Below are 1,113,476 nucleotides of genomic sequence, written 5' to 3'. Positions count from 1 at the left end.
CAATTTTATTTTGACTATATTTTTATTTATATGTGGAAATTTTTTATACATATATTTTTTTGCCATCTATTTAGTAAGTATAAAGAATATATTCTATATATTTATTATATGTAATATAAAAAATTTTTTTACAATTACTTAAATCAATTAAAATCATTTTTTTCAAAAATTTTATTTATAAATACGGAAATTTTATAATTTCAAACCAGTTGAAATAAAATATATGATTATAGAAAAATCTTCACAAATTGATCATGACAAATTATAAAGAAATAACTTAGAAAAGAGAGACACTTTATTAAAGATTACATGTAACGAAGTCGACGAGCTAACGAACTAGTTTGATGTCGCTATTTGCTAAGTCAAAGTTTTCGAATTAAGATAAGAGCGCGAAGAGCTTTGCGGTGTCGTATGTTTCAAGTCAAAAACGAGAGATGAGTCCTTGTATTTTCTGATGCGTCTGGAAATGTTTCGGTTTGTTTGTTTGCTTGTTTACATCATAAAGTGTAACAACGATTTGATGCGAAGCGATATTTATCTGTATTAAAATGGAGCAGATATGCGGTAGAAAAACACATATTACAAAACAAATATTTAGACAATTATTTTAACTTTCTATCCTTCTTGAGAGAATTTCACACATAAGAAAGAATGTGCGTAGTTACAAAGTACTCTGTTCAGTATAAAATATATTCTGACAAAAGCACTTTACATAGCAATATATATAAATAGCATGTCAAATATTGTAAATATTTAAATTCGATTAGTAATTAAAATATTTGCAAAATTTACGTTTTCTTTAAAAAGCTTTAGTTTCAAAGATTTCATTATTTCTCAGAAATTATGTTAATTTATATTAATGATTTTTTTATTTTTACAAGCTTATATAATTTTTTGACATGTTATATTGGAATAACACTGCAATAATTGCGCGGTAAATTAATTTTTCTGCCTTTAAATTAAGATTACGTTTCCTTTCTCAAACGTATTTTCCAAGTCCTGATGTATCTTTAATCGCACAGGAAGCTCTACATTATTTCTTCTCAATCTCGCTACCAATCTAGCATCCCTATTGCGAAAAGACGCATTTGGAGCCGCTGATCGGAATTCTCCCGTGATTGGAAGTAAACTCGATCCCATCGCAACCTTGACACCCTCTTTGGCTCCCCGCGCGAAACAGATAGCCTCGGTAAATTATTCAAAACGTACCCTCTATGATCTATAGAGGCGTCCCTAAGCCTGGCACCGGCAATCTATCCTCTTTACTGCCCTCCTCTTCCTCTTTCTCTTTCCCTTCCTCTCATCTCATCGACTGGCCTGTCCGTTAGTACCGCAAAATTCACTTCCTCGCCCTTGTCTACCGTATCTTCTGCTTGCTTCTTCTGGCTCTTGCCAGTTGTTTGTCCCCTCATCACCCTGCTTCCTCTCCACCCGCCTCTTTCTCGATTTGCCCGCAGCTTCTTCTCATCCAACACAGCATCCCCGGGGGAATTCCGACTTTTCTGACAGCCGCCACCGCATTTATCCCATCTAACATCTACGGACGACGAGCTTACAAAGGTGACTCGGAATCCAATAAGTCCGATAACGTGCTCGACTTCCGGCGAGTATACAAGCCGGCTAGTTACACCGATAATCGCCAACGTATTGATTTTACCGACAAACACATTTCGTCATTACGATCGATTGATTGACAGTTACGTGATGCCTTCAAATCTGGAACAAGACTCTAAATATAGATAAAAAAAGGATTTACAAAACAAGAATTAAGAAATTGATATTTTCATATTAGTCAAGTCAATAACAAGTATCATTAATATAATAATACACATTGATGTTTTTAATAAAATTAAGATAGTAGAATTATTTATGTATACCATTCCGTTTTAATTAATTTAAAAAAAATGTTATATTCTAATAAAGAAGGTCTTGATGTTAATGATTTACAGTGAAGACTTATTGTAATAATAAAAAAAGAATCTGTTTTCCAAATTTTTATTCTGATTTCTAATTTTGTAAATATCTCGACAACAATTGACTTTTCGAAAAGATACTCTGATACAAAAGTTATGAAGCTCATTGAACGTTATCGATAGAATCTCTCGAAAGTATCTCTTTCTATTTAAAAGAAGGAAATTTTTCCTATTTAAAAGAAGGAAATTGATAATGCAAAAACTAAAAACAGTCTAAGTTATTCAAGATTAATATGTCTTTTTGCTTGTCCTACAATTTTGATAGTAGATATCTTTCGCAATCTCTATTTTCGAGAAAAATGTGATGAACTTATCAGATTCGGCCTTGTAGTTTTTTGTAATTGTTTTTAACCAACTAAATCAAGTAAATATAGGAACATATGTGTGAGGGAGGACCTGTCTATATGCTCATTTGGTCAACAAGCGGCAGAATTTATCCGTTGACAACGGCATCGACGCATATCCTGGGTGAAGAGAGCATTCACACCCTTCTTAGCTCAACGAATTGCTAGAAAACAATATTTGTGGACTAGAAAAATATGTGAGGTGCAAATGGCTGGATCGGGAATCGAACTTCAGTCTTTCGCTTTCCGGACAACTGCTCTAAACCACTGAGCTATCCACACCTCACATCTAATGCCGCTATTTAGCACAGTCATATGTGACTTCAAAGCGTTGTTGGAATCTCGTTCGATGAATACAATGCTGATTGCCACGGAAAACCCATAAATGGCCGCTTGCTGATCAAATAAGTGCAGAGGTATTCGCGTGTACTGCATGTTGGCTTCCGACTGGCCTTCCGTAAGAAAAAACAGAATATGTATACATCTCTCTCTCTCTCTCTCTCTCTCTCTCTCTCTCTCTCGCTTTTATATATGGTCGCAATCTCATTAAAACGATAATAAAATTTTTTAATTATATTATTTTTGTTTATTTCGCGATATATGGCCCAGAGCAGCCGCTATTATCAAATAAAACAGCGCGCAAGACCTGCTTACTTTCCAAAAACTTTCATAAATCTTCCCGACGATTCATCGAGAATAAGAGCAAGATGATAACAAGAAAGTGAAAGAGAAGAAAACAATTGTCGGCATTGAAGCTAGAGCGCTTCCAGATGTCGACCAGGTAAAGCTCGAAACTCGTTCGTTCGAGGAATGTTGAGGATAACTAACTATCGTATAATAAAACGAAATATCTCCTCATAAAACGAGAAAGTGCTGTATCATGTGTTATTAATTTCAAACTTTAAGTAATTTTATAATAATAATAAAAATAAATTTTATAATAATAATAATAAATGCATCACATATTATGATCTCGACATAAATAGCGTTAATATAATTATTAGATATCACTTCGTTCACGAGAGATTGGTAATGAACCGACGGCTTCCTCTCATAACTTGGAAAAAGCCGCAAAAAGCTTTCGCAAAACGGCTATGCCAGCATGCATGTAGTGTGGAGAAAATTGGCGAGGAAACGACGGAGTTCGATAACATTGTGTCATGTGTATTCGCATCACGGATGATTCTGGAGCATCTCCCGCGCTTTCTCTCGTAGAAGGAACATGTATGTTAACCCCTTTTTCGCAAACTGCCGCACCGGCTGCCACTCGCTTTCGCAATCGTCCCGCACATTCAAGCGTTTACGCGGATAATATTCTATCGCGCAGCGCATATCGCGATACATGTCAGATGCTGAAAAGTATCGAGGGATCTCTGGCTTTTCCTCGCATGTGTCTCAACGACTTCGTCGATTTGCTCGAGTATATTTGAGTGTCGTGCTCTTATCGGAATGCAAAAGTAAATAAATGTTAGAGAATATATTTCCAGATTATTTTAATTCCTAATTATAGATGACAGATAAGAGATAAACGATCAAAAATACAGTGTTTGCAGGTAATTATTTAAAATACAAGGAGGAAGAATTTCGAGGAAAAATTCGAAACGCGAAACATAAGTAAATTAAGTCGGTTCCTACGTATTTTTAAAAGAGAGAAAAATAAAATGTGCAAAAAAAGTGTTCATTAGAATTTATAATCTAAAAATTGTATAAAGTTAAATATTTGTCAGAAGGAATTCCCAGGTAAAATAAATCTAGAATTTGCGATTGAAAATTTTATCTTGGCGATTTGACTGGCCATTACGACATCGTCGATCCGTCTGCGCAGCATCCACTTATCCGCGAATATGACGGAACGCAACGTTGCGTTTACGCGAGGGACGCATCGATCCGCGTTGTCGCCAAATACGATTCCATCGGAAAACGATAAAGAGGTACCCCTGGCCTGCGCCCCTGCCATCGTCCCCGCCCGGGAAGCTGCGAATCGATGGGGTGCGTATTTTATTTAAATTCCCGGAAAAGAGCGAGAGAGAAGAAGAGACGGGTTGCGACGCAAATTTGCAATTTCAAAATATTCCAGCGAGTCTACGAGCGCAAAAGGGAGCACTGGGGGTAGACCGGGGAGGACGGAAGGGATTTAAATCCCCTCGCGTACTCTCGTCCCGACGCAATTGTTATTTTAATTCGACTTTTTGTCATTAGCTCGCCGCTAATTCGGCCGAACTCGCCGCGCTTCCATAATGCTTCCTTATTGCTGTCTCTTTTTTTCTGACTGGAGTCTCCTCTCTGTCCCTCTCTTTCTCCCTTTTAGTCGCAGTCTCATTAAAACGATGTCAGATCGACGGCCGAGTGCTCAGACGTCTGAAGTACATACAGCTTCTGCCAGTTCGAGAGCGGAAAAATTACTTCGTGCCTCACCAGATGAAGGAGTTTTCTTCTTATTTTTCGCTCGCTTCGCTGGAAAATGTGCATTTCTCCGATTTGGCAAATTAATTCGCGGTCCAAAGCGGCTTTTCAGAATCACTATTGAGCGTCTTGCAAACAAGAATCGTTTGTTTCTACGACGTGCAATGTATTTCTCTATATCGTTAGTATTACTCTTAATTATAAAAAGCGGAAAATACATTGAAGAGATGAGAGTGATGCTTAATTGAGAGAGACGCGCAATTTGTAATAGCTTCCTATATAATTATAAAATAATTAAAAAGTGAAGAGAGTTTAATGCGTAGCTGATGACGTTAATAATTTTCAGCCATAAGAATCAAAATTATATTCTAAATTATATTAATGATATTATCTCCAATATAGAATACTTTCATTCTGCTTTAATTATGATATCATGAATAATTATAAAATCGTATCAATTATTTATGCGAACTCAAATGTTAATTCAATTCTCAAATGATTAAAATCATATAATTCCTCACTGTATAATAATACTTTCTTTTGTTTCTAAAATTTTTGTTATAATAATAATTAATAATTCCGAACTTTCATAGATTTATATTTCAATTAAATTGCATCTCAATAAAAAGATATAAATAAGAAGTATGACTGTGACATTTTCGACGCTTCATTCATGTTCTAACTTTAACTTTTCAATATATGTAATTATTGGATTGAAAAGTGTTCTCTTTCGATAAGTTTCGGAACGCAAGAAAAATCACGGATTTTTGTGCGTTCCGAAACTCATCAAAGGTATCCCGACACTTTTCGGTCCACTTAAACTTTTGCACCTGTGGCGTACCTGTTCGGGAACTCGAATAAAGCTCGCAAAGGAGTGAATATCTAGATCTAAATCTAGATCTAGCGAATTGGAGATCTAGATATTTACGCAGATACTTACAATAGCATCTCGAGATAAATAAGTGTAGAAGAGAACAGAAGGAGAGGACCTGGTCTCCGCGAGGAGAAATGAAGAGAAATAATGCATTCGGTCGACGGACAGACACCGACGCCGACGCCGACGCGTCGAGGCGACGGGACGGCGGCGGTTACGTTCCTACAAAAGCAATGACGGCGTGCCCCGCGGGCGTGTTGAATATTTCATAGAGTAGCCACCATGAGAACCGCGGTATTGGACTCGTTTCTCTATAAGCACTCGTCGCCACCCTTCACCCTTAAGTCTGTGATGCACGGTGCAAAAATATCTGTGCTCTCATCATGTCCGAAGATTGTCTGTGTTCATCAAATAATTAAATACGAAATAAAATAATTAAATAATTAAATATTATATATATTTATAAATTTTGAGAAAAGTTCTCAAAGACGAAATATTTTGTAATTCGTAAATATAACGTGCAAGGAATATATCGGGCTAATAAAATGTTTTATTTTTAACTACGGACATTAATTATCATACTGTTGTTTGATAAAGAATTTATGTTATTGAGTTAGACGAAGTGATAGCACTGGATATATAAAGTGGATTTATAAATATGTAATGTATGTGCGTTTTTGTGTCATGATCATTAGCAGCTAAGCAGTGATTTTTTGAGAAGTTACTAGGAAATGCAGGTAGTGTAGAGGTGCTATATTTCACGACGGACACGTGGTCCCAATAGGTATAAGCCTTACAGCTTAAAGCTATGTGGACTAGCTATTGTGGATCCAGCCTAATACTTCGAGTACTTTTCCCTGTGCTGAACTTATAGTGCTGAACTTGTCAATGGTCGAAATAACAAAATAGTGCTCTGAAATAGTGACTCTTGTTTTATATTGTAAAATTTTTGGTACTTGTATTTGAATACTAAAGAATATTTTCAATCAATTGTTTAGATAATATTAGATTAAATTTTAGATACTTGATATTAAATGATATTAACTATTTAATTTTAAATCCTATTGAAAATAAACGATCATAAATAAGATTCACGTGGTTCTTCTTATGGAACCGTTCCATAATTGCGCATCTTCACGTGAGTAATCGAATAGACTTCTGTAATAAATTGTTGATTGGAATAGGATATATTTCATATATCTGCTCCTTTTTTTAAAAAATATATTAATGCTGATTTTTTTCCAAAGAAAAAAAATTATTTTCTCTAATACATCATATACGTATCTTATACCACAGAGCATTTCAAGCTGAGAACATTCTTTTACTTTTCTTTGTAACAAATATCCAAAAAATTTCCAAAACGTGATTGTTTTATAAATTATTGTTATTGTTAATTATTATTATTATCGTTTTTTAGTAAAGCATTTGAAATTACATGATAATCTGAAATCCTTGTTCTCGCGCTCGTTTTTATGCAAACTGTTTAAACATTTGATACACGGTTTAACTTCTTTGATAAAAAATTTTTCTTAATAATAATTTAAAATTTATAATAAAAAAATTATATATACAATTTATAATTCAAATTTCAAGTAGATTAAATTTATTCAAGAAATTATCACTTGTAGCACCATATTACTCTACTTCTCACCCTCAAATATACATCATATATATACACCAATAAAGCATGAATACACACATATGAGGGTAACGTGCAGAGAACGTAGGCGAACGGAAACCCGCTCGTAACGGTACTAAAGTAGTTGTCGGGGAATTTGCAATTCCCATCGGATATTCGGCCGTTCTCGAATTTTGGAAAATTCCATCGCGAAATCCCCGACGGACTGGTTAAATCGCGCCACTTGCAATCGATCGCAACGTAACAAAGTAGATAACTTTCATCATTTAAGATTGTTGCAATATGGACTTAAACGATTCGCGAAATCGATACAGCATTAATATTAATAGTGTAGTATAAGATAAAAAAATGGAAGATTAAAATGTTTGCGAATAAATATATATAAAATGTATAATAAAAATTAAAATAAATAAAAAGTTATTAAAATTATCGATAAAATAAAATTAAATAGTAGATAAAGGAAAGAAATATATAAAATTAAGATATAATATTAAAAATTGATTTTTCTTTTTAATTTTCAATCTTATTATTATAATTAAGCTTCGAAAATTGCAATTTGTTGTTAAAAATATTCTTTTAAAATGTATAAAAAATATGGCTAAAAATTATTTTATAATTTATTTTTTTCCTTTAAAATCTTCAATTATATATTCGCGAAAATTATACGTTATTGTTAACTCTTATAAAAAAAAATAAAATTATCTCGATAATAACATAATTTAAGTAAGAATTAGAAAAAATAAAATTCAAAAATAAAGCAGTTGCAATTAGTTTTATATCATTAAATAAATATTTTTGTCATTTGAATATTTTTTCAATTCTCGTCAATTTATTTTTCTCTCTCTAGTTATATCACTTAGCTATGTTTTGCTGAAGCGACAGTTGTAGTTAATTTTGACCCGAAATGCAATCTATTTTGTACAAAAACGTTGTACTTTTGAATTTTTGTGTGATTTTCGAAAGTAAAATATAACTCCTGTGACGCACACATAAAATAAGAGAAGAGAGAGAGAACAGGAAAGGGGGGGAGAGAATGAGAGATAGAAAGAGAGAAGAAAATTCCTGTAGCGTTTGTGTTCGCCGGAACAAAAGCAGTGGCGATTGGCAGTTGATTTCGAAATTGTAATCATATTTCAAGAAATAACTCGTACAATGCTAGTTTTGCATTCTTTTTCTTTCAGTAGAATTTTTTAAACTTCGTTATCGGTAATCTCTTCTTCCATGATATCAATATTTTCTTTTTTCTTCTCTTCACGGGACAATATCAACGCTAATAAAGAATCGAATAGCGAAACGAAATAATTAATGTATATCCGGACTCGTGCGATTGTTCGTATTTCTCATTTGATCAAATCGTGATTATTAGTATACCTTTAGTTAAATTTTCTCTCACGGTTTTTCTGATTGATCGACGAAAGGGTTGAAAAAAATAGTCGTTATAAGTGATCCGAGGCTAAGAATTATAAGAACAAATGTTTTCCTTTCTGCGTATATAATAAAAAAGTCATATGTTACAATAAATAAACAGGTAATTAAGGAATCGTTTAATTAGTATTTTGAACCGTGAAAAGTTGTATTTACATTTTTAACTTGAAGCTGATTTCCTTCTAAAAACTCATTTTAAAAAATTGATAAGACTTTGAATAATTTGTGGCATAAAAATTACTTAAATATTGCATATATGTATATGTATATATATATATATATATATATATATATATATATATATATATGTATCACATGAAATTTTTTTTAAATTTATGATCATATACATATGTGGAGGATATAATAAATAAATATTAATAATTTATTATAATATAGATTACAATAAATAATAAATATGAATAAAAATAAGTAAATAAAAAATTAAAATTGTCGATTTAAAATTAGTAGTTTCAATATGTAAGAAATCAATACAGCATCATAATATTTTTATCATTTATTTGTGAAATAAATTATCAAAAATATATTATGAAATATATTATCAAAATAATTAAAGAGATTTGTGTTGCTTTCATATAAATAATATAACAGGTGAAAGATAAATTTTGTTTAAAAATCTATATATCATACTTTGTTTAATAATGTTTAACCATAAACGAAAATATCTATATCATCATATTTAAATGTGTCATTATACCTTCATTTATAACTTGTATTCGATTAAGACGACAAATATTCATATAAATGTTTCTCTCTTTAATGATTTATATTGCTTCAGCATGACGCAATCGAAAATTCATTTTCCGAGCACAATACATTAATCCCATAAACATGTTCAAAGCTTAAGACGTATCGACATTTTGGACATATCGCTGGTGGAAAAACGAGAAAAAGTTCGATCATCGCGAGCTGTGTTCCCGACTATAGAATATCAGATGCGTAACATAATTCATCCTGCATTTCGATGCATGATTTGTTATCCGTTCACGGTACACAATTCGCGCGGGTGTATATATGCGAAACAAATCATCGCTGCCGAAATAAATTTTCCTCAATCGAACGCCAATCGGTTCTGTTAAGATGGTACGATCATCCAGAGATTGCTGTGTATTAATATAATATTTATAATATTCATGTTAAAAGCGAGATAAAATTTTTCTTCCGATATATGTTCAAAAAACAGATACGATTGAGACGAGCACGTATCAAATCATCGAATGTAAGCAAGAATATTCAAATTAAATGCAAAAATATAAAATTTGATAACGTAGGAATGGATTAAAAGATAGGTGAAAGGTGCTAGTTAAATTTGCTACAGCTCTGCATTTTCGCTTTGTCGTGTCTGAGCAAAATATTTTCAATTCGTGACCCTGCTAAGATCATTACACAAACATCATAATTATAAAAACAAGTATTGTACCAGTAGAATTTAAAACTTAGTCACATGCTGTATTCTCATTGTGATACGTAACGCCATTATTTTTATAACGTTTTTAACGCTATTATCCTTTATCTTTATAACTTTCAATGTTATCTCAATCTTTTTTATAACTTTCCATATACATATTATTGCAATAATATAGGTAAAGAAATGTCTCGATATCGGCAAATAGAAAAGGTAAAAGATATGTAATAAAATTCATTTCATAAGATTTACAAATAAAATAAAAATAGGAGCATTCATACTAATTAATGATTATTTTTAGGATGCAAAGGAAAACCAAGTTCCATTCAAGATAATAAACAATATGCTAATTGGCGAACGTTATTCGAGGAAGTATCTGAATATCGGAGATTGGATTTTGAGCGCATTTAAAACCAAGCCAAAATTCATTGGTCAGGTAACGTATTCTAATAATAAGACTTATTTAACACGGTGGTTAATAATAATAGTTTAATAATAGTAATAATAATAATTTAATACGGGTGCGAAGAGAAAGCATTCATTAATTAAGAAAATAAAATTATGATATCCTACCAGATGAGATGTATATTTAATATATCATTTAATACAAATGCAGTTAACATATTTTTCACAGATAGACGCGGAGACAGGAGAAAAAGTTACATACGAGGAGATGAGAGACAAAAGCGTGAAGCTAGCAATATGGTTAAAGAAACAAGGCATTAAAGAAAACGATGTAATAACGATATGCACACGCAATCGAATGCGAGCCTACATGCCGCTTCTGGCAGGCATATATCTCAATCTTATTGTGAATCCGTGGGATTATGAATATATAGAGGGTACGTATAGTCTGTGTGTGTGTGATCTTTTTTCGGAACAAAATTCGGGGAATAATTTTTTTATCACATGTTCTTATCTAAGTGTCTCTTCCATATATTTATCAATAACAAATATTTTTTTAGACGGTATAAGAACTCTTTATTTTTTGCTGGAACATAATCCAGATGTAATATTTATCGACAGTGCAAATTTTATGAAGCTCCAAACGGCTTTTATGGTTATTACGCGATTTTGTGACGAATCAATTTTATCGAAAATAATAGTTATGGATGAGCCACAAGAAGAACTGATGAGTGACAAGAAGGACTGTGACTCTCTCGACTTAATTATAAATAGTAAGTTTAATCCATTGGAAGTTGAGGCGTTTAAATGTGCACGACATACTGAAAGAACTTCAGCAGTGGTGATGTTTTCTTCCAACACGGCAAGTTATCCTGGCGAGGTGCACATTCCTTACGGAATGTTCTTGTCTCACCCGAACGGCGAGACGCCGGTTATGAGAATCGATGACGTTGGTCTTTGGTACGAACCTATAAGTTGGACTTACAGTCTACTATTGACTATTCGTGCTATAATGTGTTTTGTGACAGCGATCAAGATATCGACATTCAATGAGGAAAATTTATGCCAAATAATAGAAAAGTATAAGGTAACTTAAAAACATACAAGGTCGAGAAGAAATGAAATATAACACCTTCTCTTCTTTTTACCTAACGTATGTATATAAATTTTCTTAATTTACTTAATAAAATAGTATTAAGAAATGTTCTCAAACGTTATCTTCAGGTGTCGTGGGTGTTTCTTAAAAGCAGTATGTGTAATAAATTTGATAATACCAACGTCTTTAAGAAATATGATGTCTCTTCCTTAAAACAAATGTTATTCGGTGATACAGCAATTATAAGCCAAATTCAAGAAGGTCTTATCAAATCGTTACCGAACGTGTTTATCACTCAAGTATACGGTACATACGCTTATTACAATTGTTGTAATCAATATTTAACAATATAATATCTGAAATCAATAATCGTAGAATTATTTCAGGTCTTTCGGAAACAGGCGTGATCGCTTATCAACGAAAAACTGGTAAGATTGGATCTAGCGGTTACGTGAACAAAAATGTTCGATTAGTGTTTATTGACTATGAAACGAGACAACCAGTGAGTGCAAATACATATGGCGAGATCTGGTGTCAAACTCCGAATATAATGGTAGTCAATGCTCTGTCAAAATCGCTAGAGAGTAAATATGATGTACAACGTACAAATGAAGGTCTGTTACATCTCTCTTTAATTGATTTTATAATTATTATTTCTAAAATAGCTTACAAAATTCAACAGTTATGCAAATCAATAATAAAAAGATGACATATATCTTTTAGGATGGTATTATACCGGAGATGTAGGCTTCTTTGATGAAGACGGTGACATTTTTGTTACCGATAAAGTCAGAGATTTGATTAAATATAGAAACCTTTATATTTCCCCGAGAAAAATCGAACAAGTATTACTACGTCATCCGGATGTACACGAAGTTGCCGTGGTAGGTGTGAGGCATGAGGTCGACGGTCAGCGTGCAAAGGCATTTGTTATAAGAGAGGAAGGAGCAAAGGTTTAAAAAATGTTTGCTTCTAATAAAGTTATAAAGTTGAGCGAATTGTTTACAGAAAGTTTCACGTTATTATGTCTTATAGGTGACGGGAAAAGAGCTAATAGAATTTGTGAAAAATAATGTAGATAACGCGACTTCTTCCCTTCATGGTGGAGTGTCCTTTCTTAGAAAAATGCCATATCTTCCCAATGGAAGAATCGATCGAATGAGGATTAAACATATGCCATGTGAAAATGAGTAAGCATTATATTTTATGATTATCAAAAATATATATTAATGTATATATATGTTAATATATGTTAATATATATCAATAAAAAAACCTTCAAAACTAAGACATACAAAATGTTCCAAGATTATAGATTCTTTTGACAAAAATAATTTGACAAACCTATTAATTGATTTGGGATATCTTTTTTTTAATAAAAATAAAAGTAATTATTATAAAAATTTACATGTTATTGCATTATATATTTTATATTATAAAACTAAATACAAAATTCTATTAAAGCCTATTCAATTAATTATGATAAATTTAAAAAATGTATATTGTTGTTTATTTACTTGCTCTTCAATTCATAAAGAACAGTATCTCTTTTCTCTTCAAATAAAAAAACACACTTTTAAAACATCACATATATAATATTAGAAATACATAATATCAAAATAATAAATATTTTATCAAAATAATAAATATTATCTTGCATTTTAATACGTAATTTTATGTGTAAATAACAACTATATATAAAAAATTTAAGTTATATTTGTTATTGAGTTTTATATATTTTATATATTTAGTAATAAATCATGCTTTATACTGTGAATATATTTGACAATAAAAAATTTTTTCGTTATATAAATAAAATTATTAAAAAAATATATTGTATACAAATATGTAAATCAATAAAAAAATATTATATTCAGTATATATGGATAAAAATATTGTCATATATGAATAATAGATGTATCATTGACGAATGTAAATAAAAGATAAGCTTTGAATATAAAGAAAATGAAGAAAGCAATATAAAATAATTGTTTTGCAATTTATTTTCATGAATTTTCGTTCCTACATTTCTGATTTTATAGAATCCTGAAATGGCTTAAAATTTTTATATAAAATATTAGAAATTCTTTTGCTGCCAACAATTAATTTCACACATCTATCATTAAAAAAGCGCGAAATATATTGTTGTTGTTGTAACAGTGACAAAAATTTCTGTTTATGAAAAAAAGACTAAATAAAAAAATCGAACTTCAAAAATATTATTGTGCGATAGAAATGAAAAAGATAGAAAAACTTTAAAATGAAAAAAATGGACTCGATAACGCAGAATTATGCGCTGTTTACGGTAACTCATTCGTTTACATAAAACTCATTCTATATTATTTGACCCATAAAATTTCCTAATAAACTTCATAAATTATTTTTATTATTAATCAAACAAATTGTTTTACAATTTTAATGAAATAGAAACGGAGCGTTTCTTTTCAGAATTTTCGTGTTTTTTCAGAATTTATTACATTGGAAATAATAAAAAAATATTTTGATAGATGAAAAAGATCCATTTGATAAAACCTGTAAATGTTAGAACTTTACATTCGCTATTTGTTCATCCATATCATAATAAATCGACGTCACTATCCTCGTGTCTATTCGATCGAATGTAAACTTTCTCTATAATACGACTTGTAAAATGCAGAAGCGATACCGTTTAAAGTTTAACTTGTCGCAAGTTTTCGCGAGCGGATTCAGCGAGCAAGCATGCTATTATCTGCCAAGTTTCAGCTCGGTCGGATGTCTTTCTGCGGATTTACATCCCATGTGCAATTCGCTCGCGTGTATCTAAAAACAACAGTCGGCTTTGCATAGGTTGCCAGGGTTGATCGTAGAGAAAGGGAGAAGGAGGAAATGATAACGATAGTCACAAAGCCGGACGAGAGCTTTGTTGTAAACGCGTGAGTTTCGCACGAAACGAAACGAACTTTCGCGACCGGCCGACCGGCCGGACCAGTCATAAATATTCCCGGACAAGATTAAGGCGATAAATTCGCAAACTTTCTCGATCGCCAGCGTTTTAACGGCCGCGACGAGTCTTGAACGGTGTCGAGTCGCCGCGAATTGCATGCGGCGACTGTTGATCGAAGGCTGCGGCAAAGGTGTAGCGATTCTATATAAAAGCAGCGTAGTCACACAATTCTGTATCTGAATTTCTATGAAATTGCTCGACATAAATTTAGAGATTTTTGATTAAGAAAAATTTCAAGCAAGGTTATTTATTGTAATTTTTTAATATTCGATTTTATAAATATTATGGTAATTAAATTTTTCAGAAAAAAATTAGAATAAGATTAAATAAGATTTTTAAATAAGATTTGTGATCGCTTTTGAATTTTACTAATCTCGATTTAAATATAATTTTAAATTCGACACTAAATAACAAAAATTTATTAATCGCAATTCAGGAATATTATTATTCATCCCAATATTTTAATTAAAAAATAATTTATTTTAGATTTGTCGAAACCGTTAAATTGAAAACAGTTATTAGATCTTGCGTATGGTGCATCCAAGAATCATTTTCTGCTAACACATAGAACATACTAGATATAATCGTATTTAGATAACTTTTCTCTTCTTTTCCTTTTCAAGAGCATATCATCGTTACTACTAAAAGAAGAATCCGTTCCGAAGGTATCCTTCGTGGATAACAGGTTTTGACAATGTTAAAACATGAAAAAGCTTTTCCGAGAACAAGAGAATAAAATTTCGAGGACATGTGGCGAGGAATAGTTGGATATTTTTCTGAAAGTAAATGCGATTTCGATCGATTTGTACCTTTGAAAAGGGAGTCTTGACTAAATCGTCGAAAAAGCGCGATTTCCGTGCTTATCGATAGCGAGGCGCAATTCCGGCGCAATTCCGATACATGCTCCAATCGCGAGCACTTTGATACGGAGTATTGCAAGCGAATCGATAGGTCACGAGCCGCTGATAGCCGGTGTTGCTCACAAGGGATTCAACGGGTAGGAGTCTTCTTCCGGTCGGCAGCTTGTGCTCTCACGCTACCTTTACGAAAGGATAAATTGAACGACTTTTATAGATAAAAACAGACGAGAACTAGTTTCTTTTCGAGTTAAAAGTATTTTGAGAATTCTTAGATGCTTTGAGATACACTTATAGAACAACAGATAGAGTGTTATATATTGTATCGATCAGTTATTTGATTAACTCGTATAATTTTTATAAAAATATAATTAATAATAAAATAGAAAAATATAATGTAAAGTTGAAAATAAAACTAATATATAAAGTTTACGAATAAAAATTAACAAATACTTAGAAATATGTTGTGTAATAAAAATAATGTATATTTTTTTAAAGATTGCATATTAATATAAATAATTAAATTTATTTCAATCTTTTTTTTAATATGTAAAATATGCAAGAAATTTTTTATTTTCAATTATTAATAATTAAAAAATTTTTTTGATGTTTTGATACCATAATAAAAAAAATGTTTTTTTCAATAAATCTGCTTCTAAAATAATAAGCTCCTAGTCTTCGATAATTTCAGGATATATTCTATTCTGTTCTATTTGTGAAAGCTGGCAGAAATTTATTACTATTTCGTAATGATAAGATAAAAGATTTCTTGGAAATATCGAACATTAGTGACATCGATTTCGATTTGATTAATAATAAATAGCATAAAAGCCGGAGTAAAAGAAATTTCAACCTTGTAATAGCGATAAGAATATATGGTGAATAGAAGGTATAATGTGGTACGCGAGCTAGTTTTATCTGGCTGGCTCGTCCGATATACCGATCCAATTAAGCAACATATCGTGTTCATTTATCGCCAATTTCCGCAAGTTAAACTACAGATCACTATACAATAGTTTCGCGATTATTCTGACATAACTCTCTCTTGATACGGTAAATCAACACTTCTCATAAAGAGTACATGTATCCGTAATATTTATATATATGTATGTATATTAAAAACACAAGTCGGTTTATTCAAAACAAATGTATAAAAATATAAAATGGTAAATTAAAATAGAAATAGATAGGTATAATATAGTTGTAAATTATGTATAAATAAAACAAGAATAATTAAAATAATTAAGGTTCTTTCTATCTCGAGCAAACTTTGTCTTATTTAAAATCATTTTTGTAATATTATATTATTGTTAGCAGAATTTTAAACTAATTCTTCATAAAAATATTTAATATCAACAATAAAAATTTGTTAAATGATATCTCTCCATTAAATTTTCATCAATAGAAAATTTGTTTCACAATTCTTCGCAGACTGCAAGATTTTTTAGTCAGATAAACAGCAACTTGCAAATACCCGATATAACGCAACGCTACCGCACTTCGCGAGCGCGTTCCGCATTAATAATTCTCATCTTTTCATCCGATACCGCCAGAGAGAGAAACTCTGCAAGGACGACGACGCTCAAGAATATTTCGCGATTCTTCCTGTCAAGAATTCCACTCTCCTTTCTCGGAATACATTCAAGAGTGCAGCGTGACTTCCGGCGCGTGCGAACGGAAGTTAGAGAGAAAACAGAGTGGAATATTTAAGACAGTGCGGAACGTGAAGAGATGCGCGGGTGAAATTTCTCAGAGCTGTAAGGATGAGGATGAGAAGGAAGGCGTGAGAGGGATATATTAGGAGGGAAGAAAGGTCATCGGTAGGTCGATAGCGAAGACACAGATAGCCAGCAAAGAAAAAGGATCTTTCTTTCTATTCCCTCCCTCCTCTCCTCACACAAGATGGCCTCTTTTTCTTTTGGCGAAATAAGACTGACTCGCACCTCGTTAGAGAATCATTACGCTTACATTACCATTTTCGACCAATAAAACTCTCCACTTTCTTTGCGGCTCTTTCTTCATTTTCCGTCATTTCCGCTGTAATTGACGTAAACTTTCAGATCTCTATTTTTACAGAGAAAACAGAGTGAAATACTTAGGATGAAGAATACTATAATAAGAATCTTACATAACTTTAATAATTTTATTGACTGTCAAAATGAAAAAATAGAGAGATACCATTATTCTATCCAATAGCTTAAACTTAGATTAACTTTGACATAATTAAATCTTAAGTGAACGTGTATATAATTTTTGAAAAAAATAAGAAATTCCTTTGATATACATTTTAAAATTTTTTGAATTTATTTGCTCGAAATAAAAAAATAATAGAGCAATATATCTTGACATGCATATCTGATTCTTTCCAGAGGATTCTCTTTAAAATTGTCTATTCTTCTATTCATATCATCTTTATATGTTCGACAAGAAAGAAATTTCCTCACATTTTTCTCATCATCATATCTTTTCTCTAAGGTTTGCAATTTTCTCTTCTTTTACTTCTTCATTGAACAATTTTATGCTTCTTTCGAAATTTTCTCACGTTTCCATTATATTTCAGTGCACAATGCGACCTGAAGACAAATATTATTCCCTGCATGGTTCTATACGCTGATTTGTCCGTTTAATCGCTGACACAATATATGACGTTGATATGTTTGCACTCGCAACGCCGACGAATCTCGTCTAATTACGATCTAGGCGAATTTCTCGTTGTATTCAGTACCCCCTCCCCCCCTCTCTCTCTCTTTCTCTCTCTCAGTATATCTCCAGATGTAACTTGTTCGTGACGATGGCGAAGAGATATGTACACGCCGCATCACGTAATTCCTATGCGAAAGCAGCCGACAAGCTTATTGCTCCAAAGCGCTAAGCTTGAACGAAATATCACCGCGAAGTGAAGCATATTCAGATTGACTCTGACTTTCAACCATGTTATACACACATACAGACGCACACACAGGATACATACACAGGATACATACATACATTTTTTAATCTATCAATAAATACGGTAAGATGATTATGTGCATCAATATGTCAACGATACAATAAAAATGCATAGTTAATAGTGATATTTTTTAAAATAAGAATGTATTTAATAAAAAATACATAATATGATAAACGATCAACCGTTTTGTATAATAATTATTTCACGATCAAAACTTAGAAAGCATATTCCATCTATCGAAAGTGTGCTAAAGAACACTTAAAAAAATAATTATAAATATTATATTTTTCCATAAGTTTCTAATAAAAGATTTCTCTTTGTGAAATAAGACTTTTTCTATAAAATAGTTGAAAAGAAATAAAAAATAAAAATATTTAAGATTAATATAAACTCTCTCTTAGCAAGTGTTGGCAAGGCGTTAAATTGATATTTTTCACACAACTTCAAACGCCGGCTAGTATCTTCCGATAAAGGTTTCTTTTCACCTCGCACGCCGGGATTTGTGTTTCGGGCTCGTTATCGGACGTCCTTCGCAGATTTAACGGCACCGCTCTTGTTCAATGTCTTGTGGCGCTGAGTACTTTCTTGGATCTCTCTTGCGGGGCCGAGAAAATTTAGCGGGAGGGTAAGTGAATAAGTCTTATCAGCTGCGCCGGACAGCGTCACAATGATGCCGTTGAATCGCCGCCTCTCTCGCTTCGGCGTCGAAAGATTTACCCGAGTATCAGCCCCGCCGCATTGTGACGGAGTCCTCTCGCTCTCTCTTTCTCAAGGGTTGAGAATTACTCGGTTCCTTCTACTTCTCTAGGTAGTTTTACTTCTGCAGTTTGCTCGTCCAGACCTTCCGCTTTTATTCTTGCAACAAGAGAAAGAGACTCTTTGACAAAATACGAACTTGATGATGATATCGAGGTATAGACAATTCTTATCACTTCTACTATTGCCACGGTTGAATCGAAAACTGTCGACAATTTTAGGAAAATATGATTTCTTTTACGCAGCGATTACATCTTCTTCATAAATAATTGTATGTTTTTTAAGAAAAACGATTATACAGGGTGTATCTGAAATGATGCACTAAACTTTAGGAGCGTATTCTAGAGGTCAAAATAAGACTTTTTTTTCCTATGAACATGGGTCCGCAAATAAACCCCCCTCGGAGCTAGAGGCCCCTAAAGTTTGGAGAAAAAATTGAAAATTGGCTGTATTTTAGAAAAAATGGGTTGCCTTATTATTTGACCTTGGTTTTGACGTTACCTATCACCCTCTCTTGAGAGATAAATAAATTTGCGTTGCGGGTGTTTGATCAATTTCACACATTTTCGAATTTTAGCTCGGAGGGGGGTTCATTTGCGGACCTATGTTCGTAAGAAAAAAAAGTCTTATTTTGACCTCTAGAATACGCTCCTAAAGTTTAGTGCATCATTTCAGATACACCCTGTATATGTTAAAAATATTATACTACTTATATAATTCTACTAATATTATACTACTTATATATTTTTTCTATTTATCTATCTTTATAAATTCATTTAAATATATAAATGGCACAATTTAATATGCATAAATGTCAAATATACATTTAATTTTAATTTGAAGCATTTTTCTTCCTAGTCGTCTCGACAAAAACGTCTTATAAATGTTTTTTCGCAAATATTGTACGATGCTCAAACGATAACTGTTATTTTAGGTTGACGTACTAATATGATTCATCTCACGTTAGAACTCGCGAACTAGTTTGCGAAACTTGGCGAAGTAGATACGCGACGAAAGAGAAAGAGAAAGAGAAAGAGAGAGAGAGAGAAAGAGAAAGAGAAAGAGAGAGAGAGAGAGAAAAGAGAAATCCTTCGGAACTTGCTAATAAAACTTTATACGTCGCTGCCACGTAAGTAGCGCCATTTCCGACGTTGATGTTCGCATGAAATATTCCAACGAATTTACTTCTGCTTTTTCCCTCTCTTCTGTCATCTGTTGTGCGCTACCGAAATTTGAGCGATACACAAATCGCGTTTTTCTATCTTCTCAGAAAATTTTCCAAGTAAAAGATCTCAAGCTTCATTTATAATTTTTAACTTTTTTATTTCGGCTTCTTTTCGTAAATGCATTTTTTCTTCTTACTGTTTCTCTATATTTTTTTCTATGTATTATTAATATTGGTTACAATTTAGATTCATTTTCTTTTGTATTCGATTCTCCTACATCTTTTGAAAGATCATATATTTCAAATTCCATGCAATGACACATTCAATTCCCCTCGTCATACTGTTAACTCTGATACTACTTAATGTCTTCTCAATAAAGACACATAAGCTCTCGCAAATAGTTTCTGGTTTCCGCTCGCCGAAAGTACAGCCGATTATTTCGCCGCAGTTAGGCGAATATCGATCGTTGGAAGTCATTTACAAGGGGCCGAGTATCGAATCGCGTAAGGTACATGAGCAAATAGAATTTACGAAGCTACGGCATTAGGGTGAAACGAGCGAGCGACTTCGACTTGGCATAATGCGATGCCCGCCCTTCTCAAGAGCGGCGGGTCTCGCGAGGAACTTCGAGAGGATCGAGCGAAATTTGAATAAAAATACCGTCTCGCGACCGGCCGTCCGAGATCCCTCCCGGGAGGCAAAATAAAACTTGACGTTAGGAAGGAAGAGCCGTGTGGAGAAAGGGGGAGCACGGGACACCGAGCGACGGGAATACGCGTCGAGTAATAGCTAGATTTTCCGATACACGATACTAGATTCCGGATCACGTATTTTCTACCTACTTGACTATTCCCTCCCCGAACACCGGCCCGATACTCTTCGACCCTCTTCGAGCGAGACCGTGCGAATTTCTCGCCGTTGCCCCGTCGCGTGTTTAGATCGCTAAATGCGACTGGCGGATCTCACTGGGAGGCAAGATCGTAAATTTTACAACAGCAGTAGACCTCGTAAATGTAAAACGCATAATTGGATGACATTAGATTTTATTGCATTTTATGGCCGCAATGCGTTCTATTTGTAAGCATTGATTTTACAGAGAGATTTGGAGAATAGAGGATTTAATTCTTTTAATTTCTGCTTAATAAATATTATCATATAATAAAATTTTAATTCGAAATTCAATTATTCAGTGAGAGTAATAAAATTTTAATAAAATAAACTTGATTTCAAATTAATCGAAAGATAAAAATATTTTATAATAAACTTATTATTTAACAATAATAAGATATAGAAAATATATTGATAAGTATTCTTGTTTCTTTTTCAATTTCTTTCCCAGAGAACAACAAATTCGTATAAAATTCACATATAAATATACAAAATTTTGTACATAAAATACTTGACATTCAGCATTCTTTTATAAAACTATCTCTGAAATTAATTATTAATTGTTAAAATAAAAATTATGTAGAGTCCCAAATTAATTCTCATTAAATGCTATTCTGAATGAATCGCATTTACTTCTCAAAGTAGCACTGAAGTGACATCGGTAGAACTGACGCTACAATACAGAATTGTAGGAATTCCAGAATACCTAGTCGACATTCTCTGCTAGCATGAGTACTCGCTACGAATACCTCGTCGATAACGGTGTCGAGTACGAATATCGAGAGCTTTATTAGATGTCGAGACTCGCGCAAATATCCAATTTCGTCGACGAATGCCATCGCGATGTCGCTCTATTTTAGCCCAGCGCCGTATTACAGCTTTAACGATACGGCGCGGCGTTCCGTTGCGGTGCCGCGTTTCTCGCATCCTGATGTTACGTGTCGTAAATAACGGGCAACCGTCTTCCGTCCGTCCGTCCGCGACACGACTAAACGCCTGTTAACTCGCCAATCCCACTCTCGTCCTTCGTCACCGCATGTTTGTCAGGTAAACAGAGAGAGAGAGAGAGAGAGAGCGAGAGAGAGGAAGACAATGTCTTTATACTAAATTACAACTATTTAACGGTTGCACTTGTTTAGCTATTCTGTAACTCGCTATGCAACAAGATTAAGATAATGATTATTAATGTTATATAAACTTGATTTTTGTGCTATCTTTTTTCGATGGAAATAATAAATAAATTTTGAATAATTTTAAACAAAATTTTTTCCTAGATAACATTTGCTGAAATTAAGTCGTATAAATACCAATAAAATTTAATATTAAAAATTATGGAAATAATACAATGATTAATTAAGTTTAAAAAGTGCAAAAAGAGATTTAATAGATGTTTATTTTATAATCCTTTAATTTTAAGTAAACTGATTTTTAAAAATTTAGTCTAAATTATAATTATTTCGATATACACAGAATTAAAAAACTTCTAAGTTAATTTCTATTTAATAGATACATTCTTCCAAAACAATAAATAATAAAAGCGTAATTGACTCTCTATTTCAAGTAAACTAATCGCTTATAAAACTTAAATCTGCATTTGAACTGCCAAGAGATACATAAAGTTAAAAAATTGCAGCACTGTAATTAAATTCTTATTAAGAAAAATTCAAATTGTTTCAAATTAAAAAAAAATCATGCACTAATCCCTGTTTACTTTGCTTATCCTATCTAAAAAGGACATCACCGTAATATTCGAAACATCTTTCTCGCGCGTTACTCCAACTTCCAACGAGATTGCGAGGGGCTCATAAGATAACTTAAGGACACCCTCTCGAGCTGGGAATCGTTGTCGGTGATCGTTGTCTTTCAGAATTTCCCGGTCGTTCACGAGGACGCGAACACGAGGATGAGCGACCGAACGACGCTTTATCGCGAGGCTGGCCGTCGGAGTTTATATCCCGATCGCGTCGGGAGCGAGATCCACGTAGCGGACATAACGGTATTACGACGAGACCGGGAGAGAGTATCACACACCTGCGGGAGAAACGCTTCCTCTCCTCCTTTCGCATGCTGCGCGAGAAACGAAACGACCCAGCGAGAGGAGAAACGGCCGTTCGCGCAGCCTTATCACGTGCGAAATCCCTCTACTGGACTCATCTCACGTGTCTGACCGTACAGCTGCCTGCTCTACTTGCGCGTCCCCTCGGCGCACCGATGGTTTATCTCCGGACTGGCGTAAATCCGAATTTCACAAATGTTCATGTAACACGGTAATGTGAGACGGTCTATCTTGGGAAAAAGACCCTAAATAAAGTTTTCATCAATATTTCTTAATTTCATTTTGAGAGAAAAAAATTACATTGGGGTTATTAGAATTTAATGATCGATAAGTAACTGATACAGATAAATTATGAAACAGTAATGAGAGATTATTAATATTATAATTAAGATATTATATTCATTAAGATAAAATGTATATCATTATCCTAATATGTTAATTTGCATTCATATTGTTGCACTTATATTTATCGAATCACGTCGATATTATGTGCATGAGAAGCGAAAATTGCACGAGGCACTTTATATCGCATCGCGACAATTAGCACGATTGCGACGAATTTGTGCTAATTACGAGGTTGTGATATCAATTTAACGACAAGATATCGAATGGGCTGTTTGATATATGTGTATTATCGACATGTACGGAAGAAATGTACGAGCGTGGGCGGTAAAATTGTGCGGGTAAACAACGCGAGGCGCGTTTTTACACGACCTAATTTCACGACTAAATTTCGCCGACGTAGTCGCTTGCGAACGCAATCGCAATGCGATTCGCGTGTCGATAAACAGAATTAATGACGCAATAAATCGAAGCCGTTTATCGGCCGACTTATCTCTCTTTCTCCATCCTCTCTCTCTCTCTCCCTTTCCTCGCTCTTTCCCTCTCGATAAAACCAAGTTGTGGTAATAAAAAAAATCACTGATCGCCCGTATAAAAAATGGAACGAAAAAATAGTAGTCGCACACATTCCCGATAAAAAACGACACACCCTGTATGTTTTCCTCTCTCCCATCGATGCATCATAGACGTCGAGAAATACTACAAATATCAATATTGAAATAATTAAAGAAATTATTTGAAACTTACATTTTTCAGATATTTTCACGAAATGATATTTCACAGAGATATAATTTGTCTCAATTTACATTTATATATACTTTTAAGAAATAAAAAATTCTCTGAAAATTAAAAGAAAAAATTAAAAGAAAGGAAATACATTTCAAATATATAAAAAAAAGTATCGAAAAGATCAACATTTTATCGAATTTTAATCGCGTCTAATTTGCCTTTTATTATTTTTTAAAACACGAAGCCGCAGCCTGCATTGTGATGAAAATCTATTGTCGAGAGTTAATGCTTGCAGCCGCAATCTCTTATCAGGAACCATGCAATCGATTAATATTCCGTGATTGCATCGTCTCTATCGTCCCACTCGAGCTAGCTTCACGAGGCGTTTCTTTTGTCCTGCTTTTTTATAAAAGAAAAAAAATTTTCGCAGCGTTTACGCGAGAGACACACGACGCGATTCGAGATGAGAGCGACGGGAAAAGGGGGGAAACGCGCGCGCGGAAATGAGAAGAGGATGATGATGAAGGGGAAATTGGTTTTGCATTACAAAGCCGGTGGTCCGTGACAATGAGGCGCTTCGTAAGCGCGAGTACGCAAGCGCTCATTCGCTCTATGAATTATCCAATTACATTATTATCCGAGACCGTCCTCGATCGGGATGCGAGATGCGAGATATATATAACGGGCGGCTCGTTAAATTTGATATCTCGCCAATTTTCGCGCGAAACAAAATTTCTTTCACTTCGATCTCGTTCCGCGATAAAATGCGCCGGAATATTGCGAATTTGGAAATATGATCTTATAAAAGGATAATATCGCGTACTTATGCTTCTCTCGCAGGCGAACATGCATGTATGGGCGCATAAAATAAAAGCTCTCGCAAGGTATGAAACACTCGTCAATGAAGAATTGGGTTATTCAGCCGGCAATTTGCGGATGCATGATTGAGGTGGTAATAATTTCGCGAATGAGAATTACTTACATACGAAATATTTTATAGGAATAAGAGAGAGAAAAAGAGAGAGAGAGTTCTATTTATTATTAGATTATAATATTATGGATACGTATTTCTCTTAAGTATTATTTTTACTAGCAATTATTTATTGATTTTACCTACAGCTTTCATATGTATTATTGCGAATTTTTATTATACGTTTTATTAATAACATATGTATTTAATAAAAAAAATGATAGAAATATCTGAAATCAGAAATTTCTTCGGGATACTTATTTTTATCGAATATGCATGTGCAATTTACGAGCGCTATTCCAAGTACATATCTTTATATTTTCTTGCAAATTCGACCTATCATACAAAAGAGTCTTCGCCGCGGGCCACGAGATTTCCCTTTGCTCGCATAATCCATTTCGTTCTTCCCCCGCACAATCGGAAAATGCAACACGCTACGGCCTTAGGATTTCGATATGTATGTCCTATAAAACGTAGAGCGCCTTAGGAAGATCCTGGAAGGTGAAACGAACGACGGAAGCGGAGCGGAGACGGAAAGTGGAAAGAACCGATCCAGACTTTTCAATATCGGGCCAAGACGCGTACTTGCTGGACCGTGACAAGCATCAGCGACATAATAAAGTCTGGATAAACGAGCAGGCCATCTCGTCGCGACGATAGAGTTCGAAAGTTTTGCCTTGTGTGCTCAAATTTCTTTTCGCCTATATCTGCCAATAAATACTTTTGAATATAATTTCAGATTTTACTGACATTAAACGCGTTATTGAGGCACGAATAGTTAAAAGTATTAATAAGATCGCGTATCCTGCGGATAATTTTTATAAATAAATTTTTTTCTCTGATAAATCTCGATTGAAAATGGATATTTCCGATTTGAATCTTTGAAAATGCCAATCATATAAAAATATATATATATATAATATTATTAAATTTCAGCACACATCGAGAAAAGTGAAAAGAAAAATGATAAAAAGGAGAGATGCCCGATCAATTCCATTGGCCATCCTTTGAAAAATCATACTCTATATACCTATACATATATATGCATGCCGTCGTCCTTTCCGCGGAATATTTGCCGCTTCGTTGGTTCCGTTTGATGAACGAATTCTCCGGTGAATGTCGGTGGAGGATATACGGAGAGGAAAAATAATAAAAATAGCAGCCTTGGGCTTTCGAGGTGAACTCGTCTGGAATCTCGTCCGAACTGCCGATATTCTCCACGTCGACGCTCGAACGCGGAAACGACAAACGAATGAGCTGCCCGAGTGTGCATCCTATCGTTATCATATGCCTGTCATTACGCGGTGTCACGCGAAATCTGAAAAATATTCTCAGGATTCCAAAATACCAAGAAAAATCGTTATTAATAGCTTAATATTTTTTTGAAACATTACGATTAACTGAAGCTACAATTAATTAGCAATAATACTAATTTCATGTCAATACATACATCCTTTCTCAATTATAATTCAGCTAATTATTTTATGAATAATTGAAAATAATTGCAAAATCATAGAGTAATTGAATAGTAATTGTAATATTAACAAATTAATTCATATGTATTTTAGTTACGGCTGTTTCAGTTAGTTTCTGAATTATGTTTCGTATATCTCGTGTTTCTCCGTCGGATATTATACGACTCTCTATGTGCAGCTGCTGTCCCGACGTTTGTTATACAATGGCTCTTTACGATGTAACGTTATTCCGGTGGCGGCAGCCGGTTATGCATAAGGCAGGTCAGGAGATACGACTAACGTGCGATTCGAAGCGGCGCAACATGCATCAAATGCATGTTACACACGAGTCGCGCATCGATTTTGATTCATGTTTGATACGTGTTGCGTCTCAAACCGCGCCACGGATTTCCGCGCTTGCTTTGGCATTTGTGAATCTCTCATGCATCGCGTAAACTGCGTTTCAATTAGCGTAAAAACATCGCTTTGACAAGATATATTTGAATTTTTTTATCAAAAAATACCATCGTTTTACCTCGAACGAATAATTAGTTGGAAGATAATTGCACCAATGGAACAGAATTTTTATCTCATTGTCAGTTTAAAAATTCAAATTTGAAGAGAAAAATTATTTTTAGATTACTATCAATCATCTAATTAATAATTTCGCGCATTCTTTGAATTATTCAGATAATTATTTATGAGAGATTTTTCTTTTTATTTTATCAAAATGCAAGCTTAAGGAAACAACTAAATTATCCCTATTAAGGGTGGTAAACACGCTTACGGTGCTCGCTTTCATGGATAACCATTTTTAATCGGCTGTTAAAAGCGAATGGCTATTTACGAGGCGTGAGAACTGAAGTGCGTGTAACCGAGGTAAACATATTATTTCACAATGGGGCACGACAAGTTGGACGATCCCCCAGAGTGTCGAGCCGTGTTCTCACGATAAGATCTATTCTCATCATACTAATACCGTCGCCAACGGTCTTAGCATAATAAATATTATCATCGTCCCAGGGCTTTCAATGAGTGGAAAAGTGATTCGGCCTTCGAGTAGCCGAACAACATCTCGTTTTTTCATTTGAATGTCAATCTTCCAGTATTGATAAAGCTATTATTTTAAATCCATGTTATTTTTTGAAAGGAAAGATGTTGGGAGGAACTTATTCAAACAGAATAAATAAATATGACGAGAGAGATACTCTCTCTTATTTTTTATTCTCAGAGTTTTTCAGAGATTTAAAGCTTACATCACAAAACTTTTCTTGAATAGTTTCTAGAAATAAGATATACTGTTTTTCTCTGAATATATAATTTAGTTTGCGTTTTGTGATTTTTTTAAAAATTAGTTTTCAAAAATTCTAAATTTATTTAAATATATGTATCGCATAAATTTATTTAAATATATGTATCGCATATATGAGGAATATGTTTATTTCAAAAAGCGCGCATACAAGGAATGTATTGTTGTTTCCTCGATGTAATAAATTAATTAAAAATTAATTAATAACTCGTAAGGAAGCATGTACGATGCTGTTATTACAATGCTATATCTAAATTATTAAGAAAGAGGCCGTTTGCGAATACGTAAGTCAAGGCGGAAAGAATCGTTGCTCCGCGAATGCACGGCGATAAATAAATTAGCGCGACGCTAATTGACAAATTGCTAATCCTCTGGGCCATTACGGACGCGCCCGCAATGGTAACAAATGCGAGCAATAACGTCGGCCGACTGACATTGTGCACGAAATACGGAGATCCCGCGCCGCATTATTATCCTACGAAAATCGGCAAGAAAATATGTCACAAAGTACAATATTAATTAAAGTAATTTGATAATAAAAAGGATAATGAAGATGATGTAAGAATTTATCATTTCATGCTCAACAACTTTATACTTTTCTTATAAGATTTTTTCTATAAGCTTTTGTTTTTTTTATCTTTCAGTTACATAATATAAAATATCATTATTTACTGCATTTTTACATTCTTTTCAATTAAAAGATTTTTTTCTACTCTTCACGCACTAATAAATAACACATATAGTTATCAATTCGATTGCAAATGCGTATCACGATGGAAAGGTCTAATAAAGGAAAGCAAATTATTCTTTCCCGTGAACTTTGTTATAACTGAATAAGCAGAATACTCGCGAAACTTTGCCGACTATGTTTCCCTCCTTTTCTCCTATCGCGGGCGAAATTGTCCAATAAGTCGACTGTTTTCTTACTCGGAACTTCGTTTTTCCAACTGCGAGTCGGCGGTTTATTGGCCCTTTCTCGACGAAAAGGCTAATGTAGCACCGCTGACAAATCAGCCTGCCAAGGACCCTAAGCAAGAACAATACTCCTTCGTCTCGGGATTTTTCTGTCTCGTTCTTTCCATCTATCGAAAGTATGTTTACAGACATCCCTCTTTGATGGCGCCATTCTTCCTGAAGAGAGGCGAAATTTTCATTGATTTCCAACATCAATGTAAAACTGAATGCGCACTGAATAAATAATAATTATTTCCATAGATATTATGTGCACAATATTTGTAATTAAAGAGATCTATTATTTTCATCGATAATAGACTTTTTATTAAACTTATTAGAATCCATTCTCTTTATCAAAAATTAACGAACGAAATTCTGCTAACTATTGAATTTAAATCTTTTTTTACAAAGAATTACAATATATAAAAAATATTGCAAATTAAAATAAGACGTGATTATTATATGATGCATAATTTTAATACACTTTATATTATATATTCTCTCTACTGCGTTTTGCCTATTTCTACATTGCATATGACTGCCCTGTTTGACCCATATTTCACTGGCTTACAGTGATCCCGAGTGTATATCGTAGAAATGCACAATGCAAGCAATTCATCGACATGGTCGTGTCTTGAGAGACGCAAAGAAAGCAGAAAGGAATCGCGATTCGCGCGGAGAATCGTAAAACGCGCATCTTGCACGCTTTCAACATCGATACCTTTCCTCGCCGTTTCGAGGAAATGAGGATGAGTCTGACATCGAAATTCGATTGGCAAAAGACTTTCGTGCGAAATTGAACTTCGTAGGCAAAAACGAATCTCGAGAAGGTAACCCATCCTTCTGAGGATTTCATTATTTTTAAAAGTATTCGAGCTCTCAGCACTTAATCACAAGTTCACGAATATTTTATTTAAATGTACAAGTACAGAAAAGTAGTGATTTAGGTCATTATATAAATATTAAATATATACATATTAAAAATTATGAATAATATAAATAATATACATCTCTCTCAATATTAAAAATTATGAATTATACATCTATGATATTCAAAGATAGATTAGAAATATTATGAGACAATGAGAATATTTAACTTTATAATGCAGCGAAAAAAGAGGATATATTTTCATTTGTTAATATGAAATTAATGACGTCATTATTAATGAAGCTTCTTTTTCATTAATCTCAAGAGTCGTAGAATAATATGTTCATTTGACATGTTGATTAGAATCTGGGAGAGAGAAGATTAATTCTGAAAATCGTTTTCCCCAGAGATGTTTCGCGTCCGTCCCTGTACTCGAAAAGCTGGTAAACTTTCTGCTCGCGATACTCATGGGAGGAGTGCTGGACAGCTGATAACGATAAGGAAACCGCGAACCGCGTTTACAATCGTATTCATGAGAGACACGTGGGTCTGGCATAAAAACGCGACTGGATCCACAAGATTGCCCATGGCATTGTAGTATTTAATCTACTCAACTAAAACTCGTAATATCTCTGACGTGAAATAAATTTAAAGAGAGTTAGTAGTATTAATTTAATATTTTTAATTACGCCGTAATTCTAAAGAACTCCATCAAGATCTAATTTTTTAATTGTCTAATAACATTAAAGAAGAAATAAGTATGTGTGATAAGAAATTGTATTATATGTATATATTTTTTATTACATATAATTATATTATATTTAAAATATGTAAAATGTGAATTGTAAACAATTTATATGTAAATCTATTCGGCTTGTATTACAACTACCTTATTTTGTATTTTCAGTGAATATAGATTTTTATATATATTTGTTATATATCTGTTTTTTTCTAAAATTTATTTTATTCATTTAAAATTAATTTCCCTTTATATCGATTAATTATATTTTTATGTTATATTTTTATGTTTATATTGAAACAGATTTGTGTATGTGTGTGCAAATTTATTATATATTATATATTATTTATTATATATTATACACATAATATATATTTTTCTGTAACAGGATTACTTTTAAGATTCTGATAAAGAATTCAATGGTGCATAGCGCGAAATAAAAAGGTCGGTTTTTACTGTGCACTGTGTATTTGGTTACACACTGATGCAAGATTTTATCGCCATATTTTCCGCGATATTTTCATTGGATTCATCGATGAAATTGTCGCCATACAACATGATTGCTATTTTGTTGCACTTTTCCCTCTTGGAAAAAGGAGAGCTTTTACAGGAATGTGTTTTTTTTATTCTACCTTCATAATTTTCTTCCTGTCGTTTTTACCTTACCTTTCATTATCTTTTTATCTATTTTTTAATTATCACATTTTTCAAATTGCGAAATGTTATAAAAGTTTAGATTCATGCATTTTAAAATATTTCTGTAAAAAAGAGTTAAATTTTGCTGAATCATTTTTTTTAATTTTGTGAATACAATTAAATTCATTGAAACAATGCCGAGGAACATTATGTTAATCAGAAGACAAATTCGTGTCCTCTTTTTGTCCTTCTATATTTTAATCACCGAAAAATGAGAGACCATCTTTACGCGATTAGCAACCAAGTCCCGTACGTTATACGTTTTCGTGAATGTAACTTTAATCGGTAACTCTATCTCATGAGTCGTACGATGGAGAGGAAACTTTTCGATCCTACGGAATATACAGGAACGTCAACGGGGCGCGATCCTGTGATCCTTCGGGATCTGCCGAGGTATACTGAGTTTCGGAGGATTACTAAAGCTGCAAAGGATTACCCGAGCATCTGGAGAAATGGCTGATGTGACTTAACGCGACACCGAGACCTTCCACCTTGCTTTCAGATGTTGAGACAGATTTCAATATTTGATTATTGAGCTCTTCTTCCTGAGCAGTTTTTTCCTTCCATTTCTCACCCGATATATATTCCTTTTTTTTAGATAAAAAAATTATGTGAACAGAAATTCACCAAAAATATATATTAAGTTCCTTTAATGTGACTTTATATAAAAAGATCATTAAAATTTTAAATTCTAATATTTTACGTTAAATATATGTGATAAATAAATGCCTAAAGAAAGGATCTCGTTATCATTATAAATAGCAAACGTTAATATGATTTATAATATAAAGAAGTTTTTGATTAATTTCCTCTTAATATTCAAATAGCGTAATATTTAAAAAGTATATGTATTAAATAGAATATTTATAACATAAAATCGAATTATACGATACTCTCGCGTATTCTCCACGCACAGACTGCAACTTGTGACCGTTTTTCCCCAATACGCGTCACGTAATCTAACAACTTGACAGGGCAGCGTGTTCGACCGCTTTTCGAAATCGGAAAAAGGGACGATGAGAATCGAAATCGACAAATATTGTCGTCACGTACCGCGCCGGTGATAAGTCGCGCTCGTTCGGGCCGTCCCTTCCTCGCTCTCAGAAAAAACGCCTACGAAAATGCAGGGTTCGCGAGAACGATGGGATTTGCCGAGATACGTCAATGAGCTCCGCGTGTTCTCGCAGTCATCCGTCGGAAACGTGAGTAAATATTGATGTGTGTGATCCGATCGCGCGTCCAGGATGAACCAGTGTGGATACCAATTGCGTCCACCGTATATATTATAGCTTACAGTATACTTTTATGACTGTATACAGCGTGGATATCTCGCATTTTCTTCTATACACGATTTGGAAGCGATTTAAAGTGCATTGAAAATATCGGTCTTCTAAGTGAAATTGACAATCTAAAAATTTATCATTAAATTATTGATTTTACACGGAATTGAGTTTAATTAGATATCTATTTAAAGTTTATTGTAAAATTGAATTTCATAGAACCATCAATAAATAATAAAAAATCTTATTTGTATTTTAAATCCAAATAGATTTTATTCCTGAAAACTTTAGTTCAATAATTAAAATAGTGACCAATATTTAATAATAAATGTTATATAACAGCAACTGTGAAAAATTTTCTCCGAAAAGAGAAAAATTAAATCAAAATGTGTCAAATATTTCTATTATTAAAATTAAAAATTTAGTTTTGCAGAATTATACTTAATATATATAATTAATATATATATATATACTTAATATATATAATTAATAAATAATAAATATGTTCTCTATTATTTTATATGATATACGGGAATGTGTAAGTGTAAGCGGAGCAAATTTTGATTTGAATTTAAGAAACATTTATAATTATAATAAATATTAAGTGTTTCTCGCGTCTATTGAAATATTTTTTGCATTCTTAAAAAATATGAAAATACTGGAAAATTTAGTACAGAATATTTAAATTATTTAACTTTTCTCCCCTAAGGATGGATATTTTCCATAACGCTCGAGGCGAAAACCGATGGCAATGACGGCTGACTGATGGAACGCAAAAGCTGACTCTTTTCCTTTCTCTCTCTCCCACACCCTCTCTCTTGTTCAACCTGAATATTGGATATCAATAACAACAGCCGAGGCTGACATCGAGGGCTTTTGTTTATTCACTTCATTCGCGAATGGGTATGGCCACAGTGGTGCTGTTCCTTGCTGGAGGACAATACGGGGTGTGTCACATCAAGCAGCACATACTTTTTCTATATCGCAAATATTAAACTAAGAGGAGTGTATTTGCATGTGATGCATCAATAATTCTTGATTTACCAATTATTGAAAATGTCTCGGATGTTAAGTACATATATATAAATAGAAAAAAAGTTTAAATTATCTTTGTGTAATTTTACTGATATAATTTTAGCATAAAGCTTAGTTATTTTAAAATTAAAGAGCCACGAAAAATTATTATTTAAAAGAAATTAATTTAATAAAATTACTAGTAAGGAAAAATTTATTTCAAATTGATAAAAATTTGTAGATCAGAAATGCAGCCAATTTTTATGACACTCTATGTATATAAAAAATATATTTTTCAATTGTATACTCCTTCATTAATTTATTGCAATACTAATTGTTCCGTTAATTTTTTTATTGCACGACAAACATTGGCGAAAAACTAACGACGAAAAGCGTAATAACTAAAATACCCTGCATGTTCGAATAGTAACTTGCTTACGGAAATAGAAGACAAATAGTTGCCGGAAGAGAGCAATCGGAGGAAACGGGCAATTCCGAACAGTTGAGAGTCTATGGTATAAGACCCGAGTAAGTTTGTAATAACCATGTCAAATAATTGAACGGCCGAGCAGAGATGAAGACGGTATGCAGCATTTATGTTTCGAAGTTATCGCCCTCGAAGTAGAATTGCTGCTCGCAGAGAACGCGACTCAATTTATTTAATATTGCACCCCGTAACACAAGTAAACTCGATTAAATACTATCATCTAACTCGTTTGAGGGTACGCGAGATTTCCAAGGGAGGGATCTATCTTTGAGAATATATAATTCGTGCGATTTTAAGTGGATAATAAATGAATAATAAATCCAATTACCAAATTGGCGATCTTGATAAAACAGCCAGTATCAAGAAATTTCAAAAGTTAAATAAGAAAGAACAAATGTATCTTATTAATTATTATTATTGATTCGTGCTAATTCTATTAGCATTAAAAAATATTTAAAAAATTATAAAATATTGTGACAGTATAATAATCATCATTTTTCATTTAATTTGAATAATTTGTATGACTTTTATAATTACTTATATAAAAATATATTAAACGGGACAAATTTTTACGTAACTTATTTTTTTGAAAATTTCTTGGATATTGCAGTTTCAAAATCTGGATTTTTTTTGGTATTTAATAATACGCGATAAATAATAATTGATCCATGAATAATTAACTTTCACAAAAATGCGACACGTCTCTCTTTCACAGTCATCCAGCTAGATCTCGCACAACATGGCAAAAGGTGAGCCTGGCGATAAACTCCCATGACAAACAAGTACCGGCATTCGGGTGATACATCATCGCGGCCGCGAGTCATAAACGCGAAACTTTCGCAAAAACGACGAACATTCGCAAAATGTCTCGGAGCAGCTAACAACGGCTGGGTTGCGGCGGGTCACTGTGCTATATATTATATGTAATATCGTCGGAGTTGGTAATGAATAATACGGGGTGAATAGGTGGGCTGACTAGTGCGGCCAACATTAGCTCGCGCTCGCCCGAGTTAACGAAGTTAACCGGTAACTTTGATCTACGATTCTGAATGACTGTCTAATCAATCCGCGCAGCGCATCCAGCGATCTGCGAGGCCAGACTCTCGAAGATTCCATTACAAACGATAGCGGGATCAATATTTAAATTTCTAATGGCCATGGCCCCCGATGGACGGACGCGATCGCGAAACGCAGGCCGCCTGATAAAATGTGTCGAGTTGCGGGATCCATTTCCAGAGTGCAAGCTTTTGACGGAGAGAGGATGAAGTAGATGATGCACTTATCTGATACATATGCTGTCACGAACGGTGAAACCACAGAACCCAATCGAGAATATGTGATCCGCCTGAAAAAAAAAAACACAATTATAAAAGAAATTATAAAGGTACAAAAACAATAAATTAAAAAGTAAGAGACACATAATATAAAAAAGTAAATAAACAAAAAATTACAAAAACAAAAGAAAATTAATTTTAAAAATAATAAAACACATATTATAATATTTCTCTTTAGATTTATCTTAAAAGTTCGTCACAATTTTTCGTCACAATTAATTTTTTCGGCACATTTCTCGTCGTCAAAGTCGAGAAAGTCACCCTCTTCCGAAACAATGAACAAAAATTTTAGATTAGAGGCGGAAATATGCTGGTGAATCGGGGATGATGTTGCAACGACAAAGGCCGTTGCGTCGGCTCGGTAATAAAGACGGCGAATTAAGGATCCCGGCATGTAAATTGTCGTTGATATGATTTACCGGCAATTTGAATGAAGAGCGCGCACGGGCCATGATGTCGGTTAGCATAGATTTGAATAAATTGTGAGTTACTACGATGTCATTAAACTCGGCGAATCTTTTTGTAAGCTACTTGTTCGAGCGAATACCCCGTAGTTATTATCGAGCTGTCTTTTCCCCCCTTCCTTTTCGCCAAAACTTACCAGTCTCATCGATTTGGTATTTTTAACAACAAGCTTTTAAAATGTCAAGCCTTTAAAATGTCAAGTTGTTAGAAGACAGAATTGCTAATTTAGAGAAACAAGTATATGGGCTTGGTAAAACAATTAGTATTGATGATCCTGCACCACCAAACGCTATCATCGAATGTCTCCTTGATATCAACTCGCTACCCTCTTTAGCATTGTTGGGTAGAGAAAAGCCAAATGCACTTATCAAGCATCTGCCAGAATTAAATGGCTATCTTAGAACCTATTTCTGAGGGTTTCAATATACCTGCAAGTGCTAAAGCACAATTTCTGCTAACAATGGAGCCAAAAATTATAGAAAATGATAAACTCTTAACCAAAGTGCAGAAGCTAATGCCTATATTAGAGTCAGAACGTATAAAAAATGTTCCTGAATTAAATAGTACATTTAATAAGATTTCATTGTCGTATCTCAAAGCTTACGAGGATTCTAAAGAATTAAGCGCTCACATACATGATCTTTTATTTAAATAATATAGTGCAGCCATAAATAGTATATCAGAATCATTAATTACTTTAAACGCTGCGGTTACAGCTGCTGAAATAGCAGCTAAACCAAAGAAACAGATAAATGATTGAAAAAAAATTGTTTTGTCTAATTAATTGTATTATTGTTAATTTATATTGTGCAAGTCACGTTTAATTTCTATGTTATAGTGCAAATTCAGTTTTATCATTAATGTTTTAAATTATTTAGTAACATTTTAGCCTAAAGAGAGCATTCACACAGTTTTCAGCCTAATGAATAATTGCTAGAAAACAATAAGTGGATTAGAAAAATGTGTGAGGTGTTCATTGTTTGGTTAGAAACAAAATAAAGATTACATTTCAAATAAACGTGCAATATTTTATTATTATTATCAATACAGGCTTTGATGTTTTATCTCGATGAATCCATGAGAAGAACCGATAGACTCGATAAAATCTGTTATCGCATGAATTATGTGTAACGTGTGTTCTATTTATATCACATACGTACATGTACATGTATATGTTTATATTGCACGTAATCCGGAAAATAATAATAATCGACATATTATTCCAGATATGAAAAAAATTTTATTTGTGATAAAATTATATCAGGAGCTTTTATTATTTTAATCATCTTTTCTTGGAACATATATTAATAAATTCTAAAATTTTTAATTTTTGTATTGTTTAATTTTTCATACGTAGTATATAATTCTATATATAAAATTATAATTATATATACTTCTCCCTTTATATATATTCTACATATAATTCTTAATATACTCAAGTTTTTAATTTTACACAGCAACACTTTTTTTTTAAATGTCTCGGTTAGCAAGATAAATGTGGAGTAATCCGAGTTTCGCGGTCTAAAAAAGTATGATAAAATCACACATTCGCGAGCTTTTGGAAATCTAGTGCTGTTAATATCGCTAGAGAGTTAAATGCCATCACGGTTACATAGCGCGCGTTACTTCCGACGTAGGATTGGACTGGACAGACGGATGAAGGCTGGGGAGTTAGCCGTCGTTTCGAGGTAGAATTGTGCGTGGATCAATAAATCGCGCGGACGGGAACGTTCGAATGATGAATAAAGAGAGTCCTCGCGGTGGTCATTTCGATGGTTTCGACGGCCAAGACGATACCGGCGATGATTGGCGATTTGCGCAATGGCCTGTTTAAACTCGAAGCCTAGTTTAATCCTTCTTGCGACTCGTTCCGTAAATCGATTAACTCGCGAGCGCCATTACGAGACTTGGGATTGGAATTCTTCCGTAATACCAATTATCGTTCGATAAGCTTTCTCTCTCTCTTCCGCGCGTGCGCGCGTAACAATCGGATTAAATTAAGGGTCTATCGTATCGATCGACGGAATATCGAAGCGAGAAATAAGGATTTTATTCGCGTCGGGATCTATCCATATAAATGTGTAGATAAATTAAAAAGAGACGATAAAAAGATTAGAGATAAAAAAGAAATTATTTTCATTCTATATAAAAGCTCGATATAATAATTAATAAAAATATGAGACACGATTGCAGAAAATTACTTTGGTCCAGCAGCAGTAACAAAGGAGCTTGTTGTTGGGCAGAAATTAAATTGTATAAATAAGAGCGCTGTGCAGGTCAAATATTTATATGGAGATAAAATTGCCTTCAAATTTTGATAACTGAGATTCACATTTCTCTGTAACGGTCATGTTTTGTTAATTTTATGCAAATGGCTTCTCGAATATCTGCGAGATGGCAATTTTCCCATAGTAATGGAACGCTTTGAGGAGAAATACCGCTGTAATTTTCATACCCCTGTACGTTATACGATGGTTATGAAATACGCTGCAAACAATTTCACCTGCGATTGTCCTGCAAAAATCGCAACAAGAGTGCTCGTAATTATTTTACGGAGCTTAGGAATCAATTAACTGAGATCTCGGTATTTTTGAAACAATTCAGCGCCGCATAAAAAGTCCGCCTTAAGTGTACATATTCGCGTTCTTAGAGATCTTTAGAAATAAGAACTTTGTGCGGTGTTTTTTAAACATCATATATCGCTGCATCACCCGAAGTGAAAAAAATTTCTCCGAAAAAATGCGAATTTTGGTGGCATTTTTTGGAATAGGATACAATGCGCGAAATCTTAAATTATCTCTTGTATTCTCTTCCTCTTTCTTCCTTTTTTTTTTATTAAAGGTATATATGAAAATATTGAGAGAAAGAAGGAAAGATTGGAATGTACGAGATAATTATTTACAGTTGATGAATAAATAAAATGTACATGTCACGAATATACATAACTCTGCGACAAATATGTGAAAGTTGTGTGTGTTATATTTATCCTACATCATCTTTCACGTGAACTCCCTTCTATTGCGGTTTCCGCTTGTATCCTCGACGGATTCCCGCGGAACAGTGTGTGCGAAATTGCACCGCGTTGCATTATTACGCGGATTCGCTTTTGCAGTCAACAGTCCCCCTTCTCTACTCGGCTTCGTTAGATTCAACTTCGCCGACGTACGGCGTGTCCCGACCCTCATCAGAAACGTTATGTACTCGTGTCTGTATTCGTTGTATTCCGATGGGAAGCTGTAACTCTTGCTTCGACGAATTTATAGTGACACACGACAATATACACAGCAACGTATAAACTATATACCTATATTTAACTCTTGATGGTATACGAGAATCCTGCGAAAACGTTGCTGTTTTAACAATAAAATTGATATACGAGCGATAATGAAATGTCACAGTTAAGTGGACACAGTGATGTAATATTTCTTATTCGGCAATTCTCCAATCGAGATGTATGAATAAAATTACTTTTACGAACAAAAACTAGAATCTCTTTCCATCTCCTTCACAGTAATATGTAGATTATCAAATTAAATTTTGAATTTTAATTTGAATTTGAATTTCTGATATTCGTATCGCATTTAAATTTAATTTTGTGTTTATAGAAGATAAACGAGTAAGTATACGAGACGGATAGATCGGGATTAATCCTAAGAGACGAGGAGCAACGAGAATAGGCCGTGGATCGGCAAGATGTTACAATCGATGCGAATAATAATAAGATGAGAAAGCGAGCGTATATAGTAGATGACGAGACGGGATGAGAAGATGGAGGAACAGGAGCTTCATCCGCGTCTCCACTTCATTTGCATGGGAAAGGGGTAGGATTCGGCAAGGTATCTCTCCCTCGCCTGACCCAATAATACGCAACTAGCCAACCAAATGGTCGGAATTCAATTACGCGAATGTAGTCGAACGCAACCGCTAACTCAAGCCCGGAGACAAGCGAAACGTAATAACCAAACAATAGAGCTCCTATTGCATGCGAATCCTCAAGATTCTCTGGGATATTGATAAATATATCTCTATTAGGCTCACACGTAATGTAAAAGATATTTTATAATTTTAATTAATAATATGGTTATTAATAATAGTTATTAATAATATACTTATTATAAGATCATAGATCGCATGTGTATTATTTTAATCTTATATATTTAAAAATTAAGATTTTTATAATATCCTACTCTCTAGGAATATATAATTATCCTTCATATTCTCTTCCTCATAAGGATCTTTTCATAGTGCTAAAAAATAAGAATCGATTTTTTGAACCGTATTGTTTTTCGCGCAAGATTAACAAAACACAGAGCAAAAAAACTTCGCGGATGAAGCTCAAATCCGGATTCTGGAGCTATTTCAATCGCAGCTATAGACGAGCCACGAACGAATGGAAGTACTCAATTAATCCGACGTAGGCATTGCAAACTGGCCTAGGCTATTATGGAGAAAGGGAGGGAGGAAGGGAGTTAAATTGCTTTCGTACGCGACGCGCTTATGTGGGAAATTGAAACAAAGTTCGAAATTGTGCGGCCCGTTATTATGGTGTCCGCTTAACTATTAACGCGCTCTGATGGACTAAGCGCTCGCGAAAAATCCGGATGTGAAGGGAAGAAAAATGGCAGAACAAAGATAGAGAGAGAGAGAGAGAGAAAGGAAAAAAAGAGAAGAGAAAAATAGCAATGAGAGAGTACGCTTCAATTATCGCGCGAGAAAAAATCTATTTTTATCCTCTACAAAATCGAATATGGACCATCGCGTTACACCGTTGACTTCATATACAGACAGCGGGGCCTGCGGGGATTTTTGGAAAATCTGGAACACAGCCAACGGCACAGCTTAACGTTGTCGTTGTGCCTACAACGGGGGAAGAACGGAATAATATTCCGCCAGGCACCCCGCTATTGCGAGTTTTTCTATCTCACTTTTCTCGGCGAAAAATTAACTACGATGACTGTTTGTTCAGGATTACCTCGTTACCTGCGAATGTAATCCGTCCGCCAGAAAATTACAATATTACAGTTTCGATATTTCGTTACATGTATGTATACAATATCATATTTTACATTTTTAACGATTAATTTAGGAAATATTAATTTTTTTGAAACGATTTATTGTTCTAAAAAATATCAAAAACTTTATGAAATATTAATGAATAAAATATTTTATATTAATCTCAAAATTATTAAAAAAACAGATTTTTTTCTACCAAAAATTTTACTGCTCGAAATATTTGAAGAATGAAAAATCTCCACATTTATTCTTAAACAAATTCTTATTATTTTATTATATTTTATAAATCACCATGTATATTAGAGACGATGTGAGTATCATATTGAGTATTTGTCACGTATTTGCCATCGACGAATATTTTTCATGGTGGTTCAATCGTATTTTGCTATCATAAGTCGTGAGTGGTGTTTTCCTTGCGATATGAATGTTATTTCGTCAGCGAGAGCGCGGCAGTCGCGGAAAATTGAAAATATCTGGGAAACGCGAGTTATATTATTCGGAAAAAATATCACAGAAAGAGTGGACCATGGTGATATTGGTGCAAGCACTATATCGAGTCGCCCTACTTTCGGACGAATCGCGGCAACGAATCCGATACGCGAATTTCGGTCCGAGTGACGTTTACATTACAGCGGTGTTATCGGATTTCTCGCCGCCGATGTAATCGTCGCTGTAATCTCTGTCTCATACTCTCTGCGCATCTGCATATGGTTTAAGACATGTACATATACATGTGTATATTTATTTTATATCGCTATGCATCTTTTTCTATTTAATAAAATTTTTATCATGAATCTGTAAAGATATTTATGACTGAGAATAAAATCTTATATATTCGTTAATTCACTTAATTGTTAATATACATCGATAATATTATAAAACAAAAGAATAGCAAAACGGGTAACAATATAAAGCAAAAATTTGAAATACTAAAATATGATTTTAATTTTTAAATTTTAGAATAAATTTAAATTCTGAAATATTAAAATATGATTTTAATTTTTAAAATAAAAATTATTGAAACATTATTTTCAAAATATATCATTTTTTGAAAGTAACGTAAAACATGATCTAAATTTCAAGTATCTATACTATCAATTTATTATCAGACATCGAGAATGTAATAAGAATTTAATATTCCTATTTCTTTTATATATCTTTTTTACGATTTCCGAGGATTTTTATTTCAAATCTTTATCTTTGATTACCGAGATATTTTATTTCTCTGGGATTAATTTATTAATTTATTTTTATAGAGATAATGCCTTTTAAAAATAAGCTTCCAAATAATTTGCATTTAGTTTTGTGATGTGAAAGAGAGCCGGTCGTGAATCATCCGCTGTAAAACAATGACGAGCCGTCGGCATTAAAGTTGTATTATTAATCAGAGGGGTGGATAGAAGTAAAGCCTTTTGGTGCGAATATGCACGCTCGCTCAGTCGGTCGTTCGTTTCATTATTGAATGCAAATAGGTTCGTTAGGACCGACCGTTTTTAAGTGCTCGTCGAGTCTCGACCCTCTGTCTAGTCGAGCCTCCAGAAACAATACTCTATTCCTACTCTCGAGAGAACGAAGAAAATTACTCTGCGGAAAGTTTAGCGTGTCGTATCGTGACAGCCAACTGTCGGAATCGGCCAAAACCCCTTAAATATATACAGGATGTCCTAGATCTAGCGAGTTACTTTCCACATCTGTGAAATCTCTTATATAACTTATTATATATCTCAGAAACCGTGCACGGATTTGAACAACGTTGAATAATGAATTATTAAAAATACGAATCGATAAATAACATTATAAATTTAAATTGAAAAATACAAAAGGTTTGAAAAAGATATTACAAAACGTTATTTTAAATTTAAATATTTAATATATAAATATATTTTTATCAAGTAAAAATTTGAGAACAAGATATAACTTTTTTTAGAAAGATTTATTAAAGTTTGATAATTTGGCTTTCGAATGTGGAAATTGCGGGAGTAAAATCGACGCGCATTATATTCTAGTGGTGTTAGAATTTAGAGATGTCGAATGCATCGTCCGCGTTATCCGAATTACGATTAGAAACGTGCTAGTCGCGTCCGAAACAATTGTCCCGTAACACCTCGATCGCACAAATGGGATCTCCATTGGCGTTTCTCGTCCTTTGCTATCTATACACGACACCGAAATGCTGCTGGTTGACCAATTGAACGTGGAAACACAAACGTGATCGGCGCAAACAGAAATCAAATATGCAAAATGCACACAACAAGAAATGATAAGGGAAAACTGAATATAAAAGTATTCAGTTTTCCCTAATCATATTTTGTTGTATGCATTTGTTATGTGTAAAGAATAAAATCTAGGAAACATCTTTTATATATACATATAATAGTTATTAATTGAATAAAAAATACGGGAAAATATTCTTTCAAAAAAATTTAAGAGACAAAATTATTGAACTTAAAAACAAAAATTAAGAATTAAAAAATATAAAAAATATAAAAATATCTAATAAAGTCACAACAAATTATATATAATTAGTATTGTTTGCAAGTTTACCACCTAGAATACGGAAAAAGCAAATTCGATATTGATAGTATAATAATCGGCGCTCATCACTATGTCAGACGTTATATTGCTAACAATTATCGTAAAATCAAGAATAACTGGAATAACGAGCCAAAAATTGCTGATGTCGCGACGAATTTTATGGCCTAACGCCATTCACTGTCGTCGTGCAACTTGTCGCTCGTATGTATTGTAATTGATCGAGCGCGGCAACAGGTGATTTACGATGATAATTTGGTAAATATGACGACCATTCGTTGCGTCATTTGCCGATATCGTGATAAATACGTTGTATTACCGACGCTAATAAATTTAGTTATAAATTCCACTATTCAGGCCAAAAATCTTCATTTGAGATTAAAAATGTAGTACCATATAAATAGAGTAAAAATATATTTAAAAAATATATCAATATTTTAAGTAGTTAGAGTTACATATATGCTGATATTGTAATCAAATTTATTTTAAAATTAAACGTAACGCGCATTTTGAATAGCAATATACGAAATAATGTTTTATTTAAAAATATATATATATATATATATATATATATATATATTTATTTCATTTATTAGTATTTGAAACGCGCGTTACGTTTACTGCCAAATATGAGAATGCAAGGAAGGATCGAAGATATTCTTTTTGAAAAGAATTTTCTTGACATTTGTCCCATTCATTAGCTTCATTCTCGAAGAACGCGACGTAAACGCAAGATAAACGGTAGTTGAAACAGGCGACAATGGCGCGACGAGTTAGTAGGTTCATTTCAATTAGGAGCAAGAGCGACAATGGATAGACGGATAGTGACAGCTTTGGCGATAGAACAATGGGGAGGCCGACTATTTGTCATTGACAACGGATCGGATTGTTGCGGGGTGAAATTCAATCGAGCATGGTGAATGTACAACGCTTACAATAGCGTATTTAGGGAGTTTGAGGTTTCTACTATTCAATCATTAAGCTATGCTAAACTGTCTTTATAATTGTACTAAAATTATTATACAAACAAAATATATAGTAAATCAGGAATAAAAAAATAACATGAAGAATCCATTGAAACGTAGTTTAATCTCTTCGACAAAACATAAAGATAGAAAATTATTATTTCCCCCATACATGTGTTCAATTTCAAATTAATAAATTTAATAAATCAATTTTTTAAATAGCAAAAATAGAATTTGACATTTACCTCACAGCTAAGAGGGAAAACCACAGAAATCTCCCATCTACCGTGCCAAGATACGTTACAGACCATTCAACGATCCCGTCGAACGTTGCACGGTATGCCGTTTCAAATAATCAAGGGAGAGCATATATCCGAGGCACCCTCCTTCCTGTACGTACTGCCGGACGATCGAGATGATAGCAATTTGCACTGTTCGACCGTGCAAGGACCCGGATCGCGTCGGAAGGCCTACATGAATGGGAGTGGGCGATGGACGTGCCCGAGCTTGTTGTATGCGTGCCGAAGGGAGAATGGATCCCCCTCTCTCTCCCTCCTTTCTAATGTCCCTTACACCGGCGGCATAGTATCCGCTGTTAATGGCTACGAAAGCATGATTCGTAGTGTGGTTCCGTGTTTACGAGGTTCGTTGGTTACAAGAGGCTCGAAAGTTCGCTGGGATGGGGAGGGGATATGCATGTATGTCCGTCAAAAACGAAAAATCACCCGGAATAAAGAAAAACCTGGCAGAAATGCATAGTTTCAACTATGATGATTTATACAGATTTAATGTATACGTGTATTATTATTAATAACTGCTAGTGTGTGAAAAAAATAATTTTTTTACTTGAGAAAAATCAACGAGATGAAGTTGAATTTATATTATATTATATATTATAGATATATATAAATCATGGAGAATAAAAAAAATACCTAAAAAGTATTAGTGTTAATTATAAATATATATCAATTAAATATATGATTCATATATATAATATATTTTACTCGAGAGAGAGAAACAGTATATATATATAAATCTAATTAGCTAAAAAATATTCTCGCTATAATGCAAGTATAAATTTCAATGCGCTATAAATCAAGAAGTCTTAAGAAAGTTCAGGTCCCTTAATGTAATCCGTAAAATAACGTAATTACGCCAAGATTAATGATGGTTTCAGTCAAGACATAGTTTGTAGAAGTTAATGCCATCGGTGATTAGATAGATACATTATTATGAGACGGAATATTTAGTATCATCCGCGTGTTTGTTTATTCGAAATCGGAGCGAATTCTCCGCATAAGTACGTAAAAGCACTTTTGTCGTGAAATGTGTGTTTTACAGGACATATTTTTCCTTCCCCAGTAAAATCCGAGCGACGGCGATGCAGGAACGAAAACGTCGAGATAAACAAGCTTTTGCGTCGACATCGGTCTTGACGTATTGTACGAAAGCCATCTGGTTTCCCGGTTTCGACGGGTGATCTTTCAATGAAAGGAGGGTAAGAGCAACCCCTTAAAGGAACTAACCCAAGCAAGCCTACGAGAGAAAATAATAGCTCGGTTGAGACGCAGACGTTTGCGATCATAAATAACGTATACTGTACACACAGTCAATGTGTAAATGGCTTATTTACAACTACGTATATGTATATATATATACACGTAAATATAAACAGACGTCAGGAGAGAAAAGAAACTGCAGACGGAATAAGAGAAAAACGCGAGAGATTTTGCTGCTTTCGATAATCTGAACTCTTCTCATCCCGTTTCCTATCCTTCCTTCTTTTCTTTTGTCCTCTTTTCCACAATAACTTCACTTCTGATGCACTTTCAATCATCTTCGATGCTGGAACTGACTATTTCTCGCATTGCCACGAAATTCTCATAAAGTTACTTTCAATTTCACTAATCTCCTCTAATTTAAATTCTGCTCAGTCACGAAAATCAAGATAATGAAATGAGATAAAAAATTAATTATATAACTGTCATTTGAAAAGAACCAAAGAAGCTCTTTACAAATTATTTTGTCTATAATATAGTTATACATTTTTAACCTTCTGTAGTTTTTCAATGTTTCACAAACACGATAAGCCATTTAAATTGAACAAAGAACTATTCATAAAATACTGCTGTATTTTTTTTTACATAAACACATACACGACACTATATTGTTCTAAAAATAATTATTACTATTATTTAAATTCAATTCTAATAGACTATTGTCTTGATGATAATGTAATTAATTCTGATATTATGGGGATTAATTAAATTCTATTATTGTAGAATTAAATCAATTTATTCATTATAAACAGCTGGCAATTTTCTTTTTGTTCTCGAAAAAATAGTTTCCGAATTATTGCGATAACAATCTTGATATTGTCACGTCCATCATCGTTCTCCGCATCATAGTTTTCCGCAGGAGACTGCAAATGGACGAATCATGTCGATAGCGATGCGTTAGCGATTTTGACATTGGTGTATCGAGAAAAATGTCAGATGTCTAGGGATGCGGATAATCGGACGCGCGGAAATCGGGAGTGCGCGAGAAACGTACTTTTATAAAGATATTTTGCGCGAAAACTGAAGGAGCGTCGCACACACGACTACGAGAAGACCGATGACGACTGTGGCCTCTAGACAAGGAGAACGCTAAACTCTACGTACCGTGGGAAATATCGTGAGAGTTACATGTTCCTAGCATTGAGTTCGCATCGATCAAACGCGACAACTTTCGCTCTGTGGTCGTCGAAGATTGGGGTGGTTAAGATGACAGAGCCTCCTCTCTTCCCTCCTTTCCCCCGACTTTAATCCATAAAGCGTACGCTCTAATGGAAGTTCCAATTAAACTGATCAATGCGCCGAGCACACGTAGATAGAATGTCGGGTCAATTTAAACTCATTATACGAGAATTCGATTTTCTTCTCAAAGGATACAGATGTTTTTCAATTTTTCAATCACTAGTTATTTAATTTTCTTAAAATTAAGATATATGTTAAATAATAAAAAGTTAGAAATCGATAAAAATATAGAAAGATATATAATATTTAAGAAATATCCAAAAATGTTATTTTTCCTTTCTTTTATAAGGGTGTATATTTTCTTTTCAAAACAAAATGTATAGATGACTTGTATAATAAAGTAATTTTCTTTCGTTTCGAAACTAATCTCGAAGTTCTAATCTTTACTACGAAATTGCTCGAAGCTAGAAATTAAATAGTTCTTTGTTAACAGACTTCAATTGAACATGATCATCTAGTAAGATTCGTAAATTGATTGCACAAAATCGCAAAAAGAGAGAAAAGGCTCAATGAAACTTAAAATACTTGCAGATGGTTTCAAATTGTGCGCATTGATAAAAAGTCCGATGCTTTCGTCGTGTATTTGTGTAACAAACCATCGAAACTTTGCAACAGTACATTTTTTTAATCAGTATCCAAGTTAAAAGAAACGGAAGATTGAGAACTTGTTCACCGGTTTCGTTGGAAAATAATTAAGGGGAGAAAGAGGGAAAGAAAGAAAGAGAGAGAGAGAGAGAGAGAAAGAGAGCAGTAACGACGAATTCGAGTGAGTTGGCTAAAGTGCACGAAATCACTTTCATAAATCAAAGGGAGCAATGTTGATCTCTCCATCGAGAGAGGCTTCACGAGTGTTGCAAACCATCTTGCTTTGAGAGCGTGATGCTCGTCGCAATTAACCTTCCTCAGCGGTTGCACCATTTCGCGCGAATGTTTTGGCACACAAAGCTCATCGAAATATGTCTTTTGAAAAAATATAATTATCTCCCCTCTTAATTCTCATATAATTAAAATTCTCTCGCTTTTCCAAATAGTACTTTTTAAATTTCCTAAGTGAAAATATACCTTACGGTTGAATAGAATTTTTAAAAATAAAGAAAAATGTTCGTAAATGAAAATTGTAAATCGATGAATTTCTTCGTTAAAATCCGCATATATATGTATGCGATTATTGGAACATTACTTTTATTCTTTTCCAATATCGTATATCTTCAAGCGAACGACTGACGTTTTAACTGGCATGTGAGAAATTTTTGCGCGACGTTGATCGTTTTTCTTTCCTAATGAAGGCACCTACATACATTGCAACTACGCATCCACTTAACGCAAGTGGCATCGCACATTATACATTCAGGGCATGATGCAACGTGTGTTGCACGAATCACTTTGATTCTTGTTTTCGCGCAGTCACGCGTGCCTGTTTTCACATCGGGAATAACCGCGTTTATGTATCCCGTCTTTGTCTTTTTATCGCGATTATATTTTTATCAGTAGTTTCTCTGTATATTTTTTTTTACAAAAAAAATTAGTTTAAATATATAAGCTCATTTACTAACAAAAAAAATTCAATAGCAGGACAAACAGTATTTTTCTTATAAATTTTACTTTACAATCTCATTTAATTTAATTTTTTTAAAGAGCATCACATCTAGTATAAAGAGTATCATCGAAATCTTGTACCTGTTAATTAACTACAGTTAATTAACTACAGTTACCTAAGTTTTTCATCACAACGAAAATGTTAAATAAAGATATAATCTGTATCAAAGAAAATATTCTTATTTTATTAAGTTGCGACTACAGACTCTCTCGCTTTGAAGGCTTCTTTTGAGAGCTTTGCTTTTAGAAGACAGTTCGTTCCCGAATGTACCGGGACATAAACGAATCTTCTCATTCGCGAGCGGGATTGAGACCCAAGTATGCGACGTCGTTAATCGCGAGTATGCGACACATTCGTATGCAAACGTGGCTGTGCACGCGCGAGTCCGATGTCCCCCAGGATTCTAAAGTTAGAAACACATGCGACGAGAATACACTCGCTCGCAGGGCCGTCTAAACCCTTAGATCGCGAATGGTGTAATTCCGCTTACTTTATGCTAATTTCAACATGCATCCACGTTGTATAAGTATCACTTTAATAGGGATATACTTTCATTGAGCAAACTTCGTTCAGTAGAATAAGCAATGAGAAAGATTATGACAGTTTCAAAACTATCTAGCAGATATAAGTCTTCGGCAGAGTACAAAGATTATCATGTATTGTATAAAAAAAGGAGACAAAAAATTATTAATTAAAATTAAAAAATAAATATAGATATGAATTTTTTTGATAGTTAATAATTACACGTAAAACACGTTTTATGAAAAATAGGATTATTTGAATAAAACAAATCTTCTTTTACCGAGAAGAATTTTTTGCGTGAAAAAAGTCGATTTGAAAACTCTTTTGAAAAAGTCGATGTCGAATGGCTCTAGGCCATTTAGTTTGAAATGGTTGAAGCCAACCCTGTGTATTCGCCCGGCCATTGTACCTCGCATACTTGAAACGCGCTAATAACGTTAACGGAAAAAAATCTTGCGACAGCGGAACTTTGCTCGCAGGCATCGCAAAAAGTTGGACGATCTCTGTGTCTGGCGAATACAGATATAAGTAGAAGGAATTACCAGAAGCAGATGTACTAAAAATGACATACGATGCATGCGGTGTGCATAAACGCGCGAATTGAGTCGAGTGCATAAAAACGACAAACATCGGAAATCTATTGCTCTCTGCCGCTATTTATTTCGTCAAATAATATTTACTTCGTCAAATAAATTATAAGTTTTTCATAATATTGATACTCATGTAGCAGTTTTGAGACAAGAATTAAAGCAAGTATTAATTAATCGTTTGGTTCTAATTATTGATTAAGCTGATTGAACTCATTAAAATGATTGATTAAATATATATGAGCATGTAGCGACGATTGTCTCCTACTCTGCCTCTGTTATACATATACATACACACACACACACACACACACACACACACGTACATATTTATTCACGTATATTATATTATATTATATAAATTCTAATTCCTGCATGCATGCATCCGACATCCGATTTCACTTCTGTAGAATTTACAACCCTTGCATGTTACGCAGCCTTCCATCGATCCCTTAGATCGCCAATTAACATATGGCAAACACATGGCTTTTCCTTACGCAACGGTCACTCGTCCCTTCGAGAATTTTTCCGATCATAAAACTTTCTCCCGGATCATGCATGCTGAATCCTGGTTTTCCAGAATTCATTCGGTATCCTGCTTTCGTAGAGTTAATATCGAGTCTTCGGAGAGTCTATCTCGCGCCTATATAAATAAATTCTGAGTTATTCAATTAATACGAGCGTCGATTATTTATCTCCTGAGATCACCCACAAGTATATATTTGTATGTATGAGTCCGTTTCTATAAAGATAAAGCATATATTTATTCCATTGACTTTACACAAATTCTTATATAAGTTATTATTCTTTCTTTCTATGATAATTGTTTTTATAATAATAGCAACACTTATGATTGCGAATAATCAGAGTAATTACTTATCAGAACTGAAAATCTAGATAATATATATATATATATATACGTCCAATATTGATTAACCCTGCATCATTCATTAAAATTATGAGGTGTTAGTAATTCCGATATAGCGTGTTACTCTTTTGTATTATAGATGTAATAATAGAAGCCATTGTAAATAATGTTTACACCAATAACTAACGATCAATATTACATTCTGCTCTATTTGCTTCTGCGCACTGGCTGTATTTCTACCTGATTATTACACGTATATGAAATCATATCAATATTAACTGATAAACAAATATCGCGTTGGTGGAATTATAATAAGCGTTTATTAACTCGTATCAGAGTTATTTACGTTTCTCTCCCTCAAAAAGAAAAGTAACTATAAATATATGAAAAGATTAAGTAGAGAATGATACATTTCTCTTCACTCTTAAAGAATAAGAACTGTATCGGAAATAACGCGCGTTAAAATTCAATTTATTGTAAAAAAACAAAGAAATCAGGTTCGATGGTAAAAAGCTAAATTTCTGTAAAACCAATTCTTGTCGAAAAATAATCGGAGTTCGATTCAACCGCTGCTGACTGAACGGGACAACAGATTGTGTGATGCCGAGAGATGTCATCTTTTCTCTAACACGATATATTCTTCGGTTTACTTTCTCAATAGAACGACGTGCGCACAAATCGACGATGGTAACTTTTGAGCAGCGATCTCGCGATATTGCTGGAAATACAATTCGAGCACTTGATCTGGACACTCTAATCTCCTCTTTGTACCACGGGAGAGGAAAGGAGAATAAAAGCCGGCAAAGAGGACGAAAGGCACGAGGTCGCTTGCGTGTGTACATAATGTATGTGTATGTGTATATATGTTCAAGGATTTGCTACGAAACTCTATATCCGGTCTAGCTTCCTCTCTATCGACTCCCGACGTTATCTTTTCCAAGTTCACCCTAATCCGGTTCACGAACTCTCATAACTTCGTAGAGGGATGCGCACACGTGTCGGAATCGCGCGCGCGATTTTCTCACCGTAACTCGAAAATGCAATGCTTACCTCAGAGAGATAAACGTATAAATTTTTTGCATTTGGCGCATCAAGCCGCGGGAGAATCTATCCTATTCCGCCGCAGCGTCCACTTGTCGCGGGAATCCTCGAGAATGTCGATAGCCGCTGCGCGGGACGATCAATTCTTAAAACAAATAGCTCCGATCGCCCTAGTTCGTGTCTCGCGGCCGCGCGAAAAAATGAGATACTCGCGCTTCAAGACTCGTCTCCTGAAATATTCATTCTTCCGGTTACCCCGGAACCCGCCTCGTGGCATCTCCACGCGGTTCACGTATCGCGTTTACGTGCATAAAAAATGTGCGTGTCCAGCGGTCGAAACGATCGATCAAGCTGAAACGTACCTATGTTGTGGACAATAATTGTCGTCGGCCAAGATTTCTCGCGATTAATCGTATCGGTTATATTTCGTAAACAATCGTTATTAAAAAAAAAATGATAAGATGCAAATTTTTGTTCCATCATATATTTTATATTTGATTTGACACTTTTCTTTATTTTCATCTATCAGGATTTATAATTGGCAAGCGGAAAGAAAGAGAACACTTTTCCGATTTTTTTTATTTTTTATCTTTATGCTTTTTGTATAAAATTTTCGCAGGTTATAAAAAGTTATAAAGCGATGACATCTTCCAACATGTTTGACTATTTTAAATGGGCGTGGACGGGTTACGAGATCGCGACCGGGCGTAAAAATGGTCGAACGTGTTTTCCGACGTTCGCGGTGACTCGAAGTTAGATATCCGTTTTAGCGTCGAGCATTCAGTAGCAAAATATAGGAGAAAACGCGACTACTATAGAATGGCGGTGATGAGCGAAAAAGATGAAATAAAGACGTACAAACGACAGATAGATATCAAAGAAGAAGACTCGTAGAGAGACGATACTCGCAGACACGGAATGTCCAATTCTCGTGTACGTTTTCCTTTCCAGAAAATAAGAGGAGTCGGAGAGAGAATTGTGGAAGCGAGAGAGGAATGGTGATATTCTGGATGCCGGAGATGTGCCACTGAGAAGATGTACACACACATATACACATGCATAGAAATGCGTACTGTGTATACTAAAGAATGGAAGAAAAAGCGATAGCGAGACAGGACTACAAAGGGAAAAGGAAAGCGAGAAAGTCTGCTTCCTGTTCTATGTATACCGTTTATTAATACGCCTTCGAGTCGCGCGAATTATGGCTAAAAAACTTTGGCAATTATCGTGATCCCCTGTAAAATTTCACCAATTGTCATTCGTACTGCAAATTATAATATAGCATTTATATGCATGTATATATATGTGTGTACATCTTGACGTGACGTTATAACGCGGTGAAATTTTAAATCTCTTTTTATTTATCGACTTTTTGCATTACTAGTAATTTTTCTGATTATTCAATTAATTCATATTTGCGATCATACATGAAAAATATGTTAAACCAAATATGGGAATTTTAAAAAAGATTTAATCATTAAAAAAGTTCGAAAAATTCTTCTAGTATATATTTACATTTCCTCAAAAATTTACATTTCTCTTAAAATGCATCAAACGATTGAGTTAGAGAACATAAAATTAACATTAAAAGAAATACAATATACTAAATTAATTAAATTAAAGCTGATATCAGAAATTACCAACTGAAATGAACAATCTCTTTACAATTTATACTTATATAATAATTAATTAAAACCTCATATAATAAAATTAATTAAAAGTAGAATGATATTATAAAGCTCGGGTTCGAGATCTCTATAAAGCAAAATGTACAATTATAATACTTTGTACGTAAAATAAATAAATATAATTATTTAATTAAAATTCTTATTTCCTCCATTTATCAGTTTATTATATAATTTTCCTCGCTTGTAATATTCCAGAACCTATGACAGCTCTTTCGCGGACAATCGCGAATCAATCGACACGACTCTTTTCCCAAGTACGCGATTCCTTTAACGGGCAAAAATGTTCCGACGAAGAGTTTCGGATGCGAAATCGGCGCAACTCGGGCACACACGGGATGAACGCAGGCTCGAAGGGTCGCTCGGCGCCGGTGGCGCGTCGCGACGCTCGGCGTCGCTGCCTCCCTCAGTCAGCCCTGCGCTGTACGGGCGAGGACCACGAGGGAAGAGGAAGCGCCGCCGCCGCCGCCGCTTCTCGCCGTCGCGCGAGTCGAGGCGACGCGACGCGACGACGAGCGACCGTCCGTCCGTCGAGAGCTTTAGTCCGCGTCCGCACGTCGACCGAAACACGCGATCCCCGACACGTTACTCCCACCCGGTGCAGTGGTGCGCGGCTCCCTTTTCTTACGGCTCCTGTCACTCAATCTCGTCCGCACGAAGGGACGACCTAGTCCTACCGCGTCGAATAATAGAGAGTCTCTCTTCGCTCTTCCCCCGCCGTCGTCCTCTTTTCACCCTAGTCTCGTTCCACTCGCGCCAGTTATCCGATAACCTCTTTGTTCATCCTCCCTCGTGAGATGCTTCGCGATCCTTTCTGAGATAGCTGGAGGAGAGGACGTCCCGAGCGCGCGGGAGGAGGATTAAGAACGCCGGAAATTCGGGATGTAATATCCGGCGACCCTAGTTACACGTACGGTGTGTGCGCGCTGGTCGGCTCTCCTGCCTTCCAAGTCGGAGCAGCTTCGGTATAAGTCAAAGTGAAGAAGGAGATCTCACTCGCAGGATTTTCGATCGATCGGGAATCTACTCAACGGAGGTGTGTTTTCGAAATTCTATATTTCATTTTATTATTTAAAAAGTCAAGTAGACTAAGTACTATATTTATGTACTTTGATTTAAAAATGTTTTAATTTTTCACAAACTAGAATGTATATTAATAATAAAAAGTTTCACTTAATCTGTTAGAAATATTTTTATTATTATTTTTGAGAATAATTTCAAGAATGTCTTATTCTTTTTCTCATATTTTAAAATTTGTTCATGTCTTTGATTTTTTTTCATTTATTCAGAGATTAAAATTATTCTCGTTGCAATTAGATATGAAATGTTATTTTAAAGAAGCGGATATAAATAATGTCTTCCACAGATTTTTACATATATATGTCTCTCTTTTCTTATTTGTATCTTTATATCTTTTACAAAATACTCCTCATATCTGTATTTTTATTATATTTCTATCTTCCGATGCATACATATGAGAAGAAAAGAAGGTCATGGTATTATTTAGGATCACGAGTTCATACATCTCGCATTACGATGAATTATTTGAGGGAGATACTTTTGAATGAATTATTATCAATTCAAGAATTTTAAATTCAATAGAAAGACAGGGGTCTCTTCTTCTCATTCATGTTATAACTCAGTGCCGCAACAAGTTTAAATTCACCTCAGTCCTGTTGAAGATATCGCGGGAAGTTATCTCCGACAATGGCTACAAGACTATTCTCTCATTCTCTCCTTCTGTATTCGCAATTTCCACGCGCTGTAGACTCCCGTACGTCGGAGGATGAATCTCCATCCACCCGCGTCGCGGCGCGGAGCCTTCTCTCAAACTTTTCCGTAATGAGATTTCTCGGGGAACGAAGAGGGATTACGGCGGAGAGAGACTTTTTGCTCGTGTTGTGCCCGCGCGCGTCGCCGCGGTCTCATACATCAAACTGTCGGTCGCGGATGTTGCAGGTGCATATGATACGTTCGGCTTGGTTAAGCGCCTTTATTTTTCGCGGCAAGACCGCGCATTGTCGCCTCGACTGCGCGAATAATTCCCATCGAATCTCGCGTTTGCTCGAGAAAATCATACTAATAGATTCATATTATCATAATCCGATCGAAATTACTTCGATTTAATAATAAGTTAATTTATTAACAATCACAATCTAACGTCATTGATATTGATCGGTTTTTTTAAAGTCTCGTAATTTTTAAAAATATATGCTCGCTTCCGCTTGTTGAACTTCTCGGAGCACGTGCTCGACGCTTCACGCGTGTGTCATACGTCATGTGTGCAATCGTCTCTCGTAAGTTTACATTAGCCTCCCGCGCGTCACGAGGCACGCCGACTCGCGTTGTTTATTTGTCGTGATAACTATTGCGGACGCTTTATAAAGTCCGGAAACGAGCGTATGGCGCGTACGGTCGCAGTCGCGATGGCGGCTTGTTACAAAACTACACGTTCGCGAACTTACAAAAGGGAACGCGCGTATAAGCAACGGCGACAGATTTAACGAGCGCGTTCTCTATACCGTGTAAAATGCATGAAAAGGACCCGTAACAACGAGCTATGTACCTGCAAATATTCTGATAAACTTTTTCGCGAATACTCGTAGAATGCGCGAACGTCATACTTCGTTTAAACTATTTTCGCATTTTTGTTTCTCGCGCGACAGCATGCCATCGTCGCTTTAATCCCAAATTAAATACAGAAGAATTTGTTCTGTTAGTTCAGTGCGATTTATTGACCTGTCGAGGAATTAAAAATCCCGATGTTTTGTCATTTTCAAGGTTTACACGCTTTTAATTTAATTAAAATATGATTTTTCAAGCAATACACTTCTAATTGTCAATTATTTAGAGCAGTTGCCCGGAAAGCAGTCTTTCGCTTTCCGGGCAACTACTCTAAACCACTGAACTATCCAGATCTCACACCTAATACCGCTATTTAGCACAGTTATATGCGATTCCAGAGCGATGTTGGAATCTCGCTCGATAGATGCATGCCGATTGCCACGAACTCCTGAATAGGAACTTGCTGATCAAATAAGACTTAATAAGACTTATTAATAAGACTATTATAAGACTATTTAAATGTCGACGGAGCTATTCATATGCACTGCATGCTGGCTTCCGACTGACCCATTCCATGTAGTTTGTCATCTAAATAGAAAGCTATTATATTTTTCTTAAACTTTTACATATATTTTTGAAAGCAGTAGATTTTATAGAGTCATACAACCCTCCTGTTACTCGATATAATATTTTAGTAAGAGTGCAAAAGATCACGTATGCGTTCCCTGGTCACATCTGACAATAGCATTATTTATACGACACTACCACATGTGACAAATTGTCTCCGTAAATACTCGAAACATTCGTTACACGGTAATAATAATTCTACGGACTTTTTTGCGAGAACCGCATCGATTTGTGTGTTACATTCGTGAGTCGGTACCGAAGGGGTTAATCTACGTTTTTATGGGTTTTACGTCTCTCCGGTGCGGTCGCTCCTCGTCCGCAAGTTCCGCGTCGCGATTTAATTAAACTTCGACCTGCCGTCGAAAAATCGATGCCGTCGCCGTTGATTTTACTAGCGGTTCCGCGAGTCTCGGAACGAAGCAATTCCGGCGAGACCGGTCGAGTCGATTTAGCTCGTTCGTGCAGAAATCCGCGCCCGAAACTAGTCAGCCAGTCCCGAAAAGTTGCGGACCGTAGGGAAAATTCGCAGAGTGACGGCAACGACAGTGGCAAGGAATTGCCTCGAACTTATTCAATCGAACTAGTTTACGATCGAGCACAGCGTTCCACCTAGCAGCGATCGATCACTTATAATATAAGCATTCGAATAAATATCAAACCGTTGAAAAAATGTCACTTATAAGGATTAAAAAATTAACAATTTAAAAGGGGCAGCTAAAGAAGACTATACGTACTATGCAAACACAATATTATATAATAAATATATATATATATATATATATATATATATATATATATATATATATATTTTCTTTCTTTTGTTGTATTCGTCATAAAGTATATTTTTTAACACATGTTCTCTTTAATTAATAATAATTACTATTAATAATTGGATATAATTTTTATACTCATAAAAAGATATATCATGTTTTATAAAAATATTATATATATACGTATATATAGTATTCCAAATGTGTGATTTGCACTGCTAATTTCCTATGTTATATGATTCTCATGTTTACCGTGTTATGTTGGCTTAACAAAGACTTGGGATTACGCTCTGCTTTAGTAAGTAATCTATGACCACTCGGCCAGGAACGAAACGAGAGCAGGTTGAATTCTCGAGGGACAGCTCTAAGCCGGGAATGTCACAGTGAAAAATTGCTACATCAACGGACGAATGGGTCCTGAGAGAGAGAGAAACCAGTTAAAAAGTTACAAAGAAACGCACTCGCGTAGCACATTCGTCGAATTTCATTCTTCATAAACCTACTTTTCAAGCAAATTCTACGAAAATGGTCTTCCCTCTCATAAAAGTGTACATTATATATTTACGCGATAAAAACATTTGTTTAATAGATTTAAATTTTATACGACGCGAGATGCAGATTACTATGAATATAAAATTTCGTTTTCATACACTCGGGAATCGTAAAGTGTTCATCACCTGGAGTTTCCCGCACTCCAACTGATACTGGTTAACAATTCAACGCTCCCTCGGATTCGAGAAATCCAGCGATGTACATCGGAGATCTTTTGTTAACTTCGTCGATATTAATAACAATTTTTTCGAAGATATATCGATTCATAGAACACGTTAATTGTTTTAGTTTTGCAATAATTATCATCTTTCCTAACATATAATATAAATATAAAAAAAATAATAATTAAATTAATCCTGAAATGTCAAACCGGATATTTCTTTTTAAGCTCGAGCTCGTTTGTTATTATGCGAGTTTGACACATCGAGGTATTGTATACTTCATTTAGGACGAGTGTATCGAGTGACCGGAAGACAAATCTCGTTTCTACTCTCGCACGGTTTCTGCTTTATTAAATGGCACGGACATCATCTGGCGCAAACGTAAAGCAAACTTATCGCGCGTCCTCTCAGCACCTCGGCGACCCGTATTACGAGGTCGTACAAGAATCTGATCCGAAACGAGAGAACTCCGGAAACACCCTGGGCGTCTCTGCAAAGAGCAATTGGCTTTGTCTTGGAGAACGCGAAAGGGGCGTCTTCGCTCCTTCGCAGAAAATATATATGTGTAAATCATGCTCTAATTAATCTTTGCGCAGCTAAGCGTATGCGTATTTTACAAGATAACTCGAAAATCGCTGTATTTTTCTTCACTAGATTTCTTTTGTCGATGTCTATCCGTTTATAATTTTAATATAAGTCTTTCTTCCTTATCTATTTCTAAGCCAATCTTACGTGCTTAAAAATATCTTAGAAATATAAATGTAACAATTTCTAAATAATATGAAATAAAACAGTAAATAAAATTTCATCGAAATTTTATATTAAAATAATACAAAAATATGATTTTAATGAAATTTCTGTCGATCTTTTACTGCAGAAACGGAAGGTAGAATTTCCTCTCTATTTTCTGTAAGTCGAATGATGTTTGTGCGGTATGCGACGCGTTTATTACCCAAGAGTAGGGGAGACACGGCGCAAATTTTCCATTCTTAAATTAGGTCGCGCATTCTGTGACTAACGCACAGCCGACGACGGCTCTCATGAATTGCAAATTTCTGTGTTGTTTTTCTCATTTTTATGGCTTCACCGTCCCATCCCCCTCTGCCATTTCTTCGTTGAGTCAGTTTGCGTTACGTCTTGTCAAGAAATAAAACATACGTCTTTACAAATAATCCCATTTTTATTGATAATAGCTTCGTGATATAATTGAATTTATATAGTATTGTATATGCAACATACTATCACATTAAAATTTGTTTTAATTAGATTTTTATTAACATTATATTAATTTCTTATAGTCTAAAATGCGATTGATCAAAATTCTTGACAATTCATAACATCTATCTATCCATCTAATATATATATATATATATATATATATATATATATATATACACATATATATATATATACACACATATATATACACATATATTTGAAATAAATTATTAAGTGCAGTTAAAGTATACTATCTAATTAGTGTTAATAATATTAATATTATTATTTTTATTATAATTATTCCTCGCAAAAATATTACTATTTCCTTTAACTTTACAAATGTTTAAAAAATATATATATATATATATATATATATATATATATATATTCTTTTTTTATTTAATTAATGTGTTACGTTCGATCATTAATCTTAAATATCGTCTTTTTCCAGTATCTATGTATCTCTTTTTATTTCTCTCTCTCTACGATCTCTCTCTTTCTCTAAATAAATTATATCTATTTATCTCTCAGGGCGTCCTTAGGGAATCTATAGCGGGAGAGAATTCATCCATCCATTTGCGGCGTCTATCCATCTATCTACCAATTTATCAACCTGCCGCTTTTTGCAACAGCCGTTAATTTAAGTCGCGAGATCGAACGGCAAATCTAACGGCCCTTGATTTACGAAGAGCAGCTTTTTTAGAACAGTAATGGATCCGATCGAAATTCGATGCGACATGCATACGGATTTAATCAAACAGGCTTCTTAGAAAATCTTGAAAGCACAAACTATATTCGCAATAAAAGGAATGGTAGTTGCGCGTGAATATCCTGGAGAGATTCTCTTTTTTTTTCTCTCTCTTTCTGTTTGACGTACACGCTACATTTCTTAATGTTCACGGAAGGAAAACTCGGATTAAATTGATCCGTCTTAGAATTAATCCTCGCCATGAATGCACTCTCTTCTATTATAATAAAAATAAGAGAAATCGACAAGTAGAGACTTATTAAGATTATTAGTTTCAACTTTAAAGAAAAATCTTTTAATAAAAAATAAAGTACAATATATAATACAACACAAACACAAAGATGTAAGATTCTCTTCAATCTTCAAAATTCACAATCGATAATCAATATCTCTCTACTGTTTATTCGCATTTTATTACAGTTTACGTGTTCAAGATAAAACAAATGCGCATGCCAGTACTTTGGAGACGAAAACAAACAAGTGTAGCTAAGAAACAAATCCGCTCGCACATACTTAACACAGCCATCTTTATAATCGCTTGTTTCTTCTTTCAGATTTTCAGAGTGGTTGCCGCCAAAAGCACAAGAATCGTTGCCAAATTCGCGCCACGTGACAAGCATCACCACCACCATCACTTCGCGAAATTGTCTCGCTTGTAAAACGCTTTAAACATGCATTAACAAAACTGCCGGATAATCTCGCCGGAAGTTACCCGATTTTTAACGGGCTCTCCGAGCAAGGATCTCGCGAGTCTAGAGACGAAGTTTCGGCGGCGACAAGTTGGCGACAAAGAGACATCATGAAGAGACTTGCCTTCACTCGCGGGAGGAAGTGATCTTCGAGAAAACGAGAAAGCGAAGAGATATTCTCGACGCGTTGGGCCAGACGAGTCGGGCCGGCGTCAGGCCCGATCGGTGTGATGGTCTCAGGGTGGTGCCCGTGCGTGCCATTAGGGCGTCGGCAATCGTCGACCCAGCAGCAGCAGCAACAGCAGCAGCAACAACAGCAGCAACCGCCGTCGTCATCCAGGGCGCCGTTCACCGTCAGCGGCGCGACCGACCGCGCGGATATGGTGCAGATGTTCTACTACGAGAACCACGGCAAATGTTGCAAGAAACTGCTGAGATACAACGGATACCCGAATAAGGTCAGACAACTTGCCATCGCAACCTCATTCCGCAATATGCTTAATTGAGTTTATCCGCTCTCTAAAGATCCAAGGTAGATCTTTTGAGCAAGAAATTATTATTTTCCATAAATCTTAATATAATATTCTTGAAAATATATAGTTACAGAAAATAATCGTTTTAAAATATGTTTCTTTTTTTAATTATTTTTTATTTAAATTTTTAATGATTTTTAATAATAATTCGCAATTTGTACCATTCATGTCACATTTTAATGTAACATTTAATCATGTAACATTTTAAATTCAACGTTCAGATTTGATATCTTAGAAATTCTTTTGAGAATATTGGCGAGTAGTCGCAAGGAAGATTTACTTTTTGCAAAAAGGATGCGTTAAAGTATGAATAATAAAGCATGACCTTTTCAGCAAGAGCATTAATTTGATATTAAGTTGATGAGTGCCTTTTGACGAGCTTCTAGAAGGACACTTAAATTATTCTCTCGAGTAAGTTCCTCGCGGAGACTTAAGCGTGTCCTAGTATCGTTCATGTTGCCGAGACTATATAGGCGAGTTTAGATAAGTAAGGTTATCAAATTTCGCTTTCAATCGAATCTTATTATTAGTCATATTTCGAAAGGATACGAGTGAGCCATAAGAAGCCAGACAAACACGTTCACCAGGTAGAATATCATACCTTAAAAATGCTGTTTTTTATATTGTGTCATCTACACAATATTCTAGCAATTTTTTGTAGTTCCCTGAACAAAACTGTTTAACAATAAAATAAATAACTAACAATAAAATAAATGTTGATCTATGCAAAATATGTATGATACGCTAGAATCTTACGATCGATTCTTTATATTGTCTATCGTGAAAAGATAATTCATCTATATAAATCTAACGCATATTTCATGAAAATATAATATCTTTCATTGAACTGCTTGGTCTTTCCATTAACGGTTATCGACTTTTCCGTCAGCCTTTCTTAATTGGATGTGATTTTAATCACATTTGTAGAGAAGCAATCGTCCTCATCGTATTATATCAGAATCTCCTCGATAATGGACCTAACTAGATATAAATCTACCCACATATCCATTTATCTATCTAATGAAACTCTCCATCCATCTATTCGCTTATCCGTGTAATTAAATCGACTATCCGCAGTACCCATCGTTCGATTACATCGAATTTTCCCACTGAGAAATGCCTCTTAAACGCTTGATCGTTCTGTTCAAACTGACTTTTCCAACTTGATACGACGTTATAATCGTTAACAGTAACTTATGTTATGTTACTGACAATAACAATTAACATTAACATAATTATCTATAAGATACCTCAAGTCATATGATTCACGTAAAAAAGATAAAATTTATACAATACAAAGAACACGTATTAAATTTTTTTACGGAAAGAAATATATGCAATCGGCGAGTGCGTAATCGTATAAATAAAATTGAATTCGTCGACTGTGGGCATAAATTGCAACTTATCTCGTTTCCCTTAACGGTCGATTTAAAAGCGTGCGACAAAACGCGGCGCGACGATAAAAGTTTCGCGAAACGAATGTGACCCAATGAACATTTCACGCTCTACGGTAAGTCCGGGGTCTCGGTGATTCAAAATGCATCGCGAGAGTGAGACAGGTAAGGGAAAGAGAGAGGGAAGATAGCCATTCCAAGTTCACCGCAGGGATGGGCGAAGTTTCCGAAAGCCCCTCGGGAAATAAATCGATTCGATATCTGAATAGCCATTATGCGGACGTGGTTTCGTGGAATAAAGAGAGCACATCGAGGCGGATAGTGCGCGGGAGGGAGAGGGAGACGGAGAAAGAAGGCAGCGAACCTCGGCGGAGAGGCGGAGGAGGGCCTTATCCGAGAACTAGGCTAATGCTCCGAGTTGGAAAACTCTCGGCTCTCTCGCGTATCGGCCAGAATTTTCTTTCAATAACCGAGTTATTATTCATCGCGGTCATTTATTACTCGAAGTCGCCTCGCTTGTGTCATCTTTCCGCTCTCGCCCTCGTATCTCGGTGTCATTTCTCCGCGAACTCCTCGGGGCTGCGCGTCTCTCTCTTTGTGTACAGCGCAGATAAATTTCCGCGAGTTCCTTCCTGTCTAGGAGCGGAAAAAAATGGCGAGCGATTTAAAGGGAATTTTAATGTATGCGACTCTCTATATCGATTGTGATCTGATCGATTACGGAAAGCAGGTCGCGCGACGCTTATCTCTCGTTGGAATTTTCAATTGTCTGATAGCGGAAAGAGCCGTAGGGCGCCAGCTTCTCCCGCTTGGACAGATTTCCTATTTTCCTGCTCGCTCGCTTCTTGCGAAATATGTTTCCGCCTCTGGTATATCTTGCGCATCAATCTTAGACATTACGCGGATGCTCGAGTCCGGAGAATCTATGAGTTATTCCGGAGTAGAAATATGAGCGCGGTAAGTTCCCATTTCGCGAAGATATTCTTCCCAAATTCCGAATGCCATACTTGAAAGACGAAGTATAAAAATGAATTCTGGAGATATCAATTTGCAGTTGCGCTTTATAACGTTGTGCATTGCGATCATTTTCGATATCGGTAATCGAACAACATGATTTATTGTTAGCATCAATCATTATTATACTGTTTTTTAGCTTCAATATTTCCTAAAGATTTAAAAGATTGAAAGCTTTTGATAACGTGTGATTTATATCGTCCATGAAGTATCTGATTAAATAAGAACTATCTCTTGTAAGAATAACAGACTAAACGTTATATATACTTTTTAAACCCACGCAAATATTATTTTATATCTCGATGATTGATTCGCCAACTTCCACGTCGCTACTCTCGGTCGTCACGATATCTTAACATAAAAGCGATGTAATTCTAACAATAATCGTTAGAGCTAATAATAATTCCAGACTATATGATATAGGCATTAATGACCGACATCGTGTACTTTTCTTCATCAATATGTCATTGACGATAATGCCGCAGTTATTTTTATTCGCCCTTCGATGCTTTGCGAGCTAAATGCTGGACATAGGAAGCGCTTATGATCACGAGAAGAAAAATGTGTTAGGGATTCTCGTTTGAAAATTCATGAAAAGATAAAAGAAAAATTTTTTAAACAATTAATAAGTTTTTATAAATATCCTTTTCGTCTGAAATAGTGAATAACAAGTTTGATAAAAGTTAAGAAAAATATTACATACTCGCGATATATAAAACGTTAAATAGATATATATTAAAATTTAAATATATACTTTCAATCGATGTTTGGCGTAAAATTTAAGTCTTACTTATTCTTATATAAAATTTTCAACATTCCACTAGATATCACTTTTGACAAATCTGACACTAACAATTTTTTCTAATTTTCAACAGCAAGATCTATATTACTTTGGGAAAATATTTTTAATATCCTCTTATATAAAGAAGACGAGTTTAAAAATTTCTATCCGGCTATAATGACTTTCATATAACTTATCGGCGCAAGAACTTGAAGTATTAGAAAAACGACCTTTCGAAGAAGGGGAAATGATTCGCAAAGAAAGAAAGTGGCTTGTATGGATGCGCTCGTTGATTTTAATCCATCACGCTCACGATGTGCCGGTGATTAACGAGCGTGTCGCGTCGGTCTCCCTGGAATCTACGATTTAACGCGCGCTGACACGTGTTTCGTTAGCGGCCATGGCTAGCGGCTTCGCCGAGAAGGTTTCCTCGCGACGTCTATCGCACGTTGATTAATCGCTTTTTCACGAATGATCAATGTACATTTCGCGGACAATAGGACGAAAGTCAAAACCTTTTCCGTCGCATTGTCTAACATTCGAAAAACGGTAATTAACGACCCTTTGCCGCTGTCATGCTCTCCGTAATCATACTTTCTCCGGAAAAGGGTCGAATATCTTTAAGAATGTGTAGCTTTTTTTTAGTTTAATTAATGTATTGTGTTCATATATTCTATGAAAGAAAGAAGTAAATAACAAAAATCAAACATTAAGCATTGAAAATACGAGTTTTTCTATCTAATGGTATTAATTTACATTTAAAACAGTAATCGAACTTTGTGAAAAAATTTCCTTTAAAAAATTAATAAATTTATGAGGTTAATCATTCGTGTAAATTCGTAGGAGGAGTTGAGTAATAAATTTGTATATTCTTCGTGTGACGTTTCTGTATAATAGAAAAATAATGCATTTTCCAGGGAGAGAGAAGATGCAAGAAACGAGTTCGTTCAGTTTATAACCCGACTGCGTCATCTATTTGTTCCCCTGTTAAAAGTTAATTAGCAAGACTGGCGAAACTGCCCCGGGGGATCCGGTGAGAAAAACAGCGGGGATCTAGGAACATGCATCTTTGCGCGAGAAATTTCCACGAAATTGAATGCATCACTATTAAAAGCGCGCTTGCACTTATAAAATTATCCAAAAATACGAGCGCGATACCAAGGCGAATAAGAATATGTATGGCGCTGATATTTAACGCGGCGAATCTCTCTCTCTCTCTTTCTCTCTCTCTCTCTTTCTCTCTCTCTTTAAATATTCGCACGTTTTTTCGCATACGCGTGCGCACATGCGACCGGAAGAGGTACTTTGTCACGTATTCACATTTGCAGTTATAATCATGTACTAGGAAGAAACGACGCGGTTACAATTTACTCTCGATGTCGTCGTCGTCGTATATCTTTTCGCAACATCGTTCTCTCTTTCTCTCTCTATCTTTTCCTCCTTCTTCTTCTTTTTCCTCCTTCTCTCATCCCCGGATAATTCTCACGTTGCGGGAATAAACGCGAATCGCGCGCGACAAACGAGTTTTCCGCAGCCTTTGAGAGCCGACCGAGCGGTGACGAGTAATTCAAATTAGCGAGAACGCAAAACCAGCGATTTTCAAGCAAAGTAGTCTCTTCGCGAGCGGTTCTTCGCACGAATGGAGTAATTGCTTTTTAACAAGCCGTCCGGGCACGCTCATTATGATCAGTACGTCTTTTATCTTCCTGCGGCGCGTGTATACACGATTACGTGGATATAACGACGAGAATATCGATACTCGATGACACCTCATTGACGGAAAAGAGAATTCTTTAACCGATAACAAAAAAATTATTGAGGAATTTTGTATTAAATTTTAGAGACATTTTGAACAATATAAATAAATATAAATTAAAACACAACCTCGTATAGCAAAATTTTTATTGTACACTTTTTACTTATTTTCACATGAAATATTTTCTTCTCTGTTATATTATGCTTCAATTTATTTTGTATTGTAATTTATTAAATACATTTTTTTTAATTATATTATGAATATTTAATTATATTATGAATATAACATATGAAAATTTAATTTATTAAATATATTATAATCTTAAATATTCTTTAATCGAATTATTAATCACTTTATTACTTGCATCGCTATTAAAAAAATTTTTATATATCTTTTAATAAGAACATAGCTTCAGATGTTGAAACTTCTTGAGACTGTCGATATCGATAACGAGCTACATAATGATGATTTTCTTGAAAAACTTTTAAATTCTTTAGAATCGCGATTGCATTGTACAATCGCGAGAAAAGCGTCTGTATTAACGAGACTGCTTGTTTAAACTTGCGGCTCGCGATTAGCGCGATCCGTGATAGACACGTCGGGCCTCCGCGAAATTTCGTTGGCGCGATGGTCACGTTTCCGCGAGCCGTTATTACGCGCTATCGATCGTTATCGCGTAACAATACCGCGAGGGAGAAGCGCTGTATAACGCAGCGCAGAGAGAGCGCCGGAATTAAACTCGCCGTGACGAAATAAAATCGCGGGATGGACGATGCGCGATTAGATGTCGGGGAAGAAGAGAGAGAGAAAAGGAGAGAGAGGCCAGGCAGCCACCACCGTTGCCTCCATTGGGGAGTCAGCCTGGGAACAAAAGAGGCGAAAGGACCGGCAAGGATGGAGAAAAAGGGACGAGACGCAGGGTGGTATGGGGAGGACGGCCGAGTGAATACGTATATATATGGGGGAGAAAAACGCGAAGGGCGGCAGTGGCGAGAAAGAGAGAGAGAAGCGTAGAGAAAGGGGGAGAGAGAGAAAGAGAGAAGTGGCGGAGAGGCAGGAAGAAGGGAGAGGAGGGAATCGCGGAAAAGAGGCAAGAGGGTGGATATTCCAGGCTGCACTCCCGTGGTAGCGGTGCCAGCTCGTATCGCCATGGCAACCGACCCTGAAACACCCTCCGGTCGTCGCGGTACCATCGCATATCGGAGAGAGCTTCGCTTTCCGATGGCAGTAATAATGTATCCTCGCTCTCGCTGTACTCGCGCCCGTTGTTGATGTAGGTCGCAAAATGCGGTACGCGACTGCACGCGGCTAGAAAGATGCTGCGAGGCGGGGGGTGCGGAGCTTTTCGCTCTGTTTCTGGACCGTTTCGATATCTAACGCGCGCCCGCCGCTAGATAAAAACATGCGCGCGTTGTATCTTCGTATCTTTGCACGGCGAGACATGTTTTCTCGGCGCAGGATATCTATCGGGTATCCAAGTTCAAGTTACTTTTTTCGTTTGAATAGCTTTATCGATTTGCAATGTGTGAATTCTCTTGTTTTATGTATAAATATAATTTTAAAAATTTAATTAAATATCGAAAAACAAGTAACGAGCAATCCTCCTAGCTATTCCTTATTTCATCTGCAATGACTTGTCACGATTTTGATATAATTTTAATTATAATTTTAATTTAGGACTTAATTACACTGTATGTAAGATATTTAATATAAATAATGGCTGAAATATTGAAAATCGATATGAAAGCCACGCGTTAATCTTTTTTATTAAGGAGGAAACAGTTTTGAATAATCCATTTTTAGAATTTAATTTCCGGAATCGTCAGCTGATTTTGTCAGCTGGTTTTGTAACATCCCGGTGGATGCTTTTTCGTTTGATAAATTAAAAATTGACGCGATCGTTTCAATTCATTAAAATAATCAATTAAGGTAATTCTTGTAAACTTTGAAGTTTTAATCAGCTAATTTGATAAAAATCGTTGCTCCCTCAAGCTCCACTCGAAGCACATGTAGAAACACGTTACGTGATATTCGTCTAATGTAATTTTTGTGTTTGCGGCCGCCGGCAATCTTTACGCGTTCCACCATATGGGACATAGAATTCCGAAGAGGGAAGAGATACGACCGTTGCGCTACCATTAAGGTAATATGGACAAACTCACGCCAAGCGCGACGTTGTAATAATAACATAATGGCTCGTGACGATACGATCTCGTGTGAATTTACCGCGTGTTGCCTAAGTCCCGTAATCGCAGGATCCACCATTGTATTCGCGGGAGAATGACAATAAGCTTTCATACTGATTGCTTGCGCTTCGGAACGCGCGGTCTCCGTCGTATCGAATTATTGAAATTCTTCGTTTGTACTCCTTTCGCTATCTCTCTTCTCCACTTACTCCGGAAAGTTTTGCATTATTTGGTATATGATTGTGAGGGAAGAGAACGCATTTCCATTAAATTCAAAGTTTACAAGAATCACCCTAATTTATTACTTTAATTATTAGGTATTAAATTGAACGTATCAATTTTTTAATTTACTCAATTAAAACAGCCACAAAATGTCACAAAACATCGATTGACGATTCTGGAAATTGAATTCAATATTTCAATCATTATTCACACATATTAAATATCTTAGTAATTAACTTCCAAATTAAAATTATATCAAAATCATGCTGAAAAGTAATTATAGATGAAATAAAGAATACGATTGCCCGCCATTTAATTATCGAGACGTATGAAAATTTAATTAAATTAATATTTGTCTCTTTTTTTTAAATAAAATTTCATAAAAATTGACCGACAATACATTTATATAATATGTTTTATTTTTCTTGTCAAAGAAATAATAAAATAGTGCACGCACCTTTCGCGTTTTCAACAGTAACGTCGCGCTCCGTCGTTCTATAACTCTTTCGGTATGCAACAATAACGTTTTATTGCGATTGATCGATCCCCCGAGGATGAATTTATCGCCGATAGCTATAGGTCGGAATTTACGCCCAATAACTGCGAATGGAGTCGTTGGCCTCGGAAGATTTGCAGCTTCCTGGTTACTTCGAGCGATCGAAAGAAAAATCTAAACTATAATGATATAATCAACTTATAAGAATTGCCTCGCAATTTCTTTAAAACTATTTAATGTAGATCTGTTTAATCGCGCGCGCGAGTTTCTCTTAATTTAAAATACAGAACGGTTATTCGTTGGATTTCAACCTGAAGAATTTGCATTAGTTGTAATTTTAGAAGAACATCTGCATAAAAAATTTCTGAAAATATTGTTCGAAAAGTATATCGTGAAAAAATTAGTGTAACAAAATGAGATTAATGTAGTTGCTGGATTTACATTATATCGTTAATCTAGAGGTTTACGAGTCGCTCATTGTATGGGGGTGGATTCACTGCACCTCATGTTGTTTTCCAATGCGCCATGTAATCTCGCGTAATTTACTCGTTCTCACTTTGATATTATTACATATTACGTTATTATGCGCTGCGACTGGCGGACGTTAGCCTTAATCAGAACGCTCTATATGCCGCGATGCTTTTCTGGCACGCTGCGGATTCCATTTCTCCACTCGAATTATGCAAAACGCACCGGGGGAAAGTAGACGAGCGCGCGCGTGTACTCCATTTCGTCGCACGCGCGAGTAATCGTGCGATATTACCAGATATTACTATGCAACGAGGAAAGCCGGTGAGCAATTCGGAATAAGTTGGCACGTAGTAAGACATCGTAAAAACATCATCTTTATAGCTTCAGGGGTCGCGGAATCAAAATTATTTGGAGCGAGGGAAGGATGTATACATTCTCTGTTTTGTATAAATTAATCTAAATATATGTGTACGATAGAGATATGAATAAATACGAATAAAATTTATTTCTTTTGTCCAGATATGAAAAGATGTAATATTTCTCCCTTTACATTCTTTAAAGTTAAATTTCAATAATAAAAATATTTTATATTTTCCTTTGTCTGCACAAACACTTTGAATTAAAAGTTCAAATTTTATTATCTTTTCTGCCATTATTTTTTCAGACTTTTTTAACTAATTATTTCATGAAATTAAAAAAATAAATCAAAAGAATCTTTTATGGTGTCCATAAAGTCTAAGTGTTTTGCTCGGCATTGTACGGATAAGAAAAAAGCGAGGAAAAAGGATTTAAGAAACAAGAAGGAGGAAAGGAGAGGAAAACGCTTGGAAAAAAGTACCATCGTGCGTTCACCAATGTATCATAGTGAAAGTAGAGTCAGTGTTTTTAATCGGCGCCGCTTGTTTCTAACGAGCCTCCCTTGTTTAAGCTTCTTAACTGCGCTCAAACCCCCGTTCTTCCCTCGCTAGCGATGCAACGTAGATTCAAATAAGCTAAGCGGCTTCCTTTTAAACGTCAACATTGTGCATGCTATTGAACCGTTTAATACATTAACAATTATTAAAAAATAAATTATTCCTTTTAGAGAGAGCTAAATTATAAATTTATACAGCAAGTTTTATTTTTTATACTTTACTTAGTATTATTTCTTTCTATTTTACGTACTTTCATATTCTTATATTTTATATTATTATTATTTATATTATTATGCAATAAAGTAGATATAAAATTAAAAATCAAAAGTTAACATTATGTAACACGTATTTTCTCGTAGAAGTTGTTGTGCAAATGTCGATTTATCTTCCTTTGTTTTCCATCACCTTTCGCCCGATCATCCTTTCGATCATCCTCACGTTTTATCCTCAGGTTTCTAGTTTGAAGAGGGGTCGCGACGTTTCCACGTCGACCATTGTGCCCTTTAATTTACGAGGCGCCATCGAGTTTGCCTCGTATGCAGAAAGCTAACACGTGAAGGCGTCGCATGACAGCCTGCGCGAATTAGGCTGACAATTTATGTCTGTTATTTTACGAAGGCTCGTTTGAAAAGTGCGGAGTAAATCCTCCCAGAAAATCTAACTATCATGCAAATGTCGATCTTTTCACAAACGTTTATCGTTGAAACTCCAAGTCTATAGTTATGTAGAAGTCAGATTTTAGCAAATTTATGCGACTCAATCGATTTTCGACTTTTGCCTTCTTTTATGCCAATTCTAAGGTAATAACAAGCAATAATTATTCTTATTTTCTCCGATTCTAGGAGCGCAAAGACCGCCATCCGACATGGTCAATTCGGTTCGAGACGAAGATCCGGTAAAACTCGACTGCTATGGTTTTAATAGGTCATTAAACTCGACCAAGCCAAAGTGCGAATTTCACGTATAATGACTGGATGTAGCGCACTACGTCCCGCGCTTAATTGCTCCGCGACGTGCTTTTTCGCCGATTAACGGACGTGCTCTGCCGCTTTCGCGAAAAAATTGCATCGCGTCGACAACGAAAAAAAAAGAGGGAGAGAAAGAGAGAGAAACTCAAGAGAGCATCATTTTCATTTTGGGAAATTTCTCCCTGATTACACAATCCCCCAAATTCTTTTCAGATTTAGCAAAAAAATAGTACATTAAATCTCATTTATAATTACATACGAAAGTAACATGAATACGAATGAATACTACAAACGGTCTAATCTCTGAGAATAATAAAAGACCGCATTAATATCGTGGCGGTCCAATTAACGGAGATTCCTACAAAGCATTTCATTAATGGAACGCTATTGTCGATTCCATATAGCGCGCGCGTTAGCCATATCTCCGTATCCGTGATAAGCAACCAGCGAGAGAGTAAATTCGCCCAGTGCAACGGCCGGAAGGCGGTAATTTCTCAAGACGTAAATGAGAAACTTTGCGAGGAGGTCGGTGGAAGAGGAAAAGAGAGACGAGGCGGGATGGCGACAACGGGATTGATTGAAATCGACGCCGTAGAAATCTTCGGATTTCTGTCAGGAAGCTACTCTCGATTGAATGAGAAAGAGAGAGGGAGAATTGCTCGGCAAAGTAGCTTGCTGGGGTGTCTATAGTCCGGAGAGTACATTAAATCGAGGGAGACCGATTTGGAGAGCCGATAAAACGTATTCTGGCGAGATGCAGGAGACGTTTCACTTGTCATTTGGATAAGTTAACGACTGGAAGTTAATTTAGTATCAACAATTTCATCGGAAAAGTGCATTCGATATTTATATTTTTTAAATTCCTTGTTCAAAAAGATTTACATACATAGACATGTCGTTACGTTATCAGAGCGTAATTTGTCAACATTATCAAAATTGCGAATTTCATTAAAATCAAGGCTTTATTTTCTGTAGGACGAATTAATGATATTTTTCTCAAACACTTGTACCTGTCGGATAATCTAATTAGATGTCCGCTAAGACGGGTGTAAGATACGAGGTCGGGATCGACGTAGCACGATTTCTGGGATTTCCGCGGAAAGCCGGATTTAATCTTGATATATATTTATCGGCCGGAACCGCGCGCCGTTTGCCCGAACCGTGTCGTTCCGTTGGCCTTTTTCCCGAACCGGGGCTAACCTGGAAAATTCCCTTGGCACTTTGTCTTCGAGGCGCGAGTCACCTGCCCGCACAAGGAACAAAACGAAGCGGCCGATAAAACCCGGAAAAGCGCGTCGGATAACGCCGAAGCAACGTAATCCGCACTAAGACCGTCATAAGAAACACGGAAACTGTAAAAAGCTCCTTTTTATATATGTGGATCCATTTATAATTCTTTATTTTGAACTATTTTATTGCCAATTAATTAGCAATTGATAACTTAATGTCATTTTCCATAATATTATTAATTATTTCATTAATATAGGATTTTTAAAATTGAAGACCTTCATGAAAACATTTGAAAACTTCTTAGATAAAAGAGGTAAATATTTGTACAAAGAAGATATTATACTTTCCTTCTTGTATATTAAAATTTTTCTATAAAATTTAATAATTGTATTTTATATTATATAAGACCAACAGAAGAAAATTCTCTCTCCAATATATATCTTTTAATAACTTTTCGTCCCTAACATGATTTTAATATCGCTCACAAGAATTCCCAAGATCCATCGACAATGGATACATGAACTTGCACGTAATGTACTAGAGTTTCTATTGTTGCTTCGCACTTTGGCTAATTCCTTGTCCAAACTCGAATCACCGAATACTAACCGAATACGTGCATGTTCCGAGGGCATCTCGCTACAGCTCGATACAGGTGGTGGAGCTTAGGTGGCACGGGTGGCGTAATATCATATTCTCCTTTGTTGGGGGAGCGCATCGACGTTATTTGCATGCATTCGACGGCGCCGTCGGTTGGCCCGGCACGTCCTCGTCGAAACTTGCCGGAGTCGTCGTCGCGTGATCTCGCTAAATGACGCGACGATCCTCGCATGTCTCTACCGCGACACGATCGCAGAGACACCGGTAATTCGGACCGCCGAGCGCACACATCTTCAACTGCAAACTCGACTTGACATTGGTAATCATGGCAGAGTAACGTCTCCCTCTATCTCCCTGTCTCGGTTATCTTGCGGATTATTTCGCTCTCCGGAGACTGTGTTCCTTCGACAAATGGACCTCTGAGCCGTTCGCAGCGCGTTGGTCCTGCATATGATATCGACGTGCGCGACTGAGCGAGGCCGATGGAAGGTGTCAAAGGACTCGACGGCGTGACGTTATTCTCTTCGGGATTGAAGCTAATATTGGCAATAATGGCGTTTGGAGAGCTTTGTGTTTATTACAATTAGAGAGTAATAGAGCTTCTAAAAGATATAATATAGTAACCTCTTATCTAATTTTTTATAATTTTGTAATTATTTGGATCTGTTGTTCCAAATTATTTAAAAAGTAAATTGATATTATATAATATATGAATATCATTTATTATATTATATATTTTTTTTATATTTTACGTTACAAAAAATCTGATGATGCAATTTTTAATTCACGCATTAAAGTGTGCTTTTAATCGACGCTTTCAACTTGCATGCTTGCATCGCATGCTTCATTCGATCTCGGTCGTTTGTAACGTCCAGAAGGGAAACGTGCGCCTCGAATTGCGAAGCGGGCGAATCACAGCAAGTGCGATATCGAGTGTCGTACGGATGCTTGGATATTGTACGAGCAATATATCGATGCGGGGTTTCACCGGATCCTGGCATCCGCAGTCGTGATTCGAGATCGTCGACCGCATTCACGTGAAGGTTTCATGAGCGCCAAGAGTTTCTCACGGTTCGCTTCGCCGTCGCACGATTCGTTAATCCCTTTTCTAGTTTAATCCTAGTTTAAATACAGATATTTTATCCTTTTAATATTATTACGTAAAATTCTAACGTTATTTTTAGAAATTGTTCGATTATCTTTATCTTTTTCTATAAAGTACTCAATTATTTTTTTTAAACGTATAGCTTTTGGAATTTTAACACGAAAATACCCACTAATTCCACTAATTTCGTTAAAATGGATCGACATTTATTTATTTAATTAATAATAGTAGATAAAAATGCATTAAGCCACAAGATAAATTTTAATCTAATCTAAATTCACAATCCTTTGCAAACCCATTTTTACTTTTATCGCAGTAATGGTTCTTTGAATATTTAGCAAGGGATACAAAAATGCAAATTAAATAGCAACTCTCACTATCCTCTGAACATTGTCGATAATGACTCTGAGTGGTCCTATAATAATTGAAATGAATAAATAATATCGTGCGTACGGCATACGTAATAACTTGCTAATACACGTCGCTGAATTTCGACGAGATCGCGGAAATAGGATGAACAAATTTGACGACGAGCACGTCGATGCGTATATGGCGATGTAACGAACCGAGTAATTGCGTTAATACGTTAATCGTGCCCCCTAATTAATGGGACTCGATGCAAAAGCGACATGTCGTTCGCAAAATATACACTATTCTCCACCACGGATTAAAACAATTCGCTTGAATCACTGTGAAATTATAAGGTTTCAGCAACGAAACGATTTTCTCTGATAATACGAGAAAATAAATAACACATCGTTAAAGAGACATGATTGAAAGATAATATATCTAAGCTATTTTTCTGCAACTGTTGTAAACAGAGATTTTTAATAACGATTTATTTCAATATTATATTTAACCATTTTTGCATATAAAGAGAGAAGGAGAAAGAGACAAAAATGTTCAATACGCTCACGATACAATTCAGAAAATCGCTTGAATGAAAAATAATAAATATACAATTTTGCATGACTGATTTCTCCTGATGGATTTAGCAAATCTCATCATTAAGCGCCGGTCATTTAGACGATTTGATGCGGATGTACGAGAGTAGTAGCGCGTCCCACGATCGCAATTCGCAATCAACTAATCCCGAGCAGAATTTAGGTGCCTGCGCAATTCGCTCGAATTTAGGTTACGGAGAAAGCTGTCCGATACTTCATTCTGACAAGCAGATGGACCGAATCGACGCGACGCGGCGCACTGCGTCACACTATATATCGAGCAACGATGCCATCCCGTCGAATCGCTCCTCGAAGGACAATAACGTTTATCATCAGCCTATCGATTTTACGTCCGCAGTCCATTACCTCGGTATTGGACACGATCTACGCGTTCACTCTCTCGATAACTACAATCAATGAAAACTTCTTGCGTATTATTCGCATTATGTTCTTGTAGCTATTTAACAATTAAATCAGATAACTTAAAGGACCGCGTTATTAATTGAACAATATATTAGATAATTTCTCTCTTTTTCCTGCCAATTTAAAAATATAATATATTTTTTTCTAATAAAAATATCTCTCTTTCTCTCTCTCTCTTTCCCTCTGCTTCTGTTTCGAATTATTTATCCCGATTTGAGAGACACTGATGTAAAGAAATGCCCGCCATGGAGCTATTGTCGCGAGCGAAGGGATGGCACGGAGCGAAGCACGGCAGGGACAGGATTATGGAGGAGCAATGGACCGAACTACCCGATTATCGGGTGAACCGGCATCCCCTATTCGCGCAACCAATACGGTGTCACGAATAGTGAAACGCGGCTATCGTTCACCGGCGATACCCTCGCCTCACTTGCGAAACTGCTGCCACGCTCCAACGATCGTGCCGCCGAACCGGATTTTCCGAAATTAAGGCGAGCGTGACACGATGGCAGCGAACCGTGCACGATAAAGCTGCAGTAGTTGCGCGATATCTTTGACACTTGACAGCTCTCGCCCCTCCCCAGTACAAATTGATATGAGATCAATAATATCTAGGAATATCAGGTCGATACTATCTATCATCGGAAACAAAACTATTTAACCTTTATATTAAGTACTTGAGAAATATCATGTTGATATCGATAATAAATATATTAATATTATATTAATAAATATTTATATATATATTAATAATTATAGCGCATATAATTGGTATACTTTAATCTAAAATCATTTCTAATTATAATTAATTTGTTATTTATTATCGTATTGTATCTGAAAATTTTATAATACTTTAGCATTATTTTCTCTCATTTTTTTATAATGCATATATACCAAAAGTTCAAAGCTTTATATTTTTGTAATGTTTCAATTTAACAGTAAAATTGAAAAATTCTCCATCGTCTTTCAATGAATTCTTGCATAAAATACTAAATAGAATAAAATTCTGAATAGAATACTGTACTTTATTACAATTACCGATTATTAATTTATTGCTTTCTTTTTACCCACTTAATTTAGTCGCTAATAAAACGTCGATAATGGCATTCTAGGTATGACCTAATTACGTAAAATATTTCTTCAATTAGCCGTGCATTCACATTCTTTCAAATTTCTTCAGAGTCGTTTTACAAATCACGTAGAAAATCGATCGCGCAAAATCTTAATGAGCGTTCATACAATTTTATCGATGTAATTAAACCTGTCTTGTGACACGCGCAAGTGGAGAACAGGAAAATAGATGACGAATACGATTAATCGCAGTTAGAAAGAAACCATTCTGAAGACAAAATTCTGTTGCTTTCAGCGGTTCGAGAGAAAGTAAATTACTGAGGAGAGAACACTCGAGATAAAAAGAGAGAGAAATAGAGGAAGAGGAAGCCGTGGTGATGATCGCAGCCGCGCGTGAGATCTACTTATCCAATCTGACTTATTCAACGTCATTCAGGCTGATATAAACGCGAATCGCGCGCATAATAAATCGACGCATTTGTCGACAGCTCCGGTTCCGTTTACCGACAAGAACGACAACGAGAATCACTAGAACAAGATTAATGAAACGATTCGCGAACGCAACAATGGTCTAACTCATTTTTTCGGTAGCTCGACAAAATTAATCCTAGAGAGAATTGAGAAAATTAAATTTGTAAATCTTAATTTTCTTTGAATTTTAATTATGTGGTAACATCAAAGGACTGTGCGCAAAATAATTTTGATAATATCTGGATGTAGGTGCGGATAAGTAAATGTAATATCAGGCAAGGATCGATCCGTTTTATTTTTATACCCAGCGATTAATAATTAATTCCCTCTTGATGATTCTGCCAAATTTATTCCTTGCATAATTTCATGTGTTAAATTTAATTATCACGCTACAGTTGGCTTTTCAATAAAAAACGATGCGACGCGATGCGCAAACGACTGGGAAAAAAATTTCTATTTTCGCGACGAAACTATAACCACGATGGGCAATTTAAATCGTTAATGGACACCTCCGGGCAGTTCGGTGTTTAAACGCCGATAAATTTGCATGTTTAACGAAAGGAAAGGGCAGCCATTATACAAGTTCGTGATCGTTTTCTGATTATTTCCGAACCGCAAAAATTGATTAAATTTATTTAACGGTTCTTCTTTATGGAGGAAAAAATAAAAATTATACGATCGTAACATGTATCCCCATGTGATATCCTACGCGCAGAGCATAATTATTCTTTTCTAAATCCAAATTAATGAACTTTGCTTATGTTTAATGTATCTTCATTATCAAGTTGAAGCTCTTATTTATTTCTGTTTATCGTTTTATTTACTAACTCGTGCGAAAAAGATAAATCTTCTGAACAGCCTTGGCAGTTTTAAGAGCCAAATATGTTGCTGGAATTACGAAAAATACGGGCGAGAATTGCACAGGCACAGGACGCGCGGGAAAAAAGGGAGTCCGAAAGAAAAATAGACGGGAGAAAAGAGCGCGGAAACTTCCGCCGAAATTCTGCCCTGCGTCCCTTCGGCTGTTTATATTTCGTCCTTACACTCTCGCAACCCTTAGCAGCCGCGGCCGCTTCTCTTTGCTCCACTTCGTACGGTCTCGTTCGCTTTTATTTTATTTTACCCGGACTTCGTTCTTACGACCCGACCGCGCTCGAGCGAATTGAAAGCGGAAATTGCGAGACCCGTGCACGATCCCTGCTTATTAAAAGCGACGAAATGGCGGATATTGGCGCGTCAGACTCGCTTCAATATTCTTCATGGCAATACGCATAATTGCCGGCTTCAGATATTCTCAAAGTCAAAGTCGGAACCGAGCTGGGCTTTAATTAGTTTTCACTCGATATCTCGGTATATAACTCGACAGCAATTCGAAATCTATATTGATTTAACGTTTTTTTCATAGTTTAAAAACTTTGGATTATACTATTTAACTACTTTAAAAAGTTCTTCTCGAGAAATGAATTATGAGTTGTTTATTTCGAAAGCAGATTAAAAGTCAATTTTGAAGCGCTTTGTTAGCCATCCTTATTTGCATTTTAATAATGACTATCGACGGAAAGAATTATAATTAAAATAATGAGATAATTATATTCAGCATAAATAGAATTAAATAATTATATATAAACTAGTAGAATTACACAACTGGCCATGTAACTCGTTGCAAAACAAAAAACTGCGTTTTAATTAGATCAGAGAGAGATATAACCATCATAGTGTACCGCCAGCCGTACGCTATAATATACTGCGGCATAAAATACTAAATAACGGCGATTTCAGCGATCGGACTGCAAAAGCGGATCTCGCTATTCCGTAATGCAACTCGATGATTCGTGAAACATTATTAAAGGCCAGTAAACTCGGCCATGGTGCACGTTCGATTGGTCGTCGCGGTAACGAGTCGACAGACAGAAAGAGAGAAACAACAGCGAAGCCGACACCGCTAAAACACGAACGTAATCATGCGAGTCCGATCGGAGAGCGAGCGAATAATCGCGCTAGTCGCGAAGGTCCATATCGCGAATTGTATTTCCAGCTTTATACATACTTTATAACCGCGGGGATACATTTTCCGCGTTGAAAAGCTGTGTTCGATTTTGGCGTGCGGTTGTTAATACACGTGCAATCCTATGCGAAAATTAATTAACGCAGAAAACTTCGAAAAAAAATGGTTGGCTCGGTAACATGAAATATTCTGTATTTTTTAAAACGCGTATTACTTTTTATTTAAGTCGAGGTAACAGTGAAAATACGTACTTTCGAGCTGGCAATTACACTGGAGAAAACAAAGTTTCGCGAGTTAATCTAGAAAATGTGAAGAACGAGTTACATGTACTCGAATAACACGTACTCTGGATCGACAAAACAGGAAACTTGGCATTTTAATCTGTTAAAAGCTATTCTATAATGTATCGTAAGAATTACATAGACATCCGTTTAAATTACTGTTTAAATTCAATTAACTTAAACATAAGCTCTGTGCATACTACTTTCGAAATTAAACTGAAAGAAACTAATTTAATAAATTAAAATATAATTTAATAAATTAAATTACTTTTTCTCTCTTCAAAGACTGCTGCTCGAAAGGTAAACATTCATTCTTGCATAACATCGTTTATAGATCGGCGGATTCGAAAATGTAATATAGTTCGAAAAACTGGATTATATCGCGCATTGACTTGGCTCTATTATTGGAAACGAGGGTGGAAATAAAAAGGACAAAAATAAACGAACACACATTAATCGCGAATTTGTTGCGTCATTCCTTATTCGTACCAGAACGAAGAATGGAAGAACGAGGTGGAGGTTCATCTGAATCTCGATATTCCCGTTTACGTGGCTGGAATGCAATTCCGTGGAATCTGATAAAATCGTACTTCTCTATCTCTCTCTAACTCTCTCTCTCTCTCTTCTCTCCTTCGAAGGGTAAATTGTTCCTGCCGACTGTTCCGTTGTTCCGGAACGACGAATCAAGAAGTTTTGGCAACGAGCTATCTCGCGGTAACGGAAAAGGAGAGAGAAAAAGAGAGAGAGAGAGAAGAGGGGGAGGGAGGAATGAAGGAGTTGATTGTAGAGAGAAGTTCTTCCAACTCCTTTCGATTTCGCTGTATGTTCTTCTCACATCTTACTACTCCCTCCCTTAAAAGGGGGAAGAAAACGCATTCTTGCTGACAGATAGCAATTTGCGACATATCGTAATTTTGATGGAAATGTACGGTTAATGCGGAATATCTGAGATGCCAGCGAAACCGTTGCCAAGGGAACTTCGCAGACACCGGCAAATAATAATGAAGAAGCGAAACGGTTTGTGTTGATAAAGCGAAATATTTGCCTCGGTACGTGATTCTGTTGGATTTATGGCGAGATAGCGAAATTCGCGTGGCTTTCCACGATATATATTTGTTATTTCAGAAGAATTTCCTAGCTCTTATTAAACTTAAGATAGCAAACGATGAGAAAATAATGTATAATATATATAGTTTTTATCTTCGAATAAAGAAAAAAAGTAAAAGAGAGAATGTAAAGGAAAAATAATAAAATGTATTGAAGAAATTAAAAAAATTGATTTCTATTATCGAAAATGATAATTTACAAATAGACCCACACAAACACATTTATATGTCAGAAATACTTTTTTAAGCTCTTAATTTTCTAGACTGTCAAATATTTGTCGTACAATTAACAAAATTGAAAGATATATAATATTAACAATATATCAAATCGATATAAATCTGGACAAGAAAACTTCCTCGCAACTTACTCGTTGCATTTTTGACAAACTGCCGAGAGAAGAAGAACAACAAGCTTACACGTTTCCCGTGAGATATGTGTACCGATTAAAGAGCGATTTATCCACGTTGGCGGTATAGAAAATCCCCAGAATGACGGATGCTTACATCACGTACAAGAGATCCGTAGGAATAAGAGAAAAAGAAAGACATACTTGCTTCTTCGTCGCGCTCGCGTGAGGAGAAACAGCGCTTTCTCAGTGCCGTTTCAATATTTCGGTCACATAGCTGAGGAGGAGAGGTTTGGGAAAGCCGCGCGAAGGACGGAAACCAGATCACGGGGGTGAGACGCGAGCGGTGGAAAAAGATAGTTCTTTTTTTCGCGAAGGATACGTTCGATAAGAAGACGTCCTCCTTCCTCCACCAAGAATCTCACTCCAACAAATCTTTCCGAGAAACCTCGAACTCGTCGAAGGCGCTGCGAAAAAGTCTCGACGAAGCCTTTTCCCGATCCCGTCTACTTTACTTGAGAGCGAGCTCACTCTATCGACATTCCGCGTTTTATTATCTTACATTGAGAGAAAAATATGCTCGGAAAAAACAAAAAATTATATTCGATCGGAAATCAACAAATCACGATAATTATTATTTTTAAAATAATTTAAACATTATAATAATCATAGTAATTATGTCAAAATTCTAAAAAAAATATGTAGCTTGTTTAATTATATTTAACTTGTGGTATTGTTTATGTAATTCAACTTGTTATTTTAGAGAATTATTTTATAGAAAATTCTTTTTTTTACAAAAATAAAATTTTTTGTGCAATATTTACAGTACGCAAATATTTACACATATATTCAAAATGAATTTTTGAAAAATAAGAAAATGAAATATTCAAAGATCGACTTACCCTTTATGTCGCAGGTCCTTCTGTTCCCTGAAGAAGGTTGGGCGAGAAGCGCGAGTAGTTCCTACTGGACCCTGACGCCATTCTGGTGGAGTCGGAGTCGATGCAAGGTCGTTGAAGTCGCTGGAACAAGAAGGTAAATGAGCTGTTAAAAAACTTATGTTTCATATTGTAAAATTAAATATTAATCGCGCTCCAAAAAAGAGACACAGAGATAACAATATAATATCTTCCTTAAATATTTTCTGATTTATTTGATAATTTCCCACAATATTGTCGCAATCTAGTCACTATTTCTTATCGGTTCATTTTATATCCGGTAATTATCATGCGATATCCGCGTTTACGGCATCCTGAATTCTGACGGGTTAGAATGCGCATCGCGTTATCCTTCCGAGATAACGAGCTCGAGAACAGAGCGTATACGTAAAGTGGATAAAGGCGAATAGCGAACGGAGACGGAATACCATATAACGAGGTAGGATAGGATCTCCTCCTCTTCCCCCGCTTCATACCACTTTGGGAAACTGGGGCTCGTCTAACTTTCCAGCGTCCATAGATTTCGGCGCCGTTAAGGTCGCTGGTCGCAGCGGTCGAAGCCGATAAGAAGCTCACGATTTATAGCGATCCGTTCGATCGCGCGTACAAGAGAAAAGACGCCCCCATTGTCTTCCCGCGAATACTGAGAGCCATGATAAATTTCGAGACGAGTCGACAAGCAGGCTTCGGACTGCGCGATAAAATCATGCGCTTTACGATGCTCGAGAATTGTATCTTCGATACAATTGCCCTACATTTTCTCCTCGCGAAAAAATCGCGTAAATATCTCTCTGCTCTAATGTTTATTTTAATAGTAATTAAACTTCTCAAGAAAAGAGGATATTTAAATATCTCGATTTTAGATTATTAATTATGAAATATATAATGTACTACCATTATTAATACAAAAAAGGTAATTTTTACTTCAATCTCTTCAAAAAAAATTCACATTTTATATATTAAATTTTTTCTTAATTTTATTTATTAAATTTTTATTATTTCAAGGAATAATAAAGATAATGCGAAAAATATTGTTTTGAAAAGTTAAATAAAAATTACATGTAGATATTAAAAAAGGAATTTCATATAATTTTCTTGATGTTTTTGATCATCCTTTTTTAAGGATGTATATAATATCTAGAATATCTAGAGAATTCGTATCGAAAGCTCTACTATAACCGTAGTACAAATCATTAATGCATGGTCAGAGTTGGCTTCGGGACATCCTTAGCACAGCGCATCGAGCATATACGTCTTCGTAAGATCGAACGGAGTTTGCGAAGGCCAAACTTGCCTAAATATCCCTCGGCTACTGCGGAGTATCTGTATTTCCGTCTTCTCACCGAAGTGAAGTCGAGTTACTAGAGAGACTGCGATCTCAGCAAACACGCGATGTACAAAGGCAGTATCAAATCAATTTCCACGCCCAGATTTGTAGATTTGTATATTCTGCGTCATTCTCTCTTTCTCTCTCTTTTTTGTGTATATGTGTATATATGATGAAAATGTTCAGTTTATTCGCGAAGAACAATGTTCTATTTCGGTCTCCAAAAAGTTACTTAGTCATCATTATAAATTTTTTCTTAGAACTCCAAGATAGTTTATATCGAAGTCGATCAATATTGCAAAGGTTATTCGGATTTTCAATTGCTTGGTCAACAAAAATCTTTATGGTTAAAGCATCAAGATATCTATGTCTAAGTCGATTCGAATTCCGAAGATCGCTACTTTATTCCAAACTCCAATCGCTACTTGGTCAACAAAAGTTTGCCAAACTCAATGTTGGAACAGCGGGCTTAGTTACACTGGGGATCGATCCGACCCCTGAAGATCGCTATTTTATACGGATCCTCGTCGTTGCTTGGTCAACAAAAGCTTTTACGACAGGTTGAAATGCGACGATAGTACGTACCAGCCCATTGGTCGAGAAAATCTCGCCCATTTATCTTCATCGGGGACTTCGACCTACGATGCAATCGATTGTAACCAAATCCAAACCGATCGAGAAATACTCGACAGATATGTCGCGATGAGCGTTATCAATTTGTCGATAATGAGCCAATACATGCTCCAGAAATAAACAATATCTCGAGAGTATAGAGCTACAATGCAGACTAATTATCTACGCAATTAGTGTCACTAATTGGTATTCGCGATATTATTAATTGACATTTAATCTCACTTTTATTTAATAAACTAATAAATATTTATACATATTAAAGTGTTTTTATATATTACAATATATCTAATTTCTCTTTTAATTAGTGGGCATTCATCAATGTGGTTCTTAGTTTAGTATTTTAGTTGTTATGTATACATCTCAAAAGTATTTCATATTGAAGATTATCAATATCGTCGCGCATTGCAATAGCTGAGAGATCAAAGATCGAGAAATGTGGTCGCAAGGGTACGTAATCGATTAACTAGTATATATAAACCCGCATAGTCACATAAAGCACGCGACGTTTACGTGCCTTCCTTCGGTAGTTCGCATTTTCCTTTGCCCTTTCCTTTCCCTTCGAGCAGAAGGAAGTCAAAGCAATTCGGCGTGGATTTTGAGCCGAGTGTCGGATTCGCAGCCGTTCACTTCAATAGGGACCGTTTAAACTTTTAATGATCGTCGCCGGTCCTCGAGCGGCATCTTTGTCGGAATAAGCCCCTTGAGTCGACCGTGCGGATGTTGGTGAGCTACCTTTCTCCTTTCCTCACCCTCCCTACCTTTTACTTTTCTTTTTCTTTCTTTGTAGAAAGAAGACCGTCTCTCTCTTCTCGGACACTTATAAAGTCTTTACCAACAGCTTTCGAGGCTTATTATTTTTATTTTTGTAACTTGATTCGCGAATGCGTATAATGTTTAATTTATATATTATGTGGAAAAAATATTTTTTTAATAAAAAAAGTAGGACATACTTTCGCATATATAAGTAGATTCTTCGAAAATGAGAAAAAAGCAAAACTTTCGAATATACATTATGTCGAGTGAAAGTTATAGAATATTATTTTTGACAAAGATTTTTGAAAAAATATAATTTATTTTGTATAAAAAACATAATATATGCTCACTTTATTAACATTATTAATTTATAAAAATATTATTAAAAATTGTTTTTTAATGAGATGATTAAAATGATAAAAACTTATGCGTCTTTCAGTAAAATTTGGCGGAAATTTATTGTAAAATAAATGATATATAATATGAATACTTTATCGTATATACTATCTCTTTTTCTCTCTATCATTAAAGAGGCACCCCAACATCTTTCGTCACCAGTCGAGCAGAATTCCCCCTAGTTTTCCCTATTCTCTTCCTCCGCAATTTCCCCCTCGTTCATCGCTTCGATAAAGATCGTAGTCTAAAGACACGTAGCTAACGACGATCGTCAATTAACTTAACAATGCGCATTCGAGATGGCCCCTTAAAAGTCTCAAATCGGCATTTAAGGTTCAATTACATCAAAAGTCTCCGCCATCCGAAAATAATTGTAATCCCGCACGCACTTTGACAGAAAAGCAATATTTTTTTCAATCATTAGTAGTATAAAATTATAAAGATTTTCCCAAAAAGAGAGATGAAAAAATGAGGATAGGATAGAAAAATATCAAATAGCTTTTCTTTCTCTTTATAAAAAGCGAGATAATATAAACAGCTTTCGCAAACTTTTACAAGAGGATAGCAACCGGTAAGATCGCTTCCTTACGAGCGCTTTTTGTACGCATACACAATGCCTCGCCACCCTTACTCGAGATGGAGAGTAAGAATATCGAGGGTGTATGCTCGAGGGTCGATTTTCTCCTCGAGGGTTACATCGAAAAATGGTAAAACGAAAAGCGGACGAGCTAAGATGACGAATTGATAGCTCTTCGCTTATATTCGGCGATATCAAAATCGATTTCTTCGACATTTTCCTTCATTCCATACATAGGTATATAGAATGTCCTGGATTCCTCCTATCTGGATTCTTCCAGCAATTTAAATTCGAAACTTTCATCGCACTATTATAATATTTTAATCCGCAATGTAATTATGTTTCAGGTATAGTACTCAAGCAAAGATGGTAGACACGGGCACGGGTACGCTTTACATTATCGGCTCGTTCAAGAGGATGACAACTGATCCCGATTTTAAGGTACAAAATGATATACTTATATATGTATAATTAAATGTATAAAATTAATTCTTTAACTATAAGTTTATTCTCTTTGTTCATTTTCGATTTTTTATCTTTGATCTGCTTAACAAAAGATAATCCGTAAATGAAAAAAAGATGTGCCAAAATTTCTAAATAAATGAAACTTCAAGAATGCTATATCTTATAATGCTATTAATGTGAAGAATTAATAAATGAAGAAGAGATTCTTTTGGAAATTTGAGCATAATTTGTTCATTAGGTCCCATTAATTATTCATGAGGGTGGGCTTGTTGTAAGCAGAGAAATAATCTTCAAATTACACACTATGCTATTTTCCTACACTTTACTTTAATCTTATTTTGGTTTAAAATTGAGAAACTACGCGTAGTAATATATCCATAAATATATTATAAAAGGATAAATAAATGATATATATAAAAGTTTCCATCTAAGAATTCAATCTGTCAGTTCTATCAGTTCGATTTTATTCTTTAATTCAAAATTCTATCCTTTTAATATATCTTTATTTTTACATTTATATATGACTTAGAGATACATAATTCTTAATACAAAAAATAAATTTTAATTATCTTTCATAAATTTTTCGTGTATTTTATTTCACAATACTTATTAAGTCTCGGAAGAACAATACTCGCATGATCCTTTTAAGAGAAGCAACGGACATTTTATCGGAAGCTCGCAGTCTCCGCCCCGGTTAATCTGCAGATTGTTGGATTACGAGGAATTTTGTCTCCGTAATATTTTTGCTTGTACATGCGACACATTCACAATATCAAATTTGCGATCAACGTATCCGCATAAATTTCGCAGTGAATGCATGCATGCATTTTTTTTCGATGCTTCTATCACCAGCATGGAAACGAAGCGCGAGAATAATTAAATAAATATATAACAATGCCGAGAGAGAGGAAACTTTATATCGTAATGCGTGCGCGTTTGCGTTTCCGCAGTTACGAAAACAGGTCGCGCGTTTTCTGCAAGCAAATTAAACAAATTAAAGAATTGCTCCCCTTTTGCGGCGGATGTCCATCTCGGTGGCGTGCGAATTAACAAGATCGCTTGACGTTTACAAAAAAAAAATATATATACCTCGATGGTTGTCAGAGCGCGCGCAACCGCGTGATACTGCGGTATTTTTTGACAATAAATTTCATATTCGTCAAAAACATACAAAATAACGGTTATCGAATTTATCACCGGGAATTATTATGTCACGTTAACATCCACTGTCATAATCTCATCTGTCGGTAACATACGTTAAAAAATATGATTCTACGGCACTGCCATCGTTAATCTTTTTATTGGAAAATACGTCGCGTCTACTTCATCGTTACAATTACTACGCAAATTGACTCTCTACGTGTTGAAAAAAAAAATTAATTTATAGCTTTTAACTTTTTCAATTTCCGTTTTCTGAAGAGTCAGATACGGGAATCTGGGATAGAGCCTCGGAGGATAACTGTCGGCCGACAAAAGGCGTCGAGGTGTCTCACACATGTGTTCGTGGCACGCCTCGGGGACGCGTTTTCGCGACGTTTATTGAGCCGGCGGAAGAAAAGTCACGTCGCGAACAGACTTTTTCTGCGAGAGGGAGATCCGGATCCGCCGTATGTACATACGTACCAAATGTTAAAGTGGATGCCACTGTGCGCGCCAACAACGGGGGAGTCGTATAGAGTTACCGCGGGATTTTACGACCGTACTAAAACCCGAAAGCTGTAGCAAGTCCTGTACATGTTGTCGAATGCACCAGCATACCGGAAATGTGTATCAGTAGGTTGCTTGCCCGAGCCGCCGATCAGACAATAACGCGTATCCGCGGCCATAGCTGTCGCGCGTGCAATTTTGATGAAGAGATTCAGAGCCTGCATAAAAAAAAGAAAAAAAAACAACATCGACTGATGCCGTGTTAGAAATCGTGTTTTTGTCTCTGTATTTTATCGGAGTTTGTCGGATTGTGTCATAAATATTATTTCTAGGAACAGCACAAGAGCACAAGCTACAGAATATTTTTGAATGTAAATTACCAAAGGAGTTCCGGGACGTTTTAATTAACACGGATATGTTTTATGGCAATTTTTTTTCCACCACTCGTTAACTTTTAATTACAAATAGTCCGGCTAAGAGATCTAGGTGAATGTTTTTAGCCGCGCTTTTCTGAGCGCAAAAGAAAATAAGTATAAATTCGTGTTTCAGAGAGTCAGAGAAATAAAATAACACAAATAAATACAAAAAATAAAATATATAAAAATATATATAACGAAAAATATTCCCCTTTTTATTAATATTTTCGTGTTATGTTACTATTAATAGAATATTTCTATTATAATTAAATTTTTATATATATGCATTATATTATCACATTTTTATATAATTTTTAAATGTTGAACCATGCGGGATGTAATATCAAAATTTGTAACACAAAATTCTCTCTCTCCCTTTTCTCGAATTTTGTGCGCGAGAGCAACTCAATGATATCATATCGATCTGCTCGCCGCCCTGTTACAGCTGTACCTGACGTCGAACGTCTCGTCGAGCGACTTCAACATGGGTTACAGTATGACAGGCACGCTGGAGCGCGGCTGCAAGAAGACTAACTCTTTCCAGATGACCCACTTCGCGGTGATACGGCGACGGGACTACGAGAAAGCGTACGAGGACCCGAATCCCACCTAGTGTCCGTCCACACCCACGCTCTCCGAGTGTGGGGATTGCGAGCATTACACATAGTTGGGAAGCAAGGGGCCGTCGGGAAGAGAAAGGGACAGATGCACTTCCGCAGGGAAGCGCTACATCCGCCGCTCCATGGATGCTGACAAGAAGTCGCTCTTCGGCGCGAGATCGATCGCGAATTCCCAGAAATCCCGAAACTCCTGGCAGGTCGGTAAACGGCCTCCACGATATGACGGATCGCGATCAAAGATCGCGAGTCATTTGTGATCGAGAACTTTCAGCAGAAATATTTGTGTGAACATTAGATCGCTAAATTGCCTGCGTTAAATATTTCCTTTATTATTTGCTTCTAAAGGAAACATAATAGAAAATAAGACGCAAGCAAAAACTGCAGATAGAAAGGTAAAAAAATAAGAAGAAGAAGAAGAGAATAAAAAGAGCATGAAGAGAAAAGCAAACACTGCAATTGGAGCGTCATCTATATTTCTCTTGTAAGACATCATAAGGATAGAAGATAATCAAAATCGGGTGTGAAGGGGAAAGCTTTAATTCGCGCAAAATCAACATTAGCTCGTGGTAATACGAGATTACAGAGATGAAAGGTGGAAGAGAAATATCAAGATAAAGTAAATTATGAGAAAAGAAGGATATCAAGAACTTTAATTCTCACAAAATAAATATATTTCTCTTATACAAGATTTCGTCTACAATATATACATTGCTATCTTTAAAGAATTAGTCTACTGGGAGTTTTATTAAAGAGAATTCTATTAACCCTTTAAGTGTTTCATTTTGAGAACGTGTACTTGTATGCTTAATTATTTTTAAGCTGCGACGAGTATACTCGACAAAAACAGAGTAAGTGCATTTGCTGTAAAATTGAAATAAATTATAATAAAACAGCAAATTTTTTGTGTTTTTTAAAAATCATATTTTTATTATAAATATTTATTTTAAAATTGTATTATTTCATTGTGTTATTTCATAAAAAATTACTTTTTTTCAAGTGAATTTTTTCTTTTTTGTCCAAAGTATTCTAAAATGTGTTAAAATTACGAATATGTTTTTTGTTTTATCTAAATTTTACTTTAATAGCAAATACAAATTTTGTTTGTTTGATGACGAGTATACTCAAAAGGGTTAAAGGTTTACTTTTTGTAGAAAAAATCATGCATAAGAGGAATATATATTCTGCTTGCACGTACGACTTAATTTTTATTTGTTTAGTAAAGCCTATACGTCAAGATTTAATTAGCGGTCTAATGGATTACACTAATATCTCTGTTATCTCAAATTCTCAAAGGCACGTCATTTTCGCACGTCAACGAGTTCGAGATTAAACGAGACCTGACAGCGACTTGGAACCGAAACAACGGCACACTTTGAAAAGGTAAGAAGAAAAATGAAGATTGGATCGTTATTGTCGGAGAAACGAAATACCAAAGCTGAGCATGTGACGGCCCTGCGCGACAGAGCCAAACGTCCAAAAATAGTCCTTAATTTAGATCGAATTAATTAGCTCTTAATGAAAATCGGCGAACGTATGAGTATACCTATAAGCGAAGAAGAGAATACAAAGGGCGACGTTGATCGGGAAGATACGGGAACCGTTTTACCAAAGTACTAGCATGTAAGTCACTTGCAACTTTCTGCCACGCGATAACTCGAGATCGCGGAAATGCAATCTCTTTCAATCCAACAAGGTACACTGCTTCTCATCGATCGACGCATCGATGGCCGCCGCCGCCGCCGCTTCGTCAAGATTAATAAGTGATTAGCGATTAAGGCTTTTTCTCGGTGAATTCATGACGACTCAGCTGCCTAGTGTAGAATTATATGTGCCAACACAAAGCCATCGTTGACGAGCACTGTACCTGACAATTGCTACGAGTCAGAGCGCAAGAATGCGCGATATCGAAAGCCCCCAGCCGGACGCGAAACGGTATTTCCTGCCCCATTTCATGGTTACATGTATATAGAATCGAAAAGATGTTTAAAATCTACAGAATCGAGAAAGTAAGACATGAAAAGAGAAGAGATTCAAACGTCAATTTTTTTGTGCAACATATGACATTACTAATTTACAGCTTTCTGACAAATTATTCAATTTTTATAATTTAATTTCATTACAATATGAATTCTCGCATAAATAAAAAATAGACGAATAATCAAAGCATATTATTAACAATACATTGCTTCCTCCTTCTCTTTGATATTTAATATATATAAAAATGATATCTAAAATATATAAAATATAATAATATAAAAATTTACTTTGTTTTTTTTAATTGAAGATATACGGATTAATTACTTCGAAAAAAGATTAAGATTTCACTTGAGTTATGTCCTTAATTATCAATCTTTATTCTCGATCGCATCTCTGCCCATGGACAGTTATTGCATTTCGAGTTTGATGGTTTGCCGGGGTGGAAAATTTCATATACCGGAGCCCGTGTCAGAACGCCGGTTATAAATATCGTTTCCCGGTCCAGGCTTTATAAGCAGTATATAGCTATATAGCGTGTAGCCGGCTTACAAGGTATTTCAAAGCTTGTTACGCGCACCTTTCTTTGAGCCATCGTCGACGGACGTCGCTCAAGGAAGGAAGAAAGCCCCGCGAAAGAATGAGAGCTTCGCTGCACTGATGCCGGACACAAAGCGAGAGATCTCTCTTATCTTACGTTACCTTACATACGGGATCATCGTGAGTCGGTGCTGTAACGCATAACACGATACTTATTTTTGCTAAAGAGTAGAAAGTCGCTCACACCGGTCGCACGATGCATCCCGATGAAATCTAAGTCGGTGCTCGCCGATCGTTCGTTCGGGACAAAAAGTGACTATCTGCGAGTCAAAAGAAGAATAGCCATCATTGAAAATGTGAAAAATTCAAAATTTTCGCAACGAGAGTCTTTCTATATTATATTTATAACGAATTTATACGAGATTAATTTGTGTTAGCGAATAAAGTTACGATTTTATGTCGCGTTTAAATAATGTGTTTGAATGATGAGATTATTGTTGCTTAGCTTTTTTCGTGAATATTCGGCAATATTGTCAATGTTATCGATGTTATACATCACACGATTCGAATTCCTTTTACAATACATAAAAGTTATAACGGCAGAAATATTTCAAATAACGGTGGGCACATTTCAAAGGTATATTATTGAATATAAACATTTATTCAGGTAGCATTTATTCATGTAGGAATAAAAATTAATTTTACTTTAAACGAAAAATATATATTTAAAATATTTATATCTTCATTTGTAAAATTATTTAAATGTTTAATATATAATTTTAATTCACATATAAGTGATTATTTTATATATTAGTTATTTATAATTTACAGAACAGCTCACGAAAATATATATATATATTTTTTTTATTTTTTACTTTAAATATTCCCTTTTTTGTTCATTTCTGCGTACGTTATTGGAAGCAATGAACGACGAACGAGCGGTTAAAAATTCTATTATAATGAACTGTATAACTTCCTTTATAGTCCTCGAAAAAACCTATCTAATACCTTCCGCTTTTGCTCAAAAAATTATCTAATGCTAAATAAATACTACATGCAATAGAGCGCAAAAAAGTTAAGTCGTTTGCTGCATTTTAATATTAGAATATATATTGTGTTTTCTCGTTTAAGATCGTATCAAAATAAAGTAAAATGCATTTTCGAGCGTTAAACAAAATGATAGAGAACGCTATTCTAGATTATTTACCTCCAAAGAATGCAATTTATATATATAAATAATTTTTAATATGAGAAATTCGCCCAACTAATCTCTTTTCAGTATCAAATTTAATATAATGAAAATTTCTTTTTATTTCTATCTTTTTAATTTTCTTAAAATTTTTTAATAAATTTTAAAAGGAAAATTCTGATATTACATTCTCAACATCAAGATAAAAATACGAATAATTTAATAATATTATCGAAATACACAAAGAAAAATAATATTTAAGAAATGATTTTTTAGGATTTAATAAGTTGCTATTAATCTTTAAAAATGTTTGAGTTGCATAGTTTTAGAGACGCTTAATTTTTTCAATATATGACGAATAATGGAAAGTTAAGTGCAATATGGTGCAAGTATACTGAAAGATTTGTTGTGACTCGTTTTAATTTTTTTGTTTTAATATTGCCGATATATCGATGCTTTTCTCGTATTAATATAATTAAAGGCAATCGAATCCAATGGGGTTTCTCGGGCCTCTCATTCGAGTGGAATTACTCGTAACAGGGTTTAATGTTATTTCGCAATTCAAAATGTTGGGAAGAAGTTTGCACTGTTTCTGTCAATTTTTACACGCGATACTAAAATTAACGATCTGAAAAATTGTAATTGCTGCAAGAAAGAATAATTTTATAAGTTGGCGTTGCTTATGATATAGTAAACTCTCGTTAACCTGGATTCTCCTTTACTTTATATCCTTTTCTACCACAAACTACTACTAGTTTCGAGTTCCTCCGAATTCGCTCTAACGAGAGTTTATTATCCTTGTGCTTATACTACTGTATATGTATGGAGAGATTATGTTCGTTATTACATTACCCTCATTACTTAGATTGCGAAAGTCAAACAGAAAATCGATAAAATAAATGTACCGCTGCATGTACATATGGTATATGATGTGTATAAAAAAACCCGTATATATATATATATATATATATACACTCATATACACGTACACACATACAATAACAAGCTTTATAAGTAGGTGAAATTTTGCAAGATCCTCATTGATGTTGTAGAACGTTAGATTAGCACTCGTCAGATGCTTTTTTAGCTGATCTAGTCTTTAGATAGCACGGACCGCCCGTTATAGCTAGATTGTTTTCGATAGCGGCAGATTATACCAAAGGAATTATCGAGAACACTCGCAAGTCTGTAAAGTAAAATATAGATTTTACGAGCTCTTGTAAACATCGTCGATGAGCCGTTTTACTTTCATCCTTGCTCCGAAAGACATTTCTCTAGGAAAATACAGCGTTTCGTTCGATCCATCTTTCATCTTACTTGGCGAGAAACCTCGCTTCCATTCTGCGGCGCCGCATCTTCTAAATTCAACAAAGGAATTTCCGGCGTCGAACGAGCAAGTAAACTCAGACGAGACGACGACATCTCCATAGCTTCCTGGCTCTTAAGATTCATGACCGTCAGTTTATGACCGTTCTTAGTCGACTTCGACAAGTAACTGATCTATGAACGAAAAACTTGTTAAGATCCCCAGACAAATGTCGCAGATATTTAATATTCTTCTATATTATCTGTGTCGTTTACGATCACAACTTTCATTGGTTTTTAAAATACTCGTAAAATAGGACGAATATTTCTGACTGTTGCAGCGAAGCGCAACAAGATGTTATCGATATTATAATATCAAGAAATGTATCAGATGATTATAGACTCCATATTCATTATGTAATAAAATTTGGAATCAATTTATTTTCAATAAAAATGTCGAAATATGAATAATATATATTTAAAATATATTTAATATAGATAATATGCAATTTATATTTTTCCAATCACAAAATATTAAATCTTATTTTATTGAATGATAAGTCACACTTGAATGATTATCAAATGATTATCAAGTAATTCAATTTTTTAATACTATTATTATTTAGAAATTATAGAAAAATTTCCAATTAAATTTTCTCGTTATTCATAGCACATAATAAGACAGTCTGTATAATTATTATTTTGGCATCGTCGATATGGCACGATGTGTATTATTCAGTTCGTGTTCCTTGCGAGAGTTCTCGATTTCTCCTTCGGCGAAATAATATTATTGTCTCGCCTAAAACATTAGTGGTCGTGTTTTCACTTTTCGGGGTAGTTTTCTATAGCCTTCTAGGATGATTTAAGTAAACACATACGTCCGATATCACGGTCCCTCCTAACTACTTAGCCGTAGCTAGACCCACTGATGCACGCTTCCTTCGAGTCTAAAGAGGAATCACCTATCTTCGTCTTCGAGCTGCACAACGGGTCTCTAGTCTTATCATGTCACGTTATCTATAATTGCATTCGAATCGTCTAAATATATTTAAATGCATTAATTTAATTAACTGTTAAACACATAGACATATTTTTAAATAGATATATTTGAGAGATGATATCTAAACATATATATAAATATTTTCTCAAGAATATTTAAGATATTAAGATATAGAATACAAGCCAAAGTATAAGATATTCTTTAGAGAGATTTGTTTTTATTAAGGAATTTAATATAATTTTATAGATATCAAATTACACACATTACATTTTAAATATTAAATAAAGTATTCAAAAGATTTTTATTGATATAAGATATTGATATATTTTGATTTTTGACGCTTATATAAATTTATTAAAACTCTTGTATGCTTTGGAAAAATCTATAAAATCTATATTTTCATTTTAATATATATTATAAATATATATTATCATATAATAAATCATAGTCAAAATTATAATCAAAGATATAGCGTATTCTCTTCTTCAAATTTTATTTTGTCAAGAAAGTGGAACCTCTTAAAATCAATCTCGGCGATTCGAATGCAGAATAGGAAACGTGCCGTGCCCTATCTTTGAGATGTAGCGAAAGTATAAACGTAGAGATCGCCAAGTATCGTAGTGAAAAGTCAATGGTTGCCGTCTTTGTCGTGTCTCATCGCCGCGCGTCGCGATGCCGTCGACGCTCCGCTTCTCGTTCCTCTTCGAGAATCGATCTCGATATGTGTTTCTCGTCCACCTCTTTCTCTGTATCCCTCCCCCGCTCTTCCCCGTTAGAACGTCAGTCGAATCTTTACCGCTCACGTAAACGTCGATCGGCAAATTTTATTTTTTCTAGGCGGCAAAGATCCTCGACTCGCGATCTCGCGGCCTCTGAAAGCGCACCGTGGAAGCGTCGCGACGGATCGATGATGATTTTCGTTGGGATGCGACAGTCGGATACGTTAATATCAATAGATGATGAGATTCAAATTAGTGGTCGATCAAAAAAAAATTGAAATGTTTCAAGCAAAAATATATTTAATTCAAGACTTGATATTACTAATATATCTAAAAAGTAATCCCTAAAAGTTTAGACTTTGAGAGTTTTCTACTATAAACATTTCAATTTGCGGTTTTTAATGTCGTGAATGTTATGTTTTAAATACAGTAAACTCACAGTAACGATAATTAAGCCAAGATAATTTTAACTCAAAATGAAAACTGCCATAATTCGTTGACTTAGGAAGCGCGTGCATGAAAATGGCTTCATCATTTATTGTGTATCTAAATATCATACTAAAGTCACTTTAAAATAATGATCCATATGTATATAATATCCCAATATTATTTATAATTTTTTAATTTTTATCGTGTGCTCTTATCGAGAATACGATCTTTATACTAAATTAATAATATGCAAAATTAAGCAGTTACATCAATAAACATGAATAAATGTGCGCATTTATTCACTTAACAAATATTTACTTAGTCAGGATATCATGTAAATGATATATGGTAATAAATCACAAAGAGATGCATATCTTAAATTTGATTTCGTTAAGTTTACACTCCTGTGAATGATCGAGCGACTGTTGCATCCGTATTTTGTCGTGTAATCAATATGTAGTCACATAGTAAATAGAGAGAATTAAAAAGAATGTATCCTTGTAACTATTAAATGGATTATGATACTATATCTTAAGAGAAAATGAAAAATGGAGGAAAAATACGAACGAAAACATTCGTATTTCAAAGCAATGGCTGTGATTCTCATTAATTAATCAATAAAAATCGGTTCATATTATATTCGACATTATATATATAAAATATATATATAGATATTATATATTATATATACATATATAGGTTACGGCGATATATTTAGTGATAAAAGACATGATATTTTGCACTGTTGCGTTTCGCGTCTTTTTTCTTGTCCTTTTTTTTGGCTAATCGAAATTTATGGTCGCGCGCCTCTTCGCGACGGCGGTGGCGGCTTTATTTTTTTATCTGGTGCTAAATCCTAGAGAGTACCAGCGCATGCGATTTCGTTGATCGAGACATCGATCGATCTCTAAGCGTCGGATATTGAAGCCGGTAGAATTTCAACGGCGTAGACACGCAAAAATGATCTATAAAACGCTAGTTTGAAATACGAGGTGATATTTTACGCGTGATTCATGAAAGAGCGGAGTAAAAACCCGATACAAATGGTGGACAAACTTCTGAAACATAGTTTTTTTCCGCGAATATAATAGTTCGTCTGCACAATTGTATAAAAATTATAATTATCATTTATAGAATTACTAGTGGCATAATTTTATAGAATTAATTTTTATAATGTATTATATTTTGTTTTTAGAATTAGAAAATTAAAATCATCGTAACATAAAAGCTAAAGTTTTCACTTCCTTACATGAAAAATTTTATTTTTATTTTAAATATGTATATATCACGTTGTTAAAATATCATCGTCTATTTCAAACTTTGTTCTGGATATTTTTTTTGCGAACTACAAAAAATACGAAACGTTTTCTCGTGTTTACAGCGCGCGAAATTGAACCTGGCAAAATTATATTGGTTTTAATCCTGGTATCGGGGATTCTCTGTGGTTACTAGTATAACCGACGTTCGCGTGTCGGCGAACGATTGCTCACTGCTTTCGCGTTTGATTGAGAATCAAATCTCGGAATCAAAGCCGTTAGCGCAATAGCTCCTAAGGTCTCTCTCTCTGCGAAGCCCACCGTCAATGCGTAACGCACACACGATTCGTTTAACAACGTACGTCTAATTAATCGATTAGACCGTAGGCTTAACGAGCGCGATAACGTCGCGCGAGATTTTAGGTACGCAAGATGAAAGGGCGTTCAACAGTGGCTCTTTTGGCTAACGAATGTACACATTGATTGAGCTACAAATAGTACCAGCCGAATAAAGGGGCTTTATAACAGATGGTACTGAAGTAAAATGCGATAAAAGTGTAAATTAAAAAAAAAAAGAATTTTTCTTCAATACATAATCATATAATTATCATCTATCGCTTTAATTTAAATAATTTTTAATATGAAGTTTATTATCTGCAAAAACTAATTAAAAGTTACATTATATAATATAAAAATTGCTATCAATTTGCAAATCTGTATTATCTGTGTAATTCTTATTCATATGCGATAGATATTTAATATAATATTTAGAATATTTTTCCGAATAAATGTTTCAATGTTATATGAATATTTTTCTGCATAATATTAAATTTAAATTTAATGTAATGTAATTTAATGTAATTGAATGTGAATATTTAATATATATTATTTCGAATCTCTCCAAGTAATTTGGATTTCATATAATGTGCTAATATTCAATAATATTAATTGCATTATTTCAGCACTCTTGCATTTAAGGTACATGCAATACCGGTTGTAAAGTCTTTTCATTCGCATAAATATATTATATGTAATCGATATCAAAATAAGCTAATGGCAGAAAATGTTCAAAAAATTAAGGCTGTACATTTTCTACGAATTGCGTGAAAAAATATATAATTGCACATTGTATTTGATTCTAGCCACTGTTGTCAACGCCATTAATCGCATGATACCACGCGTTTGAGAAGATGATCGAAATTCCTTCGACTCTTCTCTGCGCACCTGCATTTGTAAAACGAGCGACAGAGATAATCAGTTAACTACGATTTCTTCGTTCCTCTGCTTGAAAGCGACGAATAAAATGCAGCAAAATCAAGCAAGATTGTGTTTTCATCATTTCTCTTTACATGGAAGAAATAATGCCAACGAAATTTGTGATAATATTCTCTTTTTAAATTCTTGATTAGAGGTCTAGTTTGCTGTGTGACCACGTAAATTTTCGTTATTACCATTTAGTAATAACGATAATAATAAAGTCTCAATGCAAGCGAAATTATACAATTAGAATAATTTATTTCGCAAACATATAGAATAACGGAACGAAGAAAACGCGAGTGTTGAATGTATTTTCACTACAGTCCTGTCTACAGTCAATTCATTTTGTATCTATACCTAATCTATGTATCTATCGTCATAATTTATGCCGAATAAATGTTACATTTACGCATATTGGGACGACTTTTCATTTCCTCTTCATGTCCTTTTCAAGAAGCGAAAATATATGATATGAAAAAACGGAAGTGTAACTCAAACGATATGGAGATAATTAGGACAGCGTGGCGAATTATGTAGACAGTGAGAAATGGAAATTACGAGCTGAGAAGTTCGATGAAATTCGTTTAAGTTTAATTGACTACTGTTTCAAAACACTCACGAATAATGAAGGATAACTTCCCAGTTCCGATGGCAAGTTTGCCGGCACGATAAGTAACTCTCCGTTGGAGAACTTTGCAAATGTAACCAACTTTATCTGTCAGAATTCACGAATCCTCCAGATCTCAGCGAATTAACACTTTGACCTATCTTTTCCTTCGATAAAATAAATCTACTGGTTTTATAAATTATGTTTCATTATTCTAAATAATATAAGTTATAATTAAAAAGTATATTAAAAATATATATAATGTAATTTTATTCCATCAGTGAGCATATTAAATACAAACAACGTTGAAAATAATCATTTTGAATGTAAAATATAAATTTATTATTTATTTCAAAATTCATTTTCTCATAAAATTTCGATTTCGGCGAATTAATTTTTAAATTTCAATCACGAGTAAAATGTACGAAACAAGAAATTAATTTTCAAATTTCAAATTTTAAAGAGATTCTGTGTTATTGTATAGAAATCTTTTTTTTATCTTAAATATTATATTTAACAAATATAAGTTAATATAAGTATGGATTAAATATTTAATTATAAATCTAAGGATTAAATATTTCAAAAATGTATTAATATTTGAAAAAGCACATTAAATAATTTCGGAAGAATTAGAAAAAAATAATATAGCAAAAAAATTAGAAGTTAATCAATTATGAATTAACTTACATGGGGGTTATAAAATGATATAGGTATCCATCATTTATGAACGGATGAGCTGTCGTAGCGATGATGCGAAACTGCTTCCAGTGCTGAAAAGTTTCGTAAGTATTTCTCAAGCGTTTCGTTAACGGGTAACACATTTTCGATAGTAACGTCTCGCATCGGAGTTACTAAACTCGCCGAACTTCTCGATCGGTCTCGCGGTGCAGTTGGCGCCCGACAACGACGTAAAATTCTGCAGAAGTTACCAAGAGTGTGAGAAAATTTGCCGAGAAGAGAGAAACTTATGATAGGGGACAGAGAACTAGCTTTATCCGGCAAAAGTCCAATATTAACTTAACGAAAAGAGACACGTGACGTTGCTGTTAGAGCCCTCATTTTAACATCGCTTTCTCTTTCTTTTTAAAGCAGATTGAAATTAATTCAGGTGTCAGAAGATTTGTCTCGTGATTGACAAATATATAAAAAATTATTTTTAAATATAAAAACGTGAGGATGCATAAAAAATAAAAAATCAATCAATCGCGTTACATTAGAACGCATGCATCAAACTACGTCATTTATTCCTGACAATGATACAATATTAATAAATATGTGATTTAATAAATATTTTTAATAAATATATAATTTTATAATGACTAGTTGGAAAAATATCGATTTTATCTTATAAATCAATTTGGCGTGCGTTAATCATAGCGATCTACTATACATACGACGTTGCCTCGAAATGACAAAATTGATGAATGAGTGGCGTTTAAAAAACGCGTATAAAATATATGGGGAAAGAACGTATTCCGGTCACGCGCGTTGCGCGCTTCTAATCGTTCGGACGTTTCCGTAGCGGTGACGAAAAGCAAATTGGATTATAGATTAAATGTACGTACGGCGCCGTATACGTCGTAAATCAGCAATTCAGCACGCAATACCAAAAACATAAATCCGTCCGGGAACTATCAAGGTGGGGGTGGCAAGAGTGGATGCGAAATCTACATAACGGCCCCTGAATTTCATCCGGGAGGAACTTTGCATACGAGATCGTTGCGCGCTTTTCGTGAATCCATCGCGATAATGGGAAACGTTCTGCGTTCGTTTCGAAAAAAAGTCGAGCGCGTCTAATGTCACAGCCGCGACCATTCTTTCGGATTTACGTAGACGAATAGCAGTGGTTACGGCTCACGGCGGCGATAATGGATTACGATTCCGGGCACAATGTTGGCGAGAAAATCGGAAAAGACGTAGAAGGATGTCTGTTTCGAAAAGTATAATGTTATATCGGCTTCACGTCGCGTTCATCCGAATGAGAGATATTAATGCAAGCAACTTTTCTTATCTTATTGTTAGCCACGCTTTCAAAGGCTCTGGCAAAATATTAAAAGTAATATACACATATGATTCTGTTTACAGTTGCCGAAGGATTTAACTAAGGAGTGTATTAAATAATCAACTTTATATTTATCAATTAATGACATATACAGATAAAATTGGGAAACTTTCTTCATACATTTTATATAAACAGCTGAAAAGTTATTAAATCATATTTTTTAATATATATTTAGACCTTTGTGCCTAATGATATCGTGATTCCAGGGATGTCGGAAACGAAAATCGTGGTCGATTCGGCGAGGCAGATTTGCGGCGGAATTTCCTACCGCGTCGCCTGGTATACGACACCGATAAGATCGTCGTTAAATCCGTAATGGGATCTTAACGTGGGTCCTATCGGCGTGAATTATAATTATTACGATGCAATCGTCCCGAGATAAGCCACAATTTAAGACACGAGAAACAGTATACATTTTGTGCTGAACTAAATGTCATATAAATTATATCCGCGGCGAGAAAAAAATCTAAAATCGACAGAATCTTAAGTCATGTCGTAATTAATTATTCTTTGGACGTCTCTCTTAAATGAATCTATAATTATGTCTAATATAACATTTATATATTTAAGTATCGCAAAATATGTTTGATTCGAATTTTGTTTGAGAGAAAGTCGACTATAAATTGCAAGAATCCATAGACGATAAGCTGCAGGAATAAGCCGAGAGGAGAGAGAAGTACGGTATATTTACTACTGATATCTGCACATCTTGCGCCACAGGACGAACGGAAGGGGCGATTACTTCGCGCAAATCTCTTCAGTATAGGCAGTAGTAGCAGGAGGAAAATGTTCTCCGGACGGGGTGGAAAAGAGCGAGGGACGGGTTGTATAGCATCCAACTCGGTAATTGAACTGTCCAAGTACGAGATGGAAGCGCCTGGCAACACGGTTGCACGATAGGCATCAGTTAGTGAGATATTACGAAATTGCCCGCAGTATTGCAATACTTATCGGCACGAACGAGCGGCGGCATGTCGCTCTCTCGCGTAAAGTCGCCCCGTGCCCGATAAATCACGTTCAATCTCTTTTGTGCTGGGGCTCATACGCGAATGGAGAGACTCTTTCGATCAGGAGGGTGGAATCTCCGTTTTGCAATTTAGATCGGCGACACGGTGCGCGAACCTTATTTCGCCTGTACACGGGTCGTCAGACAAGAGCGAGCGGGTGGGCGTGGGACGCGGGGTAGTATTCAATATCGACGTGTTTTTAGGCCGTTTTTTCAGAAGAGTTCATATACCGGATGACTTCGAGCAATATTCATCGATTTAGAAAAAAAGTACCGAATCGACAGAAATGTATCATACATACACGTTCTTTATTCTCGCTCCGGTTGACAGTAGTAATGTAAAATAATTAAGTATATCGGGAATAAATAGTTTACAAATATATGATATAATGTTGAGAGTTCAAATTTTTAAATATTTTTAATCAATTATACACATATGTAAATTATATAATTTAAAGTTTTCATTACTTTCATTTAAAGCGTTAAATTTTTATTACATTGTTAAAACTTACTTCAGTCTCTGAAGTAAAAATTTAAATGTAGCGATTGGGTTTCGTAAATTTAATTTAGTTTCCCCCCGATTTTATCTTTGTAGTACGATGTCAATTCCCTGCATCTTTTCGAATAATTGTTTTTTTAATAATCTGATAAAGGCAAAGCGCTTTATGCCAACATAATTTTCTACGAATATTATCCCTCGTGCGCGAAACACGAAGCAAAAGGGCGTTTAAACGACTCCAATCTCATTAAATGAGCATCACATAATTATCGATCGTCGTAGCGCTGGTTATCTAATTAACACGAACGTCGTCGCCATCTCCGAAATCTCGCCACTTTGTATGCGGTCGGCCGAGCCGCAAGCACCACGGTTCTACATCGTCAGCTCGAAATAATTCAATTTCAATGACTAATTTAATTGTCTCTCTCGGATGATATCACGCCGCGCCACGCGTCGAATTCTAAACGTGCGCGAGTTCGCGCGACGAGGGAACGGCGACGCATAATCTAACGCCATTAAACGTCATCTCGCGCCATCACGTTCGCACGTCAAGTTCTTAGAGCCTCAGCGGTCATTCGATTTTCGAATCTTTCGAAAAAATTCTCTCTAACCTTCGTAAGATATCGCTTGCCACCGGGAGATCAAACGTTCAATCTTTCATCAATATTCAATAATATCAATATATTCAAAAATATTTATCATTTTAGATATTTTTTTATTTTCGATGAAAATATTAGTATCTGAAAATGTAAGCATTCGATTCTCTTTTTATTCCTATCCATATTATCGAAAATAAAGCATAAACTAAATACGATTATGTATATGTGCAAAAAATATCGTCAAAGTAATCTTTACAATCGTCGGTGATATTGCGTAATCCGTCTAGCTGTTTCGTTTCTTTTCTAAGCATCTTTTCTTTTAGTTCAAAACGACGTGAAACGAAAATCCGTCTCCTACTGTAAATCGGGGAAATAGCATCAAATGCGTCTATACATATGAAAGAGTAGCGCGTGGTCACGAAAAGAGCAAAGAGAAATGGAATAGCGACGGTGCAAAGCATAATGAAGTTCACTGTATATCCTGGAAAAATCTCGCAAAAGGAATCCAGTACTATTTCCATCCTGCTGAATGTATATCATGTCGCAAATGCGAAAGGCAAATGCAGGTAAATGTAAAGAAAAAAAAAACAGATTTTTTTTCAAGAAAAATCGTCCGTTTGTATACTTTATCATATTGCGTTATCTTCACTTATCATTTATTAATATTTTTTAACGATATTTCACAATTTTTATAAAAAAATAGTAAAAAATATTCTTAAATAAATGAAGTTGCTTTAATCGGATGTTGAGAGGGCAAAAGTTATCTCACAGTCGATTTCCATTGAACACTCGCTATTATGCGTGTGCCGATTGTAACGAGCGTTTAATTTAACGACATTCTTGCCGCGGAACTTTCACATCGAAAGTTACGACCGGAAATAAACGGTACGATGGTGTAACCGGTGGCTGGGCGAATCCCTTCGCCTAGCGATTCCGCAAATTTCCGCGAACTTGCATTTACTTTCGCATTTACTGTCGAAGTTGCAGAAATTCAACCAAAATGCTTATCGATATAAAATAAATTGACAATAAACATATCCTTTTATGGGTGAAAAGAACACAATATGATTCATTAAATCTATTTGGAAAATCTTGAATACATTTTCATTGATAAAAAAACGCGAAAAACGAAATTCTTTTCCCTCAAGAAAAAATGTACAAAAATTAATTTCTTGACGATCGTATTCTTTTCATCAATATAATAATCGATAGAATCAATATAAATTTCTATTTAAATAATAATGTTTCTTCTTTCTTTGAATATTATTATAATCATATATTCTCACTTTCAGTTTTGCTATATATTTTCAATGAAAAAAAATCTCTTCTTAAAAACTTTCTATAGAAGTTTAACATAATATTCTTGACCGTTGATTACAAACGATGCCAAAAAAAATTGCCAATTTCCAATCTCAAATACATATCAAACTTGAACTCAATTTTCTTTAGAATGTTGCGATTCCATCGAATGACAATAATACATGTTTGAGAACAATAAAAATTTAATAACCGAGCGTTTTGTGTTTTTCGATATGACACATTGTTCAAAAGTTTCCGGTTAAAAACAATGGGTCCAGCGCATGCGTTACTTCAGGGCACGATAAAGTGCTCAAAGATCATTAACTAAGGAGTGCGAATTGGATATCCCGGACGGGTCGAGGAGTTAGCAAACTCTTCGTGCGTTGCTGCCTCCTTTCGCTGAGATTAAACGATTCCTGGCCTGGTGAAATAGAGAGTGGGCGGATAGGTTGAAGGGGGTTCACGTGACGCTTTAACTGGTTTCAGCTTATCTCCGAGTTTCGTCGTATTTAGGGAAAACACGGACGTGGGCCCGCAGGATCGTTAAGGAAAGTTAGACTGTTGTGAGTAGAAGGCACAATGCCGAGCGCGTCTTTGAAGTAACAATGGTAAATGCAGTTTGCTGACAGTTCACCGTCTGCCTTCTCGCGGGGTCTCTTCCCCGTCCATCTGTCCCCCTGCTTTTCCTCACTTTGTCCATTTCGCCTCTCGGTTTTTCCTTCCTTCGCGAATACTCTCATTATTCGTTAACAATTTCACGACTTATTGCCATCTTTAGTAGCGAATTTAAAAGATCCTCGAATAAAAGAAGCAAACAGAATGGATTAGAAGAGCAGCGTGATCAATTTTTGTTCACGTACATATGTTCTTGCTCCATAAAATTATAATTCGTGCTCTTGTTCTTGTTCTTTATAATTCGAGTATAATTTAAATTTTAACTACTTAATTCGAGTATTTTGTTGCTCAATTTACGGCTTTTCGGAGGCTGTGAAGATATCTCGGTCCGCCATTGTTATCGCGCTGTTCGTATTCTACGCACCGTGCCGCTGTATTATCGGCCTGACTTAGTTGCGGCCTGAGTGGAAGAACTTCTCCGTGAAGTTTCCTCACCGGTACACCAATTTCGCCCACGACGCAATTTTGCCTGTGTGTTGCGTCTAGAAACGCACGGTTCTGGAGGACGCCGTTAATTATGAAGTCGATAACTCGTATATCTGGAGCAACCGTGTTAGAAATTTCGGGTGAAACGCGCACAGAATCGATTATGCTGGATAATCGACGCTAAATGCGCCAACATTGTTGCCATTCTCTCGCACAAGAATGCTATTTTCTCGTTTAATGCAATTTTATACGAAGAAACAATGCGGTAGTTTAACTTACAAATTCAAAAATTGATTAATGATTACCAACACTTACCCATATTTTGCGATAAAAAAAGCTCGCACGAACGTTTATCGGTCGATTAATTGTTTTCCGGTAATTCTATGTACAGTTAAGCTAATGTTGGATACTCAATGGGAGTCGTAACTCTTACGAAAAATTTCTCGCGGCTGGTGAATTCCATTATAAGCATGTGGTGTAACGTTAATTTTTATGGCTCGTGAAATTTCCCCTTTCCTCTTTCTCGATCATTTTTTCGTTTTTTCCCTGCCTGATTTATTATTTTTTCCTAAGCACTCGATATTGCATGCTACCTAATTCTCTTTAATGATTATTTAAATATCTTAAGATTTCAGAAAATCCCATAAAAAATTGCGTATTAATTCTAATAATAATAATTAATAGAAAAAGAGAATATGTAAAAAATAATAATTTTAATAATTCAAGAATGTTGTTTTAAGTAAAAAGAATTTTTATGTTTTAGAAACTGCATCTAATATCATAAAATTTTTCCAACAAAATAGGAAAAAATGCTGGGACGATTTGACGATTAAATTTCTAAAATGTTCATAATCTTCCTATTATTTTTTTTCATTCATGTTTACAAGTCTCAGAAATATAACATACACTTTGTATGTACAGCGATATAACGTTTCATATAATTTCTCTTAAATCTACAAAAATGTCGCGGCGCGATGCGAAATGAAAAGAATGGAATGAAATTTGAGGGAATATTAAGTACGGTGGCCGGGCTATCGCATGCCGGGTGAAGCGAGAGTCGGATGTCGCAACTGCCTTAAATCTCACGTTTCTGGCTCTCGCATCACGTGCATTGCCTCGTTGTTTTAATTTGTTGTTTCGGACAACGCCAGGAGCCGCCTGGTAATACTTTCGACTTATTTGCATTATCCAGCGTTCGAGCGATGTAATGAAACGCACAGGCGCGTCCTTCTACGGAGATAGAAGTAAGAATGTCTAGGAGACTTAAGCGGATCCGCCCGAATGGCGCCGAACTCATCTTATACTAAAAACAAAATCCCAATCAGCTTAATTGCTTACGTCTATATATTTATGTGTACGATGTCTTGGAAAAAATGGAGCACTGATGTATACTATACAATTTGGATAATTTTTTATCAATAAAAAAGAATTTTGTAAATTTCAATGTTTAAAAATGCTATTTTATATACTATTCTCTTAATAATTAATTTATAATATAACTGTAATTCTGAAAACTAATAAAAAATCTTTATTTACAAATTAAATACTTTCTCTCGAGTTTTCCATTGATTAAAAATGTGCGCGAATAAAATATTCTTTTATAGATCGTTGAATGATAAATTTCTAATATTGATTCCCACTTTTTTCGGATCTCCTTATGTCGAGCGATTGATTGTCAAGTACGATAAAAGGTAAAATGTCCAAGAAAATCTCGTCGCGCGTTCGCTTTCCGGTCCACGTCCTTTGTTCCGCAGGTTGTCTTCCGCAATTTGCCTTTCACAGCCATTTCTCCGCACTTCTCTCCCGATGCCTCCCCTGACAGCTCCTTCTCTAGCATTCCCATCCTCCCAAATATCGACGTCTAATGGAGATGTCTCGGCGCCGTATACTGTTTATTCAAATTGCTCCAGTATCCAGTCGTACCCCTCTCAAACGGAACACTTAGAGACGCTAAGTTCTGGATCGATATTTCAAATCTTAACACTGAATCTTCTATCTTCGCATTTTCTTGAGAGATACAAATAAGTGCATAAATCGCTACAAAAAAGCTGATTAAATTTAGAGATAGTTAATTTTGTGAGAAATTTGTGATATTGATTTAATCTTTTTTTCAATTAATAAATTATAAACGAAGGGAATTATGTAAGCAAATTTACAAAAAAGTTCGATATAGCTTCACATTATTTGTTTCTTTAAAAACGAATAGGTAAGAGTTAAATATCAGGGATATGTATAAATTAAGAATAATGTAGAAATATTAGATAAAATTGTGAACTCTATGTTGAATATTTCCAATAACGTTTTGATAAGAAAAATAGGCTATTCTGATTCTTGCATCTAAGTTTTTCTTCAATATCCTCTTTCGATTTAGCAATAAAATTCCCAATATCCATCAACCATAACTTCAACTCTCTCACCATCATAACGCGCACATAATTTTTTATCGTTCAGAAAACATTTATTCTTTTCCCTTCCAGAAAATTTGAAATTGAACGAACTATCTTTCCATTTTAAGAAATAAAAGCGTTTGTAAAAAAATTGAACATAAAATTCAGCTTGCGCGATCATAAAAAGAAAGCAATCAAATTTTCTTTTATGCTAATATAAGTGAATAATAAGTGAATATTAATCATACTTAAATTAAGTATTTTGAACTTTCTAAAAATATTTAATAAAAAAAGTTATGTGAAGAATTGTTATTGCAGTAATCGGTTTGCGGGATTCACGGCGAATGTTCAGTAATCTCCGATCGTATTCACGCTTTATCGATAAGCCCGCGGGAACAGTTGGCCCTCTCTCGCGGGGAATGAGGCGAGGAACTGTTTACTCAGCTTCCATGGATCAGAACCATGGATATCACGTGAGAGCGATCGAATGTGTCTCGCTACGCTCGAGAGTCCACGGTGTGTACACTGAGACGATGCACACATTTATACAGAGATGTAGATCGGGTGGTATCTCCATCAAACGGCTCCGAATATATTGTAAAAGCTTGTCGGCAGATCTGTCAAAGGACTATCGATACTAATGTGTTCCTTAAACTAGAATTCTTTATTTACCGCGAGATATTAAAGACGCAAGTGAATATCGGTTGTGACAATATTGGCACAAAGTTTGGTGATATGATAATGTATTCAGCAATGAGTACATGTTAAACGCAGATTATTAAAAATAATATTTTTAAGTACTTATGTATGTAATGCATATATACAATTTAATATATAAATATATATTATTTATTTTAGAAGTATCTAGTTTATTTTTAATAATAATGTACAAAAATAATGGTTTAATATAATAAAAACAAAACCGCAAACCTTAAACTTAAAAAAAATAAAAAAAAAATTAACTACAAATTTTTGTGAAATTAGTACTCAAATATTTCATTTGTCTTCAATCAAAAAACAATTATTTAAATTGATTATTTAAAATATGTGTGTATATGGTTAATAAAAGATATATATTAAAAATATTTTGTAATTTTTGTATAAACGACTAAATATTAATTAAAATTTAATTAACATATATATGCTGAATAAATATTATTACATTTCATATTAATTATTTATCTCATATTATTGCAATTGAAATATGTAAGCCAGATAAGTAAAAACCACGTGCAAAATAATAGGTGCAAATAACACTATTACGAGCAAAGAGTCTTTACTTTAGTCATACTATATATTTTATATTAGATTAATAAAAACAGCTTACAAATTTTTATTTCATATTTTAAATACTATTCTTTAACTTTAACATAAAAAACTCTCAATAAAGGAATCAGCTCATATAAAAAAATACGTGCTAGTATGTTTTTTTTTCAAGTAAAATATATTATTCAAAAGATATTTTAATATTGTTAATAATTTAAGCATTCTTTCAAAATACGTGAATTTACCTAAAACTGTACAAAAACTATTTTAAATTAAACGAAATTCTTAAAAATTAAGCGTTTTATCTGAATACATATGCGCGTCTGCTCGTGTCTATTTTATTTTAATCGATGTTTCTTTAAAAAAATAGAACATTCTCTAAAACTATAAATCTTTGAAATCTGATGAAAAATAATAAAGAAAATCTTGCAGAACAGAGGCTTGCGTAAATTTGACATTCCGTGTTTATCCTTAAGCATTTTTTGCTTTAACAGCCAAAACTAAACTTTTTAAACTTAAAGCTTAAAATAATCAATAACTATAAACCTATTAAAAATAAAGCTAGAAAGCTCTTAATTATTTATGAATTTCTATGAAATAATACGCCATCTTCACACACATATTAAATTCCGTCACATTCACATTTACAGAGATTATAATGTTGTAATAATTATTTTTGTACAAGTATAAACGTACATTTTTCATTACTTTCTTATAAGTTAATTGATATATACTACAATCTATTATCAATATTTTAAAACATTCCCAGTTTTAATCGTAGAAGAGCAGCTGAATGTAATACGAACACGTAAGAGATTTTCGCGTGAGCGAGAATAAGAAATTTAGCATTTCTTTTACTTTCGCCGCAGGGCACGCGAGAAATGGAATTCGCGTAGAAAGAGAGAGGGGGCGCGACTGCTCAGGTAGAAGAAGTAATGGAAAATCTGCACGATATTACGATAGTACTCTTATATCTTCTCCTGAAAAAGGAAGGCAAACGTGCAATCGAGAAGAGAAGAACGGATCTTCATTCTATCGTTCGGCATTCCCTGAATCATACGCACCGAATACTGATACTTTAATGCTCCAGAAGTATCGATGCTTCGGATATAAAGCGTCTCGTGGAATGAGTTTTCTCTTACGTTTCGTGAGATTTGCAAAAAGCTTTGGTCATGATTTCTTATTTGCTCGGAACATTAAATTATCGAGAAAATTATATATTTTTTTTCATCATTTCATTTATGTATTTTAAATAATCATTCCTATATTGTTGTTCATTTGTGGAAAATAAATTTGCTAGAAAGTTTATAAAGGTACTTGTTTTAAATTCTATTCTTAGGGCAAAATTTTATAAAAATATTTTGTAAAGAATTTTTTTTTTTTTTTCATTTTTTGTACTTTATACATATATATATATATATATATATATATATATATATATATATATATGCCTTGCAATGTAATATTTAAACAAAGTTGTTAAGTAAAGAGAAACGTAGCATTAAGTAGAGCGGGGAGTCTGACTAAATTCCGCTATATCCGAGAAAATCCGCCAAAATGCATGTGCTCAGAAAAATTTAAATTCTATGAGAGTGCACATCGCATATTGTTCTTTTCATATCTTAATTTGCAGCATATTTAGATAATGGAAATTTCAAAATATTCAAAATAATTGAAAGTAGCATAGATTTAATGCAAATTTTGTGACAACAGAAAATAGAAAAATAAAATTATTACTGCAGTCTCTCTCTCTCTCTCTCTCTCTCTCTCTCCCTCTCATTTCTCTTTTTTCTTAAATTAAAATTATTTAAATAAAATAAATAAAATTATATATATATGATATATGTTAGATCTTTGTATATGTCGATTCTCGAATGAACGAATCTAAGGCGAATGAACGACGAAGCTTTTCAAAAGCAATTGGCACTCAAGCGAAATAGATACTTAAAACGTCTGAAGGATCTTTCCTCGTTTCGCGACACAGAGCAGAAAACATTCTAGATATCACCTTCTCTAAGCACAGAGACTTGAGAAATCGTAGAAATGTTGCCAAATTTAATCCACAATCACTCGTCGGCCGAGAACCAACCAGTAATTGTGAAGTTGTTGTTACGGTAATTTGAAAGGAGAATAATAATTTGCTGAAACGAGGTGCGAATGAGCCGTCGTTTAACCAGATATATGTATGTTGCAATTACTGCAGTGGTTTAGCTCGAATTATTTCGAGTTGGTTGAATAATAATTGTAACAATTTACGATATAATTTTAATTTGTCGATGTGTGTATCATTATATTATAAAAATTGTATCTCATTATAGGTATTATAATATAGATTATATTATTAATAAAGTTTTTAAATTAAATTATAATAAAGTTATATTTTTTAAATACACATTTTTTTTAAATACACATTTGAAATTTCGAATATGCATTTATAAGATTACGGTCCCCATGCTTGCCGAATATGTTGAAAAAGCGCATCGAGGGGCAGTCGTGGTAGTCACATACAGAATAACAGCTTCCCTGAAGTGTAATACCGCGTCGTCGTTTTCGTCTGTGCATACCGCCCCATTTCACACGAGTTTTATGCAACCGTATGTAAAATGTTCGTTTGTCACGAGCAGAAACGGTCCAATGACCTGCTAAATTCCGCCAGTTTAAACACGTTGTCGTATAACTTTGAATATGTTGCTCGCAAGCGAGTTATAAAGAGCTCGCAAGTCTCTGCTTTTGCATACCAAAGTAAATAATTCAATTTTTGAAGTATGACATTAAATCATCACTAATTAAGCACGTTATTGACTTTTTTAATCACATTAGATTTTTATATAATATTTTTAATTTTAGATATTCTAAATTTTAGAAAATACGTTTGAGGAACTATGTAGGAAATTTTATAGATCAGGAAAATTAAAAGTGATAAAACGAAGGAAAGACAAAAAAAAAGAGAGAGAGAGAAAGAAAGAGCCAGTTAAAATAAATTTTGAAAATTATGAATGCAAAGTTAGATTATTTATATCAATATAATGTGAAAAATGTGTAAAAGAAATTTTTAATTAAATAATTCCTTATCATTGCTCTGCTTTTATTATGAATGCGTAACAAAACAAACACTACTAACTTTCAAGAATTGTGACGAATGCGAATACAATGGCATGCAATATTCGCATCAGTGTACTCAAAGCAAGACACACTTTGAGGGTCTGGGAGCCTATCTCGCGGAATATTCAGGAATTGCGTGATTCCACGAGAATTTCCATTCTCTTAGAGAGTTTCCGTTCAGTGAGACGAGGTCTCTCTCGTCGAAAGGTGCCTGGAATTCATTACCGCGTGCGCTCGCTCATCTGTTTCGTCCTCGAACTAGCTAGCGCGACCCTTTCAATTTCACGCTACTGCCTTCTTAAGTTAAAGCCCGTCTCGTTCGCATTCCATCGTGACTTACAGCTGCGATCGGCCAAAAAAGCCGACGTGGCGATATCTCGGAAAAAAAAAATGAAAGAAGTCCGAGACTTCGTTTGGCTTGTACACATGCTTCGTTTCACGAGACTCTCCGGAAAAGAAATCGACGTCCAATAGATTTTCTGAAAACTCGCCCGTGCCAATTCAGTTTCTCAAACAAAATATTTCGCCGAGATAAGCGAAAAATATTCTGATAACTTTATGCTATATATTTATGAACAGAATGTAAGATATAATTTTTGTGCAAACATATATCGTTTTATATGGCTTGAACAAAATACTGTATCGACTAAAATGATGAAAATCTCTATTTGATTAATAACCGGTCAAATATGTCAAAATAAACTAACAAATTAATTTTGGAATTCCGGATTTTAATAAATATTTTGATAAATCTATATTTGAGTGTACCACGTATTTTACAATAAAATAAAGAGAAACTTGATATCAAAATGAAGATTAAAAATTCTAAAATAGTTTGTACACTTTTACTGAAACGTCCCAATACATTAATTTCAAAGATCTCTCCTTTTTTATAACTAGATAACATGATTCGTGCTTCTATACTTTGTTTCTAAATACACAATCATTAATTTCTAAAATTAAAATCCTCAGCGTCATATATCGACCACAAACGAGGCATAAGCTGAAGAGGTATAAAGTGATTCGAAAGTGCAGTTTTACCAACGAGCTGAAACAGAACGAGAAACGCAGAGGCATAACGCATCTCGCGAAACGCGTCTTGCGTGCACGCGTATTAATTCCGAGCCGTTGAGCGCACGCGTTTGCCAACCTGACAACAAATTAAAGAGAAACACAAGTACGAGTCATCGAAGCGAATCGAGTGTACCCGCAGAGTCGCGACGGTGACGAGTGTCTAATCGAATTAGTGATTGTTAACAAGGCATAACTCCGTCAACCAGAATTTCAAGAAAAACGTATAAGAAATACCCTCTCTCTATAATACTCAATAGCACGTTAAATATTCTTCGTACACGTGAAAGAGCAGTAAAAGTAATCTGATTTGTTTTTTTTACTATAGCATTTTCTACAGAATTTATTATAGAATTTTAATATAGAATTTTCTGATCCAGTCAAAATAAATCCTGTGTATAAGAAAATATATGTATACATATTTTTATAATATGTAATTTATTATATTATGTAATTTAATATATTTAACATATGCTATTAAGTAAATGATAATGCGGTGACCACAAATATTGTATTATCATTTTCATTATTATATTTCTCATTATAAATTAATTTCCGTATATGAAATTTATGTTCATTGCACATTTGTTATTGTTACATCGTTTTACTATTATATTCAAAGAAATTTGACTGACATTTCAATTACTGATTAAATTATATTTTATTTTGTCAAGACGTTAGCGCTAAACGAGAAACGGACCCCAGCAAAGTTTGCGAACATAGATAAAGTAAATTTTCGCACAGGTTCATCTACGACGAAGCGAACAACGATTCCTTCCCTTTAAGGGGAACATTAGCCTCGCGTACCCCGAGGGCAATAGCAAACGGCGTGAACGTTGTTCTCGAGGGAGCGGTGCACCGCCATCGAATACTAGAGGGAACTGCTCTAGATTCTATAGCACGGTCTGGGGAAAAAAGGGCTCCTCCTAGTCTTAGATCGAGGGAGAATAGACGGAGAGTCGCCGGTAGATAAAGAGAGTTACGGTAATTGCCGGGTAAAGACATAAAGGACTATGGAAAAAGAAGGAATTCCGACGGGAAACGGGTTTGCCGAAGTATAGTGAGCAAGATGTTTCACGAAAGTCGTCCGCTTTTGCTGAAGCACTGGAGATATACTCTAGAAGTTGAACTAAAAACAACGATAGTTCTTTTAATGTTGGAGTATCGGTAGCTTTTAATATATTATAAGAAATAAAGATTGAGTAGGATTTATAAATTCCACGTATAAATTTAAATTGATAAAAATTAAATTAATCCAGGAAATATTAAACTTCACCAATGTAGACAGATAGCAAAACCATTAACTTATGAAATTTTACCGGGAGAGAAAATTGGGGATTACATTAAACTCTCTAGGATTTTATTAAATCCAGTTAGAGAATAAAATACACTAAAAATAAATAAAACTTTATTTTATCAAATTTAATTAAATACGAATATTCTATTATACTATTTTATTATACTATTCCACTATATTATTATAATATTCTATTACACCACTTAATCTATTTATCAAAATATAAAAACCGTAAAGAAAAACTATCTACAGATTATAAAAATGAAAATGCGAAAAAATATATATCCCAAATTCTTTAAAGAATAAATTTATGGCCTGAAAAATTCTGCGACGTTTGCTATGTGTATATCCCGATAATATTTTCGCAAGACTTTGTGCGAACATCTACTAGGTACGCGACTCGTTTTCGATGTACTTGGCGCGCAGTCATAAATTATGAACCAAAAATAACGACGCAACGTAAGAAGATAGGATGGAGAGGAACAGTCAGACAAGCATAGGTTGCTCACCTATATAAAGTATGAAAGTATTTTCCCGTCACGTTCGAAAACGGCGATACACCCGGGAAGACGCTACGTGCTCATCGATGATATCGTACAAACCTCCGATCGTAAGCGCAAGAAATTCTCTTTAGCAATACTTGCATCTCGTCGCCGGGTCCGAAACGTCTCGGGCTCTAAATATTGAAGGGCGTCGGGAAAATTTCAACTTCTTAATTTAGGCCCCATCTCCTGCCCTCCCGGGGGAATTGATCCGACATCAAACGCGGACGAGTTCCTTTAGTTTTTCGCGAAGCGACGACCGGCCGGCGAGTTTTAAAGAGAACCTTTCTCCTCTCACCCTTTCGCTCTTCCTACGAGGACGTAATTTAATTAACGCTTACGGCGCGTTTGCGGAAAACAAAGTGAGGAAAAGACTTTTCTCTCTTCTTACGTTTTTCCCATTTTCCTCCTCGTCCCATTGCACAGCATCGACTCACAGACTCAGCTACCATCTTTCTCATACAGTTCATCATGAAAGAGCGAAAAGGGATGGAAAGCGAAAAGATAAAAGACCATAGAAGAGACCAAAGAACTGCTCTTGCGGAAACGTAAATAGGAATTCTTTCGAAGATTTGCGCACTCGAAATATATTTGGTCCTAAAAATATTTATGATTCTTAGATATCATTGAGATAATTTTTTTTATATTTTGTTTTAAGGATACTCTATTCAATATTAAAATTTTATGAAATAATAAAATTATTAAGAAATAATGAAAATTAATTTTTTGACTGGAAATCATCAGAATATCGCACATTTATTCAATTAATTTGCGAATAACAATAATTGTGATTAATTTATATTTAGGACTCGATATATTGCTTCTGATAAGTAGAATATTATCATATATTCCATCAAAAGACATTTGCTTCGTAAAAGCAATTTTTCGTATGGCTCAACTTGCGAGACAACTCGGTTAACTATTTTTCAAGTTTTTATTTCGCTGTGAATATACTAGTACTTGACAAAGGGCGGTCGACATCGTTGAAATAACTCTTACACGACTCGAACGCAACGGAGCGCAAAGTAGGGCCCGTATGTAAATTCGCGAGCAAAAGTCGACGACTGAAACTCGGAGAAGAAAAGAAAGATCGCACCTCTGCAAGAGCTTCTTAGATCTCACACAGTTAATACTCCTCCAGTTTCGTAGCCGCTCCATCTCTCGCATAATGTGCTATTGAAGTTTTAGTTTTCATCAGAATAATGATATTACCACGATGATAGACTGTAAATTGCTATGTCCTTTCAGAATTATGCTACATAGTATAAACGGTGTAAGAAACTTATCGCTTGAACTTTAACAGTAGGAGAATTTCATCACTTCTAATTTTATATTTAATGTTCATCATTTTTTATTTGAATCTAATATTCCAGTTAAAATACTTTGAAGACTAAGAAATTTATTTCTCTAGAATATTTCGTTCTGTATTATTTTTTATTTATTTTTATAACTGAGATATCTAAGTTGTTACAATATTGTGCTAGAAGATAGCAATGGAAGCATCAAAATATTTCCAAATATCTCGCAATCTTTTTCTGTTTTTCAATGAGAATCCTAAATTCTTAAACCATCAAGTACCATATTGTCTTTATCGAAAATGATCTCGATAGAAAAATTCTATCCTTTTTTTTATCAAAGGAAAAGTACTACTATACGAGAGATGCCCTTAAGGCAGGGCGATCCATAAGACGTCAGGACGACGACATACCAGCCGAAGAAAGTTCTTTGAAGAATCAGCCGGGAAAATAAATTGGCTACCTCGAATATCTCTCGCTCCAATGAGTGCCCGTGTAACGTCGTAAACGTAAAGCGCGTGTTTCCTGCTTATATCTCGTACACGTCGTGTACACGTCGGTGCAAACAAACGGAAGAATTTGAAGAACGAGGGGAAGTGAAGGAGGTAGCTACCAGTAGTACTGAGGCGACTGGTAAAGTGGGTTACTGCGGCGGCATCGCTTTCGAGAGGGATCTTCGGGAATTTCTTCCGTCGAGCCCTTCGCCACTCGCTCGCTTTTCTTCCTGCCTTTTTCCGCGGATAATCGTTCGCTCGTCGTACTCGTCAAAGCTGTCGGTCGCAACGATTTATGAGATTTTGTTGAGACGAAGGCGATAGTAGTCATCAATCTGTTAATTCAATCAGAAAATCCGATTGAAATTTATTTGTCCTCAAAATTGCTTTCTTCAGAAAAGTTCGGATGCTTTTCTGATGGGTTTCGATACCGAAAAGACATTGAAGTATTTCCCAATGATACTTTACGTCGAGTACGCGTTTTAAAGGACTGTTCTTTTAAAAGGTAACTTTAACAAGAAATTCAAGAAGTTAATTTGAAGAAAGACGTATGTAAAGTTATCTAAAAGATAATGAAGTAGAGTAATGAAAAAAAAACGGAAATGTTAAATGGGCGTATAATAGAAAGTGAAAATAAGATTTCCGAAAGACCTGTTTCTGAGAGTAAAGCATCTTCAATAAAGTAGACAATAACAAATTCCATTAAAAGAGATCCGCGAACAAACAAGCGAAATATTGCATTGTAAGAACTTTCTCTTTAGACGTGAATAGTAAAGATTGAAGATGAAAGCACAGAGCAAAACGAAAGAGAAGATTGAAAAAGACTTAGAAAAGACGCAGTCGTAAAAGGAACATACGCGTCGCTTTTCCTCTGTTTCTATAAAAGATAAATAAAATTTACTAAATTATTTCTATGTAAGAAAATAATAATATCCAACGTAGTATATTTATATAGCATTGCACAACTATTTTTTATAATAATGTTTATTGTAATATATGCGATCGTTATTTCGCAAATGTATCCAAGATTACGTTACAGTCAAAGGGAGGATCGAAACGAGGATAGCATCCTGTGAAGATCCTTATGGTTTGTGCGAATTACCGAGATCTGGTTTAGGGATCGCGAAGGGAAGCAGAAGCGCGGATTAGCGTGCAACACTAGTTTGTCTTTGTATCATTAGCTTTTGATGTTAGTACCAAAGCTGACGTGTTTCCAATATTTGCTTACATCAATGGAGTCTGTAGGTTTGCCGACACAATGCTACACCTGACGTAATTCGAATTATTCGTCAGACTTTATAAATGAGGATAATGATAAATTTGCATTTTCTTTGAAAGTCCTGTAATTCTAATATAAATACGTGAAAGATTCTTTTTCACAATTTTTATGAAATTTAAAAAACATTCATTTCATATAAAATATATTGACTAATTAAATTACGAGCAATTAAGTCGCGTCAAGACAATAGCTATGAAAATATTTATTTCGTATTATTGATTGTTATATCTCTATGATTGTAATTTTTTCTCATTGTTTGAATTATTTTAAAATATTGTTTTATACAGCCGCTGGATTAATTATAACTTTTATAAAAACAATATAAAAACGTGGTATAAAAATAGGTATTTATATCTAAATAAAATTAAAAAAAAATCAACAGAATACATGAAACGGATGTCTGAAATAAACAATACTCCAGCTGTATACAGGATTTAAGGATACTTCACTGTCGCAATTAGCGCGGGGAATTTATTATTTCGCACGCAACCGATTTGAACACGCGAAGTGGTTACGAGGCGGGATGCGTTGTATACCGAACAATTATCTCGGGAGAATCTCGTGGGAGTCACGGCCAGGCCGGGATCCCGAAAAGCGAAAATTCCGCTCGCGAAATTCCCGCTGATTGGTTTTTCCCCTCTCCCCTCGCTTTTCTTCTCGTCCCATGTTCCGATACGAACATTCGTCCGTCGGTAACGTCGGACAATTAAGGCGCTTCACCACTGATTCGGACAGCTCGACAGGGAGAATAAGCAAAATTGACACGCGACATTGTCCGCTGTTTGTATTATACCAGGTGTTCGCGCAATTACTGATACATAAATGCTCGACCTAGACGCGATATTGTTTGAGTGAAAATTTAATGGAAATCTTTATAAAGTCTTTTCAATTTTCGAAACTAAATATCCTTGGAGAGTGAATTCTAAATTAAGATTTTAGAGTTTGCTTCATTGAAAATTTAATAAGAATCTTTCTTTGCCTTTTTTTATTTTTGAGATTAAATATTTTTTTTCTCTTTCTCTTTTGTTGTATTAAGATCTAAAGTTAAATTTTTATTAACGATTTATTTAATTTGTCACAGATTTTTTATTTTGACACAAAATGGCAACGAGATTTTAAACTTATCAAAGTCAAGTTTGGCAAAAAGAGAGTTCAATTTTATAATATAATTTTTTAAATATGTTTTATAATATAAATTTTATCAAAGAAACAAAATAAAATCCTAACGAAAAAATAAATATAAAAGATATCGAATTTAAAGAAACATATATATATATATATATATATATATATATATATATATATATATATATATATATATATATATATAAAACGACCTACAAAAATATTACAAAAGTATCTACAAAAATAAACATTATTGGCTACTATACGTCTCCATAAAACAGTCAAAGATGTTCTATAACTACATTTATCGTTGAATATAGTCACGCTCAGTAACAGTTCTGGGTGGCGATGAAACACATTTACCACTGGCGTAAACCAATTTCGTCCGTAGATCCTGCCGAAGATCTTTTCTATGTTTTTTCTTTTCCTCCTTGCCATAATTCGATGTCTGCCGGTTCGTTAGCCTCATGAACCCGCCCGCGAGCGGAATCGAATTTTCCGTGGCTCAACTTGAGATAACAGTCAACGACAGAGCGCGAGTAATCGGATATACCGCTCCTTTATACCTTAATCCTTCTCTTCATGCCTTTATATCTTAATCCCCTTAACCATTATTCTCAGTAAATTCCTGCGCGTCATGCGTGACACATTGTTTCCAAATAATTTTTAGCGGAATTTTCAATCTCATTTATTTCGGATACTGAAAGATGTGCAATTTATAGAAATAATTTTCGAATTTTTATCTCAAGTCAATTTAACAACTAGTAGGTGCTAAATAAAAAAATATAGTAAGTGAAAATATAGTAAGAGATTAAGTACTACTTTTTTAAATATTATAAAAGTTATAACGCGAAATTAAGAAAATTTTTCTCCATTTAATTTTAGCAAGTACGTGCCACTTTTTGTTTCCGATTTAAAGAAGAATGATAAAATTATTCACGATCGTATTCTGGTACCAAGTAAATATTGCACGTAATACATCGCGACAGATATAAGATCGCCATCGCGCGCAGTGATAAACTTTCGCGATGGAAACCGTAATAGAGGACTTCGTATTTTCGCACTGTCACCCCGGTGTACTCTCCAAGAGTGACTGAAACATACGCGAGCTCCTAAGAATTTCGTGGACGATTACGAGAAGGTAGAGGAGGTACATCGTCGTTTTTTCAAGAGCACGTACGTGGCCTCTTTCGAACGTTTCAACGTTTTACGAGCGAGCGCAGTCAGAAGCCCACGGGCCTCTGACTTTTTCATCATCGCGTTATACCTTTTTCACGCGCTTGTGGCTTATATTTTAGCTTTGCGGCAAACCGATATCTCTCGTCGCGAAATGTTGACGAAGAAATTATGAAGCAATAACTAACACCGATCTTGTCTGTCTTTTACGCGTGTCCATTTGATTTTTAAATATCTCGACAATTTGATATTGAAGTTACATGATATTGAAGTAAAGTCTCTATTTGAAATATCTTCTTTTTTAATCTTTTGGCTCATTAATAAATAAAATCATTTTTTTCTTGTTTGTACTCTTCCTTTGTATACACATTAGCTAATCGCTAATCATCCTACGATTATAAACGTTGGTTGTGCCGCGTGTTACACAATAATGCAACGTCGATGCGGGCACATAGAAATTGCAGACAGCACATGGCGACGCCGTATGGTCCAGGCTCCATTAAGTCGTCGGTTAGCGCACATGCCGCAAGGATCGAGAGGGACCTCACGCAGCGCACGCGGATATTGGACGGCGTCCGTTGTGCCCTTTCGTGTACCAAAGACCGTCATTTAGCGGAATTGATGGATTAAGCGGAAGACCGCGTCCAGCGACCGTGAGGGTGCATATTATTATACGAGGCGAATCAAGTGTTTCGTGACGAAAAATGACGGCGTAAGTAAAATACGATGTAAGGTATTAATTTAACATGATAAAACAATGAATGCTTTTATTTTGTAATAAATCTCTTTCAAAGAAAAGCTGTCAAATATTGTGATACTTTTGCGAAAATCAGATATGTTATCGAGAAATGTAATAATAGTGTATAAGCTAATATATCTTGTGACATTAATTTGTTTTTTTGTCAAATTCTCTTTTAATATTATATTTTAATATATTTTAATATATTATAATTATTATTTATTAATCAGAATTATCCATCTTGCATAATTTGAAAACTCATTGCCTAAACGTATATGTAGCCTACATCATTATCAGAAAAACATAAAATCTTATCTATCAAGAGATTATGTAGACATTAATTTTCTCTCTCTCTTTCTCTCACGTGCATCACATGATATGTGAGCCGTAAATCTCTCGGGAAATCGTGGAAAAATTCTGCGATCTCGTTCAATATGATTCTAGTAATCGTATTATTTCATCGTACTAGAAGAAAAAAAATAAATCGCTCCGATGTTATATAGATTCTATTCGCGCGCGTGCAATGCCATCAAAGGACACTGTGTTCGCGTATAATCCATTCGGAAATAAGTTTCCGGCGCGACGGATTTCCCGAGTTCCATTCCATTCGCCAGATCTCGAGCGCGCGAGCAAACTTTCCGTTTCCTCTTCTTTCCTTTCCTCCCGTCTTCAACGCGAATGCAGAGGAGGATCGGCGCAAATTCGCTCGCAAACAGGGGATCACAGGATCCAAGAGTTCGGTCCACCAACTAGACGATCTAAGAAGAGACAGTTCATTGTGCTCCAGAATGAAAATAAAGGTCACCTTTCGATTTTCGAAATCAAATAAAAATCTTTTTAATTTTAACCATTAAACCTCTTTCGTTATCTAAAAATTTTCCTCAGCATTAAACAGGTTTTGCGTTAAGAATTTTTCGTAATTTACTTAAATCGGATAATAATTATCAATGTTATTTGCTTTGAAATTTACATAATTCCCTGTGCATTAAAACGTTCAAAAATTTCGCATGCATCAAATGGAAATTAAGTGAATCCCATATGAGTCACGAAGTCAAAAAGAGCTAAGTAGATGTTAAAGAAATGAGATATCGTTACCGGATCTCTCGAGTGCAGTGTCGCGTCATTGCAAGAAATCCGAGAGCGGGGTGCTACGAAAGCCAAACAAGTTTGAATAGAGCCCGCATTCCGCATCGAATACCCCGAGAAACTCATTAAGTGAGTTGCCCCATCAAGCCGAGCGAGCGTACAGAGGGTGACTGAATTGAGAGAGAAGGGGGAGGGCAAGTTGGGAGAGGTTGACGTGTGGGTGGTGTGGCGACGGCTGTTTGCTCGGCTTTAGACGGTTTACAGGAAAAGTATCCGACTAGTTACAAGTCCGTTCTGTTTACGTCGCTCGCCTAGAGATGAAAACAATAAGTGTGATACGTTTGTCTGCTAAACTGCACTTGACTTCAAAATTACTCGAATTAGCATCAAAGTTCAATGCCGAGATAATTTACATTACTTCTCGTGTCGTATTGTCTTTCTTTGCCTCGAAATTATTCTATTGTTTCTCTAGTTTTAATTATTCACGATGAGACTGTTATGTATTTGATAGAAATAATATGTGAAATTATTTTTTTATCGACGAAATAAATTAATAATAAATATATTTGAGAGACACGAATATATATATATATGAAAGAGAAAAGAAAGAATATAAGAAAAATATATGAAAAATCAGAATCAAATCATAGAGATATCAAGTGATTAATTGAAACATATCTGGTTTCCAATATCAATAACAGAGCATCTACATTTAACTCGCTTTATAACGTAATTTATTGGATAAAAATTAGAAACTAATTCAAATGCTTCAGGCGATCAATGTAAATGAAATCATAATACAATAGCTAACAATACTATGCTTTGTGTTCATTGTCGACATCAGTAGCAATTATTATTTATCTACAATATTATAGGACTTGTTATATCATTTTATGGTTTCTCTCGTGCGATTAAATAAATGCTCTAATATATCGAGAGATGTTCCGAGAGAATATATATCTAACTAAGATTATTCCAGCTAGAATACCTTTTAGGATAATAGCTTTCTTCTCACCGCGTGTTAAGGTTAAAAGTGAGAAAATATAATATTCTTTCTTGATAATCTCCACGAACAAGAAAAAATAACTATTGCTTGCCACCCACTATCGTTATTAATACGTTGCGATGCGAGTAGTGTCTGGTTTCCCATCATCATGCATACGCGGTAATTTGCAGAACTGAATGTATGATATTGAATGCACATGAGCGAATACCCAAAGCCCTGCTGATGCAGTTTTTGCGACATATTTTTTTCCGCGTCATCGAAAGACCATAATATTTTATTAGCTATCAAAACTCAGCGACGTTTGTTATCGAAATTATTTTTGTTTCTATTTTTTTTGCGCATTTGTCAATTACCAATATCTTTTTTACAATAAAAATGCTCACTAAGAACATTTAAAATTATACATATATACTAATGTCTCTCTGTATAAAATCAATTATCTAATTAATTATTTATCTTAATAATTCCAATAATAAAAATAAAAGATAAAGGCGTAAAAAAATTTTTTTAAGAATATTACATAAGATATATTGATTTTATATATATATATATTTTTTGAGGTTATTAAATATTTTTTTATTAATTAAATTTCTAAATATTTTTCATAAATGATTCTAATGATATACGAAGTGTTCCATATAAGAGTTTGAGAAACAAATTAAATTCAAATTTAATTTAATAAATTAAAAATAAAATAATTAATCGCGATTTATGTATATTTTTATAGAAACAAAGCAGAATCTAATGTGTAAAACTTGATAACATTGAGAAATTGAAATCGCCTTATAAAAGGGCTTTTCTCACGTGTCGGCGCAATTTGTATGTATAGTTCTCTTGCCAGTAAACGAAAATCACCGGTCGAGAATCAGAGAGAGGATTACACACTGAATGCAGTGCAGTTTGAACCCGGTGCAGCACTCTCGTGTTCCTGTCAACTGAATCGGACATAACTGAGAGAACTAGCTAGTGACCAAAGGCCAACGCAACATCGCCGGATCAAATATCCATTTCCGTTTCTGCCGACATGAAGCGTACGTCTCTGCATGGCTCGCTGCCGGAAATGACGCGACGGTTTTTGCGATGGAAAAAAGGAGAATGGAGGGAAAAAAATTTAGATTTTTCACTGACCTACTATTTTTGAAATTAATAATATCGAGTCGTCCTCTTATCGTATCTCATAAAGCAATATACGCTATTTTAAAGGCCATTCTACGCGATCAATTTGTCTTAACTTGAGACATCCTGGTGTGTAGTAAAGCATATATAAATAAAAATTTCTAATTTTATATTGAATTAATACTTTTCTATATTAATTATTATATTATAATATATTTTATTCTTTCTTTTACTATTTTTTACCGAAAGAAATTTAAATGCGTTAAGAAATGCATTGATACATATTAATGTGATTTAAAAAGATTATTTAAAATAATAATAAGATTAGTTTCACATATGCACACACATATACATATACAAATATGATATTTATCAATTTCTTTGCCGTCTCATCTATGATATTCGTCGAATTTCACGGATAAATGAATACGAATAATGATCGAGGCTATTTTCTTCATACTCATGCTACTCGTGTCTCGATATATTAAAAACAATTAAAAAATAATTGAACATAAATGACAATATGAGAACGTCACGTGCACGCGAGTCAATTTACAGCAGCGTATTTGCACAATGACTATAACAGTAGCAAATGTATTTGCACAATGACTATATGACATGTGACATGTTCACCGCGATAAGAAATGCACTGTTTGATGAGAAATCAAAAGTAAAAATCAAAAGTAAGAGTCACATGTGATGCCCAGATGTCATCGACCGATTACTTTTTTCGCGATGGATTCTATTAAATAAGCTGTGCTATCATTTTTATTTCATTGATTGTTCTTGTACTCTTTTGAATAGTTTTATTTATTTTACTAAAAATCTGTTTCATTCATAATAATATAGGAACAAAAGTATTTAAAAGTTTATTTGCATACTCGCTAATTATATGATAGAAATTTTCTGTCTTTTTTTTTCTATCTAAAATAAAAGTTAACATCAACTTCAAGAATTATTCGAATTGAATAAATATATATATATAAATATATATAAATATAAATATATATATAAATATATATATATATTTATAATATAAATATAAATATAAATATATATATATATCTAAACATAAAGAAGACATTTTTATAAAAATTTAAAGAATATGTGTGCATCATATGTGTTAAAGAATCATATATGTTTTAATAGTACTTTAATATTTTATTTTTTCATAATAGAGAATATTATTAAAGCATATCATACATATAATTCTTTGGTGAAACTTCTTCAATTGTTTGCTTTTTCAATGCATTATATGAAATAAAAATTTATTATAAAACTATTTTATCATGTATTAATTTTTTTGTGAAATCCAAAAAGAGTTATATGTTCAATAATAATTTTAAGTAAATGTGCATAATTGTTTTTATCCCTTCCAATTACATTTAATCATTTATTGCTCCAAAATTAATACAAATTATTAGAAAACAGATAAATAAAAAATGATTGTATCTTCTTTTTTTGTAATACGTATAAAACATTTTTAGTATGCATGTGATTTTTCTTCTAGAAATTACTGATAACGGCCTTAACAGGTGTAACAAAACAAATATCTATAATATATGCGTAAAGATAATGTAACTCCGAAGAAACTCAACTCTACTAATGAGAAACAGCTGAGAAACGTTTGCAACAATTGGATCGTTTGACCTGTTTTTATTGGCAGATTGCGCAAGCGAGAAGCTCGTCAATGTACTATCGTGTTTTACAGTTCGACCGCACGCGTAAAGTCGTTTCCCGACACCGCTGGTACCACTGATAAAAAAATCTGCATATCTGATCACGCTCTCGCGAAGTACAGCCACTTTTGTCCAAAGCAAATAACGTACGGCAGACACGGCGTAGTTGATTTTATTCCGAGACAAATACCTGGCGGTGGAACGAGATAGCTGCCTAAATTGACCGACTTGGGCTTCTATTTTTGTCTTAAGAAGCAGGACCGACTCAACCACGTCGAGCGCAGTCGTCTCTTCAGTTCGTCGCGTCGGATATGCTCGGAAATGACCGTGAAAATGACAAGATCGCTACGATAACCGGTGAGAGAAACCCTGCTTGCGTAACGTCTGATGGTGTTGATCTTTCTTTAAATTGCAGTGCAGTGAATGTAATTTAGTGGTGCATATACAAATAGAAACTTTCGATTCTTAAAGTTAACAGTTTTTAGATTTTTAGCCAGATTACCGAACAGTGTATTAAGAGAAAGTATATAAAAATTTTAAGTGAATAATATGTTTATAAACTGTTACTTTGCGATATATGTTTATAAATCATTACTTACTTAGTTTTGATAGAAATGTTTTCAAATAAATCTTATTCCTATTCATGAATGAGAATTGTTTGTGTTTGCGTATAGCTTTTGGCTTCGTCTGTATTTATTATATTATGTCATAAAAACAATATTATAATATTTAAATATATTATTAAAACAATAGTATATTTAGTTATCGTAATTTATATTGTGTATAAATTTTAGATAAAATTCATATATATTTAAAAATCGAATTGATTAGGTATATAATCAAAGATTTTATTTAGATATTTAATCTTTATCTTTTAATATATAACGTAGATAATGATACATATATCATTTAGAAAAAACTGTCTAATTATTCTTCTTCTAACGTAGATAATTTTAGAACATGGATCATTTAAAAAAAAAACTGTCTAATTATTATTCTTTTCTTGTTTTTTTTTTTTTTTACTTTATCTGTAAAAATATCTCTTTCTGCAAGTAGATTCCTCGACCTGAGAAAATTCTATCTAATTCTATTCTATCTTTCACACATATATTTTTAATTGTTTTTTATATAATCCATAATGTAAATATGAGGCTTTGCTTTGTAAAATTACTGGTTTTTCATTTTTCAGAGAACGTTAACGAACCGGCTGATTTCAATAAAGCCATCTCGACAACCGGTAAAATTTTTTAATCTCATTCAAAATAATAATTTTTATTATTTTTTTACTTGGTCTATTTCTTTTCCTATCTATTTATATTTTAGGCTATGGAGTATTTAATGTATTACTGCTATTGGCAACACTACCAATCGCTTGGACCGCCATTTTCGATACTACTTCCGGCGCATTTATCTTGGCATCAGCTGAATGCGACTTGGAGCTTACATTCTTTCGGAAAGGGATGCTCGTCGCATTTCCTTACATAGGTACAAAACTTTAAATAGAATCGATTAATACTCATATAAATCTGATGTAGCATATAACTAATAATTATTATGAAATTACAGCAATTTGAGATTGTAATAATTTGACATTAAGAAATTAAATAAATCTAGTATTAATATCAATATTATCGAATATCATATCGGAATTAGTTTATTATAAATTCAATTAATTTGATATATCTACGTCAACATCTTTTTCTTTCTATTTCTTTGCATATAATTTATATTAAATTACACAGTGATCTTGATACTACTGATTTGTATCTTGATGTTTTATAGCTATGATAACGACTGCTTTCATATGGGACTACATAACACCCTATATAAGCATGAAAATACTGTTCATGCTTGCATTATTAACTGATTCGATTTTGAACATCGTAAGCAGTGGCGTACAATCTTATTATATATTTATACTAGTCAAGTTTCTCAGTGGTATTCTGTGAGTATTCATAATTCTTTTAAAGGAATTATTAAAAGATTTTTAAGATCTAATTGTGCTTTGCTTGTTAAAAAATATTTTAAATGTATTAATATTTGACATTTATAAAGAATAATTAACATTCTCAAGTTTTACTATTTAATCATTCTAAGTAATAAAATATTCTCAATATTAATTTTCTTTGATTAATAGCACAATATTTTTTATAACCGAATTTTCTTGTTATAAAACTCTCGAGGGGTTTAAATGTATGTTTTTTCGATCTCTCAAGGTTTATCGCAACCTTCTACCCTCGTAATCTTACGCCCGATAAGATGTAACGCGCGCGCATCTATGATTTACAGTGTAGGCGGCCCGTTAGCGATGGTGATGACGTACCTGACGGAATTCCATTCGGCGAGGTACCAGCCGCGTTTCACTACATGGGCGGGATTTCTCTTCGCTCTAGCGAACATCGTGCCAGCAGGTAAACACGCGATCGCGCGATAAATCGTTTAATGCATCGCACTTATCAACAACAATACATTATTCGCGGAAGCAAATAAATAATGCGCATAAAAATATATTAAAAGCTAAATTCGAGTAGAGAAACTGCGGGGAGAAATATATTATAAAATATAGAACATTTTTATTTATACGATAAATACACGCACATGTAGCTTTATATAATTAGATGATAAAATGCTTATGGTTGTGTTATCTCTTTATAGTATTTTTATTTTTAATTCATATTCTAATACATAGCCATAATATTCTAAGAAAAGTATCTAAAATCGACCTCATGCTCTTCAGCTTTTAATATATTTTGACGCGCCAAGAGATTGGTGATACTGAAGTTCGAAATTAGATTACATGTCACTATCAGTGTCCTATGTGTAATGATCAGTGAACTTTATCCGAGAGCGTAAGATGAATCACACTGACACTGAACAGTTGAACGTGCGAGATATCGAGAAATTGCGAAGTTTCAAGAAGCGAATCAGCTAATTTGGACTGAGAGAATAATTTTACCTATAATTAAGACTTCTCTTTATCGCAAAGAAAGTAGCATCAAAAATCGAAAAGTCAGTTTTGCTCGATATTCTTCGCGGAAAAGAAATTTAATAAAAACAAAGCTATAATATATATGCTCTTATAAATCTATCCCAACAATTAAATGTATTTGACTTCTCAGCTCTAGGCATGATAGTACTGCCGTTAGATTTGCACATCGATATCTTCGGTCAAGACTACAATTCCTGGCGTATATACCTGTTAATCTGCTCAATACCACCCGTCGTCGGCTTCGTGACGGCGACTATGTTGCCGGAAAGCCCTAAATATCTCATGGCAATTGGCAGATCGGATACTGCCTTGAAATTACTCAGGAGAATGTACTGTATGAACACGAGACAACCTTCGGAAACGTTCCCGGTGAGTCAACATTTTTATTTTACGTCTCTCTTTCGGATTGCTATTTATTATTTTTTTAATAGAATATATATACGAATATTTAAACAGAAATACCTAAAAATTTCTGAAGCTTTCCGACGTAATATAATCTTAAAATAATATGTATGATAAAAATAATTTCACTAGTTAATTTAAACCTAATTTAAATGATTTATAATTCCAAATAGAATTTATAATTTTATGTGTAGTTTGCTTTTGTTGTTTATTTGTAATTTTATCAATATAAGAAATATCTAAAGAAAAAGAATACATACATATAAAGATACATCTCGCATGATACGAATATATATTAAAATATGCAGTACATGAAATTATAAATAGATATCTGAAATTTTACCACGAATTATAGATAAATTTTAATCTACAAAGATAAAAAAGTTTATTAAAAAATTTTGAAGATCTATTTCTAATGCGGTTGATAATTTATTAAGGTTGAGTTTCAAAAATAACGTCTCGATTTAAGAAATTATATCAAACAAACAGTATAAGAAACTTGTCATTTTAGATGTTGTTTGATAGATCACTCAACTAAGATTCATTTTCATTTCTGACTTGAGCAACGACGATATTGCATTATTCGGACGTTATTATCTTTTTACCGGCTTATCGAGCAAAACTCGTTGTTTCGGGCTCTAATAAATGGCTGTGAGATATCCTCCGCGACTTCGTAGCGCTTTTGCTAGATACAAATGACACGTTTTATTTACGACATGTCTGCAACGAAGAGAAAAAGAATGAGAGAGCAAAGTAAAACGGAAGTACAGAATGACGCAAATCGCATTTTCTAGGCAGACAAAGACAGAGTCGGCAGAGTATCGCATATAATATATTGCATTCCTAAATTTAAACTTTGCATTTCTTTCCGTGATAAAAATCTTTAGATAGTAAATCCACTATTCTACAATTACTTCTTAATTTTTAATAACATTCTAATGAAAACGCTGATAAATTTAGATCGATCCTGCGTGCTCTTTATGTATTATGTATTACATATTTCTCCCCCTTATCTCTCTTATACATTATATAGTGTCTACTTTCGAATTTTATACTGCTACCGGCACTCTAAATTTAGATAGCAGTGCACAAATCGGACGCATAATTCACTCGGTGAGCCGAGAAAAGGGCGTCTTTCATCGTTGCCTTTTCCTCGTTGCAGATAAAAGCGCTGCTCGTTCGGCAAAAGACGCAATTGACGCGTCCTGTGCTCGAGGCGAGTCTCGAGAGGATGCGCGTTTCCTTGTACAACACGAAGCTACTGGCGACGACGGCTTACCTGCCCGCCTTCTGCTTCGTAAGTTTCCTCCAATTTGGAAGTATGCTCGGGTAAGTTTGGGGTAAGTCGCGGCGATTTTCGACGCGACGATAATCAGCGCGACAGTAATCGACGCGATTTGCTGTTCGATCGCACAGATTTAATACGATGAGACTGTGGGTGCCGCATCTCTTTATTATTCTCAACAACTTCGACTCGGCAAATTGGACATCAAAAGATAGGCAACCGACCATATGCGAGATGTTGGACCGACACGCGGCTCTACCCGGCAGACAGTACTTGAACTGCACGAACTTTGACGACGCGTGCTTCAAGGTCGGTGAAATTGGCGCAAAGCCAAGAGACACTTCATCGATGATCAAATTAACCTGCTAGAATATCGATCGATCTCAGAGTACAAAGTACAATTTAAATCGTGAGATATGTCTCTTTTTAATAATCAGTAATTGCGATTTTTAATAATCGATAATTTTGATAAAATTTTTGTGTGCTATTAAATCTTACCAACATTTTTAATTAACGTAAATTGAGACATTTAAAGATTAATCGCTTCATTAACGAGATTCTCTTATATAAATATTTCCTGTTGTATCTAACAGTAATTATAATGTCTTAATGTTGTGTTCCAGTGGACTATTAATGCTGTGATTTATCAAAATTCCACCGTTATCGCGACGTCGGCCGTCGTATTCTCATTTCTCACCGGATTCATAACAATCACCAAGCTTCGAAAACAGATTGTAATGCGTAAGATATTATATATATTTTTATTCAAAAAAAAAAAAAATTATTCTGCCGTCTTTCTTTATTAGACAATACATTTTTCAAGAAATTATTTAACTATCTTATATACATATTAACAGCACGAATAAACAAAAACGTATTGTATATTAACGCATGTAATATTGTAATGAAAAAGATACGTCCCTTTTTCTCTTTCTTAAATGCAAACGTTTTCCGCATAATTTTTCACGTGTTCCTATTATGCGGCGTACAAGTGGTTAAGCATTGTCTACGGGACATAATTATTCGTACCACGCGCGGAAATAATCCGTAAATTAACGGATACAATACTATTGTTGCAGTCACGGGCTTCCTGATATCGGTGGCAAGCAGTTTCGGAATAAATTGGGCGCAGTCTCCGCCGTACATGCTGACGCTGGCGTCGGCGGTTATCGTGACGACAAGAATAGCGGGTAATATCGTTACCGCGGTGAATGTCGACGTTATTCCCGTCCCATTAAGGTAATGCCGCGCGAATATAAGCGCGTCTCTTTGACGCGCGCGATCGTACCCTCTCCGCTCTTCTCGCTCGCGCATCCCTCGTGTAACCCTGGAGATTAATTGCGACCGCGTGGCAGACGCGAATGAGTGAACGAAAGGGAATGGGGGATGGAGGGAGGGAGGGGAGAGGAGTGAGAGAGGGATGTGAGGTTGTGTCTCGAGATTTTATCGAGTGCAATTTTCTCTATTCGTCGCTTTATCATCGTCGTTTGTTAACGCGAGAAAAAAAGAGGTTACGCTGTTGCGCGAGATAAATATAATTTTCGGCGGAAATGAATCTTTCGTTGCAGAGCCACAAGCACCAGCGTTCTCACCGTCATTGGAAATATCGCTGCCATTGTGGGAAATTTGATTTTCTCCGCGCTTCTGGGCACCAAGTGCATTGTCGCTTTCATGGGATTGGGCTGCCTCTTTTCCGGTACGATTAACGCAACGATTTAATCCTTTCGGATGATATTACATTGCGGATAAAAGAATTTGCAAAATCACTATTTTTGCGATGATAAATTCAATCAAATTTCTGCGAAATATTTTACAATGAAATGTTAAATCGAGTGTTAAAAAAAAATTAACCAGATTAATCAAATAATATGAATTATAAAGATTCAACAAATCTCATAAGACTAATATATCAAGTTATCACAAATTATTTTTATCTATAATGCATCATTAAAATTTTAAATTTACTGATTAAATTAGATGATTAATATCGTAATTTTTTGATAGAGATAAACAATTTTTAAATATATTAATATATTTTACAAAAAAAAAATTTTTTAATATATATTTTTTTTTACAGTCTGTTTCTGCCTATCCTTATTCTTTCCGCAACCCGTGAGAGAATCATCGAAGAAACTTGCTGAAGCTAACACGTCGAAAGTGTGAAGAAGAAAAACTTAGAAATCATTCATGTACCATGTACTTAGGATTATAAATTTTAGATTAAATGTATAGCTGCTTAAAAAGAGGCTCTAAATTGAGTTGTGATAATTTTCTAAAACAATTTATCGAAAAGAAAATTTAGGAAAATGTAACAAGAAATTTAATTAAATAAATAAATATGCCTCCTATTCTCTCTTTCCTAGAAGAAGTGGATGTAATATAATTTTTTATAGAATTTTTTATCTTTCTTTTCCTTTCTCGATATTTTTCATAATAATAACGTGATAATAAATTACGATAAAAAAAGTATTTCCAACTTTATTTTTTATTGAAACGTCTTCTGTTTACAGAAATCTTCCCCGATTACGACACACAATGGCAATTTTCCTTCGTAAAAGTTTATGGTGTCAGAAATGCAGGTGAGAATGTTACTTCCTATGATTCAGAATATCGTTTCATCGAATAGCGTTTTTAATCATCTTGAGTAACTATCTTTTACGTTACATGTAATAATGTCGCTATATCTCTCGATTATAGAAGCCTTTATCAGTCTGTTAAAAAAAGAGCATTGCAAACGACTAAGTAAAATTTTTTTCCAGATCTTTATATCTCTTCAGATCTGTTCATTAAGCTATAATTACATTAAAAGTCCTAGAACCTAAACCAAGAATAATTCTTACGCTTTACTTTATCTACATTTTACATCTTTCTATGCAGATTTTACATTCTTTTGATTAAATTGCTTTCAGTTTCGTCCGCGAGGTTGAGGAAGCCGCATTTGAATTGGAAACATTTTACGCCTTCAATTCGTATGGAATTATTCAAAATTCCTCGTCGCCTAGTAATGAGGGACTTACGTCAACCTGCGCGAGCATCGCGTTGCAGACAAGCGGCGATAAGATGATTACGCGTAGCACGTGAGAGATGCAACGAGTCGCGCGCAATCGTGGGTTATCGAAAGTTATCCGACGTGATAGTTAATTAGCTAGTTGCGCGCGCGAAACTAGCCAACGGGCAAATTTGCCACAAACTTTACCTATGCCGAACATGCATGAGGGAACCATATAAACACATGCTTATTGCCTTGGCAAGGCGGCGAGGCAGGAGTTACTCCGTTAGAGGCTGCACACCTCCTGGTTTTGCCCGAAGCATAAACATCCAAACTTGTGCGCGGTTTTCCCTGCTTCGGCGCAATTGTGCGATATATAGGGCAGACCCGCCGCCACACCGCGGAATTAACGTAAGCCGTACAGTTATTCGTCACTTAACCCTTTCGGGCTCCAGGGATAACGCGGGCCCGAAGAATGTTTTAATGCTATCTCAGGATTAAAGGCTTTCCGTAGGTTTCCGGCTTACATGAATGCCGGGTACTGCCTCAAGGAGCAAAATTCAGACAATTCTAATATCTCGAAAGAGCAACGTGTGTATTAACTATAAAAGCCTTTCTGTAAAGCCCGCTTTAGATGATTTATAATTCGTGATAAAATTCAAGATGAAATTCATAATTTTATGCGCTGTTTATACTAATGTATATATGTTTTCTGTGACATGTATTTTATGTCTTCAAGTATTTCCTGTAAATAACATTATAAATAAAATTCTGTTTCGAATTTTGCGACAAAATACATCATCTAAAACACATTTAAAATTTTAATTGTAAAGTAATATTTTTAATAATTATATATTATATAAAATGTAAAATATGTAAAAATTTTAGTGATAATTTTATATAATATTTTTGAAAATTTTTTCATTTGCAAGCAATCCGTAATTTTGTTTCGAAAGCAAATAAATAAAAGTAAATTTTTATGAAAATAATATAAACGCAAGAATTTCATGTTATTTAGAAATTTGTATGCCGAATAACTATATGGTAGGCAATAATTATACGGTTTATTTTGTAGAATTATATACCGTGCGGCGTGACTCGACAGCAATATCTTTATTTAAACAAAACCACGCATCGTCAATCACTTCGGCAATTTTACCTCCGATTTAATCTGTGTTGCGTTTAATATGTTATTCATTTTGATATCATGGTCATAATATCTCATTAATATTTTATCGTAATAAATATCACGATCGCTTTATTAAATGCGTTAATTAAAAGCAAACACATCATATGAAGATGTTCGCATGTCGACTATGATACAAATTAGTTAACATATAATATTATTGTTTCGCTTGTTCATAAAATACACAGCCCCATATAACGTAATATATATCACGTAAATCGTTCCACATATTCAGTTTAATTATTATGTATTTAACAAATTGGTTTCATAAATTTTAAATTGAAATAATTTTTATTAATTTTACACACAATTTATTATATGAACAAGATAGATGAAAATACATCTTGATGCCCTCTCTGATATGAACCGGATAGAGATACTGGAATTTCGATTTTCCGACTCAATCCTTATACCCTCTATGGATAATTTAATAAAGACCATCTCAGAGAGAAGAATGAGAGATGTCATGGCCCGCTTTTAGGTGATCCCTGAAAGCGATATACCCTCTGTGGACATTAAAAACGTGGACATGAACTACGAAACCAAGGTCCACGAATGTTCTCAGAGGGTAACATATAATATACACAAAATACCGATAGCACCAGTACTGTATAGCAAGAGACGGTTATAGTAAACTTTTAATATAAATGAATTTTGTGGTTCTCTCTCTCTCTCTCTCTCTCTCTCTCTCTCTCTCTCTCTCTATATATATATATATATATATATATATATATATATATATATATATATATATATATATGCTCTTCCTATCTCGTTCGCTCTTATTACATACTTTAAAATTAAATAAAAGTTTTTCACTCACCGACACTGATGTGCAACAGCGGAGTTGTCAATACTGAAGCTACGTTGTCTATAACATACAAATATAAAATTCAAATTATAACAGCTCTTAAAATAATTAATATTTCATTATTCAATTATATATTTCATATTCAATTATTTTTGTACGCTCTGAATTTTACATCCAATGCGTGCAATAATAAACAAATATATAAATAAAAAATAAAAAAATATATAAAGATGCAATAATTTTTTAAATCCTGAAAAAACTTTTTTTTGAATAGAAACTTTTAGGATTTACATAAAATCTTTTTTCTTTGAATTTTTCTCGTTTAAAATCATTCAAATAAATGAATCAAATTAATCAAACGTGTGATATAATAATTAATATAAATAATAATACTCACCATCAGGTTGTTCCGCCGGTGCAGGATGCCTTTCCTAGGCCTGCTCCTCCTCTCAGATCATCAGGGTTGTTCCGATCTATAACATACAAATAGAGGATTCAAATTGTAGCAGCGTCCAAAATAATTAGTATTTAAAAAAATTATTATTGTACGCATTGAATTTTATATTCGATGTAAATAACAAGTAGATTAATAAAATAATTATAAATTTTGAAAAAAGAATATTATTAATAATTCTCTAACGCAACTTTATAAAAGCTTATACTTTTACTTTTACTTGTTGTTGTGTCGATCTATAACATACGAATAAAAGATCCAAATTATAAAGCGTTCACAATAATTAATATTTCAAAAAATTATTATTGTACGCATTGAATTTTATATCCCATGCACATAATAATGAGCAGATTAATAAAATATTTCTATACATCTTATGAAAAAAGAACATTATTAATAATTTTCTAATAACTTATATAAAAGCTTTACAAAATTATAGTTTTCAAAAATCTCCAATCCTTTTCTCCAATTCTCTCTTATTTAAATCATGTAAGTAAAAAATTAAATTACGCGATTAATTGTTCAATTTAAATTGCGCGTATGCAATTAATAAATATTTAATATACAATTAAAAATAAATAAATTACTTACCAGAAGGTTGCTCTGCCGGCGCCCGATGCCTCTCCTAGGCCTCCTCCTCCTCTCAGTCTTATTGTTAGACGCGCGATACTTTTATCGGCACTCCCGCACTCACGAGCGATATTTTTATCGCTATTTTCGCACTTTTACGCGCGATACTGAACGGTTCCCGCACTATTTCGGTACGATAAAAAATTTTTTATTTGGTCGCGCGATGTATATACTTAATATATATATACTTTAAACGGCACTCCCGGTTTCGGTACGAGCGAAAATCCCATTTCACTTACGAGAATCATCTTCGAGCCAACAGGTCGGGAATTCAACGGTACCTCCGAACAAGAGTTAAATCCGAAACGGAAGAAAACTGTCGATTGATGGAATCGACGCGAATGAAGTTCACGGTGTTAGACGGCACAAGAGAAGGGACCCATTAACGACGATTCCAAGCAATCGATTGAATTCTAACCGATCCGTACCGAACTAGAGTCCGAAGCAGAGCGTGACCCCAATCAGCCGAACTTGAGCAAAAGCTCAAAACCGCGCGCCCATGTACATATAGATACTGGACATACGTCCTACGCGACCGGCATCAAGTGCCGCGACGCACGAGGCGTGAGAACGTTGCATTGACAACGACTCAATGAGACATCCCAGTTAATTGGCGTCGGAAGATGACAACTCGATAACAAATAAATGAAATTGGGATTGCGAGAAAGTCCCACGCGAAAACGCGATAACGCGAAAATGCTAAACGCGAAAACGCGGTAACGAAACGCCGCCGTCCGCGACACGTTGACGGCACCGACGACGGAAAGTCGACGACGCAATGTCTAATGCGTCCAACGCATTAGATGCGCGTGCCACATATGAGCCATTGTGCGACTCGTGGCAATGCTGGGTACTTAGCTTCCCCTTCAGGTTCCTTGAGATTTATCCTAAATAAAAAAATTTAAAATAAATCTCAAGGCACCATCCAAGTACTGAGCCACCCCACCGCGTCAAGGTGTACCCATAGAGGGGTGGATTATATACATTTATAATATGTATAATGTATAATTTGTGTAAAATTTATTTTATAATTAAAAAATTATCTATATAGTATCTCTCTTTTTTTCGATTAAAAGAAGAGAAAGATGCAGATATGTTTCTAAAAAACAAGCTTCAAGTCCCGATTAATTCGCCTTTTAATTAAAAAATAAATTATAAAATATATATAGAATATATATAATAATTATAAAATATATATTATAAAATCATATAGTATACATATCACACAATTCAAATTCATTTAAAATATTGTATCGGAAATTAATTATTAGTTCATTTGATCTATTATTATTCGTGATGCGAGATTATATTTGAATATAAGAAATGTACATGAGAATCATAATAAAAATAATTATTGCTTGTAAATATATTACAATGAGGTATTAGTTAATAATTATCTATTTTCGTCGCTTTGATTTCTACTTTGAGAATAAATAAATTGTGTGCGAAATATTTAATTCAGTAAATAATATCACACACTTTGACACATTTAATAAATCTTTAACCATGAAGTTAATTAATTATTCTAACTGTTTGCTACCGCTAATTGTTTGTGAATAATGACTACAAGGAACATCACACAGAGCATCTCGATCAAAGAGATGCGTATTTTATTCGATGTTTTATCATTCAACTTTTTAACAATCTAAATACAATTCAAATTATTATTAATTTTAATTCTTGTCACACACTTCTATTTTTAAATCAATACGTCAAAACTTAAATTCAAATATAATCAATTAATATTCTTATAGATTTATTCTTTATAAAACTCAAAATAATTTATTTTGTAAAACTAATTATTATGCGCAATCAATTTTTTTATCTATTAAGAGAGATTTATCTCTGATATTAATATTTTAAATGTAAAACTAGTAAAAAAATAGGTAATTATATACATTAGCGATTCCTCACCGATTTCAATGACCTTGAAATATGTTGTCAGGAGCATGATTCTGAACAACTTTTCCTTATACATGTTACCGTCGCTCGGCCTTAGTTTCCGAGATATTTATAAAAATATTTTATGGTTTTGCAATATTGTCACCATTATGAAATAACTTTTTTGCACCATGTATTCAGTTTTTGACAAAGTAATAATGTTTATCAAAAAGAGTTGTAAAGCGAGATCCTACCGGCGGGGTGGTTGCGGGAGGGGGGGCCAAAGGCCACCCTTGCACTCCCCGGCGCGCGCGTGCGTGCGTGCGTGTGTGTGTGTGTACACATACATTTCTGATATTTTTTAATTGTATTAAATTGTATTAAATTCTATACAAATTAAAAAATATCTGTGAAATGTATGTGTACACACACACACACACGCACGCACGCGCGCGCGCGGGGGGGGGTGCAAGGGGGGCCTTCGGCCCCCCTCCCGCAACCACTCCGCCGGTAGGATCTCGCTTTACAACTCTTTTTGGTAAACATTATTACTTTGTCAAAAACTGAATACATGGTGCAAAAAAGTTATTTCATAATGGTGACAATATTGCAAAACCATAAAATATTTTTATAAATATCTCGGAAACTAAAGCCGAGCGGCGGTAACATGTATAAGGGAAAGCTGTTCAGAATCATGCTCCCGACAACATATTTCAAGGTCATTGAAATCGGTGAGGAATCGTTAATGTATATAATTATCAAAAAATGTTTTTTTATTATAAATTTTTGAAAAATATAATTATAAAGAGAGTAACAATAAGGAGAGTATCTTAATTTTCATATATGAAATATTTAAATAATTATATTATTTTAAAAATATTTTATAAACTATTAAAATATTTCTATATAAAAGTATTAATTAAAGTATAAATTAATAACAAAAATATTATAAATGCTTTATTATAGATACTTTAAATGTGTTAAAATAAAACCTGGAATATTATACATGCATTATATTATGTGATTTTTAGAGCGAATTATATATACTATTGAGAAAATGAAAAAATAATAAGCAATATATCTATTTTGAAAATAATATATATAAATAATAAGTAATTTTTATAAATTACTCACCGCGCATATCTCTCTGACTGCTTCAGGCTCTCTCACTGCTCTCTGACTGTCCGATACTTTTCCAGATGTCCTTCTCTTTTCTTCTTCCTTTGCTGTTTCCTCATAGCACTCATATTCACTCGCGAACAAATTAATTATATTTAGTCATATATAGAAACGATCGCGAGACATTTTGCACGACACTCCCGATCGCGGAATAATTACAAGAAACGCACTTTAATATGTATATCGTATAAGGGATAGAGAAGTATGATTCGCTCGACGTTTTTATGAGATCAAATTAAATACTAATTCGTTATAAATGTTGTTTTCATTATTGAAATATATATGCAGTACATGTATATTAATACGAATTATAGGATCGAAAGTTTAATATAATTGAAAGTCATGATACAATAATCGTTTAATTAATAATTAATTTAAGAATATACGACGTATTTCGCACTACTATCTTTACTGCTCGAGTGTCGCCGTGTGAATGATACCAAGACCGTATGACTAACGCGCTAGTGTTTACATCGGCAAGGCCGAACACCGTGTTATTGTTCGTTCGTCATATCGAAGTATATTGTATTATATTATATTATATTATATTATATTATATTATATTATATTATATTATATTATATTATATTATATTATATTATATTATATTATATTATATTATATTATATTATATTATATTTTATAATATAATATAATATAATATAAATATGTTAAAGTACGTAAAATATTTCGATGACGAACAGACAATAATACCGACCTTGGCGTAAACAATGCATATTTATATTATATTATATTATATTATATTTTACGTATTTTAATACAGCAAATAATTTTTCGATATTGATCGCGATCGCGTCTAGAAAAGGATTTAACGGAATGTCTTGTACCACTACTTTACTCTTTGAATGTCGTCGCCCGAATAATAATAGAGCCGGAAAAATTAGTCCGATCGTGTTATTATTACTTTTATCGAAACAATTTTCAAGACTATGGAATATAAACATCAGCGCGCTATTGTTTACACCGCCAAGGTCGGTGTTATTGCCTGTTCGTCATCGAAATATTTTACGTACTTTAACATATACATATATATACATGGAATATATTAAAGTATATAGAAGTATTTTAGATTATATAGATTTTTTAATTATATGATTATTTATTGAAAGATTGATGTATCATGGAGTCTTTCATTTAATGTTTAGATCCACGATTCAATTGTTTTATTGCGTTCTCACAATTCGAATTATATTTCAATGATTGAAAAATAAAGCGATAAAACGTCGCAGACATATATTTGACTCTATAAATATCTATAAATATTAAAGAAATAATTTCTGCTTGTAAAAATCGATTTCATATCGAAATAATAATTTATTATTTTAGATTTCTGTTACTATATATATATATATATATATATATATATATATATATATATATATATATATATATATATGATTCTTAATTGATTAAATAAATAAATTACGAAATATGCGATTCGAGAATTTTTCGTCGCGATATATATAGATATTAATTATGTGTTATTTATAAAAGTGTTATTTTTAATTATAATCATATTGTTATAATAAATAATTTTTCAATGTTGATCGCAATCGTATCTAGAAAAGAAATTTAACGGTGTATCATTATATTACACATTAGAAAATATTAGACAATAACATATGAAATTATATAAATCGTTTCACAATCGACATGCAGATATTACAATGCTATCTGCATCTGATTTATATAATTGTATATGTTATTGTCTAATATTTTCTAACGTGTAATATTAATGTCACGGTGAAGGTGAATTAGAAGATGACTTGAAACGTTCATGTTTATTGCATGTATTGTGACGAGTAATTTGAAATATATTAATTAATATATTAATATATTAATATATTAATTAAAAGAAAGAAGAAGGTTTTTTCTTATGCTCCAATTGCTATGCCTTTTACTGGCTCTTAGTTGCCACACACACACACACAATTGTTTAATTAATTTTTAATTATTATTATTTAAGACAATTTTTTTATTTTAATTTTAATATTTATAGTATTTAATAGTTAGAAATAAACTAGAATATTTTTTGTGTTATAATTTATTTTCAATGATGAATCGTTGTGATAAAAACTATACTAAATTACGTAGTAATGGCGATGGTAGTGATGGTGATTGTGATGATGTGTGATTAATATATAATAATATCGGGTAATATATTTTAATAACTAATTATATTTAATAGATAGAGAGAGACCACAAAACTTATTTATATTAGAAATTTATTTAATATATACAAACGTTTTGCGTTACAACACTTGTGTTATTGACATTTCGTGCATGTAGCATGGAACACAACCCGAAATTGTGTGTTAACTGAAAACATTCGTAGAGATTGGCTTCGTGGTTCATGTTCACGTTTTTTGTTTATAGGTGATGCATCGCTTTTAGGGATTACCTAAAACCATTATCTGTGACCATCTTTTGAATACCCCTTACTTTCGAACATTTTCATAGTAACTCGATCTTTATATCATCAGTAGAATCGAGTAGAAGTATCGTATACTGGTATTTTACCCACGCCTAGCTATTTTATCGGCTGCCTTGTATACTCACGTTTACTGACTGCGAGTGTACATTTTCTTTGATGCATTTTCTTGTAAATCAGTTTCCCTCAGATGTATATGCAGAATTAATTTTATCTCACTGATCAATATTATGTCAACACAGAATCAGAATTAATAATTTCAAGAACAATATTAATACTCGACTAAAATTTGTCAATTTCCATCATTTTATGATAGTTCCATAAAAATAATAAATACAGTTAATATGTTGTTATTATATTTTCTAAATAAATATTCTGTTTCGATAACGTAAAAAATACATTTTAATATATGCAAAAAATTCAATTAATATAATTTATTAGAATATAATAATAGTCATAGAAAATAATACTGCTACGTGGATGTAAAAAGTACAGTTGTTGAGGTAAAAGCGGAATGATGGAAATTCCTCGGTGATGAAACGAGGGTGAAATACATACAGAAATTGCAGAGCTATAAAGGAGCGCATGCGCAAACTACGTTTTAATTTTCGCTGAAACATTCTTGAGAATAAGAACGTACAGCTATTTCATTCTGATGTTCTTTCATTTCATCTTGGCATTTTCCTCCGCGGGCAAAAAAGAGAAACAAAAAAGTTACAATATAATTTTCAGAGACAAAATGTGTGTGTGTGCGCGCGCGCTATTTACCACTTGCAAGTGCCAAGTCAAGTGGAAGTCAACCCTTTCATTATGGGCCGACTATCGTATAGCAAACCGCGTGTACCAGATGAAAAATAACACGTCGGTGACGCGACGATTTATCTCGACAGAAATTTTCCGTGAAGAAAAAAGTTATTATAGAAAGGACAACTTTATCCTCGCGATCGAGCTTTCCGTACTTGTCCTAAAAATGTTGGAGAATGAGAAAACTCCAAAACTAGTTACATATTTTTATTCAATGTATCATTTCGCCGATCTTCTGGAAACCAACTTAGGCAGTTTGTGAAAATCGCGTGTCTAATAAATAGCATTTTTAAAGCAATAAGTTTTTGGAAATTTTAGTTTAATAAAAATTTTTATGTATTTTTACCTATTTTTCTTACTATTTTTTTACGTTTTTCTTATCTTTAACTGAATAACAGAATTTTCCAATCAGGTTTTCAGAAACTTTGTTTTTAAAACGATGACATCTATATCAGACATATTATATAAAATATTCAGCTGTGTGATTTCAAAGATTTAATTACATTTTTAATTTTATTTATTTGCTTCTATATTTTGTGTTTTTATTTATTATTTATTTGTTATATATAGTATTTTATCATCAAATTGAAATAAACAAACTAACTAAAACGGCGAAAAATCAACAATTTCTCTTCTATTTTACAAATTGATTTTGCAAAATTATTTTACGACATGTCGGTCACATTTTAAAGACGTCAAAGAAATTCGCGTAAGTTCTTAAAGTTCTTAAAGTGATTACAATCCTCTCAGCCGTGAAATGAAGTATGCTCTTATCCGCGATAGAATCAAACGGCATTAAGTTTAGCGCCCTTGCGCTATTTCGCCATGAATAATTCATCAAGCGCGCAACGCGCTTATCTGAAACAATGCACGCGAATGCCATCGGTAAACCTGATCGTTCGAGACAAATTAGCATTTTTCTATTTTGCGACTCGCACCGATCCTATGTTCATCTATTCGTGAACCGATCGGTCTGTCGTCTCTCTAATCGCAAATATATGATAAACTTGTCTCATGACGAGGGATCCATCAGGAATCATTTCCTGACGACGTGACGTTTTGACACGCTCGCTGACATTTCGCGTTGGTTATCGCCGATCAATTCTATACGTGCCGACGATTCGAGCCCGTACCGTAGCGGGTTCCCTTAAACCCGAATTACATTCGATCCCACTGTGGACAGTGATTACGTTCGCTCGAGTGACATGCGTCACGTTATTATCCAAAGGATATAGCGGACAAACTCGTGATGTTTCAATCAACAAATTCGTGGTCCACAAGATGTGGCGATTTAAATAATATATAGAAAGTATGATAAAGACAAAATAATTAATATTCGAATAATACATGTGCATTCAGCCGATATCCCAAGAAATGTAATATCAACTTAATTATTTCTTGTTTTTATTTCACAAAAAGTAGCAAATTAATTAATGAGATCATCTTGATTGATTTTATAGAGAACTCTCCTATAAAAGACATATTGGCATAAAGTGGAATGTAATAAAGACTCGATAATAATTGGAATTATCTCGCCACAACCATCAACGTATTCGAGCATTTTCCAGTCGCACATTTGCAAAATTCCAGGAATGTCGAATGGAATGAAAAATTAAAATACCGTGGTTTGCAACCCACACGCATTTCCGATTATTTCAGCCCTGTTGACATCTAATTTCGCGAATTACATCTGCCAACGAATCGAACGATATTTCTTTGCGGATTTTGTCGACTAACGAATTTCTTTTGGCGCTAGAACAACAATCGCGAAACTGGATCAAAAGTTCAATCCATGCTATTAGTATCACAAGTATGATGCTATCGTAAAAGTGTCCGACATTATAAATCATAAATTAAATTCATGATATTACCACGATCGTTAAAGGTGCAATATCTTTAACTCGTACACGCCGATAATGGGAACGGAACAGCTGGAAATTGATCCTGCTCGCGATAAAATAAATAATTCGATGTATAAAAGATATTTTGAAAGGATCTCGACGAAAAGTGGATCAATTAATTGAGAGCATCACGTTTGGAAACACAACAGCATTACAAGATATGCATTATTTTTCAAAATGCTAAAGAAAGTACATAAAGTCTCCAAAAATCGCGAAAAGAATGGAACATGAAATATATTATCCGGAAATTTTTCATCATATTCCGAATTATACACCCTCTTAGGTTTAGTCATAAACTTTCGGGATATAATGCTATTTCTCTGAACGCGATTTTCATTTTTCAGCATTTTGTATGTCTCGGAGAAGTGATTTTTACATGACGATAAATGTATGAATTCTCGGTGTATTTTATCCTATATTTCATAATTCCCCAATTACATTTCTTTTCATGCTTTTATATCAAACTAATTTTACAGGCTAATCTCTTGATGCTCGGTAAAAGAAGCTTAAGCCTCTTTAATTCAATTTTAATTCAATTCATTTTAAGATGATTAAATTGCGATTAGTGTTTGAGATAATTAGATGTGACAATTAATTAAGTTTAATGATATATAATAATTTTTTAAAAATATGTATTAGAAATATGTATTTAAGAACATTTTTTATACATTCGCTTAAAATAAATTAATTTAATGATTAATAATGAAGTTAATAAAAATAAAATAAAATTATATAGAATATAATGAAAGAATTAAGCAAAATAATTTTTATTCTTTTTAAATAGCAACATATTATTCTCTTTACATCAAGCATCAAAGGATTAATTCTCCTGCTGTGATTGTTGGGAAAAGAATGTGGCAAACTACTCTTCTCAAGGGATGATTCCACCACTCTGATTCATCGGGATTTCCCGGTCCAAACAACAAGAGCGCACATCTTCCGCTGGGACGTTACGTCGTACACAGCGGGAAGCTATATGTGGTATCAACATCCTTACAGTCACATCGATAAATCACTTGATTGTCAGTCACAGTCGCAATGCACAAGCGTCGTTAGTCATCTCATTTGTGTAATGACGTTCGAATCAAATTTCGGCCAATAAACATGATTATTCATGTACACAATATCCGTAAATGAAACATTTTACAAAATAAATATCCTAAAATCTTGTGAAAATATGCGAAAAGAAAAATTTTCCGAGCACCATAAAATTACTATAGAATATTTAAAACTTTAATGCAAACCATATAAATTATATAAATTATATATAAATTAAATGAAATAAAATAGAAAACAAAAATTGATTTCCCGTATTTGTCCATCATGAAATAAATAACACTAATTTTTATCAAAAGCCCAGTTGGACAAAGTTCGTAGAAGAATTAAAGCTTAATATATCGAAGAGTGTTCTGTTTATCAAGCTCTTAACAAAGAATCGCGTAAAACAGAGTAATTAGTTCTACCGTCGTAATTAACGTTCCTTGACAATAATTTACATTCAACCTGTATATCCGCAGCAACCGAGATTAGCGAGACTAATGACCTCCTGGGTGCTTTTAACGATGCGTAAAAAAATTTACCTGCCTGCAATATATATTTTTTTTTCTACCGTATCGATTTAATAATCACGGTATCTTTCGCGTTCATTAAACAAGACAGAAGTTCGGAAATATAAAAGTGAAAAACTAAAACAATATTCTGTTCATCAAAAATATTGTGTTCAATGTTACGAAGAGCGTTGATATCATTGAAGAAGGATTAAAGTACAGAGAAAGAAGGGAGAATCATTTCCTAGATATCGATTTTTCTACGGACAATCGAGCAGTCGAATGCATTTGCCGAATGAATCGCGAAAATAAACGAGCAACCCTTCAGAAATTTCGGATTCGATCATTAAATGCAAGAAACTTTTACTTTTCGAGACAAAAGTCTGATGCGATGGGGTATATATATTCCATCAGATGATTTAATGTACGTACATAAAAGTTGTTCTCCGCAAAAGTGTGTGTATTGTGTGTCACGCATTTTCTTCGAAGCATTGCTTGAAACTAAACTAAATAAATGACCATAATTTGGCAAGAAACTAAAGCCATTTAATGCTGTTAATGTACTATTGTTTTTTTTCACTTACTAATTTCAAATAAAATTTAATTAATTATAATTTTAATTTCTAAATAATTCTAAATTTAGGAGAAAAAATAATTATATTATTTTTGATCGATTAAGATTTGAATCATAAGATTTAATCGAAAGAAACATTAATTTTTTTATTTATCGCGCCCATTAATTATAATCAAATATACCCACACAGTAGAAAACAAATAGCGTCGGTGACCTTAATGGGGAAGCGATTGCTCTTCAAGGACACCCGAAGCGAGCGCGCATCGAGACTTTGCGTGCGTCTCGTTATATACGATAATGTTGGTCAACGAACCCTCCTCGCGATAGCGTTGGATCAATTGAAATGCACCCCTCGCGCGCGCCATCCCAGACCGGCCATTACCACGATGCAAGGGGCACTCTATTTCCTTGCTCGAAACGTCCTTTACGATTACAGGACTTCTTCGAGTTAAAGTATTCGCAAATATATTCACTTCAACGCGCAATCTGAGATGACGCAAACGGAAAGATTTCATATCTCGGACATTACGAAGATAGCCGAGGAACTTTCCATAAATCTTTTACATTTTTCCTAACAAAAATGATTTTAATTCCTCAAAAGATAAAAAAGAACTAAAGATAAAAAGAATTATTCAGATTTATTAGAAATAAAAATATTAACGAAAATTGCTTTGTGGTTGAAAAATTATCGATTTTAAAATTGTTCATCAACTTTCTAATAGATGAATTTATCGATAGATTCTATAGGAGTTAAATTGGAAGCCTGCAAGCGATATAACGGCAATAACAAGAGTCATTGTTTGTGACTTGACCAGCCGTAATACCAAACGGGCAAACAGTGTTACTACGCTACAATCTATACGTCTGTTTTACAGGGTGAGTGTTATCGACAGTGCAACGCGCATATAGATAAAAATTTCACGATAGGATCGCGTTCCACTCGTCGGAAGATAGAGATACGATATAGTGTATCTGTTATATCGTTCGCACTTCCATCGATGTTCCAACAAATAAAGTATTACGGCTATATCGATTAATACAACAAGCTTGTGTCGAACAACAGCTTGTGTGTTTAGGATATCGCATAGATACAGAATGCTAATCCTAAAATAATAAATACCATGCTCACACAGGAAGGAACAATCAAGAAGAAAGCAGATTTCTATAAGGCTCGACTTAAGTATTGAACATATTGAAATTCTCTAAGTACGGTATAATAAAAAAAAGAGAAAGATTGTAATCATCTTTTCCAAAGAACGAAAGAAGATTTAATTGAAATCTCCAGTTCTTAATTATAAAGTTTATACATGATATTATTAAAAAATAATAATCTCTTTCTCATATAATGTAAACAAAAAAATATAAATGTTATAATAAACCATAAATCTAAAAGTTTTTAACTTGAGCTTTTATATGAGAAAAATAAGTCGACGAGAGATATATAAAAAATGATATAATGATCTCATCAAATCAAATTTTTATTAATAATTTGTCATAAGTCAACATCTTTTTACTGAGGAGCAAAATAATCTTCGTCCTAATTGTACATCTTATTTTGCGATATATATATTATGCTTCAATGTAGTCGAATGAAACAGATGCATGTAGCAAAAATCACAAACACGTGGATTAGGATTGTAATGTGTCGGCTAATTCATACTCAGGATTGTATACAATATATTGCCGGATATATGAAACCAATCAACCATCCACCTGGTCATTACGTCATTTTCCCTATAGGGAGCCACGCGTTTTATATAGGGGATGATATCATTGAAAGTCGCAATTTTCTTTGCATTGTTAATTATATAAATGAATCAAGTTAAGAAAATATTGTTATTTCGATGTAGAGATGCATCGATAGTGTGTTATAGAATAAAAAAATTTGTATTAATAAAAAAATAAAACTTATTAAAGAATTTTTTTAATTTAAAAAAATAATTTCTGAAAACCTAGTGATACTTACACAACTAATTTTCATGAATTTAGTGTACCTATTCATTGGATTAAAGTCTTATGTGATATTCAGTTTTATGTAATAATAAAAAATTGAATAATTCAATAAATTAATAAAAATTACAAAGATTTTTAAATTAATTGTCCAAAAGTTCGCTAGTATTGCAGACCATTCATTAGCATTTTCATAAAATAAACATCAATTTCTCTCTGATTTCAAAATTAAATACGTCTAAATTGTAAATTAAATTCTTTATAAATATGTTTTTTGTTCAATTCAGAATTCATTATTAAGATACGTATCGTATACACATAACAAATGAATTATTCAAACGTCACTATTAACGACTTTGTTGTGTAAACCATAAATCATACAATTCAACATTAGTTCCTTACGTCGCGATCGATTTAACTTTTTTCGCAAACTTCGCAAAAGCAAGTAAAGTGACGACACGCAATCTTTGCTAAAACATGCGTCTCGCAGAGAAGACTGCAGTGACGTAAGCATGAGAACACAATGGATAAATTCCCTGAGCCACGAATGATATAAAAAAAAGCTTTTATAATCAATATTCAAGAAAAAAAATATTTCATAGATTTTAATTTTAATATCTTCGAAAAATTTAATGTATGTTTATTACGCAAGATGTTATCCGAAATTATATATTTATTATTTTCTAAATGTTTTCAAAATAAATTAGTAACAATTATGCTTAACATGTATAAAAACCCTTATATAACATATAAGAAAGCAATATTATATGATAATTTATATAAAAAGGATTGCAAATTGCTTGAATACAAGCAGGTTCTTAAAAGTATAAAGACGATACTGAAAAGAAAGAGCATTTAGTTAAGTGTATCCGTCGACACGAAAGAGATACTAAATCATAAAGACACCTTCCGTCGCGAATGAAATGTCCGCGAGGCTGAAAAAGTGCGTCTAAATGTCGTGCTCTAAATCAAACTTATGTCACGCGGCTAAGCTTAGAAAAATAAAGGAAAAATACGATATTCCCGTAACTGCAGATTCAGCATTAAGAACTTTCCTCCGCGATTTCACGAATCCTTTAATTTAGGAGAGCGAGTAAGAAACGAAGTGAACCAACCACCGAATCGATGTTCTAATTAAATTAGGAGAAACGGCGAATAATGTAACCCATCACAGATGAGACAAAACGCGATCGATGCGAAACCGAATTGGTTTCGCCAGTTGTGCTTTAAAAATCTCGAGAATAGAATAAAAGCAATATTAATATAAAGAATGACTCAAATGTAGCAAATTCAATAGAGTATTGTGGTAATTTATAAATTGATAAAGCAATTTATTTGAAGAATAACGAGACATTCTTTTACAAAATATTTAAATACTCCAGATATTTTTTCAATGAACGCATAAATTTATGATAAATTATAATTTACATTTTAATTTTTCTTTAAAAAATTGATTATATGAACTGTATAATTTATCTGTATAACTTTTAAAATAAACGAAAAACAATATAATATCAATTTTTTAATTATGAATAAAAAGGAATTAAATGATCAAATAAAAGTCACATTAAATAATAATTTAAATACAAATTAAAACATATAAATTAATTAAATAAAAATTAAATTTCAATTAAAAGACATTTTTAAGAAATAATAATTTAAGAAATATAAATTTTATAAAATTAATAATTTTATACAGACTAATAAAAAGTAATAATATACAAAAATAAATTATATTACAATTCTTATTTTAAGAGATTTTTATATAAATTTTGTTTTTTCTGTGCCTCTCTTATATCATTATTCAATTCATATTCCGTTACAAACTTTAATAAAGAAGAATTGCATTTTCCATATGTGTATTAATGTAAAATTTAAATATTTTAAGTATATAAGTATATATATTTTTAAGTATATTTTTATATTCTTATTATGTTATCTATGAAATTGTTCATTTCATAAAAAATATTTTTTTTAAACTACTTAAAAAAGTTTTATTTTTAATTTATTATTTGACTAATTTTTGTCTTAATTATAATTTAGTTTAATCTATACTTAATTATCTAATTTGACTTTCTTTTCTTAAAGAAGAAATATAATTTTTTATATTGCTGCGATCATGTTTCTACTTTAAATCGAAATGGTCCAAACTCTCGAGTACCCTCGCACTTCGTAAGATCGTAGAAGTCGTTATCACATATCGAGATGGTAATAATCGGAATAAGTCCTGCACCTACGAACGACGTGCAAAAGAGAAGTCGCGCCTATTCCCAGTGCGGCCATAGGGGATTCCCTTGGCATTGTCGCCCCGCGTCGTCCCACGTCACTTCAGCTGCCCTCCTGGCTATCTCGAGGGCGTACGCGCACGCGTAGAAAATTGTGTGATAACGGCGGACGTCTCGACGTCGTTTTAGTATCGGCCGTAACGCCGTAACGTCGCGACGTCTGGATACAGTCTCTTTTCTCGAAGATATTTATGTGTCTCTGAAGGAAATTGTTAAAAAACGCGAAATCAGAAAATGAGATACCGATTCGCCGTAGTAAAGAATCATCCTAGACGTCCGAGACGGCGTCACTTTATGTCGTTCCAATTATCGTTCAACCACGATTAAAAGTAGCGGATTTCGCGAGAAAAAAAGGTACGATCGTGTCGATTTGACAATAATTAGAATTGTTTTCCTTATTTTTTTGTTTCATAATTTTTACGTTAAAAAATAATAATTTTTGTTCTTATAACCGAGCGAAAATCATGCTTGCAGAATATAAGGAAATGCTAATATTCCAAAATGGGATAATACCGATACTTCGAAAAAAATATAAACATCTTGAAAATATGTATGAATAAAAGAGAAAGTCTACTTTATAATTCGTATTAATTGTGAATAAAAATAACTGTGACAGTGTATTCCAAAAGTAGAATCGATTGAGTTTTTACGTAACAAACCAATAACACTTTATTTTCTTTTAATTTATCAACTATAATAAATAAAGATAAAAGTTGTATACAAATTAAATTTTTTGTCTAATACAATCGCAATTGTTCTTAAAATATAAACAATATTCAAATATCTAGTATACTATTGCATCAAAATAAAAAAAAGGCTTCATTCAATTTTTAAAAATCAATCGCGGTCGCTTTTTAGTGAGCTTCGAAATGTCACATTCTATTACACAAAAGAAGCAATAATTATTAAACACGATTTGTATATCTCATTATATTATCGTTCAATTATAATTTTGACATTATTTTGCTTGACAAAAAGACGTATGTAAGGAACGTGGCGGTGCGTTTTCGTGGAACGAAATCTTCGTCGAATCAATGCAGTATCGAGTCATAGTGACTATAATGTTGGAGTGATTTTTGCTATTAATCGAACAACGAACGTACGTTACCCCATCATGCGGATTCCTGGATTGCAATTCATGACTTTGCTATTGTGCTCATTGATGACGATAAACATATTAGTGGTCTCAGGTATGTACAAAAAATTTTAGCAATATAATTAACATTTTACTCTTCGATGCATTCTGCAGCGTAAATATTATTTTTAATCACGATAATAAATTGAAGTTTATATACGCGGAAGTATATAACTGCACATCATAACACAAGAAGATTTTAAAATTATTTAATATTTATAAAATAAAAAGAAGCCAATAATTCTCTTTTTTTCTTGCTATAAATATTTTCATTATTTTTTGACTTTAGAAAATGTATTTCTTATTGTGCCTATAATTTACCAAATGGAAAATAAAATCGTATATATTCAGTGTGCAATATATGAGGATATCAGAAACGCGCTCTCTTGCAATTTATGGTTTAATATCGAAACCAATAATTTCAAACAAAACAGAAATGTTTTAACTGTTGAGCGCCGCGTAGATATCATTGAAATATTTCTTATAATATGATACGCAGCGAATAATATATAACAACTTTTAAAATGCTATATAATTAACAATGTTAAATTATATTAAAAACAATAATAAATGATAAATACGAGCGATCTATGATATTGTCCGAACCATTCAAGACGCACCAGATCCATGATTAATTAATTAACTCCCGCTATTGTATGCTAAATTGTCATGTCAAAAGTCTCATTTGAAATTCTATGATGAAACACCGTGATGCAATTTCTTGACTTGGCGCAAGCGATTGATATATCAAAAATAATAAGTAGACCCACCGTTATTGAATCTCGTTAGATATAGCGTAGTCATTAAATGTTAATTATGGACATACTAAAACTCCGCGATAAACTTTTTACGAAAACTATCCGATCGATATCTCATCGATATAATGCGAATACAATTTTGCCTAACAAAAATGTATTTTAGAGTAAATATAACAATTTATTCAATATATCGATCTCTTGAAGTACTGACAAAAATCAAAATTTTATAAAGTTAATGGCAATTATATATATTACACGAATGGATAGACTCTAGACGACAGCCAAGTTGACTTAAGATCACCCTACATGAGACCAATCCCTAATTGGTAGAGTGCGGGAATTGAGAGAGGGTGGCTATGGAATTAACCTCTGCACTAGGAACGTAATTCTTCGTGTGGCAGATGCGCCGCGTTTTCCTAATGCATCGGTTATGCTCATCCAATTATTTCCGGCTCGCGCGAGCCAGTAAATGTCGATAGTGCAAGCAAAAGGATCCATTTTGCAATTAACTTTGTGAATGTAATCTTATAGGTTCAAGCATATCTTTTAACTTCGTAATAATTTTGTAACACGTTATGGTTATATAACACTATTATGTGGTCGAGCTATAATTATGCCAACACTACAATGTTATAATAATAATTTTATACGCGTACAATGTGATAATAATAATCTTAGAATTACAACGCAAGAGTAGGTGCAAGACTATAATATTGCACTGACGTTTTCAACGATGGCTCGCATTTAGTTTGCGCACTTAACAAGTCGCCGTTAAATTGTCTTTTCGCACAACACCGAGAGAATATCTCTCGGTCTAATTCAATTCTTATCCCGTATGCTTTACGGAATATATGTGTTTCCCGGGAAGCATATACATACGTCACACAAGACAATGAGAGTTTTGTTAATGCGGTAGATGGTAGGTGCTACAAACGCCGCAAGTTACAGACAGGCCCCGTCCGTCAGTCAGTCTTTGCTCGATTTCTCACACACGCCTGCAGGACTATCGATTTCGTGCATGGCGAACATAATCGCACGAGCGCGAAAAAGGGTCTCGGGCAAGGGTGCATTGATAGGGAACGGCGATAACGCGTTCGCAGAACGTAGCTCCAGGTACACTGCAGGGTCGTTTCGCCCTTCGGATACTACAAATCGCGTTAGATTACAATATCCAGAGGCTATGATAAGATCTTACAAAAACTACTGAGGTCGATAAAAGATAGTAAAATCAAACTTACGAATAAAGTTAATAAACTACTCTTAATAATTAATTAAACAGTTGTTTTGAATTGTTTAAAATTTGTTAAATAGCTCAAAAATGTTTATAAATATGTATCAATTTCAAAAAAACACAACAAAATTAATAATTTCTCCTACGACTCTGTGTTATTAACATAGTGATATATCTCCTTTAAAATTTCAATATTATTAACAAACTTAATTATACTCAACTATTTAATAAAAAAAATAAATTTCAATATTATTGATAAAATTAATTAGATTCAATTATTTACCACAATAATTTCGAAAGCAAAATTACAAAAGTTTTCTCAATTTTTTTGGTAATAATAAGCGTAGTTTGATTTTTTATATGAAATACATAATACATGTTTTATTTAGAAGGATCGGTGATTGCTGAGATCTTAAGTTCAGCCTGAGAGAATATCAAAATAGATGGCTTATGATTTGCATAGTGTATCCGAGCGATTTCGTAATAATGCCATGCGTAGGCTAACAACTTGTGCTTGACCATGTAACGACGATCGCAATGTCGCGTGCCGACCGGCCCATGCACCCTTTCACATGCACGACTTCGATGAACCGCGAGAATCGATACCGGCCTTTCGCATACGACCGTATTTTCTGCCAACCATTCGTCCCGATACGTCACGCGTGACGAGATTGAACCGTATGACAGTTCTCAGTATAGCCTATCGCGATATAATCCCTGAAGGACAATCATTTTTCAGGGTCAGTCTTGACGTAATCCTGAAAATAGCCATTACGAAAACCGAAAGCAAGATTTTCAAATTAAATATGATCGAATATTCTAATCCCATAAAGTTTATATCTCGAATTTCAAAAAATTACCAGGAAACAATTTAGGAAAAAATATTTTCTAAAAATCTAGATCTTTAAAAAATACATAATTTTTATTCAAATAATCTTTATTATTTATTACTAGTTCCTAATTATATTTCAAAATTATAATTGTATATGAAATAATAGAATATTTGAAAATTATTGCTTAGAGTAAAGAAAATTGTAGGAAGGGCCAAAGGACTTAAATTCACTACAAAAAAAAAGATCTCGACTGCATGAGACGCAGGATGAAAGGGGACAATTTTTTTTTTTGATCAAATTCAATTTCAAAGAGATAGCTAATGCTATTCGATGCTATTACAGTATCAATATCTTTCCATGTTTGGTATCGACGGTTCCCGGAGATACGGCTTTTTACTTCTTTTCTTGCCGCGATCCCGACGCATTAACGCAGAGGGAGGATGACGGAGCGAGGGTGAACGCGGCAGGGGTAGATCCCACCAATTCGCCCACGCAATTCGAGACGCTGTGCAGAACTCCAGCAAAGCTGCGCCGATTTTATTGCTCGAGTCACGCTACGACGTTCGTCAACCGGCCAGCCAACGAAATTCGGCATCGATTTCGCCGTAGAAAGCCGCGTCCACGTTCGTCGTTGACATTGAATGCACCATTCAAACGCGACCTTGGCTGCGCTTCTGCTGCCACATTGAGGTCACGAAACTATAATTCAACCCTTCTGAGTTGCACGACCGTTTGTTGACGTTTTCCTCAACTCGAATATACCTAACGGATGCTCGAAAATAATGGAAGTCTCTTACGCGTCAAAATTCTCGACGAATTAACGAGGCACCGCGTCATTTCAAGAAATTAATTATGAGATTGCCAAGGGTCATGCAAACATGTAATTTAGCAGCGGGAGCACACGCGATTGAAGTGCGCCGGACGACAGGAAGTTAAATGTGCAAGAGCTAATAAAGTTTCGCGAGATAGGGAGACAAATGTGCATTTATTAACGACAGATATGCGAAGTGATGTATGGAGAACTACTGTGCAATTTGTAGAGGTGAACTTACGACGGCGTACACAATAGGAAAAAGATAAAATTTGTAGCACTCGATCCGCAAAATAATAAGAAATATGAAACTATCTAGCACGATACGATACAGAATCACGAAATATGAAAAATTATAGATAATCGGACAAGTATAAAGTTCAGGTGTAGAAAAAAGATGGGCGCAGATTTGTTAAATCGCGATGAGTTATCGCTGCGAGCGAGATAACGAGGGCGACGAGGGAAATGTTAGCATTTCGCAAAGTCTTTCGTGCAAAATAGAAAACGGTATAATTTCGCGTGACATTCTTCGGCGATCTCGATTTCCGCGAATTCTTAGGTAAAACGACACGCGATATTCCAAGCGAAACTAGGACGTTAGATCGCAACGACGGTCCATCGCACAATAGCGTCCACTGTCGGCAGAGACCCTGAAAGAGACCCTTCATGATATTATCGATAAAACCCCGCGGGAAAGGACGATAAGTACAAGTCGTCGCGCGGAGCCTTTTGAAGCGCGCGAGCGTCACTTGCGACATTTATTGCCTCGTCGCAATGATACACTTTTATTTGCAAACCGGTATAGAATGCCATACTACCGTTGAGTTGCTGCACCGATAATCGAAACTCTGTTACGTCAATGATAAAGTATCGCGAATAAATGTTAATCCGACACTCACCCACGCATATGTATTTATGCGAGTAATTAATGAACGTTGCACACAACGATCTTGTAATAAAAAGGATACCATGTGTCGAAAGCAATAATAGCGTGAATTGCGAAATATAGTGAAATACATTCACAATTTTTTTTCAAACGAAAAATCGGTAAAAATGTCAAACGAAAAATCGGTAAAAATGTCAACTATAAAATGAGATTTGCGCATATAAATCATAATCTTCCACGAGAATATAATTTGTTTTTATTACTGAATAATTGATTTATTATTCAGTTATTATTGGTACTTCTAATATATATAATATATATATAATTTATAATAATATATCTGAGCTAATAGAGATGAGATAGCCTACTTTTAGTTTTTCGCATAATAATGCTAAATTGCTAGAATATATCAGCAACAAGTTTTTATGATTTCAAGATATTAATAATCCAAGATATTAACGGTTGAACGAGTTAGAAGAGCGGTAAAAAAATTTTATCGCGTTCCCCACGAGGTACGGCATTTCGCATTCGTACGTCAAGTCATCGTATGAATAATAATGAGAATGACAAGACTCCTTATTAATGACGCGGTAGAGCACGCAAAACGTCTGGCGCGAGTCTTCTCACCGCAAAGTTACGGACTACGTTGCCGGCAATACATTTTACGGCGGCATTACGGTTGCCAGGTGCCAGATACAAAAGAAAAAACTGTTGTTATTTTTCTGGGTAAAGTAACTTTCTAAAATGTATGATCTCGTTAAGGCTAATATTACTTTTATGCTATTTTTATTTATATTATAAATATTATAATTTTTATATTATTTTTAATATATTTAATATTTTAGTATTATTTAATTATTTGATTAAATTCAATATTCGTACGCGTAGAATAGTTTTGTACATATCCATATATTTTATATAAAATATATTGATTTATATAAAAATCGCATACTCTTTTCATATCCATTTTACTTTATTGCGTACTATTATTGATTTTACTATGAATATAATATATGTTTCAAAAGGGAAATTATCAGTAATCCTTTCTATCGCGTTCAAACTTTGAAATGTAAATTTCTCGTGTGGTTTGCCAGCAAATGCAATCGACAATTAATGTACGTCACAAACTACAGGTCGAAATAGAAAATCAAACATCGCGTGCCACACTGAAATCGTTAATCAAAGACGGGTTCTAAAAGCAGCCCTCACCCTCATTGCAACCTAATCTAAAAGCACGTATGCATTATGCACGCGAATGGATCAATTTCCAATATAAGAAAATATATTATTACAATTAAGTTTGATTAATGGAAACTGATGTGCGTGTATACGTGCGTGCGTGCGTGCATGTAACTCACAGTTAAAGAAATTTCGAAATTAAATCCAAAAGGAATATATACAAAATAAAAATTTTAATGTGTATTTCCCCTGATAATAATTATAATAATGTGCACATCGATAATAACTGATTCAACATTGAATTTCATCAAGTAGAATTAATTGTTAATAATTTAGTAGAATTATTAGTATAGCAGAATTATTAGTAAAATTAATTAGTAATATAGTAGAATTAATTGATCAAGTAGAATTAATTGATAATATATTTTGTATATCAATCTTTTAGAGTTTTTTTATAAACATGAACACTTCTACACATTTTCAAACATTTTTAAAATGCAAACATATAACTTATTTAAAATGAAAACATTTCAAATTTAAACTATTTTAAATTTTTTATTTAATTTTTCAATAATTTTCTTTCTCGATTGGTTGTTTCGCAAATTTTAGAATATATCCCATATCTAACAGTTTATAAGAATAAAACTTAAATGTGATATAAAACTTAATTGCGACCTCATATTCAATATCGTTTTCAATTCAAATTTTTACGTATTGATATGTGTTATATAATATTATATCGAGATTCATTATTTAGAAATTAAGACAAAAAATACTTATTGTATAATAACGCTCACGGTACGATGCACAATGGCAGAATTGTGGAATACATCGCAAGGCACTACATAATTCCGACATTAATCGCACACGATACGTACTTTATTTTGTATTGCGATAAACGCAAAAATCTCGTTTATTACATGCGATCTGCCATTAGAAAATCGCACGATCGAAGTTACACAACACTCTGTTCGTAATGAATAGTATATAATATGCATATTTTTTACGATAATTTAACTATATTATAAAACACAAAAGAATACGTTCCAAGAAATAATACATCATGGAACGTTATCTTCTCGAGTGTTGCCGCAAGACTAACAAAAAGTCCACTGTACGAAAACATTACATAGCACGATAAACATTTCCGAACATTTATGACGTATAACTCCTAATTTTATACGACTCATTTTATACTACCTAATTTTATACATGATTAACTGAGACGCAATAATCACGCGAAAAGTATATTCATTAATTTATGTAGATTAATGATCGTATATAATTACCTTTAAAAAATAATCAGTATATTGAAACAGTTTCACCAGTTACTGATACAAAAACAAGTCATTGATCAGTTTTTGTATCAGTAACTGGTAAAACTATTTCAATATATACTGATTATTTTTTTAAGAGTGTAATAATCGAGAAATGATCGCTTAATATTTATTGCGATTGTATTTCGCGAATAATAATACAGCTTTCACAGCGAAAATGACGAAATTGTAACAATAACGCAAATCATAAACAATAACGCATTATCCATTTGCCGCAAAAATTATTTATTAAATTCAACGATGATTAAATTTCCGATTATATATTATCGCGTTTCAATGAGCCATTCAATCGTGCATACGTCGTAATACATATATTTGCGTCGCGTACCCAGAGTTTAACATGCTTTGTTTACGTACGACGCGGGGTTGACTTTATTGTCATTCTCGCGGCGAGACCGAAACATACACAAAAGTGATACATTCCGTATCGTATTATTTCACGAAACGCACGCGTTGAGAATTACTTGTATTTTATAAAAGATATTAAGTTGCCATGAAGTGCGTGTATTGCATATTATTCATTACGAATAGAGACAATATACAGAGAGAATACATTAGAGATTTGTGTAAATTCGATCGCGTGATTTTCTAATGGCAGATCATAGTAAACGAGATATTTGCGGTCTTCGATCGGAATACAAAATAAAATACGCATCGTGTGCGATTAATGTTGAGAGTACGTAAAATGTCATATGTGATCAATGCGTACGCGATAATTATGTTTTCGCGAGTGTTGTGTGAAATGTGCCATAAAAAAGTAGCAGAAAAAGGAGAAGAAAGTTCAGGAGGCGACGATGGAACAATCATGAGGTGAGTAATTTATAATTTTGTTAATATATTATTTGTTAAAAACAAAATTAATTATTCGTTTATATTTGAAATAACGATTCACTTTACATTACGTTGCGTAATATATGATACGTATAAAATATTCCGAATCTTAATTTTATTTCGAAATATAAAATATGGAATATTTGATATTAATTACAAAAAAATATTTATTTTTAATAATTTTATAGAAAATACTTTTATAGAAAAACTATAGAAAACAATTACTGTTCAAGATTTACAAAAAAATTCTTTAAATTATTTATATAAGAATTAAATTTCTCTATGAATACATATACACACACATATTTCATACGCAAGTTTACATCTGAAACAAATGTTTTCGTTAATTGTGTAATTTTCAAATTAAATATTTGTTTTAAAAAATGCGAAAAATTTAATGTGCAATAAATAATTTTTAAAATATAATTACTTTGATCATTGCTTTATAGGATTTGGATATATTGATATTTTATAGGTCAACGTCATACATATTCTACAACCATTGTGCATCGTACCGGTAAATTTTAAATTAATTCTTGTTTTAATTTCTAGACCATAAATCTAGATGTAATATTATTTCAGATACTAGGTTAACAGAAGTAAATAAAATAAATAAATAACATTTCTGCAAGAACGAATTTTTTCGAAATTATACGCTATTTTTCCATCTCGACTGTTGCTTATGAATTATTGCATCAATGCTATTCCCTCTCAGTGAGTTAATGCCAGAAAGACTAAAAAGATTCGAATCTTATTGTTAGAAGGAAGTGCAAAGTATCAAGTATACATAATATTCTTAATTCTTAATTGTTCCTTTTCTGTTCGTAACATTTATTGTATCTCATTGTGTTCTATTTGGGCGAATAAATTGACACAAAAATATTTAATTGCTGTTAACAAATGCAATCATTTGGCCGTTATTTTTACACATTGTATTTTGCAAAGCACGCGAAATAATATTACGCGTATTATATGTAAGAGAATTACATGGTTTAATTTAATTATCTGCTAAGTAAAAACTATAGTACAATTCCGTTGGGCGACATATGCATGTATGTGAAACATTTAATCAAATTAATAACTCCATCATGAAATGTTGAAACATTAGAGAAATATCTAACAAATTAACTTTCGAGCAAAATTATGCCTGACTTATTCGTCTTGAAAGTATTATATAGTTTCCAGAAATATTCTTTGTAAAATAATTTTTTACTATTATTCCAAAATGATTTAAATATGCAGTCATATTTTCTCTTTTCTGAAGAAATAAGGTCGACAAAGATTTAATCGAATATATGCACTAAAATCAGACAGGTTGCTGTTTGACTAAGAATAAAGAGATTCAGCGATTCATCATATTAAAAGTAATGTAACGAGGACAATAAAAGTTATAAAGGATGAGCTTAAAGTGGATAGTATCATTTTAGATACGATGAGATGAACAAATTGTCGCGTTTTTTAATCTCTACATTTTTTAATTTCAACCTTTTGAATTGACATTTGAATTGACATTTGAATTCTGTACATGTATCTGCAAATTATAAATTATTTTACTACTACATGTTTAAACGATAAGTTACAATTTAATAAATCAGTATTAATAATGTTGGAAAATAAACTAAATTAAAATAGAAAAGAAATTTACGATTTAAGTAAATAATTATTTTATGATATTATTTTTATAATATTATTATTTTTCCATTATATATAATGCGAATGTACATATCGACCGATATATTCGCTATGCATGTACATGTACATACTTTATACCACGAAGTATAGTAGAAAATAAAACTCGAGCTATTGTTTCGAAGCATGCAAGTGCCTGGCCTTAACCTCGACCAACTTGTCCTTTACTTTTCCGCGTATTTCTCTAATCTCTCTTCATCAAATTCTCATCAAAAGGTTTGGCAGAAATTATTATTATAATTTAGCAGTACTCCGAATCGAACAACAACACAGCCACTTGAATCGTGCACACAATCACGGGATATAGCATCAAGTACTTGTATAGATTAATCGCGGTATAAAATAAACAGTTCGAAGAAGATTCCGTCGTGTACCTTGGCCTTCTCGTGACATTTCGCGAAACATAAAACTATATCACCCAACGACCACGTATGTTCATTAAACGTAATCGCGAGTGCTTATCGCTCGTGTGTGACGTACGTCAGTGGATGTGCTTATGAAATTGAAATATCCCTCGTTTTACGAGTATGACGAGGGATATTGTAATGTTGATTGCTATCTCTTCTACAAAGGCTTCGTCTCTCGAAGCTTACATCCGAAGAATATTAATGCATGTCATGAAATACCGACGATACAAAGACAACGCGTTCATTAATTTGATAAAGCTCCACAAGTAACGAGCGAAGATGGGATGTGTTCAATAATAGCATCAGCATCAGTAATGAAAAGACCTGTGCATAATCGATACGTGCATCTTGCAAATTTTGCATGCGGTTACGCATCCAGACACAATCCTGTATGTATCTTAATTATCAAATAATTTTCTAATTGTAATGTTGTATCATTTAATGCATATTTAATAATATATATGCGTAATTATATATAATATAAACAACAGAAAGTGTAATTCACATTCCATACACGATGCGAAAATTTATAATTAATCTATTATAAAATTAATCATTATTAAAAATAGCAAACATACATTTAATATTTAAAAAGTCTCCAGTAATCAAAATAATAATAATAATAAACATCTTTAAAATTGTAAATATAATCATTACTTTTTGCCCGCTCAGCCCTAATTTATAACGCATGAATTCATTGTATTCGTGTCAGTATATCTGATAATACGGAACAACATGAAACCATCAGTAATTTGATATATCTAGAATTGTATCAACGCGCACGATAACAAAGTTACATGCGACATAAATTTTTACATAGATCTCTTTGATCTCTAAAATGCAGCAAAAGGAGTTAACACTCGATATCCTCAGCAAGGATATTAATTATTATACATGACCATCTCATTCTTTCATATCAACATCGACATCGCGAGCGATTTTGGGACATGTAAAGTGTCGATATCGTTATCGTTAGCATCATAACAAAACGAAGGGCGTGCGATCGCCTCGCCATAAAATTGTACATTTTACGAGATTATTATCACGATCATCATTCTGTCAGAGATGCGCGTCTGAATAGAACGTTTTGCGGAAAATTGCATCGACTTTATCGAAACGCTGCTGGCAGGCGATTACGTGACTCCAAGTGAGCATTGTTTGCACCGCGACGCTCATAATGAATACGGTATTATTAACATGATGTAATGGGACCGCGCGATAATGTAATCGAGGGACTCGCCTCCTCGACACGAACACCATGCCCGTTACAACGCGCGTCGTTGTAATTTAATCTGACTATCTTCCTCCCCCCGCGAAAGAGTCAAAGACACGTATGTAGGTAAAAATCCATCCTGTGTGTCGGTCCCACAAGAGGGGTGGCTGACGCCACACCCCGTAACCCACATACCGAAAACGCATGTGTGACATACACGGTATGTCACCGGCCACCGTTGACATTTGTTATTAATTAACTACGTACAGTATAGTAAATGATGATTTAGCATTAAATTCCCTCTTCCCCCATCTTCGTGTAATAGAGAAAAATATTAATGTCATTGTTATTTTTATACAGATCAGAAATGCTGCAGTTTAAAAAATGTATGTTTCCCATTTATTTCTTTTATGAAAAATTATATCATAAATGAAAGTTATTTTTTTATTGTAAATATTTGGCAAAAAATTATTATATAAATGTTTACAATACGAAAGAATTTTATAAGTGATGGTAAGAGAATATTTTTTACACAGACTGAAGCATTATATAATATTATATATAATATTATATAATGCTTCAGTCTGTGTAAAAAATATTCTCTTACCATCACTTATAAAATTCTTTCGTATTGTAAACATTTATATAATAATTTTTTGCCAAATATTTACAATAAAAAAATAACTTTCATTTATGATATTACGTATAATGTATAAAAAATATATGTTATATATATTACATATATATATATTTTTTTATTTCCAATAGTTTATAATTTTGACAAATATAATTGCTCGCCTAATAAGTTGTTTTATATAACATAATAATCTACATTAAATTTTTTTACTTAAAAAATAAAACTTAAAATTATTCAATTAATTTAGAAATTTTTGTACAACGTAAACTTTATATTTTCTGGTATATTAAAATTTGTAAACACGTGATATTTTTATATACTTACGTATACACGATTACGTGATCCACGATTACGATAAACGATATATCTGTTGAGATAAAATTCGGGTGTGGGCCCGATAACTATATCACGAAGCAGATAAATATCCTACGGTAAAGTCTCCTTTTGCGAAAAAATAATCGAGTCACGTACAACTAGGAATATCTATTTAAATTTTTTCCCACTTGGAATTTCTAAGTCAAGAAGGTAGATATTGTTAATGGGTACAACTATCGCACGCGATATATCTGAACTAAAACATCGGTAGAAAATATGGTAACCTTTATTGTCTCGTAACATCTGACCTTTAACCAGACTTTTCTACTTTAAATGGAACGTCGCAGAAATAAATAGGCAACTTAAAACGCGACGAGACTATGAAATGAGCAATTGAATTCTTGCAAACAATCGTATATGAACAGTATTTAAACCATATATGAATAATATTTAAATCAACAGTTAATAAACAATAGAAGTCAAACAACACGAAATATTTATCATGTGCATATTTATTTAAAAAATATATCAGAGAATATAAATATAATTAATCAAAATGTAATTAAATTATTAGTTAAATGATTAAATTAAACCGTAATATTTAATGATGACGATGAATGTAATATTCTTATGATAATATAACATTGAACTGTTCAAACATGAACGAGATGATTGATATAACAGTGTATCATGATTTAAAAAATCTTACTCTAAAAATTTGATACGTCGAGTCTACAATAACGGAATAAGAAAGTATGGAAATGTATTCGTGGAAATTTCGCGGTTATATTTTTCACGCGTTGGCATCATGCAAATGCTGAGTCGACCTAAACGGTAAACAGAATTTTCTTGCCGAATAATGTTCCACCTGGCTTTTCTATACCGAGTGTCCAAAAAAAAATTCGCATTTAAATAGAGGCATTCCATTAATATTGACTATTTAACATTTTTCAATTATATTGCAATTAAAATATATGTATTGAAAATTTCAAAATTTTTAATGTACACATATCGTTTTATATATTATTTAAATAGATAAAAATTCATAAAAATTGAATTTATTTTTTGCCACCCTATATTTTATCTGTCGCTAATTTTATCTTCCACGTTAAATCCGCTTAAGTCTCATGATTGTCAAGGGCTTCATAATAGACTATTAATTTCTTCGTTAGGCTTCTTCAGCGTTTTGCTTTTATGTAACAAGCTTATTGCATGGTTTTCCCAACGGAAATCATCCATTTTCGCGAGATACGCGACACGGTGCAAGTCGTGTATCTCGGCCACACATACACGTAAAATGATTAGAAAAGACACGGTAACACTTCAGTGACCTGATGGAGCTGAACAAAGTTTCGCCCAATCTGGGTTACCGCCAACTACAAAAATTACATACTGCTGTAAAATGGCAGCAGTATAATGATAAAATAATAGTATGTAATAATGTTAATATTGAAGTCTCAGTGAAAAAATTAATTTTGAAATTAATTTCGAACATGATCCGAGATCAAATACATATAAAAATTGATCTTTATCAATTCAATAATATTACTGATAATTGTTTAATTAATTAGCAAAAAAAATATAAAAAATATTTTGTAATTTAATGTAAAATCTGTAGATTTTTTTCTTTTTCGCTTGCATTAAATTTATTTTTCCAATTCATACAATCACAATAGAAATACAATAATACTCATAATAGAAACTATTAAATCTTTCTTGTAAAAGAAAGATTTAGCGTGCTGACAGAGTATTCTCAATGGCAACCGTTTCAGAAGAAAGAATCATCCCCGAAGTGTTAAATCTCATTCTTTTCAATAGGAGGATTTAGTGTGCTGGAAGAATCCACGATAAGCCGCATAGTCGATGCTATATATATGGCGCAAACAATTCGCATCTTTCTAATATTTACGCAGGCGATATCGGAGGCAAGAGCGGTAACGCACGTCCGATCGAAGATCCACTCGTACCACTGCAAAGGGATATAAATCTCGCAATGCGCGAACGAGAGGAGCCGCCGAGAATTAATCTCATTTGTAAACACGGATATTCATTCTCGCGGGAAGACGAGCAGAAATGAATCATGAAACGTCGGCATTTTCGAGCACTGTGAAATATATGTATATATGCTTCGAAAAGAACCGCACCTTCATCGCGTTTGCATTTTAATAAAATAAAGGGAATATATTAAATAGAATAAATATAAAGTCCACCGTGATTTTTTAAACGTTCCGTACGGAATATTTAATTTCTGAATGTTGCAGTTTAAATAATGCATGTGGCAAATTTAGTATGATATAGCAATGATAAAGTTTCAATATATATATATAAAATTTTTTATTTAAAAAAATTTCATGTATCTCCTACGCATATTTTTTTTCTTTTCGTTCACTTCTAAAATTTTTTTGTTACAGTTTTCGTACATATCATGATCAATAATTTTAATTAGCAAATGAAATATAATAATAATATAATAATATAAAAAAATAATAATAAATATATTATGTTGTGTAGTATTTTAAATTATGAAAATATCTCACAATTAAAAAATATCGCTGATTTCTACGTTGATATATAATGGTAGTTACATTGTCAGCTATACAATCGCTCTTAATTGTCGCGGAAACACTGTTACATTATCATTAATATCGACAAGTTGTTATTTATGATTTGATCGTAAACGGGATTAAAATGAAAGGTGAAACGAATCGTATATTTTTATGGAAAATATAAAAAGCTTCATAAAAACGTCGTGCGACAAACCAATTTATTAAAAAATTGCAAGATTAAGTTATAAAATTTTATTACAAATATGATTTCCAACTGTATTATTTACGACCAGTCTGATAAATGAGAGAATATCTCTCACTTACGAAAAACATATTTCGCGCTAGTTAAAATCTCAAAATAAAATAAAAAAAGAAGTAAAATTTTAATGGATAGCTCGTCACGCTAAATATCCCGACAATCATTCGCAAACGTTAGAGAAACTTAACTTCTTTCGATCCAAGTTCGATCGGCGCGTTTACACAAGACGAACATAATGCTGACGAAATTAACATTGTTGTACGTCGTTGTTGACCGTATCATTTTCGCGCATCCGCAACATTATCGTGCGAAACATATATATTCGAGCAAACACAGAAAACTGTCGCGCGCATACGTTACCTCTCCCCCCCATCTGTCAACATCACTCTGCGACCGTATCCGTCCGTCTCGATATAACCACGAAGAGGACAAACGCGTGCGCGTCCGGAAACTAAATTCCCCGAACTGACACCGAGCCACACGCTAGTCCACGTTAAAGAATATCCCAGAACGTAAAGTCACAACTCGAAGTGGCTTTTCCCCGCAGATTAATGCGTTTCAGTGTCGCAATCATTCTAATTGCGAGCGAAATTTCGAACTTCTCGACAAGTTTCTCGATAAAAAGAAAATGTTGGAAATATTCCTCTTTTTTTATTTTTTCTAAACTTAATTAAACCAGTCTAATTAAATCGTTAATTGAGAAAAGGAGAAAGTTGCTTGCAGGAATTCTCAGAAAATAAAAAATTCTTTTATGATGTTTTGCAATACTTATGCAAATAATTATAAAGTTTTTTTTACATAAATATTTATATTAATCATATTTTTATTTGAGATTGATGATTCAGTTAGTGATTGTAAGACATAAAAATAAAACATAATAAATAGAACAAATAAATAGAATAAAATTTTATTAATTTATCTCTCTTCAGTCTCTCTCGAATTTGTGATATAATTTATCATTTCATAAATACAGGAAGAAATTAACTCTTAATGATATGACATTTGTGCAACGTCTCTAATGAGTGTCGGAAAATTCAAACGACGTCGATTGTCTCCACCTGTTATTCTAAGAACGAACAACGTTTTGTTTCTCAACGCCTACACGATGTCTCGAACAAATACGTCGACATGAAAATGGCAAAATATTATATTACGATACTAATTAGTCGAAGAATATAAAGATATCTGTTCCTATTTTCTTCTTTTTTTTACAGTTTTAGAAAAACATATTTTAAAAATAAAAACAAACATTTCTCATAAATGTAATTTTTTCTCATAATAACTTTTTGAATGTTATTTTGTAATTTTATATTTGTTTTAGATATCTTGCAAAAATGTGCAGGCAACCGTTCAAAAATCTCTATCTTAAAAAATGTAAATGTAAATATTTTTAAAAACTTAATTCGAATTATAAAATAAATATTTTTTAATTTAAATATTCTTATAGCAATAAAAAGTCGTATATTTTATATTTCAAATATTATTCAACTTTGTGAAATTTGCATCAGCGAACTATTTTAGAAAACTCAATAGGAGAGGTATGATGTATGGTACAAAGAGACGCGCGGAACATATGATTTAATAACCACATCAAGTGCACCGGTAGCATAAATATCGTTAGATACACGAGCCAAATCTAAAATACTTGTTTCCATTCGCTCTTTAAATAAATACAATATAGTTGCATATAAATATATTATATAAATTCGAGAAAGATGTGAAGAAGAGTAAATTAATCGAATTTTAAATGGAATAGATAATTGGAATTATATATAAAAGTAAACTTGATTGTTCGGAAAATAATAAACAAAATTAATTTGTCTGTGTTTAATCTGACTGTTCTTGTTATCATTTATTACAAGAATAAACGTTAAATCTGAAAATTGATATATATTGATTAATATAAAGTGTCACATATATTATACATATATTTCCAATATTTGTCATATATTTGCTTTGTTCATAAATTTCCCTTTTTCATATATTAATTTTATTTTTTTATATTCATTTAAAATTACTTTATTTACTTTCAATTCTCATTATTGATAAAATAATTTTAATCTTAGCATTTTAACTACATAATTTAATTTTATTTTCTTAATTTTATTTTTATTTTAAGTTTTATTTTCTTAATATCTGAAATTTTTTATATCTCTATACACACGTATACAAATGCAATATAATTTTTTATTATTTTCCTAAAAATAACAGTTATTATTTTCCGAATAATTTGTATAGTGATAAAGAAACTCACAGTACGGAATCGATGCACCGCCACTGCGTTTGCTTCCTAACCTCTACTTCATTCATCAGGTTGCTGCTCTGCTTTATCCGATATACTCGTGATGATTGTTTATCGCACTATTCCACATGTTTTTTTTGCACTTATCACATTCAATCACACTCGGTCACGGTCGGTTACTTTTAATTAACATACCAGGACGTCCATAGATTAATTCATTCACTTCTAACCTATTAAAAGCATCGCATTTTTCCGGTGACATCGGAATTTCAAAAATGTCATGGCGGAACGACGCCTGCGCACTGACCATGAATTTCTGCACTGACCCCACGCGAATATTTCAATGGCCCTCTCTCCCTTTCCAATTCAAATCTCCGATGAATCTGTGATTTTTTATATTTTCCTCAATATTCGCGAGTACCCGTCGACACTTCAGTATTCCTGGAAATGCTGGGGAACACTCGTCGGTCGAGCAAAAGTACCGAATGTCAATGAAATCTCGAGCACGTATATCGCTTTTCCCTCCTTTCCTCCTCAAACGAGTCTCCGCGATCCTTGAATGCTTCCATTGATATTCACAGTATCCCTTTGATACTCGAATAGTCCTCGAAATGTCACGGGTCTCGCGATGCTCGTGATGAGAACAAATTGCGCTGAAATAAACAACCGCGACGCAACTCGACCGCCGCGGGCACTGGACGCGAAGTGGTCGCCGGTCAAAGGAATTTGTGACGTCAGCGTGACGTCACAAATTCCTAATTTCACGTCGTGGCGCGGCGGAAAATTTTCTGCGTCTTCGCGACCCTTGAATACTTCCATTCATATTCGCAGTATCCCTTTGACACTCGGCTACTTCTCGAAATGCCACGGGTCTCGCGATGCTCGTGATGAGAGCAATTTGCGCCGAAATACGCGAGAATAATGATGTATCGGGAAGACGTAATATTTCAAGGAGCGTCGTCCCCCCCCCCGCGTCCCCCCCTTCGCTCTTCCCTTCCTTCTTTCCGAATTCGCGATCTTTTTTAACACTTTCTCCGATACTCGCGAATAACTATTGATACTCGGATACTTTTCGAAATACTGGAAGACACTCGATCGAGCAAATGACGCCGAAATGCGCGCGAAAAAAATACACGTATCGGAAAATATACTTATGGCGACGAGGTCACAGGATCGAGCGATCTCGAGGATCGTGAAACGCTATTTATCGCGACGATTCCGAGACTACGGCCTTAAACTGAGTCCACTCCCTGATGTATACTTTTATTTCGATTTATACATTCGCCTGAAATGGATAAAAAACGACGCGGAGCAACTGCGACGCAATTCGACCGCCGCGGGCACTAAACGCGAAGTGATCGCCGGTCAAAGGAATTTGTGACGTCACGCGACATCGCCTAATTTCACGCCGCGACGCGGCGGAAAATTTTCTACGCGTGAATATATTTTTGCTAACTCTTCAAGATTTCTTAGCAACGTCACGCTTTGTCCTGTGCTAAAGGAGGATTAAGAATTACAGGAATTATAAATTAATCATATTTATGAGCTACTCGTTCACTTTTTTATCTCAAGAAATCACAATATATTGTTACACAACGTATAAAATTAGAAACAAGTGTATTACGTGAAAAGAGATTCTTTAATATTATAATTATATAAATTATATAAATTAATGAGATAATATCTTATGATAAATTAATATTATAAATAATAAATTAATGAGAATATTAATGAGAATAACTGTTTGAATTGGAATTATAATATTATTGCTCGATATTTGCAAATTATGACACGGAAAATACAAACAAATAAGCGCACGAAATTAAAAAAATAATGCAGATATGTATATATTATGATAATACGATCAAGTTCAGATCGTACACATGCATAGATAGATACATAGTGAAGAGATAATTCGATAAATTCAGGAATATGCGTGTTCAACGAAGTGTTTTGACGAAAAAACGAGAGAAAAACCGTCCTTTCATCCAAGAGTAATCAATTTCACAATTTCAACACAATTGTTGGGATTCAATCACACGCACGTGGCTGGGCGCAGCCTGCGATCTCCGATTTCCAAGAAAAGCCGCACACATAGGACGTGTTATAACAATAAGCTCTCCGCGATGATTGTTTCGGAGTTTCAAATGTCAAAATTTGACGTCCCATTTTATCATATGCAATGCAGGTATGTGCATGCTTTTATTCTTAATGAAAATCTCAATATTCTCTCTCCGTATTTTTCTACGAATATATTTTTATATTGTTAACGTGCATTAAATCATATCCGATAATATATTTGCGATGCTTTTTATAGTTTATCTTTTATTTTAATTTTACAGTTTATTATCATATTAACTTATATTTTATTCTTTATTCTTAATTATTTGTTTTCTAATTTGTAAGCGATTCTATGGATATAGAATCTATAGATATATCGAAACATATATTTTATTAAAATTTATTGAATAGATGTTTACATTTTTTTTAATTTATAATTTTTTGGAGACGTTTATAATTTCTTGGAGAGTCCAACTACAATTCTCTTTCTCGATAAAAATTTTGTTTTCCAAGATATTTTAGCTTTCCTATATATTATTCATATCATATGATTTCAGCTAAAATCTTTTGCATTATTGCATAGATATAAAAACAACACAAAATCTATTATTTACGAAAATTTGTTTCTTTATGAAAGAAATTTAAAACTGAATTGAAATAAATTTTATATAGAAGTATTTTTCTTTCACAGGAAAAATATATATATCTTATTTAAGTTTGTTACATTTTATTCTTAATTTGTGTATGCACATAATATTAAAAATAAGATAAATATTAAAATCAAAATATATAGGATTTATAAAAAATATATATCTCTCAAAAGATGGTTGTGTGAATAAAATAATAATAAATAATTCTAAGTAAAATTAGTTATATAAAAATATAATGCAATATGAAAGACTTATAAATTATTAGCAAGAGTATAAAAGCGTTTATCCAGATTTTGTATTTCATTTTACTTTATATTTTCAAAATTAACATAACTAATGACATATCAACATTAATTAACTCATCCAATGAGCTCGTCGGGTGGTGGTAAAATTAAGGAAGCAGTCAGTCGTGGGGCGATCGCGATATGAAACTGGGCCATGTTTACTAAGACTTTGATTAAGTCCTCGGCACCTTATTGCCGGTAAAAGCACGTCAATATGCGGTCTCTGTAAATTTTGTGACTTGGTTGCGAGACCAAGAATGGAACATAAAAGTCGAGTTAAAAGCAATTATATCCCGACCATTAGATGGAGGGACGGGCACGAAAAAAAATCGATGTTGTCCGAACCATTTAGGAGTTGCTCATGAATTCTCGTTATGAAAATTAACGCGCTGTGCCGCAATCTGATCGATCCGATTTGAATTAACGCATTCCGTGAGAACAATTGCCGTTGTTCATAATTTATTCGGCTAATTTATTTGACCCGGCACGAGAAAGGAACGCCGCGCAAATTAGTTCCACTACCGGGCGTGCAGAAATTACGTTCGCCTCGTCGGTTTGCGTATTTAACGAAGACCGAGACTCGGTTGGCATACAAGTTTAATCACAAGATCCTAAAGCTGGCGTAATCATCTTTATGACTATTACAAAATAGGACAATCTAGATCTGAACGCCAAGAATCCTGCTGGCTTAAATAATTCAACAATTTTTTATTTTCCTTAAATTTTCAATTAATTTTATATTTTCAAAATGGCGTAAAATTCGAAATAATTATTTTCGCTTTGACTAGAGTCGAATCACACAACAAAGTTATATTATTTCGATCTATCTATAAATTATTTTATTTTGTTTTATCGATTTTCTTTTTCATTTTATTATGACATTGAAAATATTATGATATTGAAAATATTTTTAGCGCAAACATTTAGTTTTCTTTTTGCTCATTGCCAATAGTGCAAAAGTAGATAGATATAATGGTTAACAATGTATCACGAAATATACATATTTTTTAATCTAGCTAAAATTGCGCCATACGATTTTATCTCGTCGGGTAAAAATAAATGTCGCGAGAAATGAGAGTCTCTGCAAAGGGTGACATGATGAATGATATTGCATGGGTGAGATGAAAAGGGAAAAATTCTTCTTTAATAAGTAACCAACTCGTGATGCGAGTATGAAATTGCGAGATGCGCTGAGAGAAAAAAACGAAATTATATAACCACCATATGTTCATGCTCTGCCAGGAGAGTGCTTCTCGAAGTTCTTGTTTATTTCCATGTAATGATTTTATTATATTCCGCAGTATATATATCTACGGAAATTTGGTTCTTGGAGAAGTTTGTTACCGCGAAATGCAACCGAGCGTGTTGTCGCACTATTATATACAACAATTTCCCGTGTACCGTAAAACTTAATGCGTATCACGTACGGTAAGCGAATTACTTGAGCTCAGCATTACGATTCCGCTCGTAATATTATTCATTGCGGATGAGAAGCTCGATTATCCGAGCAATGTGAATTAATTAATAACATCCTCCTGATTGCACCCGGGAGAATGTTATATATATATATGATATTGATATATATATACATATATATATATATATATATATATATATATATATATATATATATATATATATATATATATGTATATATATATCAATAATTGAAATGTCTAATCAATGAAAAATTAATGTAAATATGATACATGATTTAAAATATGTTTTTATTTTACAATTTTTTAAATCAAATAATAATATTTTATATATTGTATAAATAATAGGCTTATATTAAGTTTAAAATTTAAGATAGAATGTAAAATTCTACGCTTCTGCGATTATTAGTTATTTTTCAATTATTTACAAAGAATGTTTTATACAGTGTGTAATTTAATGTTGTTAGAAAGTTGACGTTAATTATAATAATTAAAGTTTAGTTGTCAACATTTTAAAGCAATTATAATCAAATTACTAGTTAGAATCACAGAGTAATTTGTTGCAAATTTTAAGGAATCTCTCTGTTTTTATAATATTATTGAAATTTAATATTGAAATTAATATTATTATTAAATTTATAAAAAAGATTTGAAAGAGCTCCATATTTGCAGATTATAGATAACAACAACATCGTTTCAATATCCTTCTTTTAGACATAAATTTACGTTCACGACCAAATCGCCATAATGTAATAATCGCGCGAGTGTTTATGGCTTTATTTTTTGCCACATATGTTACGAACGCATTAACACGCTACGCCGAGTATTAACGCGTCGATGTTAACGAGGTCGTAAGTTCGTCTCCTAAAAGGTGTGGGTGCTCGACTAGCGTGGAGTTTTCCGTACAACCGTGTCGAAGTGTCCTAAATATAGTTAGGCTATTTCAGAGTTCAGGATGGAAAGGTCGACCATCGGGATAAAAGCGGGAAAATGAGGGAAATGCGGGGGAGGAAAAAGGCGGGATAACAGGCGGCTCTTGTTATTTATTGACGTCGTCTCCACGCAGGTGTCTCCGTTTGAAAATCTATAGTATTCATATCCGTCCATAGTGTACTCTACATAGTCACGTGCATCGCGTCAGGACATCTCTTTACCAAGTGTCACGATAATAGTAGTTCACTTTTTTCCTCGAAACTTGTTGACACACGTGTGCACATGAATGTCTCATCGATATGTTGACTTTAAGATCGCCAGCGCTACATATCAAGATATTTTCTATCATTTTCGTGATATTTTTCTCGCTTTATAATGCAAAAAATTGCGTAAAAATACTTAAAAATCTCCAATATAAATATTTAAAATTAAAGAAAAATATATATTTCTTATTTAATTGCAAGGAATAATTTTATAGAAGACATTGTTGATAACGGAAATAAGAATATTAATAATTCTGGAATTGTAATGCATCAGAATGCCAATTAGCATGATAATACGAGGATTCAAGAGGCGATATGTTATTCGGGATCCAAGGGGCGAAAAGGGTCTTTTGAAAAGCGAAGGCCACGCGACGCGTTGTATGGCTGCTCATATCGTGTTCGGTCTCTGTTTTCGGGAATTGTAACTCGATGTGCAAATACAGGGTTTCCACGTGTAACGATCCCGCGTGCGTACGTGCGTATTGCCCGCATGGAATACACGTTACATCGATCGACTGGGACAGATTCTCGTGCCCGTTTCTCTATATCTCTCGTACATTATGCGCAAGGTTTAAACCGGCTATACCGATTCGATATCCAACTTCGACATGCCTTAATTACTTGCAGCAATCAAACTTCGCGAAGTCGGCTTGTACCAGTCATTAGCCGGAAATTAACTGATAATGTGCTGCTAAAATTCATGTACAGAAACTTAATACTGCTTGACTTGTTAGTTATAAGTTAAATTATAACATCAATTAACGCCTTGATTAACGTTGAGGAATTTAATTTTCTTTGATTATATAATTGATTGTAAAATTAATATTCCTTGAATAATTTAACGTGACTTTATTTAAGTATTTATCTCCGAGAAGTACTTTTTTATTTAAATCTCAAATATTTATTCAAATAATAAGGTTTATTTCTTTATTATTATATATTAACATTATAATTAATAAAATTAATTATGTAAAAAATGAATAATGTATATTTAATCGTGAAAAATGCAACTTAATTTTTTCTCTCAGAGTAAAATTAGAATCCCTTTATTTATGAAGCTTACAACACACATCGTCTTTAAATATTTGTATTTCCCATTAAAATTAAGACGATGATAATGCATCTTTATAGGTGCTCTTACTTCATTGTTGTGGTATTTATTGTGGCATCTTTATAACGATACTAGGCGAAACCTGATAAGAGCAGTAAGACAGTAAAGAAGATGAAGTGCGCGAACATTAAGATGTCTCTCACGGGATATACACAATAGAGCGAGATGCTTGAATGAGGTACAAGAGAAGGTATTTGTATCCCGCTGTGTTCCATACGAGAGCAAAAAGATTTATTTCTTATTGTTAGGAGTATTATTTATTATACAATTTCTTAGAATACAATTCCTAAATAATATATATTAATATTAAATATAAAAATACATTTATATTAAATTTATATTAATATAAAATATTATATTAATTTATATTAACATTAATATAATAATTCATTTATATATACACATTATATTCTAATTTTATAATAAACGTTATAAACATTAGAAGAAGTCAAGCCCAATTTACAAATCTCTCTTTATAAATTCAATATTTTAAGATAAATAAAAAAAATTTTTCTTTTCAAGTGTCTCCCTTTTTCTCAATTAGATAATTTATTTTTAAACTTTCGTTTTTTTTTAATTTCTAAAAATACAAATTATATATCAAAGTTATAGCACGCAAATTTTATAGATTTTCATATATTAATGATATGAATTTATAATATGGTTTTTCGAATTTAATTCTGCCTTGATTATATCTGTCGAAGGAGAAACGAAAAAATCTTTTGTCAAATCAATCAATCATCGGAATAAATGTTTGTACTGCAAACATCAACGCGTAATATATGTTTCCTGAATCTATCAAAAGTCAGTTTAAAAATCGTACGAACAAATTAACATTTGACATACATCTTTTCAATGCTATGACGATAAAATATCGTAGTAAAAAAAATCCCATAAGCAGTATAAGCCAAGCTCATCCGTTGCTTTCGACGCTCGATGTCGAAAGCCTTAAACACCTCCGCCTCATGAGTCATATTGACAGCCTAGCACTTAAGAATATGAGCGCTCTTCTTTTCTGAGTGAAAACTCTTTTAAGAGTCTTTCGCGGATATGATCAGTTTTTCTTACGCTACGATGACATATTATCGTAGACGTTTAAAGCCAGTAGTTTAAGGCACAGGTATCATCAGACGTTATTAACGCGCAAAGTTTCATAATATAACTTTGATATTGCAAAAGTTTGACAATATATTTGCTCTCGAATCTCGATATAGTAACACTTGAAGCTTAGTACTGTAATCAGATCTCATTGTCATATCTAAGAATACAAAGATATATAAAATAGGAAAATATATTTAAAAAATTCATTAATGTTTGAAAAATGGATAATATAATATAAATCATATTGTATTATGTATTTTTATCTTTAAAGTGCTACATTTTTTGCAAGTCTTTAAACTTTTAACTGCTCCAATTCATGAGCTATAAATATTATAGATATTTCGCCGTCTCTCTTAAGCTTCTTGCTCTACTATCTGTACAATAGAATGAAATTGCGATCATACCAGTAGGACAGCTTGCGTAGCAATATACGTAATTCATTTCTAATCCCCGACAAAAGTCAGGTGGATCTCGGTTTTCCGGAACGGGGACGAACATGAGGCGAGAGACAGACGGCGCCATGGACACGTCGGATAAAATGGGTTAATAAACGACCCATAGCATCGTTTGTGTCGGGACGGGCTTGAAAACGCGGAATAAACAATTCCAGGCATTTTCGTGGAGAATCCCCAAGATTAACGTTCCGACGCCGCACTAATAAAGCGGGGTTACAGAAGGTCGTTAGACAGGCGGCAGAAATACCGCATACCTACTTCACCTACTAGACACGAGCCCTTTTATTTTCATTGCTACTTCGAAAAATTACGCCGCCGTCGATGCTATTTTTACGACCCCTCGAAACTAGTTCGCTTTATCTAAAAAGCGCGGGGCCATTAAATGTGTCCTAACTATATTTAAACATTCCCGATTCTTGTATTTTATTTCGAGTAACAATACTAAATAAAGTTATCATTCAAGTTAATTTTAAAAAGCAAATAAAAAGTATGATAAAAAGATTCATAAAATTTAAAGAGCAATCATGTTTATATAATGCTGTTTACTGTGAGACGTTAAAATAAAATGGCATTCGTGATGAAAGCCCCTTTTTTAAGCAATATCTGGGTGAATAGATCTTAACGATCGCATTGAAATGTAAATTATCGTCCTTAGCTCGTCTAATATTACCAGAAAATGTTAAATCGATCGATTGGACAAAGAGAAATGTGGCATCCGAAATTCATTAAACTCCGTTTCACAATTATAGGTGAAATTTGTCATGCGAAATGATCAGCGCGATTAAGACTGAATGTGATGCACCAAACGCGACATTACATTTATGCGATAACATCTAGTTATTAATAACCATTCATCAAAAGCTTATTTCACAGAACTGATTCCTCAAGACCCGAGTTGATTTACGATTCACATAAGCGCAAATCGAATCCATCCATCGCGTAAATGTACGTGAAATTCCATCAGGAATCGCTTTAGTCAAACTATGTATATGTAAGACCCGCATTTTTAACGGACTTGCAAGTAGCAAAAAGCGAAATCAATATGTAATGAATAAATCTGGTATCTGTTTTATTTTAATGAAATGAAAAATTTATTACTTTTGTTATATTTTATAACTTATGTATATTATTTCTTATTAATTTATCTCTCTATATATGTGCACAGGTAACAATGTTAATTTTATTTATTTTAAATTACTATTTTATTCTAATACAAGTATCCCCTCGAATATATAAGTACATTGTCCAAGTATTTCAATGAAACGACCTGACATTCGGCGCCATGAGTATAATTATACGAAAAGACACAGAGGGAAGGAGACGTCTGCGAGACGTATGCCTGGGTGGCGTTATCTGTTTCTGAATATGCAAACGCTACTTCGTGCGCCGCTTAACACGTGAAGAACTCCCCTACAGTTGATCGCATTTTGGATACCGTACCTGCACCGGGTGTATCAAAATGCATGTGCAACGTTAGAACGTGTTTCATGGTACAGTGGGATTTATTGGGTGATAAAGTACTGTAATACAGTATCCAAGATGCACGAATATCTTGAAATTAAAATTTTTATTTACAATATTTTTCTTTTTTAATCCTTTTTTTAATCCTTTCTTTAAATTTTATCATTTTTTGTATTACAATATATTTTATTGCTCTAGACTTTAATAATTTGATTATGACAACAATATTTTTTTATCTAATTAGCGAATTTAAAAAAATTCAGGTTATTATTATATATAATAAATTTCCTCACACATGTGTAAAATTACATTTTCTTATGTTATTGATTAAAATCATTAATTATTTATTTAAAATCTTTATCTATATCTTGGAAAGAGAACAGCTAATTTCATTTTTCAGATCGAGAACATAACGAAGAAAATGTTCTACATAGGAATAGAACATTTATTCTTTTATCCTCGAGTCGCAAAATTAATTGTTCTTATTTTAATATATAGAAATAAGATATTATTATTCAAATTAAGGACCAATGCTGAATATATCTTATGGGTGATGTAGTAGGAAGAGAAGAGAACATTCAAACATATGGTAATCTAAACATGTTGCTTACACGAAAAATTTACATGTGAAGACACATTAAACATGAGCACGTGTAAAGAAATCGACTATTGTTTAAAAAAAACTTTTCGAACATGCTTATATACTTGTTTGCTCTTTGACATTTAATATTGAATATTTTGAAAATAAAAGTGTAATATGTGTTATAACTAAAAAATGAGAGAAAAAACTGAATCCATAGAATCTTAAAAAATCTCAGATTTAAAAAAAAAATATCTATTTGAATTTAAAAGTATGAAATTTTTTGCTATTTAATTATTTTACGAGGAAATCTTTATTCTTAATGAATTTTGGCTTGATTGTTATTAGTACCTCAACATTCTAATTGCAAAAAACTCTTTGTCAAAATATTAAAAAATTTGTTAAAATTAAACTATCGTTTTAATATACCATGTACTGTCGGTATGAATCGGAAAGCCGCTTTTCGAATGCAGTATATGTCGAGGAACTTGCGTGGGAGGAAGGGTGGGTTGTAAAAGTGCTCGTAATCGTTTCGTCTGTATCAGGCCGTACACGCGATCCGCGGATTAAAATTAACAGCCCCGCGGCATATATATATGTATTGATTGCACGCTCACCTTGACACCGAACGGGTAGTTTGTTCCTCCGCCGACGACGTTGGCCGCACGCGAAGGTTCTGAGGGAGTAAACCTCGGTAACACCCTCCTTTTCTCGACATTGAATCTCTCCGTAAATACTGAAATTAAATCCCGTCTTCCATTGAAGAATTGAATCGTTGTCTCAGCATTTAACACGACCTCGCAGCGAGCACTTTGCGAGAATTAAACCGAAAGTCGAAACCGACCATGACTTATAGTTTCGAATTGCGATAGTTTTTTAATCATTCTTTAATTAAACTCTTAACTTGTGAGCAAAAAACTAAGTGTGTTTAACATTATATTATATCAAGAAATATAAAAAAGACAATTTATATACATAGATTTAATTAAAAAATTAATTAAAATTAATGATAGAACTTTTGCAAAAGATTTTAAATAAAAAATATATGAGGTAAAAAAATATTTCTTTTATATTATGCAATACATTTTGCATCTTTTACATTCTTGTTTTATAGAATGCTGTTAATATAAAATGTAAAAAATATAGGAGCTATCTTATTTCTAACCTAAATTCCTTGAGTTTAGTCGACAGTTGTACTTAAGGGAGTAATATCATTATTTCGGAAAGACGACAGCATATTTCAGACCACTCCTAGCACGATCAAATCGATACAGACTCTATCATCGAATATATGGACTATCGACGAATATCTATCCCACTAAAAATTGGAAACGTTCATTGAATAAGAAAGAGTTCAACAAAAAATGAAATTAGAACAATTTCTGTAATTTCTCGCACGGACACTCTTTTCTATGATTATTACCATTATTTTAATATTATTATCTGTTTTTAGCACTTATTTTGTACGGATAAACATTTCTTGTAAAATAAAAATATATTTTTTTATATTTATTTCTGTTTCATTCTCTTAAATCTATTTTCTAAATACTATAGATTCGGTTTCAATTTTTCACCAGAACAAACTGCATCAATTTTTACACCCATATTTCTCTGAAATTTATAAGCTTTAAGATTGGACTTTCGGATTGCTTTCGAAACAAATGGATCGTATTTTCCTGTATCTCGATGTCCGAAATTGTGCGTAAAAAGAATTTGTCTTGTCTCGCGACTCTTATCGCTGTATATAATTTATATCATATGATAGAAAAAAAGTATGAGAGGAAGAGTCCCATGACAGAATTTATTCGTCGGACGTGGCGATCTCGAGAGCTTGTTCCAAGGAAGCTCAAACGTTGAAGCCATCAGACGATCGGCTTCGATGTATACATCGTATGCTTCGCTCCAGACGGCCTTTAGATCGTCTCGCGGCATATTTTATTCAGTGAAACACATTTTTGCGGCTGAACACGTCCTAGCCTTTCGAAAACGCAGTACTTGCATGCGCATACCGGAGTCCTTAATACCAGGAAAGCTTGCAAAAAGAATCCTTGCAGCATCATGAATGAACGAAGATATGCGATCGGTCGTCTTTCTTCCAGGAAATTGGTTTCGTAATATTTTAGTTGAGGAGAAAAGGGAAGGGGAAATGTGAAAAACTTGTTGTTTGAATATTTACCTTTCGGCAAAAATGCAATTTTTCTTGCACTTATAAAATATGTATTAGGGAGATAGAGACTTTTCTACGATATAATTTATATTTTTCTCCATATAAAACGACAAAATTGAAATCAGGTTTTGATAGACGGTGGCTTTTTATTTAAATATTAAGCAAAATTTCACAACACTATTGAATTTCCATTTGGCTACAGATTTTATTCTCAGGTTTGTTTGCACTTATTTCATACAACATTAAGCGAAATTTGATCGCGCGCGAGAAGAAATTCGTAATTCGCAAATAACGGAGTTATAAAAGAAAATATCTTTTCCATAATATTTCATATAACAATTCGTGCTTCTGATAACAAAAAAATACTGTAGACGTTATTTTTGAGGAAACTGCCAGATTTAATAAAATTAGCTGTCACACGCGCGTGCAATACAAATATTTTATCATTTTTATTTTTAATTTTTTAACAGCTGTCGCGCTATCTTGATATTTTTACATTATACCTGTTAACTTTTAACGTGGTAACGACGTAAACAGCCGCGAATTGTACGTGACATTCCCTTCTATCAATTTCTATCTTCTACTAACTACGACACGTGCTATCGAAATCGTCAGCAAAATCAGCGAAACTAGAGTTATTAGATCGCTATATATATGTGCCATTACTACCACTCGCAGTTTCCCGAAATTCAGTCTCCCACGTTTCCAGCGAGCCATTGAGTTCGTTTCGCGGAGAATTTATGAGCATAGAGCCATTGTTCTTGAGGGCGACAACTCTCGAGAAGCGATATCCGATTGTCAGCCTAAGGCGCAATCCGAAAATCCTGTCCGGAAAAATTGTAGAAGAAAAGATAGGCGATAAGAGAAACGGATAAACGTATTCTTCCTTTTGCATTTCAGGACTCTATTTCCCGCAATCGAATCTCACTCTAAGGTTTCCATATTTGGTTCAACACGACACGAAAGTTTTACCGGTCAAATTAATCAGCCTTAGAACCCTTCGGAACGATTCTATTGTACCGCAAAATGTGAAGTATCAGATCATTGATCAGATGTTGCAAGAGAAGTTTGCAGTCTACCAGAAAAATAGGAACACGATTGAGCTGCAGAATCTTCCGCAAAGTGGTAAGTATATTTCGACTTTTCTCTTTTCATTATTTAAAGAAGCTTTATTTAAATATTGCAGGATATATTTGAACTTTACTAAAATATAGTATCTTTTTAATTAATAAGGAACCCTTGGTACTATCATCGTCAGAGCGAGCGAGAAAAGTTCCAGCGAAGCGCTACTCCAGATAAAAGTGCAACCAGTACCAGTAATGGGAAAAACTATCAATTGTACAAACTACATGCAGGTAAATTGCCATAAATCTTTATTTTTTTTGGAATATTCACGAGTGCGACCCATTTAACTCGTTAACCATTGTAATCATTATTTGAAATTTATATTGTGCACATAAATAATTGAAACCGATCTACATAATGAAAACATTGCACAATCTATTTTGCGATAATCGATGAATGTAAAAATATTTTAAATAATTGTGAAAATTTGCTCAATTTATTCATGTTACGTGAAACCTTAATATAATTGATCATTGATGTGTTAACGCATCGAAGTATATTTCATCGAAGCATCTTGATCCACAAGGTTTCGAATGTTACAGGATATGTGCTTCTGGAATACATCGAACTACAAGATTTATGAGAATCAACCAGTCACAATGATTGGCACGTTTGGTCCGTTGGAGGCGTACAGTCATATATGTCCCGAGTTTAGCGTCACCAGATATGAATTATCAAATAGTAAGTCTCTTCCGTGATATCTCAATCCTTTCAAATTTAGTTTCAGAGCCACACAGTTATTTTATTTACTACCACGACAATCAAAATTTCTTTTTAAGAAGCAATTTATTTATAAATTCTAAACAAATTTTCAAAGTTAGCGCAATCTAAAATCAATTCGTGAAAAATTGAGGTACTCAATTTTTCTTATGCTTAAGATCTTCATTTTTGTTAGTTAAAATAATACCAATGAATCGCTTTAATGTCATTTGTTGAATCGGATTCCTATTTGCAAGAGATAAATCTCTTGTCAAGAATCGAACATTTTTCACTGACAAAACCGGGAAAAGAGCGAAACGGTGATTAATTAGGATCATTCGACGTAAAATACAGATAAATCTGGTCGCAGCCACGCATGTTGCTAAAGCTGTCGTTAGATCCATACAAATTGTCATCATTAAAATTCGCTGAAGACGTCAGTGACATAATACGCGGATCTGTAGTCCTCTTTATATGCGACGAATCATATATCAAAGCCCCAAATGTCTCTTCAGCGACGATTTAAATTTTATTTTTCCGCCGTTGAATAGAGGCTGCCGAAAAAATAGCAAGCGCCATATTTCAAATGTGGCGTTTTCGCAAAAAAGAGCTTAATCTATTACGTTTAAATGAAACATAGACTGAGACTTTTATGGAACAATGACTTTAGTCCACATTTCAGTTGAATGTACCTAATAGCAGTAATAGCAGAAAAAAAGAGAAAGAAATATTATTATAAAATGCTTATAAAAAAATAGAGAACTTACATTAAAATATTAATTAAAAACTTTTTATTAATAATATAATTATGCATAACATATAGAAGTTTTTTGTATTACTATCATGTAAAGTCAATAATATTAATATTAATATTTAGATAATATTATAAAAATAATTCTTCTTATATACTAGAGATATATAATTTTTTATATTGAAATATAATTTTAATATTAAAATAATATATGTATATAAAAGCTGTAGGTTATGAATAGCGTTATTATACTATGACACTGTTTACCGTTACATCAAATATGATAATATGATTAATTTTGTGCCTTTATTCCCTCTTTATCCTAGAATTTCTTCGATTATGTTAATTTATGCTAATTATATACATATATTATGCTAATTATGTACATTTGGCTATTGTAATCTGCTTTTGAAAAATGTAACTGCTACATAACATTTAATACTGAAATGCAGAAATAATGAGGTGAGATTTATTTTCATCTTTTAGGGAGCGATTATTTTCACATAGTTGATAATAAGTTATTTGCGAATGCATCGCTGGATCGAGATATTATCGGTCCTCCAGGAGGACCTGGACCTCGCGTTCAGCTCCAAGTAAGTTGCGTCGTTTGGGAGAAAAAGACCGGGGAGCAGCACATACAGACAAACGATATTACTATCGATATCTTGGATCAAGACGATAATCCTCCTATAGTGCAAAACAACACTTCCATCGCTATAACGCTTTCGGATTTTACCGAGGTAAGTTTGCAGTATCAAAGAGTAACATCGAGTTAATGTTGTAAATTAATGCTCGCTACAATTTCGAGTAACTTGGAACCAATTAACTTCCTGATACTAAAGAACTTGCTTATCGTTATCTAAGCATAAGGGCACCATTAATCTGTATTGAAATCTAACCAGATTTATATCTATGAGTTATAGCTCCATTTTCTGAACCCGATGAAACTTTTTTATTTTCTCTTAAAAATAATTAAATTATGATTGAAATAAACTCTGAATAATTTTCATAAAAAATAAATAAAAATTAAGAAGTTAGAAAGATATCCTATCTAAATGTAACGGTTTTATTAAAATATTATAAGTAAAATAAATATCAGTAAAAAATCATTGAATAAAAAAATCTCTACTTACAAAAATATTTTGTTTTTCTCGTTTTATTAATATTTTATTATATTTTATTAATATTTTTCATTAATATTTTAGTGTAAAAATAAAAATTAATTATTAATAAAAGTAAAGATTATCATCTGTTCCAAGACATTTCGTACAGATAATTCCAAGTATCTTTATTTTGTTGCTTAGCATATTCAACGTTTTGCAGTATTTTGTTTTGTTGACAAATTTCAGTGTTTCTTCATAAATGAATCTTCATGAATCTCATTTTTTAACCGCGGTGTCGCCGCGTCGGAAACGAGACTTAATCAAGCGCTCATTGTTCGCGTAATTACCGCGTTGCTTTGCGAGCAACGTGCATAATAAAAAGGAAACGCCAAGTGCAGTGGGCCACAAAAGACATGTGAGAATGATGAGATATAGAAGAGAGTTCCTCTGGAACTGATCCTGATTAAACCCCCGGGGTGTCCCATGCTCCAATGCTCGTCAAACTGCTTTTCTCTGCTTTCCCACTTTTGTTGTTCTTTATCAAACATTTCTTTTTAGTCCTTTTTTAACTGTTACTTTTCGTTCAGTTCTTCACTTCTATGAAGAAAAGGTTGTTTGGATGCTGAAACACCTGAAGAGTTTCTACAAACGTAATTGAAGACTTTAATGGGCGAAGTTCAATCAGTTAATCGAAATCCAACGTTGCTTCGCTAAGTATAGTGAAAATAATTAAAACTGTTAATGAAAGAATCTGGTGCTGTGTTAAAAGCTACAAAAAAATAATTATTTGAAAAATATTTTTTTCACGTATTTTTCACACAAAATCTTGTAAGAATAAAATTATAATAAAACTGGAGTTGTAAATTATTCTATGATAGCACAGTGAATTAATAATTAAAATGAAAAATAATTAAATTAAAAATAAAAAAGTTAAAAAAGAAAATCACTGGAAAAAAATATAAAAAAAGAATAAGGCAATAATAATGTGGATATTAAAAATATGTAAAAACAATATATCAACATCAATTATAATGTTTTTGCGTTTTAACGAGGAATAAACATTTTTCTGTGACAGGGCTACAAATTGACAGACGATAATCACATGATCTTGACGGACGCGGACACGGTGACTAGCAATAAGTTCAGCATTCGCCTGATTGGTGATAGTTCCCATGCGTTAAACATCACTTACAACATTATGCCGATCGAGCATCCTCGTTTCCCGAATCTGGCGCCTTATACTGCCATTTTTCCTAGTGAGTACCAAGCATTCGTCCAGCATTGCCTCCATTCGCATTTCAATTCATTTTTGATGGATGTCCGCACGTATATCTTTCACACACGTAATTGCAAATTTATCTCGCATTTTCCAGCAATCCATGCCAGGAAGACACTGCTACCGGAATCGCCGTATCACGTAGTCCTTCAGGTTACGGATGAATCGCTTCTCAAAGGATATGGGGCGAATTCGGTGAGTCAGTATCGATTCTACGTCGTCGACACTCATTGGCAAACTGCTTGACTACATTCGCTCCATTTGCAAAAGTGTCAAAGGACAATGGCCAAGTATCTTAAATGTCTGAGCAAAATAGCACACGGTAAAGTACCGGCAAAGTTTCTTAACTGTCCTTTCCACTTTAGAGTTCAGAGAATTTTAAAATATTTCTATTTACTTCGTAATTTATTTCGTAATTGCGAACAGTTTGGATTGACTTTCTATTTCGCTCCTTTGTGCTAAATTAATTAAAAGATCAAGGAGTTGGATTTTTATTAATAAATGAAAATAAATCAAAGACTCTAATAAAGTTTAGCCCAAGGAAAAAAAATAATTATTGTCTGGTAAAATAAAATAATAGGGAATAAAAAAATATCTGGTAAAATAAAATAATAAGGAATAAAAATATTTATTGTCTGGTAAAATATTATGATTTGTTGGAAAAAAATTAATTAGTGTACATCAGAGAAAAATTAAATCAGTGCTCTTCGTAATGCACTGGCGATTCATCGAAATGAACAAACAGCGTACGAGCAGTATGCTGTGCTGGGAATCTGTTGTCCGATGAAAAAAGTTCACCCCAGTCGCGATAAATTTCGCAATATCGGCAGAGTCCGCCGATATCTCATCGCCGTATGTCATTTACGAACTGCACGGATAAAACTCGGGGCGAAAGTGCGCCATACTGATCCCATAACTTGCGAAGAGTACTTGGTCAAATGTATGAAAAGAATAAGACACCAATTATATTAAAGGGTTAAATTTTTCTGAAATAAAATTTTCATTTTTATCAAAAATAATCTCCACTCATATTCAATAAATATAAATATTTTTAATAATCATGATTATTGGATTAATTATCATTGCAAAATAAAATCTATCCATGAAGAGAAATACATATGATAATATTAATTAAATAATTATTAATTCTTCTCAAAGATTTTTTATTCAGTTAAAAATCGTTATCAATATAATTCCTCGCTTCTCATTAATTAATTAAATACAGCCCGCTCTCATAGCTACGTTTCCATATTTCGATTAAATGCAAGCGTTCTCTTAAATGCAAATTTCCTCTCATTTACGTCCGGCTCACCTCCTATCGACACGAAACGAAATCGACCCGGACTTGTATCGAGGAAGTAGAAAGATAAGCGACTCATTAGTCGCCATTAGTCGTGTGCCTTGCATCCGTAATCGCGCGCTTCGCGGTATAATCGGAGGTCATTAAACAATTAGGTGGTGAAATCTCGCCTTCCTTGTTAAAGGTTCCTTGGGCGCGGCATTGATTTCGTGGAGGCGGTTAATCGCAGATTAAATACCGCATCCACCATCTGAAAGTGGCGCGTGGGTGAAGTCACTTATATTATCGAGCTTTGTTTCGAATAATGCAATCGTCATTAAAACGGGCTTTCAATGTTTTTCGTAATTATCAAAACAACAATTTCTCCGGATACTGGATATTTTCCATCCGGGAAAAATCATTTAATTATTCGCATGAAATAATTTGATCGACCGTTCAATATGTGATAAGAGAAACTATGAAAATTGCCATACAAAACGTATAACACGCACGAATAAACGCACATATATCGCAGTATGCAATTTCCAAATACTTTGTTCGTGTTTACGTGACAGAAATGTGTCCAGTAAAATTTGCAGTATACGGGGTGTATGATGATATATATTTCTCTCAAGAGAAAACAGTTTTTTATATTCTTGATAAAATTTAAACTCGCAAAATATGTCAAATTTTTTTCTTATTTTACTAATTGATTTAATTGTAAAATTATTTATTTAATGATAAAAAATATTAACATAAAGACCTGCTTGTAAAATAAAATTCTATTCTTCAACTTTATATCAAAAGTGAACTTTGATTGCAATAATTTGCCATGAAAATATTTAACGTAAAATATTAAAGAGAATTATATTTAATTTTTGTTAATAATAAACCAATATATTTATCAGAAAATCTTCGATTCAGCAATAATTATCAAGCACTCTGTAGATGCGCATGTTATTACTGTTTGGCGATATTAAATGCCGCGAGTTTTGCGCATAACGGTGTCATGTGTGGAGCGTACATCACCCTGATATAATTGGAAAGAGGATAATGATTGTAGAGCGCAATTCGTAAACGCGATAATAATCGAGTGGAATTCGTTCTAATTCAAGCCGCGCATGTCGTGCACCTTTAATGGATACCCTACATCATCCGCGTAGCACAAGACTAGGTGTTTAAATTGAAACCACACGAGAAAATAAATCTCGACGTCGATATATATCTAGCGACCCCGGGCGACCTGCTCCTGATATATATCCTGTAAATCAGGCCGCGTGTCTTAGGTATCGCTGATCCTCATCTTGTCTTTCCTCGCGAAACGCGATACCCCTTCGCAGTTAAATACTGATCTTCAGCCATGAAAACATACTCTTGCCTTCGTTAAATTGTCATGTTGAGATCTATCGAATATTCTGTGGCCTTGAATTATATCCTTCCTTTATTGAGAAGAATATACTGGTTTTAGAGATTCTAAAATAATTTAATATAAAAAATGAATATAATAAAAAGAGAATTATAAAACAAAACAACAAAATTATAAACCGAGACATGGATGCATTTACAGTTCCTACACGCTGTTCAAGAAAAGATTGGTTTAAGTGCCTTTTCCCGCTATAGTCATTCCATGGGTGTACCAAGAATGGACGATAAATTCTAATAAAAACCGTCACGTAGCAATCGCATCTGGTCGTGGTCTTTAATATCGATCTAGTGTGATAAAATATTGCTTGAGTCTACTTTGAGATCCTTTCTAGTCGTGGCAAATCTTCTAAGTTTCTTTCCATGTAACAATGTACTTCTCCTTTAGATAGCAAAAATTCTTTTAACAATATTTACAAAATAATTATTCTTTAAGTATAATTTAATCAGAATATAATATTGTGAAAAAACAAAAAATAATATATGTAAAATGGATATCTTTCATATATATATCTAATTATAAAGTTACATCTATTACATATAACAAAATTATATAAATACAAATGGAATGGCAACCTGATTTTTGAGAAAGCATATTTTCCCCTCATTCCTCTTAAGCTTCTTGCTTTATTAATCATTATACGTGTATGTATAAATTTTTACAGAAAAAGATTTCAGCTACACGATTTTATTTATTTTTTTTCACTTTTTTTTTATTTTATTTGTTTAGGCAAACATCAGCGTAACTTTCTCGGGGCCAGTACACCGAGTTTCCACTATTGCAACACCATCATCCGTCATGGCACGAGAATCATTCTCGTATCCGGCGAATGTGAAAATAGCCCGGATTTCGCCGAGATATATGCGCGTGGCGAAACCAACAGCAAAACCCCATCCCTCGATAACTTTCATCCTGAACGGTTCCAGTGCATTCAACGTCACTCGACGGGACGGTATCGTTTATGTGTCCAACGAAACTAAGCTACAATCCGAGCCCGACATCGTTGAGTAAGTTCACCCGTTTTATCCTAAATAGCACAATATCATGCGACAGCGAAACATTTTCGATAATCTCTGTATGAGGACAATGAAGCGCGCTATTTACATTCAGAGATTTATTTTCTGAGATGTTTAAAGGTCATAAAATTAAAATACTTTGCTTTAATCGATTTTATATGTAGAAAAGCTATAACATGATAATTATGCATTCAAATGTATTTAAATAAAAGAGTTATATTTAGATTTATTTCGGTCAATATATGGAATTAAAAATAAATTAGATATTCGAGTATCTGGCACGAATATAGCCCGAACGCGATTACTTTCCGTGTAAAGTACATGAATATTTATATTATATTTATACTTTTGTGGAACATTTAGAATGTCTAAATTATGTATGTTTATATGTATTTCAAATATATATATACATGTATAACATTTTTATTTGATTAATAAATTTTTATTTTTATTTGATACTTTTTTATTTAACCCTTTCGCTGCTATAGGCGCCTTTGAAATTTTCGTCATGATATACTGTAGGCGCCTTAAAGCGTCCAATTGTTATCATCAAGATGATGATGTTGGCGCCTTTAGGCGTTCAATATTTTTATTATTATTATTCAAATATCTTCATACTAGTAACTGATATGCTTTACGCGACAGCGAAAAGTTTATAAAATTTTATAAACTTTGTCGTGTATCGGTCACGGCTAAATATGTGTCGTCTGTCACACACGCTCCGCATTAGACTTCCCCGCAGCGAAAGGGTTAAATTAAAGTCAATAATATTTGAATATTTTACAATTTCTTTACACAATTTTTTTTAATTTTAATAAGACTGAATGCTCATTCTCAGAATTTCTATGTTGATTTTACTATATTAATTGAACGAAATTACGAAAATAAAATGAGCGAGAAAGATTATAAAACCATGATATGAGAAAATTCCTATCTTCATTAAAATCGATGCCATCTCAATTAATAACTACATTTACTGTTACATTTCGCCCAGCAATTTTTCTTATCATTTGATCATGATGCGATCAACTTGTTTGTCAGATTGCAATTAAACTGGAGCGGAAAGGATGGCATCGGGAAAATTAACACATTACAAGTGAATCTAGTCAATGTTCTGCCGTCGAATAATACGTGCGTACAATCGGCTCAGAAAGAGATGCATTCGTGCGCAAATGCGGAATCGCGCGAGAATTGCGAAAAATCCTGCGGAATCGGCAGCGGAGTTTTCAGGTATGTCTAACAATAAGTTATTTGTTCGCAATATTAATACAGAATGTTTTTAAGTATATAATTGCAATCTTTATTAACAATAAGTATTAAAAATAGGAATGTTTTATCTTGATTCAAAATTTAATAAAAATTTTAATAGAAATTTTTTATCTAAAAAATATATTTTTATAAATAATATAACACATTTATATAATATAACATATAATATATATATTATTAATAAAATAATATCAAAATAATCGAAGTAACTAAATTACGATTCGAATCACGGAGCAACAATTGGCATAAATATATTTAACTAATAATATTTAACGTTTAATTTAAAAAATTATATAATTATATAATTATATTTTTAATTGTTTGTCACATCCAAAAATGATTATATTTGCAAAATTTTCTTCAAAACTCTTTCTTATTTTAAGTAAAAGAAACATTCCATTTAATTTTTACATAGCGGTATAAATTCAATATTAGTAAATTTTAACAGCAAAAACGCATTCTGCAATGCTTTCTAGCGAACAAATGTTGCATATCTTATTTTATAATCACACCACTGGGAGTGGCGTAGTGTGCCACTTCATTTCCATATATGAAGAATTTTTAGAAAGTTTTTACACAAGCCTCTCTCTAAAAAATATAAAGGAAATCTTACTTAAAACAAAAGTGAAATAATATATTTAGACTATTTATAAACTAATGAGTAAATGTGTGTGTTTAAATAATGTATAAAATTTATACATCAACATATATATAATAATTAACGCGTTAAATAGTAAGATCTTACCTGAAGGTCGACAGTAAGAAAACTCCTAAAGGAAACTTTTTTTTTATATCACTGTGCGTAATCGTGCGCAAGTTCATTTTGAAAGTGGCGATTATTTTCCATAATAGACTAAAGGGAGAGGCTGTGTCATTACTTTCATTCTTTTTCTCGGAGAAGCGTCACATCGCCAAGAGACTCAATTTCATCGTAACGACTATTTCGGACGGTAATACGTCCAGGTTTATAGCTCTTCCATTTCACTTGACTCGTTTTCGCTGTTCTTTCCGATAACTATTGCTTTTTGATATGATAACGTAAAAGGCAGTAATTGACAGTTCATTTTTTATCCTTCCTCTTTTTGTGTTATAAAAAAATAAATAATGGTTATTATTTTTCTTCGCTCTATTTTCTATTTCTTGAACATGCCAGTGTAATTTAGTATATCAATTTTGTACGAAGCATCGCTTATCATTGAAATTGTTCTTTACAAGAGATTCATAAAAACTATCTATCGTCATTTAATTTACGATGACAATTTTTCTTTATTTATTGTTTGTCTAGTTCTGTTTTTTTTTCTCAATTAAATTTTATTATTTTAAATCAAGTATTTATTTCGGTTTTTTAATAATGGCTTTTAAAAAGCATTAATTAAATTTAACGTAGTCAGTCAGATCAATTTAAAGCTAAATTTATAATGAAATAATTTAGAACTTTAAGAAATTTGCTAGAATCATTTTCTCATCGTACGAAAAAGATTCAAAGTTTATCCCTAATAATTTTAAAGGAAACAGCTTTACATAGATCACTCTATGTCATGCCAATCATAAGAAGATTTTAATAATGAATTTATGCGCAGCAATAATAGTTTCGTCGGTCGATGCGTTTGGAGAGGCAACAAGGGAAACAATCAAACCAACAGCACTCAAATGTCGAAGAATTATTCCACCTGTTCACCAGATCTCACGTATTGTCCGGACAACGAATGTGACGAGCTAGAGAGAAGCAATCCGCATATATGTCCGCAAGATTGTGTCGAATGTGAGTAGCATGCGTATATTCGATCACGTTATAACGCAGTAAAGCCAGGCATGTCAAAACGTCACGATACCATTGTTACGTTACATAGTATTGTAAAAAATGCATACAGTACTAGATTCACGGCGATAATTGAAATGCTTTTAAACATAAACAAATCTTTTTCTACAATACTTTCAAAAAGAGATTTTGTACTCTTTAAATTTTAAAATTTTTTATATTTTTAATAAATATTATTAAAAGATTCGAAATATATATATTATATAAGAAGATTTTCGCAAGCATAGAATCATGTTTCCTCAGTTTTAAGGACTCTAGGACTAGAGCTTTCGATTTAAAGGGATTTCACATTACCGTCGTCACAGTTGCGTCTCATCGAAAGGGATTTAAGGGCTATTGGAGAGAGATTACTGTGCTTGTCTCTGAGAGGTACTCGATCGATGTGTGAGAATGATCGCGTTCGCGTTTTTCAGCCGAACCATTTTTCGGCCACATGAACGAAAACGGCCGCGGCATAAAGAGCGGTGTAGGGATTTGTGCCTGTAATGACGAACTCCAGTGTCAATGCAGACCCTTTCGACGAAAAGGGAACGACTCCAACGTGCCAGGCGACAAGGAAGAACGACCCAGAAAATCACGGGACCAGAAAAATCCCGATCTTGTCTCGGGCGCGCGTAAAGGTCAGTCGCATCGCGGTGCATAATTTTTTCCACATGAAAATCACGTGTGTTAATTATTGAATAATAAGAAAGAAAAACAGGCGCTTTAATTATGTATAATAATTTTAGATATCGAAATTTAAAAGTTTAAATAATTTAAAACATTTTAGTCCATTTCGGAATCTTTCTATGACTGGAAGAGAAGCTTGAAATATAATGCCTTTACCATTGTGATTTTACATCAAAGAGCTTGTTTTTTCACTCTATTAAGCATTATTAACCTTTGTCCTTTGGCTTTGCAGCGTCCAGCGAACCATGCGGTCCCACATGCATGATAGGCGTCATTGGAGCTAGTCTGTTTGTTCTGATCGTGATTGTAGGCTCGTTTATTACATGGAGGTACAGGTAAGAAATAAAAAAAATCAATTATATAGGATAACAAAAAATTTTCGTTTTATTTTACGATTTCAAAACTATACGCAACATTAATCAAACAATTATTAGATGAGCATATCAAAATCATATCTAGTCATATCTAGAAAATTAAAAAAAAAAATATATATATATATATATATATACACAGGGTGATTCATATAAAGTGACCGATGTGAATATTAGCTAAAGTTGAAGAGCTATGAAAAAATTTTTATACCAAAAGATGTTTGACACAGAGGGGGACATCGTATGGTACAAACGATATTTTTGTAGATGAAGGCATTAAGGAGATTTCAAGATCAACTTAATTTTTTTAAATGGAACCTCCTATTTTTTATTACGTATTCTTGTAGCTCATCTCGAGAGCTTTCTAAAACACTATAATTAAGTTAGTTTTTATTAAGTACTTTCCGAGTTATGAGGCTTGAAATCATTTCTTAATTTTACATAAACCGTAAAATATCTTGTAAAATATTCATTTTTCGATTATCTTACCTTAATACTTTTACGTACAAAATAATGAGAGGAATCAATTGGTGTAAAGAAAACATATAGTTGTTTCGAAGAAAAATATGTAATTTGCAATTAACAATTACATATTTTTTCTTAAAAATAACTATGTGTTTTCTTTATACCAATTGATTCCTCTCATTATTTTGTACGTAAAAGTATTAAGGTAAGATAATCGAAAAATGAATATTTTACAAGATATTTTACGGTTTATAAAATTAAGAAATGATTTCAAGCCTCATAACTCGGAAAGTACTTAATGAAAACTAATTTAATTATAGTGTTTTAGAAAGCTCTCGAGATGAGCTACAAGAATATATAATAAAAAATAGGGGGTTCTATTTAAAAAAATTAAGTTGATCTTGAAATCACCTTAATGCCTTCATCTATAAAAATATCGTTTGTACCATACGATGTCCCCCTCTGTGTCAAACATCTTTTGGTATAAAAATTTTTTCATAGCTCTTCAACTTTAGCTAATATTCACATCGGTCACTTTATATGAATCATCCTGTATATATAAATCTATTTTTTACATATTCTATTCTTTATTATAAAAATAAATAATACAAATTACTTCTTTATTTAGAAATTTACTATTAAATATTAAAATACATCTAGTAAAAAAATTATCCCTCTCTCTTTCTTTCTCTATTCTGTAATAATTTTAAATTATTATGAAAAGTAATAAAAAATATTAAAATTTGTTTGGAGAAAATTAATAATATCTCGATACGTCACAATAATGAATTTATAACAATATTTTGTTAGAAATCTTTTGGTCCGTATGGATCTTAGAAGGATTTAGTGAACTATCGCTTCTGAACCAGTGGCTTAAGAGCAGAGCTTATCGGCTCGAGTCTCATGTTTACGAGGAATTAAGGACATTACAAAGCTCACAGCTAACTAGGATTTCAAACATGATTTATTTGACCTTCGATTTTCCGGAATATAGAAAATAAAATTTTAGACAATAGAAACATAAACAAATTGATATGTACTTATTAATTCTATTATAAAAAGAGTTAAAGCATCATCTAAATATTTGATAACATTTATTGGTAGTCTATAAAATTTCAATTGTTGCCTGCGAGACAAACTTATCATCTTTTGCATCTTGTTGCAAATTCTGTTTGAAAACGTGCATCGTTTTCGCGAAATATTTGATATATTTTCTAACTTCATATCTTTCAGATAGATCAAATAATTCATTGTAGAAATATAGATCAAAAGAATTACTGGAAGAAAGAATGTTTGCTTGATTTATCCGGAAATAAAGCCGAACTTGTCGGCAAGAATTCTTGCAGAGAATAAAATTGTAGAAGTTTCGGCATATATGCATATTCCATCTGCACGTATCTTTACATTTTTTTCATAGTTCACAATCAGCTATCTTTTCTTTTATTTTTTAAAATTTTAAATATATGTATTCTATGTAATTATTTTTGTACGTTATAACGTTACATTTATCATTTAATTTTTGATATAAAACCAATTTGAACACGAGAAAATTGATGCATATTTGTTAATATCAGAATAAAAGACATTAAAACGCCACCCAAGCACCGAGAGAAAATAACAGAAGGCAATTTAAAATAAAAGATGACTGGTGAAGGTACATTGTACGCCCATATATCCATATATCTAAAAAATTAACACATTCCATTGTGTCAAATAAATTTCTATCGAATTAATGTGAGGAATTACAAATGCTCCGGTTTTGTATAGGCGATTCAAACCCACTAGCCCGCAAGCCATTCAAAACTTTCGAATTTGGGTTAATGTCTATTAGAATTACTCTCCTAAAGTAACTAGTGGCCACAAAAGTCCGACGTCTGCTGAACTTCATTAATACTAAAATAATTCAATCGAAACGCGAAAGGACAAGAAAACAAAATATATTTTGTATATCTTGCGATAAAATGTAATTCGTTGTAATAATTTTTTTTTATTCTCTTATTAAAATAATTTATTAATCTAGTTTAATAAAAAATATTCTCCGATAAATAATAACTATTGTTTGTAGAGAGCTCTGAATTGATTTTCGCTGTTATAATAGATAATAGTACAATTAGCTTAACTCCAAGTTATCTCATTTCACACTACACCGCCAAACCAAAATGGTAAGCCAACATACTTCGTCTTCCGCATTGCGATGTTCTGCGTTCCAGGATGGCGGCGAAGGGCGCTCGACGGGAATGCAAACACAGGGTGGATGATGCGGCAAATGGTATTGGTATTTTGCCGTCTGACTACATTGATCGTGGCGATGGTCTCTTGATCGGTTTGGACACCTTTACAGCGAATCGTCATCTATTGCTGCCCAAGACATGTCCGGTAAGATACTTATCAATTATTTGCAATTATATCAATAAAAAATTCATAAAGAATTCAATACAAGAAAAAGATAAAAGAATATAAATTATAAACTTAGTTTTATTTTGGTATTAGATCAATTTTTGATTAAAATTGATATATTTTTCTGATATAATTTATTTTGAGAGGAATTTCTATAAAATCTTGCTATAAAATCATTTACATGCGTAAATGCAAAAAATAATACGTATGAGGAGAATATTTATTCTTGATAATAGAAGCACAATAATCGGCATAAGATGCGTACTTTCGTGTTTAGAAGCGACAATTGAACGTGATGAAATTATTGTAGTTCTGAGCGCAGACACATTTTTTAAATCGATGTTATCTAATAAGTCCTGCGGAAACTTTCTTATTACTTTAACGTCGATGTTAATTTAGCCGCAGCAGAATTGAAACTTCAGTAAATGACGTGAGATAAAAAAGACGAAGTTTCTAATAACTCTTTAATATAATAATAAAATTATTCGGAGGTCAATTATTCTTATATGTGTTATCTTTTGAACAAGCAGATTATTTTTAATTTATTAAATACTTAAGCGTTAATTTATTAAATACAGCTGAATTATTATTTTAATATTAGATATGAAAGTATTTTCTACAAGAAAGATTATTTATTTCTATTTTAAAAACACACATATTTGTTACATATATTTACTGCACTTGAAATATAAAACGAAATATGAAACGAACAAAGAAATATAAAACAAGCAATGAGAAGACTCTTATTCTGTAAGATTCTTTTTACATGTTAATTCAAGAATCAAATTTCTTCGTTGTAGTTTTTTAATAAAACCACTCCAAATTATATATCAAGATCCTAATTCTTTTACAAACTTTTTATGAAAGACAAGTTTACTGAAAGAATAAAAAGAAAAAGTTTCTTACTTCATCTCACTTATTTCTTTAATATAAATTCTCTTCCCATATTATAAAGAAAACTCGTAAACATTTGCCTCTTTTCTACACCTGTCTCTTTAATTGCGCAACACGATTCACGGTTGCTTCCCACATGTGATATACCATACGTGCGTGCAACCGCATAATCTCGCATAAGCAGCGGTATGCTAAAGCGCGTAAGCTCCCTCAGCTTTCCACACGAAGAAGCACGAAACTACAAAGAGGTCACTTCTCGGAATCTAAACGCGAACTCGGAAACTCAGTCGAGTTACATAGTCTTCAGGTCCGGAATATTTGTCTGTTAATCCTATTGCTCGCGCATATCGTTCGATCGCTTCTCTTAGAAACATCGAGGAAGACGAGCGTTTCGCAAAGCTGCATGTCGCACCTTCTCAAGAGGATCACTCGTGGATATCGCATCGTGAAAATATAGCGTTTCAACTGGTGATCGATGAAGGAACAGGAAATTTAAGATTGCTTCAATCTAAAGCGTAATCTAAAATTCTTTGGAGACCTTGAAAATCTTGAAAATTTCGGGAATCTTATGAATCTGGGGAATCTGGAAAATCGTAGATATTATTTTGAAGAGAATGTAACTCTACGGATTCTGCAAACTATGTCAGGAATGATACGAAAGAAATCGTCGTTTACTACCGCTTAAAAAGCTAGAAAAGCGGTTTCCCATTTCTCGCATTGCTGATGATTTTCTTTATTTCGGATAATTCACATTTTACTGTGCATTTTACTGCGTGCTTCTCGCGTTATAGCGACGAATAACGATCTTAGTACTTAGAGACTGGTAATTTACATTTAACGAAATATGCAAAGAAACCGCATCCGACAGCTGCGCTCATCGTCAGTGACAAAAACTCACTGTTCGTATTTGCTCCGAAAGTTACTCCAAAATTAAAGTACAGTTCGATGTATTCTCCCGCATCTCGGGATAATTCTCGAAATTTTTTATCATAATTAACAACGTTTGAAATTATGAGGGTAGCCGCGAATTTTGTCCAAAGAACTAAATAAATTCTTCTTAAAATTTTCTAAAAATCTTATTACGATGATTTTGCTTATTCGTGAAAAAGACTTAGTTAATAAAGATTTCAGTTGGAAAGAGAATTTTTCTTTTTTTCTCTCTTCAAAGGAAAGGAAATACGCAGGTACATTTCATTGCATTTTTTTCAAAGATCGCAAAAATTGGATATCAAGTAAAAAGAATTACGAAATATAAACATATTATAATAAAATTACACTAAATTTATTGAATATATATTTTATGTATACATCCTATTTATAATTTAATTTATATCTTATTATTTTTAGAATTTTGAACATTTATAAAATGATGTTTTTTAGAAAGAAAGAAAGAGAGAGAAAAAGAAAAAAAAGACAAAAAACTTTTTCTCATCTCTTGAATCAATAGAAAGGTGCGCATTTCTTTGCTTGGTGGTATTCACAATCAAATAAAAGAACGGTAAAAATATCGATGAAAAAGAAGGAAACCTGTGAAATGTCGGCAGAGAGAATTCGTGATATTTCTATTCTTTGCGAAATGTGCGTTCCTCTTGAAGCAACAGCGACGAGATAAAGTCGTCGCTTTTATTCGATGAAGTCGGAACGAAGGCGACTAACATGACGTGAGCGGTTCAGTGAGTTTGTAAGGCACGTAAAGTTTTTCGTGACGTATATCTAAATCTATCGAGCATTTCTGCATCGTAATTTTGTTATCATATCTTACGGAAGAATGATTTTATTACGAGAATCTGATGAGAACGAAATTAATCTGCTCTAATTAATAATTAATTCCTTCCTGCCACGAAATTGAAATCTACGCAACTTGATCTTAGTTGCTTACTGTCAGCATAACTCAATTATATTATTTTCTTGTTTACGTTAATCGTGATACATTAATGATTCTGCTCGAAATTGCAAAATTGAAAAATCCCAAGTTAAAGTTATAACATTTTGCTGTGATCTGTACTCATGTATTATATATATGGAGAGAAAAAGCAGATACTAATCTTCGAAAAATTTTATCGAGAGAGGAAATACGAAAGTGTCAAAAATAATATTATTTTCGTAAGTGGATATCACGGTGTTAGATACTGAAAATTTATGTATCGAAAGTCTTTTGCGAAAGATGTCCCTTGTGAAGAAGTTTGATCATATTAGCGTGAGAGAAAGTCTTCTGATATCGATCCCTTTGCGAGATGTGAGGCAGAGTACGAGAAATATCCATCTCCCGTCGTATTTTCCCAAATATGATTTACGCATCATTTATTGATATTATCAAATCTCCATAAAATAATGAATAGATTAGGAATGTTTAATTACAGGATGTAGAGTGAGATTCTCAGTAGATCTTATAATGCATTAACATTAATTCGCGGCAGCTGCTAATTCGGGACAGCATCTTTCATTAACCACGTGATCCTATTATCATTCCTGAAACGTCGTTTAATTGAATATCCGCCCGCGTCCTTTGCGAAGCAGTTCATGCGAAGTAAATACGAGTAGATATCGTCTGACACGAACCTGGAAACATGTTCCAGCGAGGCGTAACGCTGGATTAGAGAGAGCAGAGCTTTTACCGGCACGAAAGGATTTATTAATCGGTGCTCACACTCGCTCTATCTTTGTTCGAATTTCAAATTATTCTCTATATTGTAAAAATGTATGTAAAAGTTAGAATAGGAAAATAATATAATCAATTAATGTTATTAAATATAAATAAAATTAAAGTTGCGCGCGCGCGCGCGCGCGGATAAGTGTATAAATGTGTTAGATAATATTGATATCTTAATTGTAACATTATTTAATACTATACTTTACTTACAATTTATAACTTTTTTGTAATATTTCTTTAAAGTTATATACATATAAATAATATTTAAAAAAATATAATATTAAATAATGTTAGAGTTAAGATATCAATGTTTGAATGTTTAATAAGAAAAAAAATTAAATGAAATCAAAATTATTATTTAAATTTTTAATTTTATTTTATTTAAAATGACCCTTTACGTGAAAATTTATGTCAAAAATTTTTAATTAATTATAGAAATATTCAATTTTTGTATGGAATTTCAACCGGATTCGAAATCAAAATTATTATTTTGGTTTATTATTATCTAAAATGAGCTTTTACGTGTCAAAAATTTTAAATTAATTGTAGAAATATTCTAATTTTGTGTGGAATTTCAGCCGGATCCGAAATGGGAATTTTCACGTTCGCTGCTGAAGATCGAGCAAGTGCTGGGCGAGGGTGAGTTCGGACGCGTTCTACGCGCTAAAGCCATAAATATCGCCGGGATGCCTGGCTCCACGACCGTCGCGGTGAAAACGCTGAAGGAGAACGCGTGTGCTTCCGAGTTGGCGGATTTGCTGTCCGAATACCAGCTGCTGAAAGAAGCACAGCATCCGAACGTGATCCGACTACTGGGTGCCTGCACGATACCAGCAGGCGCGCCGGTCTACCTCATCATCGAATTCGCCGAATTCGGATCTTTACGGTAAGTATGCACCGTGATATATTCGACGTTTGTCCTGACGTTATGTATGGCCCTTCCGTTTCACGAGGTTCTGGTCTTATCGATAAAAGTCTTAATCGATTAGAAGCGAATCGATGCGGTTCGTGTAATATACGTATTCGAAATTGGTTTTATCTTGCTTTACATCTTTCGTTGTAATAATATTTATCTTTGAATAATATTTATCTTCTCAAGAAATTTTGTATTTCTTGAGGGAATTTTATATTTGCTTTTCTTCTTATTTTAATAATTACAAATATATATATTTTATATAAAATAATTCATAACATGAAATTGATATTGTTTCAAAAATTTCAAGAAATTATATAATAATAATAATAATAAATGCTCAATAAATTTTAAAGAATTTAGCAAAGAGAGAAAAATCAGACAAATACATATTAAAATATAGAAAATTGAAGGAAGAAAAATTCTCTTTAGTGATTTAAGGAAAATATTTTCTTTTAAATTATGGAGAATAATGCAAATTAAGAATAACTAAATAATATACGGATATTAAATCTTACTATTCGTTCAATATTTTGCATATATTTCCCGGTATTCTCTATATAGTTCAGCAATGATATAAAAATGATTTACGTAATTTTATTCTACTTATGCCACGATTTCTACGATTGCTCACATATACATTTCAAATGAATGACATTACGCGTCGGCCGACTTATAAACGCGGAAATAATTCTGGAAATTTGCCGTGTTGCGAAATTCCATTGCACGTGGAATTCCACCACTGCCGGGACAATAACCTTTGCGAAACCAGTTGCTCTCGGTAATTAAATTTTTCCGCGGATGCAACACATGCCAAGGTACACCACTATTGCAATCCAATCCCTCAGGAATGGACAAATTATTGACCAACAGTTCTCCGGACATTGCTTGCGGTTTATAGGATAAATTTATATGAAATTTCAGCAACTATCTGAGACGCAGCCGGCATTTGGAGTCGGAAGGCAGAATTCCCGGTTCGACGTCTCTGCTTTCCACCTCGCCGATCAACGCTAGCGAAGAATCGCAATGTGATAATAATGCATCGAACTGTATTATAACGCCACGCGATATCCTTTCATTCGCTTGGCAAATAAGCAAAGGAATGGCATATCTCGCCGATATTAAGGTGCGATGCAATCTTCTTATATAAAATATTTAAAATATTTATTTCAAATTTATTTCAATATTTGCTTCATATTTTTATTTCAAATTATTTTAGAAAATATTTAAATATATATATCGAATATATATCAGATTCAATATGTATTGAATGATTGATTATATATAAAAGTCAATAATTAAAAATTACTGCAACATTCACATCAACTTTAATTGTAACTTTGCTATTCTGGAAGGGAATGCGAAAGTTGCGAAATGTCTCAACTTCGTAGAGTTATTAATCAAAGTTTCCTCCGCACTGCAGTTGGTGCATCGAGATCTTGCGGCGAGAAATGTTTTGCTCGCAACTGGCAAGGTTTGCAAGATCTCGGACTTTGGTTTAACTCGTGATGTGTACGAGGACGATGCGTATTTGAAACGAAGTAAAGGACGAGGTAAGATCATTCACTAATTAATATTCTCGAACATTTTTTGACATTTTATCACTAAAATATCATTTTAAAGCAATAGCTAGCAATGTCTGAATCAACTAATTATCTTAAAGTATTCATGCTCTAGAAGATAACAAATATGTGAAATTTATCAATATAATATATCACAATAAATACTATGACGTTTCGTAAGTCATTAGATAAATGTAGACAAATTGAAAAACGTGTTATAATTTAGAATTGGAAAGAATCAGTGCAACAGTGCAAGCCGCAGATAATACCATTTTAACCTGATATTAACGACTTTAATTCAACCGCGACCTCCGAGTAATCCGCTCGTAATTCACTCGACGAATTCGCGAGAAAAACACTTTTAATGACTCGCCCGACTCGTACTTCGCATTATCCAAGGGTTTTACGATTGGTGCTCGCAGTACCCGTGAAATGGATGGCGCCGGAATCCCTGGCCGACCACGTGTACACCAGCAAATCGGACGTATGGAGCTTTGGCGTGCTCCTATGGGAATTGGTCACATTAGGAGCCTCGCCGTATCCCGGAGTGGACGTACATAATCTCTACAATCTGTTGAAGGCTGGCTACCGTATGGAAAAGCCTCTCAACTGCTCCCAACAATTGTAAGTTAACAACAATCGCGTCATCTTTTATAAGTTATCTAACATTCTTGTAAGAGAGAGAGACAAAAAGAAAATGAAAAAATTATTTTAAACTATTTTAAAAGTCTAATATTTAAAATTTGTTTTTTAAATGAAAACTAGTTTCGACATTTGTCTGTTGTACAACAATTTTCTTCTCAACGTATAAATTTACGTTTATCTCTGTAAACTTAGCATTTTCCGAGTAAATTCTATATAATTAACTTAGCTAATTCATGTTGATAAAATGAACTTAGGACTACATGCGACTGTCACTCATATGATATTTATAACTGAAGGGAATTCATCTGTAATTATTATCAAAGAATTCATGATTATGGTGGCGTGACTTCATATCACAAATGAAATATTCATCATCTTCATGAAAATTAGATCAAGGTACTGCGAAGAGTCATCCTCAATACATACCGTGTTATGATTAAATTAGTATGATATATATATACTATTATAAAAAGTAATAATTTGTACAGAGGTGATTCGCCCCTCGAGTGTCATGTTTTCAATTGTCGTTGCTAAAGCTATGTTCTTGGAAAAATGCCCCAACATAATATAAAGTAGACTAACTTTCTCACAGTTTATCATGAAAATCTATTCTCTTTCACCTCAGGCGGGACATTACTTATTTTCTATCTTTATAACTTCTAAGGAAACACATTTCTTCCATTCGATTGCGTATGAGAGATATTTTTTCAGATATAAACTGATGGTATCCTGTTGGCATCAAGAGCCTGGTATGCGACCGTCGTTTAAAGAATTGACCAGCCATTGGGAGCGCATGTTAGAGGATGGCGTTGAGTATCTTGATCTTAATCCAAGAACCGTCCATAATCAGGCCTACTTTACATCTCTGCATGCGTTGGATAGCGCAAGTGGTAAGTGAAATCAACAAGCCGATTCAAAATTTACAATTCGCTATTATAAAGATTAATAAATTATATTTAACAAATTAAATTGTTAAATACATATGGAATATAATTCCATAATTAACAAATTATATTTAATAATTTAATTGTTAGAAATTGTTATTTATAAATTAGAATATATTCTAATAATTCCAAATTAATCCCAAAATCTTATCATTTAATATTAACCTTTATAATTCAATCGTCGCTAATAATTATTAATAATATTAACTGATTTAAGATAATACGATTAGGAGGATTATGTAATTTTTATTTTATTTTTTTAGGTTCTGAAAAGGATCAAGTGGACAACGGGACTGCCAGTACTTTTAAAACGAATACCGTCAACTATCTTGGTCGAATGTCTTCTGAACCAGTTACTAAATGCGACAAGATAGATAAATTACAGGCGCTTTGGCCGTCCGTAGCGTCATTTCCCGAGGAAGCCGTTAAGTCGCCGTACGTAAACGATCAACCAGCGAACCTGAACGCCAATCACTATGAAAGCCCGATAAAGCTACGCAACATCAGTATGACCAGCAACAGCGAAAATGACTTGACAACACCTTCGAACGAACGTCCTCAATCTTACATCGATATGCAGGGAAAGAAATCGGTGGAGACAGAAGACCTTCTGGTATTTAGCAGTATAGATGATGACAAGAACGATAATAACGTGACGAACTGATTGATATAATCTCGTATTGGATAACATATTGTGTCGAATTTGAAACAAATGTGACATAAATGAGAAAATTTCAAAATGGGAAACACAGTTCCCTGAGTTCAGTTTCCTGAGTCTCGATATTTTCTTTATCTTGAGACTAATACATGGTGAATGAAAAAAGTTAAGACAGCTGAATAATGAAATAATTAACGATTCCGAGTCATGCGAAAAAGGAGAATATTTATTTAACGTAGGGACAGAGAGAGAAAAATATGTACAAACAAAGAGGACATTGGAAGCCAATGTGATTTGCGTGAAATGCCATTTTTAAAGACAACGCATTGCAGAGAATGATAATGATACAATAAATATAAAAATGTGCTGAGTGAAAATAAATAAATGAAAATTTGCTAACATTGCAGCTATAGCAACGAGTATTAATTTCGCAAAAATGAAGAAATTGTGAGTTAAGAAATATCGCAGAAGAAATTTTTGAAACGACTGAATGTGAGGTGCTCTATCAAAAATTAAGAGCAAACTACTGCGCCAAGAGCGTTTATTATAAATATAAATATAAATTAAATTAGTAATTTGTCCTACTTTCATGTACTTAAAGTCATATGACTGTCCATCAATCATCACTGATGAGGCTACTTTTATTATTATCAATGATAATAGTTATGTATTATATTTATTCGTGCGATTTCTCGAAAAGATCAGGTTTTACAATTTTCAGCATTTAAAATCTGCATATCGCACTATGCAAGTGTGATAAGAGATTTGAAAATAGTTGCTCATTATAAGAACATTAAGCTTTTTTTGCGCTCTAAGAATACAGGGTGTCTTAAATTATAAATTGTTTTCTATTGTTAACAATTTTAATTTTTAATTATTATTTCAATTTTATTCCATTTTAAGTGGATTAAAATTGAAATAACAGAATTTTAATCGAGACACAACAGAAATTTTATTCGAGGTATAATTGCGAGAGATATTAATATTGCAAGAAGTTAAAGATGGTCTTCCATCATTTTTCTTGATAAATACCTATGGTTGTGAAGTTGTACGACGGGACACCCTATTCATGGCTCTAATTTAATTGTCTGACTTGAAACTTAATCATCACGCTTCCTTTAAAATGAAATATTTTCTATTATCGCACTAGCTTTTGTGGCTTTCGTGTGTCTAACACAAAGCAGCAAATCGCACGACGAAGTGATACGAAAGGATAGAATTTTTACGAGACATATGTGCGAGTTTCGATTGGCACAAACCGTATCCGTAATGTGCTTTGACGTACCTCAATGTACTGAATATAATGGACGAGAAATCGTCCTTTTTGTATTTATGTATAAAACGCAACATTCCACATGATTAGCCTAGTTATTTATCGATTTACGGATTCCACGACGACCGCGCATGATTTCGATTTGTATCATTTTTTTTCTTCGTTACTGACCGATGTATTAAACTACAACGATATCGAATATGCGCCTTATGAACCGATTAACATTGTGCCATATTATTTTCTTGTGATTAATATATTACGAAATGTATAAAAGAGGCTTTCAGACGGAGTGCATTTTTATATTACCTTTACCTCTCTAATATTCAGCAGTACTTATTTTTCCAATAATAATCTTACTGAAAATAAGAAAAATCAAAATTAAAGAAAGATAAGAAAAATTAATAAAGAAAAAAAGGAGATTTTTTAGAAAAATTAGGTGATTTTTTGCAAAAATTTACTTCTAAAAATGTTTATGTGATTTTAATATAAAAGATATGATATATAATATATGTAATAAAATTTTTTTACTGATTTGCACAGTACAATTATATATAAAAAGATAACATTTAAATTTTAGAATACAGAAGCAGGACGGAAGTTTTATTTAATACAAGTTATAATAGGATTTTTTAATAGAAAATTATTTTTTATTTGAATTAATAACTATTGTCACATAAAAAATCAATCATGGTATAGAAAATGAATATCTTATGAGCTATATATATATTCGAATTCAATTTGTATATATATACATATATATACAAATTGAACTTGTGATTTATATAAATATATATATATATATATATATATATATATATATATATATATATTTATATAAATATATTTATATATATAAATCACAAATTCAATTTGTCGATGTGAAATTCGCAGTCATTCCTCGTAAAATTAAAGTCGAGGTTCTTTTCTTCACTAACCTCACCAAGTAAATTTAATTCATCAATATTTGTCGTGAAAGATTGAGGTATGACATCACCATCCGGCGTGTCAAGCTTATGAACCTCATTGGACCGATCGATTTTAATGTCTTGTACTTTTTCATTCTTAATGATTGATGATAACAAACCATCTAAAAAATTCAAATTGACTGATTACTAAAAGTGTTGACATAATGTCAGTGATAACAACGATGACAACTTTATCGAGTGAAACGAATAAAAAAAATATACAAAAATTATTTTAGTAATGTATATATATATATATATATATATATATACTTCAATATAAAAATAAAAAAATGTACAAGATGACAGCAAGAACATTGTTAAACTAGTAAAAAAAAGAATCTACTTTTGATTGCGACTTACCAGTTTCATCGGTGTTTTTCATCGGTGTACTGCTAGCTTCGTTTTCAAAAATCTTTATCATGGCGCATCTAATACTTTCTAATAATTCTGTATCCGATGCCGTCAGAAATCGCAAGCAACCGATACCATGGATCGTCTTCACAAGCTTCGTCAGATTCTCAGGTAAACGGAACTTCTTAAAGAGTTGCGCTTCTTCTGGTATATGATCTGACTTGCAGTATGGCAGGTATATCGCATAATATCTCTTGTTTCTCTGCGGATAGTTCTCTTTCAGCAGACGTAACAAATGATTATCCACGTTTCGATAAATGATCGTTGTATCGGATTTCGCAGAAGACATCGGCGGAGATGTCACGATTAGCACAACATCCGCAGCCTGAAACGCGATATTGCACCAGAGTCCCGGATCCTGCAACAACGTTATAAGATATTATATTCTCCTGTATTAATTAATTAATTTTATTATTATATTTGTGTCATCACAAGCTCTTATTACAAATTTATTATCACATTATAAATTTATTTTGTAATAATTAAAATTGTAGACATACCGATTTATTATTTCATTACTCACTTTGCTGGTAGTTTCTGGGATGTCGAACATATCTATCATGACGTTGATATTACAACATTTCAAATATTTTGTCAATTCCGCCATTACATTCACGTGTGCCGGGTGTGTCGGGGAGTAGACCAGCAAACAATTTGGCCTTATTGCTATTCTCTTTAAAACTAATTAATAGATCCGTATAAAAAGATAAGAATAATTTATTGAAAAAATATCAAGAAAAAATTAAATTCTTACCTTTCTTCCTGTAAAGTTTAAACGCATGATACAGCGCGTACAATAAGACAGGTGGTATCCATATTAGACTGATTATCATAATCAGCAATCGATCGGACGCGTGTTCTAAGAAATGCGATTTAAAACGATATTAAGCAAGTCGTTAAAGTTGCAAGATAAAAAATTGCTTCGCTAAATTATCTTTACTTATGCATATATACGGCGATGTACTATTCGCGCATCCATGTTTACCACACTTTGGATGTAACGCCGCGATTTTGATGTAATACACGCCATCCGGTGCCGAGAAATTATACCGTATGAGTCCACTATTTTTGTTCGTGGATATAATTGCGGTGCTGACCGATTTCGTACCGTTATTAATTAACCATACTTTATATTCCGTCACATTGTACGTCGATGGAAGTGATTGTACGTACACTGCTAGATTCGATAAATCCGATAAATCTATGTACATAAAAGGCGTGAAGTTTTCGACTCGGACGCCATCCTCTGAAAAATTTGTACAGATAGAATTTATGAAACAACAAGATGAAGAATCGTGGAAGAAAGGACTTACCGATAAATTTGTGTTGCGGCACATAGAAAATATATTTTTTACTGTACACGAAATTTTCGCCGATTATAAGATACTCCAAGCGATACGGGGATCCTTCATACGTAGCATCGGAAAACGGACACGACACGTATAGTTCTTTTGGCGCGGGATGAGTAGCATTTCCATACAATTCAACGTATCTACACGCATTCTCATTCTCGTTAGCGATATTTTGATACCGCATAGTTAACCCTATTTTAAAAATAAATTTTTAGTGTAAAAGTGGGAATGCTGCAGTGGAAGATATTTAATTAAATATTTGTCTTTAATTTAAATATTAAATATTTTGATAGTAATATCTCCTTACTATGAAAATTAATATCTGAGATCGATATATTAAATGCGGTCGCTTTTTTTTGTTGAACTTCAAAGTTTTTCATGTACGCATATAATGCGAAGATTGCGTTATCTTGTTTAGATGATTTCTTATCGGCTTCGTCAAACTTTAGCTTTGCACAATCTAAAAAATCATGCAATAATGCGTAAATTTCATTCATATGAAAGAGAGAATCTTCGTTAATTTATTATATTCTCTACCTTTCCCATGGTCTACCCGCGTTAGTACACATCGGAAACCTGGTATTGGTACCAGGTGAGTCTAAAAAAATAAAAAAAAATTATTATAGGTATAAAATATTTCAAAAATTACAAAAAACTTAGAAACTCGACGTAGGATTAAGTACGTAAATTGAAATTATTTAATCAAATTATTCTTAGCTCCAGAAAATAAAATAAAAGAATATTACAAAAAGACAAACACAACGTTTCGGTCTCTAGACCCTCTTCAATGTCATACAAATCAAAATGATAATAGAATCGAATATAAGACGAAAATAACATTGAAAATGACATTGCTCCAACTATATTTATTTCGTCATTTTGATTTGTATGACATTGAAAAGGATCTGGATAAGACCGAAACGTTAAGACCGACATGAAACGTTGCGTTTGTCTTTTTTGTAATATTCTCTTATTTTATTTTTTTATATGTAAGAATAATTTGATTAAATAATTTCAATTCACGTACTTAATCTTACGTCGGGTTTTTAAATCTTTTGTAATTTTTTATTTATATCATACGACCCTTTACTTCTCGTAATATATGTCTGTGTATGTATAATACTGATAAGTAATCAATTCAAGGTAAAAGATTGTTATACTGATTGAATAAAAATCAAAGATAAATTTTTATTTTATAAATCCTATATTAGTTATTTATATAATGCAAAAATAATATTTGCTCATTATCTCTGTACTTATAATCTCTGTAATTATATATATAAATAAGCAATTTAGATCTATATTAAGCATATTTATAGGAGTAGTCATCGTGCGTAAGCCAATCACATCACATTTGCATAATTTGCATGTTGTTTCGAGAATAACACTTTGAAAACAGAAGTTACATAACAAGATTAATTTAAGTTATAAAATGATAAAAAAAGATTGTATTCACGATCTAACTTTCATTTTAAGATTAATATTTCATTAACAAATCAATATGTAAAGAAAAGTGTGCAATTTTTTGAGACACCCTATGTATATATGCCATGTGATGTTACTGATAATTTGAAATCGATGTACATATTATATCTGTATGTGTATGGATGTGATTTATTGTGCTATACGTGTGACGAATAGAATATAATATTTACCAGATTTTGACAGTAGTTTGGATAACAATATGAAGCTAAGGCGCGTTCAGTCAAAAAACACAGAACTATCACGAAGAAGAAGCTGAGGATTGTTACACGCATTTTTAGGTTACCCGTTATTTGGCAATACACAGCACTTGATAGACAACACGTGTCATCGACCTCAACATGTCAAACGCTTTGAAGTTTGACAACGACTCCGATTTTCACGATGTCATCTCGTACTCCGATTTACATGCTTCGTCGTAGATCTAAACAACGTAAAATATGCGTGCACAATGCGAAACAGCGTCGACGAATATTTCTATCAGACGAGGCTAACTGCGTATCGGCACGATGAAGACTCTGCTGGAAATGATAGGTACTGCTCACATCGCTTGGAGTCGACAAAAACGATCTCTACAAAGTAAATCGATGATTCAAATCTTTGAATCAATCACTGAACAAAAAATTACTACACGAACTATTATATAAATGAGAAAAAAAACCAAGAGAGAAAAATATGGTATTATATCGTCTTTTCTTCGATGCTAAATTATAACATAAATATAATACGTGCTTTGCAAAGTACAAATCTGAAAATATGATCGATAAAAGGAAGAAGATAAATTTTCTTAGATTTTGATAAGATAAAAAGCAAGCATTAAAACAATATTGATAACTTTCAAACTATTAGAAAAATTAAACGTAAGATATAAGTAGAATAAGAGGAACTAACAGCATTATTTTTATAACTTTTATTTTCTAAATTCTACAGAAAACGAGATACATATTAAAAAGGAGGATAAAATTTGATACGTGTTGAAAAAAAGGATTATTTAAATCACAAAATTATCATGCGCGTTGGAACATAAAAAATAGTATAATTCATATTTATCTTTATAGTTGGTTGATTTCATAAACGTCAGATTATAGATAAGATGATTTATTACAAACTGCTTTACTAGAAACAAGAATTGCTTATAATTATAATATATATTGCAATGTTAAAAATGAGTACATTGCTATTTTTATACTATTACACAAACATTTCAGTTTTTCGACGAATTCGTTGGTTAATCATAATTAAAAATTGGCTTATTAACCTTATTTTATTTGCAATATTAAAATGTCCAGAATAATTAAATTAAGATTATATGTGTTTTTCTTTTTTCTTCAAAAAAAGGCTCTTTTACTTTTTAATTAAAGCACTTTCCATTTAAAATTTAATTACGCTGGTTCTTTTAATTGAAAATATATTTATTATTCTGAATAAGTTTACGTTTATTGTTTTGTTATTATGAAAGTTTCGAGACACCATATATACACCGCCTCCTTATCTAACATACTTTCGTCAAATCGCATTGCGTCGTGTCTTGGTAGACGGTAAATGCGATTAAAAGTTCTTTGCACTCAGTAACACATTCTTCATGCGGACACGATATTGTCGATGTAGCGAATTTATAATCAATTTGCAACTGCACGCACCAGATAATTTTATATTTTTGCACGATATGTTTCGGACGCGACACGCTATGAAAAGATTTCTTGGAGGAGAAAAAGATGGTAACAGGACGCACAACAATATATATACAACTGTATAAAAGATATTTAAAAAACTCTTTATATCATGCAGTCATTAGTGAAAGGGAAAATATGCTCTGTTTGAAAGAGAAAAGCTTTCTATCTCATCAAAACAAATCAACAAAGAAAGTAAACATACGATCATCTAAAAACACATGCTCTTAAAAAATCTAACAATAAAACAAATAAAATGAAAAATATCAAAGATTTATCTTGTTGATAATGACCGATCGTGAACGCGTTAAGATGCAAATGCATTAATCATTGTTTAAATCCGTTAAACTATCGACGGCGATAGGCTCGAAGTTCTTCCGTAGATCTTGCCAGCATTCGTAGTAGGCATCGTCCAGCTTGTTGCAGAATTTACTGGCCCATTCCGTCACGGCCATGCTGTACGAGGTCTCGAACATAAATGCTTGCGTACCGTCGCCGATCCGCTCCGGTTTCAGTTCGTTTTTGGTCGCGGCCTCGAAGCATTGCTTATCAGGACCGTGTGGAGTCATGACAGAGTGTAATGATGCACCACCAGCAGAGAAACCGTTCTCTTTCGCCTCATAACGACCCTTTATAAGTCCCATAAATTCGCTCATGCAATTTCCTAAAAATTAAACAACAAAGTTTTCAAAGTATATTTTTCTTAATAATTTATATAAGCTGTGAGAGAGAGATAATAAATTTATAATATATTATTAACTTTCACTACTGTTTGATAATATAAATAGCAAATGTAATATATCAATATAAATTACTGTATCTAAAATAAGACAAAGAAACAAAGTATAATAAAAAAACAAACATGTTATTTCTTATAAACATAAATTTTGTTAAGCATAAATTATTACAACTGACATAATGACATTTCAAAAGAAGCTATTATTGAATCAATCGCCTAATTATGTAAATTAATCCGCAAAATATGTCTGAAATCTATGTATGGAATCTTTGAATCCAAACATTAATTAAATTTTTTAAATAACTCTTAAATAATGATTTAATTTCCTTAATGGATATTATAATGGATATTTTCGAGATCCGACATGCCTGTTGATAGCTGTCAAATAAATTAAAAATCATTTAAATAATGAGTCGCCGTTGAGTTTCGTCATTGATTCGTATCATTGAAAAACCAGCATGCGAAACGAGCGCATATTGCGCGTCATGACGATTCGCGATCACACAACGAGACGCACCGAGATCTGTAATGGAAATTCCGCGCATTTTGCATATTATCGTTCTCCACGCGCTGCCAACTTATTCATTAATGTGGAGAATGGCCCGCATTGAAAACACGCTGCTATACTGGTTATCAAATCTCGGAGAAAGCAGCGAGTAGCTACTCTTACTGACACTTGCTAGTATTTTGAGATACGTATCATGTGTTTCATATTGCAGTTTCATATTAATAAAGTAAAAAATTGTATGTCTTTCAATATATGTGATATATACATTTCATAAAAAACTATTTCATAAATTTTACTATTTTAAGATAAGAAAGATGTAGAATTATTTAAAAAAAACAAGCAAATAATTGTATTACTAGTTTAAAATGTCATTGAAATATTTCACGAATTAATTTTATTCTATAAAATCTATTTATTTTAATTTATAAAACGATTTTTCCGCAATTATATGAGAGATTTTAATGTTATACAAATGAAAAACTCTAACACTAATTTTTTCTTGTTATTATTCTTATTTTTTACTTGCTTTCTTAAAATAATTGCTCTCTTCCTGTTTTTTCTTTTCCCTAGAATAATTAAATTTATAAAATCTTTTTCTATAAAAATATACATTGTATTAAATTATTTATACTGACAAATAATTATTTGACAAAATATTAATATTTCATAAAAAGATATAATTTGCAGTCATCTTTTCATAATAATTTTCTACTGATACGATTATTTATTGATTAAATATGCATAAATTTGCAAAATTGTTTTAATAATGAAATATATTTGCACATTCGATATTCAATGATAAAATTAATTACTTTCTCCTCTCGTAACAAGCAAAGAATTTGTTGTCGGATTTTAATAAGATTTTCGATATAATCAGTTAATCTTATGATCGGAAAATACCATCACGCGTTTAGTTCATCACAATTATCCCAATCGAATCTTATAATTTCGCGTGTAATTTCTATACAATGGAACGGACGCTCTCGGGGTTCTGATAATGATCGCTTCTTGTAGTTTTCAATTACTTAACCCGTAAGGATGCCTTCTCGTCGATAAGCATTATACCTATGCCTCTTTCTCTTTGCACGCAACTTTCTCAACAAGAGCGCAATAATAAGTACAGTGAAACACAACAGCAATGATGACGACAAGGACGACTGCGACATTAAACGAAAGTGGCCCATTCCGTCTTGTAATCGATCGGATCATGATAGAAAATCGGTGAAACGACCTATCGAAGAAAGAGACATTGTGCGATCGGAAAAAATTTCGAGTTTTCTCTGTGCCAACTCAATTGCACAATTTTCAGAAGCGCTCTTCCGGAACAAAGACGCTACCGAGTCGAGTTCAGCGGAATACTTGCTCGAACTCCTGTCGCATATACTCGACCCCTGATATTAGAGCAGATCTTGTAATTTTAATATATCATATTCATAGTAAACATGTTATATAGATCAATGAGAATCCGTAATTCAAACATCATGTAATTACAAATGATTATCAAGTAATAAAAATTCAAAAAAGATAAATCAAAGAAGGATTTAAAACAGACGTTTTAAACATCTAAAGTCGTCTTTTGATGTCTTATATTCATTCAGAACCATTATTTGTCAAACTTGTATTTTTCATTAAATGAAAGTTTAAATGGATATAGAAACTATGACATTTATGGCTCACGAATAATGTTTCAGTAATCTTATCAGATTTCACTGGCGTATCCTGTAATTTCTTTTATATATTAATTTGCATAAAAAGAAATTAATAACGCGTGCCAAGCCTTGTCCTTATTTTTTTTTAGCTAAAATCATGTATACGCAAAATCATGTACGAACGCAAAAAGAATATATTACTTTCTACTTACGATGATAATAAGGGGGTCGGAAAGTATGCTCCTGCACGGACCATCGGGGTGGAAAGATCACAAAGTCGGCCGCTGCGGTTCCAGGCTTGTTAGTGGGACACGTCAGCACAGTAAAAATAGACGGATCCTGTGAAATTAAATAAATTATTCATTTTGAGACAGAAATTTTTACTATATATATATATATATATATATATATATATATATATATATATTATATTATATTATATTAAATACATGCAAAAATTTGAAATTTGATCTATATATTAAAAAGAATTAAGGAAGAGAAAGAGAGAGAAGAAATTTAGCGCATCAGTGAAGATAATATTCAATTATTAATCCTCTTCCTGTACTATTACATAGAAACTTTAGCTGACACATATAAGAAATTTTACACGTGTAGAAATTTCCTTTCAGATCTCAGAACTTTCTTGGATCTATGATCTTGGAGATCTACTCACGCAGTGGTCAAAGGAAACTGAATTGATGACCATAAATTTATCGAGATCATATTTATAAGGTACGTAATTGCCATGCCATGCGACCACATCGAAGGGACTGTGATCTTGATCAGCCACAAACAGCTTTCCCTGATATTTGCATACGATCTCGTAATCAGTCTCGAGATCCTCGTACCAAGCTACCGGTGTCTGAAAGTCTCTCGGATTCGCCAGACCGTTCGCTCCTACAAATTAGCTTATTAAATTGGTCGTTTAAGAAATATTAATTTATCAAGTTAATTCATCCATTTCCAATCGAAAAGATTTAATTCTTCAACAATGCGATGTAGAATTATACTTTTCACAAAGTTCGGTCTTGAAAATGTAATATAAAGAGTTTAAAATCTAACATTAAAAATCATAAATTTGGATCCGTTTCCTAAAGTTTCTAAAAATATAGATAATATAGATAATATAAATAAAGATAGATAATATAGATAAAATATAGGTTCCATTTTCTAAAGATTCTAAAAATATAGATAATATAAATAATATAGATAAAGATAGATAATATAGATAAAATATAGATAACTCTGAAATTTCTATGCGTGATCGTTCGAATCTATGATTACCTATCGGTCCCAAGTCCGGCAGCTGAAAGTGATTGTCAAAGACCTCGAGAATGTAACCTCTGGATGGACCGAAAACAGTGACAGAAAATCGCATTCCCTGCTGAATGACGCATATCTCGTTCGGTTCGCATCGCATCTTTCCGAACTCGGTGGTGATCTGCAGAGCGCCCAGTTGCGGCACTGCAATCAGGATTTCGTTTTAACATATGTATGTTTTTTTTAAGTATAATGTCGCCTTCCTATTACTACCTACCGATGAGAAAATCACCATCGGCATTATAGAAAGCTCTATCTTTCATAGAAGCATTGCACAAATACATATGTATCGCGACGCCCTGACGCAATCTGGGATCGCCGGCACCACACAGAGTATGAAGACCCTTGATAAAATCGACTTCAGGATCTCGTCGACTCGGGACGTCAAAAGTCTTCCATCTTAGCTGAAACGCGAATGATTAATTTCGGAGAAATAATTTTTTAATTTTCAATACTTCAATTAAAGATTTCAGTGCAACAAATAGATTTATTTCATCTATTTTAATTTGAAAAATTTAATCTCAAACTTGAGAGAGAAAACTGAATTTAGATTAAATATTTAATTAAATCATTATATTATTCTTAGATTCGATACCGCAATTTACCTGATTGGGATTGGGGTATGTCTTGTTCCAGTCATAAGATTCGTTATCGTAGGCTCGATTAAAGACCTTGAACGGTTTATGAACGACAGATGGTTTTATCCGATAGAGCCACGACCTTTTATTTTGATTTCGTGGAACTAAGAAGTAAAAATAATAGCGCTTTCGAAAATGATATTACGTAATAAAATATTAAATTATTATAGATGAAAATATATGAAAAATTATTTAATAAAAATTTATGTGAAAAATTATTAAACAACTAATTCAAAATTGTAATATCTTAAAATAGTGACTTGTAATGTTTTGATGCTTCACTTATCAAAGTCTGATAAGAGTATTACGTAAGTTAAAGACTCGTGAAAGGAATCTTCCTCAAATTACGATTCAAACATTTTTCATTTATTTCACTACTTCAATTTTATAAAACTACACTTTTTTTTTAAATCTCAGTTAATGATTTTCTAACTTAATTCTAAAACACATTAATTTTCTAAATTTTGATTTCAGACTTTATGTTTATATTATAAATATATGATAAGTCTCAAATCTGTATATACTTACACAAAATATAAAATATTCTTTAAGACACATTGCTCCAAAAATATCAGAAGGATTCCGAACGAAACGCGTGATTTTACTCACCGGTGAATGCTGTTCCCGATAATTGTTCGGCGTAAAGATTATATGGACATTTCTGCGGATTATTTTGCCCAACAGGCAGTGCCCCAGGACAACGCGTATCCTCGCTGAAGAATTCGCATCCGAAACCCGTAAGATACTGAAAAAATACATATCACTTTTCGATGTACTTCGAAAACACTATACTATTTTTTCTTATTAGATTAACTAGATACATTAGCTCTCATTATATCAAGTTTTCTTTAATTTTTACAGGTTCCAAATCAAAATTATATTGCAAATAATTGTATATTTTTATATACTTATTTAAAATAGAATAATACTATTTAAAATTTTAAAAATATATCATACGAAAAAGTTTCAACTCTCGAATTTACGAAATATATATACATTTATAAAGACGATTTCCTAACTATCTTCACCATAAAAAACGATACAACATATATAAAACATATTTTAGCATGACAAGAATAAAAATTACAAATTGAATTTAAAATAAAAACTTAGGATCGATATCGAAATAATAGCCTGATCACCTTAAACTCATCCTTCATGATGCAGCGAAAATCTTTCCTCTAGAGGCACGTCGCTTTCGTTGACGAAATAAGATTTCCACGGCACTCCTCCGTTTTATATAAATGCGGTCGTCCTTAGACGATGCAATGACGACGAAATGTTATACAGAAAACATGTTTATCTGCTCGTGAACCAATCAGACGCAACTATCCGCATAGGCACGACTAACTACACGTTAATAGGTATAGCTGCCAGGCTCTGATAATTAATTAAAGAATCAGAAATTCCATATCTCTCTACGATTTATCATCGAGCCTCTCGTAGCCTAGACGAGCCCCTTGCAACAGCAGCGTGGTTCATCGATTTACTAATCGTTGTATAATCTTATCGACTCGTATTCAAATTAGCTTCTAATATAGTCAGATATTTTCCACAGCATCATGTCAAATAAATCTTTTTTTTGTTTTAATATTCAAAATTAAATCTCAAGAATTTATTTAGACGAAATTCAATCATTCACAATGTTGAGGTAATACAGACAACATAGAAATATTCTATATATATATATATATCTTTATGTATTTTTCTAAATTATATACGTATCTAATTTTATACGATTGAGCAATAATTTCCCCAATTATAAAATTAAATTTGCATGAAGTATAAGACTCATCGTAAACAAGATATAGTTCGAAAATCTTTAAAAAATTCATTTCTAATATTTCTCAACATTTCTTTTCTAAATAAAAAAAATTATATTATTATTCTTATTTATATTCTCCCTTGAGTATCTTTAATATATCTAAATGTAATGTACGTATATTAAATATGTAACGTAGTACTTTTTTTAAGACAAAAATAATATATGAATGCTTTGCATAGATTTTCCTTTAAATAATTATGTTTATTGCATACTGATCAAATGTGTGATTTCTATCGTGGTTTATTAAAAATACTCTTATATCTCTAAGAAAGATTTATGAGCAAAATAGGTGTGTACGACTTGGAAAGTATCAAACTTCCATGTTAATTATTTTACGTCATTTTATAATTTACAAACTCGTCTTGTTTGCTATATTTAATATCGTATCAAGGTACGCACGCTTGTTTTTCAGTATTTTATATTATGCAGTACGTTCTACTTATATTTATAAAGTTATTATATTCTTTTATTAATAATTTTATATTATTATATTTTATTAATAATTTGATAAAAATATAACAAATGAGTTACATTATATTTTATAATATTTTAATTATATTATAGTAAGCTTTACCTCACAAATTCGTATAGATTACAATACAAAGATTAATAGAAATCTTCAAAATTCTTATATATTTATTATGATAAGATAATGTTATATTTGTATTGTTTCTCGTCAAACTTAATCGATTATTTTGCAATTACAGAAATATTTAAATTCGCAGCATCGCATACTTTCATAGAAATGTGCCCATCAGAAAATTTTATAAATTTATCTAATCACTTTATAAATTTATTTAATCGTCTGCATCTTGACGATTACTTATCGGTTTTCGCGAAAAGTTTGTTGACCGCGAGAAAGTTTCGCGTCACGCCAAACGAGTACGCCTCCTCGCATCTTTGGTGTAATTACACGCGAGTTTCTATCAATCATGATTGCAAAGACGTTTATCTTGCTATGATAAAGCCGAAGACGCAAAAGAGATCGTTTTAATTCAAAAATTCGCTACTAATATTGAAAGAAAAAGGATAATGTACATGTATGTTGCATTATATTAAAATATACTTGATACGTGTCGCATATAAAATAGATTTTATTTATACGCAAATGTCAATTTTCTATTATTTTACACAGAATTACATTTGCATCAGTTAATAATTGACAATACACATTCAATTATAGTAATAAAGTTTCAAACTTTTAAACTCATTCAAATAGCAGCGACTGCAATGCAGAAAATAACGTTCGCCATAAACAAGACATTTGCTATAATTGTGCTCTATATTCTCGAACTTTCACCGCGAGAAAGATTAGTTATTTACTGATGACACATAATGACAAGCCAATCACGTTCACTTGCAAAAATTTTTAGTTTTTTTACAATACGAACAGGGCCAACGAAACGTTTTCAAGTATCGATCATGATATGAGTGAGTGATTGGAACGAGTTTTATGACGGAAATTACGACGAGTTTAATTATGATGCGTAGTGAATTTGCATATGATCACGCGTTGTTTTTATGAGCGACCATCGCGCAGAAAAAGAATTTATAATAATTATAGCACTTGATATAGCTGCAGACAGTTTTATGAGTCGCGGTTACATCGAGAATAAATCGATAGAGACGACAGAGCACGACAATCTCACGATAATCATGACAAAGCAATTAAAACAATTCGCAACATTGTGGCAATAAGATAGTTTCTACGTCAAAAATCGCCTGTTTATGATAAAAAATAAGCGTTAATTAATATATATTCTAAACAACAAACTTTTACATTTCTTGCAAAAATAAAATTCATTGCGTAGCTTATTATTTATTTGTTCAACTAATCAAAGTTTACTTGCAAAATTAGTTTAGTTTTTTAATGTGCACGCATATAATGCTTCTATTGCAAAGTTGGTCGCTTATGATGGAATAAATATCTCTATTTATTTCCATATATATTTATACGAATCAATTTTACTGCCAAGATTTACTCAATTTTGCAAAAATAAATTTTAATTATACTAGAAAAGCTCTAACATACTTTATACATTGCACAACATCGCTCTAACTGGTTTTCAAAGTAAAACTAAAATGATAGTGCAAAAATTTTTGATAAGAGACTGGTTATATCGAGAAGTACTGAATTTTTGAAACGTTGGCTCGGAAACCGCTTGAACTAGTTTCATTCTGGTCGCGGAAAATGCCAAATTCCTTAAAAGCCAATATATACCAAAATCCAACTTTATAGATAATTTAACAAACGCCAAATTTAGCCATCTTTGATTTAGTTTCATTCATAAATTCCATTAATCATTACATTTTGTCATGTTATTTCAATTAAAATAATGAAATTTATGTTGAAAAAATTTTGAATTATTTGTATATATTATTTTATATTAATTATTTTTATATTCTTTTACATAAATTTATATTTTATATTAATTATAAAGTAATTAATCAAGTTTCTTTTTTTATGCCCAGACTATTAGCCTTGTTCGATTAATTAGTCACGAGAAGAGAACAATACTAAAGTAACCATTATCGCAACTATAAAATGAACGGAAAAAAGGAACGATCCATACTGAAAAGATCGGCTTTCTTCATGTGAAATTGAGAATTGCTCAATCCTATAAATTACTAGTATTCGCAGGAAATTGTATGATAATCCTACGAATTATGAGTTTCTATTCATAAACATTTATTGTTGCAAAAACTGACAAGATTCGCACTGAGACTCGTAGCGGCACCTGCGACAAGAGATGCAACGCAATAGCACAAAGATCATTCTTTACAGTTATAGTGAGATCAGGCGAGAGGAGGTGAGAAAACCGAGCATGGTGGGAGAGACATAAGATGCCGCTAAGAGAAGAAAGAGCGGTGCCACCTCGTGGCGACGACGACTTCTCTCTTGTCCATCTTGCTCGAGAAGAGACTTCCTTTTGCATATCTCGAGAGAAAGAACTAACGGCGAATGCAGATGCATGTTTAAAGAAAAAGAACTCAATCTCCTGTGCACGCTTTCTAAGTCGCGTTTACTTTTCAAGAGGATACGCGTTGCCTTCTCGTTAAACTAAAATATAAAATAAAAATATTGATACTAATTTGTGTTGATAATTGCTATGTTTTGATAAAAACTTTCGTAATCAAAAAATAGTAAAAGTGAAAAAATGATGAATCGAATTTTTCTGTTAATTTTCATTTAAATTAATGTAAAAATTATGTTAAAAAATTAATCTAATGCATTATGTAGCACATTATATCCTCTTAAATGCCCAAGAATTTCCAAATACAATTTCTGTCACATAATAACGCAGCATTAATATACGGAGAAAGAGTAAAATTCCCCCATAAATAGCGTCTATAGATATATAAAGAACAATAAACGTCTATAAAGTGTCTATAAAAGCGTCTATAAAGCGTTTATAAATATATAAAGAACAATTCCCAAAAATTTCTTAAATATTTATTATATAAAATCAATTGAAAACTTTGAAGATTTCTGCCAATAAAAACTTTCCGAGGATTAGCCGGACATCCTATCAAAAATCACTGGTAAACTGGAGCGTAGCGGAATAACGTCGCAGGATCTGACGACGTCGGGAGTAGGGCAGCGCGAGGAAAGGCAAAAGGACGAGAGATCCGAGAAAAGTCTCTCCGATGGACAGAGCGCCGAAGAGTCGCATCCCTACCTCGGCATCTATCGTACGAGAACAGGTGGGCTCTCGGCGATCTGCTCGAGAGCGATGAGAGAGTCCCGGTCCGCCGCTTCCTGCGCTCGCACCGGTCTCCTCCGAGAGAGAGAATCGTGCTCGTGTGAGTTCGTTGGCCGACCGTCACCCGCGCACGCCCGTTTTCCCGATCGCTCTCCTGCGCTGATCACTGGACTCTGAAAGCTGAGCGTGAATTCTGGAAACCGGATCGGAAAAGGGCACCTGGACCCGATAAACGTCGACGCTGATCCGATCGCGCTTCGTCGTTCGAAAAGGAGAAAACCTGGTGCACTCGCAGTTCGAGAAATCGACCCGCGTCACCCGGCAAACCAGCCGGCAGGTGCTAACTCGCGCGTAACTCCGGTGTTAGCTTTGAGTCACAGTCGCACGACTGCTCGCGTTGGCCGGACGTGCTCACCGAATAGACAAGAGTCAATGAAAAATTGTGTGTGGAAAGTTTCCAGAATTTTGGACGATTCTTCTGCAGAGAAATTTAAAAATCTGGATACCGGAGATATCCTGAGAATTTTTTTCAAAATGGAAGATTTTGGATGGAACAGAAGATAATCAGCTGTGCAAGATCAAAAAGATTCTAAGAATATTTTCAAGTATGATTAGTGATCAGGATTGACCGTAAGAATTTAACAGAGATTTTTAAAAAGATTTTTAAAAATTTAAATATTCCTCGAAAGATAAAAAATCAGCATAAATTCAATTTTTGGAATCTGTGAATCTGTTAATAAATTTGAAAATTTGAGATTTAAGAAGATCAAGAGAAGCTGTAACAGCTTAAAAATTTCCGAGGGTTATTTTTGAAAGAATCTGGATCCAGAGGATTCATCTGCGAGGAGGATCAGCAATTTGAAAGATCGACACGAAGCGGAAGTACCGTTGTCTCTCCGATCGTTCTGGGGATTCGCGGATGAACGGCCTTGACGGCACGAGCCTTGACGAGTCTCGGTCTGGTCCAAACTAGGACAACGGAGCGAGCGTTCCGATAAATGTACGGAAATCTTCTTCTTCTTCTTCTTCTTCTGGAGTAAATTTCCTCGAGCAACGAACGGATGCTCTGAGACTTTTGGTTTCCAGCATTATATACAGCAGCGGTGAAATCCGGTTTTGCATGGGTGTATACGTAAGTGAACCGTAATCCATAAGTACCGTAATGTCATGAGCATTTTCCCCTTCCCCCATGTGCATGAGAAGCAACGTTTAACATTAATAAATTCTCTTCGCGGTCCAATATAACTCTGTGGCTTCGAAATAATATGTTATTACACTTTACATTAAAAAAAAATTGACAAAATACATTGAAATATTTACATAAAGCGTCTGTATTTTTCGGGACATATATTTTTTTAGAGAATATATATCATATTTTAGACTAGATACATATACATTTATGAGAATTCGAAATAAAAGAATTCGATTTATTCGCATAATTGTTCAATTATAATAAAATTTAATAAATAATAATACTTTTTTTAAATTTAGAATTTATCATAATTTTTTAAAATTTAATTCGAAGAATTAATTTAAAGATCAATTTTAACGTCGAATTTCTCGACGACGACTTGAAAGTTCGTTGTAAAATCGGCTCGCTGTAACGGAGAACTGCGGTTTCTATCGTACGATCCGGTTTTGCGTGCAAATCTAATAGCTGCTACTTTTCACTCATAACGAGCGGCACGCACGTTCATGCGTATTACAAAAAATACACACTTAAGTGCAACAAATGGTGCAATGAAATAAAAAATTGCAAAAAATCGCACACACAATATTCAAAATAATTACAAGTACCAAGATAATTACAAGACCAGATTATTTTCAATCGTTATAATTTATTCCAACAGTTAGCGATATTTATTTTTTGGCACAAATTAAGCGACATTTTTAACATATGTTTCATTTTAAATTTTGTTAAGATAGCATGCAACGTATAATTATATACGTACGTATTTAATTTAACTTAAAGTATCAAGTGTGGACAAGTCATATATTTAATATAAAATGTGTTACCATAAAGATGTATAAAATATAAAATATATAATATATGTATAGGATACAAAAGATATATAGCATATAGTATACATAAAATATATCAGGAGTGAACTTTCTCCAAATAAATCATTTGTTAAATTTGAAATCAATTTTTGGTGAAAGTTTAGTCAGTCGCGAAATTTTTCGATCAAGAATATCTTCGTAGATACGTTCGTAGATACTTCATTTACGATTTTGCAGTTATGCTCCACCGTTTGATAGCGTATCATTCGTTTGCCGTGAGAAAAAAGGAATCACAATTATATCGCGTATCTTATTTCGGAGTGTGACGAATCGTGAGACCGTGGGTCAGTACGATACCGAGATATTTCTTCGTGTGTGAACGTCAAATGCTGAAGATAAGAGAGACATTAGAGATGCTAAGCATGCAATTCTCAGGCGATAATGAAATTAACGCGCTCTTAAAGCTTTATCTTTGATAATAAAAGTATCGTAATACAAGAAGCAAAAGAGAGTATCGCATTCAAAAGATATAATAAACGAAGAAATATATTATTAATTAAATAGATAATTTCAAAAATGTATTAATTTAATTCGCATTTTTATATCAATCATCATTTGTTTCATTTTTATCATATTTGTTATTCATCTTATATAGAAATAAAGTGTAATAGAATCTTTTAAGATCGATAATCGATTAATTCTATTTAATTTTATTACACTTTATTTCTACAATATATTCAAGAATTATTTTTGAATACTTAAGCATTTGTGGGCATTTTTTATTTTCAACAGTTCATCTCTATTAATATTAATATTAAACATGATAAAAATTAAAACTTTAATAATAGATTATTTTCAAACGAGATTACAAGAAGATAGTTTTTATCTACTTTCTCAATCCGATACATTTGATTTGATGCGTGTCTGAAATCACCGATCCGATAATAAAAATATAATGATAGTTTCATCTACGGCTTTCTAATATTCATCATCGCCCACATACAAACTCATCGATCAATCACTTACAATAAATGTATAAAAGAGAGGGATTTACCACTTATAATTAGTCGGAAGCAAGAAAGGCGTGTCAAACGTTATTCTTAATTACGTAAGCAATGAACCGACGATTAAAGCTATACGTTAACGGCAGTTTAATCAAGACTAGATCTTCGCTTGAATATATATCTGAACGTGAAGAATTCATAATTATCGTAATTGGCAAATACCTAAGTAATGGTAAACCAAAAGATTTTGGAACTTCGAATTTTGAATCTCGAGAAAGTTGCAAATTTATTTCATTCATATTCTGAATTCCATTCGTTTTAATTCCGTATCACGTAGGAATGAATTTATTTATTTTTTCTTTTTTTCGCTTTATCGTCCTTCACCCGGTTGGGCGAAAAGCGTATCGTTGGCGCGTAACGCAACGGGATACACGTCACGGGGGAAAGGATTTGCGTGGACGGACATTTTTTCCGGGGTAGTGCCCATCACGGATCGGTGACATCGCGCTGTCATGACTATTTGTCACAATCTGCATCACGATACATTTTCATATCTATCTTCGTAAAAAGCCAAATGCTATCTTGTCTCACGCGATGTTCTGATCAAGGAGCCACAAGAATGCAGCAGACTGTAAAATCATGCTTGCATTTTATCACTGCCGTTAACGTATAGCTTTAATTAAAAAAAAGGCAAAATTAATATTTTCTTCGAGTCAGAAAAAAACATTCAGATTTAAAAATAGATTTTGATGAACTTATGCTACGAGGTACTTGGTAAAATAATAATTATGAGACGTTGGTTGACCTGCATTTAGAAAGATATTTATAAGCTGAAAGATCTCATAATGCGAATTTCTCTTCTTGGTCGGGTCGGAAATTAGAATATATACTTATATATACGCGCGATCGTCAAGAAGTACACTTTTGACTGAAGATTTGTCACTTTTATCGCAACTCTATAGAGACAAATTTCCTCTTACGCGATCGCGCGCTCTTCTTTGCTTTCCTTCTTTCGTCACGCGCCCCAATTACGGTTAAACATACAAATTTACATAACAACATAAGTGTGACGTACACGTCCGCGATGTTGAGGTGCTCGGATATAAATTTAATGATGTCCTGTAATCATTCATTCATCTTTTCTGCTTAATATTTTCAAACGACATATTAATGTCGTAAGTTTTCTAAACATTGCAGACTGATAATACAACGGATATATAATAAATGTTAATTAAACATGGATAATGTAACAGTTGTACTAAAAAGATAAATATTTAATAATGCCTATTACTTTTAATCAATGTCATCCTTAATTTTTAATTCCTCGACCAATAATAAGTTAGTTTTATTCGCCTTCCACAAAAAAACGTCCCGAATATTATGGAAAGATTACCCTTCGGATATACTTTGTCGGCTTAATCGACCGCGTGAGTGCGGAATCTCGCGCTATATCGACACGCAGTTTCACTTCGATGAAACGAGAGCGACTGGGAAGCGGTGCGCGATTTCCATGTACACGGAATTACGCGAAAAAGGAGTTACGAGCTCGGTGGCTTACCGTATAATCTAATTAACGCGCCAACGGTCTAACGCGAAACACTATAAATCCGGCTTTACTCTGGCAACATGCGAGAGTAAAATTTTCCCGCTATGGTTCTATAAAAGCGTGCGACATGTCGTGTTCTGGATCGTACATATCTAACTTGTTCCCGTTTTCTGCCAATCGGAACGATCGATAAGAAAACGTCGACATTCGCTACTCCTTCGCGCAAATCATTTAATTCGATCTACCTTGCTTATTTTCTGTCGTGTTAAAGCCGGTGCGGAACAAAGTATTTTCGATATTACGCGAAACTATCAATTATATATGTGTGATTATCGTTTTCCTTTTATAATTTCACAAATCACCGTATCGCTTTAAAATTATATCGTTACGCATTTATGTTTATTTGAGTTTATTTAGTGAAATCAAGAATCGTTAGTAGAGTTTTGTATTTTTTGTTAACTAGAAATTAACATGCAAAAGAAATATATTAAAAAATTTGATTATTTTTTTTTATTATGTTTATTTGAGTTTATTTCGTGAAATCAAAAATTGTTAGTAGAGTTTTGTATTTTTTGATAACTAGAAATTAACGTGCAAAAGAAATATTAAAAAATTAATTATTTTTTAAGTCACTTTCTACAAAAACAAAACTAAGAAAAGAGAAAATCAAAATTAATAATAAATATATAGATATATAAAACATAATAAAAAATGATAAAAACTCTGAATTAAGTAAAACAGCAATTTCTCTCTATCTTTTTCAGACTATTTAGCTATTCCATAATTGCTCGAAATAGGATATAAATTCCTGACCTAGCATAAAAATTGCATAGGAATATTAATCACTATCTGCACACTTCTACTTTCGCCTTATTACAAGCTGCTTACATATGCGAGGTCTCCAAATAATTGCATCTTCTCGTAACAATAACAATGTTCTCGCGACGTTCGCCGAATCATCGGAGTTTTTCTTCTTCTCTCATGGAGTAAACTCTTCTGACAAACGCGAACGAGGTCAGTCACAGACTTTTGCGCAACCGTAGGTAATCGCTATTAAGCAATGAGTATTATCGCGAATTCGATAAATGCAATCTTTCTCTCTGAGTTGAAATATGTTGGGTTATATTGAAGATATAATAAAAATAAAAATAAAATAGAAACTACAGATATTTCTATTAGTCGCGTAATAAGAAAGATTGTTTTCGCGATAAATTCCACGAGTTGGGATCGAAATTTTTATTTCTAATAAATCTACCGCGATTAAACGCCAATCACGAATAGTTCTAATCGGTTTTTGCTTGTCCCGATATACAGCAGGAGACCGGCAAGCCTCCTCCTCCTAATGTCACCCCGAAGATGGCCAGGGATCGCGCCGGGTCGGACCACTCAGGTCACATGAGCGATACTACCACGTGCAGCTGCGTCACAAGTTCCATCGAAAAGGCAAGAATATTGATTTTATGTTCAAATACTTTTATTATAATTGGCGATTATCGAGCAAGAAGGTATAAAAAATATACAATTTTCAAATTTATCTCATTTGATATAAAGTATAGATATTTGTCGTATATATTTTTGCTAGGAAATAAGAAATTTCTCCACATGCTAAGGCAGAATTTGATTTATGATTGTATCCATGATATATAATTGAACTTTAGAATTCTCATTTTATTTTTATTTTCTTTATTTCATGGGATTTATTATAAAGTATATATACTCAACCATAATTATTCCGCCAGAAATTATTCCACCATAAAAGCAAAATTTCAAAGTTTATAAAAAACATGTTGCAGTGTTCGCTGCGAGGCTGTAGGATGTTCCAAGAACCGTTCTTCCTGCATCCACCAGGTTCTCGACCACGGGACGGCATCTACATAAATCCCATGAGTGCATATATCGGTGAGCCGCCCAAGCCCAAGGACACGGGCGAGTCCTTCTACCTTCACAGCCCGCACGATCTCGTCTATACCAGGATCACGCGACTGTTTGGCGACGCCGAGAAGCAGCGGAACGGCGTCGCGGCGGATCAGCGTCATGTGGCAGAGAGGAAAGACGATACTCTGACTGGTAAGTAGCACGTCCCAGATATTTCATTGCTACGTTGTAATGCGATGCACACGGTGTTCAGGAAGTATGCCTAGTATTATCGAAAGTGAAAAAGTATCGTATGATTATTTGAATTTATTATTAATTCTTTGGTTACATTTATTATTAATTCTTAGATATAAAGTGACTGGCAAGAAGTCCTTAAAGTTTAGCTATTATAGTTATCAAAAATGTGAAAATTCAAAGATACTTTTTGATCAAATATATTATGCGATTCGAGTGCAAAGAAAGATGAATTCGATCGAATTATTTATAGATGAGACGAACTGAGACGATGTGTAATTCTGGCGCACTCTGTGTGCTCTGTTGATTCTCGACAACTGCTATGGCTCCAGGGCGACCTCAATTCGCATCCAATGTTCGGCATTGATTTCTCTATCTCTCTTTGTTTCGTTTTTCCTCCGATGATATTTACAAAGTCTCGCATTCGACTAAGCAATGTTGAAATCATTTGCCTTCGTTGCTCCCACTTCATATATAAGAATAACATATTGATTGATCGAACTTCTAAGAAGCTAGGACGTTTTTCTCGTTAGAAAACATTATTTAATAATTAAATATAAAAATTATACATAAATCGATTATTTGCAATAGTCTCATGTATCTGAGAACTTGACTCAAAAAATATCTTTTCCATCCATTTTATTTTACAAATTTAGCGAGTTTTACGAGCGACGTATGATTAATCTACGCAAAATTTCGCGGGATTTGTCTCGGGAAAAGAGAGAAGGAGAGATACTTGGATAATTGTCGGGGGAGCGAAAAAAGCTACACGCGTCGCAAACTACACGCGCGCTCCGCGAAACCGGGTTAAAGACTCGCGCGCGATTTACCGCGGATACCGTTAAGCCGTTACAGTGCAGTAGCTTTTAATGAGTAAGAGTAATAAGAAGCGCGATCGGCGGACTGATCGAGGTGGGTCTCGTCGCGAAATACAAAATAGTCATCGATTAGAAAAACTAAAGTCAACTTTTATGAAAAATTTCGTCAAAATTACATTTTTTTATAAAATAATCGATCGATTGGCGATTTTTATCGATAGCTTCGCTAAAAATGGAATTTTTGCAAAACTTTTGGAATATGATGTTTCGCATGAGAGGCAACAGCACGCCTCGTCCGTTTTGCGTTTTCTCGTGTGCGATGCGTATATTCCGAGCGAGGCTTTGGCTTTCAGTGAAAGTGGACGTGCACATCAACAACAACGGATTCGTCGGCAGGCCGCATCCCAGTAACGGACACGCAGCCCGCTCTTCCGCAGACCTCGCAAGAGAGCCCTCGGAACACGCTTATGAGCAGATCTGCGTAAGGCAGGAGGAAACGAGTAGCGTGAGCTCGTCGTCGCGCAAAAAGCCGACAGACAATGCCTCCGACAGCAGGTAACACAGTTTAAGCAAGTTTAGTTCGCAAATGAAGTCAAATCAGAAGATTCGATTCAATATTTGTAATCGTTCTTTTAAAATTAAAATTAATCTAAATTTAAAAAATTTTCTCGATTATGAAATTAATTTTCTGGGAAAGAGATAGCTGATTGACAGAGAAAAGATATACGTTAATGATACAGTTAATATAAAAGAGAGAAATTATAAATAAAAAGATTTATAGATAAAAATAAGGTATAAGATATAAATATAATATTCAATATTTTACAAGAATGATTGCATAAAGACTTGCTTGATACAGCAAGCATGTTTTATTAACATGAATACAATGTTATAAACATCGTTCTCAATATCATGAATCGCGTGCTTGCAAGGAGAGAATTAATGAGCGTAGCATAACAAAATTATATCGGGGATTACAAAGCTACAAAAGTAAACATTTTGATAATATCATCAATATGTAAAACGACGTGTGACGAAATTAAAATTGTGTGTATGTGTATATGGCTTTTTAGTCAGAAAGAGAGATCATTAATTTGTAAATATCGTAAAGAGAGAGCGATGATATCGTCATTTTTCATGCTTATCGCATATCTCGAAGATAAACGGTCGAATGCGATTAGATGTGGATAGATATTAAATTTAATCTCCGGAAATCTCTTATAATCGAGAGCACGCGCATCGACAGATTGTTTCTGATTGTTTCATTTCAGTCGTTCCCGAAAAGCCGACAGGCGATATAGTCGATCCAGCAGCGCCAGCGAATCCTCGAACATGAGCAGCGAGATCCATGGTTTGTCTTCGACGACATCCACCCCGTCTTTGTCACGACACAGCAGCAACGAGCGAATTGGCAAGCCAGGGAGCAAAACGAATGCGGAATCGTCTCATGGTACGTCAAAAATCGAAAGTAGCTGCAGTTAATCCAATGACAAAGATGTGTGATGTGATTTTAAGAAAGTGAAACTTTCTTTAATTTTTAAAAGCGATCTACCAAAGAATACAAAGTGAAAGACATTGTGTATCCTCTTTGGAGAAAGTATATTGAGAAATCGATATCGATATTAATTTATAAATTAAGAGATAAAAAGAGAGAAAAAAATAGTAATTAGAGCTAACATTGTAACTACCTTGTAGAATATTAAATCGGTCAAAGAAATGGGCGCTCGCGATTAATCATCTCTGTTCTCGGTTTGCAGAAAGGAAGGACTTGCCCAGTGTGCAGGTGGAAAGTGAAAAGGAGATACGTGTGAGTGGCAACGGCGGACCTAGGTAAGTAGGGCGGATCGATACCGGATTGAGATTTAGCTTTGGCCGCGTCGTTAAGAGAAGGATGAAAGATCGATCGAAAGTCGATCGAGTTGCTCGCCATCATTTGACGCGATTCAACTCACCTTTTTTTCGTTCCTTAACTTTGTTGCTGCCTGTCTTGAGACATCGCATGAATAATGAAAGGATGACCGCTTTCTTACCATGCAGCAGTTTGCGATCGTTAATGCACCGGTAAAACGAAACGAATGTGAATAATCGCGATAATGATTAAAATCCGGCGATCGAGCGGATATCAAATCGATTAGTATCAACCTCAGAAAATTAGAATAAATATCTTCTCTCGAAGAAAAAAAATTAAAGCTATTAAAGCCAAAAGGAAAATGCTCCTGTCATTTTTCCTGTCTTTATTGGTTTAATCATTTTCAATGTTTTCTACTTCTTTGTTTATTATCTGTTATTAAGCGCATGTATTTTTCATTTATTATTCTATTAATTATTCTTCTCTTTATTTATTTTTTTTAGAGATAATAAAATATAATTTAATTCTCTGATTTTTTGTTCTATCATATTTTCGTCATTTCTACTTCTTATTAGAGCCTATCGACTAATAATAATAATATTAATATTGTTCTATGTAATTTTCACAAATACTATATTAAAATCAAGAAATTTCTGTTTTCTAGTCTCTCAAAACCACCGCCACCGCCGCCACCACCACCGCCAGACGATGACATGATAGTCGTCCTGGTAAATGCCAAACCGAATATAGATACAAACGCTGATAAAAAAGACGCGCGAGGAAGCAGCCAGGACGGAAGGAGCGAGTCCTCTGGTAAGGAATCGTGTTTTGATCTCTCTCCGAGTCCTTTCGCTCCCTTGCACGAATGCTGCGTGAAAGTTGCTTTAAAGCTTGACTTTAAACACGTATACTTATTAATAGCCTGACATTTCCGCGCGTGTTTATTGCGCATTTAATTCGAGTTTTGTCTAATGAGAGATTTGCAATCGAAAGAGGATGCACGTTACTTCCGGAATATTTTTATAAACGTACTTATATCGATAATTAAAAAACTAATGATTATAAAGGTTTTTTTAAATAACTCCAATTAAAAGGACGCAACTGTAGTTTCACTTTATTCGCAATAATCGTGAACGGATCCTTTCATTAAGCGAAAAAAAGATTGTTCCTGCCGAAAGCTTGTCTCGAGAGATCACGTCGCGCACGAACGATTTTATTGCCAATTATCGATGTTTAATGACTACCGGTCATCGCAAAGGCTACCTAAAGACTTCCTCGACAGATTTTGTTTAATGAATGGATTCGTTTTAATGACGCTATTTGCAGAATACATTGTCAGGTTTAGAGTTTGTCATCGATACTTAACATCTCCGGAAATTTAATAATCCTCGCTAATTAATTAATTTTTGTCGGAAAGAAGATCGAGTTTCTGAAGTTGATGCATCTATCGGTCTACCAGGAAGTCGTACGCGTGAGATTAAAAATTTATAATCTGCACTGCATTACCGTGTTTTTATCACGCTGTTAATCGCCCGATGATCGGCCGGCCGTGTTGACTCGCGCGAATTGCGCTTATATTTTCGGCGCATTCCTCCCGACACGCTTCGATGCATTCACGTGACGTCGTCGAGCGAGCAATTAACGAGAATCGACTAAGCAGCGATTACAGTTAGCGAAAATTAATTCACCCGATGTTTATCTGCGGGTCTAATTAGACCGGCTCGTGATTTGGCGCGAGGGGCGATGGCGGGGCTTCGTCCCGTCGATCTCGATTTGGGATCGCTGCGGCCCGTACTTCGGCGGTTAATTAAACTGTTAGCGGATCACGCTTAACGCTGAGATAGTCGGCTCACTTACTAGACCATGGCGCTCATCGGGCATATAATATACTTACCTAGATTTCACTTGCCCGCGTCGGTAACGACCATCTCACCCAATGCAAGAGAATATAACGAGGACCCACTCTCCCCCTCTCTTTTCGCCTACCTACCTACCTCCTTTACCTCTTGCACCCTATCGCTCTTTCTCTATCTCTCTTCCGTCCTATCTCTCTTTCTCTAATACCGCCGGTCTCGGAACAGCGACCAACAAGTCCGACGTATCATCCTCCGGCGAGCATCAGCAGCAGCCGGAAGTGCCACCTCCAGCCAGTGCGCCGGTGGATGCGGACGAAATTAAAGCGAGTCAGGCGTCCCACCTGGTAAACAGGCACATGGTGCTGCCGTTCATACCGCCCAAGTTCGCCAACGCGGACTCCAACACTCTACTGAAACCATCCGAATACCTCAAGAGTATCTGCAAAGGGACGTCCAAGAACAGTTTGTCGAAGGCGAGGTCAGTGATCTTTTCTGTCATATACAACGGTGTTTACTTCCGTTTGTTTCTCTGTAATCTTTTGCGTGCAAGTTGCTTCAAGAAACAGCAAAGATCATATCTCGTTGTTTGAATAATCAAATTGATTTCAAAATTGCGATTTAAATATTCCACACGTGGTATACATTTAAAGAATATTTATAGAGCATCGTTTTTTTATGTATGACTCAAGTAAACGAAAAATAACGATGTTATCAATTTCATCTATTTCTTAAAAACAGCATGGTGATTTAAATCTTTGATTCAAGCGGAGTTTAAGCAGAGTTTCATCCACAGAATTCGTATAATTACTTAATCCATTATTTTACAGCGTATTATATGCAGTTTATAAGCAGAAAAAAAATATATTGATAAAAATATAATATTGTTACTTATCATTAACATTTGTAATTATGATTTATCAATTCAAAATATCTTCGTGTATTTAAAAATCAAATTTTATTTTACGATTGAGAAATACCAACAATTAAAGTTTTTTCAGTTACGATGTAGAAACTCGCGTGCGTGTTTGATCTTCTGATGATACATATAGAAACATAAAAAGTTATAATTAAAATAATTATAAGTCATAATTAATGTTCTTCAGAGGAACTAATTTTTACTTATTAAAACAAAATAATATTTTCTTAAAAATTTATAAAATTAATATATAAATATATATATATATATAAAGTCTATATATTAATATGTATATAATGATGTCATTAAACAAAATAAATTCAAATTTTACAGCTCTTCTCTTGAATCTATCTTATACAAATGAAAACGGATTTATATCTTCGAGCAGCGCTATTTTCAAATTTTCTACTCGCGTGACGATGCGAAAATCGCGTTCGCAGGTCAGTGGACAACTTGGACATTCAGAGTCGGAATACGGAGCCGCGAGAAGAGGAGGAGGCGGACGAGGGGGAAGAAACGCGAAGGAGCAGCGAGGAGGTCAAGGGGTCTCCTACGGGTCCCCCGCCACCACCGTTGTCTCCTTTGCAGCAGAGAGCACGAGGTGTGAATCAAGGCTCGAATTCCACCAGTACTGGCAACGAGACCGAAAGCTCCAAAACCCCGCAACCCTTAGCCACGATCAGCATCCAGGACCTCACGAGTATCCAGCTACGACGAACAGGCACGAAAATGAACGCTACCAAGACATTCTCCGCTCCGCCACCGCGCAGCGTGTCTATGACTAACGGTAAGTTAGTCCGCGCACGACACACATGTACATATAATTTAATGCCTTAACGACATGCGAGATTTTAAGCTCGCGCTCAAAGACTTGTGTTTTATATCATATCAAAAAGACATTTATCTCATTGTCAGAGCAATTTTGAAATTATCCTACTTATAATATGTATTTCCTATTTAAAGATAAACAAATATATTTTCACAATGACTGTGTGTAACAAATCCTTAAAATTCGCGAAATTTATAAAATAAAATTGCTATGCTTTCTTGTAAAATTCGAAAATGAAATGAAATTACAGATAAATTAACAAATAAATTTAAATGAATTATTCATGTCATAACGAATAAATTTAAATGAATTATTCAGTTTCGGAGCCATTCTTCGTGCAAAAAACGGACTTGATTGCCGAATTGAAGCGCACCAAGGACATACCAGGTATCAAAAAACTAAAAGTGGAAAGGGCTCAAGTCGAGAAAACTCAGGAGCAGAATCTCATGTCGGAAATCAACAAAGCGTTTAACGTTACAAACTTCGTTGATCAAGTAAGTATTTTACTTTACATTCCTTTCAGAAAACACATATATATATATATATATATATATATATATATATATATATGTTGTGTGAAAGAAATATCTATTTCTCTAGACGTTTGTTTAATTTTTTGCTAAAGGATCTTTTTATAATTCGCTGTAAAGTCCCAAATCACTGATCTTTTATACAATATTTTTGTAGATTCCAGAAAAAGATAGTTCGGGAAATATAATACCAATTTGGAAGCGACAAATGCTTGCTCGAAAAGCCGCCGAACGAGCGAAGAAGGAACTCGAGGAGCAAATAGCGCGAGAGAACGAAGAGAGGCGGCAGAAAGCGATTCCACCGTGGAAGCGACAGCTTCTCGCCAAGAAAGATAACGAGGAAAAGAGGTACAGAGATTAATTAGATTTAGATAAAGTCGAAATTAATTGAAATAGTTCACAGCAATGCAAAACATCTTTACTGCTCCCGACAAAATCTCATTCGATGCTTTTCAGAGGACATTTATTTTATGTTAGTTTATGTGGGATTTAGTCCTACCTGTTTTCAAGGTATATAGGGAGACTAAGTGCCTAAATTATCGCAAGTATTACAATTGCCCCTTGTTGCAATTGACCTTAAGTTCCTCTGCCTCGTGTTACATGCAAAATTATACAATGTACGCTGTGATATTATATGCGTAAATTAAAAGATTGACCAGTCAGAGCTATTGAGCAACAGCTTTGTCCATGAAAAAATACGTCATTATTCGATGACACGTCATTATTCAAAATATTTTGAAGCTTTTCAAATTTTGAACGAAAAAGTAGCAATATCAAGACTCTCTATATTGCATATTTTTTTATATTTTATTTTTTCTTTGTTATTTATTGCATGATTTTGTTTTAACAATTTTATTTTGCCATTTTAATAATTTTTAACATATTAATGTAAGAAATTTTCAAGTATCATGTTATTGGTTACAGACTGAACCAGACACAAGCGCCCGCGTCGACGTCGAAGCTGGAGGTAACGACGACGAACCCGAAGAGGGATCTCTCGCCGGTGGCGGTATCGTGCGTTACTAAAAAGGAAGAAAAATCTGAGGCCGATGAGAAACGTGATGATCCTGCCAAGGACGATTCCGACGACGGTCAAATTATACCTTGGCGGGCGCAATTAAGGAAGACCAACAGCAAGCTTAATATTCTTGATTAATCATCGAGCGTTAAAAATGCTTCTTTCGTTTTTTTTTCAAAAAAGTGCGCGTTATGTAAGTATCCTGCTAAAAATATTTGTTGTTAAACGTATGTTAACGAAACTTATACAAAAAATAAATGTGAGAGAAAGAGAGAGAGAGAGAGAGAGAGAGAGAGAGAGAGAGAGAGAGAGAGAGATATTTTTTGCTAGTTGAGATATAAACGAACATATAACACGGTTCACGGAATTATATAAAATAGGAAGTGTGTTTGGTATTCTCTACAAGACTAGCACGTACTGATATAAATATTTTAAAAAGGAATTGAATGGATATTTTCATATACTTATTGTGTTTAATATCGTTGCAAAGACACTATGCAAATATTCTCATTTATAATTAATATTATAAATTTGAATTTATCTTTTTTTTACGGAAACTGCCAAAGCATAGCGGAGTTTAATGTACATTTCAAAATTGTAAAGAGAAATGTTCAGAGAAATTATCTCCCGCAAAATAATTCCCCTCCAAATTTTTCCTCAAATCCATGAAAAAAGAGACAATCTTTGAAAATACATTTATTGAAATATTGCTTCCAAAAAATATTATGCAAATATTTGATAAAATACATCAAGAAAAGACGAAAATTATGTAAAGAATTGATTATTGTGTCTTCAGTTATGTAATACGAATTAAATGCGATATATGTACATACGAATAAGTCTTATAATTTCGTTTGCATAAATAAAGCTTAAGGCAAAATCTAAGTAATTAATTTTAATCCCACTCTTAAAAGCTGAAAAAAATATTAAAATTCCCTATTTAGTTTAGCTACTACAATTTCACTTTTTTGATTAAGTGTTAGTTTAATCTAATGAAAATTCTTTCCTTACTTTAATTTTATTTTCCTGAGTTTTATATATGTATATATATTTTAATTCGACAATCATTTCAATATTTAATCGCCAAAAAAATTTATGAAATTTCATAAAAAAGTAGGTATGTCTAATTCAAAAGACAGTTGATGAATCTAGATTTGATTAATCGTATGAGAGAGAGAGAAATATTAGCAGTAGCGATAAATACGGCTGATAATAATTAGTTACAGTCATTAAAACGCAGAAGCTAGATCAGCGAATTAATATTGACATTGATTAATCACTACAACGTAATGATAACGTCGGAAAAGTTACAACATGTAGTTCCAGACAACAATTATCTTCCGACATTCTGTAAAGATTTATCTTTTTACGAAATATATATAACGGAGCGAAGAACGATTACGAGATATTTTAAGCATGGAATTATACTAACCTCTTAACTTTGAAATATCGTTGTTGCGAAACCGCGATTATAAGAGAGAAATTAATTAGTAAATAAAATATACTTTGATACATATATAACATCTGTCTAATTAATTAATAACTTATTGAAATTATATTGTGTGTTTATGTACACACATATATGGACTGTTCGATAAATAAACTAAACGAAAAAAAAGAAAAATAACAATTATTTAAGTTGAATAATATTTATTTTTCAGTAGTAAACACCATTTAATCTAAATAATTTATTTTTTTGTTTATTTTATTTTACTTACCAAATAGCGTACGTATATATATATATATCTATATGTATGTATATGTGTGTACGTATATATTTTATTACTATCTTTTATGCGTTATTTTTAATTAAATAAAAGATTTATAAATATTAAAGTAGTAAATGAATATTTTCATAAGTTTCAAATGAATTTCAAATAAGACTCAAATGATAAAGAAAAATTACTTAGAAAAAGAATACATGGATTTGGGAGACAAAAAAATATTACAGAGTTTCAGACAATGTTTACAAATATTCAAGGATTAATCTCCCAGTCTCAATCTTTGCAAACTGTCTTCTTTTTTCTTGAAGATTTTTATTCGCACAATGGGATGCATCTTCCCCTAATGTAATGGAAAGCATTTCGTGTTAGAGAAAATCCACGTGCCTGAAAACATCCCTTTTCCAGATATGAGATAGACTGTAATAGGGGTAGGTAAGAAAAGCCGTTGATAGGGCACGTTTTTTCAGCGGCATAACGAACAAAGCACGTCATTATATACAGACGCGTGTGCTCTTGTGACGTGCGTGGTCGTGCCTCTCTTTCTCTCTCTATCTCTTTCTCTCTTCTGTTCTGCCTCCATCGTGCGTAGTCTTCGTTACGACACCGAGTAACGTTAGAACGATAGAACGACGCGGCCCGCAGAAGACGTCGGTGTCGCAACGCTGACGCTCTTGACGGGCCTCCTCTTTGCCATCCTTGTCTTCGGAACAACAAGTAGCGACTCGCAGCTGAGATTTTGGCAACATTAGCGAAGCAGAGCGCAAACAGTTAAAGAACAGCGAGCGAACGAGCGAGTTATCGTGGCCAGAGCGCTCTCTTGTACGAAATTCTCAATCTTTTTGGAAAGTTTTATGGGGTTGGAGGCTTGTGTCACAAAAATATCATTCAGATGATATGATTATTTACGCATGAAGAGCTACGGCCGTAGAGGATATATTGTGTATAAGTAATAAAGAAGCAAGATAATAGCAGATTTTCGAAATAGTGCACTGAAGTCATAAGAAAGAAGAAAACTGGTCGAACTGGTGCACCTCTTTTAGTGAACGTGCTTAATTTGTAAAACAAAGATTGACATACTAGTAAAATGGCATCCAATCGCAGAATGTTAAAGGGTAAGTCAATGATTGAGGAGCGAAAAGTTAAATAGATAAAAGATTGAATTATTATCATTATATATTTAAAAACATAGAGGAAAGATGTATTATTTTCTTTAAACTTTTTAATGTTAGTCAAAAGTGTTCAAATTAAAAATTTATATCCACTAATATTTATTAGAGACTGTGCTTCGCTTTATGTTGTTTCAAAATTTATTTTTAATAAATGTTTTTTTTTCAAAGGTAAACCAAATTTGAGGTTTAAAAAATTAAGTTTCGAAAATATTTATTGAAAATTACAGAAACATAAATATCTTGATAAAAAAGATATAAACAAAAATAAAATAACTTATAAACACGAACGAATAACGTTATATATGATATTGAAATGAATTATGATATTGAAAATGCGATATTTTGTTATTTAAATTATATAATTCGTCGAAAAATTTAAAGAAAAATCTTTTAAATTTCAAAAATGCGATCTAATTTAACATATAAATAAATAACGAAATATAGTTTCTAATAAGTAAACTAATTAAAAGGATCAAATTCAATTGAGTTCTAATAAAATGTAGCATTTAATTGCTGAGACATAGGAATACATTGATTTAAAAAATTTTGATATTTCTTTCCTCTATAATTATGTATTTTCAACAAGATAAGATATATGAATGGAAATAAAAGAAATGTATATGTATATGAGCTTCATTAACATAATCGTTTAAAGTAATTGTTATATAATAAAGACAGAATTGTTGCAAATATGTGGATACGATTATTTAAAATAATTGTTACATTAACGCAAAAAAGAAGGAAGCATAAACAATTAGCAAAGAAAAGTAGTCTTGAGTAGAATTGATATTTGTCTTTGTGTTTCATGTCATTTTGTCTTGTCTGTGTATTAATATATAAAATATTTACATCTCATCGTGTGTGTTTATATATCACAATACATAAAGAGATCACATATTGTATGCTTTTAATTACAAGATATATATTGAAATTTCCTAAGATCTTCTAATGATAATGCTATTATCACAAAGACATATGTATAAGTATAAACAAATAGTATATCGCACGATTGATTTAATCATATTTAAAATTCACATTACTCTCACATTACTCTTAATTTACAAATATTATTCTACTTTAATATTTGACATAACATATTTGTTAGATCTCAATCCATAAATGTAAGAAAAGATTTCGTAATTAATTTCATTAAATTATCCCTATCATTAGTACAGAAGATTATAATTGATTTAGGTGATTGTGTTTGTTTTATGTATTTTGTTTGCATGTATGACGTTTTAATTCAAATGAATAACACTGCCAAACTGTAGATGTAATAATTTTTTTAAAGATCTTATCGTCCATAAATATTAATAAGAATTATTTGATAAATGATGGAATTGCTGCGTTTTTTTCCAAATATGGAAAGAAAAAATTATTTAAGATTTAATCAATCATAATTAAAGATAATAAGAGATTTTATTTTATTATTACATTTTTGTTAAAGCTCAATAACGATAAATGAGACAAATCTAGTATGTATATAATTCTTCAAAATATTGGTTTATTTACGTTTGTATTTTCATCTATTTTTATTTATGTAAGATAAAGTTCAAATGGCTCCGTTTAGCTCTTCTTAGAAACATATCTTAAACATTAATCGGAATTTTATTGTAACATTTACAAAAATGATCTCCTTTTATAATAGTTGAAAATGAAGATATTAGAATTAAAACTAAATTATTTAGGCGCAAAAAAAGAGCAGAAACGTATGAATATGTGAGATGTTATTGTAATCTTATAAATATATAATACATATTAAATTTATTTGTATATAAAATATATTTTTTTAACATTATTATATTTTTCTAAGAATATTATTTTTATTTTAAAATTTTTTTCTGCAAAAGTGAAATTTTTCTGAAAAAAAGAACAGGTTTTAAGTGTAGATAGGACTTTAGTCGCGCGCATATCCCACGACAGACGGCAATGAACGCGATTTCCGCTTAGGCGTTAATGTATTCTTACATTACAAAAAGACATAGTAATTTGTCAAGAAACCACATAATTCAACAAACTAGCGAATTAAAGTTATCAAAATAATAAAAAACATTAATTCTTGGAAATCGTTTTCTTTCATAATTGATGAATATTAACTCTAAAAATAGATATTATCTTTTAATGATATGTTAAAATATATTAATGCAAAAATATATATCTCTCTTATCAAAAAATATGAAATATAACTATTATATTATTCTTATTTATTTATGTTATTATTTGCGCGAATTATAAAAGAACTTAAATGAAATAATAATGCATATAAAAATAAATGAAAAGACCATAATATTAAATACTATATAATACATATATTTGAAGAAATAATGATAATTTTCTGATTGTTTTGATTTTCTAATTTGTTCTTAAGATATAAAATATATATGTAAGTAAAATAAAATTTAGAACAAGAAAATTTGGAAAAATGTTAACAATTTATTAGTAATTTTTTTATCTAGCATATATAATATGTATAGAGGAAATGATCATGCGTATATATAATCTATGATCTCTGAATGAAATTTTCATGAAATATAAATGCATCTATTGTGAATATAAAAATTGCGAGCATTCTTTGCCCCGAACCTTCGACTGGATGCTTCTGGGGTTAATATATGTCATCGATAACGTTCACGTATCATCGACAGACGGCAATCGTACGAATTAACAGTCGTTTATAGTCCACGACGATGTACCAGCTTTTAATCTCCATCCAATGAGACGCGAATTCGTGTAATGACATCCAAAGATAATACCGTCTGCATTATTAAACTCGAGTCTTGACCCAAATTCATGTTTCCGATCGTTTAAAGTTACGAGTCATCAAACTCGGCTTTGAAGAGCATGCAGGTAGGTTATTTCAGACCTACACGAAACGACGAGATACACCGGATATAAATAGCTTGCCGGAGAACGTGTATCGAGTTCTGGGTGAAGGTCATGATAGCGCCTGTAGGATGACGAACGAAAAACTATCAATGTAAAGATGAGTTTCCCAAGAGGTTGTGACATAAAACAAAAAAATCATATTGAATAATAATCTATTAGCAATAATTTTCTAAGCTTTTGTAACTTATTGTACATATATATAATTTGTACCAGTTAAATTGTTTTGCGCCAATTTTTTCGATACCACCACTAATTTTTCCGATCGTTAAAACTGGCGTCATACTATCCACTGTAGTAATACTAGTCTACGCCATCAAGTTAAGTCGGCTTGATGATCAAGTATAAAGGTGGTCGTAAAACTTGCAATTAACGACACCGCGACATTTGAGTTGAACGATAACGCGTGAATCAAGATACTACTAATGTTAGCATGGTTCTATATATATTTATGAAACATAATATAAATTCATGAAATATTTATTATGAAACGAATGATAATGATAAAACAGATACTGCAGATTTGTTTGTTATAAAAAAACGATGCTATTGTTCCTAATAAATAATATTGAGATAATATTATTTATTCTAAATATTAATTATATATATATATATATATATATAAGTAATATAATGATGGAAATAAATTTTCTTATTATATTAATTTTGATATCATTTTGATTAATTTGATAATGCGATGTACAGTATCCTCTCTCTCTCTCTCTCTCTCTCTCTCATTAAAATTATATATTAATGATCAAAATTAATAAATTCATAGATTGGAAGTGAATTATCGGATTATAATTAATTTCAAATGACTGACTTCACGGATTTATCTCTGTCACGTATATCACAAATATCTTTTATTAACAATTACAATTTTTCATTATGACTTGAATTAAATTCAACAAGCATATTGCATTATCATCGTAGCTATTTTACATTTATTATCAACGGATGTTTAAAATCGACAAACTTGAAATACTAGAAAAACGCCACATATCTCTTGCATTATAACTATTGTAACTCCCAATTGCCACATGAGGGAGTGTAATAGTCGTAATGGTGGTCAAGTGGATAGCACGACATGCGAAACAGGCAGACTCTTGATTCGCAAGCATTATTATCTTTACTAGATTTTTAAATAAACATTCCTCTTCAATCGTCCGAATCATATCTATTTTCTCGTCTATTTTATGCAATTCTACGTACACAAATATATAGTCAAAATAAATAGAAACATACGACTAATATGATAGAAAATATGAAATAGCATGCAACTAATAACGTGTTGCCAAAACAGTGAATTAACTACTCAGATCAAAAGAGGAATTCATGGAAATGGAATTTTTTACAGATATACATATGTCAATCGATATATAAAGATATAGGTTGGTTAAAATGAAAACGCAAATATACATAATAAATAGACGATCATTTCTAATCAGTTTTGTCATCGTTGTCATGGACTAGCATTAGTAATAGCATAGTAATAGCATTTTCTCATGCAATACGAACGAATAAAATAATATAATTCATCCGCCAACGGAAACAGTTTTTTTTTTAACAAGTTAAATTTTAACAACATAATTTCCCACTAAAATTAGGAATATAAATAAAACTCACAGGAATGTTTTGCGTTATATTAATATAATAAATATTAATATAATAAGTAAAAATCAAATAAATTATTTTTTTTAACATAAAATATCAAAATTTAAAAAGTGACATGTAAATATTTATCTATTTTACATGCACGTAAAATAGATAAACATAATTGTTGTAAGACATGAATCTAGAATGTAATCCCAATTATCTGAGCGTGCTTTTCTTCACTTGCACATCTTTTATCAGTCGTCAGTCGAACCAGTAATAGTAACAAAAAATAGCTACTGTTTAACTCGGTAGTTAAGTCTCACGTAAAAATGCGAAAGACGAGATGACTTTGACGAGCACGAAATCGCTAAAATCGATTGAATCACGTACTAGGTGATAAAAATGCATTTGCATGCGATTTTGTTCGACCTTCCTTGGTTGCGTCAGATACGATGGTTATAACATGACATTACATTGACAATGTTGGCGTATGTCTGCGGCGATGAATGTAAATTTAATTCGCAAATTATTCGTGCCGACTCTTTGTAAATGTTGCGTTTACGTACTTTTACGGCTTGAGAAGTTCTAATCGTTCGTAGATTGATGACCATTTGCTTTCATCATTTGAGACAAACATGTGTTTTATAATTATGCAACGTTGAAATCAACTTATTTGTCGCTTGATTCACGCTTCGCTGTAATAATTAAATGCATCAAGACAAGTAAATTGACGTAAGAAATGCTGACTTTAATCCCGTTATAAATTTTTAATAATCCGTCCATCCATTGTTAAATCTTACAGATAAAAACTAATAATTTCCGAGATGAGAGGTAGGAAAATCCACGATTCGTGGAATCACAATTCATGCAATTACGATTCCATCATCGATTTCTTTAAGTTGCGGAATGAGCTTTATTGTCAATCTATGATATTACACGAAAATCATAAACCGATCATCATTTTCACAATGAGAAAAATATCAGCTTTCAACTAGGCTAGTTAAAGTAGGCCAAAGAAATCGTCATTGAAATTTCATTCATATGCGCTGGAATTTGTTATACAAAGTACATGATGATTCATTGTTCGTGTACTGAGGTATTGTATATTTGTACGATAACCTCCGACTGAAATTCGCGATAAGCAAAGCCAACTTGTCACGAGAATTGCATAGGTATTGCAAAACGAACGATGCAAGATCTAATGCTGAACAGACTATTAATATCGAGGACGAGGTGCGTCTGTTTGTGCGTTGAAACTAAAGTGCGGACTTGTCCGCTACTTTTCGCGAGCTTCTTCCAACTTGTTCGATCCATTGACGTTGAACATTTCGCAAAACTTGGAACTTCCGCACCCCACATGCACGTGGAGAAAATTGGCTTGCTCGCATCATTCTTGAAATAATTTCAGCGACCTGCCAATGAACGTGAAAGTTGTCGAGCGGCAGTCATGGCCGAGGTCCGACATCATCTATATGACAATTCATTAAAGCAAAACAGACACGAGCTGATGACTTGTGTGAGTTGGCATAATTGCGATGCACTTCAAATTAATGTATTCCGTTCGCGATTCGCGAAAGACGCTAAGATAATAATTCGAAATTTGAATTGTGATAAAACTTTCGTGATAAGAAGTGATATGATCTTTCACGTGCGTCAACATCCGGAATTTCCAATAATGACCTCGAGATGAGTCATGATATGCGATGGTGCAACAAGATTGATAGACCGAAAATATATATTGTCGCGTGCATCACGCGCATTTGCATTACGTAAAAATTGTTTATGCTTAAGACATGTGACGCAGATTACGTCAACTGTATATATATATATATATATATATATATATATATATATACGTTAACATCTTATTTTCGATCAAATACATCGATTTTAAAAATCCTGGAATCAAAGACGAAACAATGATAATGTAAATAACTTAAATCAGCATCATTCAAAATGGAAATAAATGGAAATAAAGAAAAATCTAATATTTTTCTTCGATTTATAGTAATTTATGTATTAATTAATCTATAAATCTATAAATTATTATAGATATTAATTAATACATAAATTACTATAATTTTTAAAATATTTAAATACTTCTAGATGAAATGGCTTAGAAAACTAATTATATATTTGGAAAATAAATAAAAAAATACAGGCAAAAAAATCGTAATATAATTAATTAAAGAGATTATTACATGGATATAAAAGGATATTACAGAGAGAGAAAGAGGGAGAGAGAGAAAGTTATAATAATTTTATAATACAAAAATGTTATGCAAGCAGATTAGTTTAAAAAAAAATTAAAAATTTTAATGAGAATTATAAAAAATAGGTCCAAAATAATCAATTCTATGAAATGTTCGTTCTTATATAGATAATTATAAAGTAAATATGTATTTTATCTTTTATATCATCAAAAAGCATAAATATTTTATTTTAAAATTACCCCATAAAGAAAGAAATCAGAAAGAACTCAAATCCAGCATTATTCTTGCATTAACTCATCTCATCGAATGTTCGCAATCAATTTAGAGTTACAATAATGACCGGAAATGCGTTTGTGCAGATTGTCTATCATGCAGGCAGGTGCTCAACATCATGGTGATCCTCGGCTTCATGTTAAACTATATGCTACGCGTGAATTTGACGATAGCGATCGTCTCGATGGTGATGCCGAGCAATAGTAACGGTCAACATTCGCATTCCAACGAATCGTTGTTGATACCGGATGAGTGCGTTGCCCGGACGGCGATGATGAACGACCTTACCCCGATTGACAACACCAGAACCCCAGCGATCCACGTCGATGTTAATAGAGTCAACGAGACGAACAACGCTACTACGCTGCTATCATCGTTCCCACAGCGGCACCCGGTTCGTTAAGACTCACGTAAAGTCGAACTTGCACGGTTAACGACCTCGTCGATTGTTGACGAACGAATTCGTACATTTAAACACCCATTCTATCTTTACTCTAATATATCGTTCGAAATCGGCGTAAACTTAATCCATGCTAATCTAATCACCATTAACTACAAAATTCTTTTTCCGAATTTTCAAAAACTGATTTTACTTTAATCAGGAGGAACGAGCTCAGACGAAATATCCGTGGAACGAGTACGAGGTGAATATGATTCTCGGCAGTTTCTTCTGGGGCTACATATGTACAGAGATACCGGGTGGTCGACTCGCAGAAATAATTGGCACGAGAAAGGTCTTCGGCTACAGTATGCTGGTATCGAGTTTCATTACTCTGCTGACGCCGTTAGCAGCTACATTCGGCTACGCAGTCGTCGCCGCGTTGAGAATTGTACTGGGATTTATGCTGGTACGTCGCTCTTTCTACGAATTATTATAATCATGATAAATGTATATACGCGTCCGCTTCGTGGGAATGATCTAACGGGCGACTCGTATGGATTTCTGAATCTATCGAGCGTCTCTCTCTCTCTCTCTCTTTGTACACATATTTAAGATTCTATATTATATCTAAATGAAATTTCACATTAGCGCGCACGATTATGCATGATTGCAAACGATTGCACAATCACACTCTAACAATTCCTTAAAATTCATTAATTAATATTTCGCAAATCAGGGTGTCACCTGGCCTGCCATTCAACCAATGACTGCTCGATGGATTCCACCAACGGAACGTAGCAAGTTCGTCTCTAACATGATGGGTAAATGGATTATGATCTAATTTGCCTCGCACGATCGCGTACTCAGTTCCGCGTGAGATCGTCGTTATGTATAATCGTCTTTTTCCACTTTGCGAAAAACTTGAAAAACTCGAAACGTACACAGGAAAATGGCAGACGCTTTATGGTCGCGGATGTGCGGCTGTATTAAACCGCCGCGTCATAAATTGCATCGTTATTTACAGCCTCGTCGCTCGGCGCCGCGATAACTATGCCGATGTGCGGTTTCCTCATCGATTCACTCGGCTGGGAGTCAGTCTTCTATGTGACCGGCGTGATCGGGATTATATGGAGCGTGGCGTGGTTCTTGCTGGTATTCGATTCACCGTCGCAGCATCCGCGAATCAGCATGGAGGAGCGACGTTATATCGAGAATTCAATTGGGACGACCACCACCAACAAGGTTGTAATAGCAGCTGTATATATAAAATGCGTCTATTTTAATTCTAGTCTATTTTGACATTCCAGTGATTCCATATCTATTATTTTAATTTATTTTAATTTACTTGAAAAATAAATAAGCTGATAAAAATGTAAATTAAGATACATTTAAATTGACATTTTTTTAGTTCTTAAATAATGCAGTTTGTTTACAATTATCTGTCTCTTGAGAATGGAAAAATTGCTTTATTATTTTGTTTTTCTTCGAAAATTTGATTAATGTCCTTATTATTTAATTCAACATTTTAACTACAGCATCTGCCAGTACCATGGCGCTCAATTGTCACTTCGGGACCTGTTTGGGCTATTGTGATAACGCACGCATGTAGCGTTTTCGGGTACTTCACCATCGTAAATCAGCTGCCGACTTATATGAAATATATCTTACATTTCAATATTAAGGAGGTACGTTATTAATCGTAATAATAAATAAAATTTACATTTATATTGCTGTTGCTTTTTTTCTATTTTTATACTTTTATTCGAAAATGGAAATAATATTTGTAGAACGGCCTCTTATCCTCATTACCCTATCTTGGCAAGTACATTTTCGCGTTATCAATGTCCGCCCTGGCCGATTACCTGCTTCGTATCAACAAACTATCCGTAACTGCAATACGCAAGATTTTCACGACATTTGGTGAGTAAAACTTTACAAATAGCTTCGCATTTTTTTATTTTTCTTCATCTAAGTATGACAATAAAATAAGGGTTTTTTCAGATAATCAAATAATTCATTATTAAATTTTTCTAATATGTAAATTAATCAAATATTAAATAATCAATTAAATTATCCCTTGTAATTCGGTCGAAAGATTTTATTTTCAATTAATGAAAATTCTAATTTTTAGCCACTCTAATTCCTAGCATCCTCATGGTGATTCAAGTATATCACGGTTGCAATCGCGCGGCATCAGTTGCCATATTCACCGTCGGTCTGACAATAAATGGTGCTGTAACGGCCGGTTATCTGGGAAATGGTCTCGACATCGCGCCCAATTTTTCCGGGACCATATTCGGCATTGCCAACACCTTTAGCTCGATGGGCGGTTTTATTAGCAGCTTCCTGGTAGGCACCGTCACGTACAAAAATCAGACCTACGCGCAATGGACCATTGTCTTTTGGACCTTGGCGGTCACTTATTTTATCGGTGCTATGACATTCGCCATCTTCGGCACCGGCGAATTGCAAAAATGGAACAATCCGTCCAAAAGCCAGACGAAGAGGAATAGCGTGGAGGATGGTGTCGAATCTGTCCGTCTCAAGTAAAATAGTTACTCGTCAAGAGTAAAGTAATCTCGTAACGTCTTAAACGATAATGTTTCTTGTCAGACTGCTAAGACGTTACGGAGATGGAAGTGTCTATTTATCGCAATGCGATATATTCCAAATAGGACAGTATTCGTTTTTATTAGCTTGCAATTTTTAATCGATCGATTGACTCTACGGCTTGGCAGTAGCTTATGAAACATTGTTTTCCATTGTTTATTTAACTTTTCGCTTAAAGTTAAAATACAATGTCTTTTAAGTTGCAGGAAAAAATCAATATAATTATTATTGTCTATCTTATAATAATTATATATTTTACCTAATAGTAGAATGCAAAAAAAGAATAATTCAAAAATTCTAGGAATCTTGATTTTTTAAAATGAATTTTATTATAATTGTATCGAGTTTTCTTTTTTAATCTTTGCTTTCTAGATATGCCAAGTTCAGAGTTGATTGATATAGAATGTACGAGTGTATTATTACACTCACTTTTTACTGATATGATACTAATACATATTACACAATAAGCTTACATAGTTACCAAAAGAAAGAAAGATAAACAGCTGAAAGCGATTAGTTGAAATTAAAAAACATTTATTTAATATAATTTGTTAATATGCAAATTTATAAATAAATTTTTAGCAAGGACTACACATTGACTCCAAAAAATCATAAAAAATATTGTAGAGAATGTCATCGTAACTATATATATAGAAAAATTAATGATATCGCAAAGAATATATTTATACATATGATAAAAAATAAAAATATATTTATACATAAAAAATAATTCTTCAAATAATGAAAGATGAATACATTTGAAGAATTATCAATTTTTCAAATTCAATCAATTCAGATGAAAAAATGTGTGATTTTTTACAACATTTATTTATTTATCATTGATAAAAATCTCAGCGACACTAATAATAAAGACAAAATTCCAAATAATTTCGCTAACGATACCATTGCAATACGTAATTGACTAACAAGCTAAAAACTTTAGAACACACGTTGGTAAAGAGGATCAACTTTTTACAGTATTGCCATCTATAAAGAGGCATCTTATTGACTGTTAATGCTAGCAGATGCAAAGTTGAGTAAGTTGTAACCATATAAGTTGTAATGACTATTACTTCTTCGTATATTTTCTGACCAGGAGATGGAGTTGAACACTGCATAATCGCGCAATCGAATTAATAGCTTTTAAATTCTAATATTGTATACAAAAAAAAAGCACAAGAAGAATCCCTTCTTTAAATATAGATTAAATTAACAAATTAAAATTTCTAGATAAAAAATTCTTAGAGTTCAATACTTCTTTTCAATTTCAGTCAAACTAAGCTTAAATTAAAATTCCGCTTAAAGAGAATCTAAACGTCATTAGATTAAGTTCTCAAAGACAACACATTCTTCTCAATTTAGATAAATCCAATTAATCCTTAAAATAAATAAAACAGGCTCGCTTTCGCGGCTTTTGTGTTTTTCCCTTCGGCAAACTTTTAGCCCAACTTGGTTCAGGGTGCCCGAATATCTCGGCACATTATTGACCGGCTCAGCGTCCTCGCGTGTCCGACGCTGTCGGATGCCGACGATTCCAAGAGGGCATCTCAGCGCCGCGCAGCATCGCGACGATGACGGCGGACAGGAGCCAAAGCGCCACGGCGTAGCCGCGTCGCGATGGTGCTCGCCGTGACGCGTGGCGCTGCGGCGCTGCGCCGATATGCCAGGGGAACAGCTGTTCGAGGAGGTTTCATCCACGTGCCTCTCTCTCCATCACGCGCCCACCGTATTCGCTCACTCTCCGTCGCACCATCGCTTCTCGATCGCGTTTCTCCGCGTCCTCGCGCTGGGACGCGCAGGAACCCGAGAGGAATCGCCCTCGTTCCTCACCCTATGCATCGCTATCGTATTCCAGCAATTTGATTCGACACGAGTGCTCCGCGTGAAAGCGAGCTTAATTTGAAAACGAGGCGATCGTTAGTCGCCCTTACTCCTTAACAGAATCATAGAAATTTCGCGAGACGAAGAGATAAATATATCAGGTGATAAATTACTTCCGTCCATTCATCCATCAATTTGTCCAATCTCGAGGACTAACGAAGCTTCGCGGAGGCGCGCCTCGTCGCTCTCCGATGCCGAGGAGCAGCTCGAAGAAAGAGAAACTCCCGCTCATCCGAGACGGAGATGAATCGATGGCGAAGAGGCCGAGGGGCCAGTCGCACCGGAAGAATTCCGGCGCGCGTGGCCGTTAGGTACGTAGCAGAAAATCTCCGGAATTCGCGGACTGCAGCACCGAATTCAGTTGCTATGTCGCGCGCAGCGGGCGAACATGAGCGGCGCGGAGCGCGTGTCGCGCGCGCCAGTTTGCCGCGCGGGACCGCCCGCTCGCACGAGCCGTCACTGGGATAACACGTGCTCGAGAAGTTTAATCCGAGCGCGTAGGAGGAACATGCGCGCGCAATGGGAGGGGGTCCCCTCGCGGTGAGGGGGCAGGGGACTGACACGAGCGCGGGAGAGCGGCGCCGGGACGATCGCCACCTCCGTCCTCGTCATGCCAGCCTGCTCGGTTGTGATTAACTAAGGTTTAATCAGCTTTACAAGCTAAACTTCCTTTGTCGACATGCACGCGCATGATAATCCGCTGGACTATCTCGCCGGGTCTGGGCCGACCAATACGGCCGAAAAACATCTTTGGCGCGTCGCCGAATCGAACTAATCTGAGTATGATAGTGTGTATCGCGCAACAGGAAGGCCGTTGTTCCTGTCGCCGACTATGGGAACTCGCGCCGTCGTCGTCGTCCGGGAGACCTCGGTTTCTCTCTCCCGTAGAGCACTCGACCCGGCTTCATACGGTCCTAATACCGAAATTCGCGGAATGTTAGATGCAGAGTCTTTCGTGACGCGAGACGAGAGCACGTCCAGAGTGGCCGAGCGGCAACATGCCGACCGTGGGAGTTGATAAAGTGTAAACATTGATTGCAAACGTTACTACGCGAAAGCTAGGAATCATAGTAATTCATGTATCTTTAGATTATATAACGATCTTCTCATCTATGTGACAATACGATTTTTTCAATTATGATAAACTTGGCAAATGGATCTATACGTCAAATTTGACAGTTACATGCCACTTTACCGTGTGCTTCCAATTATTAAAAAAAACATAAAATTCATGTACCTTTATATTATATATATAATGATCTTCTCATCTATGTCACAATACGATTTTTTCAATTATGATAAACTTGGCAAATGGATCTATACGTCAAATTTGACAGTTACATGTCACTTTACCATGTGCTTCCAATTATTAAAAAAAACATAAAATTCATGTACCTTTATATTATATATATAATGATCTTCTCATCTATGTCACAATACGATTTTTTCAATTATGATAAATTTGGCAAATGGATCTATACGTCAAATTTGACAGTTACATGCCACTTTACTATGTGCTTCCAATTACTAAAAAAAAACATAAGAGACTGCTAGCTATTCGCTGACGTATTTAATTATTAACGTGTCGATTTCGAAATATAATGCAGGAATAATTTATCATTTGGAGAATAAAAGCTTCATCTCGCGGAAATGTGGCGAGTGACGTGACAACCGCATGGAATACCTTCTGTCGACATTGATTCAACGATGTGACGAGATCGAGAACTTCTTGCGCCGCATCGCTTCCTGGTTCATCCTTTCGCGACTTCGTCGCTCAATATTCGCCGAGGCGCAAACGCGACAGAGGCGCATCTCAATAGAGATTATTTGCATTCCTTAATTTCTTCCTTAGTTTCGATTACGAGGAACATTCTAAAGTTTCAGTCGAGAGACAATGCTTCTCGAGACGAGAAAATAATATCACACATTTCCTAAACGAATACATTTCACATACATCGTTAAAATCAATTTTATAGAAAAATAATAAATTAACAAACTTGACAATCTACGATTATAAATTTAAAATCTTACGCTTAAAGACAATTTTTTTCTTAACTTGTCATATTGCTATATCTGTCAAATTATTTAAAATAATATATATAAAAAATTGCCAAGATTTTTAATGGAAGAGGTTCTCAATCTTTTATATAATTTTTCCTTACTGTTAACTTTTACAGTAACAGAAATATTGAAATGCAACAGATACAATTAAATAAACTACCCATCTAATGCGAATTGAGCTTCGTGCTGATGAGCGTGAAGCCACAAAGAATGTCAGAGCTGTGTCGAGGCAATTGGCTACCGTGTACATCGTTGAAGGAATAGCTAATTCGTCGAGGCGAGGGAGAAAAACAAGTGGGAGTCTTTTCGGGCTGAGGAAAGAGAAAGAGAAAGAAAGGCAGAGGTTAACTCTGGGTGGGTTATTAAGGGTTCGCGTAATAACGTGTTTGCGAGAGCGCGCGGTTGCACGCACCGTTCACGAGGAACATGGCATCGCCCCCGGGTGCTCTCCGGACCCAGCATCTTCCAGGGTCTACGAAAACGTCGGTGTGGCCGCCCCCGACTCATGGGAACGTCCTCGGGGCAACACGGTCGACGGAATCGCGCGCAACCATAGAATCGCCATCGGCATCGCTGGAATTTTTCTTAGGAAATTATTAAGATCTAAGGCTCTTTCGCGCGCATTAAATTTTCGTAGATCTCCATAGTTTCTTTGAAGTCGTTATAAGTTGATGACAGTGGTAATCATAGAAATGGCAACTGTCATTAAAAAATTGCGATCATTTATGAAAGTTTGCTATAAGATTAAAAAGTTTCAAAATGATGCAGATGATTGATATTGACATATCACCTACTCTAGTTCTTATCGTGAAAGATAAATTATAAAATTTACATTCGTTGTATCATAAAAAAAATTGCATTTGTTATGTTAATATAATAACAAAATATTATCTTCTTTAATCAAAAAATTTCTCTGTCCGTTGAAACTCTCGCAACCTCCACGCGATTTCTCGATACCTTCGTTTCGCGTGAGACTAGTTGTACTTCTCTCCTTCCTGTCATCGCGCTTCTCTACGAATTCCAATTTCGAGACACCGTCGCGGACACCCGGCATCAGCAACGGAAGGTCCGAGAGACCGGTAGGCAATAATTTCGCAGGAATGTCGGCGGCGATTCCGCGGCTTTCGTGTCTGCGGAAAAGAATCTCAGGCCGCTCGATAACGGATCTCACGCCGGATTCCGCGCCGTGAACAAATTGGACTCTTCCGAACTCCGTTATTCTCGAATAGAACAGTCGCTGGGAAGATTAACCCCTTATTAACGCGGTTTGCACTCGTGCTGGAATGCGCATAAAATATACAAGACACGAACATGAAAGACGAATTCATATAATTAAACATCTAATCTTATATCAAACTCATAATAATATTTCATACTTTTATGATATTACAATATTTTATTTCCATTTTCCTGCTCGCTCTTTTTCCTCATATATATTCTCAAAAATTATCTTATCTTATCCTGAGATACTCAAATACAATTTAAAAAAAACTTACTATGAAAAATACTTATCACAAGCACAAATGTACTAAGTAATTCTAAGAAAACAAAAAAGAAAATAACATTCTAAAAAAAAGATAAAGATATAGTGGGCGAGAAGCTCAAAAACCAAATGATAATGAGGAGAACGAGAAGAGGTAGAAGGAGACGAAGCAAGAGAAGAAATTAAGGGTGAGGGATGAGAAGGTGGCTGGCACGTATGTCAGATATGCGGGTGAGAAACACCCCGGGGGCGCCTCTGCTGTTCCGCCCACGTTTAAGGTACGCGTTGCGAGCGGGTCCCGGGTGCCTCCGGGGGCCTCGTGATAAACTCCCGAGAGACTCGGGTTCCTTACTCTCTCTTTCTCTTTCTCTTCTCACCAGCTGCAAGCTCGCACGCGATCTACGACTCTCGAGAATCGAACGCCCCCGCGGGCACACGCCGTCATCACGCGAACCTGCAGGTAGAAGGAAAGAGGGGGACGACGGACCCTCTCCTTGTGCCCCTTTTTTGCGTTTCAGACATCGTGGATAATCTCGTATCTCGCCGCGGTTCTTTCTGTAATTTCTACAAGTTTGGTTCTTTTTTCGGAACCTTACGAGTCTCGCATATTTCTCGATGCGTTTTCTAGAAAACGCAATAAAAATGCATTTCAAATTACATTATAAATCATATTATCATATAATATATATAATCATTATTACAAGGAATATAATAATTATCTTTTAAAAAATATGAAATAGTTGAAAGTTTTTAGAGAGTTTCACGAATTTTTAAGACGTTTAATTAACATTATATTAATTGATTGCAACTAGAAATTGAATTCGCGACGTAATCCATTTTTTAAAAACAAAGTTTTATCTAGTCTATCTCTAAATATTTTTGTCTTTCATAAAGTGTGCATATGTATGCTAAAATCTAAACTATATTACTACAAAAAAAGAGAAAAACAACGCCAACAACAGTGTAACTAGCAATTCTACCAGCGATCGAGTATTAATTTTTTCCCATTCACTTCCTTATCTAGAATAATTCAAACGTTTCATATAATTATATATGATGAATTACATAATCATGTATAAAGATCTTTCACTATAAATAGTAATAAAAGTAGTTTAAAATATTTTAAGGTATAATTGAAGACAAAAGAATTAGCGCGAACAGATGTTGCATTCTGTTATGCTGTTGTTATATGTTCTCGTTGAGGCACAAAGCTCTTATAAGTTCCTCGCACCAGGCGCAAAGAGTTCTCGTGTCGGACCTAAGAGGCAGTCTAACCACGCGGTAGCTCCGCGCGATCTCATCCGCGAGGAAGACCGCACTTTTCCCGCATAGCGGTCCCACGCTCTCGAGCGCATTACAGGTTCATCTCCGCCTACCAACCGCTCGCGGGGGTACGATGCATGTCGGCGATCGATATGCATGATCAATTCGATCGAATCGATCGTGTAACTCGTACTACCAAACGAAAACGCGTCTCGCGAAAATAAAAAAAAATCGTCGCCTATAAATATTATTTGCGGACACTGATGGGATAGCAAACTAAACAAGCGAAAATTACAGCAGCATGGAAACTGAAAAGTCATATAAAAAATCAAAAATTCGTCATTCGTATACGGTATTTTTTAAATAAATAAATCAAAATTTTAAATAAATAAAATTAATTAAATAACGTTTTAAATTGATTTTTTTGTCAAAATAAATAACCATATGAAATATATCGGCAATTAAAACCTAAATCATATTCCTATCAAAGTTAAGTACTAATTTTCTTAATTTATTTAATTCTGATTTAAATTACATATTGTGATTTAAATATATAAATCTAATTTAAATATATACATTTAAACATATATACATTTTTTTATTTTCATTTTTTAAACCGAATATGAGAAATAAAAAATAAAAGAAATTGAAAAGAGACATCGAGAACACGTGTGTCATTCGAAAACATTATTTTATCAAATAAATTAAAAAATAAATTTTTCTGAGATATAAAAATTAAAAACTAGTCAAAAACAGGAGACGAATTGAAAATATGCATTAAACGATTCAATATTTTTTAACATATATCAAACATTTATATTTTTTATTTACACATGAATTTAATATTTGCACGAAAATATACTCTTTGATGAACTCTCTTTGATGTTTACAATTTTTTAATTTAGTTTAACCCAAAAATCGTTTCAAACCACTCGGTGTTGATTTGCGTGTGAAAAAACGAGACGCTCGTGCAATTCTCAAATTCGTGCTATATAATCCTTACGCGTCCCCACGCGTCTTTCTCTTTCTAGAACCGGCTAATTTGCCAATATCTCGAGACATCTTAAGCCGATCGATAAGCCGAAACTGGGCATTACTATGTGCACAGGTAGCCAAATTGTACGCGTATGTACGAATAGAGGCGACGATCTTCGTCGCACGCGGCGCGCCCTCGTGCGATTGTCATTAATTAGACAGTTGGCACGCGCCAGGTGAAGCTCGCTCGTGTTCACCTGCGACGAGTAACACGCGCACCCGTGTATACGGCACAAGCAACGCGGTTTTTCGGCTCACCATACCATCGCATTTGTGGCTTTTATGTGTGACGATCGGCGCCGTTTATAGGGGTCGCCCACATGACATCTGACCCACATCCGGCCGATGTTCACCGGCATCGATATCGTGCCCGGGCCGAACCATTAAAACGTCGAATAATTTCGAGTCCGCGGCGTGTACTCGAGGGGATTTATGACGGATCGATACACGCGATATCGTAGTATCATTCCGAGTGTGGGTCGTGCAATCTGCTCCTATGATCGACGAGATATTCCCTCTTCATTTTAAACATATATACGACATTATGATCACATTTAAACGTAATAGGGGCAGATGATAAATGTCATTTCAGTCAGATTGTATATGTCAAATGAGCGATGAACTTTATAATCGTTTATTAAAATTGTTAAACGCTTATAATCATAAGATATCCATTAAAAGATTTTTAAACTTTTCTTAAAATCAAATACTAATTTGCTTAATTTAATTTTCAATATATAATTTTTAATGTACAACTTTAAACTATTTTATTTCAATTTTTATTTCTATTTTATTTTAAATTTTGATTTATTTTTATCAAATATATTATATGTTAATTAATATATGTTATATATAAATAATTATTATGTGAAAACAATAATTAATCATTATGGTAGATATAATTCATGAATGCTCTCTCTCTTTCCAGATTTTTTTCATATTTTTCTGTTAATAATTTTATATATTCATGTTTTTATATTTTTTATCTTTGTATAAGATTTTTTATAAAAAAGAAAATACATGTTCTCGATGCGAAAACAACTGCCGCGTAAACGATACTTGCTTCTGTACACCTTCTGAAAATTAAAAGGCAACACCTGTACGTGCACTCTTAAGCGATGTAACGTAATGGCGAAACAAGGAAAGAGAGTGTGCGAAATTAGGCGCAACGAAAGCGTCCGACATTCGATAATCGGGCAGAAATGCCCGATTATTAAGCATACAGGTGTTTACACCGGGAACCAATTCGAGATCTACCTGAGACGCTATCGAGAAAACGCCACGTGTAAATGATCTGTAAGAAATATGCGCATCAATGATCTGAGTACGTTAATTTTTATAAGAAAAAGTTTATTATGAATGGCAGCTGGTGTTTCTTGCGCCATTTCCAGTTTGATACTTATTCAATATTGACTTTTACGATGAAGCTACAGTTACATTGAATTAAATATATTGCGTTTATATCCTCCATAAAGTTAATTAACTGCGAACATGTGTAGTTATATCAATTCCATTCAGAGCTAAAATATTGAGTATTAATAAAATTTAACGCAAATTAAAGCTTTTTAATTAATTATCAGTTATTCAGTGAAAATAATCATTCAGATAAATTAATAGAATTTCAGAAATAATGGAATTTCGATTTTAACTGAACTTCACATAGGCTTCATATAACAATCGTTATATATTCTGTATTTTCATGCTGAAAACATCCATTCAAAAATATATAACTCATCGCAATGACACTTTATCGAGCTATAATTAAACGCACCTGGATACACGTGAGAGCCGCGACTTTCGAGATCGCAGATCAATTCGCTGTTGCGAAGTAACGCGCGTTTGCCCTGGCAGGCTTGTTAATGCAAATTTCGCTGTCGTGTCCGTGTGCTTTATCCCCCCTTCGCTCCCCCTTTTCTCTCCCTCTATCGCGAAACGTTTCACCCTAATTTCCTGCGCCGTGGCACCTGACGGTGCACGAAGTGCAGCGCTGCTCGCGTGCTCACCCAGCAGCTTCCGGTTCCGGCGCGTGCTTAAGCATTCCGGCTGTTTGCACTCGCGAACGTGAACGTATACACGGATACATACACATATCCACCTGTCTGTCTATGCGTACGAGCGTCCGTTCGCGCGATGTGCCTCTCCTACCCTGGTGCCTTCTTCTGCCGCTCTCTCCGCTCCCTTACCCGCATTGTGCACCTGATGCATCGTGGAGTCGCGCTCGTAGATCGGCAGATAGAGATGTTAATGATCGCGAATTGAGACAAGGAATGGGCGCGTGCGGCTCGACAAATGGTCCGCCGAAAATAATTACCATTCGGCTGTCTGAAAACGCCCTCGCCACAAATCGATTCGAAATCGACACGATCGACAAGCTATGCTTCAAGATATCTTGAGAAAGATCGATGCTAAAATTCGCCCAAGAAATCACTAAAATCAATTATCACAGAAATAAAATAAAATTACATTTTATTTACTGAATACATAAACAAATAGATAAATAGATGTTCAGTTAGATATATATATTCTTATTATTTTGTAGGGGTAATGTAAAAGCACATATAATAATAATATAATATAATATATAAGACAGATGAAGCAAGTTGGAAAAAAATGATAAGAGAATAGACGAGAGACGTATCTTCTCATCCACTGAAAATTCTCCTTAAAATATGCTTTAACACTTGAAAATGAATAGATAGATCCTTTAATGGGCACGTTGCAGGTGCGAGATCGGATCGGTCGGTCGTTCGATATTCACTCCACGTTTCACGGACGAGCGGTGACGCCAATTAACATCCCTGCGGGACGAGAAACGCGTTACACGATATTTGATGCGTGTCAACCGGCGCTTTTCTAAAACATTTTTAAATGTAACATAATGCGTTGTTTCTAAACAAGCGCTTTTCACTAAACAAAGTAATGCTATTACTACAAATAATTGCTTACAAAATATCAATAATTTTGTAAGAATTTATACAAGATTATATTTTAAATAAAATCTTCATATGTTTTATTATCGAGTTTTACACGATATTTTTGGTGTATAAATTATTGTTATTTTTATAATTTTTTCACAAGAAATTTTGTCGTGAGTGACGGTATTGTAAATTATCCAAGTTTATTAAAAAATTAAAAAATTTTAATTTCATGCTCTCTCTTTAACATATAAAATTTCGTGAAGATGGATTAAAATTTAACATTGTATGCTTAATAGCGAGGGGATTACAGGTGAGGATCCAGTGAGCTATCGGCGCGGGAAGCTGGTGTCGGACAAATATTATCGTCGAAACGCATCGGACACTCGGGGCGGTCCAAATGCTGGCAATTAGCGGTGGCAGGTGGTGATTACCAGAGGCCAAAATGATCCTCCTAAACACCGGAAACGTCCTTCTGCGCCGCTCGGGTGTGATTCCACGACCACGTCGTATTAAGACGACTACGACGCGAGACTCAACTCTATGAAGGCGCAATAATTCACGAGCGATCGCGAAAGAAATTACCGGTCTCTCGACTCTTGTACAAGCGCTAACGATCTCCCCGACCAATTACACGTCCCGCGGGTCGATAATCAAAGCCCTCTTCGCGTGTACAGTGATTAGCGCGATGTAGTTCACTCTGCAAGAAATAGATAAATTAAGAAGAGACTGACAGGAATATATTTCGTGGGATTGAAGTTTCTAGTCTGCGAAATAGCCAATTGAATTCTTGTCTTCCCTTCTCTTTTCACCGATATACACGTTATACCATTTGATATCTTTTATAAGAGATTAAATAAATCCTTTTAGTAGTGACTAAATTTAGGAAAACTATTACAAAAATAAAATATAAAAAAATTCTTATTCTTAAATAATTTTTTATTAAATAATTAAATAATTTTTATTAAATAATTAAATAATATTCTTAAATATTTTTTTATAATTCTTATTCTTAAATAATTAGATTATTTTGAATTAGATTTGATAAATAAATCTGCTAATTTCTTGTAGAATTTCTTCTAAATGTTAATATAATTATTAATATCGATGCTTTAGGCACTTTGTATTTATGTGCTAAACAACCATGTAGCAACCATACAATAATTAGAAGCGAAGCGTGATTATTCCCGAAAGTTCGTTCGAGTTTCTTACCCTCTCTTCGACGCGCAAAAACAGCAGGAGAGAGGAAGAATGGAAAAAAGAAATCCTACATAAAAAGGGATCTCGTTTGCGGCCGACGCAGCACGAGGTTGTGATTCGCTGCCTGGCTGTTACCATATGGTATGCAAACCAAAAGGCTACTAGTCAACCGTTTCGCATTACGCAAACGAACGAGCGGCTTGTCTCACATGGCGGTCGCTCTGAACATAAGTCCCATAAATCCATATAAACAGAAAGGACAGCCGGAACGATCACGAGTAGCAATCCAGTTAATCAGCTCGTTTCTGCGATTACAGTGTATATGCACACATAAAGGGACTAGAAATAGAAATAAAATGTTTTTAATCTCGGACAGAAAATTCTCGTCTATATTTTTACTCCCGACTGCTGCCCCAACCTACGGTTGTGGGAAAAAGACGGAGAGAGTATGCGTTTCACCGAGCTCGGATTGTTTGCAAGAAGCATTCTCGATAACTATAACGTAGTTCGATACTATCTTTTACATATTAGTTTCTTTTTAACCAAGGAAGGTTTTATATATTATCAATGTACAAAAAAATTAATTCTGCAAATCGAATCTCTTTCCCTTTCTATTTTAATTCATATTTATTAATATCACATTTATTATTTTTATTTCCTTATTAATTTGAACTTTGCCAGAGACGAATCACATTTTATTCGTCATTTATATGTTGATGTATTTATGGACGGCCATACATACATCTCTAAATTTTAACAACTATCTCAAATTGTAAAAAAAAAGTAATTTCTTTACAGATGAAACGATTTTCAAGATATTAGAAACTGGACGACGAGGGGAAAAAGAGACGAAGAAGGAAAGCTTTTTTTCCATGATTTACTTTTGGAGAAACGAAAGAAGAGAAAAGGAAAAAGAGAGAGGCCGAGCCTCATTCAATGGCCATAAAAGCCCAATCATAATCGCGGCATCATTAACGACGTCGTGCGAAAGAAGTAATTAAAGCGCGCGGCTCGTGAACTCGAACCTGGCCGACTCTTTCTCGGCTCGAATTAACGGCTCCTTCCCTCTCGTAGGGTTTTGCTACCCGTCTGCATCATTCCGCACGGCGTCATGACATCGGGTGCATCGAGCCCAGGAGAGACATGCCGTAGAAACGCCTCTACCTGCCCGCCGCAAAAAGTGAACCTGCCGGGCCGGTGGAAAGGCTCGTCGGCGCCTCTCCGTTTCTTTCTCTCTCCTCACTCTCCCCCTTTTTTGTATCATTACTGCTTACTTGTTAATCAAATCGCGATGAGAATTTCAAGATTATTATCTCTAGGCGCTCAAAAAGTTAGATTAATGTCTAGTCGTCAATTCTTGGCAGTAAAAGATAGTTTCCGTTTCTCACAAGCGAAAAATACATTTCGAAAAACCCATGCTTAATTATTCTGGAATTTCTAACAATTTTAATTATTACTATGCATATTTTTTCGATTATTAATAATTATCAAAATCTGACGCGTCGATAAATTTCCTTCTTCTTCTCTGATGCCATGGATTTTAAAATCTGCCATCACATAAATGCTAATACTTTTTTCAATTTGTAAAATGAATTCTTATTTTGATAACAAAGCAGTATTACCAAAAGTAAGTAGTAAGCACTAATTAGTACTTATTTACAAGAATGATGCTGCAGCTGACGAGATAAAACACTTAGTAGTAACTTTTCTTTATTTTTATAATTAAATACATTTTACCTAGAAGCATCTTGTCTCGATCTACCTACAGTACCCAGGTACTGAAAGTAAAGCGTATCTCAGCTTCATCAGTTTGATGGCTGGAAGGTGGATCGTATCTTCCCGACGCGGCGCGCTTCGACGTCTCGTTTCGCATCCGCGATGATAAAGGGCCCCGGCTCTCGGCGGGACCCGTTCCCTCCATCCAGCTCTTTCTCTCCCCCGCGGCTTCCTCCTCTCCTCTTCTTTCTTTCATTCTTGTTTCTACGCACAGTAGCCGAGAGAGGAGACTGCCTCTGAGTTTGGCTCGAAACTGCATTCCGCAGCCGGCTCAGCTCGAGTCCCGGTCGCGTTGCATTCACCGCCATTGGCGCCACACGCGCATTTCGCATCTCGTCGCCCTTTCGCACAGATGCACGCCTTTATACGCATATACATGTATATACGTACATGCGTACGCATCTGTGCGTCACGCGCGGGCGAGCTGATCCGACTTATGTTCCGTGCATCGCGTTAAGTGACGTTACGCCGCAAGAAATGTATGCCGCGAACTATAAAATTACATCCACGTGATTCCATCGTGAATCGTTTGTACATGTGTCCTAAAAATGGACATAAAATAGAGAATATAGAAAACAAAAAATATATATACTTGTGTGTGTACAAAAACTATTTCTTATATTTTAAATGATTACGAAATAAAATAATTAAATTGTATTAATTCTAATCTGCATCTATTATTTTTGCGAAAAAATCAAACTTTAAAATATTTTACCTAATATAACTATTTAAAGTATTATTTTCGATGATCTACATTCACTATTGATTCACAGCAAATGCATTTCATAACTTTGCACTATTAAATTTAATTTCGAAATCTAATATTTCTCGTAATAATTTTAGCAAAATAAACATCGTATTCTTCAATATGTAAATTTAAAGTCACATGTTAACTTTGACAAAGAATCATGTTTCTCTGGGAAATTTCGACAGTACATGGCTAGCACGTGTATTCCGGGTTTCGCTACTAGTTCATGAATAATGAAGTCAATCATTTACTCGTATGACTCATTCAATACAACAAGGAAGAAGAAGATAAAAGAAGATGCGTTCACGCAACATTTTCTTACTTTCGCTCTCGAAAAAAAGAATTGCTTCGTGACTGTCCGTGCGAATATAGATACGTCAAATAAAGATACGACCAAGTGTTTCGTGTGACAGGTGTCGTCTGACCTCTTTCGAGGAATCGGGTCATCGCATGTGGTTTCTTATGTGTTTACGGCGACAGTAGAACATCAATGATGACGAGAATATGTGGTCGAGCGGGCAAAAAGAGAGGAGAGACTAAACCGCGTTATGTCTGGGTTATTCCATACCAACATCGGGACGAGGAGACGCTACTTCCTTCCTTCTAGTCGAGTCTCTGTTTCTAGGATTCGTCCTGTTCCTCGATCCAGACGTGCGAGACCGCACTGCATTCGCTTGCGCGATGCATAATAATGCAACACGAGCGCAGAGGTTACATCGAGACTATCCACCTACCTACCTACTCAGTCATCTAACTATCTCTACTTAGCTATCTACCAACCCACATTCCCGAGGCAGAGTACGCAACCGTGTTTGCGGGGAATGCCTTGCGCTGTTCGGACTTCTTAATAGCGAGACGCTCTGTTCCGTCTGCAAACAAGATCTCCGGAGGCAGACGCAGTCAGTGAATAATTCAACCCCAAAATAATGTCGCAATTAATATTAATCATAAAAGGCGTTATTTTTACGTAAGGTTTTAATGTAAGGTTTTTCGTGAGGCAACGTTACGTAGATAAAATAAAAAGAAGAGTTTCGATTCTCTCCCTCCAGTTTCACGCAATCTTAAATTTATTCTCTCAACCTAGAAAATATCTCGAGGGATGAGACATAAACTCCATGCAATATATCTCCGTTACATCTGCTATAAAACTCTATCTGTACGTGACGCAAGATAGATCGCAGCTAATGGAGTCCATTTGGTCCACGGTTAAAATTAATCGACGTCGCGAGCATCGATTATATTTTATCCAAAGTATTGTTGTTTTCGCGTAGATGTGGTCCCGCGCGAAGAAATATTTACAGCGTCGAATTCGTGTCACCGGACGGCGAATGCCGCGAATGTTCGGCCAGTATGGCGCCAGCCACACGCCGGTAACTTTATATCACTGTCGTACGGCTAAGTACGGCACTGGCAGGGACCGACATACCCGGTCACGATTCAACGACTAGCCCACCGATGTATTTATACGACGAGAGACGGGCGGCTTGCGCGCGCGAGCGCGGAGGAGGAGCGGGTACATCTGTTTCCATCCGGGCACGTGTCTACGGAATTAGAACGTTTCGAGGGAGACGACGCGACGCACACGAGAGAAAAGACTCCGCGGGACGACAAGACGGTCTGAGAATACCGCGAACCGACGGATTCTAGGATACCTCGTGGTCAGCTGGCGCGAAATAACAACGCGGCGATGAAAACGGATTGACTTACCCTGAAAATAGTACTCGCGGAAGAAACACTCTCTCCTAATTTTAAATATTTAATGTTCTTAATCCTAATAAAGTGCAACTCCAATGTCACTACAAGAGGGAAATTTTAGCAACAGGAATTTTTGAAAATTACTAAAGCATATTCATTTTAATTAAAAAGATTAAGAAAGATGTTTGGCAAAAAATTAGGATGGTTATAAACATAAAGTATAAAATAAATAAATTATGAATGCATATAAAAGATTGCTCAATATCTGGAACAATTACCATTCTCTTGATGACAAATTCTTTTACTAATTTGGAATTAATATTTTCTCAACAAAATAATTTAAAGGTTAAAATTTATTATAATTTCCTCAAATTAATAAACATCTTTACTAACACACTTTCTCTCCCCATTTCTTTCTCTCTCGAGAAAGGTGTTAACGCGTAACTCGATACAAAATTGCAGTATTCGTTTTCATCGCGCCAAAATCAACGGTGGAAAACGACGTCGCGGCGAGCGACGATGCAGAAATGCAGTCGACGCAATCGAGATAGCACGGAATTCGCGGAGATGCGACTCCGGTACGTGTCAACGGATGACAGGGATGCCAGCTGAATGTCGGCGCCGCGGCGTCGTCTCGTGCCGCGTCCTTGTTTTGTGAATCGCGGTGGCGCGTCACGACGTCGTTGTCGTCGTCGTCGTCGTCGTCTTGGTCTTCGTCGTCGTCGTCGTCGTCGTTGTGTGGCACTCTTCGCGCATGACCACGCGACCAGACAAATGCGTGCAGGTGTTCCGCGGGTGGAATAGAAATGGTCCGGGTTTCTCTGGCGTTGTGTGAATATATAATTAGAGCATTTCGAAGCGCTCAACGCTGCCGCCGCGAGAGCTAGCTTTGAGTTTCTGACAAATGTCCCGCAAGTGACGCGACAATCTCGACAACTAACAGCAATATAGATCCTACTGCTAAAAAAGAAAGCAAAAAAAGAACAAATTTACATCGTCAACCACTCAGTCAGATAAAAATGCAATGATGATATATTATTTACCATAATCGATAGTCACAGTATCTGACATATTTTTACAGTCTCGTACAGATTCTATTTCGGGATTTATGTAAATTATAAAAATCTTTCCAAACAGATAATAGAATGGATGCAGCAATAAAAAACCATTGATCGATGTAGCAAACCGTAAATAATCATTGATGTATAATAGATAGTGAATTGTCTATTAATTAATCTATTTTATATATAATATATACATATATATAAAATAGATAATTATTATTATAATTATCTATTTTGTCAATGTTATTTTTTAAATAATAATTTATTAATTAATACATTCTAGAATCTGTATATATATATATATATATATATATATATATATATATATATATATAAATATTCTCAAATCTATATCTTCCATAAAATACATCCATAATAATTATTCCATAATAATATCCATAATAATTTAATTTAATAATTTCTCAATTCCTACTGCTGTTCTATCCTTTCATTGCTTACGCACGGAACGAAATCATGTTAGATTTGTTTCAAGAAACGTGCACATAATTATTTACGCTTATACGGCAAACCATAAAGCACTCGCGCGAGTACCGTTCCAAAGAGCGAATCTACTCGGCGTGGCTCGCCTTCTCTCGGCTACCGGGTTGTAAACGTGGGCGAGATCTCTGCGAGCTCTCGGCATATAAACCACATGGCACGTACGTGTGCACGCATATGTGCGTGTGGCGCCAGATGTCGTGCCTCGTAATCTTTTACGCTGGCCGGTCGCAGGCCCCGACCCATTCTCGCAACATCGCCCTCTCAGCAACTTCTCTTTTTTTCTGTCTTTCTCTCTTCTCTCTTTTTCTCTCTCTCCCTCTTTTCCATATCTCTCCTATCGCTCTTGCAGCTTCTCGCACAGTCCGTTTTTCGCGCGAAGAGACATTGGAACCGAGTATCGCGTTTCCATAGCCACAATAATAGAGCACAAGTTCATACGCGACCAGCAATTGATGCTGATGTCAAAGTAAATATGATTTAAAATTCTCTTGATCCTAAAGATCCATGCTGAGCTTTATGTGATCTTAATAGCCTTTTGTCAGAGAAATAATATTTGTACGATGCGAAATATCATACGCCCTTTATTCTCTGATATTTGATTGTTTTAGAGAAACGATAAAAAGAATTGGACTCATTACGAAATATGGATACCGTCATATATTTAATTAAATATTAATTATTGCAGCGATATTCAGATTGCGCCAAAAAAATTTATGAATAAAAAGAGCGGCCACAGTTCTGGGACACCCAGTATAACGACTTAAACGATACCGATTGCCAGAAAGCATGAAATTGCATTAGTCACCGCGTTTAGCGTTCACATCTGGACGTGGCGCAATGAAAATAACAGCTCGGATCTGGCGACGCGCGAAACGTATGAATTATTATTTTGATACCGATACACACGAGACTTGACATAATTTTACGATTTTCACAATTGCACCTGACATTTGCACTTAGTAATAGCCAATCAGTTTCTCGTAAAGCGTCCTATTTTATGGCTATGGTTGCGACGTACGTGCATTGGCCACGTACGATTTCATTAATTTATTTTCTTCAAAAAAAAAAAAAGAAAATATTTAAAAAATTTTTATAAAAGTTGATATTCTTTTTAGTCGATTTTTCCACTATTTCAATGTTCAACGTAACAAATTTGTTAATAATTAAATATTTTTATGAATTTTATCTTTTAATCACGCAAAAAAATCCAACGAAATTAAAACGAATTCGAATCATTACTATTCTCAGCTGTTCTAGATTTTGTCAATTGGAGTCAAATTACGCAAACAATCAACGTGACAGAGTTTGAAGCGGAAGAAATGAGACATCACGTAGATGTAAAACATTCGACCTTTAACTCAGCATCTCACGAACTGACGTCAGTTTCCTTCCAAGGAAAATCCGCATCGCTTATTCGCATCAATTCATATATCGGCGGATGACCTCGCAAAGCTCGAACAGATGATCGCCGGCTCGGATGAAGAAATTATGAGATCACGTATTTCGCAGGAGGCGGATCTGTCACGCATGTTTCCGCATTTGTGGCAAACGCTCTCGGGATCTGAGTCAGCGAGAAACTTGAATATCGACGAAGGACTAGCGAATGAACACGCGATGTCCTAAAGATCTCGTTTCTCAAATGATGCGTAAATCACACTCGCAACAACGTTCGCGCGTTGAATTGAAGGGACATCGGAAAGATGCACACACATACACACACACACACATACATATATATATCGCATCCATAAATGTGAGCCCTGTTACCTCGCGCCGGGACATCGGACCGTAAATTAACATTTACGAGATATCCTTCCCGGAATCGATCGGGCCGCTGGCTGCGGGCCTGTTTCGAACGCAAAGATCGAGATCTCGCCATCGTCGCGACGAGGTAACCACCGTCCGCTTGCTAACGAGAAAACAGGACCATTAGGGCAATGAGCCATGGGAGATAACTCGATTATCGATTATCGCGACGGCCGAGGCGGAGGAGTTCCGATCCTCGATGGATTAAAAAGAAATCTTCGTCCGTACTTTGGTCGTTCAGACAACAAAATCTCATAATAAATTACTCATAAGAAGAAAGAAAGACTTAATAACTGACTTTATAAATTTAGAAATTGGAAAAATTACAGATACACACTAAAAATAAGATGGAAACTTCTAAAATTTCAGGGATTAAGATTTAATTTATTTTTAAGCGATTAAAATTCGAAATAATTGATGTCATAAGACAACTTTTTTTGTTTTAATTGTGATTTTAGGCCCAATTGAATCTTGCATTTCCATTTTCTCTACAACATTATCGAATCACCTTCTTCTCAAGGATATAAAATATTAATCTGAGAGGCACAACGATCGTTTAAATGGCTCCAGGCATCCGGTAGCATTGATCGGCGAACGTGTTCACATGACGGCGATAAACGCCTTCGCAAAGTCTCCATTTTTTTGCTTCCTACGTGCGTTACCTGGCGGCTCTTGCCTCTCACTGATGCCTCTCGTCCTCGTCCAGGCTCGTTTCCAGGAACAATTCAATGGGAGCACCGCTGAGATTATCTTGTTTGCGCAAAGTTTCCTCGTTACGGGTCCTTTCCGTCTTGTGGAAGGATCGCAATTATTTTTTAGAAGATCTACGAATGATATTTTCATGGTACATGTAACGAGATAATCTAAAGGACGACGTTGCGATTGGATTGGATGAACAAAAGGAGCCAGTCATCAATCCTACACACTATGATTCAAAGCCGATAATAATGATGATAACGACTCTCTCTCTCTTCCTCTCTCTAATGACTTGAATGATGCATATTTCATTAGAGATAATAACGCACGACAAAAAACAGACGATCGAACAGTGCCTATTATTACGTTCCCAGGTATTTCTCGGCGCGCATAAACAGTCGCGAAAGATAAGCTCATCTCCCTGCGGCGTGCACTCAGCGAGATATATGCGTGTTATGATTTGCGAAACGAGGCGGCACTTTGCGCGACGTAGGAGAACGATCTTCGCAGCTGGTGCGTGCTCGCTCTCTTTATGCGGAACGAGACACGTGCCATCGCGTAGAAGAGTATCAGGTTGCGTCCCCTTTCGTTCCTTCTCTACAGACTCTTCGTTTCCTGAGATCAGTCGAGTCTCGCAAAATGAATTTTGCATATTCCATGGTAAAATCGTCCGAAAGATCGTTTATAATTTTTACGAGATGAACGATGAAGTTAGAGAAAATACGCCCAACTAATCTCTTTGTGTGTACGCGTTCTTTGTGTATCCAGGAGAGACGGACGAGTACATAAGTTGCGTGTAGCATCGCTAATTAAGCAGCTGAGAGGAACGCGCAGGTAAAAGACCAAGGCCCACCCTCTCACTCGGTGGGATCGGAGACTATATAGCTTACAACTTATGACAATGAGGCGGAAAAGTATATTTGGAATATCGGTGACATCGGTATACACACAATGGCCACGCCACCTGGGTCATCGGAACGAGCTGCGGACTGGTTTTCCCTCTAGAGTTCCTTTAACACCTGTGTTTACTAGCTCGCATCATCTTTGGTGCCCATTTCTCTTTCTTTCCTTCTCTGAAAGAGAATGAGAGAAAATGAACGGCCGAGATCCTGACCGAGGACACTCTCGTGCGGGCTTTTATCCATGATACCTGAAGAGCCCTTATTCGATTCTATTCAGACTTGGCTTTGTCTTGTCTATTTTGAAAAATGAGCCGTGAGATAGCGACGTAATTTTGATTTTATTCAGGTATAACTTTAGAAGAAACACACAGGTTTTGCTTATTAAAGATTTAATCAGTTCGAATTTTTTCAAATCTATTCTTCTTTAAATCATTACGATAGCATTGAAAATAAAAAGAACTTTTTAAAATGACTATTTTTGAGAGATTTTATCATAAATTTATAATATAGAAAAAAATATGAATGAAAAGGAAAGATAATTTTTTTTTACAAATAAACTGGAATGAGAAAATATTAATTCTCGAAAGTATTTCTCCAAAAATTTACCAAATAGCTTTGATAATTATTATTCATGCCAGATTAATCCAATGTAACTAAATGCATTAATTATTCCGCTTCCCAACATCTTCGAAAATCTCATTAGCATCGAAAATATCCATTTCTCTCTAATCACGAATAAGATCGTATACGTTTCTAAAAGAATTCAAAGAGCACCTGTCTTTTTAGGGCCACTTTTTCTTTATATAAATCTCACATGAATCAGGTAAGTGAAAAATTTCTTGCGCAATAAATATCCGTCTATTCAGTCGGCTAGAAATCTTTAAGACTCTTTACAACATCTCGCCATAGCAATAAGAAATTCTTTTCGATATACAAGGCGTCGGTTGACATCCAGGAACAATCAGAAATTTTGTTGCATATTTTGTAACTCATACCTGCCTAAGAATAGACAATCGCACCTGATTGGCTTACGGTAGACTACTCGGGGCACAACTAATCTGACTGCAGTTAAAAGCTCTTTCAAGAAAATGCTTTTTCCTATATAAAAGCAAAGCATTTATATTTGTATAAGTGCGTATCTTATAATTCTTTCTTAAAAGTAACAAATCTTTTTATCAAAGAAAAAATACTAGTTATCTTGTCGTAAAAATACTAGTTATCTTGTTCTAAAAATTCTATCTAAACTAGTTTTATCTTGTAAAAGTTCTATCTAAACTAGTTTTATCTCGAAAAAATTTCGAAATATTTGTTTACTAAGTATATAAAAGACAACAGAGGTAAAATAAATCTTAAAGTATCTTAAGGTGTAAAATCTTGAGTGCTCCAACTTTACCTGAAAAAATTTCAGGTAAAGGTAGGCTTTCAAATATTTCTCGAAACTAGCAGAATCAGTCAATCTTTGATGAATTATTTTCGAGAAAAGACAATATCGGAGAAAATTGCGATTATCTTTCATTTAGAGTAAAATAGAGATTTTCACTGTAAAAGATGAACTAGATCCATTTTGTCGCGATTGAATATTGTTGATAGTTTAGAAATTGTTACTCAATCACAGCTGTAAAGCTTTTTGCTACATCTGTTATGCTCGTAACAAAAGGACGCGTGCATAAGAATGTGAAAAACATTAAACGTTAATTTGCGAAACTCATATATGGTAAACAATGCGTTCCGCTTTGTTTGAAAAAATTGTCACGAGATTTGAACATAAATTTTTCAAACATGCAGGAAGGCGCTGTCTTTTCCGAACAATGTCAAATATACTTTTACAAAATTTTAATTAAAAGTTTCTGATTTATAAGACGTTCGATCAAAAATTGTAAAGTCGCGACACGCGGCCATTTTTGGTCAGACTTTCTCCAAGGAAAAACCAAACGACTTAAAATCATCATTATTAAAATATACATCGATATTAATGTACGTATATATCGTATAGATAAATATCTATTTTTCAATTCTAAAGAAATTTCTTCTTCTATGTACATGTACATATATATATATACAGATATATACACATACAAACATAAATATATATAGCGCAACAAAAAGCAATGTGGAGGGTGCGCAGAGGGTTAATCCCGCGCAAAGGTGAGAGAAAGTCTATACACCGTTGAATTTCTATAGTGGGTAATAAAAGAGAGCAAGAGAGAGAAGATGGACGAGAGGGGCGACGGTACCTTTGGAACGCATCGCCGAAGGTTCTCCGCAAGCGAAAAGCGAGACGAGGGATGATGGCAGAAGGAGAGAAAACGAGATCGAGACTCGGTCGAAGAGGGATGAGAGAAGAAGAGCAGCGAGAAGAAGGGGGCAAAGGGAAATAAAGGCAATGAATGATGCCACGGCAGGTGCACCGTGGCGTGTTTAACGAGTGATCCGGTCCCAGGCTCCGACGCACCTGTAACACTCGCGTCGAACCGGGTCGAAAGAGGTCCCACCATCACCAAAGAGACGTTTTCCGCTCTCTCCTCTCTATTTTTCTCTTTCTCTCTTTCTCTTCGTCCGATAGCAGCCTTCTTAAAAGATAAATTACGTGGCTGCGAGTGCGTAATCGCGGCGTCACTGATTTACGACTTCGCGAAAACGCGTATCGAGGTAGCCGATGCGTGGTAGATTCCTTCCAAGTGCTTACGTCCCTCTTTCTCTTCAGGTAATCGTTTTGCTGAACGGGACGCGCGGTATGATATACTTCTCGTAATCGCGAGATCTCTCGCGAAGAGCTGTTCAAACTATCCGTGAGACATTTATCAATCGCGACGACGTTGTCGAGAATGAATGCGGTAATACGATTAAAAAAAAGTGCTTAACAGAAAATTAAATAAATTATCTTTTGATGATGTCAATAAATTGCATATTTAACTTATACAGAAAGTACTCTTATTAACAAATTAAAAGATTCATATTTTTTATAATTAACTAAAAATTACTACTCGATGTAAATTCTTTCCAAGACTTAATTGTAAGTTAAATAAATTTTATTAAAGGAAAGGAATATAAATGCCTCTATTGTAACAAATTAACGCAAAATGATACTACATAATTAAAATACGCACATTTTTTCCAAAGAACCAAAAAAAAAGAGAGAGAAAAGAATTCTAAAAAATGGTTCTAAAATTGAATTCCAATACTTCGGGGTACTTGTATTGCCGATTGTGAGATTAGTATGAGTAAAGATGTCGACGTTGCACCGCTATTCGCGGCGCGCCGAGGTCCGTAAGTCAGGAAGCCGTGTAGCCGGGCTTTAAGAACGTGAGAAATAAGCGGTGCCGCGTATGTACGAGAGATGAAATACGATCGCTCCGGCCGCGCACGCACGGAGAAAAGCCATTTCGAACACCGTTGTGTAAGTGCGTGTGCGTGCATCTCACCTCGCCTCACCTTGCTTCGATTCGACTCTCATTCCGCCACCCGATACCCACCTGTTGATGCGCCAACGGTTGCTCGACCTTTTTCAACGATACCATCTACCTCCTCGAAAACCTTTCTCTTTTTTGGTCTCTCCTATTCCAGATTTAGGCGCAACCGCTATATTTCGACATCTTCGAGAATAACTGTCTATTATCTACCCTACTTATTTCGGAGAAAGGGAATATTAATAGAATAAGATATGGTAAACGAGAAAAATAGAATCTTTGGAAATAGGAAAGTCTCTTCTTTTGAATAATTCGGAAATACACATATGAAAAAATACAAATGTGCTATTGTAAGATTTTATATTCTGTTGTAAAATGAAAAACAAGAAGACACTGATCCTCTCTCGACAGATGACGATAATCTTTTCGTCGGCGAATTCGAATGTGAAGACGACATGGACGAAGAGGAGAGGAGCGATCGTAAAGCCGACACGACCCGGACCCCGTCACGTAGGAGTGCTAAATTGGTACTCTCTCGCGACCAGGTGGCAAATACCTGGACGAAACCGTTAATACGGGATGCGACGATTTCAGAGGAACGACCATCATAATGTTTCAAATCTGAAAAGAAAACATGAAGCCCATTAGATGATTAAAGCCTGCTACAGACGAAGAAATGGCTTTTGCGCCGCACGTAAGCATCAGCCCACCGTTGAAGTAGATCGAAAAGATATAAGTTGAAGATCTCCGCTCAGTCTACTGGAAAGATATAGAAGTAGAGATGGGATTATATACAAGGTGCTGAAAAATCACGCGCATTATCGTTTAGATTCTTCGACTAATCAAAATCAAAAATACGAAATCAAAAATTTAATCATAAAGATCAGATCTAACGCTATGTTTTTTATAGGTATTCATTCTTAATATCAATTACTTTAATGATTATGTTTTTTTTTAATTTTGTTTAAGTAACATCTCTTTGAGATTACATGAAGAACAAGAATTTGTCTCTTATTTATTATAAAAGACAGCTGAACGTCTTTAATTTTTTATAAGTCAAAAACGAAAGCTCTCTTTCTCATTCTTTTTTTTCTCAGAGATTCATGAATTTTTTTTTACTTGACGAAATTCGTATACGTAATTCTTTAACACCGTATAGAAGAAACTCGATATAACGCGGCGCAGAGACAGAGAATAGAGAAGACATGGTAGACCGCCGCGCCTGAGGCGGAGATGAGAAAAAGGGAAATAATAGGAGCGAGAGGGAGAGACGGACAGGCACAGGTGTGCCAGGCACCGTGTAGGCGCCAGGTTCCTCATCGGACAACCTCACTACCTTTTGCTTATTTTTTTCTCATCGCCTCCGCCCGAGAAGGATGGGACGTGGAATCTTGATGCTCCATGGATCGCTATAGAATCCGCCACGAGAGAAAGACAGCCGTTCGAGAGATGCCATTTTATTCACCGTCCCAAATTCGATATCGAAATGCCGTAAACTCTTTAACGGGCGCAGGTTATTTCTTCATGAGAAGAATAACATATATATAATATATTCATAATAATATTTAACAAAGAAGACAGAAAATTTTTAAATTTTTTGATTTGCTTTATAAGTAAGTGTCCTTGTTAAGGTAAAAGCGCATAGGTGATACAGGCGATCATGGAAGTAATACTTGTATGGTTCCCGGGGTCCTCCTCCAATACTAGGGAAGAAAGAGGATTTAATAGCTAAAAATTCCACACTACCGGGAAGTACGTCTACTCCCCGGTGTTTTTTAAAGATTTCCCCCTCTATAAAAATAAGGTGGTACAGAGCGAAAGGAAGGTTGCTGCTATATATATGTGTAGTCGATAAAAAGGAGAGCATATACACCGTTCGTCCTTTACTGTCCATTACTTATTGAAAAGATCGGATCTTTATATACACCAACAACACCTATATATTCCACGAATATATGTACCGATAAAATACTTTAGCTACTTCTCGCGCGCGCGGAACTCATTACGAGCATGCGTAAATAAAGTCATAAAGTGCAGATGATATCACCGGAGAAAAATAAAAAATAACTTGTTCTTTGCCATTAATTACAAATCAATATATTTCGCATATATATGAGCATGCATGAACGACTATTGATGTATAAAAACAATATAATGATATTTTTTATAACATATGATTAATGAATAATTATTAATTAATATATGTACGTGTAATAATATAATGAGTAACTTTAGAATTAGAAAATTTATTACAGAATATAATTATGTTTTTATATAATAATTTATAAGAATTTAACGGAATTTTTCTATTTCTTGTGTCAGACACAAGGATGCTAGAGTTGTCTACTTAAGGGCCATCTTGGTCCATCTCTATGTAGGTAAACGTAGGCAAACACATCGCGACATAATGCTAGTTAAAATACTTTTACAACATACGTTGGTAGCATGTGTATTTTTCCCACGAGTGAAACTTGGGTCTATTAAAATTTTCAGAAACCGAGGTCTTGGAATTGAAAATTTTCACCAGTCAATGTTCCCATCAATGTCTCCTCGATTTAGTTCTCTCTAGATTATTGAAAGAATGCGCGAAGAAGACTAATATACTCTTTCAGAATAATTTTTACATTATTATCTATACATCATATAATATATGACTACCATATATTATTTTAAATAGTAATAGTTAAAATTTCTTGACAAAATGTAATTAATCTAAATAAAATAAAAGATTATAGTTAATTTACCTGATAAACTTGAAATTATTAAAACTTAATTTGCTTTGTATATGTTATCAGGATGTTCTCAAGATTTAACTATATGTCGATTAATGATGTATTCTTTTGTAAGTTTGAAATAGCGAAAAAATTATCTTAAAAAATTAACTGGCGTAACTACAGAGTATCAGGATCCGTCCGTGATCCTGGACTTTAATCTCGAGATAGTCTCGCGGGCAGCACCTTGACACTGCACGAAAAGGACCACTCCTCAAGCCGGGCGATCCGGTTCTCCTTGACGTGAGTGTGTTAGGTGCAAATGCCACTGCCACTGTGTGTGCATTCGTATGACTCGACGACCGCTGGCTGGAACGGCCCCGAATTTTCGACAGGAGCTGGACCATCGTCCCTTTCTCTTCCCTCCCTCATCTTTTCCTTTTTATATTGATTAAATGCGCAACGATTACGGGAATTAAAGCCGCGGAATGTATCGTCGGATTTGCATAAAATTTCAGGGGCGTGCGCTCCAATAAACTCGAAGATGATTTTTCGATCGGACAGTTCTCTTAAATTCTCTCTCAATGACGAATATTTTAGCAATCAAATTGGAAAAATAAACTTTTTATTAAAATTAAGTATATTTAAAATTAATCACTAATTTTTCTATATAAAAAATATTTGAATAGAAATAAATATTTCTAATAAACAATCAGCATAATAAATTTCTAGCTAATATTAATAATGCTAGCTAATTATTAATAAAAATTCGCATTAAAAAATATCAAATATCCATATCTAAAGAATCCTCATAAATGAAGAATTTATTTGGGAATATTCTCAATATTTTTCTGATAACACGGTCCCAAATGCACCAAATCGCGTCTATGGGAAGGAGCATAGCAGGGAGATTCTACTGGTCCATTATCACGTAACTGCAGCCAGCATGAGAGACTTCGGCGATCCCTCCTCTGACGAAGAGAGTCAGCCTCCGAAGGTATACAAATTACTACTATAAACTTTTAATGCCAGCTCGCGCCGCGGGCCAAACCGATCTCGCACCGATCTCCCATGCGCGAGATGCGTGTTGCGCGTCTTCGGATTCCGATAGGGCGAACGGAAACGTTCCCGCTACTGGAATGCATTCTCGCCGCGGGAGCCAAGTGAGATGTCGACGGATCGAAACATGTCCGAGGGGCATTTGGAAAAATGAGATTCCATGAGAAATAGCGTGGGTAAATTTTAATTTCAATATCACTTTTTCGTCTTCCATATAAGACAAAATCATAATTTTCTCAAAAAAAATAATAATAATAAATAAAAGAGGAATTTTCTAACACGTGCATACATTCGGTTGGTGCAAAATGTAATCGACGAAATAAAGGTGAGCTGTAGGGATAAGAAAGTCCAATCGTTCACGCGTTCGTACGCTTGTCTTACATTTACCTCGCCCTCTAAAATTTCGCCCGTTTCCATTCAAAGGAATGCGCAAGCGAGAGAATAGAACAGAGAGCGATCGCACAGGTGCGCTTGTCCCGACTACGATTTCGAAAATCCTAAAAGAGGATGCGGGAAGGACTGCTCTCTACGCGGCTAAATGCGGTCTGGCGAGCGCGGTTTCCAGCAATCGCGTCGACAATTTACAAGCGGCATTAGAACCACACGATTGGGAAGAGGAAGATGGGGTGCACATCGAATATATGTACACGCATACGTACGCTCGCGGTCACATACATGCAGCGACGCGCGGTTTCAGCTGTTGCTACTTTCTGGCGAGCAAATAAAAGCCCGAGCACCTGCGACCGCAACGAACGGCAGCGGCAGGCGGCGCTAATTAGATGGGAAAATACGATTCGTGTAGCGTGTCTCATCCTCGTGGTCCTCGGCCACCGATGTCGCGACGCGATCTGTGGAAACCTGCACCGGAGACGCGAGTGCTTTGGCATCGATGCGTTTCGAATTTATTTTTTTTTTAAGTAGAAAAATTTCCTTAATACATTTTCTTTTCGTAACTCTACATACATTGCCAGACGAGATAAAAATATAAAAGTTAAGTACGGTTGCATACATTGAAAAGAGAAACAAAGAGAAAGTAAAAAATAAAAAAATATACATTAATTAAACAAATATTGATTAATTAAAATTGAATTTACATATGCCAAGCTGTATTAAAAATAATAAATGGGAAAAGTTTATTAAAATTTATTTGCAAATATGTATAATGTATTTGTAAAGTTCAATGTTCCACGTAAAATACGACATAGTCTCGTAACAAAAATTTGACTTCTCTTAAAAATCTTAGCCTGAAATTTAAATTGCTACAAAATTTAGTATTTTGCTTATATTGCAATATATTTTCTCTTGTGAATTAAAAAACGCGACTTTTAAAAGAATTAATTTACATATAATCAAAATTATGATAATGATAAATTATTAAAGTTAAATATGAATAATAACTTAATATAAAAATTGAAAAGTACATAAAAAAAAATGATAAATTGAAACAGCTGATTGTTCGAGAAAGCTTTGTCAGGCAAAATTCGAATGGCGCGAATTTATTATATATTCATTTGAAACCGCTAATCTCATCGATTATTTGTCAGTCTTCGATCGGAAACAACACACCTGACATCTCCGACACGTTTGGTAGAGGGACAGATGGGACGAGCCACGCTATCTTCGACGGATAATTCGAACGCCTCGATGACACGCACACGTGCACGCATCCATACGCACACACACATTCCGATCTCTTATTCACGTCACTTTCGCGAGCAAGCAACAAACTCGGTTCCGAGTTAAATTGCACCACCTGCCTCCGAATGGAAGAAGCCATCGACCGGAACGATTGGATTGGCCGAAACTTACTGCTTTAATTCGCCGGCACTTCTTGATTAACCCTTGTACGGCGCGCCGCATCAAAGCCCAGGACACCGATTAATTACGTGTAATTGGCGTTTGAGCTTTTGTTTGTTTCTTGAATCACTTTTTGATTAAAACAGCATACGTTCCCAAATCTTATTTAAAGTTAAATTTTCAAGTAGCCTAATCGAATCGATAGTATTGCGTCATAGATACATATAAATATATATTTATTATTTCCTTTTATCATTTCTTTATGTGTGTATGTATTGCATACAGAAAGAGTAATCCAGCTTTATCTAAGCATGATTTTAATTTAAAAAATATAGATTTTTAAGATACAAGTTTCTCTTATATTAAACAAAAGATTTTAAACATAAAATTTTAATGCTAAAATCAAGAAAATTGTTTATATATTATAGACAATATGATTCAGAATTGTAATCTATTTTTTGATTTTTCGATATGAGTGTGATTATTTATATGTATTCTTTATTTATACGTATTATACAAAATATTCCGTGTATCTTTCCTATAATTCCTCAATTATAAATCAAAAATAGCCAAATGTACTGGTAAAACGTATCCTTTTCACAGAAATATCTCACATCTGGTGACCAATCCTACGCTTGACACAGCTACGTCTGGCAACAAATGAATCGATCGACGATTTCCTACAGATCGGAACAATACTGACCAACCATCTTTTCCACAAGGACATCATCTGTTTTGAACGTGATGAGTGCAATCATCGGTAAAACACGAGGATCTAACTGTGTGGAAAGTCTAAATTCTTAAGAGTCCATCCGTAATTGCCATATGTCGAGTGTTCGACGACACGTGTTTCAAACTCATTGGCAATACATGAATCAAGACGTTTCGCTCGTTCATATGGACCAACGAGTTACCTAAATTTAAATATTAAAAACAAATAACAGAGACAAATCCACGGTAAGATTTTAGTTGCAATAAAAAAAGAAATTGATTATTTATGCACATGCAAGACTTATAATATTTATTAATTTATGAGAGAATCTGTTTTATATATTAAGAATAATTTAGAACAAAAATAATTAATCAAAATCCTATTAAAATATATTAGAAAATTATCAATAATTTTTGATTCCTACTTTTTCATATAAATATCTGATGTGTTGATATTTTTGAAAACTTAATAAATAAATAAATAAATAAATATATATATATATATATATATATATATATATATATATACTATTCCACAGTTTAGACATTGCTATATGATATACAGTGACCTCACTCATATTTTATTATCTTTGCAACTCATTTGGCACATAGAAGCCCACACAGTTTTTATGCAATGCATTATTCTTGGACATGTCGAACACATGTTGGCAAGCAAGGAAGGTCGGAAATAACCTGGTCCTTTACATCCCAGAATTTATTACGCACTCCACGGCAAATATGTGCGCGCATGCATTTGTATTCGACAAAATATGGTAACTTAGTTCGCGTCGTCGAGCATGCATTGCGTACATATGGCAAAGATGTTTTTTCGTTAAAAAAATTTAAACAAATGTTACTTTTCTCTATCTTAAAATCCTCAATGTTACATATTTCAAAAATTGAAATAATTGCAATTTAGTTAAAAATGTAATTCTGTCATCTATTTTGCAATCTTCAAAGAATTTAATTGTGCCTAAGTATTCCTTTTGTATCTCAAAAATTAAATAGCTTAATTTAAATAATCCTCAAATTAAGATCCTATTATAGCGCAAATCGTAATTAAACGAAGAGGTTTCATTAATTATGATATTTTGCAAGTCTGAGATTTAATCATACGTTTAATATTATATAGAGAGTCAGTTATTGTTAGCTTAAAACGGCCAACATATTCTTATACTCTGTCATCTAATATTCAGCGCGGAGAATATTCGCGATATTTTACGGACACCGCGTGTGTCCCGGCGCGAATCCGGCCGAAGCGAAGCGCGATCGCGTTAGTATTCACGGTGATTTGTCGTTCGTGCGACGGATAGCGCAAACAAAGGGGATGTCATCGCGTCGCGCGTTGACAATGACGACCATCGTCAATGGGCGCCCCGACGTTTGTACGTGATTGCAAACAAGCGCCGCTATGCCGGCTGGAGAGGTAAATTTGATGTCTCTCGCATGCGTGTGCACCACCGACCGCATACGGATGCGGCTTCTTTCGATTAATCATCACCCGACGACGAATCCTTTCGTTATCGAGCCTTTTTTCAAGAATCAGATCTCAGATGATTAATAGATTAATAGAAATATAGAATAGATAACTTATCAATCTATTGATATGTATATTAATAAATTATTATAAATGCATTATATTTAATTATAATTTTTTTAGAATTGGTATTTGATTATCTGCTTTGTCAATAAAAAGTTAATTAATTAAGATAAGTTTTTCAGAGATTAGGATATTATTTAAAGATTTATATCAATTATATACTGATGTCGAATTATTATAGCATCCATTGTTGTCAATCAAATAGGATAACGATATACTTTTCGAAAGTTTCAATTTAAGAAAATTTACAATCAATCACACCGACACGCGCGCGCACATTATGACATTAGATCTCGTTGTATAAGAATAAATTTAGCCGTTGATCCTTCAGGATTCAAGTAGCGCAAACAAGTTTGAGTCAGCCCTCTTCTTGGGTTATTTTAACAAGGCAAGGTCATCACGTGTCGTTGTACTCAGCTGAAAAAGGGTGGTTAAAGCTCACCCTCTGGTATTCCCTACAAATCCCGCCCTTACGGGACTGTAATTGAAATAGCACGTGTCTCCTGCGACATGCGGCGAGCTAATGGCAGCATCGTGAACTATCAAGAGCAAAGGAAACAAGAGAGAAAGGGAGGAAAAATCGGAGCACGGAGAGAGAACGTAAGGGTTCTCCCGGTTGCACATTTCTGTTGTGCGCTTTTCTGCGGGTCGAGTCGATAATAATGGCTTCTCATTTCGACATCGTAATAAAGGAAGACCTCGATTCCGCTAATCTTACAAATGATTTCCTAATTTGAGGAAGAGAGTTAAATCTCTGCTGAAATAAAATACTATTCTTTAAAAATTATAAAAGAAGCAAATATATCTTTTTTAAATATGTATAATAAATAAATTTAATTATTAGTAGAACTAGGATATATTAGGAAAATTGTAACGATTTTATGATGTGTAAAGATTGATATATATATATAATTAGGGAATTATTTAGATTGAATTAGATATACTAATTAAAAGATTTAAGCGAATTTAACTTTAGGAACGTAAACAGAAAGCCTGTCACGTGTTTTAACAGAAATTCAATCTGAAACCTAAAATAATGATACTTTTTAACAAAAATTCGAAGTTCAAATATTTAAACAAATTTGAAAAAATATATATGCAAATTGTTATCGAACGTATGTGCATCAGAATCCGGCAAATCAGCTGATTGTATTTTTATTTTCCACTCATAATAATCTCTCATCTCAAGACAAGCGGTGAATTAAATAACAACACTAAATATAACCGCGCAATATCTGCTCGTTGTAATATCTTCAATCGATATACATATATATATATATATATATATATATATATATCGATATATATATGATATCTACATCTACATCGCAAATAATGGCGTGGTCTCATGATTCCCGTCTCTTCGTCATGTAATCGTGCGATCTTATCGCGCGCGAATATCGCGTTACCCGAATTAAACGGCGACCGCGCATAGCCGGGCAGTCAGATAGATACGTGAACGCCATCCGATCTGACCATCCGTTCATCTATCCATCAAATCCGATCATAATTACACGCATAGCGATACAGTCCGTGTCTGACCGACCGAAGCGTATCCATCGTCAGGCAGGCTGTCCCTCGCCATTCTGATTTACGAAATTTCACTCACGCACACCGTGAATTTACAACTGGTTGGTACGCACGTATTGCGCCAATCGCGTTACACCCTCGATCAAACGAGCGTGATAAAGAGAACTCGACCTACTGTATAATTTCCCTTCATCATTTCAGACGAAGATGTGTCCAGATGAATTGAACTAAATTAAATAAAAACAATTTATCAGGAAAAATTAATACTAGTTTTAATTTTAATTAATGAGATTGTTATTAAATAAAAAATAATACTTAAATTTTTGCGACGGTATAATTTTAGTTAGATTCGCTGATCACATGATAAAGTAGCGAAAAATAATTATTAAAAATACATTAATATATTTAATATATTTTTTATCCGATAAATAAATTTCATATTTATATAAATAAGTTACTTTAATAATAATATAAATTATATAAAAACGATATTTGTGAGTCTCTTTCTGTAGAAGAACACATGAGATTACATTGTGTATTTTACAAGTGCCGGTGCTTCTTCGATTATCGCGCACCAGCGCGAGTTCTCGCGAGAATCATGAAGAAAAGGGTCAACGCGGTGTGGCAGGAGGGGTTGGGTAGGACGGATTAGATAGCCGAGAGGGGACATATGGCGAAGCTTTAATAATTGAAGCCGACACTGGCGCAGATGCGGCCACCATTCGCCGACGCTATCGCGCGCAGTCCGCCATCAAATATTTAGAGATTATAAACTACATACGCGCGCACGACGCGTGCACATATACACGCTGTGTGCACTCTGTCTATGCGTCGTCCTTTCGTGTTTTCCTGCGCACATATGTGCATGTCTCTTTTGTCTTATAGTCTTTGCGTTGAAAAAATACCGCGTGCGACAATAATACCAATACGATTCGTTTCGGTGACAGTCAAATTAATCAAACAATTTTAGAATATAAAAAATAGAATAAACTGCAAGTTAACTGCTCAAATAGATCTTTTTTTGAAAACTAGAACAATATTCGCATAGAGAATTATATATGCAGCTTGTCCTATTTCGATTATATTGAATTTTAATATCGAATTAAGTTAAAAAATATTTTTTAATTTAAAATTTTATTTTTATTAGAAGCAAATTGAGGTAAATCTATTAAAATTAGAATTGTAAATTGCAAGACGTCTTATATATTATAAATAAATTTATATAAATGCAAAGAAAAATTTGACAAGGATAATTCTAATATAAAAATAACTTGTGATCAAAATACAATTTTTTGCGTATTACAGAAGAATATAATAATACTTTCAAAGAATACGTGCTGATGTTACGAGAGCCTAAAAGATTACGGTCATTTCATGAGACCTGCGGGTAAGCGACAAAATTTATTAAGGTAACGTGCGGGCAGATGAAAGCAGCGAGCAGGTGTATCTTGGACATAGCAACCAACCAGACGCAAATCGCGACACATTGAAGACGTGAAACAGTGGAATGATACCACGAGATAAATTTATCATCGCGCAATATAGATAATCCGATTATATGAGTAAGCTATATTAATCATCAACCATGCCTTTTATATTAAGGCAAATTGTGATATACAATTTTATCTTACTTAAAAATTATGTACGACATAATTTAAAATGATAACTACACCTATTTTTCGATGGCATACATATTAAGATAATCATCTAAAAAGAAACACTTATTAAAAAATATAATAAGGTACTTTGAGTTTAGAAATAATTTTCTCTCGAACACACGCGCACATCACTTTACGGAAAATAATAAATCTGGTCGCGCAGTCACTCGAGAGGGCCCATAATGAATGTATCCTTGAAGTCCCTTTCTTTCCTTATTCGACTCGTCGAGGGATCGCGAGCGAAGAAGCAAGAGGGAACGAGCCTAACTCTGCTTGTCAGGTGGCGCAGGATTAGTCGATTGGCGTCGAGGAGTTGCCATCTGGTTACCCTCGAAGTCCCGCTGGATTAGCATGCCGTATCCTTCACGTGCCATTCGCAGGAGGGTCCTGCCTGTCGGTCGATGGCAGGACGATAGTAGGACCGCGGCGCGAATGGTGCGGAGGGCGGTGGACAGGACGACGGGATAATAGAATTCGAGTGCCCCAGCAGGCGGTCGCTCGATTCAGATAGCCATGGAATGTCAACGCAATCGGACTTATTGTGGCACCATATATACAACCAAAGATATCATTGTGGTATTAGTAGGAGTATTACAAGGATATTAGACGAAAATTCTCTTATTCTTCGGGAAATATCTTTTCACAAAGCGATATTTATTTACAAATAATCCTTAAATCGTAAAAATCTTTGTTGTAATTTTCACATACGATAAAACTATTGTGATACTAGCAGGTTATCACGTATGCTGCGCGCACGCAATTAAATTTTATACTCGAGTTCTCTATAAAAGCTAATCGATATTAAAAAAATTGATATATGAATTGATATCAATTAATGTGAATAAAATTATAACAAATATTGTATATACACATCTCTCCATTATCAGTTCGTTTTTGATATTTTCTAGATTATTAACTGTGTGTAATTTAATTTCGAATGTTTGTAATTAATGATAATTATAATTATTATCTTTGTAATATAAAATGTCTAATTTTCTTCTTTTTTAATTATTCATTTTTTATTAATCTAAATATATTTATTAAGGAAATATATACATATGGGAAGAAAAAAAATTTCGAATTTTTTTTATTAATGTTAAGCACTCAGGACCCTTGAAGAAGCTGACCAGTGAAAGAGGATAGAATTTTGCGTGATATACCTCTGAGCGCAAATGGCCCACAAGGCAAAGACGGTATTCGGGACGGGAACCCTTGGGAATTTTCTTGGCCCTTTTTAGGGAACATCTGGCCGACACGCATCGGGACTGCATGTGCGATGGTTTCGACGCACCCCTATCGGTGCATATGTTTCGCAGATACCGCGCGTGACGTGCCTCGTGTGTAACCTACGCGTCGCGGGGATTCCCCCGCGGGCTCCACGGCCACAAATGCACGCATTATTGCACCAACTGTCATTCGCAGCCCGCCGAGAAAAGGCAGCCGTTTCGTCTAATCGCGCCTACGAAATTGGATCTTATTAAGCTGGCTTAATTTTATTGGCAGCCGGTACGCAATTTCGCTGTTCTGACTCGAATGCGACTATGATTGCACTTGGGAATTCTCGATTCGTATTTGCGAAACGAGAACTTTGCAAACTTAGTGATTATCTCCGTTTTAAATTCAGAAGAATTAAGAAAATAAATTTATTTAATCTTTTATAATATTATAATATTATAAATACGTAAGAATACAAAATGTTAAAGTAAATAAAAGTAAGCAATTTTTGCGGAAATTATATTTCTGATATAAAGACAATAAAACACGATTCAGTTATTATTTATTATGACAATTTTATTTTATTAATAATTAGATTTTTAATTGCAAAATAGTGTAACGTAATGAATAAAAAAAAATGTAATCACTGCAGAAAGTAATATTATAGCTCGACCCGGAAGTAAGGGTGCGACGGGCATTACGTAAATAAGCGATATAGAGTTATTCCGAAAGACAGCAATGGATAGGCGAGATAGGTAGGTTAAAAGCAAAAAGCCGCGTGTCGCGCTCGCGCTTGTTCGCGCCACGATTACTTTCGTGGGGTGAACGCACGCACGCACGCACGCACGCACGCATCGTTACGTTACCGTCACCGTAAATATAGAACGACACCCCGCTGCGGCTGCCGGCTTACGCCATAAGGCACCGCGACGTGACTCTATATGGGGCCGGCCGCTTCCGCGGCGCGTGATGACGCGCTAACGACTCTCTGTCATGCCGAGTCGATCGGTTGATTGGCTCGTAGATAGGTCATGTCATGTATAACCCCCTATTATCGAAAAACTAACACGGTCAATTAGTATTAGATCATCATTTAATTAATGGATCATTTAATTAATGGACTCTTACTTCGGGCCTACTATTTATGTAAAGGTAGAAGTGAGGAGGAAAGATGAAAATGTAAATATTACATAGAATATAAATTTCTATTATATATTTTTCGTGCTATAATGAATTTTTTTCTGCTATAATTATACACATATTACTATATAGTTAATAATAATATAAAATATAGTAATCTTTTTCAAATTATCGAGAATATAACGTAATATAATCGAATTATAATAGGGGTTGCAATAATAATATAATCAATTAATAAAATTTATTTAGCATAATGTAAAAAAAATTTTGATAAGATAAATAATATAAACTTTTTAAAAAATCATATTATCATATCATAATAAATAAATTATATCTTGTATAAGATTATATTATATTTTTATATTTTTTTTTATCTATATTACTTTCAACAAAATAATATCGGCGAAAGAAAGAGCCGTTTTTGCAGAGAGAATCAATGAACTGACGAGATAACACTACCACGTAAGAGATAAAGATTAAATATTGGTGGATATGTCACACATGTGCCATCTTAGTTTATTAAATTTAAAAAATCAATAAACCAAAGCGGTATCTATGATAAGGTTTTTCACGCTCCAGTTTCCTGTATATTATCTTTGAACATTCCTCAAGAATCAATTATCACGTATCTATTTGTTCTAGCATTGGAAATTTTCTTAGGCATGTCAAAACCGAATAGTTCTCGCCTCTAATTATAAGTAAAACTGATCTACAATAACATTTTATATCATACATAATTCGTAACATCCAAATGTTCTCTAATAATCTTGTGTGTTTTTTAAGTTAACATTATATACATATATCTCGCACATTTTATTATATTCTATATATCTCTTCGTTTTTTCTAAAACATATGTTTAAAATATTCTGAAAAGTATTTAATTTTATAATTAATTTCAAATATTTTTACTTAAAATAAAAATATTCTCTTATAAAATAAAAAAATCTCTTAAAGAAAAGAGATATTATTTTAACTATTTTGTGATGTTTATCTTGAAAAATACATATTATTTCGCAGGGAATAAACTATTTCCTTCTGAATATCATCATTAGAAACATGAAAAAAGCGAACTCTAATGAATACCGAATACACAATCGCGTTCTAAGTCTCGAAATTCCCAGATCCTTGCTCGAGACTTTCTCGAGAAATAATCAGCGTGTTCGGCAAGGCTTGAGAAGGAGAGTTTAGAACAGGGATAATGGGACGGGGGTCAAGGCGTGAGGTATTGAAGGCAAACACACAACTCTAAAAACATGACGCGGGAGGCGCAACGCATGCCTTGTGTGTATCCGTTAACAGTGATTCCTTTCATTTCGTCGTGCCACTCGTCGCGTCTGGGAAAAGGAAAACTCCTTAAAACGAACCCCGTGTTCTCGAACTCAATCTTCTTTCCTTACAGAAAAAGGCTCGACCGAGAGAAGGCATTCGCGAAGTCGACACTTTTAGCTTATGTAGTCCATAAGTAGTTGAAATATAGATTAACGTTAATAAATTAAGCTAAGAATCTTCAAGAACGTCTCGTGTGAGATGTTTCCGCATAATTCTTTTATTTTTTTTTACAAATGGAAAGCAGTCCAAGAGAAAAAACTCTCCTAATTATAATCTTTCGTTAATTGTAAGTAATATTTACAGTATCTCAAAATTCCTGCAGTAGAGTGATGAAGAAAAGATCTGTATACAAAGTATTATAGTCAAATATTTGCCGCAGAAGACCAAAATATTCTCTTCAAGCGACTTGCAATAGTGATAATAGCGAAGCAGTGAGCGCAAATAATCACAAGGTAATAACGTCTTTCATAAAAACCAGGACGAATCATTCTCAATCTAAGGATGGATTAAGCGATATCGCGAGAACGATGACGAGGAGATTGTTATCTCGCATGTAAACACCCATGGCCAAGTACGCGAGCACTCGCTTGAACGAATGTCTTTCGATCTGATACGCAATCAGTTGTACAATATCTGTTATCGCATAATACTTATCGGATGCGTTTAATGCGTCTCGCGTTTTGCGAGAAGCGAACACGATGCAAAGCTTTATGGCGCGATATAAAAGAAATTTGCGCGATAAGAGCAAGATTGGTGTGGTTCGACGGAAGTCGATTTTGTAACGATTCGCGAATCTATACGAAAATCTAACGAAATAAAAAAATCAGCGACTTTTGTGACTTTTTGACAGAAATCTGAATATCTGAATATTATGAAAATTCACATGTCATTCAATATGATATTTTTTTAGAATCAACATTTTCCCTCTTCACTCGAACATTATTGATCATTAATATGGAAATATTTTACATGGCGAAGATTGATTCTGCGAGAATAAATTCAAAATTGTCATATAAATATTCATCACACGCACACATACACACTTCATGTCCAAATATTATTTTTATTATTATATTTTATCAAATATTTTAGTAAAATTTTCGCTATGAAATACATGCGCATATATTAAATAAGGTATTTATTTTTTAAAACAAATCGAACTAACTTTTGCGTAATGGAACACGAGCTAAAAGAGGATATAGGCAGATAAAAATGTCACGGATTTTCCAGAATTTATGGGATTAATATCATATTTTATTTGACACACGCAACACATATATTCAAGTGAAGAATAAAGGGAATTTTTTTTCGTTCTAGCCTTGCATGTTCGCGTGCTTACTGTTAACATAAATTACGTGACACTCCCCAAGTTAGTACACCGCGCGCCTTTAACGCGCGCGACCATCTTCGCCGTCCTCTCTCTTGTCTCCGCATCCCACAGCCAAACAGCTGTCGACCGACTTCCGTCCCCGGAGCATTCTTCGTTACTATTATTACAAAGATGCTCGTGTTGCTGAGATTGACAAAGCGAAAAGCTCTTACTGTTATTTTCCACGCAGAAGTACGATCCTTAAACACGATAACTTGAACCGTAATTAAATACGATAATTTAAACCTTTAATGTAAATCTCACACACATTCAGAATCAATAATGTAAATTACTTCTCAACAGTATTATTAAAATAATTAAGAAAACAAGTAGTTAATTAGTAGTCAGTAAAAGATCATATAAAGATTGCCAATCGAATGTGTAGCCCCTCTGCTGTATATTGAAAGGATTATTCAGCATAAAGCACTTAATTAACCATTCTCGTTTGATTATAATAAGTTGCAAATACATTTTAATTTTTTTGTTTGATTATAAGTTTCAAATATATTTTAATTTTAATACTTAACTTTTATTTTTAATACTTGTCAGTTATAAATTGTTTTTTCTCTCTCTCTCTCTGTATTATCGATTTTTTCTATCTACGTCTTATATTCTTTATACAAGTTACAAGCGAAAGGAAATGAGAGGTTTGGCATGTCCGAGGTTGCTTTTCGAATCCGATGTGAATTAAAAGGCGACCAAGTGCCGCACGGGCGTGTCTGTTTCGCGGGTTGACTCGTGCAATTGCACACAAAATTGCTGGCAGTCGAAATAACAGTCATTAATGCTTTCTTTTTCTCGCGCGCGCGACCGATATTCGCCGTGGTCGAAAGGAGTTCATTTTTCACAACACGCTGTAAATATGTTGAAAAAATGAAATTACTTGACAAAATCAATTTATAGAGAAAAAGAGAGAGAGAGAGAGAGAGAGAGAGAGAGAGAGAGAGAGAAATCGCAGTATTACCAGTGAATTTGCAAAAAATCGTTTGATTGGCAAATTATCGATTCTTCTATATTGCGATTCCAATTATACAATCAATGAGTCAATGCATGAAGAAAAATTGTTATGTATGGAGTCATCATCATTTTGTATGCACTTTTGCTTAAGACTGTGTTATTAATGAGGCTGTGTTTATATTGAAATGTATGAATCAAATATACATATTTATAGCTTTATTTCATAAAAAGCATTAATTGGATTTAATTAATTAAAATTCTGCGAGTTGAATAATGCGTTTGGCGATATAATAATTTGTAATTAACAAAGAGTGTAGAGAGATGGAGGGAAATAATTAAGTGTTTCGTTGTTATCAAAGTATCTTTTCTTGTTTTATATGCGATATCTCTCATCGATGAATCAAGGATAAGTCGATAATGATAGGATTCCTGATAAAATCCTTAGTCGACAGGTGACGCGAGGAATTTTATCTCGATTAACATATCTTATCAAAAAATTCTCTATTGAAATAATCAAATCTCAAGAATATCTTCGCACTTTAGATTGCGTACTTTTTATAAAAGCCACGCGAAAACAACTGTTTTCCTTGAAACCTCTTGATACGATTTAATCGCAAGTAACGCCAAAGGAAGAAAATAATAATATTTCTTAATTTTAAAAACACTTAATTTACATTTATAATATTTTATTATTATTATGAATTATATATTATTATGAATTATCGCCAAGGGATACTCAGAATCGTTTAGAAAATGCAGTTGCTGAATATACTTTCGTTTCTTTTTATTTTTACTAACGAAATCGAGCATATATATCATATTTAATTATTTTATATTTCATATCAATTAACTTAAGAAAAAGTTACAAGCAAAAAATAATTACATGATTAAATAAAAATCCTTAACGACCTTGATCGGTTACGCTTCTTAATGCGCGGACCATTTCTGGTTTGACAAGTCCGACTGAGACTGCTGGGACGAAACTCAAGCAGCCTCGAAAATGCGATCCAACGGAAAGATGCAGGGCACTTTCGATGCCCTGCTTCTATAATAGAATTGCGAAGAAAATAGAATTTTTTGTTTAATCTTTAACAATTTTTTATTTTATTGATAAATCTTCTTGTCTAATGTGTACAGAATATAATTCTGTGATTATAATTACATTTCAAAAGAAATTAAAAATTAAATATATTGAGAGAAAAATAGAAATATTAAAACTGATTTTTCTACAAAGTTTTCTGATTTTTATCAATATCTTTAAAAATTTTCTAGTTTCCTCTGAATTTACAATAAATACAAAAATATTTTAAACAATAAATGTCAAGATGATACAAATTAATGATCAAATTAAAGTTAGATTTTGTTTATTGGACGCTTCTTATATAATGCGAAGTACGCTAATACAAGTAAATTGACCATATGGATTTGCCGATTTTCGAATGGAAAATATATAGCTGCAGATGGTGACCACACAATCTGTGACCACGTGTCGAACATAGAAGCAAACCGAAAGACTGAATTATCTGTGAAATCATAAAATGAACGAATAGCAAAAAAATGGCACTATTCTTTTATATCGATAACTTCTTGATCCTCATATGGCGTTTCTTTTTAAATACATATGACGAACATCGATGGTTCAGTCGTTGGAAAATAATATTGCAGTGTAATAAAAATCACGTTTCGAAAAAATAAAGAGGAGATGTATACATATGTTGACAGTATGCAATTTGAATGCTGAACAAAGCGATTATTGTAATGCTCATGTGATCGTCATCATATTTGTTCTGAGCATTTATTTTAATAGTCGTCAAAGATATTTTACAATCATAAACGAGAAATCATTGATAAAAAACATTAAAAGATTTAAATAATTAAATAATTAAAATTCTATGTACAAAATATATATATTATTTAAAATTAATGATGCAAGCCAAATGTAAAATAGTAATCTTTAATTTCAGCAAATATTATTTTAATTGATAAGAATCTAATAACTAAAAAATAAGAACATTAAAAAATTAAAAAATTAAAAAGAAAATGGCATAAGAATCAATAAAAAATTAGATACCTCACAAAGAATGAAACAATATTTTGAAAAAGTTATTCGAAATGTATTATACATATATACATATATTTGCATTCTCATGAAAATAAAATACAAACTATAAAAATTTGTCTTTACATGTATATGTATTTATATTATGTTTCTTTTTTACTTATTATATTAATAACTTTTATATTATTAATTTATTTAATAACTTTTATACTATTTCTAAAACACATTTATAATACCGCACAATTATTTTCTAATATATCTTGATAATATACATTTAATGATTATTCATTAATAATCATTCATGTCTTAATGCATTCAACTTTCGCCTTTAACATCGAATTTATTTATAATTATTTTATTGCGACTATTTGCACGAATCCGCGAATATTTACGATTTAATTGTTTTGCTTCTGCTCCCGAAAAGAAGTGCCTCTAATTTTCGCCCGCTGTGATCCTCATGATTTTGGCGAAAACGGTCTTCTAAAAGAACAAAAGTATTGCACTGGATCTGTTTGCATCCGGCAAACAGGAGGGATGCCGTGGATAGAAGGTTGCGATGAAGGGAAGGGCGAGAGCGGTCAGAAACAAGAGGGCGGTAAAAGGAATAAAAATTCGGAGGTCGAATCTCCCGGTGATCACAACGTCGGTAAACGGCCTCCGCCACGAGACCAAGGGGGGCAAGCGGAGGGAAGACTCCCGCGGTGGTCAGTGAGTCCCATAAGCTCGCGATTCCTGGCCGTCCCTCGGCATCTTTATACGCGTATACGCACACACTTGCATGTCGAGTACGCTACCAATGGTGGGTGGGCAAAGCGGCTATAAGGCACGACGAAAGAGAGAGAGAGAGAGAAGAGCATAGGGTCAGCGGAGAGGAGATTGGAAGAGCAAAAGAGAGAAGAAGCGAAGCAAGGTAGAAGAAGAAGGAGAGAACGAGCAAGCGAATGGTACAGAGAAACTGTGAGCTAAACTCTCGGCTTGCTGGCGCCGCTCTGTCGGCCCCCGCTGACTCCCGCCGCCAACAATGCGTGCACTTCTCTCCTTCCTCCCCGCGACCATCGCCACCGCCGACGCCAACGCGCTGCGTCGCCTAACATCTCGGTGGTTATACCAATACCAATAGACGGCGACATCGCTACGATCAGCGGCGCCAACTTCGGAGGACACCAACGTCGCATCGCGAGAATCATTGAGAAATTAAGAATCAATAGGATCGTTAAGAATCGTTAAACCATTAAGTCTCAACCTCGTTATGAATCATTACCGACATCAACGAACCTATCAACTGATACTACTACTATCATGCTACTATCTTGCATCACCTAACATCGTCCATTAGAATTAGAGTGTTGTGCAGGCAAATACTATGAGTACTATGGCTACCACCACTATTATCAGCTGCGACGCGTTTAGCGTAAGTGTGTAGGGGATGACGACGCACACCACTACTATCACCGGCGCCAACGCCAACGCCGAACGCCAACGTTGTCACGGGATCTTTTCCGGCGTGATGGATCCCCACCATCGCGGCATGCTCTCTCGTATACCGCATTTTCGAGTCGACAAAGCTTGTTGGTGAACGAGAGAGAGACTGTGTCCGCGGCGACATCGGGTCGCTAACGCTAGTTGGTAGTATTAGTGCAAGCGGTAGTAGTTCAGTAGTACTACTAGTGTTGCTGGTGTTGGTGGTAGTGGTGGTGGTGGTGGTAGCGCGACGATATTACTGGCGGCGATGGTCGTTGGTGGTGGTAGTGGAGTGGTGTACAGACCAGTCGGGCCTCCCTCGCACACGTAAGAGCGTGAAACGGAGTCGAGAATATACGAAGTGAGTCAGTCCGCTGTCGACTGCGATCGGAATAGGACGTGTGTCGTTTTTTATCGAGTTTATCATCTAGACAGACTCGCGAGATTAGTTCGCATTGAACGTCAATTCGCCCGACGAACGAAATTCTGGGATTACGGACCAGCACCTTGTTACACGTGCCGAGATTTGTGGATCTATATCAGAGGGAAAAAAGAAAAGTGTATTTGTGCGTGGGAGTGCGTGAATCAAGGGAGGAGTGAATCGAGGAAGGAGTGAACCGGTGAAGTGCCGGTGGTCCATGAGAGGAAAATGAGCGAGCACGTGGTGGAAAGTACGTTCGAGCTTTCAGCTTTCATGAAAGGTGAATTTTAATTCATAGTCTGTGCTGCGCTCACGGACTTTAATCGATCGATGACACGAGAACCAAAGCTAAGAGATGATCATTTTAAATTATTGATCACTTCAATTTTGAAACTCGCTTGACATAAAATTCTATTTTTCGTTTCTTTAAAATTAAGAATGACATAGATCATGAAGATTGAAAAATTTGATAATTTAAATAAATAACATGCATTAATTTGTCTATAATTATTCTGGGGAAAAGCATTACATTGCATTAATTCAAAATTATTTTAAATTCAACTTAAGTTTTCATTATCAATTACTTTAAAGAGAATTAGATTTTCGAAAAAAATAAAAAATCTTGACTGAAAATTTAATTGAAATTATTAATTCAAATTCAAAAAGTTTCAATAGAAAAGAAATTTTTTTTATTTATATTTATATTGAATGTAATCGTAACGAGATTACAATCGAAAAATGTCTTTTTATACAAAAATAAATCGAAATTGCAAAATGATTTTTTTTCGTACGAAACTTTATTTTAAGAAAATTTACTTTAAAATTCTATCGACTATAGCCTTAGTAGTTTTATTTGAAAATGTGATAACAGACTGATAAACTTGCAAAATAATACAAGTGATAGGAAACAAAATACCAATGTTTGAAAATATTTACTTGAGTATATATCAGAACGTTAGTCTATAAAGAGACACAAAATTTTAATCTTAATCAAGCATACATAAATTATTCAACGGATTTTTAATATTTTCATAATAATAAAACATGTACGTAAAAAAATTTTACAATCGATTTATTTTTATATGAAGAATAATTGCTATTGTTTTATTATTGCTTCATCCTGTCATAATCAGAGAAATTAATCTACTACTCTAGCTTAATTATATTTTACACCATATCAATTTGATTGTAAGATGAGTACAATTTTTTTATTACAATTTATTCATTTTAGACTTGATGCTTCAAAAGCTTTTGCTTTCATTTTTTCTCTTGTCATCGATCTAAGCTTTTAATTAGAATGTAAGAAAACTCCAATTTGTGACAAGATTATAGTCACAATTTAAGCCCACTAATATCTCTAACATGCTCTAGACTTATTTTGTCAATTTAAATCGCCGATATATATGATTGATATTTCGATAAGACATGATACACAAAAGTATGTTAAAATATTAAAATGCTATAGAATAATATTCTGACACAATTCTTAACACATAAGTCATCCGGCTGATCATTTAAATGCGGATCAATCGATATACATGTATACGCTTCTTTTGATGCGGATTGATAATTATCATTATAAGCGGCGCCAATGCCGATGCGGAATCAGAGATCGCATCTGCTGAAACGAGACAAGAAACGAAGAGGGAATAGGCTGCAGGCGATGATCGAAATGGATATGTATATCAATATAAAGATTAGGCGAGCAAACACGCGAATGCGTAAATAAACAAATACGTGAAACGGAAAGAGTGCAAATATACAAAAACCAACTTTATTATCAGATGCTAATTTAGTTTAAAAATAAACTACCTTTATTTATTTTAAACTGCCTTTATTAACTAATTTAATAATTTAATTTAATAATAATTTAATTCTAATGATACGTCATAAACTTCGATATCAGACGCGCAGGCAATTATCATATAAAACGCAAGCATGTTCTTGCAAAATAATAATTATGAGACAATTTATATCAAAGATTATTATAGTCCACAGTCATAATAACAATGGTCATTCAAAGCAATCTTTTATCTAAAAATATATCTTATTCACAAACGAGTCTAGACTATCGTTGTTTACGCGTAAATGCCAGATGATGGTCTAGGCATTTTTGCTAGACACCGAGAAGGTATACAGCGACTCAAGAAGAAAAGAGGAGAGAGAGAATAGAAAAGCGAGAAAGCGAGACAGGAAGAGACGGCAGTAGTGGAGGTGACAGTAGTCGAGGCAACTGTGGCTGCGACGGCGCCAACGTGGGTCGTCACACACATGTATAGCTATAGAGAAATACGCCCGAAGTACAGGCGACCCTCTTTGACCGAGCTTGAAATCGGTGCGCGGCATCTACGCGTAAACAACAATGCCTGTGAAACAGCAAAATCAACGTGATGCGCCGATTTAACTTAACGTCAGGGAGGGACCGAAATCTAGCGATCTATTTAGTATGTCGATTTTATGATAAGGTCACAACATAAAAGCACAATGATGTATTATATTTTATCTCTTCAATTTATTAATGAAACGCAGACAATTATACATCCATTATCAAGTTTCGATTAATGATACAATTTATCTGTGATAATAGATATTAAACTTTCTCTTCTCTCTCTCTCTCTCTTCACTATAGATATCTCGAGAAATGATAGGGCAAAAATCAAAATATCAAACATCCGGTTAGTATTAATCAGAAGTAAAAACAGATTCTATATATTCATAAAAAAATATATCTCTTTAATCAATGATTATTCTATTGGGATATATTGGGATGTATTTGAAGTACGTCGTTCTTTTAAGAATTTAATTAATTATATTTTTGCTGTTTTATTAATTTTTGAATTTAATGATATTTTTTTGCTTTCGTTATTAAAATATCGTATCAAATTTATTGTCAATATTATAAGAGCCTTACGAATTAGAATTGGATATTGTGTTATTGTTTGCAATATATAAGAATATTTACTATACGAAATTTACTTTATAAATATTATTAGAAATTTTCAATAAAGATAGAGAGGAAGGAAGTGCATCAGATATTAGCATTATTTTTTATTTTACTATTTATCGTAATGGAAATCTGCGCTGTATAAAAGGGGAGACGTATAACCGCGCTCACTTTCCTTTATTCAAACTAAAAATCGGTCAAGAAATCATATATATTGATAAATTATTATATCGCTGATCTCTCAACATTACTAATCATACATACGTTGACCGCGCGATACATTTAATCTCTCAATCTCATATGACGTATTAGAATCTAATATTTATCAATACATACGCAATGATAGGTATGCATTTTATGGAAAGTTGCATGGATCGTAGAAAAAATAAAAGATTAAATGAATGTAACATTTAATATTCTTATCTTTCATAAATTTTGCCATTATCAACTAGATGTAGAATAATTGAGATTATTATAAATGAATAACGTCACAATGTTATTTAAGAATAAAAAATTGATAGTCGGTAATTTTTTATGATTCTCATATACACAGATTGAATATATGTGTATTGAATTTAATCACTAATAAATGGTACAAATAATTATAACGGTGAATAATACATATTTAATACATATTTATACAATATTTAAATCAACATATTTAAAATATTTACGTAAATGTCTTTTTACTAAAATTATTTTTATTTTTTTAAATTCATTTAAATTAACTTTTTTATTATTTTATTACATAACTTTTTTATTATTTTATTCTCTTATGTTGATATCTTTAATATACCTTTAATACTATAAATAAAAATTTATTATATTAGTAGCTCATATTGACAACAATAGTCATGACCGTTTATAACCAACATTGATCATTTGTTACAGATAACGCGGTTGATATTTTTATTGACTTCAAAACTGTAATTAAAACTTATCATCAAAAAGCATCACAACTTCATTCTATCATAATTGGTCTGATACGCGAAAACATATAACAACGAATGCATAACACAGACACGATGTGCGTTTTAATTAGATTGCACCTGTCCTTCTCGCGATAAGTATATAATCGAGATAGTGCCTATCGGCTACTGCGTTACACCTAAGTCTACGCATTCATTTACATATCTCATCTCTCTCCTTGCCCGACCACTTTTACTCTCAAACCAGCCGTCTGTGCAGCACGTCATTTGATCTCGACTATAACGAATTGCAACAAAGAAATGATTTCTTGCCAGTTTTACAATATAAATCAGGAAGACACTCTCTTTAGTTATCGTTATACGTATTGTTGAATAAGTATATTTTTGCACACATGTTATTCTGATCTTTTGCGACATCGTCGCAATTCGTATTTCTCTTTCGCGTAGCATTTGTAACATACGTTTTTACAAAATTTACTTATGTATACAATAAATATATAAATATTATTAATATAGACATTATCTACTATTATATCTAGGCATTAGATAAACATACAAACAAGCAAATATTACCAGTACAGAAATCTCAATATTACCAGTACGAAAACTTCATCTCTGATTTTATAAGAAATTTTTTAATGCAAAATATATATAAAATATTTAGATTTTATAAGAAATTTAAATGCTTCTTTTGTGATAAAAATTTAAACTTTATCTTTTCTCATCATTTTAAATATTTAAAAAATATTAAATTACAATTCTATTAAACTAAGATTTATAAGAAAATTTTAATTAAAATTAGATATTTGAAATAAAAAAAAAATAAGATTCTATTATCTCGTCAAAGCTTGTTGTTAGTTTGCAAAAATGCGGCTTGCTTTTAGTGTATATATAATTCAATAATTAGTTATATATTTGAACGTTTCTATAAAGAAAAATTTATTTTAAATTTCACAAAGAGAACAAGAGAGAGGGTGGAAAAGTTCGTAAACACATCGTATACCAGTATTACTACAATTAAATAACGTTACATGATTGTTTCTTAAATTGATGAGTACGGTTTTAATACTTTTCCCTTTCCCTTCAGAGGCGCCTCTGGCACAATACACGATACAAATTTCGTCTGGAATTTATTGCGCCAGCTTTGACCCCGCCATCGAGAGTGTAATCAATATCTTATTGAGTCCCGTTATGGATACAAAGAATATACAGGAAAGAACGAAACAACGCTCTTCTCCTTATTTTGTTGCCTTATAATTCTACACCTGCTCTACCTGGATTGATAACTTCAATGGTAGCTATTTTTCGTGAAAGAATTTCACTCCTGTCCTTTATTATTTCCGAAAACAGTATTTCATTCCGCTGTTAAAAACCCCTCGGTTTTTCCCACAAAATTGCATAATGTGCAATCAGTAAAATTTCAATATTTTAAATAAATCAATGTTTTAGTTTTTAACGTTAAATATTACATAACAATTAAAATATGATTATAAATTAAAATTTAGTAAAAATTTATTATATATCCATTTATGTTTGTAAAGATTATATTACTAACTAATCGCAATAAAAAATAGTTTTTTATTGAATTTTTTAAATAGAAATTTGCCTTGAAAATGTCTAAATTTAAAAGTTTGATCAATTTCGAGACACCTAGCGTATCTATAATCGATAATGTACGATGAGAGATGTATTGCGATGAATGCGACAGCAAGCCACTTGTTCTCTATCATCGAGCGCACAGTTGATGTGATTAAAATAAACGCGCGGTCCTTGATTCCCTGAGAGAATCTCATCCGTGTTCGAAATAATCATCAATGAGAAAAATATTCACCGTGAGTGAAGAAAATAATAATGCTGGCAGAAAACATTATAATTTAAAAAATAGATGTTTTTGAAGCACGCGAGCTTTTTCGTACGAAGTTTATGAGAACGTGAATTGTCGAAACTTACACAATATTACGACACATCTGTCCACTCGCGCGTGTATATATATGTGTCATCATTTGCGATTTTATATTGATTTAAGCGCACATGGATAAATATACGAATAATATTCCCGCAAGCTTGCGGCACGTGGTCCGCTTACACGTGTTTATTACGCGGATTGATACGCTTCGTAGCATACGCATAAAATGAGAAAGACAAATATTGGACAGTTAAATTCGTCGCAAATCTAAAAGCTGTATAAAACTTTTTCGCCCCTAAAAAAATGAAATTGACACGCATATATGTTAACAGCAACCACTAGCGATTTACAAAAAAAATATAGCGGTTTGTTTTAAAATAATAATATATATTTTTTTAGTTGCAAGCGTTTATATAAAAAATTGAGTTTACTAAAATTAAATTTTATTTTCGAAAACTACAACTGCTTTAATTAAGTTTATAAAATTCTTTTAGCGATGTAATCTTTACAGATATATAAATGGATATATATATTCATTTATATATCTGTAAAGATAAAATTTACTATAAAGCTTTATTATATGTATATATATATATATATATATATATATATATATATATATATATATATATATAATAAAGCTTTATAGTAAATTTTAATTTATAATCATTTCTTGTTATGTGATATTTAACATTAGAAATAAAAACATTGATTATTAAACAAATATGGATTTCAAATAATTTGAAAAAATTTGAATTTAAAAACACGTGCGTGTATTTCGAGGAATAATTCATTTAAATTTTTAATGAGAAAAGAAGATTAATATATTAAACAAGAATTTAAATCGGAGTAAATATTCGATACGAATTAGAAACATAATTGGTGAAACTTAAAAGCTGTTTTGAATGCCATACGAAATATGTAAAACGATACAGAATAATAGGAAAATTCAGAATACAGAATAACTAACTTAAGATAAAATTCGATTTATGTGTATGATTTATTTGTCCTTTTTTCCTTGTAAAAAAAATATTAATTAAACTTGATAAATCTTAAAAGTTAAATATAGTTATCTTATACAACTGGTCATTCTCTTATCGTGAATTTCACAATTACTTCATTATCGAAACATTAAGAGTCAAAACTTGTGCGTATTTCGAGAATACGATACTTTGAAGATTTGATATCGGTGCTGCGAGTTAAGCATGCAGACAAAGGTCAAGACACAAGGTCAATCACGGAGAGAAAGAGAGAACGAAAGGGAATTCTTTTATCGTACGCCGCTGATCGATATGCTATTAGTTCTCGTGCACTCGTCCATTAACGTCTTAAGAGACATTTGTATGATCAATATAATAAAAAAGAATAAAAAAGGATGTACAGCTGTCATAATCATTCTCGCAAATAATGTGTCATCAAAATAAATTTTATAAATCATACTAATTGTAAGAAGAATTGCAAATTGAAGGAATGCATATAGAGATTAAATGTAAGTATTAATAGTGGTAAATAACAAAATTCGCATTAGATTTATATTAAAATTGAAAAGACATACAGCGGCATTTAATTCTTAATTGTATCGAAAAGTAACTATTTAACTTATTTTTTATAAAGAGAGAGAGAGAGAGAAAAGAAAAATTAAAATATAATTCGTGAAATGAATAAAATTGGAGAATTCTTTTTCTATAACGACTGTTTTTTTTCTAAATTCTTCTCATTCAAAACGCCAAATATAATTTAAAATGCTTCGATGAGTCATGCAATCGAGCTGATGCGTCTGAATAAATCTTTCAAAAAAAAGGAGGAGGAAAGAGGAAGGATGTAAAGCGGGAAAATGATTTTACAGCTAGATCATGCGCAAAAGGATGTTACAAGCAAATAAATTACGCATTCAGCACGTATAGGCATTGTGTTTATGCGAAACCGCTCAACACTGACTGGCCAGACTCCGATAGAGCAAACGGCCATGTGCGATGCGCAACATGAAGAAGCAGTGACAAAAAAAGAAGTAGGAGCGGAGCGAGAGGGACAGACATACACAAAGATTGTCGCAATCGGATCTACTGGCTGTGCAAATGATCAACTTGGTACACCGAGTCATGTTCGCTCTCACGAGCATCTGGCTAGCGCCATCGCCTCCTCTCCTCTCTTTTGCTCTCTTCTGGACAATCTCTTTTGATTCCTCTCCTGAAGCGATGCCGAGTGCACGCATTCAAATATGCTTTCTCCTATTATTCATGAGAAAACGTTCGGATATCGTGAAAGACTAAATTAGGAATAGATTTTACATCAAGTTGCGATTATGTTATTTTAGCAGCAAATTTGCAAACATTATATATTTAAACTTTTATTTTAATAATTTTTAATATCGAACATATGATTATGATCGCGACTTGACATTAAAAGAACAGAAGCGGCGACAGCAAAGCTTTTTCCTTCAAGAACTTTCTGAAGATCGAAATTGCGAAAGTATTAATGCCGTCTCATTATCTGGATCGAACCGGTCAACTGCAACGACGAATCGAACGAGTCGATTTATTTATGTCGGACGAAAAGAAACTAGCGGCCGGCTTCCCTCGTCGGAAGCGCGATGGTATATTGGCAGCGCGATAAATGCTGCGCGCGCTCTCCAGAGAGGATCGGGACAGGAAACGGCGCATCCACGGCGGCGTCGCGTCGGCGAGATTTATCGGCGAGTCTTGTTTTTTTTTATTTCCTCCTCTCCTTTCTCCTTCTCTCTCCCGCGCGCGTCCGCCGCTCGCTTCGCGGAAAGCAAAGCTCCGGCGGAAATGCGACGCGCCGCTACACGAGAGTGGAATATAATAGCGCGGGATAGCTCTGTCGTCGTCGTTGTTGCACAGCTTTTGCACGAGGTTCTCTCTAAGAAGAAGATTACCGAAATTTTCTCTTTCTCTCTCTCTCTCTTTCCACTTCTATCTGGCTCATTTTCGAAACAACGTACTACGCTTGGGAAAAAAAATATTCCGAATGATTATATTTATTTAAAAGTTGACGATTCAACTTTTCACATCTGTATTGCAATTATATAAAAATTTGTTTGTTAAAATTGCTGTGACATTCTGCTTCAAACGGGCTCAAGAAATTTAAAAGAAAGGAAACGATCATGTGAAAGGATACCTCGATTCGCGATATTTGATTTTCGATAATATCGAATTAAAAAGGAAAGAAATGCTTTTGATTAATTATCGATTATAGTCGCGATCATTTAATAATCTTAACAATATACATTTATTCTAATATTTACTCATCATTAAAACATTGCGTATATTAAATTTTACGTAATATATATTAAATTACGTTTCATTTGAACAGAATAATTATATTCAATATATCTTTCTTAAGTATTTATTTCTTATCGCAAAATATGTATATATATATTATATCTTATTATAATTTAAACCCCTATGAAGCAGACGAGGAGACCGCGTCTTATTACAGCCGCGATTGCACCGCAGCGACGACGCCAGCTATTTTCGCGGTGCGAACGCAATGAATAGCGTGAAGCGAAACTCAGCAAGTCTCCTCTCGGCCCCCACAAGGAGAAGCAGAAGGGAATAATCAGACGGTTAATTCGGCCGGCGCACACTTTTCGCGCCCACGCTCGCCGCGGTCTTAAATCAACGCGCTCGGGCTCTCGCATAATTCTCCCAATAACGTACGGTAAAGGCGCCCACGAGCGCGTGACTGCGAAACGCGTTGACACGCGTTGAAACGGTAATCACGAGAACGGCGAAGACTGCTCGTTAGGCAATCGTTAAGTACGTGGTATCGAGAGTCATTAAAGCATTCGCGTATCGGCCGCGGCGATCTAAGTCATCGCGATCGCCGATCCTACGAACACGAACACTCGTATTACGTCGTTATTACGGCGCGTAACAGGTGATTATTAGCGGCCCACGGCGTCGTCGCGTTCGGCGCCGGATGCAATTGGCGTCGCGTAATTACGCGAACCAGTCGACACCAGTCAACGCCAGTGCTTTATAATTCCGCAAAAGGCGGCCCCGACGATGACAGACAGTCGTCCGTTGACGCAGACAGAAAGACACCTAGCGAATGATCTACGATCGAGAGTAACCTTATTTTCCTTATTTAGATCGATCCATTTCCTCCAACTACTTATAGATCGAAAAAAGAATAGTGCCTCAATTCAGTTCGGATATTTTCAGTTAATTATTCCTGTCCATTAATGTATGATACATTATTTATAACAAATATTATATATAATATTTTACTATATTATTATATATAATAAAAATATAACAGTCATTATAATAATATTCCTCGAATGATTTGAGGATAAAATTTCAAAACTGACACGCACGATATAAAAATTAATTTTAATTAAATTAATTAAATTTAAATTAACTTTTTTAATTATATTTTCTGTATTCGAATGAAGATAAGCTAAATGTCGACGTTAATATTGTTGTATTGCTCATCAATATTATGAAATGCGCATAGTGAACATTTTAAATACATTGATCATCCTGCGCTCACATGCTCTTCTTTCTGTTTTCCTTGAATCTTTCGTAATTCAGGCCATAGATCACGCGCTCGAATCTCGCTTATCGAATTCTTCGATTTTTTTACATGCTATGCTACTACGCAAAAGAAGAGATACGCTTCCTAAATGATATTACGCGAATCATCATTATCGTACCTTCGAAATCATCGCGTGGCCGATTAATTTTCGGCCGTGTGCACGAGAATTGTTTGCGTATTTTATATTTAGCTACTTTAATTCTATACAAAGCTCTCAAAAGCTCCGTTGGAAGTTGTCCGACATGTCCTACGTGTTCTCTTCGCCCTTTCAATCTTTCATATCGGGGAGAGAAGCGCCCTCAATAATCTTCTTTTAATTAGAGGAGCGAAAACGAATTTTTTTCTCATTTTATTTTTATTTTATTTTCGTTTTATTGGTATGAATAAAATGAAGACTATTTCTTGGATTAATTTTTTTTCAATATGTTTAAAATATTTAAATTTGTCATAGATTTTTTAAATATGTAAAGTTTATTGAATTATTGACAAGTATATATAAACTCTCAATAATTTGTTAAATAATTATCTTTGTAATATTCACATATTCCTTCCTGATAACAATGTATATAAAAAATTTATATATGCATACATCTTAGATTATGTAATTTATATTCTTTAAATATTTTCATAAAATTAATATTATCTTTCATAAAAAAAATAAAAAATAATTAAAAACTAATTTGATTGACTGGAACAATGACTGTATGTAACGATAATTTCGATAGATAAACACAACTGTGCAGAAGATGCAATATCAAATAAAAGTTATTTTTCCTTGATGAATGCTTCCACAAAGAAACGTCACGTGAAAACCGCGACATCCGCCACGACGGAAGGATGGCGGAAGGTCGACGTACAAGCCGTTACGTTCCCTCGCGAGAGTTTGCACAGATGTGGCCGATGTGTTTGAACAAATGCGAACGAGACGACGAAGATGCCACGAGATTCGCGAGTCAGTCGCAAAATATGGCATTCAAGCGCAATTTCACGTTGAAAAGAAAAAAACTGTGACGACAGATTTCTATCTTCTTCTAAATCGAAATGATTTTCAGCAGGACATTGTTGTTCAATTAGATGTCTAGAATTCAAACTTTCGCGTTCATCAAAATTGCTTCACGTGGCTTAATTGCGTGAATCTCGAGGGGTTTGATTCACATTTCGCGCAAATGTTACGCGCACCTTTTATTTGCATTCATTCAATTACTTTGCTCCGAATGCTTTAATGTAAATTTAATAAAAAGTGATGCACATTCCGATACGAAACGTAGATATCGATTGCAGCGAATGCGCAATCTCATCGACTTTGTTTTTTTCGTTCCATCACATGAATCGACCGATGATGGAGCATATGTCTCGGCGGCGCCTGCTGATAACCCTTAATGATCTAACCTTTCCCTGACACCGTCGCGATAATTTCCTTTCAACGCGTTCGTAACCTTTGGTTTTTACGCGTGTTCACACGCATGATAAGAAAATTACGACGCGATCTAACTATAAACCCTTTCTATATAGAAATGCATAAATTTAGAGTATCGATATATTTTAATCGATGATGAATGTAAAAGTTTATACTTTTTTGCTCTAAATATTATTCAAAGTAATTACAAAAAAGATTTCAATAGTGAATTGCAAAGATCAATATTTAGTTGATATCGAAAAGTAGACTGCTCTTTATATCAGCGCATCAGTGGCAAGCAGGAGCTGTAGGATTAGAAGACAGAGGTTCCGCTTTTTTATTTGCTAAACAATATTGACGATCACCGCCAACAATGGTGGCAGATGGTTGCTATCGAGAATGCGGCCTTGTTATCGGTATGATAAGGCTTCTAAACTAACACGCGACGAGCACAGATGATGCCAGGTGGCTGGGAACGTTATCTTACTTGTTCACGAACAATTCCGCTTCACTTGTGTTTACACTTTTTCGTTCTAGTATAATTTAAATCTTGTTCGAACTCAATTCATTTTGAGGCTGAAAAAAATTTTGAGAAGCTGTTCTACACACGAAATGTTATTTCGTAATAATATTTAACGCATGGACGAGAATTTTGCTTTCAATTATTCGACGTCACGAAAACTCATGTCATTAATCAAGCGAATCGAAATGACATGGAAACTATATTTGGCTCCGATCAGCCGGCACTTATCGTGGTAGAAGGAATTTCGAGCCTTTCCGGAGGAAAGCCTTTTTCGACTGGACGGCTTCCAAGTCACACGGAATCCGCAAAAAGTTTTCGGGAAAGCGTCGCGTCGAGGTCAGTGCGATCGCCAACCAGAAAGAAAAGACGATCTGATCTGCCGTGATCGCGATGACTTCTCTCTCGGAAAGGCAATAAAAGGAGAACAACGAACAAACGAGATTGGCGCCAACGCCATGTGGCGGCCATGCTTTCGTTGCCGTTTTGCTTCTCGAGAGGACACGAGAAAAAGAAAAAGAAGGAAGAGGGAGAGAAGGAAGAAATGCGCTTATTAATACTGCAGGATCAAATCTTAGATTTCCAACTGTAAAATACTTGAAGAAATTCACTAGCATCTTTAAAAGTTTCTCCCTTTCCTCGTTTTTTTTTTAGTTTTAAAAAAACAATTTTTTCTGCGTTACTTTGTGTGTGTGATATTTTGTATATTATAAATTATCCTGAGTTATTTCTAACTTGCAATGAAATAATTAAAAATAACTATGCTTGTCGATTTCGACTTTGAATAAATATGACGCCGGTTTTTTAAAAATATTAACCGATTCTGCTCTAGTAATCTCATTCGGGAGGGAAGGTTAATAGTGAGACGGAGAATGGGAATGCGAGAAGAAGGTAGAGCGAGAAGCAAGGCTGAGAGGCTAAGAGATGGGGGAGAGTTGGCGCCGGCGATCCGCGATCGAGAAATCCGATGCATCTGCAACGCGCGTAGGTCGCGCTTGTCGCTACGTCAGAGACCGTAGACTCGGATAAATTATTGTATGACTGGTCGATGAAACCGCGCGATCGATCGCTCGCTTTCGTTAGCAACTGCGCGCGAATTCGTCGAACAATTTACGTAATCGCAAAGAAAATATTTAAAGAACTTAAGATCGCAGGTCGTACGGCTCGTGAAATTGTTTACGGACTTAACATCTCGGGAGAAATGTGAGAAATGTTGCGAAATCGCGATTTCTGCTCTAACGCCGGATAAAATTACGCATTGTGTTTGTACACGTATTCATTACACAAATATAAAGTGTCAGCTTGTTCGATAATTCGTAAAATTGTAATGCAATTTTGCATTGTGTTTGATCTAACTTCTTCAAGATCGTTTAGAAAAAACGCTCAATTGTATTATCATTTAAAAAGTTATGATTTATCATCTTATCGTATAATTTTCACTAAAAGTTTCGTTAAATCAATAATCTTAAAATTATATGCATGATAAAAAAATCATAGGAATATACAGGTGTCGTTCTAACTCTCGTAGCGCGTCAGATGGTTAAAAGGAACGAGGGGGAGCAATAAGTCGTACGATGACAAGCGTCTTTGCCGGCGATACTAAAATCAGCGAAATTAGTCTCCGCCTTGGAATTCGAGTCGACTTGACTCGTAGAAGCAGAGAAGAACGAGACGCGCACGTATATTATAATCTTCTCTCTCTCTCGGTCGGTCCCTGTGTGCGCGCCAGATGGTACCAGCTGGATGACGCATCAAAGCAGAAAATCTCCCGCGTGTCCGAAGCGCGGTTCCGCCCACGGAATCGCGAGGGAAACACGTGCGTCGCCACGCCGTCCGTCACGAATGCGATCTCGGAATGCGAGAATTCGATAAAATTTCATATAACGCGCTTTTTCTTGACGTTTCCGAAACAGATTTTTTGCTTAAATGTCGTCCACGTGCACACACTAATACCGTATTAAATTACAAATTCCTCGAGGATCTTACATCGATTATACTTGTATTGATTAATTAATCAATACACGGATATAAGATTGTGTACAACTTCTTTAATATTTTATGTATATTTTTCGCATAAGAAATATAAATTTAATATTATAATCAGATTTTTATCAAATATATTTATATTGTTATGTCATATCTATATATTTTGGAGATATCAAGACAAAAAGTTTAAATTGTATACGATTATAGTTTAATTGTATATGATTAAATACTTAATTAATATTTAATTATTCATAATCTAGTATTTTTTATCTATAATCTGTCATTTAGTCTTTTTATATCATTTATAGCGCTTACATAAAATAAACTATAATTAATGCGTATTTTTTTATTTTGCTTACAGCCGGTGTCATGGCGGATTCTGAGAGAGACAGCAGCTCCTGCATTCTCGATGCCGACGAGGACAGCAGATCGGATCTACACTCGCCTACTGCATCTGAAGACAGCGTCGAAGTACAGGTGACGCCAATTTCTTTGCGAAACAAGCGGAAGCTAGCAGAGCCGCGCAAAATTCAGGAACCGGCTGTCATCACGGCTCCATTGAAGAAGAGACGTTTCGATCCGATCTCTGAGGAAACCACCGTGGATCAAGAAGAGAGCAGATCGATAAGCACGGCGAGTCCCTTCAGACCATGGGTCCCTGTCTCCTGCAAGAGCGAATCCAAGACAACTGCATCCTCAACGACAATGACGACAATGACCACGATGACGTCTAGCACGACGACAACGACGACGACATCGATGACATCATCGACGAAGACGTCATCCAGCGAGAAAGAAGGAGAGAAGGGAAAAATGGAGCAGGACGAGACGATGCAGAGGCTGCACGAATCATTTAGAAGACTGCAACATCCTGTCAGTCCAAATAAATCGATTGTTTCCTCTCGACGAGAACTTCGTCAAAGATTATTCGAACCAATGGTGCCGACAGCAACGACAACATCTACATCTAGCATTATCTCCCTACCACATTCTAGACTGCAGGAGGAGCCCTTGTCCTTGGTGGTGAGAAACGAAACGCCTCGAGTGCCATCACATCCCGCCGTTAGCGGTACCTACGAGAAGACACCGTCGTACATGATGGAACACTTATTAGCGACCTCACCCACTCGTAATCATCAGAATCATCGAAATCACCAGAATCATCAAGCGGCCTCAGCATCGTCGAAACATCATCATCAGGGAGGCCAGCAGAGAAACTATAAAAATATGACGAGGGAGAGACGAATAGAAGCGAACGCTCGAGAAAGAACCAGGGTGCACACCATCAGCGCGGCCTTTGACACCTTGAGACGCGCCATACCTGCCTATTCACACAACCAGAAATTGTCAAAGTTATCGGTGCTAAGGATCGCCTGCAGTTACATCATGACGCTTAGCAAGATTCTTCAAGAAAATAATAACAACGAAGTTATGGCTACGAGGAACAATAGCCCGGCAGATCTGGATGGTTGCGTAGAATTAGTCTCCAGAACCATCCAAACGGAGGGCAAGCTCAGAAAGCGAAAAGACGATTGAACAAATCCCGTTTTGAACAACATGAGAGCAACAAAGAATTTATACAGACGAGAATCTGTTATAAATACAGAAATAAGGAAGATTTCGCTTCACATACGCTTGTCAAACGCTTCGTCTTCTATTCTCGATGCCATTCGATTTGCAGGGGAGAGGAGAGCGATTTAGACTTAATCTAAAATAAGCTATGTTAGCTTAAGTGATCATTGATTTTTTTAAAAGTATGCGAGGTTGTCTTGATTAGTTGGTAGGGTATCGATCAGAAAAGCGTTAATTGAGATTACAAATTATGGGCGTCATGAAAATTTCTTATTAAGAAGAAGACACGAAAGTGTGTGTTCAAAAATGATAATGAGTTTTGCTTGCATAAAACATTATGGAAGAACAACTCACTATTGTTAGAGAATTTATGTAATATATTTTTCAAAATAGCAAAAAACGAATTTTAGATTTTAATGAATATTCTCTCTCGACAGAGAAAATTTCTGGCGCCCATGATTATGAGGCCATCTACGTACCGATAGCAGCTGTGCAACCAGACAATAAATCTTTAGAAATATCTTCATACTTAGACGGCGCTTGGTTTATGGCAAACACTGCTGCAATCGTTGCACCGCATCATGGAAATTATGATGAAAAGAGAACAATTTTTCAAATCAACTTTTTTACTAGTAAATAAAAATTTCTTATATGAAATGAATATATATATATATATATATATATATATATATATATATATATACTGCATATATTATATATATAAATTATATATTATCTTTTATAAAATATAATTTTCTAAATTTCCATTTGGCGATAATAGATCCATAGAAAGCATTATAATGTATAATCTATTACTTTGACGGAGCATTAAGTATTTTTCAAGACATATTGCCTTTCGAAAGACTTAATTGCGAAGCATGCGAACGCGCCTTGATTCGGTCGAGCAAATTTGCGTCTCGCTTAAAATAGCAATTTATAAACTGCGATTCATTGAGATGCATACTTATCAAGGACAATGGGATCGGTCGATCATTTGTAAATCTGTTGCACCAGCTTAGAAAACCGATCTAGAACGTGTGGGAGAATGAGAAAAGATGAAACAAAAGCGAAGACAATAATAATGCTGTTAGCGGTATATTTGATGAAGCAGAGTCAACATTATGTAATATGACGATTAAAAATAATCCATCGCCATTGAAATTACAAACGGTATCGTCTTCCTGTGAAAATATAATAGCCGAATAAAACACGCTACTAAAGAAAGTATTATCATTATAACGGAGTTAGATCTACTGTAAAAGTCTCTCACATTTTTGAAAAGATTTCTCGATCTGCGAAGTTTACAGTTAAATCCTTAATTAAAAACAATATAATTAATTTCTTAGTTAAAAACAATATAATGTTTATAAAGAATAATAATCTGTTTTTTAAATACTTAATTCCAATATTAATATTAAATATTAAAAAAATTAGTAACAAAATTAATTTTAATATTAATATTAATGTTGAAAATATCTATATATAGAGAGAATGTGCGGCATTATATAATGTTAACTTCGAAACACATATAGATTTTACCCTGATCAATAAACATTACATTGAATTGTTGATAAAAAGATTATGCGATTTGTTCACAATTACGGTCGTCGTTGTTGCGAGGATGTTACCTGATCCTAAAGAAGCTAAATGTAAAAGTGATCGGAGAAAAGTCAGCATACGTTCATATAGTCTTTTGGCGCGGTCCCGTTGACTGCGTATCGAACTCTTGTAAATAGTAGAAATAACTATGTTATGATTAACGATTTATGCCGAAGCGAGATATAGTAATCGAACATGTGTTATGCGACGCAAGAAGAAAGCGCATTTGTATGTATGTTATCGCCTTACGCGATTCGATGCGATATTCGATATGTACCTTTTTACGTTATAAGGCAACTTCAAGCAAAGTTCAAATGAAAGTGAAATTCAACAACGAAAATTCTGTATTCTGTCTTTTTGTATGCAATCACATCTCCTTTCTCCCCCATTTTCTGCCAATCCTTCCCATAGTGATATATACATTTCGTATAATCATTTCGTTAAAATTAATATTTTATGAATCTCTCTATTTATAAATTCTATCCAGACAAAGAATAGAGAAATTTATCTTTTTAGAAAAGTTTTTAATTTGCACTGTCTGATTGTGAGCGTTGATTCATATCGCGATATTTGCTGAATTTTAATCGAATGAGACTGAATGATCGTTTAATGCTAAATATGCAGTGAGAATATGGGTTACAGTCGTATCGTGTGTCTCATGAAAACGCAACATTGAGCAAAAATATAAATTCAAGCTCGGCTAACATTGCTCAGTCGGGCGTAAGTATGTAACCAGTCGCAGCCAGATTTCACGAGTTTACCTAAGCGTCCGATGGAATCGCGACTGTTATCGCGGCGACAAGGTAAAAGTGGATCCAATAGAGCATTTCATAAAAATACACACACACACACACATACACACAATGTGCGCGGCATGTATTCAGGTGTAACGACACCGAACGCATCGTTGACGCGAGACCAGAATGTTTCCCGAGCGAGCGCACATCTGGCCGACAGATAACGATATCGACCAACAATCCAATTGTGTTAGCTGTCGTACACGAACGCTCGTTGGTGTCGTAAAACTGCATTCATGATTAATTACAGTATTTTTGAAATCGGCACTTTTAATATTTATTATTCTCAAATATTCTTAATTTTCTAAATTTGCGTGTATGTTTCTTTCATACAGAATTTTTAGAACGTTAAAATTGCGATAGAAATTCAAAATATAAACATCAAAGATTTTCAAATTATAGATTTTCTAATCATTACAATTAGACATTGAAATATGAGAAAAAAATATATGTATATAATTTTCATACTTTATAATTATAATATTTTAATTCTATTTAATGGTCTTCGCGATACCACTGTAACTGGATTATTAGCGACGAATCGATGCACAGCACGTTCAAGCCGTATCCGGTTCGGCAGCTGTTTAGTATAAGGGCAAATTGCTTAAGAAAATAATGATTTTCCTTGCCGTGTCTTACGATTCGCGCCTCCTTCTTCCATTATCCCGAGATACAGCAGGTGGCGATGACGTTCTCGCGTTCGGCTGGCTACCTGCTCGAAAACGAGCACGCGGTTTTACTCACCATGCCAGCATCACATACCAGCTCTCATACGTGTATTCGCGTACTCGAGATCGTATCTCGGGATCGTCATGAATGCACATGTAACACGGCCGTTAGGGGAATAACTCGGGGAAAAGTTGAAGTGGAGGCTGCGCGAAGAACGGCAAGGGCAAAAAAAAATCTGACAAGTGCAACGAAATATGCTTACAGCGATACAGTGATTGGAATAATAAATAAACAGGAATTTAAACAATTATATTATTCGATTGGAAATTCAAGGAAAATTTCTACGAAATTTTTTCAAATATCAGATATTCAAAGTATTTGTATTCTGTACTTCATTTACTCTTTGATATTCTTTAATGAATCGGAAATTTAATACTACTTTCAAATCTCTCTCATAAAACTTTGAGTCGCGTTTTATTCCAGTATCTCGAGTTTGTTATATCGCGCCAGTTGTATATACGCGCGAGCTGCTACACGGCAGCCCGATTCTCCAAATTTAGGAGAAGTAATTTAGGAGAAGTGAGAGCTGCATGAGAAACTATACCGTGTGCTTTTCCGCGAGCAGGTGCACTGCCACGAATGTGACGAACGACTCTGACGGACTTCATAATCTGACCGATGCGGATCGTAAAAACGTGAAGCATAATATGCATGAAATCGATTATAAGTACGAGGTGGCGTTCTTTCTAAAAGAAGAAGCAACAATAAGAATAAAAAATTTTTAAAGGCGCAATTCTTACATATTTGTGCAAACAATAAACCACAGTAATCTCGGTTAACGAATAAATTAATGAATAAATTAATAATGCATTCCATTCTAGATTAGAATAAGTAAATAAAATAAAAATTTTGTAAAAATTTTTCTAATACAAGTCATATTAAATATACCTAATGTCTGGTACAAACAACAGAAGAAAGCTGATTTAAACGTTAATCGATTTTAATGCTGTCGGAACCGCCGGAGATATTATTTACGACTACCACTTAGCTTCCATTTGCAATTAGAGCACCTCTATGCGCGATTCACGGATGGCAGTTTCGTTCGCCTGCAGATGAAGCGAAAGAATGCCGACCGGGCAGTGAGCGAGCAGGTGCTCGGAACATAACATCGCGATATACGGGCTCTCCTCACTTCTTTTTCAGTTTTCTCCTCATGCAGCGAACATCCCTCTCTCCTTACATTCTTCTCTCGAATATATCATTCTAAAGTATATCTACTTTGCGTATCTTAAACGGTAATCATGAACAAACAAGGAAAGTAGAAGCTCATTTGAATAATTCAAGTATAATGCATTTTAATATATTGGTAAAAAAATTATCACTCTCTCGATAAATACAAAGAACGTCGGAAAACTATGTATGATGCATGATCATATTAAATTAATTTTAAGAAAATTAATTTCTCTAGATTTAAATTTAGTCTATATTTAAATGTATATCCTTCCCTCTCATTCATTGTTAAATATCTTACAGTAAAAAGATATGTATTGCTAAAAAAAATCTTCTGAATTTATAATTGTCAGAATAAAAAAATTAACAAGTTAAAAAAATGAAATTAGAAAATTAAATGAAAACCATACGCAAGAAGATAAAGAAAAGGTGTGGAATTTTGCGGAAGTGCAGCAACAATGGGAATGCATCTGCGAATTGCATGCGTGCACGCTTTGCGAGACTGATTATGCGTTTGCGGCGCAAGGACACGCGAGTCGATCAGTCCCGCGATCCGGCCTCACGCCTCTTATTTTTCGTGCGGACTCGAGAAGCGAACCGACCGTGGGTACGCACCTGCTAAGAGGCAGGCGCAGGTGCATTTACCCACCTTCATAAGCATTACTTAATTTTCGACGGTTACATAGCGCGAGTATAGTAATTGGCTCGGTGCGTATCCAAAAAAAAGATAAAAGAACACCCGCCTTGAGCGGTCATGCTCGCTTTCATGTCACAAGCTCGTATTCCATTTCCTCATCTGACTCTTTCATCGTTCATATATTTCATTTAATTTGGGAACATTTAATATCGAAAGTCGTAAAGTTGTAAAAAATGTGATATCCGATTAAATTCTCTGCATCAGATCGCAAGAAGAAAAGCAAATAAAAACACACATTCTAGATGATGATGCTCATCTTGGACAATTCATTGCTGTTTTCTTCTCTCTTTTTATTTTATATTAATTTAATTATTTTAAAGAAAGAGAAAGAAAAACTTAGATGATTAAAATAATTATTTAATTAACTTTTAATTTTCATATTAATTTAAGTATAAAGTTATTAATATACTTTTAGCGTAAAATCATTGTTATTTAATTAAGAAATAATAAAACTAAAGAATAATTTTCTACGCAAACATATTAAAAAATAATGTTTGCATTCCGGATATAATTCAATTTGAAATAGTCTCCACGTTTTAATGTTCGTTCGATGCACTCGTGGCATATCGGCCAAATCAATTTCACGAGCATTTCGTTACGGAGATTGCCCCATTTAGTTCCGAAACGGAACGCATTGCAGAGTTCGAGTACTTGTTTATCGTACACACTAACATACTCAATTGCACACATTTTTAACTTTATTTTGCTCCAAATGCAACAGCGTTGTTGAAACAAACATTTTTTAAACAAGCATTTTTTAATCGTACGGAATTATGTCAGAGAATGCGAATGAGAATAAATTTGAATGAAAATGGGATATCTTGAAACAAATTCAATAATGTAACACTTTATAAATTTTCAATCTAATTCTAAAGTCTAAAGAATTTTATAATTAATCTACATAATATGTATTTATATTTGTACATCATAATAAATAAATATAAGTGCATTTTCATTTTATATAAACAATATACCCCTATATTTTAAGTTTTGTAAGGTTTTTATAATTATTTTATATATTAAATTTTTATATATCATATAATTACATCTCTCTCTCTCTCTCTCTCTCTCTCTCTCTCTCTCTCTCTTTCAAGATAAAATCTGCAGGGTTCTCTACTATTACCGATTATTTACTCAAACAGCATTTTAATTTGTTATTTTCGCTATAAGATTCGATTTAGGAAATAACTTAGAACTATTGTTTTAGACAGCAAATTGACCGGCGCGTATCGTCCATCGTGTAGAGAGAAATCGCAAGGAGGAGCGCCGAGGGAATCGAGAGAGCAGAGGGACTTAGGTGCAACGGCGGCCATAAAGCAAGATTAATGAGGCGAAGTGCGTTCTGGTAGGAAGCTGTCAGGGTCCTGGCGCCAGCTGACCAGACGACTCGCACAGCGATATCGACCATATATACACCCGTTACACCCACACGTGTCCGCGAACTCCAAATCCTCCTCTCTCTCTCTCTCTCCTCGTCGTAGTGACAAAATCGTTCTCGAGAGGACAGACATCTCGTAATTTAACAATTAATGATCTAATGTACTAACAGGAATGTAGGAAAAATTAAAAGGTACGATGAAAGAATGCAGAAAGAAATACAATAACGATGCAAGTGATTAATGTATATTCCTGATGCGTGATTAAATAAAAATGAAAAACTTGAATATAACGATTTTATAGCGTATAATTTTACACTTCTTTTTTGAAGTTGAAGAATGTTAATAACATATAGAATACTATTTTTATCTATTAAAATATCATATTTGTCATCTATATCTATTGTCTATCATAATCTGAAAATTATTATCTATAATTATTTTGATGATTACAATAGGTGATTATTATCGGTTGATAATAATATAATTTCCCTTCAAAAGATAATAATTATAATAATATAATAATTAAATTCAAGAGATAATATCATTATCATTAGTTAAACCACCAATTAAAAGTAATTTCCCATCTCTTGTAACGCAAATAAGAAAATTTATATAATCTGTTTTACGCTATTGATAATTCGTGTTCCGCTCGAGAATTTTCTCAGGGGAAAGGACTGATTGATCTCTTTATCGGCGACAATCATGACATTCAAGAACGTGGGCTCACTACGCAGGTTGCGGGCAAAGAAAATGCGGTTGTGGCTACGTGTATATATGATGCTGTCTGGGCAATCTTCCGCATCTTCTTCCCAGGCTGCTATCGTTGATCGGACTATCTCTCGATGGTTCGTATCGAGAGAGGAGTTCGGGACACCTGTCTCCAACGGTTATCCCATGTTAAGTACATAACCAGTTTCGCAATGCGAGCTCCAAACCCCGACTAAAATCGCCGTGCACACATGTAACATACATTACGTACGCATTGTGCATAGTAATATACATATATACGCGCGAGAGAATTGCATAGAATCACTCGCTCGCTCGCATGTGTGCTTGTATAAGATCGCATGCATGCAGGTACGCAAGGGCAACCAAATTAGGCGAACGACGACGAGTACGAGAAATCAAATCGTGATAACACACAGGGTGTCCTGAAATTATAGCGTCATCTATTGACTAGTAATTTCCATTGTGAAAGTAATTTTTAGATATATATCAATTTGAAGTCAAATTTTTATTTTATACGATTAATTATCGGAAAAAAGCAGGAACAGTATGAAAAAAATGTTTTGAATGAAATTTTTGCCCATCCCATATATATGTGTGTGCGTGTGTGTGATGAGATACAATAAAGATTAAATATATTACAACAAATGTATATATATATATATATATATATATATATATATTTCAAAAATTAACAATATTTTAATGATATTTTAAATATATATATATATAATATATTAATAAATATTTTACTCTAAAAAATACTTTTAATGTATATAAAGTACCTAGGAATTTTCGCAAATTACTACGCTTTCTCCCAGCTGCGAACTCCTTAATCAATTTGGCGTCGATTTCTCTTTAGCGAAAGTTTAATTGGACGTCATCTTTTTTCACGCTTTTTTTATTTTCAATCTTAAACGACAATTAAACGGTACTTCTCAACGTTTAAACTTAAACTCCGTTAAATTAAAGCTCATGAGAAATTGCAAGAGATGACTTACTTTATCATTTATTTGCAACTTCGAAACTTAAATCGCGAAAACTTTGAAAGAATCACTTATGGATTAAAGAAACTGTGAATATCTTGATATTTTTAAAGGTCACAGAAATAACAATTTTGAATTGTTTGAAAAATTTATTAATTTATCAAAATTATTATAATGAAATATTATTAATTTATAGTTTATTTAGCGTTCTTTATTGAATCGCGAAAATCTATCCTTTCTGCTGTGACGAATATTTGCAAAAACGTAATCATGTTGATGTAAAACAAAGAAAGAAAGAGAAATAAGTACATTAACGTACATAACGTACATTTCTAATATATTTAATTTTCAAATTTAATATTTTTAATTATTAGATATTAGATGTAATATTTAATATTAAAAATTGTGCATATAGAGAGAGACAGAGAATGTGTTTATTATTATTTATATATTCACTCATATCAAGTATCATTCGACAAAATTTTTCGCAGCATGATAAGATACGATTTCCGGGACACCGTTTACAAGCGGATATATTAGGTTCCGGCCGCTGCGGTCGGACGAATACAAACGCGAACGCGAATGGCAAATGGCGGGTGACAAGGCATCGGCATCTGCGCTTAATTAATGCAACACCGGCCGCAACGATACAGCAAGGAGGAGCAGCCCATGAGAATGCTGCGGGGGACGATCACTATGCCCGGCACCGGTGACGGCGACGGAGATTGTGCTACTCGGAACGATAGTGCCCAAACCAGTCCAGGATGTTCAATTATGCGCATCATCGACCCGTACTCCTCCGTCTCGGAATTGACTCGTACGATTAAAAAAGAAATACATCCGGGAAACTGATTCTCTTTTTCCGCGTAAGCATCGATCGCGTCGATAGCGATGAATCTGTGATTGATCCTCGTGAAAGAATAAGAGTGGTGAATCAGCCATCATTTCGGAGTAATCGATACTGTAAGAATTTTTGTTGAATGTAAGAAGCTCTACATTTTTTATGTTAATTGTAAATTAATTTAATATATGTAAAAAATTTAATATATGTAATATATAATTTAATGTAATTTAATATATGTAAAAAATTTAATATATGTAATATATTAATAATATATTACATATGTAATTTTATGTAAAAAATTTTTTTTATAAATTATTTAAATTAATTTACTTGATTCAAAGATTTTTAATTTCAAGAACAAACCTACAGGAAAAAATTGCAATTCTTTTATAGTTAATTATCTTTTTCGAGAAATCCGATATTTAAGCGGAGATTACCGTGGGGCGCCATTTGGCACCATGGGGATACTCTCATATGTTGCACTAATTAGCGTACTAATTAGAAAACAGTACTAATGTGATTTTATTTAAATAATTTTTACTGTTCGTAATTGAAAATCAACCATCCAAAAATTTTGGTCGGCATTTTAGCATAACTGTCATACAAGAATTTATATAATTATATAATTTATATAATTAATATTTAAAAAATATTAGAATAGAATTTAAAATTATTGACTGTTTTATATTAGTATTACTAGAAGAAAATCTCATTATAAACTATTTAAATTTAATACTTTGATTACTTTTTAATTTAATCTTACATAATTAATTTATTCTTTAAAACGACTAAAAAGAGAAACAAACTGAAATAATGGTTGTTCCCTGTTGTGATAATAATAAAACGTTCGATTTGAACTCGTCTAATTACAATCAACGATACCGCAAATATTTCTAGCAGAAAGAATGGTTCCAATTTCGCCGAATAATAACATACTGACGCACGCGCGCGTTATTGAGCTTTGGTATTTCGAGATATAGCTGTAATTTCGATTTGTTCCCCGTTTATCTTTCTCCTCGGTGCGGACACCCACGAGGGCACCCCGTCTGTGTCTCTGTGCGGAAGCAATCCTCTGTATAGGATGCGACAACGCGGCGCCAGCTAGTTCCACGCGCGCACAGAACCCGGGTCCTCGTCGCTCGATTCCTGCTGCGACGACGCTTCGAGGAACGAGTGCAACCACGCTCGGTCCTCGACTTACGTAAGTCTCGACCGTACGTATGATATCACCTCGGGACTGTCGCCACGAGGACGGCGCAAAGGGATACACTTCCAACCCCCCCGGTGGATTTCTAAGAGAGCGGAAAGAAGCTCGGCGAAAAAGTACTATTATTTTGGAAAATTAATTAATGTCTCGAGTGTCAAACGTTTTTCCTGCGCTTTTCTTTTAAAATAAATATAACTAGATAATTAGAATTAGAAAATCTAAATTTTGATTTAAGGCAATACATGTAAACTTGATGTAAAAAGAATAGCTATATATTACATTCTCGTATGATATGTAATTTTAAAAAATTAGTATAAATATGAAAAAGTATCAGCTGTACAAATATTGCAAAGTACAATGAATTTATTTATTCTCTTAGAAGCTTTCTCTTCTTCAAAATAATAAAATATTTCATTTTTAATTACGAGATTAATAATAATTATAAAATAAATTTTCAAAATATGAAACAGTAAAAATTTCTCTAAATGCTAATAAATAAGAAAGAAATTTTTCTGAATAGTCTAACAAAATATAGTATATCGTATAAGTAGACATCTAATTGGATTTTTTACATATATATTTGGAAAATTAATATAAATATATATTTATATGTAATTGATATAAACACATAGATAAAGATGTGTCTCTATATAAAAGTTACCTTTAGAAAAGTTAAGTTTTTGTATAAAAATAAAGGAAAAAAAGAGACAGAGCAGAATGCACATACACCTACGCGTATAAAGTTATTCACTTTCCGGAAACATTTTCCTTCTTCGATTAAAGTTTCCATTAAAGTTTTCTAAAACTCTCTTATCCCTCCCTTGTAAGTTATACGAATGTAAGCGTACGCGGAAGTTTAGCGGAGTTTTCACGTTACTAAAGGACTATCTGTATGTAATATCTATATGTACCACTTAGAACGCGTAGATGCGAGCACAAGATCAGCGGACAGATGCTCGTCTGGTTCCCTTTCCTGTCCAAGGTCCAAATAGGGTAGAGAATCAAGTAAAACTCGGCGCCTACCGACAACGGCAGTAAACCTACTCGTCTCTATTACAACTTGATATACCCAGCGCGTACACGCGATACGTATTCGCAGTAGCAGATAGCGAATATCATGAAGCGGCATCTCGACGAAACTCGCCGTCGTGGCTTGTGAGACAAAATGACGACGCTTGCAGTCGTCGAAACGTTTTCGCGTCACAAGGAACGAAAAATAACAGACATAAAAAGTGATTTGAAGAGAAAATCTTGTATGCAAATTGAATCTAGGGTAGTGAAATATAGCCATAAATATCTTGCGATAAATTCGATGTAGAAATTAAATAATTTTCTCTGTCTTTAATAAAATAAAATAAAGTAAAACTTAATTTTATAATTATTTCTATCATTTATTTATTAATTTAATGATTTTCTATTAAAAACAAATTAATTAGATAATAGTTGTACGAAATTTTTACATAATTATTGCAGAACATATGTATATTTAAAAGATTTTTTTTTACAAAAAATTATATATTGAAGATAGAAAAATAATAAATATAATTAAATATCTCATTGCTTTAAAAATTTATTTGAAAAGAACATTTAATATTTTTTCATAATAAAGTAAAAAATCGGTATATACTTTGTTGATTATCAGACAATTAAAAAAATACGAGAAAAATGCGCTCTGCATGCTATGTATTTTATTATGATCTTAGATATGTATATTACTCATAAAGTTTTTATATATCAATTTTCATACAAGATTTCTTCTAAACACGTCTCAATTTTTTTTCTTTTCTGTGATCGCATGACAGTTAATCTTGTACAAGTGCATAGTATTGCCATCTAAACTATGCCAATCGTACACGTTGCACAAAGTACCGACTGCAAGTGCATCGTAAAAGAAAACTTACCGACAGTGAAAGATGCTGAAGGAAACGCGATTTTCTCTCTCTCTCTCTTTCTGTCTGTCCCTCTCTTTCTTACGGCTTCTCTCTTTTCCCATTTTGCGCCGAAATCCGCTTATTTCTTGCTCTATCTTGCTATATTGTGTCTTTTGCGTCATCTGTACATAAAAAAGAATGAGAATATTAGTTGACTGGATGTAAAATGCCGAGTTTTTCGAGAGATTCAGCATCAATAGAATATTTACCATTGCAGGTTGGCATCGTCAAAGATGCTTGAACGAATTCTCGTATCCGCCAAATGAACTCGTCGGGTTTTAACGCGTTACGGCAAACGTCCGACACACTTCGCAAAACACTCGCGACACGTTTTTGCGCCCGAAGTTCATTTTTAGACGGAAACACTCACGAGAAATGCACGCAGCGATTCGAACGCGACTCCACGATCCGCGAACCGTTGCGCGATCGACCGCCATTTGAAATCTATCGAGAAGTGAATTGCGATTCTCGAAATATCGAAGCAACGTGAAATGCGGCGCAAGTCGCGGTATTATTTATTAACCTAGACACATTTTTTAGAGATATCTAAAATGATAAAAGAAAAATATCGTGATGCAAGAAACTGTAATTTCTACATAGAAAAGTAGATCAATAATAGTTTCAGAAAGTAAGTCATAAGATTCGAGCATAAATCTCGTTTATTTTAATGCATACAATTCTGGCAATGTTAATGACAGATATACAATGCACGACGATTCCTACAGCATTATATCATACAGTGCGTTCTCAAAATTTATATTCACTTACGTGTCTTACAGAGGTAGCGTTTACAAAACAAGAATGAAATTCAAAGCTTATCGGAGATCGAATTCGACGCGGGCGCCAACTTTCGCGACCACGTACGCCGGAAGTGACGTGCTCGGAGCCAGCCAGCCGATCTCCACATCACACACTTGGGTGCAATGGAGTACGTATCTCCTTGGATTGAGAGGTTGGGATTCTCACCACACATACATGTGACGTAACGCCCCCCCCCCGCGCATTCCTTTCAACGCCACGCAGCGCAGCGAGGCGCGCGCCGCGCCACTTGTGTGCGCGCACGTGTATACGTCAGTGTGCGTATGGGAGATTTTTCGGTTTTTGAATAAGACACACAATGGTGGTCTCGCAGGAGGTGCTCTCGAGGGCGGAGGAGATCGCCGACCAGGTGAGTTTTCCAGGGGTGATCACATTATCGCGCGGATCGCGATCCCGTCCTCGAATCCTCGAAGGGGGAGAGAAAAACGACGAGTTAATCGCTGGTTCCCTGGTAGAAGAGCGAGCCATGCTCCTGTCAACGTCATCGTCGCCCGGTGTATTCCCATATTTTCGCGCGTATCCGCGACTTCGCGAGAATTATCTGTCACAGCCGCGAAATGCGCGACGCGATTGAGCGATCGTGATTCGACTTCTATCGTTGTTCAAAATTGCAGGTTATAAATTCCACAGGTGTATTCGAAGACCCCCTCCTCGAGCAATGATCGCGGGTGTTGAGACGAAAATGAGCTATATTTTTGCTTTTTCCTTTTCTTACCGATCGCTTCTTACCGATAAATATCATTATTATTAAAGAGATGTTCAACAAGATTCGATATTTTCACCCTTGCATATGTCGACAACAATGACTGCGTGACTTTTCTTCTGATATCCCTCTTATCATCTATTAGCTTTTATTTTATCTAGAAAGATGAGCAAATCTTATTTGCCGTTAAGAATATTATATTTTAACTGCATTTCTTTTTGACATACATAAAGTGAGACATATGGATCATTGTACACTTTCACAGACCTACTTTTCACATGTTCATATATGATAATGTAACACATTAGTCATATTAAAAATTTTCAAAAATGTATAGTAGAGAATTTATATTAAATAAAGGAAAGTTTTTAATAAAAGAAAATATAAAGAAGCAATTAAAACAAAAATATTCTAGACACTGGTGTTTAAAGAATTTCTAATTAAATCTATCTTATTATGTTCCTTAATATTTATTAGATACAATTTTAGACATAGTAGTATTACTTTTAAAAAACCTATTATTAAGAATACTTATTATTGTGACAGGTAATCCGCAATGGTAAACACGTGCTTCCAACATTAGCACGATTGTGTCTCATTGCTACCTTCCTAGAGGATGGCTTGCGGATGTGGTTTCAATGGAGTGAGCAACGAGAATATATGGATGCATCATGGGGTTGTGGAAAATTTCTAGCCACTGTCTTCGTTCTCGTGAATCTTATTGGGCAACTCGGTGGATGTGTCATGGTGATTAGTAGATGGCGAGTCAGCATAGCCTGCGGCGTTTTGTTCTTCATTGTGATTCTGCAGACTATTGCATACAGCATACTATGGGACATGCAATTCCTATTCAGGAATCTAGCGTTAATAGGAGCGCTTCTACTGGTGCTGGCAGAGTCGCGAGTCGAAGGTAGATCACTCTTTGCTGGTGTGCCCAGTCTTGGTGATAACAAACCTAAGAATTTACTGCAATTGGCTGGCCGAATTTTGTTGGCGTTCATGTTCATCACGCTAATTCGCTTCGAGATATCTTTTCTACAAATCCTCCAAGACATCGTTGGCAGCATCCTGATGGTATTAGTGACAATTGGTTACAAAACTAAGCTGAGCGCATTACTACTTGTCGTTTTATTAACTGCATTAAACTTCTACCATAATGCATGGTGGACCATTCCTGACTATAAACCACTCAGGGATTTTCTCAAATACGACTTCTTCCAGGTAAGTTTATCTGAATATTAAATACTTCTATAATATTAATTATACATATACTTGTTTTATTAGAGAGATATTAACTTTTTTTATTACTACACAGAGTGCACATTTTATTTTTGCTAAAAATAATTTTATTTCTACCAAAAATAATTTTACAATATATACAAAGTGATGTAAAAAAAGAAAAATTATTTTTTATATGAATATTGAATGTGTAAAAATTGTGAAAGTTAAATTTATCTATTCTGAATCTATAGATATTACTTGTATGACAATCTTGATTTAATATTAATATTAATATAATATTAGTATAATATATTAATACAGTAATATCAATATTAATATGATTGTAATTTTTTTGTATAGTTTAATGTCTTAGATCTATATAGTTTAATCTGTTAAATCTTTTATGCTTTATTAATTTTCTATTATCTAATCTATAATCATTACACACATATATACATGTCTATAATATATCTATAATGTGTTTATAATGTTCTATTATTATTATTATTATTACATTTATTATTTACATTTTTATATATAATTTATTAATTCTTTACATATTTGTATTTTATTGTAGACACTTTCAGTCATCGGAGGTCTCCTGATGATAGTCTCCCTAGGTCCAGGTGGAGTATCGATGGACGAACATAAAAAAGAATGGTAGAAGCGATCCTACTTATGAATGTGGATACGTTATCAGGTTGTTGTCAGGAAAGTTAAAACGAATTACTGTCTCCTATCCCTTTGTATGCTCAAAGAAATCCTAAACAAATCATTGTATGTTAAACGACAAAAAACCCGGTTACGTCGATATTTCGGCCCAATGCAGTCATTCTGTGTGTAATCAGTTAACTGAAATTCATATTTTAACACTATGACGAAAATAATCGAAAAGAGAAGGAAAAAGATAAGCACATGCAGATAAAGACTATATTACAGATAATGGCATTGTACATATGACACTGCATCTAATACGGATATTGTATTTTTTTCTATGTATGTTTTCAATTATTTTTAATTGTGAGTTGATTACTTTGAGATTCGAGTTTTAGTATTGAATACATGCTTCCATTATTCCGAATCCAAGATTTATAAATTTCCGGGGGGGAGAAATCCATCGACTCTAGCTTGTAATTTTTTTAACTTAACTCTTTCTCTCTGACTGTAAATAAGCGTTCCAGATTTGTGTTAATTATGCAAGAGGAAGAGGGGGGAGGGTGTTAGTGAGAAATCAGCAGGTTAAGGGTTTATTAGTTAGCTCCAATAATACGTTATGCGAAAATAAACGGATCTTAAAATAGCGCGCGTCCGAGTCTCTCTACACGTCAGCAAAACGGGAAAGGAAGAGAGAGAGCGAAGACAGGTGCGATCATATAAAGTCAGTAAGCAAGATGCAACTCTTCTATATAAAATAGCAAGTGAAAAGGGTGAAATTTGAAAAAGTCTGAAAAGATGAGAGTCAAAAATCATGGGTGTAAACGCGTGCCTGTGAGCAAAGGCACCACTATTTTGTATGGAAAACCGTTTGCCTATATACTAAGATCGGCGATGCGTGACGAAAGATGCGACCATTGCCTATTACGAAGGTAAAATTGTTTTATCATATATATGTATAAAAGAGAAATAATCTTGATAGAAAGTCATCTCGTCCTTGTTACTCCTTCAGTCCCGATATAAGCCTTATTCTACATCTATTTGTGTTGTTAATTTTTTATTCGTAACGTCTTTAATTTATTGGCATTATTCTCCTAACAAAATTATTATGTATGTAATAATATATGAGTAATATATATATTTTTTTCTATTAGGATGACAATTGGCATGTCAATTTATCAAATAAATATATTGTAAATGTAATTTATATAGGTTTTATACAGAGTTATAATGTATATCTTGATTAAAAAATTATATCATATTTAAATTTTATATTGTATCAGTCTGTTCATAAACCTCTCTGAGGCTATCGAAAGTTTAGTGCAAAATGTTGAATATGAAAATCAGCTCGGGTAAATGTCATGTTTTGTCAACCTAAAATTCTTATTGCTATAAATAGAGATATTAAGATAGTACTTATAACCGTGCTATAATTAGATATATTAACTGCTTTAATTTAATTTTTTACACTTTGCTGCTTATTTTATTCCTTCTTTTACAATAGTTGAATATATTTTTATTTTGTTTCGAATAAAAATATGAAGATATAATTAAAAGGGAAATTAAATCTAAGATTTTTCTATTTTAATTATACTTTTCTATACTTTTTATGTATATAAATAAATGTAAATACATAAAAGTTTGAAAGGCTAACAAGAAAGAAAAAGAAAATAAAATTATAGAAAAAATTCATCTAAAGATATATAAATTATCGTGAATTATCGTCTTTAAAGTTTCAAATTACGCGCGCACATAAGTTAAAACATATATATATATATATAGACATATATATATATATATTTTTTATTCTGTATGTATATATATATATATATATATATATATATATATATATATATATATATATATATAATACAAATAGCTATGTAAATATATTTATATAAATATATATATATATATATATATATATTTATCTGAAAATTATGTGAAGAATTATACACAGAAATGACTTAGAAAAATTTAAAATAACTGAAAGACGTAGTAAGAAAAATACAACATTATAGAAATTTCAAGTTATGAACATATGCCGGTATTCATATGCGGTTTCGCTATAGTTCCCTCGAAAGCAATTTTTTAGATTAGGTTAAGTTTGTTAGATTAAGGTTAGATCAAGTTGTTATTGGGAACAGAGAGCTTGAATATTTTGTCAGTGTGTTTTATGTTTCTGCATTTAAAATGAATGACGATATATTAAAAAGAGGAACAATAATTTTTACTAGCAAACCATTTGCCTTCGCTCTTAACTCAAAACACAGAACTAGTCGATGTGACAATTGTTTGAAAAGGTATGGAAGAATGAGAGTGACATTGCGAGATATTTGTAATTTTTAATCATTTAATATTAATTAGTTATTTAAGAATAAATCGTTTTTATTTTATATATGATAAAAATAAAGTTGTATAAATAATATGATAAAATGTTAAATATAAATACATAATTATATATATATTTCATGCCATCCTGTCATCACGAAATGTTATTTATTACAGCGGCAAATTATTAAAGTGCTCGGCTTGTCAATATGTATATTATTGCAACCGCAGTTGTCAAAGAGAATCATGGTCGATACATAAGCTAGAATGTGCGCATTTGAAGAAAATATCGCCAAAGATTATGCCAGATGCAGCGCGGCTTATGGCACGTATAATTCTCAAACTCAATCGAGGTGGGGCTGACCAAGTAGGCTATTATACTGAAAAGAATTTCAGAAAATTCAAAGACCTAATGTCACGTTAGTATTTTTCTAATAAAACAATTTCAGAGAATATGCGAATGTATGAAACAATTTTAGAGAATATGTGTTATATATCAACTTGTGGATTGTAGATTATTCGGATCTAAAGAAAGATGCAAAGCGACTGGAGCATTTCACCACATTATGTGCAGTTTTATTTGAATTTCTTGAGGGAGAAACAATACCTAACATCGCAGAGTTGATGGGTATTTATGGCAGAATATGTACTAATTGCTTTAACATATTAGATCTTAATATGAACACCATTGGAGCTGGTATTTATCTGGGAGCATCTGTGATAGATCACAGTTGCAAACCCAATGCAGTTGCTGTTTTCGAAGGGACTACTATCATTATCAGGACAATAGTGGATCTTCCCTCTTTAGATTGGTCACAGGCAGGTATTGATAAAATATATATTAATAGTGCTGAAATAAATAAAAAACATCAGTAATGCTGGATTTAACTTTTTTATCAATTTTATGTAGTGACTTAAATATTCAATATTGGTTCTATTCATAATAATTGGTTGTATTTATAATAAAAAATTAGTAATTAAAAGTAACTTAGTATAAATACCTTTTATTTCAAAATTTGACATAATCTTATCTTCCATACAGATAAAAATATCATATATTGATTTACTCAATTCTAACAAGGACAGACGCGAAGAATTGTACAATTCATATTATTTTTGGTGTGATTGTGAAAGATGTAAGCAAGTGGAACCTATGGCTGAAGCAGCCGCATGTTCAAACTTATCATGTGACTCTCCATGTTTGATTGAGGCTGACAATTGTAAAACATGTGGTACAAAAATATCAGAGGAATTTAAAAACACGTTTCGGGAAGTCACTGACTTTACTATTCACCATTTACAAGAAATGAAGGCTATGGCTTGTATCCTCTTAATATTTATACATAAAGGAAGCTAACTAATAATCTACCCTTGATATTTATAATTTATCCTTATTAATGTAATAGATCTTGATGTTAGTAAGATATGTTTGAAAAAACAGAAGAATATATTACACAGATTTAATATACAGCATATTCGTACTTTGGAAGCAGCTCATATTGCAGCTATGAATCTAGAATATTGGGAAGATGCAGAATTATATGGCAAAGAACTTATTCCAGGATATTTGTAAGTGTTTGATTATTTGTATAAAAATAATTTTCCATGGTGGTTAAAAATAAACATAATATTAATATTTATATATAATTGAAGACATTATGCTCAATTTTTAGATTGTATTATGGAGAAATACATCCCTTGATAGGATTACTATATCTTATGACTGGAAAGATACAATTGCATTTGAACAAACCAAAAGAAGCGCTTAAAGTATTAGAAAAGGCAAGTGAGGTGTTAATGATAACACATGGTGATAAGCATTCCTTAATGAGAGAAGAATTGAAACCTCTTCTTTACCAAGCTATTATGGAATCGAATGGAAATATTAACGGGGTGCAGTAATTTTAAAATTTTGTTATTTTTTTTAGTAATAAATTATTTTTCTAAACTTATATGATGCAAAATTATATGATCCATTCTACATTTTTATTGTTTGATTTTGATGAATAGCATCTATTGTGATAATAGATATATATTAACGTGTCTATTAAAATATATGTTTGTACATTTCTTTATACTTTTGTATCATTTCTATATTTGTATATAGGAATATACAAAAGAAGTACACATTTCTATATTTCTATATATTTGTAGTATTTTATATAATAAGATAAATTAGACGAAAATAACATTACAAGGATAGAACAACAATTAAGAGAAAGAAGCTTAAGTTTTTCTGTAATTTTCATCGAAAATTTTGAACTTGACAAAATGATAATAAAGCCTATACACACTTTCTTCCTACGATTTTTACATTTAAAATAAGTGTAAAATAATACAAACGTCTTAGCGATATAAAGAAAAAACATCCAAGCATAAAAAAATGCTATCGCGCTAGACGAGAATCAAACGATTTCAAAAATCGATGAGCCGTCTGAAGTTTTATTATAATTAAAAAAACTACATCAATAATCAATTTTTTATGAATTTTTTATGAATGGCCAACACAGAGATGAAATGGCCATATTCACATAAAAATAAATGTAACTTAGAAAAATAAGTTTCGCAAAAAAAGTGCAACTTGAAAGTTTAAAGGTATAAGTCTCTTTGATTGTTATATTTTGCAATATTTATTGTTTATATAAATTCTAAGGTAGTACGCAACAAATATCTTGCCAATATGTCAATTTGTTAATGCAAAAATCTTATATATATGTATGTGAAAACTTCATATTTATTAATATATCATTTTATTATAATTAGATAATTCACACATAATTCGAGAGATCATTTTCGTGACTTTTTCTTTTCACAAAAAAATTTACGAAAAAATAAATATAAAGGAAAATCAGAGCCATCATTTTGAATTGTGTCTAAAATTACGCGCGAGACTCGCGTCCAGCATTGCCAACCTTGCATCAATGAAGGAGAAACAGCTGCTGCTGCATATGACACTTATGACAGCTGTCTCACATTCAGAGCCGCATTTAACAGAGGCTTGCTTCATTCATGAAACTTGAAGTATAACATGTGGTAAGTATAATTGCGATTTCCACGATACAAATCTCTCGTGAATTTGATGAATCTTTAAAAGGATCTTGCTCGTTTATGCATCGAGAGATATATTAAACGATTTTCCGATGATAATATCGTGAAACAAATACACTTAGAATCCTGTCTCCTTCGCGAACTTTGATGGGCATTAATATTTTTGCTCTAATATTTCAGGATATTATAATTTAAGAATATGATATATTTTTCTATAATTTATATATGATGTATAGAATTTATGTAACATTTATATAACATAATTCTGATAAAATAATTGATTTATTGTTATTGCTTACGATATGTGTATTTTAATTTGTCATAATTTGAGAAAATATTCTTAATATAATGTTATATTTTAATTAAAATTATATAGCTTTCACTCACAATCATTAAAATAGAATAAAAATATTTATATATTATTATTATGTCAATATTTAAAATTTGTATCTATAATTTTATTATAACATTAAAAATTACATTTATATATATATATATATATATATATATATATATATATATATATATATATATACATATATATATATACATATATAATATTGTGTTAATTTTCCAGGTATCTTTTCAGGTCTTAGAATTAATTCTTTCAACAATTGCTTCTTTGAAGATTACATAATGTTTTCTGCCATTAAGAGATTAACTGGCAAATCAGATGGTATCGGCAATGTGTCTCCTAGACCAGCCCATCAATCTATGCCGACAAATCTTCAGAGAAAATTTGCCAAAGGTGTACAATATAATAGTAAGTGTGCATATACTCATAAACTTTTAATGTAAAATAGGATATCAATTATAATACAAACTTTACACATTATTTTTAGTGAAAATAATAATAAAGGGAGACAGGAATGTAGGAAAGACATGTTTATTCTATAGACTGCAGGGGCAAAAATTTATCGAAGAGTATATACCCACAGAAGAGATACAGGTGGCTAGTATACAATGGAATTATAAAGCCACTGATGATGTGGTAAAAGTGGAGGTATGGGATGTCGTTGATCGTGGCAGACGTCGCCGGAAATTGGAAGGTTTAAAGATGGACAATGCTCCAAGTAATGCGGAGAATGTTATCGAGGAACCAGCTTTAGATGCTGAGTTTCTCGATGTTTACAAAGGCACCAACGGCGTTATTATCGTGATGGACATCACGAAAAGTTGGACGTTTGATTATGTTCAACGAGAACTGCCAAAAATACCTAGCCATATTCCCGTTATCGTTCTCGGTAATCATTGCGATATGTCGCATCACAGAACTGTCACCGCGGATCACGTGACATACTTTATAGACTCGCTACACGAAAGAACAGCACAAGTAATCAACCTCATTATGTTACTGTTATGACTATTACATCTCACACTATTAATTAATGGATATCTTACCATGAATGAATAAATTTTACCGTGTGTTTAGCTAAAATTTAATCAAATTATATATATATATATATATATTAAAATTTTTTAAATTTACTTTATTCTAAATTTATAAATTAATTTTTGTAGGTAAGATATGCGGAATCGTCAATGCGAAACGGCTTCGGGTTAAAACTACTGCACAAATTTTTTAATCTACCGTTTCTGCAGTTGCAACGTGAAACGTTGCTAAAACAGCTCGAAACTAATGAAGAGGAAACACGCCTGACAATTCAGGAACTCGATCTCTTCCAAGACAGTGATGATGCCGATTACAACAAATTCCTAGATAATCTTGTAAATCGTAGAAGAGCTCTTGCCGATTCAGTATCTGCTAGCAATCTAGTTTCAAATGTTCCATCATCTATGAGTAGCTATCATCTTGCATCTCCTAATACGAATGCCGCCGGAGAAGTCAAAAGATCAATCTCAATGCCTGGTCCAATTGGTGGCGGAACTCCAATCCCAGTGAAAAGTTTAGAGATGAAATCATTATCGAAAAAGGAGAGCTCCGCGACAAGCACATTGAATAATTTATCAAATTCTATGAAAGCTTCGCAAATTGTGACATCATCCATTTCACAAAATTCTGCTGTTAAAATAGAAGTAGCTAAACTGGCTGAATCCGCTAACGACAATGGCGAGAGAAGAGATTCGCTCAATCGCCCGCCATCACTCATGTCCAAAATCTTTGGCCACAAGAAAGAAGATGAGATGGATGGAAAGCTGCCAAATGTTAAAAATCTTAGCTTAAATGCACCATTGACTAGTGTTGAAGATTTTGTACCAGATGATGGGATGTTAGACAGGTCGTTTTTGGAAGATAGTAATCAGGTCTCGCCACAGAAGATGCAGCAAGAAGTAGATTCTGAGAGGTAAATAAAGAACTTGTCAATATATATTATCATCAATAATATATATAATTATAATCAATACTAATACTCTACTAATAATATAACTTTATTTTAAAGTGATACAGAAACTGCAAATCCTTTAGTAGCTGGTTATGAAGACGATTTGTCATCCATTGAAGAAGTAGCTTCTCCTATACAGCCAAAATTAGCAGAAAATCCGCTATCTAAACAAAAACATAAACTAGAACCACTGTCAGGTCTAGAAATGAATACCGAGAAGCCAAATCAAATTATGAAACGCGACTCTGTTTCTTCCATAGAACAAGAATTACGTATTTCGAATAATTATGAGCCGAATGAGCAGCCAGACATAAATTCGGATACTATTGATAGCTGGTTGCGGCGGGATTCCAAATGGCGGCAGAGTCCTGAAGGAGGTGAAGACGTGAGCAGTACCAGTACGAGGAAAGACAGATTAGAATTGAGCGATAAGAGTCTGGATGTTAGCATGACAAGCTCCAACGTTCACCTAGAATTGCTCGATGACACTAGCATGCGTCATATAAACTCTAATACCAGTAGTCCGGTGATGAAAGAAAGAAAGAAACATAAAGAGAAGGTAATTATCATATATAGCTTATAAAAGATTTTTATAAAGGATCTCTGGATATATTGAAGTATATTTTTCCTATTTTTCCTATTACTTTGATTAATTTAGATTTGTTTTCTATATATTCTGGTTCTTCCTTTTTATTTTTTTTTATTTTATTGATTCTAGGGAGATGAGAAAGAGAAGAAGAAAAAGAAGAAAGCAAAAGATAAGGACAAGGATAAGGAAAAAACAGAAAAAACTGAAAAGAAAAAGAAACGCTCATCTCACCGATCGAGGGATGAAAATAGAGAGCGAGATGAACTCGAGGAGTTTTTAAATGGTTCAGCTACAAGAACTGGTGTTGACGTTGCCTATGAGGCGATTTAGCATTCTAACAAAATTATCGGTAATGTTTTTTGGAAGCGCACATTGCAAAAAAAGGAAAAAAGGACTCTTTGCTCCATATAAAAGACTCCTTGATGTTAATGTATGTTATGTCTTCGAAAACAAAAGAACAAGATTATTATTAATGCAAAGAAAATAATGTTTCGGATCACAATTAATCTATAAAAATATATTTTCCACAAACATAATCGTATGTGCGCTTTTGAACTGCGTTAATTGGCTCGCATTTTAACCAAGCGGTTTGTTAAAGATCGTGATTTTATGGAAGATATGTTTCAGCGATCAAATCGCTCATTTCTATTGCATTTTGATTTTAGATTTTTAACAATTTTTAACGAATATTTAAAAAATTGTAAATCGTGAAAAGTTTCTTATGTAAATGGATATAATATGTGAACATTTCTCTTACAATCTGATAAAGTGATATAACAATTATGTGGCATTGCAATATGATATACTTATAAAATTATTTAATTATATTTTTAATTTTCTATATTTGTTTTTTTTGTACTAAGATTTATATATATATTTATCGTTAATATCACATACATTTATAACTCCATCTTTAGACCTAGCATACACTGTTCTTGTTAAACATACAATTTTTTTAAAAAGTTATCCTATATAAGAAAATGTTACGTTAATGTTATATTATTTCATAACAGTGTATAGCATTGTGCAGTCATTGCAGCTTCATGTTAATAAATGTATATAAACAAATTAAATCTCAATCTTATTACTATAAATGTGTCATAACACATTGGCAGTTTATAAATTATTTTATTATAATAAAATTATTATTAGCTTCGAGATCCCTGCAAAATACATAGAAAAAGAGAAAAAATAAGAATAAAATTTTGGTTTCTTTTTAATGAATGAAAAAGAAAACCAAAACTCAGAACAGCTGATAATAAGGAGTAAGAGAGAAGACGAGTAATAATCATGTGAACCGATGGTCTTGTAAAAGTCACTGCGCAGAAGCGAATAAGAGAGAGAAAAAGATTCTGCTTCTATTTTCTCTCTTTTTCTAACTATACTTCGCCACTAAAATATTGATGAGCATGAGAGCCGCTCTACTTATTCTATGTCTATGGACGTCAAGAATGATGGTTAATGTTTGGGCAAAATGGCGCTCGCCGAGGTTTGCGGTATCAACTCCTTCGCTGATTTTGGATATTCGCGAGAAAAAGATAAGATTGCCGGCGAGATCGAGGCATATACGAAAAACTTTAGCAACAATCTTCATCTGGCAGTGCCCCCGTTTATAAATGTAAGTGTAATTTAATAATATAAACGACGATTGTATGACATAAATTTGCAACATCATGCAATGGTTCATTTTGTGGTATATAAATTACATCGTTATGGTCTATTAATTTAACAAAAGCGATTATCTTACGTCGCAGTAATTATTAATAACGATAACATTAATATCTAAGCTGATATAAATTTTATTGATGTTTGTAATAATTATTTTTCTAAATACACAAGTCATTCTGCATTGTCAAGTATGGTTTTCTTATATTAAACTATGATAAATTAATGTCATAAGTTGAAAATAGCAAATCAAGTTTTCTTTTTATATGTCTTATTTGTATTCTTATATTGAAGAAGTTTAAATGTTTGATATAGAAAAGTGTTATATTCTAATTCTATAATCTTTATATATATTTATAGCCAGCTGAAACTCTTGGACGTATAGCTGCAGGCACTGATGAAACTGGAAAGCATCTGAAGATCAAATTTGATCATGGAACCACAACTTTGGGCTTTCGGTATCAGGGCGGTATCGTTCTGGCAGTGGATTCACGTGCAACTGGAGGACAGTTCATTGGTAAAGCATGTTTCATATATATCTATTCAATTAATGAATTATATCTTTATGAGATAAAACAATTTAAAAATTTCTAGTTGTCAATGTTGAAGATTATAATTTTCATTTTGTTTTTCAGGTTCATCCACCATGAAGAAGATAGTTGAAATCAATGATTATCTTCTTGGCACTTTAGCTGGTGGTGCTGCCGATTGCGTCTATTGGGACCGTGTTTTAGCAAGGCAATGCCGCATGTATGAACTTAGGAACAGAGAACGCATTTCTATTGCGGCAGCGAGTAAACTCTTGTCAAATATGATTTATAACTTTAAAGGAATGGGATTGAGTATTGGTAAGATATCATTTGTGACTCATATTAAAGATCTAAGCGCCATAAGTTATGTGAAAATTTATAAATATAATCGCATATAGGTATGATGCTAGCTGGCTGGGACAAACGTGGCCCTGGACTTTATTATGTCGATTCCGAGGGCACTCGGACGCCGGGAAAAGTTTTTAGCGTAGGTTCTGGATCTGTATTCGCGTTCGGCGTGTTGGATTCTGGTTATAGATGGGATTTAACCGACGAGCAGGCTTATGAACTTGGAAGAAGATCGATCTATCATGCTACACATAGAGATGCCTATTCTGGCGGTATTATAAGAGGTCGGTTGTAAGATAATAAATATATTTCTTGTAGCAAATAACTGCAATGTCTTAATATATATTTCACTTTACAGTATACCACATGAAATCAACTGGTTGGGTACATATCTCGGATCAAGATTCCAAGGATTTGCACTATGCGTACCAAGCTGAAAAAGCATTGGAACAGCCAAGCACTTCCTCCTAAACTTAATATATACATTGTACACGTTACTGTACCTTGTACACTAATCGTTTATGAAATAAAATAGATTAATTTCTATCTCTATATAATTTACACTAAATCTTCTATCAATTTAACACTACCTTCAATATAGTACTTCTATGAAACAATTTATACATAATTTTTGTTCTATAACTTAATTGCATCTGAGAGTATATTAAAATTGAGGAGCACTTTCAGTATATTATTTTTACATTCTATACTTTCAGTATATTATTTTTACATTCTTTATATATTTCATATCGCGTTATAAAATGATATTGAGTATATGTTATCTGGTTCTGATATCAATGAATATACAGTTTGAATATATACAACTACAAATTTGTTAATTGATTTCTGTGGTTACATTTCTCTCTAATTATCGCGTGTGTATGCGTGTTTCATGTAAATCATATCGGAGGCATATACATACAAACGCCATTGCATGTGTACTCAAGACGAGATACATCGTGAAAGGAGTATAAACGACGCGTAGTAGTAATCCCCTCTCTCGCGTTCGAAAACACGACGCATACGAAGCAAGTCGGCTCGGCTACCGCTATCACTCAATCATCACTGGATCGGCGACAAAGCAGTGCGATTGCGAGCCACGAGCGACAAGACAACGGTAACATATTGCGAGAGGAATTCGATCCAAACTAAGACTTTTCCATCGATCTAAAGACGACGGAATGTCGAGCGGAACGGACGAATGCAAATTAAAGGGCGGTCATCCTCCGGCAGGTTAGCGATTTTCTAACATTTCTATCGCTGCGAAATGCTGCCGATCCATCGAAATTCACCTGTCTTGCTTGCGATCTGTTTCAAGGTCGACCATTCGCTCGTGCAATTTTTAACGCGCATTTCACGCCGCGTGTTTGCCTCTTTCAGTGAAGGCGGGCGGCATGAGAATAACCCAGCATAAGACGCCGAAGGACGAGCGCGAGACAAAGCCTAGCAAGGATGTCGAGGACAGCAGACCTTCTAGCAGGTAAAATAGAGCGATCGACATCGTTTACTGCGACGTATCATATCATATGCTATATACGAATCTGGTAATCAGCCGCTTGCGGCGTCAAAAACGAGGAAGCACCTGGGCTGCAGACGGCGGCTCACAAACGGCCGGTTTAAAAGGGAAAGACTAGGAGAGCAAAGGGGAGACACGAGGGGAAGATTCAAATCGTTCATACAAAAGAACCGCTTAGGCTCGATTGCACCAATGTTATTTTAGCTTTAAGCGAGATTTAAATATGTTTGTCTTTATTTATTTAGAAGGAAAGATAAAAATAGACACATATTTAAATCCAAAATAATGTTGATGCAACTTGGTTTTAGAAATCTGATATATCGACTCCAGTTATAACAGTTATAACTCCACTTGTTTGCATGCAATTCGCGATTTATTTATTTCAAGTATATGTGTGTTTTTATTTTCTATATCTTCACAAGGTGCAAGATATAAAAAATTTATGCGACTTTATAATTAACTCATTTATGTTCATCCTGTTTTGACGATAAGTGAAATTATCGATATTTTACGTTTATATAACGCAATATTACGCAATCGAAAACAAACGTGAGTTTCTGAATAAACATTTACATTGAAAAAGCGAATCTGTATTTACGGACGAAACGAAAACCAAATCGGACTCAAATGATTTAATGATTAATCAGGCGCCTTGCAGCGCAAATTTCATAAAAAAATTTCTTTAATTTTGTGATAAAAATACTTTTTATTAATTCGTAATCATAAAAATAATTTACTTTTTATTAATTTAATAATATAAAAATCAATAATAAATATAAAAAGAGAATATATAAAATCAGTATTCATATACATATGAAATCTGTTTTTGAAGTGAATCTTGATTTCAACGATGATTAATCAGCTAATAACGATAACATATCGCACGTAAAAATGTTTAACAGAGTGTCAATATCTTATTCGATAAGATGATAAAAATTATTAATATGTATCGCTATACTATGTATATCGCTTGCAATAATCAAAAAGACAAAACAATGTGTCCAACAATAACTCTTTAGACATAAATAGGAGGAAATAAATATAAAAATATATATTTATGTCGTATATATATACCATTTATACCATTATTATTTTTAATTGATTAACTGTTCCGAATGTGTCAATGTTTTTTATGTCATTTTAAAATATTGAAAAAGTAACACAAATTAGAAGTATCTCAGTACTATTTCTGCCTATTTTTAATCATATGTGGCAAACAGAAAACGGAATTTTTTCATGTTTTTGCAGTCCGCCGAAGACGATAATGATTAGCGGTGCCCCAGCCAAAGGGAACGCTGATTTTCCGCCGGAAGCTGTTCAACACTTCCATGAGAAGCCTACACCGACTCATGATGCACGACCGGCGCACTGTTCGCGTCCCATTATCATCCAACAACCCAGAAAATGAACTGCATTTTGCAAATCATATATTGAACTGATGGACCTTGGTCCGCAGAGTCATCCGTTGAATTTACGCGAGAAGAAATTTTAATTATATAAATATATATGAAAGATATAAGTATGTGTGTATATGTGTACACATATGCATATACACACACACATGTGCACATAAGCGTACTTAAAAGTCTTTAAAAAAGCTTAAAATCGAGAATTTTGGACTTCATGCAGCAGCTTCGCTGCTTGAATCTTGATCCTTTAACTGATAAATGATTACTATCTTTTTTCTAATTAACTATATATATATATATATATATATATATATATATATATATATATATGTATATAGTTAATCAGATTGTCTCATAATTATCTGTTAAAGAATTAAGAGAACTCGATTTTGTATGGTTAGATGTTAACCATCTTATGAAAGATTACTATATTGTTAACAATGAAAAAAGAAAGTTTATTTTTTTGGACGCCACAAGATTCCTGCATCGGCATTTAACAGGCTTTTACAAGTATATTTTTTTTAATTCGTTCACGTTTTCATTTTGTTTCTTTTTATATTAGATACGACACGTTTGCTATGATTATATTAAATATTGTAACACAATTATACAATATGATCACTATTTTTGGGACCAGTATATACTGCGATTCATGGTAGAACTTTCATATTTAGTTATATTTTCAACCTGCATTTTTTTTCCTTTTTATTTTAATCTTTTATCTGTCTGACCATAGAACAGAAATTTAACATATTAGTAACACTTTGAATTTCAAGAAATTGAAATGCTTCGTTAATGTATGAAAAATGTCGAGTGAGATTTGTAATGGCGACAGTTTGTATAACATTTCAGAGAATAAATATGTGTACGAAATCGGATTGTGTTCTAATTCTTTTTACACATACATGTTGGAATTATTGAAGATGCACAAATTATGATTTATTTTTATTCTATAATAAAATATTCTATATATAATAAATTAATAAGAAAAACTCAAGAAGAGACAAGAGTATATAGATATATAAATTAACACCATAGAGAAGTAAGACAACAACTTCATGGTACTCACTGATGATACTATTACAATATTTCCCTAAAATTCACAGAATAGAAATAAAAATCATTGACTTTTCTCAGATACACTTTGTTGTTTTATATAATCTTGCACAGTTTCAAAAATATTTTGCACACCATTGGTCACATAGGTTGGAGTATTGGACAGGAATTTTGTACTTGTTATGATTCCCTTATTCCATGATGACTTGATAAAGTTGGAAAGATCACTGGTACTTGGTAATGGTGGTAGCTATAGAACAATTTAATTTTTTTTTTCTTAAATAAATCTAATAAAATGTTGGAAAAAAGTAATATAAAATATAAAACAAAGAGCTCGTAATGCCATTGTGCATATAAATCTAAAATTGATTGAATCAATAGTAAAACTTGTCACTTTAGATGTTATTTGATTGCTATTAAATGTTAATATTTAACTAGGATTAAATTATTATATTTTAAATTTTAAATTATTATAATAATTATTATTATATTATCTAAATATGCTGAAAAAATGTTAAATATTGCTAAAATTGTTAATTAAAACACACCTCGTTGACGACTTCCTTGGGAATGTTGTTCTTAATGTAAGGCGCGACATTATTGTAGATCTTACCATACAATTGCACGCTGTCTTCGGACTTGGACCACAGGCCCTGATGAACACTATAATAAACAATACCTCCTACGAGAGTGGCCTTGACAGCAAACCTGCAGACATAACCTCTCGTCATGATTCGATTTCGATTCGTGGAACGATGTAGTGTGAGAATACCGTGACAGCGTGTTTTCTCTACTCCTCAGTGAATGTACTAACCGCACGATACCCATTATTCAGTCAAAAATCACTTTGACAAGTGAATTCGATTCAAAACCCGCTCCAGAACCCTCCGCCTGTCATATAAGAAAGCGAGACTTACGTAAAGTCTGCCATGATTCAAATATAACTTAAATGCGAGCCACTTGACATTATAGTCGCTTCGCTTTTATTGGTCCATCAAACGCTTTGAAGTGAAAATAACATCAAATGGAATGCATTCCAAGAAGAAAGAAGCAAAGATTTTTCTTTATTCCGATTGGTTAATTAAACATTTTCTATGAGTGGATCTAGTGTCCACGTTGTCAATTGGCTAATTTAAAATAGAATTCACTGATTGGTCGATAATTGACGGTTGGTTGAAACGGAATATAGAGTGCAACCAGAGAGAAGACTGGGGCTCGTTCCCACTGAGCGCGTCACGCGTCGCGTCACCAGCGTGAGCCAATCAAAACATCCCATTGTAGGGTACTTTCCATTTAGCGACACAAGTCGACACAAGCATCATTCTATCTTTTTTCAGTGAATAATACAAACAAAGATAGAATGACACTTGTGTCGATTTGTGTCGCTAAATGGAAAGCACCCGTAATAACATGTTTTCCGTGTTATTACCATAGACCTTACAGATATGGACTGGCAATACGTATCAGACTGTGTCCGGAGGAGGTTAGAGAGAGAAACATACTTTTTGGTACTTCTCTTTCTACAAGTGTCCGGACAGTGTCCGGACAGTGTCCGGACACTTGTAGAGAGAGAAGTACTAAAAAGTATGTTTCTCTCTCTAACCTCCTTCAGACACTGCTTCTCTACAGAAACTATAGGCAATTGCCAGTCCATACTTATAAGGTCTATGGAATAGATCTATTCATGATAATTGTACCAGAGAGAAGACTGAGAGGTGTCATGGCCTGCTTTTAGGTGAACCCTGAAAGCGATACTCCCTCTATGGACATTGAAAACGTGGACATGAACTATAAAACCAAATCCATAAATATTCTCAGAGGGTAATATATAATGTGTACAATTTCTGGTTTTGTTCCGTGCTATGTGCACGAAATGCCGGTAGCACCAGTGCTGTAAACAAGATACTTATGTATGTAAATTGATAGTAAATAAATTATTTGCGAAAGATACTGTAATATTCAAAGATGAATTAAATATTTTTCTAATTCATTGTCATATTTATATCTTTTTATTTACAAAACACAAAATGCCTGCTATGGAATAAAAACATATTTAACCGTATTTCTATAAATCTTCTTAATTAGCAGTAAATTGATCTTTGATATTTATCAATCATTTTTTTAATTATTTAAAAATTTAATTATTAATACATGTATAGAATTTGACAAATTAATCACTGATTCTTCTGAAGTTTTTATAATTAAGACTCGAAAAATATAGATGTTGCAAAATATTTTAAGTCTCTTCCTTTATATAAAATATAAAGAATTCATATGTTCCATTTTAATATAGCTAACATTATTTTTATATATTTTTATTATAATTTTTATTATAATTTTCATACCAACATAATATTTTTATGCTTAATATAATATTTTTATGCATAATATTTTTATGCTAAATACATATTACAAAATATATGACAAAATATAATACAAATTTAATATAAAATATAATTCGAAATTTAATACAAAATAATTTATTACATGGAATAATTTATTACACGAAAATGTTCAAAATATACGTATAATATAAAATTTACTAAAAATTTTTACATAGTCCAGACGAGACTGATTAGCGAAGATTAATTACGCAACATTTATTATTAATAATAGATATGTAATAATAGAATTTAATAAGTTTTATATAACGTAAATAATCGTGATCAAAAGAGTCATTAATAAAATTATTGATCGTTTCTTCGATTGTAGAAGAAAGTATTTGCATTACTGGCGCTTTTTTTATAGATTATCAAAGGAAATATTCAAAATGAAAAGATAGAATAAACTTCGAAATCAACAATTAAATTACTAAATAAATCGCGATTTAACATTCGCGAGAAAACGCGACGAAAAAATAAATCGACAATAATCGAAATATTCGATTGCGAGATCAGCATAATTTTTATAATATGATAATCGAAACCATCAATAAACACGCGTGCGATATAATTATTATCACACAAATGATGACAGACGAAGATATTTTGGCAAACATTTGTGATCCGTATTGTTTATGAACATAAAATTCACTGTCCGATTTATTTGCGATTAATACACGACTTTATACGAATTTCACGATTGAGAATAAAATACATATCCTATTTCGCGCATGATTAGCTGAATAAGATGAAATGAGCTCTATAAGCTTTAAAATATAATTAAAAATCGTGTTGTGGCCACGTTTAATAGAAAATAACGGAAGGAATGATTTTCAAAGTCCTTCTAATAATCGATGTAATTGTAGAGTTTAATAAGATTTAAATAATGTAAAGAATCACGTTTAAAACAGTCATTAATAAAGTTATCGATCGTCTTTTAAATTATAAAAGAAAATATTTGCACTACCAGCATTTTGCACGAACTATTAAAAACAATATTCAAAGACGTGGAAAGATAAACAAAGCTTCAATGTATAAGTCAACGATTAAATTATAAGATAAATCGCGATTTAAAATTCCCGAGAAAACGCGACGAATAAATAAATCGATAATATTCGGAATATCCGATTGTGATATGTATATCTTTTATAATATAATAATCAAAGCGCCTCAATAGACATTATAATCGCGCGATATAATTATCACATAAATGTGAAGATATTTTGACAGACAATTTGATGACTGTAATATTTACGAATACAGTACTCACTGTCCGAGTCAATTGCGAATCTTTATAACATAAATCGCGACTCGAATTCACGAGAAAATGCGACGAATAAATAAGTTGATAATATGCGGAATATTTGATCGCGATACGTATAATTTTTATACTATATTTTATAATATAATAATCGAAGCTCTCAATAGACACGTGCGCGATATAATTATTATCACGTAATATAGAAAATCGAAAATATTTCGACAAACATTTAAGGTCTGTAATGTTTGTGAATATGCAATTCTGACCGATTTACTTGCGAATTTTTATAACATAAATCGCGATTTAAAATTCGCGATAAAACGCGACGAATAAATAAATCGATAATATTCAGAATATTCAATTGCAGATACGCGAGTGACATACCGGTAATCCGATAAAAAGAGGAGCGATCTTAAAAATGGAGAACGATTAACATCTTGTTTCTACATCAGATTTCGCAAGATCAATCTGCGAAGAAAAGTTAAGTGATCCATTGAACGTCGGGAACTTCACTGTAGGAGGGAACGAATCCTGGATCTTCCGGACTATTCCCGATAGCAATGATTTCAGTAATACATCAACGACAATTATCCCTCGTTATTATCTTCAATTCACGAAATTGATATATGCACATCAGAAAACATGTTCTTCCATTATTAAGAAATATATTTCTTTATTGAAAATTAAATGGATATAACGACCTTTTTTATTAAAATGTGATTACGAACGATTATATTTATAAATACTTAATAAAATACATGCATTATTGGAGTTTGTGTTAAATGTGCGAACACATATAATTTGGGGTACCGTTCGCGCGCGCGAGACGAATCGAACCCGATATCAGCAAGATTTAAAAAATTTCAATTCGAACAGTATGCAAAATAAAATAAATCAAATAATTTTAAACAATTAATTCTGGATTAATTCTCTAGAAATTCTCTTCTCTTTCTTATTCTTATAACGTTTAAATTAATAATTTTCTTTTAATCAATATCTTACTGATATAGGGATACCCATTCGATTTGTCTCGAAATTTTTAAGTATTCGCACATTTTATGTAACATTCATGTATAATTTCGCTTATATATAATATATAACATTATTAAAAATTATAAAAATATTTTGGATACGTGAATTTGTGCATGTATTTTATTATACATATATATAAAATAGTATATACCTAAAAACTAATATTTCAAAATGGCGATGGATGTCCAATACCTGCAAATAGTTTCTTAAAAGAAACTAAAAATTAATGTTAATATCCCCAGCACCTAGAAATAATTTTTCAAAAGAGACAAATTATATTAATTAAAAATATATTCGTCCGTAATCATTTTTATCAAAAAATTTATACAAATTAATTACAATATAAAATTACATGAAAAATTAAAATTTATACACAACGCTATATCCATATTTAATCTACTATTAAATCTTTCTAGCATTACATATATAGACAATAATAATACCAGTCCTAATAATGATAGAACATTTTTAACGAAGAAAAGAAAAGATACATTTCTCTCATCTAAATATATATTATTTAAATTAATTCGACGTTAAAGAAGCGTATCGTCGTTGAATTACTACCGAAATCATTGCTTTCGGAAATTGCCAGGAAAACCTGGGATTAGTTCCTTCAATCTTACAATAAAAATTCCCAATTTTCAACAGGGCACCAAACTAGACGTCGCGAATGGATCACAAGAACCGGTGAGAAATAATTCTCCATGATGAAAATCGTTTCGACTCCTCGGCGGTACGAGCCACACAACTTTCATTAACGTTTATTTAACGGAAGGAACAATGATAACTCTTTTATTAAAACGACAATCTCGTCTAAGAACGCGAAAAGAACGTGGGAAAAGCACGGTGATTTCGCAACCATAATTTATTAATTTATGTATGAATATTTTCCGATACAAAATTCGTAAATACAAATATAACTGAAAAAACAAATTACTAAATTCATAATAATTAACTCGCGATTCTATAATATCGAAGGTGATCGTTAAATTTTGTAAAGTTAATATTTAATCGTTGATTTATCACATCGAATCTTCACTCTCTTATTCGACATTTCTTTATATTTAATTAGCAATATTTAGGAATATTATCTGACGAGAGAGACAGCGATAAAATTCTTTTGTTAAAATGATAATCTTGTATAAGGACGCGAAAAGAACGCGGAAAGAACACGGTATTTTCGCAATCATAATTTAATAATTTATTTTAAAAATATTCAGTTCCGCGCGATATGGAATTCATCAAATAAATAAAGCTAATCGAAGCATATCATTAAATTTATAATAATTGACTCGCGATTCTGTAACGAAGGCGTCCGTCCAATTTTATAATGCTTATATTTAATCATTAATTTAGCATCGAATTTTTACATTTTATATAAAAATTTTCCGAATTTATTAATGACTCTTTGACATGAAAATACAAACAGTTACTCTTTTATGAATATTCCAAAAATATATACTTCAGAAACAAATACTTTAATTTAATGAATTACTATTATGTTAATTACTATTATGTAATCATTATACGTATACTTTCGATAATTTTTCGTGTAATTTACATAAGAATTTACAATCGTAAATACAATTTCATATAATATAATTATAGTCATAATTGTATTGTATTTTACAATTAAAATATCAATGTTAGATTATAATTAAAATACAATTATGACTATTTATAATTTACAATTTACAAATTTATGATGCTATCAATATCAAATAATAATATTCGATTTATTCAAATATTTAATAACATCGATATAATAATTTGATATTGATAGCATTAAACATTTGGATTTAATATTATATTTGATTTAATACACATATATTTTTAAGTTTTAAAATAAAATATGACATGTTAAGATTTCTTAAACGTTAATAATTATGCAATTTCTTTAATATTTCTGAAGATAATTTTGATGATTTAAATTTCACTTTTAAAACATTGTTATTTTTAAAACATGTTATATTTATTTTTACAACGTTTTTAAAAATAAATTCAATTTAATGAAAATAATTTTAATTTACCCCTAGGATTATTGGAATATTAAAAGAAAGAATGAATCTTACTTAATAGCCCTAACAACCCTATTATTAAAGGATTCTAATAATTTTAATAGCTCTAACAATCCTACTATTACAGAATTCTAATGATCCTAAGAGCCCTAACAACCCTAATATTAATAGAAGAATTTTAATGATTTTACTTAATAGCCTTAACAACCCTACTTCCTGATTAATTAAAATTATTCGAGATTTGAGGAACCTATCTCTAATCATCACCTCACCTAATCATGTATATATTTTTAGTCACGTGCCCTAACCGCGTGCCCTAACTGCGTGCCCTAACCGCGCACCCTAATCATAATCTTCAGGCCAGTTGAACCTACCTTTCGTTGATCCTGGCCACTTTCTTTTTTGATCTCTAATCAGAGATCGAAGAAGGAGATAATTACTCCTTCTTTTGCCGGATAATTACCGGCAAAAGAGCGTGAAATATTTACGCTCATTTAGTAACGATCGTTCGATTTCACGATCGTTCGTTAAATATTGAATATAACTTTATTTTAACTGAAATAAAGCCAAATTACTACAAATTTCTATAAATTATATTTTATAATAAAATATAAAATTAATGTGTATTTATCATGTTACAAATTATTTAATTAATTAATCATTTATAGGCTTTATATTAAGTTAAAGTAAAGTTTAAAAACAATATCTACAAACAAATTCTACGATGGATGAGCTATGAGCAATTAGAAGATAAGTGCGTATTATAAGAATAAATTAGCATTAAAAATTGATAAAATTGATAATTGTTAATGCGTGTTCTTTATTTAATAAATTAGACAAAATCTTTACAAAAAAATCTTTTATTGATCTCTTCTTTTTTTAATTAATATTTCAATATATTTTCGCAATGGATGCAAAGCATAAGTTCGAAAGAACTTATTAAAATTATTTAATTTAATTTAATTAATTTAATTTAATTATTTAATTTAATCCATCCTAGCTCATCCATTTTAAGGCAACGGATTTATCTACAATCTACAATCTACATCTACATCTACATCTGCAATCTCTACGAATCCATTACCTTAAAGTTAAATAAAAGTTTTTGTCACTCACCGGCACTGATGCGCAACAGCGGAGTTGTTGTTATCGAAGCTAGTTGTCTGTAACATACAAATATAAAATTCATTTATAATAATGCTCACAAAATGCAATTAATATTTAAAAAAATTTTTATCGCGCGGAATTTTATATCCGATGTGTAAAATAATAAGCAGATAAATACGTATGGAAAAATTTTATAAATTTTTGAAACTGCTTTAAATAGAAAATTTTATATGACTTTTATAGAAATCTTTCTCTTTAATACATTTAAATAATAAGATCGAATTATTGTTCGTTTATAACAAGTTAACGATTTATAACAATTAATATATAAATAATAATATTCACCATCAGGTTGTTCCGCCGGTGCAGGATGCCTCTCCTAGGTCTGCTCCTCCTCTCAGATCATCAGGGTTGTTGCATCGATCTATAACATACAAAAGAAGATTCCAATGTAGCAATGTTCAAAATAATTAATATTTCAAAAATTATTGTATACATTGAATTTTATATTCGATGCATATAATAATAGCAGATTAATAAAATAATTCTATAAATTTTAAAAAACATTACTAATAATTCTATTATAAGTTTATAAAAGCTTACACCTTTACAAGATTATAGCTTTAATTTAAAAATCTGTTTCTTTAATTCTCTCTTATTTAAATATAAATAAAAAAATATAAATAAAAACATCAAATTAATTGTTACGATTAATTGTTTAATTTAAATTATAATAAATATATTTAATATTTAATATATAATTACAAATAAATAAATTGCTTACCAGAAGGTTGCTCTGCCGGAGCCTGATGCCTCTCCTAGGCCTCCTCCTCCTCTCAGTCTTAGACGCGCGATATTTAACGGCACTCCCGCACTCACGAGCGATATTTTTATATCGCTATTTCCGCTATTTTACGCGCGATACTTAACGGTTTCCGCACTTTCGATGCGATTAAAAATTTTTTATTTGATCGCGCGATGTATATACTTAATATGTACATACTTTGAACGGCACTCCCGGTTTCGGTACGAGCGAAAATCCCATTTCACTTACGAGAATCAGCTTCGAGCCAACAGGTCAGGAATGCAACGATACAACGAGCAAGGATTAGGTCCAAACCGGAAAGAAGACGAAACGATTGACGGAAATAAAGGAAAATGAAGTTCACCAACTCTTTTTCGCGCAATTATCCTATCTCGTATCGAACCTAGACCCGCTAAGCACGATTTCAGGTGCTCCGCCCGGACATATTATGCCTCTCGCGGTTGCTATATGCTACACCAGGCTAGTAGACGGCAAAAGAAGAGGATACCCACATTTTTTAAATGCTAACATTCAGCAATTTAGAAAATGGGGAGGCAACCCCTTTTACCGAGCGAAAATCGTGCCTAGGGGAATCCACTCGACTCCTCGACAGGGTTAACACACGCAATGCGTGTGGCTGTAGACGAGCAAAGAGAAGGGACCCATTGACGATCATTCCGAGCAATCGATCGAGTTCTAACTAATTCGGGCCGAATCATTTGACGAAGCACGAAGCACGAAGCGCGAGTGTACGTTGCATAGCAACGTGTGCAAACTCGAAACATCCCAGTTAGTTGGCATCGGAAGTAGAGACTCGTGACAATAAATGAAATTGGGATTTTATATGAAAAAGTCCAAAAGTTCCGCGAAAACGCGACGACGCGAGAATACTACAACGCGAAAACGCGGTAACGAAGCGCTTGCCGTCCGCGGCACGTTGACGGCACCGACGACGCGAAAGGGTACTTAGCTTCCCATTCAGGCATCTTAAGATTTATCATAAATAGAAAAATTTAAGATAAACCTCAAGGCACCATCCAAGTACTAAGCCCTCCCACCGCGGCAAGGTGTACCCTATGGGAGGGTTATATTATATATAATTTTATATATAATATAATACATAATTTGAAATTTATTTTGTAATATAGTACATAAATTTAAATTCGCAAATATAAAGAATAAGAGAACATGTATTATACAAAGCAATGTTCAAAATAATTTATTTTAAACCTAATTATTGCGCGCAATTAATTTTTACATTTTTACTTTTAAATAGATATATTTTAATATTATAAACTGCGTAATTACAAAATAATTTATATTTCTTAGATATAAACTTTTAAAAATATGATAAATAAAAAAATTTCTATATTTTTATATATGAAATATTTAAATAAATATATTAATTTGAAATGTTTTATAAAACATAAAAGTATCTGAAAATATTAATTAATAAAAAATTTTATAAATGTTTTAATTATTTTAAAATAAAATGGAATATTTTTTATAAGTATATGTATTATATATGTTACAATTTAAAATCACTATTAAATCACAATCAAAGAAATAAAACGAAACGAGAAATATGTATATTTTGAATATATATATTATTGATAAATAATTCATATATTGTTGCGTCCGCGGAACGCGGTATATATCGAACGCGATATATATCGAATGCGCGCGACACAATCGGCAAAATACATAGCATTCGCCGACGCTCGTGCACTCGTAAATAATAACGCGATTTAAGGTGCACAAGAATTTTAATAAATCGCGAGTAACATACAAGAATTCAGAATAATCGTAAAACGGATCACAAATAGACGCGCGTCCGCACAACTTGACAGCTGGGCTTAGACTCTCTGACAGTCGTTGTTTATAACAATATTTTGACAACGCGCGCAAAAACGATCTTCTTCGAAAGAATTCAACGGGTGACGAATACATTCAGCGGGACGGGACGCGGGGACGCAACAATATAATAAATAATGAATGTGATAAATAATTTATATTAATGACTTACATCATATCTTATTGATCCATCCACTTCCAAAACCTCTTTTTTTCTTTTGCTTCCTTCGCTCTTTTCTCGTGGCACTTTAATCCTCGTTGCACTCACACTTATTCACGAAAAGTTCCTCGTTGCACTTGCAATTGTGTTTAGAGAAAGAATTTGATAATATATGAAACGTCTCACATCACTACTTCACTGCTCAAGAGCCACTGAGCGAATGATCGTAAGTCAAGAACATTACCGCGGTACTGTTTATATCGCCAGGGTCGACTATGGAAAGGAAGAATTTGATAATATATGAAACGTCACTACTTTATTGCTCAAGGTACTGTGCGAATGATAATAAAGCCGTGTAACGTATTAACAATAGCGCGATACTGTTTATCAAGGTCGAACACGGTGTTATTGATAATTCTCTCGTTGCCGAAATATTTTCTGTAATATAAAATATTCGCGCGCGGAATATTAAATTATAGAAGTATTTTAATTTATTGATTTAAATTGATTATTTTTTAACAATTTATCACGGAGCCTTTCGTTATGCTATTTATTTGCATCATAATTCGATTGTTTTATACTTTGTATTCTCTCATAATCCAAATTATTTTTAGATTTTCAAGTAGAACGTAATCGTAATCGTGTTTAGTAAAAAAATTACAATACAATACGAAACGTTTCTCACCACTACCTTATTACTCGAGAGTCAAAGACAAAGCCGAAACATAGCGCGCTACTGTTTATATTTTATATTGCCAAAGTCGAACACCGTGTTATCAATAATTCGTTGCCAAAATATTTTATATATTATAAAATGTACATTAACGCGGAATATTAAATTAATGAAGTATTTTAATTTATTGATTAAAATTGATTATTTATTAAACAATTTATCACGGAGCCTTTCCTTATGCTAATTATTTGCATCTATAATTCGATTGTTTTACTTCGTGTTTTCTCATAATCCAAATTATATTTAGATTGTCAAGTAGAACGATAAAGTAACACGGATGAAATATGTTTGATTCTAAGTATTAAAATAATAATTATTGTCCATAAAGATCGCAACGATCGAAATGATTATTTAATTTGAATTCGTATCGTTTAATCGATTCTCGATTAAATTGTATATTGTTTAATTAACAAGGATTGAGAATATTTAAAGCATTGGTCGAAATATATTTAATTCTAATTGTTAAGGAAATATCATTATAATAAGCATCAATATGATTGAAAGGTCATAACATAATTAATTCTCTTATGCCCTTTTATGTATCCCCTGTTTCAATTTTTATTCGCAGTAATGAATGAATGCGATTCGATAAAGATTTATCGTTGCGATACAGTTTTATGTCGTTAATTAATTTTTAATTAATTAATACTTATTAATATTTATAGCAAATTATGTTTCGATACTAATCGTAATCGTGTTTAGTACAAAAATTACAATATACGAAGCGTTTCTCATCACTACTTCATTACTCTAGAGTCACCGTGCGAATGATGACAATGCCATATGTATAACGCGCTTGCTATACATCGCCAAGGCCAAACATGATATTATTGTTAATTCTCTGCATAAATATTTTACGTACTACATATACACGCGGAATTTTAAATTATAGAGGTATATTTTATTTTAAATTAATTATTAAACGATTGATGTATCACGGAACCTTTTGTTATGCTAATGATTTGAATTTATTCGATTGTTTTACCGCGCTTTTCCGAAGTCAAATTTTATAATATTTAGTTTTGCATTTTAAAAGACTGACTTAGAGCGAACTAAATAAATAAATAAATAAATAAATAAATAAATGATGTTGAGAAAAAGAAAAAAAAGACACATAAATAAATAAATAAATAATAGCGTGAAAAGAGAGAACATACTAATATTTTTATATAATAAATTATTATTAATTAAATTATTTATATTTTTATTTATATTATTTATATTATCAGAAGGACATATGTGTTACCCTCTGAGAACATTCATGGATATTGGTTTTGTAGTTCATGTCCACGTTTTTAATGTCCACAGAGGGAGTATCGCTTCCAGGGATCACCTAAAAGCGGGCCATGATATCTCTCAGGGCTCGTTCTCACTGAGCGCGTCACGCGTCGCGTCAACCAGCGTGAGCCAATCAAAACATCCCATTGTAATAACCATAGACCTTATAAGTATGGACTGGCAATTGGCTATAGTTTCTGTAGAGAAGCAGTGTCCGGAGGAGGTTAGAGAGAGAAACATACTTTTTAGTACTTCTCTCTCTACAAGTGTCCGGACACTAGAAAGAGAAGTACCAAAAAGTATGTTTCTCTCTCTAACCTCCTCCGGACACAGTCTGATACGTATTGCCAGTCCACATCTGTAAGGTCTATGGAACAGACCTATCATCAACTGTTTGATTTTGTTTGACTCATTGATGTATTATGAATCATCATTATATGCTTTTTTCTATTTTTCTTTTTTATATATTTATCCTTTAATCCATTAGAATTGCACTATCGATAATATATAACCGTGATTTAAATTAATGATTTAAAAGTAATGATATTATCTCGGTTTATTCATTAAGCATTTACTTTAATTTCAAAGCTTGTGCTCTATAATGTCGCCAACAGAATATGTGGAATTAAAGGTATTAAAAATATGATGATTTTATATAAAACAATCTTATTTAATAGCAAAATAACGAAATGAACTAAACAGTATATTTATTTATCATTGCAGCATATTGATAAATTATTACAATGTGGAATATGTTACGAGTATATGAACACTAGTGTGATAACTTCGTGTTCTCATAGTTGTGAGTAATTGTTTAAAACCTTTTATTATTATTCATATTATATAAGTTTTATATTTTATAATTTTAGATTGTTCCCTGTGCATTAGAAAGTACTTACATTATAAAACTCAATGTCCAACTTGCTTTGAAGAAACATTTGAGAAAGATTTACGAAAAAACAATCTTTTGGATGAGATTATTATTCATTATTTGAATTTTAAAAACAAAATTGAAAAGGAATTTTATCAAAAAGAGATATTGACTGTGGAAAATAGAAATTTTGAAAATGTACACTCTCCAAATAATTTTAAATGTAAGAAAAAACAAAATGTTCCTGACACAAATGAAATATTGGATAAAAGTCTTGAGAGTTCAATGTCTGTGGCTAGTAACACTACACCTCGTAGACAAAAGAATGATCAGCAAAATATATCTACTCCTAGCACTAGTACAGAACTTAGGATACCTTCAATGTTTACACCAAAGAGAAAAGGTTTCCAAAATGAGGAAAATGATCAGCCAGTTGAATGTCCAGTTTGCAAAGTAGATGTACCTCAAAATAATATAAATAAACACTTAGATGATTGTTTAAAAAGGGAAAATTCAACAAAGATTCAACCTAAAAAGTAAGCATATATGTATAATATTACTTTGTATTATTATATTTTATTCCTAAAATTTTAAAGGAAATCAATACAATTAATATCTTGAATATTCCATTGTGTACTTTTTGCAATTTTTCTTTTTTAAATATTTGTGCTTATTTGCAGAAGCGAGCCAAAACGTAAACCACTGCCAAAATTAGTATTAAGTTTAATGAAAGATAATGTTATACGAAAAAAATTAAAAGAATTTGGTTTATTATCTCAAGGAGACAGAAAGACATTAGAAAGCAGACTACAAAGATATATTATTCTTCATAATGCGGAATGTGATAAAATAAATCCAAGATCCATATCGGAATTAATTAAGCAGTGTGAAGAAGAAGAAAATTTGGAGAGGAAAATACAGAAACCATCAAATGTGAATATATTATAATATTATGTAGTGTAGAATATTTTATACATATACATTTGCTTAAAATTTTTTTATATATTAATGTAATGAATTTTACAGAGATTAAATATCAATAGAAATACGGAACAAAATATTATAGAACAGCAGAGAAAGAAATATTGTAAGCATTCTTGAATTATTTGCATATATAAATAATTAGAATATAAATATTTTAATATTTGTTCTTTTTTTATTTTTAGTAGCTACAAATAAGGACAGTTATGATGAACTAATTTTGAAAATGAAATGTCCTAATAGTTCACGGAAATTGCCTGTTAGGCGCAATATATTAAGCAAAGAAAATTCTGATATGCTATATAAAGATTGTGTTGCAGAAAGCACTTCAACTATTAGAGATGACGAGGAAAGCAATTTTTTAGCACTGAATTCTAATATTGAAGATTCAAACATGTCTTGTTCTAACATGAATCCTATAAATTTTTTAGCAATTGAATTATCTTCCTCGTCTAATGATTCCAATGACCAATATGCTTCCAATCATATCTCACATAATTCATGCAAAATTGAACGAGTTTTATCTAATTCTAATGTAAAAACAGAAAATATCCAGAATGAATTATTATTTCCCGAAAATACTGTAATACATGAAGAGACAGTTTCTAGTAACCAATCAAGAGAATATAATGCTACAGAAAATGGAATGAATATTGATAGCAAAGAATCAGTTTCTGAACTTATCAAAATTGAGCCAAAGAATAAAAGAAAAACTAAATTGTCTGTGAAAAGAAATAGGAGTAACTTAAAGTGTAGCCCAATGAAACGTGTAGCATATCCCGAGCTTAAAGATGAGTGGCAGAAGGAATCACACAATGAAGCAATAAATTCAATTGTAGAAGATATCGAATATTTTATAGGAGACAGTGACAATAGTGACATTCAAGATTATGGTAAATAATCTTTAATATTTTAAAATGAGAGTAAACGTTATTTTTCATTTTAGTTATCATGAAACTATTTTTGTTAGGATGAGCGGAATCTTCGTCATTTGAGATTTGACTTTTACAGAGAAATTAAAGAACGAACAAGTATATAATGCGAAAGAAAAATATACATCCGATCGCACAAAATTTGAGAAAGAAAATTTGGAGTCGTCAGATGAAAGTATAAAATCTTACGCTCTTCGAAAATGGGAGCGCGAAATGACATTCACGTTAAGTGACAAAGAAAAAATTGCGGATAGATCGACGAATGTGAGGAAATCATCCAGGGTTGGTCTTAGTGAAACTAGAGGATTTAATAATGAAAATTTTAAAGATAAGACAGATACAAGATGAAGAACAATTGCAAAATGAGAAGGAATCATTACATGTAACTCACGATTATGTACAAAGACATCTTAAATTAAAAAGTAAAATTAGTAATGATTTGGAAATATAGAATTAAAATAATTGAATAATCATGGAAATAAATAAACTTTTATATATCTTGTTGAGGATTATAAAACACAAAAATAAGTAATTGATTTATAATTATAGATATTTTGCTTTGATAATTATATGTATATAATATATTTTTCGATATACAATAATTTTGATATAAAAAGAAAATAAAAACACGTATATCAAAATACATAATAAAAGTGTATTATATTCATGTTTTGTATCTACTTCTGCTGTCTTATTCACACATATATATTTTTTAATTGCAGCATATTTTTAAATATTGTGTAAATAATATATATTCTTATTTATGCATCGTTTCAAGTAGATATCACAAAATTACCTAATATATCAATCAATGGATTTAGGTTAAACAAAGTATTTTTGATTATTTATATATTTATATATATGTTACGTTACTTAATATGCATTCATTACATAATCTAACATGATTGAATCAAAGAAAATGATAAAATATCTTATAATATTACTTTGATAAGCGCGTTTGATAAGTGATACATAAATTATTGAAATCTTTTTATCAAAGACATTAAATTTTATTGAATATATTATTTTACATTATTTTGAACAGAAAAAAGGAGACTAACAGCGATGAAACGATCGGCGCAAATCTCAATAAACTTGCATATTTCTATTCCTAGACATTAACAATAATTTAATAAGCTTAACATAATGTCTCCAAATATAGCTGCCCGTTTACCGATCGCTTACACAATAAAATTTACATTTTTAATATTATATAACTTTGATATTCATACACTTTGGTATTGATTTATACAATTATACAGTTTACTTTATTTACATAGTGTAATTTACGATAAACTCTGATACTCATCTAAGTTTGTAGATTTATAAGTGCTAACGTTCTAAACGGAACGGCTATCACACTCATTATATATCGTTCTCGCTTAATTCTTACTTAACGTTATTGCACTGTTACAGTCTATTAAACTTTGTATCGTTATCGACATTTTCCTGTTTCATATACGAGGCGCATCGTTACTACAGGAACGAAAATTTTTCTATAGTTTGGGAAGCATTTCTACTAATATAGTAAACATTTCTGCACTTTAACAAACTTTTATCTAAAATTCTTATATTTGATGCTTTAAAAAGTATTAACTACTTAGCAGAATTATTATTCATTTTGTGATCATCTTGTATTTCATTATTTTTTTTTATAATTAGAGGAAATATTTATTCGCATAAAACATCTTTTTGTTTGCATAAAACATCTTTTACTTAAATACAGATTCGAGCATAATAATCTGTTTTGCTGTGGTATGGCATCACGCGAGGTAGTTACTCGAATGTTAGTACATTTTCTCCAAGTATGCTACAAGTGACTTTAACTTCTATCCCGTATGTAATTGTTTGTCAATTTCGCTCGAAGACAGCAAGAAGATCAAAATATCAGGGACATTGTCTTATAATTAATAATCCAATTTATTTATCATTATCATTAGATTCATCAACGACTCATTCGTGATATTTACATTCATAGTACTTATAAGTAGATTGTCTTTTGATTTGCTAAGAGACCAGAGATAGTAGCTTTGAAGTAAGACGGCGGAAAGATTATCTTTGCCGTAAAAGGCCAATTGTCTCCTATTATTCATTTAGTTAAAGAGAAACTCCTGAAAAATAGATTACCTCTCTCACGCGAGTAAAGAAACTATCGAAGAAACTATTCTTATCACACATTTTAAGTACGTATGTTAATATTTGCAGATTCCTTTTTAATTACGGATGGATCAAGTTAAAATCGAAATGTAAATTAATTATCGTATGAAATAAATTTCATATGTTGTATAGAATTAATTAATTTACATTTCGTTCATTAAATACACGATAAAATATTAATATGTTAAGCTTTTTTAATAAAATTATACTTTGTGGGATAAAAATATGTATATACGATGATAGATGTTATGCATAGTACAGCGCTTTATTCTTGAAAGAGAATCGGAAAAACTCTTTTTTCCGAAAAAACTATTTTTTGAAAAATTTGTATATATATATTCTTTTTATTTAATTTTTTAGTTCTATAAGTTGAATTATTTCAAAGATATATCAAGGGAAAATAAAATTATATTTTATAGGCGCTAAATTTTCCTTTAAAAATAATTTCGCTATTTAAACTCATTTTTTATATTTATTCTTTTTATTAGATAAGTTTGATAGGATACGTTATTTACAAAGATATGTAGGAATACTATAAGCTCATAGACGCGAGAATTTCTCTTTTCACGCTCAATATTTAAAAGAATATCTTTACAACCTTGTACACACATATATATCGCAGTTTCATAAAAACTCGAGATCATTTTGTCAGCAGATAATCAATAATCCGTCTTTCGATTGAGTGGACCACATCTCATTTTGCAATAATATATTGTTTTCTTTTCAATCATATTTTGATTAAACCTTTGATTCTCGAATTCATTGAAACAATGCATACTTCATAAAAAGACATTGTTTTTTGAAAATATTACCGCAAATTATTAAGAATATTGTTAATAAGCGTCGATAATTAATCAAGAAGATTTAAGCTTTCAAGATGAGAGCACTTCGATCCTACCATTAATGCGCAATCTGTCATAGTCGACATGTCGAACGCCCTTTTGTGATGACAGTTGATGAATCATGTTAGAATACTACAATTTCTGCGGAATTTGCGGATCATATAAATAATATTGATTCGGGAATTACATTGAGATAGATTTTATTTTTATTTACATGCAAGAGAGTGATTGAAAATTCAGTATGATATTCTTGAATGACATATAATTTCAGATCGTTTAATCTCCTCCGGAAAATTCCCACAAGATTGAATGACTTTTTATCTCCCGAGACATCTAATAGAAAATTATCAGAATAGCATCTGCGAATTTTTTTTCTTTCATTTTCCTCGACGGTAGTCTTTTGTAATCGATCAAGACACCAAAGACGATCTCTCTTCGTTGTCGATTGCTATCTTTTTTAGGTGCAGTAAAATTATCTTGCTTTTTCATGAGTGATTTTTGTCACTGATAGTGGCGCGGATTGTGATTCATTCTTCTGGCATTGAAAATCTACTTATAATAGTTCTTTTATTGTACTAACAACAACATTTATAATCTCATCTAATAATTTCTTAATAACTACTGCTTTTCTTCTTATTTCTATCTTCTCTCATTAGTTAAATTTTAATGCAAATTTTATTGAAAAAAATCAGTATTTTTGCTCGACTTTTTGGTAAACACCTTTTGTCAAGCTCAAAATCCTCAAATCTTCTAAAGAATATACTGATCAAATTGTTTTATGGTTGTTTTATTTTGATATCGCACTGAACTATTGTCACGTTATATTGTCTCGTTTCGATTTCCTCATCACCGTGATACCTATCGAGCCACGTATCTTGCGTAACAGATCTATTATATCAGCTGTCGACATGTGTTCCACGCTCTCTTCATTAACCTGAAAAGAAGAAATAATTTTTTTTTAGAAATAAACGTATGAACAAATTCGAACTTTCTATTAATCTTTAATCTTTGTAATTCTCTTTAAATTTACATGATCAATAAATATTATTTATAAAGAGAATCTATATACAGGGTGTTGAAAAAAAAGGGTCACATATTTTGATAACAGGTAGTATTGATCAAAACAAGAAGAAAAGGTCTAATTAACATGGGTCCTAAGACTAATATCTTCAAAGATACAAGCTATTTTGTTATTTGAGCTCTTTGTCATTTTCTTATTAGTCGTGTCATCTTTAGAATGTAATGAACAAAAGAGTAGGGGAGAGTGGGGTACAATGGGGATATCTTTTTTCTAGGTGCCTTAAAAAATAAAAAATAAACAAAGAGAGATAAAGAAACAATTTTTATTTTAATATGAAATGTAATTATTTATCTTCTTCCATTTTGTTATCATACATTCAGTTTCTTTACTTCAGTTTTTTTATGGAAGATAAATGATTACATTTTATATTAAAATAAAAATTGTTTCTTTATCTCTCTTTGTTTATTTTTTATTTTTTAAGGCACCTAGAAAAAAGATATCCCCATTGTACCCCACTCTTCCCTACTCCTTTGTTCATTACATTCTAAAGATGACACGACTAATAAGAAAATGACAAAGAGCTCAAATAACAAAATAGCTTGTATCTTTGAAGATATTAGTCTTAGGACCCATGTTAATTAGACCTTTTCTTCTTGTTTTGATCAATGCTACCTGCTATCAAAATATGTGACCCTTTTTTTTCAACACACCCTGTATATATATATATATATATTTATTTATTACAATATATTAAATAATATTTTAAATTAATAATGTATAAATATTATTAATTTTATTTTGTACATTTAATGTAATAATAATGTAACCATAATAATAATCATTATTATAGTCATATAATAGTATAATGGTTCTAAAATATATCCTGTGGAAAAAAACTTGAGAGAAAGTAAAAAGGGCTTACCATTAGTAATACGTCGCCCTGCTTAAGTCTACCATCCTTGGCCGCGACGCTGTCGGGATGCACGACCGATATCACTGTACAATTTCCTTCCGGTTGCAAGCTAAAGCCCAGCCGGCTATTCCACCCACGCGTTAATTCCACCATGAACACCTGTAACAGAGAGATTGCATAATATTGCGATGTTGCGTGTCTTTGATTATCACGCGATTCCAAGATTAAAATTAATTGAATAATAATGCGTATATCAACCAACAAAACAAATTCTTCATTTTAATTAAATAAATCACTTATCACAAATTTGAACTTTGCTTATTTATTCCAGTTGAAATAAAATCAATTAAAAAAAAATACAATTTTTAAAGATACCAACCTCGCTGCCTTGTTCGAGATCTTCAGCAAGAGCAGCTGAATCCGTGATGTCTTTCCCAGTTTCTTCCGGATCGTGTTCGGTATCTACTTCATCGTTTGGAGCAAACATCACACCCTTCCACTTCAATAATCCTTTACTACCGCCTGGATCGTCCGTCCCCAAGATCTTTCCTACGCGACGAGACAAAAAGTCGAGATTATTGAATTGGCAATAACGCTGATTGTATAAAGTGATAGCCACGCAAAGTTGCTAAGTTTTTCAATGTGACTGTTATCTTATCTCTGTCTCCCTCTACTGCATTGATTTACTTTCAATGATAGAAACACAAAGAGACATAGGTCAGTATGTATTATACTTTTAGAATCAATTTTAATAGCAATCATCAATGACACACAAACTTATTTCATATTAATATTATTTTAAATCTACATATTTTTAATAATCGAGCCTTCATATGTACTTAAGAGATTACAAGCTAATTATCATAAAAGTTTTCTATAGCTTTAACACATTTTCCATAATTCATTATTTACGTGTAAAGTATAATAATGATATAAATTAAAAAAAAAAGAAAAAAAAAAGTGTATGTGTGTGTATAAATTAAACTTTCTTATACATTATGTATAATTTACGCTTATATAAATTTATAAATTATAAATTCATTAATAAAAAGAAATACTTGCTTCAATTATATTGCAAAATTGATAGAAATTTGATCAAAAATTATATAAAACAGTGAGAATTTAATGAGTACTGAAATAATATAAATATCGAATACGTGCAAAAAGTCATCAAAACTCATATTATTTTATATTAATCGATCAAATTTTGATTCTATTAAATATATTGTCGGAAAATAAAACGAATAATAAGAAAATGTATAATCTTAAATAATTACCTGGTATGTCCTGATCGCTGGAGTGCGTGGTTTTGTTCTTGGATCCAGCTGGATCACTGACGGCACTGCCGCAGGCCGGATTGGCACTCTGATAGGCCGGATTCTTGTAGCTGAAGGCAGCGGTGCTGGTACTGCTGGTGGATGAGAGCATCGGCGGCATAGAGGCCGGCTCGGACGGCAAATCATTATCATGCTCATCGCTCGACATCACCGTCACGCTCCTATCGTTATCGTAGTTTGGTTCGGCTAGCCGACCTCGTTCTGCTTCTGCGAGGATTACATCACCGTCGCCAGGATATTCGCCGTCCGAATCAACGCTGCAGAATTGAAAGTGCGGCTTACCTTGCGGCGCCGACAAGTCAAGGAAACTCGGCCTGGCCGCCGCATTGTTAGGTGTCGGTTTCGACGACTCATTATCATCATCGTCATAAATGTCGTAGAGCGGTGGCGGATCGATTATGTCGGTCGCAGGTGTATTTGCTTGGGAATTGGTGATCTGTGTCTTGACGGAGCATTGGTCCGAGTCCGACGCGGTCTCCGCTTGGCTGGCTGTCGACGACGTCGTTTGCACGTCATGCAACTTACCCTCGGGAGTTTCTGTGTAGAGAAACAGTTGTCGTGAGGAGACTTATTGTAAAGTCCTATCATCGAGGATTGCCCTGATTCTGTGCGATTCAAGATAACTCCGAGAAACAGTTGATGTTGAATATATCATTGTTACTTTAACGTTACTGGAAGTTTCAAAGCAATAACTGTTCCCCAGTCATTTCGATTGTACAGTTTCAAGAAATATACTTCATAAATTACAATCATATTTTTAAATATATTTGGAAAATTTGTATAGAGATTGATTAATGCGTAAGGAGATAATTATCAAGATTATTTATCCATCTTAGATGCTCTTATTCTTTTTAATCAATAGGTAATCTGCATGCTCGTTTAGACTATTGTCTATTTATATCGCTAATTAATTACTTGACAATACCTTGATTCGTTTCGGCAGTGGAAGTACGCGTGGCAAGTCGACGTAGCCTTCGGGGCGAGTTACATGAAGCACCGGGTGACTGTTGTTTACAACTACTAGAACCGCTCGATGTACCTGGTGACAGCTTTCGGACTGCTAAGTCACACAGCATGTCTACGGCTTCTTGTCTGTCGTAAATATAACATAGAATCAATTAGCTATAAATTATAAAACATTAAGTATAAAACATTAAGAGTGTTCGAACTCTAATTCGATATGACGATGTCGACAAATAATCTTAAATATTAACAAACATCCATTTTTTACCAATAATATTTTTTTGCTGATCTCTCTCTCTCTCTTTCTTGGAAAGAAAGAATAAATTAATTCTGTATGTGATTCTCAGTTATATTAGTGAAGAAACTAATTACACGGATTTTCTAGATTTTCACATAAAGAAATATCTACATAAGATAGAATTGAAATCAGATTTGCTATATAACAAATATTCTTTTTTAGATCAATGAGGATTAAAACCAAAGAAGAATTAATAATAAATAAGATCTCTTTTAAATATATATTTTTTTAAATATAATAAAAATTATCGTAATTTTTTATAAATAATTTGATTTTGTCAATTCTTTCTTTATTGGATCTTACTTCATATGTAATATCTATGCTAAAAAATATTCTAATAATATCTTTTATATTATATTTCCAATATCGAATATTTTAATTCTTATATTTCAAAATTAAAATAAAACAATTCGGAAACAAAATAATGAGTCATTAATAAAAGACGTTGTTATCCTCTGATTTGTAAAATTAATTTGTTCTGACAGCACTACACATAAGAAAAAAATTTATTTTACTTTTTCGCTTAATCTTTTCTTTTATCCAGAATTATCTTTTCAGTTACGATATAATTATCCATTACAAGAAATCCTGTATAAAAATATTAAGCTAATTATGAGATTTAGAGACCTCAAACTCGTTCGTGGCGGACGGAGGGGATGATCGGGCTCAGTAGGCGAGAGCGCCGAAACTGGAGTCTGCGCCAAATCGCGGTACAGCCGCAGTTTCACTGTTGGTCCGCATTGTCGCAGCAACTGAACTGCTTCCTCGTGACTCATTGGAGACAGTGGAGCATTGTCTACGGCGACGATCTTGTCGCCCGGTCGGATTCTGCCGTCACTCAATGCCGGTTCCCGTACCAGTGCCCGCACGTAATGACCCAAGGCGCTGCTGTCCGCTTTCCTCAGGGTAAAGCCAAGACTGCCGCCGACTTTCGTCATTTCGATATCGAATTCCTGCAAAGAGTTGCTATTCATTCCCGTTCTCTTTCTTTCTTAACTCTTAAATTGTCGCAAAAATTTTCAATTCCTTAAATTAATTTTAAGTATATTAAAATTGGAAAATTTATACTTATTATTTTTATATTAATTAAGAAAGATTACGTTTGTGCGGGAAGATTTGGATATATGATATTTTGTAATCCAGCGAGAATTTTATTTTTTGCTGATTTGCGTCAAGCAATAGAAAAACTTTAAAATTTTCTATTTTGATATTGTAATATGATCCAAGATTAAAAAGATATATTTTTTGAGCTGTATTGAAAATATTCATTGATTCGAGATGCATGTATGCATTTCACGTGCGGAATTTTTGGTTTGACAATTTAGATTTCTCGCTGGGGAAACCCATGGTACGCAAGCAGTCGTATGTATGCATTGACTATTGTTTATGAATATTACCTCCGGTGGACCGTTCCCTTTCAAGCTTCCCTCGGGAATATTCAAATCAATAAATAATGTGTATATTCCGATCTCATCACCTTATTTAATTACGAATATTAACAGCCCGAATAAAAAATTATGCTTCGCAAATAAAATAAGTTTCAAACATTTCTAGAAATATAGAACTTTATTTCCAACAGTTCTATTTAAATTTAATTAACTGACAGATAAACTATTTCGTTATTATTTAGAATTGATTTATGAACCAAATCAATCAATCCTTTATTTATTTATTTGTGGATGCAACTATTCTTGAGAATAATTATTTATTCGTATATATTGCTGAGGAAATTAAATGCTTCAATTGTTACTTCTAATATTAAATACAAATTGTGCTCCTATATAATATTTACCGATAATATTAATAATTTAACTTTTTTGCAATTAATATTTATTCTTTACGTCATACGTTATTAATAAAGTTAATTCATCAATAAACGGCAATATTATATGTAAAAATTTATATATATATTACTTTATTATATATATATAATAACGATAAAACTATTATTTTTTAAAATAATGTATGATACTCTTGTCTTTCAATTATCTAATGTATTAAATGCTTTTACGCAAATTTTATTAAATCAGCTGATGTGTTATTCGTTATTTATCAGCCTATCAAGCAGCTATCTAACAGACAACCATATATATCTATGAACCTATTTAAAAGGAGCACTTACACCGCAGGGTTCGATTTGCAGAGGTGGCAGCGGGTTGAGTATACGTAACGACGACGGTTCCCGTCTTGCTGGAGGTGGCGGTGGTGCACCCGGTGGAGTAACATTACTATCTCCTGGAAGCCGACATACCACCAATTCGACTGTGCTAGGGGTCGTACGCAGAACTTCGAGAGCCTCCTGCAATAAGTAGTAGTCGAAATAAGATTATGCGAGCTTTCCATTCCTCCTCTATATACACGTATAGATAACATCTTCGAAGACGCCGCCGCAATCATCTTCTTTAAAGATCTGATTTCCGGTGGCTTAAAAAACTAAGAGAAGGAGAGAGAAAGCAACAAATTAGAACCGACAATTTAAAGAGACGAAATTGGCTTTCGAGAGTGAGATTCGATGATATGCAGGAAAGAATAAATAATATTTAAAATAAATATTTGGGAAGAAAGAAGATTAAGAAAAAGATTACATTCACAGAAATATAAAAATTTTATCTATATAAAATTATAATTCTACAATTTTATTTAAAAAAAGTTTTACTTCTTATTTATATCAGTTTTTTATTTTTTATTATAAAATAAATTTTAATTTATACTCTCTTGGCTTTTTACCAAATTTATGTTTAATTAGTAGCAAACTTTATTTACAAAATGTAGCAACGATTACAATTAAACGCAATCGCGATAAAACTGTTGTTCCCAGCTGGTGACCCGATAGTAAAGCGGTGCAATGGAATTAAGATGAAGTCAAGGTTTTAACATCCCTGCAGTAGATTCAACGCGTTTCTCACGGAAATTAAGAGTGGCGGAAGGGCACGACTATACGTAGTTGCGTGCTGGGAGCAGGAGGCAGTATTGCTTTTACCCTCGTGGGACAACCTGCCAAGTACAAGCGAGATAACGTCTATCATCTCGCCGGGGCCCACGGGCGTAGCTGCATTATGTTAATCTAATGCAAATCTTCGCGAAAGTCGCAAGAGGATAAGCAAGGCTGAAGCCACCAGTTGAGAAGAAGCAGTCGTTACTAGTACATACATACTATACGGATGTGTCCATATTCAACTTCGTTTAACTGATATCGATAAAACTTTGTTTCAATATTACTTCTACCTTTAAAATAGACATTAATAAAACAAATAAACATTTTTTTAAATAAAAATTAATTTAATTAGATTTTTTATATTAATAAAAAAATTAGAAGAATTATTTTAACTATTAATTCAATTAGGAGAATTTAATTTGTTATTCTATATATTTTTTGTATATTTATTTTGTATATTTATATAAAAATATAGTTTAGAATATTATTTATATAAATTCTGCTACGTATTTAGATTGAAAATATTTGAAAGTTGATGCAATCTCCTTTCCTTTTAAATTTTTACATTAAACTTTCATTTATCTACATATCCCGAAACTATGAATTGCATGAGAAAGAATCGATTTACATCAAGTAGCAAGTATTGTCGAGTCAAAACTAGCAAAATTTATGTTGTTATAATTTATTCGAGTTTTTATTCATCAACTGCAATTCACTCGTAGTTAGATCGCTACAGCGAATTTTGTTTTCGATTTTAATCAATTAATTACTTACGTAATTAGTGAGGCCAGTCAGCGGGATTCCGTTGGCAGCTAGTAATATGTCGCCGATTTGAAGTTTGTTGGACAGGGCGGCGGGTTGTTGAGGAAAGAGTCTTTTCACTCTAACAGGACCTGCGGTACCGCCACCAGAAACGCTCAGACCGAGACCGCGACTGCTCTTTTGCAGCGTCACCCGGAATGTGGTCTCTGAAAGTTATTTAAACATTTTTATTATGCTTGTGCGAGTATGTTTCTTTTGAATAGCGTTACATCCTGCTGAGAATATTTCGCTTATCCATTTTACGTAGCTCGCGTATTTAATTCTTCGCGCTCGGAGTTGTTGTCGCGATGTCAGGTCATTCAAGAATTAAAATTACCTTGCAAATTAAATGAAACTCCATGGAAATTAGGAATTTCGGGACTTTATTTTTTATTCGCTATTTTATCATAATTATATTTATCGAAAAAATTTATTTTCAAAAACGAATTGATGAGAGATAAATGCAAATTGAGTTAAAGTTTACATACGACGCAAGTATATTGATTATAATTGTACGAATAGAAAATAGGCTTTACTTAATCGAAATTTTGATTTCTCAAAATATTGTGATTGGGCTATTGTGCAATTTATCGTTTCTACTAGAGTGAGGTATGGTTTAATATCTGCTAGCAGAACTACAATAGAAACAATTACTTTCTGTCGCGGTATTCTATACAATACTGCGGTGCACTGCGTGCATATTTCAACCACTGCAGTAGCTTTCACGGAATGCGTTCTGTCGGTCATAATTTTCGTGGCACTCGCTCAGAGGACATGTTTCCAAAATATACGTGATCTTGTGCGTGCGCGCACGTGTGTGCGTGTATATGTCATTTTTCGATGATGGTTAACATTGCATTTTGTCGAACCTGGCTCATTTAATATATACGTTGAGGTCATCCACGTGCACAAAGTTAAAATAAATTGTACAGAATTTCATAAGTATACTGAGTAAAAACTTCACTGATCAATTTAAAAATCTTATAATATGTTGATTTGAAAGATACTTTCATTACTTATGCTCTGTGTAGAATATCTTTAATTACAATCTTGTACTCTCTAAATTTCTTAGAGTGAAGCTTGCACTCGAAAAATTGAGTGACTCGTCAAATCACTCTAGTTAGAGTGATTTTTCACTCATAGGAGTGAAAAATCACTCTAACTAGAGTGATTTGACGAGTCACTCAATTTTTCGAGTGCAAGCTTCACTCTAAGAAATTTAGAGAGTAGAATATCTACAATTATAATCTTTAATTATATGTATAATTAAAGATATCCTACAAGAGAGCATAGGTAATGAAAAAGTATTATATGTATAAATTAATTTTTAATTGCAAATGATTTATTTGTAGCTATAAATGAATAATTCTCGAAAAATGTCTGCTCAATTCTTTAATATCCCTTATTCTTAAAAAAGAATTGTCATTTTTACTAAAATCATTTTTATATTAAGAATATTATCAAACTAGATTTTATTCTTTTATAAGTAATGTAAAAGTATGTTAATAAAACATGATACTATAATTACAATATAAGGAAGTAATAAAAGAATCAATTAAATAAGTTATTTAAAATAATTCGGATCATTCAATTAAAAAAGTTATTTAAAATAAATCAGATTCAATTAAATAATATTATTACACTTAAAAATGTATTTTTCAATTATAATATATAGTTTATAATATATTTTATAGTTAATATTTATTAATATTTTATAGTTATATATAGTTTATAGTTTATGCTTGATTCCTCATAATTTGTCAACACTTGCACGATCACATAAACGATTATTTGATTTTGGAACTTTGATTTTATGTAACTGTGTCACGCGTGCTGTTTGCGTAGCGTCGAAGTTTAAAGCTGAAGTATCTATATCGCACAAGCAAAATGTTGTGCCATTTACAATTAGTACTAATCAAAATGATACAAACAATTATAACAAATGTAACAAATGCAATAGGACTTAATTTATTATAAGTTTGCAACATCTTAATAAACTAAAATAATAAACTTATAAATGAAATTAATAATGTTTTTGATTAAAAAAAATGTTCGCTTCACAACTTGTATCTGTGATGAATAAATATATACATATACACATACATAAATGCATTCATACATATATATATATGTGTATTTATATATGCATTAATTGAAAATAATTTTAATTATTATTTAATATGTTTTACATGATAACAATGAACTTGTCACATACACACATATGCACACGCATATATATATTCACAAGAATTTTATTTTTATCATATATAAAGCATATTAAATAATAATTAAAATTATTTTTAATTAATAATATATATATATATATATATATATATATATGTATATAATTTATTATATATCTTTTTATTATATTTTATTATAATCGAAATTCATTTTATTGACAATCATTAACGATAAATAAAATCATCATTAATAAAAAATGATTAATCGTTAATAATAAGTAAAATGATCGTAACAAACAAAAATATTCATTGCAAATGCAGTAAATTGAATAAAATAATCCAAGATTAACTCTTTTTCATAAGTATAGATTTGCTATGCATTCCATTTTTTTTAATGTAAAAATCAATGTGTGTGAAATGACTTTCAATTCAGAATAGCTTACGTCCACCGGATATTGACTCGATTCAGCAGACATATCGCACATATTGTTCACTTTGTTCACTTTACTGGCTATTCAAACCTGGGCCTCTCCCGCGTTCGCCACCTTGCAAAAGGGTAATTTACGTTTGTCGCGTTATTGTCTGAAGTCGCACAGTGTCACTCTTTCCGAAAGAGAAACCGGTCATTGTTAGAATCGCTTCGAATTACAGGGCGGTCCATGTTCAATGAATTCTCTGATCGTTTGCTAAACGCTTCGTGAAATTGGACGGTCGATTTCACGGGAATGACGATTTTCCTGCATCATTCTATACATTGTTCCAACGTACTATTACAATTAAGATCATGACTGCTGACAAGGCTACTGCTTTAGAACTGTTAGCCAAAGAACAACGATTTCGTATCTGTATAATTTTCATACTTTATTTTAGTTTGAAAGATGGTTTATATAAAATTGCGTAAAGTTTTCTTTTAAAATATAATAATAAATTTTTCTTTTGAATAATACTTTGCATTAAAACGTATGTTTTATAAACTTAAGAAATATTATTCTTTAGAATTGATATTATAAATTGATAGCATTTAATCGACTTGGTCAGTTGCTTTGATTTATTAATAATAGATTTATTCAAATCAATTGCTTTTAATAAGCTGCGTATTAAAATAATCCGCTAGAATATATAAAAAAAACAAAGGCAAATATTATTAATTACAAAATTAATAGCAATAATTAATTTATTACCGTTCTGAAATATATTTAATACTTTATTATAATACTCTTTATAAATTTACGCTCAATATATTCTGTATTTTGTATTTTAAATAAATTTCGATGAATGGGCTATCATATAAAATCTAGAAATGTAGAGATTTTAATTACTTGTTTACAATATACTCATCATTATTTATTAATCTTGATGAAAATTTAATTAGTTGATTAAACATTTTATTTAAATAGAATTAATAAATTTGGAAAATAAAAGTTATCTTTGTTGTGTAATGTATAAATATAATTTATTAATTTTAATTTGAAATTTTAATTTTATAAAATAAAATATATTTCATTGTTATAATAAAGCTTAAATTTTATTTTCGGCAATATCTTATACATATATCAAATTTAATTTGAAATACAAGATACACAGAAGATTCAATATATGAATTAATGTTATAAAATGTTAATTATTTTAAGGCAGCAATACACTAGTTATTATACAAAGATAATAATAAGATAGATATAAGATAGATAAAGACAACAAACTTGTTGAAGGACACGAAGGACACGATGTGTTATTGATAATACATTCAACTTATTGTCATTTGTAATGATGTCAAAATTTACACTAGTTATACAAAGATAGGTAATGACAACAAACTTGTTGAAGGAAGACGCAAAGGACACAGCGCGTACAGTGTGTTATTACATTCGCTCAACTTGTCATTTGTACGGTGACACTCGAAGTGCTATCATCGCATTATTCTTCCAGAAATCTTATTTCCTAATTTTATTATAATTAGCGATACGCAACGTATCATAATTAACAGTATTTTCGTGAATGTCAAAATTTACCTTGCTCAAAGTTATATTGATATCCTGAGTCGTTGATTCAAAATACAATCGTCGCGCAAAAGAGAATATTAGTTCGCCATCGCGAAATTTGCGAGAATGTCATGCAAAATGTCGTACGTCCATTTTCATTGTACCGCGAATATTTCGTTGCATCGTAATTAGTTTGAAAGTGCTATGCAGAGTGTCGCGTTTTAATTAGTTTGATAACGACATGTATGAAATGTCGCGCATCTGATTGTGAATCTGCGAGTGCCGTGTAAAGTGTCGTGCGTCTGTTCTTATCGTGCCGCATAATGAACAGTAACGAACTGTAATGAACTATATTTTCGCGAGTGAGTGCGACGAACTCTGTAGATGTAATGAATCCTGACAACTTAAGACGAGGAGAAAGTTTAGGAAGTCTCGAGCAACGGCGGAATAATCTTTGCAGTGAGTAATTTATTTGTATATTATTTATTTATTTCTTTCTTTTTTTACACATTTATTTCCGTTTATCTGGATTTAAATAATTAAAAAAAAAAAAAGAAAAAGATTTTTTATGCATGGTATATTTTATTAAAGCTTGAAACTTAGAAACATAATTTTCTTCGAAAATTATAAAATTATTTCATTAAATTTTTGTTTATTATTTTGTCATATATTTTCTCGCATTTTTTATCACTTACGTGTAATAACACGTAATTGGAAATGATATGGCACAAGTGCACGATATCGTTCGTACAACTCGCGTGAGTATCTCTCGAATTGCAATTTGCTCGATTGTGTTTATATACTTGATGTCACTCTAAATCTGAGACAGCGCACAGTAAAAACGATTCGATTAAGAAAACAATCAATTATCCGCGGGATGGACGGGCGTTTAATTAACGTTTGCGTTTGGTCAGCGAATTATAACGGAAGTACTCATAAAAAGAGAGGATGTTGCCGCTCCGAGGTTTACGTACGAACGATACGGCTGGCCCAGCACGTGTGTAACGTCCGTTATGGAATCCATTACGAGATAGTGGGATGCCGCCTGCGGTTTGCAACGAAGATATCGATATTTATGGATCTAACAGGCTCACCACTAAAGTATATTCGCCATTACATTTGCGAGGATTATCGGCCAACGGAAGCCGCCGCTCTTTGAAGCCATAATCCCGCGTTCCTTCGAGTCGATAATGGAATCGCTTTTAATGCCGCATGGATGATTCTCTCCGAATCACGTAATGGTAAATTATCCCACTTCGGAAAGAGCGCTTCTAATAATTTGCCATCTGTCAAGAAGGCTTTAGATGTGTGGGAGGATACCGCTCCATATTGATCAGGTTTTAAGTGGGATGAATTGAGAATATCCGAATATTCTTTTTAAACGAACGAACAGACATTCACAATTTTTAACAATTTATACTGTGCGAAAGATGAGTCCAATGATTGAAATATTTATCTAACAGAGAGTACGAAATAAGTTCTATATTTCTCGGGGCTCTTTCATTCGATACTCGGAGTTCGCTGACGATCTCTTAATATTTGTACCAAAGTGTAATTAAAATCGTGAAAAGCAGCGGCCAATGTCGGCCGTGATATGAAGCCTTCAAAGAGCGCGATAAAGCGTGCAAACGAGACGAACACTGATAAAAGTACGAGAGCTTTCGTTCGGTTATACCGGTCTTTAATGCCGGCTTCGTTAGTTGCAGATTGCCGGTGACACATTTTCTCTCTTTCTTTCTTTCCGTTTTTCCTTTTTCTCGCTCTTATTTTTTTTCCATTACGAACGTCGTCGTGGATAGTCCGAGGTTGCAGCTTTTCATCGGCGAAAAACGCACCGTCTAATGGAGAACACGGGCAAGAACTCTAATGTCATTAGGGAGCCGAACAAATACGCACTTAACGAGCGACGTTTTAAACAGATTCGTTATGTCAATTTTAACGTTCTTAACTCTCGAAACGATCGTTGCGCGATTTCGAAAACGCGCTCTCGCTAATCATTCGCGATTATGTAATATTATAATTTCGTAGAATTCAACATCTCCTTTTTTTGAGAAAATTTTGTCATTTTTATGGCTGATTTATCTGTACCGTACATTTTATTTATAAGAGAAATTTACATGTAAATTCTACTAGATTTTAAGCATGAATTTTTTTGCTTGATGAGACAAAAAGGATATAAATTTTTATTTTAATGATTATATATATATATATATATATATATATATATATATATATATATATTACATAATCAATCTGCTTGTATGGACGTGATGCATAAAGCGCGGTAGAAACTTGAAGTTACAAAGATTAAGTAATCCTGCGAGAAAACGGAGGATAACCGGCAAAGGGAGCGGCGGAATGCAATTTCAGTTCCAGAATTTCTGACAGACCGATATCTCAACTATTTGGAAGGGGAGTATCTGGGCCATTACTTTTCCGTGTACTACCGACCGCAGCTGTAAGATACCTCCGATAAAGACGAGACCATTATCTCCGACTCCTACATTCAATTTACCGTCGCGGTTACTGTTATCGTTGACTACATGCTGCGAATTCAGTATTATCACTAATTGACTTACATGCTGCTTTTCTTGTATTAATTTTGTGAGTACTTTAAACAATTTAATAATTACTGCACTCTCTCTTTAAAAAGAGAGATATCCAATTTAATTATAATTATAAAATACGAATTAATCATGTAAAATAAACACTTCTTCATGTCTTAAACGGATATTTATATAAAGATGAAACATTGTGCTTTCCATCAAAATTTACTTCTAAATTCTCTTTAAAAGACAAATTTAATTAACGAACATATATGTAGCAGAGTAATTTACGTTGAGAGATTATTTGATTTACCAAGAATTCCAATAATTACATATATATGTATATATATAACCTTGCCTGAAAACAGTCGGAGTTCAGTGACTAAAAATACAAATCTCTATAAAATTTACGATTCGAGAACAAATACGTGGTTGACGCAATTAGTTTTCCTGAACAAATTCCAAAGTATACGTGCACTTATAAATCAAAATGAATCATGGCTAGTTCATTTTTATTGGATTATGTTTCGACGATCTTCCGGTCAAGTTTCTCGCGCGTTATAATATTGAGAAAATTAATTTGAATTACGATATCGTACGCGTAATCTATCCTTGGAAGTTTTGAAATGTATCATTAATAAAGCGTCTTATTACAATGCCGAATGCTTTGAATGTTTATGCTAATTAAATTAAGCAATGATAACCATGTATCCATCGTACATATCTTCGAAGAAGGAGGCGCCGATTATTAGCTGTTTATCAAGATATGATATCAACGTGATTACCACACAGCGGCGGATATCACGAAGAAATTAGATCTTAAATCAAATATGCGTCGATCGTATGACACTGAATTGGATTACTCATGGTCGGCTTATGCGGATAATTAGCAGCTAATAATGTTAGTTTATTGATAATTACAAGAAAAAAGAGAGATAAATTTACCAGAGAGATGTGACATTTCAGCCAAGAAAATTTTAAATATACACATAATAAAATTAATATAGATATTTGCATAAAAATATATAATTACATGTTAGACTTATATTAAATAATCAAAATTTATTTAAATTTACATTAAAAAATAGTGATTCATATATTTAATGAGTATTTTTTATTGAAGATAATATATAGTATATTAAATAATATATTCAATGCAATAATAAAAATGTTATGAAATATTTTATCAGATTGTGATTTTATATTTTCGGTTCGGAGGTGAAGCTCGGAATATTTCCGGTGACTCATATTAGCTGTACAATCGTCACGATGGCTAGCTTCAATTACGCCAATTGTTCTGTCTCTCGATATCGTGAACGATTTCACTTTTTTACTATCCGTCCGCGTCGGCGATAATTGTCAAGGATCACTTTATTTCAAATTGAAGTAGAATGGACGCAATGAAGCTTATCGAGGTCTAGGTCATTAGAATTGAATTATATTTCCTCCATGATAAATTTAAAATTTTTTAACAGTAATTATTCTTTACCGAGTAATTAACGAATTAAATAATTTCAATCTGTGGCTAAAGCAAATAAAAAAATTCTGCCCTCAAATATCGCGATCGATCAATTTTAAGTTTCTGTATGAGTTGTGAAATAATACTTATATACATATACATATATAGAATAAATAAATAACTAAATAAATAACTAAATAAATAAATAAATATATATATATATATATATATATATATAATTTTTTTCACTGAGACAAGAGTTATCATCATTGCATTTATCGGCAATAGCGCTTATTTTTATTGACTTTTATTTTTTGAAAAATATATCGAAGTCATATCAATAAAAGTAAACTTCAGTTTAAAAAAACTTGTAATAAACATTTTAAAAATAATCGATAATATATAAGGTTTTATAGTTTGATATATACAATAAATAAAAAATATATTAGTAATATAAAATTCAATTATTTTGATATATTTTTTAGTTTCGCAAAAAGCAAATTGAAGCTATATATGTGTACGTTATGTAAGACTTTTATGAAGGACTTTGATGTATGTGAGTTATATATTTCTTAAATTATTGACGTATGTTTGCCTCGTCAAAAAAAATTTCCAGATGTACGATATCTTGCTATCATTTCTCTGTAATTGCATGTCAGTAGCATCTGCATCTGCGATCGATGCGCGACTCGAATTTTACGATCGCATAGGACAAAATTTATACGCGTCCAAGAGATACTTTGTCCTTCGTAACGAGACGAAGAAAGAAGCGAGTCTTCAGTTTACGTCACGCATGGTCGCAAGATACATCATGCATCATTTGTTACACGATTTCCTGTCGCACTTCTGCATCGTCGTAGAGACTTTGCCGTTTATCAAACGACAATCGTAAATATTACATGAATCGCGAAATATCTTCAGCATATTAAGAGGAAAAGAATTATACTTTAACAAGAATAATATCGAGAACTTTAAATAGATATTTTTGAAACAAGTTTCTGAATTAATGTTAAAATATAACGTACTCGAAATTTAATGAAAAACATAATCTTGCTATCTGGTTACACTAATTGTTTAGCGTAATAATCTCTTGCGTGTGCAATAATTGCATTGTAATATCGCAAATGATAAAGCATAGAAATTAGATGTACATGTCGGCGATGTAATAGATGTTCTCTGAATAATTCGCGTCATTTGTCCCAAATTGCCGCTAGCATATGATTTATCGCATAGCATTAATATTACAAGTGATGCGTGACGTTACGTATATGTTACCGTGATATAAATCTGGGCAGTGAATGATTACGCTATCGCGCCGCATGAATCGAGAAGTCCGTCTTCTATGTTGCGGAAAATCAAGGAGAATTACCAATCTTTCGAAGATAATACCGAGATACCATTTTCTTTTGCTGGATAAACCATTAAACACTCGTTATTATTGTTCGTTATTATCCCTGCTGCCAAGAACATTCTTTTTGGAAAAAAAGAAACGAAGATGTAATAAAAAACGAGGATCGTCCTGCAGAACGGCCGGATATCGCCGACGTAATTTCGTCCGATCAATATGTCGCTGAATAGAACAAGAGACTGTTATTAAAGCTCCGGCGCTATTCTGTATAAGCGAGACGAATTGTATAGAAGAGAATACGTACGTATATACTGAGCGTTAAGCGTAAGTCTGAATAAGCGCAATGTGCCATGAATTGGATATATTAAACAGAATATCCCCGATTTATGTATGCAAGTTAAACTTCGCAAACGCTATGGACGCAAAAATTCAATTCTTGCGTAACGACAGTCTATTATTATTTGATGACAGCAACATGACTGGCTGGGGAGTAAAGTTTGCCACTCACGATTAATGCTACCTGCTAACGCGCTTCAATTTATTCGTGCTCTGATGCGACGCAGCACGTCACGTAAATTTTTAAGGGCGGATATCGCGTGAAGTGCGCCATTATAAAATATCGGATCGACCTGATTATGAACCATCGTAGCTTGTCTAAAAAAAGAAATCATTATTATCTTTTACAGGGAATATAAAAATGCGATAACGACAGTACAGTGAAATATACATATATAACGAGGAGAGTGGGGCATTAAACCGCGATAACGCGATCGCCATCAGTCCGACTATAAATTATCCAAGAGGGTTGAGAACGCGCGGTTAAATCTGGAAACTCGTCCGCCGATCGGAAATCCGGTTGAGTGTTCCGTTGACCTGCTCTCGGTAGCAGTGCGCCGTTAACACACGCTTTTCGTTATCGCGCTTCATGATTAATGACGCGTTTTATTAAACCGCATCAAAAGGCGACGAGAAAGAGGTAAAAGTTCGTGACAACAATAAACTTTCGTGCGAGCTTGTACACTCGCCGGCCCTTAAACTATAAGATAGATCGATAATAGAGAAAGGTGTATAGATTTATAAGGATAATTCGGGGCAGATTCTACTCCAATAATTTTTATAAAGTCAGATTTTATTGCGATTAATTCGAATAAAGATTTATTTCGAGGCATTAGCTTCTCAATAATTACAGATCCGTATTATGAAAAATCGACTATAAATTTGTCAATATTAGATAAATTGATTGTACTTTATCAAAATTTTTTTTGTCTGGTCGGTCGTCATTTGTCAGGATTTGCGGATAAAGGAACATCCAGCGCTGTAATATTCTTTGAAAAAGAAATTGGAACTCTTTGTTTCCGACAGTTTTCAGTTATAAGTTTTCATTTCAAAGAGTTCTGCTTCGTTTAGCGGAAGCGTACTGGTAATGCGGAGGAAATCGGGAAATGATCAAGGATGAAGGATTAAGAAGAAAAGCCGGTTAAACGGCTCGTGGAGAACGCTCTCCTTCTTTCTCCTCTCGATTGAATTAACTAGCTGTATTAACTATCACAGTAATAAATCGGAATGCACTCGACAAAGTACGTATGTATTTATCGCACAGCGTTCATTATCGATTCTTAGAATGAGAAAATCCACGACACGCGATCGCGTAGGATCACGATCACAACGACAACCTAAAGAGGTGAAGTACTTTGCGCGCATAAGCAACTCGACACTAATGCGATACGAGAGGGCATTAAACTGCGATAACGCGATTGCCATCAGTCCAACTATGAATTACTCGATAGAAGGCAGGGGGCAGGAAGGCGGTCGTACCTGGAAACCCGGATATCCATAGCTATTTCGTCGGCATATTGCTCAGGGTTGGCTTCGCGTCGATTGTTGTGTTTGGAAAAGGAACTAAAAAGAACCTATTTCTCATTTCGTACATAAATGAGAAGAGATATGCAAGTATGATTTGCACGAATTTTAAGATTCTCAAGATACATTTTAATTCTAATGAAAAGCCTGGCAAGTTTAGGCAGTGAAAAATGAAAGGTACCTGAAAAGCAAAAATCGCCAAGTTTAAGCAGCAAAAAATTTCAAACAGAGAGAATGTTATTTTTACAGCAAAATTTTTAAATCTGTTTCAAGCAATTTTTATATCTTTTTCTAGTAACTTATATGAATCAAGTGTATGACAAAGAGATTGTGGAATGTCTCTTACACATACAAACGAAGGTATGTTTTATCCCTAAGCAACCCGCCATTTACTTTACGTAAAATATATGCAATCGCTGTTACACGTCGATTTAAAGGCAGTCGTTGCACCTCGCGTTGACCGGCTGTTTAATCTTCGTACCCGGCCCTGGTACTGCCCTCGCATAACAACAACCTGTCGGGAATTATTCGGCGGCCGATTCGCGCACGCCAACCCTGTCGAAGAGAACCGAAATTTCTCTGGCGTGCAGCGCATCCGGCGATACGATGCGGTGATACGACCGGAGGGCATTAGCTAGGCAATCGGTTGGCGAAATTATTCATGCTGCGGCATGTTACGGGGCCGACAACGTACCACGCCACGCGACGTACCCCCGAGTCGACGGCGAATTTCCTGACGAATTATACGATCTACGCCACGCGCAGGAACGAAGCAGGGGTCGTTGATCGGAAATTACCTTCGTGCCGAGGGATGGAGTCGGCTCGAGAATTAAGTTCCGGCCTTTTCCAGTTGTTCATTTCGTAAACCGCGTGTAAGACCGAAGAAAAGTTGGATCCCCTTGACCCCTCTCGCCTTCCTAGTTCTAATTCTTTTATTCTAATAGATATACATCGTTCTCTTTGCACGTGATATGCAAATGTAGAATATTAGAGCGCGACGTGACGCTCGTTGCTTTAGGTACTTTATTTAGCGGAAAATTTTAAATCATGTTGAAAAATAATTGGCTTTTTTTGCATGTACATATTAATGTCTGTGGATTATTACGTAAACGCGAGTTTCATTCAGAGTTGTTTTTAAGAATTTTAACGAGTATGGTTGGAAATAAAAAAAATTATTTTTTCGCCACATACATAGGTCTCTGTGAATAAAGAAGCCGAGAAAAAACTGTGAGATGAACATCGTTTATCCATTCCTTGGAAAGCGCAAATCGTTTTTCTTCCTACACTTAGTATTCAACGCATTACGGCTTTTTTCGGTTTTTACCGGAGGAATTATTAGACCAATTAGAAACATACAGGCACAATGTGCAAAAATTGCAAGAACGCAAAGCTCTACTTTCTCTTTTAAACGTATTGCGATCGAACGAGTCGAGAGCTTTCATCACGAATTTTTACGCGAAAATGCTCTCTTACGATTTTAATTTTTAGGGCCATTACGTCCGTAATGCATAGGAATTATAACTTTTGTGTATAAAAGCTAATTGTTTACGGTAATATTTTATATAATTTATTCCTAGTATTTTCCTTGATGTCAAGTTTATCATGCAAAAAATTGGCTTTATCCGAAAGAAATCGTATGCAGAATAACGATTTAAATTTTATTGGAATCGATGTTCTTGTATCTCTCAAAGCTGGCTTTATTTTGCGTTTAAAAAACATGCATGTACAATATGTACATAATAATACATAGACATGTAAAAATACTTAAAATAAAAGTAAAAAATATAGATTAACATAAAAAATAAATTTTACGAAAAAAAATATTGAACGTATAGCTATCCGGAAAATAATTATTTTCAAACTATTTTGATGCACTATCTTGATATAACGAGATATGTGTTACGACATATCACATACCGCTCACTTTACTTTCCCTTTTGTTTGCCACCTCGTTTCACAACGTCATCAAAAAAATCGATAGCAACTGTAGTCTCATGTGTCTCGGCGTCATAATATTTTGGCGAATTTAAACGAACTGTAAAATAAATTTTACTACGTACAATCGTTCGATTCTATTTTCTCTTTGGAAATTTTCAATATTCCGCAAATAGTCCGCGATCATAAAATATTATTTGAGCCTCTTTTGTGTTATAATACAAAGGAAGATATAGAGAGAGATTAATTTTTCGAAATACGGAAATAATCTCTGCATATAAACAATAAAATTATTCATATTATATAAAAATATCCTATAAATTACAATGGAATAATTATGATTTGTTCTTTTACATTAACAGTAAATAAAAGATAAATAAATAAAAAATAAATAAAAATTAACTTTTTTCTAATCATGAATGATTAATCTCTCTAATTATGTTTTATATAACATATATAAAATAACTTAGTTATATTTTATGTATATATAATGTATACATAAACGGAATAATTTTGTACTGTTCTTTATATAACTTAAAAATATAATTATACAAAATACAATTGTATCTTCATCGTTTGGAAGTAATTTTAGAACGAATATATATTTTCCGAGATAGTTTTCGAGGATACTTTTTCTCTCTCTTAACGAATAATCACACCGGACATACACGTCGTTTCAAAGTAAGAGAGATATCCTTCAGCCTGCGCATTGCGGTCAGTTGGCCATCGGTCGCATTGTATCCGGAGTATCGGAATTAACCCGCGATACCAGCGGCGCCAATCTAGCGTTCTCCACGCGCGAGGACACACGCCGAAACTGCCAAACAACATAGCTGCCTCACCAAACCACCTCCCTCTGTCCTTCGACGACGACGTCCCGCGCCCGGACAAATGGGTCAATAGGTGAGACGCATGGAACGTACGTCGAAGTGACCTAGTTCGTTGTAAGGCGAGAGCGGTCGTGCAACGGCCGCACGATCAATAGCGCATTCTTGACTTAGAAAACTTACAATGTCAGCGAAAGAAGGCGGTACCAAAGTGGGCGAGCGAGATCGTCTGCGGATTGAATGGGTTCGGCATTCATTCGCGACGACAGCCGAGAAAGATGAATCTCTTCTTTTTCTTCACGAATCTGAAGCAGGCTCGAAAGCCATTTACTCAACGACGTCGGAGATTTCGACAAATTCCGCGATAGAAATCGCAATTTCTGATTATGCAGCTCCTGCCGTATAAGGGATGTTCCGATCTTAATTTTATTGGCAGATCCTTGGATTAATCTAGAATCAATTCTTTTGTAAGATATTGAATAGCTTTTATATTATGAGCGGATCTCGGAATAATATCTAGTAATTGAGGAATTAGATATGCATGCAGATGGTTCATAACATTCATCGTCTATCCACGTCGAGATTTATCGCCAATCTTGCCAACAATGGCTTTATCTTTATGACAGCCTTCATTCGTTTCGATTATATTTGTTACAATGAAACCGAAGCTTTCTCATTAACTTCAATAATACACAAAGGGAAGTGAAACGCTTCGCTGATTCCTTTTGATAAACTACAGCGATATGCTTACAGTCGAAATATATACAAGAGAAATAAAAGTAAAATAAGAATTTTGATTAAGTTCTAAAATCATATTGAAAAAAATGATAATGATTAAAGCCTTGCTAAAGCTGGAAAAAAAACAATGAGAATCTAATATTAAGAAAATAATAGAGCTAATAATAATAATAATGCATAGATGTGATTGGAATTGATTTAGATATCTATGGAGAGATACCAGATGTGCGGATAGCTTGTGAAGATTCAAATCGCTGTCATCCATCTTGAGTTTAACTAACGCTCTGTCACAGGCACCCATATTCATATCAGGACGAGAATCCTGAATCAAGTCTCCGACCACTACGTGAACGGAATATTTCCCGCTCGAGTGCACAGTTCTGTAGCGACACAATAATGAGGATAAACAATCTACACCACGAAACATGGAAACTGCATAACAAGGTTCGTAATGCTTGATGTGACTGTTTATTGATTCGGCAAGTTCGCTTTACTCGTCATGATAATGTTAACTTGGCGAAGAGTAAATGGATCGAATGGTCCTTTATAACGAGGATTGTAATGGTAGATGGTTGTTTGTTATTTTTACAAGTTTACTCTATTCATCCAAGTAAAATTATTTCGGTGAAATTTGCGTTATATGGTTAAATATCTTTGAAATGTATGAAATGAAAGATTAATGGTTGTCTTATAAAACACTGTTTTCTTCTTAATGTATATAGTATGGTAATGTCTATTTTGACTAATTAATAGACCAGGAATTAATAGAGCGGTTCGAAAACTTTGCGGTTTAAAACGGCGTGCTTTTAATTATCGCGTATCGACTTTTAATATTCTCGCGACATGCTATACACGAACGATATATTACAGCATTACCTCGTAATTTCGAAGCTAGGCTGGATCCCGCCGCAAATACCAATCCGCACAAAGCAAACGCGGCTGTAGTTGTTCACAAAGGATCGCGTATATTCTAGGTCAGGGTCTCTCAATCTAGGTTGTATCACCGCCATTTGCCGCTACCGTATATATCCGGAACGTGCGAAAACGCCCGACGATTCCGAAAAAGTCTCTTCATCAACTTGCGACCCGCGATCCCTCGGTTGATCTCGGATTCTCGGGCTTGTAAAGTCACAGTAAATGGCCCATTAAGTCTTCGCCAGCAGTCACGTAAATGTTAATCATTCATTTGTGATCGCGAAATTATTCACGACGAAAGAACCGCATCGAGGGATGACCGAGGGATGACCTTGCTTTTTTATGCAATTCAGAAAAATTGATCGCAAAATGAGATGGAAAATCTTTCGCGCGATATCGTCGTAACCATATATCTACTGGTAAGCTTGCAAGACTGTGAACGAGGTATTCGCGGCTTACGATTATGAAATGCGCCGAGTGGAAAATACTTTTTTACGAGCTAAAGTACTACTTCATATTCTTCGCTTCGATCCCTGAGAGAACCGCTGTTCAGGCAGAATACACACGCAAGAGTGGTGCGTGGGAGTAAGGGTAGTGGTGGAAGAGTAATAACAACTATGCTGCGAAACTTGCCCGTCAAGCGCAATGAACAACGATGTGTTGTTAAATCGTGCTATTAATGTACTAAAGACGCGTGTTAGCGTATCATCCAGGCACATTTAACGGGATAAAATTGAATTTTTTCGTTAAAAGCTGGGATTTTTCGTCGCTTGCACAAATTTGTACGATATTTTCTAGTGTCTCGATTTAATCTCTGTAGAGAAAAAAAGAGAGGGAGAGAATTTCTCCCGAATTCTCTCCGAATTTTTTGTCATGAAATAAAAATAGTTTTTATCGCCTCTTTGGCAACGTACAATATTGACGCGTAAATAAGCTAACTGAAAAAATAGAAAATTAAAAAAACTGTACGAGTGACAAATGTAAAATGTCATATTATATTTACATGTTCACTTTCTCAACAAAAACATGTCAATTGATATAGAAAATATAATATTGCTCATATTATTGATGTGTTAAAGCAAATACAAAGTAAAATCACTTTCTGAAAATTATTAAAAAAATTAATTACAAGTTAAAAAGTGTTATTAAGTTATTTGTATTAATAAGAATTTACATTTTTAACAGCAACTCGGATTTTTTTCTTGAATTAGTGTGACAACGAAGAGGAGAGAAGTAACACGCGGAAATAATTCCATGGATTCGTCAACAGCGTCGCTTCTACAGTGAATAGCTCCTTCCAAATGCATGAGATTGAAATTGAAAATATGTAGATTTCACGTGCACCACGATAGACACATTTGTGTAAAGTCTGCGACGCACTCGCGCAACTGGCTATCGATCAAATCGTCTGGAAATCGACCAGCGCCGAAAGTAAATGAAGCATTATTCATTTTAAAGTTTTCTATGTTCACAGAAAGCGATTTTTCAAACACGGACGATCTATCCAGATGCCATTTTCAACATATGTTATATGTAAAATTATGTAGATTTATCTGAATTTGGCAGAAATTTCTTTGAGAGTCCGGTGCAATTTTACAAGAATTTTAATTAATGGCGTGCAAAAATTTCACCTAAATTATGGCCGAGCTAAAATGACACAATTTTTTATCTCTTTGCCAGTCAAAATATGAAAGATTACAGTCAACCGCAGTTCTGTTACAAACGTTAATAAAAATTATTACTTCCCCAAAAGTCCGCGCGATAAATGAAATTTATCGAGGAAAGCGATTGATTGATCTAGTCATGTATTACGAGGTATTTCAAAACAAACTGGTTTGTTAGAGCGTTTTAAATTACGAAACATTTTTTTCTCTATCGTGTCATTAAGTATTATAAAAACATATCAAAAATACTGTCACGCCTTGTAATCAATAACACTTTTTCTACATCGTACAATTTGTTATGCAAAATTTTGAAAAAAATTTAATATTTCTTAATGCGAGATGAAAAGATTAAGACACATTTATGTATACAAGTATTCTTTTTATGCAAATTTGAGAGTAAATAATCATATAAACTAAGAGATTTCCAATGTTATAATATATTCATGTTATCTGATAATCATGATCGAGGTATAAATGTATAGGAATAAATTAATGAGAAACCTGAATAAGAAAATTGAGAGATATAAAAATGCTTTGCCCACTAGTCGATCATTTGCATGGCGAGCACAATTTGCATTCACCCATCATCGTCGAGCCATTCATCTTTATCAGCCGCTCGTTATAGCGCGTATCAAGGCCAGTCAGCCATGTATTCGTCTTGGAGGAAAAAAGGAGTTTCGACCTTCGGAAAGTTTTTGCAATAGCTCTCACGAACGTAGGAATACAGATATATCTATCGCCAGTAAAATAATATTTACGAAAGCGTTATTAGTGAAACGGAAAAATTTTACGTGTGCATAATTCATATGCTGATGTCTTACAAAATCCTAATACGTCAACCTTGTATAAGCGCGTTCACATTCTCGCATGTGTTCCTTTCCTCGATTTCTTATATAAAATATTCATATTACAGTAAATATCGCTAGCTAACAATAAATTAATTAAAAGCGAATAAATATTAATTATTCAAATACATACTCAATAACGCTAATTTTTTCACGAGACGAACACCCACGTTTTAATTTATATAGTATGGAACATAAAAGAAATTTAATGAGAAGTTATCTAGTGAAGCTCACATTTTTGTAGTCTATATACGTAAATATATATAAGAAAAGTGACGAATCAAGCAATGCATGTTATTACTTACCAGGTGTCACACTTGGAAACGGTTGTCCCGGTAACGATGGCGGATGCTCGTCCTCGGGTGATCGTTCGGACGCGTATCCCTGATCCTGTGGCTCACCACTTGTCAGTTTGCTCAGCTTCAGATCAACGCACTTGCCAAGCTGTTGGCGATGCTTGAGTAACTCGCAGTCAGGTTTGTGCACTATCTTCATCAGCAAGTCGTCATCGGTGGCGTTTACTATACAAGGCTGTGAGGACGACGAGTTCGATTCGAGGCTCCTACCGCTGCTGTTTCGAACGTCTTGCTTACGTTTCGGCAGCGTGCCGACCAAGTCGAGGTCTGAATTATTACGATGACATCTATCCTCCAAGGCTACGCCACGACCGTACTTCCTGCCGGATTCGACGAGCACCGTGTCGACGCTGCGATTTCTCTTGACCGAATCAAAGTTTCCGTGACGACACCGCACCAGATCGAGATCGCTCTGCTGATATCTGGAACCAATCGTAGATCACTCGCGGTTGATTTTTCATCGGGGAAAGATTTACGAGTTCGTATTCGCCGAAAACCGAATCTATTTTGAGGCGAGAATCGACTTGAGAATTATTTTTCCGAACTTTAAAACGCGAGAAGAGAGTGCGCGCTACGTGAGCGAAAGATACGACAGGTTCGAAGTGAAAACTTTTCAAGGATTCTCGCTTGACGCTAGAGTATGCGCGATCGATCGATCGATTCGCATAGATTGAAATTTGATGGGACGTTCTCGGAATTCTCCAAATTGCTATGCCTCTGCCCGTGTCGCTCCTTGACAGTTTCGCGATGAAATCTCGAAATCGCGTGTAAGTGAAGGACTTTCCAGAATTTATTAAGCATAATTAATTTTAACAAGAAGAAGCTACATGTTTGATGTCTAAACCATACTGCATTTCATCTTCTTTATACCGTTGTAATATGAGTCGATCGGTTTTTATGGTACTCTTATTATTACGTACCTCCAGGGATCGTTCTCATCAAAAGAGTCCTGCGATCGATGTTTAACGAGATCCAAAGTACCGGTCGGTCCGCTGTCCGAGAAATGTACTCCTAACGAGCGTTTCTTGTGCGGCAACGTACCGCCAAAGTTTCCACCGATAGTATCGGACATGATATTATTGTTATCTCGCTGATCATCATCTAATACATCCTTGTCGTCCAGATGATTTGGCAGCGAGCCGCAGAATTTATATCTGTAAGAGAAAATAGGTAATTAAATTTAAAATAATTTATTTATAGGTCAAAAATAAGTTGCGAAAGAATCGTTGACAATGATTTATTTATATGTATGTATTGGCATAGATTCAAAGATTAAATTGTACAAGATTCATTCTGTGGAAAGAACTTTTTCGGAAATATTATTTGACGCGATGTGCATTACACTTTTTGTTTGCGTAACTCGAGCCTGTTTATCCCTCCGTTAAAATTATAAACGAAGTTGGAAAGATGAAAGCGTCGAGGAGAAAACAAGTTTGCAACGTAGGCGACGACATTTCGAGTAATAAGCTACCGTCAGAAAGCGTCAAACTTTGTAGAAAAAATACATTACGGTAATTTACATAATCCGCGCTTTTTACATTATTTGACATTACTTCGTGTCACATCCTCGGTGGATTCGGGGTGCGAATGATCACTTCGTGTAATTTTGCTAATTCTCGCGTATGCAACCAACTGCATGAAATGCAATGCGCGTGTAAATGCGATGGATTATGTCTGTTTAACCGGCGCGAATAGTAATGTTCGTAACGTCGACGCGAACAAAGGTGAACGCACAAATAAAGTAGGAAAACTGTGTAAACGATATATGAGATGTATTTGATGCAAAGGGGAAAATTCCGTCGCGACGGCACGTTTGCGTGCTATGTGATTGACATGACATTCGAACAAGGTGAAATCGAGCGTGTTGGAATTGAAATAATGCCACGCGGATGATGTTCGCAAGACATTCGTGTTGTTTTCTATACGCATGAATTGCAAAAATAGGTTCATATTTTCACTATAAGTACCGTAAATATTCTTTGGCTTCATTCGTAGAAGAGACAATAACAGATTTAAAATTATTTCTATCTTAATATGATATATGTATAATGATAGCAAATTTTTCAAATGATAAATAATAATTTTTTAGACACAAAATTTAAATAAAAAAATTATTTTCTTATATATATTATATATATATTTTTTACAGAACGCGAAACTTCTTATAATATGAGATCTTAAATTTTGGGTTGTTTAGCTTATATACATAAATCCAAAGCTGTTTTTTTTTCCTCATAATATTAAAATATTATATTAAACATTATCTCAATAGCAAATTAATATTATAAAATGAAAAAATTATATCAAAAAATCAATATTACAATTTCGGATATAAGTTTTGTTTTCTTTCAGTTTTTGTACAAAAATAAAAATTAATGAAATATTTTTTTTCTTAATTATTCTTCGTTGTTACGTCTCTGTTGTTACGTCATTTTAAGATTGGTGAAAAATGAGATGGAAAGCATGACATAATCGTCGTAATGTTACGGCACGTGGAAACTTTTTGTATTTACTCGACAATCGTGCTTGCGTGTGTCTCATAAAACATCCTATGTGACAACGCACGTACCAGAAACGGTATAAGAAACTTTACTAATAATTCGTACGTGACATCATCCGCCGTCGAGTCCGCTTTCACGCCAGTGGATAGGCGAATGCCTGCCTGCTTGCCTGCCTGCGCAAATCTTCGTGGCATGCATAAGCGCACAAGCGCGCAAAGCATCTGACCTTTCACCGATCTCTCTACTTACTTTGACCCTTGCGTCGTGGATACCTCTCGGTATAAAGTCTAAAAATTTTATCCGGTTCCCGATCATGTAATCATATGACAATCTCACAATAGTTTTTGACAACTATAGACGCATATAATATGCGATATTAATGTAACGTATAATATTAAACAACGTGATCAGAAAAAAACACCTCACATATGTAAATAATATGAATTATATGTAAATTCACGACACTGTGATCTTTTCTTATTTTTTGTTACAATTTTTAATGAATGATAATGAATTAAAATTCTGAGTTTATTTATTAATATCATTATTTTAAGAACGAATAAATAATATAAAGGATTTTATAATAATTTTAAGTTGTAATTGATTGAAATCGATTTTGATTACAACATAGTAGTAAAAAAGTATAAGATTTTTTATAAAGGAATAAATAGCTAACTTGTTACTAATAATGTAAAAGCGTTCTAATATTCCTAAGTTTATAAGTAAATGAACAGCAAACGGGACAATGATTTCATTTCTGCATATTTCTGGCGTTGTCATTGCCAGGTTTAGACAACAGCACTTACGCAAATGAGATCAAGAAGCGCGCGGGACTCCTTTTAATATATATCTCCGTTGCTCTTTTAACCCACGTGTGTCCTTATCCCTTCCGGCTTCCCGTGTAAACGAGGGTTTAATGGAACCCGCCCTAGTTCAACGACTGGCCGACCTTAGAGGTACTTTAAATTATCTCGCGGCCGGCAACTTGTTACTACCGAAACCGTTGTTGCCCCATTGTATAAGATTGCTCTTGCTGCGAAAGAGAACTATGCGCCCAGAAGATGCTAACGCGAGAAAACTCCTTGTTTTGTACGTCGCTGCAAGATGCAGAACTGCTTTCGCACCAGTAAAGTTGCCAGACACTTTTATTTTAATTTAAACGTGTTATTATTACTTTAAAAATACCATCCCCTATATTTAATTCAATTGTTGTCAGAAACGAAATTAAGTTTTAACACGATAATGTTTGGATAAAAAATGTTTTAATATAATTAACAGATTTTAATTATTCATAATTAAATATACGCTTATTCATCTCAGCATATAATATTATATGATTTATTTTATATGCGAAATATAAATTATATGTATAATAAATTTTATGTATAACAGTAATTTCGTATACTATTTTAAGCGTTAAGTCGAACGTAGTGTAAAAGATTAATTAAGATGCAGATAAGTGCAGCTATTAAATTAAATATCACGAGACTGAACAGAAAATAGTCGGAAATTTGGGAGAACTCATTAAAATTAAATCAACGAAGCATCTGTCCTTGACGGATTCACTAATAGTTTTTAAATGGTATATTGCGCGACCAAGCGATTATAATAAGATGATCGTTTGGTCTTGGTTTCTCCTCACCCAGCCGGTTACTTATGACGGACATAATTACGAGATGCAAATAATTATTAAATTTAATAACAGAACGACGTGCGCGCGGATCAACTCATTTTCTGTCGATTTATCACCGTCATTTATCACCGTTATCACAGCGCCGGACATAATTCACTTTTGGATTAACGATCTCGGTCATTGTGTGGCTTACCTCCAGTTAGCTGGTTAGGTAAACAGGAATAAAGAGATATTACCGGCATAGCATCATATTTTCGCGACAATCTTGTTACTGGTTAATCGTCTTATGCGAGTTAGCCCACCGGTACATAACATATTCGATTTCGTGTCGATACATGAAGGATTCCGGAGCCGGATTTCGCGCTTATCCCACCTCTCGAAAGCTGTCATACCGACGTCTCGTCTTCTCCCTAGATTTAATTAGCACGTGCTTCCAAAGAGCTTTATCACTTTGCAAGTAATTCCATATTCCATTCGCGATTAAATATACCTCGCGGTTTACACGGTAATATCGTTTCTTAATCCTCGACGGAATAATCAGGAAGACAGAAATTCATCGATCGATTCGCAATCAATTTTAATCGATCTTGCGCGAAAACTTCCCGCTATTTCAATTTTTTTTAATATAAATTTTTTATTCGCTTTACTTTGTTCAAGTTAGTGACCGTAATTAGATCGCGAGCGGTCTCTTAACGACTCTCTTGTGGGTATAAAAAAAACTATCTCGTGAATTTATGTATATAGTACTGTTATATAATCGATTTAACTACGTACAATGATATTTATAATCGCTAACAAAGCTAATTCGTAGAACAGTATCTTATTATCGCGTCTTTTGCAATGTTCAAAGATATTTTTCGAGTTATTTCTTAAAAATGTTTCATTTAATCAAATCTAAAAGAGATTCATTTACAACTTATTCTTGCAATAAGAAATTATGGAAAAACTTGAAAATAATAAATTTTTTTATTAAAAAATAAAGTAAGTTGTATGTGCACATATGTGTGCGTGATTGAAGGGGAACAAGGAAAAGAGCACATTTATTATTGAATAACTTCTTCATAGAAAGATGTGCGTGTAAAGTCGACCTTTTTCGACAGATATAAAGAGACTACGAGCAAAAAAAGGTTTAAGATGAAGAGACTTTTATCATCACGCGACGATCGTGGGTAAAAATCAGTTCACACCGATAGCGGCTGAAAATGAATTCTCCACTTTATACATTTGACGAGCATTATAAGAATGTGCACATAAATTAATCTAATACTCCGTGAAATAAAAAGAAAATTTACTTCTGCATTTTGTTGCCTTTCTTTAATAATGTAATTGATTGTGCAATGCTATTACTAATAATGGCGGAAAGATTTTTTGTTAAAGATTAACATTATTTTTGCAAAAATTCTTGAACTAAATATATTAATATGATTTTTTAAATTATTTTTTAGAATATCTTTTTTATTACACATTATTAAAAAATTTATATTTATTATTATTTAATTAAAAAGATTAATATAATATATTTAGATAAGATGCATATGTATTAGTAATCATAATAATCATATTAACAATAGTACAATAGCAAGTAGCATAGTGAAAGTGGAATTATATAATAGTGTATACATATCTATAAATTTTTGATTTGCATAAAGATGTTTATAATCCACAATAAATTTATATCAAGCAGATTATCGGCATGATACTAACGATGCTTTTTCTAAGGATTATATACTAAACGAGGAATCGATCGCGAATTGACCTTTCTCTCCGAATTGCAACATGATACTCTCGCCTGCAGCGTTTCGCTCGCTTTTCGTGTTGTTAAAAAATTAACAATATCTGTAAGACTACGTTACAAAGATCATTTAATCTTTTGGCATGAGAGAAGCCGCGATTGAAACATCTCCTTTTTTGTCTGTAATATTTTAATCCCATACTTTTGTAATCAATTATACCATATTGTGTTATACTAACTTTATATATATCTTCAATGTACTTTTAATTGAATTTTGTATGCATACATAACTTTAAAATCTACAGTTCAATATCTCCTTTAAAGAAATTTACCGTAATAAGAAAAAATATATTTATCTTTTTCCTTCGTAGATAAAAATTGTATAATTAAATGTTAATATCGAATGCCACATAAATATCGTAAAAATCATTTGGCGAAAATAAACAAGTAGTCAAAATATCATAAATATAAATACACGTACGAATATCAATTTCTTCATCTAATTAAAAATTTACTTTATATATATGTGAATATAGATCAAAGGAAATATAAATCAGATAAAATTATTTTTAATAAAATAGGATATGTGTATGTATATGCATGTGCATACACACATACATGTATAATGTATATAAAAGTAACAATTTTTAATAACTAACCTTTCTCTTTGGGCGCTGGAACAGGGCACCAGTATTTTTCCCATGCTGTTCAGCTTTCCTTTAGGCTCGCACAAGTTTCCGGAAGACTGAGTGCGTCGGCCAGTGAGGCCCTTTCCGTTATGCCTGCTCAGATTCGAACCCATTGTCGACTCTTCGGTCTCTTGCACTTGGTTCGCCTGTCGTTGATCGTCTTCGCGGCGGTTTACGGCATTTCCGGGTGTGTTTTCCTTATTCCGCCAGTCGAAATATTTGTCGAGCTGTTCCTTAGCATTGATTCTGTAGGATATAGGCTGCGTCGGTGGGGATGGTGCTGGCCGATTCCTCTTGCCACCGGAAATGACCGGTTGCAATTGCGATCGACTGTAGCCGCGGCGACGATTGCTCGATTGCGGCAATTCACCGTTTACGGATATCCTCTGCACTTTCCAGCCCTCCTGATCGTTGCTGGTGGACGGTACAGTCACCACTTCCTCACCTGCAATCGAGAAGTGATATTGTTAGAGAGATACCAATGATTCGTTCCGAGAAATCGCATATCTTTTTTTTTGTACGCTCGCAGCTTCTAGCAAATGATCAGATCTACAAATTGCGATTTTAATTAACTGGCTGTTTTATTTTATTTTTATCTGTCGTGTATGTATCTTCATGCGGGTTTATTTGAGTTTCAAACGAACGTCGTTCTTCAAAGATAATATCGTGCATCCTAACACGATTACAGCTCACACGTAACTTTTGCGGAATGTGTCATCAGAACACGTTTGATCCGCAAAGTCCCTATATAACTATGTTTCATTTTACATCTGCCTCATGGAACTTTCGTAATAAGTCAAAGTTAAAGAGCGGTATATATAAAATATGAAATAGAAACGCAAAAGCTTTTAATGCAGATTTGTGAAATCTTGATACAAACTTACTTCAAAGATTAATAAGCAAAATATACCAATACCCGGTAATACAAATTTACTTAAAAGATCAATAAGCAAGACATCAGTATGCTTGCCTTTACAAGATGGTATATATTATACTTTAACGCTAACTAAATTAAAGCTTTCTTTCTTGTTGGTTCTAATTTTATGAAACGATAAAGGATAGATTAAACAAAACTGATCGAACTAAGTTTCTAACGTAACGTAAAATGAAATATTTTATAGCGCATATAAAAATAAAATTTTAATTTTTGTGCTTAAGTTTTGAGGATGATATTTCGCATCGCCATCGCGCATCTACATGATTTTGCAATTCACATAGCTGTCTGCAAAGTGGCGAGTATGCTGTATATTTAGTAATAGTTGACTTACGCAATATTAACTTTCTGCATAATTTTATAGAATGGTAATAATAGAAGTACTGTAATTAGTATGTAAAGTATAGAATTTTATTTAATTATGAAAAAGAAAAAGAAAGAGAGATATACTTTTCCCTAAAAATTTTCAAATTTGTTTGAAATTCTTGTTCAAAACAATATTTGTTTAAAATTCTGTCATTAATATTTAACCTGGCGAAAGTAAAAAGTTTGTATAAATTTTTAATACGTGTGGATTATCACTCTCAATACGCACTGATTATAAATAATTAACATAGTTTAATAATTAGTATAATTTCATCTTCTGGCTTTCGCAGCGGTTGCAAAAAGCACGAGACGCATTCGCTTTCACAATGAGCTTATTGTTAATATTATGTCTAAACGGAATCCGATTCCTAGTTGCCTATCCGAGGTCCGGTCCTAATAATAATCGTCGTACGCGAGGCTCGTTGCATAACTGTATTATTAATGCGGCCGGTATGCGTGCATCGCGCTCCTCCATGCATCCAACGAATGGAGCTGGATCGAAACGCGAAGCTTGAATCGCGGTCGCTTGTTGTGTCTACGAGTGGAAAGTTTTAATTCGACGAGGGAGAGAGGATCGACGGCGGCAGCCGACGCGTTCGTCGTGAAAGAACGAGAGCACCGATACTCGGCTGTACGCGAGTCCGATTAATCCACCGGTGAATTGTAAATTACGGCGACTCATTTAGGCAAAAACAAAGTTGCTATTCAGTTCGATGTGCATTGTAAATGTAATTTTTTAAATATGCAGATTGATTTTTTTTATTCTGAAAGAATGATTCGAAAGAAAAATATTGAAAGAATTAAAATTGAATATTTCTATTACAATCGAAGATTCAAATAAAAAAGATTGTTTTTCTCTTTTATATTTTGATATATTTAGGCAAAAGCAAAGTTGCTCTTCAGTTCGATGTGCATTGTAAATGTAATTTTTTAAATATGCAGATTGATTTCTTTTATTCTGAAAGAATGATTCGAAAGAAAAATATTGAAAGAATTAAAATTGAATATTTCTATTACAATCGAAGATTCAAATAAAAAAGATTGTTTTTCTCTTTTATATTTTGATATATTTAGACAAAAGCAAAGTTATTCTTCAGTTCGATGTACATTGTAAATGTAATTTTTTAAATATGCAGAGTGATTTTTTCACTCTAAAGGAACTAGAATCTAAGAGGGAGAAATATTGGAAAAATAAAATTCAAGAATTCAATTATAGAAGACTTAAATGAAAAAAAAAATGTGTTATTTTTCTCTTTCTTTTACATATATCTTGATGTGTATTTGATATATTAATATATTCAATAAATTATCTTTGATTTTAATACGATATATAGAATGTTCTTACAAGAGGAAGGTTATAATGATTCAAGGAAAGAGCCGGTCATTAACACATATAAGAAGGAAATGCCTGGGAGTCATACTTCGCATGCTTGTACTTGATTTCTTGCGGGAAAGTATTACGTTAGCAATTCTGCGATAATCGGGACAATCAACTGTTAACGGTAATCTACTAGCTTACAGAGATTTGTAATTTCCGGTGAACATATTTACTAAAAAGAATTTATAAATCTCATTCAAGATGAGAGACTCATTTCTCGATTTATGAAAGAAATAATGTATTAAAATATATTTTGTTCAATTAATAATTATAAATATCCAACAAAAATATCTAAATTTCAAGAATATTGATAACAAGATACTTTTTAAGATTTTTTCGAAAGATATTTATATTCAAAGTCAAAATTCCATTATAAAAAAATATCACTTCAGAAAACAATTTCTTTTATGAGAATAATCAGCTTGGGAAATATTTTTCTACGAGAGAAAAAATTTCTAATCTGGTTTTACCTTTGTAAAATCCGCGTCCTTTATCTTATCATCTTGTTCGCGCGCACCAAGTGTATTTTCTTTGGATTATTCGTAACAGTTCCGTGTATATATATATATAACCCATTTTAGATAATGTTGCCACTGCTATTGGGTTAACCGAAATCGTCGTTTTACGGTGCAACCGAGAAAAATGGAAAGAAGTCGAAAATTAGTTGTAATAAAGATGTTAGCTTCTACAAAAAGTTTTGTAAGAACTTAAGAGAAGGTGTAAAATTTACGTCTCTTGGAATACAAGAGAGTTGTCCTTTCGGGGACTTTTATAGGATAAAAAAAGTTTTAAGTGAAAGGCGACGAAAAAAACATACGATTAATTTAGCCTCATATGTGGTCCTCGGTTGCACATCGTTTATCTCGCATGCAAGCCGGTGTGTAAAAAAATTTGTTCTCTACCATGCACGCGAAATCACCGTTGCACTGGTAATTGCATTTTACCAGTGCGTGACGCCTTTATAACGCGTGCGTTTATAATAACGTTCAAGAAAAAAAAAGACACGTAAAGACATGTAAAGCAAAAAGAATTGTTTTGTTTTGATGAAAATATAGATGCAAACTGGCACGATGGTATCCGAGATAAAAAAAAATTCCTTAACACATTTCCATACAAAAAAAATAACATTTCGTAGAAAAGATATGAGGAAAAGAACCATGTTACTTCTTTCAGAATAGGTAGGTTTTAACAAAGAGAAGCTTTTAGTGAAAACTGCATCCATTCTACGATACACGTCACACGATTTCTATCTATCGAACTATTGTGTATTAGTTGTAAAATGATAATATTGTTAATTATTTATTGTAACATTCAAAGATATACAAAGCGACTGTCTAGTCGTATCGACTGCTATTTGGATCTGCTAAAGAAACAAATTTATGATAGATTTTAAATTTTAATTAAATTTAATTCCTTTAAAAAATTTATATAAATAATTTTAAACTTCTATCAATATTAAAAGATAATTTTATATGAAAATATTTTTTTACATATGCACACATATACATACACAAAAATTTTAATAATTATTTGTTGCAACATACATAAAATGTACATGAATAAAATGTAGCTCTTAAAAACTTTAGAGTTGTTTTCCAATCTCTAGATCTGCAATAACAAACACAAGATGTTTCTTTATTGTTTGCTACTTTCCATCTATAATCGATATTCATCGAAATTAAAGAGAGATAATTACAAATGCTTTAAAAGCAGACGTTTTTGTTTATTTCCAGATAGAAACATTTTGCCATTTATTTATAATCAACTGATTACTGTAACGGTACATTCGATTTAATCGATAGATTTATTCTAAAATCAGCTATTAGTTGATCGGTTTTAGATAGCTTGTGCCATCGACACACTAGCAATTATTCCGGTCTCTTCCGTTTACGCGGCTTCCGGTTGCGAATAAATCCAAGAGGGTAAGTAAACGCAGGAAATTGATAGAAACCGTATAGTCGTCCTTGGAAAGATTATCGGCGTCAAGAGTCGATCGCTGATTCGAAATTTATTGCATCGAGATTTTTTTGTCGATAAAATGTGTTGATGCGTGCTCGACTTGCGTGTTCAACAGCACGTAATTTCGCATGCTATATATAATGTAAGAAAAAAATAATTGATATAGCATCCGATATTGGCAAAAATATTAAAACTTATATCTAATGCATTTAAACAAGGAAATCGTTTAATGTAAAAAGAATTCTCTCGATAAACATAGTTGTAAAAGTAAAAGTGTAGATGTTGTTAAATTTTTAATAAAATCTTTTTTAAATTAAGTTGACCAATAAAGTTTGTTTGTTACTTTGCTGTAGAGAAAATTTAATTCAAGACTTAATTACCAGGATATTTAATGAAAGTTGGAAAGTTGCTACAAATGACTTTCTATCGAATCTTCACTTCAGAAAAGTTTATTCTTTAAATTTATCTAGGAATTAGTAATGTATACAAAAAAGAAAATGTTTTGCAACTTTCCTAAACATCTCTCTTTAGTCACATGTCGATAAATTTCTAAAATGAAATTTGCAGTGGTCCTAATCTAAAATACATTTTCCCTAAGGTCAAGGATAATTTACATCGAGGATATTATCGTATTTTCGTAACGGCGTTTATTCGCAAATAAATCGAGCGTTGTTTCGCTTGTAGAATATTTAGTACTGCTATTACAATGTAAAGAAAGAGAGAGAGAGAGAGAGGGAGAAATATCCGCGCTACGACGTATACATATACAGAGCGCGAGTCTGGCATTATAATTACTCCGTAATTAGTTCCGAGAGAAGGTTTCGCACTAGCGGAACTGAAATGCTCGATCCACCACGTCGTATAATTACCGTTATTTTCGTATCGATTGAAACCGCCGGTGAAAAACGATTCGAGACCGTTCGGGACGGAAGGAGATCGCGTATGTAAATAGTCGGAATAGTCACGCCCGGAATCGTGCACTAATTCGCATTACGCCGAGCACGTGCTTACCAATCGCAAACGTAAAAGCAACTGCTGCAGCAACGATTGTGTACTCGTGCGAAGCAAATCGGGGCTACATTAAAAAAATTTATTTATATGCCAATTAACTCGCGTCTACCGCCGGATTTATTATCGTAAGGTCAAGGTGGCCGCTTCGTGCGCGATGTTCTGAGTAATGAAACATCATTCGCAGGTCTTGGGAAATGTCAAGCCATTGTATTTATGCATGAAATATGTAAGCGTTCAACAATTGCATAGTGTTGGACTGACGGGTTAGCAGGTCGACAAAGATCTACCCAGCAAATGCAAATAGAATCGCGTAGAATCGCATCTTGTAATGAGATTTAAAAAATGTGTGAGAAGTAATAATAAAATATAAATTAAAATGGATCCAAAAGAAATATATTTTCTAATAAGAAAATAGAAATACATAATTGCTGTAATTTCTAGAAGAATTCTCAAAAATTTTGAATATTAAAGACGATAAATTTAATATAAATTTTACCATTATTTTATGATTTATTATTTCCGGAGATTCCTTATTTTTTCGATATTTTTTCAAATATATTATTATACGTTAACAAAATTGTACTTATTCGCTGTAGATTATCAAGTAAAGGTTTCACGAGCAATAACAATTATGTATATTCAATGTTATGTAAAAAAAAGATAAGCGAAATGTTTTAAGGATGGAATACATTGAAACAAGTTTAATTAGTATTCATAATAATCTTCACAAGCGTTTATCTATTTAGTAGACTAAAATTATGATAGTGATAGAAGTTTCATAAATGCAAAGAATTAAAGTCAAGTTTCAAGCCGAAATTTGAACATTTACTGAATCTGTATTTATATACATAGAGGATTTTACTATTGAAATATTCATTTAGTCTAGAAAGTTTTCGACTAAAGCATTTGACTTCAAAAATCCTAACATCTATTTTCATCAGCATTCGCGATGAGAAGAGATTGGATCTTTTAAATTTCGACGTTTTTCTACGAGAAAATATATATAAAATTAGTTACTTTTTTAGTCATATATTCTACGCGATTTTTCCTACGATACAATTGCAAATTGATGTTATTCTAGTTAATTAAAATACTATTTGCAAGCCTTGGGGAATATCAGCTATACGTAATTACGATTGAAGGAAAAGGGGATTATGCAAATATCGAACGACATAATGACGCGGTGATAGCGCTTTCGCATTAATTTCGTAGTTTAATCAGCACTGATGTGATTACCCTAAGTTAATTCTCGCGATAAAATTATCATACAACGTTTCTTATCATCTATTATCTATGAAAATAATTTCGCAAAAATACATGAGATGAAAAAATCAAAAATTGCTTGATCAAGTGAATAATATTGTACATGGAATATTAATGTTACACTCTCATTATTAGTTGATGCAAGGCAAGTGCGATAGATAGATGATGAACGTAAATATATAAAATTTTCTCGTACCTGACGTAAAAATATTTGACAGGTATAACAAAAGATGCGACACGTTGTTTAAATCACCAATATCGAACTCACGATAGTTGGTCGACGTACTCATCAACTTGGTATGATAACGCACGAGCTCCGTAGCGTTGATAACGAAAGAATGTGCGTTAGTGACATGACTGATAAGACAAAGCCACTTCAATTCGTATTGGTCCCACACCTGCATTAGTACAGGTGAAAGATAAAGAGATTCGGTAGATGCGAAAAATGAAATTACACTTGTTTCGATGCTTTCACCTATTTAAAAAAAATCTATTAATTCATTAAGATAAGATTAAAATAATTTATAAGCTCTTGAATATGATAAACAAAGTAAATTACCATAAAATCTTTAAATCCAGTCTAATGATGAAGTACTATTATATTTTTTTATAATTTTGCATACTTTTATAATAATTTTTTAATATAATATATTTATTATTATAATATTTATAGTGCATGTTTACATTATTATAGACTATTTATCTAAACTTGCAAAATTGAGATATCAGAAATCTTTTCTAGAAATCCAAACATAATTCGCTTTTACGGACGTGATTCTCCTTATTATTACGAGCAATATTATTTCGTTTAATACAATTTTATTTATAGCGACCACGTTTTATCCATCGTATGATTTTTTATTACGTTGAGGGATCTATTATTTTTACGAGTTATTGTTGGTGAATTTCTCGCGAAAATGTTTTGCGAAGCGCTGCTTTTCTTTCTGCAGGAATATAACTCGAATTTTTTCAATGTTTTATTCAGTTTTGAAATCGATGAAGGAATACATTCAGTTGTACATCCGATGTATTATTGCTTCGAGGTATTAATCGCGACCTGCATTCGCGCGTGACGAACAGAATCTGGAATAGTACTACAGCTTTAGAAGTTCGATTCGGCTGAATAACGATGTTTAAAGTTTTTCGAGATCAGAAGTTTAGCAGTTCGAGGTACCCTGTGCTTTATCTCATCGACAGAAATAGGGAATTTATCGAATCCGTATGTCCACTTGCATTCGAACACTTTTTACTACTCGAACTGAAAGAGATGAATTCGTGTCTCCGTTTATTTGTTGCACGATTTACTACTTCGGCACGAAAAAATAAAAAAACACGCATTGCGGAAATTAAGAAAACCCTTAATTAATTTTATCATTAATTTTATCTTTCATTTGTTATAATAATAAATATTTCTGAGTTATTAAAAACCTACTGAGCCAAACTTATTTGTTTATTAATTAAGTCTAAATAAGCTGACAATCAAAATAATAATTTTAATGTACATGTAAACATTATCTTCTTAGAAGAAAAATAATTTAATTTATAAAATTAAGATATAGAATTATTAATATATATAAATTTTTAATATATGATATTATGTGTACATTATTATTGTGTTACTTTGAAAAATTTCAAATTTTTGTAATTGAATTTTTTCGGCTGTATTGAACCTTTAATATTGCTACCAACAAATACAAATTCCACGTAGTTTCATTGGAACTGAAATCGTATATAGTTCAATTCAAATTTGCGGGAATGCTTCGTTTATATCGAAATTCAAGCCTGTAAATTCAGTTCATAGAGTAAGGATTTCCCTCTTAATAGCCTTAGTTGTCATGAAAATCATATGTAACGCACCTAATAGCGGCGTGCAATTGTGCATGCAATCTCATTATACTGCCGCGAACTAATAACATTTCAGTGGCTCTCAAGTAATTCGCCACAAACTAATTTAAAGTAGTTAATACCGCCCAAGCCCTTTTGCAGTTTCGCGAATGCTAGCAACTTTGCGAGTGAACTATGCCTATCATTTCTATGCTTTATAAAACGATTTATAAAAGATTTTACAAAAGACTTATTAAAACATTTTAATAATAAGCATTTTAATATCTTTTTTATAATTAACTTATTTTTTTTAATAATTATAATATTTTTTATATTAACACATATATGTACATTATATTTCATAAATGTTTGATGTAAGTTATATCACAAAATTGACTTCTATATTTGACACATTTTGAAATGTAAAAATTAAATCTGCTAAAAAAATTATCACTTAGCTTATTTTTTTGTGTAATTGTATTTAAATATATAATTATGCAATTTTTATACATTATTACCATGTCTAACACATTATTTTTTTATTTATAAAGGATATCTAGTATTTATAAGTTGTACAATATGACAATTTTTATGTACTTCAATATTTAGAAAGCAAAATTTTTAAAATTTTTATTCTTCTACTAATCTCAGGAAAAAATCCCTATATAATAAATTTTATATATATATATATATATATATATAAAATTTATTATATAGGGATTTTTTCCTGAGATTAGTAGAAGAATAAAAATTTTAAAAATTTTGCTGATTTTATATATATATATATATATATATATATATATATATATATACATACACATATATAATTATGTATCAAAAACATCTATATATATTTTCTTTTCTTATATAATCTCTCTCTATATATACAAGAAAAATAATAAAAATAATTGAAAAATAATTAGAAGAAAAATTTTTGTATATCTTTCCAGAAAAAATAAAACTTGAAGAAATAAAAAAAATTTATCACACATATTTATATAAAAAGAAAAAATTTACCTATCTCTAGATATATATGGGATTTTTTCTCATTTCTTCAAAGTGTACTTAAAAAAAAAGTAAAACAATTATTTTTTAATTATTTTTTTTATTTTCCCTATAGATAGAAATTATATAACAGAAAGAATATATGGACATTTTATATATAATTATATATTATCTTATATTTTTGAATATATATATATATAAACTTTGTCCTGGAAATTGTAATAAAGTATAATGCATAATATTTTAATACGTTAATATATTGTATATTTTATTAATATTTAGAAAGAGAGAGAATAATTAGTTAAATGTTTAATATATTTATAGAGTATTGATAAAGCACCAATATTATATATCTGTCTAAGCGATTTATATATATATAAATCATAATCCAGCAATTTATATATAGATTATATATAAAGATAAATCATAATTATGAAAATTATATAGTAACTGCAATATAATCTGTCACTATTGCATTGTACAATAATAATATTTCAGGAGACATAAAGATTCATTGTAAAACATAAATTTTATATATATATAATTTATGTTTTACAAAACAATAAATCTTTGTCTTCCAAAATATTATTATAATGCATATATGTATATATTATGTATATATTGTATTAAAAATAATAGCAATATTGCATGTATATAATTATATAATACAGAGACATGCATTATACAGATTATATTATACAGAGATATATGTGCTCTTATTTATATTTTTGTATAAATTGTAATAACCTAAAATTGTAAATTGAATATGATCCTTACGATCGTAACATCATACGATAATATAATTATACGTACCATAATTAAGGCTGTAACGATTACAATATATTAATTAGCGGTGGATCAATCTTGTCCCTTCCTCACGATACTAAATTGAGCTTAAATCTGCATCGTAAACCCATCGTCCCGCCACAAATAATTGCGCGCGAACACCAAGCTTTTGTCTAAACCAAAGTGACGTAAGGCACGCTTCACTTAACCCTTCTGGAATTATTATCTCCTTGTTCATTAAAAGTTAATTGCCTAGTTTACACAAATCGTTTGATACGTATATATCAAATAGTAAATTGGTTTAATCATTGGCTGATCAGTTCAAATGTACTATTTGATACGAATATCAAACGATCGGTCTAAACTAGGCCAAACACAAGTAAATGATACATTCGTGAGAGTTTGCGAACGATAACGTAATATTCTACTACAGATTGAACGAAAAAGTAACGCATATTGAAAGAAAAAAATAATACTCACTCGGCATTCTTACTCAGAATTCTGAACGTTCCAATAAAACAATTTATACCGATATTTTAGAAGAAGCGCTTTGTCTCTATTGAAATCATCGGTAATATAATCGATATAGAAATGCATTTAAAAAATGTATTTGCTTCACCCTATAAATGCTGAAAGCATTCGACCAATCATAGTGAAGAAATTTCTTTATCCTGATTGGTCAATCAAACGCTTTCAACACTTCAGCGTCAAACTAATGTAGCGTCACTGCGACAGCCAATCAACTTCTCTCTTTCGTCAAAAGTTGATTGATTGTTCATGGTTGCGGTCAAGGAGACGCTGAGGATGCTTTGAAGCGTATGATCGACCAATCAGAATAAAAAAAGTAAAGATTCTTTAACCTGATTGGTCCAGCAGCCCAATGTCGCATCTTGCCGCGTGTTTTCGTGTTCTGCATGCGGCATTACATGTCTGTATTAGAACTACAATGTAAATAATTTAATAGAGATAAAATATTAAAATGTCTAAGATGTACTTGTTTTGTTACAATACTGAGTTTAGTAAAGATCGTATCAGACGATGCATTGAAGATAAAAAATTGAAATTTGACTAATCAAAATAAAAGGAACAAAAATTTCTTTTTTCTGATTGACTCAATATTCAATCTCGATTTTTCATCCATAAACCGACAGCGAATTTGATTGGATGCACTGCATATTCGTGCATATTACATAGACTGTCGTATACAAATTTACAAGCGTAAGTAATTAAAACAGCAAGATAATTAATACTATGAGTTATTATTATATCGTTATATTTAGTACGAATAATGATTATCTTATTGTTTTAGGTCCATATTCTGAACCCTCTTTTATCGATAAAAGTGCCTCTAAAAGTGGCTTATAAGCCTTCTGATTGGCTGTAAGCCAATTTTAAAGGCACTTTTATCGATAAAAGAGGGTTCAGAATATGGACCTTAGTTACTATAAATTTGAATATGACAGTTCTTAATATGCATCAGTGCAACCAACCAAATTCGCTACGATACGGGCTTAAGTAGTTACTGAGCCATTGTTTGTCTTTTGTTTCAGCGTCACTTTTTTGATCCGCGCGATTGGTACGCCCTACTTTCGAGGAGCTATCGTGGTGTTCGCGCGCGCTTTTCTTCGGGAACGAGTTGCGTGTGTAAAAAGATATAGATCGAAAAAGTAAAGTGTGATTAACGTTCCCTATGTATTAACGTTCGCGATCGCGTTCAAATATGCTTCGATATTCGTGATCGGAGTCAGTCGTTTCGATCGTGTCATGTCGTGTGCTGTCGTGACAAGTACATGGTCCTTCCATAAATCTCGCTCGAAGCATGTAATGGAGAAGGAAGAGCATCGTCAGGTTACGCAAAGGTATGTAATAAGTAAATATCTTAATAAATCCCGGATTCGCGTATATTTCTTTTGCAAGGTAGCTGTGAGGGGGTGGAGGAGGGGGAAGTTCCGCGAGGCATCAGCGCGAAGCTGTCAGCGTCATATTTTTTTTTCGTAGTCGCAAAATTTTTATAAAAATATCGGGAGTGCCTTTAATACGAATAATTACAGATTATTACGATTATTTTACAGTTCTAATGATTATAAATTTGAATATGACAGTCTTTAATATGCATCAGTGCGCGCAGTGTTACCAACCGAATTCGCTACCACAAGTGCTCACTCAGCCATTGTTTGTCTTTTGTTTCAGTCACTTTTTTGGTCCGCGCGATTGGTACGCCCTACTTTCTGGAAGCTTCCATGGTGTTCGCGCGCAATTTTCTTCGGGAGCAAGTTGCATACGTAAAAAGATATAGTTTGAAAGAGCGAAGTGTGTAAACGTTCGGGATATATTAACGTTCGCGGTCGCGCTCAAATATATTTTAACATTCATGTTGTGCTTTGATATTCATAATCGGCGTCAGTCGTTTCGATCGTGTATCCTGTCGTGTCCTGTCGTGACAAGTACATGGTCCTTCCGTAAATCTCGCTCGAAGCATGTAATGGAGAAGGAAGAGCATCGTCAGATTACGCAAAGGTATGTAATAAATAAATATCTTAATAAATCCCGGATTCGCGTATGTCTCTTTTGCTTTGCGAGGTAGTCTTCGAGAGAGGAGGGGAGGAGGGCGAGAGGGAGGTTCCGCGAGGCATCAGCGTGAAGCCGTCGAGCGCCATCTTTTTTTTTCGTAGTCGCGAAATTTTCATAAATATCGGGAGTGCCTTTAATACGAATAATTACAGATTATTACGATTATTTTACAGTTCTAATTATTATAAATTTGAATATGACAGTTTTATATGCGTCAGTGCTACCAACCGAATTCGCTACCACAAGTGCTCACTCAGCCATTGTTTGTCTTTTGTTTCAGTCAATTTTTTGGTCCGCGCGATTGGTACGCCCTACTTTCTGGAAGCTTCCATGGTGTTCGCGCGCACTTTTCTTCGGGAGCGAGTTGCGTACGTAAAAAGATATAGTTTGAAAAAGCGAAGTGTGTAGTTAACGTTCGGGATGTATTAACATTCGCGATGTATTAACATTCGCGGTCGCGCTCAAATATATTTCAATATTTATCTTGTGCTTTGATATTCATAATCGGCGTCAGTCGTTTCGATCGTGTCGTATCCTGTCGTGTCCTGTCGTGACAAGTACATGGTCCTTCCGTAAATCTCGCTCGAAGCATGGAATCGAGAAGGAAGAGCATCGTCAGATTACGCAGAGGTATGTAATAGGTAAATATCTTAATAAATCCCAGATTCGTGTATATTTTGCTTTGCAAGGTAGTCTGCGAGGGAGGAGGGGGAGGGGGAGATTCCGCGAGGCATCAGCGTGAAGCCGTCGAGCGCCATATTTTTTTTTCGTAGTCGCGAGATTTTCGTAAATATCGGGAATACCTTTAATACGAATAACGATTGTCTTACAGTTTTAGTTATTATAAATTTGAATACGACGGTTCTTAATATGCATCAGTGCGCGCAATGCTATCAACCGAATTTGCTACGACAAGTGCTCACTTAGCCATTGTTTGTCTTTTGTTTCAGCGTCACTTTCTTGATCCGCGCCATTGGTACGCCTACTATCGAGAAGCTTCTGTGGTGTTCACGCGCACTTTTTTTCGGGAGCAAATTGCGTAAAAAGATATACATCGAAGCATGCAAGAGAGACATCGTCAGATTATACAGAGGTATGTAATAAATAAATATCTTAATAAATCTCGGATTCGCGTATATTTCTTTTGCTTCCCAAGGTAGTCCGGGAGGGGGAAGGGGAGGGGAAAGCTCCGCGAGGTGTCGGCGTGAAATTTCCGTCGATTACCATAATCTTTTTTTCGTAGTCGCGAAATTTTTATAAATATCGGAAGTATCTTTAATACGAATAACGATTGTCTTACAGTTTTAGTTATTATAAATTTGAATATGACTTTTTAATATACATCAGTGCGCGCAATGCTATCAACCGATTCGCTAGGATAAGTGCTCATTCAGCATTGTTTGTCTTGTTTCAGCGTCACTTTTTTGATCCGTGCGATTGGTACGTCCTACTTTCGAGAAGCTTCTGTGTTTGCGCACTTTTCTTTGGGAGTGAATTGTGTAAAAAGGTATAGATCAAAACATGTAATGGAGAAGGAAAAGCATCGTCAGATTATACAGAGGTATGTAATATATAAATATCTTGATAAATCTCGGATTCGCATATGTTTCTCTTGCTTCGCAAAGTAGCTGCGAGGGAGGAGAAGGGAAGTGAGAGGTTCCACGAGGAGTCGAGGAGTCGGTATGAAGTTGCTATCTTTCTTTACACATGCAAACTTGAAATTAATTCTTCACAATAGAAACTTTTTAATTTTTAATATTGAAATTATTAATGTTGAATTATATGATATTGAATTTTTAATATTGAATATAAAACATTAAATCTTCGATTAAAATTCTATTAATCCTGTTCATATAACAACGAAAAGCTATTAAAAGGATTTTGATTGTAATAAATAAAACTATAGTACCATATATATTCATGTATATATTTATATATATAAATTACTCAACATGGAAATTTATTGATCAGATAAACATAATAATAAAATATGCAGCTAATATCAATTACTTATGGCTCATAAAATGCAGTAAAAGAAAATGAGCAATATCTGTTTACATTCTTCTCTTCGCATATATATTTCTTTTTTATTAGAAAATTTTGGGATATGTGCAATAAAAATTATTAAAAATAATGAATTCATTTATTTGCCAGATAAGTTTTGACTCTAATGTAGTTTAAATAAAAATTCAAAACGATTTATTGTATAAAATATATTAATCAATTTATATCAATTATGAAAATTTAAAATTTTTTATTAAATCCTATATTTCGTATCTTTCAATTCAAATACATATATATGTATACATAAACGTATACAATATGTCAACAATTTTCATATGTTAATTAAAAGATGCTATAATAAGTTCGTATTAATTATATAATCGTGATAAATATAAATGTTTAATTTCAGATTTTTAATTTATAAATTTTATTGTACATTGATAAGAAAAACAAGAAAGTTTTTTAAATATTCATGTAACGTTGCCCATATATATTAAATGTATGCTATCTTTCCAAGAGTAGAAAATTGGTTACAGCATCAGCATTTTAGCAAGATGCATTTTTGTAATCTGTGGATGAGAATCCAATAGCATTCAATGCAACTTGTATTGTATATGAAAAAAACTTACCTGTCCATTTCTGAATTGTTGCTAATATGATGTCTTAGTTAAGTTTAAACAAACTGAATAATTAAAGATTATCATTACATTTTCCTTTACGTATATTTCCACTTTTCTTTTTTTTAATGTGTGTGTAATGCTATTATTAAAAAAGAAAATTTCCCGTAATTAAAATTTATCTTAATTTATTTGTATACGGAGTAAAGCTTAATTATTAAGATGAAATAGAGATAAATTTTATTTACGGGAAATTTTCTTAGATGGTAGAATAAAAGAATCAATTTTATTTAAATACTTATTTGCTGATAAACATAAACGAATAATAGATCTATATCTATCACAGAATTTGATAAAACTTCTCATAAGAAAGCAAAATTCTATTAATCCTGTTCATATAACAACGAAAAGCTATTAAAAGAATTTTGATTATAATAAATAAAACTATAGTACCACATATTCATGTATATATTTATATACATAAATTACTCAACATGGAAATTTATTGATCAGATAAGCATAATAATAAAATATGCAGCTAATATCAATTACTTATGGCTCATAAAATGCAGTAAAAGAAAATGAGCAATATCTGTTTACATTCTTCTCTTCGCATATATATTTCTTTTTTATTAGAAAATTTTGGGATATGCAATAAAAATTATTAAAAATAATGAAGAATTCATTTACTATTTGCCAAACAAGTTTTGACTCTAATGTAGTTTAAATAAAAATTCAAAACGATTTATTGTATAAAATATATTAATCAATTTATATCAATTATGAAAATATAAATTTTTCCTATTAAATCCTATATTTCCTATCTTTCGATTCAAATATATATGTATACATAAACGTACACAATATGTCAACAATTTTCATATGTTAATTAAAAGATGCTATAATAAGTTCATATTAATTATATAATCGTCAAAAATATGAATGTTTAATTTCAGATTTTTAATTTATAAATTTTATTGTACATTGATAAGAGAAACAAGAAAGTTTTTTAAATATTCATGTAACATTGCCCATGTATATTAAATGTATGTTATTTTTCCAAGAGTAGAAAATTGATTATAGCATCAGCATTTTAGCAAGATGCATTTTTGTAATCTGTGCATGCGAACTCAATAGCATTCGATGCAATTTGTATCATATATGAAAAAAACTTACTTGTCCATTTTTGAATTGTTGCTAATATGATATCTTAGTTAAGTTTAAACAAACTGAATAATTAAAGATAATAATTATCATTACACTTTATCATTACACTGTACGTATATTTCCACTTTTCTTTTTTTTAATGTGTGCGTAATGCTATTACTAAAAAAGAAAATTTCCCCTAATTAAAATTTATCTTAATTTATTTGTATACGGAGTAAAGCTTAATTATTAAGATGAAATAGAGATAAATTTATTTACGGGAAATTTCCTTAGATGGTAGAATAAAAGAATCAATTTTATTTAAATACTTATTTGCTGATAAACATAAACGAATAATAGATCTATATCTATCATACAGAATTTGATAAAATTTCTCATGAGAAAGCAAGCTTCTGTTAAACTATTAAGATATAAATACAATTTAATTTTTATTTTAATAGGCATGTTTCTGCGAAATGATCTCACGATGAAGCACATATATTTATGAATAAATGAATTACATAAAATAATATAAAATAATAAATAATATAAATGAATAATATGAAAATATATATATATAAATTTTGTATGTTTCACGTTAGAAACTCATATATAAACACATAACATTTATGTCATTCAAAGTTGTTGTACAGGTTCGAAGCATTATAGTTATATACAATATTAGCTTCTCATTGGTTTAAAGTTGATATTTCTCTAAAGGATTAATATTTTCTAAAAGTCTCAAATATCATTTAACATCGCATGTGATGAGTCGAAAGTGTCGAATCTAGAGATGAATGGTCGTTTCGTTCCACTCATTGGATTACGTGATCGGATATCTCAGTTATTCCCAACCGACATCCATCGTTTCGCGCTCCAGTATCTGTCGCGAGACATCGTCCCTCGAACACATGTTTCGCATAATTCGTTCATTTGTGATACATGTTCCATTCATATCTGAAGTATCGAATGGAGCATCGAGGGATCGCTGCGATAAATTAAGATAAAAGTGATCTCGCTTTACAATTCTCGCATAGAGCTTGCGTTTCGCATCCGCTGTATTGACAATCGCGTTCCTGACATTTAAACAACGCGTCATGCGTGACTGGTGTAGTGAGGGCTGCGTTCGAGAAGTTGCTTTACGTGTTGAAAGCATCGTTCTATTTTTGTTATTTATTAAATTGAACAAGGACAGAATGAAAAGTTTATTGACGAATTCAATATTCATCAATGAAACTTCATTTTTCACGCTAGGAAAAAAGATTCATGATCGATTTCCAGGAATATGTCGAAGAATCGTCGAGGGAACATCGAGGGACCTATCTAGAAATCTGTCGAAGAATCGTCGAGGGAACATCAAGAGATCTATCCAGAAATCTGTCGAAGAATCGTCGAGGGAACATCGAGGGACCTATCCTGGAATATGTCGTATAATCGTCGAGGGAATATCAAGAGATCTATCCAGAAATCTATTGAAGAATCGTCGAGGGAACATCGAGGGTCCTATCCTGGAATCTGTCGTATAATCGTCGAGGGAACATCAAGAGATCTATCCAGAAATCTGTCGAAGAATCGTCGAGGGAACATCGAGGGACCTATTCAGAAATCTGTCAAAGAAACGTCGAGGGACTTACCCAGGAATCTGTCGAGAGAACATCGAGGGAATGTTGAGGGACTTATCCAGGGAATCGGTCATGAATCTTTTTCACTAGCGTGAACTCGTGAAAAATGAAAAGTTTATTGACGAATTCAATATTCGTCACTGAAACTTCATTTTTCACGAGTTCACGCTAGGGAAAAAGATTCATGATCGATTTCCAGGAATATGTCGAAGAATCGTCGAGGGAACATCGAGGGAACATCGAGGGACCTATCCAGAAATCTGTCGAAGAATCGTCGAGGGACCTATTCAGAAATCTGCCAAAGGAACGTCGAGGGACTTACCCAGGAATCTGTCGAGAGAACACCGAGGGAATGTTGAGGGACTTATCCAGGGAATCGGTCATGAATCTTTTTCACTAGCGTGAACTCGTGAAAAATGAAAAGTTTATTGACGAATTCAATATTCGTCACTGAAACTTCATTTTTCACGAGTTCACGCTACGGAAAAAGATTCATGATCGATTTCCAGGAATATGTCGAAGAATCGTCGAGGGAACATCGAGGGACCTATCCTGGAATCTGTCGTATAATCGTCGAGGGAACATCAAGAGATCTATCAAGAAATCTGTTGAAGAATCATCGAGGGACCTATCCAGAAATCTGTCAAAGGAACGTCGAGGGACTTACCCAGGAATCTGTCGAGAGAACATCGAGGGAATGTTGAGGGACTTATCCAGGGAATCGGTCATGAATCTTTTTCCCTAGCGTGAACTCGTGAAAAATGAAAAGTTTATTGACGAATTCAATATTCATCAATGAAACTTCATTTTTCACAAGTTCACGCTAGGGAAAAAGATTCATGATCGATTTTCAGGAATATGTCGAAGAATCGTCGAGGGAACATCGAGGGACCTATCCTGGAATCTGTCGTATAATCGTCGAGGGAACATCAAGAGATCTATCCAGAAATCTGTTGAAGAATCATCGAGGGACCTATCCAGAAATCTGTCAAAGGAACGTCGAGGGACTTACCCAGGAATCTGTCGAAAGAACATCGAGGGAATGTTGAGGGACTTATCCAAGGAATCGGTCATGAATCTTTTTCCCTAGCGTGAACTCGTGAAAAATGAAAAGTTTATTGACGAATTCAATATTCATCAATGAAACTTCATTTTTCACAAGTTCACGCTAGGGAAAAAGATTCATGATCGATTTTCAGGAATATGTCGAAGAATCGTCAAGGGAACATCGAGGGACCTATCCTGGAATATGTCGTATAATCGTCGAGGGAATATCAAGAGATCTATCCAGAAATCTGTCGAAGAATCGTCGAGGGAACATCGAGGGACCTATCCTGGAATCTGTTGTATAATCGACGAGGGAACATCAAGAGATCTATCCAGAAATCTGTCGAAGAATCGTCGAGGGAACATCGAGGGACCTATTCAGAAATCTGTCAAAGGAACGTCGAGGGACTTACCCAGGAATCTGTCGAGAGAACATCGAGGGAATGTTGAGGGACTTATCCAGGGAATCGGTCATGAATCTTTTTCCCTAGCGTGAACTCGTGAAAAATGAAAAGTTTATTGACGAATTCAATATTCATCAATGAAACTTCATTTTTCACAAGTTCACGCTAGGGAAAAAGATTCATGATCGATTTTCAGGAATATGTCGAAGAATCGTCAAGGGAACATCGAGGGACCTATCCTGGAATATGTCGTATAATCGTCGAGGGAATATCAAGAGATCTATCCAGAAATCTGTCGAAGAATCATCGAGGGAACATCGAGGGACCTATCCTGGAATCTGTTGTATAATCGTCGAAGGAACATCAAGAGATCTATCCAGAAATCTGTCGAAGAATCGTCGAGGGAACATTGAGGGACCTATTCAGAAATCTGTCAAAGGAACGTCGAGGGACTTACCCAGGAATCTGTCGAGAGAACATCGGGGGAATGTTGAGGGACTTATCCAGGGAATCGATCATGAATCTTTTTCACTAGCGTGAACTCGTGAAAAATGAAAAGTTTATTGACGAATTCAATATTCGTCACTGAAACTTCATTTTTCACGAGTTCACGCTAAGGAAAAAGATTCATGATCGATTTCCAGAAATATGTCGAAGAATCGTCGAGGGAACATCGAGGGACCTATCCTGGAATCTGTCGTATAATCGTCGAGGGAACATCAAGAGATATATCCAGAAATCTGTCGAAGAATCGTCGAGGGAACATCGAGGGACCTATCCAGAAATCTGTCAAAGGAACGTCGAGGGACTTACCCAGGAATCTGTTGAGAGAATATCGAGGGAATGTTGAGGGACTAATCCAGGGAATCGGTCATGAATCTTTTTCCCTAGGGTGAACTCGTGAAAAATGAAAAGTTTATTGACGAATTCAATATTCATCAATGAAACTTCATTTTTCACAAGTTCACGCTAGGGAAAAAGATTCATGATCGATTTTCAGGAATACGTCGAAGAATCGTCGACGGAACATCGAGGGACCTATCCAGAAATCTGTCGAAGAATCATCGAGGGAACATCAAGAGATCTATCCAGAAATCTGTCGAAGAATCGTCGAGGGAACATCGAGGGACCCATCCTGGAATATATCGTATAATCGTCGAGGGAACATCAAGAGATCTATCCAGAAATCTGTCGAAGAATCGTCGTGGGAATATCGAGGGACCTCTCCAGAAATCTATCGAAGGAACGTCGAGGGACTTACCCAGGAATCTGTCGAGAGAACATCGAGGGAATGTTGAGGGACTTATCCAGGGAATCGGTCATGAATCTTTTTTCCTAGCGTGAACTTGTAAAAAATGAAAAGTTTATTGATAAATTCTTTATTCGTATAATTGTTGAGGGAACATCAAGAGATCTATCCAGAAATCTGTCGAAGAATCGTCGAGGGAACATCGAGGGACCTATTCAGAAATCTGTCAAAGGAACGTCGAGGAACTTACCCAGCAATTTGTCGAGAGAACATCGAGGGAATGTTGAGGGACTTATCCAAGAAATCGGTTATGAATCTTTTTCTTTAGCGTGAACTCGTGAAAAATGAAAAGTTTATTGACGAATTCAATATTCGTCAATGAAACTTCATTTTTCATGAGTTCACGTTAGGGAAAAAGATTCATGATCGATTTCCAGCAATCTGTTGAAGAATCGTCGAGGGAACATCGAGGGACCTATTCAAGAATCTGTCGAAGAATCGTCGAGGGAACATCAAGGTACCTATCCTGGAATCTGCCGAAGAATCGTCGAGGGAACGTCAAGGGACCTGTATGAGAGGAATCTACCGAAGAATTGTCGAGGGAACTATCCAGGGAATCGGTCATGAATCTTTTTCCCTAGGGTGAACTTGTGAAAAATGAAAAGTTTATTGACGAATTCAGTATTCGTCAATGAAACTTCATTTTTCTCATGAGTTCACGGTAAGGAAAAAGATTCATGATCGATTTTCAGGAATATGTCGAAGAATCGTTGAGGGAACATCGAGGGACTTATCCAGGAATCTGTTAAAAAATCGTCGAGGGAACATCAAGGTACCTATCCTGGAATCTGCCGAAAAATCGTCGAGGGAATGTTGAGGGACCTATCCAAGAATCTGTCGAAGAATCGTCGAGGGAACATCAAGGTATCTATCCTAGAATCTGCCGAAGAATCGTCGAGGGAACGTCGAGGGACCTGTATGAGAGGAATCTGTCGAAGAATCATCGAGGGAACATCAAGGTATCTATCCTGGAATCTGCCGAAGAATCGTCGAGGGAACGTCGAGGGACCTGTATGAGAGGAATCTGTCGAAGAATCGTCGAGGGAACATCAAGGTATCTATCCTGGAATCTGCCGAAGAATCGTCGAGGGAACGTCGAGGGACCTGTATGAGAGGAATCTGTCGAAGAATCGTCGAGGGAACATCAAGGTATCTATCCTGGAATCTGCCGAAGAATCGTCGAGGGAACGTCGAGGGACCTGTATGAGAGGAATCTGTCGAAGAATCGTAGAGGGAACATCGAGGGACCTTTTCTGGAATCTGTCGTATAATCATCGAGGGAACATCAAGAGATCTATACAGAAATCTGTCGAAGAATCGTCGAGGGAACATCGAGGGACCTATCTAGAAATCTGTCGAAGGAACATCGAGGGAACATCAAGGTATCTATCCTGGAATCTGTCGAAGAATCGTCGAGGGAACGTCGAGGGACCTGTATGAGAGGAATCTGTCGAAGAATCGTCGAGGGAACATCAAGGTATCTATCCTGGAATCTGCCGAAGAATCGTCGAGGGAACGTCGAGGGACCTGTATGAGAGGAATCTGTCGAAGAATCGTAGAGGGAACATCGAGGGACCTTTTCTGGAATCTGTCGTATAATCATCGAGGGAACATCAAGAGATCTATACAGAAATCTGTCGAAGAATCGTCGAGGGAACATCGAGGGACCTATCTAGAAATCTGTCGAAGGAACATCGAGGGAACATCAAGGTATCTATCCTGGAATCTGCCGAAGAATCGTCGAGGGAACGTCGAGGGACCTGTATGAGAGGAATCTACTGAAGAATTGTCGCGGAAACGTCGAGGGAACTATCCAGGGAATCGGTCATGAATCTTTTTCCCTAGAGTGAACTCGTGAAAAATGAAAAGTTTATTGACGAATGCAGTATTCGTCAATGAAACATCATTTTTCATGAGTTCACGGTAAGGAATAAGATTCACGATCGATTTCCAGGAATCTGTCGAAGAATCGTCGAGGGAACATCGAGGGACTTATCCTGGAATCTGCCGAAAAATCGTCGAGGGAATGTTGAGGGACCTATCCAAGAATTTGTCGAAGAATCGTCGAGGGAACGTCAAGGTATCTATCCTGGAATCTGCCGAAGAATCGTCGAGGGAACATCAAGAGATCTATATAGAAATCTGTCGAAGAATCGTCGAGGGAACATCGAGGGACCTTTCCTGGAATCTGTCGTATAATCGTCGAGGGAACATCAAGAGATCTATACAGAAATCTGTCGAAGAATCGTCGAGGGAACATCGAGGGACTTATCCAGAAATCTGTCGAAGGAACATCGAGGGAATGTTGAGGGACCTATCCAAGAATCTATCGAAGAATCGTCGAGGGAACATCGAGGGAGGACTTATCCAGGAATCTGTCGAAGAGTCGTCGAGGGAACGTCAAAGGATCTAATCATGAATCTATCGAAGAATCGTCGAGAGAACATCGAGGGAACATCGAGGGAGCATCGAGGGAACGTCGAGGGAGCGTCGAAAAAACGTTGAGGGACTATTATAAATGTCGCGAATCGCGAATGCGGAATTTTGTGACGCGCGATCGTTTCGATCTATCCCCTGCATTACGCGGACGCGTCTACCGCGGTTACATTCGTTGTTCGTCATTTCTCGTATTCGTGTTCAGACATCAATCTCCAAACATATTTCGCGCAGCGTATAAAGCCGGCTTTACAATGGACGTAAGACGCAAACCACAACGCAAATCATAACATTTTCGATCGTAAATCGCAAAATGCAGACTCGCAGAAAGATGATCAATTCTATTTTTTGGTGTAGCGTTAGCATAGCGTCGTTCACAACAGCTAATCAGACTGAAAGAATTTTTTAGATTCAGCGATCTGCGCGTCTTGCGGTTGCATCTTGTGCGTTGCGTTCATCGTAGAATCAGTTTAAGGGGCTATTCTACTGTGACGGCTCAAAAAATAAGCTATTTTTAATAATTTTTTTTTTGAAAACTGTTGCATGTATCGGCACAAACTTTTTTTTCGCTTAAAGATACACTCTTAGAGAATAGAAAACAATTTTTTTTGCATATAAATGTATATTTATTTAACAATTTATAATCTTGTAAAGGCATGAAAAAAAAAGTATGTTGCTGGCGTTGATGATTTGCGCTCTCCAGGTGATCTAAAACAAAAAATTCAAGAAGGTTCTTAATCTGTATGAGTGTCGCTATCGCCCGAACTAGAATTATTATTTTATATTGCAAAATAACAAAATGGCGTCGTTTTTTGAACAAGTGTTCGAAAAACACGTTTTTTTTCGTCATAATTTGGGCAAAAGTATAAGTTAAAATTAATATTTTTTAATAATTCTAGTTCGGGCGATAGCGACACTCATACAGATTAAGAACCTTTTTGAATTTTTTGTTTCAGATCACCTGGAGAGCGCAAATCATCAACGCCAGCAACATACTTTTTTTTTCATGCCTTTACACGATTATAAATTGTTTAATAAATATACCTTTAAGCGAAAAAAAAGTTTGTACCGATACATGCAACAGTTTTCAAAAAAAAATTATTAAAAATAGCTTATTTTTTGAGCCGTCACAGTAGAATAGCCCCTTAAGAAGTGTCGCGATCGCGGTCGTGAGTGCCGAATTTAACGATGGACGATCGTTCCGCTCTCTACCCATTGGATTACGCGTCCGCGTCTACCGCGATTATTTTAAATCGGAGTCCGTCGTTTCGCGCGTCCGAGTATTTTTCGTAAAGTGTCTATGTCCAAGTATGTTCTTCGCATGATATATCACGAATTGCGAGTGCCGAATTTTGTGACGGACGATCGCCTCGATCTATTCCCTGGATTACGCGGACGCGTCTACCGCGGTTATAATCGCCGTCCGTCACTTCGTGCGAGTGTTTGTCGTGAGACGTGAATCTCCAAACACGCATTTCGCGAAGTGTGTGGTGTGTGGTGTGTCGGGAATCGCGAGTGCCCCGAATCTAGCGATGGGCGATCGCCTCTAGATCTATCCCCTGGATTACGCGTCTACCGCGGTTATAATCGCCGTCCGTCACTTCGCGCGTGTGTTGTGAAACGTTAATCTCCAAACACGCATTTTAAGTCGGTTCAAAATAAACGCGGTTGAGTCTTTTCCGAGGGGTAAACCGCTGAGGGCATTGCGGTGTACAGATTTGAGGCATTACTGGGCATTGCTTGGGCATTACTTGGGCATTATTAGGTTTTATTGAAGTATTAATGCGTATTATGGACGTTATTAAAGTATTATTGAGTCTTTTTTTCCAAATAATAATTTTAAATTTATTAAAATTTAAATTATTAAATTTTAAAATTTAGCAGTAATGCCCAGGAATTGGGCATTAGTAGGCATTAGTGTACATAATTTTGATCAGCGGTTTACCCCTCGGTCTTTTCGTTGCGTCCAGTGTAGAATCGGCTTAAGAAATGTCGCGAGTCGCGATCGGGAGTGCCTAATTTAACGATAGACGAACGTTCCGCTCTACCCCATTGGATTACGCGTGCGCGTCTACCGCGATTATTTTAAATCGGAGTCTGTCGTTTCGTGCGTTCGAGTATTTTTCGTAAAATGTCTATGTCCAAGTATGTATTTGTTGTGAGATGTCAATTTCTAAACACGCATTTCAAGCCGATTCTAAAATAAATACGGTTGCGTTAATTGAATCCGTTTAGGAAGTGCCGCGAGTCGCGATCGGGAGTGCCTAATTTAACGATAGACGAACGTTCCGCTCTACCCCATTGGATTACGCGTACGCGTCTACCGCGATTATTTTAAATCGGAGTCTGTCGTTTCGCGCGTTCGAGTATTTTTCGTAAAATGTCCAAGTATGTGTTTGTTGTGAGACGTCAATCTCTAAACGCGCATTTTAAGCCGATTTGACAATAAATACGGTTGCGTTAATTGAATCCGTTTAGGAAGTGCCGCGAGTCGCGATCGGGAGTGCCGAATTTAACGATGGATGATCGTTCCGCTCTTACCCATTGGATTACGCGTACGCGTCTACCGCGATTATTTTAAATCGGAATCCGTCGTTTCGCGCGTTCGAGTATTTTTCGTAAAGTATCTATGTCCAAGTATGTGCTTTGCATGATATATCGCGAGTCATGAGTACCGAATCTTGTGACGGACGATCGACCTATTCCCTAGATTACGCGGATGCGTCTACCGCGGTTATATTCGCCGCCCATCGCTTCGCGAGTGTCGGTGGTGTTTGTCGCGAGATACCGTTCTCCAAACACGTGTTTTGTGCAGGCGTAAGCCAATATCTCTAATGTCTCTTTTATCATTTTGTATTCCCGGTCGCGGTGCCGAATCTTGTGATGGACGATCGCCTCGATCTATTCCCCTGGATTACGCGAACGCGTCTACCGCGGTTATAATCGCCGTCCATCACTTCGTGCGAGTGTTTGTCGTGAGACGTGAATCTCCAAACACGCATTTCGTGTGTGTCGGAAATCGCGCAGTGTGTGATGTGTGGCGAATCTAGCGATGGACGATCGTCTCGATCTCACTCCTTGGATTACGCGGACGCGTCTACCGCGATTATATATTCGCCGTCCATCGCTTCGCGAGTGGTGTTTGTCGCGAGATACCGTTCTCCAAACACGTGTTTTGTGCAGGCATAAGCCAATATCATATATTCCCGGTTGTGAATGCCGAATCTTGTGACGGACGATCGCCTCGATCTATCCCTTGGATTACGCGGACGCGTCTACCGCGATTATAATCGCCGTCCGTCACTTCGTGCGAGTGCATTTTAAGGTGGTTCGCAACGCACAAGCTATGCTAAAAAAATAAAAAAAAATTGATCATCTTTCTGCGAGTCTGTATTTTGCGATTTACGATTGGAAATATATCATGTTATGGTTTGCGTTGCAGCTTACGTTTTTTCACGTAGTGTTGATAAGTTTCGAACATCTTAAATTATGAATAACTGTAACTGGATAATTTAACATATTCATTTAACGTATTCTTAATTTAAAATAACCTAGCATTTATCGCTAGGTTTGACGTTCTCATTTCACGTGTCACGTGTGACACATTTAAATGTTAGGGATGTAATTGTCAACAACCGGCGGACGTTAACGTGATCTCTGTGCGAGACTTGTAGGGCGAGATTACTTGCATCTTAATTTGTTGCAGTTTCCCTCGACGTTCCTCGTGCTTTAGATGTTGAGTGGAACATTATCACAGATGAGCGAGTTACGCGATGCACGTGTTCGGGGAACTATGTTTCGCGACGAACACTGGAACGTGAGACGATTGACGTCGGTTGAGAATGACCGAAATACGCGATCGCGATCCAATGAGTGGATCTAACGATCGTCCATCTCTAGATTCGGCATTTTCGACTCATCACATGTGATATTAAAATATATTTGAGATTTTTAGAAAATATTAATGTTATTAAGATTAGGTAATTAAAAAATATATTTAAAAAATTTTTTAAAAAGAAATGAGCTATAGATACAGGTGAAAGTGTGTAAAAAATTAAATTCTATATTGTATTAGAAATAGACAGTTATATACAAATTTTCACATATTATAAAAACGCCACTTAAAAATAAATTATCGCGAAAACTCTTTGTTTTTATTCCCGACTGCTGCCAACCTACGGTTGGTAAAAGACGGATGGAGTATGCGTTTCACCGAGCTCGCATCGGTTCTTATCGCTATTCTCGATAACAAAGCTCGGTGTCATTTTTTGCACATCAGTTTTTAATATTATCGAATGGAATCGAATCTTAACTCTTACACAAAAGAAACTTTTTTAAAAGATAAAAATGTTAAAAATATCTTAAAGAATATATACGTCTTCTTTGATTCTCCTAAATAAAAACTAGAATAATAAATTTGCAAAATAATTTGTTTTAATATATTTTTAATGCAAAATATATGAAACGAAATGCTCAATATCGCTATGAAAGTATTATTCGAGTAAAAAATGATTATATATGGAGTAAAGTTTAATTATTAAGATGAAATAGTAATAAATTTTATTTACGAGAAATTTTCTTTTTTAATAATAGTAAAATTACACACACACATTAAAAAAAGAAAAGTAGAAATATACGTAAAGGAAAGTGTATAATGATAGCCTTTAATTATTCAGTTTGTTTAAACTTAATTAAGATATTGTATTAACGCATTCTTAAAGGAAATAGATGGTTGAATAAAAGAATCAATCTTATTTAAATACTTATTTGCTGATAAACATAAACAAATAATAGATTTATATCTATCATACAGAGTTCGACATTGTTTTAAAACTTCTCATGAAAAAGTAAGCTTATCTTAAATTATTAAGATATAAATAAATTTTTGGGAAGTTTTTTAGAAATTTAAAGGAGTTGTTACGTTAATTACTAAGATGCATTAGAGTTTGATTTATTTTTCTATTTGCATCTAACGATTGCGACGTCTCTTTTTTTAATCTCTTTTATGTTTGATTAATATACATTTCAGGTTTTTCAATATTTTTATTATGTATAATTTATTATGTATAATTACTCACGCATGTTTCTGTCGTTTACGATGCAGTAGCCGGACAACTGTATCGGCGATTGTGCATGTAATCCAGATTAAATTCTTCAATCTTTACACAAAAACTTCTTATCTGTCACATTCGATAATATTTTATATATAGATGTCTCCTTTTGTATTCTATGAATATTTTGTATTTTATGACGTACATATTTATTAATTGTATTTACTTATTAATTGTAATGACACGAATCTTCATTTCCTATTTGCCACAATTTCAAGCAGATCTAAATTCATGTTGAATTTTGAAGTTGTATAGCGAATCAAAGATGTGGAAAAAAATAATTATGTTATTGAAATAACTGAAATACGTCAGAATACAATTTAATTTTTTTTTAATAGGCTTGTTTCTCCGAAACGATCTCACGATGAAGTTCTTTACATTCACGTGCAAGGAATCAGCGATCCGTTCAATCAAGATATTGCTACGTCCGCCTTTTCAAACGATACAGCGTATGCTTTCTATTTCGTAAGAAGCACCGCGAAATTTTTGCTTGACCGAATTGAGCTTCTCCGGTACGTGTTTCGCGAGTATCTTTTAATAAAGCGCAAAATTGATGGAACATTTGATGCTCTCGCGATAAGAGAATGCCTGCGGTATTACAGTCGATAGCACAAATGTAGCGTTTATTCGAAACGAATGTACTGAAGCTCGCCCATCAGCTTTCAGTCCAGCCAAGCGCTAATCTATCCGCAGAATTGGCGTAGTTTAATCCAAACGATAAAGTGCACGATTTAGTGAATGATATATGTTTAAACGATTAATCCTTTCGTAACATGGAGCATTCACTAATACGAACATATTTCTTTTACAGGGAATCTAATTGATATAATTTCAAGTTGATCCACATTTTAGTAATACACGCGTAAAATTATTAAAACGGATGATCTTTATTACTTAAATATTTTTTAATAGTTTCTAGTTTCTAGTCTCACCTTATGCGGATGGCATGATCTCGAAGCTTGAAAATGCTCAAAATCAGCAAGTAAATTTTTAATAGATTTGCCTGACGTATCCTTCGCGCACATTTTGTAGCGCATGAAACTACGAGTGAAATGCATTTGCATAGTAGTAATATCCTGTCATCAGTATTAATAATTAAAGTGTTCCACATTACATGTTATATTTTTTTACACTATGCAATAATAATCTTTTTTTATGATATATGAAGAAATATGTTTTAATAAAGACATCCTCTTATAAAATTATAATATTATAATATTCTTCTCTTATAATATTAAGTGAAATGCTTAAGTTGATCGGTAATCGCGATTGCAATCAAACACAATCAATATATATAGCAGCAAAGCGTGCCATACATAAATTTCACGTTTATACATTCTATCTAATTGAAACGATCAATTATTTATTAAACTTATTAAAAAGAACTTATTAAATACTTATTATTAAAAGTATTTATTTAAGAAAATTTGTTTTTCATTGAAAACATTGAATAAACAAATTAAGTTTCTGCATTTTCTTTTACATTTCTTTTATATTTACATATTCTTAAAAAAGATATAATTTATATATTTATAGAGAAACGCAATATACTCAAGAAAATAAAAATTTTTACATTGAATTAGTTGAACAGTTTACAATAATATATAAATATTTAAGATAATTGCAAAAACATATAATTTTGTTTCAATATTTTATAATATTACTTTTTCCATTTATTTTTTTCTATTTATTTGTGTAACAGTGTATCTTGTGATGAACAATGCCTTTTGGAAATGAATTATTTCATATGCATAGCTCTGAAGATACACAAGATCTATAATAATGTCATTCATCATACGAAATGAAAAAGTTTATTTTGTATCATATATATATAATTATTTATTATATCATATTAACTGTTCATTTTAGTATCATAATAAGTCGAAATATTAAAATTGTTTCTAAATTTTAAACGATAAATTGCAATTCAATATTTTATATGGAAATTATAATAGTAATAAAAAAACTTTGCGTAACATATATCTTTCTTAAGAAAATATCACGCAAATATGAAGTTTGAATTAATACTTTCTCAGGAAAATCAATTTTAATTATTTTAATTTTGGAAATATTAATAGGACTTTTATAAATGATTAATTAGGCGATATTCTTTTGAATTATTAAATCTAATTTTGAAACATCTTTGTTATTTTTAAACACATAGTTAATGAATTAACATCAAATATGAATATGAATAATAAACAAGTTATATAACTGTGTGACACAAAAAGTAAAGTAAATACTTTGAAATTGAATCAAATAATTTAAAATATATCAAAAAATTATCTAACTAATCATTTATCACAAAAGATTTTGTTACAAAATTTTGTTTATAAAATTAATAAGAACTTGGTTTTGATTGGAGCATTAAATTGTCTAGAATTTAATATAATAGTAGTAACAGATGTGAATTATAATATTGATAACATTTATTTATGTAATGTTAATTATATTCATTAATATATGATATATTAGTTTTCACAATTGTACAATTGTACAAATTGTACAATTATATAAAAATTATATGCAGTACAAAATATAATAATGAGTAAGAAAATAATATAAAGTGGAGCGTGCACGATCTAGTACTTTTTTTAAAAAATGTGTAATAATACAAGTGTGAAGTTATTATCAAAACATAATGACGTACAAATATGTACATCATAAAATATATTCATAGAATACAAAAGGACATCGAAATCGAAGTGAAATATTATCGCATTAGCTTACTAATCGACACGATAAAATATCCGAAGTTTCTAGAGTGGCACACGCGTTTTCTGAATTACGATGACATTACCAACGCGCAATCATAGTACAACGTTTGATTTTCGTTCAACAGACAATAAAAATACATATATGCTTTGAAATATGTATTTCTGGAACAGTTCCAGGCCGATTTAGATTATAACGGTTAATCGACGTACGGGAACCGTTTTGTAACACACAATCAGTAACATGTTCGACATTTTTTCGTAGAGAACAATGAAACAAATACAACACTAGTTTGAAACGGATCGTATTGGATCTCTTCCAGATTGATCCAGATTGAGTATCGATTTCACTGTCGACATTTTGAACATGTACCGTTTAGCGAATGCACTAAAATATCGAGATTTTTCGAATAACGCACATTTTCTGAGTTCACTGCGATTCTCGTAAGAGACTGATTACAATGATTGCAGAAACGGCTTGTATTGGACCGATTCCAGGTCGATCCAGATCAGTAGTGCTAACAGCAATGTTTCAGGCTCGCAGCGCATTTAAAACGATGGGATTCCACGAATTTCACATGCTTTGGAGCAACAGCGGTACGAGACGAGCGAGAGACGCGAATGGTCACGAGCAGGTATATATTTCGGAGCCCGGTTCGAAAGAGAGGGTGGTCCCCCTGGATAACTCAACGACAGCCTGTCGGAATGTGTCGGAGAAGTTGAACCGACTGGCTGGTTCTTTGGTCACGACGTGCCTGAGCGACCGAGAGCCGAGCTGGAGCTCCGCGCGATTCTGAGGCCCGACTACTCGCTCGGCATGAAACTGCTCTTTTCCCTCTCCGCTGGTGTCCGTTCGCCGCATGCCACCTTGGTGTCTACATATACACGTACGTATGTGCATGAGAGCATGAACTTGCATAAGTTATACACACACACACACACGTATATAATGCTAAGTCCCGCCTGTACCACGCACATATGTTGCTCGTTCGTTCGCTATATCTCAGCTCGGTTATAAAGTAGGTATATATCGCGTATACCGGTCGTTAGTTCTCGGCCACTTGGCGACCGTACCGGACTCCGTAAGGTGTAGGCGTGCACCGGCACCTTACCTTTCTTACATAGATATAATTGCGAATTTTTCTCAGATTTCTTGATAATTCGCAATTAAAATTGCAATAAAATAATTAATACTTAAGTATAGAGAACATCGATTTGTTCTCCTCCGTTATATAATTACGTGCACCGCTTGTCGAGCAAAGTTACAGTTATAAACACTAATAATAATCCGTAAGTATAATAATTGAATGTCAACGACTACACAAATGTGTGCGTGGAATTTGCGCGGAATTTCCTCGCGAGATCTAATGAAGTTCATAGAAAGATATAAAAGAAATGCATTATGACGTATATAATTGCAGTTAATTCTGTCATCAACTTTTTTACAATCATAAATTGCGTTAACATACACATGACTTACTTCTTTTTCGTGAGATTTTTTTCTTCCTCGCTAAGTGCATTCGATGTCGCGTTATCCGTCGCTAATTTTGTCCGCGGCGCAATGAAGCATTCTTTCGACTTTGCGTGTTTACTTTCGTTCTCGCTCTGTTAAATCCTTAGCACTCGCCTATCATTACTTTCGATTGCTTTTCCGCAACGATGTACTTTTTTTCTCTCTCTATGGCATTGCACTGTTATACTTTCCTTAAGATATATTTGTAGAGCGAGCACTCAAAAATAGCGCATAGCTTTGCTGATTAAAAAATTAACTTTTTTATTTCCCCAGTATTGTTCTCTCAAATGATCCCCGATTTCGTAGAAATGTTATAAATAGTTAGTTAGTTACTTTATTCTTCAGCTTTTGTGCCAAGAAGGGACTTGGTAACAAAAATTCTACACATTCATCCGTCCATACCTTTTACATCTAAAACCTAAGTCGCTAATTCTTCTTATACATTTCTATATTTCTATCTTTATATCTTTTACATTAGAAATGTTATAAATATAAACGTGGAACAGCCGACAAAGTTCTTAATGAAACATTTCGCTAATACCGCTTCACCCCGTTATATATAGATCTGCTGATTTTTTTTGGTTACGATAATTTCTGCGCTAATTCGGTCAAAGTCCTTGATACGATCGAACACCCTTTCGATGAGACTCAATACTTTGCGATTACTAAATCGTTCTTCGAGCTTGATATCAAGTTCATTAGAAACCGTAATCAGTTCACGAATAGAGCCTTAATATACCATTTAAATTAATTTTCAGAATATCAAAAGTTTTTTATTAATTATGATTATTATATATTTTTATATCATAGCTTAATCGAATCTACTTTATAGTTGGATCGCGCTTAAATAAACTGCTTTATCTCTGATAGTCGTTTATCTCGAACCGTCGTTTCTTCGAGGTCACGTAGGACCAGACATGATCGTCGCGAGATAAATGATTCAAACGACGCGACGTAATTCCGCCAGGCTCCGCCAAGACGCCCGTTGATCGTTGCTTTTTCTTTTGCTTTTTGGACTCGCACTTTGTGCGTCGGGATGCGTTAGTAGCCAGGAAGGAGAGTCTTATTTTATTTATCCGCGCAGCTGGATTCACACAAAGAGGAAAAAGAGGGACGGCGTAGGTCACCGCAAGCAGAAGGGAGAAAAAGATGAAGCTTGAGAGTGTGAGAAAGAGAGAACAAGACGGCGACCCGGAATGGATGGAATGGCACGCTAGGCAAAACGCATACGTGCGCAAATATTCCACGCACACATTCGTGTAGTCGTTGACATTCAATTATTACACTTACGGATTATTATTAGTGTTTATAACTGTAACTTTGCTCGACAAGCGGTGCACGTAATTATATAACGGAGGAGAACAAATCGATGTTCTCTATACTTAAGTATTAATTATTTTATTGCAATTTTAATCGTGAATTTAATCGTGAAGTATTATAATATAACTCACTTTCTCCATTTACGAGTCGAATAACTAATTATCTGGAGCGTTAATTATAAAAGAGAGACACGATTAGAAACGAAGTGCATTCATTCTCAGCTCGACAAGTTTGCAGCTGTAAAAGTTCTTGATTTCATGAAATTTTATATAAAATATTTGTTTAATAATTATTATCTTGTATAATTAATGTCTATATGTAACAAAGACATATAACAATTCTATAATATAACAAACACTATATATCATATATAGTGTTTGTTATATTATACATTTTGCGAAATGACTCAAATTTATTTTAAAAAAATATATAATAATCTTTATACGTTATATTACATATACAGACAAATACAAGACAATAATTATTAAACAATTATATTGACATCCAGCGATCACGTGTGTTCTTTGATACCAAAAAACCGTCGATGCGATGGAGAATGCGCTCCTTAGGACCGCAAGTTATTTTAAGAGAACTGGTTTGGTAGCTGTGCTATATTTACTTTTCTCCGGCACGCCAAAGTCATTGACAGCGTCCTCTGCTCGGACCTTACTTCGGTTATCGGTTATTATACTTCAATCAGATATTCACATATTTTATTTATGTTTCTCTTCGTATTTGTTTCGCTCTTCATCGTAACAAAAATGATATAGGCCTTGGCAAATCACAGTTGTTGAACTCGTTGCCTCCATGCTTCTCTATTTTCTGCTGTTTAAATGCAATCATATACTGAGGTTCTTGTCATTTTTGCAATTTGGTTTACATATCGAGGTGAACATTCTCATGGTCTTTTTCCTCCTATTTTTCCTTGAATCACTGGTTTTCTCAAAGAGTTGTCGGTTTTTCTCATGACGTGACTGAAATAGTTTAAAAAATTTCCGAATATTCTTAGTCTTTTCTGTGATATATTGAGTTCTCTCAATCGGTTTATTTGTTCATCATTTGGTCTATAGAATTCTCAGCATACATATCCAGGTGAGCATTTCAAATGTATCTTCGTTTTTTGACTATTTTTATTATTCAGGTCCATCGATATATGTTATGATATAGGAATATGAATGTGTTCTCATCAGCATATATACATCTTGCTAATTATTCTATGATCTTTTCAAATATGTGATAGTTTTGCAATTGTTTCCTCATTATTATCCTTTTTGTTATTTTTCTCTGACATTCACCAATAGATGAGATTTCGAATAGATCGACTTAGATGTATGAACTCCTAGATTACTTCAATTTCACCTATATTACTGGGTAAAAAATTTTTCGAAGAAAAATCAATGTTCGATTAATAACCTTTGTTTTCGTAATGTTAATTTTTAAATATACTTCTTTGTTAATCATTTCTAGATAGCAACTCAACTATTTCTTTTTTAATGTTAGCAAGTAGCATTGTTTCATACTATAGGTTAATTTTTAAAAATAAATAATTTTCTATGTTTCGAAATCGAATCTGTCAGGTATATAAAAAATATTTTTACCAATATATTTCTCATATTTTTAAAATTTTAATAAGAATCTGTATCGAAAATACATTTATATTTGTAAAAATAGTTATGTCAAAAAGATATACTTTGAAATTCTTTGAAAGAGATCCAATAAGAAAAAAATGTATTATATGTTCTATCTCTTTCTCTATAAATTCTTCTAATTTATATTTTTATAAAAATTTTGATATAAGAGCGATAATTTTTTATAATAATTACAATTAAATATGCAATTTATATGTCCCTTAATATCGATAACTATTAATAATTTTATCTGTTTGGAGGTTAAATTATTTAACCTGAGATGCTTAAACCGCTTGAATAATAATAGAAATACTATTCCTACAGTGTGCATATTCATAGCGTATTATAGTTTGATCGTATTGAAGCGAATAATAGATACTGTAATAGCACATGTAGCTATCCGATACAGAATTATTCAACGCTTGTTACACGTTGAAGCTAACGTGATCGCATGCATGATTGCCATCATGGAATGATGTATTTAACAAAATATCGGAAATTATTCAATACTACTTCATCTATTTTGGTTATAAAAACCGAAGAATCTCTATTATATCTTAATATTAACATACGCGTGAATTACATAATTAAATGTGCGCTTTAAATGTAAAATAAATTTAATGTTTTTATAAATATATATGAAACAATGTTTAAATAATTCGTGGCTTAACTAAGTTTGATAATTATTAATATAATTATTAACGTGGCTTTTTGTATATTATATTACAATGCAGCGGTATACATATTAAAATAGAGAGAGTTTGCATATACATAAATATCAAATATCGATATCATATATTATATACAATATATTGAGAACAATAATCAAAGATATTTCGTTTAATAATCACATTTTCAAGTGATTGGAAAAGTTTAAAAATTGGATTTATTTGTATTCAGCAATTATTCTTCTCTCTTATAATATTTCCTAAATTAAGTCGCAAGTTTAAAGTTTCATTAGAGTTAGATTAAGATTTCGCTCTCATGGATTCCCGTAATCATAATTATATTACTTTTTTCCGCTTTTTAATTACGATAATTTCACATTTCAAATTAAAATGCAAAGGGTGAAACATACAGATTCCTGCCAACACTGGCATCGAAGCCAGCAGCTTTTCAATATTATTTTCACAGAAATTATTCATCTTTGTCATCGCGATGAATTTTGATTCGCGTTGACTCAAACGTCCGGAAGCTGGATTTGCCCGGAGATAAATGATATCAAATAAGTCTTGTAATACATATTCATTTCGAGCGAAACTCCTCGACTTGGTGGCGCCGCCACTTGCCTCAACTTTTATTCGCTTTTCCCGTACCCTATTATGCCGAGAATTTATCTCTGAGATGCATATTTTGCAGCTCGTAAAATGGCTCGAAGATGGTCACCGGTCTTTCATCTTCTAAACAACTATGTCGTCGATTTTAATTTATGTTCACGTGTACAATTATTTGTATATTTATAACCCAGGAAGCGTGATAACAGCTATGAAAGACAAAATGAATTTCATAAGGTATATTTTATATTGCATATTCATATATCGACATATCATGTTCAAATATTGCAAATATAGCAATATTTTAACATTTGTATTTTTATATGTATTAAAAGATATTATATTGCGTGTGAGATACATAGAGAAAATATGAGAAAGATATTATATAATGAGAAAGATATATTTACTGCTATTATTAATATATAAGAAAAATATTTTACATAGAAATTTTTTATAATTGAAGCTTAATCCTATGATAGATACCTATCGCGAGTATCTCTCTGCGAAAAAGCGGATCGTGCAACTTCCGAATGATTTATATTTGTTATCGATGCAACGTTTTCTCATCCTCGAGCTAGATCTAGATAATTCTTGCACACAATCGCACGCGATTGCCAATGCCGGTGGTCGGCCATAATTTTAGGAAAGTTTTGATCATACCGCGAGAGAAAAAGAGAAAAGGAGAAAAAGATATCAGCCGACTTCTCCCGATTAAATTACATCATTGTGCGGACTGGCAAAAGAGCGCTCGTATATTTTATCGGCAACTTAGATACCATTATCATCGCACTAAAGTTTTGCACTTAGCTGATCGCGCATTGAAATTCACCAAGAATTTTTCTTAAGCTTAATTGCCATTTCTCTTATCTATCCAGATATTTTTTGAAATTCATTCCTTATGATTATGTTGGTTTAAGGCCCAGATGTTCTTCGACTGTTAACAATATGGTTTTGCTAATGTAAGAGCAAAAGTTGTTTTCGATATTATGTAGGTGTAAAAGTTAATTGCATAAATTTTGCATCCAGATGTTTGCGAAATATTTTCTTGATGTCAGCTTCTAATCTGTCTAAATTGAACTTTTCCCCCTTCGCGACAGCTGTATTAAGCTTGACAACTGATTTCTCCAACTAAAAGTTGATGATTAATACGTTGCACTTGCGAACGTTTAATAGATCTTTATTTGAAAATTGCTACATAATTTATCTGATTTGGAGTAACGTGATTGGGTGATATCCATATAACATTGCGACTGTTTTTTGTGTGGAAAAAGAGTATTATTGACAAGATTGTTTTCTTGGTAAAATTCAATCAAAAATTTCCCATTTTTATTTTTATTTCAAACCATGTGTTGTCATGATAAAATTAAGCTTCTCGTTATTACTATCAACCTTAACTTAAATGCTAAGGTCTATCAGAAATTCGAAATATAGCCGTTCTTTATGCAATTAATTTACGCTTATGAAAATGTTATTTTGCATTTAGATATATTTAAACGTTTATCATATAACACATTAAAAGTGAAAAGTTATAATTTTTGCAGTAAAGATATAATTAATCATTCTCTATAAAGATAAAATTTATTTTAAAGTTAATTTTATTAAGATTAATGAGTTAACATTTCTAAATAATATCCGTACTTTTTTACGAAAAAATCTCTTCTAAATAAAAAAATACAAACATAGAAAAAAACAAAAAAATACTTCCATAGAAAAATTAACGCCATAGTGTGAAACTGATATCGAAAACATTAATAACATTATTCTTAATTAAAACTCGTAAAACAGCACACATATTTGAAGTGCGTAAATAGTTGTAATGACTAAGATTTGTTACACTTTATCGTTAATGCGATGGTTATTTTTCCTTCATTACGCCGACCAAACTCGTTGTAAAACTCGTAATAAAAGCAAATAGAAGAATTTCTACAGAGAGAATTAATAGCAAGTAACGCTATCATTAATTTTGTCATGGATCATGCATCGTCATACTTAATGCAGCGTACGATCTCACGAGATGTCGAGATTAAAATTAAAACGAAATAGGGTGCGCCATCCTGATTCACAGTGAGAGATAGGTCGCAAATTGCTATACATTCTTAGCAGGTGTACGGCCGTGAACTTCGTCATGGTAAAACGCCTTTTCAGAAGTTCTATCAGGATATTTAATTATAAATCGATAAAAATCGATCAGTCTAATCAATACATGATAAATAATTATCTTGTTAAAACCAATTAATGCATCGTCTTCGTCATTAAATGTCGATCCAATTCATTATGGCATGTAATTTATGGGAATAATGAACGAATTTAAACGGACGTTGGAACGTTTCAGTCATAGAGAAAATTATCAGTCCTTTTTTCATTAATGTTTATTACGATTATAATCTAAATAATCGAAGCACGTATTCTAAATATTTAGATATACATATATAACGTATCTACATTTTTATGAACTGTAGGGTTGGAAAGAGAAGGAAAAATACAATGAGAAATTTCCGTATTTAATAGCGTTAAAAATCGAATAAACGATGTCTTCAGATTTCAATAAAATGAAGCTTTACTTTATTATATTACGCGGTTTATTACAAGATCTCGATGAATTATGTCATATATTCTTTGTAACACGTGGAACGCAAGACCTGATAAAGTGTCAGATTTATGGCTAAAATAAATCGTTTCGCTTGCTGTTTTAGTCTTCTTTGAAAAGATTTACTGCGCTTGAATTTTCGTATGACCATGGTGCAATATTCCTTTTGATATTGCGCAAATTCGATCGTGCAATGAATTTTAAAAGTTTCTTCAAGAGCATGACATGTTTCTTAGGAAATATGTATAATGATTGATGAATAGATTGATGAAAGAATTATAATCAAGTTATTCGAACGATAATTTTTTACAATTTTAATTTCTTATTTTAAAAATTTTATAACTGTAAAGTGTAAGTATAAAGAAAAGAGAGCAGTAATTACATACAGAAATTTCACTTATCGCATTATCAGTGACACAGTTCATTACAGTGACACAGAATTATTTTGCTTAGATATTTTTTTCATTAACTCTTTACTATTATATTTACATATGTCGCAAAAAAATATATAAAATTATTTAGTTAATTATAAATATAGTTTAGTAAAACATATATTTCACGAATATATTTATATATATATATTGCAAAATTTAAATAAATAATTATTGTTTGTCTTTTACGTAAAAATGTATATACGTATATCGAGATTATTATATATTATTATATATGTTGGCTTTATATCAATTTATTTTTTAATTATCTGAAGTGATTAATAATATTCGAGAGAATTTCATAGTAATCAAGCTAATGTGGCAATTGGTCACGTATTATGCGGTCAAACACGATGGATGATAGACGCGATAGATTGAAGTTCTGTTGCAGAGCTCGAGATCCTTTAGCGTATCTAGAACACGCGCAATAACCATGTCCATGTCCTTGTATAACGCGTCAGCAAGGTCGATTACTACTTGCTTCGGTGCTACTTACTTGATGCTCTTTTTGAATTAAATTACATATAAAATATATATTGTACAAATTACATATATAAATTACATTGTCACAAATTTCTTAATCGCAAAAGATTCTCCGATGAAAAACTAGGGCATCATAAATCAATGAAATAATCCAAATATATTTTACATTAATTGTATGTACTTTATAACCAGATAACAAATTTTCCAATACAAAAGAAAAAAAATTACGAATAGAAATTCGTAACGCAAAAAATGTTGCGGTTTAATTTCCATATTATATATGTATGTAATCGGTTTAGAATATCTCACGACTTGCAACTTATATCCGATATCTATATAATTTCCATTCTTTTTTATTATCCACTGATGTTATCTCAAGTTCCTTGAACTCTCATTGCCTTCCTTTTATTATTTCCTTCCAACTCTTCTTTGTAATTGCGATCTTTTTTTTTCAATTAGCTATTTTAGACAGAATACATTGCACATAATGGATCTTTCAGTTCTGAATTCATTTTAATTTTCTTCTTCATGCTGATAATATTATCTTTTTCAATTAAATCGTATAATATCCTTTCATATAATCTATTCAACGTACCAATCACTGATATTCTTCCGTAATTGTTACAATTACAATTAGTATTATATTTACAATTAGCATTGCCTTTTTTGTGAATTGCGATATAAGCTATTTCCCATTGCTAGAAAACTTGATCATTAAAATATGAATTAATTATTTTGATCAACACGCCAAATAATTCTTCTGAATTAATCTTTAGCATTTCAACATAGATCTCTTTAGATCCACTGGCTCAGCGATTGTTTGATCAATTTTTTAGAAGTGAAAGGAATAATTTTTTTCTCAATCTAATTTTCAAATTTATGATTTGAAAAATTTATATTTATTTATAAAAATGATCTAAGAAACTACGATTATTTCAGTGTAGATTTAATATATTTTGATTGGAAGCGATTGGATTGTATAAAATTAAAATTCTGAGTGATATTTGTAAATACTGTAGATATAACAAAGTCTAATTTATTATTTATATAAGAATATTTTAGGAGAAAATGTGATCTCTATACATAAATAAATTTTCATCTAACACACGCTTTCTCCATATCAGAAAGAAACAATGTAGTGTTTTAATCTAGGTTGATTTTATGAATGCAGCTTTGTATTTAAATGATTATAAGTCGGTCGATTCTTCTCTCAGTGTCGGTGATCACACGCGACTTAAACATATGATCAATGATGCGCTCTCTACCATCTCATTGCAACCACGACTGTTTCCACCTGGAAGGCATTGGCTATGCAATGAAGGCCATATTCGAGAGTTTGGTTCCGCTCTCATTTATGACTTTTCCAGTCCTACTTATAACTCTTCTCACGGTCCATAGGAGAGAGGAAGAGACGTGTCGCGCACATTTATAACTTTGTGCACCTATCTATATCATTGAATAACACGATGAGATGTGTTTGAGTCTCGAGCATAAACGAAACTTGAAAAAAGTATTTTAGATAATTTACGTTACAAATCTAATGTTTGTTAATGTTAATGCCCAAGCTTCTCTAAAAATTAATTAAAATTCTAATAGAGAAAAACAATGCATTTAATCATTTTACATATGATATAAATCTCGATTGAACTTTATATCATATAATAAGAAAAAATAGGAAGAACGCGTGCATTTATCGACGATCGCTTCCGCCAAATCATGAAATCTTTCAAATGTCTGCTTCAATCGATATAAAGTCATTCACAGACGCAGTTTAAGCTTTCACATGTCCCTTCTGATTCGAAAAGAGAAGTACCTGCAAGTTGGGTGCGTCAATTCCCAAGACGATTCTACCTTTGATTTAAATCTCGCTCGACTCGTGGAAAATTGAGTTGGGCGCGATATCATGTCTCTCGGTGCTAAGGATACATTTTAAAATATATCGGAAAATACAACCGTTATCAGGATTTTTGTATTATTTCATAGAATGCGTTATACATATATCAAACTTTAGGTTTTTTTCAAAAATAAAAATATAATAATCATAAAAATAGCACATTTTTAACATTCTGACGCAGACGTTAATAATTTAAACATCATGCATTTGTTCGTTAAATAAAATAATTTGTTTTCAATAATTTTATTTGGTATTCTATTTTAAGTAAATTTTTGACGTAGCAAAACATCCGTTAAAATCGTGTATAAAATATTGGTTCGACGTACAGTTTATCATGTTCATATATTTATTTTTTTGTGGTAGTAGATATTTATCGAAATATGCTCTCGCACAATTGGCTGCATTCGGAAAGTGTAGTTGTATTTTCACTAACTATATAAGCAACAGTCATCCGGTGCTGGTTTCTTCTTTCTAAGTTTCAAGTTAAACTTTAATCTTTTAACTGACTATCATCAATAAACGACGAAACGTAAATTTTGCGAAACACTGCTGTCAATAATTTTGTGCTGTGATGCGGAGATCGCTTATTGATAATTTCATTCTATTTATGTTGTGTTATCTCGGGTCTATCTACAGTCATTTATTTTATTAATTCACCAATTCACTTCATTTATTTATTTATCTTACGAATGCATATCCGTAAAAGGGTTAAATAGAGTTATTCTGAAAAGTGATTGATCCGTGTACGAGTCTCTTTCCATAATCTGCACTTACATTCTCTTAAAAATTATTTTTTGATAATATATTCTTTGATCATATCAGCATAATGTTATTAAATTAAATTAAATTAAATTAATTAAAAAATATACAAAATTTAAAAAGTACTAATTTCAATATTACTCGTGTTTTTGCATTGAAAACTTTTCATATTAATTTATATTTAAATATAAAATAATTAAAAAATAAAACTCGTTATGACATAAATCATAATTAATACCACATTATTGCTTTTCTACACGGTGAAAAAATATCTTCAATAGTTTGAAGTTTAATAGATTAAAAAAATTTATTAATTAGATGTAGATGAGAATCATAATGCAATGTGCGAAATAATTATCACTCGCAGGTATAGCAATTTTAATTATCTCGCGTAACTTTAATTATGTGTATTCGAGATTTATTTTGATTTTTTATTTGCATCTTTTTTTAAATACAATGTTTTTACGTTTTTATGTTTTAAGTACAATTTAATTTAATATTAATAAATCTTTTTTTTTTTTAATAATATTACGTGTTCTACAATTTTTATGTAGATGTAGATGAGTGACGAGAAAAAGAATTTTTCTCATTAGGAGCATATCGTAGGAAGTCGTTTTCTTTTCTTTTGTGCGATTAGAGTTAATCAGGGAAGAGCAAATGCAAGTTGTTGCGTATAAGAACATTTTCTGCGTTGAATAGCAAGCTTCTTGATTTGCTAGTGTTACCTCGAAGTTTCTCGGCTAATGATAAAATGAAATTGCGGCGAGATGGCGACGGAGGTAATCGCGTACATGCATATATGCCAAGAAGTTATACGACGTTCAATCTCTTTGTAAAAAAATTTGAACAATATGACTAATTTTGTTCATTATAAGTCTTCTTGCTGTCGATTAAGTTCATGTGAATAGAATTTTATAATTTCTTCAATTTTATTTGTTGTGTCTTGTAAAAAAACTCCACAAAGAAAATTGGATTAAATGTTATGCCTAATTTTTTTTTTTTTTTTTTTTTAATATAACGATTTAGCAGAATTTTATTCTTATTACGAATTTTTTTAAAAAAAAAGTATTTTTTGTTCTGTACTTTATTTTATGAATAAATATGATATAAAACTGAAAAGAATCAATGTCGAAACTAAAATGAATAACACGTTTTCTCGTTAGCAGATTTTACAAATCCTCTCTTGCTCTTATCTTCTTACAGCGATACCAGATTGCAATGGATCACTGTTATGTACATCGACTTTTTACTGTGCGTATATGCCTTTGATATCAAAAAGCTTAAGCTAGCGTTTCGTGGTAGATTGTTTGATAAGGAATACACTTTACCAACAGAAAGCAGCAGTCGATTTTCTTGATCCTTTGTTTTATTTTTTATAGAGCTAAGCTCTTTGATAGTAAGAGCTTTGAGATAACAACAGCGCCTTTATCCAAATTTTCTGTCGGACTTTTAAGATTAGTTTCTGTATGATACATATTTCAATAATTCTGTATCAAATCATGGAACTGTATCTCGATCGAAATATCAGCGAGACAACTTAAATCTGCTTTTGATGAACGTGATGTGGAAAAATACATGGTAGCACAATCATAAGCATGATAGATTATTTATAAAATACGATGGAATTGAAAAATATTTAATTTCGTGAGATAGATTGAAGGATATTTTATATTTTTCTTTTATATATATAATAATAATAATAAATATGTTTCTATAAAATATAAAAAGAATTAACTAACTGGTGGCATTGTTTAAGACTGAAGGAATATTTTTATTCAATTTTAAAAAAAATTGCGCTTTTAAATTTAAAAGTCAGCCGCGTTATCACAGTAAAACCGCGTTGAAACAGTAAAAAAGATTTGGAAATTTTTTTTTCAGATTTATAAAAAATATCTCATACAATTTAAAAATTCAAAAGATTAAAACTTTAATAATATAATTTAATAGGTTTTCATTTAAGTTTTTATAAAAATTAATCTATGTATAATTTGAATAAAGAGTTGGCCGTAGGAAGTTATATTATTAAATAAATAGTTGTAATTTGCTAATATCTCTTTATTTTATCTTCTTAAAAATTTTATCTAAAATCTTTTTAAAAATTCTCATTTTTCATATTAAAAAATTCTTAATAAATAATAGTTTTTAATAAGTAATCCATTTTTAAGAAAGATCACTAAACTAACTCACTTAACATATAACAAAGTGACTAATTAATATATATTATATATTTATAAATGTATTTTTTTTCAAGAGGACATAACGATATATATATATTTATGAAAACTATATTTTACTCTAAAATTGTATTTATAGTAAATTGCATTTTCAAAGTTTAAATCAATGTAGTATGTATAATCTGAATGTTCCTTTTTTGAACATGTAGTATGCAAACATATTGACGTTGTGTCGCAGAATGAGTTTAATCACATGCGAGACGTTGGCGCTGGAGAGGATTGACCTTAATAGCCAGACGCTTATGCGTTTTACACGCTTATACCCGCTGAGGTCGTGCCCGTGAGTAACCCAGTATCGACACGCGAATGGTTATCGATCAAAAGTTAATGTTCGAGATTTTCCGAGAAGTATCAACTTCGCCTATCGTATCTATTTATACTACTAGATGCAACATTGATCGGCGATAGTTTAATCATGGTAGTTTGATCGCGGAATAACTTGAAACCATCGCACCGCATTAAAATTTTGAGAATTTAAAATTTAAAAATATATTTAAAAAATGTATTTGCGGAGCGTGCTTTAAATTTTTTATAGAGTCTGTTACACAATTATTTTATTTAAAAAAAGATTTTAAAACATTTTTTTAGTTTAAATAAAATAGAAAAATATATAACATATACTGATTATTTTGTTATTATATTATTACAACATTATCATTATTTTACTTTTCCATTCTGCGTGCATCTCAAAACTATATTTATTCTAAATTTTTTGAATTTTTTTTTATTGATTTTATTTTAGTTATAGTTAATTTTAATATAATTTAAACACATATTTACTAGTTGATTTTTATTTGTATGCGGTCCTACTTTAAAAGTTTTACGATATTTTAACGAATAAAAACGAGGTGTTAACGACAAATGTTTTCTGTTATATACTATGATACCCCAAGAACATAAAACATTTGTTATTCACTAGTTTTGGACAAAATATTGTACTTTTAGAACAGAAGTGCATGCAAATAAAAAACAGAATCAATCTTTTATCTAATAAATATTTTTTAAGTTATATTAAAATTAATTGTAGTGAAATCAATGAAGAAAAAGGCAGGAAATTTATACTAAATATAATGTAGATATAACATTTGTCATTTACACGTTATTTTTATTCGACAAAAAATATTGTGGAACTTTTATTATATATTCTTTATTTTTTTCTTTAATTCGGCCTCGAAGTAATTTGAGTCGTAGCGTTACGACATTCATTTTCTCCCTGTACGGATTTATACGTGAAAAAGTGCGAAATACGATGATAATTTGTGCTTCTCAGGGAATATATTGGGTCCTTTTGCTAGAGGTATGCTAGCGTACGGGAAATAAAGTGAGGACGTGTATATAATGAAAGACAACTTCATGCATTTAAATGCGCTCCGAGGCTTTAGAGTAACCTGACAATTAGTAGTTAAATTGAAGGTCGTTAGACTCGACTTTTTTATTCTAGCAAAAGCGCAAATATTAAATAGAAATGCATTATGCGTTTTTGCATTTTCAACTCATATTGTCAGTTGCACAAAAAAACAATCTTATTTAATAAATAACATTTTAAAAATTATATAAATGAAAAATTCACAAAATAATTTGTAAAATTATTTTCTATATTTTTATTATATTAAAAAACAAATTCTCTCATTTTCTCTCATTCATTTCTTTATATTAAATAAAGAAAAAAATATAGCCATACATTTCTGAATTCTTTGCAGATGTTTTTATAAATTTATTTTTTAATATAACAAATCTAATTTTTTTAAAGAAATGGCTTAATCTTATGACAGAAAAAGAGACAGAAGAAATATTTATGTAAATGTATGAAATACGTGAAAGAGAAATATTTATTTGAAATCTTCCTTTTTTTCTTACGTTAGGTGAACCTTGTAATTCTCTAATTTCATGCCTAATCTGCTTTTTGAGAAATTGATTTCCAAATATTCGTTTAGCGTTTAGGTGATTTACTGGCGATCTTCTGTTTCGTGGATTTTGTCTTCTACAATTTTCAGTAAATGCTCCTCGCTCATTCTATCTACATTCCATTCGTGTTTTCTTCCTTTTACCGAGTACATCACATACTTTACATTTCTGTTTAATTTCATCATTTATCACTCTGTTGTCCAGAGTGACATTTGTAATCCATCTTAAAAATTCTTATTTCTGTTCTTAATATTTATTTTTGGATGTTTTCATTCTTGTTTCTGCTGTGTAAATTATAATTAAGCGGTTCATATATACGAATATTGCTTTCTGTTGATATAAACTTGTTCCTTCACATGGTATTTCACACATGTAACTAAATAACCTCATACTAAAACATCTTTATTGGCCTCAGTGCGAGCTTCTCTGATTGTCAGCTGTTTGCCTATTAACGTCAAGGTAATTGAAAAAAGATATTTGTTCTATTGTGATCGCCTTGACTGCTGGCTTGCATCGGATAGGCTTTTTCGATTGTCATTGACTTTTAATATTTATGTGTTTAATTCACTAACTCTTTGATTGAATCTATAAAGAAGTCGCTAGATCATTTCATTCTCAGCTATCAGAATGTCATCCGCATGTGTCCGCACAATATTTTCACCTCTTCATCTTGGAGTCTATAATTTCTTCTTATTGCTTTCACGCTATTTGAAAATCATTTCACAAAATTTGTGATTACTTTATTTTCTCGTTTAAAGAAACTAACTTATACGATTAAGATTGAAGAGCTTTTGGGACATCGAACGTTATAAAATTTCAACAGGCGGACAGAAATCATATTGAGCGGACTGCGGGAACTCAATAAACGTGACAGTAGATTATCGCACGACTGATCCGTCTCTAACCAAAATTTCATTTTGATGGAAGCATGTATACATGTATATCAGGCTACGCGCAACGGTTCGCGCTTATAATTAAATTTTGCACGTGTGCCATCTTCTGTCGTTGCTGCGACCGCACGGTCGCGCTTCTCTCTCATCCAGAAAGCTAAATGAACTTGTTAGAGAGCGGGTGTGTATGTGTACATATGATATATCGTGCGTGTGCACTGATAAATTGCATCCGCGTCCGGGAGGCGTTGTCGAAATTTCACATGCGGCAAAAACTGCCGTCGTATCGGAAACCGGAACCGGCGTCGCATTAAGGCCGCCACGATGTACATAACGGAATGCAATTAGTGGACAAGTACGGTGCGAGCTGTCGCTTTTATCGCATGCCAACACACATATATACGGCACACGTTTGTTAAAATGTTCGTTTGAATTTTCGGTCGCTTAAGGCAGGATAAATTTTAGTAATAATTTTGTTTGTTTGCCGTTTGTTGAATTATCGTAAACAGTGGGGCAATTAAGAGAAACGATTCTCAATCAACTGCACAAAATCGATGTGCAATCTCGTATTTACGTGAAGAATTAGATACGTATATAAAATATTATATACGAGATAATAATATAAACGATATCTCTTTTTTTTTAATTTATAATTTAATATTTTATATTATAGAGATGAATTTTTATACTTATTATTTTTATATCTTGTTATTTGGATACAAAACCCAGATGAAAAAATTGCGTCCGAAAAAATACAATTAATTCGCCTCTCGCAAACGATTCATTGATCCTGACAATCTATTGATGATTTGCGGTGCTATGAACTAATAAAACCTTTTTCAAAACAACGAAGAGAATTAGCTGCGTTGTCGCATAATACAGATAATGCGATGTCATTGTTCATCATTAGCACGCTAACGAGTTCGATGGGAAGCTCTTCCTTCCGTGGGCGGATGGGAGAGCCGCGTTTCTGCTGCAGGAAGTCGTCGCTGCTATATCCGTTCGGCTATACAGTCTTCGTATTTGTATTCGAATTTGTATTCATAACGTTCACCTATCAATCTGGTTATGCCCGCTGCCAGAATTTTTCCTCAGTTTGGTTCTAAAAAATTTTTTTCTTCGAATACTTTTTACACATCAGGAATTTTTCCGATACGCATGTAATATAAAATTCACCTAATCAACCTGCGAGAAAAGAGAGAGAGACAGAATTTTATTTAAATTTATAAGAATATTTTTTCAGATTAATTACTGCCTTTCTCATACAATTCATATCAACTTCAGCTGTTTCTTTTGCATTTCTAATATACATATACTTGAGTTATTATAATCTTTGATATTATACTATTTTCAATAGAGTTTTAAAATGGATGATCTCCGTATTTCCATACAGCCATGCCGAACAATCGCATTCCGAAGCGATCTATGTAGTTACATTCCACGATCGTCAATGCATTGTCGATGATGCCGAATCGTGTGCCATTCATGCATATATGCATCTTGTCAGATGTAATCTATTGAGCTATGTATTGTGTAGTAGCATAATTTTTATCGCCACAATTTTCTAATCTTCACCAGTCAAGTTTAAATTTTGTTAATTATTGTCGCAGAATTACTGGGAACTTCTATACCAAAAATGAGAAATTGTACAACAATTTTTCGAATGAAACCCAAAACAATGTTTACATAGTTTTGCAAACACGCTCAATTGTTTACCATCAAAATAAATTATAGACTTCAATCTTCCTTTCTAAATAAACATTTTAAAGTGGATTGAATAAACAGACTATGTTTGTTCATTTGGTACACATGATTATATCTACAAAGATTTATTTCACAGCGCAATTAATATTGTCAAAAAAATTTTGACGCGTTATATAATATTTAAAAATTTATCTTTTAGCAGTAAATAGTTTTTAATTTCTTTCTTTTTTAATTTAGACACAATTTTATTACAGTCTATAGATTATCTATAGATCAAAAATGAATATTAACAATATAAATTGACTTTCTTTTGAATTTACTTACATTGAGGTAAATTCGTAATTCTGATATGGATTTCTTAAAATTTAATAATCGTAAATATCTTGCGATCAAAAAAATATACCTATACCGCAAAAAGTAATTATAACATCAATTCCACAGTGATCTGAAAAATTCAGTAATCGTCATTTACGATTTATAACGATTGCTTTTATGTGTGTTGAATCCTCAAGTACTTGAAAGTTTTATCGCGAACACATGGCGATGACATTAACATCGATATTACGCGACTAGAGTTTAAACACGTACAACTTTTTACCTTACGCAAATTAAAACTCCGTGAGGATTCCTTCCTAGTCTGATACACATAAATTCGCTAGAAAATTTTTGCAACGAAAGGTATTCGCTTTGAAAAATCCATAAAACTATTACGAAATATAAAAGAATCGCAAATGTATCAAATACACTATATTTCGAAAGGAAAATGCAATTTAATATTTTGTTTAATATTTTAATGTGTTAAAGAAATGAAGATAAAAATTCTTCATTACAGATTTATTTACATCTATATAAAAATATTATTTTTTTCAGAGTAAAAAACAAATCTTTTTTGCCGTTCAAATATTTGGTTTTGAATCATATTATCCATTTTTTCCAATGTTATTTTTTCATCCAACGCGTAATATGCGTTTAAAAATCGCAAGAAAATTTACATTTTTAGAAAGTAAGTTCTGGAGCTTGTAGTTACATAATCGTATCATTTGGCCACATTTCTATTCTCTTTCGTTTTTTCTTTTTTTTCCTTCAGACACGAATAATAAAAAAAAAGAAAATTCTTGATAATGTAATGTAGCGCTAAAATGCACTCGACCAATTCTATATGAAAACATGGAAAATGTTTTCCAAATGGTAAACATTTTCAAAACTTTACATATACATACAAACACAGCATTTATTTCCGCTATATTTTAGTTGCATTCTTAAACAAGCATAATCTTATGTGTCATGTGTCTGCGTGCGAAGACGCAGGTGCACTTTTTATTCCATGCTACGGATGACAATGCGATATTTTTCGTGAAAATTTACGAGATATGAATATATGCCGAGAATGATAAATAGTTTTGTAAAAATATTATATCTTCTAAATATATTTTTAATACATGTTTCTACAAATATTTTATAATTGCTCGTGTAATAATAAAAACTATTTTGTAATTATAAAATCGTGAGATGACGGCAATTCAATAAGAGAATACATAGTCGGAAGTTCACCATTAAGATTTTCTTTCTCATAAGCGATTTTTTAATATTTTCTTTTTACTGTAGGACGTTTTGTATTTCAATACTTTTTCTGCTTTGCTATCGATCGTTTTCTTTTCCTAAGAGATGGAAAAGTATAACTCTCTTCCCAAAGCTTAAGTGGTCTCTCTGGTTATCTTCTTGTATTTTGACCCATTTGGCGGCTTTCGCTTCGTTTATTCTATCTGTATGATTCCTTGTCACCTTCTTTTTCCTGATATCTATCTTAATGTCTTGGACCCCATATTATTCCTTAATTAATATGTGGTATTTGATCTTGGTTGTGTAAGAAGGAAATTAGTACTAGGCTTCCACTGAAATTTTTGTCGAATCTTCAACTATTGAGCTAAATTAATTATATACTGAGATATTTTACATTGAAAATTAAAATGCTGAGGAAAAATTTAAAATGTTTAATTAAATTTTCGTAGAAAAAGGATCGACTCCGAATTTTATGCAGAACATATTTCCTCCATAAATTCTACTCGTAAATATATGTATATTCGCGCATTAGCCTTTGTAATATATCTAGTAGAATAAATTTGTCTACCTACGCAGATGTGCAATTTATACAGGTAATCGCTTAGGCGATCGTCGATTTCGCACGGTAGTAGTCTAGTGTCGCCGGCAAATTCGTGCTTTCGATCTCCGTCGTTGTCGTCGTTGTCGTTCGCGACGATGATGGATGCGCGATTCGCTCGCTTACCTCACGCTGAAATGCTGACGACGCGTCTCTCGTCGTAGTGATTTATCGCGAGGCTGCTGGGAAACGACGACGTTAAAAATGCGCGCGAGTCCCGCTCTCTTCGCGCGCGAAGCGCGGATAATTCGCGAATGAATTCTCGAATGCGTGTATTTCCGCGTTCGAGACGCATCGGACCTCGACGCCGCAGCCGCGTCATCGGTAATTTACAGTTTAACGTTTGCCTGCAGCCGACAGTGCGACTCGGCTTCTCTCATACAAGGAATCCTTTTTTTATCGCTCCTTCGACTCCCGTGACATTAGCCAGGTCAGCGCGGCGACACGCCAGATACTTCGCAGGAATTCGTCTCACCGTGCGTCTCGACGGCGTTACGTTTCTCGAGTGCAACGAGAGAATAATGCAGAGGGCAAAAGAGGGATCGGAGAGACAAGGCTTGCACTGTGTGTACGTACTCGACTTTCAATTGGTCCGTTAAATGATATGTGAAATGCATACTCATGGTAAAATACCGAATTGAGATAGCGTCTCAACGCTATTGGCCTTTGCGACGTGTTCTTCAATTTTTGTAAATGTATAGCAAAAGTTCCGTATGAAATAATTATTAGCTGTACGTATAAAAGTTATAAAATCTCAGTAGATTTTTCAGCTATAATTTTACAGGTCTGTGTACTGTATTAAAAAATATTGGAGTATCTATTCGTTTTTAAAATCGCTTTGATAATTTGCGAACTACTTTATATATTTCAAAAGGAAAGAAATTTTTGATAGATTTTTTGAATTTAATTTTACAGAAACCTTTTTGCCGTATAATTTATTTAATTGCTTTTCAATAATTTACGCAAAAACATCTGTTTTATATATATAAAACAGATGTTTTTGTGTTAATTACTCTACTCGGTTTCATGTATTTTCTTGACGTCCATACTATTTTTTTTTGTTTATTAATTTAACGAAAATGCACTGAGATTTAATTATTATTGCATTCAATTCCTAACATAAAATTGAGATGCGCGTCTTTATCTTAGGAAACATTTTAAGTCCAATGACTTTAAGAATCGGATATCGTCCGTGTTTCTACGTTGCTATGTTACAGAAACGTCAAAACAAACGTTATCGATCACGAGAAACGTTTAGTTTCGCTACGCAAGTTAAGCGTGCAATGCCCCTTCATTGATCAAACAATATACAACGTGATTCAACGGTTTTTCGGGTTAACGAGATAAAGTTTCACACATTTTGAAAGTGAATTGGATCTTTCCGTTAGCACGCGCTCATGTAAGATTAAAATCAATGATGAAATAACAACGAACTTGAATATTAATGTCTAGACTTAAATTCGCGCACGCGAACTCTTATACCGTAACATTACATCGCAATTTACGATCAAACTTTATGAGAAGAATATTAATATTATTAAATATCGTATAATGAAGCTTTTTTTTCTGTTATTTAATATTTTTCAACGTAGATTACCTCCTAAATTATTAATAATTAACTTATAAATTGCTTCCTTAAATTATAAATAATTTATAAATTACTTAAAGTAATCTAAATAAAATGAAATTAAAATGTTATCGAAATTTAAGATTAATTAAAATTCTTGATTGATTAAAATTATTTTTCTTTCTAATTATATTACATAGAAACATCTACTTTATCGTTATAATAATTATAATAAAATCTATATAAAGTTGTTGGTCTATCGAGAGAATGCAGTAAAATATTATCAAGTGCATAGAGTTTTTCTTTCACTTGAAATGCTTGAAATGCGATTCACAGATGCAACAGACAAAGAGGGTGACGAAAAAAAAAAAACGGAAACAAAGCTCTGCTGTGGGACATACGGGATTTTTAACACGCTACAATTATTTAGCGAACTTTCTCCATCAGACTGCGCGTGTCAGTTGACTTTTACTGTGAAATTTTGTTATTTTTCGTGATAAATTCTGGATGTAATAGAACGCGATGTAAAGAACGAACAAAAATTTTGGAGAAAATGCGTCAGTATTTTCTTTTCCAATCGCACCGTTAAGAATTCTCAACATGTCTAAACAGATTTTGTAATCCATCCAACACGCATAGAAAGAAAGACGCGCACTGCAAGATCCCACAACGATCTCTGCCTGTTTGTCTGTGTCGCCTAAGAGTGACGTTTTTCGTTTCCATGCCATTCTGTTGAGTCACGGGCTATCGTAAAAGGTAAAAATTCTAAGTGCGTAAGATTTCCGGTACTGGAATTTTTATTTCCATTCGAAAACCTAGCTTACACGACATTACTATCTATTAATACTATCTATTAATAGGTATTTATTTGAATTCTCAACAAATATATAATCGCGTACGAAAACTGTAGACAAAGACTTTAACTTGTTAATCCATCGTTAAGATTTTCCTAGTTTAACATTATTAAACTATTATTAATCTCATTTGACTTTACGTTATGTCACTTTATTTATATTCAGTATTAAAGTTTTTAAAATTGAGCTAAAGATGTCCAAAGAAAGAATCGAATATATATGATTAAAAAAGCTTGAATTTTAATAAAATATGCGCTTTACCTACCGTGCTAGCACTTCTTGTCTTTTCTCTAATTTATTTTTATGAAAAGACCATGTGCATTACGCATCAAAAATTTCAATTTTTATACGACACGTCGTATGCTTTTTCGAGGAGCAGAGATTCAAGCATATTCTCCGTTAAATTAAATCAAAATTCAGTCTGTATCATTTTATATCTCTTCGTGGTATATACGTATTATATATCAAATTTTGTATGTTCTTTAATTTTAGTTTTTAAAATTTATGTTGATGTATGTCACGATATGTTCTTTTTTTATCACTGAATACGATAGGATAATTAATGACGACTCGCTTTAAAAATATAAATGCAAACGTGAAAGGTACGCTTTTCAATCGGAAAGTACCACGATGCATCGCGCACGAGTATGTTCCATTTGTCGGTGCAATTACATCATTCCTGAGCAACGATCCATGTATCCGTACATTGTATCAAGCTAACATCGAGATCCATCTGTTTCTGGATCGACGATTTGAACAATTGGCTATATTTATTACGCGCTATTTTATATCGGTAGCTACCAACACCGAATCGACTATCTCTAAAATTGACATTCTATTGATGTATACATAAGTGCATGTTTTTTGTCTACGCTAATTGCCGTGAAGCAATAAGATAATTCATGCACGAGCGCGCGAAACATGATAAAATCTGTGTGAAAAATGAAAATCCTATTACCGGCCGTCATTATTATACATAATTGTGTTAAATATATATTTTTTTATTTAATAATTTATAAATTAAAATAAACTCGATATCCCTTTTACTTGTTTAAAAAGGGATCAAACATTTAATATGATGATTTTGTTCTTCATAAATATTATTGATATGCAAAACACTAAACTATTATTCAATTTCTAATTTTTTAAATAGAATATTCTTTTTCTCTCGAGAATTGGAACGAAATTTTTATTTACCCCGAGTTTTCAATTGTGCTAAGGATGTACTACTCGCTGTCAAATTAAATAGAAGAATCCTAGCATAAATCTAAAGACAATTTTGGCTCCAACTACAAATGCTGATTAAATTTTTTCTCGATGCAAAATAACATTGCAAATAAAAGATGTCAGACAAACACTATAACGTGCTTGAATGAGTCAACCGGATTTGTTTATAATATTAAACAAATATTCTTGAAATCTAAGAACACACATCCATAAAATATAGATAAAAATAAAAAATATATACATATAAAACTCTCTAAATCAGAAAATTTCGTTTCCTCGTCATTGACTTGCGATATTCGTTCACTTTATCTCTGCTCTATTATATGGAAAGTTTACTGCTAGAAAGAATATGTTTTCCGATCCATAAGCTACATAAAATATATACTCATATTCCGATATACAGGGTGACCCATTTTAACTTAGGCAGCCAAATAACTCGAAAAATAAGCACACTACGAAAAAATGTTTAGAATCAAAATTTTGTCATTTCGAGGGGGACGTACAATGACGTTAAAATGAGCCCCCCCACCCCTCCCCCTGGGCGGTGAGGGGGGGCAAGTTTGAAATCTTAAATGGGAACCCCTATTTTTTATTGCATATTCGGAAACTTTGGCTAAAAACACATACAATTTGTCTGAAACATTTTTCTCGATTCATGATAGATGGCGCTGTAATCGACGAAATTCAATTTCTTCGATTTCTCTTACTGAGAACCCATGCTTACGATTCTGCAATAAATTAACAATAAAAATACCACGTTTTCATTGTTAATACTCGAAATTAGTCTTAAAACAAACTTCTCATTATTTTTTATTACTCATTAATTACTTCTCAAGAAACTGCTTTTAGCGTAATCCAGGAACAACGTCGTGGACGTAGCAGTTTTCTGTTCCCTTCGGGGTGCTTGATTAACGTGAGTCCCCTCGCCTCTCACAATTCGGGGTGCTTGAACGTGTGGTAACCCAGCCAGTGAAGGCAAGGTCGTGTGGTGATCCAGCCAGTGAAGGCAAGGTCGTGTGGTGACCCAACCAGTTAAGGCAAGGTCAAGTAGTGACCCAGCCAGTGAAGGCAAGGTCGTGTGGTGACCCAACCAGTTAAGGCAAGATTGCATTGTTATCAGCTCTCTCCGCATGGAGGAGATGCTCAAAGTGTGCACCATTATTTTCTAAGGATAACAGTAATCGACAGCGAAAGTTACGTTGTACATTTTCTAGCATTAAAGGAGTTATAGCTTCACAAGCTCTTCTTATTCTTTCCATCATATTCAATCTTGTCGTTGGAGCTTTACTATACACTGCATCTTTAACGTATCCCCATAAAAAGAAATCAAGGGGGTTCAAATCCGGTGATCTCGGAGGCCACAGAACTGGTCCACCCCGCCCTATCCACCGATTTGGGAACGTTTGATTCAAAAACATCCGTACAATACGAGCATAATGAGCAGGAGCACCATCTTGTTGATACCATAAATTTAGTCTAACTGCAAGGGGAACATTCTCTAGGTATGCTGGCAAATCATTTTCGAGGAATTCTAAATACATTGGACTATTAATTGGACGTTCAAAAAAATGAGGTCTAATGACTTGGCCATTGCAAATGCCTACCCATACATATAAACTCCAACGATGTTGATTAAGCACCTCACGATACCAATGTGGATTTTCTGGTGACCAATAGTGGCAATTATGCCTATTGAGACTACCATTGCTGATGAATGTTGCTTCATCACTGAAACAAACATTACTAAAAAAATCTGGATTCTGATCTAACATCTCAAGAGCCCATCTACAAAATTGTACTCTGAGTACGTAGTCGGCCTCACTTAATTCCTGTACCAGAGTAATATGATACGGATGGTAATTGACTGATCGTAACAATCTATGTGCCGTAGTTTGAGGGATTCCCAGTTCTCGTTCTATTTGACGGGTACTAATATGGGGATTTTGATGAACCATAGCCAAAACTGCGAGCAATCTAGGGTCATTATTATTATGAAGTCTATTCCTTCGCCTTTCGCGATGAAGTGGATTATTACGAGATCTCCTTTCAATGTTTATAATTTGTTGATCAGTAGGATGGCGGCGATTTGGGAATCGCTCCGCATAAGTACGGGCAGTAAGTCTGTAATTTCTACCACATTCGCCAAAGGTTATAAGAATATCGACTACTTCTGTAGGCGTATAATTTGCCATTTTACCAGAATTTTATCAGAGTACAAATGTTAAAAAAATACATAAACACTTGTGACTTTGGCACTAAATGGACAAAATTTTGGAGGGATACTTAGAGGAACTCCATCAGATGGAAAGTCCAAAATGTCTCGGTACTTTGGACCATTCAAGTTGCCTAAAGGGCAGGTTACGCTAAAAGCAGTTTCTTGAGAAGTAATTAATGAGTAATAAAAAATAATGAGAAGTTTGTTTTAAGACTAATTTCGAGTATTAACAATGAAAACGTGGTATTTTTATTGTTAATTTATTGCAGAATCGTAAGCATGGGTTCTCAGTAAGAGAAATCGAAGAAATTGAATTTCGTCGATTACAGCGCCATCTATCATGAATCGAGAAAAATGTTTCAGACAAATTGTATGTGTTTTTAGCCAAAGATTCCGAATATGCAATAAAAAATAGGGGTTCCCATTTAAGATTTCAAACTTGCCCCCCCTTACCGCCCAGGGGGAGGGGTGGGGGGGCTCATTTTAACGTCATTGTACGTCCCCCTCGAAATGACAAAATTTTGATTCTAAACATTTTTTCGTAGTGTGCTTATTTTTCGAGTTATTTGGCTGCCTAAGTTAAAATGGGTCACCCTGTATAATACGTAATATATGCACCATAAAATATATTTATAGTTATTCGATATTATATACTTAAAATACGTAAAATATTAGAAATCTCTCAAACTTCAACGTATAAGCATGGAACGACTGATTTCGATTGAACAATAGGATAATAGTCAAAGGAGAGAAGCGAGTGCAGAATAATAATTCATTCTTATTCATAACGAATAATAATTCATAATTAATATTGCTTCTTTAATACTTTTCATAATTAATATTACTTCTTTAATACTTAATAATATATTATATGCTTCCGACTTGAAAGTTGTCAAGAGAGAAAGAGAGAGCTCCTATCCATCTTCACTCCTTATCTGAAATGTTAATTCGAAATCCATGCTCCCTGTGTCAATTACGTGGAACTCGTGCAAGAAATCTTCAAATTCGGGCATGCGATCTAAATTTTACAAATGAGTATAGTACATATATTAAAAGATATGACGCAATTGTGTATAAAAAAAATAAATTATTTGCAGTAATTTAAAGGCCATTAAAATAGAGAAGATAATAATTTTGATACGCATTGCACTTTTCTTCACCTAGAATATTTTTAAGCACCGCAAAAATTCTCGATTGCACAGCATCGCGTAACATTATATGTATATATCTATGTATATGTATAGCTCATTTATATTAGCACAGACCGCACAGGTCCTTCAATCACATCGAGTGTTGCCTTGACACCGGCAGTTACGTCAGCGCGATGAATAACATTTCATGGCTATATCGGCCCGATTATCGTCTCGATGTTATTCTCAGCCGCGACGAGTTGATGCGCATGCAGTGACTCGATCTTGCATTGACTTAAAGATAAAAAAATTGATCTTTGAAGACAAAAAAATGTTTATTCCATCTTACATTTTAATACAAGTTTGAGATAAATTTCTGATTTATAGAATCTATTTTAAATATACTTGATAGTTTTTTGCCTTTTTTAACTAAATCTTTTATTTTCTATTATTTATAGGTCAAAAATTTCGATATTCCAATTAATAATTATATTTTTTGCATATTAACATGATAGAACCGTAAATGAAATTTTAAATGTAATCTGACATCAATTATACATTGTGTGAATAGAAAAAAGGTGTTCATATGCATTGATGCGATTAAACAGCATCTAAATTAACCCATATAAATATATGAGAAAGAGATTATGGGCGATTACAACAACAAAAGCAAACCAATCAAGAATTTAACTTACTAAAGTAGTTCGATAGGTGAACTCTATTTTCCGTAAATACGGTACGTTCAACACCGTTAAGTGTGGTTCACACGATGCTTCTTTACTAGCTACTAACATGCTAATTTGCTAGTATAAAAAGCATCGTGTAGTTTACAACGCTAGTAAATTAACATGTTTTTTTTTTTCACTAGTATGTAAGTCAAGTTAAAATATTTCAACTTTACTACCTGCTAGCGCATTAGCATGCTAGCAAAAAAGCATCGTGTAAACCACGCTTTACGCGTGTAAGACGATGTTGAGAAGGGCTGCGGTAAATCTACCGTGCGCGGTATCAGACACTTCTCTTATCTGCTCTAAATAAATTGCCGTTTCTCTCGGCGGTCCGTCCTATCCCCGATGCCCGACGTCGGATTCGAGGGTGGAAATTCGCGAAATGCGATTACAATGGATAATACATGTCTGCTTTACGTTCTGGGAGCGAGAATAGGGAAGCGATTACGTGCAAGATCGCGTGCAGCAACGAACATAGCTAATCTCATCCGTCGTCTCCTTTAACTTCTACTCTTTGATCGAACGAGTACAGAGTACGAGAGTGTCTTCAAAGTGGGTTTTGTATCTACGCGAGAGAGAGCAAACTTCTCGGTTCTCCACTTTAGACTATATTCGCGATACGACTTCCGGATATTTTTCTTTCCGCACGATCATCCGCTGTTTATTATCAGAATTATATTCGAGGAAAATACAGAATATTATTTCAGAAATGATAATTGATTAAGTGAACGTGAACAGTCGAAATTTCAATACATCTCCTTTAAAGCGTAAATAAAAAAAGGATTAGAAAATTTAATAATAATAAATTTTTGTAATATATAAATAATAATTTATAATAAAAATTAAAAAGTTTTAGTGACTTTAAAATATCTTGACATGAAAACAAAAGCATTTGAATGCTATTACTATTTCGAATAGATTGATATAATTAAACGTAATGTCTTTTTATATATATTTGTAGTTTATAATATTCTGTTCGATATATGAGTACAGACTAGATATGCTTGCAATAATATATGTGATGAGAGATATTCCATGATGAGATGTTCCACATCTCACAAATTTCATTCTTTGTTCACGAGAAAGATATATACATGCCATTTCTACTTAACGCTAAAAGCACAGGTATTGTTGCAGTAATATATTCTTGGTCTAACTTGGTCGTTGTGTACTATAATAATTCAGCTGTAAATATCTAAGAGATAGTTCTCACACTGACTATCAAGCTTTTAACTGCAACACGCCACAAAACAGCGACCATTATACAGGGTGACCCATTTTAACTTAGGCAGCCAAATAACTCGAAAAATAAGCACACTACGAAAAAATGTTTAGAATCAAAATTTTGTCATTTCGAGGGGGACGTACAATGACGTTAAAATGAGCCCCCCCACCCCTCCCCCTGGGCGGTGAGGGGGGGCAAGTTTGAAATCTTAAATGGGAACCCCTATTTTTTATTGCATATTCGGAATCTTTGGCTAAAAACACATACAATTTGTCTGAAACATTTTTCTCGATTCATGATAGATGGCGCTGTAATCGACGAAATTCAATTTCTTCGATTTCTCTTACTGAGAACCCATGCTTACGATTCTGCAATAAATTAACAATAAAAATACCACGTTTTCATTGTTAATACTCGAAATTAGTCTTAAAACAAACTTCTCATTATTTTTTATTACTCATTAATTACTTCTCAAGAAACTGCTTTTAGCGTAACCTGCCCTTTAGGCAACTTGAATGGCCCAAAGTACCGAGACATTTTGGACTTTCCATCTGATGGAGTTCCTCTAAGTATCCCTCCAAAATTTTGTCCATTTAGTGCCAAAGTCACAAGTGTTTATGTATTTTTTTAACATTTGTACTCTGATAAAATTCTGGTAAAATGGCAAATTATACGCCTACAGAAGTAGTCGATATTCTTATAACCTTTGGCGAATGTGGTAGAAATTACAGACTTACTGCCCGTACTTATGCGGAGCGATTCCCAAATCGCCGCCATCCTACTGATCAACAAATTATAAACATTGAAAGGAGATCTCGTAATAATCCACTTCATCGCGAAAGGCGAAGGAATAGACTTCATAATAATAATGACCCTAGATTGCTCGCAGTTTTGGCTATGGTTCATCAAAATCCCCATATTAGTACCCGTCAAATAGAACGAGAACTGGGAATCCCTCAAACTACGGCACATAGATTGTTACGATCAGTCAATTACCATCCGTATCATATTACTCTGGTACAGGAATTAAGTGAGGCCGACTACGTACTCAGAGTACAATTTTGTAGATGGGCTCTTGAGATGTTAGATCAGAATCCAGATTTTTTTAGTAATGTTTGTTTCAGTGATGAAGCAACATTCATCAGCAATGGTAGTCTCAATAGGCATAATTGCCACTATTGGTCACCAGAAAATCCACATTGGTATCGTGAGGTGCTTAATCAACATCGTTGGAGTTTATATGTATGGGTAGGCATTTGCAATGGCCAAGTCATTGGACCTCATTTTTTTGAACGTCCAATTAATAGTCCAATGTATTTAGAATTCCTCGAAAATGATTTGCCAGCATACCTAGAGAATGTTCCCCTTGCAGTTAGACTAAATTTATGGTATCAACAAGATGGTGCTCCTGCTCATTATGCTCGTATTGTACGGATGTTTTTGAATCAAAGGTTCCCAAATCGGTGGATAGGGCGGGGTGGACCAGTTCTGTGGCCTCCGAGATCACCGGATTTGAACCCCCTTGATTTCTTTTTATGGGGATACGTTAAAGATGCAGTGTATAGTAAAGCTCCAACGACAAGATTGAATATGATGGAAAGAATAAGAAGAGCTTGTGAAGCTATAACTCCTTTAATGCTAGAAAATGTACAACGTAACTTTCGCTGTCGATTACTGTTATCCTTAGAAAATAATGGTGCACACTTTGAGCATCTCCTCCATGCGGAGAGAGCTGATAACAATGCAATCTTGCCTTAACTGGTTGGGTCACCACACGACCTTGCCTTCACTGGCTGGGTCACTACTTGACCTTGCCTTAACTGGTTGGGTCACCACACGACCTTGCCTTCACTGGCTGGATCACCACACGACCTTGCCTTCACTGGCTGGGTTACCACACGTTCAAGCACCCCGAATTGTGAGAGGCGAGGGGACTCACGTTAATCAAGCACCCCGAAGGGAACAGAAAACTGCTACGTCCACGACGTTGTTCCTGGATTACGCTAAAAGCAGTTTCTTGAGAAGTAATTAATGAGTAATAAAAAATAATGAGAAGTTTGTTTTAAGACTAATTTCGAGTATTAACAATGAAAACGTGGTATTTTTATTGTTAATTTATTGCAGAATCGTAAGCATGGGTTCTCAGTAAGAGAAATCGAAGAAATTGAATTTCGTCGATTACAGCGCCATCTATCATGAATCGAGAAAAATGTTTCAGACAAATTGTATGTGTTTTTAGCCAAAGATTCCGAATATGCAATAAAAAATAGGGGTTCCCATTTAAGATTTCAAACTTGCCCCCCCTCACCGCCCAGGGGGAGGGGTGGGGGGGCTCATTTTAACGTCATTGTACGTCCCCCTCGAAATGACAAAATTTTGATTCTAAACATTTTTTCGTAGTGTGCTTATTTTTCGAGTTATTTGGCTGCCTAAGTTAAAATGGGTCACCCTGTATATAACGTGATAGTCGCATATTCGCCGCTAAGGCAAGAAGTGTGAGTGAAAAGTAAAAGTAGGACTACGAGTAAATTAAATTAATTAAATAAATAATAAATAACTGTTAATTAGTAACTTCTTATCTCGACTATAAATGTATATATACGGGCTTCGTAACTCCTGGTCCATATTCTCAATGCTGTATATATGACATTCGCAGTTAAAGATTAATTGGATAAGAGCAGTTTGCAACAAAGAAATTACAGAGTAGAATAACTAGAGTAGAATATTAATTTATATTTTTGTTATACACTTATACGACTTTATTCTAAAAAAGTTCAACGTCAAATTTTCATCAAATTACATATATATTTTTTTCTTTTTCTTTTTTTCTTTTTTTTATACAAATCCTTTCGTATAAATTAAGTGCTATTAAGCAATTATCTGTTTAAATGTTTTGTTCAAAAATTGATATTGGATTTTGTGAGATCAAAGTATAGAGATTTGTTCTCTTAACAACAGGTTTAATCTTGTTAAGCCACGATTTATCAAATCGTGCCGAAATATATTACGGTGTCATTTCGATAAAATCTGTCATAAATCTCGTTAAGCTCATCATCCTTTGTCATGTGAATGCGCATTTGCGCCATAAATGAATGGTTGTCGAGATGCTCACTCGAGTTTTAATCGCGGCAAATCGATGGAGTTTTTGCCGCGATGCAAAGCGTACGATAATTTCAACCTGTCGAGCTAATTTTCGTTATAACGTTTAATGTAGCTTTGGCACGAACAGGCATGCGTGGCATTCCAATTTTGTCACTGCTTCATTAGTCTTTCGTTAAAATGCATTATCTATATATTTGAACATCATTAATTCTATTGCTCTCGTTATTATTTGATTTCATTTAGTAATTGTCAATATGTTTCATATATCGCAATCCGTTTAACGCATAAAAATAAACGACAAAATATAACTGTTAGTTTAACAAAGAATAATTTTCAAGAAAGAATAAAATATATTTTTTCTTTTAGCCGTTACTTTCTATCACATGAAGCGAAAATATTAAAACCGAGCGATTTATTATGTACAATTTGTTAACTTTATTTGTCGTTCGTCCGCACGACAAACCCTCATATTCGGAGTTATGTTCAATCCGAGTCTTGATTACGTCAATTTGCGCGTCACCATGCCCGAGTTTCTCACGCAACTCCGGCCGGACTTCTCGCCGAAATCCTCGTGAGGATCGCAAGGTCGGTCGAGAGGACGAGATTAGGGGAGGAACACGAGATCTAGGTCAGCGTTCCCTTTATTCGACTCTCCTTTCTTGGCTCCTCTCTCGCGGTCGAGTCTTCCACCTCCCTCCGTCCCCCTTCCTCATTCTTCCCATTCTCGACTATGCGCGATAGCTTTTCCGGATTCTTCCGAAAACCGTTACAATGCATAACGAGGTATCGCCAGCTACCGAAGAATGCTGGCGACGCTTTATTGAATGTATCCCCCAGGGTGCTTTCACGGGAAAAAAACTCGGACTAGATACTACAGCTCGGCCCGCTGGGATAAACCAGACATGGGCAGTCTAAATAGAAAGAACGAACGAAGAGCTAAACGACGTCAAGGTTGTGCTATACTCTAATCGTGCGATTTTAAAATCGATTCTCGCGTGGAAGTCTCATAGGAGCTTTCGTGTGCTAAATGTTTCGAAACATCGTTTAGAAGCATTTATGGATTATGTTCGAAGACGAACGAATAGTGTCAAGGATATATTTTCAAGTTAAAAATTGTATGGCAAAATATTTCCAATCCAATACGGAAAGAAATCGATAATAGTTTTATTTCAGGATTATATATGCAATGATTTATGCTTATTATATGGCTTTATATTCGTGTACTGCTCGAAACGTAATTGTACAGATTAATGCAAACAGAGTCTTTTAATTTCGATCTTCTATATACTTTGTTAATTAATTCTAAAGTAAATTTTGTCGTCTTTTTTTTTCAAACTTTTACAGTTCCCTTAAGTTCATATAATTCTATCTATTCGGGAGATAGAAAAAAAAGAACTAAAGAAAATGCATCAAATATTTAAGCCACGTAGAATAATCACGCGCGCAAACAAGAAACACAATTTTCTGCTAGCTTATATGTATACCCTATAATAAATGTGTACACTTGCTATCAGTCGTTGCGTCTGTCATACACGACGTCTATAATACTTGTAATCGTATGTGCATGTGAGCAACTTTTCATGCGCTTCACGTTTCGTTTGGTCACGCGTCTTAATTTTAAATGATTGGGACATCGAACATGTGTAGAATTCGTAAAGCTTCTAAAGAAACTGCACAGCGAGTGGCTGTTACCATTGTATCGATCAGTATTATTTTTGAGTCGTAGAACAGAACGATTTAATACTTTGATTTGAAACATGTGTATTTCTAATTATTTTTCTAAATCATGTTTTTATAATGATTAGTTATATTGATAATAAAGTCATTCATATATTTATTGATAATATAAAGTTATCTAGTTTCATATATTTATTTATTGACAATATATAGTTTTAATTGTTATATTTCTGTTATTTCCTGATTATATAAAGATATAAAAATTTAAAAGATTAGCAATACAATTTACAGCATTGAACAATGTATATGATATATCACATCTTGTACAGTTTTGAAATGTAAAATATAACATTTATACATGATCGGAAAAGATTTAAGCTCGATGTGAGTCACAGATGTTTGAATGGAAAATTTTCACTTTTAGATCGGTCAGCCTAAAAAACACACGTTAAATATGTTTCATTAATCGTTATTTAGAGCAAATAACCGCAAAATTTCAATATACTTTATGCTAACGAAGCGATTAAAGTGCATAAAGTGTAACGTAACTGTGTTTCATATAGCCAAGTAAGATCGGAACTATGTTAAATGTTATGTTAACTTGCAGTTTTTACATTGAAATTGATAATTTAAAAAATAATTTTCGAGGATTAAAAAATCCGACTTTTGCTTCAGAATCTTTTAAGCACAAGAGAATATAAAATATGTTTAAAATATGTATATTATAAATGTGTAATACTTAAATCAGCTGACTGCGCTACATGTGTTGTTGCGATGGACGTATCGAAAATAGATTCAACGCGAATTTGATCACACTTGGATTTTAGACAAATCTTTTCAATCCCGCTTTTAATAAAAATATTCTAATGTTTCTTTGTAAGACTACGACATCGCTAAAAATAAATTAAACTTTGCGATTTAACCGCTGGTATGTTATTTCACTTTGAGGGAATGTTTTAGAATCGTTTCTCTACTAATGTTTTAGAATCATTCTCTACTAATTGCTATTTAGATGTCAGGATTTTTTCCTTCTTAATGTTAGAGTTTACGGCAATATTAAACCTTATGTACCTGACATCTATTAATTTTCATCAACGCGATCTCTTTTATTCGCCCGTCGATGGCGTTGTTTTTATGCTAACCTTTCGAAGTGACGAGGTATTCTTCTTTGGGTGTGTGAAGTTGGCACCTTTATTATGATATTATAGTTCTGAGTCATTCAGAACAGAAAGAAGAGTTTTTGATAATTTTTAAAAATAGTCTTATCCCCATTAAAACATTGAAAATAGACTTTGAGAAATGGGTCACCAACTTCACGATTTTTGATACATTAAGATGAAATAGTTTTGAGTACTGAGAGTTTTGATGTTTTTTTGAATACTTACATAGTTTTTGATATTTTTTACAAGCATTTTGCGGTTTTTAATTTAAAAAATTTACTTTGAGAGAATATCAAACATACATTGAAATTTTGAATTACACTCGATAATTATAATCGCGAAAATCACATGACTTCATTACTTATATGATTATTATAATTTCTGAATGTCGAAATTTTTAAGATTAATTTCATTAAATTTTGAAAATGTCTCGTGAAATATTTCTGAAAGTGGATATAAATTGTGTGTGAGCGAACGAACAACAAGAGAACGAACAGCGAATGTTAACTATTAAGCGGATTCATGTATGCGTTGTAATGATTGTGTGTTCATGTAACCAATTGATTCGCGTTTGGGCCGACTCGCTCTTGAAGCAATACATCAAGGAAAATTCGCAAATGCCCAATATGGATGAGAGTACAATCCAACGCGAATGTTTGAACACTCATTTTGGCTTTCCGTTCATTATTATATTCACTATTCGCTCACTATGTATCCAATTCAAGATAAATTGCTATTTTGCATTAATTTAGATTGCAAATTTATATATTTTTAAGATAAATAAATTTATATCGATATGGACTTGACGCCTGATTATATAAAAATTAAAAAATAATATAATTCGTTCATATTTTGTATCGCACTGTATTTCATTTATATCTCAAAAAATTACAAAATACAAAATAGTCAAAAAAATAATCAACTTCTTTGACTTTAACACATTGCAAATCGTATAAGCTGAATTTTGAGCAAAGTCCTGTTCTCGTGCGTATCAAACTGTACATGCATTAATTAAAATAATTGCAAGTTTGTTCAATATGTCACACGAGAATGAAGAGGTCAATTGACATTAACGGACGTTTCAAAAACCGAAAATATCGATTCACATTTCCGATATGCATTGTATTAAGATATTTTAATTTTGTTAACGTCATTTAATACAGAATTATTTGTACCCGTTTGTATTACTTTTTATTTCGTTTATACTTCAAAGGATTCGAAACTACAGCATTTTTCAATTTTTGATGAATGCTAAAATGTTAAATTGTCTATTTTTATAAAATATCATTCTTTGAAGTACAAACGAAATTGAAAGTGATACATACGGATACAAATAATATCTTTATCAAACAATCATATCAAATCACTTTTGATAAAGGATATTTAAAAATTTTAAAAATACTGGACTTCTGTACCCTTTGAAATACAGCAAAATAAAGAAACATATAAATGGGTACAATTTTCCGTTGGCCATTTTAAAATATCTGTAAAAACAGCTAAATTACTTCTTATAAAGGATGCTTAAAAATTAAAAAATCTAACAGATCTGTACTTTCTACAATACAAATAAAATAAAAAATAATGTGGGATACAAACGATTCTTTGTTGAATCCTCATTGGCCGTTAAGTGTTATCTTTAGAAAGGCAATTGCCCTTTATAAGAAATACTTAAAAATTTAAAAAAAATGTATTTCTGTATTTACCTTTCGAGGTATAAATGAAATAAAAAGTACAAAGAAGTACAAAGGATTCGTTATCAAATACTGGTGGTCGTTAAAGGATATTTTTAGATATGGTCAAATAACCCGTTATAAAAAATTGAGAAATATTGCACTTCAGTACAAACATTGTATCTCTGTACAAATATTGTACTTCAGGTACAAACAAAAAGAAAATAAAGAATACAACTGCGTGTATGCGACTTGATCGAATCCCGTTGGCTGTTCGACGATATCTATAAAAACGGCTAAAGTATCCCTTATAAAAAATACTTAAAAATAAAAAAAAAATACTTTGTGAAACGAAAAAAGAACGTGGTAAAAAATGCTACGGACAGTAACAAACGATCCTCTGCTGAATTCTAGGATTCAACAGAGGATAAATAGTTAACAGCTGTTTAGTAGTTTACAGCTGTTAATTACTCTTTTTTAATAATAAAAAAAATTACTCAATTATCCTTTATAAGAAATAGTTAAAAATCAAAAAGTTATAATTCTATAACTTTTTAACACAAAAACAAAACCGAAAGTGATACAGATGATTGGAAATGATTTTCTATTCAATTTCATTGGCTGTTTATCGATATCTTAAAAAATGGCCAAGTAATTTATATTACAAGGAATAATTAAAAATAAAAAAAAATTTTTTTAATTAAAAAATATTCTGTGTTTTTTATGACACAAATGAAATAAAAAGTACAAACAAATACAAGCAATTTTATGTCGAATCCCATCGACCGATATCATAACAAAATTGCCAAGTTATCCTTTATAAAAGTATTTAAAAATTAAAAAAAAATATTGTATTTCCGTATCATTTAAGATATAAATAAAATAAAAAATGTATAAAGACGGGAATAAAGAACACACATTCTCTGTCGAATATAATATTAACGAAATTAAAATTCTTAAAGTCGAGTGTTGGTCATTTTTTAACTCTTTGAGGTACAAACGAAATAAAGTGCAATACAAACAGATAGAAATGAGCTACAAAGAAAGAGAGAGGAATTTTATATATATATATATATATATATATATATATATTATTAATATTTTATTTTTATTAAATCAAGCACCAGGCTCACATTGGTTCATAGCATTTAAAATGAAACTGATATATATATATATATATATATATATATATATATATATATATATATATTCTTATTATGTATTATTCATTAAAAGAGTATATTAATTTTAAAAATTCGATATTTTTCAGAAATTATAACTAGAGCAATGTGTTTCTCGCGATTAAACATACTTGTCTCATAGAGTGTAATTCAGAATTCCAATATTAAGTCGTGATTTTTTAAATATATTTGAAATATTAGAAGTAAGTTTTTTAAGTTTTAAACTAGATTCGCAAAATTCTTGTAAAAAAGTCTTTATGAAGAAACCTAATTATTCAAACGAACAGCAGAACTGTGCTCAGAATTATTTATCTTTAATAATAATAAATTTATTTTATTTAATCTTGTATCAAAAATCGTAAAATTAACACAATTTTTAAAGTTTGCTTTTATTGTTATATTGCAGACGGAATTTTTTTTTGTAAAAGTTATTAATAATTCTTCCATTTGTTCTGAACAACTCCTAACAGAACACTACATGGTATCCTAATATAGGAGCGTCAATATTTCACCATTCTTTTTCTTTTCTGTCAAGGTTATCCCATAAATAAGAGACAATTCCATTGTGTTTTTATAAGTTGTTTCTTTATGCATCGTCACGAAACGAAAATTTCTTTGTAAAACTGTTAGAAATCCGTTATTTTTATAAAATTGAAAATTCTTTAGTGTCGTATTTTATAATAGTATAAGTTAATATAGTTGCAATATACATATTTATAAAGAGATTTACGAGTAAATTAAATTTGACATTAAAATAACTAAAATAATTATTTAATCATATTGAAGGAATATATCGAATAATATTATCGTGAGATATCTTCAATCTCACGATTTACTTAAATATTACAACAAAAAATAAATAAATGATAAATTCAATATTTTTATTACTTACGATTTTTTCACGCGACGGTTCACAACAATTCGAATGATTTAACAGCCGGCTGATGCACTTTGGCTATACCCTAGCAGCCGACACGTTGCACTTCCGCTGTGTTTGCAGCCTATTGTCTCGTTCCTTTCGAATTTAGCAGCAGTTAGAACTCGGAATTCAATTTCGGTTCACTTTCACAAACGAAGTTCGTAGCGAGTCAGCAATTTTCCGAAAGTGAATCATATATTGTAGAGAGTGGAATGCACAAAGATTGTTAGAAGAAGGCCATTGGTCGAAAGGTAGCTTTTGTTCTCGAAAAAATTTTCAAATTCTTTGGTTAACGACGTTAATACAAGTTTATATGAGTTAATACGAGTATATTTGAGATTGATCGATCTAAAAGTACATCTGTGAAATGCATTGATTCTTCGTAAATTTTATTCTGTGCACTCATTTCCGTTCACTTATATTGGTTAAAGCAAAAGTATTTTTATTTTAAGATTACTAAGGAAAGAAAGAATAAGAAGAAAAGAAAGAAAGAAAAAGAGAAAACATTAATAGTTGTTAATGAGTTCTTATCAAATGACTAATAGAATATATTTCAACATTTCCTTTAGAAAATTTTGTTTTAATTATTCTTTGTGAAAGGTACTTTAAAATAACCAATGAAAATCATCATCATTGTCATTGGTATTTTTTCAATAACTTGATGAGTATATCAAAGAAAAAGACACGTGCACGTGCACGAGTTATTGAGAATTAATTATTCTGATTTCATGAAGAATATCGACACTATTTTTTATAAATTCATCTTAATTTTTACACTTTTTTAATTCTCCAACGAAGAACTAAACTACTTTCAAAGCATCACAAGTGATATCCGCAGAGATCGTCGCGATTGATTTTTTAAGCAGTCGGACCAATGCGTCAAAGAGAAAACACAGGCGCGTATGCACTTCTACGAGACTTTCGCGATCATCTTGGCAAGATACTCGCTTTAATTATTACACACTGTTGTGTTATCTCGCGCGCTACCACTTTCGAACAATCATGAATGAAAATCGTCGGCATCCACCTTATTTTCAACATCGATCAAGTGAATGCATCAGGAGCAACATTCTCGCGATTCGTATGTATTTTTTTTTTTCGGAGCAACACAAGGTTAACGTTAATTCACGATGCGAAGGGACGCGCGTACACGAGAAGCCGCAGTCTTTTTGGCCAGAACACCTGAGTCAAGTCAGGTGTGATAGACGCGAGAAATGCAAGGGGATAGACGATCGAGAGACGAATGAACGAGCTGGGCGCATTCGCACCTGACGCGGTGCGACACGGCTCGTGGCTCGCGAAGAACTGGCGAGCCGCGCGCCAACGCAAACTCACCCGACCGCCCCTTTTCAACCGACGAGACCGACCGAACCGCCGCTTCAAGAGCAGGTACCGACACTATCCTTGTCCCTGTTTCACCCGCGCCGTCGCAGCCACCATCCCCCTACCCTCGACCGACCTTTCGGAGCGTGCATCGCTATTTACCCCCGGATTTATTCCAGGTCCGGATCGACGCTGTCGGGGTCTCGTCCAACATGCTCGGCACCTGTCGAACGTTTTATTTACATGCGCCTTTCTCCGGGTTTTGTTCTTGCGAGCAATTTCATTACGCGTCGACGAATCGATACGAAGAATAAAATGATGCGATAGTTTACTGCAAATTTCCAAGTTTGGTAGTTTTATTTAAATTTATTTCTGTAAAGAACTATTCAAAACTTATATTTATTTGTTTTCCTTATCATGAATTTCTTGTTTCTCTCTCACGCGCTCGTTATATTACAATTTACTGGATTTTACATTATAATTTTTATATTTTAAATTACATAGGGGGAAGGAACAAGCTCCATAATAGAAATAAAATTTTTAAATATTTTCCTTGATTTTAAAGATGATATGTATACATAAGATGATATATATGCATAAGATGATATATATACATAACGTAATTTATAAGTACAATAATATCAAAGAACAGACATACAATCAACATAATAAGAGATATTAATTACGATTTTTTAAAATAAAAACGTTATTAATCATGTTACTCTTTGCATAAATTTACATTTATTGCATTTTTATGGTCTTTAAAATTACATTAAGTTTAGCATAGCAACAACAAGTAAAATGAACGTTCGCTATAAAATATATTAATACATGCTATGAGAGAGATAAATAATTGCATTTGATTTGCGTTTAATTTATTTTTGTGAGACAATACATTAAATAAAATTTGAGTTAATTTAACTTCATCAAATAAGTAACAATCCTGAATATGTATAACACAAATAAATAAAGTTATCTCAATCATAGAACATATACGGGTAGAACAAAATATGCAACGTACGATTTTAAAAACGCGTATAAAAAATATATTGAACCAAAAAAATGTCTGCATGCAAGAATTTTTTATATATTGCAAATTTTACACAAACTATGTAGTTCTGGCAGTAACGTAAAATTATTTGCTTTAGCACAGATGAGATGACGTCATACGTTATATAGGTTTATAGAACGAGACCAAAGCGCTAATGCTACGAGCATGCGTCGATCTTACAATACATAGTAGAATGGAAACATGTAGAATGAAATATCAGTCGATCGTTACGTAATAATCATTAGCATATGATATTAATTAGTTGCTTTTTTTCGATATATTCATGTGTATTAAATAACTACGGCTAATACAGCCAAACAAGTATCAAGAGTAAAATAAAGCAGACTGTATGGTACATCGATTGATACATAGAACCATTTGTCATTTTCTATAGTCATTTATTTCAATTGCATGATAAATCATTTATTTATTTGCGATGATAAACTCATGACTATGTCGAGATAACTATCGATTGTAATCATATATTACTTCATCCCAGGCATTCCGTTTTTTTTTTTAATACTTTCCCATACAGCACAGAAACTTGCATCAACATTGCTGCAATGTTACAACATTGCACATAGTGTAATGCTGCAGAAATATTGCAGAGACATTATTTTGTAATATTATTTTGGCAATGCTGCAGCAACATTTTAACATAGCGAAAATGTTGTATAACATGTGTTTCTTTACTTGCCGCTATGTGACGACACCAAACTTAACTAACTTGTATTCGAATTTTCATCTAAAGTGGATAAGGCCTACAAAGGACTAATGTAGTAATTATATTTCTTGTCTTGTGTCAGTTAAATTTCTGATAAACTAACTTGATTTATTTAATATTCTGAATCCTAATAAGGGTTAACCCTCGTTGGGATTCAGAATATTAAATAGATTTTTCTCCATTCAATGGGTAAATGGGAAATAATTTATTGCACGTATTAAAATATTCTGGTATCGAGTGTATGTAAAATAATTGTATATATATTATTGAGATAAATATTTAATAAGATACATTTTGATAAAAAACTAATAGATGTTTTTTTCCAAAGGCGGTAAATGTTTTTTTCCTATCTTTCTTAAACATTTCTTTATATTTTCAAAGTTTATTAAATTTAAAACGGTCTGCATTTGTAGCAAAACGCGTTTTAATATTGTAAATACGTTGCACCGTAACATTACTACAATCTTACATTGTAATATTTCTGAGGGCGGACATTTCAACGTTGCTGCAAGCTTGCAGAAACATTTCGCAACTTCTATGCAATATTACAATGTTTCAATGTTAGGTCTATGCAACGTTTTTGCAATCTTTCGGTGCTGTATGGATTATGATGGCTACAACGCGTGCCTCAATATTTATCGTCGTAATAAATTAGGACAACGCACTTGTCAATTATCATTTCAACGCACTTGTCAATGAACTCATTTTTATATGAGTTAGATTGAGTAATTCAATTGAGTGAATCAATCTTGAATAAATCTCAAATCAAACTAGACAGAAATAAAGAGAGGTGCGGAGTTACTGTTACTTGCGTCGAAATTTTCGAGGAATAACGAGCGTTAAACGTGGTTATTAAGGAACGGAGAAATAATTGCCCGCACCAGGGGAAGGTTACCGGCATTTGAAACAGTCAGTTCGTCCCAAAGCGACCTGCAGAAGTAGTTAACGCGGTTAATGGCAGGGCGTGTACCGCAAAGTAGACGAATCTCGGGACGATTAATATGCAGTTGATGCGCGCGAGAGCAACGGGAATGTGTCTTTTGTGTTCGTCAGACTATTATAATTATTTGTCTAGCAAGAAGAGAGCGGGAAGATGTATAATACACCGGTACCTCATCTTTCGCGCTCGAATCGTGGCTTCTTTCCTCGACTTGTTCCCGCGTGCTCATTTCTAACATCTACCCGTCTAGCTCGATTTGCGAACAAAAGGTAAGCCACAATTGCGAACAATAAGGGAATCTTAACGCGTTCCAGTGCTAAGATTTGACTTCATGCCTCGTGAAGTTTAATCTGTGCCGACAGATCTCTCTCCTCTTCGGCGAAACCATCACCGATCTCAAATCAGGGGAAAATTTATGATAACTCTAGCGAATATCAATTTTTTTAACATTTATTTATTTGTATGTGACAAATGTACTAATGTTTTTTTCTATTTCTATTTCTGCATTCCAAGATGAGAAATTTTGGAAAGATATTTTACACAATTTTCTATTAATCTTTAGAAAAGCTGCTCTTATTCAATAAGATTCGCGTATAAATTTTAAGATTACGTGCAATCTGTTTCTCGATAATATCGGATACATGTCTGATGCCGACCACGAATACCGTTAATATGATAAAATATGGAAAAACCGAGCGCAAAATGATTTATCTGTTGGATGATAAATAATAATTTTTGTTTTTATTTTTGCAAAATGCAAGATCGAGCTATCTGTTGGTTATAGAACATGTGAATTTTTGGAGAAAAACGGCTAAGATGACGCTTACAAATATATGGCAATTGACAAGCAGACAACCGCATTCGCGAGAAAATAGAGGGATGATAAAAGAAAGAAAAACTTTTCCCAGTAGTAAATAGGATCGATTCTTCGACAAACAGTAGTCTTTATTTATAGTCTGTATTTCGCACATTTGAAAAGAAAATTTTAAGAGAAAACTAAAATGTACTTAAATCAGCGAAGTATATGTAACATGATATATTTTACATGCTATCACATTATTATAACATATTTAATGTACGAAGACGTTATTTTAACTTTTAATGTTACAGTGAAATTAAATCTAAAAGATCGCATCACACATATTTTATAAAATATCACTTTGAAAGGATCGATTCCACGGGGGGTTACAAATTATATTATATTATATTATATTACTTGTGTGCTATTATTTGAATTTATTAACTAAATCCAAGATTTTAGATATTTTCGATGAACTGAATTGACAGTAAATACTCTGCAGGATAGATATAATTATACAATTGATTTAAGAGAAAATCAATTTATCGTAATATTTCAAGAAATTGTCAAAATAGGATTATCGTGGTATCTTAATGCAAATAAAGTTTGCCTTTGAAAATAGAGTCCATTAAATTCCCGAGCATGGCGATGGCTCATCCGTAAATTATGTATTCATGATCATCACACATTGTATATTAAAATGTTCAGATATTGCGTTATGCAAACAATAATATTAGCAACGAAATAAAATGCGCGACGGATGCCATCAACGTCCTCGTAAATATCAGTTCGTCGCGGTCGGATCGGTATCTGAAATTCACTTCGATGCATAAAGTTTCGCGCTCGAATCTCCAACGACGGATACATTTTACTTCTACTTTATTCTTCGTCGGAACTTTCTCACTCGCAGAAAAGCGTGTTCACATTTCTCTTCCCGTTTTTCTCCTTGTTCCCTCCCTCTCTCTTTCTCTCTTTTTCTCTCTTCGCATACGAAAAGAGGAAAACGCGATTTGAATCTTTACGCTGTTCGACAGGTCGCTCGGATTATTTCCTGTAATTATTCGGGAAAACGAACATTTTCTCTCGGTCGCGACGTAAATTCGTTTTTCTAATCATGCAGAAGTTGCGAGTTTAATTCAAATTAACCGAGCGAAATGGAAGCAGGCATGTCAAAGAACTTTTACGACTTGCGCATATTCCAGTTTTGCACAGCTTGAAGGGGATAACTATGGTTTCAGAGACGTGACTCGTAGCAGCAAGGAATAATTCCTTGATTCTCGAATTTCCTGATTCCTTGATCCTCAAATTTCCTGATTCCTTGATCCTCGAATTTCTCCCATTGCCTCTCGCGAGCCTTGTTTCGATTCTATAACTTGCAGTGTTGCATCACATATGTTACATATGATACATTGACATGCAAATCGCTCAATAACTTCTATTTGCAGATCAATAGATTGCCACTAACTAACACAGATACGATGCTCATGAATATTAGTAACAAATTACAATTTTGATAAAAATGAATAATTAATGAAGTACTTAATAGATAAAGAATAAATATTAATTCAGACACATATAACATAATAAATATTAATAATGTTATACAAATTATGTAATATCCTTATTTAAAATTTATGATATATTAGTCATACTATTGTATTTTTTCTTAAAACATATTTTTCTCTTTTGGACTTACATGTAACATCAGTACGCCATAGAATATTAATACATATAATTCATTGAAAGCGCTATGTATTTCATGCTGCAAAATTTTCACGCAGATATTATATTCGTTAATATAAATGATATTACTATTAATATTATATTTCGTAAGCATTGAATAAAATATCCGATGGATATTTGCGTGTGTAAATCATCAATAATATGTGCTGTTTTGGTATATTGCTAATAAAAGCTTTATAACCATGTCATGGTATAACACGTACGCGTTTATGGTCAATGTCTCTTTTCGAAGGAGTAGACCAGTAGACTGTGCGCTGCAGTTTCCGAAGTTCCATTATCCTCCGGCCTCGTACTACCTTCGAATTTAGCAGCAGTTTCGCGCACACGTGGAACTACATTTATAGCCCACTGAATTCTGCAGATGCGACGTCGGTCAGAAAGCATTTCGGATATTCAGAATTTCAACAATTTGAAAGATAAAGCTTTCAAGAATAATATGAAAATAATTTGATAATGAAAAGAATAAGGATAATAAAAATTATATAAAGATTGAAGAAGAAATATATACAATTATTTTGATTCATCTTGACATGTAGATTTGTACTTGAAGGATACATATATTTTTATTCCCGTTTTGGAAAATAAGTTATACATGTATAAAATATAAATACATGTGTCAGTGTGTTTTAATTGATCTACTAATATTATTCATATGAAAGCATATTTTATATATACATATATTCGTTTCTAGAAATATGCCAAACAAGGCTTTTGCGATTTTCCGATGAGATTTACAACATGGTTATGCGCAGGATTGTATAATATTTTACTCGTTTGTGGTGTATATGCAATATGGTAAAGTCAGCGACATATGCAAGCACTTAAGTTACAGCTTGTGTTTCAACATCTACGCAGTGCTTGCGGTTAGATTTATGTATCTCCAATTCATCTAAAGAGATGGATGTCGCATTACGTAATCGGGATAATGCACCACATCAAGATTGCATAATATAATGTTTCTCGATTCTCCATTATCAATTTGAATTTTCCTTAGAATTTCGACTTTAACTTTAGCAAATATCTGTTGTGCTAACATTGTGCTGAATAGAAATGATCGCATTTGCATACCTGTGCAATGAAAATTATCACAGAGTAAAAAAATGATAATTGTTTAATTTAAAAAACGTTTTTAACGAAATATCATTTTGCTTTATATACTTTTTGTTTAAAGTGATATTATATTTTACATTTCATGAAAATATTTTTTATATATATTAAAAACGACAAGTTTACAATTTCACTTACGTTATTTTCCACCTGGCGCTTCCACGTACTTAACACCCTCACTTGTAGCTTTGCTGCTATTACTGGCCACTCTTCAGAGTATCTAATATTTCCACGAATTGTTATCTCGATGACTAAGAGTACAATATCCACGGTGCTTTAATTACACTTGCAACGGTGTAAATTAAGATGAAGAAGAGTGGATGGTTTATTTCTTTCACCGCACAACTCGATTGAATAAAGCGCGACGAACATCTAGTTTCAGAACGTCAAATGCGAATATGTCGCGTTATTTATTATCTCTGAATAATTACTATATATTTGAGTAGCGTAATCGCAAGCGTAAATAAAACGTTGTGTACTAATCGTGATTTTTTTATTCAAGAGCATCATTCATTGTCGAGTTACACCGATGCAATTTATTATGACAATGCATGTGCATGCGATATGCAGCCGTCTCTGACGAATAAATCTGCAAAGGAAGAACGCGACGTAAAAGCATAATTCTTTCCCGGCGTTTTTAAACGGAGCCACACAGACAACAATGCCGCGTATGACGGCAGCAAGAAAACGAATCGATAATTCCATCGTTATGCGACGCGTCCTCGATTTCAAAACTGAACTTGTATACGTATTAAAACGCATTGCGGCTCATGCAAGCGTGATCTTGAATTATTATTCTGTAAAAAAGCAAGAGTGACTGAAAGAGAGTTTTTAGTTAATTTCTTACGCTTTCGCGCGTATAAACTATCGAATATTCATGTATTTCAACATATTTTTACAAGATGTAGAATATTTTTATTAAAATTTGAAGAATTTAATTTACTAATAGTAATTTATGCAATTTAGTAGATATATTTTATAATAATAGAAAGTTAACATTTATTGTGTTCTTATGATTTGACAGAACACTCAAACTTCTCTCTCAGATTCATGGCAATTAATTTCCTTTCTTTTCATCAAGTAGTTCCAGGCAATGGAAAACTCTGTTTTCGCTTTCAATACATTTTCTTATGATTTTCAACCGTTCGCTTCTAGTTTTCCAATATCCGCGTTCTGTCGGTGCTTTAAACTTTGAAGAGATTTTCACTTCTACCGCGCATAGGTTCTCGCAAAAATAATTAAATTTATCTGCCAGCAAAGTATTGACATTGCAATAAATTATGAGAAATATCTTCATTAAAGCAATGAAATTTTCTGCGCTATAATTATATTATTTTTGCAATTAGAAGGCAAAAATAATTGTATAAATAATTATTAGTTAAATTATTGTAGCGCATAAAAACTATAATTTCAAGATAACTTATATGGTTCGATCATTAATTCGTGAAAAAAATAGTTTTGAAAAATAAAATTTACACAAAAAAATATTCTGTATAATTTAAATGTCACAGCTTATGCATGTTACACATTCGAGATATATCAACCGTTAACTTTTAACTTTGATGAATTATAAAGTATAACGTATCTTTTTCCGGATAAAAATCCATCTTCGAAAGAAAAATACTGGCCAGACTTGTGAGAGCCCCTGAAAACTCCTCTCGGGCATTGTCAATTCTCAAAAGCCTTACGTAAACTTCGAGACTTTCAGCTTAAAGCTTGGCAAGCTCTTCCTTCCAGGATTTATAAAAATCACGGAGAAAGCTACATTCGTCTCTTTACCTGTTTTGCGAGATTATTACAAGGAAGAAATGAGACGTAAGTGTTAACTTATAGGCCATTTTCAATTTCAATCTCAAAGCAGTCACTCTGCCAGTCGCATTTTCCCACGAAATAAATATTTCAATTTGAGTTTACCTGTAGAAGAGACTGAGTTGTTTATCATCTTTTAGAAGATAAATCGTTAATGGAGTGTTTTTAATATTATTTTTTTACCGAGAATTCTCGCTCTTTTAAATTCTTTTATAATCCTCGGTGCAGTTATATATATAATCCTCACAGTTATATAATTGCGATAACTGTAGAAATTTCAAAATATATCCGATGGAAGAATTTTGCTGATAAAAATATATGAAATTTATAAAACTTGCGTATTGTATTACTTTCCATTAATATCGTGTTTCATTTCACTCATTAATAAAAAAATATGTAATTATTATCGAACATTCTGATACACAATGTATATGTAATTTCATTATTATAATTAACATGTTTATAAGAAATAATGGAACACTACTATGTAGAATGAATTTTTCGTAACAATTTTAGAAATTTATACATTACTAACGGAATTCACAAAAACAGTCCGATGTGTTGTAAATAAATTAATAAAATTAATAATATTTTAGAATGTACAGAATAAAGAAATAAATAACGCGACTAATCAAATAATTCTTTTCTTCCTCGAAAAAATAAAACTAGATTTTTCGATATTTTGATTAAAATGTATCTCGCAGCATTGTCTTCATATATTTACATATATTAATAAAAAACAGAAACGTGGAACGTCCGGTGATCACTAATGCAAGATAGAATCCTGTTCTCTCTTCCGGTCGCATGACGTCATAAGGCGGTCCGCACACAAACGCGTAGAACGGAAGTTAACACATATGTGGCACTTCCCATAGGTACCCCTCGCAAGAAACGCTTTAAGAAGCGAGAATTCTCGAGAATTTTACGGATGGTGGAACAAACGGGCGGTTACGCGGGATCACGCACACTCGTTTCCGGAAATGTTTCTGAAGATCCGAGACACGAGGCGATCGAACACAGCACTTGTGCTAATCGTGTACACGCGATTCCAATTTACGCTAGTAATTCATCAATTTAAATATGTTCTGCATTAATGATAGTGACATAAATTGTTTCTTTATAATATTTAATTATTTTTATTATTTTATCATTGGTGAAACAATCCCTTATGGGCTATGACACAATTATATAATTAATATAGCTCATTGTTATATTTTCGGTAATGTTGATTGTTCGGCAATGTTGACTGCTCGAAAATATTTAGAAAAGCATCTTTTTTTTAGAAATGCATAAGAACGTTTACTCAGCATCCATATCTCATAGGTGTATATTAAAATTGAGATTTTATTAATGTTGTTTTTTTTATGTTTAGTTTATATTTATTTAGATCATTTTTTAAAAAATTGACATTAAAATATTTTCAATCTCGTAAGTTTCATGTTTAATTTTAGTACTTATTTCTTTCTTTGTTCATATTAGTTACATTATTTATTTAACTTATTTTACTTTTTGTTCTTTGTTTTTACGTAGGCATCGTCAAGATAATGAGATACCGAGACTTTTATTATCGCTTTAGACAGCCTTTGTAACAGACTCCGATATAAAACACTTTTGTTATTTTTTATCATATTATCACATTTGCGCTGAAGATGACCCAAAAATAGGGTCGAAACGTTCGCTATCCTCTCTTTGTATTTGTTCAATATCTATTTGATTGTATTATAAATAAATGTGTTATAACATCGACACTCGACTCGTATTATAACTGTTTTGTTTAATTTTATATTTCGAGTCTTATACTTTTTATTATTTGTATTTTTTAGTTTTTGTTTTCCTGAGGAAATGATTTCTCTTATTGTTACGATGTTTGTTAAGTCCATACGTGCATTTACAGGTTGCCATGATTTTCTGCTTTATTTCTATACTAATATAATTTTCATTATTAATATTTATTCCGAGGTATTTAGAGCTATTAATTACTTCGAAATTATAGTCTTTTGTTGGTTTTGATCGGGTTTTGACCAAAAAATCTGATCAAATGATTGCTATGCGCTTTTACTCTTAATATTATTTATTAGAGAATCTTCATTTTTTATTGTCTTCTCTTCAGTTTTATTTCTTAATATTGCTAGAATTCTTTTTTAAAGCAGCAATTGATTTTGCAATAATATTCATATAGTCTGGCAGTTTGATTTAAAGAGGATTGTACTTTTATTATTAATCTTCGATTATCTCACAACCTTCTTTAGGATTAGATTAAACAGGAGTAGGGCAGGTCATCCTCCTGCCTTACCCCTTTAATTATTTTAAAGGGTTCTGGTAGCTCATCTTGAATTCTCACTTTGCAAACTATCTTGGTCATGGTTGCTTTTCCCATCCTAATGATTTTAGATAGAATTTGAAGCTCATCATTTGCTGTAATTTGGACCTTATTATGCTATATGCAAATTAGAAGTCAATTAATTGGTATCTATGTGTGTATATATATATATATATATATGTAAATGAAAAATATTCAAATTATCGACATACCTATTACAAGCTGCTGTCAAATTCACTTAACTCCGGAATCCTCTCCGTTCTCTTATCTCCTCGAGCTCCGATTATCCCTCGAGCTCCGATTTTAATACAGCTCCGAGCTCCGAGTTTAATACACACTCACCACAATAATATCCATAAAGTTGTACAATATATGTATAAACAAAGTGATAAGTTTTTGCAATATAGAGACAATTTAAGTATCTGACTACCGACGATTACCGTGAGACCGAATACCGAATTCGTACGTGAGAGAGTTCGGTCATTTTACGAGATCGATCATTTGCGAACGGGTCTTCCAAGTTCCTGGACATCTCGGAGAATTTTATTCGCAAATTCGCAACTTTGGTCACGAGGCACAACCATAATCATTAAAAAACTCAATATAAATATAATTATTTTTTTAATAAAAAATATTTTTTGTATTGTTCAAACATGTAATAAATTGTCCTTAAAGTTTTGGAAAGATCGATTTTATTGTTGGTTCTTAAAAAATTCTCAAAGTTTACCTTATTTTCAGCGTTCTAAACCAGGTTCCCCCCTTAATGTTATATAACTATATATAACTGTTTATATAATATTTTAATTTTATATTATAATTATATTATATTTTATAATTATATATGAAATTTTATTAGAATTTTTAATCATCATATTAGTCGCGGTACTTTCATCGATATTACTTCGTTAACTGCATATCAAAAATCGCTCTGATGGTCCTCGAAAGTTCATGAACATCGAAATATTTATAATGACTTGCCTAAAGCGAAAATGGACGATGCTTTTGGCAACTTACTAAGTTGGACGATTCGAAAATAATTATAGCCAAAGTCAGCGAAGAGTTAATTGCGTGAGAGAGAGAGAGAGAGAGAGAGAGAAAGAGTAAAAAAGAAAAAGACCAACCGTATAATTTTCGGCGATGGGACTGACACGTGCCTGTACCGGAAGGTACCGGTTTTCTCTGTGACGGGTTTTTAGCTAACAAAATTAGCATCACGCTGTTGCCCCATTGCGAAAATGCATCCGGTGCAGTTGCCGACGTTGCAATCTCTTTACCTTCATCAAATATACCCGCAAAAATCTTTATCATCTTTTGCCTAGATTTTCGCGCATATTGGATTACGTTTTCGCGATCTCCGACCGTCGCCATCTCGAGTCAAAAAATGTTCGTTTCATGACTCTAAGCAGCTAATCCAAATGTACTTGACAGGTATGCAGTTAATAAGGAGGAAGGTTGAATAAGGATGGTATAACTTGGGAGGGAGTAAGAAGGGAGGGTGAGGGAGAATCTATAAGAGAAGAATTTTTAGTTGATAAACCCAGCCTTGCACCACAGCTAGGGAGTCTAACACTATCTTGTCAGATCGATCAACGGGGATGTACATGAAGCATTTTCCCTTCTCGCAAAAAAAATGTGCAATTTAATATACACTGTATCAAAAAATATGTATTATGAATCAAGAATTTAATTAGTATTAATCTAAATAAATAATAATAAAAAAATTAATTAATTAAAAAATATATTTTCACGAATTAAAATAATAAAATTTTCGCAAAAAGAAAATTATTGTTAAAGATTATTGTTCAGACACAAAATCAATATATCATAAAGTTATTCAAACAACTAAAGATGAAAGAAAAATATGAGAGAGTGTAGAATAATCGAATAATAATAAGTTTAATGGCGAATTAAACATTATCATTCGCAAATTTCTCCTCTCAGTTAACTTATCGGACACTTAATTTCAATCATAGAAATGTTATATTGTGAGCGTTTTAATATTTTCGTCAAGTTTGCCGATAGTAATTATTTTCTCGTTATTGGACGATCAGATTTGAAAAAAAATTCCATTCAACGCGAGCGAGAAAATAATCATTTTATATCGAGTGACACAAAAGATATATCCTTTGCGTCGTTGGCCTTGGTTCAAAATGTTCGAAACTACGCATGGCAAAGCAAATGTCTGAATATCGACGGACTTGTTGCTAGATGCGAAACAGCGTCATGTTTGACGTTGGCAAAAGAACAATTGGCTAGTGGCGTCGTAAGCAATAAATCGCGCTCTCTTTATATTGTCGAACACACACGCACATACAATAAAATATTTTCGCACATGTCAATGGGTTCTGCGCCAAACTCGAGATTAATTTTAATTGCCTCCGTTACATCGACAATATATCATTTGGCAATTATCGAAGATAATATTAGTAAAAACGGAAGCAAGGAAGAATTCATCCCTTCCTTTCGTATGCTTGTACGATCACGTCAAAGAGCCTTTCGTACGATAAGGAGAGCCTAACGAGCATCTCTACCGTTCGCTGGCGCCCTTTGATCAGTTAAACTGCAAAAGCATCCTTGTCCATTGCCGCGTATACACGATGTTTGTCATACATATACAAGAACGCTATGTATTTGTTGTGTTATTTACTGAATTTGCAATATATAATGAAGAAAGTCAAGGGAAGAATCGAATGATGACTCAAAAGAGGGAATTATAAAAGAATGGCTCTTTATATATAATTAAAGATAACGATATTTTCTCGCGTGCTTTTCAGAAAATAATTTTATAAGAATAAATTCACTGGGTTGTCATTTTTCAAAACAACTTTTCATTATATTTGCAGTTCTATTAGAGCATAAACAGCATCAAGATAAAGACTACATATTTCTCTTCCTGAATGAACTCTTGCTTCTCTATTGAATATTAAGTTAATAAATCGTCGTGCAAGACCAAATTGCGAGATTAGCGAAAAAGGTGAATATAATTATGAGAAGATGTTGAGCATCTTGTACGATAGCTCGCTCAACCCAAGTCTTTAGTATCATTGGACCTGCAGAATTATCTATCCTTGTTATGAAATTCTTTTGCTCTTCGTCTATCTTCTGATGTCCTTTTTTCAAATGTGATAATCCGAGAGCTTTCTCTGACGGTCCGAAATTTCGGAAATTTATATATTCTTCTCTATAATCGCGTTCTTCCATGAAACAAAGTAATTACTGTGACAAATTTTTAGAATTTAATTCCTTTTAATTCGCTGATGTCTCGCTGGTAAGGTACACGTTTGAATTATGCCATATGCAATTAAAATTTCGGAACGTTTATTGTCCCTCTTCACGCACCAAGACGAGTTCTCGTTATCGAAGTATATAAATATAATCAATATGTGTTGGCGCCTTTTTTTAAAATGAAGCGTCAAGTAAAAATAATTTTAAGTAACATAAAATAATCGCACGCGTCTATAATAACATGTAAAATTTTTATATGATTCAAAGATCAGAACTTCGATTGGAATATTATTCTATCTCGAATATTACGAAGTAATTTTTACTCCCTTTACATTTTAAATATTTTACATTTTTTTTATTTTTAGTATAAGAATTTATTATAATTTCTTCGTATTAGTGATGAGATACTACATTAAAGACTTGTTCGCGCGACGAGAACAACGTAACGAGTTTCAGAGTCCTTAGTTGTAGTTGACCCTTTAATAAGGGAAACGACAAAGTTCGATGAAATTCGTAGACGATACAAGACTAAGCTCTGTTGCATCAAAGTTCAATTACGCTTGATGCACAAAAGTTATCTTAAAGATCATGGAATTGTATTATCATTGCCGAGCTTTCTCGTTCGATTGCTTTGAATTACATTTTGACGAAAGAAATATAAAATATGGTATACTTTTTAAAATAACTTTTATAAATATAAGTTCACCGAGTTGTCGTCTTTCAAAACATCTTTCCATTATTTCCAACTCTACTGGAGCATAAACATTACTTTGTCATGCTAAAATGCATAATATATAATAAAACTTTCTCATCGAGATATACTTTAGATAAACAAATAAGGCAATATTTATTTAAGAAAGGAAAAAATCTCTTCCACACTTTAAAATTTAAATATTTTTCGCTTCTTATGTATGCGATTTTTTTTCTTAATTCTCTATTATCATTATCAATCAGCTCATTGAGTACATTGTTGGACATAGACTTCTCGTGAAATCTCCACTATATTTTATGTTACCTGCATTCAGTTTGTTTGCTTTAAATCATCTGTCTACCTTGTTAAAGGTCGTCTTTTATTCGTGATAAATTCATGTTATCGGGGAAATCTCCATTCTAGTATTTTCTTGGTCTATCTTCCATCAATCATTCTGACAACGTGACCTGCTCAATTCCATTTCAAGGTAGCAATCTTTTTTATTACATCCTGGACGCCCTTTCTTTATCTCGCCATTTTCTTTAATACTCTATCTCTAAGAGTACTCTATCTCTAACTCGAACATTGGCCTTTTCATTGCCAGCTGACTTGTATCTTGGTGACTGATTTTTTATCAATATTTCTTACACCATAGATTAAAACGGCACAGTTGATTATATACGCTCGAGACACATTTGGACATATCTGATTTAAAAATATTTCTCTCCAAAAAGTTAATTCTCCATGGTTTCATTTAATTTAACATTGTACGCTCGCTGCATTTAATTCAAAAACGCAAATTTCAAAAACTACTTTTAAAAATGTAAAAGAGTGAAAAATAAAATAAAAATCAGAAAAATAAAAATTGATCTCCATTTCATTACTTTTATTGAAGAAAGTAATTTTTTTAAGATTATTCTATTTCCATAGAGAATTAAGAAGAAAAAATCGTCCGCTGTGGAAACTGAAAAAAAAAATATTTTTTTTATCCAACCTCAATATAGATATATTTCATTGTACAGGTGCACTGTGAAAAATTGAAATACCCCGCGTGGAACTGTTACGCGATATTGGTTTCTCGTACCGAAATTTAATGCGTGCTCGACCTGAATGGACGGTTCTGTGGCGAAATAAGACAGATTGGGAACGACAACTGTTTCCAGACAATTACACTTGTCCTCGCGGAATATTAAACTATACTCGAATAAAGTGGCATTTCGAACGAAACATCTGCTGTTCGAATAATAGAGCCTACAGCGGGAGAAAATAATGGCGGGAAGAATAACGCGGAAAACATTCGCGTACATCCGTCTGCCAGGCTATCAAATGTATAGATCGCGCCGCAAACTATGTCAAATGAGTGGTCCTATAGCACTGTGTGCATCCGCACGTGACAATTAACGCCAACGATCGCTTGTATCGCTACTTTCCGCTCCACTACGTTTGCCATTTCATAAATACCGCATGAATCTTGTATAATGTCTATTAAATTCTTATTTATTACACTACAATAGTGTGTGTATGTATATGTGTATATAAACATTAAAAAGTTCTAAGAAAAAATTGAATAGGGGTTGCATCTCCTTATAACAATACGAGAGGCTGGAAACAATATTAATAAATAATAACCTTTTTATTAATAGAAAACATTCACCTAATTTCATTTCTTTAACTTGTTCCAAATTTGAGAAAAAAATAAAAATCTAATTTTTATCCCCATTTTTGGAGGAGTGTAACTCCACAGGGAGGGATGTAGGAGTATATGTTTATATGAAAAACTCCTCTTAATTTTAACAAAGAATCATCTCCTAAAATTTTTCGAACTTATTAAGAAACGCCCTGTATATTTCATATACTTAATTTTATTGCACAAGAGAATATATATATTATAATTGTTCAAATAATGTGCCATCTAACTTGATAAAATAACTTCTGTTATGCTTAGATATAAAATATTTTTAAAACACGGCGAAATACGAATCGCATCGTTTAAATACGAGTAGATGCAATGGAAGCGAGCTTCCACCATGGAACTTTTCACATTAACAAGAGGCACAGGGGCGATATCAGGTACGAATACTACCGTGTGGAGAAAGAGTTACGTACATCGCAGACAATGTAAATTAAAGTTCTCAGGCATCTCTTGCAATTACTGTTTTGTCAGAGTTTTAGTATTTGCCAAGTGGTATTTCCCTCTAAAGCTTTCCTCGCGAGTTCTACTTCTAGCCTCTACTTTTTTTTTAATTTTAACTCTGAAAAAAGATTTTTTTATCAAATTTTTCGCTTAAATATATTATCGAGTTCTTAAGAACAAAAACTAATAGTATTATAAAATATTAACTTATAATTTATACACATAATATGTGTTTGCGTAAATTATTAATTATATGAATATTATTCGCATCAACTATATTCGAAGGGATTGTGTTATCATGTGTTACATTTATTACATTTGCATTAATAATAATATTATTATTCAAATAAAATTAATTGTTAGTTATAAAAATTGACAGTAAATTAATAGTTATAAATGATGAAATTATAATAATTTATATATATTTAAAAGATATAAATTATTTTTTGATGACTAATTATGCATATATAATTAATGCGCGATTAATAAAGGAAAAATCGTTAAAATTTTATACATATTATCTTACCTTGCGAATTTTTGTCCTTTTTCTTACGCCGATGCCTCTTTCTTTGTATTTCTTCGATATAGTTCGAAGATGAAGAATCCTCGTGGCCTGGAAACTCGCTGGTTTCAGTCACCGATTTCCTCATCTCCTCCTGTCGTTTCTTCAACAGTTCGTAAACTCTCTTAAAGTAGTCCTTGGTGATATCCTCGTTCGATTTGTTCGCTAGCGAACCTTCGCCGTTCAGATAGCCGAAATCACTGTCGGAGTCGTTGCCGTCATTTATTTTCATGTCAGAGCCATTCGCGTGTTCCTTCAGCTCCTCGCTTCCGTCGACGATCTTGAAGGTGTCGCTTTTCTTCACATTCGAGTGTGCGTATAACTCTTGATAATTCTTGAAGGCATTTTTCGAAAGATTTGTGTCGTACGCAAAGTTTGGAGAATTGACGTTCAATGCAGACACGCTGTCGATATTATTATCGCGATTGTTTACTTGAATCTCTGGGATGATCGGCGATCGACAACTGTTCTTATTCTTCTTTTCGGGGAGCAAGTAATTCTCCTGCAGACTGGTACCAGGTCTGCTGTTGTTTGTCGAAGTCTCGTCTTCGGGAAATTTCGCCGTTTTTTTATCCATCGACAATTCTTCGCTCTCTTGATGAGATTTCTCGTGAAGTGGATTCACGCAGTTTCTCAAGTTTTGGCAAATCTTGCAGTTGCGCGAGGAGCAGAGATCGCGTTGCAGATCCTTCCATCTCGGTTTACTCATGAAGTCCTCCTCGGGCAATTCTCTCTCCGATTCTCGGCGATATTTCTCGCTTTTTTTCCGCTCTTTATATTCCCGCCAAGATCTCTCCACATTTTCTTGGCTTTTTATACGTCTGGGAGAATTTGCGAGGTTCTCAGCGCTGACCATCGGCATCACCTCCGCCTCCTCTTGCCCCAAGAGAATGTCGCTCTTGATTTTACAGTAGAATTTCCTTCGTTCCAAACTCGACGATTCCCTCTTGACCCGCGACTTCGGTCGATTGACCAGTTCCAGAGCTTCGACCAAGACTTCGCTTCTCGATCGTCGATAATTACGCGGTTGTTTTTGAAGTTGGGAATCTCCCGACAATCCCCTGCAATTTGTCGATTTCTCCCTTTCCAGTTGCTTCTCGAACTTCAGCTTCTCTTTTTCGAGCATTTCGGGATCGAATCGCAGGATGCTCGTCTCACTACGCACCTTTCGCGTTCTGTAGTTTTTCCGATCGTTCTCGTAATTATAGTCCGAGTATCTTTTTTTTATTCTAACGTTCTCGATGCTTTCCGGAATGTCGGCATTAACGGCCGATCTCGAACGCGCCTGTTCCATATTCATTCGCCGCTGTATCTTTTCGCGTAAGAATGTTCTGATCTTTGTCAGCTCCTCCTCGTTCATGTCGTCTTTTATCTTGCGAACGGTTCTATCCCCCTCGTTCAGTTTGAAATTATGCTTCGCCGAATCCTGCATTGGAATTACGGCACTTCGAGTTCGCAGATACGGTTTCACCTTTTTGTTTTCTCTATTCGAATTCCTCTCTTCAGGGTCGAGTATGTTGCCTTTGCTCGAGCTACGACTTCCGGGACTCTTCTCGCTGAATTCGATTCTAGTATCTTTCGTTTCCTCCCCGTCGTATTCTTCCTCGCGAACCAAGCTCAATAGAGTCTCGCTCTGGCTTCTTAGATACGCTTTAACTTTTTTACACCTGTCCTTGGCTATTTCCTCCGGAGTTCTCCCGATCGTATTACGCATACGTAGATCGTTCATGATCTGCTGTCGAAGGTAATCTCCGGCGGAGTATTTCTTATTTCCTGTCACTGCTCCTTCTATGTTTCCTTCGACCTTCGTCTTCATCGTCGAGTCTTCTGAGGTGGACAAGTGCCTCTTCTTGCTTCGTCTTTCTTTAATATTGACGTCACTTCGGGACTTTCTCGGGGCGAAGCCGCACGTGCCAAATTTGCTGCTGAAACCGTCGATATTTCGATTAACCTGACGCGGCGTCGTGATAGTGGAAGATATCGACAAGGAGGAGGACGTTTGCTCTTTGCTCGTCGAGTTGGCACACGACTCGTCGATTGGAAATTGTTCGTGAGTTTTTAGGCCTTTCTTGAAGGAACCTCTGGCCCGCTGTGCCGTTCGGCCGGTGGTTTCCACCAGCAGCCGGCCATCCTTATCCAATAGCTGGATGACAGGCAGCGCGTCGGCGGACGTCGTGAGCTCCCACTCCCAGTGGAGCGGTTTCTGCAGCTTCAGTCGGATGATCGGCTCCGCCGATTCGCTGCCGAGGCCCGTGGAATCCTGACCAACCGGACTGGAAGTCGTCGCCCTGACGATGGGATGGGCGTTCTTCATGGTCCCGGTTCTTTCTCTCTCGTTTATTCGTTCGTTCTCGCTCGAGTAATCTGCCGGAAAAACTTACCCACTCGCTCGCCCGCTTGATCGTCTCGATTAATTCCTCGTTCCAAACGAGTTTGTCGTCTGGAGTTCTTAACGGGTCCTGCCTTCTCTCGATGAATTTTATGAATTTCGTGGAAGATCCACGGTTGTGTTTCCAAGCGAAGCTTATTCACATCACTATATTCGTCGCGATGAATTTTTATTCCCTCGACGAAGCGAAATAAAAAATTCTACATTCTAAACAAGAAATACGTATAATTAATGCACACTATGATTGACAAAAATAAAATTTGCGTGCTCTGCGATCACAGAAGAATATCGAAGACACATCTTACGATCGTCGTTCGAAATGCAAGATACTGATCCGCGAATGAAGCGACCAGTCGCATGATTTAAAGTCGTCGTTCACTTGGCTATAACCTCCGAGTTAAAACTGCAGTCCCGTTTTCCAAGCTCCCGCGAATAGTGGCTGCGTACTTAGAGTATGCGCTCGCGCGTCGTGGCATTCGACTCGTTGAATTTGTCGCGCTATCATATGTATGGTCGACGACGACGAGCGCAGGCACGATTGCGAGACGACGGGTTGTCGATTTGTTCGTGTTGGCGAACGCGCAGTCCAAGTTCGCGCGCGTTACATCGCTTATGTAACGCGACTTCCCGTGGACTTGGCAGTCTATCAAATTCGCAGCGATGAAGACTCGACTTTCTTTCTTCGCAGGAAGGGGAGGCACATATACACATACACACGGTTTCGCGTCACGTCTCATGTTGCGAGCAGATTCCTGGAAGATTCATCTTCCTCGCGTTCCATCACATCGCGTAATTTGCAAAAACAGACCGCTACACTCGCGAAATGATGTCACACGCGTGCATATGTGATGGTGTGTGTACATGCTCTGTATCTGTGTGTTGCTAATTACGTGGTAATTTGGCGGCAGTAATTATGTATGTCTTGATGTACGCAACCGATGTATATTTACATAACGAAGTACTCGCGATCAAATTTTAGCGAAATATTCATTTTGTATTTATATTATACATAAGCAAATAAATTTAATTCACTTTCATTATTTTCAATAATAGAGCGCGTTGTGTATTTTATCGCGATCAAATATTTATTAAATTAATAAATCGCGAATGTCAATGAAAATCGCAGACTCAATTTTTCAATATTCTAATATTAAAACACTTGCGTGCACATTTTCGAAAAATTTCAAATATAAATCACTCAAAAGAGAGAGAAGAAGTAATTCTTTAATTTAATCGTAGATGAATAATTTTTCATAACTTGCTTCGTAACTGAATTCATTCGTTCGTTCGTCTGGAACTCGCGTGATCGATAGACTCGCGGTCGTTGCTTCTTGCGTGCGTTCGACACGTTCGATTTCGATCGTTCGATCGATGGGTGTGTATTAATCGCCGCGTGACTCGTGCGAAAGGCAGCCGTGAACCTCACTGAGAAATCGACACAGTGAGAGAAGCGGATCTGGGGCTGTGCGGCGCGGCACTGCTATAAACGCGCGCGGTGGCGTCATACCAATCCGAAAATAAATCCCGCGGGATCTATAGGGTAGGGTACAGGAATTCCGCCACGTGGGACGTGTCACGAATACCCGCTTATGTTGTTTTCGTTATTCGTGCACAGGTGCGTGTACAAACGCGTGGATGATGCGTGGGCGTTTTTAAACGAAATTGTATTCATATTTACTTTGTATTGAGATTATTACCCGAGATTAGCGAGAAAGATTGAAATTCAGCGTATAAAGAGAAAGTTAAATTAAACTTCGAGAAGAAAATGTCATTTTGCGAAATGTCATAACTTTGTAATTAATCTTTAGAGTGACATTTTACTTATTAAAGGTTGAAAAGGCTTTAAAATTCTTTCTGGAATTTAAGCATTTTTTAAAAATAACTTTATGCTAAAAATAGCTTTAATACTCATGTAATAATATTTGGATTCTATTTTGTAAAGATAAGACTAATTATTATATTCATTATACCATAAGTAAAATACAAATTACAAAACATATTATAATATATCATAAAACAATATTTATATCATAATAGAAATTTTATTCTTATTATTTGAAGATAAATTAAATAATTTGAAAAAAATATATGTTTGATTTCATGAACCAGTGTGATTTAATTAAATAAGTTATAAACACGTACTGTTATAAAGTAATAAGCACAAGACTAATTTTAAAATCACTGTTAGAAATTAGATATTTACTCGGTTTAAATTCTATTTTTAATACTATGACACTTCAATGAGTAATACATATCTCAGGTATTTTATTTATTATTCTTTTACATAAATTTTTAAATTTTAATAAGATTGTGTTTTGCATAAAAATGTTAAAAATTTGTTAATATAATTAATATGAAAAAATAAATAACAAATAAAATATAAATTATGTATTTTCGTGATCAGAATAAGCGAAACTATATTTTTTATACATGACTCTAAATAAATATTAATTATCTTTAAATTTGTCAAAATTCTTAGATAAACATTCTCATAATTTTCATTCTTCCTACGAGTTTGTTTGCTAAACGCGGTCGATGAAGACTGACCAGTGGCTGCATTTGATGCATTTCAAGGATGGATCAATGCCCCGCAAGAAATTTGTTTACGATCGAGTGCGAGCAGACTCGACGGACACACATATATATAGATATACAGATGCATGCAACGTGTGCAACGTGAAGCGTCATACATAGTCATTTGCGTCATATATAGCGTCATTTTGATCATTTTTTTAATATTCTTTTCACTCATCAAAAGCCATCGATCACGTTTATTATAAAATCGAATACTTGGCATTAAATCAGCTGTAAGAGTTTCAAAGTTTATATGTGTATGTGTATATTAATATTAGAAACGGTAATATTTTTAAATCTACGTCCCATATACTGTGAATACTCAAGTAGGCAAGTAGTTGCTAGCAAGAGTTTCGGATTAGCATAATATTTCCGGACTCGCATCTCCTTCAGGAACGTATATTTTCCGCGATTCGCGAGCTGCATTTCATTTCATATTTACGACGACCCAGAATGTTTAGCTCGACATGCATCTCCAGATGTGTGTAACCGAATGCCTTCGTGAAGCGAATCGCTTGTGAGTTGAGAAATAATTCAACGATGGAAAAATACGTCGCGGGCGACGCAGTGTCAGGTGTCATGAATAAAAAATTAGCCGTTACCCTTTTACGATCGAGCGAGTCTGACGCCGATTCACGATGTGGCAGCCGCGTCAAACTGGTCCGAGCTCGTCGGTTGCTCGTATCAGGCTCTTTATTTTTACCCCCACATGTCCCCGATATCGTAGAGAGTCCTCGTAATCATCGCATCGCACTAAATTCGAATAAGGAAGCGTACCATATACGTTCTTTCGAAATCTATGCGTCCGTCGCGTTCGACGATCGTGACACGATGATATCCAAATCGGGCTCGTAATTACGGCTCGCATGACATGAGTGTCCTTATTTTGGCTCGAGTATGGAGAAGAAATCGATGATTGATATTATTAGAAGTGGAGTAGAAATCGCGACGTGCTGACTTTCTATATTTGCACCGCGATGAGATTCATCATGTGTCGTTAACCGATTAACCGCGAATCGCCATACGCGCTTACGTAAGTCGCGAGAGATGAGTCAGGAGGTGTATAATTGCCAGAAATCATCTTTAGCGATCATGTCGCACTGAAGCACATTTCCAAGCAGGATATATTTAGCGTGCGAGATATAGCTGGATAATATTTCCAATTATAAGACTTGAAATTTACATACATTTCATCAAAGTAGATTTATTTCAAATATATGTAATTTAATAAAACGTAACATGAAGAAAATATTGCAACCTGTTTGAGAAACAGCTAAGAAATTGTGAGATAAGTCTTATATTATAGACATTTCAATGATTTTGTGAAAAGGCCGGCAAATGAAAGAAAAGAATTGTTATACATCATAAAAAATAATAATTTATTTAGCGTTCAGCGCAGAAATATAAACGTACACTGCTAGTAGTTATATCTGTTTGAATAAATGTAAATGAAAATTGCATAGCTCAACAAATTTTGCATCACCGGGTATAGCCAAGCGCAGAACTTGGCACATACGCATGACTCTTTCATTTACATATATAAATCTTCTAAATATTATAAAATACCTATTAATATATCTTTTTCTAGTCTGAAAACGCATCGAGGGAAAAGAACAATGAAAGTATTTTAGATTACTCTGTTGCACGATACCGTTTTTTTTATTCTTGTCTATATCCTATTTCTAACAAGTCTTCTAACTCCTTTTGCCAGATACATTCGAATATACAGTATATTCTTTGCAGTATATTCCTTGTTCTCTTAATTGTTACGATTCGTCGCTAGGAAAAATTTTATCGCTAATCGATATTGAATTCAATTGTCAAAACTAATTCAAAGCGCAGTTTCTTTTTGTTTAAAAACTGAATACTGTCGGTATAAATTAATTGTAAAATAATTCAGTAATTATATTAAAATTAATTAATGTTATCAACGTTTAACAAGATCTGACATACATGTACGAAAGAGACGAGAAAGATAACCCGTCGCGCCATATTTTAAAATTTATTGCTCTTTTCAGATAGAAGCTGCATCTCTTGCGGGATGCGAAATCTGTATTTCGGTAAATCTATCTATGTGTGTCAAATAATGTTATATAAATATGCGTATGCACAATCAATATATGGGGTACTGCTCATATAGCATTTCACAGACTCGGTTACCGCGCATAATAATACTTACATTTACTGTGTACATATACTTGTATATGATAATAATACGCGTAGCAATTGTGTATATGTATATATGCGCATATAATAAGACTAAAATCTTAATAAGCATTTCCAGTATACATATATCTAACTGCGACGCGTCACTTTTGGCATCGCACAATTCAGATGCGGTCGCTTGTGTATGATAAATCATATAATACTTACAATAGTCAACAGAATCTACTGTTATGTAATTACAGGCGCGTTACGTCTCGTTTATCGCGGAATTGCACGTTTTTTTCCCAAGAGAATTGCTATATCACGTATCATACTGTATCCTACTTCCGTCGTGTCACTGAATCCTTATTGCGTAAAATAGTCAGATAGGAACTTAATAAAGAAGGATTACATGCAACCGCGATATCTATTTTATACTACGATATTATTTTACATAAATTAAAAAAAGAGACGATTAATTTTATGTATCGTAAATAAATGAAATAACAATATCTGTTATTGTAAACAATATTTGTTTCTCTATATTTCTCTGTATTTTGCATTTCGGTTACGAAATTGCACGTTACTTCTTAAAGTATATTTTCTAGAAATTATAATAATTAGATGATTTAAAAAGAAATAATTAATTATATAATTTGCCACATATAAATCAGTATAATAGAAGAAATTTTTGTAGCATGTATTTGTAATATGTATTAAACCTAATCAGAGGTACTGAGGAGGAAGCTGAACATAGTTTTGAATACTTCCTGAGCCAGTCCTAAACGAACATATACGTGCAACATAAACGGTGCAACAAGTGTATTTCGCCGCTATTCTATCTATGTAAATTAGAGCGGTGGGACACGCGCGATTTTCCCGATACGCCGTGTCGTCGAAAACTCACAAGGAAGATCTCGACAATAACAGAGCTACAAGCTGTCCTCTCAGAAATATGCATCTAAAGTATTCACAGAGCACAAATTAATGACAAAACACGGAGCTCCCAAAAGAAGAATAGATCTACGCGAGACGAATTTTTACAACTTGCGTATGTCCTTCCAGCATATAGTAGTGGCCTTATTTTTTAATGTAAAGTAGTATGCTCACAATTTTACCTTGAATACATTCATATTGCTTATGTGAAACGAAATCTCTTTTTTTACATTTTGTGAAAAAATGCCATTAATATTTAAGGCGAATATATTCATGTGTAATTTATACATTTCAAATAAGATATTTAAAGATTTTGTTAAATTTATTATATCTTTTTAACATTTAGCTAATTTTTCAAAGACGATCTTAAAATAATTAAAATCTGATGTTTTTGCCAAATATTTAGTATCTGTACTAGAAGAATAATTTTATCATAGTCTGTATACAAAGTTAAATCGAAAAGAGAAATTTGTATAATATTGAGAAGTCAGGAAATTAGAGTATTTTACGGTTCACAAACCGAACAATTGTCTGGCGGAAAAAAAAACTTCTCTTCTTCCACAAATCGACGGAATTCGTCCATGGAATAACTAGACCGCGCTATGCAGTTTAAATCACTTGGGATCGAGAAGCGAGGGGTCTGTTTGCTGGGCGATTCACCGCGAATCCTTTCGGAACACATGGAAAATTTGGTCATTGCAAATCCACCGTCGCTTTTATCAGGATGCGCGTGATCGGCTTATTGGAAGTGAATTTTGCGCGTGACGTATCTCGTTTATCAAGACACGTAGCGTATAGAGCCGAATGAATAATTCCAACGGATAAATCGAGTCTGTAATTTTACTTTAAAGTAAATCTGTTTATCATACTTGAAAATCATTTCCATCAAAATTTTATGTTAACCAAAAATATCTTTAAAGCAGAATATCATACAAATAAAATTGTTGTGTGTGTGAAATATTTAATTTATTCTGAAAAGTATAATTTACATTTTTATTTTATTTGTTGCATGCGACTCATTCTACAAAAATGTAAGAATAAAAAGAAAATGAAAATAAGAGAAATATGAAACAATATTAAAGTAATTTAATTTTATGGCGAGAAAGTTGCACACAAAGAATATGAAGGAAGATAACATGGTTAACATAAAAAATTTCGTCTTCGAAATAACATCCGAATTCAAACATACGCAAGACATATGATACGCATTAACAAGCGTAAATTACTCCTTAGCAGGCATTGCATAGCATCGTAAAAATCTATTCTTCGATTGGTGGCAGAAACCAAATCGCAGGGATTCGTATCGACACGCGATATAATTTTTTGGAGACTCGGAGCAACGGCTCATAAAAGAGACTACGTATTACCTATACAGTACAGTAAAATATGAGCTGCGGGGTTTTTGGTTTTGAAACGAAGCAATTAATACCTGAATTTTCCTCGTGACTGGTTACTGCATGTATCTGAAAAAATATAAATTTATTATTATATTATTCAAATATATGATATGAGCTGATTTTTCGTTTAATTAGATCAGATTTCAAAATTTTAATTCGACATTTAATAAAAATTGTGAGATATTATAATGTTCAAGATTTCATATAAAGGATTCGTGGAATATATTTGTTAAAATTATATAAACAATGAAAATTACAAATATTATTATTTATATGAATTTGATTAAACAATAAAATATTTTACCGACCTGAGCAACGGCCTCCCGTCGCTGAAAGGAACTTTTTTCCGATTTCTTGACTTCGCGAGTAAGTTCCTGGCAACCATCGGAATCCCGCGACGGCGGTATTCCGGGGGCTCGCCTCTTTTTCAATGCGTTTGCGTCGTAGTCTGTAACGATCCCTGCGGATTCATTCTCGTCGAAAGTTCCCGGGTGGATCACAGTGAAGCCGCCCTGGAACTGAACCGACTTTTTCGCGCCAATTTTAGCGAGTGGCGCACGTCGATCTCCTATCTCTTCGTCGATTACGTGCGAGCCGCTCTTTTCATATCCTTTCGTCACCTTTGATTCCGCTTTCGCCGTTTTACAGATTGAATCGTCGGCAAAATCTTTCGGGACGTTCGTGGCGAACGTCGAAGATTGAATTTTATTAGATGACGTTTTGAGTGTATTGTTTGATTTATATATAACGCTCCTGCCTTTTGTTTCCTTTCCTTCCGTTATTACTTCCGGCTGTGAGTTCCTCGCGGCAACGGGTGGCGCTTGGCTCTTCGTAGACTTACGTTTACTTACTTTCTCTCTATCTTTAATTTTAGAATGTCTCTCGACGGTCGTCGCGTCGCCCCGAATCTCGTAATACTTAACGAAGCTCCTAACTTTACCCGGGGTTATCGTTACAACGTCGCGGGACGATTGGTCGTTACTTACGTTAACTACGGGTGTTACGGCCCTGTTATTGTCATTATTACAAGGGATTACGGAAGTAGTTTTCCTAGCTATGGCACATTTATCGTCGCTACCCATTGTATCGTCTAATAATGCTAATGTCGACCGGTTCGCGACTCTCCTTCGATCATCATCGGCCTCGCTGACCGCAATTACTTCATCAGTCTTTTCTTTGCCGCGACTGTGAGTCTGTTTCGAAGTTACCTCCCTTTTATTTTCCAGGCTGCGCGACGCAATTGCTTCTCTGCTGTCGAAAATCCTATTCATGGTTGCGGGCGCTCCGATGGGAATTCGTTTTTGAAATGTATTCATCTGCTGTTGCTCGCACTTGGCGGTTTTTTTCTTAAGTATCGCCTTGGGGACGCGAATGTCTCGCAATTTTTTAGAATCTCGTTTAACTTCATCAGCATCTTTTATGCCTTCGAATGTTTCCTCGATTCTCGTTTTCATGCAGATCTCTTCTGATCTAATATTCGAAGTATTTTCGACGACTGTCCTTTTTATAGAATTATCTTTCACAGTTTTATTTTTAATGTTACTGGATTTGTTCAACGTTACGTCATTATTTTTGTTCTCTATGATTTTCTCATCAATCGCTGAATCACAAGCGCTATTTTGAACATCCCTTTCCTCGTGGTTTATTTTCGTAAATTCTTCCTTTGCAATTTTCTTAACGATTTCATTATTTATACCGCTAATCTTGGAGCTTATAGAAATATCGCGAAGGTCGCTTTCAAATATTTCAAGCGATTTGGAGGGAGATGCTCTCTCCACTTTAGAAATTCCATTATCTGTCACGATTGAGCGGGCAATATTTTTATCACCGTCTGTCTTTATCTCTGGTTTCTTATTTTCGGGACTCACTATTTTTAACTTTATATTATTAAAGTTGCAGAGCAACTCGTTCAAAACGTTATTCTTTACGTCACAGGCGTTTTTATTCTCCGATTGCATTGATTTTACGTCAGCGCTTGAAACTTTGACAATTTTTTCTTTCATATTTTTCGAGTCTTTTTCCATGTTTACTTTTATCGTTTTGTTATAAAAATCACACAAGTGTACACTTTTTTTTGTGATATCCGACTCTCGAACCTCATTTATTGACTCATTCGGTATATTTAATTCTTTTTCCATGCTTATAGGAGATATTACGTGTTTAGTAGAAATTGGGCAATTTATGGAGATATCTGTCGAATCATCAGACAACATAGTCTCCAAAAAAGAATTTCGTCTAATTTTCACGGGAACGCCTTTCGCGAAAATCTCTTCCGATGGGGAAGCTTCTTCGCGATTATATTTGCAATCCGCAAAATCGCTTTCTTCTTTCTCTTCTTTTGACAGTCCTCGAATTTTTTCGATTTCGAACGATTCGTTTGTGAAATCATTAGTGACATTACTCGATTTATCATCATCGTGATTGTTTAAAAAATTTGGGAGTGACTCATTAAAAGAAATCTTTTCGTTTTTAATATCGCATTCTTCTTTGATATCATCATCATTTCTTTTCAGAGATATATCTTCTTCCTGGTGTATATTCTCGGTTATTTTCGCCGCGTTTGTTTCTTCCTTTTTGCAAATTGTTTCTAAGCTTTTATTGGAAAAGCGACGAACGCTCTCTACAATTTCCGAAGAAGCATCTAACATTTCACTTTGATCTGTTTGTATTGCCGCGTATTCATCGTTCATGATAACTTCTTTCGTTATTGCAGTCGTCATATTTTTATTTCCGATTCTGAAATTTTCATTGCTGACGTGCTCGTTTCGCGATATGAAATTAGAATTCTCTTTATGAATCTTCTCGTCATTAATATCGTCATAATAGGTTTGTGGAATTGTCTTTAATCTCGTGTCAACTTTGTTTGTGTCGGTTAGCATAAAGGAATCGTTTTCTCTCGTCGCGGTATTTCCTTTCTCGGTACTCGAAGCGCATAATTTATCTCGCAAATTGTCGCCGCAATCTTTTACGTCCGCAGATTCCTCTCGGATTTCAGTCAAATTTACGAAAGAAGCGACGCTTTGCTCGCTAGTTTTTCCATCGTCGAAAATAGGTTCACAGCTTTGCAAATTATCACACGACATATCGATTTTTATATCATCGCTGTGTTTGGAAGGAGACGTATCGATCACGAATCGTACTTTTGTGCCTATGTGATAATTATCAGAATTCTCATAATTAGATAAATTTTTAACATTTGTCTGATCGTTTTCATTCTTGTTATTATCAAGTCGGTAATCATCGAATTTCTCTGTGAACTCGTCATTATCGAAAGAGCCTCTCCATCTATCCAAGCACTTTTCGAATGGAAGATTTGTCGTCGTCACGCGAAAACAGATATCTTTGTCCAATATTTGCGCTACCGATTCTTCCTCGAGGGTCGCCGAGGATGTATTCTTATCTCTGTCCCACGTGGCGGACATTACATTTTCGAAATCATGTAGCGTGAAAAAGAATGGCGGGTATTTGTCGAGTGTTCTTCGCTTAGGCGATGCGATGTCAGGGAAAGGTAGAAATCGCGGTTTCAAAGCGGCCGACTTTGCCGGATCCAGGTCGTCGTTTGCTTTGTCGATTCTCGGCGGGATTTCTCTCGTGGATATCGTATCGTCGTCGCGCGATCGCGGGGATTTCGTTTCGATTATGTCCGTAACGATGTCGGCGTTGCAATTTTGGCGATGGAATCGCTCGTTGACACTTTCGGTTTTCGAACAGCTCGCCGCGATATCGCGTTGTCGATCGCGATTTTCGACGGCAAATCGAGATTTGTCCCATTGACATTTTTCCGGCAGGGGTTCTTGCTGAGATCCCGCATCGTCTGTCGCTTCCATTGCATCGCTTTTCGCCATCGACGGCGCGATCGGTGCAGATTTGTTCTTGCGTTTTGTTCGTCGCGGTGGCACAGGTGGATCAGTCGAATTTCCGTCATCTATCATGGGAAAAGATTTGGAATTTTAGAAATAGATCGTTTGATTTCGATAAAAGAAACGAAAGATTCTTATTGAGTTTTAAGAAAGTATAAATTAAAATATTTAAAATTGATATATATATATTATTATAACGTTTGTTATGATTCTTACAATCATGCATAACGCAAACGAAGATATGAATATATGCTTCACGGACGAATTATTAAATCAAAACGCGAGCGCGAGAGAGTAACCACGACGTCAGGTCGTTCGAGACATACTGAGGATGATTCCTTAGCAATGACATGGTAGGCGCCCTCTTCTTTCCACGCAGTCAATAACAATATATATAAAGCTTTAATTTTGTAATTGCATTAAACATATAGAAATGAAGAAATATCGCATGATATTATTAAGAAAATTATTTATTGTATAAAATATTATAAATAGATCGGTGAAAAAACGTGCTACATCAATTTAAACATTAGGTTTTCTTCTATTCAGCCACTAATTTAAGGCATAAGAGAGAGCAATTTACTTTATGAAATTATTGTAATATTTGGAAAATATGTAAAATAAAATTTTTTTTCTTAAAGTATTCGCTCAATATTTTTTATTCAAGAAATGAATAGGAAGTGTTCTACGAACGAAGTACTTTATCAACTCTATGCAGGGCTTCATCCGCTAAACGAATAATGGCAATTCGATTATCTGTGACGTCAACTGTTCGATACGGTCGCGTAAAGTGTAACATAGAGATAATAGTCTTTTCCGAGCAAATAAAATTTGTTATAAGTTCATTCCATCAGTAATAATGCGAAATGTAATGAGTTATCGCGAAGATTACATGCAAACACAAGATATGTATAACTTATATTGCTTACCTAAATAAAAACTTGACGGCTTGTTCTACTGACGTCGAAATCTTCTATAGATAGCAACATACTGGCAGATTTTAGCGTATTATTGTCAAAATCAGTCATGTATAAGCTATTAGCATTATTATGATTTCCCATTGCGCTAGATGCAGCACTGCTATAAGCACTCGAGGTGTTCTGCACCGATGCTACATCCGTGGTTTTCTGATTGATCCATTTGTTCATCATACTGGACGTTTCCGCCTCTGACGACACGTCGAATTTGATGTCTCTGAGAACAATCGGAAGGGTAATTTTATGATTAAAAAAAAAATCTTATTTTTAGAAGGTAGTGCAAGAATTATTTAATCCAACAAAATTAATCGCAATCGGATTGACAATACATAACAGTGCATTCTAAACTCTGAAATTAATAATTAATAAACTAATTAATAAACTAAATTCGTTTTTGAAAACAACCTTCATCGTCTTAGTAAATTTTTAAATCTATTAGCTTTAAAGAATACTCACTGTAAGTAACGTTTCTCCACAACAGCCTGATCCTGATCATCTTTCGATTCCATATTCTTTCGGGTAGCGGGTTGCGAAAGGACCAACTCAACCGTTTCAGACGAGCTCTGTAGCATCTTCAGAGCGTCCTCATAGCAAAGATTGAGCAGATTCTGTCCATTTATTGCTACAATCCGGTCACCTATCATGAAAAGTTTGATCAAAAGCTTTACTTTTATATATTTCTAATATTTTATTTTCTTCAAGTTTAATTTATATATTTATTAATTCTTATATATGTGCTTCTTTCATTTTTACTTTCTAATATTTTCTTTATTATTTGAATTACAATCTTGTATGAATCTCTGCTTTAAAGCAGAATAAACATTTTAACTCTCTTGCGAACCTTTGTTAACATTTCCGGCCATATCAGCTGATCCGCCAACAGAGACCGCCTGAACATAAACCGCGCCGTTACCTTCCATCACTTGCAAACCTATGCTGCCACCGTGACCGCGTTCCAACTTGATCGTGCGCAAAACTCGTTCCTCGGCAAACGACAGCTCTTCGAAACGAGCCATTAAGGATGCCGACATCGATTCGTCTTCCGGAACTTGAAAAGTTTCGTCGTCGGTTCGTATATCGGCATCTGTCAAGTAAAAGTAAACGGAGTTAAATAAAACATTTTATTTCTTATGATTCTTATATATATAAAATTTTTTATATATACGTATATAAAAAATATAGAAGTATATATTTTATATATTATATTTATGTTAGCTTTAATTGCGTTTTATATATTATAAAATTTTATATACATTATCTAATTATATTATTTAAAGTTGTATTTTAATTATTTATACATGTATAAAATATATTTTAATTATTTATTACATGGATAAAATATAATTTAATATAATTAATATAATTAAATAATTATTGTTTAATAATATAATTAGATTATTATTTACTCAGCACGTATGCTTCTGGCATGGGTGATTCGGTGGATCGCGCCGATATCGATTGAATGGACGATTCGGTGTCGGATTTTAAAGATAGCGATTCCGTGTCGTCGGTAAGCGCGATATCTTTCTGCGCCAAGCTACTGTAGATCGCTCGTGTTCCCATTTTCACGCCCAATCGACGCGGTAAGCTGGGTGTACGAAAACCACCCGACTGTTTTGGCACTCCATAATTCGGTAAACTAGATGTCTTCATCTAGAACATAAAATATCGTATTGGAGAGGTACGATCAACGTTTCGAAAATAATTTAGAATCGAAGATTTTAAAACAATAAGTTCAGATATTCGAAATAGTTATGAAAGAATAATTGATGATTTGTTTATATAATTAAGACACTACCTTTTGCAATGTCTTTCTCACGTCTGATACATTCCAAACTTCGTCCGGAACAGGAAACTCATTTTTGCCCGACAGACGAACTTTATTAATAGCGGCATATAATTCTTCAGGATTGTTAGGTTTATCCAGCTGATTGATGCTGTTCGACATGGTTTTCGGAAGCGAATACGTGCATTCGGTTTCAGTTTCGCTGTCTATACGAGAGGAACTGTAGAGTTTATCGTCCTTCGATTTCGTGTCTAAGCTCGATTTAGGTTCTAACAAAATTTCGTTCGGAGTCGTTATGCCTCTCTCTGATTCCTCTTCTGTGTCTCGCGATTGACCTTCTGGCTCCAGCCGCACGTTTACTTGTGCATAAAGAGCATCATCTTCGGACGAGTAAAAGGGTTCGCGACCAACGTCTTTCGTTGCCACCACATTAGTGTCCTTCTGAGGATTTTCGTTCTCCTTATTCTGATATTCCTCTAGTTGCATCGGATAATTCATTTTCTTTTGCACCTTGACGGTATTCGCAATCGCTATTTTAGTTTTGCCATCATTGACTTTGACTTTCAATGGCGATGGTTTAGTTTCCGTTGTCAGAGGTACTCCAAAATCTGGAAAACAATGAAGATTGATTTTATGTTCGATTTTATGTTTAAAAAAAATAAGATTTTATAAAAAATGTATAGAAGGTTTAAGTATTATTTACATTAATTATTTTATTTTATAGAAAATGGCAAATTTGATAAAAATAAATAATTTGAGAAATATTAGTACATATATAAACTTTATTCACTTCAACTTTTACAATTAGTCAAGAAGCGGGACTCGATTTACAATATTTCTTTAACTTCAGTCATACATACATACTTCGCTTCCTCATTCACTCTCTATCTCGTATACTTATACAACACCTATCCTACAGTCTAATTATCTTATCTAATCACAGCCTATATTCCAGACTTTTTCAACAAAAAACTTTAAACTTTAACTTTTCACTCCTCCAAAATATACCTAATTCGCTTCTCCTTTTTTCTTTCTCTCCATCATTTTCTTTGACTTTTCTTTCCAGAATTTCCACAATATTTCCCTTTTTTACATCATCTAAAACTTCATTCCTTATTCTCTTTATCCTACTCTCCTCCGTAATTCCTAATGAGAAATATTAGTAGTATGAACTAAAATATTAAAATTATATTTTACTTTAATTTTTTTGCAGATTTGTCAACATGATTATTGAGACATTATGATTATTTAATTTTCTCGAATATTTATTTTTCGAAAAGATTTTCATAAGAGAGGAAAATTAAAATTTCCTTTGCTCATGCGATAAAGTGTCATAATTTAGCTAGTTGAAACTCTTACGTAACTTTCGCGAAAGTTTAAATTCTAAGCATTTCATCAAATTTAACCGTTATGAAGGAGCGTGTATGCATATATACCTTTAGCGAGGCCTTGAAGCGACGTAAGCTCCGAACGAAGCCTTAGGAAGAACTGATGATGCAGGGAAGTGAGCTTGAAAGCGAAGTAACTTCTGGAAAGTAGAAAGATAACATACATTTATATGAAACCTATAGGTTGTCACTGCAAGTGGCAGTAGGTGAAAATGCATGATGCATATTCGATAGACATTTTCTCGTTCGCTGGCACTTGGTATTAATGGTATTAAATGGATGAATCGTTTAAATCGCGATGGGCCAACTTACTTTCGATGATCCATCCGTAGTTTAAACTTGCATCGTTTTCCATTCAACTTGCTGTAAACTACCAGGCAACTCTTGCTGTAACTCAATGTTTGCACGTCCCTCCACTGAAAGTGAGCCAATTCCGTTCTCTCTCTCGGTTCTCCCCCTCGTTCCAGCAGCTTCAAACCTTGAGCGTGTATCGCCAACCACACGTTGCTCTCCGCTTTCTTCTTGCCGGTCTTGTTCTTATTATTGCCGTTAATCCCATTGATAATATTATTATTATTGTTCTTATTATTGCACATTTCATCGTACAATCTCGCGCCTTTTGTCTGCTCATCTGTGTAAGGAATCATCGGCGCTTTCTCGCGAGAACTTAATCGCGGGATCCCGATGTTGCCGTAAGCAGGACAAGTTTCCTGCTCTCCAGATTTCTTCTGGTGATAAGCGTTTTCCGCGCCGTCGAGCGACGACACGACGTCGCGGTTTTCGGGCACGGTCCTCTTCCCTTTTCTCTGCTGTGCCATTAGTTTCTCGAGCTCCTTCGAGTCCACCGTGGCGATGTAGTAGTGAGAGCCGTAATCCGGCAGGGACTGTGCGTGAGTTATGAACATCTCCTCGGCTTTGTTCGAGTCTAAGCCACGGCGGTCGCGGTGAGCGCGGTGTAGCTGCGCCCGAAGTGTATCGGCGTCGACGCAGGGCTGCGATTGATGCCGGTCTGCGCTCAATATCAAGGACTCGGGCACGTAATGCTCGAGGAGGAAATAATGTCCACAGCCATGCTCCTGTGGAAAATAATTCCGATAAAGCAGAGATATTGTTTGCAAATTTTATCAAAATTGTCGTCTATCGCCCACGAGTCGACACAACGCTTCTGATATTATTTCCTCAGATAAAGCATCTGAGATACTTTAAAATCTATTAATAGTTGAGTTTTTTCTCTCTTTTTTTTCTATACAATAGCAGAATTTATATCAAAAATTAGAAAATCCTTTTTTATTTAGCAATCTTAAATTTAGGAATTCCTCGATGTTGAAATCATTATAAGATTTTTAAGAATTTACATGCACAGATTTTTCTTGATGAAACATCCGAGATCTTATAAAGTAGAAATTGCCTTAATTTATAAGAAATTTCGCCAAGTCATAAATATGCTCAATAGGATAATGCAGCTTCTCTAATTTCATTTAATCCCTATTATTTAAAGCTAAACTATCGTTCACGAACATATCACGCTGTTCCGTATCGTTGACGGTAATTTCATCTCAAGAATAGCGTGTATCGTATAATCCTTGTTAACTCACGTTGACGTTGTAGTTTCCGAATTCGGCTTGAAGTGCAAGGCCTGTCAGATTGATTAATTCGGAATAGGGGCAGACCAGCTGCTGCTCCAGTATACATCGTCTTATTTGTAGATATAGTAGATGCTTCGATATCCAGCTTCTGTGAAAGCGATACGATCAGTTATTCGTAATCGAGATGGAGTAATGTTGTTATTAAATCTTATTTGAGAACGAACCTGATGCCGCGAAGAGATGGTAGGAAGAATCGAAGCCGCAGGTACAGCATGAAACTGGTCGGTAGACCCAGGAGACTTTTACTCTTGCCGCTACTTAACCATCCCGGTGGTGCGACTTTATTTAATTTCGTGTCGGGTGGTAACATCGCGAAATCCCCGGCCAATAATACGGCCAGACCCAGAGTGAAATTCTCATCTAGACTCTCCGCTTGGACAATAGCCTGAAAGGATGTGCATATAACGTGTAAAGTAATATTAATATACACATGAGATTAACTGATGGCAGATTTACGTTATGCAGATAAAATATGTTACAGCCACATTTTGTAGTTTAATTTCTTAACATAAATATGACATATTTATTTACGTAAATACGCGACATAATAATTTCTATTAAAATGGATATGCAAATTTATATGGACATTATACTATTTGACATTTTTTAATTTTTATTAGTATTTATGTTTTACTTGATATTTATCATACATTTAATTTATGCAATAAAAGCACAAAATATGCGAAATGAAAAGCTGAGATAATGTTCATAAACTCTGGGATCTCTTATGGAATTATGATGTGAGACAGGCAATTAAATGCAGAGAGCGGTTGCATTTAATTGTTCTAAAAGTTTATTGTAGCTGTCTACTTTAGCTAAAGTCAAACGGAAGAACGTGATATAATGTATACACATAATATATAATGAAAATCAGACTTGGATTTGAATAAGATTAATTAGAATAAGATTTGAATAGAATTAATTAAATTTAGAATAGAATTTAAATAGGATTAATTCAATATAAATAAAATAGAATTTGAATAAGAATAAATTAGAATAGAATTATATTGAGATCTTGAAGTCAGTGTGGGTCAAAAAAAAATCGAAGAAGAAGGATCATATACTTGTGGCAAAATAAATATTGCAAAACTTCATTAAATGCACATAAAAGAAGTTACAATTGGTTAGCGATTTTCCAACGCGCGATACCAATTTTCATCGCAGAGATAATTTTCTATTGACGCGAATTTGCAAGAGTAACCTAATTTGAAAGTTCGCATTGAGTTCTCACTCTCGAGCGTCCCATAAATCGACCACTAAAAACTGCACGCCAAAATACTCCAGTCACGTTCGAAAGCTTGAATTAAGTGGTAGGTATACAAAAAGAAAGAAAAGAGCGAATTTAAGACAGACGCTTGCCTTTCTGAAGTATCGAACCTCTAAATGGTATTAAATTCATTCGCTTCACTCTATCGTGCTTTCTACTTTAATATCTTTGCTAACAAAGGTTTCTACAAGCATTTTATACCTTCCTTTAAAATTTTAAAGATCGTTACTGTTAGTATTCTAATCATACATGAGTGAATAAATTTTTATTTTTAATTATAACGATTTTATTTTAATTCATATATAATTTAATTATTATATTGATACAAAAATAATCTTTGGTAATTCCTGCGATTCTTTCATTGTATTACATTAGTATTATTAGTATTATAAGTAAACGTTTATATTGTTGGACTTAAATATTGAAGCGAATAGATTTTTATGAAACGAGAAGGAATCGCGATATATAATCATTGTTGAGATCACATAACTCGTGGTTTATGGATGTATTGTATATAATGATTAGGCTTGGCGGCTCGCCAGAACTTCTCGCAAGTTCACGCCGGAATTTGTGGTCTCGTAAACAATCGGCCATGTCTTGGCTTTCGCGGCCCAAGCGTGGTTTTGAGAGGCCACTACTACGCGAGTATTACGATCGAATCAGTTCCTTTCGAGAACGGATGAAACATTTTTAAAGGATTTCTGTCACGCAGAGGTAGAGTATATTTTTTCATACGCGCAGTAAATAAAAGCATATAATTTCTTCGCGAAGAAGTCTCCAGACGTCATATATCTCACTTACAGATGATATAATTTATTAGCGTCCCGAAAGGAATAGTTTCAGTGAAAATTTTTACGAAGTGGAAAAGTTTCACGTGGATAGAATAATGCATTTAAAGAGAAAATCGAAGAGAATGATGATTACTTGTAATACTTTAATTAATTTTGTTACTTTATTGAAAATGTTTATTACATTGATAAATTGATTGGAATGTATATTAAAATATTTCTTTATTATCTTCAAAATAACATGTTATGTATAAATTTGCAACGCGAAAATAATAATTATTAGTGACATGATATATAATACATGTGCATATACTGATTTGCAAATAAACGAATGCATTGCGAATGCTTATCAATGGAATATTAATCTTATTACAAATGAAAAATAATAATTAAATATGTGTTTGATTTTATTCTTAGTGATAATCTTTTTCTTATCATTTATTATTGACATTTCTATTAATTATCTTACGATATTATCAAATTCAATATTAATACTGATCATATGACAAAATGCTTCTTTTGATAGAATGACTTCAATTCATTAAGACGTAATTGGTCGATGAATTGAAGCTCTTATCGGTGACGGACACTCTCTGCAGCGAATCTTCGATAGCTTGCAATTTTGATTGAATTTTAATCAATTTTCTTAAGAATGTGATACGCGACACGGTCGAACTTTAAATTTAAGGGAATATTTTCTGCTTAGAGAAATTCTTAATAAAAAATCTTTATGGAAACATATCATCTCATCAATTTCGATGTATGAAAAAAATATTTTTTATTTAATTTTTTTCTTTAATTTTAAATGCATATTATTTCTGTCAAGGATTCATCTGTCAGGAATCATTTCCGTTTTAATAATTATCGAAAAAAGAATTAAATATTTGCAAATAATTGGATTTATTCTGGAAGCTTACCTGGAATAAATCTCCGGCGGTGACTTTTTGAGGATCGCAGGTTACCTCCACGCGTTGTCCTGTCAGCATTATTACGACTATCCGGCCAGAACTGCCCGCCTACATCAAACACATTATTAATTTATTATTATTGTATTATTTTGATTTTTTGTTTATCTTTCTTCAGTGCAGTTTTATATGTTGATATATAGTTATATTTATTTTTATTTCCTATAGTTATATTTATTATATTTTCTTATAGTTTATTATATTTTCCTATAGTTTATTATATTTTCCTATAGTTATATATTTATTTCCTTAATTATTTATAATAGTAATATCAAAATTCATGGCATAAAATTATTAACTTTGAAGATTACTTTGGATGACAGATTTTTATCTAGTTATTCATCTTAATATTAATGTTTGTTCACTTTATATAAATTTATTTTATTATATAAATTTTATTTTTGGAATAAAAAATGCAACAATTTTAAATATATATTTTGAAATGTATGTATTAATCAACGTTATCATGTATAAAGTTACTTATACAGGAAGGACCAAACATGATCCGGTATGGTCTAGTGGCTAGGATACCTGGCTTTCACCCAGGAGGCTCGGGTTCGATTCCCGGTACCGGAATCCTTTTTAGACCCAGCTTTACCGGCATATAACTTTAAGTATACGCTTAGAAGCACAAGTTATCGTAATCCGGTATGGTCTAGTGGCTAGGATACCTGGCTTTCACCCAGGAGGCTCGGGTTCGATTCCCGGTACCGGAAATTTTTTTTTTCTGTTTTAAATTTAATAAAAATGAAGAAGCTTATTATTAGATATATTGCAAAAATATCATAATAAAACTGGAAAAGAAATAAATTTAAAAAAATTTTTATAAATTTTGTTATTTTTTTCCATGTATAATATAGTAAAAATTAGTTACAATAATAAGATAAAATACATATAATTTGCTAAATTTTTTAAAATATATATTTCAAGAATTTGAATATTGTTGTTGTATGTTGTAAATGAAAATATTACTTTTATTTATGAAAATGATATTTCTCTCTTGATATTTTATTTCATAATTTAATATTTTTAATATTTATTTATTTTAATATTTTGTTGAAAATTAATATATATTGTTACTATATATAGAGATATAAACAATATATTATTATTAAGTTAAAGTTGATCTCTACCAGCAATATGTTCATATTGGAACTTTAGCCTTCTCATACTCGATCCGGTATGGTCTAGTGGCTAGGATACCTGGCTTTCACCCAGGAGGCTCGGGTTCGATTCCCGGTACCGGAATTTTTATTTTGTCCGCCATAAATATTTTTATATATGTACATTATATATTAATAATTTATATATTAATATTTATAATTTTTCTATAATGTATTAGTTAATTTTTTTATCAATATGATAAATATATTTATGAATTATCACATTAATGTTTTTGTATGCACTCTAAAATTTAATATATAAAAAAATATATATATATAAATCAAATAATGATTTGTCATTTATAAATTTTTTATATGTTTATATTCATCGAAATTTAATTTTTTTATGGAAATTTAGTTTTTTATTATATATAAATCTTTGTTTCTCTGAATAATTTAAATATTATAAATCATTGTATATATTAATTATTAAAGAGATATTTATTTCAGAAATATATAATGTATTTATAATATTTTTTTAAAGAACAAGTACTATTATTTTTTATTTTTACATGTTATCATCGTTTGTATCAGAGCTACTATCATCATCCGGTATGGTCTAGTGGCTAGGATACCTGGCTCTCACCCAGGAGGCTCGGGTTCGATTCCCGGTACCGGAAAATCTTTTGCAAAATTATATTTTTGTGAATATTTGTGAATATGTTTTGTTTTTTAATTCTCTTTTTTCATTAGATATTGATATAAATTTATATAATATTTATATATTTAATTAAATGAATGCACAAAATCAGATAAAGGTGATGAGATGTGACATGGACATGGATACAACATCCGGTATGGTCTAGTGGCTAGGATACCTGGCTCTCACCCAGGAGGCTCGGGTTCGATTCCCGGTACCGGAAATTATTTTTGTTTGCAGTTTTCATGTAAATTTTTTTTTTACAAAATACTATTTATAAGAAAATTGCTCGATTAATTAATTCTCTTTTATAAACAATTTCTTTTGAAAATAACAGTATGATTATATGAGCAGTCATGCGTGAAATTTTGAACATTTTTACTAAAAATGTTTTATATAATCGTTTATATAATTTTGATAATTTTAAATATAAATAAAAAATTAAAAATAAAAGCTAAAAATGTGTATATCAGCAAGTGAAAGTTCCAAATCATCTAACATCCTATTTCTAATTATTTGCTTTTATTTTCATACCTTAACATGACCCACGCTGAGTGTTTTCGGAGGCTGATTGGCACGAACGACAAATTCAGGACCTACACATTGTGCTTTATTGAAACATCTCATGGGTCCACCAACCGTTCTATATAGGCGCGATGGAGCCCTTTGCACTGCTCTTCCTCGCCGAGCTCTTGGCCCATTTTTCACCATAATTCTGAAACAATATTTTCACACAATTTTCTCAAATTATTAACAGATAAACTGTTTTTATTATAAAAACGTAGAAGTTTGGAAAAACGTAGTAAGTATAACGTAGTGTGTATAAAGCTGGTTAAAGAGATTGAACTAGCGGTTTGTTTTTTCGATTAGATCAGATTATTAATATGGATTGAGTCCAGTAGAATTTTTCATTCGGCATAACAGATGTCCGTGATATACTTAATTATACAGCGGACCGAAACGCTTATAGCAAAATTTCGCAGAGACGTGGAACGCGATATGCTATATGCAGCGATGTTAACTCTCGTGCCGAGTTTAATTAAAGTTTAACTAGGGTAGACTCCGGATGCTTTTTTAGAGCAGTCATCGCTAAGTGCTTTCTTGTTTCGTCTCTCTTTCTTTACCTGTTCTCTCTTCTCTCCATCTTTTACCGTTCGTATTAATTTGGCATGAGAAGAATGAGACGTGATAAAGAGAGTCACGGATTCTCCCGAGGTCGAATCAATTTTTACGATGCATTAAGGATATAATACCCATGAGAGAAAGTAATAAAGATCCATGGAAGACATAAAAAGAGTGCAAAAGAATACATTTGCATTCGTTTGTATTTTTAAAAGATGAGCAGATTGGATTAAAACTAAAATTTTTTACAAGGCAATATAAGTTATTACTAATGGATATTACTAATGGAAATTTTTAAAATTAAATGTAATTTGAAAACAGTTTATTATTTGGGGTAAAAGATATATTTATTATTAAATCAATTTTCAAAAGTTGAATAGTTTTTATAGAAAGAATTTTTTAAAGCTGTTTAAATTTCACTTTGAAGTATTTCGAGCAGTAGGAAGTAACATTTATATTTTACTGATATTTCCGGGATTGAATTCCAATGAAAATGATTATTTTATGTCAGATTTACCGCTTTTGAGTCACAAAGGCAATTTTAATTTAACTATTGATTACAATTTAATTTCTAGATATAACAACAATTGGTATCAATTTACCGGCTAACTATATGCACTTTTTCCTTCTATTTTTGCTCGACTAAATGTCATCGTAAAATCTAGTGCTTCGCAATTTTCGCGAAGGTCAAAGGTTCGCCGTCACGCGCCACGTTTCGACCTTTCCACGGTTAACGTGGAGGCGGAATAAGCGACCAGCACGCATTAGCTTGCAACTGGCTGCATCATCCAGTTGATTTCACGTAGTCCGGACATATTCTGTGCGCTTCGAAACCACCGATGGTTGCGTTAGAGGAGGGCCGATGCTTCTCTGGGAGAGCGAACCCGGTTCGCTCGAAAGCATTTATTAACACGAACATATGACTGAGAGGCAAAACTTAATAATGCGGGTCGTACGCGAACATCTCAGAACTGTTTAACGTTCCCCTTGTGCTCTAATTTAATACCTACTCTCGTCGCAAGATTGATGAAATTCCAGCAGGGAAAGTATGAAAATTTTGGGAGAAATAAATATAAATTTTCAGATTCTTCGTCTAGTAACTTGACGTTACACAATGTTGCGAATTCGCTCGCCTTCGTATGACACTGCCATGCATACGAGTGTTGCTTTAAGAGAGCTTTGAAATTTCGAGAGCTGACTTCTCTACTTTTTTATTTAGAGAAATACTGTTTGACTAAATAAAAGGAAATTTAATTAAGAGAATGAAAGTAATACTAAGAAACGCTTTTTTACTTTTTTTCTTTTCTCCTCGCTTCGAACGAAATTGATTATTGATTGAAATTGTATTCGAATAGAAAATTAACGACTCAGGAAGTAGTACAAATTACTGCGGAAATGCACATTTTCTTATAAAGCAATAACGATGCAATTCGTTATTTCAGTCTCTGAAAGATAATTCATTTTCTTTCTTCTTTTTATCCTAATTTAATAGTAATTATCCTGATTTAGAGTAATTTAATAGACTATAATAGATTTACGCGCAGATAATTGATTACGTAAATATAAGATAATTGATTACCTAAATAAACAAATAGGAAAAATTACCTAGGAGGTTTTGCCGGCGGTTCCGTCTGGCTGTTACACTCTGAGTCGGAGAGAGCGGCTCTTCTTAGGGTGGTGATAATTCGAGGTGGTTTCGGGGGTCCTTGAATTCTCCTGAGCCTCGTGGAAGACACATTTTGTTGTCGAATCATTTGTTCTTCCTTTTGCGCAACGCATCGAGATTCGGTGATCGCGACGCTTGGTTGCGACAATCGCTTGAAATCATCGTCAACTTGCGTTCTATTAGGAAGCTGCGGATTCGAATGTTGCCTTTGTAGGGCCATTTTTCTGGTAGATGTGTAATCATAAATATCCTCGTGAAGGCGTTCGTTCGGTTGCGAGATTATGTCGGGCTGAGAGCGACCGTTGTTTGAAGGATGCCTGTTAATTTTTAACATTTTGGAATGAAAAAAAATCATTGTATAGAATAAATTAAATATAAATAATTCATTTGATTTCTTTTCATTTACAGAAATTATATTTTAGAAAAATAAAAATTTTATCAAGATGTAATTATATAATATATTATAGTTATTTATTACTTAAACTAAAATAAAATAAAAATTTACTTATTTTATTTACTTAATATATGAAATGAAATTAATTAGGATATTTGAATTTGATTTTAAAATTGTAGATATTTTTTTAGATATTAAGTATTTCTGTACGAATATATTTTTTAATATATCTTTGATTTAAAAATTTACAATGAACATGAAGAGAAAACTATAAATTATATAACAAATCAAATTATATATATATATATATGTATGATCAATTTGCTTGTTTAAAAATGGACAAGCAGGGGTGATGTCTGTACCTGTTTATCGATGATCCATCGTGAATATCGTCGCCACGACGGATCGCTTTCGCCATTAATCCGTTGACCCGCACATCCTGGGAGCTCAGGAAGGGCTTAACCGGCAGGGCATATATTGGGTCGTTGTAAATATTTTTGTCAGGATTACTGTCGGCTGTCGCGTTGGTTGTCGTCGGTAGATTGCCGCTGCTTCTGGTGTGCTGAGGCAGTGTGTAAACCGGCTGTGAATACGTTCTCGAGTGATGATGAATCCGACGTTGATGATGAGTCGTCGCCGGTCCTATCGATCGACTACCGCTTTGAATATCCACTTGTGATTGAAACTGCGTTCTGCAGACGTTCATAGTGGTAACTTCTCCATACTGTTGCTGCGAGCCGCATAAGCTTGATAGATTAGGATGCGACAAGGAATTGCGCGATTGCGCCCTGAAATGCGCTCCCTTCGTATAATGGTGATGATGATTGTGACGATGATCCTGCGAGTACTGAGTGTAATTTTGCTGCTGTTGAAGCGAGCGAAATTGATTGACCGGAAATTGAACGTGATCTTGCTGTTGTTGTTGTTGTTGCTGCTGCCGCTGTTGAACAGTCAGCTGATCCGATAAATGTCCGACACGAAGCTGATGTTGAAAAGATGACAGTTGGACGTGGTCCTGCTGCCGTTGCGGATGATGATGGCCGTAGATCTTCTCATGAGTCGATGGATCTATGATGTTTCGTGAAGGACACAAAACATTCATCTGATAGTAGGCTGCTCGCTTTCGCGCGGCATATTGCGGCGATCTTACAACTTCTCGATACATCTCCATCACTATATGCGTAAAGGGTCTTGCTTGTAGACGCGTCCGGCAATATTCGGATATTACCTGCAAAATAGAAAACATGATATGTTGTTCAATCACACATGAATATTTTGATGAATTTTATTATATTTTATTATATTTAATATCTGACATATTTAATATGGACACAAAGTTTTTTCTCGTCATAACATATACAATAATTAATATAATAAACTATAACTGTTTTATAATATTATGTAATTAGAGGAATGCATATCAAAAACACAAAGGTATGATATTTTTATACCAATAATAAAACGAGAAATATTAGTACTATTTTGCAACTTTTTACATATCTATATGCTTATCTGACATAGATATATATAATATGTCAGTTAAATGTTCAAGTTCATAGTAATCATCGCGGACATAATACGACGGCGCCGATGCGTTTATCGTGCTACCTAGCGAACCGATTATCTAGTTTTGAAACTCGCATTGTGCAGTAGACGAATTATTAGTTTGAAGGAACAACAATAGCTTTAATCGGAATTCTATAGATCCAGCGAGCTGAGATCCACAGGAGGAAATCTATTAATTACTTTTATTAACGCTTTATTGTATTCCCAGTGATAATAATCAACACTTTTATACGCTTTAAGATTAAGATTCTTGAGAAACAATAATACAAAAAATATTCTTTTGCGCGCGGAAATTTTATAATTGTTGAGAAATATGAAGAATAATATATATGAAGGATTAATCAAAATATCACTTTTTTATTTATCATGATATTATTGCTCGTAGCTTAAATAATTAACTTTAATAAATGGTTGAATATACATGTAGTTTCGTAATTCGCTATTGTCTTTAAAATGTTGGACAATTTCACGAATCTTCTTTTCAGTTTTTATATCATCATTTTTATAATGGATAAAAATTAAGATTCTCTTTTAAATTAGTAAAAAAGATAAGTTCTGCAAATTATTTAATTAATAAGAAATCAATTCCAGTCACGTCGCGACGTTGAATAATGTATATGAAGAATTAATCAAAATGTCACTTTTATTTATCGTGATATTATTGCTCATAACTTAAGTAATTAACTTTAATTGGTCAATATACATGTAGTTCGTAATGTAATTCGCTATTGTCTCCAAAATGTTAAACAATTTCACGAATCTTCTTTTCAGTTTTTTTATCATCATTTTCATAATAGATAAAAATAAAGATTCTCTTTTAAATTACTAAAAAAATAAGTTCTGCAAATTATTTAATTAATAAAAAATCAATTCCAGTCACGTCGCGGCGTTGAATAATATAATGATGAAGTTTCAAGTAAAACATATAATTCAAGCGAGTATTGTGCGAGACAACGTTAATCAATCAGAGAACTTGATACAAAAGTACTCCGAGTACAATAAGATCGAAATGCAGCGTTTTATTCTTCTCTGATGGAAATTTCTCGACATGTCAAGGTAACGAACAAAGACACGGCGCGACATTGATTCGCCGTTCCATTACATTCCCGATTCAGAAGTAAGCGAGATGTAAGGCAAGAGCAATACTGTCGCGTAAACTATTATTCTTAACAAATAACACGGCAGATGGTGCACCGGTGGCTATCAGTTTGTGCCCGGGAGCTGCATAAACCGACTGCGAAGTCTGTGCAAAGTCTCCATCGGGGGACTGCTTTATCCGTGCGGATATAGATACGGCCAAGGCAAAGTAGGTACTCGGAGCGGGGGATAATTTATTGGTCGCCGAGGAATCCTCGATAGAAATTGCGGTTCCGTATTACGCCGCATGCCGCGTGCCCTCGCTTTTCCCCTCCCGCTCACCAGCGAGATTTCATCAATTTCGGGAGTTATCGGGGTTAAGGATGCAGAATTATCGCTGCCCCAGACGCGACACGACTTATAGCCCGCTTCGTTCGTCGCGATAACGCCATCGCGTTTTTGAGATTGCCCGCCGTTAATCATCAGGCTCGGCGAAATTATCATAGCTATATGGATGCGCATGCCGTTCCTATGCAATTTCATCGCCGTCCGGGACCGGCGCTTGTCGTGCCTCGTCGGGCCGCGCTAAATCCCCTGAAAAGCCCCGGAATCGCGCGCGAACCGGTCCGCGAATTTATTCCTCGTAATGTCGCGGCACTTTCGCGCCTAATGACGTCCTGCGGCTGCATAAAGTAATCTCTCGAGAGCGAGATTTGGACCCGCGACTTAGCTCGCGCAGATTTATCGCTTCGTCGCGCTTAAATTGCAAAGGCGTTTTAATCTTTATTCTTGGCTCTCGTATAATCACCATGCTATTATTTATTCAGGCTATTGTAAGATTTGAATGCGTTTATAGAGATTTTTCGATCAATATTTTCAAGTCGAAAATCAAACATTATCACATTTTTTTTCATGATTTTTCTCCTTTGCACATTATCTCGTTCGCAAATCGAAAATGTAAGTCATCCGGGAGGAGAGAGAAAAATCGGTTTTCCGTTTCATCCTAAATCTTCGCACGTCCTAAGACTAAGATTGGCTGATAAATTTCGGAAGCGTCGCATTATTCGCGTGCTCCGCATCCGTGTGGAAACGCGCGACGTGCTACCAAGCATCGTAACGCACGACCGCATTCTCTATCACGCAATCTGTTTGTCCTAATATTTACACGCGAGAGAAGTCTGTATTATACGCGTATTTCTCATATATCCAATCTGTTTGCTGTTTTGATGAAAATCATTTAATCGTACGCGGAGGCGTTGCAAATCGATTAAATTTCATCTTGCCACTTGTATCCCTTGCAAATGCCACGATATCCGATAAACAGATAGAAAATCGCTCGTGTATGTTACATATTAAACTCTTGTGATGTGCGTAACGAAATTGTGATATTGCAAATTGTCACGTTGATATCGCACCTGGAAAATAACGTAACGATTTAATTTTAGTACGTAAATAAGATAGAGAGAGAGAGGAGCCAGAGCTTTAATTAATATTAATCTCATGTTGTTTATTGCACGAGTAGGTGTGGATAATCAAAAATTAATTAAATGCGATTTAATATCGATCGAATTTTAAACATTTTATACAATTTAAATATTTTATTTACTTATAAGTTATACATTTCTAACATAATTATACATTTATAACATTTATTTACTTATAAATTATAAGCAATTATATAAAATATATATACAATTCTAAAAACTATTGAGATTAAATTAATATCGTAAAATCAAATATTTAATATTTTGTTATATAAATATGTCACGCATCGAATATGCGATTAATCTCTAATTTTACAATCAAATATTACATTTGTACAACAATGTAAAGTATTTTTCATCATTTATGTTATTTTTATTATTTTTTATGTAGCACCCTTCAAATATCCTTTACCGCAACTCATCGAGCAATTATTTGTGGTTACCGGTTGTCGAAGGCAGTCCGAATATTGACTCAATTGATTTTCAATTCGTATTCAAATCGTATATGTGTATGCGTACATATTAAAGAGAGAAAAATATAATAATATATAGAATGTCTCGTGCACATTCCATTCTTTATTTTCTCACGGCAATTTATTCACTTTTTAATGAAAATTACTTTTTCTTAGAAAGAAAAGGAAGAAATGCAATTTCATTAGACGCAATTACACAACTTTTTAATCATCGACATTAAATGTCTTGATAAATAAAAAGTTAATATTTCGTTAAAGCAAAGTTTCTCAAATCATTTAAAAATCTTAAACTTCTAACAATGGTTGGACTATCTTTACATATTAGATTCATGTTTATTTTGATTTTTTATTTTAATGTTATCTCGGAAGAATATAATTAAGCTGCAGTGATTTTATTAAACGCTTCGTATAGTTAATTAAATTTCATTATGTGTGCTTGAATCAAATGTTAAATATTGTCTCTCTCATTCATACTCAATCTTCGAATTTCACTTGAAGATACGTACATCGCGTTGTATGTTTCTGTATCTCTTGTTATGCAAATCATCGACACCTGCCTCGAGTGTCGTCTCGTCGCACAAATGTCGCGCAGCATGCTCGCCTTCTCCGTGATGGGTAATTCAATTAAAGCAAGCTTCTATGCAGACCGATGGCGGATACCCAAGGGTTATATGGTGTGGCTATGATTAAGTCTACGTGGTTTATCGATTAATCTCCTATGGAGATATTATTGAAGTCGGACGTAATCCACGCGCGCGCACAGTGTTTGAATGAAATTATTTTGAAAAAGAGAATTCATAACATCGATTATATTCAATTGTATACGTGCATATATATATATATATATATATATATATATATATATATATCATACATCATATATGTAATTTATATAATTTTTTATTTTTTAATTAAATTTAAGATTTCAATATTTTTAAACATACTATATCTAACATGTTTTTTAAAAATTTTAATAAATCTTAATTATTGCATGTATTACAAAATGCAACAATCATGAACAATGCATTATCATGATACAATTTATACGATTTATATAAAGTAGCAACAGTCCTTATGCATGTAATCACGAAGGTACGCAAACATATTAAAACATCGAGACTAACTGCATTTACCGCAATGTCTAGTTACAGTTACAAGTTAAGAGTCGAATCGTAGCTCTGATACACTGCGTGAGGTAATTCGAAATTTCAGAGCTACATACTATTAACAATTAATTGCTTTATTATTCTGGCTCGATCTCTGGAGATGCGCGCCATGCGCTTCCCGTCATGCACCTCCCGAGTATATGCGCTCGATGCAGCTGCTTGCACAAGCACGTTCGCGACGTTGAATTACTCACCGTTCGTAACCGTGATGTGAAAATTAATTTTCCTACGTGCTACTATACTTGGGATTAGGTATTGTTGGCCGTGAGTTGTCAAGATTGGAACCGCAACGATACATAAGGTGCGATGTATTTTAATACGATTCGTCATGCTTACGTAATTATTTGTTAAATATATCATAGTCAGTATTTAGATATTTAATTTAATAATATAAGAAGGCAAAATTTTAAATTTTCATTTTCGGCACGTCTTCGTTAATATATTCATTACTACTTGTTAATATTCTTCATAATTATTGTATAAATATGAAATAATTTTTTTACATCCTGGAATAAAATATATTTCCATAAATAAAAGCGCAATTGCATATTGAAATAAATTATGGAATGATACAAAAAATATACGATTATGGAATAATACAAAAAATACAAGATTTTGCTTTATTAACAAAAGTTAAATCTGTTTATATTAAATATATAATCTGCATTAAAAAATATAGATTGCTTTGCAGTATCGATAGATGTACATATCTAATTACAGACATAGCAAGTAGCTAGAAATAGAATGATAAAATCGAAAGATTGAAACAGAATTGAAAAAAAATATTTCGCGAAAATACGTACGGAAAATGATTTTACGCATAATTACAGCACGAATGAAATATCGAACGTTGAAATCGCAATAGGCGATTCTCGTTGATTTATTTCGAACAGTCGATATAGTGCTCGCACAACACGTGGAATAAACTTCGAAATTTCGAGTTATCCACCCTCACGGCAAAATTGGTCGACCTTTTATTATTGTAGATTGTACATTGCTCCGCACAACGCTCTCCAGTTATGTAACGCGAATGTTGTGTGCGTGCGCGTGAGTATTCGCATTGATGATAAATGAATCGAGTACGACAGCTTTTTGAAAAGTGCAAACAAAATGCATTCAACGCACTTATAAATAAATATTACATCGAGAGAACTGGTAAAAGTGCAACAATATCGTGTCGGGACAAGAAACTTATGTTGGATAGAGAGAAAAAGAGAACGCGTTAAAATTTAAAAACTTACGTCGAGTAGATTCATCAAAGAGGCACGTCTGCGAGGATCAGGCTCCGTCATAGCGGCCAACACTGATTGCAAAGCGGAAGAAGGCGAAACAGAAACGGTCCCCGTTAATGCCGCTATTCTAGGGGTCGTGTCAAGTAACGCCCTTCCTAAAGAATACATCCACATCTGTAATCAAAATAAGACTAATTAGTATAGATTAAGAGAGACATTAAATAGTTAATAAAGATATTAAATATGAATATTAATTAAAAGATATGCAGTATAAACAATTAATTAATTATCAATTTTTTTCGAGCAACAAATTTGAAATACTTTATTTATATAAGACAGCGTTAAATAGAAATACATCTTTGCTAGATTTATAAATTTGTGATATGTGTATATTTTAAAATATACATTTGCGGATGGAGATTTTTATATTAGGTGGATAAATAAAACGAATGATTACCTTGAGAAAAGTGTTAAATGATGAAAAATATTTTTCCTGAATTTTGTTAAGCGTTTAATAAATCTCAAAACTTGTAGTTTGCAATTTCTAAGCAAAGATCTATAGACTGATAAATAAAATACCATGTCGGAGAGACGCATGGTAATCTTTCTTATATCGACTAAGCTGCCTGTCGAAGAATAATACATCAATCTCGAGTCAAGTTTTTCTATCGAAAGAGGATTTTTAATAATCAGATTTATTTTTATAAGAGAAAACACACGTATATGTAAACATACATCCACTCACATACGCATCGAGATACATCAAGGATTATATAGATTCGAGGATATCAGTTATCGATATTTTTTTGCTGAGAAAACAATGTTGTTTAATAATACCCTCACGTAGATGGTATTACAAAATATCGATTATCGATTATGTGAATTTTATTGCCTCGACACTTGGAAAATAAGCATCGATGAAATTTCATATTTTCACCTTGCAGAATAAATAGAATAAATATTTATACACGATATTAAAAAATTCTCAAGATGAGAAAAGTTGCATTGATGCAAAACTTTTTATCAGGTAAGATTCTAAACACTATATTATAGTGCTTAGTTTTAATTACTTTAGCTAATATGTACTTAATATTTTAATATAAATATTCGCCAGTATTTTAAACGTCAAAAACATGAGATCTTCGTGAATTTAAGCTACATTGACTTCAAGTTGTGGCCGTAGCTTTCTCGTTTATTTACGAGAACAGGAAGCAACGGTAACCACGTTGCATATATAGGTTACAGCACCTGTGCGACTCTCACCGTGTACTACAGTGTCACAGAGATCATTCTAACAACTCGCTTGTGTATCGTGTCATGCAGTGAAAAATGTAAGAGCGACAACCATCGGGAAAAGCAACGCTTTTTCGCGTTCGCTTAGTGTTGGTACAGGTAATCGTTGTTGTGTATTGCCGTGCTGTAGCCATTGCTGACAAGTATTTCGTATTCTCCGGGAAAGTGGAAACGCAATGTGAATATAGAAATGAAAGGACTCTCCTATCAATGATAGATATAAAATATTTTGGCAAAAGCCAAATAAGTTAACATTAATATTAATGGAAAAATATTTGTATGAAAGATTTATTCCTTGAGAAATTTTGAAAAATATTTTTGCAAATATTTTTGAATAGATTTACGACATCCTGTAGCTTACATAGAAAATAAGTACACAAATAATAAAAATGTATAATTTAATTCTATATAATATAATTATCCAATCAAATTTATTTGGAATTTCTTTTCTAATCATAAACTCTTATTCATATCTTATATTGTCATAAACAACGAGAAAATATGAAATGTCTGAGTCATAAATTCGTGTCTTGTTTCGTGTCTTTTGCCTGAGTCAAAGTCCGCTATCATTCCTCATAATATCGTCTAAAATCGGAACAGGTACAAGAAAGTTATACGAATCACTATGTCGCCCTTTTCTTTTTATTTTGTTTTATTATAAAAGTTTGTAGGAAAAAAGAGGCATTTCTTTCCGCGCTTTTTAACTGCGAGCTCAAATTAGTCGTCTCTCGCATAAATCTTGTAGAAATCTTCTCTTACAGTCTTTACATTGAAGAAGTATTGTTAAATGTCCAACGAACTGTTAATTATTTCCAACTCAGTAGTGCAATAAAATTAATTATATTTTTTTCCGCGTGTAATGAAATCCTTCTTTCTTCGCTAAAATCTTGTCGCGATGAAGCAGAATTCTCGATCATTTCTCGATATCATGTTTTAAAACATTGTTAATCGAGATGCATCAATTTATTCGATTGAAATTGAATATCGCATTTTGATATTGGCTTGGATAGCGAACAGAGGGAAAACAGATTGGAATTATTATATATTAAATTCTAATGAGTTTTATTGAAGGAACTTCCGTATTTTTGCATTTAATCAGTATCGCATTTTCAAGATAATATTCTTTTGCATTACAATTATATAAAAGCGGGCTAGGATATAAGTATCTTTTATTCACATTTTTTTTCTTCATATTTTTTTGAATATTTTCTATGGCTATACCGTGAATTTTAGTTTACGAATAATAAAATATGAAATGCGGAAATTAATAATATTTAGATTTTTCATTATGTAGATATTAAATGCAGATATTACATAATAAAACAGGAATCATCTAAACTTTTCACAATTTCTTGTAAAAGACTTTATAGCTAGAACACTGAATCGTTAAAATAGCCTCTAAACAGCCTCTATATTATCATTGAATCTTTATAAATGTCAAAGATTTTATTTCAATGTTACAGCGATATAGTTGCAGATTGGGAAATGTCGCGTAAACGTAAATTACCATCGCTTTTGTTGGCGTGATTAACGAGCGATACGGATATAACAGGCTGCATCAGGGTTGCGTGCTTCCCGCAAGGGCTTATCTTTTCGTTACGGGGGCGAGACAGAGGAGGGAGAGGGAAGGAAGAGAAGCTTCGAAATCGATGATATAAAAGAACGATGCGCCGAAGTTTATTTATCGTGCGCGCCGTTTGTTCTCCCTTTAATCTGCAGGAGATAAATACCGGTCTGTGTTGAAACAACGAAGCTCTAGCCGGCCATCAACAGGAAGAAAGAATGGCGCTGAGGGGGAAGGGGGGATGAAAGGGATCGCGGCGAGAAATGGAGAAAGTGGAGAGAGCGAAAAAATTCAAGGGACGCGCCGACAAAAATACGAGAGGAGATATAGAAACGACGCTAGGATTTTGATAAAAGTACTAAAAAAACTGGCTTCGGTCTCTGCGTCCCTCTTCGTTCCTCGAATCTTTCAAACAGTCGGTCTCGTACAACGATGAGGTTCCGTTAAAAATTCAACTCGCGCTGAAATGCGAGTGTCGAGCAAATAAAAAATCCTCGGACCGTCAAAGGACGAGCATGGCAGCTTAATCCTCTTCGCGCTGAAAGGATTTTAATAGAACGCGTTCTTAATTTTCTACGTTTCGCTCTTTTAATTATACCATCAACCTTACGGTAAATACCAAGACTATTTATATGTGCGTGTATAATTCACCGACTGGAAAAACAGAGCTGTTTCTGATAAATGTGTTTTGCCCGGTCTTTCTTCATATATTTATCTCACAATACGTAATTATTCGATTCATTGATTATTTATTTTTATCCGTGTAATTTTATAAGCGTTAGAAATCACATCACATAATTATTTGGAAACTACAAGTATTTTGCAAATTCGAATAGCAATATGCATTATAGAAGATCGGGAAATGCGAAAAACTTAGGAGAAAAATGAAGAAATAAATTTTGAAATTTATGTCATATAATCATTTGCAACATGCTGTTTAATAATTTAGTAGGATTAGTAAACATTGGCATTATTTATTGGAACGGCAGATGTAAAGTAAATATCAAAATACCGCGCTAAAATTCACCAAGTGATGGACATTGATTGGGACGCAATTTATTATTGAAAAATTCGTTATTAATGACGCGTCATTAAGCGCTGCGTTGCGAATAACGTACTTTTTCCGAATCGGTGTCCGAATAAATCCGACCGGGTCGATATTCTGGTGGTAGATACGCGCGAGCAGTCTCTGGCGGTGCAAGCTGCAGTAAAACCCTACCACGTGGTGTCAATTCCAGTGTATGCGGAGTCACAACTGGTCCTGCTCTCGAACCACCTACCACGCCTCCATCTGGAACAAATATTAATGAGAAATATGGGATTGTGTCGTCAAATATATAAATTACTACCACTTGAAACTCTTTCACATGTACAATGACATGAGCAATGTTTAAAGATAACAATAAAGAGTATATTTTTATATTTTTAAGAGGAGAGATCCATATTCGAGAATATGATTTTTTATAAACTTTTTATATTTAAACGGAAAAAAAAGAAATAAAATTTGTTAAAGATTTATAAGACAACGAGCAAAAGATTAAAGAAGAAAGTCACGTAATTCTCATTCAAAAATTTTCTTCTATTACATGACAATTTGGCATGCTTGTCAGTCGTTTTAATATGTTGTATAATGATGATTTGTCGCTCGAAACCACAATCGGTTATACTCATGCCAAACTACTTATGGAGAATTAAAGTTATAATTAATTCTTCGATAGTTAGCTTATACGAAGCGACCGACAGGCTTAAAGGAAATTGGTCGCAGGTGCGTGAGGATCTTCTACTCGACAAGAGGGTTTTCTGGAAATTGCTCGGTTTATTTATCGCGATCGCGCACACTCTTGTCGTCCAGAATCATTTATTATCGTTTATAATGCGCTACGTACTTTTTAACGTCCACGAACTCTCAAGGTCTTATGGAATTATGTGAATGCTTGGGATATAATTGGGGGGAAATCGCGTTGCATCGAAAAAGATTGAGGAAACCTCCACGATTTCTTCTTCTATAAATCTCGTCTTCTTCTGCAAACTTCTAATCGTATTTTCTTCAATCGCGCGCGTCTAGTTGCTCCAGTATCGGCCAAGACGGCGAGTCGTCAATCTTTTTAACATTTTCCGATCGTGGTAATAACCGTGATTGAGTTTTATCGCAATTTCTGTATTACATTACGGACGTATACAGAAGAGAGAGCATCGACTTTAAAATATTACTCCGTAATCATTTTATGAAAACATCAGATTTTACTTGAGCGTTACTTTCTTTTTGTGTCTTAATAAACTAAGTTAAGTCACCACATTTCCCATGCGGACATTCCTTCGTTTTTGCTTAATAGCAAACAGACTAGGCACAAATGCTGGGTCACCTATTATACCGTTCTCATTATAAATCCCGTATAATTTGCCATTGGGGTGCTAATTCTGCGCGTGTCACGAACATTAACAGCCTAATGGTGGGCTAAAGCGCCTTGACACGGAGAATATTGTCCCCCGAGTACGCCCCGGTAATTTAGGCAAGCGCTTCTACCGACAAATTCTTCCCCTCCTGCCTTTGCTAAAAGCGCTAAGGAAATTAGCGAGAACTAGCGTGTGAGATTCGACACGCTCAATAATTAAGACTGAGCGCATCTATGCGGAAATTTAAATCAATTGTCATGTTCTATTTTAACTACAAAAATCTATGTGAAATATTTATGTAAATTATGAGTTGCAATTCATTTTTGTTCGTATTTGTTGCAATCAGTGATACGAGTCGCGATTTCTAATTCTAGTAGTCAATCTCTACGGACGATCGGACAGATCTCCGTGTAAATTAGAAAGCAGAAATGTCGAACCGAACGCTCTCGAGCGATAAACTATTTCCGTTCTTCGAAGATTTAAGCCCTAAGGAAATTAGGTGGATCCGAACGGATCGACATGTTTACTGATAAATCTCGACTAATCCCTAAATGAAGAGAGACGACTCACGGAATTACATCGTCCGATCATTATATTTCAAAGTTAGACGAGAATCCATTTATGTGTACAAATATATATAAATCATTAAAATCAATTATATTAAAATCAATACAATCAAAATATATTTAAATTCATTAAAATAAAATTATGTGGGAAAAAATATTACTAATATATTGCAATACATTATAAATTAAATAATTTCTATATTTGCTTTTTAAAATTAATTATAAATGGACTAGTGCCAACTACGTTGTTGCAAATTTAGTATGGTCATTTTTGAAAATATGCATTACCATTTGCATACTGAACACGTTAATTATCGATGCCATTTGCATTTCGTCGGTAGGAAGAAATTTACCGGATAAACCGTACAACGTTACCGAGCATTTGCGTCATCTATCACTGTCTCTTTTTCACCGGCGATATTTTCACCGGCGTTATTTCATTTGATGTTGAACCAGTAGTCGATCTCTGTAAACGATCGGACACGGTCAGACGGCGCAGTCCGATCGCTGACGATAAAACAAAGACGCGACTTACTGTTCTGTAGAATACGAGAGTCGCCGAAACTAATGGCACGACGATTTATTTGCTGTAAACAATGTATGTAACAACGAAACGTTACTTTGCCGCTTGCAGAATATTCCGTCCGGAAAGTTGACGGACAAAATTCGCTCGACACAAAAATGGCAATTGCGAAATTTAATATCAAGGTGGAAAATTGCGAAATAATTTTTCAAGAGACAAAATGCAAAATAATTTTACTTATATATATATATATATATATATATTAGATTTTCTTAAATATATTTTTTATACTTACTATTTGAATATATTTTTTATACTTGCTATTTAATTATAAGAATTAATATTTTTCTTTTATATAAACATATTTTATTATATGTTTGACATTAAAATATATTTATTGTGAATAATAAAATTTTACTGTTTCCTTTGATTAGTAACTTGTTTCAAAGATGCAAATAAATATTTTAGGTAGCATTAACATTAATTACTTTCGGCTAATTATTGTAACTGCTTCGTTAATATGAAGTGAATATACGTTAATGCATATAACCGTGACCATGTTTACGAAATCTTCATACGTGATTGATGACCGTACCTATACTCCAAACATTAGGTTGCTCTTTCTACATCCCATTATATCTTTCGCGTTCTCTCCACGCCGCAAAAGGTCGAAGCAGATCTCGAGTTACATCGCATTGTATCTGTCTTCCATCGATCTTCGTTCAGGCAATAATGGGAAATGGCGCGGGCATTCCAAAGCTTTTAGTTTAAAAATGGAAATGCCCCTTTAAACATTTGTATTTTTTTCAGAATCGCCAAAGTAGTTAATCTAGCTGTCTACGTGAATAAGTTTAGTATTTCTAATAATTTATGGAATGAATAGGAATAAATAGAATGAATAGAAGTAAAAAGGAAAATATAATAAGTAATCCTATAATAAGTTGACATGTTTTGATTTTATTTTGTGAAAGTCAAACTTAAGTTTAATTTTCGAAAATAAGATGAATTATTCTATCAAAATAATTTTTTCTGATTTCTCTGAAATTTTATTATGTTCATGCTTTTCGATATTCCTAAACTATTAGCAGCATCGAGCTACGTGTAATAAAAAGCTAGAGAGAGTATATGTGCACATATGAGAGTTTGCTTTTTTTTCTTCGGCTCTGTTAATAATTATATATATATGAATATATTTAGAAACTAGGAAAAGAGTTTCTTTTATTTTTCCCATCAATATAACTAATGTTTCAAATATTTATTTAATTTTAAATAATTCTAAATAATTGTATAATATTTGATGTTAATATTTAAATTAAATAAACGAACATGTCCATTTAATCATGAAATAGATCTTGGCTGCTTCAGTCAAATTGAATATTAAGAGCTGACTTTGTAATTTCTTGTACGTGCCAAGACAAAGAGGCACATAAAGAGAATGCGAATATTTAAGGAAATCAGAGAGAAATCTAATACATATATGTTCGATTCAATATAATTCCAGTTGGATTGACATGTAGATCACTTTCTTTTTAACAGTTGAATAAATTTTGAGATTTTCTTTATTATTATAATGTACAAGATAGCTTGCTAACATACTTTAGTGACAGATTTTTCTTAATTAATTTAGAACAAACTCCTTAATTACCAATAGTTTTTAAGTATTATAAATGACAGAAAACAAATGATCTTTACTAAGTTTTGAAAGAAATAAAGATAAAATAAAAGTAATAAAGTAAATAAAGATAAAGATAAGAGAAAGAGAGAGAAGAAACATCTCCATCGAATTTTAAATTAACTTTGGATTTTCTCACAGATTGATATAATTTCAGAATTTTACATATAAAAATATTTAATGTTGGAAGTAATAAAATAGCTTTTATTTTTTATTATAACACAAATCTACTTAAAATTCAGCAAAAATGTTATTAAAATTTAATCATCGTTTATATCTAAAGCATCACTTTACCTATGAATATTATTTCTCAAAGCAAACATAATATTTCTCTTGGAGTTACTGTCGCGGTATTTCCGCTTTTAATCTGCGAAGGAACGTTTAAAGGGTTTTCCAAGCAGACGAGCGTAAGCGGCAAGAGTTAGACGGTTGTCTCTTTGTGGATAGATAATGAGAGACAAAGATAGATGAGATAGAACGGAGGAAACTTCATATGTCGGGATTATCGGAATACTCGTCCTTCATCTCTCGTTTATTCGTGGTGGATCTCGATACTGCTTGATATCGTCGTTTTGAATGACTGATTCAACTTGTCACAGTGATTCAAATGTCGATTTCCACTGTCGATTTTCATTCGCTGGACTGTCTTCGTTTCAAGCAAAGATAGGAAATCAATACTCCAGTTTCTTTCAGGCTTATTATATTTACTGCTAAAGATAAACGATTACATACATTAAAAAAATTAATAAAAAATGGACATACGTTATTTTTAACAATTTATTAGTTTTTTAGTTTTGCACATATATAAAACATTATTAAACATATTGAAATATTATTTTCGGTATATATTTTTAAATAATCTTCTGTAATTAAACATTGATTATATTTTTTTAGTTTTTAAATATAATTTATTATTTTATCTATTTGCCTCTTTTTCAAACCACGAACGACTATTATTTATTTTACGATTTAATAATATTATTGAGCGATGCAATAACTTCTGCTGAAAAAATAACGTATCAGTGATGTAGCGTTTGCAGTTGACTAATTAAAAATCGATTACTTGCAATGGACATTTCGATTCGCGATAAATAACCACGATGGATAGAACCAAAATAATTTTCAAGATAAATGAGATTTAATTGTATATTTTACACAGATATGGTTAAATAACCTAGATCAATAATGACTGTTTTTTGCCGCGTTTATAGAATTTAAAATATATCCTTTTTCTATAACATATCATTTGTACAATATTATTTTATATATAAAAGGGCGATTTTTTTTAAATTTAATTATTTTCCGAGAATATATTTTACTCGAGTTATTTTTCACTCGGAGTTATTTTGACGATTGTGGCCATCGGAAAACTTCGAGTTCGCAGTGGATTTCACAAGCGCGATTTTTCCTTGCCAGGAGGGTCGCGCTCCTCTCATTCGTCGTATTACTCAACAGATACACGCGCTAAATAGAAAGGGGAAGGGGGCGCGGATAGCAGAGGGTGAATTTCGAACGGTCAGTGTTTATGGGACAGACAGAACGGAGAGCTCTAGGAGACTATCCATCAACGTCAAAGCTCATACATATACATGTTTAGCCACACATATAGAATATATTCTCAGTCTTCTCCGCGCTGTGCGTACACGTACGCACGCCTACGTCACACCCACGCGAACGGGACACCGTCCTGGAATCCGCCAACGCGGTTAGAAATAGGTGAATATTGCGGCGTTTCATGAATCTCTAAAACAATCTTCGTGCGCTTCCGATGCAAGGTGTTGGCGGGAGCCCACAGGATAATACATGCCATCGATTCTTGGGAAATCTATTTCGTGAAATTATAACACAAGATATTTGTCATCGCGACTTGGTTTTCCTTGCGAGGAATATTTATTGTTATAAATTCTTTCAAATTATGTTTTTCATTTTGCCTTTTTTCAACACATCTTCACGAAAACATAATGTTATACTTATATCGATGATATACATTTTTACATTGACGTATGGTTTATTGATTTAAACTTAATTTCTTATTTAAGTAACAATATTTAATGCTATATAGATTATTAATATGTCATTTCTTTTATTTGTACATATTTTATAATTTTGGGGAAGCATTTAATTTCTTACTTCAATTTTTTTTAATCCATTTTGTTTTAATTCATACACGACCATTTTAATTTTAAAGCCTTATTTTTTTCGAGGTTCGTTTCCAGCATTTATAGATATCTTCGAAGTTATACGATATGCTAATGAACGGTATGAAGTACGTGAGCTGAAGTTAAAATAAAAGAGAAATTGTATTCGAGGAATATCAATTGTAAGTCAAACGAGTATTTCAGCCAGCTATTCATAGACTTTTATTTCTGATCGTTTGAACTTGGTCGGTCGAACTTGATTTTATTCGATAATGGTATCGACTTTCTGCGAAAATATTTGAAAATCTTCTTCCTAATAACTCTACTTATCATTGTAATAATTTTATAACAGGTCGTAAATGAGTTTGACGTTTATTGTTACGACACGAAATATTTTTCGTCGTAAAAATCACCGTCGTGAATTTTTTTTGCTACGAATAAGGAAGATTCTCGCGGCAAGGTTTTTCTGCCAAAGCATCGAGAGCGCAAAAAAGAAATCACGTTACATGCATTTTTATTATTGTTTGTAATCAATTCGTGTTTCATCGATGGCAATCTCTTAAAGATGCCATTAATGTGTTCATCGGTGCATTTTCCACCACTGCAACATACAATTTGGGATAATGACTTTATGAGGAGAGGTGGTACGTTACATCACGTTAACAGCATCATCGGTTTGCTACGTTCATAATTCGATCATCCGCGCGAGCGCGAGATTCCGTGATTCCCTCCCCCAGACTCCGTCCCACACATGGGAAATGCCTGCTCATCTTCCACGTTCTCTCCTCATTGCCGCCCTTCGATGGTTAGCGGCTTCTATCTCGATCATTAATTACGTCTCGCCGACTGCGACGATGCACTTTGAACGTCTTTCGCATTAACGACCTTTCTAATTTCTCTCTTTCACAGTTCACGATTATATAACGAATATTCAGACTAGAATAATATTCCGCAATTTGATGAACCAATTCAAGATAGATTAAGTTACATCCCGGATAAAGCGGAATTTGTGGAATATAATTTGACACAAGAAGCTTCAATTTCGGATTATCATCACAAATGTGCTTTGTGCTTTGTCAATTATGCGTCAATGCCATCTGTTCGAATTATCATGATTATAAATTGTAAGAAAAATAATAAGAATTATTATTTTGTTATTGTTATGTTATTATTTTTTAAATTTAATATTATTGAGGATGAGACAAATAAGAGAGGAGAAATATCGTAACTAAATTTTTTCCCTTCGGCTTTAAAAGGACTGTCCGACCCGGAAAAACTACCGTGGTGCCGTGGAATCTCATCATTAAAATGGAGTTACTGCAGTCCCGTTCGTTTCAATTCATTCATAAGGTATTGCGTGTGCTCGCGCCGCCGAATAGAACGCAAAAAGGCGTCGTGAAAAATGCGAGATGTATGTAAAATACGCGGCGTATATTTTATAGTGATACATTCCGAGTGTCGAATGCCCCGCTCTTCCCGATTCCTCTCAAAAATCGTCGAGGGAATTGCGAGGACGAACGATTCCTCGCAGGCTCTTGAAACGAGATGTAGCATAATATATAGTTTTTCATGTTTTTGCGGCATAATTTACAGCGAACTGGGGCTTCGCGGCTAAATATTTACCTCTGCGGATTCCATGCCGCATCCACTCCTTCGGTGCCAGAAGCGATGACATATTTCAATCCTTTTTTTTTCGTGCCTTTTTCCTCAAAAACTGTCATATCACCGACCGAATCGATCATTGCAGCAACGATCTCGATTTGGGTCGATTGCTAATAGATTAATATAATTCCCTTTCACTAACTCCCGACACAAAGTCTGTGTCTTTTGGATATCTTTTGTTTTTTGACGCAATGTCAGTACATAACAAAAAGTTCCATGTTTTCGCAGATGTTCTTGAGTAAACAGCATCTCATCTCATTAAAAGTTTTTAATTCCCGTCTAATGATATTACGCGATCGTAATAAACCGCAACCAAAATAACAATTTGTTTCTGCACTTCAATCATGCTAGATTGTTTACTAACGTTACTACTAAAACTTAATTTAAATATAAATTTATTTTAGGCAAGAAAAAAAATTATCTTATTAGATATTTTTATAATGCTTTTCGTTAAATTATATTAATCTTATCCGCTTTAGGCAATTTATAATTCATGACATAATTCCATTTATAATTTTATATATTATGTAACATATGAAAATTCAGAAGATGATTCTTTGTCGAAAATTAAGGGGGGTTTATCATATAAATATTAAAAAGTTCTAATAAAAAATTGAGTAGGAGTTGCTAGTTTCATCCCCTTATACAATACGGGAGACTGAAAAAAATATTAATAAATAACCTTTTTACTAATAGAAAATATGGACCTAATTTCATTTCTTTAACTTGTTCCAAATTTGAGAAAAAAATAAAAATCTAATTTTTATTCCCATTTTTGTAACTCCACAGAGAGGGATGTAGGAGTATATGTTTATATGAAAAACCCCCCTTTTCGACAAAGAATCATCTAAAATTTTTCGCACTTATTAAGAAACACCCTGTGTAATAGAATTCACAAAATCGAGATACAAAAACGAATCGACATTATGTTAATCGCTGCAAACTTTCTGTTGTCGAAAAGTACAAGTCCCCGTAGCGAAAAATATATTTCATCCACTTCATTTTACTATACCTCTTATTTTTTCTTTTTTTTTATTCGAGACTTTACGTTCAACTTTATCCGCTCAACACAGAATTGCCATTAAAGGTACAGACACCCGCCAATCGGGATGCATTTGTTTCAACGTAGGACTGGGGTAGCTAATGCAGCCGAAGTTAAGTCCTGCAAAACTTTGTTTAGCAGACCGATATACAACGAGTCGTAAAAAACATTCGTAAGACAACTCTGATCAAAAGTTGAACGCAACGATTTTGCGCTTTTTTCGTTTGAGAACCGACAAGTAAAAGGCATCGATTCCTGCGACAGCATCACTCGTCGTCACATGTGTGTCTTGCAAATCGATGCTCATGTAGACTGCAATCGCAGCTATTCCAATGAAATATGCAACTTCGTGTAAATCGTCGCGCTTATTGTAGCGGAAAGTTATGCGGGTGGTAGGAGCTCGCGGAATTTCAGTTATTTTCATATTCTTCCTTATAAAATGAAATTCCAACTATGTGAAAACCGACACCTGTATTATCATCGCGACTTGCATGTTGAGTCTTGCGCGGGACGCATACGTTTTGTACGTGATTTCTCGATATCCCCCGCGCGCGGTTGACCTAGATTTTAATAACGTTAAAGCTATGGTCCAGCGACTGCAATCGTGAAACTATGCAGATCGTAAAAATTTATGTTTTATCTTGGAAACAATTAATTTTATATAAAAGAAGTGTTTTTAGGACGTAAAACTAAAAATATATTCGCCATTTTTTATAAAAAATATTGAACTTTCTGCACAATTTTAGATAGTGCATTCTAACAAAAGCCTAAACATTGATAGATCGAAAATAAAATGCAGCTTTACGACAATGCGAATTTTTCGTACAAATTTCCAAAGATTATGCTAATATTTAGCTCTTATGGGATCGCGGTAACCCATGCTGCAAGTAAGAGCCAGGAACATATTTTTCTTCCGCACTCTTAAGTGGAAAGAGACACGTCAGTATCAGACTCCTTTTTAAAATGCTCGCGCCAATATCGCTGGCTCTGATCCACAGGGAACCCATATCATAAATTGTAGACCGCAAAGGCGTATCGAGTCGATATTTTCCGCGGTTTTTATATTTTTCACGAGAAATATAGTTAAAGCTTCAAGTCCTTCCTCTTCTTGCTCATCGAAATGTTTTTCTATTTGAGTTATTAGATGAACAGTATTAACGTGAATGGAGGTATTTCAAAGACATGCGATGAACGCACGAATTCACTGGTGACCCTGTTTAGGTGTCGTTGAATAACGTCTCCCTCGCCAACGGCATTGTGTGTCGCCGACATTATTAAAGCCCCTGTACACTTTCCGCAACGCACAGCCAAAGGAGTCACTGCCGTAATTCCGGTATTTCTCTTCCCGTACACAAGGTGTACCGCGAGAGCTGCTGCTTTGAAAAGACCTGCGATAGAATGGACGGTTCTTGCTGTCTGCCAGTTGAAGACACAGCAGATGTCACGATGGCGATTATGCGGTGAGAACGATTCTCGGTAATATAGAGTCGTATTTCGCACTCGAAACGATTACGGTTGTGCGAATTTACATGATAAATTCGCGCTTTCTCGACAGCTCTGGCACGATGAAAAAAATGCAGTCTCATTTCGAGGATCCGGTTGAATTATCGCGCGCAGATGAATTTGGACCGCGTCTGGAAAAATTGCATTTTTTCACGTAAAACAGGACGTAATAATATTAGTTTCTTCTTTCGAGAGATTTTAGCCATATTTATAACATCAATAATATTCGTGAGATTAATAATTTTGAAATAATATTGCGCTAATATTGATATTAAGTAATATATAGGATAATAAATATTAATAATATATAGTATAATAATAATGATATATAGGATAATAAATATTAAGTAATGTATAGGATATTTATATGCGAATAAATTTCTTGCGTCTCTCGCGCGATCGAAGAACCTCGATCGCGTCCAAAAGATGTTTCGGATGAAGTTTCAGTCGTCGGTCATTATCAACTAACGCAAGGATGAATCCTTGGCATTTGGGGTCCAAGGTTCTGCGATGCCGACGAGGCACCGCTTATTATACGGCGCTCGTGAGTCATGCTATGCAGCATTGCAATCGCAGGATACCTCACCGAGGCGATCTCAGGGGGAAGTGAAGGGCCCGAATTGCCGACATTGTAAACACGCCTGTTAAGCCGCGCGTATGCGAGTCAAGAATGAAGCACGAGCCTGGCGCCTCTTGACGCGCTTAATCTCACGCGAGAAGGCAATGCATATCTCGATACTGAAATATCGTTGCTCCGATTTGGAGTATCCGTTGCCCTTAGTATCCCTACGACTTGGATATCGATGCTTTGCATTCATTGCATGAACTCGACATATCGATTTATATAATTCGTCGTTTTGAAAATCTTCATCCCTTCGATTATGTGTACTGGCGATATTAATATGATGTTTCGATGAAGCATAGAAGATATCAAGTAACTGTTAGGTTGAAGCAGCCTCTTGTCAAGAGGAGATGCATACCAGGCCATGACTTATTTTCGAGATTTTTAAGAAGATTTTCTTTTTGCGATTTGCCATTAAATAGCACAGGCTTTGACATGTATGCCATCCACGAATCTTCAGAATCTGCTGAGAGAGATAATTCTTTTGAGATTGATCGTCGAAAAAGACGCTAGATCTCTTCTTAAGATTCTGAGTCTTGAAGATATTTTACGAATTATTATGTTTAAACGTAGAGAGAGATTAAAATTTGATATATTTTTATACATCTCATATTAAAGATAATATTATAAAATATATAATATCTAATAAAATATATAATATCTAATATCTGTATATAATAAAAAAGGTCATTTAATCCAGGGGATAATTACACGCATAAGTGAACTACTGTGACAAGCTTTGCTCGGTGATGCGAGTAATGTTACGATAGCGTCGTCAATTAATCGATTAGCGTTGCTTTGACGCCTCTCGATGACTTGTGATTATTGAGTACTTCACGTTCGACATTTGACTTGCTCAGGGCGAAGGGCAGCGTAGTCGCCACGATACATGCAATTTAATAACGCTCGGCCTCTCGGCCTTTGTCCTCTTCAGATTTAATGCTTTATCGATTCTCTTTGGAATGCATCATCCGTAATGTTCCACTTCGAATTCCGTTTGCTGTTCCCCATACCGCATACCTGTCATACCGCATTTATATAGAGACAAACAAATCGCAGATTGTCCCTAGAATTGTATTTTTGTGTCATGTTTTTACCGCGCTCGCTTAAAATATAAAAAAAATATTTATTTCATATCGTATAAAATATAATATTTAGATCAATATTTGGAATGATCTTTATTTCGCTCGCAGCAGCGCAATTTTCGCGATGATGTATACTTCGAAAGTTAAACTCCCGCGATGATAAATTTACTTATCGCCACGGGGAACGTATCAATTGACAGAGATGTGTGATATCGGCGCCGAATACATCGTGAATTTTTCCAGTACGTAAAAACGTGGGCGCACGATGAGCTTAGTTAACAAGCATATTATTATTATAATAATAACACGCTTGTAAAAATATTTCACTGCATTGAATAAAAATCGCGAATAAAAATTGCGTGATAAAAAAAACTAGAAATTCATATATCGCACGAGATATATTTACATGCGAACGTATGAATACACGCAACACAAAACGCAGTCAATTATTACATTTTTTGACCGTTTATATTTAATAAAGTCACATTATTAATTGTGCACGCGTGCATGATAAAATATAATTATATGTATGAAATCAAACAATATATTATATTTATATATATTATATTTAATTAAATATATGAGTTTATAAGTGGAAAAAATCATACTCCAACTTTATAATTACTGAATATTGACTTTATATTATATTTTTTGCAATAAACAATAATAATAATTATTATTATTATTAGCAATCATTAGTATTATTACTATTATAATTGTTATAGTTATATGTATAATTTCCAAAAAAATTTATAAGCTCACATTCCATTTTTCTAATATTTAATTTCTAATATATAATTCCATTTTTCAATACTGCAACCATACTTTGAATTCTCTTCTCTATTATATGCGAGAATCTGTGTATAATAATAAATATTATCCTGATATATACATTTATATGTTTTACATTTTTCATATTTTTTAAAGGAAGTCTTCCTAATTTAAAACAAAAATAATTTGTTTATTTAAATGTCCAATATTTAACACACAAAATGCAATCATCACACACATACATTGCATACTATTCATTTATACACATTGCATGCTATTTATTTTCTTTTCATATCAAAAGATATCCATTACGTGGGATTTTTTCTGTGGTTTCTTCTGCTCTCGAAAGCATAAAGTCCAAGAATGATCCATCCGCAATCCCTAGCTTTGCAGGAAATATTGGTCGAACTTCCATATATGGCATGGTTTAAAATATTTCAGATATGACTACTGCTATCCCCTTCTCCCCCAAGTTTATTGTAGCCAATGTGTGTGTGTGCATATCGTCTTGTAATCGAAAAAATCGCCAATAAAATCTGTGCAAAAAGATACTAAAAACAAAATAAAATAAAATAAAACAATATTAAAATTTTACATACACAACAGTATCATTAAACTAGTTAATAAATTACTAATAACTTTCCAATTAAACTATTATTAATTTTTTAATTAAATCTATTATAAATAAAAAATATAGCAATATACTACAAATATGTACATATTACGGAATTATGATACTTTTATCATTTAAAGAGATTAAGTACAAATTTAATATTAAGATATAACTGTTATTGGAATTATTATATAAATTGTAGAATTTATATATAAATTCCAAACTTCACAAGAATAAATTTTCAAGTTGTTTTACTAATGTAATAGAAAGTATATTACACTCTAAAAAGATAATATAATAATTTCGTAATATTACTTGCAATATTATTTCGATAAAAATATGCTACATTTTTCACTTTTATGATAGCGATAAAGGGAAAATGTTTTTCACGCGTAAATTAAAAATTATACGAATTATTATACGCGACAATGTTTCTGATAAATACATTAATATCCTCTTAAACATTTTGTCAACGTCGTCAAATATATTACAGATAATGCTCGATTACATCAACCTCTTCCTGCATCATTACTTCTTCCCGTTTAGGGTGTTCTGAAGGCCGTAAGGTAAAACAATGTTATGCTCTGACGAAGCAGTCTTCTTATGATATTTTCTTTTATATCTGTTTTATTTCACGCATCGATGACCGTTGGTGGTGCCAAAAAAAATGCCTTTCGTGTGACAGTGTGCGCTATAAAAATCATATCTGTCCATCTCATCTACCCTCTGGCGCCAAAAATCCTCCCCGAGTTACGTGATTGATGATGCATCGAGAAAGTTAGGCAGGGATCTTTTTTTCTCCGAAAGAGAAAACTTAGAAGATTCATCCAATTAAATTTTTTTTTATCATCATTATTCGCTCTCTGTGTAATTTATTTTAATCATCATTTATTAAAAATGATAAAAGATAGACATTGATAATATTATTACAATAACATAAGTGATAAATATTAGTCTGATATAATTATTATTATTATTATCATTTATATATTTAATTTTATATGGTTTTATATTTCTATAAGATTTGTATTTTGGTGTCATGTTTTTATCGTACTCGCTCAAAAATATTTACTTCATATCCTAAAATGTTATATTTGGATCAATATCTGAAGCGATCTTTTTTAATATTTTTATGTGAGTTTATATTTCTTAAGCATTTAAAAATTTAAAACAATCCAAGATATAATTAAATATCTTAATAATGAGCACTGATTTTGCTCATTTATAGTTATTTTTGCTCATTATACATTCAATTGATGTATGTAATTATATATTTTCATGCATGTGCGTGTGAATTAATAATGTAACTTTACTAAATTAATACGAACGGTTGAGAAAAGCAATAATTGATTGCGTTTTGTGTCGCATGCGTTCATACGTTTGCACGTGAGTATATCTCTCTCGTGCAATATGTGAATTTAAAATTTCATTTCTAATTTTTTTATCATGTAACTGCGATTTTTATTCGATTAAGTGAAGCATTACAGACATAATAATACAAATTATAATGTGCTCGTTAACTAAAGTAACTAGTGATAAACAGTGAAAAAGTATTTCTCTTTTTTGAATTATACATATATATAAAAGCACGCAATTTTGGACTTACTTGAAAGAAAGAGATCCTGGAGGGCCTGGGCAGCCTGGCAAAGGAGAGCCCATGTTTCTGCAGCAGCGAGTCCTGTGCCTCGCAGGGTAAGAACATCCCCTGCCACCACTGCGAGTCCTGGGACTTCGATCACGTCCGTTGGCATTCTGTGAATGAAATAATGTGTGTTTTAACATAATACTTCATAATTAATGATTAAAATTTATATGGAAATTAATTAATCACATGAATATTTCTTGGGCAGTCTTATAATAAATTTTGTAACAATACGAATTGAAAATATCAAGCGAGATTGTTTGGCAAAAATTTCGATACTGGGTCTTGTGTTACTTTGCCTTACAGGATGAACATAGCAGGAGTGACGAAACGGCGGTAATGTATTTCGCAGCCTGTGTCTCGAATAAACAAATAAGCAAACAAGCCAGGGCGTACATATTGAAGGTATCAGGCTTGTTGCTTGCTCAGTCTCGTTTATATTAGCACCTTTGTTAGCCGATATATATCACCATGGTTCGATTATTTTGTAAATGTTACATTCTTTCATTTTCCAACAGCATTATACATCATATAAAATAGTATGAAAGAAAATCTTGATTGCAATAAAAGATTTATTAGTATACATGATATAGTTATAGTTTTATTAAAAAGAAAATAATATTTATATTTAATATTTCTTTTCCATCGAAAATTGACGCAAATATGATTTTGGCAAGATTAGTTTGTTGAATTAAATAAAAATATATTCTTCTAATTTATTAATATATTATTTTACATTATATTTTTATTTAAAAATGACACTCCTTTCTAAAAAATTATTTAGAAAAATTATTATCAAAATGTTGTGTATAAAAAAATTTGATATAGCCTCGTGAAAGTAGGATATATAAAATATTTAAATTGTTTCATAAATAATGCTTTCAAAATGGACTAAATATTTACAGAATATTTTTTTACAGGATAAGAAGAAAAATTAAGATATGCGCAAGTTTATCTATCGAAGGTGAAAATTCCGCAATTTTCCGCGAATTTATTTGTAATCGAAAGTCGCGATGATGCGACCGTGTGATTCTTCTTTGTGTCTGTCTGCATACAAACCTAGCAGCCGCGAATCTCGACGTCATATGCACATCCCGAGGAACTAATCAACAGATATACCGTCGTCAGAGAAAACAATAGCCGTCAACTCCATTTTCAGCGATGTTCTCCTTCGCGACTGCTCTTTCAAGCAAAGTAATGCGGGCTATCGTTATCTGCCCTTCGTTCCCCGCTAATTTTCTGTTCGTGTTATGAGAAAAAAGCTCTAGTAGCTTGTACATGTTTGTGCAACGCGTGGGTCGTGTTTGGATTGCAAAATTTAATTATTAAAATTATAAGAATTGAATTATTATTTGAGTTATTTCACGTGAAAGATAAGCGCGATCATTATTATTCAAATTTAACATTAAAACATTATTATTTAAATTTTATGTGAAAATGATATAAAAAACTCTGAAACTTTGGAATATATCTATTTTTTTCATAAGGGATTTATTACTATTACGATTATAATTATTATCGTTAAATTGATAAAAATATCTACTTCAAAATTTCTCATTGGAAGATTACTTTTCCTAATACGAAACGTTTACTTAGTATATCGAGAAGTTCGATAGACGGTCAGCACGTGCATGCAAGTTTCAGATTATTGAGTTTCCCGCAAGAATAGACTTCAGAGATAGCTCAGTGTTTTGATATATACATATATATATGTATAGTCTCGTGGGCGTTTCGCTCTTCTGCACTTTCTCGCACTTCTAACTTAGCCAGCTGCGATTGTCCTTTCTATTATGCGGTGATCATGGTCGCGAAATTTCCGCTTGAATGAAAACGCGCTTCTTCGTTTTCTCGCGCAGAGAAGGCAATACTATTCTGCAGTAACTTCGTTCGATGTCGTACTCGATATTGAACTTTGCGAATAAACTAGTTAATAAGGAAAATAATTGAAACTGCAAACTCTGTCAATAAGATACTCTATATAACGTGGAGAAAATATTGGATGTATAAGTAAATTTTCCACTATTTTTTATGAAAAATTTAATGTTTATTAATAAATTATACATGTATAATTCAATCAGTAATTCCCACCATTTTTCATCACTTTCTTCCATCTATCAAGTAAATTATAGATTCCGGATTAATAGAAAGTCTGAATTGAATTTTATAAAAAATAGTAGAAAACTTATTTATATACTTAATAACTTTTTAATAACTTATACACTTAATAACTTTTTGAAATAACAAATTGCACGCTCGTTTTATCATTTTTTCGCAAATTCTATTTTTATTGGATAGATTGTGTGACATTTTTTGTAATTTGTTCAATAGATATATGACTATTGCTATGACTATAATTGTGATTAGTTCCATAACAGGACGGCTGTCAATTTACAGCCCGTCTGACTTTATTCGATCAGGTGCGATCGTTCGCTTCACCGACATGTATTACGAAGTTATCGCAGAAATTTCTCATTTAGCGTTCACGCATTCGCACTATTTACAAGCGGTTCCGTTAACAAAGTTATAAATTAAACGCAATCTCCCAGGTGTAACTTCCCTGCAGTAATTAAACAGTAATTAAGACAACGCATGGTGCAATTATAATCCCAATTATTTACAACATGTAATAAACTTGATTCAGATCCATTTCGATTGTGATCTGTTTCATCTGATGACACTTACACGCATCTATCGTATATTATTTTCAAATTGTTTCGAATCAATGAACCGTCGTAAAATATATTGATTTGTTCGATGATGGATATTCCAGTTCGTACATCCTGGAGTTTAAAACAGCAGATTGTGACAGTAAAATTTATTGCGAATATTGTCGTTTTTGTCTGGGGTGATATTAATTAATATTTTTCTTTTATTTGTTAGTCATTTTTTACTCAATATTATATTATTATCAACATTTAATATTAATATCATTAATATCATATTAATATCATTCTTATATGTATGATATCTTTAATTCTTTCTAATTCTTTAATCAATTCTTTTTTATTTTCTAATTTTTTTAGAGTACGAATTTATATCAGCCTAAAAAATCATTTTATAATGAAATCTTACTATTTTTTATTTTACTATATAATATATATAGTATTCTGACATAATTCAATTTCCAATATTAAAAGACAAATAGCTAATATAATAAGAAAAAAAGAAAATTCAAATATATTTTTTTTATTATAGGGAACTACATTATGCGCTTCTTTTTACTTTTATTTTATCCTTATCGACACTCGCTAAAAACTTAGAGCATTATCCAATTTGAAACTTTTGGCCTTCTTTAATATTATTGTTTGTTCTCTCTTGTACACTGTGTATTAAGTTTGATTTTTCCCGGCAAGTACTGAAAAGAAACTTCGTTGAAATATTAATTTTCCGCGACAAATATTCTGTTTTGCGAAGCTGGGCGCCGGTTTTCCGCGAAATCAACTAGCGATAAAGGAGAACTTCGAGGAAAATTAACGAGCCAATTCGGATAATGGCGTTAAACTCTTCATTGTTACGTAACAAACAAACAAACAAACACGCAAGATCGAAAAGATTAGCTAATTCTAAACTAGATAATTTATTCTATAAAAAGGCATGTCTGTTTTTCATATATTTTATTAATATTTGTATTTTGATTGTCACATATACTTATTACATTTATCACTGATGTAATTCTAGATTTTCTTAATTCTATAAAGTTTAAGATTTTTTAAAAGTAATTTTTCTTATTTTTTTATTTTTATAATATACGATTTGTAATTATTAGCGTTATAAGAATAATTTTAGGTATACACTGTATTTTTCAACCAAGCCTCGAATATGACTTATACCAGATTCGATCGCGTTCTATGCATATATTAGTATTCTCAAAATATAATGGGTAAACATGCAACCATTCGTGCAACTCGATCTCCTTTTATGCAATGCCCAAAGCAGAACATGAGCGTAAAATTATGCAATATCCGAATTCGGTCAGTTTAAAGAGGCAACCTTGGGTGCTTTTGACAGATTCGATATTTTATCCGAGTTCCGATAATCGCTTTTAGCTAATCAGATGTGCATTGAATATTCCATTTGTCGTAACGTTTCACTGAACAGCATTATTAATTTTCGTTACTATTGCGTTATTTCTAAATCGTTAAATCTGATATTTCTCCGGTACAAAAACATGCTTATAGGGGACAGGGAAAATACGCGTATAATGAATACACTCGTTACGAGTAATCGCGAAAGCAGGGCGTTTAATTAGCGGACAATCGGTTAACATTGACAACAGGGAGCCGCTGCGATTCCGCGTGATTTAATCAGGATGCCAATTAAACTGTACGATGGCCAACGCGCGGAAAGTTCCATTCGCGCTCGTAATCGGATAAGCATTGTGCGCGCATGTGACTTTTGCGTTTTCAAATCGAAAACGTCAATGAGACAATTCGGTCGAGATGTATGATACTTTTGTGTAACGCAGTTTTGTGCAATTCAGTTTGGAAATCGATTTTCGGATATGGAACGGTTCATCGATTATTCATGAATCACGTCGAGAGGCCCAGCCAGTCGATATCGCAACTGACAGGATACCTCGCGGATAATCAGCTGGCATGCGGTCGCGCGTTTCGCAGCCTTCCATACTCACCTTACACATTGTCGATCGGCGTATCATAGCGCGGCGGCGTCCGCGCCGTGATGATCTCATGTGGCGCGAAAGCATGCGCTCGAGTACCCGGCAGATAGTATACGAGACAGGAGACCCCGACGAGAAACAGGAAAAACAGGAACACGAGATCGAACATCAGCAGGGAGTTCAAGGTCATCAGCTGCATCGTGTGCGTGCAACTCGCTCCACCATTACACGCGTGCACCCACGCACCGATCAACTCGCCTGCTATCACTACCCTTCCTCTCTCTTTCTCTCTGCTTATTCCATCACGTGCCTCCGGACTTCTTAATTTGCTCGAGACTTCTCGCGAGTCTTCGACGCTCGATGTTTAACGTGGATTAAAACGGTTCCACTTAACTGCGAACGTAGCAATCGCCAATTTTCCGTAAACATTTATACAAATTGTTATATTAATTGTTATATATGTTATATAATTGTTATATATTTCTTTAGAAATTGTTTTACGACTTTGTAGGATACAGAAAAATTTATTAAAATTTAAAAAAAAATTAACCCTGGAAAAAAATTCATCGTGGAAACATTAATGTAACATGAGGAAGTATTCTTCATTTCATTAGATTACATCGGTGTTAATATTCGTGCTAGTAAATTCGGAGCGAAACGCTTCGAATGCAATAAAGTTTTTATTAATACACGGTAGAAAGCAATTAGTGAGCAATCAAAAGTATACATTGGTGGAACGCTGTAAACGAGAATGAAAGTAATAGGACAGTTTTTGTTTTTTTTACAATAGAACTCGATCCTTTTCCAAACTAACTCGCCTTGCAATTTTGCGACTATTGACGACGAGAGTGCGCCGACGGCAACGAGGTAATTGGATTTCCCACGAATTATTATCGAAAGTTATCAAAGCCAGTCGCGCCGGAATCGGCGAGTCGCACGTATTATTATCGCCATATCGTAGGAATGCACGTAACTATATTAATTATGGATACTTTCGCGCCGACATAAACGAGGAAATAATTAGTCTCATTATCGATTTCATTTATCTAAGCGCATTTCGTTGTTCGAATAGCGACTCGCATCATTTCAATGTATAATTATCATTAATCCCTTTAACTTACGTATAATCCGCGTACGATTAGCTTTATTCTACAAAACTCGTGCGATATTTTATGCGATTCATCCGATAATGGAAATATTCGCGCAATTGTAATATTCATCTAATTCGTTATAAACTGCTCTCGGAAACTTTCCTTTATGAATAAGTAATCTCGAATATTCGATATCGTGATAATGTGTCTTTAATTTAAAATTGCTGATTTATATTTTTTAAATTGTTTTCTTCTCCACAAGAGTCTTACTTCGACGATTCTATCAATTGAATTTTTTTCCAATGAACGAGAATTAATGATCTTTATAATCTGATAAATATACGGCATTGGTGACATTTCGATTTTATTGATTATATACTCCTCCGTACGCTCTATTTCGAGATAATTGCCACTAGGATTTTGTGAAAAAGACGATAAGTTAAAAACAGCTCAAGGGTTTATTCAGCTTGTTCAGTTGATATAAGTCTGATGAAGTGAGAAGCTCTCTACTCGATCTTTTTTTGGCACAATAGCCACGAGTAATTGGTTGAAAACGCTAACAATACGGCGGAAAGAGAGGCGCTTTAAGAATAGAAGACAATGAACAGATCGATTGACAATTAGCTGCAGTTTTGAGCTAAAGTATGTTCACATTGTATTGAGAATTATTTGATTTGGAAAATATAGATCGTGTATAATGCTCCACAAGATTTAAATTACGACATAAAATGAGCGAAATTGTGTTATTTGCATTCACGAAGAGAAATTACATAATTTATAAAGCCAGAGAGATTCGTATTTAATAATAAAATATATTTTTCAATCCATCTTCCCTATGCTAGATTTCCACGTGGTTCACGACAGAATTACGATATCGAAAAAATTCGGAGTTTTGAGTTTAATCTCTCGTTTTTTGCCCCCAATCGACTCCGTCGAGTGACCAATCGTGAACAAAGGATTGCCTGCATCGACATGTCTACATGCGGTCGAGTGATTTTCCAGTTACGCAAATTTTCCAGTATCCGCCAGCACATTCAATGGGTCTCGCCGATGCGCCGACTACCGGCGGAAATTTACGGGATGACATAATTTCCGTGCAGCCCGATGCGCCTAAAAGGCGGCTCTCATCCTTGCATCAATCGCCCATCCGTTCTTCGGAATATCCAGGAAAATTCGTGAATCATTGACTACGGAAACGCGAGAGTCGTAAAATATCTCGATCTTGTGCTTTCGGCAATTTTTTTATGTCATATTTGTTATCTCTCCCTAACGAGAAATTATCATGGATTAGAAATACTTTGCTAAAATGAATGTGTATTTTTTGAAATGTTTTGAGAAACAGATTTGTAAAGTTTGTGCTTATAATTCCTAATTATATTCGTAAATGGATGTAGTGAATAAAGATAGAATTAAGATAATGAAATGACTCGAATTTCTTGCGTCGAGTCTAATTTTTTCGACTGTCGCGGATTTTCACATACGTCACAAGTATTTGTACAAACTTATTATACTTTAAAATGTATAAAAATGGATTTATTAGAAAGCTTATATATTTAAAAAGATTTTTTTATTAGTATAAATTTGTCTGATTCATGTCTTGATTTTTTAAACAATGTAAAATCTTTTATAGAAAATAGGAAAGTAATAACTTAGTAACGTTTCAAATTAATTTCGAGATACCATTAATAAAATGCGAAAGATCTTCATTAGTCGCCATACCTCATTACTATCAAAAATCGCTCGCGTTTAATAAAACTTCAATAAATACATTATCTTCGCTTCTCTTTTATTACATTGCATTCATGATTATATTCAATCTGATGCAAAGATTTCATTTGATTTTAATAAAAATCAAAAATTTAACTATTACTTAAAGCCTAAGACTATTATCTTTATTTGACTAATGTACATATCTTCACACTTTAAGAGAAAATTACATTTCTTCGTTTTACATTATTTTTCTATATTCTTTTAGCATGGCTACAATTTATTATTGAAATTATTAAATTAAGAGAAATGTGAAAATATAAAAACAATTTTTTTTTAAATGTAACGTTTCCTAAAAAAATCTACGAATGGTTAAGCGTTACAAAAAGTTATCATTTTTGTTTATCTTTATTTTAGAAATAAAATAATAATGATATTTTTTTCAAATTAATTTTAATTAACTTTTATAAAATAAATTTATCGTGATAAAATATCGTAATAAAATATGATCGTATATACAAAAATCAAAAGATAAAATCGTAGCCGTAAAATAAACATTCTTTCTTTCATTCTATATAAATCCTTTTTATTCTCTTCTTATCTTATTTGCGAAGTTACTCTCTCTAAAAGAAGAAAATTCTCACAGAGAGATTGATAGAAGCAATGCGGCTACGATATTTACTTTTCAACGATATATCTTCTTCAAGAGCATAATAATTTTTCACTTTCGTACACAGTGATAATTTTTTTTCGTGTAAATCTGCCTTTGTTAAAAATTATTAAAAGTTTGCTAATAAAATTTAATCTTTTTCGAAATAATACGATTATTCTATTTCAAAAATATATCAAAACTCATTTAATAATATTTGCGTCCTGAAAATATGATTCTAATTAAAATCTTTTGGAATCTTTCTAAAATTATATTCAGATCTTTTTCTAAAATTATACTCAGATCTTTTTAATTATTGATACAACAAATGAAAATTGAAACGATAACGATTTTGTCATCTTCATTAGTTCTGATCAAAAAAATTACGCAAACATTTTTTCGCATAATTTAATTCCACTATGATGCAGTACATTACCTGCAAATTAACGGAAGCTAAATAAATAGAAATATTAATTTTGTTTAAAAATTATTTTTCCGGAAGTGAAATTCCGTGATAATATTCTCATAAGGGATTCTTCTATAAATCACATTATTTCCGCAGAGGCTGATCGATCGGCTCGAAGAATCGATTCGTTCAAATTCCCCTAAACTCTCGTCCGCTTTGTACGATCATTCCCGAAAAACACGACACTTCCTTTCATCTTCTCCGATAAAGATTTATATAGTTGAGCAAAAATGCCGACAGGTTTTTTATCTCCTATCAACAATGGTAATATCTATCTTTCTCTCCCCTTCCCTCCGTATTAAATATGAATGAGATATCAAATATAGATGAGAATGAGATAAGAACAAAAATTTCTAATAATATTTTGCAGACGATCATGAAAATGAAAACAAACAAATAGACATTGTTTACAAAGTGAAACTTTCACCTGCACAATCGATTAATTTCTATTCGGAAAGCTCATCTCTCTTTCTTTCTCGCAAAATGCTCCAGTTATGCATGCTGTTGCGCTTCTTCGCACAATTTGCACAACGATCTTTATTCTTTCTTTTTTTAGCTTTTAATTCCGCGTGAAATGCGAGACTTTATTCTCCCAGTCCCTCTCTAACGAATTGCAACTATACATAATACATAGAAATGTCATCTGAAAAATATTGTTTCCGACAGACTCTTATTTTTAATTTTTTTGAGTAGATAGGTTTTTTGATAATTGAAATTGAATATTCTAAAAAATGATGTATTTCGAAAGCATAAATGGGGTATTTTTATTATAAAAGAAAGTTTATAGATGGATCGAGGAAATGAGTTTCATTTCTCCTTCTCCCTTTCTTACTAAGTGTAACTTACATTTTTAGTAATTAACTATTGCTATTCTTGTTGATTGCCAATTCTCTCTCCGATATCTGGGCGGTCTTTCTGGTGGTTTTTCCTGTGAGTTTGTTGTATCTTATTAATCTCGCTAATCTTTTTTCAGTCATTCTCTTTATGTTCTTATTCTATTGTCTTCTGTGCGTTATCTTATCAATTTTACACAATCTCGTTCATTTTGCAAATATTGCTAATATTTTTACTTCTTTAAAGATAAGTATGTTGTAGCTTCTTAATATTTGATGAAATGTTTATAACGATCTTTGTACAATCATTTTCTGATTCCGTAATAAGCATAGCATAATATGTTCATATGATTGTCCAGACGATATCTGATGCTTTTAGATTTTATATGATAAGATATTTTTTATGATTTTATCTATGATAAGAATAATTGAATAGAATTGAATTTAGCCTATCGAATACCTGTGGTAGTTTGGATTTCCTTTGTTAATTGATCACCCGTGAATGAATTCCATGCCAGCAAAAAATCCAATTTGCGGTTATGTCGGAAGCTGCGAGAAACCGATGACATTGATAAAAGATTTTAAGAGTAATATAGAGAAAAGAGATTATTATTGCGCGACACGATGGAAAGCATACGTCAGAAGGAAAATATAATTTATTACAGAATTTATTATCGCGGAATTAATTATCCGAATAAAATAAAGTGAGAACATTATTGAGAGTCGTGTGATGCAAAATAAAGAGAAATAATCTCACGTAAACGAGATTTGTCGCCAGTTCAATGCTCGGGTGAAAAACAAAAATAATTTTAAATATATTGCGCTTAGATAGGAGATCCATTTGGTGCCATTACTCTAACAAATGAAATAAAAGATCGAATCGTACAGATTTATATCCTGCGAAAAGCATAAAAAAATTCGAAATAGTTCAATTTAGTACAAGAGAGAAAGAAAGAGAGAGATGATATTCAATTACCTTTGATTTAATCTAAAATTTGAATTTTAATATGGACAATATACATGTATAAAAGAATATTTTAATAAAAAAAGTCTGCTCTTTCACACGTATCAAAAACATATATTGTTCAAATATATATTGGCTCGTATATTTGTATCATGATATATCGCTGTACCTGTATATTTCGTGTTCACACATATTATCAATGCTGTTAATAATTTCTGCCATTCCAATTCTATCCGTTAATATGAGTCACATTCCCGTTGTGCGAATTGTAATTTTCCATGAAGAATAATGTACTGGAAATTCGATAAGGAATTTCGAGCTGCTTGGTTTGGCGATTTACGGAACGGCCGTTCCGTTCAGCATCCGGCGCAAATGCATACGACATAATTTCTCGCGCGAGGTCGATCTACTTTGTAGATTTTGCGCTATCTTTAATTCTCATGAAATAAAATTATCGCGATCCACCACTGGAAATTATGACGTTGCGGTTCGTTTAATCGCGCTCGCGTATCGCGCGCGTCAGCCACTTTTTCTGCTTTCGTTTCTGCAACTCGACCGCTCACCTTCGCTCAAGATCATCGTCCATATACGTTCTATTTAATCGCGCCGCGAAGATTCATTCGTTTCATGCGAAAACTTCTCATGCCACTTGACATCCGTCTGTCGGTTCATTCCGAAAATGCTGTCAAGCATAATTCCTTCTCGCGAAGAGTTAAACTGAAAATCGCCCGCAACATCGAAATAAATTTGAATTACGCTTCTCCTAAAATCCTTTACAAATTCAAATGTGTTAAAGTTTCAAAAGGAAGAAAAGACAATTGAATTATATTGAAATCAAATCGTTTATTTAACGATTCAATCGAAATCAAAATTGATTGCGTATCATCGCACGAATGTACACCTTTTCACACGTGACGCGCATCATTATCTAATTAGGCCAATGGAGATTCTCACGCCTACAAAATCTATAATATCGAACTCGATATTTGCTGTAATAATTATACAAAGTACTATAAAATTCAATATATTTAACAGATCGCTATAGTAAATAGCAAAAGCTTGTCTACATCTGTAATCTAAGAGCAAAAACATTTACGTTTATACATTCAATATATCATTGCAATTAATGAGACATTGGCTTCGAAAATGTTTCAAACAATTTGATTGACAATAAAAGTTAATATCATTTTTATATTTCAATTCATGTAACATGATAAAAGATTTATATTTTATTATATATGAATGTGTATGTGAATTTATATCTTATATTATATATATTATTTTAATAAAAAGAAAGATTTTTAAATCTTTTTCTCATTAAAATATGTACTCAAATTATTATTAAATTTATTACATATAATTGTTACATTTAATTGCAATTCTTGGAAAATTTACTAACAAAATTTCGCACTGTTCAACAGGCTCTCTTCTTTATATTTCTTTCCAAAATATTTTCCTCTTTTAAAATGTTTATATCTCTATATTATTCTCTCGCTATATTTCGCGTGCAAGCATTGACGCATAACTCATGTTATGCACGTGCTCCATAGATTCGTTGAATTGGATCAAGAAAAGAGGCTATGGGAAAGATACGAGTGCAATGGTACATCACACTGACAGGCATAGCTGTCGCCGCACGTCGAGGATGTTACTTTATACTGGTAATACATCGTTTATCTCGCGGTCTATATCTGTCGCAGCTACTCGGTAGTAGCGGCATAAACCATCTCGAACTTCCCCTGCGTCCCTTCTCCTGTTCGATACATTCCCTTACCGGCGAATTCCCTCAAAAATAGTAGGAAAAATACCGGGAGAGGCACCGAGCAAGATCCTTTCGTCGAGTATTATCGGTCACCGCTATTCGTCCTATTTTCGTCTTATTTTTGCGTTGATCGCAAAACCTAAATGTCGTATATTACCACGTTTTCTATCTACTCTCTTTACACATCATTTACCGTGCAATCTATGTCCTACCTGGTCTTTAAATTAGCGTAAATTCTATCGGTTCTTTGAATTCGAAATATATTTCTATCGCGAAAGTAACGACTGCTTGGATATCGCGTCGAATTTGCGTGAAGTCATTTGTGCAGCTGCAAGAGACGCATTCGAGGTCGTTATTACCGTGAAAATTAATCCATTTTCTCGGTTCATTAATCAAATTACGGTAGAAGTGAAACGCTATTTTCTCGATTCTTTAAATGAGCGCATCACTGTACTTATATTTTTGCAAATAACTTTCTTCTTTCATTAAAATTCATTTACGTTGGACATGTTCGACTTTCGAATAGACGTTTTCAATGTAAAATATTAACATGAAAAGAAGGTCTTATTATTTTTGCACTCGAATAAACATAACTGTCGACGTATTCTACACGTCATTGCAATGTAATTAATAATCTAATAAATATGTTATTCCTAACGGAATAATATTTTTTTCTTATAAATTATTGCAACAAGAAATCGATAAAATTCAACAAACTATTTATACATATCTTTATATGTATATACGCTGCATACTTTGATATAATTTTCTACAATAATACAATCAATCTTTGTAAAAAATATGTTTCCTATTAAAATCAAGATGCGAGCAAATTAATATTTTAGATTTATTTTTAATTTAATTTTTATTTTATTTGAGCCGAATCCTAACTATCAATTTTAACATTTTACCAAATTAGAGGATAATAACAAAAATTTCGGAGAAATTTTTTTCTTGAAACAATGAGAATATTTTAAATTCGACAATAAGAAATTTTTTAATAGTGTATGTTTTTTCGTCACAAATATTTTCAATTTTATTTACATCATTCCTCTCTCGTATATTACATAAATAAGAAAATTTACTGGACTAACGCAGCGGATGAGGACGATTCCCGAGTATTATGACGTAATCTATTATATGGTATAGCGATGCTCCGTTATTGAAATACCGTGCAACGAAGCACATGTCGCGCTCCAGACCCGTAAAACACGCGCATCATGTTTTTGAGTTTGAAAACACGCAACAGCTGGCGAACGCATATGATGTTTCCCATCTTTCTTGTTTATCATCAAGGTGCAATAGCGATATCATAGAGGCTCCTCTTCGCGAGGATCTTCTTAAAATTTTTTGCACGACAAGTAGAGGGATGAGAGCTACTCCTCTCGGAACAAAGTTCAAATTAAGAACGCTTCGTCTGATTCACGTGGATCTAGCACCAGAGAAAAGTTAAATCCACTGATGAAATAATTTTATTACTTTTTTTATTTCCTCGCCAGCCATCGGACTGGCGCGAGGAGAGGCAGATTTATTTTCCTTTTTTGCGCGTGACTCTCGTCCGCATTTAATAGATATCTGTCTCTCCCATGCTAGTTTACGAATTATGCAATAGTGATAATATCCTGTTTTCTCGACGACTAAAGAGGAGCATTTCGCATTTTTAAAATTTAATATAATCTGTTTATATATGTATTCTAAGAAAAATGTCATATATAATTATGTACACGCAAAAACCGTTTTTTATGCGAATCTCATATATAGGTTCACAAAACACAGTTTGTTTGCTATATCAAAACTTTTAATTCAATTTTTCCCAATCCCGTGCGCACAAGAGTGCAATTGCTTGTTTTAATTAATTAATTAGACCCTCTTTCATTTCGTAAAATAGCTCATATTCAGCAACATTTAAATAAAACTATGTCGTTTCACAAAATACGAATATTTGCAGCCAATGAATTGTCAAAATTAAATTTTGCATACTGAAGTGGTGTGTGTGCGCTATTCCAAAAATTTATTATTCTTTGAATATATATTTTTGACTGTACATAATTGTACTGAGATGTTAATAAGTTTAGTTAATGATTGCAATACAGGTTTTATTAGGTTGCTACTGTTATAATCGATATGAATATTGTCTCAATATATAATGTAATATATATAAAAATTATATAATATTATTAATTGATCAATATATGATTCTCATGTACTTATTAAGTTCAAAATAAATCGCAACTCGAAATATTGACAGTGATTTTGATTGACACTTATAAGAAACTTAAGGAAGCTGTGAGATGAAATATTGACAATATTTGTATGGCAGCAATATTGCTCTCATGTTGAAACTCTTTAAAAGATAATATATATATGCGTTCACACGTGAAAATAATTAAAGTACATATATTGAGAAACAATGGAGAAAGTCGATTTGTGAAACAAACATCAGTATGTACTGTCACGTGCTTCCTTATCGCATAATCTGCTATGCTCCCAATTCTTTTCATTATTCTATTATAAATTTATAGTTCATTATTCTACTATGATTTATTGTCTTTTTTATTAATATCAATTTATCGCAAATTTTTTATTTATTAGATTCTAATTTATATTAAAGATTTTTATAATTTTTTCAAAGAAAATCGTTATTCTTCTGAAGAATAAAGATTTGTAAGTTTCGATATTCTTTTTTCGACATGATAGCTTTACCTCAACACCAATTTAGATTCTTTGTCAGTGTCGTGGAATTTTGCAGTTTTTCCCGCAGATGTTACCTATGCACTTCGTGTCCCGCGCGCAGATATCCGCGATTTCCGCAATCTACATTCTATTGCATGAACGTTGCGTAGGAGTACCGTCAGCTGTGTGATTCTACAGAAATATTGTGTGGATCTGTACGATATTTCCCCGGTTTTTATCATTCCTGCGTATCGTTTCACTCTTTCCGATGAAGAGTACCATTTACTCGCGCAACGACTGACTTTGAACTCTGAACTTTGAGCATGAAAATATGCGCGATTTGTAGTCAGATGAGCTAAGAACGATATAGTTTGACACAAAAGATCGAGGTTAATATTTAATATTGATCTATAGCACGAATAGAAAAACTGTCCAAGCTCGAAAATCAAGATTTTTTTTTAGATAATGTCATATGTTAAGATAAATACAGGGATGAATATATGAAGGAATGCTTCACATATAACATCTTTGTAAATCTCAAGCAAATTTGATTGTTTTACTGCTCCTGCTCTTTAAAGATAAAAAATAAACTATGTGGATTTTATGAGAGATATGATTACATAAATTACATCAATTACGTAATCGTATATTATTATTATGAAAAAGAAATATTTAAATATCTAATATCTTTTAACAAGTTAGTGGAAAGCTTACAATTGATGAACGCGCAATGAAATCAAAAGTTCTCTGTCATAACATACAATTTAATCCTATTGAAGAATCAAGTAGCGTATCTAACGAATAAAGATCGCGGACAAAACTCCACGTGGTATCGCGCAATATTCTTATACGAAATTGCAATCGCTACGTTCGCGCAACATGAAAGTATCTCGACGCACTGATTCAGAGATGGCTCTCTGCATTTTCGTTATTGTCACCGATCACCATTGATTGCACTTTGACGAGTGTTATTTTTTTTAATGCGAACAAATTAAAATAACGCAATGAAAAAAATCTCGCAAAAATCGAGATTTAAGCAAAGATCTTAAAAACGCGGCAGCCGATCGCGATCGCGCGTTACTCGATTTTCACGCGTGAGATTTCTCTCGATAAACGCGATTACGTTCGCGCAGTTTCGCGTCTAATAGGGCTGCTTGCGACGTGAATGCTAGATGAATACTGAGGCACGTCACATCGGGCGCCGGGTTCCAATCCCCTTCTACGTGTGCCTTTCATCCCTCTTCCGGTCCCCGCTACCATCCCCCTCCCCCCCGCTTCACTCCTTCATCAGACGCGCATCCACCCACGCAACTGTTGCGCCCCCGCCCGTTTCTGATCATCCCTCAGCGTTTCGCAAGTCGTTCGGCGAGCGCATGGTGGCGAGAATCGAACCACGTGGACGATCGATCGCGATCACGATTCTTCTCGCGCGGTGAAACGCTCGCGCAGATGTGAATCGGGTTGAACGCGATTAATTATCGATCGTTACGGCCGCTAGAGTCATCACTAACAAAGTTAAACGGCGATATTGCTACTTAAAAGAATTAATTAAATATATCGACCTTTCGACATTTCAAGCTCGGTAGTAATGCTGCTATAAATTTGATTAAATCATCACTTTTAAAATGACAAACGACCTTAGAGAGGCTCGGTATGATTCCAATTTACTTAATCAACCTTTAGCTATGAAAGCTGGACTAAATGATTGGTAATTAGAAAATACATGAGATTTATAATATTGAATAACTTTTTAACTTTGTTTACAAGTTAGCAAGTAAAATTTGCGGGAAATTAATTTATAAAAGTATGTATATGTATCTCTCTTTTTCTAGGTATTATTTATAATTTAAGTATTATGGTAAAACATTTTAAAATTCCTATCTTCAACATGCGTGTGAGATGCATGTTGAAACAAACAGAACGATGCTGATGGCGTTTTAAAGCCGCGACATTTGTGGATGGTTACTGGAATTTGCAGGAAAATTGCAGAATACACACACGCATTTTTCGCATAAATTATATCTTGTTAGCATCAGTTTAAATACTTTTAAAAACCAGATTTATTTTTATTTTCGATAAGATCATAATTTTACGTATGTGTATGTGCATTCTTCGCTCAATTATTGCAACGCAATGTACATGTGTATTTTTTTATAATACCTCGTCACTAACGAACTAAATCTTGATCTAGTTCCGCATTAAGTTTGTCTTAATTGCTTAGATGAGGAGGACTTCTAGTACGATTCACGATATCATGATTAAGAAGGAAAAGACACGTTAGGCGAACAAGAATTATACGCGTTATCTCGAGATGCACGCTAATTTGCTCGTAATTTTTGATCGAGAATCAAACGAACAATTTGTTTGCATATGCAGCTTTTTTGATGATATGAAATAATGACTAAATTATTAAATGTGTATTTTTTCATAGTTTGTTTTTTTCTATTTTCTTATTACTTGTTTTTAATAAACTTTATTTATTGCATTTACTAAAAAGATATAAAATTATATATATTTTTAATTAACTAAATATTTAATTAATTAATTAATGCAATTTTTTTTAAATAATAAAGGAATTTTTTACAGAAACTTTGTGTTGCAATTATGCCAAAATATTTAAATCATCAATATTAATGTCATTGCTTGAAATTATGCTTTTCTATTTTTAATTTAATTTTTTATTTATGATTATTTTCATAACTGCTTTTTGTTTCAAAGAGATGTACACAGGCGCACGGGAGCGGTTATGAAAAAACAGAAATATAGATTGCGAATAATGTGTTAATCGATTGCTAGCAGGTGCTAGACCGAGAGTGTGTCGACATTTTTGCTGCAAGGTCGAAGCCATACTTTGTAAACTTGGCTCGAACGATGCATAAAACACGTTGGTGCACGTAACTCGCCTTCAGATCTTCTTTAACTAATTAGCCTAGATTTATTAACGGTAGTTTCGCAACAGTCGTAGGATTCTTATGGCCGGTCGTCTGTCGAGGGCATTTAATTAATTACTCTCCTGTAGAGCGGCGATGGTAATAATGCGTTTGTAATTAGTCGCGTTTGCGAGCGCGTGAAATACTTATGAGCTTGTAACCAATGTAAGCGAGATCGACGGGCAGAACGTGCGAAAAAAATAGTTTCTGTCAATAATTACTTATAATATTGAATTATTTCACGTCGTGAAAGAACTATGCATTAACTCGTGTAAAAAGTGTTTGCAAAAAACATCAAATTTTATGTTAATTAATTAACAATAAAATCAGCATTATTCTCCTTTAAGTTTTAAATATACAGTCACCAATATGTGTATGTTTAATTATTAATTAAAATTAAATATTGTTTGGATGAATGAATTTTTCTCAATATGAATTCTTATTAGATTATGCAGAAAGTTTCGTATAATCGCTAAAGAATTGAGATTGAAATGTAATTTGCATTTACGAAAAAAGTTCCTTATTAAAATCACTTCAATAGTTTTCGGACATCTCAATTGATTCTCAGTCAAATTCAAGTGCGATTTTCAAATGGAATATGATCTCGGAACGTACAAGACGTGACGTCCGCTGACAATTTCATGAATAATTGATCGTGTGCTTTAAGCGGACCGTGATGTATTGGCGGGGTATCGGTTTGCCTGCAAACAGAATATGCTAGCCAACCGTCTGAACTACTTGATTGATTAACAGTTTGCGTTGAATCTTGAATCGCGTATTACAGTGTAATTTGTTTGCAATAGATTGATGAGTAATATTCAATACGTTATGATTCAATTGAATGAATTATAAACATTATTTATTTTATATAATATTTTATATAAAAAGATATATCATGAGGAATTTACAGGAGAGACACGCTCATTTTGCAGCATTTTAAAATAGACTATCGTATCTCGCAATCCTATTAAATTTTACTGAAATATCTCGTTCGACCTCTGGTTCGCAATTTTCGCACTCTTCGTTATCAATGTACCTAAAATCAAGAGTATTTAGATTAATTTGACCGGGCATGTCGGAAACTAGATTGATGTGTGTGTGTGTGTGTGTGTGTGTGTGTATGTGTGTAAATCGAGGTAAAATATCTTATAAAATATCTAACGCATTTTGAAATAATAATCAATTTAAATTTATTTTTCAAATTGTTCAAAGTACTGCCGTAGTGCAAGTACATATTACATTATTTATTCAAATATTTTATTTGTTCTATTTTGCTATGCATATTTAATCTGCTGCATGCAACATTTTTTTAAGCGTATTTTTGCTGAGTGTGATAAAATGAAAAACTGACTGCTATCAATTTATTCGCACTATATAAACATAAATCATTTATAAATCTGCACAAGAAGCAATTAAAAAGTATTCGTTTTATATAAATCACCGGAATGTATTAAATTATATTAAAATTAATTAAAATTACATATATTTTTTATACTGAAGGATGTCGCAATTTTCATAGATTAATATGTATATAAAAATAATCCATAAAGGAGCAAGGTGACTAATATTACGTAATGAATATTTAAATGATTTATCACGCGAATCACGTCCGTGCGTATCACCAGGCGTGGTAAATGCAAATTTTGCATATACTATTTTTATAGCCTTAGATTGTGATATAGACACTTCCGCGCTTACAAATGATCCAGGTAACAAAATTATATAAATTATAGAAATAACAAATATTATCACCACTAGTGTACTAACGTATAAGATATTTAAGCTGCAATTAAAGCTGCATGATATTAAAAATATTTGAAATAAATAAGACAACACAACATATTATACAGAAATTTTTTCCATTATATTTTTATCTATAGAACTTGTGTGGGATTAATATTTCTTTAGTATCGATATATGTAGTTATATTATATTTATAGACACATTTTCATCATAAATGCTGGGAAAATGAAAATTCATGTTCTATTTTCGTAAAATCCATATTCTATTTTTGCAGACGAGTTTGTGAGTAAACAAATTAAGAACTAGGTAAAATCATATATGGAAAGATATCTTTAGCGTTCCGCCGGACCAGCTCATTAATACGTCATCATGATTTTCTCCTCGAGTGGCTTTCTTATTTGTTCCGTCGACATGAAAAGACTAGAAAGACGAAATCTAATTTTTTTTGTTACAATTAGGAGTAATTTAAGAATCATTTTCATCTGATAATTCTAAAAATAGAGCACAGTATTATTCTTTTGAAAAGATTAAGAGTGACGATTTTCTTATAAATCTGTGGCATTTATTTATATATATGAAATTTTAATTGATATAAAAAATTAAAGAATTTGTAGATAATTATCATCACAATCTTTTACAAATCAATTTTATTTTACACTCGTAGAATAGTGATACAGAAATTAATGTTTTCAAATTAAATTCTTAAAGATTATGTGTTTATGTCGATATTATTAATATTTTCATAAAACTTTATGATATAAACTGTCAAATAAATTATACACCAGTATCTTCTCTTCTTTCATAGAGATCAACTTTCGCTCGATCGATTAATTGCGTTAGTCGACGAAGATAAAGCGCGGCTCTTCTACAAGATGAATTTCCGTAAATGTATCGTCACGGTGGAAATTTTTGATTGGGAAACTTAAAATAGATTTTAACTTCACATAATAAACTTTTAATGAAATCAAATCATACATATCTTAATTATCTCACAAATTGTTACAAGTATATCTTAATTTTATTGATTAACAGAAAACATGTGTTGAGTTGCAATTTAACTTTTTTTAAGTAGTTTATAATTATTAATCTTAGATCTAATTTGGTAGATTGATAAGTGTTTTGATAGCTACATGTTATTGGTATTATTTATATTATTTGTACGTCGTACTTTTATAAAGCAAATTATAATAATTAATGAGGACGTTACTAGATAGTGTAATATCTGACAACTTTATTACTGGTTTTTTTTATTATAACTGTGTACGAGGAAGGAGGATTTCGTTTTATTTCATAATTTGCCAAGTCTTATTGCTCTACTCTCTTTAATATCGATCAAGTCTCGCGACTGTCATGAAAGTGTTTAGCACTTATATTGACGCAAGGATCTTTCAAGAAGAAGCAGCGATGAAGTTTGCGTCGATGATGAAATGTAATTACGAGGAATTCTAACGAAGCTGCCGGCTATGCTCTGGGTGAATAGGAAGGGAAACAACGCTTTTAAGATTATAATGAAAACTGCCATAAACTCGTCGTAGACCCTTTCTTGCCGTCACTCGATTTCGATTTCATCTTAATTGCGCTTTCAGATTCTTCTTTATCTTTATTATTCTGGATTTAATTCAATATTGTATTAATAGTCGTATATTAAAACGAGCATGTATTTTGCATATATTTGCATAAGATATCTGGAGGTTTTCTTCTATAAAAGCAGTAGGAAGAGGAAAATAAGTAGTCAAGCTACTTACATATATTTTACATATCAATATGTGTTTAAGCAGAGGAGATTTCTGGTATTAGATATACGAGTACGATAAGAGCGATCGTTATCCTCGAGGCAAGTAACATACGCATCACGTCTAAGTCACGCGATTAATAAAACCCGACCTTCCTCGAACGCTCGCTAGCAATCCCCGGAAGTAGACGGAGATATTTGCGAGTTGCGCTATCGTCCGGCATTATTATTGCTGTGAGAAAAACAGATAAAAAGGCATAGCGCCAAATCGGAGCGCCGGAAGTCATTACGGAAATCGGTGGCTACCGTAACGAGGCCATTGCCGGTGTACCTTCTCAATTACGTAGGAAATTACCTGTATTCGCGAGCGTTCTTATCAATGTTATTCCCCCCTCCCTTCCCCCCGTGTTTACGGTGTACGCGAGGAAATGTTGCGTCGTTATGCTACGCAGAAAGACACTTTTTTGCGGCGTTCCCCGTAGAAGGATATCCGGCGAACGATTAAAAATAAACAGTCACGGCTGTCCTTGCAGACCGCGGTCATTTTCGCGATTTTCACGACCTCGAGATTGATGTTTTTCCGTCATGAAATACGCCTTCGTAGCGAAAGTTGCAACGCGGTATGCGATCGTCTAATCGCTCGGGTGCTGAAATCGCGAAACGCGATTGCATTATTACGCGCATTACTCCTCACGTTCTCCTGTCCGCGACACACGCTCGAATAAAAAATCTGTCGAGAGTGCGGCAAGCACATCGCGCCACATACCGTGCACGGTGCACCGACTTCGATCATCGACCTGTGTGCATACATTGCGGATCGGAATGCATCTCTCGTCACGTAAATGCAGTTAGAATCTAATCTAAACGTTCGAAGATTACGCGATAAATGAAGAAATTTGCATTTTTTAAATTTTGGAGAAATTTGATTTATCTTCATTGATTTATATTATTTAATTAATCGCTATTTTAATCATGCAAATCTTATGTTCAGAATTCTCTCTCTCTGTATCATATTACTTCTGTCACATGTTTAATGTGAAATTCGAGATGGAATGATACAGATAAATGTTGTTTTTATTACACCGCATAGTTCAGTGACGGAATGCAGTCGTAATCGTACATTCTCAGATGAAATTCGAAGTGTATTATTATTATTAGAATAGTGCTTAGAATGTTGTGGATAATCTTAAGTAAATATTCAGAAGCATTTTTCTCCTTCTGCAAAGTAAGGCATTCTTATTTCACAATATCTGTGCTTCATCAGTTATGTAATCATAAGTGGTTTGTAAAAAACTAATTTTATTATTACACTTTGTGAATTTAATCTAAATTATCACTAGTCAAAAAATTAATTGTTTTATATAATTATGATTTAAAAATATTTCGTTACTTTGAGAGACAAATGAAATTGACATAAATCGTTCTGTATAATCGTTATTTATAATTCAATAGCGCTATTAGTATTCTTCGCGCACGTTCACAAACGTCACTGCTTTAAAATGCAATCGATATCATATGTGCTTGGCGAATGTAAATTGTTTCGATTTACACAGTCAATTGACAAGACTCTTTGAGGTAACAAAAAACGTTGGCGTCAAGTGTGCGTGCGAATGTAAACCGATACGCGACATTATTATATTCATTATATTGCATCAAGAAAACAAAAATCTCGACCTACCAAAATATTACAATTCATCTTTTGATCATTATAATTGAATTTTCAACATAGTTTGCGTTTAATTCTATATTTTGCCGCTAAAACAAAATTACATTTTAAATAATATATGAACTTTTATATAAGCGTCAAAGTTTGCAAATTATAAAATTGTCATTAATATTATATCATTCCATTCTATAAAAATAACATATTAAATTGCATATTAAATGCAATGTAAATGCAATGTAATTGCATATTAAATGCAATTACATATAAAAATAACATATACAATTTTTTAATAAAGAGAATTAAAACGTTTAAAAAGTTTTTCTTTTATATAATACACATAAACTTGTGTATAAAATTTTTTGAAATAATATTGAAAGAACCAAAAAGCATGTTTAAGAATAATGTAAATATACACGTGTAAAAGATGAAAAATATTTAGAACAATCTTGAGAAATTATTCTTGCGGTTCAATAATAATGAATGAATTTTCTTAATGTGTGTACATTTGCGTCTAACTGCACTAACGGAACAGCTGATTTGCATGAACCGTTGGTATATCCGTTGATAAATCATTAACTTCAATGATAGCAATCAAAATCGTTTCAGTCGAGTACGAGAAGAGACATAATGCAAAGAAAATATTCTTTTTTAAATATATTGCGAGAAAAATAAATGTATCTCATTTATTTGAGACAATGCGATTTCCTCTGTCTCTCGGAAAATCTATGCAAAATTATAGATATTTTCTTGAAATTATTCTTATTGGCGCAATCAGTAAGAGCATAGAATATAATTATTTTACTATTAACATCTTGTAGGTTTTATTATTTAATAAGCGAAATACGATATAACGATAGGAAAAATATGTACAAACTACCTCGGTCTTATATTTTTCTTAAGATTATATTCCCACGTGTGAATTAATAATTAACATGATGCTTGACGTGTTTATCATCTTTATGTAATGTGATAATAATGTTCATTACGCTTACATATCAATTATTTTTATTTCATCCTTCACTGCTCACATCATGAAATATCTGCAGACGAATCACATGATTTTACAATTTTCTCGTTGAAAGCCAATACGACACCGTACATTGCGATTTCTCTGACTTCTCACGGTCATTCGATAGTTTCTCCTCTTAAAGTAGAATCTCTTCTCTCAAGGTCAAAGGACAGCGATGTCTGTTTAGTGACCCTATTCGATTCTCGTAATTACTTATGTCTGTCCTGGATTCGAAATATCTTTAGGCAGCGAAAACATACTCTCAATTAGCGCGATAATTTCCTTCTTAACTACTATGTTTACAGACAAGAAATGCAGAAAGAAGATTTATTGTATATATTTGTATATAATTGCGGTAGCAAAAACAATGAATTAAATGTGTGTTTTATATATGATTTAAAAAGATAAAATATATTAACAAAATTTTATATTGTGTGTATCTAATTGAAATCTAATTAATTTATTAAATAGAAAATAGCGAAATTGCTATAGTTTATTGAAAATATATGATTTTACGTATCTTGTATCATTGTTTCATTTTAATTAAACTGAAAAGAGTTGCAATACATCAATAAAAACGTAAAGATGTAAAATATTTTCATATTGCATCTGTCTCATTAGCGTCTTTAATAGAACTGCAAAACTGATTGAACAGATTTATTATAATAATACTCGCAGTTTTCTCTTTCTTTCTCTTCTCAGCATGTCCCTAAGCCTTTCGAGATCCCGCTGTTAATGCATAACTTTTCTCGTGCAGTCTCCAACACTTTCAATCCCACGATGCAATGATGTGCATCAAGCGTAGTCATGGCCACGTGGTGGTTTCTCCGCAGGAAGCCTCGTCCTCCAAGGTCAGAGGACAAAACTCTTCTGCAGTAACCCTGTCCAAGTTGCCAATGTCCGCTTTAGGCTTGAACGGCAAATCTGATACGAGGATTCCTTCCTCGCGGATTCTCTGACTTTCCTCTTCTTCAAACTCTGAAAAATCGTCGTCTGCGTCGCTCCTAATCTTCGCGCCGGCGAAATCAGCATCCGTTAGAACGATTGTATTTATTCTTCGTTTCTTCGACTTTCCCTGCGATGTTTCTCTCAAGATTTCCTCCGAGGCTTTCGATAATTTCTTCTTGTTGAGACGACGTGAGGACGACTCCTTGATCGCTTCATTCTCACGATTGCCGTTTCGATTGACGGCGCTCTTCGGTTGACGCTCTTCGTCATTCGCGTCGTTGCCGCTCAATGATTTCCTACTTTCCAGTTCTGATCGACCTGGAAAAGTCTTCTCCGGGAATACCTTTTTACCGGTGTCGACCGCGTTTTCGCCGGTATCACCTGCCACCGATTCTTCCGACTTTCCACTCGAAGCTCCGATTGCTTGCTGACAAATGTCGGCTGGACAAGTCATAGACAAGTCAGGACCGTAGGTCTTCGCGATGTCATGTTTCAGACTCGACTCGATGGGCAATTCGCTCGGAACGGGCCCCATATCGACGATCCTGATGCTTTCGACTTCGACTTTCATTTGAGGATGCTTGCGATATTCGTTCTGTAAATAATCGCGAAACTGGTCCTTGAAATAACCATCGATCATCTTCCACACAGTGGCGCTATACCAGCTTAATACGCCGAGTAGGACTACACCGCGAACAGCAAATGCTAACATGATAAGGTTCTGTTTGTAATTAATTAACGAGATATAATATACAATATATATAATTAAAATAATAATGTATCTCAAATATATAGATGCATCATAATTTTACCATCTACCTCAGCAAGATCGATACGCGACACGTTGTTAAGACTGATATTTTTTCTAAAATTTAAGTCGTTGGATTCGACATTAACTTAAAATTAAAATTAAGATTTAATAACTGTGTTTTTTTATTCGCTTATTTTGCTAAAAGTTCTACGTCATTTTTATCCCTTCAAGTTCTAGAACTTACAACAAGAAAACTACCGAGAGACGAGCTTTATCTTACACAAATATCACGATCTGTGCATCTGACTTTCAAATGCCACCTGAAAAAAGTTCTGACAGGCGTCTGTATTTATAAGAATATTAAATCTTTCGAAAGCTGACTATTATTTCTCGCTTACTATCCTAGTATGGCTCTCTCGCTAATCTTAAAATACTACTATGAGATAGAAATATAGGATAAATTATTTACATCTTATTTATACATAATCAGCAATAAATAATATAATTTCTACAAAGTTGCAATCAATTAATTTTAATAATTATTTGCTCTCTATTTTTTATCAGTTTTGGTATTTATCTGTTTTAATATCAATGCCAAATTTAAAATATGATAATGCTACAGATTTATCAATGACATAAAAAATAAAAATGAAGTCAACAAGATTACATAAAGATATGTTTATGTAATAATCATAATAATAATTGTTAAAGAATAATGTTGTCTTATACAAATGCACTTGTTTTTAAAACTGATTTTTATATAACTATTTTCAAAGTATCTTTCGTTGATTAATTTAATCTTCTTCTCCTACGAAATAATCTTTGATGATGTTGAAGGATTCTTTCATATTTGGCCAAGCCATGGTCACAAAGACCAAAATCGAATTTGCGATTACGAAGAGTCGCATCATTTCGACACCGGTGCTGGACCGAAGCCAGTTCCCGAAGCTTTGATTGTCATCATCACTCACATCTCCTGAATCTGACTTCTCCGTTGTATTATTTGCATTCTGATGACTCTTACTACCCTTGTTCTCGTTGTTTCCGCGTTTCTTCATAATGACCATGCAGCGATCATCTGCAAGTATCGATTTCAATGTTGAACATCGTAGAAGTATAAAGATGCTCCGCACACTAAGTTGCTGATATGTAATGAAAATAATGTTTTTATTAAATAGATATGTAATGTTCCTATCGAATATAATCAAGTGAAATCGAAAGGCAGAATTATTTTTAGAAATGCTGAGAAATTAAAGAGAGGCTGAAATATATATATATAATGAATTTTCATTAAAACCGCTTTTATACGTTCAGAATTTTGATTTTGTCCATCCAAATCGAGAAATTGATTATTATGCCTCATTAATTATTATTACCACCACGTAACATTGATTATCAATTAATAATTTAGGTCGCAAATTTGAGGGAAGTTGTCTCATTACGTAATAATTTACGATAATCGGCTTCAGAATGAAGCCGATGTATGTGGGATGTAGTGGGATCAAGAACATCTACACACACACACACACACACTCTTGACTCGAAATATGCGTGTGCGTGAACACGGCCGTACGCGGCATTCCTGCACACAAGAGAAACACGCATACTTGAGAGTGGGTACGATGACCATCAACGGATCAAATTTCGAGCTTACGTTTCGAGCTTCACATTTCTTTTCGGTCTTTTCGACTATAATATGTGTGAAATTGAAAGTATTAATTGAAAGAATTCGTGAATCTGATCGAGATAAAATATCGTAATAATGGCTTCAATTTATAAAATGTTAGGTGAAATTATTTAAAGTAATAATTTCATGTTAGAATCGTGACAAAATAAATGAAAAGTTTCATTTCACAAAACGCTATTATTGAATACTATTTATTACAAGGTGGTCAAGAGTTACAGAAATTTGCAATTCGTATAATGTTTGCTCACATTAAGTGCATGCGATTGAAAGCTCGCTAATGTTTGCTCGATCCGTGGCAGTTTAAGCAGCTTTAACAACTTTTCTATTCCTATCTCGCTCTCTGCACCTTCGATCGAGAATGTAGAAAAGAAAGCAAAGCTACAAAAATGATATGGCTTCATCCTGACAGATCAAAGTTACATCATCGAATAAATTGCAAAAATCGTAGAATCATTAATCTAAAATCAACAAAGAACAGCCTTTAGAGCACAATCTCTAAATAACATTCTATTTTCCGCTTCTTTCCGCCATCCTAATCTCTCGTTTTGTCTTTTCAATGACTGACTGGCTGGTTACCAAAATTTGACTCTATTGTTCACAGTCCAACGACGAATAATAGGGACACAATGACTCGCAAGCTCGCTCGACGAAAATGGGCGAGTGGCAAATTTCAAGTTAGAGCATATTAAGGCCAACGATTGATTGTAATTGTATTAGAGAACGTGCCACGTCTTATCGACGCTTTCATGATTCGTAAAGGGTGGGCCGCGCCGGTAGAAGCAGAGCGAATCGATAGACGACTGATTTGTTTCAGTTCATACAAACACTCCGACATCATGTGCTTCGTCACGAAGAGTAAAAGGCCGATAAAAGTTGTTTGTTCACTGTGAGTGGCGAAATCGTATGAAATCATGACTAAAAACATTACGTTATAGACAGCATCAGAGTCGTAAAAAAGTTTATTGCCTCTGATATATATTAATCAGAATAATAATTATTAATTATTTTAATAAACTAATTCTGATAAAATCATATTTATGACAGGAGATATATTGAGAACGTAATGAAAAGGAAAATCGATCTAGGTCCATTGCCGACTGTTACCAATAGTTGCATAATTGCTCACTTCATAATTAAATGAGTACACGAAGGAGGTATGTTACGTCACGAACGGTAAGTTGGTCACTATGAGGTAACAGTACAATGTCGTTCAATGCTCCACTTCCAAAGTCGTCCGTCGCGAACATCCAGTTTGAAAAGTTGGCTCGATCATTATTCCTATTCCTATAGGCATCGGTACACGCTTCTTCTGTTATCGAAAAACGATCGATGCGCGTGTAAATGAAAACTACACGTTATAAATTATATGTATATAATATATATATGTGTATATAATATATATATATGAGAGAAGCGAAATAAAATTCTCGTAAAGTCGGTTTAAATTTCTGTGCACGGGGGACCACTTATTGTGCAATCTGTACGCAATAAAGTGACACGAAACGCTGCAACGCAGTTGCGAGGGAGACGGAGCTTGCGGTCAATGAACGTGGAAATTGCAACTGGCGGGACAGTTATCGGCAAAGGACAGCCCGGAGCTGCTCGCGATCATTTCTATGGAAAGTGATACGTCCGGCGAGCCCTCATTCTCGGTGCATCCCTCTGCCGTAAGTGGGGAATCACTCTGTTGTGTGCGTAGTTACGAAAGTTTAATCTCTCTATCGTTGCTTTCATGCATCACACATAAAGCGTAGTTCGCGAGCTCAGGCTGTATCATCGCATCAATATTATATATCGCCTCATCAAATATTTGGCTAGTTATAATTGAAGATGAGTCTGTGAAGATGAGAGAATACTACTTGACTTTGACTTTATCAACTTTAACGTTAACGCACTTATCTGTGAAGCAATTGGGCTAAAGATTATCCCACGACTAAAGGTTACTAAAATATAAAGAATATTTCATAATATCCGATCTTAACTTAATGATAGATATTTTATCTAGATATAATAGATATGTATTTTATTTAGATCTAATGTATACAATAAATATTTATCAATAATAGATGCTTTTATCAATTTTAATTTGTTTTTTAAATGAAACAGGATATTTAAAAAAAATATAATGAAATATTAAATATATGATTATATATTTCTAAGTAGGATAAAAATTAAAGTTTGCGAAAAAAAACATTCTTTACTACCACTTTAATTGTAATCGACAAACTTACCGTGTTATATTGATCTCTGCCGACAATCTATCGGATATGTGTGAATTTGTTACGAATCAGTTCCAAGCAGCTCAGTTTTTTTACATCTTTTTATGGAGTATGAAATCTCGACAACGTGATCTACGCAACAACTGCCAACAACGGTTTGCCACTTTTCGCGTCTACTTTGCCACGAGACGTGCCAATATAAGACTTCTCAGCTTGATAAGCTCATTATAAGATTTCGCAGCAGAGCCGAAGGCTCTCGAAAGCTCGCAAGACACGTGATGACATTTTAAAATATCTCCAGTGAATTTAATACTATACAATTCCTCCATAAATGACCCATCATATTATAGTCTTTACGTATAACGCCGTATAATCTCCTGAATGAATTTTGAATATATTTACATTACATTTCGTCACATATATACGATTATTTGAAAATCTTATTAAATATTAATACTTAAGTATTGTGACTCTTCTGCTAAAATGGCCAAAAATCTAAATAAATCTCCTATTTATTTCTCCATTTATTTAAATATAAAAAAAGCAATATCTTGAATAAGGGTAGAGACGTGACAAAGCTTAATTTAAAAGATAGATTATTCGCTATTAGGTTCGCACGAAAAATCAGTTATATGATGAATCAGAAAAGGAGGTAAAATTGCAAGCAATGCAAATGCAAAGCTATTTTTAATCGGATTTTTCTCTCAGATTTTTACTGTAAGTTCAATAGTCAAGTTTATCTTGAGTCTCATCATTATATTTTTCTTTCGTATGTAAAATAATAGCGCAATCTCTTAAACAGTTATTTTATGATCACATACACAATCTGTGATAATTATCACTCGCGAGCGGCTTAATAAATCACCGATGAATGGGTTGAAATTCGACGTTGTCATCTTCCGAACGATTAGATCGCACGCAACATTTTCCATATGGTGCTTTGCGAAGAAGCTCGATTAATCATGCGAGCTATCTAAAATTGTGAGCGGAAGAGATACACGCGGTTCCTACTCCTATTCAGAGGACATGTATAAATAGCGTGGAGTGCCGACCACAATGCGAGCAAACGAACATTCGCATCACCGAACACCTTCCGATGACAGAGAGTTATTTAGATATTGGCGCAAATATAATTTCCTGTCGAAGGGATATCGGAAAAAGATTTGTCTCGAGATGCGTTGGAAATAAACACCCACGCTTATGTAAAAAATAAGGGAGCTTGCAAGCGCGCATCGAAAATGAGAGAATTTATCGCAATACTTATGCGGAAAAATATTTTCCAAATATTTCAATTGGAATGGCAGTAAAAATTTTTAAGTGAATTCATAAATACGAAAAATGTCGTACATATTAGAAGAAATAAATTGCAATTATTAATTCGTGAGATTATTATAGATCATTCGCGATTTATAGGCAGAGATCATTTGAAATAAAGCTAAAATGCGAATGCGAAATGGATTCATCTAGAATGTTACACGACCGGAATAAGAACTATTCCCGTCGTCTCCATCAAAGCCCTCCGGGGACTTGCTTATTCTTGGCGGAGAGATTGACTCGTAACACGGTTATCCAGTACTTCGTTTCGCCGATAATGCCAAAGGATCATAGATGTATTTCCCACTGACAGCGGCGGGTGACCTGGTATGTTCGATGCAATTTTCTCCGAAAGTATTATCCGCACCGTCATAGAACACATCGATATTCGATATACAAAATTTCAAAGTGATTTTTATCGAGAGCGTCTTGCTCATTATTAAAAAATTAAAAATCTTGTATCAAGCTCGTGTCAACTGCAAATTCTTGTAGGATATAAAGTTTTTAATGAATCTCCGAACATTCGTAAAATAATAATTATTAGTATTAGTATTATAATTATTAGTATTATATTTATATTATATATATTATATATATTATATTTTATATATTATATTTTTATTATATATATATATATATATATATATATATATATATATATATGAATTTTTTAATTTAATATATTTTATTTTGCTATATCGTTTTCTCAGGGAGAAAATAAAATAAATAGCACTATTAGAGCGGGACGCTATGATCTCCAAAAATTCTAACAGGTAAAAACATTCCACAGCTGTTGATTTATTTTCTCATTTATTCATTTCATCAGCTTATTCATAGTTATTCACGCATAGCGTTTCGTGACATAAAAAAAGAATGAATTCCAAAAAATTCGAAAAATTTTGTCAAAGTAAATGCAGCGTGACTATTGATGTTATGGCCCTATGCGAAGACTCAACTGAATTCCAGAATGTCAAACCATTTAGGCGTTTTCTCCGATTGTCATGACATGCGCTTCCACCGCATATGGCAAAGAAAATTGTCAATTGAACAGTGAGAAGCTTCCCTAATAGTCAATGAGCGCTCTGTATCTCGCTCAAGAATTTTTAGATCGTTCTTCATAAATATTCTTGTATCGTGTGGTACAAAATATCTTGAGAATGATTCTATATTGCACTATATTTTTTATACGTACAATAATATAACTAAAATTTTGTATCCAAAATATTTTGTTTAAACACGCTTTCTATGTCTAATGATTTTCTGTTTCGAATAGTCATTGGATGTATCAGTATCATAACATATGACTAACGCGCTATTGACAAAATATATTACTAAGTATTTATGATTAATATAATATTATGATCAATATTTATGACCAATATATATATATGAATAGAAACAAGGCAATCATAAAATGTTGTAAAAAAATTATTCCAACCAAACAAATTTCTAAAATGATGTTGCCTTCTATGGATGACTCCATTTTAATTAAAAGCATTAATTACTGCATCGACGCATTACGTCATTATCTCATTACCTTCTTTGCGATGCTGAAATCATGGTGAGAAATATTGTCGACTTCAATGATGCGATCAATGATGAAAGTGCATTAGATATTAGATCGTATGCGGAAGTAATTATAATTATGAATTATAGAACATACTCTCATGGGAGCTATTATTTAAATCGCATTCTCGGCTATGTAAAAATAGCGCGCTGTAGCGCTGCCCGTTTTAAGCAAATTGCTCTTCGGCAAACGACTTTGGCGCGCGAATAGGCCTCTAAAATTTGCAACTTTGCCGTTAGACGCGATATGCAAACTTCCTTTCTCAAAGTTCTCGAAACGCTCGACGAGAATTCTTAATACCTGCGCTTAGTATCAAGTTTATATCGCTCGACATATTTAAGACTTTAAATGTTTCGAGAAGTATACATCAACTCGAATTATGCAATACAGGATCGATTTTCCACAGAATCCGATAATTTGTTTCAAGCGTTTCTCCTCTCTCGCATTTTCATGAAACATTTATTCAATTTTTACTACGTTGCATGACTTTTTTATGCTTGTATACCTTGCTTTATTGCATCTCAGCAAAGCTATTTATCTACAGCACGTCTCAGAAACTTCCTTAGAAATTTTAGTTTCCGCGTGACTGTTTCTAAAAGATTAATTTCTTAGAGGATTTCCCGCTCGCGTTGGTGATTGAATTTTTAATTTTATGTTGCAAAAAACGATAATTTTTTTTATTGAAATGTCGATGAGAGAAAATGCATCTGTCATAAAAAATAATGCATGTATAGAAGATATTCCTTACGTGTTTTACAAGATTTTTTCGAAACAATCGCGTATAATAGATTCTCGCTCGCATCAAAGAGTTCAGCTCTACTTTCTCAACTTGATAGTCTCAGAATCAGCAAAAAGAAAGTAGTCCAGAATTCTTAATTTTTTCTTCCGTTTTCAAGCTTGACGAGAACGAGTGGACTTTCGGAGTAATTAGGGGAGACACGCAAATGGACCGTAAAGCAATTCGCACGCTGCGAATTGAATCGGCACTAGAGAAAATCTAGTTTCACTTTTGTATCGTCGTATCCTTTTTCGCATATATCTCGCGAATTTTACTTTATAATGAATTTTCTAGCGGGGAAATTATCAGATGCATTGGTTTACAATCGTCGGCGTAATTAATTGGGTTTCGTGAGGATATCACGTATTTGGGGTGTGACGCGATTTATACCCGCGAATAACGCTACAGCTCGAAAGTGCGCGTTTCACTTCGTTTGATACTTTGAGGATTAAAAATATGCGGAATTGATGTACAAGTTACTCGCACGAGATTCCGTTTCCTGGTATTTTCATATATTTCAACCGGCAAACATGTTTAAGGAATGATACCTGCATTGCATTCGTTCTTAAAGCTACTCGATCACGGAATTATGTAATTTATTGTGTAACATGTAATTCCAATGAACAGGATGGCGATCTTTTCATCAAATTTCCGCGACATTATGTACAATATAATTCCATTATTATGTAACTTTAAATTATGTGCGATAGTATTTTATACGCATGATACAAGCTTCAAAACACATGCATTCGATATTATTTAAATGATTTTATCAATGTTATAATCGTACTTATAATATTGCTTTATATTCCGTAGAATTTCACATAAATTTATAACAGAATAATGTTCCTTTTCTTTGCTCCACGTACATTATCATCTCAGTAAAATCAAACATTGCCAGAGGAGCATTTTTTCACATGTTTGTAGTAAGATATGTTTTTATAAAGAGATCGTCCCAACAACATGTTTACGTCTAAATTAAATTATGATGCAACGATATTTTCTCGAAGCACGTACGCGTTCAAACGTGAGCATCAACAATGGGATCGAGGTGTCACGTAAAGATTGTTACAGGATCTTGCCAGGTTTCTAGCAGATCTCTCAGACTTTCGCTTCAAAGTCGTCGTACGTGAGTTTTGGCCGAAATGGCAACTTGCGAAAAAAAAGGGAGCGTTGTAAAGTTGTAAGTGACCCGCGTTGAAAAGAGAGACACGCGTCTCTCAAACGTATTCATTTTCTTCCGCGATTCGTCGCGCACAAACACCAGCAGCTCTTCCTGTGCCGCACCGCAGCCGGTAGGCAGCTAGGTAGGTATATAAGTGAACGACCTTAATGCAACGGTATTCGTGTGTGCGTGATTTTCAAAGCACGTACGACAACGGTGCGTTACGACGCACGTAAGGTCGCCGCACGTCGAAACTGCTCCGGTTACGTCGCCCGGATCCGCTCGCCGTGACAGTTTCGCGCAGATTTATGTATTTGTGCTGATATAAATAGTATAATCGTTATATTATGCGGGAAAACATTGAAAGAATTTAATAAAGATTTATTTCTATTCGTTACATTCAACTAAAATTGACGCAAGAGAATGAGATATTTACCTTTACAATAACACAATTTAGATCTCTATTATGATAAATAAAGATAGATCAATTTAGATGATTTATACGATAGATTTAAATATTAAAAACGACGATATCTTGATTAGAAAATGGATTAATAATAAATCTGAAGTGGTTCTCAGCGATGCTTTATTAAAATGTTTAATATAAGACTTGATTATTAAAATATATGATTTAGCAATATTATTGCATATAAGAACACTTCTCATTTCGTTAATTTTAAAAATATCCTATTTTTCTTTTAATGTTATTTGAAAGTGGAAAGATACACCTATTATGATTAACTTAATTTTGATGAATGGCAACTTTCAAGGATTATCATTTGAGTACATCTACGTGAGCGAGAGATAACAGTATTTATAGTTGCCAAGTAAACCGGTACAAGTACGAGGATGAAAGTTCATAAATTTCCTATGATTATATATTATTAATTAGCTCGGCGCGTTTACTCAAACTTGTGCACTCCCGCGGATTTTTATTGTCGTTTAGATTGCTGCTTTTTAAAAGTGACAATCGGCGTGCCGCATTCTTATGAAACCGCTCGTATTTCTAGCAAACATAAACGGGAGATCGAAATTCTAGCTGGGAACCTGTTACGGATGATCCTATGACCAGAAATATGTCGGGATTCTCGAGAGGCGCATTCCAAAAGAATGGGGGGAGAGGAGAAAGGGAGAAGGGACAGTAAAATCGCGCGATATGAAAAAGAGGGAATTTCATAAAACTCTCGATATGTATATATAAATTCTTTAAAAAAATTAATAATCAAATATTATTGACTTGTAATATAATAATGTGCTATTAATGTTGCAATAATCTTCTGCGTGATTAATTACAAAGTGTAAATATGGTGCGAGAATAAAATAGAGGAACTCGTTAGCATCTTCTGCGAAATTATCGAAGCAATTGCAAGGACGGGAACTGTAGCGATAGCGAGAATGTTAATGACGAGTATAAGAATTATAATTACAATTGGCAGAGAAAGAGAGAGAGAGAGAGGAAAACTGTTTTCACATTAAAGTAGGATAGGGAAATCGTCGAGGAAAAAGTTAGAGATTAACGCGAGTCTTTAAACTGGTATTAAAACTAGCTTGAAAATAAATCAAGCAAGACAAAAATTCTCAAGAGAGTCACGGAGCGAAGGCGAGAGTGAAATGAGAGTGGATGAGAACACGAGATGGAGAAGGGATCCGGATGAGTGGAAGAAGGAGCGGAGATGAAGGAGATACGCCGGCACGCATTCCGATCGTTCAAAGGAGTCCTTTCGATTGGAATGGACCCGAATGCCCTTTGCTGATCTCTCGGAGGGCCGTATTGTTCGCATCGGAACGCTCGCGAGGGGCCGGAGAGGAGGCTGCGTGGAGGCGGAGGAGGACGGGGGGGTGTCGAGGGAGATGCGTTGTCGGGACCCCAGCGGGATACCTAACTTAACCGTAGAGCAAACGGTCAAAACGCAATCAAAACGGAGTCCACTCACCTCGTCGCTGGTTCGTGCCGCGACACCTCTCTCGATATTCACCGTCGCGACGATCGTCTGTGTGAAAGACCCCCAGAGAGCACACCACAGATATAATAACACTGTACGAAAATATATACCGCACGTTGCACACGTCAAATTACCCGGGTGCGCTGACACGCCGCATTTTGTCCTGCGCTCGTTTGAAAAGTAATCCTCGGCGCTGGCGTAACTCGGATTCTACAGTCCCCCTTGAGCGCGTCGTTTCGCGCTCTCCCGCACTTTGTCTGGGATTACCGTTCAGGATTATATGTCGTAGACACGTCGTGTCACACGTGTCGTTTGCCGCAAGCAAGACGCGAAAAATGCGGGACCGCGAGAATTGCGCGCTTTATTCCGAAGCGGCAGGTAAGTGTGACAAACACCGACCGATGTGACGTGTTTGCCGTTTGACCTGCCTGCAAACTGACCAATCGCTACGCAGGTGGTATCCTGCTGGTCCCCGCTGGTGGCAGGTTTAGGGACAGGGAAGGGGACCTGACTCTCTGCTGCGCGACCTGCTGGGACTTGGTGCAAGGCGGCTCGTAGATCAGGCCCCCCCAGGTTTTGCTTTTGAGTCTATAGTCGACTGGTGTTGATTGGTCGTTGGTAACGCAAGCCATGAACAACGGATGGTTGACTGTTCAACGTCTTAAAGTATCATCATGGTATGTCTGTAGGTTCATACAGACAGAATATCGCAGCAGAGACTCTTAACCAGGTTTCCTTCGTTACCAGCTATCGATAGTTTGCTCGATTTGAGTAATTTATTGCATTAATTACATCATAGTGATGTATACATAAACTAGCTCTTAGACTTGCATTAAAGACGAGAGAAAATGATTTTTTATTTTTCTAATCGAGAATTTTATAAACAATATATACATTCATTTAATTATCTTTTAATAAAATAAAATTTTGATGCGTCATCAATATTGAAATATTATTTTGACAAATAGGAAGAGAATATAGGATCTAAATATATTATTACATTTTTAATGATGAATTTTTAAAAATATTTCTCGTTGTACAAGCGTAATAGTATTTACACATATTAATGCATTAATTACATTTAATAATATTTAATATTAAATTACACATTGTGATAGGATTTTAAAAAAATACAACGTTTATAGAGATCTTTGTTGAGGTTTGACATCGCTTAGCACGATCGATGTGGGGAAAATATTATGAGGCGGACCTCGTGCACACGGTACTTCAAGGCTGACCGACATAGGTACTTATTGTATCAAGTCTCGTTAACGGAGATGTTCATTCACTCTCATCTGCCAGATGACCAGTATGGCTCGCATAACTCACTGTTCCGTTAGTATCGCTCGGTGTAAAAGCGACCGGAAAGAAGCCGCGAATTTTCCGACATGTGCCTAAAGTATCGATCTTACATCATGGAAACGCAATCAGTGTGCCAGCTCGTTTGATGACGATGGCGGCGTTGGTTCGTCTCAAACGCGGTAGCGTCCAGCTGAGACACGCGGCACTCGAAGTCAGAGGTACGTGTGCTCTCAATCGACTTCCTTCGGCAATATTTTCCGGAATTCTCGTGTATTATTTGCGATTTGAAAATAATTCATCAATATATCGTAACATATAGTTAAACAGAATGATTTATTAATTATTCAAAGTATGTACTGTGTAAAATTATGATATGATATATTTTAGCCCTAAAATTGATTAATTATAATCAATCTATCTGTACTAAATGAAATAAATTTGTATCAGTGTTGAGATAATTATTTTTCTGCTTTACACTATTCAAAGAATTAATAAATGTTGTGCGATCACTGTGTTGTCGAAAAATATTAGCTATTTGCGTTATACCGTCGAGCCAAAGTCGAGGTCACCTGAAATATATTGGAGTAGTGGAGAGATAGTGCGCGAAGAATCAAACAATGGGAGTGATAAGAGCGAGATGTCGTGGTTGATCTCATTATTTTTGAGTTCTGTGAGATGGCAGACTTCGTCAAAAGAGGTAGCGTGCAGTTCGTTAAACATGGCAGTTGTCAATTAAAACTCGCTGCGCAAGAAGTTCGAGGTTCGTTAATTTTAATTAATTTTATTTCTCATCACGTGAGATTTAATTTTATTTCATGCGGTCAAACTTTAAATAATCTCGCGATACAAATAGACCTATAGAGATTCAATATAAAGATTTAATTTATTTTAATCTAAAAAGTGTAATTATATATATATACATGTATATGTTATATATATAATATACAATATATAATATACACATGTCATTCGCATCATTAATGCACACAATTTTAATATCAATATTATCATTCATTGACATTAAAAATCAGTCGAGAAGTGCTTTTTCAATTTAGAACTGATACATAGATATCATTGTATCAGCCGTTTGAATAAGTTATCAAAATCAAACAGTGCTCGGATATTTAGAGACTACGATAATGGATGTACATATATATGCATATGAACATTTCTTCTGCCACTATCTCACGAATTTGTCGAGAATACGATTCTATAAAAATTATCAATTTCAATTCGATATAATTCGTAAGCTATCGTTATTCAATATTATTTTATTTGATAAATTTTGTCAACACAAAATTCAGCAGTAAAAGGATTATTCGAATTTTTTAATCACATTCAAAATTTTAATAATTTTTATTAATTTGAGGTGATAAAATATTTCTGTCTTACGGTGTTTATCAACACAATGCGATCATAATTAATTAAGTAAAATGTTTTAATAATGCATTTTAATAGCAATCTGACGTGTTGAAGAGTTACTTGTTACTGGCGATTTTATCAAATTAATTGCGATTATTATATAATTATATTATTATTCGTTAGCGGCTGTACGAGCGCGACACATCGTCGCCGCGTTGGTCGCAGTTGGATTTGCACTTTGCGGCGCGGTCGAAGTCAGTTCCTCCGTCGCATTACTAGCGAATCAAAAAGACAATCATGCCATCATTGATACGTCTTGGCACTGTGACATGCTGGTCAATATCACCAGCCGCAATCGCACCGAGGACTTTGAGATTATATTTATGGAGGTATATTTTCTCAAACTTCATACTTGAAGATGCATTCGTTTAATAGTAAATTTAACATAAATTTTCTCAATTTTTTTATTTCTCTAATAAATTTTTATTTATCAACATAAATTAAGCGAGATTAATTCTAAATGTGATTCTGCTTCGTTTCACATTTGTTTAATTGTTAAATCTTTAAGCAATTTCAAGGGGGAAATGTGTGAAAAATAGAAGCGCGCTTAATAAAATGACAGAGAGATGATTTTTAATTCATTTTATGAATGACAGCTGCCGCAGGAGGAGCGAGCGGAATCGAACATGCGCGAGGCGTTCTTATGGGGACAGGTCGCCGGTCCAATTCTCGGAGGGTGCTTGGTATGGGGTCGATCCGGGCCCTCTATGGTGTTCTCACGAGCTGTTCTCAGTGCCTGTGTAGCGTCTCTGTTAGTACCCGCCGCCTGGCGCGGACCATCGCACGTTGCACTTCGTTTATTTCAAGGATTATGCACCGTAAGTCGGCGCGGAGATTCTTTTGACGTCATCTTTTTAGATGCTTTTAGATGCAACGCGAGTTACGTGAGATTTCGCGTGCCATCGTAAAACACAGCGCACACGCGAACGTGAGACGCGGGAAAATTATTGCGAAATTATTATGATCATCTTTTGCAGGGCGCGACTATGCCCGCTGCTCATATGCTGGCTATGACGTGGTTCAAGAGTAATCACAGAAGTTGGTACTTCAGTTGTTACGCAGGTATGCTTGTGGTTGCGAATAACGCGGCGGTTTTTTAAATGAGAAATAAAGAGTGGGATGAGTGTAATAAGCTCTCCGATTTTTTATTCAAGTATTGTTTTGTAAGAAGGACATATTTGGGAAGACACCACGACCTTTTCAGGATATTTTTTAAAACGTTCCACCGAACGCTATACGTGGTTAATTGACTAATCTTGATTCCCGTCCTCCTTAAGCTGTTAGCGTAGGTTATTGCCTCACCGGATGGCTGGGCACCGCGGTGGTGCGAATGTTTGGCCGCGATTCTTTGTGTTACGGTCTAGTTCTTCTGGCACTGTGCTGGTATTTCGCCTTTGGTCGATTCGTCAAGGATACACCAAAGTCTTATCAACACGATACAAACGTAAGCATCATTTCCGGACCGTTTAGCGAGCTCGTCACAAATATGAATATTTATATAATATTTATGTAATATTTATATAATATTTATATTTGTATAATAAATTATAACATGTCCGGCATAAATGAATTATATATAAAAGATTGCTGAGATAGAGAATGTATAAACCTTATACGGATTCTAAATTTTCTATCTGTTAATTAGCATTTGCGACACATTTATTTTACGTATGTACTAATAATCACACACTCAGGCGGCTGTGATACCATGGGGGAAGCTATTGAGATCTGTACCCGTCTGGGCATCCGCAGTAGCGACTATGGGCAATCAATGGGGCGACGCGACGCTCGCTCTTGGCATGACGAAGTACTTGAAGCTCATATATGGCTTCTCTACAGCTAACGTAAGTTGGCTAGAATTGTATGATCATTATTATCTTAACTCTTTTTGATCGATAAAGAAACGAAACTATATAAATATGAAAGAATAAAAGGCGGAAAAAGAGGAGATATAAATTTTGTTATTATTACGTAATTATATATCGGATACAAGTCGGAGGTTGAATTTCATAACCGATCGATATTGCGGAACAGCTGCAAGCGCAATAACGAGTCTCACCTGGTTACTAACAATAAATTGTGATCCAATTCAGGACTCGGTGCTGACCACGTTACCTCACATCGGTCACTTCATGGCTGCGCTGACCTGCGGTCTTCTGGTGGATCACGTTCGCGAGTCTAAAATAGTATCCACAACCACGGCGAGAAAGTTGGTCGTCTACACAGGTGCATTACATACGTGAATCTTTGTAAACGGCATTATGTCTGAGAAAAGCGCGTATAAGAAATTTCAAGTTATCTTAATCAAGTTAATTTATATTCGGTAAACTTATTTCCTTCTTCGTTCTTAACTCGATTTTTGAATGAAAGCATTTATATCTAAATTTAATACCAAATTATAATGAAAAGAGATCTCTTTTTATTGAGAATATTAAATGCGACCAGCGCACTTCATCCCCGCGGCACTCCTGTTCGTCGCCGGTTACGCCGGATGTCAGGCCCTGGGCGCCGCCTGGCTGGGGATAGCAGCCCTTCTCGTTTCCGGCACCGCACCGGCCGGTGCACTCGCGGCTATAGCCGATCTCGCACCTGCGGAATCGCCGGCGTGTGCCGCGGCCGCGTGCGCTCTCTGCTCCACGTTGGGCGCCGCGGGACTGCTGGCTGCCAATTACTTTGTCACCCAGGCTCTTCATGGCTCCGTAAGTCGTATTATTACACCGGACATGACACTGCTCGCATAAATGTAACGCGCTAAATTTCGTGAACGTTATAGTAGGAAGTCGATTGCGTAAGAAAAATTGAGCGGTTCTTGTATTTTTAAAATCTTGATCGTCTTATTTCTTTTTTCTTTAAATATTTAATAATTTATTGTTTTCAAATTTAAAAAATGGTTAATATAATCTTGAAATGGAAAGGAGGATTTATCTAAATCTTAAAGATTTCTTTCAATTCTATTGCGTAAATTTTTGTAAATGCATAATGTACATTTCTATATCCTTCAAGTGACAATTGCAAGCTGAAACCGCGTTGCAATATTGAGGAAATTCAGATTTTTAATGTTGTCAGTCGCGATCATTTCAATTTGCTTTTGCAATCTGTCGCCTTATTTAGGTTTGACGCAAATGACGCTAATTGCGAAGAGAACGGCGTCGCCTGTTTCAGATCGCTGGCTCTTGGCGATTGGTGTTCGGTGTCGCATCCGTCGTTCTGTTAACGACCGCTGCGGTTTTTCTCGCGCTCGGCAAAGGCGTTCCGCAACCGTGGATCCAATCGGTGGCGAGACCGCGGAGTCACGACGTAATTTACGAGCAGGACGCCCTCGAGCTCGATCACGAAGACGTGGGCGTGCAGACCGAGCCTTTCGGGCCCTACGCGTTGGACGATGACGTCGAGAGCCTGAAGAACGTGCCTCGCTCCGCGTCTATTCATTCCAAGATCTCGGTGACCTCTAATTGAATGGCCACCGCCAGCGTACAAATTCTCCGTGCCATTTTTACATGCCCCTTACGTCAAGGATATCGCCCTATCGCTTCGTATTTTTTTATCACGATAGAGAAAACTATACAATAATTGTATGCGCGTGATTAACGCGATGAATGTATATAATACTTTAAAAGTAAGAATTATATATTTATATGATATAAAAGAAATTGTCCTCGAAGAATATTATAAAAAAAGAGATCTACAAAATCTGAATTTTATCAATTTCAAGTCTATAAGTGCATCTATACTTCTGACAGATAATAATCTTTTTATTACACGTATCGCTGATTTAACGAAACATCGTTTTGAGAGCATTGACTGTTCTAGAGATAGAATTATTACGAAACGATATCATGAATAATAATGAATAGATTCGCCGATTCGAATAGAAAGTTATTATTAGAGCACCACGGTGGGTTAGAAATTCGACGAGAGCGCAAGTAAGTGTTGTTTTTGTCTGAGATTACTCGCTTTCGACTATTGTTGTAGCAGCCTCGCTTCATCAGAATGCATTGCCGCGATTTTCTCCAGTTATTTCCTAACTCTCGTTGCATACAAATGTATGCATTACGCGTTCTGTTCTGCGAGACAATGTGTGCCCTCCACGACGACGGCTTTCTATCTCTGGAGAAAGAGCGAGAGAAAAACCGACGGACGCTCTAATTAGATAGTTTTGCTGCCTTGGCTTGTCCTTATCGCCATCTGATTGTATCGCGAAACTGCGCCTACGCCACTGTATCTAGCATGCACGGAATACCGGAAGACGTGTACAAGATCGCTGTCCGTTTCAACGACCGTCTGCGCGATCTAACGACAATGTCGGCCTTTCACATGCACGCGTATCCGGTGCGCGCGGAAAAATCGGTACGCTATTTAAGTAATCGCGGAAAATGACCTGCCATTCACCGTGAATTCAGATACATATAATACATACTTTGTCATTTTTCTACTTGTACGCGAAACCCGTTCTCAAGCGCAGAATGTAAATACGTATAATATTGGCTTCATGATTATTTACATGTTTGATTTTATTTATTAATATCTAGAAGGCGCATACATATTTTTACGTTTTTAAGCGAAAGAAGCTTTAGAATAAACTTGATGATTACCGAATAATTACTTTGATTCATTTTTCCGATAAATCAATAAATCGCGCGCTATTAATAAAATTCATCCGTTTAATATTTTCTCTCACCATTCTTAATTCGATGTCTTCTTCCGTATCGCACTTGGACAAATCGAACATAAGCTGAGTTGATGATTGTTTCGCTCCGCGGCTTTCGCGATATTCCTGTCATGTATGTACGTCATACACGTAACGCTTTTGCGGGCGAAGAATTTGCCCGCGGATAATACTCCGAATGCGTGGAAACCGCGCGCGAGATCTCATGATCCCCGCCCACACTGCGTATATTCGCGCGCGACTGTGCAACTTTGTTGTTGTGCAGATCCGACCAGGGCAAGAGTAATGTCGCAATCCGCGACGCTAATTACCGCCAGTAGACGCGTTACTATTCTTTCCCGGTTAACGCCGACTCTCAGGGACTTATGAAATGAGTTCTCACACAACTCCTCGTCTACCGTCTCTCTGACTCTTTCTTTATTTCGCGATGCGTATATATCACACTAGTCTCTCTTACGTAACGTCGTATTTACAGTAAGTAGTGAGTACTACAGGTGTCTTAGGAGCTAGAGCTTTCGCAGATGCTGTTCTGCGTTTTAGCCGTGAGATTTTTTTTTTAATTAATTAGCTTAGGTATGAGACGCATCAGCGATTTACCGATCGATATATGTTTTGTAATTAATCAATGTAAACATATAATGTCAACAAACTCATTTTGCAATGTTTACAATATCTTTATATTGTTGTTAAATTACAGCCGGATGTAATAATATCCATTCACCAATTTCATCATTCCATTGTTCCTTCTCTTTTATTAAATAATATAAATTTGATGCAAATTAGCAGCGTGCGAAATTTTGCAATAAAATTATGCGATAAGCTAAAAGAAAGATAAATATACGAGGGAATGATATATATATATATATATGAGAAAAAAAATTTAATCATCTAACAATATTTCTTAATCGAATATATGCTGATGCGTCTATTTCAGTAGATATAAATGCGACGATAAACATGCGATATCGTGCAGAAAATCGGATCGCGCGGCGACGATTTCCCTTTCGTGAAATCGATCCGATTCATTAACGACACAAATGTGCCTGTTGCATGTGCGATATTGGTCCTTACATGCGGATGGATATATCCGTTCGTTTCCTACAATCAAGAAAAACTCTACCGTTAAACTGCTTCGTCATGCTTAAATATGCTACCGTGAGAATTCACGATACCTTTCCAGGATATTTAGTAATATCTCTAGCAAGAACAAGTAGAATTTAAAGATTGCTGAAAGAGGACATATTTGCTCGTTGACCTTGATTAAGTGTGTCTCGTTTTACAAAAAAAAGTTGTAATGAAGTTGGTTAAAATTCTACAATAATTTACCTCGTATTTTATTTCTACTTGCAACGATAATCTTTGTGGACGGAATTTCTAACTATTTCTACATTACTCGTCATCGTTACATCTTCTTTCTCGTGTCCTTCGCCTCCTCCTCGTCATCCGTGATGATCTGTACGCTTCTGACCGGGCCCGTCTTTCTATAAGATGGTGTTGTAGTGGTCATGACTGTTGTCGGCATCATTGTCGATCGTTCGGCGTTGATCGCCAGATTCACCATTCTTAGCAGCAAGGCCTCTCTGATGGCTGCCGGGAGAACCTCATCGCCGTCTTCGGTTATGTCCTGCGCGTAGAATTTCTGCCTGTATACTCTCTTAGAGTATCTGCCGTCGTGATAATCGTCAAATTGCTGATGATAGGTCGGATTCAGAGCACGAGGGTAGAGCGGACGTCTGAGAGGTATGCGTTCACCATATTGCGCTTGCTGATCGTACGCCAGTTCGGGTCTCGGAAGTGGCGCCTGGTAGCCTGCCGGATATGATGGATACGGTTGCTGATCGTACAGGGCATCTTCCAGGTAACTCTTTGGATAGGACAGAGCTTGCACGCCGTATTGGCTCACTAGCAGTCTCCTCAGCAACGTCTGGAAGTCTCGTCGACTCAGAGGTGGCGTGATCGGATTCGGCGGTTCCGGTGGCAGTGCCAGTGCGCCAGGTCTATAAGGATATTCGGGTGTGGTTGCTTGATAATCTCTATCGTCGGGATGAACCATTGGACCTGGAATCGGTCGCAGAAGCGCGGGTTGTCTCCGCTCAGCTTCTGAATAGATCAGCGGTCTCATCACGGGACGCGCGCGTGCATAATTCGCGTTCATCGCGATTCGCGCCTGATCCTCATGATCGGGCAGGGGGTTCTCCGTCAGATAGTGAATGTTGGCGTCCGTCGTGGTCGAGTAGACCGGCTGTTGATTGGGAGGCGGTCGGAACAAGATTCTGCCGATCGGTATCGCTCTGTAGACACCGTCGTCCTCGAGATTGCCTTGTTGAGACTGTACGAGTAATCTAGGCGGCAACTCCCGCAGATATTGCTCGGGCTGTTGTCTCATAAAGAGAGGTTCCGCGTTCTGTCTGACATATTCCCGGTTCTCCACGGGTACTCGAGCGGTGGAACTTCGAAGCAAGATCTGCGGCGTCGACGTGCGCTCCGCCTGATTGGGTTTCGTCTCCGTTTCGTAGATTTGAGGATCTTCGTATTTCGGGCTGTCGAATCGACCACCCGACCTCAGATTCTCCCGGTTGACGTAGATCTTTGGCCGCTCTGTGCGCGAGGTATTGGGAACTCTCTGGATGATCCGCGGTGGGGCGGAGGTGGTGAACAGAGGTCGCGTTGTAGACAAAGAACCGCCGTAAACGTCGGAATGATCGTCACTATTATCTGCAGTATCAGAATTCGACTTGGTGGTCTCGTCGTTTAGTTGCCTCCTCAGGCTATTCCCCGTTGTAATCTTGGCTTCGTCTTCCTTCTCTATAAAGTCCTCGGATATCGGCGGTAAGCTGTGTTCAATCGGTCGCTTAGTCAAAAAGATTCTTCTGTAGACGCCGTTTTTATCATCTGTACTAGGTCTATTGATCTGCGAGTCTTCGTCATCGGTGCTCTCCTCTAACACGATCGGTCTCTGCTGGCCATTGATGATAAAACGCGGCCTGTTCTTCGATGTACCTTTCAAGTAATGTCCGAGTATCGTTTTTGGTGCTTCTGTAGTGGTGCTGGTCGTGGTAGTTGTGGTGGAACTGGTAGTTGTTTTCCTCGTTCGAGGAATCGACTGTACAACCGATGACTTGGTCGACCCTTCCGTCGTCGTCGTGGCGTACACGATGCTCGGCTTCTTCGTAGTTAATGTACGATTGACGCGCGGTATGCTCTGCACGACTGACACGTGTTCCTGCAATGGCGACATGGTGGTTGCTTTAAAGCCCGTTCCGTTCGACGAGGAATACGAGACTCTCTTTATCTCGCCGTCGGCGTCGATGAAGCCGAACGTGCCTTTAACGTTGCCCAAAACGTCGCGACTCTCAACCTGACAAAGTAAGTATTTGCCGTTCAGATTTTCGCGAAAGTAGCGTAATTTTAAGTTCTGCACCTTGGACGAAAATTAAATTTTTCGTTATCGAGATAATCAAGATGAATTGTTTATATATTTAATAAATTAACTGTCTTTTTATCTTGTATTATTACATAGATAATATAATTAAAAATTAAATCATTATCGAAGTTAAGCTACAATATAATTTACGAAGAATACCACATATATATTTCTACATCTATTTTTTAATATTATTGAAATTTATTAGGTAAAAATATCTCTAGATAGATATTATATAATAATATAACAAGATCTCTCTCTATAAATAGATTATATAAATTTATAATGTAGGAAGCAATGAGAAATGTCTATGAGCATTTGCTATTGACATTGATCACGGCAGTATCATTGTCTTCGACATTGTTTGCGCAGCATAACATTGTCATTAGATGTAATTGGAAATAAAAAAAATCTCCGTGAATAATTAATATTCAATACTGTGGGAACTTTATGCGAGTTCTTAAGAAAAATCGATAGGCGCGGTCGACATTACGACGTGTTTAAGTAATCACGCACATAATTACCTTGAATGATCCATCGCCGGCTTCGTAACCGTACGTATAAGAACCGTCTTCATTCACCTTTCTGATCTGCTTCAAGATCGCCACTTGATGATCGTGCTGCGTTTCCGATGTTTGCTGGTCCGTGACGTTTGAACAGCCGGCTGTCGCCAGGCAGAAGAATGCCATTAGCCATGGCGTCATCTTAAAAGCAAAATGTGATTTTTCACCGTGAGAAAAGGCGCAAATATAAATACGACGCGTCATGATTCATTATTACGAGGACGCGGAGGATACTGAAAATTTTAAAACATCGAGTACGGATTTTGAAACGATAAACTCAGATTTTCGCGCGATAGGAATTATATTTTAATTAATATTTAATATTTAATTTAATATATTTAATTTATTCGTATTCACGCAAAATACTTTCTCAATACGCGTTTATATCCACATAAAGATGCACTTGTCACTCCGCAGTATTTTTCGCTAATATTCTAACGCATCGCCTAAGGCTCGGAATAAATCTTGACCGTGTACAGGCGAAACCATTCGCCAAAGCGCGCACTTTCCCACGAGCACTTTCCCAATATCGATATCGTGAAAAATTCAGCAGAACATTCGGATCGAGCGTTTAAATTGATAGCGATTGAAATCAATCTCTCGCGCGCGAATCGCATACACCATAAACGCGTTCTCGCGCACTCGCGCTCGCTCGGTATAGTACTCGGTGATATACCTTGGAACTGGAAACCATGTTACCGCGGATGCGGTGAATGTTCTTAATACCGCGTGGGGTGTCGAGTACCGTTATATATAGGGTGACACAATAGGCAACCACCGCCGCGCCCCTTCCATGGCGCGTTGCGCCGCCACGCTCAACCTTGATGACCCCTAAACGTTCATTATGACGCTGGAATACGAAATGACAGTTCTTTCTTGGACGACGGCAGTAAAAACGCGAAACGTCGCGCGCTTCGGCAGTAAATGCACAACAATAAAGGTACCGCGGTTGTGTTTACTCATCTCGATTATGCGTTCTCTCTCGTCACGCGGATTGCTCAAGACGGGATTACTTTAACGAGGGGAAACTTTGATGTGATCGACTGCCACGCGAGTCGCACGTCGAAAAGCGACTGTTTTTCTACTTCGTTAAGCAATCAGTTATTAATCAATTATTGATTAACATTGAAATTTTATATTTCACGCATATTTTTTACGCTGTTGTAATTCTATTAGCATAAACGTTTCCTTTCTCCCCTATCAAAATACACGAGTTGTCAGTCTCACACTGACATAAACTGACGATGTTACGAAGTTCTTTGCTTGACAAGTAAATTACATTTTTCTTCCTTGTGCGATTAAGGCTCGAGTTTGTCATAAATTCTGTCAGAGGTCTGAAAAGTCGCACGCCTCGTAAGAGCGTCGAAGAAAGTGCACCGATAATGACGGCGCGAAGGAGCGGAAGCGCGTCGCCCGTGGAGGAAACGAGCGCGATGCCGCTATAACGGAATGGGACACATGCGAAGAAGTTCGGTTTCGCGGGGACACGAGTGAAAGCCACGTGGGAGTTGACGACCGGGCAAGAACTACCACAGTAGTAGACTGTAAAATCTGTAACAATAGTTCCCATAGAGAGTGTGCAACACCGGTATTGTCGTATTCGCTCCACTCTAGGCACTCCCACAGGACAATTATTACATCATGCAATTTCCTCTGCGTTTCGTATTCACTTTTTTGATGCCAACTTGATATGCCTCGTATTCGTGGACGTATCGGTTGTCTATCTTGCCTCGCGTCGCGTCGTTTCCTCCGCGGAGAATTGTTATTCCCCCTGGGGCCTGCGCGAGCGCGAGCGCAGTCGGTGGGTCCATTGAAATCTAATAAAATATGCAGGATATCCGGGAAAAGAGTACGAGATGTGTCGGAAGATATTCATACTTTCTCTACTAATTGCGTGACAAATCCGCAGGTGATCTCATCTTAACAAATTTATCTACTCAGCGTTATAATTAATAAAATAAGAATCTAATTAATAAAATATTATTTGAGATTTTTTTGTATAATTGTTAGAAGCGTTTTCATCATTGATAATCGACAATAGTTGTTTTAGCTTAATAGTCGAGTTTCAAATTCAATTTCTTTAGGAGAAAAATACGCTTAAAATTAATTGAAAAATCAGATCTTATTATTTACGCTTTTGAAGCTTAATTCACCAAAACACTTCAATTTTCTTATAATATTATATAACGTTATTTGGGTTTCCGGCAAGTTTTTGTTAAGAAAAACCAACTTTTTTTAGTATGTTAGAAACTATTCTTAATATAATTCTATTTTTTAAAATTAAAAATTAATTAAATTAGTTTAATTTAAGACTTACAAATTCAAAGAGCATTTTAATTCTCAAGAATTGAGATATGTAATTAAAATCTTATTCATTATAATTTTTAATTTCTATTTTTTATAAGCGCGCTTTAAAATAACTGAATAAGCGCATAATTAATTTCTTTGGAAGTAAGCAGTGGGTACAAAGTTAATTGTATCGCAATTACCAGTTAGACATATCTCGGTTATATTTCGACTGACACACCTATTTCGTTACATACGAAAGGTCTTACATTATGACCGTGGAAACTACAAATTTGTTTTCGGCTACTAACAATGCTGAAAATTCACTGAAATCATGTCATGTTTCTTATTATGTAACGCGTAATTATAATTTGAACATGCCAAAACGTACTGCGAATAGATATTGCGAAACACATTTTAATTCGTAATCGGACAATTTGCTATCGATATTAAGATGATGCAAATACAATATTATATATAATATTATATACAATATTATATTACAATATAAGTTTATAAAATGCAAATGATAAATTTAATTTTAAATTATTGAAGATCCTATGGAATAAGAATTAAGAATTTTTGATAATTATTAATTAAAATAAATCTATGATATCTCATACATTGTTTATATCCAATTTATCAAATATTTTAGTCTCAAATTTCGTTCTATATTTACATTTCTATAATAGAAAAGTACTAATTACAGCAACGGTGAGATGGTATAAAGATATATTTCTAAGAATTAATCTTACTGTCTTATTTTATCACGCATGCGAATCACATCCTTTTATAATTTTAGACTCATTACTTCTATCTAGCCGAAGAAGTACTAAGTCATTGCAAACTGTTTTCTCGTCCCAAATACATATTTTATCATGTGTAATGAACTAGTTCTTACGTGTTGGTACTGACTCATTGATGTCGTGATGTGCAACGCCTCGTATATACTGCCTTCCATACGGCATTGTACGGCATGATGAAATGCATCAGGAACTACGCTGTAATTTACAAGTTAGAAGCATTTTTTACATAATTGATTACCGTTAAAGAATCATAAAATAGAATTTTTGTTAAAAGTATATGTATACATATATATAATAATTGCTAGAAAATAAAAATGAAACTTATTGTTAGAAACTAAAAATAAAAAAATATATAAGTACTTTTTATATCAAATTTCTAAAATTAATGCTTTGATTAATAGTGATGTAATTTATAAGCAATTTAAAAAGTGCAATATATGTATATCTGGAGAAAACTTGGATCGCAAATTTAATTAGAAATTATTTTCGTTAGATCTAAATGGCGTGATTATATTGATGTTGGGTTACACATGCTAAGTAATGGAAGATATCATATAACATAATTACGACAGATTCTTCAGAGATATGAGGTATATTAATATTATCGTCGTTAACGATCGTATTGTTCATCTTTCCGCGAACGCAAGTACGAGGAACTGACTTCGCGTATAATGAAAGCGAAACGAAATTATTGTAATTGGATTACTTCAGAGGAGATTGCATCGCAATTGTCATCTTCGCGTAACGTTTCTCTCGCGAGCTAGCTCGCTAAGCGTCACGTCAGGCACATAGCGCATCTAACAATAAATGACATAAACGTCGCTATTAAATTATGTCAATCTACGTATTTATATCCGCCGTGAGAGTGGCAAAACGGAATGGTTGTCACATCCTCCTGACATTTATCATGTAGGATAGAGGATGTTGCGCATAAGTGCTATCCTGTATTCTTGTCACTTCGTATGATTAAAGCGCGTTGACACCTGTTAATGACGTTTCGATCTACCTTTCCGTTTATTATACGTTTGAAATGATTATATAGTCTATAAATATTAAGAGAATTCCTTTAAAGAGATATTTATTTTATCAATGAATTTTTATATAAAATGATATATTTATTTTTAAAATGTATATAAAATATAAATATCTTTATTAATATAATTTTACAGTAAGATTATCGTGAAAAAATTCCAAATAATATTTTTATTAATATTAATAAATAAATTTGAAAAAAAAATTATTTTTATTTTAATTATAATCCTCTTAATATTCTCTTGATACATAAAAGCGATGAAATGATTTAATCTTGAAGAATAAAAAAATAAGATTTTAAATCTATATTTGTTTTATCGAGTAATTCCATTGCAAGAATAATTACACATTTTTTTACTAATTTATCATTCATTTTCGGTAGAGTTCTATTTATAGCAATTACATAGTTAAAGTAATATTTATGAATTCATAAAGCACAGAAGTTGCATATGATTGCAGAGATAACGCGGTTGTTTGTTAAACGATAGTAGCAATTGTCTCGCTCATCTTCTACCGGTAAAATGGAGAACAGCTGTTTAGAAAGCAGCAGTGAAACTTTCACTAACAATCCGCGGCTTGTGTTAACCACAAAACGATAAATAAACCGTAATCTGTAGCATTACGGTTCATTGGAACTGAGTCCAAGGTTACACATTTTATTATTACAGTTTAAAGTGATCTCAGCACGAATAAAAATAGCAATATGAATTTATTCATTTTTATTCAATTGCATATCGATGCATCTATATAAAAGTAGAAAATGTATATCGCGAGGTAGGAAAAGATATTTTAATTTTTCGATATACATTGATTTGTGCAATGATAAGTTTTAGCTATTATACGAGCCATGTAATAAAATATGATACATCTTCGATACAATATTGAAAATAAATCGATCCAATTTATTCTCATGATTATATCCATACTCTTTCATGTTTCAAAAATTAGATAATATACTTAGCTACAGCCAATCATGTCTAAGTTGTCTGGTTTGATTTAACACTTTGCTCGACCCTTTCATTTTCGATGACTTTCACCTAAGCGTTTATAATTCTCTTTTACTCGTAAAATCGAGCCGGATAATACATATCTTTGTTTATTAAAATATCAATTTCGTTGTGCTTATTTAACATTTATTATATATTCAGCTGCCATAAAAGTTTTACATTTATTATTAACGACATTATGAAAGCGTGCAAATCCTGCGAAATGCTTTGCAGTGAAATTGACATTTCATTAAGATTAACTTTCAAGCGAAACTGACGTTTCATACATGGTCATTATGCATATCGATACTAATTATATATGTAAGGTGACGCGAATATAATAACATATATATAAGAGATACAACCTAATCTATATGAAATTTATTTTTTTCGAAAACAATCCTTTTCAATAGACAGACAAATTAGATAGAATGACGTAAAATAATGAAAGCATCCTCGAAACGTGGAAAATTGTGATTAAGATCACTAACTCATCAAGCATCCTTTCAATAGAGAATCACTCGTGGGATATTGACACGCGTTAACGGAACAATTTCGCCCATATTTATGAGCGCTGATTGCGATTTCACGACGGCACGTGGTTTATAACCAGAGCGGAGAAAACGCCGCAGGTGGATAACATGTAGCCGTTCGTTTGTGATGTAACGACGTTTATGTACATCGTGTACAACGACTCTGCCTTTTCCACTTTTCTAATTTCTTCTCGCGGAAGCGCCTGCCGCGCGTGATTCAGTCGCGGCACGAAATGAAAAACGGCACATTGCCGGGTGTCGGCTCGTTAGAATGTACTCTATTTACCTTGTAAGAATCGCATGTATAACTATACCTCTAAGCCACAAGATGCCCATTTCGGAATAAAGCGTGCGAGATAATATCTCATTTATGCAAATATAACAATTATTCAAAATCTCTTGGACTCTTGTACTCCAAAGAAATCTTTATAAAATCAAGGAAAAGTTGGGAAATTCGCTACATCTTTATATTTTTAATTCATACAATTATGATTATAGATGAATTTATTTGTAATTTTCTTAATGTACCTAATAAGCGAACTTTTTGAAAATAATGATTTATTTGCGACATAAATTAAATTAAAATAATAATATTTTTAATTATCGCTTTAATTATCAAATATTAATTTGGTCTATTTTCATCATTTTTTACGTTTAATATTAAAATATTAAACTCAAAAAAGGTGAAAATAGACTAATTAGTATACTAATGTGCCACGATTACGACATATAATGGAATTCTATGGTTATTATATACTTATTGTTATTTCTTTCTAATAAATGTAAATTTATGAAGAAACGCGGAAATACAAAGTAAATAAAACCATTTATTGCGAATGTTTGCCACGGTTGTGATTTTATTAAACATATATTCGATACCTCTATTTCAATCTTTTTTCGTGCGTGTTGATATCTCAGTCTCGCAGTGCATATTCCAACGAGCGAAAGTAAATGATACTGGGAATCGGGAAAATAAAGTAACAGCGCAGCAAACTTTCGCAGTGATATTTTTCTTTCACAAATGATACAAAAAGAAAACAACTGTAACGTAAAACTCCTCTTTACGAAGATTATGCGCAATAGTATGCATATAAATTGCTAAATAGCCACTATGCCTTAAAATTAACAAGTATTATTTACAATATGAGAGTAGACAACCGCCGCTTTGAGCCCATTACAACAACGACGTGATTGCGATTAAATTACGAAATTATTGATTAAGCCATCTTTTTGTCCGAAAACTTTCTCAAAAATATGAGACCGAATTATATTTTATAGAGAAGTACGAATTGTACGATATCATTAATTACAAAGTTTTATCTGTAACTTGATATTTTTCTATCACAAATATCAGATATCAAAACAAAACATTACTTCAAATAGAATTAATAACTTTTGATAATTAAAAATTTTTTAAATTATTAATTTCAAATGAGTCTGACTTGAACTTTTTTCGCGATAAGGAAAAACTAGTTTTATTTGCATTAAAAAAATCTTTAAAATATAATTAAAAGAGATGATATATAGATATCTGATATATAATTATGGATGTCTGTAATATTACGATGAAAATCACGTATATAATCGTTTTTTTCTCGGATTTGCTAAACATGTCCGCGGATTGAACAGTCAAATCATAGAACGCATTAAACTCAAATCGATTCTCACACTTGTGACAGAGAATGCAAATAGAAAGTCCGGCGCGAATAGAATGTTGTCCTTACGAACGAGACCACGCCAATAAGAGCGTATTGCGGTTTCCTTGACGGTCGGCTCATGGTGAACCCTACTCGCGGCAAGCTTGCAAAATTCCACGTTGCAAAAGGCCGTATACTTCCTACTGACATTAACGTATCGGACATCGGAATTATTACCAAGTTAAAACAAGATACACATTTACGTCACGGAATTTAAAGATTTAATAAAATAGCATTTTTCAACTTTTAATATTAAGTTTAACTTTAATTTTAATCTATTCGAAAAAAATTATTAAAATTAAATTAAATTAAAAAAAAATGTGAAATAAAAATTTTTTTTAATTAAAATTTTTGTCACGTCGCATCATGAGTTGTTTCAGAATAAAAATTCATACGCGATGATTACAAATCGAGAATTAAACAGATTATTTTTAATTTTGAGTTAATCTTTTCAATTATAAAGAATATACATATCAAATAATGCATCTTGATGCGTTATACGATACAATAACAACATTTAATTGAAAATGCCTCGAAACATTGCATGGATGGATTTGATTGACTTATAATCCCCATTGATTGCGTTTCATTCGCTTTTCATGCGAGTCGAGCCTGCGTTAGATTGACATTTTGTAATCGAGGCGATTCGATTATTATTACACTGGGCTTACGGGGTTATGCTTAAAAAAATCCGCGGCTGCGCGACGAAATGTTTCATTTGTCTCGCGAAACCACCGTGGATACCCTTACGAAGTACGGTGTTAGGGACCTGCGAGAAATTGCCACGGTAATACATCGTACATGCGTGCGTGAGTATTGCGTCAGGTCGTTGGCTTTCACTCTCTCTCTAACGTGCCTCATAAACATTACACGATACCACAGACTGACGAGAAGTGCAAATCGGTCTGAAAAACGGAAAAAATCTCGGTCCGCCTTAATTCTCGAAATGCGAATAAATAAAATTTCACTATTTTTTAATGAAACCAAATTATTGCAAGTTGTCACCGAAACGACATTGCAGTTCGTTTAAATATATCTATATTGTGTTAAAAAAACAAGATCTGCAACGGTTGGATCCTTCAATTAAAATCCTGAAAGATATAAATACAATAAAAAAAAATCAAATTTTGTCACCGATCCATGTAATCGTACGCGCCCAGTTTCTCCTTCCAGTATCACGTACGTGAATCTCCTTAATTTTCGTTCTCCGATTGCATATCGTCGACGAATAAAAATATTATCTATCGTTCGCGCGTTGGCCGAGACGAGTGGATGTCAAGCATAAATGCTTCGAGACACGCGTTGGACGGGAAAAAGCGAAATATGCTATTATATATACATTATACGTTGCTATCGAAGCATGAAGGAGCTATCGAGAACAAGGACAATTTCGGAAAATCCCACGTTCCTTGCGAAAGTTACGGAAAGATCGTTTGTAGTAATAAAGTTGGAATAAGCTTCACCGAAACGCGGTTTCCTGCAATCGACGTGATGATGACGTTAAATCCGTGGTGTTTACGCATCGCAATTACTTTTCACCGCAACTATTTTCACGCGCCTTTCTCGCGGGGCGCTGATTATATCAAATATATTGCACACGCATTCCCCGCGTACAACGCATGCATTAAAGCGCTCGTTTGTGCCATTCACTCGGCAATATACTTCATATATTTCAGCTTGAGCGCCATCGCACGTGATATATATACTATGTATAATATATATTTTGCATATACTTATAGATAATATCCCTTATACGCTTGGGCCAACATTACGATCTATCAACTCGAGATCCTCGGTTTAATTCGCGAGAGACTCGAGATAATATCGAATGATAAGTATCGACGATTCGAGAATCCGAGAATAAATTCTTAACGCTGTAATTCAGATCGTATCAATAATTATTAGCAGGGCTACCTCGGAGAAACTGATCGATCTGACCTACTGAAAGGGACGCGGTGCTGGCGGAGGCCTTCAAAGGCGCCACGTAATAGAATGCCTGGGGATCCCTCTGCGATTCCAATAATTGCAGTCTGTGTGATTGCTGCTGTTGCTGTTGCTGTTGCTGCTGCTGCTGCTGCTGCTGCTGCTGCTGCTGCTGCTGGCGGCGTTGTTGCTGCGCGTAGAGCTGCTGGGACTGCTGCAACAGCTGTGCCTGCTGCTGTCTGTAGAGCACTTCCTGGGGTTGCGTCACCGCCGGGCTGGGCGCTGACTGGGCCTGTTTGTAAACCGGACTCTGCCGCTGAGCCTGCTGGTACTGTTGAAGTTGCTGCAGACCGACTAGGGACTGGGGCTGATGGGCTACGAACGGTTGGAGTTTGTGACTGAGGCTAAAGTCACCTACAGTTTGAGGCAATGTCTGATAAAGCTGGGTATTGTACTGACCGGTCGAGGGATCATACACGAGTTCCGACTGGTAGATGGGCTCGGCGGCGGTTGCGGTTGCAGCGGTGACCGTTGTCTGACCGGTCAGCTTAACTCTCGAGGAAGTTTGAGGCGAGGCTTGAGAGGCAGCCTGAGGCCTCGCGCTGGGGTTGGCGGAAACGTGCGAGCCGATCGTGTTCACGTAACGCTCGAGTTCGGCGGCAAAGTCGAGGTGGGGCGTGCTAGCGGTCGTGGTGCGCAGAGGCGATACCGTGGGGTGAGTCTGGGCGTAGAGCAGATTGTCGGGGCGCTCGGTGCTGCTGGGGGAAACGTATTGCGCGGCCACTTGGGCGACGTGAGGCCGCGGGGTTATCGCGACCGACTGGGGCCTCTGACGGGTCACCGGCCGGCGAGTGGTCGCCTCGAGCGACTGATAGACGTTCGAGGCGACGGTGGACTGACCACGGAGAACGGGGGACGGTGTGGTCTGGTACTGCGCCGTCGGGGTGGAAGCTAGTCTATAGAAAGCCGGGTTGGGAGACGGCGAGGACTCGTAAATGGCGGTGGAAGGTGTAATTTGCACCAGAGTGCTCGGTCTCCTGAAGGCCGAGGGTCGCAGTTGCGGCTTCAGATCCTCCTCGGTCAGCTCCTGGCTCGCGTCGTCGTCGAGCTGATATTCCGACTGGAATATCGTGGTTGGTGCGCGAGTGGTTGATGGCTGATACGTTGGTCTCACCGGTATGGGTCGTTGCACGGGTCTGATAACGGGATAATTCGCTGGTCCAGAGAGTTCTTCCTCCTCCTTCTCTGGCACCTCTTCCTCCTCGTCTTTGGGCGCGTTCGGGTCGCAGGGGTTGCCCGAAACGTAACTAAACTCTCTCTTGTTGCCGTCTGGGTCGATGTAGCCGTACTTTCCGCGCACGACGCAGTCAACGCCGCGGGTCTCTTCCTTGAAAGAACCGTCGGCTGCTTCGTAGCCGAAGGTGAAAGACCCGTCATCGTTGACCTTGTTGTAGTTCCTGATGGTCTGCACTGGCGGCGGCTTCGACGCGTGCAACGCGTCTTTAGAACGAGGCGAAGGAAGCGCGCGGGTGCGCGGTTGATAGATCGCCACGCCATCGAAATCGTCCTCGGCGGCCTGATTGTCCTGTTCCTGGTAATATGTTTCAGATTCCGCTCGAGGCCGGATCTGCACTCGCCGCGCTTCCGTTAGGGCGAGCAAACACGCCGGAATTACCTGGTAATAGAGAAGGATTTATTATAGTAGAAACAGGTTGAGATCGCGGGGATGTGGTCATTAACATGTTGATATGACGTTACGCGTGTTGCGCACGAAAGAAAGTAGTCGGCGCTCTTGCTGGATTAAAGTTTTTAAAGAAACTTCGCAAAGTGAAAACGGAAAGTGAGATGTGAACTTTCGGTGAAAATCACGATTTGTACCTTTTTGTATATTCTGCTTAAAATAGAGAGAACATTAGTCTCTCGGGTCAATATATAAAGAGTATCTGCTTTCCAAAACTTTCCAATTTCTCTTACAAAAATTTTACTGATATTGTATCTATCATTTTAATTATCAAAAGAAGACAATTAGATTTACATTTTAATCTTTTATGATATGATACGTAATTAACATAATATATTCATGTAACGAGAGAAAATAAATTTGCAGAGTATTGTGTGCGATAATCAAAGAATTCTGGCATTTAATACCGGCACTCGTGTGCATCGAGAAACAATGGAAGCAGGCGTTAAGTAGAAGTGGACGATACATGTCAGACGCTCGCGTACCCTCGCATGTCGACGTGATTCTTTACCCGCGGCTAAAGGGGAAGTAGTTTTATCGCGTCACGCGATAGACGTAATCGGAGAATTGCTGGAACCACCAGAGGCGGAATATGGTTGTGTCGGCCAGCCCCGGTTAGTCTGGTTTCCAGGCACGAAGCCGGATCTACATCACGGAGATACGTTTATAGGAAGCGAGAAGAGATGGGGAGAGCGAGTTTCGCGGATCGGTGAACGCGCGGCTCGTGTACGCGCGGCGAAATGTCTTATCGTTCGCTCGAACGCGACCGAACGCTCGGCTTCGCGGCTGTTAAACGCGAGCACGAATGGTTTACGGCCGGCGACAAGGTGGAGCCCGCTAGATTACATCTAAATTTCGCGCCGGCCCCATAAATTTGTTGCGAGAAATTTCGTCTCGAGCCCTCCTGAGAATCTTGCAAACATAAATAATTTAGATTCCTCTCGAATTTAATGGTTAATAAATTTTTCTAGGTTGCAATCTCCGACTCGTATGTAAATATACTCCTGGACAAAATTAACGCATAATTTTTTTTTCACTTTTTCTTTACAATTTTTCGTTAAAATTTAAATAGTGAACAAAAAATTATGCATTAATTTTGTCCAGGAGTATATTTTATAAAATGAAAAAACGAGCAATTCCTAAAATTGGCCAAAAGAGAGATGTATACTGCGCTAGATATATTTCCTTTTGCAAGGAAGGATTCTTTTCCCTGTTGCTCTATGCGCAAACTCGTTGCCTGGCTGATTAATTATTTAAGCGTTGACATTCTCTCGACATTTATGCTAGCTTGGCACTCTTCACTTGTCGTATCCTACGTACGCTCACGCGTTTTTCCTCGCGGGGCTGACCGCTCAGCGTCCTTACGGCTGACAAAACGTGGTCTCGACTTCCGGTAAGGCGGCTCTCGGTGGGAACCGCCTTGGCGCACATGTGTTACGTAATTTCTACTTCTCGGCTGACCCGAATACGGGGCGAGGCAGGCAGGCAGGAGCGCGGCCGACGTGCCTACCGTGAGAGAGAAAGAGATTCAGATTCAGAGCGTCGTAACTCGGCGCGCATGTCTCACCAGCCGCTTCTGGATCTCCTTGAACCAAGCCGAGAGCAAAACGCGCACAAAAGACAGGCGGGAACCACACCTAACGATGACCTACAGGAAACGCCATGGAGCTCTCTTAAGCTTCTCCGAGTACATAATAAAAGATAGCGAAGAAAAAACTTTATTATATTCTTTAATAGAGGTAGATCCTGAATCAATTGAAAGAGCCAGGGACACGAATTTAAAGTACGTACGCTTTTATGATGCGTGGAAAATTAATGAGCCTCTCTTAGGTTCTCAGGCATTTACATCTCGTTTTAATTGACGTTGTTAATAACGAGTACGTAATTAGTATCTTGCCGTTGAATTTTTATCAGGGTCGTAAACAATCTCTTTTTATTGTCGGCGAGCATTTTTATGAAGAAATTTTATTAATGAAGAAAATAATTGTGAATATATTAAATAATTTTTAGGTAATATTCGCATAAAATAATTCCGTGCCGGTACTCGATAAGATTGATTCGTTCGATCTTCGCGATGACCGCATCAGGAATATTCGATCGAGAGCGTTGGTCCGTCCTTGAGGCGCGAAGCCATGTCGTCCTGAGACTTTCGAACGATACCGTATGCCGTTGCATGCTCTCTTCGGGCGTGCGCCGATTAATTTCCAGCCGAAACGACCCCGTGATAAAATGCCGACGCCTTTCCTTGCGACGACGCAGCTCGCGGTGCTCGCTGACGAAACATCACCGGACCGAATTCGACGCGGACGTGATAAATAGGCCGACGATGATGTCGCAAGCATCGTCGGGGAATATGCGAAAGTTGTCTCTCATAACTGATTATTCGGCCAGAACCCGATGCAATCGACGCGAATTCAATCGCGAACGTAGGAATTATAGCGAGATGATTAGCTATTCAGAGATGCAATTCTATCCGGTCTCTCGTCACATTCTCACTTTCGTTATCTTCTAATCAGCGTTGCGAGAACACGCAAGAATCGATATGTATAATTTCTACAAATAGTGTAAGAAACTGTCGTAACTCGCTGTCATTATGATCACCGAGGCAAACGCTGTCGCTTTCAAATTTTTAGCCGACTTGAAAGTTTTTCCGTCTAGACTTTTACGTGATTTTTCCCGGTCATTAGAGCATCGGGATAAACTGCTCCATTGCTTTGTCTACCTAGTGATTAGAATCGAACGAAATTGGTTACGCTTTTCTAAGCGCTCCCTGAAAATTGGAAAGGTCTTCGGTCGGCAGGGTAAACTGATTCGCGATTATCGGCGCACGCAGCGTTCGGGTTCCGACGAAATCGACGAGGAGACGTTGCAACGTCGTCATTATCTACGAAACGCGCGCACAACCGTCCGGACCACTGAAAGCGTGTACAGGCTAATGACTCTTCCATCTGGTCCGGGTTAGAGGAAAATCGTGACGCCGTGTTAGGGCTCTGTAATCAACGTTGTGGCATGCCAGTCATACACAGTGAGAGGCACAGACACATTCGGTCCGATCCAGTTGGGAGCAATCGACTATGGCGCACCACGCCTTGTCTAAGTGAGCCCCGAAGCCGTCCGGAGAAAGGAAGAATCGTTGCGCCGCGCAAGATCCCCGCGTTTACCGCTTAATAAACATACGTCTTGCTCTTTGCGCGAGTCCCTTATCTTCGATTTCGATCACTTCCGTGATGTTTTTCGCGAAACATTTTCGAAAGCCCGAACGAGGAGCAACGTGGAAATGCAAGTTACCGAACAATGTTACGAGATATTTTTTCTCCTTGCACTGTGAGATATAAATTATAATAAAATTCTAATTCTAATTATACAATAATTAATTAATCATAATTACATTATAATAAAATTATAATTCTAATTCTAATTAATTAATTATAATTAAATTATAATAAAATTATAATTTAATTAAAAGCAAAATATTTTATTATTTAAAAAAAATTAATTACTAAACGCGCTACTGTTAATAAGTGCTTGGAAGCAAGTGCTTGACATTTTAAAGAGATAAAATATTTGATATAGAATCTAATTAAAAGAAATAATATCTTTGATATGTTACGTCATGGAAAAATAATTATACACTATACAGCTGATATAGAAATCATTGCAATCAAGGCCCGTAATCACTCAATTTTACGCCGAGTACAATTTGATGGCGGGAAGCGATTAATAATAAGCTGTACTCATTTTACTCAACTAGAATCGTGGGCTTTTGGAGAATAAAAGAACCTCATACCGCGCCGCGCGTGGGATCAATCATGCAAGCAAGAGAGCCAATTACCGATCTATGATTAGCGGCGGTTCTAACGCGCGCGTTCGTATGCGCGTTTTGCGGAAAAAAGCGGAGGAAGTCGTTATACAGCCGAGTTTGTACGTCTAACATTTTATATATATATATATATATATATATATATATATATATATATATATATATATATATATAATATTATAAAAGCGATCACGATTAAGCTAATGAATAAATATAATAGCGGTAAAAGCGTCAAGAAATAGGATAGCAAATGGTCCCTTTCATGGTGAAGGTGACACGTCAATTTCGAGAGAAACAAAAAGGACTGTCGTCTTAACAAATGCGTTCTTCATATTTTCCTATTACACACACATGTACGTATATACATGTACAAAAACTCATGTTGCATATATTCGCATATGCATAATAGACGCCGATTCCCAAAGAATGTTCCGCTCGATCATGTATTTCATACTAGGAAGTAATTAGAATAATTTGCCCGCAACTTTCCTCGCTTAAATGTCCGGAAGCGACGGAAGCTGCGATCGTGAATTTATTTCTGATTAACTCCGAGTTACGATTAGTAATTAGCGGGCGACTAACGAGAGAATTAGGTCTGCTATAATATAACATGCTCGACGTGATTAATCGCATTACGCGCAACAGGAAGAATGTATCCTGAGCACAGATATCAATATGGATTCTTTTAACGAATGAAAATAATGAACGATGTAACCGTGAGATGCCATGAACTTTAATGAAGTTTATGAGAATGTGTATGAATTTTCTATTCTTCTTTTTCTATCATATTTTTACGTATCCGCGTGGAAAGTAATAGTATATTCGTGGAGAGTAGGATGCTGTTTCCGGCAAGTAAATTATGAAAAATGGGAGTGTAAATCTGGCTGATGTAGGTGAGATAATTGAAAGGGAAACGCGATATCCGTGTCGAGCCTTCGGATTTAACTTTAATGCGGCAATTAAAGTTTATATCGATGCAATTTCAGACTAGGATTATTGCTTACAGAACCAACTCAAGGTGGAACGGTGATGACGATGATGAGAAATTAATTCTCAGTGTATATTAATAACCGCGAGAGTGTGGAGATGACGTTCGACCTTGCGGATTGAATTTCTTCTCACATATCTAGGAACCACTGAAGCGTTAATCGCCAGATTGATCGTAGTAATATTAGTAGATAACTATTATATACATGTAACAAAGGCAAATCAAATAAGCTTGAAAAATCTGCCGTGTCACGAGAATGTTAACGAATAATAGCGATATGATAGACAGATGACGAAAGCAATCCAAATAATCCATCGTTTCTATAATTGTATTGTGTGGCGTAATTTCTCTCCAATCGACGCAATTCACAACTGACAGATTGCCTCGAAGAAACATTTCGATGGCTGCATCTCAAGGATTTACGACAGTTTCGTTGAGGAATCGGACACATGGAATTACAAGAGATTACACGCATCTAACAATAAATAGAAAAAAATGCAAAGTAATATAATAAAAATGTATAAGATTGTTATCGTGAATCTAACAAAGAATAATAAAAGATATATATTGCTATCATTAAAATACTAGCATTTAAAAAAAAACCTTTTTATTACTTCAACACTTGTTCGCATCTTCTTTTACGACGTGTGATATCACGATAACGGGCGTAGAACAATGAAGTATACAAACGCATTTATCACGCGAGCGAAAGTGATATATAAAACATTCTGATTACATCAATACCCCGAGGACGCCTTAAGGATGTGGATCGCGTCATAAAGAATCAACCTGACAGGTTTCATTATCTAGGCGCCTGTTATTTTCCTCAACCGGTCTAACATAAGCCTCGATGGGAGTGACTTTCTCAAGTGGAGGAGGAGGAGGCGAGGACGTCTCGCGCGTGCGATCGACGCGCGAGAGAAGACACCGGACGCGTCGCGGGCTCTCCTGTCATCCCCTTCCTGGGCGAGGGGTATCCGGCGGAAGTGAGAATGAGGCGAGGGAACGCCGTTCTTCGCGCCTAGGTCATAAACGGTCGGTGCGATTGTTCTCACGTAACAAACGCCGGGACAAATATTTGAAAGTGCAGCCGGCGCGCGCCGCGCGCGCTCTCGGCGCAACAAAGACGGCGTTCTCGGGAAAAATCCGGGAGGCTCGAGGGGATACACGTCCACCTAACGTGTGGCGAGCGATTTCGCGAGAGACATGCGAGAGCGAACGCGTGACTCATTTCGTATGGGCGTCGTATGCGCGCATTGGTATGCCGTTCGATGGTCCGTGCCCTTGTCTTTTGAGCGCTCGGTCTGACCGCTTGCTAGATCTACTTGCGTTCCGCATCGAGTTCTATTCGCTCTCACTTTCTTCCATCTCGCCAGGGAAACCGCGCCAACGATTCGCATTTACGGGACTAATCAGCCTTGCGCGCTCGTACCTTAAACTTTCGTTTTTCTTTGTCATTAGAATGTCGTACGATTAGCTTTCGTGCATTTCTTTTTAGGCTATCGCAGGAAAATTGAAAGTGAATAAATAAATATCCCAATTAGGAAGATTAAAAGTATCGGATATTTGAATTTGTGTATATTCTAATTTTCTCATTTATTTTATGATACTTTTCCATAAATTTACGTTTGATTTTTTATTCCTGGACAAAAATGTTGAAGCAAATAGATCTTAATTTGTAAGTAATAGAAAGTTGAAAATTTTTGGCGAATTAAGTTTTTTATACACATATAATTAGTAAACAAATTAATTTAATCTATAATTATAAAATTCTAACTAGAGACTTTAATTATCTAGAATCTTGAGACTAAAATTAAAGAGCTTAACAAGTTAACAAGTAATATTAAATATGAAAGATTATAAATGTATATATATAATATCCAATCAAATTTCCACGTGAAAGACCTACTTGGAATGAATCGAGCAACCTCATCAATGTAATTGAGGGTTTCATCTTTATCGTTAGACGCGATCTCAGTAATATGTGCAAGAATCTCCGATATTTCTAAACTACCCCACATAATATTTTGTTGCCTTATGCAGCAAACTTAATGCGTTTGCGTGCATCCACAACACCGGGTATAATTATAATACCAACGGCATCGTATGCGTTTCGAAAGGAACGACTGCTCGAAAGATCGGCATGCCCTTAATTTATGGATTTGCCAGCCTCATGTTGCGATATATTCTCGCTCTCACATTTTCTTTTGAACTGGCTGCCTAATGAGACTACAAGAATATCGTCATGGCCACGCACAAAAACGGGAAAGCTCTCTTTAGAATGCTAATTAGCTGGATAGTTACGGTAATATTTTGCGCTGAAACCTTACATCGTTTTTCGAAAAAAAAAGACACTGTTAGTTATCCCGTATCTGCAGCGACAAAAACTGAATTCATCGAAATTGTATACTTGTTTCACGTGCATTTCCCGTTTATATCTGTCAATTGACAGAACGGATTGACAGGACAGGCGAATAAGCTGAGATAATTAAGAAGCATGCGACAATCTGACTTTCTATTATATAATGACGCTAAAAAAATGGTTACAAAGAGACTTTACAATTCGCAATGGTTCGGGTGTTGCCTTTAAGACTCGCACCAAAGGATTTGCGGCGAATAGAAGAACAAAGTCTTCGAGAATCATTTATCGCCAAAAAATTCTCGTTGAAAGCCGGTGAGAGATTTGCTTCTATTATATATATTAGCCTCGCTTTCGCAATTTGGCGCTACCGAAGTTTCTCCGTTTGTTGATTCTCGTCGTCGTCGGGTTTCTAACGGCGTCGGAAAACCGGGTTTCTCGACGAGGACCGTCGACAACGATTGCGATAGGTCGTCTTTCTATCGCAAATCGCATTGCATATCATCGCGCTCGAACGACTTTGATCGAAAAGCGGGGAAAAAGCGCCACGATCTTTGTGACAGACGAGCTGCGTCATTGGAAACTGACATCTTCATCACGGTTTCTCGCGATCGCCCATATCGGACCCGCTCTTGATTCATCTCGCAAGAAACACGCATTTTTTGAACTCTTTCCGCTTTCGATATCAACGATTGATCGAGAATTTCGATTGGCTGGATCGGTGATGGGATATCGCGCGGCATATCGCCTCCAAGAGTTTCACGAAAACACAAACGTTCCATATTTGTGATCGGTGAAAGTACCAATAATCGTACCAGACACTTATGTCGATCGATCGAACGATCGTGCCGATTTTTTGGTTCGATCAATTTAAAATGTTTCGATGAAACGCGCACGCATCTGGAGAGTAATCTTGTTTCCATCATGGCGATGTAAATTCGAAACGCGAGATATTGTTTGCGTTTCCTCTATCGCAACGCATCTCTCTGAGAGATCAGCTCAGGAAACATCGCTGTAGGGAAACGAACGTCGCATAGAAAATGAATATGAATGATTAACAAGCGTTTAATTATCGCGTTACACGTCGCGAGAAGAGAATCGGAGAAATCGCCGTTGATATTCGCCAACGGGAGTCTTATGCATTTCTTCGCACGATTCGCGAATTATGCCCACGGTGCATGAGTGAAATCGGCGATTATTAAACATTCTCATAAGAACTTGAGAGACACCAGGTCGCTTAACGTGTCTGATAGTTGATGATTATGCGCTTTTGATTTAGATGCGCCAACGTAATCTATGAAATCTGGATTAGTCTCGGAATATGTCGTTTGATTTACTGGTCGTCACAAAATCTGTGGATAAAGAAAGTAATGTCGTGTCTGCGAACCAACCTGGGTTGAAAATAACAAACCTAGCGTGCTTGGTAACAATGTACCGGAATATAATAGACAGGACTTTCACTATCAATCAAGAGAATCGTGTAATGAGTGTAAAACATTCGAGAAAAGCATCGCCGTGATTTGAAAAATGAGTCTGTAACAATCGGGGCAGAATACCTGATTACTACTATTGCTTGCAGGGCTCGGGTGTTTCGCGAGGCGCGAATCTGTTTCCCATTCAACAAAAGATTACGTCGCTCGTTCATTAAGGTAACTGACGATGTCAACAACTGCCTGGCGTATACAATTAATTCGCGACTATTCGCGGGAAAACAGTTGCAATTTCGGATTCAACACTTTCCTCGCGCGCCTTTCGCACGAGTTCACGACAAAAGGGAGGTTTCCAGTGAAAATTCTCGTGGCTATATTTAGAACACCGTGTGGGCGGACACAATTCACTTTCCGTTGTTGTTAATCATGCGCCGTCTATGAATTATAAGTGCCTTCACACGCGCGCGCACGAATTGCAATAATGAACCACGTAGATCTTATCGAGGTCCTGACTTTTCTGCGTTAACGATGCTTAATTTCATGTAGGTCACAAGATAACGAGCCATGTTTTTAAAAAAAATCGCTGAGTCACAAATCACAATTAACGGTTCAACGTAAAAGGTATGTACGTTTTTTATAAATCTGATGTCTTACAATGATAGAACATAATGAATATATCATAGTGTAATGTTAATATGAATTCGATCACTTATTAATACAAACATATTTAATTAATTAATCTATCAAAATTTATATATATTAGAGTTTGAATATATTGTATCTGAATAATTTTTTTAAATATTAAAAGATAAATATTAGCATATTTAATAACACCACACAAAATATATTATCATAAATATTAAATTATTGCAAATCTTAAATAAATTATTTAGAATTTTTTTTATATGCTTAAAGATTTTGAAAAAATTGCAATATTCAATATATTATAACATGTATATATTTGAAATATTATCAATGAGAATTCTCTATCTATCTCAATCTCTCACAAATTTAATATTTTACTCATATTACATGAAATAAATGGTAAATAATAGAAAAAAATGAAACAATTATGAATATAACACTAAATAAAATGTTCAAAGTTAAAGATGAAGAGCTAATCGAGAAAAGAGGACACACTCAGCTTTTTGATAAAATAATTTAGTACATACCAGCAATATAATCCTCATGGTGCACGCGTTGATGAAACGAGGAGGGGGAGGTATATATATATTTACTACTTGTCGGGGAACGGTCCTCCGTGAGTTTCACTGAGAGAGTGCAGCGGTATAGTACGGTGCTCGGTCCTTTATAACCTATACGAAGGCTTTTGCTTATAGTGGGGGCCTCCTCGTCCCGCGGATATAGCGGCTACGTCCTCTTCGACGCCGCGACACCCGCGAATTAGATTCCGGACACAGGGGGGCCATGGCCAAATCGGCACGCGCCCCGCTGCCATTGCCAAATCTCTTTCCGATTGCGCGACACGCATTTACTCGCGAACGTGTATAGATGTAGATATGACACGGGGAGAGGTGACACATCGAACACCCGAAAGGGATACGGAGTTAGGATCGAGCCAGGGTCGTGAGAACCCGCTTCTATGCGCGCGCCTACAGACGCAACGTTCCGTTGTGCCCCGTGTCAAATTAGATTGTCAGCGTATATCGAGGTACGATATGTGGAAAGACGGTTGGTATCCGAGTAATAAGTATCCTCCGGCTATTTGGCAGAAATATAATCAGCACGCTAGCGTATTAATTATTCATCTAACGCGGTCTGGTATGTTATAACATGTAGCAAGTTACTTCCGTATGACATATTACTTTAGTATCGGTCTATCTAGTAGACCGAAATGTCGTGTATTTATAATACACTTTAATACACTTTATAATACACTTAAAATTAGCCGTACGAAATTTAAGATTGCAAGCTATTAAAAGTTATATTATCAATCATATTGTTATGTAACAAAGTGGCACATTTGTTCTTTCTATCGGAGTTTTGTTAAAAATAATATTCAATCTTTTAATGCTCATAGAACGGAATCATTATCAATTCAAAGCCCACAATCCTACATTGCCTAATTATAAGTGCGTGCAAATAACATGTATTGTATGAGTGCGCATAACGGATTGGTACGAAAGTTTAGATCGAGCGATAGACTAGATCGAGCAGGGTCGTGAGAAAAATTTGTACACGTAAGCGGATATATTCCAGATACATTCGTGACTTCGTACTTATATAGGTGTTCCATGAAAGCCATTTAATACTTTCTTTACAATACTTTGTAAAATTTTTAAGCTCTAACGAATACTTGACACAATTACAATATATATTTTAATACTCTAATTATGATGTTCACTCAGAGCTAAAAAATCACAATGTCATACGTGTCTCTTCCTCGATGCAACTAATTACAAATATTGCGCAAATAATGAAGACTTTAATAATAATTAAATTTAATGAATAAATGATATAAATTAAAACATTTAGTAATTAAAGATATAATGATATTTTTGCTTATAAAATTTGTTAATTTATAATAAGTCGAGTCGAGAAAATTTTATTTTTCCATCTCTGAAAAATCATCATTAGATATCTTTGTGAGATTGAATAAAATAGAAGCGATGCAGTTTTCTAATAATGATATCGCTTATTTTAGCATAGCGAATGTTGCCAGAATAGCAGAAACGATCTTTTGAAGTGCTAATCTACTGGATCATAAATACGATATGACTGGCGAGAAGAAGAAAGTGACGGCGAGACCGTATGGAATGGCTAACATTGTGGCTAGCGTCTCTCGGGTACCGCGAGAACGATGTATATTAATTTGGGAGAATCACAGGGTAATTGATGTTGCTATTTTCTTACGGTAGTTGCGAAGCATTCGCACCGTTCTCTAAAGCGTAGAAGACGGTGCGCGCTTTCGCTCGTGTATTATGGACGAAAGAGCACTTAGAACGGTAACTAATCGATATAGTCATTGATTCCACATATCTGTCAAAGGAAAAGAAAATGGCAAATAGTGTTTATTGCCCGTCAAAATCTTAAAGTCAACTTCAAATAAAAAAATTTCTGTAAATATTAATAATTAAATGCAACTACGCCGCAGGTTTAATTACAGTCTCTCGTGCAAGTACGAAATAAAAGTAAATAATCACGCGAGAATTAGACTTTCATATCGCAATTAGCTTTCAAAATTTTGCGAAATTATCATAAAATTTTATAGACATGATAAATAACGAGATATGCAACATATATACAAAAGAATCTTATTTCATCGCGAGATTTATGCCATATCGCGAAGCCGGTTTCTCGGAAGAAATCGCATTCAGTCGCTTTCATTAAATCGGACGGAGGCGTATTCGAGTTTGCTATCATCAATGGAAATACGAGGCGAATGGATGAGTTTGCGGCGCCGCCGGCACACGATGTTATTACTTCTTAGGGCATTGATTCATCTTCTCGCGAGGATCGGAGCGCGCGAAGCAGTGGCACGTGCCTAGACACTCGGTTCATTATCAATGCTGCGGTATTTTCTACCGCACGCTCAGCTGATCGTCTTTAACTTTGGCTCGATCTATCTGTATACAACGTGACGGGAATGAAAGTTGCTCTAGTAAAGTAATGAAAAGCTCGTATAATCGCTCGATTTATAATAATTAAGGTATGTCTCTCTTTTCATATTAAATAATCATTAAATAATCATTAATAATTATTAATAATTAATAATGGTGTGCATGTGTTACCATATTTTTTAACACTTAACATACACTTAACATACAAATAAAATTTTTCCAGTTTTTTATAATCTTTTACAATTTCGATATAATTCAGAAAACATTACATATTTCAGGACAAGCTGTGTGTAATATATGAAAGTATGAAATTTTCGAATATGTGTAAGAAAAAATCTCTCGTAAAAGAAAAAAGAAAATAATTTATAATAATTTGTAATTATTGATAGAATGCTATATGTATATGTATATATCGCGTGATAGGTGTATCTTGATTAGGTGTCCATATATATATATATATAATTCACATTATCAATACTGTGGCATTTCCTGACGTGATCGCGAGCGGATTTCGCGGCGCTCAGCTGACCGTCTTAAAACTTTCGAAGGGGAAAGTTATTTTCACGTTGCTATTTTCACACTTGCACTACAGATCCGGTCTTTATGGTAGCATTACATATCTTGGTTACCCTCTCGTAACTTGCGTGCAAACTCGTAATTTAATCAGTTTTATTTCTGGTATTACGCAAAAATTTATTCGGGTGAATACCATCACTTTTTACGTTACATTTGCGTGGAACTCATCGTTATTAATTATCATCATAAGTTATGAAATCTTCCTTCGCAATCAACTAGCTGAATTATTTAAACAATACACATTTTTTAATAATAGCACTGTAGATAATATATATAAATGGTAAATTTAAAAATGCAAATTGAACAGAAAATTGAAAATTAAAACAATAGAAATATAATTAATAAATTTAGAAAATTCCTAAAATTAACAAATTGTAAAAGAAATTCAGGTAAATATAGGTAAACTGTATTTTGTGAATTGTAAATAACGATAGGAAGGTTTTAATTACTTCTTCCCCAAATTTTCACCGAGTCTCGATCGAGAGTCACGATTGCTTGCATCAACGCTTGCATTATCGTAAATTTCGTGCAACTTCTACGGGGAACATAAATTCAATCGAGCTAGGTGAAGCCTGCCAGTCTGTCGTCTAATGTTGAAATCCGATGGAACGTTTTGCGTGACTCGCCTAGCTGTCAACGGCCCGTTACGAGTAGCGCATATAATCTCGTAAACCACGCGTGATCCTGCTATATTAAAAAAAGTCTTATAGCACGACAATCGTAATTACTTCACCATTCAATCATTATTGCTAGTCGAGACTTTGCGGTTCAATAAGAATAATAATAATTTTAATAAGATAGTTAAAATCGCATTATAAGTTATTTCGATAAATATTTCAGCTTCCTAAGAAATAAATGTCAACAGGTTTTATTACTGGCGATGTATCAATATGTATAAATACTATTATGCAAGCGTCACATCTTTGAGGTTATTGCGTGAACAATTATTTGGCGCGACGCCAGGATAGTTATTGCAATTTGTCCTGTAATCGCGAAAACGATCTTACATTTACTATTGCATTTCGTATGAGTATACGAAAGATGCCCTTCGTTGACGAGGCGAATGCACGAGTATGCAAGTATTCACCTTGCAAATCGCAGTACGTGATAGGAGAGAGAAAGAAGGTATTTATTATGCACTTTGGAACGTGACCCTTGAAATGCGTAATACAACGGCATAAATAATGCAAACAAGAATAAAATTATTGTACCTTTAAATGAAAAGGAGAAAAACTACAAAAAGATATGCTGCAGAAATTATATAAAATTGCAAGAGCATAAATTTTAAAATAAATTAATTATATATTATAAATCGATAAATAATTAGATAGACACATATAATTATAATGAATAGATAAGGAAAATGTCTATCATGTCTTTGCGTAAGCTTATTTCTGGTTACTCGTTACGAAAGGTATCGGAAGTTAAAAACTTGTAGAAATTGCGGAATCAGGAAGATCGCTTTTTATATCGAGAATTTAGAATATAATTCACATAGCACACGCGTGTTGAATTTTTGCGCTAAATCGGTCGTTGAAAAAGATAGAAAAGTATAACGTGGCCTTGCTTACCTTGAGACTTTCTCAGAATGAAAGTAGAACTCCCCTTTGTTAAGTGCAACACAAGGCGCGATAGTGTGATAGATATTTCTAGAAATAACGGATGTTTCTAGAAATATTTGGCGAATCGTCATTATGGCGAAATTACGAGAAACCCCATTCGTATGCGGTAAACAGAACGTGAGAACATGTAATTTTGGTAATCCAAAAGCAGAAGAAGAGATAAAGGCCAGATTCTGCCCGACACGAGAATTTATCCTGTGAGAAATCCGACTGGTCTCTGCTCGCGATATTTCGCAATCTTTATGGAAGTCAAAGAAAGGAAAGATAAAATCGCAACCGCATGCAGTCGTTTCTGCAACAATGTGGCTTTGGTTGTCATTGTATCAGGCGTCTCTAATTATACTCGGGTACAAGAACATCGAGAAATGAAAAATAATATTGCGATAGAATTTTAAAAATATCTACGACAAGAATTCTTTCCGAGAATATCTTCAAAAATAAAATATCTACACAAAATATTTGATAATTGATGCCTTTTTTTAAGCAGAATAAAATTGTGGTTGTGTAAAACAAATAATTGTTTTATATAAAAATATGTTTCTTTGGTAAAATAACGATGCAATTGTATTTTATACCATGATTATTGTGGTTTAAAATCAATTTCAATCAAATTTCTTTAGCGTGTTCTTATAATATGCGAAGGACGATAATTTAGAATCGAGTATAGATTATATTACATACGGAAGTGTGTTTTTTATGCGCTCAATAAATATGAACATTGAAAGTCTTTATGCTTAACAAGAAGCATAATTGGAAAGGTGAAATCAGGAAATTTTATTACACCGGCATTATACGAGACTTTTACGCGTTCCATAGTAGGTGACGGAATTTAGTATTGGTCTTCTTTTATTCCACTCGAATTACCTTACAATAATCTAATTACAGTAATAAGCGCGTCCAATTAAGATACATTCTTACGGGACTCCGCCGTGAATACACAGCTCTAACACAATATTTCATTGGTGAGTTCTTAAGGCGAGCCACGTTTTCTAGAATAAAAAACGAACGTGAACGCCTATTCAGAAAAGGGGAAAACGAGAAATTTTTTATTTACACTTTACAGAGAATGTAAAGTTCTTACAATTTCTCTCGTTGTTACCGCTAATCTAAATAATTTTTGATGAATCGTGGAATGTATAACAATAATTTAAATAATTGATAAAAAGATGACACCAAACTTCCTAACATTATATTTGATAGATTCATAAAAGCGAGTAATCATGATTATTAAAGTAAAAAGTCAAAGACTTAGACCTTTGTGTTTACTCTCAAAAAGTCAATATTTCAGATCTTATAATATTTTGAGACACTCATTTATATCATTTTATTCGACTTCTGAATTTTAAAAAATGTGATAAAGCTAAAAATTTATTTGATCAGCGAATTAATCTTTAATATAATTTATTAGATCTTTATATTATGAAATGAGATGTATGATTTCTATTTTATCTTAATTGTCGATTAAATGGAATAGGAAATATTATATAATTATTATGAAGAAATTATGCAATGAAAGAAATGGAATCTTAGCTTTCGACTCGTGATTTCAAACATCAATACAGTTCTCGACTTTCAAGTGGACGGTCTATTCGACAATCATTAATCATATTGTCGCTGACTTTGAGAAAAGCGAATTACACCGTAATTACTGATAGGTCAATTAGTCATCGGGGCGTCCCATTCATGAATACCACACAAGACCAACACACAGTCGGGACACAGACGAGGCCGAAATCAGTCGCAACAATTCTAGCCCATAATTGCTATAAAGAAATTAACATTAAAATATAATAGATCTCTTTTTTAAATAATTTTAAAAACAATTTTTTTTAAAAAGCTTTTGAACGAAACGGAATTTTTTTGTAATGCGATCAATCTCAGACTCTTCTTGACAGACAAAAGGAGTAGGACTAGTAATAGCCGAAGCTGATGTCGTGCAGCGGTGGTGCCACTCCCTGAGGCAAAGCGTAATCTCTGGCGAGCTGGTCCAGGATGCCGCCGCCGCTGCGGGCCTGCGGTTGGGAACGTGGTTCCTGGTTCGGCGCCGGACTGAATTGAGCTGGTCCCTGATTGTAGAGCTGCGAGGGCGGCGCAGGTTCGCTGTAAGTCGGTTCCTGTTGCACCAGCGGAGACTGTCGCGGCGCCTGGGGCGCAGCCGGCGTGAAGATGGGTGGCTTAGGTAGAGCTGGTCTACTGGGAGCTACCTGTGCGGGAGCGTACACGGCCTGAGTGTGCGATTGAGACGGTGGTGGTTGGTAAGCCGGACGTGCGGCCGCCTGTTGCTGTTGCTGTTGCTGTTGCTGTTGCCGCTGCTGATACTCTTCGTAAACCTGCGCGTCAAGAGCCTCCTTGCTGGTGGTCTCGTCGAACAGAGTTGGCGGGGCGACGGTGATACCATCACCGGCCGGCTGGAAGCCGTACTGATTCGCGCCGTATTCGACTATGCGGACCTTGCCGGTGTCGTCGACGAAACCGTACTTGCCCTTGACGTCACCGGTCGGTAACTTGGTCTCGATCTTGAAGGAGCCGTCAGCGCCTTCGAAGCCGTACGTGTACGAGCCGTCCTCGTTGTGGCGATTGATCTGCTTCAGGATCGCCACCGGGGTCGGCTTCGGATTCGCCGGTGCGGCCGATTGACGGGCTGGTACGTCGTTGCTCGCGTAGCTACGCGGGGTCGGCTGGCTCGGTTGTTGCGAGTCATATTGGGCGTAATCGTCGACGTAATTACCGCCGGGTTGTTGGTACTGCTGCGCCGACACCGCCAGTAGAGCGGTGAGCACTATTGCTACCTGAAAATAGAAATGCTGTCAATGTGGTGGCTCTTCAATATGTTATATTTAAGGCGTATCGAGTGTTAGATGTCAAAACGTCAAGAAAGTAACAGTTTTTCTTTATACCTTTCTAGTTACATATTTAACCAGCTTTTTATTCTCTTAGCTTTATTTTTTTTTATTCTGCTATTAATCATATTGCAAAAAATATGTTTTAATTTGATTTAATTAGATTAATTTCTTTTTTAATAGAGAGAAAGAGTTTATAAAAATTATATACAAATATTGCAGCAAGTAGTTTAGGACAATTGAACATTTTAATGTCGCTAAGTTTATCGACTTTTATGTGTCATTCGATTGCAACGATTGTCACCTGCACACATAAAAAAAAGCGTCAAGGTTTGACGCGAAATAAAACGGGAATTTCTTGACGCGTAACGCAAGATGCTTAAGTAATGTCACGAAGTTGTGAACCGTTAATCTCGTAGAAATGTGTCACCATCTGCTGATGTGTGAATTTAAGGTCAGATATATATCTGGGGAACCTTAACCGCCACACGCGTTGCGACACAGTTGAGAATGGACCGCGCAGCTCGAAACAATCCATACCGGATTTCGCGAACGCCTCCGTGGTTGCGACAACAAACGAGTCTTGAGTCGCGGAATATGAACGTACGCGGATGTCGAGAGAAATGTCAATAAATCAAGTTATTAATTGTGATCTTTCACGCGTGACCTTATCCGTGCACGATCACTTAGACGCGTGCCGATTCTAAAATTAACAAGAATAATTAATCAATTCAGTCGATCTACATATTATGCTTCCTGCAATTCTCTAAATGGTGAGTGTGAAATACCGCGATAACATTGGAATTCAATTAAGCAACTCCGATTAATTAAATTAACTATTAATTATAATTTTCCGCCATTCGAAAGCTATTCGCTTAAGTTTACGCTATTATTTATATTTATTATGTTGTTAGAGTTCATTATAGCGTAAAAATTTCTATCTCCTAAGATAATAATTATTAAATATGTACACGCAAATATTTTTGCACTGCTAATTTGATATTGATTCGCTATCTTTATTTTTATTTTACGTATCCTCTATGCTCTATTTCTATTTTTTGCATGCTCTTAGGAAGTTTAAACTTTACATGAAAACTATAAACTTAATTTTTCTTCCTTTTCTCAGAAAAATGATTCTCAGAAAAATGATTTAAAAAATGCATAGTATTTTTTACCGCAGGAAAAACAGAAAGGAGAATGAAAAAGATTAGTTCGTGCCATGTATGGCGCACCATGCGGTTAATTCGCCATGATTAACCAATGCTGGTGCAACTGGTCTCGACAATTGCTCGTATTCTCCGGCCATCGCACGCGACTACGCTCGAACATAATAACGAATTATATAATTCTTTTTCCGCGAACGATACAAAAATGAATGCACCTCGGCGCTGGCGCGTCATAATCGGTGAAACCTTAATAAAGTTTTCCTCGACGTAGAAGAAAGTAGGAAACGAGATCACAACAAAGTTGTGCAACGACCAAGTCTACGCGTTAACGTCGCTAACGTTGCGATCATTTAGTTTCTCACCACGAATTTAATGTCGAGCTTAATGATTAGATATGATAGAAGGAAAAACGAAATCAAATATTAATGAATTAGCGCAAAAACTCGAAAGGAATTGCAGTCGGTTATCAACAACGTTCTCCGGGTTTCTGTTTTAAATTGTTTTTAATTTTAATAAAAATTTGCATAATTTTTTGCAATAACCTGCGATATGAATAGTTTCATTCATTTTTATAAAATCTATTTTATAAAATGATTTTCACTTCTGACAACATAAAATTACAAAGAAATGGAAAATCGAGAAATAAAAGAATTTAAATAATAAGACAAAATATCATTTTGAAAATCAGAGTGAATTCCTCTCTCGAAATTTCTCGCGTGTAAATTTTCCAAGCGGGCGCTTTCCTCGAGTTCACAATATGGTTATACACTGATCACAGTCACAATCACATCACACGCGATTTTCGCATTTTGAAAACAACTATGAAAACTACATTCGAAGGAGTGTAATGACGACGTCATGATGTTGATGAGATGCACTTAGATACGTACCGTCGCGAGGGTGTGCATCATGTTTCCCCGCGGTCGGTGGTAGTGTTAGTGTGTATGAATGTAAGTAGGCAGCGAGGCTAGAGTACCGGCGATTGCTCGGACTGAGGCCCTCATATACCTTACTGGGTCCCCCCCCGTTCCCTCCCTCTGTTCTCCTGTTAGCTCCGGGGGACTTTCACTATCTATTCGTACTCTTGTACGTATGTACGATCGCCTTATGTCGTTACAGCACCTTATATCCCCTAAATATTCCCCACCAGCTTGTACTGGTTTTCTCGGAAATCTGGAAAATCGTCGCTCGGTTGATTGATTCGCAGATTCGTCAACAATACGCATAGAATTTCGTCATTAATTTTTGTAAGCTTTCATCGATCAAACTACTATAAAGAAATATTAATATTGTTTTCTATCATTTTTTGTACTATTAAAAATAAGACGGTTTCGAGAATCGATAATAATAGATTTGGAAAAATTTCTTTTGCTCGATGATATTTTTTTGCGATGGACGTAAATAAATAAATTTTATATAGAAATTAGCAGCCCCGACGATCATGTAACTGGCTCGATTGAAAAATTGGATCGGTTTTATGAAACTGGTGTGCCGAGTTTCTAAGGTGAGATATTATATAAAACTGGCGACACAGATTGGGACCGACGAAAGAGAAACGACAAGAGCACTGTTTCAAATAATTTGACAAGTGCACTCGTTCTTACTACTGTCTCGCCGTTCAGTCGTGGTATAAAAAAATGAGCGATTTTACCAACTCTGTATCATTCGATCTTTCGGAGCAATTTTAAGTTTCCAGTTTTGAACCGCTAACCGGACGGGTTCTACAACTCCTGTGTCACGCACGCTAATTACAGTTTTGAGAGCATACATGTTTTCATTTATACAAATTCATTTGAAATTAACCTGCAATTTATATTTTCAGTATTTTATTCGCGTCCGTTTTAATTACTTTAATATTCAAAATTATAATGATAAGAAATTATTAGCTTTAAAATAAATATAGAAATTATTAACTGTGTAAAATAAATATAGCTTGATATGCAAAAACCGTCATATTTTATTTAAAATCTATATTATCTCTTAATTTGAGAGCGAATATTTAATCACTATACTTCTCATATACCTCTTTAGCTTATTTATTAAGAAATTTATTTATTTATTAAGCTTATTTATTAAAAAATTTACATTTATAAGGAAGTTATAATCAAATGTAAATTTCTTAATATAATTAAGCTTGACAAGACTTCTCAAGAGGTAAAAGCATTATTTCAAAAAAAGTGTTATATCAAGGTAATCAATATCTCGTATATATGAGTTTCATGACGCATGCTTGACCATCAGTTATAAAACTTAATGAGGAGACGTAAGTTTCTTTACGGATTATGCTACTGAAAGTACTTTCCACCGAAATCTTTCTGCAAACGTGTAAAATTATACAAGCCCGTTCACTGAAAAATCAAGTATAATCGACCACAATTCGAAGCATCGAGTTTACATAATATCAATTTTAACAATACATTCTGTCCCGTGATACGCACTTTCATTCTTGTTCAAGTAGTATCTCGAAAAAGAGAAAGTGTTATTACGTCGCTCCGCCCTGATTTGATTACACGCGTGTTTGCGAGCGAAAATTAAAAATTCGATTATCTGGGTTTGCATTAAATTCCGCGCAGTAGCTCTAAGAACAGATATTACGACATTGAATCTCAAAATATAATGACTATCGCGACATTGGATCTCAAAATATAATGAGCGTGACTCCCATTCGTCTCCTTGAAACTGACCGAATGCAAGGTTGAACAGCGATTCGGTAAAATGGAGTACGGCCTTTGCAGACCGTCTGGACACCCGTGTTTGTGTGTGTTTTCACCCGAGTTTGCGAAATACATTGCGGATCGCCTGAGTTCCGCCTATGAAATTATCTGATGGATCGATATTTTGTAACTTTCTATCGGCACATTAGACGGCGACTGACTAATATTGCCGCCTTATTTTATTAGCTAATATTTCTCGTAACATCTCCCGTTAATTAATATTTATAAAGTGTAAATAAGTCAACACATATTAAATAATATTTTTGATATAATTTTTAATTTTTAATTTTGATTAATTTTTTCATGGTTTTAATATATTTTATAAAATTAAATTACTTATAGTATATATAATACAGAGGACAGATATGTGAAACATGAATTTAGTCAAGTGTAAATATCCATTTGAATAAAAAGAATAAAGAAAGAACAGCATGGAAGCTTTTTATTTCCCAGGTTTCTAACGCAATTATGTCTTCAAGGCTCTAAAGATGATTACGTCGATGCAGTTTAATGAAGACTTCCACGGGGCGTATTTCGCGATTAAGACCGACGATTATTGCTTGCGAACGACCCAGATTATGCCTGCATTCACAATTTCGTTCCACCAAAGATCTATTTTGCCCCAATGCCACTTGGTGAAAGGGAGCTCAAGATCGGTCAATTTTGTGTGACCATCGGAAAAAAGCATTGAGCCTGTAATGAATCAATTAATTTAATCACTAGTCTTAGTTAGGCAAAATGGTCTAACCTTCCCAATTGTGTTAATAATACAATGTTTTAGCTTTTAAAGTCTCGTCGAATTAATCGTTGATTAAAATGATATCAATTAATGCCGGTCATTTTAAGAAAGCAGTAGCGTATTGCTAAATATTAACATCAGAAATATTGATAAAATATCTCAGGTGATTTTTGAATTAGGTACTTTTCACAGGAATTCAACAAATAATTACATTTAAATATTTTTATAATATTTTTTCAAAATATATTAAAACGTAAAAATGTATTAAATTCATAATTATACAAGTATTTTAAGAAAGATCAGCTGAATCTCGTTATAAATTTTTTTTTAATTTAGAAAATGGTACTCATTTACAAACATAAAATACTATAATTTGCTACAAAATATGAAAGATTTATTGAAATGCTTAATAACTGAGGATCTCGCTTTTTAGGAATTAATTTTTTTGAAAACAGTCGCGATGCTATCAGTCCTGATACTAATGTAGATCCTATTTGGTCGAATTAATTCTTTGATATGTGATCGTAGAGGTTCCCAATTTTTCATATCACTCTATTTTTAATCAAGTGATCGGTAATAATTTTTTCTCCAATTTCAAAACGCAATTTTCTATTTTTCTATTCTTTGCAGCTTCCTCCGAGATTAATGTTACGACGCTTTCCATTTTTATGCAACAGTCAGAAGTGATTGTCCGTGCCTAACGACAACTCGATCACATCGCTTGCATGGCAACTGGAATTCTGACCTGCAAAAACTCGATAATGTGGTTGGCGTTTACTATAAGAAAAGGTGACGTGATTAGCGCCTAGAGTAAAAGAAGTAAAAGAGTCATTCTTTATCCTCGAGGCACGTGCGCGTATTTAGATAAAAACGATTATGGGATTGTTGCGTATAAGTCTGTATTCATCTTATTTACGTTTTACATGTAATTTCAAAGTATTACATCTATTTTATATTAATGTGATGTAAGTTTGATGTTGAAAAACCAACAGTAAAATTATTTTTTAAATAATACCAACAGTTATTTTTTTTTGTATTGAGATATGCGATAGAAAAATAATTAAATCTCAAAAATAAAACTAATTGTAAGTCGCGAAAGTTTATTACGTCATCAATATGTAGTCTTATTTAGCTATTAAGCTATTCAATATTAAAAAAATAATATAATAGATACTAATGATAATTGAATGGGAATAAATCTCATAAAGAACATCATTATCTATATCAATTAAGTGCATTACGAGTTTTATATTTTTAAAACTCTTTTAATAAATAAAAAACTTTTTATTTGTGAGAACGGACGTGAATAAAGATGCTGTTGTTACTAGTAATTGATCGTAATTTATTAAAGGTCGCGTGTATAAATTACATGAAGAATTAGGATGACGCGAAGCGGATGTTTATATATATATTCTCTTCTATTTGTTTTCTCACGTATCGCGATTCACGGACGCATGACATAAAACTTAAGCAAATTAATACGCATAAAGGCTAAAAATAATGTCAATTAAAGAAATAGAATGTGAAAATTTGAAACGCTAAAAAAGCATAGTTATTTTAATGTAATGTCGCATTATGTTTTAATGAGAGATACGGATGACTTTTTCGCGACGGGCCAGCGAATCGAGTCGCTTTATAATTATATGGTTACGACAAAAAGAGGAAAGTTATACGACGTGTTCATTGCGCCGGTAAAGGAAAGCAAGTCCTGCCGACATCTGGCGCACCACGCCTTGCATCAGAATGTGTCTCGAGAGTGAACGCGGATACTACGTGCACGCGTATCGCATCGCGATAAAATGCATATAAAGACAAGGAAATGAAAAATCGGTTATCAAAATCAACAAACTATTAAGTATGTGCTTACGTGTATGCTATCGTGTTTGCGTTTTTTTCCTAAAGACAATTGTTTTAAAGTATCATTATGGAATATTATGAACTCTATTAATTAATGATGTATTTGTATTATGTTATCTATTTTACGCAATATTAACGTAATAATATATATAATAATATGTGCACTATAAAAAAATAATAATAATATAAAAAATAATATAAAAATAATATATAAATTTTTTTAACGATGAACAAATTGATTTTATTTTTTCAAAATGTTATTAATATGCATGTATTTTTATTTTAATTACGTTTTTATCAATTTCATAATTTTTTTTAATAATCGATTTGATCGATCTATGAGTCGTGATTTGAAGCCTGAAAGCAAAAGGAGCTATATCAAACTTTTCTCTCGATACATATGTGTTCGATTGGACAGCAAGCACTTGATCGCGCAACAAGATCGCGTAGATCGCGGATTATATTGTGAAAGGTGGACTTGGGCGGTGGTCCATGGCACTCTCCACGTATCAGGTATGCGCAACGCGTAATCCTCGTACGTGCAGTTTTAGGACCCTAGATCACAAAAGCTGAAACATGACAGTGGCACGAGCCAATTCCCGTTATATCCACACAAGAATTGACGAAAGACAAAGAGTTACTCTCTCTCATCGAATGATATATCAAAATAAAGCTTGAGAAAATATATTTTAATGCATTGTATGCATTTTATTAAATATATCCTATCTCGTTCGTATATCACAAAGTTTTCTTTTTTTTATTTTATCTTTTGGTTAATATTATATTATTATATGATTAATATTATATTATTTGATTAATATTAATATTTGATTAATATTATCTTGATGCATTTTTGTGATATCACTCGTCAACAACTAACAATATTGTAGTCAAAAGTTCCAAGTTCTATAATTTCATGTACACAAAAATGTGAAACATACCTTCCTGTAATGACGAAATGCTATATTATGAATTAGAATCCATTAACTTTTTAAAAATTAACATAAAAATGAGTTCTAAAAAAATGCAGATAGTAAAGTTTCTCAAATATTGAAGATTCGACTTGTCATGCAGATTTTTATTAAGCATACTATCGAAAAGACTGACTGCGAAGGTAGTATATACGGGTGCCTTTAAGCGTTACACAACGATAAAATTCTTGGGTGTGTCAAGTATAGCCCAACAACGTTCCTTGTACGCGGGAGAAAAATACTGACTGCGTTTTCAATTATTAAATAGAAGAATTTAGGAAGCTCCGTTAACGCTGCGCATACACCTGACGCATGCAACTGGAATTTATTATCAAGTACTTACGTTGTAATTAGAGATGATTCAATTATACACATATATTGCTCAATATATCTCATTACAAAGCCGATCAAAATCGTTCATGATACCTTTTTCGCGAATCGTCAAGTCTGCGCGATATTGATCTTGTAGATTGTATCCTACTTACTGGTTTGCCTCGCTTAATATTACATGATATGTTCACATGTTATATATGATACGTATATTTAAATATATATAAATAAGATTGCAAGGTTGATCTGTTGATGAATTTCAAGTTACTTATCGAAATGGGTGAGCATAATGCCAGAAAGCCTTTCGTATATGGTCACATAAATTAACTTCATACCGATGTGTGTCATTGCAAATGAAAAAAGGAAAAAGTAAACACGTGCAAGTTGAAATTAAAAACAAATAAATCATAGAAGAGCTGTAATTTTGCTTTAATTAATTATAGGAGAGAGATAGAAACTCTTAAAGCAAAAGAGGTAGAGGAAACGTCGGAAAATAGAGGTAGAAAGTATCGTCTCATTCGAAACTCGCGAGGATGAAAAAGTTAAGTATAATCCAAAATACACACACAATTAAACTAGTCACAAATATCTACTAATATAACTGTGTGTCATTATCTATCGCTAAATTAACACATGAAAAATTAATCTGTTACCGAGAAATATTCAAATAATAATATTAATAATTAAACAAACGTTTAGACAATAACAATCTTAAAATATCGATGAACAATGACATATATGTACATACACATGACACAAAAAATTCTCTCTTTCTCTTACTTTTCTTTTTCCTTTCTTATTCCTTTCACTTCCCTTATCGTTTGTAATTAACTGTGTAAGATGCTAAACCGGCGTTGACGTCGATACTGGTCGTGGAGTGTCCTTGGGGACGGGCCGGAATCGCAGGTGAAGGATACGTGGATTGCAACTGTTGACCTTGATACTGCGGTTGATACTGCGATCGATACTGTGGTCGATATTCCGACTGGATCCGCTGGTTTACCGTCGCCGGTTGATAATTGACAGGCGCATTATATCTGAAAAGTTAAGAAATTAGGTTAATCGACTCGATTCCATTCCCGTTGAAGCCGCGAAGGTGCGACCGATTCCCCCCCATCAAGTTGAACGAGTCACGATCTTGGTACTTTCGAGTAATTCACTTGACATTTAGTTCTCTGATTATCTCTCTTTGCGCTCTTCACGCGGTCAGTTGACCCTCCCACATGCATTTTAATCTGAGCTGTATGAATATTGATAAATGTGATGAATTAATCTCTTTCGAGATAGAAATTGAAGCAATTTATTACCGCTAAATTTTCGACGGGAAAAAATTCTGATTCTCTTAAATTAAAAGTAAAAGCTACAATTTCTTGCGAGTATATTTTAATGTCAATATTAATAATAAAAATATGATTTAAAGAATTCAAAGCGATGATTGAAATTTTCGAATGAGCTAAGAATTACTGCGATTACCCACCTCGGTTGTTGATTGTAAGCTACTGGAGCCGGTGCCGGCGCGATCTGATTGTAGATGATCGGTTGTTGTCTATGTTTAGGCGCCAGTTCGTAACGTTCTCCGTTGGTGAAACGCGGATCGGTGTGATAGATCGACGGGTCTTCGCGGTACTGTCCGTCATCCTCGGGCTCGTTCCCGGCGCCGGCGATGCTGTTGCCGGTCAAGGTTGGCGGGGGCACGTTTATCCCAGGACCGATCGGCTCGAAGCCACGTCTGGACGCGCCGTACTCGATCTCGCGTAAATTCCCTGAGTCGTCCACGAAGCCATACTTGCCGTAAACCTCGCCGGTCGGATACTTGGATTCGATCTTGTACGAGCCATCCGCCGCCTCAAAACCATAACTGTAGCTACCGTCTTCGTTGTGTCTGCCAGAAAACACAAATATTATTATATCGAATATTTTCAGACAGTAAAAAAAATATAATTATAAATTAGTGAAAAGTAAAATTATGAAGATAATTTATTATCAATGTATGAGATATAAAATAATTATTGCAATAAATTAATTTATTATTAATGTATGTGATATAAAATAAATTATTGCAACGAGAGAATTCGAAGATGCTCGTTGCATCACTTTTATGCAATTGTATAATCTATAGCACTCACTTGTTTATTTGTTTTAAGATAGGCACCGGTGTGGTCGTTTGATACGGTTGATTGTGCTGGGCGACCGCAAGGCCGAGGCAAAACAAGAGAAACAGCACCTGGTAACACGAATTTGCATAAAAATTTTGGCAGCCGGAACACTTTCTAATGGCCTCGTATACGCATTCTTGAGGAAAGTCGAAACGACGTGATGATGACACACATTTCTGTTATTGTCGAACAATAATTTTTTACATATATTTGTTTTTCTAATGAGTTACATAAAATTTGGACGTTCACTATTGCATCAATCTGTTTCTTTACAGAAAAATGTAAGCATTGCTTTTTTCATTTAGAAGATTTTTAATCACTAATCACTACCATTCTAGAATTCATGATTTTAAACGTAGTTATTACGAGATTGTTCCTTTATCAAGAAGATGCATTTATAAATTATATAATTTTTTATAATATATAATATGTATTTACAATACAATAAATTTCACACATAAACATCGTGTTTAAATATCATCTTTTATAATAAAATTATGACGACATAATTATGCTAAATAATCTTAAAGATTATACATATATTGTTTTGTCACAGGATGAAGGATTTTTAATTTTATAAAAATTGCACACACGCACAGTCAAATTTCTAATATATTATACTAATTATGCATGTCGTAGCACTCGGTGACATTAATATGCGAAACAGATGAGAGAGAAAAGAAAAAAAATGACGATACTCACGGGAGGACGCATGTCTGGTTGATGAGGCAGAAGTGATTGTGTTGGATCGCGTTATAAGCCAAGCGAGTCTACTTATATAGGCCCCCTTCGGGAGCGCCGGGGCCCGCCCATGGGCCCGACCTCCGCTTCAACCTCAGCACCGATCTCAATACGCGGCTTTGCCATACAAAGAGATTGAAAATTTCTACTGCATCTTTTAATTTCCAATTTTCACTCGTATTATGACGTAATCTCATTCGCCAAGTCAGTGTATCACAAATATAACGGTAGCAATGATGAATTGATGATTACTTAATTAATGTACATTGCAATAGGCACAGTGTATTTTTATGATAATCGCAGATTTAAATTATTATACGAAATAGTAGTCAGAATTACTGCTCGTTCTTTCTAACTTTCGAATATGTTAATATTCAAATGTTAATTTTCAAATGTTAATAGTTAATATTCAAATACATATACACACAAACTAAACAGGTTTCTTTGCGCTGTCTTTTGATACTAGTATATATTATCATTAATTGTTTCTTACGTCAATCACATGTTTGTACTTTTTTGAAACTTTTCTATTTTTAGTAATAAATCTTAGATATCTTGATATATTTTTTATTATGCAAGTAAATAATATTTTGATATTATTAAACGATGAAACTTTACTTAGGCTGTTATTGATATTTAATAATTGTTACAATTAGGCAATGGAGAAAAATAATATATTATTATAATAATTTTACACCATTTTATATTCCATTATCTTGAAGGACACATATTGCGAGGTTGACGATAAGTAATTCCATCTCGATGTTACTTAAATAATTGACAAATATGCAAGTATAACACCGTCAAAGAAAGCCCTTGACACAAAATGCCCTTGATTTTCAGAAATGTAGTTTCGTAATATAAGACTCTCTCACATATTTTCATTTCAAGGATATCTGCATTCGCAAGATATATTTTTCGCTGGAAACTTCAATAGCGGAGACTTTAATGTCGGGGATTTTAACGCTACATACTCAAGCAACATTGGGAGATAGCAATGCTTTAATTATTAATTATTTAATTTGCTTCTTAATTATTATTTATTGATTTAAATGAAATATTAACTATCTGTTGACAAAATATTCAGATATATATTTTGAGAAAGTAAAATTTTATTATTGGAAAATGTATTCTTCGAGATACGTTGCATATCCTGTTTGCGTGAATTGATTTTATTAATTTTTTATTTTTACAATAATAAATTCTTCCTAATATATAAGTTATTTTTTTTATATATTTATACTTTATTTTTACATTTTTATATTTATTAAAAAGTGGGTTGTAGGTGAACTGAATATCTCTTCAACAATGTTGCGAAAATGAGATTATCGTAACGATAATCTAAAAATCATGTCTCATTATCATAGTAATAATCTCAAAATTGGAAAATTAGATTATTGTAGCGATTTCACATTTTGCGATGCACAATCGTATAAGCGATAAGATTGAATTATGTAATTATACGAATTGTTAGCTTAAACCAGAACTTTCTCGATCATATAAGAGAACTTCTTGACATTTAGCGTGGCAGTAATAAGGGTGATGCGGAATATCGCTGTGAAATATAGTGAAGTGTATTGCTTTTTTCTATCTTGCAGCGAACACCTCGCTTGTGAGAATCATACGATGTGAAAATAATAACATCGATCGCACTCTGATAATTATGACGCTAATTATCCCTCACTTAATAACGCTATAAATTTAGATGGATGAAATCCCTATGTTGAATTGAATTTCGAGCAAAATTTTATAAATATCTCTCTTATTTTTTAGAAACATTATTTAATATTATTTTATTTATTTTAGAAAATGTTATTTTCTCAATTAATATCTTTCATTATTTTTTTTAATATACTAGTTTCTTAAATTATGAAATTTAAAAATAAGACAAACATCACGAAACAAAGTGAAAGATTATTTCCATAAAAAAATTATCTTTCTACGAAAACAACTTATTGTAAAGAAATATTATGATTGCATTGTTCTTGCGGAATATAACGGTGAAAGTGTACGAGGACAAGGTATGCTACGGAATTTACATTCGAGCAATGACAAACAAAGCAGACGGAATTCCATCGCAATTGAGTGACAGCCGTAACTAGAGAGTTTATTGCCCGTCTCATTGATCGCACTTGTTATCTTTATGCAATGTGGTTGCGTATGTCGCAAGATATAATTCTTACGCGACAGCTCTCGCCACGTGAGTGACCACGTTGATGAAGACAATGAACATCCGCTTTTCGCGAAATCTTGCCAATTGATGCAATTCTGAGACCGAAAGCAATTTTAATTCTGTCGAGCTTTCCGTTCGCAACATCGATCGATTGCGTACAATTATTTCTTAATAGAGATTGCACAAGTGTGATTTAGGTTTACATTGTTCCCACGCAATATTAATGTCGTTAAAAAATTATTTATGTATTATTTATAATGCGCGTATTTCATGAAAAGGGGAATTCTATTTAAATAATGATATTCAAATATTCAATATATATAATATATAATTAAAATATATATGTCTGATTATATAATGCCAGGCAATTTTTAATGAGTGTGATAGTTATGAAAGATAAATGATCATCGAATAAATCCGTAAACGCGATGGTCGCGTTGATAACATCGCTGATAGTATCGCTACTGTATATTCGACCACGAATATTTTTCTCGTGTCTTGGCCAATGAAAAGGAACGAAGTTCACCATTAGTCCGTGAGGTACCGGCACTGCCATACAAAATGAACACCCAACCTCAGGCTTTCATCTCGACTTTGCTGCAAAAGGCGATCAATCGATAGGCTCAATTCATACTTTTCAAGCGAAAAATAAGAATATTGATGTTCTAAAATTTATAAATTATTTTAATAAAATATTAATTATTAATTAAATGATTAATATATCCCGAGGCCTTTCGTTAATTACTTTAATCATTTGACGATTCGTGTATTACTGCGTGATCTAAAATCTCAATCCGAATAGCAAATTAAATTTAGATCGGCGAAAAATTTAAAGTAAAATATATTCGAGTCCAAGCATTACTAGAGAAATAATTATCGTTTTTAAAAATTACAGCGAAAGAATAATTTATAATTTTTATCCCTGTCCCCGTTAAATTTTTACTTGAAATAATAAATGATCGCTTGAAATACTTTGATAAAAAACTATTATTGCGATACAATTTCGTTTATGAAAATTTAATTAATCGTTTAATTAATTGTAATAATTGTAGTAATTATAATAATTTTAATAATTGTAATAATTGTCGAATTATAATTCCATATCTGTCAAGACACGTGTTTCGAAAAGAATGTGCATTCGCTCTGCATTTTGCTCTTGCCGATATTATCTATAGACGTTGATGAAAATGGCATTTTATATGCTCGTATATTAACATTTACTCGTTTCTTCGTTTTTAATTCGCAAACCTTGATTACCTAGTCTTTCTGGGATATTTTTCATGCACCCGCTGCGCGCCCTCGCTTCGCCGGGTATGATATACGAAATTGAAGCGTCACATAAAACAGATTAAGCTGACGCATAATGAAAGAGCAATTATCATCCGTGCATGCATTCCGTTTATTTTATCATCGCGTATCCTGTCATATATATCTTGTATACTTCTTATTCCGGATACTATCGCAATAAGCGTCAGCATGTCATCGTGTTAAAAATTTAAACGGCGCAGATATGCAACTGTCGGTGCACTCTGGCACGCATTCCATTTTGAATGAAAAAAAGGAAGTGTCGGACCAAGTGGCTGAAGAAAAAGAATGATTCGGCAATAAATATATTTTCGTCGAAGACTTTCTTGTTTCTGCTTGCGAATTAAATTTCCGCGAATGGAAAACCAGCTTAAATCATTATCTTTTTTTGTTTTTAATTTGTCATAATTACTGTTCTCTGGCTCCCGTTTGTCGCATTTCATTACCGATAATTCAAACTTGTCTAATGTATAATTGAAATAATAGATATATAATTGAATAAAAAACAAATGCAATAATAAGTGGCCATCAAAAATTTTTTTTAAGATATTATTGTGATGTAAATATAATGAGAGAGAGAAAGACATTATTGAATAATTGTATGTTATCTTCTTTATTCAATTCAAGCTATTATTAATAGATGCATGCGAAACATTATTCGTGCCGCTATAATAATGGAATTAATATAATTAAATGTCACAGAGATTTTCAGTTCTTTTCTAAATGATTACAAATTCGCATAATTTCTCACGTACAGTCAATCAAAAAAGAGATGGTAGTCTAGACTTGACTATTACGGGAATAATATACGCCGTTGTAATTAACTACAGAGCCGATACTGTATAATACAGCAATTTGATTAACATTGTAGCCGTATGTCAGTTGCATGATTTCCGTAACGAGAGAGTCAGGTGCTTCTCTTTTCTCTCTTTTTCTCTCTCTTTCTTCTCTATATTTATTTCTGTATCATCGACAACCATCTGCATCGGAGTTCTTCTCGCAGCGATGTAATTTACAGCGGCGCGAGCGTAAATAATGAAAATTTCCGACCATCAAAGAGGGCTATCTTCAAGGTTTTCCTGCCACAGATAATCGGAGCCTATAATTGTCATCGGTTCGAGGTCTTAAATCAAGAATGAATCACGACGATCGCTTTGACTTTATTCAAATTATTTCGTCCCGATACCATCATCGTGGAGAGCCAATTATCGGTCGGTCCCGCGCGATATTCCATTTGTAATTAAGTCGCATCTACAATTGAATGTGTTCTGCCGCGAATGAATGATTCTTCGCGATGTTAATAATACATTAGTGTCAATTCCGCGCGAGTCTGAAGCTGCCAATTAGTAATTGTTAGTAAAAATATGTCACGATCGATCGTATGAAGAATTGAATCAATATATCAAAACATCTATCTTGGAAAGAGAAAAGAAGACGAGAACACAGTAGCTCTTAACAATCCATTCGCATTGCAGTCATTTCGGACTCACGTACAGGTGTGTCGGAAATAAATCTTCACGAACTTCCCGCTGTTAATAAATCAGGCCGCTTATGATTCCGGCTGGTCGTCCGGGGGCCAATTAGCGATTATTAAGCGGATGAAAAAACGGCACGATGCTGGGAGAGGAACCCGGCGATGAAGGACAACATAATTCTTATGGAAGAAATATACGGTTCACTTTGTAAGTGTGATTACTTAGAGTAAAATTATCATGAGTTGCAAGGAACAAGACTATCCTCAAGGACGGCAGTGATATTTTGAGAATTTTCTATTGCGCGCAATTAGAGTATTTTTTCGCCAGTATAATAGAAGCGATATTAAAGCGCAGCACTATAATATCATCGCGTCGTAATTTCACATATCTATTTAAGCCCGCGTCGAGAGTTTGGTTACGGTATAGGAGATTAAGAGACCATGAAGCGCTAAAATTATGATTATGGTGTACGTACGATATCCGTCCTCGGTGGCGCAAACAACAGGGGCAACAAAAATCCCGGATTACCATACGAAAGTCTTAGAGACGAGCTTAAGAAATTTAAACACGATCATCCTGAGATTTTTTTAGGCTTACCCACCATGCGATATCCAAGAGAAGCATTATTAATAATGTATCTCTCTTTCTCGTTGGACTACTTGTAAAAATATTTTCTTGTGCATTCTGTGAAATTTCATTCAAGTGTAATGTGTCGAGGTAATTTCAAGTGCACAAGTGTATATGCATTTAAATATGTCAGGCGATTTCAAGTGGATCAAGTTCATTGACGACTCGAATAAATGTCTCGTTTTTGCAAGGTGTCTTCTGGTCAGAATATATTTGAACTTAAATTACAGATTTTTAACTCATGCATAGGAATTTCCTATAAGTTGCTCTTTTTTTTTAGTGTTTCAACCTTTCTTATAAAGTTATATGAAGCGCGTGGCAGATAATCGATCGGTTTTTTTTATCTTTATCGATTTTGATCATGGTCGGTTGACTTCGAGTTCTTTTCATTGGGATATCGTTGGATTATCTCGGAATTTCGAATTCACAAAACGTACAACGGGACAATCCGGCGCCGTATAGCTGATATTCTTACTCCACGTTAATGATCGTACATAGATGCGATATATTCGGCTGTAGATTATGCTAATTAATTGCCACGCGCTGCCACCCTCTGTTTACGGTCGTTTTCTCCGCGGGTGATCATCGCTATCGCATTTGTGGAGGATATTCTATTTTCAGATTGTATTATCTTGATCTTTTTTATGATCTTGCTTAAGGAGCCTTTTTTCCAACGTGATTTTGCTACCGCCAATGAATATCACTTTTGTCAAATTAAACAAGATATGTGATTATCGTCGCATAGATGCGATGAAACTGCCGATTAATTTAATTGAAAGTGCTTTATCCGACATTTTAGGTACAAAACAAATTGCCTCGTGAGACTTTACTCCATTCCATAGCATTTTTCACTGTAATAAAGATTATAATAAAGAACGAGATGTGGTCGCATATTTAAGGAACCTAACGGTGATAAATCTTTAAGATTATCTGCCCGACATTGGATTCGCATTCTGCTGCATGAAGCTCCTCATCTATCTTATAAACGAGAAATCAAGGCTAGCAAAGAAAAATCCGCCGACGCGCCGTTTTTTAATTTATTCAACATAAATGAGTTCATGCAATGAAGTGCAGCATATTTATGCCATTATTTTCGCATCACACTTGCATGTAAACTTGTTCTCACTGATTGCGCTATGTAAATCAAACTCGTTCAATTAATTCTTATTATATGTCTCTTTACTGTGATGTACGTTATTTTATATATTGCAGACATCTCATCGTTTAATGTTTAACAACACATATAATGAAGTGTTATTCATATAATGATACGATTATTAATGTAAAATAAAATTAATAATTAAAAAACATTGCTCGCGCGTGTAATCGAGACAGTAATAATGTTTACTTTACGCTCGTCTCGATATTAATCAAACGAGCAGAAATGCAAATTGGACGTCATAATCAACATAGCCATAAATATTAATGTAAATTTAAAAATCGTTTAATATTCAATATTTTAACTTAACGTAATTTCTATAGAAACTTTAGAATAAAAAAGAGAAAAGATATATGTAAATTTTTGCATCGTATTTTTCTCAAGCAAGACTCTACATCAAATTCGCCAAAATTGTATCACTCCAGATTAATATAATAATTATGAGTCAGTCATTCCCTGTATATAGCGCTTTTTACTATTATGGGCCGCGATGGCGACGAGCACGAAAAAGAAGCAGCAAACAGTTGTCGTGGAGTAGCATTATGCAAATCGAACGCGACCGATCGTCGCCACGTTCGGATTTTTTCGCACCGTTGAAAAATCACCAGTCGCATCGACCCGACAGAAATTCGATCTCAGATCGTGTACCCCGTCTCGCGTCGGGGGATGTAACTACCGGTTGGTCTTGTAAAAAATGCAAATCCGCGCGCCTCTCGTAATGAACGACTCCGAATTATGCGGAAAACAATTTTGAGATCGCAGAAACTGGACCGGTAGAAACTGAAACGATATCTCCCAATATCTCTCGACGTCGTAGATTGACATGTTAATCTCTGTGCGAGTACAATATCCACGACCATAGGTTTCCAGGGACACGTCAATTTATGATGACGCGAATCAGTTTCCAGGCCCAGTAATTGGGAAGACTGTTACATTATATATATATATATATATATATATATATATATATATATATATATATACATATACATACATAGTAGAAAAAAATACATTTTTATAAATCTTAAATTAAAAATAGTTTTAGCATGTTCTAATTAGAAAATTGTGTGATATACTTTTTTATTCTTTTATTCATGATTTTAAAATGTACATTATTATATTTATATATTTAGATTTTATACAGAAGAAATATTTAGATTTTATATACTAGCAGAAAATATATGACATAAAAAAGAAAATTTAATTTTTTATTATTTTTTTATTATATTTAAATTTTATATCTTTTATTGAAACAGGAGACAAAAATTAATTTTTAATCTTCCTAACTAATTGTTTGTGATCAGATGATTATCATCTATGTTGTGCAGGATTATGTGATGTAAAGAAAAAGATACGCGAACATGTTACGTATTTAATTCTGTCGTTACGTTTTTTTATACACAAAATTAGAAAACGAACATATGGGACGTTCGCGTGGAAAGGGCTCAGAATTTCAGGGCCTTGGTTGGAATGCGCATCAGAATTTCGTGAAATTCTATTTTAGTCATAAGAGGCCACGTATATTAGAGCGCGCGGTGGTTGTTTCTTTAGAGACCGAAGGTGGAGCTTGGGTGGACCTAATCGTGAACGTTAAAAGGATCAGAGAAATATAGGAAAGTTTATCGACACTTGGGCCGATCCGCGGTATCCACCCCCGACATTCTCGTTCGAGCATTAGTACTATTTATAGAGGGACGGAACACGTGAGAGGACAAAAATTCAGCACTTCTCAGCAGTGGCCATGTAAAAGTCGTTGTCTGCTATGGAAGATTCAAATTTTTTCTCCTCGTTGACCAGTGCATTTTTTTTATCCTTTTGCAAAAAATACTTCGCAGAAAGTTTTTTTTTCAGAAAAGAAAGCTTAAACTTAATCATCTTTGATTGTATTATTAAAAATTATTAAAATTATTTAAAATTATTAAAAATTATATGCTATTTATAATTTTCCAATGATTTTCCAGTGATTTGCATTTTTAAATTCCGTTATCGAATTGCATCTTATAAAAGCTTAAACTTAATCATCTTTGATTGCATTATTAAAGATTATATGCTATTTATAATTTTCCAGTGATTTTCCAGTAATTTGCATTTTTAAATTCCGTTATTGAATTGCATCTTATATACAGCATTTTCATATATATAGCATTTTAAGAAACTGACATACATTTAATAGTATCATGAATTTACCGTTGTGCAAGTTGTTAATATAAACGCGAATTTTAGTTGACACATTTCATTTGTAAATGCTGCGAGTTTTATTATCCCTCTTGCGATCTTAATCTAATCGGATTCCAACCGGATCGCTACCGATTTACACGATTGGCGCCGTTATATGGAAACATATTATATAATGCAAAGTGTGTATCGCGGAAGGGAGCCGGACCGCTTTTTTGCGTATATTGCAAGTCGCTTTTAAAAAGGCGTCTCCATTTAGAGTGGCCTTGCACGTCGTCTCGAATTTGCCGCGATTTAACAGACTCATTCTCATTTATCATTGATGTTTACCGAAACGACAAGGCCGTCGCGAGCATCTTGCCACTTCTCGACGTACTTACTCGCAATTTTATTAACTGCTCCAGCAAGTACGCGATAAAATGCCTTCGCGATACTGACGCTAATCGCGTTCATTACGAGCTCGCTCTTAATCTCAATACGGATCTCAAAAGTCTCCCTCTTTTCTCTTTCATCAACGATTTACTTATAAATTTTCTTGAAAAATCGATAAAATTTGACGTATATTAAATATATGTTTATGAAATTATGAAAGTATTTTACACTTTTTTCAATTATAAATATCAGAAGTCAAAAAATTTGTTTTCATGCAACAGAGGACTAGTAATTCCTAAAGTGAATGGATAGAAGGTACAATTAGATAGAATTAACAGATAACTGGAAAGCTAAAGATAAGTTTAACTTCTCCTTAATAATTGTTAATTCAAATAATTTGACACAATCAGATTTACTTATTGATGCAAGTGAAGTCATTTGCATATATATGAATGCATGTATGTCTTCCTTATTTAATTTGTGCTATTTGTGTGTACGAGAGAATCTTGCTATATAATATCTGTACATACCTTTATAATTTACATACACGCATACACACATACGCAACATCGCTCTTCCTTCTGCGAAGATACAGCTATCCGGTTGAACGCCGAGCGCTAATCTTAATGTCAATCTCCGGCCCGGGACTTGCTACCGTCTTACGTAGGGATTCACGAAAACATAACGAAAAGTGTCACGGGACCAGTGGGGCCCGTCGACCGGCGGGAAGATCCGGTCTTACATCCCCGCGCCAATTAATTTCAAGAATGCATCGCCATTTATAACAAGCCGGCATCTCATTCGTTTAATGGTTACAGATAGCCCATGGCGGAGTCGCTCCAACTTCATATGTACAACTGCATTTTGTATGCGTCACCATTTTTCATACAGATCGGCAAAGTATAACGCTATGTTACTGACAGTATGCATAGAGATATCCATTTTAGCTTCTTAAAACAAGATAATAATCGAAGAAAAGGCAAAAACATTATTTTAGAAATATACCCACGTCTATAATAAAAGCAATTAAAAATTTGATTTTAGGCGTTTCTTAAAATTAATCGGCTAAAATAAATCAATTTCATTTTAATAGAGATTATATACTGATCAAAGAGAGCATGATGTGATTCATTCGTTTATAATTGTATTTTAAGATTTAATCTGTTATACTATCACATCGAAGAGCGTAACGCAATCGACATTCGAAAGTCCAGTATAGTATTTCACAAAAATTTACTACTATTGCAGACTGATTCAGCTTCACATTCGCGGTCAAGTTGGGTGTAATTGAGCCACTTTTCGTTGAATCATCGGATATACGCGAGGCGAAAGTTTCTCTGAATGTCGCGTTATTCAAGGCCATGTCAGAAGTGTCTAACGTAATATCCTATTAAAATTAGAAATGTTCCATGCTCAATTTCTGTCACTTATTTCACATCTACTTACATGTGTCTGTGCGTGCGTGTGGCTTTGTATGCGTATAATTGGAAAATATTCCATGAGTCGATAGTAATTTTTTTTATATAGATCTGTCGACGATCGATGATCGAAACATCTATTCCAGATTACTTTCTCACGAGGTGTGGTTTCTCACAATAATTTTCTAAAACTATTTGATGAGTTCTTATTTCTCGGCTACATAATTCCATTAAGCATTGTATTTCGATTGCGACATGTGTTTTCAGAATCAATAAATATATGACTTTATCCTGCGATCCTTGGCAGTCAATTAATAACTGTATTCTGCTAAAAATTCAGCTATACATTTGTCTCGTATATTCGATATTTTTTTCATGACCAAAGCCTTCGATTACACACTCGATCGAGTGTAAAATCGAACGGATTCCAAGGTCTGGGAATCACGGTAGACGATGAGATGATATCGCGATGATTCAGAAAACGAAGATGTCATAATCATCGAATAAGATACGCTCTTCCTGGATCTTCATTAGAGTTCGCATTTTCTCTTTCAGCAACTTAATGTTCTCCGAAACCTTGACACGCATATTTTTTTCCGACGTAATATGTGCTAGAAACAAAATATATCTCGTGGAAAGATAGAATTCCTGCGATGAAAGTTCGTTCATGTTCAAATTATTTCACGACACTTAACGATTGTAAGTAAGTTATATGTGTTTGATCGAAAACCACAGTCAGATTTGCCTGAGAGCACGCTTAATTATTCGCAGCTTGCCTCTTTTCACACACAATGACTATGCCAGTTTAATAATTATCATCTTGCGCGCACTGAATGATATCCCGCGAGCCTGTTAAAAGCAATTCTCGTTTAATAATTTCGCTGAATACACGTCGCGTTTGGGAAATAAAGTCGCGATTTAAATCGTCCGACCAGAAAATTTATGACTTCGCACCGACATTATCGCTCGAACATTTGCTTGTCCGATGCATCGTTCGTGAATGCATGGGCAAAGATGTGCCGCAAAAGCAGATTTTTATATATTTCTTACATATATATGTGTACTTCTTTATATATATATATATATATATATATATATATATATATATATATGTGTGTGTGTGTATGTATATATTTATGTAGGTATAAGACATAAAAAGAGCTGCGCACACGACAAGGATAATTAAAACTGCACAAAATGCAAATCAAATTCGACAGCATTTTGCATTTTTATTTTATCTTATTTAGTCCTAAATATATTTTTTTACATTAAGATGATTTTTTAATATCTAAGATGATTTTTATACTTTTATATTGATTGAATGCAATTATCTGTAAATCTCGAAGAGCCAAATTTTTTTTTAACGCTAAATCCTCTTTTGAGGAGATCAATATTTTGGCCTCCGTGAAAAAGCAAGTGACTTACAGATACATGTGGTCGTCGTGGAATGCAATTACATCGTCTGCGCGGACTCGAAGAATGCGCCAGGAATAAATACGAGTTTTTACGGCATGCAACTGGACCGTAGGCGAGACTGACGGCTCTTGTTCGAACTTTTCGTGGATGCTACACCGCATGTTTAAACAGAAAGACACGTTTGTCTTCATTTATTCCTCGTTCTAATCTATAAGACCATATTAATTAAATGAAATTATTCCTTGAAAATTTCCATCTATTGTATTTTTAATGTTACCTCTTTTATTTTTGCATTTATATTTGTAATATTTTTTCCATTTTTGTAATAAGATTACTAAATATTTTTTTACATAATGTTCGAATTATTTTTCTCTAACATTCTTATATTTTCTTTTTCGTATTTTGATAAATTAATTGACGATTATTCGTTTCACATCGACAGAGGTTGCTCGAGTGTCTTACGTTTGTAATAATTTATCGGATACAGTTGGAAAAATACCGCTTTACCGCGATGGTATCGTCCAAGCATCCGGCAGCGGCAATTTTTGCGCGGGGCATTAAAAGCTCTTCTTGTTTCTCCGAGAGCGAGATACGGATCCCCGTGTCCGGTCCTCCGTATCTTGACCTTTTGCCGGCGAAATCGCGAAACAATGCCGCCGTTCGCGCGGGAACAATGCTAGGTCGTAGTTGACCTCCGATATAAGACCTGATCGCCACGTTCCCGATCGGATTCCTTCGAAATCCTCGCACGGATGACCGGGACACAGGCACGCGAATAATGCAGATAAAGGGGAAATTTAGCGACTCGATTGCGCGTTATGTGCCGTACAGCTCGTGCGATCTCTTTACGGAGGCACGACTGATCTTCGTGAGATACACCAACATCACGAATCGATAAACGGTAGGATATAAATATCGATGACTCGTTTTCAAATTGTACTCTGAGAAATGTCCACACGAAATCTTTCATTCGTTTATAGAAAAATCCAAATGTCGCAATTTTTTTGCAATTTTTTAGGAATTTCAGAAAAATTTAAGAAAAATTCTTATTTTTTCCAAGGTATTGATTTCTTTTGGCGCAAACAATTTTGAAAATCGAATTTTTCAATTTAATTGTATATAAAGTATTAATTGTATTTTTTGATGATGAGATGAGTGCGTGATTAACTCGAAAATTATTGAAATATTTTCGATGGAACAAACTTCTCGCGAGAAGCTATAAATCTGATCGAATATATGTATTATCGAAAGTGACTAATTGGAAAATAAGTTGATTGCAGTCTTGAATGCGAATTCCGGAGCACAAAGTATTGGCTTTTAACCAAGCGGTAGCCGGATGAAATCGCAAAAATAAAATCGCGTCGGGACGGCGCCGATAAATCCGTGTACGCTTAATCATTGGAACGAGTGGACGTCCCAAGCGATTCCGCGCTCGCTCACGTCGTGCGTGTCCGAGCGTAGACCCGATCTGAAAGCCCGGGATGTAACTTGAGCTGGACGATTTCGCGGAACTTTTTCGCGTCCGGCGTGAAAAACCCGAAGAAGATAGGATATATTCTCGTCTTCGCGAGCGTGCCACCACGAAGGTCGTCCCGCTCATTCGCAAGGTCGGTTATTCATCCGCGCCCGTTGCACAAGGATTTTGTTAAATGCTCTTTGTACTCCCCGCCAGTCATCGTCGTCATCATTCTGTAACGCCGGCGAAATATCGCGCCGCGTGTCATTCCGGGAATTTCTCTGCGTGGAATCCGCAATCAGTTTTGCGTGTCGAGGAACCGCCCTCTTTCATTTTCGACCGCGAAAAATTATTTCGAAGAATGAATGTTCTATCCTTTGACACTCGAAAAAGATCCGTCCATCTTCGAGGTTTAGGACTCTCCTCTCTTCTTAATTTTAACAAATGATACCACGTGGTATTAAGAATTAAATAGACATTTAGGTACAACATAAACATTTGCAATTTTATGATTTGAAGAGTTTATAGATTTATAAGATTTATCACGAATTTGTTCGCCTAAGAACGATTTTTTGCTGGTATTATAATGATAGGTATACAATACCAAATTTGGCACTACAGAAATAAAGGAATAAATACAGGAATTTATTCGGATAATGATAGACACGTATGAGTTGTGATATTATCGAAAATGATTCGTGGAAAAATGACCTTAGTCATCAAATTACCGATTATTCCATTGCGTGATTAAGATGGAACATTTCACTTAAATGATTCGCCCACTACATTTCTTCGAGATACAAATATTTTGTAAGATTTATTATATATTACATCAGAGTGGCCTTCGAAATGAATTCCGAGATATTTCTTTCTCGACGGAAATTTGATGGGATGTCATTTTTCTTTCAGAAGTAATTAAACATCTTGGAGTGTAATTAGATTTTTAATCATAATCATTCGATTATAAGCGTAAAGATTATATATTTAAGAAAAGTTCTGACACTGTTAAGGGCACATGGGCCCGCTTTTCTAGAACGTGGTGGTTTTATAAAGCGTCTGCGGCTTACTCACGACCTTCGGTTTACGGTAACGAGCGCTACACGGCTAATTAACGTGCTTTAATACGCCATTCTTTTTTGCAACCTCGTAAAACTGACAGCGAGATATCTGCAAATCCGGGACGCAGATGTGACGTAGAGAGAGATATTTTGCATTAATATTTATGAAATATTCCCTTCAAACATTAATTATAATTACATTTTCTCTGACCAAACTGATGGACTCGTATACATTCAATTGCGAAAGAAAGATATGCCTTTTCAACCATTAAGGGCGTTTTTTATAGTTTTGTACTTTTGAAGAAGATGTATGTATGTGTGTGAGTGTGTGTGTGTATGTGTGTATCTAAATAGAGGGAAAGATTAATTAGATTAATTATTAGCAATATAGTAGAGCTCATTCGAAAGTATATACGATGGCAATTAATCCTACTGGAGATTTTATATATTTAGTAACTTTAATTTTTTAGAGAGATCTCTATGTATTTCAGTGCGATTTGCGATAGTCAAATATGTGTTCATTTGCATTTTAGAAATATATATTTAAAAATTTTCGGCAAAATTATGATAATTCATAAATGTTAAAAGTGATATTTAATTTTAAAAATAAGAACATGTTAGAAATGAAGCCACCAGGAATAGCTAAGTAATAGATTTAAGAATTGAAGAGAAACTTCAAATTTCTTTCATTGAAGAGAGGAGAAATTGATCTTAAATTTCTAATAATGTACACACACACACACACACACATATATATATATATATATATATATATATATATATGTGCCAACACGAGACTTTGTTGGAAATCCGCCGTTCCTTCATTTCTGCTTATTTTCGAGAGCATCATCTGCAAGTCGTGAGATGAATCAAAGCGTCGAAGGGAGCGTCGCGGCGCGAAGATTGAGAATCTCGCTTTAGAGAGAGGGTAGAGCGTGATCCCTCTGCAAAGGATGGAAGGAGGGGAGGCGCGGATAGAGGCGATCGGCTCTCTCGGATCAGCTGTGAGAGCGGCGTGGCGCCGTGTGCCGCGGCTCTGATCCGCTGTCAGTTGCCCGAGCCCTGTGCTACGGTTAGGACCGCACATAATCGTCACCTATTGAACGACGACGTACCGAAGCCAGCCACGGGCCCTCGTGCCGTGTCGTCCTCAGCAACAAGCCCGTCTTTCAGTCCCCTCGTTACGAGATCGGTAACGGATCTAACGATCGACGGAGTATCCGAGAGAGGCGAAAGGCCAGCAATCAACGGACGGCAACGATCGAGAGCGAATGTGATCAACCGTAATCCGACCTTTATTCGCGAGGGAGATAGCTTAGCGTGTCGTTAAACCGTCGTCGTCGACTGAGGTTGTCGATAAAAATTTGCGAGCGAACGTTCCTCCCCGCTTTGCTCATCGGAAATTGCCAGTTGCAGCGAGAAAGGCAACGGCTTGATTCAAGGGCGTTGTTGTTGGTGATTCTAATTTTCTTCTTTTGTGTCTCGTGGGGAAGTGAAACATCGATCAGGCCTCGAAGAGTCCCCGCGGGTGGCGAACCCGGGGAGCTGCGAGCTGACGACGCGTCCAGGATGGTCTGGTAGAAGAGCGGACAAACTCCCTCGTGTTCGAGAAATGGCATACGGCATATTGGTCGACGCGACCGTCACGAGCACGGTGCTTCTCCTGCTGGTAAGCTCTCGCGAATTGCTATTTTACAAGCGATTGAACCCTGAGAGGTCAATAGCGTTCACCAACCAGGGCGTAGTCGATGGCGGTGATAGGCTACAGTTTTCTCTCATCTGTCACTGACCTCTGTTACTACTTAAAATATTCTTTCACGAGATAATCATTTTTTCAAGTTGAAGATTAACAAACGAAATTAATAATATTGCAAAATTAAATTATATCAATTCAGATGTCATATTAGATTTAATCATTGCGATGCAAATATTATAGAATTTAAAACATTCTAGTATGAATTATAACAAGATTTTAAGAATGAAAAAGATAAAATTGCGCAAAGAACAATGGCATGATTATTTCATTGCTTTATTATTTTATTAAGCGACTTTATAATTATTCACATAATATCAATTATAAACGCGCCACGTTATCCCGGCTCTCGCGAAGCTCGACGCGTGCACCTTCGTATGCGGAGTGGCATTCACACACGGAGCGTGCACGCGTGCACGTATGTACGCGGCTGGAGTCAAGGATACCGTCGTTATCTAGCCCGTGCTCGCTATACTTACATCGAGTATAGCTGGCAAATACATACATATATACATTGCACGTAGTTGTCGCGGGCGAGTGCTACTTTCGTTATGCAAGCGCGGAATGTTAACTTATCACAGTTCCTACGAGCGATTATGCACTTTTTCTTACGCAATGCAACGTAAGATGAGACAAACGAGAAAATTTTATGAGTCATACAATTTACAGGCGAGAAAAAAAGAGAAGGGAAGGAGAGTGCATACTGCGCGAAAATTTACATACAAGTTATATCAAAATGAATCTGTTGATTCATATAATTGAAATGTCTGACAGTGAATTTAAATTGAATTAATCTTTACAAATAAATGACTTATTTATAATTATATACGTAATTTATGACTAATAATAGATTTATAACGATAGATAATTTATAGAAAAAAATTAATAAATTAAAAGTTGATGTTACAGATGAAATAATTATTTATTTAAGCGGATAACTTTTTATTTATATTAGATAGATTTATTTCTTTACGTCATGTGGATTATTACGGAAATATAGATAAAACAGATGTAGAGAGAATGAGTTTTTAAGGAGAAGATTGAAATGTTTCTTCTCAAAGGAATTCGAAACAAGGATCATAGGCGAATTAAAATGCGAACAAACTCGTACACGTGTCGCGACTCGCGCGAGTATCGTGTTAACTTTCTGCGCGCGATGTAATCACGTAAGCTGAATGTAATTAGTGACACCACTAATGCCTCTTGAGATTAAAGGTATCTTTTCTCCAACACATTAATTACTAATTAAACCTGATGGCATAATCGTATAATTAGCTTCCTTTTTAGAAAAGGCGTCTAAAAAAAGCGGTATATTTAATAATAAATATTTAGCGATTATTATTATGAATAATTTAAATTTGATCACTTGTAAGTGACACCTGCTTTCATAAATTGAAAGAACAATAGATTTAGATGTCCATGACTTTTTTATGCTTTATTGAAATAAATTATATTTTAGAAATTAATATAAAATTCAAGTGAATTAACTTTGCAATAATATAGTAGAATTTTTTCTCGCGTATTTAATTAAAATTTAATTAATGCTTGTTAATTAATTAATTTTTAATTAATTTTTTAACAGTTTTATCCGGTTGTAAGAAATTGTAAGTTCGTTATCCGTGATATTGTTCTTTTTAATCAATCGAAAATATTTTTTTCTTCCTCATTTGCACTGATTTTTCGCCGTGTATATTTAAATTGAAAGCGAGACATATTTCGTATAAATGTATTAATTATCGACGAATCGATGTATTCTCTGGCAGCGCCCAATACAATTAATTAACGATCGCGGCCTTGTGACAATTACGGAATCGCGAAATGTGATCCGGTTCCCGACAACTGGTTTATTCGCGCAAATTTCCTACAAGATAGGCGTACGATGCTCCGACTGCAGAATTTTGCGATACACTTGGGGAGCGGAATGCAAGTAATCGCGGTTTTTTCCAGTGGCTGCCATTGCTGAAAAATCGTGCGCGATAAAAGAGGATTTATAGCTGCATAAAATACAATTTGTTTGCCTGCAAAATGAAAGCAGCTGAATTCAAAGTGTGCGCGAATTATGGGCTGGTACAATTGTACATAAAATAAATAGCTAATTCGTTAAAAAAGTTTGCGACACGACTTGTAATTTATATTGCATTACTTTGAAAGTGATATTATTTAAAAAAACAAATGTTATAATATAAAAATTGTTAGAATCGATTTACAAAATCACTTAAGTGAAGAATTTTCAATAAATTTTTTTTTAACTAGAAGGTGCATAAAGATTTGCTTCTGAAATTTTAATTTAAAATTTATTTAAATAAAAAATTAATTTATGCGCTAGAAAATTATATATTAAATCTTTTTACAAATTTAATTTTTTATAAGTTTAATAATTCTATCGTTTCAAATTATTTGTTATGAGATTATTCGATCACATGTTACACGCATTGTTTTTAGACTGTTTCATGCAAATTTATTTTTGTACATTGTATATGATGCGCGGCTAAAAATTGCAAATTTAAAATACGTAAGTAACTTATCTACAAACACTCGTGAAAAGCAAAACCACGCTCTAGCGCCTACGGGAGAATCACTCGACCAAGGCTAATAGTATCCAGTTAAGAACTGAAGAAAGGTCTTCTCTCGTTAGCCATCTCATTTAATATCATAGTTACGTACATATCCTAGCACAAAGTGCACAAACGCAACGCGCCATTAAGATGCGACATCATGTAAGGAACAAGGGACCATTGCATAGAAAACGTCCTTTATTAAAATTGTTTAGAGAAGAGGAATTTATTTTTTTATTCTATTTTTTTGCTATTCATGACGGCCATTATTCCAATATTTTTATGAAGGAATTTATAGCATCTCCGAAACATCTTTTACATTTTTTATAAAATTATTTTTTATCATAAGTGATCATATTAAACATGTATATCGAACGTGTACTACGACATCATTTTGTTTCTTAGATTTTTTTCGCAAATCCTTCTTGTTAATTGCTAATGAAGATATACATGAATATCAAGTTTTGCTGTCTGTACGTTACGCTTAATTAAGATACACGGAGAGAAATGATAATAGCAACGTGAGCGAAATCGTACTGATGACACTCTGGAATTCCAAAGTCGTTTATTAATTCGTAATGCCGACCGCAATCTCCTTTAATTAGTGTGCCCGTTAAAAAGACCCAAGGTAATCGGATAATGAGCGGTTTAAAAATTAATGCTACTTGTAAGACACATGAGTATTAACCGGGACCGGAAGTGATGAAAATCAGTGCAGTAGCATCTCACATGATTTGCTTAATTAGGTACGTGTCCTGATCGACCGAAATCGACAGTTCGGAAAGACACTGCCCGAAGCGTTAACGAAAGATGACTTACAAGGCTGATTGATAATTCTGATAAATTGTAAATATATGTTTTCTACTTTTTTATTATTATTTCTTTCTCTTTAATTACTGCAAACAATATTCCAAGAGGCGTGCAAATGATTGATAATAATAAGATAATAATCTCTTCCAGATTTAGTTTTGAGATTAATGATATAAGGATTCTATCAGCAAATATATCTTGATTTTATCAGATAAATATAAAAGATCGCATATTCCTCGCCATATTTCTGAGATAACATTTTTAATATTAACACATATGTGGTTAATGTATAACTATATATAACTAATCCATATACGGTTAACGTAAAGCTAATCATCATATTCGCAAGTAATAAATTATGGAATCGCCGTTACTAGACGATAAATGTGCCGTGTATATCAAAGGAAAGTCAGCGAAGATGTAAATTCGATGCTTAAACGATTCACCAGCTGAATATAGTGTCGCTTGAAAAATTATTCAACGAGATCCGCCCGCGTATCATATAAGCGGCTTTTCGACGGGGGGTAGGCACAAATACGTCTCTCTAACAAAGGGCGGAGAGAATTTACGATTTCGCATAACGGATGACCGTTTTCCATGTGCATTGCGACACGTGATCTTTGTCCGCGGTTATTACGACCCAAGGTCACAGTCAAGTAGAATAACGTTAGGCTTCCATGGACGATCGATGCGCTCTTCGCGAAATTTATGTCTCACCCCGTCTTGTTTATGCTGCGGCTTAATATAAATTATCAATCCTGGTCGCCCGCGATGGTCCTTATGGTCTGTCCCGCTATTCCCCTCTATTGTGTGACCTCTTTTTCGAATATTAATTTTCTTTTGTTCTCTAGAAATTTATATATTTAACATCTAGAATTTATACGCGAAAAATATAAATTCGAAAGACCTCATTCGCTATAATTTTTGCTGAATAATAACTGTACCTTGTGTACAATATATTTTTCACAAATATGTCACGCGCATAAATTTTTGAAACAATATTTTGTAAACTTTTCACGAAAGAATATTGATATTTTTCTCGATTCAAATTATTAAAAAATTCGCGAGATATCAAATAAATTAGTAAAAGGCATGTACATATATTTTCACGAAGCAGAACCGGTAATGAGAGTTCTCACGACTTTTAATTCGTAACAAGCATGCGTGACGCATACAAGTGTATTCTGGATGCCACACGCACGCAAACGTTAGTAACGATAAGAGGGCCAGTGGATTTATATATGAATTTCTGTGTCTCTGCGTGTTGCATCTTCAAAGCGCACGCGAGGATGCACCAGAAAGATTATTGATTCAGTTTCTACCAATATATATAATATTTTTCTTACTCGCCTTCTTTATGAGACTCATACCTTCCAGTATAAATCGTAATTATAATTAATCTACTTATAGTACATTCCGACCATCGATTTTCTGTATTTTATATCAGATTAATTTAATCAGATTTATAGATTTAATTATTAAAATTATTTTAATTTTCGCATTATTACTAAATAAATTAATATTATTTCTGTAAGATTTGTACGCAGTCTTATTAAGATATGAAGCATATACTTATAACGTTAAATGAACGTCTTTGATTGATACGAAGTAATCATTGCCATAAAGTGATGTCCGTTCCATAAAAAATGCCATCCTGGATCCGAGAAAGATAGAGATGTTTTATCCGAACGACGTTTCAGGCTGCAATTTCAAAATATCGTTATATATATTATATCGAGAAAATATCTATGAAATCAATCCAATAATATTATAGAAAATTTAACATTTTCACTTCTCGCGAATACTATGTCGATATCATGGAAGCGCTATAAAATAATTGCGAGAAATTCTGTCGGAACCATCAAGTAATTTACAGAAAGTGCGTGTTTTACACTACTGTTTTGCAAACTGCTATTTCGATTGCTAATAATCGGGAGAAAATCGGTATAAAACGTGCAGCAGTCGCTGAAACTCTCGTCTTGCGAATTCTAGAATAATAGGAAATAAAAATTTCTAGGATAATAGGAGATAAAAATTTCGGTCTCGGTAAAGTGATCAGAGCATTCCTACATCATATTGCACAGTACTTTCACATTTCCTTCATAGCATTAAAATGTATACGGCAAAGTATGCAAAATATTGAATTTTATACTTGTAAAAAATTTATTTTTAGCGAAATAAATTTTTTAAAAGTAGATATGTTATTTTCTTTCGTAATACAAAAAGATGGGCTGAAAGATTATTGTTCTTTAGCGAAGGATAAAGGTGTCATTAAGATAATTTAATACGAAGATTTCTTTTCTTTATAGAATTAAACCAATTAATTCAATATTCATCTCGAAGGAATGTAATTATACGAAGAAGAATAAAATACGCGATTTTCCTACAATTCTTTCCCATATCAGCATTAATATTGGGTGCCTAAATCACGTCTCAAGGATTAGCAGCCCGATATCGCGCCACAATATTACGCGTTGAAATCACCATTCTTGAGATACCACAATAACTGTTGTATCCCTCAAGCGCTAATCAAAAGCAATAAAAGACGCTTTAGCCCATTATCGCGGCATGCAATTGATGATAAAAATATTTTAATAAATAAAACTTGAATTTTTAGCCAAGTCCGTATTTTTCACAAATAAACTTCATGTGTTTCTCGTCGTTTAAAATAATTCGAGGTATGCAATAACATTCATTCTGAAAACTCTTCAACCCTCGAGTACCTTATTCGCATTTAAATCATTTTATTCTGCATTGTGCAATCGGGCCGATCGCCAATGAACCAGTAACCAAAGGTGAGGACGAATGATTCACGCAACTCGCACACGCATTCCGCTTGGCGACCAGCTCGAAGCGATCAGCCTCGGCAAGTCGGTAACCTCAGGACGGCCGGTCTGTAAATCTCCCGGCGGCGGCACGCAAAAATATACCCCTTTTGTGTCGGGGTTGTCGCGAGTATGCAGCCCCGTCAGAGTCTTAGTTATTGAAGCACGAGAGAAGATCTGAACAATATGTTTGAATAAAATTAATTTTAGAATAGATAATTAATTATTTAAATGTGATAATTTATTTTTTTATTTGTAATAGCGTTTTATCTCTTATATATTTAATATATTTAGTATATAACTCTATTTTCTCTTTTAAATAATACTTATCGATTTATTTGGGCGAAATTGTTTTTGTTTCTTAAATAACATTATTCTTTTATTTCAAATAAATTTCAAATATTTTGTTTTATATGTTCGAATGTCGAAAAATCTGCAAATTGTTTTTTATATTATTGAGTGAATTGATATCTGAAAAGTTTATTAATTTAAAGATTGATAAACGTACTTCAAATATTATGATGTAAGCTGCGAATATTCTATCCTGATGATACTATATTAGAATGTGATGTTATGTTATTGCAGTCGCACATGATAATGTCATAGGTAACCGTTTATTCATACCTTCATCGATGAAACTAAATCACTAGAGAGAAGACCCATTCGCGAAGGAATTCTTATCCCGTTTCAACGGACCAACTAACGATTCAACTAATCGCATGGTACTGTAGATCGAGGAAATACACAAACGGAAGGATAGCTCTGTTGTACAATCTCGAAATACCGTTAACGGAGGTAAAGACGCGGAATACACGTTGCATTGTGGTGAACGCGTGTGTAAAGCATGATGGTCTCTCGAGATAACGGTACAGTGTAACAGATAGAGAACTCCGGCTTGCATGCCGCTGTTCGATCTCGACGAAAAAACGGTAACAGTTGCATGGGACCGTCGATGGAATTTGGATCGAAATAGAAGCGAGGCTTCAAATTCCATCGGTGAAAAAAAAGACGTGATAAAAAGCGATAGGTCGATAACCGGCAGCGAATAGAAGGAATATATTCAATCAGAAGCATAAGGGTTGAAACTAAAAAAATATACAATTATATAAATTACATTCATTGTTGTCCATGTTTGACAAAATTACAACAAGATTACAAAAAATCGAGATTGATAATGAGAAACAAATTATTATCCAATTTGCTTGATTTCTTTTTTCTTGAATGCCTCGCCGGAAGCTGCATTATTAACAATTTTATTGATACGTACACGCGTGTATCAGAATTGAGAAGAGACGAAAATTTACATGATATCCCGATATGGAATATAAGTGGCTAAGTATATCGGTCAGGTGTGAATTATCGTCAGTGATATTGCAGACGGGACAATAACGAATGACATGTCAGATTTTCAAGGATTTTGTGATATATTATTCCACGTTGATAGCTATTTATCGAGGCGCGTCATAAATGTACTTTTAACGAGCCTTTTTTCGTTCCGATCGGGGCAATGATCCCTTTTCCGCTTATATTCAATGCATTATTACACATTTTTCTCGTCTGGTTAACTCTCGGAATAAGTAGACTCATATGTGAATCTGTCCCCAACTTTTTTTAAACTCTTAATATTGAGTCTTTTTAAACTTTTCCAACATTTACAGAGAGAGTGTAATTTTTTTAATATATAAATATATATCTCATGTTTATTTAAATCATTGATTTACACATAGAATAATTACGAAATTATATGATTGATTGATAAATATTCCGTTGCAGGATATCCTGTATAAATATCAAGCATTTAATCGTATCTGTGAGGGGACCCATCGGAGAACGAATCATGTCTCTCGTCCAATTTCCTGCGAAGTTAACAGGAAACTTCCGTTAACTTTTTATGAAGCGAATGTTTTTCCCTACGGATAATCCGGATTCTCATATCACGTAGTTCCTTTCACGCAATTAGTTCATCACTAATTGAAATAATAACGTGATCGATATATTAAATGGAGTCGTTATTATCTCTTTTTTGTTCACAAAATTGCATAATTTATATATATTTATTGTTTAATTATTCAAAATAACTTTCAAATAACATACTTGATATTTTTCGAGAAGCGCCTTTAACGTCCTAAATAGAATTCAGAAGCGATTTCCCATTCCGGTAACGTCACCAAATGTAGAGGTCTCTTGTACGTGCGAAACTTTCACTGGTAGGATAATTTAAAGGACAATGCATTCTCGCTCACACGTATGTTTCGAATCGATTCGGATGGCGCCAGATATTTTTAAACCAGGACGATAACAGCAGACCGACCGGATTCCAACCAAACCGCTGTCTCCAGGAATTAGGAGGAACCATCTTGCGAAATCAAGATCGTTAACAGACGATCCAAACGTTCACCTCTGCATTACGCTAATGCGTCATTTGTCTATGCGTTTGCAATAATAATATAAATAATAATAATAAGAAGATTAATTTTTTTTATATCAGCAATTTTTTTTAATTAATTCTAATAATTAACTCTAATAATTAATTCTAAACTTGAAAATTAAACAAATATTCTTGAAATTGTTACAACACTACTAAAGATATTTGCTTTGTTTTTTTATAAAATATGTAAAAAAATAAATGATAACACATAAGTGTAATTTATAAACATTTTGATGAGATTCTAGAATACATTAACGAGAAAAGCTCGAAACATTCTGCGAGTTCCAAATTCATAGTACATATAAGAAAGAAAATTAATGAAATATATGAAGTGACGCTAAGGCATTTAATATTATTTAATATTATTATTTTAATATAAAGCATTTAATATTATTTAATATTATTATTTTAATATTATTTTTCTCAATCGTAGGATGATATTACGTAACAAATCGGCAATTTAATTAACGAACTTGCGAAACGTTCCGAATTATTAGAAAAAGGCGAGCGGTGTCACACCCACGTAGCTTTATGGCCGCCGTCTATTGAGCGAGAAGGCAAAGCTTCATTTAAAAATTCCTACCTTTGTTCACACCACTGTAATAAGTCGGCAATCCCGTCAATTGCGATGAATTGTTTGTACGAATGTATGTATCAGTCTCTAACTAGCACCCGCGTGATATCGTGTATTAATCATTGCGAAATGCTGAGATGAATAGTTTGCGTCGTGCGATTAAGGATCGATCAAGACAGGCGCCGTTATATCATGTCTAATTATATGTATTCGATCGAAATTACGGTTTCTTCAAATCCGAAGCCTCCTTCGCAACGCTTCCTTTGAGACGGGATCATTTTAATCTTGAAAATATTACATTTTTAATGTGTCATCAAAAAAAGAAACTGCCTCACAACTGACAATACAGCTTTTTGACATGAAATTGAATTATTTTTGAATTTTATAGCGCATTGCTAGGTGCTTAACATAATTCACGAGGGATTACATTAACTCTCTCTCTTTCCCCCTCCCCTCTCCCACAGGCGGTATTCCCTTGCTCAAGAAGCATCATTAATTCTAGATGATTCTAACGTATATCGTTGGCCTAACAATTTAACGTACCAACGTACTAAGTCTCGCATTAAGAGGCTCATTTAATCTCAAGAGCGCTTATCGCCCGCGTCATTTGCATGCAACGTCTCTCAGGCAGACCGTCGATCATAAATTTTTCCGGGATAACATCCCGCAGAAAATACGACAGCGCGTAAAAATTCTCGCCTCCCCGTGGCACAGGTAAAGGACCCGCGGAACACAAATCCTCCCCCTTCCCCCTAAGCAGTAAAACATTTGTCGGCGAAGAAATCTGGTAGAAAGGGCGAGGAATGGCGCTATTAATAGGACCGAGCTTATCTCATCGGATGCTATATATAGCCGCGGGGTGTGCAGTTTCGCGAGGGGGTGTGCTCCTCGGCGGACACGTACCGGTTTTCTGATATGGTGTGCGTCAATCGTCCGGCGAGCATTCGGACATTTATACATATATAAAATGATATTTTCGCGGCAACGTGCGCTCCTAAGGCTGGATCTGGAGCTCGCGTAAAATAGAAGGGAGATGAAAAGTTCAGTCGGATCAATTCGGCCGCGTTTACAGCATTGGGGAAGAGAACCGGAATGTGGTTTATTCCGCGTATATCGCGATTGCTCGTTCGGTGGAGATCGCAATATAATGGTAGCGTCGAGCTCATTGACGGTCGCCCCGTTATTTATACCCCTCGGGGCAAGGTCGAGAAAAATGGTCTCGAACACCTACATCTCGTGCTCTCCGTGTACGACCTTAGCTCGTAAATCTTTGCGTTCACTGGGAAGCACAGATTGAAGATTATGTCGACTGTATTCTACACAGAGTATCGGCGGACAGGTCGATCGAATCTTTTTCGTTCTAAGGTCAGACAAGCTGAAATCCCTTTTCTTGGTCACCGAATTTTTAATTTCGATCGCGCGTTGTAAAAAATCTATGATTCTTTACATATGTAAAGAACGAATTTATCTCTTCAATTATCAGATATTTTAATCTACTTTTATTTTTTAATTAATTTCGAGAGATAAAATTTTTATTAATAAAAAATTTTATCACACAAATAAAACAATGAATAATAAATTACACAATTCTTTATATTTATGTTTCTAGAAATATTTTTCGTGTCTATTTCGATTGTCATTAACACTTCAATTAATATCACCGCACTTATCGATACACGTGCAGATCTTTCCAGTCAATAGCAATCGCAAATTAACGATTGCATTTACGATCCCACGGAATGCATCGTCCGTGTTGGATTCCATTCCAGTTTCCCTCCTTTTTCCCCCGATATCAACATCGGAAATTGAGTGTGCGCGGGACCGATCTCGCAGGGAATTTCGAGGGCTCTTTAGTAGCCTTATCTCGCCATGGGGCTATTCCTTGCGTCATATATTTGGGCCGTTGACGCCGCTCGTCTCGGCGGGTTGGAGGACCTCGACAAGGACGATGCAGGCGAAGACGTAAACCTGGCGAACAGTCACGTGTGCCCCGCGTGCCCATCTCCTTCCCGTGCATTTTTTTTCCGCGCACGCAGTACTTTCCTTTCGGCATCCCGATCGATCGTTGACAGCGACATGTCGTCTGTTCGAAACTGCGCAGTTTGCGATAAATTCAAAACACATTCATGGCGCCAGTCTGAAAAATCGCCTCATCGATCCTTAAATCGTTATCGTTGGGTTTATAAAACCCAACGTTTTACAATTTGCTATAATTTTGAGAATAGAAAAAATTTATATTATTTTTGTGTAAAATTATTTATTACAACACACACGACATTCTATGTAGCTTTTTATTAAATTATCTATTTATTAGGTTTATTAAATTAAACTATATATTTATTATTATAAATTTAAATTATTAAATTAAATTATTTATAATTATAAATGTTATATATATTCTATACAATATTATATATTATTTACATACTCGATGTTCTATATAAGTTAATTTCTTTCATATATCATCCATATGATATTTTTCACTCTCGGATTAACCAAGCTGATATTTTCGAATATAATCGACAAATCTTTAAAGGGTTCCTGACACGGCTGAGATAAAGTCTTCGCGCGTTTCCACGGCGTTTCTTATATACCTCGTAACATCTATGAAATTGTTGTTTACGAAACCCGTCGAACAGTGGCAAAATATAAGAGATAATGAAACGCTTCTTTCCGATTTTTCTTCTTTTTTTCTTTCTCGAGGGGGCGGAATAAAGAATTGTGACCTTACATCCTCAAGGTGAACCTGGCAGGGCTTCACTTACCGGACGGATAACCTTTGGCCGAGCACGCGAGTAATCTTGCGGGCAATTAAGCGGTCTTTATGAGCATACAATGTGACATATTCGCCCCGTGTAATTTCTCCGGGCGAAAGAACGCGCACTATGCGTCACGCATAATGTTTTCTTCGTTTTTAGCATCTCTTTGTGTAAATCCATTTCCAAGGAATTTCATGCAACCTCCCCGAAGCCGAAAGATTACGATACCGGATCCTCGATGGGCCTCGAAATTCTCGCGTAAGTGCGCGACAATGTTAATCCACTTTGAAATGTTAACCGCGATACGCGATATAATTTCATATTAATTTAATCCGAACCGTACCAGTGTTTTTAATTACTCGCTATCAAAGCGATAACAACCAAGAATATTATCGACAAAAGGTATTTCTTCGATACTTTTCACAAAATAAAATACATCCGTATATATCTAATTTACTCAGATGATCTCTCGATGGATAATATCATTTTTTGATTTATACTTTTCATTGTCTGCAAAATTTTTGAAATATGCATATCGAAATATATGTGAAAAAATGTTGAAAGAAGATCAGAGATTAAATTCAAATTGATCAATAATAAAAGTCTATAGATACGCGATAAATTACATAAGTTAGGAGTGAAGACTACCATAAAATTTCGTTGACTGAGCAGAAACGCGTTGACATATACAAGCCATTTAGGGTTCTTTAGGGAGGCTCGGAAAGAAGTTATATAGGGCCACCCGGCCTACGAGCGGCATTGAACGACCTTGACAAATCGGGGTCCCTGTCCCGTGAACAGTTCCACGTAGGAAGGGGGATTTTTACGTTCGGCTATATCAACGCACACTGGTGCACGCGAGCATCGTAACTGAACACCTATCGGGCTGTATATTACCTACACTGATCACACTGCGATCAACTTTTAGAACATAATACTGCGGGGCGATATAAATATCTTCATCGGCGACAATGTGTCGGACCCGAGGAATTTGCAGCTCCCTGTAGTTAATATGTCGTTCTTCGTGCTTCGGAATAATAGCGGAGTCCTTTCCCTGACACGGCTCTTTCACGTTTTTAAGTTACTGAGGTTGTAAATATAGATCTCTGGGGAAACACGTGCCGAAAACAAATTTATAACATAGCGTTTGACAGGTTGAGTCTAAGTCCGACTACTAGTTTAGTATCGAAACGAATCATGATGTCATCGAAACGCGGATTTCTCTATCATCTTTTCGATACTTAATCCCATTCGGTAGAAGTGACGTTGCACGTTAATCCGTTATAAATGCGAATACTTCATCAATACATCTTTTTTTTTATTCTACTCACAGAAAGAAACTGGATAAAAGAGCGACCATTTTAAAGAAAAAGAAAATCTTTCAGGATCATTAAAACTTGACCTCATCTTTATATTTAGACAAGTTTGTTTTTTGGATTCTAGTTTAAATTAATAAAATTAAATGTTACGATATTTATCTAGTAGCATGCAAATATCAGATTGGCATTTAATGTTAATAAAAATGATGAAAGAGAGACTCATTCGTTACTTCGCGACGTAAGAGATTTTAGTTATTCAATTCTCTCTTATTCAACTGTGCATTTGCCGCGAGATGAATCGTCGAGACATCGTCGGGAATGATTAGGCTCTCTTGATTCACCCTGCGGCTAGTGACCCTTGATCCGGACGGACGTCGCCGCGTTCGGACACTTGATGATACTCTCGAGATACATTATTATAGGCGCATCCGGGGCAGAGTAACAACAAATAGCGCGATTTATGGAGCTTAACTCTTCCAGTTAAACGATGCTACGACGCGAGGGCTTTCAACAAGAACTTCGCACAAATAATAATACATAAAAGAGCATCGTATATATTTAATTGGGCGAGTAAACATATTTTAAAAGCTTCTAAGCAACCTTGAAACGTAGAGCGAATAAATTGTGCGGCCGTCGATCGATATCTCGCTGAGACGTATTAAATTCGTACTCGTTGTATGTCACGCCTGGACATATGATAATTTATGCCAATGCTTTCACGAGGTTACGACGTTAAATATTTTTTTGTCTCGCGAATTATCGAGATCGTCAACGCATAAAAAAATTTATTTTGTAACTATAATATTCTCCCATAAGAAAAGACTTAAATGTGTAAGATGATTTACATAAGTATCTGTGTTAAATTTTTTTCTCTTTTTCACGAAAAATCTATTTGTGAAATTATAATTTATTAAAAAACGCTGATATTTACCATTAAAAATTTCTACATGTATATTTTTAGTACAAAAACGTGAATATATATTGGAATGCCCTTCTGTCTACGTAGCGTGTTAATTGAACGTATTAATACTCCAGTAATACCGGTTTGTAAGTCTGGCCCTTGTACAATGTACATTTTAAGCGCGAGACATTGAGAGTCACGCGCTGGGCCCTATGTACATTTACGAGAAACAATGATTTAAAATGTTGTAAGGTGTCATTTACATCATTAAATTAATTCATGGCATCCACGGCCCATATTTAAGAGCATTCCCTTTAACTTTACGCGCCGCCGAAAAAGCGACTCAAAAGGCTGACAAGTGAATGATCCGCGCTTTCGTGAGTAAAAACTAACTTTTACTTTTCATAAAACGAATCAGATTATCGGGTCGATCGATAAATATATTTTCCTTCCTCAATAAATTTAACGGCCCCATTAAAGAGTTTAATTATTCATAAATCGCCCGTGAATCCATTAATAATATATCAGTTGACTCGCATAAGAATGCATGTTAATATATCATACGTTATCTTTGCGTGTGTAAGCGATAATATGTTCAAAAAAGTTGTGAAAGAAAAAGAAGATGATTACGCTTCGCAATAGTTGACAGATACAATAATAATTGACAGATACAAAATGTTACGCAATGCGTTATTGAAATTGCGATAAAGGGTCTGTTGTTGCGGTAAAGTTGCATTAATCGTTACTTCTTCTGCATCTTACAATTGTGTCACACGTGGTGACGCATTATCGAAATATATGACTTAATCTCTTACATATAATACCAAAAAAAATAAATAAATTTCTGGCTAAGCCTGTCTGATAAAAGATTCTACTTTTGTGACGTTGAAAAATTTGACATAATATCGACAATCATCGCACATGTTTTTTTTTATAATTTCGTTAAGATTATCTTGTAATCTCAGAGATTAAGCACACCAGAGCTTTAATCCATTCGTTCGGATTTTGGGAGTAAACAAGCCATATATGCATATCCGCCCACGATTTCTCACCCAGACAGAGATCCACGTATTTCTCGTAGAATATATATATTTTTTAACACTTCGAGTGCACAGCGAATTATTTTTTTTTCCTGCTCGTCTCTATACAAGCGGCGTACATCGACACAGGATAAAAATCGCAGTCGCCATTAAAGTCACCTCGTATTTCCCGTGATTTACGACCGCACGTAACGCTCGGAGCACAAATGCTGTTATATATATGTATGTATATTCCTTCGTCGTTCTCCGCTACGTATTGCATCGATGTTCGCTAAGTACATTCGCAATGTGTGTGCGTACTGGCCTTTGAGAGCAACTTACACATACCGTATATAAGCTGACAATGAGATTACATTTTAAGCGAAACCCGCGTACAAATTTTCAACTCTTGTAAAAATGTGCAGTTTTAGAATTGACAAACAAAGCAACCATTATATCCTTTATCTTACGCCGTTGGAATGCATTTTTCAGACAGATCTGTAGAAAAGATTAATGAAAACTATGAATAATCTTCAAAATGTGAATAATTTTCCCACGCTTTGATTCTAATAATTTTTTAGAGATAGTTCTTGAAATCTTAAAAATTAATACGAATTTTATCTCGTACGAGTCACGACAGAAAGCAACGATATATATTATGTGCCAGATAACGGAATGTTGATCATCAGTCACACCGAAATCTGGCCCAGTCATCAAAAAATTCAATACGACGAAAGAACCTCTTATCGAGTGGTATGGTCGGTCCATCCACCGCATAACCAGCTGGATAAGCAGCTCTTTAAGCTGTGTTAATAAATTTACATATCGCGCAATTAGTTACGGAAACAAAAAAGAAACCCCGATAATTTGTTACTCATCAGACATAAGTGACATAATGGCTGCCGTGAAAGAAAGATACATGTAAAATACAAGTGATATAATAATTATTACATATTATTAATTAAATTAAATAAATTTATTACGCGACGCGCATCAAAGAAGAAAGTGAAAAAAAATAAATATGTAATTTAATATAATACAAATTACGCTACTGAGATTATTCAATTATATTTAATTTATATTCAATCTATTTTAGTTTCACTTTCATAAATTCGTAAGAATATATTCCCTTTGCATTTGCTGAGGATCGATTCTTGTCACGTGAAATTCTTCGACTGGCATTTTTACAAGTACACAAACGTCAGTTCTCACACACGAGGACAAAATTCCGCAAAGCATAGCATCTTCGGTCTTTGCGTGAAGTTTCGCGTCTTTGCACGAAGGAATGAAAATCTCGTGGAGGATGCGCACAACGCGCTTATTCGAGTATAGGATACCGATAAGGTCCGCGACCTGCTGTCTGTAGCCTCGTGCATTGAAGCACAGGTATCTACTTCGCCTCCAGCACACTTAACGTTACTACCTGTAATCGCCGTAGCGAGTCTGGTATTCGACGGCAACGAGCGGGACTGGATATGACGTGAAAATAAACATTCTTCTGGAGATTGATACTCGTTGATTAATCATGAACTATAGGACAAAAAAAAATATTTTTTTCTAATCATAAATTATCATCATTATTTTATATTCCTCAGAGATCAGAGACAATAAAATGAAAAATTATATGAAAAATCGACATGTAAAACATTTTTAATTTTAAATATTTTGAAAAATATTTTTGATTGAATCTATGATACTTTGCACGTTTTTATTCCGACTGTTTTCACCATTTCTATCGTATTTAAACTTGATAATGTGCTATGTAAATTTTGAAGAACTGCTGATGATATTGGAAGATGAAGGATTAATAAAAGGATTAGTATGAAGCATAAATTATAGATCCTTGCCAGTATAATGTCATTACGGTTGTTTTAACGGTTTATACTTTGCAATGAATTCTGCAAGGCGTCGGATATTCATACGATAAGAGATACGATGGGTTGTAAAGCTGCAAATATCGAGAATTACTATGTCATGTTTCACGGTTTATGCGTGAATTTTTACCGAATAATATATGACGGCAATTTGCAACTTCCAGTCGCACAATTCATGTCCCACCCATCCTGATTGAGTTACTGCAACGACAATTAACAAGAGACCCACGTCCGTTATTGCAATTATTTCACGACAAGCTATGCTGTGAACATATGTATATAGTCGAGTTGGCAAAAAAACATCAGAGGTCGAAGGAGGAAGGGAGAAAGAAAGACTTTGCAGCCAATCACGATTTTTTTTCTCTCCTCGACAACATAGGCGGCCGGCCTGTGGTTAATTAAAATGTCAACCATTAAAAATAACCACGTTCAAAGTAACGCATGTCACAATCACTGCGACAATTCTAAAATGCGATAAAACGAACGGCGTTAAATTATATATCCTCCACCTCGAAGATATAGTGGTCAGATTAACAGCTAATATTATTTTACGGTTTGGAGTATATCTATTTTAATACAGCTCGTTATATAAAATTAATTATATATATCAGAGTATATATATAATTATACTTATATCAGACAAAGTAAGTCTGTACTTTCTATTAATTTAACCATTTTTTCCCAACAAATCTAATGTTATGTCACGCAAAGATTCTGTTGGTATGGTTCGAAGAATTCAAGCACGTGTCATCGGGAGGAATCTTCCTCGTCGCGTGTTCATTGCAGCGCCAAGAAACACGCGATCGACATACCCGATTCGTGTCGGTATACTAAACGTTACGACGGAGCGACGCTCGCTTAATTGTAGCATCTTTCCTCTCCGGACGACTATTAGCTGTCGAGACGACATCGGTCGGCCGCGATTATGGCGGTACACAGTATATTGTGCAAGTGTGCGTACTATGTAGAGGTACCTTGAGTACACCCGGGCGATATGCCTTTCACATAACTGTGAGTAAATGCCAGGCCGTAGCCGCGGCTCTCCACCTCCTAGATGAAACTTATCCTCTATCTATCCCGTCGAGCAGTAAGCAATAACCTGTTCTCGAAACGAAAAGCTACGATTCTGACCTATATCCGTTCGTACATACAACATCCGATTCTAATCCGCGAGTTCCTTCTGCCCCCATCGCTTCTTTCACGTGTCAAGTATAATTTATAACGGCCACATAAATTATTACGCGGAATTGTACAATTGGCAATTTTAATATAATAAATGAGTTCGTAACGTGTGACAGGATTGCCTTGAAATCTTGATGAAGTTCGCCGCACACAACGACAGCTTAACTATATCTTTTACCATCATGGAAATTTTATTATAATAGACATGGATGGAACGAGAATGTATTTAATTCTCAATCAATATCCGTCGCGTATAATTTAAAGTAATGAGATTTAACTGTGACAAGCTGAATATGAAAACCAAGCAACGTTTATTACACAATGAGGGATTTTATTATAGAGTTGTAGAGTTTTTTTAGATAGTCTTCGAGTCTAAAAAAATAAACGTCAATTTACGGTAATTAATTGAAGATAAATTTATAAAAATGTTGATCAACTTGTATCTACGAGCGAAACTCGCATTCAATTTAATTTAGCAAATTAATAATGAAGCGTTGACACTATATATCAAATGTGTCAGCTGCAACGAAGCTGCATCACGAAATTGCATAATTACAGATACAGCCACACTAATGAATCTTCCAGGTGATTCCTGATCTTCCACGTAACGGTAAAAGTATTTCACGAAACCACAATAACGATCCCGATGGACCAGCGAGATTTACATTCGCGAATCGATCTCGTGCATTTTGACGCGACGTCGAGTTGAAATCACGGCCCACCAGCATAAACGTGCGATTACATCGACGGCGAGAGAATGATGCAACCATCAGTCATATTAAAACTAAAAAGCCTCTCGTGTATATAAATAATTAAAAAATCACCGCTCACACATTCGACGTCAAACAACCCACATAATAAGTAGTTACTTTATAATTTTCTTTGTGACACTTATGCAACGCAAATATATCGCCTCTCTCTTTCTCTCTCAAACAAAGCTTACCAGTAAATATAGAATCGGATATCCTGTTATAGATTTTCCCTCAAGCGCCTTTAGTGCCGTGAAGGACGGTCGTTATAACGCGTGGCGGACGCACACCGGATTCTATTAAACGAGGCGCATAAAAATAAGAAAGAGGCAGGATCGACGGTAATAATTGATCATTACCGTACCGGAGCCGTTTTAATTAATTCTTTCGGTTACGCGCCTCGCGCGATTATCCCGGAGAACGATTATTAAAACGTCCTGCGGCGCGCGACTGCATAAGGATATACACCGGGCGAAATTATCCTCCTCTTCTCATCGCGGGCGCTGTCCTTCCAACGTCATGATCGTCTGACACGTGTCTACCGCGAACGAGCCTCACTTTGTTCGATTCGAAGGTGCCGAGATCGAGAAGGGGAAGAAGTTAAAAAAAAAATCCTCGGTCGATGTAGGATGTAGGATGCCGTTGACGAGAACGCGACATACTCTTCCCTCGTTCTCGAGAACGTCGGCGAGAGACTCTCGGCGTCCTTGCCGGCGAACACACGCTGTTGTACCCATGTCTCAATTAAAATCTAGTTGAAAACCGACACGCTCGCGATATTTCGCATCTCATATAAACCGACGAGACAAACGGGTTATTCTTCCAGACGGAATCTTATACCAATGGGTCGGATACGTATATCTTTGCGTTTATCTGAATAACTGCTTCGGAGTTTTTACCGAAGATCGCTGCGGACATGTAACAATCGCGAAACTGATACTTCAATTGACGGAGAACAAGAGATAAAGACGCCCGTTAAGGAAAGGATGCGTCAAGAATTTCAAAAATTACTCGTCAAACTTCCTTGAATAATGTCTTGATATAATACGAACTTAATATTAATATTAATATATAATAATTAATATAAAATATTTCCTATAAAAATAAAATTGTATGCTTTAAAGATATAATTTACAGACGCATATTTAAATCATTTTGATTGTCCAGAAAAATTCGATGAAAGAATAATTTTGAGAGAAAGAATAACACTCTCAATAGGCATTATTTCTTATAGTTGCTCTTAGATGCAAGTACGGCAGGCCTTTCACGATCATGAGCGCAATTCGTGTAATCGCATTTACCTTCAACCGAGCTCCGCTCGCACGCACGAGTCGGTCGCGTTTATGCCGTGTCGGTGGCTAAATGTCTCTCTTCTTGCTCTGCTTTCCTGACGTAATCGCGCAAGGCCGCGACGAGAAATCGCTCCGAGCGGGACGCTGTCCATTTGTAAAATACTTGGAACAACCAATTCTCAATGATACCCGGCGATATCATAACAGTCGCTCGACATTACCATAATCATCAATCGTCGCTTCATTACGATTTCCGTGTGTCAGCAGTATCATGAATAAGAAACAGATTAAAATCGTTAATATATGTTTTGCCTCTCCAAACTTCAACATTTATTATTATAAAAATTTATTATTTTTATTATTTATTCTTTTTATTTATTATTATTATAAAAATTTATTCTTTTTATTATTTATTATTTTTATTTATTATTATTATAAAAATTTTAAATTATATAATTATATAAAAATTTTTAGGACGATGTGTTTTACATACGCAATACGTCAATGTTTGAGGCTGTACTTTCGAGACTGACTATACGCGGGTCACGTTTACTACCACTCGTTCTCATTTACTCCAGTAATTGCCACTCCGTTGTCGTCGAACTTGCAGAGGATCGACAAGAGGTGCAGCAAACCGATGGCAGGCTACTTGCCAATTCTTGTGCACCGGTCGGACAGTACAATAATCGTTTATCGCTTCATTCGCCGACCATTATAAGAAAGCATCGTCGGTAATAACGTCTCCCGCTGCGATCATATATCGTCCTGCCAGGAGTTACGCCGCCACGGATATCGAAGGCGAATGATTTATTAACCCCTCTATCGACTTCGTTCCGCGAGAGCCGATACCGTATCCCCAGTAATTACTTGATGAGTCTATAATGCAGTAATCAACCTGTCCCGTCTCAGACATGCGAGGAAAAACCGCCCCCGCCTCCGCCTCCTCCGTCGTGTTGTGATGAATGCGAATTTCTTTATTATTCAATCGCGCCGCATTATTAAACCGATTATGTTTACACGAGCGCACATAAATTCACCATTGCGCGTACGTTTGTCTCTTTACGCATGTAAAATATGATAGGCATTTTTTTTCCTTTTATTTCTTTTCCTCCACTTTTAAATATCTCATAACGTAATGTCCATATTTAATATTTCATTACAAACACGTTTCGATCGTTTTATAATACGATTCTGAACATATCCGTAATAAGGTTGTGTTATACGTTGTATGACATGAAGATAATTCAATTTTTTATTCTTAAGAGATTTAAGTAATCTCGAATCAATAATGATAAGTTTTGAATCTTTACAAACTCGCAAATAGATAATTAATTAAATTTTGGATAAATTTTATTAAAACTCACAGTTATTTCTATAAAATTGAAGGAATATCTTCCTGCGTCTTTTTTTATTTTGTCAAGATTAATCAATATACCTGCAACGCATAAATATCGTTGCAATTCTATTCTAATTTCGAGAGGACAGATTGTTTAGAATAGATAAACTCTCCCGTTATAAAGGATCGTTATAAAAAAATAACGTTTTTACACACACACACAATACGTAAGCATTAAAAATATCTTGAGCAAATCTCAATATTTTTCTTTGATCTTGAGGCATATTTGAAAAGTCAATGACACCTTCTGAATAAGGAAAATATGAGAAAAAATGACCGAAAATAATATTGCATCATTTTACAAGTCATTGTCTCACACTTAAAGGATCTATAGCTACTATTGTTCTGACGGGGCATTTTTGTCCGTTTTAGGTCGGGATCTTCTTTCCTCATCTGACCAACAAAAAGACAAGCTTTTTTCACGTAATCGACCGTAATTTCTGAACTTTCTCTTTCAGAGGCAACGCCTCTATATCGAATGCACGAAAGAATGTAACTCCGACGATTCCTACCGCAAATTGATCTGCGAATGCATTGGCATTTTCATTTGAAACAGCGTGAAAACATTGCACGAATATTACGGAAGCATAAAAGTAAAAAAATATAACGTTAGATACGTTAAAAATTACGATATTGTAAAGAACATAAAGATGTCTTTATCTATAAATGTAAATAGATCAATAAATAATCGATTCAAAATGATCTTGCTAGCAATTTTTCACTGTATTTACATAAAAAAATAATGACATGTATCTGTATAATAAATGCATAAACTTATGACTTTTAATATTTTACATTAAATCTGATTGATTAAATATAATGAACAAAATTAAGATTTAATATATATTTTGGAATTAGCAAGTTTTTTCTGACTTTTAAATTCGATCCAAGTGACGTTTGATTCGCAATCGAATCTCGCTTGAACGCTGTACATGAAAATGCAAACACACGCCCACGCACAAGGAAATCATTAGGATGATGTATCTGATACGAGGTGTCGCGATTCGATCATCCGAATACCTTCGATATATGCATTTATTATAACTTTCTTATATACAAGACTCTTCTGTGACACTGTAACCTCGCGATTATTCAATGCTGAAAAAGCATGCACGTTTTCGAAATCGCAATGCGTTTTCACTTTGGTCCTTTATAACGGGAGAGTTTATCTATTCTAAACAATCTGTCCTCTCGAAATTAGAATAGAATTGCAACGATATTTATGCGTTGCAGGTATATTGATTAATCTTGACTGCTGTATAGATTTTTATTGGATTCGATCTGATAAATGATTTTATTTAGATAGGGATAGAAGAACTTGTTAGTAGAATTGTGTATAGAGATTTTAAAAGGTTAAATAAGATTTAATAAGAAATTACACATTGTGGAGTTTAGAAAATTAATATAGAATATTTAATTTTGAAATAAACTGCTAAAAATGTATACGTTAATTCCATTATATCCAAATATAGTATTGGTAATAATAATACTTCATGTGGGATACTTTTTCCGAACTTGCACAACCAATTTGCTTAAAAATCTCGCGGTTCCTTCAGGCGTCGCTTGTCATGTCGCGTTTATAAGACGTGCGAACGTGCTCTCGCCCGCGTCTCTTACGTAAATTATTTAGAAGCCGCGTGTGGGAGGGTGTATTTATATCGACGGCAAGACTCGGAGTACGAAATTACGCCACTGTTTCCATTGTGTAAGCATTGTCGACGTACGCTAGTTAAACTTTCGCTCGACGGACATTGAAAACTGACCCTTGACTGTCTTGACGATAAATTTGCAGATATCTGATCGAAGGATACATTTAATGGAAAAAAGTATCACTCAAACAGAAGTAAACATTATTTCGAAAATGTAGATAATTTAGATAGCATTTGAAAGAGCAATTACGTCCGACTTGCTTATTTATGAAAATATTTTATCTGACATCTTGAATTTTCACGAATAAAATTATTTTTTAAATAAAAATTATGTCTATATTTATATATACCAAGAATGAATATAATAATAATTGATATTATACATTTTTTATTTTAGTTTTTCCGAATTAAAATTTTTGTATCAAATAATTTTCTATATGTAATAAAAAATAAATATGAATATCATGCCGAGTCAGACTTCGTAATATTAATTCACGTTAATTTAAAATATTTTACGGATCCATAGAGATTAATTATATAATTAATCGCTTAATAATTGCATTCGCCTCTTTCACAGAAATTATCCGAAATGAGTATTCGCTGATGCAGGGAAAGGTTTTTTTTGGATTAAATTGTTCTACATAATTTCATTTTGTATAAAAAAATTTAACATACGACATAATCGTGAATAATGAAGAACCGATAAGGAAAACAGATGAAGTCCATGACGCGGAGTAAATTCGGGATTTCGGATTAAGATATTTAATTTGATGATTACGTTCTACAAGTCGACATCTTAGCACCAACTGATTTTATGTCGCGCTTCGACATAATTTAATTACATCTTTTTTGTGATCATATTATTTGTATTTATGTATGTACGTGAATGTATGCACGATATATTTGAATATGCATATATATCAATAGAACTTTCCCCGAAGCTATCATCTCTTGCATCATTAAACTTTCTTATTACGACTGCCCGTCCGAACTTTTAAGATCAATTCGGATGATATTTCATAACTATTACATTACGTTACGTTCATGTTAAACGCGATGCATCCCGATATGGAGCGAATCATATAGAAATCTATGAATGATATATTCGCTACAAATAGAACATACATTCGTAATATACAGAAGTAATGTGCCATAACACAAATTATAAGTTAGAGTCGCCCTTATGCTTCATCTCAGACAGATCTTAACGATAGCATTTTACTGCGGCATTTCGCTTAGTAATTTAAACAGTGAATGATATAAAGTGTAAGAATGTGTTTCTAGTTTTATATTTATCAAGTATGAAAAATTATACAAACAAAGTTACACATAGAATAGTTAACATATTTATATTTAAATATAGAGATATAGAGATATAGAGATTAGATGTGATAAAACAAATGTATTTTATAAAAGTATCTTATCTTTAAGTGATCTGTATAGAAGATCTGTATTTTAAATCATGTTCAATTGAAGTGAATAAAAATTAAATATTTTTTTTTAATTATTCGTGAGATTATTCAAAAGAAAAACATAATATTATTATAGAGCAGGGTCGAAACGTCGTCGACAGCATACTTTAAACATATATTTTTACGCTTCTTATTGTATGTAAATGGAACAACTTTACAAAGTTTCTATCATAATATATATTATTACTATGGCGCATCATTGCCTGCGACTTTGGTTCCTAGTCTTCTTTTACTTCTTATTAGATTTGTATCATTTGAACTATTTTTACATATTAAAAATTTTTCACTTATTTAATTGAGGAACTAATTGAGCATCAAGTGTATATTTAAATTAATTTGAGACAGATTTTAACAAAAATTTATTTCAAAACTAATCGCTAAATGGACAAAAAGTTGAATATTAATGGTACTAAGATGTGTTCTTGAGCTAATTTTTCCTGACGAAAGATTAACAATTTTTCTGACAAAGGTTTGTCTGACAAAGTGTGTGAATCGGAATTCAATAAAGATCTATTTCATCCTCCTATACAATTGTGTTGCGCGCACCATATAATGTCTATACATTTACGCACCACACCCAACCGCAACCTTGGATCTCTTTCGCAGATTCCTCAGAACCTGCTCGTGTCATTTACTTCACCATTCGAACAATCTTTCGATCATATGCTTCACGTATTTATGTCCGCATCACGGAGAACTGGATATGCGCCAGAAAAATCCCAAAGGCAGAAATCAATCTTTCTAACGAAACAATATGATATGCATTTTATCTTGTTTATCTTCCCTATTCAGAGTTTATTAATGCGAGCAGCAAATTGTCATTTTGAATAATATTTTCATAATGATGAATGAAAATTATACATCCTATTAGATGATATATATAGAAGGTATTTTCAGTTTAGAATCAATTACTTGATACCATTAATATTCAAGTAATTTTATAAAAGAGATACTTAATTTCTATTCACTTCAAGAGTCCTTCATTTGTGATATTTATTTCAGATTTTACAATCATAAAGCTACTGTATTCGTTTTGAAATTCTGACACTTGATTTATTTGAAAGATCTTGACGCATGAGAAAAGATGAAACGACATGTGTCTGAACACGTGTCATTGGCAAGAGAAGCTTGTCTTTCTGGCCGAAATTAAAACGCCCAGATATCTACAAAGATATGTTTGAAAAAACGTTGGAACGAGAGCGAGGGCATTAACTCGATTCGCGCCCACCTTGCGTCTCACAAATCCGTGATTCTTTGACGATGACGGGATCGTCTTTTAAGACGAGCCGCACCTGCATATTGTTTATAACTCTCGCCGAGTATCATCGGATAAATCCATCCGTCCGGAGACATCGTCTCTTCATGGTACCCACGCGAATTCCTGTGCTCATTATTGGCTAGTATATCGCTGTGTCATTGATTTCATTCCCGAGCTTAATATAGATCATATAATCACTCCAGTCTCGTTTGATTTACTTCCGGGGATACGTTGACTTTCAAAGAGCGCATTCGATCTTAATTGGTTCCAACGTACACAAAAATGCCCGTAAGAAAGAATAATTATCGCCCGTCATTGACATGTTGTGTATGCGAAATATTACAAGCAATTTATGCGATACGATATAATGAAATGCCAAGATGAAACGCTAAGAATATTAAATACACATTATCTAATTTTCAATAACAATAAATATCTTTTCCGACTATTGAATCTCGAATTTAAATAATCTTTGTTAAATAATGTTTATAATTAATCGAGAAATCAATTTCGTATTCTTATCTATATTTACAGTCGCAAAACTACGTTCCACTTATTTAACTCGTAGCTGATAGATTTGCAGTGAATCAACATCAAAAGCACTAATCTTCTTAATTTGATTTCCAATTATTTATCTGTGATCGAGAATAATCACGCTCCTTTTCAAGTACCTTACGCGAGATGTAAGAGATAATATATTTGTATGATAAATGGAGAACGAGATAAAGAATAATCAATGTAAAGAAATAACGACTTTGTTAGCGCACGAAAAGGAATCTCGATCTCAGATGTATAAGCGTGACGAAACAAGTTACCCCCGATACAGTTTTTCGCACAGATATATTAACATAATTTATCGCACATCGAACTTGTCTCGAAAGAAAAAAAAAGCAAACATCCTCAATAAAGACAATCTTATGCGCGTACAGTGTACATAATTGATTATGAACCTTGACGTGATAACTTTTCGCCTCTCGGTAATGAGCGTATCTCTAAAAAAAAGACGTTCGCGCGGACAAGGAAAAAAAGCGTAATAAATAAAAATATCTGATATATCCCGCAGAAAAAATAAGAACGCACGCGCGAGCGATGTGTCTAATTTAGCCACGTCGAAAGATCATTAATCTTCGCGCATATTAAGTCTCGTAACACGAGCGGCACGATCGTCGCTCTTTCGTTTAATAAACGACGCTGTCGCGTGGGATGCATCGATTATGAGAATGCATACCCGTGAACGTGCGTGCGCCTTCGACCAGATATACCCGACGCACATACTCGGGAATGACTCGACTCCCGTTGCGGTGACCTCAGCCGAGGTGTCCGACCACGACAGAGTACGTGTTCTCCTTTCAACAGGAAACCCAACGCTCTATTCGACCGCGGTCGGCCGCGCGCCTTTTAACATCTCGCCGAGCCTTATAAATCGGCGGATATTAATCCCGTGCATATTTATAATTTCTTCTGCGCGCGTGTATAACGCGAACGAAATTTATGAGAGCGCGCACGAGCCGAAGACAGCATGATTAATCCCCGATACACAAGTATCGAGCAAACATCGAGCTCGCGCGTCCGCCGTTATGGCATCGATAACCATCCCGGGGGGAGTATTAATCTCTCGGAAAGAATTAACCGTGCAGAGCATGGCCGTTTAGCACGTCGCCCATGGGCTAAAATCCATTTTTTTATGTTAACATGTACATATATTACCGATACTATACGAGAAAATTGCTTTAAACTCAATGAAACCGGGAGAGGAAAATTCTTGTCGATGTTGTCGATGGTAGAGAAAATGATTAAACCAAGTAATATTTGGCAAAAAAAAATTTTAGCGATTATCAGTTGTTATGTTTTAATTTAAAATAATAAAAAATGGAAAATACAAGAAAAGCTTTAGTTTTTTAAATATGTTAAATAATCCTAATCTAGCATCAATGGCATCGTATTCACTTATAATACGTGTTCATGTAAAAGTGACTAGTAACGCGTCTATTCTCGAGACACATGCATTTCCCGTCGTTTAGTCGTATCGTACTGGTGATACCGGTTTGCGGATCTTGGCCGCTTTATTCGGAGTAACTCCTCCTCAGTCTCTTTGTCTTCCGTTTCGCAATCGCGAGGGCACGATAAGTAATAAAGGCACGAGCGAGGATAAAGTCCTGCGAGCGCGCTGTAAATCGCCGCGAAATAATTGCCGAGAAGCATCATCGATAAAAGAAATTGCAAAGACTGTATTCTGGACGTCAAATCCAGATTTATTTCAGCGAAATAAAGATTTCATTCTTTACTCGGCACATTTTTCTCCTCGAAACATATTATTATTAATCATATCGTATTTATTACGTCCTTAACAATGACGTAAAAATTTGACGTTTAAGTGAAAAAGTATCGACGATGGAGCCGAGCGAAAATAATACATCGTAAAGTAGCTGTTTGTACACCTACGCTGCGAGTCTCCCTACCACCCCTCTCCTGTCTTTCGTATCGTACCCCGCCCTTTCTCTGCACCTTCGTTTCTCATGTTGGCGAGGTGATCAGTAGCGGCTTCGGGCACACTGTACATGCTCGCGTTCCATGCATAAAAATAGAACAAAGCCATATTCTTACGACTGTAGAAATCGTATAGCATAAGTAGCTTAAGGAAAAGGTAGTTAGCTGTCATGCTTACAAGAAAAAAAAAACATGTGTCAATCAAACACAATCTCTTATATCGAAGTAATAATAATATTTAAGCGAAAATAAGACGTTTATCAAAGTCGCTAATTATATTTATTATTAATTATCTTATTTATTTTTTGCATATCTGATTTGTGAATTGAAATTATCTGAAAGTCAAAATAATGAAACAAATTACAGGATCCCGAGTAAACTTTACTTTAACGTGTCGATGCGAGCTTTATTTTAACTATCTTATCGGACGAATTTATTACTTGTATCAGGGCAAGGACGACAGCGATCTTCTCGGTATCGCAAAAATCCGTGACGGCAATAAAGTCCGGAGATCCGGAAACTTTGAAATTCACAGCCTTGTATACATTTTACGCCGTTGTGATTCGCATAAAGATTATCGTGTGCAATAAGAAAAAAAGTACCATTTCGTTCTCGCGCAGCCACCATGCCACAAAGTGTCATGTAATAACGCCATTAAACGTGCGTTACGAAAGATACATACATTTTGCCAACAGAGTACATTAATAACTAATTGAAAGTGGAATATTTGTGCAACTAATTTAAGATGATTAATTGATTAACGTATTCTCATCATCTTCAAATTTCTTAAAACATGTTTGCGTTTATTTCGATGTACGAATATCATTTTAAGCGGATCTATAGACTTGTTAGAACTTTTTTTCTTCTAGTTTGAAGTACTTTTAATCATTTAAAAGAATTTTATAGCCAACGGAAGTATTTGGTTATTATTTTAATATGCTTATTAAACATAATTTTTTACACCTTTCTTTTTTATATGTATTTCGTAGTGTTAAGTTTTAATAATAATAATTATCAAAGTTAAATGTAGTATTATTCATTTAATATAAATATAGATTATGTTTGATATTAAGAAAAAATATGTTTTTCTCTCCTTAAAAACACAGTTTTTCCTTTTTGAAGAACGCTTACCTTTCACATAAATTTCCTGCTCCTCGTCTGAATATGCGAAACAGTGCATGTCCATATCATCACACGCTCCCTCGTGGCTCGACTCCTCCCTGTGCGTCCTTTCTCTCAATGTGCGTAGCAATCGTAATAAGAGATAAATTAAGCATTCATGTTTGCGCACATCGGCGGCGGCTTATCTCCTGAATTCACCGACATATGAGAAACACGCATGTCCAATTACCGCCGGGATGGCCGTCGAATTTGCTTTAAGACACTCACAATGTTGCACGATTTATTACGATCGTCAGTAAATCGAGAGATTCGTTCTTTCCCGCGATGTTCAAGAATATCCCATCGCACAGCTATTCAAATTTTTTCCTCTTCGTGAACTTTGTCGGCGCATCGAAAGACGAAGATCAACTTTTAGCGGTGATATTATGTCGAATCATTCCTCTGCGAAACACGTCACTCATGTTAACATCGTCTCCTCTGTTTGGTGTCGAGCGAAATTCATCTCAAGTTCGCACGATCCAAGTCACGTAGCCTCCACGATGATCACTATAATCAAAAAACATATGAATGTAGATTGGTTCTGTGCGTACGAGTATTTCAAATGCAGATACTACTGTATTGGCGAAGAAAAATGGCTAAAATTGCTTCAAGGTCCGCGACAGTAGTCACGAAATTCTTTAATTGCGAGTAGCAAGAATGTAAATACAAATGTGGCTTCACGATATAGACTAGATTTTCACTCTGCATTAACGTTAATTGCTACATACGCTTGCTTTATTCCAAAATTTTCATGTGGGAATATCTACGATTCACCTTCTTCTCTCAACCGTCCTATCAGAGCAGCTCTCGCCATTGTTTGCAAATGCGAATCCCAAGCGCACAGTGGTTCCGGTATTATTAGACGTAGGACTGTTACATTTAAACGACAATCTCGCCCATCATTCTTTGCAAGGTAGAGGAGCGAGAAGTCCGATAAACCATTTGCTCCCGCATAAATATCGTACTCGTGACGCTTGTTCTTACCCTGCAATCCGTCAAGGTCGCGATTACAAAGAATTGCAAGTACCTTATTATAGTTGCGATAGTCATGTATCTTATTATATGCGCGGTGATTGGAAATCGATTAAGAACACGATCGATAATCTGGCGGCTGAAAATCAGGATAGACGATAATTAGCCGTATAATTCATACACGATGCTCAAAGTTACAAGACGTTGCGAATAAATCGCGAGTAAAATTCCAATGTTAATAATCCACAAAAAAAAAGACTCATATTTCCTAGTATAAATAAAATAATAAATAATATAAAATAATAAATATTGACATTTACTTTTTTTCGTTCTTCTCGAATCTTGTATATCTTACTAAAGCTAAGAAAATTTGAAATTCAGATAATAGGAAGTAATGCGTGGCGAAATTGCGACGTATTCACGACGAGTCTGTTGCAAAATGTTCGAGATTTTCATCGGGAGAATGGCTGGCGTGTCTTTAGAGGACTTTACGAGCGAACGCGTCTCGAATAATTTATAAGTCGCACGGATGCACACCTGTCTGCGTCCTTCGTGATCTCTGCAAACGCACATGAAACGCGTAAAAGTGGTTTAATGCCCCTCAACGAAGATTTGAGAACCGACTGATCGCGTTACTGTTCGGGTTTTGTCTCGCTCCTCTTGCGGCAGAAGAGAATAAAATACTTACTCGTGCGAGTTTCGCCGATTTCGCGTGCGTTTAATGACACCACACAAAGATCGAGAGTAAAATGTTACATCCTGCAAATGGTACATCCGGTTTCTTTAACTCGGACGTTTTACTTTGTAATTCGAATATTGGTACAACTTCATTCGCGTGCCATTTTTTATTCCACCGGCTAGTTTAAATTGAATACTTAATACGCTTCTTATCTCCTTTGTTGCAATCTTTCCTATTGTTATATGGCTAATTTAAATTTTATGTACTTATTGTAAAAAATAAATATGAAATTTTTGATACATATGTTAAGATATTTTTTATCAGAATTTTCAATAATTTTTCTCTCAATTAAAATATCGACATATGAACAAAGAATTTCTGAGCTGTAGTCGATTGAAACTTAGAGAATTTAATTTTTCATCAAATTTTTAGATTTTAATGTTTTATCAATTTTTAGATTTATAGATTATTAGATTATTAGATTTATTGATTTAATCTTAAACATTAAAATGTAATATTTAAAACGAAAAATATATAATCTGCGATTAAACTCTACTAAAGAGAGAATTTTACTAGGAATATTTTCTAAACACGCCCATCTATAATATACTTATCTATTTTGTTTGATTATGAAATAAATATTCGAGACTCGAAATACAATATTAATTAATACAACGTGCCTTTCAGGTAGTGTTTCAGGCGACTCTGGTCTGGGAGGAGACCCGCGGCGCTCCAGCGAAGAAAAACGATGTTCTCGCCGGCACGGAATTTTTGTCGGTTTTTATAAACGGCGCCATGGCGCCGACGCCACAGCGACGTCGGGGTTTTCGGCGCGGTCAACACGCGGCTTCATCGACGGGCGACAGCGCGACCGCCGAGTCGCATCAACACGAAGCGTCAATCTACCGAATATCTCGAAATCCGAGCGGCGGTCGACCGATCTCGGTGTCGAGACCGCAAACGAACGGCCGGGACGACGTCGTACGCTTCTATCCTATAAGCCAGAAAACGTTGGAGCACCGGCAACAGAATCTGGCGTCGTTGATCGACGTTCTGAGCACACCCGGAATAAGCTCGACGCGTCTGACACCGTCGAGTGCGGCAACGACGACGACGACGACGACGACGAGCGCGTCTCCATCGTCGTCGCCGCCGATTTTCCAAGATCGAACAACCTCGATATCGAACGGGACCAATGGATCTGGCATCATCGGCAAAAGCGTTAGCCGACAGAAGGTGATCGGCGTCAGCGTCACGTCCACGGTCGAGGCTACACCATACAAGGTGCGCGTCGAGCATTACGACAACGCTGACACCGCGGTGGTGACACGACCACCGAGTCTGGAGTCTCCCGTGAGTAGAGAAATTATTAAGGAATCAACTAGAGAATCAATTAGAAGCACAACGAGCACCAGCAGGCCATCGTCTACAACAACGACAACGTCGACGACGACAACGACGACGACAACGACGCTACCGCCAGCCCGATTCGTCACTGAGGAGCTCAGTAATATCGTCTCGGAGTCTAACAGAAGCGAATTCTCCGTCGACGAGGACTCGTTGAGGACTAGCTGGCACGGCCGCGTGACCATGACACCTCGAATCCAGGAGATCCCTTCGTTCGCAGAAAGGAACGGAAACGAAGAAACTAATGAAACCACGCATATCGACATTGACGCGATCACCCTTCCGACAGAGGAGAATTACGAGCTGCCTGTGGAGAACTCGGAACCACGCGAGTTGAACGAGGAACTGTCAGAGACGCCATCGGATCGGCTTCAAGGACGCAAGATGGGACGTCATTACGATGCGCCGCTGTACAATCGCTCAAGCCCGAAACTCTACAGTCAATCGTCCAAGACGTACAAACCCGTGCGTACTTACAACGAACCCGCCAAGATGTACAGCGAGCCGGCCAAGGTCTACAGCGATCCTGAACGAGTATACGGGGAACCGGCTAAAGTCTACAGCGAGCCTGCCAAAGTTTATAGTGAACCGGCCAAGGTTTACAGCGAGCCTGCTAAGATCTACAGCGAACCCGCCAAGGTCTACGGCGAGCCGGAAAAGATCTACTCCGAACCGTCAAAGATCTATTCGGAACCGGCCAAGGTTTATTCCGAGCCGGCCAAAATTTACTCGCAGCCGGCCAAGATATACAGTGAACCTAGCAAGGTATACGACTCCGAGGGCCAACCGGTGAACCGCCAACAGCACGGTGGTGAACCCGACGAGGAAAACTACGAAATTGACGAATCGGTCAGCGTCGGCAGCAACGGTAACGTCCACGGGCCGCAATTGGTCGTCACGGAAGAAACCCCGGGTGCGTCCGAGGACGGACACAAAGTCGGTTATGTGGTCGAAGGGAGGAACTACAGGAAGTACAGGGTCGAGGAGAGGACACCGGATGGCTTCATCGTGGGCGAGTACGGCGTCGTCAGTCATGACGATGGTTCACTACGCGGCGTCAGGTACACCGCCGATGGAACCATCAATCCACAGCTCATCTATGACGCTCTAATGAAGTTTCTCGCTCTGTGAGCATCGCGATAACGTAGGATAGGAAAGATGAAGAGGACGAGGTGGCTCCGGCGGCGTCGTCGACGAGACGAACACGACTGATTCTTTTGCTCTTGCCAACTCAACTGCCTCAACAATTAATTTTAAGGACGATATGTTTCTTAGGATCTAAGGAAGAGCCTGTTCGATCAAGGCAACTCGCCGCGCGCGTCACCGAGCAGAGGACCGAAAGGTCGATCGAAACCGACGTACGAAAGTCGAATCTCGATGTTCAGATTCAGATTGCGAAACGCTGACAGATGAAAGTTATTCTTTGGGCGGCGAAAGTACGAACTTTTGTGCGCGGTGCTGCTCGATGGCCTTTGACGATTGTGGCAACCGATCGAAGTGGTTGTCGAATGTTTTTCTTACGGGTTATTCGCAAAGATTCTCGAGAACGTGAATCATTAAAATGTTTCTAGTGCGCGAGAGCTTGCATTTGGGTGACGACATGCATCGATTTAGACAATTTTCAATTATAATATCAACAATGACACAATTATTAATTTCACATCTGTAAATTTTATACATTCTACAATAATCTGATACTCTTAAAAAACATGATAATTAATTATTTTAGTTATAGAATGAATGTGAAAACTGTGCGATCTTTAAGCTTGACAAAAACAAAATGCTTGACAACAAAATATTGAGAAAATGTCTAATTCTGATGCGATATCGATGCAACTGTAATTTGAAATCAACTTGAAGCTTTTATCGACATTTTTTTATGTATTATATATTAGAAAGATTAATGTGAGTTGTGTATGTATGTATGTGGCAAGAGATCTGTATTAATTAAAGATTAATTTAATCGAAAGGGGATTTTTTACGCATTACTCGCTATTATGCCAAAGTTAACGCTAAAACATTCAGACTTTTCTTATTGTCTTTAAAATCTAGGAAATATTCAGCTTAATTCTGCATACTAAATATAATTTATTGTCGAATTTTATGAAGCATGTATTTTTAGACTTTACTATAATAATATCTAAAAAAACATGTTATTGAAGTATATGTTATCGAAGTGTCTGAATATGTCTGAATGTTCTAACGTTAATAGCTTCCGAAATCATTGACCAAGTGTTCCCTTCGTGTGCTTTTATTGCGGTCACGCTTCTGCGATGAAGAGGTAAACGAAAAAGTTGCAGCTGCCAGGGTCCTCTAAGAATGAGCCTCCGAATTAAAGAACAGACCCCGCAGTTGCAATGGATGGACCGACTTGTCGCGGCAGCATTTCTGCATGTCTCCTAGCTCTAATTGTAAGTTCCCCATATAGATCTTAAAGTTGCCTCTCTCCCTCCTCCGTCAAAAGAAATATCTCAATCAACGAGAAAGTTCCGTTTTTTTTTTCGCGTAGTGTCGATTGTTTTATTTAATATTTGAAACTAGCTCCGTTTTCTCTCATTACCTCAGTCCTTTGAGATAGTTCCTCTCGCCATGCAATATCAAGCGAGCAAATATATATCCTAAGCGCGAGAAACGTTTCGCGAAACTCGGAAAAAGTATGTACGGGTGTTTCAAAATCATCGCTGCTTCTCTTTTGAACAGTTACAGAAACACCGGTGCGTTATTTGTGGACACTATATCATATATCTTTCGCGTATTGCTCACATTCGTAGGCTATAAGTAATATCGCAATTATTCTATTTTACTCTCCCATATGTACACTTCTAAAGCATTCCGATATGTTACAGACACTATCTCTAAGAACTCTACTCGTATAAGTATCCTAGACAACATTTATACTATTAATCTTATAACATGTATAGTGCTGTGCGTGCAGCCACCGCCATTTTTCAACGACAACTTTGTAATAAATTCATATTGTGAAGATAAAGTATTTGAAAATTATTTTACCTTAACTATAAAATAAATCTTCTTGTGAATTCTAATGCAGAAAGTCAACTTTTTCTCGATGTAAAGACAAAGGCTACGAAATTTACTACTGGTTTTGGAAATCTATAGTTCACTAATTAATAATTATAAAAATATTATTGCGTTTTGACATTTCTTAAACTTGTCGCGATCGTAATTCAAGAAATATTAAGGACATAATGATGTACAATATTATTGTTTATATACAGCGATTTTGTTGTTATTTGAAATCAATGAAACTCAAACGAATAAAAACCGTGTTGTGTTTTTGTATTATTACGTATATTATAGATCTCCAATAGTGGCAATGTAAATTTCAGAACGTAGTAAAATCAAAAATATTAGCATGAATTAGAATCGCTTATAGAGATTTTTATGTTTCTTTATTACAACTATTTAGAATTTTAGAATCTTCGGTAACCATCCTCATTATCAAAAAAATAAAATCTGATGTATTGCATAATTAAGTGTTATATTGTTGATTTGTTGCTCTAATTTTGAATTTATTTTTCCTTAGGAGGAAATTGGCATTAATAATGAAGATGTCTATTTAACATTTAAATCAGTATCTTCTCTTCCGAAAAATACTTAGCGAATCGTAAATAAAATGTAAATATTAATTGCTCAAATATATTGGGAATATAAACATTTCAAAAATATTAATTTTTTTATAGATAAATATTTATTTATAATTACAATTACAATTTTATGAAAAGATAAATTTTTAGATGAACAAATTATATATGTTATAATATAATAATAAATAATAGCAAATATAAATACAATAGTAAATATTATAATAAAATAGTTAAAAGTAAAAAGTTAACGTTAATAAAGCTTGATATTGAATTATTAATAAAAAGTAAAAAGAAAAAGTTAAAGTTCATAAAGCTTGATATTGAATTATTTTCCAAGAGAGAGAATTATTATCAAAACTTATTATTCGAAATAAATTTAAAAAGTAATCAAAAACACACTTTATATTATCACAAAATAAATATTATGTTGTTATGATTATTTATTCTTCTACACTTTTTATATTAGAATGTTTTTTATCATAAAAATAAGTGAGCAATTAATTTTTACAAATAACAGATGAAAAATTAACAAAATTAAATAAATTACTCACCTCACAGCTGCTCCGTCATCATTCGATGCTTCTCCGAATTTTGTCCTTCTCTTTTGTTTATTCTTTGTTGTTCCTTCGTAACTTTACGAGAGTGATATTTTCATGAGAACACCATTAATTACGATCACACAATTTCACATAGCACTTCTATTAATTACACGTGATATTCACTTTACATTTTATTGCGACGAGAGAATGCAAAATTTACGATTACATAAAATTACGATTCACTCGGCACTAAAAAACACGCAGTCGAAACCACGGAATGTTAGTTTACAAAAATTAATTAATCATGCGGTTATATAATCGATAATAGTGATAATTTTGTAAGAAATTATCGCGTCGTACTTCTCTAAGTACTTGTCGCGGTCACAGTTCGAGAGATACTAAAAGGACACGTAGCGAAGTGACGTACGACGCTATTGTTTACATTCCGTGATCTTGTTATCATCTGCGTAATACAACTCGAACGGACAAAAACCGTCGCGCTGTGTTGTCATATTATCTCTCAAAATCAATCGCGATGAAAATTTAATATTTTTGTTTATTTACGTTTCTTGATCAAGTTAATTAGCGATTAATTTTGATGTTTCCTTTTATTTATAATTCGCTATACGAGTATTTTTTTAAAGTGACAATACTAGTTAATAATGTTAATTAATTAGTTAATAATGTTAATAATGTTAAGAATGTTAATATTAGTAATGTTAATTTAACATTTTTATTTTTAATATCATTCTATTGGAGAGCGTTAAATTCGAATTAAAACAAAAAATTAGCAATAAATTAGAACTTAATATATATTGAAATTTAATTTTTCATATTGGGAAATTAATTGAGATCTATTTAGAGAACGTGTTTTATAAGTATAAGATAAAAATTTGCAATAATTAAATAAACGATTATTTAACGAGAGTTTTAATGAAGATTAATTAGAAGAAAGATCGGTCAAGAGATTATAAAGAAAGGTTTATTCTCTTTGTGAATATCCACGATCCTTGGTTTTTTTATGACTTAATGATCATGCTAATAATAATTCTCATTTTGCTTGTAAATCATGTAATAATATTACACTGTGATCAATGTATATCGAAGCAGAATGACATTAATGATAGTATTCTGCTCGTATATTTTTAGTAAAAAATATATTGACAGCAATTCAATATTTCTTCGCAACAATTTTCATTGGACAGCTTGCTGGTTCGTTTGCTATAAAAGAAGACAGACTCATATATCAAACAAAATTTTAATAATTCACAAAATTTTTACGATCATCATTCGAAAGGTTGTAAAAGTCAATAATCTCGGATACAAGTTTAAGAGCGAGAGTATACATTTTAGAATTTTATATTTCGACATCTTTTTACAATGAAATAAATCGATTGATTATATATATATGTAAAGGAAAATTCTAAACATTTTAAAAATCTTTATTAAAATCTAATCTTTTTAATCTTAATTAAAAATAATTCAGAATTCAAAGATCTTATAGTCTACACGTTCGAGTGGTCGATGTAAAGACGATGGTATTAAAAGTCGAATCGCACGAGTTTAAACGTTAAGCTACTTAGTCATGTCAAAATCATAAATTCGACGACCATCGAAGGCGCGATCATTCTCTATTTAACATCCTTACGATAGATGACATCTCCCGTATTAAATTCTGCCACATCAATTAAAATCCCCGCTCGCGGCGATCGAAACGGAACTCCAGAATCCAAAATACTCAGGCGTGGACGGGATTGATAGTCATGTACGACAACGACACTGTGACTGGTTCTTCATTATCTTGGCGCCAGACAGGAATTACTCGCGCGTTTTAGGGGCAGTGAACGTCCTTGAAGGCCAGGCAATTTTCTTCTCCGAATATGTCCATCCGTATTTCGATAACCCGACGTCTATCGATAATCGCAACGATCTATTTCAAACAACGATTGTTGTCGAAATCGCGATCAATGTTTTGAATAATATTCTGCATGCTATGAAAAAATCTAACAATAAGCGTCATGATGGTATAGATTTGTATTAAACAAATTAAATATCGGATTTAATAATTAATAATTAATCTTTAATATTATAACATTTAATTTAATATTTAAAAATTAATATTTAATAATATCAAATTCAATATTTAGTAATTAATTTGTAATTGCATAATATAGTTGCAAACAAATGTTAATTTAATACAAAATTTACTTAATAAACAAATTAATTATTAAATGTTATTAAATATTAAATTAAAATATTTATTATTAAATATTAAATATTAAATAAATTTTGTGTTAAATTAACATTTATTTGCAACTATATTATCTAATTACTAATCAAAACATATATTTCTTTCCTTCTCACTTTTTTGTAATTAAATCTATTTAATTAAATATATTTAATTTTATATATATATAATGCTTGTTTAGCTTTTATAATATTATTATGATTAATGGATATCCCGCGGAATCATTTATCTCCGAAATTCCCTTGCTTGCCTTACAAGCAGAGGCGTTCTCATAAATTATGATAATAAATCCGGCTTACGTCGAATCTGATGTGAGAAGTGGATATCTCGGCATCGATTAAGTCAACAATGCACGTGCGATGAAATGTATGTAAATTACATACATAAAATAAAACAATGGCTTCTGCTTCAGCAAATCAATATCAATCATAATTTATCTTTGGTGTTAATTTGTGCATTTAGAAATAAAATTCCTCCAGTATCCTTATCCTTCGAAAAACTAATATCCGATTCGATTTCCAATTCTGCGCTTTACTCTGTATCAAACTTAAATTATACTAAGATTACACTTATATCTTTAAGCATTTATTATCTGAAAGAGTCTTATTTTAGGGATTTCTTCACCGCTTTCAGATTTTTTATGTGCATATGATTTTAAAGTGTTTTTATATTTTAGAAGCTAATACGAAGCTAATAAAAATATTTCTTAAATATACATAATACATTTCTAACGTTTTCCTTAAATTTTTATAAAATAATTTTCTCTCTTTATCAAAAAATATATTTAAAAATTTTTATACACAATATTTCCAATCGATCACAACCTAGGCGCTGTCTAGCCACATAGATGGAACTAGGTGACTCTCACCTCACCTCAACCTGCCTCAACTCAGGTGAGAGTCGATAAACTAGGAGAAGATCTTACCGCTATACGGTCGGATTATCGTGTACGCTGTGTGCTGGATTAAGAGAAGAGCGGCGTTCAAAGGACCAATCGTCGAGGTTTCAACGGCGAATAAACACGGTCACGCGACTCCGCCACTCGATATATCGTCCGTCGACGTGCGCCGCCCGGTCACGCTTCTTATTGTGCAAATAATTGAAATACTAATCCCCTTTACCCTCGCGCTGACAGTCAGGACGTGATCGGACGTAGCGCAACGACCCGCTATTTAGGATTGCGTACTCGAGAGGGTGCGAGCCCGGAACGGGATGTGCCCCGCAAAAGTGGAAGCAAACGCGCGACACGCACCCACCCCGCGGGGATACACGTGACTTCGATACGCTTTCGCTTTAAACTATCGTCGAGACGTCTCGTATATTTGCACGCGCGACAAGGGAAACTTTAGATTGTGTTACAATTGAAAAAAAGATCGCTCTCGCGCGATTCTAAGGGTGAAAGATTAGGGAATCAATGCGCGAAAACCAGAAAATCCTCGTTTTCAGAAGTTGAAGAGAGATCGTCGAATCTTTCAGAATGTAGAACAATGGAATATAGATTGAAATCTTTTCTTTGAAGAAGAATTTAGAGATCAAACTTATTTATAACTTTGAATAATTTTAAATATAAAAATTCAAATTTTTATATAAGGGGTTTCGAATTTTTTTAGTTTTTATTTTTTATTAATTCAAGAAAAAGAAACTAAAAATTAAAATAATAAACTCTTAACATCTTTTTGAAATATAAATATCATAAAAGTATGAAAAGATTATAATTTTTAATTTTAGATTTTATGTTCTAAAAATTCTAACAGTAAATTGTGTTTTTTTGAGTCTTTAGTTTTTGGATTCGTGATATTTAATTTACATTAATTACGCAATTCAAAGAATTTAATAACTGACTGAAACCGAGTCGATATCATTATTAATCAATACGCTACAAACCAATATAATATTACATTACGAACAATCAGACAATCGGGCAAATGCGGAAGAAGCATCTTTGCAAGCGATTTGAATGATTACGTACAGAGGATAACGAGCGGGAAATTAGCGGTGCGTGAAGGTACCAAGAGTGGCAAGGTATGCCACCTGTGTGCGTACTGTTCCTGTCACAATAAGGGGAAAATCTACTCGACAGTGTGATAAAGAGGGAGAGAAAGGAAGCTCGGTATATCCTTCGCAACTCGTCACTCCTCCCACGCCCTTATTCCTTGAAGAAGGATCTACGGCTCGCAACGCGACTGGTACAAAGGCAGTCAACGAAGGCATTCAGAGCCAACGTAGATCCTCGATAAAACATTGAATACTGCGTCCATTCAAAATCTATCCTTCTTCCCTCGCCTCTTCAACAGCCGCTTCTGTTCTCCGCCCGTGGACTCCTTAGGATGCACGCCTACAAAACGAATTGAAAATGTCGTCGCATCTCAGTCCGTACAATCTTGAATCTTGCGACTGCTCGTCTAGTTTGGAATCCGAACGATCTAAGACGGCTGCTGCGCGACATAAAGATGAACGAATTTCGATTACGGCTTTACGAGTCATTGACAGTGATGTCGAACGAGTCGCTGCCTTGCATATAAAGAAGATCGATGTGGAAACTATATTAATCATACTACATTATCTTGAGCAATATCGAGGATTTTTATCGAGTTTAAAAAAATCTTTTAATAACGCTGTTCAATAGATGAAGAACTCGATATTACATTACTCGACGACCATGAATTTAACTTTGTGGAAGCTGATGGCCTTAAAATATACTATAAATGATACAAGCTAGCGTGGGATATCTCTTCATCCCTAATTATCATTTTACTTGTCGCGTTAAAATATATCAACCATCTTGAGAAAATATCTTGAGATATAAATGTACAGACACTCGCCTTCCGACAAAGAAATTTGTGTTGCAATCGAATCTGTATCCTGCTATCAAATTCATCGACAAGAACCGTCTATGACTGAATAATTTTAGCAAGTCCTCGATGGTCGAAAATATCGTTCGAGCAAACAGTAATTAAATAGCGGCTCTAAAATTTCTTGCTCTCTCCGTCTCTCTTGCCTTCTCTCGATCTACATACATAATTATCCATCATAATCATTTATCTCTCACGGCAATTAAAATCACACAGCAAAATAAGAGCATTTTCATCGGATTATTATCGCGTATTCCGACACTCATATCCCTAATTAAGTCCCGACATGAACGAGCACCTTTCATATTTTATCTCCGATTCTGTGCGTCATCGATGGGTTATAATGGAGGAGTAATTTGTCACATCGAGCATCGACATCGCACCAACATTGGACGCAACCGCGTTAAGTGATTTGTCCTTGCCATCCCGAGGAGCCGCCATTATACACCGTTGTGAATATAGATGCTTGGCGAGACGGGGAGAACCGCTTTTCCTCCAAAAGGGATCCGCAAAACGAGGACCTTAATGTTGAATGTTACTCGCGCTGCTACGAATCAATCATCATCTGTTGTTAATTCCTCGGGAGAATCCATCTTACTCACGCGTTAATTATTGATAATTAATGTTTGGAGTATAAGAGATTAAAGATCCTTTTCCATTTTTTATCATATAGAAGGGAATAAAAATTGGATTATAAATAGAAAATAAAAAACATAGAATATTAAAATTAATAAAAATAAGAAATTAATGACAGATATACAAGAAAAAATTACACAAATATACAAAATTGATATAGAAAACAAATAAAGAATTGAATTAGAAAACAAATAAAGATCTTTGTTTTCTTGATTGTGAAAAATTTTTCAAAATATGGCCATAACCATAAAAATTAGAGAAGCCACGGTTTCCCAATAAACCTTTCTGAAGGATTGAAGGTCGAGCAAACTTTCCCACAAAACTCTTCTGAAAGGCGAACGAAATGCGGGTCGATGTCGGCTAAGATGTTTTTGTCTTTCAAGTACCGAAAAGAGAGAGAGTTTTTCTCGACCGTAGAACTCCGACTCTCGTGCGTATTCACGCATACGCTCGCACACGCGTGCACGCCATTATTTCTCGAGCCCTCCGCGAAGCACTCCATCCCTCCCGCTGACTCGCACTTGCCCCGACATCCTCGTGCTCCCTTCCGAAACAAATATTTATATCACGAGCACCCGCTGCGCCTTTGTGGAATCCGTGTCGACCACTCTTGTTCCGATTAATTCCTAAGCGGGACTATCTTTTACCTCTGTTATTTTGCGCGAATACTCTCGCTCTCTTTATTGAATATGGTTCCGCCAAATTTGGAATTTTTTCCTCAATTATTGGTAGAAATGTAGAGGGATGATAATATCGGACATGGAGAATGTATTTTCTAATTTTTATTAAAATATATGACGTATAAATGATTGCGTTTATATATATACTCCTGGACAAAATTAACTCATAATTTTTTTTCACTTTTTCTTTAAAATTTTTCGTTAAAATTTAAATATCAGCTTTTAAAGAAAAAGTGAAAAAAAATTATGCGTTAATTTTGTCCAGGAGTATAGATACAGTTTTGAAATCTTGTTAGTAAATTTTTGGAGACAATAAAATAGAAAATATTTTAAAATATACTTAATCTTTTTGTGACACTTTATTAGGATTTCAGTACGGTATCTTACCTTACCGTTTTCTATTGAGTTTTTGCAGTAGTTAATTCGTTTTTTTTCCCTATTTTTTCATCCCTAGTCCCTTCTTTACGTTCACTATGCAGAAAGAAGTATTACTGGGTAATATATAAATGGTTCCGGAAACCTGTCAAGTAATAAAATTTTGCAAAAAAATGTTATGAATTTCTTATTCATCAATTGTTATTATATATTATTATCAATTGTTAAAATTTACTATTAATAGATAATTTTTACAGATATTTATGTAGCGTTATAAAATTATGTTTTTAATATTTTTTTTAGTATAGTAAAATCATTTCGCAAGTCTACATGTCTCATGGAAGAAAAACTAATTAATAAAAGTAGTCTTTTACGTGAAAACGATTCAAGAATGGTTTTTAAATCGAATATATATGTGATGATTTTTCTACCAATATTTACAGAATTTGAATTTACAGAACACATACATTGATTAGCTTGTTTCGTTCGTATGTATGCGAGCACTCGAGCGTGGATGGCATTACGCGTCATCAGCTAGTTGACTAATGAGCTCCATATGACGATTGCACGACATTGCGGAGCCGCGAGTTCTCATGGATATTCACGTGAGCCACGTGTATGGTGACGAGGGTGAATGCGTTTCGTGCAAGCGGGTTGCATGACGTGCTCTACAATTTGCATCGTAACTTTGTACTCCGCGAAAGGCACGATGTCGTCCTCCCCCGCATTTTTCCTTCGTTGGACTCTTTGTGGTTTTCGATACATGATAAATTAATGATCACTGATGCATTATCTCTCCGTCTACAACATTTCTTTTTGCATCGAATATACTATAAAGATTATCTCTCGATACTCTCTATCGCTCCGACTTTATAAAATTGTATTCCTGGAGAAAAAAAAGTTATATCGATGAATATTGGAATTTTTTAAATTTATTAATGTAAGACGTGTAACATGCGTATAATTAATGGATTATATAATAGACTATTATAATAGCTATTTACGTTATCGAAATTTAATTATAATTGGGGATTTTAAATTACTACTATTTTTGGGGAGCTTACATCGATATGTAATTTATTAGACATGATGATATAGAATTTTTGTCATTCGTTCCTGAAGTGTACCGGCAGAAATTCACACGTGGCGTACGGAAGGGAGTCGGCCTTCGAACAGGTCACATAATACATCGTGTATAGTTAAGCGTATGTCACGTTGCACCATTGTGGCACGAACGACCACTATAAGACGCGTCGTAGGGTACATCGCGCATGCGGGAGCCGTTTGTAGGCGGATGTTCCGGAAGGCGTGGTGTGTGATTTGATCTCTACATTCCCCTTCTCTGATTCTTAATGGTTCCATTAACACCTGGTCGCATCCCTTTCTCGCTCTCCATTATCTCTTGTGTCATCAACATAACAAATTTAAAGAAGCAAGTGGATAAAGGAAAAATATGTCGCAATAATTAATTGATAAGAGACTTTAAAACTTAATTAATAAGTGTAATAATTTGATTTTTTCTTATCGTACAGCAGTATTTTTGTCATAAGATTGTCAAATTTCCAGATACATACAAACTGAGAAATTAAAATAAATAATGATCTTTTTATTTAAAATTTGCAAAAGAAAGCCCTTTAAGGTAAGTGAACGCTTTCTTAATCAAATCGTTAATTGTAAAAGACGGAATTCGCAGATACATCGTGCGTTTTCTAACTCGTCCTCTTTTTTCGATCACTATAAATCAGACACCATAATCCAATCGCACAAGGTCGCACGACGCGAAAATAGCGTCGCTTATGAAAACCACCCCCGCCCGCGACATACATTTCGCGCGCCATCGGTGAGGCACAAAGGGGGGCAGGATGACGGCGCTCGCTTCCATTTCAACAAGGAGTGCGCATTCGTCGTTTGCGATCCGGCACGGGCATAAATCGTGGCCGCGATAATGGAATTCTCAACGGGGGTCGCATTGACACGGCTGCGAAATGTCGTGCGCCGGGGGAAGCGAATAGAGATCAGGCGTCGCGACTGAGGGCGGTGTCGCAAGGATGAGGGAATATGACGGAGAAACGATGCTGCACGAATACTTTAGTATACGGGGTGCTTCAGGTTTGTCTTGTTATAAATTAAAAGAAATAAATAAATATAAAGAATACATTTTAAAAAGTTTAATATTTGTGTGTGTCTTAAAAAACAAACTATTGTATGTCGAAAGATGAGATATTTATACATTATGTTAATTACTTTATATGCAAAATTTCTCTCCCTTTGTCTCTTTTTTTATACTTCTAATTAAAGACTTTTAATTTAAAATTTTATTATAACAAAATTTTAATTTAAGAATTTAATTATAAAGCTGTTTACGCTAAATAATAATTGAATTACAATTGAAATAAGAATTGAATTAATAACATAGAATTTTCGCGGATGTAAAGGAGCACCTGGTATATATGTCTGTACCTTACATTCGAATGATTAGATTAACCGACGACGATGGTTCTCGTGTGAACGCTCCCATAGAAGCGACACGTGCGTTCCGTTTTCTTTCCTTTTTTCGTATATTCTCCTATGAATTTCTATCTTTTTCTCTCATCGTCGCGCTATTCCCTACCTTGATCGTCGCGCATCATGCTCCGCATGAATCACGCATCTCCACCCCGTGATACCTTTTCTTCTCTGTTTATCTCGCGCCATGCCGATAAAATTGAAAAATTGATTGATGACATCCGATTAACAATTCCTGATGAATAATTATTCATTTTTCACTAATGATACTTATGATAAAATAATCTAGAATATATAAATGAAAAAGATTTTACATTTATCTGTTAAAACTTGATTTGCTTGAAAATTCTTAAGGGGATGAATGCAATTATATAATAAATTTATCTATTTTTATATTTTTTTTTCTTAACATTGAGTTATTAGCATAGCTGAATAATTTTTTTATACTTTCTGTCTCATATGTTTAGTTACACTTTGATCAATGTTTTTGTTGAATAAGATTTTTATAAATTTTAATTATAATTTTTTTTTAAATATGATCAACTTTTTTGGAGATTTTCATTGTTCGTAATTTTTAATAGATTAATAAAATTATACATAAATGTTAAATGTTAAAAAATGTATTATAATAACCGTAATATAAAAACCATAATATAGTATAATTTTTATTGATCATTATTTTGATAACATGATAATATTAATAATGATATATTGACTTACAATTTTATGTGTTAATTATAATATAATATGGCAATGAACATGGCGATAAAATATAATACAGTTACCTTAACTTTCAAGTTAATTGTGTTAACTATGAATCATTCGCTTACATTTTATGACAACATAATGACTATAGAAAAGTTTCTTGTAGTTTCGACATACTCGTATTTATGACGCTTTTTTCGACAGACTGACAAACGTAACGATTTCGGAGGTTCAATACTCATATATTTTATGATATTTAAGGCCTTTTTTTGTTTTCTTGAACAATATAGACGACCATTAACGAAATTTTGGATTGTTTGGAAAGAGTTGTCTAGTCTTTTATATATATATACAATAAAAAATGTTAATTATAACATTTTTCACATGTCCCAGAAAGTCCACTCTAAATTTTAAGTTAAAATAACTCATTCGTCGTATGTTACTTATTGACAAACTAAAAATGTTAAATAATTGACACGATACTTTACATTTATTTTTGTTATTGTGACTTTAAGTATAATGTAATAACATATAAATTAATTAAAAATTGTTGAAAATGAAAAAATAGTTATAATAAATCGTCAGAAATGTTGAGGACATTAACATATAATAGTAATTATTTTAACTTAAATTATTTGTAATAGAAACATTTGATTTTAGTAAATTTGATTATTTTTGTATGTCAAAGTTCAAGATTATTTGAAGATTCACTTTAACTTTTCTTACAATGTTAAACTAACTTTGAGACATGTTGATTGTTTAAAATGATTATGTTAAAAATACTCAAAATAATATTCCATTTCTAAGAGACATATACAAAGTGTTAAGTTGTGAAGTTGACATAAATATAATACACGAAAATGTTATAAAAATAATAACATATAGATTGTATGTTAATTTTACATTGAAGTACTAATCAAAACGTGGTAACACAAGAAAATTTTAATATGGACACACAATTTTTTATTGTGTATGTATATATACATAGTGTAATTTTACGTATGTACATTTACATATGTAATATGAATAATTAATATATATATATATATATATATATATATATATATATATGTACATAATTATTCGTATTACATATGTAAATATACATACGTAAAATTACACAATGTAACTCGATTTTTTTACGAAAACTTTAAAAGAAAAGCTGCAATATTGTTTCTTATAATAATCCATTAAATTTCTAATGCTACATTTTTACGAAATTATTTACGCGAAAAATTTCATTCGAATATATAATATATAATTACATGCTTAGAAAATAAATAAATAATATAGATACGGAAAACTGTGTGAGAAAAAGATATTTCTTATCCGTTACGAAAATTGAAGCAAACTTGAAGAACACACACACGCACACACACATATATAAAATAAATATTTTAATACTATAAACAAATCAATTTTGCTTTATCTCGCTTTATCTCGCTTTATCTTGCTTTACGGTAAACTCTTCTTAAATGAATTTTTGTTTAATATATTATATTACTTATATTACTTTTATTCTCTACAAATTTTAAATTAAATATTGTTAAAATTATTGTATGCAAAGCAAATACAGAATACATATTAGAAACTTTTTGATAATATATATATGACATATGATATATGATATATGACGATAGATTTACGTCTTTTCTTCACATTGATAATAGAATATTTTTAAAGGGTGAAATTGTTTGGCGTAAATAAAAGAAAGATATGCTCATTCTAATTCTTAAATTTGAAAAAAGCTCTATTTTTTGTCGAACTGTGTTCGATCGAACAATACTCTAGTCTAAGAATTCCCACGCTTTTTGTTTACTGTTATAAAAATGTCATAAAAATTATGAAATATGTTTACGAACACTTTCTTATCTCGGAAATGGAGGGAGAAAGCTGTATTGACATTCGTTAGAGGGAAGAAAGAATCCTCACTCAACATGCAATCTCCTGCAATTTTAAACTTGTTTATATAGTAAGCTTTTGTACTTCTTTTTATCAAAAAATACGTTTTCTCTTTATTATAGAATTTTTATTCACCGGCATTGCGCAAGTGGGTAAATCAGCCAGCAATCAACTACCTGCGACGAGATAGTTAAGTCTCACGGTATCCGGAAGAGCTTTGTTTGGCGCGGGCGGGAGTATTGAATAACATGCGTTTTCAAACTAAAGAAGCACTTCGTCAAAAGGCGAATCGTCCGGGCGAGGACGCGAAATGAAAAGGGGGAGGCGAGCGTCGAAACGCCGCTGGTGGAAATTCGAGAAGCCGAAGAGAGGCGAAATGGGAGCGAACGACGGGGCACTCGTTAACAGGGCAAGGAGAACCGGCGAAAAAAAGACGCGCAACTTGTGAAAGGGATGACGAGGTTCTGTCAAAAGAAGACGAGATGCTGTATCTCGAGAGAAAAGAATGGATAAAGCAGAAAAGTGGGGAGATATTACACACAAAAAAAAAGATATAAAAATAGATCAAATATAAGTAATATTTTTTAACAGAAAATTTTATAATAAAGAGAGAATTTTATATATAAATCTGAGATAATAAGTTTATATATATAATATGATTAATTTTTAAATTGATAGAATGATCATTAAACTGTAATAACCCTTAAACTCCAACATTTAATTTTCTCTGAAATAATTCAATATATTGTTTTATTCCTGGAAATAATATTTTAAGTAATTTTATTTTAATTAATTTATATCTTATAACAATAAACGGATGTTATTTTTTGCTGCATATTCACATCGTAAAAATTCTTTATTAGAAATATACAATATAAAATGTAGCTTTAATTTAAATTTCTTGTTCTAGCTTTAAATGATTATTACATAAATTAGTTAAATAAAAAATAGCATATTTAAAAAAATTTTTTAATATTTTTATCTCTAACAACGGAAAGAGAAAAGCAGAGTATAGGAGTGGGTGAAGAATAATGGTGACAAAAGAACGACTGTCAACGTACTGTTAGCAGTGACAGCGGGTTCGAGTTACGTCACTTGGTCGGGGCCATTGCGCTTTTTCAGAGCGACTATTCAAAGCTGCGCTTTACAGTCAATGCGGACAAACGATTACGGGAATCGACGGGGATATTTCTTACATGCTGCTTTGAGAAGACATATTCCTTTCCAAGATGATCCCGTCAAAATGGCCGACCATTGCAAGATCGTAGAAATCAGACCAAATTGTCTTAATAAGAAACGTTATCCAATCTAATTTTGTTATATAATTTTTGGATCTTGATAAAAAAGTATAGGACTTTTCTTTCTCTCTTTTTTTCATTAGATTCGCTTTAACTGAAATCCTTTCACAAAAAAATATAACTGCAGGGACAATCTTTCCATCAAAAGTACGTTACATCATAAAGTCCTTCTTGGCAAGTTAGTTCCACAGGGACGGTTCCCACCGATCGTTTTGCTTTCTCTTTCTTCTGATATAATGACAAGCAGTCTCGTAGTTCGCGCATAGATGAATGCGTAACCAGAGGCCGGATGTCCCCGCCCAGGATGGATGCGCGTCTTGCAAGGTACTCCTCAAGGAGCTCCTTCGTCTTCTTTCTCAAGGTGCGCCGTCTCTGATTTCTGATCTGCTGGCCGGTGCAACTACTTGTCGCTCTGCTCTGCACCGCCCACTTTGAGAACACAAGGAGAACACGAAAACGCCGGAAAGTTCGTTACGTATCATCGGATACCAGACCAACCGACGTCTGATTTTCATAACACAGAACTTCCGGCCGACTAACGGACGTCGACGTCTTCGCATTTTCGTTTTTTACATCTGTATCGTCATGTATGATGAAATTTATGATTCTCGAGCAGCCGGAAGGGGTTATAAGTCGGGTTAGCATAATAGCATATTATCATGCTAGAAAAATCTTTGTGGAAATTTATTAATTGACTCAAGAAGCATTTATATCTTGAACATTTCTTTCTTTCTTTTACATTCTTGAAATGAAGTTTCTTGATAACAAAATTAAAGTATGTCTTTATAGAATATTATAAAGTTATAATTGATTTTCGATGCTTCTTATATAGCATTTTGCATATTAAAAACTCTTTTGAATCGCCGATACATCGTGCTTTCCGCGTGCCAGCTTCCCATGTCAAATTACATTTAACCAGAAATTTGAGTGTTCTCATGAGTGCCGGATTCGCGCATATGGCGGATTTTCGTATGTTTCATCGTCAAAGGGCACCCGCTTTACTCCCCCACGATCAGGTAAAACGCGGGGACCATCACCGATGCTCGCGTTTACACGATATTGACCCGACCATATGCTCGTTAGTTCCCATAACATTACTATCCCATCAATCTTGCTGATACATGCGGTGATATCTAAACGGAGGCAGCAACAGGTAGCTGCGTCATTGTTCTAATCACGTCTCCGATAAGTGAACGATTTGTTCGATTATGTAAATTTTAATTATCTAATTTCAAGTCATTCGCGTTACATCATATCACTTTTATTTAATCAAAAATCGATGAAGAAATATTTATCAAATTATATGTAAAATTATAATCTATGCAAGATTAAAAAATTTAATAAATTAAATGTAATTGTATGATACACAAAACATATTTATATGATTTTAGAATTAATTACATAATATGCTAATGAATAATTGAAGCAGTAAAAGAGCATATAGAAATCTATTATCTTAAAACAATATTATACTAAAAAAAAACAAGATACGCTTTTAAGTTTATTTTCCAGAATATTTGAATAAACTATAGTTTTAAAAATAATTAGAATATATTATTTTCTTAAAGTTATATTAAAATCAAATTGCAATCATTTTACTTGAAATCAAATACATTCATAAGTACTTTATTACTAAAATGGTATACTTGCTTTTACGATTTTCTCTTTTTCCTAGCAATTTTTTTTTATTATTAAATAAGAAAATTATTAATGAGAAATGTAGAAATATAAAGTTCTTTTCACTTTTTATTTTCATATTTTTTATATAATAAGAAATCGCTTACAAAAATGTTCCAAATGCAAATGGAACGAAACTTTATTCTCTAAAGCGAGGAAGCTAGGTGAATTTGGTAAAAGACTGCCGAAGTGGACGATGAAGTCAGTTTAAAATTTTGGGCTTATCCTCCATTAACGCGGTTTTCGTAGTACCTAGCTTGTCGGCCCTTCCTACGTCGGTATTATTTCCTATTCGAGTCCGATACGAAATTCACAGTGCCTATAGTGCACAATAAGTCTACCATATTATGGATTACGGCGACTCCGTCGGGCTTCCCCAAGACGACTTCAAAAAAGAAGGTGCTTCACTACTTATAGAAATGTCAACTTAATTTTGGAAAATCCTTTCTTGCGATTAAGAGGAATCTACTCTCTTTCTTTTTGGCTTACGACGGACTTCCATCAAAGACGAAGAATAGTAAACTTTCGTTATAAAACTTCCATTCCTAAATTTTTTATAACGAATCTATCATTTCACGTAAAAAGTGGATCATCTAACTTGGACGTGATGGACAAAGCTCTAATATTTTTCTCGTTTGGAAAGTAAATCAAATCAATTTTAATTACATTTCTGTCAATTATTTTCAAGATTTTTTAATATATGCTCTGCAAGAAGACAAACTTTTTTAATAAATAAAATCAAATTATTATAATTGTATAAGAATAAAATAAAATTTAATAACAATATTTGAAAGTAATGTTGTCAGCGATATGGATAGATGCGAAACAAAGCTGATCCATGGTTTTCTTCATCTCGCTGAGCCATGTTGAAAATTGAGATCTTTCTGAGATGCGTTTCGAGGTGTTTTTAGAAACGCTAAGGTAGCACACAAACGAGCTATAGAGAAGAAAGATGGAGTGAGATGTTTGAAAAAAGAAGAATATGTGGCTTAAATAATTTTCAGCGTACATAGTAGTGGACTGGTCTTTCGAAACCTCGTTAAATGCAATACTAATAAAGATATAAACATTGAATGGACGTCAGACAGGATTATCTTTCGAAACAGCCTAGGTCACATTGTGATGCTGAGAGATAGCGGCGAGACATCACAGAGCCGGGGATTTACATTAGTTTTTGCTTTTTATGTTTGCGGATTTGGATTTTAAATACGAACATTTCTTCTATGTAGATTTACTCCGTCGTACTACCTAAATTTTTTCTCTTTGTGTTTTCTTGTCCTCATTTACTTGAAGATTAGACCACCCGTTGATACTACTGACGTGATTAGGCTGAAATTGTATTAAATTGGCTTTGTACTAAACTACTACTTATTACTAACTACTTCTTACGAACTGATCCTATTATCAGTTTTTAAGCGCCAAATCTGAGAAATTTTTCGTTCTCGTGATAGGTTTTTGATCTTATCCTCTTCGCACTGCTTTGAGCGCGCTCGCGATGTATTTTTGTATATCTATGAGGTGAGAAATTCGAGAAAAATATTTTCTTTCCTATTCTTACGTCTTTTACATGTAATAGATATCTTTACATGTAATAGATATCTTTACATGTAATAGATATCTTTTGCAAAACAGAGGAAAAGTTTCCTTAAAGAGTTAAATTAAAGAATAAGTTGATATTATATGCATGAATATGGAATGATATACATTCTCCTGCTTTAAAGTCACACCTTAAGTCTACCTTAACTTCCGAACCTGCGTGTTACCATATCGCGAATAAAATCGTCGTCGAATCAGCGACAATCCACGAATAAAATGTCACCCTAAAACAACATTGTTCCCCTCGAACTGTTATTGCACCGCGTTTTCAAGCAGCGCAGAATCCATGATTCTATGGCCGTCGTGGCGGACAATTGTATTTTGATTTCGGTCCCATTACCAGCTGTTTAGGCGCGTTTGCCTTCTTGACAAAGCGACTCGAATCTCTTACTCGGGTCCGCGAAACTTTTCCCCCCTTCGTGAATACGGCGCAGGACGGAGGAGCGCGCCGCAGCCATTGTCAGGCTCCGTATTCCCCGGACAGTTACGTAGATAATCTTCTATCCCAACATATTGCGCCAAAGCCAAAACGGTACACGGTCCGACGAGCATTTGGCCTCGTCGGGCCTGCTGCCTCTCAATGGCGGCCAAGTCGAGGGTGCAAAACATCTCGAGCCGAGGATACGTCTCTATTCGCATAGAAGTTTTTTCCACCACGCGTTCGTGGAACTCTTGAAATGCCAATGTTTGCCGAGGAAAGATCACGGAAAAACGCTGTAAACCCTATATTTGTATTCACGAGAAAATCGTGGATGAGCTTCGCTAATTCTTGGTGATCTGTGATTCACAACTATTTTATGTTAATTGATATTCTGTAAAAATATTGTAATAGAAAAAAAAACAGACTTAAAAATGAAACAACTTTTTCGAAATGAAAATATCGAGAAATATTTGAATTAATTCTTTCATATGTGATATTAATATTCGGGTAATAAGAGCCTATCGCGGATGTAATTGCGTAATAATCAAGACTTTACTTGGAATAATCTCTTGGTTTGAGATTTAATTCCAACAAATTCCCCTCTAACCTCCCTAGATGGAAGTAGGCGAGAAAAATATCGGTCCGAAAGTCGCTGAATCGGGAATCGAACCCGTTTCGATTCCCGATTCAGCGACTTTCGGACCGATATTTTTCTCGCCTACTTCCATCTAGGGAGGTTAAAGGGGAATTTGTTGGAATTAAATCTCAAACCAAGAGATTATTCCAAGTAAAGTCTTGATTATTACGCAATTACATCCGCGATAGGCTCTTATTACCCGAATATTAATATCACATATTTTATATTCGAGAGCCGACATCAAGAAATTTAATGTTTAATTCTTTCATAATTTCTAATTTTTTCAAAAATCTATATAATTGTACAGAAATAATTTGGAAGCAATTTAAACCTTCCATTCTTCAATTATTAAAGACTCGATGCACACGTAAAGGATTAATAATGTGCGCTTATTAATTGAAATTATTGAAGAGGACCCCGAGTGTCTCCTGCGACGCGTCACAAAAATACACCTGGTGCAATCTACGGAGATAGCATCGATTCGAATAGGACTCTTTCGAACGAGGGGGAGCGCGATACGTCATCGAGAGATCCAATCTCCGCGATATTACATCGGTTATGACGGATTCCTGGCGTAATTCATCGAGTGCAGGAACAACTCGCACCCCAACCCGGTTTCGCGTTTACACATACATACAAGACAGACGAAGGGGATCCCGAAGGGATCAGGCATGAGATAATTCAAGATGGAGTCAGGGAGTCAGCCACGGTGCATCTGCCCACGTCGCTATTATTCCAACGATGTATATGCACTCTGTTTAACCTCCGCCGCGTATCTCTTGCTGCCGTTTAATGGCGAAATTTTAACAAAAGTCTACCTTTTACCTGAGCCTACTTTAGGCGCACGCATCAACGAATCTTCAACGGTCGCGGGAGTGAGGGATTTAATTCTGATCTTAAATTATAGCGCGTCTTTTTGCAATGTCGCAGGATTACAGATTATTAACACGCCATCATGTAATAAGAATTGTTATAAGAATTATTAATATAAAATTGTTTGATTATTTATATAAACAACTCAATTTAAATGTCTACAGATATATGAACAATTTTCTCTTCTAATTATATTATATTCATATTTTGCTTAAAAAAATATATTTTGTGCTTTTTAAAAAAGAAAATTAATATTTTATAATTAAATCCACACAGTTTCAATATTTTGCTGTATAGCTTTTTTGCTAAATTACATTTTTCAGATAAAATAATTTTTATTAAAATAATCAGAAGTAGTTTTATAATATAATTTAATATTTTTTTCTGATTTAATAGCAATCTTGACTCGAATTTGTTTAGACAATATTCTGCTTGTGTGTGTAAGTATAAATGAATTTCAAAAAGACAAAGGAAAACATATTTGAAAAACCGCGATAGATAAGAGCGCGCGCGCAGATATTTGTGATATAAAGAAATAACATTAAAGGAGTAAACGCGAGAAAATTAAGATTTTGTACAAAGAAGTGTAGATAATCAAAAGATCATGTGTGTAACGCCACAAGGGTGCGAAGAGGAGATACCTTCTTTCTCACCTTCATTCCGGGGATGACTCTCGCAAAATAGCACAGTAGCGGGGATGATGATGCAACCCTCTATCGCCTCGATAGCGGTAGCGTTCAACCCCCGGACACATCGGGAGCGAACCGCTTCCTTTCGTCAGGTCCGCCCTTTGCTGAGGGTAGGGAAACCTTCGGCCAATGAGATGCGTTTTACCGTAGCAGGATCTAAGGTCGGCGCTTGGCATCAAAAAGTCCCACTGACTTTCAGTCACATTTCACCCCGGAGTTAGTTCTCAGTGTGCCGCCACGGCCAGAAAGAGTGATGTCATAAATGCGGAAGGGTAGTCTTTTGGAAAGAGTGAACGTCCGACTTTGAGAAAAACTCTCTTTGTGTGCGACGCTGTTCATTATAGTTATTTAATCCTTACTGAATGACCGTGTAGTGACAAAGAATGCAGAATCAGGAGTCACAGTTGCCGCACATGCCAGTGCCACCGCCAAAGATGCCGGCTTCTTCAAGTAAATAAAATCCTTGATCTTATATTGGTTTTAGTAGTAACCCTTTTCATTTTTTCTATTATACAGAATATCGACTATTATAGTTACACGTGTAAGAATAAAAAAATTAAAAAATTACATATTGTTCCTTTATGAAGGGTTCTTCAATCTTAATGCAATATGTAAATTAATCGAAATTTATTGCACAATATTCGATAATTTTCGTTTCATAAAAATATCACTACAATTCGTGTGATAAAGAATTTTTTAAGTTTCTTCTGCATTTTTAAAGATACGCATACAAAATATTTATTTGCAACAAGTGTATTGAGAGGAATAAAGAGATTCGTTTTGCAATCCGTTGTACAATTATCTTTTTTTTCTTTCGGTAATTACTACAAATAAAATTCCGGTTTAAAATTCTGAAATCCTTCTTCAAAAGATCCTATATGCGTGTCAATTAGTAAATATTAATTAAATTTTTACCTGAAACGTCGTTATTCTTCAAAGTATAATTTATTGTCATCGATGGAAAGACAAGTCTTAGTCATGGTTTGTGACTACACAATAGTACACAGTTTAAAATAAAAATGATATAGCCTATTTTTAGTAACAAGCAGTAAAATTTTATAATGCACATGCAATATCTTACATAAATATCTTATGTAAAGATCGATCGCAGTATGTCGATTATAATGTTCTCGATGATATCTTACACGGCATGCTAATTTCATCTCGTGTGAAACAACAAACATGTGGTACTTTTAAATATAGCAGACGATCGTATGCATTTAAAACAATTCATTCCCGTGCGCAAGTCATCCATGAGAAAGTAACGACAGATGGTTTAAACTGATGCGGCGGAAACGAATCACCGTGATGGTCGGCTAACAGGTTGTCGCGGGTGGTTGAATACAGCGTCATTTGGTTTCCAATCAGTGTAACGCGTCGGACTAATTAAGAAACTAGCCCATGGTTTTATAGAGTTATTCAAGAGTTAGAATTATAGTATGTTCCCCATTTTTATTTTATATATTTTTATACAAAATATATACACGTGATTTATATTCAGTTTATATTCTATTCAATTTAATAAACCAATCGTGCTATAATAATTATAAATAATATTTAATACAAGATAATCGGAGCTCTTAATTATTATCTAATTAAAGAATGTTTAAAAATATCGCAAATAATCTTATCGCTTAAAATTATTGCTTTAAATTAATGAAAAAATAAGAATACGAGGCTTATAAATAATAACTAATCATAAAAAGGAGAAGAAGACATTTTAATAAGCAACTAATTTGTAAGAGCAATACATTTTTTTAATTAACTTAAGTTCATTTTATTCTAATAATTTTTACCATCAAATTATATTTGCTTTCAAATCCATCAAATTATATTTCACTTTAAATTATATTTGTGCTTTTTGTTATCCACAACCTTTATTTTATTTGTACTGAGCAGCGATTTATATTTGTATATATTTTTGTCCTTTTACTTTAACTTAACGTTCTTTTGTTACGATTGAGAAGAATCCACAGAGGATCGAAATGTTTAGTTAATTATATGTTTTTTTAACACATTAAAATTTTATTAATTATTACGTATTATTTACTATTTCCAGGCTCTAATGATTCTTGAAATCTCCTTTTTATAATCAGTTATTATTGCTTCAAATTATAAAATTATAAATATATCTTCGCAAACGCTAGAAGAGAGAGTACATCAAGTGACGAACAAGGGTGAAACAAGCAGATGACGTAGATAATTACCGCCCTTATTCTAGATCAATTATACATAGATATATGTGTACGTCGATAGCAAGCGGTTAGTTTTTAACACATGTCACTACATTCCCATGCTCGTTTACCTGCGTACCACCTGATGGGGCGTGAAATGATAGAGTGACGAGAAATAAGTCGCGTAACCCTCTACCATTATAACAAACTTCACTATATCTCTCGCTCAAATTAGAACGCGCGATTCTTCTAATACATCTGACTATTTTATTAATTACTTTGACATCTCGAGAAAATTTAATAATATAATAACGAATATAATATATGATAATTAAAATATGATTGATATATTTGTCACGCGTGGCGCGATTACAATATGATATGATATATTTGTCACGCGCGGGCGCGATTATAATATTAACCATGACTTTCGATTTCATTCCCAGCAATGCACGTAGACGTATTACTAAAAGTAAAGTTTGTAGAAGAGAAAGTTTGACGACAGGATGGCTATTTTCTGTCGACGAAAAATTCGTGGCGTCGAAACGGCGAGGCCATTGTGCGGCGAGCATAAGGCGAGTGCGTTTCGTACACTAAAAAGACTCGGACTGTCATTCCCCTCACAATTATATCGAGAAGTTCGTAATTTTGCATGCGAGGCCATCCGAGAACAATATTTTACGCCGCTTTTCGTCGTCGGTCCTAGACGCGCCGGTTCGTTCTCTCTTTCACTTTGTTCACCCTTTGCATGCGAATGCGCGCAGACCGTGAGGATGCGCGCGCGACAAACTTTTCCCTTAATTTCGTGGTCACGAACACGGAGTATTATCGGGAAAGAAAGAGAGAACGTCGGCCGAAATAAAGCCACCCCGCTATCCGGTGAATCACATCCGGCCATATTCGCGCAACCCCCCAGCCCTCCTATTCCTCCCTGCTTTTACGAATTTTACCATTATGTCGGATATTTCACGTGCGGGATATATTTTGGTCGAAGTTTATAATTCTGACGCGGTGCACATTCGGTCAGTTTTCGTCGGTGGTAGCGGCTCAAATGAAATAATTGATACGGGGGAGGAGCACACATGCGCCCGCGCTTTACAGCAATACTCATTTCTTGCGATGCGTACGGCGCAACGGCAAACGCACGATTTTACATTCCCCTCTTTTTTCGAGCCACACCTTCGGTCCGGCTAATGACAGTATTTTTCGTATGTATGCTCGATCGAAAACGCGAGCTTGCGCGCATTCATGCGCTTCGTCAAATATTTATGATTTTTATAGCAATACGCTGCAAAGGGACCTTCTCTCCTCCTTCCTAAACGTTCTTACCCTCTTTTCCGTCCCGGTAAAGATAGTACATTGAAAAAGAGTCCGTTTACGATATTACTATAAAAATCCTGTGAATATTTGACAGGAGGAAGATGATCGTCGCCGGGAAAACACGGAGCTCGATTCCTTGACGATAAAAAATTCAATCGCGAATGACTCGCCGACCGAATATAAATTTCATACAGCCACGTGACGGCGAGTGCAGAAACGCATTGCGTGATTCCGATGCGTGTGCGCGCCGCAGTAAACGTTTACGCGCGCGTCCACGCGCGAGTTTCGAGTTTCCCTCTCTTGCGAAGGGAAAAAGAAAAGTGGACATTCCTCGTATTGCGGCAAAGGGCGCACAGCCCTGTCATTCGGTCGCAACCCGTCTGCTTTCTGTGCTTGAACATGTGCACCGCGCTTTGCGCATTACTGTATCTCCTCATTAATGATTTACCCTCAGAAACACCGAGGCCTTTTCTCTCGGGATCAAGAAAAGGGTGAAGGCCTTTTAACCATAGATGTTGTAAAGAAAAGAAGTGGCTTGTAGCAGGAAACTTTGCGATTTATCGCCATTATTGATAATCAAAGTACGTAGGAAACGGCAAAACGGTGTTGGGGGAAAGGGCTTTATTAACCGAGTGCGTTGTTCTCAGAGTTTTTATGGCCGGGTGTAGAGGGACTAATGGAGATCGCATCTTCGTAGCTTAATATCGTCGCCAGCGGCTGGACGCGCCAATCAACAGGTTGTTGCACAGTATTTATCGCGTGCGCGTTCGCAATTCGAGCGAATTCTGACCGAATTGTTCTCGCACCATTCGCCATCGCTGTAATAAGTTCCATAGAGCGACAGAGATAAAGAAACCGACACGACGCGGGATTGATCGAGGGAGAGATCGGGGCCTGATACCGAGCGAAGTGTCGTATTTCTGGCTGCTCACTTAGGGTCGTTCAATGCGGCAGCCACATCCGGTCCATTCAGGTCCATTCACAATCTCGTTGGGCTCAATAGCGTAGGCGGAGCCCGTGACAAGGAGTTGGTGCCCCATTGCAAGCGCACGCACCCCCGTCCTCTCCCTCATTCTCCGCGTGCCGAAGAGGCAAGTATGAATGTGCGTGTGTGTACGTGTGTGCGTGCGTTATACTACTGTTATAACGGGGACTAACTTGGCGACAAATCGATCCATTCACGTCCGAAGCATCATTCAGCGAGCTCGTGTTGTCGCTCGTAAACGGGTTCCAACCAAAATACCGGCATTCTCACAGGCCGAGATTAACGCGCCCTTTCCATCGATTGTCATCGACAATGCCATGCTTACTTTCTTCTCGCGACAGCAACGACTCTTTCGCGAAATGCGAAAAAGTTGACGCCAAGCGTGTGACGAAGAGATTAACGAAGGAATAATGAAGTGTCTTTTCAACGTGTCGCATCGACAATGCATTTTTCGGCCGAATTGATGAAGTAGCTGTTTCGCGAAGAAGCCTTCATCAATCAGAGAAATCATTATTATTTCAAAAACGAATTACTTTTCAAAATGCACAAAAATTTGAATAAAATGAGCTCTTGTATTTACATTCATTCTTCACTATTTCTCTTCACAAATTTTTAGAAATATTTAAAGATCGATTACTTCTAGTAAGATGAAAGATTTTCGCAGGTAAAAAGATTTTATACGTAAAAAATATTTTCTATTGTTCCAGGTCGCATTCTTTACGATATACCTTGTAAAGTTTGTCGAGATCATTCTTCGGGAAAACATTATGGTATATTCGCATGCGATGGATGTGCTGGCTTCTTTAAACGATCGATTAGGAGGAATAGGCAATACGTATGCAAGGCAAAGTCCGAAGGTGGTTGTATGGTAGACAAGACACATCGGAATCAGTGTCGAGCCTGCAGACTAGCAAAGTGCATTCAAGCCGGCATGAACAAAGACGGTAATTAAGGGGTCGATATTCTTATGACAGTAATCTATTTCTGCGATCCATTCTTTGAAGGCTTTTTTAGCAAATCTTTTTCGTAAAATATATTTCAAATATAGCCAATAAAAGTCAGATTTCTGTTCTAATTAACTATTTTAATAAGAAATCATATATACTGTTTCTTTTATAGCCGTGCAACACGAACGAGGCCCGCGAAATTCAACAATTCGTAGACAAATGGCGTTATACTTCAAAGAACCTGAAATGATAGCTAGCATAGTGGCGCCGTCAGCAGCTTTAGACCTCGCTTTACCCAAAGCGCCGACCGAATCACGCGTTCCTATGCCTGGACCATCGCCCCATCCTTCCCTCACGCATCCTGTATATTGCAACGCGTTGGCAATGTCAAAGGTATGTTTCTATTTATATAAGTTCACCAATCGATTCCTTCAAAATATCTCTATAAAATTCGGATATCTCCATATGATCTAAATGTAGACATATTTTTATAGAATAGATATTTGTTTCTGCATATAGGCATTTACGAATATGATTCTATAGAATCGAGAAAAGTTTCCGACATGAAAAAATTGATTTTTTTTATGTCACAAATGAGAAAACATTGGAATCGTTTTCGTTCTTTTTTTAGATGCCACCTAATATAGCAAACTTACATGCAATGCCGATTATCCCTCCGATCGCTGCTGAATCTATGTGCGAGCAGGCAGCAAGATTACTGTTTTTGAACGTTCATTGGGCACGAGATCTGGCGGCGGGCACGAATCTCGTCTTGGAGGATCAACTGACGCTGCTCGAATGCTCCTGGCGCGAACTCTTTCTGCTGGCCGCGGCGCAAATGTTGCCGACTCTGGACCCTACGCCTCTGCTACCACCTCAGGGTATCGGACTGGCGATCGAGGTTACTCGTTTCCGCGAGACTCTGGCTGGTTTTAACGCGATGCATCTAGACCAGCACGAGTTTGCCTGCATCAGAGCGATAGTGCTTTTTAAGGCCGGTTTGGACAGCGAATCAGTGTCCAGCAACCGCAGCACTAGCAGCTCTAATTCACCCGGTCCTGGAAGTCGGCTTAGAGATCCAGCCTCCGTTGCCCGATTGAGAGACAGTGCTCAACTGGCGCTAGGACAGCGACTTAATAGCGCTTCCTTGGGAGTAGGGACCCTCAGGTTCGGTAAATTGCTATTGTTGCTGCCCAGCTTGCGGTCCGTATCCACACACGCTATCGAGGAACTTTTCTTTAGGCGAACCATTGGTATAATCCCAATCGAAAGGATCATCTGTGACATGTACAAGGCACCGTAACGTAGTAAAATATGTACGGAAGCTGAAGAGAAAATAATTATTTGTTATGTTTTTTTTTATCTGAGATTAGCATTAATTTAATATTCAATTGATTCTATTCTATTTATAGAGAAGGAAAGAAGGTATAAATGGTTATATAATTTTTAGTTTAATTATTTCTATCTAATACTTTTCATTATCAAATTAGATCAAACACTAAATGTTATTTAATTTCTCTATTTATTTACAGATTAATAAGAATCATTGAATACGGTCGAAATTGATTTTGTTTTTTCATAAGAGTAGAGTTTTATATAGAATATAAAGAATACACACACACACACACACACACACACACGCGCACGCATATATATATATACACATATATATTTCCAAATTTAACATTAATAGTAGATATAACACGTTGGATAATGAAAATATCTTTGGAAATGAATTCTACTCTTAACATTAATTTTATTTTATTTATTGAAAATACTTTTTAAATTCCTTTTATTTTTGTATAAGGACAGTTCAAATCCATCAAATACTGTATTAATAATAACAACTTTAATTTAAATCTCATATAAAAAAATAATTAACGTGACGTATTATATTATCAAAACTCATACAAAGTATATGAATAAATAACGTCTGTTGTGACGAAAATGTACAAATCAATATATACATATACTATTATTACTAAATAATTATTTAATATAATAAAAATATAATATAATTTGATAGTTGTAAATATTTGTATATATATATTTTTAAAATAATGTAAAATATGTCTTTCATCTTTAAATACTTTAAATATATTATTTGATATTTTAATATTAAAATTTCATTTGCAAATGATCTCAGAATTCTGTCATTAACAGATCTAAGAAATTCTTGTCCATAATTTATATCTTACATACAAATTTATTTTAAAAAATTGAGATTACATATATTTGCGTATGTAAGATAATTACAAACTTTTCACTAATTTTATCTCAAATTTTATAACATATAATCTACTAACACACATCATAATCTTTCAGAAAAAAATGTAGATTTTAAAATAAATTCTTTAATTACAAAAATGTTGCAAAATGCGTAAGAATAAAAGCAAACTGTGATGAAAACATATCACGTCAACTTATAATCAAATTCAATAAGAAATGTAATTTTAATTGTATATTATTATAATTTGTATATTATATATATAATATATACAAATATATGCAAATATAAAAGTATAATAATTATATTATTATACGTTTTCTACACAAAATATGACAGATGCAATAATTCTGCAACAATTTTATTAAAGAACTTGCGCTTAATTTTTACGATAGAAATGTAAATTTGATCTGGATATATTAATGCGCATTGATGAATATCAAAGTTTACAAAAATTGATGTAGAAATGTATATAAACAATTACCAAACATAAGACATAATTTATCATTTATTTGGCAAAATATATGTCCATTGATTACAAGACACTTGTATTGTATTTTTATATATAAAAAAAAATTTGTACACGATAAATTTTAATCTATATCACATCAATGCGTACTAATGCCTTTAATCAAATTCTTTATTATAAATAAGATATAGAAAGGAATGTAAAACTATGATTATACGAATATGATAAATATGAAATGAAAAATTGATGTAAAAATAGAAAAATTGTGATAGAAACTTAAATTTTATTAACATAATATACGAAAGCAATACATAAAATATTTATATATTTACCGAGATTTCAAAGTTGTGCGAGAAAAAGAAAATCATAAAAAGATCTTGTATTAGTTATATGAATTTTTTTGCTGAAACATTTAATGCATGTGTATGCATATATATACAATATATATATGTATACAAAAATATAAAAGCAACGTAACTTATGCAGGCATTTAAAATTGAGATACGAAAGTATATTATAATATTCCGGTAAGAAAATATATCCATAACATAAGCACTTGTAAATACAAAATTTTAAAACATATAAATATATAAAACGTTATACAGCTTTATCATCTCTTTTTCTTTGACATTATTTTTACCACAAATAATCATCAGTAATCATCAGTTTAAGTTCAAAGGTATACAGGTACACAGAGAAAAATATCATTCTACTGCCAAGAAAAGCGATTACTCGGTTTATTTTTCTTTTTCTAAGTAATAGTTTTCTTCAACAAAGAATATATTCTTGATAATAGTCTTAAAATATACTCATCACAAGTGTTAGAAAATCTCATTATCATGTACTCAAAAGAAGAATTTATTTTCTCTTCAAGAATATTGTAAAGTTGTATCAAAGAAAAATCAAATCTACTTTACGCCAACTTTATGTAGTAAGCAAACCAAATTTTGTTTTAATTTAATATTCTTGATTAAAATACTGCACTTACTAAAATTTAGAATATATTCAATTAAATTTAATGCTTGTGGTGAACTTATGATATATTTGCGGATATACAAACTTATGATATACTTAAAATAAATAATATTTACTTGAATACAGTATATACATTTTTCTCTGTGTACCGAAAGATGATAATGCAAGATAATTATCTGTATGTAAAAGTTCAACAGTAGCTAAAAAAGATGAAAACGGCTATACTTTTCGATCGTTGTGCGAAGAGAGATTACAGAAGAAACATCCGGAATTTACCTGGCCATCAGGATCAATACAATGCATAGCATTTTGCGGGTATTTCACGGTGATTGAGTCGGTAATCGTGGCACAAAGCAAGCCCGCGCCAAACTCCGGCGCTTGTTAGTGCATTCTAAGACTTATTTCTTTCTCTGGTAGACCAACACGTAATCACCAGTCAGCCAAATAGAGTCGCCGCATCGATGGAATCTGTGAAGTCCACGTCGACCTCTTTGTCAACAGCCGTCATGCTTCCGTCAGAGGTACAAGCGCTGTTATTTCTAAGACGATCCTATCTGATTCTTCCCGAGATTTGGCTTTGTTGCATCGTCTCGTATCGCCAAACCGCGATCCCTTCATATTTTAATTCGATTCGCTCTTTGTGAACTAAAATGTTAAGAAAATATTTAAAAAGACATCTGAGGCGGTGCATCAAGTTTGAACATTATTTCAACTTTATGTCTTATATTTTTTTATCTTTTAATTATTTTTTGAAGTAAATTATATAAAGAATTATTCGGAAATATAACAAAGTCAGAATACAATTTGTTTGCTCGTGCTTAAGAAGTGCGAAGGAATATTCTCACGAAGTTGCGAGATGCGGGACATGTGGAATGTATTGATGCTTGCTTTAACCGTGCTTGAATGACTCTCGTTACTCACATGAGCGAACTCTCGAATGTTGCCACTTACCGGCGCTAATATTTTCTCGTCTCTAAATGTTTATGTCGACACACATTTCATTCTCTTATTTGCTCAATCGTGTATACAAAGATTTTTCAATCATTTGAAAATATTAACAATTTGTAAAAGCATGAAAGCTACTCTTGTAAATATAATTTATACAATATATAATTCTATTTAATGTATGTAATTTTGTTAGAATTGTTCAGTTTTTCTTATTTGCCATTTCTAATATGATTTATTTTCTATCTAATGTCGCTCTATAGAATGATAACACATATAAAAATGTTTAATATGTGCAGCGTGTCAAAAAATTATTTTCTCTTTTAAAAGATTTATTTTTTCTTCTGGCGTGATCTTTATATTTTTATTTGTAAAAAGCCTGAGAAGTTCTACGAGTTGTACACTGATACATATCAAGTTATCAAGCTAGCTGTAAGTTTCACCAATAGAAATGTTTACCTGAGTAATTTGCCACCATATAATGCTTCCTTTGAAGATTCCGACACGCTCGAAACCAGGGTTGCGACGTTTCCATTCGAGCAATTGGCTCGCCTGACAAGTTTTCTAATTATTTTTTGTTTCTATTTTGATTGCTTCTTGATAAACTGAATGAGAAAAACATGTGTAAAAATGAAATTTTTAAGATGATTTCTTTTTTTTTAATTGATTAAAAATTGTGAAGAGCAAATATATTAATTAAAATTTTGAAACAATATTTTGTATAAATATTAATTAATAATGAAATTAATTAAAAATGTGAAAATAATTTTTCTTAAATATAAATAATATGATTAATTTTTCAAGTTTATAATATTAAGTTTACTATTTTAGTAAAATGCGAGATCGCCGCAGTTATACAAATTGCTAAGTACTTCGAGAATGACGAGGGGTGCATGAGCGCTCAACAGAAAAGAAGAGTGATATCACGGCGCCCAATTAACATCTCGATTTAATAAAGCCCTCAAGCTTGCCGTATGTTACCATTTCCCGCACAAAGTGTCTGCCGGCAAGAGAGAAAGGGAGAACCCGCTCGCCCTCTCTGCACCTCTCAAGGGGTGCCTGCTCTCATAGTCGAGGAGGCCAACGCTCTTCAGTAAGTAACACTGTAACGTTTCCGGATGAATGAATAATAATCCCGGAACTTCTCATGACAAGCCACTCCGACGGCAACGACTATAACAATGATGGCAACAGAATTGTGGCATTGTAACGTCGCAAGGCTATGTGGCCCGGTGCTGAGGAATTTCTCTAGTTAAAACAAAAGCTACATATTGCATACACATAAATGTGTAAATGTATCACATAAAGTCAATAATAAACGTTTTCTAGTAAGATCACTTCTCGATCTAACGTTTACATTTTTATTATTAAATTTTAAATTTTTATTATTAATTAAATTTAAATTTTCGAAATTATCTCGATATAAACCATTCATTGTGTTTTTAAAAATCAGAGAGCTAATTTCAAAATTGAAAAAAATCCACAAATTAGAATATGCAAAGTTTGTACAGATAATTTTGATAAGCTGAGAAATATGATTTCTACGTAAAATTTTAGAAGGATTACTAGCACATTCCACTGGCGACTGATTAGTGCATGATTGCATGTGCATGTGCAAGTGGTTCCCACCGGTGGAATATCAGACAGCACCTTGCTGCACTTCGACGGAAACACGTCGCAAAAACCGGGGCCGCGCGGCTCATTCCGGCGAACAATACCGGAAATAATAATGTCAATCTCCCATTGCTCGCCTCCACCGCGATCTCCCTTGGAAGTATATCGCCATAAATAACAGTAACAAAACGCGATTGGGGCACAATGGGGCGGCGATGTAATTGCGCCCCATGGCGGCGACCGGTGCTCATACGTACAAAGGGCACTCGACTATATGTTACAATCTCGATCTTTCGTCGCCGATCCTCGAAGACTAGAGACGACGAGAGGAAGAGTGAGGGAGAGAGAAAAAGACCCGGGGAGACCGCATCGATGCTGTTCAAGTGATCTCTCATGGATCGTGCTTTGCTTTATGCGCCTTTGTTGGCTTTGTTTTGAGGTAACAAAATAGAAAACGCGCTTCATACGCGACCGCTATTGTAGTCAATTAGCGACCATGTGATATTGGACAGATTCGTGTTACGCCATAGTGGGAGATGTTTCCCCAAGTTCTCAGCATAATTATACCCTTTACAGGCACATCTGATCGTAAACTTAAAATCTATATTTTCGCATGTAACATTATTATACTTAATGGGTTTTTTGTTCTAATGGAAATTGCACGATACAATATTGATCTTATTTTTATAAAAATCAAAGTAAATTAATCAAATTCATACCAGTATCACTCTGGAACGACAAAAAAAAACAGAAATAGCTCGGTTCAAATCGAGCACACCCCGTTGTAGAGAGCTTGCCCCCGATATAATTTATTCGGACAATAAGCATGCGTCTAGCTGGCATTCTACCCTCCATCGTGCCGCAGGCATCAGTGTCAGGCACGATGATGAGCCCCTCAATGACAGCGACCAACATAATCTGTTCCCATCAGCCAAGTAGACATAATGGACGCATCGGCGGCGGGAAGCGACAATGGGGGGGGGGGCAGGATAGCATTTTACAGGAGAGCGCGCGGTGGTTGTTGCGCCGAGAAGTGACGGGGGTGGTAAAAGAAGGGTGACTAGTAAGTGGGCCCACGTGAGAGGAATAGGAAGAAGCGAATCGACGGGGTGAGATTGTTGTCGTCATCGTCGTCGTTTCCTAGTGGCACGTTTAAAATACGGATGCACGCACGTAACGCAACGCGACGCGACGCATTCGGGCCCACCTCTCGTATCTCTCGGCGCGGCTTCGCTCTTTATTAAATTCCTGACGCGAGGAGACGTTCGGCACGTGCAAATATTCGTTTCACCGAGCGAGAAGCGTAATTCGGGGTGCTTGCTCTTACGACGGATGCGCTAAATTCAAGCAGCTAGCGGCCCTGAATTGCGGGAGAGCCGACTTGCGAAAAGCCGTGCTAGAGCCGCGGGAACATTTCCAGCTGTCGGCTTCCCTCATAGTTCGACGCGATTCGGCAAAAGAACGGTAGAAATCTCTGTACTTGAAATATTTCTGCTATGTCAATTTTATTCCGCAAAAAGCACACATATATATCGAGAGAAAAAAGTAAAGGTAGATAAATACATATCTAAAAATATAATTATACAATTAATTTATTGGATACATTATTATTAGACATCTGTTATGTACGTAAATTGCTAGTTTTAAAAATTCCGTGGGTAAGATTCCGTTAAGAATTCACAATAGAATATAGACGTACAGACACAATAGAGTATAGAGCAAACGAGATAGCCCAACTACCTGGAGTTTTTTTTATTAGACCATTCAAATCTCTTGGGATTATATATAAGCAGAAAACAAAAACTATTAAGGATGTTTTGTACCTATTTTCAAAATATTGAGAATTTAATGAAAATTGTACAGAATGTCCTTACATATGTTTAGAATCTTCAGTACAATTTTTAAATCGATTCACTAAAGCGTTCACAAGTTATAAGGATTTTAATTTGCACCGAATTAACATGTGTTCTTATGGGAAACGTATAACCACGTCGATTCAAATGACAAAAACACATGGAAATAATATTCAGAATTTGTTTAAAATTTGCAAAAGTGTAGTTTAGATACAGAGGAAATATTTGGTCAAATAATATTATACAAGTACTAACTGGTTAAAAAGATATTAAATATAATTCAATGAAATTAGCCATATATCTGACACAAGGCGAAATTCTCTGCCAAAAGTTAATCATTTCGATTAACAAAATTCGGAATATTTCAGTAAAAACGCAATAAATATTAAAAAATACATCTCTGCACTGTAGCTAAGATCAAATTGTAATATTCCACGCAATTTCTCATAATACACCAAAATACTCAAAATACACCAAAAGTGGATATATTCGTCAATATTGATTTTCAGCTACTTTTTGCTGGGATTGTACATACAAAGCATCCTTAAGACTATGTTTAAATCAAAGACGATTAACTATTTTAAATAATTTATTCTTTATTCGTTTATTTTGTCTACATATTGCAAATTTTTCTCTGTACATGTAACTGAACATTCTAGTCTTTGATTCTTATATAACTTACATAACTCAAACCGATATAAAAAGTAGAAATCTTACTTCATAAACAGGTTGTATCAGTGTATTACACAGTGTGACATATTTAATATCCAGTATGTTAATCACAAACTTCTACTGTGATTACCTTACACGCTTTAAGGAAGTAATTATCAAAGCAAGATAATAAAATATATAAATGATATAATCAAGATCTAGGAGAAGTGTTAAATATATAATACAGAATAACAGAGAATCTCGATCAATTGAAAAAAACCAAAGATGAGAGAAATTAAAATGTAATTGTAAAATTTTTAAATTTTAAATATTCAAACATTTTATTTTTTTATACTTATAATTTTATTTTTGCTTTATATTTAACTTTATAAAATTTTTCGTATAATTAAATCGATAAAATTTATTAAAATTTATTAAAATTTAAAATACTCTGATGTTCTTCTTAATCAATAAAGATCTAATTGGAAATAATCTTTAAAAGTAAAGATAAATAATCCTTAAAAACAAAGATTAAGAATAGGAGAATAAAAATGAAAAGATTAAAAATAGAAAATATCTTAATTTAAGAAGAATTCGAGATTTTTACATTTAACGTTGCGGATTAATATGCATTGCATTGACGTTTGTTAAAGTTGCTTTGAAATATACCGCGGGAGATCGGATGAATAGAGCTTCACTTGATACGATGTTTAGAATAGTTAAATGCAAGTTTTTTGCATTAAACTAAAAATTTTTGTGTGACGAAGTCCTTAAGTTCTTACATGTAATTAAGAACTAAAGCAAACAAAAATGGCATTAACTTAAAAAGAAAAAATAATAGGAGGATATTTAGTAAAAGGATATTTAATACCATTTTCTCAATTCAGGATAGATGTCCGTCAAAATAACAAAAAAAAAAAAGAATTCGAAGTATGCCATTGTAAGGCTTATTGATAGTTTATTTGCCACGAATTTTATGATTGTTTTGGAAAAAGATATCGAAGACAAGAAAGATTTTGAAAACTTCGAAATATTTTAAAGAGGATTTAAAAAATTATTTGTTCGGACTGTGTGACTCACGAAAAGTTCAACATTATTTAATATTATATGTGATATTTTCTGTGCAGACTTTTAACAAATCTTTTGTAATCTAGTCTTTTCTTCCGAAAGAAATGAATGAATATAAGAAATGAATAAGCATTAATAGATTAACAGTTTTATAAGGAAAACAGATAGTTTTACAATTGATAATTTTACGATGAAAACTTCATAATGCGCACTTTGATTTCGCAACGTGGGATAGAAACGTCACACGACACCGTGACGCCTTTTCAGAAATATTCTTTCTCCCTGTGTGTTGCGACATTGATGTTCAAAGGACTATCCCCCTGTTCGGCGTGTGTTTAAGACGCTAAAAAGCACGTGTGTACGACAGACAATTATGGGACCAGCTACGATGAGGACGGCGCGACTTAAGACCACACGAAGACTCACACACATCAGCTCGATACTCGGGCGAACGGGCCCCTTTCACAATGGCTGACTTCGTAAGGCAAAAATCAGAAAGTTAGGGCCCCGACCGTACTATGTCTCGGCTGCTAGAGGAGAGAGGGATGATCGAGCGAGCGAGTTCTCGAGGGATGCGCAGCTGTCATGAGAAGTGCAGCGATTGGCCGCTACCATCAGTCGGCCATGCTGGATTTTTCCGGTCTGGCTTCTCCTCACAATGGTATCACGGGCTCGAAACAGGGTCAGTAGCTTTGCTAAAGATCAGGGTCGCCCAATAAAATCTCACATCGTTCCTGTACCCGCGAGCGTTTCGCTATTCATTGTTCGACTGACAACATCGCTCAACCCAATGAAGTTGCTGAGATCAATGTCGAGTCAACCGTGCGTGGATTTATCTCTTAATAAATAAAAATACGATCCTGAAGAGATTATTGAGAAGCTATGAGAACCGTTTATATTTTATATTTTTAAATATGAAAAATATTCTAGGTAAAGAAAAACGAATGAGTTAAATATTTTGCACATACGGTACGAAAATCTGTCATGCCTGGCAGCATCCTTGACTGTTTGCTGGTGACACGTAGAATATTTCGTGGGACGAGTGCGTCTGTTATAACAAACAGAAACGCGGCGTGTCTCTGTTATTGAAATAAATCCCGTCATAATCATCGCTAACGCACTTTTGAAGGGAATCTGGAGTAAACCGATAGTAGCGGGAGAAAGTGGTCGAGAGAGGCGAAGTTAGAAAGAGAGAGGGTTGATGGGGACACGTTTACGATTGTCGGCCGCGTGCCGCCACCCTAAGGATTAAGCGCAATTATTGGAATCACTCCGGCAGACCACAACCCGTTTCACACGCTCCTTATATTCTTTCAAGCTGTTACGAAAGTTTACTCCGTTCGTGATATTTCGAGAGGAACAAATCGATTTCTATAAAACTTTTTTAAAATTATATCTTGCATTATTTGCAAAATTGATAATAAATTCCAATTAAATTCCACATCAGTGCCGAAAACTATTAAAATTAGGTTGAGATTTCAAATCTCTTTGAAAACCAAGAAATACAAAAAAATATTATGATGCAACGATAATTTAAATTTTATTTAATATTGCATAAAATGAGAGAGAGAGAGAGAGAGAGAGAGAGAGAGAGAGAGAGATTCCGTAATAAATATCTAAAATATAAATCACATATATACATATCACACTTGTACATCTCAACTATCTCTTTTTTTATATTTTTATTTATTATCATGTTTTAGACAAATATCTATCATATATATTTTTATATATCATAAAAAGTTAATTCTGTATATCTTTTGAAAATATTGATCTTTCTCTTGGAAAAGAATAATTAAAAGATTTATATGCGAACATGCGGAAATATGCGGTTCAACGAATTGCAATAAAGTCTAATATATACCGAGATAATATTAATTGCTCTTTGCCTACTGCAATTTGCAACGTGTCGAATGTAGGATGTTGTCAATATTTCTCTTATACTCTTTTTAGATATTAAATTATAAGGCAATCATATCTTTTAATGCTGTTAGATATTTGAAAAATTGTCAAATGTGGAAATTTTATTGAAATTTCTTTAAATTAAATAATATTCAAATTTTAAATGGTCATCTCGCAAAAAATTCTTTATATTTATCTGCTTATTCAAAGTCTAAATTTTATGTCGATAAAGAAACATCAAATTGATCGAAGAAATCATAAATAATTAAAAGTGCGAGGAACTTTCGACGTATCATAGACTTCGCATTGCATAATCGAAATTACTTAACTAAAATATTTCTGGTCATGAAAGTCAATCTCCTCTCTCTTTTTCCACACGTTATCTCGACGAAAGAAACGTGACACCCAATGGCGCGATTGCAAAATCTACAGGTAAAACACGTGCATTTTTGCGAATCAGGATACGTACCTACACCTTATTAGTCTTGTAATTAGCTGCACAAAAGGCATGCGAAGAAAATTACGCTCTAGTCAATCTATCTACAGAATGAATTGCTAGGCGTTGCATTTAATCTCGACCACATTTCGCAAGCTGGTTCTGTTAAAGCATATCGTATAACACTTTTTCTTCTATACACAATTCACCGACGTTTTTGTGCTTTTGAATATTAAACACCAGAGAATTTCTCTGGAGGAAACAAAGCGAAGATCCTCGTTTTTTGAATATATTTCACTTTATATATATATAATATTCAAAAATATATATTTATACTCTCTTAATATTCAGATTTATTTTATTCATAAATACATATTGCTATCAGGATACGATGTTATATTATACATATAATAATTTTATATAATATACGATATTATATATTATATATAATGTATTATATAATAAAGTTAATGATTTGTAAAATCGCGTAAAGAAAATAAAAACATATATAAAATAAATGCATGACATTATCCTTTTACTTTTACTGTTAACTACAGTAAAATAAAAAGATAAACCATTACTAATAAATGTATGAGCTAAGAGATATAAAAAGCATGTATTATTGTATTATAAAATTAAACTTACAACGTAAATTACATGAAAAGTAGGCATTTGAAGAATATCCCTCAGATTGTTAAACTCGATCGTGCAGCTTCGCTGATGAATCGTCAATGTTTAGACGCATTCCACGTGCGCGCGCGTACACGTGGTGTTGCAGCGCTAACCGCTCATCACCCCTTTTTGGATGCGGCTTGGGTTTTGGCTTGCTATAACTCCGATAATTATGTTACCAATGCGTCGAAGGACAAAGAGCTCTTGAACGACGTGGATGGCCCGCTTGCTCGCGAGCAGGAGCTCGAGAAGAGAGATGGTTGCTTGGTAGCCCAGCTGCCGGTAATCCTCCCTTTGTAATTTGCCTCTATGACCCACCCTCCCCCCCTTCAGTGGCGTCGATTTTTTTCGACAATGGATCTTTTCCGACAACCATGCGTTTTCTAACAATCTCCTTTAACGACTCCATCGACGTTTTCAGCACACAATTCTAATCCATTGTACTCTTACTACTAAATTTGATTGAATATCGATAAATAAATAAAAATGTTATAAAAAAATAGAGATTATAGACTTAGATTAAGCCTATTATCCAAATAGATTCTGTAAATATACATTACATATTATATAATCATGATATAAATGTTCAAATAATCATCACATTTTTTCTCTCCCTTTCTCTCTTTACAATACACAATAGACAAGATAAAAATATTCTGAATTAAATGAATAGAGTCTAAACTAAAATTTTCCTCTCTCTATAAGATTCTCTCTACAAGGCAAATCAGCGAATGTTCGATTCGCAAATGGTCTACGCCAATGACGAGCGGTTGATGTCACCGTGGCTGTGCCCTCCGGATAATAGAGTCCGCGACTTTAATGGACTCGCTAATCCTCTTCCCTGTTTGTCGGTGAGGGGATACGCATTCACGGCATGCACGTAGGTAAGAATTGGCGAGAGGGGGGCCAGGGCGGGATGGTGTGACTGCGGTGCGTGTGCGCCTCTCTGGGGTGCGCGAAGTGAAGACTTGCATTCGCTCGTCGTGCGGGCCGTCACGGCGGCGAGAAGGGGGTGACGCACAAGGGGGTGATCTCTCTCCTGTCCTGCCGGAGTGGTGACGTGCAGATACGCCCCTTGTGCGGAACCATCGGTGCGATGATACCCTCGGATTTTTCGGCCGAGCTATGCCGCGCGTTATGAGTACGAGAGTGTGCCTTAACTGCATTTGTCGATAGAAATATGTTGTCGACAGATTTATTCATTCATTGGAAAAGATTCGGTTTCAACAAATGCGATGGATTGCCTCGATCCGAAAGTTCGAGCTGATAGATCCGCAGAGGATGATAAAAGGGTGCATAATTAAGCGACAAGCGCGCGTCCCTAATTTGACATAAACGATGCAGTTCAAGTTTTAAAGAGCAATTTCGAAGAATAATAAAACGATTCGTTATGTAATGTTTAAGTCGAGAAAATCGAGTGATATTTATTTTTGTGCAGATTTTTTTCTCTACAATGTTTTTCATATAATGTATATTCTGATTTATATAAATCGATTTATGAAAATATCAATGCGATTATGAAACAAATAAAATGATGTGGAATGAAATGAATAAAAAAACATGACACCACTCAAGAAATCGCCAATAGAGATGAATAGGATACAAAGTAATAATTTCTTTATAGAGATAATTGTCTCTCTCTATTTTTCTATAAAGATTTAAAAAACTGTTAAATTTATATTTAATCTATCTCTCTCAATTTAACACATACATTTATAAAAAATATTTACGAAGGCGAATAACAAACGGCAAAGTATCCTCGCCTTTCTGTCAATGATTACGAATATTGATTGTGAATTGAACGTTGATTATAAATGAAATGGAGAAATGATGTAATTTTATGGAAGTGTAACGATATCAATTGACATCATTGCTTTGATACCTTAACTGAGATAATCGATTATCCGTGCCGTTGTCCCTGTGGAATCGAGTTAGGTAAGTTCTGCTGAATCTGCACAAGCTGCTGAAGTTGCGGTGGCAGATTCCTGGAGTATTGATAATTAGGCTCGGCGACTTGCTGTTGCGGCTGCGGCTGCGGTGCATAATTAGTGCGATATTGAGGATTGTATTGTTGTTGAACGGGGGCTGGTTGAGGATTGTATTGCTGTTGAATGGGGGCTGGTTGAGGATTGTATTGCTGTTGAGCTGAAGGCGGTGGATTGTACTTGGCCGGTTGTACGGGAATCTGCTTGTAAGTCGGCTGCTGAGGTTGTTGGCCGATTTGTACTTTCGGCCGATACTGAGTCAGGTCAGTTTGTTTTATATATTGAGGCTCGATAGGTTGGGAAGGTCCCAGATTCGGTATAGGCTGCGGAGGAAGATGTACGATCGGATCGCGAGCCTGCTGAGCCGCTAATATTTGCTTGATCGCCGCCGGCGCTTGATTGTAACCTAGATAATTAGGTTGTGCATGATTTTGTCTCCGTTCCCGGATATGGCCTGAAAATAATCGAGACAAGTGTAAATTTTTGTTATAATTATCAGCGAAAAGCATAATTTTCTATGTACACTATTGTTATAAATTGTTATGTTATTTAATAATTCGATAAAATAAAAGATATTTCTGAAACACAAAAAAAGGATATTCTTGAGAAAGACGTTTACAAAATTACTTACTATGAAATTTCGTTCCTAGCGCTGGCGTTATGACGAGGATCAAAAACTAAAAAATGACAGAAAAATCGTACTATTTAATCATACAACAATAATGTTTCTATCTTTTGATACGAAGAAATGCATTTTTTTACATAAATAGTTTTCTCAAAATCGGAAGAGAAAGTGCACGTGATCTTTTATTCATACTTCTATATATAAAATAAGATAAGTGTTACAAAGTAATTTTAGAAAGCTGAAATATATCTTGATTTGCAATACAAGTAAAATTTTTTATGATATTTAATATCGATTATTAATGCATTGATGTCATGTTTTATATCGCGAGATATGAATCGTGTTTTAAGTGATAATAAGTTTAGCTTGGATTGCTACATATGTAAATCAGTTAAATTTAATTCATCATAAAGAAATGATCATAAAGAAATGCAAATGTAGAGTTTTTCAAGCGTGACAAAGTGTCTAGGTCGATATAATGATAAGGTTCCATGTAATGATAAATTAAATATTCTCTTTGATATTAAATGAGAAATAAAAGCTATCAATCTTATAATAACATTTTTAAATTTACGTGAATAATTTTTATGTACGCGATTTTAGACAATAAGTGAAGTTTAATATTCCGACTTTTTCTAAATAGAAAATAATATCAATTCACAATCAATTCAAGAAAGTAATTCTCTTGAATTAAGGAGATTGTGAAGGAAAATTACATTTTGAAATATTAAGTGAAAAGAATTTAATGTACTTCACGTTATAACTATTACGTTTATATCTACAATGATTTAATATATGTTAGCATTTTTACAAGAAAAAGAAAAAAGCGTACAGATTCTATCAAATTTTTCTATTCAGAGATAAATACTCATAGCTCGAGATTTTTTACTCCGCGATAAATGACCGTTATCGATCTTTTATTTCTTCCTCGATTACGTATATATAATAAAATCACGATGATCGACGCGAGATTTGAAAGCAAAAAGAGAGCACTCGCACTGACATTTCACGGAACGATTTTAATCGCACTTTCTCCCCGCGTATCGTGCCGCAAAATTCCGCAAAGCTTTAGGATAACGAGTGTGCAAGAGGGACTTACGAGGAATCTCATGATGCTGAACAACGATATCCGGAGGGCAGCAAGACAAAACTGACGTCCGCGTCGCGACGCACTTCTATATGGGCCGAACCGCGTCGTCGCGTCCACCACCAGCTTTCACGGCTGGTCGGCTTTCGAGCGATTTTTTCTGCGTACTGGTCCCCCGCCTGCCGTCACGTAACCAGATGCAACGAACCAACGCGCCCCGGTGCTATATCAACGTTGTTGCGGCGAGCCAGGAAGTGACCGGGACAGTGAGGTGGCAGCAGAAAAGTTGGAGCATGGGAGGGCGTGCTATATCTACTTCTCGACGAAGAATCATAGGATAAGAATTTTCTTTCGCTCCAACTTTAGTTACAATTAAATTAAAAAATCCAGAAAATAAAGTGTGAATATTATAATAAGACAATAATTTAAGAGATATTTAAAAGAATAATCGAGAGAAGATGGCGAAGTGAGTAATAAAAGAAAGAAAATAAATAATTGATTTAATGAAGAATTTTAAGATAAAAGCAATCTCAGATTTTCGACTCCTATTACACATCAAACGATATATCTCGCAAATAACAAGCGCATAGTGTAAATCCTTTTTCTTCATATGGAATTTAATATTCTGGATGTTTATGTAATTCCGCACATATTACTATGCATTGATTACGGCGATAGCATTACGTGAAAGTGATTCGACCGTGTCACTTTTCTCTACGTTTTCCTTACAACTGTACTACCAAACATCAAATTTTACAAATTCGCTGCCTATCTCGATAGATGTTACGTCACCTATTATTTTCGAATCACGTGAAAGTTGTTCGTCTCTCTATAGTTATAGTTACATGCCATATATAGTTGTATATCAGTACCACTTTTTTTATTTAATGAGATTTTTATACCTAAATTTCACCGATATAATCATCTCATTAACGATGTTATGTCTAAAGAAAGTTTGAAAGTTTTACTTTTCAGCATTCGATATATTTAGTTGTTTTCCAGGATATTTAACCCATGATTTTCTGCTTCTTTCCAATTAATGAACAATAATAATCATCTTTCTCTTAATGACTACTATGTTTTAGTTTTCGGAGAACACAATTATGATATTCGTGCGTCGTAATATATACTTTTCTGCGTGTAATAAAATACTCAGAACGCTATTTTTTTCGAAAACTATTAATACTACTTCAAGTTGTACTTGAAGACTTGTAATCGCGAGTATATATCGGTTGTTCGTGGACTCGCGATAGAAACGTGGCATTTCGCGTGTTCGATGAATATGTGGAGGTGCATGTTAATAGATATCGACTTCATAGGAAAGGATAATGCGGGTATATATATATATATATATATACATCGTATCTAGTCACGTAACGATCTTGATACAAGAAAAGCACATTGCTTCCGTATTCCACAAGTTATAAATCGAGTACCATCGAAATATATGTAGGATAACGCAGCAGCACGCTATATAAATTTTGATGATGATACTAAGAAAGAAAAAGAGAGAAAGAATAATATATAGCCACTGCAAATATTTAAATTAATGCAAAACAAAGAGAGAGAAATATCATTAATATTTCAATAATAAAATTAACATAAATCTGTCATCGTAGACTTTCTGCTGGAAATTTCTCGGAATATATCAAGCCTTGCTATTTTATGAAAGATCAAGACTGAAGGATACTATATTTAATATTTCGCAAAAATGTCACTTAATAATAATAATTAATAATCGGTGAGTGTGATCTTGTGTAGTGAAAACGGCTTTCGTTCGTGATTATTAGCTATCGTGATTTTATCGAGCATATATGTATATGCAAGCATATATGCCACAAGATTGCGTAAAGAATTCAGCATTCCATTACTTTCAATATTCGTTGCAATTTCTTAAGTTTTCCGCTATATTTAGCAGAGCTATTCTTGATCGAACACGCAATAAATTCGATTCATTTAAATTCAGCTGATTGTTAATGACTGGAAAATTACATGACTATGTAAAATCATGGGATAGGCTAAATAATTTCTTGAACGAATTCAATGTATATGTATTGGTCTTTACTATTTAAAATTTATTAACTGGAGATTTTATACTGTTTGATATTGAATATATTAAAATAAATTGAGAAAAATTTATATTTTAAATTAAATGCAATCATATTTAACTCTATTTATTAAATAGAGATCCGATCTGAGATTTAATAACTTTAAAAATAATGATCTTCAATTTATTAATAAATAAATTTCTCAAATTGATAATTCTAATAAATTGGTGAGTTGAAAATCAAAGAAAATACTTTGGGAAAAAAGTACATCTAAAACATATATAAACTCTTATAATATATTTGTATTTCACACGTACATACTTATACATGTATCGGAATTCGTATCAGTACATTGATGCATTCGTGTGCAACGATTGGTTTTACCATTGCACTCTCCTTTCGTTGTACAAGAATCACGAAAAAAAGATTCATTCTTGAACATGCTATGTCTCGGCCTCGATATGTCGAGATTTCCGGTCGCACACGGTAAGAATATACTTTCTTAAGTACAGATTCATGGAATATTGGAGGCCGCAATAGAACGCTTTCGCACATTATCTTTTATGAGTTGAATAAAATAAAGATAAAATCTTAACATTTCTCTCAAAATCTCATATTTCAGCAAACTTAAAAAAATAAAAAAAACAATATATATTTATTTATTTTATGTAGTATCAAACTTCAACGATAATAACTAAGATTCTTTACATTAATAATCGCATGTGTCAAGCATAGATATCTATTATTATAACAATTATTTCATTAAATAAATCATTTCTCCGATATTACGCCTTTATTCTAGCAAGATTAAGAAAAATTTTTTTAGAATAAATCAAAATATTAGTTTCCATTCAATCATTTGTTGCATGATAACTTTTTGTTTATAATTCTTTTCGAACTAACAAATCTCCGAAATAAAAATAATTTTTTGTTCTACTTCAAAATTGATTAAAAAAATCTCTTCTTTCAATAATTATAAATAATTAAAAAATTCAGAAATATATAGTTTGCATTACAAATTACAATTCGGTCTCCTATTAGAATTGAGTTTCCACTTCTCTCCAATAAAAACAAAATAATCACCGTATGCAGCCGATGAATCAGTACTGATTCTCGGTAACGGGTCGTACGCCAGGCTGTTGTTGATTATATCCGGCCTGCTGATATTGTTGGCCCGGATTATACGCGGGCTGTATCTGAGCCTGCGTGTACGAACCAGCCTGAGTCTGATAAGCGCCACCCTGAGTCTGATAGGCGCCACCCTGACCTTGATACTGCGCTTGTTGTACCGGTTGCTGTTGTGGCGGATCCACAGGATGCGGCACATATGGTTTATCCGGACGGTACACGATCTGGTTGGCGATGATGTTGTGCGGTATCTGTGCCTGGTACCTAAGCAATTCGCGTAGATGAGGTGGCAGATTGGTCGAATATTGCGGCTGTGGTTCCGCCGGCGGCTGGGATATCCTGTTGTACTGCTGCTGTTGTTGAGGATGCGTTTGACGTTTGCTTCTTGTTTGAGGGCGCGGGGACTTTCGTCGCTCCGGTGTATATGTGGGCGCCGGCACCGGTGGAGGTGCGGGTTTAGCCGCAGCTTCCTGGGCTAATTGCCGGAGATGCTCTCGGACTTGCTCGGACTGAGCCTGTATCGCGGCTGCCTCGTCGAATCTATAAATCGATCGATGATTGGAACTATGTCGATCTCGGTTTGCCTCTTATATTTACGCATATCTTATAGATATCTTTATAAAAATAGAAAATATAAGTGATACTTAATTAATTAAATATTGCTAAAAATAGGTTAAATTTTTATTGATTAAAAATATGGATATAAATAGATAATTAAATATCATCATTGCTTGGTACCTGTATGGTTCCGGAATTACGTTGATGTATGGAATCTGCTGTTGGAACTGCAGCAGTTGCTGAATTTGTTGCGGTGCATTGGAATAAGGTCTGTAGTGTGGAGCGACCTCCGCTTGCGGCTGCGGCTGCGGCTGCGGCTGCGGCTGCGGTGGAGGTTGCGGCCGATGCGCTCGTTGTCGATGTCCAGCGCGTTGAATTGGTGCAGCGGCTTGCGTTACATACTGCGGTTCCTCCTGCGCTTGCGGACGCGATTGACGATCGTACGATCTCCAGTTTACTCTGTAACCTTTCGATACATATTTATGTCAGATTAATTTTGTTATGCATATATGAGATAACATGGTAAAGCTATTACTATACCACTAGGATCGTTGTATTGGAGAGCCTTCGCGTTATCTTGATTAGCATCGTAAGGTCCTTGAATTACAGACTGGCTGTGTCCATCGGTCGCCCCTTGTATAGAAGAAGGTATATAGGTAGCCGCTCCACCGTCCGTGGGTCCTTGAATTTCAAAGTTCGAATGCCCATCCGTAGCACCTTGAATCCTGAAATTGCTGTTACCGTCGGTCGCCCCTTGAATAGTAAAGTCTCCAGGACCTCCTCCTTCTAAAAATCGAAAACACGCAAAAATATTGTATAGAAAACACACATGGATATAAAGGAATTCTAAATCTACATATTTATATACCTTGTAAATATTTATTGAAAAGAATATACTATTTTTGAAAATTAAATAAGATTTTTAATGATAGTATAATTTCGAAGTTATTATTAGGATGTCTTCAAATGAGATAAATAATTAAAAAAATGAAAAAATAATAAATAATAATAAACTTTTGTTTCGGATTAAGAATCATCAAAATTCATGAACTTTCGAAATCCGTTAAAATACAAAGACAGGTATAAATTTTTCCGTATATTTTCCGCTTCTAAGTCGCATTAGAGATCGTTTATCTGCGCTTACCGCTTGCATCTGTGTATTCAATTCCTTTCTCCTCACTGAACTTAAGACCCTGAGCCCGCCGATGCCCGTCACTAGGCCCCTGGATTGTGAATTCAGCCAGGCACATAGGAAGTGCCATCCACAATAAAATCTATAACATTGAGTTTAATACTAATTTAATATACTTTATTATAATATAACAAAATATTGTCATCAAAATTTATGCAAGACAAAAAAAATTATTGCCATAAGTGATATAATAGTTTAAATATTGTGCACATAAAGAAGAAAATAATTAATTAGACAAAGAAATAAATAAAATCACATTCATAAATTAAAATTTAACAATGTCTATAGTTGTATTAATAGCAATAATATTATATTCGAGATGATCATATTTCTCGTTATTATATTAATTCAACCACAATAAAGCAAATGAATGTACAATTACATTCAAACGTCTACGCTCTCGATAATAAGCGTGCTCGCTGATTTCATAATCAGACAAATCAACGATCATTATCTAACGTGTGGCACTAAGTCTACCTATCTGGCGACGTGTACTATATTGTATATATGGAAGTGTAGCGAGCAAACGGGAAGCTGGAAGCGAAAGTCAGCAAGCGCATGAATCTTTAATTAGCCGGTAGTCGCGGGAAAAGGCGAGCACGTTTAACGTACGCAATCGCAAGACAGAAAAGCAGATGGAAGAAAAAGTGTGAATTGTAAGACAACGCGAGAGATCGAATGTATAACGGTTCGCAGAAAGTGAGATATGTTTTATATATACATAAAATCGTCCAGGGAAGATGACATAATTATTTAGGAAACCAGTTCCTATTAGATTAAATTCACTTGGAAATATTTTCGCGTACAACCAGTACTGTCAAACGGGAAATACCATTCTAGAATTATACGTGTAATGAATGCGACGCGCGAGTTTTATTTCACGGAACGCGGAACCTTCGAACGACATTTCGCGAGGCACGAATCGTGACATGCATGCTGGTTATTGAGGTCTGCGAGTTTTCTCGATTAAGTAAGAAACCCGTAGAAAAATAAGTTATTTTTAAATGTGTAATAATATTAATAAAAAATAATTATACAAAAAGATATATAATTCTTAGAAACGAATAATAAAGAGGCAAATATCTGAAATTACATAGAAAAATGAAACAAATAAAACGAATTACTTTTCATGTTGGAATTTTGATTCTCGAGCTTGCAGTAAGATTTCGAAATTTTTATTGCTCGTATCCGTCGAGCGGATATTGCTCCAATTGATAATTGGCTCGCGAAATGCATTCCTGACTGCAGTAATTAAGCGGCATTTCGAATTGTCGCCTGCCTTGCAACACCAGACGATGTAATTAAGTGAACGATATTCGTCATTTCCTTATACGCTTGTTTCCTTTCGATGTAAAACCTTTGATTAAGCCAGTGATTTTCTATTTTTATGTTGCGTTACACGAACGAAATTTAAAAAAAATATATTTCATTTTCGCTCTCTAATTTTCCTTCTCGATACAAAAATGATAAATGAGTGAAATGAATAAAATGACACGTCAATAAGAAATTAAAGAATTTTATTATTGAGAAATTTCGTTTTAATAATACAATATTATTAAAGAAATTTGAATATAATTTTATTCTGTAAAGAAAAATTCATAATGCTATGAAACTATTAGTATTTATTAAAAATAAGAATTATAAACCGACAGAATAAAATAGAAAATACACGCGAAAATGCAAAAGAGGAGATATGTGTAAATCGATGAAATCATCATTCAATTAATATTCAAAAAAATCACATTGTATTTAATTAAATGCAAGGCTCCGTTTCGGAACGTTCTCACCTTTTTTCGTTTTCGACGCGACAAGATGATTTTCATAAAGTACACACAGATATGTATAAGATTTACATGCGAATAAACATACGTTTTAATCGTTTTAAATATATCGGAAAAAATAGAAGTGTTAATACGATCCAATCGTGGCAATTTACTTCTCGTATGATTCGCATATCCAATATAATTAAGCGCACGCGACTTCATCTCATCTACATCATCTCGTTGAAAGAAAACATGATCCTTGAAGAGAACACGCGCGTATATTTTACATTGTTTTTTCGTTTTTCGATACGACGCGAAGACTTTCGAATTTAGAAAAAAACGTAACAAGATTGTACTTACATGCAATTTCATGACGAGAAAGCTGGTCGATTCCTTCGAGGGTGGAGTGTTTCTGAGACGGGCGCGCGGTTACCAGAACAACTTTATAGTCGGCCACGTAAAAGGAACCTTTCGACGACGGGGATGTGACTCTCGGAGAGAGCCACCTCCATCCTGCATCGCGTCGACTAGCCAGCCGATATCTAACAATTACTGTTCTCTTTTTTTACGAATGTATTAAAAAAATGCTTCCGGTGCTAAGTAACGGTACATTAATTATGTTATTTATTTGCAGAGAATGCAGTAATAAATTGAAATTTATGATATGAACGCAGACTTTATTATGCAAAATTTTAATGAATAAATTTGAATCAACTTTTAGCAATTCGAAAATAATTCAGTTTTATAAATTTCTATAATATAACAAATTTGCTCATTGCAGGGTTATTACATCTTTATTTTGTTTAAAAATAAAATAAAATAAAAAATAACGAGAGAATTTTCGATATTTTTCGATATTTTTTTTTATAAATCAATAGCAAAATTTTTATATAAAATAATTTTAAGAAGTTATTAATGCATCTTTTCTAAATAATTTAATTTTACTTTAACAATAATTTAAAAAGTTTGTATTATATATGCACGCTTATTTGCAAATAAAATCTCACGTATTGTTTGCGTTAAACTTTCTTTATACAATATACGAGGAACGGCTCATTAACAAGACATTCATCTCCAATGCAATACATAATTGAAAAGTCTCGAGTGCATCGGTGGAAAACGACAAACTAGCCGCAATGGAATGCGATTCAATACAAAGTTTCCCAGGCAATCGCCTTGCAAAGGTTACGATGCGAAGACTACGCGCATCTTCAATTAATTGCCGACATTGAATTGAATTATTATCTTGTCATGTTATATAAAAGCGCACTATTGCTTTTAAAATCAAAATAATGAAAATAATATAGACCTAAGTTTTGGAGTAATATTTTAAGAATTATTTTGGAGTAAGAATATTTTCCCATTTTTTAGCTAACGCGGTAATAATTACAAAAATGTAGGTAGTGATTACAAAAGTATCATTAAAGAGAAATTATTTCTTATTGTGCACATTACACTCTACTCGGATTTTGTTATAAAAATATAGTATAAATCGACGAATATAATTATACATTACGAATATAATTATATCTTATAAAAATATAGTATAAATCGACGAATATAATTATACATTATTCTTAATACATTCTTAATACTACATTCTTGATTCGATATATCATGGAAATTATAAATATTCCTATTTTTGCAGTAGATTCGATAATAGATCTCTAACGTTTCGTATCATTAAAGTCTTATTAAGTCTATAAAATCTTAGTTCCACAGATTCCTATCTTGGTACGCAATTATCGTAGGATACTTTTATTTTATTCAATTATTTGCAAAGTCGCTTTCTTACTTATAAGTGGAAATGCTCATTATGGTCAGTTTAAAGTAGAAAGTTACATTGTTGTATCGCATTTTACATTGCAAACAAATACCCATACACATAAAATTTCCCATAAAATTACCAATTATCCCAAGACTTACATTGACATCTAAAAAGAATACGATTCAATCTAAGAAATGATACTCGATGGATAAAATGAAACGATAATATGTACAGAATGATTCACGAAGAGAATGGATATCTTTAGAAACCGATTTATATCAGGTAATTAAATTCAAGAAAAAATTAAAATATTCAATACATGATAGAATGATAATTGTATGTATGACTAGTTATATAAATTAAGATCACTTTCAATTAAACATAGTATTCTAGTAAAATGGGAAATGTAATTTAATAAATTAATGTTTATCATATTTCTTATAAATTTATACATCTGTTAAGATATGTTTATTTTACATTTTCTTCATATTTTTCTATGTTATATATTTCTTTTATACTTTCTTTTAATCAATTTTAAATCTCACTGCGATAATTAATCAATTGATAGTGTAGATTTGTCATGAATCATTGCGTAATTCTAAAACTATAGCTATAATATTTTCTGGTAATGAATCTAATGAATCCAAAGAGCGTGATCCTCAAATCCACGTAAAAATCTACGTACAAACACCGATAAGAGAAGCAAAAAATGAAAGTTGCGTCGTGCTATGCGAGCGAAATAAAAAACGTTTACAATTGCAACGCCTGGACGGTGAGTCGATACGCGAAGCGTGAAGGTTACGAAAGTGAACCATCAACCTTGTCCGGAGAAATGCTATTTCCGTTTCGGAAGCACTATTTTTACGCGAAATTTTAAAAAGACATAAAATATGCTTTTTTGAATTCATGCATCATAAATGTTTTTATCTTGTATCGTCATGCATCAATGACGAAATACATTTGATTTCTAATATCATGTATCATTTTTACGATTTGTAGAAAGATAATGTCTTTCTGATCAAAAGCATAAATTCTGTTAATAAATGTTACAATAAAAAACGTGTATTTTTTCTTTTTATATTTTTAGAATACACATCTTATTCACATCTTGCAATAATTTCTCTTTTCACTTATGTAATTCAGTCTAATAACTTCTTACATTAAGTCGATCTATTTTTTTTTTTTTGCAAAATCTGTGCTTTAAGCGCGCTCTTCTTATTATATCGTAAATCTCCGTGCAAGATACAGTATCACTTTCTAATATCACAAGGAGATCAGATATCTTTATTCAATAGAAAGCTAAAAATTTTCTACCTTTCTATTTGTTTTAATAATGTAGGAATTATTCTTATGTGTAATTAAATAAACCACGTGTCGCGTAAAACTTCCTGAAGTAGACTTACAAAATAGTTTAAGTTTATCGAATTTTCGCTTATTAACTTACTTTTCTTTATGAGCGGAAGTTCCGCCAGTTCCGCGAGCTGAAATAATAAAAACTAAGATTACGCGACAGCGAGGTAAATGACTTTCATGATGCCAGAAGCGGAAACGATATTTATTTCGAACAAAAACTTACATTCTTCGTGTTACCGTGTAGTTAGCATTTTTTATCTTACACTGCCAAAAATTGAATATAATCTAATATTATAATTAAAGGAAATAAAAATTGAATAGAAAAAAATTGATTAAAAGGGAATATCTCATCAGTTAATTTTATCATTTTTGTTTTGAATATTCTCTTGTTATTATTTCGAATAAATTTCTATTCCTCTATTTTTTCGAATAGAATTCCAATTATAAACATTTCTTTGAATCATTTTCAATTTATTTTATTATAAATTCTTCTTTTTTATTTATTTTACAATAATTTTAAATCAAATAATTAATTCTAATTACATTTAAATCTTACGTCAAGAAACTATTATTAAAAAAATATCGAAAAATACACGGTAATGCAAGACATGTCATTAAAGCGTCAATAAATGATGCAAATAATTTAAGGCGCATAAGATGCTCATCTTAACAAAATCCTGATGACGCCAAAAGTCATTTTCATCAATGAAAATAAAATTCGAGTCTCTAGATGAGCTAACAATTTCTCACTTCGAAAAGCTTATCGAGATAGAATATTAATTTATACAAGTCGTAATTAAAGGCCAGATAATTAATGACTCTGGCCCTCGTCAATCGGTTTGTCCTGCGAATATTCCGCATCGACATTCTCGTCGCTCGGGTAGTACACCTTACTACGATAGTAATGAGGTCCTTTGGCATCATCTGACAATGGTTTGGGAATAAAGATGTTCTTCGGCGTATATTGAATGCGATTTGCTGTGACATCGTACGGTATCTGCGCCTGATACTGTAACAATTGCTTAATCTCCGTAGGCATATTCTTATCCAGGTACAATATAGGTGTTGGAGGCTCAGGTAGGGTTCCAATCGGCAACGTAGCGACTTGCTGTTGTTGTTGTTGTTGTTGTTGTTGTTGTTGTTCCTGCTGCTGCTGCTCGTAATCCTCCTTGTAGACGACTCTATCCTGACGCTCTGTCCTATCGTTATATCTTTGAGGATCGATCGACTGGTACCTCGCCGATAGTTGCTGGTAGGCAGCTTGAGGAATTTCGGAAGCAGACGGAGCTGGTTGCTGCGGCGATGCATATCCGCCACCGTAGAGGAAGGATGAGGGATCAACGTAGGGAACTTGTGGCTGATAGACCGAGTCGATCAGTTGCCTGATGTGACCCGGCACCGCGGAATATGGCTTGTAGCTGTAGTATTGCGGAGTCTTGACCTGCTGCTGAGCTTTCTGGGATTGAGGCTGCGGTGCCGGAGCTCGATACTGCGGAGCTGTTTGCTGAGTTTGTTGAAGACGATGGGACGAGCCACCCTCGGCACGTTGGGGTCGCTGTGCATTCGCCAGTTGCCACTGATTCCCAGGTGTGATGTACTTCAAATTGACACGCGAGCCTACAATGTCGAAAGAAACGCTCGGTCACCATCGCGTCTGCCACCACGATTAATGCTTGTCGTTGATTATCAGTGCTTATGCAACACCGACCTCACTTCGACCAAGGAATTGTTCTAAAGATCTGTGATGTGAAAATTGGCCCTCGCGTGCATTGCAATAGTAATAGCGGTAATATTTAATTGCGTTGCAACGGGGCCAAGGTTCGCGAAGTGTATCTTCAATGAGCGTTTGCGGAGGATAAAAAAATTCCCGTACTCACCATCAATTTCGTCGTACTTGATTTGCCCTTGCGGATTGCGAACAGGCCTCTCTACATTTTTTGTTTGCGCCCACGCGGTCGAAATTACCGTAATAAGAAATATCTGTAAACGAATTAGTATTCAACACAATATTAATATAATCCGACAATTTCATATAAAATTGATTCCAATCTGCATAAAAATGCTCGAATAAATATGAGATATGATTTAAAAAATTATTCATGAATAAAAAATCAATAATACGATAAAACTATATCAACTTCATCAAAAATCGATTTACATTATTTAAGATTAATGATACATCGATTAACACTAACAATCAGACGATAGTCTAATAATAATCACATTATCAGATAACTCCGCAAAACAAAATATATTTGATTGTACGCTGATGAAATATTTCTCGTCACTATATTAATAAATTATATACGCGATCGATCGATCAAAATATCCTAAGCACTCACTGATAGTCTCATGGTGGAGAGATGTATGCGGATGATCGCGTCGACTTTACTCGCAGAAATCAACCGGTGGAGCCGGCGTGGCTCTTCTATATAGTCCTGGTCTCCCCGACGTAATTGGCGGCGCGGGTACACGGCTGGTGGCTACCTACTTTTAGAGTAATTCCGGCTAGACTAACGAGCGAATTACAGCAAAAGACCCTCCCCAAGGATATATTATCACTCGTTATAAATAAATACATTTTCCTGACGTAACAGTATTGTAAAATTGCTCTCAGAAGCGATTAAAAAAATTTACGGATGAATCCGAAAATTTTGGAGAACCTTTCCACATCTTTTACTCTCCTCGCTCGCGATAATTTTTCATGTGTTGCATTCTTAATTGCAATCTGATAGATTTACACAAAAATTATTGTATCTCGAAAATATCTATCAAATTTATTGAAAAATGTCTAACTTGACAACATCATTATATATTAAAAAGAAAATGAAATTATATAATAATTATAAAGATGAAGAAGAAGTAAAAAATTTTAATAAAAGACATGATTTTTATATATATTTAATGGAAAGCCAATATATCTTAAATCAAAGTGAACAAAAATTCGAGAGGGTAAAAAATGCATTGCAACAAGAAATTTTTTCTAACAATTTTCGCAACAATTAATATTGCCGATGAAAAGACTGAAGATTTTACCGCGTTGACCGCATATGTTCTAGCGTTTTTTTTTACTTTAATTATAGTGAAATTGCTCCATGCGATCCCGAGGATTTTAACGAGGCTTCGTGATGCAACAAGAAACATCGGGGTTTTAGCTAAATCCGCATTTCAGAGCGCTAAAATAGGGTCGTAGGATATGCACTTAAATTATCTCAAATGAAAAGTAACGACACGGTAGAAATTAGAAGAAACTATTCGACATAAAAGCAAACAATTCTCATTGCGATAATAAAGTATGGGATTATATAGAATTGTATAAAATAAAACAGAAGTTGAAACTAGAGCCTCTTGTTCCGTATATTACGCCAGATACTAATTGTGTTCCTTAACTTTAATCATGCGAAGTGATATGATTTTATAGCATGAGAAAAAAATAAATTAAAAAAGAATAAGGGAACAAAGATCAATTCTGGGAAATTTTATACATACGTATAGGTATAAAAAATTTCTTAACATAGAAATTTTATTGCAGTGTAAAGTGAACATAATTTTGGAGCGTCTAATATAATATAATTTCTTTAAATTTACAGAGAAAAAATTAATATTAGAAAGAATATCTATTTTTATTTTTATTTATTTTTATTTATTTTTATTTTTATTTTTATTTATTTATTAAGATTGCTATTTTTTTATCTAAAACATACAAATTTCAAGCATTTAAAACGTTAAAAACATTTGACGGAATTAAATTAGAGCATATCAAAATTCCCGATAACATGAATCAAGCTCGAATCAACGTGGGTTTTCCCAGTAAAACGAATCCAAACGAGTTGGAAAAGATTATTTTCAGCAACCTGTTCTATAAACGTTCTTTGCATTGTACATAATTTACGTGTACAAATGATCTGTTGTGCACTAAACGTCAACCAATAAGCGTCATTGGTAACAAGCAGCGGTCTGTCAATCTGAATAAAATTAAGCGGTAAAAAAAAATCTCTTTAATATTGATCTATAAATTTCTCAAGATAATGAATTAAGCCGATTTTATTGCTTCGCAGAAAAGGAAACCTCTCGAACGACGGGATAATTACGCGGCTGCGTGACGTTCGCAAACTTCTAATGCGATGAGAATGCAACGCAACCATTCGTGAGTAACGAGCATTATCTTAACGCATTGACGTATTAAGCCGTACCAATTAAAACTCATGAATCGCAAACAACATATCCTGTTGCTTTTCATACTTCTATTGATAATATAAAATTTTTATATTTTATGTAATTAATATTAGATATATAAAAAATAGATTATATAGGACTGTCATATTTAGTCCTTTAATACATTTCGATGTTAAAATAAGACATATATATGTGTAACATCTCCCATATCTAGATATAAAATCTTTACTCGGCAATCAAATTTTAGATTGGACAAAGAATTCGAGAAGTCATTTAAAGGTAACATGGTGAATAAAAAAAAAAGAAAAAGAATTTCTTAAGCATGTACATATGTAAGATTAGAAGGGAACATTATGTAAAAACCGAGCGGGAAAATGCACGGCGCGATTAAAAATCCATGAAAATCTCATAAAAACGGTTCTTAACAATCTTTTTCTTTTCCCTTGTCGGAGCCAAATTGTCGGCAATTTTCAGAATTGAGAACGAGAGGCAAAACATTGCGACACATGGACCCGAACGAGCGTCGACCTCCGCGCGAATATAAATGAGGAAAGCTCGCGACCGCGATAAGATTCGAAAGGTACGATCTATAGGAGAGGAGAAAAAGGAAGAATTTGACAGGAGGGAACGACCGGAGAAAGTCGATTATTTCTTGCCGATCAACGGAAGAGGCTTTGCGTCCGCGGCGTCTGATATCGCGGCGCACCGGAAACTCACTTCATGCACGCGGACGAAGAAATGCACTTCCTCCTATTCGAACGATATGCGATAACGTTGTACTTCCATCACGCTCGATAGATATCACGCATGGATTAATTCGCTTCAATGCAATTTGCCTCTACAGCCTGAGAGTTCGCTTAGAAAGTGTGTGATTTATTAGATGCTTCAAAGATCTCGCGAGGAGAATCATGCATAAGAGCGTGAAAAAATTGCAAGAATCAATAGGAATATTTCGTTTCGCCAATAACTAATATTTGTATCCGCATATGCAACAGAATTACGCATTTTGTCTTGTAAATCAAAGTGATACGTGATATTTTATCGTTGTTAATTTGTTGTCGGGAAAGTTTTATAATCGTATATTTTTTTTTATTTACGCAATACGCAATGTGATTGCGAAATGCAGAAATAATCATAAACAAGAGAAATGTCTGATAACTTCGAGGCCGAGAGAAACAAGAACCGCGCTTTCGCCTTTACTGCGAGTTATTGGAGAAACCGGAAGTGTAATGAGCAAAGTATAAATCGCAATTAATATGTATGCTTTGAGGAAATTAAACTACACTCGCGGCTTAATTTTCCACGAGATTTGCGCCGTCGATTTCAATTTAACGATGCTGTAATGAAAGTAAAACTCATTACCGCGGTCATTATGAAGAATGGTTATTACGACGAGCCAGGAATAATTTTGCTTTAATGAGCGCTTTGGGATACATGCAGAATCCTGATAGATGATTAAAATTATTTCAAGGATTGCGCACGACGCCAACTTCGATGAATGCTCAAAGCTACACCACGCTATCCCTCTGATAATCCATTGTAAGTCGGTAAACGTTCTGGTAATGTCGATATATAATCTGCTGTAGAGTACTCAGCAAAATGAACTGTGTACAGGTTTTTCTTAGATTATTGTTATTTATGAAAATAATATATTGTAATTATTTTAATTATTTTTGAATCGATAACGATTCCTTTTTTTAAAATTGTTTGTATGATGTTAATATATTGTACGTATATATTTTCTGATTTTTTATATTTTTCTTCAATTAATCAAAGTTAGTTTGAAGAAAAGTATTATCTTTATTTTGTAACCTATGTTTTATTGCATCATTAAGTGTAAGATTATTTATACAATCTTGTACCTACAAATAATTTTAAAAATAAAAAATAAAAAATAGATTACGCTTTCTTTCAGAAAAAATATGAAGAAGGTTTACACTTCCTATAGAAGATTTATGCTTCCTACATAAAGATCCATAATTTTGAAAATCGTTTAAAATTTTGTGGCAAAGATTCTTTTTTAATAAAAAAGATAAACAAATTTAAATGTATTTTCATAGAGAAATGCGCATTTTATTCATTAATTATTATAAATAAAAATATAATGTAGTTAAAACTTCATCGATTCGTAAATAAGTTAAAATTAATCTTTTTTAGAAGCTTTGGGACACGTTGCATAAACTATGCGAGCGAGATATTCGTTCTTCTCGCTAGCTTATGAAAGAAATGTCAGGCTAAGTCATCAAGGGGAAAGTACGAGGACTAGCATGTACAGAAAACATTCGTCGGGCGTGGTGGAAGACCGGTATGATCCACAACTGGGATCCGCGTTGCCATCAAGGCCTCTTCGCCAGGTCGCCCTGAACCAACTCGTTGTATAAAACGCCCCTCCCGTCGATTTCTGGGTACATTGTTGTACTTCCCGCTGCCTAACGATTCTATTCCTTCATCATGCACGCTGCATTTGTAAGTTCTTCGCAAGTATCTATCTCTACGTCTCTCTTAAATTGCACTTCGACATTATCTAATAATTTTCTCATCGAGATAATGATATATATGTAATACATTGAGATACACATATTGTAATTAATCTATAGTAAAAGATAATTACATAATGACGTAAGGTGCAATTAAATTCCATTGTACATTGAATAAAAAATATGAATATTCCGTTTCTTTCGATTTTTTAATTCTATAAATTATATCTGAATTTTATAATTTATTTTATTATTTGCAGATTATTTTCTTGACTGTCATTATTGGTGTTTCTTGTCAAGAGCCTCGTTATCAATCATCGCATCAAGCGGCGATTTTGAGCGACGCGCGATATCTGGCAGGTGATGGGACATTTGGCGCGGCCTATTCTCAAGAAGATGGCGTCGAATTTAAAGAAGAGAGCGATGTGGAAGGTAATCGACGTGGATCATACTCGTACGTCGATCCAACCGGCCAAAGACGTACCGTGACCTATACTGCGGGAAAAAATGGCTTCCAGGTACGCACACACAAAATACGCGTTTATTCAAATCATTAACTTTGCCACGTGACAATAACTGGAAACGAGAGAGCAAGTATTTTAATATAAATTCATATTTAAAACAAAATTAAATATTTGAAACATGAAATTTCAACTAAATCGCAAGTAAATTTAAGATTGAAAAACCATTGAATCCAGCGTTACTTCAAGTCGCGAAATCAAAATTAGGAGAAAATAAGATAAAACTTTAGTTAATTTTATTTAATTAATTATAATCGAGAGAGAGGAAACGTGCTAAATTAATTCTCGTCCCGTAGGCGACCGGGGATCACATTCCCACCGCACCTCCGCAGGTAGCCCCGCAACCGGAATACGTACCGTTGTCGCAGTATAATCCGCCGGATTATCAACCCCCGAATTACGCATCACCACCTCTTCAACAGTATCCACAGCGCTATGAACCGGCGGATTACGAGCCACAGCCCGCCGTTTACCAGCCGCAGCCTCCACCTCCGCAATATCGATATCGACCGCAGCCGCAACCTAGTTATCATCATCCCTCGGAATTACAAAGTATACCCTCTTATGAGCCTCCTAGTCCGCGTTATCAACCTCGTCCCGCGCCGCAGTACAACGCGATAACGACTCCGGCTCCCCGCAATTTTTATCCACCGGGGAAGCTCAATTTCAACCGAACCCCCGACGGTTTTTCCTATACGTTCAGCAAAAGTTAAGTGGCATGTAAATTAAATGAAAGACGCGACGATCAAGTTGTAAGTAAAATTTTTAATCTATGATAAGAAATACACATACATATAACTTCGAATCTTGGCCGATCGAGATGTGCCATTAATTAAAAGAGAATTCAAGATTTTGAATAGAAACGCGTAGCCGAATATATACTTATATTAAAGAATAAAAAAATAGCTAAAAAAAGTGTAAAAAATATCATTTTTTTACTTCAGAATCACACACAACATCATGACATTAATTTCCATTTTTCTCACCTCAAATCTGTAATCAATTTTACGTTCGTAAAATTGATATAATAATTATTATATCTTATTTATCAAAAATAGCAATTTTATAAAAATATTATTTTAAAGATATAACATCGATTTTTAAGATATAATATTTTAAGATATATATTTTTAAGATATAATAAGATATAATTTTAAAAGTTCCCTAAATGAAATAAGTTTTATTAATAAAATATATTGATTTTTTTATCGTTCGTTTAATGACATAAATTAATTCCCTAAATGCTAATTAGCTATTTTGGCATTATAAAGGAAAAATAAAATATTCGAAATGCACAGAATCGAATGACTTTTATCTCGTTTATTCGCGCACGCCCAGTTTGTCTCGCATAATAATAATTTCTCGCGCAAATGCGAGCACAATCGCGTGTTTCATAGGGTCAGTTCACTTTCATCTGACAACCTTTGCGTTCTCTTGCTGTTGCAATTGCGAATCCCACGATACCGAAAGAAATAAAGAGATACGCCTAATATACATATATTTATTCAAGAAGTACAATATACCAGAGAGAGAAATGTTTATTCCGATACAATCTTTTTTATTTTATTTAATTTGCAATTTTTAAATTAATTAAATTCATTTAGTATTATTATGAGATCTCATTTAACTCTTTTTAACTTTTCAATAATAAATGATGTTATATTTTACATCAATGAATTGAAAAAATGTTTCTTTTCTCGTTACATATTTTTATAATGTAAAATAATTACTATAATTTTTATATAAAAAAAGCTTACTATTTATTAAAATAAATTTAAAAGTATGTAAATTAAGGCTCACGCGAACATCTATTATAAAATTATACTATTCTTATTCCTTAAAAGACAGCAATTGCGGGAAGAAAAAGCAGACAAAGGAGTGATTATCTTATTATCCAGGATTGTGAGTGATAATGCGAATGTACCACGAGAAGGGTCGGCAAGGGCGAGGAAATAAAAATGCAACGAAGTCGAGCCGGTTGGCTAGCCATTATTATTGTTAGCCCGTAATACGGGCGCGGCGATTCGACAAGGCAAACCGCCTGCATCCGAACAGGAACTCGGCAACCTTATGTGGGCAGAGAGAAATGCATACCGTAATATTTCAACGTCATCCCAATGTTGTCGCCCGAGAAAACTAGCATTGTAATATCGCCGATCGAATCGATAGCATAGTTTTCATCATTGCGTTAGTACTATATCTCCCTATCTTCTGTATTCAAATGTTTTTATTGAATTTTTTTTTACGCGTAAAGATTAATATCTATTGTTAAACGTGAACAGCAATTAATACAAAGTAGTTTTGGTCGTGTTTTATTTATAAAGGTATATTGAAGGTATACATTTCGTTTTATATAATTATGGCAGTAATATACAGACTCTGATTAGCTGCGCGTGACATCAACAGTATAAAAGTAGTCTAAAACAGCTGCTATAGAGGCAGTGTGGTATCGAACGTTCACTCCTCGTAACAAAAGAACGAAAATCAATTAAATGCCATCTTATCTAAGTCACTAACTTATTTCAATGTTTTATTTATGCCGATGTGCCTCCCTAACACGTGAATTCAAATGATAACGATGGTATATGACTAAGTCCCAGAGAAAAGGCACTATACGTCTATTCCTCAAAATCTTCAACGAACGTTACGCCGTGGAAGTTATTGCATTTACTCTCTTGCACGCGTCATTTTTTGTTTCTCTTATATAAAACTTCTCCGAAACAAAATTAAAATTATAATACGAACTAGCATATATTATTGCGCTTGCTGTGTCAAACGGTAATCGGTATATATTTTTTGTTCCCCCATATGCTAACTCGAGTACTTCTAGTGTTCTCTATTGAACACTATTAATGATAGCTGTAATAACCGATTAGGCAAACGCTAACTATTTATCTCCTAAAAATTGCGAACATCAACTCCAAAGGCATTAATCTGAATTTGATTGCACTTTTGTCTCAGTTATATCCGCAATAAGACAAAACACGGTAAATGCACACGATACGGGCAAATGTGATGAAGTAAAAATCAATCATTGCGAGACAGTATTAATCTCACTACATTAAAAATATTCAGTTTAAATATTAATTCATACAAAAATTCAAAACGTTCCCATAATTATTTGTACGCATGATAATCTAAAACAGTCGCTATTGTCGCTATTGATTATTTCTACTGACATAGTAAATATTACACAAAATATACGCTCAGTGTTAGGCTCCGACTTTTGATTTTTACATCACGCAGAGGCACGGTCGTCCTAAAAGCGATCATTGAATGGAAAATAACCCGGAAGTGGATTTGTACGTGGGGGAGGAGGCACGGCAGTCTCGCATTCTTAGCACATTTTACTGGCTTATCTTAGAATATTATTCTAAGAAGACGAGAGAAAGAAGTTTAAGCGCTGTAACAAGCAAATTCTATCGGCTCTTTTCGAGAGATATAGTTTGTTCACAATGCAAATTCACACGATAAGATATTCGCAAATGTCTGCCAAAATGTGACGATGCGTATATGCAGTCTCCAGCTGAAAACCTGATTATTGTCGCTAATTTCCCGTTGCGAATAATGGATATACTTATATACATTTTTCTTTGTAATAAAACCGATGAAATGATAAGATTATTTTCCGACTCGTATGTAATTACATTTCATTGTTCGAAACTCAGATAAAATATACAATTAATAATGTCTTTCTCTTCGTATTTTATCGCGCGATGCGTATAGTTCATATTTGATTTATTTGATGGTTTGATGAACTATCAGAGAAATATTTTTCCACCCATTTTCATGTTATATAACTAATACATAACTAAGTATAAATCTTTTGAACATCCTTGATTAAGTACATGCGAACACTTTATAATTTCAAGGATAATTGTAACAATAGCATATCATAAAAGGAAAAAAACAGAAATAAAAAAATTCTACTTGCACTAAAAATCAATTAATAATATTAAGATTTTCAGCACGCAATATTTCATATTTCTTTGCGATATTGTGGCTTATGTAAAAGACATATCTACTTCTTATAGAAAATATTTAAAAAAAAAATCTTATTTTAAAATATTGAAAAATTTTTTCACGTATTTAAAATTAATTTTAAACACGCCTTAATTTTTGTTTTCAGCGTAAGCTTTTGGACACATGACTCCAGTCAACACTTATGCCACAGTGGTGATCTACGTTTGGTATAAAAGATGACAATGTATTACAGACATTGTCTTTGGAAGATCATAAAATTCCGCCGAATACATCACACAATGTGCTAGACAACGATGGTCTGGTACGTCTCAATACACATATAATTACTTAAAATACTTAATGAATACTTAATGACTTAATTACTTAAAATACTTAATGAATACTTAATGACTTAATTACTCAAAATACTTAATGAATACTTAATGGAAGGTTAAATTATTTCAGAGCGAGGTATACAAGATGATTTACCTATTTCGAAGTGCATTTAAATTGATGTTATATTTTGAATATTTGAAAAATGTTTTTAATTGGTTTATTTATCGACTAAATATATTTATCGAAATAAACACACTATTAAAGTGTGAAAAGTAAAAATGTTTAGACATTCAAAAGCATCAAACATGGAATGCAGCGTTAATGAAATTGTTTCTGATATTTAAAAATTACTTGTATGTTTTAAAAATGGAATTATATGATATTTTGTACACATAAATTAATTTATATATATAAATAAAATATTATTTTATTTATATAAATAAAATTTATGTATATAAATAAAATAATTTATTTATATATATATAAATATTTATAAATTTATATATATAAATAAAATATTATTTTATTTATATAAATAAAATTTATATATATAAATAAAATAATTATATATATAAATAAAATAATATTTTATTTATATAAATAATTATTTATATTTATTATTATTTATATGTATAAAATTTTGTCCTCTGACTTAATAAATTATTTCATAAAATATTTTTTTAGATTATATTTAAACTTAATATTCTTATGTCAAATAGAGTTATTTATCTATCTGACAAGAATAAAATACACGATTAAAATAATGCCCTTGAAATCATGCAAGTTTTTATTCGAAATGTTCTTCCATATAATAAAAAATAAAAAAATGAATTGAGATCAATAAGTAAATCATCTTGTATAAAAATTCATTTCTTATATAAAACTCACTCAATATAAAATTCAATATAATTAATTTTTCGAATAATCCAAATAATTCTTAATTTTAATATCAAAAAATACGATACCATCGAAATAATAAATTCTTTAAATTATAACGTTGCAATGTAAAACATATATACACATATATAAAAAAATATAATAGCATTGAGAACAAACCTGTACATCAGGGAGTACATTTTGCTATTTTGTAACTCTTTAAATATAATTTTTTTATCTAATTTAAAGGATGCAGCAATGTGATGTTCCTTATATTAATCGATCTTTCTGTGCATTTGTTTTATGAAGTTATATATGAATATACCTTTATATATGTACTTATTATGTATACATGTATATATTAAAAAGTTACAAAATAGGTCTGCTGGTACCTATGAATGCCGGGAAGCTAGCTATGTAGGAACGTATATTATTAAGTAATACTTTTTAAATATTGACGCAATATTGCATTCTAATCCAATATCTCATCAATATTTAAATTTATTATCCTCGAAAACGAGATAGATCTTATATCGTATTAAGATACACAGTAGTATTACTGAAAATAAATTCTCTACGTAATCCTGATATGTACTTGCTCTACAATGCATAAATTGCTGCTTCTTTAATAATTTGTCAAAATGAGATTATTATATACCAAAGATAATTAAAAAATATAAATTTTTTTGATAATTTGTTACTCCAAAAGAGAGAGAGAGAGAGGAAATGATTAAGAATTTATGATACGTAAAATTCGCTTGCCTCTTGAAAAATGATATTTGAGAAATGATTTCATCATATTAAAACTTCTAATAAAAATGCTACAAAAATGCTAGAAAAAATTACAGCTGTATCAGATTACCAAATCAATTGATAAATAAATATAACCAGTAACTAAATCGATATATAAGTATCAACATCTCGTATTTAGCCTATTAGTTCTATTAACGTTATTGAATATACTACTACTGTGTATCTGTTATCGATAAATTGGTATATATGTATATCATTACAATCACAATATGCATGACACTCTATGCGAAAGTTTCTGGTCAAAGTAGGACAGAAAACTTGTACTATGGTAAGACACAAATCGACGGTACGTAGTGACAGGGGAAAGAGTAATTCTAGCTGCATAATCCAGAGGGATCGACAAGTCCTCTGGCAATAAGTTCAGCCGTGGCAGCGTCACCGCCACCTTGTTTACCGCTTGACGGTTGACCTGCCGATGATTGCGCGTGCGGGTCGCAATGCGTGCGTATATGAAACAAAAATTCGGCCTTATCTGTGAAATCGGTGCGACACATTAAGCAGAAATGCCTATCGGACGGGTAAGATTGCGGCGGCGGCGCGGACCCGGGAAAGTATGGGGCAGCATGTTGTGGCGGCGCGGTATCCAAATGAGATCTGCGATTAATCAAAGTCAGTTTTATAAATTAGGATCTAGATATATATGATATTGAAGATGTATATACGATATTAAAGAAATACACTAACCGAGCATGTTGCGCCCACTCCTCTCTAAGAGCGAACATCCGTCCACATAGTTCGCAAGTCCAACTCACTGGCTCTTCCTTCAGCTTATGAATGCTATCTTGGCGTGATGTCTGCTGTTGTTGTTGTTGCGCTTGCTGCTGTTGTTGTTGTTGTTGCTGCTGCTGCTGTTGTTGATCGGATCTCGGTGTCGTGGGAGCCGAGAGAGGTGAAACGCCAGGTCTATGTCTAAGTTTGTTCATATGAATGACCAATTTATCTCGACGTGCAAATGCTTTGCCTGCAACATATACCGTATTTTCTTCTTCATCATTTGTTTCATTTTAAGATCAAAAGTTGCTCTAGAATTAAAAATAATTTTTATATATGTATAAAACGAATCGACAAAGATAATTTTTACGCTCACCGCATACTTCGCAGGAATATGGCTTCTCCCCAGTATGTATACGCATATGTATAACAAGTTTATCTTTACGAGCGAGTCCTTTCCCGCACACGGTGCAAGAAAATGCTTTCGTAGTCGGTTCGCCCGTATTAGTTGCCTTTGAAACAGATCCCGGACGAACGCCCACGCTGTTCGTCGTTGTCGTCGTCGTCCGTAAGGGTTGATTCACTGGTGCTCTAAACTGTTGATCCGTTGCACCAGGAAATGCCGGCATCATGCTACCGGGACGCATCGCGGCAGAATACTCCGATGACCTACGAAAGATAGAACACAACGATCAAATTACAATCATGTCCTCAAAAATTAGTGCAATTATAGTACATGGAATTCTCTCAACAAAAGGATTAATCGAACATCTTTGAAATGTAGCAAAATAAAATTTTCATGTTAAAAATGTTATACAGAAATATATGTTTTTTTTTAATGGAAACATTTTCTTCTTCGCAATCTTTGCTTGCAGAAAGAAATATTCTAATAAGGAATTGCCCTCTGTCTGAACGAAATATCTTGTATATTTTACGCACCATGATCCGATAGTACGCAACACCCGCACCCCATCATCATAGCCGAGTCCATCATCCGGTACAGTGAACGTGGGGTTGGGTGGTTGCGGAGCTGCGGGTGGTCCAGGTCCAGCTAATCTCGCTTGAGCGGCCTGTTGGGCCATGTGCTGTTGCAATGCCGCGTGTGCTATAGCGTGTGATTCCACGTAAGTTGAGCGCTGCTGCTGCTGTCCTCCGTTTGACATCTTGTCTTTATCTGTGCCCTAAATTCATCCGTTCGTTGATCGCACGTGATAATTGACACAGCAATTTTTTACTTAATAAAAAAAATACTATGCAAATTTATGTTGAACAAATCTGGCTTGGAATTATAATTAATTATTTTATTGTGTCTAACGACACAAAATAAATGTAATGTAATGTAATTTCCTAATTTTTATCAAATGTCTTATTATCTCGTTTAATTTTGTTTGTGTTATTATTAATGATTTAGAAGTAATTTAGCTAAATACAATCGTATTTTTTAAATAGTTCATATTATAGCATTACAGTATTTAAAACGTTATTTCATCTCAAAACATAATTATAATTGCAAGTTCATAAATAATTATTAAGTTCCCGATGCGTGTCCCAATTATGTATATAATTATGTATTATTTTCTATGGCATCAAACGATCGCTTAAAGAGAGCTTTACGAAGATCCGAAAATCTCTACGTATGCAGAGCATGGAGGATGGAATGCTTTTTAAAAATCAATCACAGTTCGATCTTCATAAAGATTATTTTAAAGCAAATATAAAATGTTTATTTAACATCAACTTTTAGCAAATTATTTTTTTAAAAATAAAAATTTCAATTTTAATTAAGTTTTTGTTTTCATCGCGTAAAAGTTCAGAAAAGCGTAAATACGTTTTCTCTCTCTTTCGACGTAGCTAATATTATTGCTTTGTCAAAATCTCTCGAAGGAAAAAACAACAAGGAAAGTTTATTATGCGCGTTAGAAAAAGGATGATCCTCGAGAAAAATTAAAACAAGATCGCTCTTAGTCCAATATTAGTAAATTTTTCCTTCATATCTAATCTCATTCTCGGAGAGATTATCAATACGGGCGTAACTCTCGATAAAGGAACAAAACTTCTATTTTTGCATCTGAGCTTTCTAAATGCAGGGAACATAAAGAAACTCCAGAAAACATTCAATAATGGCCGAAAAGCAGGGAACGCTCCGGAAGAAGAAAGAGACAGGAGAAAGAAGCCATCGCACGAGTCGATCGTTCTCACAAAAGAGACGAGCAGCCGTCTTTTTGGAGACGCTTACCGCAGAGTCCTATCCAAAGAGACCGTTGAGCTCCGGAATCGAGAGATCACTTCGATCGATAAGAAACGGTTTTCCGATAAGATCGAGCGATCCAGATTTTCGATTTTCACAGCACCGTATGGAGAAGGAGCGGAGACTTCGTGCTCATTTTCGGCGAGGATCAAAATTCTCGCTCGCTTCCAATCCACATCCGAAACAACGACAACATCCGTACAAGACGATGCACTCGACGTATAACACTGACACGCGCGCTCACGCGTGTTCCTTACGCGCTTTCGCTGCTTTTCGCGAGGCGTCCAAGGAATCTCGCGATTCACGGCAAGAGAGAACCCGCGAAGCTGGCCACCGCCGCCACCGCCGTTGATTCCCGGCGCGGGAGGATGCAAGGACAAAGAGGCGAAAAAAAAGCAGCCGACGGTGCGCGGAGGGGATAAGCGCGAGACGACCGGGGAGACGGCTCCCTCGCTGTCGGACTTCGAGAAGAGAAGAAAGAAACACAGAACCAGGTGAAGGGAGGAAGGGTTCAACGGAGAGGAAGCAGAGATAGAGAGAAAGGGAAAGAGAGGAAAAGCGTGAGCGAGATTGCGTGTGTATGTGAAGATGATGAGGGCGGGAGGAGAGGTAACGGAGAGAGAACGAAGTAAGATAGAGTCGGTGACACACACGGAGCTGCGCGCGAGACAAACGATGCCGAGCGGAGGTTCCCCGCGGAATGCACCGTGGCCGGCGTGGAGCGCGTTCAGGGATGCGACGAAGAGGAGGCGAACGCACAGGCACGCTGACGCGACGGGGAGACCATGAAAGAGAGATAGATAGATAGATAGAGAAAGAGAGAGAGAAAGACAGGGCGGTCTGCCGAGGGGGAAGAACGAAAGGTGTGTGTTTATGTGTATGCATGTGACGATGATTCGTGTGTATCACTTTCGCGGCATGAGAGAGAAAGAAAGAAAGAAAGAAAGAACGAGAGAGATCGAGAGATAGAATAGAAAGAAGTAGAGAGAGAGAGAAAAGTAAGAACGACAAGACTCAAAAGAAGAAGGACCGCTAGCACGTTGAAAGATACATATACCGGATGGATATCCCCGGAATGCAGCGAACGGTCGACACGGCCAAATCGGAGTAAGCGAGATGTGAGGATGATATACAGATAGGAGACGAAACGATGCGATTGCTCGCAGCGACATAAGAGTATCATATAAGGGTGTTAATGCGTATATAGTTCACTTTCTCTCTCTCCCTCTCTCTCTCTTTCGCTCTTTCTCTTTCAATGTATACATTATACAAACTACCGATGAGAGTAACACACGGGAATACACGAGGAGCATCGGCGCTATGTGTGCTGTGCAATAGTGGTAACGGCGGCGACGGCGATCGGTGCGTCGGCCCGCTGACCTTGACACTGACATTGAGAGAGCGAAAGAGAGAAGGCGAAACTCGGGAGGAGAGGGATGGGTGAGCAGAATTTGCGCGCGCGCACACGCCCGCAACACGGGAGCGAGACGCCAGGGACGACGAGGACATCGCACGATCCTCCTCGTCGCGTCGTCCTTCGACAAGCCACCGCCGATATTCCGTTGGCAGCTAAAAAGAGAGAGAGAGAAGGAGAAAGAAAGAATCACCCACGTAACGAGGCTGCGTCGATCGTCGGGATATCCCGAGTTTCGAAACAGGTTTCTCTTGAAGGTGCACGGGCCTGGCAACTTACGTTGCACCTGTGCCTAGGATCAGAAGGGAGCAAGAATGGAGGATTCGAGAGAGATCCAAGTTCGAAAGAGAAAAAGTACGGGACTGATGGAGGAGGTAACAGAGACGAAAAGAGAGAATGGGAGAAGAAGAGAAAAGATAGAGTAGAATTATAATAAATTATAATAAATACAATATATGGAGTACTGGATTAAAATCCTGCTCTATGATGGGAAGTTTCCCAGGAATATGTGACGCAAATACACACATTTATCCATGTAAAAAATATAAATAAAAAAATAGAAACGTATGTGTGACATGTTGCAAACTATAATGGCTTTCACAGATATTACAGAGTTATAATTGCAAGCCTTATTTAAAAAAACATATAGATAATATTTAACGTGCATGATATCGCATACATTGAAAAAATACATTGCGCAGAATAGAGGGACAATTATATTCTGAAGAATATCGAGAAGAAAAGCACATGCAGAAAAAGGATGAAACACATAGCAGGAATGCAGCGGAATTAAGAGAAAGAGAAGGCATTACGTGACGTAAACGAGAGAAGGAACGCGGCAGGTGGATAGGAAATAGGTTGGCGAGGCGGACAGGAAGAGAGGGGGACAGAGGGGGAATGGTCGAGACGGAAGGAAGAACGAAGTATACTACGACTTTCGCTTTCTGTGCGCGCGACGCGGCTCGCGGTCGCGACGCGCCGATCAATAGATGTGCCGCGACGTCGGTCGTCGCGCTCTCTCCCTCCCCCCTTCACCAGCCCCGCCACGCTTTCTCCACCTCTCCCTATATCCCTTCTTGCCGCCCCAACGGCGTCTCCGTTACATATACGCGAGGGTGGAATTATTGAGATCGCGCGCCGCCGGGGTGTACCAGACGGGGAAGGGGACGTGGGGTCAGCGGGGGTTCCGAGAACCTCCGGCTACCGATCAGCGACGCCCCTGTGTCCGTATCCTCTTCCCTCTCGTGAATCCCGCTTTCGACAAGATCCGTGCTCTCTGTAACTATCTTCGTCCTTCTCGCTCGCCGTTATCGGAAGTACGGAAGAGGATAAAGGATATGAGCTTGGCGAGACTTCTCGCCCCATTGATGATACCCTCCAAGACTGATTTTTTTGCTGATGTCGAATTAATTCTTTTCAAATTGACTGATCTTAAAACTGTGTTTAATTATTGTAATGATAAATAAGATAGGAAGATACTGAATGTCTTTCTAAATTATTGAAATACTATAAAGGAGAGAAAGTAAGAGAAAGAGGCAGAAAAAGGAACGCTGGCGCATAACAAGATTTAATGTATAAAACGCAAAGATATAAAATCGCTTTAGTGCGTTACGAATTTTATGCTTTTACGAGATTGTGAAAAAGTCTTGCGTACTTCATGCACTAATAAAACTTTTTAATCAGTCGTAATAAAATTAGAGATCTAAATCAAATCGATGATCTCGTATAAGTTTCGCTCGTATTATAAGAAAACAAATCCTTCAATTCCTCAAATTTTACTATAATGATAGCCATTTTTACATACGATATTATGCGTGACTTTTTATGCGTCATTTGACAATATCATAATTTAAAAATAACTTTATTATTTTTTAATATTGATAAAATATTTTGCATGTTCAAAAGGAATGCAAAATTCAACTAAGCTTAATCTCAAAGGCGTAATCTTCCATTATTTTAATTTTAATTTACAGTAATAGATAGTGAAAATATCATTTTATCATGTTATAAATTATATCAAGTTCCTTATAATTAAAAATCCATCTTGTATAAAAAAAAAAGTTTCATTTACCTGAGTGAGCAGACCAATGTTTTTTACACTATCAGCATAATTCTTCAACACTGTGTCTGTGGTAATACAGCTGAGACGAAATTCATAGAACATATCCAATTTGTAGATACATCTTTGACAAATATTTTTTGGCAATGCATCCTCTTTTGTTACCTGTAACAAAATAATTTATTTTTTTCTGATTTGAAGAAAAATTAGTTAAAGTAAAATCGTAAGCCTGATCTTAATTTTCCTATGTTATATTAAATATTAAATATTTTAATATTTAATATTTAATATAACATAGAAAAATTAAATTAAAGATTTAAATAAAATTAAATTGTTACAATAATCAGCTGTTTAGCTTGACTCTGGATGCATCTTTTCAAGCTCCACATGAAAATATGAAATAAAAAAATTTTAATAATTATAAATATCAACATGTTTTTATAAAATTTTTAAATATCTTAAAATCTATTAGTTTATTACGTCGTAGAAATAGTAAATTATTATATAACAAAATCAGAGAGTAAAAGTAGTAGTACATCAATAATATTAACATTGGAAGATTGGAACAGCATAACAATAGTTATTTATAAATCACAATGCAGATGATCTCTTGCATATATTATATGTATAATTAAACAATGCAATTCTAACTATCCTTAAATATTTCTGCCATAGCAATATCTCTTTGATTTTTAATATTTCGCGATTTCGGATGATTTAAAGTTCGCAATTTTATTTTTCATTATATGTGTGTGTGTGTGTGTGTGTGTGTGTGTGTGTGTGTGGGTGGGTGGGTGCGTGCGTTCGCGCGCGCGCGCGCGTGTACATGTGTTTTTTCCACATATACATTTTTTTAGAAAATTATCTCATAAGATAATTTCTCTAAAAATGTTAATATAAAGCTATTTGCTGCGATTTCGAACACGTTTTGTCCAGGATCGAAAACAGCAGTTTGACCAGGACAATATACTTTGCGGATATAAACAATATATTTTGCGGATATTTCTGACTTTACCTACCACAGTGGGAATGCAGGAGCGTATTTTAAACGGCAACTGCCGTTGCTCGCCCTCCTTGTCGAATATCTGCAGCTGATGATTGCTCTTAAGCGAACAGAACCTGCAGAGCTCGGCGAAATTAATCTCCTCGTTCATTGCCATTGTTGTCTCAGGACGACACGCGTAACGCCTGGCGGTCGATTATCAGATGATAGGTTATGCCGTTCGATTTGCCGCACGCTGGCGATCCAGAAAAAATCCGAGAAATCAGATGGAGGCACGAGATCGGATGGACTCGAGTACGAATTGTAGTGTCGTGCGAATGCTAGAGTCGCGTGAGAATCGATGTAGAAATACGGGGTTGACGTCGGGAAAACCTAAGCCTCACGACCGGAAGAGTCGGACGCGGCCATTTCTGCTCCCGTTCCTGTCGCGATCGCCGCTCGCGACGACCGTCCTCGACATAGAGTCCCTAGCCTCTATCCGACACCCGCCACTTTTGAATCCGATATATGAAATTATTTCTGCCTAGAATATAACACGATCGTGTGCTCTTTTGACAAGCGAATAAATACGTACATATATTACTTTCGCTTTTATATAAAATACCATCCTGTTCGTACCGATATGTCCACGAAATAGAATAAAATATCTCGTCGACGAATTGCGTCTCCAAAGTAAAAATGGCGCTCGAAATAAAGCGACGAATAAAGCGACTCTAGAGAGGCATCGCTGCAGCGATTGTCGCGCCATCTGTTGAGTGCAACGGACAATAGTGCACAAAGTAAATCGCGGCATTTCCGTAATGGACGTACGTACGTTGGAATGTGATTGCAATGATAGAAGTCAACGATGTTGTAAAAAAAATTTGGCGAGGAAAAATTGTTCTTAGTAAAGGTAAAAAGGTAAAAATTCTTCTTAGTAAAGGTATCTTTAATTGAAAATTTAATTCGAGATATTTTTCACTTTTTGTTGGAAGTCAACGTAACGTTATAAATTATTTAATGTTGCGTTAATTTTGCAAGAATACTCACAGTTATCGCATTTTGTTTTTACACAGTAAATATTATTATATACATTCATCTATTTGCAAAGTTTTTAGTGGCGATATTATTTACAACATGAAATTGCCTGTTCTACATAAGCACGAAAGCAATATAAAATTCAATTCTAAGAATTTTAAGAATTTATTATAAAAATAAAAGAGATGCTAAAAATACGCATCTTTCTCTTGCTAAAGATACACATCTTATTTATATTGCTTAGTCCATTTTATTAAAATTGCGTTTGTTATGGCATACGCATCTCAATGATTTTCATATTTCAATTTCGATTCTGACAATGATCGAGAACAAGAACAGAAAAACAATTACGATTAAACTAACAATGCAAATAATACTGATATCACTTAATTCATGCATTATTTAACATATAAAAATAGTATTAATTAGCTACTTCAGAAAATCTTGCATTGTTTTTGTCGATACCGCAATTTCCAAATGTGTGGAAAATTGAGAAAAAATTCCTCTCTCTCTATTTCTCTCTCTCTCTCTCTCTCTATCTCTCTCTCCCTCTGTCTAAAATATTTATGTAAAATTTATTCTTCTTTATAATAATTTATTATATCTAACACTGAGACCCATGTACCGAATCCTAACGCTAATAATGCGAACAAAAGTATAAAGGAATTTTTCCATAGTCGCCATTTGAAGTTGCCTAAATGACTCTCCCAACACGAGACCGTTTCGATGACAGCTGGGATGCTGAGGCCGAGGATGGAAAAACAAATTGCGCCGACTAGAGAGATAAACAAGTCCAGCTTGGGCACCACTACCGCGACGATCACTGCAAATATCGTAAGTATATCGGTTATTATATTACAAAATTACATTCAAAGTTAAAAATATCTACATAAAATTATTCTTAATTTTATCAAAAAAATGTCATTGCTATTATTGTAAGTTTGATGATACTTTTATTATATGATACATCACCTTCATTGTATTATATTATTCGACAAAATTAATGAAAGGAACGTGTTTATTTGAATAAGTCAAAAATAGTTCTAAAAAATATGATATAAAGATAGATATTAATTAAATATCAATATTAATTAAGTAACTAAAAATAAGTTGCACATTTTTTGCGATATTTAGACATCTATGACGTCTATAAGATTCTTGACCTACTGGGTTCTGAGAAAAAGAACTTCGGAGATGGCGGCGAGAAATTAAGTCGAATAGATCAACCCGAACTGGATCAAGTCTATTGCAAACCGACCCGAGCCGAGACAAATATACAGGTAGGCGGTTCCTTTCTCAGTGCGTTTGATAACAAAAAGATGCATCGTGGATATACATGCGCGGAATAAGTGGGTGACACCATTTAAACGGATCTTCGATCGATCTTCTACTGAGAGCACGTGATTCATCGTGATTCGACAATAGTTTCTTTGTCTCGCTGGAATATTGTCGGCAGGTACAAAAAGATCCTATTGTTATGAAAATTTTGCGACTGCCAGGTAGTATATAATACTTTGTCACAAAGATGAAAACATATCAAAGTTCGTAGGAAAATTACAGAAACGTGGCATTGTCTCTTAAGTGCGAATAACATTTGAAAAATGCTCTTTAAGCATTATGACTACTTAAATCATGACAGATTATTTACGTCATAATATGGAAACTAATTAATGATAAGATAAAAATTAGAACTATTTTATGTATTGTATGTATACAATGTTAAAAATTATCAATTTTTCTTTTATCTATACGTAATTAATCTATACATTTTTGAGTTAAAATATCAATAAAAAATATACAATGCGAAGAAGAAAATTTCAAAAGGAATCTAAGACAAAAAGAAATCTGAAAAAAATACACAGATAAGCTTAGCTTTTTTTTTAAATCTTTAACTCCTTTTTACATCGGAATATGAAAGAATATACGAATCGTCGAATATTGTGAGTAACTTGTATCATGCGTTTTTTCATGTCAAATTATTTCTATTCGTCTACAACATGTGCCACATTCTTTTTTCAATCGCGTAAGGAATTACTTGTGCTTGCGATCAGTCATTTGTATCTAATAATGTCTCTCATTGTGATTTATTTCATATATATTATTGTCCATAAATTCTTCTAAAAATTTTTATTGAATTATCAAGCACTCTAATACAAATTCTAATCATTTGCTTAATCAGATCAAATTTATTTCTTGGTAATTATTCTATTAAATTTCATCTGCAATCAAAAAATCAGAATGAAAACATCTTACCTGTTATCATCACCATTCCTAGCCTCACTAACGTCTCAGTCATGACCGCGTAATTGTGACTCAACATCAAGGGTTTAATGGAATTACATATGATTTCGAGCGGTACGAAATACTGTAATCCGTATGTAAAGAGAACGGCCGCGGCGATGAGGAGCTTCACTACTTGAGCAAGACTGAAATATTGCTCTTTGTTAGTCTACAACACATCACGATGAAATATTTAACAAAAGAAATACGATTCACTCACATTTCCTCGGTGGGTAGGTTTAACGTGATACTGGCCTCTACTGCCTCGCCGTATGTAAGGTAACCGAATATTCCCATCACTGCGTACAAAACTACTACTATTGTCATCGTAATATTAAGTACGCTAGGACATCCCAGGAAATGTTGCGGATTTTTCATATTGTTCGCCACGGGCATGACCTGTGATCGCAATCATGATTGGACTTGAGGATGCGGAAGATGTCAAGAAATGCGATTAAATATATTGATAACGTAGAAAACTTTACTTACAACGCCGATACCTTCGATGGCAAATATCACAGTCGCGAAGAAATGGGGCAAGTGCTCGACTGGCGCGGACAACTTGACATTCTCGACCGATTTAACATTGCTGAAGACGTAGTAGAGCGTGATCCCGAAGCCGGTTATCATGAAGATGTTGGCCAGCATCGAGAACGGTACCAAGTACTTCAGATTGCGCACCTGACCGAGCAGCACCAATGCCGGGATCAATGAGACGATGTACAAACGTACGTCTATATCCCTCCCGGTGCGGAAATCCGTGACCTGATGAGAGATGCACACCGATGACAGGAAAGATCGGTCGCGCGACTTATGGAAGGGCTCGAGGCAACATTGCGACATAGTTTCACAGAGGGAAAAGATACTTGCACGCTCACAAAAAAGACAGACAGAGCCATTCCTTCAAAGTGCGATGGAGTATTTTTCCTTACATCTTTCTATTGAACTAATGTATCGTTTAAGGTTTAAGCAATGAAATATTCGTGTCTACGAAATTCTATTTATAAATATCTATTCTTAAAATTATTGCTATTCCTACTGTCAATAGATTTATTTAAATATTTCAAGTTATTTTTATTATAATATAATTTGAATTGTGTGACAATCTTTTATCTTCGAAAACAGAAAGATAACACAAGACGCAATCTAAGAAAATAATAATATAAAGTAAATAAGATAACATTTTTTTATTAGATAATTGAAAGAGATAATTAGAAAATAATTTGTGTAGTTTGCGATACATTGGGTCTGTTCTTTTTAGCTGCACTGCTACACTAGTGCAATAAGTTAGAAAGAGACAAACATATTTTCTTTCACTCTAACTAATTGCACTAGTGTAGCAGTGCAGCTAAAAAGAACAGGCCCAATATCAAGTATGAAAGTAAAAGTACATTATGAAAGTAAAAAGAAATTTTGTAATTATGAAATGATCAAACTAAGCAATGATTATATTTAGATAAATAGCAATTATGTTACTTTCTGTAATCAAGTATGAATTTCTTAATTGTTATATAGATAATATTAATAATTAATTTTAATCAGGAAATGTAATAATTCTCATGTCTAAAAAAATTACTCACTCAATATCGCAATCGTTGGAAATTGTAAAAATCATAAGTCATCAAATTGCCTATGACGACAAATACAAGTGATAATCGATATAAATGATATATTGAAAAATTTCTAATTACTGAAAAAATTTTCTCGTACATATTACTTTACATTTTAAATTGGAATAAAGCAAAAATGTATCGATAAATTACGCTCATCGTGTAAGAGCACGTCTCAGCAAGGACAATATCATGCGATCATAAATTATGCAAGGTGCGTACCTGCTTAAGGGACGTGGCAATGAACACAATGTAGACACACGTACCGCCCACGTACGTCGCGCATAGCGCTACGTTCACAAATATCTTGCTGACGTTCGCCCAGGGCCTGGCCGACTTGGGCCCACAGAAGAAGGCCGCGTACGCCGTCTCGGCGTATGTCATCTGCGGCTTCTTAGTACGCCGACAAAGTATGTGAGACGTACGCACTAGTATATGCACGCAATGGGCGCAAATGATGCCGATTACGATTGTGCCGATTCCACCGAACACCAATCCTCCATTCTTTATCGCACTTGGCATGGCCAGGATCCCCGTTCCTAGAGAGGATTTCAAGAGATGAGCTGAAGCGCCTAGATCCCTGAAACGCAAAGCTATGATTTTAATCGGATTTTATTTCAGTACAAGTGTAAAATGCAATTCAATTATAGAAAATTACATATATTGCTAATAGAATCCAAATTAGAAGGGATGAATTTGCATGATACAAATTGTGTGCATTAATATCGTTATATCATAAAATAAATATAATCTTTATATTTATTATTTTATGAGGAAAATTGTCTTAAAAATAATCCATTTTTTCTAAAGATTTTTTCTTATAACTCTAACAATAAGTGAAATTTATTGTTATGAATTATAATTATTATATTTCTGTCATTATTATTTGAATATATCAAGATCATCAAACATAAACGATTTCTTATCGCAATATAGGCAATTTTATATTTTGTCGATAATCAAAGGAAGAGATATTCTTAAGATTAAGCAATGAATTTGCACTTTCACATATACTTAAACATATACGCGAATATAATTATCGTCTAATAATTTGAATGTTAAAAATCAACAACTACAAAATGTACAGTATTATCAGGAAAAGATACATGTCAATTTGCTGATAAAGACTCGAGAACGAAACTTACGAAGTTGCATTCCGCTTATCACGATGCTCAAAGGGATCGTACAGTCCATCTTTTTCGTTATATTCATTTATAACGATCGGAGTTATTGTCGTGCTAAAAATAAGGAATATGAATTATTAAATAAAATTAAAGTTTAAAGATGCTTTAAGCAACGAAATAAAAAAAGGAGCAATGGAAACATATAAAATTATAAGGATATTAGAAAAATAAATCTAAATCGAGAAAGAGAGATTCCTAATCTTTCTCTCTAACATTTCTTTTCTTTTTTCTTTTCTTTTCATCATCTAATCTTTTGTATTTACACACTATCATCTCTTTTCTATTTACATTATAATCATAATTAATAATAAAGCTTAGCAATAGATTATTTTTTCTTTCTTTTATTCTTATATTAATAATATTTTTCATAAAACATCATAGAAATATTTATGCAAAGATAGATATTCGATTTCTAGAAGATATTTTTGTCTCGTTATATTGCTTTCTTTGAGCTCAATATTACAATGCATTATATTTTGATAGACAATACATAATACATAATTGTATATAAGGAGAAGAATATTTCCGGTAAATATTCGCAATGTCATGCGTCAAGTTTGATAACTAATAATTAACACACTTATGGTCGTTTCTAATGTCGCTTAACTTTAATCTTAGCTTAACTCATTCTTCGTCTTTTTCTAAGAAAACAGAAAGAGACGAAGAATGAGTTTAGCTAAAATTAAAGTTAAATGACGTAGGTAGAAACAGGCACTAATGAGTATTGGAGGGAAAAATCGAGTTTATACAAAACGTTTCTTATCTTTGCGTAAACGCGATATGATCGCATTCCATGCCGATTATCATCAATCAATAATGATTACTTTTACAGACATCGCGTATATAGAAATCGTTATCTACAATTAATGCCTACCGCGAAAATGATAGCTTTATTTATTGAGAAAGTTTTCATCAATTTTGCTTGTATTAATCGTTATCATATGATATGCATAATTTCGACGAAAATATCAGTATCGATAAAATTTTTTACAACGTAATCAATGACATATACATTCTAATCAATATTTATATATTTTGTTGCATCGAATATTAATGAAATAACAAAAGTACCTGCTGCTGAATTCCTTCATATTAGTAGCCGTCTCCTTTTCCTCGTTACGACCCATGATTTTCCTAAGAATAACAATTTTATGTAAAAATTTAGTTTTACAATAATCAAATATTACGATATAAAGTATATAGAAAATATAAATTATTACAAAATGTTTAAAAATTATTAAAATGTTAATATATTTTTAATACGAATAGTTATTTTATAATTCTAGTTATTATATAATAGACACATTTTAAATTATATGGAAAAATAAAGTAACATTGAATTTTTTCTTCAATTATATTCTCAATTCTATTAAACTTTATCTAGCTCGATAATCTTACGATTAAAAACAACGTGAATCGTAGATGTATCGAATCAGATGCATTTGATAAACGTTATCGGTTCAAGTATGCTGTTTGGAAACATATTTCTTCGCTATATACACACATTTCATCGTAAATATAAAATATATTATTAAATAAATATTGCTTGAGAATTGTACTGACGTGAATTAATGCAATTCGCAAAGTTTCTTCAGGAGCGATGAAAACAAACATGTTGACTATTATTTTGAGAGCAACTTTTTCCTCATGCAATTATCTGATATCATCCACGATAATACACATATTGATTAAATTCTTATGTTTCCTAATTGCGAAAGAATTGCAAGAAAAGAAATTGCATTATGTGCAATATTTATTTAATCGCACAAGAAGTACTAAAGTTCTTTTGAGATTAAGAATAAGAATTGTTTAATCCTATTGCTCTTGTGGTAGTTATGTAATGTCAATATTGAAAGACACTTGAATTAAACAAATCTAGGAATTTTTCTGAAATTACTTCGTTTGTGATAAGATTAGCACTTTTTAATGAAGTTTTAGATTTATATCACTTTTAATTCTCAATTTATATTACTTGGATTCACAATTTTTCAAAAATCTAAAGATTGAGCAAACATTGATAAAGAGAATAAATATCAATTTTACTTGATCAGAATCCAGTATAAAAATTTTATATTGTGTAAGTGATTGTGAATCATTGAAAGATCACGAAGATTTATCATGAGTTACGACTCGCAACTTATAAAAATTACTAATTATTAGCAAATTATAAAAACTCGATTATTATTATATCAGTTTTTATTAAATGTTTCGATTTACTAAGATGTGGATTATGTTAATGAAAATAATGAGAAAATATTATATTGGAATATGGAATAAACAGTGATTTGATGCGCGCTTATTATCGGCAGAATGATCAGTTATATAAAAAAAAAAAACAGATACGATGTTTGTGTATGTACGCAATATGTACGATAAATGAGCGTTATGATGCTTCACCTTGACCAATTTTCTCAAAAGTTTCTCTGACATTTATTTGCCGATAAAAGCTAACATACAATTTAATGGCCGATGACGAAAATTTTTCGCGAATTACGATTCGGTGGACAACTCGAACTGAGATTTGCTTGAGAAATTAATGGGAAATAAAAAAGGCAGAGTTGTGCAAGAGAATCTGTTGCACTCGAGATTGTAACCAGCCGATAGCGCGACCAATTTACTTGATCTGCTTTCGCCATTTTACGTAAAAGTGGCAGGTAAAATGTCCCAGCATTATGTGAACGGATCTACTGTGATCGCACATTGCGGTAGCAGATGAATTTGTAATTGGCAATCCTTGGGGAATCCTTGAATGCGTTTGAACGAGTAGAATAGAAGGATTCGCATAATTGAAAGATTACGTCTCATAAATATTTCAATATAGAAAGATCACAAAGGACATGCCGAGAATATGTAAAGAAGAGATCCTTACTTACAATTAATGGTGACAATTTAAAATTTTATTTGAAAAAATATATATTAAAAATTACCGAAAAATTTATAATAATATAATTATTATATAATATAATTATAATAACAATTAAAAATTTATGATTAAGTATATAAAAATTCTTTTTTAATGATTTATTTTAATACTTTATAAAACTTTATATATAATACTATAATGTTGATTTTATTAATGACACACTATAAATTTTACAATAAATTATACTTTGTTTAGCTTCACACATTAATAAAATCACAAAAAGAATAAAAAAAATTTTTCTTCAGCTTATTATACCTCAATATGACACGTGCAGTTAAGCAAAAAGCTATATTAATGTTTTTATCTGCATGCGTCATATTGAGATAAAATGTAAAAGTACGTGAATAAATTTTGTAACTTATAAATTCTTTATAAGTTAGTCAGTAATTAATTTTAACGAAATAGATTAATTCACAGAAGACTTATGATAAGTTATAAATCAAAAATAAGTAAAAGAATAAGTAAATTTTATTATTCTTGAAATGTGATTTTGAAAGAATTTTATTAAATGATATTTATATTTTACAGGACAGACTATAGTTTTTAACTCTTGTATTTTTCGCATTGATTTTCTATAGATCATATAAACTTTTGTAAATAGTTTAATATATAAAATCCCAAAAGTTACATATATACTTTCTATATTCAGGTATTAATCATTTAATGAATGATTACCGTCCTATGCATTCCACATGCGTTTGCAGTAAACGATCGTTGTCTTGCATTGCGAAAGATCCTATTATTATAAAGGATATTATTTTTACCTTCTATGACAAAAAATTTAGTTGCCTGAAAGTTGAAACTTTCTAACTTTCACAAGTTAGGATTAATTGCACAAAGGATAATATAATATTAGCGTAATATTGCAAAAATTTCCTACGAAAAATATCCATTAGCATTGAACGAAAAAAATAAAAATTTATGATATTTTAATCATTTATTTCGGACAATAATTAACTTTCATGACATAATTATAATTAAAATTAGAATATGTAAATATTATTTTTAGCGTGCACTGATTTTATTTTATTGGATTGATCATTCATCATATGCTAATTCAAAAGAGCATGTGTACGCGTCGAGTAGAATTAAATCAATGTTAATCTTGTACTTATCAGAATAATCACCCATAGAAGTTGTTATCGCTCAATTCTCTCGTAAATCCGTACTCTTTCTGTCGTAATGCGAACATTCACTTACAGAAAGATCAACCACTGCGCGTCCACTTAATATCTTCGCAAATATTAGCAGGATCTTTATAGCATTTCATGATTTTAATATACAGCGTAGCAATATTTATGAGACATGTATTATAATCTCGCTACATCTTTTTTTAATGAAAAATATTTAGCATATAATCAAAAACTTGAATTATAAATTAGAGATAAAACTCACAATAAAAAATTTTCAAATTAATTTACAAAATATATGCACATATGTAAATTTTATAACTACTTTATAACTATTTCTAAATTAATTTTTTAGCTCATTTTATTTTATGTAAAAATTTCGTATCGATTATAATGCAATTAAAACTTTTAACAAAATTTCATATATTATATTAAAAATTCATATATTATATTAAAAATTCGATAGAGCATCTTAAGTAAATCGTGTGTATAATTAGAAAAGAATTTACATATTATTTCTTTTATATATGTTGAGAAATTATTCGACAAACTGTCATTCGTAAGCAGACATGTAGCGCTTATACTTATTTTTAAAACTATTAAGTTATTGATAACTTATCAAGGTATACTTTTTAAATTATTAACTTATCAAGGATGAAATAATAATACATATATTATCGTGGATCCATAAAAAATATTCCATATATTTTTAAATATCATTTATATGCTACATACGAAAATTTTTTCTTCTAGCAATATCTTTATAATTAAGATAAAGCCTGATAATCCATAAATTGGATGTAAATAAATTTAAATAAATAAATTTAATGATGTAGATAAATTTTTTAAAACTAATGATGTAGATGAAAATTTTTTAGAATTTTTTAGAAGAACGTAACGTGACTTACATACTAAAATCGTACTTACTCTTGTATGTTATGACGTAATTATGTTGAACAACACGCTTAATTTACAAAGAATGTGAACTTATTTCCTTGACAATGTTAAAGAACATTAAATGCTTCCGATTTACATTATTATTCTTGTCAATTCGCTTGTGTTTCAATTCAATTCAACGTTCAATTTAAACACACTATTTGTTTATTTTCTCGTTTATTTTCTCTAAAGAGTCTTCTATTGTCTTTCTATCTTTCTTTCTTCCTCACTTTTCGCGAAACGCAAAGTGCTCGCATGCGCTCTGAAATAGTACGTTCTATTCAAGGTTTCATATTCTTCTGGCTTTTTTTGCTAAGTGCTATATTTATAATACAACGAGATAATATCTTATCGTTAGATTATAAAACAATCAGTGGACATATCTCCAGATATGATTTACGAGATTTCCGGCGAAATCCAAATAAATTAGATATCCGGTAAATATATTCCGCAAAATGATCTTTCCTGGCGATGATTAAAAACTTGACACTGTTTATTATCGATGTCGGGAATCAGCGTTGAGCGTGATTTCTTGTGTCAGAAGTGGAATAATTTAAAGATATCACACAACAAGATGATTCAGATAGATTTCTCTTTGGTGACGATGAAAAATTGTAGCCTTATTATTGAAAATTTTGATTCCAACAATAAATTATTTGATGAGTCATTTGGTGCACGATGCTTTTAAACACCATTGAAAATTATTGCTAATATTTTCACAATGGAGATATTTTCTTCTCTCAATGAATATATGATAAATTTATCAATAATCGGTCATCCAAAAAATGATGACTCCTCTTCGTCTGATATTCAAGTAATCGATGAGTGATGATTCATGAATGAATCGCTGCGGGATATTGGGCTCCCTTGTCCAATGATGGTCCAACAACGAGGTAACGGGACGAGGACGACGATATTGTAGCGAAACAGTAACAGACCGCACACGACTGGGCAAGTTTCTTCAACGTTAGCCAGGTATATATACGAACAGTCAATGTACACGTGAGTGACTACCGAGCATAAGCTTCCTCGCTCGTGCGTATACACCAGGAAGAGAGGGAGTAGATAGCGGCGATCTATAATGTGCTCAAACGTGCTCAAAATGTTCTTTTGAAATACACACGATAGATTAATGGGTTAATTAAAGAAATTAAAATGTAATTTCGATAAATTCATTTACCAGTATTTTTCATAAATATTATAAATTTATGTGTATGCAAAAAATTATTCTATCCATAAAAAATATTCCATTTAACAATCAATTTGTGTGTGTGTGTGTGCATTAAAAAATTTAAGTCATTTGTCATTCATTTGAAAAGTTTTTCAAGTAAGATATTTTTCTCGCTCTAAAGAAGGTTATTGATTGTTTTATTCAATTCATATTGTTAACAAAACTATTATCAAAATGCAAATTTTCATATAAAATAGAAAAATTGTATGCTAAGTAAAAGAGAGAGAATTAAATAAAGTTTGATTTATAAATTTTCTGAAGATAAAAATGTACATAATATATGCAGCGTAAAATAATAATCAAAACATCTCTCTAAAAAATAAAGAATAAATAAATTTCTAATATGCAAAGTAAAAATCTCTAATATGCAAAGTAACATTCGAACTCTTTTAAAAATGTATATCTGAATTTTTGTAACGCGATGAATAACCATTTCTTAGAATGAAACAATCGAGATCCGAATTCACCGAAATTATATCCTCGAAATGTATGACTCGACCATACAATAACGTCGTTTTCTACTTTTATGTTCTTTATCCTTCACCTAAATTTCATGGAATTGTATCCGCTTCTCATTGTGCTTTTATTCTCCTTCAAGCATTGGCACCCGCGTAATTAATCGATAATTACTTAATTAATTAATGACATTTTAAAATGGACGACAAAAACGACGAGCTGCTCGAATCAGAGATCGTCGACACTTCCGTCAATTCCTGAAGAGTACTAAATCGCTTATTCGCACACGGGTTTCGTAGGAACGTCGGTTATTCGACTGCGATCAACTCGATTCGCGCCTCTGAATCTCGTACATGTTCCCTTTCACCTTATCCTCATCTTCTTTCGTTCACAGCACGAGCTCTTTCGCCATCTCTCTTTCGTTTCCTTGCAAGAAGGTCTCTGACGCCCTACCACCTCCTTTCGATCTTTGATTGCTACATTGCAATGCAGTTTCTCATTGTAAGCTGCCGCTCTTGTTTTCACATTGCAAGCGACATAAAACCGTCTTGTCACGTGCTTTACGTAAACGCTAGCTTAAGCGTAAATTGAATGTGTCCGGCCGGAATGTAAATGTCACAAGTTTCAGTTTTTACGAGAATAAAAGATCGTCGATATCCATATCAATCATGCAATCATATTTCACGTACTTAGAAGCGAGGAAACCAAGTCGTAAATTGACCAATACGCTCGTGTCATAAAAGCAAATTGACGAGTGTAAAACATATTTTTTTTTTCGCACGAAACATTCCGCAGACAAGTCTTAGTCGAAAGAAGAAATAAATAATCTCCGATATACTTTATTTGCTTCATCCTTTTGCTTTGCTACGTTAAAAACTTCTTTCATGGCTTATTACGTGATTCTTTGCATTCTCAATATTCAAATATTTTCAAGCTCTTTCACGTAATACAGCAGCATCTTCATAGCTTTATATTAAAAGCCTGTTAAGTGACAGGCTATCGATCAGCATTCTTCTTGCTTTATCCCGCTATATTCTCTAATAATTGACCGTGTGCTTTCTATCGCTCCGAAAATCTATAAAATAACACAAAATAAAGTAAACAAACACATTACATTATTCAAATATTACGATATATAAATCAAAAATAAATTTAATGTTTCAAATAAATAATATATCTATATACTGATAATTTAATACAGCTGATAAATTGAAATTAGAAAGTATCTAATATTATAAAATAAAATTTTAATTAATAATTTGATATTTTTTTCAAGGATATAAAGAGTTCGGAGATCTAAATAGATTTTCTAACAACTTGAAAAAAATTAATTCTAATTATTTAAACAGGAAACTTAAAATAAGATTATATAAATTTCTCAAGGTTTCCCAGAGAATCAAATCCTATGATTATATTTTTTCACGTTTTATTCTCGCTTGTTATTTCGGAGAAGAATCGCACCAAGATTAGCAGCCACACGATGAAAATAACAACGTTCTTCGCGAACATCGGCCTCGTGGCTTCCGCCCACTTAGTCGACATTTCGATTAGTATGGGTATCAGCAGCATGATCGTCGATATGCCCAAGGCGGACAACAGGCCCAGTAAAGGTACCATTTGGGGCACGGCGATGGCTAGCAGTGCTGTGCACCGACAAGGACAACTTACTTCCTGACAATTACATTCAACATTCGTGCCATATCGTGACATGCTTACTGGTTCCGATTATGCCGCTTAACCGGAGCGAGGTTTCGTACAACCGATGATACAGCGAACTCTTCGTGGCGATTCTCGAGCGAATCATCGGCCACAGCACGCTGATTGGAACGTAGTACGCCAAGCCCAAAGTAAACAGCACCGATAAAGAAATGGCTATCTTGACTACCTGTGCCAGGCTGCAATGCATAAGCATAAAACGAGTTTGTAAAGCACTATGAGATTGACCGTGAATTTTAATTTTGAAACGAGTCTGCGATCGATATAAATTATCGTCGAGCAATATTTTGATTCAGGAGATACGTTCAACACTCGCTATACATACTTCGCAGAGCGATTATTATCGTTCATCAAAAGAGACAGATTGATTGATGTTTAAATAGAATTGACGTTACAACTGTAGATTTATGTAATATAATTTATGTATAAATTATGCATATAATTTAGATGAAAATGAGCTATTATAGTAGTATATATTGCGTATATATATATGTACTATTAAAATTGAAATTATAAATATAATTTAAAAAGTACGTAAGCTTGATAAATTTGTAATCATTGAATATATATGTACAGTTAAATTAAGGGAATATTTTGATAACAAAATTATAAAATAAATTACATCATGTTTTAAAATCGCTAGCTACTTGTAAATGAGTGTAACCGATTTAATAACTAAAAGATTGAAATGTCTCGATCGTGAGCATCACGCGATCGATGTCATAAGTTTAATATAGATTGTGATCAAATAATTCCTAGAAAAGAACAGCAATGTGCTTGATATTGTTAGATCGTATTTTTTCCTTATCAAAATTCAATGTTTCATGATAATTTGATAAATCAATATTACTTAGATCTTTCGGGGTAATGCAAAGTTGACCCTCACAATCGTATGTACGCGCAATTCTTTTCGGTTGGCTGATTCTTTTTTTATTAAATTCCGCTTGAATTTATTTGAAGGACTCGTCATAGATATCCTCGTTATATGACTTTACAAAATATACAGAATGTATGAAATAAATTATACTAAACAGATACGCACGAGTCCACGCAAATGTTAAACATATCCTGTTTCTATGATCACCGGTTCACACCGGTTACTGCTATTAATTATACAGCTGTCGTTTAAAATAGACGGCATATATTTGTCGATCGTTGAACGGTGATATATACAGTTTAATCATCTTTGGTAACGATTTATTCGCAATTTTTAAACGAATGAATTTTTCTGAAAGAAAAAACTCGCGCGATGACGTAACTTCTTTAAATAAGTTTCAATTATGAATGAAAAAAGAAAGCAAGCAGTTTCTCAACTGGAACATTATAATTGATCAATCAAATAAATGCTCGATATCGTAATATCAATTAAATCCGAATGAACAGCAATGCGAGTGTAGAAATTAATATAGCAAGCCAGCTTTGCAAGGTAGAAATTAATATACCTACGTTTCTTCCATCGGCAAGTTCTTGATGACGGTGTCGCAGGCATTCGGATACTTGTTGTAACCGGAAAAACCAAAAGTCAGGTATATAACGGTGTTTAGCAACGTACTGGCAACGATTAGGTGCGGCATATGATCGGGATGTTTCATCGTATTTTCCAATGGTAGATAAAGGGTCATATTATGTAAAGCGAATAGAAAGATAGTGCAATACATGGGCACAGGAAGAATTTCCGTCAAAGCGTTTAATCTACGAGGATCCGGAACATCGTCGAAGAAATAATAGAACGCGATGCAGATACCGAGGCTCAAGAAGAGAGTGCCAATGATGGAGAACGGCGCTAAATATTTCAGGTTCGGCACGAAACCCAGAGCACAGGTGAACGGGAAAAAAATGACGATGTAAACTCGTGGATTCATCTCGAAGTTTGAGAAAAATTCAATCACCTGGAAATATCGAACATTATTCATCCCGAAGTAATTTATTGTCTTCAAATCAGATATCTATGAGAGATTAAAAAACGAGAGAGAATTCTCTTTATCAAATGAAACAATAATGTAAGTAATCACAATTTCTCGTAGATAGATTTCTTACGTGTTTTTCCAATTTGCTTACGTGTTTTTGCAATCTTGTTTTTGTAATGATAAAAAAAGTAAAGCTAACACATAATATGGAATCTGTCAATAAAATTCCATCAATCTAGTAATTTACTTAATTAAAACATCTCAATAATTTTTAATTGTAAACCATTGAACGCTTTTATAAAAAATAAACAAGTTGGTATGATATAATTTTGTTAAAGATTAAAAAAAATTGAGATTAATTGTAAATATGTGGAATTGGAAATATGTAGGATTTTTTTATTTATAAAAAATTGTCGAATGAACGCAATGTTCTTTTACATCCGTTGCCGACATGATAATCATGGCGTTGTTATACCTGTTGGAATGACGTGGCCACGTATAAGATGTATATCACGGCGGCCTGAAAGTGTACGAAGCAAATGATGACGTTGGTAACTACACCGAATAGCCTGGCGTACTTTCGAATCCTCTCCGGACCTGTCTGGAAGGAGAACTGCGCCGTTTCGGCGAGGTCCAGCATAGGCACGCGATTGCGCCTACATAACACATGAGAGCACTGCACCTGCACACCGAAGAGAGAGCCTGCCTATGCATTCGGATGCGAGCAACTTCCTTTCCTTCTATCAGATTATCTCATTGGCGATGCGCAAACAATTGAGTCATATTGGAAAGGCCAAATGTCATAGATGAAAAAAGAGAAAAAGAGAGAGAGAGGTTTCCTTTTACCTCTTGTTAATTGCTATCGCGTTCCGAATTAGCGATAAAATTTCGAAATAAAAAGTTTTTGCCTTCCGCATTAGCTCACGTACGATGATGACGGCCGTGTGAGTGCATAACGCGCCGACGACGATGCCGCAAATGATAGACATCATGTAGCCGGTTCTTCTGAAAGCATGAGGCAGGAAGAGTATTCCGGTGCCGATCGCGCACTTGAGCAGATGAACGAAAGCGGCGAAATCTCTGCAACGGTTTTTATTATGGATATTACAAGTGCAATTTTCCTGTTTATTTGACAATATTTTCATAAGCGCGATTATAAAAATAAGATAACGTTTAATCATTCGATATAAACTCGTTAACTTAGTTTCACGAGATTCGTCCCGATAAACATTTTTTCAGATAATTTGCCATTCGACGAATCATTTGCCATTACTATTCGACGAACATTTGATAAGCTGATTATAACACGTTATCTACTGTATTAAATTTTTGATGTTATTATTGTATAGTATATTTTTTAGAATCAAATAATGAACTTAATTGAGAGCTCGCTGATAATGAGAATAAGAATAAAAGATTCCAAGTAATGTGTTGACAATTTTATTACAACTTTTGTCATAAGTGAAGCTTATTAGGTGATAATATATGTCAGCATGTTGGCGTTTCAAAAATTTACATGTTCCTTCCTGTTTTCAAATATGTGACTGAATAATCAGAATAAAGTCTAACCAGGAAATAAACAGAGATAAATCATTCAGAGATATATTATTTTATTTTCAATTATTTCAATAGATTTAAAACCATGTTTCCAGTTAAAAAACTTTGCCAACTATAGAGAATAAGTTAATATATTATTATACTTTGAATTTATACAAAATAAATTTTAATGTTATAGTTTATATGGCGAAATCTTTTTTCTAATGTGAAAGATATCATTCTCTATGGTATGATTGTATTAAAAAAAATTACATATATATATATATATATATATATATATATAATATTAAAATTTAATAATTTCTTAAGAGATTTGGTTAAATCCGAATTTAATTTGCAGTTTATGATTTAAAACTAAGATCGAATAAATCTTTAAAAATCAATGACAGTAGAAAAAAATGTAAAACATACGTACGATGTCAGAGGTGCGGATGGGCGATTGGCGAAAGGATTGTATTCTCCCCCTTGAATCTGTTGATCAGCTTGAGTATCTTCCGCATTTTCCTTCATTGAGATCTCGGATCTATTGTTATTTCAGATCGAGAATGTAGATAACACGAAATACATCTTAACACTATAACAAAACCTTTTGAGTCGTCTCACTTGTCGATCATATCGCGCATTGCCTGGAACTCGGCAAGATCTGCCGCCATCGTTGACTCTTTGATGATGCGAAGCATCCGGATCTCACGTTCGTTCGCGATGCTCTCGGCAAACTGACGATGATAAATTATCTATTAACCCGTTTGCACGACATTCAAAATTATTAACACCTTTCCTAGTTTAGAAAACTGCTTAACTGAAACAGTATTCAATTCGGCAGAAAACGCGTACACTTGATCGTCAAGAAAAAAGCGGTCATTCAAAGAAAATTCATTAAAAAATAATATTATAATTGGCAAAATTATTTAGTAATCGCGAATAATCTTGACATTTGCATTCAAGGGATATTAAGTTTTCTCGATATCGATTGAAATCGCTTGCATTCCCTGAAACTAGGTAAAGAAGTTAAAGTACGTCATATATGTCTGCATTTACACGCGAAGAAATAATAAAATGCTTGTTTCCTTAGTCAGGTTTTTGCGCGAGAATTTCAATAAGAATTTTAGAGATAGATTTAAATGTGTAAAAAACTTGGTCTTTTAAGAATTGAGTTCTTCCGTAATAAAGCAAAACACATTCTTTGCATGACAATCAATGCTATGCTCATCATTTAACGCGAGCGACAGTGCGATAATATTGTCGCATTGAGCTCTATTATTCTTATGGAATGTAATTGTTGTTTCAACAATAATATTGTGGGACAAAGAATTATGTCTGTTACGGGCATAATTCTTCGTACATTACATAATATTGCCTTGGCTTCTCTATCGCGTTAAGTTCGAAATATTTTAATGCTACCGTATTATACATACAGCACAAACTATAATTATAACGTATTTTTTTATATTTACAAGAATTACTTATAAAATCAGGAATGTAAAAAGTCTCTGCCGCTTAAAAATTTACAACGGATCAATATGTTTACTAAATAATTAATTATTTAAATAATTGTATTGTATCTTGCACTTGTTATCAGGGATTTTTAATTGTGCCAACCACAGAAAATGTATCATTTATCACTAGTAATCATATAAGTATCAAAAATAGATTGTTTCGAGTCTGCTGGCATCTCAATAAGATAGAAAAAATGAAATAAAACTTCAAATAAATTTTATCATTATCATATTGGCAATTTTTTTCTATTGGAAGTAGTACTACATTCGATACGCTCTTGATCGATCAATAAAAATGAGCTATGGCATAACTTTTGATATTAAAATATGTATAAATATATAAGTAATTAATCGATAATTAATTAATTAATTTAAAAAAATATGTAATAAGATTATAATTTTAAAAAATATGTAATAAGATTATATAATATGCAATAAAATTAGATATGTAATAAGATTAATATCAAAATTATCGCTAAATTATACCATATCTAAACTTATCATATTTCATTTGAAAGGTTTCACTGTATTCTCGTATATATATATATCAATTCAGATAACTAATAATTATATCGCAAACGATAAAATATTACCGATTTCTTAATTTCTATGACGAAATATAATGTGTCTTACTGCAGAACTGTTCTTTTGCAATCGTCTGTTTTTTTTTACAATGATCTGTCAAATTTTTAAGAATTGTATGATTGCATAATTAATATAATTGGATACTAATAAATAAATAAATATCTTTAGGTAATTTCATTTTATTAATAGGATCACATTATCGCAGATTCGTTATAGATCATTTATTTACATTAGAGCTATTTAAATAAATCGCGTCGTCTATGTACAAATATGTCGGTATGTGTGTATATATATCCGTAAAACAATAATTAATAATTCTATAATGATAAGACATACATATATCTAGACACTAGATAAAATATAATACAGTGACAGCGCTTTGCTTTAATAACTATCGGATCGGGAGGCTGCTGTACCGGTGCAGCCGATTATACTTTTTCTCGATATTACGCTTGTTAATTAAAGATATAAAAATAATAGCCTCCAGTCAGCAGCGCGCACACTGATACGAGCATCAGAGAGTCTACCGACTGTACGAATAACAATAATATCTGAGCATTCGCGGCGTTACGAACCCTCGTACGAAAAAAAGATAAAGAAAAAGAGCAAGAATGCGCATTAATCTTTCTGTTCATTTCGCCGCGCGTAAAAATGATTAGGCTAATAAAATAAGTAGAGTCCATCAGTCCTGTGGTTTGCATCTTAAACTATATGTTAATCACATGTTTCGTAGTTTATTTATAACTAGGATCACAGGCTCTGTCTGTGATTATAATATTCAGTGTTCACAACAATTGTCATTGTTATATATAAATAATTAAATTAGTTATTTCTTGAGAAGCGAGGAACTGTGTACATATTTCCCGGAGTCGCGAGCTACACGAATTAAAATGCGATTCCGATGAATAGTTAATTTATAATCAACTCCGACGAGCCTCAACTTCCCTAAGACGAATACAGATCAACATCGCTCACTCTTATCACTCTTGACTATAATATACATTATGCGAACGAACAACGCGAATAAACAGCGGAATTGAATATGAACCTTCTTAATGTACCGTGCGATGCACGAGTGAATCGGACGGAACATAAATCGAACGTCTTTCAGTAGATATTCGCTGTTCGTGTCTTCAATGTATATCTATCAATGTATATCCGTTAATTATATCTTGCGGACGAGCGCACGATAATTAATGTTTAAATGTGATATGTATTATATTCGAAAGAGAGTGCGAAGTACACTCGATATATTTCCAAACTCGATAAATTTCAATCCTTCATTTTCTGAATTTCAATTTTTTAACATAATCCGTCTATAGTATACACCTATAGTATTCACAAACAATGCTTCTCGTTAATTAAAGTCGGCAGACATATATTCATATTGATACAATATTAATACACACAATAAATAAGAAGACAATCATATATAACACAAATTGAAGATACAAATACTAAATGGAATATAAAATTGTAGCTTGAATATGGAATGTGAATTATAGACTCTGGTATTCTCTGTTGTGAGTTAATTAATTTGATTAGATCTTTGCACATACTGAATGCTAACAACACTTTTGCACAGACGCAATGAGAATATTTATGTTAAAGGCCTAATAATATCCAATATTGTGAAAAATACACGAAAATAATGATATATAAAAAAAATAGGTACAAAATTAACAGAATTGCAGAGTACTGTTACTAAATATGAACCAAGTAATTGAAAGTTTGATTAACAAACTCATTCTTGATATTGGTTAAGTAAGCCAAGTTCTTCATTTATAAATGATATTAAAAAATAATATCAAATAACATAAAAAAATATCAAAATGAATAGATACAAGCATTTGGCATTGCTTTTACTAATATATACAACTCTAAGATATTCAAAAAAATTTTTCTTAATTGATTTGAATTAGTACATATCTTTCAATAAGTTAGCTGTATATTTCACATAATTACGAGAAATCTGAATAGAGTAAAAATAATATATATTTTTGTAGAATCTCGTTAAAAGATGTGAAATAATTTTTGATTACATCTCTGCATTTTTCTATAAATAAATGTGATATATTTATACAAATTCGAAATTTTGACTATATCTCTATATCGCCAGTGAGAACGTAGCATGAATCTTTTTATAATCATTATCATTAACTATATCAGTTATATTCGTTATAAATTGATATACATTCGCCAAACAAGTCGATATATTATTTTTGATTAGACAAAATTACTAAAGAATGTTTGTAATGTTACAAAGATGTATGAAATGCTTCTAAATGCAACTTGAGAAAGATATATGATAAATTCTGTAGCGAGAAATAGTATTACATAATATATTTCCGTTTAAAAACATATTGTCCCGTTGTGGATTTTTTTCATTTAGAATCACTATAGAAGATTTAAAAAAATCATTCGATATTAAAAAGGCACAGAATATGGATCATTAAGAATGCGAATGTCATTCTTTTAGCGTGTCGTATTTTCTAAATAAGTATGTGTCTACATCTTATTATTTCTACATTCGCATATTCATCACGGTGACGGATAGATCGCGTGTATGCAGAGTCAATTATCCAACATAAAATAATAAAAAGAAGCAAGAGCAACTCGCTACGCGCCTCATCTATTCGCACCCTATTTATTTCGTAAAACCGACGACGCAAGGTTAACGACTATGCGTCACTTATTCCTCGCTGGAAATCGGATGACATTCGAGCGAGTCGCACTCGGCTAGAGCTTCACCGCGTCGCAAAGGAAACTCGTCCGTTAACAGGCTCTCCGGTACTGTAGCCGCCGAGTCAATACTGTCGAAATAACGATGAGGCCACGCGGCGCTTGTACGGAAGCGTCTGGTGGGTGAACCGATTATGAATTCCACTCGCGTGGAACCGGTGACTGATGATGTCTCTTGATTCAGCGAGTCCGGATAGAGCGATGAATCACTGTGCCGGAAACTGCTGTTGGTCGAGCACCAGGAACTTGGTGGTTCGGTGCAGCTCTGAAAGATATGCGTATTAATTAGTTTAATCAGACGAATGAAACGCACCTTCTATTATAAGCGAGACAATTTTCCTGCCAAGACTGCAATCCGCGTCGTCTTGAAAGTGCATGTGACAAAGATAAATTTTATATTAATACCCAAGAATTTGGAACAGCCAGTAGAACAATGTCAATTCTACGTGTACAGAAAATTATAGTTATAAGACGATAACAATCTACAATTAACACTGATACCACTGTCTGTTTTAATGCTGAGGTATCAAAATGTCATCCTATTTTTATAAAACATGTCGTATGGGCCAAAGTAAAAATCTCATATGAAGCAGCTTTACTACTTGATGATTCGAATTCAATCAAATTGTAAAAATATTAACGCACGTAAGAATCGTAATAAATCAAGAGAGCGTCTCATGAAATTGTATTTACGAATGTATGGACGAATATATTGTAAAGAATCATAAAGCATCGTTTCATACGCGGTATTGCTGGATATGAGATGGACAATGAACCGCAAGGCCAAGCAGGTAAGCGTGTGCTCGATTCATTTTCCCTCAAAATCGCGCTGTATGACTGTAGTAGATCGCGTCTGCGACGACTCTCTCGGGCTTTTACATCCGCATACAAGCAACGCTAGCAAATAAGATCAAACCTCAGCAAACGAAAAGAGCAAACCAACTGAACACACAAACGTATGTTTGAAAGAGAAGGAAGGATGGGACTCGCTGGCGCGAGGTGAATGCTTATGACGATCGGAAAGATGCGTGCTAAACGAAACATTATCTCGTCTTTATGTGAGAATAACAAATACTTGAAAATATGTACTGGCGGAATCAAGGGGAGTGTCGAGGTAAATTGAACACATGTTGGATCGAGCGTGTATGGTTGTGTGCGTCTTTATGGACGAAAGGCAATTTGGAATTATCTAAACGTGCCTAGAATATCTCTTAGTTTTATCGAGCGGTCGGTTTTACTTCAATCAAATTTTACCGATAGAAGCTTGTGTTTATTGCAACGAATGCATAGACTTTAAATATTTCACGATCGACTGCGCATGCATGTTTCACAAATAAACGATTGAAAGAAGAGAGAAAGCAGTAAAATTCAATGAGTAATATAATAACCATAATAACCCTTTATAATCAAATGCGATATATACCGATACAAAATATCGTATATTTATTTTATTTTACGTTAATTTCCAAGATTTTTGCTACGGATTGTTGAAACTTGCTTTTAAAAGTACTTAGAGAGACTAGAAAAACTAAAAATATATTAGTTTCCATTACATACTTTAGTCTAGATTCAATATCTATCGAATTAGCATTCTTCTTTGAAAGAAAAAGATAAAGATAAGAAAAGATAGGAAATTAAGATAAGAATTTTTAAATACTGAACTTATTTCACGATAACAGACTAACACGATTGATAGTCTGTTTATATTAACTCTACGTTCAGACAAAATCTTAGCGTATTAAAAAATTGTCATTATACATTTCGAAAGCTCAAAAAACTCTCACGTAATAAATATTCGAGGACATAAGCATTTTTACCAATACTCACCTGAGAGACTTAACTACAGGTATGTGCGCATGCTAAAATTCAGGTGAGGACGTTCAAACTATATACTCTATTGGTGTAAGCTAGGATATATGAAAGTGGATTGAAAACAGAGGCTGCAGTTCACCACATCCAAAAGAGAAGCATCGAAGCAAATGATAATAAAAGAAGCATAACTTACGAGAAAAAACCGGTGGCACGCGAGAAGGGGCCATTTTCTTTCTTTATTGGACCGCCGGGGACGGGCTCGAACGCACGCTCGCCTGCCCTCCAGGTCAGACTGATTTTGGTATGGTGGACGGTCGGGCGGGCAATTGATGGTTTTAATACAAGAATCTCGGTCGATTCGCTCGCTCGAGTCTCTGCACGTATTGTTAGAGATGTGTTTTTCAGGAACATTGGTTTACTAGGCAAAGAGTGGCAGGTTCTCAGCGAAAACAGAAAAATTCCGTTCTTGTATGATCGTACATTGGCGGTACCGTATCTCGAAGTCCATGGTAGAGTTAGGAGAATAGAACAAGGATGTAGTGAAAAAAGACGCCGTGGGAAAAATGACAATGTTGCATACGTATGTCTATATTATCGTAGGAAATCGGACCAGATATATCCTTGATAAACGCAGTATCACCGGTTGATAAAGTCATAATTATTGTAGTGACGATTGTTTTACACGATGTGACGTAACAATAATGACAGTAACAATGATCGTCATAATGGCGAAAAGTACTGAAGACAAAAAAAGAATGTGATGAAAGAGATTTATCATTAAGTAGAAATGATGACAGAGTAGAAAATAGATAGTCAATGAGAGGTACGCCGTTTAGTCTGTGCCGTTTAGTCTAGCCAAACTTTGATGAGCTTAAAATCCAGACCGAGAGAGATGGAATTCTATCAGAAAGGAATAACGGTTTTTAGATCTTGCTACAAAGGCAAGACAATGGTTTTCGAAGGAAACGTTGTTAGAGACCGTGTTTATGTCTAAGAGGGGGAAAGAGAAAGAGCAACTATGGCCTGTCGTTCATAGGAAGAGAAGGCTTGCCGGGAGGTTTCTACTATACCGGGCCGTTGGACAACGGTGACTTCAGCCAGCTGCTCCAAAAGAATTGTTTTACAGGTCGTACCTTGCCGTTCTCAGACGCATCGACAGACGTCGCCGCGCGCGCCAGGCTGTGGGAACGGCGCGCGGGAGCGGGCGGTCGTCGGGGAGGGACGTTAGTCGTAGGTGAGGATGTTCCGAGGTTGTTAGATTCCAACGAGTCACGAGCACGGGATAGCGAGGAGGATTTATTTAGGGAATCTCGACTGGAATTGTTACGAGGCAGGGATCGGTTGTTCAGGGATGACTCCCGATTAGCTTCCTTATTGCCGCCGCCGCCGCCGCTGCCGCCGCCACCATTACTGCCGCTGCTTCCGTTGCCGCCGTTCTTGGACAGACTTCTATTGCCGAGCGAATCCCGACTAGAGTCGCGCGCTTTCGATAACGATTTGCCGCCGCTGTGACTGTCGCGACTAGAATCACGCGGCGGTCTCGTCAGCGATTTGAGCGATTCCCTGCTGTCGTTCCTGCCGTGACTAAGTCGTGGTGGCGCGATCGTAGTCGCGCTTGTCGTAGGCGTCGTCGACGTTGTCTTGCCACTCGCGCTGCCAGGTAAAGGTATACGACTAGGACGCCGTCGTGGCGACGGTTTGATTTCTACCGGCTGATGATGGTCTCGCGCGGATTCTGTACTGCTGCCAGGCTCGACGCCGCTTTGCTCGCACCTGGGTTGTTCCAGATCCGCTTCGGGCTCGACTTCCGTCGGTGGTCGTTGCTGAAGGCGTTCCAACACGCGGACTCGTGCCCGCGTGCCTTCTAGTTCGATGTTTCGTTCTTCCAACTAAAAACATATTATATTATAATAGTGGATGGAACATCCTTCCTGAAAGGGAATATTTGAAAATTTATGATTTTTTTTGTATCGCTATATAATTGGAATGTAATTTACCTGAAACCGTAAATCGTCGTTTTCCTCGCGCGCTTTGTCTAATCGTTCGGAGAGCGTTTCCGTACTTTTCTCCACTTCATCTAATCTTTTTTGTAGGACCTAAGAACGAATATAAATTATCGATAAATTAATTAGACGAAACTTATCCTTTCAACTCTTGCAAATAAATTAGAAGATATTGATTACAGAAAATATTGATCTACCTGATTATGGACGGTAGTAGTAATTAGATGCCGCTGAAGCTCGAGAGGCGAATGCTCACGAAGAATGGCCGCGATTTTTCTTGAATCTACATCCTTCACGTGAGCCACCCTGGTGGGTGATACTAGGATGGAATCCAGCGCTCCCAACCTGGCACGCCTCTCATTCACGTTAGCTTCAATATCGATCTCGATATTGCGCGGCTCGTCGTTGCACCCGACAACGTCCAGTAGCACATTCTTCTCAATAGTCCTCGTGCGGAAGCGACTCTTATAAGCCTTGCTTCCAGGACTACCAGTGACCGACGCAAATGCCGAGCTTTTGCTTTTGATATTAACGTTGGCATTCTTCGGCGAAGAAATCACCGGCGCGATCGGTTGCAGTCTCTGAACACCCGGCACCAAGATCTCCGAAGTATTTTCAGTTAGTCGCAGCCGATCCTCCACTCCAGATTTCAATGCTGACAAAGCGGCTAATTCCGTTTGCAGTTCCTGAGCTCTGAGGCGACTCGATATCGTCTCTGCTTCGAGTTCAGCCACTTTGTCAAGCAATTGTTCTTTTTCCCGCCTGAGCGCTATCACCTGGGGATCTCTGCTATCTTGCTGCTGTTGCTCATCGACAATGATATTGTTATCGCGAACGATTGTTCTATCGGCGTCGAGTCCAGTGATATTTCTCACGGCCTCAAGTACGTCCGTTGACGCCAGTTCCTCCGTCGCCACACTTTCCAGGCGACCTTGAAGGCACTCGACCTCTTCCCGCAGCCGGATCCCCTTGCGATGGATTACATCTAGTAGATTCCAGAGTTCGTCCTCCGCCTCGTCCAACGGACTTGGTCGGGGACTGCTCGCCCGCGGTGCGATCGCCGTCGAGGCACTGTCCTTCGACGAGGTCTCCGTGCTGAAGCCGGAATCTTGAACAGTCGCGCTACAGTTGTTCTTGGTACCGCCGCTGTGCGAGTTGCTGCGACTCCTAGGCAGCGATGAGGAGGATTCGCCTCCTCCTCCACCGCCGCCACTGCCGCCGCTTCCGTTGCTGCCGGCCTCGCGCGTCACTCGCCGTCTTATCTTGCCGGGTTCCCATTCGCCGATCCTTCGCGAGGACGGGCTCGACAGCGGCAGAGGAATGTGCGAGCTCTGGGTGCACGTGGACGACATCACGGACGCACCCGCGGACGCCGTCGCGGCCATCTTGTGCCGGAGGTTTGGGAACGTCTCGATGACGAGGTCCCGGAACTCGAGCAGGGCACCGACTTCATTCTGCAATTCCTGCAGGGCCACCAAAGACTTGGCTTGCTCGTTAATCAAGTAATGGAACGGACCGGGACGCAGGGGCATGCAATCCATGCCACCGACGCCGCTATTGCTGCCGACGCCGTTACCGGCACCGACGCTCACCACGACACCCTCCGTCGAACCGCCACCCCCGCTGCTGCCGCTGCCGCACTGCTGCAACAATAGAGGAGAGATCTGCTTAGTAAACTGCTCGTATAATTTAAAACAGAAATGGGTGAATCACAGACTGAAATCTATTTTTTTTTAATTTATAATTCGAGACGGTGTTAAATTTATAATTAACTTATAATTTTATCTCATAATATTATAAAATTATGTGTAAAAAGACACAGAAAATATTTAAGAATCAATATATAATATTAGAATAGATATTAAGATGTACATGGGAAAATACATGACAATTATAAAAAGAATTCTAACACAAATTCTAGCTCAAGTCTGACTTAATTATTTTAATAGGCAAAGAATATATAATTGAATATGTATTATTATTGTAATATTTGTAAATTCTGTATTGCTTATTATTATAACAATATTTGTAAATTCTTATAATGCATTTATAATATTAATTTATAAACTTGAATATAAATAAATTATATGTACATATTTATTTTTCATAAAAGAAGAAAATATCATATTTTTAATTTAAAAATTACTCCTGATAATAATGTAAACCTTATTTTATAAAATTATGAAACTTATAATACTAGACACGATAACTACAAAATATGTTAATGATGCCTGTGAAGGAATTTCTAAATTATCTTTAAATTTATTAATGGTAAAATATTTAATAATTAAGAATTCCGATTAAAATGTCCTGAATTTGTGTTTAAATAGACAATGGAACAACACTTGTGCTTACTGCTTACTACCCAAGATCATTTTCTGATATAACAAACCTAGTTTTATGAAACGATGCTTGGAGTGCGTGGCGGTGAAACCGTCCACTTTCCTGCGAAGATAAGACACGCGTTAATTCTACATAAGTAAGGCGCGTTATCCGCAACGGACGTGCTAGTGATCCGCCAAGTCTAGCACATCTCCTTTGGCTCATCGTCAATCTCGCCGTCGCATCGGTCGTTCCTTTCCAAGGAACACACCCGCGCATAAACGAACCGTGACAGCAGAAATTACGCCGATAATCGACCTAATTTATCGCATTCGAAAGTGCAATTTCTGCCTCGTTCCCGCGAGAGAGATCAAGCGAGTCCTTCCATTATTCGACGGACATGTCCCGTCCGATATCTCACGCTCGTGACAGACAATATTTTCAATGCCTCACAAAACTTTCGCGAGATATACATATTTTTCAAAACCGATGTCGCTTCGAACATACTGAATTAAATCGATTACACACAAATCAATCGAAGAATTTCTCATTAAAATTAATATCGAAAGTTCTGCAACGCTGCATTATACTTTGTGATCCTCAGTACTTATTAATTCGATTTACTTGGTTTTGCATGCAATAATTATCGGAATAATACATTCGAAGTCACGAGGATTTGCATTGATCAAATTTGCATTTCGAATTATATAGTTTTCTCATCATGTGAAGCTAAGCGAGCATCGGTATCGTTGATTTTCTTTCGAAAAAATACTTTATAATTTTATTCCAAATTTCTAGAACACGTGAAGACTTAGATTTGCAATGTGTTACAGAAATTATAGCGTTCGCATGAAGAGATAATGGACTATGTGTGTTGTATTGTGAAACAATACTCAGACTCCTAAGAGGTTGTTTCCATATAGAAACTACTGCTCTCGACGTAGCTAGAATAAAGCAAAGAGAATCGAGTTATTGAGGTCTAATATCCGTTCGTTTCTCTCGCAATGCAAAGAGGCTGTTTTCACGATCCGATTGCACCGAAATGCACTTATGGAATAGGAGCGAATGAGATAATTATATCGATTACTGAGAGATGTGCATCCTTATTTTCACTAGAGCATCAGCGATAATGGAAATTCATACGACGGGAGCAACCGATCGCCATTAATTATAAACGGACCCGGTAATTGCATCGGTCATGAAGAACTTTGCTTAACGATTCGAATTTAGGCCGATGTATCTAACGACGTGGCGTAATAATATTCTTCCTCTCGATTCCAATACTTTCACCGGTTGTATCTTTAACGAGAAAACGTTACGTTAACGAGCGGTAATTGCATTAGATTGAGTACGTCTGCGAGTTGGTTGCATTTTCTTTTTAATATGTCAGTTGCAAATTCGATTTCGACGACTGAACTATTTCGACTAACCGCGCATCTTCCTTTGTAAAGATATATACGATCAAAAAGATACAACATCGAGAGAGATACAGCTGCATAGATTCTATCTGTAATCGCATCATCTGGGAAAAACGAAGTTTTCATTATTTTCTCTCTTGCGAATCGATCTGCCAAAAGAAATTCGAGCGACATACATATTGTTGCACTTATATTTTATAATTATTATATATATTCACAGAAAACATTTCTAAATAGATTAATAAATTATCGTTGATCAAAGAGAAACACATTACCACATAATCTAATATATAATATAAAATGATATCTAATATTTATATGTAAATATATAGTGCGCGAATACATAAAAATACTCGCAAAATATATGTTAGAATATATTTAAAGAATATATATTCAAAATTATTACACACACATGCGTAGTCACTGACAAGTATCGAGACAGAGATGTCAAGTCTAGAATTCCGTATGCACTGTCTCTCGCAGAACTCTGCGTTCACTGTGAAAGAAAGTGGAAATCCCCCGTATGGTAGGCATGCACTTCATGCCCGTTATTTTATCGTCGTGTAATTCGCGTCGCACGACGCCGAAGACGCCGGCGCCGATTGTGCGTGATACGCGTTACCGTCGCGTCTTTAATGCAGCGTGCGTAGCGTGACTAGTCAAGCGACAAAGCAGCAGGAAAGTACGAGAGAAAACGGGGCTTTTGTGTCAAAGTCTCTCTCAAGTAATATTTCTCTATCAAACGACAAACGTCGAAGATGAAGAGCGAACATGATCTTTAAATTTTAATATATTCAAATGATTTATAAATTCAGAGTTTGATAATCTATATTATTCTATATTATCTCTATTATTCATTTCCATTTATCTATATTATCTATATTATTTAGTTTGATAATCTATATTATCTATATTATTCGTTATGTAAACAAAATTATTTCTCTTACGACTCGATTTAGTTTGTTGCAAGAATCGTTATGTTTTTTTTACTGTATCATATGTTCTGTAAATCTTAAAGCCATAAAAAAAATGTGTGAAATAATTATATATCCAAATAAAAAAAATATCATAAAGACACTTCAATGTTTGTTGTGGGGATGAAAATTTTTCCTGTTACTTGTTTAAATAATTACAAAATTTTCACAATGGTAATTGTGACTCATTAATGTTTGCGCCAAGAAATTTTTTTACCTGCCCAACATTTTTTTATTTGTATGGTCACCTCCATGCGGTGTTTAAACAGCACGATGTTGCAACGTGTCACTGGAAGCATAATCCGCCCCAAGCAAGGAAACGAATCTTTATCCATGAACGGATGAATCATATCGGACAGATAATATCGTGTTTCGAAACACCTGGGCTCGTCTATCTCCGATATACTTCCGAGCGGATTCACCTTCGTGTATTTATTCGAGAAACCGGAAGATGTCTGGGAACAAATGATGTTGTTATATGCGCTTTAAAACATTCTTAAGTATATTCATTCGATCGAGAATTCGCCACGTATATTCGAATCATGACACAACGATCGCGTATTCAAACAAGTTCGACCGCTTATTTATTCGACGCAAATGGAGGACTCCACATGAATTACCTTCGAGTACCTTTCATCACCACAAGAGAGAAGATTGATATATAGTCTGTGAATCACTCTAGTAACATAAGCACAAACCTCTGATTTTCAATGACTTATAAATCAAAAGTTAACTGAGATATCTTAATTATTTCTCTTACGACTCGATTTAGTTTGTTGCAAATGATAATTTAATTAATTGAATTTCTAGTCTGTAATTCAAAGAGAGATGGAAACATGCTTTTTTAGATATACTGTATTTTAGATATACTGTAATGTTTTCATCTACAAATAGAATGATTAGCGATTAAGATAATATTTATTAAAGTGAATTCATTATTTAAATTAAAGAAGAACCTCATTTTTATTAAAAAATTTTTATTAAAAAAAATGTTGAAAACGACAGTCCAAATTATAAGGAATTAAAAATTTATGATTTGATTTAAATGTCACAAAAAAATGACGATTAAATAATAAATCTTTAATATCTTTATTTAATTTATAAAATATTAAGTACTATTATAGTATAGTTTTTAGTAGAAATTCAATTTTAATTTATTGTACATTTGTAATAAATCAGAATTTCCATTCTTCTTTCATAAAGCTTCCTGACTAAGATTTAATCAAGGAAATTAACGTTTCATGCAATAGGTGCAAATCACTCTACATTCAATGTCTTGGATAACGGGCCAGCGATCTTTTGATTTGAAAGATCGATTCTCTCCTTTCGGATTGAAGGCTGTTCGCAGCACGGCCTCCGCATTTTCCGTTCACTCACACACGTTTTCACCATTGTTTCTCTTTAAACGCTCCTTTTAAACTCGTTAGACACAATTGCTCTACGATACAGGACAAGAGCGGATTCTTATGCGAGGTCGCGCGACGCATAATAATGCAATGGACCAAGGTTTAAAGATCTCCCCAATGACTATCGCTCCTATAAAACGCCACGCCGATCGAAATATCGAATCGATTCGCTGGAATTTACGAGCGATTCATAGATGACGAGCACGTTACCGCCAGACAATTTCTTGATAAGGCAAGCATCATCATCGTCCAAGGATTTATTCCATTCACGGTTTTAGTCGGCAGATTTATATATTGCCTCTAATAAAAAGCTGATAATTTTCAACATATAATTTTAATTTTCCAAAAAATTGAAAAATCTTGCGAGTAAAAAATAGTTGCAACATGCAAAAATCTATAAAAAACAAAAGTAAATGTTGTAAACGATCTGCGATAAACTATATTATTTATGTGTGATATAAACTTAAATACAAAGTAATATTATTAGTATTATTATTAGTAACATATGAAAAGTTAAAAATAAATCTCTGTCTCGATTTAATCGATGTTGGGATATTTTCTTAAGAAATAAAATTGTATTTTTTAATTATACTATTTTAAAAAACTTTTTCATCATCGAAAGAAGATAATGAATCGTAGGCCTTCAATGGCGGAAGCAATTTCAACTAAACTGTCGCTTTATATGTTTATTGTTTTATATTATTTATCTCGAAAAGCGTGCGTCCTTTTAATAAGGATATCAACAACAGCGAAACTAATTTGCATCTCGTTATTATCGGCCATGAATTTAACGGATAATGGCTGACAGAGTGAAATTGTTCATGGAATTGTACAAGATGAGCAAAATAAAATTATCATTAGTGCAGGTAATTTATTTAGCGTGTAAATCCATGTCGACAAGCCAAACTTTTATTAGCGGTACGGAAAAGAGAGTAAGAAAGGGAAGTGCGCAGGAGGTCCGCCTGCACGCACGTGAGGGGTTCGCGTGATTTATGATACGTCGATGCTAATCTCAAGGCCTCTTTTTCACATACATCCTGAAAAACAAAGCGTTCGATGGGGCAAAAGCATCCATCGCGCCGAATGTCGATGTTAATTGCGAATTTATTCGCAGTCTCGAGACAAATCAAAATTTCGATGCATTTTAATTTCTTTATTGAATGTAATTTCGATTCACGCGCGATTTCAAGATCATTGATTTTAAATCCTAACTTGAATTTTGCATACACATTCAATCATTGATAATATGTATCTTTATTCATTATTCTATCCATAAAATAAGCAATAGTATATATGTATTCGTTTTATCTATATAATAAATTATTTTCAAAAACATACTTATAAAAATCTTTAAAATGTTTTCGTCTCAATATAAAACCCACACACATGCACACAAATTCTATATAAAATTTATCAAATTGAAACATTATTAAATTCATACGAACTATTCATCGATCACATCATAATTGTCAGTTTCAAGAACGAAAAGTTAGAATGGAAGTCTCGTATGATTCATCGATCGCGGCTTTTCTTTCCGACCTACAGGATAAAACCTCGGGTAAGCCCCGTTCATATGCAACGAGAGGCCCCCGCACGCGGTAATCATCCGCATAATAATGGCTCGGTCATTGCACGCGCGTGTCACTCTTATAAGGATCGTGCTGATGCCTACGCGTTCGCTGTTCTTTTTTTCTTTTTCTATTCGTGTCTATCGCGCCTCTGCCTTTATGAGGAAGAACAGGACGAAAGTAAGGCATGGTGCAGGAGAAGAGAGAAAGAAAAAGAGAGAGAATTCTGTCCGCCTCCACGTGTTGGCGCGCGTCGTTTGCTCCACGTACCTTCACCCGCCTTCGACTTCACTAAGTGAAGATCTTGATGTAAAGGGCCGTGATTCTTAGACGCCCCATGTGTTGATTGCGCCGACGTGCCCCGAGGTCGTAGCACACAGATAAGCGCTGTCAGATATTTGTATCACAATACGCGAATGACTTGATACATTAAATTGAATTTTCGTATGAATGATCGATCAGCTGTTTCTTAATGTAATTAATCATAAAAAAATATAAAAACAAAATATCATCTTTAATTAAAATAATAACGGTAAGTATAAAATTTAAAGCAGATTTTTATTGATATAAATAAAAAACAATTTACAAGTTCAGAAATTTCATCCTCAGATAAAAGAATAAAAAGAGGAAATATTCTATATTATTTAACAAAAAGCTGCAATTATCATAGCTGTTACTATCCGTTTTGAAAAACTAGTTTTATATTGTGGTAAAATGCAAATTCGCGAATAAAGTATGATTCTTTATGGAATATCCTCGTGATGTTAATTATCCGATTGGCAATTTTTATCGTCTCGACCACTCTTCAAAGCTGATGCCGGCGTGGGTGTTAAAAGCCCGCGTAACTCCTACGTATCGGCGAAGCGTACCAAACGAAGAGCATAACGTTAAATATTTTTACCGAAACCTAACGTTGTTTCGAGCCGGTTACTTAATTATAAAGCTTCAGATTCACGCCCGCTTTAAATTCGCGGTCTCTCTACATCTTACGATTTCGCTCGTGATTAATTAATCCGCCGTAACTGATGTATGACAAAGTCAAAAGTTGTAACTATGCAAGATATAGTGATACAATTAAAGATGAGATTGTTGTGTCGGGAATAAACGGAGGTTACATCTTCAAAGATTACCTTGTAAATTCGAAAAAAAATTTATATTAATATATCATAGAAAATTTATATTAATATATCATAGAAATTTATATCTGTATAAACAATTATACACGAGGATGCGCGTTTTATATTTAGAAAAGGGGATTATGTAATCTCTAGAGATTTTTCTTTAATTTTAGAATCTGAATATTTTAACTAAAAAAAAAATTATTATGGAATCTAAATATACAAGAAGTGTTTTCCGAAAGATAATTTTAAAAATAAATTTACAACACATCTGGTATTAAAATCTGGAAAAGTCTTGTGAAAAATTATTCGCGAGACTGAGTCTCCCACAAATAGAAGTCCGTAAACACTTCTATCTACTAAATCGTGAACATTACCTCATCCAAGTGCATATGGACGAGTCCATCGTACCAGACAGAGCTAAGCCCTAAAGGCAAAAACTTGAAGTACTCGTCGAGTACGATAGTCAACGCGGTACCGTGTCTCAAGGACGTGGTTTAACGCGACACGGTACATATACGAGCATCTATTTAATCTTGGAACGAACAATGGGCGTCGGTGGACACGCGTAGTCTCAATGCGGGTTACACACGCAGTAGCGCACTCTCCTAAGGGGAAATCTTATCTTTTACTATTGATATTGCATTTCTCGACAATATTCTCGTAAAGCGCGTTTATTTCAATACGCAAATATCTCGCGTGAATGGATATATTAGACTTGCGTGAGGAAGCACTCGTTACGCCTCAAGTTCATGGCACTCGTTATAACGATCTTACCAGAGAGGCTATCTGTTAGCAGCGATATGTAGGCGCCAGATGAAATCGAAGGAAGGCCGTGTTTGAGCTTCAAGGATTCCAGCTATCAGCTGCACATTGCAAATATAATTGTCTTTGCAGAAACTCTTTAGAAATTCTAGAAATATGAATATATTATTCAGACAATATTTAGAAGTTTGAATAAAAAGTGATTTTAACATTTACTATTATAAATGTGTTTTTCTATCAATATTTTATAAAAGAAGGCATTATATATTCACAAAATGTTTACTTAACAACTTAGCTTATTTATAATTTATAGTATCTAAAATAAAACGAGAAAAGATCCTGAGACAATCTTTCGCAATCTTTAACTACCAACTTCTAATTACATTCATTACATTTTACTCGGAATGTTTAATCTATGCATTGGATAATTCTATCACGATGTGCCATGTAACGATTATTGAAATTACTGTAATTTCTAAACGAGGGCGCATAGGACTCACGTGAAATCTTTGTGAACAGGAATCAAATGATAGGAAACATTGCTTACGCGACTTTCTCCAATTGAGTCCCATTGATCTTACTGACTAGTGTCTCGAATCAAGTTGTCAGGATTTAATTGTTGAAAATTCATCGACGGATAAAAGGTGACGGCGATAGCGATTTGTAATGCAGGTCAAGGGAGTCGTCGATAAATAATGGGGTTTGTGACACGCGAGACGTCAGTAACTAGGAAGCAGAGTTTCTATAGGCTGACCCGTGAAAATTTCTACGAACTTTCTCACGCAATTTATTCCTATAAAAGAATCGTCTGCTGTCGAATAAATTGCTTTCCATCGACACGCCTCGCATCTTCGGTATAAAGCGTATAAAATTGACAGTGGATCTGATTTTGAGATATAAACAATCGCTTTTTCAAAACCTATCGAATGAGTTGATTGATTGAAAATTTTGTAATAGTAATACGACTTTATAATAGTGGGCAGTGAAATGAATTTTAATTTCTCTAAAAGTTTATTTTTTAATTTTTATACCGAAGATGCAAATAAAAATTCATGAACGATATTATTGTGTAAGCAACAGTCAAATGATATATGTAAATTTAATTTTTTCGAATGTTAAAAAGTTAATTTCATGTATATTTAAAAACCTCATCGACATATTAATATTTAGTATATATATACACACACACACACACACACACACACACACACACACACACACACACACACACACACACACACACACAAAGAATAATAAAAATTAATATGCATAAAACACCAAATACCATAACTTTAATAAGATATGCCTTTATACTTATATGCACATACGTGTCATAAACGCATGCAAGAATGTAATTACTTCGTCAGACGATTATCTCTCTCAATGACATTTATTCCTATTGGGAAATGCATGAAATTACAATAATTAATTAATAATTAAATGTTAATAAACATGAGAATCTTAATATGAGAACTACATATTTAAACGTTTGAACACAAATGATATGTGAATTTGAAATTACAATTATTAGAGTAGATCAATACTAAATTATTTGTCGATGATATAAAAGATTAAAGTAGACCAATAACTTCTTCACTAAATTATCTCTCACTTTAAAAAAAATACTTGATTTTCAATGGAATTCTCTCGCAAAAGAAGAACAATAATCCTTGTAATAAATCTTGAATTATTCTAATCGTCTGCAGTGTTTAATCGAATTTCACGGGCACCAGCTTATTCTATTTTTTACAGAATCATAATCCATATTTTTCTACAAGAAAATATAATTCAAATAAACTCGAGATATAATTGCTAAGTGATTTATAATTGTCCCGATTAACGAAGATGGAAACGATTTGACTCTTATTATCGACATCAAGAAATATTAAATGTCAAGCTGTAAAAAAAGCAATCCGATGAATAATTGCGATGTTTTGTTCGTCCCTATTAGATATTGACATGATATATGAGCGAATATACCAATTTTGGAACTAGAGATCATCTTTTATCGAAACGATATTTTTACCTCGATATTTTTACCTTTATAAGTTAAGCTAAATTAGCAGATTCAACGACTGAATCGTGAGATTCTGATTATAATGTAAGATCAAAATCGATGCCGCGAGAAGTAGGACTGCCGGGGACGCGACTTCCTTTCTATCCGATTTTCTATTATACGTTTACGCAGCTCAATTGATCTCATATGTTCGTGATACATACTCTGGTAGACATTGAGAGCCCTATTTTCAATTCCATTTAGCGGCGCACATTAAACATCTCTTAAATTATTTTTCTGATACACAATATCAGTCGTGTCGAATCTCGATGAAATGAGAATTAGGAAACTGTATTTAATTGTAGAATATTGCCATTGAATAAAAAATTGTATATTACAAGTGATCGTTACTTTATGTAACCGGACAGAAAATCAGGTGCCACCTTTACCGTTAAAATGCAGTGAGAGGCCGGATCATTGCCCATCATGAAAAAAAAAAACTTTATAAGGTATGCTGTTAGCGCATTTTCTTTGGTAGCCCGTAACGATTTCACTTTCTATTGCGCAAAATATTCGATGACTTTCAAAAAGTTCGTTAATGCCGAATCTTTCGATTTATTAGAGCTCGGATATATTAATTTGCACACGCCTATCAAAAAAGAAATTTAATGAAAAATTCAACGATCGAATAAAAAAGTCATTAATGTCGAATATTTCGAAATTATTTTAGATTATAGTAGAAAAGATTAAATAACGACGAACATTGATGAATTGCAGTGGAAATTCGATTGATGGATCTATCGGTGATTTTATCGATCTGTGAAGGTTTATATAACACTAATCGACAGCGTCCTGTTATGGAATTTATCGATCACTGCATCAATATAAGGACATACGTTGGCCAGTTGTCATCTTGTCTGTGATTCTGGTACTCGCTCTGACCATGAATCCAATTCTCAACCTCTTTACATAAAATTTAATTTTTTAAGTATCGTCTTTAAAATAAAAATTCTAATTATAAATATTTCATTATTTATAGCAAATTAATTAATATTGAAAGAATGTATATATATGTATTTGATTAAAGTTTGATTGAAGTTCTATCGCTATAAAAACAATCATTTTCGCTTGTATGTATCAAGTTCGATTAGATTTATATAATACAAAATTTATAAAAATTATATATATACTGAAAACTTCGAATAAATTAATTAAATAATTATTCCAGCAAGTGTGTGTGTTAGCAGCAATTTTTATAATTTTTACATAATATATAATAATAATAAATAAAATGTTTAAATTGGACTCACAATAAGAATAAAAAAACTTTATCATTTTTTACATATGCGTCAAAATAAAAGTAGTACAATAGAAGATTAATAACATGGGATCAACAATGCCTTCGTGATGACTGCGTGCAAAAATGTGCATCATAATCGCGAAAAACAAGCAAACTACGAACCGCATAGTAAAAATGCTTGAGTTTTATATGTAACGCTTCGATAGTTTACTCGTATTGGAGTAATCATCATTTCTCATTGTTTGTACAGTGAAAGTGGCTTCCAAGTGCATATTGCTTGCACGCATCGCCCGAAGACATTGTGCTAGTCTTAAAATAATTGCACCTATCTGGCCAGCCTATGCCGGTATCTATAACACGCAACAGCTGGTTCGTATAAGTCGGGCAACTGCGCCAGCCGCCGCAAACTCTATAAATTAAATCTCGGGCACGATTCAATAATTTCGAGGGCGCTCGCCTTCCGTACTCGAGAGAAAACATTGCAAATCATAGATCGTTAGCGAATGGTTTGAAACAGCTCTCGCTTGTGCTTAAGGACTCGAACGAATTACGGCGGGTTGTAATAGTGGATCACGACCCTGATTGCAGATCCTATAATGCCGGATGTATTTGTCGCTCTCGTTTATATTAAACGTTTCGAATTGGCCGCTAATACTATTCTAGAAACGCGCCAGATATCCTCTCTAATAGTCGATTCTTATGTGATGCCATGAAAAAAGTGTGTAACTCATACAAATTATATTTCTCTGCTCTGGATCTTTTAACTGCTCGTTTCCAGAATAGTTTACGTCGTACTATTTTCTCTGTTTCGCATTCATTACTACCGATTTTTCACTCGAAAACTCTAAAAACTCGTATTATATATTCAACTTCCTTCAATTGCGAAACAAGCGAGTCATTGCAGTGAGTAATATAAAAATATTGCAGTACTTGCTGCTTAATTTTTTCTTTTTTTATTTCTATAAATGCACCAATAGTGAAAGACGAGGATTATAATATAATGATTCGTAGTATTACAACTACGAATAATCTGTTACTTTGTATCCGTTAGTTTGTCTCATTAAAGCAATATTAAAAATTAATTAACTTTTTAAAAGTCTTAGAACAATATAATAAATTATTTTATCCGGGCGAGTGATAATAATATCCTGGATGTCTGTATAATGTTATTACGGTTATTTCGGTCGGATCATTCTCGATGAATAGTAAGATAATTCTTAAAATATCAAAGTGGTTTATGTGGGTTACCACGTGTTAAAATAATTTGAGTGTCGATCGCCCAAAATAAAGCGGCCGTATCTGCATTATTAATGAGAGTCTCCAACAACTTCTGCTTATATATACGCTTGATTTTCAATAACACGACTCTGATGATAGATTATTAAAACGGAAAATTGATCACGCAATTGTATGTGAGAACGCAGGCATATTACCCAGATAAGACTTCTTATCTATACAAATACATACATTATCTACATCTATGCAACGTCGATGTTTCCTTATTGATAATAAAATATTTACTTATCGCGAGTTTCGTCCGACTTGATTCGTATATCCAGATTTCGAATTAGTTGGGAAAAATTAGCGGAAAAAGTGGAGTAGTAATTTCTTCCAAACTCCCACAATTTCGCTTTCACGATATCATATAATGGACGATTATCATGTGTAACGTTGCACCCAACTGTGTTTCATTCACGCACGCACATGCGCGAGGTTTAATATCATACGCACAGACTTACATTATGAAAATGAACGGAACCGCTCCTGCTTGACACGCAAGTAACTCTTTGCCATTAATGCAAACCACAAAGGATTATGTAGATATTATACATAAATTTTCTATATATATGTGTATGTGTGTAAATTTAAAAATTAATTATTTAATTAAATTTGATTAAATGAGTTTGTAATTGAAATTAAATTTAATAACAATACTTAGATAAGGGTATACCAAGGTAAGGTATAGCAATACCTAAATTAAAAATTATAATTAAATATATTATATATGAAATATATTATAAGATATTAGAGATTATACAAGATATTATATATGATAGAGAGAAGGACAATAAGTATGATATAATGGTAAAATACAAAAATATTGAGCAAAGAGCAAGGGCTGTTTAACGAAAGCGATTTCTTTTATCACGCGATTCGCAGGATGGCAGATGCACGCCATATGTTATGAAGGCGAGCCAAAGCGAGCATCTCGTTAGCGATAAATCTCAGGAAAGGCATGTGTATCTCGATCAAGGAAAAATACGTGTAATATAGTACTTGTAAATTATCGCGCTTTACACAGCTGCGTTCGATGATCACACAACGTCTCGGTGTTATTCGGAATTTTCGACGGAAGATTTAAGATTTGAGTTTAATCGTTTAATTAGAGTACAAGTGTGGAAAAAATAAGATTTATACAAGTAAATTTTCTTCTAGCTGTGAATATATCATGTTTGCCGACAATTTTGCGAAACAGTTTCCATTCTACTTTTTTTTATATGTGCAATCGCGATGTCGTGTTTTACACGATGCAATTCTCCAGAGTCTTTCGTAAATCGTGGTAAAGCAATTCAATATAACTCGAATAATCCTCGCGGCGTGACCATGGGAAAGTAAAGATACGGCAAAAGTGAAAGCAATGTAGGCCAATATCGAAGTCAGGAGGCATCGTATCGACCAAACATTCATTTCATGACAAGACCAGACAAAATTTATTAAAACGAATGTATTATATGTACAAAGTACCTATATGTATAATGAAATAGGTCATAAAGAAAAAATATGACACTAAAAAAAAGACACGAGATTATTGCGCCTGACAATTGATTTTTATTTAGATTCGAAAAAAAAGGAGTGTTTATATAAAATAATAAAATATATAACAACTTGTGAAATATATAAAATCTTTTCAAAATATTTAACACATTGTAAATTAAGATATCAAAGATATTATATTTTATCAGATTATTGTTAAAATATTCTTAATTTGATTCAAGAACTTGTAATCGTGCAAGGAAAAGAGAGAGAACTGGTTCAATCAATTTTGGAACATCTCTTGCATAATATTCAAAGTATGCAGACACAGTTTTATTACTTATTATTCATATACATCATTAAATGTTGTATTTACTTCGTATTATTAGCGTTCATGCCATTCAAAGAAAACCTACTTGCTTATTACTAAGATTCGTTAAATTCTCGTCGAATCTTAATAGCCGTTACTTATCAGCGTTAAAATGAACAAAATAATAAAGAGCGAGATATGAGGGAGAATGAAAAAGAGAAAAAGAGAGAGAAAAAGAGGGAATTAGGTCGCAGGATGCAGCTGATTGGCAATTCGCAACGTGAGGCAGCATCACGAATGTGCGTGCCGGGACACACACAGTTGCATGCGACTCGATACGCATTTTAAGAGTATACTTTGCATAGCAGTGATTGCATAGTAACGAATGCACGTGATAGACCAGAACAAAGACTCGCAAATGAATTTAATCTTACGTCTCCCTTTGATATTCTATGTTATTTAAATCAAAACAATAGATGCTAAATTTACATGAGAAGCATAATTCCTGAAACATAGGAAAAATTGATTTTAAATAGTTTTAGCACAATGTGTTAAAATTCACTCTTTTTTACTTTAATAATAGAGATTCTCCTCCAATGATAAAAAATAATTATAAAATAATTTTTTCAAATGCGTTTTATCTTAGCCTTTTACTTTTATTAACTTCAAACTTAATGTGGATGTTAATACACGTGTCAATACTTCTTGTAAGTACTGTCAAATGAAAATTACTATTAAATAAAAATTGTATATACCAGTGAAATGATGAAATGATTTCTTTATGTGAGATAATGACCACAAAAGCAATTAGAATAATTAATTATAAGATAATATTTTTATATACGCGAAAAAGAGTCCCGATTTTGAAAAATTTATGCAATTATGTGTGTTTTACCTAAAATCAAATTTAGATTGCTTTAATTTTAGATGTATCGTCGCGCCTTTGTGAGCTTGCTAAGGAGCTAATTAAATTCTTGGTTATCCTGAAACATGATACTTGCTTCGTCGAATGGAACATTCGCAAGTTCTCTTTAAGCGCAATATTTCCTTTGAGGAAGAATCTTTACAAAAAAATCACTGTAAAAATTATTCACTAATTTCTAAATATTTATACAGTGTTAGTGTTAAATTAATTATTAATATATTATATCTTTAACTGTAAATATATGATGAAAAAAGGAAAGAGAAAAACTCGAAATTGATTTATAATAAACGATTTTTTGTATATCTATTCTAAAAATATATTAATATTCGGATTATTCAAATATTATTTTCTTTTAGAACTAAAACAATAAAATATCGATTAAATGTGTTATTACTATCAATTTAATTATTATCTCATTATAATTTCTGTTGATTTTCGAATTTCTCGGTGATCTATTTTTCGAGAAAATTAAAGATAATATGATCGGAGTATCGGTTCTATAATTTAACCTTAACAAATGTCACAAGGATGACGAAGTGTGCCAGCTTGTGCCATCATATTCTTCGATCAATTTTTGTTCGATTGCACCTCTTATCGTCGTAACTCTTTCGTTCGAGCGCGCGCGTAAATGTTGCATAAAAGGATAATAAAACTGTCATGATGGCGAACCCGTTCCCTTCGATTGTAGGTACCGACTTGTCCAAGTTAGTACCATTTTTATGGTGCAAATATACGCGATGATAAATTACCTCTTATGCGCGAAGAATAGAGCAAGTGATGTTCGATCGATAAAATCCATTCAAACTTTGCTCACATTCTGAAGAAAACCTATAGAAAATGCATTCAACACGAGAATTCTGACTTTGAATTTTCTTTTTACATCATTTTTACATTACTTATACATTAATATGTAACAAAAGAGTGTATCGCGATGTTATTAAATCGAAAAAAAATATTCTTTAACAATATACAAATATTGATAGCCACTCAGTTCGGGCTTTACAAGGCGATATAAATTGCAACGTGCAAGGACAGCCGGTCGGGAAATCAGCAACAAAGCGTACTCCGTGCACGCGTGGTTTTTATAGCAACGATGAAGGGGGCAACAAGCGGCAATTAGCGCGATCCTATGGTAAAGCGTAGAAATTCTCGCGTGTGTTTGCGCGACAAGACGCACGCTTGCTTGCAACGCGGCTCGTGACTTCGCACACGGTCGAGTTCATTGACCCCAGCTGCATGGCTGCGATAATTAGGTAACAAAAGCCGCGCTCCTTTGTCGCGTCTCTGATAAGCGTCGCCAGTTGACACCGTTAAAACGCACTTGTGATTGCCGGCGATCAGATCTGACAATTTCCGCGCATGCGTCGCAAAAATAAAATCGCCTTGCTACGAATCGAACGCTACGTCTCTACGAAACAGACGCGCAAAATGACGGCGCCTATTTGTACCGCTTCCTGCGTTTGCGTGATTACGTAAGTTAATCGACCGCGACCGCAAATCCCCGCCCCGATTTCGATTCTATCGACACCGCGCGTTTCAGCCGGCTGAAACGGACAGGTGTACCGAGACCGGATACACCGCTTGTATCGCCATCATTAATCGATCAGACGAATACTTCGATTAGTCATCGGATAATGGCACGGCTTTTCCTGCGGTCGAATAATCGGCGATCGTTCGTGTGCATTCGAATTGAACTATCTATCCTTCTTTTAATTCGCAGGAAATATTTATAAATAATTGTCAACGTATAATTTCCGCATTTATTATCGTATAATTTATATAAATTTATTTAAAAGAATATAGACACATTTATTTTATTTAATTATATAACACAGGCCAGTCAGCATCGTCGCGGCAATTAATTGTCGGAGGAAAAGTGGTCTTTGCGTTCGTTTTTCTACCAAGGAGGCTCAATTAAGGCGCTACTTCTTGGCGAGGGGCGTGATCGTTAATTGCGAGATTCGCCAGGTATAGTTGAAAGTCACTTTGACCCTCGGTGCAACTCGGCGCATTGTGCGGCAACGAATGGCTCGCGTGCAATTAAGTGGTATAGTTCTAAACGATGGTCTTTGAAACTTGGTGCGGAAAAAAAAGAATTCTGTATTAATATGTAATCTTCGTATCAAATCATTTAATCAACACATAAATTTCGAGATTGGATAGGAAATTATTAGGATAAATTGAAATACTGCGCGTAAAAGAATACCTTAAGAAACGCTTCACATGCTTTGTTTTTATTTCTTTAATTATATATCGTGATACGCTTCAATGTAATTTCGAATATAAATTCTAAAAATTTAGAGTATGTTGAAGAGCTCGAAGTTGCGCTTGACAAAGTACTCGTGCGACAAATTTACATCGTGAACGATTCACGATGTAAATCACATTCCTTACGCATGCAATTAATGACTTCCCCGGGACGAAAAGCGTATATATTACGCATACCAGATCGAGTCGCAGAAATTAACATTGCGACGTGATGCCATTCATTGCGAGTAACTGTAACTAGATGCGAAATGAGCTAGCGTAATTATCGAGTAGCGCGGAAGAGGAGGGTGCGAGTTGATACCGCTATATTCGATAGGATACCCTCATTGGCAAACTATCGCTGAACACGCGATTTCTTGCAAAGCCAATAAAAATTTTACATTAATTCCCCGAATAAAATCATCCGTCCAATTTTTATCGTAGACTTCTGTAATCTTTCTTTAATGCTATTTTGAATGTATTTAATGTATAATCTTTAGTGCATTTTTTTGACAATTAAAATTGTCTATTCTCCTCATGCAAGACTCATTGTCAGCTATTAAAGTTAATGACAAACTGAAATATTTTAATCACAAATTAAATGGAGAGATTCGGAATTGATTCTAAATCCATGGCATATATACTTTCTTCTTTACATCCGCGAATGGCAGTGAAGATAAGAGAGTATAATAAGGAAATACTTGCTCATGATTCCTCTTACATGGAACTTAACACTCGATAAACAGGTGTTCCCGAAAGGTGACAGATGGTAGATGGTGGGAACGGCTGCATAAAGCGAGTGAAATCGTTCGCTGCTTCATCTCGATCGAAAGATATAGTATTTAAAAAAGTATATCTTGCTAATAATCATAATATTCTTACATTTTATTAAAAAAAGATTAGCATTGATTTTTTGCATCTAGGATCAATCTTCTGATAATTTTCTCTCTCTTCTAGTTTCAAAGAGATATACGTTAAGTCTTAAAAGAGAAACATTACACGACGTTAAGTACACTCTGATGTAGACTATAATTTTCCTACTTTTTAAATTCTATAGATTTCTTCTCATTTTTTATATTAAAGGCGCGGCGATGAATTAAAACGTACACTATACGTATAGTATCGCGTTAGGCGAGAGCATTTTCTCCGCTGCTTTGTAGAGCGTAGCCGCAGCATGCCGCTTTATTTTATCCACGGTCAGACCCAACGAGCACTACTCCCGGTTAGTAGTTATTTAACCATAATGGGATGTTATCAACTTTTAAATCAGCGTACGTCGGTCGCGATGTACATCGCGAACAAGATGTGAAAGGAAGTTGTGCGTGTCGTGAAGAACAAAATATCAAGAAATATCTTTGTTAAAAAATATTTTCATAAATTATATATAAGTTGCTTTATACAAGATAATAAAAATATTATATATTTTATAACTAGTAAAAATTGGATAAAAATCATAAAATAAAATAAAAGAATAAGTTTTTGAGAAAATAAATTGAGCACGTTTTTGTAATTTCTTTCTGATATATATATATATGTCTCAATTTATTATATAAATTAACTTTGAGCTAAAGATAATAGATTCTTGTAAACGATATTTATAGAATGTACAAAATTCGAAAAAATATATTATTTATTATAAAAAGGACATCAAATTTTTCGCAAAGTGTAAAATTTATTTATCGTGTTATACGAGGATATAATTTACCACGTTATACGAATCCACGTTGTAGAAACATCACACTACACTGGAATTCACTGTACTTATCAGATAAGAGAGTTTATGTATTGTGATAATCATATTTTTAAATTAATTTTTTACAAGTCACTGATAAATATACATGTCATTTGCTAATCTCTGTTTTATGCAAACATTTTTCATTCTAAAGAGAATTAATTTTTGTTATTCTTCTATTTTTATTCCCCTATAAGCTTCGATTAATGTGTTACTTAATTTGGGTCCGACTCTCTTCATTTCCAAAAGAAGCTTAAGTAGTTTGCCTTCCAAGAGCAACGGTAAGATCATAAAATTATCTAGCGCACGCCTGTTCTGACCCGATGATATTGCGAGCGGTTGCTGGCTCGTTGCCCCGCCTGTAACACGCAGCATCAGGTTATCTCGGAACATGTGCAGGATAAATAAAAAGGTACAGGTGGATGCGAGCGGAAATTGAGCACTGCCATTGGCGCAGCAGACTGAAACGCGGTATAGGAGAATCAAGAGTAATTTAGGATCGATTCCACCGACGCCGGTTACTTAGGCCCATATTCTGAATCCTCTTTTATCGATAAAAATGCCCCTAAAAGCGGCCTGTAGCCAATCAGAAGGCTTATATGCCACTTTTAGAGGCACTTTTATCGATAAAAGAGGATTCAGAATATGGGCCTTACATTCTTCCTCTTCTCGTATCACCATCATCGTTATGATCCTCATGAAGAAAGAACATTCAGTTAACTTTTAGTCGGTAAACGACGTCGGATGAGTCAGCCTTTAATCGCTCCGCGATAATTATGCGCACAATCTGACGATCGGAAAACTGTGTTTCATCTCGCTACAAGAACTAAGATACGCAAAACGATAAGAAAACGCGAGGTAAATACTTCTTCGCATCAAGAACATCCTTTAATCCGTTATATTTATTTTTATATTCGTACTTTTAATTCAAAAAAATTCTCGACAGTCTGCATAAAATACGTACAACTGTTTTTCATCCTATATAACTTCTTATGTATTTGTAGCAACATTTTCAAAGTTTGTGTAAAATCTATCTTTAATTTTACTACACTTAATATACATAATAATAAATATGATGATATTAGATAAGCATATTTATACATAATTCTACATATATTATCGTTATTTTTCGTAACCTCGATAAGCTGTACGGTTTATTCTATCGTGCCGAAGGTAGACAACAATTAAATTAAATTATGCGTACAGCAAATATGCATTAATCTCGGGAAATGGAGGAGCAATTGGTCACGCGTAAGTGCGTACGGTGCGAATTAGTGTGCATCGACATACTGTTATAAAGTTACAGAGAAGCGGGAAATAAAGCGGAAATAATTCACGAAGGAAAAAATGATTGTTAATCGCTGTGAACATGTCGTCGATAAAGCAAGTGAAAATAATGCAACAGTCAATTAACTCGATCGGCGACATTAAAATACACTTTGGATAGGCACGTGCGCAACATTTCTTTCTTAAATATATAATTTACAATTAATTATAAAGGTAGCTAATTTCTATTGTTGTAACAAAAGAGGAGAAAATCACTGATATATAGTCTATAAATATGTAGCAAATCTTTTTTTCATAAAAAGTTAAAGCTATTAATTAAAAAAAAATTATAGAAGAATACTAATGATATATATTTACGTTATTAACCAATAATTATCGGATTAGTTCTGCGATAACTAGAAAACCGAATAAACAAGCAGAAATAAAAATAGAAATCTGCGATTACGAACGATCGATTCATTCCATATTTTTCATTGTAATTATGATTATTAAATGTATGTATGTATTGCGTTATGTTACACGTGCGCGTCTGATTACAGCTAATTCCTATTCAGAAGGTGATAGATTTTCTTTTTTTTTCTTGCGTTGTCGTAATCGCTTTTAAACACATCGGTCGGTTGGTACTAACGACGTAATGTTAAGAGAGGGAAATCATCGGAGCATGTTCAACTGGAATCCACTGTCGAAACGTTTGCAGAAATCGCTTACACAATATCTTGATAATACAACGCCGAAAACGAGGTTAATGTCATATGTGCTGACGGTTAATAGGTGGCGATTACACTTATTTATATATCGTAAATAAAAACTTTTTGTATTACTCGAACTAATAAATCAATTAAAAAGTGCAAAAATTAAGTATTTTGAAATTAAAATAACTACGTGTTTTCTAAAATTAATATCTTTTTCTTTGATTTCTCGTTTCTATCAATAATGATAATTTATGAGTAAAAATTGTTGCGGCTTACGAGTTTGATTAAATAAGTTTTATCACCGCAAGTTTTTCGATTCAGAACAAATAAGCATAAATAAGCAAGGCTGGCAAGTGAATACGGTCACGTGAAATTCGTACCTTTTATCCAGGTAAAAGATATTTTGTCGCACGCGATGCGCACCGCAAAACTTCCAATATCCGTTTCCGTGATGATTCGTAACCTCGACGTGAAAATACTCGCAAAAGTTTGCGTGCCCCATCGCCATTGTGATGTACAATCGATCGATTAAATTATTCGAATCGCTTTTAAATTTCTTTTTTTTGTGCGAGGTATTGCACGAGAATCTTGATCAATAAATCATCGTTTTGCGGACATAAGCACATGATTTTTTTATCGCAATTATAAGATTCATAAAAATACAAAGAGTATTAATATTTATCAATGAAAAAAGCTCTTATATTTACAATATAAAAAAAATTTAATTTTATCCTTAATTTAACGAAAAGAAGAAATTGAAAAGAATAATCTAATGTTAAACAATATCAGATTAATATTTTAAGACGATCTCAACGATTTAATTTTAATAATGTGTTTCTATTAAAATGATCAAATATATATGTATCGCAAATACATATGTGATATAAGTTGCTCGAGTTATATTCGCGTCACACCAGCATCGGAAGTTTAACCCGCATAAATTATTTCAACACTCAAGTGCTGTAAGCACTTGAATTCAAGTTGTAAGTACGTTATAGAGCACTCTCTTTCAATGTACAAACGATTGATGAATAAATTGCTCTATATATATGGGTGCAAATTTAACTATCAAGATATCAAGATGAAAGATTATGCGCCTGTAGCCAAAAGACACTTTGAAAATTACTACTAGAAAATTACTACTAGAGTATCAGAGTATAATTAGTATGAATAAACATATATTTTTTTCGATAATAAAAATTTTATATACATCATATTCCATTATATATAAATAAGTATAAGTATTCTTGCATAGAGAACTGTTACTTTAAAATTAGCCGAAACATAAAATGCTCTGATACCCTCTGATACTCTGATATAATTTATAATCACGGTATTAATTATTACTAGTTTGCATGATACTCAAGAACAAAGATGATTCCGCGTGAATGTCGGGCTTTCATGCAGAAAGCGGGAGGATCGCGGCGAACTGCAACCGGTGCTCGACATATGTATCTCGTAAAAACAGCGGTATTAGAGAGGTTGGTTGGTTCACCGGGTTTGTCGGGTGTCTGTGAAGCTGGCACGACAATCTACGAATTATAAAAAAATACTAAGAGTTCTGATAGCACTTTTCATAGTTCTATAGTTCCTGATAAAAATTAAAAAGAGTTCCGCATTCCTTATATTAAAAAATCGAAATCGAAAAAATGTCGTGCTAACTTCGCGAATCTAGCACGACACTCTTTCCTCTAAAGTACCAAAACGCGTTGAATATTATTATTTTTAGCAAGAGTTCCCGATAGTTCTGTTCAAGTTCAGCCTATATATGCAATTTCAGATCGATATTTCAAAAATTAATAATTTTTAAACAATTTTTAAGATTCTCGCCCAGCATGACATTCTCCCTCTAAAGTACTAAACCGCGTTGAAAATTATTATTTCTAATAACTGTTCTCGATAGTTCTGCTATAGTTCAGCCTATATAGGCAAATTTCAGATCGATATTTCAATAATTAATAATTTTTTACGAATTTTTAATGTCCTCGACCAGCACGACACTTAGTAAAAATGTGTCGTGCTGATGATTTTCCGTAGTTTTAACGGCAGTTCTGGACAGTTCTATATAAGTTCTATCTTTTAGAAACATTTTTACGCAGAGTTCCGACCGATTACTATTTTTTAAATAATTTTTTACAATAACCCAGCACGACACTCCCTCTAAAGTACTGAGACACGTTGAATATTATTATTTTTAGCAAGAGTTCCCGATAGTTCTGCTATAGTTCAACCTATATATGCAGTTTTAGGCCGATATTTCAATAATTAATAATTTTTAACGAATTTTTAATGTCCTCGACCAGCACGACACTTAGTAAAAATGTGTCGTGCTGATGATTTTTCGTAGTTTTAACGGCAGTTCTGGACAGTTCTATATAAGTTCTATCTTTTAGAAACGTTTTTACGCAGAGTTCCGACCGTTTAATATTTTTTAAACAATTTTTTATTATTATCCAGCACGACACTCTCCCTCTAAAGTACTGAGACGCGTTGAATATTATTATTTTTAGCAAGAGTTCCCGATAGTTCTGCTATAGTTCAGCCTATATATGCAATTTCTGACCGATATTTCAATAATTAATAATTTTTTACGAATTTTTAATGTCCTCGACCAGCACGACATTTAGTAAAAATGTGTCGTGCTGATGATTTTCCGTAGTTCTAACGGCAGTTCTGGACAGTTCTATATAAATTCTATCTTTTAGAAACGTTTTTACGCAGAGTTCCGACCGTTTAATATTTTTTAAACAATTTTTTATTATTATCCAGCACGACACTCTCCCTCTAAAGTACTGAGACGCGTTGAATATTATTATTTTTAGCAAGAGTTCCCGATAGTTCTGCTATAGTTCAGCCTATATATGCAATTTCTGACCGATATTTCAATAATTAATAATGTTTCAACAATTTTTAAGATTCTCGCCCAGCACGACATTCTCCCTCTAAAGTATTAAACCGCGTTGAAAATTATTATTTCTAATAACAGTTCTCGATAGTTCTGCTATAGTTCAACCTATATATGCAGTTTTAGGTCGATATTCCAAAACTTAATAATTTTTTATGAATTTTTAATGTTCTTAACCAGCACGACACTTAGTGAAAATGTGTCGTGCTGATGATTTTCCGTAGTTTTAACGGCAGTTATCGACAGTTCTATATAAGTTCTATCTTTTAGAAACATTTTTACGCAGAGTTCCGGCCGATTACTATTTCTTAAATAATTTTTTACAATAACCCAGCACGACACTCTCCCTCTAAAGTACTGAGACACGTTGAATATTATTATTTTTAGCAAGAGTTCCCGATAGTTCTGCTATAGTTCAGCCTATATATGCAGTTTTAGGTCGATATTCCAAAAATTAATAATTTTTTATGAATTTTTAATGTTCTTGACCAGCACGAAACTTAGTAAAAATGTGTCGTGCTGATGATTTTCTGTAATTTTAACGGCAGTTCTCGACAGTTCTATAAAAGTTCTATCCTTTAGAAACATTTATACGTAGAGATCCGACCGTTTATTATTTCATAAATAATTTTTTACAATTATATTATTAATTGTTGGAATATCGACCTAAAATTGCATATATAGGCTGAATTATAGCAGAATTATCGAGAACTCTTGCTAAAAATAATCATGTTCAACGCATTTTAATACTTTAGAGGCAGAGTGTCGTGCTGGGTTATTGTAAAAAATTATTTAAAAAATAGTAATCGGTCGGACTCCGTGTAAAAATGTTTCTAAAAGGTAGAACTTATATAGAACTATCCAGAACTGCCGTTAAAACTACGGAAAATCATCAGCACGACACATTTTTACTAAGTGTCGTGCTGGTCAAGAACATTAAAAATTCATAAAAAATTATTAATTTTTGGAATATCGACCTAAAACTGCATATATAGGTTGAACTATAGTAGAACTATCGAGAACTGTTATTAGGAATAATAATTTTCAACGCGGTTTAGTACTTTAGAGGGAGAATGCCGTGCTGGGCGAGAATCTTAAAAATTGCTTAAAAATTATTACTTTTTGGAATATTGACCTAAAACTGCATATATAGGCTGAACTTCAACAAAACTGTCGGGAACTCTTGATAAAAATAATAATATTCAACGTGTCTTAGTACTTTAGAGGGAGAGTGTCGTGCTGGGTTATTGTAAAAAATTATTTAAAAAATAGTAATCGGCCGGAACTCTGCGTAAAAATGTTTCTAAAAGATAGAACTTATATAGAACTGTCGATAACTGCCGTTAAAACTACGGAAAATCATCAGCACGACACATTTTTACTAAGTGTCGTGCTGGTCAAGAACATTAAAAATTCATAAAAATTATTAATTTTTGAAATATCGACCTAAAACTGCATATATAGGCTGAACTATAGCAGAACTATCGGGAACTCTTGCTAAAAATAATAATATTCAACGCGTTTCAGTACTTTAGAGGGAGAGTGTCGTGCTAGGTTATTGTAAAAAATTATTTAAAAAATAGTAATCGGTCGGAACTCTGCGTAAAAATGTTTCTAAAAGATAGAACTTATATAGAACTGTCCAGAACTGCCGTTAAAACTACGGAAAATCATCAGCACGACACATTTTTACTAAGTGTCGTGCTGGTCAAGAACATTAAAAATTCATAAAAAATTATTAATTTTTGGAATATCGACCTAAAACTGCATATATAGGCTGAACTATAGCAGAACTATCGGGAACTCTTGCTAAAAATAATAATATTCAACGTGTCTCAGTACTTTAGAGGGAGTGTCGTGCTGGGTTATTGTAAAAAATTATTTAAAAAATAGTAATCGGTCGGAACTCTGCGTAAAAATGTTTCTAAAAGATAGAACTTATATAGAACTGTCCAGAACTGCCGTTAAAACTACGGAAAATCATCAGCACGACACATTTTTACTAAGTGTCGTGCTGGTCGAGGACATTAAAAATTCGTAAAAAATTATTAATTATTGAAATATCTATCAGAAATTGCATATATAGGCTGAACTATAGCAGAACTATCGGGAACTCTTGCTAAAAATAATAATATTCAACGCGTCTTAGTACTTTAGAGGGAGAGTGTCGTGCTGGATAATAATAAAAAATTGTTTAAAAAATATTAAACGGTCGGAACTCTGCGTAAAAACGTTTTCAAAGAATAGAACTTTTATAGAACTGTCGAGAACTATCGTTAAAACTACGAAAAATCATCAGCACGACACATTTTTACTAAGTGTCGTGCTGGTCGAGGACATTAAAAATTCGTAAAAAATTATTAATTATTGAAATATCGGTCTGAAATTTGCCTATATAGGCTGAACTATAGCAGAACTATCGAGAACTGTTATTAGAAATAATAATTTTCAACGCGGTTTAGTACTTTAGAGGGAGAATGTCATGCTGGGCGAGAATCTTAAAAATTGTTTAAAAATTATTAATTTTTGAAATATCGATCTGAAATTGCATATATAGGCTGAACTTGAACAGAACTATCGGGAACTCTTGCTAAAAATAATAATATTCAACGCGTTTTGGTACTTTAGAGGAAAGAGTGTCGTGCTAGATTCGCGAAGTTAGCACGACATTTTTTCGATTTCGATTTTTTAATATAAGGAATGCGGAACTCTTTTTAATTTTTATCAGGAACTATAGAACTATGAAAAGTGCTATCAGAACTCTTAGTATTTTTTTATAATTCGTAGATTGTCGTGCCAGCTTCACAGACACGTTTGTCGGCCTCTCCGTACGGTAACGCACGCGCGTACATACGTGTGACGTGCGTAATGTGCACGCGCGCATCCTGCACACATATCTATGTTGTATCTGGAGTGTATCGCGCGCGACACACCACACGAACTTCTCCGACCGGCTTCCTAATCCGGTTAAATGACGGCAGCTCTGCGGCTGCGGCTCAATCATTCCTCCTTCGAGGCGTTACGAGGGCGTTCAACCGCGCCCGGTGGAGGAAGAGATCTCGCTCGTCGATCGCCTTAACACGCGAGATTCGCGTATGGTCGCGCCTTGGCCCACGTGGCTGTTTAATCCAAGAATACCGAGAGTATGGAATGTACGTCCAATATATACAGGGTGTTTCTTAATAAGAGCGAAAAATTTTAGAAGATGATTCTTTGTCGAAAATTAAGGTTTGTTAATTAAGGGGGTTTTAAACATATACTCTTACATCCCTCCCTGTGGAGTTACACTCCTCCAAAAATTAGGTTTTTCTTTTTTTCTCAAATTTGGAACAAGTTAAAGAAATGAAATTAGGTGGATATTTTCTACTAAAAAAAGATTATTTATTAATAGTTTTTCAGCCTCCCATATTATTATAAAGAGATGAAAGTAACAACCCCTATTCAATTTTTTATTAAAACTTTTTAATGTGCCGGAATATGATCATCTAAAAATATGCATTAAAAAGTTTGATTTAGAAACTTTTTTATTTTTTTTATTTTTTTAATAAAATCAGTTTTCAAGAAAAAAAATAAAATACGTTATCGTGCACAACACGATGCTAAGTAGCATAGGTTTCGAATTATGAGAAATTAAATTTTAAAATAAAAATTAAATTAGAGTAAATGTTGGAAAAATTGGAACAAAAACAAAATTATAATAAAAACCTAAAAACCTAAAAAATAAAAACTTAATTTTTACCTCGATTTTTGGAGGAGTGTAACTCCATAGAGAGGGATATAGGACTATATACGCATTTATATGAAAAACCTCCCTTATTAATTTTCGACAAAGAATCATCTCCTAAAATTTTTTGAATTTATTAAGAAACACCCTGTATATACATCTTACGGAAACGCATTAAATTAAAAATTTGTATCGATAGATTGTAGTTTCAACTTTCTAATATTTTATCAAATATTTCTGATAGAATTTTAATGATATTATATAGTTGCATTGACTGATCGTGATAGCGATGTAGGAAAACAAGATTCAATAAAGTCCCACATAATGGAAGTAGGAGCTCCTCGTATGTATTTGTAATGTGCGAATTAGGCGAACGAAGATTCTCGCGCGAATTTAGATGCGATCCTCATTCTTTCCATCGTATATCACGCGCTTATATCTTTCTCCAGCCTGTTCTTTGCGGGCGGATCGAAGATTCGCGTAAAGATAAGGTGTTTTTGCTAAACGAAGAACGGTATCCGCCGCCGAGATACATTTTTCTTTTAATAATAGCGAATACGCAGTCAAACGCAGGATGGTTAAGGATTACGGCACAACGCGTTATTATTCTTGCGCGGTAACGGGAATCGAATTGTCGACTGCAGGTTGCGTGTCATTCTCATTCTATTAATTCGGTCTCGTCCACAGGAAAGCGCTTGTGTACCGTTCCCGCAATATTGTTTCAAAGAGCCACCATTTAGACTAATGTGGGACAGATTACGTTCGCGTCTGTGTGTACGTCATAATCTGGGAAAACGGATGCTAAAGTTATGTCAATGGAACGTAAACGGGTCAATTAACGAGCAATTGTATGCGCATTATATTATCGCGATTACAAGAAGCAACCGAAGCTCAGACAGTTATTTGGTCATGAAAGCGGCACGTATTGTCTATCATTATGACTGAGATTTTAGTATGTAATTTTTTTTGTAATAAGTATGCCAACTGTGTCTCTCGCCTCTTCTGAGGAAATAGATATATACTTTTTATATCGAGCATCAAACTCATCTTCCTAAGATGAGAGAACATATCTAAATAAATAATTTTTAAACATTTAATGTATCTACAACATATTAGGAATGCTTAAATAAAATATTATAAATTATAGAATTAACATTTAGCTGTTCAAGTAACAAATATATAATATTTTTCATATTGAATAAATGAAATAAAAATATAGACATTTTTTCTCTCTGTTGATGATTCCTTAAGACACCTTCGACTTGTGCACCTACGATTTTATCTTGCAGATAAAGTTGTTTAATGCAACCGGAAATGCTGTTCAAATCCGCGCGTGTTGCAGCGATCTCGACATGGTGCTCGTAAGCACATAAACACAGTCATGTACACGCATGTTCGCTTTAACCCGTTCCTCTGTACGTTCGTTGCACACGTATCGGTTCGTGAGTGTGTTGCATCCGTAAACTAGGCTCCTGGAATTGAAACTGGCCGTGCACATATGGCGCACATGGTACGCAGGGGAAGAGTACAATGTCGTAGAATTAAATTATATTCCGAACTCTAAATTCGACGAGTTACATTGTAGAAAAATACCTGTCATATTAGTGATTGCGAGATATTTGCACACAATGCAAATATAATAAAAAAGGTTCTCGTCTGTCTCTCTCTTTCTCTATGTAATGACATAGTCACGAATTAAAATTTTATAATTGCATTTAATTATGTCGACCGATATATAAAGCAAAATGATTCTAGAAACATTTGTTGTCATTAATATAAAAATTTAGTTATTAATTTCAATTTTTTTAAACAAAACTATTAAGTAAAAAAAAGCAAACGATATCAAAATTATAATACTCTTCATTTAGAACATTTCATTTATAAAAATATGAAATTTTTAAAATGATTCGAAATAAAGATCACAATATGAAATAAGAAATGTACATAATAATGATTATATATGTTCATCATTGATGATATCGCTGTTAATATTATAAGCAAATTTCTCAAGATGATGTCGACGTCACTGCGAGACCAAACATACTATATTCATATATCTGCAATGTAAACGTCCACTGAAAGCTACTTCAATGTCGGGGGGAGGAAGGATGGGTCGCGAAACAACAGGAGAAGTTAGCCAAGCGTGCTGGCCGGCATCCGTTTCCGCAGGATGCACGATTGTCATTTTACCTTTTCAGGATTCGGACGCTGAATCTGACGCGGGAATCATTGCGGTTCCGCACGAGGATTAATTCGTCGCGGAATCGACCAGAGGAAATTAATCCGATGGATGGCGAACTGAAAGAGAAAAATCCGAGCATTGAGAGGAGCGCCAGTGCATCATTGATGTTTCATTCACAAGATTCCTGAATCACCCAATCAACCATCAACCATCGGGACAAAGTTACGTGGAGCGAAAATCAGCATGCAATTTTATTACTTTATCGTGTATATGTTCATGTAGTAAATTTTACTGTTAATATTAACTGCTTCGTAATCTTCTAATTCTTAGCAAAAACAGACATGCCTTTTCAATATGTAATTTTATTCGAAAATTTTGCACGTAAGAAATGAAAGATTAGAAGCAGTTATGCAATTTAAATCTTTGTTAGAGGATAGAACATTAGCGATATGAGTTACATGCGAAGAGAATCTTTATCTCTGTATCGCGTTGCATCAGTAATACACGATGTACATATTACCAAGATAATTCTACACTCGAGATATCTAATTACATTCGAACTTTATGTGAGAAAAAAAGTCACGTATAGGTGTTTACGCAAATTCATATTCCGTTGACCACCGCACGAAAACTTACATCACGTATGAAAATTCTCAGAAGGCATTGTTCTCGGAATGTTGTTATGTGAAATTTCGAGTATCATAATTACAAATTATTTAATAATATTATCAAATTTCTTAATTTTGGTCTTTTAAAATATTTCCGAAAATAATATATGGAGATTAATATACAAAGAAGATTAAAGAAAATATCCGATTATATATACTTATATTTTTCACAGATTTAAAACAGCATTTATACTCACACGATTTATTATTCTTATTTTTTATATATCATAACTCTTTACATGCTAGACTTACTCGATGCATTTATATTTTGCTCAGTTTTTTTGTACTTATATTTTACGCACAAGTAGTATCTTTTACGGCGCATCTTGCATTTATTTATGGACACGTAAACGATATATGTATCTTTATGTTCTCCCTCCTTCATGTTCTCTCTTCTCATTAGCGTATCACATCGCAAATATGCGATCTTGAGGTTTGCACGTTAGCGTATCGCGGATCTCTTGCATTACCTGCATGAATTCTCTTTACACAGTAGCGCGCTCTCTTTCTCTTTCTTCCGCTGATGGCGGAGGAGCATTTATTCGTTTATGCGAGCTGATCTTCTTCGCGCTTGTACACGAAAAGAAGATCCGCGGCACAAGACACACGACTATCGCCTCATTTTATTACAGAATGATTATTTGACAGTATGTTCTCTCCGTATACGGAATGCAAAGATACGTTTCTTTTCGTGCGGGCTCACAAGAGAGAAGCGCTCGTTCTGTAGCTTCGCTCGCCTTGCGGAGGTCGCCTAGTTACAAAACTCGTTCCGCGGGCTATACGACACGGTCGCGCAGTTATCTGGCTGACGAGAGAAGAAGGAAAGAAGAAGGAGGGAAAAAGAAAGGCAGAGAAATTAATTTACTATTCTGGGACGAGTTACATCGAAGAATAGACGACATACGTCAATGATAAAGTGAAAAAATGAGATCACTATAAAATTAGAGAAAATATAGTACGAACATGATGTAACATAATTATGAATTATTGTATTCACATATGCATAATAATCAATTTATAAAATTAAAAAACATATCTGATAAATTTCTCATATATTGTCATAAAATATTAAAATTATTACTGATTGATATTATTTTAATATTAGGAAGTATACAAGTCAGTCTCAGACTTGTCATTATGTGAATACGTAAACATTTATTATAATTGCCAGATACGAGTGAAAATATACCGATCAGTGTAAAAATATTATATCAAATATAAACTTGGCAACCTACTTTTAATCAATTAGTTTTCGAGTCGATAGCATTTTATTGTTTGCAGTTCCTTGTAATAACATATATAAGGTTCATATTGACTCTGTTATTGTTGCTTCGATTTTTTCCGAAATAAGTGAAAAATTAATTTTAAATTATTTTATTTTAATTGTAAAAAATACGGCGCAAGCATAAAATATCTTTAAAGTCGCTACAAATACATTGTTAAGCTATTGTTAATGCATTAAAATTTTTTAAATGATTTAACTCATATCAATACTATCGAAAATTTAATTTATTAAAAATAAGATGCCAAGTTCACATAGATCATTAGTTTCTCTCGCTGCAAGAACATAATCATCGTCATAATCGTTATCATCATTTCGAGAATGACAAGTATGCGGTTAGTCACGCAGGTGCAAGTATCTTGATTATTAGAGCTTCTATTCCACAGGTCTCGACTTTAATGAGAATATTTCCTTTGCGGATGTATTCATCTTCACGATCATGCGTCACTCGCACTTGCTGCAAACGCAACTACGATTACGAGATTTTTTAAAATTTCTCTTTTATGTCTTTGTGTATTAAAACCTTTCATCTCCAAGTATGTACATATACACTTACGCACTTTTCGACTGCGCGAACAAAGGAAATATTGCTCCAAGATGAGAGACTTCGAACCGATCCGCACAATAGAAAATAAAAGTGAAAGAGAAATATAGCTCATAATCCTGAACTACCTTCCATAGGTTGAGATAATTAAGCTCATAATTTATTAATTAAAAAGATAATGTAAATTTCTATAAAATTATATAAGAAAAGAGAGAGAGAAAGAAGGAAAAAAATATCAATAAAATAATTTAAAAATAAATATGTATGTATATCTGTTCATGCATATTGTATTTATCAAAAATATTGCATGCGACAATGACAAATTTTGATTGTCATTTGTGAATGTAATTTTTTACTAAATAATTACAAAAGAATTAATCAAATAAATATACACTATATTTCATATAAAAAACGTATATTAAAAAAATATTTTTCTTTGTTTAGCGAATGTTCAAATCAAAATTATTGCATTATATATATTAATGTAATGTAGCTAAGTCTATTATTTTTCTAGCTACCACAGATATGTATATCTCATACTATTTTGTATAGATATTTATCGAAAAATATGGCAGCTTATTTTCCCTCTCTTAATAGTGTTTAATGATTAAATTATAATTAATACAAATGAAAAAATTGTGAGACTGCATTGCATAAAAAATTATTGCAACGAAAATTACATTTCAATATGAATAGTGAAACATTTTTCCCGAACAAGACAGATTGTACGCGTGCGAAAAGACCGGCTCGCGAAGATTCGTGACATGCTAACACTTCCATGTGCACAAACCGAGCCTGACCGTGGGTCGTATATAATTGACGCGTTCAACCTCCAATGCAAGGCGGGCGTTGTGCGTCTCGACGTGGGAGTCTGGCCGATTTATAATCCGAATAAATCACATCGGGGTGGGCGTCGAGCTGAAAAAATCGTAAACTCTCGCCCGACGAGGATCCGGTAAAGCTCATTGATCCTTTATAAGATCTTGACGAGATACGATTCGAGCATTTCCTGGGTCGCCCTTGATTAATCGTCGATTTTTCTCGTGGATTATTGAGATTTAACTATAAAACTTTGAATATCTAATAATATTATATGTCGTATTGTTATTGAAAATTATAGCATGATAAGCTGTGCATGTTGCGTTTGGCATATTTCTCAAAGTGCATTGTTTGCATTCTTGCGATCTTTGCATTTAGTGAAAGGGATGTATGCACTGGAAGTGAGATTTTAGTCATATCAGACATTTGCGAGACAATAATAAACATAGAAACAATGAACGAGACCCGATTATTAAAGCGAGATGGCATCTACACGGCGGAACAATTTGTAAGTAGAACTTAATTGTCTTGAACTATCTCATTATTGACATCAACGATCTGATAAAGTCATTTCTGACTGAGAACGGAAGCGTACCCTCCCTTCTCCTTCAGACTTCTGTTACCTTCTGTTACCTTCGTTTTTATCTAACAACTTTAGACAACCAGCGGAAGTTTCTTTCATTATTCTCATATAAGAAGATATGCTCATGTCTCACTTGAATGTGACATAAATGTAATTAGAAATATATAAAAAATTGTAAACAAAAAAAAATATATATATATATATATATATATATATATTATTTCGTTTCTCTCACTAGCGCATATATATTTAAATAAAATCACAGAGATTTTTTTTACAAAAGAATTTTTTAATTTTATTTTAGACTGTGTTTTTCTCTCTCTCTCTTTCTTTTAAATAAGATTACTTTTTAGAAATTATTCCGTTGTATTCGATAAATTTGGATCTGTAGATACAGAAACCACTTTACTTTCTTTCCTCATTTTCTGTTATTTAACTTGTTGAAAATTGATGTTTATTATCTTCATTATTTTACTAAAGTATAGAGGAGTAATATCTATAAGCTTAATAAGCAAGAGCATTTATGGACCGAGAAGAGAAATGCGTTACGCAACGCACGCGCACCGACAAATTTCAATATAATTCAAATAATATAATAAATTTCAAATAATAATAAAATTAAAGTAGTTTAATATAATTAAGAATTTCGAGTCCCTGTTATAAATATATACGCGCTCGCCAATTACGAAATGGAAATTTCATTAAATTGGGTCAAAATTAACACTTTCGTAAAGATGGTTGGTCTCTAATTAAACCTTGAGGAAGTATATACCTGTACTTCCGTATCGGATGTCGAAATGAAAAATCCTGTCTGGAGCCGGACCGCGGAGTGAGTCCGACTTATGGATTGTTCCAGGCCAACGAGATAATAAAAACGCACCGTTATCCTTAAGCGAACCGAGTTCACGCCGGTTCTCAATTAAACGCAGCCTCGTAATTTCGTCCGGCATTAAAAGGAGGACAGCCGATACAATGGCGCGAATAGAGTCGGCCGGGAAAGAAGAGGCGCGCTTAGAGCCGCGTTAGTTCCAAATGTCGCACGATTCGCATCCATCTTTCCTATCGCGATGTCCTCGATGTTGGAAAAACGTTCGCTGCGAATCCGTGAAAAACGTTCGGAGAAAGTCTATTTTTCTGCAAAAGATAACGCCGACTGTGATTAACGCCGAATCGCACGAGCGGCAATAATTATTGAGCCACGCTTCCGAGTGGCAAGCAGATCCCTTAACACGGAAAAGAAAGCAGCGGCGATCATCTTCGGCAAAAAGTAAGAGCGATCAGAGGCGCAAAGAAGAATAATGCTTTTTCGCGCGCGCGCATCGCATCGTTGCAAAAGAGAAGAGAGAGAGAGAAAGAGAGGTGCTTGCGTAATTCGTTATGCTACATTCGTTTCGCCTGTCAGACATTGACTTCCTCGGACTGTCATCATCGAGCGCACGTGTGTATATGCGTGTTCAACCTTATAACGTTGCAAAAATTACTTTAGATGTCTCGTAAAAAGTAGAAGTCGGTAGCAGTACTGCGCAGTTTATTCTCTAATAAGCATGAAAGCGACTTTACCGCGGAAAAATTCAAACAGAGATCGTTATCTCGTGGAACCTTACCCAAGAAACATATGCAAGTATCTCTCGAATAATAGATCTTGAAGCTAATTTCGCTAAATGTGTATATGTGTATGTGTGTGTGTATGATTAGTTTCGCGAAAAGATATTTATAGTTGGTAAAAAATTAGTGTCATTATTTATGAATGACATTTATTTTTACTTGTGCACTGTGAGCGAAGAGTTAGAGAATGCAATCGTTAGAGATGATGTATACAAATTAGTTTCTTTGTTGAATTTTATAGCTTTATTTTGCATGTCGCCTGTACGTAATCAAAAATGACGATCTTGTTTTACAATATTTCTAGAAAAAAAGCCTTTATTACTCTGAATCATAGTTAAGATTAACTGTTTTAAGGCGTACATAGATCTTAAATAATCTAATGATTACTGTAATGTTCTCTTAATGATTTTCTTAATTTTTCTTTCTTAATTTTTTATGATTTATTGCTTCTTCCATACAATAACGAATATACTTTAAATATGCGTATTAAAATCAGAAATTTCACTTTTTCAAAATAGTGGAAGGATGCTGACGCGTCTGAAAAATATTTTGCTAAATTTATATACATTATTACAATGTTTTGATAAAATTTTATAATAAAACCATTTTATGTTTTACTTACTTAATCATGTTATTTAATATTAATCCTATAATTGCTTGTTAACTCTAAAAACTGATTAGCTTGTTAATATAAAACTGACATCTCATTTAATAAAATCTTAAACGATATGTCAGCTTCATTTATATTTTGTTAGTTCATTAAATTTAAAAAAAAATACAATATTAATTAAAATATTACGATATCATACATACACTAAATATAAATTACATTTTTATTTTATTTTTAGGTGTAATAAAAGAAATGTCAATACTGTTGGTGTGAATCATTCACTTTGTGAATCTCGCAAAAAATCAATTCAATTATAACAAGGAAGCAGAATATTCATTGCGCTCAGGAACAGACAGAAATTGGCGATTCAAATTTGACTGCTATAAAGCCCGACTCTTTTAAAGCTCTTCTTTCAATGTCAATTCTCGCACACGCATTCACGCATATGTGCGTATCTTGTTCAATGTTTTGAGATGAATATTATTATATAAAACAATGTGTTTGTAGACTCTGGCTGATAATTTTTCATTTTTTTTATATTGATTACATGAATAAAAAAAATAAAGAAAAAATCGAAAGAATAATTGGCTCTGTACATATCGTTTTTATTACACAAGCTTGTTATTAAAAAGTTTTAATTATATTTGAGAAATTTTCGTCGTATATGCATATTAATCAGTTTTAATTACAAAAAAATTTGCCAACATGAATCGTTTTTTTCCTACCCATCTTGTTAGCGCATCAAATGTGTTTCATCCAGTAATTTTTTTTCCAACACTTTCTACACTTAAAGCGCGAGACGAGCGTACGTTCGCGCTCTGAAGAAAAGAGGGAAATAGAAAACAAGCGTAGAAAGTTTTAAGAGAATAGACCCATTTTAGATCAGCTAATATGAATATCGTTTGAAGTCATTTGCTTGCTGGTACAACATTGTATCTCTATGAAATGTGTAGCGATTATTACATAAAAGCAGGGACATGATAGTATGCATTATCGTATGAACAGCAATGTCTTATTGTTCTGACAATGACAGCAAACAACATTCATGCATCGAGAATTTATCGACGTCCATGATATTCCACGATAGAAACTTTTAAAAAGCTATGGCTGACTCAGCCTGTCATTGCAAAACTGATGCACAAATGATTTCACCGCAGCAATGGAATCCTCAGAAACTTCTCAGATATATCTATCGTTAACACATTGGAGCTCAATCATGACCAAACATCGTATATTTATATCATTTCTAATATTTCTTCTTGAAAGAGTGCATATGTACGAGTTTCAATACATATATAAAGTATACCTTTATAATTCTCTAAACCTTTTTAAAAAATTATATATATATAAAACCGAAAAAAAATCTAATTTCAAAAAGATATATACATATTTATATATATTTCAAAAAGATACTCTCAAAAAAATATTGTGTGGTGGAATACGTTATATCTAATTTTGGCAATACTTTCTACATGTCTTATGCATATATATATATATATATTTGCTCTTACAAAATATGTACATAGAATTCTAATAAACGTCTTCGCATACTATAGTACGCGATAAACACCAAGTCTGTGAATTTTGTTAAGGAGGATATCCGCTTCGAGGGGAGAAAGTAGTCTCGGATAAATATACGCATTCATTACTTCAACTCGGACGTTAGATAACATCGTTTTCCTGAAATTATTTAGAATTAAACGCGAAAGTAGTTTTTACCGGAAAAGAGGAAATCCGTACAACGCTATGAAGACACGTCTTTAAGATCATGTGCGAGACTGATACATGCAGCGGGCGTTGACAGGAACTCTCAGATAAGCGACCCTGAGTCGCATGTATTATTTCCTTTTATATACCATTTTTATCATCGCGTGTAATCTTTCGTGCATCGTTTATGAACCAACCGAGTCGTTTAAACGCGCGAGAAACGATGACCCGCGTTTTTCGTTACGGATTGCGCGACCGCGAACTCTGAACCTTCATTTCGTCGTTTGCATAATACATATGCATACGCCAACGCTGTTTGAACTATACGAGATGCTGGGAAGCAATGTCCGGTTTGAAAGAAACGTTATACTCCGTCCGAAAGCTTCTAAAGCATAAAAAGAAGACGGGAGAAATATTAAAACCAAAGCGATATTGCAACTATGGACTTGGATAAAGATCTTAATGCGTATATATGTAATAGGTATAGTTTTCTTACATATGTGATCTTTAAGAAGGTTGCTTTAAAAGTAGCTTATATTGTAAAAGTTTTGTTGAAAACATACGACATAATTTCAATTCAAAATCATATTAATTAGTCTCTTCGAAGTTTTAATTATTATTAGAATATTATCGTCATTTTTATTGTGTTCAAAAGTTTGAACACAATAAAAATTTGTATCGAGCTTTTAAAACAAAGAATATGCACTTGCAATATGCTCTTGGTTTGATATCATCCATCTAACTCTTATTTATAGCCTTTAGTAACAAATATTATAAGCTGCATTGTACTATAAGCAAATCGACAGAATCATCGATGTGTTCAAAAGAATAAACGTGCACATCATCATTTTTCGCCCGCGAATGCATGATAAATTATCTGCATTATGCAAATTTTCTCGCCTGGCGAATCTGGAAGAATGCTTGCATCGCGAAATATAGCACCAAAGATTCGTGCATTTTTTAAAATCACGATAAAACAAAGTAAACGACGCGAAATTTAAAATGCGTTTATCATATCATATTAAATGTACAAATGTTGCGTTCGCGATTTTGTGAAAGTTGAAACTGTAGACTCCATTTTATAAAATATGATAAACAACAATTCTTCGTAAAATATTTGCTAAATATGCCATTATCAAAAAATATGACATAATCTTCGTAAAACATTTCAAAGCTTTGCATTTCTATAACAATCTCAAATCAAGGCTGTATGTTTTAGAAAGATGCAAAAAAGATCATATTATTTTAAATGTTTTTGCGGAAAAAATATATAATAGTTACAATGCACATGCAGATATATATGTGTATTAAATCTACATTGACTGCACGAAAACATCTATTATATTCTTTTCGTGCCGACAAGTAAAGTAAAGAAGATAACAGCTCAAGTAAGTATACATCGGAAAAAAGCCGCACGCAATCTGCATTTGCATAATAAAAATGCTTAATCGATAAATCTCAAATTATTAAAACAGTTTCAAAACATGAGATTCAAGATACTCAAAGATAAGCGCAACAAAAGCCTAAAGAGAAATCGTCATTAATATTAAGGTCGGATAGTCTAAAGCAATTACATACTATGAAACTCTTGGCGATTAACGCACGTACACGCCGGCTAATTATGCATGCAGAATCGCATAGAGATGTGTAACGGACGCGTAGCACAACGGCCGCTCACGTTCCTAGCCGCGGTAGTATCTCGGTTGACCAGTTAACGAGCCGTGTCGCGTGAGATCCGCCGTTAACTACGCCCTAACAGTATCGCAAAATCGCCGATCGGTATCAATCATACTGCGATACCCGCGCGGATCGCGGTAATTCACGATTCATGGGCGAGAAAGGCATCTCCAGCGCGTTAGGGTTGTAATTGGAAACAACATACAGGATAACGGTAACGTGAGTTACATTCGCTAATTAGATTAATCAGAATTTAATATCAAATGCCAAGTGAGACCGAAATACCGTGAGAGCGAGTTCACGGTTATTAATGAACGATACGAATTGTTAATAATTTACGCGTGACATATCGCGTTGCTAATGATTTTGCAGCTTAAAATTAAACAGAATTAAGCATTATTTATGAATTTTCAATGTGTTCATGATATAATATTCTCTGAGTAATATAAAATAATTAAATTTAATCATAAGAAAGCTTATTACAGTCCTCTCTCATCAGATTTCCTGCATAATTTAAGCTGGATTGTCAAAGATCATAAATTGCTAGAATAACAATTTTTGCTATTCTAGCAATTTATGATCTTTGACAATCCATTTCGGAATTTTATCAGAGTAAAATATATAATATCAGTTCACGATGTGTATTAATTACTAGAGAGATTAATAATGCTATTACATTGGCTCTCAATTTGCTGCAAACTGTGATAATTATTAATAGCAAGTGGCAATTATTAATAGCACGTTATAGATAAATTTAACTATCAGTAAAGAGAATATCCCGTACGGCGTTTACAAGCGAAGGAAATATAGACGACGGCGAATGAACCACCGATCGATCGATTTATCGCGTAAAATCGAATGCCATGAAACGTAGGTGAAAAAAAAGTGAGAGGACTCGGAAGGCACGTCGTCGATATGATTCCTTGGTTCGTTGCTCGCACAACCTTGTATTCTATATCAAGAAGGCCTTCTAAATCGATTTATTTTTAAATGTATGAGATACGAATGATTTGCAATCTTGTATCGTACATGTCATGCATCGTCTTTCTTTTAAATCGAATTCTGATCGACCGAGCGCGCGGGATCGCATAAAACATTATGTCCGCAGTATAATGAAACAATACCCAATGTTTTACGTTCATCAGAAGTACAGTCTCTATATCCTCTTTAGTGATGAAAGAAAAGTTGCGCTCATCGTTCGCTATTTTACGACTACGTGGGATATTATGGCGTTGTCATAAATATTTTTATGCTTCTCCCAAGGCTACCGTGTGCAAAAAGAAAAAATTGCGCGAGATTAAGACTCTTGTATATTCAATTCGAACTGTTTATTCTAAAACTTGTAGTAGGTTTCGCCCGAATGTTTCTAGCGGACATTCAACTCTGAACGAGTAAAACGTGTTTGATTTCCTCTATCGACATTGAATACAAGTCTTACATTAAATAATATTAAATAGCAACATCATATTAAATTAAATTTTTCATTAAACAAGACTGAAGATAACGAATATCAATTATGCATCATATAATGCATATTTAAAACATCATTTTGTTAAAACAATATTTGTTTAAAAAAATTGTTTATTTGTCCAAAAAAAAGCATACATAAATTTAAAAAATAAAGAATTTGCTATGCAAAGAATGAAAATAGAAAACCACGGAAGATATTAGTAACATAGCATGTTGCCAGTTACCAAATGGATTTGGTAACTGGTAGTTACGAGCTATGTGAAATCTCATCATACCGGTTAGAAGGCAACATAAGGCATCGATACATTAGGCTTCAGGAATGCGTGAATCGCGTGCGGATCGCGTATTATCCGCTACTCCACGCAAGATTGAAAAAGGTCCATTTGGACCGACGTCGGCCGATCGTTAATCGCCGTTGACATGCATTCGAGATAAATCATCGATAGATCGCCAACGATCGTGGTGCCTTGATCTTGCCCGACATCAAAACCAGTCTCGCCGGACGACGCGAGTTTCCGCGTTCGATGCAGATTAGGTGTTATATGATAATGCGTGTTCTCTCGCCCAATCGCCTCGAAATGAACTCAGAAAGCAGTGAGGCGCAAATAACGCCAGAGAAAAGAAAAAATAAAATAGATGCACAGTGAATGACCGATCGTCAATGAATAATCCGTGAATTTTTAAAAGAAGAAGAAGAGATGCCGAGAAAAACCAATTCTAAATTTTTTAAATATTAATTCATTTAAATCTTTAATATCTCGACTTTATATCATTTTATATTTTTTATATTTTGCAATATTTTCTCCAATATTTTATTATTTTTAGGATTATATTTTGATCGTGCTTTTTAGCTTTAAATATTAAAACGCATTAAATTCTTAAGTAATCTCGTAAACTTCAGTCAATCTGCATCATCCATGTATTCACGAATGTTATAAAGAGCATATTTATAGCAAGTAAAAGCATTTCATGTAAAGCACGAGCGCTTTAGAGCTGTCACTTTTTCGCGATCAGGATTTTACGTTCGCAGGTCGATAGCGCGCCTTGACCTCCACGCTTTAATTGAAAATTATTGCATCGCGAATCGCATGTGATATATGCGCGATTAATAATCCGCGTGACATTCCACCTTACAGCGTGCAGTACCGAGCCGACGGTATTATTCAATTTGATCACAATTCACGAGTACTTTGCTATCGCCGCGTCGCGCTGCTAATCGCACGATCGAAAGCGTTCTGAGACACCGACGGCCTTATACGCGCGTGTCAGTTCACCGTTATTAACCGCGATTTATTAGTTTCTCGACTTGGCTACAAATGCGGAATGCGTGGAATAATAAATTCATCGCATCGTGTAATATATATGGCGCATCGTGATAATGTGAGCGAATAGTGTAACTCGCGTATATTGTGCAAAAAGAAAATCTTTAAGAGCTCTCGTTAAGGTGAGCGTACTGGTTCGCCGCTCGCGAAAATCGCTCTGTTCTTTCATTCACCTGTGTTTTTTAGCTACGAAAAATGATATCAATTGTCCATGAATTTGTTTTTGAAAAAAAAGAGATATTTTTCCCCACGATTTTATCGTCGAATGGAATCAAGGACGGGCGATAGAGCGTGAAGGAGGTTTCTCAAAGAAGAATGATTAACTCGTGGCTTTTTTTTCGTCAGCTGTGTTTTTTTTTTAGAAAAGTTTTAACTTGTGTGTTTTTTACATACGTAGTACATGGTCGAAGTTATAGATTTTTTTTAATTTGTTTGATTTTCTAGCAAGGAGAAATTAAAGTTCAATCTTGAATGAGACTTTTACAATTCCGGGGTTCGTGCGGATTCGCAAGAATGATTTGCTAAAAGCAGCTTCTGCAAAATAAGGAAACGGGTCGCACGACACGTCGGGCACACACGTATAGTTAACACGCTGACACACATATCGCGATTGAAACTTCGTGTCGCGAGAAGGAACTTGTCGGCCGTCGCGCCACATTGAGTTCGACACACGAGTTGGACACATTTACGATCGAGATACTTGACGATCGACGACCACGAGAATGGAAAATTCTTCGATAATGTCGGATAATTTAATGCACACCGACGTCCCGTTCTTCGTGACTGCGTATCGGTGAATAAACTCGATTTACGATAGATAAAGATAATGTAAAACTGGGCTCGTGATAAAGTGCGGACTTTTACGACTGAAACGCGCTGGAGATCAGAGAAAAATAGATCCACGCGTTATTGAATGTATAGAAACATAAACAAACATTTATTTAGAGGATATAGAATATCAAAAATTTACGTTTTAAAGCAATTGTTATTATAAATTTGTTGATAAAGATTTTTTTTCATTGTTGAATAGAGAATAAATATTTTTTATATTAAAGATCATATTTCGTACACATCAAAATTGAAAAGTAATTTCGTAATTTCAAAATAAATAATAAAAAGAAATATTTTTTATTTTATTAATAAAATAAAAAATAAAATAAAAGTGTAAATTTTATATAAATTTTAAATATAATTTCGAATCAAATTTGTTAAAAATACATACATATATATGCATAAATAAAATATATAAATTATTATAAATTAAATAATTAAAATATATATTTATTAAGATTGATGTGAGACATATCAAAAAAATGTAAAAGAGAGAAAATACAGCTCTGCTACACTTTGTAACACTTGACAAAACAACAATAAAAGAGATATCTTAGTAGTGATTGTGTATTACAAAATATATTAGATTTTAATCGAAGATCAACGAGATCAATTGCATATGGTGTGGCAATAATCTCTATTAAAGTAATACTCGCCCATTATATGAGAAAGTATACTGAAAACTGTTGAGGCAAAAAATATATTAAATGAAATTTAACGTGGCATTACATATATATATATATGCGACTAGGAATACCTTGCAAAAGTAACGTAACTTTATTCGTTCTTGAAAGGCCTTCTTCCACTTTCTTTTCGCCGTGCGACACTCGACAAAAAGGGGCTTAATTATTGTGAACTCGACTCGCAATTTTGCAAGCGGAAATTTCTTCATCGCAGCGGAAAAAAGAACGAGATTCCGCGTTGTATTCTCCGCGCTCGATGAGCTTGCTTTAATGAAATTAAATGTGTTCGAGGTGAGCGCAACTTTCAAATTAACTGCCATAAGAGTTGAATCCTTTATATGTCTCTAGTCTATATAAAAAATACAGCTTAAAATTAAGTAATAAATTACAATCTGTTTTCTTGTGATAAATATAGAGGTCCATTTCGTAAAAACAGAACATGTAATTTTACATGTTCGGACGCGATAAAATATTCGCAATCACTTTATACTCGATAAATAGTGGGCCAAAAGTAAAAGCTTGGAAAATTACCCATCCATAAAATATAAAAGACATAATCTATCCATCAAAACGTCCGATATAAATTGATATAAATTAACACACGATCAATTATACTTGTGTTGTGCTCCTATATCTCTACAAGTACGTATCACGAATTTCATTGCTGATAAATGTACGCGTTCTCTTAACGCATCATTACACGAGGAATCCTCGACAACGGATACACTTTCGAAAATAAAAAAAATAAACCACGCATCGTGCCGTTAATGGGCGCATAAAATCTTTACAAAGCGATAAGGCAGGATCTACCGCTGAAATCTCCAGATCAAACAGTACTTTTATGACCGTCGCAATCACGTTTGCGTTGCGCACGCGATTTTCTGATTTTAGAAACACTTTCTCACTTCCGTTCCTGCGGGAGGAGCGTCTCAAAAAGAGCTATCGACACACTTTCCAAAGATAAATTTTCCAACCGCTATTCTGTCGAGCGAGACGAAGCGGGAAACAAGTAATAAAAGAAACTTGCCGCGATTAACGCTCTCTCCTTGGCGAACTTTTTTTCGACAAAACTAGGTCTTTATTATTATGAAAAAATATTTATTCCATATATCGCAAGTAATTCGCGCGAATCATTCTCCCAATCTGTCAATGTTAACAAAGATGCCGCGTTTTTTTAATCAAGATACTACATGTATATTTTATAAATATTAATTATCGAGGTTTGAGAGGTCTAAACGCGTAGCAGATGGCTTTGCCAGACAAGAAAAGGCTAGCGTTACACGCGAGAGGCGAAAACGCTCTTTCATCCGCATGGTACGTACAAGATGCAGGATTATGTTGTTCTGACGCCGCGACAATCCGTGAAAAGAGCATTCGCGAGAACGAAGTGCGTGTCGCGAGCAAGGACAAAGCCGGCGAGGAGGATGGAAAGCGAACGTAAGATGATTTCGTCGACCCGCAAGAGTTTCTCCGGTGAAATGCAAACCATTCTTACATACAGCAGATAGTGCTGAAAGCGCGCCGGTGAAACCTCCTGGGCTTCTATCAATAAACATTACTGTACGTTTGTACGTATCGTCGTGCGAACGTCATGAACATGGCAAATGTATGTACTTGTCTCCGACAGCAATAGCAGTATATCAAAACGTACTTTAATATATGAATTATGCGACATGTGAAAGGTGTAGTGTTTAATGGAAGATTAAGTATTTTATGTCAGATTAAGTATTTTTTAATTTTTTAATAATTAGTTATAACTATTAATTATAATTAGTATAAAATTCAAAAGTTTGGTTCCTAACGTTTCAAAATATTATATAGATAAATTTATAAAGATAAACGTGATTATGATACATAATTTTAATATAGCAAAGCAAGTAGATTGCGAAAAAGAATTCTGGAGAACAGTACATAAGGAAACATCAATTCTCATTTTATGATTCCACGTCAAAATACTTTAAAATTTCTTCGCAATAGCATATGTTATACTCATATTATACCCTACACATACGGAAATTTACGCAATCGGCTGTTGAATATGTTTTACGATAAAGCTATAGATGTTTATTAACGATTAGAGTAAAGATCGTAAAGTCTCAGCGTTTAAAAATCAACTTACTAATAAGAATATCTCTCTAAATATTAATCGCGGGATATGAAAGCGGATATAATCGTCTTGCGGAAATCAAAAGTGCGTGAATAATATAATGTTAAAAAAGAAAGTAGAAATTCTCGTAAGGTGAGTAATTTTACACGCATATTCGATAATCAAGATCCATTTCAAAAACTTCATCTTCACGTGTCATTTTGTTACAACATGTTCGTTGTCATCGAATAATTCCCTGCGGGCGTAATAATTCAATGTCAAAATATCACGTCGTCGAAATCTTATGCTATCATGATCATGCATTTAGCGTTACGCGAAAAATGGACCTTACGCCGTATATCGTTGACACGTGAATCGTTTTCAATGTCGGGAACTCGTTTTCTGGGAGAACAATAGGCGCGACTCCGTAACAGTCGCAGTATTACCATTTAACGCCATTTCATTGCAAGTTACATGGATAAGGAACATACAACAAATGCATAATTATGCCGAATCATTCGATTACAAACCGGGTATCATTGATCGTACGAAACTCCCTTGAGTGTGATTGCTTTGGTGATGTAAGTTGCACCGGAATAATTCTGATCGTTCATTCGAAATGAATTCGCCAATTGCAAATTGGATAATTGGTCGATTTTATGCTTCAGGGAACGGATAGATAAATCAATATATATATATATATATATATATATATTTCGAAGCATTCGATATAAAATGTCGGTATCTTTCAAATAAATCTACAGAATCAAACGTCATCATAATCCCATGCAATTTTCTCAATAAATAATCTTGTCGATGCAAACCGCGAGGATTTTTTTAAATTGTAATATTAATACGTACTCTTTATATGCTATAAAAATATACACAACTAAATTGCGGATTGTATAATCGCATTTCGCAATAACAAAATTATATCGTAAGTCGTTGCAGCGCCGACTATCCTACGTCGTCAAAGCGCTGAGACATCTTAGTCATTGTCTTGGTACCTCTCTCGCGTTTATGTAAAAGGATAGGCAGGCAAAAAAAATGAAATTACCGTCGAATCACCGTCACCGCATGGATAATGAGCGCGAACAAAGGTGCGCTCGCTCGCGTAACTCGCTTTCTAACATCGGCATTCGGACATGTGCGAGCGGCTAATGTTTTCGCGTGTATTAAAACTAGGACTTGTTGTTTTGCCCGACGTTATTAAGACAATTGATGCAGAATTAACTTGTTTGTGTTTTTTTCAATTGCTCACTTTTACCCATTTTGCCACTGCCACGCGCGCGTGATAAAATGCTCTACGTAAAAAAAATAGTTTCAGATATTTTATTCAAGAGAATAAAATATAAAATAGAATATTTAAAAAAAATAAAAATATTTTTATATGAAAAAGTTCCTGAGAATAACCAATAAAAAGATTGTATTGCTTTAATACCTATGTACATTTTCTTATGTAATACAATCAAGCGACGAATAAATTATTGACATTTGTTGACTTTGTAAAAGGAACAATTGCGGCAAACACATTAATGCCAACTAGATGAGCAGACACGTATTTCATTCTTTTTTTTTCATTCTGTGATTACTTCCGGTTACAATTCTTGATTACATCGCGGCATGCACGCGTACGCAGTTAGCCAAGGATTAATTATAAATGTTACACGTCACTGCATGCGTTGATTGCGCTACATAATTGTGCCTAATAATACCAATAACAACGAGCTCACCATTGTTCCAGCGCTCTGGCATGCGCTTTTGTGAGAAACCGATGTTCGATATGTTATCGAGATTATTGTGGGGGAAGTAAACCGTGTCATTGTTAATCTCGGCAATTTGTATATTATGAATTTCATGCTTGAAAGATGTTTCTAAAAATAGCAATCTTCGAAATTAAAATTTATCGATGTTAAATAAAGTGTCTATAATTAGAAGCTTATTTGTTTTAAAAGCTGAGGCTATTTGCGAGGAACTTTTTCCATAACAAGCGTAATTTTGCAGATAAACCACTGTAATGAAAAGACTTTCACGTTCTTTTTAATAACGAAAATAAGCTGACGTAAATCATTAGTTACGCAGCGTAACACGAAAATGCGATCCGACACAGTGGAGTATATAACATTAAAGATTTGCAAGAGAGAGAAAACTTTTCTTATCGATCGCGCGCACAGCCTGTTGGCTTAGTGCAACGAAGACGATCACGGACATTATGTGCACGTGTCTCGTGTGAGAAATGCTGCTTAAACCCTCCTCGATGCAAGTGGAAGAGACAGCTCGTGCGACGGCTATAACGTGTAAAACGTGTGCAAGGGATTTCAAGGGATTCGCAAGTTCGCCAAAAGAAGAGTTCAGACAAGTTATTTTCTCGTCGTTTGCATAATCGAATAATCCCCCTTTCACCGCGCACGGTGTATCGCGATGTTTGAAAAAGATAAAATACGTACGAAAGCGTTCACATGCGAGAGCTTTATTTATGAATTTTGCATCGACAGTTTATTATTTCCTATGATATTCGCCAAGAAAGATTTCTCGTATACGATTCACGATAATTACCCTAACATAATTTCAGTATATGCTGGGCTCGTCTTCCTGCGGACAAATTGGCTTGCGAATCACCATCCGTAAAGTTCTGTCGTAAAATTCCCGTGGATCGTCCCGGCCTATTCTTTGATCCTGCGTTCTTGATCCCACTGTTTCAGACACGTTGCTAATCTCGTTCCTGAGATTCGATTAATTATCGTTAGACTTGTCTCTGTGAAAATTGATTAATCTACTACATGTAATAAGCTTTGTGTAAAAAAGAGGAATTAAAAACCAAGCAAAAATAACTATACGTGTATATCTTAAGCAATTAATCTAATTTATCCTATTTATTATTCTATTCTATAATTGCAACATTACGACTTTAAAAATCTGAAAATTTTCACTAGTTTTATCTCTGATTAATATTTTTAGCAATTAAAGAATTTTTAGGATTTTAAATAAAATCGAAAGAGAGGGCGATTCGATGGATAATTCGCGAAGACGCAATTTCAGGTGGAATTTTGCATCGATACAACACGTTGCACGCGCGTGGCGCATCGTAGGACGGAGACTTTTACTTTCTAAAGCAATAAGACGTTACAAATCGCACGAACTTACACGTACACGGTATATATATACGCACATACGCGTATTCGAATTACCGATTAAAGCCATATTAGAAGACGCCCACGAAAAGCACAGGTAACTAGAACCGACATTATGCTCGACACACACGTGCGTTCATCCATGCAATCAGCCCGCATATTCGTATTTTCAACTGTCAATTGATACGCAAAATCGTATTCATGCGTTTATATCGATTGTTGCGCGCGCAATTTACTAATTTTATTATCGCCTGATATAAAACGATTCGTGTGCTGCGTGACTCATACCTATTTCACAAACTGTATCATGATGTAGTAAGACAAAGAAAGTTGATGTACAAGGCCGAAACATTGTAGCAGGAATTAGTAGCTATTACTTAAACGGAATTAATATTAAAATTGTTTTACTTAGTTATTTTATATGATATATAGTTTATACATTTCGAATAGGTTTTCGCAAACGTGTATTAGAATCAACCTGGATATAATTTTGAAATAGAGACATCAGAAATTGTTCACTAAAATTATCGAAATTTGTTACGGAATTGTTGCTGGATTGTGATTGATAGTATCGGTAGAAACCATAACATGACTAATTTCCTCATTTACTCGCGAAATCGAAATTTTAAAAGTTTATAGACACGCCATGGAGTTGTCTGCAGTAGTACACAGAGTGTCTCAAACTTGTGCAATTTTTTTGCACATCTATGTAAATTTTTATAATTTATTTTCAACAAAAGTATCAAAATACTAATAATTTATGCAATCATATGTAAATGAAAGATTTTCTGCAAAAATTAATTCGAAGGATTAAAAAGTTTTCTTTATCTAATATTTATTTTAATAAAATAATTATTTAAATTAGCATCAAATTATTCAATGTTGAAAATTAAAATATATGTTAGGAAAAATAGCGTTCAGTTTAATTTTCGTTGCAAAAAAAATTGCGAAAAAAATCAACTTTTAAATTGAGATAAGAGTTCGTGGATGAAAGCTTTTCGTCAGCAGAGTTGAGAAACATTGTGTATACTACATAAGCAGACATCGACCGCTCCATGGTACGATGTCCCGAATCCATATTCCGTACCAGGATGCACCTGCCTGCCCGACAAATCACCAAACTTATTCCGCGATAAAGCGCAATTTAAGCTTTCGTAGAGAATCCGCAGTGGACAGAAGACGAGATCACGAAGAAGTAACCGCAGTAAAGCTCGAGAAGAGAAATTTGCTCGAATTCCTATCTATCGCGTACAGAGAAAGTGCACCTCTTCCCACTTTCATATGACTGGATTGCTATAATTGATATTGTCACGACGACACATTATTTATCTTTACGGGATACGAAATGTGTCTCTTTAAATCAGTAGTTGAGAAAGCCAAAGGAAAAGAATATGATATTTTTGTAGTGTACTTATATCGCGTTTGCAATCAAATTCTAATTTTCTTAAATTATAAAATTAAATAAAAACGCACAAGAACTGACTTATTATTAACGATTTTAAAAACTTATAAAAAGAAATTGCTAAAATGTTATATATACATATAAAATACAAATAAAATACAAATAATTTGTATTTAAAAATAAGAATCGTTTAAAAGCGATGAGATAAGTACCTTATTTAAAGATTTCGATTTAATCAATGAATGGCAATGCATCGAGCATCTCCAACGAGATAAGAGCGAGTTAAAGGACTCGCGCGAAATGAAAATTACCGATATCGCCGGCGGCGGCTGATTTCATATTTACGGCAAAACTAATGTTTCAATGCGCGCGTTACCTCACGCAACTTTCTCAAACGACATGATTGATAGATATGCCCTGGCGTAGACGCGAAACGAGTGAGTCACGCCGAGAGACGTAACCGCCATTCGCATATGGCACAGACTGTAATCAAACAGGATCTCCGTACGATCCAGTGAGCAGGAGCTGCGAAAATGCAGTTCTGCATCCCGCGTTACCGCAAAACTCGTTGCGGTTCGAATTTACAAGACGATATGCGTAAAAAATACCGTGTCTATAAAGGATATCTCGATATAAAGAAATTATGATGGAATGTCTCTAGAAAATCAATTACTTATAAATATTAATTTTAGAGAGATGCGAGATTCCTTATTTCAAGGTGAAATTTACGAGTTAGACTTCTTGTATCGAATGCCTCATTTAATAAGCATAAAATAATAGCGTAAGGTATGATCGCGTGCAATTCTTAAGCGGCAAGGCATCTCATTCGAAAGTTCATTCGTTTGTGTGTTTACGCGGGCCAATAAGGGTCAAGCTGATCAACCAGTCGAGACCGTTTCCGGCGGGTATCGTACCGAGTGTCGCCGATACTGTTGATCGAATGTAAACCGACCGCAATGGCGATACCGTTACAGATTTTTAGCGCGGTTAGCACGCGAGCGAGCTTGCGGATTCGAGCCGCAAGTCTCTATGCACGCTTCTTGCAAATTCGATATCTGCATATTCGATATCGAGGCTTCATGGTAAAAAATAGAAAAAAAGTTCACACAAAAATGTAAGCAATACAAATTAGAACCGGCAAGAATCTACTGCGAAAAAGCACAGAAAGAGATGTAGAGATTTCATAGAGAATATATCGTCAAATTACGATCCTTAAATATTTTATATTGAATTTCAAGATAAAAAAATTTTTCTTTCTTCACTTTCAGTTGATTAGAAAAAAAAATTGATTTTAGAAATTTAAAGATTTAAAAATTTTTCTTTCCTCACTTTCAGCTGATTAGAAAAAAATTGATTTTAGAAATCTAAAGATTTAAAAATTTTTCTTTCTTCATTTTCAGCTGATTAGAAAAAAAATTGATTTGAGAAATACTATTTCTTTTGAGTCAGAGAAAATGAAAAGTGTAATGAGCGGTACCCTAATTGAGTGGAGACCGTCAGTTCCATAGGAGCCATCGCGACGATGGTACCGCGTTGCAACGCATCCATGAAATCCGCTTCAGACACTTCCTCGGTATTCATAGAATTCGAAACAGTTTCAGTTATCTCTGAGCTTTCGAACGATGTGGAAGTCGTGGATGTTATTGTCGTACTTTGTAGATTCTCGCCTGTAACGTCGTGCGCGACGAAAGGAAATCGAACGGAGGTGAGATGTTAAATTGACGCTGCGACTGACGTCTTTAAAAGACCGCGCGTTTAAAAGCTATTTCATTCTAAATTAAATGCTGATTCTAAATTTTATTTCGATTTGAAGTAGTCGAAAGGAGAGTAGCTTTAATATAATATGGTCATTGAATTGGTCAATATCAAAATATTATTAGTATCTTTTGATTGTAAATAAAATATCTCCCGTTTTACGTAAATATTTTAAGAATTTATTATGACGCGTAATTTCTGAATGCCGACTCTATAATCTGTAATTTATAATTTTAATCACAAAATACTTTTGCATTTTTAAACGAGAATATTTTTTATAATTTTCGATTTGATAAATCCCAACCTAATCAGAATTTAGATTTAAGAAAATTTACTGCGATTTTAAGTTTCCGAATACATCACTCGAGTAGAAACATTACGTGTTTGATTCTACATCTATCTCGTGAATAAGTCGAGACTGAATTTCCATGAAGTCTTACTCGGTTCGACATCGCGATCGAAGGTACTCGCGGAGAGCACGATGGTGTTCGTAGCGGAGGTCGTGGGTTCATCGGGGTCGACTTCGGAGAAATAACTTGCGAGGTCCTGGCAAGATTCACGCGTCCTTGCAGCATCCGCGACGGAATGATGCTCGGATCGATAAATCGAGGTATTGCTCTTCGTCGTACTTTGTTCGTTCAGCGTAGACGCTGACAAAGAGAGAGATGGAGAAACAAAGAAAAAGAGAGAAAAGATATATCTTTTTCTTTTTTTAAAGCTATTTTAATTCATCAAGAATATAAATATTTACCGCTGTCAAGATTCGCGAGCTCGTCGCTTTCCTGAAAAACATGAGGCTCAATAACACGATGATTTATATTCTTTACTTCGGAATCAACTTCCCTTTGATTCTTTGATTTTATGAAACGCTTCAAAGGATTATGAAAGGTGGGCAGCTTCGATCTAATCTGTGCATTACATTCGTTAGACAACGTTCATTTTTTATCAAACGTGAAATACGCATTTTGTTTCTCCTCCATATTAGTAGAGTCGATTAAGTAACTGCTTAATTAACGTTTTATATTATTCGAGTTGTACAATAAATTAATTGCCTAGCCACTCAAGATATTATAGTTTTACTCTCGTTATCGCCTTCATAAAATCGAAATTTCCGCAATTAATATGACCGTAAAAGATCAATAATTACGCGCTGTAATAAGAACAGAAATTGAATTGAATCCTTACACCTTCATTAGGCTTTCTGGTCGATATAACTCATTTTACATAATCCAATAAACATACAAAACTATAAGTTTGTATTAATTATATTAATATTTATACTATAAAAGTTTCATAGAGTGCATGACGTAATGTTGTAAATTAAGCCGATTAAAATATATTTCTACACTATTTTAAAATATCTGCGTCTTTTTCAATCATGTGCTATTATCGAGAAGTCCTAAATAATATATTCTCTATACTATATTCTCACCTTCTGATTTATCGCGGAAAATAGAGATCGCTTATCGGATTTTCTATGATCGAATTGACTAAGATTTATATCATCCGCGAGAACTCGTTGTTCCGGGATATCTGAATTCTGTGATTTCGAAGCTTCTCTATTAGTAGCTATATTACTCATATCTGAATCATATCGACATAATAAAGACAGGGCAAATCAACGGTACAATTCTAGATACTTATCCAATGACACAATTCTACCTATCAATTTGAACGTCGTGCAATTTCGGTATCGACCATTGCATTTGGTCGAGTGACTTTTGTCAAATATACAGTGATATAAAATTCTTGTTATACGTTAAATGAATATGTATAATAATATTTAAAATTTATCGAAAGGAGAGATAAATATTCTCCGAATGTGCATAATTTACAATTACATATTACTATAGTGCAGAAATTCAATAATGTTCGGTAAAATTTATGCTATTTCACCAAAAAATAATGTTTTATGTAATAATTAATACATTATATTTTTTAATGATAATTGTAAATGCTGATAGAAAAAGAAATTTTATATTACAAAATAAAATGCTTGGAAATTATTAATTTCAATTTCTTATTTTTAATTTCAATAAAATTTTGTATTATTTTATTATATAAAAAATCATTAGAGTATCTCTTTATAAATAATAAAAATAAACATTTTAAGAGACTGATATTTACGGGATATTGAACTATTTCGAATGTATTACTGCCATAATTAAACATTGCAAGATCCATGTGTTTGTATAGATTTTTTATTTTGTTTTCCTTTACGAAACACGTCCCTGACCGGCTATTTCGTAGTAATACGATATCAAAACAAGGATACCATTGGAACGCGAATGAAAATAATTAAATCTCGACAACTTACTTGATAAGTATAAGGTGTGCAGGGTACGTAGAATTCTCTGCTCATAATAGACGGATCGCCTGCTGGCGAAGTCCAGCTGACGGATCGTCCTTCGGCAAGTGTCAAAACGCCGGTGGCGCCATCTTGGTCTCGCCCGGATTTGAGCGAGTCGTTAAGTTGTCACGAATGGGCAGGATCACCGAATCCTGGTCGCGGACGCACGGGCCATTCCTTGCCTGCTTTTTCGGGGTTCATACACGTCGCGGTTAAAACGCACGTACTTGCGTGATCCGCGTGTCACGCGTCACGTAACGTCACGATGTGTCGCGTCGCGACGTTCAGGTCGTTCGCGTCAGCGTCGTCACTGGCAGACGTACGATAACAACGACGATGACAAGGACGACGATGACGATAACGATGACGACATCAACCGGCGGGGATTTCTTATCTCGACGCGCGCGATTCACTAAAGCACACTCGAAATGCACACTGTATAAATTTCACTCAACGACGTTGCCGGGTTCGTCGGCCCAACACGATCATGGCGCACTTCGGTCGATTGTCTACGCGAGAGAACGACGCCGCGGAATCTTACGAGATCACCGTTCGTGAAACACGCGACGAGAGATGCGCGTTAGATTTTATTACGCCATTTTTCGATTATCGACGCACACGACGCTCTCCAGGGCACCTTTCGCGTGTACTTGCGACAAACAACCATTCACGCTCGCTGTCAAGTGCCGACTGACGGCGTATTACGAATCGTGAGGACCGACCGTGCCCGAGTGTTGCCGAAGTGCGAGTCGATGGTGGCGCCATCTTTGGGTCGAGCGCAGTAACATCTCCTCAAAAGCCGATAAACCAAGCACTTGATTTGATCAATAATGTAGTTATTAAATCAAATGCTTCACATTAATTCCTCGCGCATTGTTATTATTGATGCAATTATTATTTACTAAATTATTAATTAGATTTTATATTAAATTAAATTATTCATATTAAAAGATGGATTTCTAATATTTATTCAACCACACGTAAAAAATCGTTTTAAAATATATTATTATATTTTGAAATATTTATATATATTTTATTTTCAATGTCTAATATATTGATCTGAAATATTATATATTGCATATATCAAACTTGTACAAATCGGAAAAATGATAATATAAACAAAGTGTTAAAGTATTAATACTCCTTCAGAAAATTAAAATTTAATTAGCGTATATAAATACACTATTGTACTCTACATGCACGTAGCAATCCAAGTAGAAGTTCCCGCACGTGCCTTTGCACAGCAAGGATTCACGCCGCAGGTAGCGCAAGTCACACCTGGGCGCGTGCGAGGTGGTTGTCCGGACGAAGGATGCTTTCGTTTCTTCTGAATGACGATATTTCGCGGCACCAAAATGTCATCCCACGGGATCTCGATATCATCGGGGACGCAAGTCTCGTCCTCCTTCGGCGCCCGTATAACCATTGATCTCTCCAAGGCCAAGTCACCCCAGGGTATCTCCACCGAGGAGTCGCAGGCTTCCGGATCGTCCAATACACTCTGCAAGGTCTCCGTGATGAGCAGATCCTTCCACGGTAGCATCATGATGCCCGCGGAATCCCTCTTCTCGGTTTCGACGGGTTTTGCTTCAGCCTCGTCCGCTTCCCGATCGGCTGCAGCTGTCACGTCGGGTCGAATTCTCACACCTGTCACCGGTAGAGCGATGTCCCTCCAAGGTAACTCGATCTTGGAGTCGCAGAGCACGGACTCGTCCGAAAACTCTCGACGAAGGGTTTGCATATAGGGCTCATGCCAGATCTCTTCCTCCGGATTGTATACGAAGACCTGCCTCTTCCTCTTGCAAGGATCTCTCGTCTTCTTCTGATGCGCGTAGAGTTTGACGCGGCAAGAGCACAATTGCTGGAGTATATTGCGTCTGCTAGAATATTGCGTTGTGTTCGGCATAATCGCGATGAGATGGATATCGTGGTTTATACTCGTCGATTTTTTTATCGTTAATTTTCCAACCTTATATCGTAAAAGGGAAATGAAATCGATTGAACGTGGATGCGAGACCTCGATAAAATTGTTTTTTTATTATAATTAATATGAATTACTATCGAATATTTTTTTTATTTACAATAGTGTAATTATGCCATTGTAACTATTCATAATTCTTTAGTATAATCCATAGTATTTATATGCAATACAACTAATATAATTCGTTTTATTTCTATTAAATTCTTGTTAAATTTTTCATCACATTTTGTTATATCATATATTACATTTTTTATCGAGGAGACTTCGAGTGTTTTATTATCTTAAAGTAGAGATAATAATGTGCGATACTAGTATCACTTGTTGAATGGCATGATACGAGGAATATGAGGAAAATTCGAGAACGTTCTTTCGTAAAAGAACTTTTTACTCCAATGCAAACTTTGGAGGAACCGATTGGCAAATAAAAATTAAAATGCATAGTGCGTAAATAGTGCACACATGTATCATATATTAACTCATTAACTCTCGAAATAAATATTAATTATCTTTTAAAAAATAACAAATATACATTATTAACTCATTAATTCGAAATAAATATTAAATGCCTGTTTTGAAAGGATGTATAACTTCTGAATTTAATTACTAAACATGATAATATGTTTGGAGATATGTGTATATATATATATGTGTCAGTAATTTAATTAAAAAAGCATTAGCTTCAATGTGTGATATATGATAAATGAATAGAAGCCCTCCTTATCGAAGTCAAATGTGTTAAAGCGCTTGAGAATTAGAAATCGATGGACAATCGAGAAAGAGGGAAAGTTTATTCGCCAATATCGCCGGCGCAACATCCTTTACTTTAGATTTTGCTTTCGATACATCGTAATAAAGTCCACACGCATGGAGCGAGATACTCATGTACGCGGAACGTCACGAGCGCGAAACATCACGTTGCGTCATCTGTCGACGATGGTGGATACGAGGTGAAAAAAAGTGCCGCTGATCGCGCCGATAAAAGGAAATCCGCGGTGGCTGCCTTGGCCCGATTGCGAGATTGTAAGGAATAAGCCGTGCCGCGTTGGCGTTTAATTACGACGGTGAAAAGCGTTGCGATAAAAACGCGACGAACGCGACGTGCTACGAGCGTGCGAAATTCATCAGCCCGCGTCCTTCCGCAAGCGAAGCGTCGCGTGTCCACCGTGCGCGATTCGCGACACCGCGCTTGACCAGCGCAGTTGGGCTACGTTTAGAAGGCAGCCATCTTGCAATCCCTAATCAAAGATCCACGGCTAGCGGGTATCGCTGTCTGGTATTGCGGCCAGTTAATATCAACACACACTTCGTCAAATGGCTTTAAAGCGAATTAACAAGGTACGTGGTGACGTTTGTCGGCCGTTCGCACCGCGCTCGCGGCTTAACCGGGCGTTGTCGCGATCCGTGCTCGATTCTACGCCCCTCGACGAGTGCACTCACGTCGAGAGCTAATGCGAGGAGCAATGTGAGCGAACGGGCGAGCATCTCGGCGGCCTGGTCCACCCTCGGGACGGGCTTCCTGGTCGTTGCCCGGCCGTCGAGGACGCGATCATCGGCCGGACGATGACGGAGATGGCGGTCGCGCCAGAGAATAGTCTCTCGCTGTCCCAGCCGGGCTCGGCTGCGGTGACAGTGAGGATCCCGGAGGGATTCTGTGTAGTTTTGTTCCCTGATAGATTACCGGAAGTAACGCGAGAATGTGCATTTTTGTACAATTTGTTCCTGTATTTTATACGCGTGCTCTGGTATATCAACTTGTAATAGGCTCTTGAGATCTCTCTGATGCTCCTTGCTGGGCTTTTGTGTCTTCACACGTATCCCCATATTTCTTGTAGTTCTTGTTGTTCATGAACATTTTTTTTTTTTATTTTTTTTTTATTTCTTGTGATTTGCTGTAAAAATCTCATAGTGTATATTAGTAAATTAGAGTGAATTGCTCGACATAGTGTGTATTCACATTATGAAAGCCAATCATATTTGATTTGTCATTCGTATTATTTATCACAGAATGGACTATGATACCGAGCAACAAAGAGCTTAATTTTAGATTCATCGAGACTGTAAAGTTTAGCGAAAAGTTTCCTCTATTTCTATAACTTGTATTTCATCTTGACTATGGCATTTTGATGTATAATCGTAGAGTTATTCAAACAACATGATATAATAATTATTGATATTTATGTTTTTTAGTTTTATTTTTTATTGTTATAAAGATATTATAGAAGAGATTTTATATAGACAATGAATAAGCTTGATTCGAAAATTGATTCTCTTCATTGTATAGCGACATTTCATCTCTTATCACTATATATATACAAGAATTATCTAGAAGGTTCTATATCTTGTTGAGAAAATGGTACTATATGTGTATATCTGTTTATAAATAGCAAAGCTCTTCTAAGGAATAATGATGCATTATATGCAGGATTATTGCAGTATAACAAGAAAAATAAATATAATTTATATTTATATGGAATATGTAAATTTATTCTAAATATAATTTATATTTATATGGAATATGTAAATTTATTCTAAATATAAATTTACATTTTATATAAATTTATATTCTGTCTCTAATTAAAAAGGGTTTATTCATAATAAAGTATTATATTTCACATTAGTTATAGATTAAGAGATATTAATTAAAATAATAACATATTCATCTTTGAATATTATATATGGAGACATTTTTAGAATTTTTTTAATGTTATTTTTCATTTTTATAATTTCAGGAACTTCAGGACCTTGGTAGAGATCCGCCAGCACAATGCTCGGCTGGACCTGTGGGAGATGATTGTAAGTATCGAACATTTGCTAAATAAATGAAGAACATTTAGAGTAATATAAAATATAAATTATATCGAGATATAAACCAAGTTGTAGATCTCAAGACTTGACATTCCAGAGAAGATCTTACTTGAATTGCATTTTTTAAATATGATTTTTAATTATCTATATATTGAAATTATAATTAAAATATTAAAATAAATATATAACTTATATCATGATTTCATAATTATTTGCATGTAACTATTGAACATAATATTTTTCCAGTATTCCACTGGCAGGCAACTATCATGGGACCAGTAAGTGATATATCCTTATAAATTTTAACATATTTTTAAATTTATTTTGCGTACAAAAGTTTAAAAAATTATTGACTTGCAATTGGCTTGATGATTATATGCTATTTTATATGCTTTGTTTAAATGTTACAATAATATACATTACTCTTTCTCTAAATAGATTACTATCAAATATATACATCATCAGGATCTGGCAATATAAAATTTAATTATAAAATAATACATATTATATATATATATTCAATTTTCTTTCAGCCCGACAGCCCGTATCAAGGAGGAGTATTTTTCCTAACAATACACTTTCCGACAGATTACCCATTCAAACCACCTAAGGTACATAACACTGTAAAAGTGAGACTTTTACGGAAATAAATTTGCCAGTTCTAATTCTTTACTTTTAATTGCTTACAGGTCGCATTTACGACTAGAATTTATCATCCTAATATCAACAGTAATGGAAGTATTTGTTTGGATATTCTAAGATCGCAATGGTCTCCGGCACTCACTATATCAAAGGGTATGTGTATTCTCTCCAAATTGTATTTGAAAATATTTATTTTATATAAATGACACTGTCTAACCTAACCTAACATTATTGATTACTTTCCAGTGTTATTGTCAATATGCTCTTTGCTGTGTGATCCAAATCCAGATGACCCGTTGGTACCAGAGATAGCCAGGATATACAAAACCGACAGGGAGAAGTACAATGAATTGGCACGTGAATGGACGCGCAAGTATGCCATGTGATGCGCCAATCTCCGTTGACTTCAACATCCAAACACCACCAAGAAACAGCCCCAGCCTATTGCCACTTACGCATCAGCACCGATTGAAATTAGCTATGGCTCGTATACTTTTAAACTTTTAAGTCAGTATTCGGGCTCGAGGAATCCTCAGGCAAACGTGATCGATCTGAACTTCCCACGACTCGGGAAGCCCCGCGAATATTAAGATATTGCCGCAATGGCAATTAAGGCAATTTTGAAGGTGGTCACCCAGCATTATATACACTGAATCAGATAACAAAAACTTGTCCGCTTTGTTTTTCATAAATAAAAAAAATGGAAGTAACATATAGGAGAGTGAAAGTAGGATTTGTATTTAAATCTAATAGACTTGATTTCGAATAATTGTGCTTATAATAATTGTAATATTACGATACCTACTTTCTCAGTGGAAATGGAAACTTTGAACTGATAGCACATCGATTGTTAGTCTTAACGCAAGTGAGCAATGTTTGCCCGTCCCTTGGAACAATGTGGTCACTCTTTTGTAAGACTGGGCTATATATATATATATATAAATATTACTGAAACTGTACGTGTATGCTTTGTTCAATTATTAAAATTCCTTATACCTGACAAATTCTACGAGTAACTCGAAATCTGTGCTTTTGGTTCCTGTGTGTGTGTGTGTAGTAATTTAATTATGCATATCGGCAGATGGCAACCGTGCGATTTTAAGTAATCGGAAGTATATGCAAATGCTAAATATAAAAAACATAATTATTTGATCTTTAGCATATGTACCTGCAATTTCGTGGGTTTTCACTATGTAATTTATCAGAGATAACAAGAGTGAATTGCTCGTGTCACGAATTTCTTTCGATTGTCAGTTTTCAAGCTGATATGAGGAACTGTTAGTGTCACTATTTATCAACAAGGATAAGTTCCGATTATTTAAAAATTCATATATAAATCGTATTATTAATTAGATGACAAATATGTTGACGACGTGAGAAGATTGCCATCGGATTCCTAAAATCTCGGCAATTCGTATTTCGTCTCGTACTATAGTACATAAATACACATTATTAAGATGTGCGTTATGCGCGTATTGCGAGTCAGGAATTCCTATTACATTCATCATCCGTCGCGACATTAGTTTATTTGCATCGATACTTTTACTGCTGTTTTGCGTGCAGATTTGCATTTGTTTAAACGGCAATTTTTTATTATTATTATTTTAATTTAGTCCTTATAATAATTGCTCCTTTCTCTCGGTATTTTTTCTTCTTTCATCCACAATATAAATTGGCGACATAAGAGATCACACTACATTCTGTTGGACAAAAACGATAGATTAAAATAAAATCTTATTTAAACATTGCAACTTCAATATTATATTTCTAATATATTGTGGCTGTAAGAGTAAAGTTATGCGATTATATATTATTTCTTAAAAAAACCTAGCTATATACAAAATGAACAAAATGTGTTATTAAAATGTGAAATGTCATTCAGCGAGATAGTTTGTTTAAGATTATATAAACTACATAATTGCACTACTTGATGGTGCTAGCAATGTGTTTTGGCTTCTAAACATAGATAAATAAAATCTGATACGTCATGAAATACAATTACTTAATTAGTGCGTAAGTAAAATGACTTTGTCTTGCGAAAACATGTAAAGCACGCGTTATAACGAAGCGTCTCGATGTAATCGGTGCTTAAATATGGCAAGCTGATGGGGCGACTAAAGGAATCTAGAGAAGACACATAAACACAATACACATACGCAACACATACACAAAATCGATTAGTATGTAATACGGCGGCCCGCTGTTTACGCCGACCTTGTCTCATACGAACGTGTATTTGCTGTAATTTAATTACAAGTAAACACGTCGAATCTGATATTTAAAAGTTATAGTCCTCAAAGAAAATTGATCATCGTTCACCTCTAGTAGAGAAGATGACTCTATTCATGTGTATAATTAATTATTACTACCGCAATAATGAACATTTTTAATAACTTATCTTGTGTATATTTTAGCATTAGCCCTTTATATAATAAAGTCCACATGATGATAAGGTAATAGCGAATGTTTTTTATCTTCGCGGCCAATCACAGATTTGAACGGGCGCATGATGAGCCGATGATGTGATACATTAGCCGTATATGTCTCACGTTATATATTTATCATATACTTACCGTTTACAAGATGTATAATTGAGGATTCGTGCCGAAATTGCAAAAATACCATATCGATACCTGCCTCATTCGAAAGTCTTAATCATCCATAACCACGTATCTTTCCTAAATCTTCAATGTCAGCACGAAGCGATCTATGTGAAAGTAACATGAAACTGATGTATACTGCTAAAAATTTTGTTGCACGCGATCTTTAATGAAAAATTTCTTTCTGCTCGAAAATGATGGAGAAAGTTTTGCTGAAACTATAATTAAATAAATATTTAAAGAATGTAAGAGAGATGTATATGGAAAGAGACATCATGATTAATGATCGAATAATCCGTTATTAAATAAATTTATTTTATTCAAATGAGACAAAAAAGAACAGTTTTCATAAATGTCAAACTAGAAATTTCGTACAACTTTTATAAAAGAATGTTTCGAGGAACATTGAAAATAAAGGTATAAAATAATAAATGAGAAAGAAATCTCCAAGAAAAATCTTAGCAAGATAATCTCTGTAAATACATAAAAAGCAATACGCATACTAATGATAAAAACTAGATCTTTGTAAATTGATCTTATATAATCATGTACCATATTTACATACATATGTGTGTGTTTAATATTGCGAGAATGTTACGATATTGAAAGATAACGCAAAGACTTTCGGTGATCAGCCGATCCCGAACCTCGGAGAATGAGCAGACACTCGCTATCCGAGCAACAGTGAAAGTATTCATGCGTTCCCCTTTATATCTGGAACACGCGAGGGGGACTCGAGCGGTTCCTGAGCGTGTGTTCCTCACACGGCACGCATCGAGAGCGACCCTGGCTGACGTCGTGCTCGTCGCCACCGCCGTCGATGTCGTCGTCGCCTCCGCCTCCGCCGCCGCCGCCGCCACCGCCGTCGCCGCCGCCGCCGTCGTCACCACCGCCGCCGCCGCCGCCGCCGCCGCCGTCGCCGCCGCCGTCGCCGCCACCGTCACCGCCACCGTCACCGCCACCGTCACCGCCGTTCACTGCCAGTGTTCTCGCCGCGCTCAGTGCGGTCGATCGTGTTGCGATTTAATACATGGTGCAGACTCGCACATGCGAGGAATTTGCCAATGTGCCGATAGGACATAGGCCAACCACGAGACTTCGATGTGACTCCGCTTCTTCGACTATCTGCAAAACTGTCGATTATCGTTCTTCAGGGTACGTGCTCGTTGTAAGCGTTAATTGATGCGGGTAAATCAATTTGAAAATTATTTCGATAAAATTAATCGATCATTATGGGAGATAATTTTTTATTTATAAATATTCAAAGTATTAATTAACTTTATTTGACAATCAAATTAAGCAGATTTTAAAAGAAAATTTCTCCTTTATTTTCATAAAGGAGAAATTTATAATAAAAATAAGCATAAAACTCAGTATATAGTAAAGTATTGCAACCACCTTTTATAGAAAAAAAATATGAAAATAGTTATTGAAAATATTTTAATAATAGACTTGCAATGAATATCATCAATTAATGATAAATTAATTAAATATTTTTTTTTATATTGCATGCGCATGCAGATCGATTTGTACTGACAATGAGAAAATCTCGTCTTTTCACAAGTCTCGTATTATGTTTAAACTTACATTGAATTGAAGGGAAGTTGGGATGTGTATGTATGTATGAATAATTAATACAGTGGCAAACAAACGCTGCATCGAAGTTAGCACTGAATGCATATCTCGCTCGATGAATTCAATGTCATCTTGTTCTCGAAGCAATGCTTTATAGTAGTAGGACTTTGTCCCCATACAGGTGAGGAAGTGATAACGTAAAACCGATGAATGATTTAATAACTCTGCGCTTATAGTTCGTTTAACTTAATCTATCATGAATACCATAATGATACACACGTAATAGAGAAGTATTTACTGTGCTATCTTTTCACGATTATTCAATTTATTGTCAATTGTTAAATTGAGAAATTTGTTGCGTACAATAGCACTAAGAAGAGAATAATTTTAATTTAATTAATAAACATACATATGTAGAACGCTACATAAATCAATCAAATTTAACGACACGCATCTTTATCTATTTTACAGATTGTAGAATCATGTTATTAAACGATATTATTTGTTTCTTCTTAATTGTTCACAAAATAATAAGTGCACTATCCATTGTACAGCATAATTAATTACTCATTAAGTAATAAATATATATGCAAATGTATATGTGTAAAGTTTATCTGCTGAAATGCAGCTTTCAATATTAGCAATGATCTGCAATTTTACATATAGGTTTTATGGAAATCTTGATGAAAAACGAAGATTTATTAAGATTGTGTTTCATATTCATATTTATTTATTTACGAAGAGATATAAATATATTTAGTAGGTTAATGCGTAAATTTCTTAGACATTGATTTTTTTAAACAGATCGTATAAATATTAAAATAGATTAAAATTGGAAAAATTTAATTTATTAAATTAATAGCATATATAATTTTCATGTAAATATGCGATATATATTTTATTTATGGACATTATATGTATCATTATTTTTGCATTGATCTAACATTCACTTTTGCATCATTATTATTATCGCAAAACACAAATAAATAAATGAGAAACCGTGTATTATGTAGGAAAAATCGAAACTAGAATTGTATGAATTGTTACGTAGACATGCTATACTTCCTGCTCGTATAATGGTGAAAATATAATTTGTACGATAGTGCTTTTCACCGGGTGCAGACGTACAATCTCAACGGACTCCAAAGAGCGCCTTCAACTTTCTCATAGATCAGACGTCGCGTGACGTAGAGAGAGTGAACAGGTATCTCCTTCTTTCCTCTCACATGGAGTCCAGATAAAAAGACAACTAGGACAACGCGAATCTTGGGGCACGCTTTTTTGCTCGCTCTTGACACTATCCGCGCGGTGTTGTATGTTGACACTTGCACATATTTCCATCTTATTTCCGTTCGGGTTAATTAACGATTCGAAATTCGTACATAAAATTTCAGTCTAATATTCTTTCGGCATAACCGCAAGATTTCTAATCTTTCGATTACAGGCAAGCGCTTGAAAGTTAGTTGCGCGCTTTTTAATTTTCTTCTTGCGCAGTATTATATTTTTTCTCTTTGCAAGAAATCTCTCTCGACGATGTACCGATTTTTTATCCAGGCGCAAGGAAATTCGTTTCCATTTAGACCGCATCGCGTAAGAAAGCGTTTGTAATGGTTCTTGCTTACCTTCTATTTGCGTGGGGCAATCTTTTTTTGAGAAAGCGCACCAACGTTACGCGAAAAAATAAATCTTGCAAATCCGAATCTTTCAAAATTTCATAATATATGTATAATAAAAAATATAATAAAATTTCATAATATAGTAAAACCAAGGACATACATATATAACAAACAACTTTGAATTTTGCTTGAATAACTGTTAGAAATGATTAAATTATTAGATTATTTATTACATTTCTCTAAATATACATATTGATTATAGAACAATAATAATATCTTTAAAGACTTGCTATTAAATTCAGCTCCAAAATCAAGTTCCAAAATTCTCTTAAATTTAAAATACAAATGCATATACACATCTTTTCGAGATATTTTACATGCGTTTAATCTCAGTCTCTCTCGCAAGTATAATTGTTTAAATTCTAGCGTGTCTTTAATTCTACATCGTGTTTCAAATGAAGATTATATGTTTGGACGAGTCTCAATCTTTGATAGTTGTATTATCATGAATACTATTGTAACAAACAGTCATCTTTAATCTTTCTCTATCATTATTATATCTCTCTTTCACAGGAAGCAGGTGTTACATAAAAGGTCCACGCTGTTTGAACGATGAAACTACTTGCAGGCGTAGAGGAGGTTAGCGACCACTGTGAAAAAGAGTCTAATAATGGTCAACTGCACAACAATAATAGTCATGAAAAGCAATCTGCGACAGAATTGGTTAAAGAAGCAAGCAAGCCGCTCGTCAACAAGGTCAGTCAATGTCCTATATGCATTGCATTGCACAAGACTTTAATTAAATTCAAAATAAATTAAAAATAATTGAGGAAAAAAGAATAAATTTGAGAAACAGTATAAAAAGGAATTAAAAGCAAAGGTGAATAAATCTCATGCGATTATGCGGCGATATACGTCACGCGAATTTCGTATGCTACTGTAAATGAAGGACATTACTAGTAATAGTATACTTTGTAAAAAATTGCGAGCAATCGATAAATTGTTTCTAGAAACTAGAACTTCAACTCATGTAAAGAGGCTATTACAGTTAATATGCTCTATTTCTTGTCAGAGTCATTTGCTTCCGTTTTATAAATTAAAGACATGTAGACTTCTAGATTTTGCACGACTATATAATTTCTTCTTTTCCTGTGTATATATTCCAAACTATATAATTTCTTCTTTTCCTGTGTATATATTCCAAAAAAAATCGACAGAATTTTTATCCTCATCGTTGGAAAAACTCGACATTTTAAATAACAATTAATTTAAATAATAAATAATAAATAATTTTTATTTTGCAAATAAATAAAACATTAATTATTTGTGGTGTATAGTAGAAATGCATTAACATGTGTTAGATTGCTAGATTATAAGTCACGATAGTTAAAGACAATTGATCGTTAATTATTCGGTGAGTATCTATTACGCGAAAAGTGTATTGTCCTTCAAAATTATATTCCGCAAAATCTGAATATTCGATCATTATTCTATTTTAGCCGCAATGATAAACGTTCTAATCGCAATGGATATTGCCAATGCAACGACGAGAATCGATTTCGCTAGTTATGAACTTATGCGGCCGCGAGAGGAAAGCAGACGTAAACTTGACACAGTCGGATGAAAGGCAGGTCCCGTTGTGGCCTACTTACCGCATTTGTATCTTCGAAAAATGTAGTATAACTAAAACGTTCTTTATCTACATCCTCGTCTGTAATTCTTTGCGAATCACTAGGAGCGTATCTTAACTCGCTTTCTCGAAACATCTTCAATTTACTCGAATGATTTTGTGTTTTCACATGATATTAATCATTACAGGACCGTATTCTGAATTAAACAAATAAATAATCGAATTAATATTGGATAAGTCAATTATTATTTAATCAAATTCGATACTTTCGATATTATTAGATTTAAATTCTATACATTAGATTTATATTTAGAAATACATATAATTGAATATCTCTTTGCAATTTATGCGACTATTTTAATTTCTCTATTAGAATAATACATATATTGGAGCAAGAGAGAGAGAGAGAATTTTAGCTCTATTCTATTATTATCTAATTATAACAAAAAATCATTTAGAAATTAAAAGAATTTATATAAGTCAACAATTATAAATAATTAAGTCAGATTAAAAAAGAAACTTATTGTATCGTAAAATCATATCACATCCATTGTTGGTGAGACAGTTTACATTGCTGAGGAATGCAACGAATGAAAGCAATGAAAGCACTTCGTATTGTTCAGAATATTATGAGTGCAACGAAGCGTTCTTTTCTTTTACGTAAGATATGTACTTACTATTGAAATCTAGATTCGATTACGTGCGCGTAAGATAAAAAACTAGAATATTATTTCTTATTCTGTTCAATATTGTCTTGTTCATTATTGTTCAATGTAATGTGTAATTGTTTTATACGCAAATATTACTGGCGGTGTATCTGTTAATAGATTTTCTGCTTCCAGCAAATTCTTGCAATATATTAAAGCATTAGTTAATGAGTTTTTCATATCATCATCCTTCCGGAGGCTCGACGATTCGGGGTTTGATGATTCTACGTTTTCACTGGTACTCGGTTCTTGCATTTTTAAAAAACTTCACTTTTCGCATACGATGTTCCGAACTAGCTCTTGATCAATTTGAATGAACTCAACGGTCTAAAAACCGTTGCAAGGACCCCAGTCACAAAGAAACCGTCTTTTGATTAGGTCAAGTTAGATAGATTAGTGAACATCACACAATAACATAGATATCCTTACTCACAGATATCCTTACTAAGAAGCACACAATAAGATACCTTTATCAAGAAGGGAACTTTCTATTTATTAATATACGTTTAATAATGCAAGAATAAAAATCGTGGCGAAAGTAAAAAATGATTAAAATTTTTTTTTGCATAGCAAATAAATTTTAATTAAATAATGTTTATTGTCTAAAAAACAATGACTTACTGATTAACAATGATTATTATTCATAATTATTACTTCTCATTGCATAGCAAATAAGATCAATGAGTTTTAAATGTAATAATTTAATAATTAAATTAATTTGTTAAAATAATAAAAATATATAGTAATTCGCTTCAATGTAGATAAAAAAAAATTCAAAAGTAAGATTTAAAATTTAAGCGAGACGCGCAGCGTACTCATCAGGCGCCTTACTGTTCGATACATAACGAACACGTAAATTTTGAAACGCGTTTTTCTCGCGAATACTTGAAAGGTGCATCGTATTACTTTACGACGAATTAGTGGGAGGGTAGAACTATAATATATATTAAGTTCAGCGAAATCGGTGATTCCACTGTCTGGTGTTCCCCTTGTTAGACTGTATTAGAGATAAAGATTCCTAACTAAAATAAAAAATACATACATAATAAATACATATTACACACACACACACACACACACACACACACACACACACACACACACACACACACACACACATATACACATATAATATTTAAAAAATATTTTTTCATTTGATTCCATGAATATGATTAATTTATATTATTTTTGTCTGATTTTATGGAAACTTTCTTTATATAATTCATGTAATACATTATTATAATATTTACAGTTGTAAAAGTTGTAAAACTAGAGCTTACATAAGTATTCTATATATGATTTTATAACTTCTGCGATAAGTTGTGAACAAAGAGCGCGCAAATAATTTTCCTTTGATAACTTGAAAGTAACAGAATATTCAATCTAATCATTAATATGTATATACTGAAAATATATTCATTCAAAATTTTACTTTTTAATAGCAACTTTGAAGCTTTTAAAAAAAATGTATTAAGTCTTTTAATATATACTATAATATATTATATTAAATTATTATATATATATTAAACGCACACATATCACTATCTGAACATAAAAGTCCAACATAAATTAAAAGTTTGGAAAACACCGTACAAAATAAACGTTTAAAACTTTAGATATTTCCCTTTGATTTTGTATTCGGACATATTGAATATATATATATATATATATATATATATATATATATATATATACATTATTGAATATTATATATATATAATATATATATATATTCAATATGTCCGAACACAAAATCAAAGGAAAATATCTAAAGTTTTAAACGTTTATTTTGAAACATACGTGTATATATATATATATATATATATATATATACGTATGTTTCAATTTTCCGTTTTCGAATAGGTATGTGACAAATCGACAGCCAAGAAAAAAGTTGTACCGGAAGAGGAAGAAGATATGAGACGATTGCTCCCGTTTGAAGAGGCACCCAAATTTCTTCAATATAATCCTTACATTCTGCGTGGTTATCGAGGCTGCTTGACCACCAAACTATGCGTCGAAAGGTTGAGTTTAATGTTCCTTAACTCATAAGTGGGTAATAAACGGGCTTCGAAGATAATGGACATACGTACATATTTTGACGCGGATGACAGCATGCGCTTTTTCACGGAAACATTGCGTTTTGTAGCATATTTTGGTGGACAAACGAAACCGTGAATATATGGAGTCACATCTTTGGTTGGATGCTCTTCTTTGGTCTGACCCTATATGATCTCTGTCTTCTGAATATTCACGCGCCGTTCAGTGACAAAATAATCGTGTCTCTGCTCCTTCTTTGTTTTCAGGTAAGAAAATCTATAGAATGTAAAAAAAATATTTTCGTTGTAAGACGTACATAGCGAAATGAATAAATAAAATTGCCTTTAGATATGTATGATCCTTTCGTCTGTATATCACACGTTTTCGTGTCGAAGCGAAAAGGACTATTGGTGCTTCTTATCCTTCGATTTGTTCGGTATTGCTCTGAGCATGCTGTCAATCTATTTGTCTGGTGTCTATTATGCCTTTTGGTGTCACAAGGTAAAGCGTGCATATAATTTTTATCTAATTATTATATCAACAATCTCATGCAAAACTTTAGGTATTTAAAAAAATTTATTATAAATATAAGTATATATATAATACATTATATTAAATTATATATATATATATATATATATATATATATATATATATATATCATTTTTGTATTTGAATACTTAAAAAAATATTTAAAATATTTCTATAATTCCATATTATATTAACGCGATCGATAAATTAAGCTGATTTCAAATCAATGAATTTTTTACAGGAATTACAATGGTTCTACCTGATAACTGTTCTCGCAATCTTCATTTTCGCAATGATACTGCAAATACCGAGTCTGAACATCAACGGTAACATTAAGCTAGCTGTATTTGTGTGCTGGGCGATATATGGAGTGCTGCCAACGCTGCATTGGACCATCGCGATGGGCGGCTTTGATAATCCGATCGTTAACTTGCTCATCCCGAGAGTGATAGGAATGTACATTATTAATGCAATAGCGTTCGCGTTCTACATGTTCAAGATACCCGAACGTTTTTGTCCAGGTAATTATTAACGATTACCTTATCGATTATCGTAATAGCATTATTACGACATAATTCATTAAATAGTAAAATAACTGTACATTGTCATATGTCGAAATAAATAATATGCCTTTATCATAGGTTGGGTAGACTATGTTGGTTCGTCGCATCAATGGTGGCATGCATTGGTCGTGCTAGCCCTTTATTACTGGCATAACAGCGGAATGCTTTATGTGGAATATAGAATGAATCATGGGTGTCCAAGCAGTAGGCCATTATGACATACAGACTCTGACGGCCAGCCAGGTACGTGAAATGATAAACATAATTCAATACCAGTTCAACCAGTTGCGACTACTAGGCAAGTACCGTAAATTGCGTTTAACCACATTTTCGCAATATCAAGTATAGTTCTCTCTCCAGTCGTGCACAAAAATATCCATTGTATTTTAAATATTTATTATTAAGAAGAAAGAAATGTTAACTCTTTAATACATAAATATTCGTCATATACACACTGTATATTTGAATGAATACTTAAAAGTTGAAGATATATTTCGTGTAAAAAAGTTCATTAATTGTAATATTACCTCGTGAAATTTTAAAATTACTGAAACTACACTGGATTACACTGCAATAAGTTCAAGGTTTACGACTACAAACTCTATTACAGCATCCGTCCTTGCCATGGATTGTGCTTGTATGATGAAGGCTTGGTCGTCTCTGGCGGAACCGCCGTTTTACAGTATCTTAAAGACTACATCTTGCGAGATACAAAACCCACTACGAGCATACGCATATCGATAATTTCGATATGCTTTTAGGAAATATAGATTGCGATTTTTAAATGAAAAAAAATATTTGAATATTATTTCCAATGTTCTCTAGCTCAATTTATATTCATTCAACATCATTATTTAAACTTATTTTGCAAGAGTATAAATGATATAAATGAAGGATAAATGATTTTATCCTAAATCGTGTTTTTTTTCCCTTAATAGCAAGTCCTTAATCCTAGCAGGATTAAAAACCAATCAATATTAATTAATTAATCAGTGTCATTAAAAACATTCTTTACATTTATTTACATTCCAAATAAAAAATATATTTAATGTTATAAATATAAATCTTTTATATATTACATTTTCTATATAAAGAAATTTTAACTAATTCAATTTATTAAGAGATTTATAAACAAATCTTTAGAAATTATAATAACGAAAAGATGAAATTTTATAGTCCGTCTCTCGCTAGGATTAAGTAAATAAGTAAATCTTAATTTTTAGAGACATATCTTTGTTAGAGTTGTTTGTTCTTCATACATTTCACGGAGACTGGAACGTTTCAATATAAATCAATAAGAATTTAGTGTTTTTTTGTACATCTTTTTATAAATATTTTAAGAATTATATTAGAGATATTTTGAGACATGGGATTTTATTTGACACGTTTTTCCTTCATTAAAATTTACTGATATTCAATGCGTGCAACGTATTTTATAGCGAATTATCAGCGTGACTATTAATAGTACAGAGTGACATTGACGATTGCTTTTGCAATGCAACCAAAATCGGGATGTTATGCAATTTCGCAAACCATCAAACTTCCAACGCGTACTTATGTGTATAATTCGCACATTTTTCAACTCGTGCAAACGTAACAGGCATGCACGTACTAAGCATGCCAACATCAGACACAATACATATATTGTATCTGACTGATTTCAATAAGAATCCCATGTTTTGGAGAAGTAGCCTTTTTACTATTATTTTAATATTATATAAATATATAGATAATAATAGTTGTAATATTGAAATAATGTTGTCCCCTGAATTGTTGAAAAAATATGAAAAAAATATATTTTATTTATAAATAAGAACACACACACATATATATTTTTTCAGCCAAAAAATTCCTTCTTCGTAAAGAAATCTTTATAATGATTTACAAGAATTTAAAAATGAATCAGATGCTTTTTTTAAAGTTATAAAAGTAATATATTTATTTTATATTATATCACCGATATTCTAAATATAGTGTTAAGATGTATTTATTAAGAATATATAAAAAAATCTACTAAATTGTTTATTTGTTTTGCGTTCTTTCATTATTCTATAACTTTATATATTTCATTATAATATTTTTTTACATTTTAAGTTATATAGGAGAAAAAATAAGTTCATAACAAAAAAATAAAAAATAAAATTTTTAAATATTTTTCTTGATTTTGAAAATGATATATATAACGTGATTTATGGCCCCAAAGAACAGATATACAATAAATATAATATTAAATATTAATTACATAAATATGTGCAATAAATAAAATAATAAATATTAATTACAATCATTTTTTTATATAAATATGTTATTAATCATATTATTTTAAATTTTTGAATAATTTAAACCTATTTATTTAATTTTTTTAGACAATGAATAACTCGTGTTACAAAAGACATTACTTTATATATGAAATTCTTTTCTAAATTAAATAATATTTCCTCATTTATAAAATAGACTTTTTTTATATTTGATTCTAAACAAACTTTTAAATGATTATTAATTATTAAATTAAAAATTTAATAGAAGTTTTTTTATTTAACGAAAAATCGAGATCTGCAATTGTCGCTGTAATCTAATATATTGTTTTATACGCGTTTTAAAAATCATATATTTCATTTCGCCTCCATCTATTTTATGTAATATTTATAAAAATAATACTTATATTGGTGAGTATTTTATTTTATCCAGCTTTATTATTGCTTTATTATTGTTACATTTAACATTTTGCAAAGATTTACTTACCTACAGAGAGAAGACTGAGAGATGTATCATGGTCCGCTTTTAGATGATCCCTGATACTCCCTCTGTGGACATTAAAAACGTGGACATGAACTACAAAGCCAATGTCCACGAATGTTCTCAGAGGATAACATATAATGCGCACAATTTCTGATTTTGTTTTGTGCTTTATGCACGAAATGCCGGTAGCGCCAGTGCTGTATAGCAAGATATTGCTTATGTATATAAATTAGTAGTAAATAAATTATTCAATCGCGAAAGATACTGTAATCTTCCAATGTAATGTTAATGTAAAGATGAAATAAATATTTTTCTATATATTCATTGTCATATTTATATATTTTTATTTACAAAACACAAAATGCCTGCTGTGGGATAAAAACATTTTTAACTATATTTCTAATCAATCATTTTTTTAATTATTTAAAAATTTAATTATTAATACATGTATAGAATTTGTTAAATTAATCACTGATTCTTCTGAAGTTTTTATAATTAAGATTCGAAAAATATAGATGTTGCAAAATATTTTAAATGTCTCTTCCATTATATAAAATATAAAGAATTCATATGTTCCATTCTAATATAGTCAACATTATTTATATATTTTTATTATAATTTTCATACCAGCATATTTTTATGCTTAATACTTTATATAATACAATGTACTAAATTATAAAATTTAATATAATTACAAAATAGTATTATTATTAATAAATAGGTTGTATGCACACTGTCTTTTAGTTTCTAATCATTTCCAATCACTATACATTTCTATCCAATATATTCTCTTCTTCGAGTTCTTGGATTATTATAGTTTATTGTATTCCTTTGTGTTAACATCATAAGGATTAGCATCATTTGTCATACTTATTCCTTCCTATGGAGTTTATTGGAATGCTTTTTATGGACATTAGTTTTCGGGTATAGATATTCAAATCACTGTAGTTGCCTTTTTTTATTTCCTCGATTACTGTCTTTTTTTCTTTCATTTTATTCAAAAATATTAATATATGTATACATATATACATTATATACATATATGTATATATATATATATATATATATATATATATATATATATAATTTTAGTATTTCTCTTAGTCTGACTCTTCCCCTTCGACCTGTCCGGCATGGGTAACCTTATCAGTAACTACGGGCGGTACTCAAGACGTGATCTAACAATAAGATCATACTTAAGATTATCTTAAATATAAAAATAGTCTACATGAATATCGGCGTACGTTACCGCCGGCATAGCTCTTAGATTCATTAGAGTACTCAAACCTCCTCACCCGGCAAATACCTTCGTTAAGGTAGAAATACATCGAGAAGGAAAAATTATTTTTTAATTTTATTTTTATTTTCTTTCAATATATAAGTTAAGTAAAATATATACATTTATTACATAAGTTTAATACATAATACATAGTGTATTTACCGAATTTTAATGCATAATACATAGTTTATTACACAAGTTTAATACAAAAGTTAAAGTAAAATATAATTTGAAATTTAATACAAAATAATTTATTACAAGGAATAATTTATTACACGAAAATGTCCAAAATATACGTATAATATCAAATTTACTAAAAATGTTATATAGTCCAGACAACCCTGATTAGCGATGATTAATTACGCGAAATTTATCATTAATAATCGATATGCAATAATGAAATTTAATAAGTTTTATACAACGTAAATATATAATCGTGATCAAATGAGTCATTAATAAAATTATTAATCATTTCTTCGATTGTAGAAGAAAATATTTGCATTACTGGCGCATTTTGTGTAGATTATTAATATTCAAAATACGAAAAGATAGAATAAGCTTCGAAATCAACAATTAAATTACTAAATATTTAAAATTCGCGAGAAAACACGACGAATAAATAAATTGACAATAATCGGAATATTCGATTACGAGATACGTATAATTTTTATAATATGATAATCGAATCATCAATAGACACACGCGCGACACAATTATTATCATACAAATGATGATACACGAAGATATTTTGATAAACATTTGTGGTCTGTATTTGTTTATATGAACATAAAATTCACTGTCCGATTTATTTGTAATTAATACGCGACTTTATACGAATTTCGCGATTGAGAATAAAATACATATCCTGTCTCGCACATGATTAGCTAAATAAGATAAAATGAGCTTTATAAGCTTTAAAATATAATTAAAAAATCGCGTTATCGCCAAGTTTAATAGAGAATTGAATGATTTTATCAAGGTCCCTCTAATAATCGATGTAATAATAGAATTTAATAAGATTTATATAGTGTAAACAATCGATTAAAACAGTAATTAATAAAGTTATTGACCGTCTTTTCATTATAGAAAAAAATATTTGTATTACTAGTGCATTTTACGCGGATTATTAAAGACAATATTCAAAGACGATGGAAAGATAGACAAAGCTACAATGTATAAGTCAACGATTAAATTATAAGATAATATTAAAAATTATAAGATAAATCGCGATTTAAAATTCCCTAGAAAACGCGACGAATAAATAAATCGATAATATTCGGAATATACGATTGCGATATGTGTGTGTGTATATCTTTTATAATATAATAATCGAAGCGCCCTCAATTAGATATATATAATAGACATTATTATCGCGCGCGATATAATTATTATCACATAAATGCGAAGATATTTCGACAGACAATTTGATGTCTGTAATGTTTACAAATATGGTACTCACTGTCTGACGAATAAATGAGTCGATAATATGTGGAATATTTGATCACGATACGTATAATTTTTATAATATAATAATCGTAGCTCTCAATAGACACGAGCGCGATATAATTATTATCACGTAAATATAGAAAATCGAAGATAATTCGACAAACATTTGAGGTCTATAAAAATATACAATTCACCGATCGATTTACTTGAGAATGTTTATAAGATAAATCGCGATTTAAAATTCGCGATAAAACGCGACGAATAAATAAATCGATAATATTCAAAATATTCAATTGCAGATACGCGAGTGACATACCGGTAATATCCGATAAAAAGAGGAGCGATCTTAAAAATGGAGAACGATTAACATCTTGTTTCTACATCAGATTTCGCAAGATCAATTTGCGAAGAAAAGTTAAGTGATCCATTGAACCTCGGGAACTTCACTGTAGGAGGGAACGAATCCCGGATCTTCCGGACTATTCCCGAGCAATGATTTCAGTAATAAATCAACGACAATTATCTCTCGTCATTATCTTCAATTCACGAAATTGATATGCACGTCAGAAAACATGTTCTTTCATTATTAAGAAATATATTTCTTTATTGAAAATTAAATGGATATAACGATTTTTTTTATAGAAATGTGATTACGAACGATTATATTTATAAATAATAAAATACATGCATCATTGGAGTTTGTGTTAAATGTGCGAACACATATAATAATTTGGGATACCGTTCGCGCGCGCGAGACGAATCGAATCCGATATCAGCAAGATTTAAAAAATTTCAATTAGAATAGTGTGCAAAATAAAATAAATCAAATGATTTTAAACAATTAATTCTGGATTAATTCTCTAGATTCTTATTCTTATAACGTTTAAATTAATAATTTCTTTTCTTTTAATCAACATCTTACTGATATAGGAGTACCCATTCGATTTGTCTCGAAATTTTTAAGTATTCGCACATTTTATGTAACATTCATATATAATTTCGCGTGTATATAATATATAATATTAATAAAAATTATAAAAATATTTTGGATACGTTAATTTGTGCATGTATTTTCTTATACATATATATAAAATGGTCCTATGAGATATATATAAAATGGTAATATATCTAATAATTAATATTCTAAGATGGTAATGGATGTCCAATACCTGCAAATAGTTTCTTAAAAGAAACTAAAAACTAATATTAATATTCCTAGTATCTAGAAATAATTTTTCAAATGAGATAATTAATTAATAATTAATAAAATATATTCGTTCGTAATCATTTTTATCAAAAAGTTAATAAAAACTAGTTACAATATGAAATTACTTGAAAAATAGAAATTTATACATAACGTTATATCCATATTTAATCTACTATTAAATCTTTCTGGCATTAGACAATAATAATACCAATCCTAATAATGACAGAACATTTTTAACGAAGAAAAGAATAGATGCATTTCTCTCACATCTAAATATATATTATTTAAATTAATTCGATTTTAAAGAAGCGTATGGCGTTCGTCGTTGTATTACTACCGAAATCATTGCTTTCGGAAATTGCCAGGAAAAACCAGGATTAATTCCATTCTTACAATAAAAATTCCCAATTTTCAACAGGGCACCGAACTAGACGTCACGAATGGATCTTACAAGAACCGATGAGAAATAATTCTCTATAATGAAAATCGTTTCGACTCCTTGGCGGTACGAGCCACGCAACTTTCATTATCGTTTATCTAACGAAAGGAACAACGATAACTCTTTTATTAAAATGATAATCTCGTATAAGAACGCGAAAAGAACGCGGGAAAAACACGGTGTTTTCGCAACTGTAGTTTATAATTTATTTATGAATATTTTCCGATACGAAAAAAAAAATTCGTAAATACAAATATAACTGAAAAAAACAAATTATTAAATTCATAATAATTAACTCGCGATTCTATAATATCGAAGGTGATCGTTAAATTTTGTGAAGCTAATATTTAATCGTTGACTTATCACATCGAATCTTCACTCTCTTATTCGACATTTCTTTATATTTAATTAACAATATTTAGGAATATTATCTGACGAAAGGGACAGCGATAAAATTTTTTTGTTAAAATGATAATCTTGTATAAGGACGCGAAGAGAACGCGGAAAGAACACGGTATTTTCGCAATCATAATTTAATAATTTATTTTAAGAATATTCAGTTCCGTGCGATATGGAATTCATAAATAAATAAAGCTAACGGAAAGCATATCATTAAATTTATAATAATTGATTCGCGATTCTGTAACGAAGGTGTCCGTCAAATTTTATAATGCTTATATTTAATCATTAATTTAGCATCAAATTTTTACATTTTATATAAAAATTTTCCGAATTTATTAATGACTCTTTGACATGAAAATACAAACAGTTACTCTTTTATGAATATTCCAAAAATATATACTACAGAAACAAATACTTTAATTTAATGAATTATTAGTATGTTAATTATTATTATGTAATCTATACGTATATTTTTGATAATTTTTCGTGTAATTCACATAAGAATTTACAATCGTAAATACAATTTCATATAATATAATTATAGTCATAATTGTATTGTATTTTACAATTAAAATATCAATGTTAGATTATAATTAAAATACAATTATAACTATTTATAATTTACAATTTACAATTTACAAATTTATGATGTTATCAATATCAAATAATAATATTCGATTTATTCAAATATTTAATAACATCGATATAATAATTTGATATTGATAGCATTAACATTTGGATTTAATATTATATTTGATTTAATACGCATATATTTTTAAGTTTTAAAATAAAATAACATGTTAAGATTTCTTAAACGTTAATAATTATGTAATTTCTTCATATTTCTGAAGATAATTTTGATAATTTAAATTTTACTTTTAAAACATTTTTATTTTTAAAACATGTTATATTTATTTTTACATTTTTAAAAATAAATTTAACTTAATTAAAATAATTTTCATTTACCCCTAGGATTATTGGAATATTAAAAGAAAGAATGAATCTTACTTAATAGCCCTAACAACCCTATTATTAAAGGATTCTAATAATTTTATAGCTCTAACAATCCTACTATTACAGAATTCTAATGATCTTAAGAGCCCTAACAACCCTAATATTAATAGATGAATTCTAATGATTTTACTTAATAGCCTTAACAACCCTACTTCCTGATTAACTAAAATTATTAGAGATTTGAGGAACCTATCTTTAATCATCACATCACCTAATCATGTATATATTTTAGTCACGTGCCCTAACCGCGTGCCCTAACCGCGTACCCTAACTGTATTCTTCAGGCCAGTTGAACCTACCTTTCGTTGATCCTGGCCACTTTCTTTCTCGATCTCTAATCAGAGATCGAAGAAGGAGATAATTACTCCTTCTTTTGCCGGATAATTACCGGCAAAAGAGCGTGAAATATTTACGCTCATTTAGTAACGATCGCTCGATTTCACGATCGTTCGTTAAATATTGAATATAACTTTATTTTAACTGAAATAAAGCCAAATTACTACAAATTTCTATAAATTATATTTTATAATAAAATATAAAATTAATGTGTGTATTTATCATATTACAAATTATTTAATTAATTAATCATTTGGCTTTATATTAAGTTAAAGTAAAGTTTAAAAACAATATCTACAAACAAATTCTACGATGGATGAGCTATAAGCAATTAGAAAATAAGTGCGTATTATAAGAATAAATTAGCATCAAAAATTGATAAAATTGATAATTGTTAATGGGTGTCCTTTATTTAATAAATTAGACAAAATCTTTACAAAAAAATCTTTTATTGATCTCTTCTTTTTTTAATTAATATTTCAATATATTTTCGCAATGGATGCAAAGCATAAGTTCGAAAGAACTTATTAAAATTATTTAATTTAATTTAACTAATTTAATTTAATTATTTAATTTAATTTATTTAATTTAATCTATCCTAGCTCATTCATTTTAAGGAAACGGATTTATCTACAATCTACAATCTACAATCTACAATCTACATCTACATCTACATCTACATCTGCAATCTCTACGAATCCGTTACCTTAAAGTTAAATAAAAGTTTTTTTCACTCACCGGCACTGATGCGCAACAGCGGAGTTGTTATTATCGAAGCTAGTTGTCTGTAACATACAAATATAAAATTCATTTATAATAATGCTCACAAAATGCAATTAATATTTTAAAAAATTTTTATCGCGCGGAATTTTATATCCGATGTGTAAAATAATAAGCAGATAAACACGCATGGAAAAATTTTATAAATTTTTGAAACTGTTTTTTAAATAGAAAATTTTATATGAATTTATAAAAATCTTTCTCTTTAATTCATTTAAATAATAAGATCGAATTATTGTTCGTTTATAACAAGTTAACGATTTATAACAATTAATATATAAATAATAATATTCACCATCAGGTTGTTCCGCCGATGCAGGATGCCTCTCCTAGGCCTGCTCCTCCTCTCAGATCATCAGGGTTGTTGCATCGATCTATAACATACAAAAGAAGATTCCAATATAGCAGCGTTCAAAATAATTAATATTTCAAAAATTATTGTATACATTGAATTTTATATTCGATGCATATAATAATAGCAGATTAATAAAATAATTCTATAAATTTTAAAAAGCATTACTAATAATTCTCTTATAACTTTATAAAAGCTTACACCTTTACAAGATTCTAGCTTTAATTTAAAAATCTTTTTCTTTAATTCTCTCGTATATAAATATAAATAAAAAAATATAAATAAAAACATCAAATTAATTGTTGCGGTTAATTGTTTAATTTAAATTATAATAAATATATTTAATATTTAATATATAATTACAAATAAATAAATTGCTTACCAGAAGATTGCTCTGCCGGAGCCTAATGCCTCTCCTAGGCCTCCTTCTCCTCTCAGTCTTAGGCGCGCGATACTTAACGGAACTCCCGCACTCACGAGCGATATTTTTATATCGCTATTTTCGCTTTTTTACGCGCGATACTAAACGGTTCCCGCACTATTTCGGTACGATAAAAAATTTTCTATTTGATCGCGCGATGTATATACTTAATATGTATATACTTTGAACGGCACTCCCGGTTTCGGTACGAGCGAAAATCCCATTTCACTTAGAGAATCAGCTTCGAGTCAACAGGTCGGGAATGCAACGATACAACGAGCAAGGACTAAGCCCAAACCGGAAAGAAAACGAAACGATTGACGGAAATAGAGGAAAATGAAGTTCACCAACTCTTTTTCGCGCATAATTATCCTATCTCGTATCGAACCTGGACCCACTAAGCACGATTTCAGGTGCTTCGCCCGGAACACGAAGTTTCCCGCGATTGCAGGACATGGCTACACCAGGCTGGTAGACGGCAAAAGAAGAGGATACCCACATTTTTTAAATGCTAACATTCAGCAATTTAGAAAATGGGGAGGCAACCTCTTTTACCGAGCGAAAATCGTGCCTAGGGGAATCCACTCGACTCCTCGACAGGGTTAACACACGCAGTGCGTGTGGCTGTAGACGAGCAAAGAGAAGGGATCCATTAACGACCATTCCGAGCAATCGATCGAGTTCTAACTAATTCGGGCCGAATCACTTGACGAAGCACGAAGCACGAGTGTACGTTGCATAGCAACTTGTGCAAACTCGAAACATCCCAGTTAGTTGACATCGGAAGTAGAAACTCGTGACAATAAATGAAATTGGGATTTTATATGAAAAAGTCCAAAAGTTCCGCGAAAACGCGACGACGCGAGAATACTACAACGCGAAAACGCGGTAACGAAGCGCTTGCCGTCCACGGCACGTTGACAGCACCGACGACGCGAAAGGGTACTTAGCTTCCCATTCAGGCACCTTAAGATTTATCATAAATAGAAAAATTTAAGATAAACCTCAAGGCACCATCCAAGTACTAAGCCCTCCCACCGCGACAAGGTGTACCTCATGGGAGGGTTATATTATATATAATTTTATATATAATATAATACATAATTTGAAATTTATTTTGTAATACAGTACATAAATTTAAATTCGCGCAAATATGCAAAATATAAAAAATAAAAGAGAATCTATTATATAAAGCAATGTTCAAAATAATTGATTTTAAAACTAATTATTGCGCGCAATTAATTTTTACTTTTAAATAGATATATTTTAATGTTATAAATCGCCTAATTACAAAATAATTTATATTTCTTATAAATATAAACTTTTAAAAATATGATAAATAAAAAAATTTCTATATTTTTATATATAAAATATTTAAATAAATATATTAATATGAAATGTTTTATAAAATATAGGAAGTATCTGAAAATATTAATTAATAAAAAATTTTATAAATGTTTAATCGTAAAACGGATCACAAATAAACGCGCGTCCGCACAGCTTGACAGCTGGGCACAGACTCTCTGACAGTCGTTGTTTATAACAATATTTTGACAACGCGCACGAAAACGATCTTCTTCGAAAGAATTCAACGGGTGACGAATACATTCAGCGGGACGGGACGCGGGGACGCAACAATATAATAAATAATGAATGTGATAAATAATTTATATTAATGACTTACATCATATCTTATTGATCCATCCACTTCCAAAACCTCTTTTTTTCTTTTGCTTCCTTCGCTCTTTTCTCGTGGCACTTTAATCCTCGTTGCACTCACACTTATTCACGAAAAGTTCCTCGTTGCACTTGCAATTGTGTTTAGAGAAAGAATTTGATAATATATGAAACGTCTCACATCACTACTTCACTGCTCAAGAGCCACTGAGCGAATGATCGTAAGTCAAGAACATTACCGCGGTACTGTTTGTATCGCCAGGGTCGACTATGGAACGAAAGAATTTGATAATATATGAAACGTCACTACTTTATTGCTCAAGGTACTGTGCGAATGATAATAAAGTCGTGTAACGTATTAACAATAGCGCTATACTGTTTATCAAGGTCGAACACGGTGTTATTGATAATTCTCTCGTTGCCGAAATATTTTCTGTAATGTAAAATATTTGCGCGAGGAATATTAAATTATAGAAGTATTTTAATTTATTGATTAAGATTGATTATTTATTAAACTATTCATCATGAAGTCTTACGTTATGCTAATTATTTGCATCTATAATTCGATTGTTTTACTTCGTGTTCTCTCATAATCTAAATTACATTTAGATTGTCAAGTAGAACGATAAAGTAACACGGATGAAATATATTTGACTTTAAGTATTAAAATAATAATTATTGTCCGTAAAGATCGCAATGATCGAAATGATTATTTAATATTTTGGATTCGTATCACTTAATCGATTCTCGATTAAATTGTATACATCGCGAAATATGTATTTCGGGATCTATCGTCGCGACGTAATTTTATGTATTATTTAACATATATGAAATTAAATATTTATCATATCAAATTATTTCTCAATGTATTTATCAAATCAATTGCGTTTAGAAAAGGAATTTAACGGAGCTTCTCGCGTCACTTTTCTGTTCAAGTATCATTGCGCGAATGATACGAGAACCAAAACAATGTCTTTTGAATATCAATACACTATATGTTATAAAGATCAAACGCGGTATTATCATTAATTTGTTACAAAAATATTTTATATATTATGACATATATATACGCGAAATATTAAATTAATTTAGAGAAGTATTTTAAATTATTGATTAATTTATTATACGATTGATGTATTTTTTTTGTTAATTACTTGATCCTGCGATTTCACTGTCAGACTAAAGAAACGATAACGAAATAAACGCATTTAGTCAAGTTAATAATTTTTTCTGTGTATAATATATGTCTTGATTATTATATAGATAAAGGATTAAAAAGAATTTTTTAAGGGAGAGAGAGAGAGAGAGAGAGAGAGAGAGAGAGAGAGAGAATTATATATTAAAATAATGTTAAATACTGTATTATATAATATTAATTACTAACACTACTTAGCCGTAAATTGATCTTTGATGTTCATCAATTTTTTTAAGTAATTAGATTTTAATTAGTAATGCATATATAGAATTTGTCAAAATGATTCTTCTGAAGTATCAATATATAAAGCTCCAAAGATGCTCCAAAAATATAGACTTTGCAAAATATTTCAAATGCTTTTTCCTTTATATAAGATTTGTTTTCGAAAGTTCCACTCTATATAACAAACATATTTTATAATATTTTATTATAGTTTCTATAATAGCAAAATATTACTAAATTATAAAATGTAACATAATTATAAAATATTATTATTAACGGATCGTATATAATTGCAAGCTGTTTTTCCATTCTTACTGTGCATTTTTATCCAAAGCATCCTCTTCTTTGAATCTTTTGATTGTTATGGGTTGTTGCATCCTAAGACCATAGGCACTTGTTGCGTTTCTTCCTTCTTATAATATTTATCATGATGATTAATACCTTCTAGCCATTTATAGTCAGGAATTCTTAAAAAGTGTTCAAATCACACAAAGTCTATTTTCTATTCTCTCAATTGCTATTTACTTTTACTTATGATTTATTCAAAAATATTATATATAATAAATATGTATAATTTTTGTGTATCTCTCTTAGTCTGACTCTTCCCCTTCGACCTGTCCAGCATGGGTGACCCTACCGGTAACTACGGCCGATATTCATAGTAATATTCATAGTTTCATTCTTATATTTAAGATCATCTTAAGTAAATTGGAAAATGTTATACAACTATTTTAATAACTGAACGAAATTTTAAGACGCGATCTAAGAGTATACTTAAAATGATCTTAAATGTAAGAATAATCTATATGAATATCGGTGTACATTACCGCTGGCATAGGTCTCAGGTTCACGAGAGTACGCAAACCTCCTCACCCGGCAAATGCCTTCGATAAGGTGGAGATACATCGAGGAGGAAAAATTTTTTATTTTCTTTTCTTTTTTTTCTTTTTTTTTCTTTTAATACAGAGTTTCCAAACAGAAAATATAATACATATATAAAATATATATTACATAATTATAATATATACAACGTAAATTATAATTAATTACATAAAAAACATACAACGTAAATTATAATTAATTACATAAAAAACACATTACAAAATATTAAATTATTAACTAACATAAAAAATATTAACATAAACATACTAACATAAAAATTATTAACATAAACAAACTAACATAGACATATTAAATTATTAATTAACATAAAAAATAAAAATAATTACATTACAAACATATATATATATATATATATATATATATATATTTATTTATTTATTACAAAATATAATACAAATTTAATATAAAATATAATCTGAAACTTAATACAAAATAAAATTTATTACACAGAATTACACGAAAGTGTGTCTCTAAAGTATACATATAATATAAAATTTAATAAGAAATTTTGCATAGATTAGACGAGAGTGATTAGTGATGATTAATTACGCAATATATATTATTAATAATGAACATACAATAATAGAATTAATTAGTTTTTAATTAGTTTTATATAAATAATGTATAAACGTAAATAATCGTGATCAAAAGAGTCATTAATAAAATTGATCGTTTCTTCGATTGTAAAAGAAAGTATTTGTATTATTGGTGCATTTTGTGCAGACTATCTAAAAGAAATATTCAAAACGCATAAAGATAGAGCAAGCTTCGATGTAAATCAAAAACGTAATTAAGAACGTTGAATAGAGAATAACGAATGATTTTATCAAAGTCCCTCTAATAATCGATATAATAATTAGAGTTTAATAAGATTTATATAATGTAAACAATTGCAATTAAAACAGTCATTAATAAAATTATCGTCTTTTAAATGGTAAAAAAATATTTGCATTATTAGAGCAGACTATTAAAGACAATATATTCGATTTATTCAAATATTTAATAACATAAATAATTTGATATTGACAGCATTAACATTTGAATTTAATATTATTTAACTTAATACACATATATTTTTGAAATAAAATATAACGTTAAAATATTTCTTAAACATTAATAATTATGCTATTTCTTTAATATTCCTGAAAATTTTGAAAATTTAAATTTCATTTTTAAAACATTTTTATTTTTATTTTTAACATGTTATATTTATTTTTACATTTTTAAAAATAAATTCAATTTAATTTTTATAAATAATTTTAATTTATCCCTAGGATTATTGGAATATTAAAAGAAATGAAAGAAATAATGATCTTAACAACCCTATGAGTTCCAACAACCTTATGATCTTAACAACCCTATGAGTCCTAACAACCTTACTTTCTGATTAAAATTATTCGAGATTTGGGGAGCCTATCTCTAATCATATATATTTTAATCAATGCCCTAATTACATTCCCTAACCGCGTACCCTAACCGCGTGCGAGCTTTTCTTCAGGCCAGTTGACCCTACCTTTCGTTGATCCTGGCCACTTTTTCGCTCGATCTCTAATCAGAGATCCAAAAAGGAGATAAAAACTCCTTCTTTCGCCGGTTAATTACCGGCAAATGAGCGTAAATATTTCACGCTCATCGTAACGATCGTTCGATTTTACGATCGTTCGTTAAATATTTGAATATAACTTTATTTTAACTAAATAAAGCCAAACTACAAATTTCTATATATTATATAAAATTGCTAACACGGCCATATGGTAAGTCATTTATTATCATGTTACAAGTTATTTAATGAATTAATCATTTGGCTTTATATTAAGTTAAAGTAAAGTTTATAACTAATATCTACAAACAAATTCTACAATAGATGAGCTAAGAAATTAGAATAAGTTAAGCGCGTGTTATAAAAATAAAGTAGCATCAGAAATTGATAAAATTGATAAAATTATTAATGCGTGCTCTTTACTTAATAGATTAGACAAAATCTTTAGAAAAAAATCTTTTCTTGATCTTCTTTTTTTAATTAATATTTCAATATATTTTTGCAATAGATGCAAAGCATTTTGAAAAAGAATTTATTAAAATTTATTTAATTTAAACTATTCTAGCTCATCCATTTTAAGGCAACGGATTTATCTACAATCTACAATCTACATCTACATCTACATCTATACCTACATCTACAATCTCTACGAATCCGTTACCTTAAAATTAAATAAAAGTTTTTCTCACTCACCGGCACTGATGCGCAACAGCGGAGTTATCGAAGCTACGTTGTCTGTAACATACAAATATAAAATTCATTTAGAAAAATGCTAAAAATAATATTTCAAAAAATTTTTATCGAGCGGAATTTTATATTCAATGTGTAAAATAATAAGCAGAGATAAACATGTGTGCAAAACTTTAAATTTTTGAAACTGTTTTTTAAATAGGAAGTTTTATATGACTTTTATAAAAATCTTTCTCTCTAATTTTCTTTTTAATTCATTTAAATAATAAGATCGAATTATTGTTCGTTTATAACTATTTATAACAATTGATATACAAATAATAGATACTCACCATCAGGTTGCTCCGCTGATGCAAGATGCCTCTCTCAGACCTCCTCCTCCTCTCACAATAGTTTGTTGGTCTGTAACATACAAAGAAGATTCAAATTGTAGTCACGGTCAAAAAATTATTATTATATGCATTTAATTTTATATCCGACGCACATAAATAATAAGCAGATAAATAATAAACAATTTTATAAATTTTGAAAAAAATTCTACTAATAAGTAATAATTTAATAATTCTATTAAAAGCTATTCGAACATAGAAACTTTTAAATTACAGTTTTTATGTAAAAATTTCTCTCTTTTTCTCTTGTTTAAGTCATGTAAATAAAAAATCAAATTACGCGATTAATTATTTAATTTAAATCGCGCGTACGCAATTAATAAATAATTACATATAAGCGATAATTTATTTACCATAGAGTTGCTTCACAGATGCCTGATGCCTCTCCCAGGCCTCCTCTTCCTCTCATGTTGTTGACGCGCGATACTTTCAACGGCACTCCCGCACTCACGAGCGATATTTTTATATAGCTATTTTCGTTATTTTACGCGCGATACTGAACGGCACTCCCGCACTATTTCGGTACGATTAAAAATTTGGTCGCGCGATGTATATATTTAATATATATATATACCTTGTACGACACTCCCGGTTTCGGTACGAGCGAAAATCCCATTTCATTTCACGAGAATCAACTTCGAGCCAACAGGTCGGGAATGCAACGATACAACGAGCAAAGATTAGGCCCGAACCGGAAAGAAGACGAAACGATTGACGAAATAGAGGAAAATGAAGTTCACCAGCTCTTTTTCGCGCATAATTATCCTATCTCGTATCGAACCTGGACCCGCTAAGCACGATTTCAGGTGACCCGCACGGATGCTATATCACTAGCGCAGTACACAAGGCTGGTAGACGGTAGAAGAAGAGGATACCCACATTTTTTAAATGCTAACATTCAGCAATTTAGAAAATGGGGAGGCAACTCCTTTTACCGAGCGAAAATCGTGCCTAGGGGAATCCACTCGACTCCTCGACAGGGTTAACACACGCTGGGCGTGTGGCTGTAGACGAGCAAAGAGAAGGGACCCATTAACGACCATTCCGAACAATCGATCGAGTCCTAGACAATTCGGGCCGAATCACTTGACGAAGTAGAGCGTGACCATCACTAAGCCGATCGAGCGCAAAGCTCGAACCCGCGCGCCCATGCACATTTTGTACTGGACATACGTTCTACGCGGCCGGCATCACCAAGTGCCGCGATGCACAAGGCGCGAGTACGTCGCAAAGCAACGACTCGATGAAACATCCCAGTTAGATGGCGTCGGAAGGAGAGACTCGTTGACAAAAACGAAATTGGGATTTTGAAAACGCGAAAACGCGATAACGCGAGAATGCTACAACGCGAAAACGCGGTTACGAAGCGCAGCCGTCCGCGGCACGTTAACGGCACCGACGACGCGAAAGGGTACTTAGCTTCCCTTTCAGGCACCATAAGATTTATCATAAATAGAAAAATTTAAGATAAATCTCAAGGCACCATCCAAGTACTAAGCCCTCCCACCGCGACAAGGTGTACCCCATGGGAGGGTTATATTATATATAATTTTTTTTTATATATAATATAATATATATAATTTGAAATTTATTTTGTAATATAGTATATAAATTTAAATTTGCATAACAAGAGACCGTAAAACAAAATCATTAAGGCGGTACTGTTTATGTCGAATACTATGTTGTTGTTAATTCAATGTTGAAATATTTTAACATATTAATGTATCTCATATATCTAACGTATTAATGTATCGTAAGATTAAAAGATTAAAATAATTACATGTGATACATAACTATTGTTTAATTAACAAGGATTTAATTAACAAGGAGAATATTTAAAGCATTGGTCAAAATATAGTTAATTCTAATATTGTTAAAGAAATATTATAATAAGCATCAATGATCGATATCATAACATAATTAATTCTCTTATCCCCTTTTACATATCCCATGTTTCAATTTTTATTCGCAGTAATGAATGATTGCGATTCGATAAAGATTTATCATTGCAATACAGTTTCATGTCGCTAATTAATTTTTAATTAATTAATTTTTATTAATATTTATAGTAAATTATGTTTCGATACTAATCGTAATCGTGTTTAGTAAAAAAATTACAATATACGAAGCGTTTCTCACCACTACTTTATTACTCCAGAGTCACCGTGCGAATGATAACAAAGCGGTAACGTATAGAACGCTACTGTTTATATTTTATATTGCCAAAGTCGAACGCCGTGTTATCGATAATTCGTTGCCGAAATATTTTATATATTATAAAATATATATTAACGCGGAATATTAAATTATGAAAGTATTTTAATTTACTGATTAAAATTGATTATTTATTAAACAATTCACGGAGCCTTTCGTTATGCTAATTATTTGCATATATAATTCCATTCCTTTACTTCGTGTTCTCTCACAATCCCCCCCCCCCCAAATTATATTTAGATAGTCAAGTGGACCGATAAAGTAACACGGATAAAATATATCTGTGATTCTAAGTATTAAAATAATTATTATTGTCCGTAAAGATCGCAACGATCGAAGTGATGATTTAATATTTTGGATTTTCATTATTCATTCGATTCTGGATTAAATTGTATATTGTTTAATTAACAAAGATTGGGAAAATTTAAAGCATTGGTCGAAATATAGTTAATTCTAATATTATTAAAGAAATATTATAATAAACATTAATGATCGATATCGTAACATAATTAATTCTCTTATCTCCTTTTACGTATCCCATGTTTCAATTTTTATTCGCAGTAATGAATGATTGCGATTCGATAAAGATTTATCGTTGCAATACAGTTTCATGTCGCTAATTAATTTTTAATTAATTAATTTTTATTAATATTTATAGTAAATTATGTTTCGATACTAATCGTAATCGTGTTTAGTAAAAAAATTACAATATACGAAGCGTTTCTCACCGCTACTTTATTACTCCAGAGTCACCGTGCGAATGATAACAAAGCGGTAACGTATAGAACGCTACTGTTTATATTTTATATTGCCAAAGTCGAACGCCGTGTTATCGATAATTCGTTGCCGACATATTTTATATATTATAAAATATATATTAACGCGGAATATTAAATTATGAAAGTATTTTAATTTACTGATTAAAATTGATTATTTATTAAACAATTCACGGAGCTTTTCGTTATGCTAATTATTTGCATATATAATTCCATTCCTTTACTTCGTGTTCTCTCACAATCCCCCCCCCCCCAAATTATATTTAGATAGTCAAGTGGACCGATAAAGTAACACGGATAAAATATATCTGTGATTCTAAGTATTAAAATAATTATTATTGTCTGTAAAGATCGCAACGATCGAAGTGATGATTTAATATTTTGGATTTTCATTATTCATTCGATTCTGGATTAAATTGTATATTGTTTAATTAACAAAGATTGGGAAAATTTAAAGCATTGGTCGAAATATAGTTAATTCTAATATTATTAAAGAAATATTATAATAAACATTAATGATCGATATCGTAACATAATTAATTCTCTTATCTCCTTTTACGTATCCCATGTTTCAATTTTTATTCGCAGTAATGAATGATTGCGATTCGATAAAGATTTATCGTTGCAATACAGTTTCATGTCGCTAATTAATTTTTAATTAATTAATTTTTATTAATATTTATAGTAAATTATGTTTCGATACTAATCGTAATTGTGTTTAGTAAGAAAATTACAATATACGAAGCGTTTCTCACCACTACTTTATTACTCCAGAGTCATCGTGCGAATGATAACAAAGCGGTAACGTATAGCGCGCTACTGTTTATATTTTATATTGCCAAAGTCGAACACCGTGTTGTCGATAATTTGTTGCCGAAATATTTTATATACTATAAAATATGCATTAACGCGGAATATTAAATTATACAAGTATTTTAATTTATTAATTAAAATTGATTATTTATTAAACAATTTGCCCGAACTCACCACTCTTTCCTCACTCTCCGTCACGCGCCTAGTATAAGGTTACAATCGGACGACTCTCGTTGCCTCACCCAAATTGGCCGATTTTCTTTAATTAATTTTTCATTAATTATTACTAATATTGCAAAACAGAGCACCTTCCTTCTTAATTTGAGCCAATCTACCTTCACACTTCGGGATTACAAAAAGTTATCAGACATCCTGTATACATATTTTATAGTACGTAAAATACATATTTCGGCAATGAATTTTCAATAACATATAGATAGTGATACGAATAAAATTACTACATGTTGTATAAAATTACTTCTTTAATAATACATATAGTCAAATATATTTTGTGATAAAGTATAATTTATTATTTTAGATTCGTTGAAACCGTTCAAAACGTAACGATATATCCATCAGGTAATTATAATTTTACTAATCAGGTAATCATATTTTTAATAATATTTTACGATAGTAATTTTTTAAATTAAAAAATAATATGAATAATATATAAAAAATTTATAAATCACTTACCACGCAATTTCATTACTCCGTATGTTGCCTGTCCTATATGCCTTTCACAATATCCTTTTCCTCCCTTGTTCGTCCTTTGTTATTTTTTCGTGGCACTCATTCTCGAAAATACGACTAATTATAATTATGGAACGATTGTGAGATACCTTGCACGGCATGCCTCATCGCGGAATAATTATACAAGAAATGCACTTTATTATATTGTAAGAGATAGAGAACACACGAGGGACGTATTCGCTCGATATTTATATCGGGCCAAATTCAATACTACTTGTTAAATGCTATTTTCATTGTTGATATATGTATAATATATGTATATTAACACGAATTATAAGATCGAAAGATTAATGTAATTGAAGTCATGATATGTAATAATCATTTAATTATTAATTCGATAATGTACAAAGTATTTTGTATCACTATCTTTGCTCGAGTGTCACTGTGCGAATAATACCAAAGTCGTGGCATGTAAATATTAGCGCGCTGTTGTTTACGCCACCAAGGCCAAGATGTTATTGTCCGTTCATCATCGAAATATTTTACAATCTTTAGCAAATATATGCGCGAAATATTAAAGTATAGAAAAATATTTTAGAGATTATACAGATTAATTACATAATTATTTATTAAAAGATTAATGTATCTTTTATTTGGAGCTTTTCGTTATATGTTAATTATTTAGACGATTCTACCATTCGACGTTTTAAAGTGCGCGTTTTTAATCCGAATTATATTTAAATGATTGAAAAATAGATGAAACGTCGGAAACGAATTATATTTGACTCTATATAAATATCAATAAAAAATAATTTTCGCTCATAAAAATTGATTTCATATTAATTAAATCAAAATTGCACATAAATGCCACAGCGCGGTAGTTGGAGCGCAGGAAAAAAACAATACTTCCTTTTTATTAATTGTTGTTTATTTCGAACTAAAAAACTACAAAAATAACGAATATTTCGGATCGTCTTTGATCCTTCCTCAGCACGATTAACAATATAAAATATTATATATATATATATATATATATATATAATATTATAATATTGTAATCACATAATATTTTATTAAAATCTTCATTGCTGCGATATTTTTTATATTTAAAATGCTCTATATTATATAATATAATGTACTTAATAATAAAGTATAACATAATTACAAAATATATTATTATTATATTATTAGTAAATTTTATAATTCTTTGCAAGCTGTCTTTTTATATGTCTAATCATTATGCGTCTCTGTCCAATGCATCTTTTTCTTAGAGTCTTCGGATTGTTATGAACTGTCGCACTGCCTCATCCTAAAAAACTGTAGAAACGCTTCTTCTTCTTGTGATATCCATCGGAATACTTTCTGTGGCCATTTGTTGTTTTCAGGCATTTTTAACAAATATTCAAATTCCTGAAGTCTATTTTTCTTTATTCTTTCGATTATTGTCTCTTTTGCTTCATTTTACTCAAAAATATTAATATAATAATATAATAAATATTATTATATATTAATTAATATATTAATATAATAAATAATTAATATGAATAAATAATATAATAATTTTTTGGTATCTCTCTTAGTCTGACTCTTCCCCTTCGACCTGTCCGGCATGGGTGTCCCTGCCGGTAACGACGGCCAGTATTCATAATTCACTCTTATATTTAAGATCGTCTTAAGTAAGTTGGAAAATATTATATAACTATTTATTATATAACTTATTATATAACTTATTTTACTAACTAAACGGAATCTTAAGAAGCAATCTAAGATACTTAAGATTATTTTAAATATAAGAATAGTCTATATGAATATCGGCATGTGTTACCGCCGGCATAACTCTTAGGTTCATTAGAGTACTCAAACCTCCTCACCAGGCAAATGCCTTTGTTAAGGTAGAGATATATCGAAGAGGAAAAATTTTTTTTATTTTTTATTTTTTTTCAATACAGGGTTTAATAAAAACGTTAATGTAAAATATTATTTGAAATTTAATACAAAATAATTTATTACATGGAATAATTTATTACACGAAATGAAATTTAATACAAAATAATTTATTACATGGAATAATTTATTACACGAAAATGTCCAAAATATACGTATAATATAAAATTTACTAAAAATGTTTACATAGTCCAGAACGAGAATGATTAGCCGAGAATGATTAGCGATGATTAATTACGACATTTATTATTAATAATAGATATGCAATAATAGAATTTAATGTAACGTAATTATATATAACGTAAATAATCGTGATCAAAAGAGTCATTAATAAAATTATTGATCATTTCTACGATTGTAGAAGAAAGTATTTGCATTACTAGCGCATTTTGCGCGGACTTATTAAAGACAATATTCAAAGACATGGAAAGAGAGACAAAGCTTCGATGTATAAGTCAACGATTAAATTATAAGATCGCGATTTAAAATTCCCGAGAAAACTCGACAATTAAATAAATCGATAATATTCGGAATATCCGATTGCGATATGTATAATTTTTATAATATAATAATCGAAGCTTCAATAGACATTATAATCGCGCGCGATATAATTATTATCACATAAATGTAAAGATATTTCGACAGACAATTTGATGTCTGTAATATTTACGAATATAGTACTCACTGTAATTTACGAATATAGTACTCACTGTCATTTACGAATCTTCACAAGATAAATGGCGATTCGAATTCACGAGAAAACGCGACGAATAAATAAATCGATAATATGCGGAATATTTGAACGCAATACGTATAATTTTTATAATATAATAATCAAAGATCTCAATAGACACGAGCGCGATATAATTATTATCACGTAAATATAGAAAATCGAAAATATTTCGACAAACATTTAAGGTCTGTAATGTTTGTGAATATGCAATTCTGACCGATTTACTTGCGAATTTTTATAAGATAAATCGCGATTTAAAATTCGCGATAAAACACGACGAATAAATAAATCGATAATATTCAAAATATTCAAATGCAGATACGCGAGTGACATACCGGTAATATCCGATAAAAAGAGGAGCGATCTTAAAAATGGAGAACGATTAACATCTTGTTTCTACATCAGATTTCGCAAGATCAATCTGCGAAGAAAAGTTAAGTGATCCATTGAACATCGGGAACTTCACTGTAGGAGGGAACGAATCCCGGATCTTCCGGACTATTCCCAATAGCAATGATTTCAGTAATAAATCAACGACAATTATCCCTCGTCATTATGTTCAATTCACGAAATTGATGTGCACGTCAGAAAACATGTTCTTCCATTACTAAGAAATATATTTCTTCATTGAAAATTAAATGGATATAACGATTTCTTTTATAGAAATGTAATTACGAACGATTATATTTATAAATAATAAAATACATGCATCATTGGAGTTTGTGTTAAATGTGCGAACACATAATTTGGGGTACCGTTTGCGCGCGCGAGACGAATCGAACCCGATAACAGCAAGATTTAAAAAATTTCAATTCGAATAGTGTGCAAAATAAAATTAATAAAATAATATTAAATATATAATTAATTCTAGATTAATTCTCTAGATTCTTATTCTTATAACGTTTAAATTAATAATTTTTTTTCTTTTAATCAATATCTTACTGATATAGGGGTACCCATTCGATTCGTCTCTAAATTTTTAAGTATTCGCACATTTTATGTAACATTCATATATAATTTCGCGTATATATAATATATCATATTAATAAAAATTATAAAAATATTTTGGATACGTTAATTTGTGCATGTATTTTATTATACATATATATATAAAATGGTATATATCTAAAAACTAATATTCTAAAATGGCGATGGATGTCCAATACCTGCAAATAGTTTCTTAAAAGAAACTAAAAACTAATATTAATATCCCCAGTACCTAGAAATAATTTTTCAAATGAGATAATTAATTAATAATTAATAAAATATATTCGTTCGTAATCATTTTTATCAAAAAGTTAATAAAAACTAATTACAATATGAAATTACTTGAAAAATATAAATTTATACATAACGTTATATCCATATTTAATGTACTATTAAATCTTTCTGGCATTAGACAATAATAATACCAATCCTAATAATGACAGAACATTTTTAACGAAGAAAAGAATAGATGCATTTCTCTCACATCTAAATATATATTATTTAAATTAATTCGATTTTAAAGAAGCGTATGGCGTTCGTCGTTGTATTACTACCGAAATCATTGCTTTCGGAAATTGCCAGGAAAAACCGGGATTAATTCCATTCTTACAATAAAAATTCCCAATTTTCAACAGGGCACCGAACTAGACGTCGCGAATGGATCTTACAAGAACCGATGAGAAATAATTCTCCATAATGAAAATCGTCTCCTCGGCGGTACGAGCCACGCAACTTTCATTAACGTTTATCTAACGAAAGGAACAACGATAACTCTTTTATTAAAATGATAATCTCGTATAAGAACGCGAAAAGAACGCAAAAAGAACGCGGGAAAAACACGGTGTTTCCGCAACTGTAATTTATAATTTATTTATAAATATTTTCCGATACGCAATTCGTAAATACACAAATATAACTGAAGAAACAAATTATTAAATTCATAATAATTAACTCGCGATTCTATAATATCGAAGGTGATCGTTAAATTTTGTGAAGCTAATATTTCGTAATAATCGTTGACTTATCATATCGAATCTTCACATTCTTATTCCATATTTCTTTATATTTAATTAACAATATTTAGCAATATTATCTGACGATAGAGACAGCGATAAGATCTTTTATTAATTCAATCTCGTTTGAAAATGCAAAAAGAACGCGGAAAGAGCACGGTATTTTCACAATCAAAATTTATTAATTTATTTTACGATTATTTAGTTACGCGCGATATGGAATTCATAAATAGATAAATTTAACGGAAAGCATATCATTAAATTTATAATAATTTGACTCGCGATTCTATAACGAAGGCGTTCGTCAAATTTTGTAAAGCTTATATCTGATCATTAATTTAGCACCGAATTTTTACATTTTATATAAAAATTTTCCGAATTTATTAATGACTCTTTGATATAAAAATATAAACAGTTACTCTTTTATGAGTATTTCAAAAATATATACTATAGAATCAAATATGTTAATTTAATGAAATTATTATTATATCATCATTATACGTACTTTCGATAATTTTTGTGTAATTTACATAAGAATGTATTTACGTAATTTACAATCGTAAATACAATTTCATATAATATAATTATAGTTATAATTGTATTTTATACACATTTATGTGTCAATAATTAAAAATATCAATATTATGATTAATATACAATTATAACTATTTACAATTTACAAAACACAATTTACTAATTACAAATTACAATTTACAAAATACAATTTATGTTATCAATGTCAAATAAATGTACTTGATTTATTCAAATGTTTAATAACATAAATAATTTGACATTGACAGCATTAACATTTGGACTTAATATTATAGCTATATATTAATTTACACATATATATGATATATTTTTAATTTTTAAAATAAAATATAACATGTTAAAATATATCTTGAACATTTATAATTATGCAATTTGTTTAATATTCTTGAAAGTAATTTTGATAATTTAAATTTCATTTTTAAAACATTTTTAAAAATAAATTCAATTCGCGCATGATTAGTTAAATGAAATAAAATGAATCCTACAATTTTAAATATAATTAAAAAATCACGTTGTTCGCCACGGTTTAATAGAGAATAACGAAACGAATGATTTTACCAAAGTCCCTCTCTAATAATTTAACTATCTAACTATATCTTTAACTATCGATGTATTAGTAGAGTTTAATAAGATTTATATAATGATTTAAACAATCGCGATTAATCATTAATAAAATTATCCATCATCTTTTTAAATAGTAAAAAAAATATTTGCACTACTAGCGCAGACTATAAAAGATAATATTCAAAGACGTGGAAAGACAGACAAAGTTTCGACGTATAAATCAACGATTAAATTATAAGATAATAATAAATTAATTATAAGATAAATCGCGATTTAAAATTCCCGAGAAAACGCGACGACTAAATAAATCGATAATATTCGGAATATCTGATTGCGATATGTATATCTTTTATAATATAATAATCGAAGCTCTCAACAGACACGAGCGCGATATAATTATTATCACATAAATATAGAAAATCGAAAATATCTCGACAATTATTTGAGGTCTGTAATGTTTGCGAATATACAATTCACCGACCGAATTACATCCGAATTTTTATAAGATAAATCGCGCTTTTGAATTCGTGATAAAACGCGACGAATAAATAAATCGATAATATTCAAAATACTCAATTGCAGAGGGACAGCGATAAAATTCTTTTGTTAAAACGGTAATTTTGTATAAGAGCGATTAAAAATTTTATATTTGATCACGCGATGTGTATATACTTAATATGTATATACTTTAGATGGCACTCTCGGTTTCGGTACGAGCGAAAATCCCATTTCAATTACAAGAATCAGCTTCGAACCAATAGGTCGGGAACGCAACGATACAACGAGCAAGGATTAAGTCCAAACCGGAAAGAAGACGAAACGATTGACGGAAATAGAGGAAAATGAAGTTCACCAACTCTTTTTCGCGCATAATTATCCTATCTCGTATCGAACCTGGACCCGCTAAGCACGATTTCAGGTGCTTCGCCCGGAACACGAAGTTTCCCGCAATGCAGGATATGGCTACACCAGGCTGGTAGACGGCAAAAGAAGAGGATACCCACATTTTTTAAATGCTAACATTCAGCAATTTAGAAAATGGGGAGGCAACCCCTTTTACCGAGCGAAAATCGTGCCTAGGGGAATCCACTCGACTCCTCGACAGGGTTAACACACGCAGTGCGTGTGGCTGTAGACGAGCAAAGAGAAGGGACCCATTGACGACCATTCCGAGCAATCGATCGAGTTCTAATCAATTCGGGCCAAATCATTTGACGAAGCACGAAGCGCGAGTGTACGTTGCAGAGCAACGTGTGCAAACCCGAACATCCCAGTTAATTGGCATCGGAAGTAGAGACTCGTGACAATAATGAAATTGGGATTTTTATACAAAAAGTTCAACGCGGAAGCGCGAAAACGCGACGACGCGAGAATACTACAACGCGGAAACACGGTAACGAAATGCCGCCGTTCGCGACACGTTGACGGCATCGACGACGCAATGTGCGTTCAACGCATTAAATGCGCGTGCCACATAAGAGCCATTGTGGGATCTTACAATAAAAATCCCCAATTTTTAACATGGCACCGAACTAAACGTCGCGAATGGATCTTATAAGAACCGATGAGAAATAATTCTCCATAATGAAAATCGTTTCGACTCCTCGGCGGTACGAGCCACGCAACTTTCATTAACGTTTATATAATGAAAGGAACAACGACAATCTCGTCTAAGAACGCGAAAAGAACGCGGGAAAAACACCGTAATTTTTTCGCAACCGTAATTTATTAATTTATTTATAAATATTTTCCGATACGAAATTCGTAAATACACAAATATAACCGAAGAAACAAATTATTAAATTCATAATAATTAACTCGCGATTCTATAATAGCAAAGGTGACCGCGATAAATTTTGTGAAGCTAATATTTAATCGTTGACTTGTCACATCGAATCTTCACACTCTTATTCCATATTTCTTTATATTTAATTAGCGCAATGTTCAGGAATATTATCTGACGAGAGAGATAGATAAAATTCTTTTGCTAAAACGGTAATCTTGTATAAGAACGCGAAAAGAACGCGGAAAAAGCACGGTATTTTCGCAATCATAATTTATTAATTTATTTTACGAATACGATATTCAGTTCCGCGCGATATGGAATTCATAAATAGATAAATCTAACGGAAAGCATATCATTAAATTATAGTTATAATTGTATTTTATACACATTTATGTCAATAATTAAAAATATCAATATTAGATTATAATTAATATACAATTATAACTATTTACAATTTACAAAATACAATTTACAATATACAATTTATAATGTTATCAATATCAAATAACTGGATTCGATTTATTTAAATGTTTAATAACATAAATAATTTGATATTGACAGCATTAACATTTGGACTTAATGTTATATATCATATATATATGTAAATTATATATTTATATATTTTTAATTTCTAAATAAAATATAACATGTTAAAAAGTATCTTGAACATCTACAATTATGCAATTTGTTTAATCTTCTTGAAAATAATTTCGATAATTTAAATTTCATTTTTAAAATATTTTTAAAAATAAATTCAATTTAATTTCTTAAAAATAGTTTTAATTTATTACAAAGAATTACACGAAAGTATCCAAAATATACGTATAATATAAAATTTATTAAAAATTTCTACATAGTCAAAACAAGATTGATTAGCGTTGGTGAATTATGCGATATTCATTATTAATAATTAATATGCAATAATAGAATTTAGTAAGTTTTATGTAACGTAAATATATATAATCGTGATCAAAAGAGTCATTAATAAAATTATCGATCGTTTTTTCGATTGTAGAAGAAAGTATTTGCATTATTGGCGCATAATACAAGATAAATAACGATTTAAAATTCGCGAAAAAACGGTAACGAATAAATAAATCGATAATATTAGTAATATTCGATTACCATATGCATAATTTTTGTAATACGATAATCGAAACCGCCAATAGACAGCGCGACATAATTATTATCAAACAAATACGAAGATATTTCGAGACATTTGAGATCTATAATATTTGCGAATATAGAATTTATTGTCTGATTTATTTGCGAATTTTTAGAAGATAAATCACGATTTATAATTCGCGAGAAGACGCGACAAATAAATAAATCGACAATATTCGAAATATTTGATTACGATATGTATAATTTTTATAATATAATCGGAGCCCCTAATAGACACGCGCGATATAATTACTATTACACACAAGTGCGAAGATAGATATTTCGATAGACATTTAAGGTCTGTAATATTTGCGAATTTATTTGCGATTTATTTGCGATTAATACGCTATTTTATATAAATGTCGCGATTGAGAAAACGCGTATTGAAAATACATATTACATCTTGCGCATGATTAATTCAATGAAATAAAATAAATCTTAAAACTTTACAATTTTAATATATAATTAATATATAATTAAAAAATCGCGTTATCACCACGTTTAATAGAGAATAACGGAACGAATGATTTTATCAACGTCCCTCTAATACTCTAACTACATATTTAACTATATCTGAAATTATCAATGTAATAGTAGAGTTTAATAAGATTTAAATAATGTAAACAATCGCGATTAAAACAGTCATTAATAAAATTCCATCAATCGTCTTTTAAATAGTAGAAAAAAATATTAGCCCTACTAGCGCAGACTTTAACGACAATATTCAAAGATGTGGAAAGATAAACAAAGCTTCGATGTAAGTCAGCGATTAAGTTAGGTAAATCGCGATTTAAAATTCACGGGAAAACGCGACGAATAAATAAATTGATAATACACGGAATATTCGATATGTATAATTTTTATAATATAATAATCGCGAAGTCCTCAATAGATACGCGCGCAATGTAATTATGCTGTCACATATAAATGCGAAGATATATTTCGACAGACATTCGAGGTCTGTAATATTTGCGAATATAAAATTCACTATCCGATTTATTTGCGATTAACACGCAATTTTATATGAACGCTGTCAAATATGATACATATCCTATCTCGCGTATGATTAGTTAAATAAGATAAAATGTAAAATTTTTATAATATGATAATCGAAATCATCAAGACGCGTGCGCGATATATTATTATCACTCAAATTATCACACAATTTGTAAATCATCGCGATTAAAACAGTCATTAATAAAATTATCGATCGTCTTTTAAATAGTAGAAAAAAATATTCGCACTACTAGCGCATTTTGCGCGGACTATTAAAAATAATATTCAAAGACGTGGAAGGATAAACAAAGGTTCGATGTATAAGTCAACGATTAAATTATAAGATAAATCACGATTTAAAATTCCCGAGAAAACGCGACTAATAAATAAATCGATAATATTCGGAATATCCGATTGCGCGATATCTATATCAATTTTTATAATATAATAATCGAAGCGCTCTCGATAGACATTATTATCGCGCGCGTTATTACTATCGTAAATGCGGAGATATTTCGACAGACAATTTGATGTCTATAATGTTTGCCAATATAGTTCTCACTATCCGAGTCATTTGCGAATCTTTATAAGATAAATCGCGATTTGAATTCACGAGAAAACGCGACGAATAAAATAAATCGATAATATTTGGAATATCCGATTGCGACATGTATTAATTTTTATAATATGATAATCGAAGCGCCCTCAATAGACACGAATAAATAAATTAAAAAATAATGTTCAAAATATACGATTGCGCATAATTCTTATAATATAATTCGACGTCATTTGATACGCGGATGACATATCGGTAATATCCGATAAAAGAGGAGTGATCTTAAAAATGGAGAATGATTAACATCTTGTTTCTCATCAGATTTCGCAAGATCAATCTGCGAAGAAAAGTTAAGTGATCCATTGAACGTCGGGAACTTCACTGTAAGAGGGAACGAATCCCGCATCTTCCGGACTATTCCCAATAGCAATGATTTCAGTAATAAATCAACGACAATTCCCTCGTCATTATCTTCAATTCACGAAATTGATATGCACATCAGAAAACATGTTCTTTCATTATTAAGAAATATATTTCTTTATTGAAAATTAAATGGATATAACTATTTTTTTATAGCAATGTGATTACGAACGATTATATTTATAAATAATAAAATCCATGCATCATTGGAGTTTGTATTATATGTGCGAACACAATAATTTTGGGGTACCGTTTGCGCGCGCGAGACGAATCGAATCCGATAACAGCAAGATTTGAAAAATTTCAATTCGAATAGTGTGTAAAATAAAATAAATAAAATAATTTTAAATATATAATTAATTCTAGATTCTTATTCTTATAATGTTTAAATTAATAATTTTTGTCTTTTAATCAATATCTTGCTGATATAGGGGTACCCATTCGATTCATCTCTAAATTTTTATGTATTCGCACATTTTATGTAACATTCATGTATAATTTCGCGTATATATAATATATAATATTAATAAAAATTATAAAAATATTTTGGATACGTTAATTTGTGCATGTATTTTATTATACTTACATATATCTAAAATAGTATATATCTAAAAACTAATATTCTAAAATGGCGATGGATGTCCAATACCTGCAAATAGTTTCTTAAAAGAAACTAAAATCTAATATTAATATCCCAAGTACCTAGAAATAATTAATAATTAATAATCAAATATATTCGTTCGTAATCATTTTTATCAAACAGTTAATAAAAACTATTACAATATGAAATTACTTGAAAAATAGATATTTAGACACAACGCTATATCCATATTTAATCTACTATTAAATCTTTCTGGCATTAGACAATAATAATACCAATCCTAATAATGACAGAACATTTTTAACGAGAAGAAAAAAATAGATGCATTTTCTCTCACATCTAAATATATATTATTTAAATTAATTCGACTTTAAAGAAGCGTATGGCGTTCGTCGTTGAATGACTACCGAAATCATTGCTGTCGGAAATTGCCAGGAAAACCTGGGATTAGTTCCAATCTTACAATAAAAATTCTCAATTTTCAACGGGGCACCGAACTAGACGTCGCGAATGGATCTCACAAGAACCGGTGAGAAATAATTCTCCATGATGAAAATCGTTTCGACTCCTCGGCAGTACGAGTCACGCAACTTTTATTAACGTTTATTTAACAAAAGGAACAACGATAACTCTTTTATTAAAACGACAATCTCGTCTAAGAATGCGAAAAGAACGCGGGAAAAACACGGTGATTTCGCAACCGTAATATATTAATTTATTTATGAATATTTTCCGATACGAAATTCGTAAGTACAAGTATAACTGAAAAAACAAATTATTAAATTCATAATAATTAACTCGCGATTCTATAATATCGAAGGTGATCGTTAAATCTTGTGAAGCTAATATTTAATCGTTGACTTATCACATCGAATCTTCACACTCTTATTCGATAATTCTTGATATTTAATTAGCAATATTTAGGAATGTTATCTGACGAGAGGGACAGCGATAAAAATCTTTTGTTAAAACGATAATTTTGTATAAGAACTTGTATTAAAAATTTTATATTTGATCGCGCGATGTATATACTTAATATGTATACCTATACATTAGACGGCACTCCCGGTTTCGGTACGAACGAAAATCCCATTTCACTTACGAGAATCAACTTCGAGTCACCGGTCGGGATTGCAACGATACAACGAGCAAGGACTAAGCCCAAACCGGAAAGAAGACGAAACGATTGACGGAAATAGAGGAAAATGAAGTTCACCAGCTCTTTTTCGCGCATAATTATCCTATCTCGTATCGAACCTGGACCCGCTAAGCACGATTTCAGGTGCTTCGCCCGGAACACGAAGTTTCCCGCAATGCAGGATATGGCTACACCAGGCTGGTAGACGGCAAAAGAAGAGGATACCCACATTTTTTAAATGCTAACATTCAGCAATTTAGAAAATGGGGAGGCAACCCCTTTTACCGAGCGAAAATCGTGCCTAGGGGAATCCACTCGACTCCTCGACAGGGTTAACACACGCAGTGCGTGTGGCTGTAGACGAGCAAAGAGAAGGGACCCATTGACGACCATTCCGAGCAATCGATCGAGTTCTAACTAATTCGGGCCGAATCACTTGACGAAGCACGAAGCAAGAGTGTACGTTGCATAGCAACGTGTGCAAACTCGAAACATCCCAGTTAGTTGGCATCGGAAGTAGAGACTCGTGACAATAAGGAAATTGGGATTTTTATACGAAAAGTCCAACGCGGAAGCGCGAAAACGCGACGACGCGAGAATACTACAACGCGGAAATGCGGTAACGAAATGCCGCCGTCCGCGACATGTTGACGGCACCGACGATAGAGAGTCGATGACGCAATGTAACTCTTTTATTAAAACGACAATCTCATCTAAGAACGCCAAAAAGAACGTGGTGTTTTCGCAACCGTAATTTATTAATTTATTTATGAATATTTTCCGATACGAAATTCGTAAATATAACTGAAAAAACAAATTATTAAATTCATAATAATTAACTCGCGATCCTATAATATCGAAGGTGATCGTTAAATCTTGTGAAGCTAATATTTAATCGTTGACTTATCACATCGAATCTTCACACTCTTATTCGATAATTCTTTATATTTAATTAGCAATATTTAGAAATATTATCTGACGAGAGGGACAGCGATAAAATTCTTTTGCTAAAACGGTAATCTTTTATAAGGACGCGAAAAGAACGCGAAAAGAACCCAGAAAGAACGCGAAAAGAACCCGGAAAGAACGCGAAAAGAATGCGGAAAGAACACGGAAAGAACACGGTATTTTCGCAATCATAATTTAATAATTTATTTTAAGAATATTCAGCTCCGCGCGATATGGAATTCATAAATAGATAAATCTAACGGAAAGCATATCATTAAATTTATAATAATTGACTCGCGATTCTATAAGAAAGGCGTCCGTCGAATTTTATAACGCTTATATTTAATCATTAATTTAGCATCGAATTTTTACATTTTATATAAAAATTTTCCGAATTTATTAATGACTCTGATATGAAAATTTAAATAGTTACTCTTTTATGAATATTTAAAGAATATATACTATAAAAATAAATATGTTAATTTAATGAATTACTATTATATAATCATTATACGTATACTTTGGATGATTTTTCGTGTAATTTACATAAGAATCTATTTACGCAATTTACAATCTTCTTAAACATTCATAATTTTGCAATTTCTTTTAGTATTCCTGAAAATAATTTTAATAATTTAAATTAATAATTTAAATATTTTCATTCTTTTAGCATTTTTAAAAATAAATTCAATTTAATTTTTTAAACTGAAATAAAGCCAAATTACAAATTTTTCTATATTATATTAGACTGCTAACACGGCCATATCTCATATGATAAAATGTAAAACAAAGGCAACTATTTATAACTGGACAGAATTTATACCGGGTATCACAGAATTTAACATAACATAACTATCGCTCTCGAAAGATGCAATTGTAATTTATATGAGTATCGATTGTATATTTATTTTAATAATTGCTGGTTATTGCTTATATTTATTTAAATACTATATTTTAATATTTTGTAACTACTTATGTTCATTTTAATCACTATCTCGTAGAAGTTTATATTTATTTTAATAAATGCCGGCAAAAATTGACAGTACGACATAATATGTATATTAATCTAATCTGTATATGTATATCCTGCCCAAATGTAAATGGTTATCCTGGCTTCAGCTGTTAGCAGTCTGGTATAATATATAAAATTCTTATAATATAAAAGTCTTTGTGTAGATTACCAATAAAAATTGATTGATATTATAAAAATATATGTAATTAATAAATTTTTATAGTAATGCATAATTTATAATAAAATATAAAATTAACGTGTATAACATTTATCATATTACATTTATCACATTACAAGTTATTTCATTAATTAATCATTTGGCTTTACATTAAGTTTAAAAACAATATCTACAACAAATGTTGTAATGGATGAGCTAATAAGAAATTAGAGTAAGATAAGTGAATAAGATAAATGCGCGTTATAAGCGAATAAATTAGCATTAGATGTAATTGATACAATTTTTTGTGTGCTTTATTTTTAATAATATTTTAAATTAGGTAAAATCTATACAAAAATAATCTCTTCTCTATCTTTTTTCTTTATAATTAAAATACTGCAATATATTTTCGCAATGGATGCAATATATTTCGAACGAATTTATTAAAAGTTATTTAATTTAATCTATTCTAGCTCATCCATTTTAAGGCAACGGATTTATCTACAATCTCTATGAATCCGTTACTTTAAAATTAAATAAAAGTTTTTATTACTTACCGGAGCATTGACGTGCCACAGCAGAGTTGTCATTATCGAAGCTATGTTGTCTGTAACATACAAATATAAAATTCATTTATAACAAAGCTCAAAATACAATCAATATTTAAAGAAATTATTATTGTGCGGAATTTCATATCCGGTGTGTAAAATAATAAGCAGATATAAACACGTGGGAAGATTTTATAAATTTTAAAATTACTTTTTAAATAGAAATTTTTATATATGATTTTTATAAAAATCTTTCTCTCTAATTTTCTCTTTAATTCCTTTAAATTATAAGAACGAATTATTGTGCGTACGATTTATAACAATTGATATACAAATAATAAATATTCACCATCAGGTTGCTTCGCCGATGCAAGATGCCTCTCCCAGGCCTCCTCCTCCTCTCACAATAGTTTGTTGGTCTGTAACATACAAAGAAGATTCAAATTGTAGTCACGGTCAAAAAATTATTATTATATGCATTTAATTTTATATCCGACGCACATAAATAATAAGCAGATAAACAATTTTATAAATTTTGAAAAAAATTCTACTAATAAGTAATAATTTAATAATTCTATTAAAAGCTATTCGAATGTAGAAACTTTTAAATTACAGTTTTTATGTAAAAATTTCTCTCTTTTTCTCTTGTTTAAGTCATGTACATAAAAAATCAAATTACGAGATTAATTACTTAATTTAAATCGCGCGTACGCAATTAATAAATAATTATATATAAGCGATAATTTATTTACCATAGAGTTGCTTCACAGGTGCCTGATGCCTCTCCCAGGCCTCCTCCTCCTCTCATGTTGTTGACGCGCGATACTTTCAACGGCACTCCCGCACTCACGAGCGATATTTTTATATCGCTATTTTCGCTATTTTACGCGCGGTACTTAACGATATCCGCACTATTTCGATGCGATTAAAAATTTTATATTTGATCGCGCGATGTATATACTTAATATGTATACCTATACATTAGACGGTACTCCCGGTTTCGGTACGAGCGAAAATCCCATTTCACTTACGAGAATCAACTTCGAGTCACCGGTCGGGATTGCAACGATACAACGAGCAAGGACTAAGCCCAAACCGGAAAGAAGACGAAACGATTGACGGAAATAGAGGAAAATGAAGTTCACCAGCTCTTTTTCGCGCATAATTATCCTATCTCGTATCGAACCTGGACCCGCTAAGCACGATTTCAGGTGCTTCGCCCGGAACACGAAGTTTCCCGCAATGCAGGATATGGCTACACCAGGCTGGTAGACGGCAAAAGAAGAGGATACCCACATTTTTTAAATGCTAACATTCAGCAATTTAGAAAATGGGGAGGCAACCCCTTTTACCGAGCGAAAATCGTGCCTAGGGGAATCCACTCGACTCCTCGACAGGGTTAACACACGCAGTGCGTGTGGCTGTAGACGAGCAAAGAGAAGGGACCCATTGACGACCATTCCGAGCAATCGATCGAGTTCTAACTAATTCGGGCCGAATCACTTGACGAAGCACGAAGCAAGAGTGTACGTTGCATAGCAACGTGTGCAAACTCGAAACATCCCAGTTAGTTGGCATCGGAAGTAGAGACTCGTGACAATAAGGAAATTGGGATTTTTATACGAAAAGTCCAACGCGGAAGCGCGAAAACGCGACGACGCGAGAATACTACACCGCGAAAACGCGGTAACGAAGCGCTTGCCGTCCGCGGCACGTTGACGGTATCGACGACGCGAAAGGGTACTTAGCTTCCCATTCAGGCACCTTAAGATTTATCATAAATAGAAAAATTTAAGATAAACTTCAAGGCACCATCCAAGTACTAAGCCCTCCCACCGCGACAAGGTGTACCCCATGGGAGGGTTATATTATATATAATTTTATATATAATATAATACATAATTTGAAATTTATTTTGTAATATAGTACATAAATTTAAATTCGCAAATATGAATGATAAATAAAAATATAAAGGATAAGAGAACATCTATTATACAAAGCAATGTTCAAAATAAATGATTTTAAACCTAATTATTGCGCGCAATTAATTTTTACATTTTTACTTTTAAATAGATATATCTTAATATTATAAATTGCGTAATTACAAAATAATTTATATTTCTTAGATATAAACTTTTAAAAATATGATAAATAAAAAAATTTCTATATTTTTATATATGAAATATTTAAATAAATATATTAATTTGAAATGTTTTATAAAACATAAAAGTATCTGAAAATATTAATTAATAAAAAATTTTATAAATGTTTTAATTATTTTAAAATAAAATGGAATATTTTTTATAAGTATATGTATTATATATGTTACAATTTAAAATCACTATTAAATCACAATCAAAGAAATAAAACGAAACGAGAAATATGTATATTTTGAATATATATATTATTGATAAATAATTCATATATTGTTGCGTCCGCGGAACGCGGTATATATCGAACGCGATATATATCGAATGCGCGCGACACAATCGGCAAAATACATAGCATTCGCCGACGCTCGTGCACTCGTAAATAATAACGCGATTTAAGGTGCACAAGAATTTTAATAAATCGCGAGTAACATACAAGAATTCAGAATAATCGTAAAACGGATCACAAATAGACGCGCGTCCGCACAACTTGACAGCTGGGCTTAGACTCTCTGACAGTCGTTGTTTATAACAATATTTTGACAACGCGCGCAAAAACGATCTTCTTCGAAAGAATTCAACGGGTGACGAATACATTCAGCGGGACGGGACGCGGGGACGCAACAATATAATAAATAATGAATGTGATAAATAATTTATATTAATGACTTACATCATATCTTATTGATCCATCCACTTCCAAAACCTCTTTTTTTCTTTTGCTTCCTTCGCTCTTTTCTCGTGGCACTTTAATCCTCGTTGCACTCACACTTATTCACGAAAAGTTCCTCGTTGCACTTGCAATTGTGTTTAGAGAAAGAATTTGATAATATATGAAACGTCTCACATCACTACTTCACTGCTCAAGAGCCACTGAGCGAATGATCGTAAGTCAAGAACATTACCGCGGTACTGTTTATATCGCCAGGGTCGACTATGGAAAGGAAGAATTTGATAATATATGAAACGTCACTACTTTATTGCTCAAGGTACTGTGCGAATGATAATAAAGCCGTGTAACGTATTAACAATAACGCGATACTGTTTATCAAGGTCGAACACGGTGTTATTGATAATTCTCTCGTTGCCGAAATATTTTCTGTAATATAAAATATTCGCGCGCGGAATATTAAATTATAGAAGTATTTTAATTTATTGATTTAAATTGATTATTTTTTAACAATTTATCACGGAGCCTTTCGTTATGCTATTTATTTGCATCATAATTCGATTGTTTTATACTTTGTATTCTCTCATAATCCAAATTATTTTTAGATTTTCAAGTAGAACGTAATCGTAATCGTGTTTAGTAAAAAAATTACAATACAATACGAAACGTTTCTCACCACTACCTTATTACTCGAGAGTCAAAGACAAAGCCGAAACATAGCGCGCTACTGTTTATATTTTATATTGCCAAAGTCGAACACCGTGTTATCAATAATTCGTTGCCAAAATATTTTATATATTATAAAATGTACATTAACGCGGAATATTAAATTAATGAAGTATTTTAATTTATTGATTAAAATTGATTATTTATTAAACAATTTATCACGGAGCCTTTCCTTATGCTAATTATTTGCATCTATAATTCGATTGTTTTACTTCGTGTTTTCTCATAATCCAAATTATATTTAGATTGTCAAGTAGAACGATAAAGTAACACGGATGAAATATATTTGATTCTAAGTATTAAAATAATAATTATTGTCCATAAAGATCGCAACGATCGAAATGATTATTTAATAATTTGAATTCCTATCGTTTAATCGATTCTCGATTAAATTGTATATTGTTTAATTAACAAGAATTGAGAATATTTAAAGCATTGATCGAAATATATTTAATTCTAATATTGTTAAAAAATATTATAAGCGTCAATAATCGAAAGATCATAACGTAATTAATTCTCTTATCCCCTTTTACGTATCCCCTGTTTCAATTTTTATTCGCAGTAATGAATGATTGCGATTCGATAAAGATTTATCGTTCCGATACAGTTTCATGTCGTTAATTAATTTTTATTAATATTTATAGCAAATTATGTTTCGATACTAATCGTAATCGTGTTTAGTTAAAAATAGAATTCGATAAAATACGAAACCTTTCGCACATCACTACTTTATTATTTGAGTGTCACCGTGCGAATGATGACAAGGCCGTGACATGTATACAATAGCGCACTTGCTATACGTTGCCGAAGCTAGACATGATACTATTGATAATTCTCTGCCGAAATATTTTATGTATTACATATACACGCGAAATTTTAAATTATAGAAGTATATTTTATTTTATTAATTATAGATATATTTTATTTTAAATTAATTATTAAATTGATGTTTCACGGAACCTTTCGTTATTCTCTAATTATTTCAATTTATTCACAGAAGACACATAAATAAATAAATAAATAAATAATAGCGTGAAAAGAGAGAACATACTAATATTTTTATGTAATAAATTATTATTAATTAAATTATTTATATTTTTATTTATATTATTTATATTATCAGAGAGAAGTATATATGTTACCCTCTGAGACCATTCGTGGACATTGGCTTTGTAATTCATGTCCACGTTTTTAATGTCCACAGAGGGAGTATCGCTTTCAGAGATCACCTAAAAATGGGCTATGACACCTCTCAGTTTTCTCTCTGCCTACAACAGTGAGCAGTGAGTTTTCCATCATACTAATTTTCGTAAGGCCGATAAATTCTCTTGTTAGCGTTTTATCATTAGTGTACGATGTCTGACGAGCTTTGCCAATATGCTGTGAGGAGGCGCTGTTACTTAACATTCAAAATACACGACTTTCCGCCATTTGTGCGGTTGTAGTTCGCGCGTTTGTACCTTTCCTGCTTTTCGTCGCGAAATTATATTAATCGTGTGTGAAATACTTGCCGAAAATAATACAGAAGTCGAGATTCTTGGTAATACGAATGAGGTACGTAATAGTTACATCGTAATTTTCAAGTGTTCATAATTCTGATGTTTGTCGAAAGGAAGAATATTCCAAAACAATTCTTGTTCAAGGGATAGTTTTTACTATCCCTTGAACTTTTAATCTGCTACATCAATTATAGCTATTTTCATATTAATATTTTAATATTTCTGTTAATATACACATATTCTGAAAAAATATACATGTATGTGTGTATGTATATATTTTTACGAGAATATATGTATATTAACAAAAATATTTAATATTTAATATTTAATATTAAAATATTAAAATATGAAAATAATCGCCAACATTGAATAGGACCGATATATAAATCCCTCTTAAATATGACATTATCTACAAGTATTAATCTGTTGAGTAAATTCTCTTAAATTCTCTTTTCAGATATGTAATGCTTTATCGCCGATGTATCATACCAGCCGGTTCACAAAGCTCGACGAAACTTCCGCTTCGCTGGCAGATGGCACCATCATACTTCTTATGAAATTCAAAATTATTACAGGTATGTCTTTGCTACTTGTTAGTTCGCGCGCGTTTCTTTCGTCGTGAAATTATAATTGTTAATTATTTGCGAAATACTTGCCGAAAGTGATATAGAAATTGAAGTTCCTGATAATATGAATGAGATACGTTGTAGTTACATCATAATTTCGAAGTTGCATGTTTTTATGGCGCTAATATGTCAGAGAAGAACGTTCGTGTGTGTAATTCCCGCTCTGCCGCTGTTATTTTTTGAACTCTTAAATTGTTACGTGTTGTGTTTCAATTTTAACTTTACTATTATATCATTCTCTCACCATCATGTGCTGCAATTTTGCAGTACATTGCAATCATGTAGTGCTCTATATGTAAATAGATTTATACCACCAAAACTGGCGTCGTTTTGCTGCTTGTGTGAGTAATGTATATATTGATTTAATTTTTCCTTAATATTTTTCAGGGTTAATGATTTTTATTTTTTATTTTTTTTTGTTTTATAAAAATTATTATATTTTAAACAATTTATAATTTGCAATAAAATTTGAAACAGAATTCTATATATATATATATATCTATATATATTGTGTAATATAGGAAAAACATATTTATGAATTCCATCTTAAATTTTATCACAAATTATAAATCGAGTTTAAAGATATTATTTTGATATAAAATCTAAGAAAAATTTTATGTGTGAAATATTTTCATAAATAATTTCCCATGTGTGATGGCTAGTAACAAAATCTGCTATTCGAATTTCATGCAGTTTGACTTTTGAAAATATTTATTTTTTAATTGAAATGTGATATTAATTTATGATAATTTACTTGATATTAATTTATGTGATATTAATTTGCTTGATATTAATTTATGAGCTATAATCCATTAATTTAACATAATTTATTATGTCATTAGAAAGTCATTCTTCAATATCTCCAGCATGTTAAAAAACAAAAATTATTAATTTTTTTTTTTAAATTATAACATTTTTTATATCATGCTTTTCTCTTACTCTCTAAAAATAATTATCTTCTGTACTATATATATTTACTATTTCTATACTGTTTTACTTTAAATTAATTATTAAAGAACTGTATTGATTTGTAATTTTTTTATTAAAAAAATAATTATTTTATCTACATTTTTACTTACAAATCAATAGAGATTATTTATTATTATTTTACTATAATTATTATAAATACGGTAAAATATATTTACATTTATTATAATATAATTATCTTCCTCTTATATTTTTATTATGATAAAGTAATTATGCAGTAATTATGTAGAAATTAGATGCGCGGAGTATTCTTCCGTTTTATTGAGAGTCCTGTAAACCCTTTTGCAATCTTTTTACATCCACGAGTAAACTTTCACTTTTTGTCGACGATGCGTCTAACCGAGCGACGGCGATTCTTTATCCATGCAAAAAAAAAGAAAGAGTATGCACGGAGAACGCGCCGGCGGTTCGTAGAATTTACGTAGCACTTAATCCCGCCGCTTAGAAGGCCTCGGCAAAATCACCCTACTTCACATTCTCAGGTACCTATTCCTCCGTTCCTTTACGCCTTCTCCTTCGCCACTCATCATCGTGAACATCCTTGCTTCGCATTCGAGCACCTCCGCGCTCGCGCTTTTTATTAGCTGCCGAGAGCGGCGATATTTCCGTAAAGTATACCTTATCAGCGTATATCACTTTTAGCGTGATTTCATATTTTATAATGCGCGAAATAATAAAAATTAACAGATCGCACAGAATAATATTCCTATAATAGATAATTGGAATTATGCAGGCAGACTGCAGTCATACCTTTGATATTGGTCTTTTGTGTTATTTATGCCTTTTTTCTGTTATCGGATAATTTAAATAATTTTTAAAATTTAATTTCTTTTAAATAATAATAATATATTACGAAGATATTTTTATATGAAAAGAATGTAGATCCTCGGTATAAAAACGCAATATTTTGTGCATTTTGCATATGAATAAATCAAATAATTTTCATGTAATAGACAATTCAAATAGCTACTTATTGATTAATCTGATTTATACGCGAATTGCTTGGATATGAAGACGCTCTTTGAAAACGGTGCTCCGAAAATACCGCGAAAAGGTTTCGCGAATCAGTTGCAAAGCCAATCCTTTAATCGTCAGTACTAAAATATTATAAGGCGCGTAATCGCTCGCGATCGCGCCGAAATCCGCCGACTAATCTCTCCACCGTAAAAGCGGTTTTATGTACCTATCTGTCGGGAACTGGGCCGGTGCTACGCTCTCACTGCTTTCCCGAGATTTTAATGGCAGTCACATGGCAGAGCCGATGGCAGAGCGGGTGAATCGGCCGGTACGAGTGTACACATTATTCCGTCGTCAGAGACAACAGAAACGTTAATCTCGGTCGCCAATTATCGGTTTTAGGCGGCACTCTTCGTTGTCTTTCGTCCGGTGCGGTGGGGGGCGGCGGGGGGGTGTCGCTCGCGCTAAAAACTGCTCGCTTGCTCGCTTGCTCGCCCGTTCGCTCGAAAGAATGATTAAACGCGGCTCGATTTATCGATTATCGGCTTTGCGCCCCGAAGGGAAATCACCTCGCCTAGTATGCCCCTATACACGTTTCTCGATTTATATCATGGACTTCAACGAGATGTCCCAAATCTACCGATCTTAATTTTCGATTTTTCGACCAACTTGGGATTTTAATGGAAATTTAATGTTAAAAAACTGCAATAATGAATTTAGGAAATGATGTATATCTTTAATTTGTAAAATTCACTTTGAATACGACATTATACTTAATGTGGAGACGTACAGATTTACTCAATTCTTGTTTTTTTTACTATTCTTTTAAATCTGAATTTACCAAAAAAGCTATCGTTAAAATCATATTTCGACATTTTAATATCATGGAGAATACATCTAAGAAAATCTATATATATTATGATATTTATTACATATCGTATAGTTTGATATTTATAATTTTTTACTCAGGGCGATATGGAGCAATTAACAATTTACTATATGATATAAATATTCGCGATTTATGTATCGGCGTGATTTAAGACTTACGATTCATCGAGCACAGCGGTATCAAATCAATGACGACCGGTGGCTCGTGATTACGGGACAAATCAGTGGATTATCCGAAAGCTCGGTTTCGCGAACACGGGAACCGGGAATAGAACACCAGAGCAGTTTCCATTTCGACCGGGAGGTTAACAATCTAGAGCGGGGAAACTGTAGTTTCCGAGAGTGACGAGTCTTCATCTGTTCCGCTAAAGGGCAGGGAATCGTAGGTGGAGGTAGATCGAGAGTAAAGGAGAGGAAGAGAAGAGAAAAGATGGCTTATTTGAACGGAAGAGAAAACTAGTACGCGCGAGTGAGGGAGGGAAACACAGGACGATGATGGTAAGGGAAAACCGTGGAAGGAAAGCAAAACGCGACTAGAGGTGGGACAAGGGTTAAACGAGAAAGAGAGATAGATGAATAGAGAGAGAAAGAGAGAGAGAGAGAACGAAAAGGAAAGAGAGTGAAAGGGGTGTGAGCATTGCATCCGGAAAAATAAAGGAAAGTAGCGTCCGTAATCCAGAGCGCGGCCCGGGTCTTACCGAGGCTTCCACGGATGTTTATTGAGTCGGTACGCGCACGCGCTACATGCAACACTATCATCTCATCTCATCCGGTCGCGTCTCATCGCCCGTGTATTCCCCTATGGCCCTTTCTTGCTTCTCTCCCTCTCCCTTTCTCTCTTTCTCTTTCGTTGTCTGCTCATTTGTGCCATCTCTCCCGTTCTCCGTTCTTGATTTTAGCTCCATCACATTTTCCTTCTTTTCTCACCCGCCGCCTTCATAGAACTCTTTTCTTTTTTCCGCTCGCCACCTTATCCCTCGCCTTTGCGCGACGTCCATTCAATCCTATCTCATCTGCGAGAGGTTACCCAGGACTCCCCGTCGCCCCATTTTCCCTTAGGTCGCCCGGCTCCTTCATTCATTTCTAACTCGGCAAACGTGTCGACCGATCTTTCCCAGCTTACTTTTGTCTTACATGTTTTTCAACGATTCGAAAAATACTTGATACGACTGAATCGAATATTGAATCTATCTTTTTTTATCTAAATTTTACATTGCATTTTTCTCTCTTCTAAAATTGATTCTGTTAACTGATCTGAGTCTATTTATGACTAGTTGAGTAACTTGATAATTCATATATAATATAAAAATTATTCTCTCTCTTTTTTATTATAATATATTTATTAGAATTTCAATTTTTTATTAAAAACGCATTTTTTTAACAATAATCTCTCTACAAAACTGTCGAGCATAAATATCTGATTAATTAATTTATTAATAACATGATAATCATCATTTTTTACCAACTTCGTGACATCTACTAAATAAGAGAGAGATTATTACTTTTAATTATACAATATTCTATGTAAACAAATTTACGTGTTTAATACTGAAAAATTTGATTAAAATTGAGAGATAAAGCTCAGCGTTGCGTTTACTCCCGTGTCATTATTACGCTGATTGAGCTTACGAGATCGTGACTGCAAAGTATGTTCGATCAAAGCGGCAATAGAGACAAGCCTCGCGCGTACATGAGAGTCCACGCATACGCGTCGCACGAATCAGATAAATCTCGAGTGAAACACGTGCGCGCGTGGACCCTCTCGAAAGGGTTGTTTACACGCTGATAACCGCCGCATACGATATGAGATTATTGTAAAGATAAGTAACCATATATAACATACAGTTGTAACCTATGCCACGTCGACATAGATACAAGAATGACGAGAATCACCGTGCTTTTTTTATGCCGCTTCAATTACGCTGACGTGTGTTTACGCAGCACTTATAAACCGCATCGTTTTCTGCGCGTTTTCATCATTAGAAGGCTCGATATTTTATTGACTTTTCCATTAGCGGCAAATCATTGTTACACACACGTGCGCGTTTATCGTATTACTAATTTATTTCTATTAAATATAAAGTATATATTTTTCGATTGTTTTAAAATAATCGTGAGTCTTTTTCACGTCTCGGTTTGAAAATATTTTTATTAATACATATAATTTACATTGCTTTTCATTAATATGTATTACACAATAATAATATATTTTACGTTATCAATAATAATATATATCATTCATTCCATGTAAATTATACATATAATAAAATAATCTATTTTTAAAATAGAGAAAATATCTACTTTGTCATTCTATGTTCTCATAGAAATCAAGTCACGTTTATATTAGTTCGATACAGACAAATTTACAAAGTACATTTTTGTAATATTTTTGACAATAGCAAAATTCAGTCAAAATTTGCTTTATTTTTTATTGCATTATTGAATGGAAAAATTAAATGAACGAATTTCTTATTTGCAAATTGCATTGTTGTATATGCATTTTTAGACGTACAAAATCTTATCAGAAATCCACGGATAACATTCTCAGTTAAATCTTGAATTTTAAAGTTGTTTGTTTACTTATATTAATTTTGTACAATTGAAAACGATTTGCACAAAATTTGTTTATCAAATATAATACAGTCTCACATTCGCTAATTAGTCGATCTTCTCGCTCGTTAGTGTCGAAGCGGCAGAAACTAGATAAAATTAGAAATAATTAACGAAGTTAAACCTTCGCGACGGGTCGAGAGGGAGTTTTAAAAGCCACCTGTAACCGTTATTACTTTTTCACCTTCTCGGATCGTTCGCCACGCACGTATCGGCGATGTTCTCGCCGTAAACGTAGTCTGTCCTTCCTCTTTTTAACGGGAATCACTCTCTTGGTCGCTGCATCGCGATGCATCGTGCGCACGCGTGAGCAACGATCAATCTTGAATTTCTTTTGCGAGAAAATAAGCTTAGAATTCGGCGATGTTGCCAACAATTTGGTTAATTAATCTTACGAAGTTTAATCTAATCATTTGTTGTAGAAAGCAATTGGTATTTGATTATACATTTGTAATCGAAATTTACAATTTACGATGCACTCGAAAATTCGTAATACATAAAAAACGTAACTGCTGTTATGTTTGCAAAATTTATTACAATTATTCACAAAACTACTCCTTTTTATATCCATGTTTTTTCCAGAATTTATCAGAATTACGATTTTTATCTTATTCGTTATTTTCGATTTTTGCGAGAGAATGGCACGGCATAAGTCGTCGTTTTTTTCTCGCGAGCGACAGACACTCATTCTTTACTTAATTGCGAAAATCCGAGAGGTAGACCATCCCCAACCTTTTGGATGCTATGCTCCGTTAATGCACCATCCCCGTCGCTCCGGAAAACCGATGATTTTCTTTCTTCTCCTTTTTCCTATCCGCTATCTTTCCCCTATCGTCTTTCCTCCTCGTTTCTCCGTCGGAATCGCACCGTTCGTTGCTTTTGGTGTTCACCGACACCGAAGAGAATTAGAAGCGCGGAGAACGTCGTCGCCGTGCGACGACGACGACTTGCTTCCTTCTCTTTCTACGTCCAGTCTCTTCCTTTTCCCTTCTTTCGCCTCTGTTATTCTCCACCTCGGTTCTCTTGCTACTCTATATTGGGGAGCCTCCATTAAATTCATTAGGCCATTAGTGGCTGCAACCCTCCAAGATGGCTCCCGTCGCCTGGCAACGCTCTGCTTCTCTACATTCACCCTCTCTTCGCTTTTCTCTCTCCCTCTCTCCTTTTGCTTCTCCTCTATCTCTCTCCATTACTCCCTATCTCTTGGATCCAATCTCTCTTTCCCCCTCGTTCTAGTTCTCTTAGTCCCTCCTTCTCTTTCTCTCCCTCTTTCTCTCTCTCTCTCTCTCTCTCTTTCACTTCCCGAGAATTTCCGCTCACTCTCTAAAACGGGAGGGTCTTGGCGGGTGTAATTAGATTCAACGAGCGAGAAAAGGGAAGGACGGAGGGTGGTTGTTAGGTTGGAAAAGGTGGTAGCCCAGGATGTTAGCCTGCTCTCGAGGTACGTTGTTGAAGAGGGCCATTGCCAGAGGATAGCCAGAGGTTTCCCCGTTTTCCCTCACAATATCCTGACAACTCCCTTCATTCTTCTTTATCCGAACTCCCTTCTATGGCGAGTTGGTTTTGGCGTACACGAACATGCTTCCGGAATCGTTTGCCCCGACATCGTCCTCCCACGAAGAGTAAATTTTATTATTATACTATGGAATTCTTATTCACCTTCAAACAAGTTTTCTCAAATGAATTTGAATGAAGAAATGATGATCAATCTCGTTATATAAAAATATCAATTAATATGTATAATAATAGCGATAATTATTTTTTGTTTTCTGTTTGGGAAATTTATTAAGTCAAATAATTATATTTTATATACTTATATGTACTACTGACTTTGAGAAATTATAATATTAATATTTGTGTCTGTCTAAAATCATATGTGTTTCTAAAAGTAATGTTTATAAATTATGTGTTTCTAAAAGTAATGTGTTTCTAAAAGTAATGTTTATTTATGTAATTAATACATAATTAAAAAAGCATAAAAAATAGTGCGATTTCATGGTATTTTATGTATATATCAAACATATTTATAGAATTATATGTATACATATATATTTTGTTTAGGTAAATTAATATTTTAGAAATTTAAATAACGAATGCTCGCGCGCAAAATTAATTTTTATCTATAAATCAATATTTTATGGAAAATTAAATTAAATTAAATTACTTTTTGGATTTTTGGAAAAGCAATTTATTCTTTTGTGTGAGAGATTAGAGCGTCATCGCATAATATATATTATAGATAGTGAGAACGCGACAAAACGATAGCATAACTATAGGAAGATTAGGCAAGTCAAGACAACAGTGGACAGTGTTGCATCTCTAAACACAAGCTGGAACGCATTCATACGAGCGGCCGTTTTCGGGGGTGGTAGAGCAAAGGGGACTCTTAAAATACTCCAAGAGCTTCTAAATCATGGAGGCTTAGTCGCCGTCGTTTGCGAACAGGGATTACCTACCTTACTTCAAAGTGCCCTGCAGGTGCAGGCTCTCCGTTTCGAATCCTCTTCCACGACAGAACGTTGAATCATGACGCGTCAGTCGCACTTAACGACACCGTTTCGTACGTGCTCGTCGAATGCGCGCTTTTTTTTATCCTGACAGTCCCTTTCTCCTTGTCACCACTGGAAGTATCACGAAACTCATGCTGTGGAATTTCGATTTAACACTCGGTACATGATGGAAGAATATTTTACAAAATGTCAGATAGTCCGAAATAATATATGCTTTCCGAATTATTTGAATCAATTTAACAAATAAGAATTAATAAAATATACTCTAAAATTGTTTGATTTACTTTCTGAAAGCATTAATTTAATTCGATTTGCACTTGTTAATTTTCTCCTCAAGCTTTAAGAGAATTTCTTAATTAAATACCAGCAAATTTAAACGCATTCTTATTTTCATAGTGAGATTCATATCGCCAAGTGTTCCGATTTCACAGTCGTAACACCGGATGAGCCAAAATATTTGGAAGTGCGCGGCTAACGATTACCATACGAATTAAATGCGGGTAGAAATACGCGGAGCGGTTCTCTCCCCGACGAGGCAACGTCATTTCATTTTCACGGCAAACGAAGCCGAGGAAGAATTCTCCCAATTCTCTAAGCCTCCGCCCTAAGCCCTCAATTTCACTAGAGTAAAAGCTCAATGGAAAGCGTGATAAAATGGCTTCTTATTCCCGCGTTTATATTCAATCTCGATGCCGACGCCGCAGGCACAAAGGGCTCCATTTGAAACACGTTAGTCGATGCCGTATACTCTGGATAGACAGATACATACATACACACGCATCACATATACATACATATAATGGGAGAAGAGAGAATCGCGGTGATGCATTATGTAGTACCTCGCTGATCCTTATATGCATCTATGCATGGGTTCCGCGACGCACCAACTTTATAGGCGTGCTGTATCAAGACACTTACCAGTAGTGCGAACCGTTAACGTAACCGCAGACATATTCTGACAATATATTTTCAATGCACCTGGAAAAAGTCTTTTTGGCAATCGGAGTTTATTTTTTTCTCTCATCTTTGCATCAATCGTAAAAATGTTAGCAGGCTTACATATTTTCAAAGACACAAGATGTATTTTTATAATTTATAATTCTTTAATTATTAATTATTTTAAAAAGTAAAAAATATTATAATTCTCTTGGAGTTTTTGAAAGAAAGTATTTTTGTATTCTTTTCTTAACTCTCCCTTATCTTAAATTATTATTGTATCGTAGTTTTAATTTGCCTAATATTTATTTAAACAATTTTAACATAATATATTAGGAAAAAGAAATCAGTATTTTTACAAATGGAGCTTTTTGTATTCATTTAATCATTTGATGTATCGAATCGCTCGAGTCTAGTTTGAGAGAAAATGCGAGGACAGCTCGATTCAATCCAATGGCAGTGTGCATACGTAAGTACAACGTTTCGCACTCTGTCTGATTGCTACGCGTGAAGACAATCGGTTCTGCCAAATGGACCAATCGACGTCTCCAGATGTCATAGCAATTATAATAGAATCAACAATTTGCCAGAGTGCTAGTTAATCATAAAACAAACTTTTTCTTATTTCTTTAAACGATAATTATACTCTTTCATTCACATTCGTTGATTTTATTATATACTTTTTACGTATCGCGTTATGATGCGAAACATTTACATATTGTAATTTGAAAAATCTACGTGTATGTGTGAGATTTTATTGATATCAAAAAAGATATTTTTTTATTGTATTTTTACGTTATATGTATAATACATTTCTGACTTGTATTTTTTTTTTAAATAGATAATCAAATCAGCATATGAATTAGTGTACTTGTATTAATATGTAACTAATGTAACATATGATATAAATTATATATATTTAAATTAAGACTGATTTAATAGAAGAACGCTCAATTATCAAAAGATATTTACAATCAGATAAAAAAATAAATTTTTCAAATCGTCAACGAATCAAACAATGATTTTATAAAAAAGATTAGTCATCAAAATTATTCATTAAAATATAGAACACATTATTTTCTCGCTAATGAGTTTCTCGATACTAGAACGAGCTAGTCAAAGCAACTTTGAAAGTAAGTTGAGAACGGTTCGCTTGATTCGACGGTAACATCGGGTCGCGTACCGGCAATAAATAACATGGTATCTGAAATCTACTCTTTATGATATATGCGAGATGTAGTTATAGCGTGCAATAGTTTGCATAAAAGATCGGCAAGTATGGAGAAACGGAAGAAAATAACCTCGCGCAAAAATTAAAATTGAACACTTTATGTCGTCAACGTTAAAATACAACATCGACATCAAAAATGAGAAAAAAAAGATTAATTATAAAGACAAATTATTGAAACGATTCTCTTCGATAATTAAAAACAAAAACAAAACTGCTTAATATATTAAAATCGATATAAAAGAATTAATATTAAAGGCGTCACATGTCATAAATTTTTTTTCAGCATCAATATCATTCCGGTTACATTACTGACCTTGGCTACATGAGTCGACAAGATAATAACGACGAAGGTGCGACGTTTGCGCGAATCCATTAAATGCGTTAGTTACGCCAATGCGTAAGAGCGGCGATAAGGTCGTAGCGATGTTAGCGCAGATACGCCCGGTATCTTTATTACCCTTCGCGAGACACCTTGCTCAAGTTAATGTTAATTGCCATTTTATCTTACTCAGACGCCTGATATTTTGACCGCGTGATCCTCGCAAACTTTATGGTGCGCAAATGAGAGACAGCAAGAGAGAAAACGCTCGTATATAATAATCGAGATGTATCTTGAAATATTAATCCTGGAGAATAATGTAGAAATAATTATAAAAGAAACATGTCAAAATTAATCGTATAAAAAGTGCCAGATACTCTTACCTTAAAAATGTCCTGCTTTCATTGCTGCGTTTCTGCTTCATCTTTCTTCGTGATCCGAATCGAATTGCACGAATGTTGACAGCGAAAGAAATTTCGCTCTATTAGTAGGAGTATAAAGAGATAGAAGGAAGGATTACGGTGATGTAGCGATCTGTAATATTTGTTTACTCGAGCTCGCGCGCCATATATGTACATACGCACATCGTATGGTGTCTGAGAGCAGAAAAGATCGTCGCCCATGGGAGAACGAGTGTGCCGTAAGTAAAAACAACGTATTCACGAGGCTGTATCGGATTTTATTCCGTGGGTAAATCCTCGAATCTCAGCGGACCCGTGTCTCTGTCTTTGCATCTCAGTCTTTCGCTCCCTCGCGATTCGTCCCGCGTGATGGTCCTTAACCCTCTTATCCCTCTTTCCCCTCCTCCTTCTCTTCTTTCGTGTCGTCCGCGCGCGCTTTCACTTCGCGGAAAGAAGTTTCGGGAGTTACGGCGACTGCTCGTAAGCCGACGAAGACGATGACAGCCCCGGTGCGTCTTTCTACCGACGAAGGTCATTTCGTCGGAGAAACATGGATGCCAGGGTTGCGGCCCACCCTAGCCTACTTCGTTTCATCTCTTTCCATCTCCTCCTCCAACCATCCCAGCCTCTCGTTTTCCTGCCACGTCTCGCCGAAGCTCGTCCGTATTCAAATGTTCGGTCGGGGATGCACGGAGGCGGACGAGAACCGAATTACCTGCCCTGAATTGGAGAACGGCGAAGGGGTGGGGGAGAAAAATTCGTTGTTACGAAGCGAGGCGAGAAGAAAGTAGGACGTCTGGTGGAGAGATTCCCCTTTTCATTTCTTTTCGCGAAACATACTATCATGCGGTCCAGAATTTTATCCATCAAATATATAAAATGAATTGTGTCTTATAATTTCAATATAACATACGAGACAAAGCATTCCTTTTTTTAAACAAATGAAAAGATAGAACGAATAGAAATTATACATTTAATTGAAAAAAAATATTTTTTCCGCAAGTCTCTTATCAAGAGAGTTTCTTCATGTATTATTAAATGTATTATTAAATGTGAAAAGAATAGAAATAAATTTTTTGGAACTCTTTTCTGGCTATGAATGATATAGCGATATCTTAAAGAAGTTTGTCACTCTCGGAGATTTTTGAGGAAAAAGCGTCGTATGGCGCGTACGAGTGATAAGATTACGGAAAAAGATAAGTTGCGGAAAGATAAAACGTTCTTTGTACATTGGACTTACAATTAGTAGGAATTTAAAGCAGTACGATGAGATCTTGTTGAGATCTCGAAAAAAATAGCGATAACTTTGCATGCGCGGCTATAATTAAAACCGGCGATAATAATTGAGACTTGATTTAACTTATCACGCGCAATATGAATCAATGTAATTATGATATAATTAACGCATTACTTTTCATACGCTATTATTTATCGGAACGTAATAAAGTTGGCGTCGTTTTCTTAAAGTGCAACTGTTATATATACGCGTAATGGGGAACATACGGGCTGTGCAACATCTTATAACTGCTGCGCCATTAACGGCACCACGATCATTGTAATATACGTTTAGTTTAGTTTAGCTAGCGCACGAGGGTGGTTGCGAGCCACCGACCCCTTGCGTGCCAGCCGAGGGTGCATAATTTATCGCCGCGTCCCAACCACCGTAATGCAATACGTTACATGCTCGGCATGCATGTGGATTCCACATAGGTTATCGATGCTCCCTCAATGTCCGAGGGGCATAACTAACTATCTATAAATAGCGCGATCATGTATCGGCATTCATTGCCCGTTATCTCTCCCTATTTCGCTTTCTATTCGACAACACAACAACACGAAGAGCGATATAAAGGTATATCGAGACGTTACGGGATATATCGTTGTCGTAAATATAATCTTTCTCACGTCTAACTCTAGAATTTTTATTTAAATAAAAGGACCGATTGAAATAAAGAAATTGTAATCGGCCAAGTGACGCCGATAGGTAGGGAATAGTTCCGAGAGACACGTTGCTTTTTAGAATAGAATTGGTTTTTATTGTGACTAGATTACAAACGGGGCCTTTAACGGCGCTCAATATCGCCCAGTAGGAACGTTTACACGTAGTGAGTGAGGTGACAAACGGGAATGAAGAAACATTCTGCGTGACGTTACGGATCACCCACTGCAGGGACTGGGATATGTGATTACGACGAACATTTGTACGACATTGGGATTCATACAAAATAGCGGTCGTTTCTTACGCCTATCTTACGTGACTATGTCTCGATCTCTCTACGGCGATCGGCCACTCGCTATCGACCTCTGAGGTCGATCGATTCGTGTCCTGTCGTCGTCGTTTCACTCGGTCGAAATCTCCCCTCGATGCATTTTACACCACACATTCCCCCGTTATATATAATAATTTATACAATTATCCATGACGTCGACGCGCGGCATATAATCATTCTATACATACGCAATATATTTTTGGATTTAACTTTGGTTTTGTTTTTTTCTCGCAACAAGTGTGTCATCTATCAAATAATAAGCTACTTATAAAAATAGGATATTTTGTTGGTTGATTACGTTAACGCCTCTCTAATTGCACAATCAAGGAATATACGTATATAAGTTAAACGCTGTCGCTAGAACGATAAGAGTACGAAGAGAAATCGACGGACTTGAAAAATTCAATTGCACGCGTCGCGCGAGGATACCGTGAATATTACTTTAATAATTATTTGACGATACTAATCCATATTTAAACGCCTAATCGATAGGATATTTCTTGTTGCATACACTGTACAATCCGTTCATAATTCGTTCGCTTACTTACAGCCTACAAGATTTTTGGTATTCTGTTTAAATAATCGTTATTATCCTCATTACAATGTAACAGTTTTTTTTTGGTATACAGTTACGCTCCGCGCATAAAGAGCCGGCATTCTACTATACATATATCTACAGAATAGTGAGTACGCGATCCGCGACGGATCTTTATTAGCGCCATTGTTCTTTGCTAGAAATTAACCCCCCAAATTTTCATGCCGTGTCGAGAAAAAAAGATTATTAAAGCATACTTCGTATACAATTAGCGCACTCGTGTCATGTGACTCGCGAGGAAACATACTTTTTCTCCCAGCGAAATAATATTACACGTATATTTATTGCGACATATATACAGCATCGTTAATAATGAATATATAATATTTGCCGGATTAAAAATATTAGAAAGAAAATCGGGGGGGTTTTAAACGTATTTTTCATCGCGGCGGAAGTTTAATATTTGTACTCCATCAACGTTTATTTGCCTTTGAAGAATGTATGCGAGTCCACTGAACTCGCCGAACTTGTAGTTTTGCCGAATACGACCGACGTAGTTGATTGCTCGCGTAATACCTTGTATTTACATACAACGTAAGCAAATGTTCTCGACTGTAAGTTCTGTTAATCGTTGTCGCAGACACTGATTCCTTACCGTTTTTTTCATTCTCAATTTTCGTAAAGATTCTGATAACGAAAATTACCGGCGGAATTTATAAAAAAAATATTTCTAATTCCATTACGAAACTTGCATTATTAGGCCGATTCCAATCGAGCATTGATTAACATATTGAAAGTGACTCTGCGCTTTTATAAATTTTATAAAGACACATAAAGAGAGACATGTAAGAAATTCTTCCAGTTTATATAATATACAATCAATTTTCGGCAGAGATACGAACATTTTAGTAGATATACTAGGACTATAAGCAATATTTTTGCAACCGATTTCCGATAGAGATACAAAAATACGAACGATCTGCGAGTCGTATTTGTTTAGGCAACGTTCGATATTTGACATAACGAAACAAGATTTCGCAAGAGGATCAAGGCAACATTAAAACGACAATTTGATAAAATTCTACTGGCCTCAATCATCGTCCCGCGGCAAGGACAGCGTCTGCGAACCGGATGCGATCGGTGGCGTCGTCCAACAATCAAACAACGACGGCCAGTAACTGGTGGCGGTGGTCGCGTGCTGCCAATAACCCGTCAATCCGGTACCACTTCCGGTGGCCGTGCCTGGTCCACCTACGCCGATGCCAACTCCCACGCCGATGCCACCGGCTGTTACCACCTGCTCGGGATTTACCATACTGCTCGCCTCGATTACACTTCGCTCGTCCACTTCCAGCTTCTGGTCCGCCGCGGTCCCGTCCTCGTCGTACATAAGATAATGCGGATGCGAGGTCGTCGACGAAGGCGTCGACGACAGCGTCGGCGAGGCGGCGGACCTAGGCCTGGGTCACTCTTGCGATCTAAGTTGATTGTCGCTCGGCTGGCCGGAAACCGTGGACGCGGCACCGGATGGCGGTACCACCTGATTGTTACCACCGCCACCGCCGCCGCCGCCGCTGAGGGAACTTCCGGAATTTGGATTCGTTACGTTGTGATGATGGGGGCTAGAGGTAGCCCCCGCTTCGCCTCAGACTTGGGCCCTGGCGGTGGCATTGGCGTGCGCCTCGGGACCACCCGGAGAGTGAGGATTCGCCCCGGCGGCTGTCGTTAACGCGTACTGACAGGCGCTTAGACTACCACCACCGCCGCCTCCACCGCCGACCGACGACGCTCTCGAGCTGACGGGACTTATGCTACCAGCCGTGGTACCACCACCGCCGCCGTAACCGCTGCTGTGCTGTTTCGCTTTCATACGCAACGAGGCGATGCTGCTCGATGTCATCACGGTGCAGGACTCGGGTGACCGATGGTGCGGCGTGTAAACCGGAGGTCCGTACGGATGATGCGGCGCGGCTGGCGCCGCGTATGGACACGCAGCACCGGAAGCGGCAACCGGCGAACTCGCGACGCCCAGACCGGAACCCATGCCCGGTAACATGGACGTGGCCGCTTGGCCGACCGACACTGACATGCCGCCCACGTGGCTGCCCGCGACCGATGTCGCCGCGGCGTTGAAGGGATTCACCGGACTGACCTGCGCGTGATGATGATGATGCGGCGCCGTAGGCACCACCGATCCTAGAGTATTCATCCAGGGAAAGCTCTTGCCACTTAGCGGCGACGGCACTTTGGCCGCCCAGTTGTTGTATGTACTGTACGAAACTGAACTGTAGAGGGTATCCGGATCCGGGAATGGTTGGGTGATGAAGCCGTTCAGACCCGTGCTGAAGCCAGATTTGAAATCCGCTGCGGCCTGCGCGGCTGCGTTCATCGCGTTACGCTCTTTCTTTCGCCATTTCGCTCGCCGGTTCTTGAACCAAACCTAGAAGAATAACGTTGCGAGATTTATTAATTATGATATACGCGATATTATTTGAGAAATTTAACACAGAAATGTCAGTCTGATAAATCTTTATTTCAAACTTTAGAATGCATGTATAGATAGCATTTTTTAAAAGACCCTGCGGTTTATTTTATCATCAGATAAATACTATTTTTCGTTAACGTATATAGCTCGTACATCGAGCATGAACAACGGAGAAGAAGGAAAGGCGTAATAACCCGTAGAGTTTCTTGCCAGAGATTTCACGAGCGCTCGCACGCCACGGGTTATTAGTCACGAACGCAACGAAGAAAGCAACGGGCGGCGGTTCCGCTCCGCAGTAGACGGTAGGCGAGTCCCGAGACAAATAGCAAGAAAACCCCGGCGAACTCCTCCATCCTGAAATATGACGGCGTTAATTCAAGGCGGCCCTTCTCTTCCGCGCTCGATACTACGGCAAACTTTGTCAGCCGTTTCCACCCTTCCCATCCCTTCGTTCGCCCTTCAACCTCAAACCCACGCAGCCCTCTGACTATGTCGTCTCTCTTTCTCGCCGTTCGTCCCTGCTCGCCCCCAACAATTATACGGGTGGTTGCGCTCAGATACACGTCGCTCTCGCGTAACTGTAAGGCAAGGGGCGGGAAAATGCGACATACGAAGGGTCGTGGCGCAAGTATTCGATGAAGGAAGGGTCGGATAGCAAGCAGGAAGGACGGTAGGAAGGAAGGAAGGAACGAAGGATGGTACTGAGGATGAAGCAATGCTGAAGGAGGTCGGGAGAATACTCCGTAAGATGGATGGCCCTACGATCACGCCGTGGAAACGCTAAGAGGCGCGACGCCGGGTCATTGAAAGTGGGGGCGAAAGACTAGCTAATGAAGAATAATGTCCTTTCCTCTCGACGATTATTCCCGTAACGTCGCGTAACATCCCGAATTTGTTAGTAGTCTCGATTGTGTAACTGAACGGAATAATTTTACGAAATGTGGGAAGAGATGCGTCAAAAATTCATTGAAATTTTAGTGAGAAATTTCGTCCGCTGACTCATGTTTATTTTAGTTTTTACATTACTTTGTGTAATTAAAAAGCAGGATATCATTATTCTTATCATAATATTTTTATCATAATGTCGTATTTCTCTCTGTCACTTAGTTGTTGCAAAATATATATAAATTTATCATTATATCACTTTTATACCGTAAAATCTTTATTTTTGATCTGAACTCGCGTGAAAGGTTTACGTATAGGCGTGTATCTTTTTTTCTCGCGTCGATAAGCCGCACGAGGAACATCATTGAATTTTACGAAGCGGCCCCGGTAGCCGCGAGACGCCATGGGCGACGACGGTAAGCCAGGAGGGAGTAAACTCGATAGGACAGAATGGTACGGCGGGCGAAAGATGCCGCGACTCGAGAATCAATAAACTCTCTCGCGCAAAGGCGCACCCGTGTACACACAAGAGAGAGGTGCCGCGCCCATAAAGTTTAACAGCGCCGCGGAATCTCGACTAACACCGTGTGGAACCGTCAGGAGAATCGTAATACCTCTGATTCATAAGATCGTAAATTTGACGAATGTATGCTCGAATCCCGGAGACTATCGTTTGACCGACTAGATTCCAGCTATTGACCGAATGATCTTTCCGAATCGTGAGATAAATCGCGCCCACGACGTAAATACATCAATCGACGCGCGTTATATTCCGGCAATAAATTGCGGTATAATTAATCAACATAATATATTAATCTCATTAATAACTTCAATCCAATTTTATGAATATCCCTACAGTAAATTGACACAACGAGCTATGATATATAAAATCTATTTATGTCTTCTCGTAAAACTGTGCGTTTGTAATTGTGTAATTTTTACTGGTATGCTAGAAAGTGATGTGATTATAAAATACATCTATCTGTCATAAGAATCTACGTTATTTTTGACGATTAATCGAAATCATGGTGGCAGCGCATTCGACCGATTTCTCGACAGCGTTGAAAAATGTCAAAGCATGGTCCGGTATAGACACGATAAATCGAATCTACTGTTTCCCGCCTGGCAACCGGCTCGGAGAACAATGGCCCCGTCACGTCATTCGGGCAATAAAACCTCATCAAATCACGACCCCTCGCCACCGTGTAAGCCTCCAGCTCGCTCCCGCTCGCGCGCGCGCGCGCTTGGCTCAATCTACGAAAGCTTATATAAATGTAATGAGACCGTAACGGGGGGTGCCTCATCAATCACACCCCCTACGGCCCCCTCCTGTCCCGTTCCATTGGCGGCGTCGCTCTTCTCTACGGTCGTCTTCTGCGCCGCACATACGTCTACGTGCTACATAGACATCCTTGAACACCGGTACCGGCCCGTTCACAGTAATCCCGTGACTTAACATCGGGCTCCGGGCTCTCCGAGTAACCGCGATTTGTTCCATTGCGCTCAGAAGTTGCGCGCCACGCCGCACCGTTAGTTCCTCGGTCAAGAGAGAGTCTTATAGCCAGAGCCTTATTTGGAGCCCAGCTCTCAAGTAAGGCCTATTTAAACGGAACGGCTTTCGAAGGATATTCTATCGAACCGGGACATTTTATGGTGTTTTTATATATACTTTGTTCATACGTAACGCTATTTATAATTATATTAGCGAAACGAAATTAAGATTGAACAATGTCTATTATTTTATTAAAATCCGCTATTTATGCACCAATAACTGATTTTAAACGCCAATTTGTAACGTCTAATAATAGCTTATAGCCTTAAAAAATGAGATGCATTTCATTAACACATTTCACACCCTATAACACACTACTATTTACTGCATATTGACTATAATATAACTTGAAAATTTATTTAAATATATAATGTCTTGAGTTATATATACATATATCAGTTACTGAGTTATCAAACTAATAACTTTTTGTTCTTATTATTCATGTATTCAACTTATTATTCATGTTTTTAAGAAATAGTATAGATATGTATGTATAAGTTTTGAAAGTTAAAAATTTTTCTTGTGGTTATCAAACTTTTTCGCAGAATTATAATGTTTATGACAAGATTAGTGTAATCTGTGAGAAATCCGAGACGAAATATTATAATTATATTATTTATTATTTTTTTACATTACACATTGCTTTTCAACAGTATCAAATTTTGTAAAATTGTAATTCTTTCCAAATAATCAATTAAGCTCAGTATAGACTTTTTTTTACGTTTTGCGTAAATTTGACATAACAAATAAATAAAAGCCATCAAACATTTCACATGAAAAAGCCAACGTTATGATTTATTTCGGTAAATCAGCTTGTATTTTAGAACAAAGATTTTACAATGAATATCGACTGTCGAATAAACAAATTATATATTATACATCGATAAATGTCATCGATAATTAACTATTATTATTATGCAAACCATAGTAAAAATTTGAAAATTCAAAAGAATCACATTTCAAGAGAATCAAGTTTCTTTCACTCTACATTGATTGGAGAGCAAATGAAAAATAATTTTGAATTATTTTTGCGACATAAACACGTAAAATATAAATATCTCGAACGTCGCGTAAAATCGTAATTCCTTTACGTTTCTGTGCGTCTAGATTAACGATCTCGCCCATTCTGTGCGAAATTCGCGTGAGTTCGTGCGAGCTCGCGTCGCTCGCAAGATGAAGGGGAAAGAAGGAGAGAGAAGAGTCGAAGGACGAGCCAAAGGAGGCAGCCGCGGGTGGCGGTAGAAGGGAGAGCAACCTGACATTCGTAGGGTGGAGATGGTGATGGTGGTCGCATCGGAGGGGAAACCCGAGAGGGAGTCTGAGGGAAGGTTAGTCGTGGATGTAGGAGAAACAGGGAGACAGAAAGCGAGGGAGAAAGCGAGGAAGAGAGATGCATGGACGAGGAAACGGAAGTGGAGGTGGAGGAGGATAATATTGATCCCCTCGTAGCCCCGCCCCTCCTCGCCCAGCCGACGCCATCATTATATTATCCACCATCCCTCCGTCTCCGTTTCCCGACGTATGCGCACCTACGACCTCTCGAAACTCGCAAAACTGTCCTGGCGCGCATGTTATCTTATGTTCTCGAAGAGGGACCTTTCCAAAAAGGGGAAATATATGAAGACCATCCTTACGTACGTCCCCTGTGTTTCTCGCCCGATTCTCTTCGTCTCCGTCACTTTCTTAACTTTCGCTATCCTTTTGCTTTGCTACTCCTACGTTTTTTCATATCGAACAGAAAGCTAGCTCGAAGAAGAGCGTTGCTGTGGTCACGGAGGATTTCAGCAGGTTTCCCGAAAATCTTGCGAGGACCACAGCGCGTGGGCGAGAGAGAGGGAGAAAGAGAGACAGAGAGAAGCACCACTTCATTAAAAATAAATTCCGTAAAGGAGTCGGCGGATATCCGGGGGCTTCGCGAGGATTTCACGCCCGCAGACTCGGTTCTTCATTCTCTCTCGCTCTACCTCTCCATCTCGCACCTTAGTTTCGCACTCGTTATTCTTTTCTCCCTACATGCTCTCGCCTATCCATAATTTGGTGCACCTCTCTCGTTTGTCTCGTGAATGTTTCTTCAATGTTCTCCATTTCTTTCTTTTATTTTTATTGTACTGTGAGTTGGTTGTGCACTTCAACTTCTTTGTGTTCCAATAGAATATTTTATTCCATAGCAATTTTCGGATTTTTATTTTCGTTATTGTTTTTATAATAGACAATAATTGGATATCTTAATCTTATAGATAATCAGTTTTAATTATTGCTAAAAAAATTTACAGAATATATTAGGTGAAAAATGTATAATTTATTGGAAATCTAGAATATATTGGGAAAAATTGATTAATAAAAAATTCTTTTATAGTCATAAATCAATATAAAATTTAGAAATATATATTGTAAGATTTTTAATGTTTGACGCATGTCAATATCATTATGTAAATCCTCCCTTTATCTTCTGTTTTTCAAAGTTTAATAATTCGTATATGTCATATCTCATGTTATCGACATAATATTGAATATGTATTATTAGTATTATCATCTCCATCCAAACAGCTTTTATTCCGTCACTTTACTTACCTGTCATTATGCTGTTTCGCATTATAAAAATCATCATTATCATCGCGAAAAATGCAAACAATTGTCGCGTGGAGCTAATAGATGCGACGACATCGGTAGTTTTGCGTCAAAAGTACGACGGCGCGACGCCACTTCGTTAAAAGTAAATTCCGTGAAGTATACCGCCGGATATCCGGGGCTTCGCGGGGATTTGACGGTGGCGCGAAGGTGGAAACCTTTTGTCTGTCGGGAATAAGCGGTTCGCCACTCGTAACTTTGAACTACTCCTACATCTCTTTGCCAAAGCTCTCGCGACATCGTCCGCGATTTATAACAACATCCGCCTTTCCGCGCGTCTGTGTTCCATCTTTCTGAGGCTGTAAGAAGGGTTCATCGCGCGACTGATTTCCGTCGATATTCTCGAATACCCCGCCGTTTCACGAACGATTAATCTTACTCATAGTTGTACGAGACAACATCCCGGTAATTTTTAAGCGTTTCACATTTCGCGAGGAAAATAAATACGTTCGATATACGAAGAGAGAAGGCAGCTGCTCGCTTATGGCAAGCTCGCTCACCACGACCATCATGGCCGCCAGGATGAATTCTCCTTCCTCTCTTCTCTCCACTCTCTTCCCGTCTTTTCTCTCGTTTTCTCCCTACAATATCTCTTTCTCTCTTTTTCCAACCCAGTTTTGACCCTCTTTTTTCCTTTCGCTGTGAACAGTTCTCTCTTTCTCTTTCTTTTTTCCGCTTCTACGTGTACCCACGTACGTTCGCTTCCTCGCACACGAAATAGACTCTTCGTCTTCTGGTCGTTTCTCTCTTTCTCTCTCTCTCTCTCTTCTCCTCTCTCTTCGTCCTCTCCGTATTTCCTCCCTTACCCTCCACACTTGGTCGCAGTCTCAGGTTCCAACAGTAGCGTCTCCATAAATCTCGCTATAACGTCGAGATGGATCAGCGAGAATGGCCCACGTCCGACATAGGGGAAACGGGACACGGCTGCGTTTGTATCGTTGCATACGTTGCCGTGCATACGTGTATGTTCGAGGATAGGATAGGATCGCTACGGATGCGGCTTAGGTCGGTGAACACGCAATGGGCGAACCATCGGCCATCGGGAGTGGATACGAAGAAAATTCGTCACGTCTGTGACAACGCCGAATCCCGCTTATGCTTATATCAACAACTTGGAATAAAAATGATCGGATGTTGTTCCACAATTTTGTAGAGAATAAAAATACTCGTATATGCTTGTGGATATAGAATGTATATTTCTTTTTTTATCTTCTAGTATGATATTAACATTTCTAATTTGTATGATATTTAGAATATCGATTGATGCTATAAACAGAAAGTTACCAAAAAGTGTAATAAAAATAAGCACAATTTTTATAAACATGAGAAAAAAAGAAAAGGGGATCTGTACGGATTGAGAGCTTAAATTTCAAAATGGAGAGCTTAAAGTTGAGACTCGAGAAGTTATGTAAGAAACTATACGTCCGATTTTGTATTTAAACTATTTGTGTCTCATATTTGTGTTTTATTGTATATCTTACAGTATTCATGCAAATCGAAAGGATGTGGCCGACGGAAATCGTTCGTGTTGGAGCATTGCAAAGGGCGGTACTGAACGATACAAACGGCGCGCAGGACGCGGAATGGGAAGCTGGGCTTTCTCTGTGTCTGTTTCTTTCTCTCTCTCTCTCCCACCCTCCCTCTCTCTCTCTCTCTCGCACATGGTGAGTAGTTTTATGGATTTTTTTTATCGTTGTGCTGGTGGACTGTAACAGCTGCAGCCGGTGGGATTCGGATATTCAATGTCGGCGTACCTGTATGGATATTAAATTAACACCCGTAAGCCGCGAGTATTAACAACTTTGCAAAAGATTATACGAGATTATGAGCTCAAGCGGAACACGTGATTTTTAATGCCACCGTCCTGCTAGTTCTCTCTCGCGAGCCTTCTTCATTTCTTTGTAATTTATAAATAGTTACGGCTCATTGCCCGCGTTCACCGCCGCGATTCGTTTCCAGTTAAATACTCTTTTTTCCGTTCCTCCTTTTTTCTTTATTCACTTAACGGCATCGGATTCCGTCAGGCAGCGATTCTTCCGCGATATCGATGCGAGAATGTTCGTGTAAATTTATCGCAAAGAGTTTTAGTATTTCAGGCTCATGTAGCTTATTTTTCCTTACTTTACTTATTCGATTAAACGAGACTTGTTGCATACAGAAAATATTAGAATAGATGCATCAGTAAATGACAACTTGGAAAATATTGTTGTATTGTTCAATCTTTTTATGATATTGCATGCAAGTCTATAAAAGTTTCTTATAAAAAATAATATATTATTATTTTTTATGTATGTTTATACTTTTTATATATATTAATTAAAATTCAAATTGTTTGAATTCCGCTTTATATATGTGTGTGTGTGCTCACTTTATACATGTATGCGTATATGTGCAAAAATAAATTATTTAAAATATTGTATTTTTTAAATGTGTCAATATATTACTTTATATTATATAGCACGTAAAAAGCACACTGCTTTTTATTCATTGGTGCATCTATCCTATATTTTTTGAATTGATGAATTTATGTTTCGTTGTGCTTTTGTATCTCTGCGGTATTTGTGCGCAATAATTTTATTTCGTGATATATATATCGTGTATATACTCGTTTTGAATACGATCGGTTTCAACTTCTGCGAATCAAGATCACTGACCGTTAAACCTCGAAAACATTTTTAATCGTGATAAATAATCCCGAAAGAATGATTAATCAATTTCGGGAGATTATTCGATAATCTAATATATATAATAATAATATTTTTGACTTTGATCTTGATCGTGCGAGATATGAATACTGAGACATCTCAAACACATAATATTACGAGGAAAAATTGATTGAAATTTTTTCATATTATTTTGGCTAATACAATATTTACGTATTAAATAATAAAATATACAATTGATCGCTTATTGATTGAGCATTATTTTTCCAAATTTGTCTATAATTAAAAATAATTTATTATTTTACAGTTACATTTTGAAAATAACAATACTAAATCTTCAAAGTTTGAAAGAGAGCTCCAATGCGCTTTTGCGATGGTATTGCACAGAACGCATTGCAATGCTCTGTATCAAAAATACAATACCCGATGGAAGATTAACTGCCGCCGATTCGAATCCTGACTCGCCTGTAGAGTACGCGCGCTCTTTGCCATTTTTCATCTCGTTCAACGTGATATTAACTTGAAAACGGCCGCTCTCGGACATTACTGTAAAGCCGATCATATCTCCGTTTCGACCCGCTCTAAAGCCGAAGCTAGGGCAAAAGGGGGCCTTTTGCGGGATAAAAACTTATGATGCCTAACGTTGAATTGAATTTGAGATCACACTATATCAATTTATTGTATATATGTGTGCGATGATAAACATGTTTGAATGAATACTAGATATTAAATAGCCTTCGTATATTATATATTTGTATTCAACATAACACTTTACATCGCATTTAACGCTAATTGTAATTGTAATTAGCTCAAATCCCTCTCTGCTCTCGAATTTTATATGTCTAATATATAAGGCTTTAAAGCAAGCGCGTACTAAGAGTAAGATTTGTGAGATTCGTCTTAAATATGGAATCATATCTAAAGTGATTTATATATATTTCCCTACATTTATTTATATTTTACAAACCTAGATTTATTACTATTGCTTTAACTCTTGATGATTCGAGATTCTCTCTCTCTTTCTCTTTGACAAGGAATATTACCTTCTTTATCAAATATATTTGATACAGTTTGTTACTTTTATTGACTAGTCTGTGCATTGGCCATTTAAATAGACAAGATTTGTCCACCATCATTTATTGTATGAAAGCTATTACAAGGTCGTTTTTTAGAAGCGTTATCGTTACCATTTATTCATTACATCAAACATTAATAGCGTTATTAATATGATCTCTATCTTCGTTGCACCATCATTTTATATAGATTATTGCTCCATTCATTATATTACTATTATTTTTTCCTCGCGAATCGTTGCTTCGTTTCGAAAGCCCAAGACAGTCGATATCGCGCTTTTCGCGTTCACCTGAACTTACGAGCTCGCGATCTAAACAACCAGGCACAGCCAGTGACCGCCACGGGTTCGACATTAAACCCGCGTAACCGTGCAAGCGCGGGAGAGGCGAGAGGTGAGCGCACATACATACACGAAATACGTCGCGATGCAAATCGGCCCGCGCGACGCAAACGAGATACGCGATGCGATGCGTTTCATCGCGATGCAGCGGAGTTTGTGCATCGGCGGAATGCAGCCGGGCGTAAGCGCGCGCGGCGCGGCCAAAGGTAATAATTGATATATAGCGATAGCATTGGCCGCTGACAGCCGCTAACCCGGCCGAATACGGATGACACTCGGTAATCCTCACTCTCATACCGGTTAGTGTCCACCTATATTCCGCGGCGTCCCATTTCCCATTCCCATAGCGTGTAAGCTCGACTCCTCTTCCTCCTCCGCTCCTCCCTGTCTCTCTCTCTCTCTCTCTTCGTGCAACCCCCTGGACCAGTCCGTGGTACACAGACACTGAATATATGTCGGTCGCGCCGCAATCAGGGGTTCGGGAGAGGTGGATGATTGCGCGAGAGAGAAAGAGGGAGACAGGATGAAAATTGGACAGAGATGCGAAAAGAGAACGAGAGAGAGAAAGAGAGAGAGAGAGAGAGAGAGAGAGAGAGAGAGAGAGAGAGAATGAGAGAGGAGACCTAGAGAAAGAGAAGGAAGGAGAGAATACAGCACTACTGGAAGCTGGAGCGCAAAGCGACTCTCTCGTGCACCAGCCAGAGCGCCGGCACGAGGTGTGCGGTGCAACCATACTAATCCGCCGATGGATTTATGGTCTTAATCACCGGCGGATTATCTCGGACAGCCGCGCTCTGCTGCCACCGACCGAAACATACGCCTGCCTCTTTGCAGATAACTGTACCCAGCTTCGCGCGCACTCGATCTCTCTCTCTCTCTCTCTCTCTCTCTCTCTCTCTCTCTGCTCTCTCTGCTCTTCTCTCTCTCTCGCTCTCTCTCCCTCGTCCTGTTTCTATCGTCGACTCTTCGGTATCTCTTCTTCCATTCTTTTCTCCAATATGACGTTTCCGGACCTTTAATCCGATATCAAGGATTTCTATGACGTTACGCTAGGCCGTGAAAATAAGTCCAAGAACCAAGATGAGAGACGACGCAATTGCACGTCTTTAGATTTCTTCAATGAGACACTGTTCGCCTTTAAAAGTATCACATAATAATTCAGGTTGTGACTGAACATGAAGCAGTCATAAAATTAAAATAGAAAATTCCGAAGTTCTTTCACCGAATTAATTCCCCAAAACATTACAATTCTGCTTGTGCAAAGCGGAATATTTCATTAAAAATTTATTAAAAAATATTCTTATCAAGTTCGTGCTGTCTTTTGAAAAGTATTTAAGTTCTATTGTTTCGTATTACGACAAAGATTAAAATGAAACTCCGAGCTAACGATGATCGCGTAGAAGGACGTTCTTCGCGCTTGAAGTAAAATGCGCGCAAAAAGAGAGGTTTAAAATGAGGAATGTATCTCCATAACGGCGATACAGTTTGCGAGCTAGCAACGGCAGTCGACAGGACACCGCGACGGCCGGGGATCTGCAGCGTTTTGGTACATGGCGTATAGCACCGTGGCGGGAACACCGTACCACGCTGTGTGTGGTTCTATAAATCCACCGGGGTTTACTGGCGCAAAGCTTCCCCTGCGGCCTGTGCGCGGCACCTCTCACCTCTTTCCCTGTGTGTGACCTCCTATCTGCCCGTTCTCTTCCGTCCCCCGTCAACCCCTTTCCTTCGTGCCGTGTCCACGCACGCTTCGTCCATGCTTGGTCGTCTCGCGATGCCAACCGTTCGCCGGAACGTCTCGTCGAAACGCAAGCAGACCACCGGGATTTCAAGGAGCTCTGTTCTGGTCGCTCGCCTGATCCGTTTCCAAGTCTCTCGGACTTGGACCGCGCGCGATCCATCGTTTGTTCGCGAATCAAGTCGCGGAGACGCGAGAGGATTTATAAAGGGCTTTCGGATTTGCGAACTTTCTAACGGTTTAGTTTCTTCGACGTGAGCCGCCACTTCGTCGCGGGGAGAGAGAGGCGTCTTCCTTTAGCAACTTCGGAAGTACTCTTTCGGAGAAACATTATTACCGCTTGTCGTGTTCCGGATCATTACAGTGATACATGATAGTTTTGAATCAGTAAAAACGCATTTATATATATGAGCTATAAATTTCTAAAGCTTAAAAAATTCTTAACTTTGTTAAGGATGAACTTTTATGAATAATTATTCTTTTTTAGCAAAATTACTATGTGAAACTATACGACATTAATTTATGCTAAAAATTTGTTTACTTCATAATTTAATTATTATCCTTTTTCAATAGAAATTTATGTAAAATAATCGAATAGAAATTGTTAAGAAAATTTATCATTGCGAATAGAAGTTTTAATTAATTAGCTAATAATATTTAATATTAACAATCCGTTAAAATTTTATCCTCGTCATCTTCATCTTGTAAAATTCATTTGTAAAGTTCACTAATGCAAGACTCAAGGAGTATTATCCGTAGTCGGCAGATTGTTGTCTTTGTAATCGATATTTTAACGCTTCAATGCAACCATTGTGTGCGTCTATTACTGCTTTATTTGTTAGGAACTCAAATTTTCGAACATCGTTCCCATGTAACTGTTCAACACTTCTAGTTTTCTCGATATGATTCCTAAGAAGACAAATGTTTCATAAAGCGAATGCTCGACGCGAGTATTCGAGTATCAAGTTAACATCGATCTGTTAAACAAATGATTAAAATAAATTAAAGTCAAATGTAAAAATATATTAATTTATATTATAACTTAAAAAAAATATATACTCCTGTTTTTTTGTAAACAAATATTATTTTATGAACAAACAAATGATTCGAATAAGTTTTTAAAGAAATTTAATTTTTATTCAGTCCTTGTATTTGAACGTCGTCTTCTTCCTGGTCTTTCTTCGCAAAGTTACCTCGGGTAATTAAAATGTTTGTAATGATTTTAGCGAGGAAATCGAAGCTTTTTAATATAAATTACAATAAATCTTACCCTGACGCGAGCTTCCGTAAGATTCGTACAGCAAGCTATCTCCTCCCTAGTCGACATGTCCGGATATCGGTTCCTCATAAATGTCATCTCCAAATTCTGTAGCTGGTGCTGCGTAAAGTGCGTTCTCTGTCGCCTTTGTCGTTTGTTCTTCTTACCATCCTTGTCATCGGTATCGTTGACTCCGACCACTCCAGGAGAAACGACACCGCCACCGGCACCTAACTCGTGTTTCACTTCTGGTGGTGTTCGTACACCTGAAAAGTGTTAAGGTATCATATCCTCGACAAAACCGCTAATAATATTTCGGATATAGGACCGATCGTAAATTGAGATCTTTTAAAAAATAATTTAATCCGTGGAAATAATAATAAAAAAATACTGCATATATTGCATATTTATTTAAGTAAATGTAGAAAAAAAAATTTTGCAGTATCAAAAAGTATTAGCTCATTACTGATACATATTTATAAATAATAAAATTAAAGGAAAATACTATTACTTATAATTATTATTACTTATAATTATTATTATATTTATTCACTAAGTAGATAGAATCTTGAATTATTTTTTCAGATAAAATATTGTAAAGTATATATAATAATCCGGTGTAATTTAATTGACATTGAATTTCGGGTGATCTCATGTTTCAAAAATGTCATTTTTTTATATACATTTAATTTTATATACATTTCATCGAGAAAAGTTAAAATGGACTTATTTGCGCGTCGTATCACGAAAATGCAACGGACTCGAGTGAAAAGACATGCAGAAATTGACATTTCTACAATATTAGAACGAACGAAGTGAGATGCGGTGGTGCGAAGGTTTGTTGTTAACCGGGGACTGTAAGACTCCGGGAGATATTTCAATTTGCGGGGATTTGGGGCGCGAGTGAGAGTGTTCCGGCTAAGTGCCGAACAAACGTGCAAACAAACGAAAGCAACCTTTTCCGCGTCTCTTCTCCCATTCGTTGCCATCCACCATTTCGCGCATTCGTTTCAAAACTCCGTGTAAACGCGAGAGAGCATGGCGTCTGGCAAAACTCCTTCCCGTAAACTAAATTTTGATTCGAGCAAATACGTCTCTCTCGTTATAGAATCTAAATGTCGAATTCTGAATATGAATATACGAGATATATCGCATATCTCATATCATTTGTAAAAAAGATATGCTAAAAATATGTGTTAAAAATTATATCTATAATATTATTTGACAACTAATAAAATAATAAGATCAATTAATAATAAATGATAGTAATCCCTATGCGAACCAGATATTAAATTATTCATGTTTCAATAGTTAGATTACGGTTGCCCACAAAGTTTGACACATGTAAACTTTATATATTATATATATGTATTGTGTATTAATTTCGCACAATCGAAACGTACCTTTTCGGATATCCTGTCTATGAGTGGTGTTCGTACGGTTTCTCGGTTGACCGGTAGAATATCCTCCAGAGGGTGTCGTGGGAGTCGCCCCCGGTGTACTAGGGTTGCTACCACCGGGGGTATGAGCGCCATGCCCCGCATCGAGCCTTGCGAGACCCCCGTTGGTTTCGTCTCCAAAGTCACTCTGCGCCCAGACTACAAAACATATCGCATTCTCTTGCAACATCGTCTAGTACGATAATCCTTATTTATTCTCGGCCGAAATCACACTTCTTAATTAGAGGGGAATTTCTTTTCGCGTTTTGCAAGTCATCTTTGTATGATTTAGCAAATGATATGTTACTATTTCAGATTCGAGACAAATGACTAAGATAGCTATGATTGAAACAATACTGATTCATTATATAAATCTGTATTATTAATATCTATTGTGATAATTCTGAGCAATTTAGTAAAAAAGCTATTGATGATAAAATAATGAAAAAATTCTTCTTAAAAATTAATTTCTTGGTAAAAAATCTTTTAATTTTACTACAGTCATTCGGATTTTAAACAGTAATATCTCGTATCGTATAATCGTAGTGCATAATTCGTATGAATGAGATAATTAATAAACGTATACATTCTATTCATTCAAAGTTATGTCTTCTCCCGCTCTTTAATCAACGATTATTTATCTACGGACGAAGTAGACGCGATAAAAAGAAAGATCGTCTCCTCTCTACACACTTTGTGATGCTCCATGTGCTCCTTACGTATGTGTCGCATGTGCGTGTGCGTACGCGAGGCGGGCTGAGAAGTTAATCGGCTCGGTCGTTTAGTTTCGCTCCGTTTAGTTATATTTGGTTTCCGAGGGAGCGGCAAAGAGGAGGGACATAGTTCACAATTAGTCGGCGCATAACTCGGGTTGATTTAGTAGACTACGAACGACGGAGACACCCGTGTCACTCTTCCTCGATGTTGCCAAGTGTGCGAGCGACGCACACATGTGTGTACGAAACGAAATGAAAGAAGGGGGGGGGGGGGGGGTTCTTCTACAATATTTTAAATGACTTCAAACGCGTTTAAACTTTAAAAAATTTGAATATTACATTATTAATTGAATATTACACTCTATCGAAATAGATTTTATTTTTTTTCTTACAAGAAACGAGAATATTAATAAAATAGGATATTATATATGTATTGTAAAAAAATTGGTATGTGTGTATTATAAGAAAACAAAGAAGAATCAATTGTAGAGAATTATATATATATATATATATATATATATATATATATATATATATTTGTAAGAATGTGATATATCCCTTAAAAGATCATGCGCATAAAAACAATACGTCGTAATATTCGACGCGCGTTTTTTATAACCTCCCTTCTATTGCCTCTATTTTACGGGATCGCTGTATGTCATTCTCGTGAGACTCAAAAATAGCGCCGTTTCATATCATCGCATTATTCTTTGAATCGTGATCGTGACAAGTACATACTAAATGATTGTGTTTTATTTAATTATTAAGAAAAATAATCAGTATATTGAAACAGTTTTATCAGTTATAAAAACTGGCCAATTGACCAGTAACTACCAGTAAAACTGTTTCAATATACTGATTATTTTTTTAAGAGATTAGATTTACATAAGGAAAATGTAGCTGATTCAGGACAGATGGATTTAAAATCAAGTGGCATTAATAAGAACGACATATTAATAAGAGTATGATTATATTTAATTAGATATTCTAATAATCTACGTCTGTGTGTCACTAAGAAATATGATTTCGTGTTTTCGGAGTTATCTTGTATTATACACAAAACGAGACGAGATTTTTTTTATAATATTTTAATAACGATTTCAAACGCGTTTAAACTGTAAAGCTTTAGAGTTTTTATTAAAATAATATATCGGAGATGCTATATCATTGACATAAATTTTATTTTCTCCTACAAACAATGAACATATTAATGAAACAGGGCATTACATTGTAAGGAAATGTAATAGCAAAGTAATTAAAGAAAATTATTATATTTGTAAGGATATAATACTTGAGATAATAAAATCACCGTGTATAAAAGACACCACGTCCTACATATTACGTCACATAATTCGGCATAATTGTTTTGCGGCGAATAATACACTATTTAATGTTTATATACGGTCGCCGTGTTGTCATTCACATCATGATACTCGAACGAGAAAATATTAATCATTAATAAAACATTACCTGGAAATAAATATGATGTAGTATAGATTGATTCCGAGTCAAGTTGCGACGCATTAATAAATTTCATATTTAATCATACATTTTAATAATCTACTAGTCTCTGTGTCGCTAACAAATAATATATACAATTACGTTTTACAAGGATAATCGTATATTTGAATTTCTAACATACGTATGTGTGAATATTTTCTTTTACTTGCGGCGTACGTCGCGCGCCGCGTGGTTGTTTACATTCTCGATGACCTTATCATACGCGCTGCGAGACTCGGGCGGGCAGCAGCGCCAGTCGTTCCGATGTGATGTCGTATTATCTCGCGAAATACAATCGTGACGAGTACTGGGAGCCGTCAAATGTGATTATTGTGATAATTATAATTAAAGATTAACTATAATGATTAACTAAACGTGACACGTAAACGATGGTTATTCAAAACGGGCATTTCGCGATTTATTCTTTCGATATAGGAAAATTATACGATTGTCCGCGGGATTTAGGAATCGTATATGCAATGCTAAATTTTTAATTGTATATTTTCGGATAATCCATCGTAATTTAATTAGCTATCAATTTTATTCGTGCAGTATTAGTCACCGAGCGTACGTTGAATGTCAGAACAGAATGGAATTAGAAAGAACAATCACATATTTTAATATATTAGTGGACTACGTAATAAAAGTTCAACATTTATACAACGTGATTCGTTAAAACACATTTCATGCAATTTATTCGAAATCTATTGAAATTTATCAGCCGAATAATTGGCAAAGCGACGAGAGAGTATATTTTCGAATCTTACATTCTGATATTTATCTTTAATTCTGACTCGTATATATTCATACTTATGTTATAATTTTTTTTTACAAGATAATATTAAAACAAGAATATACTATTTCTTAACAATAATCATAACGTCGATGTGACAAGTGACGTATGAATTTGAGGATGTAATTTTAGTGCGTGCAATTATAATTTTCTGTTATTTTCGCAATATAGTAAAGTGTGCGTTGCGAATTGTGTTTTCATGATTAGTGCGTGTACAATTATAATTAAAAGTATTTTCGCAAGTGAATGTGAATGCCATAAAGAAACAACAAAGAGGAGAGGAAGCCCGAGAAGGCATCAGGCAATGGAGCCTGGAATCATAAGGTGATTTTATTATTTATAATTTATTATTCCTCATTACGTCTATTAATTAATTAATTGTTACTTATACTATTAATTACTTCTTTGTGTAATAGTGCATTTTATATTATTATATAATGTCATATATTTATATGAACTATTTTATACTTTATTTTCAAATGTAGCGAGAAAAATAAAATATATTTCATATAAATATTATATATAGGATATTTCGTCATTCATGTACGATATTAATAGTTATCTAGATTATATATATATACACACACACACACACACACACACACACACACACACATATGAATTATATTCTCATTTTTATTATATATATTTTATAAAAATTTATATATTTTTATACAAAAATTTTTTTAGGATTTACGAAAAATTTTGCATTAAGCATTATGTTAAAGAATAAAAAATTCAACTGCGCATAATTATTTTTTGATTTATTAAATTTATTTTATTAGACATTCCTTTATAATTTATATATTTGTATTTTACAGATGCCAACATAATTCCGTCACTGCGCATCATACTGGTGAGTAAAACTATTATTTTAACTTCTATATGACAATGAATTTACAAAATTACATCAGATTGTCTGTCAGATTTACATATACGAGATATAATGAAATGATACACATGTATATGTATATATGTGTACACATAAAAAAACCAAAAAATTATAAATAAAAATACACTTTTTTGATAATTATATAAAAATTTAAATATATTATTAATAACTTAGATGCTTGATATGTCTAAATTTAATTTATATATTTATATATTTTTATACAGTTAATATTTAATATTTATGTTAAAAATTTTAAAAAGAGATATCTTAAAATTTAATATGAAATAAAAATATTATAAATAAATATAATATCGTAGATTCATTGTCATTTATATATGGAAAATATTTACATTAAGAATAGTTGCTTTTATAATTTAATAGAAGAACTTTATCTTTCTAGTCACACAAATAATATCTAAAATAACACAATTCTATTTTTTGCGATTACATTGTATCTTAAATATATTGCAAATTTCAATTAATCTTGTTTTGAAGCAATCTGTTTTCTTCCATCTCCAAATAATTAAATCAAAGAAAAAAAGGGACTCTAATAATTGATAAAAGTGACTAGTTTAAAACCGATAATATAATAATTCATAGAAATTTTCAGTCGAATAATATTTTACTCGCGCTTATTTCAAGCAAAGTTATGACATTTCGGTCGGTATAGTTTATCATGGTGCTGTTTTGAGATGCACTTGCGCGAATAGATTTTTTTGGCAACGGAAGATGTACCTGTCAACGCTTGTAATATTTCAACGAGCGTACTTCTGCGGTACCAATTTACGCGTAGCTTTCAGTTACATAGTCTACACGGCAAGGAAGTCGTCAAAATTGTTGACGGACGGTTTCTCGCGTGTTGATACTTGGTCCTTGGAGGGCAGATTTATCAGAGAGAAAGTATTCGGTAATGTGTGACTGTTTTGCGATTTCTGTTTTGGATTCAAATACATTAATGTACGACATTCTATATCAAAAATCGAGTACAGGTACCATGTTCCCAAAGAGCGACGGAATCCTCTCGGGAGTTGTTCGTATATTTATAGCTCGGTTATAAATTTGTAGAAAGGTAACTATACGAGACGCGAATGTGGTGAAAATCGTGGAACTGCCGCAGAAAATTGATATTGACGAATATCGCGACTTGGCATCGCGTAAATCAATCTTTCCCCTGGACTTCACTGCACGGATTCTCGCCGTGCGTTCGCTAGAGCCGCGCCATGTATGTTTACACAATCATTACTGTTATTTATCGCTTTGGTAGCCAGGATTGAAACTGGTATAATTTCAGTGAATTCAGGTCTCAGCGCTCTAGACACGCGGAAATGATCTCTGTATTTATTCGAGACGATTAATAAGAAGGAAATCTATTCGAAGTGTATTTTATGTAAAAAACAGTCTAAATCTCTTTCTTTTTTTCTTTTTTCTCATTAATATATAATTATATGTATAAATATGTATTTAAAGCAAGTTTTATTTTTTTTGTATACTTTATTTTTCTTTCTTTTTATTTTTATATTTACGTTACAGAGGCACGTGTCAGTATTTAATTAAATTCACTGTAAATTATATCAAGTTTCAATCTTGTTTTATCGGATATGTGCATGCATTTTCTTCCGAGCATTATATAAATAAGTGAACGTAACTTATGAGGTTGTGACTTGTCTATCAGAATTCGTGATTAATTCGCCGGTCGACGAAATGCGAGAGCGGATGAATCGCGACGACAGAATTATGCAAGACACAAAATGCAGCGCGATTTTGAACGAGGCAAAGTACAATCGTGTCGCGCTATGTTATATATCGCGGAAATGCTAGCTCGCTTGGAATTTATTTCGACATTTATTACGTGCAATTCAACAATACCATTCATCTAGAAAACAACCGACGTATGCCTTTGATATCAGCGTGTAAATAGAGTGCCTATGAAGCGATCGGTTCCACAAACAGATCAGTTACTTAAATGATCGCTCGACCCGCGAAACACATGTAAAAGTATTTCCCTACGAATGGGAATATCAGGATAAGCTCATGTTACGAGCGACTTGTTTGTTAAGGCTGCTCCCCAATATAAGACAAGCGAAATAATATCGCCTTATCGAATCATTCTCGGCAAATAAGCAAATAATCAGTTTGAAATTATTTGAAGATCTTTATTGGTTAATCCATCAGTATATAATAAAACTCCCAAAAAAAAAAATAAATATTTACAAGCGACATAAATTTCAATTTTAATTTTTTAATTTGAGAATTTTTAGAATTACATAAAATAAAAAGTCTCTTTTTACACACAACATGTTTAATTTGAAGGTTTTCGCTATTTATTACAAAGATATTTAAATTTTACTTAATGGATACGCACGTACATTCGTTTCTCTTATTTTGATAAAGATAATATATCAACGGAATTTTCTATCGCTGCTTATATATATTATTTCAAGATTAGAGTTAATCTACATCGTGATCTAATACTCGAGCGATTAACTCATGGAATAAAATTTATAGACTTACTTCTCACGCTTTTTAGTATGTCACAAACATCTACGCATTGACAATAGTCGAATTTTTATTATACTTTTTTCTGAAAATTTTTTTATACTAATTAGAATTATTCGAATACCTTTTTTCTCAATATTTTCAAATATATAATCTTATTATATATTTAATATTTTGATGAATTTGCGTAGATTAAATTCGGAAATTCGATAATTTTTGGTCCATGTGCAATTTATCTCTGACATATTTATAAAAAATATATGTTTATGTATAAAACAAAAATTTAAATTTTTCTATATAAAATTATTAACGATTATTATGAAAATTTTAAAATTTCGAATTTATTGAATAATTGACTTGAAAGATCTCAAAGTCGAAAATGAAAAATTCGAATTCGCTGAAACGACAATACATTGCGAATATTTTCACGCGGTCAATAATAACATAAATAAACAGCGCGTAGAACGAGATGCAATGATTTTCCATGGTGTCGTTCGGATATACTTTTCTCGCCTCTAACTCGCACGTTCCCACAAGATCCCCTGCGGAGTTCTCGGAGGCTTAAGATGTCGTATCGTTTGACGGCCGTGTGCTTGTCCGCCGGCGGCCACCATGGATTCGTGGCGGAGTTATCGCGGGTATGAGAGAGGATCCCGAGAGAAAGAGAGAGAAAGGGAGAGGGCGGAATGTAACCCCGACACTCTCCACCCCGTGCTGTCAAACACGTTTGACACTCCGATCCCGTTCGCGCGCTCGAGCATTTCGTTTCTCGAAGAAAGAGATCATATATTGATCCCTCGACCTGAAAACGTCGAAACAATATGGACCTTTCTTTCCGTCTACGCAACCGAAGACTACCTTGGACATGTGTCAGAAATATCGCGCGGGTTTCGAGTGTAACACAAGTGAATGAATAAGGTTTTGTCGCAAAATGACGGTTGTTAAACGAATGGAATTGAAAAAATACTTGCTGCTTGAATTTAAGTGAATCATAAAATTTTCAATTTTGTCGTTTTCGGGAACAAGAGAAAGAGTCGACTTGACGGATTCTTTCACACTAAGCATCGCGCGTTGTTTTCGTACAGAAAAGAAGGCCGGAAAAAGAGGAAGCTCAAGAAAGCGCGACGTTCGAACGGACAGAATAAAGAAACGCGAGAGTTAGGATGACGATGGGGGTAGGGGAGGAGGGACGCCAACTAGAGGAACGACACGAGAGAGGGAGAGACAGGTTGTAACTCACAAATTTATTACTTTTCCCTGCGTGCTTCGAGTTATTTTATGCCAAAGACAAACTGGGCCCGTCCTGCGAGAACGAGAGGGAGACGACGACGGGAACGAATATCTCAGCTGCGTTGTCGCGCGCGTTTTTACGCCCGCGGGATATATTAGTGGACCGCTAATCCGCATGGATTTTACGGGACGGCTGTGCATGCGAGAGCGTCGCCGTCGTCGTCGTCGTCGTTGTTGTTGTCGACGAAGACGACGACGGCGACGATTACAACGACGAAGCCGCGCGCACCGTTTTCATCCTGTTCCATTTAGCACCATCGACTCTCTCCCGATCCCATGACCTCGGCCATGTCCGAGTTTGCGCTCGGGCTAAGTCGTCTTGCGCCCTTTCGTCGATATCGCGATGTTACAGTGAACTCTCTGTCGGTCGACATTGCGCTATCAAACCTCTGGATAATCGGCATGATTTAGGAGATTCGCGGAAGAATCGCTACAGAAACGTCTACAGCTTTTTCCTTTATAGACTAGTGATAATGGTTATGATAACGAGCGAAATAATTGTATCAATATCGTAATTTATTATATAATTTCTTTCACGAAGAAGAATAATTTTATTTAATCATTGTTTTAAGTTGGCGAGATTTTATTGCAATAATTATATATTGGTGGATAATTATATATTGATATTTAAAAATCATTAAGATTTAGACGACTTCAAATAATATACTGCGATCCAATATCGAAATAATAACTTTTCTATAACATGTTTTTAATATAAAAGAATATCATGAAAACATTGATATACAAAATTTTAACATGGTCGATGTATATGATTGAAAATTAATATTTATCTGTAATACGCGAGTAAATAATGCAGTTTTGTTAATTTTTCGATATACGTGCTAGCATAATCCAGGCCGTGATAACTGTATACCGACATTAAGCCGTGGAAACTATAAAAGCCGTGGATTATGATTTAGGCCACTGTAGTCCAATCTCCGATACAAAATTAACAACGCGCTGTTATTTCGACGCTGCTGCTTTCATCACCCGCAAGTTTTACTCGCGCGGGGCAATAAAGCTCGCTTCAATATACACGACATCGATCAAGAGATATTTGGCGAATTGACATTCTGGTACTATTAATTTATTGCCGTAATCAAATGGGAATATCTCCATCGCTAAAATTATTTACAGTCTCCATTTATAATGTATACGTATGCATGAATATTTTTATATCACACAAACATGTCTGAACAATTATAAAATAGAATAATTATAATAATAATAATATAATTTTTATAAATTCTTTTTTACAAATTAAGAATATTTTTTTATAGAAACTTGGAACTTAGATATTATAAGATTATTAAAAAGCGCTATTTGTTTACATGTCTATCTTTCAATTCTTTTTTGCGAATATAATGATATATAATAAGTTGCATTCCGATGGAACACATATATACAAAATTGATGTTTTTCAAAGGTTTGATCATTTAATGCTCGGCGATCATTGACGGCCAATGAGAAGATAATACGCAGTCATGAATAAGTAACACGTGGCACAAAAATTGTGTGTTTAGTGAGCTATGACGCGACATAATTCGATGACAAAGGGGGTTACGAGGGTTGGCGAAATATGTGTATCACACAGCTGCGAAGCACTTGAAAAGTCACACGAAAAATCGCTCGATCGTCAGAATTCTTTTAAAAGCTTATATTATTACATCGAAAAATATTAGTAAATTTTAAGTTCAATTTTTCGAATACACAAAAGAATTATTAATTATAAATTGAAGTAAAAATATCTCTTGCCAAAAATTAATTTTCTTCTTGAAATAGATTAATTCTATCAAATTCTTTTCTTAATCTATCTAACATTTGTATTTTTTTTTCTTACCGTATAAAGCAAGACACGAGTTTTTTTTTGACAGGCGTGTTTTCTTAAATCGACGCGTTTTGAGAAAACCAAAATGTGTCACGTATAGCGGATAACGTTTCTCGAATGACGGACGAGCGCAGCCGTGAGTTCAATAATTACTAAAACGATCGTATAAGAGGAGGAAATATCGGGGTTACGTCAGGGGTTGAGGTACGACGGCATGGTGAGAGCACCTGCGGACCTAGCAGCCTGTGTACTTGGGCGAGAGAAAGTCCTAGTCTGCCGCTGGGTCTCCGCCCCTAATCTCCTAATCCTTAGCTTCCTTAGGAAGTCGTTTATTAGTCAACCGCAACCGGGCGCTATGCGTCACCGGAGCAAAGTATTTTGTGTCCGGAGTCTTAAAATCGCTCTACGCCTATAAATACGTACACTCGTGTGGCGCATCATGCTGGTGAATGTCATTACACAAAATCTGTTGTTGGAAGATATCGAAAAAGAAATGCACACACAGATATTAATAAACTCTAATTTTCTCTTTACTGTAGCTTCTCATAATACAAATTCTAATATTTATTTTTAATGATAATTAAAGCACAAGAAATATTATTTATACTTTTGATATTAGTTAGATAGAGATTTAAAACGTATTTCAAATTACCTATAGTGTTCGAAAGAGATTATCTTAGAGTGTTTCGTCCTATGTAGAAATCTATTTTTTCGCGATAGAGAGGAAATAGATCTATATAATAGATAATAGATCCACTCGGAAATAGTCAACCGATTAGTTTGTTTGTCTAACATGAAAATGTCAGGAGCGTCCACAGCTTTGCGGATAGGGTTCATTATCGCTTGTCAAGCAATTTGTGTAATTTCATTTTAACGCGAGAGAAGCACATGGAACCGATAAGTAATCCGAGAACGGGTGGCTCCTTCGTACACTTTAGGGGCGTAACGAAGATATTTCGAAAAAGTCTACAGATTGAAAGGTTCCGCGGGTTCAGACTGCCTGGCGCTCTGAAAATTCGAAGGTCAGAATTCGAGAAGACGTCGAGAACAGACGATCGGGTATTGAATATCCTGTTGCAATGAAAAATTATGACGTGACATGTTTCTCCTTTCGACACAATATTCTCGAGAAAATTGAACCAGATCATCTTTCTGAAAGACTTTTTAAAATCTAAATTTCTTTTACAGTCATAATTTAATTGCAATTAAAATTTTATAATAAAATAAAAAATTAAAAAAGACGCACATATAAAATGCGCTGGAAATATATATATATTAGATGAATAAACATAGAAATAAATTACGAATAAAAAGATACGATTATTTAATAAAAAATAAAGAATAATATAATAAAAATATTTTGTGATTCATAATTTGAAGATACAACGATAGTATTTGTTTTGACATTTGTTTTACATTTTGATCATTGACCGATCGTTTGGTTCTCACGTATCGGCACGCACAGAAATTTTCTTGATAAAACAACCCTTGGGAACGAGCCTACCCTAGCCGATGGCGGTTAGAATCTACTGAGTACACAAAACCTCGTTGTTGAGATAGACAGGGACCTGCCTTACCGCAGCAGTTGAGATAATGGGAAGGAAATCAGTTCATTTCTATGTTGATCCCACCAGTTCGGTCCCCGGCGCTTAAAGGATCGCCACGATTGGCTGGCTGATCGAGAAATTCGAACCGTAACATCGGGCTCATCGAGAGACTCGATCGTGCCTGCCGATCGAGAATGATTAAAAAAAAAAACATAATTGCGTGAAATGCGAAAAAGTATATTCGTTAATTATTCGATTAATTATGCAGATCAAAAATTACAACGTCAATAAGATGTTGCTATTAATAGTAAAACTTTTCCAAATACATGAATAATTCTAAATAATCATTTATTTACAAGTAATTATTAATTACAATTAAAAATATTCTATATGCATATAAAATATACCATATGTATATTTTATATTTGTTAAAATATTTACACAATAAATCGATTATCGAGTTTTTAAACGCAGACTCACAAATGTGTGTATGTGTCTTTCAATAAAACAATTTCAACAAATGTGATATTTTGTTTCTTTCGCGAATGCTTTTGTTACGTTCAGGAACTCAAAGTTTCCGAGATTGTTGCATAACAAAGTTTATTTCACATGCGGAAACGTGAATTCTGCGGTCCAATTTCCCGTCTAAACGCCTATAAGTTTGCGGCGAGGAGACTTTTGCAGGCGCATTCCCCGGGGAGGTTAGAGGCTAGCCGAGCAATTTGTCAACACCATTAGCTCGGGAGAGGGGTAACCAAGGGTTGACTTTGGCGCATCTGCTAGTCCGATCGCAAGGCCGCGCGATAATAAAGGGGTAGTTAATGACTAACAGAGGCCGTAGATCAGACTAGACCGTATGCCGCCCTGTTGACAAAATATTGGGCCTACCGTCGGACCAACTAAGAGAAGTACGACAGATTTCCGGCGACGTGCGAGATTCTCCTCGTCGTATATTTCGCCCGTAATCTCGGTCTGAATCGTTGGACCGGACGTCGCTATTTCCGCGTCATCGTTTTCATTAGAGGGCGGCATTGCTTTTATCGCGGTCGACGCTGGCATTAATTTCCATCGACATGCCGGTATTAATAGAGCTCGCGTAATCCCACCGCGATATTAATGACAATAATATGTGGGGTAGCGTTCCTGATAGAAATTTTAATTCGCCCGTGGCTGCTCCGGATTTATCACTGTCGTACTTGTTGACCGATCAAGCGCGGCGACAAATAATGTCCAGCGAAAGTGAGCCGAATCGGATAATGATAGGATAGTTGAATGAAAAATTATCGAGAACGCATACAATACATGGGAAACGCGAGTAATATTATGAATAGCCTCTGTAACCGTAAGACTTAACATTTGCACGAGTTTTGTTTTCTGAACGAATTCATGAGCGACGATAAAACCATAAGATTTAATATGATTCATCCGCGCGGGATCTACGTTATTTGCATGTGCAGATCGAGTCACAGTTTACCGTCGGGAAAGAACGAATCCTGGAAGAAAATTCGATGTATTTGCGAGGAGAATGAAACTCGTAAGGGTACCTGCGTTCCTAAGTGATGAGAGTGGTCGGCATCGGATCTAGGACTGAAACTGAAAGGGGGATAGGTGGGATGCCATTGGAATAAGATCGGGTTTAGCCGCAGTGTCGGGTTCGAGCCCTGGATAAGTCGCCTTATCCCGATAAGCCGGTGAGTTAATGAATCACAAAACAGGTGGTAGCGCTGCCACCGGAGAGAATCGCCTTCATCGTCTTCGACGATCGCCGCATGTGCTAGATACTCGCATGAATTCGTACGCAGCCAAACAAACAATATTACTTTATAGTGAACAAGGAGTGTTGTGAAACTCGACTTTGAGATTCGTCTATTATAAGCATTTTCGATCGAGATTTTGTAGCAGAAGAATACTGAGCATTTCTACGTGATCTTAAAATAAATAAATAAAATTATAAAATGTCCTAATCGCTAGTCTAATAATGAACGGATCAATTAAAATAAAGTATTCGATCAAACTAGCCAGAAATTTTTTGTTTATTAATACAACGTTTCGACCATATGGTTGTGGTCCTTATCAAGTATATACTGAAATAAAGATTTATAATTAATTAATTAACGGTTATTTTTAATTTATTAATATGTGTAGGAATCAAGTCGTGTCTCCTGCAACTCTCCTGTTTGCAGGAGACACGACTTGATTCCTACACATATTAATAAATTAAAAATAACCGTTAATTAATTAATTATAAATCTTTATTTCAGTATATACTTGATAAGGACCACATCCATATGGTCGAAACGTTGTATTAATAAACAAAAAATTTCTGGCTAGTTTGGTCGAATACTTTATTTTAATTGATCCGTTAAATAAATAAAGTTTATAAACTGTATTTTGAACAAAATTTCGGTCAAGAAATATAAGAGGAAAAAGTATAATGTAATATGACAAAAAACCACACACAAATAATATGAAATAATAAGTTTGATAAAATATAAAAGAGAGTATATAATATTTATGAATCCTAAGAAGATTAGAGCAATTTTTTAAATGACGAATAGTCTTTAAATTATTTATCTTTGCCATAAAAAATATATGTATCCTGTGCAATACATAAAAATGCGAATATTTCGAATTTCTAACTTTTCAGCGGCGCGCGTTGTCATTTTAACACCTAATAAGTTCGAAGTTTTATCTGGTATCTCGCGCGGGTGGAATAACACAACGGGGCCGTGCTTATCATAGCTATTCCTACTAAAATTTTATCTCTGCTCGTCTAGTACTTGACAAGAATCAACGCCGTTTCGTCAGACAAAAATCTTCTCTGATATTGCAATTGAAAAAAATATCAAAACAGGTGTGAACGAGTTCGTTTATTAATTTATTAATTTTAATTTATTAAATATGCGATTACATGTGTTTACTAAATGACAAGCATTGTTTAAGGGAATTTTGCGCACGCATCAAACACAATAATTTGATTAATAATCGATCATAACAAAAATAATATTTATTCGATTTCAATGTTTCCTCTTGCAAGATTGGAAGTATTTGCGATGAACGCATTTGGATTACAGATCGTTCGATAAGAACGCAATGACGGAGGCGTAATATATTAAATTTTGCCTTCTTATCGAGGTTTATCGTGTAGCGAGGTAGCGTGTAATTGAATATTTCCGATCATGCGTCACATCATATTGAATCATGCCGATCGAATCGTTTGGTTTTTTTCGTCGAATTATTTCATCGGTCCGGTTGTTTATTTGTTTGTCGCGTATTTATTTGTTTGTTTATCGCGGCATTCGTCGGCGAATAAAGAAAATTTCCTACTTTTGTGCAATGTCACACATATCAATCTTGTTTCGCAAGCGAGACGTCTGCGATACGAGGTTTTCGGCGGCGATGCACGATAATGCTCGACGCGATTCTCGATGCCAAGTTGGGGAAAATGTCAGATACTTATCGAAAAAGATCGATAATATCGCTAACAACAAAATCGCGACAAGCCAACTTACAAGCGATTACATCGCGATAATGCGCGATGTAGCGACAATATGGAAGAAACAAATCTCATATCTCGTCGGAATCGATGCACACAAAGGAACACGTCGATTGTAATTACCGAACTCGTTCGCGAAGCCACTTTACCGTGACATTATCGCGTTTAATCCTTTCATCATTATCTCAAAGAAGGGAATTCGACTCATTGCACGTCATGTATTTCATGCAGTGACATTTGCGATCATAATTATATTAAATCTTGAAGCGATATATTATATACACGTGTATTACATTGTCAGATATGAAAAATCGCATAATCCGACATAGTCATTGTTTGGAAAAGCTCTGTAAATTATTTCTCAACACTTTATACATGCGTGTATCAAGATAAATCAGTTATTCTATGAAAGCGACATTAATAAGATCATTATTTTCGTACAAACTAAAATTTAGTCGATTCGATGTTTGCCAAGTGCTAATTTTTTATTTTATCTCATTCATAATAAAATCTGATCATTCAGAAATTGCTACGAACAATAATAGATACACGTAATTCTCTTAAATATTATTGTTTATTCGTGAAAACAATTGGATGATATACCTGCCTGCATAAAATAAATCACTGATCGCGCGTGCTAAGCCCGTCGCGTCACGATCGAGGAGTTGTAGTCGTCTTTAGTATTGTGAACGACTCACCACGTTTAAGCTTCTCCAGCGGCTCGTGATTCAGCTGGTGGCTGGAATTGTGCAGCATCGACGTGTCGTGATGCGAGTTGCCGTGGAGATCGTGATGGTGCATCGCGCCCTGAAGATGGTCGCCATGCAGGCTAGCCATCGAGGCGGTCGCCGCGTGCTGATGATGCTGCACCGAGAGGCCGCTCGTCTGCCCGATCACGAGATCCTGAAGACATAGATCTGCGCTGCCGCCGCCACCGCCGCCGCCGCCGCCACCGCCTCCGCCGCCGCCTCCGGCGAGTTCGAGGCTCCCCCCGGCCCCGCCGCCCCGGTCCATACTGTAGAAGGTTAACGTCGTGTTGACTGTTCCTTACAACTCGGTGACACGATCAACCTGGCCCGCGAGAGGCCGCGAATTAACGCCGGTTTGCACGCCGCCTGATCTTAGGGGCACATTCAAGCGTCTCCCTTGTCTCGTAGATTGAATCGTATCGTCGGTGAAAATCGGAGCGATCGTTTTTTAAAGACGGTAGCTAGTTGAAAACATCAGATTTGTTTTTTTCCAAAGAGAAGATGGAGTTTTGATATACCAGGCTCTGTCAAAGCCTCCGTCGGCTGGAGATCCGATGCGCAGTGGTTGTCAGTAACGGTATCAATGAGGTTTTTCGAGACAGATTTGTGAGGAAACTATGTTTGTGATTTATGCGATTTTTCAAAAGATAGTTAGAGCATGTCGTCGCTTTTCCTTTCGTACCAAGATGTCTTTAATATAATGGTGTATTATGACATTTTGCACTGTCGGCATCCGAGAAATTATGTAGGATATTGCAAATTCACGTTAAAACTCGGAAAAGTAGCTCGAGGCGCGTGGATAACACGCGCGTTATGAAGGACTGATAAATTAGATAACCGTCACCGTTACGTAAGAAAAAAGCGAAGAGTTATAAATTTCGCCAATCAAGTAGATTAAACCGCGCCATCATCTTCACACAGATGATATCTTTCAGAATTCCTTCACTTCTGTTTACTCTTCTATTTCTTTGATTTTTTACTCTACTTCGCTCTCACTTTGATAAAGACAATCACTGCAAACATTCTCAATTTTCGCAATTGACGTTTTTACGTCTCTCGCGTGAGTTCTTCGGCGAAACGTTTGTAAAGCAGATTTCATTCAGTATTCTTAACACTACGACGATCACTTTTGTTAATCGCTCTCTTCAACAAGACGAGTTCACCAAGAATCAATCTATCGTCATCGATCAAAGTCACGTCGATAATTTGACGCGAGCGACGAACGAATGACACCTCCGCGATACTGCGATCTATACTATTCACTGTCGGTTGCTGATATCTCGTCTTCCACTCTGAGGCTCCAGTGCGTGGACTTACACGCGATTTGGCGCGTGACACGAGGACGACGGGGCCTTCTCCCCGCGACCGTCGTCGGATGCCGCGGCCGCGGCCGCGGGCAACGACGTTGACGTTGCCGTCGTCGTCGTCGGCACGAGCGTGTCGATGATGATGTCCGCGCGGCACTCGTCACTATTCGCAACCTCCGCCCTTAACGTAAGTCAGAGAGGAGAAGCGCGGCGCGGGAGACGGTGATGGAGGAAAATATAAGAAGGCGGCGGCGGTGCCGCCGGTCGCAGCGGTGTATCCCGATTTTCCTGCCGGTGGATGGAACGCGGCGTAGTGGCTACCGCGGCGTAAGTCGGTTGGTAGGTGGGTCTGCCAGGCTTAGCCGGTTGAGCCTTTCGGACTGCCTGCCGGCTTAAGTCTCTAAGTCGGTAAGCCAAGCGGATCTAGTGGTCTTGGCTGGTGCACTGGCTGCCTGCTAGCTTGCCTGCCTGGCTGCCTGCCTGGTTGCCTGCCTGCCTTCCTTGCTTGCCGGGCGGCCTGCCTGACTGTCTGACTGCGTCTCTCCCTCCGGCTCGCTCGCTCTTACTCCCCTCCAGCCGTTTCTTCTCTCTTCGCCGCCGCATCCGCGGAGCGAACTCCCCACCTAGAACGTCTCGCTCGCTCTCCGACACCCCTCGCTCTCTATCTCCCCTTTGCACGATCTCTCACGCTTGTGCTCGCGCCGCCGCTTTGCTCCTTTTCTCTCTCCCACGGATCACCCAGTCACCCTCTCTCTCTCTCTCTTTCTCTCTCTCTCTCTGTGCCGTTCATCCGCGATTCATGTCCACCCGCTCCCGCGTATCGTGTATGCGCCGTCCTTGTCCACGTAGCACGGGTTCTCACTCGCTATCTCGCGATCTCTTATCTCGCGCTCTCCTCCGCGCACCCTCCAGCCAATCTTCCCGCAACGTCTTTCTCTCACGCAACATCCCTTCTTCCAGAATCTCTGTCTCTTTACATCTCGTGCTCGACGCGATCTCTGCCGCCGAATTTCTGCCTCGTATCTAGACTGTAGCAACGGCACGATTTCCTCGCGATACAACTAGAATCCTGTTTGTGTCATTTTCTTCGTCTCTTTCTTGTCCTCGATCATTTTGTATTTTTTACGCTGCCGCGATCTTTCGCGTCTCTTTTTTCGGAGATGATCAACCAAGACGGTCATATGCCGGCGAACGCTCGGTATCACTGTTGCGCACCCCTTGTGGTCCATCCCTACCTTCGGACTCCAACCCCACCTTTGACCCAGCATCATCTCTCCTACGGTGGCGACAGTGGCCAGCGTGCTTGCCCCTTTGGACAAACGCACACGCACACGTGGTGTTTTCTCTCTTCCTTTCTCTTGATCTAGCGATCTTGCGGATCTTGCCGTATTACGACGATTATGTTGTTGTTTCTCGCAGTCTCGTATCGTCTTGACTATGAAAGATCGCGATTTGTTGCTGGTGAAGTAACTTTGATGATTACCCTTCGTCTTTGTAAAAAATTCACCGCTATATACGATTTATATACATACGATATATATACTTTTTATTTATCTAAAAACCTTCACGTGCAAATAAAAAAATAGATAGGATGACAGTTTGAATATCTATTGTTGTGCAATTGTGAATTTTTTTATAATCATGATTGGCTAATTAATAATTGTTGTTTTATTTTGGATAATTGAATTGTGCTATCGATTCGGTAACTTTGTCTGATATTAAAGTCGTGTTTAAAATCGAGACCGCCGGTACCGAGCTGTTATCGCTCGGTTTATCGGTCGGAGCAAATATCGGCCTGCAATGACATCTGCAATCGTCTATATTGGGCGTACTATTCGATTCCACAAGAGGTGTGACTCGATTACAATAATGTTTCGAGTTTGTCACTCGCATATGCACGCGTGTGCGAGACATGTTGAAAAGAAGCGAATTTTCGCCTATCTAATCTACTGTCAAATGATATGGTTGATGCGACATTCATATGCGATTAGTTTGAGAATTTAGAATTTATTATATCATTACTTCAGCGATTTTTTATTCCAAATAAAAAAAGAATACATTTTGCAGCAGATCGAGCATGATAATCTCGAAAATAGTCTTGGATGCAACAGGCAATAATCTAAACCTCAAGAGTACATTCGTCATGCTTCGTCAATCAAATATCATAAAGTTGAAAATAGCAACAAAAAGAAGAGGCTAATATCAGTTTAGCTAAGATCAGTTGCGAATAGTTCATTTTTAGCTTTAGAATCCATCAAATAAAAATAGTTTCGAATTGCAAGTTGGACTCAATCACATTCTCCATTTGTTACATGATCTCGATAAATATTGCAATACTCAAATAACCTCCTGGTTATTTCTCTGTAAGCTACTTGGAGGACATGACTCGTTCTTATCACGAAAGGGAACAAGATCCGAAAGGGTCAGAGACGAAGTGGGCCGTGCGTGATCCTCGTAAGAGAATTGTCGGCAAAGGGAAGCCGAGGACGTCGTGACTGGCGTTAAGAAGTTGTCGCGCAACGAATGGCGCGGGGGAGGAAGCGTCTTCCGAGAGAGCGTGTGGAAGAGAGCGATGGATGTGCAGGGAAAATGGAAAAGAAAACGGCAAGAGATGGAGAATGGCCATCCGATGGGTATGATGGGTGAACGGGTGAGGAGGGACGCGGCTCTAAAGCACTCGATGGTGGAGAACGCGGCGGACGCGCGGAAAACGAAGAGAGCGCGATACGAAAACGGGGGTTGTAGCGGCAGTACATACGTCAAGCTAGGAACAGAGAGCGCCATCCCGGGGATCCCCTAACGCCTCGGGGAAAGTAGAAGAGACAAATGACAAGATGGCCACGCCTACCACACTGGCTCCATGGCGTTATTTGCCAGTGTGTGCGTGTGACTTCCCAGAGTTCAGAGCTAGAGTGGGAGCACCAACATCGACGCGACTCAGCAACGATCTGGTGGGACAGAAAGAGGAGAGAGAGAGAGAGAAAGAGGAGGGAGGGAAGGAAAGGGTGAAAACTAGAGTGAGAGAGCGGATTATGTACAAGGTGGACGAGGGGTAAGATGTGTTTGCCAGGGTATTTCCTGATTTTTGAAGTGGTCGGCCAAGTTATATGGACACAACCTACAACGAGTACGACGTCGTTCGCGACACTGGAGGGGAAAAGGCAGAGAAATTACTCTACTTCTACTAAATTAAAGTCTAAAATGATCGGAAGGGGTGGATCCTAGTTCTAGATGAAATATAGCGTCCAAGTTGTAACATGAAGAAAAACAATTTATGTTCTGCGATATACTCCAAGTGTCTATTGTAGGTGACTGACACATTCATCAGACATAACTGATATTATAACTAATAAAGTGTACTCTCTAACAAAAATAAAACTTTACGACGCATCATTCCTATCGCTACATCGAGACGATCGAGGGAATCGGGCATTCGTATTACACGTCCGGCCATAATTATTGTAATTCGATAATAATTGAAGGATTACGGATTATCTCTGTATATAGAGGAGCCACGCGCAGCACGGCTTTGCGGCTGCCCTCAATGCCGTGGCTGTCGCGCACGATTGCATCGACTATTCACTATTGGTCTCTCTCTCTCTCTCTCTCTCTCTCTCTCTCTCTCTCTCTCTCTCTCTCTCTCTCTCTCTCTCTCTCTCTCTCTCTCTCTCTCTCTCTCTCTCGATCGACATTCAACCCTGACTGCGATTCGACAATCGGCCCATTCTATCGATGGTTAAACTTTGTGTAACGGTGCGACATGCCATCGGCGCTGTTTCTTTATCTTGAAACCGGCACGCACATATGAGGTGTTCACATTGGAAAATTGGCAAAATTCTTTATCCTTTAAAATATAGGTTTCTTATTCGCTGTATTTAAGGACAGATGTATGGCGATTTTGAGTTTCATTAATTTTGCGAAAAGAAATATAACAAACATAAACATAGCATAAATAAATATTTAATATTAATTATACATAATGAGAATAAGTCTTGATAAATTTGAAGCACAGGTAATTTAGCATGTCTACCTGAGAAAGATTTTTATAATTTTAAGTTTCGAAAAAATATTTACAATTTACAAGTAGTATTACTAGTATTAGTAGTTTGTTACAAGTAGTGAGCTTTTGCCATTAATATTGTATATAATAAATATTAATTATTCATATATATAAATCAAAATGTAGAATTAACGCTAGATTTGTTCTCCATATTGATCTCCATAAATCTTATCATATCTTTTTTTAGTCGGTTTTACAAGCTGTCAGAAACAGTCTCATATTACCTAATTAACACTCGTAATTGGAATTATTACTCCGCGTCATACGTAGGATTATTGTTTGCACTTGTCATTTGCTCGATATCGGCGACAACCATAAACTAAGTTATTGCCGAGATGCCATAAAAGGATAAGATAGACATTTATCAGCTACGAGCCGGTCGGTTGTTTCGTTTTAACGACGAGAACTTGACTCGTGAGCATGCATTCGACGTTAAATATTATCCGCGGAAATGATTATTTCGCGACGCGATGCAAAAATATGTAAAATATGCGATTGTCATACACGAGACCAAGTATGAAAGCAGATCGCTTAATCAATGAAAGGTATATTATACATGTACAGACACATACATACATATATGCCTTATAAAACCTAATTACATATACCAAAATATTTTATTGTATAACTGCATAAAGTAAATATCGTAAAATCATATATCGTATTTTGATATTTAATATTATTTCAATATAAAAAAAGTTGAATGCATCTATTCATTTCATGATGCAAATAGCTGTAAATTTCCATTAACCGATGATTGTTATTCATTGCGCGAAACATGTTAATGTAATTTTATTAAAGCTTTATCTGTATTCTTTTTTCTCGCAGCGGCATGATCAATGTGAAGATAATTTCTGTTGTTAAGTATATCCTCAGGAAACACCCACTTGACTTTCGATATTAAATACTGGTGATTACTTTCCGTATTGATAGATTGATTTCAGTATTTATATTTGAATTAAATACTAAAATCAATCAGTATTTATATTTGAATTAATATCTGTATTAAAGAGTGAAACACCGATAATTGATCTCTACAATATCTTAATATATTTTTCTTACCATTTACACACTATAGATTTTTTTATTAATTTATTGTTGCGCAAAATGTTTCTATAATGTTCTTAGATTCTTCATTATTTAATATTTTTAAAAATTGATGTTTTAAATTTTTTATCTTGTAGAATTTTATTTATTTAATTTATTTTTTGTTTTATAGAATTAAAGTTTGTAAAGTTATTATTAATCAACGCAACAGTAATTTCAAATTCATTTCGTTTTTTGACTTCATACAATTAAATGTTGCTTTAACGTGAATTCACTCTCGTTTCTCTACATCTTATGGAAAGATGAACGGTCGAGGAATTTCATCCTGGTTTATTCGAAATATATCGACAAGATAGACGGAATAAGTCGGTGCGGCCACTGTAAAGGATCTAAGGGCGGCACGAAGCGTTTCTATGACTGCAAAAGAACAGATCAATTGCCGCCGCCGCCGACGTGACTAGCTCGTGTTTTACTAGCGATAGTAAAACGTGCCCGCGGCGCAAACAATCGATATTCGCTACGGAATATCGTTTTCGAGATTCGTATCTGACTCCGCGATAACGCCCTCCTTTGTACCTACGTTTGCCTTCTCTGTCGCCGAATCTTAACAAAGAGGCCTCGAAGGAGGCAAAGAGTTCGCGTTCTTCCGATTTCTCGATCCTTCCTTATCGCCATTCTCAGAACGATACGCATCTCGTGACACTTATTGCAGGGTAATCAATTTACCGATTAACGAATTTAATCCGCTTTGACATTGTTGAACAAATACTATTCAAGGTTAATATGCATTTGCCTGAAAATGTATTCTTTATTTATATAACTGGTATTTTTCGTAAAAAAAACCCTCTTATAATTGCATCATGTCATTTTCAAGTCGTCCGAAATACATACATAAATGAATATGTTTGATAAGGGAATTATATAAAGGTTCAGATTCTTGTTGTTTTTTGTCTACCTGCTCATTGATAAATTTGAAATAAATCTTTTCATAATAAAAATATCAAGGTATTGAGATATATAACTCTTAAAAATCTCTTAAAACTCTAATAAATAAATAAATAAATAAATATAGCGTCGTAACTATAAGCTTTATGAATGCAAATAAATAAACCTCATAATGAAATAAAATTGATAGAAAGAAATTCTCTTGATAGAAAGAAATACACGTGAAAGTCTTACCGATTCGACTTGAAAGTATCGGATATTGCTTTCGTAATTTTGGAAAACCCAACATTTTACAGAAAGATACGCAATAATTTACAATATCCTCAATTGATTTTTGTTTTCTATATCGGTTGGTCTGTACGATAAAAACGGCTAATCTATCTATCTCGATTGTAAAACACGTCCGTCGTACGCGCCGAGAGTTTATCTCTGAGCGGAATTTTTTCATCAGTAATTGGAATAAATGTGATGAACAATATCCGTGTCATCCCATGATAATTTTAAAATAATTCCGACGCTTCGAACAACAAGCATCGACAATAAGCATCTTTCGATGTTTTAAAGTATGAACGAAGTACGTACATCTTCTTTACGCGAGCGTTGTCGCACATACGTCAAACCGTTCCGAGTTTATTCTCGTAAGAAGGAATCATATCGATTGCTGTCAAGAAAGGGCTGTGGATTGCTCTCTGTTTCGATTTTGTTTACTGTTGGTGCCAGCCGCGTTCTTGCGAATCCCTTCTCTCGACCGCTTGTGCGTTTTTCTCTCCCCCTCGATTCATCCTTGGCTCCCACTCCATATGGCCAAGCCGTTCGGTCGTTACAACGCGCCGTCTTTACAAATTTTATATCATTTTTATGAGGCATAAAGTCGTCGAGAAGCCGACCGAGAAGAGAAGAGAGAAAAAGAGAGTTAGAGTGCGAGAGCGACGAAGGGGAAGTTCTCGGTCCAAATCATCCCTCTCGGCAACCTTACCACCCCCGCCAGTCGGTGCTATAGTCACGTGGCTGGGCGGAGCGGTTTGCATCCCCTCGTGCTTGCTCGTCGGCGTGGGGTACGAAAGAGAAGGGAAAGCCGATGACCGCAGGAGGGGATGCTGCGCCGCGTTAGGGATGGTGGTGGTGGTGAATTGTTCGCCGGACGAACTGTATATTGAGAAACGCTTCGTGTCTTGTCTTGTTAAAAAATTCGCGAGCGCTAATACTTTTTTTTATTCGTAGATGTATAGATATACTTTCGACAGAACGTTCTCAGTTTTTTATACAATCGAGTTTCTCGACCGATAAATTACGTATTAAATGCGTAAACACGTAATAAGTGAAAGAAGATAACTATTTAAGGTTAATACAACGATCATGAATCACAAATTAATTAACTGAAAGCAAATTAGAGCATGCAATATACGCTGGTCATTAAAATTATGACACTATGTACGTATAATTTGTCAATCAATTATATAAAAATAATATTGCAATTTTAATGGTGAACAATATATAAAATATTTTAACTTATCTAAAATCTCTGAAATTATTTATATATAATTATTTAGTATTACATTTCTACAAGTCACTTATTAAAAATTTTATTCAAGACGTAAGAAACGGAATTGTGATTAAATCGATTAATTGAAAAGAAAATACAGCGGAATAATAAGTCACAATGTGAAGAATCGATCGGCCTTTCGCGATTATGCCGCTTAGCGACCGATTATACGGCGAGGATTACTCCCAGTTTAAGGTTAATCCTATTTAAGATGGACGGAAAGTAGGCGAAAACTTGGCTTCTTACTCGGTCAGCCTTCCGGTGATAGTGCGGCTTAGTGGCATTAGAAGCGACGATCTCGTTAACGAGCTTTCAATGGAGCAGACGATTTCGCGCGCGGATTCGTTTCGCGCTTCTTTAAATACATAGCGTGAGATTCGATTCTCAATAAACTTGACGTCGCTGTCGTCTGGTCCTTGCATTGCAATTTTCTCAAGTTAGCTTTATCTAAAAAAAGAATCCTTTTGTTTTCCGTTTGCCTATGTATTCCATTTATAATTCGTAACGAATATATTTAGATGATATTACGTAAAAAGGAATTAATCTATCAAAGCGAGAGAAAAATCAAGTTAATTATATTTAAAGTGCAGAATCTCAAATGTCCTACGTTTATTTAAAATAATTGAAACATATACAAATATGTTTGTATATATATCTAAATAAAAAAAATGCCGCAATATATTAATTAATTAATTAATTTTTAATTCATGTACCCGTACAGGATCATAATTACCATCGCAATATAAAAGAGCATATGAAATGTAAACATCTCTTTTTCTCCGCGCTACATAAGCTCTCTTTGTTACTCTGAAATTCAACGCGCACGTGTAAACGGCGTCACCCTTTTGCGTGTTTTGATAAATGAACCGCGAGCACCGTCATTCCCTTACCCGACCTCCTTCAGCCCTCTTGATTCCACTCCATCAATTTTCAATCACAAAGAAGTCTCTGCTCCGCCGCCACGGTTATCGCGGCTTCTTCTTTGGCCGGTTATAGTTACCTACATATATACTCGTTTTTCTATCTTCCTGCATATCCTCTTTCACGTTCATGGTTCACCTGTCTTAGCTCGCGAAAATCTTTTGCCACACAGGTATATTCTCCAATCTTTTTCTATCGAATTGCCTATCGAATTTGAATGCATGGAATAAATTCAATTTACTAGCTTTCGAATCTTGAAAGAGATATTTAATTAAAAATAATGATAATTAATATTTTTATTTTTATCACGAGAATTTAAATATCGATTCTTCTTAAAAACAGCTGTTATTTTTTATCTTCACAACATTTTTGAATTTTAATTATAAATATAGAGATCCACCATAAAAAAATTAATGCGAAGTAGATAACAATTTAATAAAAGTAATAAGTGATTGATGAACGATAAAAAATTATAATCGCAATTGTGTTTCCGTGGGCCAATGCGTGCTGCACGGGATTATGTGGATAAAGAGAGGCGTGTAAGATAACCAAGTGTTTTTTTTTCTTTTTTATTATTGGCAAAACTCGACTCTCGTGCGTGACTAATCCTAATGAAAGCGGACAGCACGCATTGGTTGTGTTTAAACGCCAATGGAGATCATAAATGTACGCGAATGGCAAACATTAACGATCGTACGAATTACACATATCTCCTTGTGCCGATAGTTCGACTATAAATATATCTTCTCACGATTATTATCCCATAGATAGCAAATAATTGATCAAATATTATCCTAGAAACAAAAAATTTGATATATCTACAATATTGACAGCATCAATTAGGCTATTATGATATTATAATAATTATTAAGGCATTTTTTAATGTATAAATATATAAAATTGGAATAGAAACATGTGATGGCAGTTTATTTCACGACTATCAGAAATTGACAAATAAATAGAGAAGTGAGAATTATTGATTCCATTACTGCAAGTTGTTACGTTTTTATCCTCTTTTATTTCGCAATGAATTTTTGATTAATCTTACTCGAGATATTTTAAGATATTTTAAGATCTTTTGATTTTTGGTGATTTTTGTTCGTGATATTGAAAAACGATTGGATCTAAAAATCATTCCATTTCTTACTACTCTCTTGTACGTGTATCTCGTTTCGACCCGTACCCAGCTCGAAGTTTACGAAATAACATCGAGTACCACCGAAATCAAAGAAATCTTCCATAATCCAGCTGGCAGTCTCCTCCGCGGTCCTCCGGACGACCCGTCAGGCCGCAAAATATACTTGAAATTACGATCTATCCAGTCGGAGGGACGCTTTCTTGCCCTCGATTCGGCCCCGAGAAGAAGCGAGAGGAAGAGTTCCCGGTCCTCCTCGAAATTACTCAACGCGCGGGTGTATGCGTTGTATCATGTGCGTCGATACCACGCACACGTAACCACCCACATGTTCGCAGTTGCGTCGATACTCACGCACACACTCGCACCTATCGCCCTGGTATATCAGTCTCGCACACGCGCGGCCGGAGAATTTCGCGCGGCGGGGAGCGTAGATGAAGCCGAAGAGAGATAGAGAGAAAGAGAGAGTGCGTCTACCCCGCGGCTCCCTTCGTTCTCCGCACTCCGGAACAACGCCGACGACCAATGGAATCGCGCATCCGGGGCGGTGCCTTTGGTGTCGACCAACATGGCAGCTCTTCATCTTGCTCGCCCGCCGGCGGACACAGTGCGGAGGAAGATCCACTTCGTACGTCTCTCGTCGATACATCCGTTTCCACCTATTGTTCCTCGCACGTTTCATTGTCGCGGCGTCTCCGCTCGCCAGCCCAGCCGCCAGAAATTTCACGATGCAGTGACCCACGTAATTCGGACCGGATAGATACATCTCTGTAGCATTGTTTTCAGTAAACGCCAGGTAAAGGACAGCTCCATGTCGCCGGACGCCGGACGCCGGACGTGAGGTGAAGTGCAAGCGACAGGTGAAGCGACTACCACGACACAATTGCATCATTCTTAATTTACAGCTCACCGTTTGCAAGGGATATCACCAAGTGTCCGATATTCTTGGAATCCGACTTGAAATTCATTCATGTCATATAATATTCCGACTACGTTTAAGCAAATCTTCTTGAACGTGATTCTCTGACGTGATTCATTTGATTGATTACTAAAGTTGATTATTTCTACGAACCATTGGATGAATTTGAGATAAATTTGTCTTTGACAGAAAATGGGAAAATTGATGTAAGCAAAAGTCAAAGTGAAGTCAAAGACAAATATGTGTCTTTATGTAAATTTTAAACGAAAATTATTCGAAAGTCAAAAGGTCGAAGTGAGATTCAAGTTTGAAGGTACCTATTTCTCTAAAATGATTTCTTTAGAATTGATATTGAGAATAAATAGACGTAATGACTTGCAGCCTAGGCATCATTGTCCGTCGCTTGCACAACGGTTACACAATTAAGATCTGATATTATTTAATTGAAGAGTACATACATACAATCAGCGTTGTGATATTAAATCATGATATTTGAAACGCTTAAAATTAAACATTAGAAATGACCAACAAATAATACTTCTTTGAGCTTCCGATTTTTATATCGTCTCGTTACAATCTATTCAGGAGCTTGGAAAATGTTTCTTCTCTAAATCTGAAAATTCACAAGCAAGTATGTATAGGGTGTGTCAATAATATTTCATTACAGGATTTCAGGCGACTTTGGAAATGGAGTTTTGGCGTGAACCGCGCAGCTAATCTCTCATGTAGATAATAATGACTGGAAAAGCATTGTGTACGTCTGCTCGCGGAAAATTCATTTGGCCTGAAGCTCCGCATAACTTATAATGGCTTACGTGATATCGCAAATTATTTTCCCACCGTGGCCCGGATTAAGCAGTGCCTGCCTAAAATAATTATCCCCGTCCTATCTGCTCCAATGATAATGTTCCTATAAATATCTTAAAAGCTAAGAGCTCACGTTTGAAATTTTCGATGCTCCAGGCGACTTTCCTGTCGCATGATAAGGGTTAACTTTTAAAACAGACGGAAATTATTATATTTATTTAGGATCAAGAATTTTTTACTCGTATAGTTTAAACATTACATTCTAAATCTTAACATTAATCCAATAGTCGAACAATCCTTGTAAGCGTGAAATTTATGAAATATGATGTATTAGTCAATGAAGTAGAAAAACCTTAAAAACGATAGTATACATTTAATGTAACTAGAATATTTTTATCCGATGCAAAATAGTGATTCGCGTTGATATGTTACTTAAAGTAATGGACATTTCGTGAGAAAAAAAAGTTATACATTCTTTCTGATTAATTCCAAGATTAAGATGCGCCGTTTTTTTTTTTGAACGCAGCCGCGTGCATCGCGCGATGTCAGTGTGTATGTATATGTATATGTTCAAGGACCGACATAAAGATAAGTTCTTTCCACGAAGATAGTAGGAACAAAGATTGTAAGAAGGTGTGAAACGAGCCACGTGCTCTACCACGCGCTCATATATCACGGCTCTTTCCATTCTCTTTCTCCGTCGCTCGTCCGTTCCTTTTTTGCTCCTTGCATCTCTCTGTCATTCCGACGCTGCAAGGGTGCAGGGGTGGCGGTAGTCTATGAATATTCTCGTTCGCTCCGGCAATGAAATGATGAACGACACCCCCGTTTGCCGTCACCCCGCCTCGACGCGCAACCCGCGCCTTTTGCCGGCGGTTTCCTACCGAAAAGAAGAGCCTCACGCTCGGTTTCCTCCCGCGGTTCCTCCATGCGAACCATACCATCGGTTCCTTAAACTTCTGCGCGAGCGTCGGAACTACCCTCGGTCTCATTTATCAAAATCAACCCGCCGCTATTGGCAACTGACGTAATTGCTCGAAGACGTTGCGCGTTCGATAGAATCGTTAAGATCTATTTAGATGCTCCACTTAGGTCCTCTAAAATCGTTACAACATATTCCATCATTATATTACAACATATTATTTAGATTTCTAAGATTGTTACAACATATTTCAAAAACGTACATATTATTAAAGGGAATGATTTTAAAATCATTTTATGGCAGCTTGAAACTTTGACTGGCGTATATCATGAATGTATGTTAAAAAATAATAATGGTAGAACTATTTACTATTCATGGCGCTTATACATATGGATAATGATTTCTCTGGAGAAATAGAGAAGAATAAAGTCTGGGAATTTTGAGACAATTTAAAGCAAGGTAACTTGGTTTTTCGAGAGGAATTATCATCGAGTAAACGTTGCAACCAAGAAAATTTCCTAAGTTCTAATTCTCCAGGCAGTAAAAAATTATTGCTTGATGGGGAATTGGAACGAAAGGCGCTCTGGTTTCGTAATTGCGTAATGCAATTGTCATCTGGCTTTTATTTTTGCCGCTACGTCAAAGTCATGCCGGCACATTTGACGACGTGGCGCGCGCGATTTGCCGCGGAGTTGGACAACACGCGGCGACTCGTCTCGCCGATGACTGACGGCTCATAAAATCTTATCATTTATTGTTCGGCGCGAGCAAACGGACCTCTCCCGACGACGCTATCGCCTCTCTTGGTTTTACGTAAATACGAGAAACGATTAAGAGAACGCGAGCGATCCTCACACCAGCTTCCAAACACATTCTCCTCGTTCGACATAAATTCTACCGCGCTGTAACTTTTTTTATCTTGCTTTCTCAGAGCTGGCCAATTCTCGAAATGTTTGCGGGTGTCGTAACAAACGACGGGTCGCCAAATGATCACGTCCCGAAATTATTTTGTTCGCGAATTCTTTAATTTAATTCGTTAATTTTGTTAATTGATTTCTTTTTCTCAAAGAATATATTCGATCGAGAAAGAAGAGAAAAGTATCTAAAGTTTCTAGCAACTCTAGAGAGAATTTTTATTTTTATATTTTTTGTTTGCATACAATTAATCTACAATTATGCATATAATTAGTCTACAATTATATTTTGTTTTTAGTAAAAAGAAAGATATTATTCAAGATTTATATTTAAATATATCTCTCACTTTTTTAAACACATCTGTCTTCAAACTAACTTTTGTCATGTAATATCAAATTCTTTCATTTTTATAATTGTTAGTATAATTTTTGAATATTTAAATTTGAATATCGATTCAATTACCATCTGCTCTAGCATATTATTTTAAGGGGGAAATGGTCATAGAATCTGATAGTCTCTGAGACACACATTATGTTTGTCGCCAAAAATTTTTCAGTATGATTTTGCTAAAGGCACAGCCTCCGCTAAACAAGTATAATAAACATTAATGATAGTTACGATATACGCATATATGAATTTTTTCCTGCACTCTCGATAACCGCGAGTCAGATGACAACGATCAATGATAAGATTATGAGAGATAAAGAGAGACATCTATTTCTGCCATTTTCGAAGCAGACAAGATAGTTATATGTAAGAGTATGTATGTGATTATAATCTATTATAATACTAAATTTTTTCATATAATACAAATTACAGAACGACAAAATCTGTTTATTTAATACTTTAAAAACAATAGAGTACAATTTCAAACAACATTTAAAATTATATCAAAAGATTTAAAAAAAAAATATTGTTTAAAATAAACATAATATACTTTTATAATTGTGTGTATGTGCATTATATTTTATTTTAAATTTATAATGTCAAGAGAGCATGCATAATGAGAAACTAGAATCAAGAAAAACTAATCAAAAAACAAATAATAAGAACTTTTTAAGAAATGATGGATTCTTATTGTTGAGAAGAAGAGATACGATTTTAGAATTATCTCCTTTGGATATGAATAATAAAAGACATTTTATATATTTATTATATATTATATATATTTATTAAAATATATATATATATATGTGACAAGTTAATTAATAGCTTATTAGCCAACTTAAATTAAAATACTTGCATTATCATTATGTATTGTTTGTAAAATACTTGTTCTAAAAATTCATAAAGTTTGAATTTTAATAATTTTTATTGTGCTTTACTCTTATGTTTAATTATATCTCAACTCTTATCGTTACTGAATATGTCATAACAGCCGATTTTTAATTAATCTCTTTTCCTTTTATGACACCGCCCGTAATCGCCTGATAAGAAACAGGCTCGCTTTGACGACCTTGACGTACGTCAGTCACCCTCGTGGCTACGGTAATTGTTACGTGTCCGCCCTTCCGAATGCCATACGTGTGCGACGTATAGATATGTTATACATGTCGCGTATTCGCATCCGTCAGATTTTCCGCGTCTGTGAATCGACGCGACGCGCGCTCTTCATAGGCGACTGTAGGGAAAAACTTCAGGGGTGAAAACACGCAGGGGATGGCGGCAATCTCCGTCGAAACGCGTTTCTCACCGCGCTGCGGTTGGAAACAAAATATCCCGCGATTTTATTTACGCGAGATACGGATATCTACTCTATATCTCGCCAAGAGATATGTAGATTTAATAAAATATCTAAGCATGAAATATTTAAATATTATAATAACTGAAGAACCTTATGAATTATACAAACACACTATATAATACACATACTAATTATAAGATGAAATATTTAAAAAACTTATATTTTGAATATTTAACATTTTATGCTGTTTGGAATGTTTGTCCAGATCCGACATTGATTTTCACGAGTATTATATTATTATTGCAATCGAACGTTTCTAAAACCGTTTCCTCTCGCTAATAATTTGCATGATCGAGATGTGTCGCGAACGTACGAGGGAGTCGAGATGGCAGAAACAACCCTCGGAGTTGCGTCGCGTCGGGGCACGCACAGGCGAGGGGCGACGAGGACGCGTGTTCACGTTCCCACGTGATGCCGGGGGTCGTATCGGTGTACACGTACACCCTCATTGTATGCCGTTGTTCCGTCACGTTTCTCACTCGCGCGGATTCTACACCGATATTTGCCTTATTCGCGGCTGTAAGGGCGCGACCGAGCTACGACAGACAATCTCGAAATTCTGCACAAATAATCCAGCGCCTCTCATAACGATATAATTTTCCGTTCGTATGCGTTGCACTCTCGTTGTTCTTGCATTCGCCAAACAGAAGCTTTATTAAATGCGATTGATCTCGAGCTTCGTTAAAGGAAATTATTTTATTATATAAATAGTATTGTGAAATTATATCTTACTTTTTAGTATTTTCCCTATGTTTGGGAGTAATGTTTGAAAATGAGTTTTTGTTAATGTGAATGTTAAAAGAAAAAAACTTAGCTACATCGGGACAATTAATTTTAATATAATAGATTGATGCAAAATGCTATTTTTCATTACGCTTGCAATAATTAAACATATATGTATATGTACAGAATGGAAAATTAATTTTGCTCGATAATTATAAATTAATAGTGCAATTAACGGTACTTGCAATATCAATGTGACGATCTAAGATAAGTCCGAAGCAGATTATTTCTCGGACTAGGTCATTGAAGGGAGCGGGGGTAGACGTTAATTAACTAAAATCAAGTCCGGATAATCGAAATAATCTCCAGGGCCACAACGAGAGGGGATTAGACGACTACCGAAATACTAATCCATTTGTTATACACCACCAGCAGTAAAATCTATCTGCTCGGGCGCGCTCCTAGAACGTTGTTATTTTAGGTGATATCTGAGAGGTATCGTTGAGGAAACGCAAGAGGGACGGGAAGAGATGGGAACGGTGAATAGATTGAGGAGAGGCGGAAGGGAGACGGAGAACGGTCGTTGTCGCGCAGGTTGTGGGTCGAGCCTTAGCGAGGGAAAGCGCCCGAGGGTCCTCGAAGGTAATCTTGGCTCGTTCGCGGAGGGTTGCATTTTGATCCCTGGAGCTTCCGCCGTGGCACGATCTCTCCGCGCCACCACTGCGTCCGGGCTCATGCATTTACTATAATTAGAACTCTCTAATTAACGAGCAAACGTCGCACGGGGCTGTCGTAATCTCGGGCTTGACCTTCCACCATCGTTTAGACGCCTTTTCTCGCCCGCGTTTTAATCCGCCTTTCTCTTCTCTCTCTTGCTTTCCTCGCCCCCTCCCCCCTTCCCTCCATTCTCTGCTCGCTCGCGGAAGATCAAGAAAAAGTGGAAGCCGCGTGCGGTAGTAAAAATTTATTTCGCCTTTTTTATTTCGAGATTAGAGGAAACGCGAGATGCGTTTGTTCGATGATTATCGAAAAGAACACATGCCGTTCAATTTTTATCTTTATGTAAAAGAATATATTTATTATATTTTTGTGATATTTGGGATCAATATGGAGATATTAGAACGAATTTGAGATTTTTTTGTAAGACGTGATTTTTGCGAATTTGTGATAAATATAGTGTCTTATAAATAGTGGAAACGTTGACCCATTCCTGAAATATATTTCTAGCTGATCCTCTCATTCGGTAGTGGTCTTTAAAGTTCGTGCAGGAGAAATGATAACATGGCAAACGTTTGTTCCCACTACACTCGAGATCATGATGTCAACCCCTGACATTCGTGCCAAAAGAAATACCCCTTTCTCGTGGGACGAGTTGTTTTAAAATAACTTTAAAACATTGAGTAAACACCACGCCGATGCGTGTGACCATATTGCGCAAAAATTAAAAAATAAGCTTCCTAAGCTGCCACCCTCTGATAGGTCTAACTCGTTAGAGGGAGAGTGGCTTTTCTGTTGAGCGTGGGCTGAGAAACAAAAATAAATCGAGATCAGGGGGTAAGTTTTTTCATAGGATTGTTCCATTTATTTGAATATCAATAAAGTTTTCATGATATAAGATTTTATTTCAAGATTATTTAGGATACAATTAAAGTATAAAGATAAACAAGTTAGAAATGTATGAATTAACATAAATTTATGTACAAAATGTTAAGAGTTAAATATATCACAAAATTGCAAAAATATCAAAAATTTTCTAAAGAAAATTCAGTTTACAAAATCAGAAATACAATAGTTTGCGATAAAATTTTAACATTTTTCTCTTTTTATCGGTTATCGTTTTATATCGCATTTTTATTATCGCACTTTAAAAAAATTGCTGTTGTATACTTCTAATGTATTTCTTCCATATAATATTTAGAGAAGAATATTTAGATTTGTATGTCATTTAGGTTGAGAGAAACAATATAAATTTAAAAATGGAAAGTTGCATAACATATGACATTTGGTTAATTTAATGTGCCGCTGCTTATTATTCGCTATGTCATTTGTGGCTTCTATTTAACTGAAATGATGGTGGAAGAACGAATCCGAAAGGAACGATAAAACCCGACGGGTGGTGCCAGTGTGCACCGCGCTGATAAATATAACGTAACAAGTTCAGTGGAATAACAGCTTCATCCCAGAGGGATCAATGCGACTTTGCTTCGACTTTCACGCAGAATTTCCTTCTGGAAAAGTGTACGCGTGAAAGAATCGAATAGATAGAGCGAAGTCAGTCTAAGGATGGTTTTTCACGACAGCAGCATTATCATTGTTTATGTCATTATCCATATCAAAATGTTTCTAAAGATGCCCGATTAAAATTAATTTTTGAATATTTAATGCGTCTAAAAATATATCCATACATATAATACAAATGGCTGCGCGTTTCTTTTAATATGCATCGCGTGCATTATCAAACAATCTGATCTTGCTCAGTTTCATTATGGAATAATTAATTTCTCGTATAATGTACAACTTTTATCAAATGTGAATCTTTTTTCGTTGTCGAACATTACGAATAACGTCCAACTGATGCTTTTTTATCTATATTGATTGTGTTCCACGGGATAAATGGCGAGCGACCGTTAATTTGCAATGACGAAGAAACCTTCCATTTCCTTAACGGGGGCGGCAAAACCATGCGACCGTAAAAAGTAAATTAAATAAGAATTAAATACAAATAAAACCGCTCAGCCAAGTAATTGGCTGGTAACCTCGCTGGTTGCCTGACGACCGTCTGAGATCGTTCTACCCTTATACCATCCCCGTGTCTCTCTCTCTTTCCGCCACTATACCGGGAAAAAAAAAGGATCCGCGTCAATAGACACGCGCCGCGACGTAATCCGCAGAAAAATTACTATCTTTGGGACTGCTGAGTTTACGATTAATTGAAAGAATCATCAACGTATTTTCGTGACTTTACACACTAATTATAGTTAATCCGAGCTAATACTGCAATATCCGATATTAACTCGGATTAATAAAATTAGATTTATCGAATTGTATTATTATAAATTTACGATAATACAATATAAGTCCGCTAATTTTTAATACGAAGAATAACGAAGGAAAGCGAAACGCGCGCGAAATTCATCATGTCGCGAGGTTTGTCACAAAGTGTTTTAAAGAAGCTAGGAGAATGGGGTCACATACACAGAGATAGGAAGGGTGACATGCTACGTTCATAGTCGAGGTAGAGTTTTCGAGGCGGTTGGCGGGGCAATCATGGCCGGATTAGACGTATGTATAAGGATATCGTGTGCTGCCTACTCTATGTGTCTGACAGAGAGAGGGATGTCGGAGGGTTGCCAGCCGGGTCAAACGGGTCGCAAGATAGACGTCTGCGCGCGGGGTGAGAAGCATAAATGATATTCCATGAGGAGCATATGCGTACGGAGATGGCTCCTCCTCCGCGCGGGCCCTCGGCAAGGGTGGCTCCGCTGTCATCCCACTGGCAGCGGGGCGCTGGTTTATTACAAACAAGGATTACCCGGGTAATGGGACATTCTGTCCCTTCGGCTCACTGTCGAGTCGAGGCGAGCCGAGTAGTGAGAAACTTGGTGCGCACTGACTCACGCCTCTGTCTACTCGTTTTGTCGATCTTTGGGCTGCCTGTGTAGCATCGGACTGTCAAAGGGGCGACTGGCAGCCGGGAGATCTTTGGTAGCGATAGCCAAAGCAGATTCGTGAAGCACTGAGTAAATTTGTCAACACGATCAGATAAGCGTGAATAGGATAATCGCATCATTTGGACACGGGAAGTAATTGCAACAATCGATGCGATTAATTACATACTTCGTGATACATGAGTCTTGAGCGTTACATTGACGATTTGCTACTTTTCGAAGCATTTCAAAGCGCAAATCTCGGCAGATTATGCCAATAGCGATAATGGTATTTGTAAAAGCGAGGACTTTATTCGGCGAATACCAGGTTTCAGCTTAATCCGAACGTTCTCCAAGCGTGCCGCTCAAACACTATCTAAATCCGTGTTTAAATACTGTAAAAAGTTCCGTCGATTTTGCGACTGTATCCGGGATTCGATTGGTCCATATGAGGACCTTCGATATTTAATTTCACGCTGCTCGGATGAATTCTCCGCGGTAAAGTTGGCCCACTATGACACCTCGATTTATCCGCCGATAAAGGTACCCGAACGATCGATTTAAGTTCCTCGTCCGAATGACCGCTCACGTGCATCGGTCTATCTGGTTTAGGTGGTTCTGGGAAAATCTAAAAATATGCAACCCCATCGATTTGTTTTTCATATCAGAATTTTAATTTAAATTTAATTTTAATTTAATTTTAATTTAATTTTAATTTAATTTTAATTTAAGTTTAATTTTTCCTTGGATAAATGTGTACTTTATGATTTAATTACACACACACACACACACACACACATATATATATATATATATATATATATATATATATATATATGTGCATACCTTGATCTCGTTTCGCATGACACGCCAAGTTTCTTTGCCGAGCGTTTCCGGCTGCATAGGCACGTACATCTTTGGCACCAGACTGTCTCGACTGTGAGTGTAGACGCTATTTAACGCTAAATCGAGAGCATCATCTGGAACCTGTAAGAACATTAACATGTATCGACGAAAGTTTAACTCTGATATCGAACGCCGTACCTGCGGTCTGATGAATCGACGATCCCTGCGGATGCTGTTCAGGGTATGGTGAGCAAAGAGACGCTCGTGAGCGCTCAACTTGACGTTCCAGTCTCTATCCGACGGCGAGACTTTATCTCCCAACACGGGTCCACGTGATATCCACGCTCCCTCGCGGGTGACATCTGGCACAGGATAAGGATTCCGCACGTAGAATGCTTGTGCCATTATAGTGCTACCAACGCTCTTTGAAAATATAAAGCATACGTATACGAATTTAATTTTTTGGTCGAAACATTTTACGATACTGTCGCGAATTAAAGTAACGTTGGAAAATGTCTTGTCAATGAATCGTGTGATTAATTTATCGTGAGAAGTATGCAAGAAAATATTTGTCAACTATTCATATGTTTCAGAAATTCTAAAATTAAATTTGTATATGCATACAATTTTTATTTCTCTCCAGAAAATATACAGTTGAAAGAACGATTTAAAAAATCGATATATCACCTCTCCTCATTTTATTATAAAATTGAACTTACTTTTATATTTTATCTCATTTTTAATGACTAATATTTCTGTTTACATTTTCCGGAATATTTTTTTAATTAATCAAAACATTTGTTATATTTCCTTTCAAGCAAACAGTTGTCCCGTTTGCTACGACTTCCTTTAATTTCCCGTAAATCGCTAGCAAACAATATCAATCCATTCGGGACTCAAGAGGCCGTATCCGGTCTCGTGGTCTGCCTCTTCGGGATTAAGCCGCGACTTTGCCGTAGTTTGACCAAAGGGCAACACTCGAGTTGACTCGCATGGATCCCGATACTCATTCATAAATGAAGTCGATCTTAATTCATACGAACGGCCTGCATCGCATCACTCTCCACTTATCGTTTCTTCCGCTCGTTCTCGCCTTCGCGGTACTCTGGTATTTTCTAAGGACGAAGTCATTTTACGGATGCTTTCGCGCTGTGAAAGAACCTACTGTGAAATTCGATCGAGATTTTCCACGAATAATGCTATTCCCACGCGTCTCTTTTCTGTTTGTTCAAATTTAATTGGTCAATTGACTTTGTATCCGGTAGAGAGATGAATTTTATCGCGAGCAACAGTAACTAAATCTAACAATTGATTCGTAATAGTTGTGCGAATCAATTTGCAGTTTTCTTTCGGAAGAATAAAAATCAACTGATGCGAAAATTAAATCCAAAATCGTTAAATGTGAATATTAAAATTTCAATTATAATACTGTGTGATTCTCTTCACACGAGATGATTTTCTCTAAAATTTCTCTGTATTATTTTATCGAAATACACATGCGATTGTTACGATTTGCATCGTTTTGATATCGAATCTTCGAGGAATTTCTCGAGCGATCTGAAGAATCGCGATTGCATTTACCGGGCTCTCCCCGCGTTTAACGTGTTTTGCTCAGGAGGTGGTCGGTCAGGGCCAACGCCGACGTCCAATATTAAACCCGTGGTAATTTATGTTAGCGCGAGCGTGCATAATGCTGTTTGTATAAAGCGCTACCGCCACGTGTCGACTCGTGCCGACTCGTACGTATCACTCCCTCCTGCGCTTGTCCTTTAATTCCCGTCGTAGGCGACGCGCAGAATCCCGGCCAGTATACATACGCATGCCATTCTAAATGCATCCTTACATCTCGGATTCTGAGACATATTAAAGGAAAATAAAGTCTTATTATTATATAGACACAAAAACACACTTTATATTATCAATTTTATAAAAATTCTCTGATCAACGCAATTTTTTGAAGATTTTTAAAAGAATTTTTTTGTGCACCTCTTAACCACATTTATGAATTGTAGATATTCGACTCCCAATCTTACGATGGCGAATATCACCGGCGATGAACGTAATCCTCACATTAGCTAAATAAATGTCGGACGCGACGAAAAACTGGCGCCCCTTCATTTCCCGGCAGATGCGCGCTTATTACGCAATGTAGGATCCCTCTTCTCGCGGAGGGGGTGGTAGGGTCACGAATCATCTTCCGCGTCATTGCTTGTTCGACCTCTCCTTCGGGGCATCAGCCCGGGCTACACGACGACACGCGTAATCGCGTAATCGCGTAATCGTGGCGCGTGCTGAAGTTCGGGTTGCGGGAGCTTTGCGTGCGTCTACACTGGCGCACGTGCGACGTTGCACACCCTGAATCAACAGCGATCGTGAATCGCACAGATCTATTCGTGAACGTCAAACGGACGCGTCCATCCACGAACTTCGGCGAATCCTGGTAGCGCCCGTTTTACGAGAGATAATCGGCGCAACGACCTGAACCGGATTATCGCAGACTATCATAAGCGCATCAAGTATGCTTCGACCGAAATGACGACGCTAATTAAGTAAAATGTTATCGCGGAAATTAGCCTATAATTTCGCATATTCCCCAAAGCAACGAGCGTTAACGAATTGATTTACAATTAATTATATTAATATTATGATATGCATTGATATCGTTAAAAGCAGAGATAATTTTATAATTTAACACTTATAATTTTATTCATAACATAAGAGGCTTATTTAAATATAAGATGTAAGTTTTGATTCACATGGAAATTTAGCATATATTGTATATTTTTTACTTGAAAAGTAAAGGACTGTGTGACTAAGGGACAAACAAAAAAAATACAAAGATGCTAAAGTTTACGTGAATGTATTTCTTTTTTTTACTTTATTAGCAATATTTATTATTGCATTGTGCAGTATCGCGACTTATTTTGCGGGATTGACCGAGTTTCTGCGGCCGTGCCGAAATTCCGCTTCCCTTTAAATCCTAATCCGGTAATATCCTCGGGCTGATATACCGGCATCGGTAATGGAATCGCGCATTCAAATGGACATCGTTTCCCACCGACGGCGACGATGACGGTAGCAGGAGGCAGGTCGCGGTAAGGGACAATGCCGGGGGATGATATTGCCAATATTTGGCTTGATTCTGGTGCGAATGTGTTCGACTGTATGCCGAGGGGTTGCGCCCGTTCTCGCACCCCCTTGAAACGGGGGTTGGGTAGGGCGCGTCGGTGTACGTTAGACGCGCGAGCCGATTACCATTTGAATGTCCCTACCGGCGGTCAGCCATTGTCAGGCCTCGTGACACTGACCGCACCTACCTATCTATCTAAGGGAGAGATCCACCTACCCCTTAGTCGCCCCCTTTTTGTCGACGACCGTCTGTTCCGTCTGATGATGCTGCGTCGAAGAAAAGGAGAATCGTCGAGATTCGTTTACACACACATTTCTTACTCTCTCTTAACTTTTTCCACGGTCATTTCGACATTGGTTGTCGGCCATCTGAAAGATAGATCGATGAACAATTTGGTAGAAAAAAACATGATTGAATCGATCGAACTGGTGGCGCGAATAGTCCGTTCTTGCCGCGAGAAGATGGACACTTCTAATCGATTGAGTCCAAGGGGCGTTTCGACGCCCGGCGCGCTTTTCCCTTTGTTTCCTCGCGATCTGACATATTTGTCGTTTCACTGGTATTGTATCCGAACGGCGACAGATGATGACAAAAGTCGGGAAAGCCTAGCGCGGTTTTGTTGGAAAACATCCAAACAGATTCGGGTAAACGATACGCCCCATCCGCAAGCATGGATTCGAGATCTAGGGTAACTTTCAATCTATCATCAGAAATTGCAAATCAAATATCTTTAGATTTTATATAAATATACTATTATTAAATATTTAAATTCTAAAGCGCATTTAAATTATATATGATTAAATACATAGATTTAAATACTTCACGTCATTATGATCATATCACATAATCTTGATAATTTTGATCCCTTATTAACATTTCCCTCATTAGTACAAATGCGATAAATATAATTGCGGATATTCAAATAATAAATATAATTTGAAAATATTTATTATATCTTTCAAAAACACATAAATAATTTTGTTAAAAGGGGAGAATTTTAAAAATTAAGATAAATGAAACGCGTCGTGTAGTAAGATTATTGAGAAAGTAACCTTTCATTTGCGATTTTCGCAGATAAATTAGAACTAGTTTCCACGGTGCAGATAGTCCATGACCCTCCTCCGTGTAGAATAATGTCTTACACCCTGCGTGACCGATGCGACGAAACGAATAGGGCGGATGAGGCGACAGTGCGACAGGTGGCCCGTGAAATCAGTGCACGAGCGCACAGTTTTCCACGACCCTCGTTCGACGCGCTTCATTAGAAAGTTAAGTGCATAATAATTAGAATCGAGGCGCCGATGACGTTAAACGCTCCATCTTACAATTTACCGCATCGCAGCTAATTTATGTGCGATTTAAAATGACTATTGGTAAAGAGAATGCCTCTTTTTTACGTTTATTTAAATAATGAGATTGTCATGAATCGATTTATTTTAGAAAAATATACTTTAATTTGAATTATTGTCGCATAGATTCTTGTTTGAAACAAATAATATCGTTCATTTACGAAATTTGAAATAGTTAAGGAATATTATCGTTGAGAAAAAAGTGACTCCTCGCGCTCATCAAAGAATCTGTGCGTGAAATATTTTTCGGTAAGTATGGGACATTCCGTATACAATGCTCGTGCACAATTTGCATACCGATGATCGAGGGGGGTGCTTGCGCGGTTTCGTGCGTTACGCGGGCAGACTCGCCGCTGTATTTTAGCATTTCACGTTTGTTTCCATTTAAATGGTAATCGAGTTCATAATGTAATTGTATTCGCCGCGTAAGCCTGGGCTCACCGCAGCGCTACGTCCCGGCCATTGTTTGCATTGTTCTCTTCGCGGCGCGAACAATCCGCGCGCAGCGCAGCCTTTCAGCCTCGCGTTTTGGCGAAATCTAAACCCCTCGGACCGCTCCTCTCGCTCGCCACCCATGCCTGATATTTCGCCTCGATGCGAAAACAACGCGTGATGAATGTCCGTCGAATGTCCGTTCGATTGGAAATATCCATATCGATCTAGAGCGTTTTTAATCCCTCGCTCCCCTCGCATACGCGTACCATAAAGCACGACGTTAATTTTCAATCGTAACGATTATGAAATTAGAATACTATACATTCCGAATACTATTACATTCTAAAAATAATTTTATAATCATTACAATTGCATAAAATATATTTATGTAATGTGTTTTAAGTTTCGAAAACTTACTCTTTTAATATGAATTATAAAAGATGTTTTGTATAAATAATAATTATACAAAAGATATATTAATGTGCAAAAAATATTTCTATATTTACTATATAAGTTTATATAGAAAATATTCTGAATTTTCTCTCTTTTTTCCCTATAATTATAATTTAAAGAATTAAAAGCATAGTATAACCTCCATCGCAAATTATTTCCAAACATTTTTTTCTCCTATTCAGTGACGTGACTTTTTTCCATGTAAATTTATAGAGACGAGATACATCATTGTGCAACGTTAACCGGCGTTATATCTCGCATAGGAAACGAATCGTTAAACAGCTCACGGAGGACTCGCAGAATCCGCCGAGGTGAAACACGGAGCAACGTCGGTCGGGGGGTTGAAACGAGGTATGCGAAGGGGGTTGGGCGGTTATATTGTAACGCGAGGGATATGCCCGACAACGTAGCATATGTATACGCACATGTGTGTGTGAATGCTGATGCGCGCGTATTGTACGTGCATACGTACGTCAGAGTCGCGGTCGCCTTTCTCTCATACATATTCATCAAACGCTAATTAATCATCGCCCAGCACACCCACGGCGAGCCACCCCCTTGGCAGTCTACAAAAAAAAATAGAAGCGCGGTTACGCAGACGCCTCCATATATTACGAGTTATATCCAGATGTCGAAGTCGTCACTATGTAGAGATTTTTGCGTAAATTTGCGGGAAAATATATGAAACTCGGTAACTAAAGATATTTACACTTTCTTTCGAAATTTGGAAACAGAGTCTAGTACAATATAAGTATTAATATCTAATATATCAAAGTGAAAATATATATAAAAAATGAATTTATCAAGTTGCCACAAAGTCTATTGAACGTGAAGTAATAAATAAATGATAGTACCTCTCAATGTTGATTAATACTTTAGTAGAAGTGATACAAAATAAATTGCTACAGTTAGCGAGAGAAAATACGATTAAAAATGATAAATTTAACGAATATTATCTGGAGCGAGGAAGGAATTGAAATAATTTAGCAGTATCGATATCATGGAAATAATATCAAAATATCGCGATTATTTCTGCGTGTCGCCTATAAATATCGCGCGGGACGATCAATCTAAATTGTAATTTCGTAATCCCATTAAGCAGACGGCCATCTTCGCACGCACTTGCGGTGCCTTTAGGTCGGCCGGCCCTTTTCACGCAGACGGGCCACGTATAATTAGGTGTCGTTTATTTTACATCCGAAGGTACCGCGCCGTTGGGGGGTGACACATCGCCACCACGCCAGAATATATATGTATATATATTCTCTGCGCATATACACACACATACACATACGTTGCGCGCAGTGGCAGTGGCTCATAGAACGCTCGACTGCTAATGTGACGCGATCATCGCCACCCAGCCATCGTCCATTGATATTATACGCGCCATGGGGATGCCCGCACCCTTCTCGCCCTTTCGGTATTTCCTACTCACCCTGCCTTCGTGCCATACAACACCCCCCTCGGCTCTCCTTCGCAGAGTAGCGCCGCAATTTTCTACGTCACTGTCCGTACATTACGCGATCTCTCGCCCGCGAGACGACGATACGCTCTGATGCTTCATTGACTTATCGATATCAAGGGGATGAATCGTTTTATTCGCATTACTGTGAGAGGATTATGGATGTTATTTTAGAGGAAAGATATATAGCTAGAACAGCTACAACCAATTTTAAATTTAACCTATCGATCATTGTCATTGGATATTTTTTTCGCAAAATATTTTTACAATTGGATAAATTAATAGCGCATATTTCTTTTAACATACATCATAAATCTTTAAAATAATTATTTTAAGAGATAACTATACAGATTTTTTCGATTATTTTTGTATTCAATTGTTTTTTAACAAATATATGAACATGAAATGTTTATTAGTCTGTTTTCGAGAATAATTCACGAATTTAAAGAGACCAAACGAGAAGTGTACGTACAACGTGTCCTCGCAATTTCACGCAATGAAAAGCTGTTTTTGTCTCCGTTGAAATTTTAAGATTCGGGAACGTCGGTGCGTTTGCGAAAAACCGATCCATGTGTTTTGACTGCTGCCATCAAATCGCAACAGAGCGGCAGATTGCAAACTGACAAATGAGCGCGGGGACGCGACGCACGGTAGACATATGGCTCCATAAAAAAAGAGAGATACGAGAGGTGGCCTGCAGTAACCATCCAGTCGATCCGAAATTAATGGAGACCAAACACCGCACATTCTGTGTCGCCACCGGTCCCGCTGTGTGTACACACATCCGCGTTTGCCATTATGTTCCTGTTATAATGTGTGTGTACACACCCCCTTTAGCACAATGGAATGATCTATAGACCGCTACGAGTACGGGGATCGGCATCTCAGATTCGCATTCTTTTCTTTGTGAATCTTTCAGTTTTCCTGTTATTTAAATCCTTGACGCAATACGTTTTCAAATTTTTTACCGAAAATCTCGGTCAAGTCCGAGTTTATTAATTTCTGATGATTGTGAGAAGATTATCTTTTACTTTTTTTTTGTCATATTTTCTCTGCATTTTCCTTTGAACGAGTTGATTTTAAAAAAATTTTATAGGAGATATTAATATTAAATTATGTGAAAATAAGATAAAACGAATAACACATTTAAATGCTTCTGTTTCTCTTACCAAAGCACTTATCAAAAGAATATAAATAAAGATACATAAATATATATAAATAATAAAGAATATACATTGCGTAGTACAATTATGTATACATTTACATAACTAAAGCATTGTTTTTAATTTACGCTAAGAACGTATGGTTTTTATTCATATGAAGTATCGTGCACATATTTAAAAATAAAATTCGAAATTTTCTTGCACAAGGCAAGATAAAGTTTCGTATCTTACTTGCAGGATGTGCCGAAAAAGGGCGAATTTCTTCGCGTTACGCTTACAATCGTGTAATTTGGCTGCGCCTAAGCGTGCAAACAATAAAATTGGATTTGGCCACCCTTGCCTCGGCGCATACGTGGCGCGTGACTCGAAGGGTGGGTTTTCGGAAGGTGGACAGAGGTACGGCGGAGTCCGGAGGGGACGGGCCGCAAGATCAAAGACGCCCCGCAGCAATTCCGTACCTTCTACGTGACATATTACGTGAAAATTGACGTGGACAGGCACGAGTGGTGTGGCGCCTCGTGAACTTTGATCATTTCACCTGTGGGACTTGTGCTCACCCGCGGTAGTCGCGATAAGGAACGATCGTCGTCGATAAATTCGCTCTTTTGACTTTCCTATTACGACAATACTATTTGGCATGTGCACAAATCGAAAAGTATATATAAGTCTTTAAACTTTCTCGTGACAGTGCGGACGTCAAATGTTCTCAGCCTGTCATACAAGATATTTGTAGTCACTTGTCGGTAGAAATAATTCTTTTGCAAGAGAATTAAAGTACAAAATTTTTTATTTTCTGAACAATCGAAAAATAAGTTAAAAATAATTGAAAGGTATGTTATTGTTTTGAAGTGTTCTACAAAATATTATATCTTTTTCCGTATATAAATACACTTTGTATATATTGTATTACACTTTGTATAGAGAAAAAGATATAATTTTTTTATTTGTTATTTTTGTAAGCAAATTTTTGTAAGCAATTTTAATTTAGAAATATCATATTTAATATTTCGAATTCTTTTAATTAATTTTAAAAACGTAATTATTAAAAATCCAAATTTATGGATAAGATTTTAAAAGTTTTCATGACAATGTGATTTGGTTTTGTTACATGATAATTTTAATACGTAATGAAATTGAAATCGGAACGTTGATTATTTGTTTCGAAAATAATTAATGCATAAAAATAGACCAAGTATATTGGTATAAAAATTATATAATAATTTTACCTTTGCACGCGAGAAAGATGATTTTTTAAATTCATTTGCCACCTTGCTTTGTTCGAAGACTGAAAACGAGAGAACACACTCGAAACTATTATTTCCTTAGTAACGAACGGAAAGGTTTACGTTACCAAATACGAAACGCAAAGTTATATCGATATTGCTAAGGAACGCAAATTTTGGAGTACTTTCCGCATGCTCCATCTTCTTAGTACATTCGTGACTCTGTCGCGAATATCTTTTAACAATAGATAACACATCCAGAATACGGACGCATTGAGCTCGGAACACTCTGTTCGAGAATGCCTAAAATATCGATGCTTGATACTTACTCAGTAGATAAGTTGAAAGTATTGGGTATTCAAAATGAAATATTTCATGCATCGGCAACAATTACGGAAAATTGCAGAAAGTTAACAAAAAAGTATAACAATTTAAACAATTTAAATATTTAATTTTATAAAATTAAAACATATAATATTTAATTAATAGAACAATGTTAATTAGATGTTATAAAAAGGCAATTTTCAATTTTCAACTTTAACTATTTTTATTAAATAATATATTATAGAAAATTCTCTATCTAAAATCCAACTTTTTTAAATTATTATGAAATTCTTATTAATTATTAATTGCTATTACAATATTTATTACTATAAATAATTAATATTACTATTATTATTATTTGTGTAAATTCGGTTTAAAATCGGGTTAATTATTTATAATTTTATTTATTATTAAAAAAATATACATATACACACAGAAATGATAAGTTTGTACACGATTCCAATTTTACCGGCTTTGCTTTGTAGTGCAGAAAATCATTTCAAAGCATTCTCGTATTATAGCGGCATCTGTATAAATCACACTATATAAATTTCTAGTAATATAAAAAAATGATTTATAATATAAAAAAATGATTTTATCCTCGTTTTTTAATATATATACATACACATATAGTAATACATAAAATTAGAGATTAATAGAGCATTTAATTGTAATCTTATTATGTTATATAAAAATTTGTTTTTTTAATAAAAGCAAAATTTTATATTTTTTGATTAATTAAAAATTGTATATTGAGAAATTATTAATTATTATTATTTATAATTATTTCGAAATATCTTATGTATTTTACCTATTGCGTAAAATGTGTAAAAGATTTTATAATTTCTAAATTGATTGATTTTTCTCTTATATGTTTTAGCGATTGGCTCAATGAATGGCTTTGATTTCTTCTTTGAAAATGTGATTCATCAATTGGTGAGTTTCTCCTTCTCTCTCTTCTTCATCTTTGACTAAAATATTAACAGCTGTACGGATCTAGAAATACTTATGACGTTATAAAAATACTATGTATTTTGTTTTCGATTTTTACGAGCTCACATTCTACTATAAGTCTATTCATAAAAATTATTATTTAATATTACAATTTGAAAATAAAATGTAAGATATATAATTAGAAACATATACTTAACGATTTTTTATATACGTGAAATCTGTTCCGTACAGCTTACGAAAATTAACGGTTACTAGATTTGGCTCGATCCAAATTGTATAAATCGAGAGCGTTATAATCATCATCCCTATCGCCACGTGGAGGCAAAGCTGGTCCATCCACATATCGGGTGATTTACGGCACGTCGAGATAATCGAGGGCACGTCACATTTCGATAGCCTGCGCAAAAAAATATGTTGGCATGTTTCGGTCGGCCAACGCGTTATTAAATATCACGTATTATTTTGCCCCCGCGGGGTCAGAGCCACGATAATGACGTAGCAACTGCTCGTGGGGTCACGTGTACGGGGGTAAGGCACCACGACTGCGAGCTATTGGTCGCTACCATCGTACCACCCATATACGTCGTTATTCTCGTATACCACGATAACAATTGTGTATTAATTATCACGTGGAGCAACTAATGTTTGTCAGCGGAGAACGCGCTGATAACTGATAAATATACGCCTCATCATTCTCATCCGCTTTCCTCGTCATTGTCATCTCCGTCAATCGGATTATAATTAGCGAAAACATTGATACTTGATAATTGTAAGATAATTTCGAATTATCTTTTTAACACGATGAGTTCCAATAGCATTTTGTATAAACTTGAAGAATTTTATATAAACTTGAGAAAATTAATCTAAATTTAAGACGAGTTAAGGCGAATCTCGATAAACATTATTAATTAGAAAGAAATCATTTATATATTTGATTTTTTAAGTATGTTAATTTTATTTTACAGCACTTCAAGAAATGGTTTTTTAAAATATGATTGTTTAAATTTTTATTTACATAAACATTTATTTAATTTCTAAAAGAAGACTAATATTTTATTTCTGTTGTTCATATCATATAATTCTTAATATAAATCTAATAATAATTCTTATTCATATAATAATTCTTAATATAAATAAGTAATGATAAATAAAAGTTCTTTTTTGTATATCTTTCATATAAATTGAACTATGATTTTGATCAATATTGATAGAGATATACGTTCAAGATTTTGAAATTATATAGGATTTATAGCAAATATCGGCACAATTAATCTTGCAAATTATTTAATTGGGAAAATATATTCGAATAATTATATCGATCCGAAAAAATACGTGATTTCCAAAGATGTTACGCCTCGTGCAACCAAAAGATATTCATTATATATATTTTTGTGTGTCTTTCGAGAGTTGCAATAAGGTTGATAGTGCGAGATTTAGATAATTCGAGATTGCGCGCTTTAAATCATCCTGTGCCAATCAATCGTTTTTGCGCTTTCTCGCGTGCGTCAATTGGATCGCGTTACACAATAATTATTAAGATCATTAAGATTAATGACAATCCATTTTCTTAAGCTGCGAATTTATTCTAAGAAATTCCTTAATTTTTACAAATTTTTACAAAAAAGGTTCTACAATTATTTTACTTATAATTATCTTAAAACTAATGTCGCTTAAGTTAATTATATTGTCCGCCGAACTTATCTAGCTTTGATTAATAATTCACTGTTTCTTTCTGTGTAGCCAGTTATTTTTTCAATCTGTATCAGATGCATAAGCCTTTTTATAAATTTAATATAAAAGAAAGAACCAAAATGTGTCTACGTTTAAAGGCAATGCAATTGATTTTTAGTTCTATATCTTATTACTGAAGATTACTCTTTTCATGCTTTTATGATTTTATGTAGCTCTTCTTTCTTATTTAATTATATTCTTATTTAATTATCTTCTTTCTTATTTAATTATACAAACACGTTCTTCTCTTTGTGTATTATATTGTTATGTGCCATATAATGCCATTTCTTTACTTATTATGACAATCGTAAACTTAACTGTCGCAATTGAGAGTCAAATATGTAAGTAAATAAAGAGACGATAGAGTCTATGCCTATTTTGAATGTATGTTTTTTTAGAAGGATCATGGCCTTTCTCAAAGAAAAACTTGCATAATATGCATTGCAAAGTAAACGAGAAAGCGTTTGATGATGATCTCATATGGTTCACGTTGCGATCAAAACATGTTTTTGTATTTAACAATACTTTGTATCATAAATCTAAAATCTAAAATTTCTATCGCTTCTTTTTATACAATAAGGAAAAATCAACATTTCTATTATATAGAATTATATAGGATTGACTCTTGACCAAAAGTTACATTGACGATAGGATTAAGATTCTTTAGTATATCAACAATTTTATCAGATTTCTATAAGTGTCAAAAAGATAGTACGAGATATTGTAACATGATAATGTATGCAAATTCAAACATATATACGTACACATACAAAAGACATAGATGATGTATTTATTTCTTATTGATTATCATTGCCCATTAATTCTAATATTATTTTAATAGAATAATTATAGCTTCTATTATTAATTTAAATAAATTTCTACGTAAGGTCGTAATGAACGATTTGTACTGTCATTATTTAAACGTGCATCGCGCATTATTCTATTATCTTTACATCGAGACTCGAAAGACACACAGACGAGCGAATAGTAATCGGTTTTAGATACAGACGAACGATGGATGATTCACGAGAAATCGCGAGATGTCGAGAGGCTGTGCCACTATGCAGTTTCTCATCGACGGGGTTCAACGTTCATTTCGCGCAAGGACGTAAAGCTGGCGTCGTCAACGGCGATATCAGCGACGATAAAGATGCGAAACAGTCAACGTGAAAACATTGATATTTTTTGCTACACGAGCGAGCCTAACGAGCCGCCGAACACGCGGAAAAATGATAAGACCTTGACAGCTGGCACCTAAACGAGCCCCGATAAGCGCGCGATGCCGACATGGCTTTTGCGGTATCGACGCGATCTTAACCCTGAGTCGCATAAGCATAAGCAAATGTCTCGCATAAGTAATTCTCGAAAACAGCGAGAAACAAGAAGAGCTGATTTTTTAGATCGTTAACGGTCATTTATCGATACATGAGATATTTTAAACAATTTCATTTTACATTGTAATTCGCTCACATTGCCTAAGTGCACATTTTTAAAGTGCACTTATGCGCTAAAACGCTTGTTCATGGTAATTTTGTGCAAGTATTTTAAACCTTATCGCACACACGTGTCCGTAACTATTCTCCAAATGTAACCTTTTCTTTGCCATTCGATAATAATATAAGTTCTTAAAAGTACGATTTTAAACGCTCTCTAAATGCACAAAAAATTGTTCTCATGATCATTTCGACGTAAGGTATTTGTTTTTTTTTCTCAGTATAAGTATTATAAGAATACGGAGACCCCAAGATTTAATCAAGGATCGAGAGATTCCCGATATTTATCTGAAATGTCACGGGTTCATTTTGGTCATCGTGAACTTCGCACCCGACAGTCGATGCGACGGTGCGCCAGCTAATGCGCCGGCTTCGATCCAGCGCGCACTTATTCCGCTCGAGTGACGATTCGACTCGGTAATGATTGTGCACGGCGATTACGCAACGGGGGTAGAAAGACTCGGTGTCCGCGCGCGATCGTTGAGTAAGAGACGAGGTGAAGGTGAGCGGTGGAGCCAAGAGAAGTAATAGTAGTGGTAGTAATAGTAGTAGTAATAGTAACAGTAGTGGTAGTGCGCCGGGCTCACTCACGCGGGGAGGGTAAACTCTGCAGCTGATCGCTCGGCGGGAGAATACTTAGGATCAACGACCGGAACCGCATCGTGATCTCCGCGGATCGCTAAGCGGGGCAAAAGGCAGAATTTCCCTTTCATCGCGCGAAGCGCCCGGTTCTTGTGTGCTCGCTCTCGCGGTTTGTTAGATAACGCGCGCTACTTACCTGCACGATTCTAGCGGTTACGTGCATTTACGCGGTGTTTTGCTCCACTTCATGAAAATGAGAATAGAATGAATATTTTTGTTTTAGAGTTGAGAGAGAGAGAGAGAGAGAGAGAGAGAGAGAGAAGCGATTGAAAATGAGAGGACAAGCGATGTCCAAAATCAATAATTAATGCTGAATTAATTAGTACTAGTTTTATAAGATATAGTGATCTAATTAAATAATTATTGAGATTACATATTAATTTTTATTTCTTATATAAACAGTTGAGGATATTAATCACTGAAGAAATATTAATCCGAATTTTATTTAGCTTTATCGTGCATTTATTTTTTATATGTCACATGTTATCACGTTTAGAAGATGGAACTGGGTTTGTTCGATGGAAATATATTTACTTCTTTTCTCTAAAAAACATTTTAAGCAAAAAAGAAAAACAATAAACGAAAGAGTTTTTAATAAATCGATTGAGCTGAAATAATATGCAAATGAAGATATCAATACAATGGGACACGTAATGCTTCGTGTCCACAATTGTATTTAAACGTCAAGGACAATTAAAGTGACGATGACGCGAAGTAGCTGCGTTCGATCGGCGGTAGCCACATCAGGGAATACCTCGAGATTCATGTCGAAATCCCGGTCGATGCTGACTCGTCACACCGTGCACAAGCGTATGCCTACGTCGTACAGGAGGAACACGTGGGCACGGAGTGGGCCTTATAAAAGTAGGTGTGTTAATATGCACATGGGGGGTTTTACGAGGAAACGGTAAGAACCGTAACCTACTTTGACCGGAGTAGATGCGTGCGCGACTCGATCGAGGGGTCGGAGTGCGTTCCGGAATTTGTATGGTCATCGTTTGTGCGGACAAGCATTCTTGGAATAATTGCATCGGGCACACGCAAACCGGTTAAATTCTGCCAACTTTCCATTTCAATGCGAATTGAGGACTTCTCTGGAATTCGATTTGTTTCTAATCGACACATGTCAAAAAGTTTGCTACGACAAGATTAGAAAACGTGAATTAAATTTTGAAAGAAGAGGTTAAGCAGTTTCGTTATCAGTATTTGCATACATAGTGCAGCAGAATATTCAATGATAAACTTTTTTTTTAAACAAGTAAGAGTCTCGACAAGAGCCAGCTTCTAAGAGGAAGTTGATATTGATTATCGTGAATAAACGATGTATTATGTGTTTATAATTGCATGGGTTTTGCAATTGGCTTATCGATGTTCCTTAAATTCATCAGCTTTTATTCAAAAATTTCTGCAAATTATTCGCCAATGTTGGACATAATCACCAGACGGATTCGATAGTGATGCTTTGGGTCAAGGCGTGAAGTAAAGATACAATGCAGACGTACAAAAAATGCATGATATAAGAGAATAGACGATTAATTATATTCAAACTGCAAGTTATCATACAACGCGGATAAGAATTATCGGAAACACGAGATTATCATTTTATTTTTTATCCAAAAATATACCATTGTATCTTTTGCAACCGTTTTTCCTTATGCAAATTAAGTATTAATCATTTTTAAATCATTATTCATTTTAAAACATTTATAATCATTTTTAACGTAACTTGCGATTAATTATTTATATACCAATTAGATACTTATTAACAAGAGTCATTTATTGCGTGCATGTTATACAAGAATCGATAAAGATTCCTCATTACTTTTAAAATTACATTTTTATAAAATAAGGGGAAGATAATTAGGGAAAAATAATTTCATATTAATATAAATTAAAAAAAAATGTTTAACTTCATCTGACTATTCTTAAATAAAAAGTATTTATTTTTCTATCAATAATATAACAAAAAATGATTTAGTCGCTTAAAAATTAGTTTTCTTATCATTGTATGTTAAAGGATATCGCGAAACCTAATTTAGTAAATGCTGTTCCAAGGATTGGATATCTTTATTTTCGCGTTTGCACTTTGTGGTGTGATGTAGTTTATGTCGCTTCTGACATGCCATGTCGCAGATAATACATATTGACGCACGTACGTACGTTTCTTTAACGGAAATCCCGTAAATACGAGTGTTATTGTATAATTATTGTTTGCGCACAGGATGTATTAGATTATATCACACGATTGTCGTAACGCAAAATATAATACGCATATCTACAAAAACAACAGAGCTGAACATCGAGTATCATTATCGATATATTGTCGATATATTTCACTATACAATAGAATAAACAATACATATTTAATTGCGTAACGAGAAATTGATGCAAACATGATAAGAAGTTAATTTCCTAGTTCTTATTTCTTGCATCGCATATACATTCAAGACGTTCTGACATTCATGTCAGAATGACGAATGACAGCAAATTAGATTATACCACTTGATTAAATAATTTGCTGTTCAATTCTGTCAGAAAAAAATATAATGTATCTGTAATTATATGTAAAAAAAGGCTTTTTTATCTTTTTTATTAAAATATATTTCACGTTTTACCAATCATATCTAATCAATATTTTTATTATATTAAAAAGCTACCTTTTTTTCTCTATTAATTTTATTATTTTTATATAACACGCTTGTATTTTCTATATCTTTTTTGTATATTTAAAATTAGAAGAAATTTAGTACATAGTACGTTACATAAAAAACATACTTCGATAATCGGTAATCTATTGTGATAGCATCTCGCGTTCGGAAAAATCCTAAAGCATGAGATATAGATGCCTTATTTCTCTTTTTTACTATTATCAGATTCACATTTCCGAATTCACTATAACAATAGGATGACAACAAGTAATTAAGTATCTATTAAGATTTCATCATCGAACGTCGTCAAGAAATATTGCATACGTGACGTTTGACGTCGATCCATGATAATTTCGTGGCAATAAAATACAATTGCGTGATCTCGCGGAAGAAAAGGGGTTCAAAGGCGACGAGTGTTTATCAGTCACCGGGAGTCCCGGGGTAGCGCGGGGATTGTTCGTGGGAGGCGGAAAATGGCAATAACAACGATCCAACGCGGACCCCTGCGATGCCTATCGTTCATTTCCATTGCGTCAGTAGCTTCCAATAATAACGCGGTTCCCCGGGGGTTATCGTCTCGTATTTTTGTTCTTTTTCGTTTTCTATGGCGCTCTTAATCTTCGAGATGCGCACGAGATGCCTTGTTGCGAGGACCCATTTCCCGACGAAGGCGTCGTATTGCATCGCAAGACTCTCCCCTCCGGGGATCAATCGTCGCCTCTGCGCCCCGCGTCGCGACATCCCTTCGCGAATGCCGCCGATTGCGCGCATCGATGTCCCTAGAAAGTATTCTTTAGATTGCATCAGCTATTCGTTTCAGAAAGAAGTCGCAATCGCGACTCAAATCGACGTAACGCAGTGAAATATTATGATAATACAAAGTAACAAAATATTTATTAAAAGATATTGGCAAAACGCGAAATATATTTTAATGAGATACAATTTTTTTTAACATAATTACAGATATATTATATTTTATTCTGACAGAATTGAACAGCGCGAATTATGTAATCAAGCGCTATAATTTAATTTATTATTATATTGTATTCGATGCGATTTAACACGACTCAGAATACCTTCGGTGTGTATGCGATGCAAGAAATAAAAAAGATTTGAATTTGATGCAATGTTTAAAATATTTTGATACGGCACATGCATTTTAATCGACTATAATTTTAGAAAAATTTATGCTGCAGTAAGAAAGTTTCTAGGTCAAATTGTTATGAATATATGTAATTAATGTCAATTATATTTTAGGAAACAAAACAAATTACTTTGCATCGTATTTTAATCCGTCTTGTTTCGTATTTATGCATGGCAAATCTAATGAGTGAGTCATTTACGAACAAAAAGACTGGGTGTATATCGTGGTAATATTGTTTACAATGAAAGACTGTTTGTGCCTATCATGTTATGAGATATAGAATCTTCCATAATTTCGGTCAATAAGATATCGTTTTCAATGTAATGGTAAATCTCTGTAACGAGGAACTCAACAACTGATCCCATAACAGATGAATTATAATAGTGTTCATCTGTTGAAGATATTGTGGAAAATAACTGTGTCGAATGATATTAAAATTGTTTTCGATCACATTCTTTTCCGCATGAAAAAATTGTGACAAGTTCAATGAACGAAACAAATAATTTATATTCAATAATGGGTAATTGATTATACAATAAATATGCGTGCGTGATCATTTTTAGATACATCTGCAGAAATTCAGTGAAATTTAGATAAATTTGCAAATTTACATAATTTTATTTCTGAAAATAAAACAGAAATATGATCGAGTAAATCACTTTTGACCTTTGTTCGTAACGAGCGATAGATTATGTCCAGCATAAGACAATATAATTAGCAGATATATTCTGTCGCTTCGCGCATACAGACCACGTCCTCTGACCTTCCGATGATTCCATTCGTAAAAAATATATATACAGGGTGAGTCTGATAAAACGTCCACCGTGTTTTTCTCGAAAACGGTAAGAGATAGGTAGAAGACATCCATTATGAAAATTGTAGGATAAGTAGGGGCACATACTTTGATGACCTTGAATAATCTTGAATGTCCGTTTTTCACATCAAGAATTAAAAAAAAATTTTTTTTTAATGGAAAGGGGTACTTTGTAGTCACTCTATCGATAGTACTCAATGAGCTTAATAACTTTTGTATCAGAGTTTTTTTCGAAAATTCAACCGTTATCAAGGTATCGACAAAATAAGTCAGAATGAAAATTTGGAAAAATCCAAACATGTTAAGTCGGGTGATCTCGCAGGTGATATTACAGAACCACCTCTATCTATCCATTTGTTTGTAAACACTCTGTTGAGCTCTTGTCTCTTTTTTATTTCAAAGTGAGATCATATTCACATTCCAGTTGTAATAGTGAAGGAGTTAGCCTATTTTCAACGTCCTACCACTCGAGAAAATATGATAGAAAGAATTAAATAACTATAAGAAATTAGGCTCTGTGTATTGAAATATAAACTTAAATTTAAACGGGCCATCAGAGCCAAACGCGGATGGTAGTGCGTAAGTTCAACGAGAATTAAGTTTTCGTTGAAACTTATTTGTGTGCACAGGGCACAAATTTTCTTGGTACGATACCAAGCAAATTTAAATAATTCTCAATTCGAGAAATTATTTAATTATTATCCCTCTTTTCCCCCCTGTAGTGTTGTAGGCGAGAAAAATATCGGACTGAAAGTCGCTGAATCGGGAATCGAACCCGAGTCTTTCGCTTGCCGCGCGACTGCTCTTACCACTGAGCTCAGTGGTAAGAGCAGTCGCGCGGCAAGCGAAAGACTCGGGTTCGATTCCCGATTCAGCGACTTTCAGTCCGATATTTTTCTCGCCTACAACACTACAGGGGGGAAAAGAGGGATAATAATTAAATAATTTCTCGAATTGAGAATTATTTAAATTTGCTTGGTATCGTACCAAGAAAATTTGTGCCCTGTGCACACAAATAAGTTTCAACGAAAACTTAATTCTCGTTGAACTTACGCACTACCATCCGCGTTTGGCTCTGATGGCCCGTTTAAATTTAAGAAAGAATTAAAATAATTTTTCGCGAAATAACCACACAGGAGTTAGAAGAAGTACAAGCAAGCTTTCCGCGAAGACTACAGGCATGTCTGGCTCAACGTGGTGCACATTTTGAACACTTACTACAGTAAGTGTACTACAGTAAGTACAGTTAGGAATAATAAAAAAATTTATTCCAAATTTTCATTCTGACTTATTTTGTCGATACTTTGACAACGGTTGAATTTTCGAAAAAAACTCTGATACAAAAGTTATTAAGCTCATTGAGTTTTATCGATAGAGTGACTACAAAGTACCCCTTTCCATTAAAAAAAAAAATTTTTTTAAATTCTTGATGTGAAAAACGGACATTCAAGGTTATTCAAGGTCATCAAAGTATGTGCTCCTACTTATCCTACAATTTTCATAATGGATGTCTTCCTATCTCTTACCGTTTTCGAGAAAAACACGGTGGACGTTTTATCAGACTCACCCTGTATAAGCATATAAGTTTGCATATAAGTTATATTCCATTACATCAGTTGCGCGTCTCGTTTTATTCCAGATAGTAACAAGTGCTATGTGTTAATTTTCTTCAACATATTCCTTATAAATATTGATCATAGAGAAAATATTTTGAATTATTACGATAGATAATAATTTTCTTGCATTTTATATGTGCTAATGAAGCGAGATTATCATGCGTGTATTATGTAACTGGATCAGTTGTTACGTATGCAAGCTATTGACATGCTATGAATACTTTAATGCTATGCATGACTTTACGTATATTATTGCATCTGATAATTGTCTGAGCTATCATTCATGAACTTTCGCGTTTTATATACGGTCCTCTATCAGACTTTAATTTGCTTTAGTTAATTACTTCGAAAAATGTTATGTGTTTTTGTGTAATTTTTCTTAGTTTTTACATTTAGCTTACCGTCTGACTAGAATATAAATAAGACTGTTTCTACTTTGTAAGACTATTTCTAGTGAGTAACTCGATATAATTAGTCTCGATGTGATTTAAATCAGAATTATTAAATTTATTATTTTTTTATATCGACATTTAAAAAAAAATTTACGCATTTAAGAATTAATTGTTCTTTTCGCACATTTTTTTTATATTACCTCACAATAAATCGTTTTTTTTTTCAATTTTTTCCTTGGGATCGTCGATTATTTCCTATTTCGATTATGATTTCCGAAAAGGAAATTATGAGATAAATACAACGAGCACGAGCATCGGTCATTCGGTCACTTGTAGTACATACAACTGCGCTCGCTAATATTAGCAGCGGAACATGGTAACCGCGCATTGAGCTTATTCCTGGCCTAGCAGCCAGCTGCTTGGCTAGCCAGAGTCAAGGTTACGGCATTACTAGCGACATGTCGATGTTATAGTTGTAGATATCATGCACGCTGTCGCGTACATATCGGATTGCTCTTTCTGCGAGAATCCAAACTTTATTAATCAGTAGAAACAGCTTTACTAGTAAAACGGTAGCACGTGACGGGCGATGCTTAAGAAGCTTACGCTTCCCAATAATATCAAAATATTCATTTAATTCCTCTTATCTACTATATTAAGTTTCAAAGCATAAGAAATTGCTGTGCATTAATTGCTAAAAAATAGCATTAATTAAAAAAAGTTGAGAAATTATGAAATTACATTTTATCAGTTTGTCTAGTTTCTCTTCGTGAGTTTTATTTTTTTGTACATATTTATGAGAGAACACTAATTGCGTTATGGGAGGTTGCATAGTGCATGGGAGACCCTTTTGACTCGCAATCCACTGTTTTGACGACGTCAATGTCGTCAATATCGACGACATCGATGACAACGGCCTTGGCCTTCGTTTTCGAATAAAGCACGTATGTAAGCTCGAAACGAATCGCATGCATGAATCTTGCTTCGCGAGCCAACCCACTTGGATGGAGGCGGGCTCGTATGTGATGTGTCCGCGCCTGCGGTAAAAGCGATACAGTGACGTTACGTTACATGCCCCGTTATGGAATACAGCCGTTAAGCCGGCTTGTACATACTTCGTTTATCCGTTAACTTAAGGCCAAGGTAGTGAGCACGTTACTTTCACCGATTATGTCGATCCCTCTTGACGGCCCCTTCCCGCCATCTCCTTTCTAATGTCAGCATGCCGTATTAGGCACGAATTCTGTGTTTTTGTTGGCTTTATTATTAGAAATAATCTCGCTCGGACTCCTTTATCCGATCGTCATTCAATTTAGCTATGGCTTCTCAATGATAAAATGTAAGTATTATTAAATTTGAAAAATTAAAAATACTAAATTTTCTAAATAATTGTATCTGATATTTAATTTTATGATAATTGAGAAGATATGAACGACTTTTGTTAATCAAGTTTTTAATTTTTCAAAAAATTGAATATGTTGAAAAAAATTCGATAATTATATATTTCGCTTCTAACAAAATCTATTCATTTCAAAAATATTTTTTAAGATGCATGTTTATCTTGGGTTATTTGTTAATTATGAAATCTTTGCTTGAATTTATATATAATTAAAGAGAGAATACTATATATATAATATAATATTTTATATTATTATTGACAATGTGTCTAAAAATTAGTGATATGTTAGAATTGCTATAACATATTGATTTCTTCATTTATAATGTTCATATTGGTATTGATCACGTAATGATCAACATGTGAGCACGTGAAATTTACATCGGGTATTTCCATTCAAAACAAATGCTTTGTTATTGACTAATACAATAGCGGGGTAATTCAGGTCGAATAAAAAAACTGGAATAGCACAGCAATAGCATTAATAAATTCGATGGCATCATATCCCTGTCTAATATCTTGATATAGTATTTGGAGAGTTATTTCATTATTATGTTACATTACGTTATTATTTTTCAGTTGTTATACCGTGTTTAGAAAATTGCACACAAATGAATTAATTAATAACGTGAATGATGAATTAATTAAACGCAAAATATATGTTGTAATATATTATATTGAATTTATAATTGTCTCTGTTATATATGTAATATTTTAATATAGTCAAATGTTGAAGTATGAGATGAAAAAATGTTTTCAAACATGTTTAAGAATGCTTAAAAAAGTGTTTAAAAAAGCATTGCTAATAATACATTGCTAAAAATAAAAATCACTCAGTGCTCAGTTTACCTAGAACAATTTCCGTTTCAGCAGTTGTAAAAGACTTTACTTGAGATTATTTGTTGATAACAAAAAATTTCGCATAGTGAAACAATTTACTGTTATCTGAAGACAACGTACAGGAGATTGACTGCTCTCTAAATATGTATCGATAAATATATCGTTTTTAAAACGTTGAAAAAGCTGTTTCAAGATTAAAAATTATTCTATTATCTCACAAAGATAAAATATTATACTATATTTTTTTATATTCACATAACAACTTTTCTATAGAATTATTATAGATTACAAATTTTTGAAGACAGAATTATTTTTTATTATCGAATTAGATATAGGATTAGGAATAAGTTAATAGTATTTTTTTACTAACATATATCGAATTATTGGAATATATTATATCGAAAATATAATCAATGCGTGCTCAAACAAGAGATATATTTTCATCATGATCGTGTAGCATTTCAGAAATAAACGTTAGGCACGTTACTGAAGAAGATTAATTTTTTTAATATCTTTTAATAAAATATTGTGCAAAGTATGAATCGAGCTAAACAAAAACATAGTAATTTTCTTGCAGTTTGCGGTAATGGAAATATTTCTCGTGAAAAAAAAATTTTTAAATATTAAGCATATTCTCTGTGAATTTCAAATTGAATTCTATGTGTATATGTAGTAATTCTATTTATTTAATTATTTGTGAGAGAGAAGAAGCTATTAACAAATTAATATTTTGAATTAATACTGTAAAATTATTTGAAAATTTTCAAATATTTGCAAAGCAATAGTAGTAAAGCAGAAAACCGCTGTAAAACCTTATTAGCATTGTAAAAGATAATATTATATAGTATTAGAAGTTTTATTCCAAATACAGTTTTCTTAGGGCCCAATTTAACGCTGTAACTGGCACAAAATTTCTATCTACAATTAGATTACAACACCCGCGAATTTGATGATATTACGTCAATGATGTTTAACTGACTTGGCGAAAAGTGCCACTTTTAGCATGCTGGCAAAGGACTGTTATTTATCGCACATTACCCTCGATGACGATTGTAAAATTCTATGGTACGGAGGAATGAAATCGTGGAAAAAACGTAATAGAAAGAATTTTAAACCAAGAATTTTTTCAAGCAATTCAATGTATTAAATAATCCATTGGGCGAATTTACAATGTACTAATTTTAATTCGGTTATATAGAAAGTAATATGATTTAAATCGAAGTTGTAGGAGGCGCATCAACGATGTATGATTGCGTGCCAATTGGCAGACCCTAAGTACTATTTAGAATTTAAAGTGCATTATTAATCCAGAAAGTACCTTTCTATCACGAAAAGAAGAATATCCATAATTATTAATAATGTATTATGGTTTGCTTTTCCTATAATTAAGAAAATTTAAGCATTATTTTCAGAGGCTCGTTCCAATTATGTCTTAATTAAAAATATTGATAAAAAGCAGATAAATACATATTTAAATCTTTTATTATTAAACTTGCTACGATAGTATTTGTCTCTGATCTTGTCTTCCGACTCTGACATATCAAAATTCAGATTTATTTCTATGAAAAGGAGATTCAGTTCTCGCTAAAGCATGAATTTCCTCCTCGATGAGGGCGCGTATCTATTTTTATGAGCGATAACGAGACCGTGATAACAAAAATAAAGCTCGGAGTTAAGTACGCGCGTACTCGGCGCATACATTGGTACGCACGTACATAGGTATGTGCGGACGAGAGTGAATGAGCGAAGCGCTTCGTCGGCCTCGTAATGAAAGTGAAATCGAGGGCGCCGCGCTGGAGTGCCGTGGTCGTTCGTTCGCTTCGTCGCGCTCTGCCCCGCTGACGATGCCGAGACTTCGTCGAGAAGTCACTTGGCTGACAGGAACAAACAGTTCGCACGTCGCGGTTACTGAGTAGCCCGCATGTCTGCCGGAAGTAGGTTGGCGTTGATCTCGTTACTCGATTTCGCTCGGGCGACCTCGACTTGAGAAAGGGAAAGGCACACACACGAAAACGTATGATCGTTTTTATAACCTATGTGGTGAAAATGCCTATTTTTTGTATCGTTAAATTGCATTCCGCAAGCCGTGAATGTATTATGAAAAGAGTTTCTGTATGCGGATAAAATATTACATCTTAGACACTTGACTTTAGTATATGACTAATGATATTATGACATTGTTACATAAGTTTTATAATAACAATAATATTTTTGGTTTATTTTACAATATTTTCTGCTATTTTCTAATAATAGAAAAATAGAATTTAATAATTTAAGTGATTGAATTTTTACAATATTAAGAATTCAAATTTATTAAAATTGAAATATTTATTTAAAACATTAAATAATTTTCACAATTCACTCTACATAAAGTATATTATAAAATTTTCTATTCTATAAAATGTATGTATATCATTAATATTATTATAATATCATTATAATGATATATAAAATATCATTATGATATATAGAATATATTATTATATACAGAATATATTTATGAAATGTCATTTCGAAAAATCATAAGTTAAAAAATTTGTGACTTGATTTTTAAACGCATAGATATGTAATGAATAATCTTTAATAATTAAACGTGATGAATAAACTATTAAATTAAAAAAAAATTAATTAAGAGATAATGCGTCTTCCTCTGGCTATAAGATGGTAACTGATCATCCATGACGATAGCATGAAGGAATCAATGACAGATAGAAAGTGAACATGGAATAGGACATTAATCTTATTCTCGAAGAAGAAATTTGGAATCAAACGTGACGCAGATGATAATTGCCTAGAAACAAAAATGCTGAAAATCGAGCGAATGTTGAACAAAATGGAGAGGAGGAAAGAGAGACTAGCATCGATTGTGGAAGGGAAGAGTGAAGGACGAGGGTTGACAAAGAAGAAGGGATGGAGGACTACTCGTAGCGTTGGTGCAAACTTTCACTTTTTTCACCTCTTCGCCCCTCTCTCATGGTGGTTCTTAAAAAGCGCCATGGCGGTACCAACTCGTAATTGGTCGATTTTCGTCCAGTCTCCTCGTTCATTGGGTCTCCCCTCTCACAGAATTCTCTATCTGATTCTTTCTCTGATCTCTCTTTGTCTCGCTCCTTTCTTTCAACCTCTATTTCATACCTCTCTTTCTGACCTGTGTAGTCGTTTTTACTCGTTCGTCGAGGATCCTCTCTCCTTTTCTCAGTTTATCCCCTCTAAAACGGACGATCTCCCTCTCTAGCAATTCCTCCGACACTTCTGGGCACGGCAGGAGTCCTTATGTAACTGACACCATTCCGCTAGAGTAACCGGGACAAAACGCCGCACAATATTATGGCGGGAAGAAAAACAAAGAGAACGAAAAGAGGGGCGGAAAGAGTAGCGCGAGAGATATGCTGATAACAGCCAGATATCTTGATATATGACGTGTCAAATGAATCGGTGTCGAGAAGAAGAGCACAAACTCTCGGATTTTTTCTTCTTGAGATACGAGATAATTAAAATATTAAAAATGATTTATGTTAAATGTATAAAGGAAGTAATAAAATTAGAAAGGAAAATCTTTAGAAGGAAGTAAAAAAATTAATGATTTTTGATAAAAATAAAGATATGATTGTAAGCTATACGATTCCCCCCCCATAAAAATCTTAAACATGAAAGACGTGTGTTTAAAAATATATTTGACGACTAATATTTTATTTTTCATATTTTTCCCGACAATATTTTATTTTTTTCCTCATCTCTTCATGCATTATTTTACTACTTAAATTGCAATTTAATTATTATTTAGTACCCCCAAATAATGAAAAGAATATTTCACAATAAGATAAAAATTAATGGATACCACAAACTTCATTAAAATACATCATTAAGGAATATCAATAATTAATTTATTTTAGAGGAAAACAAAAATCTCACAGACCAAATATTTATATATCTCTAACAATGTTTATTCGAGTAAATACGAGGTACATAAATATTTAGATGTTTGATTTTTAGCAGTTGCAGTCAATTGTTGCTTTAATCGTGTCCGCATTCTCAATCACGTTATCGCATTAGAATCGGCAGAGACTGGTGGACGAAAGTGCGATGCGCAAAGCGTGGCGAGTTAATTACGACAATTAGCGGCGGGTCGCGGGCCCCGCTGTCTCCCGGGCGCGTGAATCTGGAGCGGATTCGACGATCGCGACCGCTCCATTGTTGGCCGGCCGTTAAGAATTCCCGCTTTTGCAATCTTCCCAGGCCCGATCTAGTTGCGCCCGCCAATCGGCGCCTCGTAGAAGACGTCGCTCGACAAAAGTTCGCGCAACAATGAGCGACGTTGCAAATCCAACTGAGGTAGTTTGCGAAACGGCGCCATATTTCTTATAATCTGCCGTGTAGAGCATGGGAATTCTATTATTTTTTCCTCATCTTTCGCGCTCTCCATTCCCGTCCGTGCTCCCCGCCAACGATGGCGGTGGAATGATTCTGCACTTTCAAAACGTTACATTCTATAAACTTTAATCGACTTATCAAGGAATGCCTCTGTCGTGTATGATTATCTCTTTTCCATTGATTCTTAAACGAATTTTTTTCAAGCAGATCAGAGTGTTATTATTGAAAAATCGAATTTTAATCATCAATTCTTCTTAATCGACCGTCAATAACACAAATTTTCATTTGTAAAAATTTCTGCCTCTTTTTGTGAATGGAATATACAATTGTTCTTTAATATAATTCCCTGAATCTAATTATGTTCATTTCAATTCCACCATGTGCTCCGTCGTCGATATCCGTTTTACATTGTGCTAGATGCAATATTTCATATGCACGATGAATATTTCAATCGGAAAGGTTAATGATAGTGCCGTTAATTGCGCATTGCAAATCTCGATCGCGTCCTACAAACATCATATCTATCTTCGTCATCCATATATTGCTTTTTTTGGCACAGCGAAGATGAATATTTATAGATAGAACTATTAGGTAATTTCTTGTAACAATTTTATTATTTATTGAATGGTATAAAAGTGACAAATCGCTATATATATGCTAACAAGTTAAAAATAACAACAAAGTTATATTTAACGTGATATATAACCATATAGTATACATGATATTATGTAACTCAATGAATTAATTAAATTTCATTGTTCTGTAAATAACAAAAAGTGTGTTCATATTAAAACATAAGAACGCGAACATGCCATTAGATCATATCAAGCCGCTAAAACGGCTGCAAAAATGCAATGCTACAAAATTAAATTCATAATTATATCCGAGGTAAATGCTTTCCCAGCCTAAAAGAGTGTTAAAGAATCTGTCACGTCGATATGCCGTGCTATTGAAAAGAAACGCGTGCACTTTTACATGTATTGCATCGGCAATTGTGCGTTACGTGTATTTTTTTCTTTGTAATTAATCGTTATCGAAAGCGTGTTACACTTGGCGTGTAACCAAGCGATTATGACGCCGATGATGACGATGACGACGCTAAGCGACGCCGACACGACAAAGTGGGGACAAAGTGAAAGTGAGTCGGGCATTGTTTAGGAAGCCTCGTCGCCGCAGTGGCTCTCACAATCAGCAATGTCTTGCATGTCGGCATTAGTTTAGCAATGGACATCACACTCAAAATAATAAAAAATAAAAAAAAATAATAACTTGCCCAATTAAATATCTCTCGAAATAAATGTTAAAAAAATAATTCACTGATTTAATTAATTTTCTGATTAACTGATAAGACGAAGGGAAATAAAATAGTAATTATAGAAATTATTAAAGCCAAGACTTGTTTATTATGTTTGTTGATGTAATTGTTTGCGCATTTTGACAGTTTCAAAATTTCATAATTTCGAAAGAGTCTTCTTATCGATTTAATAAATTTCAATTAATCGAGCAACAGCCTATAATCATAATTGTGTTAATCGCAATCGTGGCTCGTAGACATCAGAATCACCAAATACGGGAGGCATCGACCACCACGTCCTTGGTTTCCAGCGACGCGAAAGCGCCGACCACCACATTTTTCCGTGCGCGATCAGCAGTTTGTTCGATCGCGAAAACAAACTATGGCGAAAAAAATCGCAGATGTAATATTATTGATTGGGGTATTCGAATTTGACCGAGCGTGACAGAAAATTAAGATTTCGAAAAAATATAATATTTTTGAAATATTTTATTTTCTATTCTTGAATATATGTATCTTTATATCGCTATTATAATCGACACACTAAAATATTTTTCTAGCAAAACAGAATTTTTATTTTCTTTCAATATAGACATGTGATAAATGAATAATGTATTTTTATTTTGTATCAAACTTTTGAAAATTGTTTCACATAAATTTGAATCGTTTATACGAAACACGTATTATATATACGCAGAAAATCCACGCCTCACGTGGCAAGTGTTTTCTATCGCGTATGTGTTTGATCAAATAAATGAACGACACCTGCAGTTATGTTGTCGATACATCAGTAATTTCCCATAGCGGAATATATTCTCGCGAGGATATGGCATTTCGATCGGTGTTAGAACGGTCGATGGTGCCGGTATTACCGGTATCCAGTCGCCAATGAATCGATTACGTAACTCTCACAACGGATTCACAATTTCATGATGAGATTCGCTTTCGGCGAAACGACTTTCCTTTCAATGGATCGTCGAATAACATATGCGGCAATTGCATATTTCAATTAATCTACTTTCATCTTTGACTAATACGACTAAATTGTAGCAAGGAAGAATACCAATTGAAAAAAAAGAACTTAATCTCTAAACTTGTAAACATTAACACTTTTGCAGAATGATAAATATTCTAGAGATTAAAGATATAATTTGAAATTGGAGATATAAAACGGGGAGGGAATGATATTTATTTGATGTGTAATTGGAAGCGGAAACTTATGTGATAACATAAAATTTGCATACATATATTATATAACATACACATATTATATAATACTTCAATGTTTATCACATCTGAAATTTAATGTTCGCAATGTTTATTCTGGGGCTACTTTGGTCTTTGTCTGTCTTCTTGAATCGTCAAGTGATAATTTATTCACATCTATAATATTCGCAAAGATAAAACCATCTTCGCGTAACAACGATACTGTTATAATTTATTATAAAAGAAATGTGCAATGTGAGAGGATTATCACATTATCTTTCTGTATTTCTGAGAAACGATCGATCGTTTGACGCGAGCGAGACTAAACAATAAGCGGCAAATGTTTAGAGATAGCCCCTCCTTGCAATAACCGTATACACATAACGTATAATAGTCGTGTAATAACCGATGGTGAGAAGGCAATTAAAGGCTTCGATGAGGTGCGCTTTTAGAAGCATAGAAATCGTAGGTGTGTTAGAACAGTGACGCAAGGCGACCGACGCATTTTCTATTACGCATCGGTTTACCGCGGGATATAGAGGCTACGTTGGTACGATGATTTTCTTCGGCGATTATACTTATTTCCGAACGAGAACACATGTCTACACCGACATGTCTATATATAATATCGGCGGGTAATACCCGAGAGTGTCGGATTATCTGAATCGGAGATGCACGTCCCACGCATATATAATCGCGTTTGACGCCAGGACAATTCCAAACTCTATTTCACTATCAAAGATTCTTTTCCGGCTTAAATCGTTTAATGTGCAATGATTTGCTTGTGTGGCTATTTTCTCGTGAAATTTCAATTTACAAAAAAATTGTGATTATCCACCATGAAAATAAGATTCTTTCGAGATCCGAAAATAATGACAAAATTTTTTGCACAAAAATTTTACATTAAATTTTTTAATAAATAATTTTTTTAATCCCACATTTTAAATCTTTAAATCTTCTCTAACGGTGAAAGAGATTTAGAAACAATAGCAACTTTCAGATATTTAATGAAGTGATTATTCATAGTCAATTTGTATCTTTGGATTAGGTTCGCGTATGAAAAAACACGTAGCCGCTGCTTTCTCATTATGACGGGATTTCCTTCGAGCGTAGCTTGCCCGAGGCCTTCGCCTCGCGTGCATTATGTTGTTAATTATGCAATGACATTGCTCTGACATCAGTGGGGATTCCTGTTAATTTTCCTCAAGAATTTCCATGAGAATATCCCGAGCGTGTTGTGATTTTTTTTGCTCGTTGATCAGTGTCATCCTTATAACTACGAAGAGGCCAGTGAAAAATTACTTGAAAATTACTTTTTACAACATAAAGTATGTGTTTATATATGGATATAAAAATAATTTAAATTTTACGTTTTAATTAACATCTCGTATATGTTTCTCAATTTTTTCATTAATTACTTCTATAAATTTTATATAATCCTGACAGATTTTTATCTTAACTTTACTATTCTCTTCATTCATCTTATAAAATTAATATGATCAACTACACACTAATTATTAAATATTAATTAACTTAAATAAAATCTGAAATTATTTAAAGTCTTTGAAGACAATAGATGACATTTAATTTTTGAATATTTTGACGTCATTCTTATGAGGTGTTTATGCCATTCATCAAAAGACAATATCCATCAAAAGACAATATTGATACCGCCTTCGGCAATAGACGTTGATGACGCGCCATCGACCGGTTCCAGTCATCTGGCGATAAAAATAGCATCACGGAACTTAATCGTATTCGCGCATTTAATCATCGAATCATCATATCATATAAAATCACTGTTTCTCGCAGCCGAGCAAAATATCATTTTAGCAAGTGTGATGTCCAATTGCAACAACAATTGGATAAGTATACAGATTCTTGAAATAGATCATCAAATTTTACGAGCGTATTATATTCATTGAAGATCAAGGGGTCATAATTTAAAAACTCTTCTACTCCAAGTTATAAACACTTTTTGTTCGCAATGAACTCTAGAAGAATATTATCAAAGAGAACTCTATAAGAATACTGTGAAAGTTTAGCGACATATTTCAGGGATACCGTGCATAGTACCTATAAGAAAAAAGTCAATATCAAAAGTCAATAAAGTGTTTTCATATCTTTTGGAATATTCATTAAGTCAAACAATGCGATAAAAAACAGACCTTAAGAAAATTAAAATAAAATTTGTGAATTATAAAATAGATATAATTACTAGTTATTAATTTTACTAGTTGTTATATTTATACTTTTGGCATTAATTAACTTCTAACAAGACAAAGACAATGATTTTTTTGGAAATTATATATAAATATTATATTAATTATTTTTCTATCTTTATTGTTGTATGCATTGAATTGCATACAAATAATAATTTCTTCAATTATTATTTATTTTGGACGCTATTATAAATTGAATCGTATATTTATATTATAGATTAATATGATAGTTTTAATTTCTATTTATTGTATGCAAGTATTTGTTTCTTTTTCATGTGCATGGTATTTTTCAGAAATAAGGGAGGTTAATCTTATTTCAAGTGTTTTGGTCAAGTCAATATAAAATATCTACAGTCAATATAAGATCATACAGTCGATAATAGAAATATCCAGTCAAGTGTTAGACCATAAGAACACAACATGAAGCAACAATATATGTATAAGTATAATATACATAAGTATAAGTATAAGTATAATATACATAAGTATATAATCCGAATAAGTACTATTTGTATCTAACGAAGAAATAGCGCTTCATAATCATATTAACTGCGTTGATAGAGCGACGATAACGAGGATGAGCTTAACTGTGGGTTAGGTCGTTACCCGTGACCTCTTAGCGAGCTGGTATCATTCCACGTGCGGAGACGACATTCGGTTGAACTATTCAAGGATTCCCGGCCGTCCTATATGGCGATATTTGATAGCATTTATTAGCGATATCAGACGAGATGGATTCGATACTGCACGCGATAAAATATGCATCAGTTATGAATTATAATTGTTACAGTGTAAAGAGATTTCATTAAACTTCGGCTAACTTATAACTTACCTGCATTTGTGCGACAACACGTGCGATTAATTTATTTAAAATCAACCATTATAATGACTAATGTTGTTTGAAAATTATATAAGCTGAAGAGATATACAATATATTCGCAATATAATTTAATCAAAGCGTATCTCATTATTTTATCTGCTACCTCTTAGCATAATTGATATCACATTGTACTATATAATTGCTAGTTTGAAAAAATGTTAAGTATTGTTTATTCACATTCATGTACGAGGAATCTTTGTCAGAATATGTTTCAGTTTTTGCGATTTTATTCTGTAAATAATCTGAAAAAAATTGTATAAAAATAGTCTTATATGTACAAACATAATTTCATGTATTATTATTATAATTAATATAAATACTATTTGATTGATAATCCTGTGAAGGAGATCGAATACTTTCTCTAATTTTATTTAAATATATTGATAAAATTATTGAAGTCCAATAATATATATATATATATATATATATATATATATATATATATATATATTTAAACAGCCACTTCAAATAAATGATATTGTATAGATACGGTTTGTCTCGTTGTCTGCTGCTCAGTTTAGCGGGAGACAACAATGAGTCTTCTTCTTTATCAAAGATATGGAGATTAGATACGCAGAGATTTAGAATCCTAGGATCATTTTAAGCTTATCAGATATAAGCCTATAAGGTGGAAAGATTTCCAGACCGTCTTTTGATAAAAATTCAATTTCGATCATCATCGTATATTCTAAACAATGCCTATTCGGATTCTTCCGGTAACTGCGATACAAGAGTCATGTGTTCGCTTCTAGGAGGGTCAACGACCGCGACCGACCAGCTAGGAATTCGGTGCAGGTGAGGTCCAATAGGAGGAACCGCCTCCTCGCTGTGTCGGCAAAGGTCCGCAAGGGGAAGATCATGTCTGCTCGTTTGCTTGTCCTGCTGTGTACTCTTTGCGGGCCAACGACCCGTCGCGCCTGCACTTGTACGAGATGCTCTTCCTCTTCCGTCAACTGCGCTACGTGCGCAACTCGCATGATTTTTTCTTTTTGTTAGCTTGTTTGACCGGTCCGTTTCGTTCTACGAATGTATTCGCATAAAGTAGGTCGAATAGAACAATCATCTCTGATGTAACTTCAGATAAAGAAGAGTTTACGACTTTTGACAGGTTGGTGACATTTACGAGGTACGTGCTACCTATTAGCCATTCCACATATAATTTTTCATATATATTTTTAAGAAATTTTACAGCAAGATGAGATGCGAATTATTTTTTCGATAAATTGGAGGCATTTTTCGCATGAGAGTAAATGAATGTCACTTTACTGTCAATTTTACTTCTTTGTTTGCATTTTAAATTGATCGTAACAATTATATCTGTGTAGCAAACACGTGTAGGGAACGTTTGTCGAGAAACATAATTCTTAGCACGATTGTATGGAGTAAGATGATAAATATTGCGGGTTAGAAATCGAAGTGAGGATAGTGCTCCTTCGGCATCCTTTGTGATGCCTTTGTTCGTGGATTCCCGTGGCGAGCCGGACAAACTTTCGACCGAAGAAAATAGGGAAAGGGTCGACGGCCCTATTTCGCTCGAAGTCAAATATCCCAAAAGAGCCGAGCCGCTTCCGCCTCTCATTTCGTGAGAAAAAAAAGATATGAAATAACACGGTACAGGTAGGAACCCTAATCAAAAGGAGGATTTGGGGCTGGCGGATGCCTCAGTTTTCGTACAGCCGTTTTGGGTTTTGTTGGGCGCTTGCCAATTTGAGTCCGGCATAAATAAACTCGTGTCCGTGTGGGTGAGATTCGCGCACGCGCGCGTCTTGGCGAACGGAACGTCTCCTTAAGGTCAGACGCGCGCACGAAACGTACCTCGAGGATTAAGCTGGTTTCTTTTTTTTTTTATTAATGCCGGATCTAATTCTCAATCGTACGAGAAGATCGGTCATCTATCTTCGTGGAAGGCGACGTGGATGGAGCCGAAAAAAATGCGGAAGTGCGTACGCTGTACAGTATGATGATTATTTATAGCACCCAAGCGATAAAATAACTATATATCTGTCGTTTGGCTCGTGAAAACGTGCACATCTCGTATTGCGTCTTTCAAATTTGAGATTGATATCGATGATACTTTGCGATAAAAATGGGTATGGAATGCTTGCAAGCTCAAGGCATTATACATTTCGCCACAATAGAATTAATTAGACACAATTGATATATAGGTAATACCTATATATTTTCATGAAAACAGGCATTTTTTAAATAAATGTATTATTTTGTTAGATTTTTGTATTAGATTTTTATATACTGCGGAATTTAAAATATTTTAGAAATGTTATATTTTCTATTAATATATTTTCTATTAATATATTTTCTATTAATTTCTCTAGACTAAAATTTGTTTCCTCTGCCTTACAGATTAATTCAAAAATATATTTACAAATTAGATGAATTGTTTTCTAACGAGCTATTTAAATTGTAACAAAGCCAGAATTAATCTATTTTGTAGAAGAAAATACATGCTTATATCTTCCATATACAATAATTCTAGAAAATTCGAATTCAGATAAAACGCATTGTGTTTTTGCTTGCATAAAGTTTTTTAAAATATATAGATGGAAAAGAACATAGACATTTGAATAATATATATTTAAATTTTTCTAAATAGAAAATAAAAATTTCGATAGATAAAATAAAATCGATAGTTTTCTAAATTGTTAATAGACTGATATATATTATTAATCTATGAAATAGTTTTTGTTGAAAATCTCCTATTAAGAGAGTATCTGTTTCACAATTTTTTCAATTCTAGCTGTTTTGCATGGTGTGTCTGACCTATGATAACACACGAGAGATTTTATACACAAGTGGAGGAGGAAGAAAATAAAGACAACGTTGGAATTTGTGCACATATCGTTTATTTTCGCGTCTAAACATAGATTGATCGAATAAAAAAAATAACCGCGTATACGTTTTTAACATGCAAATATTTTTCGTCCATTATTTAGAATTTTCTTTATGTCGATAATATATTTAATTTCCACAATAAAAGAGTATAAAGTTTTATAATGTGTTAAAGAGACTAAATGAAATAAATTTGAAATATAAGCGAGAGAATAAATCACTAAAGTTTGGTATTTTTTTCTTTAGCAATAAAACAGTGGTTATTTTATAGTATACTATTTTTTAAATATAGAAATTATTCGTGAAAATTGCAAACAAAACTATAAATAAAAATATGATGAGTTTCAGTGCCTATAAATTTTTCTCGTTAGACTTGACAATTATGTGATGACAATCATATTTCAAGAAGGATTTTTAAAAGATTAACTCTCCGTTTCATATAAAGTATTTTTAGAAAGTGATCTTCAATGTCTATATTACATTTTGACAATTAATATCATAGTTTATATAATCTATCTATCACTTATCTATCCGTTTCAATATCTTTACGTGACGGAAACAAATGTTTACAGTTTCGATGCTCGTCAAGTGTATACCAATATATCAGCAACCGCTTGAGATCTGACAATGCATTCGCATGCGCTTAATGGATGCTAAATATAAATGCATCGGCCGACGTATAAGCAACGCATACGAATGTATATTTGCACAAACGTGGCGCCTCTCTAGACGCTGTTCTAGAACTTAGACGATGATCGTGTCGCCCACACTGCAACTTGATTGTAATACACAGAGTGGAGCATTTAAATGGAATCACTTAGTTCCGCTGCGAGAATGATAATTTATTCGAAACAAGTATATATGATCTAACAATGGCTCTCAATATGAGTGTGATCAATTCTCTTTCATCGGGTTTTTTATTTCAATACTAAAACTTTTATTTTAATATTAAAATTCGTTGCTGTAACGCGCTCGTAATTAATATGATTTTCAAAATAAAAAAATGCTCGCAGATTAAACTTTACAGAGTTATAGAAAGAAATATGTTTCTTCAAAGATTTTTTATAAAATTACGATTAAATTATATACATTAAATTATAAATTAAAAATATAAACAGCATTTGTGTAATTTTCCATACATGAAACATACATGCATATTTTTCTCTATACATAGTATTAAATCATATATAAATTAAATTTAATGAATAAAGAGAACTTGAATTGATGTACAACTCATGTACGTAAAGGCCAAGTAGGATTTTATCTAAGCGCGTTCAATGAACGTAATCACGTAACACGCGTTGGTCGGCGCCGCCGATTGCGTTAACTCTCCGTCGAGATGCAGACTGGCGGATTTGCCGAGCTTTTGTCTCACCGGTAAATTGTAAAGTCTATCGATTGCGAAAAGTCCGCTTGCCCAACTGTCCCTGCTCCGACTGACAGACTGATTGACTGTACTGCTGATTGGGGGTACTAGCTTGTCCATTCGACGTAGGCCGTGCATACACACGTATATATAAGCTAGGCAAGGTCAGGGTTTCGCGAAACAGCTGTTAGGCTTAATCCAACCCACATACGCGTGCGAAATAAACTTGCATTCCTGCTCGCTCACGAATACTGTTTCCGCGCTTGTCGATCCTGTCGCGTGGTCCGATACCCTCTAGCTATCGCACTCTCTTACCTATTGTGAACGTAAAGGCGAATTCGTGCTCTCTCGGTTTGCTATTTGTAATCAACGGCGATGAATCATTCGCGATGAGAGAAAGGCGAATGTCGTAAACCGAGCATCCACGTTAAACAATAGAGGAAGTCGAACCATTTCCCATTTTTGCTCAGTCTGAATTATTGCTTCAAAGATAAATGTATAGAGTGCATCATTATAATCAATTATGGAATACATATATCGTAGATTCTTTAGCTTCGACCTTTGAAGAAGATACGAACGTTAAGATTCGTCTTATCAAAACGTTTTCGTTTATCATTACGTTCCCAAGTTTCAAGTTTGATACGATGGCTTTACAATTTACATAAGTCCTTAAAGATAAATTTGGATGTGCGGATGGATTTATATTCTTTAGAGTTTTCTTTTTCATCGAATGGTAGAGGAGATAATGAACATTTTATCTGTATCACGCGTTGTCTTCGTGAGATACAAATAGACATCCATAAGTTAATTTACTCAAGAATTTTGCAGAGATAGAGTCGCGTGATTTCCCTTAGCATTTAGCATCATTTCATATACATAAAGGTATACTTTAGTTTTTCTACAATTTTTTTTCTAGTCTTTGACAAATTAATTTCTTCTTCATAAGGATTTAAACATACAATTCTCTTAATCAACTCTTTGGTAAGTGTGACATTAACATGATTTGGAAATTATGATAAGCGATAAAATTCTTCAGTGAAGAGAAAAAATATCACAATGCACGATGAAGAAATAGTGAGCAAAAATCATTGATATATGCGTTTCCGTTGGTATATAAGCATAGTTCCGGAGTTACGGGTCGTTTCTTTGCAACTCTTCTCGTTTGGGACGCCATTTTTTCACATAGGTTACGTACAATTATTACGTACGATCTTCTTACGAGAGATCGCGACAGACAGCAACTTACAACAGCCTTAGTAACTCCAAAGAAAAAAAAACATGATCTGATCATGACCTTTTGTTCGTTTGAACACGAGCGAGTGCACGCGTATGCGGAAGCGCGCAACCTATATGTGTACGCAAACTATATGCGTATCATATGCGTATAAAAAATTCTCTTACGTAACATTGCCAGCGAATAAGTTAAGTCGCACATATCACGCGTAATTAGTAATGTATTATCTTCGACTTCGGTTTATGATCTTCCATATTTTCCAGTTCCTTAAATGTCCAATTGTGGATGATCATATTGTAAATAAGGACAAATGAAAGATAAAAAGGTGTAAAGTCAATATGTACTATGATAATCTATTTTCTGAGAAATTATATAGAAAAATGTAGATATATTATATCTATATTGAAATATAAAAAATTTATAAAATTTATATATATTAAAATTATATATATTAGGTTTGTGTATGCGATTTTACCTTCAATTTTTGTAATCTTTCGGTCTCCTAATACGGTTCAGTCATGGATATATATTGATAAATAGAGATAAATTTGAAAGAGAGAGACAATTGTAATTTGATAAGCTAATATGTACGTATGCATTATATAAATTTGATACATATATATTTTATTTCACATGAAATATAAAATTAACTTTTTGATATTTTGTGATATTAAAAAAGAACTTAATATGTTTTTATGTGTATTATATAATTTATGTTGATATCATAAATTATATAATTCTGTATCTTAAATTATACAGCTTATATAATTTATATACATATAAAATAATTTTTCCAAAAATTAGTTTTTCATTGGTGTTTATAAATGCTTTGTGTGAATTGACACGTATGTTGCTATCTATTCTTTAGTTGTCTGCAAGTCAATAGCCTTCGGCTTTGTTAGGTGAACGTATTCAGCCTTCATTCATTCAAGAAGAAAAACATAAATAAAACTACGGCTTAATATTATGCGTTCTACACACCTAATATATGATGAATGACTGTGGTTTGATAAATATCTGAGCAACAGAAGTTTAATATACAAGAGTTTAGTATATAAGAGTTTAATATACAAGAGTTTAATACACAAGGCATTTTTCAATTATACATGATAGCTCTTATCGTTAGAGACGAGTCAATGATAACTGAAATGCAATTTACAAATTTATTCTAAATGCAAATATCACATTTGTATCTTTTGTTACAAAATATGTAACATAATATACACAACGTAATATAATTGGTATAATTAATATAAGTCATAATAAATTTAAAATATTTATATTTTATATCTATATCATAGATTATATTTAAAATACAGAATGCGTTGGTAACAATAACATGCATTCTTTCTGTGTATCTATGTTTCCAGACAAATATATCTAGGTAAATAATACTTATTACCGTATCAGAAAAATAATTTTTCCATGGGAGAAGGTATTTTTCGTCATAACAATTGTCAAGCATATCGAATCATGCTCCAATCACCGATAGAAATGATAAAATGCGTAGGATATCAGGGAGTGGTGCGTGACGCGTTAATAATTTCTCACGCTGAACATATCATGGCGGGCGTGCATGCGTAGCTACGTAAATAGGGAACACGGCGTAGGCAAGCTTAGGTGTGGAACGGGGGCGGGAAGAAGGTCTCTTCTTGATCAGTGCGATCACTGACTTGATCGTGACTCGAGACTACGAGCAGGATCGATTTTTTTTTAAAGTAGTCGTAGAGAGTTGCGTGAGTAGCCACCTACAAACACTTTGTGCGCGACGTCAGTTTTGCATACCACTATGTCTATTATTCATTTATATGAATATATTAAAATGAGCAGGATGAGAGATTCATACAAATTAATTAAATAATATATCACAATTTTGCATAGCCTTCTGAAATGTTAAATCTATAATTAACTCTTAATGTTTTGTTTCTTAATGTCTTTGTTTTCATTTTTTGATTAAATGTTATATTTAATGTTATGTTTTGTTATGATTTTTTAATTTAAGTATATACTTAATGGAGGATAGGATAAGTTTTGAATTAAAATTTTATTACATTAAAATTTATTTTAAATGAGATAAAAATGCAAAATTTCGAGATTTACTTAAAATTGCTTATAAATTTGTTTTACGTTGAACAAAAATTTTCTTTAAACTAATTAGCGGATTTATAAAATATAAATGCAAGAGATAATATCCTGAAACGATTCTGAAATATTCTAGATCTTTCATTTTATCTTCTTCTTCGCTTTTATTATATGAATACATATTACAGAACATGTTGTCCAGCGAATCAAACAGTGAACAATAATAACCATGGAAATAATAATGCGATAATTCATATGCCTAGACGTATATTACCTATTGACTCTCAGGAGAGTTAATCTCTCTCGCTAGCATTTGACATGTTCCATACGTTTCGCGCGAGTTCTTAATCTCTTAAACAGCCTTCGTCTTTGAAAGCGGACTTGCTCTGTCGAGATACAATCGCAATAAAGTAGAATCGGTTGCGAATCGATGCACATGGGATTTACGACGGTGGTCTCTCGGAGGGGAGCAAAGTGTCGTTTCTGAACGCATTTAGGTTTATAGATGAGCTGTGTTTGTCGTTATTACGACATCCTTACGGAGGATGTATTTTACGAGCAATAAAGAGCATGCAAATCTCTGGATTATGATATGGAATAGTAAATTGAGCTATAAGATATCGAAGAAAATCCTTTAGAATAATCTAAATGATACAGATTAAAAAAAAATTGTGACGAAATTGTTTTGAAAAAAAAGCAGAATTGATTAATAACGTCGATTTTTAATTTCCTAATCGTAGTAAAATTAACATCGTTAATTTCATCTCAGCAATTTTATAACAACCGAATGTCTAAAATAATAAGAGCGTTTCGATGCAATTGTTAGCCGTGAATAATTTATATGTCGAGATTCCCGTTATACTTGTCTACCCATTTCTTCAGACTATCCTGAAAGATTACTCACTCCGAAACAAACTTTTCTCTACCGAGATCCCGACTTCCATTATCCGGTTCAGATTGAAACGAGTGCTTCATCATTCAAGCAAGGAATTACGCAAACGGTTCGCGATGGCCGTTCATCCGTCTGAAGCTTCCAAGAGGTGCTTGGAGCCGTATTTCGCGAGTCAATTCGTCCTGATTCGTCCGTGTATCTCCGGGACCGATCTGCCGAGCGACGCGACGCGGCAACCAGTGGCTTTCAGCTTCCGTGGACCGCCGATCGGCGGTAGAAAACGGTACGATGGAGAACGTCTTATTATCGTGCGTTCCGCAGTCGTCGTCTAAGCGGCCGGCCTTGATCCTTTAGAGCTGCAGTCGCCCGGAGCCCGACTACTCGCCACTTTCACTAACTAAGTACTCTGTCCTGTGCTGTCCTATCCTGAACGCGCGTTCATACATACGTACATATCGTATGTACATAAGCTCGCGCATTATGTTCGAACCTAGCTAAACCGCGGGCATAGAAGCGACTCTCAACTAGTTTCCGTTTACGCTGCTTCCCATCTTTCGTATACCTTCATTTGACTATCTCCATCAAACGGTTCCGTTAGAAATTTCACGCTATAAAAGACGCGTGTTGCTCTTCTTGTCCTTTCACAGATGATATGAAGTAGGAATGCCTGAGTTCAGATTGCGACTTGTTTTATGTACAAGTTTACATTTCTTTAATGAAGATTATTATATGCGAGAATCTGAATAATTATGCACGGATAATTCTGTCTCTCTTTTCCTAAATATTTTTATTTTGGGAAATGAAAAATTTATATTACTTCTGATTTACTTCAGCGATAATTATTTCAACGGTATACTATTTTTAAATAAATACGAAACAATATTTTATTTTTTTTTAATTATAAATTTTTAAGACACTCCTTTGTTTTCGTTCATCTTTCTATCTGACAAAATAATTAAAAATTCATTTCCCAATTTTGATACAGAAAAATTTGATTTCGATTATAATCTACATGAAATTCTCGAGCGCGCGTTATCGTGTGGTGCTTCGATTGCATCTGCATTTTTCTCTGATATTTTTACGCCGGTTCGGGCTTAGTCGCAAAAAAATGCGTGTCGCGATAAGACTATCCGTCCAGATCTATTACATCGTCGCCGAGCGTATGTACGGGCGCCCGCAGAGTTGAGCACCACTTCCCCGTTTCTAGGTTACACGCGCAGCGAGCCGAGTTTCACTTTTTCAGCGTTCGACGCCACGCTCCGCGACCATCGGGAGGTTAGCCGGGGTTCGTCTAGCGTTCTTCAACGTGTATATTCAGTTTGAAATCATGGTACTGCGTCCCACTAGGGCGAAAATCCACGTAAAAGAAGAAGTGTATATTTGCTGCTGGCATATTTGACTGAGATGTTCGACTCGTCGACTGTCGGTCAACTTGGTCATCCTAAAGTCAAACTAAATTAATGTAAAACACTGTTTCAGCCAGAGGCTAAACATGTGTATAAAATGATACGTCAATATTCAAATTGCTTCAATAAAATGGGGATGGAAGAATTTTAATAGTACTGATATGGGAGATTAAACTTTGGAAGCGCTACGCAGTTTGTGTTGCGCCAAGGTTGGAGAATTTGCGCAGTTACCTAATAGCAACATTCCTTAAACCTGAATCATCTGCTGTATAATTTTTCTCCGATCGGATACTTTCCCAATTATCTGTTATTATAAAGCGTTACGATTTCTCGACTGCTAAATCAACAAGATAGAATCAATTTTAATATACGTAACTGTTATCAAGTTTACATCACACGAATTGACTAGTGCTCTTTTCAGTCATTCATAATCTTACTAGTAATATTGTTGAATTATTATCGACTCGAGTCGATGATCCGTATTGTAACCATCGCATCTAAATATTTCTGTCTGTCCTAACTCGATCCTTTTCTCCTAGCCGTTCACTTCGTTCTTCTCGTTTCTCCCCTCAAGTTTCGGGTTCTCCATGGTCGTCCGCGCTAGACGTAGCACACGTAGCGAATGTTCGGTGAAACTCGTGGGCCGACACGAGCCTGGAATACACGAGGAGCCCGAGACTTTCGTTTTTGAAAGAGCAGACTTCGACGCCGAATATGTGTCCTCGATCCTATCGCCTTTTCAGCGTTCTAAACTGCAGCCTCGATCACCCCGGCATTGACGATTACACGTGCGACGCAGAAAAAATCGCTTCAGAGCAGTCGAAACTTTTATTTAAAACACATTTTTCAAACTGCATTGTTCAAGTATATAAATATATTACTATATATTCCGAATACAATACACGTGTAAAAATCTGCCCATGAAATTAAGCAATTTTATCTTATCATATAAGTATCTTTCTTTAATTGGATCTTCTCTTATAACAAATAAATATTTTATTCTTACATTAGTCTTCCACAGATATAATTTCGAAAAAATGACATTTTGAGATTTAGAGAATACGATTCTATTTTATCTTTCTCTTTCACTTTTTTATTTTAAAAAAGATTTGTCTTAGCGAAAAATTGAAAAAATTTTTCATGAAATTCGATCAGTATATTTTTAATTTAATTAATTCTATAAAAAAACGTAATACTTTTATTTTCGAACATTTATTAATATTTATATTTTCTAGTATATTAACCTAGTAGTTCTATCAATGGAAAACCTGATTCCTCGATCACTTGTTGCTCTAAGAACTCGTAGTCTGTTCTCACGTATGTTTCGCGCGTGTTTGTTATTTTTGCATAACTAGATTGCGCGAATCATCGAGCACGTTCGTCATCCCGCTGGATCATAACACTCGTGGGATCCACGAGGATACATGAAAGTTCTTTTCGTGACGCGGGCCATGAAAGTCAGCCCTCGACACATCAGTGACCCTCGAAATTTGAACTTTCACCACGAGAATACGGTTGTACATCGCGGTGTAAAGAACTGAAAGATATGTGAGTTACAAAAATAGCCAGCGGAAGCGAATCAACGACAAGGAAAGTGAAACTCTGTTCACGGGAGCGCATAAGCAAATATCCTTTATTCGTGCTAATTATCACGCGGATCATTAGGTGTTACTCAGCGCTTCCTCGTATTTATCTTCAAGCCCTTTTCTTGCCAACGATAATTCCTGCATATTAAATTACAATTTAACACATGAAGATACACTCTATCACGTGCGCTAATGTACTAAAAATATCTAGTTATGAAGAAAGTGGAAGAATAGTTAAAGTGCTAGGATAGTTAAATCTCCCTCTCTTTCTTTCTCTCTCGTCTAATGTTTCTTTCTTTTAAATATATTCATAAATTACGTGATATCTATACGTGAACTATCATGAGTGTATCAGATGGACGAATAAGTGAAAAATATTACAGATTACAATTGACAAAAGAAGACAAAAAGAAAGATTATATTAATGTTGCAGGATTATTTTAATAAAAAAACATATATATATAGAGAGAGAGAGAGAGGATCGCATTCTTGCTCGCTTTCTCTCTCTCTGATTTTTTATTTATTTAACATAATTGAAATTACAAAATAAAATTCATAATGAGGCATATCTGCTTAGTCACTATTTATCATTTTATTAAAGCAGGTAACCTCAGTCACGTTGGCAAAGGTGTTAGATAAGCGTAGATAAGAAGAGTGAGGGGAGAAGTGTGCCGGAGCGATTCGCGTAATAGGCGAACTCGATGGCCGGCATTCCTGTCGAGTCGCAACAGTAGGCCGACGGAAGCGAATCCTCCGGTGGCTGATGTAATACCATAGAGACCCACTGACACGTATCGAACGAGAATACTTATCCCGCAAGACGGCGAGAAACACGAAATACTTCTCTATTTTTTACGCAATTTGACGCAAGATTTGAAGATTTTTCCAATTTCGTAGGATTTCCACGAAAGTGACGACAATCGAAGTAAGTAGATGAGACTTTCTCCCGACATTTACGTTGACATTTTTACTAAATGGGACAAAATCTAAATGATAAATCTTTCCATCAGTAAGAAAGTGTTGAACTTGAAGTAACGATAAATTTATTTGTAAATATTTATTGATTCAATTTTGATTGTTTGCTCCTTTTGCGATAAAAATTCTAATTTCAAAAAGGAAAATGTGTTAGCTTGATTAATATTATATATATTTCATTTTTATAAAGTTTAATAAATTATAGATTTTTTTACTTGCATCTTATCTATAGATCTATAGATCTTGATGCTCTATAGATCTTAATGCTCTGCGTGTTATCATAGGTTAGTAAATATGGTTTATCGCGAGTTAACGATATGTTCTAAATAAGTTCATCAGTTTCTCAGCGATATTATATTTTAACGGCTAAATCAAATTTCGAACTTAATACCGTTCTATGAGTAAATATTGTCCTACACACGAAAAGTTTAAATACTATGCACACAGTGATGGAATGTGATACGAACGTATCGCGAGTATCATCATCATCATCATCATCATCATCATCATCAACGACGTAATGTTGATTATGATCAATAACGGGCTGCTGTGTTGTTACTTTCTCCGTGATACGGGTTTCCCGCGGGGAATCGTGAGTCGACTTAATAAAGTGTGTCACCGGTTCTACTGAGTGCAAGTAAAACGATCGCTTAAACTGTGTGTGTGTGTGTGTGTAGATCATCTATAGATCATTTATAGATCATCTATAGATCATCTATAGATATACTTTAAATACAGACTTGCAGAATGATAATGATTCTATGTGAACAATTGTCATCATTTATTAAAAAATATATATTAGTATTTTCATATATACTTTTTTATTTTCTATAATGTCGTAATTTATATAAATACAAAAATTGGAAAATTGAAACATACTTACCGATTCTACTCTCCCTTTCTAATGTTTTATTCGCACGTCATCGAGGACGTTTTTAATAGACAGTAGGTTCGATGTCGCTTAGATCTTATATAATAACTACCTACGAACCTGTACGATTCTGTTCTCTTTTTCTATCACTTTCCTGACAGAAGTACTGAATTTCAATTAAGTAGAACGGCTAGTGTTTACTTCGCGGAAATCGGACTTTGACAGACAACTGTTTGGATTCTGTAATTTGGAAGAAATAAAAAAACGTTCGATTAGCCGCATAATCGACTGGATAATAGGCAAGAGGAAATTCACTGAAAGAAACATTATTTATGATGTTCGCCGACTATTGATCATTAGTCAGAGATGATAATTATGGTATCATGCAATTTAAGTATAATATAGCATTTTCAGATTTCAAAGCCGCGTTTTTAAATTACGAGCAATTGCAAACATAGATAGTTCAAAAATTAAATTTAAAAGTGAAAGAAAAACAGATGCTTATTCAATCTTAAGAAAATTGTAATAGAATTTAAAATGAATTATGAAGGTATTTTTTATATTGGAAGAATTGTGAAAAAAATTATGTGTAATCAACCGTTTGTTGAGAAAAGATAATTTCTAGACCGGTCTACTTTATGAACTAATTATGTAAACTATATTTATATATGATTCAGTTCTCCTTCAAGATTATCATAGATCCTTTTTATTAATGAAATCATTTTGTTGTGCACACAGGTGCATGCAATTTCAATTTCTTTACCGGGAAATATGCGTGTTAAAGTGAAAAAAATGACATTATGGAGATGGCAAGAAACCGCGAAATCATTCGTGGGGAACTTTTAAGGACCGGAAGCGAGCATATCACTTTCCAAATACTTTTCACCGTCGAGTCGTATGGCCTCGTCTCTCTGCCGTGGGATCGGTGGTCTCTTTTTCCATGAGTGTAACATGGAAGCTGAAAATGAGAGAAAGAGAAAGAGACAAAGAAAGAGAGAGAGAAAGAGAGAGAGTGGGAGAATATAGCATAACTAGCTAAAATCGCCGTGCGAAACGGAAAGTGTCGAATCGAGAACAGTTTTGTCGCTTGTATAACAAAGACGTTATAGAAAGAATACGAAAAAAACATATATATAAAATTATATGATACAAAACTATATTAAAAATGTGGCCGACAAAAAAATATTCTTATTTAATTTAATGTAATTCAAACATGCGTGTGTTTATTAATTATTTTAATTTATTTTAATTTATTAATTATTTTAATTTATTTTAATTTATTAATTATTTTATTTTAATTTTTTTAATAAATTTTTAAATACATTATTAATTATTTTAAATAAATTTTTCCTCAAAAAATAAATAAAAAAATAAATGAATGCAGAATGGAAAAATTGATTACTTCTTGAAATTCCCACGGAACTGTATTCTATAAAAGATCGATTATATAGTGTATTAGTGCAGATCGAGATTCGCTCCTTTCGCGCTGTATTCGCCAGGAGAAGTTTGCCAGCGATCGGGTAAGCGGAGAATCGTGAGCGGACGTACCGAAAGCGAAAATCAATTATCCGACGAGAGGACGAAAGAGCGGAGAGCGAAAGACTCGATGACTAAGCGCGGGGAACGCGATCGCGATGTGCGACGGTTTGCCTGTTCTCTGGACTTAGGCGAGTCGCCGTCTCAAAGTAGGCTGTTATTTAACGATTTTAGTGAAAACGTTCACGGCATTATACAATCGGCCTAGATCCCGGAGAATCACGGAGCGTCACGGATCGTGAACGCTGCCAAGCCAGTCGCAGCGATTGCCTTCACTGAGGAGAGCAGACACACCGTTTCTTCCTCTCCAATTGCTCTAAACTCCCTCCCATCGTCCCTCTGCTCAAGATAGCGTATACCCGCGTATAATTTTTCCTTAGATATAAGAACTACGGGTGTGGTTTTTGTTATTAATAATCATATTTTTTATTAGAGGTATTTTTTTTTAATTAATCATGAATAAATCACTCCTGCATCGTTGCATATTTATCTGTTTCGCCGATATTAGAACCGAAGGACGACTTACAACGTTTATTTTGACGTAATGAAGTAAAAGTATCTCGTTATAGTTTAATACAAGTAGGCACACAGGATGATAGACGGGCAACCTTTCAAGGCGACCGTTAATGAAAATCATAAGTAATAGCGCAAAATCTACTTTCCGACCGTGGCTGAGTCATATGTTTGTCACGATTTATGTCAGGATAGCAGAAATATGTTAGAGTGCGATAAAGTAATTAGCATTTCATGCCCTTCGACTTTATATTATCTGAATAAAATGCATGTAATCTCGTATCATGACATATATACTTTAAAAATGTTGCACGACGCTTATAATTATTAGCAATAAGCATCAACAAATTTTTTTATGCTGTTAGATACTGTTATAACGATTATTTCAAAAATACATTATTCCATAACTCGTAACATTTTATTCTCATCATTTCTTATACAGTTAGATAACGAATCAAAGTCGTTAAAAAGAGGCGACAGGCACTTGATTGATAAAGATCCATCTACACTTTTGGAGCATAATTTATCACGCCTGTCTCGAAAATTATGTCATCTTTAAAGCGAGCAATCTCGATCGATTCGCCGGGCGATGGACGAAACGGTAAATCGAACCCTGCTACGTCGACGTGTCGGTCCGTTGAGTAATTCCGCAATCACGTTTATTGCCGAGCCGCGTACGCGCTCGGACGTGAGAGCCGGTGCGATCCCGGTCAATATTCATGTTAATCACGACGAAGTGCACTCAATTAAGTATTATGCCTCTCCACGAGAGGCGGCGAATGGCAAACGGATACGCGCTCAATCGTAAACCTGCGGCGGCTTGAAATACCGGTGCGTACAAATTAAAACGCGCGTTATATATGCGGTTCGCTAAGCTGCTGATTATCGTCCTCATAATACGCCGGTTTCAAGCATACCACAGTAATGCACACTCAGCATAATAATAACAGCGAATGTGGGCTAAAGTTAAAAACTCGCGATTCTCAGAGAAAGTGTGACGATTCGGCGTAGGAACGGTTCCCAGGAAAACAAGTTGAGATTAGTGAGTGATTAGTAGTTTTTAACTTACAATCGAAAAAAATATGAATCACATTATCATCATATATATTTCCTATTTTTTCCTGTAATGAAAATCGGACTTTAAGATAATAGATCTGTAGAAAAATTTCAAAAATATATATAAGTTGCTAGAGATTATTATTATATTTTATAAAAAGAAAATTACAGCGTCTCTCTTGCTAATTTTATAGAGTTAGCAATCAGACATTTAGCATCTCTTGACACTCGATATTAATTATCTTCATAACTGCGACTTGAATTGGGATTATCTCGGCATACGTCACATCCGTTTAAACGTCATTGACCTCCTCCGCGATGCAGATCGAACAGGAAAGTGTTGAATCGAGCGGTCAAATAATCGCTTCGCCGACGACATCGTTAATCATCCTGACTGTCCGATAATGACACAGCGAAAGGAAGCGATGAAGCGGAGAGATTATGATTGCACAGACGTAACTCCACAACATCTACAGAGACACGCAACAGAATCGCTACTCGGAAGTAAACCGCACGCTGTCCTGGAAGTGAATCAGGCTACCGCGACTATCTTCCTTCCGCACGAGGATATTCCGCCGATTCGCAAACCGCTATGATGATTCAACACCCACGCGCCCGGCTTTCCCGGAGAGCAGACGCGCGGGCAGATCCTCGCAGGATATGACGGGAGTCCCTATTTATAATCGCCAACCGCGTTGCATCCTGCTCGCGCGGAGTCACGTAGACCTATTTCGTTACTATATTCTTGGAATCGTTTAGTGACAGAGCAGATACTAGTAATTTTATCATCATTATGTGAACCTGCGAATTGTATTAAGATTTTTGACAATTTTTAATCTAAAAAATATTCATGTATTTCTTAATCGGTTAATTAAACGTTTAATATCGCATCTTTTATATCGTAGAACATACACATTTAAATTCATGATTTCCATACGTGTAAAGAAATCTGCCGTTTTTGTAAAGAATATATTTCATCACAGTTTTGCTAAATCAAACTTGTCGATAATAAATGAAAAAATGTGCCACGTTAAATTCTTTTTAAAGAAACGTGAACGTCTCGCTTGGAAATATTGACTTCATGTAAAAACCTGACAAGAAGCAATTTGTGCGGCATTTGGCAAAATAGCGAGAAGAGATGAAGGTACCTGCATGTTCCGATTTGGACCAGCAACTGGAGAAAAAGGAGCCGAAAAAAAAGGAAAACGAAATGCGCAAGTGAAGGAACGGCAAGGTTGCGCAAGGCGGCCGCGGTCGCAATCGCTCCTAAACTCCTAAGCGCCTCGCTCGACGGTACGCCGTGAGGTTCGAAAGTAAGCGCCTCCACCGAGACAATGGCTCACGAAAATGGGGCAGAGTAATTAAGCCGTTATATAACCGGAGATCGCGGGAGACACGGCGGAGTGTCGCGATAGCGTTGGTAAACAGGGTGCATGGCGATTTGCCGCACCATTGCCCTTTTCTGGGAGATGGCCAACGATAGTTGTACTTACATCGATCTCTCTTACACGGATCGTTAATTATCCTAAGGATAAATGCGGGATAAATACGGCCTGGAATCGAAAGAGGCTATTTGCTCCAAGAACTGTGAACGCCTCGCCTTTCGTGAATTTCCGAGAGTTAGGAATTCCAATTAAAAGTGAATATATGAAGCTCGATAACATTAATGATATTTTGATAAGAGAGAGAAAGGAAAAAATATAGATTAAATCTTTTAATTTATTTTTAAGTATAAAATAAATTAATTGCTTATTTTTTTAATTAATAGAAAGTGACTGATTAATTCGGTTGGGCTATATTTGGATCTTAATTTGAATGTAGATAAATTTCTTGTGGAAATTTTCATGCGATTGACGCTTCTTCTTATTAAATGCGAACGACCTTTGTCTACGTACACGCTATGCACATTACTATTACAGCATCGCTAACGCAACCGGTTCCACGGTTACCACCGTGATTATGCTCGACTTATCTGGCGTGCAGCTTCTGAAATACGTTCCCTCGTTTTCACCGAGAGGAGAATATCCGACAGATGGATAGTAGAGAGATTTGCATACACCTGAGATCGCGATATCTACAATCTCCATCGCGGATCGCTCGATCGCTCTTTCTATCGCAAATGTTCAATGTCGCATAATCGATCGAACATTAATATCTAGGGCAACGATTTTTTATACGGCTTTATTATTCGCACAGGAACTATCTTACCGCGATTACAATGATTGCACCTCTAATTTTATTGAAAAAGTGCGTATTTCATTTAAAAACTACGTAGCAAAATTATTATAATCATCGATGGCCAGAAATACCGATTTATTTAGACATACTTTCTTCGCTCTCTCTATATCACTCGTCAAGATATATTTTTACAAAATTTTTTGATAATGTTTTTTTATTCTTGCACAATGGAACAACACTTCGTATTCGGCGCTGTGAAAATGCATAGCTAATCGCGCGATTGCTCTTTCCCCCTTTCCTACGTCTCGCGACAAAACAGTAAATTCCTTTCGCTCTCAACAGTGGTAGCGGCCAACACATCCACCTCGATAGCCGCTCGAGCCAGACCAGCTGAGAAACTTATTACGCCACTGTCTGTTTACACTGGAAGTCGACTACACGCACGGCCACGAAATATTTTTCCACTTCGACCGAGAATGCAAAGAGAGACTTGCTCGTACCGGCCGGCGGCGTAGCGGTTGGTCGGCCTTTGGGGAGAAATTGCCGAAGTAACCGCGGTCTGCGGTCGATTCTCGATAGTCTACGTCGTAATCGTGCAACTTGAATTTTTCTAAATGCAAATACTCCTCTTGTGTTCGCACGATTTTAACTTGCATAGTTTACTTGATTTTTTGAACTTGCGTTGTGGATTTTACGTTGTCAATTTTAATTAATCGGGCTATAAGTAATGGACGTTGGCGACATTTGATAATATTTCCCGCGATAATTTTATTATAAAACTATTTTAAAAAAGTTTTATATAAGATAGGCATATACTTTAATTTAATTGGATAATTTGCCATCGATTTATCGATTTTACAAAAAGTTTTGATTAATTAGGAAAGGCAGGGCAAATTAAATAGATATAGATCTTGATAAATATAGTCGGTTATTTTTTTGGATATAAAGCAAATGATATATTGCGTGCATAAATATTGCTTGAAATGAAAATTAAACTTAAGAGAATTATTGCGAGAAATTATGTGAACAGTGAAAAGCGCATTGACAAGTTAACGATGTTATAACATAGATTCAGAAACAAGAAAAAACACATAAAACGGATCGAAGCATCATAAACATTAAATCGTCACGAATATTCATGCCTGTAATAGATTACATCATTTCCTGCTTGAGCATTCTATCCCAATAGAGAAATATACATAAACCTATAGATATGTCATCTATCGCATAAAATAATTTTTTTTTACTTTTACACATAAAAAAATAGGCAACCTAGTAAAAAATCGCCTATTATAATCATAAATTTTAGATGAATATTTAAAAACTAATCTCGTATTTAGAGTAATTATGGCATTTCTATTTGCACAATTAACGTCGATACTAATCTATAATATGTACTATTGCACACAATCTGATACTTATTAAAACCGCTACAAAATGCCTAGGGTAAAACATATTCGATTCAACCTGCACTCTACTAAGCAAACAAAATATAACATCAGATAACTGTACTTAGATCTAAAAGCAGTTATATCGAAGTGCACATGGCAACAAGGATATTTTGATGAGAATATGAACGAACAGAATTTGTGATGCGATGTAATCTCTAAGAAGATAGGATACGTTGCCTGATCGGAGCGGTATCATATCTCTGATCAGTCGAATAGTCGATTAACCGGAGATATTACTACTTGTAATAGTAATAGTAGAAATATGTATGTATCGCAGTGGATGTGACTGTTCATGGGTCGACGTCGTCGTCGTCGTCGTCGTCGTCGTCGTCGCCAGTTTGCCCGCGCGCTACTCGGCGGTGCTTGTGCCACTTTCACTTGGTTACATAATCAAGGTACGCGCGCGAACGAGCGAGCGAGCGAGCGAGAGGAACTGGGTAAATAGGAGAACCACACGATTCTGCGCCGCCTGCATCACCGTACCGTGAAGAGGACATCGGCGAGCAGTACCATGATTTTGGTGTCCTAAGTAGAGACCGCTTAAATTTTTAACCGAGTGTATTGATACTTTCACTCAATTCGTCAACGAAATTATCACCGATACTCCGATGGAATAAAAATGATACTACGGGATATAACATAGGCATGCGTTAGAATAGGAGAAATATTTAGAAAAGTATTTTTAGAACTGTCCATTTTCAATCTGATATCTAATATCTAATTACATATCATTTATGAGGAATGTTAAATATTATAATGACGAGCATAACTTGAAGTGAAAACTAGAGATTTGATTTTTGTGCGATCATATCGTGAGCGTACAACGTCTCGAAAATTTATCGTAGGCTTACCGGTGCAAGTCGCTTGCATTTCTCGTCGTGCACCGGCTGCAAAGTTGGTGGCCCACGGCTTTTGTGGATAATGAACGCGTTGATATATTGGCAATGAGGCGTGAATGGAGCGATCATCGAGATATTGTCAACTCAATTACGGAGAAATTTTTTTCGAGGTCGGATAAGGTTCCGTTGGAGAGTCCACGAAGTTGCTAATTTATTTATTTATTCTATCAATTTATCGGCAGACTGTATTGATTATAGATAATAGATATTTTCGAGTTACGAAAATTGGTTCATTTGTTGTATCGAAAACAGTATGACTGTTGGGCTTAATTAAAATTTGCAATATTGGCGAATTATGATAATTGTGATAATATGAACATTAATAATTAATATTTAACATCTGGCATTATTTTCCAATATAATAGTGCAATATCATTACAATGTAATAATAAGATGTGAATCAGATAAATCACATTTAATGCTAAATATGCGGTTTGATGCAACCTGCGTAAATTGCGTAACTGATTGAAAATATAGATATTCGAATGAATGTTAAAGCAAACGAAATATTTTATACAGAGCTATATTTCGTCTTAGATTAAATTCAAGATTGCGCGATTTCCCAATGTAAATTATAGAAAACAGCTATCCATTTTTCTTTCTCGAATGCATATATATGTGTCACTGCATTCGCTTTATGGCAACTATAGTGCCGTCAAGATTTATGATCGTTCTCTCGCGATCTGGCTAACAGCGTCTAAAGCGAGCAAAATTGAAGAGCGTCTCCAATCACGATCATTAAAGATTTATGTCATCCTCTCTTTCCTTTCAATGGAACCACTAAGCGCTAATAATAATGCGCGGTTACGCCGCGCGCGTTAAATCGCGTTATTATTGCATTCGTGCGTTCTCACTGTACGCGTATGCGACTATATACGTATCGATCGATTTTTGCGTAAGCGAATTAACAGCGGAGAAAAGAGCGTCTCGAGAGTCACAATAAATCGAGCGTGCATGCTCGAGTAGTGCCATAATATGCTTAGCCACATAACGCGAGGTAACTACATAATTGGCGATAACTTAAGTGCGGTCTTTCAGGCGAGAAGCGAATGTGCATTTAGTGTTGTTATTCGCTCAAGTTGAGTACTCAAACGTGTCGCGTGTATTAACTTCTTCCACTGAGTTAGATTAATTCGAGTCGTGCGATAATAAACATTTGAAATCCATAAAATTGCGCTTATAGATCTTACGCAAACGATGAGTATATAAATCTTGTTTATATACAGCTAATATATTCAGGTAAAAGTTAAAAATAATACAAAAAAAGATTCAATAAATAAATATAAAAATAATTAATTAATTAATTTTTTTCCCATATCAGTATTAAATGATCGGGAACGATTAGAGGTGATTCCTGTCAGTTTCAGTGAAAAGATATATAAAAAAATACAGAAAAATGAAAAGTCCGTAAAGGATTTGAATCAACTTGCATACGTATTCGAGAATTAATTTCCTTTGATTAATCATTTCCTGACGTGCGTAAGCGCAACAGGTGGAAAAGGTATATAGTTCGTATTGGTCCGGAAAGGCGTATCGGAGGATGATTCGCACGCTGCATTTTGACAGAGAGCGCATTTTACGAGCGCAGCGCACGAACAGCTGGCGCGTCGATCGGATCCTTTCCAACAACCCCTCCAGAAGAGCGACAAGAGGGGCAGGCGAGGTGGATGCGATGACCCAAATACGAACCAGTGAAAGTAGCACACACTGGTCAGGCATGGCTTGCGCCGCCACCGTCGTCGTGTTCACCCACACACGTCTTACCAGCCGTCGCCGTTGCGTGCCTACGTGACGCGACACGCACGCGAACTACGCGTGCATACGTACCCGCGTACTTAGGCGAGCAGTTCTTTCTGCGCGCGCGGCGTAAAGTTGATGAGGTGAAGGTAAAATAGGCGCGCACACACAGCTACCGACTGATTACTAATTAGAAATTATGGAAATGCACATTATATATCGCGCTTACACGCGTACACATATGCTCGCTCACGCGTGCTTTTCCATTGCTTCGCTTGCCTTTCTTTCGTTTCTTCCTCGCCTTCTTTGTTCAGTCATTTTTTTCTTTCTTCTTTGCCTTATCTCTCTTTTCTTCCTTCCTTATGATATCTCATGAAATTTTTTCTATATATATACAAATGTAGAAAAATATAGAATAATGAATATATATGAATGAATATATATAAAAATATAATGTATAAAAAATAATGTTATATAAATATTAAATAATATTATTAAAATATAATATTAAAATATCATATGAAAATAATCTAAATATAATATAATATTGTATGTATTAAAAATATTAAAAAGATCTTAAAAAAAAACAATATCTGATATTAATGGACAATAAATGCTACAACGAACGTTCTATGAGCAATTTTGCTACATACGCGTGCCAATAAAAAAAAAACATTTATCGTTCTGCGTCACGTTTTTCCTCGTCATCCGGTCGCCATGCCACGTTCAGGTTTCTTCTAATTTCCAACGTTCGTAGAATACGCAGCTTCATTTCCGTGCACGTAGCTATGGGCAGATGATAGAGACGATGATGACGATCGATCCGCTACAAGGGTTTCATTCTAGCCGGCAGTGATTTAATTGGAAATACTTGAATGGCATCTCTCGATCTTTCGACCGTCGAAATGCCGGTAGGCGATGGTAAATTTAGCGTGCGAGCGACAATTTCGGCTCGTCCAGGGTTTGTTGTTGCCGACTTCTTTTCGAGCGCTTCTAGCTATATGCGCATTTTCCTAATCTCAGATGCATAGAAAAATTACTTCTGCAAAGTATCCCTCTCAGCTATTTATGATAATTTATAAATAGCGTTCTTATAAACACATTTGTTAAATATCGCTTCAAAATTTATTTTTAATTCTTATAACTTTCTTTTAATATTGTCGATAACTATTATTATTAAATATCGTTATGTTAACGATATTTAAAAATAACCTATGAGGAAAAAAATTATATTTCGAAATTATTAAAAACTATTAAAAGATGATCAAGTTTAATATAGGCTTAATGAAATATAAAAAATATGTATTTTTTTAAAATTAAAAATCCAACTTTTCCGGGTATCATTTATTTTATAGAAAACGAAGGAATATGGAGAATAGTTTCAATATTTTCTTGTTCAGTAAATTGTCATTGTTAGAACTTTCTTGTTTTCTACGTTTTCTTTTCAATAAGAAGAATATTGAAAATACTAATAAGTAATTGTGAAAAAATAATACTCTCTCACCTTTTTTTTCTTTCATCATTCTTCATACATTTTTATAATTATCTATAATTTTTGAAGCGGAATTTTTCCTGATGAGATTTCCCAAGCTATTAGATGAGCATTATTTAACGATCTTGAAAAATATAACTTGTTGGTTAAACGATTTATAGCGGACAATTAATAACAACTTGACTGATATGTATTCCATATAAGTCTGCAAAATTGTATGAGGATTGCAGTGATTCATTGCAAGAAGATTTTAGAAATCTCTAAGATTTACTAGAATTGTTATAAGGGCTGTCATATAGTCATCTTATAACAAAAGTTTTTGATCTAATCAAATCTTGATCTTATAATTAAAAATTTCAATATTATTCGTGTATGTTTCTAGTCATAATAAAAATCCCTAGAATTGATAAAAAAATCGGTCATTAAAATTATGGCCGATATGCGGGAAGAGAAGAAAATTGAAAATCCATTAAAATACAAATCTAGTAAAAAAAAGTCTCGATTATTTTATGTACTTTATATTAAACTACTTTTTTTTACATTATTAATAACTCTCTCCGTTTTTATCCGCGTTACATGAGACCGTCCGTTAATTAAAGCTGAAACATTATTGTCATATCGATATATAATTTCAAAGACACACATACGATCCATTTTAATTATATCGATCCGATCGTTGAGCTATTTCGCTTATGATTGTGGGCCCTTGACTCACGAAATCTGCGTTCGTCGGCAGCCGGAACTCGCGGGACGCAAGTTTTTGCTTCTCCGGGACGATCAAGGACGAGAAAGTGAATTATAGCTGACTCATTTGCTCTCTCGTGCAACTCGGAGCGATCGGCTGATGAAAGGGTTAGCGCGCGGCTCTCGTTGTGCGTTCAACCTGTTTTAAAAACTAGTCATTCAGGCTTACACGAATGCCGACCATTGTCGTACAGAGATCACGTTGTAATTAACGCTCGCTATAGAAAACGATGTAAAAATCGTTTGAAACTTTTTATTAAATAAGACTATAAAATCGTTTTCTGTTCAGTTATTCATTTTTTGATTCGGTTTTTAAATTTATTCATTATAAGTGAAATTATAAGTGAAATTATAAGTGAGAAAATGCCTTCAATAATAGTAAATTTCAATATCACAAGTAAGCTCTCAACAAAAGAGAACAGAACAATTTCGCCAAACAAAATGGAATGACAAAATCGCTAAGCGCGAAAATATGTCTAATTTAATAAATTTTATTAGTGATTACAATAAAAGTCATTTCGAATTTTGTTTTTCTTTTTTCTTTTTGGGGACACACTTAAGAAATAATGCGAACGCAAATGATCTATGGGTGTGTAATTGCTCGGCAGATTAATGTGTAAGTGAAGAATGTCTTCGTTGAAAATCGCAACAAAAAGGAATGATAGTCTGCATACGAGCCGGAACGAGGCTTCTCTCTTTCTTTCTCTCTTTCGGATCAAAGTCAGCGGTACCCTCGAATCTAGTTCTAGTACGACTATGAATAGACGACGAAAGAGAGAGAAAGAAAGAGAGAGAGAGAGAGAGAGAGAGAGAGAGAGAAAGAGAAAGAAAGAGAGAGAGAGAGATCTTTTGGCCCAAAACTCGATCCTAATTAAACGGTTATGCGATTGCCTTATAATTAGCGTTTAATGCGAGTTATGCATATTCATTTATCATTTTGTTCATACACAAATTGTTCGAGTAGTTCTATAATAAGTAGAATAAACGGGGAGTCTGAAATTTTGCCAAAATTAATGTTAATTTTTCCATACAATATAATATGAACATGAATCGGAAAGAAAAAGATAATATTGCAGAGGCGAATATGTATTACATCGATATTTATACTCAATATGTGCAATTTACAAGTATATACGAGTCTACTTTTACATATCTACGTTACTGATGAATTTTGAATGGCAATGTTCAAATCATCATTATATAATTAAAAATTTTAAATGACATCTTTTTGGTTATCTAAAAATATTTGATAATCATCAATTTCAAAGTGACATGAACAAATAGCAGTGACAGATTTCTTATTTGTTTTGATGAGACAAGAATATATTTCTTGATAAGTGGACTGATTTGATATAAACGAAAAATTTTTTGATTACATATCTCTATAGTTCATACATTTTATATATGTTTTAAAATTTATTTTACTTCAAATATTTTACTTCAAATAATCAATTTTTGATTTTTATTTTTGACTTATTCTCATATGTGTGTGTATATACAGAGGAGAGGGATACATATGTAAAATGACATATGATACACACACACACACACACACACACACACACACGCGCGCGCGCGCGCGCGCGCATATATATATATATATATATATATTATTAATAATTTCTTTACATAGGATGATATCAATCTATTGGAATTGATTCAACAAATCTCATAATAGTATAATCTTATATCGTGATATAAGATGATGCATTTCTATCTTATTTTTATACACTATCTTATCACACATTTAACGCTTCTTAAACTTCTAAACTAAAAGGTGTGAATAAAAACTAAAAGGTGTGAATAAATGAGAGATATTTTTGATCAAAAATGGACACAATATTAATCAAGTGAACGATTTTCAAACTATTCTAATATTAATAACCAACCGCATAGAATGATTTTTTTTACGAAAAGCTATTGCTCCCAATTAAACCTTTATTTTATTTTTATTGATACCATTAAACGTGTAACGTTACAATGAATAGAAATCGTCAAGTCATCACTCAGCGATGATAGATAAAAATATAGATATAATATAAATATTTTGTCAGTATATACTATATGAAAATACTATTTTAAAAGTAATATTAGTGAAAGTGAACGACATGTGTACAAAAGTCAAATGATGTACTATATACTTATGCTATGTTCAATTGAGTACATCAAAGTGCAATGTGCGCATGAGAAGAGAAGAATAGGGAAGAAGAGAAAAGGGAGAAGAAAGGTATTGATAGTATCCAATCTAAAACCAATATAAATCAATAAATACGTCATTTAAACAGTCTTATCACATCGGATATCGTATGAAGGCGATAACAAGAATTTTCTGGCACCGAGTGAGGTTAGCATCCAAAAAAATAATAAGTACAATATTAATATTAATAATGAAGATCTCTTATTATTTGTGGGAAAAAATTAACGGTTAATGATCTATAATTGATTTTTTCATCATAAGAGATAATTTAATAATTTACACGCGATCCGTCTCATTTATTAAAATATTTCAGAGATAAATATCTAATAAAAAATGTTGGAAAGTTTATATTAATTTATTCTAGAATAATCTACTAATTATGATAACTTTAAATAGTTTTAAATGATTGAAAATATGAGCTTCGAGTACCAATCCTCCGAGCATTAATGCATTAAATCACCATGCTCATTGGTTTAGACGGTCATATGCGACGCAGCTATCTCAATTTGTGCGAGCCTTAAATGTTAATATGTTAATTATATTTCTTAAAATTTTAGTGAATAATCTTGTTGATATGTTGGCTTAATCTTGCTATATTCATACAATTAACATTAATCATTTCTTCTTTAATATTTGATGATTACGATAATCGCAATGATTAATCGAGATTTAGATGAAAGTTCATATACATGTGAGTATTATATACATCAGAATAAATGTTATTTTACTTTACACATATATGTTAATTTGAATATATTTTACATATTAAGCCTATTACGTTTTTTTTAAATGTTAGTATTTTTGGAAAAACAATAAATAGCGATATTCGTACATGATATGACAAGAACAGTTTGATAGATAACTATCAGACTATTTGCGATAATTATAATAATTGATATTTATATTTTAATTCTACGGTTTTTATATTTTTGGCAAATTAATTAATTGATGAATATCATTCTGTTACGCGCAATTTATGTATTTTATGGTATATTTTTCGAAAAATTAGTAAATTATAACATAATCGTAAATTATAACGTAATTAATATATATATATATATATATATATATATATATATATATATTATTAATTACGCTTTTATAATGACTATCCCTTTCGTGGTGTGTAAAAGATATTTCTTTTTTTATATTTTAACACATCTTGTTTTTGCTAAAATTTCAAACATATTTATACATCACCGCGATTACCTCTTTTCCAATTTTTGGAACCAATTTCGAACCAAATTTTCATCATACGTCATCACTTATTTCTATATGTTGCATAGATTCAAGTCGGATCTCTCTAAGGGGGATGCGACCGCCGACCGACATCAAGGGCTAAAAATTTTCTCAACTTCTATTATTAGGGCGGGTGCCCTCAATACTGGCATCTATATTCGGCGCGTATACGCACATGTGCAGGTATCACGCGTGTGCGTGTACACATCGCGCGTGCATTCGTCCACGTATAGGGTACCTTGGATCATCGATGTATGCTAGGAGGAGCAAATGATCAGTTTACTAGTCACCACAGAGATACCACCCTTGAATATCGAGAAAGAAAAATACACGTGAGCTTTCAGTCAATATATTTTAGAGAGGATTGAGTTTAGAAGTCCATTACAGAACATTCTCTAATGGATTCTAAACTCGAAGGAATTGCACTTTTAATCTTGCAAATCTTTTCCGCTTTACGCATGTTCGCATTTTATTGTAAAAAACATTTTTCTTTCTGTGAAGTATAGTCAAATATATGATTTTTCAATAATACAATCAATTGTTGTGTCATATTTTTCTGAAGATAATATTATATATATATGCAAGATTATTTAAAATTATTATTATCGGACATAATTGATGTGTTTGAAATAAAATTGGATCTGAAAGATTGAAGGAAGAGTCATTTTTGATAACATGCTTTAAAAATCGAATAGCATTTGTATATAATGGAAGTTTCGTTTCCAAGGTTTGCGGTCAGTGCAGCTTCCTTCGCTTTTCTTGTCTCGCTTTTCTCTTGATACATGTACTTTATTTCGTTTCTGAGAATATCGTCGTCAGGTGTCTTTGTTACCGCGAATGTTTCTTGTTTATTAGAATCGAAAGTTCTCAAGAGGAAGGGTGAATAAAAATGAGAGAGTTGTATAAAATGATAAGTCATGCTTTGATGCGTCTATAAAAGAATAATTTACATTTTTTTATCATATTTTTAAAAGTCAATATGTGTATTCTTTCCTAATAATTATCGATCTATATTCTTCGCGATCTTTACATAGCATACAATAATATTAAATACATATATTATAAATTAATACAATATATATTAAAACAAATTTCTCTCTCTCTCGGTGCACATATACATATATATAATAATTTACAAAATTCTATAAATATAAATATTTATGTAAAAATATTTTTATTTCTCTATTTCTTTCTTTTATTTTTATCCTGATTTTACGAAATATTGATTCTGTAAACTATTTTTTTATGATAAAAAAGATCAACTAAAATTCTATCTTCAATTTTGCGATCGATGTGTTTTTCTCTTTATGTCTTGATATTTTTTCGATATGTTATAGTTCGATTATGCGTGCAATTATGTAGTATTCATTTCCGTTTCACTTCTCAATTCTTATGTTTCATGTAGAAAGGAAGAAATATAACATATTTTTACATAAAAAATTTTCGAATATCGATAGTGTGACGTTTTTTATTTTTCCTGGTATTTGATCACAACTATAAATAATGTCCTAATTAGCGTGCGTTGATATTTCTTAATATCTCTACAGAGATATTAAGTGTAGAGATAGATAGTAAGTTGGGAATACTGCAATTTTAGATTTGCGTCATTTGCAGTCATAGCGCGATCAGCATTTTTATAAAACGTAAGTTGCTCCCGTAATTACCGGATATGGCTTATATCGCGTATCATATCGAAACATTATAAATTGTTCGTCCTTACGGATTTGTGACTGTGCAGCGATATCTTTAATCTTTAATGGACGTGTCGAGACGATAACTAATTTAGAAGTATCCGTTCGTACGAGAATTAATTTAACATTAAGATAATTTGGCGTCTCTTAATATCGCATCCAATGAAACAAAAATACGACGCGACATATCAAAGAATCGCATTTACAAATAGGCAGATCGCATTAATTTTAGCTGATGCACCATGTTAAATTTATGATAATTTATCGTAATTTTCGCATTTCACTTAACATTGTTATCTTTTACCTTTGTTACAACAGTTTCTTAACATTTCCGCTAATAATTTCCTCCTAATCAACTTTATTATTATCTTCATTAGCAAGCCCATGTTATTATCTTCATTATCGCAATCGTCTCGTATTAATTCTCTGTGAGCGGTCACTTTTACTGCTTTCTTTTACTGCCTAAATTCTCGAACCCGCGAAGCGCCGTACATTATCGTCCCATACATCGCATCGTGGGAAGATATTCGTATTTAAATGCCAGTTGGATTTTTTCACTCAGCTTCTCAAAGTCATCTTTAATAATAACGGGAGAATAGTACTGCGGGACAAAATTTCGACTAAGACTAAAATTTATGTATCGAAAGAATAGTGATGATTACAAGAGGAAAAGCAATTCTACAAGAGAATAAATCGATAGAAATCAATGTAATTAAATAACACGTGTAATTAAATAATACATCATTTAAAAGATACATAAAGCGAATGCGAGACATATCAATTATTTATTCGCTGATTATATAATTATATTTATTTCAACTATTGTATGACGTTTGCTAATGCGAAGACTGTCCAATCGGAATTATAATTAATAATCGAGATTAATTTAACAATAACGGGAGAGAGTAGACTGCGAGATATAAAAATTTTGAATTAAAACCAAAATTTATGTCTCGGAAGAATAGTAATAATTCCAAGAGGAAAGACGATTCTACGACAGAATAAATCCATAAAAATCAATATTAATAAATAATGCACGCGTTATTTAAAAGATACATAAAGCATGTACGAGATATCATTTATTATCTGTAATCATATAAGTATAATTATAAATATTTCAGTCATTGTATGATATTTGCCGCTGACGAAGACTTCAATCGGAAATCGCGGTATCGTTATCCCGAGTATCGTAGGCAACGCGCTTACAATTAGCGTAGAGCGGATGGAATAGGACCAAATCCGTGCGGCCGGTGCGGCGCGACGCGACGTGGTAGCGGTCCGGTCGGTCCGGCTTTCTCGAGAAGTGCACCTTGGCACACTTACCGGCTCAACCCCACCGCGCCTCACCTCGCCGCACCGCGCCGTACACGGCTCCGCCGAGAGCCACGCGGTACGTCGCGGCGATTCACCTACTCGCTCCTCCATCCGCTCGTTCCTACTCCTCCGAGCCGGGCTTTCCACTATCGTCCCGTCTCCTCTTTGTCTTCCGCGTCTTTTTCTCCATTTTTTGTTCACGCTACTCGATTTTTTTCCGCAACAGAGATATTTTATTTCCTGCTTGGCCATAAATTTGTCGTTAAAATAACTGCTAATAATTAAATACAAATTAAATTTTAGATTAGAATAAGATGGAATTTCCTTAAAAATATTCTAGATATTTTGAGATTATATATGTAAAGTTTGAAGTGTGTGTACTTAAATTCATTAAAGTAAACATTGTTGTGAAAGATGATTATTGTATTGGCGAAAACTCGGTCAATTTGCTGCTGATGCCAAGCTTTTTAACACTCATAATTTTATAATTGATTAACACTTTTCGATGATTAAGATACTGACAGACGCACACGTTGACGCAGAGGAAAATGCCATGTAAGCTGTAATATTCTCATATCAATTCTTTTGAAAAAAAAATATAAAAGTACATCAAAATATAATATAATCTCGTTTATTAAATTATCTGAAAATCCCCTTAGAAATCATATCACGAGGGGAGTCACAGTATTATTTCCAATAAATTATCTTCCTTTTCATTTTCTTCTTCGATAACGGTGATGCCGACTTGGTGAATGGTGTAAGCCGATCTTAGCTCTCGCTCTACGCAGCTCCGCTCACGCACACTTTCACACTCGCATACGCCACGTGTACGCCAGTTTCTTGTCGTTACATATACACACATACACATACATACACAATACCACACATACACTAATATACATACACGCGTTGGCCGCTTCACTTTCACGTTTTACGCCCGATTCCAACTCACTCTCGCGCTTATAACGTTCGGCGAACACGCGCATATGTATTTGCGTACGTGTATATGTGTGCATGTGTGTATTTATATACATACGTATGAGATGGGCTCCACACAAATTGACTTCGCTCTCGCGCGTCGGCTGCTGCTGGCTCCGAGAATCGCTCGGTTACATAACAGCGGAGGCAGAAGTGCACGCTTCTCCTCCGCTCGCGAGCTCCTTACTTTTCCTGGCTTCGTCTCGCTTCGCTTAAACGCGACGTGTACGCGCACGGTGTGACGGCAGAATCACTTCAAATTGAAAAAATATTAATACGCGCCTTTTTTTTAAGAAAGCGATATTTAAAAATTTATATTATCAATATGTATGCGTATACGCGCTCGTCAAGCATCAACTTTATATCTACATTAATTTGGGATTTTTTTTCATCGCATTAATCTTTTCTTTGGTTGAATCTGTTTTTCCCCAGAATCACTTCAAATTCAAAAAATATTAATACGCGCCTTTTTTTTAAGAAAGTGATATTTAAAAATTTATACTATCAATATGTATGCGTACGCGCTCGTCAAGCATCAACTTTATATCTACATTAATTTGGGATTTTTTCATCGCATTAATCTTGTTTTCTTTAGTTGAATCTATTTTTCCCCACTTATTTTCCTGTAGTTTTATTGCGAAGGAATATTTAAGAATTCGCATTAATGTTTCTATCCAATGCGCTTGTATTATTTTTTTGCCAGGAATTCATGCATGTAAAATTGGATTGCACGAGATCTCGAAGTAAAGATTTTGCGGTTTGTGCAATATTGATGAATATGAGTTAATTATTTGTATTCTAGAATAATATATATACAATCATCTCATAAGGAATTTACAGTACTGAATAAAAATTTTAAATTATACCGAACTCTTGTCTCTTGCGATGAAAAATTCGATAAGTTACCGCTCCTAAATAAAGAGCATTGTATGCCGTGATTGATCTCACAATCTCATTAGTGCGAAACAAGTATGAGATTCCCGTCACCTATTCACGTCATACATTTAATCGCGGATCAATCTCGCATTTAATAAAATGGCTTAGCTGTCATTTCGTTTTTCTTTTTCTTTCTTATTCTATACTTGAAAATGAGGAACCATATGTGCAGTATTAATATTTATTATCCAGCATCTTGATTTGTAACATAATAGTTTAAAGAGTTTATTATCGCTCATCATTTAACTCAAATCGATTAATCTGAATTAATTTTAATTTTAAAAATTAACTCTTATTACTACATTTAAAATATTAATATATTAGTTTTTTTATAACAAATATATACGAATTTATAACAACCATTTTCAAAAATTGTAGAGATTCTACAAAATACAACAGAAATTATTTACTTAAGTGTGTACAAATTCTCTGAGAATAAGTTATAGCTTGTAAAAAGAACGAGAGAGAGAAAGCATTTTATTTTAAATTGTAAGATACGTGTAAATAAAAGAAAGGAAAGTTTTGTCATTACTAATGACATTTTCACGTATTTTTTTCAAGCCAGTTCATTGTTTATATTTCACAAAAATAAGATACATCTATAATATAGAGATATATTCGTTATATTCATGTTAATAATTCTGTGAAAGGAGGGATAAAATATAAAAAAGGAAAGTTCCGAATGATGTTTTAATGATATCTTAATTGTTGGTTTCAAGCAGGAATCCACGACATTTATATTAATGAAATTAATCCGACGAAAAATATCACGCGAGGAGACGTTGATTAATTCGCGGGTCCGATAATCCCGTATGTCCACTATAAAAGCCCCTGTGAAACTCATGTCATCGGTCAACAAAGAGAAATGAGTACATCGCATATCTTATCGCATATTGTACCGACTATAATAGGGAGATACTGCGAAGTTCGCGAATAAAAGTAATGATAACTGGGTGCTGCAAACATGCGGAAATTCTGATGAACAATCCGATTAAGTTTATCATATTTTATTAAAAGTCTCGACACATCATCTACGTACATGTAGATAAATAAGATGTTTCAAAAAGGGGATTCCACATATTTTAGAACATATAATGTAAAAGTAAGTAAGAAAATCTTAATATTCCTGTATAATTCTTTGAAATTTTTTTCTTTGTATGTGAGAACTTACAATTGCATAAATTATACAGAAACATACTAATATACTAATATTATTTATTATCATATTTATATCTCATATTTTGTTAAGATAATAAAAAGATAGAGTCAATGTTGTTTTACACCGTCAATATAAATTAGAATGTTATTTCTCATGTTCAAAGAGACCTCATAAACATAACAATCCAAATTTATCCACTCTCTACAACTGATTAATTATAGCATAAAGCAATATGCGTTACGCGCGAAATAAGCTCGATCTCTTTTTCCATCTTATCTATTCCTTTGCGATCGACATGGACCAGTGAGTCATTCGCGTCGCGCAGAAAGAAACGGCTGCGAAAAAGCGTAATACACGCTGATGCAGATCGTCACGGTGTTCCGCGTTGTTCGTCGAGAGAGGTAATATAGGGCTCCGAGAAAGAGAACGAGAGCGAGAGAGAAAAAGAGACAGAGAGACAGATTTAATCCGAGCCCGACGCGGCAAGCTTAATCTAGTGAAAGTACGATCAACGGTCCCGGTTATTTTGTCAATTTATTTTTTTTCCTACAGCATTGTACGCAACGGCACCGCGCGCGTTTCGGCTATTTAGTTTGACTATTTCCATGATCCCGGTCGGGGCCGACTAGAGCGGCCGTGGTTTCACCGAGTTTCACCGGGCTGCTTTTGGGCCATGAGGCTTATCATTATGCAACGATTGGCCAATAAACGAATTAGGTAATTCGGCGAAATCTTAATCGGCCAGATTGGATTTTCATCGCCTCGCAACGAAACTCCCGCGGATCTTCTATCCTTTCGGAATCCACTTGGACTCGATATTGTTCAAGAATAATATAGTTTGAAGAAATTTTGGTTAATGCTCAGATTCTCGAAATGGCGATTCTAACTAATTTTAACTAATGTTTAGCGTTAAATTTAAATAAGATCGACTTGGAAAGTTTAAGAAGAAAAGAAATATTATAAGAAAATGTAAAAAATATTATCTTTTTAATTTTTTACTTGCATTTTAATTAATTTATAATATTTTATTACTTCCAGTACTTGATATTTTGCCTAAATATCACATGTAATAATTAGTATAAATTGTATAAACGTTCTAAATCAATATATCTATATCATTATTCAAATAATAAATCATTATCACGATTATCGTCTCGAATGCCAAGGAATTGCATTCAACCGAGGGGATCTAATGGAAGATTGGGGAGGGGAATACTCGTGATCGGATATGAAGCGATCGATAAGCGAGATAATTCGTGCGGCGAGTAAGCACGAAATTAACTGTATCGTTTTTGCGATGAGGCGCGGAGCTTCCGCCGCGAGGAGACTCCTCTTTGTTTTCTCTTAGTCACGCATGCCGCTAAGTCGGGCAAATTGTACGGATGATAAGCGCGCCGACGTGGCTATCTCACGGGAATCACTGATAATCGTCTGTGCACCGCTTAAAAATAACTGTACATTTGTGCATCGCGTTCATTCATGCCTAGAGACACGTGCGCGACGACGACACACGTATGTACGTTCGCGCGGATGATGCGAGTCGTCATCGTTCGATAAATCGAAGTAATCTCGTATTTCGGACAGAAACATATTAGACAAGATACATTCATAAAAAGGCTGGCGAGATTCTAAGAAAAAGAAATAAATTTTGAGTTTGTTGAGAAACTTTAAAAACTTACTTAAATTAGTGGTTTATCCCAGCTTTTTTATGTTCTCTTTTTCTTTTATTTTTTTTTTCGAGAAGAATATGCAATATATATAGCATATATGAGTGTATGTGTATGTGTGCGTATAATCATTTAATTTTCTGATATAATTACTTAGAGATTTAATTTATTTTAACCTGTAAAATATCATACATTTTCTATCAAGAGAAAATTCAAAATTTTAATTTAGAATATTTTTGCATATTCTATAATATATTACATAAATATATCACATACAGATAAAGAAATACTATGTCATCAATTTTTATTACTATATTTTACATGAAACCGCTCCTCTTTCATAAAAAAAAAAAGGAAAAAAAGGAAAGGTAAAAAAAGCTAGGATAAATTAAGAATTTAAATAAATTTTTTTTCATATCTGAAATATCACATCTTTTATCAGAAAAAATAAATACATATTTAATGAAATATATATTATTTAGGATAACTATTTTATCTCTACGGAAGAAATGTATTATACTATTGTGAATCAAGACAATTCGATTCTTGCAATTAATATAAGTCATTTTATTTCCATGCTAAATTTTCTAACATGCGATGATGAATCACGATTTACGTCGAATGTTGGGAAATTTCTCGATTATTTCCGTTCATTAAAATTGAAGACACGAAGGAGATTTTTTACAAGAAACCTCAGAATATAGCTAGCAATTAGTATAACTTTGATCGCGCGTTAATCGAAAAATAATCAGACATTTCCGTAAACTAAAATATAACATTCAATGATGTCATATGTATTTTTAGGCATTTTAAATAACGAGAGATACAACATCCGTTCGAGTTCGTCGATACACCACTTAAGTGGAATCTGTCCAGTCGATATTTACTTTCGAAAATAAGGAGTCAGCAAATTTGAGCGTGACAGAACGCAACGTCAGCTTTAACATCGTTGCAACTCATGTAAAATGCGTGCACGCGCGACCGCTTAAACGAAAATGCGGTCGATAGTCGCGCAATGTTCGATGCCATTTTGATGCTGATTTGCAGTTCGCGGTCGCAGTTTCCGCCATTAGTCACAGGACGATCCTGCGGTTAAGAATCTACGCGAATATTGCATTGTAATTGTACATTTCATCACAACTTGCGTCTCTACCGTTCCATCGTAATTTGCGCGAAACTGTTTATTAATATCTATGGTTTCGAAGCCGATGCGATCAATCGTTTTTTGCAGTAACATTTTATATATCATCCGCTTTTATTATAACGAGATTTTACGCGGACTTATCCTTTGTATAAAATTAAAACTTGCGGCACGTGCAGCCATGCAACATTTAGTGAACATTAATCTTTTTTTCTTTCAGCAATATTTCTTTTTAGAAATAACGTAATATAATTAAATATTCAGTTGTATAAATTTCTACCACACTGACAAAGTTTATGTATAATAATAATTATTATATTCGTGTATATATATATAGAAATATTTTATATGTATATATATATATATATATTTCTCTCTATATATATATTTTCTTCTCTCTCTCTCTCTCTCTCTCTCTCTCTCTCTCTCTCTCTCTCTCTCTCTCTCTCTACATTATATATAATATATAATTTAGAGATTTTATCTTTGCAAAAAATTATTGTAAAAAATTTGATTACGATAGTATAAGACACTAATTTTTTTGAGCAAAAAGGTATCTGCCGTCTAGATTAATAATAATGATTCACATATGCGAGGCATTAAGATACATCCCGCGTGATATTATCTGTCATCGAAAATTACGCTCTATTTTTGATAAGGAAGAAACGATTCGTTCCCCGTCATTGACTTTTCTCGTCATTGGCCGCTTGTCGTTATCCGGCCAAAAGTGCAGTAAACTGTCGCGTTGAAATTTTCGCAGAAAAAGCATGACTCGTACGCGTCGCGTTAATCTGCCGTCGAGACAGTTTTTAAACGTGTTTGTCGAGCTATCGTTGCACTGCACGTAACAGGTGAACAACTACCGATGCATCGTCGAGAAGTCAGTGGACTCGACGAGAGGGTCCGATAAGGATAATCGTTTCATAAAGATAATCGACGCATGCATTTTCCGCTCATGCAGATTTATTCCGCGTCAAGAACGGGGAAACTTAGTGCGAGTCATATTCTATGATTGTTTGACTATTTTCCTCGATAATATCTTTAAAACGGCTGTCTTCCTCCTCGATAGTATCTTTGAAGCAGCTGCAGAATTTTTATTGACATCATACGGAATTTAAAAAATATATTATTAATTTTGATTTAAATATATAGATTGCAAAGATAAAGAGCAAAAACTATTTAAAATGAAATGGAAATGAGTGTATCATTTGTAAATATGGCAACTTAATTTTATCAAAAGTTTCTAATTTGTAATAATATATAATTTTTTAATATTGAAATTTTTTAATAAATCCATATATAATATTAATATTAATCTTTTTGGTAAGTTCATAATTTGACAATTATCTCATACTTTATATAAAAATATATACCCTTTAATTTAGTAATAATCTTTAAATTGATATGATACGTATACATAATTATGGGATATTTTAGAAAACGCTCGTTAAAATAAAGAAGTCGATAGGCCTAAAGTATGATTATTACACAGACTAATAATAGAAACAATGCACACGTGCGTGCGTTTTTTTTAAGTTTATAAGATATAAATATCGCATGACAAACATCTGCTGACAAACCGAGTGTTTCAATATACTTAGAATCTATTGAGTATATTGAATCGATAGTTATCATAGTCGCATCACTCAAATTACAATTAATGATGGTCAAATGATACGCGCACGCGCGAATCGCAATTAAGTCGATTGTGAGATAATACGTTAACTTTGTCGAATAATATGTTAACTTTCGCGAATATATTTCGCGATATCTCTAGCTATTATCTCCGCGACAAAACGGACACATACATTAGCTACATGTTATAGCTACTTTTTTTTAATTATTCATGCGCATGTTTTTTTCTAATTATGCACGCACGTGTATGCGACGTCGTCACATTAGAATGAATATATGAACTTAAGGATCTTTTATTATCTCGTGTTTTTTTCTTAAAGTAGCATTATAAAAGATACGAAAATGTATTGCAGCTTAATTATACAACAAACGCAATAAATAAACATATCGAAATCGATCGAATATGCTTAAAATATCGAAACATAAAAACAAATTAAAATATTATATTTCTATAAATGTATGATAATTATTCGGGTAACTGTCACATGCACACATATATAAACATAAAAACATATAATAAACATAAAAATATATACATATTTAAAATTATTTATTTTCTTTACAAACTGAGATTCTTTTGCGATTAACACTAAAACTTTTTTTTTTCATTTAAATTCAAACATTTTATTCTTCATATGAGAATTATCAAGATATTTCATCTTACTGCAATTATTAAATATTTAGTATAATATTTTCTATTATTCTATTCTTTCCAATATGATGATTAGATCTGCTAAAGATATCCAGTTCTGATCTTAACAATGACATCGCCGATAAAAAAATGCGATAAATATGCCGTAAAACTGCGATTTATTGCAACTGCGTCAAAATAATTTTATCAAATAATTATTAAAATTTCTATGTTAAAAACGAATTACGGACATGATAGAAGAGATACATGGGTTAGTAGGCGGATCGCGTTTTTTGTAATTAATTCATGCATATCAGATCATTCTCGAACATAATGTTATCCAAAAAGATTGCCACCATTTCGATAATACGTGACGTGTTATCAAAAGTAAGACAAAATTGTTTCATGCGAAACTCGTCACGCTTTATCAGGCTTGATCGAATCATAATACTGATACATTTCTTTTATGTATTTACATTATTGCAAATTTACTCTGACATTCGTTGAAAATGAGTGCATTTATTTATTGCAATTTACTTTTTCTATTTGTAATTTTACTATATCAATAGAACTATTAGTAATCAAAATCGTATTTCTTTCGCACGAAAATATTTATGTGAATTGAAAAAAAGTTCGCGTTTATAGTAATTTTTTTTTCTAAGTAAATGTTTCTTAGAAACATGCACGATAATATATTTTTTAATTTATTTTCTTATTAAGTATTAAAAATAATAATTAAAAAATTTCTTAAATAAAAAAAATTATATAAAAAAAAAGAATTGTTGCTGATAACTTCACAGTTGACATGCGAAGTCATCAGTTTTTTCAAACAGATCTTTCCTCTTTTAAAATTTGGAAGAATTTATGTTAAAGTTAAAATCACATTCAAGGTAAAAATAAAAACCGAGGCCAAGAAAAAAAATGGTTATTTTGTGTAAAAAAAATCTGCATATTTATTAAAATTTTATAAATATTTACGCATCTTGAGAAATCTCATCATTAAGACCAGTTAAAATTAAGCTGCTTTAATGATTGTGACTATTTTATGCACGATGAATTTTTATTAATAAATATTAGTCTCGATGCATGGACAACAGATCACGCGACAGAAAGTTATTATCGCAAAAATCGTTATCAATATATGTCCGACAAACCTGACAGGTGATCAACGTTGTTGTCCGGTCATCAATGACGCGTGGGTCAACGACTTTGCTGCACCTACAGCTCTTAATAATTTGATGAGTCACTTTCGGCATATGCAGTTCCTTTCTTTATCAATTCAAGCTGACACTACACAGTTCGTGGACATGCTATCAGTTTTCTGCATTGTGACACCGTGTACTTCCGTGCGCGTGTGTGCTTACGAAGATTTATTTTGAATCCTTTAACTCTGCTCTACAGAAATATATATTCTCTCTGAATCTTCCAACCATAGTATATACAGAAATTTAAAATAACAAATTTTTCAATTTAAATATTTCTTTTTAAGATATATAACCAATAGAAAAAAGTACATAAAGAAGACTCTGATATTTTAATAAAAAAGGAAAAAGAAAATTTTTTTTGTTGATATATAAAATATCTTTTTTGTTAACAAGCAATAAATATATATTACATGTAACAAGCAACCTGCATACGTGAATTTTATAATTTGCGAAAATTTTTAGACACTTGAATAGAAAAAGTGTAGTTCTAAATATGATTATACAATCAAGCAGAGACAGCGGTTTAAAAACTGTAGGATAAATGTACGTTAAAGATATTCTGCGTTACATCATATCACTATGTCATATGTAAATTTCTTTCCAGTATTATTTTCTTTCATCCATACTGTAGATCACGTAGAGCACGTGTGCGTGGATATTATCGTATATCATTAAGCTACAAATTCGTTCTCGAACCGGACATTTACGTAGATTCATAAATTCTAGCAATTTCTCATTTCCAATTCTAACTTTCCAACACGTGCTAACAGGCACGTGCAATTAATCGGCATTATATTTCTTAGAAATAATGTACATTTGCAAGACACTATGCGAGATCGTATTTTTAATTATTTAGAATAGCAATGACGCTATCAATGCGGTGTGTCATATATCTTCCTCTGAGATTTCAAAAAATCTAGATAACATAAAACTGAATGAATTTGTAATTCCATTCGCGCTAATTACTCTCGTAATATGTGTCCCTCTACTTTGTAAATCTTTTATCTTTCAGTATATTTGAGCTATTTTTCAGTTAATAAAATACTGATATTTATTAAAATATAATCAGAAAGGAACGAATGTGGATATTTCAATACATAAATCCTTATCGAGCAATGAAATTTTTAAATATTTTTATGATTATAGTACTTATTTAAATTACAATATATATATATATATATATATATACAGGGTGTTTTTTAATAAGTGCGAAAAATTTTAAGAGTTACACTCCTCCAAAAATGGGGGTAAAAATTAAATTTTTATTTTTTTCTCAAATTTAGAACAAGTTAAAAAAATGAAATTAGGTAGATATTTTCTACTAGTAAAAAGGTTATTATTTATTAATATTTTTTTCAGCCTCCCGTATTGTTAAAGGGATGAAACTAGCAACCCCTATTAATTTTTTATTAGAACTTTTTAATACTTATATGAAAAACCTTTCTTAATTTTCGACAAAAAATCATCTCTCCTGAAATTTTTCGCACTTATTAATATATTAATATATATATATATATATATATTGATGATAAAGATCTTGGAAATTAATGGATTCAGTAATCAACATGGCGCAATAAATCGAAAAGATTGAACATGCTGCAAGAATTAAACGCGACATTATCATATGTAACATCATAAGCCCAAATTATAAATCTTCAGAAGACGAGAATTCATCTTCTCGAAAGACCAAAGATGAACAGGTAAGTCAGGGAATCAAGAGAAGAGCAAAAAAGATAACACAAACTAGGAACAAGAAGCCATAAGAGAAGAAGTAGTAACACCGGAAACGCAATATGATGCAAGAAGGACAGAGCGAGAAAGAGATCCGAAGGGGAGAAAAGAGAGAAACGAGAGCAAAAGCAATAGGAAGAAGAGAGGGAAAGAGAGAGACAGCGACAGCGGAATCGAGTGAAAGGTAGAAAAAGAGAGTGCAAGCGAACAGTACGCAATGCTAGCTATGTGCGTATACGTAATGCAGTTCGCGATGCACATACATTGCGTGACCTTGCGGGCCGCACGTCCCGCACGCGCGAATAACGGTCCAGCCGCTATGCGTGTTAAATACGCATGTTGCACGCGTGTACGCGTGTGCGTGCGACGCGTCGCTTGCTCGGGAATCGTATTCGTCGAGCATCGCATGGCTACGTTTCGTGTAACAAGATCTTGTGGCGCCGTCCTGATCGTCGTATTAACTTATCTGTATTGCGGCAGTTATTATTCTCTCTTATATCCATCCATTAGTAATTTTTATAGAAAAGAAGAGGATGTTAAAGATAAAAAATGAGTATAATAAAAAATGAGTTTGATATATATATTCTTATAAATAAATGATGTTTCAGATTAATACATGATACTTTTTCTCTGAAAAAAAATTGATTTTCAAATTTCGTCAAAAGAGATTCGTCTTTAAAATTAATTAATCAATATTCCTTGTAAGATATATATTATCTTATAAAATGTAATATATATTATGAAATCTTTCTTCATTAACTCCCTAGGAAAATTAAGAATATATAATCAAATAGTCATGGTCTTTCCATGCGTTTATCTATTGATTATTTAAATCGGCATATATTTTAATTATATTCGACAAATTTAATCAAAGAGATATCATAATTTAGATCGTGTGGTTATTTCTTTTTTCTTTAAATATAATATATATCTCTCATGGCATCCCATTTCTTGTAAAGCACTAAATGACACGATGAATATTTCACTCGTGAACTTAATAATTAAGTCTTTGGTAACAATAATTGCATATATGTTAAGTATGTAAAATGCAAGAATTAGTTTTCTTGAGTTTTTGCGAATATCAACTACAGCATCAAAGTATCAAAGTTTTTTTTTTATTTTTTTAGAATAAGCTGCGTTTTATCAGAAATTGAGATCGATATTCAGTTCTAAAGTTCATTGTCATGATATAATACTTTTTAATTGTGATTATTTTTATGAGCTATTTATCTCTTAATGTTTACAGAAAAACAAACATTTAGTAAACTTTTAGTAAATATTTGAATATGCTAAAATTTGTTCTTTACATTGAAAATGAGCTGAAATAATTATGCTTATCTACACGTGTTATTTGTAAACGTGATGTAGCAGATTAAGCAAACATTGTGGTAAGTGGTTGCTTATGCGATTTTCATATAATATAACGAAAGGTATATTTATATGTAGAAAATGTACTTTTTCTTGTGATATGTGTGTGTATATGTTACACAATATAATAGCACAATATTGCATTATTTTCTATATTCTATATTATTAATCTATAATTTCAAACCAATATAAATTCTAATAAAAATGGAAAATTTTTGGACTAATCACTTGTATCTGTAATTGTGTGTGACCTCACTGCTGAACATTTCTGCGTTACATCATTTCGAATAAGAACGAAATTTTCTTATAGATGACCTTCCGAACTTCAACTTAAGTCGCCTTGTCCAACAAACGATGAATTTACGATCATGTACATTATTATAGATTGAGATATCATGATTCTCTTTTTAAAAACGAGGATTATCGGATATCTCGCATAGCTCGTGCATCATATATCGAATAGCATAAGTAATAAAGGCCGGAAAGCGCTTGGAGAAGCTGTTCGGAGTCTTAATTATTAGCGATAAGCCTTTGCGTATCGACGCTTGGAGAAACATGGGCGCTTTTATCATTCCCCGATAAAATATCTGTCGCACAAAAACGAAGGAAATTTCTCGATTGGATGGAAGTAACTTCTTGTCGGGTGTTTAAATATTTTCGAGAAATCTTCTTAAATATATATCTGCATAAAAAAAATCATAGATGCGAAAAACGGTGCAAAGAAAAGTCGGATTTATTTCAAAATCATGCAATGCAGTATATATAATCGAACACAAACACGCTCGAAAATTTGTGTTTGAGAAAAACATTCTTGAAGGAATTCGTGAACCAAAAATAAAATGCATTTCTTAAAATAAGCAATACATTTATGTTACCAATAACTCCCGCGAGTATGGAAAAAATTATTTATTTCTTTATGAAATCAAGAATCATTTTTTTATGAATCAAAATGCATATGCATATATATTGGTCATTAAGTAAATGAAAAAATATTTTTCAAATAACGTTTGGTTTAAACAAAATAAATAATAAGTAATATTGAAATTGTATGTTATTGAAACATATTATGTTATGAATACATTTATAATGGTAACTTTTAATTTTAATTTTAATTTATACGAATTTTTTAAATTAAGTAAACGTACTTTTTACTTAAGGAAACATTAATAAATGTTACATTTATACACATAATTTTATAATTTTTTAGTCAATCGCTTTGTATGAAAAGATGTTCATGACTTGTATAAATTCCTAGGCATTTCTGGGTTATCGTTTTTGATACGTGTGCAAGTTTGCCGAGGTCGTGACAATATCGTGCTGCAAATTGGCAGCAATGCATTAAATAGAAGTGATCGTACGTGCGAGAAAATTGACTCTATGGCATACTAGCTGCGAACGAAGTACAAAGTTGCAGCATTACGCTTGATCTGAAAAGTATGATTGGAATGTAGATATCAGTTTTTTTTTGCAGGACAACATATAATTATCATGACGTCAATGATCGTCTATGTTGATCGTTGATATAATAATATTTTGTATAAAAAATTTAGACGCACAAATATGAGAAGTGTCATGTTAAAGAGAGAAGAGATACTTGTTAATACATATATAAAAGTTGAATTAAAATTTTTACATTGATAAGAGTTAATTAGAAATTACGTTATATGGAATTATCTTTAAAATGTTATATAATATCGCGTATAAAATTATAACGAGAAAAGTATCGGAAACTACAAACATTCATAAAGTATATTTTGCGTTATCTATGCACATCGTTATCTTACATTGTCTGCAAATTTATGAACCGTCTATCTGTCGATGGATATTCCCTAATAGGAGATTTAAATTTGTAAAACATTGATCGAATTATTTAATTGAGACAAAGCTATATCCAATTAATGAGATGTACATAGTCCAAAAGTAATTTGGCTCGTTGTGTATGTGTATATGTGATCGCATCACTTATATGAAATGCGTGCAGCGAGTATATTCCTTATCGTACTTTATTTCTCTGTCGATGTATCTTTCTCGTTTGTCTCTACAATGACGATACTCCCTGTCTCTCTTTCTTATGCGAACATGTCTAATCCGGCAGTTACTGCGCAGTAATTAAAATTCATGCCATATATTCGTGATAGGAAAAATCGTACATCGACCCGTTGATTTACGGAGAGAAGCCATTAATGCCTTTGCAAACGTATCAGTATAGACGGAATTCTTGGAAAATTGTTTCGATATCGTACGCTGTGAAAAGTTAATTTAGGACATCAGTCTACGAAAGTATGACCATTAAATTTTAACAATTAAAAATTTGATTTATGCAAAAATAGTTAAAGTTTTTCTATTATTTGCAATTATATACAATATAAAATTTGCAATACATAATGATTTTTTAATTATTAATTTTGTAGACTTTTGGGAATTTTAATCATTTTAATTAACCGAATATTATTAAAAATAAAATAAACATTTCAATGTAATTACGATTATCAATTTTGTGAGTTCGAACAATGTTTCTGCTGCTATAATTAATAAATAAATGCAAAGTATATGTACCGTTATGGTTATTACTCGTAATACAACCAATTTAATAGGAATAAGAGCGATATATCTAACTGGAAATAAAAGCATATGAGCAAGGGTGATGGAAGGCCACCAAGCAATTTGTTGCTTCGCGACACAAATAAATGTTCCAGCGAACCGTAAATTGTGGCATATAAAGGTCGGCATATAAAGAAAATAACAAACAAAAGTGCGAAAGTAAGACAGCAGTTGTGGCCGGTAACAGAAAAAGCAATCGAAGAAGGTCGCATCATCGCATATCATTGCAATGATCTCATCCAATCCGCTCTACAATTGTAGTTTTATTTGTTTACCGAAAAAAATATATCATTGCAGTTTTCATTATATATATATATATATATATATATATATATATATATATATATATTTATTTATTTATTTGGAGCCTTTTAGAAGATGAAATATTCTGGTTATATTTTGCACGAGTAAAATACATCTTTAGTATCCCTCAGTAAAATAAATTTTACATTCACACATGCAAAGAAAAATATAAGTAATTTATTATTATTATTATTATTATTATTATATACATATAATATTAAAATTAATTAAAGATAACATATTTTAATTTCGATATATAAAGCATTGGAACCAATACTTTTGCATGAACCAGTTAGAGGAGTTTCATTTTTTACTATCTATAACTTCGCAAAATTACTATCGATATTCTTCCTTGCATTTCTCGAAATGTATGAGAATCACCGATATTACGCCCGTCACGAGCAAAATTAGGAAGTTGGAATGATATTGCCATAGATGTGGTCGGGCATATGATATCTAGAGCCGGAGTCTTAGGCCCTTATCTGGGAGATAAACGAGTGCCGGGTCGACGTTAGAACGGGAAGAACCGCTTGGGTTTGGCCGCGAAGGTCCTAACAACACGCGCGCGAAGCCGTCGTGTACTGCTCTCCTACATACATGCTTTGCGCTTCCCTCGTATCTAACCCACGTAGCTGACCCACTTTTCGAATCACCGCGGAGAACCGCGGGGTCCCGGGGAAAGGATGAGCCGAAACTATTCTTCGCCTCTCTAACGTGAGCAACCTCCGCGTCTCGTCGAGCTGTTAACGATCGTGGAGCCGCACGAGTAGCGCTGTTAAAAGAGGCTTACGTTACCCTTTCCTAGGACTCGAGAGCTCCGTATTTAAACTTGAGTGGTCTTTACCTTAACGGAATCTAAATTCCGCAGAGATATATTTAGGATTGAACGTAAAATAAATTTTTATTTACTCGGTCAATTTTAAATGATTCTACAAATAAGCGAAGTTTTAGATATATGATATTCCTTTTGCATTCTATAAGATTGCTACCTTGCGTTGTTACAGATAATAATTTGTTTTAAAAAAAGCACAAACAATTGCTTCAACAAATCCTCTAAATAATAATGTATGTGTGGGGGATTAACGATTAAATATTATACAAAATTATTAACAAAATTTTCAACGACCCTATTAGCACTTCCTAATGAGAACTTTGATCGAGGTCCTTCTACTCGTTACACTTTTTATGATAGAACTGTTTGCTGATCAAACAAGATATACAAATAACCTAAATAAGCACAGATGAAACGTAGTCAGATTCAAGGTTGTTGATATGTTTTTAAATTGTTTGTTTTAATTGCTTGTTTTAATGCATTGTTTAATTGCTGATACTGGCAATTTCTGATTGTATATCTAAAGATTTTAATGCATCTTTGCTGCAAATTAAGGTGAGACATTCTTTCAGCAGATTTATTTTAAATGTAGATCATATGTTCTATACTGAAAGTTTATATCATTAATAATAATCAATAATATAAAGATGTACCAAATATAAATATATTGTTTTGACTTTTTTTATAATTAAAAAATATTGATATACGATACTTTTATTTAATTAAAAATGTAAATTTGCTGAGTCTTATACACACACATATTTTCTATTCTCATTTAAAATTATTTTATTTTCTTCATAATTATTCTCTCCAATCTGTTTAAATGATAATTGTATATTAAAATCACGAAATGTGTGTATAATTTTGATTTGCTAAATTGAACCTAATGACAATCTAGTGTCTGCGAAAGATGGATAACTTTAATCTCATACATAATTGAGGAGAAGGAGTTTCCCTAATTGTAAGATAGGCCCTCGCCGATATGCCGTAACTTCATCTTTTGCCCGATTTACAAAACACTATATATAGTTACATACCTATTACTGTTCATGCGTGATAAAAGCGACAGAACACCTGATATTATTGGCACATGTGTCGGTGGCTCTTTCTTTAAGCTTGATGGTTATATTGTGTAACGTCGTGCCTTTTCCTTTCCTACCGACGATACGGAGTAATATTTAGTATGATGTAATGCAGACACGATTTTGTGTGACACTCCCTGTACAACTTCGATTTTTTCCAATTTAGTCATTTGCATCGTGTATATTTGGCTATATTAGAGAAAAACTTATGAATGAATATCTAATGAGCCAATATTATAGTTTCTTTTGAACGTTAATATATATGTAACTGTTTACATATAAATTTATATATTTATGACGATAAAACACAACAAGAAAGAAAAGATTTTATCGTTTGCGAATCGATCATGAGAGGTTCAAATCTTAAAAATATATGATCATCTTATGTCAGATGATTACTGGATGACAAAATATTTTCCAGAGAAAACTTCGTTGTTCATTCGGTATGATTTTTCATTGAACCTACACGCGACCGGAAGCTCGCATCGCTGTTGCTACAAGCGACTGCTACGAGGCATACATTAGCATTCTCTTGAGACTTTGCTGACATAGAAGGCGTGCATATGCGTGTGCGTAGCGCGTGCACACTTTGTTAGGTATACACGTGCGAGATACCTATGCTGTACACGTGGATGAGTAGCGCGAACTAGATATACGTCACTTGAACTTTGATCCCTTAGTACTGATTCCACGCATGCAAGACCCATACATGTGTAACCGGAATGCCGATGTTTTTTTTTCCTACAATCTACACTGAAAATCGCTTTCGTCTCTTCAAATCTCTCTTTTCAAATCTCGACTTTTACGTCAAATGATAATTCTTTGATTTTTTACGGCAGCTTTATGTCTGTACATAAAAAATTTATAAGCAAGATTCCAAGCCACAACTTTGAGATGTTTTAATTTGTAATTTCGAAATTAATAATCACAAAAATAAATAATACATGATTATTAATATGCGCAAATTTTTCAATAATATTATCAATTATTTTTGTGGTTATCGATTATGAAATTACAAATTGGAATATTTCAGAACTGTGGCTTGGAATCTTGCTTATAAATTTGTATAGATATAAAGTTGCTGCAAAAATCAGAGAATCACGATTATATCTGCAAACAATTAAAGAAAGATAAAATTATCATTATATAAATTATATTTAAAATACATGAAATTTTTTCATTACTGTAAAATGATACAGAGTTTTGAAGATACAAATTATTAATATTTAATATTTGATCTTCAGGATATATAGATGGTAATTTAAGAACAGTATTAATTTTAATCTCTTATTTTATTCGAGTAACAATACGCAGTTTAAGTAGCATAGATACAATCGTAAAGTTTCGTTGTTGAGTATACAAATCGGTGAAACTGAGAGTAAAAGGTAACGAAGCTACGTTGTTTGTGCGGCTCCGAGAGAGGAAGACAGGATGATCCAGGCCACTGAAAAAGGAAAGTGGCCGACTACCGCGTCTGCCAGTGGATAGGACTCCTTCAACATTCATTATGCAATAATTATTATGATCGCGCCGTCGTCATCGTCGTCGGCGCTGCCGTTGTGCTCGTCGCCGTCATTATCGCGAGTCAATTGCAGATTCGCCGCGTATCGTTACTATCGTAACCCGACCTATCCGTTTGATTATAAATAATTGCGCGTGGAGCTCGCGATCGCGCGAGCGAGCGCGCGATTAACGTCACTGCTATGCAACTCGCGAATCTCGGCAACGGATAATGACAGACCGACCACTTCGGCTTCTTTCCTTCTCTACTTCCGCGCGATTCAATCTAACCGAATCTATAATTATTTAATGCAAATAGCTTATTGGCGCTTAGGGACTCTGGCGCAAACGTGAAGATTAAGCCACCGCGATTTAATACAACTTTAGACAAATCTTATGATTTTTTTATTACGTCAATTTCAGCTATTAATATTTTGAGAGTCTGCGTTTCGGTGTATTTATATTTGAATAAAAAAAATTCTCATTATTGAATATTATTATATTTATTCTCGGACAATCGATTATTGGAAGCCGAGAACCATAGAGTGATATTTTTTAATTCGACTATAGTTCCACAAAAATTTTATATCCGAATATTCAAATCGTAAAATATGGATTTGAATTTTCAGGCAGTCAAAGTGTTTAGAGCGAGGGGTAAACCGCTGATCAAAATTATGTACACTAATGCCTACTAATGCCCAATTCCTGGGCATTACTGCTAAATTTTTAAAATTTAATAATTTAAATTTTAATAAATTTAAAATTATTATTTGGAAGAAAAGACTTAATAATACTTTAATAACGTCCATAATACGCATTAATACTTCAATAAAACCTAATAATGCCCAAGTAATGCCCAAGCAATGCCCAGTAATGCCTCAAATCTGTACACCGCAATGCCCTCAGCGGTTTACCCCTCAGTTTAGAGAGTATCCTGAATTTCAAGATCGATACTTGATAAAGCATTACGAAGTAATAAATGTTATAAAATAGTAATGAACATGGACAGCTATGGCTCGTTTTTTTCTTTATTTCGATAAGAATCAGTTGATAACACAGTTTACTGAACTTGAAATACTAACATTGAATTGTGGAGACATTGATAATTATTAATCGAGAATAGATATTCTTGATTCGGTTGCGTAAAATTGTTATCATACTATCTCTGGTATTATTTTTATCCACAATTTTATCACAATTGATATCAGAACTTATGAATTAACAAATGTTAATGACAAAAAGGAGGTTTTGATATGTATAATTTTATACCAGTTTGTACTAGTAATTTTTTTACATAAAATTCTTTGTATAAATTATGTGCAATTTTAATTTCACATGAAAAATTCTTTAAAATCTAACCGATATATATTTCTTCCATCATTATTTTTATTTATCTATATATAATTTCGATAAATTAAAATCATAAGTAAGAGAGAACAAAGCAAGTCCTCGCCACATAGATTGTCAGGTATAAACTAATCGTGTAAGAAAAAAAAAGGAACGACTGTTATTTGCTGACGAGTAGCAGGGCTAAGGAAAAAAAAGTAGCACGACTATTCTACAAGCTCATGAAACGATGTACGGGAACAAAGCAGCCGGCTTCGTGCCATCGCCGTGACTTGACGTTAACGCTCATGGAAGATCTAGAAAGCCCCAAGGATGAGACTCTTTCGTCCTCGCATGTGGAATTCAGGAAATGAGTTTATACCGTTCTCCAGGCACTTATTAGTGATTCTAATATATAAAAATATATTTCACATTCTTTCATAGAATACAAGTAAAATTAATCAGAAAATTTATTGCTTTTATGTAACTGTTTTATAAATTGGAGTCGTTAACATGTGCATTTATTTATTTTATTCATGTATTTTCACATTTCTTAATTTTTTGAAAGGCACATATCTCTAAAATTAATGTTAATATACATTTTTATTATATATATATTGATATTTTGATATTTTGTTTTTAACAATAAAATGTCAGATAAAAATTTTTTAATGAGATTTTTATTTATTTTAGAACAGTGACAATGCGAAGAAAGATGATAACTTAATCGTTCATTGATCGACAGTTCGACGAACCATGAAAGACATTCGACTGTCGCTCTTGAATAGAAAACTGTCGATTCAACAATTATGCTTTTGTTTCATAGTCGAATTTAATTGTGAAAGCAGAGTGCCTGGTAATTGTTTGATCTTCCACCAAAGTTTTCTATAAAAGATCATTTGTAAATATATAAAAAGGAGAAATCTACAGCTTGCATATTATTACGTACCAAATTTGATAATGACATATACATAATTTTCACTTACGAAAATCATACTTTTGATTTCGCAAAAAACGCAAATTATTATTGCGCTTCAGTGTTTATTTTGTGTTTATTTTGCAAACTGATGTAGTGAATGTATTTACTCTCTCTCATTAAATAAAATACTCTCTAATGCATATGACAACGTATATAACTAACCTGTATGTAATAAGTAATATAATATATGATAAAAAATATTTAGAAATTCTTGTTTTATATATAAATTTTTTTAACGGCAGAAATATCTAAAAATTAAGATAAAAAAAAGAGATTACATATACAGAATATAGAATGTTTGCTTGTATATTTTAAGACTGTTTATATTATATAATGGCTTTTATATATTCTCAAATATTTCACTTGTCTAAAATGTCTTAAAAGAAAAAAAATAACATTCGTCTTCGCGATATGCGTGACGAACTTTACATTTCTCGAAATGTAATGTAAAATCTCGTAATAATACGAGCAAGGAAAGGTGAAAGGATGAGGAGCTCCAACACCCCGAAATGTGCTGTATAGCGTTTAATTAAAACAGCGTCAGCAGTGATAGCGAGTCGATTACGCGAATCGTGACTTTGCGAAAGTAAGAACGCGGCAGGCCGTCGCGGTACAATTGCTTTAATTCTCTAATTAAAGCGTTCGCGCGACGGTGATTGAGCCGCATATATTTACGCACACGTCCGGTATCACACTAAAATCCTCATTAATATTAGACACTGAAACCTTACTTTACATCGTACATATTTTAGTAATTCTTTGATATTTCGTAATTTTCTATTCAATCGATTAATCACATTCATAATAATTATGCGGTAAATCGATTAATTTCACCGAGCGATATAGCTACAGACATTCTTCTGGTTAATTAAATTGATTGCGTTCTTTCAGCGCTTAGTATTTCACGGTGTTTTGCGTTTTATAACATTCGAATTTTAATTTCTACAGAATTATAGATTCTGCTTTCTCTCGGCACATATATGGCAATTAAGGATACAAGTTATTAGTAGTATAAAAAAAAATTTCCAAATTTTAATAAAACTTCTATGTCCTAATGCATTTAATTAATTAATTTTTTTTATTTTTAAGATTATCGTAAATTCGACATATATCTCTTTAGAAGCAAACAGTTAATTCGTTATGATTCGTTAAACAAGATAGTTAAGGAATAATGAAGTGTAATCTCTACGTTTCCTTTTCTATCCTAGCGAAGTGTGTTACGCACACTTTGGTATCGTCGCAAATTATGCATTTACGATGCGCATAACTAAACGACATTGAACCGCGACCCGTCTTTACTGGCCCTACTTTTACTGACCCCATCTCATGATTTCGCAGTATCCCGTAGCGAAAATACATTGGTTCTTCTTCTTCTTCTTGACACAGTCACCTGTAATTTATATCGCGTTTTGCGCGCGTGTATGCGTCCGCATCTCGTCAGATACGCGCGAGATAATGATTAGTTTTATAACTAACGACGTGTTAGTTGGAGATAAGGTAGCCAAGCGGTGAAAGTCTTTATAAAAGGCCAAAGGGTCGCATTTTCCGATCAACAAAAGGATCCGAATGATCGATGTACGAATAACACTCGTTCAATGTTTAACACTTAAAACTCTCATTACGTGTTTTTATTTATATTTTATTTATATTTAAGTGTTTTCTAATTTGCTAATATTATATATATATATATATTTAATTTAATATTTTACTTATTTTAATTTTTTAAATATTAGTCGAATATCAAAAGTATACATAAACTTGTTTACCATTCAAGATGGATGGTGCCTTAATTAACTGTCTGCACTCGGAAAGATGGAAATCTTTCGATTATATATATAGTTGTAGTTGTCGGTTAGAGTGTAAAAGTTAATTATGAAAGCGATATTCTACGCTTTGTGTATTCAACTAACATGATATACAAACATCTGTTTTCACTTTCTAGTTAAACCGACGTGTCGCCGTAAATCCTGCGCGGCTGTCTACGAAATTAATTCTTTTTAATAAGAAAGTATTTCTCGCGCATTTGAATCAGTCTGTAGATTTAGATTATTTCGCAATCAAACGGTTGTTAATTGCAGCGATGTTACAAGATACCGTTGTAATCGTTGTGAGACGCTCGAATGACAAATGGATGCAAGCTCCAGCGTATTGCGAAACGCGTATGAGAAAAGCGCGTGCAAAGTAACGCGGAATATACAGTGCGAGAGAAAGGTTCGCAAAGAATGTCATTAGCATTTGGGATGACCGTGTGTATGCAGATGCGGCCGTATGTGAGGAACGCGTCATACAATAATTGAACCATAACCTGCGCGAACGACCCTTCTCTTTGCTCTCTCGCTTCCTATACACAAAGCGCATCAGCTGATCGCGCGTCAGTTCAGTCAGTTTCCAGTTTAATCATATTCACAATTAAAAGTTTATTCAATTATCAGCATTTTTGCACGAAATATGACAAATCTCATAACTAGTGTGTAAAATAACACGGTAAGATATAATTAGGTCACGTTATGACAAAAATGATGGTGATTGACATAAAAATTAAGTTGGAGTAAAATGATTTTTTTTGGTGTATCTAATTTTTCTTCCGAGTGCTTATACATTTCCGAAGTGCTCGATCGACGAAAGGGAAATGAAAATAGATAATTGTAAATCGTATTTCACGCACGGCGTGATGACTGATAAAGTTTTCACGCATGAGATACCGAGTGTAACGCGGCTCGCGACTCGACGCGGCGCGTGTGCGTGCCGCGAAAGTTCTGTCGAAACGGCGCCTTAGTCATCGTCCCTTTCCGGAGGATATAGGTATATTCGATAATACTAATCCGCGCTCTCTCGCGTAGCCGCGGCTTTTGCTTTCTTGCAGCGCAGTGACCTGATTCCTTGCATGCAACAGTAAGAGCGTTTTCAGAGAGGAGGAGAAGGAGGAGGGAGATGGAAAGAGAGAGTGGCGAGGCTAAAGAGGAAGTGAGAGCGAGGGAGATAGAGAACAAGAGAGATAGAAGAACGAGAGAGAACGCGCCTCGTGACACGTAATACCCGTCACGGTAATAGCGGCACAATATTATAGCACCGCTAATGTCATTCATTTGTGATTTAATGAGAGGAGCTGAGAGATCGCGGTCTTTCGACGGGTAGAGGACATCGACTGCGCGCTGTCGACGGCTGAGTCGCGAAGGTTTATTGGCGTATTTTTTAATATCTCCATCAGATCGAATGCAAACACGAATTTCTTGATCGTAGAACAAATTCGCGTTATTCATGCCAGCGTGGACAAGCGTGTCATTATGATTCCAATATAAGTATCTCCAATTTCGTGGTTCTGCAAGAGGAAAGTGCATTCAAAATCCATTTTTGCGCGATCGATTGACAATTAAGATTAAGCATTATGTAATCTGTTTGTCTGTTTATAGTATTCGTGAGATATTATAAAATAATATTTATATATATATATATATATAATATGTATAATATAATATGTATAATAAATATTTATTATATTTATTATTTTTATTATATTATTTATTATATATATATATATATATATATATATATATATATATATATATATATATAATAAAATATGTATAATATATGTAAATATATATATGTAAAATTAGAAGCTTATATAAAAAGAGAATTAAAAAGTTTCCAAGCTCTTATAAATTAAATTTTTTTTTCAAAAATTTGGTATGTGTACTTAAAAGTTAGATTTTTTTAGAATATCACGAATCACATGTATTATACGTATACTATTCTAATCGGATCTAATCTCTCCGCTGCTTCTATGTAACTTATTACCGTTAGATTGTGTTAGTTATATCCACAGCTCTTATAGAATTTAGGTTGGCCATATGGAATCGTCGGGTTTCTTTCTCGGCCGGTTATTAATATCACGCTGTCCTGCTCGCAAAATACTCTCGCCAATTGAATCGATTGCTCGATATGCATCTGATGATGCTTCTTAAAAATACAATCAATGCATAGCATGTCAGGGGTATATATTTGTCGATTAATATATTTTTTGATATAATTTTTTTTTAAATTCTAGCAATACACATTCAATCGTCTCTCTTTCATATATAAATATATAAATGATTCAGAGTAAGACTGAGATAGATTTATAAATTTCGCGTTAAATATATAAACTGAAATGCGCCTCACATATTATGAATTTTGTCGTATTTTTGTATTGAATCTTTCAATTTTCTGTTTTACGTTTTCCATGCGAATCGAACTTTTATAGTGATGACACGACGAATGCTCATACCCTCATCAATTCACAGAGTACCATACTAATCATTTGCTAGATTTATGCGGCGTTAACTAAGCGAATGGCATAATCCACTCATGAGAACACTCTCGTTAACCCTTTTATGCCGCGAGCGATATGCATATTTGGAATGTTTCTATACTGATTATCCAGGTTCCGTAGCATCCAACTATAATTGTAACCCCTTTAATTAAGTTTAATTAAGGACTACTTTTTCGCATACTCTCGGTGCATTGATTTAACGTGAATCCGCATGCAATAAATTTGTGTATCAAAAGTGCGTTACAACATATATAAAATAAATACACTGCATAAGGAGAAAATTTCAGGATACTGAAATAGTATGAAAAGTATATAACTTAAAAATATTTTTAATTTTTTAAAAATATTTGTGTATAAAGATTTATATATTTTTATATAAATATAAATATAATTTAAATTTTTAAATAAATGTAATAAATATAATTTAAATTTTTAAATAAATATAATAAATATAATTTAAATTTTTATGTAAATATAATTTCACATAAATATAATTTGACATATTTTCCTTAAGCACGTATAAAATTGAGAGTATAAATATATAAGAAACTACAGAATACTACACTTAAAAAAAACTAGCTTCTTAATTATTTCGATTCAGAGGTATGCGTATCCTACGATCAGATTATGACGCATTGCTTGCGTATAAGATGCCAATGCAGAAGTGGTTTTCATTAACTTTTAGGCAGCGTCCCTACCGTTTTACCATTGCCTCGGAGAGTAAACGACCGTATAAAGATACCGGTGTGTGGCCTTTAGAGTGGCTGCGGTTCCCTGAGAGCGAGTGGGTGATGCGTTCGGATGCGGCCGCGACGAAAATAAATCCTCCGACTTCCTCGCGTAAACGCGCATCGTGCGTGCACGCGTGCTGTCACGCGCGCATCGGTTTGCGTGGGATGAGAACCGGCTGCACGTCCGAATTCGTAAGCGCTCGATCGAACGATCTTCATTTCTCTCACGAGAAGTAAATGCATCATTATTCGTGCGTGTAGTACATACATAACTCACTATAAATATGCGCTTGTGACAAATTTGTCATTCTCATTGTCCAAGTGTTATGCGATACCAAATATGCAAATTTGTGCATATTTCGAGGAAATTTTTGCTCCTCGTTTGATTATTTATTTCTAAAACCGATGCAAGAGAAAACACATCGAAATCATCAAAGCAAATTTCACAGAAGAATAATAAACATCAACTGTCAGAAATATGAATATTCGCACAGATTATTATAAATGCAGATTTATATAAATTACCTTAAATCTTCTTTCATTTTATTATATTCACAAATTTATTTAATTATTTTAAATCTCGTTTTTTATCTCATGTAATTCAATTATTATATTAATATTATTTAACTTTTTTCCTTTCTAATCTTTGTTTAAATATACAAGTAAGCTATGAATATACTTATTTATTGCTTTTCGAATTTGGATTTGATTGGCAGCAGGTGAAATAGAGAAAGAGAGAGAGAGAGAAGGGGAGAGAGAGAGAGGCGCTTTCAGGCGCGTCCCTGATGCGTCGTACGCGTCTAATATAGCGATGCAGGCGTGGAATATAGGTCGCACGCTAGAGCGCTCTTTTATGTATTTGCTACTCCGACACTCAAAGATCAGGAGGATATACGTATAGTTACAATATTCACATATAAGTACACGCATACACGTACTGAGTTCGACACGATGTCTTATCATGTTCGCACGGCAGATTAATGAGAATATTAAATTATTGTGAAAAAATCCGTATAGAAAATCTTTTCTGAAGAAACTCGACGAAAAAGATTCATGTGTGTCCTTGAATAACTATGTTATAATAAGCATATAAATATGTGTGTATATATATAAATTTGTATAAATATATATAATATCTTGTCAATTTTTTAATTCTTACACTTCAATTTTATATTTTAAGAGAGTAAGAGAATTTTGAGAGATTTTTAATTCTGAATTTATATTTTCTTTATAAATTATATATATAATTATATATATAATTTTTGTAATTTGATTATAAAATAATGAAAATTCCGATCTACGAATTAAAAGAATTATTAAAGTTCAACTGTAATCAAACTTTTTCCAATTAATTGGGAATTTATATTTATATATTCAGATATCTCGAATTCTTAAGATTTCTAGATTTTCCAAGACTTTTAATATTTTAAGCTACGATCGTCGTTCGAACGATTGGAATGTACAGCAACAATATAATGTATAAGAGATCGCCACAGTCCATCGGCGACAATCGATTCGCGCGGGATCCGAATCTCTCTTTCTCTCTTTTTCTTTTTCTTTTGTCTCTTTCGTTAATTTTCATTCTCGCAGAGTTCCGCACGTACGACTACGAGCCGTTACGGCCGGCATAACAATGCATGACGTAATTCTGGGGTCGAATCCTCCTTACCTCCTCCGTGCAACGATGTTACAGGAAAGTGAAACTCTTGCAAACCAGGTCACACCCACATCGTGCTTGAGTCTCGCGATGCCGATCGACGGCAGACCCCTTTTAACTCCGGATTAGATGCGTTTCCATCCGACTCATGAAATTCTACAAAATAAAAATTTTACATATGCAAACTTTAATTTTAAGAAAATTAATTAAAAAATGTCCAACATTTCTTTAATTTTTTATGTCCTATTATGCTTTTCGATACATATTGTCAATATCTCATTACAATATTATTTTCATTATCTCTATCATTTATTTTTTTTATAGTGAGACTTTTATAATTCATACAATAACTACTAAAAATGAAAATTATTTTATTTTAAAAGTTAGGCAATTTTTTATTTGTAACTTGATACTGATTTATGAATACATCGAATTACGCAGATTATATATTATACACCTTTGTGAAAAGATAGATCGTTTCAAAATTTAATTCTTCACGATATTCATCTAATTTTACTTTTCATTTTCCCATCTACAACTTTTTTGATCTATCTATAACATCTTTTAATATTAAAGTAATGGATTATTCTATGTATATAACATTTTAATAATTAATAACATAAATAACATCTGTCATCCTCGGTCATTAGTAGCTAAAATTAATAGATGAGATGCTGTCACAAACGTTGACGGGGCTAAGATGTTGCGAGGTGACGCGACGCGACTAATTCGGAGACCGCTTCCGCTGCACATCTTGCGAATCTGGCTCGGGACACGAGTACACCAACCAACGGTCGACTCAATGTCATCCGTTGTGCTAGTGACCATATTAAAGTTTTGTTAGATCCGGAGGATGCGCGAGCAAGTGCAACTTTGTTTCGTGTTATACACAACATTGGGATGCAACTCGCGAAATACAAGTTTGCGAGAGAGCCGAGCGGCTTCGCTCGTTCGCTTGCGTGAGGCTTGTTCGTCGTATATGTGCGAAAAGAGAATCGGGCGTGGGTGCGGGGCGGTCTTGGCAGAGTTGGCCCTAACCCATATACCATCGCAGCCAGAATAGAGACCAGGCGGTCGCGAACGGATAGGAACGCAGGTAACTATAAACACACGGCCGGGAAAGCAAAGTATCGTGTTGCTGACGGCGCGCCTTTATCAGACTTTTCTACTTCTTTTTAGAATATCGACAATATTGATAAAAAGGCGATTAGTAAATATAGATATATTCTTTCTTTGTTTTTATAAACGTTTTGCAATTTTTTTAAGTGCATTTATACGGTCTTAGAAAATATTAATTTAGGAATATTTTGTAATTTGTGGCTTTAAAAGGGAGAATTTTAAAAAATATCGTTAATTTTAATTGCTGTCTTAACTTTGCCACAATTTTGCAAGTATTTTATTAGTAAAATATTTTATTTTATATTTTTATTTCTAATGCGGAGGGACGGAATTTTATAGGCTATTTCCTTTGTAATATAATATCTGTAAGAGGTAAACTGAAATAATACTGAAATAATACTTAATGTCTATAAAGAGAAGCAATTAATAATATTAATACGAATTAGAGATTATTGTATATCTCTTATAATTCGAATTGGCATTATGCCATGATTGCCGAAGCTAGAACAAAGAGCTAACTGATAATAAGAGTGCAGGTAATATTTAGTATGAGTAAAATTTTCTGTATTAAATTATTGCTAATGCGCGTTCCGTTGCGTGATGAATTTTCATATGGATATGATTATATCGAGAAATACATTTGAGATTAACAGAGATATATTTCAATTAACTATATTATATAATAATTATATTTTTATTCTTTAAATATGTATAGCAATTGAAAACATAAATATTCTGACAATAAAAACAAATAGATACGTTTATGTTAACAATTACATCTTGAAAGTAATTAAAAAATTAAGAAAATTAAGTGAAATAAAATCAATCGTGAGTAAATATTAGTGTTTGACTCGGAGAAAGTGAATATATCGTAGCTGCGTAAATGTAAAGAATTAAACGAAGCTTTATGATACTGATAAGTTGCTGATAAATACTAATAACAGATATTGTATATCACACAAGTTAGTCTTAACCTCGTATATTCTAGCGTCAGATGAAAGAAATATTGATAAAAATAAAAGAATTATATATATATATTTGAGAGAATAATATAAAAAAGAAATACGCGTGCAAATGTGATCATGTGATCATTTCATTACACTCAATTTGATCAATTAATTAATATTGAAATATATAACTTATATTCATGTGAAATATAAATGATTTAGTAAAATAGGATCGACGCAAGAAACTTTTGAGAATTGGAATAGCATCGAGATTAAAATTGGAATAAAATATGTACAAATTTAAATCGATAAAATTAAATAAATGTGATTATTTAAAAGGAATGTTAGAATATTAATATTCGACAAATAAAATTTAAGTTAAATCAAAATTTTATCCATTAGAGAGGTAGAAATCGAATATTTTGGACAATTTGTTAGAAAATTTAATATTCCCTAAATTTTGTTAAGAAGAATGTTGATTCGTTGTGATAAAAATTGAAGTGCTTGCACGATTAATCGTCTCGACGAATTTACTCGTTTCTAGAAGTTACTGTTCAATTCGAAGGAACGTTCGAAAAGTAGACGTACCGTGTACGAACATTAGCTTGTATCTAAAACTAGAATCGTTGACGACACGTGCACGTAGACATTTAGGCGTCAAAACTTGGCATATTATGTCAGAAATTTAATGCGACAACAAAGCTAAACTGCTTACGTTGTCGAGAAAATATCGTCGAATGTCAGAAAATTAATTATAAAAATTATTTAATTTGTTTATAATGTTATTTTTAATGAAAAGGAATCTTCATAAATATATGATAGCACAAGATGCGATACTTTGAAATTTTTTTGTAAGATATACAAATTTACATTTTGTATATCAAATGTTTGAAGTAATGAAAATTCACAAAATTTATTTATCATTTTTTACTATTTATTATTTATTACGCTATTTTAATCAAAAGAAAAAAATTATAAGATAATAGAAAGCTGATTTTATTAATCAAATACATCTCTTATTAAAATATGTATATACATATACGTAGTATTGAAAGAGTAAAATCTTATAACTAGTTTGACACAAAAGTCTAGAATTAGAATTATCTAGATATATTGTAGATATATACATATTTAGAATTTTTTAACAGATGAAAAAAATTAATTTTTAGATACTAAATGCCAATTTTCTAATGCAATCTATATAACGAATGCTATTACAAAGCAATATTACAATTTTTTACAATCATGTTAGTCGGTTTTTCATCCCTATGACTAATTCATTTCTTGGTATTATTATGAATTTAAAAATCAAATTTTAACATTTTTATTCAAATTTGGTGGTTTCTCAAGAAATATTTTGAAAAAGATAATCTATTGAGAATATGTTTTTAATTATTAATTGATAAATTTTATGAATCTTAATATAATTAATAAGGAAATTTTCAGAAATTTCTGGAAACGTTACTTTCCTTTGACTGTTAAAATTTGCCCTAAGGCATTGGTTAAATATTTTAAGCATTATTTCTACAGTCACTTTCGAAAAATTAATGACAGATTTAAAATGCAAACCATTTACCTTTAGGAAAAATGAAATAAATATTAGAATATTTTTGTTATGTACATATAGATCTTATTTTTTCTTTAAAAAATTATTTTTATTTAGATTCTATTCTAAATTTTATATATTTTGATAGCCTTATGATGTTTTAATATATTCAATTTAAAGATTATTATATTTTAAAATAGATACAAGGTTTAAGATTCGATACATAAGATACCATAGATCTGAAAAACATATATATTTTAAGAATTTTAAACTTATCATTTGATGCACGAGAAAAATGAATATCATCATAGGAGAATAATTTATGTTTATGTAGGATAATTTATGTAAGATAATTTATGTAAGATAATAAATCAATAATTTATGTAAGATAATATTTTCTCTTTTTTTCTCTTTTATATACCATATATCTTATGCTTATCTTAAATTATCTTAAATGAATTTTATTTATAGTTGTTGAATTAGTTTTATTGAATGATTTTAGTATAATTTATACTGATTAAATATTGAATGACGTTCCCCATATTGTACTATAACTGCTAATGTAATTTTTTATATTTACATGATATTTCTCAGATTATAAGTTGCATTTTATGTTGATAACGTCTGAGCATTATGCATTCTTCAATATCGGTTTCAATTCTTTGGAAGTATTCCACTCCCGACATTATACTTTCATTTCTCGTAGACTTACGTTTTAAATTTTGTCCGGATAATATATTGACATGCGAATACACACAATATGCAACATTGTGCATTGTGTCACGTAGAAATACGATAAATTGTTTGGGAAAATCATCAAACCACTTTGCGAATTCACGTGAGTACTGTACATGAATGGAGAACACCAAAGTTCCTGAGTTCTACTTCTTAAGAATAGCTTTGGATAGCAAAATTGAAGAACAAGTATCAGAGACTTAAATCGTTTAAGTTGTATATACATTAACGTACATACTTTATTACAAATTTTTCAAATATTCTTGAACTATTGTATCAAACTCTTTCCATTATTTTACTGTAATTTTTAGTAAAATAGAAAGAAAGAAATAAGATGTACACTTTATATGAAATGTCAATGCGATCTCTCTCTCATATGATAATTAGTAGTGAAGAGATAATTTGAATAATTTGAAGAGACAATTTAAATATTTTTACTTCAATTTTTTTACTGCATTGAGTTCTTTTTTATAATTTCTGTCAATATTATTAAATTCTCAATTGACATAAGCGAGATATATAAATTTTGCCGCGTATATCATTAGAATTTTGTAAATCATGATATGAAAACTTCATTTTATCAATTACGTCGCGCAGGCGATGCGCTTCCTCGTGCGCATCGCCTGCTATGTGATTCTAGATGCGAGCACGTGCGTTCGCGCGTACACGTGAAATATCCTGTTCCGTGATACTTGCTAATTTATTTAATCTAACAACAAACTTATCTTCTGACTCACTCGTCATGATGGATTCGAGCGCAGATAGCTTTTCATACGTATATTCTATACATATATGTATTTGTATGCATGTTGTATAACATGTACGCGCCCATGGATTTTTCTGGAGGATTAACAATTGGCTACTTTACTGTCCCTCTTTGTATGGATGTGGAACTTTGTAGAACTCTCCCTTAGAGACGGGCCTTAGAGCTCATTCCCGCCTTAACGTGACGCCATTAATTGTAAGATAAAGCCTAAAGGCGATAATGAATTCAATTCTTTTTCGATACTTTGTTATGATTCTTTTGCTTGAATCTTGTCTTTTTAAACAATTAAGTGTAAATTTTTCATTTTATATTAATAATTTTTCGAACAATTCATTTATAATAATCTCTCTCTTTTTGAAGGAAGAATGTGGTATAATTTCCTGAATATTATTTTTTACTGAATTTCAGAAAGTATAAAAATATGTATTAGCAATGATTTAAAAAATATTTTATTTATTATATTAGAGAATTATTAAAGTAATAGCGAAATACGTATATTTCATCAGCCTTATGTTCCTGAAAATTAAAGCAGAATATTGGATAGAATTAGCAAAATAATAGGATAATAACGTATCCTATAAAAGTTTCAAAATCAAAACATGCGTGCTAAGTACAAGAATAATTAAAAAGATTGACGTTTATATTTACGTGGTGCATATCATGCGATAAATAGCATGTATCTGTTTAATATGTGATACGATATAGCACACATTCATAATAATAATGTGAAAAAAATAATTTCACACAGTTAAATTCTAGTATTACATATATTTGACATTATATCTCTCATAAAAAGTAAGTTTTATGCGATCGAAAATTTCAGAGCATATCATAAAGGATTAAATTTATGACCAAGACGCAGGATAAGGTGGACGGATCGATTGGGATGATACGGAGGCAAAGAAGGAAACAGAGACCAAGCATCGCGCGTACGTTTCATATCAAAATATATTTGTGCATAGACAAGATGACCGTGATTTGTGACAGGTAATCTCGTATCCTAATATCATACGTCAGTCATACATCAAGGCACGCGTGCCGTACGTCACATTCACACCCGCCGTGTTCGCGAGCGCCTTCCCGTAATTAAATCGCTCGCGCGCGAATGCACATATGATACATGCAACCGTGACAAATACACGGTATACGCCGGCTGCTGCTGCTGTCATTGTGTCGTAGGCATCGGATTTACATATGAATGAAAATGAAGTTCTGTTTCATACGATTGTAAGCCTGTAATAGAACATTCAGGTATGATTCGGCCCCTTTCTCTCTCTCTCTCTCTTTTACCACTAATAAAATATGCAATTATAACAATTCGTTTGATTCATTTGTCTCCTATCGACCCATTCATGCACGCGAGATTATACAGTCATACGTATGTTACATATATTCACACAGGTACTCATACAGATATTGATGTACGAATTCCCTCGCGCGCGTGTATGCACGCGTACAATTTTCTCGATTCTCCAGCCGTTTCTCTCGCACATACTCGCGCGCGCGAGCATTCTATATACATATACACATACATATATATATATACAGGGTGTCCCAGACCACCCTACTTTCAAGATCAATTTTAAGATTAACAGAGGCACTTTTAGAAAAAACGTTTGATACAAAGGTTTCTTATTTTTTCACGTACAATTCGAATCTGTAATAAAAAGTACCATGTTCCCCTCAAAAAATTCAATTTCCGATCCGGATGACGTATTTCCGGTCGGAATCAAAAGTTGAAAATATCACCATTTGATAGAGCGTACCCGATTTACTTAAAAATTGTTCGCGATTTTTGATAAAAGCCATTTATTTTCATTTTAAAAGGGGTGTACGGGTGGTCTGGGACACCTTGTGTGTGTGTGTGTGTGTGTATACACACACACAAACACATATATATATGTATCAACTTCTCTTCTACAAAATATATTAGCTTTATATATATATACATTTTGTATGTAATAATAAAATTACTATAAGAACTATAATACACAAGGGCGCGAATAGACTGCTCGTACTTGCCTTGCTCGATTGTACTTTGATTGTCGAGCACGGCGAGCGCGGAAGCGAATACGTATCGAGAGAAAATAAACATCGACTTCTCTTATTGATACACATCGATTCGAGCCACATTGATAAAAATCGTCGTGTTTTAACATGACTCTTTTTTTTTAGGTACGTGGTAATTGAAGAGCAATATAGTCTACGTTTATTAATTTAACGTTATCTAAGAATCGGATTCTAAATACAACGCCGTGTGTACGTGTCTTTCGCGTTGAAGGTGTGTCGGGTGTCGTGTCTGTGTGTATATGTATGTGTAGTACGAAACGTATATAATATACAATTAAGGTGAGAGGCATAATTTGTTCGATGTCTCGGAGAGTTCACCTCCGTGTTGCGATTCTGCGCGTCCGCGTCAAGGGGAATCCGAAATTATCTAGATTGATAAGAGCGACAGTCTTACTTATGTAGTCCATAAGTGCAAAGAAAAGAACGATGGGAACGATACAAGATGTTAAAAGGAAGTAACGAAGGAAGAATAAACAAGAGAGAAAAAGAAAAGATCGGACAGCCTTTTTCTTCGCGTCCTTCGTCAATTTTCCACGATTCTCGATCGGTTTTATCAGGGGAGATCGCACGTTATCATTTGCAGTCCACGCAATTGATTTTGTCATCTATTTTCGGTTTTCGCCCCCCTTTTGTCTTCTTTTAGTCCCCGAACAGCACTCTTTCGAGAGCGAAGGACCACGGATAGAGGCACTTGTCTTCGAACACGCGCATCATCATCGTCATCGTGTCGATCGCGTTCTCCAGTCGCCGCAAAGCTCGCGTTGAGTAACTCGTTCTTCTCGATTGTCTTCCTACGCGACTCGTAGATTCCCCTCTTTTCCCTCCCACGCTCGCGGCTTCGCGACAACGACGTCCGCATGCACGTGCGCTCGCGTCGCGCACTCCGAATCGAGCGAGACATAAGATACGACGCAAAAGACGGAGAAGGAAGAAGAAGATGAAGAAAGAGGGAACGAGTGAGCGAGAGGGAGGCAGGGAGCGCGAGAGGACGAGAGATTTACGCGATGCGTGTACGCGCGGAGACGCGAGAGGAAGGCGGAAGATGCGACTGACTTCGCCTCGCAATCGGAGCAGCCTGATAGGCCAGGGACGCGAGTAAACGTCGACGTCGGAGTCAAACGACGTCGTTTCATACGGTCATCATCGCGCGGCTATGTCCGCGCGTTGCTGCTACATGGGTCCAACCGCGTGCTGCTGGAACTGGTCGAGATGCCTCGTGATTTCGCGGTGCAGATGCTCGGGTAGCATGCTGTTGCCGAAGAGCGACCTGAGGACGTTGAGTTCCTCGGTGAGCAGTTCGATCCGCTTCTTCAGCAGATCGTTGTCTTTAACCAGCAGCTTAACCTTCTCTTCGGTTTCGCGCGATCGTACCTTCGCCTTCTCGCGGCTCTTCCTCACGGCGATGTTATTCCTCTCCCGCCGTCGTCTATACTCGTCGCTTGCCTTGTCGATGGCCTTGGTCTGCTTCCTGGCGACGTTGGCGGCGGCGTGATGCTGATGAGTTATCACCGGTCCTTTCATAGGGCCGCCCCGTGGTGGTGGTTGATGAATCGGCGTGCCGGGATGATTGCCGGGTATCGTGGACGGTGCTAGGGTGGTAAATGTCTGGCCGCCATTGGCGAACGGATTGTTCGTCACCGGGTTGTAACCCGGCGGATATTGAGGGCAGTGGCGTCGATAGTCCGCCGGATCCAACGGTTCTTCCTTGATACTAGGCGATTCCGAGCTCGAACTGTTACTATCGCTACAGCTGCCCTGATGATAATTCGCGCCGCTGTGCACTGGCTGCGGCATGTATGCGAGCGTAGTGCGCGTGTTATAGTTGCCCGGTCTCACGTGCTTCACCCCGTTGCTGGCGCTAAGCATGTCTAATAAGCCGTCGTTGAAGTGATTGTCATCGATCAGGTGCTGGAGGTCCAGCGAGATCTCCGGGGTGTTAAGATCGGTGAGTTCACCAGCGGCGGCGCAATGCTCGGCGTATTGCTGATGCAAGCTCGCCTTACTGGCGGCCACTTTGCTCACCACCGCGCTATTCAACTGCTGGTTATGGTTATGATTATGATTGATCTGCAGAGCGGAATTATTATTGTTGTTTGTCGCGGCGTTGTTGTTGTTCTGATTGCTAGTGTTGTTATTGAGCACCTGGGACTTCTTCAGGTCGGCCGTACCCTGGACCTGGGCCTGATGGGCCGCCGAATCGTACATAACTGGTGATTCCATTGTTCACTCGCACATTACAGATGGAAGGACTCTCGCAACCACCTGTAGGTCCGTGCGTAAAAATTTCGTCTTGGTCCACGTTCGTTTCGTTGTTTCTACTTTATCTACCTTATCTTTCTTTTCCTCGATCGCGTACTATGTCATCCAAGAACGAGATCCGCTACCGTTATCCACACCGTCACCGTCGCGGATAATAAATGGACCTCGTCGTTTCCTCGAAATCGCGCGTCGTAGCTTTTGACACTGTTCCAAATATTCAATGGCTATAACGGATTATATATTCCGAGATCACGAAGACCTCGACGGTCACACGTTCCGTCTGTTGTCCGTTTAACTTTAGTCGCGTGTCCGCTCCACGTCAAACGCCGCGGTTTACTGACGCCCACACGCGCAACGATTCTGTATTACTTCTTGTCTCTCGCATTCGTGATACACATGAGAGAGAGAGAGAGCCCGATGCGGCGATACAACCCGCATGAAAGTTAGCGCGCGACTGTTCGCTTCGACAGCATGTTACAAGCTTTCAATGTGGCCCGCGCGACTGTACCTCATTGCGCTTGCGCTCGCGTGACGCTATGTTTCTCCCGCACGTTCCTCCTTACGTTCGGTCCCCTCCGAAAGAGGACCGCGGGAGGAGGCAAGCGCGAAGCGTCCTCCGAACCGCGCTCCTCCTCTCGTCTGTCATTGCGCTCGCTCTTGTACGAGTCGGTTCTCATTCTTCCCCGCTCCTTGCTCTCCTCCGGGCCCTGTTTTATTTCTAACTCTTGCTCTCGCTTTTCTCGCTCGCTATCTACGCGCGTCTTTCCTTCTCTCTCTCTCTCTCTTTCTCTTTCTCTCTCTTTTACTTTCCTCCGATTTTGATCCTTTTTTTCACGTCTCCCTCTTTATCTCCGACGCGTTTCGCCCGTTTTTTCTTCGCGGTCCTCCTCTCGTTCCTCATTCGATTCAGTCAAGCGTCGCGTGTCCTCTTTCTCTCTCTCTCTCTTTCTTTTTCTCGTCCTCCTTCGTGCCCTCACATATGCTGCGGTCCCCGTCACGGTTCCGCGCGACGGAAAATTTTTCGGCGTTTGATTCCCCCGATGCCACATACTCGCACGATGCTGTGCGTACGAAAGGTGGCTTTCTTTCAACTCGCGATGGGTGCACGGATTTTTTGAAATTTAATTTTCACGGTTCACGATCGGATTATTCGTCATTAATTACTATATAGATAACTGTCGAATCGATAGTAATCGAATTTGGATCAAATACGAAAATTTTGGGATACATGTTCGGTAGTTATTTAAACATACTATCAAAAAATATATTATACATTTCATGTATGTACAATATAATAAACATCATGTATTGTGATTTGTGGCATCTATCGCTATAATCGGACTCATTAAGTGCAGTTAACAGTACACCGTTGCAGCCGATAGGAACATGTCACCGTTTGCACGATATTGCGCAATTCACGGTAACCAGAATTGAGCAGAAATCTTTCGTTACACTCATTTTCTTCTGTTAAAGTCTTTAAGGATTTTGCGATAAAAATCTTTATTATTGTCAAGTAACGCGCCTTGCTTTAGAGAGTTAGAAAATTTAATTTGCATTTCAATAAAATTTAAAGACTATCGACTAACACTAATAAAATAAATTCGTAAAATAGCTATATAATTACATATTATTTCTGAATTTCTAGGCACAATATTCACGGTTTATAATAAAAGATTATTTAACGCGTTTTATCGAATTGAAATAAAATAAGTTAGATGACCAGATGTCTCTTCCTTTCTTCTTCTTTTTCTTTTCGTATTTTTTCATATATATATATAATTTCAAGCAATATATACATACATTTCATTTCCTTATTTATACTTTAGCTCTTTATCGACTTTCGATAATTTTAAAACATTTATTTTTATACTTTCATCGGAACTGCCTCAGAATTTTTCAGCTTTTGAAACGTTCATCCTCTTCCGGTTATTATTGCTAAATCAGCTTAATCGGAGATAATTTTTTTTTCAAGACCAGCTATCTCTATACGCATCGCGAATAAACGAATCATTGTTGCGTCATATTCGATTGTTTATCAACATGAATTTTTATCTTTAATATCGTGCGCACAGTAATTACGCGTGCGTTGATCTATGAACGCACGTTGACGCATATTAATCGCGCGAACTGAAAAACGATAAGTTCCTGCATATAAGTTATGCACATTTGTGCGGATTATTTTTGTCGCTATCAAGGCAAAAAAAAATAAAAGTAATTTTTATGCGTGATTAGCGTCGAGATTAAAATCGTGTTAACATCCTTTTACAAGAATCGCCAATTATTACATAATAAAATAGAAAAAGCAAAAAATGAATACATGAAATAGCGCATTATTAAGTCTCTTATTCTCTTATTATATAATGTATGTAGTGACATATATACATATATATATATATATATATATATATATATATATATATATATATATATATGTCACTACATACATTACGTAATAACGAACCAAATCGGAGTGAGAGACCTAATAATGTGTTATTTCATTTTTTGCATTTCTTATTTTATTCTCTTTATGTTTAAATTTTTCCTCTAAATGAAGATATTTCTATTCTGTGTATAAAGCATTTTTCTCGTGTGTGTATATATATATACATATACACAAGAAAAATGCTTTAATGAACGCATGTGTATCTGTGTGTGATAGGCATTAACAATTGATAAGATTAATTAATATTTCTTAATTAATACTTCTTAAAACATCATATATATATATATATATATATATATATATATATATATATATATATATTTTTTAAGAAGTATTAATTAAGAAATATTAATTAATCTTATTAATTGTTAATGACTCACACATAGACACACATACATTCACACAGAAGTAATAGTGTAGTGATAATTTAGGAAAATAAATATGAATAATATATATTTGTACTCTTTATGTGCCTTATATATATTTTGTAAATTAAAGTTTTCGCTCACGAAGTCCACTTCTTACTACTTCTCCCTACTTTAAAATATTATTAAGATTTATTACAATCTAACATTTTTAAATTCTTGTAAATTTATAAGAAAAAACTCATATGTAAATTTTAGGATTTATAAGTTTTGTGTAAGTATATTTATACATTTTAAAATAATTTAATATTAAAAGTATTTTAAATATTACGCGCGCTGATAAAAAATAAAAATCACAGGCCGATAAATATAGGTTAAAGTCAACTACAATAAGTCTTTTTATATCTTCTTATGGTTCTGTCTTTTAAAAAACAGAAATCAAGAGAGGCGGGAATCAATCATTGATTAATTTTAATTAAGATTTATGAGATTGTACAAGATATTAATACCAAATATTCATAAAATGTGCGACTTACCGAAATTCGTTCGCAAACACGCAATGGCGAGAATTTAGCGACTGTGATCGCGTCAGTCGCGCCATCTGACATCGCGTTTGAGAACAATTTCAGTCGGTACATACAACGCGGACCGATCGCCACCGGAAAGGCACGAGCCCGACCGAATTTCCGTCGTCGTGATATTAGTCACAACAAAAAAATCGTGGTGATCGCGCAAAAAGTTTTCGGCGCTGCGTATTTTTCGCGTCCCCTCGGCAGCAAGGTGCTGGTGACAAACACGTCGACGCCCCGTCCAGGATTCGTCGACGACGCGAAGTAAGCGATCGCGCGTCCAAGAGACTCGTCCTCGCGTCGCGCGTTCCAATCCCGATGTGTTGTGGGCCGCCGTGTGTTGTGCTGGGCCCCGTGTGCACCGACCTTTGATGGGACGGGGACGGGCCGACGGACGCACGCGTGTTGTCATCGAGTGCGCGATTTAACGCGGACGCGGCATCCATTAGTCGTTAGGTCCGCGTTAAGTCGCGAGATGATACGCTCCGCTTCGCGGCGAAGCTCGTCCGATCCGCGTCGTCGCGTCCCGCTCGCTCCCTCGCCGAGATATCCTCTGGCTTAACCTACAAGAGTTACTTGGCGCGAGGACCTTCCCGCGTTTGCACGTTTCAAGAAAGTTCGTTCTTCCGCATTGTTTTCGTTGACAGCCAGCATTTGTCGCGCGAGTCCACGTTTTTCACTTTGTACACTGATTGTTTGCGAGATTAAAGCGCGCGTCTTCGCGAGCGTCTCTTCGTTAAATGTGTCACTTCCACCTGCTTTATTTGATTTTTTGTCTTTATTTTTCTTTTGTCTCATAAATAAGTATAAGAGACAATTCTGGTCTGTTTATATGATTGATGTTTTGATTTAATCTCATTTGCAGACTGCACAATTACGTAGGAGTTATAGGGCAATATCAGCAATCACTATGGCGGGAGAACAACAGCAGTTTTTTCTTAAATGGAACGACTTCCAATCGAATATGGTGTCGTCGTTCAAACACCTGCGAGATGAAAAAAGTTTCACGGATGTGACATTGGCTTGCGATGGTCAAACTTGTAAAGCGCATAAAATGGTCTTATCCGCCTGTAGTCCTTACTTCAAATCCTTGTTAGAGGTATATTATTTATACTGCGATAAATAATAGGTAATAATTTATTATATCAAATAATTTTAAACTAATTCACTGTTTGATATTACAGGAAAATCCGTCCAAACATCCTATCATAATTCTAAAGGATGTTGCATACAGCCATTTGCAAGCCATTCTAGAATTCATGTACGCAGGTGAAGTGAACGTTTCACAAGATCAGTTACCAGCGTTTCTCAAAACAGCAGACCGGCTTAAAGTTAAAGGACTAGCTGAAGCTCCTGGTGCCATTAAGAGAGAAGGTTAAAGATACGCACGTAATTATGGTATGCTTTGAGATTTTATTTGGTTAATCTTAGACAAATTGACAAGAATAAGCTTTATTATAATACTTTTCTATCTTTAAACTGTTCCATCATTATATTGCATATTTTTTTTCTTTCATGATTATGCTTGTTTAATGATTTAATTTAATCACGTGCTTCATACATTGATAAAAAAAAAGGAATCATTTAGTCGCAGTATAGAGAGTCACTTAACTGTATTTATTTAATAACAATATTGATTTCAACAAAATTATGTATGATAACATTTACACAAGAGTCCATTATTTGATTATTGATTGTGCAAATCTATTTTTATTTTTGGATACATATATACATATATAAGTAAAATGTACGACCTTATTCTAAGTCGCTACTGAACATACAAAATAAGAACCAATAAGTTTCAAAACAACCAAAATATTATATGTAATAATTATTTGTTGTTGTACAGACAAGTGGGGCAAATATAAATTTTTTTTGCAGGTCTTTGAAAAGCTGGACTGAAAAGAAAAAAACAATGTAATAATGTAAAGTGATTGCGCAAAACACATACTGCAAACAACATAAACACACAATAACACATACATGAATTCATATATATATATATATTTATACTTTATATATATAATATATATATATGTATATATATATATTATATGTACTGATATATATGTATATATAAAATAAACATTACATGTGCACAACCCAATATCCTGTGGTTCATGACTTGGATCAACATATGTACGATGACAATGTAAAATAATGCCTTTTCTTAATCTCATTTAATGTTAATGATTGTACTGATGGTATGACAGTACACATAAGTAGAGACGAGATGTTGATGTTTGTCTTGAACCTATTACGCCACATTGCAGCGGCAACAATAACACAACAACATTGATTATTTTTTTAAAATAAGGCGCCACGAGGCGCAAATAAATGGGTCGCGATAGTTTACAATATATGCTGACCGAGGCAGTCTTGATAGATCAAGTTGGAAATGTTGAGGACACCTGTTATAATGCCCGTTTTTTCAAGCCGATCTACTTGACTCACAGCACTCCCCTATCGGTTCCATTTGGTAGATCTATTCACGAAGTAGCTTTATCTCTTTGCCTTTGTCGCGCATCAACTTATCACTTATCATGAAGCTCATTTGAGAGCCGTACATACATAGCCTATCGAAATGAAAGTTTCTTTTTGATAGATATCTACATACACTGCATTCATTTTCGTGGAATATTTATCTGACAATGAGGAAATAATCATAAAAGTAATGACACGATTATAGAAGTGTTTTTCTTTAAGAAATCGATCGTAGGGCATTAACGATTTTATTTCGCACTGGATTATATATAAATGATAGTTGAACAAAGGAAAGTATCATTGGCATCCAATTAGGAAGTTGTGCTTCTATCGTGGATAGATTTGCGAAACCTCCGACAATTAAAGAATATCAAATCAAGTTTGCTGGAAGTAGTAACGTGCGTGTTTACGTCATTTAATACAGATTTCTTTTGTCAAATTTGCAAAATGACATTAAAACGACGTTTGTGCGTGTTCGCGCGAAATGTAAAAAAAGAGGAATGAAATACTCGAGAAGAATTGTTCTTACAATCGCAATCGATCCCGTACAAGTTACCTCTTCTAGTGATCATGATTTTTACTTAACCAAATACTGCCAGTATTTGTACCGGCGTATTCACAATATTACCGATAGACCAAATTTATTTATGATAATAATATATTAAGGGTTGAAAAAAATGATGTGTGTGTTTTAAATCGAGGGAAGGTTATTGTAATATAAGCGAAGTAAATTTTTGTAAAGTCGGAGCGCACAGTTCCTTTTCCCTCCCGACAACCAAGATGAAAAAATTTAGGAAAAAATGTCAGGAAACATTATCGAGTCAAGGACACAAAAATCGATGTATTATACATATTTTTCTTCTTGTCTTTGTGCGATCAAGTATTTTAACATTATTCGGACTTTATTCTTTGTTATCTTGAAATTAATATAATATTGTATACGAATTTTTATTAATTTTATTTATTATTAAATAAGTCCGCGCTCGCGATTCCTGGCTGTATGTTTCTTATAATTATACATTGAGAATCTCTATAGTTACGTGAATTTTTCTTGCAATTTAATTATTCTTGTGCTTAATATGAATTTATTTCAACTCCAATTATTACGTGAATTATATCGAATTAGCACGAGTAAACTCCTACGGACACTATTTAGAATCGTACACATTCATCGATATTAATCTCGCAAATGAATTAGCGCATTATTTCCTATCGATTTTGCTTCGGATGTTTCTGTAACACATAAAATTGCACTGAAAGCGTAGGTTGTAAGAATGGTCCGTCACAAGGAAACATACAGATTTCGGTAATACCTGCATTAACAAGAACACAAGTTCTGATAATAAACGGGACCATTCACGTATAAGTGGCAGTAAGCGGAGTTTACGGTATAAGAGTAGTTGGCGAACATTGAAATGTCTCTTTTCGGAATAAAAACTTAGTTATTCGACCGGCTTAATCATCTTTTGCAGTCATCCGACAGCAATATCGTGCAATAGATATCCGACGTTCATTCGCAGTGTTTAAGGCGGCATTAAATGCCTCAAGATGGATGGGTTCAGTTCCTACAATGATACGTTTGCTGGGCATTTGGTGGTTGAATGTGAATAGTTGTACCATATACATTTGCTATGCTGTAAATTTGGAGTACAATTATTGTAGAATAGAAAATCTCACATAGGAGTGACCGTTCGTGCTAAGTTCATGACTATGTCATAAGCCCTTTCTCGTTACATCTCTTGCTTTACCTCCAATTTCCATGCTTCACTCTCCGCATTCAAAAATCGATTGGCTTGTAAAAGTTATCGGGATGAATCCCTCCTCCTTCTGCTCCCTTTGTTCATTGCATTATTTTTATTATTCGTTATTCCTACTATCCGTTCCCCTCAAAATTCAAAACTTTATTAACATTACTTTTGCTATTATACGACTCGATGATGATGATTATAATATGATGATGTTGAGATATAAAATAAATTATGTAAATATATCATTTTCGCGTAACTATTTTTATTGCTCCTGCAATAAATTTTTCTTTATGGATTTTTAATTTGCGACGTTTTTTCAATGTTTAAACGTGTCAAACCATTATAAACGCAAATATCGAATATATAAAGTATCTCAAAATTATATTTTTCATTATACATCATACATAAGCATTATTTATTCGACGTAAGACGTAATACATTTATAATAGTAAAGAGTAATAGTGTAGAATAATAGTATAGAGTTATAAAGTATAAAAATACACAATTATAATTTATATTAAAAAAACTAAATATGATAATAATTATATAAATATATTCGAATATATACGAGGTAGTGATCAGAATCTATATTTTTCTATGCTTGCTTTTGCAAGTTTATGTCAAGCGCGTCAAATAACAATAAGTTTGTCGGTGGTATAGGGTATACTCCTCCGTCTTATCTGTGCTTATTTTCCAAACATTTCATCTTATTTTCCAGATGGATCTATGGAATAAACTATGCATAGGTATGCTCATCGTTTTCAAAATGATATAAAGCATTTAGCAATAATTATATTTCGTTCTTACAAGGCATTGAGAAATTAAAAACTGGATATCTGGGTGCGAAAGATTCGTTGGCCCCGTGCACGTAATTAGATTCATCGTGATCTTTAATAGTATCCGCTCTTTGTATACATTCTTCATATGATGGCGGCGCTAGAAAAAGAATAATTTCTTAAAATTTATAATAATTTTTTATTTTCTTTTATATACACACGTGCACATACAATACATAATAACTAATAATAATTTTGCAACATGAAATCATGCAACATTCATTTATATAGTACAAAATATAATCCAATATACATTTATTTTTAAGATTAATTATTAAATTTTGAAAATGATTATGTATGTATATCTCAATGAAATTTTATTTTATAAAAAAGCAGCATCTACTCACGTATGTCCCATTGGTTAACCGAAGTGCTAGGTTGATTTGCAATAGCAAAACCTATGGGTTGAGATCCTGGATAAGGCAAATTTGGTGAGGCATAGTCTGGAGACGTCGGCATTGGTGGGGGAGGATCATCATCGTATTGCATCATTGGAGCTGTAGGCTGTATAGTTTGTGTATGAGATACAGAACGCAGTGGGATTGTTCCGATCAAGATTGGATAAGTCTTGGTGATGCTGCAATGCCTATCGCAGAAATTGAATTGATTTTTAACGAACCGTCAATCAATATAAATTTATCTTAATTCAATCAAATTAAAAATTTACTGCGAGTTTAGATATAAAATAATTTTAAAAAGAATTTTCGAATTATTTATAACGTATATGATTGAATAGTAATGACATGTATATAAATTAAGATCCACATAATTTTGGAGAAATATATACGTACATTCCTGAGACGTGAATTGTAATGCGTAAGGTATAATTCTGATCTATTATACTGCAATATTCCAATTGGGATGGTGGTAACGGTGGAACTTGTAATCGTGACACAACATCGTGTATAACATATTGGCTGAACGGTCCCGTACTTAGCTCGGTCTTTATGACCGCTTTATCCCTTTCAGTCGAATTATACGGTGTTTTCGCATGGAATTCCAAGGACTTTGGAATGAGAATTATAAAAAAATGTAATTATATTCTATAGGTAAAAATTAATTTGATAGGATAGATTATATATATATAGGCAAATGATATATGGCTATAGTGAATTATGACACGCGATGACAGCGATTAAACCTACTCGTTCCAATTTAACGCAGATCTTCGTCACATTGACACTGCTGGTATTATTTAAGTTGATCATCGTTTCTATCGATTGACCTGGAACGAATCCCGTTGTCGGTATTTTAATACGCGTTTTTATCGAACCCATATTGACACAGCAGAAACAACAGAAGCTGTTACTCGTTTCGTCGTCTATGCCGAGCTAAAAAATTATAGATATATAAAAATATTATAATTATAATTAATATTATAATTATAATTAATATTATAATTATAATTATTTTTTTATATATTTGTGTGAGAAATAAATATTGATAAATATATTGTTTTGTGTATCGTCATTTTCTAGTTTGATCGCAGTTATTTTTGCTTAATATCAAGAAAAAGAAATATACACACATATAACTTTCGCATATTGATTTTACTCACACATTGTTGACTGTGATTGTTCAAATCGTAAGATGAGACTACAGTAAACGCAATCTTGCACTCGTGATTGAATCTCCACGGTCTGTCAATAATCGCTTTCGTCGTGTATCTGATGTGACCATTTACATGTTCGAAGCTACATGGTATATTGGAGGGTAGTGAAAAGGTAAAAGGGTATTTATGAATTCCTGCTGGCATCCGTACTTCTCCATCACTTGAGGAACCTGAAATATATTTGATAAATTAAAAATATGTTATTGTACTATTATATTATACATATATACCTGCAATTAATTCGAATTAATAATTGTTGAAATAATCCCATTTAAACATCTTATCATAATATTCGGTTACAGATATTATTATCATATTTTTTGATAATATCGATGTAATCTTATAAATGATAATGTTACCTGTTGTATTTCCGAACAGATAATAAGTCAAGTTAAAATAATGTTCGTTTGCTCGGAAATGATCAACCTCAGTCTGATCGCGTCCATGAGAATCTTTTCTAGTTCTCGTTCTTTTCCAGCTAACATTAGCTTCTCCCTTAATCGATAATTTCAGAGCTGCGATAAAAAAAAATATATATTTCTTTTTATTGTCTTTTTATTTATCCTATTTTTTTATATTAAAATGTTATATATTTAAAAATAATTGATCTTTTCTTTCTGTCGCTCTCTTCTTTATATATTGAAACTTGATCATCACAATCAAACATAATAATTATTTTTTTTACATAGTAATTATTTTTTTTACAAACAGTAATTATTTTTTTTACTCTCTATATAACAGTTTAAAAATTTTGACAAAAATAAAAAAAGATCAATTTTTTAAAAATGAAACAAACGATTTAGAAAAGAAATTTTCACATTACAACAATATTACGTTTACAGCGCTTGGAATTCAGTGTCAATCAAAAACGTATCAACAGAATTTCCAAATACATAATATATGCGTTGCATAACCGGCTATAGTCGGTATATATAAAAATAGATGCGCGAAAATGGTAATGCTGTGTCTCACGTTATATAGAGAGATATATCAGTAGTTTTAGCAATCTAACGGATTTCAGTAACTGGAATCATCTTCTAATAAATTTATTTTTAGTCTGTTTACAACTTTAAAAATGTAGATTGTATAGAATATACATATATTATAATTTTAATCTTCAAAAAATTTAGAAATATAGGTGGAAATTATTTTACAATATGACTTGATATCACACGAGTGATAATAAAAAAAGTCTTGGGAAATATAATCCTCATATATTTATTCCAGTATTATTCAAAAAATAATTGTGCATTTTAATAATTATAATTTCATTCTCCTAAAATGAATGTGAGATTAAGATAGTATTAGTAGATCTACTTGAAACGTTGTTTGTCAGAACATCGTTCTGATAACACACTTCTGTGAATCGATAATAATGCATATTAAATTGACATTTTTCATTCGCACTTGATATTTAATTCGCTACGTAATTGTTTAATGTATTATTTCTCTTTATTTTTATAAAGTGTATGCAGAATAAAAAATTTCACAGCTTTGTTACTTACTATATTATAGAATGGCCAACAACATAAGACGATATATCTCGCACATGTAGTGCATCTCATGTTGGTAAATGACGTCATAACAAAAGCATCTGATAAGAAGTTATGACTAACAGAATTTTATAAGTACGTACACACATTTACTTATCGTAATTGGTGAAAAAAATATTATATTCGATATTTTATTTATTTCATCATAAAAGCACCGAGTAGAAATAAAAAAACCGAGTATAAAGATATCGTGAAGATATTAAAATGTATAATTATAGAGAAATTATTTCTATAAATACAACTTAATTAACTGTATTTAATTAATTTAAATGCGTTGTATTTTGATAGAATAATAGAAATTTCTGATAATTAATTTTTATTACTTGATAATTAATGTTTTTTCATTTAATTTCATTTAATTTTTTATCCCTTTTTTATGAAACTACAAAGCTTGAAGTTTGAAAAAATAAGGTCTCTTCCAAGATGCTAGTACTTGTTCAGTCTTTTCTGCTTTCTCAATTTGAATTTCACTCATCCATAGAACAGATATTCAAATATTCATTTATTATGTGTAAATCACACAATGACACATTCCTCGTGAAAGTCGGCGCCTCTTTTTTACGACACTGGTTTCACGCTTCACGCATTTTTCACACGCATGTGCGCACTTTGACGTCCGACGACACGGCGCCTGTGGTATGTTGTATAATCGCTCGATACTGTTTGATCTCGTGCCGCGACACGTATATGCTGAACACTATTTACCTCTGATAGATTTCTCCCTGGCCAAGTCGACGATAACATTGCCGGTGACTCGTTCGCCAGGTGCATAAGTAGCGCCTGGTCGATCGAACTCGATGCGAAAAGTCTTCAACGACGGCATCTGGGAATATATTAAGCTTTTTCTCGAGTTGGATCGAGGTCGAGTGACATGTGTTCCCGAAGTAGGCAACTCTAAGCCCAACAGATAAACAGAATGGACGACTGACATGAGTACGAATCCTCTCGCGACGCTGGTACCGTATGTTCTGACTGATTGCCAGTCGAGCTAGCGTCGAGAATTGTATGTGGGTGGTGAGTTTGCCCATTGGAAACGTCATCAGAGTGCGTGCCATGTCGCTTCCCTCATGATAATACAATAGTAGTAGGAGATTTCTCGTTCCTGATCTTTCTTCTTTAAATAAATCGCTACAGGATTATAATATGATAAGATATTAAGGTAACATTAACAGAAAATACTACAATAACAACTTTTTAAAATAATGACGAATAAAAACATGTCAAAATTATTTAGAAATAATGAAGCATTGAGAAATATTCGATATAATATTCGATATAAAATATAATTCCCATTAAAAAAGTAATGTGTTATATCTACCATTTTAACAAAGAAAAATTGTGTGTGTAAACAATTGGATAAAAAATAAGCGTATATAAATATGCATTTCGAATATGTTTAGCAAAATTTTAGTAAATAGGCTTTTAATACAGATATTAATATGAATATATAGTTTTTAATATGGATTTAATATGTATTTATTAAATACATATAAAACTGCAAAACACTTGAGTCATCTAATGATCAACCACGCATGGAAAATGTTAAATAAGTTAATAAAGGTTAAAAACGTGAGTCAATGTACAATTATATACGTCATATATGTATAATATATAACGTCTATTGTAGTTTGATAAAAATAGAAATCTTTCAGACGTCAATGTTTTACGAGGAATTATTACTATAATGTGGCATATAATATCAAGTACAAGGTTATCATTTCTTTGTACATGATGTGTCATAGTAACGTGAAAATTATCAGTCAATGCGAATTACGAATATTAAATTTCGAATTATTTTATCTAAACAGGAAATGTCATTAAGAGATAAGATGATTTAATGTATTACGCGACATGTACCTGCTTTCATTGAGAATTCTGGGAGTGATGTATTTTTATTTTCCGAACCATTGTGCTACTTTCGTAAGTGATTTTCATCAGATCTATTAATGGTCAATCGATGATTACGTGGAATTGTATGCGCGTTTTTATGCAAGTTTATTAAGCTGCAAATTGCAGACTGTCATTCGGTTATCTTAATCGATTGCTTATCAAATTAAAATAGTCGAAGTAATCAATGAGATAAATTATCAAATAATTCTTTTGAATTTATATTTATATACTGTGAAAATTTTTATTCTTCTGAAATAAAAGATTGCTTGATAATGACTTTCATCAGTATGCCTCGTCATTTCAAATTCGTATTGTACGCATCCGCTATCTGACGGTTTCTGATACTACTATGTAACTTCCGTCAACTCGTATGATATGATTTAGAGATTAAATAAATTAAATATAAAAGAAATAACTACAACTATACCAATAATAGTTCACACATTCTAGGCGTTACTTTATGATATACGTGAAACAAAATTTTCAACAAAATATAAAATAAGGATAAACACAAAATTTTTTTTAATTTTAAATTTTTATTTATTTATTTATTTATTTTAATTGTAACTCAATAATCTATTAAGTAGAAATAATTTAATAGTATGAATGTATTTCATTTGAAATAATGAGATTAATTTTCTTTTTTTAATATTTTTTAGGTGAATTTATAAGTAAAATATTGATCATATAATAAACACATCTAATATATAAAAATAATATAAAATTGTAGCATAAATACAATATATATAGCATAATTATATTTTTCATATATAATGTTAGGAATTTAAAGATTGGATATTTAGGCGCAACAAGTTTATTAATACATATACTTATTGTTAGACTTGCTTCAATAGATATTACAAGAAGCAAGAAACGCGATAAGTTTCTAGGTTTGGAACGAGGGATTGTGCAACATGCCACAATAATTCAAGGATTCAAAGAAGAGAATGCGTTGGATAGAAATACAAAGTAATTAAGAACGAAAAAACAATTTGCAATTGTATAAAACTTACTAATAATAGTAATATTCCATAATTATGTTATATTTTATAATTCAGTATATTGTATTATAAAGAGCATTAAACATTGAAATATTATGCTATTATGAAAATTCTAATAAAATAATGTAAAAAATGTTTATTATATTAGAGTTTAACTATTATTATATTAGGGTTTAATTATTATATTAGAGTTGAACATTTGAATTCTTTATATTTTATGTGTGGATAGAATATACTGCTGATTCATCACAATATTTGATATATAAATAATTGGTATGTTCTACGTAAATTAATAAAAAATTAATTTAGTAAAACGGAAATGCAAATGAAATAAGCGAAACAAAGATATAAGAAATATTTACATAAAATGATTTATCGTTTAAGAAGTCACGGATGGTATAAATAATTATTAACAACTACAAACAATTTCATTAAAGCAAAGTCCGTTTTCTATCAACATGAAACAAGAAATAACTGGTTTTCATTCTAAATTGTTGGATAATTATTAATGATAAAGATAAGAAGACATGAATAGAAACTCTAATGCGTTTTCATATTCAAATACTAATCACTTAAAAGCGGTTGAAATGTTTTCATTGCGTTCGATATTTATCAACATAAACGGACGTATCCAAATAACATTACTTGTTATCGAAGCAAAAAGAAATATTTCAATTTGTTTTATCAACTATACAACGCATGTTTGCACAACATTTGCACAATTTTTTTGCATATTTTTTTTAAATTAAAAATCGAAAAGTATGACGAAAGAGAATCGAGACTAAACTTTTCATATATACACACACACATATATGAAAAGTTAGTGTGAATTCTTTTCTTATCATTGGATTCTTTAGTTTTGATATGATCGAATCAATAATATGAGCGTATGACGTAGAAGTATTATTAATAAATATCAAATAGTAAAAATATCAAGAATAATAATATAACATTTCTAGTGTCGCAGTATTCTGTAGTATAAGCTTTCTAAGATGTTAAATTATAAAATCAATCGCGTGAATTTTATTTTATAGATATTGTAATGATGATTATAAGTATAAATTGGAAATGCACGAAGAATTTATTGCTTAGGTGATATGTACACAATTTGATCTGGATATCAGTATTTTCCCTGTATATATCTGCTCTCTACTGGTCTTTGATATTACTAGTTTCCCACATTGCTCGGATGATATAAATCAAATGAAAAAGGTAATTTGTTATCAACAACATGATAATTTTTTTAAAATTTTAATTCAACTTTTTTTAATGATTTAATATAAATTATGAAAATTTTTTTCTTGAAAACATCATGAAATAAAACAATACTATATTATTGGAATATATTTTTTAATAATCTTTTTTCTAAAATTGATTAAACTTTCATTGAGTTTTCAATATGCAAATTTAATTAAGCAGAGTTAATGCATGGGAATTATTATAGATAATTTATTTTCTTTTATTTTATGTAGATAATCAATCTTGAATTTATCAAATAATAAAAGGGAAATTCAAAATATTAGCGAAATATACAGAATCTTGCTTTTTGCGATTAGTTGCTTCATTGAAAGTGTTATCTAACGATGTTAAATATAAGATTATGTAATTTTCTCTTCCTTCTTATATCTCAAATATTTAGTATCTACCGTCTAAATTCAATTCGAAGCATCTCTGTGTCTGTAGCTCTTGCCAAAAACTGACGCGTTCATAGAGTAGTGCCAATCGATGAGCTGTTGATGAGAAGGCCAAATCAGATTCCTCCACGCGCACTTTCATAGTGCGTACTATAGTGCCTTACTAATTAGAGGACGAACTGTACTAGGTAAACGGGCTTGAACCAACATTAAAGCATATTAGATTTTGCAATATACCTGCATGTACTACACGTCTACCTGTTAGATAGATAGACTGTTGCGTAGCAGACCTCAATAAGTCCACAGTATCTTCATGAATTTCCTCGACATAAACATAACTTTTGATAGACTATCGATAGACTTTATTACTTTTATAGACTAGAAAGAGCGTTAATTAAAACTTAAAGACTGATAATTTTATTAAATTTATTATTTTAATATACGTGATGAACATGACATATTTAATTGCGCATGTAAATTACAAAACTTATTTATTTTTCACAAGTTTTAAAAGATATCTTTGCGTAAAGATAAGAAAATAGATTCACATAATTTATTTTTAGTTTTTTGTTATATAATAAATTTTGTTAACAATAAATAATAAATAATATTAAAATGTGAAACATATTATAACGCGTGTTTGTGATAAAATAAAAAACAAAAGAAACTAAATTTTCTAGTACAAAATTAATAAAAATATGACGGTATTCTTAGATAAAAATATTTTAAAATCATAAAGACCCCATAAGAATTGTTAAAGTTGTAAATAACATCGAACGCGAATGTGAATGATTATTGAAAGAGCATATACGAGGGAGAAAACAACAGACTGCCCCAGGGCCGAGCTGAATGCGGGAAGGGTGGCTTGCGGCGGATGCGAAGCGGGTGGTGCGGGGTTAACTTCTATATTGCAACCCCTCAGTAGCGTGCCGGCCATCGCCGAAGTGGCATCTTCGTGTCGACGCTTCGTTCTCCTCGCGACGCAAAATTTGGTTCGACTCGACGAGTGCGTTTATCCATTTAGGATTAGATTTTTTTGATCAGCGCGATACGAGATTTCGCGTTTCGCCATTTCAGGCACCACAACGTTACCGTTCACATCTTGGCGCAGCTAGACAACGTGATGATTTTCTTCGACAACGACGATCAACAGGTTAATCTCTAATCGGCTAACTGGTGTATTGCTTTGGCCAATGATCTCGTGTATATCGTCGTATTTATTTATTTTACGATGTAATTGACACGTGTGTCTTATTATTTATTATCCATATCATTTATTACATATTTTAATATAGACAATACGTTATGTGTGCGTGTGGCAATTAGTGTTTGAATGCTGTTGTATGATTTGGAAAATGACTTTTTGAATGATCAATCTTCCTTTGTTAAAATTTTTTATTGTCATAAGATTGTATATTTTCTGATTTTCTAAAGCAACAGGTAAATAGGAAAAATTTGACTGAAATAAAAACATTTAAAAATATTTATTTGGAAAACACTGAATTTTTGTTTAACTAAACGTCGTTATTTTTTAAAAATAAATTCATTATTTTGTATAATAATTATTATATTGATGGACTTTTTATTTTGATTAAAAGAGCAATGCTAATGAAGTAATAATTTAAAATATTTTATGCTTTTTTTATTTTATTTAAATCAATATATAATTTTCGACAGATTTCGATCGTGAACTTGACATAGGTGCGTTTTAACCTTGCGATTATAAGTCATGCGCTATATTACAGAGTAGCATCGCGCGCGCATAAATTTCATCACGATAATTAATTAATCAGAAATCGATTAAATATGAGATGAAGTAATTTTTCGTTTAATTAAATCTATTTAAGATAACTTTCTGGAAAATCGAAGTTTTAAAGAAATATAAAATGATTAAGTGTATGTAAAACTTAAATTCTTTCTCCTCTCTGTCTTTCTCTCTGTGTATCCTTTTCTCTCTTTATGTGTGTGTGTGTGTGTGTGTGTGTGTGTGTGTGTGTGTGTGTGTGTGTGTGTGTGTGTGTTAGAGAGAGAGAGGAAATCATTTCTAAAATAAATAATTATATGCGAAAATTTGTCTTAAGCTTTATATATTATGCTTTCAATTTTAATGTAAATAAAAAACTATTGATTACTGAACTCCATATATATATATATATATATATATATATATATGAAAAAAATTTGTTAAAAAAATTACGTATATGTGATAATTTCATTTTTGTAATTATATTTCTTATTTAACATAAATGTTAAATTTTGTATTCTCTTTTCGTGTTTGACAGTCCAGAAAACTTGTTTAGCTAGAACGATAATTAAGAGCATTTATTCCGCAACATTTTTCAATTATGTAGATTTATATAAAAATTGAATTTGACAGCAAATCCATTGAAATGAGAAGAGCGGTTGTCGTAGACGACATTTACGGATTAGCTTGAAAGCCGACGGCAATCGTTTCTGCAACGCGACAATGACAAAGTCACGATAAGTACCCGGCTCAGAGCGTCGATCTGTCAGAGATAACGCGATCCGGAAGGAAGGTAAATCCGTCAGAGAGACTTTGTGTCGGAGATGGCTACCAACAGTCCCGGACAATCGATTCATCTGAAATCTCCGAGGAGCCCACGGCAGTTGCCAGCGCTACCTCGCCTTCAGCAGCAGATGCCGATCGCCGAACAAAGGAGTCCGACTCGCGGTCAATCGTTGACCAAGTCGCCCGGTACCCCGCTGGTCTTCGAATTTCCGCCCGAGTACTACCCGGAGACACCCAATACGAACTTCGACTTCGACGAGTTTGGGCGCGCCGGCGAGCTCGAGCAGCAGCGCGGGCCCAGGAGTCCCAGAAGCCCCAGGAGTCCCAGTTACTATACCCGCGTTACGGGTCCACCGCGCAGTCCCATGACTCCCAACAGCGAAATACTGCACTCACCTGGCCACAAATCGCCCATCTTTCAGTTCTGCGATCCGCGCAAGAATCTGAAACAAGCAGCGAGCTACCCAATGTCAGCGACCTCGTCATCGACGATCGATCGTAGTAGATCAGTCAATTCATCATGCAGTTATGGTCAGAGGAGTCCGAAACCCTTTGATCGGCGAAGAAATTCCTGCTTCGGCTTGATGAGCTTGAAGAGTCCCATGTCGCCGACAATAGTAACGCCGACGTCGCATAACTCGACCAGTCCGAAAACGGATCGAAGTCCGGATGTGGATCAGAAGGGTGTCAGCAGGGAGACCGTGGGATACAACAGTAACGACACGGGCAAAACATCATCTATGGAGGGTTCTCTTGGTATGCACGAAAAAGCCGCCGAGGGAACCGGCGAAAGCTCGAAAAGTATAAAGATGAACGGGCGCTTCAATAAGAGTCAAGGATGCCTGGACGAAGTTGGTCGTGAATATCATGAGGATTTAAAAAAGCGCTCGAAACATAGAAGGGGCGAAAAAAATATATCTCGACGATCGACCAGCGATCTGACAGACATGGGCGAGGCTGATACTGAGATCACTATGCTATCCAGCCCCAGAAGGAGAGGCTCTATGAAAGGCGGTCTTGGTGAGTTTCTTCCCTTTTCCACGAAACTTTTTCATCTCCGTTTAACGAAGGATATTTTTCGATTATATTCTTCTCTGTCTCTTATTTCTGTATTGGTGGCGCGATTTTGGCAATAAACGACAGCCGATGTTCTCAAGAAGCACGAAATGTTTGTTTTCTCTTTCTTTTCTGACGAGAGTTATTTGATTAAAGATATTATATAACGTAGCCTAATAACTGCATTAAACGTAAATAAAAATATTTATAATTTTGTGATAAATTTTAATAACTTTTTAACAATTAAATTTCTAACAATTGCGATATTCTTACTCTCTCTAATTTAATACCGTTCATTTAATATCGTATTTTTCAAAAATTTTATAAATTAAAATCTCCCTTTAACTTTCTCTCTCTCTCTCTCTCTTATTTTGATAATTGATTTAATTTTATATTAACTTTATTATAACTAAGATTCACTTATTATTAACAACTATATTGTTAATATTTACATTTGCAAGCATTATGATAGCGTACACATTTATAATAATACAATAATTTAAAATAAATAATTTAAATATTAATAAAATGCAAACTTTTTGTGTTCCAATATTCCAATATTTATAATATCGCGGTCATCACAATCACAGTAGATTTTTTGCGTGGAATATTGTGATTAAAGTCTTTACTATAGCGAGCGTGACGCAGATCGATTCGGGTGGAAACGAGAATTACGACGACGACACGTGAATAATCTCGGCACGTGCACTGGCCACCGATAATTGGCCTCCGTGGAAGTGAAATTTGGGATTTTGCCATGGCAAAATTCGTAGTCTGCGAATCACTTGTTCTTTTAATCCAACCGAGTACTCTTCTATTGATGAAAATCCATAACGCACTTTAATAATGGGCATAATGCAAGCTTTGTAATTTATGTGCTAAACGCATCCGTAATTTATACACGCGCATGTACATATACATATATGTATGTATACATATATACAAGAAGCTCTCATAATTACTTTTTGGCATGAATCTGTATGATGTGTGATCAGATCAAAGAGAATAAATAAAATTGATTCAATCTCTTTATTTATTTTGATATTTTCTTCTTTTTGAATCTTTTCTTATTTCCAATTTTCTTTTTTCGTTTTTGTTATCCTGCTTTTTGCGTTCTCTTTATCTTTTCTTTATTTATTGTATCTTTTCGCTCCTGAATAAAGCTAAATGAAAAAGCTGTAGTATACTCTTGAGATTTAATCCTCCAATTCTCTTCGATTATTGGCCATTCGACTTTCATTAGTTTGGTAGTTTCATTGGTTAGATTGGTAGGAAAATCATTCCGTGAAACACGTGTGAAATTATAAATTTGACAGATTTGCGAGATATTTCTCATATAATAGAGTGTCAGAGACATTATTGAAATATTACTTGATTTGAGGAAAATTAAATATCGGTTAGTTGAATTGAGATGACATTTTATTGAAATATATATTTTGCGGGAGCTTATTTATAATCCTTGAATAATAAGAACTTATCTTTCAATATCACGGTGGTAATAGTAAAAATATTAAAAGTATCTTAATATAAAACTATTTTACTGTTTAGTGAAATTGAAATTAATGTAAAAGTAGATTACTGTTTAGTGAATTTTAAATGTATATTCCTGATGTATATTCGTTTCGTAAAGAGACGCCACTCTCATATTTCTCGCCATCGAAAATTTATTCTCGCAAGTGTTCTCGGATCATGAAAATTTAATGGGCATAACATAACATCGATGATGAACATTTCCTCAAACATCGCGCTCTCACAACAATATATCAGTACACGATGTAACATACACACCGAAATAGTATGGCGCATCATGATGCGGTTTACTGTTTGACGATCCCTTTTGAACACACGATGCAAGTGGGCTGGGTTAGATTTTCATGAAACTCTCGTATGCAATTATGTTACAGCATATCTGGCATCCAGACGTGGCTCCCGCGATAGTCAATGTTCCAACATATCCAACGTTACCAATGAAGATGTAGGTCCTTTAAATTTTAACGCTCATCCGCGCGGCCGACAACGCAGAACTTCGAATTTTCTTGAGCTGCCAGGTGAGTGCATTTATAATTACCAAATATGTATATCTATGTTCAAAGTTCAAGATTGAAGTAATATATTTTCTGAGTTTTTTAAGAATTGAAGAATTAAAGTAATGATCATGATAAAATGAAAAATGATTTATTCCATTAGCACAAAAGAAAGATTTATATATTTATAATATATTTATATATTTATGGTATAAAATATATATTATAATATAACAAAAGAATTTAACATGTCTCGATTAAATTGAGTTAGTTTTGATCTATGACTTGTAATACAAAAGAGAGCATAACATTTATATAATACATTTATATAAGATATATATGTATATGTATAAAATATTAAAATTATAAAAGAAATTATGCAAGATTTTACAATAATTAGTTTTTTCTTAACTAGTTTTCACGTGGCAAAATGTTACATAAGACGATATAAAAGGCAAAGCTTTACTTTGCTGTTATTTTACTTAATTATTTTACTTAATTATGGTACCTTTTGTTTTGTATGTTTTTCCGATATTCTTAATAGAGTATCATGCTTTTTCTTGGACCAAATTTAATATTTATTTTATGTATAACTTATAAAATTATTAAAATTTGTATTTTCTTTGACAAAAATTTCAATTTTTTACGCATATTTTTTATATATTGTTTAGTAAGATAACTCTCTTTTATATATATCTATAACTATTTTATTATTCTTCACATTTATCTGCTACATAGAAGTTATCTAAAGATATTTTTCTAATTATATCTAATAATTATTAGACTATAACGTAATTGTCTATAGTTTATATGATATTCGTGTTAGTTTTTAGAGTTTCGTATTGTATACTTTTTCCATGTATGCCTATTTATCGGATTGACCTTATCAAAAGCTTGACGTCATCAATTACGTTTGGCCTGGTTAAAACTTTGAATGTATAGTTTGTTCATCAAAGGAAACATCAGCAACAATAAGATAAACGCGTTCTATGAGTTCGCCGATTGGTGTGAAAGAAAATTTGTCTTGTGACATTAAAAAAATTCATGCGTATTGACAATATAAACCATATAAAAAAATTACAGCACTTCGAATATTAAAAATATCGAATATACTTCGAGTATAAAAAAACTTGTGTTTAATATTTAAATTAAACTAATATTTTTAAAATATATCATGCATAGTCTTAGAAAAATTGAATTGAACACATTTTAATTTATATATATGTATGTATGTATATATGTATACATACATATATATATATGTGTGTGTGTGTGTGTGTGTGTGTGTGTGTGTGTGTGTGTGTGTGTGTGTGTGTGTGTGTGTGTGTGTGTGTGTGTATACATATATATAAATTAAATATTTATAATCTTTGTTGAGAAATTTCAATATGTGATTTCTAATTCAACCTTTCTAAAGAAACTTTAAAAGTGACAGATTTCAATATGAGACCGACAATAGCTTTTATATTTGAAATCCAAATATGCATAATCTGCGGTATCAATCATGATTGAATATTTATTCGACATGTTGACCAGCGACATTGCTGTTAGTATGTTTACGGATAATCCTAACGTATAAATATCCTATAGAATAGAATGTAACTACACAAGCATAACTGTTCAAAAATATTATGCAGTAGTGTAGACAAAAGCAAATTAATTTATTATATTATATTTAGTGTTTTAATAACTTATTATTTCTTATGTTCTCGTAAACATTTTTATTAAAATTTTTTTGTTAGAGAAAACTGGACTTATTTTAATAATAAATTTTGACTAAATTCTCAATCAATCATTTATTTAAACATGATTTAGACATGTTACGATTATTAACAATAAAATCATTATAACTCTTGATAAGTTGCAATGCGAACAAGGTTTGACAGAAGTCGTTTATTTCCAAATGAATAGCTCGATGTATCGATCAGAGTCTACTACTTTTCCATGATTGCTGATAAATTCGCTGTCAATATTCAAGAGTGAGCACATTCTATTATACAATATTATTATGTACATTTTGCAAAAATATCGTGCAATTTATTGGACTTTGTGTGGAAATGAATTTTATTCAACATCGAATTTTTAATATCGTACTACTGACTTCAATTTTTATTTTTTTTAAATGCACACGATGCATTTATTCTCCTGAAATTTTACTTTGCACGAATTTTTATTATACGAATTCAAGAACAAATAGAAAGAGAGTAAACTGTCATCTTGACATACTAGCTCTATTTTCCTACATCACCTTTTATATTCCGATTGTGGCAAAAGATAACGATATCATACAATTTAATGTAGGAAATTAATACAACATTTATTCTCATTTGCACGATCCCGTCGGTTATTATTACTTCATGCTTTGATATTATACAAATGTGAAGCAGCTTTAACATCGTTGCTTTTGCGATAATCTTTTCTTCGCGTAATGAAGACAGTAAAAGGCTAAAACGGCTTCTTGTTAAGTTTAACCATAAATGTAAACATAGTAGTATCTCCAAATTGTCCAACAGTGACTAAATAAAATAATTATATATTAATATACACGGATGTGTGCGCGAGATGTTGTTTTAGCACGTGAAATGTGCGTATCGCGCGTGTCAAATTTACGGTATAGTGAGTTAATATAAAGGAATTATGAATGTCTTCTGCACGTGTAACTGCCGCAAAATTAATTTCTAAACGTAGCCTACTTTCGAGCTAGATTTATTTACGCGAATAGCAGGTTTTCTCTCACGGATGAGAACGACGAAAGCTGTTCGTCGTGCATTTGCATTTCTAGAAACGGAGAAGGGGAGTGAGTATATATAATCTGAAAGCTCAAAGTTCTTCATTTCCTCTATAACAACGCAAAAGTTGTACCCTTATGGCAGTCGCGCCGTCTGCGATGCTTTAATTAATCGTTCATCGCACTTAAAGTTGAAGCCGTAATATTGAGTTTAATATACGTGCGCGAAGTACAAAATTAATATCAGTCGCTTGAATCACATCGCGTAGGGCAATTTCGTAGATTGCGACATCTTGCGAATGCATATCTGAATTGTAATCTTGTTTGGATCATATGTGGCTAATTGTTTTATGAAATATAATAATTGATTTAATTTCACGTTTTGATAGCTGTATATTATAATACTAGTATATTAAGTATTTTTAATGTCTTTTTCAATTAATATAAAATATTAATGCGTTTATTAGTTTGAAAATTTGGGAATGATTTAAAATCTTCTAAATCGAAAGTAATTTAATTTATCGAATTTTTTATTTCGAGCTTTATATACATAGCCGGCAGCTATTTGAATGAATCGTCCTGTCTGATCAAAAACTCTCTGATTCTGATGTAACTTGAAAACCGCATGAAATTGTCGGATTATCTAGGTATTCGAAGTAGCCACCCTAACGCGCCGGAAATTAATTACTCGCTCATCGTCTTCGTAAATACTTTGTGCAAACAGCATGAGACTCCTTGCCGCAAAGTAATTTGTGATTATAAGTTGCAACGTGTGGAATGAAGACAATAAATGATTAAGATTAATCATCAGAGATTTTCTTTCAATGTGTTTATCAGAATATTATTATTTTTTTTTTACATCAAGACAATCTCTATGTTTAATAAGATACACACATACACAAATTCACACATGCAGACAGATTTTATATATTTAATTAAAAAATGATGATCTATATAAGAATATTTTAGGAGATTACAAATCTCTTTAAAAAAAAACTTGATTATAAAAGCAGAGAGTTTCAAAGATGTGAAAATATATAATTCGAAAATTAGATTACCATATGTATGTGGGAGAATCTTAATTGATGAAAAATATATTACAATATTTAAGAAAGAATATATTATTTTAAAAAATATATTTTTTTTACGATGGTTTTTGTATAAAATTTTAGGACGAAATTTTTAGAAATCAGAAGCTCGTGCATTCTTTGGGTAGATAGCATTTTTTCGCCTTGCGTGAAATTCTCTTAGTAATGATAAGAACAGTGTACGCGGCAAAATAAAATACCTAAAGAAGATTTGTCGTTCCTTCACAAGACTTTCTGATAGAATGCTTTCTACCCTCCGTCGCTTAATTCGTTGCCTTCGACGAGATCTGTTTTATTATTCACCATTTTCTATAAACCCTCTTCTTTCTCAAGATTGGATTCCAGTAAAGCAGAATTTCGGCAGCACAGATATAATGCTCTGATCGTCTTATATAATCGTGAGTTATTAATTTTTTTATGCACATTAAAATGTAAATTTCTTACTTTCGATTTTTGTTCAATATTGTTCAGAGTGCGCGAGAAAAAATGCACAGAAAAATGTGATAAATTGATAAAATAGTTATTGATTTTTATCACTTATTTGAAACTTTTGAAAAATATTATCGGAATTTAATGTTGCAGAAATTAAATATATGAAGCTAAAACATGTATCCGTATTTTAAGTTTTATTTATATTTTATTGTTAATTTTATATATAATCGATAACAATGCACATTTTCAAAACTCAATAACGAAGACGTGTTGACATAGGTAATATCTAATTAATTTTATTAATTATATAATTAATTTATATTTATACACATAACTACGAATTTCTTGTCAAGTATCATGTGTTTCAAACTTCTCAAATGTCCAGTTGAATGTAACTATATTAAAAGTTGAAATGCTCTAATATAGGCAAAAAATGTGTACTTTTACTAGTTATCAAGTACAATCTACAGAAATACATATGAAAATAATATGACATAATTATAAGCGCGAGATTGATTGAGGAATGTTTGAATTATACGACAATATTGTTTGCCTTATCGCATGGTTAAAACACAATATGAATTATAAATATATATATTTTTTTATTGATTGATATTTGATATTGATGCATTGATTGACTACTATTTGAAATATTATGTATAGTAGAGTGTCAAACAATATGTGTCAAACAATATCAATAATGAAAAGTACAAACATGTCAAATATTTAATTTTGAGTGTGATATTATTAGAAACTTGAAAAATACAGTAGAATAGAAATATCTCATAATTTTATTCAATAAATAAAATATATCAGTTTTTTCGAATTAATCTATAAAAATGATTTAAAGATTATGATAAGATTAAACATAATCAATTTTTTTGGATAATAAAAGGATATTTAATTTAAAAAAGAAAAAAGCATATGCATATTCTATTGTACTGTTTAGTTTAATCGCATAATTTTATCGCAATACGTTAAGAAAATAGATACAAGTTTTGTGCAAAATAACTACAGCGATTCTCAACAACTAAAATGATGAGACACGTGTTTTGACATGATGCCAACAGCATGCATAAATCTACGAGTACGAGAAATCAAAAACACAAACAAATTAAAATTTGCTTCGATTTTCTTTGGATAGAATAATTCAGTTATTTTTATTAATAGTTTTATTCATGTCACTTTCATATGTTGCATAGAAAAAGCATAAATGAGAATGCATAAGATAGGAAGTGTAGTGATAGATGACTTGCGCAGTTATAAGGATAATAAATCCTATAAATCATTTTGTTAAGAATCGCTAATGATCGACGTCACTCGCGCCAGATCAGTTTTTATAGCATGCAATATTATTTATTTGAAAAGCCTTGTAAATCGGAAACGAGTCTGTTGAGTCCGATCATAAAAGTAGCGATCCAATTAAACTTGCTAACTAAACCGAATCGGTCGATCGATCCTCCTTCTTACTCGACTCAGCGGTCGGTCTTGATAAAAGAATGAGATCTTGAATCCTGAAAAATGCGTCTTGATTAGTTCATTCTCGTTTGAGAGGTCTTTTAATCGAATTCTACATGGAAGCCCGGATTGTCTTCTAGAGTATTAATATGTGATCTAAATACAAGTGCAGTTTGTGAAATATTTTTATATAAAATAATTTTTAATAAAGATTTAGAGAGTTTTTTGTGAATTAAATGTTAGTGAGAGATGCGATAGGAAGATTTTTAGGCTTTACATAATGTTGAACGATCAACTTTAATTAACAAAATTTTAATTTGGGAGGAATTTATAAAGATATTTAAATTGACATGCTAAAAGTTGTGAAAAGATATAAAAATTTGAAGTTATCATTTTTATATTATATCTCAATTTTCGTTGATTATGGTATTACGTTAATAGATTATAAAATATATGGTTTAAATTTATATATATATATATATATATATATATATATATATATATATTTGATTATATTCTAACGTATATAACAAGTTGTATTAATTCATTTTTTACGCCACGATTAAATCTGTATTTCATAGTGCGTATTCATATTGTCAGTTATTTTGTATAATTTAATACGAATTTAATACGAATAATCTGTCTCTGAAATCTTTCATATTTGTCGTGTTTAAAAACTGTAACCGATAATTATGTGTTCAGTTAATTACATACGTCGTTTGTTTGGGAAGGTTATCGATTAGTATGCGACTGGTAATATTACGTATCCGAGATCCGTTCCGACGTAGGATTTTATTACATGGGATAACTGATTATATCGCGGAATTCACAGTACATTTGTTACAATGATATTCGTACGATTTATGATATCGTCACAATAATTCTTTCTACGACAAAGCAGCTACGAGGCAATTCTTTCCGCTGTCTAATCATCCAAGTCCGTCGACACGTTTGGGTGACAAATTATAGCGAGCGGTCGCCCACGTTGACCCGCTTCATTTTCGTTATCCAAGCGAAATAGCATGCTTGAAAGTAAATGAACTCGGAAACGGTATCTCATTTGTATGTCTGTCTCTTCTCTCTTCCTATTTTTCATTCTCGTACACTATATTTCTTCCGTTTACGCTGATTTTATTACTTCGTGTATTATTACTTCGTGTTCGAAGTGTACATTTGTATATAATATATTGTATATAATATTTCAGTAAAAATGTGAGAAGCAACTTAAATGAATCAAAACATGTTGATAATTGATAACTCTTTTGATGAACAGTGTTTGACTAGTAATTATAAGAGATCGTCAGTACTCGAGTTGCATACTAAAATTATTACTATGTAATATACAGTATATTCGACGTTGAATCGATATCGCTCGGTAATGGAATTGAATATTTAACTCGACGATATTGGTTTAGCTATCATCGATTGTCGTTTATCTAGTCGTGTTAACGGTGTAATAACGTCGTACAAAAGTCGGGACGTTGTCATACGCGCTGTAAAGTGTTTCCCATGACATAAGTGTTAGTAACGCGTACGATCGCTAGCTAATTAATTACAATGGATATAAGTTCGATACACACAACAGAATAAAAGGATATATTTTAAAGCAAGAATTTTACAACGGATAAATTTGTAACTTGCTTTCGCGCAACATAGATTAATTGTCAACGTATGTCGATGTATAGGTCAATCCGTTGATTTTAATTCTATCAAAAGCCGCAATATTTATCATGCGTGCAATAAGCCGTTGTATGCTTTTGATTATTCATAGCAATCACTTTTAAATTATATTGGGAGAATATGGTGAAGCACATTAAAGTCGTTTATCATCATGATTCGTATCTCTTGCGCGCACACTAGATATAGATAAAAAAAGAATTTTTAAAATAATTATTATGAAAATAAAAATAGACGGAATAGATATCTACGATTCATATCTTTCTTTTTTTTTCTTTCTATTATTCGAAATAAATAATTTAACAGTTTGCTGCTATTATATTATTAAATGTGTAATTAATCAATACTGTCAATATAATTATTATATTAAAATATCATATGTGTGTAATTATTAGATATATTTATAGCCATACTTTTTTCTTTTATATTTGTATCTACATAAATAGATTTCACATATTTAATTATACTAGATATTAATTATTAGAAATTTTCTAAATAAATTTTAATATTTTTTTTATTGTATTACAGTACCGGATCACATACGACCACGTGTGCACAGTCTACCGGAAAAAGCGTATAACCCCAGAGCTAGCGATGACTTGTACAGGCTCAGAGCTTTTAGTATCACTCACAAGGGTGTCGTAAATCGAGGTGATTCTATCATTTCCAGACGCAGCAGGAGCAATACTTCCGTCAATAGTAGCAGGTGAGTTACTGAGACTCTCTATGATGTTGATATGCGCGAACGGAATAAATTAAAGTTATATTATTTCTCTTGTTTGCTCACACATCTATGCATTTGTTTTACGTGGCACATAAATTGAGTATTTATGTAATTCGAAACACGCGAACATATAATAAATGATAGACGACTACTGGATCTTAAGTAAGCTGCAAGAAGATATTGCCGGGAAATACATTAGCGTATGAAATGTATCATACTTACACTATATACACTTTCGATTTAAGTACGTGCTACATTATTTCGTAGAAGATAAATGTATTAGAAGTACGCTTATATTGAAAATGCATACAATTATAAATTATAATCATGAAGAGAATCTTATTTTCATTTTTTTTGTTTAAATCTTTAATATCTTTGAAATTTCAGAAAATCAGACTTGATTAAATAACTACCATAATTTTCTCTTTTCTTCATATAATGCAATATTATAAATATTGTATAATACATATACTTATATTAATCGCATATTAATCGTATAAAATTTCAAGAAAATTTATCTATTTATCCAGAATGTTTTCCTAAATTCTTGAATATGGAATTTAACCATTTAAATACATTCACTAATTATTATTGTTGTAAGATAAGCCAGTTTGTGTTTATAAGCTGAGTTTAAACAAAACTGATTTAATAATGAAAACTAGCGTCTAGAGGCAATTTGCTTTATATACTTTATGTTATAAAGATAATATTATTTAATTCTTTTTATGATTTGTTCTGTATTTTACAACATAATATCTGCCACAAATTTTAACAAGATAGATTGCATACTTAAATTTCGCGCATATATATGTGTGTGTGTGTGTGTGTGTGTGTGTGTGTGTGTGTGTGTGTGTGTGTGTGTGTGTGTGTTCCTTCGGATATAAGAAAATCAAATATTGATTCCAAAAACCGACTACTTCTCTCGTCTTCGCGTCAATATTTATTCTGGGAGTTGAACGAAACGAAGTGTCTCATTCGTTTCACATGCTATTTTGAGCGTGGAAAAAGGTGAGGATTCGATATAGAGAGGGGAAAGTATGATGACAGAAAAGAGCCTTACAACATCGACAGAGAATCGAAGTGAAGACACATTAATCTCAAATACGTGATATATTATCTTCAATAAAATATTTTTTCGTAAATATTTCTTACCCTTAAAGTTGTTCTACTGTCTTCTTTCTCTCTTTCTTTCTATTTTTCTCTTTGTTCCAATGCTGCCAATTTGAGGAAGCACGCAAGCGAAACGAAGGTGAAAGAAAATTCTTTACGAGGGGATCTAATCCTGCGACTTGTTGAAAGTTGTTAGGTCGGCCTAATTTCTTCTCTTTGCCTTAAAAAAGCAGTAGATAAACGAAGTTTTCCCATATCTTTTAATAGCAATGGTACAAATTGCCTTGGATATTTTAGTCACCATAACTTTATTTTATTTTTGTATATAATTACATTAGAAATTTTTATATTTTTATATTTTTAGAAAATATCAGTCATTATATTAATAACTAATAAAACTTCATATAATATCAATTTATTACCTCAATTTTATAAATAGTTTTGTAATAAGATTAATTATTAATATACTCAGTTTTTTTTTCGTCATAAATTATCTACACCGTTAACTTTAACAAACTTGAAAGATACGGAATAAATAAGCAAATTGCTATTTCTACGATTAACATTTTATTTAACTTTAATCGCTTCACTTTAACGCGCGTATCAATTTACTTCTTATTTCCCGAGAAAGCCTTTAGCAACTTCTTGTAATAAATCTCCGGCACTCAAATTTTAATGTCTCCCCACTTAGGAAATTGAACGAAGCGAGTTTGTAAACTGCTTTACGCGGATATTGCAGATAGAGTTCAGCGTTTTGCAACTAGATTATTTTTGTTTGTGAATTGTATCGGAAACGGAATAACTCTCATAAATAAACTGTAACGGAGATGGCCAGAATGCGTTCCCAATGAACTGAAAAAGTTTTTTCACACTGAACGGGCATTGTGACAATGTAAATATTTCACCTGGGAACTTGAAATCTCGGATGTCGCAGTTCATTTTTATAAGATACATAAATACTTCCCCCAAATCTACAGATGTGAGCCTGCTAAGAGAAATTTATGGAGATAATTAACTCTCTTTATTATACTTGTAAATCAGTTTTGCACGTATATGTATGTACATGTGTATAAGTATATGTATGTATATTGAATTTTTCTATAAATTCTATAAAATTAAATAATTAAAAAGATGATATAGTGAAGATTATGAGAAAATATATTTTTTATTTTATACACACATTCAATTTACAATATACGCATGTATATATATATATGTGTTTATATATATATATATATATATATATATAATGGCAATTTAAAACAATCATTTACAGTTTTCTTTATGATAAATATTGTGCGCGTATTATATGTATTATTATTACGTACATGTGACACACATATATTGAAGATAAATTAGAAATGTGGAGCATATTTTGTGATATTTAAAAAGTAGAAATTAGATTTTAAAATAGATAAATAATCCGGGCATAAAATCTTTTCTGAAATTCTAACACTTGTTATACCTAATAGATAACCAGCATAAGAGCATGTAGAATAAGATATGATAAAATTGTAATAAAGTTTCAATTTGGCATAAATATGGAAGAAATATATTTCCCGATTGCCGCAACAAGAAAAATAAAGATAAATGTACGCGAAGACGAACGTTTATTTGTAGAATAACATTTTGACACGAAAGATTTTTTGGTAAATAGTCTTTACAGGAACAAGACTAGTAATTTTTACATGTCCTATTTGAAAATATTTGTCTTTTATTTTTATTGTTTGTTCTTGAATTGATGGATCAATTTTGTAATGAAAGCTTTTACTGTTTGAATATTTCTTGAAAATCGATTTTATCTTTATTGAATGTTTCTTTTATCGACATATTTTACTTCTGTTATATGTATACTTGCCTAAACAAAAATCCTGTCCAGTTATGATGTAACATGATGGATTGTTTGAGTATATTCTGGAAGAAACGAGATAGATATTGTCCCTTGCCAGCGGGGCTCCTTTGACATTCAGGATGAAATAATTCTCCAAAGTTGTATTTACAGCATGATAAATCTGAAAGTTTATCATGATATGGCTAAAGGATTGTAGGCGTCAAAGAAAATCACACAATATTCGCTCGAGAAGAGAAACTTTTTTCCAAATATACGTTTAGATATACAGTCTCGCGTTTCTTGAAGCTCGAATAAAATAGCTTATAACGAAGTTAACAAAATACATCAAACTTTGCGAAGACTTTCTTTTACGAAGGATCCTATTTGCATTAATTTAAAGTGAATATCGCTTTACAAAGGTCATCTCGTTTCTGTCAACTAAATATTCGGTCGCATAAAAGATGCATCAAATGAAACGTTACCGACGATTCGCGATCTATTTCTTTCCATCGTGCAGAATTTCTGAATGGAAGTTGTCTCGATGATGTATGTGACCTGCTTTCGCGAGGATTTCTGTAAACGATCCATCTCGCTTTTGTGATCGAATATATTAAAACTCGATAGAAATGTAATTCAAGTAAAATATACATTGGAGAACTTAATGATTCTTAATGCTATTTTCTATAAAAATTTGCATGCAATAGTTGATTTGATTTTCTATTTTATAAGATATAAATAGATAAATATAATATAAATAAAATATAAGAAGAGCTACTTGAAAATTCTAAAATTAATGTTTAATGTTTGCAACAGTTGTTTTTTGTAAAGAATATATATATGAGATGATGTGATCATAAATTCATGAAACTGCGGTTACTCAAATATTAATCCACTATATGATTCTGTCCGAGCAAAAAACGCATGATCAAAGAAGCATCTCTTTCTATCAGTTTTTATGTAGATTTTTAGAGTTTTATATCAATCGTGAGAAACAGAAGTCAAACAGAAGTCAACTCGCAATAAGATGCGGAAGAGCAAACGCTTCACATGGATCATTCGATTCGTGTTCCGCAGTTGCTAAAGCGTTCGAGAATTCCCATATCCTCCCGAGTACTTGCTCCATTTGCGTGAACGACAGGATATTGAAACCCCTGTTCTGTTACCGTCGTGCCAAGATCCCAATCTCTTCTCCCTCTTTTTTCCCATACGCGCTTTCCCTTGGGAAACAGTTATTTCTCGTGAATTCTAAAGGGCGTTACTGAACTTGGCGCACGATTCTAAAACTTTCATCGTTGTTTATTGCATGTTCCGGGGTAGTTAAAAACACTATTTAATCTTAAAAGGGTGTCTCCCCCTCCCCTTGGTAGCTTCTCTTTATCGCTTGCTCTACCATCCTCGATATCCGTCTTCCCTCAAATTATATTTCCTTTCCTCGACACAGTTCTCCCTATCATTGCCAGGCCATACCATAGTCGTACGTGTCAGCTCGGTTTAGTATCATTATGAAAGGGCACAAAGAATGAGAAATAGAAAGAAAGAAAGAGAAAAGAAATGATATGAGAAGGTTTAGGATTCATTATTATACATTTAGTAACATATAATAAGTTATTCCCCAGACTACCTCCTTTTGAATTTTTTTCAGTATTAGCTTTGTGCTAGCTAATGTCAGAAAACTTTATTGCTCTTTTGGTGTCACGACTAGAATTGTCTCGTCATTGATACATACATTAGTTTTATATTAGCTTAAAAATCTAAGAAATATGAGAATGGAAATATTTTCTTTTAATTTTTAGTCTCCATCTAAATACGCGCAAATATTTAAAATATATGGAAAAGTTAAAATCCATTTTTATGTCAATTTATATTAATGTCAATTTATATTTATATTATATATATCTTAAGTTATTTATGAACGTATTTAATAAATTAGAAAGAATGTGAGTTAATAAATAAGATAGTTAATTATAAATTATTAAAAAGTGAGAAAGGGTCAATGAACAAATGCGTTAATAATGTCTTAAAAACTTCATTATACAAAGATAAATGAATAGTCGCACATGTCAAGCGATCTATTCGAGGGATCGGCAGCGATGAGTCGATTAGGAAAAAAAAATTTGAAAGAAAGAAGAAAAAGTTGAATTGGCGGCGAACCACATCGATTGGATGAGAGCCAGAGGCTTTTGAACGTTCCTTCACGGGCACATTTTCAATTTTTTCTTGTCTGTCTCCTCTGACTCGTGGTATTTCTTCTTGTCGCATCGCTGCATAGACCGTGCATGCGACAGACTTGTTATTTCGGTGCACAACCCTGCAACTGAACGCCTGAATCGGTCGATTTGACTCTTCCGCTCGATTATCGATCGTAGATCTTCGAGGTCGAAATTGAAGAAGAAGTCACGGAATTCCATCGTTAATTTTTCTTCGACGTTTTCTTACGATTTTGAGTAATATTTATTATTTTTGATATGATACGATTACTTTTTTCGCAGGAGCAATAGCGTCAAGTAGCGTCCGAGGATGAATGTTTAAATGACGAATCAAATTGAGCCGAATCTTATCGCGTTTTTAGCTTTTCCCTGCGTCAAGTCTTTTTTATTGAGAGGATTTATGTTATTTTTTAATTACACTAATCGCTATACTCGGTCGTTTCCTCGTATTCCATCGATTGGTGTGATCTGGTAGATGAGGAAGTGACGGATTTAATCGAGGTCGATGACTCTACGACTGACTTCGTCTGGATACTTTGTACAGATTTTTCCGCCGAGACAGATTTCGATGCTGACGTTATATTCATTGATTGCTCGACGAGGCTGCTGTTCGAATCGTTCACTGAAAGAATCACAGTTTTCACACGATCAAATTGAATACTTAAAAGATTTTTGAATGACTTGTATAAAAGATTGGTAGACAGTTTTATTTGTTGTACACACATTTTTTTAAGCACTTGCAATATATTAACATGGTTAATAGGTTTGAAGCGAATAATTTACATATGAAAATAGGAGGAATATAATTTATCGTAAATTTAAAATTATAATAAGAGATGTGTGAGAAGTGATATAAACATAAAATAAATAAGTAATGGAGGAATCAATTAATAGACAATATACGTACATTAGAAATGATCATAGCTAATTATATATTATGAATAAGTACAGAATCTATGCGAGCTTGTCAAATTGATTAAAAATAAAAGAGATAATATTACTATAATATATATCTGCAAGTCGTAAGAATTATGCACATTATTACTCGAGATTATGATATTTCTTATCTTTGTATAAGAATCTGAAATTGCGTATATGAAACTATCATATTTAATAAAAAATTTGTCCGACTTAAGCATCGTTTATTAATAATTTTTATTAATTCTTATTATTTTTTATTAATAAATCTATCGAAAGTTAAGCTATTCGAAAATAAAATGCGAAGCACGAGAAGTCTTTTTAATTAAGAGTGTAATTGCAAATCAACTAAAATATAAATAAATGCAGCTGTAATAATTTTAATAGAACTGTCTGAAATGTAAAATCCAATTTGTTGTAAGCCTACCTTTGGCAATTTCCATGATGAAGCTTATGGCGCTTTCGATGGGGCTTACGAGGGCAATACACAAGGACGCGAACTATACGAGATTAAATTCACGAATGGTACGGATGTCGGAGCTTCAGGTTATTCTAAACTGGTAGCACTATGGCGGAGAGGGAAAGTCTATGATCACGTGGCAAAAGATCAACAAGCGGGGGAAACGTGAAAAACTACGATGTGGAATATTCGTGGAATCTCGACCGGTGGTAGCGTGCAATGTGGATGCAATGCTGAGTCAATGCTCTTGTGCATTTTAAAATGACGTGTTGCGAATTCCGTATAATTTTTCGCTTTCCGGACAATTTTTAGAAATAATATAGTGAAATAAAATTCGTCTAAAGCAATAATATACGATAAAAAAGTATAATGGAAAAATAAATAAAGAAAAATCTGTTAGAAAATCCAACTTCAATCTTTACTAAATTTTTTTATTGCTATTAAATTATATATATAATTAATACCAAAAAAATTTCTTTTTCTGAGCAAATACTATAAAATTGTATACATTAATTTTTACTGATATTTTTCATAATAATTTCTATTTAACATCTAATTAAACTCATGAATAATTTTTCTAAATGTGTGAATAGAATATGAATTTCTGAATGTATCAATTTTTTTAAAATTATGATTGTGTGTGTATATGGGTGTGTATATTCAGTGTGTGTATGTATTCTTTGCATTTTTTTGTTGCAATAATTTAACATAGAAAATATACATTACTTAATCATTACTAGAAAAATACGAGATAGCTGTTGCTTTTAACCGATCTGTAATCTTTCGAAATATAATTCACGCTAATGTGCAGCTTTATTTGTTCTCTTATTTCTTTTTTACACTAGAGCGTTCACTTTAATCTATGTTTATTCGAGCATCTCGTAAAATATGCAATTCTTTGCTTCTTTCTCGACACGGGGTTCTTTAATGCAATTTTCATATTTATACAACTGTCGAATAAAATGAATAAATAAAAGGTTTTCCGGGAAAATATTACAAATGGACTTTTAGTGGAAGTAAATTTTATATACTGTATGATAAATAATAAATTTAATGAATTTCATAATTTGCATATAGTAATTCCTAACTCTAGGAAATGTCTATATATGTATATTTATATATAATTTACAAAATTATTGAAATTATTTCGTGTGAAATATTTTATTAAATAAATGGATTTACGTGTACTTTTCTGCAAAGCTTGAAAATAGCATGATGCTTTCACGAGGAGAGATAGCGTGTCAGAATAACGTAACACGGATGATGTTTCATAAAGAAAAGAAAAAAAAATTAAACAATAATATATCACAATAATGTTTTATTTATGTAAGACTGTCGTCAGAAGATATAAGGAGCTTCGGATTTCAAAAATTTGACTATATAATATTACAATTTGAAGCCAACCAAGTACAATCTATTTTTATACGGCCCAGGATTTGCTTTGCTTCCTCGCAAAATCATCAATACAGCCCCATCCTGTTGGTAGCCGCTGTTACATTATAGAAATATCGTGGGAAGGACATTTTATTATTTCATGCAGAACCCCTACCGAAAAATAAATGAAAATCATGAGAAAGTTGGGCTTATCCCATAATAGGAATCTCACAAAAAAAATTGCTTGAAGTTTTATAAAAACCAATATGTAGAGACTCTCAGTGAAATTAGGGTCAATTTTAGAGTAGAATATTAGATAAATAACCATGTATTTTTTTCTTCAAGATTTTTAAATAAAATATATAATTCGTCATCTCAGGAAATTACACTTTAATTGTAATGCTTCGAGATTATTATGAGAAAAATAAATTTTGTAATAATTGCTCATTATTTTCTTCCTGACATATTAATCTCTAATAATAAATTTGATAGAGCTAAATTTTAATAACAAAATTAAAACTTTTATTTTTCTCAATAATAGAGAAGGCATTTAAAATGCAACGTAGAGTTATACATGCCAGAGAATAAATATATTGTATGTGTATACAATATATACGTGTGCCGCGAAATCTCTCTCCGGTAAACAAACGCTCATGTCGCATCGCACGCTTTTTGAGAAACGAAAGCTTGTGGATATCATGCTTCTGTATTGAATATAATGACGAAAAGTTACGGCGTCGGTCAACAGAATAGAAAGCAACACGTTAAACGGTCCTTACTATGGCAAATCCGCGAGAATTCAACCATGCTCGGAGAGTTTGCGGAGCTATCACGAATGTTTGAGATATTCTCTTCGCATATGATGATGATGATGCACTTAAAATTTAACGACACGTAAATGTCATACAACATAACGGGAAGTTTTGCGGAAAATTATGTATAGCTTCAGAACAAAGATCATTTTTTTAACAAAAGTTTCTAACAGAAAGGTAGTTTTAAAATGCATGGAAAGGAGAATGGCATTATGAAAAATTAAAATTCACGTATGCGAGTTTCTTTTCAATTCGTGATAGGTTTGGTTTGGTGAAAAAAAATAAAATAAATATTTTAATATTTTGTATTTTGTAGAGAAAATAGTTCGTTTGAAGATAATTGAGTTTTTTCGATATGCGCATATCATTTATGCGAAATATGCATTTCATCTTTCGAACTGAGGAATTATTCGTACTGTGTATTCGTTTTCTTGGCACTGACTTGCGAAACGTCACTGATGAATCAATAGTCGCACTTGTATTTTCTCGCTCGGATTTGTTTGTCACTCTTTAACACGATCTTACATTGAGTGTTTATAATACATTATAAATATATGGGTGAGTTCTCTTGTGTGAGACGGTTTTTCAAAACTGTAGTCATCGTCCATTTAAGACTCAATGATCATTGATTCGATCACTCTTCTTTCCCGGGAAAGGATGACTCACGGTACTGTTTCTTGCCAATTCTCTCAACAGAGTCTCGCCTAGCGATCGTCATCGATGATTCAGATACTAGAATTCTAAGACTAGAGAGAGAACTCTTAACTTAGAGAATTTGACATTGTCATGGATTTCGTCCAAAATAGTGTTACGATGCAGACGATGAATTTCGACGCCACTTGCAGTTAGCTAACGTTGAGAAATATAATAATTATTCAAGTCATTATTTCGATGTGTGAGTGTCTGTGGATTTTCTCTCGGCGGAATTTGCAGATGACACTAACTGTGAGATAAACTGCTCGGCTTACTTCGCCGTAGCAATGCGCTATCTTGGTACTGAAGGTTGCAAATTTATTTATATCATAAGAATTGAATTATATTATAAAGAATTTAATGTTGCGAGATTGCTGTAAATTGTTTATAAATAAATATAGCATATTACAAACAGCGAATGGTACTAAAATTTCAAAATTTTTTTCTAACAACATATCACTGTTAATAAATTGTTCGAGAAATTTATCATTACAATTGTAATCCAAAGTTTTACAATAATCTTAAATTAAACGATTAAACGATCCGGCTAATATTAACAGCAATACAAATTTTGCAACGTTATCCTTTACATCTATTTAAAAAATAATATTTTTTAAGGGAAAAATACAATAGCAATTTCATCCATAACTTTTTTTAGTGCGCAAAAAAATTACATGTTTAATAGTCACGTCCACTTCGTCTTGTATCCAACCTCTGGTATGCGAGTATCACCAGCCTCGCTACGAAGCGAGTAACCTCTCGTTAGCGCGTCTCTCAAAATAGTCACGACTTTGCCGGTGCTCGTTGTAAGCTCAGTTTTATTACCGACCGGCTTTTTCGTTGTACGGGTGAGATGTAAGCTGAAAAAGAAATATTTTTAACTCATAAAAGCGTTAAAAGGCATTTTTATTGTAGTCGCTTCCACGAAAAACTGTTCAATCATTTATTATTCGTTTCTCTTTTGCGTTAAAATCATCCATTAATCCTCTTTTTTTTGTGGACGTCATGATATATATTTTTATATTTTATATTGTGCAATAAGCTTTTTTTTCACGATTTCGTTGAATAAAAAGAAAATCACCATTCGGCGTAAAATTATAAGTTGACCTCAATCTCATAATTAATTTACAAAATTAATTATAATAATTCAATTATATATTTTTAACAAATATATAATTTATATGTTTTGATAAGGGGAAAATTATATATATGATATTAAAGATTTATCTCCAGAGAAGCTTTATAAATTTTACATAATTTAGGCTGCACGATGATCTTCTTTTAATTAATTAAAGCTAAGAAACATCGAAACTAAAAATATGAAAACTTAATATTACAATTGATTTCATCGAATATATTCTGTAAAATGTAATCTTTTAAAATATATAATTTGCCATTGCAAATAAGATTTTTCTGTAAACATGCAACGCTAAAATGAAAGAAATTTTTTGAACGACAGCTGTTTTATCTTCAAGCTTAATATATTGCGCAGATTTTCCGTTCTTGCCGATGCGTTTCCACGTCTCTCCAAATAGACGAGATAAATATTTGCGTTTGTTTTCTCCTTTTTCTTTGCCATCTTTCTCTCTTCCTCTCTTTCTTTCCATCTACTTTGACATGCTCAAGCACACATATTCACGTGTATGTTTCCACGTGCCAAGCATAACTGCTGCGAATTGTTTTTGGCTGAAATACGCGTTTATACTCAACCACGAAACTCTTAAATGAACTAGAGGTCAGAAGATATGTAGTGCATTGAGGGCGGGCAACGTCTTTTAATTGGAGCCATAATTAATCTGCCACCTCCGGTAACCTTCGAAAGCCATGCTCACTATTTTCTCGGAAGCGAAATTAACCTTCGATAATAGAGTTGCTTTAAAGGAACAGTGAAGATTCTTTACGTAACATCATTAATTATTTAGTACTAATGATATACAATTTTTTATTTTAGAAGATTTTTCCTTACGATTATATATTTTTCTATTTTAAGTGAGTAAAAATTGATAACATTACACACACAAAGCAACAATGGACAATAATTCTTCATGTTTCATATTAAGGATATGGTAAAAAAAAATTAATCCGATACGCGCAATCAATTTGTAATCTGAGTGTGCTGAACATTTCTGCTTTGTGATAGAAATTCTCAAAGGTACGCTTCTTTTTTATCTAACAGGAAAATGAAATTGTAAAATAATATTTTTTAGTATCTGCATCTCGAATTACATACTTTCTCGTAAATATATATTATTCCTATTAATTCCAATATACTTGACCATATGATATATACTTGACAAACTTTCATAAGAATAGAATTTTTTAAGAGTTTGTTATTAATTAAATAATATATTTTTTGTTAGTTGGGAGAATTTAAGAATCGTTCAATAAGAATTTACTTTTGTTTGATATTTTGAAAGATTTTTCTCCTATATTTTCATTTTCTCTCATAAAAAATTGGAAGTTTTTATTTTGTGCAATATTTTCGATACAAATCATTTGTAAAAGCACAAGCTTGGTTTTTGAGGCGCAACATAGATCGCTTCGGACTCGTAACTTTCACGAACAATAGATCAACCGCGCGACCTTTTCGGGTCATGGACATTGGCGATCGTATAACCCATCCAGCCCAGGGGGTTCTATAGTAATAGCCTTTTTGGATTGTACAGCGGTTACGGATCAGCGAGCTTAGCGAGGAAATACGGTGAAATTTAACTATATCGCATATCTCTTTAGTTACAGTATCAGGTTTTGCCACTAATTATAAATTACTGCTCGAATAATTTCTTTAAAGTTGTACGCACGATCTATGATTACATCAGTGTAATTTCTGAAAAAAATCGCTTATTTTTAAATTAGTATTATACTATATTGAATTTTAGAATCTGCTTGCAAAAATCGTTAATAGCTTAATTAAATTCTTTTATAGCTGTAAGGTTATTATTATATTATGCTAATATTATTTTAATATAAATAGAAATTGTGTGTGTATGTCGAATAAAATATTCAATAGAAATCTCAGGGTAAGCAAAAAATTCACCTTAACTTATTTTATAGACAAGATTTCAATGACGTAATGGTTACATTTAATTGGATTTTAAAGCCGATCGGTAGATTTCAGGAATTATTTCTACTTTCAACGTTATATTCAATAAATCCGACATTTTTATTTAGTGGCTTTGCTAACAAAAAAATGAATTCTTTTGTTTTACATCCGAGTCGAAGAGACAATCGTTATTGTAACAATATGTTACGCATACAGCGAAATGAATTCGCCGAAATAAAACACATGTGAATATTCACAAGAGATTTTATTTTACGGTGCGTGATGAAATTGTTACTTCTGATTTTGTAGTGAGATTAATAATAGATGTTCATGCAGTCGTGTAATTCGTATTATCTATATACGCGCTTTTCTTTATATTCGCGTTCGACAAAAATACAGTTTATACTACCATTTTTTAATCAAATAATAGATAATTAATAAAATAGTATTAAATATTATCACTGACATTGATTTTATAATATTTTATAACGATTTTTCCCATATGTAATATACAGATTTGATAATTACTGCGCAGAGTAATAAAATATATTTCCGAGAGAGAAATTCGGCTTTTTTTGCTGACTCACTTATCTTGTCTATGACGAGAAATTCGTGGATGTTTAATGTACTTGGTGATCTTAAAATTAATTGTAGGAAAAATTGATATCAGTTGAGGCAAACGATCGGGACGTCGCATACCTGTGAGGCTTAATCGAGGGTTTTGCCGAGCTTTTACACCATTACCCTTCACGCTATTTAGATATTCCGAAGAATTTTTTCGCAGTTGGATCATGAACTTTATTGATGTCAGTGCATTGATGTGAAGTCACTAGGAAAAACATCGCTTTTATGCTTGGAAATAATATGGGATTTTAATTTACATGAATTTGCGAATTATTGAAATATATTATATATCGTTTTTGAGAGAATCTGCAAAATTCTCTTTAATTCTTTCTCTTTAATTCCTTAAGTGACGCGATTTCACATTCTTCTTTTTAATTCAAATAGATTTTTTATAACAAAATATCAAATTGATAGAGAAAAATTGAAAATATAAAACTATTTTAAAATTTTTGAAAATATTGTGTCGCAATACAAAGTTAAAGCTTTCTATTCCGACATTATAATAATTTAACATTAATTTACGATGAGTTATAATGTTCGTGTGCATAATTTGCTGTTGCCTCGAGATAGGGTTTTTGAAAAGAAATGTTGCGAGAATGATGGAAATGCATTGATGTGAAGTCATTAGAAAAATGTTTGCTTTTATGCTTTGTTGTGTTTTCTATTTAATACTTTCCATTATTATTTTTATACAAATCTGCTCTACAAACTCATTCATTTACAAAAAAATAGAATTTCATTCTATTTATTACAAAAATTAGCAATGCAAAAAATGTGAAAAATAAAAAATAAGAAATAAAACACAATTTCAAAATTATTTTTAATTACAATAACAATTTATATTGTTTTAATTTCCATTTTTTAATATTAATTTATTACTGCATCTATTATTTTGTAAAAATTCGCGTAATTTTTTCCAAAAATAATATCTGATATATATATTATCTGATCCTTTAAGGGAAACACTAAAGAAAATTACGTTACGAAAATTACGTAAAACGAAATGACTTTGAAATATTATATCATATTCATCTGCTCGGAATAACAACAGTGATGAAGAGAAGGGACACAGCCTTGTTAGCTTCTGGAGAAATGTGGATATCTTTCGATTTGTCTGCGCGTAAATCGCGTAATTGGATATTACTGTGAGCAGAAAATATGCCATGGATAGAAAATCAGGCGGAAAATGTTCTTGGAAATATAGTGCAAATTCATTGAGATTTGTAGCCTTGACTTCATAACTGAAAATTAAGTGTTGGCTTCGTATGTGTGATAAATTCTTAGAAATTATTTTCATACTCTTATTATATCGATTAAATTCGAGTTATCGATACTTTAATACATGTTTTGTCTAAGATAAAATAAAATTTATTGTTGCTCACAGAATAAAAAAAATTTAATAATTAAATTAACAATATTGTTTTTGACGTTTTGTACGCAAATCTAGTATATAATTGCAAAAATATGTGCAAATTACAGTAGATCTATATAAAATAACAACATATAATTTTAATAGAATGCATATATCATTATTAAACATGGTTAAATAAATAGGTATTAGCACAGATATTAAAATGTTGTATATTTACTTAAATACTATTTTTTAGAAAATATATATTTCACATATTTTTTGATATATATTTTATTATATATCTATATTTCTTATGCAAGTTTATAATAGATTTAAAACATTAAAACATGATGAAATATGATCGATATATATATATATATGTTTGTAAGGAACTTTACTTTAAATGAACGATTTAACGAGGAATCATTTTAAGATACTATCGACAAGATTATTTTTATTGATAACAGACGTCTTTTTGCTTCTATTTCTGTGTTTTTACTGTAGCAAACATATTATTGAGAATAATCCCGTGTAGGAACTTTGATATAACATCAGTACTTGTGTTATTTATGTACTACTGTCTGATTTTAAACATAACGATGGCTCTTGTATATACTCTCGGGTATATACACATGTTGTAACTTTAACGAGCAAGCGATTTAACGATAAATTGAACTACATTTTTCAACTATAAATTGAACTACTGTTTGCTCTCATTTTAGTTTATTCTGTAAAATAATAATTAATAATGTTAATCATATAAAACATTTCATAATCGCGAGATTGATTATTAATACGTATTTATGAAATATATTGCACTGATTGTATGCACAATTAAATTTTCTTCTCAAAATTTGATTTATGAATAATTGCATATCATTTCTGCGCGAGTATTACGGTTGACATTTGTAATCTGCGAACTTATCAAAGTTAAGCTGGTTCGGTTTGTCGGCCATTGGAGGACGCCGAAATCCATCGGATTGATATTGTACACTGGCAAACGAGTAAAACGCGATAATTATTACAGGCGGCACCAATAGTTAACTCGAAGTTGTGGTATTGTTCGAACAATGATGTTACATGCAACCTATGTACATATGTATGCTATATGTATATATGTATGCTTATAGAGACGGTAGCTTATTGCAATAGCATTTATTGTGCGATTAAACCGATGTTCGGCCAAATGTATATAATGTTACTTAATAAAGGAATATAATGGTTATGAGATTCCAAAATACTTAAAAAACTTCTAGAGAAAATTAATGTAAAGAATTGATGACTTTGTCAAAATAGTTAATTTTTGAAAGACTAATTTAGTTAATTTTTAAAAAAACTAAGGATTAAACGATGCTGAAACTTTCGAGGAAAAACTTTTTCCTTTATTATTTAAAATTGTGATATTTTTCATAATATTGAAGAAGAATTCTTATAACAAAAGCGAATACAATCTACTCGTATATAAAAACACAATTTGCATTAGTTGTATATACTTTCATACATTGATAAATATATATAGGTATTAAAGAATACACGAAGCAACTCATATATCATTGTACATTAGCGGACGTAAAATGCGATAATTCTGAAAAGATTGAAGAGAATATCGTGACGATTAATTATCTAAATAAAAAATTTAATTATTATTTATGTCATGTATCTATGTTCAAAAGAATACACATAATCATATTATACATTAGCAAAGGTTTCTCTTGCCGACAAATTTGCATAAGACGTAAATGGAAGGCAGGAATATGAAAGATAGAAAAAAACGAGGATGCATTTTTCATATTCTCGACGTGATACAAGAGATAAAAGCAAGAGTAAAATAATTCTGCATGAATTTAAATAATGTGATAAGTAAACATATGATATAAAGATAGAGATATGAAGATTTACTACGAGAAAGATTATATACTCCATATTCTCTAAATCGTTATTTTATAAATAAAAAGAACTCTATCTGATAAGATTGATATCACTGTAAAACTTATTTATGAGAACATTTACGATTTACGAGAATACGAATAAATTTGTTTATTCTTTTTTACAAGCGAATAGATATTAATTAGAAAAATAACTTTCTTTCTCATTTTGATGTTGACATTAATCTATGTAACACTTGTCTCTATTAATACTTCAAATATTTCATTATGTGTGATCATTACGAATCTCAATATCTTTTTCCTTCTGCTTCCAGAAACAGCAATGTGTCAGGAGAGAAATCACCATTTGAAGGCTCTTGTTGTAGCGGGCAAGACGCTAGTACCGATAGCGACATTGAGGAAACTATTTCAAAGTATAGGGTAATCTTGCTGGGAGACTCTGGTGTGGGAAAGACGGCTTTGGTCTCGCAATTCATGACGAGTGAATACATAAATACGTATGATGCCAGTCTAGGTAAGTCTGTGCATCCTCGCACGTAAAACAATACCGCGATATCCTTCAACAAGAAACAAGGGGACTTAAGATTTTCCATTAAAAGGATAGATTGTCCTCTATCTGTGATATAGGATTTTGCAGCACGACGCTTGATGTAATTCACTTAAAGTGTGTCTCAAAAGGATGGTTATGCATTGGAATAATTTCAAGCAGTTCTTTCTCTTTTTAATAGACGTAATTGTTTATCGAAATTTTTAAATTCTCTCTCTTTAATTTTTTATTATTTACCAAAAAAGTAGGAAATTTAAAACATCCTATATATTTCTAAATAAATACACATCCAGAACAGATATATTGAAAAATTTCTCCTTTGTTAAGATAATAATGCCAGTTGATAAAGATAAGATTTTGTCCTCTCGAAGTTCATCGCCAATGTTCATTGTATTTTTATACTTCGTTTGCACGCAAATTTGTTGCGCGATAATAAAATAGAATCGATCAAATGGGACTTTTGCTATTTAATTAACCTTTTCTGATTTAATTAACTTTTAATTAAAACTAACGTGCTTAAAGACATATGGTGTAACCAATCTCTCGGTTTGCACGGGGCGCAGACACGCTACGCCCACTTCTCTGAAAAGCAAAGGTAGTTAATAATAACGCGGAGAGAAAAATTCACTTTACTCGTTTTGCACCACGCTGGATCGCGCGGCTTTGAAACTCGACAGGCACATTGCATGAAGAGGCCAATTCTGCATCCTCACGCAATTCCGGTCACAGCATGTTGCAGCACCAATAATTTCCAGTGTACGAAGCGGGGTTTTGCACACAAGCGCAATACTGCGCTTCGTATATTCATTCCCTTATGTGATTGCGAACGGTCATACACGTGCATAAACGCCACGTGTAAAAACGCGCGGTGCGCAATATCGAGAGTTCACGAGGATGCATCCCTCTCGCATGCAACTTTTCATCATGTTAATCCTGGTTATTCAAGAGCCTCGCATTACATGAGTCATTGTCGAACCTTTAGATAACTTTATTGGAGTGATTTTATTTCAAATTATTATTTTAATGTAATGTTTTTATGTTATTTAATTTGCAAGACCTCTTCGTTTTTATTGGATTTGTGTTTGATGAGAAGTCTTAGCGAAAATTATGAAATTATTTCTTTTATATTTTTATTTTATAATATTTTAAATATTTTGCTATATATAAAAGACAGATTAATATCTTTTTAATACATGTGAGAATATTTTGCAAAAAAATATATTAGGAGAAGAATAGTCTGTCATTAAAATTACAATTGTGAACAAGAAATATAAATCAAATAATATCATATTTTTCTATACTTTGATAATTTAATAAAATACATGTTTATTCCCTGCATTCGCCATTTCATATAAAGTGAATCTGTACAATCTCTTTTGCTGTAGCTCAAATGCAACTTGCATTCTTTCCTTGCGTGTTTATTTATCATCCACTCTATATACTTAAAATACTCCATATATTCTGTTACAAGTAAATTCAATTTATCGCTATCTGGAAATGTAAAAGTTTAAGGAGAAACAATCAATGATAGATTCGTTTTTCTCGGATAAAGAAGATGCTGGAAAATAAAGGAGAATATATCGTATCTGACTAAATAGATACGATAGATAGATTTTAAATTGTTTAACACAAGCGTTTCAAAATACCTTATACATTGATTCCGTATTTATATTTCGGGAGTAATGAGAAAATATGGATTCGTAAAAGTAAGTCATAGTTTCGGATCGCTAATGATGTTTAAACTTGTATGCGACAAATTGTAGAGTTTGCATAGCACATTAACTATACTAAACTAGTTTGACATTCCTCCTTAAAACTTTTGCTGCTTGTTCAAACTTTAATCAGTTCCATTAGGTCTCCTATGATGTAAGTTATTTGAATATTTTTAGTTAGATAATTATTTTATACGATAAAGTTTTACTTTAAGAAAGAGTTCAAGATCACTTCAGTTTTATTACAAATTGAGAAAGACGGACAAAATTTGATAGCAAATAATCTTTTTTTCTTTTTTTAGAATAATTTCTTTTTATTTAGTTCAAAAAGGAATTTTTATAAATTGTCTTAAATAGGTTTGCAAATTTTGAATAATAATATGTGAATAATAATAATATACAAAAATACATACAATTATTATGAATAATAATTGTATGTATTTTTGTACCTTTTTTAAATAAAAATATTACAGTAGAAAAAAATAAGCTCATAAATATTTCTACTCTAAATTTGTATTTATATGGTAATTTTTATGCAGTATTTTATTATGTTTTATTTCACACTCTTTTTTGTTCTATGAACATTTTTTTTCTTCAATTCCTTCTCTGAATTAAAATCGGCATTAAGATTAAAATAGTTTATATTTATCTCAGTGCAATTCATTTTTTTGCAGAGTTCTTGTGATCGATTTGCCATCATTATAAGTAATGAAATAGTTCACGAAATATAGTTCAACTCAATGGTTGATCCTTTATAGATAGCAATAAAATTATTTTACTGTCAAACTTGCAGAACATTTTCTATGAGAAATTAATGAATCGTGGGTTAAGATTATCACAAATTAAAAAATAATAATATATTTTCGAATGTGTCTATCAGTTTAATAAAATAGACTTTTCAAAAAGCAAGTTTGCTTATTTGTGTGACTTGAATGCATATTTATATATATGTATATATATATGTATGTATGTCATACAATCTTGATTATTAAGAGATTCCATCAATTAAAAATTTCAATTATTTATTAATTATTTAGAAGTGGACATCAGTTTATTATTATTAGAAATTATATAAGATATACGTATATTAAATGACTTAAAATTTACTAAATAACTTGGATAGAATATAAGAATAGTAATTGAATTTCATGTTAATTACTATTATTTGACTTGTAAACACATCTAATGATATCAAATTAGCTTATCATTAGCTCACAATTATTTACATTCTAAATGAGTACGTATACAGGGTGTCCCTGAGCATAAGCTCACGCACTTGTGAGGAGGTAGAGCGCAGTAAATTAAATAAAGAAATCCTTATTCCATGTAGCGATTTTTGTAATAATAATAGAAATATTAATTATTGAAAGTTCATCACAGTTCCTTTCAAGGTCAATTTTAAGATTGACAGAGGCACTTTCAGAAAAAACGTTTTATACAAAAGTTTCTTATTTTTTCACATACAATTCGAATCTGTAATAAAAAGTATCATGTTCCCCTAAAAAAATTCAACTTCCGATCCGGATAGCGTATTTCCGGTCGGAATCAAAAGTTGAAAATATCACCATTTGATAGAGCGTACCCGATTTACTTAAAAATTGTTCGCAATTTTTGACAAAAGCCATTTATTTTCATTTTAAAAGGGGTGTACGGGTGGTCTGGGACACCCTGTATATTTAGTGAATGATAATGTATAATGAATAATAATGTACTTTTAAATAGACATTTATGATAATATACTCTTAAATAAATATTATATAGTATAGAAAGATTGTAAGATGGAATGAAAACTTTTTTAATGTTTGATATATTCTTCTCTTACATGGCATGAATTACAAGTTAAACAATATTCAACAACATTTAGCACAGACTTTCATCTTTATATTGCAGATGATGAGTTCGGAGAGAAAACCGTTTCCATTTTGTTAGATGGCGAGGAATCGGAAATGATCTTTATCGATCATCCGCATGTTGAAATGAGCGTGAGTATTAAATTATTTTTAAAATTTATATAAGCAATAATCTTATTATTTATTATATTATATTATATTATGCGTATAAAGTTATATCTATGTATATATTTTTTTTATTTATTTATTTGTTATTTATTATTATATATACAAATTTCGTATATCTTTAGTCAATTAATATTTATATAAAGCCTGAGATAGACCTTTGTCTCTAATTCTAATGTATTTAGCAAACTCTATAAAACTTAGGAAAATTTTGCATAGCATTACAATTTCCTCAATCGTGGGCTTGGATAAACATTGACTGCCAGCATATTAAACTACCCCTTCGGTTTTAATATCTTAAAGTATCTTACGCATTATCTGCAAAGCAGAATCTTTCCATTAACTCAATATATTGTGCAGTGTTGTCGGAATGTATAATTTTGCTTATGAATAAAGGACTCGTGGTGATATTTAGAATTTTTTATCATACAATATATGACTGAGAATATCATCCAATAGATTCTTCTCGTTAAACATGATGAATTTTGCTGCATCTGTGTATTTTGCAATTCTTGTGTCACAGGCGGATTTTTCTGGAATTCATATTAACGCGACGCATTATAATTGCTATTTTATAATTAAAAAATATAATACAAAAGAGATAAAAGAAAGGGAAAGTGAATATGTGTACAGAATATATTATTCTTATCAATTATACTTGTATTTTCATTCTCTTTCTTTTTTCTTTATTATGTATTAAATTAATTTTTATTTGAAGATTTTCGATTTCAGTTTAAAATTTTATTACTTCATATTCTATTTATATTTTTCATTATAATTAAAGACACGATTATTTCTTTTATTCAGTCAAATTAAGGGATTAAGTAATATTTTTTTTGTTTTAGTTATATATTATGTACTTTGTCGGTGAGAGAATCAAAGTTATTGCCATTACCATTGTTGGTGAAAATTGTTCTTTATCCTATTTGTCTCTAGAATGTCTTAATTATTTCTATTTGTTATCGCGATGACGAGAGGATGACATTCTCAGATTATTTTACGTAATTGCTACGAAATTAGATAAAAGCAAACTCATTAAAATTGATAAGAGATCAAAGAATGGAATTAGAGAATAATAACATAAAATATAGTGATAGTCTTGAATCAAATTCAGAGAAATACGCAGAAGAAATTGCGAGAAATTTTTTGCAAAAGAGATGCATTTTATAATTTATTTTAAAGAATACCATTCCTTTCTTTGTAAATATAAAGTGATTTTTTAATATCAAATTTTTTTAAAGTTGAAACTTTTTAGAGAAAATAATTGTTCATGTATTTTTGTTGATTACCTCGTTTCTCTCTCTTTCTTTACGTCACAATAGCATATCAACAGATGTAATTTCTTAAAGCTAAATATAAACGCGCATTAATAATTTGTAATTTAATTGTAACAAACGAAATTAACTTTCTCTAAAAATTTGCTTTCATAAAATTGAATTTTGAACAAAATCCATCCTGAATTATACTTCGACATCCATATTAAATTGACTTCCTTAATCTGAATTATTCTCGGGATTTGTCGAGTTACCTATCCAAGTCCGCTCAGCGTGCGTTAATGCGAATTTCATGTACCAAGTCGTAAATCGACGAGGATTGTAACTTTAATATCGCAGTTGCAAAGTTCACTAAATTACTTGTATTTGTGCAATTTGGTTTTGCAAGAAGCGATATAGATACTATATTGACGCGATATAGATATTATAAATAACGACATTGATAAGAAAATCAAAGACAATTTCAAAGGCAATTTTTAACAATCACAATGTATAAAAAAAGCTATTATACGAATAATATAAATCATAATTGAAGTATTAGAAAGTTTTATATTGCTTTGTGTAATACGTAAAATTTGATTGATAAAAATGATCATTATTGTCATAAAAATCATTGAAACAGTCGTTAAAATATTTTTTCGCAAAGAGGTTATTATTTATGTAAGTTTTCAAACTAAACATTTCGTCGACGTCGAGTTTGTTTTCTCGTCTACAATATATTGCAACTTGTCGCATTATTACTTGATTAAGAAGTTTTGTTCGGTTGAAGTTTTAACTCAATCAAACTTTAAAATCTTCTGTCATGCATTTTTTCAATTTCTTCCGAAGATCTATTGAAGATGAATACATTATCAAACTTATAATGCTATTTGTCACTTATAATTGCAAATATATTTTGAATTATATTATGTGGATTAATAATCTATTATTTTAACTTATGACTTTAACAGCTAATTTGATTAAATTTTTTTTTAAATAACATAAAAAATAAGAGAAAGAGATAGCATCACAAATAAAATTATTTATAATTTTATAAAAGAAGACATTCACATAATATTTATAGATGTAAGCGTTTAAGGTCATTTAATCTCATTTTATGTGATGAATGTCAGAATAAAAAAATTTTTTAAAAATCTCTTAGGTCGAAAACTCCTTGTCGACATACGAGCCACATGCTTGCATCGTGGTTTATTCAATCGTTTCACGTACGAGCTTTCAAGTGGCTGAAGAGATACTAAATTATCTGTGGCAAGAACATTACACTCAGGAACATACAGTCATCGTTGTTGGCAACAAATCCGACCTCGCGAGAAGTCGGATAATTTCGGCAAATGGTAAAAAAAATACTGCGAATAAAATTTGTAGACAATGCTTTTACTTCATTTCTGTGCTTTTATTTTATTTGCTTGTTGTATATAATTTTTAATTTAAGAAATGGAAAATTTAATTTGCAGTAAATAATTTTAATATGAGTTACATGCAAAAAAAGAGTATTTAAAATTTATAATTATAAATAATTGTGTATGTTGGTTATATATTCTCTCTTATTAGATTTATCCACTCTTTAGATTTTACATAAGTAATTTAAAATCGACCGAATATAATCGAATTTTATCGATATTTTGCGTGGAATTTCAATTAATTTGAAATTGCAATTTGTTAAAGACGGGAAGCAGTTGGCCACATCGCGCGAGTGCAAATTCATTGAAACATCTAGCGGGCTCAAGCATAATGTGGACGAGCTTCTGGTCGGCGTTCTGAAGCAAATCCGCCTTAGAGAGACCCGTGAAAAGAAACTTCGACGTCAGGGCAGCAAAAGCAAGCTATTGTCGAGGCTACACAATAGCAAAACCGTTCTAAATCTGAATCTTGCTAGGGAAATTCTCAACAAGATGTGCTTAAACGATAGTAAGAGCAAGAGCTGTGAGAATTTACACGTGCTGTGAAATATTGCGACAAGATATAGAGAAGGGAAAGCAGGAATGACAAGAAAGGATCCCTTTTACGATCGAGGAATGTTTCTCGAGTAAAAACACGAACGGTAATTGAGATCGAGGAGGTAAACGCGACGCTTCTCTGCGAGGGTGTTGTACATTGACATTTTCATTTTTTCTTATCTTCGCGGATATTATGAGGTTTATGCCACTCCAACTCGGACAAAACTTTGCCAGTTAGAAGATCGTAACGATTTTACGGCTTGCGCACTGATTATGTGTCCTGGTAAGAAGTCGCTGTTATGATCCATAGGTCGTACACGTTCTATTCAGATCTTTGTTCTTGCGCGTTCCCGCAATAGATCTTTGACATTATCCGATGTATCTCTATCGTACACCTGCAGAGTAATTCGCATTGATATCAAACACATGCAAAACTTTGTTTTATATATCATTAATTTCTTTTCAATTTTTTGCGAATTGGGTATTAAAATGAAATAAACGACGAAGAGATACAGGCGAAGAAATTATCCTATGAAATATTCTTATTATTTTTTGGACTTTCTAATATGAAAAAGATTAAAACTATACTAAACATATTAAAACATATTAATAATGCTAAAGTTTTCTGTAACTATATACATCAAAAAATATTATTTTTTTAATAATAAAATTACGATTACTTTAACTATTGTCAGCTCACAAAAATTTTAATTTTATAATAAATAAATTTCATAAAGTATAATAATATTATTTTTATACGTTGATAAACGACTACAAAATAAGGCCCGTTGATAATAGGATTAATTTTTTTATTATTTAATATTATTTTTCGCAATAGATGAGTCTTCTCGTGATGGGTTTAATAAATTACGAATTAAAATATACGTATATATTACTAAGCCTTGTAAAACACACTCAAGCAATGTATCCCTTGGGAACGTGCCTCGACAGGAAAAAGGTCACAGATGGATATACCTGATTAAAGGATTAAGTGGGTTCTCAACCTTCGACGTCTCGTTTTCTCGTCTTGCACGTGCTCATATAGTGGAGAGTATGAGACTAACAGGTAAGAGTGGATTGAGCACGAAGTGGATACCGAGTCCCAATATACGTTATCGTGATTACAGAAATAAGATCCATAACATGCATGTATGTGCGTATGAGTTGTGTGCGTATGCGCGCGCGCGAATTAGAAATTATAATATAAGAAAACAATCTTATTACAAAACAATCTTAGACAGGATCAGGTTCCGTTCGAGCGCGAGATAAATGACAGCGCAGGTACAAAATGACGCGCTATCCCTGCAATGCAGCGATTTGATTATTTATT

At 33.9% G+C, this 1,113,476-nt stretch overlaps 44 protein-coding genes, 9 long non-coding RNA genes, 5 other non-coding genes and 1 pseudogene across 98 annotated transcripts; 29 read left to right on the top strand and 30 right to left on the bottom strand.

The window, feature by feature from the left end:
* Positions 1–10,112: 10,112 nt before the first annotated feature.
* Positions 10,113–13,459, top strand: LOC145975782 (luciferin 4-monooxygenase-like). Of its 2 annotated transcripts, none has more exons than XM_083106483.1 (8): positions 10,113–10,294; positions 10,383–10,517; positions 10,716–10,923; positions 11,047–11,573; positions 11,711–11,888; positions 11,969–12,196; positions 12,306–12,546; positions 12,618–12,701. In XM_083106483.1, exons 1-7 carry the CDS (start codon positions 10,268–10,270, stop codon positions 12,539–12,541), a joined length of 1,539 nt encoding a protein of 512 aa, XP_082962609.1. In that variant the 5' UTR covers positions 10,113–10,267; the 3' UTR covers positions 12,542–12,546; positions 12,618–12,701. The 2 variants fall into 2 exon arrangements, with proteins under 2 accessions (XP_082962609.1, XP_082962608.1); XM_083106482.1 differs by having other exon boundaries at positions 10,115–10,294; positions 12,306–12,535; positions 12,618–13,459.
* Positions 13,460–34,605: 21,146 nt separating this feature from the next.
* On the bottom strand, positions 34,606–138,108 carry LOC145975480 (uncharacterized). The gene is made up of 5 exons (XR_014439990.1): positions 137,113–138,108; positions 136,465–136,540; positions 136,080–136,127; positions 82,034–82,153; positions 34,606–35,424 (listed from the first exon to the last, which is right to left on the bottom strand). It is a non-coding gene; the product is annotated as an uncharacterized LOC145975480 (long non-coding RNA).
* Positions 36,056–36,638, top strand: LOC145976431 (dynactin subunit 3-like; annotated as a pseudogene).
* On the top strand, positions 53,921–98,071 carry LOC145975479 (uncharacterized). Its single transcript, XM_083105976.1, has 5 exons — positions 53,921–54,522; positions 60,682–61,274; positions 82,048–82,166; positions 86,103–86,196; positions 88,729–98,071. Exons 2-5 carry the CDS (start codon positions 61,047–61,049, stop codon positions 88,894–88,896), a joined length of 609 nt encoding a protein of 202 aa, XP_082962102.1. The 5' UTR covers positions 53,921–54,522; positions 60,682–61,046; the 3' UTR covers positions 88,897–98,071.
* On the top strand, positions 126,436–133,476 carry LOC145975541 (uncharacterized). Of its 2 annotated transcripts, none has more exons than XR_014440003.1 (12): positions 126,436–126,762; positions 127,595–127,642; positions 127,729–127,890; positions 128,188–128,350; positions 128,695–128,816; positions 129,525–129,763; positions 130,959–131,125; positions 131,213–131,390; positions 131,705–131,822; positions 132,161–132,271; positions 132,650–132,777; positions 133,159–133,476. XR_014440003.1 is itself a non-coding variant. In XM_083106098.1 (12 exons), exons 1-12 carry the CDS (start codon positions 126,717–126,719, stop codon positions 133,242–133,244), a joined length of 1,617 nt encoding a protein of 538 aa, XP_082962224.1. In that variant the 5' UTR covers positions 126,438–126,716; the 3' UTR covers positions 133,245–133,476. The 2 variants fall into 2 exon arrangements, 1 of the variants encoding a protein (XP_082962224.1); XM_083106098.1 differs by having other exon boundaries at positions 126,438–126,762; positions 132,161–132,320.
* On the top strand, positions 133,592–134,661 carry LOC145975542 (uncharacterized). Its single transcript, XR_014440004.1, has 2 exons — positions 133,592–133,660; positions 133,991–134,661. It is a non-coding gene; the product is annotated as an uncharacterized LOC145975542 (long non-coding RNA).
* Positions 138,109–151,872: 13,764 nt separating the features above from the next.
* Ret (protein kinase receptor Ret oncogene) lies at positions 151,873–208,014 on the top strand. Of its 4 annotated transcripts, XM_083106158.1 has the most exons (21): positions 151,873–152,078; positions 152,199–152,274; positions 152,703–152,914; positions 183,436–183,660; positions 183,769–183,890; positions 184,203–184,341; positions 185,597–185,850; positions 187,289–187,469; positions 187,587–187,684; positions 190,921–191,198; positions 192,249–192,437; positions 194,057–194,238; positions 194,709–194,915; positions 195,197–195,299; positions 198,011–198,176; positions 202,320–202,627; positions 203,579–203,780; positions 204,078–204,207; positions 204,639–204,840; positions 205,573–205,751; positions 206,069–208,014. In XM_083106158.1, exons 3-21 carry the CDS (start codon positions 152,839–152,841, stop codon positions 206,467–206,469), a joined length of 3,642 nt encoding a protein of 1,213 aa, XP_082962284.1. In that variant the 5' UTR covers positions 151,873–152,078; positions 152,199–152,274; positions 152,703–152,838; the 3' UTR covers positions 206,470–208,014. The 4 variants fall into 4 exon arrangements, with proteins under 4 accessions (XP_082962284.1, XP_082962283.1, XP_082962286.1 ...); XM_083106157.1 differs by lacking the exon at positions 152,199–152,274; XM_083106160.1 differs by lacking the exons at positions 152,199–152,274; positions 205,573–205,751; positions 206,069–208,014 and adding an exon at positions 205,116–205,501.
* A 562-nt stretch (positions 208,015–208,576) lies between these two features.
* LOC145975725 (uncharacterized) lies at positions 208,577–212,464 on the bottom strand. The gene is made up of 9 exons (XM_083106393.1): positions 212,120–212,464; positions 211,002–211,062; positions 210,772–210,924; positions 210,426–210,656; positions 210,053–210,358; positions 209,867–209,971; positions 209,636–209,793; positions 209,062–209,470; positions 208,577–208,823 (listed from the first exon to the last, which is right to left on the bottom strand). The coding sequence occupies exons 1-9, from the start codon at positions 212,219–212,221 to the stop codon at positions 208,594–208,596; spliced, it is 1,755 nt and encodes a 584-aa protein (XP_082962519.1). The 5' UTR covers positions 212,222–212,464; the 3' UTR covers positions 208,577–208,593.
* Positions 212,465–212,904: 440 nt separating this feature from the next.
* On the bottom strand, positions 212,905–219,759 carry Hgo (homogentisate 1,2-dioxygenase). Its single transcript, XM_083107511.1, has 8 exons — positions 219,613–219,759; positions 219,080–219,215; positions 218,438–218,574; positions 218,050–218,236; positions 217,797–217,976; positions 217,186–217,409; positions 216,725–216,851; positions 212,905–214,280 (listed from the first exon to the last, which is right to left on the bottom strand). Exons 1-8 carry the CDS (start codon positions 219,628–219,630, stop codon positions 213,940–213,942), a joined length of 1,350 nt encoding a protein of 449 aa, XP_082963637.1. The 5' UTR covers positions 219,631–219,759; the 3' UTR covers positions 212,905–213,939.
* A 4,254-nt stretch (positions 219,760–224,013) lies between these two features.
* Positions 224,014–239,319, top strand: F (espin protein forked). 2 transcript variants are annotated; one of them, XM_083107503.1, is made up of 13 exons: positions 224,015–224,629; positions 224,816–225,131; positions 229,865–229,993; positions 230,344–230,617; positions 231,831–232,032; positions 232,749–232,927; positions 233,235–233,307; positions 233,991–234,139; positions 235,408–235,660; positions 236,539–236,885; positions 237,246–237,421; positions 237,615–237,805; positions 238,382–239,318. In XM_083107503.1, the coding sequence occupies exons 2-13, from the start codon at positions 225,120–225,122 to the stop codon at positions 238,611–238,613; spliced, it is 2,217 nt and encodes a 738-aa protein (XP_082963629.1). In that variant the 5' UTR covers positions 224,015–224,629; positions 224,816–225,119; the 3' UTR covers positions 238,614–239,318. The 2 variants fall into 2 exon arrangements, with proteins under 2 accessions (XP_082963630.1, XP_082963629.1); XM_083107504.1 differs by having other exon boundaries at positions 224,014–225,131; positions 229,868–229,993; positions 238,382–239,319.
* LOC145976438 (uncharacterized) lies at positions 230,601–325,700 on the bottom strand. 3 transcript variants are annotated; one of them, XR_014440232.1, is made up of 3 exons: positions 324,867–325,700; positions 324,628–324,779; positions 230,601–230,687 (listed from the first exon to the last, which is right to left on the bottom strand). It is a non-coding gene; the product is annotated as an uncharacterized LOC145976438 (long non-coding RNA). The 3 variants fall into 3 exon arrangements; XR_014440233.1 differs by lacking the exon at positions 230,601–230,687 and adding an exon at positions 261,976–262,663; XR_014440234.1 differs by lacking the exon at positions 230,601–230,687 and adding an exon at positions 321,105–321,636.
* LOC145975611 (putative inorganic phosphate cotransporter) lies at positions 240,628–251,916 on the top strand. Its single transcript, XM_083106207.1, has 8 exons — positions 240,628–241,311; positions 248,420–248,727; positions 248,936–249,181; positions 249,452–249,536; positions 249,740–249,957; positions 250,251–250,400; positions 250,503–250,635; positions 250,847–251,916. Exons 1-8 carry the CDS (start codon positions 241,284–241,286, stop codon positions 251,263–251,265), a joined length of 1,587 nt encoding a protein of 528 aa, XP_082962333.1. The 5' UTR covers positions 240,628–241,283; the 3' UTR covers positions 251,266–251,916.
* Positions 296,501–314,548, top strand: Net (atonal bHLH transcription factor 8-like protein net). Of its 2 annotated transcripts, none has more exons than XM_083106387.1 (2): positions 296,501–297,026; positions 311,382–314,548. In XM_083106387.1, exons 1-2 carry the CDS (start codon positions 297,005–297,007, stop codon positions 312,554–312,556), a joined length of 1,197 nt encoding a protein of 398 aa, XP_082962513.1. In that variant the 5' UTR covers positions 296,501–297,004; the 3' UTR covers positions 312,557–314,548. The 2 variants fall into 2 exon arrangements, with proteins under 2 accessions (XP_082962513.1, XP_082962512.1); XM_083106386.1 differs by having other exon boundaries at positions 296,504–297,056.
* Positions 325,670–329,207, top strand: Surf4 (Surfeit locus protein 4). The gene is made up of 3 exons (XM_083107512.1): positions 325,670–325,825; positions 326,726–327,400; positions 327,978–329,207. Exons 1-3 carry the CDS (start codon positions 325,775–325,777, stop codon positions 328,062–328,064), a joined length of 813 nt encoding a protein of 270 aa, XP_082963638.1. The 5' UTR covers positions 325,670–325,774; the 3' UTR covers positions 328,065–329,207.
* Smyd3 (SET and MYND domain containing, class 3) lies at positions 328,851–332,337 on the top strand. Of its 4 annotated transcripts, XM_083107509.1 has the most exons (7): positions 328,851–328,986; positions 330,563–330,804; positions 330,900–331,013; positions 331,110–331,204; positions 331,428–331,707; positions 331,792–331,954; positions 332,059–332,337. In XM_083107509.1, exons 1-7 carry the CDS (start codon positions 328,853–328,855, stop codon positions 332,285–332,287), a joined length of 1,257 nt encoding a protein of 418 aa, XP_082963635.1. In that variant the 5' UTR covers positions 328,851–328,852; the 3' UTR covers positions 332,288–332,337. The 4 variants fall into 4 exon arrangements, with proteins under 4 accessions (XP_082963635.1, XP_082963633.1, XP_082963634.1 ...); XM_083107507.1 differs by having other exon boundaries at positions 330,900–331,204; XM_083107508.1 differs by lacking the exon at positions 328,851–328,986 and adding an exon at positions 330,003–330,357 and having other exon boundaries at positions 330,900–331,204.
* Positions 332,338–333,161: 824 nt separating this feature from the next.
* Positions 333,162–337,391, top strand: LOC145976433 (rab-like protein 6). Of its 2 annotated transcripts, none has more exons than XM_083107506.1 (6): positions 333,162–333,418; positions 334,023–334,196; positions 334,276–334,766; positions 334,955–335,739; positions 335,836–336,337; positions 336,497–337,391. In XM_083107506.1, the coding sequence occupies exons 2-6, from the start codon at positions 334,070–334,072 to the stop codon at positions 336,695–336,697; spliced, it is 2,106 nt and encodes a 701-aa protein (XP_082963632.1). In that variant the 5' UTR covers positions 333,162–333,418; positions 334,023–334,069; the 3' UTR covers positions 336,698–337,391. The 2 variants fall into 2 exon arrangements, with proteins under 2 accessions (XP_082963632.1, XP_082963631.1); XM_083107505.1 differs by having other exon boundaries at positions 333,163–333,418; positions 334,011–334,196.
* A 422-nt stretch (positions 337,392–337,813) lies between these two features.
* On the top strand, positions 337,814–339,454 carry Prosbeta5 (Proteasome beta5 subunit). Its single transcript, XM_083105966.1, has 5 exons — positions 337,814–337,985; positions 338,393–338,549; positions 338,668–338,880; positions 338,961–339,194; positions 339,269–339,454. The coding sequence occupies exons 1-5, from the start codon at positions 337,842–337,844 to the stop codon at positions 339,379–339,381; spliced, it is 861 nt and encodes a 286-aa protein (XP_082962092.1). The 5' UTR covers positions 337,814–337,841; the 3' UTR covers positions 339,382–339,454.
* A 441-nt stretch (positions 339,455–339,895) lies between these two features.
* LOC145975472 (death-associated protein 1) lies at positions 339,896–342,713 on the top strand. The gene is made up of 3 exons (XM_083105970.1): positions 339,896–340,143; positions 340,291–340,390; positions 341,675–342,713. Exons 1-3 carry the CDS (start codon positions 340,092–340,094, stop codon positions 341,832–341,834), a joined length of 312 nt encoding a protein of 103 aa, XP_082962096.1. The 5' UTR covers positions 339,896–340,091; the 3' UTR covers positions 341,835–342,713.
* Positions 342,714–342,767: 54 nt separating this feature from the next.
* Positions 342,768–343,859, bottom strand: LOC145975471 (MICOS complex subunit MIC13 homolog QIL1). Of its 2 annotated transcripts, none has more exons than XM_083105969.1 (3): positions 343,706–343,859; positions 343,440–343,599; positions 342,768–343,141 (listed from the first exon to the last, which is right to left on the bottom strand). In XM_083105969.1, the coding sequence occupies exons 1-3, from the start codon at positions 343,717–343,719 to the stop codon at positions 342,956–342,958; spliced, it is 360 nt and encodes a 119-aa protein (XP_082962095.1). In that variant the 5' UTR covers positions 343,720–343,859; the 3' UTR covers positions 342,768–342,955. The 2 variants fall into 2 exon arrangements, with proteins under 2 accessions (XP_082962095.1, XP_082962094.1); XM_083105968.1 differs by having other exon boundaries at positions 343,664–343,825.
* An 11,945-nt stretch (positions 343,860–355,804) lies between these two features.
* LOC145975766 (E3 ubiquitin-protein ligase RAD18) lies at positions 355,805–358,935 on the top strand. 2 transcript variants are annotated; one of them, XM_083106460.1, is made up of 8 exons: positions 355,805–356,151; positions 356,244–356,322; positions 356,390–356,927; positions 357,072–357,085; positions 357,173–357,324; positions 357,418–357,478; positions 357,558–358,265; positions 358,384–358,935. In XM_083106460.1, exons 1-8 carry the CDS (start codon positions 356,122–356,124, stop codon positions 358,650–358,652), a joined length of 1,851 nt encoding a protein of 616 aa, XP_082962586.1. In that variant the 5' UTR covers positions 355,805–356,121; the 3' UTR covers positions 358,653–358,935. The 2 variants fall into 2 exon arrangements, with proteins under 2 accessions (XP_082962586.1, XP_082962587.1); XM_083106461.1 differs by having other exon boundaries at positions 357,072–357,324; positions 358,343–358,526.
* Positions 358,936–361,193: 2,258 nt separating this feature from the next.
* Positions 361,194–488,013, bottom strand: LOC145976235 (uncharacterized). Its single transcript, XM_083107295.1, has 12 exons — positions 484,116–488,013; positions 394,752–395,226; positions 389,147–389,380; positions 388,176–388,648; positions 369,545–369,738; positions 367,958–368,134; positions 366,463–366,788; positions 365,500–365,666; positions 364,515–365,111; positions 363,617–363,786; positions 363,247–363,396; positions 361,194–362,237 (listed from the first exon to the last, which is right to left on the bottom strand). Exons 1-12 carry the CDS (start codon positions 486,463–486,465, stop codon positions 362,118–362,120), a joined length of 5,433 nt encoding a protein of 1,810 aa, XP_082963421.1. The 5' UTR covers positions 486,466–488,013; the 3' UTR covers positions 361,194–362,117.
* Positions 399,040–405,921, bottom strand: LOC145976236 (uncharacterized). Of its 2 annotated transcripts, none has more exons than XR_014440223.1 (3): positions 405,788–405,921; positions 405,335–405,520; positions 399,040–399,549 (listed from the first exon to the last, which is right to left on the bottom strand). It is a non-coding gene; the product is annotated as an uncharacterized LOC145976236 (long non-coding RNA). The 2 variants fall into 2 exon arrangements; XR_014440222.1 differs by lacking the exon at positions 399,040–399,549 and adding an exon at positions 402,476–402,950 and having other exon boundaries at positions 405,788–405,920.
* A 9,375-nt stretch (positions 488,014–497,388) lies between the features above and the next one.
* On the bottom strand, positions 497,389–573,976 carry LOC145975457 (uncharacterized). 3 transcript variants are annotated; one of them, XM_083105944.1, is made up of 19 exons: positions 552,820–553,261; positions 541,973–542,353; positions 537,307–537,452; positions 522,228–522,400; positions 518,262–518,426; positions 511,617–512,482; positions 510,800–511,177; positions 508,607–508,787; positions 506,222–506,320; positions 503,414–503,634; positions 503,199–503,337; positions 501,916–502,679; positions 501,652–501,743; positions 500,228–500,823; positions 499,836–500,082; positions 499,271–499,513; positions 498,886–499,066; positions 498,382–498,646; positions 497,389–497,517 (listed from the first exon to the last, which is right to left on the bottom strand). In XM_083105944.1, the coding sequence occupies exons 3-18, from the start codon at positions 537,449–537,451 to the stop codon at positions 498,382–498,384; spliced, it is 4,755 nt and encodes a 1,584-aa protein (XP_082962070.1). In that variant the 5' UTR covers position 537,452; positions 541,973–542,353; positions 552,820–553,261; the 3' UTR covers positions 497,389–497,517. The 3 variants fall into 3 exon arrangements, with proteins under 3 accessions (XP_082962070.1, XP_082962071.1, XP_082962069.1); XM_083105945.1 differs by having other exon boundaries at positions 552,867–553,261; XM_083105943.1 differs by lacking the exons at positions 541,973–542,353; positions 552,820–553,261 and adding an exon at positions 573,549–573,976.
* On the top strand, positions 506,774–506,845 carry Trnae-uuc (transfer RNA glutamic acid (anticodon UUC)). Its single transcript has one exon. It is a non-coding gene; the product is annotated as a tRNA-Glu (tRNA).
* Positions 506,914–506,985, top strand: Trnae-uuc (transfer RNA glutamic acid (anticodon UUC)). The gene has a single exon. It is a non-coding gene; the product is annotated as a tRNA-Glu (tRNA).
* On the top strand, positions 507,446–507,517 carry Trnae-uuc (transfer RNA glutamic acid (anticodon UUC)). Its single transcript has one exon. It is a non-coding gene; the product is annotated as a tRNA-Glu (tRNA).
* Trnae-cuc (transfer RNA glutamic acid (anticodon CUC)) lies at positions 507,981–508,052 on the top strand. The gene has a single exon. It is a non-coding gene; the product is annotated as a tRNA-Glu (tRNA).
* Trnae-cuc (transfer RNA glutamic acid (anticodon CUC)) lies at positions 508,224–508,295 on the top strand. Its single transcript has one exon. It is a non-coding gene; the product is annotated as a tRNA-Glu (tRNA).
* LOC145975614 (uncharacterized) lies at positions 547,004–547,509 on the bottom strand. The gene is made up of 3 exons (XR_014440020.1): positions 547,464–547,509; positions 547,167–547,255; positions 547,004–547,078 (listed from the first exon to the last, which is right to left on the bottom strand). It is a non-coding gene; the product is annotated as an uncharacterized LOC145975614 (long non-coding RNA).
* LOC145975777 (uncharacterized) lies at positions 561,705–563,438 on the bottom strand. The gene has a single exon (XM_083106477.1). It carries the CDS (start codon positions 562,843–562,845, stop codon positions 561,991–561,993), a length of 855 nt encoding a protein of 284 aa, XP_082962603.1. The 5' UTR covers positions 562,846–563,438; the 3' UTR covers positions 561,705–561,990.
* On the bottom strand, positions 563,447–566,947 carry Xport-a (exit protein of rhodopsin and TRP A). Its single transcript, XM_083106479.1, has 2 exons — positions 566,803–566,947; positions 563,447–563,962 (listed from the first exon to the last, which is right to left on the bottom strand). Exon 2 carries the CDS (start codon positions 563,949–563,951, stop codon positions 563,679–563,681), a length of 273 nt encoding a protein of 90 aa, XP_082962605.1. The 5' UTR covers positions 563,952–563,962; positions 566,803–566,947; the 3' UTR covers positions 563,447–563,678.
* An 858-nt stretch (positions 573,977–574,834) lies between the features above and the next one.
* Positions 574,835–581,605, top strand: LOC145975500 (sialin). Of its 2 annotated transcripts, XM_083106014.1 has the most exons (10): positions 574,835–575,077; positions 575,391–575,619; positions 576,405–576,610; positions 576,878–577,099; positions 577,259–577,343; positions 577,559–577,725; positions 577,976–578,125; positions 578,375–578,507; positions 578,727–578,980; positions 579,444–581,605. In XM_083106014.1, the coding sequence occupies exons 2-10, from the start codon at positions 575,535–575,537 to the stop codon at positions 579,735–579,737; spliced, it is 1,596 nt and encodes a 531-aa protein (XP_082962140.1). In that variant the 5' UTR covers positions 574,835–575,077; positions 575,391–575,534; the 3' UTR covers positions 579,738–581,605. The 2 variants fall into 2 exon arrangements, with proteins under 2 accessions (XP_082962140.1, XP_082962141.1); XM_083106015.1 differs by lacking the exon at positions 575,391–575,619 and having other exon boundaries at positions 579,444–581,604.
* LOC145975499 (uncharacterized) lies at positions 580,125–588,173 on the bottom strand. 3 transcript variants are annotated; one of them, XM_083106011.1, is made up of 3 exons: positions 588,122–588,173; positions 584,896–585,075; positions 580,125–584,305 (listed from the first exon to the last, which is right to left on the bottom strand). In XM_083106011.1, exons 1-3 carry the CDS (start codon positions 588,137–588,139, stop codon positions 582,350–582,352), a joined length of 2,154 nt encoding a protein of 717 aa, XP_082962137.1. In that variant the 5' UTR covers positions 588,140–588,173; the 3' UTR covers positions 580,125–582,349. The 3 variants fall into 3 exon arrangements, with proteins under 3 accessions (XP_082962137.1, XP_082962136.1, XP_082962138.1); XM_083106010.1 differs by lacking the exon at positions 588,122–588,173 and adding an exon at positions 585,611–585,846; XM_083106012.1 differs by lacking the exon at positions 588,122–588,173 and adding an exon at positions 585,611–585,845 and having other exon boundaries at positions 580,125–584,170.
* Positions 588,174–591,573: 3,400 nt separating this feature from the next.
* Positions 591,574–605,826, bottom strand: LOC145975705 (uncharacterized). 2 transcript variants are annotated; one of them, XM_083106367.1, is made up of 3 exons: positions 605,708–605,826; positions 594,657–595,872; positions 591,574–594,572 (listed from the first exon to the last, which is right to left on the bottom strand). In XM_083106367.1, exons 1-3 carry the CDS (start codon positions 605,723–605,725, stop codon positions 594,166–594,168), a joined length of 1,641 nt encoding a protein of 546 aa, XP_082962493.1. In that variant the 5' UTR covers positions 605,726–605,826; the 3' UTR covers positions 591,574–594,165. The 2 variants fall into 2 exon arrangements, with proteins under 2 accessions (XP_082962493.1, XP_082962492.1); XM_083106366.1 differs by having other exon boundaries at positions 591,574–595,872.
* Positions 605,827–611,142: 5,316 nt separating this feature from the next.
* LOC145975429 (uncharacterized) lies at positions 611,143–623,889 on the bottom strand. Of its 2 annotated transcripts, XM_083105914.1 has the most exons (5): positions 623,790–623,889; positions 623,058–623,155; positions 622,409–622,813; positions 621,712–621,968; positions 613,013–613,103 (listed from the first exon to the last, which is right to left on the bottom strand). In XM_083105914.1, exons 1-4 carry the CDS (start codon positions 623,799–623,801, stop codon positions 621,746–621,748), a joined length of 738 nt encoding a protein of 245 aa, XP_082962040.1. In that variant the 5' UTR covers positions 623,802–623,889; the 3' UTR covers positions 613,013–613,103; positions 621,712–621,745. The 2 variants fall into 2 exon arrangements, with proteins under 2 accessions (XP_082962039.1, XP_082962040.1); XM_083105913.1 differs by lacking the exons at positions 621,712–621,968; positions 622,409–622,813; positions 623,058–623,155; positions 623,790–623,889 and adding an exon at positions 615,211–615,376 and having other exon boundaries at positions 611,143–613,103.
* A 2,699-nt stretch (positions 623,890–626,588) lies between these two features.
* On the bottom strand, positions 626,589–677,362 carry LOC145975430 (uncharacterized). 2 transcript variants are annotated; one of them, XR_014439971.1, is made up of 3 exons: positions 677,140–677,362; positions 669,896–670,432; positions 626,589–626,598 (listed from the first exon to the last, which is right to left on the bottom strand). It is a non-coding gene; the product is annotated as an uncharacterized LOC145975430 (long non-coding RNA). The 2 variants fall into 2 exon arrangements; XR_014439970.1 differs by lacking the exon at positions 626,589–626,598 and adding an exon at positions 645,163–645,281 and having other exon boundaries at positions 677,140–677,361.
* LOC145975428 (uncharacterized) lies at positions 639,479–675,991 on the top strand. Its single transcript, XM_083105911.1, has 2 exons — positions 639,479–640,131; positions 672,264–675,991. The coding sequence occupies exons 1-2, from the start codon at positions 640,075–640,077 to the stop codon at positions 674,112–674,114; spliced, it is 1,908 nt and encodes a 635-aa protein (XP_082962037.1). The 5' UTR covers positions 639,479–640,074; the 3' UTR covers positions 674,115–675,991.
* Positions 677,363–696,449: 19,087 nt separating the features above from the next.
* On the top strand, positions 696,450–705,821 carry Tll (nuclear receptor subfamily 2 group E member tailless). Of its 2 annotated transcripts, XM_083105947.1 has the most exons (5): positions 696,450–696,671; positions 701,408–701,644; positions 701,820–702,040; positions 702,279–702,814; positions 705,736–705,821. In XM_083105947.1, exons 1-5 carry the CDS (start codon positions 696,605–696,607, stop codon positions 705,764–705,766), a joined length of 1,092 nt encoding a protein of 363 aa, XP_082962073.1. In that variant the 5' UTR covers positions 696,450–696,604; the 3' UTR covers positions 705,767–705,821. The 2 variants fall into 2 exon arrangements, with proteins under 2 accessions (XP_082962073.1, XP_082962072.1); XM_083105946.1 differs by lacking the exon at positions 705,736–705,821 and having other exon boundaries at positions 702,279–703,063.
* Positions 705,822–715,863: 10,042 nt separating this feature from the next.
* Positions 715,864–718,195, bottom strand: LOC145975833 (uncharacterized). Its single transcript, XM_083106575.1, has 3 exons — positions 718,169–718,195; positions 717,076–717,121; positions 715,864–716,898 (listed from the first exon to the last, which is right to left on the bottom strand). Exons 1-3 carry the CDS (start codon positions 718,178–718,180, stop codon positions 716,360–716,362), a joined length of 597 nt encoding a protein of 198 aa, XP_082962701.1. The 5' UTR covers positions 718,181–718,195; the 3' UTR covers positions 715,864–716,359.
* A 2,291-nt stretch (positions 718,196–720,486) lies between these two features.
* Positions 720,487–725,292, bottom strand: LOC145975947 (uncharacterized). The gene is made up of 5 exons (XM_083106712.1): positions 725,206–725,292; positions 723,035–723,164; positions 722,431–722,676; positions 722,071–722,356; positions 720,487–721,872 (listed from the first exon to the last, which is right to left on the bottom strand). Exons 1-5 carry the CDS (start codon positions 725,215–725,217, stop codon positions 721,305–721,307), a joined length of 1,242 nt encoding a protein of 413 aa, XP_082962838.1. The 5' UTR covers positions 725,218–725,292; the 3' UTR covers positions 720,487–721,304.
* A 2,639-nt stretch (positions 725,293–727,931) lies between these two features.
* LOC145975415 (uncharacterized) lies at positions 727,932–730,414 on the bottom strand. The gene is made up of 3 exons (XM_083105895.1): positions 730,309–730,414; positions 729,844–729,946; positions 727,932–729,583 (listed from the first exon to the last, which is right to left on the bottom strand). Exons 1-3 carry the CDS (start codon positions 730,318–730,320, stop codon positions 728,778–728,780), a joined length of 921 nt encoding a protein of 306 aa, XP_082962021.1. The 5' UTR covers positions 730,321–730,414; the 3' UTR covers positions 727,932–728,777.
* A 4,071-nt stretch (positions 730,415–734,485) lies between these two features.
* Cpr19 (cuticular protein 19) lies at positions 734,486–736,141 on the top strand. The gene is made up of 3 exons (XM_083105919.1): positions 734,486–734,608; positions 734,880–735,137; positions 735,437–736,141. The coding sequence occupies exons 1-3, from the start codon at positions 734,594–734,596 to the stop codon at positions 735,851–735,853; spliced, it is 690 nt and encodes a 229-aa protein (XP_082962045.1). The 5' UTR covers positions 734,486–734,593; the 3' UTR covers positions 735,854–736,141.
* Positions 736,142–740,081: 3,940 nt separating this feature from the next.
* LOC145975533 (uncharacterized) lies at positions 740,082–749,029 on the bottom strand. Of its 2 annotated transcripts, none has more exons than XM_083106086.1 (6): positions 748,580–749,029; positions 747,573–747,725; positions 742,779–743,020; positions 742,216–742,508; positions 741,813–742,089; positions 740,082–741,722 (listed from the first exon to the last, which is right to left on the bottom strand). In XM_083106086.1, the coding sequence occupies exons 1-6, from the start codon at positions 748,718–748,720 to the stop codon at positions 741,443–741,445; spliced, it is 1,386 nt and encodes a 461-aa protein (XP_082962212.1). In that variant the 5' UTR covers positions 748,721–749,029; the 3' UTR covers positions 740,082–741,442. The 2 variants fall into 2 exon arrangements, with proteins under 2 accessions (XP_082962212.1, XP_082962213.1); XM_083106087.1 differs by lacking the exon at positions 748,580–749,029 and adding an exon at positions 747,899–748,173.
* A 441-nt stretch (positions 749,030–749,470) lies between these two features.
* LOC145976400 (uncharacterized) lies at positions 749,471–767,479 on the bottom strand. Its single transcript, XM_083107457.1, has 16 exons — positions 767,114–767,479; positions 766,926–767,033; positions 765,883–766,033; positions 765,429–765,635; positions 764,493–764,935; positions 763,047–763,225; positions 762,792–762,973; positions 762,339–762,405; positions 761,698–761,806; positions 755,726–755,788; positions 754,616–754,708; positions 753,693–754,050; positions 752,350–752,625; positions 752,081–752,259; positions 751,834–752,006; positions 749,471–750,403 (listed from the first exon to the last, which is right to left on the bottom strand). The coding sequence occupies exons 1-16, from the start codon at positions 767,188–767,190 to the stop codon at positions 750,156–750,158; spliced, it is 2,913 nt and encodes a 970-aa protein (XP_082963583.1). The 5' UTR covers positions 767,191–767,479; the 3' UTR covers positions 749,471–750,155.
* A 1,281-nt stretch (positions 767,480–768,760) lies between these two features.
* Jvl (javelin-like) lies at positions 768,761–832,019 on the bottom strand. Of its 5 annotated transcripts, none has more exons than XM_083105936.1 (5): positions 831,266–832,019; positions 775,346–776,788; positions 775,143–775,241; positions 774,279–775,034; positions 768,761–771,598 (listed from the first exon to the last, which is right to left on the bottom strand). In XM_083105936.1, exons 1-5 carry the CDS (start codon positions 831,308–831,310, stop codon positions 771,284–771,286), a joined length of 2,658 nt encoding a protein of 885 aa, XP_082962062.1. In that variant the 5' UTR covers positions 831,311–832,019; the 3' UTR covers positions 768,761–771,283. The 5 variants fall into 5 exon arrangements, 4 of the variants coding, with proteins under 4 accessions (XP_082962062.1, XP_082962061.1, XP_082962063.1 ...); XM_083105935.1 differs by having other exon boundaries at positions 775,346–776,791; positions 831,266–832,018; XM_083105937.1 differs by lacking the exon at positions 831,266–832,019 and adding an exon at positions 780,080–780,310 and having other exon boundaries at positions 775,346–776,791.
* On the bottom strand, positions 825,115–830,643 carry LOC145975453 (uncharacterized). Of its 2 annotated transcripts, none has more exons than XM_083105941.1 (5): positions 830,381–830,643; positions 829,700–829,730; positions 829,389–829,598; positions 828,671–828,860; positions 825,115–825,382 (listed from the first exon to the last, which is right to left on the bottom strand). In XM_083105941.1, exons 1-5 carry the CDS (start codon positions 830,528–830,530, stop codon positions 825,229–825,231), a joined length of 735 nt encoding a protein of 244 aa, XP_082962067.1. In that variant the 5' UTR covers positions 830,531–830,643; the 3' UTR covers positions 825,115–825,228. The 2 variants fall into 2 exon arrangements, with proteins under 2 accessions (XP_082962067.1, XP_082962066.1); XM_083105940.1 differs by having other exon boundaries at positions 829,700–829,856; positions 830,381–830,641.
* A 259-nt stretch (positions 832,020–832,278) lies between the features above and the next one.
* On the bottom strand, positions 832,279–833,324 carry LOC145975549 (uncharacterized). The gene has a single exon (XM_083106107.1). It carries the CDS (start codon positions 833,202–833,204, stop codon positions 832,491–832,493), a length of 714 nt encoding a protein of 237 aa, XP_082962233.1. The 5' UTR covers positions 833,205–833,324; the 3' UTR covers positions 832,279–832,490.
* A 929-nt stretch (positions 833,325–834,253) lies between these two features.
* Eff (ubiquitin-conjugating enzyme E2 eff) lies at positions 834,254–837,685 on the top strand. 2 transcript variants are annotated; one of them, XM_083105767.1, is made up of 6 exons: positions 834,254–834,614; positions 836,009–836,072; positions 836,331–836,362; positions 836,618–836,695; positions 836,774–836,879; positions 836,973–837,685. In XM_083105767.1, exons 1-6 carry the CDS (start codon positions 834,591–834,593, stop codon positions 837,110–837,112), a joined length of 444 nt encoding a protein of 147 aa, XP_082961893.1. In that variant the 5' UTR covers positions 834,254–834,590; the 3' UTR covers positions 837,113–837,685. The 2 variants fall into 2 exon arrangements, with proteins under 2 accessions (XP_082961893.1, XP_082961892.1); XM_083105766.1 differs by lacking the exon at positions 834,254–834,614 and adding an exon at positions 834,959–835,021.
* Positions 837,686–840,296: 2,611 nt separating this feature from the next.
* LOC145975348 (progestin and adipoQ receptor family member 3) lies at positions 840,297–850,011 on the top strand. 4 transcript variants are annotated; one of them, XM_083105764.1, is made up of 9 exons: positions 840,297–840,481; positions 842,005–842,105; positions 843,091–843,273; positions 846,718–846,878; positions 847,004–847,160; positions 847,243–847,395; positions 847,667–847,946; positions 848,067–848,231; positions 848,599–850,011. In XM_083105764.1, exons 3-8 carry the CDS (start codon positions 843,130–843,132, stop codon positions 848,204–848,206), a joined length of 1,035 nt encoding a protein of 344 aa, XP_082961890.1. In that variant the 5' UTR covers positions 840,297–840,481; positions 842,005–842,105; positions 843,091–843,129; the 3' UTR covers positions 848,207–848,231; positions 848,599–850,011. The 4 variants fall into 4 exon arrangements, 3 of the variants coding, with proteins under 3 accessions (XP_082961890.1, XP_082961891.1, XP_082961889.1); XR_014439953.1 differs by lacking the exon at positions 842,005–842,105 and having other exon boundaries at positions 848,067–848,286; XM_083105765.1 differs by lacking the exon at positions 842,005–842,105 and having other exon boundaries at positions 840,297–840,514.
* A 32,169-nt stretch (positions 850,012–882,180) lies between these two features.
* LOC145975676 (uncharacterized) lies at positions 882,181–885,141 on the top strand. The gene is made up of 3 exons (XR_014440049.1): positions 882,181–882,649; positions 882,997–883,090; positions 884,987–885,141. It is a non-coding gene; the product is annotated as an uncharacterized LOC145975676 (long non-coding RNA).
* Positions 885,142–903,154: 18,013 nt separating this feature from the next.
* Positions 903,155–905,336, bottom strand: LOC145976203 (uncharacterized). The gene has a single exon (XM_083107238.1). The coding sequence runs from the start codon at positions 905,334–905,336 to the stop codon at positions 905,037–905,039; it is 300 nt and encodes a 99-aa protein (XP_082963364.1). The 3' UTR covers positions 903,155–905,036.
* A 250-nt stretch (positions 905,337–905,586) lies between these two features.
* Positions 905,587–937,162, bottom strand: Ptx1 (pituitary homeobox homolog Ptx1). 2 transcript variants are annotated; one of them, XM_083107230.1, is made up of 4 exons: positions 935,268–937,162; positions 919,973–920,167; positions 918,582–918,835; positions 905,587–906,386 (listed from the first exon to the last, which is right to left on the bottom strand). In XM_083107230.1, the coding sequence occupies exons 1-4, from the start codon at positions 935,578–935,580 to the stop codon at positions 905,592–905,594; spliced, it is 1,557 nt and encodes a 518-aa protein (XP_082963356.1). In that variant the 5' UTR covers positions 935,581–937,162; the 3' UTR covers positions 905,587–905,591. The 2 variants fall into 2 exon arrangements, with proteins under 2 accessions (XP_082963356.1, XP_082963357.1); XM_083107231.1 differs by having other exon boundaries at positions 918,582–918,817.
* Lolal (longitudinals lacking protein-like) lies at positions 923,193–1,065,306 on the top strand. 3 transcript variants are annotated; one of them, XM_083107234.1, is made up of 6 exons: positions 923,193–923,341; positions 923,839–923,873; positions 967,216–967,271; positions 1,062,743–1,062,976; positions 1,063,062–1,063,251; positions 1,063,759–1,065,306. In XM_083107234.1, exons 1-6 carry the CDS (start codon positions 923,217–923,219, stop codon positions 1,063,764–1,063,766), a joined length of 648 nt encoding a protein of 215 aa, XP_082963360.1. In that variant the 5' UTR covers positions 923,193–923,216; the 3' UTR covers positions 1,063,767–1,065,306. The 3 variants fall into 3 exon arrangements, with proteins under 3 accessions (XP_082963360.1, XP_082963361.1, XP_082963362.1); XM_083107235.1 differs by having other exon boundaries at positions 923,194–923,341; positions 1,063,062–1,063,275; XM_083107236.1 differs by lacking the exons at positions 923,193–923,341; positions 923,839–923,873; positions 967,216–967,271 and adding exons at positions 1,059,714–1,059,780; positions 1,059,856–1,059,920.
* On the bottom strand, positions 954,029–966,110 carry LOC145976202 (cilia- and flagella-associated protein 276). Its single transcript, XM_083107237.1, has 4 exons — positions 966,015–966,110; positions 956,995–957,219; positions 956,797–956,937; positions 954,029–956,578 (listed from the first exon to the last, which is right to left on the bottom strand). The coding sequence occupies exons 2-4, from the start codon at positions 957,199–957,201 to the stop codon at positions 956,339–956,341; spliced, it is 588 nt and encodes a 195-aa protein (XP_082963363.1). The 5' UTR covers positions 957,202–957,219; positions 966,015–966,110; the 3' UTR covers positions 954,029–956,338.
* Positions 1,045,056–1,061,882, bottom strand: LOC145976204 (uncharacterized). Its single transcript, XR_014440213.1, has 4 exons — positions 1,061,845–1,061,882; positions 1,049,071–1,049,214; positions 1,046,157–1,046,315; positions 1,045,056–1,045,677 (listed from the first exon to the last, which is right to left on the bottom strand). It is a non-coding gene; the product is annotated as an uncharacterized LOC145976204 (long non-coding RNA).
* LOC145976200 (CCAAT/enhancer-binding protein) lies at positions 1,055,102–1,058,978 on the bottom strand. Its single transcript, XM_083107233.1, has one exon. The coding sequence runs from the start codon at positions 1,058,459–1,058,461 to the stop codon at positions 1,057,412–1,057,414; it is 1,050 nt and encodes a 349-aa protein (XP_082963359.1). The 5' UTR covers positions 1,058,462–1,058,978; the 3' UTR covers positions 1,055,102–1,057,411.
* A 1,158-nt stretch (positions 1,065,307–1,066,464) lies between the features above and the next one.
* On the bottom strand, positions 1,066,465–1,072,188 carry LOC145976198 (arrestin domain-containing protein 17). Its single transcript, XM_083107232.1, has 9 exons — positions 1,071,968–1,072,188; positions 1,070,816–1,071,238; positions 1,068,917–1,069,072; positions 1,068,504–1,068,727; positions 1,068,091–1,068,276; positions 1,067,737–1,067,951; positions 1,067,293–1,067,531; positions 1,066,917–1,067,045; positions 1,066,465–1,066,833 (listed from the first exon to the last, which is right to left on the bottom strand). The coding sequence occupies exons 2-9, from the start codon at positions 1,071,039–1,071,041 to the stop codon at positions 1,066,817–1,066,819; spliced, it is 1,392 nt and encodes a 463-aa protein (XP_082963358.1). The 5' UTR covers positions 1,071,042–1,071,238; positions 1,071,968–1,072,188; the 3' UTR covers positions 1,066,465–1,066,816.
* A 3,363-nt stretch (positions 1,072,189–1,075,551) lies between these two features.
* LOC145976196 (uncharacterized) lies at positions 1,075,552–1,112,933 on the top strand. 3 transcript variants are annotated; one of them, XM_083107227.1, is made up of 8 exons: positions 1,075,552–1,075,788; positions 1,077,013–1,078,185; positions 1,080,126–1,080,269; positions 1,088,157–1,088,334; positions 1,104,976–1,105,175; positions 1,108,790–1,108,902; positions 1,111,351–1,111,543; positions 1,111,875–1,112,933. In XM_083107227.1, exons 2-8 carry the CDS (start codon positions 1,077,204–1,077,206, stop codon positions 1,112,153–1,112,155), a joined length of 2,091 nt encoding a protein of 696 aa, XP_082963353.1. In that variant the 5' UTR covers positions 1,075,552–1,075,788; positions 1,077,013–1,077,203; the 3' UTR covers positions 1,112,156–1,112,933. The 3 variants fall into 3 exon arrangements, with proteins under 3 accessions (XP_082963353.1, XP_082963354.1, XP_082963355.1); XM_083107228.1 differs by having other exon boundaries at positions 1,075,552–1,075,868; XM_083107229.1 differs by having other exon boundaries at positions 1,108,811–1,108,902; positions 1,111,875–1,112,931.
* LOC145975535 (uncharacterized) lies at positions 1,093,304–1,095,005 on the bottom strand. Its single transcript, XR_014440002.1, has 2 exons — positions 1,094,846–1,095,005; positions 1,093,304–1,094,122 (listed from the first exon to the last, which is right to left on the bottom strand). It is a non-coding gene; the product is annotated as an uncharacterized LOC145975535 (long non-coding RNA).
* Positions 1,112,934–1,113,476: the final 543 nt, after the last annotated feature.

This window comes from Camponotus vicinus, unplaced genomic scaffold (genome assembly GCF_025532165.1).
Source record: "Camponotus vicinus isolate PSW18456_S1 unplaced genomic scaffold, iyCamVici1.0 SCAF_8, whole genome shotgun sequence".
In the NCBI taxonomy this organism is placed as follows: Eukaryota; Metazoa; Arthropoda; class Insecta; order Hymenoptera; family Formicidae; genus Camponotus; species Camponotus vicinus.
Note: the sequence above shows the minus strand (reverse complement) of the source record. Positions and strands in the feature narration are given on the sequence as shown.

Bases quoted from the DNA above. Each gene is read 5' to 3' on its own strand.
- LOC145975457 (XM_083105943.1), bottom strand. From the start codon at position 537,451: ATGCCAACGGACGTGATCGAAGTCCCAGGACTCGCAGTGGTGGCAGGG. The intron at 518,427-522,227 runs GTACGTTATTCG...TTTTGATTACAG, and splicing joins CGGACACCGATTCGGAAAAA to ATGTGGATGTATTCTTTAGG. The intron at 503,635-506,221 runs GTAAGCTTCCAG...ACATCCTTTCAG, and splicing joins CCGCCGGAGATTTATTCCAG to GCTATTGTCCAAGCGGAGAG.
- Surf4 (XM_083107512.1), top strand. From the start codon at position 325,775: ATGGTGGTCTCGCAGGAGGTGCTCTCGAGGGCGGAGGAGATCGCCGAC. The intron at 325,826-326,725 runs GTGAGTTTTCCA...TTATTGTGACAG, and splicing joins CGGAGGAGATCGCCGACCAG to GTAATCCGCAATGGTAAACA. The intron at 327,401-327,977 runs GTAAGTTTATCT...ATTTTATTGTAG, and splicing joins TCAAATACGACTTCTTCCAG to ACACTTTCAGTCATCGGAGG.
- Ret (XM_083106157.1), top strand. From the start codon at position 152,839: ATGCGGATTCCTGGATTGCAATTCATGACTTTGCTATTGTGCTCATTG. The intron at 152,915-183,435 runs GTATGTACAAAA...TTTGCATTTCAG, and splicing joins AAACATATTAGTGGTCTCAG to GACTCTATTTCCCGCAATCG. The intron at 183,891-184,202 runs GTAAATTGCCAT...CGAATGTTACAG, and splicing joins ATTGTACAAACTACATGCAG to GATATGTGCTTCTGGAATAC.
- Lolal (XM_083107234.1), top strand. From the start codon at position 923,217: ATGATTAGTGCGTGTACAATTATAATTAAAAGTATTTTCGCAAGTGAA. The intron at 923,342-923,838 runs GTGATTTTATTA...TGTATTTTACAG, and splicing joins ATGGAGCCTGGAATCATAAG to ATGCCAACATAATTCCGTCA. The intron at 1,062,977-1,063,061 runs GTATATTATTTA...TTGATATTACAG, and splicing joins ACTTCAAATCCTTGTTAGAG to GAAAATCCGTCCAAACATCC.
- LOC145975479 (XM_083105976.1), top strand. From the start codon at position 61,047: ATGGTCTCAGGGTGGTGCCCGTGCGTGCCATTAGGGCGTCGGCAATCG. The intron at 61,275-82,047 runs GTCAGACAACTT...TTTATGTCGCAG, and splicing joins ACAACGGATACCCGAATAAG to GTCCTTCTGTTCCCTGAAGA. The intron at 82,167-86,102 runs GTAAATGAGCTG...ATTATGTTTCAG, and splicing joins GAAGTCGCTGGAACAAGAAG to GTATAGTACTCAAGCAAAGA.
- LOC145975429 (XM_083105913.1), bottom strand. From the start codon at position 615,231: ATGATGCACACCCTCGCGACG. The intron at 613,104-615,210 runs GTACGTATCTAA...TTCTATTTTCAG, and splicing joins TGATGCACACCCTCGCGACG to GTAGCAATAGTGCTCACCGC.
- Xport-a (XM_083106479.1), bottom strand. From the start codon at position 563,951: ATGGTCATTATGAAGAAACGCGGAAACAACGAGAACAAGGGTAGTAAG.
- LOC145975766 (XM_083106460.1), top strand. From the start codon at position 356,122: ATGTCGCCAACAGAATATGTGGAATTAAAG. The intron at 357,325-357,417 runs GTGAATATATTA...TGAATTTTACAG, and splicing joins AAATACAGAAACCATCAAAT to AGATTAAATATCAATAGAAA. The intron at 358,266-358,383 runs GTAAATAATCTT...TGACTTTTACAG, and splicing joins TAGTGACATTCAAGATTATG to AGAAATTAAAGAACGAACAA.
- Net (XM_083106386.1), top strand. From the start codon at position 297,005: ATGAGCGAGCACGTGGTGGAAAGTACGTTCGAGCTTTCAGCTTTCATG. The intron at 297,057-311,381 runs GTGAATTTTAAT...TTTTGCTTACAG, and splicing joins GCTTTCAGCTTTCATGAAAG to CCGGTGTCATGGCGGATTCT.
- LOC145975725 (XM_083106393.1), bottom strand. From the start codon at position 212,221: ATGCGTGTAACAATCCTCAGCTTCTTCTTCGTGATAGTTCTGTGTTTT. The intron at 209,794-209,866 runs GTAAGAATTTAA...TCTATTAATTAG, and splicing joins TAAACTTTACAGGAAGAAAG to TTTTAAAGAGAATAGCAATA. The intron at 209,471-209,635 runs GTGAGTAATGAA...ACGTTGTTGCAG, and splicing joins TCCCAGAAACTACCAGCAAA to GATCCGGGACTCTGGTGCAA.
- Tll (XM_083105946.1), top strand. From the start codon at position 696,605: ATGCAGAATCAGGAGTCACAGTTGCCGCACATGCCAGTGCCACCGCCA. The intron at 696,672-701,407 runs GTAAATAAAATC...CTATTGTTCCAG, and splicing joins AAAGATGCCGGCTTCTTCAA to GTCGCATTCTTTACGATATA. The intron at 701,645-701,819 runs GTAATTAAGGGG...TTTCTTTTATAG, and splicing joins AGCCGGCATGAACAAAGACG to CCGTGCAACACGAACGAGGC.
- LOC145975471 (XM_083105968.1), bottom strand. From the start codon at position 343,719: ATGGGTATCGTGCGGTTAGTACATTCACTGAGGAGTAGAGAAAACACG. The intron at 343,600-343,663 runs GTATTCTCACAC...TTATGTCTGCAG, and splicing joins AGAGAAAACACGCTGTCACG to GTTTGCTGTCAAGGCCACTC. The intron at 343,142-343,439 runs GTGTGTTTTAAT...ATTGTTCTATAG, and splicing joins CCAAGGAAGTCGTCAACGAG to CTACCACCATTACCAAGTAC.
- LOC145975782 (XM_083106482.1), top strand. From the start codon at position 10,268: ATGTCTCGATATCGGCAAATAGAAAAG. The intron at 10,295-10,382 runs GTAAAAGATATG...GATTATTTTTAG, and splicing joins GATATCGGCAAATAGAAAAG to GATGCAAAGGAAAACCAAGT. The intron at 12,197-12,305 runs GTCTGTTACATC...TATATCTTTTAG, and splicing joins TGTACAACGTACAAATGAAG to GATGGTATTATACCGGAGAT.
- LOC145976196 (XM_083107227.1), top strand. From the start codon at position 1,077,204: ATGGCTACCAACAGTCCCGGACAATCGATTCATCTGAAATCTCCGAGG. The intron at 1,078,186-1,080,125 runs GTGAGTTTCTTC...ATTATGTTACAG, and splicing joins CTCTATGAAAGGCGGTCTTG to CATATCTGGCATCCAGACGT. The intron at 1,088,335-1,104,975 runs GTGAGTTACTGA...TTCTGCTTCCAG, and splicing joins ACTTCCGTCAATAGTAGCAG to AAACAGCAATGTGTCAGGAG.
- LOC145975549 (XM_083106107.1), bottom strand. From the start codon at position 833,204: ATGCCGAACACAACGCAATATTCTAGCAGACGCAATATACTCCAGCAA.
- Jvl (XM_083105935.1), bottom strand. From the start codon at position 831,310: ATGAGCAGAGAATTCTACGTACCCTGCACACCTTATACTTATCAA. The intron at 776,792-831,265 runs GTAAGTTGTCGA...CTATTGTTGCAG, and splicing joins GCACACCTTATACTTATCAA to CAGTGCGGCAGCGGCAGCAG. The intron at 775,035-775,142 runs GTAAATTACATT...ATATGTTTTTAG, and splicing joins ACGACGATTTACGGTTTCAG to TTGGAAGAACGAAACATCGA.
- F (XM_083107503.1), top strand. The intron at 237,422-237,614 runs GTAAGTATTTTA...ATATTTTTGTAG, and splicing joins TTACAAACTTCGTTGATCAA to ATTCCAGAAAAAGATAGTTC. The intron at 237,806-238,381 runs GTACAGAGATTA...TATTGGTTACAG, and splicing joins AAAGATAACGAGGAAAAGAG to ACTGAACCAGACACAAGCGC.
- LOC145976202 (XM_083107237.1), bottom strand. From the start codon at position 957,201: ATGGCACAAGCATTCTACGTGCGGAATCCTTATCCTGTGCCAGATGTC. The intron at 956,938-956,994 runs GTACGGCGTTCG...ATGTTCTTACAG, and splicing joins GTCGATTCATCAGACCGCAG to GTTCCAGATGATGCTCTCGA. The intron at 956,579-956,796 runs GTATGCACATAT...GCATATTTTTAG, and splicing joins TCATGCGAAACGAGATCAAG to ATTTTCCCAGAACCACCTAA.
- LOC145975472 (XM_083105970.1), top strand. From the start codon at position 340,092: ATGTCGAGCGGAACGGACGAATGCAAATTAAAGGGCGGTCATCCTCCG. The intron at 340,144-340,290 runs GTTAGCGATTTT...TGCCTCTTTCAG, and splicing joins GGGCGGTCATCCTCCGGCAG to TGAAGGCGGGCGGCATGAGA. The intron at 340,391-341,674 runs GTAAAATAGAGC...ATGTTTTTGCAG, and splicing joins GACAGCAGACCTTCTAGCAG to TCCGCCGAAGACGATAATGA.
- LOC145976433 (XM_083107506.1), top strand. From the start codon at position 334,070: ATGTTTTCTGCCATTAAGAGATTAACTGGCAAATCAGATGGTATCGGC. The intron at 334,197-334,275 runs GTAAGTGTGCAT...CATTATTTTTAG, and splicing joins CAAAGGTGTACAATATAATA to TGAAAATAATAATAAAGGGA. The intron at 336,338-336,496 runs GTAATTATCATA...TATTGATTCTAG, and splicing joins GAAAGAAACATAAAGAGAAG to GGAGATGAGAAAGAGAAGAA.
- LOC145975777 (XM_083106477.1), bottom strand. From the start codon at position 562,845: ATGTTAGCATTTGCTGTTCGCGGTGTAGTCCTACTCGGCGTATTAAGC.
- LOC145975499 (XM_083106011.1), bottom strand. The intron at 584,306-584,895 runs GTAATTATGTGC...TTACTTTGTCAG, and splicing joins CCGGCGATGGATCATTCAAG to GTTGAGAGTCGCGACGTTTT.
- LOC145976200 (XM_083107233.1), bottom strand. From the start codon at position 1,058,461: ATGGAATCACCAGTTATGTACGATTCGGCGGCCCATCAGGCCCAGGTC.
- Prosbeta5 (XM_083105966.1), top strand. From the start codon at position 337,842: ATGGCGCTCGCCGAGGTTTGCGGTATCAACTCCTTCGCTGATTTTGGA. The intron at 338,550-338,667 runs GTAAAGCATGTT...TTTGTTTTTCAG, and splicing joins AACTGGAGGACAGTTCATTG to GTTCATCCACCATGAAGAAG. The intron at 338,881-338,960 runs GTAAGATATCAT...AATCGCATATAG, and splicing joins AGGAATGGGATTGAGTATTG to GTATGATGCTAGCTGGCTGG.
- LOC145976235 (XM_083107295.1), bottom strand. From the start codon at position 486,465: ATGAAGAACGCCCATCCCATCGTCAGGGCGACGACTTCCAGTCCGGTT. The intron at 388,649-389,146 runs GTACGTAATAAT...GATTGGTTCCAG, and splicing joins GATGAGAACGATCCCTGGAG to ATATCAGCAGAGCGATCTCG. The intron at 363,787-364,514 runs GTAATTATTTAA...CTCGTCGCGTAG, and splicing joins CAGCGATCAGGACATACCAG to GAAAGATCTTGGGGACGGAC.
- LOC145976203 (XM_083107238.1), bottom strand. From the start codon at position 905,336: ATGTACGACGAGGACGGGACCGCGGCGGACCAGAAGCTGGAAGTGGAC.
- LOC145975833 (XM_083106575.1), bottom strand. The intron at 716,899-717,075 runs GTAAGTAATTTT...GATTATTTTCAG, and splicing joins GCTAGGAACGAAATTTCATA to GCCATATCCGGGAACGGAGA.
- Eff (XM_083105766.1), top strand. From the start codon at position 834,974: ATGTGCATTTTTGTACAATTTGTTCCTGTATTTTATACGCGTGCTCTG. The intron at 836,696-836,773 runs GTACATAACACT...AATTGCTTACAG, and splicing joins ACCCATTCAAACCACCTAAG to GTCGCATTTACGACTAGAAT. The intron at 836,880-836,972 runs GTATGTGTATTC...ATTACTTTCCAG, and splicing joins GGCACTCACTATATCAAAGG to TGTTATTGTCAATATGCTCT.
- Cpr19 (XM_083105919.1), top strand. The intron at 735,138-735,436 runs GTACGCACACAC...CTCGTCCCGTAG, and splicing joins CGGGAAAAAATGGCTTCCAG to GCGACCGGGGATCACATTCC.
- LOC145975541 (XM_083106098.1), top strand. From the start codon at position 126,717: ATGCTCGGAAATGACCGTGAAAATGACAAGATCGCTACGATAACCG. The intron at 131,823-132,160 runs GTAAGATATTAT...CTATTGTTGCAG, and splicing joins TCGAAAACAGATTGTAATGC to TCACGGGCTTCCTGATATCG. The intron at 132,778-133,158 runs GTACGATTAACG...TTTTTTTTACAG, and splicing joins ATTGGGCTGCCTCTTTTCCG to TCTGTTTCTGCCTATCCTTA.
- LOC145975348 (XM_083105764.1), top strand. From the start codon at position 843,130: ATGAAACTACTTGCAGGCGTAGAGGAGGTTAGCGACCACTGTGAAAAA. The intron at 847,161-847,242 runs GTAAGAAAATCT...AATTGCCTTTAG, and splicing joins TGCTCCTTCTTTGTTTTCAG to ATATGTATGATCCTTTCGTC. The intron at 847,947-848,066 runs GTAATTATTAAC...CCTTTATCATAG, and splicing joins ACCCGAACGTTTTTGTCCAG to GTTGGGTAGACTATGTTGGT.
- LOC145975453 (XM_083105940.1), bottom strand. From the start codon at position 830,530: ATGAGTAATATAGCTACTAATAGAGAAGCTTCGAAATCACAGAATTCA. The intron at 829,857-830,380 runs GTGAGAATATAG...TGTAATGCACAG, and splicing joins TTTCCGCGATAAATCAGAAG to ATTAGATCGAAGCTGCCCAC. The intron at 828,861-829,388 runs GTAAGACTTCAT...ACGACGTTACAG, and splicing joins CGATCGCGATGTCGAACCGA to GCGAGAATCTACAAAGTACG.
- LOC145975500 (XM_083106014.1), top strand. From the start codon at position 575,535: ATGGCAGACTTCGTCAAAAGAGGTAGCGTGCAGTTCGTTAAACATGGC. The intron at 578,508-578,726 runs GTGCATTACATA...AAATGCGACCAG, and splicing joins AAAGTTGGTCGTCTACACAG to CGCACTTCATCCCCGCGGCA. The intron at 578,981-579,443 runs GTAAGTCGTATT...CGCCTGTTTCAG, and splicing joins CCCAGGCTCTTCATGGCTCC to ATCGCTGGCTCTTGGCGATT.
- Hgo (XM_083107511.1), bottom strand. The intron at 218,237-218,437 runs GTAAATTGCGGT...TTCGCGTTTCAG, and splicing joins CATACCCCAATCCCAATCAG to CTAAGATGGAAGACTTTTGA. The intron at 216,852-217,185 runs GTGAGTAGATCT...TTAATTTCACAG, and splicing joins CAGTTTCCTTTGACCACTGC to GATCCGTCTATTTTTACTGT.
- LOC145975611 (XM_083106207.1), top strand. From the start codon at position 241,284: ATGGCATCCAATCGCAGAATGTTAAAGG. The intron at 248,728-248,935 runs GTTCGTTAAGAC...TACTTTAATCAG, and splicing joins CGTTCCCACAGCGGCACCCG to GAGGAACGAGCTCAGACGAA. The intron at 249,182-249,451 runs GTACGTCGCTCT...TTCGCAAATCAG, and splicing joins TTGTACTGGGATTTATGCTG to GGTGTCACCTGGCCTGCCAT.
- Smyd3 (XM_083107507.1), top strand. From the start codon at position 328,853: ATGAGAGTCAAAAATCATGGGTGTAAACGCGTGCCTGTGAGCAAAGGC. The intron at 328,987-330,562 runs GTAAAATTGTTT...TATTTATTACAG, and splicing joins GACCATTGCCTATTACGAAG to CGGCAAATTATTAAAGTGCT. The intron at 330,805-330,899 runs GTTAGTATTTTT...TGTGGATTGTAG, and splicing joins ATTCAAAGACCTAATGTCAC to ATTATTCGGATCTAAAGAAA.
- LOC145976400 (XM_083107457.1), bottom strand. From the start codon at position 767,190: ATGCTTCGCATCATCAAAGAGTCAACGATGGCGGCAGATCTTGCCGAG. The intron at 762,974-763,046 runs GTAAGCATGTCA...GTCGGTGCACAG, and splicing joins AAGCGGCATAATCGGAACCA to CACTGCTAGCCATCGCCGTG. The intron at 752,260-752,349 runs GTAAGTAAAGTT...TTGCGATCACAG, and splicing joins CCATCGAAGGTATCGGCGTT to GTCATGCCCGTGGCGAACAA.
- LOC145975533 (XM_083106086.1), bottom strand. From the start codon at position 748,720: ATGGCAATGAACGAGGAGATTAATTTCGCCGAGCTCTGCAGGTTCTGT. The intron at 742,509-742,778 runs GTGCGTAAAATA...TATCTTTCGTAG, and splicing joins TTGCGTACTATCGGATCATG to GTCATCGGAGTATTCTGCCG. The intron at 742,090-742,215 runs GTGAGCGTAAAA...TATATGTTGCAG, and splicing joins ATATTCCTGCGAAGTATGCG to GCAAAGCATTTGCACGTCGA.
- LOC145975428 (XM_083105911.1), top strand. From the start codon at position 640,075: ATGGCATACGGCATATTGGTCGACGCGACCGTCACGAGCACGGTGCTT. The intron at 640,132-672,263 runs GTAAGCTCTCGC...CGTGCCTTTCAG, and splicing joins GCACGGTGCTTCTCCTGCTG to GTAGTGTTTCAGGCGACTCT.
- LOC145976198 (XM_083107232.1), bottom strand. From the start codon at position 1,071,041: ATGTCAGTCGTCCATTCTGTTTATCTGTTGGGCTTAGAGTTGCCTACT. The intron at 1,068,728-1,068,916 runs GTAACATTATCA...AATATATTTCAG, and splicing joins TCTGTTCGGAAATACAACAG to GTTCCTCAAGTGATGGAGAA. The intron at 1,067,532-1,067,736 runs GTACGTATATAT...TTTCTGCGATAG, and splicing joins ACAATTCACGTCTCAGGAAT to GCATTGCAGCATCACCAAGA.
- Ptx1 (XM_083107230.1), bottom strand. From the start codon at position 935,580: ATGGACCGGGGCGGCGGGGCCGGGGGGAGCCTCGAACTCGCCGGAGGC. The intron at 920,168-935,267 runs GTGGTGAGTCGT...TATGTTTTGTAG, and splicing joins GCCGCTGGAGAAGCTTAAAC to TCTGGGCGCAGAGTGACTTT. The intron at 918,836-919,972 runs GTACGTTTCGAT...AACACTTTTCAG, and splicing joins TAGACAGGATATCCGAAAAG to GTGTACGAACACCACCAGAA.
- LOC145975947 (XM_083106712.1), bottom strand. The intron at 722,677-723,034 runs GTAAGCGCAGAT...TTCGATTTTTAG, and splicing joins TGAATACACAGATGCAAGCG to AAGGAGGAGGTCCTGGAGAC. The intron at 721,873-722,070 runs GTACCAAGCAAT...ATCGATTTATAG, and splicing joins GTAATTCCGGAACCATACAG to ATTCGACGAGGCAGCCGCGA.
- LOC145975415 (XM_083105895.1), bottom strand. The intron at 729,584-729,843 runs GTGAGTACGGGA...TCGACATTGTAG, and splicing joins CAAGTACGACGAAATTGATG to GCTCGCGTGTCAATTTGAAG.